The 1,153,433-nt window shown below is 37.8% G+C and overlaps 2 protein-coding genes across 7 annotated transcripts; one reads left to right on the top strand and one right to left on the bottom strand.

Annotated features, from left to right (window-relative positions):
- Window positions 1-114,983: 114,983 nt before the first annotated feature.
- Window positions 114,984-208,170, bottom strand: ELAVL4 (ELAV like RNA binding protein 4; the record flags this gene model as incomplete). Its single annotated transcript, XM_083359624.1, has 7 exons — window positions 207,986-208,170; window positions 175,312-175,552; window positions 137,015-137,118; window positions 122,999-123,152; window positions 122,240-122,465; window positions 119,040-119,078; window positions 114,984-115,311 (listed from the first exon to the last, which is right to left on the bottom strand). Exons 1-7 carry the CDS (start codon window positions 208,100-208,102, stop codon window positions 114,984-114,986), a joined length of 1,209 nt encoding a protein of 402 aa, XP_083215750.1. The 5' UTR covers window positions 208,103-208,170.
- A 30,648-nt stretch (window positions 208,171-238,818) lies between these two features.
- On the top strand, window positions 238,819-1,134,047 carry BEND5 (BEN domain containing 5; the record flags this gene model as incomplete). Of its 6 annotated transcripts, XM_083359611.1 has the most annotated exons (13): window positions 238,819-238,862; window positions 243,934-244,052; window positions 276,763-276,887; window positions 385,756-385,850; window positions 508,308-508,524; window positions 648,160-648,199; window positions 917,870-917,959; window positions 953,498-953,612; window positions 992,439-992,550; window positions 1,049,574-1,049,726; window positions 1,058,284-1,058,446; window positions 1,122,541-1,122,637; window positions 1,133,699-1,134,047. In XM_083359611.1, the coding sequence occupies 13 exons, from the start codon at window positions 238,819-238,821 to the stop codon at window positions 1,133,814-1,133,816; spliced, it is 1,488 nt and encodes a 495-aa protein (XP_083215737.1). In that variant the 3' UTR covers window positions 1,133,817-1,134,047. The 6 variants fall into 6 exon arrangements, with proteins under 6 accessions (XP_083215737.1, XP_083215736.1, XP_083215738.1 ...); XM_083359610.1 differs by lacking the exons at window positions 917,870-917,959; window positions 953,498-953,612; window positions 992,439-992,550; ... (2 more) ...; window positions 1,122,541-1,122,637; window positions 1,133,699-1,134,047 and adding exons at window positions 738,115-738,248; window positions 744,935-745,310; window positions 751,910-752,058; window positions 752,873-753,086; window positions 757,204-757,402; XM_083359614.1 differs by lacking the exons at window positions 238,819-238,862; window positions 243,934-244,052; window positions 276,763-276,887; ... (8 more) ...; window positions 1,122,541-1,122,637; window positions 1,133,699-1,134,047 and adding exons at window positions 738,174-738,248; window positions 739,725-739,852; window positions 741,489-741,603; ... (3 more) ...; window positions 752,873-753,086; window positions 757,204-757,402.
- Window positions 1,134,048-1,153,433: the final 19,386 nt, after the last annotated feature.

Here is a 1,153,433-nt window from a genome sequence, read left to right as displayed (position 1 = left end):
TCCAGAGCTCAGTCAGGAGCAGCTAAAAAGACGCTAGATTAGCTGTCTTATATGGAAAGATTATAATATCTGGGACTTCTAATTTAGAAAATAGAGTGGATATCATATTGATATCTAAAATTATCCATACATAGAAAAGATGACTGGAGAGAAGTTTGTGTTATTTGTCTTGCTCATAATAATATAATGTGGGTTCATCTTCTCGAACTAAATGCAGGGAGATCCAGGATCAAAAAATGGAAGAATTTTTTAGACCAAATAGAAAGACTGAATTTGCTATCATCAAATATAGTGCTAAAAATTAACTTAGATCTCTCAAACAGAACAAATAACAGCAGTAACAACAACAATCAACAACAATAATAATAATGAAGAATAGGGCTAATAGTGATAAAAATGGTGTTATTAAAATTCACTTTGCTGTGAAAATTGCTATTATTCACAATAGCATGCCATGCTATTACATGGCTTTCTTTTAAATTTCCCAGTTGGATCTAACCAGTCCTTGTTGGACTATAGAATCTTCTAGCATTGTTTAGCAACCTTCATTTATTCTTCTGTTTCCTTATTTGGTTCTGGATCCATCCCAGTGTATTACCCCTGTCTTCATTTTCCAAAAGACTGCAGAACTTTGTTGCTGGTAGGTTATGAAAAACTTGTAATATTTCCTTCTACCTATCAGTAGCGTATTCTCGTCAAGTAGTAGATACTATATTAGTTAAGATTGTGGAGGTCTTTCCACTCACAGGTAAGCCGGAGATAGCTAGAGTCATTTATGAGCTTCTGATTTCGTAGACTAACTAGACTAATCAGTGAAGGAGAGTTGACTTCTGTTGGTAGACCTGGAGATGAATTGTAGATTTGCAAGCATTAGCACCTCCCAATTGTTTGAGAAAAGATATAATTAGAATGAAAATGTTCCCCCTTTCCTCGCATCCCTAGCTAGATAGCTGAAGCAAGAAAGATGGAGTGAAAATATTGAAGAGAACAAATGGTTTAGAAACTGCACAACCTCTTGCCCAACCCAGCAGTTGTTTGGCACAGAGTTCCTGTATGTAGCCCTAAAGATTCTATTTAAAATAAGGGAAAATCAAGAAGGCTGAGATATTTCTCTCTATGGTATGGACGGGAGGGGGAGGGGGGGAGAGGAGTCCAACCTTGGCCACTTTAAGACTTGGAGATTTCAACTCCCAAAAAGGGAGATATTCAATTCTGGAAATCCACAAGTCTTAAAGTGGCCAAAATTGGACACCGTTGTTATAGACCAGGGGTAGGCAACCTTGGCTCTTTTATGACTCGTGGACTTCAACTCCCAGAATTCCTGAGCCAGCATCTGGCTCAGGAATTCTGGGAGTTGAAGTCCACGAGTCATAAAAGAGCCAAGGTTGCCTACCCCTGGTATAGACTATATCTCGTTTATGTCACTTCTCCTCTTGTCACCTATTATCTGCCAATCTACCTTATACATATTACACCTAATGATCCATATGCTGGCCATTCAAAGTAGCTGGGGAAACACCTTCTTTGGGGGGTGTGTGTGGGCTACAGGCCTGAGGATCTGAATGAAGACAATGGCTTGTTTTCAAGCCTCAGCAGTGCCAGATGGTGGCTTCTGTAGCACTGCCAGGATGGACTGAGCTGAAACAATCAAGAGAATGAAAGCTGTTTGCAGCTTCTGGCACCTCCCTTTCACGGTTTTGAATTTGTCTAAAATAAACTGACAATGAGTCAAATAGGCCCAATATTATGGAACACATTAATAATGTGTTGTGTTAAATATTTTTTTTAAGTGAATTGTTAGCCCTATTAATAACCGCTTAATGACAGGGGGAAAAATCAAACCCTTTCACTTCATTGTGGCCATATGGTTATGTGGAAATGTTAACATTTGCTACAAAATTATCATCAAACTTTTGCTTGCCCAAAGGATAAATTTAGAAAGCACATCACAGTTAGACTTACCATGAAGTTTAAAGATGAAAAGCCTGCAAGAGGAGGAAAAAAAAACCAGGGCTACATCTAATGAATCAGGCCAAAGGTATCCTGCAGCTTTTCATGTCTCCCAGAATGTCTTACTAATAATTCTGAATCTGGAATTCTGTCTACAGTACCGCTGCAGAATAACTTAATATCTTCGGCATGTTTAAACCCTATTTAAAGCCATCTCAAATATTGATGATAATCAGATTTTGAGAATAGTAAATCCCACGTTCTCTCTGTGCAGAAACCTTTTCTTTTGAGTGTTGTGACTCTGCAGTGCCATTTTATGGGATTACTTGAATGCTGTCCAGCAGGCATTCTAATTCTGACTTTAATCAACATACAAGAGGTGCAAGCTCTGGACTTCTCATTGCTGTTCAATTGTGCTTGATGAGTGGGAGAGATAACTTCTTCAGCAGGGAGGCTTCTGTAGCCACATGGGGCTGATGTTATAGGCCTCCTGCATAATGTACAGCCCTGATTTTATATTGTTCCAAACCACATAGACAGCTCACGTGACTTTACAGCAGGTCCTTCCAAGTCAGATAGGGATGGAGGGTAGAAGTAGCTGTCTTGCACTTCACATTTTGGAGTTTGCTAGGGAGATACAGAATGAGGAAATAGGACTCTTAACTTTTAGTAGTAACACAGCAGAATGCTGAGGTTTCCTGCCCTGTGCCTAATTTATACATGGACGGTTCTCTCCAGAGTTGACTGTTTTCTCAATTAAGAGGCTTCCACTGCATTTATATTTCTCTGTCTTTTATGATACCACCTTTTTTAAACAAAGGGAAAAAAATGAAACAAAGACACAAAGTGCCCTTTCTGCATAGGAAACTATTCTAGAGCCCCAGCAAAATATCAGAATAGACATTTTCTCAATGAGTCAAGAGCAAATCTGAGAATATATTGCAATAGTTCAGAAACTGTTAAGAGGCTCTTCTCTTAGCTGCCTCTGGTTTGAGCTGAGTATAATAAAAATATTAAAACTCAGGAGTTGCTTGAGGAAGATCTTGAAAAGCTGTTGCCTTGCATAATTACCTGCCAGGGGGAACTGTAGGATATGTCCAAAAAGTCAAGATGCTGATTGTAATGGTGTAATCAAAGCTCCAGCCATTTGGAGCACCACACGATGCATCTTAAAAACAAAACAAAACACCTAAGTGGACCTTTGATCACCTCTCTGCAACCACCAGCTTAAAATTTTTTGCAGACATCCCTGCTATCTGCTGTACTATCACATACCATCATTCTCATGTGGCTGTAGCGATATTATTCTTGATCAAAGGCATCAAACCAGAAGAAACATCAGGATATTTGATGATGCAAAAATCACCCTTGAATGGATCTGGGGATTGCAAGTATCAGAAGAAGATGTTCCAGTTATGAAAGAGGGATTCTCCCTCTCTCTCTATTTTCTCTAGATCTGAATAGGAGACCTAATTAAATTAGGGAATCAAAGGAGAAGGAGAAAGTCCTATTTTGCTCCAGTGATGCTGGATTATATCTTTAGCTTGGTGTGTATTACAAGAAACCTTAGGCTGCAAAGAAAAAAAAACCCACCACAACAACATGGTTATAGAACTCAGCAATACTCCACCATTAACAAGAGGAAATAGAAACTGATATGGCACACTGCCAATGCAGGTAGTCTTCAACTTACAACAGTTCATTTAGTGACCATTCAAAGTTACAACAGCATTGAGAAAAGTGACTTATAACCATTTTGCACACTTATTTAATTATATTTCTATACCGCCCTATTCCCGAAGGACTTATGACTGTTGTAGCATTCCCATGGTCATGTGATCAAAATTTAGACATTTGGCAACTAGTTCACATTTATGATGGTTGCAGTCTCCTGGGGTCATGTGATCATCTTTTGCGATCTGCTGACAAGCAAAGTCAAATGCGGAAGCCAGATTCACTTAGCAACCATGTTACTAACCTCACAACTGTGTCGATAAACTTAACAACTGTGGCAAGAAGGGTCATAAATTGGGTCAAATCTCAATTAACAAATGTCTCACTTAGCAATAAAAAATTTGGGCTCAATTGTGCTTGTGAGTCGAGGACTACCTGTATATAGATTATCATAGATTTTCCTGACTGAAAGCTTTCACCTGTTGGAATGACTGTGGGTAAAACCCAACACACACTCAACCAATCCCTATATTCAGATCTGGGCAAGCACCCACACTGGTCCAGCAAACTAAAAGGAAAGCTTGGTGTTTATTGATTAAGCAGTAGCAAACATCAAAAACATTTCAGTGGCAAAAATGAAACAAAAGACAGGAGAGAGAGAGAGAGAGAGAGAGAGAGAGAGAGAGAGAGAGAGAGAGAGAGAGAGAGAGAGAGAGAGAGAGAGAGAGAGAGAGAACTTATATTATTTTTATCTCTAAAGGATAAAAGGGTCAGATCATAGAGCTATGGGGAAAAAGGACTCAGGGTAATTTGCATGGATGGCACCGAAGGGCATGGCTGGTAGTTATTTCAGTACCTTTTTGTGTATATAACAGCAATGGAGTAGAGATGGAAAGTAGGACACCAGGCAATCTTCCCTCTGTTCTGCACCACTTAAGGAAACAATTGGTGAGCAATTTGTTCACATCAGGAAACAAATCCCTGATTATGCTAAACCTCTCCAGATGAGCAGTGCGTTTTGTTGCCGGGATGTATTATGTCAGATGCCATATACATTACTGATGGGAAAAGAAGGGACTTTTCTACTGTAGGGCAAGTTGCTGAGACGGCATTTCATCTTTCATGTACTATATAGGAGATTGAAGGTGATTCTAAGGATGCAGATGGGAGACAGCTGCCTAACCAACTTCTCCAAATGGAGAAGCTTGTTTGTCTGGAGTAAACTAATTAAAAAGCTGTTTCCTACGAAACAGTGCACTAAAGAAGCAGTGTCTTTATACCTTTGGGACCCCTTTTCTCACTCAGATCTGCCCTTCTAGGCAATATCCTCCTAGGTAATGTGCTTCCTAGGTGGCAAAACCTGGCTATCCTTGTTTGGGGTCATCAAGTAAGCAGAGCTGAGCCTGGCTAGCATAGGATGAGATATCCTCAGCAGATACCTTCCCAGCTGGAGACCAACCTGGGAAATAATAAACGCATCCCCCAAAGAGGCAATGACAATCCATTTCTGAGAAATCTACATACACCTTTCTAAGAAGTCAGTAGGACTTGAGTCTGAGCTGAAAGAGTCTTTATATTTTAATTCACTTTGTTTTGTAATGAGAAAATCAAAGTTTATTAATAAATTCTTATGAAAATGCTATTTTTTTTAAAAAAAAAGAATATCAGCAAAGAACACAGAAACTTTGATCCTTAGATAGAAGAAAATCCATATGCACATGAATGCTTATAGGTGTTTCCACATCTGTCATTTATAGTCCTCACAGTCCTCACTTAATGACTGTTTGAAGTTACAACAGACTTCAAAAAAGCTACTTATGATCCATCCTCAAATTATGACTGCTGTCTTCCTCATGGTCAGTGATCACACTTCTGGTGCTTGGCAACTAGCTGGCATTTATGACCAATTGCAGTGTCCTTTGGTCATGTGACTACAATTCGTGATTTATTTTTTTTGCTGTTTGTCTAGCAGAAAATGTTCATTGGGTATTCTGGATTTGCTTAAAAACCATGTGGTTTGCTTAATGAACATATGATTTGCTTAACCTCAGTGGCTTGTTTAACAACTATTGTAAAAATGGCCTTTAAATTGAGTCAAGTCATGTGGTTATCCACTTAACAATCACATCAACTAATGACTAAAATTCCAGACTCAATTGTGGTCATTAATTGATTACATCCAACATATAATCAAGCTGGTCTATAAAGTGAAGATTCATGATGCTTTCTACATCGTTATCCTGCTTAGCATTTGTCTTGTATGACATGACTAGACAAGTGGAGATGGCCAGTTTAGGGTAAAGGATGAAAAGGAATTAGGTGACCTGAACCTTATAATTTACCCCTTAAAAAACTAAGACAATTTTTCTACTAGTGAAATTAAGAATTGTGTGTATTTCTATCTCTGTGTGTGACAGAGATAGAAATAGTTCCATGTCTCTCCCTTCCTTTTCTCTTTTCATAATGCCAAACTTGCTGGCTGTCATCATTTCTTGCATCACTTGTCTATCTTTGACCATTATATTTCACATCATCATGTTATCCTACTTACTTGAAGGGATTTGCTTTGGTGCAAATTTAATTTATAGAAGTCATTGACATGTTGGAGGCAAAAGTGGCAATGAGCTGGCAGTTTCTCAGCAACCCGATAAGAAAAGCACCATTACCAGACCAATCTCAGAACCAGGAAGCTTGCTGGCAGAAATTCGAGAGCAAAATATAATCATTTTATTACAGATACTAGAAAAGCTGCTAGGATAAATCAAAGAAGGAAAAACCAAACTGTAAGATTCAGGCCATACTTCAAACTTAAAATCTTACATCTTCCCCCCCCCTCTCCCTGTACATTGTGATGGCTTAAGGGCCATTTGTTTATGGGCAGGTGAAGGGGTGCCTGCCTGTGAAACTGTATATTATAATGGACCAGCCTGATTTCAAGCACTGAGTTCTAAACTTGCTGGATCTAAACTTCATATGACTGAACCAATATCGTGCAATAGGACATGTGCTAGTAGGAAATAGATCAGTGAAAGATTCCTTTGTGCCTTGCTCCAGAGCTCTGTGAAGTACAGCTTCTTTCTGATTGGTTAAGCAGGAGGTAAGCTCCATGGTTAGCTCCATAACGAGTTATTTCTCTTAAGTGAATCTTCCGCAGTTTGGGTGATTTTAGCCATATCAGCAAACATTTACTTTATTCTACAAGGGGTCCAAGTAAGTTAAGAACCAATGGTTACTAATTATCTAAACATATTGAAAGTGCCCAATTTCAAGGCTATTCAGTACCAGAGCAGCTATCCAATCATCAGAAGGCTATAGGAAGAAAATTTTTTGGGATATCACTTCTTAAGGTTAGATTCCTTCCTTCCTTCCTTCCTTCCTTCCTTCCTTCCTTCCTTCCTTCCTTCCTTCCTTCCTTCCTTCCTTCCTTCCTTCCTTCCATTTCACAGTGACTGGCAGTCCCTTGTAAAAAGGAAAATATGCTTTATGTCACCAAGACAAAAGAATGAGTGGGAATTAGTTTGGACCAAGAAAATATTTGTTGTGCCAGAAAGGCAGTGTGAACTGGCAAGTAAAAGCAAAGATAGACCAATTAGCAGTGAGGCTGGAAACATGCTAATCAACTTCAGCAAAAGCAGACTAAAAACACGGGCTGGCAGTCAAACATCACAATCCCAAATCCTTAATCTCTACCCACACTGACACCAAACAGCACCAGTTTGATTGGAGCAACACAAAAATCATCAACCACCTGCCACACTCGTGAGTTCATCGAAGCCTGGCGCTCCACAAGCAATTCCATCAACAGACACATTGACCTACAACCAGCCTACAAATCCCTCAGGATCCAAATCAACCACACAGCCAACCAGAGGCAGCACTTACCCTCAACCAACCCATGGAAGCCCCCTCCACCAGAGGTTCACCTCCCAATGACTTGATGTAACTGCCCCATCACAAGGCTCCCACTGATGACTCACACCTGACCCATCGCAAGATCCATTACAACACCCTCACTTGACACACTCACACCTGACCCATCACAAGACCTACCGACCACACGAAGCCTTTTTAAACAGAAGAGCATTGACACTCACATCACCCAAGATGTTACCTAGCCTGGTAATAAAACCTTGGAAACCAACCCACAAATTGGAGAATGAACCTTCACCCTCACAAGCTGACTACATTCAGGATGATAATTATCAGATTCATGACCTCTTTGTGGATCTGGTTATAAAAATAAATCTGCACTAGATGAAATGGCACCTAGAAGGCGATTAAAACATTGCTGATTTGTGATTTGAAGCCATGTAAATTCCGCAGAATAATTGCTTCCCACTTAAGACCGTGAAAAAGCTAGAAATTAGCAAGGCAAACAACTAATGGTATGTAGAGGGGAATAAAGCAAAAGTCACAGATTTAAGCATTTCACAATATAGGTTAGCTCTAACAATGGAATTAGAAAATCTGACAGATACTTTGAGTTATGTCTGCCTGGAATAGGATACTGACATTAAATAATACATTGTTCTCATGAAAAATGACAGATTTGGTTAAAATGTAACAAACAAATATGCAAAAATGTTCTATACTTTTAAAAAAAAGTGATTTCCAAAGCTGATCAAAAGTATAGAACATTACTATATGCATGCTAGATGGGAGCTTTTTAAAGCTTCTGTAGAAAGGAACTAACAAATGGAATAACACCTTTTATAATGTGAATTATAAAAAAGGCACTACTTGGTGGACACAAACTAATCTCTAAAAAGAAGTAATAAAGAATAGTTAATTCAACCATTATCCATCTGAACCCTCACAGTTTTGCTTGGCTATAATTGATCTTTTCTAGATAGACCCACCTAAGTAAAAACAGAGTCTAGAGCATGGGTGTCCAACCGTTTGGCTTTCCTGGGCCACACTGAATGAAGATGAATTGTCTTGGACTGCATATAAATATATATAATATGATTAATATATATAAATAAAAAACATCCTATTTTTAAAAAAATACAATCTTGTGGGGCCAGATTTCCAGCTGTCCAGGGCTGCATGCTGCCCGTGAACTGTGGGTTGAACATGCTTGGTTTAGAGGGTTCTGTCTCACATTAGGTATGAAAATTACACAGTGAGAACTAAGGAAATTGACCAACTGAGATACCACCCACTTTTTCTACAATGCAGAAATGTTTCTTCAAGTATAATTGTTTGTCTTATCATAGTGACATCCGACACAATCACACAGCATAAAGGGCACTCTCAAACCTTTCCTCCTCCTATTATTTTCCCTTAATGTTTTACAATCTATCCCAATTTATACATATATTATTTTTTTATTTTTTATTTTAATTCCATTTATATCCCGCCCTTCTCCGAAGACTCAGGGCGGCTTACAAGCTTAGCAGTAGCCTTCATTATATGTATATGCCTGCTTATTAGGGCTTTCACACACACCCCAAGCGGCATTATTACAAAGTCAGCTTAATTGCCCCCAACAATCTGGGTCCTCATTTTACCTACCTCGGAAGGATGGAAGGCTGAGTCAACCTTGAGCCTGGTGGGATGCGAACCTGCACTAATTGCAGGCAGCTGGTGTTACTTAAGGAGGCATTAGCCCACTGCTCCACCAAGGCTCTTAGATGGGAAGAGAAACCAAAGATGAAGAACACATGCAAGAATGGAGGATGAGCTATGAAACTCAAGTAGTAGAATCAATGCACCACTTGGAAGTAGCTATTGCATTGGTTTCCTTGTTCAAGATTTTATGCTTTTCTCTAGGACAGGGGTATCCAACCTTGACAACTTTAAGACTTGTGGACTTCAGCTCCCAGAATTCCCCATAAATCCATGCTGACTGGGGAATTCTGGGAGCTGAAGTTTACACATCTTGGGGTTTTCAAGGTTGGATACCCATAGTCTAGGACAGACATGTCAAACTCGCAATGTCACGTGATGTCACGTGATGTATCAGAGCTTATTCCCCATTGCCGGCAATGTGGTGGGCGTGGTTTCATTGTGACATGTCCAGCCCGTGGGCCAGCAGTTTGACACCCCTGGTCTAAGAGGTTCAACAGCCACTACTGCTATGCATTTCCCCTCCTTTATTAACAGTTGTGGCAAAACAATTACATCTTACAGTCTGTTTATGATATGGACCTTGCTCCTATTATGAAGATATCAGATTCTGTGTTCATTGTCATGTATCTGCTGAAGTACATATTGTGTTTTCAATCAATATCACCATAGCAAATATGAAAGAGGTTTCAGTGTAGTTCCTGCTCTAGTTAAGAAATAAATCTTATAAATATTATAATGTGTGTTCCATTGTAGTTTATCACCATACGCCTCAAGATATTTTTCAAAATGTATTCTAGGTACCTATACTTCATGTAAACATGAAGGAATCACCATGCCAAATATTTGCCTTGGTTTAATCTTTTCTCTGCATGCAAATTTAATTATTAAATGAAAAGTGAAAACATGAATTTTTAAAATCCAGGTAGCTCTTGTCGTCAAAACATTGATTTCTGTTATAATATTATAATGGTATAAATGTACTTTAAGATAAAATATGGCAAAATCCAGAGATTGGTATCTTTCAATAATATCATGCCCTTGAATGAGTGAGAATTTCAAAGAAACTGCAAGGAAATTGCAAACACTGATCTGGTGTAAAAGCACATGAAGTTCAAAAAATAATAATATAAATCTTTTGAAATTCACTGGAGTATAGAGTCTAATATTTATTGCAATGATATTTGAAGTGGGTTTCTTTTTTATATAAAAAAATGTCTGCCTCTAGGGATAAAGCAAATAGCTCCATTTACTCTAACTGTTTGATTAAATTCCCGAAGTAGCAAAGTCACTGGGCAACACTAATAAAGTTTGCAGCTATGTAAGCTAAAATAATGATTAGCACAATGAAGTCTAATGCTTCAAGGCATAAGTTGATCAACTGTGGAAATCAAGAGGAAAATTTTCTTTCCCATTCAGCAATGAATAATTTGCTTAGCATGTTCTTGGGCTTTTTATTTCACTGCCTTTCAAACAACAGGTATTATTTACCGTTGCGTTAATGTGGCTGCTTTTCACTGATAAGAGTGGCTAAAGCAACAATATGTTGCGTTGGAAATCATCCTCGGCTTATGCTAATTCTATTGCTAGCATGGGAGAAGCAAAAGCTGGGGAGCAGAAGTAGCTATTGTTGATGAAAATAAATACACTGAAAAGCAGGAGCAGGATTTTCAGGTTAATATTCTTTTCATTACACTCCAACAGTGACATCTAAAGCTTCAGGATTCAGTGATAACAACTCTTCCCTAATTGGTTCATTCTTATATATATTCATGCCCATGCACACACACATATACACACGCATGCACACACAGTATATTTTAACCTTCTGTTTAAAAGGTGAGAATAGAATTCAATTTCCATTTGGACTGTAAAAATCAAGAAACTCCAATATAAGACTCCAATTATACCATACTAGTTGTATTATTATGACTTGTAAAGTCATAATATCATATGTGATAGAGTAGTATTTCAATTTATAGTAGTGTATAAATTAAAATTAAAAATTAAATTAAATTAAATTAAAATTAAATTAATTAATAATTAAATTAAATTAAAATTAAATTAAAATTAAAATCCTGAGTGCCGCGTAACAGAGTGAGCGCCTGTTACTCGTCCCAGCTTCTGCCAACCTAGCAGTTCGAAAGCACGTAAAAAGGCAAGTAGAAAAATAGGGACCACTACGGTGGGAAGGTAACAGTGTTCCGTGCGCCTTTGGCGTCTAGTCATGCCGGCCACATGACCACGGAGACGTCCTCGGACAAACGCTGGCTCTTCGGCTTTGAAACAGAGATGAGCACCGGCCCCTAGAGTCGGAAACGACTAGCACACATGTGCGGGGGAACCTTTACCTTTACTTTTTATAAATTAAAATACTGCTCTATCACATCGGATATTATGACTTTACAAGTCCATGTCTGTGTGTCTATAGTTTGCTTCATAATTCAAGTCAACACTGAACTATAGAGGTATGTTTCCAGGCAGAACTTTAATAGGTATATTAAAAATGGCAGCAATTGTGGGAAAGAAACTATAAACTGACAATGGTGACAGCGTATAAAGAAAATATGTACAAGATGTTCTACAGATGGCATATGTCTCCAGAAAAACTAGCTAAAGTGTTTAAGGACAGATCTATGAATATTGGAAGAAGGAGGATTTGCCTACTATAGAAGAATGGACTTTAAAAGTTTCGAACCTGGCAGAAATGGCAAAAATCTCAGCATATTTGAAAGATCATTCGCAACAAAGACATTTTTTGGAATGGAGAAGATGGATTGATTATATCCAGAATAAATATGGGACTAAAAAGTTTCATTTAGCATTTGAATAAGTATTAGATTTATAAGATTTGTTATTATTTAGTTATTTTTAAGGAGAGTTAAAGTGCGATAGGACTTAAAGTGTTATTATAGCTAGTTGGTATATTATAGTTTAAGATTGTTAGGGTCAATACCCTGTATTTGCTCTGGGAAGTCGGGGGGGGAGGGAAACTGGGTGGTGGTGGGGGTGGGATGGGTTTTTATGTTTAAAATGTATTTGTAAAACTCTTTAATAAAAAAAGGACAGGTCTATGAAATGTTGGAAATGCCATCAAATATCATATGTTTTTATCATATGTGGTGGACGTGTGCAGAAGCTAAAACCTATTGGAACATAATCAAATCATGGATAGAAAAGATGATACAACAACGTATAGAATTAAGACCAGAAATATTCCTGTTGGGTATTTTACCAGAGAAATATAGCAAAGAGAACACATATTTGATTATTCATATAACCACTGCAGCTAGGATTGGGTTTGCACAAAACTGGAAGGCACTGAAAGCTCCTCCAGAAGAAGAAGTGATCAGGAAAATAATGGAATGTGCAGAAATGAATAGATTAACAATGATAATTAAAGATAAGACAGAGTCAGAGTATTATGAAATTTGGGGAAAATTTTATGAGTGGGTGAAAAAGAGAATATGCTTAAAAGACAGCTTACACTAATTTAGATGGAAGAAAAATGAGGAGATAAGGATATTATTATACCTAATATAGACATTGAAAATCCAGGGAGAAGAGCTGCTCGGACATCACCCCTGAATTGTATCAGAAGAGGAATGGGAGGGAAGAAAGGAGAAGAGAGAGGGAAGAGCGTAGAGGAGGGGGAAGGAAGTAGGAAGGGGAGAAACGGGAGGGGAGTGGTGAGGGAAAGAGGAGAGGAGAGGAAGAAGAGGGAAGTAGGAAAGAAAGGAGAAAGGGAGAAAGAAAGTAGAGAAGAGGGAAGAGAGAGAAGGAGGGTGGATACAGTGAAAGGGGAAATGGACGAGCAGCACCCAAACTTACGTGTATGTATTTATGTATGGCGATATATAATACCTACAACATTACTGATTTAACAAATGTTAAATACTTGAAAAAATGTTTATATTTCATTGGTTAGTTTGTGGTATATTAAAGGAACTGTGAAAAAAGGTATATCTTTCCAAGGAGGGATGAGATATCTGATGTACATACTGTCTGTCTGGTTCATCTGTGGGAGGCATAGTGCTCTTCCCAAATTCTACTCTTTACCCTTTTAAAAAAATTCTAATTATGCATTTTCGAGTCTCATGGAATTGTTCTTGAACAGTTGAGTACTGCCTCCATTGGCAGTAAGGGTGGAGTATGATTGCTTGCCTACCTTTTGCCTTCAGATGTTCAACATGTTTTTAAAAATCCATACTACTGTTTGCATGAATTTGCATTGGGGACAATCAGCTTAATTAGAAGGAACCAGAGGTTTATTATCAAGAGCTGTTCTAGTCTATATCATGTTATCAGCCTAACGTGCTGAAAATTATGGCATTCTTTCTCTTTTCTTTCATCAAGTGCTGCATGCATTTTTTTATACAGTTTTTATTGATTTTTTGATATTTACATACACATGTATTTATGAAGCAATATGGTGGTTGGGTAGTTCAAAATAACAAATAACAAGTTGTAAATAATTCAAGTTGCATCTCTCTGATTTCCTTAGTTATCACATAATCAAAATAGTCAAGTTAATACACTTCTAGTTGTAACCTAATAAATTAACAAAATTTTTAATATATTTTCACTAATACATATCAATATCCTGTTTTAAAATTTTATCTAATTGTAATAGAATATTCTAGAATAGCCTATAGTATACAAAAGAAAGCTTAATTTTTGGGTAACCCACAATTCCCTATTTCAATGAAGAATAATTCTCTTGTCTACAAAACCTACATTGTTCATTACAAAACATTCTTATATTTTACCATTATAGTGTAGTTTTCATCTTAACAAATCACAAAGATATTTTTTGTCTTAACCGTTCAACAATTATTAAAATACTATCTTTTATATATAAAATTCTAGATTCTATAATATAGTTCAAAAGTAGCAACTAATATATTCTATAAGTCATCTTAACCGTACATCAATTGTTAAAATACTATCTTTTGATTTATCATTCTAAATTCTATAATATAGTTCAGAATTATATTCTAAAAGCTTACTTTTGTTTTCCTTACAGATCTAAAACCTAAATGTAAAATCGATTATATTTTTTAGAGATTCCCCTTAATCCATTGAAAAATATTTTTCTACTCTATCTTTAGGAATCCCAAAAAAGAAACAAATTCAGTTTTTTAAATCTAACTCTTGCCTTCCTTTTGTGATAATCAGGCTTCCCTTTTGGCATCTTTAAATTCTCAAATGTATCTCCCTTTCTTCCTATAGCCCTTATTTGAATCCAGGGAGTGTATCCAAATGTCAATTTTGCAAGGAAAATGTCCCCTTTGTAACCCTTGTAGTTTTGCTTTGATAATTCAGTTTTTGATGATTGATATAATATAATTGTCGTTATATCAGTCAAGTCTTTTTCTTCTTCCAATTCTATCTGGGTTAGGTAGAAAGTAGTAGCTGATGTTATAGCTGTCATTTGATTAGTTGAACTCTCAATATAGTGTATTTGAAGGCCTTTAGTGTCTTCAGTATTGCTTTCTTCAGGTGCTGTTGCTTTTTGAGCTGTAAGTTTTGTAGTTGCCATTAAAGTTTGGACTTTAAGGTTTTCTGTAGGTTGCATTTGTTGTTCTTTGAAGTCTCGTATTTTACTGTTAGTTTCCACTTCTTCTATTTGGTTTTGGAGTATCTTTTCCTCATTTAAAGTCAAAATTTGATTTGGTGGCTTTGAGTTGTCAGATTTTTCTTGCAATTTGGCTTTAATTTGCTCTGTCATTGCCAAAATCGTGTCCAGTATCAGTTTATAGTCAAGTGGTGGGATATATTCATCCATTTTGTTATTGTTTGCAGCTAAATCTTCCATGGAGGCTATTTTAATAAGAATCAAGAATTATCCACCTCCGAAAGAGTTGTTTTCAGTGCCAGGTGTTCCCACACTTATCTTTAAAAATAATGTCAAGGACAGCTCTGTTATTCAGTCAACTCTCACAACAACAAAAAAGAAATTTACTTGCCGTACCATGTTTTGCCACAATATGTCATCAATAACATATAAAATGCAATGTAAAAACTCCCCCCCCAAAAAAAATTTATATAGAACTTTTGTAGCATTAGTGCAATTTTTTTCCTTAATTCACAGCTTAGAAAGAAAATAGGATAGTGGATCCCCAGCAAAAAATAGGAGCATTTTAGTAGATACAGATGAAATTGTTTAATTTTTTTGCTGAATTAATTAAGTTTCTTTTAAAGCTTTAAGGCTTTAAGATTTGTTCCCAGAGTAGATATTAGCCGTTTTCTCAAAAAATGGGGAAAGAGATTTTCAGGAAAGTCCCACAGGAAGATGGGTAAGGGAATAGGAAAGGTACAGGCTCACCCAGGTCCTCCAGATTGCTTCTTGGTGCTAGGTAGTGCTTTTAGCTTTTGGCAGGGAGCGGCTTAGTGAACGGCCATCTTTATGGCTGGTCTCTTCTTCTTCGGGCCAGAGAAAATTGTCCTGGATTCAAGCAGAGGACTGCCACCCTTTCGCAATCACAGGGAAGGCCTCCTCATGGTAATCGCCCCTCCAGGGCGATTTTTGACCCTTTTCAGGGTCCTCCAAAAAATAAAGAAATGGATGGCAGGAAGCAGACTGTTCCTGCATGTCCAGAAGCGCTGCGCACGCAAACCAAAAACCACTGCATGCATTTTTAATAAGATCTTTGGATGGCCATATTGAGTAAGCCTGGAAGGGACTGGGTGCTCAGATACAATTATACCTGAAAGAAAAAACATTGGCCTTTAGGGATGTTAGGGACATGGCTCTCTGAAGTGGATGTTTTACAAACTTGGCAACTATTAAGAAGTGTGGAGTTCAACTCCCAGAATTCCCCAGTCACATGCGTGAAATTAAGTGACAACTTCATTGCATAACATCTTTGGTGTCAGCACTGGGATCTTCTTGAAAAGGGGTATAAATGTGATGGCAGAAGGAAGAAAATGAATCCAAACCTCTAAGTATAATTGAACTGCTTCTGAGAGTATAAGAAGCAACTTTATAGGCAGAACTTTGCACTTGGTGGTGGAATCTCCCTGGGATAATAAAAAGTGCTTACTGCTAAACTAACATCTTACAGAAATTGCAAATAGCTTTTTTCAAGAGTAACCCGATGGGAAAAAGCACACTAATTCTTGAAAATCCTCATTGTGTTTATATATTCCCTTCAGAACTTTTTGTGCAGTTTGGAAGGAAAATAGAAGGAAGCAATATAGGATGTGGCATGAAGAGATAAGTTAAAAAAAGACAATGGACTGTTGCAGCAGTGATTCAAGAGTTACATGAGAAAGTAGAAATGTTCAGCCACAAAATTTTAAGGCACTCTGTCTGCCAAAATACAGATATGGCTTTGATCTTCGGGAGGAAAAGTATGATATAAATCTAACCCAAAAGTTATGTTTGGTTTTCAAAGATAGGTGCAAGAAGAACAGTGAACATCAGTGGTGACTGCAACCATTCTGGCAAGGAGTGTGGTGGCTCACGTGGTTGGAAGCCCATGTTCAAGATCTGAGTGCTGCTGTGTAGCGGGGTGAGCTCCTGCTCCTACCAACCTAGCAGTTTGACAGTGTGCAAATGCGAGTAGATAAATTGGCATCACTTTGGTGGGCTCATTAATGGGGACATGAAAGAAGCCCCCAACTGGGCATCCCCCAGGCAACCATGATGTTACCGATTAATCCTTTCAACCCAGAAGCACCTTGAATATGACAACAACCATTGTGCCTTCACCCAATGATTTGCCATCCTAGAAACTGTGGATAACCAGTGTGAAAGTAATAATATATACAACGATAATGTATTGCAGGGGTGTCAAACTCGCAACGTCACGTGACGTGTTGCAACGTATCGTGACTTTTTTGCCATTGCAGGAAGTGGGATGAGTGCAGTTTTGCTATGATGCATCTGGCCTGCAGGCTGGCAGTTTGACACCCCTGATATATTGTAATACATGCCATTAATGGCATGATGGGTCAGTTACAGGGACATATATAACAAATACAAAACTTAGAGCAAGGATCAAAACAAAGAGAGGAAAGATGAGGAAGGTGCTATTGTCTGTACAACAAATGGAATAGATAATGATGATAATCATCATCATCATCATCATCATCATCATCATCATCATGAAATTTAACTTCTGGAAAAGAGACTAGAGTGTAAAATGAAGCAGAAAGTGGGAAGAACTGGGAAACTGGAGCAGAAATTAGAAGATTACATTAGAAGGTATAGAAGGCATGAACAAATCCTCTTTTGTTTACTCTATGAAAGTTTTCAAGCCCTCCTATTAGTAAAGAGAGAATATCATACTGTTTTATCAAACTGAACATCCATCCTTCATATTAGTCAAGGGATACTAGATAAAATATTTTGCAATTTGAAAGTAGATTTGTCAGACACAGCCCCTCTCCTCATTGCTGCCCCCCCTCCACTCTTAAATAGGAACATGAAAGGCCATAAACAGACTTCTTGTAACCTCTGAAACACCAAAATGTTCTCAGTTTCTAAGGATGAAAACCGTCATGAATAAAAGATCATTTCCATATTAGACTGTAATAATTAAAAAGTAAGACAGTATTTTCAGCCTACTAAAACAGATTTTTTTTTTAAAAACGGATTGGCATAAAATGCATAGTGATAGGAACAAACACTAAATCCTTCATTTCTGATTCTTATGTATATGGCATTGCTAATGGAGTAAATGGATTCTTAAACCCAGTTGCCAATTTTTCATTTCCCCCTGCCCAGTGGAAAGTTGATGCATGTCCTTTGTTTAAGTGCACATTAACAATGATGTTTCAAGGACTATTACAATAACAATCTACTAAATGGAGATGTGGCAATTTAGGTGATCAGGTTTCAAAATGACTTAAGTGGATAGGATGAGGTTTCTTCGTCCACTAGAAGTTAACCAGTATAGGAAACCAACTCAAAACATCATAAGAAACGCACATGATAGATATGAAACTCTACATATTGATATCTAGTTTGTTTTTCTAAGAGGAAGCAGGAGTAAGGGAAAGGGGCATAAAACAGACTATGAGTTCTAGTCCTGTCTTAGGCACAAAGTCAGCTGGGTGACTCTGAGCTAGTCACTTTCTCTCAGCCCTAGGATGGAGGCAATAGCAAACTACTTCTGAAAAGCTTTGCTAAGAAAACTGTGGGAACTTGTCCAGGCAGTCTCTGAGAATCAGACATGACTGAATGGAAGAAAAAAAAACCAGTTTGCATCCTAGTAAATAGTAATATGTAAGGAGCTGAATTATTAGATTCAGCTAATAATTTTAAACACTGAATCATATTTTGGACATACCCTTCTCTGTGGGTGAGGCCTCATCCACACATCCTCTTTGTCCAATTCTGAGATGACCTGCTACCCATTTGTTGAGGCCGTGTTTTACAACAAGCCAATATCTTGATGCTAGCCTGTCATCGAGGCAGGCTGAAGTCAGATTAAAGTGATCCAGCAGAAATCCATCCTCTTATGCAAATATTATGTTTTGCATGGAGGTGAAGCCTAAGGTAGGAAGGTGATCTAGAGGGTTTCAGTTGGATGTATAGAAAAGAACCTCTTTGTCAGCCAGAGCCTTGATGGACAGCAGAAAACATAAGGGAAAAAGGATCCCTTGCTTACCCCACTCCTCTCCTCCCTCTGGAACTGGTTTTTAACTCTATGCTTCCCCAAAAGCACCCCTCTGAGAATTGCAGACCTTTCCTGGCCTCATTTTGAAGGTGTGACAACAAGAACACTGAGTGGGCCGTGGTGTTGTGCTTTCCTCCCACGTGAAGGGACTGTGAATGTATCAAGAGAAAAGGAAAGGCTGAAAAAGGCCTCATAAAGAAGATGAAAATAGGGCGAAAATGTTTGCCTTTTCAGAATGTTATCAGGAAAGGAGATAAATTTGCCTCCCTCAGGAGGAAGGCAACATACTGCCCTATAAATATTTTGAATTTCTACCCATGGGATCTTCAGATGGAGTGTCAAAGCAATGTTTCTCAACCTCGGCAACATTAAGAGGTGTGGACTTCAACTCCCAGAATTCCATAGCCAGCCATTCTGGTAGTTGAAGTCCCCACCTCTTAATGTTGCCAAGGTTGAGAAACACTGGTGGCAAGGGATTGTGTGGGTTTCAATTCAAAGCACACGGGGGAATACAAGATTACTAATTCTGGGCTGACTCATCTTGCTAACTACTTGATCCTATGGTTGGGATCTCATATTGTTTTTCAAACTTGGCTACTTTAAGATTGGCTGGTGAATTCTAGGAGGTAAAGTCTGCACCTCTTAAAGTTGCCAAGATTGAAAAACCTGACATAGAAAGAAAGGTACTTTTACAATCTGTACCCAAACAACTACCAAAAGGCATAGAACAAGTTGTTAATGTTTTTGCAGAACAATGCACAATCAAACAGAACCTTAGTGTTTTTTCTTTGGGGGGGGGGTGAATCAAGATCTCTTAATACTTAATAAGATCCCTTTTGCACTGAGAATACACCCCTTTAAAATTCAGCTCCATTTCATAAAAGATTGTTTGCATAAAAGAAGCAACAAGTCACAGGTTATCATTTTTTGTTCAGAGAGCAGCCTTGGCTTGCCTCTTTTAGTTATATGGGCAGGAATTCTGCTGTTTTGAAAGTCAGGCAAGTTCCTTCTCAAGTTACACTTGTGAACTGCAATGCTGGTTCTGGCAAAGTAACACAAAATTGTTTATTTTAAAAAAATTGTATCAACTAGGAATTTGCTGTCAAGGCACAATTAATCCTGTAGGGGTGAAATATAATTCTGAGACAAACTGCACAAATTGCTTCTTGTATGTACATTAGACTATGTTGTGACTGGGATATATGAAAAATCTTTTGGGGGTGGGAACTAGAGCTCCTTTCAATTACACTTACCTGGGTTGTTACTATATTGTATAGTAAACACATCTTTTCTGTCTGTATAACACAAGGGGCATCCATGAGGGTGTGTGGATGTGTGAAAAAGTCAAGATGGCAGATGTGCCCATACAATCAAAGCCCCATCTCTTGGGAGGGAGGGTGTCACACGTCTCTAGGGTAACCAGCATCTGAAGCCTTTATTCAGAGCCAGCCCCATCAGATGGAGACAAGCAATTGCCTCAGGCAACACTGTTGTGAAAGAATGGCAAAATATTTATTATTTAATTGTTTGCAACTGTCAGATAAGGAGAAGTGTACTTATAGATGTTCTTTTGTTTTCCTTTAGTTGATGTGCAGAGATAACTTGACTGACTTTATGTACTTTGCACCTTGACAGACAGGCTGAGAGATATTTGCTGCTTTGCCTCAGGCAAGGAAATGTCTTGGGCGAGGCATAGACATTTTCAATCTACAGTTCGTTGTATCTTGACTACCTATTTTTGGATTTCCAGACAGATGTTTCTGTGGTATTTTAATACCATCAAGAACACAACCTAATCATGTCTATATGTTTTGCAGTTGAAAGATTCCATTGCTGGTCTCTTGGCTTTTTCATTAAGTTTTGCTGCCAGATAGCAAACCCAGAATTGTCTCATAATTTTCAATGATGTTGTGAGCTCTTAAATATTTACGTGCTTAGGGCTGCGAGATACAATTTGGCACTTTGGGCCTTCTCCTTTCCTAGCAAAAATGGAATCACTGATTGAAGCTATTGTAAGATCTGTCTAGTTTTCATTTTGGATTTTAAATATACTAATTCAGAAGACTTTAAGGATTAAAGCCAAGGATGTTTCTTTTGGGACTGCTTGACAAAAAGTCATGGAACTTTGGTTTTACATATGATAACAGCAGCAAGACTTTTTTTATGCATAACAGTGAAAAGATTTGACAATACACACAATAGTGGAGGCTGAAGATGATGGTCAAGAGGGGTGGGACTTATCAATGTCAGTTTCTCCCTTTCTGCTATATTTTAGAAAAATTGCTGTAGATATCCCTAATAAACGAGGATTAAGTTAGGTGTCAAGTTTCTGACGTATGGGCTTTTCAAGTGACTCTGAGGCATTGTTTACCTTAAAAGTCCTTTATTAGCCTAATACACCGGCAAATGCTTGCTCGAAGGAAGCTGGAATCTGAAATCTCCGCCCCTTGCACAATATATTAAAACACAATTCTCCACCTTTCTAATTTTGTCATTAATCATGTTCTCCAATTAATTTAAAGAATCAGCTTCCCTTCTGTTAGAAAACCCGCCAAGGTCTTATCTTCTTTAGGTTCAGATGGCCTTGAAGGTACAATCCTCCCCCCCCTCCCAACTGAAGCAATTAAAATAACAGGCTGTCTCTTATATTGTCAGTGCAAAAACATGTCAATGTTTGCAGCATTGACATTAGGGGTGGATGGATGAATACATCTGCATTTTTACCTCCTTTAATATCATCAGATCCATTCATGTCCTCATGGAATCTTTCAAATCCAGTTTGAAAACCAAATTTGGCGGTATAGTGTGATTTGTAGGAAACAAGTGAATAAATAATTCTGGTACTGATCACACAATAGGATAGGCTTTCTCTGTATGTACATGTGTGAGAGAGGAAGATGCAGTTCTGTAGCAATAGCAATAGCACTTAGACTTATATATTGCTTCACAGTGCTTTACAGCCCTCTCTAAGCGGTTTATAAAGTCAGCATATTGCGCCCAACAATCTGGGTCCTCATTTTACTAATCTCAGAAGGATGGAAGGCTGAGTCAACCTGAATCAATGGTCAAGATTGAACTCCTATCAGTGGTCAGAATTAGCCTGCAATACTGCATTCTAATCACTGTGCCACAACAGCTCTCTATAAACACTTCTTTGTTTATATCATCAATCCCATACTTGGAAACCAATTTGGAAAGCCAGCAATTTCTATCAAGTTATTTATTTATTTATTTATTTATTTAATTTGTATCCCATCTTTTTATTTTTACAATAATTCAAGACGGCAAACATATCTTTCCTCCTCTTAATTTTCCCCACAACAGCAACCCTGTGAGGTGGGTTGGGCTGAGAGAGAGTGACTGGACCAAAGCCACCCAGTTGGCTTTCATGGGTAAGGCAGGACGTGAACTCACAGCCTCTTGCTTTCTAGCCTGGTATCTTAACCACTAGTACTGTAAGTAGAATGCAAGAATACAACTGTGGGAAATTACACAATAGGAAGATACATTTGCATAGCACTGTTTCTGCTCTTAGGATGAGATAGGGGTATTTGCAGGAGAAGGTAAAAAAGTCAAAATAGTTGCAGCACAAATGCAATCAGAGTCTTGCCCATTTTTACATGCATTGCATGCATAATTCTTATAAAATGATGGGCTTAACCAGGATGGACATGGCCTCCATCTCGACTATTTTGACTCTCCCCTGCAGATGCCCCTGGGATCAGCTGTCAGAAAAGCGGCTGGTCAAATAACATTTTCTTCCAAAGCCATCTGTTACAGATGAAGAAGTGGAAAAATGAGTGGCATTAGGAATGGTGAATAGAATCAGAGGAGTATGGTTAGAGAACAGAAAGAAGTCAGATATGAATGAATGAATAAATAAAATAAGAGAATAGGTTAAAAAAACCCTGGGAAGTCAGTCATATTACAGTATGTCAGAAATTTACACAGAACTAGTATTAATTACTTTGGATTCTTTCACTAAGCAGGTTTTACACTGGATGATCTAATCCTCTAATTCTATTTCTTCTTACGGTCCTCATAATTTTACCTTCCTCTTTATTTAAAAAATGACTTTCAAATTCATTGCCTCAGGCTTACAGTAAATAAGTCATGTCACGCCATGATCATTACGATGGAGAGGGAAGCTGAAAAAAGTGAGGCAGCTCTCAGGTTAAGATTACCGCTATTATCATGAATTGGGGTAGAAACTGAATACCTTGCACAACAACACAGTGGATCGATAGTTTGAGAAAACCAAATCCAACTGATGTTGTAAAGGAGATTCTTTCCCTTTGCTCTAATGCAGGGATAGGCAACCTTGGCTCTTTTATGACTCGTGGACTTCAACTCCCAGAATTCTGGGAGTTAAAGTCCACAAGTCATAAAAGAGCCAAGGTTCCTTACCCCTGCTAATAAAACCATAGCTGACTAAGGGATAATTATTCTTCATTATTAGTTGTTTACTTTATGTTATGCAATAATTATATTTATTGTTTGTGGGTGGGGGCTGAATATAGGCTAAGCTAACACATCATGCTTTTTTTAAACTAAGTTTTAAAGCTAACACATATCTTCAGGAACTGCAACTGACAGCTATATGCAGCCTAATGTTACAAGGTGTCTACCCCAATCTAGGGGAATTTTAGGCAAGTTTGGACTTGGTTGATAAAATCAATGATGTTCAGTGATATGAAAGGCATGGTCAGAACTTACTGATGCAATACGTTTATAGTATAGTATCATATGTCAACATAGGTAAGTCATCATCAGTTTGAAAGTAGATTTGCCAGACACTAAGTCATTGTCAACTAGCAACCCATTCAACACACAAGGAAATAGTTATTGGGAATATTCCTTCCATCATTCATGGTAGGTAAGGTGAAAGAAACCTTTCCTGTTCCATTTGATAAAGACAACCTATTTTTATACAAAGAAAAAGCTGTGAGCAGTGAAGCCTTACTGACCACTTACTATAATCTAAAAAGGCAGATTCCAAAATAGGATAAAAAAACCCTGGTTGATTAAATGTAAAATATCAAAGGAAACACATAATGGAAACAAACTAGTTTGTCTCTTAGGTAAATTCATTCTAATTTTGATTGTTTGATAAAGGAAATATTCTTTTTCAGAAAATTGTCTGGGTCTTAGACAATGCTGATTGCAAACACTATTGCAAACAAAGTCCTTTTCATTTGAACACCACCAGCCCCACATCTTTTGCACATGGAAGGTGCACATAGCATGTAGCAAATGTTGTCCATCTTCTTGCATGTCTTTTCTTGCTCACGGACAAAAAATCTCGTGGTTCCTTCCTGAAAAAGTTTAAATTATCTTTTGAAACAAATATGTCTGGGTTTCTTCATATTCCCTAGCATGCATTTATACCACAGGAAACTTGTTGAGGTTTAGTATTTGCTCCAGAAAACCTCTGGTAGTAATTTGTATCAAGCGAGGCAATGAAATTCACAAGAAGCAAGATTGAACTCAGTCAAAAAGTCATTTATGACTCCATTCAATGCCTTGGCTTTCTAAGGGCGACAGCAAATGTCAGCATGGTTACAGTCTGGAAATGCATTGCTTGACATCAGGAAAGAATTTTGACCTGCCAGTAATGGAAGCTCTTTTTCTCCTCTTTAATAGCCTTGCACAAAGCAGACTGAGAAGTTTACTGGGCTTCACCTTGGCATTTGAAGAAATAAAAGAAATGGTCTTTGCCCAAACTGTGTTAAATTAAGGGCTCCTGACAGCCCTGCCAGTAAAAGCAGAAGGTTGAGGAAGCAGCAGCAACTGCATTCTTCGATGAATAAGCCATCTTGTGGAGTGAAAAGGGTTAATGAAACATCGGTGCCCTTTGTGAGAAAAAAAGAGGCTTGAAAGCTGGCAAAGCCACTTGTCAGGAAAACTGAAGAAATGAGAAAAGCTCTCATAAAGTGTGACTTTTTGTCACCATTAACCTCCTACCACATGCTAAAGCAGATGGGATTTCTTTGGACATGTGCCAGATACTGAGTTCTTAAGAGTCTAGAAATAAAAAGCTCAGCACTGAATACAGCCAGTGATAACACAGAGCCTTTTCTCACACATCTCCATGGTTGTAAAATAAAGGCAATTTCTCCCAGAGTTACCACAAGTAGGGGCTTCGTGTCAGATTTGTTCTCACAGCCTTTACTTATTCCGAATCCCTGCTTCCAGCTCTAGCTGCCTCTCCATTCTGTCCCATAGTGCAAAAATATGTGTGTTTTATATTTATGTTTATTTTTTTATTCTTCCAAAGTAAGGGCATTCACAATGAATTGGAAAATGACATTTGAAGGACTCAAGAGGAGCCAAGCTTTAAAACTGAAAGTAAGTTATTGGAAGGGTCTTTGAAATGTCCAGAAGGTTGTGCACATGCGGTGTATGCACTAGCTAGAACATGCTGGCTATGTTCTATGCTGGTTCAGAAATTCTGGGAGTTGAAGTCCACGAATCATAAAAGAGCCAAGGTTGCCTACCCCTGCACTAGAAGAAAGATCTTCAGCAAAGTCACAAGAGCTTTGTAAAACAATGAGATAAGTAGAATGAACGTACAGTATATATTTTCCAGGGTGGTATACGGACTCCTGCCTTGGGTAAGGAGTTAGATTAGAAGGTATTCAAGGTCCCTTTCAAACCTATGATTCTGTGTGTGGTTGCTATAGATCTCATTTACTTATGATTAAAGGTAAAGGTAAAGATTCCCCCGTACATGCGTGCTAGTCGTTGCCGACTCTAGGGGCCGGTGCTCATCTCTGTTTCAAAGCCAAAGAGCCAGCGCTTGTCCGAGGACATCTCCGTGGTCATGTGGCCGGCATGACTAGATGCCAAAGGCGCACGGAACGCTGTTACCTTCCCACCGTAGTGGCCCCTATTTTTCTACTTGCATTTTTACATGCTTTTGAACTGCTAGGTTGGCAGAAGCTGGGATGAGTAATAGGCGCCCACTCTGTTACACAGCACTCGGGATTCGACCCGCCAAACTGCCGACCTTCTGATCGACAAGCTCAGCGTCCTAACTCACTGAGCCACCGCATCCCTTCATGATTATACATTACCAATAAGCAAACTAAGAACTAATGCAAAAGAAGGTTTGGTTCTAAGAATGTAGCAACTTGAGATACTACAGGAAGGGACTGATGACTGGAAAACTGCCCATAAATAATGGCAGAAAATTATATTATATATTTATATTTATTAAATTTTTATACCGCCCTTCTCCCGAAGGACTCAGGGCGGTGTATATTAGAATATTTACAAGTTTTTTTTCTAAAATTCTAGTGCAATTTTCAGAACAGAAATTTTCTATTTCTATTCCATAGCTATGCGGGTATTAAAATGGATTATGAACCATATCATCCAGGAACAGCTGTAGCTGTGATGACATATGTAAGTAGCTCTTTAAGGAATGGAATAGCTACAACTGGCTGAAAATTTATTATATATTGTGGGATTCATAGAGGCATTTACATGATTATTGCACTATGCTCTACATGGGACTGCTCTTGAAAACCATTCAGAAGGTTTAACTGGATCCAAGCGCTGTAGCAAAAGCCTGGGGATGTGCCTTGGTGGAATGGGATAACTCGCTGTGGCCAGCTAATTATGGCCAGCTCACAATTGTCAACTCACCATGGCCATTTTGCAGCAGCTAACATGCTGCAGTCAACTTGCCGTGCGACAATTCAACAATTCAATGTTAATTATTTAAAATAATTTAAAAAATATTTTAGTTTTTTGTCATTCACTTTTCATTTTTCCCTCCTTTTGCATCCTTTCTTTAATGATTCTATTCCACTATTTCTTAGATATTATTATAACTCTTGTCCCTGATGAGTCATCTCATGGTGAGTTGTGTGGTGACTTGTCCCATGGCAAGTTGGCCATGGCAAGTTGACTGCAGTGAGTTGTCCTAGACCTGTAACTTGGCATGCTCACATGACACCACTGTGTTATGAGCTGCCGTGCTTGCAACTGTTCTTTTAGGTTGATCCAGGGTGCTGGTCATAACTTACAAAGGCCTAAATAACATAGAGTTTCTTCAATTAAACAATGCATCAATTGCAACTCAGGAAGTGTGCCTTTTCTGTCATACTATCTATCTTCTGGAATGAAATTTCCCTGGAAGGCCATGTTGCTCTTAATCATCTTGGTATTCCATCTCAAATTAAGATGTATCGAGCCCTTGGTTGGTTATGTTTCTGTATGGATTGACTGGAATCCATACTGCTTTATGCAATATTGTGCTTTTATTTTTTACTATATTCTGAGCAGCCTAGAGTTAGTTTGGAGTCAGCTGATAAATTATAATGATAAAAGTTGGATGTTTCTCCTAGAGAGAAGTTGGCTATGTCATTTCACTATGTCAAAACATGATATACAAATGATTTAATGGATTCATTTGCTTGCCTAACCAAATGTTGCAACTCCATGATATTTACCACTATAAATTATAAAATGACACCACACTTGAATGATGCTTGCAGGAAATTTCTTCATTGTGATCAAAGGTGCTACAACACTAATTTTCTATGTTATCGTGCCTGATTACATAAATACATCAAGAAATATCATCAAGAAACAGACTAATATTAACAGACTAATCTTAACTGGCATCATACTCCATATTAAGTCCCAATGCTAAGTTAAAAATATGCTTTTGTCAGGTTTGTTGTCTTCTATCCTATGCACCATTTAATAACCACAATAGATTGTAGGACCATATCTCAAAGCGCACATGCTATAGCCTTTATAATCTATCTATTTTGGAAGCCAAAATTAAAAAGAACTGAAGTATTACTTTATTTCAGCCTCATTAGAGTACATTTGACAGATGACTAAGCACTTGTTATATGCAAGTAATAATTTATTCAGAGTTGTTTGTGTAGAGTATAGAATGGTTGGTGTAAACTGATACTTTAAGGAGCCCAAGGAAGTGAATGTGTGGCAGTATTTTAAATATCTTTGTATTTATATCCACAGTTCTTGGTCCCTCTAGTTAATTAAAGTATATACCACTGCCACTAATAACTAAAAGATAATTTGTTTGGTAAATTGCTTTGATGCTGATCTCTCATTAGGAAGTGGTTTAATTCCCAAGTATTTTGTAAATTCAGCCCAACACAGTAATCTATGTGAGTGTTTAACATTTCCCTGTAGATATTCAAGGCTTTATTCCAATAAAATCTTTTAGATGGATGGTTATACTAAATCTCTATCAATATTAATTTCTATTATTTAGGGATATCTTTAATTTCTTCCTAGCCCCTTGAGGAAACAATAGATATTTGCTGGGTATATGGATGTTTTTGAGGATAAGGTCACATTCAGTGTTGGCTTAGCAAGTATAAGCATAGTTTCTGGTGAAATAATTCCACAAAATTGCTTGGGCTCTTCTCTTGAAATTGCTTGACATCTAGTGATATTTCAGTGTTTTCATACAATATTTCATAGAAGATCACCAATGACAGTTCAGTCATTTAATTATACATTTTGATTTGATAGAGATGTGGGCTGTAGGCGATATGTATTAATAAAACTGCAATTTCTGCATGGAGCTCCTTTCTTCACCCTGTTATTGAGGAATTCTGACTATTTTTGGAACAACCATTGTCAGCTTCTTTTTTCTCAAGAAAAACAAATTTTCAATTGTTGGAAAATAGTTGGTACAATTAAGATGTAAGATTTAGAACCAAGATCAGACAGTCCATACACTCCTCCTATTTGTGGCTCCAACACTTCTAGTTATGTGGTAAAAAGGCAGTAGCAAAATAGTTGAAATTGGAAGCTATGGTTTTGAATTCTGTTGGGAGAGTAAGTTGTTAGCAGTTTGTCTCCCAGAGTCCTCCTGTTTCTGTTCCCACCTGAAAAATGACATCAAACCAACCTCTCACACTACCACAAAGAGCTGAAATCATGGCATCAGCAATCATACCCTTGCAATCTTTATGAAGGTTGGAAAACTTAATTGTGGTCCCCAACTTTTCAAGCATTACCTACCCCTGCTTTATGTAGAGAACTTTGAATAAAACCAAGGTATTCACTTACCTAACTCCTGGAGGAAAGCTATTCCATATGTTGAGGCTATCTTTTTGGCCCTACTTCTTAGGGCAGGAGTCTTCAAACTTGGCCCTTTTATGACTTGTGGACTTCAACTCCCAGAATTCCTCAGCCAAGCCTGCCAAGTTTGAAGACCCCTGTCTTAGGGAGTGAAAACTATACTGAATAACTTGGTTCTGTGTGGAGAAGGTGATCCGGCAAGTACTCTGAAGCCAAGCCATGAGACCTGGAAGGTCTAAAACAGGGATGTCAAACTGCTGGCCCACTGGCCGGACACTTCATGACAAAACTGCAGCCATCCCATTGCCAGCAATCAGGAAGATGTTCTGATACATCGCGCGACTTCACATCAGGTCTGGTCTAAAACAATACTTTGAAACCTAGAGGTATTGCTCCGGCATTGGACCATAATTGGCTGTAATATTTTTCACTTGTCAGAATGGAACAGCTTGGCGCAGGCAACTCACCATGGCCAATTCACCACAGGACAACCTGCTAAGGGACAATTCAACAATTCAATTTAATGATTTAAAATAGTTAAAAATATATTTTAATTTTTGTCATTCACATTTCATTTGGTCCCTTCTTTGGCATCCTTTCTCTAATGATTCTATTCCACTATTTCTTTGATATTAGAGTAACTCTTGTCCTGCAGCAAGTTGTCCCATGAGTTGGCCATGGCAAATTGTTCCATGGTGAGTTGGCCGTGGCAAGTTGATTGTGGTGAGTTGTTGTAGACCCCCTGCATTCTGCACCATTTCCAGCCTCTGAGCAGATACATTGCTGTGGTCTATACAGGTGGTGATGAGGGCTTGATCTTGCAGGAATATGACTCCTTCCACTCACCACCGTTCATTCAAAACTGAAGAAGCTTCTTGGATGAAAAGCAAATCATCTTCAAGCAAAATACAAAATCCAATTGCCTTTTGAAACAAGTACCTTTGGGATAATCATGATCTGGATGACTGAGAATCTCCACAGATGATGAGGCTTGAATTACTGTTGTTAGTAGAAGCTCCAAGTAGGATTGCACCTGTTGGAGCTGGGCAAAGGCTTTTCTTCTTCTAGCATCCATCTACCCATCGAGCAGTAGCTGTTAATCCAGGAGGTCTCCCATGCTGAGGACCTGCTCCTTCAGGGGAGGATCAGTCTATCTAAAGCAGGGGTAGGTAACCTCGGCTCTTTTATGACTCATGGACTTCAACTCCCAGAATTCCTGAGTCAGCTACCTACCCCTGCCTACCCCTGATCTAAAGGAATCAACAATTCAAATGGAGTACCTGTTCATGTTTGCACAAACAGCACTTCTGTTTTGTTTGGGTTCAATCTTGGCTCGTTTGATCCATATTTCATTGGAGAACATTTAAGTTGCATAATACAGTATTCATTAGAGGAAGAAAGTTTGCTTTGTGATCCATGTTAAATCTCAAACCATGACTTCATTCCTTCCCTGCTGGTTGTCAGGGAAAATAAGCAAAGGAATGTTGTTATTTGTTTGAATAAAAAAGTGAGTGTGTGTGTGTGTGTGTGTGGGGAAATCAAGGGTATCTTCCATTGTTGTTTTAAAAAATCATCAAAAATTACAAAAAGCCCTTACACATATCGCCTTCTCAACAAACTTTCTTTAAAAGGTTAGTTGGGGATTGGAACAATCCTTTTAGAGGATGCCCCTCTTAAGACCATTTGGGGTAATTTCATCAAAGGAAAAATCTTGTCAATTCCTCTGGTCTCAAATATTTGGACAGGTATTCAACAGAATTGCTACTATATTGCTAGGAGAATCCATAAGCCACGTTTGGAAACCTTTCAGATGCATGAGTTACCTGGGTTAGATCATCCTAGTCAAGTAGTGTTAAACTCTGGAGTTTGTTGCTGATATGCTAGTCCATTAGTGGGAACCTGTCCACTCATAGGCTATTTTCAAATTTTATAGTTTGGGAACTAGAAATGGCTGTGTGGGTGTATCCTAAATGTGGTAAGAAAAAAGTGAAATAAATAAAGAGAAAACACAAAATGGTTAGAAATGAATATTGTGTTGCCTGGGCTCAAGAAATACCTACAAGTTGCATACTAAAAAACCTCATCTACACCACAAGTCTTATTGCAGAATTATTGGAACTTTAGAACTTGCAGAATTAATTGAACTACAATGTGCTTATTTATATAGCTAGTTAGATCCTAAGCATATCCTCTTGCCACTGTGATGGCTCACACTGCTCATGCTATTTTTCTACTAGGTAGCAGCAAAATGTCACCATTTTCTGGATCTCTTTGCTGCCATCTTGTCAAGATGTTTGCATGTCACATAGGGTAACCTTATTTATTTGTTGACTTCATTTGACTTCTTGCTGCCTGACTCTAGAGCAATTCTTTTCTCCCTTGATATTCATTTTTCTTTCCCAACTATTTTATTGTGGACGTCAGGCTGATTACAGTATTTCTGTGATAGCAAACTCTGCATGCTCCAATATATCTGACGCCTATTTAAAAATGTTAATAAAAGGCAAGGGGAAAGAATCACCAGGTGTGAAACCCATGGTTTAAAAAGTCCTCTTTCCATCACACACCTACACAACTAAACAAATATAAATAATCTAACTTTTTAATTTTTTTAACCTGCCCTATTGAACAACTGTGCAGCTGTGCAGTGACTAGGTTTTGTAAAATTGCAATCTGATATGGCAGTGTGGCTCCTGGCATCTGCCACATTTGTTATGCCACAGATGACTTGCAGCATGAGCAAACACTATTAGTACGTATGATAAAACATAGCTATCATTTCCAATTTCACCCACATCTCCTGAAATTAGATACTATGCACTGGTGTGAGTAAGGCTAAATTGTGTTATAAAGATAGCAATTACCATACTGCATTAGTTAAGGTGTGTCAACTGAACAGCAATTGCAGTTGGAAAAGGACCAGTATAGAGCAATGTTAAGGTAGATCTTGCCCTTAAAAAAAATCTAGATTTGGAAACTCATTTAGATATGTAACTCACTGGGAGACCTTAGAGTAGTAATTAACCATTAGATCGACTTAGCACCCAGAGTTAAAGAACTACACGTACAGTAGCCCCTGGAGCTATTTTGCCGACAAGATGAAATATAAATTATGAATAGAAAAAAGAATATATCAATTCTACTGACAATATGTGGGCTATATTATCTTTATTCTGCAATGGCATACTTTTAGAAATGTGTTCAGAAGAACCTTCAAACTATATGCACTAGATACTTTTGAACTCTGTTGAGCCATAATAAATATATGCAGTTCCTGAAACTGTTTCTTAAAATATATTTCTTCATGACTTAGCTTAATGCTGATTGTTTTTATTCTTTTAATGTAAGCTGCCTTAAGTTATCATCATCATCATTCTTTTCTTCTCCCTCTTTCACTGTTCCTTCTTTTAGTTATTTAAATTCCTTTATGTAAATATAACACTTTTGAAGCGCAGGCCAAAGGGAAAAAAAAAGAAGCATTGGTAGTCCTAAATTATTCTTAATAGGGTTCTGTAGCACTTCGGATTCAATAGAAACATGTCCTTCTGAGGTACATTGGGTTAATCTGTCCACAGTTCCTTAATCCAAACATATCCTTTCCTGGGATTATGATGCAACTGAAAAAAGGGGGGGGGAGGGGAGAGGGAGATCCAGCTGTTTTAAGGAGTTGCAGACAGATGCCATTTGTGTGCCCCATCTTTGAACCTGCAAAGCCCTAATTTTCCATGCAAGTTTTTCATCTATAGTGAAATTCTTTGATTTTCTGGGGAATCCTGATCTAGAACATTGTTTATGCAACCTCAATTTCCCCTCACTACTATCCGTATAAAGAATAATTTGTAAAAAGTCAGACAAATGGAAATAAATGCATGGGTCATGGGGGCGGGTTGTAAGAGAGGGATACATTAGCAAGTTTTTTATTTTACTTTTGTGGAGGAGAAATGAAGAGACTTTTTTTAAAAAAAACCTGCTCAAGGTTTGACACATGGGGGGGGGACCTTCAGATAGACCCAAAGAACTCTAGCTGAAAAATGAACACAGATTGGTTGACATTCTTTGCAAACCCTATTCTCTTAAAAATATAGACATGCTTGGGATTCTAATGTTAGGAGTCTTAGCATAGATCTGAAATATAACAACTTTTAAAAATTCAAATTAATTTCAATAGATATTATACAAAGGTTGGATACATAATTATTTTCCTTTTCATGGCAGCTTCCAGTACTGTACAAGAGTCAGAGGTGTGAGCAAATATCACTTCCCTATTTCATGAGCAGATAATTTCCCTCTCCTTTAAAGGGACAGCCTCTTTCTAGTTACAAAAATACGATTAGACACAATTCACTAGTCATATATTCTAAGAAAATTTGCATATAGACTTACTACATATTTATATGAATCAAAAGCATTCTATATTGGAGAGATAATTCTTATTAAGGAAGTATTTTTAATGTAGTAAAATGGGCTTCTATTTAAAAGCCCCCTTATTATTTTATTGTACTCCCAAAGTGAGCAGAATGAGATTCTTCATACAGAGTCATTGGGCCCTTCTTAGCTGAAGTGCTGCAAGCACCCTAACTTTAAAATACAGTAATCTTCTCAGCCTTATCCAACAATTTGTTTTGTGATGAATTTTCAAACCGAGCCTTGGTGTTTTAATGACCAGAAATCATGAATATTAAACCCAAGAAAAGTTGACAGTATTTAAATGAGCATCATTAACAGACACATAAATTAACAGGATTTTTAGTTCTTGTGGAACTGCCGTTTCAATGTTAATTAAACAACTGGAGTGCTCTTGTGCATTCCCAGCAAACTGTCCCTAATGTGCACTGCTGAATATCATTATGGGTGGTTGACTTGCTGTTTAATTATTTTCAAGCTGATATTTTTTCTCCTGCTGCTGCACTAGTTTTATGCTTGTCTTGCATTCAGAAGATGATGGGGGTTTATTCCCCAAGGAGCCTGTCAGTTTGATCTGCATGCGGGGCTTATACCAAAATACTCATTTTTATAACTACTATAACATGCAGATATAATGTGGCTCCCAAGCTCTTTTGAAAAAAAGGGAGGAGGTTTGATTAGTGAATGTATTAGTTTTGTACATAACAGCTCAGACTTTCTGAGTTTTAGCACACTCTCTCCACCGTTATTCATTCTGTTCTCAACATGCAGGTGATAAAGAATCAGGATTTAAGATGGGGAAGGAAGAGATCTGAATTAAGCCTTTCTCTAACTTTGATCTCCTATGATTCTTTCCATATGTCTGCTAAAGTGGGGGACTAAATCATAATTGATCATTGGAACCTCTTGTTAGGATATCAGATAATTATTATTATTTTTTTTTAATTGAAAAGTTTTAAAATACAGTTTTCCTTTAAAAAACCCCCTTCCCCCTCCCTCTCCCCCCCTACCTCCCCCCCTCCCCCCCTACCTCCCCCCCTCCCCCCCTCCCCCCCCGACTTCCCAGAGCTAAATACAAGGTATATATATATAAAGAAGCAATCATAAACAACCATATACTAACAACTATAAATTCTAAAATCCATAACTCTCTAGCTTATATAGGATAAAACAAACCTTAGCAATATTAAATATATATAAAAAACTAAAATAGAAAAGGAAAAAAAAAGACGAAAGAAGACTTATTCGAATGCTACATAAAACTTCTTAACCCTATACTTGTTCTGGATAAACTCAATCCATTTTCTCCATTCCACAATATAACGTTCTTGCGAATGATCTTTCAAATAGGCCGAAATCTTCGCCATCTCTACCAGGTCAGAAACCTTTAAAGTCCACTCTTCTATGGTCGGCAGTTCCTCTTTCTTCCAATATTGACCTATCAAAAGTCTTGCTGCTGTAACTAAATTCAACATCAACTTGGAGTCCACAACTGTTGCGTCAACCATTATTCCCAACAAAAAAAATTGCGGACAAAACTTTATCCTCCGTTTAAAAATCTTCTGCATATTCCACCAGATTTTTATCCAAAAAGCCTTAACCTTCTTACATGTCCACCATATGTGAAAATATGTTGCATCTTCATCACCACACCTCCAACATTTAGGCTGATAATTCGGATACATACTTGCAAGCTTTTTGGGATCTAAATGCCATCTATAAAACATTTTGTAAAAGTTCTCTCTTAGATTTTGAGCTTGAGTAAATTTTACATTCCTCACCCAAATCTTTTCCCACGTGTCCATTGTAATAACTTCCTGAATGTTTTGGGCCCATTTTATCATACAATCCTTAACAAGCTCTGTTTCTGAATCAATCTCTATCAGTGCAAGATATATCCGTTTGATATGTGCTGGTCCCTGATTTCTAATTTGCTTTATCAAATTTTCATCAGTCATTGCAAATCCATTTTTCTGATCTTCTTTCCACCTGGCCCGTAACTGAATGTATTGAAACCAAGTTTGAACAATCTTCTCTTCTCGCAAGAGGCTATATGATTTCAAACACCAAACATTCCTTTCCAAGCTTAAAATTTCCTTGTACGTAGTCACATCATGTTTGAAACCAGCATGTATATTTTCTATTGCGTGTTTTGGAATTACCCACAATGGTATCTTGCTGCTTAGCTTATGTCTATACTTCTTCCAAACTCTCAGCAATGCCTGCCTTAAAATATGCATCCTAAACACAGTATCTACCTTCTTATCATACAACAAATATGCATGCCAGCCAAACAACAAATCATGGCCCTCAAGATTTAATAACCTCAGTTGCATCAAATTAATCCAATCGCTTATTCCTACTAATGCAGCAGCTTCATAATATAGTTTAAAATTAGGCAATTTAAGGCCACCTCTCTCACGAGTATCCTGCATAATCTTAAGTTTAACTCGTGGCTTTTTCCCTGCCCACACAAATTTATTGATACCACGCTGCCATTCCTCCAAGTTAGAATCTTTCTTAAGAATCGGTATCATTTGAAATAAAAATAAAAATTTGGGCAGGACATTCATTTTCACTGCTGCAATCCGTCCCAACAAAGACAATTGCAATTTTTCCCAACTCTCCAATTCTTTTTGAATTTTCCCCCATAGTTTTTCATAATTATTTTTATATAGCTTTGTATTAGAGGGCGACAAAATCACCCCCAAATATTTAACCCTTTTAACAATCTCAAATCCAGTTAATCCTTCTAAGAGGGCCTTCTGTGAAACTGTCATATTTCTAGCCAAAATTTTAGTTTTCTGTGTATTTACTTTAAATCCAGAAACCTTCCCATATTGTGTTATTATCTCCATCAGGTCCACAACAGAGTTCTCTGGCTGGGTCACTGTAACAACCAGATCATCTGCAAATGCTCTCAATCTATAGTCCTGATCACCAACTTGTATCCCCTTAATTTTTTCCGAATTCCGAATCTTAACCAATAATATCTCTAATGTTAACACAAATAACAAGGGCGATAGCGGACACCCTTGCCTTGTGCCCTTCTCAATATTACATGCTGCTGTCAGGCTATTGTTAACTATAATTCGGGCAGTTTGTTTTCGATATAATGCCCTAATCGGTTGTAAAAAATTTCCCCCAAAATCCATTTTGTCTAAAACTTTCAACAAAAATTGCCAATTCAATTGATCAAAGGCCTTTTCAGCATCTAAAAAGATTAGCGCTGCAGAGATCTGGTTGTGCCTTTCCAAAAACTCTAACACATCAACTATATGTCTCACATTGTTTTTCATTTGCCTACCACTAATAAACCCCGTTTGATCCCCATGGATCACCTGTTGCAGAACCCTCATCAATCTATTAGCCAAAACCTTAGCAAATATCTTATAGTCTGTATTTAAAAGCGATATCGGTCTGTAGTTTTTAACTTGAGTAGCATCCTGGTCTTCCTTCGGAATCAAAGAAATAAAAGCTGTTCTCCAAGACGGTGGCACCTTTCCCCCCCTCTGGATTGTCTGGAACAGTTCCTTTAACGGTTTTATCATCTCTAATTGTAAATTTTTATAATAGGCCGCAGTCAAGCCATCCGTGCCTGGTGCTTTATCCATCTTCAGTTCTTTAATTGCTGTAAAAATTTCTTCTTCTGTAATCAGTTGATTAATCCCCTCTTTTTGTACTTGTGTAAGAACCGGGATGCTAGCATTCTCCAAGTATATATCAATATCTTTTGCATTAATTTCCTCTTTAGTATATAATTTCGAATAAAAATCCACAAAAGCATCCTTAATAAGATTCTGTTGAAACACAACCCTTCCTTTATACTCAATCTTATCTATATTAGAGGCCCTTTGTTTTTTCCTCAGTCTATAAGCTAACCATCTGCCTGGTTTATTAGCGTTGCAAAAAGTATTATGCCTAGCAAACCACAGATTGGTCGCCACTTGATCAGCCATTAATTTATCAAATTGTCCTCTTAGCAGTCTAATAGCCTCCTTAGTCTTCACATCCTCTGGGTTCAAAATCAAAGCCTTTTCTTTTTCCTTTATTTCATTCTCCAGTTCATTCCTTCTAGTTTCCACTGCACGTCTATGTCTATTATTCATATATATCAACACCCCTCTCATATAGGCCTTGCTAGCATCCCAAACCATATCCATAGAGGTACCCTTATTCATATTAATCTCAAAGAAATCCTTCATCCGCTGTTTGCATTCTTCCACATTTCTCTGATTTCTAAACAAATTCTCATTTACGCGCCATGAGCGCCTATCTCTTTTCTCCTTATCAATCTCCAACCAAACTGGACTGTGGTCAGAGATAGTTCTTGCACAAATCTTCACCTTTTTAGTTCTCAAAAAGAAATCATTAGTCAACAAAATAAAATCAATCCTCGAAAAAGATTGGTGTCTGTCAGAATAAAAAGTATAATCCTTCTCCCGCAAGTGTCTCTCACGCCAAATATCTCGCAATTCCAAGTCATCCTTCATTTCAAAAAAAGATTTAGGCAGTCTAGCATGACTTGGGATGCGCTTAAAAGCTCCAGCCTTGTCCATCTGTACATCCAAAACACCATTCCAATCCCCCATAAAAATAAAAGATTTATAATCCAACTGGGTAAGCTTTGTGTGAAGTAAGCTAAAAAAGTCAGCTTGTTGTTGGTTAGGTGCATATAATCCAACTAAAAGCGTCTTTTTACCTTCTAACAACAGCTCAATCATAACATATCTTCCATGCTTATCTGCTTCAATTAAGTCTGCTGTTAAGGCACTTTTAACATAAACAACCACTCCATTTTTCTTATTCTCTGCAGAAGCAACAAATTGCGTACCCAGTCTCGAGTTCAGTAAATGCTTTTGATCCAAAACTCTAATATGCGTTTCTTGCAGACATATAACATCTATCTTAAATTGTTTTAAATATTGAAAAACTTTCTTCCTCTTCTGCGGTGAATTTAGTCCATTAACATTCCAGGTTAGAAATTTAGTTGCCATGCATATCCTCCAAAAGCTCTTGGACCACAGCTTTGATAGGACTAGCTTCTTTAGGCCGTGCTCCTCCCACAGCTTGGCTATAAGTACATTGTGAAGAATCTGAAGACTTTTGCTGATCTTGTTCTTTTATTTTCTTTGCTCGTTTTAAAGCAGCACGCGTTACTCTTTGCTCTCTAGGATCATCCAAAGAAATTGTAGCTTGATCCCCTCCAGCACCATCTTCCTCTGTTTCATCCTCTTGATGTTCTCCTTCTCCAGATCGCTTTACAGCTTCCAGAAGTGTTAATGGGGTTGCTTTTAAGACATTATTGTAGAAATCACGCGCTTGCTTCACAGTAATCAGCCGATACCTTTTACCTACATGCATCACCATCAGCCCCTCTGGAATCTCCCATCTGAACCTTATATCTCTTTGCTTAAGCTCATGCACGAGAAATGTATAGTCCTTCCTTGCCCTTAATATCCTTGGAGGAATTTCTTTTAAAACCAAGACTTCTTGTTCAGCAATCACAACTTTAGCATCATAGGCAGCTTGTATAACTTGATCTCTAATTTCTCTTTTTGCAAAATAAACCACCACATCTCTAGGCAACTTTCTCTGTCTGGCAATCCATGAATTCACCCGAAACACTTTATCCATAGCTGCTCTTATTTCAGATGCTGGCTGGTTCAATACCACTTCGAGAGCCTCAGAGATCAGTTGCTTTAAATCTTCTTTAATATTCTCTTTTAAACCTCTAATTCTGACAGCAAACTGCATCTGGTAAAATTGGGCAAGGCTTAACTCCCTTTCCATTTTATCCCTTGCATTTTCATTCTCCCGTGCTTTTACTTCTAATATAGCATTCCTTTGAGCCAAATCATCCATTTTTTCATCTAATTCTTCCACACATTCCGCCACTTTATGCACTGAAGACAAAATGTCTACCTTCATCACGCTGAACTTCTGTTCCATCCTCTCTTCCATTCTCTCCTCCAGTTTCTCCAATTTCTCCTCCATCTGTGCAAATTTATCACCCATTGATTGATTGATTGAGTCCAAAAGCTTATCCAGAGCATCTCGTAAATCCTTCGGTGTCAGCACTTCAGGAGGGTGCAATGCCTGTAGTGATGCTTGTTGCACCAGCGAGGATCCACCACTCCTAAGAGTTTTAGGGGGAGGTTTAGCCGCCATCTTTTACTCCTCAATTATGACGCACTTTCACTTAAAATTTAAAAAGTCCAACAAACTCGAGAGTATAGTAAAATAATCCTCTTCACCTTTTCCTCTTGTACCGCTCTGCCTGCTCCTTTAAACCATAGTCCTTTCTTCAGGCAGGGATGGTTCGCAGACGCCTGGCTCTGCTCCAAGAAGTTCGGAGCAGAGACGCCGGCCAGCTGGGAGCAACCCAGGCTTCGGGGGAGTTCAATCCTTCAGCCGCCCAAGCTCCAAGCTCAGGCGGCCCCGGAGAACTCTACCCCTACCTGGAGCCTCACCCCCTCCTCTTCTCCCGAGGAGGGGGCTTCAATTTCGCCCGAACAGCTGATCGGCGCTGTTTCGGGCGAAAAAACAAACAGCTGAGCCGCGGGCAGCCCGGGAAGGCTGTCTTCGGCGCCGCGCCGCCACCGGAAGCCCCGATAATTATTTTATAAAGACGTCAAATGAGGTCACTCTTTCACACATGGGTGTCAACTTGTTTTTGTAAATGACATGTGTAGAAGTAAGATTGATACTTAATAATCATTTTGCTCTCCAGCTTGTGCTTTCCCCACCTTAAATTTATCAATAGACAGATGATAGTTACCCCAGAATTTATAATCTTTACTTGTCTTCATCTCTTGTTGTTTTGAGTCCTTTTAGTTAATAATGATGATGATGATGATGATAATCATCATCATCATCATCATCATCTCCCAGTGAGGCACTACCTTGACGTGGTTGTGGGACTTGTGTGCTCTGAGGAAGACGAGAACTATGCCAGAGTTTCAACCATACTGGACAGGTCTCAACAGAGGAGTCAGACAAAGAGAGTCTCTCCCATAAAAAATATGGCAAGATGTAAATTTCAGAAAGCCATAACAGCTTGGATGTTGCCCACAAATAATAAAGCAGCAAATAACAGCTATAGCCAGGAAGGTCAGCAGATATAAAACTCGAATTGCAAATTATAGGCAGAACCTCCAATTTCAAGCCAATCAGAAATGTTTCCACCAATTCATCAATGGAGAAACTGCAATGAAATACAACAAGGACGGAACTTGGTTAAAAGAGGTGGATGCAAATAAAACAGAAGTTCAAATGAAAGAACTAATGATAATAGCAGAAATGGTAGAGAAAAGAGCAAGGAAAATCAAGAATTGGTCAGCACCAGGTGAAGATGAAATGCATGGTTTTTGGTTGAAACATCTAACTGTTCTCATTGCCAAGTAGTTCAACAACATACTACAAGGAGGAGAAATTGAAAAGTGTCTAACAACTGGGAAAACCTACCTGATAATGAAAGATCCAGCAAAAGGGGCAGCACCAGGCAACTACAGGCCAATTACCTGCTTACCAATAACTTTCAAATTGCTAACTGCTGTGGTAGCTGATGCAGTCCAACAGCATCTAGTTGAAAACAATCTCTTTCCACCTGAGCAGAAAGGAAATCACCCCAATAGCAGAGGAACAAAAGATCAACTCCTAATAGACAAAATGATCTTAGAAAACTGCAAGAGAAGGAAGAGCAACCTGAACGTGGCATTGATTGACTACAAAAAGGCATTTGACTCTCTGCCACATGATTGAATAATCAAGTACCTAGAAATAACAGGAGTCAGTAGAAACAGCAGAAAGTTTGTGCAAAGATCGATGGCACAATGCAAGACACAGTTGCAGGTCAATGGTGAAACACTGGGAGAGGTTAATATCAAGAGAGGAATATTTCAAGGAGATTCACTATCACCACTACTCTTTGTTATTGCACTGTTTCCTCTGTCAATAATACTGAATACCGATAACCATGGCTATCAAACATCAAAAACATCTGCCAGGCTATCCCATCTCCTTTACATGGATAATCTGAAGCTGTATGGAAAAACATTATCTGAAATAGAATCGCTGCTCAACACTGTCTGTATATATAGCCAAGATATTGCAATGGAGTTTGACTTGGACAAATGTGCCACACATACTATCAAATAAGGAAAAAATAGTGAAAACTGAAGGAATCAAGATGCCCCACAAAAATAACATTAAGAGTCTGGATGAGGAAGATTACTACAAATACTTGGGTATCCTTCAAGCTGACAACATCAAGCACACTGAAGTCAAGAAAAAGATTAGAGGTGAATACATCAAGAGAGTGAAGAAGATCTTAAAGTCCAAACTCAATGGAGGAAATATTATAAAGGCAATAAACACCTGGGTAATTCCAGTCATTATATACACAGCTGGAATAGTGGACTGGACTCAAGCAGAACTAAAAGCAATGGATAGGAAGATGAGAAAAATAATGACAATGAATCATGCCCTTCATCCACGCAGTGACACTCTATCTACCAAGGCAAATAGGTGGGCGTGGAATGTTGCAAGTACATCAGATGGTTGAAGAAGAAAAAATGGCTTTGGAAGAATATCTGAAAGACAATGATGAGGATGCACTGAAGTTAGCATATCAGAAAGGCTTACTGACTACTGGAGAGACCAAACTGGCCTACAAGAAAGACCAAATGAAGAGCAGAATGGAGGCATGGGAAGACAAAGCACTACATGGCCAGTACATTAAAAAATAGCTGGGAAAGCAGATAATAACAAGACATGGCAATGGCTGAGAGCAGGAAAGTTGAAGAAAGAGACCGAGGGACTAATTCTGGCTGCACAAGACCAAGCCTTAAGGACAAATGCATACAAAGTGAAAATTGAGAAGACAGCAACAGACAGTAAGTGTCTGCAAAGAAGCTGAAGAAACAGTGGACCACTTGGTAAGCTCCTGCAAGAAGATTGCACAGAGTGACTACAAGCAGTGGCATGACAAAGTAGCAACAATGGTGCATTGGAAGATCTGCAAGAAGCATCATTAGCCTGCAATCAAGAACTGCTGGGTGGAGCAGTGGGCTAATGCCTCCTTAAGTAACACCAGCTGCCTGCAATTAGTGCAGGTTCGCATCCCACCAGGCTCAAGGTTGACTCAGCCTTCCATCCTTCCGAGGTAGGTAAAATGAGGACCCAGATTGTTGGGGGCAATAAGCTGACTTTGTAATAATGCCGCTTGGTGTGTGTGTGAAAGCCCTAATAAGCAGGCATATACATAGAATGAAGGCTACTGCTACAGTGGCGTAGCGTGGGTTGTCAGCACCCGGGGCAAGGCAACCGGAAGCGGAAATAGAGGGGCGGGCGGGCGGTGACGTCACGGCACTGCTGAAAAGACGTGCCCCGCAGCGGCGTAGACTTTCCAAGAAGAGGGCGGCTGGGCGGGGCTCCGACCTGCAAGAGCCGCTGCATTCAAGCTCGCACGTGAGCCCCGCTAAATAAAGCCACGCATGCGCAGGAAGCTAGGCCGGCTGGCCAGTGGGTCCGTCTTCGCTCGGCCAAACCTGCCAGGGCGCCTGCGGGGCGCTTGCGGTTGGCCTGAGCCTGGGTGGAGAGTTGGCCGCTTCTATTTATTTTATTCAGTTTATGTGGCCGCCCATCTCACCTGCCGGACTCATTTCGCTTTGCAAGAAAGAGCAGCTCGAGAGCGGAGCCAAGCCAACTCTGTGCAGCCCTTGGGGCTTCCTGAGCAGCTCAGTGCGAGCGCACCCCCCCAGATGTTGCACCCAGTGCGGCCGGCCCCCCCTGCACCCCCCACGCTACGCCACTGTACTGCTAAGCTTGTAAGCCGCCCTGAGTCTTCAGAGAAGGGCGGGATATAAATGGAATTAAATAAAATAAAAAATAGTTCTTTTTTCTTTTTTTTTTCCAGTGTCCAGTCTCTTCTTAAAAACTTCCAGTGTTGGAGCATTCACAGCTTCTGGAGGCAGGTTGTTCCACTGATTAATTGTTCTGACTGTCAGGAAATTTCTCCTTAATTCTAGGTTGCTTCTCTCCTTGATTAGTTTCCATCCATTGCTACTTGCCCTGCCTTCAGGTGCTTTCGAGAATAGCTTGACTTCCTCTATTTTGTGGCAACCTCTGAGATATTGGAACACTACTATCATGTCACCCCTAGTCCTCCTCTTCATTAAACTAGACATACCCAATTCCAGCAACCGTTCCTTATATTTTAGCCTCCAGTTCCCTAATCATCTTTGTTGCTTTTCTCTGTACTCTTTCTAGAGTCTCAACATCTTTTTTACATCATGGTGACCAAAACTTTGCCCCTCCCTCATTCATGAGCCCTTGTGGCTCAGTGGTTAGAATGCAGTATTGCAGGCAAGCTCTAACTTGGAGTTTGATCCTGATGGGGCTCAAGGTTGATTAAATTTTCCATCCTTTCAAGGTCAGTAAAATGAGGACCCAAACTACTGGGGGCAATATGCTGACATTGAAAACTGCTCAGAGAGTGGTGTAAATACTATGAGGCAGTATATAGATCTAAGTGCTATTGCTACAAGGAATTCTGGAACTAGCAATTTGAACCTCAGTCTAATAATCTGATTTTTCTAGAGAGAAATGCTCACTCTATTCTAGAGAAGTGGCTTGAGCCATCAATTTCCCCTTCTGAATTGTTGTGATCTAACATGACTTGAGGTGTAATTCCAGGAAATTTCAAAAGATCTGGCTCATAAGCATATTGATAACAGGAAATATATTTCTATAAATATTATGAATAATGATCTAGAATTTAGTTTATGTTCTTTTTATCATGACAATGAGGTTGCAATCTGGATTAGACCTTAGCCATCCATGGTTAGATGGACTATTTCTACTTCAACATGTTTACAAAGTAAAATATAGCTCCTCATATATACATTGTCACTACAGCTGTAATTTTTGACTTTTGCTTTCAGGAAGCACTAGTATCAACTACAGGAAAGAAAAAAAAATTGTTTCCTTCTATGTTGAATAGCTCATAGAAAGATGCTGTCTGTGGCCCATTGGGATCTAGGGTTATCTTTTAGTAAGAAACATTTTAAATGGGTGTAAGAAAATTATGATTAATCATTTACTGAAATGGGAGAAACATCTTATATTTATATACCAAGTCAATTAAATTAAAATTGTGTTTCTGAACATTCTTCCTACCTACCTATTATTAGGTGTGTATATTAATAGACATAGTTAATAGGATGTTCCCCTAAAGATATCTGTGCTCAGTATTAGTATTCCATACTAGAACTTTAAGGGACGCGGAGTGGGTTAGGACGCTGAGCTTGTTGATCAGAAGGTTGGCAGTTTGGCGGGTCGAATCCTGAGTGCCATGTAACAGAGTAAGCGCCTGTTACTCGTCCCAGCTTCTGCCAACCTAGCAGTTCGAAAACACGTAAAAATGCAAGTAGAAAAATAGGGACCACTACGGTGGGAAGGTAACAGCGTTCTGTGCGCCTTTGGCATCTAGTCATGCCGGCCACATGACCACGGAGACGTCCTCGGACAAGCGCTGGCTCTTTGGCTTTGAAACGGAGATGAGCACCGGCCCCTAGAGTCGGAAACGACTAGCATGCATGTGTGGGGGAACCTTTACCTTTTTACTAGAACTTGCCAATAGAAACAAAAATAAAATAACTAAACAAAATTAATTAAGCAATACTTTCAAATATGTAGCAATAAGTTAAATCAATACATTAAATTTAATACAGAGTAGGCTGTCTGTACTATCAACTTAAATATATATATAGTATTTAATGAGGGTTGTTTGAATATGGATGCATATCATCCATAGCTGTTGGACATATTTATATTAAGTCTAATAGCAGATGATTTAATTTAATTTGGTTTCTGGGATAATATTTGGTTAGTTAGTTCATGTTTTTGTCTTTATTGGATTGGGTGCAAAAGGTTGGTATAATCCTATAAAACTCATGCTTGCTATTTTTCTGCCTGGGATTTTCAGTCGAGGCAGTTAACAGGAAAAATGCTATTACAGTACTAATAAAATTCAGCTCTGACAAAAGGAGATTTAAATCAGGATTCTAAATTCCCAAATAAGTATGTTAAATGTTTAGAAAAAATTAATTCAACTTAAGATCTGCTATAATTAATACAATGGGCATAACTGAAATATGTGAGTCTCTTGTAAGTTAACTGTATTTTACATGCATTTGTAATTGCTGTATTTATAAACCAAATATGTCTATCCACTCTTTAAGAAAATGCACCCTCCCAAGCCACATGCATTAAGATGATGGAAATAAAACAAGTGATTAAGAGCAACGTCTGAGATTTGAGTAAATCATAAGTGGAGCTCCATTCATAAGAAGTTGCTAAAGGAGAAAGGATTGAGGGATTGAAAACTGTCTATAACAGTGTTCCTCAACCTTGGCAACTTGAAGATATGTGGCTGGGGGATTCTGGGATTTGAATGCACATATCTTCAAGTTTCCAAGGTTGAGAAACATTGTTCTAGAAAACGAGAGTGGCAAATAGTATCTGTATTAATCCCAAGAACACTTTATGGATCTCTCTATGAACTCAGTAGAAGTCTACCTAAAGGAGATTTTATTTTTATACAAATATCACTGGCTATAAACCTCTAATTACTTTCAGCCTAATTATTTTTCTGTTCACATGATATGTACATGGTCATCTTACATCCTAATTACTCAAAGTATCAAGTCAAATTTTAAGGAATCATAAGTTACATACACTAGCCTCACAAAACATTTTAGGCTAAAAATATGATTACCAATATGTGAGTGACTAATTTGTGATTCTGTATCTCCTATTAATGCAACCATTGTAGTTATTGGCCATACCTGAACTACACTGGTGTTTGCTGTAAGAGCAATTTGGGTCATTTGCAGACATTCAGACAACCAAGATTTTTAATATATATTTTCTTTGTTCTTTCCCCCCCGCAGTGTTTGTTTTTCCCTGTGGCAGTGAAATTCCAGTTAAAATAATATTGCATCATTTGCCTAAGGTTATACTAGATAATTACAGAGTCATTAAAATAGATTCTCAAGTTGAGAGAAATGGAGACAATTTATACTAGAACAGATGGTAGGCCTTCATTTGCCCGTTGACAGGTAGCATGTTGTCAGCACTTTAGGTTGTTATCATACAGAGAACAGCAGTTTGGTAACTCAGTTGGGACCCTCAAGAAAACACTATGCAGACACTGTTGGATATTTGCAGGCAAAGAAAGTTATAGAAGAATATGTATGTACATAGAGCATTTTAGATATTATATTTTCAACATGATTGATTATATCTTAATCTCATTTAATTCAATGAAACTAAATTACTTGTAGCAACCTTGACCCATTGGTGTACTAGACAATTTTAAATTTTCACTTATCTTGTTAGCAATTGATGTCCCAATGACCTAGCTTCTCTTTCATTTGCCAATCCATTTACAGCATATTTCTTATAGAACACCACTTAGAAGAGAAGAAGCCATAATGGTCATAACAAATATTTTCAACAAAAGGATTTACATCAGGAATGAAGATCTTCCTCACAGAAAGTAAGCCATACAGCACATCCCAACATTACAGTCTTTTCTCTTTCCATAAGCATACGCAATTTAGTAATTAATTCACAACACACGTACATATATCTCTGGCGGAAATCACAGTGAGGTCAAAATGGTGATTTGTGTCACTATGTCAATGGACAAATGATGCAATTATGTGTGCCACCCATTCTTTCCCCTCTGCCCAGAGGTTCATATATATATGGGCTCAAGGAAGTCATCGTCATCAGGACATCTCTCATGGAGGAGCTAATGTAGCTAATGTAGGAGCTAATGTTGATAAGAATGCTAGTCATCTCAATAACATATAAAATGCACTGTAAAAACTTTCTTTTTTCCCCTTCAAATTAATATAGAGCTTTTGTAACATTAGTCCATTTTTTTTCCTTAATTCACATCTTAGAGAGAAAATAGGATAGTGGATCCCCAGCAAAAAAATAGGAGCTTTTTAGTAAATACAGATGAAATTGCTTAGATTCTTTGCTGAATTAATTAAATTTCTTTTAAAGCTTTAAAACTTTAAGATTTGTTCCCAGAGTAGATATTCGCCATTTTTTCAAAAGATGGGAAAAGAAATTTTCAGGAAAGTCCCACAGGAGGATGGTTAAGGGAATAGGAAAGGTAAAGGCTCACCCAGGTCCTCCAGATTGTTTTAGTGCTGGGTAGTGCTTTTAGCTTTTGGCAGGGAGCAGCTTAGTGATCGGCCATCTTTATGGCCGGTCTCTTCTTCTTTGGGCCAAAGGAGATTGTCCCAGATTCAAGTGGAGGGCTGCCACCCTTCCGCGATCGCAGGGAAGGCCTCCTCTCGGTAATCGCCCCTCCAGGGCAAGTTTTGACCCTTTTCAGGGTCCTCCAAAAAAGAAAGAAACGGATGACATCTTGTGGCGAAACTTAGTATAGCAACTAAATTTCTTTTTTCTGTTGTGAGAGTCAGGGCTTTTTTTCTCATAGAACGCTCAGAACGGAGTTCCGGCACCTTTTTTGGATGGAACCTTGTAGGGTAGGCAAGGCGGGTTATATGACATGTGTGAGTTCCGGCACCTTTTTCTTTTACAAAAAAAGCACTGGTGAGAGTTGACTGAATAACAGAGCTGTCCTTGACATTATTCTTAAAGATAAGTGTGGGAACACTTGGCACTGAAGACAACTCTTTTGGAGGTGGATAATTCTTGATTCTTATTAAAATAGCCTCCATGGAAGATTTAGCTGCAAACAATAACAAAATGGATGAATATATCCCACCACTTGACTATAAACTGATTCCTGACATGATTTTGGCAATGACAGAGCAAATTGCAAGAAAATTCTGACAACTCAAAGCCACCAAATCAAATTCAGACTTTAAATGAGGAAAAGATAACTGAAAACCAAATAGAAGAAGTGGAAACTAACACTAAAATACGAGACTTCAAGGAACAACAAAAGCAACCCATAGAAAACCTTAAAATCCAAACTTTAATGGCAACTACAAAATGTACAGCTCAAAAAGCAACAGCACCTGAAGAAAGCACTACTAAGTGAAGACACTAAAGGCCTTAAAATACACTATATTGAGAATTCAACTAATCAAATGACAACCATAACACCAGCTACTACTTTCTACCTAACCCATATAGAATTGGAAGAAGAAAAAGATTTGACTGATCTAATGACAACTATATTACATCAATCATCAAAAACTGAACTATCAAAGCAAAACTACAATGGCTACAAAGGGGACATTTTCCTTGCAAATTTGACATTTGGATACACCTGGATTCAAATAAGGGCTATAGGAAGAAAGGAAGATACATTTGAGAATTTAAAGATGCCAAAAGGGAAGCCTGATTGTCACAAAAGGAAGGCAAGAGTTAGATTTAAAAACTGAACTTGTTTCTCTTTTGGGATTCCTAAAGATAGAGTAGAAAAATATCTTTCTATAGATTAAGGGGAATCTCTAAAAAATATAACTGATTCTACATTTAGCTTTTAGATCTGTAAGGGAAAACAAAAGTAAGCTCTTAGAATATAATTCTGAACTATACTATAGAATTTAGAATGATATATCAAAAGATAGTATTTTAACAATTGATGTACGGTTAAGATGACTTATAGAATATATTAGTTGTTACTTTTGAACTATATTATAGAATCTAGAATTTTATATATAAAATATAGTATTTCAATAATTGTTGAATGGTTAAGATAAAAAAATATACTTTTAATAATTGGTGATTTGTTAAGATGAAAACTAGACTTCAATGGTAAAACATAAGAATGTTTTGTAATGAACAATGTAGGTTTTGTAGACAAGAGAATTATTCTTTATTGAAATAGGGAATTGTGGGCTACCCAAAATTAAGCTTTCTTTTGTATACTATAGGCTATTCTAGAATATTTTATTGCAATTAGATAAAATTTAAAAACAGGATATTGATATGTATTAGTGAAAATATATTGAAAATTTTGTTAATTGACTAGGTACAACTAGAAGTGTATTAACTTGACTATTTTGACTACTTGATAACTAAGGGAATTAGAGCAGGAATCCCTGTTAATGTAACCTGAACTATTTACAACTTGTTATTTGTTATTTTGACTACCCAACCACCATATTGCTTCACAAATACATGTATATGTAAATATTAAAAAATCAATAAAACCTGTATAAAAAAAGAATGCTAATCATCTCCATTCATGCTCATTATATATTTCATAGATACATCAAATATAAAAATGTGACTTGACTTCAAAAGGAAGCCATATTCACTAACACTGTTGATGGGACTTTCCATCCTCTGAGGGGAGGTTGTAATGGAGGCAAAAATCTAAATCTTAAAAAGTTCCTAAGTACATTTACATTCCATGGCATGAAACCAACTGAAGAAACTGTCCCCCCCAAAGCCCTAAGGAGGAGCCTTGTTGTGTAGTAATCCACTCTGCTGTTCTTTACAGTGGAGGAAACAGGTTGTGAGCAAAACCCATTCTCTTCTGTTTGCTGAATTGTCTTCTCAGGTGGGAGTGTAGAATTTTTTGTTTAATTTAGCCATTTGGATGGTGTGAAGAATTTTGCAAATATTTTCTTTTGAAAGTCTGCAAGTGGGTTTTGGAAGTCTTTAGAACTGTATGTCTTGTTTTACAAACATATCACAAGTAAGGTGGTAAACTCAGGTGATGGGTTTCTAAAATGTAAAGAAATTCTATGATAGTAAAATAAAAAAGCACATCAGAAAAAGTCAAATCTTGATATGTCTAGTTTACAGTGTGCAGGAAGATCTTTTGTTCTTAAAATACCCAAACCGTGGAAAACATTAATAAATGTTATTCCACAGGTGCACTGAAGGGGCCAATTCATTTTATCACTACTGAATTTACATTGTTCTCATGCAGTAGATTAAAGCATAAATGCAGTGGAAGGATATAAATGAAATATTCAAAGACCCCAAATGCATTAAAATATGTATATTAAAATAAAATTGACTTCAAAAGTCAAAGAGTTTTTGTTGTTGTTTATCTCACTGATCAAGGCAGTTTATACTGACTGAAAAAGACAGATAGCCAGGGTTAAATATTCAGAGTGGAGATTAAGCCGCCTGAATCTCCATTACAGTTAATGAGTGTTGTACTGCTAAATCCCAAACATAGCATGCTGAATAGTCAGTCACCCTGACTATTTTGGTTTTAGCAGGATCTAAGAAATAAATAGCAGTGGTGCTGGAGAAGCAATTCATTGGGTGCATTAAATGAAAGAGTAATTTTGTTTGTTTTGTTTTGCATGTGGAAATTAAGAATATGCAGAAGGGGAGCAAAGATTAAGGCAGGAAATGCTTAATTATTTTCCCAAGTCATCCGAATGTCTGCCTTTCTGAGGCTTTTGAGCCATAAAGTTCCATACCACTCACTACAATTCTTCAGTCCTTCAATAAGCTTAGATGCAACTATATCTAAACCATTGTGGTCTATAGAGATAAACCCTTCTATAACTTTGTGTTGCCTGCCTGGCAACCATTAGGAAGGGGAAAAAATATCACTAGGTGGATTTAAAACTTTCCAAGCTGCAATTACTGAGTTAGGATACTGAGGAAATATGATGGGAGTTTTGGAAAAGTGTAGAATCCTGCTTCATTAATCTTGGACACAAGGGAGGACAAGTAATTAAAAACAACAACAACAATAGGGAATTAGGCAAGTTTTTGAAAAGGCTTCTTTTCTAATTCAAAAGCTTGTCTAAAGATTCGCTACAATGGAAAGCTTATTCGTAAGCTTCCATAACATTTCATTGTAATCGTCAGATTTAAATAAATGGACTGAGTTTTGTTTCTCATGTTTTCCAGAACCAGGCAATAATGATCCTCCAGCTCAGAAATGCAGTCCTTCTGTTTTAGTGTAATCTCATTATGAAATAATTAAAGGAACATGAAGATATGACGGTGGTGGGATGGGGTGAGTGGGGAGGGTGGGGGTGAAATGATGCCTTTTACTGCGCTGGCATCTGTTGGTGAGGGAATATGCAAGCTTCTAAGTGCTATTCTTCATGCAAGGTTCATTGAGGTGAAAAGCTTGAACTCTCTCGTTAACAGATGTTAGCCCTATAAAATCAGTTTCCTTACCTTTCTGGTATCTTTCCCTCTCTGAGGTCAACAGAGCAGCGGCTTTCTGTCTGAAGTTGTTAAAGAAACACTCATATCGACTAAAACAAACCATTAGATTTTCCAGACTGCATCTTTTAGCAGCTTGCAACAAACAATCTGAAAGTCAAGCTGGCTTCTGTAGAAAGTGACTTTGTACATGCACTCAGAAGTAATTAATAGTGGAAACAATAACACATTTCGTAAAATGGAATGATTTTTACTGGAACGCAGACAGAAAACAGCTGCATTTCCAATGCAGTCCCAAGATAAATTAAGGATTACAGATACTACTTTTAAAAATTTGTAACTGCTAATTCCATATTTGATGTACTTATGCAGCTGACTTTCAGTCTCCGACCTTTTAATAACACAGCAGCCTTACAAACTAAGAAGTAGGATGAAGATTTCAATTCTATTTGATTTTTAAAAGAGTTTCTAGAAATGATAGCTATTTTATACTAAGTGCCTGAATTGTTGAGACTTCCCTGAAGGGGGAAATTCTGCTATTTTTAAAATGAACATAACATTATGCTCACTTTCTCATTCTGTGTAGATAAATCTTTTGTTGAGAAAAAGGCGTAGTATCACTTGGGGAAGTGACCTTAACACCCGTAATCCTAAATAACACTATGTCATGAACTGGCATCATAAGTGAATACTTGTTAATAGCATTGAGCCAATGCAATTCCTATGAATGATTTCATAGCAATTTCAAATGGATGTTGATGTTTTCCTCTAACCGTAAATTGTTTGTTTTGTTTGGGGGGGGCAAAGAATGGTCAGAAGTAGCCTTAAAAAGTGATAACTGAAAACTAAGGCTTTTAGCAAGCCAAAGATAAATTGATGTATAATCATTACATTTGGTTTTGATAACTAAATATTTGATTGGTTAACACCTCAGCAACAAAAACTGAGTCACGGCAGTTGAGTCATGGGGAAAACAGGATAACAAACAACTGCTTGAAATCAATAGAATGGAAAGCCAATCATTCTGGTTTTATTGTACTTTCTAGTTTCTTAGGCATTGTAGTCCATGGTTCTTAACATATCATCTAAACTGAAAAATATAATTTATCTTGATTCAGTATTTTTGAGGTCTTGATAACTGATTCTTCCTGGAAAAAAGAAATAGCCTCTATCGTTCCCTTGACTGTTGTCCAATAAGAACATTATTTCAGAGTGGGAAAGGTAAGTTCAGGAATGGTAGCCTGAGATATATTAGTTAAGGTGTTAGACTAGAAGTAGGGAAACTTCAGAGTAGCCACAAAAATGGCTGAATGACTTCAGGCTACTACTTTTCTCAGTCCAATCTACCATATATAGGCTTGCAGTGAGGAAATATAGCAAAAGAGAACACTATGTGACACCTTAATGAAAGGCAGGGCATAAATCAAATAAATATGCTTTCATCCTCCTGCTACATTCCCACGATAACATGAGTACCAAGAAAAATGTCTGTAGAGCAATTTTTAATAAATGGGTGTATTGATGGCATGTAAGTAAGAAGGTACAAAGAATGGAATGAACAGTAGAGCACTTTTTGTACTTTCCATAACAGCCTTTACTGAAATGAAGACAAGTTACAAATATTCAAATGATCCAGAGTTTAACAAAAATATATACTTTAAAATCTAATTGAGTTTTCCTAACTCCTGAGCGCTGCAGACAATTACCATGTTCATGGTGACTGATTTCTAAGTACCTGCCTGTTGGGGCCACCCTGCAAATCTTTGCTTTTGAAAAACAGCTATTTTCCCAAAGCCGAATTTTCAAACAATTTTGCCTCAATTGCACTGTAGTGTGCAGGTAAAATTTACACCATCCACTGTGCTTATTTCCAATTCAAGTTCCTTCTTTCTGCCTTTGTTACACATTAACTGGAATCCCATATTGTCATATATCATTCTGGTAACATGTTTATCATAAGGATAGACCAGAAACCAACCCCTCCCTCTTAATTTTATTTAAAATGTTTTAGTTGTTTTTCTTCCTTGTAAACTGCTTAAGGAAACTGTTGAAGAGCTGGGGAACATTTGAAATTAAATAAAGAGCCTTGGTGGAGCAGTGGGCTAATGCCTCCTTAAGTAACACCAGCTGCCTGCAATTAGTGCAGGTTCGCATCCCACCAGGCTCAAGGTTGACTCAGCCTTCCATCCTTCCGAGGTAGGTAAAATGAGGACCCAGATTGTTGGGGGTAATTAAGCTGACTTTGTAATAATGCCGCTTGTGGGGTGTGTGAAAGCCCTAACAAGCAGGCATATACATAGAATGAAGGCTACTGCTAAGTTTGTAAGCCGCCCTGAGTCTTCGGAGAAGGGCGGGATATAAATGGAATTAAAATAAATAAAATAAATAAAATAAAAACTTCAAAATATGACTTCAAATTGCCAATATGCATAATCAAAGATTAAGATCTTCCTTCTTTTGACCAAAAGACACACATTGTCAGCTTCCAAATTACTATAAGACTCCTGGTCCATTTTAAGAAACAATTAAAAGTAGTAGGGCTTGACTTTAATAGTCCAAAAGATGTGGGATGTGAATGCGACATGAAACTATCCCTCATAATCAAATGCCTCAAATCTGGGACTGTAGAGAGAGCCTTTACAACTCAATAATCCTACTTGGGAAATGTTGCCCAGGGTAATTTACCTGGCGCTAAATGATGTTCTTTTATCACTTAGCAAAGATCTTAAAAAAAAACCTACACCCCCGTCCCCGCCCCCACAGCCTTTCCAGAAGACATATTCATAACAGGGCAGTTATTGAAGCTGATAAGCAGAGGCAATATTCCATATGCACCAGATGTGATCCTCAGCAAAGTGCAGCAGTTTCTCAACAGGTGAATGAGCTCGTAAGGAAGACCTCGTAAGGAAGAGGATCCCTAATAGCAGAAAGGTGCTCAAATTCCTAAGGATGAAAAAGAAGCTATTTTCAGTCACTCTATGAGAGGAGCACATGGAATTAGCAGATAATGCCCAGCAAGTATCACAAGCTTCTACTTATCTTTTTAGTCCCAAAGCTTTAGCCCTTGATAATAATGGGATGCAGCAAAGAAGGTATGAATGAGGGAACTCCAAGCCCAGGTAATTCAGCTCACGTCTGAAGGTAGGTTTTGCTTGTTGATTAGTAAATCCTTCTCAAGGAAATATATGGCACCAACTGCTTTTCATGCTAGATTAGTGCTCCCGTGGTCAATTTACTTTTACTAATGTCAGAGCCCTATGGTGCAGGCTCATCTGTTGCATAGCAACTGCCTCAGCAGCAGCAGCGGAAGTAGCCATGCATAAAAGATTACACATGATGGCAGGGCACAAGTGTGAAGATTTTCAAAATTAGATACAATCTCAGCATGAATATGAACTGCCAAATTGACACAGAAGGGTTTTTTTTTCAAGTCATCAAGTTCTCCATATTTATCAGGTAAAAGTCATTTAACTGCAGTGCACGTAAAAGAGAAAATTCAGAGGTCAGCCATTTAGGCAGAGAAAAAAAGGCCCAATAATGGAATACAAACAAATGTAAACAAAAAGGCCTTACTACACTTTTGACAGCAAGGCTTATTTCAGGTGCCTTGTGTTACAAATGTCCTTGACAGAATAGATATTTGAATATATTTTCCATCTTTTCTTCTCTCTCTGCCTTTCTTCCTGATGGTTGATCTCTTTGGGTTTTTTCAACAGCTGCCAGAAAGATAACTCAGCTGATTTAAGTTAAAAAGGACACTTGACTCACACTGACATTTCTCCACCTGTGTATTAACATTACTGCATCAGAGGTGGAATGGATTTGGTAGTCCATCACCTTGCTTGATGCTAGAAATACCAGCTAAAAAGTTATCAACAGAAGGCTGTCCAGACTGTGCTTGAAGATTGCCAGTGAGGAGAATCAATTACTTCTCTAGATAATGGGTTCCATTTTCAACTGCTATGCCAATAAATTCCTCCTGAAAGCCTTTCTAATTCAAACACATTGGTCCGTGGACTTCTGCTTTCTAAAGCTTTAAAGAACAAGAGTACTTCTGTAGTGTCGCAAGCCTGACTCAACTATAGGTAATCCCTGAGTTACGAGTATTCACTTAACACTCCTTCGAAGTTATGTGATGAGCGCCCCCTAGTGTTTACGAGCAAGTCTCAAAGTTACAAATATTGCAGCACCACGGCAGTCATTCGCCCTTATGAGCGACTTGAGTGGCACTAAAACATTCATCCTATTTCACTCCCCCACTCCCCACTCCACAACTGCTTCCCCCTCCCTTCTTGCCGTGCCGGACTCACTTTCCTTACAAAAATCCTCTCTGCTGTGGTTTCTTTTCCTTTGAAGGAGAGGAGAGTCAGCTTGGAAGTGTGTTTTGCACTGAGAATGGAAGTTTCTGAAGTCCGTGATCTCGTACGAGTGTTTGAACTTGCGCCAAATCACGGACCTCAGAGACTTTCATTCTCTGTGCGAAAGGTGCGTGTCTCTTGCTCCTGCCCCCAACTCCTTTCTGCCTGACAGCAAGCCTGAAGCCTTCAACTGAGGGAAAAGGCCAGGCCCCTCGCATCTTTGTCCAGCCCACCAGAGCTCACTGAGCTGGGGGAGAAAGTGACCCCATTGTCCCTGGAGCCTTCCTCCAAGCATGCCTTTGGAGGCTTGGATCAGACCCTTGGAAGCTCTGTTCCAGGTGGCAGCAGCCATTTGCGCCAGGAACAGAGGTTGGGGAGGGGGGGAGAGATTTCTGTATGCCTCCGGAGGCTGGATCCAGCCCTTGGAGATTGCTCCAAGCTGCTACTACTTGGAATGGAACTTCCAAGGGCCTGATCCATGCCTCGGAGAGGTTTTCCTAGCTGTTTGTGCCAGGAATGGAGGTTGGGGGGGGTTGCATGCCTCTGGAGACTGGATCCATCCCTCGGAGGATTGCTTCAAGCTGCTGCTGCTTGGAATGGAGCTTCCAAGGGCCTGATCCAAGCATCAGAGGGGTTTTCCTAGCCAGGAATGGAGGTTGGGGGGGGACTTCTGCATGCCTCTGGGGGCTTGGATCAGGCGCTTGGAAGCTCCTGGAAAAGGCCTCCAGAGCCCGGATTGGGCCGTGGGGGGGGGCACAAAAGCCTCCCTTGGCCTCAGATCCACAGGAGACTGGAAAAGTCCTCCAGAGCCCAGATCAGGCCACTGGGATGTGTGCCGAAGTGTTCTCCAGCCTCAAATCCGGGCAGTAGCAGGATCCGTGGCAAAGAGGAGATGGATCATTTCCAGGTGAGTCTGGCACAGCAGGAAGGGAGGGGGAAGCATGTGGTATCTTAGTGGATAGGGGTGGTTTTGGGGGCCTGTTCCAGAACTGGGCCCTCCATGGCCTTCCCCACCCTGAGATACTCCATATTTACTTTATGAGCTGCATGCATTTTAACGAGCATGAGAGTGATCTCGTTAAAGGAACAAGATTCATTCTATGAGTTTTCGAGTTATGAGTGGAATGGGCAGGCTCCGAGGACTACCTGTACATTTTTGAGTCAGCTTGCAAGTCTACTCACTGCTATCATCCTTGCAAATCTTAGAATTCCTAATGAGCTAGTGTATCTTCCAGTTGACCAATAGGAGAGTACATAATTGGGAAGCTGTGTGAATGACCCAGCCTATCCTTTCTTGGCATTTATTTCATAGTGACTAAGTACCTTTAATATTTCCCAGTGTGTTATTCTTAAATTGCAACATCTACAAATGGAGATAATACTGTATTCCAGCATACAGTAAAACTATTACTTTTTGTGATTTATTAGTTGAGGGTTATGCCTCTATTGGTTGATCTTTTTTCTTTTTTGGTAGATTTCATATATTGTTGATACATATGTGGTAGTACATTGCTAAGGCATTCCTCATCAATAATAACCATACATATTATTGTGGATTATAATAACACCTAAATGCAAACATGTTTACTTCACTTAAGGTTTTTTAAATTGCAGATTTCTATTCAATTCTTGTATCTGGAAGGCTTAGGTTTCATAAAATACTTCCTCCATTTTGCCAGCCAATTCTCAGATCAGGGTAATGGCACAGCACTTTAGTGAAGCTTTATGTTATAAGGAAAAACTACTAACATTTCAGTCCCTTCAGGGAACTTATTTAAATAAGTAGCATAATAGATTGAATGCTTTAGAGCAAAAGAATTCCCAACCATATTTCTGAATGCCTGCAGGTTCACTTCCAAAACATCAGAAATAATATTGAATAGTGCTTATTTAATTTTGTGAGTGCATGAGGCGCTTGGAGTCCAACTTGATTCCTCATGACTACATGGAGACATTCACGGAGTTTTCTAGGCACCAGTTTAGAAGTTTGTCATTGCATTTTTTTTAAAGAGGGAATGATTGGCCCAAGGTAACCCAGTTTTGTATGCCTAAAACAGGATTACAACTCTGGTTTCCCTGCTCCTAGCCCAGTAACCGATAGTATTTTACAGGTTTTTTGGTAATTTACTGGAAGCTATTTTTCAATAATCTAGTGGACAGTGATAATGATGTGGAACCTTCCATGTGGGTGAAATTACAGAGAGCTTCTTCCACTGACTTATGGAACCCAGCATCTTTTATGAGATATCTTTTAAGGAATATGAGGGGAGGGAATAGGATCTTTATGATAAACCACAAAGTTTGGAACTCTAGAACCATGGTTATTTTCTACTCAGTGGATTTGGATGATTGTGAACTTCTCAAAATTATAATAGCAGCTGAATATGAATAGCATTTTTCTTTCTTTGAACTCTTCCGCCTTTCCCAGTTTATTCATAATTAGGCATATTTTACTTGGTTTTGTGTTTTTTTAGTTCCTGAATAAAGCACAAACAAAAAGCATGCTGTCTGCTTTGATTGGAAGGACAAAAGACTCAGCATAACTCTGCAGGGAATTCATATGTTTCTCACACTTGCAGAAGCAGCAGACTGCTGAAAAGAGGGATCTGGGAGGTAAAATCAGACTAATGAAGCAGTTCAGGTGGTGTAACTTGTGCTACTTCATTGCCACAATGACTTGAAAGCCAGGTCACATATGGCACTGAGAATTTGGATAGCTAGAATATGTTGTAGGGAAGTCTGCAAGAAAGCTGTTCCATCAAGTCTGAGCCTTTGTTTAACTAGTAGTAATTAACTTGCTTTCTCTTGAGTTAAAAATGCAGAAGCTATTCCTATCACTGGACAAATGTGTATCTGGACAAGAGATTACATGGTGACAGTTGCTGTCTTTTGATGCTGGAAAGTATTTTTATTAGGAAATTAGAGGCTCTTTTACTCTGGGGTGGAAGAGACATGGAGGCATCAGCTTATTGAAATTGGCCTTTTGCTCTAAAAAGAGCAAGGACTTTTTGATTAATCTTTGAATTATCCAAGTTTCCCAAGGATAAGCAGCGAAGTCATTTTATATCTCAAAGGAGGATCTGACTTGATTAATCTAAAACAGCAGCTTCCCCTTGGGAAGGTGTCACTAATCTATACAATTGGTGGAGTAATTGAAATTCTCATGGGCTGTATGTACCGGAGATCATTCTCTTCCAGGAGGGCTCATTAGTGGGACAAAGTTATACTTTCAATGTTGGTCAGCTCAAGTTCCCAGCATAAATAACAAAAGTATTTTTCCCCTCTGGTTTTCAGCATGGAAAGCAGAGTGGTTATGGCTGGAACTGGAATACAACAGTAACATTACAACAACAAAAGTTGCCCAACTTGATTTGAAAAAGTACTCCAAAGACTAAGGGATGGCTGGGTGGGATAAAGAGCATAAAATGTACTGGTAATGTATATAACTTTATTTTTCATGTGGAAAAAACACCAAAATTGTGCTTTCTGATTAACATCATGATGTCATACAATAACATATAATGATATCATACATATCATAGAATGAAAGATACCATGTTTCCCTGAAAATATGACCTATCCCAAAAATAAGCCCTACCTTGAGTTTTATGCGGGTGCCTAACATAAGCTCTACCCCCAAAATAAGGCCTGGTTAAGAGCCTGTTTATAAAATAGTAAAATATTTCTAAGTAAAAGATAATATCTGGAAAATTATACGTTTCATAAATATGGCCTACATTCAAAGTGAAGTTACAGAAGCATTTTGAAATCACTTGTGGCTTCAACATTGTTACTGTATTTCTTAGACATCTTTATACATGAAATTAATAACATCAAAACTTGATACCCATAAAATATAAAATATGCTCTAGTCATGCATTATGAAAAAGTAAAATATAATTGTGCATAAATCATTGCATATATGCATATGCAGCAGAATGAAGATAACTTCTACAGTTTAAAGAGAAATAGGATGCATTGCATCATAATGAGGAATTCTTTGTAGAAATCAGTAAACTGGGATATAGGACACAACAATCGAACACATCAAGCACACTACAAGAATTTTTGTATAGAATATATACCAATGTGAAATTGATATTCCAGTTGTGCATTGTGAAAGCTTCACTACATCATCAATTTGTAACTTGCATTTCAATAGGCTGTCACTCTTCTAAAAGTCTTCACATTTCAACAAAGCTGCAGTTTAATGGGGGTCTCAGCTCATAGCTAGTAGGATTTCCTTATTATCAGAGACTTTTGCTTTAAAGTGGAATTAATTTTAATTACATCTGGTGTCTTTTTCATTTGTTCATTATATTTCTTACAATCAATAACAGGGGCATTTTTATTTTTATTTCAAATTAAATATATGAATGAAATCATATAGATAGTCCTTGACTTACAACAGTTTGTTCAGTGATGGCTCAAAGTTACAACAGCATTGAAAAAAGTGACGTATGACTATTTTTCACACTTATGACTGTTGCAGCATCCCCATGGTCACATGATAAAAATTCAACCACTTGGCAACTGGTTCATATTTATGATGGTTGCATATCCTGGAGTCGTGTAATCACCTTTTGTGCCCTTCTGACAAGCAAAGTCAATGAGGAAGCCAGATTCACTTAACAACTGTGTTACTAACTTAACAACTATTAGCTCTTCACTTCCTCTAAATCAGGGGTGGGCAACTGTGGCCCCTTTAGACTTTAACTCCAGGAATTCCTGAGCCAGCCATGCTCTAGAGCCCACCCCTGCTTTAAATGGTCCAGAATCTTCCTCACCTACTAGCACCATTGACTTCCATCCAGCTGCTCCAGCAATTGATTTGTTTCCATTTGTGATTCCACTTTCTCCTTTCTTTTCCCTTCTTTCTCTCTGCCATTATAGTTCAGTGCCTCTTGCTCACTGGACATAGCAGACTTCCAGTCCTTCCTCTCATTACTTGGGGATTAATAATAATAATAATAAGTTGGAAGGGACCTTGGAGGTCATCTAGTCCAACCCCCTGCTAAGGCAGGAAACCCTATACCATTTCAGACAAATGGCTGGCCAGTCTCTTCTTAAAAACTTCCAGTGTTGGAGCATTCACCACTTCTGGAGGCAGGTTGTTCCACTGGTTAGTTGTTCTAACTGTCAGGAAGTTTCTCCTTAGTTCTAGGCTGCTTCTCTCCTTGACTAGTTTCCATCCGTTGCTTCTTGTCCTGCTTTCAGGTGCTTTGGAGAATAGCTTGACTCCCTCTTCTTTGTGGCAGCCCCTGAGATATTGGAACACTGCTATCATGTCACCCCTCACCCTTCTCTTCATTAAACTACACATACCCAATTCCAGCAACCGTTCTCTATATGTTTTAGCCTCCAGTCCCCCAATCATCTTTGTTGCTCTTCTCTGTACTCTTTCTAGAGTCTCGACATCTTTTTTACATCGTGGTGACCAAAACTGGATGCAGTATTCCAGGTGTGGCCCTACCAAGGCATTGTAAAGTGGTATTAGTAGTTCATGTGATCTTGATTCTACTCCTCTGTTAATGTAGCCTAGCACTGTGTTGGCTTTTTTGGCAGCTGCAGCACACTGCTGGCTCATATTTAAGTGATTGTCCACTAGGACTCAGTTAATACAAAGGGCTCTCAGATCTTTCAAAGAAACTTTGTTTTTTAGGAAACATTGGTTTGTGCTTAAATTGTAAGCCGCCCTGAGTCTTCGGAGAAGGGCGGGATATAAATGGGATTAAAATAAAAATAAAAAATAAAAAATAAAAAATATATATAAAAATATTCAATTTACTATTTTTATAGCGTTTTTAAGTGAATAAAAAACCTTATCAGGGTGTAATATTATCCTAATAATTCAGACAGTCAAATGGACTAGTTATTGATCTATACATTTCTCATGTTGGTGAGAATACAAGGCTCAAATGCTCTTTTGAACTATTTAGATGACTTCTTAAATAGTGAAAAACAAACCGCAAGCAAGCAAGCAATCATGGCTCTTCACAAGAGAAGAAATTTTATTCCATTTATAGGCAGACTAAGAGAAGAAAACCATTCTTTGACAGATAAATGCAAACAAATTAAAATCTGATTAGGTAACCTGGGAGTAGTGATGTTTGATTTTCCCTATTTTAAAATATTTGTGCTGCTTCTTTTGCTTCCATGCTGTGGAATTTATCTATTCTAAGAACATTTTCCACTTTCCCAGTACTTCACTGAATTTCTTGATCTACCTAGTTGAATGGTTAAAATGGTAACATATTTCTTTTTGAACTAATATGCAAATGGTAGATGAACCAAGAGTGTAGCAACATACTTTTGCATAGAGTAGAAAGAAAAATAGCCTTCATTTCTTTTTCTTTTTGTCAGGTAATAGCATTTTGCTGCTTGAAGGAACAATCAGGCTTCCCTATTTATCACATTTTCTATTTTTCTATATTATACTTTTTGACATAAAATAGTTGATAGTATTTTGTTATCTTCTTTTTCTGCATGAAATGTTGTTCTCTTGCAGTGAATGTTCCAATTGTGTCATTAGCATTAATTAGCATTTCTAATTAACAATATTTTAACATTAATATGTTAAAATAATAATAACTAATATTAGTGAGAGCCAGCATGGTATAGGAGTTAAGAGATTAGAACTAGAAAAACTCAAATTCAAGTCCACTCATAATCATCAACATTCATTATGTGACTTTGGTTAGCCCCTCTCTCTCAGATCTTCCTATCTGAAAGAATTGTTGTGGGAAAAATTAGAGGGAGATACATCCCATCTAGATATTCTACAGGAAAGGGCAGATATAAGTTTAACAAATGCATAAACAATAATTTGTTTTGGTCACCACAATGTAAAAAAGATGTCGAGACTCTAGAAAGAGTACAGAGAAGAGCAACAAAGATGATTGGGGGACTGGAAGCTAAAATATATAGGGAACGGTTGCTGGAATTGAGTATGTGTAGTTTAATGAAGAGAAGGGTGAGGGGTGACATGATAGCAGTGATCCAATATCTCAGGGGCTGCCACAAAGGAGTCAAGCTATTCTCCAAAGCACCTGAAAGCAGGACAAGAAGCAACGGATGGAAACTAGTCAAGGAGAGAAGCAACCTAGAACTAAGGAGAAACTTCCTGACAGTTAGAACAACTAACCAGTGGAACAACCTGCCTCCAGAAGTGGTGAATGCTCCAACACTGGAAGTTTTTAAGAAGAGACTGGCCAGCCATTTGTCTGAAATGGTATAGGGTTTCCTGCCTGAGCAGGGGGTTGGACTAGATGACCTCCAAGGTCCCTTCCAACTTCTTCTTCTTCTTCTTCTTCTTCTTCTTCTTCTTCTTCTTCTTCTTCTTCTTCTTCTTCTTCTTCTTCTTCTTCTTCTTCTTCTTCTTATTATTATTATTATTATTATTATTATTATTATTATTATTATTATTATTATTATTATTATTATTATTATTATTATTATTATACAGATAGCCTATTTCCTCATTACAACAACAGCATTTTAGCATTAGGCCTAAAGGTATTTATATACGTAGCAGGGCTGTATTGATATTATCCTTCTCATCTACTTATCTTTCTCATCTTCTTCATCTTCTCATCCTTCCTACTATGTTTCCCCCATTAGTATCTATGATTTATCCCAACAGAACTGCTTCAAAAGTTCTGGGATGCATCTAGTGGGGTGCGGGCGAGCATTATCGTGAACTCACACCGAAGCTTGTTATGGATGGCTTATCTGAGTTTTTGTAATATTTTACAGTATTGAATTGATGGTTGAACCATGCTCCATGAACTTCAATAGCAGTACTCCTTTGGCATCTTCACAATTGGCGGGATTTTCTATGGCACCACTTCCAGTGCAGTATTGGTTCATGATAATGCTTACCCACACAACGCTAGACGTACCAAATACCTTTTGAAGCAGTTCTGTTGGGATGTTTTTGATTACCCCCACTGTAGTCCAGGTTTGGCGCCGAGCGACTACTACTAAGGAATTTCAAACCTTGCAAGACATTATAACAAGTGCCTCAATTTGAATGGTGATTATGTCAAAAAGTAATGTAATGTTGTAGTTTGGAATGTTGTTTTCAGTATTCCAGTTGAAGTAGCTCTCTTGCTCTCAGTGGTTGGTAGGCGAGGTCGATGTTAATGTGTCTGTTCACTGATTGGTTGGTGGAGAACCAGGCCTCGAGGGATTCTCTTTCTCTCTTTGACTTTGCTTGGGTTATAATTGTGGTCCCGGTTAGATCAAGCTTGTGTCCTTCTGAGTCCGCGTGGATGGACATGAGGGACAATGGGTTGTGTCTTTTGATAGCCAGGGAGTGCTCGTGCAATCTAGTAGATAGCTTTTTTCCTGTTTGGCCCACATAGTTCTTTTTGCAGTTGTTGCACTGGACTTAGTGTATGACGCCTGATCTTTGATTTGTTTCTGTTGGCTCTTTAGGTTTTGATAGGGTTTTGAGTTAAAGTCCATATAAAGACAGAGATCTACCCCATCCCCCCAAATTGTGGCATTTAAGCTTTCCTGGCTAACATTTCTAATTCTGAATCTGTCTACTAGAGGCACCAGGATGTTCTGTAATAAAACAGTAACAGCCCTCTGTGTTCTGGCCACAGCAGTGTCATTTCATTATGTCATCAGCAAATCTAATAGAGTTATGTGTAAACCTAACCAGGGGATGGAAAGATGCAATTGAGGCTGAAATTTCAGATCCTGATGGTACACATATTTCAAGGAAAAATAATCTTAGCTTTCAATAATAAGTTCCTATCTGATTAGTTCCAAAGAAAATCCTATTAAAGAGGCATATGTACAAAGCTCATGATTTCCCCCCACTCTAATCAAATTCATGGGCATTTCAGGTTCTACGACTTAATGGGATTGCATAGTTAGATGGCGCATTAGAGAGAGTAAAAGATATGTCATAAATATATTATGGAAGCTTTTACTGGAAACCTCTTCCATTTTTTTTTAAAAAGGGGGCATAGTTTTAATCTCCTTGAAATGCAGCCATAATAGAATCAAACATTTTACCAGAAGTACATATGATAGAGATATTATATTAAGTGGTCATTCATGCATTTACTGCCCCAAATAGGAAATTACTATAAGAAGGAAAATCAGGTATGTATCAGTCTTTGCATAAGCTAGTAGCTGTGCTACCTATTTCCAGGAAAACTCAGCTGCACAATTTTGGAAAAATTGCTTCCTTTCGGGTCCACATTATTTGTGATTCATTAGACTATTTTGAGACTAAGTTAGTCTTTTTTTAACTGCTGATGTATATTATGAATTTATATTGATCACGCATAATACATTGTTTTGCCTAAAGGATTCTATGAAATGTGTTTTGCCAATATTAGTCAGGTCTTTGATAGAAATCCCTGATTCTTGCTGTGACATTCATGTATTCTTTAATTGCTACTACATTATCCCCCAAAGAAGGTCACAATAACTCCGGGGAAAGGCATCAGCAACTCACAACTTGGACAGGGGCATAGCTGTTCATTTGGAAGGGTAATATAGCAAGAGCAGTCTCGGTTGTCCTGCCTGTCCATCTTCAAAAATCAGACATTAGTTCCTATTATTGGTAGAACAGTGGAAAGAGTGGACAAATTTCTTACTCAAAAAATTGATAAAATTTGGTCAATAGTCCTGGTTTAAAAGATCTTTGTCAAAAATTCATCTGCTCAAAAAACAAAGGGAGAGCTTTTTGTTAGGACTGATTGGATTATATCCTTTTATTCTTCATAGACAGATACAATCTTGCCAGTCCCAATTAATATAGTAATCTTTTTCTTAACCAGATAGCTTATTAGACAATTGCTCATTGTAGAACTATTTTTGTAATGCTTTTTATTTTAATCTTTAATAAGACACAATGAAAGAAAGAGAAAGAAAGAAAGAAAGAAAGAAAGAAAGAAAGAAAGAAAGAAAGAAAGAAAGAAAGAAAAAGAATTTGTACAGTTGATCAGAAATATTTTTAAGGCATTTAATAAATGTAACCCTTATATATATGCTCTGCTTGTGGGTTCCGTATAAATTTACAGCACTTTATTCTTTCAATATTTAGCATCTGGAATTCTAAACTTATTTGGTGGGATTGTTATTTTAACCAACAGAGCACACTCTTCACAATATTTAGCTATGTAATACAATATTTCACCAGTAAAACCTGGCATGCATGAAGAACATGTGAAGTGAAATGGGACATCCAAAGATTAAGAACCTTATTTATTTGTTTGAAAACTGAGCAGTGAAATAAATAACAGAGGAGAACATTAACAGCCTCACCCAACATCACAGTCATATATTCTGTGGTTCTCTTTCTTTCTAGCCTGAAGATCCCAGATATACATATGGAATTAGAGTCATGTTTTTAAAAACTTCATTCATTTTAGTTAGAGAGCTGCTTTGCATATTTCACCATGGATTCATGGATAGTTGGCCCCGGTGTTACACATTTATAAAATAATTGCTAGAATGCTTTCTAAACCCATTAATGATCTGCTGCATGCCCTACTATTATTAATGCAGTATGTTTCATATTTTTCTCAGATGTTTAAAATTGGCCTCATATGTCTAATATTCCCAATTTTTAAGAAAAACAAGGTCATCAGCACACTGAGTGAAATTCAATTCATATCCGTTTTAGTTTCCTAAGATGGAACATTTTAATATGTGGACTGCAACAGTTGTTGCCATTTTGTTTTTCCTAGGCGACAAAGGACCAAGAACATTTTTCACCTTCCATTCTAGTTGGTCCCTATCCAGCCAAGAGGTATTGATGCTGGTTACAATGCTCACATGAAATTTTAATATATCCCATTTGTTTCCAGTAATGTAATAAATATGTTAATAATCTAGTATGAGACTGCAACATTGTGAAACACAACTACCACTGGCAGCCAGGGGAAAATATTTGCTCAGATGTATAAGCAGGAAAGATGCACGTGAAATATTAAGCAAAAAATCAAAACAGAAAATAGATTACAGATTTCCCTGGTTGTGTTCCCTGCTGTGGATTGGCTGACTTCCTCGGATAAAGCATATTCCCTACCATTGATGGAACAATAATTTACTGACTCTCCTTCAGAGTGCAAAATTTTGTCCTTTTTGCCATCCAGTATGTATTTTGAAGGGACGCGGTGGCTCAGTGGGTTAGGACGCTGAGCTTGTCGATCAGAAGGTCGGCAGTTTGGCGGGTCGAATCCCGAGTGCCGCGTAACAGAGTGAGCGCCTGTTACTCTTCCCAGCTTCTGCCAACCTAGCAGTTCGAAATCACGTAAAAATGCAAGTAGAAAAATAGGGACCACTACGGTGGGAAGGTAACAGCGTTCCGTGCGCCTTTGGCGTCTAGTCATGCCGGCCACATGACCACAGAGACGTCCTTGGACAAATGCTGGCTCTTAGGCTTTGAAACGGAGATGAGCACCGGCCCCTAGAGTCGGAAACGACTAGCACGCATGTGCGGGGGAACCTTTACCTTTACCTTTATGTATTTTGAATGAGCCACTTCTTAATTATATGCTGCTGTTTAATTATTCATGTGATTTGTATAACTGAAGCTCCATTTATTCGAGCTATTTTCTGTTTTGTTTGCTTTCACTTTTTTCATTTGAGATTAGAGTTGTACTGAATTGGGGTCATGGATGATAGGAGATGATTTCTAAGCTGTGGGAGCGCTGTTCATCTTAAATATAGCATTTTCTGTGGGACTCACAGGTTAGTATTGGGAAATATCTCCAACTGCATAAGCCGTTCTGAAACTGTCTCCCGTGTTGCAGGTGGATTTCCCATATAGATGTGCTGAAGAACACTGAATTAAAATTCAAAACACATTAAATCTGTTTTTCAGAATTTGGAAATTGCAGAAGCAAGAAGAGAAGGAATGGGTAAAACAATAAATGTAAAGTAAAAGATAAGGAGTCCCTGAGGATTTTACACTAGTCATTGCCAACTATAGGGGGTGGTACTCATCTTCATTTCAAGGTCATTGAGTCAGTGCTGTCTGAAAACATTTCCTGGGTCATGTGTCCAGCATGATGTCACGGAGCACTGTTATCTTCCCACCAAAGTGGTACCTATTTATCTACTCGCTTTCAAGCTGCTAGATTGGCAGGAGCTGGGAAAAGCACAGGAGTTCACCTTGTCATATGGCACTCAGCTCTTGAACCTGGGCTGCCAGCTTTCCAGCCAATAAGCCCAGTGTCTTAATTGCTGAGAAACTGCACCACCCTAATGTAATGTAAAATAAAGTAACGGTGATATTTTAATCTGTGCATACAGAATTCCCATGACATTTCGTAGTTCAAAGTTGTAAACCTTTGAAATTTTCTCATAATTATCAGTTCTAAATCCAGATGGAGGTATCAAAGAACCCTTAAACATATTTAAACAATTTATTGCATTTTTTTCTTCTTCCTTTCTCCCTTTGCCAAATTGTTTTGCAATTTCTCTTTGGCAAGGAGAACATGTTGGGTAGGATCTGAAGACATACATATTCTCTCTCTCTCTCTCTCTCTCTCTCTCTCTCTCTCTCTCTCTCTCACACACACACACACACACACACTTTACTGTGCTTGTGTTTATTAGTTTTTCTCCTTCCTCCTATTTATCTTTTCTGGGTACTTTGGAAGTCTCATCATAAAGTCTGATATGTTAAAACTGGATTGCCAACAATGAGTTAAAGGGAGACTGGTATAGCTATTTCGAGCTATTTAGCTCTCATCAGCCAGCCACACCCTTCTGAGATTCGAACCTGGGATGCTTGCACATTAGGCAGCTGTGTTGACCTCTGGGCCACAGGCTCTTTTGCAGTTTGTCAGCTGTGTCAGGGAGGGAAGAGGCCAGGGGAGGAGATTTATCTTAAGTGTTTTTTTGATGCACCCGGTCGGCCCAAATATGGGAAGAAGATTTCTTCTTCCTATATTTGGGCCAACCGGGTGCATCGAAAAAAACACTTAAGACAAAGTCTGATATAAAGAAACTCCAGATGGAGAAACAGAGGAATAAAATTGTAGTCTGCAACATTGACCTTTCTGCTGCCATAGTATTTTCCAATGTTGTTCCATTAACAATTATTTTTACAGCTTTTAATTTTATTCTATATCTATATCTCCTATATCTATATATCATATCTCTATCATATCTATCTCTATCTCTATCTCTCTATCTCTCTATCATATCTCTATCTTTATCTCTATCTCTGTCTCTTTCTCTATCTCATATCTACATCTATATCTATCTTCATCAATGACAGACCTTGGCATTTTATAGCCTGCAGGCCACTTCTGACCCAATAGCTGTCCCTGTCCGGCCTGTGGTGGGGGTGTCAGCGGGGTGGGGGTGAGGGTGGGTAGCATTGGCAGATGTGGGACAATGGCCTTCTACAGCAGTGCCATTTTCTCATGTGGTCCTTTGAGAAAATTAATTGCGCATCCATCTATGATAACAATCCTATACAAGAAATCCATATATTCCTTGCCAGTTAATTTCTATTTTGAGCTCCCTATCTGTTTTGGGTTTATTATGTCTTTAAGAACTAAATACTTATTGAATTCTCAGTACTTTCCCCAGTGATTAATACTGTTATCCAATACACTTGTAGGTCCAGATTTCATTAGAAATAAAGTATTGGATGTTTTTCTCAATCCACTAAGTTTGTTTACTCCTAGAATCTTAAGTGAGTAGTATTTGAATTGATACCCTAAATATATTCTTAGATTTGGCTTTGCACTTGATTGTTGAACTAACTATGGCAGCCAGTAATCCTTTGCCCAACTTTGGCTAAGGTATCTGCTTTAACTAAGAAGCAGGCGAGACAGCGAGTTAAACGGTTTAACTTTTATTCCGAACCAGGCAAACAACAGAAGAACATGGCTCTTATTTATACTGGCAGCTGTCAGTAGGTTAGCCAATCAGGGCTGAGCCAGTTCCCACGCCGTTCGTCTCCTCCAATCGGAGCCGGCAGATTTTGACAGCTCGGAGCTGTCAGTGGAGGCACGTGCAGAACTGTCAGTCGGTTGCGCCTGCGTAGTTTTGTCCGGCAGCTTTTGACAGCTGCCGCGGCTTTTACCTCAGCCCTGTTAATCTCTATTACAATAATACCTAACAATGTAAATAATGAATACATAACAATGTGCATTATAAGTGAATACATAACACCCCTTACCCCTCCCTCTGATTGTGTTGATTTTTCCCCAACTGTTTCTTTTTTGGGTTTCCCCATTCGAAGTCTTGTAAGTAGGCGGGGGTCTTTTTATCCTTTCGGAGCGCCGGGGGGTCGTCTCAGCTGGTTGTTCCTTTTCCCCAGGCAACTCGAAGACTGGTTCAGGGGTCAAGGGGCATGGTTCCGTCGTTTCAGCGTCGTTTGGAGTGGGGTCTTGAAGTGGTACATTCTGATCGGGGGGTTTGCGGCATGAAAGTGTTTGCGGTGGGGCTTCTGCCTGCATTTCGTCGTTCCCCCTTTCCCCCATATTTTGCGGGCTGCGCCTTCGGAGTTGGTCGATGTGCCTGCGGATGTGGGAATTGTGTCCTATGTCTATGATGTATGATAGGGGGCCCGTTTGTTCAATGACAACCCCCTGTGTCCATTTGTTGCCCCCCCGTAGTTCCTTGCCCAGACAGCTTGCCCTGTGCTGAGAGTTCTATGCTGGAGGGGCAGTTCTGGGTCTGGAGGGGATCTGTCAGGATGTAGATGGTCTAGTCTGGTAGTTAATCTTTTGCCCCAGCAAAGCTCTGCTGGAGACTTTCCAGTAGTTGTGCATGGGGTGGTGTGTTGTGATAAAAGGAATTGAGCCAGTCTACAGTGCCAGTTGCCGGAGATGATTTTCCGCAGTGCCTCTTTGCCAAGCCATTCGTGGATGGGTGAAATGGAGCCGTGGTGGTGTGCCTAATAGAGTTCGCCGTTGTGAAACTCTGGAATTCGTAGGAAGTAAATTGGGGGCCGTTATCGGAAACTATAACATCTGGAAGCCCATGTGTTGCGAACAACCCCCTTAAAACTTGTACTGTGGCTGTTGAAGTTGTGCTAGTCACTGGTGCCACCTCTAGCCATCTCAAATAGCTATCCACGACTATTAGGAATGATTGTCCCTGGAATGGACCTGCATAGTCTATGTGGATACGAGACCAGGGTGTCTTCGTAGTTTCCCATCTGTGTATGGGAGCCTGTGGCTGGGCGGCTCTAACAAGTTGGCAGGAATAGCAGCCAGCTACATGTGTTTCAATTTGCTTGTCTAATCCTGGCCACCAGACATAGCTTCTGGCCAGAGCCTTCATTTTGACGGTCCCAGGGTGACCTTCGTGGAGGCTCTCTAACACCTTGAGTCTGTGTTTGTCGGGTATGATTACCCTGCTGCCCCATAATAGACACCCCTGATGGGTGGATAATTCCTTTTGCTTTAAAATATAAGGTTGGAATTCTGGGTCTGGGGGTGTGCATTGCCAGCCAGACGTGACATAGCCTAAGACTCTGCCTAAAATTTTGTCTGCAGCAGTGGCTGCAGAGATGTCTTTAACAGATAATGGGCATTCTGGCAGGTCTGAGATAGCCAGTATCCTTCCAGCTGGTGCTGGGTCTGGGTCGACTATCGGTTGGGGCAGTCTGCTAAGGCCATCAGCATGGCCCATGGATTTCCCTGGCTTGTATTCTAAGTTGTATGAATAGGCTGACAGAAAGGTAGACCATCTCAGGATGCGGGGAGATAACATTTGTGGGGTTAGTTTGTTTACTGTAAAAAGTCCTAATAGGGGCTTATGGTCCGTAAAAATGGTAAAGGGTCGGCCGTATAGGTAGTCATGAAACTTTTTTACGCTAGCCACTATAGCTAAAGCCTCTTTGTCAATCTGAGCGTAATTACGCTCAGGTTTTGACAGCGTTCTGGAATAGAACGCTACAGGGGTCTGCGTTCCTTCCTTAGTTAAGTGGCTTAGGACCGCTCCGATGCCGTAGGGGGAGGCATCACAAGCCAGACATAAGGGCAGCTGTTCGTTAAACAGGGCTACTGTTGCATTGCTGGTGAGTAAGTTTTTTAATAGATTAAAACTTTTATCATGCTCAGATGACCAGTTCCAGGGTTTGCCTTTATCTAATAGCCTGTGTAAGGGTTCAGCAATGGAGGCTTTATGAGGCAGGAAGGTATGATAAAAATTAACTAACCCTAGGAAGGCTTGAAGTTCTTGTTTATTTTTAGGGGTTGGTGCTGTTTTAATGGCTTTAATTTTTGTTTCAGTGGGGTGAATTCCCTTAGCATCAATTTTAAATCCTAAAAACTCTGTTGAAGGCACCCCGATGGAGCATTTGTCTCGTTTTAATTTGAGACCAGCCTCCCTGAATCTAAGGAGCACCTTTGTTAATTTGTCAGCTAGGTCTTTTTCTGATTCCCCTGCAATTAGGATGTCGTCAAAATATGGACAGACCCCGGGGATCCCTTTAAGTGCTTTTTCCATGATTTCTTGAAAGATCCCCGGGGCTGCAGAGATGCCGAATTGAAGGCGGTTAATTTTAAATGCTCCTTTGTGGGTGACGATTGTCTGAGCTAAGGCGGTGTCAGGGGTGACAGGCAGCTGTAAATACGCCTGCGCCAAGTCTAACTTGGCAAAAATGGCGCCTGACTTAATGGCCGCGAGGATGTCTTTGACAGCCGGGACCGGGTAGGCATGGGCATTTAATGCGCGGTTGAGGGTCGCTTTATAATCGGCACATAATCTTATTTGGCCATTTGGCTTAATTGGGGTCACTATGGGTGTCTCCCACTCTGCCCCTTCTACTGGTTCTAGGACTCCTAAGTTAGTTAATCGGTCTAGCTCAGTTTCTATTTTTTCTCTCAAGGCGAAGGGAACTCTTCTTGCCTTGATTCTGACAGGCATTACATTAGGGTTTAGTTTAAGCGATAGGGGCGGTCCAGTGTACTTCCCTAGCAAGCTGTCAAAGACGTCCGCGAATTGAAGGCAGACAGATTCTAAGTTTGACAGCTGAATGGCGTTGACGCCTGTCAACGCTATCCCTAGTGCCTCGAACCAGTCTAGTCCTAGCAGGCTGATTCTGTTTTCCTGGGTCACTAGTATAGGGAGGGATCCTTTAAATTGTTTGAACTCCACAGGGACGGAAGCCTTTCCCCGGAGTTTAATGGGCGTTTTCTGAAAGTCAGCTAGGCGGAGTTTGGTGGGTCGAAGGGCGGGCCGTTTTCTACTTTGGTTACAAATGTCCCTGTAGGTTTGCCACGAAATGAGTGAGACGGAGGACCCAGAGTCCACTTCCATCTCACAGGGGATTCCATGAATCAGAACGTCCACCTTGACTTTGGGCTTAAGAGTGCTGTGGACTGTGTATTCCCCTGCCCTTCCCCTCACATTAAGCACTAGGGGTTTGGAACTGTGCCTGGCTCTGGGTGTGTGTTGGCTCATACCTGCAGGTGTCACCTCCAGTTCATGCAGATTTTCTCGGCTCCGGCTGCGGCACACGGCTTTGAGGTGACCTGTCTTTCCGCACCCATGGCATTTGGCACTGCGGAACTGGCACGTTGCTCTCAGGTGGCTTCCGCCGCAGCTGGCACACTTAGCCCTGTTTGGCTGGAAGTTAGCGCCCCTCTGATTGTTGGCAGGCCCCCCTCTGTAGTTGCGTTGCAGCCTGAGCTTTTCGAACCGCCGCTGTACCGCATCGATGTCCATGGAGACGTCATCATCTTCGGGACCGCTGAACCCGCCGTCCTCCTGGTGCACGGACCCACTGGGCCCGCTGTCAGGTGAACGTCGGTTGTCACCGTGGCTGTCCTCGTATGCAATGACTTCCCTCGCCACATCGGTCATTGTCATTTCTGGCTTGGCGATCAGCTTCTTCCTCAGCCGCTCGTCTTTGAGCCCTATGACGATCTGGTCCCGGATTCGGTCTTCTAAGTCCGGGAACCGACACCGTCGTGCGGCGTGTCTGACCCGGGTTATGAAGTCATTTGCTGGCTCGTCAGGAAGCTGTAGTTTTCGGGCGAAATTTACTCTCCAGAAGAGTTCTGACTTGATGGGCATGAAGTATTTGCTCAGCCCCTCGGTAAGATCGGCGTAGGAGATAGTGGCGATCGGTTCAGGAGTGAAGATTCCCACAGCGGCATCATAGACAGCGGGCCCGCTGAGCCAGAGGAGGGCGGCTGCCTTGGCCCGGTCGTCCGTAATCTTCTTTACCACCAGGTATCCTTCTACCTGGCCCAGATGAGATTCCCAGCCTTCTGGGTGGCGGGTATTGAACTCTCGAATGTGGCCATGGTTCGTCATGCTGTCTGTAAACCGTGGGTGCAGCTGCTTGCGTTGAATGGAAGTTCGGCTTCCAAGTGACTTCAGCGAGTGACTAGCTCGGGCTAAGGGAAAAAATCTCTTCTCCCCTTAGGTAGTGACTTCAGCTTAGGCAAGCAGGCATCCCATCCTCGTCGCCAGTGCTTTAACTAAGAAGCAGGCGAGACAGCGAGTTAAACTTTTATTCCGAACCAGGCAAACAACAGAAGAACATGGCTCTTATTTATACTGGCAGCTGTCAGTAGGTTAGCCAATCAGGGCTGAGCCGGTTCCCGCGCCGTTCGTCTCCTCCAATCGGAGCCGGCAGATTTTGACAGCTCGGAGCTGTCAGTGGAGGCGCGTGCAGAACTGTCAGTCGGTTGCGCCTGCGTAGTTTTGTCCGGCAGCTTTTGACAGCTGTCAAAAGCTGCCGCGGCTTTTACCTCAGCCCTGTTAATCTCTATTACAATAATACCTAACAATGTAAATAATGAATACATAACAATGTGCATTATAAGTGAATACATAACAGTATCACATGCCATCATCCCTGAGACCTGATTTGGCTATGATTATGCAAGACTTAGTTCTATCTGTGCTGGAGCATCTTTGAAGACTCTTCAATCTGATGGCAAGGAATTAGTCAGCACTGTTATGTAAGGCCATATTATACCAAGTGTGCATTACTTGTATTAATTACCAGTTTGTTTTTTGGTGCCATAAATATTACTGATACAAGTTAACATCTGCCCAGGATACCAAAGGACTATAAATTAGTAATTTCTCTTCCTGTTTTATCCCCGGAGAGGAAAGATCCCTCTTTTGTGACAATTAAATAATTTGCATTGATTTTAAAATTGTTCCTGTCTGTCAAATCCACCTACACTGTATTTCACTGATGCTATAATTGTATTGTAACATTGTTCTACAATTGAGATAATGAATGATGCATAGCTACTTAAAAAGTAGTCAGATTTTTTCCCCATTTTTAAATAAAGTCACAATCCCTGTGTATGGGTAGAAGATGGTTCTCCTACATCATTGGAGGGATAGTATGGGGGGGGGGAAATGGGTGATTGGTGGTATGAAAGCTAGATTCGTAAGCCTCAGGTAAGCAGGGAGATATAGTATGTGAGATGGAGAAACAGAAAATATATGTGAGGTGATTGTGTGATTGAGGGAATGACTGACATAGATTAGAGGTAGTGTTGTTGATTGTGCCCAACAGGTTAGACCAGGGGTAGACAACCTCAGCTCTTTTATGACTCATGGACTTCAACTCCCAGAATTCCTGAGTCAGCACACTACCTCTAATCTATGTTGCCCCCTGGGTTAGACCAACAGAGATGCTTGCACATTGTGGGGTTATGGTAGGGAGGGCAGGCAAGGACAGAAAGGGCTGGGAGATTTATTTAGCCCTTCTAGGAGAGGTATGAGGTCTGATGTGTGACCATTAGGGTTAAAGGATGGAGAGCGGGGGGGGGGTCATAGGTGGATCCCAATGAGCAAAGTTTTATGTACTTTGGCCTCTAGTTGCCTGGTAAGTATGAGGGTGAACTGCAATACGATCAAGTGCACAAATGATATTGTGATGGATGAACAGGCTGAGCTGTGTGCATTTTTTTAAAAAAAAAATAATATCACCACTTTACTATTTTTATAAATAACTCAAGGTGGTGACCATACCTAATACTCCTTCCTCCTCCCATTTTCCCACAACCACCCTGTGAACTGGATTGGGCTAAGAGAGAGTTTTTGTCAAGCCCAGAAATCAGGAAACCCAGGCAGTTTAAATAAATATAAGGATTTATTGCAAGCTTAAAGTCTCTACAAGAATCTGAACTACTGTACTAACAGTCAAAGCAAATTGGCAGTAGATAAGAGCCAATGGAATTCAAAGTGGGTTGGACTTAGATCTCTTGTGAATGTGAAGGCACTTGTGTTTGATCCCTCCCTTAGGTTCAGCCTGGTCATCTACAGTTTTACTGAAACTCTAGTGGGCAAAGATGGGGATATAGTTGTCTGAAATCCACCCACTTGGATTCATTCAATTGCTTGAATCAGGGTGTCCTGATACTTAAATGTCATGTGGCTGTACAACTACAACATAATCTGCATTGGGCTGCCTTTTGAAATGACTTGGAAGCTACAACTTGTGAAATGCAGTGATTAGAGTACTGGTGATTCTGTCTCATCAGTGTACAATAACACAAATTTTAAAGTAGCTACACCAGTTATCAATAGGCTTCCAGTCTCAATTCAGATGCTGCTTGTTAACCAAACAGCACCAAGTTATATCAGGCAATGAATTGCCAGAATAGAATATGTCCATCCAGTCTGGTCATCGTGAAATGGCCTGCTAAGTATCTCTTCTTTTCTGGAGGACATGGGATGAGGCAACGTGGCAATGTTTCTCAGTAGCAGCTCTTATATTTATAGAACTTTATTTGCTTGGAGATACACACAGCTTGTACTCTCTTGGCCAGGTTAAACAGTCTTGTGGAGTTCTTGGTGCTCTCTGGGCTTGATGGTTTGCTTGCAGGCATTTTATTACCTGACTAAGTAATATCTTCAGTGCTAGAAGGGAGCAGGATTTGCTCTCAGTGGGGTTTAAAAACAATGTTATTTGATCATAACTTTGACTTATGCTGATGGGGATAGGGCACCATGAAGATCCAAATTTTTTATTGTATTAATTGAAGTGTGTTTTAATTGCATTATTTTGTTTGCCATGCAGAGTATTTCAGGAGTGGGGTGGCTTATAAATGATTCGGATTCATTATTAAACCTGTTTCTAACCATAAAGGGATGTGATCTGTCTCAGTAACTGCATTTAGCTGGTTAGATTTTGCATTTCCTTGGGTATGCTTTCTCATTTTATTCATCTACTCATGTCAGTTCATGTCAGCCTCTGTTTAATTTGTTCAGCTATCAGTAGGAAAATCTGAGAATTTCATCAAGTGAACAAACTATATTTTATGGCATCAGTAATTTCAAATATTTTGTGAAATACTGTGATAGTGATCAGATTAATGTCTATTGTAGCAAAGAATAAGAAAGTACCCATACCAGTGTAACTGAGTTTGATTATTAAAGCATTAACAAAGAATATTTAAACCTAGTTGTATATTCTATCAGGTTACACCACAACTGCATTATGCTTTATATTTGTAAGTCAAACTCACAGCATGAGTTTGGCTACTGCTAAGAGAGGGATATGTCATTATCCAGTGTTAGATTAGAAAAGCTGATTTAGGGATTCATACAAAAGAAGCATGTACCTTCTCTAAAGGTTAATTTTGAGTTATACAAAATGCATTAAAGATGTATGTGCTCTCCCAGTATTAAGACTCTTCAGAATTTCACAATGAATGGGCTATATGTCATCAATTATTTACAGAGGCCTCTATAGCATAGCAGCTCCAAAGTAATATCAAGATCTATGTATCCTGAAGGTTGCTGGAATGGGAAAAACATTGCTTGTGATATTTGGTGAAATAAGGACAGAAGAAAGGTTATCTCAAGGAGGTGGAAAATTTCAGGATATCTTGAAAAGTGTCTGAAACAAGATAGAAAATTATTAATCCGTCCTCAGTGTTTAATGATGGATTGGCAATTTAGCAACATACTGAATAATACTTAGGTTTCTGTTTTGAGAAAAAACTTAAGGTGATAATGGGAATCAATAGCACAAAAATTAGAATTTTGAATTGTTATGAATGTTATAAGTTCCATGGTTTTCTTAATTAAACCTTCCTTTTCTCTTTCTTTCTTTCTTTCTTTCTTTCTTTCTTTCTTTCTTTCTTTCTTTCTTTCTTTCTTTCTTTCTTTCTTTCTTTCTTTCTTTCTTTCTTTCTTTCTTTCTTTCTTTCTTTCTTTCTTTCTTTCTTCTTTCTTTCTTTCTTTCTTTCTTCTTTCTTTCTCTTTCTTTCTTTTCTTTCTCTCTCCCTCCCTCCCTCCCTCCCTTCCCGCTCACCCGCCATCAGCAATTGAGAGTACTATATTTTGTAATAGCTATTCATATTTGATTTTCATATTATGTTCTTCAAGGTTTGCAATGGTATTTTAGTTTTAATTTGACAGAAATTAATAAGAAGATGAGGAAAGAAATAATATATCAGGGCTACATGGCATTAGCTGTCACATTTCCTAATTTGTTAGACAATAGGAATAATCTAGCACTTCCAATTCAGGCTCTGCAAAATAACACATGTATATTAATGATCTTGAATATTTCTATGCAACCAAGCATGCCACCTTTATATAGAACAGCATCAGATCAATAATTAGTGGGCATGTATTTTAATAACATGAAATGTCATTACTACTGTTGTGGGCTTATTGTTGCTTCGCACTTTGCAATTTAATGTTTTGTAAATTTAGAAAAGTTATTAAATCTGAAGAGTAAAATATGAATAAGTAAAATCACGTTATATTAATACATAGTATGCAAACACTTAGTAAAAGCAATGCTTATAATCATAGGAAGGCTTATACAAAGCTTCAGAATTTATTCTATTTAATACCATTTTATTCAGCATATTAGCATTGGCTTGGCAATTCCCTCTTTTAATGTTTACATTAAAAATAAATATGATATGTGAATAATAATTTATCTGTAAAGATGCTACTGAACTCTTCTACTGTCTAATAAACAGTTACTAATTAGAGTAAACTTGGGATGGTCAAAAAAGTCAAGACAGTAATTCTAAAGTCCTGCTCCTTTTAATGTGCATTGTTTAAAGAAAGGGTGGAGCTTTAATAATGAAGTCATGGTTTCTTCATTCAATCAAACTATACATGTAGTACTCAAATTACGACCATTTCTCTAACTATCATTCAAAGTTACAATAGCACAGAAAAAAGTGACTTATGACTCTTTCTTGCTCTTATGACCATCACAGCATCCTTGCAGTCATGCAATCAAAATTAGTGTTCTTGGCAACTGGCCTATAACGGTTGCAGTGTCCAGTAACATGTGTTTGCCATTTGCAACCTTCCCAGAGGGCTCCTGGCAATGGGGCAAGCCAGATTCCCCTCTATTGACAAGATTTGCTTAATGAGTTTAGCATAAAATTGTTAGTGATTCACTTAACAATCACATCACTTACAATGGAAGTTCCTGTCCCAATTATTATCATAAATTTAGGATTACACCTACTAGTTGCTCTGTGTCATAAAATAAGTAAGGAATTATATGAGAGTGGAGAAGGAAGAAGCTGAAACATATATACTGTATTGTGAAAGTTGGTTCATACGTTGTAATATTGAACAATGAGGAGAGAGCTCGAAAAAGATCCATCTTACACTAGCTTATTTTTAACAAGTTGACTAAAAAAGGGCACTCTTTAAAAATCTCAATGTAATAAAAGTCACTAGAGAAAATACTGCTAGCAATTTTATATCCCCTCTGCTGAAAGTGAACCTGTTTGAATTCATAGTGCATTTTTTTCTCAGCAGGCATGATAGGTTCTTGATCAACCATATTTGAGACAACACCTTATGGACAACTGTATGTGTTTACAACAGCAAGGATCACTAACATAATTGCTTTTGAGCAGTAAGTATTGGGTGTACATTTTGTGTTTTATATGTATATACGGGCATACACATGTACAAGCAGCACGATGGCCTAGAGGGAAAGACTCTTGCTTCCTACTTGGAAGTTGAGAGTTCAGTCCTAGGCAGCAACAGATGTTTTTCTATCATAGCGCAAATAGAAAACATCTGCTACACTGGGTAGGTGTCAGGAAGGGCATCTGGCCAGTAAACACTCAGCTCCACTCAGTCACCCTCTCCCCATGCAAAGCAAGGGATTAAGCGGGTCGTAAGAATAAAATGGATATACGCACATATAGAATATCTGCAATAGGTCTTCCCAGGTTGGGTAGTTGTCTAAATGTTCCATCACAGTCCTAGCTTCCCTGTACGTATTTTTATAAAAGATAAATAAAATTAAGACTATGGTAGAGTCCTCTGGAGTCTCTAAAATGATTATGCGTTCTGTTTGATTTTCTACAGACAGCAAGCCAGTTTGTTAGTAGAGCCTGATGTTGGTAAATTTGAGACTGAAAATTATGGATGTGATGCCTCGAGTTTTGTATTTTTATTTGGTACTCATTGTGCTTGTGTTTGTGTAATTTTATTATCCAAAATTGTTTAAGATAAATAATTACAAAGAACAATACTATAACAAGGATCCAAAATTCATCATGCAAATTCTTTTTTAAATCACTTCCAATTTGCCACTGAGATGTGAAAGATCAAAAGAGTGTCTTCAAGACCACCTATTGTATGTGCAATGTCACATACGATTCTGAAATTTCTCTTCATATTTCTATAAAGACAAAATATTTGTGGGTAAACATATTACTGATAAAATGAGTCCTTAGTTCAGAAGCTCAAGTAAAGATAATAGTAAAGACTCTCTTGAATTAAATTGGGTGGGATTTTTCATGAATACATGGACACACACATGTAGTTTTCTTGGCAGCAATATGGCAGTGGTTTGTTCTGGCTGCCTTCTGGGTTATTGTTTCAACATCTATATCTACCTTATAGTCTTAAGATGTCCTGGTAGTTTTCCATCCAAGTTCTAGGTACCCTTATCCTTGATTTACAACCGGTCACTTAGTGACTTTTGAAGTTATGATAATCTCCTGGGGATTATTTAGGACCTGGATTTGAAGGTCCGATGGTTTCCCCCTCCCCCACAGTCATATGACCAAACTTTGGGTGCTCAACAACCAGACAACATTTATGGTTGTTTGCAGAGTCCCATGGTCACATGACAATGTTTTACAACAGTTTTGTTGAAAATTAGCATTTACTTTCAGTTTCCAGCAAAATCCCATGTTATGCAAACCACTGATTTGCTTAACAACCATGGTGTTTGCTTAACAACCATGAGGGTTGCTTTACAAGAGCCGCATTCATTTCATGACTGCTGCAAAAAAGGTCATAAAATCAGCCATTTTACAACTATTACAACTTATGACAATGAAGTGCAGGCTCCATTACAGCCGTAAGACAGGTAAAGGTAAAGGTAAAGGTTCCCCCGCACATGTGTGCTAGGGGCCGGTGCTCATCTCTGTTTCAAAGCCGAAGAGCCAGCGCTTGTCCAAGGACGTCTCCGTGGTCATGTGGCCGGCATGACTAGACGCCAAAGGCGCACGGAACGCTGTTACCTTCCCACCGTAGTGGTCCCTATTTTTCTACTTGCATTTTTTACGTGCTTTCGAACTGCTAGGTTGGCAAAAGCTGGGACAAGTAACAGGCGCTCACTCTGTTACGCAGCACTCGGGATTCGACCCGCCAAACTGCCAACCATCATGCCGTAAGACAAGGACTACCTATATTTAGACTCTGAGTAGCTTTCTATGATCAGCTTAAGTTCACTCTTTTGCTTCTTTTTATGCAAATCCATGTAAATACGAGGCAGAACTTTAAGAGTATTTTATGTTCTCAATATAGCTAAACAATATTCTGCTGCTGCTACTGCTATTATATACTATAACTACTAACATTCTTCTGCTGCTACTGGCTATTTCTTTCTGTTTCACAATAACTCCCCAACCCCCATTTTAAACATTGCTATTCAGCCACTATGTTTTGTGGGAGCATGACAATGAATCAGTGCATTGTTGTCTTTCTAACAGAGTCTCAGCAGGAGTCAAAATATTCCCACAAGAAAAAGAATAGGCCTGTCAGTTCAGAAAGAGATGCACTGGGAAGGAGATGCACCTTTGAAATCTACCAAGTGAAATGCTAATAAGACCCTACTTACTTAAATATGGGTTATTCTTTAGAAACTGAGGTGTCCACAAGGTTCAGAACAATTTAGGGTGTTGGCCACAATGCCTCTTTTAAATGAGTTGCTGGATGTAAAAAAGAGTTGGGGCTGCAATCACAAAAATGTGGCCAACACCTTTTTTACTCCCCCTTCCTGCATATTACCCAGCTTAGAATATGAAATAGGAGTCAATTTTTACCAACCAGTCTAGGTCTGGAGTTAGCTGGTGGACCTCAACCCTAAGTACTGTTGTTTAAAAGAAAATCCCATTAGGTTGAGTAGTACTTATTAGTAATTTCATTTCAACTCACTTTCTGTGTCCTAGGAAGAATTATATTTCCATGTAAAGAGCCATAACAAAGTGTGGAACAATGTACTGCTTTTCTCCCTTGAGAATATAGCAGATTAACACAGAATTATCTGGATCCTTTTCAATCAGGATTCAGTGGATTGAGTGGATTTGGGTTTGGGGCCCTTTTGGTGCTAATTGGGGTGGCAATACCCCAAGCAGACCTGGTGTGCAATCCGGTGGTTCCTCCTGAACTCACAAGTCCTGCTTGAAGAACAGGTGGTAATCATGGCTAGGAGGCCTTTGTGCATCTTTGTGTTATATGCTGGTTGTGCCCATACTTGGACCAGAAGGTTTTATTCATGATCAACTCCAGATTGGACTATTATAATGCACTTTACATGGGGCTGTCCTTGAAGAGTATCCAGAACCTTCAACTGGTGCCAAATGCAACAGTGCAGGCAACTATGTGTGCCCCTAGATCAGCACATAATACCTCTGCTCTGTGTTATATTGGTTGCTGTTTTTGACTGATAAAGCCCTTCATGGTATGGAACTGGATCACCTGAGGGATGACTTAATAATAATAATGATGCTGATGCTGATGCTGTTGGAACGGTCCTTGAAGGTCATCTAGTCCAACCCCCTGCTCAGGTAGGAAACCCTATACCATTTCAGACAAATGGTATATCATCTCATCCCAATAGATCTGGCAGAGGCCATTCTACAGGTTCCATCTGCAAGGCCCCTACATTTGAAGGATCCCAGGAAGTCGGCCTTCTCTGCCATGGCACCTACCTTGTGGTATGTTCTCTCCAAACTTACTGACTCTTCAAGAAGGCCTTCAAAGACTGGTTGTATCATCAAGCTTTTAAGGATGTTTTTAATTTTTAAAATATGTTTTCCTGCCTTTTATGATTTTAAAAAACATACCTAACACTTTCCCCACAATAACAACCCTACAATATGAGTTGGGCCAGCTTTCATGCCTAAGGCAGGATTAGAACTCGCAGTCTTCTGATTTCTATCCTGATGCCTTAACCTCTAGCCTGAACAGGATCTTTTGGGAATCCCAGAGAACTGGCAACATTTAGGGCAGCTCCCCCCTATTGTATCTCTCTCTCTTGTTGTTTGTCTATTTTTTTTTACTGAATTTTAATTTATAATAATTGTGTTCGTATTTTTATAATCGGTGTTTTATAATATTTGCTTTTTATATTGTGGTTTTAGATTGTTGTATGCTGCCTAGAGGCATTTCAAGGAGGATGAATGACTACATAAATTTGACCAATAAATAAGTAGTAAAGCACGATCTGAATCTCACATACAAGTTAACCATTAACAATAGGAGACAATTGGAGTAGTCTGAGATATAAAATCTATATTCTATTATCAATTTGTATGATTGTGAATTTTGTTTTTAATTTGAAAATGACCTATACTTTGATTTTCCTTTTTTTCCTTCTTGTGCTTTTTAAAAGAAAAAAGTATTTTTACCATGAGAAAGTGAAGAAAATGGCTAGCAACAAGAAAAACCTATAGATCTAGTAAGGGGATTCCCAGTATCTTTTTAACTGGAAACAAATAGAATTTATTGCCAAAAGAATGGCAGTAGAGATCTGGACTGACAGAAAATATAGCCAAGGGACATGGATTTGTAATTTGAATACTAATTTTAGCTTCAATATTCCATAGTGTCAGAATAAGCCTCTTCAGACTCTTCTACCTTAGCTCAGATTTCATTCAAGTAATAAAATTACAATGCACAATATATTTTAATGTCTGGTACAATGCACAGATTGCCTCTCAAATAGAGAGGATACGTGGATATTATTGTCTCTTCAGTCTCCATCATGAATAGCCTACTCAGCTGAGCTTGCCAACTTTTATATGAATAACGATCAAACAAATCCTTCATGGCATTGGTGCAGAGTCTACATCTCTGTTAGATACTGGGTTCATGGCTTCAATGACGAGACAAGGCGAGTGAGTTCAGCAAAGATCATTGTTTATTGCTTGCTGGAACTGAACTGAGAAACAGGGCTGTGAATGCAGCAGTTTATACCCTGGCCTCTAGGCGGCGGCCAATAGGTTTAAAGCAACCTATTGCCGCCCTAGAAGCAGCCAATGGTGGCGCTGGAGACGGGTTGTCTGAGGAGCTGGGAGCCATTAGCCAGCTTCCCTTCTTGAGCAACCTTCCAGCAATTAATCCACGTGATATTCCCTTAGCAAGACAAAGCCCAATACATTACATCCCTCCCCCCTAGAATGTACATACATTATAATAACAAAAGGAAAATGATCACAGCAATACAAATTTTACAGAGGGACAACAGTAGCATGCAATGTACACATTTTCCATACTGGCTAGTACAGAGAATTTCCTGGCTAGCAGCACGTTAATGATACAAACATTATAGCTCAGTTATTTCAGAACAAAATCTTGTAGATATGCAGGAGGCTTGCGAACCCTCGTGGAACGCCCGGGAGAGCCAGGTTCTCCCTGGCCTACCAGCTTGCCCGCCGGGCTGGATAGACCAGGGTCCATAAGTTCCCATGAATCTGGCTGACTCGGAATTCTCTGGCTGGCCTTTTCAGGTTGGCCCACCCCAGAGTCCAATGGCTCTGCAGAGTTAGCGCAGTGGCTGTAGTGCTTTGGTTGGCTTTCTCCATCAGGGGCCCCATGTTGCACTCCTGGGCTTTGCTCCCCTATGGCCACCTCCCCATTACTCTCTGCTTGGGACCTCAGAGCCTATGGATTGATCAGCCTGGCTGCCAGTTTGCAGTCCGTGACTGGGACCTGGGACGAAGTCCTTTCTTTGTGGATGTTCTGGAAAACGCTTCCTAAGCTGATCGATATGGTGATGGACGACTTGCCCTCCCTCTAGGCCCACTTCATATGAAAGAGGGCCTGACGTTTTAGTAATTTTCCCTGGCACCCACAAGTTCCCATGCCCATAGTTCCTGGCCCACACCCTGTCGCCCACTTGCAGCCCCCCCGGGGGTTTTGGGCAAGAGGCCTCAGCTGCCACCCGATCAGGGTGCAACCTGTCCACTTTCGTGATTAGTCACCTCCCCCAGCGCAGCTCTGCTGGGCTTTTACCTGTTGCCATGCATGGCGTGGAATGTTGACAGAGCAAAAAGTCAGCCAGTCTGTGGTGCCAGTCCCCAGTCACTATACGCTTTAATGATTCTTTTATGGTGCGCACCATTCGTTTGGCTAGACCATTAGTAGATGGGTGAAATGGAGCTGATGTCGCATGCCTAATGAGGTTTGCTCTCAGGAAGGCCTGAAATTCTGCCGCAGTAAATTGGGCCTTGTTATAGGACACTACAACGTCCGGTAGCCCATGTGTTGCAAAGAGTTTCCTAAGCACCTGGATGGTACTAGCAGTAGTTATATTTGCGAATGGTATAACTTCTAGCCATTTAGAGTGGCTGTCAACCACTGTAAGAAAGAGCTGTCCCTGAAAGGGCCCAGCGAAGTCTATATGAATTCTCGACCAGGGTGTGTATGTCTCCTCCCACCTGTGAAAAGGAGTGTGCAGCGTTTCAGGCGTAGATTGCTGGCATGTATAACACCCATGCACTTGAGCCTCGATGGCTTTATCTAATCCTGGCCACCATAAATAGCTTCTTGCCAAAGCTTTCATGCGAACAATACCCAGATGACCTTCATGAAGCGATTGCAATACCCTGTCCCTTAATGAGGTGGGAACAATGACCCTGTTCCCCCAAAGAATACAACCCTTATGAGCTGAGAGCTCATGTCTCCTTGTGAGATAGCTCTGAAACTCAGGACCTGGGCTTTTATAGCACTCTGCTTAGAGTCTTATCTGCTGCCATTTCTGCAGCTATGTCCCCCGCATAGAGGGGAAACTCCAGCAAGTCCTGAATGGACAAAATGCGGGCCGCTGGGGCCAGATCTGGTTTGATTTGAGGCAGTGGAAGCCTGCTCAGGCCATCTGCATGGCCCATATCCTTGCTGGGTTTGTGAATTAGTTTAAAGCTGTAAGCCGATAAAAAATGGACCATCTTAGCATCCTGGGGGATAAGATGTGGGGTGTCTGTCTGTCTGTAGTGAATAACCCCAATAGCGGTTTATGGTTTTTTTTTTACTCCAGCTACTATAACCAGTGCCTCCTTGTCAATCTGAGCATAATTACGTTCAGCAGAGCACAGTGTCCTCGAATAAAAAGCAATTGGAACTTGAGTTCCATCGCTCTCTAAGTGACTTAGGACTGCCCCCACCCCATATGGAGATGCGTCACACGCTAGGCATACTGACATTGATACCTTGAAATGAGTGATTGTGGAACTGACAGACAGAAGAGCCTTCAATTCCTGAAAACTTTTTTCGTGGACACTAGTCTACTTCCATGCAGCATTTTTGTCCAAAAGCTGGTGTAACGGCTTTGCCACTCTGGCCTTGTTAGGAAGGAATGCATTGTAAAAATGTAGGAGGCCTAGGAATGCCTGCAGCTCTCCCTTCATTTTGGGGCTGGGTGCCATTTGAATGGCTTTTTCTTTAGACTTGGCAGGATGGATGCTGTCAGCATCTATACGGAAACCCAAGAACTCAGTTGAAGGGACTCCAATACTGCACTTATTCTTTTTAAGCTTGAGGCCTGCTTCACGCAGCCTTTGAAGGATGGCTCTGAGCCTCCTTGCAAGCACCTCAGTGGATTCACCAGCGATGAGCACATCATCAAAATAGGGGCAAACCCCCGGGATGCCCTTGAGTGTCTGTTCCATAATGCCCTGAAAAATGCTGGGGGCTACACTGACCCCAAATTGCAGGCGCTTTACTTTAAATGCCCCCCTGTAGGTTACAATTGTCTGTGCCGCAGCTGTGGCCTCATCAACAGGGAGCTGTTGGTAGGCCTGAGCCAAATCTAATTTTGCAAAAATGGTACCACCTTACAAAGATGCCAGGGTGTGGCTTACTACTGGCACCAGGTATGCATGCTGTTTGAGTGCACGGTTAATTGTGCATTTGTAATCGGCACAGATTCTGACCTCCTCGTTGGCTTTTAGTGGTGTTACGATTGGGGTCTCCCATTCACCCCCATCTACAGGCTGCAGTACGCCCTGTTCAACAAGTTTATCTAACTCAATGTCTATCTTGTGTTTAAGAGCAAATGGCACCCTTTGAGGTTTAATCCTGACTGGCACTACAGTAGGATCTAGTTTAAATGTTATTGGTGGGCCCATGTATGTCCCCAGAGCTGAAACACTTCTGCGAATTCCTTGCATACTGTCGCTAGACTTGCAACTTGCATCTGGTTGATTCCGGTTACTTGGATGCCTAGTGCATCAAACCAATCGAGACCGATCAGGCTCGTTCGCTGACCCCTACTACAACATCCAGGTGCCTAGAAAACCCCTTAAATTTAATGGCTAGTGTGGCCTCACCCTTGACTGTGACTCTGGCATTCTGGAAATCAGTTAGTATAATGTCAGATGGCCTCAGCTTGGCCCATCTCTTACTGTGAGTACAGATGAAATTAAATGTCTCAAGTGAAATAATAGATACAGCAGAGCCCATGTCCAGCTCCATCTTGCTGGGGACCCCTTGCAACTCTACCTGAAGTCTAAACTTCGGCTTAATGGGGCAGCGAGCTCCTGTATGGCAAATGCTTCTGCGGCTGCAGCAAAACCCCACGCTATACTGTCCTGGGGCCCCGATACCTCTCCTGGTCGGGATGTCTGACTGGCGATTCAATGGCCGGTCCCTCTGGCGACCTCTGCAGATGGACGCAATGTGGCCAGTCTTTCCACAGGCCCGGCACGTAGTTGTCCGGTACCTACAGTCCAAGCGGTGGCAGCTGCCACACCCTGGGCACCTAAAGAAGGGATCTGCCTTGTAAGTCGCCTCTTGTTGCTTGTCGCTGTGACGCTGTTGGTCGTTGTGTCTTTGTAGTTTGACTTCTGTGTCATCATCGGGGTCTTCTGTGTGTTCGGCATCCTCGTAGTGAACGGCTTCCGCAAGTTGAGTTGTTTTGGCAGGCCGCATGGCTCGTACGGCCCCACTGGCAGCTTCATCCGCTATGATTTCTTTCAGTGCGTCTGGGAATGACAGAGTCTCTTTAGTGAAGAGTTTTTGCTGTAACTCTCGATTCCAGAGACTGCAAACAAGCCGGTCTCATAGCCTCTCCTCGATGTCGGAGAACTGGCACAGGTATGTGGCCTGCCTCAAGGCTGCGATGAATACGGACGCTGTTTCACCTGGCTGCTGAATTCTTTGCTCGAATGCATGGCACCAGGCGATTACCGACAGCTTGGGTTGAAAGTGGTCTCCGAGCTTCTTCTTCAAGTCTGTGAACATTACGGACTCCAACAGCATTGGTGCAAACAGGTTCTCCACAATGTTGAACGTGGCTGGGCCTCACACACACAGAAGCGTGGTGGCCTTCAGGCCATCCTCGGCAACTTGATTCGCACGAAGATAGTTCTCAACCCTGGATAGATACAAGGACCATCTTTCTGGGTGAGTTATGTCAAATTCTTCCAGCTTTCCGACCTTGGCCATTTCTGCTGGTCTTCACGGCTGGGGCTCGATGTCTTCACGTCGTGCTCCTCCATTGCCCAGGGACTGGTCCTCTGGGCGCGTGGTCGCTAGAGTGGCTGTGCTAGGCCGACCATAGGGGGGGAAAATTGCTTTTCCCACCAGGCACTGCTCGGCCTCTCCCCTAGTGACTCTTCAGCTCAGTTGGAGGAGCAGGATCTCACCTTAGTCACCAGCTTTAGATACTGGGTTCGTGGCTGCAATGGCGAGACGAGGTGAGTGAGTTCAGCAAAGATCATTGTTTATTGCTTGCTGGAACTGAACTGAGAAACAGGGCTGCGAATGCAGCAATTTATACCCTGGCCTCTAGGCGGCGACCAATAGGTTTAAAGCAACCTATTGCCGCCCTAGAAGCAGCCAATGGCGGCGCTGGAGATGGGTTGTCTGAGGAGCTGGGAGCCGTTAGCCAGCTTCCCTGCCTGAGCAACCTTCCAGCAATTAACCCACATGATATTCCCTTAGCAAGACAAAGCCCAATACATTACAATCTCCTTCACTGCTTCTTTGGGTCTTGAGAATGGGGATGTCCTTCTCTGCTTTGACTAATAAGTTTCATCAAGGAAGTCATCTGATGTTGTTAACTAGAAAACGAGTTTTTAAAATGTGAAATCTTTCTCCAGCATAATCAGACATGATGTGATTTACTTTGGTTTAATGTATTGTGTGGATCCAGATACTGTGGTTTATAAGCCAAGGTTTATAGCTTAGCAACACCACTGTTTATGAGTTGAACTGTGGTTCACTTGCACAATGTGCAAATGTAGCCAATTACCTGACTTAGTTATTTCAGTTTTCAGATTTCATCAGAAATAAATTATAGTTTCAACAGGGAATTTTTAAAGAACATTAACAATTGAACAATTATAGTATTGAGTAATTTGTTTTAAAAATATTGATTTCTGAAAATTTATACACAGAAGAGCAAACAGGAAAAATAACTTAACTCTATCATTATTTAATTAAAAATTACTCACAGTTGCTATATTATATGAATATTTCATACCCCAGGCAGAAAAGATAATTAATCAAAATTAAGATTTTGGAAAAACGGAATTTTGAGGATAATACAGAAGTTCTTTTGTTTTAAAATAGCAGTCCCCAACCTTTGTGGCTTTGCGGCCTGGTGGGGGGGTGGTAGAGAGGGGAACCAGGACGTGTGAGCGATGGGTTGGTATATACATGAGTCACAGCATGACTTGTGTGAGTGGTAGGTTGGCGAGCATGCGCATGCAACTCAACTTGCACAAGTTGAGCTATGCGTGCTGGCCCATTGCTCATCTGGCCTGGTGGGCCATGGCCCGGGGGTTGGGAATCCCTATTTTAAAACATAAAGGGAAAATTGAAATAGATATTGAAAGGGAGACAGAATACTAATGTATGAGCTAATGAGATATAATCTTTCTTGAAATGGATAGACTTCTGGATGCCATCATTTCACATTCTGATACTGGTTGTCTTGATCCATATCTTGAAAATAAATTGAGTCAAAATGGAATTATTCTTTGAATTGTGCAGTTTTTCAACTGCACAATTTAATGTTGCACATGTAGATGTACTTGACAATGAAATCTAACGTGTGTGTAGATACTGAGTTTTTCTAATATTAAAAGCTCTGTGACAAAAAAAAATAACAGACAAGAAGAAGAGACAGGCCATGTTTTAAATTTATAATTTAAATTTTATTAACCATGCATAGCATCTGTGACCAAAAATGCAGTCATTTGCCCTGCAGTCAATATTGTTAATTGGAGTTTTATTACGAGCAGGATTATTAATTTCCAATACTAAAGTGCGATTCTTAGGTTTCTTACAGATCAATGTCAAACAGCACAAAGATTGTGTGTGTGTATTTTAAAAATAACATCCATTGTAAAGAGAAGTCTCAGGTCAAAATGGTTTAGAACTGTCTAGGTGGCTCCTAACAATACCTTAATACCAGGCAATCTGTTCCAATAACAATTGGCTCAGTGCTATATTTATGGCCTCAAGCATTCAAAGTCCTTTTCTTTCTTGAAAGTGAAGTGTATTGCATATAGAGAAATAACATGGGGGAAAATATCCCATGATTATGGGATGAATTCACTTGTAATCTTTGCAGAACTGAGAAAAATATCAGTACAAATTACAAGCTATCAAACTTACTGAGATGAAAACTCATTTTATCTTTCATTAGATCCAGTTTACCATTGTTAGAAGAATACATCTCAGAAATTGTAACATTAAGTCATGACAGAAAGACTCACATCTTATATTTATCTTCCAATTTCAGATTATGAGTTTGGAAAGGTGACACATGATGATGCTTTTTAAAACAGAATAGTTTCATGGGCAAGGAACACATCTAGACTGCAGCTACTGATGATGTACAATTCAATTTTTATTTTGTTTTGCATTCATAGTATAATAAATAAGACTATCGCTGCCATGAAAAGCTGTGCCAGCTACTGTAGAAATTCAATTTATAGTTGCATATTTTTAAATAGGGAGCTTTTGAATTCATTTGATTACATTCTGCTTTCTTGTGGACTTAATGAGAATTTTAATTCTCAAGGGATTTTCAGTAGGCCCAATGGTAAAATAAGACTATTAAGTTTCAGTAAGTGCAAGAAACCAACTCTTTTGGTCTTAAATAAAACCCTTAAGTGTAGCTGCATATATTTAATATTGTTGTAATATATATTGGCAGAACAATAAATTGCCTTAGGATTTACAATCTATTCAATCCTGCTTTCCATTATAAAACAACTTTACTTTCTAAAGAGGCAACATGGTTCCATACCCTATCCATTATTAACTAAACTAATTCATTCTAAACTAATTTAGAATACTACAATAACCAAATAATAATTTAAGAGAATAATTAAAACAAATAAATAATAAGCTATGGTTGTCAAACTGTGTATACTAGGCTGCAATCCTCTACCAATTTAGTGAAGTTTGAGATAATTTAACTGGGATTAGAAAAAATAGTTTAAATATTTCATTCACCCCCCTCTCTTGGGAACAGAATCTTTTTCCATTTTTTTAAAAAGGTGGTCACGGTAATTTATTTATCAATAAGGTCTTGAATCTGGAATTCAGTAAATATTCTGGCTCATTCCAACGCCCCTCATTCAAAGGAACTGCAGAGTCTTAATATGTGTCAATGGAAATAATGATTTACAGCATTTATTTATTTATTCATTTATATTTATATCCTGCCTTTCTACTGAAGCATATTAATACAGAATTTAAATTAATAATAACATGCAGAATAAAGGTTAAAAAATATACAAATGAAAATTGGTGCTGAAAAGTGTTAACAATTGAAAGCCCTACTTTCTGCATGTAGACTGAGCAGTAAGCCTCAGAGGAAAGAAGAGCCTCTTTCACATCGATCATAATGAAATTGCTTCTCTGAAGATGGGTGGTAAGTCAAGTTCAGTGTTATTAGCATTGTGATGTCACTTTGAAGTTCTGAACAGTTTTCCCCCGTGATTTCATTTAAATGCTGAACAGCGGGGAGTCTGGAGGATGGAAGGGGGACAAGAACGAGCCCTCATGGATTAAATCCTACTGAAGGACACCAAGGACTATAACATCAAAAGCTGATGAGAAATTCCAGAGAAATTAGCAATTCAGCACTGAACCCTCCAGCTTCTAGTAGAGGTCGTCCATCAAGAAACCCTGATTAAAATAGATCCAGAAATCATTATCTTCCAGGAGGGTTTAGAATTGCAAGACCATCAGTTCTTCAGTCACCTTTCCTAGCAATGGCATGTCTGAGAGCAGGCCTATAATTGCATAGACCTCTAGTTCAAGGAAGGGCTTCAGTGCAGGTCTTATCATTGCCTCTTTTAGACATTAGAGAGAAACAAATCTCCATCCCTGCCCTCACCCCAATCCCCAGGTCATTTTACTTCTTAACAATGGGGCCAGAATAAATCAAATCTGAATAAGTAGGTGGTACGACTTATCTTTCTAAAGGTAAAGGTAAAGGTTCCCCCGCACATGCGTGCTAGTCGTTTCCAACTCTAGGGGCCGATGCTCATCTCCATTTCAAAGCCGAAGAGCCAGCGCTTGTCCGAGGACGTCTCCGTGGTCATGTGGCCGGCATGACTAGACGCCAAAGGCGCACGGAACGCTGTTACCTTCCCACCGTGGTGGTCCCTATTTTTCTACTTGCATTTTTACGTGCTTTCGAACTGCTAGGTTGGCAGAAGCTGGGACGAGTAACAGGCGCTCACTCTGTTACGCGGCACTCGGGATTCGACCCGCCAAACTGATGACCTTCTGATTGACAAGCTCAGTGTCCTAACCCACTGAGCCACCGCGTCCCTACTGAGCCACCGCGTCCCTTTCTACATATCCCTTATTTTTCCCTGGCTTAATGCTTCCCGAGAGTTCTGCCTATTATTTCCAGAAGTCCCAGCTATCCTGGAAGGGATGAGTTACAGGGGGAGCAAGAGATTTCTAGGCCTGCCAAATCATCAAGCAACTCAGGGTGGTGTATGGAGGTGTTTAAAAACACCATCATAATAAAAAAGGACCAAAATAAAACATTGCATCAAGGAGGACAAAGACTTAAATCAGGTAGGTGGCCCAAAGTCTACCGAAAGACCTAGATTTTAAGGTTTTCCTAAAGGGGGCAGAACTATGCACTTTTAGAATGATGTTCTAAAGCAGTTTCCCCTCCCAAACTTGGCAATTTTAAGATGCGTGGACTTCAATTCTCAGAACTCATCAGCCAGTACTCTGGGAGCAGTAGATCACACATTTTAAAGTTGCCAGGTTTAAAACACACTGTTCTGATAGGCAGACATGGCTTTTGACAGACACTAAGCGCAGTATTTTTCCCTATTTCATGATTTTGACAGCTTTAGAGCAGGGCTTTTCAACCAGTGGTACGGGTAACACCTGTGGTACATTGGCACCTGGCAGGTGGTATGCGACCATCCTAGAAAAGTGGTAGCGGGGAGGGGAATGAGCTGAACCAGTGGCAGCACCGCACAAGCCTCAGTGAGAGATGGCTGGAGCTGCAGGGTTGTCAGGGCTGAGCGGAAGTGCCAGGATCAGCGCCAGGCTCGGCGCTGATCCCGGCATGTCCGGTGAGCCCAGAAGAAGTGCCGATCAGCTGGAATGTTGCAGCATCCCCAGGGTCTTGTGATTTACATTCAAATGCCTGGCAACTGATTCATATTTATGACGGTCACAGTGTCCCAGGGTCATGTGAAGTGACCAAAACCTGCTGCAACCACCCAGCAGAGGGGGTGGGAATAAAAACCAAACACCCCCACCCCACCCCTACTGCCAATTCTTAACAGAAATGCTCACAATGAAAACCTCAGACAAGAGGAAGAGCACCACCAGATGGGCAGGCAGGTGTCTTGCTCGGCTGTGGCTTGGGTGGCACTTTTTTCAGTGCCATTTTAACTTCAAACTGTCACTAAACAAACTGTACTTCATCACATTTTTTTGTCATCAGGTTTTTGACACCTTGCTAGGCGACTGGTGGTACTCGGATGTTGCCATATCCTAAAAGTGGTACAATGGGTGAAAGGTTGAAAAGCCCTGCTTTAGAGTGCTGTTTCTGACTTAGTTCTTCATTTTTGTTTAGAAACAGATCAGAAACAGATGTCATATTTTAAGCACTGGATTGGCTTACTAACTATTTCTGCTTGTACACTTTGTGTTTGTATGTGTGTGTTTGGGCCCATCATACTTTCTTAGTCTCAGACTGGGAAGTTGAAAACTATCAACCAGCATCAGACCAGCATGGTGGATCATGGTCGATGACAATAAATGAAGAAGCCTATATCTTTCACACAAAAGAATTATGGGGCTAATAGCTTGCTGTAGGTACAAAAATATGACAAATATGACAAATTAGATCTGAATTTGTTAGTTCAGTGAATTCCTAATCCTGGTTTTGGGAACTCGAATGGTGGTTTTATATGCTGCAAATCGTCATTGTAGTTTGGGATGCTAGTCTAACTTTTGGCTCCAAATCTACAATTCTACAAAAATATTGTTTTATTTAGTGCCTAATTCTTCCTTTCAAAGAACCTCTAATGCTTAAGATGCAACAATTTTAGCATAATCAATATTAATAGGCCTCAACTATGTTCAGAAATATAATAAGAGTGTATCATTTCTTTTTGTAAGTTATAATGCTGACTTGTGGAATTTCAATTTCTCCAAATCCTGCTCTGCTCATACTTAGTTAAAAGTGACACCAAAACCAGCACCATAAATTCTGGGACAGTTGCCAAAAGATGATTGGGTTCAATCACACCACACTCACACTTTTGATACCCTTGATGCCATACATGATTCAAAATGGCAATTTGCTAAATTTGGAGATGGGGAAGAACCACAACCAAGGGAATGATTGGAAAATTAACCTGCAGGAGAAATGTGGGCACGGCAAACACCTGAGAAGGGAATCTGCCTGGTTTTGGAGGCTATAAAGGCAGCAGGAGACAAATCTATTTTCAGACTTGCACAATTATTTATTTATTTATTTATTTATTTATTTATTTATTTATTTATTTATTTATTTAATTTATATACCGCCCTTCTCCCAGGGGGACTCAGGGCGGTGAACAGGGCAATACATAAAAACTAGATACAAAAATTAAAATTGTTAAAACATGATTAAACAGTGCCCATAAAATTAATACAAATTTAAAATTAAAATCATTTATAAAAATCCCACCCCGTCCCATCAGGCCAGGCCAGCTTGTTTAAAGAGATGGGTTTTAAGATCGCGCCGGAAGGAGCGGAGATCGGGCGCCATCCGGAGCTCAACCGGAAGATGGTTCCATAAATCCGGTGCACCCACAGAGAACGCTCTCCCCCTGGGGGCCACCAGTCGGCATTCTTTGACCGGTGGCACCCTGAGGAGGCCCTCTCTGTGGGAGCGTACTGGGCGGAGGGAAGTTGACGCAATTATGTTAATGTAACCTTACAATAATGGAGAATTAGCTCATCTGAATGTGCTTCCTGTCTGGACTACCTTGCAATTCTACATGCATTTTAAGAGCGAAGAGTTCCCTAAAATCATATGTATTCAATAAATGAGACATCTGAAGGACGTACTTGCTCCCACTCCAAAGTACTTGGCACTTTCAGAAAATGCTGGCTCAGTCTTTGCCTTTGAATAATGAAACAAAAAATTGATGGTCAGCAAAGTGAAGTCATTAAGAATAAATCAGCTCTGTTTCCATCCAGAAAGAGCTTAATGTTACACTTTGCTGTACACCATTGTAGCCGTGCTTGGCTCTCATATTGATTTTTCTTCCTCTCCACAGCAGTGAACATACAGAATCAGCAGGTTCCCTCTTGCACTCAGTCACATTAAAACAAAATAATGAAAAGGAAAAAAAAGACAGTAACTTCAGAAGCCTGGTATGTGGAAGCACAATTGTGACACCTGGTCCTGACCAATGCATAAATATGCATAAGCAAGAGATGAACCTGCTGATTTTGCATGTTCATGGTGGGGGACGTACAATCAGTGGGGAGCAATGACCTGCATTATTTTTGCAATGCAGAGTTGAATAGAATCCCAGTAGAGATTAAAAAAACCCTGATATATGCGAAATACAGGGAAGCCTGAATCCATTTCTGAAATTCAAAACCACCACTTCACATTCTAAAATTAGCTGAAGTAGGAGAAAAGCATCTGCTTGCATGCAAAATGCTGTTTTAGCGTTTTAGACTTGATACATTTTGTGACTTTTCTGAGAAAACATCTATGTAAATTCTCTGTTGGTTAATTTTTATTCAGTCTGATTTTATTGGCTATGAGTGAAGGCTGATAGTAATTTCATTTACATTTAAGATTTCTGATAGACAGAATCCATTACATTTTCAAGGGTATGAAAGGAGCTTTTACTTTGCACCTTTCAACTAGCAATGTTGTAACAGTGAGCAGCAATTCCTCAATCACTCTTTTAATTAGACACTCCAAAAAGTGAGAAATGGAGTAACTGATGTCTAATCCCACTGTTAATAACAGAGCAATTTGCTATATGTTTAGCTTTGAAATCCTACTCAGTTCAAGATCTATAACAAGTACTGTTCATGGCCATTGGTTTATTCAAATTTAAATAATTATACTCGATTTCAAAAGATTCACAATGCTACAAGTATAATTTAACACATATAATATACATGGATTTTGGTTATTTTGTGTATATATATATATATATATATATATATATATATATATATATATATGTATATGTATGTGTGTATATATATATATATATATATATATATATATGTGTGTGTGTGTGTGTGTGTGTGTATATGTATATGTGTATATATATATATATATATATATATATATATATATATATATATATATATATATATATATATATATATATATATATATATATATATATATATATAAATCTAAAATACAATACATGAGTTCAAATTGTTATTCAAGGAATCATAAAAAACAGAAAGAGCCATGTTGGCTACAACAATGATATGTATATAATCTATAGAAATAATGGATATAATACTGTATATCTAAGATTTTACAAAGTAGTTGCAAGCTTTGATTTTCCTAGCACTCTTTATTAGCCAAGAAGGCTAGAAGAAATGGATCAGCATGCAAACATGTTTTCTTGGTTACAAAGCATTGTTAGTTTTTGGTATGAGTCTTTCAAATCTTGCTGGGAACATAACTGCATTTCATTTTTCTGGAAATTTAAATTCCAAATATTAATCAAAACTTACATAAAATTTCAGTTCTTTGACAAATGTAAAACAGAAATCAAAAGAGATTTTATATTAACGTAGCTGAAGTTAATTTAAGTCTTTAAATAATTCTCAGTATCTATTGGTCTTTTGACTCCTCTAATTTTAAAAAATAAAATTTGAAATATTTTAAAATAAAAACTGAAGGCATATAACAAACAAAATTTATTTTCTCTGTTGTCAAACTAAATGACTAAAATTTGACGTTTCCCATTACTACATAGTAATTCAAGTCCAGAGAACTATCCGAATCCTGCAAGCTATATGAAATGTCTTCAATTCCAGATAGATGGTGAACATCCTTGTCAAATTATTTGTATAATCTATAGCCATCTTAGAACATGTCAGTCTTCTTTAAATATGATTAAACTACTACTACGTTCATGTTGGAAGCACCTACCAAGGCACTCCTGGGTTGAAAAGATTAGCTGGTGACATCACTGTTGCCCAGGGGATGCCTGAGGTGGCTCCTTTCATGTCCCTGTTATTTTCCCATCAAAGTGGTACCTATTTATCTCGTCGCATTTGTATGCTTTTGAAGTGCTAGGTGGACAGGAGCTATGGAGCTCGCTTTTGGGTTTTGAACTGCTACCAGCCTCTCAATGGTCTTTTGACTCAGCGTCCCAACCATAAGAACTACTGCAAACCCTTAAATATGGCTATGAAACATTTGGACGGTTATTTTCCTCAGTTGCACCAGTTCACAACCATGGTTGCCTTAAATCTTCAAAACCGACAGGTGAAACAAGCCTATTTTCTTTTAAGCAGTTTGCTTATTCAAATAATCTTGTAGGTCACACTTGAGTCTCAATCACTTGTTTTCCTAGCTATAAATAGTAATTTCCTTTTCTTTTCATTTTTCATCCTCCCACATTTCATTTTTTTTAAATAGAAGTTTTACGTGTAGCATATCATTACATTCAGTTTTAATTTTAATGTTGTAACCTATAACAACACTGGAATATGGGAGTCAAGATAGCAATTGTGACTGCACATTGCCCTGCCCCAAAGGAGTGGGCTCCAACTGCATGTTCACAGCCACTATATTTCTTTTAATCCCAGCACCCCTGCATACAGGATAGACTCAAAAGCGGTTGAGTTTTGAGTGATCCTAAACCTGTTTTAAAGATCAGACAAGGCTTAAAAAATATTGCACATATACTTAGTGATGCTTATTTTAAGCATGTCATATGAACATGGCTTTTATGCTGAAGCTTCAGAGTTAATTAAGGGATGAAGAAGTTGTAACTTGTCTTATTTATGGCTGAATAGGAAATAGGAAATAGGCCTGGATGGAGGAGATATTCTTCACTATATTGTGATGACAGTTTGGTGGATTTGAGTTTGGGCAAATCCACCTCAGTTGAATGCCTAATTTTGAGAAAAAATAATTTATTTCAAGTGTTCTTCCTGTTTTTACAAGGACCTTAGAACAGAGTTCCCTAACCTTTCCGGGTTGGCGGCCCAGAGCAGTAGGAGGGGGAAAAGAGGGGATGATTTTTGTGGGCTGGGCAGATGCATATGTGCATGCATATGCACACCTGTGCACCTGTGAGTGAAGCCACAAGCGCTTGTAAAGAGGCTCACATGAGTGTGGCTGTGAGTGCCCGCAACGAGGCTCACGTGGGGCCCTCAAATGCCAATGACAGTCGCTGAGTGGGGCCAGAAACTCCCATGCTTGTGCAAGTGAGCAAGTGGGGCTGCGCATGCATGCATGAACTGGGCAGCCACTCACGTGGCCCAGTTGCAATTAGGCCATGGTCCAATAGTGAGCCATGGCCCACAGGCTAGGGACCCCTGCCTTAGAACATAAATAAACTCTGTATAATGAGTATATTTTAGTTTAATGCCAGAATCTATGCTTTTTATTTTGAAGGCAGATAGGTTTCCCAGTCCAGTGCACACTGTATGCTGGAATGTAACACTCACAATTTTTTGCACTCCAATACATCTAAAGTATCTCAACCTGAGAGTCTTATCTCAAATGTTTAAATATACAGACATGTTATATACTAGTATCCCCTTTAACAATTTAAACAATCAAAATATGCAAGTTGTCTGGTAACCTGTGGAACATGCTTTTGCATGCTAGTTAGTTTTATAATACTTCACTTCCAAAGACAAATTTCCACACACAGTTTGCTATCTCAAAATCTTTCCAATAGCATTCTTATTGACTCCTAAAGTTACATGCCTTGCAGGTGGAAGTGTAGTCGGTATTATTTTTATGCAATTCAGGATTACAGGGGAGTTAAAAAAGGGAGTTGCAGAGAATACTATCCTCTTGTGTTGACTCTCCAGACTGAATATATTTTTTTTATAAATGATCTACTTTTAGTGTACTTTTAAATCCTTTATTGTACATTGAATTTGCAAATCTATAGCTTTTAGAGACTTTTACAAGAAAAAAAAGGGTAGCAGAGGCAGATACATTAGGAATCTAACATCCTAACAGGAGGAAGAATATGATTCAAAATTCCATCTTGGCAATGGTCCTCCCATTCCAGAATACACTGATGCCAGAGGTGTACTTGGCCTCTTCACTGCAGGCATTCAACAATGCCTCTTTTATATTGTTGCACACCATGCAGAATCTCTAGAACATTGAAATAAACAAACCAATGAGCTCTTCCACCAGCCTTAATTTTAATGTACAAAAGAAATTCTCTCAATCTATTTTAGTTGTTACAATGCTTCTTTTAACAGAGAGTTTGAAAGAACCATGGTCAATAGATATTATCAAATACTTAATCATTAATACGCCAGAATTATCAGCACAACACGTTGCCTGTCAAACAACCTTGTGCGATGCACCAGTATTTTTTTTAAAAAACTAAGATTCACTACTGCCCCAAAAGACGTACCTCTTCTTTGGTGTGAATTTATATATTTAATTGCATTTATTCTGACATCTTCCTTCCATCATATACTGCTCTTACTAGATAAAGTATCCAATCCTCAATGCCATACCCAGGTAAGACATGCTATAGATATAAGAAATTTACTTTTAACATGTTTTCCTCATTTCTCAGTAACTTATTGATGAGCAAAACACTAGTCAGCACATCCCCTGCCTGGCATAAAGCTTCCCAAATATTGTTTCATATCAACTTCTATATTTTGATATAATTTCAATTCTAAATATTCAAAATACTCCACTTTGCCAGGGACTTGTACCATCTAATATCTTCATATACTTTCTCATAGATTGCTTCTGCAGCTGTAGATCTCACTTGTTGTCTGCAGAAAAGTCTCTCTCTCTCTCTGTGTGTGTGTGTGTGTGTGTGTGTGTGTGTGTGTGTGTGTGTGAGAGAGAGAGAGAGAGAGAGAGAGAGAGAGAGATTTGTTCTTTGTTTCTATATGCACAGGTTGTTTTTTCCCCCCATTTTAATTCCATTTATATCCCGCCCTTCTCCGAAGACTCAGGGCGGCTTACAAGCTTAGCAGTAGCCTTCATTCTATGTATATGTCTGCTTATTAGGGCTTTCACACACACCCCAAGCGGCATTATTTTAGTAGTGATGTATAATAGATAGTGCCAATGGATCTTATTTGATTCTTTTAAAACCATCCCTAATGACTTAATTTATTTTACTCATGCTGATTTGTTCTTTTTTACCTGATGCTTACTTTCATATGATTTTTGTGCTGTTTTACATTATTTTAACTATGAAGGTCATAAAAGGTAAGCTAAAAAGGCATATAAAAAGGCAAACAAATAAAATACCATGGTCATTATGTTTGAAAGCATGGTAATTATGGAAGAGACTTTGTATAAATTCCTTGAAATGTTTACAAATGTCTAATGTTCCCATTTCAGTTTAAGGCAGAATGAAAACAGAATTTTTTTCCAAGGAAATACAAACCCCCCCCCCAGAATAGTTTCAGTGAACAGAATGATTGTCTTATAATACTTAGGCAATGAAATGCATTCAATATTATTTAAGGTGGTTTATGCTTACACAGAAGGGACGCGGTGGCTCAGTGGGTTAGGATGCTGAGCTTGTCGATCAGGTCGGCAGTTTGGCGGGTCGAATCCCGAGTGCCGCGTAACAGAGTGAGCGCCTGTTACTCGTCCCAGCTTCTGCCAACCTAGCAGTTTGAAAGCACGTCAAAATGCAAGTAGAAAAATAGGGACCACTACGGTGGGAAGGTAACAGTGTTCCGTGCGCCTTTGGTGTCTAGTCATGCCGGCCACATGACCACAGAGACGTCCTTGAACAAGTGCTGGCTCTTCGGCTTTGAAACGGAGATGAGCACCAGCCCCTAGAGTTGGAAACGACTAGCACGCATGTGCGGGGGAACTTTTACCTTTACCTTTACCTATGCTTACACAGTGCTATACTGAGACACAAAGTGATCATAGTGGAAAATGCTTTTGTAAACCTATGGATTTCTTTGCAACAGTGGTACAACAGCTGTCATAGAGGAATTTTCACTGAAGATTGCATGTCTCAGGAGAACAGCTGGTTTTAAGACTTGGTTCTATATCTGGAATTGCTTTAAACTTTCATGTTAAGAAAATACCGCATGACTCACAAGATGAAGACTGAATCTTCCAAAGATGTACTCAGCTGAAAAATTACCTTCTTTATAAGCAGAGCTATCCTAGAATAGCCATGCAAAATTTTTAGATGACTCACATAGGTCACAACAAAGACCTACCTATAATTTAAGAGGCTCTGTTTCCCCCAACTGTTCAACGAACAGTACCAATACTAGGTTTAAATTAGCTTTTGGTCAATCTAGCTGCTACCCTACATCCATGATATTTGATATCTCGTCTTTTTTGTGATGTTTTGATAGCTGGTCTTTTTGGGGCTTCGACTCTGTGCTGCTTTGTCTTATTCGATATTTGTATTTTGGGACTGAGCTGGGTCACTGGCTGTTCCAGCATTTTCAATTTCTCTAGCAAGTTAGCTGGCCATGGTACTGAAGAAAATAGCAGCCGGGTGGTGGGAGCAGGCAGTAGAGATAGGAAGTAAAAGAGGCAAAGAGGATGACATGACCATTAGTATGTTACAATCTAAGCCCTGCCCATTTAATATGTACAACATGATAAATGCTGAAAAAAATATGATGTAGATTACAAAGTATCAGTGAAAAGGAAGGTTCCACTGTGTTTAGCAAAAGCATCTCCCATCCCAAAAAATGAACACAATACTTGAAATCAGAAGATTGGATGTGTGTTTTTTTTAAAGCAAAGTGGCATGGTTGCAAAGTTTAATACCTTCTCAAAATAGAGAAATGGAATTGGATTATAAAAGGGGATCTTTTCCCTTTCCTTTTTAGATTGAATCCAAATACTTGTAGTTCTTCACATTAGAGGAGATGGGCATGTGCTTTCTGTCAATTTTTTTTCCAGCCATGTTTTTCCTCCCATATCTTCTCCCTTATTCTGTGAAAAATGTACGTCAAATAATTCATAGGAACAAAACTAGAATCCTTGCCTAAATTCTCCCCATATACTTCAAATTATTTGGGAACAGGCAATCCTTTTTTAAGAGAGACATTTAAAAAAAACAATACTTATGATGAAATGAGAAATTTCAGTAAATTCTCTTTTAAGAAATAATTTTAAAAAACCTTACCCATTTGTACAACCACAACTTTTCATTGGAGTGAAAGAGCTACATTTTATCTGCTTGCCGTTTTTTCATATCTGAAAAAACTCAGGAACACAGCTACGGTTCTATATAAATAAATTCAGTCCCAGAGCTTGTAGAGCTACGGCCTTAAAGTCTGTTGATAATGGATGCTTCCTTATACTATCCGCATTCCTGTTCTTCCATTCAGGTAAATTCTCCCAAGTTCTCCAGTCCTTAACTGAACCTTAGCTGCAGATATGCTATTAGTTGAATGTCAAGGTTCTACAGTAATAAAGATGTTTCATGGTTTTGTACTCTGAAAGCTGAGGGAGTGCTTCTCCCAAAATGTATCTGCTCTAATGTCAACATTCCATAGCTGAGGGAGATATTTTATCTACGGGGATACTGGAGAAAGCTTTCCCTCTTGTGGGAATTCTAAACTTGATATGTCAAACTCTACTGCCAATTTTTTTTGGTACTTGTTTTTCATTTCATTTCATGGTAGTTTTTCATTCGTTTGGACTTGGCAGTCACAGTCACTCTGTTAGCATTGCTTGTTTATTACTCAGAGATTTATTATTTATTTTATTTAGTTTTATTGCTCTGTCTTATCCTTTATGGGGTGTAACTGGTTACAAAAGCATCTGAATAATGATTTGGCTATAAATATTGTCAATAAATAAATACAAATCTTGTGAGAAATTTTATGTACGCATGTACAAACTTATTGGTATCTCAGACATACATTATTTGGTATGCTGGCCCAGAGGGCTGAAACAAGCTCCAAGTCCCTGTCAAGTGTACATTCACTCAGTGATCGATACATGTAACGTACAAAACTGTGCAGCCTTATTTTCTAAAATAGTGATTTTAGCACAGAACAAACAGGCAGCTGCTTCCCTAAATCAAATCAAAGGCCTGCTCAGCATTTGAATAACCTTTTTATAAAACTTAAATAATATGGCAGCTTTTCCCATAGAATGATAGAGTGAAAGGGACCATTAGGTCAGCTTAGTGCAGACATACAAATTAAAGCATCCCTGAGAGGTGACAGTCTTCTAGCCTGTTTGAACATATCCAATCAAGGGGGAATCCATCTCTTCTCTGGGAATTATCTATATTCTATTTATCAATTGCTGACATGTGAAATTATAAATAATGACCACCACTTGGATTTCAGTAATCCAAGAAAGTGAGAAATTTCATTATTTCGATGCTAAAACTGCAAATGCTAGATTACCTTAATTCTTTTTAACATGGCTGAGCGATTCATAGTTATTCGTCATGTTTGAAAGTACCATTTGAGTGTTGGTAAAAATTGGATTTAAGATGCTGATACAAGCTTATTGCACACTGAAAATTAGTATCAAATAGAAGTGCTATAGTTGATCCAGTACTGTACAGAAAAAAGCATAGTTAGATGACCTACAGATGAACACATTTGTTATTGTTTTTATGATATTTTGCAATGTGTTTGCTGATTTCCACAGCCTTGTTTAAATTCAAACAAAGACCTTTTTATATCAACGCTGTAGGATTTCATTTTTTAGTTGTACACTTAATTCTCCATAGCAGATGGTGATGAGTGGGTGAAACAATATATTTTTGACAGAATTCTTATTCTGCAAAATTAAAAAGTCTCATAGTGAGATTTAAAACTCAAATACACACAAACATAAAGAAGGAGAGATTTTAAATGCAAAAGTTGTTTTTTTTAGTATTTATTTTAATGAGTAAATAAATTTAATCCTGCATTCAGGACTCAAAGTACTGTTATAAATCTGAAATTCACTTGTAAAATAAGTGCCATATTTTCAGCTAGAGCATTAGGCTTTTTCAGATGTTGCTATGAAGGTTGCTAAAAAATTTAATTACTTTTTAATAATGCATAATAAAATAGAAGTCTAAAACTTTACACGTTTCCCACAAATATTCATTTCCTAGAGATCATTCAAAACCCAAACAAAAACACAAATTGTTTGCTTTCTGTATAAAATATGAATGTTCTTTCAAACTTTTTGAAGCCATTCTGCCATACCATCATGCCAGAAGTAACGGTCCACACTCAATATATTAAAGAAAGCGTAACATTGCAACTTTCATCTCAAAATTTTTTTACAAACACATATTAGGGTGCAGAAACTACTACAGATAAACCTTGACTCACAACCATTTGTTTAGTCACCTTTCAAAGTTACAACAGCACTGAAAAAAGTGACTTATGACTGGTTTTGCACTTCAGACCGTTGCAGCATTGCCATGGTCATGTGATCGAAATTTCGGTACAGGGCAACTAGCATGTATTTATGACTGTTGCACTGCAAAGCAAAGTCAGTGGGGGAGGTCCAGATTCACATAACAACTGCAGTGATTTGCTTAACTGTGGCAAAAAATTCTGTAAAATGGGTGCAACTCAATAACTATCTTGCTTAGCAACAGAAATTTTGGGCTATTGTGGTCGTAAGTCAATGACTACCTATTCTGCATTATTCTACCTAATGATGCTTTGTAAATTATTGTGTCATTTTTAAATAAGCTACCCTTTAATAGATTTACATATATTTTACACAATTCAGCATAGCGACTCACATCACAACCATTAGTAATAGTTCAATATATTCAAGTAATTGAAAAATGATTAGAATAGAATAATTACATGAAAAAGGTATGGAAGAAAAACCAAATGAAGATAGGAAATTCCAGTGAAGTGGATAAAATGTCCTCATTTGAAAAAAATCTAATATAGCTGAGGATGTCCCCTCTTTTTTAAAAATATCAGTAACTTGTGGCATTCAACTAAGACAGGGGTGTGCGCTCACTCCATTGCTGGCAATGGCAACTGTCCCGATACGTTGCGCAACGTCACGAGTTCGACATGTCTGAACTAAGACATTTAAACATAAATAATTGAATTACTGACATAATTATGTATCATAATCAGCCTTCTTACCAGAAAAAAGATGTCAGCTGAATATAGTTATCAGGATCAGTAACATCTAGCAAAAATGAAGAACAGATAGACGTAGCAGTTAAATTGTCAGTAATGTGAACCGATAATAACTGTAGCTGCTTAGCTGAAACTAGAAAGTCATGAAATGAGAAGCTGGTTAGACAACAGTGCCAGAGATAAGAACAGTACAGATACCTTTTGTTCAGCAATCTTCTAAGGCTACCGTAATTTAAAAGTTAATAGGAACTTTAAAAAAAATTCATTTAAACCTGGAGAGTTGTGATGTCTTCTCGGAAGCAGTCTTCTTGGAAATATATGCATTTAATGCAAAGTTTAAGACTGATTGGTGGGCACTGTACTACATCTTTTTAAAATATTCTACTAATAATTTATCATAGCTATAGGCTAAAGTTGTTTAAATAAATGCTACTTACACAGAATCAGTACTTTTGCAAAATGAAATCTTGCTTTATTAGCTTAAATAAATTGATCAAGTAGCAATGACAACATATACTTTGGAATGTTAACATTTCGGCAAACTGTAAGATGTAAAGTAGGGGTTGATTATCCCTTGTTTCCTCTCCAAACAGTACTTAATTTAAACTGGTACTATTTAAAATGCCTTCCTCTACTAACAGAAATGAACTTTTGGATCCAATCTTGAGATTTTCACAAAAAAAACTAAGCAGGTATGACTTTTTTGATTGGTAATAGCAGGAAGACGCAAAGTATTTTCATAATGGCAGAACCTAAAATTAGAAACTCAAAATCTTTATGAAACAAATGGAGAATTTGATAATCTATTTCAAATTACTAATGATTTTCACAAATTTCATGTTATTTACATCTCAAGTAAAATATATCAATATTGTCCTGAATGATTGTGAACATAATTATTGATAATTAAACATACTTTAAAGATCTATATTTATTGTGCACAGATCCCCAATATTAAGTTTTGTTATTCTAATCCATAGTAGGGCAATTTAAAGAAAACAAAATAGTGTGGTTTTTTAAAAAAATTTCCCCTGTAGTCTTCATGAGGCAAGATGATAAAGAAAGCAAAGAGCAGTGGGGGAAGGAAAAAATGCTTGATTTGAAAATATGAGCTGAAATGAGAAATATAGTATAGTGTGTAACTGACCTGCTCATCTTTCTCCTAGCTGATTGTGAGGTCTTAGAGTGCTGTGCATGTATTTTAAAAAAATGACTACAAGGATGAAAATCTGCAGAGGATAGGAAAAAAATCAACTTTCAGTGACATCTATAGAATAAGGAAATCAAGTTAGTTGGGAAATATTATTTAGAATAGAACACTCACCATTGTTAGGACAGTTAGTCCAATTCTATTTTTATTTTATTTCTTCTGTGTAAAAGAACATTAGCTCTATTTATGGATAGAAAATGCAGTCTTCCACTTCCAATGGTCTCATGACTACTGGCACTCTAAAAAAGGACGTGTTTCTATTTTATAAAAAGCCTCTCACATCAACATTTCACTAACTACATACCATGTATTTTATTTTATTTTTTCTCTACAATGCAACAAATAATGTTAAGGCTGCAAACAGTGGAAAGAAAACTTTTATTTCCCAATGTGAAACTAATTATTCTCACAAATATGGCAGTTATCTTGCGAAAAGATGTATATAGGTAATCTTTGACTTACAACAATTGAGCACAAAAATTTGTTGCTAAATGAAACATTTGTTAAGTGAGTTTTGCCCCATTTTATGACCTTTCTTGCCACACTTGATAAATTATTTATTATTATTATTTATTATTTATTAAATTTATATACCGCCCTTCTCCCGGAGGACTCAGGGCGGTGAACAGGGCATATAAATAGAAATACAAAAGTTAAAAAAGGATTAAATAATTGCCCAATTAAAACAATCACAATATAAAACCCATTAAAACCCTAACGTTCCCCCATCAGGCCAGGCCAGCTTGTTCAAATAAATGGGTCTTTAGCCCGCGCCGGAAGGAGCGAAGATCTGGTGCCGTCCGGAGCTCAACCGGCAGTTGGTTCCATAAAGCCGGGGTGCCCACAGAGAAGGCCCTCCCCCTGGGGGCCGCCAGCCGGCATTCTCTGACCGGAGGCACCCTGAGGAGGCCCTCTCTGTGGGAACGCACAGGGCGGAGGGAAGTCGACGCCGGCAGCAGGTGGTCCCCGAGGTATTCCGGACCCATGCCATGTAAGGACTTAAAAACCATCACCATAAATGAATCACTGCAGGTGTTAATAACACAATTGCTAAGTGAATCTGGCTTCCCCATTGACTTTGCATGTGGAGACACTGCAACCGTCATAAATTTGAATCATTTGCCAAGCATTTGAATTTTGATCACATGACCATGGGCATGCTGTAATGGTCTTAAGTATGAAAAATGGTCATTACCCACTTTTTTCAGTACTGTTGTAACTTTGAATGGTCACTAAATGAACTGTTCTAAGTCAAGGAATACCTCTATAATTTTTTTTATCAAAAGTTCTGAATATTACCACACTATCATCTAACATACTGTTCCATTTTTTGGCCACTAAAGTAGTTTTATGAGGTACATAGGAAAGCACTTGAGAAAAACATGGACAGATATTTTATTTTTTAAGAGCAAATAAATTTCAAGATAAAAGAACTGCTTTTTTGGAGACAGATATGGTAAGATGCAAAGGAAATTAAAAATAACATTAAATTATCCTGTGTTCATGGACTTTGTAAATCACACGTATAGATTTTAACACTTCTACCAATTCTAAAAAAATATATATTGTAGGGCTAAATTTTAGGAGAGGAAAGCAAACCAATCCTACTATACTTCAGTTAGCACATCTCTTGGTTTCCCCCCCGATTTTCATAAATATTGTTTACAGCAGGGGTGTCCAACCTCGGCAAGTTTAAGAGTTGTGGACGTCAACTCCCAGAATTCCCCAATGAGCCATGCTGACTGGAAAATTCTGGGAGTTGATGTCCACAACTCTTAAAAACTGCCAAGATTGGACACCCTTGGTTTAAGATGATTGCCTGGGTTTCTAATGGTGCAAGCTGGGATTTGTTAAATCTACTTTTTTTGTTAGCTAGGTAGTTGACTCTAGAAATGGCATCTAGTCTAATATACAGGCTTCTCAAGAGGAGTGCTTCCATGTTAGGGTACTCAATTCTTTTTAGCAGCCACCTATGCCTATGCCTATCTGTTCTTCTAGATCTCTTGTATTTCAGGAAACACATCCCTCTTTGTTCCTATTGATTCCTTGTATTTTTGTTATTTCCTATTGATTCCTTGTATTTTTGTTATTTCCCCTTCCCATGTTATATAGTTCACACAGCGGAATATAAACACAGCCACAATCAGGGAAGAGATAGTGTTGCCCTATGTGAGCACAAGTACAGTACACTTCAGCTTTAGAATATTACAGGTAGGCCTCAACTTTTTTTTTTAAAATTCCATTTATATCCCGCCCTTCTCCGAAGACTCAGGGCGGCTTACAAGCTTAGCAGTAGCCTTCATTCTATGTATATGCCTGCTTATTAGGGCTTTCGCCCCCCCCCCAAGCGGCATTATTACAAAGTCAGCTTATTGCCCCCAACAATCTGGGTCCTCATTTTACCTACCTCGGAAGGATGGAAGGCTGAATCAACCTTGAAACTTAGGAACATTAGCACTTAGCAATAACTTATATTATACTTCATTTGACTTTATGACCCTCTCTAAGCAGTTTACAGACTGCACATTGCCCCCAACAATCTGGGTTCTCATTTTACCAATGTTGGAAGAAGATTGAGTCAACCTTGAGCCGCTGAGAATCAATCTGCTAGCAGTCAGCAGAAATACCCTGCAGTATTGCATTCTAACCACTGCGCCACCACGGCTCATTAGTATAATGTACATTCAGTTACAATAGCAGTAAAAAAAATGACTTATCACTGGTCCTTGCACTTATGACTGTCACAGCATCCCTGCAGTTACGTGATCAAAATTTGGGAGCCTGGTAACCAGCACGTTTTATGATAGTTGGTGTCTGGAGGGTGAGGTTTCACGCCATCACCACTTGCAATCTTCTAAGGGAGCTTCTGACAAACAAAGGCAATGGAGGGAATCCAGATTTGCTTAATGATCGCAACAAAAAGGTTGCAATATTGTGTGTGATTCACTTAATGACTACATTCTTTTTGCAACAGACGATCCAGTCCCAATCACTGTTGTAAGTTGAGGACTACCTGTATGTGCATGTAGAGTCCCTAGCATTATGTGAATGCAATGATGAATATGTGAAGAACTACAGTTGTGGACCAGGTATCTGCTATTGATTTCTGCAGGACCCGAGGCATAAGGAGAAACTAACAGATTTTATACTTCTTGTCTGAAGGATTTCTACCCTGCAGAAGTAAACAGCTGATGTTGCAGAGTTGCTTAATAGATGTGATTGTTTTCTTATGGGGATCACATCTTTTCAAAATATACAATCAACAATTCAAAATCTGTTCACATGTTGCTTATTCTATTTATTAAGAATTATTTTGAGGAACGTTGGCTCCTCCCTTTATTATAACTTTAAGTTATCATTCTCTACTCAAGGATTTCCACATGTATTCATCTGCTACTGCCTTTGAATTATTTGCCATTTTTCTAAAACACACCTTTTTAAATGAAAAATAATGAATATAAATGCATTATTTAAAAACATTCTGGTAACCAACCAATTCTTTAAATAAGCTTTAAACGTTGTTAAGCCATCTGATCAAAAACCTCTTTGTAGTCCTCCACATATGCTCACTAGTCTTTCCTTTATCATTAGCTACAATTAGTCTGTTATTAAAAGAGTTTTTGGTGGTAGCTGTCAAAGTCACTGTTAAATTATTCAATGGTTGGTTATAGTTTCTTTCTACACATTCTGCTGGAGTGGCTTGTAAACTGCTAGTCCGGCCTTCAAGATGATTCAAGAAGTTTCTATTATTAATCAGGGCATGCTGTCAGATCCATCTATTATAATACGTACAGTACATTTTAAAAATCAATAGAGCAGCAAAATGGGTGAGAGAAGTAGACAGATTTATGGTGAAAGATGGTGGCAGAGAGAATGTTGCTTTCTTTCTTGTTACCAGAACTGGGAAAAAAGAAGTCTTGATTGTCTGAGGATTAAATTTATCCTAAAAGTTACCCATCTTCCTTTAGAGATGCTTTATATTTTAGAATCTTAAATGCAGATTTGAAGGCCATATAAGTATTGTGATTTTAAAATGATTTATCATATTGAATCTAGCATTCATATGATTGTTCAATAGCTATTAAACCAATGCCATAATTTCTTTGTAAGACGGACACCGCTTTCCCCCCACACTATATCTAGAAAGGGACAAGTCAGGGAGATCAGCCACTTGAGAAATAAAACTCATTAACTGACCCTAGAAGCATATAATATTCTCCAAATCTAAGTATGTGTCGTAGTTGTTACTCACTTTTATATATTTATATATTTTCCCCTTTCCTTTTTTTCCTATCTTGTTTACAACAGGATTTGACAAAAATGAAGACTGTTTCCAATCTAAACGTATCTTTGTTTCCATTCAATAAATCATGCAATTGCAACATCTATGCAGTAATTTCTTCCTGTTCCACAAACAGGTGTACTTCCCCACAATAGCTGAAGTGTAGCTAGGAAATAGATTTAGTCCACTGCATGTCAGAGGACGACTGGTTTCAATCACTGCAACCAAACAAAAGCTAATCGCAAAATGTAAGTCTGTGATGAGATGTTGTATAATGATGGGGAAGGGTCTCAGGATATTCAGGTCCATTCTCAAGGTACATCAAATGTTTTTTTAAAAAAAAATAATGAATTTTGTCTAAGGCTTCCCTTCCAGGAACATCTTTCCATCCTAATCTGAAATATTTAAAAGGCATGAAATGAAGTTTCTGAACACAAGTTCTCTTTTCCTTGTCAATCAACAGAGAAGATTCACATGCTGGAAAATTTAGAGCAGGGGTGTCAAACTGCCAGCCAGTGGGCCAGATGGGGCACATGGAAGCCATGCCCACCCCATTGCTGGCAATGGCAAAACCGTCCCGATACATTGCACGACGTCACATGACATCGCGAGTTTGACATGTCTGATTTAAAGGATAGTAGAATGGAAAATCCAGTTGACAGAAGAGAATATGGAAGAGAAGAACAAGGGAAATGATATAAGCACTATATATAGCTCTATTCCACCCATTCTTCTCTGTTAAAATGCAAACAATTGCAAATAAGGTATGATGTAACATTCTGGGACCCCTCTTGTGATAATCACAATTAAATGCCTAGAACAGGGGTCTTCAAACTTGGCCCTTTTATGACTTGTGGACCAACTCCCAGAATTCCTCAGCCAGGCATGCTGGCTGAGGAATTCTGGGAGTTGAAGTCCACAAGTCATAAAAGAGCCAAGTTTGAAGACCCCTGGCCTAGAAACTACTGGATTAGGAACTTATATGATGGTCTGTTGCTATTAAGATGCCTGGTATACATTTAAAAAGTTGGCAAGTATATAGTCATTCTACACACTTTCATTTATAGTGTGGATAATTTAAATACAAACAATTCAAACATAACAAGATTATGAAAAAAAACCATTAATAATACTTCCCTCAAGAAATAAACTAATGGGAAAATTAAACAAGAAGTCTTACATTATAATTAGACAATAAAACTGCCTGATTCTAGGAGATTTATTTTTCTTTCAGATCACTAAAACATATTGTAGAGAAAAGTTCTGGGCATGCATCACCACTTAGACTTAGAAACTGAATCAAACATTTCCCGGCAAATTCTGTTCATTCATAGGAGATGGTGTAGACAAGTTTTTCCTCATACACCGAATGATGGTGTCTTCATTTTTGCTTGCTTGTTTAAAACTAGAATCATTTCAACATGTAAATGAACAAGGAAACTTAGGGAGCACCCATGGCTTTGCAGCTGGCTTATAAAATATTTGCCCCTTCTCTGTGGAACAAAATAAGTATCACTTAGTTGACAAGCAGGTAATGAGTATAAGCATGGGAAAAAATACACACAAAAAAAGCACGGGTTAGAAAGAACTGTAACATTTTATTACCATTAAGACTAAACTGGTATTGAAAAGTTTTTATATAACAAGACAAGAAAAGCAATAGCAAATTTAACTATCAACTAGATTATGCATAGCGAGTAACTGTTTCTAGTACTCAGGGAAGAGCATGACTTCTTTTGTTTTAAATATATTAACCATACAAAGCACAAACATACGAAAAGGATCAGTGCACTGGACATGGGAGAGTGCTCCCTCAGTCATTTTGTTCCCTTAGCTCTGTTTTCCCCAATCTGAATTACATTAAAATAAAGACTCAGGTTTTTGTTTCTATTGTGCAGTAAGAAAAAAATATATTCACAACAAACATGACAATATATCAAACAATATTTCTACACAAATTACCTTGATACCTCTTTGCACTTAAGTATCATAAGAAAACATTTTAAGACATATACAAACAAAACCAGCAAAGTGTTACAACTTAGAATAAGTTAACAAAAGAAAAAAAAATAATTTTATATATATATATATATATATTTATATTATATATACACATACACACACAACAAAATGACACAATAATATGCTTCTTCCCATAGTTTAAGTAAACAAATAAGTAGACTAGCCAAACTAGCAATATTTGATTTTGGCATATGCGTCACATCAGCAATTAAATAAATAAGTGTTTTAAGCAACATAAAGAGTGTCTCGAATGTGCCAACGTAGCCCAATTTATAACAGCATGGGCTAAAAAGTAAATCTGAAAATTCTTAACAAATGAAAAGCAAATGTACTTTTTCCTTCTAAACACATTACATTTAACTATGACACTAAGATATGTAAATAATTTGTAGCACCTACTGCTTGAACAAAGGAAGTTTTTGATTAAAATTAATTTTTTTCCAAAACTTTGTTCTGCTGATATCCCATACTGATGACTTAAAGAAAAACCATCCTGCAACTCATCTCCTTGCTTTTGGGTTTTGACTGTGGGTAACTGTGTGCCTGGGAAGAATACTCTCCTGTTCTGCGTTTAATATTTTATTACAAGCTATGAAAAGATACGAAGATCATCTGTTTGTAGCCCATCCTTCAAAAAACAATCTACTTAATCCAGTTTAAAACACACATCTTGATCTCTAAAAAGTTACCAGTGCAGTATGAACATGACAAAATTGTCAATTTCCCCTAAATTAGCCAGTCAAAATATTTTTTTTCTCAAATCCAGGTTCTCTTGTAAAAATTCTTTATATTTTATAAAAATAGATTTTTCTTGAAACCCATTTTCAGCAAAGAGACCACCTCTTTGGCAACATTGTTAATGTTATTTAAACTGTTATGTCATCAGGTATCCCCCCCCTTTTACCCTATCCCTAACAGAAGACTGTTTAGTTCGCATGATACAAAAGAAAAAAGGAAAAATAAAAAGAGTGCAAAATTATATTTCGTTTTGCAATTTTTATTATTCCTCTTTAATTTATCCTGGGGGTTTACCAATCTGATTGAATCAAACATTTTGGAAAAAAGAGCAAAATCTGCTAATTCCAGTGGTTTGTAAAAATGATTTTAGGTTTTTCATTAATTTTCAAATGAGTAAATGGTCATCTTAAAAAGATCCACCTTCAAGGAAGGTAGTAAAACTAGCTGGCCGGGTAAAAATCCCTGCACTTTGTTATTTATGTATATTATATTTAACAACAACAGCTATGAAAGAACATTCAATGCATCAAAGATTTTTGTTTTTTTTCTAAGCATTATAAAATCCTTTTCCTGTTCACAAGATATCCAATGTTTAATACTTAGGCAACACTGGCTTATAAAAGTCCATGGTTGAGTATAAGCCTTGAAGAGTTTTTTTGTATATATATTTATATATTTATATATATTTATAATAATAATTATTAAGGATATGAAATTCAGGATTTATGAGTTTTGTTGGTTTTAAAGGAAACTTGCAATACTCTGTCTCCTAAGCGATATCCATTAAGGCTGGCAATGGCCATAGCAGCTTCATCATAGTTGGTCATGGTGACAAAACCGAACCCTTTGCATTTGTTGGTATTGAAGTCGCGGATCACCTTGACATTGTTGACTGCTCCAAAGGGCCCAAACAGCTGCCACAGCACACTTTCATCTGAGTCAGGTGATAAATTGTAGACAAAAATACACCATCCAGTCCCAGTATGGCCAGGAATATTCATTCCCACAAGGCTTGTCATCCCATCAATTGTGATTGGAGAAAACCTACCAGATTAACGTTGAAGAACGAAAGAAAAAAGACAGAAAGGAAAACTAACCTAAAGATCAATTTTCAAACATGAAGTTTCATTCCAGAACTTTTCCCAAGCCTGTGAATAATACATATCATGTATAAATACACCCCATGGAGAAAACAGTGACACTAACAATCTCTACTGAAAAGGATGTAGTCAGTTAGGCATAAACCCCCCCCCCCAAATTTACTACATGTTTTTCTATTTGTGAAAATGGCACAATAAAAATGTATATGCATATATGGGGGCATGTAAATTTACCCAATAAATGTACTGGAAACGATGAAGATCCTGGAAAACTACAGCATTTTTCAGTTGGTCTCCCACCAAATCTGCCACGAATGTATGGTACTTAACAGAGAAATTCTCTGTTAGAATAATGTGTCTGTGTGTGCGCTCTCATACGCTAAAATTGATACTTACTACTTTTCTATCATATACCAGATTTATTACAGGTAGTCCTTGACTTACTATAGTTCATTTAGTGACTGTTCAAAGTTACAATGGCACTGAAAAAAGTGCCATGATCATTTATCCCCATGGTTATGTGATCAAAATTCAGATACTTGGCAACTGACTCATATTTATTACGGTTGCAACCTTATAAGCAAAGTCAATGGGGAAGCCAGATTCACTTAACAATGTTACTAACTTAACAACTACAGTGATGCACTTGTGGCAAGAAAAGTTGTAAAATGGGGCAAAATTCACTTAACTGTCTCACTTAGCAACAGAAATTTTGGCTCAATCATAAGTCAAGGACTACCTGTATTTACCATACTATCAATATAATAAAATCTAGCATTTCAAGTACCTAAAACAGTTCTTAGATTGAGATGATCAAGAGCCTTTCATGTTTATTTGTATCGTATATAATCTTTAGACAACTTTTTTTCTGTCCAGGAGCTCTGTTGTCTATTTCAAAACTTATCACATAATAATAAGCCTAAACTACCTAATCATGCAATAAAGTATATTTACAGCTACTCAGAAATCAAGGGAGTGAAAAGTGGTAATTGTAAGGCTTGACAGTGTGTTCAGGATGTTTAAAAACAATTGTTGCCAACATAAATTCAAGCACCACGTGTTAAGCTTTCAATTGGCCATCACCTAGTTTAATCATCTGAATTTAGCTTTAAACATACACTGACAATTCTGAAGTTTACAGAGTTATATGTGGGAAATTTGCTGCATAATAATGGTGTAATTTTTCTTCAAAATATTCCCACTGTATTCAGAATCAATGTTCATTTTGTGTTTTTATACCTTTCCTCCAGGAGCTCATATTTCCAATTTTAAGCTCAGAACTACTGGCAGGCTACAAAACAGCAATTAGTCTGAAGATACTACCTTCAAAGCTAGATGGAATTTATATGTAGATTTCCTGAGGACTAGAACAGCTTTTGATTCCATAACTCATTGGTCTTATGTAGTATGGACCACTACAAGAGGAAGAGTCATTAATAGCAGCTACAATATTGTACAATAAACTGGCAATATCTTTCTTATTTGTGACTGAACAACAATAATTCATAATTCAAATTAAGTATAAATTGTGCTTTATAACCTTTTCATTTCAAATAAATGAGAACAGTTGCTGTGATGCTAAATATAAAGAACTAGAAATCCCATTGCAATTTTTTTTAAAAAAGAAGCACTTCAATAATGGCACGAATAACATTTAAGTAGAAAAATAATTCCATGAATCTGGCCCTCAGAGGATTTCTTTTGATATACATAAGCACTGTCACAGAGTGCTTATGTATATCACTATTTTATCCAAAGGTTTTCCTTTAATAGACTTTACTATTTTAATGGAAAACTGGGTTATAAACAGAAGCAAAGGTTAGCTAAAATAGCTAAAAACATGCAGATTGGTAGGGCACGGATTGAAAGGAAATATACTATAAAAAGGTGATAAAGGGATAAGGAGAAAATAGTATGTATTTAAGGAAAGGAGCTGTAGATGGCAGCACTACGCCATCCAATCCAAAAAGCAGGGTAGGAGCTGATTGGTACATGGTTAGGAGACCATAAGGAAATACCAGATATATAGGTTATAGTAAAAAGACAAAACAAAACAGCCAGAAAGAGTAATGGCAAACAACTGTTATCCTTTTGCCAAGAAAAAAAGAGATGAGCTTGGTTCAGGAAATCTTAAAACTATCCTAAATTTTTTAATAATTAAAAAAAAAACCTTTTTCTTTTTCTGGATCATTGTTCCTTCACATAACCTGTCTAATCTAATTATACTTCTAAAATGAAACTCAAATATTAAACCCCAAGATTTGGAAGGATGATTATATTCCCTGGCTGCTCCTTCAGCTTTATCCCTATACAGAAGAAAAGTTGCAGCAATATTTCAAGATGTTACAAAGTGAGAAAGACTACTGAATCTGAAGTCCTCCACACATCAAAGCTCCTTTGAACCAAATCACCTCTCTGAAAGTTTACACAGCTCTATTTTTTTAACTATTACTATTTCTGTCAAATGCTATTTATAAAGACAAGTTGTCATTCGTTTTTTGGCACTTAGGAACCAACTGCTCTTATTAATCCAGGAAATATACATAGATATATCATACTATTTCCTTTTGGGATAACCAACATTATGCAAGGTACAGAACTCAATTCAAACTAGACAGGTTATATATTATACAATTTGAACTATGAAATCTTGTACAACCACTAATGAGAAAGATATTAATTTTCTGAACCATACAGATTAAACTGTATTCATCTGGGGGCATGCCTATGGTAGCTAAAACTTGTACTTACCAGTGTTTTGCTGTTCCCCAAACAACCTGGAATAATCTATGTTTGAGGATGTACATACAATGTAAATATGCAAGACATCATAAATATTGTTTGTCTGCAATATTACCTATTTCTGGAATACCTACTCTTTTTCAAGAGACACAGAGCAAATGAATTGGCATCTTTGCACATAACTTTTGTACATAGATTATCGTGCTACAATAAGGATGTAAGGCCCTTTGTCCTAGATATATAACATTTCTGAGCTGTATGTGAAGTAATCCTTCTGTGATTTGTGTTCCTTTAACTTCTGTATATGTGTATGTGTGTATTACTAACAAAGAGCTATAATAATATGACCTTAAAAATTGAATTAAAATAAAATCAAAATCAGAACAGGCAAACCGTTAACCAAAAGCAGAAAAATCACAAGCTCCAAATTACTGGAAAAACTGTTAAACCTGTAACAAAGAAAACCTGGATCTGATTAAGGTGCATACAGTTACAGTTTAAGAAAAATAAAAAGAAAAGTTATTGGCTGCATGAAATATTTAGCCAGTATTAACCATGTTTGCAATTAAAAATTTATGCAGGTATTCCAAATGTCTATTAATAAATTTGGATTCAATGAAACATGACCCTCCCACCAAAATATTAAACAGAATAGTTTTGGAATCAGAATATTTGTATCTGTTGCACCTAAACCATCTAGAAAACCTGTAACAACAGAAAGCATGAAATAAAAGATTGGCACATACTTTTGTATGTGCTTGTGCACATTTGTTAAAGAAAACGAACTGAAGTCCAAATGAAAAGACAGAAAACGTTTGGCATGCTGGTGGAAAAAAAGGAATTAAAAACAAAATAAAGTTAGTGATTAAAAAAAATTACAGCACCAATCTGTGCCAACATGGACATCTGGCAATCTGGAATTCTAATTACCTCTTTACGCCATAGGCCATATTAAGCAAATTGTCCAGCCTGAAAAGAGAAGGAGGGTCCCTAGGTTAATGTCTCACAGATGGCAAGATTGCTCAATGGAACTTTTATTAATAATGCTCCCTTTTCAAAGAAGGAATTTCAACATTATCTAGTGGGTCTAATCAATCAGCAGCTATAAACTACAATCAATTAATGCCATTTTTAGATGTGCTAGTAATGAAGAAAAGTAACATTCCACAATCTGAAAATCTGATCTTGCACAGAAGAATTTTGTTGTGGTTTTGTTTTCACACACTTTTAATATGAAATTTAAGAACTATCATTTGTTCAACTATTTATATTATTGCTATTCAACAGCTGAATACAATTATGTCGGAAGAATAAGAAACATGCTGTTTTATCTGTTTAAGATTCTAGGTTATACCTTCACACTACAGACAGACCCCCACTTACAACCATTTGTTTAATGATGGTTCAAAATTACACTGGCCTTGGAAAAAGCGACTTATGACCTGACCTCGGAGTGACCACCGTCGCACCATCTTGTGGTCACGTGATTGCAATCTTCCCAGCTGATTTCTGATAATCGAAGTAAAATGGTTGTAAAATGAGGTTCGGTCATGTGAATGCTTGTTTAATGACTGCATAGCTTAGCGATCAAAATTCTGGTTCCAATTGTGAGTGTAAATTGAAGACCACCTATCGGGGATGGGTTGGGAACAAGCTTCTTTTAAATATCTGTAGAGCAGACTAGCTCAATGTTAAAGAAAAACGAAAATGTTTATCTTGATCAATAAGTAATACTAACAGAGATTTTCCCTATTTACATATTAATTATGTCAAGTTTATTTATTTATAGACCAAATTTGTATAGTCACTATCTCCCAAGAAACAACTCTGGGTGGTGTACAACAATAAAACATGTCAAAAACCCACCAATCATTATTACAAAATTAAAAAAGCAAGGAAGTAAATTAACAAAGCAGCCACCTCAAGATCTCACCAGCTCTCTGAGACTCCAAGGCCTGATGACAAAGCCATCAAGGATTTCTGGAAATAAGTAGGGGTGGAACTCACATCACTTTGAAGGGGAGTCCCACACCCTGGCAGAGAAGTAATGCTTCTTCAGGCTAACCAAATGTAATTCCCTAACAGGTAGCACTTACAACGTGCTTCTTTTGCCAGGTATGACTGGATTACAAGTGATTGTAATTGGGGAGATGTGGTCCCCCAGATAAACTGGTCCCATGCTACGAAAGGCTTTAAAGTTAAAACTGAACACTGAATCCGGAAGTAGACTGGCAACCAATACAGCTTGCGGAAGAGAGGGTAGTATGTGTTTTCTAGAAGCACACATAACTGCCTGTGTGATTGTATTTTGCCTCAGCTAAAACTTCTAGGTACCCTTCAAGAGCAGTAACATGTAGAGTACATTACAGTAATCCAATCGAGAGAGCCTATGGGTTGAATGACTGTGACCAGAATCCTTCAATCTAGGAACAGGAGCAATTGGTCACAATGTGAAGCTATGCAAAGACCTCATTCAAGCAGGAGTTACCCCCAGGTTGGGCACTGGGTTTCTCTGAGGCAGTGTACTCCCATCCAGCACTAAAGATGGCGTAGTTCTGGAACTGGCAAGCCCCAAATTCAAATAATCCATTCTTGCCAGGATTCAGCTGAAGCCTATTGTTCCCCATCCAGAAGCTCAGAGCCTCTAGGTCCTAGATAAGACATCCATGCCATTGCTTAATTTTCCAGTGGCATAGACACCGCATATTGACCATACCTCACCCTACGGTGATGGATGAGCTCACCCAGCAGTCTTATAGAGATTTTGAATAGAAGCCGAGAATACTGAACCCGGCAGCACCCAACAAATTAGGGGCCTAGGGAAGGATCTCTCCTCCCCAATGCACTGAAAATTTTCTCAGTGAGTAGCCTTTTAAGAAGTAAAGGAAATCAATTATATGGGCCTAAGCTTACAAAGCTATGTCAAGAAATTCCATAATTTCGCTGTATGTTGCATAATGCAAAAGTTTTAAACTATAGCTATTCAGCACTGCTACCAATATGTGTCATACTCTTACTTTTTGAAAAAAAAATATAACAAATATATTTAAGGTGCAGTTCGGTGGATTTTGAGAGATGCTCCCCTCCTCAGGATAAAACTCACTTTTAATTTTGGAACCTGTTCTAATTGTAAGAAACAACTGTGTTGCAACACAGAAGCGGATACAAAGAAATGACAGTGGGTTTCATGACTCAACACTATAGGTAGTCCTTGCCTTATGTCCAAATCAGCACAGGAAAATTAGCTAAGCAGTGCGATTGTTACGTGAGACATCATACAACCTCACCTGGATCATGATTTATTAAGTGAGACAACATGTGACAGAGACTTGCAACTTTCCTTACCAGCTTCCCCACTGCTTATCAGAAGTAGGTTGAGAAGGTGGCAAATGTGATCATGTGACTCAGGATGCTGAAAACCAGCTGCCAAATTCCAAGACTCCAATCATGGGACTATGGGAATGTTGCGACAGTCGTAAGTGCAAGATCTGGTTGTAAATCACTTTTTCCAGTGCTGTTGTAACTTTGAACAGTCACTAAGCGAATGGTCATAAATCGAGGACTACCTGTATGTGGAATCCTTAATCCCATGATCTATCCTCAGATTAGCAGCATAATTAAGCTAGAAGTATCAAAATCAATTCCAGCTCACTTGAATTATATTCAACTTATCTTGGCACCAGTGGAATCTGTACTGATGCTCATTGTTACACTTATCTGAAAAAGCTAGTCCAATTGTTGAAAAGGCTGCCAAGGAATAAAAGAATATTTAGCAACTGACTGTTTCTGTCCAACTTTAATAATACTAATAAAGATTTTCCTGCTTTTTTTAAAGACAAAACTATTTACTTAATTAGGAAAGTATGCATTTTTATACGAACATTATCTGTTTAAGGGGAATAATTTGGTGCTTGCTTCCGAATCTCTGATAATCACATCCTTGTGGAAAAGATTTTTTTTTCTTCTGTAAAGGATCTTGTAGTTTCTTTGCAACATTTGGCTGAATGTTACATTCTGGCTACAGCTGAAAAATCATCCATTTCCGTAGGAGTCTTTTTTTTTTACCAAATAAATTGTTCAACCTTAACAATAATAAATCAAATAGGAGAGTAATGCAAAGAGAAAATTACCTGAATCTCTGAGCCTGATGGTGGAGTGGTCCTGGGTAGCGTCTGTTGGGGGACTGGTACAGCTGGGAAAGGAGAGCTTGGCTTGTTTTTTGACTGGGGTTATTAGCAAACTTCACAGTAATTGGTTCTGTAGCACCACTTGGCTTCTGGCCATTAAGTCCCTTTATGGCTTCTTCTGCCTCTATTCTCTTATCAAAACGGATAAATCCCACACCACGAGAAACACCTGGAATAAGAAAATGAGATTTAAATAAATAAAAGAAAAGAAAACCAGAAGTCCTCCAAAGTCCCTTCTAACTATTAAAAGTTCCAAGTGTTCACCTACTAGAAATAACATAACCGACTAAGTAAGTTGCAAAGACACAGTATAACAACTATGCATTCTGTAATGTATGCAAAGTTTAAAAACAGAGGTATTATGCGTCTGCTTTCACTATGTAAGGACAGAATATCAGATATTCCCTTATCTTTTTAAAGTGTAATTTATTTATTCATTCCAGCCTTTCCCTGAAAGGCAAACTTTATTCCAGTGGGTGACCAAAATTCGATGATACATTTGTAATATCCTTCAATCACAGTCTAAATTCCAAACGGTATATTGGGACTAAAGAGGACGTGCAGCCTTCTTTTATCCATAAAATTGAAAAATGTGCGACTTTTATATCGTTTGAGCAATAAGAACATAGAACAAAATTAAATTATACATATGAAAGGACCAAATTGAAATTTAGACATTTTAAAACAAAAAACTTTTTTAACCTGTTACTTGATCAACCAGAATTCTTGAGGTGATGATGCGCCCATATTGCGAGAAAAGCTGCTCTAGCTCTTTCTGGGTCATCGTTTTTGGAAGGCCGCTGACATACAAATTTGCATCTCTGATTGATGCTGAACTTGGACGGGCATAGGAAACCTAGGAGTTAAAATAATATACAGTTAAATGAAATATTATATTTTTGGAGAAAATTTAAATGACAAATAGTTAAGATCTATTTTCAAACTGTATTTTCACAATTTCTTTAAATTAATTTCACATCATTCTGCAGGTTCTTCTACAATAAGATGAGAAGAAAAAAATTCTAAGGACAAAAAGAAATTTGGAAATAATTTAGATGCATACACACAAAGGTCTCTAAGGGTTATGAGCCAAAATAAAGTAACTGAAGCTGAATAGATTAAGATATACTTTTCTATATTGATGGAAATTTATACTTTTGTAATTTACTTACTACATATTAGGGATGCTTAAAAGATTTACCATATACAGCATAATCTGGATATACCTTGTATAGGTATATACTAAATTCAGAATTAGTGCTTTTCAGAGTTGATTCTTTGCAGATAAATATTTTCCCATATATTTCCCATAGATATTTGTATTAAAATGACATGCTCTTATCTGGCAACTTTATATACAGTAATAACTAATACAATACAGAAAAGAAACTATACCCTTCTACTGCACTATTTATAATTATGTGTAATCAATCTCTTACACAAAACTGAACAGGTTTAAAATCGAGGGCATTGATATGTAAGTGTAAGTGGGTATGCCTGTGTATGGACTGTGCAAATCATTCAAATAGGTTCTTCAAAGAGTGAGCTAAATACCATTCTGAATCTATTACACAGAACACTGAGGTGTTAAAGACTTTCTTGAGTTCTGAGAATACAGGTGGTCCCTGCTTAACGACCACTCATTCAGTGACCATTCAAACTTGTGATGGTGTTGAACAAGTGATACTAATGACAGGTCTTTCGAGTTCAGTGTCCCCTGTAGTCATGTAATTGCAATCTAGGCACACAGCACCCACAGTGTCTCATGGTCACCATCTACAACAGGGGTGTCAAACTGCCGGCCTGTAGATCAGATGCATCATGCCAAAACTGTGCCCACCCCATTGACGGCAATGGGAAAAAAGTCGCGATACGTCGCAACACATCACATGACGTCGTGAGTTTGACACCCGTGATCTACAACTTCTTTGCTGGTTCCTGAAAAGCAAAGTCAGTGAAGAAGCTGGCAGGAGACTACAAAACGGTGACAAGATGTTCTTGCTTAATAACGGGAACTGGTAATGCCAGAATTGCTGTTGCTAAGTGACATGGTCATGTAATTTCATGCTTTACGTTCTCATCGCTTAGAGATGGCAATTACAGTCCAAATTGCTATCATTAACCCTAACCTGTATATAGTGGAACTGCAACTGAAAGTAAGTTCCTGCCTCTCTGAATAGCCTGTACAATCCTAATGTATCTATGTTTAGGTATGTATTTGTCCGTATATTTTTTACTGACATACAGAAATAGAAATAAATTTTAGGGAAATAGTTATTTATTTTCATAATTGAAAATGTTAAAATATATGATTATATATAATGGAAAAGGCCTAGTATGCAATTTCTGAATACTGTATTTACAGATGAAACTCGAAAAATTAGAATATTGTGCAAAAGTTCATTTATTTCAGTAATGCAACTTAAAAGGGGAAACTAATATATGAGATAGACTCATTACATGCAAAGCAAGATAGTTCAAGCTGTGATTTGTCATAATTGTGATGATTATGGCGTACAGCTCATGAAAACCCCAAATCCACAATCTCAGAAAATTAGAATATTACATGCAGTCAATAAAACAAGGAGTGTACATAAAACAATATCGGACCTCTGAAAACTATAAGCATGCAGTACTTGGTTTGGGCCCCTTTTGCAGCAATTACTGCCTCAATGCGGCGTGGCATGGAAGCTATCAGCCTGTGGCACTGCTGAGGTGTTATGGAAGACCAGGATGCTTCAATAGCGGCCTTCAGCTCTTCTGCACTGTTCGGTCTCATGTTTCTCATCTTTCACTTGGCAATGCCCCATAGATTCTCTATCGGGTTCAGGTCAGGCGAGTTTGCTGGCCAATCAAGCACAGTAATCCCACGGTCATTGAACCAGGTTTTAGTGCTTTTGGCAGTGTGGTCAGGTGCCAAATCCTGCTGGAAAATGAAGTCAGCATCCCCATAAAGCTCGTCTGCGGAAGGAAGCATGAAGTGCTCCAAAATCTCCTGGTAGACAGCTGCGTTGACCCTGGACTTAATGAAGCACAGTGGACCAACACCAGCAGATGACATGGCTCCCCAAAGCAACACAGACTGTGGAAACTTCACACTGGACTTCAAGCATCTTGCAGTGTGTGCCTCTCCATTCTTCCTCCAGACTCTGGGTCCTTGGTTTCTAAATGAGATGCAAAAGTTGCTCTCATCAGAAAAGAGGACTTTGGACCACTTTTCTTCAGCCCAGGTAAGACGCTTCTGAAGTTGTTTGTTGTTCAGGAGCAGCTTGACAAGTGGAATATGACATTTGAAGCCCATGTCCAGGATCCGTCTGTGTGTGGTGGCTCTTGATGCACTGACTCCAGCCTCAGTCCACTCCTGTGAAAGTCCCTAACACTTTTGAATGGCCTTTTCCTGACAATCCTCTCCAGGCTGCGGTCATCCCTGCTGCTTGTGCAAATTTTTCTTCCACACTTTTCCCTTCCACATAACTTTCTATTAATGTGCTTTGATACAGCACTTTGGGAACATCCAATTTCTTTTGCAATTACCTTTTGAGGCTTTCCCTCCTTATGGAGGGTGTCAGTGATGGTTTTCTGCACAACTGTCAGGTCAGCAGTCTTCCCCATGACTGCGATTCCTACTGAACCAGATTCAGAGACCATTTAAAGGCTCAGGAACCCTTTGCAGGTGTTATGGCTTAATTAGCTGATTAGAGTGGGACACTTTGAGCCTAGAATATTGCACCTTTTCACAATATTCTAATTTAGTGAGATTGTGGATTTGGGGTTTTCATGAGCTTTAAGCCATAATCATCACAATTACGACAAATCACGGCTTGAACTATCTTGCTTTGCATGTAATGAGTCTATCTCATATATTAGTTTCCCCTTTTAAGTTGCATTACTGAAATAAATGAACTTTTGCATGATATTCTAATTTTTCGAGTTTCACCTGTATATTTAATTTTCAACCAATTTAAAATTTTATTCTAAAATGCTATACCTTATACTTGTACCAATCATTAGGCATAGTATAAAATTCCCCATACTCATAGTAATCATTAGGCATACTATAATTCTGAGATATACAATCCAAATAGCTGTCTGTTCATCTAATAATAAGCATCTCAATACAAGATTTTATATATCATGTATGTATGTATGTATGTATGTATGTATGTATGTAACTTATACAGAAGTATGGGAGAAGTTTTAGTCATAAATATAACAAGCAACACCCATCTCTCCAAAATAGAATTGTTAGATTTACCGTATTTTTCAGACCATAAGATGCACTTTTCCCCTCCCAAAAGTGGGTGGAAAAACGAGGTGCGTCTTATGGTCCGAAGGTAAGCGAAAACACTTGTCTCCCGTTCAGTCAACGCAGTCCATCGGAGAGATGTGATTGAATGAAGAAATGGAATTCTCCGTCCCGCCCCTGTGATTGGTCGGCAGGGGAGGAAATACGGACGTGCCTGCCATGCCTTCTGACTGCCTCCCCCTCCCTGCGTGCGCACATTTTCTTTCTCTTACCTCGCTGCTAAAGAAATAGTTTTTGCTAAACTAAACCTAGGTGACTTGCCCCAGCAAAGCTGTGAGGAGTTGTCCCTGCAGGTTTCTCTGCAAAGTTTATTGGAAGTGATTTCCCATTTGCAAGATAATACTGCTAATTGTTTGAAATTGCTTCGGCATCTTAGAAAACCTATTCAGGGAAAAGAAACTACCTACCAGTACCTACCTACCTTTCTTTATTTCTTTTCTTTCTTCCTCCCTCCTTTCTTTCTTCCTTCCTTCTCTTTCTTCCTCTCTCTTCCTTGCTCCCTCTATCCTCCCTCCTTTCTTCCTTCCTTCCTTCCTTCTTTCTCTCTCTCTTTTTCTTCCTTCCTCCTTCCCTCCCTCCTTCCTTCCTTCCTTCTCTCTCCCCTCCTTCCTTCCTAGTATACCGGTACTATTTGGTTCAGAATATTTTTTTTCTTGTTTTCCTGCTCTAAAAACTGGGTGCGTCTTATAGTCAGGTGCGTCTTATAGTCCAAAAAATACGGTATATATTTTCTTCACTTCTAAAAATAGTTACTGATTCAACCCAGAAAATGATAGAAAATGACTCATTTACCACCACAGACATTATTAAAAAGATAAGCAATTTTTGGATTTATATGGCAAATAATTTGATACCATGTTTTCATATCTTTTAAACAGCAGTATAAAAAATAAAATAAAATTCCAGTCTGAATTATGAACATATTACAATAACAAGGATTTATTAAAGTCTATGACAAGTGATTTTCACTTTCGAAGATGTTCACACTCAAGTGACCCTGGAGCACACAGAGTAAGGATACAAACTATTCAGAGGTATAGAACAGTAAAGCTCATGATAACATTATTTCAGCCCTGACTCTGACAGTCAGAAAATTCTTACTTGTTGATCCTTATTAATGTGGATTACTATATATTTGCAATTTACTTATCTTATTCCAACAAGATTTGAAAAGAAATGATTTCAGATAGACCTGTTTCTGTTTCTCTGCAAATGACTATGTGATAAGATGCTTAACAGACCTTGGGAACTGAGGAAGCAGCAAGGCAATTAAGAGATTCTTCACTGGGGCGGGGAGTGTGAGAGAACTTAAGAGTAGTTCTACCTTAATTACAGTGGATATAAATAGTGCAGGACAATGATTTTGGTAGGTTTTCAGGGTCTACAAGCAATAAAGATTTTTCCAGAAATCTAAAGTATTTTGTTTCCTTGTTGCCTGTGTTGCAGAACTTGATACCTTTAGACAAAAATAAGCAATTTATTTTGCATTCTAATTAATCTATGTTGCCAAACAGAACCACACTTAAGTGCTGTAACTTAAAATTGAATTCAGCCCTTCTGGCATGATCTCAAATGTCCTCTGAATTAATTGATAGCACAATTAGATAGCCTTAGTGTAAGATAGTGTTATCAATCTATTTAGACCTCTGCTGTGAAGAAACCGACAGCCATTTGAGTTTTTTCACAGCAAATGAAGAGAGCATTAAGTAAAAGGCAAGCATCCCACCCAGGTCCAGGGAGTATACAGTCTATTTCAAGGCCTAGAAAACTTAAAAAGGTGTAAAGATAATCTGTTACAATAATCTGTATTTATTATATAATTAATCATTATTATAGTGATTATAATCTAATTATAAAAATAATCTGTGAACTAAAATTCGAAAATTATTTTTAGGAGAAAAAGACAAGGTTAGGAATTGAGCAAAATTTGAATTAAATACAAAATGGTTCAAGTTCATGAGACAATACTATTTATACAGTATTATTCAACAGTACTGTTCCAGCTTACGTACAAATTTGCCTTAAGGATAAACTGGAACGGAACTCGTTAATAAACTGGGGACTACCTGTATGATTTTTTTTTAACATGGGTATATATGTGACTGCTGGTTTGTCTATCTATCGAGATTTAATTTTTAGTTTAGTTTAGTTGTTTTAAAAAGATGTTCCCTGATGGGATTAGATTTTTAAACAAATATTAATTGTAATATTTTGAAACCTTCATAAAATTATAGGCAAAATAAAATTGGTCAGTACACAAATGAGGCAGATTGCCAAAGATTCAAAGGAATGTTTGGCATGTACAGAGAATTTCAAAGTGATATTCCAAGCAGCAGCATCAGGTACCAAAAATGTAACAAGTATGGAATAATCTTTTAATTACAGGTAAATGCTTAACTGTAGAATAAGAAAATATTGAAGAACTTTGCACTGGTGCATGGAAGGCTAATAAAGCTGTCAATATCCATTTAACAGTTAAGAGAAAACCACAGTCCTTAAAAGAAATGAGGAAAATAGACAATTGATATTTCACTTGAGAAGATATATGTTTCAAAATCCTCTTAATACATGATTAATGTATCCCAGGAAAAACTTCAGTAGTGTAAAAACGCTATCTTTACCAATGGATTTATGATACTAAGTGTGGAAAAGTCAGGATAATAAAACTGAGAAGTAACGGTATCACTAAATATTGGTGACTCTAGTAAAATAGGAGGATGAAAAACCTGGTTGGTGAAAGTCACAGGTTATGTTGCTTATGCTGATTATTATGCTCTAATAATCTTCACTACAACTTGAAGCAGTATCAGTATTGGACAAAAAAGGTAGAATAGTGTGATCTCCCAAAAACAAAAGAACTGGTTGCTTTAAGGAGGGGGGGTGTTTGGCCATAACTTCTCCTATTCAAGTTGTGCTAATTGGACTCAGATACAAGTAGGCATACTATAGAGCAGAGTTCCCCAACCTTTTGGGCACCAGGGACCGGTTCCATGGAGGGTTTTTTCTGCAGACCAGAGGGGGTGTGGTTTCATGTACTGTCTGCATCCCATGATGAGGCTTTGCTTGTTTGCAGAGACCGGTTTCTGGCATGCTGTGGCCTGGTGCTGGTCCACGGACCGGGGGTTGGGGACCTCTGCTATAGAGGCTACTTATTTATTTGTTTAAACAATTATATGTCCACACTTTCATATCAAAAGTGACATTGGGTGACATAAGAAAAAAACCCAACAACTTAACAAACCAGCCATGAGGCCACAATCAGAAATCACAGCTCATAAAGAGGCTGCAACAATATTTAATGGAAGAGACCTGGCAGATTTGGAAGGGTAAGTAGTGACATGGGAAAGGAGTGGTTCCACAGTTAGGTTGGTTCTATGCCATTTAAGAATTTACAGAAGGCATTATGACCAAGTATATAAAGCTAAGAGCTATCTTTTTTCTAAAAAATGTTAATATTTAATAAAGTATGATAGTTGTTAGTGATTCTTAAGGCTAGGGCTCTTGAAAAAGTAAAACGCTCTGCCTATTATATACTGTATTTATCGGCGTATAACACGCACTTTTTCTTCCTGAAAATAGGGGGCAAATGATGTGTGCGTGTTATACGACGATATAATGTTAATGACCCATAGTTAATGACCCATTATCCGAAGCAGCAGTTTTTTCCTGAAATTTCCTTTTTAAAATGAGGTGCGTGTTATACGCCGATAAATACGGTAATTCGTTTCCCTTTTTAATTAGCTAGCACAGAACATGAATTTCCTTGGTACCTAGTATTAGCATGTATCCACTATAACAGAGTTTGGTAGAAAATGACAAGGAAGGCTTCCTCCTTTTACAAGAGGAAAATATATAGAAACTCACAACTTCTACCTTATTAAAGGCTCATGTTTTAAATCATTAACTATCTTGCAAGTAGACCCATTCTGATTTTACAACTGAAATTCAAGATTATTCTTACATGAGAACAATATATTTATAATTAATTTTGGAAAATATTTGGAAAATGTACTATTTTAAAAGCAAAGTGAAATTTTATTATTGTTATAATATGTAATAATATGAACCCTAATATAGAACATAATCACAGGGGGAAAACAATGTACACACCTTTTAAATGACATAATGAAAGTTTAATAGCAAAATAACTTAAAATCAAAATATTTCCATCAAACAGAGAAATAGTCTTGACTGCATCAAAAGCATGATATTATAGAGTAGAATGGAAGTTTTACATAGAAATTACTGAAATTACCTTAATAATTGAGAGTAGAACTATTTTTTTAGGGCGGGTCTCTCACAAGATCATGAATTCATACTATAACAGGCTGATCCTAGGACTATAACCTAAATTTCTGATATAGAAACTTATATCTAAAGAGACACATTCAGTTGCCTAGCTTCTACTAAGGTATTTTTCAAAATCTTTTATTCTGTGAAAGAGTGTCCCTATCCATATTATAATTGACTAAAATAGAGATCTATTTTAATTTGTATGATCTTCTATTCATAATGATGTTAAGGTATATCAACTTTCTGTACCAAGTGACTGAAATTTCAATTAGGACCCCTCTTGTTTATTAACAATTTTAATAGGTCATGAAAAAAGGACTAGAAGCATAGAAGCAGTTGTAATTCACATTTAATATGTCTGCAATTTTAAAACATAATTGACAAAGGCTATTATTTACAGTTTGGAGAGTTCTGAAATAATAACTGAAAGATATAACCGGAGAAATTAAAAAGATGGCATACCAAGCTGAGTATCAGTAACATGAAATATAAGACTATACTATATGAATGACAATATCACGGTAGACATATTTTATTATTCATTTCTTTACACTGTATCTTACAGGAATTTAAATTGAACAATTGTGGATGGTTTCTGTATTATGGTTTTCAAACTTATAGTTAAAATGCCATTCATAACATATGTTACATTCTGAAGAGACTTTCCAAACGACACCAACATTTCAGATGTTTATTGAAATGTTGGCATTTTGTTAATGATAATGTTCTGTTTCATACTTGCAAATCTTTAAAATATCAGTTAGAAGCAATACATTAGATAATCTTTAAACTATTGGTTAGATATTAAGCTACATGGTAAGCTCAATAATTCTCTACTGTTGCTTTCCCAATGGCCTAGTCCTGTGGAAAGCTGTTGTGTCATATCTATAATGAAGGGAGAGGATTGGTAAGGGCATCTTAATTTTCTTTCATCGTAAATACAGAATGAATGCTTAAACTTTTGGACTTCCTCAGAATTTTCTGTATTATCATGTTGAATGGAGATTTCTGCATGATTTCTGAGTTGGAAAAGGCTGATATACAATTTTGGAAAATTAGATTTGTGAGGAAAACTTGCTGTGAATATTAATGATTTATTTATATTCTGTGCAATTGTTGTCCATGGGGTAAGGTGGGGCAAACCATGAAGTGTCATGATGATGTAAAAGGAAACTTTTTACTCCTGCACAGCACAGTTTTTGTCCCCTTCAAAAAATTCAGTTCAATTTCTGGCTACCAACCTTGTTTGATGTTACCTTTTATAAACTAAGTTATATATGACCAATAGCAGAAATCTTTTAAAAGGTTTAAAAAGAAATTATGCAATTTAGATAAGTGGAAGCAACAAGTATAGTAGGGTATAAAGGAAAACAAATAGATAACTTTTATTATCACTTCTTTCATTCATACATTTTTTTATTCATGTAAATATTCCTGAATAGCATTTTGGTCAAGAGTGGCTCCCTCCTCATACAAATGAAGACTAAAATAATTTTAAAAGTTGAAATAATAAAAGCTTAGTGAATACATTTAAAATCCTTTAAAGGCAAGATTTAATAACCTGTTGAAAACTGAAGTGTCTGTTTCTCTTTTTAAGGAACACTTCATACTCGGAATTCTTCAAGTTTCATTGTTCACTGCTGTTATAACTTTGAACAGTCGCTGAATGAGTGATAGTGAAGACTATTTGTATCCAAATTCTTACACTGTGACTTTTACCCTTTTCCTAATAAATATTACAAGTCAGAGCTGTGAAAGTGCTTTGAATTTACTATTTCTTGTCTAGATTAGTTGGAGAAAGTCTAAAAGTTGCCGTTCATTGTTGTGCTCTGCATAACAGCCCACTCAGAAATAGTAAGTGATCTAAAACCATATAGATGAACTAACTTGCACATTTTCCTCCCATCCCAGCCTAAAATCTTCATTCCTATGTTATAATGATTCCTTGAAAAGTCTATATATAGCGCATTACAGAAATTTAAATGGGAGAAAGATTATTAAGAAAAGAAATACTGACTAGAGTTTTTCTCTCCAGGAAAGAGTGCAAACTATTCATCAGTTGAAGCTGAGCAAAGATGCTCCTAGCAACAGCAACCCTTGACACTCCAAGAGGATGTTGGATTCTGCATTCTCACGCCTGTTCTGATCGATGAATCTGATACACAGAAAGAGCATAAACCCATCTGGAACAGACTGTATCCAATCTCAGATTATTTTATCTACTCATCAATCACATTTTTCCAGGAATTTGTTAACCTGCATATTGTCCATTACTTATCTCCAGAGAATTCAGGATTTTCTTAGTACCAGATCTGACAAGGAGAAATAGAGCATGATATTTTAGGCACAACTTTAAGACTTAATCCTAACTCTGTTTTCCTTATCTGATATACAGAATAGTGTCCACTGCTAAAACTGGACCTAATTATACTTCTGAATGGATATTTTTAAAAAACAAAAAGGCAAAAAAACCCCCATAACATTAAAATGATATTATTATAATAGTGTGTTTCAGAGGCATTTTTATGCAGATGTAATATAATCAATGAATGTTAAGTAGTTCAGTAGGATGAAAATTAAAGGAAATATGAAGGAGCAACAAAAAATGAAAGCAAAAAAAAAATCATGCAACTTAATAAGTGAGGTAAAGGTAAAGGTTACCCCGCACATGTCTGCTAGTCGTTTCCAACTCTAGGGGCCGTTGCTCATCTCTGTTTCAAAGCCGAAGAGCCAGCACTTGTCCAAGGACGTCTCCGTGGTCATGTGGCTGGCATGACTAGACGCCAAAGGCGCACGGAACGCTGTTACCTTCCCACCGTAGTGGTCCCTATTTTTCTACTTGCATTTTTACGTGCTTTCGAACTGCTAGGTTGGCAGAAGCTGGGACGAGTAACAGGCGCTCACTCTGTTACGTGGCACTCGGGATTCGACCCACTAAACTGCTGATCTTCTGATCGACAAGCTCAGCGTCCTAACCCACTGAGCCACCGCGTCCCTTTAATAAGTGAAGTATGAGGCAATTCCTGAAAGGATTTGCTAGAGAAAACACTTTTACTTCCATAGGTTATGCAACATGCTGGAATTAAAATGCCCACATTTTAAATGACTAAAAACTGTTATTAATTTTGCCAATTTTATTTCTTGTACATCACCTTCTTAGCTATCATTAATTCGTAAATATTGAAAAAAATAAAGAGCAACTCAAGCACATTTTATTTGCACTTGCGTGACAATGTGATAGGACTAAGTATAATAAGTCAAATGAAAAGTATAATAAGAACTTATATCCTGGCTATTTCCTTTTCCTTTTGCAGTTTTCTGAAAAGCTAGTGTGGAAGTCTTTGGGACTCTGAAACAATATGATGCAAAAGACTGGAGGAAAAAATAACAAATTTATTACAGTCCCTTCAAAGAATGGAGTTAGTTTTTCTGCTCACCAAAATAGTGATCTGGATCTTAGCCAAAATGATTAATTATTGAAGAACTAAATATCACCTGAGATTTATAGTTATATTGAGCATGAACTCTCCACAGTGATTAATAATATTAAGCTTTACTCATCTAGACATAATTTTAGATGAAATTGGTATGAACAAATTAGTCAGTATCCTTTTAAAACAAATATTTAAATTAAATTCACCATATTGTAATAGATTGTAAATAAGCAGGTTCTAAGTCTTTATTCCTTGCAGTTTTTAAATTGTTAATCTACATAGAACTTTACCAGTTAAAGGAATCATGTTTCACTCATAAATATAAAACACTATTAGCAGTATTAACTTTTATAAATATATAATAAAATCATGAAGGATAACTACTGAGTGCAAAACTTATTTATAAAATAATCAAACCCACAGCAATCTATTGTTGGACGAACAACTAGTGTTTTAAGAAGTTATAGCCTAGCTTCCTTCTATCTAAAACTATATTTTTCTGTGAAGAGATCCTGTTCTTTTAAATACCCAAAGTATATTTGATGCATTGTTACAGGAGTATCTTAAGGCATGAGTAAGTGTAAAGCAGAGTATCAGTAATAACAAGTATAATACAAAATTAGTAAGTTTAAGTCACACCTGGAATTATTTTTAAATGGTTATATTTCAAGGTGATGGTAGCCCACTTAAGACTGAATATTAAGGCAGACAGCCTGTTATTACACCAATGGATATTAAGATACCTAAATTAATGTGAAAACTACAGATTAATTTAAGACTGGAAATCAGAATACAAATTAAGAATGCTTTATTGCAATTTAATTTCAAACCTGACCACAAACAAATAATCAGAATTTATATTTGTTTCTGATTAAAAACAAGATTAAAAAAAGTCTTATAAATTTAAAAAAAAGAAGACTTGTAAACAAGAACATAATCCTAATAGATTTACACAGATCAGGTTTCAGAAAAATATATAAGAGCCTAGTGCTGGCATTTATGACCAAACTGGATGAAATGTTAAAATACTGAATTTTTAATACACTACACATCAGAGAAAATCAAACCAGCCCAATATATGAACGCTACTTTCAAATTTATTTCATTAAACAGACTTAAACTATTAATTTTCCTAAATCTACATATATGTTTTTTATTCCTAGTTGTTTTCCTGCTTTTTTCAGATCAACAGAATTTTGATCCATTTGTTGTGACAGGAATTGATCCGACTGGCTTGTCGCCTGCTATTTGTGGGCTGAGAGAGAATGACTGGCCCAAGGTCATTCAGATGGCTTTCATGCTAATGCGGAATTAGAACTCAAAGTCTCTAGCCTAGTACCTTGACCACTAGACTAAAGTTTCTAGTTTATAATTCATTTAAAATACTTATAGCCACAAAACATAAGTATACAAATACTTGAACTAAATACAGCTTTAGACTTTAGAGTTGCTTCCAGTTTATGTATTGCATTTCAAATATATAGTTAACAAATTCATATCCAAACTACAGCATGTCAGAATAATATAATTTTGATCTCAGTGATTATTAACAGGCCTAAAATTTATTCTATCAGAATGTATAAATTTCAACAAGAGTATTAGTATGCAATCCATTTCTTTGTGAATATATTCTAAAATTCTTGAATTCTGTCATTATCAACTTAATGAAAATGAAAAAGAAAATATTTTAAATTCAGGGAAATAATAACCAAGCATTAAAGAAAAACAATCCTGTCCACAATGAATGCAGCCCTAAAACCAATACTTTAATCTTCAAATTACATATTAAGATGCACACATATTGGTTTTACTTTCCATCTTTCTTTTGGTGGCTTATATTTTGCTGGTAGGCTTTCAAGCTAGGTGAATTCTGCAATTTCTATCTTTTATTTGGAAGCAGATCAGGAAGGTTCCAGCTCCGTGTTGATGTAAAATATATTGAAAATGCAAGGGATTGCATAGGAAGCAACAAATGTTTGCACACTATTATACTATTACACTATATGTCTGCACACATAACACTGATTACATTGTACTGAGCAGCACAGATATACAAGTTTCTAATGAATCAACTTGCATCAAGGGTAAGTCTCTTAAATCAGAAGAACATTACACCATGATACAGAGAAGCTAATGACATGCAGATAATGCTAAGATTTTTTTTAAAATTTGCTTTCTGGAAAAGAAATCCCATTCTAAAGAGTATTTGAGCATGAAGAGTGTACTATATGAAATTTAATCAATTATTAAAATTAATAGTTGACTGCCAATTATTCTCAGGTAGAGATAGATAAATAGATTGATAGATTGACAGACAGACAGAGAACAGAGTGCCTATTATTAATCAGGAAACAAAACTCCATATAATGACCATCTTATCAACATTTTTTATGTTTTATCTCCTGAGGTTAATTTACAGATTTTTCTCTGAGGCTTTGACAACCTACCCTGGATCCTTTGATACTTATTTAAAAAGACTTGGTTTTTCCTTTCCTTTTTTAAAGGAGAAAACAGCTGCCTTTTTAAAAGAATGAAAAAAATCTGCTGTGCACTTTTTCTTTGTTTTAAACTAAGAGATGTTTTTATCCTTTGAATGGTGAAGAATGCAATTTTGATGAGATAGCCAGGAGCAGTCTTAACTACACTCTTCCATAATTTAGCAAAACACTCTTTGTATTCTCTTACCTTTATCGTTTTGGTCTGGAGTCTGAGTCCATTTAAAGTGTTAATGGCTTTCTCTGCATCCTTTGGATCAATATAGTTAACAAATCCATACCCTAAACTCTGCCCTGTTGAAAAATAAGAAACAAAAAAAAGGGACTCAGTATTCTTTGTAGCACACATGTACGATTTCCAAATGGGAGATTAAAATTCTTTTCTCTGGTACCATTCTTAACCTAAAAATTTCATCCCAATCCAGAAAGCATACTGTACAATCTGAACTCCTAAAAATAACATTTTAAAAAAAAAAAATAATGGGACCTTTTGTTTTTGATAATGCTGATTCTTCTACATTCCACAGAGGAGTTAAAACTGAAAACTGCATGAATTAAAAAAATACTTAAGAGATCACTCTTACTAAAGCTTTTCTGTGTGTGAATCACATTAAAAGAACAGATTACAAGAAACAGGTAGCAACAGGATTACATGCATAAATTCATTAGCTGTGTGATACTTTAATTAGCAGACAGAATTAAACAAATAGTTGTACAGCAATGCAAGTTCAACTGAAATTGGAAAAAAATATTATGCTTAAGCCAGACAATCTTTAAAAGCCAAAATCTTACCAATGAAAACACATAAGAGATCTGTGTTTCCTTAACCTTCACTGGCTTTTTAAAATTTAGAACATTCATATTTCTCAACAAGGAAGCAATTTACGTAAACAAAGCAGAACATAATTTTCAAAAGTCAGAAGATGAAAAACTAAAATGTAAAAGCCAACAAATTAATTGCTGCTTTGATAAGGACAACACAAATATTTAGATCATAAACATTGGAATATTATGTGCTAAAGTAACTTATTATTTTGTACTCTCTGCACTGTGTTCAGGGGGTGAAACAACCCCCCCCAAACAATAAAATTATTTTTGTATTTAGATGATAAAAGCCATTTTGAGTAGTCAATACAATTTCAACAGCTTTTGTTTCATTGGTAGAGTCTGTGTTTATATTTTACTGGTCATATTTATCCAGAACCAACAGCACAGTTTGGTAATATGATCTAATTACGAGATTCACAGAAATATGGATTCACCTTGGCCCTGGAGAGAGACAGAGAGAGAGAGAGAGAGAGGGAGAGGGAGAGGGAGAGAGAGAGAGAATATATAGATCAGTGGGTTAGGACGCTGAGCTTGTCGATCAGAAGATCGGCAGTTTGGTGGGTCGAATCCCGAGTGCCGTGTAACAGAGTGAGTGCCTGTTACTCGTCCCAGCTTCTGCCAACCTAGCAGTTCGAAAGCACATAAAAATGCAAGTAGAAAAATAGGGACCGCTACGGTGGGAAGGTAACAGCATTCCGTGCGCCTTTGGCGTCTAGTCATGTTGGCCACATGACCACGAAGACGTCCTCGGACAAACGCTAGCTCTTCGGCTTTGAAATGGAGATGAACACCAGCCCCTAGAGTTGGAAACGACTAGCACGCATGTGCAGGGGAATCTTTACCTTCTATCTATCTATCTATCTATCTATCTATCTATCTATCTATCTATCTATCTATCTATCATCTATCTATCTATCATCTATCTAGAAATATAGATAAAAATTGACTAAGAAAAAATGATCTCACCATAATTTCCCCTTTGCTTGTTCTCTCACATGTGCTTACTAACGTATTTGTTTGAGTGCATATCAGCACATGCATAATTACACATTAATTTTTCCTTCTGTTATCTCAATCTGCTCAGTTTTGAAAAATGACAATAGCTGTATATTCACATGTATTCCATCCTTCCTGAGAGAAACCCAATAATTTCATATTTATATGTTACCATTTGGTTTTGTTCAGCAGTTTTTAATTATATTAATTATAAAAGATGGATGCATTACTAAATCTGGCCAAAAATCTTTTAATGTGAAAAGTCAGTGCATTGTGACAGATTATTTTATATTGTCTCCTTTGTGCAATGTCATCATCAATATTTTTTACTTTATTCTTCTATGAGTCTATAGCAGGCATGTCAAACTGCTGGACCATGGGTTGGATGCGTCACGCTGAAACTGCGCCTACCCCATTGCCAGCAATGGGGAAAAAGTCGTGATACATCGCGCGACATCGCGAATTTGACATGCCTGGTCTATAGGATGAAAATGACATTCAGGATGAGATGCCAATATTATCCTCTGTGTTTTCTGTCTGATTTTACAAAATGTCTCATTGTCATTGGGATTAAATGTGGACAAGGCAATAGAAATTGTATCCAGGCAAGATGAAACTGTATGTTTTCACGTTCAAACAGTATAATTCATCATACAAGAGCCAAAATAATAGAGTGGCTGAAAACAAGTCTACGAAAAAAGAAAAGTGGCTGGAAAGTTATTGTGATGACATTCTGTACATGTAGAAAATGCTGGATTTCAATATAAAGCATGGATTCTAAGTTGTTTCCTCTAACTGGGCTGTAGAAAATCAATCAAAAGATGAAAAGGTCACTTTGAATCCTAGGAGTAAAGCCCTATTTGTGATAAACATACCTCTGTGGATTAATTTGGCTGTTTAGCTGTGTCTGATCAGCCTCGTTAATATTTCTAATCATGTGCTATCCAATTATAAATGAATCTCAGCTAATGGGTTTATAAAGCTAAAGTCAAGTATTTTTAGAATTATAAAATTCTACTTCATCCATAATTAATATTCTAGGATCTTAATATTAAAGCTAATAAAGATATGCTCCAGCCTTTGTTTCCAGTTCAACTTGATAATCACCTCATTATGTTTGAATAACAAAATCCTATATTGTTAGTTTTAGAAGTAAATTTCCTGTATCATATTATATCTGCCTTTCACTCCCTTCGTTCCAGGGAAATGCATGCAGAGTAAGTACATAGAAAAAACTGGCCCATTGCTTTTGACAAATTATTGTAATTCCTAGCAAATTAATTTTTGGGTAGATCTGAGACAAATTTATGTTTTTCTCAAACCACAGCTGCTTTATGTTTCAAAGACTAAATTTCTATGTCACCTGCCTGAAACAGGGCCACTACCGTAGTATTTTCACAGTGCAGGGTCTGCTTTTCAAATCAACAAATGCTATTTCACACAATCAAATACAACAAATGTGTCCAACTAGATTATTTTCATATCTGTATTAATTTTGTACAGCCATTTTTGGTTTTTTTTGCCATGGGCATTTGCCATCAATATTAACGGTGTAGGATGCTGCTTATAGAATGTGGCCAAACCACCATAAGCATATTTCCTCCATTTTCTCTGTAAATAGTACAGCACCCATCTGCTGCCAGACACTCCTTATGTGGTCAAGAAGGGAAACAGAACTTGCACATCTAATGACATATAATGGCTGCTTGACACTTTTAGTGCCTGGCCAGCATTCAGTACCGTATAGTGCTACTGGGCAAATCATTTTGTAAAATTTCAATTTTAGGTGAATTGCATAGGCCTATCACAGAGCTCTCCAGTGAGCTCTTTTCCCTGTAGCTAGGTTGCATTCACCCTCACCTCTACTACCACTTCAGTACAGTATTGACCTGAATAGTCTCTAGATCAGGGGTGTCAAACTGCCAGCCCATGGGCCAGATGCGTCATGCCAAAACCACCCCATTGCTGGCAATGGAAAAAAAGTCGCAATATGTCGCGACATGTCACATGACATTGCGAGTTTGACACCCCTGCTCTAGATACTCAAAGTCTTCTTGCTATTGAGGTGCAAATTGAATTGCCTCAGTTAGTCATTCCATATCTGTACATAGTGCTTAGTACTTTCCTGATGGTAGCTGAGAAAAGGATCTTATTGGCATAAAGCAAAACCCAGGGGCACTGTCATGCAAGTCTTGTGTGATGTATCCATGACAACAATGAACAGCTATGGCAAACCTTGTGTATACCAATCTTCACAGGAAAACTGTCAGAAAGACCAGCAGCACGTGGTATTCGATTGCTGGTATTAACAAAGTATTTGAACCTATTTTATGAGTGGCTTGGGAATACCATGTCACATAGTACATATATCAGCTGATGTGGAACACACACAAAAGGCCATGGAATTTCTCAGGGGTAACAGTGTGAAAGCCTCTTACAACACTGAGTGATGAAATAAGAAACAGCAACAAAGGATACCAGTGTTTTAAGTGTTGTGGTGATCCATTCTGACCCCTTTATTTCATGGCCAGGTCTTTTGAACCAGCAGGCCTAGCTTCACAGAGACTTTCTATCTCCAAGATGTATATTCCATCCTTTCACTCCAATCCCTCTGGTTCTGTGCCAGACTTTTTTTTTTTACTTTTTTGACATTTTACTCTCTATCTTGTATTTTAAATCAATTTAAAAATGATTTTCTCCCAGTGAAACTAATTAGAATTTATTGTACAATAACATACACACAAACACACTGAATCTTTGACTGCTTGTACTTATGTGTACCAATAAAGACTATTACAATCAGAATAGAATAGAATAATAACTTTGTCACTTTGAATGTACACTAATCAGCATACATTAAAATGAAATTTCATTGTATATAGCTCTCAAAGGGTCACCACCTCCAATCTAGACTACATAAATATGACATACCGTATATACTTGAGTATAAGCCGACTCGAGTATAAGCCGAGACCCCCAATTTCACCCCCAAAAACTGGAAAAAGTTATTGACTCGAGTATAAGCCGATCCGCCGTTCTGCAAGCCTCTGCCGCCAGCAGAGGCTCGATCCGCCATTTTGCAAGCCTGAATACACAGGAATACCCTGTGTGGCCGTGGCTCGTCGGCAGGTCTCCGTTCCTCCTGCCGACCTTTGGGGAGGTTTGGGCGCCTCCCCAAACCTCCCCAAACCTCGGCAGGTCTCCGTTCCTCCTGCCGACCTTTGGGGAGGTTTGGGCGCCTCCCCAAACCTCCCCAAACCTCGGCAGGTCTCCGTTCCTCCGCGCAGACCTGCCGACCTTTGGGGAGGTTTGGGCGCCTCCCCAAACCTCGGCAGGTCTCCGTTCCTCCTGCCGACCTTTGGGGAGGTTTGGGCGCCTCCCCAAACCTCGGCAGGTCTCCGTTCCTCCTGCCGACCTTTGGGGAGGTTTGGGCGCCTCCCCAAACCTCCCCAAACCTCTGCAGGTCTCCGTTCCTCCGCGCAGACCTGCCGACCTTTGGGGAGGTTTGGGCGCCTCCCCAAACCTCCCCAAACCTCGGCAGGTCTCCGTTCCTCCTGCCGACCTTTGGGGAGGTTTGGGCGCCTCCCCAAACCTCCCCAAACCTCGGCAGGTCTCCGTTCCTCCTGCCGACCTTTGGGGAGGTTTGGGCGCCTCCCCAAACCTCCCCAAACCTCGGCAGGTCTCCGTTCCTCCTGCCGACCTTTGGGGAGGTTTGGGCGCCTCCCCAAACCTCGGCAGGTCTCCGTTCCTCCTGCCGACCTTTGGGGAGGTTTGGGCGCCTCCCCAAACCTCCCCAAACCTCGGCAGGTCTCCGTTCCTCCTGCCGACCTTTGGGGAGGTTTGGGCGCCTCCCCAAACCTCCCCAAACCTCGGCGGGTCTCCGTTCCTCCTGCCGACCTTTGGGGAGGTTTGGGCGCCTCCCCAAACCTCCCCAAACCTCGGCGGGTCTCCGTTCCTCCTGCCGACCTTTGGGGAGGTTTGGGTGCCTCCCCAAACCTCCCCAAACCTCGGCGGGTCTCCGTTCCTCCTGCCGACCTTTGGGGAGGTTTGGGCGCCTCCCCAAACCTCGGCAGGTCTCAGTTCCTCCTGCCGACATTTGGGGAGGTTTGGGCGCCTCCCCAAACCTCCCCAAACCTCTGCAGGTCTCCGTTCCTCCGCGCAGACCTGCCGACCTTTGGGGAGGTTTGGGTGCCTCCCCAAACCTCCCCAAACCTCGGCAGGTCTCCGTTCCTCCTGCCGACCTTTGGGGAGGTTTGGGCGCCTCCCCAAACCTCGGCAGGTCTCCGTTCCTCCTGCCGACCTTTGGGGAGGTTTGGGCGCCTCCCCAAACCTCCCCAAACCTCGGCAGGTCTCCGTTCCTCCTGCCGACCTTTGGGGAGGTTTGGGCGCCTCCCCAAACCTCGGCAGGTCTCCGTTCCTCCTGCCGACCTTTGGGGAGGTTTGGGCGCCTCCCCAAACCTCCCCAAACCTCGGCAGGTCTCCGTTCCTCCTGCCGACCTTTGGGGAGGTTTGGGCGCCTCCCCAAACCTCGGCAGGTCTCCGTTCCTCCGCGCAGACCTGCCGACCTTTGGGGAGGTTTGGGCGCCTCCCCAAACCTCCCCAAACCTCGGCAGGTCTCCGTTCCTGTTTGGGGAGGTTTGGGCGCCTCCCCAAACCTCCCCAAACCTCGGCAGGTCTCCGTTCCTCCGCGCAGACCTGCCGAGGTTTGGGGAGGTTTGGGGAGGCGCCCAAACCTCCCCAAAGGTCGGCAGGAAGAACGGAGACCTGCCGAGGTTTGGGGAGGTTTGGGGAGGCGCCCAAACCTCCCCAAAGGTCGGCAGGTCTGCGCGGAGGAACGGAGACCTGCCGAGGTTTGGGGAGGTTTGGGGAGGCGCCCAAACCTCCCCAAACAGGAACGGAGACCTGCCGAGGTTTGGGGAGGTTTGGGGAGGCGCCCAAACCTCCCCAAACGTCGGCAGGTCTGCGCGGAGGAACGGAGACCTGCCGAGGTTTGGGGAGGCGCCCAAACCTCCCCAAACAGGAACGGAGACCTGCCGAGGTTTGGGGAGGTTTGGGGAGGCGCCCAAACCTCCCCAAAGGTCGGCAGGTCTGCGCGGAGGAACGGAGACCTGCCGAGGTTTGGGGAGGTTTGGGGAGGCGCCCAAAGCTCCCCAAACAGGAACGGAGACCTGCCGAGGTTTGGGGACGTTTGGGGAGGCGCCCAAACCTCCCCAAAGGTCGGCAGGTCTGCGCGGAGGAACGGAGACCTGCCGAGGTTTGGGGACATTTGGGGAGGCGCCCAAACCTCCCCAAACAGGAACGGAGACCTGCCGAGGTTTGGGGAGATTTGGGGAGGCGCCCAAACCTCCCCAAACAGGAACGGAGACCTGCCGAGGTTTGGGGAGGCGCCCAAACCTCCCCAAACAGGAACGGAGACCTGCCGAGGTTTGGGGACGTTTGGGGAGGTGCCCAAACCTCCCCAAAGGTCGGCAGGTCTGCGCGGAGGAACGGAGACCTGCCGAGGTTTGGGGATGTTTGGGGAGGCGCCCAAACCTCCCCAAACAGGAACGGAGACCTGCCGAGGTTTGGGGACGTTTGGGGAGGCGCCCAAACCTCCCCAAACAGGAACGGAGACCTGCCGAGGTTTGGGGACGTTTGGGGAGGCGCCCAAACCTCCCCAAAGGTCGGCAGGTCTGCGCGGAGGAACGGAGACCTGCCGAGGTTTGGGGACGTTTGGGGAGGCGCCCAAACCTCCCCAAACAGGAACGGAGACCTGCCGAGGTTTGGGGACGTTTGGGGAGGCGCCCAAACCTCCCCAAAGGTCGGCAGGTCTGCGCGGAGGAACGGAGACCTGCCGAGGTTTGGGGAGGTTTGGGGAGGCGCCCAAACCTCCCCAAACAGGAACGGAGACCTGCCGAGGTTTGGGGAGGTTTGGGGAGGCGCCCAAACCTCCCCAAAGGTCGGCAGGTCTGCGCGGAGGAACGGAGACCTGCCGAGGTTTGGGGAGGTTTGGGGAGGCGCCCAAACCTCCCCAAACAGGAACGGAGACCTGCCGAGGTTTGGGGAGGTTTGGGGAGGCGCCCAAACCTCCCCAAAGGTCGGCAGGTCTGCGCGGAGGAACGGAGACCTGCCGAGGTTTGGGGACGTTTGGGGAGGCGCCCAAACCTCCCCAAACAGGAACGGAGACCTGCCGAGGTTTGGGGACGTTTGGGGAGGCGCCCAAACCTCCCCAAAGGTCGGCAGGTCTGCGCGGAGGAACGGAGACCTGCCGAGGTTTGGGGAGGTTTGGGGAGGCGCCCAAACCTCCCCAAAGGTCGGCAGGTCTGCGCGGAGGAACGGAGACCTGCCGAGGTTTGGGGACGTTTGGGGAGGCGCCCAAACCTCCCCAAACAGGAACGGAGACCTGCCGAGGTTTGGGGACGTTTGGGGAGGCGCCCAAACCTCCCCAAAGGTCGGCAGGTCTGCGCGGAGGAACGGAGACCTGCCGAGGTTTGGGGAGGTTTGGGGAGGCGCCCAAACCTCCCCAAACAGGAACGGAGACCTGCCGAGGTTTGGGGAGGTTTGGGGAGGCGCCCAAACCTCCCCAAAGGTCGGCAGGTCTGCGCGGAGGAACGGAGACCTGCCAAGGTTTGGGGAGGTTTGGGGAGGCGCCCAAAGCTCCCCAAACAGGAACAGAGACCTGCCGAGGTTTGGGGACGTTTGGGGAGGCGCCCAAACCTCCCCAAACGTCGGCAGGTCTGCGCGGAGGAACGGAGACCTGCCGAGGTTTGGGGAGGTTTGGGGAGGCGCCCAAACCTCCCCAAACAGGAACGGAGACCTGCCGAGGTTTGGGGAGGTTTGGGGAGGCGCCCAAACCTCCCCAAAGGTCGGCAGGAAGAACGGAGACCTGCCGAGGTTTGGGGAGGTTTGGGGAGGCGCCCAAACCTCCCCAAACAGGAACGGAGACCTGGGGAGGTTTGGGGAGGCGCCCAAACCTTCCCAAACGTCGGCAGGTCTGCGCGGAGGAACGGAGACCTGCCGAGGTTTGGGGAGGCGCCCAAACCTCCCCAAAGGTCGGCAGGAGGAACGGAGACCTGCCGAGGTTTGGGGAGGTTTGGGGAGGCGCCCAAACCTCCCCAAAGGTCGGCAGGAGGAACGGAGACCTGCCGAGGTTTGGGGAGGTTTGGGGAGGCGCCCAAACCTCCCCAAATGTCGGCAGGAGGAACGGAGACCTGCCGAGGTTTGGGGAGGTTTGGGGAGGCGCCCAAACCTCCCCAAACGTCGGCAGGTCTGCGCGGAGGAACGGAGACCTGCCGAGGTTTGGGGAGGCGCCCAAACCTCCCCAAACGTCGGCAAGTCTCCGTTCCTCCGCGCCCTGCCTGCCTGCTTCTTTCCGCTGCGGAAAGAAGCAGGCAGGCAAGGCGCGGAGTTTGGGGAGGTGCGCGCGCACCTCCCCAAACCTCCCCAAACTTCGGCAGGTCTCGGACGGCGGTGGCTTGGGAGAGGTGCGGGCGATCCCGGAAGCACCAAAGCCTCGGCCGCGCACAAGTCCTCGGTAAGTTTTTTTTGTTGACTGGAGTATAAGCCGAAGTGGAATTTTTCAGCCCAAAAAGTGGGCTGAAAAATTCGGCTTATACTCAAGTATATACGGTAAATACATAATTATACATATATCCACATATATTATATGACAAAGAGAAACAACAGTCTAGTACAGATTATGTATATGTGTGCACGGCGAAAAAAACAAATCTTGCGAGTTTACCAGACGGATGGCATAGGGAACAAAACTATTTGCGAACTGGGTAGTCCTGCTAGAAATACTTCGAAACCTCCCCTCTCAGAGGGAAGCAACAGAAACAGACCGTAAATGCTTTGAGCTCTAAGCACATAGCACTTATAAGCAGCATCTTGAATACAAAGAAGCGAGCTTCCTATGATCTTCTTAGCTGTCCTTACCAGACAGTGATACAATTAAAAGCCATTGTTGTATGTGACAAGTTAGGTTCAATTAACAAATAAAATTTTAGCCATAAATGGATGTATAGCAGGGGTGTCAAACTTGCAACGTCACGTGATGTATTGCAACGTATCGAGACTTTTTCTCCATTGCCGGCAATGAGGTGGGTACGGTTTTGGCATGATGCATCCGGCCTGTGGGCCGGCAGTTTGACACCCCTGATCTATAAAATTTCTAAATTAAGTGAAATCATTTTGTATTTGTTTTGTTTTTACCTAACAAGAGAGTCTGTAAACAAGTCAGATCCACTATGTCAGAAATACGTTTTCAAAGTTACAACAGAATTTTTAAAAAAGTTACTTATGTCCTGTCCTCAAAATTATGACTGCCATACCATCCCCATGCTGATGTGATTATATTTTGGGAACTTGGCAACTAGTTTGCATTTACAACCATTTGCAATGTTCCATGGTCATGTCATTGCGTTTTGTGACTTGCTGTTTTCTGGGGGGGAAAGCCCACTGGATAAACTGGACTTGGATTTACAACCACATTAACTGCTTAACAACTGCAATAAGTCACTAAACAACTGTCAGAAAAATGGTTTCAAAATCAAGTCCGGTTATGTGATGACTTGACTTATAATTGCAAAAACCTCTGGGCTCAATTATCAGTCACAGACTACTTGTATTGAGAGAATGAACTGGTCCCAAACCAGAAAAATACTTATCATCTAACAAAGTAATGAGACATATTACTTAAATTTTAAAATGGGCCTTTACATTTTTTTCCTTACACTTCACTTTAAAAAAACCCTCCAGAAACCTCCAGAAAGCAGATATAGTCTCCCTTGGGTATGACACTTGCCATCCTGTCCCAAAAAAGCTTCAGAAATTTTAATGTTATTTCTGAAAGTGTCTGCGACTACAGTCTGATTTTGGAACATCTATTTCAGTTACATTTGCTGAAATTATTAGTATATTTGCCTAAATTATTTGGCAACTGATAATCATATCAATGTTTCTTATTAACTTGTTTTATTCCCCACCTAAAAATTGAAAGGAAAGGACCAGACTGAGATAGGCTTAATTCTTGATCATTTGTCAAGTCAAACAACTGTTCCCAAAGAGCTTCTTCACATACTCATATATATATTTATATCTCTGCATTTCTATAGCTCTGAGAGCAATGTGGACACTATTATAGACTAACTGTGGTATATATCATATTCCAATGTAGTGATATATCAGTAATCTCATGCTTCACATAAAACTGTTTCTTTCTCTCTTATATCTCTGAACTAGAAAGCAAAAATATCTTGATTTAGACTTCCGGTCCTGTGCAGCAGCACAGCAGTCGAGGGGTTCGGGACTCTGTGCCCTTCAGCTGAGTTTCTTCCAGTTTGGGGACCCTAAATGGGCCAGAAGCCGCCCCGAAGAGGTGGCGAAGAAGTAAGTAAGTCCTGGGGACCTTGGAGAGACGGCAGTCGACCCAATCGGTCCAGGAGAAGGCTTCCAGAAACCTACAGGAAAAAGGGTAGCCTAATTTCAGAGGCTAGCCCAAGCTACAAGCAAACAAAGTCAAAAGCACTATTTTAAGCTGATTGTAAACAGCGCATTTGAATCTGGGTAAGAACATCGATTTTCTCTATCCTACTTATCAACTTTCCTGAAGGAAAAAAAATCACAAGACGCAAAAAACTTCTGCAAGAAGGGGGATTTTTGCCCCACCCTTTCACTAACGGAAGCGGTGAATTAAACCTTTTATGGAGGACCAAAATATATTGAAATGAATGAAACGACTATAAAACCTAAATTTGGATAAGTTTGAAGTTACTGAATGGTTAAGATTCTCATTTTAAAGGCAATTTGTTCATTTTGAAAATTTGAAAAATAAATCAGTGCTGACATCTAGTGGTGGATGAAGACTACAACAGCTATGGCTTTCATGAAGGACTTTGCAAAATCTGAAAAAAACTAATTTCTACTTGTGACCTTCAAAGCTCTAATGATAGAGAACAGCTGTGCAAAAAAAAACCCAACAATCTGGGCTGCAGACAAAGTGAGACTTACAAACTTCAGGGAACAACAAAAAAAAACTTTTTTGAACTTTCTTAATTACAAGTATCTATTTAACTCTGTGAGAGACGCAGTGGCAGTTTGGCAGTTTCGCAGGTCAAATCCCGAGTGCCGCGTAACAGAGTGAGCGCCTGTTACTCGTCCCAGCTTCTGCCAACCTAGCAGTTCGAAAGCACGTAAAAATGCAAGTAGAAAAATAGGGACCACTACGGTGGGAAGGTAACAACATTCCATGAGCCTCTGGCGTTTAATCATGCTGGCCACATGACCAGGGAGATGTCCTCGGACAAGCGCTGGCTCTTCGGCTTTGAAACGGAGATGAGCACTGGCCCCTAGAGTTGGAAATGACTAGCACACATGTGCGGGGGAACCTTTACCTTTTATTTAACTCTGACCCCATAGCTATTTGCAGAGAAAAGAAAATTTGGATTCTTGGTCATCATGGAAAATCAGAGATTTATAGAAAGAACCTATCAAGAAAAAATAAATACCTTTCAAGAGGAGACATATATCTTGCAACTAATTCAAATAACAATTATTTCAAACCACAGAGAAATCTAAAATAACTTTGAAAATATAAACCAATTCATCTCCAATTTAACTTTACAACAAAAAAAGTCCAGGAAACAACAACAGAGAAGGAACAGATAAAATAGACAACTGAATACAAATTTGAGGATAAGAGACTTAAAGATGGAACCTAACAAAACAAAGAAGTATGATTTAAGCGAAGTGGAATTTTTTTTTACAAGAAATACTGGATTTGGAAAAGACAACTTATACTTTAACACCACAAAACAAATTTGAGGATAAGAAAAATATTGGACAAAGTGGACTGCAGAGATGCCAGGAAAAACACTAGAACTGGAGAGACAAAAAATGATAAGAAAAGCAGAGAGAAAAAGAAAAAGATTTTCAACATAAATGAATGGGCAAATGCCTCTCACAAAGATATTGTACTTGACTTACACCTACAAGAATATGGAAAGACTCTTTGACTCAGCAGAACATATTGATTAAAAAAGATATTGGGCAAAAGAAAAGGGCTAAAGTGAAAATTAAGAAAATAGAAGATGGGGACTATCAGAGACAATATTTAAAAAAGAAACACCTGTTCAAATATGGTTAAATAGAAAAAATTTGGATGTGAATTTGACTTTAAGAGGGAAGAGCCCCTCAAGTAACATAGTACTTTCTTTTTCTTTTTTTAATTTTATTTCTTGATATGAGTAATATAAAAGAGTTGGAATGGCTTATATAAAGGAAGTGTTTTAGGTATCTAAAGGTGATTGACTTTAAGAAAATCACAATGGATTAAAAATGTTTTGAATAAGAGTTAAGACTAGAGGACTAGATTTATTAAATGGAATATTTAAAGTTTATATATATTTTTAATTATGGTAAAAAAGAACAATTTTTTGGAAATAAATACGTATTAGCTTATAGGAAATAGGGATTTTAAGCAGTATACTATCTTTTTATTTTTTTATTCTTATTCTTCTTTTTTTAGTCTTATTTATTCCTTAAGAAAGGTAAAAGTATTGGGTTAGCTTACACAGCAAAAAATAGACTTACCGGTAAATATTTAAATGTAATTAACTTTGAGAAAATCTTAACCATTAAGAATGTTTTGAACATTGTGGGAAAAACAAATGTAAACAAGAACTGTAAACAGGATCTATGATGAGACAACCAGAATGACTAGATAGAAAAGAAATATTATATTGATGTGATTATCATCTGTAGAAATATTAGAAAACTTTTATACTCAATCATCATTCATTAAAACAACAAGAATTGTATTAACTTAAGGTTGGTAAGAGAACATTATGGAAAAAAGAAATCAAGTAAAGTTACAATGCGGATTATAGATTATAGAAATCAACTGTTAGTGAATGTTTCTCAAATGTAAACCCAGACAACACACTCTTTACCGAATATTAAGGTGATTATGTTAAAATATTAATAAAGCATATTTTTTAAAAATCTCAATTTAATTACAGCTTTAATTAATCTGCAGTTGACAGATTAAGATATAATAAAACTACCGTATATGGAAGTTACAAGAATGGAGAAGAAAGAGATGTATTTAATTCTATCCTTTTTGGTTAATCTGTAGTTCAGAAACTTTCCACCTTCTTTATTTCACTTGGCAACAGAATGGCTCTTAGACTATAACTCTTTTCCTTGTTTTCTTTTTCTCTCAGACTCACTCTGAAAATACAGTTTGGGGAACATGATTATGAAGGCTTGTATGATACCTATCTGGCGTCCTAGTCAAAAAGATTTTTGTTGGAGAAAAAGCAAATCTTGAAAGTGCAAAAATCATATTTTTAAGCTGAGGACTACTTGTAAAGGGATTCTCCACCAGCCTTTGCTTCTTATAATCTCTCACATAACTGGCTACCTTTGTTTTTATCAGATGTACAGGTAACACTGGACAACAAAGATTTTGCTTCCAGAACACTTTTGGAGGTATCTTGTAGATTTTTGGCTGCTAATCACAAAAATAACCTGTATTTACCTATTACATACTGTTTTATAGAAATCTTTGATTTTACACAATGGCAATGTACACCTTTTAATATATATTGATTATGCTGCACACATGAAAGAAACATACAAAAACACAGGACTGTTATCCAAGTACAACTAGAATATTTGTGGAGAATAAGAGCAATGGCTCTGCTGCTTGGAATGTAGCTTGGATATATCTATTGTTACATATGTGGATGGGATAGCCACGCAAAAGAGCCGCATTACATTAAAAAGAAATGGCCACTCCCCAAAAATGTGATTCCAGAACAAAAAAACCATGGCACATAAACCATTTGTTGAACTGATATATTTTTGCTTCCACTTCACATAAAACTCAGACTTATGAAAAATTTTGTGAAAGTGATGAACAAGGAAGGTGAAGGTTTTTGTTGAGAAAGATGTTTCCCAGAATAACTGATGCCAAGATTAAGGAAGGCACTTTTATTGGTCCACAGATCAGATATGTCATCGATGACAAACAGGTCAAATATCTGGAGTCAGAGAAAATTGCCTGGAAAGCATTCAAGGATATTGTTGAACATTTTCTTGACAACTACTGAGCACCAAACTGCATTCAGTTGGTTGACAAAGTTCTTACAACATACAAGACCATGAAATACAACATGTCACTGAAGATTCATTTTCTGCATACACACTTGAATTTCTATCCCAAAAATCTAGGTGCAGCAAGTGACGAACATGGTGAAAGGTTTCACCACTATGAAAATACTTTTGGCCGTGCTGAACTCATGCAACATGTCGGAAACATGATGATATTAAATATTGTTCTGTCCCAGCCTACGTACCACCTTGTTACTTCACACGGCAACCCCTAATTTAGCAGTAGACTGGATAAATAAACCCTTTTTATTGAAGTTACAGACCTTGTCCGCAAACAGAACAGAGCATGAGCCAAAACAGGAAATAACTCACTGGTAAAATAAACAAACCATCATCACTTGACACAGAAGTTCTTTGCAAACGGTTGCCTCCAGCAACCAGCCCTGCCCACACATTCCCTTTTTGTTACGCAGCCCCCAAGGTGTGGCTTTTCACTGCTTTCTCCTTCTCCCCTGGAGTCGACCCATTGCCTCTCTCTGATTTACTTGTGTGACTTGTCTGTGTTTACATGCGTCTCTGAGGTCTTTCAGCTGTGCTGCCTCTGAGTCTGACTCATCTTCCCAGCACAGCTGGCTTTCAGCTTGACCACGAGTGGAGGGGCCAGGTTCTTCCTCACTTTTTAAGTCTTGTAACTCATCAGAGCCTTCCTCCTTCCTCACCAGGCCCCTCCTCCTCTGATTCCCCGGACTCAGCTCCCGGGATCACAGGCTGGCAAGGAATCACAACAAATGTATTATAGTTATTAAAAGTTAATATCATATGTTTCAAGATTCCTACATGATACAGTCATTCTGAAATTATATTTGTGCTCAATTTGAAGGGGTCAAAGTTTTTCAGGAAGCAAAACCTTTGAAAAAAAATTGTTCTCCAGTATAAAGAGATATACTCTTGGGCAACAAACAATGGAAAGGTCAGGTTGAAAAGATCCAGACACTGGTATATGCATTTTAAAAAATTAAATAAGCTTTGGGGGAGTGTATTCTCCATGTTGACATTGAATGGAGTGAAGGTGAGGAAAAGGAATAATTAACCCTTTCTTAAGAAACAAAAATATTAAGTACAGGTAGTCCTCTGCTTACAACCACAATTAAGTCCAAAATTTATGTTGTTAAATGAGACATTTGTTAAGTGAGTTTTGCCCCATTTTACGATGTTTCTTGCCACAGTTGTTAAATGAATCACTGTAGTTGTTAAGTTAGTAACATGGTTGTTAAGTGAATATGACTTTCCAATTGACTTTGCTTGTCAGAAATTCACAAAAGGTGATCACATGATCCCAGGAAGTTGCAACTGTCATAAATATGAGTTAGTTGCCAAGCATCTGAATTTTGATCACATGACTATAGGAATACTGCAATGGTCATAAGTGTGAAAAACAGTCATAAGTCGCTTTTTTCAATGCAGTTATAATTTTGAACGGTCACCGCACGAACTGTTATAAGTCGAAGACTATCTGTATACATATGGCTCTGAATTTGGTTCCAAAACCACAAGGCTCTAAGGCAGGGGTGTCAAACTCAATTTCATTGAGGGCCGCATCAGCATTGCGGTTGCCCTTAGGGGGCCGGGTGGGTATGGCCAGGGTGGGCGTGGCCTACTGGGTGGGCGTGGCCAGCTCTACATCGTTGGCATCAAGGGTGCCTATGGGGGCCTGGGCAGGAGTGGGACAGATCTGAGGGTCTCTGGCAGGAGGAGGGTCTCTGGGCCAGGGCCAAGGCAGTGGGGGCCGTTCCCTCACTGTTTCCAGGATGGCTTCGCGGGCTGCATGAAACCACTTCACAGGCCGCATCTGGCCCCCGGGCCTTGTGTTTGACACGTCTGCTCTAAGGAAAAAATATCAATGTGTTCCAATATTTGAGGGGCTGCCACAAAGAAGAGAGGGTCAATCTATTTTCCAAAGCACCAGAAGGCAAGATGAGAAACAAGAGATAGAAACTAATCAAAGAGAGAAACAACCTAGAACTAAGCAGAAATTTCCTAACAGTGAGAACAATCAACCAGTGGAACGGTTTGTCTTCAGAAGTTTGGGTGGTTCATCAATGGAGGCTTTTAAGAAGAGATTGAACAACCATTTATCTGAAATGGTGTAGGTCTCCTGCTTGAGCAATGGGTTGGACTAGAAGACCTCCAAGGTCCTTTCCAACTCTATTACTCGGTATTCAATTTTTATATGAAGGGTATTTCAATCAATCAAAAGAAATATTTTGTCTTTAAGATATAAAGTTAACTTTTCTTTACTTTTCTTTTTGTCTTGATATGTTATTGTACTCACTAAATTCATCCATTAAATCAGGATTATTTGTGTACAAGCAGTCCTCGCTTATTGACTTGCCTTGTTCAGTGTAAGTTGTAAGTTACAACAGTGCTTTAAAAAATCATTTATGACCTATGCCTACATTTATGATCTTCACAGTGTCCCTCAGTTATATGATCATAACAGACAGTATGTGCTGTCCTGTACCAGACCTGTTTTTCATTTTTTCCTCCCCACTTGAAAAACAGAGTGATTGGAGAGGAAAGGATTACAAGAAAATAAGCAGGCACGCAACAGGAAGTACACATTGGAAAGAATGTGGTGGTGCCAGCAGTCCTAAGCATGCTATGCAAACAGCCTAGCGTATTCCTCACTGTATCAAATTTAACAAACTTTGCCAACTAATTCAATGAAGGTGAAAATTCAATATATAATAAACAACAACAAATGTCACCTTTGTAGTAAAAAGGATAAAACAATTGACCATTTGAAGCAGTCAGTTCAGCAAAATTTCACAAACTGACTACAAGCAGTATCATGACCATTTCCCCAGAATTATTCATTGGAAACTTCGCCAGAGGCGTGGATTTAAATATATTAAAAACTGTTGGGACCATCAAGTTGAGGTTTTGGAATATAAACGGGTTGAGATCTTATGGGACTTTAAGATCCAAACAGACAAGCATCTTATTCATAATAGGCCTGAAATAACAGTTAGCGGGAAAAAAGAAAGACTGGTTCATTGATATTGTTATTCCGGGTGATACTAGGATTGAGAAAAACAATCGAAAAAAATTATAGAACATTAGAACTTACAGATTGAAGTTGAACACTTATGGAAATAGAAATACATTGTTACACCAATCATGCCTGGACTCCTAAGAGATATACCTAAAGGACTGTCCTTGATATCTGGAAGTATTGAATTTATCAGATCTGAACAACCTAACTTTACAAAGAAACACCCTACTTGGGACTCCCTATGTTCTTAGAGACTACTTTAATAATTGTTAGGTCCTTATTTAGGACTTAAATTATTATTTTGCCACCAGTCTTAAACTATGAATCCAGCTTTAGACTAATGAAAATACGTGTTTATCTACATTAGGAGAGGCATCTTCCAGGGTGACCCTTATTATTCGTCATTGCTATGATCTCACTTTCAGTGATTTTAAAGATAACAAATCTTAGCTATCAAACAGCAAAAGATGCTAATAAAAAGTCACAAATTAAAATATTACAATCCACATAAAACTAGCTGAAAAAGTTGATAACAAAATCTTGCAATGGCTAAAAGCAGGAAAAGTGAAGAAAAAGACAGAGTGGCTAATTCTGGTTGCACAAGACCAGGAACAAATGCATACAAAGCCCAAATTGAGCAGACAGCAACAGAAATCAAATGCCACATTTGGCATTTGAAAGAAAGAAATTTGGCAAGAAATTGAAGAAATAGTGAGCCATCTAATTAACTGCTGTAAGAAGAGCACACAGACTGGCTACAAATAATGGCATGACAAAATTGCAACAATGGTGAATTGGAACATCTGTAAGAAATATCATTTGCCTGTAAGCAAGAACTACGGGGGACCATAAAATAAATAGAAAATGAAAAGGCGAGTGTTCTGGGACTTTAGAATTCAAACATATAAGCACTTGCCACATAATACCTCAAACTTAACAACTGTCCATAAGAAAAAAAATTCTGGATAGTGAATGTGGCAGTACCTGGAGACAGTAAAATAGAAGAGAAAGAACTGGAGAAAATCACAAAACACAAAGACCTGCAAACAGAAGTAGAACAACTGTGGCAAAATAAAGCAAAGATAGTACCAACAGTAAAAGGTGCCTTGGGTAAATCCCAAAACATCTGAAGCACCACTTGAACACCATCAGCACTGATAAAATCACCATCAGTCAATTGCAAAAGGCAGCTTTACTTCGAACAGTTTACATTCTGTGATGATACATTTCATTCCATCAAGCAACAGCATCTGTCTATCCCATATTCTTGGGAAGTACCCAATAGGTGAATAAAAATACTGAATCCCATATTAGTGTGCAAACTCAGAACCTTTCACAATTCTTTGTCATATACATACAAACATTACATTTTACCCATAAAACTACAGCAAAATTGTAAGAGTACAGATATTTTAGGACTGTTCTCCTTGGGAATAAATAACTATAGCTTCAATCTAAAGTACTGTGATTTAGGAGTAGTTTCCAATGAAATTAGGCAGTATTACTATTGAGTAAGAGCAATGAAAATTAATTTACGCTCATTAATTAACTTTTTAAAAAAACCACTTTAAAATTTTTCACAGGGTAATTATGAAACAGCAATGCCAAAGAGAAAAAGATAAAAATGGAGAGAGAGGTGTGTGGGAGGTGCTGTGTGGGGAGAGAGAATGGGGTGTGCAAGAGATGCCATATGGGGAAAGTGGAAGGAGTAAATAAACTAATGAACTGTATGAACGCCTACCAGCACAGATGAACTAGCTACTAACAGCCGACTCCCACCCAGACTGGCTAACACAGGAAAGGGCAGTGCTAACCATGAGACCCGCACAAGGCAACAGCACCATTAAACTACCTGCCTCCCACCACATGGAAAGTCATCATAGCTGACAAACTATAGAACCATATTGGCCAATATATGAGCACAGTTCAGAAGGGCATTGAAAACAACACTAGAGGCTCAAAACACCAGTTGCTCACAGAAAAATAAGATGATCCAAGATTTAGAAAGACTAAACTGAGCACAGCTTGGATTGATTACAGGGAAGTCAGGTGTACTGTAATATCTGTACAATATATGGTCTAGAGAGTATCCCAAGTCCAGATGGGGGATTCCACAGAAGGTTGTGGAGAATAAGAGGGCTAAATTTCTGTGGGATTTCCAGATCCAGAAGAACAGGCAAGTACTGGCCAAGCAATCAGGTATTGTGATAGTAGATAAAGAGCAGAAGACATCAGTAGTGATAGATGTAGTGATGCCAAGTAACAGCAATATCATGAAGAAATATGAGGAGCTGGAGAAGTACCAGGGCCTGATGGTGGAACTAGAAAGGATGTGGAAAGTAAAGGCCAAAGTGGTCCCAGGGATGACAGGAGCACTTGGGACTATGACTCCTAAGATGGGAGAGTGGCTCTAACAGACCCCAGGAATAAAATCAGAGCTCTGTCCAGAACAGTACAGTGTTAGGAATGGCTAAGATACTGTGCAGAACACTCAAACTCCTAGGTGTCTATTAAGGATCTGACACAGAGAAAAACACCCGTAGGGGTAAGAAGAGAAAATAGACACACACACAACAATTGTGAGTTTCTGGATTTAAAAATGTATATTTCTGTTTATGCAGCAAATAAGATTTTCTTTTTCTCCTTATAAAAATACAGTTAAGAAGCACTAAAGTGTAAACAAAACGGACGCGGTGGCTCAGTGGGTTAAGATGCTGAGCTTGTCGATCAGAAGGACGGCAGTTTGGCAGGTCGAATCCCGAGTGCCGCGTAGCAGAGTGAGCGCCTGTTACTCGTCCCAGCTTCTGCCAACCTAGCAGTTCGAAAGCATGTAAAAATGCAAGTAGGAAAATAGGGACCACTACAGTGGGAAGGTAACAGTGTTCCATGCGCCTTTGGCGTCTAGTCATGCCGGCCACATGACCACGGAGACGTCCTTGGACAAGTGCTGGCTCTTCGGCTTTGAAACAGAGATAAGCACCGGCCCCTAGAGTTGGAAACAACTAGTACGCATGTGCGGGGGAACCTTTACCTTACCTTTACCTTTAAAGTGTAAACAAGTTCGTAAAATACGTAATAAAAAGGGATTTTTTTAAAAAAAATTCCTCTACATCAGGGGTGTCAAACCCGCAACGTCACGTGATGCAATTTTTTTGCCACTGCCAGCAATGGTCTGGGTGTGGTTTCGCTATGATGCATCCAGCTTGCGGACCGGCAGTTTGACCTCCCTGCTCTACATGAAATATGTGTCAACTAATTAAAAAAAGGAGGAAGAATTATTCTCTGCTAAAGAATGAGAGAATTACACACCACAGAATTAGAAACCTAAGTACTCTGATTGGGTTCCGATCTGGAATACTTTTCCCAGTGAGTTTTGCTTTTGCTGACATTCTAAATTCTCTCAGTTCATCTCAGCTGCCTTTGTTTATCCATACACGAACCAACAAAATTAAGGATGTTACAAATACAGGCAACTTCAAGACAGTGAGTTCAGTTTTCCCTCCATCACATCCTATTTACTATTAAGAAAATAATGGAAAGAATATTGAGAACATTTAGGTTGCAGACTTCATAGGTTCCTGGTAGTCATTCATCTCAATGCACTCCAGGAGTGGGCAGATTTAAATCTCTAGGGGAGTGGGAGTGAGGGGATTTTGTTTACCTATTAACATTTCCAAACCCTTAAAGGAGCAAGTTTTGTCAATGGAAAATTAAGGGATGACACAGTTTGATTCTTAAAGTCTCATAGAATTACTATCCATTCAATTCTTATAATAAATCATTATCCATGCCCTATTGAATCCATTCCCCCATAAGAAAAGGCAGACCCCAGGTAAAATCGTACGCTTAGAATTATTTTGGAATGTCATTTATATACATGTACTAAAAACAGATTTCACACAAGGAAAATTATAGGAGAAAAAATGAATAAAAATGATCATTTTTCACAGAATGTTATATTTGTAATATACCGAGTTTACTTTTAACATTTTTCAATTTTAGCTATAGATGCTACAATTTGCTTAACAGACAGAGTTATATTCTTATGCTTGGTATTTTAACATATACAAATTCAAAATAAAAGAAAATATTAGCAATGTAGTGAGAGCAGTTACAAAATGTGGATATCTTCCACTATAGTAAACATTTTCAGAAAATACTAATTTTGCATTAAAAAAACTACTGTGTTAATAAGGAAAAGGAGAAAGTCCACAGCTCATTAATTTCATGATCTGAAGTAATAAAACTCAACAGTTTAAGTGTCTTTTTAATCCTTTATTTCTTTTCATGGACAGAAAACTGAAGATTTGCCTTTTGGTGAAAAAGTTCTTTTATCTTTTTTATGCGTGTGTAATATTTCTTGATCTGGTGAATTTCCAATTGTGAGCCAACTAACTATTTTACAAACAATTTTAAAATAAAAACAATAGCAAATTTGTAATGATCCTTAAAAAAACGGCTTGTGGAATTTCTTTTTTTTGAAATGTTCCTCTTCCCCCCCCCCCCTCTTCCATTCTAATCAAATTGGTATCTGCAAAAGCTTTCAGTTATTTCTGGCTATTTTTTGTATTGCATGCAGTGCTTGAAAATGTTCACTAGATTTCTAAATTAAAAATATTCAAAAATGTCCAGCAGGGAATTATACATATACAATATTAAAACTGTTATATCTGTAACTTTAAATTGGGTGAAATGATGCTTCATAAGGCAACAATTTTTGGACCAAAGTGCAGGAAATGGGCTAATTTAAGAATGTGTCGAAAATCTGGGACACATGACTCTCATGGAATTGAAATTTGGCAAAGTTGTGGCTGCTTCAGTGCTGCCGAATCACTGGCCAGAGGTTCAGCAGACTGGTCTTACCCTAGTCCTCCAGAGGCTGGGTAGACTGGTCCCTCCTTTACTCAAGTCCCCAGGAAGTTACAAGACGTTCCTGTTCCCTGCTTTTTTGCTTTTGTTCCTACTCTCTGTCTTTTTGTTTCCCTTACTTCCTGTTTAGGTAAGGGAATATCTCTGAAACAATGACCCAATGGTTATGGGTCATTTAGTTTAGTGGCCCCCAACCTTTTGGGCACCAGGGACTGATTCCGTGGAGGTTTTCCTGTGGACCAGAGGGAGCACAGTTTTGTATGCTGCCTGCATCCCATGGATGGGCTTCACTTGTTTGCATGGACAGCTTGCTGGCATGCTGCGGATCGGTACTGGTTCATGAACCGGAGGTTGGAAACCCAAATCTAGTTATAATTAAAATGGAAATAGATTTTGCAATTTCAACATTACAGATTTATTTCAGAAACATTTTCCTACTAGCTTTACTCCTTATATCCAGTAAGTTATATCCAGTATTTAGAAATTATAGTGAATAAAGACAAACTGTAAAAATCCTTCAACAGTCAATTCACACAATTGAATAAAAGTCATTACAAATCCTTTCCTAATAGTTAAATGCAATGGAGAAATTTTTCACCAACTAATTTCAGCATTTCAACACACATATCCTTATCATGCTATTTCTTTTTGAATAACCAAAAGTGTACTCAACTGCTATTTTCATATAACAAGGTTGGGAGAGGTTCACATTCCCATCTTTTAGCAAACATTCTACCAAGGTAACACATTTATCTACCTACTATTTTTGTATAACCTGTAATTGTTCATTCTTTTTTTTGTAAAACAAATCAATCTTGGTTTTGATGTATTAATTTTCAGGTGCATATCTCTCATGGTATTATATAATCTAGTATTTGCTGAAAATAATTTGGATTCTCATCTCACAATACCAGCATTGATTGTATACAGCACTACATACACATTCATGATTCCGGTTAACAAACCTCCCTCTCCAGAAGAATTTTTCATGTATTTTCCCATATATACATTAAACATTAATCACATACATGCAAAGCAAACCATTTATTCTCATGTAAGCTGTATTTTATATAACAATTACCAATTCAGCAACCAGCTCCTAAACATTACACTTATATAGATCCCTTTCATAATTCAAGCCAGGTCATTTGACAATGTTTTCTCTAAATCAACAAATGTACAACAAACTTTCTTTCTCACATCCATACATTTTTCAGTGATCTTTTAAAGAACAAAAATCTGATTGACTACCTAGCACAAATTCTCAACTGAGATTTTAGTCACTGTTACCTCCTTTCAATCTGAATTCTACCAAAACTCTTTTCAGGCACACATAACAGCCTAATCCCACTGTAATTTTGATACTTATACTTGTTATTTTTCTCCCTGTATCAGGGAATATACAATATTCTTCCAACTGTGAGGCACAGGTACAGATCCAAGTCAGGCAGCTACTCCATAAGCAGACATTTAAAAATTCTTCTGTGACACCATCTATATAAGTAGCCTTACCATTTCAACATGTTCATATCTGTCACTTCCTTTCCATTTTTTCCTTGTTCATTAATATATCATAATTCCCATACAAATCTTTAAAATATCTCTTCTAGCATTTTTACACATTATTTTCTTCCTATTAATGTCATCAGTTTTATTTCATTTACTTTGCTTAGAGAATTTCTTTAGACCTTTTCACCTATTTGCAAAATAATGTTTTTTTTCCACCCAAATGCATTGTGTTTTGTTTCTTTTAATCTAATGGCTCCTTTTCCTCTTCATTCTTTGCAAGTATTCCTTTCTATAGGCACATTATACAGAATGTTTCCCTTGTACTTATTTTTTTGCAGCAAATATATTTTCTACCATGCATTTATATTTCCATTATAGCTATATTCCCTAAAAGTTGTTGGGATAAATGAGAGAAAGAAAATTATTGGAACCTAAGCTGAAAATAAATATTTAATTATTCTAGTTGGAAATTATTGATTCTGCTACTCATCTGCAAGATACATGGCAGCAGATGGAATGATTGGGGTTCATACATATAAAACATAAAGACATTTTCTTATTGGAACGCTTGCTCAAAACGTTTTTTTTAAAAAATATAGGGATAGAATGCCAGATAAGTTTTCAACTGTCAGATCTTCAGTATTAGTCATGAATGCTACTTGGGTTGCATCCCTTCTTTCTTATTTTATAATGATGACTGCTGGTAACAAAAACGCTCAACCCTGCAAGACGTAAGGGCTGTTTTAGATAACTTGTTAATATACATATTCAACTAGTGCCACATTCCTGGCCTCTCTTCTGACAGTCAATGACATCTTTGATTAGTTTTACATTGCACGTATCTTAGTGTAAGTGTAGTTCTAAACAGCAACTGCCACCAGCCATAGGGGATGAAGATCAATAAAGTAGCATATGCAGGGATCTTTCCTCCCCACTGCTAGGGCTTTTATAAAAATCCCCCTACCTTGTGGTTGCAATTTGACTCAGATGGGAAGGTTCCATGGCACCAATGAGAACTTCCTTCCCAACGTAAATTGGAGCTGTGGGGGCAGAAGGAGGAAGGGTTAAACCCCTATGCGTTGTAGTCCAGATCCACATCCACACACTCCAACAGTAAATTCTGTTTAGAAACTACCTTTACATTAAAATCTTAAAATACATTTAGTATAATATCCAGATTTGCAGTAACAGGGAAGAACTCTGTAGATACTTAAGCTGGCCAGAATATTTGTGAACGTCACAGTTCACAATTCTCCATAATCAAGACTTAACTAATTCAATATTACTTCACTGAACATTTACATTTCCTCCCAAAGAAGCAGAAGTGTATCTGTAACACCTCCTGCCATTTTTAAAAATATGCATCAAGTATGCAATGAGGTTTGTATTTAATTACTTCCAAGAGAAAAGTGAATGCCTGTAATTTTAGAATATATTTATTGTACAAGTCTTGTTTACAAAAGTTTATTGGACAGTATAAATGGCATATGATGTGAGACTGATCTGTACGTAATTTAAATTTCCATGTTCTACCTATCCCTGAGAAGATATTGTTAAGAATAACCATCTATTCAACAAAAAGCAGCTTTTAATCCTTCTCATTTACATCAAATCACAATACTTTCTAAGTTCAATGACTATATATGAGCTACCAGGGAAACAAGGTCAGTTAGTGATATTTGAGTGATCACTTTTTCCACTTACTCTTTAAAAATTCTCCATAGAATATATTGTTATACTGCAGAGAAAAACAGCATCCGACTCTCAAAAAGACAAAACTATTAGCAATATTCTGAGTGGTATGGATACTTCAATTTACCGTAAGTAAAGTGCCAAAAGGAAATAAGCCAAAAAATGGAAGTGTAAGCAAATGAAAGTAATAGTCCAAGCTGACTAAAAAAAATAAAGGAGAGGAAAATATACCATACATTAAAAATGGTGAAGAAGTGATTATTGCAACTTGCAATTAGTTTGAAAGGAAAAAGATGTACAACAGATCTACTTATCTGTTCCAAATCTATCTAATATGTCACTAGCCTAGTATTATATGTTGGCAGTTCAAAAAAATATTAAGCATTTAAGCGGAACATGCACAAAAAGAAATACTGCTGCTTCCCTCAAATTGCTGCTAAATGAAATGAAATCTTATCTGCTTATTAAGACTTTGATTTATCTATCTCTTTGTGGCAGAGAACTAAAAATTACCCCCTAAAACTGAAGAAGCTTGAAAAGGAACAGGTTAACGAAGTCTGTTACACAATATTGTGCTTCTTTCAGCATAAAGATACAGAATAATCTCTGAAGCATCATCAGAAATATTGTATGAACTTAATGAGAAATTTTTGATGAAATTAATTAGCATTGCAATGATTATTTTTACGTATATTTATGAAATCTATATAGCTGCCCATCTCACTAGGTGATGCACAACAAATATGGTCCCATTTACTCAAAACTCAGGATAAATGTAAAGTTAAGCTAGAAGTAATATTAAAAGAACATTTCAGACAAAATTCCAAACGAGCTACATTTGAAATAATAAGAATTCAAATTCTGCATGTCTTTCCTTTTGCCTATCTTTTCCAGAGGAAGGTACACTGGTGTTTTATTCCTCCATTGGGATAACTGGTTCAGTGGTACAGTATATGATGCATTCTCCCACAGTGCACCATTTCATGCTTTATATTGTTTTTCCCAACCTAGTTTTGTGGTAGCTTTTTCAGTGACAGAAATTTCCTTGCATTTTCAAATTAGGTTTCCCTAAATATAGCAACACTGAATACTGTTAATATCCAATGGTGGGAATGGATTTACAGTTAAATCCTGTTTTGCATAATTTTCTTTAACAGGGGTGAGTGGAATCTACAAGAAAGAAATCCGTAGTTGCCTTTTCCTGTAAGGTTATATTTTATCCTGGGCCTAAACAAAAGAGAAGTAGGAAATAATTACAAAATCTTACGAACTTTCATTCCGGTAGCATTCTATATGTATGTGCGGAACTCTAAAAGCAGGCACAGCTATGATGATTTGAAAAGTAAAGTTACTGAAACAGTAACATTATTAAGCCTACAGTTTACTGCCTGCATACAGCAATACGCATTTTTGCTTACTGAAAAATTGTGCATTCAGTAGATTCATCAATTTGAAGAGAAACTAGAGAATTAATCAAATTTATATCCTACCCTTTTTAGATACAACTCTTGGTGCTGTAATAGTGTTTCCTTCTCATACCGTGTTTCTTTAAAAATAAGACCCGGTCTTATTTTTATTTTATTTTTTTGCCTCCGAAAGAGGCACCAGGTCTAAGTTTTGCGCACGGGTGTGTGTGTGTTTTTTCCACTCACCTTGCCCCGCCCAGCCGGTCCTTGTGTGGCCAAAGGAGCAGCTTCATTCTGCATGTGAGAATAGAGATTGGGCCTGCTTTTCGCTGTCAGAGGCCTTTCTGGAAGGCCTGTGCAGCCGAGAACTGAGCTACAGATTGAATCCATAGCTCTGGTTCTTGACTGCACAGGCCTTCTGGAAAGCCCTCTGACTGCAAAATGGAGGGCAGAACTCCATTCTCAGCTGCAGAATGAAGCTGCTCCTTCAGCCGCAGAAGAAGTGGGCCGGCGAGGCAAGTGTCGATCCATGGGAGGTCTGGCTGCAATGGTAAGCTCCATTCCCCCCCCCCCGGCTTGAGTTTTAGGCATGCGCCTTGACCCAAAACTAGGGCTTATTTTGGGGGCAGAGCTTATTTTAGGCTCATCCCCAAAGATCAAGCTAGGGCTTATTTTTGAGGTAGGTCTTACTTTCGGGGAAATACGGTATTTACCTCACAACAACAGTCCAATATTGTGGGTTGAGCTGGTTTTCATGAAGAACTAGAACTCAATTTCCTGTTTTTTAGCCCAGTTTAATCATTAAATAAAACTGGTTTTCAAATAATTATCTTTGAAAAATATCTTGTGAATGAAGGCAAATATACATGTCCCAGGATAATGCTGCAGGATTCAGTGCACAATCCTGGAGATTGAGAAATTTCCTGAGGATGGGCTCTAGCACGAGTTCAAAACCTTGGAAGAACAAACCTCTGGTCCCAGGACCCTGAAAATATCTACCTGCAATATTTATTTGAAAAGGCAACTTTTCTATCTGGAAAAAGGTAACTTTCTGGCTCTACTGCAACTGCAGTGTTACAGTGGGACATGCTCATACTGCAACACCAATGGGGGAGGAATCTTTCTAATTGCATCTACTTTTCGCTTATAACTGGAACACAATGTATTATGAGAGGCAATAGATAATATTGTAAACAATATTAGAGGGTAAGTGCTGCATTTGAAAATGTTTAGCCATTAAGTAGCAATTGTGCTTGGGGATAAAAGTACTGATTTCTCAGAAATGGAAGGAAGTTTGATGTGTATTGAACCATATCTTTAAAATTGCTAGATCAGTAGTGCTAACTTGTCAGAGATGGCTTACAACATTAAATACTTAGATAACAACCCTCACCCCTCCAGTGTTTTAAGTTACTCTTGACTCCTGGTGACTACATTAACAAGTCCAAGCAATTTTCCTGGCAGCAATTTTAGGTCTGCCATTGCCTTCTTCCTAGGGATAAGAGAGTGCAACTGGCCTCACTGGCTTATTTAAAATAAAACTAGAATTTATGTTTGGTTTCTCACCTGGATCCTTAAATGCCAAATAAAACCATAGGCATATCCAATCCAAGCTTTTCTTTACTTATTTGTTTTAAAAAGCTCACATAGCCATCCTTCTTGTATATAATAACCCTGAGGAGCTCACCAGAGGACAATAAAGCATAAAAGAACCATAAAACCATCAGCGTCCCATTGTGTTTCACCAAATGACGATTTATTGGGAAGCTCACAAACCTAGTCTAGAAAATGGTAGTCCTTTTTCTAATGTTACTTCCCAGAAACAGTAAGGCATGCTACTTTATGATTCAGAATATAGAGTAAACAGCATTAGCAGCCATTGAGTGTCTATGCTCCTGTCCTGCCTCCTGTTAAAAAAAAATCTGAAGTTCTAACATCATGAGATAAGGAGTTGATATGTCTCCATCATGTTTCCTGTTATCTATCATTCTTCCAAGCTAAAGAGCTCGGTCTTTCTTTGCTGAGGCACTGCTCTAGTCTTTTCATTGCCTTTTCTGTACCAATATCCTGAAGGTCAGTGAGCAGAACTGTACATAACAATGCAAGGAGAAATTACTGGAATTGCTAAGGAAACAGGTGCAATATAATATAATGCCCTTAAAGCTGTGTCAAAAATTTGCAAATTGTCTAAGTTGATTTTTCTGGTGTGTCTCCTCCGAACAAAAGAGAAACAATTCTGTCTCTCTGCCCCTCCCCATGAACTGCGGCATTTGGCAGCAGCACTGAAGCTGGGCCTGAAATAGAGGCCTAGACTTTGACTTCAGCCCTAGTGCCACTGCTGCCACTGAAAAAGGCTGACTGGTGCCATTCCCCAGAGCTCCCCAGGATCTGCTGCATATTCTATGGTGCAGATCTGCGGCCTACCTGAGAGAGGCCCCTACGGCCTACCTGGATCACATGAGGCCTTAATTCTTTAATTGCTTTCAAAGAATGCTCTTCTGTGGCTCTGCAGCCTCTGAAAACGCTGCACACTTTTCAGTTGCTCCAGAGATTGTGTGAGAGCACACCCATTCTAGTGGCTTACCCAAAATCTCATGGTATGTCATTCTTGACATGTGTCAGGTTCACCATCACTGCCTCAAGCAAATCTATGGTGAAATTGTAAGTCTGGCCTCATCCAGATTTGTTTTAAGACATTTTTAATATATTGCAGTAACCCCATAACAAAATATTCCTTTTTATAGGAATTTCACATTGGCTCAACATTTCAATCAAACTATCTCTATAATGCCAAGATTCCATTTTCAAATATTACAGTCAATTCAGATCCCATCCAATTAAAGTTCAGATTTTTTGTGCCAGCATGCAACATATTATGAGATTTTTGTATTTGGCATTTTGAAACCCATTCAGCCAATTTATCATTAGCCTTTTGGAGAATTTCACAATCCTGTTATCACTGGCAAACTGCATACTATACTACACTGCTCAGTCCTAACTACAAATCATATTCAATTTTAAAAGCACCAGTCCCAACACTACTCCCTGAAGTAACCCAATATGTACTTATTCCCAGTGTGAGAACTGATTGTTTGTTGCTTCTGTTACAGCTGCAATTTCCATAAAAAGATTTGTTCTATTATCCAATGCAGGTGAGTTTGTTTAGGAGCCTTTGGCAACAGGCTTTTTTGGAGTCCAAATATACAGTATCTGTTAACATCCTTGTCAATAAGAGAAGAGTAAACTTTGCAGAAGTACTTTTGTTCCTTTTCAGCAAAGCTCATTCTGTCATATATTTTCTCTTTAGTAATACTTTCTACTACTTTGCCAAGAAGAGATGCTAAGATAAAGAAACTACCTTAGCATTTCGATTCCTTTTAAAATTGGAATAAAATTATCTATTTCCAAAGGAGCAGAAATCAGGTGTGGATATTTTGTGAAAACTTTTATTTTTTGCAGTTAATATTCAATTATTTCCATTTTTATTTATATTTCTAATCAGCTACTCTGACAAACATTGCCACTGAAGCAGCTGACCCAAATTATTATAATCACTAGCATAGCAAAGGCCCTAAGTGCAAATCACAGGCTATGTAAGGCAAGAAAAAATATAAATTTAGGGCACTGAGAACAAAGGTAGTGGTAATGCTAAAACTAAGTGGAAAGCTGTAAATAACCATTTATTATGTTTTTATTTTATGTAAAACAAGTTTTATGTAAGGTAATTTTAATGGGTACCTAAAATATGGGATAAACCTTTATGATCAAATATAAAGCAATCAGACCTGTACATAAGATTCCAATGACTGCAACTTTTATTAGTGCAAGGACTAATGATATGTGGATACTGAGATCCCAAGCAGAAAAGGTGCTGTTGAAAGACATGTTTGATGCATGTGTCAGCACTTTTTTTAGAAAGCTGTACTTGTTTGACAGCTGTGTGGTCCTAGGAAAGCAAATGTTTAATTACATCTTGTTTTTGTTCTATTAATTCAAATATATATCGGCCCAGGAAAATGCATGGCTTTTTTTGGATAGTGACACCAAGAGCAAAGTCTCCCCATAAGCTCTACAAAGCACGTTTTTTTGCTTGGGATCTCAGTGGTGGCACCTCTCTTGTGAGGTGATCTTATTTTCAATATCTTAGTAACATTAAATATGGAATTTGTTCTTTTACACCTATTACAGCATATATGAATAAGTATTTCACTGATCTAACCACTATGATCCTAAGATCTTTACTTAACTGCCAAAGCTATCTTGAGTTCTACTTATTGAGTTCTACTTATTCTACTTATTGGAGTTAACATTTTCATTGTATTTTTTGGCAGATTTACCCAGTTTGAAGGCATTTCTTTAGCATTTGTTGTAGTGTATTTTTAAATATTCCTGATTAATGTGTAATAATTAGAAACTAGGCTACCTAAATAATCATTTATTAATATATTAAACAGAACAATCTCAAAAATTTCCCTTACTTGCCCAGAACAGTCTTTCATTGCCTGATTCTCTCTAGATAACTTTGCAATCCTTAGAATTCCTATGGGCAGCTGAGAGAAAAGACTAGAATTGGAATGGGAAAAATAACTTTTAAAATAATGTACTTTAAAGTCATTGGTTGCAGGCTGTAGTTTAGAATTATGACGCCTTCTTTAGACATTGTCACTTTTCTATTTCATATCATTCCTTAGCTACAATTTTATTTTTTGTTGTTATTTTGAAGGAAAGCAGATTTAATCCACAACTATATAACTGGACAAAGAACTCTACACTGTAGCTATGGAATGATGCAGATGGGAGCAGTTTCACTGTTAATTTGAAATGTGAGTATTAATTAAGAAGTGTAAATGAAGAATTTAATAAAAACATTTACAACTAGAACTGCTAGTTTTATTAAGCATGTCTGCAAAATATCTTTCTACTGTCTTAACTTTTTTTCTTTATCCTATATTCTGGAATTAAGACATTTTAATATTACTGGTCCCCTACCATAACTACAATTTGTCTGATGTACAGCATCAAATTTTTCCATCTGCTTTTCAAAGTTTAAGTGGAAATCTATAATTTGTAAAATTGAAATTTACAAGTTCAATTCTGAAATCTAAGTTAAAACTATCTCATAACCTGCTATTTCCAGTCAAAGTGGCTTGATATCAAATTTTCATTTTTACATGAACAATATAACTGTATTTTGTTAAATTTATATTATTTTAAAGCAAAAGCACCATTATGAGTCAACTTCTTAAAAGACTGTTTACTGACAACATTCCAGTTTTGGTATTTCAGCTGTATATATAATTAGCTCTGCAAATATTTGAAATACAATACCATTCTGAACAAAAACTATTCAAATAGATTTTATAAATTTAATTTGTAAATTAGGAATTATTAAAACTAAAGTACTTTCTTTGCAGACTAGGAATACTGATATCATGTTAGTGCTTGATCTGAGCAACAAATACAAACAATTATATCAGTAAATGTTTCATATATATCCTCATGGTGAACATACATAGCCATTCTGATATAACAAAGTAATTCCAAGTTCTTTATTTTGATGCAAGGAAAAAAAACAATGGAATGTCCCGAAGAAAATTGACTTGTTCAGCACCTATAAAATTGAACATATACTGTATATTAAAGCCCTACATGTTTAAAGCCCTACATGGCAGGGGTCCGGAGTACCTCAGGGAACACCTGCTGCCGGCGTCAACTTCCCTCCGCCCTGTGCGTTCCCACAGAGAGGGCCTCCTTAGGGTGCCACCGGTCAGAGAATGTAGATTGGTGGCCCCCAGGGGGAGGTCTTTCTCTGTGGGCGCCCCGGAGCTATGGAACCAGTTACCGGTTGAGCTCCGGACGGCGCCCGATCTTCGCTCCTTTTGCCGCGATCTGAAAACATACCTGTTCGAACAAGCCGGCCTGGCCTGAGGGGGGATTGGTGGGGTTTTTACTATCATTTTATTGGGGTTTTATTAATGTATTTATTGTTGGGCATATATTTAATTACTTTTTAATTTTTGTAGCTTTGTGTTTTATTCTTGCCCTGTACACCGCCCTGAGTCCTTCGGGAGAAGGGCGGTATAGAAATATTAATAAATTAAAATTAAATTAATTAAGCCATATTATATTGATTAAGGATCTTTCCCCACTTATTCTTAATCACAACATGAACATGCACTGGGAATCTATCTGTTTATGATATTGCCTTCATTTCATCTCCAACCTATACCTAAGGTAGTTTAAAGCTGTTTGGAACTAAGGTAATGCTTTTCCTTTTAAGCAAGCAACAAGCTGCAACACTGCTATGAATACAACCTGACATATTTCACTACTATTTGGTAGTATTACTGTCAGAAGGTGCCTAACAAGTGAATTTCCTTATACTTTCATAGCAGACCAGAAAGCAAGATGTATCTGAGGACAAGTAGAAGGTGATCCCCAACATAACTATAGATATTCAGTTGCTGGTATGTACTAAGAAAGGATTGGGGTTACAAATATCGCAGTCCTATTATTCAGGTCTGGTGTGAATTTTCCATTTTCTCTCTCCAATTTCATAGGCATTTATGGAATTTAAAAAATTGTGAGAGTCTTATAAAAAGAGCAATTCTTTCATTGAGATGTGTTGTCACTATTGAACTAAGTAGCTAAATGTGCTTTTTAAAAATTCTGTTAGTAGAATGTAAGGAAGTATAATTTGCATAGCGGGTTCATCTCTTAAAAACTGGATTGTTACTTTTCCATGGAAATGACAACAAATGATCTTATATCATTGTTCTTCAGACATCTCATGTTCTAATTTTAAAGAATTAGTAGCCAAGTTGTATTGTACTTTATAGTAAGAAGCAAAAAGGAGAAAATGTAAAATAGAACAGCACATGCCTACCCTTATCTGACAATGTACAATGTCAGACAGAATGCTGACAATGCTGACAGAAAGAACATCTGTCCTTCTCCCCGCCCAGAAATCTCTAATATTTGGCTGAATCAAAGGTTCACAACAAGCTGAAATCTCTCCCCATGAAATTATTGCAAAATTTCCCAGAGCCTCACTTTTTCAAATTTAATAGAATAAGTAATCAACTGCATTCTGATTTATCCTATACATCAGTTCCAATCTTATGTTGGTTTTTCAGAAACGTTTGGTTACCTAGATGCATTGGCCCAATGAATTCCAATACCTTTGGACAGCTCACTGTTAATGGTCTTTTTTGTTTTTACTCCATTGTATTGTTATCCCATTTACCTCCCAGAATTCCTTCTGGTAGATGAGCAGCTATCTAAGTTTGTTGAATAAATACATATTCAATTTACATAAATAGATTCTACTTGGCATGTTCTATATTTATTTTATATTAGTTGTGATTCACACAAATATTGCATGGGAAAGATCTGATGTACAATCACTGGCATCTCTAGATGTAGCTTAAGAAAGCTATAATACATGATGCTTTAAATTTGCTGCAATGGGTTTGATGGACCTGTAGTCTGATAATAAAAGCCAGTTTCTTCCTGTAAAGTACCAATTACAATCTTGACATTTCAAATATCCTTTTAAAGCATAGGAACAAATTGAGCCATAGAACTATGCACAGCAGGGTGTGCAAGTTTCATTACACTAAAAGCCACTCCAAAAGTGGATAAATTAGATCCCAAGAGTAGACAGATCTAGGCCACAAAGGTAGACATGGCCACAAGCAACTTCTTCGAAAAATTATACCAAACTGGAAAATAGAAACATTCAAGTCTATAAACTATCAGAAGTACGATCAATAAATGAGTAGGATCAACTATATAATTCATTATATAAAATTGATCTTTAAAATGTAATTTCCAATCCACTTCCAGATAAAAGATATCAAAATATTGTTATTTGTCTCTTCCTACTTTTTCTTTTTACACAAAATGCTTGTTTCAGATACAGAACATACATGCTCTCTGTCATACATGAATACTATTTGTATCCTCACTTTCTCAAAAAGTTCAATAAATAAATAAATAATAAATAAATAAAATGGGAAGTGAAAAGGGGTACTGAAATCAGGTAAAGTAATGAAAATAGAAATCTAACAGTGGGATGAAAAATCAGTAATCAAGGAAATGCCCGCTCTTCTTCCACCTACCATAAAAACACCTTATTTGCCCTATGCCTAGCACACTTGAAAAAAGAATGTTTATTCTTTCCCATTTTATGAAGGTAGAAAAAAAAGTTTTAAAAACATAACCAGGAAATAATTTAGGAACCTCCTAGATTTTTATTCTCTATGCAAAATCCTGGGATTTTGTTCCTTCTTCTGATTGATCAGGCAGGTAAGAAACCCAGTTGCTGCACACCAAATTTACAATCCACAATCCTTCTTTTTTTTCTTTCTCTCTCTGTCTCTCTCTGAAGAAAACCCCAAATTCCAAACCATGAGATGTGGAAAAGAAAAACCATCAACAACAAACACCTCTAAGGAGATGCTCTAGAAAAAAGTTCTGTGGGTAGGCAGATGCTTTCTGTAGGCTGCTCTACTTTGCAGGCAGACAAAATGTCACTAGAGATTTTGTGAGGATGAAAAAAGGAGGCCAGGACTGATGAAGAGAGGCAGAGAAACACCATAGTAAGAAAACGGTAGAAATGTTGGGTTAATAAATGAGGAAATCAGAGAGAGGAAGAAAGGGTACTGAAGGAGACAAAATAGGCAGGAGAGATAGAAAAAAATGAAACAGAAAATATAACACACCCCCATAAAGAGAATGAAAAGATTATTAGAGAGCTGAAAAGTCAAGAAAAAGGTGCTGAGGGATAGTAGCAGTGGCAGGAAATGTAATTTCCAGAAATTGTTATCCACATCTTGACTGTCTGTCTGTCTAGTTTAGAATCTGCCTGATTCCAGAATAACTTTAGGAGGATTACACTTAAACTAGAAAACTAATAAAAAATATCTAAAAGTCCAGACAAACTATACAATGCAGAGTTCCATAATACTATATCCCAAGGCCTGGGAAATTAAAGATTTCTGGAATATGGTCAGATGGAAGCTAAATGGATTTGTCTAGATTAATAAAGTGTGTCAGAAAAGACCCTCCCTAGTTTCTTGAGCTTTAAAAGAGACCCCATGGGGGGATGGGGGATAATTGTATTTTCAGACATGCAAGATTGATGTCAGCCTTGCAGGGCAAACCAGATAGGAATCACAACCAGATGAATTAATTGTACTTTATTGTAAAGTTATACTGACAAAATTTCACATCTCTGAAAGTGACCCCATTTTCTTGGAAAAATTAAAGGGCAACCTAAAAAAGGGACATCTCTGACAAAGATTCGTAGAGATAAAATTTTGTTTGTGTTTATAACTCTGTTTTCCAAAAGAAAATTCAAGAACAAAATGAACAAATATATAAATCTAAAGGTCACCTTTCCGAAATAAAGAACTGTCCTTTATAATAAGAAGTATATGAGCACTGTAGGTGTAAGTCATGTAATAAATAATACATTATTAAGGAAACTTTAGTGGATTTTATAACTTGCAATCCATCCTCAAATCATCCTCAATTTTATTTGGTTCAGTCTCCTTTCTCTTCAACTGTCCCTTATATTTGTATTAACTTTCTTTACCATGTTTTTTTCTACCAAATTTAAACTGATTTATAAAAATACTGATGTTTTGTCAGATTCACCTCAGTGACCATTATTAGCATTAGTATTTCTTCATCAATCATCAGGTTCAAGTCCCTTTGCACCCACAAGAAATTAAAGTCCTACCCATCTTGAATTCCGTTGTTTCTGATCTGCCACTGATTTGCTTTGACCACTAATAGTTCAGATTTTGTAGAGAACATTAGCATACAACAAGCCCGTATTCATCTGAACTGTCTGGACTCCTGATTACCTGTGCTTGACAAGTAACCTTTGTTCAATTTCAGTTCCAACACAATGCCTTCAAATATTATTTCGAACTCCAAGTGCCTTTGTGTTCCTACGCACCAAGCCAGATCTAAGCACATTTTCTCTACATCTTCTTTTCACAAAACCCCTTTCTGAATTATCCAAGTTTACCAGCATTTTTACCGATACCTGACATTCTCCTCACTCTCCCACCAAATCATTAATTCTATCATTGCTCATCTCACCAAATCATTAATTCTATCATAGTTTATCTAAAAGAGCTCTTATACTTTCTAGGTATAAAAATGTCACAGTTCATGTGACAAGTTCATTGCACATGTTACTATTGTCAATTATGATTACCGAGAAATAAACAAACAGTAATCAAAAAGGTTTGGTGACTATTTTATGAATTCTGGAGAATTTGGGGATTTCTCCTATAAGTAATCTGGCAACATAAACATATTAAAACTTAAACATATTAAAACAGAATAACCTTTGATATTGTGAAGCCTAAGAAAAGCAAAATGACATCACATCTTTATTCAATAATCCTTAATTATGACAATCCATAAAGGATCCACAACATTTCTTATTACACAAGTATCCGAAGTAAAAGGATTACGAGTAGAATGAAGTCAAAGAGGGGAGAAAAATAAAATAAAATGGTACTAAAGTTTAAAAAAATAAGATGAAATAATGACTCCACTGGAAAACATTGGATAAGCCACTTCCTGTTTGCAAATTTATAGTTGTTTCTTCAAATCAAAGCCATATGGTTTTGGTTTTATGGGGTATAAATTCTCCTCCTAGCCTACACAATATAGTGCTTACAGTTAGCATCTAAAGAAAATAGAACCTTTTCCATTATATATCTATTACTGTACAACCTGTCTGCTTACCTGGATAATATAGTTTCATTCAATTCTAGAGTTTCACATAAAGCCAAAAGTTCCTCCAGAGCACACTTTCACTTTTTATATTTATTCCAAATGATATTCAGCACATCACTGAAGTTTGTACAAATGAGAGGGTAATAAGGAATGCTAGGCACAAAATCTCTATGTTGTAAAATATGATTTTGTAACATTTTCATGTACTGTTAACCATCTTACAAGAGTATATTGTAACAGAGGCAAGCAAGCAAAATAAATAAATACATGTACCTGTAATTTTATCTCTTACAAGCTTGCAGGATTCTATTTCACCAATGCTCCCAAAAAGGCTCCTGAACTCTTCTTGGGTCATGTTCTGGGGTAAGTAGTTGACTATGAGGTTGGTTTTGCTGTCATCTGTAGCTGCCCCTGTCTGCATAGGGGAAGGGCAATTTCGGCTGTTGCTGGCAGGACCATTGGTTGTATTGGATGTAGGGCCATTTGACACCTGAGGCTCCATGGTGCTAATTATCTATGCAGAAAGAAAAGGTGGAAAATATCCCTTCAATCCTCAGAGATACAGTTGCTATTTAAAAACATACAAGTGAACAAGTAGGTAGCATTCGTGGCCAATTTAAGAGAGTTAACAAAACAAAACAAAAAACAGCTTGGTTCTTCTGCTATTGTTATAAAGTAGGTCATGTTAGTCTTTGGCAGAAAGCACATAGTAAGACGCATAAACAAATACAACCTCTCCTTTTTTTTCCTGTTAGTTTTTTTTAATGCAAAGCTAATTTTTCTTTTCATGATACATTTGTAATGTACAAATTTTACTATGATCCAAGGTATAACAGTGATTAAAATTAAATTTTTATTTAAGTGGAAGAGTCCCAGGAAGAGATAAAAGCTGAAAAAGTGAAAGTACATTAGCTGTTTAATTACTGTGACACCTAGTATTTATTGTGACAGGTTTATTTGGGCCATTCAAACTAAGAAAGCTGTTACTGTGATAAGCTTGAAGAAAGACTTTTCGTCTTATCAAGGACACTTATTTACATCAACAAAGCAAGTATATTCTTCAACAATTTTGGCCACCAAAGATTTCTTTTTATTCTTTATTAAATAGAACTGAAACTCCAAATCATAGAATCAAAGTTTTAGAGTGAAAGGCAACATTTCACCCATCAAATCCAACCCCCATTTGGTGCATAAAAGCAAATCAAAGTATTTCAGCAATAGCTGTTTTGCTCTGCTTAAACACAAGTGAGGGATGCCTTAGCATCTCTTTGGGTAATTAATTCCAGTTCTGAATTGCTGTTACTGTTAGAAGCATTTCCTTTCCAACATTCAATGGTAAGCTAACATCCTGTAACTTAATCTATCGTTTTGTGTTCTACACTCTGAAGTGATACATATTTTCGATACAACAGCTTTTCAGAATTTGAAGAATGCTGTCATCTCTCCAGTCAATCTTCTCAAGGCTAAAGGTTCCCATGTCCTTCAATCTCTCTTCACAGATCTTTGTAGTTCCTTGATCATCTTTGTTCATTTCTGTAATTATCTAATTTTGTCTTCTACGATGTTAGTTATCCCACCCACTTTGTGTCACCAACAAATATGATATATGTCAGGGCTGCCCTAGGGTTTGTTACAATGTGATGCTTTGCACAGTTTTGTTCCAGGTCTTGCCTAATGTCAGGGCTGCCTCCGTTCAATCCCTAGGAAAGAAAAACCCTTGGCTCCGTGGATTTAGAGAAAAGGTACTTTTACTAAGAAAGAACTGAATACAGCAGAGGTCAGGCAAGAACTGGAGCAAAACTGCCCAAAGCATCAAATTGAAACAAACCCTAGGCCCACCCATCCCCCTTGTAGCTAAGCAACCAAAGTTCAATCATTGGCCAGAAGATATTTTAGGAAAGTCTCTGAGGTAGGCATATTGTCTCTGTCTTCTGAAGCCAGATGAAATGACCTTGAATAGATAAGCGAAGTCCGAGCTGGCTATTGCAAAGCTTCATGAAAAATTTCCACTGTCTCCACCTGCATACCTCCCTCACAAAGGCTCCCCACTTCCCCCCATTGCTAACAGCTGACAGCAAGCAAAGGCAGATGGAGGCTGACAGATAAGCATTCCTTCCACCTCTTATTTAAGTTATTTATAAAAAAATGTTGAAAACTGTAGGATCCAAGGCTGAACCTTATGGCAATCTACTAAATATTTCCTCCAGCCTAATAAGAAAACTGTTGATCACTTTTCATGTAAGATTTTCAGTTCAACTATATATCCATTTAAATGTTAGCCTCTGTAGCACGAACTTAACTAATTTGCAAATAAAAAAGTTACGGGACTAATAAATGATTTGCTAAAGTCAAGACGCAGTGCCTCTATAGTACTCCCACAATTCATCAGAGAAATTATCAGATTAAAAAAAGTTATAAAATTAATGTGACAAAATTTAAGCTAGCACTTATATATAAGCCAATATTGCATAATTAAACTTAAATTAATGCAATTAAACTTCACCTGTTGAGTAAAAAAGTGATTTTTACAAGATTCAGAAACAATGTAACAAGACTTATAAACTATTTTTAATAATATATATCTTTTAAAATCACAGCGTTCTTTATACAACTCAAAAGGGTAAAGTTTCTTAAACACTGTAATTTATACCTATGACATACAACACAACATGTAAAGTTAAAGTTTGCTTAGGACTGTTACAGATTTCTACAGCTGCCTTTGTTCAAAGACAATCAAAACTTTTATTGCCTGTTTCTCCCTTGCCTGCTGTGGAAAAAAAGATAAAATCCTTATAGCAGTACATATATAACAAGATATGCTTTTTCATTTATTTATTTAAAATATTTGTATAGCCAAATATATTTGTGTGCTACTTACTTCATAGGTTCTAGGAGGCTTACATCTACAAATGTGACAAGATATGGTGATAATTAATTAAGCTACCATGATGGCTAATCCAGCCAATCCATAGGAGGTACTCTCAGCCTTATGTGAAACTTTACTCTTCAAATGCTCTGTAGAAAAGCAGTCTTCACTGTTTTTGTGAATGACATCAGTGAAGAAACCTCAGATATTTTGTTCTAGAGAAATATATATATAGCAGGACAGGGAGAGTGGGCACACTACTTATCCAAATGAAGCTGAACTATTACCAACAGTGTTTTGTTCTGTGCCTAAACTAAAACCCAGATTGAAAAAAATCCAGAATGGCAAAGCAATAGCCAGAACCATTGGCATGTATGTCAGAAGCTTGTCATGCATTTAAAATTCAAAACTTACATTAGACATATCCATACACACAATCCTTAAAGCATTTCTACATTACCATAATTCTTTGAAGAACCTCACATTTTTCAAAAGACTAACACAATTACTTCTCCAAAACCTGGATTATATGAATCTCAATTGAATTACTGTAATGACTGCAACAATACCATGAAGGACATCTGGACCATACATGGGGTAAATAGAAGTAGTCCTCAAGAAATGGCAGGCCATTTAACAACAGTTCAAAGTTAAGACTGACATCCCCCAAACTACATATGACTATTTCAAAGTTATGACAACTGAACTGGCCCTGTGGCTTATGACAGACCACAAGGATGCTGCAACCTTCCCCTGCTTGTCTTCCCCTATCCCAGGGATAGGCAACCTTGGCTCTTTTATGACTCGTGGACTTCAACTCCCAGAATTCCTGAGCCAGCATGGCTGGCTCGGGAATTCTGAGAGTTGAAGTCCACGAGTCATAACAGCCAAGGTTGCCTACCCCTGCACTATCCTGCCTCAAGGAGACCTGCAGCACTCGGGCCTTTCCCATGCCTCTGGGAAGCAGCAGCCATTTTCAGGCAGAAATGTGATTGCTTTCACAGCTTTGTCTGCCAATTAGCTGATCACCAATCATCTGACCATCTGTCCTGTCTCTGGCTAGGCTTCAAGAAGCTGGCTCTTGCATAAAAAGGTGTCAGCTTCAGGACAAGCTTCCCCAAACTTTTCCTTCTTAGCCCTCTCCCCCCCCCCCCCCCCCCCCCGAGAAAGCCACCTTTCTTCAGTATACAACAAAGCTGGGAGGGATGTACTTGTTGATCTCTTCCAACCCTCCAATTAGGTTCTAAAACTAAATTCTGCTTTCCAATTTCTATCACTTTCAAAAACCTTACCTTGACTCCAGGGGGAAGGGTAGAGGAATGGAAGAAAAAAAATGAAAATCTTTTTGCAGCTTTTTCCCTTGAACTGGAAAAAAACCTTTTGTCTCCAAAAGTGAGTTGACTACTGTTCTGTAGAAACTTGCGCAAGAAAATATAGGGTGCTGGGTCTTTACAAGCTTTAGTTGGCTGTCTGACTGCCTATAGAGTCCAACTACAACTTAAAGGCTAAACTGCCCTCTCCACGCAGTGAGATAGACAGCTAAAGTTTGCAAAAACCCAATAGTTAAAAGCATCAAACTAGAAACTGGAAGACTGTGAGTTCTAATTCGGCTTTATTCATGAAACTAGCTGAGTGACCTTAGGCCAATCATTCCCTCTTGGTACTAGGAAGAAGACATTGGCAAACTTCAGAAATATTGCCAAGAAAACTGCAGTCCTGGCAACTGCCAGAGTCAACACTGAATCAAAGGCATGCATGCATACACACAAAAAGCTTTTTAGAAAAATGAAAAAATACGTAACAGAAACTAATTAATATTTAATATACAATTTATTGCAAATATCACATTCATATTTGGGAAAATTCTACTTCCTCTGATGAAATAAAACTACTCAAGCTGTTTGGACAGTTGTGTAAAATGGCTATGGATTCATCACTATCTTCTTTAACCTACAAATAAAAAATCTATTTCTGTCCTTTGACCATCATTCCTAACAAAACTCTTAAGTGCTCTTTATTATTTTCTGCTTTACTTGCCTCGAAGAGAGATCTTTGGGTGAACTCCAGGAACTCTGAGGGCAGAAGAGCTTTGGCAGCACATCAACATACTGGAGCAACTACATACTAGTACAGCAACTAAAAGATTGGACAGTTGAGGATCACAATGGAAGAAACTCCATATAGTTCACATAGTTGTTTCAAATTTCTGAGCAACAACCACTGAGTGAGGCTCACATTGCAGGACACTCCATGTGGATTTACTTACTTAGCAAGCTTGGAGTTGTAGTGGAATTCATTCAACATTTTCTCACGTTCTCCACTCTCCTTTAGCTCCACCACTATGACCATTTACTCTGATACACTGGCTGTAAGGCCATATTCAATCATACATGAAGCATGTATGTTATGTTTTGGCTAGCAGATTATATGGCTTAGACAGAAAAAAGGAGGGTTGTTTTTATCTATTTATTATGCCAACATCTACTGCCCAAATATACTGCTGTACTGCTTGTTTTTTGTAAAGGTTTTTGTGAAGAAGCTGGATGAAGAAAAGCAGGTAGAATGCTTTACATTTGAAAATCCAAGAGTATTTTGCTTGATCTGCTCATTTTAGGATGTGCATGTTCATTTTTTACTGCATTATTAACACATCAATTTGTTTCTCTTACAAAGCCACACTTAAGACTTTTGGTTTGTCTTATTTGTTGCAATTTTTTCAGTGTTAGAAAAAGGACTGTTTCATTGAGCAATATATGCACTTGACTCAAAAATTATTTTTTGATATCTATGCTACTGAGCACTGACACTGTAAAATAATTGTTCCAGAATGGCAGCACATCTTGTTTGGTTTGGTGGCCAGTGAAGAAAAGAGGGTAAATTTGCAAGTGCACTTTTAAATTACAGGTAATCCCGCAGGTACCAACATTTAGCAAATTTTCACAAAAATGAATTTATTCAGAAAGGGTACTTACATTAGAAATTCAAAACTGTGACCAAAAAAGAGGCCTCTGTAGCCATGTGACTTAGATTCAGTCACTGTTGCAACGGCGGCTATTTTTAACGCTGTGACTTGTTTGGGTTACAAACGCAATTTCCTGAAGCTGGCAGGGTTTGTTTGTTTGTTTTTGTCCCTGGTCCCATGGCCAAACAAGATCCGGTGATTTCTGCACCAAGTTCTGGATTTTTTGGGTGGTACATGGAGGATCTGTTTTATTTATTTATTTATTTATTTTTGGGACTTATATGCCGCCCTATCTCCCGAAGGACTCAGGGCGGCTAACAACAATAAAAAACAACAATACAAAAATTAAAAAAGAATTAAATAACAGCCCCAAAATAAATTAACTACACAGTTAAAAATTAAAACATATTTAAAAACCCATCATCAATCCAGGTGAGCCTGATGGAAGAAAAAAGTTTTGAGGTCGCGGCGAAAGGACCGGAGGTCCGGGGCCATCCGAAGCTCAAGGGGGAGTTGGTTCCAAAGGGCTGGTGCTCCCACAGAGAAGGCCCTCCCCCTGGGGGTCGCCAGCCGACATTGTCTGGCCGACGGCACCCTGAGGAGGCCCTCTCTGTGCAAGCGCACTGGGCGATGGGAAGTCGTCCCCGGTAGCAGACGGTCTTGCAAATATCCCGGGCCTAAGCGATGTAGGGCTTTAAAGGTAAGTACCAGCACCTTAAATCTTGCCCGGAAGACAACTGGTAGCCAATGCAGCTCACGCAGGAGGGGTGTAATAGGGGAGCATTGGGATGCTCCCATCACTACCCGCGTGGCCGCATTCTGCACCAGCTGAAGCCTCCGGGTGGTCTTCAAGGGCAGCCCCATGTAGAGAGCATTGCAGTAATCTATCCGAGAGGTAACGAGTACATGAGTGACCGTACATAGGGCATCTCGGTCCAGATAGGGGCGCAACTGGCGCACCAGGCGAACCTGGGCAAATGCCCCCCTGGCCACGACTCCAATATGATCTTCAAAACTGAGTCGTGAGTCCAGGAGGACGCCTAAATTGCGCGCCCTATCAACGGGAGGCAACACCTCTCCTCCCATAACCAAAGATGGAACCTCTTGGACAAGTCAAGATGCCGGTACGTAGAGCCACTCAGTCTTGGCCGGGTTCAGCTGGAGCCTGTTCTTCCCCATCCAAATCCGTACTGCTTCCAGGCAACGAACATCACATCGAGGGCATCACTGGCTTGGTTCGGGGTGGAGATAAAGAGGTGGGTATCATCGGCATATTGATGATACCTCACCCCCAAACCACGGATGATCTCACCCAGCGGCTTCATATACATGTTGAACAGGAGGGGCAAGAGCACCGACCCCTGAGGCACCCCACAATTAAGGGGCCTAGGGGTTGACCTCTGCCCTCCTGTCAACACCGTCTGCGAGCGGCCCGAGTGGTAGGAGGAGAACCACCGTAAAACGGTGCCTCCCACTCCCAACCCTGCAAGACGTCGCAGCAAGATACCATGGTCGATGGTATCAAAAGCCGCTGAGAGATCTAAAAGGACCGGGACAGAGGAATAACCCCTGTCTCGGGCCCGCCAGAGATCATCTACCAGTGCGACCAATGCCGTCTCCGTGCGGTACCCGGGCCTGAAACCCGATTGGTATGGATCCAGATACTCAGTTTCCTCCAGGACCAAAGGGAGCTGCCGTGCCACCACGCTCTCAACCACCTTCGCAAGAAAGCGAAGGTTGGAGACAAGACGAAAGTTGTTTAGAATAGCTGGATCCAAGGCAGGTTTCTTGAGGAGGGGTCTTACCACCGCCTCCTTCAAGGCGGCAGGGAAGCACCCCTCACTCAAGGAAGCATTTATAACTGCCAGGAGCCAGCCTCGTGTAACCTCCCGGGCCGCATAAACCAGCCAGGAGGGACACGGGTCCAACAAACACGTGGCGGCACTTAATTTCCCCATGATCCTGTCCACTTCATCCGGAGTCACAGGATCAAACTCTTCCCAGATATTATCGGCCAAACCCATCGTTTCCCCTTCGTCAGACACTGCCCAGTCGGAGTCCAAGCCAGCCCGAATCTGAGCGATTTTATCCACCAGATACTCACTAAACTCCTCGGCCCGTCCCTGCAAGGGGTCCTCTCCCATCTCCTGATTTAAAAGGGAACAGGTCACCCTAAACAGGGCGGCCGGGCGGTTATCTGCGAATGCAATGAGGGTGGCAAAGTGAGCACGCTTCGCCACCTCCATTGCCACAAGATAAGATCTAGAAAAGAATCTTCACTGTGTTCGGTCAGATTCAGACCAACTGGACCTCCAAATGCTCTCTAGGCCCCTTCTCCGGCGCTTCATCTCCTGCAGGTCCACGGAGAACCAAGGAGCGAGCCGGGATCTGCGCCGGGTCAGAGGCCGCAAAGGCACAACACGGTCGAGAGCCTCCAAAGCCGCCCGTTGCCAGGCATCAACTAAGGTCTTGACCGGGCTGTGGGAAAGGGAGGAAGGAATAAGTCCAAGCACCGTCTGGAACCTATCTGGGTCCATCAGGCGCCTGGGGCGGAACCACCTGGTCGGTTCCACCTCCCAGCAGTGGGGAGTGGCATGACGGAGGCTCAGCCGCAGGAGATAATGGTCTGTCCATGAAAGGGGTTGAGATGTTGGAGTAACCCCACCCAGACCATTAAACCACTGCCCAGAGATGAAAATGAGGTTGGGCGTGTTTCCCCCCTCGTGAGTCGGACCCTGAATAATCTGGGTCAGGTCCATGGCTATCATGGAAGCCATGAACTCTCGGGCCACCCCCGACACACCACCCAGGGAAGGCAGATTAAAATCTCCCAGAACTATAAGCCTGGGAAACTCAACCGCCAACCCTGAGAGAGCGTTGAGTAGCCCGGGCAGGGCTGTTGCCACGCAGCTGGGAGAAAGGTACGTGAGCAACAGACCCAACTGACCCCCAGGACCCCACCTCAGGAGAAGGGACTCACATCCGCCAATCTGCGAGGCAGTGGTCTCCCGCGGACAAAGGGCCTCCTTAATAACAACTGCCACCCCCCTGCCCCTACCCTGAGCCCGAGGCTGGTGAAGCACACGGAAACCTGGTGGGCATAACTCAATCAAAGGGACCCCTCCCTCCGGGCCCAACCAGGTTTCAGTAATGCATGCCAGGTCTGTTGCTGCCCAGGCTTGAGGATTGGAGTGCTACAATTGCTTCTGTATTTTAAAATATTATTTTTTGTTACTCTATAGTACTGTACTGTTTTGTTTGTAAGCACTTTGGGAACTGCTGTGTTTTTTAAGTACTGTACTTTGCAAACTATTGTGTTTGTAAGTACAGTACTTTGCAAAGATAACATTTGTTAACATTTGCCTTGACACTGCTTGAGAAATGCTAGCAGGCATCTACACAAAGCATTCTATAACATTGTGTTTCCTTGCTTTTATTTTGGAGATTAGCATATATTACTGTAGTTTGTAGATTTTAAATTTAAATTACCTCCAGTTGTGGGTGCCCCATCACTGGAAGCTTTTAAGAAGAGACTGGATAGGCATTTATCAGAAATACTCTCTTGTGAGAGCAGTGGGTTAGATTAGATGACCTCAAGGTCCCTTCCATATCTATTACTGTGGCAAGTTGAGAGTTCTGTAAATCCCTTCCCCGTCTCCCTCTAGGTGCCTGGCTGGAGAGTCTTAAGCTAATTATTGGCAAGTGGTGTTTTTTTAAAGCAACTACAGTTGAAGACACTTGAGCTGACTAGCAACAAATGGTTTTTTTAAAAAAAGCAACTGCAACGGATGTGAGCCTGCTTGGAGGCAATTTAATTCTTCAGCCAAGGCTGCACCGGAAACAGCTGATGGGTGGCTGGCGGGAAAGCCTTTCAGTTCAGTTAATGATGGCAGCAATCAATTAACAAATTGGAGGAAATAGTAAGACAGATTTTTGTTCATTTAATGATCCATTTGATTCAATTAATGAATTTGATTTTAAAAATTTGTAAAATTGAGTCTGATTCATTTGACAATTTTTTTTGACTTACGATCCTAATGGGCAGGCTCCATTAGGTTCTTACCTCGAGGTCTATCTGTATTAGGGTAAATGGAGACAAGGTTAGGGTTGGCATAGTCATGAGGCTTAGAAGAAGTTAATTAAAAACATTTTGAAAGTGCACTTTTGGCATTAATTAATTATAAACTATTTAGCATCAGGTCCTTCTGCCTTGGAACAGGTAACTGACCAAAAATGTTTTGTATGAGAGATAAAATAAAAATTATAGTCTCTTTTCACATTCCCTTTAAACACAAAACTTATACCACTTCCATTTCCAAGAGCACAGCCAGTTTAAGAAGGATTAAAGTTACCAATGTCCATCTAGATCTTTGTAGCAGAGGATTATTCTGAATCCCACTTTTTCCTTTTCACAGAATATTTGACACTGTTTTGGGTTTTGTATCAGCCACACCCAGACAAAGCAAAGCACTTTACATTTTGTTCTGTCCAAACCACAGGCAACTTGAATCAGATGGACAAAACTTAAGGAATATAGTATTGTGGAACCCACTCATGACACTCCTCTGGGCCTTTTTAAAAAGCTAGGAGGAGTATGGGTCTAAGGAGTGGGTGATTGAACTCACAGTCATAAAGACAGCGCACACACAAAAGGCATGCAATTTGGATGCACAGTATACTGTATGTATTTAATAAAGGTAAAGGTACTTAATGTATTTATAGTAAATATAATATGCATTATATAATATATAAAATTATACATAGAATTACAAATTTTAAAATATTAAGTGTAGTTATAATACAGATTCTTCTTAATCTGTTTAAAAATGGGGAAAATGAATTAAATGAAATATATAAACACTTGCAACATCACAACTGAATTTAGATTTGACTGGCATCATCTAAATTAATATATTGATGATTTTGAGGAATTGTATTATTCGTACCAATCATTTGTTGCTGTTGTTAGCTGCGAAGTCGTGTCCGACCCATCGCGACCCTATGGACAACATTCCTCCAGGCCTTCCTGTCCTCTACCATCTTCTGGAGTCTATTTAAGCTCACGCCTACTGCTTCAGTGACTCCATCCAGCCACCTCATTCTCTGTCGTCCCCTTCTATTGCCCTCAATCTTTCCTAGCATTAGGCTCTTCTCCAGTGAGTCCTTCCTTCTCATTAGGTGGCCAAAGTATTTGAGCTTCAACTTCAGGATCTGGCCTTCTAAAGAGCAGTCAGGGTTGATCTCCTCCAGGACTGACCGGTTTGATCGCCTTGCAGTCCAAGGGACTCGCAGGAGTCTTCTCCAGCACCATAGCTCAAAGGCCTCAATTCTTTGGCGCTCGGCCTTTCTTATGGTCCAACTTTCACTGCCATACATTGCAACTGGGAAGACCATAGCCTTGACTATACGCACTTTTGCTGACAGGGTGATGTCTCTGCTTTTTAGTGTGCTGTCTAGATTTGTCATGGCTTTCCTCCCGAGGAGCAAGCATCTTTTAATTTCTTGGCTACAGTCCCCATCTGCAGTGATCTTGGAGCCCAGGAAAATAAAATCTGTCACTGCCTCCATTTCTTCCCCATCTATTTGCCAGGAATTGAGTGGGCCGGATGCCATGATCTTGGTTTTCGTAATGTTAAGTTTCAAGCCAAGTTTTGCACTCTCCTTCTTCACTCGCACCAAGAGGCTCTTTAGTTCTTCTTCACTTTCTGCCATTAGAGTGGTATCATCTGCTACCAATCATTACCCACGTTAAATGCAGAGAAAATATGTTAAAAGAAAGTCTCATTTTCCTTTCTATTATATTACTAAAAATCTCAAGTTGTTAACTTATCTGTCTCTCTTGTTTCAAGATGATACAACAGTGGTGGGGCTTATCTCCAAGGTGAATGAGTCTGCCTACCGGGATGAGATGGAGCGGTTGCTCTTGTGGTGCAGAGACAATGATTTGGATCTCAGCACTACTAAGACCAATGAGCTTATAGTAGATCATAGTAGGAATAAATCAGACATTCAGCCCCTGATCATCAGTGGAGACCATGTGGAGCGGGTGGCCAGCTTTAGGTTTCTGGATGTTACCATAAAGAAGGACCTGACCTGGAGTGCTCATGTTAAAGCAGACATGTCAAACACAAGGCCCGGGGGCCGGATCCGGCCCGTGAAGTGGTTTCATGCGGCCCGCGAAGCCATCCTGGAAATAGTGAGGGAGCGGCCCCTACTGCCTTGGCCCTGGCCCAGAGACCCTCTTTCTGCCAGAGACCCTCAGATCTGTCCCACTCCTGCCCAGGCCCCCGTAGGCACCCTTGATGCCAACAATGTAGAGCTGGCCACGCCCACCCAGTAGGCCATACGCACTCTAGCCACACCCACCCAGTAGGCCACACCCACCCAGGCCATACCCACTCGGCCCCCTGAGGGCAACCGCAATACTGATGCGGCCCTCAATGAAATTGAGTTTGACACCCCTGTGTTAAAGCATTGGTTAAGAAGACCCAGCAAAGATTATATTTCTTGAGACTTCTCAGGAAACAACAACTGAATGAAAAACTGCTGGTGACCTTCTACTGTTACTCCATAGAGAGCATTCTAACCTACTGCATTTGTGGGTGGTTTGCCAACTGCACCGTAGCAGATAGGAAAGCGCTCCAGAGGGTCATTACCATCACCAAGAGGATTATTGGCTGCCCTCTCCCCCCTGGATGAACTGTACAGTTCTTGTTGTCTTAGGAAAGCTCAAAACATTCTCAAAGATTCATCTCATCCCAGACATTCTTTTGTTGAACTACTATCATCTGGCAGATGGTACAGGATAATAAAAACAAAGGCAAATAGGCTGAAAAATATTTTTTATCCCAGAACTGTAACCATATTAAATATTACTGTATATAGTGCAACATTGAAGTGCAATATTAGAGGCAGTGCAATGGTGAATAGAATGTGAAGGATGTGTGTATATAATGTTTTTACTTGTGGTTTTTATTTGTGTGTAGTGTGTACTACACTTAATTTTGTTGTGATACACAATGACAATAAAGATATCCTATCCTATCCTATCCTATTGTTCACATACCGCCTGTGATGACATGGCAGCCCCTCAGGGTTCTGAGGACCACAGTTTGAGAACCAGTTTTAGCACACTCAACAACCTAAGCCAGTAGTGGCGAACCTTTTAGAAACTGAGTGCCCAAACTGCAACCCAAAACCCACTTATTTATCACAAAGTGCCAAGGCTGCATCAGCATTCTGGTGCCCTCGGGGGGGCAGGAAGGCGCCTCTGAGCACCGCCTCTGGCACGCAAAAACCGAGGGTGCAAAAATGGGCCACCATGCTGCAAGGTGCAATGGCCACGGCCGCGCTGCGGGGTGCAGATACAAGGCGCTGCACCACGTAAGAAAGGGGCAGGGCTAGTGAGTATCATGCAGGCACTAGCCGTGCCCCATTTGCAGTGCGTGCGTGCTCGTGGCCCAGTGTGTGCATGCAAGTGTGTAAAATGCTTCTCCCTCCCTTTTCTTCTAGTCCACCAATCAACAATGCTTGGTGAGCTCTGCTCTGCTACCTCTACTCGAGCTGGCTAGTCGGCACTTCGCCTCCTTTGTGCTGGGTGGGGCTCCTGCTCCGGGCGGCAGTGGCGGTGGCACGCGTGCCAACACAGAAGGCTCTAAGTGCCACCTCTGGCACGCATGCCATAGGTTCACCACCACTCACCTAAGCTCAGGAACACAACCAGCTTTTAGACAGGATTGGGACGATTTTAGATAGGAGTGCAGCCATTTTAATCTCCAAGTATAGGATATTTCATGAAGCAGGGGCTTTTGCAGAAAAGACCCATCTTTTCAGTCCCACTAGCTGACTCTCTTTGGCTAAAGGGATCTGCAGCATGCCCAATCTGCTGGATTGAGATGGCTGGATAAAGACTCTTGGAAAAAGGTGGTCCATCACATAACCTGATCCCAAGCCATGTAGGGTTTAAAAGGTGACAACCAGCACCTTGAAATATACCAATAACCAATGCAGCTCCCGTAGTACTAGTGTTACATGTGCTGCATTTTCTGGCACCATTTATCAGCCACACAGTTTCCAAATGCCTTTCAAGGGCATATAGCCCATGTAAAGGGTGTTGCAGTAGTCTAAAATTTTACAAATTTACTTCAACTATCCTCCAACAGAAGGTTGTAAATGAGGGCATTATTTGTTAAGTTAGTTTTCATAACAAATGGAAGGCAAAGTGGAACACAGCAAGGTGTAATTAATTAATGGGCAGAAGTATTATGTGCTGTTTTTTACCTCCATCTTTATCTTCATATCTTAACTAGTGTGAAGAATAAAATCTCTTACAAGATAAATTCAAAAACTAATGATCTAGTCAGGTTTAAATAGAGCTCTTTAATTCCCACATTTTTTGAGCACACATATATAAAATTGTCTAGCTATATCTGCTATTGAAAACACTGGAGAAAATGTTTACTTTTTATGGAACTGTAATATTTTCTTTGTATGCTATTAGTTATTGATCTGCATTTTAATAATGTATCAAAAGCTAAACCAATATTGTGCTAGAGAATAAATGAACAAATAGCATTTTAAAAGCCTATTTCTGAACTGGGCCAGTATCCACAAAATTTTGTGGAAGCTATCAAGAATCTAAACACACATTTTAAAAATAGAATTGTCAGATTACAATGTCAACTACAGTTTTTATTACACCATCTAAATGGCACAATTACATTTCCTATTATTTATTTATCATGAACACAAAATGAAAGGGAAAATGAAGTTTAAGAACAGTTTTGCCCACAGCTAAATCCAATATCTCCCAAATATTACATTTTATATAATAAACTGCTTTGTTAAAGTGCACCTTTTTCATTCCCCACCTCAAATTCAAGACAAGAATTTTTTATTTGTGAAAGCACTTTTTGGGTAAAAACAATCCAATATTAATATAAATTATTTCAAGTTTTGATTTTTGAGTAACAAAATGTTAGTTTTAGTTGTAGCCTAGGGTTCAGTACATAATGTCAGGATTTTAAAAGCTGGCACCACACAGATTTATATTACTGTGTACCATTAAGTCACCTGTATTCACTGTACACATACAATTGTGTATCGTCCGACCCATCTACTGTGATAATTAAGTTCGCAGATGATACCACCATAGTGGGTCTTATTACAGGTAGAGATGAAACAGCGTACAGGGGGGAGGTACAAAAACTATCCTCATGGTATCTAGCAAAGAACTTGCACCTGAACATCGGCAAGACAAAGGAAATGCTAGACTTCTGGAAGAAAAGAGAGGAACCTGCCCCACTTTACACTGGGGGGGGGCTGTATGGAGAGAGTCTACCTCTGTGAAGATCTTACCTGGAAAGTCAATACAACCCAGGTGGCCAGAAAGGCCCAACAGAGACTCCACTTCCTCAGGGTCTTGTAGAAGAACAGGGTAGAACAACGGCTAATGACCTTCTTTTACTGGTCTACTATAGATAGTGTCCTCTCGCATTGTGTTGTGGTTTGGCATGCTGGCCAGCCACGGATAGGAAAGTATTACAGAGGGTGGTAAGCATAGCACAAAACATCGTGGGCTGTCCCGATACCACTGGATGACATCGCCAGGGCTCGCTGCCTTGGAAGAGTAAGGAAAATTCTCAGGGACAACTCACAGCCTGGTTGGTACCTCTTTACTCTCCTACCATCGGGTAGGAGATCCAGGAGTAAAGCCAGCCGTACCAACAGGCTGAAGAACAGCTTCTATCCATGGGCTGTCAGGCTCTTGAACGGGAAATAACTTTATGTATGACTGACTTGCAAGGCCGGTGTGTTGTGCAATTAACTCACATGGTGTAACAAGATGGTGGGTTTGTTGTCACTGTGAGTTGTGGGGGGGGGAAACGAAGGGAGGCTCAGACAATCTCAATGTATACATGGTTGTACTTTGATAATAAAGGTTCAATTCAATTCAATTCAAATTAAAGTGTAAAGCAGGAATAGTGAAAGTGTATTTCTGCCTATAACAACTTATATATTATCTAATTCTAAAAAGCACTCCTTAACGTCATTTGGTGAGTAGGCAGCAAATCAATCAATGAATCAACAATAAAATTAAAACAGAACATCAGAGATTATTCTGGTGACAGCATCTTATTCAAGTTAAAGCTTTTACACACTTCTTTAAAGAAAAGGCTCACATTCAAATGTATTACAATATTTTTTTAGTGTGCTATGAAAAAGACATGTAACAATGGCAAAATTTCCTTTCTCCAGGAAGGCATTTTATTCCTATACATAGCAATTATTTTAATTCACAAGGAGAATGATGGAACCAGGAGCATACCAACATGCAAATCATGTTGGTCAGAATAAATACAATATATCATCAACTAATATAGGTTCAACATACAATCCAAATTCAAATTTTCCACTGAGCAGTAACAGCCATTACCTGCATTAAACTCAACATCTGGCATGGGATAATGTACCCTGGAAGAAAAGTAACAAAATGCAACATAACTGTATTGTAAATGCAAACTAGAGTTGACAGGAAGATCACTCATACACCCTACTATTTTACCATTTCAAAAGAAACAATGGGAACGAGAACATCTGTTCAGAAGAAGATAACATCTGAACAAAGGTTAAGATGCTTTGGATATACATAGTACTAAATTCAATCTCTAACATATTTACATAGCACTGAGAAACTCTGCTTATAATCTATACAGATTATAATGAATATGACTGATTAAATGGTCTGATTTGATATAAAGCAGTTTCATTTATAAGCAGGTATGATTACAAAATGGCATACCTGACAAAACGTGTTTTTGTGTGGTATGCACAAGCAGATATATGGATCTGCACATTTTTTGCGAGACACTTTGGAACAAATGGGAGCAAGTACAATGCTCACTTTGCAGCCACATCTTTTTAAAGCTCACATCCTTGCCTTGAAAACTACTACTGGGTGTCTCCATTTGCATATCCTTGCCCAGACACTTTGCTTAGTATCAAAGCAAAACGAATGTGGACGCACTTAATACTTAGACTCACAGTAAGAGTATAATCAAGGCTATGGTCTTCCCAGTTGCAATGTATGGCAGTGAAAGCTGGACCATAAAAAAGGCTGAGCGCCAACGAATTGAGGCCTTTGAACTATGGTGCTGGAGAAGACTCCTGCGAGTCCCTTGGACTGCAAGGCAATCAAACCGGTCAGTCCTAAAGGAGATCAACCCTGACTGCTCTTTAGAAGGCCAGATCCTGAAGCTAAAACTCAAATACTTTGGCCACCTAATGAGAAGGAAGGACTCACTGGAGAAGAGCCTAATGCTGGGAAAGATTGAGGAAGGGGATGACAGAGAATGAGGTGGCTGGATGGAGTCACTGAAGCAGTAGGCGTGAGCTTAAATGGACTCCAGAAGATGGTAGAGGACAGGAAGGCCTGGAGGAACATTGTCCATAGGGTCGCGATGGGTCGGACATGACTTCGCAGCTAACAACAACAAGAGTATCTGAACATGGAAAAGAAGTCATGTTTGAATATGTCATGTTTGTGAACTTCCCAAAGTTTTGATTATTTGGCAATAAGTAAATGCAGTTTCTTGACTTAAAAACTGTGGTGACCTAAATTATGACAGCTGGTTTTATCAAGTTCAGATGGATTACAGCTTTTCTAAAATTAACATTCTTCATTCAATCCTGATTTGAGAAGATAAAATTAGCATTACATCTTTTTGCTAACTATGAGCAAACAAGATCTGTGTATTCCCATGCTTTGAAATAATGTTTTAGTTAAGATTTAAAAAATAAAAGCTACTTATCTTTTCATGTGTCAGTTGCAACATATATATGTTTATCGAGAAGATTTCAAGAGACTACACAAAATACAGACAAAGCTACTATTTTTACACAACAGCAAGCTAACACAGTTATCTCCTTGCAATAGGTAAAAGCCATGCAAAAGAAACCCTTCTCTTCCAACCTTATTTCATATGTAGTGTAAAACAGATTGGAGGTCTTCAAGCCTGATGAGTTAATAAATCTATATAACAACCTCCAAAACCTTTTCCCTCAATACACATTATTATTGTGATGTTCTTTGTAACTGCATAGGACTTTCCTATATCTACAGATTTTTTGAAGTACAAAGAGGCAAAGAGTTCATATAACTCTTAAAAAATTCCTATTGACTGTTCAAAATAATGTTAAATTAAGAAAAATGGGAGGAAAAGGCCTCAAAGTAAGGGAAAAACACTGAACTGGCTCTGTCTCTTTCCCCCTCTTTCATCCCTTTCCTCCATTTATATATTTTTTTAAACTTCAATGAGGTCCAGATCAGGGAAAGGCTATTTTCTGAAGGCTAAACTCATGAGAATATGCTTAACAGGTAGGCTAACATAAAATATTATAAAATACTGCAATACTTAATTTGTGTAGGTATGGTCAAATTAATATAACACCAATGTTGCTTTATATAATAATAGTATCATCATCCCTAAAGCAATCACAGAATATATATGGTGAATAATATACAATTTGCCTGCAAGCAAGAACTGGTGGGACCATAAAATAGACAAAAGGAATAGAAAATGAAGAAGCCAATGTGCTCTGGGACTTTAGAATCCAAATAGACAAATATCTGCCACATAATATCCCAGAATTAACAACTATCAATAAAAAAGACAAAAAAATCTGGATAATGGAGACGATAGTACTAGAGAAAGCAGAAGGGAAGAGAAAGAATTGAAGAAAAACACAAAATATAAAGATCTACAAATAGAATGACTATGGCAAAAGAAATCAAAGGTAGTAATAGGTACCTTGGGTGCAATTTCAAAACATCTGGAGCACCACTTGAATACCACTGGCATTAACAAATAACCATCAGTCAATTGCAAAAGTCAGCTTTATTTGGAACAGGTTACATTCTGTGATATTTTTAACACTATCAACGGCCACATCAGGATTCAACAGATTGTGCCAAATCCAGTTTACACATCTGTCTGATTGTGTGACCAATCACAATAATAATAACTTTAAGGATTTCTAGAATTGTTTTGGCAACTATGATCTCCCTTTGAAAGAAACATAACTCTTATTTACTGAATAAAACAATGGGCATGCAGCTAAATAAATAACTGGATTTAGATTAATGATATTAATTAGAATATTATGAATTAGATGAGAAGCGTATTATAGTAAACAAACACAAAAGCAACTAAGTGTGGCACTGAGTGTTCCCAAAAGCCCCAAATCGATATATCTATAATATAAAAAAACAGAAATGAAGATGAAACATTAAACTCTGTTTATTTCCTATTTTGTTTTGAAAAGGGTTACACAAATTTGGGTAATAGGATTATTGAAATCTAAGGCCCTCCTGCCCAACCATACCCACCCCCTTCAGTGCTAAGCTTGGGCTCTTTCAATTTCTTCTTCACAAATCATTGCTCTTTCAATCTCCGAACCCTAGTTCAGGGACTACCTATCAACTAGACCAGGGGTGTCAAACTGCCGGCCCATGGGCCAGATGCGTCATGTGTAAGCTGCGCCCACCCCATTGCCAGCAATGGCAAAACTGTCCCAATATGTTGTGCAACGTCACGTGATGTCGCAAGTTTGACATGTCTGAACTAGACCCTCATATTTCAGGAAAGTGATAACATTTTATTGCTTCATTAAAAACTAGTTTATTTTTTGTAACCAGGAAATAAAAGATATATCCTACTTTGAAAAAGAATATGATCCACAGAGAGAGAATTCTGAACTACGGAGACATCACAAGGAGAAAAAAGGTACAGTGTACAAGCTATGGTTTTCTAAATGTATCTAAATACTGGGAATGAATACTGAACATCAGAAAATAAGAAGGAAAAAAAATATGCCTTTCAATAAAATTGTTAAGAATTTACTGGGTTCCAAGAGAAACAAACTATTCAATATCTGATGAAGAAATACCTAATACTCCTAATTCTAGGAGTAATACTCCTAGAAATACTAATAATTTGGACATTAAATAGCAAAGACCAAGAATACTTGGAGAAGATCCTATGTTTGGAAAAATATAAATTAATTAAAAGAAGGGTTGTAATTTCAAAACACTATATCTCATGACACAAAAACAACCATATAAGAACTCAAAGAAATAATGATGGACATACTATCCTGGCAAACTGATGCTCATTGTGTCACTCATAACACAACACCCAACACCTAATGAACATCATAACAAATCCCACCTGGTCGCATATTGACATGGGAATAGGGTTCCATTCTTGAGTTAACTGAAGTGTAAACTCATTTGTGGATAAGCTGATGCTCAACTTTTTAACCAAAATACTATGAAAAAGGTGCCATCAGTCGCTAAGCTAACCCTCATCGTTTTCATTGTTTTATTTTTCACAGTGGACTTTTCAATGGATGCCTTTTCCATGGTATTTTGGTTACAATTTGAGGGTCAGTTTATCTGGAATTGCTTATCCCTGAGTATATATGGGATAAATGGGTACTTTTAAAAAGTGTTACCATCCATATTGGTGTACACACACACACACACACACACACACACACACACCAAACTCAAATGGGGGGCTGTATTTAGCAGTTACAATTCTTGGCTTAATTGCAATTATTGTTTTGTACCAGCCTGCTACCGGCCCTGCAGAAAAAGCAGGGACAACCCCTTTACAAATGGCAAGAGGCTGGAATAAAGCCTGCCAAATTTATTAACATAAAACAGACACCAACCATGAAACAGGAACTATTCAAGCGGTTGCCTTCAGCAAACCAGCCCTCCCACACATTCCCCTTTTATACAGTTCAGGGCGTGGCTTCTCTCTGCCTCCTTCCGAGGTGCCCCATTGCCTTCCTGTTTACTCCTGATTGACTGCCTCCTGCGTCGGGCGTCCTTGAACAGGGCCAGTTGTGGGTCATCTTCATCCACGCTGTCAGGCTCACACAGATGGGTCTCCGTCGTGACCAGGTAGGAGAGGCCTGGCTGAGGGCTCTGCGGAGCCTCAAGGCCATCATCAGCAAGCTCTTCAACACCCCCCTCCTCCTCCTCTGAGTCGTCCGACCCAACTGCCAAACCCACAGGCTGACCCTGAATCACAACAATTATATACAGTATATATCTGTGGAAATTCTCAAGTCATCCAGGTCATAGTTGTCTCAAAGGGGTTTTTTCAAAAGGCAACTGGACGGTTTTTCCTTGAGGAAGAATAGCAATAGCACTAAGTCTTATACACTACTTCAATCCCATCTTTATTATTTTCACAAATAATTCAAGGTGGCAAACATATCCAACCCACCTTCCTTCTCCTATTTTCCCCAAACAACCACCTTATGAGGTGGGTTGGGCTGACAGAGAATGACTGGCCCCAAGCCAATCCATTTGGCTTTCATGACTAAGGCAGGATTTGGCAGAACTTCAGCTCAGTCTACCGCTTTCTAGCACAGTTCCTTAACCACTGACTAGACCAAACTGGTGCATAAATAAAGAAATTAATAAACAAAAAAGCAACAAAGTAAGGACTTGAGAAAATAGGTTAACTCAATAAATTCAATTTGCATAGCAAAGCTAACAATGAATGGAAGCAGATATAAAGATTCCATAAAAGCAATCCTTGTGCATCCATTATACTTTTTCTCTCAATTTTTCTTCTACGGTTCCAGTTTTCCTACAACTTTTGGTTTGGATCTGACAACCTGGCCCAGTCAAAAAACTTGATCTTAATATCCTTGCTTCTTTGAAACCCTGCACCAATGAGTGCTTTGGGATAAAACCAAAACACAATAAAACAAAATCCTTCTAATTTGTTCACTGCTGAATTCAACCCCAATTTCCACTAAAATTTGCCACCTAAAACTTGCCAGCAGGTAGTTTATTTTGCTATAAAAGCACACTGCTATTATGTAGGCTAGCAATCAGAAAGTCCTATTAGCATGGATAGATGTGAACTTCTCAGGAAGAGATAAAATTAGTGCATCAGCGTAAAACCCTTTTTGATTCTATAGGTAAAGCAACAGTGATCTATGGAATAGGTATGGCTTAAAGATAATTAGTTTAGCAAACTTCTAAATTCAAGGTCAAACAACAAAAAGGATTTAGAGCAGACATGTCAAACTCATGTCGTCATGTGACATCATGCAATGAATCGGGACTTTTTCCCCATTGCTGGCAATGGGGTGGGCACAGTTTCAGCATGATGCATCCGGCCCATGGGCCGGCAGTTTGACATGCCTAATTTAGAGGAACAATGAAGCTTTATAATTGTTACTTTGTCCCTTTCTAGAGATAAAATGCAACAATAGGTTGTATTTTCCTAAATAAGCAGGTTGTTAATCTACATGAATTTATTTATAGTTTGCATATGAATAAAATATTTCACTGCTGTAAAATACACATTTGTAACAATACACAAAAAATCAAATAAACATTATAAGTGATTACTGATATTGATGCAAATATTTATATTAGAAATAAAATCTTCCAATATATTTTCATTTTTAAGAACTCCTAAATATGTACATGAAATTACATATCAATGTTAACAATACTAATTTTAATACTGAAATATTAAAAGTTCACATAATCAAAGCAAATACTTAATTCTGAAGGAATTGAACTGCTATAAGTTTAAAAGATTAATTTCAGATAAATTGCATGCACATTTTATAGAATTGAAGTACATTGCAAAGACAACTATATATAGTTTCTTCCATATTTGAAATTCTGTCCTATCAGGATTTCAGTTAATAAAATAGGGAATAACTTCTGTTTAGATAATTGCTGAATGTCAGTGTTATAAAAGATTATGATGCTGCACACCATAAAATAAATAAAAATATAAAACATGAAAACTATATTTTGGCTAGAGACAATCAGAAACAAAATAATTCATTTATTGTCCATTTCTCTGGTTTATACATTTTATTTCAGTAAGAGAGATAAGGACTGTAGCAAGAAAAATGCAGGGAGATTCAGTGCCACTATATGCCACTTTCATCAGCTAAGAAGTAGCTCAAGCCTACTCTATGCATGCAGAATGTGACTTTAAGAGTCCTTTTTATTAGTTCAGAATATGGGTTGGCAAGAGGTCACCTCCCACCCATTGTGGATGCTTCCTGCATGTACATGTGGAGTGAATTTGCCTAGAACTGGCCTTACACGTTGTATATTATTACAGGCAGTGGTGGGATTCAGCCAGTTTGCACCAGTTTGGCAGAAATGATAGCTAATTTTTTGCTGCCCAGGCCCAGAATGGACTTCCGGAAGTGGCATATCCACAGAGAGAACTGGTTATTCACATATTTGAATCCCACCACTGATTACAGGTAATTATCAACTTACAAGTTTGTTTAGTTCTAAGTTACAATGGCACAGAAAAAAATGATTTATGACCATTTTTCACATTTACTACCATTGCACCATCCCCATGGTCACATGATCAAAACTCAGACACTTGGCAACTGACTCATATTTATGACAGTTGCAGTGTCCTGGGGTCATGTGATTTCTGACAAGCAAAGTCAATGGGGAATCTGGATTTACTTAACAACTGTAATGATTCACTTAACAACAGTTGTAGGAAAGGTCGTAAAATGAGGCAAAATTCACTTAAATGTCTGCTTAGCAACAGAAATTTTGGGCTCAACTGTGGTCGTAAGACAAGGACTACCTGTATTTTCAGGAAATTCTGTTTTATTTTTCTGTGAAAGAATGCATATTCCTTCACTTGATTTTTGTTGCATACATATGACAATATTAGAAATCAAACTGAAACTGTAAAACTATGGTTAAAACCCCCACCATTTTTCATTAATCTATTGATTACACTGCTAATTCACAATTCATCCATCCACATCTAACTAAATTTGAATAAGAACAAACATAGTGAAAACTTAAGTTCTGTTTTCCATTTCATGAAATATTAAACCCACAAATCGTATCTAGGATTAGAACAGAGAGATATTAAAATATGTTCATTTTTCAGATTGATATATACCATGGTTTTCTGACTGTTCAAACTGGATGTCCAGTCATTAATTACACTTTTTTCAGTATAAGGAGATAATACTGAAATAATACTGGCTTTTTTAAAAAAACTATTTTAAAATCATATGATATCGGTCAGAACTGTATTATTTTCCTTGATGGTCAAAGCTGTTTCAATTAGTACATGTATATCAGTACATCAATTGTGTTGATCTGTCCAATAGTGAATTACATAGAATAGCTGCTCTGAGAGCAAAGAAAAAAAAGGCGTTTTCATTTAATAATAAGTCTCATATGCAACATATTTCTAAACAAGTACTGCTTAGCATATGCCTGACATGTATTAGTAAAAAGCCTCTATATTTGTGCAAGCAATCATCAGAAATAATACTCAGTACACATTTATGCAGAAGTGTAAGCCAATCAGGAGACCAGTGTAACACAAAAAATATGTGTAACCTTAAAGTTGGCTTTATTTTAGGACAGAGCATTTGAAAACAAATGTTCACACAACACATGGAAGCAAGTACAAATAACACATATAAGCAGAATGATCTCAAAAAATTGTAGATAAATTAGATGTGAATTTTTAACAATTGCTTTTAATTCTTTTGGTGTTATATGATGCTTGTGGGTAGAGTATATATTCCAATCTGTACACGTCCCCCCATAATTCATAAATCCAATTTTCAATGCAATGGGAATGGAAAGTGTAGTTATCTGAAGTATCCTTAAATAGTAGATAGTTAATTTAAAAGCAATATTGATAGTCATGTTATTCTTTGTACGTGCATTTGATTCTTTCACATCACAATTACTGGTGAAAATAATTCAGTAATTTCATTTTATATGGTTTCACCTTCTTTCTCGCCATTTTACTTTTTATTTTTCACCTTAGCTCATTTGGTATTTGATCATTTTAAAATAACCTGAATATTGAAACAGATTTTGGTAAAGATTACTGAAGGTGCCAGTGGGAATTTTTCTCTAAAGGAATTAAAATTAATATTACAGATCTATAGGTGAACATATTTGTTTTCACATTGTTTTGACTAAAATATTCTTCAAATATCAAAGTCAATGAGACTTAATGCTATGCTTGTGTTATATATCATTCTTAATTATCACGATACTAGCATTTATAAAAGAACATTTGTGCTTTCCACGAACACTAGAAGTGCTATAATTTGATTTGGGGAAAAAACCTTTCTGGAACTATTTATTTTATAATGTATATGACCTGAAATTGTTGAAAAAATGATACTTTAAAAGCTCATCTTTCATATAATCAAATACATTTGTGTTTTAGCCACATGCAATTAGACCTAGAATAAATTTGGGGGGGGGGGGTAGGGTAAGGTTTGGAGAAATTGTAATTTTTATTCCTAGTCTTTAAAAATAGACAAAAATAAAATGTTGTACAGAAGATTAAGAAAAATCTTACCCCTTATTTATCACTTTGGAGAGTCTGTTATAGCTGAGTTTAGTAAGTACTAAGCCTGATAGTGAAGGGTATTTCAGTGAAACTGGTTTGATAATTTTCAGACACAACTTTTAAGATAAACATGCTCTGAAACTTTTCAGAATTTTTTTTTATAAAGGGCAGACAAATGTCAAAATCTCTAAGCAGAGTGAAGTATTCTGATTGCTAAAGTACAAATGAAGTAACTATTTCATTCAAAGATTTTCTAATTTCCCAATACTGGAATATTTTGGACAATATCTGATCAAAAAGGAGTAATAAAAGAGAGCAGTGTCTAAATGCTATGTTAATCACAAACAATTATACCTAAGGCACTGTAATTTAAGCTCTCTGTCAACAGGAAATGTTCGACTGGTATCACAGTCCTGCATTAAAACTCATACTTAAGCGCACACAAAAAAAGGCTTTGCATGGATTTTCCTTGAAGCCTTACAAATGATTATACAATTTCCATATTTATTTGCATTACCGTCAAAGAAGAACTTCCTTTTTATTATCAAAACTGAAATATCACCTGAAACACTATACTGCAGTAATACCAAATTTAATGCTCCTAATTACATAGATATGTACATGCCCATTGAATTCTTTTAGTTATATAAGATGATTTTAAATTAAAATACCTCTTAAGAAGCCTGGCCATAGACATCTCATTTGTACATCATAATAGGGGACTAGCCATTGCATTCACCTTACCAACAAAGGAGCACTTCAGGATTATACATATTTCCTGATCACAAATCCAGGCAAAGCCAGATTTGCACAGTGTTTCTAAAACAAACACAAATAAAAAACACAGAACCTTTAGTTGACCTTATTTCACTAACATTCTCACTGCCTTTTTATCCAAATTAATTTGGACTTTCTCCTTTTCAAAATTTGCCAGCTCTGAGATTACTACCTTATATTAAAAAGTTCTATTAATGGACAGGTATTATCTCAGTTTCCTCTTTATTTCTTACAAGATCCTATAGGCATAAACTGTGCATTAGGTAAAGCAATCTACCCTAGTTATTAAATAAAATGAATTGCCTTACTTTTAATGAATATATGGTTGCAGAACCATTAGTTCCAATTAATATGAAATATATCCTTTCGATATATAACATGGCTTTTTCATTAAAAAAAGCCAATGCATTTACATTATATTGCCAAAATGTTTTACAAATCATTGTTTTTTGTTTCCTCAAGGTATCATTTAAAGGGAAGGGGTAAATAATACTCTTTTAATATAAAAAAAGCAAAAGCTTCACACACATTTCTAACGCAAGTCAAAATTCATTGTTCTCTTTTTCATGGACTAATCAATTTTAGTTCTTCATTTTTATCTTTTATTTTTCCCTAATAGCTAAGTTAATCAATTTATGCCATAATATATAAATGTCCCTGATTTCTTTGCAGCTAGTGACCTATAAAAATCTTTAGCTCCCAAAAGTGTTTTGCAGATTAAATAAGATAAATATAAACATGCGATAGATACATTTGAGTATCACTGGCATGACCAGTGCATAGTAAATGAACGCATTTTTTTAAAAAAACTTTTTTCTTATGATAATGTAGGACTGGTACCTTCTAAAAAGTGGTAAAATATATTCAACAATATATATTTTTTTAGATTACAGAATTGTATTTTATGCAGCTTTGTTTTAAAAGACAATCCAGTGTACTGAGATTTATTCAACTAAATGACAGAAATACAAATGTGCACAGGTTCACATACATACACACAGAGGTATGCACACCCCACTCAGTCTTCTAATATCTCTGAGAGGAGAGTCGGAGGAGAAGCAGAAGATGGATAATTTCCTTTCCAAAACATACTGGCCAATTTTACGGAAATTGATCCCATTAACGATTCAGCCCAGCATATTATTTCTAACAGCATTTTCTCCCCCTAAACCCCAATGACATTGAAAAAAATACTGCATTGCAGTATTTGCCAGTGTATTAGAGGGTATTCTGTCAGATGCCCCAAAGTCAAAGGCGTATAATAACATAGTAAATGCTATACAATAAGGAAAACGAGAGACTCCATGCTAAACATGTATATTTAATAATTCCAAGTATATTCAGTGTAGCTCAACCATTATGTTGTTCAAGATCTGCATGAAATGCCAGAATTAGCCACTAGTTACTTTATGAGTTGTCCTGATAACCTAGAACCATAACCTCTCCACAAGCCAAGCAAAAAGAAGACACAGTGCAACATACGGAGCAACTCCTCACAACAATAATACCACACTAAGTATTTCTAAGTTTGAAAAGCATAATTCATGGAGACCACAGTATGGAAAAAGAAATGAAAATTACTCAGGATCTATATAAGGCATCCAAAGAGTAAAAACTATCTAGCAAAGTTCAAGTTTGATTTTCAGTGCTATTGCATATGAGGAACTGAATATAACCATGCCATTCCTTTGAAGCTATTTATTTTTTAGTATCTTTTTAAAAATAATTTACCAATAGAGGTTTATTTGATTCTTCTTTAATTTAATAGAGCTCAATAACAGTAATACACATACAAAAAATGGGGGGGGGTCGCAGGGGGAAGGAGAAATAAACCAAAGAAAGGATGTTTGCCCAGTAATAAGAGCATCTCTCTACGTATATGTTCCAACTTCATTAGTTAAATATAGAATAGTAGGAAGAATTTCCTGTTTATACATCCACACTATCCATTACTATTACAATTTCAGCCTTTTCAGTTTTTCAATAAATGTCATAGTGCTATAATAATCGTAAATAATACATTAATTTTACACAAATTTTCTTACATTAAGAGACTTCATAGGGTTTTATGTATTGAAGAATCTCTTTCTGCATACTATCCAGAACCTATCTGTATTATATTAATTTCTGGACAGTTGAATATATGACATCTTGGGATTAGGAGAGTAAAAGAGGAAAAACAAACTCTGGAAACTTTTGCCATTAGATATAAAAGGGAAAAAAAAGAGAGAGAGAGAGAGAGAAAGAAGCAATACGGACAATAATAAAACAATAGAACTGCTTGCTGCAACTATTCAGAGATGAATGTGGTGAGGAAGGTGCTAGATAATTTAAATGCAGTATGAAAAATTAAAATATTTATAGGCATTTCTATAAAAAAGTATCAGATTACATACACAGAATCTCCGTAACTTGCCTTTTTTACAGAGAAAGCCAAATCTCTTCTTCAATGAAAACTGAAGAAGCATTATTCTTCAGAACAGTTTTAAAATAATGTGAATTTTGCATATTTTACAAATTTTAGCATTTCTACTTAAGTCCATCTTGCATGTTTAGGATATACCAAGTGAAAGGTGAAATTTGCCAAGTCTAACCAGTGCGACATAATTTAGTGATATAAAAATTAAATAAAATAGAAACAATTTAATAATAAACTATCCTGTACATAAATACAGTACATAAATAAGGAGAACTATACTTTTCTTTATGCGATAATTCAGCTACAAACCCATGGCATTTCATACCACATATAAATAACTGTACTTTCATATATTTTCTATACTCATGAATAAGTTTCTGTACTGTTCTGAACTGACATTTAATGAATAATTTGAGAATGAATTTGCAGTTTCATTCAGCATCTCTGTTTACGATGTACCATTTCCTATCATCAATGTATATATTCATGCATACAGAACTTATATCAATAATAAACAGCCCCCACCCTCAGAAAAAGAATGTTGAAAAAGAACGGATAGTATGTTAAGATACGTGTTTGTGTGGCTCCATATGTATGAGTTGATTATACTTATATATCTGTATATACCAATTTTAAAAGAGAAAAATTGAATGCTTATTCATATAGAAAAATTAAAGTTGTGGCTGCCACAAAGAACAGCAAAGATAATTGAGGTAGACCCAGAATTTGTTTTTTTCAGTGTTTGCAGTATTCCCACATGACTGCCACCTGCTCCCCCACTCAGCTTCCCCTATCCTCGTTTCCCGGGCAACCTTTCACTGGCTTTTCCTCCAGCTATCGCTTTCAGTTCGGCTGCTCAGTCTAATCTTATTTGTTTTACACCCATCAAAACAAGCAGCTAGACAAAGAAAATCCTACAAGAATAGGCAAAAGACCATAGCTTTGTTTCTGAGTTTATAATAAATATTCGGGGGGGGGGGGCAGGGGTGCCTGTAAGATATTTAATTTGAACAAAAGTAGGAGGGATGAGGTGAATGTTAATGCTTCTTTCTTCTACTCTTTCCTCCATCCTCATGATCTGCTTCATTCTGCCAAGACTTAAAAGTCTACATTTGATCTAGACATTTTGCACAATCTGTAAGAACAGCAGTAACAGCAAGAAAGGGTGTGGGAGCAGGGGGGGGAAATCAGACAGTTTTGTATTTTTTTTAGCAAAAGAATATGCTAAAAATAGAAATACTACTATCATATTAATGGATTTAACTTCCTTCCACAGAAAAGAAAGCACTCTTGTTTCACAACAGCCATAGGATTCCAAGGAAACAGTCCAAGTAGTCATTAGATTCCTGTTCAACTTGTGTAGCACAAATGAAGATTAAAGGGCATCATATGCTGAGCATATAGTACAAAGACACTGTGGCTGTCAGCAGCGATCAACCCGATGCCTGCTTACGAAATGAAGCACTCAATGCCATGACACTCATCTGTATTTATACAATAGTTGCACATACACATTACATGCCCAGGTGCCCTCATTAAAAACCAAAATAGCCTATAATTTTATTTATAGTTCACAATCTGCTATCCTAAGCAAGCACAATTCACAAGCAGCACAAAGCCTCAAAGCAATGTGTTCCTAGCATTCACTTACCATTTTCAAGCCATTCCACTCCATCTGTGATCACAAAGATGGACCCTTACAGCCCCTCACCGTGTCAAAAGCAAAAAGAATGTTATGTAAAAGCTGACATTCCTTCTTACAGAACTCCTGCCCAACGATACAACACATCGGCATATACTAGGCGCTGGTACACATACAAGCCGCCTCCTCTTTTTATGAGGTCACGACAGGAAACTCTTTGAAATACAATATGCAGCATTTATTGAAGCTCCTATAAATCATTATCTTTTTTTAAAAAAAATACCGTGTCTACTGCGCAATACACCAAACCAAAACAGTATCTGTTTCAAGGCACTACCTCTCTATATAATTTCTTTTTGAAGGATTCCATTTTGCATATGTATTACCCGCATGTGAATGTGGGAAATTTTACCACCCAGCCCCCTCCTTCAGCATTTCTGTTGCCCAATGCAATCTTAGGTATATTTAAAGCAAAAACTATAACCAGCATTATCAGGTAAAAACACACCATTACTAGCTTTTATTAAAAGCTCAGCAAGTATTTACATATGTGAAAAAGAAAAAAAAAGCAGTGAAATGACAGGAGAAAGACATTTAACAAGCAAACCAAGGAGAGCAAACTAAACTAATGTGATAACACAGACTGATGAAAACGCAGACTTGTGGAAAGGGATATATTCTATACACAAATTATGAAAGACAAATTTTAAAAACTACTAATACCTACCATAACCATTCTTAATGGCAAATAATGGGTCTTGCAAGGCTTCAATTCCTCTAAAGATCTGATATGGTTTCAGGGAATTAAATGCTTTATTGTATCTTTTTTTAAAAAAAATCCACAAAATATACAGGACAGATGTATGATGCAGCAAAAGGAAGAAAACCAAAACCCAAGCACTGTGCCTTAAGCCCCCTGAATTTAGAATGTAGATAGCAACTGAATAGAGCCTTGATGAAATTGGCTAGCAGCTTCTTCTTTTTACATCCATTTATGGGACCATCTGTCAGCTGAAAGCGAGATGCGATTGGCTAGGGAAACTAAAGGAGGCGTTGCAACATCAGGTGCTATTGAAATTAGCTATTGCCAGATTGACAATGTTAATGATTTGGTGACCTCTACAACAACAGAGACCAGATTTCTGAACTGCAGCTTGTGTCTAGTAATTAAGGGACAGTTGAAGAACATTACAAATGCATGGATTTTGCCCACACCTCCCCACACATGCACAGAGGGGAAATTCAGGCCACACCTAGAGTATGAACATCCTGACCTGCAGATGTTATACCTCAATCATGTTTCAAATTCAATATACCTCTTAAACCCAGACTGTTTTAGCCACATTAAAATTCCAGACAAATGCATACTTAATTTTGTTTCCAGACTCAAATGTGAAAAAACTTACTGTCCATTGTAATTATATTACTCATTAGTTTACTAAATTCCTGACTTACATTAACTATATCAGATATAGAAATAACAGTTTAAATATTTAATAAATGACAATTATAATAAATGTTGCTATGTATTTCATAAAGGCAGCGTGCTTATATAGAAAATGAAAATGTTATTTTAATGAGGTATAACTGTTCTGATGTAAGACTAAAAGTAAAAATGATCTTGACACATAAACTTTAGTTATTTTAAAGTCCAGCTACACTTAGAATTGCAAGATATATATAATCAAATTTGATGTATTAAAAATTGCTTTCATCAGATTAATCTATATGGTCCCCCTATGAATATATCTCTTACGTTATTAATTAGAATGCACTCAAATTAACTGGGTTCAACAATTCTTTACAAAATGTATGCTCTGTAAATTCGTTTTAAAAATATAAATTGAACACTACCTGAAGTAACATTTAATGCAAAAAGCAATTTTTCCATAGATTAAAGCAAAAGATTAGCATGGACTACATTATAAGTTTATATTCCATTGAAATCCCAGTATTTTTATAGTAATAATAAAAAAATAAAAATGCAGACAGGAGTTTTCAAAGAATTGTGGTACCCCTCCTGAAAAATGAAGAAATTAATGTAATATTTATGAATAGCTTAAATAACTGCTAGCTTGCATTACCTTCTTTTACAGATTTAATTTTGATTGTTTCTTTTAAATAAAAGATAATTAACTGAACATTTTCAAAACTGAAAATTCAATATATACAAATGAATACAATATATACAAATTCAAGGTCATAATGAGATGCATCCCAATTGTAAGACTATATGTTCACAGAGGAAGTTTCATTTGTAATGCTAATCTTAAATTAAAGCTTCACTGAGAGGTTAACAAAATTAAAAGGGGAATTAAGAATTTTCAACCTTTCCTCCACATCAGCAGACTTCTTTAGGCACTGAATAATGATTTAGGACATGAAGAAGATCCAGCTTTTTGTCTGAAAAAGTCAGCAATAGTAGAAAGTATAAAAAAAAATAACTGCCCAATATAAAAAAACACCCCATATATTCCATGTATTGTACATTATCATCCAAAAACTAGACAAAGAAAATGGTATGATAAAAATAAACCTAAAGAAAACAAGAAAAAATGTACAAGTGTCTATAGAGGCCTCTCATTAAAGACACAGGCATTATTCTATTGTTGGGGGAGGAATCCATCCTATTAGCAGATTTCCAATAGGTCTATTCATCTTTCAGGATGAGGGGCTGCCTACTGCATGATGAACAGGACATAATTTGTAAAGATACAAATTTTCTCTAAAATCTTTTAAGCATCAATAAAAAAGCTATTATTTCATGCAAGCACCCTCCCCGCAAACTGGATTCAAAATGCTGCTAATCCATTTTCAAAATAAAATGAAACAGCACTGCTCCCCCCCCTTTCTTTCTTACCATAAATGAGCAGTTTCTGGACTCATTAATGACAGTTTCCCTTAAAAGAAGTGATCTCATAGCACTGTGTCCCTCACCACCATGCATACATCCTAAAGATTGCGGGTATCTTAACATCAGGAACCGCCAGCAAGCTTTCTCATACACAGCCCAGATGGACTATACTTGAAGCCAATTCAGCGTTAATAACTACCTACTCTGTGCCTTACGTGGTATAATGTCCTAGGCAACAGCAGCTGATTAAAACCACAAATAAAAGACAATCCTGCTATCCAAAATGATTGAAGGGACTATCCTTAAAAATAAAGCGAAGGATGATATCTATTTTTTTTGTTCTTTTCTTTTAAATTTCAGTTTGAGGATGGAATCCTTTCTAAGCAAATGGAGAAGGAAAAAGAAAAAGAAAATACTGCCCAGAAGATGTGACAAAATATTACCTCATTATTTAACAAAGCAGCACTAAGCGTCCTGGTGATTTCAAACATCTTGCCACAGATTTGGTTTTAGAGGAACAGAAAAAGAATCCTTTGCAAGTCCAGTGCTCTATCTGCACAGAGGATGTCAAATTTCCTGCACAAAACAATGTTTTCTCCCTGGAGTTACCACATTAAAATATCTAGTCAGTGAGCTGCATTTTCCCTCTTAGCATACGGAATAGACTCTATCCTGTAACATGTACTGCTCTCTTTGCTAGAATAGCCTGCTGCCCCAAACATGGTTGTTACTTAAACTATTCTTTAAAGTATCAGTTCACTCTCTAACCACCAGGTGGGCAGTGTGGAATGATTCAAAATGAACATCTTGAGATTGCTGTTGAATAGGATAAAGCTGTGATTCTTCAGACACACAAAAAAGTAAGTGTTGTTAGAAATGAAGAAGTGGCATGCAATCTTTTACTTCTTACTTTGTTAAAATATAATCATGTCTTTCTTAAAAAGTACATATTTTTTTTAAAAAATTAGAATACAATCATATCTATGCTTACCTTGAAGTAAGCCCTACTGAATTCAACAAGGTTTACTACTGAGTAGGCATGCATAACGCTATTCCACAGGGTACCTGATTATTTTTTAGTGCCACTTCAAAATTCTTACTTGGCGTTTATGGTCATGGACTAAACTGACAGCTGAAGGCAAAATGGTTAATTTAACCATTTAATCATTATTAGAGTAATCATCATTAATTTAAGATTCAGATAAAATTCAGTTGTCATTTTTTCTATATATTTTGTGATTCCCAAACAAGAAATCTTTCCAGATTGTAGCAGCTGGCAGAAAAGAATACCTCTGTGTGGAATAGCAAGGCCGTGTTAAGAGTATAAACATAATCCAAAAAACTAGAGAAATTGTATATTAGCATCACTACTAATAAATGCTGTATTTACATCACTGTCAAATTGATATTAAGCATGACATTTCACAAAATATAAGGTCCCTGCCTCAAGGGAGCTTGAAATGTTTGACAGGGTGGCAGCAATAAAGGAAAGGGGGTGTGTGTTAAAAGAATGTATGCTTAGTAGGAAATAGGAAAGGCTTCAAAATTGAAGGTGCAAAATTTAAGATACTTGAAAAGGCCATTTTAAGTGTTCTAAATTGGGGGGGGCACTTTGTTTATCCCCAACTCAGAACAAAACAGTGGCAGTTTGTTCTTTTCTGTGTGTGTCTTTCTGCATACAATCAACCTGTGCTCTTTCAAATTCCTCCAAGCCAGGAATGTCAAACTCGCAACATCACATGACATCGCGCGACATATTGCAACTTTTCCCCCATTGCCGGCAATGGAGTGGGCGCAGTTTCAGTGTGACGTATCCTGCCTGCGGGCCGGCAGTTTGACATGCCTGGTCCAAGCCATGGAGATTTGAAGAATCAGTAATGAATAAATTTGAAGGCACAGGTGCCTTTCCAGCTGTGTGGACCTAGTTGAGAGGAAGAGCCAGTTAAACAGGTTTAGAGTTTGGGAAGCCTTATGATGGTTTACTGATACCTATACATTCTTTGCTTCCAGTAAGTAACACTATTCTACTTTTTTTTTTGCTTAGGTTGGTTGCAAAAGCATGCACTATTCAATGCATGCACTTTACAGATATGTTGTTGAGTTTTCAGGTTGCAAAGGTAGAAATTATGCTGGCTTGTTACTGAGCTTTGTGGGCATGGTAATATGTATTTGGAACTATTACATTTCCTAATTTCAATTTTAAATTTAATAAATTTAATTTACTAACAGTGAGAACAATTAACCAGTGGAACGGTTTGCCTTCAGAATTTGTGGGTGCTCCATCACTGGAGGCTTTGAGACTGGAACAGCCACTTTAGAATAGTAGATGGTCTCTTGCTTGAGCAGGTGGTTGGACTGGAAGACCTCCATAGTCCCTTCCAATTCTGTTATTCTATTATGCCATTAATAGGCTACGCTGAAATGAATCCACCAATGAACAAGCAAGTCACACTTCCTTGCAGTAATCAGATTGCAAAAAGCATGTTCTTGACAATCCATTATTTAATGGAAACTTTAGTTTGTTTGTTTTTTTAATTAAGAATATTTTGCTTCCTCTGTATATTGTAGGAGGTTCTCAGCATACCGACTCTTTTGGTCGTAATATTAAAAATAAAGAACCTTGGGCCCTGTTCTCATCTAGTACAATATTTCTAGTACAATATTTCACCTTATGTCAAAGAAAAAAATTTAAAAGATGTCAGAGTCCTGATATGGATCCTGTACAATTGAAAAGTTATATATTTACCAATGCACTATCTATTAAGACTTTTTATTCCACTGAATAATTTCCAAATCCAGGGGTGTGGCTAACTTCTCAGTGGGTGCGCCTGCCCTGTGGAACCAGCTGCCTGCGGAGCTTAGGACTGCCCCCACCCTCCGTTCTTTCTGCTGGGACCTGAAGACCTGGCTCTTCGAGCTCTCTGGCCCAGGCTGAGAATATTTTTAATTTTAATTTTAACTGGGTTTTAATTTTCTCAGGGTTCTATTTAATCTCTTTTAATTTGTTTTAACGTTTGTATTGACTGTTTTTTAAATGCCCTGTAAACCGCCCTGAGTCCTTCGGGAAAGGGCGGTATATAAATCTAAATAAAATAAAAAAATAAAATAAATAACTTCGTTGAGGACAGTATTACAGCTTGTTTTCTTTCAGCTTCATTTTCCATATTTTTTTAGTGTGAGGGATAAAGATAAATATATTCTAGTTTGAAAAAAAAGGGGGGGGAACTACATATATGAAAAATTGTGTTTTCTCAGGTTATATTTGAGTGATATGGTCTACAGGCTTTTAGTATTGGCAAAAAAGTGGTGATGGTATGTATGGTCTGAAAGTTTTCCAAGCATCATCTGTGGGATCAATAGAATTGAGAATCTAACTGGAATCTGAGATACTGATTTATTTGGTTAAGTGCCATCAAGTTGCAGTTCACTCTTATATGTTAAGTTTATTTTTCCTTAGGCAGCTTGTATCACATTAAAAAAATCAACCAAATAACATATCATATTTTAATCAGGAGCAGGCATATGGTTTGCTAATTCTCAGTTATGATAAGACACACTGATATAGTTGCAGCTCTCCTTTTTTGCAATGGTAATAGTTTCTATTCCAATTCAGTAGATATCTACTGCAATATACCACTGAAGTAGAGTATGCAAAATCATTATGTAAATGTTGCACATTAATCAAATGCAAATTAATTAGAGAGATTTTAAAAATAGTTTGAAACTATATTACCTGCATCTAAGTATGATTATTGAAAACAAGGGCATTCTTACAAAAGGAACCTTAGAAGTTCAAGTAATTAAATCCCTTTAAGTTTGTTTTTATTTTTCAGTTTTTAATCATAAGCAATCAATGTCACTTAAATACCTGATCATATACTGGGTTGTTTAAGCATGATTGATGTTACAACTGATTGGGTTTGCACCACAAGCTAAGCCATAAATCATAGTTTACAAATCACAATGATTGGGTTCACAGAACAAGTTAAAGGTAAACAAAGCAAGTCACACAATTACTGTTTGCCACATGTGAATACATTTCAATGGTCTTAAAAATTCTAAGACAGTAAGACCTCTTTCATGTTTATGTATCAAAGTCTCTTACATTTCATGCTGTCAAAGGCAGATTTTCTTCCACAAGGCTAAATCAACTTAGAACTACCCATTAATTCAAATTAATCTGCTAAATTATAGCAGTGCTTCTCTTTCTCTTATTAGACGTATTGGGCTCAATTTCTGCTTGGTTTCTTCTCTTCTTATCTTTCCTCTGCTCTGCTACTTTTCCTTCTGACATATTGTAATTCCTTATTGAGAATTGGTTCAATGTCACTCCGTCAAACTCAACTGTTTGAGCCCTTCAATTGCTATTAGTTTAATAATTATTTGCAAAATATCTCTCACATGTATCTAACATTTATGTATCAATGGACATTTTCAGTCATCCAGGTTATGGTTGTCCCACAGGTGCTTTTTCAGGAGGCAACTGGACTTTCTTGTTTTTCTTTGAAGAGGTTTCACTTCTCATCCAGGAAGCTTCTGAAGAAGCTTCTTGGATCAGAGTGAAACCTCTTCAAAGAAAAACAAGAAAGTCCAACTGTCTGCTGAAAAAGCACCTTTAGGGCTAACATTTATGTATTCTGTATTTAATCAGTATAGTATCTGGATTCAGAAAATTTCTGATATGATTTCAAGTAGGACAATTACCATTCAGTACACACAGCTTTTAACAGGCCACTCCTCCAATTTAATTTTAAGATCACACTCTTATGATACCATCTCAAGGCAATAAGATTTATAAATGAGAGATTTATCAGTTTCTCCCATTAATTCAAGTGAAGGCTTAAGACCTTATTATTTGAATGGCAAAGAACAAAAAAAATCTACTGTTGAAAACAAGAGCAGTAGATGGTTAAATAAAAATTGAAGGCTGCAGAAATGGACCCAAAGAGATGCCTATTTCTGTTTTTTTATTCAGTGACTCCGGGTGATTCACCTGGAAGTCCTCATTACCTGTGTTAATTTCATTCCCCTGAATCGTTTTGATGAGATATGCAAATTTAACCATGATATTTCTTATCACTGGTTCCACAGGTAATCCTCGAGTTACAACAATTGAGCCCAAAATTTATGTTGCTAACTGAAACTTTTGTTAAGTGAGTTTGCCCCATTTTATGACTTTTCTTGCCACAGTTGTTAAATGAATCACTGCATTTGTTAATTTAGTAACATGGTTATAAAATGAATCTGCCTTCCCCATTGACTTTGCTTATCAGAAGATCGCAAAAGGGAATCACATGACCCAGGACACTGCAACTGTCATAAATATGAATCAATTGCCAAACATCTGAATTTTGATTACATGACCAGAAACTTGCTGACTAGTTTCTATTGCTATGAACTTTTATTTAGTTCTTATCTGTGTCTTCTCTTCTCTTACCTGTATACTGTTTAATGTTAATCAGGAATATTTGATGATTTTTTTTGGCAAAAAAACTTCCACATTCCCAAATAATGATAGTTTGATAATAAAAAAGATAGGTCTCCTAGTTTCACTTGAGTCAGAATCTCATTTGAGTTGACAATGATCTGCATTTATTGAAATAAAAGTATGATCCTAATTGTCTATTTGTTTTTATAAACGATATACTTTACTATGACCAGTCCCATTTAAAATAAACCTGGATCAGGCTTTTCATTCACAGGAATAAATAAATATTCTTTTCTTCAACTGTGTATTTATCTTCAATATCAAACTTTGAATGTATACATTAAAAACACAACACTGTTGCTGGAATGCAATTATGAAAAAGCTCTCCCATTTTTCTGCTTGTTAACAGAAGTGCTCTGTAATATATCTAACTCAGAGTGGAGGTAGGTAGACTTGAAATCACATATTTAAGAAAACGAATTGAAAGGCCCTCATAGCCAAACAATAACAACCCACTGATGTGCCACCATATGGCATACTACACAGTAGAACATGACTGAAACAGATTTCTGTCAAAAGAACAGCATTCTCATTTTTAACATACAGTGAAAACTGATTTTATTGGTTCTTGATGGAACTGGTGTGGAATTGACCAAATTTCCCTTTATATCATTCACAACAATTTAATGCATGCCATTTAATGCATATATCATGCAAATTAATGTATTTTCCCTTTTTGTGTGAGGTTATACATGTGGCATAAATTTTGTAATGCCATACTCTTGACAATCTCAGTAGCAAACACTCTTCTACTTGATCCATTAAAGTGAGATTCCCCTCTATTATAAGCTGTCTTTTGGTCTCAGACTAAAAATAATCTTTTCAAGAGTTGGTAATCAGTTGGCAAGGAATAGTCCCAAGCAGAGTGCAAATGCCACATCAGCATCTCATTTGAGTTCCTCAGCCTCTGATCCTGAAGTTAATCATAATTAACAATCACAGACAGCCTTATCCTCCATGAATTTAAGCAATCCAAATAGATGGTTATTACTGTTATCTTCTTAAAGAGAATTCAAATCTTTTTCTGTCTGTCCTGAAGATCTTATTTGTACCCATGATCAAATATGTGGTACCAAAATAGTCACCAAAATGTTATCTTGAGGTAAAATCAAATACTGTAATACGCTCAGATGAGTGTTACAATTCTAAAGGTTTGTTTAGCATGTAATACTTGATATATTGCTGTTTAAAACATGTACCGTAATTGTCATGGAAATAACCATGCAATGAACTGATATGCTATCATCCAAACTACAGAGAAATTATCAAGGAAGAAATTTTTATGAAGTTTTAAAAATTCCCACAAAAAATAAAAGCAGCAAGTGAACACACTTTTGCCAGCATGGCCGGCTTGCAGAAATAATCAGAGACCTGAGCCAAAAGAAATGATGGATACAATTCAATAACTGAGACTAAAAATGGCATAAGAACAGCAAACATAAACTTCTCTACCCACAGGCATGAGTCTTTTTTCCCCTGATGCATATTATTGTCAACAAACAACTTTTGCTTTGTTGTTTCAGGAAACAAGTACAATTTTTGATGTTGGAAAGCACTTGCAAAAAAAAGAGAGCCTATACTGATAATTTGTACATGTAACTTTTCCATTTGTCAAACTGCTTGCAAAGCAGCTCTTAACAAACTCCGCTAATTTTATGGCAATCTGCCTGAAAAAGAAAGCATCACCCATACAAGAATAGTGCTTGAACTTCCATAAAAGTCTGGGTTTCCCCATCACAGAAGCAAAAACAAAAACACTTTTGCAAGAACTATTTTATATTTACAGGCATTTTATTCTGACAATTACAGCAGGTTTTAAGGAGTTTTCAGTTATTTTCCTTTAAGAGCCTTGGTGGAGCAGTGGGCTAATGCCTCCTTAAGTAACACCAGCTGCCTGCAATTAGTGCAGGTTCGCATCCCACCAGGCTCAAGGTCGACTCAGCCTTCCATCCTTCCAAGGTAGGTAAAATGAGGACCCAGATTGTTGGGGGCAATAAGCTGACTTTGTAATAATGCCGCTTGGGGGGGGTGTGAAAGCCCTAATAAGCAGGCATATACATAGAATGAAGGCTACTGCTAAGCTTGTAAGCCGCCCTGAATCTTCGGAGAAGGGGGGATATAAATGGAATTAAAATAAAATAAATAAAATTTTGTGTGCCATCTAGAGTCTTTCTACAACAGATCAGGAATATGTAACCCTCCAGCTAAAAAGTACTATCAAATACAATGTACCGGTACTAGAATTTAAGCAGTTTTATTTCCCTATACGGAACTTAAAACCAGCAAAACTTTACTATTTGACAAGAGACAAAATATTGAAAAGTTCCTATTTATCTCTTTTTGCTGAAAAACTCATACATATAAACTGAGGATATGGCTAGAATGATTTTTTTTAATGAAATGCCTGCGAAGGATGAATTCTTGAAAAAATACTATCATATCAGATGGGAAATTGTTCCATATTTTTTTGGACAAACATTTTTCAGGATCCTTTACATAGTTAAAATAGCAAAATATGATTTAATTGTTTAACATTTAAAGAGTACCACACAATTACTTAAAAATAATCTATCAAAATCAACACTATATATAAAACTTAATAAAGGAATTATTTTGAGAAAACAATTACTGCAAAATCAAAACAATTAAGAGACTTTTTAAAATTGGGGGGAAAACATCAGAAGGGGAATTTTATAACTCCTCTTCTTATTTCTATTCCGCCCCATTCACATATCAGTGAATGGTCTAGCATTTAAGACAATTAGCATCTTTACCTATAGAAAATCAGAAACCAACTGCAAAATTCAGCACTATTATATGCTAACTTCCTTTGAACAAGCACATTGCTGAAGTAGATTTATGTTTTTTCTGACAATGTTCCTCATTTTTACAAGGTTTCTTCAAAACAAGCACTCTCTCTTAATAGTATCAAGGCATGCTTTGTTACCTTTGTCTAGAGACATCCTGTTCTACTCAGATAAAACTTAATTGTTCCTCTGACATTGAACAGTAAGAGACTTTTAAACTCATCTAATAAAGTAGAAGTGCTTTATTATTAGCATTGTTTCAGAAAGTGTAACACCAGAAGACCTATTATCCCACTGCACTAGGTTAAAAAGCCATTTTTATTTTTGAAGTGTCTTCAAATTGGTAACAGTGCCAGTCGGAGTTCTACATAATAAAGAGATATTTTAAAACAGAATTGAATAAACTTTAAATAATGTTTAATATTGTGATTGAATCAAAATTCAATTTTATAGCTCCTAAATACATTTCCAAAGCAAAATGCCAGCTAAAAAAGCAACAAAAAACTGGAGAAAGCTGTTGTTCAAAATACTACCATGTTTATTGCCAACATATTCTCTCCATCCAAGCTAATCATTTAGGTCAGTATTCTCATTGAGCGCATTCAATCCTTTTAAATAAATAATTGTATACATCTATAATCCCTGAAAATCCCCTAATACTTCACCTATTGGGTGTGGATGATACAATTCTGGCTACAGGTATACCAACAACTGAGTTAGCTTTTACATAATAATTGGAAATAAATAAATGGATACATATTAAAATGGTACAGATGACATACTGTAGTTCATATATTTTTATATTAAAGATTAAAGGAAGTCCAATGCGGACAGGCACACATATTCTTAAATATTTTAAGACCACAGAACATCAAATAACCTATACTTAGATAAATGAAAAATATACATTGAAATAAAGCATGTTTTAATAATATTCCCAATTTATCTATTTAATATAGTGATAAGTATTTATTGGATCTTTGCGGTTTACATGGGTCAGCATAAGTTATCAAAATCTGGAGTGAGATTTGTTACAAGAAGTCTTAGAATAAAATTCAACCTATTTCAACTGATTGTAATGAACTGTAAAAATATACTTTTCACAAGGATATACCAAAGGAAAATTATGACTGTCAAAACCTCTGCAGCTAACATCTTAAGACGAGATGGGCCAAACATTCTCTACACAGGCCATCTCATGTATGGGGATTGTCTGTCTCAAGCAGTCTGTGACTGGACCAAACCATCTGGGTTTTTGGCCAGGCACAGATGAAGACCCTGGGGCAGTGGTATCCCAAAATGGCAGACATTGGATACAGGCCAGGGAAGCAGCACTAGTATGCAACAGTGAAAAAGAGTTGGGGGTGAGGCAGTGAAGGAAGGGCAGCAAAACAAATATGCCAAGCTTAAATTCAACTGCAGCAGTGGAGGGTATGAAGAACAAACTACTGGGAAGAACAATGAGAAGACACGGTGAGCCAATCAAGTGTGCTGTGCTTCAACTAGTTTGATGGGTAGGGGGAAAAGAAGGAACTGAAAAGAATGGGTCTAGGGCAGGGGTAGGCAACCTCGGCTCTTTTATGGCTCATGGACTTCAACTCCCAGAATTCCTGAGTCAGCTGCTGACTCAGGAATTCTGGGAGTTGAAGTCCATGAGTCATAAAAGAGCCGAGGTTGCCTACCTCTGGTCTAGGGGAAAGGGCTGGTTGCATATGCCATGTTTGAATTCAAGTCTGTCAGCAGTAGCTCAGGTAAAACAAGGGGATGGAAACTGCAGGTAAGATTGGCTAGCAGACCGGAACAGGTAGTCGATTTCTGACCACAATTGAGCCCAAAATTTCTGTTGTTAAGCAAGACATTTGTTAAGTGAGTTTTGCCCCATTTTACAACCTTCCTTGCCACAGTTGTTAAGTGAATCACTGCAGTTGATAAGTTAGTAACATGGTTGTTAAGTGAATCTGCTTCCCCATTGATTTTGTTGTTAAAAGGTTGCAAAAGGTGATCGTATAAGCAACGGTTATAAGTATGAACCAGCTGCCAAGCATATGAATTTTGATCATATGAGAATGGGATGGCTACAAAGGTTGTAAGTGTGAAAAATGGTCCTAACTCACTTTTTCCAGTGCTGTTGTAACTTTGAACAGTCACTAAATGAACTGTTAAGTTGATGACTACCTGTAGTCAAAATCTTCATAGTTTCTGGATTGCCCAGGACCGTAAACTATTGAGTCACAATGCATTTGTTTTGTAAATATAACAAAACGTACTTTCAAATTCACACACAGCCATCTGTTCCACAGAATTAATCTCAGCATGACACACTAACAATGAATTACAGGTAGTCCATGGCCTATGACCCCAATCGAGACCCAAAACTCTGTTACTGAGTGAGATGTTTGTTAAGTGAATTTTGCCCCAAGAATCTGAATTTTAATCACATGACCACGGGGGTGCAGCAATGGTCATAACATAAGCCACTTTTTTCAGTGCCATTATAACAGTCTTTTGGACTCAAACTAAACAAACTGCTGTAAGAGAAACTGCTGTAAGTCACATAAATGCTATTTCTCCACTCAAAAATTAAACAATTTGCATCACAGATGTAGTATAGAAAACAGATTATTTAATCTTCTTCATGTTTTGTTTTTTGGTCCTTTTTCCTTGATATAACAATAGCAAGGAATGGATGGACTGACATTCAATCCACCTGCTGCTTTCCTCCCAGGTTCCTTTTTTTTAGCACCACTTGGAAGCAGAGGAGGATGCAGAATTGATATTAAATATAACAAAACTGTAGAATTTCTATTTTTTCTTCCAAGATTCTACATTTCTTGATCCTGTTTAAATTAGAACAGAAAGCATTACAGAAGACTAATGAATAAAACGTCAAAATTGATAAAACAAAGTATTAGGACATTCATGCGTATTTGTTTCAGATTTTCTAATGCTAGTTGGCTTCACACATGAATATGGTTTGTCTTTGTCTTAGGAGACTTTAAGCAGAAGTTTGCGAGCAACTTGGTTTGACATTCCTACTGAGGTAGGAGTTTTCTCAGGAATGGAGAAGTGTTACCTTCCATTCCTCTTTTGCTAATATCTGAATCAGGGACAAGTGTTTTTAGATTTTGTTTTGATCAGCTGAGGGGGATGGTCTGCATATCAGTTATTAAGATTCCTCAGAATCTTAACCAGCCTCCCTCTGATAAGATTTGGCCCCATGGTAATAATTCCCTTTGCAGTGGTAGAGAACTCATTAAGTTCCCTAAGGCTCACAGAATTCAACATATTCTTTTCAGCTGAGGGATTTTTCAAAAAAAGAGCTGATCTTATTGAGACCCTAGTTCTGTGGTGGCGAACTTATGGCACATGTGCCAGAGACAGCACTCAGAGCCCTCTCGGTGGGCACGCGTGCCGTCTCCCAAACCCCAACTCCCCCGCGGCTCTCACCAGAAGCTCCCCTGGAGGAGTCGTTCCCCGAGCACGGCCTGCGCAGAGCAGTGCAGCCAAGGACATGACAGCCGGGCAGTGGGGACAAGACACCACCCTCGCACCCCGTCACACACATTTGATGCTGTGGGGCGCAGGTGGAGGGCGTGGCCGCCATGACGCTGTTGTGGCAGGCCGTGGAGGCGGTGAGTGGCCCTGCTGGCGGGGCGGGCTGGATACAGGTGCAGAGCCGGCTTTGGGGAACTTGGTCTCTGAAAGGTTCGCCATCAGTGCCCTAGTTGAACAACTAATGAGACAGAGTAAGTTATGAGGAATCCTTGATGCTCTGTGAGCTTGGTTGTTTTCTTGCAGCTGTTTCATTACCCAAACTAGGGTAACATCATCAGTGCTAGTTAGTTGGCTGGATGAAAGATGTTACCTAGTTTGATAATGAAATGTCTACAAAAAACCAACCAAGCTCAGGGCACCAAAGACCCCTCATTTCAACCATGAGCTACAAATATTCTCCTTTAGAGTTTATTAATGTGACACTCCAAGTGCTCTGATTCTCTGAGGTTTACAGCAATAAAATAGACCAAGAGACAATGACAATACAAACAATGTAACACTCATTATGAGTAAATAGATTACACTTTTAGTATTAGATAGCCATGTGTGAGTTGAGCAATCATATGCATTTGTTCAAGCAATAATGTTCACACTGTTCTACGCATTTTTGCTATAGACTGTAGTGTAAGCTTACAATAGTCTAGGTTGGAACATTATACAAATCTTGGCAAATAAGTAAATTATACCACTGTTCAGCAAGATGTCCATCTTAAAATATAGTCTTTTCATCTACACCAGGGGTGTCAAACTCAATTTCATTGAGGGCCGCATCAGCATTGCGGTTGCCCTCAAGGGGCCGGGTGGGTATGGCCAGGATGGGCGTGGCCTACTGGGTGGGTGTGGCTAGAGTGCATATGACCTACTGGGTGGGCGTGGCCAGCTCTACATCATTCTCATCAAGGGTGCCTATGGGGGCCTGGGAAGGAGTGGGACAGATCTGAGGGTTTCTGGCAGAAGGAGGGTCTCTGGGCCAGGGCCAAGGCAGTGGGGGCCATTCCCTCTGTTTCCAGGATGGCTTTGCGGGCCACATGAAAGCACTTTGCGGGCCGGATCCGGCCCCCGGGCCTTTTGTTTGACATGTCTGATCTACACCATTATGCTTTATTTGATAGCAGAGGATAAGATCAGATCTTTACATAATGGAATAGTGGCCAATCTTTAACAAATCCCTAAGGAAAATCTCTAGATCTAGACTTTTGGCAACTGCTGCCCAACCCTGCTCACTGTTTTTTAAAAAGTATCTCTACTACCGTAGAAGTCAATTATATTGATGCATTTCAAGCCTGGCATGGGGACCGAATCAATCTTAAGTTACCCAGAAGGCTAACCTCCTGCAGGAAAAATACTGCTGATTCTTTTAACAGCTGCTAATACTGTTGACTATCTTAAATCATCTCTGCAAAACAAAAATTAGAGACACTGTTTTTGATCATTTCTACTTTCAGATAAAGATAAAGCTGGGTGATGGTGCCTTTGCACCCTTACAACTGTTTCATCTTCAATATTTTTTAACCTCTATAGAAATCCCACTCACCAGGAATTTTAAGGAAACAGACATCAGAATCATTCTTGGTCACGATGGAATCTATTGCTGCCTATATAAACTCACTTTTACATTATTATAATGCATTTTTGTGATCCAAAATACTGATGTGTAAATATGGTAGCCAGATTGCTAAGTACTTCCTTGTGCATTTTTTTTGAAAAACTACAGAACTTATCAATCAGATGCCAGATCAGGTGCTACCAGCCTCCAGATACCTTATAATTCACCCAGAGATCATATCATTAATATTACAAATTGTGGATGGTCATTCTCCTTAATAAACCTTCTCAGTGATGTATATGTTCTTTAGAATACTACTCTTCCCTGATACACAAGGAATACTAGCTAGAAGAACTACCTTTTAACAGTAAAATCAAATAAACTATGATTTAACATACTAAACTGACAGCCATGAACAATTAGCTTTTAAAGTAAAATCTGTAATTGAAGATATTAATCTAAAACTTTCATTAAGTTATTGCTCCAGGATACATAAATACTGAAAATGATATACTTGAAGGTTTCAATGTGCTGATAAACTGCTTCACAAGAGTGCATAAAATCACACTTTGATTCAAATGTAATAGCAAGCTACTTTTCCCTACCCTATAAACAAAGCATATTTCTTGGTACATCCAAATCTGTGGTTAATACTACAATGATTTTAGGGTTTACAAATAATTCTCAACATACAGCTGTCGTTTAATGATCATTCAAAGTCACAATGACTTGGAATGGGTATTTTATGGTCTGTGAAGCCCTTCCAGCTGTTGCAAAATGTCACACTGCCACCCCTGGTCACATGCTCATGAATTGGGTGCTTAGCAATCTGTTCACACTGACTACTAATTGACAAGTTCCCTGTGATCATGTGATTGCCATTTGCAATATTCTCTGCTGGCATCCCCAGAAAGTCAATGGGGAAGCCAGCAAATAAAGTTGCAATTTGCTGCCACCTGTTAAACCATTTCCCCTCCCCTTCATGGATGAGGTGTTTATATGTGTAACCTTTGTCAGGCTGCAGAAATGAAGCTTGGGTCTTTAGGATCCAAGCTTTGTTTTTCCATTCCAGCACAGGAGTTTTCTTCACATATGGAGAGGAAGAGAACTCCTACGGTGGGCTAGAGAAACAAAGCTGGGATCCCAAAGAGCTGAGCTTTATTTCTTCATCCCAGCATGGGAGTCCCTCTCTGTGCATGGAGAGAAACTGCCTACCCTCCTTTAGTAGGTAGCTCTTTTGCTCTCTCCCCTTAATGATTCACATTTTGGGCAATGCAATGTCAGGCAAAGGATACTAACAAATGACAGCAGTAGCTAATTTACTGGTTAAGTGGTATCATTTCTCCATTCCAACCATGTTTTTGACATATCACCAGGTTCTGATGCCCACTTCTCTGAATGGCCAAGGGGGAAAATAGCACTCCTTAATAGACACAAAGTCCTTTTAGTACCTCTATTTATCAAACTAAATCTCTGTGGAGATTTTTAAACATGTCCCTTTTTATTTTTTTATTTTTCCCCACCCATTCTAACACAAAAAAATGAGCCTAGTTCTAATGAACCATCCTTATTCAGTATCCTGAGTTCTAATATATTCTGGAATGTTTTTAATTATGTTTTTAAGTGTTTTTTCAATACCCTGAAGTAGGGAAATATCGAGATATAAATACAGAAACCCATAAGCCATTTCATTAAAAATTGTAACTTGCTTTTGAACTTCTCCACTGTTCAAAAGAGAAAGTTACTGCTTTTAGAACATGACTGGAGCAAAATATTGACAATATTCAATGATTCATACATTGAATAAATCACAAATGGCAGGTTTCATATATCATAAACCAGAGGTCCCCAAACCCGAGGCCACAGACTGATACCTGTCCATGGCCAGTGGGGAACCAATCCACACAAGCGGTGGGCGAGCACACGAAGCTTCATCTGTGCATGCATAGGATTAGGTTGCGCGCATGAAACCATCCCCACCCCCATTGCCAGTCCATGGTGCCAGAAAGGTTGGGGACTGCTGTCATAAACTATTCCTTATAGAAACAGAGTCTGGGCACAAAAAAAACATGTTAGACAAAATTTAAAGGAACTGTATTATGTCTCAGTTCAGCTTTAGAATTGCACTTCCTATCAATGCCTATAGGCCTAATGGCAGTATGGAAATCAAGAAGTGACTTCTGAATGAGGATTTCAGGAGTGTATTCCTTTGGAGAACCATGTGTATTGGACTCAAGGAAGAAGACAAGTTGAAATGTTCAAAATAAAACACACATTTTAAAACCCAGTCATTTTTATCTTAACCTATTCCAGGATCCACTCTACTCACTTTATTAAGCAAAAACTGAGTTGTAGAGGAATCTGCTCAAAAAGGCTCGGAAAACTGCAAAATAAGCAACCTCATCTCAAATTAAATAAAAATTTATGAATGGTTTAAGCCTCATATGTATGAAATATTGAAACGCTTACTCTTTCTAAGGCAGAGATAGTTATTAATGAACGTATTGATTTATTTCTACTTAATGAAGAACAAGTGTTTCAAGGACTATGGCCAATATTTTTAAAATCACATCCATATTGGGGAAGTCATCCAATATAGGCATCTGTTTTCTAACAGTTATTTTGCTAAAGTACTGTTATGTATGGTAATCTACCCAACTCATAATTCTGCTGCTTAAAGCAAGATAAATATATGTCACTATGCACAAATGCAAGAATGAAATTATTTGTATCATAACCAGATATATAAGCCGATCCAGTGGCACTATAACATTTTAATAGAAGTGGTAATGAGAAAACATGTAACTTACTTTTCTCCATTGTGTGCCAAAGCTGCCAGGGAAACAGATAAGCTATCATTCAAAAAGAACTATTTCCCATTTTAAGATGATGTTCTGCATGGTAAATTATCTTAATCCTAATTCTTTATACTAAAGATGCCCATATAAACTGTATACAAACTGCTTTGTCATCAAAGAATCCTGAAATTTGGGAAAAATGAACTGTTAACTTTATAGTCATACTTAAATGTATAAATTATAATTATTAAATTTATTTGCTAGCCATCTTACGTTTTGGGGGGACCCTGAGTAGCTTACAGTGTAATAAAGTCGATAAATGAACCTGGGTTTCCTACTGACTTCACCACAGCTTTATGAAGTAAACTGGATTGACAAATAGCAACCAACAAAAAATCATTAAGAAAACATCTATCTGCATGATTCACTAAATTAGCTACCTATATTTTAGCACATTGTGTTATGCAAACCAGTTGCTGTCAAATTTATGGTCCAGTCTGAGTCCAGAAAACTGAATTGTGTAATCATGGTTAACTTCACCATAATACACAGAAACAGGCAAACGCAACTTACTTCATGGCCGAATGGCAATTTTGAATATCTGCCTTCCTATCACTGTCCCAATACCCTGAGGCGTTAAAAACATAAAAAGAAAGTTTACTACTTTTTAAAAAATAAGACCAAGTTTAAGAGAAGATGGAGACTTCAAAAGTTAAATTAATGCTTCAAAAACAACTAAATCTTAGCTTCAACTGTTGGATAAAAATGGCAATTCTCAATGTAATTGTATTGTCATTTTTTTATTGTGGGCACACATTAAAGATGAAATTCTGTTGCATACTCTCCAAGTGTACACATATGTAACACATATAAACATGCTATATACATACATATGTATATACCTACACCATTACACATAAATACATAATAAATGTACATATTAATCACTGTCCATCTTGAATACATAGCAGAAAGAGGAAGGCTTGAGATTTGACAAGGTTGATACAGTATGGAACAAAACTGACTGAATCTGGATGTTCTGCTTCGAGAGAAAAATGGGAATAGGAGAAAAAAGGTTCATAAAGATAATATGAAACCATTTTTTAATCTTTTCACAGAAGTCTTTATACTTGAATGCAGAATAAATCCCATAAAGGTTCCAAAGAATGCCTCTACTTTCTCCAAGAGCAGGGACCCATTAGCAGGCTCTAGTCCTAAACGAAGATTAAGTTACACTTGACAGTTTCTTGACAATTACTGTAAGCATTCACACGGTATGAACAGCGGGAACTCAGCGATGTATTTATGTTAGTTAGTAGTTTCATGCAGAAGGAAATCTTAAAAGACATAGTAGACTCTAAACGGCTTAAGCTTCTAAGTGGCCCCGCTCTTTCTAAAACACCTCTTTTGAACGTTTATCAAAGGATGGTCAGAAAGGACATTCTTGAAACATATACGGGAACGAGTAAATTACAGCCTTGTATTTCCCAAATATGCGCGCGTGAATAAACGATAGTTCTTCCCCGCGTTTCCTTAACCCACTTCATTTTTTTTCTGATTATTCTCTCTTCCGTTAGTGATTTTGAGAAGTAGAAAAATTAACCTGGGGGGGAGGGGGGAGAAACATTGGCGAAATGCTGGGCACGACCGTCTAATACAGAGTTCTTAAAATTTGGCGGAAAAAAAAAGTAGGCTTAAGGCGGCAAGAGAACTACGCACGAGCAGAACTGATTCTCAAAGAGGGAAATGATTTCACACAGGACTTTGGTGGCGCGTCCAAAGGAGGGGGAAAAAAAATCGAAATAATCCCGCTGTATTACAAAAGAGCTCCCGTAATCCGCAAATACCTGAGCGGCAGAGATTCTAGCTGCATTCTGATCCCGACCAAATCGGCCTTGCTGCACTAGACGCGGAGGAATGGCCGATCCTTTGCCCTTTAAGCGCATGTTTGCTTCGGACAATAGGGAGATTTGTATGCAAAGGTAAAGCAAACGGCAACTTCTCCCCCACCCCAGCCCCCCAGCCCTGCTCCGGGTAGAGAGGTTGATCTGAGAAAAGGAGCTCAGGTCAGCGGAATGCAATCCGCCGTAATAATGAATGTCTGGGCGCGACAGAACGCGCGCACGAGGGCTACCGAACTTTCGGTGATTGACATGTGATCCGGATCTCAAATCCAGGGTTTCTGCAACGCTCCAAGCGCGGGGGGGGGGCTTCGGCCAATCGGAGCGCGTCGTTGGTCGGGTCTGCGAGGGAAAGCTGGAAAGCTCGCCCGCGTCCAAGGAGGGACACGAGGCAGAAGGTGGAAAAGTGCTATTGTTCCGCCCCTCGTGACTATTAAAGAGGGAGCTTCGGGAAAAATGGCAGTTTTCATCCGAAGAGCTTTCTAAGGGAGGAGAAACGGCCTATTTTGCTCTTAGTCGGGACTGGGAAGTCCTGCTGCGATGCTATTGATTAACCTTGTTCCCAATGTAGGTAGTTGCAACCATCGCAGGAAAACTGTATTTGGCGGAGGGCCTAGGATGAAACAGGCGCAATAAATAAAAGCCCGAAGTCTTAAGATGGTGGTGGGAGTCTTTCTGCAGGACCATGTGCATCAGTGTGCAGAGGAAAGAAGGCTGCTATGGCCATCTTGAATCGACTTATTTTGAGAGCCAGCTCTCTTTGAAGGAGTTATACTTACTGATGAACACGTGTATACAGGATTGCAAAGGTGGCTTCTCTTCCAGGTCAAGCCTTAGTGATTTTAGTAGGACCAGCTTGTGAACAATTGTAATGTGCTGAAGCTTTTTTTTCTTTTTTTTCTTTCTTATTGCAGACTCGTTCTTATTTACCTTCTAAAGGGGGAGAGAATCCAGTGTTGGAGGATTTTCCTCTGGGAACTTCTAATGGGTCACGGCTTGCGAAGGAAAGCTATTCTCAAAATGTAACAATCCGTAAATACAAGCTGTTGAAGTCCTTAAAAAGGTTTTTTTTCCTCCTAGCTCAGTAGGTTTTGTTGGTAGTGGTTTTGTTCAAGCCTTTTGAGCTAGATGAAGAAAAAAAAATAATGCAAGCAAAACAACAGCTGCCATCCTCTGGGGATTTGTTACTTATGCGATGAATTTGAGAAGAAAAATGGGGGTAAATAACGGGCTAGAAAAGCAAATTCCAGAGTAGAACAAGGAATTGATAAGAAAGACCCTCACCTATATGCTTTCTGTTGACTGGAAGGCAAAGAGTCCACTTGTTGGCCAATAGATAAGAAATTTTTGGTAATAAATAACCCTGGCGTGAAATTGTTGTAATACTGATATCCTCAAAAACCTGGGTATAGAAAAGCAAATAGGGGTTTGCAATCCTTACAGGTTGGGAGGAGCACCCATACAGGGCAGTCCACAAGTCGGGCTTGGGCAGCAGAGTATGGATACAAGCAGCACAAGAGTTGAAATCCTTAAGGCATCTTCATTTCTAGTTAGTTTACCTATTGCAGTCAAACAGTTAAAGGCCACAGTGCAAAAAGCCTTTAGAAGAACACATTTTGAGAGCTTTTAAAGCAGGAGCTTGAATGAACTACATGACACTAAAGCCTGATGGCTCACATACTTGAGTGGAGTACATGCCACTGAACAATGTTAGACTCACTTTTCAGATAAATTTGCAAAGGTTGATTTGCTTACAGATAAATTTTTAAGGGCTGAGTGTAGCATCAAGCACATTTCAGTTTGTTTTTTTCTACATGGTTGCAGTATAAAAGCAAGTTTCCAAAAATATATAGAAATATAAACTCATTTTCTTTAATGGCTTAGTAAACAAAAGGAACCCTTTGGTTGCTTTGTTCTTTTTCTTTTACCTTGGTGTTTTGTATTAACACTCAGAACTAAATAGTGCAATTGTTTTTTAAAAAATGGAAGCATTAATTTACAACTTCCTACAACTACTAGGGAATATACAGTAGCAAGGGATCTGATATATCAAGAAAATACACTTAATGGCATGTTAATGTTTTAAAACCACTAGCATTTACAAATACTAGATGCTAGTATGATTTTTGCTAACTATAGTAAATAGTAGTAAAAATTGACTATAATTGTTTCATACCAGAAATATCTTTAATTTAAACATTAAAAATGGAATTATCAGTGAAACAACCTTATTTTTAAATTTTGGAAAAGAGATTTGGATATTTCATTTGAGTCATCTTTTCGGCGATGGTGATAAATACTAATAAATTTAATAAATACAAATGAGCTGATTACTTGTAATCCTGTAAATGATTATTGTGAACGATATACCATACTGCAATACAATTTACTTTGCAAGTAATGTATATATAATTAATTTTTCACCCCCTTCCCCTTAGCCCTATATACATATTAAATATATATCCCCATTTTTCATACTTCTACATTTTTATCATCATACATTAATACTATTGGTGTTATCCTGTAGTGATGGAGCACTATATAAGCATACTGGCTTCCATACATTCTGGTGCCACTGATACAGTACTCCTTTTGTCCTGCACTGTCTTTTACCCACACCTAGCATTTTTATTTATGTTGTTGTGCTTTAAGCTAGTCTTGATTCCTGGCAATTATATTTCATGCCATTTTCTAGGCAACATTTTCAGAATTGGTTGGCAACTTTCTTATTTCTAGCACTGAGAGAAAGCTAGGAGAGAAAGAGAGCTTGATTCTGATTTTTAGTTGGGAAACTTAAGACCACATGATAAACCAGGAAGATTTCCCAGAAGAAAATAGTAAGAAATGTGTTCTAGCAAAATACAACAATGAATCCATAGTCTGGAGTTAAACTTCTTTGAAGAATGTATATTTTTCACCCCTATGAATGTAAATTTCAGTCCCTATATACATAATGAAAATCAATATGTTTTGTATATTAACACATAGTATGGACAATTTATCATCCTGACAAAATTTAAGTGTAGTGATAGTTTTAAAAAGTGTACAATATGAAAATAATTTCAACCATATGCCATACAGAAAGTACTAAAAAGCAAACATTTCTAATTCATAATGTAGGTTATACAAGTTCATTGATGTGTATATTGTTATTAACTGGAAATAGAAAAACAAATGAATGTACAGTCATGGTTACCTAAAATAAATTCAAATTCAAATATCTGTTTAAAAATATCAAGCCATTATGAAGAAAAGATAGCATCTTAAGATACACGAATTTCCTTGATGACTGAAAAAAAATCTAGTTCTTAAAAAAAAACATACTAACAAAAGAAAATCAGAATCACAAGGAATTTCAAAGAAAATAATTTTATCACAATGTGGCATCAAACCTAATAGCACCTAATTAATGATCTATTACCAAAATATATTACCCAGATTGGTTTTGATCTGAGGAAAAGCTACAGGTAGTTTTAACAATACAAGTAAAATATATAGGTTTTAAAAGTGTAGAACTTTATGTTTGAAATACGTGAAATATCGATAGTTCAAAATATTCCAAATTTTCCCTCAATTGCAAAATAATAACAGTAATGGAATTATTCTGTAATACACTACATTTCCTTGACAAAATGTACAGATTTCATATTTACTTATAATGAAACTTTATTATTTGCAACAATGAGCATACAGACTTGGGGCTAAAATCCATTGAAATTTTCCAACAAAATGTGCTCATGTTTAAAATATATATCCAATTATGCCATCGTAATTTTTATTTTACATTTGAAATCACTGTCTTCACAAATGTTTACTTTAGAGTAGTTCTTTTGAAGTAAATGGGAATATTTCAAAGGAAAGATTTGAAAATCACAATCTAGTTTATAAAAATGTAAAGCCTATTATTTTTGTACTAGACCCACCTAAAATTATTTCAAGTATTCCAGAAACAATTAATTGGAGGATTGCTTGATAATTGCCTTGATTAATATATTATGGCAAATTTATTATTTCAGATTAATTAAAATTGAACATCAATTTTTACATCAAGCTTCAAAATTCAAATAAAACTAAAAATAATATAGCATTTTATGATTATCCCTGAATAGGTCATATTAATAGTTTTGAAGGAATATTTAATATAAACTAAACAGTTTTAATATGATTTAATATGATTCTCATATTTTTAAAAAAGCAAAGCGGAAACTTCCTTAAAATTAGTATTAGAATAACAACTTACATTACTTGTTTTCAGAGAAAGCTGTTGTCTATACAATACTTGAATTAATGCTGTGGTTGAGTTTCAATGTATGAATTGCACATTTGTTTTGTTATGTACCATTGCCTCTACCTGAACATGTAATTGGTATTACTCCTCCCACAGACCGCCCTGTTTCTTTGTCTAGTTTCAGTGATCCAACAATAACAACCTTACAGTCTTTGAAACAGATGGGTATGAATAGAATGGATCAACTATATCTCCAACTGACAGTAATATTCCACTTGCATAATAATCCTAAAATAATATAGAAAATTTACTGTCATTGCTTTCTAACAATATGAACTATAGATTCAGATCTTTAGGTAAAATTTCACAGTTTTTTAGTACAGTGGATAACTTACAGATGTAAGAAATATTGTATTGTTTAGATGTACTCCAGTTTTTGTTCTTGTATATAGACAATGAGATTTAAAATCTATTAACACTTTCATAATAGTTGGCTATAACTTTTAAAATATTTTATGCATATTTTAAATATATGTTTGAGGAGGTTTTAAAAAGTATTGAAGTTCCACTACTACTCTTCTTTAAAAATAGGTTATATATTTCTTTAAATATTGAGAATTTTATGAATATTGATATATGTATATTCATGTAATTACAGAATATTTCATCAATTAATATGGATGGCACTATGTGTAATTATTGAAGACTTGAAACAGAAATGATAAGTCTGTGTATCCCATCAAACAAAATTCTGATTTGTATTAACATAGTTGTTATTCTGATTTATTGAAATGTTTAACTCTATCCAAAATGGACTTGGTGACTTTCAAACTGCAAAATTAAATACAAATATTGACTATTTGTTAAATCAAAGATGCAAAGCAATACCAAAATTGGGTGGAAGGTGAATTATAAACTACCACTTGTACAGTAAATAAGACAATCAATAAAAAAAATCACAATTAAAAGCCTAGTATACAAACAGGGAGCACTTAACAAATTCTTATTCGGCCTTACAGCGTAAGACCATATAATGCAAGTAAATATTGCATTACTTCAGAATACGTTTGCTCCACATGGATTTACATAATGACATAATTCATTATAATACGTAATTTTACAAGGTATACAGATACATTGTTACCACTTATTTAGTTAATCCAAATTGCTTCCAGGTCCAATTCAAGGTACTGGTTATCACCTTTAAAGTCCTACATGACCTGGGGCCTGGTTATTTTTTCTAGTTATATCTACCTGATCCACCAGAACATGGAAGCAGAGCATATTAGAAGTCACCTCTCTTAAGGAGGTCCATCTGGTGGGAGCAAGAACAATGGCCTTCTCCATGGTGGCTCCCTGGGGAATACCGTCCCTGTGGAAATAAGATTGACCCCCACCTTGATACTCTTTTGAAAGGCCCTGAACACATGGTTTTGCCAGCAGGCCTGGAGACCTCAGGGTAATAGGGAGCTCATCAAGTGGTTGGCTTGATTGTTGTCATAGGGTGTGTGTGGGGGAGATTAATAGGTTCTGTATTGGGATTTTATTTCTGTAAACTGCCAGTATTCATGATGAGTTGGGCGGCCCTATACATTTTCTTAATAACTAAAAAATATTTCCTTTTTATCTTTGTTATATTCCCCTCCCCATCTTAATAGGAATACTCTAGGAAGAAAGTGAGAAAGAAAAGGGGTTCCGCAGAGCTTTGTTTTCATAAATTTGAAAAAATAGCTTTGATAATAATCCTCCCTCTCTCCCCTTATTCTCTTGAACACTACAAAATGTGTTACTTACCCCTGTGCTCAGACCTTTTTATTTTATACTAAATATTCTGGAATTGAAAAGCACAACACTCTTACCATTTTCATATTAGAGTCATGCCTCATCATTTATCTGTTTTTTCTTGTTTTCCTTTCAGAGTTACAAGAACATTTCCATGGGTATGTTAAAAAAAATGAGCAATTTATTCTTTGAAAAAAACATTTTTATTCTTTCCAACCCAGTGGATTGTTAATAAGAAATTGAGACTCTGTCCTTCAGATAATTGCTGTCAAACTGATAGGTATGGAGGGAGATGCTGGCAAGAATGCCGGATGTAATCAGGGTAAAAAACATTCCAGAAAAAAAATTCTCAATGCATCTTAGCATAAAATGTTGCTGATTGTTATAGTCTAAGTCCTCCTTCCTTTTCCTTCCAGACTACACAACCCAAAGAGGGGTATTTAAAGCACAGCGGGAGAGAGGAAACACTGATGAAACACATTGCTTCTTTAATGGAAGAATATATCATACCAGGGGTGGGCAACTATGACCCCTTTATGGCTGGCTCTGGAATTTTGGAAGTTGATGTCCACAAGTCGTAAAGGGGCCGTAGTTGCCCACCCCTATATTAGGCTCTTCTTATGGCCAGTACTGGGTAAAAAGTCTGGGGAGAATTCCAGAAACTAGGTGTCCAGGGAATCTTGGGATATTTCGACATTTTTATTTTTAAGGAAATAAAATTTTGAATGTTCACAATTATTACTGTACTTGGAGGAGTGAATAGGGCTGAGGAAACCAATAAGTCTGAAGTGGGTAGATAGGTATGTAAAAGATACAAGTGTACCATTTTATGACACCTGATTGCCCTGCCAGCAGCCATCCCCTAAGACAGGGGTGTCAAACTGCCAGCCTGCGAGCCGGACACGTCACGACAAAACTGCGCCACCCCATTGCCGGGAATGGGGAAAAAGCTCCGGTACGACGCGCGACATCACGTGACATCGCAAGTTTGACACCCCTGCCCTAAGAGATTGCCAGAGACAAAAAGAACAGGTAATTGTCAACCACATCTGCTACTTCTCTCTCTTCATTGCAAATCCAGTCTGAACTCTGGTCATTGTAAATTCAAAGTGGTCAATGTTTTAGTCTTACTCAGCTATTCTATGTTGTGTCCAAACCTTGACAAAACCTATAATCAAGGAAGCTAGATTTTTTCTCATTTCTCATAGCCTCATTAGATAAGTTTACTGTCATTTCAGATACTTAAAACCACACATACTTTAATCTCTTTATTCAAGGGCCTATTCCTTTATGTTAATCCTCTTCCCTGTCTCAAAATTCAAAGTGACAGTAAATCATCTTACCCACTCTAGAATGGTCCTGTATATGTACAGGATCCAATCTGGGTCGGTCACTGGAACCAGAGGTTTAGTCTTCCGAACTTTCAGACTCATGCCCATCCTCAGGGAACTTCTCTCTTACCAGACTCATAAACCAGAATGTCTTCTGGTGAGAAAAATTCCCTGCTCGAGATCAAAAGTTTGGAAGACTGAACCTCTGGTCCCGGTGACCAATCCAGATTGGATCCTGTAACATTATCCTGGGACATGTATATTTGCCTTTATTTGTGCATATGTACAGTACATAATCATTCCACTCACTTTATATTCTTTGTGTGCTGGGTAGCATGACCACATTAGCATCTTTATATTGCAGCATCTACTTATATCCAATTGTCTACCTCTTGGCCACAAGATGATACTGCTCTTCCCTCACTTTCTCTTTTGTGATCAGCCACTACTTGCAAAAAAGCAGGTCTGCAAAGAGTCCAAGGTCACATTCTCATATAAAAGAAAAGAGGAGCCTGTGGTCCTACTATACTGCTTCATCAGTCTTCCTGAGAGCAGAGTCTCTGCTCCTAGACTTCATGTCCCAGGGCCAGGAGCAAATCATATCCTCATGTCTTAGGGCTGGGGGCAACATCAGCTGAGTCACTAATCACACAAGGTCACGAGAGAACTTTGGCAGAACAAAAAGCAGCCTTTGCAGTTTTGTTATTATACTTTCTGGTTGGCTTTCTCTACCTCGAACCATTGTAGCAAAGGTGGCTGAGCTCAGGAGTATTGAAACAATGATATCTAACTCAAGCTGTCATGACTGTCACAATTTCTTTCCTTGATCACCATTTCCCCCTTGTAGTACTGCAGTACCACTTGATAGCAGAGTTCTCAATAATGATGAATCAGGTGGGCAGAGCTCAGGATGTGGAGGGCTTAAAGGGTTACATTATTGAAGTATTTGCACACAATGCACCTATGAGTTACTTCCTGACTCTTCTGCTGTCAGATGTACTCTGCTGCCAGCAGTGCATGACAAACTGCAGCAGCAGGAATTATAGTAGAGGGCAGGGTCCTTATTCGTACTGCTCATCAATTGGATAATCCTGTATTTAAGTCCTTGTGGCCTTCTTCAGTTTACCCTTTTCTTGAAGGAATATCCCTTTTATCTATGATGTTTGCTTAGTTCAGGTCACATCAACAGTATCATATTGCCCAATGCTTTAGGCAAGTGCTCTTCCTTGATTTACAACAGTTCATTTAGTGACCGTTTGAAGTTACAATAGCGTTTGAAAAAGTGACATGACCGTTTTTCGCACTTACGACCATTGCAGCATCACCATGGTCATGTGATCAAAATTTATATACTTGGCAATTGACTCATGTTCTAAGATGGCGGCGTCTGGAATGGCTGCGGCTGCATTGGCTCTTGAAGGTGAATAGTTTTGGGAGGGATAGTAAGGGCTATAGGCCACATGATCAGGAAGATTTTAATGTGTTTGAGCAACATGGTGGAACTAAGGTAACATACAACATACGACTGACAATCTTTGCTGGCATGGCGAGTTTCTAGTTGTTTTGGAACTGTTGGTGAGACTGTTAAAAGTCGTTGGCACTGTTTGAATTTGTTCTACCAGCAGCAAGATCTGACTGCTGGCCCAGTGATGGATTGTATTGCAAATCAGGGCTGTTTCCAGAGGAGACAGAGGAGGAGAGGACCTGGAGCTTATGGAGCGAAGGAACTGCATGAGGCTGTCGGCAGGCCCAGAGGAAGAGAGAGAGGCTTTTGGAGGAGTTGGTGGCGGCGGCAGCGTGCTCCAGGGGCAAAAAGAAGCAAGGCCTCTTTAAGGAAAGGGTGGAAGAGTCAGGATCAGATAAAGGAAAGAAGGCGAGGTTGTCAGAATACAAGCTAATTTGAGGGCTAATCCACATGGAGCCCCATTTCCATCTGTCCTGTTTGCCATCGTTCACTCCCTAGAGACTAAAATGGACAATGTGAAATTTGAGCAGGCCCCGAACAAGGAGTATATATCGGAGGTGGTGACCCTTTGAGAGCTGTATGCAACGAAATTTCATTTTGATGTATGCCGATTGGTGTACATTCAAAGTGACAATAAAGTTATCATGTTGCTCATTTATGACGGTTGCAATGTCCTGGGTCACGTGATTATCTTTTGCGACTTTCTTACAAGCAAAGTCAATGGGGAAGCCAGATTACTAACTTAATAACTGCAGTGATTTACTTAACTGTGGCAAGAAAGGTTATAAAATGGGGCAATATTCATTTTTTTATCTTGCTTAGCAATAAAAATTTTGGGCTCAATTGTGGTCATAAGCTGAAGATTACCTGTACATCAGCTTGGAACTCAAACCCCTGAAATCTGCCACCACAGAGTGTCAAGTCATAAGTCCTGCATTACATAATATTAGTCAGGATAGGCACCAGCTTTCCATGGGTTTTTAGCAACCTGCACATAGCTGTCAACAAGTCACATGGTATTCTGTCCTTGTTTTTTGACTTAGCCTACTTTGAAGAGCTGGCATTGGGGTTACCAAGCCATTACATGTATTATCCTGAAGACAGCAGTTGAAAGGCCTGTGTGTCAGTTGTATCCAGCCACAAATCATTGTAGCTACAGAATACAAAGAAATCTTACAGCAAGTCTTGTTTTTGATCCTTGGTGAGGATCATGTTTGGTGGAAGGGCAACACAGTCCAGTGTCACTGTTGTCATGGGGACCACTTATTGCTAGGTGGGACCCCCAGGAACTGGCCTTCTGATTTCATGGATGAGCAGGCAGTCTGCTGTTACTCACTTCAAGATGAGTCTTTCTTTCTTGTCTTGCTGCTTTCCTTTTGCCAAAAAAAAAAATTGGATGTCTGTATTTGGAGTGGAGGTTATTTAGTTCACTATTCCACACTCATTGCATAAACAGAACAATAAACACACAGGAAGAATGCTGTGAAATATAGTGGATGATGGTAAAGAGCTAGAATATTTGACTTGCCAGTTGGATCAACTGCTTGCCAGTTGGACCAACATAGAGGCCACATCATTATAAATGTTCGTATTAAGAAATTAGAATACTCAGGCATGTACCTTGGAATGAATTTGGTATATATACTGCCCTATTGAAAAGCAAAGCAGACAAGGAGAGTCAAGGCCTGTAGTATGATGCCATCCCACTCACCTCTTTTCTCTGCCTATCTGCATGAGATTTTTGATTCTGAAGGCAAGACATAAGGGTGCATCCTCTCCACCACATCGTGCCCTCTCATGTGAACCAGTGATCATTATTTAGCAATTGTTGCAGTGATAAGTCATGCTGAGTTGCAACACACACACACACACACACACACACAAACAAACAAAGCCCAAAGAATGAAAAACAGCATACAATCAATTCTTGCTTCCAGCAATTTTTTCTGATAGAGCTCTTCCCCTAAGAATGCAGTTTGGGGATTTCAGAGTAAAGGTATGCTGAACATAGAAACTGACATGGACTTACTTGCAACTCGCACTGTTCAAGATGGTTTCTGATTCTTCACATGAGGGTAAAAGCAATTCCACAAGGTTACTTAAAAGACGATTAAATGAATGTATACTCATGGGGATCCTACCACTGCCACCTACCATCATTGCTAAAGTACTAACATCTTGTCCTTTGTGCCCTATCACCTGAGTGCATAAGTCACTATCATTAAAAGTGATGACATTTGGACAGGCAATGGAAAAGAAAATGGCGTCCCTTATTCCCAGTTGAGGATGTCTGGAGAACTCACTCTAGTGCTCTAGTGAGCTACAAGAAGCAAACTTACTGCTTCACATATGATTCCAGTCCAGCAGTTAGTTGTCCTGAAAGGGGTGGTGATGGTGGAATGATTCGCAATGGCATTTATGATTGCAATGTCACATTAAAATGCCTTTTTTATTGTCCACTGCAGGAAGTTCTATACAGTATATTTTCTAGTGGAGATCAAATTACTTTCCTGCCGTTATGGATGACTACAGTTTATTGGCTCCTTATGTGTATATTTGTTATGTAACAAGTGCAACCCAATACCAAGCAAAGAAATACCTTGAATAGAAGATGGCTGCAAGTAGAAGATAAGTTCCACAGGAATTGAGAAAAAAAGTACTGATCAATTCAGCATGCAAGCCTAGCACAAAGTTTGCTTACTTACAATCTTCCCTCCCCAAAACATAGCAGCACTGCACATATTTGAAAAAGAAATGGAGGAAGCACTCAAGGCCAAATGCCTTTCCTTGCAAGGTTGGTTCAGCTAGATTAGTGTTTCTCAACCTTAGCAATTTTAATATGTGTGGACTTCAACTCCCAGAATTTCTTCTGTGCTGGCTAGGAAATTCTGGGAGTTGCAAGTCCAGACATTTTAAAATTGCTGAGGTTGAGAAACATTAGCTTAGATCACGGTGTCAAACTCACCACATCACATGACGTGTCACGACATATCACAACTTTTTTTACATTGCCAGACCTAGGGTGGGCATGGCCTCTGTATGATGCAACTAGCCCATGGGCTGGCAATTTGACACCCCTGGTTTAGATTAAATTCTTCTTCCCCAGGCTCCTTTCCTCCTTCCCGCCACCTGCAGCACAAAAACTATTAAGTGAATTTGAAAAAACCATTCAGGAATCAAATATGTTTAAACTGTCCAAAAATCAACCCAGAAAACAGCCAGCCACATTACAATTACTAGAAGCTGGCCATGTTATAGATCTTAAACCACACACACACAGCCACGCAGAAAATAAGCCATTGGGAAAGCAGCCAATATCTTTCACTTCTCCTCTACTCCCCATCCCAACAGAAGAGGAGGAAATAAGCCATTCTGAAAAAATAGTAGAGAAATAAAAATGGAACAATTTTGTAAGGTGTGAAACATCCCTTCATTTAGTCATCTAAATAAAAAAAATGAGATGTTGCTTTTGCCTTTGTTACCACTCTCATCCTCTTTATTTCATGAAGGCGTAGCCAAGACTGCAAAATCTTTCTGCCTACATTTTCAATTGTATAAACCTATGCATTCTTTAGGTTCAGGTAGCTCTTGGTCATAGCATTAACTTTTGCTGAATAATGTCTCCAGTCACCCTGCGTTTTTTACTTAGGCATAATTATCACTTAATTGATTGAGGCCCTCTTCTGGGTGCAGCCTCGTTGAAGTTAATTGATTTTCCTTTTTATTCAAATGCCAGTTATCCATCTACAGGTTTGCATAGTTCAATCCTTTCATATCAAGATTTTATTTTTTTCCCTCCCAATTCTTAACACTTTTAATCCCGATACAAAGCATTCGCACGCTGTAGAAGGCATAAGGAACTTCCCAGGCTGTGACGTACGTTGCCATGGTGACGCTCCAGCAGCGTCTAGTGCTGGGAGGGGGGAGAGAAAATAGGGATGAAAACAAACATGGCGGAGAGCAGGACAGGAGAAACGGGTTAGTAATTGCTATAGTTCGCGGGAGGAGGGGGCGAGATTTGGGAGAATTGCCTGGGGTCTTTGCGGGGAAAGGGAATAAACATTTAATGGGGGAAGGGAAAGGAATGGTTTTCAGGATAGGTAGCTGGAAGTCAGTTCAGCTCTGATATTTTGGTAAGGAATGACCTCATATTCTGTGCACAGAGTGCTGCTGTAAGACAAACAAGCGTTACTGTATTTTTTCGGACATAAATACAGCAGTTCCTTTGCTAGACATGCAGGTCAGAAAGGGATCTACTTACAGGATGAAGGCAGTACAGGCCTCTGGCTCGAGGGGAGAAAAGATCCTTATATTTCCAGGTATATTAGTGGGTATTGATAAGCTAAAGTCTCCCACAAAGAAAATGTCGTTTGGAAGCAAGGGAGCTTTTTGAGGACCGTGGAAAAACTACAGATAAAAGCAAGGAGTGGTACCTGAAGAGTAAAGGGGAGTGAAACAGGGCATGGGGTTTAAAATGAAAATATCCCCTGAATATATTCATAAGAGTGGCTTAGATGTCTGAATGAAAAACATAACATAAACTAAGCATCATTGAAAAGGGGGAAAAAACGACAGTAGTCATGCCAGACCCCGAGGGACTGAAAAAGGCCAATGAAATTTGGGATTAATATGAGGAGTTTATTACCCTGAGGTTGAAATCATAGATAGACAATATGAAATCCTCAGTGCTTTCAGGCAAAGGTCTTAATTACTGTTAATCAAGACCCTGCAGCAATTCTACCTTTTCTTTCTAGAAGAAAAAAAATGGGAAGAAGTTTTTATGATTAAGTACAAATTGAGGTGAATGTTGAAAAATACTCTACATTTTTACTTTGTGTTAATTATAAATCTGATGTAAGAAATATAAATATGAATATTAATCTTATTGTTTTAATATAATTTCTTGTATTCAGTGAACATAGAAATAACATACCAGTGCTGAATTGTTAGGTGCAACATTTTATTTCCAAAGTCCAGCCTGCTCTAAAATGGTATTTTTCAGGCAAGGGCTGATATTTCTATACATCAGCCTCTTAATATACAGTAACTGTAGTTTCAGGGGCTCTAAACCTCATTTCAGCATCATTTTACTATTTGGCCATTATCTGATTACTACTATTGTCATTCCCCTTCCAGGAATTATCATTCTATTCTGACATATGTTGTTCCACCTCCATATTTGTCATTAAAGACCATACTATTTTTTCTGCTTTCCAGTTTTTCATCAAGCAGTATTTTAGGATGCTTACCTGTATTTAACTTCATTTTGGCTCGTCTTAAAACACTGAAAAGAAGCAGGGAACATCATGAGCTAATCAGTGCTCACTTCCAGGTGACCAAGAGGAGAGTTAAAAATCCCTCACTCTCCATGCACATAAAAGGGAAAGAAAATACTTTGTCACATTTTAGTTCATGCTGCATATTTTGTCTGGTCTTATGTAAACATCCAAACAATTGCTCTGAGAAAAGTTTCTAACTGCACAGTTGCTTTCCTCTCATGCTTTATTCTCTTCAGAACTGTGAGAGTGAAAGGAAAACATGTCAGTATTTTCCCAACTAGGCATTTTTTGCAATACTTCATTCTGGCTTGGAGAAAGGAAGAAATTTCTTTCTATTGTCTTGAAGGCAACCTTGGCTCTTTTATGACTCGTGGACTTCATTTCCCAGAATTCCTGAGCCAGAATTCCATGAGTCATAAAAGAGCCAAGGTTGCCTACCCCTGGAGATTCTAGACCACAGGTCTGCAACCCGCGGCTCCAGAGCCGCATGCGGCTCTTTCAGCCGTCTCCTGCGGCTCCCAGTCCTCTGCCATGTGCAGTCCATAAAAAAAAAAGTGGGACTAAAAAAGTTCAACCAATCAATTCAAATATGCAGGGTAGGTGCATATCTTGCCTTGGCTCCATTCTTCAGTCAAACCCTGTTCTGCGCATGCATGCATGTACGCACATGCGCACACAATTTTTGCGGCTCCCAGTTTTTCCTTTTGTGAGGGAACCGGTTCCGAGTGGCTCTTTCACTGTTTCAGGTTGCTGACCCCTGCTCTAGACAATTAGGAACCAGCTAAGGAGATGCAGAAACCAGAAGGTGGAATTTAAAACCATTGACTAAGACATTCCTTTAGATTTTCTGGCAGAAATAGGTTTAAGAGATGATGTTTTATAGTGATTCTAGTAATACCACCAGTTTCAGAAATGATGATGTAGTACTTCCTTAATGCCCATATCTAAGATATCCAAGCCATTCTTTTTTCCCCCCAGAGGTTTTGGTAAGTGGCTAGAAACAGAACCTTGACTTTATGGTCTTTTTTCTCTTATTCTTCTTTCCTAATTTGAAGTATATTCTTGATCCATATGAGCCCTGGAGATGCACTGGGGAGAGGTGGAGGAGAGAAGAGTTGCTGGATTTGGAGCTTTACTGCTTGCAAATTATCCACAATAATTTTAAAATTAAAAAAAAGTTAAAATCAGGAGGGCAGAGAATCTTAATGAGCTTTAGGCAGGTAAGATTCTAAGAGTGCCCATTGGTTCTACATTGCTAATTAAGAATTAGACTAGCATTACTAAATGTAATATGGCCCTTACAAGACAACTTTGTAAGTTCATGTAATGGAGTGGGGTTTTTTGTGCTTAAATCCATACAAAGAGCACATTGTAAGATCCCAATTTAAGTGTTACTTTGATAATTGTAGGATTTACTAGGTTGTGTAGAATCTGGATTTCTGATGAAAGTCATCATGACACTATTTGTTTTCAGTATATTTAGCTCAATCTTTAACAAAAATGGTTCCAAAAATTAGTGAAATAATAGTTTCTGGGTTCTGAAAAATATATAGAATGGTAATATGAGAGAAAAAAAACTCAGTTCCCTGTTCTGTAAAATTACAGTTTACATAATAACCAGCTGGGAGAAACAGTTCAGATTGAAAAAGGGCCAAAAGCAGCTGGTCTCTTAGCAGAAGCAATGATATAGCACTGCTTTTATTCCTCTCAATTTGCTCTGCATCGTGAGCAAATTATTATAATTTACTATTTTTACTAAGATAATTTGCTTCAAGTTATATATAAATCTTTTATTACACAGAAGTCAGTTTTAACTAATAAAGCATTTTTATCATTTATGAGCAATATTAATTTTAAACAACTTGAAGTGTTTTCAGTATAAAAATATACATTGTTATGGTAGCCCTTGTTATATACTTATTAAACGTTGGAAGTTATAGAAAGTGAAATTTATTTCTAAAACATAAACATTATCAATTCTAAATGTGAATTGATCAACTGTTTTTAATAAGCATACATTTTTAAAGGATTTTTTTTAAAGAACTATACGGGTAGTCCTTGAGTTACAATAGTAATAGAGACCAGAATTTCCATTGCTAGGTGAAGTTGTAAAGCAGAATATCAAGTGACCCCCGTTGCTTAGTGATGGCAATCCTGGCACTTCCTGTGCCATTGTCATCTGAATGACACCAGTTGTTTGGTAAGAACCCATTTTGATCCAAGCTATTCCCAGCTTGGTGATTCCAGCCCTGTTTCTTAGTAAGGTAAGAGATTGCTTCGTTTTCAGTTCCCCCCACCTGCCTATCTTCCCTCCATCTCTGCCATTTTGGTCATCCGCCTGCACTCTGCTCACCCTGCCAGCCGACTAATCTTCCACCCTGTTCTCGCTGCTTGCTCTCCTGGCCTTGCCACCCTGTGCTCTGTTCACCCTGCCGGCCTTGCTGCCTTGCGCTTGCTGGCCCTACCACCACCAGTGAACCTTCACCATTTTCCACTGCTGATAGGGCTCCCCTGGCCTTGGCCTATGTGAGGCAGCTGTTGGTTTCCTTTGTCTTCTTCCCAAGGCCATTCACACCGTTCTCCAAATACCATGCACGGTTCTCCAAATTTGTTCCCACTATTATTGGAAGGTGTTGGAAAGCCTTCCAAAAGTTTCTGAGGCCTTCTGAAGCATTGTGAGAACTGCACATACAATTTGGAGAATTGCTAAATTTAATTTAATTTAAAAGCTAAATTTAATTTAATAGGATGTCAGTGAGTAACTGCAATTTGTTTAAGTATACAGCACTGTAAAGTAAGGTATGTTATATATGTTTAATAACATTTTAATTCTCTGATACAACTATATAGGATTTTATTATGGATCATGAATACTTAGGCCCATTCTCTAGAGCAGTAATTACAATTACTATAAATTTATTACATAATGTATTATATATTAATATATATTATATCTATTATTATATAGCGTATTAGGCACCAGCTTAGAATCTGGGAGACTGTGAGTTCTAACCTTGCCTTGACCATGAAAGCCAGCCAGGTACCTTGAGCCAGTTACTCTTTCTCAGTCCAACTTACTTCAGAGGGTTGTAGGAAAAATAGGAGGAAGGAGGTGGATGTATCTGCCACCTTGAGTTACTTGTAAAAATAATAAAGGCAGGGTACAAATAAATAAAATTAATGCTTTGAAATACTGTATCTTATTAGGAGTAATTTTCAAATAAGCTTCTTGAAAAGAAGGCCTTGCCTGGAAGACCCAAAGGATAATGTAGTTGTAGGGGGCTGGTTGGTATCATGAGAGCTTTCCCTCTTCCTCCATCAGTCAATTTTAATAGGATTAAATTGCTTTCTTGGAAATGTTCTTGTCTTTTTGAAATTTTAAAATTTTAAAAATTTTAACTCTAAATTAATTTTAATTTTATAAGTTGTTTTATATGCCAATATTGTGTTGTCCACCGGCCAGAATCTCTCTTTGATGGAGATGGGCAATCTAGAAATATGAAATATAAATAAGTAAAGTGGGGAACTATGGCCCCTTTTATGACCTGTGGACCAACTCCCAGAATTCCTGAGCCAGTCATGCTGGTTCAGGAATTCTGGGAGTTGAAGTCAACAAATCTTAATGGAGCCATACTTGCCCACTGCTGAAGTAAGTAAATAAGCATTAGGTTTTGCCACCTTTGCAAATCCTTAATAATAAAGAGATCCACTTTATTTTGTGTTGAGTTCCTAATTATATCTAATTGGCTTCCTTATTATTATTCCAACAGGTAGCGACATAGAAATAGATGAAATCATTACAGGAAACGTAAGCAAATACACTGCTTTTCCACCAGGTTACTATGGACAGGCAAAAAAAGGACATCTTGTATTTGATGCCTGCTTTGAAAGTGGTAAGTAGATTGCCAGTTATCAAATTAACTGGAGATAGCTATTAGGTTTTAAATTTACCCAGAAAATATTTACAGTATTTATTTATCAAACGTCCACGTACCTCACAGAGGAACTTATTAATCACTTAAAGCAGGGATGTCAAACTGCCAGCCTGCGGGCTGGACGCTTCATGAGGAAACCACATCCAGCCCATTGCCGTCAATGGGAAAAAAGCTCTGATATGTTGCGCGACGTTATGTGATGTCGCGAGTTTGACATGTCTGACTTAAAGCAATGCATATTGAGAATAAGCCTATATTTTGAAAAGATAAATGTTTGACTTTATGGGACTTTGACCAACAAATAATTATTCTTTATGTTCCTGCAAAACTAGGAATTAATTATGAATAAATATATAAGACATGTTTTATTTCCATTCAGCAGAAATACATGAGGAAGTTCTTCCAGTAAAAACTTTGTCTGTCTTGATTCTCAGGATTAGAAGGTCCTAAGCACGAGTCTCCATTGGATTCATATTATATGTAGACATTCTTTATCTTTTTCATCTGATATTGGAATCTCTCATTAGGCATAGCTGTTTTGGAAAACAACATTAAATTATACTGTTTGGAAATATGCTCCTTCCTACCAATAAGAAACCTTGAGAAGACTTTATTTTGATACTTTCACCCGTAGTTGATTAATATAATAGTACCAAATATTAAAAACATGCCAGAAGAGGTTTTAAGTCATTTTTTCACTCTTAAAATGTCCATATCTGAACGTCAGTTTTACTATGTCAGTGATTATATTTCTCCAGTTTGTGTACTTTAAAACAATATATATCAATCAGCTCTTAATATTTGTAGGTATAATAAGTTATTAAGAATAGTTGAGCATTTCAACTTGTCTATAATAACAAGTTTTATTCCTAAAACACACCTTTTAATTTAAAAGTAGTACAAATCATAAAATGATTGTAGGTTTTTTTTAAAAAAAATCTAGTATAATAATATTGATTAATCATTGGAGGAGCCAAATGCAGTGAGAAGTAGGACAAAGGAGCAAAAACATTGTCCATTGATCCCTGTCCTTGTTTCAAATACAGTTTCCTACAGATATTTTTCTTTTTCAGAAATGTCACCAGGGCTCTGTTCTATGTATTCAGAGTTCAAAACACATGGGGTGGATTTAAGGAAAAATACACTTTACTGGCCCAAACTGTAGTTCCAAGTTAAAAAATACCGTAGCCTAAGTTTAAGTCATGCTTGTTGCTGCTTTTGTGTTGGAAGCACCAAGGCACTTCCGGGTTGAAAGGATTAGATGGTGACATAACTGTCACTTAGGGAATACCAGTTTGGGGGCTCCTTTCATGTCCCCCTTAATTGCCCATTGAAGTAGTACCTATTTATCTACTTGGGATTATTTGCTTTTGAACTGCTAAGTGGGTAAAAGCTGGAGTGAACGACAGGAGCTCACCCTGATACACAGCAGCACTTGGGTCTCCAGTGCAGGCTTGCTGATTCTCAACCCAGCATTTTAACCACACGAGCCATCACGCTCCTAAGTCATGCTTAAGACTTGTAAAGATGTTCATTTCCCTGAATCCATAAAATTGTTGTCTAAACTATATGAGAATATCTGAGGTAGGTCAAATAGTATACTTTTTGCTAAAAGAGAGAGATTGGGTTTGTCCAATTAAACTATAGAGTTTCTTGTGTGCACCCTAGAAAGCACTGTAATTAATGGGAGAGATGAAGCACCGTAATGAGGGCATTGATCTAGGCTATATTAGGATTTACAGGTTCAAAATATGCAAATTTATTTCATATGCATGTATAAGGCAAGAATAATTACGTTCTTTTATTTATTTACAGTAAATATAATACCTCATTGTAAAATACTAGGTAGCATATGACATCTAAAACAAAATATATAATAAATCAGAAAATATAAAATAAATCAGTAGAGGAAAGAAAAACCAAGGTTAGTATTTTCAGTATTTTTACATGTGAATTTGCTAAAGAAGTTTACTTTGTGGAAAATGTTAATTATTTAGAATAATTTATTTTCTCCTTTAAAAATATTTTCAGTCACTTTGGCCCATTAGATAACATTTAACATTTTCTGAATAGTATCTTTATTAAGGATATATATATATTTCTTATAAGAAATGTCCCACTGTTTATCGGTGTGGATGAAATCTATCTATCTTTAATGAAAATGCTACATAATGCTCCTCTGTTGCAAAAGAGAGAGATTTTTTTTAAATAGAACTCTTTAGAAATGTTGCAAGTGAAAATGGACGGAAATATTTTAATGCAGATGTCGCGCAACGTATCGGGACTGTTTTGCCATTGCTGGCAATGGGGTGGGCGCGGCTTCCACCTGATGCGTCTGGCCTGTGGGCCGGCAGTTTGACACCCCTTCTTTAATAAATGCTAAAAATGTACCGTATTTTAAAATGAAGCCTGATGAACTGTATAAGTGCCTTATTTATTTATTTAGCATAAGGCAATAGTGGCTTAATATGGATAATAAAAGTCTAAGAGGGAGAGAAACATGCACATTTCTTAGATATATGGAATATGTTTTGAATACAGGACATTCCATTTACAAAAAAGTGTCTAATCAGAACTTAAAAAAACACAAAACATTTTTATTATCAAACAATGTCTCTGAGTCCTATTTGGAAGTTGGAGGCCTATTTGAAATGCCGATAATGTTAGAGGGGGTCCTTATTTTCAGTATGCCAGCTTTTCATATATTTATTTAAATCAGCAACAAAATTAAAGTGTAGTCTGGAGGGCACCAAGGGAGATATCTGTGGGCATACCTCCTACAGCTCCTTGCATCTGCTGTAGTATTTAAACCTTATGGAGTTTATTTACAATCAACTGCATAATTCGTGTTTGTGGCTTCTGTGGACTTTCATATAAATAAGCAATGAGGCAATATGTGTTTGGGTGTGTGCAGACTAACAATAAATAGTAATACATCTGATTAGTTTGAACAGTGTTGTGGATAAACATCTTAATTTTTGAATGGTACAGTCACTTATTTTATTATTAATACTTCAAATATTTTTGGAGTCCAGCCCTCTGAAGGAAGAAGAGATTTTTAACTAATTCTAAATACACATGTCATATTTTCTCTTATTTTGATGAAACACATAGAACACAAATTTTAAGATGTGTGAATGTGTGAAGCAAGGAATGGCATGCCATAGGGCCTTCACGCTATCCCACTGATTGAAATAGTCAAGTAGTCCGCAGCTGTAGTAGAACTAAACTAATGTCATAAATGTAGCAGAGCTTAAAACAGGAGTAGAGATAAGTGGGATGGGGTGGGGGAAAAGTTCTATGCATGTGTCAATTGCCACAGAATAAAAAATCCTAAATGTCTACAAGAGGCAGGAAAAAAACTGAGCAGCATCAGGATACCCTGAAAGAAAGTACCGTATATGGAGCATCATTACTGCAAAAGAACAAATTACAGTAGTTGCTACTGAATTCCAGGAGAAAGATAGCCAGGCCAGATGTCTGTACTCAAAGTCTATTGCAACAAGCTTGGCACTGCTGTTAAGGAATTGCTCTTTATATGAAGATAAAACTCTTTATCTCTTTTTCAACTGAGTTAATTTCCTTGGGTGGTAGACAACATCCAAGCTGAGTTTTCAGTTTTTCCCTTGTGTAATAACTTTTTATTAAGTTTCATTATACAGACAGCAGAGATTTTTATTCTCCCTTTCTATAAAAACTTGGACTGGCAAATTACTTTGTAAGAAAAGGGCTTCCTGCTCTGGCATAAATAATTACTGACTTTCTCTTCTGCAGTATCACTGATAAAGTATGCTTATATAAATGTATCTATACAAGGGTCTAGATTTTGTGAGATTTTGTTAAAATTTTATCAGAAGCAGTATTTTAAAGAAATTAATAACGGAAATACCATATCCTGAAATTTGAGCCACTTATTTAGATCATAAAGAGAGACTGAATAATCTGTCTCCCTATAATCTTTCAATAATTATATTTGCCATGGTTTCTGAGTTCTACTCTATCACAGACACACTAATAGGAATTATAGAGTCCATAATCTGTAACTAGGGAGATTAGAGGCATGTATAGCAATGGGATATGACATGCTGGGATCCTGATCTTTGCTATAGAAACCACTGCAATAGAGATTAGATACATAGACTAGAATTAATCTTCAGAGATTAATGGGCAGTTTGTCTATCAACACTGGATGTGTGTTAAATATGAGTGAGATTTTATATATGCATTTTTGACATTTTATGGTGAGGAAGAATTAGTCCACTGCATTCAGAGACTGATAAATTGAGGTCTATTTCTCAATATTTGAATATTTACAGTAGGGATTAGGTCTTTCAAATAAATAAAAATATTGCCAATTAACAAGTGGAAGGCATTTTAACCTCCCATATGAAAATTGTGTTTCTATATTCAAAAATTAAAGCCATATCTCAGGTTTATTAAATTATACACTATATATGATCAGAACTCTATAACCCCAGTTTTTAGAAATTTAAATCTCCCCCGCAAGAACATTATTGCTTCCGTTTTCAGTGATCATGGCAAAATGTGTATATGTAGCTTTATCATTTAAAAATTGTCTTTCACCCTTCTCACAGTTTTAATTACTTTTGATTTTCATGTAGATTTATATATGTATTTTAATTGTGTATATTTTAATGTTTGTTGATTTGGTTTTGGTTACTAAAATAAATAACATGAACTGTCGATCAAGCAACTTCTCCATCCTTCCACCCATTCATTTAAACTTATTCTTTTATTTTATTACTTTTTTCCCTGCAGGCTGTATTGCCTACTTGCTGGGGAAAAGAAAGTGCCAGGATAAAAAAAGACAAGGATAGTAGGACATATACGACACACAAATTTAATCATATGACAAATTCATTGCAGATTTTGTTCTCAATTCCTAGAATCCAGTATCAGTTCTTATATAGCAATATTATTTGGACTTATATACCACTTCACAGTGCTTTTCAGCACTTTCTAAGTAGTTTACAGAGTCAGCATATAGCCCCCAACAATCTGGGTCCTCATTTTACTGACTTCAGAAGGATGGAAGGCTGAGTCAACCTTGAGCGGGCGAGGATTGAACTCCTGGCAGTGAGCGGAATTAGCGTGCAGTACTGCATTCTAACCACTGTGCCACCATGGTGGTTAGAAAGCAGCCATGCCCGGGGGGCGGAGCCAACTGTCAGAGCGGGCGGCTGTGTGAACGGAGCTCTCTCCTCGCACAACCTCTCACCCAGTGTTCGCGGGGGCTTTTCGGAGCTTCAGGAGGTCCTGCAGGGACATCCGAAGTTGCAGGCAGCCCGGAGAACCTTCATGAGCGGCAGTTCGTGTTGAAGATCCGGAGAAAGTCTGATGCGAGCGAACCGGGGAGAAGGAGGCCAGTAATGGCCGACATGAAGATCTGACAGAGGGACGGAGCTAGCACGTAAGCAGCGGGACAACGGTAGAGCGGAGCTGACGGAGAGTGTATCCGAATATTAAATAGGAAGCGCTTGTGAAAGAGGTACTGGTTCGAAGTGGGAGCCTCACGGAGAGGGAATAAGCGGCGATAGAAGTCTTGAGGGAGGCGTTTGGCAAAAACAGCAAGGGAAGGAAAGCCGAAGACTATATGACTGTATTCTAGCTGGAGAAAAGCTACAACAAGTCAAAGTCTGAGCTTTGGAGCCTTAGAGACTGAACTCTGGATTGTCGGGCGTGGAAAGCGATCAGCTTGGTCTAGTCTGGTCTATCCTGGTAAATTTTGAATTTGTGAACTTTTGAAACTTTTGAAATTCTACTCTACTTGTCACGGGCGGCCATTTGATATAGCAATTTAGTAACTGGAGGTTTGTTTAGTGGGACACCTACTGGTCTTTGACAGCAGAGGAAGACGGAAAAGGTGCCAATTTCTGCGCCGGAAACGGGGGGGGGGGGAAAAAAGAAGAAGAACGTGACTTTGATTATATTCATACTATAGAATTTTATTATATAAATTGCTTAGTTGGTAATAAGTATCTGGTGGTAACTGTTTTATATATCTTTTGTCATAGAGTTAAAAGGTTTATATAAGACTCAGGGTATTATACATTGATAAAACGCTGTTAAAATTGGGGAAACATGACAAGTATCTCGGGAGCAACTAAGCCTAGCGCTGGCAAAAAGGCAGCAGCACAGGGACAGGGGATGTCCTCAAGTCCCTCCAATCAGAAATCTATAGAGGATATGCTGCAAAGGGAAAGATCTAACTCGAATTCCTTTAAAGATTTACATGCCCTTTTGCAAAACCTACACGAGGCAATGGCCAAAAACCACGAGGAGATGAAGAGAGAAATAGGCCAAATAAGAAACGACACTAGTGAATTAAAGGGGAAAATCCAAGCGATAGATGATAAATTTGAAGGGATTCAACAGCAATTAGTCAAAAATGAACAAAGACTTCAAGATATGGAAGCTAGAATGGAAAAAGAGGAAAAGAGAGTAGATGATTTAAATGAAACACTCCTTCAGGCTAATAAGGAATTAGAAACAACAGTCATTTTTCTGGAAGCAGAAAAGGCTGCTCATTATCTACGCTTCCAGAACGTTCAAGAAAAAAGAGGGGAAGATCTGTTGGTCATGATGGCAGAACTGATGGCAAAGGCACTCGGTGTAGGGAAGGAGGAAATGCTGGCGGAAATTGATGAAACATACAGGGTCCAAACTAATTATGCGAGAAGGCACAACCTCCCAAAAGAAGTACATGTAAGGTTAGTTAAAAAATCAATTCGGGATGAGCTTCTGCATAGATCTAGAGAGGAACCATTAGAATTTCGGGGCCAACCAATCACCATCCTTAAACAGATACCTAAAAGGATGAGGGATCTGAGACGCGGCTATCAATTCTTAACATCCAAACTAATAAGAGAAAATGTAAACTTTAGATGGCTAACTCCAGAGGGTATTCTTGTTACGTGGCAGGATAGAAGGCATAGACTGGACACGATAGAGAAGGCAGAAGATTTTTACAAACGCCACTTCCATAGCCAAGAGGAAGTAGATCTAGAAGATCAAGATGGAAGGGAGGTAAGAGAAAGAGATACAATACGTGTGGCAATGGATGGGAAGATCTTAGCTACAGAGGATAGAAGGAACAAATCCGGTGAGTTAACAGAGAAACATGGAACTAGAGACAAGGAAGAGAGAGAGCCCCGAATCACGAGATCCACAAAAACCAGAAATAAGTAAGATGAAGGGAGGTGAGTGTAGTATTATGTCTGTGAATATTAATGGATTGAATTCGCCAGTGAAAAGGCGGAAATTTTTTAATAGGCTTATTCACCAACAATTGGATATCGTGGCAATACAAGAAGTCCATATAAAGGAACAACAAAAATATTTGTTAGTACAACCAAAAATAGGGAACCTATTCGTTTCCTTAGACCGACACAAGAAAAAGAGAGGAGTGGCACTATATGTAAACCCAAAATTGACTGCAAAACTAATTTATAACGATAAAGAGGGTAGAATACTGATAGTCGAGGTTATAATAAATCACAGGAAGGTCATGATGGTAGAGATATATGCCCCAAACCATAACCAAGAACAATTTTTCAAAACACTTCACAATAAGATATGTAGTATTGATTATGAGGAGATTTGTTTAATAGGAGATTTTAATGCTATCCTAGATATAAATTTGGATTATATGGGAAAGACGCTTAGGAAAAAGAAGAGAAGAACTCTACCGAGATCTTTTCTTAACTTGGCTGAGGAACTAAATATCCAAGATGTCTGGAGGGAAAAAAATCGTAAGGCTAGACAATATACATATTACTCCAACCGACATAACTCATGGTCTAGAATAGACATGGTGTGGATGACGAAAGAAATTAGTTCAGAAATAGATGAGGTACATATAGCGACAGGTACTTGGGCAGATCACAATCCTATTAAACTTATCTGGAAAGGTTCCAAAAAAATATCCAGATGGACGCTTCAAAGAGCAATTTTAAAAGAAGACGAATTCAAATCTAAGATGGAGAGAGAACTAAGTTTTTTCTTTAAGGAAAATAAAGCTATAGACACCTCAGTACAAAACAATTGGGATACAGCTAAGGCTGTGATGAGAGGGGTAGCGAGGGCATATATGGTATATAAAAATAAGGGGAAAAGACAACAACGGGAAAGATTAGAAGAGGAATATAAGAGCTTAGAAGTTACACTCCAACAAGATCCACAAAAAGAGAATATTAAGCAATCTATGGATCTGATTAAACACAAACTTAACATTCTAGACAAAGAGAAATTGGCACAACAATTGAGAAACACGAAACAAAATTTTTTTTGAAAATGCAAATAAACCGGGCCGGTGGCTCGCATACAAATTGGGAAAACAAAAGGGGAAAAACTGGATTCACGAACTACGAGATGAGGAAGGGAGAATATTCCACCAGGAGGAAAAAAAAAAATTATAGCCCAGGAATTTTATGAACGTTTATATAAAGAAGATAGCCAGGCAAGTGTGGAGAAAATGGAGGAATATTTTCAAAGAGCCAAACTACCTAAGGTCACAGAAGATACCAGAAATATGTTAAACGAGGAAATTCGACTATCTGAGGTGATAAAAGCTATTAATGCACAAAAGAATAATAAAGCATCGGGACCCGACGGTCTTCCATCAGAGATTTATAAAGAATTACAAAATATCCTAGCTCAACCCCTAGTGGAGGTATTTAACGCAGTATTAGAAGGCGCAAGGACGCCTAAATCTTGGCTAGAGGCAAACATAACCCTTATTCCGAAAGATAACACAGACCATACATTAATCCAAAATTACAGACCCATATCACTTCTTAACTCGGACTACAAGATATTTACATCAATTATAGCGGAACGATTGAAACGATTTCTGAATGATTTCATACACGCAGATCAAAATGGTTTTCTCGCTAAGAGACACACTAAGCACAACATTAGAATAATATTAGATACATTGGAGTACTATGAATTACATAGCGAACAACAGATGGCATTACTTTTCTTAGACGCCCAAAAGGCATTTGACAATGTTAAATGGTCTTTTTTGTGCCAACAGCTTAGCTTTATGAATATGGGTGAAAAATTTATAAATATAATTAGGGCAATTTATGACAATCAGGAAGCAAAAATAATTATTAATGGGGAAGCATCTAGCAAGTTTCAAATTCAAAAGGGAACACGGCAAGGCTGCCCCTTATCACCGTTGCTGTTTATATTGACTCTTGAAGTATTAACGAGAACTATAAGAAACGACCCAAAGATAAAAGGATTAACCATTAAAAAGGAAACCTTTAAATTGCAAGCTTTCGCGGACGATCTAGTTTTTATTATGGAGGATCCATGTCAGACGGGACCAAAGCTATTGGAAGAATTATCTAAATATGGTGAGGTTGCCGGACTGCGAATAAATAGAAATAAGACCAAGATGATTGTTAAAAATATGACCAATAAACAAAAAGGTAATCTGGCCGAAATCACGGATATAGAAATAGTCAAGAAAATAAAATATTTAGGGATTAACATTACGGCTAGATGCACTTCACTCAAAAAGGATAATTATGATAGTGTAGTGAATCAAATAAAAGGTGACCTGGAAAGATGGGGAAACCTAAAACTCTCATTATTGGGAAGAATCGCTGTCATTAAGATGAATATTCTGCCTAAAATCCTGTTTCTGTTTCAGAATATCCCAATTCAACTCGACTCTAAATTTTTTCGAAATTTGGATAAATTATCACTAAATTTTATTTGGCAGGGGAAAAAACCAAGAATTAAATTGAAATATTTACAAGACACGAAGGAAAATGGGGGTTTTGGATTGCCAGACTGGGAATTATATTACCACGCCGCGGCCCTGAGCTGGATTAGAGAATGGGTAATCTTGAGAAATAGAAGACTATTAACTTTAGAGGGTCACGATTTGCAATATGGCTGGCATGCTTTCCTATGGACGGAGAAACAAGGTCTTTTCTCGCATTTTCAAAGACACCGGATCAGGCAAGCGCTACTCAATACTTGGAAAAAAATTAGATCTCACAATTACACCAAAATACCGGTCTGGCTATCCACCCTTGAAGCGATAGTTTACCCAAATCTGTTTGATTTGGGTAACATAATCTCATACAAGGATATTCTGAATGAGGAGGGGGAATTGAAACTTAGGAATGAACTAGAATTACAAGGTATAAAACTCGATTGGTGGGCCTACTTACAAATCCAATCGAGATTTAGGAAGGATAAAAATGAATGGGGGATATACACCTCTGAAACAGCATTGGACAAAATATTATTGGGACCGGACTCTAAACAAATAAGGAATTTTTATAAATTACTTTTGGGATATAAGCTGTTTGAAGAGCAAGTGAAAGACCCCATGTTGATCTGGGCTAACAATTTAGGACATAACATCGACCTAGATACTTGGCAAACAATTTGGGATAGGAATAAAAGGATAACACTGGCCTCATCGTATAAAGAAAATTTATTTAAAATGTTTTACCGATGGCATCTTCCCCCAGCCCGCTTAGCAAAAATGTACACAACAGTATCTCCCAAATGTTGGAAGTGTTCTGAAGAGATAGGCACATACTTCCACACGTGGTGGTCTTGCAGTAAAACACAAAAATTTTGGAGAATGATTTGGATTTGGCTGAAAGAAATATTGAAACAAGATCTGGAGTTTAGTCCAGAACTTTTCTTGTTGGGAATCACGAAAGAGAAATATCCTAAAGATGTGCTATACTTAACGATCCATATTATCACAGCAGCTAGAATATCATTTGCGCAAAAATGGAAAAAGAATGAGATCCCAGGACAAAAAGAGGTTATTAGGAAAATTTGGGATTGCGCTGAAATGGACAGATTAACTTTGGAATTAAAGAATAAAGATCAATCAGACTATTATAGAATTTGGAACAAATTGTATCTTTGGATGGATAAAAAGAAAGGTCTCTATTAGGTTTTACAGACTAGCTCACTGTTTTAAATATTGTGGTATTTCACCGATTTGTAATCTAAGTGTATTTAAGTGTATTTTTGATGTACATATATACATGTATATATATATATATTTAAACATTGTAGACAAAAAGGTTTGTCAGCTCGCTGGTACTGTGTCCAATGTTTTTAAATAATAAATTTAATAATTAAATTAAAAAAAAAAAAAAAAAAGAAAGCAGCCATGCCCATCTATATGTTGGATAGACAGAGAAAACTTAATTATTCAGACTTTAGTTCTATGGTCACCAAGATATTCCGGTAGCAATTTATTAGATATTTCTTATTCCAAGAGCAGAGAGGTAGAAGGAGGGTGAGGAAGGAAGGGAGAAGATAAGCTTAAGAGAGGAATACCCAATTCATATGGGCCTTATAATCTTTAAAAAAGAGACAAGACCTGAAGCTTCCGGTTTTGCCCAGTAGCGCAGCAGCTAAGGGATTGCAGTGCTCGGCATCCTACGGCCGATTTTTTCCTGTTAAAGGTAAAGGTAAAGGTTCCCCCGCACATGCGTGCTAGTCGTTTCCGACTCTAGGGGCCGGTGCTCATCTCCGTTTCAAAGCCGAAGAGCCAGCGCTTGTCCGAGGATGTCTCCGTGGTCATGTGGCTGGCCTGACTAGACGCCAAAGGCGCACGGAACGCTGTTACCTTCCCACCGGAGTGGTCCCTATTTTTCTACTTGCATTTTTTACGTGCTTTCAAACTGCTAGGTTGGCAGAAGCTGGGACAAGTAACAGGCACTCACTCTGTTATGCGGCACTCGGATTCGACCCGCCAAACTGCCAACCATCTGATCGACAAGCTCAGCGTCCTAACCCACTGAGCCACCGCGTCCCTTTTTTCCTGTTAGGGGACCCTAAATGGGCCTAAATTTTCCCTGGAGAGGTGACGAGGGGAGCCCTGCCGACTGCAGAGAGATAGTGGTTGATCTGGTTGTTTGGGGAAAACCTTCCAGAAACCAGCAGAAGAAAGGCTAGGTTCACTCCAGAGTCTAGTCCAAGCTACAAGCAGCCGAAGCCAAAATGCACTAATTTAAGTTTGATCATACACAACATGTTTGGAACTGGGTAAGAATATCGATTCTCTTCTACCTGATAATTGATTTCCTGGAAAGAACACCCAAGAAGCAAAAATCTTCCAAAAGTGAGAAGGAGGGGGACTCTTGCCCTGCCCTCCCGCAGAAGGAAATGGCAAATTAAACTTTTATGGTACAAAAATATATTGAAATGAAATGAATATAAGACTTAAATCTGGATAAGTTTGAAATTGGTGAAATTTGTTAAGATTTTCTTTTCAAAAGATTAACGATGAAAATAAGAAAGTAACTGTTTGTTTTGAAAACTGAAAAACGAATTGGTGCTGACATCTAGTGGTGGATGAAAATATACAACTGTAGTTGCTCTAATACAGGAATTGGCAGAAAGCCCAAAAAAAGATAACTTGTTTTTGTGACCTTCTTAACTAAACAGAAAACAGCTGCAACAAAGAAAAGAAAACATTTTGGGCTACCTACAAGGTGAGAACTATAAACCTGAGGGGGAAAAATTGACCTTCCTGACTGAGTTTTAGCTATCATGGAACATCAGAGATCTGCAGAAAGAACATATCAAGAGAAAACAAATACTTTCCAGGAGGAAATGTATGCTGTGTTACAACTAATTCAAACTCAAACGACAATGATATCAAACCACAAAAAAATTAAAAACAACTTTGGAAATATTTTGAACACATCTTCAAAAAACTCTCAGAAAATAAAAATAGAGAGTGATCAGATAAAGCAGACAACTGAAAATAAACCAGAGGAAAGCGATTTAAAGATGGAACCCAACAATGGAAGAAATTATGACTTAACCCAGGCAGAGAAAAACTTGCAGAAAATATCGGACATGGAAAAGATAACCTGCACTTCAAGATTACAAAATAAATCTGAGGACAAGAAAAAAGATTTGACAAAATGGATTATAGAGCTGTCAGGAGAACTATGAGAACTTGAGAGACAAAAAATGATAAGAGAAATTAAGAGAGAAAGAAAGAAAAAGATTTTCAATCAATTATGAAGGGGTGAAACCCTCCCACAAAAACATCTTACTGGATTTGTCTCTTGTACTTACAACAACAACTACAAGACTATGGGAAGACTTTTTGGTCCAGCGGAGCATAAAGATTAGGAAAGATGTTTGGCAAAAAAAAGGCTAATGCTAGAATTAAGAAATTAGATGATGGGATTTATCAGATGAAATATCTAAAAATTAAACACTTGTTTGAATATGGTTAAAAAAGTAGAAAAATTCTGGATATAAATGTATTTTAGTTTAAGAGGGATGGGCCCCTCAAGTAACAGTATTTTTTATGATATGAGAAATATAAAAATGTTGTGATGGTTTATATGAGGGAAATGTTTTAGATACTTAAATGTAATTTATCTTGAGAAAATCTCAATAAAAATGTTCTGAATAGATTCAAAAGATTAGATGATTGGATTTATTAGATGAAATATTTAAAGATTAAACATTTGTTTGAATATGGTTAAAAATAGAAAAATTCTGGATATAAATGTATCTTAGCTTAAGTAGTATACTATTTCCTTCTTTTTTTCCTTCTCTTTTTTGTTGCTTTTTAAAGATGTGAGAAATATAACATTGTTGGGATGGCTTGTATGAGGAAAAAGACTTAAATGCTTAAGTGTAATTGAGAAAATCTTAACTGGTAAGAATGTTTTGAACATTCTGGGGAAAACAAATCTAAATAAAAACTTTGAAAACAGGAGCCATGACGAGGTAATTAAGATGATCAATTAGAAAAGAAGCTTTATATTGATGTGGTTGTTAAATACTAGAAAAAAGTTTATATTCAATTGTTATCAATCAAAATACTAAGAAATGTACTAATTCAAGATTGGTAAAGGAGAATATTATTGGAAGAAGAGAAAATCAAAGAAAGCTACTATGTGGGTTATGGAATTATAGAAATTAATTATTCATTGTTTTTAAATATAAATCCAGACAACATACTGTTTATTATTATTATTATTATTATTATTATTATTATTAATTTTATTTGTATACCGCCCTTCTCCCGAAGGACTCAGGGCGGTGAATAGGGCAGTAAAAATCAATAAAGTATATTTAAAAAAAGAGAGACAAGACCCTAACATCTTCAGTGGTATGAAGGAAAGCAAAAAGAGGATAGTTCTGCAGATAATCCTTAGCAGTGCTAGGATAGCAACATTCAAAGCATGCAGAACTACATATATTTGGTTTCTAATCTAATATGGCTCCAGTGCTCACATAAATTATTATGTTCCCATTGATTTTAATAAGATAATATATCACATAGATTGTTTTTCTACTTTCAGGCCAGTGACATTAAGTCCTTATCAAAGAAAATTAAGCTTATTCAATGACATACAGTATATCGTGTAATTATTAGTTTCTCTCCTTTGCCTCTTCTCAGCACTACAATTGAAATTCTCTTGTGGTTTATTCCTCCAGCCTATCTTCTCTGGTCTTCCTAATATTCTGAAGCTCTTCAGTAGAGAGTAAGATTCATCCAAAGTTTCTTTTAACAGATAAAAAGTGACAGAAATCTTTGTAAATTGATTGCTTTCTCTCTAGAATCCAATTTATCTCTTAGGTTTCCAAGGTGAAGACTTTCTGTCTGTTACTTGTGACCTCTGTGTAAACTAGTGACTGAGGAAGGCTGTTCTCTTAACCAATAAATGAGGAATGCCATACCGCTGAAGATGTTAGGCTGGTCAACATGTGAACGTATCTCAGTCTTTGGACATACCATTATACCACCTTTCAGTTCTTTCACCATCCTTAGTATCTGAAGATTCTAGTACCCATTTCCTCCTCTGAAGCTCTATTGGTTGAATCAAAGTAATAAAAAGAAATTATAGTATTTTTTATCATATTTATATAGCTGCTCATTTCACAAATCATGACTATTATATTCTGCTCTGGACAGCCTACAATAAAAAAACAACAATAATAAAGCATTCTATTATTTAAAAAAAACAACGTTACTATTAACAGACTAGCAGAGAAGATTTGATATTACAAACATTGCAGCCACGTCACTAGTTCCTAATCTACATGTCCTGTCCTTTAGTTTGAATCCATCAAGTATGGAGGCTAATAGCATAATGTTTTAGTGAGTGGTAATTGATAGTTTGTTTCTTAAGTCTTCCCGAATAAAATAACAAATCACATGCACATATTTTTCTCATTTATTACTTTTATTATTTTTAAAAATATCAATGACATTTAGAAACTCTGTAAAGCTTTCATATTTCAAAAAAGATGAAGTCACTCTTAGTGGAGCTCAACCTTTGGTTGTTATGTCCATCCAGTTTTCTTGGCAGCATTAGGGAAGTACTTTTGGCAAGAAAAGCAAAGGGTTTTTGTTGAATTACAGCAAAGGAAAGATTTATTTAGTCCAACATTCAGTTTCCTGCAGTCCCCATCTTGATGTATCCAAGAAGCCAATAAACGGGATGAAGGCAATAGCTTAGCAATGTTTTAAAATAACTGTTAAATGATATACAGCCTCCTGATCTAATTCAATACTCAATCAAAATCATAGAATTATGCAAATAAATATAACTGTTTATCAGAATTCTCAAGTTCTGTTGGATTATATGCACTTTACATCTATATTAAAAATATTTGGTAACAGATTCTACCAGACCCTAGAGTTGTCCAAATGAATCCCACCTCTTATTTATTTCTCTTTTGCACTCTGTACTATAGCTAATCACCCAGTGTTCAGCAGCCTAGTGTTCAGGGAATATTTTGGTAGATTCTTGGCTGAAAGGAAATAAAGTGAAACAGTCAATTTCTAACCATACTTCCAGAGGCATGGATTTAATCCAATATATGATAAAAACATGGCTCATAGTCTAACATTGTTAAATATTTTCAAGTCTCATTGTTTTCAGTACAAGGGCATGTTTGAATATTTCTAACTGAAATTAATATAATACTTTGTCATTAGGATAATAATTGTATCCACACAGCCATCTGCTAGAACTATCTTGTGTGGTTCAGGGATTTGTACCATTTATCCTTATAAATGGTTATTGGAGTCAACAGCCACTTGTTATGACTCATTGAAAGGCACTTTAGATTAACACCCCGAAACTTTCCTAATCTAGATGCTACAGTTAATTATTATGACCACAGTTTCAATCAGTCAAGCAAGAGTTAAAATTGAAGGGCTGAGGGTAAAAATCTACTTATGGCAAACTTAATAAACAGAAGTATGCCCAAAATCTAAGAAAGCTGTGGCAAAACATTTAGTATTGACAACCACAGTCCAGAAGATTTAGCAGCAAGAAATAGATCCTGGCATAGGTCAGTATTTTTAGAAAATCAAAGTTTCAGTTAAGGCAAAATGCCAAATTTTCACAGAAGGTGTTCCAAAATCAGTCAGAAGCTTTTACAATAGAGTTTCTTAGCCTTACTTTGATACAGCTGACATTGATTAGTGCTGAATGGAAAAATGAGCTATTAGGGAGAAAATGCCCCCTTTAAAGTAGAATGTTATTCCTGACTGTCTCTGATCAGATCTTAGTATAGTGGCAATCCAGATAAGAACATAAAAACAGCCCTCCTGGAGTAAGATGACCTGAATAATTGTTTTCTACTAGGTTTTACAAAAGGAAGTTTGTTAATGCATAAAAAAAACCCACTGAGCAATGGGACAAAAGAGAAATGAAGAGAAATCAAATCTTATGACAATATTTGAATGAAATACACATTATGACTGCTAAAATAAAATAAAGGAATATAAAGCTGGTTTATTTGATCAAGGTTAAAACAAGACAAATATGTTCTTTAAAGAAACCTTTAGCCTTGGAATTCTGTTTTTCTGGTCTCATCTATTGGAACCATGACATATTGTTCTTCTACTATAACCCTGTATGGACTTTCTGCTAACAGCAGCACTGAGAAGAATATTTTTTACAGATTTGTTTTTAAATAAGTGCTGGGATAGGGGTGAAGAGATAAATGTTTGTAGCCTTGGAGGAGGCTTAAGTCACTAAATTTGTTTATACTTCTTGTGATGAAGGTTGGAAATTCCTTTTTATATTTATTTTCTCTTGCTTGTATTATTTTGTTTTCCTTCTTTTTTTGTATCTTTACTCCTTTCTAGTCTCTTTTCTTTCTTTCAGTTTAGCTTCCATTAACTTCTGTTGCTATACAGGTAGTCCTCGACTTCTAACCATTCATTTAGTGACCGCTTAAAGTTACACAGCACTGAAAAAAGTGACTTATGACAAGTGTTCACACTTACGACCTTTGCACCATCCCTGTGGTCATGTGATAAATATTCAGATGCTTGACAACTGGCATATATTTATGATGGCTGCAGTATCTGAGGGTCATGCGATCACCTTTTGCGATTTTCTGACAAGCAAAGTCAATGCGAAAGCCATATTCATCTAACAACTGTATTACTAACTTAACAACTGCAATGATTCACTTAATAAATGAGCCGGGAAAGGTCATAAAATGGGGCAAAACACATTTAACAACTGTCTTGCTTAGCAACAGAAATTTTGGGCTCAATTGCGGTCGTAAGTCAAGGACTCTGTAATCAAAATTCTTTAAAAAGATTCAAAAATATATAAAACAGCCTTATGGGATCAGGCCAAGACCCCACATAATCCAATATTTGTTTCTCATACTGGCTACTCAGATAACTTTTAGGTACTCACAAGGAGAAAATAGATGATTGATGGAGCCTTATGATAAAGGCTTCACCCATTTTTTATATGTCCCAAATCTAGGCAAAATAAAGTGAAAGATCACATTTTTAACCAAGATAATAAAGTAATTGTCAAGCTATGATTTTAACCTAACAGTTGTATATATGGCTGGGACAGAAATATTAATTCCTTGGAATTGTGCGCTAGAGTATTGTTGAGAGAATCATGGACCACAAGAAGAATAAATCATTCCATGATTTTATATGTATCCCTTGAAAGGAACAGGCAATGCCTGTTTGTCATCTTGCCAATTTTGAGACCTCAGTTGGGCAGTTGATGCTGATCAAAATATCTGAGTTTGTTACAGTTTCTTCCAACTGTATTATTTTTAATTACCATTTCTTCTATCTAGCCTTCAAATCCTAATGTTTTGCTCTATTTAAATGTTAATTAAAACTCAGTGTGCCAGTGCAGAATGGAGAATAAGACTGATCTTGGATTAGTCTTGGATTAGAAGTCCTAAGCATACTTGAACAGGAGTAAAAACCACCCAATTCATTGATGCTATGTAATAAATATAAATAGGTTTCCTTGTGTAGCCCATCTTTAATGCCTCTTTTAACTGGTTTCCTTGTCAAAATAGAAAGGAAAATTGTAACTACTCAGTATTGCAAGGATCTCTTCCCAATTTCCAACCCAGGTTATACAGAATAAAGTGGGCTAAATGGAATCATTTCCAGCAAAGTGCTAACTTCTGCATGCTTGTTTAGGTCTAGGAAATTAATATGTATTGAAATTAATGGGTATTACTACAAACTAAGTATACATAAATTTATGCTTCCTGAGCCCAGATTTTCAACCTTTTTTTTAAATCTCCATGTAAAGTTTTGTATATGGAAAAGATTAATTTATATACATTTAGATGGAAGATACTGTATGTTTACAACTCAAATGCCTTATTCTACAGACAATTAAGTTTAGTTATTAGGGGCATATTGATAAATAGGACACAAGTACACATTTGTAGTGAAAAAGTGTCTGGGATTGATTTCATTGGAGTTGGTAACTGGATTTTTATGTTGTTACAATCTTTTTTACAATCTTTTTTCAATTTATTTTTCTTTTTGATTGTCATTGTAACCTTTGTCATTTACCTTTTCAATAAATATAGTATAATGACATTTCTAAATTAAATAAATATGAAGTATAACAATTGCCATTTATGTTTATAATTTTCTGTTATCATTTACCATGTAAACATTAAGTTTAATGTAAATAGTAATTTATTGTCTATGTTTATATAGATTGGCCCTGAGCAATGATGAGTTCTGAAATACCATGAAACATGTCTAAAGTAATTTTCCATGTAAGCCTGTTAATTAGAAAGAATAGTTGTATTTTAACATCCTGTGCGCCAAGAAGAACTAAGTTAAATATTCAAATGTAAAATATTCTGATTTTGGATATCCTCTTCCTGCATTGATTTGTGCTTTATGAAATACACATATATCCTACATTCTCAAAGGTGATTACAGAATAGTAAGGTGGAAAGATAATGTGTATTGTGTTGCAAAAATTCCCCTATGTAAAAGAAAATTTCCTCAGAGCAAAGAAATACAAAACTATGTTATATACCCTTTAACAAACATATCAAACTCAAGGCCCATGGGCCCGATCTGGCCCACAATGGGCCCAGATCAGGCCCGCAGGGCCACCCCAGAGATGGTGATAGACTTCCCACCATCACCCTGGCACTGGCCTACCCCAGCTCAGCCGGGTGCCCCCCCAGGTGCATGCACAGGAGGTGGGGTGTGTGCGAGGGCCGTTGGTGCCTGGCAGCAGCCACAGCCCACCAGCCCCTCGGCCACAGTACAGCACACCCTGGGATCCTGCAGCCCACATAGAGTAGGTGGGTCTGAGTGCCACAGCCACTGGGCCAGCCCTCCAAGCAGCAGGTGGAGGCAAAGGTGCAGGGGGAAGGCACACAATCTGGCCTGCCAGACATGCTGGGAGGCTGACATGCCTCGGCAAGCACGGGCAAGCAAAGACAGATGGTGGGGCCATGGCAAGAAAGCCCAGCCAGTCACTGTCACTGCCATACCATGGCCCCTGCCTGCTCAGCCTTCACCATCCAATTTTGGCCTCCAGCTCCACTACACGTGGGATGAGTCTCCCACTTGCTGTCACACCCACGATGGCCCTGGAAAATGGGAAGGGTAGGGAGCCCCCAGTCCCCAAGAGACAGCTGGGACTTCTCTCCCTGCTCTGCCCAATCCCAGCCCCGTAGCTGTCCCATGCATGGCCAGCCCCCCCCCCCCGGAAGCAGTGCCAGACTGGGTCACAGGCTCTTAGAGCCCCAGGAGCTTGAGGGCCAGGCCAGGTTCCCACCTCCCCACTGCCCAGGTCCCCAGGCAGCCCATGCCACTGTCCATGTGGCCCGAGAAGGATGATGAGGCTCCTCTGGTGGACCAGGTCCCGGCTTCTAATTCGGTCCAATTTGCCACCCATCCAGTCCCTCACAGGCATCCCCCATGCAAGTGACATTGGGCCAGCCATGCCCACCTAGTCAGCCATGCCCCCAGGTATGCCCACCTGCCACCCCAAGGGCAACCACAATGCTGATTCGGCCCTCAATAAAATCGAGTTTGACACCCCTGCCCTATAACTTATGTTGTAGTTCAGTGTCTCAGGTTTATGACTATTGATGGTTGGTGTGATTGCTTATTGAATAAAACTATATTTTATGTTTTTCATTGGCTGTGTAGAAGAACAAGTGTAAAAACTGAAGCTATTGGATCTGGAATGGTGCAGTTATATAAACAATGGATTTAAGATTATAACAGTTTATATAGGTGTTTGATCGCTCCCCACCATCACCTCCACCCTCATTTATCTATGCCTTGTGCATGCCTTTGCCCTGTATTATTCCACAAATGAGATCTTACATGATGTAATGGTATGTAGGAATGACCTTGAGGGACAAAGGAAAGAGATGCTACCTGGGGAACAATCAGACAAGAGAGGGAGGAGGTGGCTTAACAATCAGGAAAAAAAACTTAGGAAGGACATCTCCCCCCCACAATTGATCAGGCTGTTAAAAGAGATGGCAGAAGATTTGAGACTTGAATGGTTAAGCTAATTTAGCCTTAAAATAAAGTAGAATAAGCTCATATAGTCATGTTTCCTGTCTGGTTTATCTGGGAGGGCTGATATATGTTCATGGGGACAGTGGGAAGGAAGGGATGTAGGTAATAGGAATAGGTAATAGGAATATCCTCTATTTTTTTCAGTATTCAATCTACAATAAATTGTGTTGTCAAAGGGAATTAGTTTCTCAATTCATAGCCTTAGATATAATAGATATATGTGTATATGTGTATATAGGGATGCGGTGGCTCAGTGGGTTAGGACGCAGTTTGGCAGGTCAAATCCCGAGTGCCGCGTGACAGAGTGAGCACCTGTTACTCATCCCAGCTTCTGCCAACCTAGCAGTTCGAAAGCACGTAAAAATGCAAGTAGAAAAATAGGGACCACTACGGTGGGAAGGTAACAGCATTCCGTGCGCCTTTGGCATCTAGTCATGCTGGCCACATGACCACAGAAATGTCCTCGGACAAGTGCTGGCTCTTCGGCTTTGAAATGGAGATGAGCACCGGCCCCTAGAGTCGGAAACGACTAGCACGCATGTGCGGGGGAACCTTTACCTTTACCTTTATATGTGTATATATATAAGATCTTTAAGTGACACATGTGCTAGTACTTCATATGTTGACAAAAAGATACAATACTGAATCCAGTGTAAATAATAATTGAGAGTGACAATTAAATAATCAACAGCTTAATTAAATACAATAAATATGCTCCAAAAGCAAATATGCCTAGAAAATGCAGGTAGTCCTCACTTACTGACTGCAGTTGGGACCAGCAGCTCCATTACAAAGTGAAGTGATGTAGTTGTAAACTGAAACATGACTTATGACATTAGTGCTGGCTGTGCTCAGTAAATGAATCATCATGACCATTATGATGTCATATGGCTGCTGCTTGTGACTTTCTGCTAGCTTCCCCATTGACTTTGCTGGTCATAAGCCAGCTGTGAAGGTTGCAAATGATATGTGACGCTGGGATACTGGACTGTTTAAGTGCTTAAATTGCAATCATGTGACCACAAGGATGCTGCAATGGCCTCATGTTTGATAACTGATTAAATCTCCTTTTTCAGCACTGTTTGTTGAACAAATAGTTAATAAGCAAGAACTGCTTATATTGTCTTTTCTTTTATAAGCACTATTAAGGGATTTATTTGTGATTCATTGTCAGAGCAATTAATTAAAATTAGATTAAATTTTATCTTTACTTTTATAAAGTAATGATATTACTTTCACAGTAATGTGCCTTGTTGTATTGTCTTTTCTTTATTTTATTTTTATTTTATTAATCAAATTTATATAACCACCCATCTCACAGTTTCATGCTAAAATTGCTTTGTACCTAAACTGCAAATGGCTTTATAGGGCCACAAAATGTGGAAATAAATCTAGTCTATCAAAAACAGTGGGTAAAAGGCAAGTAAAATGAGTTTTCGAATTTGAATTTGACTATCGTACTTTAATCTTAATATATTTCTAGGTATTTTGTAGAAATCTATATGAAATATCAGCAGTTTTAATTTATGCTTTGGCTACCTACAGGTAGTCCTCAATTTACAACCATTCATTTAGTGACTATTTGAAGTTACAGTAGCACTGATAAAAAGTGACTTATAATCGATTTTCACATTTATGACCATTGTAGCATCCCCATGGACACGTGATCAAAACTCAGATGCTTGACAACTGACATGTACTTATGAGGGTGACAGTGTCCCGGAGTCATGTGATCATCTTTTGTGACCTTCTGACAAGCATAGTCAATGGGGAAGCTAGATTGACTTAACTGTGTTATTAACAACTACAATGATTTACTTAACAACTATGGCAAGAAAGGTAAAATGAGGCAAAATTCACTTAACAACTATCTTGCTTAGTAATGGAATTTACAACCAGCTGTGGTCGTAAGTCAAGGACTACCTACATATTGTTGTTCAGTTTATTTTCATTTATTGCAATTAATATTGATATTGGCAGTGGTCATTCATTTTACTAACCACAAAATAAGTCTAAAGTTAAACTACAATTTTATCCTATAAATAGCAGAATAGAAAGGGACCTTGGAGGTCTCCTCCAACCCCCTGCTCAAGCAGGAGATTCTGTAACATTTTCAAACAAATGGTTGTCCAATCTTTTCTTAAAAACCTCTAGTGATGGAGCACCCACAATTTCTGGATGCAAGCTATTCCACTGATTAATTGTTCTAACTGTAAGGAAATTTCTTTTTAGTTCTGGGTCGTTTCTCTCCTTGATTAGTTTTGTACATTGCTTCTTGTTCTGCCTTCACGTGCTTTGGAAAATAGGTTGACCCCCCTCTTCTTTGTGGCAGCCCCTTAGATATTAGAACACTGTTATCATGTCACCGTAATCCTTCTTTTCATTAAACTAGACATACCCAATTCCTTCAACTGTTCTACCCTCCAGTCTTCTAACCATCTTTGTTGCTCTTCTTCGCACTGTTTCTAGAGTCTCAACATCTTTTTCATATCATGGCAACCAACTGCATGCAATATTCCAAGTGTGGTCTTACCAAGGCATTATAAAGTGGTATCAACACTTCATGTGATTTTGATTCTATCTCTCTGTTAATGCAGCCTACAACTGTGTTGACTTTTTTGGCAGCTGCAGGACACTGGTTGCTCATATTTAAGTCATTTTCCACTAGCACACCAAGATCCTTCTGACAATGTATAAACATAAATTATAGGAAACTCAATTTCACTCCTCCCCCAACCTTATGTAATGAATATATTTTCTAGGACTTGATTTTTTTTCTTTTGTGTTAATAGGGACTTGATAGTAAAGCAATAATGTATTTTTCTTAAGAACTATTTTGACATTCTTAGTATTTTTATAAATATCAAAGAAAGGACAAAACTGTAATTTTACCACATTAATATTAATAATCATTTATCTGCCAGAAAAACATTTAAATATCACTTGACATTTGCAGAGAAAGATTAATGTTTAATTTGCTACAAAACCTGAAATACATTGAAATAAAAAAAATGCTTATACATTCGGTAAAGTGAAATAACAGGCAAAGGCTATTCGTTTGAAAACAGTGTAATCATAAGAAAATACCAAAATACATTAGTATGTTTTAAATGTCACTTTAAAAAATACCAGGAATTTATGCAAAATGAAGGGTGTGAAGAATATCACATAAACCAGATAGCATTTTCAGTTGGAATGAGTAAATGAGAGCTTACAAGGTGGTGGGTTTAAAGTAACATGTGGAAACTGTGATATTCTCTCATAAGAATTACTAATAGTAATTTTTGAATGCTATCTGGACATACAGTAAATTGCATGATTGTACGTGTTTTCAACCTGGTAAACTGCAAAACCTTCCAATTTATGTATTCAAGTAGAGCATTAGAGTGCAAGAGAGAAGTTTCTAGTTAACCATAGAATAAAGTTAAGCTTTTACTATTGCATATTATCTCTTGGTGATCTTATGTAATCCTATGTTCTACCACACAGACACAGACCCACTATTGGCCTACAGTTTTACCTCCATACTCAAAAAAGTTATCCAAGTCAGCTTTGCTGTTCTAGCTGTATTTCTTATATTCATGTTTAGATATTTGATCACTGTCTCAGACTCATTATATATAGAATTAAGTATTTTATTTTCCTCAGAAGCCTTCCTCTTAGATTCTTCCATTCCATTAATGTTGCTATGTGCTAGCCGCTGGGCAGGCAAATTCTTAGCAGTTTCCAGATAATAACAACACAAGGTGGTAAGATTATCTCTAAGCATATTGCATATTATTGAAAATACATGATGACAGAAAAGCAGCTTTATATCATGTGAGAATCTGAGAATAGCAATAGTAATAGCACTTAGACTTATGTACAGCTTCACCATGCTTTACAGCTCTCTCTAAGTGGTTTACAGAGTTAGCATGTTGCCCCCATTAATCTGGGTTTCATTTTACTGACCTTGGAAGGATGTAAGGCTGAGTCAATCTTGAGCTGCTCAGAATCGAACTGTTGAACTACAGGCAGCAGTCGGTCAGCAGAATTAGCCTGCAATATTGCATTTTAACCACTGCGCCACAACAGCTCTTCATAAATCATTGATAATTTATGGCAGATGAGTGTAGTATAAGTATTCCTTGACTTATGACTGTGGAAAAAATGCTTTACAATCTGTACTTGCACTTTTAATTGTTGCACCCTACTCGTGGTCACATGATCGCAATTTGTGCACTTGGCAACTGGCTCGCATTTACAACTGGTTGCAGCCTCTTGCAATCACATCATTGTGATTTGCTATCGTTTTTTTACTGGTTTCTGGCAAAAAAAATGTTTATTGGAGAAGCTGGATTCGCTTATAACCACATGATTCGCTTAACTACCATGATGATTCATTTAGGGCCCACGTAAAGATGGTGGTAAAATTGAGTATGGTCACATGGTGACTCAACTTACAACTGCATTGACTGATTGCTGAAATTCCGGTCCCAACTGGCTTTCTTGAGTTATGTTGAGTTCAAACAGGAATGTCCAGTATTTATGTCTTCTAGCCACTAAGAGAGAGGAAAACACAAAGTTCAAGGTTAGTCAAAGCAATTGCATAATGTATATATGATATTTATTTATTTAATTATTAAATTGCTGAATTCTAACAGGTTGTAAATGGCTTACAAAACAACAGTGTTTAAAATAAAAGAACTCCAATTTGTAGGCACCTCAGAAACCATGACAGCATCATTCTGTGAGGTAGATTAAATCTCCATATCTCCAAATGTCTTCTTAAGTAGCCATGTATTTTTCAGCACAATAATATGGAGGAGAATTGGATATGGAGCAGCACTCTTCCCATATCTATTGTCTAAAATATGCATTTGATTCTCTTCATTTTATATCTTTTTTATTATCGAATACAAATAAAAATTGATTGCATTCAAGAGAGAGAGGCTCTCCAAGAAGATTCCTTTGAACACACTATAGAACTCTAAAATAACTTTCTGTTGTACTACCTTCAGTGTAAAATCCAATATTCATTATTCCTTGCGGTATAAAGTTCAATAAATTTTCAATATGTTTGAAAGCAAAGATTAAGGTTTTTTTATTTTAAAGGTTTTATATGGTTATTAATAATTTTATTGTCTCTATGTAGATATTACTATTCCTTAGATAAAAAGTGAAAACTGGCAATATATTGACAAAAATACTTTTGAAAAATTATTTGACAGTGTTCTGATTACTGCTACTTATTTTGAAGAATAGATTAATTGGGACCTTTTAGTTAAGGTTTAAGTCTTTATATATTTTTGTTCATTGTGCTGCTTGCTATTCTATGTTTAGTCAACCCAGAATTATATTCTAGAAGCAAGGCACATAATACTTGGGTGTTTTAAGTAGAAAAGAGGGCATCTGACCTTTTGTTACTAATCTGTGACAGGTGCAACCTATTTTCTCCCAAACAGTGTTAATTTACACGTGCAAATCATCCTTTGAAATGTCTATTCTGTGTAACCACCACAGGGGAATTGATCATCGTCATGAATAGTGTAATGGGTAGCTGAGAGAGAAAATTACTGATATTTCAGCACATTCGTAACTGCAAGTTGGTCTTTTAAGTGTATTTTTGTTTTCACAGCTTATTGAGAGAGAGAGAGAGAGAGAGAAAAGTTAGTTATTCATTGCTGGCCAAAAAACACAAGTGTCGGTAAAAGTTTGTATATAAGGGACAAGCACATTGTTACAAATTAGTTTCCTTTACCATTTCTGGCAAACTCATTACAAAGTAATCGTGGCTTGTGTTGAAGTGCACTTCCTCTGGGACCAATAACTGTAAATAAGCAGGGCTGCAAGCTGGCTGATAAGTAGTTGTTCTGAAGATAACAGTCCTTTTTAGCAGCGTATTTGACCTTTTCCTTTATGTTGCCTGAGGCTTGTCTAAGACCCTCAAGGACTATTTTTCCATTTTAAAGTTCTCTGTAGAAAAGCACAATATGTGTTTTAAGAAGATCTTAAGGTTGCTTAATGCATCTATTATTATTATTTTTTTGCATTTTTATGGTAATCGTTTGGCACATATAGAAACTCCAATTAGCCTTTAATTGAAACAGGATTTCAGTGTTTATGACATACAATCTTTCTTATTTGCCTTATTTTAACATTTTATGATGTGTTGAACATGTATTGAGAGATAACTGAAGCAGTATTTTTATTCCTTTTCTTAATATACATAATACTAAATGACACCCACTTTAACATTATTTTATAATTGTACATGAAATAAAACAGTAGCCTTATATAGACAGCTAATGCAAATGTGAGCAGCAACTGATGAGTGAATAATGCTAAGGCAGCCTGTATGATTTTTTAATAACATTAATATGCCTTATGAATATAGATAATATTTTAAAATAATATTTAACTGTTGAATACTATCTTAGAAACCTTTGAAATAATAACTTTTATTATATTAAAACATTAAGACAGTTTATTCTCTAAAGAGAATAATATTTAATATTGAGAAGGGCACAAGGCAAGGGTGTCCGTTATCGCCCTTGTTATTTGTGTTAACATTGGAGATATTATTGGTTAAAATATGGAATTCGGAAAAAATTAAGGGTATACAAATTAGAGATCAGGATTATAGATTGAGAGCGTTCGCAGACGATCTGGTTGTTACAGTGACCCAGCCGGAGAACTCTGTTGTGGACCTGATGGAGATAATAATACAATATGGGAAGGTTTCTGGATTTAAAGTTAATACACAAAAAACTAAAATTCTGGCCAAAAATATGACAGCTTCACAAAAGGCTCTCTTAGAAGGACTAACTGGATTTGAGATTGTTAAAAGGGTTAAATATTTGGGGGTGCTTTTGTCGCCCTCTAATACAAAGTTATATAAAAATAACTATGAAAAATTATGGGGGAAAATTCAAAAAGAAATGGAGAGCTGGGAAAAATTGCAATTGTCTTTGTTGGGGCGAATCGCAGCAGTGAAAATGAATGTCCTGCCTAAATTCTTATTTTTATTTCAAATGATACCGGTTCTTAAGAAAGATTCTAATTTGGAGGAATGGCAGCGAGGTATCAATAAATTTGTTTGGGCAGGGAAAAGGCCGTGAGTTAAACTTAAGATTATACAGGATACTCGTGAAAGAGGTGGTCTTAAAATGCCTAATTTTAAATTATATTATGAAGCTGCTGCGTTAGCAGGAATAAGTGATTGGATCAATTTGACACAAGAGAGATTATTAAATCTTGAGGGCCACGACTTGTTGTTTGGCTGGCATGCATATTTGTTGTATGATAAGAAGGTAGATAATGTCTTTAGAGTGCATATTTTAAGACAGGCATTGTTGAGAGTTTGGAAGAAGTACAGACATAAGCTAGATTGTAAGATACCATTGTGGGCAATCCCAAAACACACAATAGAAAATATAAATGTTGGTTTTAAACATGATGTGACTACGTACAAGGAGATTTTAAGCTTGGAAAGAAATGTCTGCTGTTTGAAACCATATAGCCTCTTGCGAGATGAGAAGATTGTTCAAACTTGGTTTCAATATACTCAGCTACGGGCCAGGTGGAAAGAAGATCAGAAAATGGTTTTACAATGATTGATGAAAATCTGATAAAGCAAATCAGAAATCAGGGTCCAGCACATATTAAACGGATATATCTTGCTTTGATAGAAATTGACTCAGAAACAGAACTTGTTAAGGATTGTATGATCAAATGGGCCCAAAACATCCAAGAAGTTATTACAATGGACACATGGGAAAGGATTTGGGTGAGGAACGTAAAATTCACACAAGCTCAAAATCTAAGAGAGAATTTTTATAAAATGTTTTACAGATGGCATTTAGATCCTAAAAAGCTGGCAAGTATGTGTCCGAACTATCAGCCTAAATGCTGGAGGTGTGGTGAAGAAGATGCAACATATTTTCATATATGGTGGACTTGTAAAAAGGTTAAGGCTTTTTGGATAAAAATTTGGTGGAATATGCAGAAGATTTTTAAGCAAAGGATAAAGTTTTGTCCGCAACTTTTTTTGTTGGGAATAATTACAGATGCTACGGTTGTGGACACTAAGCTGATGTTGAATTTAATTACGGCAGCAAGACTCTTAGTAGGTCAATACTGGAAGAAGGAGGAACTGCCGACTATAGAAGAATGGACTTTAAAGGTTTCTGACCTGGCAGAGATGGCAAAGATCTCGGCTTATTTGAAAGATCACTCGCAAGAACGTTATGTTATGGAGTGGAGAAAATGGATTGAGTATATCCAGAACAAATATGGGACTAAGAAGTTTCATGTAGCATTTGAATAAGTCTTCCTTTCTTTTCTCCTTTTTTTTCTTTTCTCTTTTTTTATATATCTTATATTAATAGTGTTTGTAGTTATCCTATATGAGCTAGAGAGAGATAGATCTTAGAGTTTATGGTTGTTAGCATATGGATGTTTATGATTGGGTTTTTTTTGGTTTTTTATACCTTGTACTTAGCTCTGGGAAGTCGGGGGGGGAGGGGAGGGGGGGAGGGGTAGGGAGGGAGGGATAGGGGAGGGGTAGGGGGATTGTTAAAGATAAAATGTATGATAAAACTTTTCAATAAAAAAAAGAATAAACTTTTTTTTAAAAAAAGAATAGTTTTTAGGTGTGTTCACATATGTTTCTCAAGACTGTATGGATGATTTTAATAGTTTTATTATGGTATCATTATAACTAAAATGTGAAAAAAGATACAGGCAATCCCAGTGTAAGCTGAAGAGTGTTTCATTTAAAAACTGTCTTAAAACTTTGTTCCTCAAGTAGTACTTTGTGATTATGCAGGTTATGTCTTAATTTTGACCAGGGTTGTACAATCCATTTGAATTTAAAACATATCTGGTAGTGACTATTTTAAAAGCATTTCAACTTTGAAACTGACCTTGTTTGAGCTTAAAATACTTGTTTGAAAATCAAGGGACTTCTGTATTGATCATAATAACACATTCCAAATTCAAAATAGAGCATTTAATACTTAAAATATTTCAGATTGAAAATACTCTGTAGATCCCGTTTTTAAATGTTGTATTATTGCTACCAAAAAGGAAAAAACATTATTATATAATTTAGAACTTGAAATAATCTAACACATACTGGACACATATGTCATTTCTCAAGTATTCTGCTACTACTGAGGATATATTCCAGAGTTTTGCATTTGTGTAGAATCTGTTTTTAGTTTACTGTATTTGTATACTAATAATGTAAGCAGAGGATTCAAGGTGTTTCCAAATTGGAAAAATGTAGCACTATACATGAATGTTATTGTGCTACTTTTCTTTCAAGTAAAAAGAAAAAAAGATTGAAAAAGCAATGGCAAAAGATTTTGGGGGGTGGGGGGAACAGTAGAAATTGTATACAGGTAGTACTCAATTTACAACCACCATTGAGTCAAAATTTCTGTTCCTAAACAAGACAGTTGTCAAATGAGTTTTGCCCCATTTTATGACTTCCTTTGCCATAATAGTTAAGCAAATCGCTGTAGACATTAAGTGAATCGTGTGGTTGTTAAGCAAATCTGGCTTCCCCCTTTGACTTTGCTTGCTGAAAGCCAAATGGGAAGGTTACAAGTAGTGATCACACAATCCCAGAACAGTGCAGCTGTATTTGCTCAGTGCCCAGTGGTGGGATTCAAATATGTGAACAACTGGCGCTCTGTGTGGATGCCATTTCTGGAAGTCCAGTCTGGGCCTGGGCAAAAATTAGCTACCGGTTCTGCTGAAGTGGTGTGAACTGGCTGAATCCCACCACTGTAAGTGCCCCAATTTGATCACTCGAGCATGGGGATGCTATAACAGTTGTAAGTGTGAAAATCGGTCATAAGTCAATTTTTTCAGTGCTTTTTAAACTTTGAACGGGTCATTAAATGAATTATTGTAAGTCAAGGACTATATAGAGAAATATTAGTTGACTTTGTCTCCTATCCATAACATTCTACATAAGAGCTTGGATAACTGATTAACAGAAGTTCAGTCTAGAAGTAACAAAGGAACCAAATGGGAAAAAGTTCCAGGGAAACTAATAAAATGAGAAGTTTTGGAGAAAAGGAACTGTGCAATCATTAAACTTGTCTGACTGAGCACTAGGAAGCTCCACAAGTAAAGTATCCTATGGTTTATGTAACAGGGCAGTTTGCTGTTTTTTGCTTACTTTCCCATCCTGTTTTTTTTTTCATTTGAAGTCAGTTTTCTCCCCCCATTATATTGAAATATTGGACCAATTCTTAATCAGGCTATAAAGCATTTCCCATTTTAGTTTATTTCCAGGCACTCTAAAAACTTAATGTAGCATCTTTATTTTTTGCTATTATTATACATAGAACAATGTGAAATCACAGCTGCCAGTTCTTTAACTATTGTTGGCTTTCATACACATTGACTTCTTCTCAAGGACTTAGGATGTCACACTGTACTGCCATAATATATGTGTGGATACAAGCAGTATGGCCTTTTGCAATTGCCTGATGGAAATTTTGTCAATGTGCAGGTTTTCTAAGTGCCATGAAAGATTTTTTGGTAGATACCTAGTGCATCTAGTTATGCCATAAACTTTCGATTTTCAGATCTTGATACTTTTGTCATCTTATCCAGTCCTCTACTATACTCTGGTATTGCCACGTCAATTATCCACACTTCCTTCTTTTCATCCACAGTTAAATCTGGTGTGTTATCAGCTAAGGATATTGAAATACATTGCTCCAAGTAGTCCTGTCTTATCTTTTATTTATTTTATCAATGATATATGCCCTCCTCTTAAGTGGTCTCTGCTCATGTGAATAGAGCTTCATGTGCGAGTGCAAGCACTGTCCACTCGCACGCGAAGCTCCATTTGCATGAGTGGAGGACACACACATGCGAATGGGGCTTCATGAGGGCCTGCCACTCACACATTCCTCCCCGCCAGGCTGGATCACCAAGCTGGAAAGGTTGGGGACCGCCGTACTAGATGGCCATACAAGCACATTTCATTTTCTAAAATACAGTAAATGTCATTTTATGAAAGAATGTTCAAAAAATGAACCAGTAACCAGTAACTTTTGACTGTCACTTTTCTGCTAAAGTAACCATAGAAAATTCCTTTTACTTTCAAATACAAAATTGCTGGACAGGCATAGTGTTGAAGGGAGTTACTGCCCTAAAATGACAAATACACATTTACTGTACTTTAGAAAATGAAATGTACTTGTATGGCCATCTAGTACGGTGGTCCCCAACCTTTCCAGCTTGGTGATCCAGCCTGGCGGGGGGGGGAATGTGTGAGTGTCAGGCCCACACAAAGCTCTATTCACATGCGTCTGTCCTCCACTTGTGCAAATGAAGCTTCTCACACAAGTGGAGGTTGCTTGCACTCGCGTGAAGCTCTATTCGCGTGAGCAGAGACCACTTAAGTGGAGGGTGCTTCTGCTCATGCGCAAAGCTCCATTCACAGAAGTGGAGGGTGCTCGCGCATGAAGATCCATTTGCACAAATTGAGCTTCCCACATGAGTGCAAGCACCCTCCACATGCATGAGTGGAGCTTCAAACATGTGCCCATGCTTGCCCGCCACTCGCACAAGTGGAGCTTCATGCACGTGCGCACTTGCACATTTCTCCCATGGCCTGGTTTCGAAAAGGCCGCACCCACTAGTGGGCAATGGCCCAGGGATTGGGGACCCCGAGCTAGTAGATTTGGGATAGCTTTGTCCATACAATTTTATTTAGGCGTTTTGGTGAGATGACCATGACATTACAATAGAGGGATTTTGTGTAAACCTTAACCTCCCAATTTGTTTTGCAAATGTTTCTAGGGAACCTTGGACGTGTTGACCATATTACTGAATTTGAATATGATCTTTTCATCAGACCAGACACATGTAATTCACGTTTTCGAGTCTGGTTCAATTTCTCAGTTGAAAATGTAAAAGAATCTCAGGTAAGCGCCATTTATGTTGAAGATTTAGATGTATTATTGTTGAAGAAATAACAAACGATGTGTAAACTAAGAAAGTACTTTGTTGGTTGTTTAGTATAAATGTATTGTAGCGTATTTGTTTAATCAGATTGTACATATTAAGTTGAGATAATTTTTTGATTCATATGATTGCCTGGATTACTTTGGCAGCCTAAAAAAATACTTGAAAGCCTAAAATATCACTATTATTAGCTTATTGTTCATAGTTTCTTATAAAGCAGTTCGTAATCGTGATACTTCTGTTTGCTTATCATATATTACCCAGGAGGAAAAAAATTTCTGTTGAATGTTTTCTTTATTAAACTTCAGAAGGATTTGGTATATGTACTTTGCATGTTCTTTTAATTAGTTTTTGTCTTTTAGTTGTTCATTTATATTGAAATATAATTTCCATGTTGGTTATCCCATAATTAACAAATATTCTTTTTTACACCAAGCATGTGGAATATACTAAATTTGAATTTAATTAATTTAATTTAATTTATTAATATTTCTATACCGCCCTTCTCCCGAAGGACTCAGGGCGGTGTACAGGGCAAGAATAAAACACAAAGCTACAAAAATTAAAAAGTAATTAAATACATGCCCATAAAAACAATAAATACATTAATAAAACCCCAATAAAATGATAATAAAAAACCCCACCAATCCCCCCTCAGGCCAGGCCAGCTTGTTCGAACAGGTATGTTTTCAGATCGCGGCGAAAGGAGCGAAGATCGGGCGCCATCCAGAGCTCAACCGGTAACTGGTTCCATAGCTCCGGGGCGCCCACAGTAGTCTTTCTTATCCTGCTTTAGGATAAGGATTCTTAGGATTTTAAAATTTAGCAGCTCTATTTCATTGAAGCGTCCAAACAAACATTTTGCTACAGATGGAGTAGAGTTTTCCATATACAGGTAGTCCTCCGACTTACAACCATTCACGTAGTGACTGTTCGAAATCCCAACAGTACTGAAAAAGGTGACATGACCATTTTTTCACACTGATGACCATTGCAGCATCCCCATGGGCACATGATTGCAATTTGGATGTCTGGCAAATGGTTGCAGTGTCCCCAGGTCATGTGATCACCTTTTGCGACCTTCTGATAAGCAAAGTCAATGAGGGAATCTAGATTCACTTAACAGCCCTGTTACTAACTTAACAGCTGCAGTGATTCACTCAACAAGGGTGGCAAGAAAGGTTGTAAAATGGGGCAAAAACTCACTTAATAAATGTCTCATTTAGCAACAGAAATTTTGGGCTCAATTGTGCTTGTAAGCAGAGCAACACCTATATCTCCCTACAAATTCTAAACAGTATATTTCCAGATTTTTTTCTCTTTTTGCACTATTTGATGCTAAGTATTTATCTAGGTTTTTTTTTTAAAAAATAAGATATCAAGAAAGATTAATTGTAGCTCAAGGTTGAAATGGAGGGTCCTTGGTGCTCTCTGAGAAGCCCTCAAATATTCTAACACTGCTGTCATGTCATCCCTAGTCCTTTTCACTACACTAGACATATCCAATTCCTGCAACCATTCCTCATATGGTTTAATCTCCAGGCCCCTAATCATCTTTGTTGCATCTGAATATATTTTCCAAGGCATTCATAGCTACTCTTATCAAGTGTTAGTTTATGGCATATTTGTTGACTGCTTGTTCCTTTGCTGTTGATGGTTGATCCTGAAAGGCTATCTACCACTTTGATATCTTCATTGTCAATTTAAGTGGGTTTTCTGCCTATTGTTGTTAGTTTGGTCTTCTTTATATTTCATTTTATCCCCATCTAACTAATTAATTTAAAAGGCTGTATCAATCTGCTTACGGTCAATTGGCTGTTAAGTACTTGATATACCACATTTAAAAGATAACATTAACTTTATTTTAACCTTCAGCAAACAGAATGATATCAATGCAAGAAAAGTCTGTACAACACTATAAATGTGTGATTGTGATACATGTTCATGCATGTGTGTTGATGGTTAATGGTAGAAACCACACTCCAAAGAAGTGCAGAGCAAAACAATAAATATAGGACCAAATAAATGAATATTAATTTAATATTTACTGATTAAAGTGATTTGCTTTAGAATAAATATGCCACTTTCTATTTCTATCTTGCAGTACATGTAAACCATTTCACAGATTATATTTTATGATTATTCTACCAATGTTAGAAGGAAAAAATGAATATATTATCAAAACTATTGAGGGTGTATGATTGGCTTTGTTTTCCTGTTTTGGGCCTTAGTCAACACTGATGAGAATATACAGCTAAGAAATGAAAAAGAGGTTGTCTCCTTGACATTGAGATATGAAGAGATATAGTATATGTTCAGAATTCACAGGATATTTGTTTTGGTGGTTGTATACATATAAAATAATGGATTCTCTGTTAGTACTGAACTTTGTAATGTATCTTCATGTAATCTTTTTATCATCTTTCAAATTTCCTGTAAAAGAAATTGTACCTGAATGTAATAAGGCTTTAACAGTACCTTGGGAATCCATAGATACTGTATTGTAGATGTATTAAAGAAATATTTTAAATCATTGCATTAATATGTATATGTTTTACATTAATTACATTGTAAGAACAGTAGAGGTTTCTTTATTCTGAACAAGTCATAAAATAGTTAAAAATTATTTATTTAAGATTATTAAATATGTATTTTGTTCAAAATCCTCTTTAACTACATTCAAGTTACAATATAATTTATGCCATACCTGTTTAAAAGCTATATATGTGTGTGTGTGTAGATAGATATAGATATAATTGCACCTCAAATATAAAAAATGAATAGTTGACCTAAATTCTGTGTGATTTCAACAAAAGAGAATATTTGTGATTCGGGGTTGAAATGAGGGGTCCTTGGTGCTCTTGGAGCGTCATGCTTTTCTTGCAAATCTTTCATTACCCAAACTAGCTAACATCATTGGTGCTAGTCATCATCATCAACATCATCATCACTAGCACCAAGAGGATCAAGGATGCTTCACTGTGTGCTTTAAATAACTTGATCGAAGTTACTCTATATAATATTTATAGTTATGTTAGATACATTGTAACCAATATGGTATGAAGAATGCAAATACCATATTTTTTATCTGTGATGGACATGTTCATGTAGTCTACCAGGAGCTGAGTTCGACTCAAAACTTTGTCAGGCATAAAAAGTAAACAATGTACAGAAGAGAAGAATATCCAGAGAGTAAGAAGTATAAAGACCTATGCATTGTTTCTACTTTATCACTTCTATGGAAATTGTTGCATGGTTTGACAAAGACTTGGAAGAGTTGGTGCAGAATTGGAAAAGAGCCCCCAATGTAAACTTCTGTGCATTCATACCTTTCAATGTTACTTTTACTCAATGTGCAAAAGGCTTTTTTCGTCATTCACTGCAATATACCACTCCTTAATCAAACTGATATGTCCCTTTATGTAAAGGGAGAAGGTGTCCTCTATAAGGATGTACATGTAGAAACAATATAATATATGTTATATTATGTTTGTGTTATGCATCAACAAAAGTTTATGCTTTAGTTTTGTGTGTCTGTATTAATAAATATTGCCTTTAAATTTAGACATTTTAAAATTATGTGAAAGAGGACTTTTGATGCATGGAATATCTGGCAGTCTGCCGATAGTTTACTGAGAAAGAGACATCATGTTTTAATTTATAAACGTTAAATATTGTGTCAATTTCAGTTTTTGTTTAAACATAAGGATTTTAGTTATCTGACTATTAACAAAGTATTTATTTGATGATATGATTTTATTTCATATCATATCATCACTTATTATTATGAAATAATGTCAGTCATATTATTTCATATAACAAAACTGCATACACGTGTGGATGCCTGTGTGTATTTTATATATGTGTACGCACACACAATACAGTTTCTTCCTTTTGAATAATTATATTCTGTTTTAAAGCACACTAGATTTATTTGCTTTTTTTGCAAAAAAGGGAAAGAATATGATCTAATCTGTTACTGTTATTTTAGTCTACAGAATAGAATTAATATTAATTGATATAGGTAATATTGTGTTAAATTTATATGCTTAATTGTTAATATTTGTAAGAACATGTCAGCTGCCAATTTGTAAGAAAGATAAGTATATTTTGTATTTCAGATTAAGTCTGATCTTTGATGAATAGAATATAAATACTCAAGTGTATCTAATTTCTAATGATGACATGTGTCTGTCAAAAGTGAATTTTTATGAAAAAAGAATGCTATTTGTGATTATCATAATTATGAGTGATGTGATGCAGTTAATTTAGTTTCTATTTAGCAACTTGTAACTTATTTCATAAGCCACAATCAACACTTCGTAGGACATATGCAGCAAATAGAAAAGACTGCTGCACTGTGCTTTTCTTATTTCTGTTTCTGTATGTTTATAATATTATTTCCAATTAATGTTGCCTGTCTACCATCTTGCAAGTGGAATGGATTTCTATTGCTGTGTTCTTTTTTTTGGCAAAGTAGAGGCTGGCACTCAGGTTTCTTACTAGCAACTGCATTGAATGTTTTGCTGCTTTTTGAATAGCCAGGAGTGCTAGAAGAATATGTATTTTTAATTTTTCACCCACTATATCTTTGTGTTGCTGATCAAAACGTATTCAGTAAGAGAATAATACTATGATAAGGGCAAAGCAAAATGGAAAAGGAAAGAAAATTTGTAGAATATATTATAAAATGTTGATCATACATTATATTCAAGACAGATTTTCTAGTTGCTTTAAATGTCTTTTCAGATGTCTATGGAGATTCTCAATCATCCAGGTCATAGTTGTTCAAGAAAGTCCAATTGTCTTGTGAAAAATACTTTTGTGTCTTTTCAGATACTGTAATTTTATTTTTTTATTTTAAATTACTCATAGTAATGGCTGAGCCTAATCTGATATCTATAGTAACTACCTAGGACTAGTTGTATACCACCTGAACTGCTAGCAGCATTCTTTGAATTTTGCTGCAATTGCCAGGATATCAACTTGTATAAATATTTTGTTTTGATACATTTTTAGCAATATCATTATCTTTCATCAATACTGTTAATACTTCAAGTATTTTTTTAAATGCAGTTAATGGGAAAATGTCTATGGAGATTCTCAGAGATTCTCAAAGAAAAACATTAAAGTCCAGTTACCTCTTGAAAAGCACCTTTGGACATTAATGGGAAAATGTTTTAGGTCTATGTCTATTGTTAAACAAATTGATTTCCAAATCTATAATGGGACCTTTCTCATCCCACTGAAAATCTCTCTAATGACTCCCTTGAATGTCAAATCATATGCAGTATGAATGAATAGGACCCCTTAAAACAGAGTTCCCCAACCTCTCGGGGTTGGCCAGAGTGCGGGGAAGGGGAAAAAGAAGGTATGGTCTTGTGGAGGGAGGAATGCATGTGCGCATGAATGCCCATTGCTCATGTGAATGGGGTGGCGAACACCCATGTGAGTGGGGCTGTGAATGCCCACAATGCTCATGATGCTCATGATGATGCTTGCATGAGTGGGGCTGTGTACCAGCCAGCCTCTCATGCAGCCCTGTGGCTAATAGGCTGCGGCCCACAGGTTGGGGACCCATGCCTTAAAAAATAAGAGCTATGGATAACAGTAATGAAGGAATGTAGAAACCTAGAGCTGACCAATTGGGCTTATTCCAATATCAGAAACATTGCTGTTTCCCCAAGTACCTTCTTTATAATAAACACTTAAACCTTTTGCCTTTATAGTAAATTGTTATTAAAAATAAATATTTTAGTGTTTTAAATGATATTCTAAGCTCAGGAAATTCTTGTATTTGTAATAATTAATCGTAGCAATACCTAACGTCATGCCTCTTTTAGGTACTACATTGAATTGAACATAATGAACAGTGATTTATCACCTTCATTTTACACTCATGAAAATTGAAATATTTTCAACAATTTAATTTTGTGGATCAAATACCACTTCATTTCAACAATGAGTATGAAGAAATTGGTTGTAAACACAAAACTTTATAAATATCTGAATTTATAATTTAATAATTTATGAGATATCTATTACTACAGAAAACATTCTTTTGGATAACTTTGTAATTATTAGCGTTTTGCTAATTCATAAAATTTCTGTGCATTTTTGTGTGTTATATTTTTCAGTAAAATTATTTTTCCTTGAGCTACCTATGAGGAATTATTACACATATCTAAGTTTAAGGGAAGAATAGAAAACTGAGCCTTATTATCTCTATAGATTATTAGCTGTGGCAGATTTCCTGTCACCCTAAAACCATTCTGTGAACTATGTTATGATCTTTCTTCATGGTTCATAGCCCTGAATTCATCAGGGACAAATGCTTTGTGGGTGAGTGTAAAAAATTAGATCCCATACTGGAATAGGCTTCTTGACTGTTCTACTGTAACTAAATTTCTGCTGCAGAGGAATATAGCAATAACGTAATTCTACAGAGAACTTCCTCATTGATGAGTTTTTCCCTGTTTTGGGGCTAAAAGCAGTTACTTGGAATTGTCCCATGAGCAACTAGTACAGAGGCTGAGAAGTGAATACAGGAAAAAGGAAAGATAGTAAATATAGATCAAAACATCCTCATTTACTGTCAGAAATAAGATACGAACAGTATTAAGGCACATCGATGAAACAAACCAGCAGTTATCTGTGGTGAAATCTGTAAAGTGTCTTCGATTGCTCAAGGGATCTTTAGATATAACATTATTTTTTCTGCTTTATGGATGACTTGACTATCTTTGTTATGAATTTTTCATGATTTTCCTGACCCAGCATCTCTTGCCTGTGGAGAGAGTGATACAGTATTGATTTGGGTGTTAGGTTTCTATCTTTTTCTTTTCTTTTGCTACAACAAGATTTTTTAGCCTAGAAACTTCAATCTCTGATTACTCATTAGAGAACTGAGGGATTCTTCTTATATATAAGTTGGGGGGAAAAGGTATGCTTGTGTTATAGTCATTCTTTTTGCAAGAAATGATCTCCATACCAGTGTTGTGAAAAGCTTCTTTAATGGAACTGTGCAGGTAGATATTGAAGAGACAAGGCCTCTTATCTGACAATTTAGAATGTTGGAAAAATGTCTGTATTTAAGTATGAATGTTTACATAACCACAAACTAAAAAAATAAAAGAAGGACTCAACTGCATATTTTTATTTTGTGACTTCTGTTGCCTTATTTTTGTGCCTTTGGGCATATTAGGAAATTGAAAAGAGGCCATGGTACTGCCACTTCTCAGCTAAATTGCTTTATAAAAGGGGAAAAAAAATCCATATCTTACATCTCATGCAAACTTACTGCTGGCATTGCCATGGAAACAAGATTTTTTTAAAAAAGCAGAGAACTGAAATTTAGAAGCATTTTCATTTCGTTGTGATTCATACTTCATAAAAATGCAAATCTCACACTAATACATGTTTTACCTTAATATTTTATACTTTTTTATATTTAACTGATCTAATTAATGGTTTGCTTAATTAAAATTTGAACAACTTTGAATGCTTTTACTTTTCTTTAAATGTACTCTGGTCCTATCAAGCTTAGGATTTTATCTTGGATTCATCATGCAGAATATGTCATGGAGAAAATCAGTCTTTTTAGTATATAATCATATTTTAAAAGCAAGATCATCCATTATAATATTTATGTTACTATATTAGACTAAGTAACCTCTCTTCCTCCCTTCTTCATTTGGAAAAAAAGACATGTACATATTTACTTGTTTGAGGCAATACAAAATGTAATTGTTACAAATCCATCAGTTTTTGAACTTTCTGATACATTTTCTACAGCATGGTTTCTTTAAATCTCTTTATTTTTTGTGGAGGGCAGGAATGCAGTGATTTGTGAACTGGGCCGATTAGTAATTCTCAGATTTGAAGATGCACTTAGTCCATATCTTCAGGCTTCAATTACTTAAAAACGGGCAATTTCTAAGTATGAACTAAGAGAAGAAAGTGGCATACTAAATGCCTCAACTATTGAAATTTTACTAATTGTGAAATCCAAGATGTTACTTTGGAAAAAAAAAACCTATTGCAAACTTACCTGTTGATAGCAAACATGCTGTGGTCATATCATCTCTCTCTTTCTCTCTTTAGGCCAGACTGTAATTTTTTTTTCTTTACTACATCATTAACAAAATTGTGCTTAATCTGGTTTACTCAAACCTGGCCCATGTATTTCTCCTTGTACTCTATAAGTTGCTGCTTGTTTTATTTTAATATAAGCAGCTCAGACTTTGAAAGGAATGCTAGCTATATAAGAATGGTGGGTAAGGTCCTCAACCATTCCTGTGGTGGTGCAAACTCCAATTCAGTGCTGCATCCATCTTTAAGGCAGTCCCTCTTTTTCCAGCTAGGTGGCCCTGCCCTTGACGGTGTACTGAATAATTCTGGTGGGGAAGGATTGATTAGTGTGTTTTTAATTGAAAGGGAGCCCTGCCCAGTCTGGTGAGAGTGGCTGGGTGTGCGTGGGTGCTGGTTTGCCTGACTTTTTATGTGAAGGGAGGAGGTGATTGTAGATACCCTTGGGAACTGGGAAGGTTGGATTAGAGGAAACTAAAGTTTCAGGGGAATTGGGGTGGGTTGGAACATAACACTGGTGATGGGCATGAATAGGTATGTTTTACAGTATTGTATTTATATCATTAGGGACGCGGTGGCTCAGTGGGTTAGGACGCTGAGCTTGTTGATCAGAAGGTCGGCAGTTTGGCAGGTCGAATCCCGAGTGCTGCGTAACAGCCTGTTACTCGTCCCAGCTTCTGCCAACCTAGCAGTTCGAAAGCACGTAAAAATGCAAGTAGAAAAATAGGGACCACTACAGTGGGAAGGTAACAGCGTTCCATGCACCTTTGGCGTCTACATGACCACAGAGACGTCCTTGGACAAGCGCTGGCTCTTCGGCTTTGAAACGGAGATGAGCACTGGCCCCTAGAGTCGGAAACGACTAGCATGCATGTGCGGGGGAACCTTTACCTGATTATTTATATCATTAGATTTTATACAGTTATATCTTTTAATATTTTAAGCCACCTAGAGTTACTGTGTGGTAAGATGGGTGGCTAATAAATTTTACAAATAAATAAATAAACAAATAAATGTCGGGAAGCTGGGAGTTTACTGTTCCCCAAGAAGTGTAGGATCACTTCAGGGTAAGTGTGGTGGTGTGACAAACATCATCTGAAAGTCTCTCAAGGCTTTCAGGGGTGCTGCTTCACAAGTTGCTCAATGTGAGACCCTGTTTATTAAGTTGGACTCTAAATTAATCAGTTGAGATTGTTGCTGCTAGATCAGCCTCCCTGCCTGAGCTCCTCAACTCTGTTTCTGGATTGGCGGGTGGAGTTCCCATGGAGTTCCCATTCCTCATATTCCAGGCTCCAGAGTATGATTTAGGAAAATGGAGATCAGCCTTTGGCCATATAGTGTAACCCCTCCCTGCTTCAGAGGGGGCACATTTCTTGCTGTTTTTAAGTAAGAAATATTCCCTTCTAGATTTTTTCTGTCCAGAATTTGTCCAGAATTTTCTAGAGAAATTCAGTAGATATAGACTCAATCTGAGAATATAAATGCCTTTCCCACCACACGACTATGCGGTAATACCTGCTTTAAGTTTTTGGACAGAGCTGGAACAAGCCGGTTCATTATGTTTGGAGGAAGAGATTGATCTCAGTGGTTGTTTCCTGGGCATTCTTTCTGGTGTCAACATTACTACTTTCTCTCTAACATTTCAACTCAACCCGGACAAGACTGAATGGCTGTACATACCGGCATGCCAGGATACTCAGAGCATCCCATCCCTTAACATCGGGGGTGAGTTATTACCCCCGGTTGATAGGGCCCGCAACCTGGGTGTCCTCCTAGACTCACAGTTATCCTTGGAAGAGCACATAGGAGCTGTGACCAGGGGGGCCTTCACTCGGGTTCGACTGGTGCGCCAACTGCGACCTTATCTGGACCTGGATGCCTTACGTACAGTCACCCATGCACTTGTGACCTCTCGCCTTGACTACTGTAACGCTCTCTACATGGGGCTGCCCTTGAGAGCCACTCGGAAGCTTCAACTGGTGCAGAGTGCAGCTGCACGAACACTTTTGGGGGCCTCCCGTTACTCCCATATCACACCTCTCCTCCGTGAGCTGCACTGGCTTCCGGTTGCCTTCCGAGTGAAATTCAAGGTGCTAATGATGACATACAAAGCCCTACATGGCATGGGTCCGGATTACCTACGGGAGCACCTTCTGCCAACGTCAACACCCCTCCGTCCTGTGCGCTCCCACAGAGAGGGCCTCCTCAGGGTGCCACCGGTCAAAGAATGATAGCTGGGGGCCCCCAGGGGGAGGGCATTCTCAGTGGGTGCGCCAACCCTCTGGAACTGCTTGCCTACCGAAATCCGGATGGCCCCCGAACTTCGCACCTTCCGGCGCGAGTTAAAAACTTACTTGTTCCAGCAGTCCGGCCTGGCCTGATAGCTCTTGGGGTTTCATTTGTTTTTACTACTGTTTAATTGTATACCTACCTTGCTCTGTACACCGCCCCGAGTCCCTCGGGAGAAGGGCGGTATATAAAAACAAACAAACAAATAAATAAATAAATAAATAAATAAATAAATAAATAAATAAATAAATAAATCTATTCCATAGTCTGAGACAAGCAGAGTGCATTTCATACTGTATCTTTTTCCTGGGTGGGTGGGTGACTTTTGACCATGCTAGTTACTTGTTCAAACAAATTCTTCAGCATTTTATAATCCTTCATATTTGCAGTTTGAATGAGAGGCATCCCAACCTTGCTCATCCATAATCTTTATACTTCTCAATCAGTGCCTATTCCCATGATCTCATTACACATCCATCTTTCTGATTGGGGGAAATCAAAAGTGGTCTTATTACAAGGTACACCCTCTTAAGCTGAGCACAGATCTATTGATCGGGTAGTCTAATATTTTCTCTTCCTCCCAATGCATTTTACAAAGGTAATTGCCAAAGGATTTTCAAAAAGTGTATAAACCACCCCCCTATGCCTGCACCTACCTTTCGCCTGACTGCTGCTTTGCAACATAAGTTCAGTTTTACGCAGGGTTCTGATGCAAGAATCTGCTTTAACTGAATACAAGTAGTCCTTGACTTACAGCAGTTCATTTAGTGACTGTTCAAAGTTACAACATCACTGAAAAATGTGACTGATAACTGTTTTTCACACTTACAGCCATTGCAGCATCTCCATGGTCCTGTGATCAAAATTCAGACTGTTGGCAACTGGCTCACATTTATGATGGTTGTAGTGTCCCAGGATCATGTGATCACCTTTCGTGACCTGCTGACAAGCAAAATCAGTGGGGAAGCTAGATTCGTTTAACAACGATGTTACTAACTTATCAATTGCAATGATTCACTTAACAAGTGTGGCAAGAAAGGTCATAAAATGGGGCAAAACTCACTTAACAAATGTCTCACTTAGCAACATAAATTTTGGGCTCAATTGTGGTTGAGTTGAGGACTACCTGTAAAAATCTCTCCTACACTCTTTTGAACCACCCTGAAATTGAGCTGCTTCCAACTGGAACATAGCTTTAGCCAATTCTTCTGAAAACATGATAAACATATTTATCCTGATAGATAGTAGCATAAACTTATAAATGCATAATCAGAAGTAAGCTGTGCTGTGTTTATTCAGAAGAATTGTGTAAGATTGATTAACTTCTACCTTGTTCTTTATTACAGAATTTAACACTAAATTACACTATGTGTGTTTGTGTGTGTATAAAATCATAGCATAATACTTAAAAATATATTTAATAATGGATGTTGCCATTTCATTGCTATGCAACTCACTGAGGTATGCATTATAACCCCAAGATCTCTTTGCTTATGTACTTAATCAGTTTAGACCTCATCAGCGTGGATGGAAAGCTAGAAAATTTTCTTGTCCCATGTGCATCACTTTTTATTTAAAGAAGGAACAAAGCTGAAGTGTTTGTTAGAAATTATGCAAATGAGCCACCATAATTAGCTCAATTTATTTGTGTGTTATGCAAATTAACCTTATTTAGGGGCTGGGTTATAGCAAGTCTACTTTAGCTGATTAAATGGTGATCCTTGCTTACATAAAGAAGGCAACCATTTTGAAGTTTGAACTAATTTAAATAAAATTACACTGTTTTACAGTGTTTTTCTTCCTGGTTTCTTTTCCCCTGAACATGTAAATTATGGCTTCTTTGGCAAAGCCTTCACTGTTTCTGCATTTATAAAAAGATGGGCGGGAGGAAGAATAGTTAATTACTGGGTTATGTCCTCATATTGAAAGGTTAAAAATTGTTCCTTACTTTCATTGGAACTGTAGATTATAGAGGAACAGGATGGAAAGCAGTAATTTTAGTTAGGGGGTTGTAGTTCACAGGACAGATTTTCCAACATAGAGCCAAAACAAATTAGGATCATATTACAGCTGTATAAATAAAAGCTTGGGTCGTATTAATTATTCTCAATATTTACAACTTATATACCAGAAAAGAGAAGATGAAGAACTTCTAATACATTATATTTTTATATCATCTTATAACTGGTTTGTATTATCTAGCACTCATATTTGTGCTTAACATACTTCAACTTTTAGTTCCTCTTCCAAAAGTAGGTGGAGGGATCTTTTTTTTTACAGCAGCACTATACTTCCATCACATTTTTCAAGAGTTTTCCATCAGACAGCTGGAGTTGTGCTTCTTTGTTGTGTTTCACAGTTAGTAGGTTTTTAAAAATGCAAGATTCTCACTTCTTCTCCATCTGCTATTTGTTTGTAACAACAAAACAGAACTAAGTAAACAACCAAGAAAAAATCCCAGTGCATTTGGTCCTGTCTGCAGAAACACCTAATTGGATCAGGAGATAGTTTCCCAAACAGCTACAAGCTGTCAGGACTGGGGATAAAGAATTACTTTTAGCCCTAAGCAGCCCTAGCAATATTTGAGCCTGAGCTAACTTCCCATAGTCAGCCTGTCATCTGAACAGAAATGAGAGGTTGACTTAAGGCTGGCATTGTAAGCTAGGTGCAGACCCCAAACCCTAAAGCCAGGGCTTTTTTTCTCATAGAACGCTCAGAACGGAGTTCCGGCACCTTTTTTGGATGGAACCTTGTAGGGTAGGCAAGGCGGGTTGTATGACATGTGTGAGTTCCGGCACCTTTTTCTTTTACATAAAAAGCACTGCCTAAAGCAGACCTGAAAATAGATCACTGTAAAAACAACTGATTGTCTTTCTTTTACTTTTCTTTCTCTGTGGTTACACAAAAAGGCATGAGGGCAGTAATGGTGGATAAAGAATAGAAGGGGCGGGGTAAAGTAGCATGTTACCCATGGTGGCTCAACCTTGACTGAATCATCAGAGATCCATCTTCAGTTATTTTTAAAGAAAAACTTTTTACCATTCAGAGACCAGTACATATCCACTTACTATCTGATTGGCAGATTTATGATCATGTGTTGCCAGCACAGTCTTGTTTACTCCAGACTGTGTCAAATCTGTTATAAATACAGAGTTAATCCTTTTGTATTAAAGGATTGTCTCCTCCTCCACTAGCATTACTAATGGAAGGAATTAATATGTGTATTATAATGAATAACGATAAAACGTATTAGTTTTGTTAAAAGAAATTAATAGCTGTTGTGAGGCCTCTATTTGGACAAGATTTACCCTTTGCCTTTTCAATGCAGCACTAAGAAAAAAATGTGTGCATATAAGAAAGTATGTGTATTTCCAAGCATGTCTGCAGGCAATACAAACTTAAAGGCTTCATTCTAAATTTAATTTCATCAAGAAGGGCAATTTTCATCAAGACTAGCTGGACACGGAAGGTTAAATATAATTGTGCATAGCAATTAACTTTGGCCCCCTCCCAATGTTTTCTATGTGTTTATCATGATGGAAAGAAAAAAGAAGATAGAAGGAAACTGTCATGTGCTTCAGTGGTGTTATTATTCAGTGAATTAAATTAATATATTACCTGGAAGACCCCAGGTGATGAACAACCTATTATAAAAATAAAAAAACTTTGATAAAATGAAAACATAAAGTAGATAAAAGGACTATTATATATTTTGATTATTCATTTAATTTTTATGCCACCCACCACCCCTATAAGTCGACTCTGGATGGCATCAAAATATAATTGATATTTTTCCCCCCACAATTATGTGGTAAAAACCCATTACCAATCAAAGCATCCCCTCTTTCTGTGCTATGTGAGCCAAGTGGGTTTTAACAACTTTCCCAATGGTAGCTTGCTGAATTTCTTGCTTTTACTTTCCAGAGGACTGGGGAAGGTCCCAACTGAAATGCATTTTCCATTCCCATTCCTTTAAGAGCTGAGATGACCCTAGTCTGACTGTTACCTAAGCTGCAACTCCTCCTCCTCTTATCTTGCAAGGTTATTCTCACTTCCCATTAAGGATCTTCTCGCTGACTCAGAAGTACACTTCATGCATTTGTACTTTGAGCTAATATGATCTTGGAAATGATAAAAAATGGCTTGTGTTACACTAGGTTCAGTCATAGGCTGTTTCAGTTAGAGGGCTATGGACGAATTTTGGAATTCAGTACAAATAGGTTCCAACTTGGGTAAAGACACTTGGGGTGGAAAAAAATTTCAGTTGTTGTAATTTCTCTGACAAAGGTGAAAGTCTAAATGGCTTTTAATATAAGGGTAAAAGCCACATAGGGAGAGAGGTGGTTATTAACAGTGGAGGAGGAGACAAAGGTTTGTTCAGCAGATTACCAACTTGCTAGTAATTAATATATTATCAAGTATATTGGCTGTTTTTCCTTTCCAGAAACGGAGCTCTTTCTTTGAGCCTCCAGAAACTGAGCAATTCAAGACTAAGAGATCAAATTTGATAGTTGTGGCTATCTTAGTACCCTTCTCTTTGGAATTATGCGAGTCAAATAAGTGGCAGGTGGTTGGATATAAAAATAGGGCATTAAAGTGAGAGTGTTTTGTTATTGGCATCTATCCTGGCATTGAAATTATCTTCTCAAAACAAAAACAAAACAAAGCCCCAAACTCGCGTGTGACCTTTCATATAATAGGCTCTCAGGAGCTAAATCAAGTCCATGATTGTCAGGGTAGACTATTAACTCCTGGGCTGCTCCAGCTTCCTTGCCAAAGGAAGGCAGGTTGAAATCCTTGAAATCTACCACTACCCCAGCAGCAGGTGAGTAACCCAGCAGGGATGCTTATGGGCTACAGGAGGACTAGCACACTAACCTTACTAGCCTTTCAGTTACAGATGTGCAAATAAACTTTCACATTTAGTTATCTGCAGAATAGCATCTCTCTGACAGTAGAGTCTTCCAGGTGACAACAGCTAACCCTCCTCCCCATCCTAACTTGTGCCAAACCTGAAATTCAGATAGCCATATTTCCAAGAGGAAGACAACCAACTTTCAATGGTTCAAGTCAAATTATTAATCCATGATTAAATTGTGGATGAAGATAATTTTATTGTAGTCATACCTGGCATTTAGAAGTAACACCAAAGCTCTTAGACTCCAAGTATTTGGAATCCTGGCTTTTGGGGGGTGGGGGAAAGCTGGAAGGCAGATTACTTGAAGATATCAAACACTTTTTCCCTAAATTTGATTTGTTTTTAGTCTCCTATTACAACCATAATTCCATTCTCATATACCCCCTGCCTTCTTCCACCATGTTTTATACACCAACTGAAAAGTTCTCTATTGCCTAGTGCAAAATCACAATCAAACCCCAAGTCAACCAGGGCTAACTTAGCTCCTCAGCTATCTCAATTCACTCTAGAACCATCACACTATACATCTAACCTCCATCCTAATGGCCGTTCTGCCCTACTCTTACTTCCACCAAGTAGACCAGATCAGAAAATCAACCCTATAGGAAGATTAAAATTATTTTTAATGAGACTTTGTATAGTCTGATTGTGTTTTATATAATTCTTAAATTCCAGTAAAGTGGGGAGGCATTCTGCCTTAATTACTTCGGGATGTTATTGTGGACTTAAGTGTTTCAGGCTATTTTGCCTAGATAACAGTTCCTGCATATTTCCATCTTGCTTTCTCTCTACACTATTTGAATTCCTAGACAGCTACTCATTGCTGCCATGGTATAGCTTGCCTGCTCCCATCCAAAGTCCCAAACAATACAACTTTTAAGTTCTTGTGCCAGGAGTAACTACTGACATTTTCATGTTGATGAAATCCAGCTCCCACACACTTTCAGCTTACATCAGAATGACAAGCTACAGGGAGCCACATTCTTCCCTTTGGAGTAATCTCAGTGTAACACTAAGTCCCTGTGACAAAGTCAAAATGGAAACGTCACATTTTCAAGACAGTCCTTTACTAGCTGCCACTAGCCTGACCTCCTTCAACTGACTTAACGGTTTCTTTGGACATCCTGTCTGCTTGCGCTGGCAAGGAAGTTCAAGCTTAAACAAAAGTGTGAAAACACAAAATGGTGACTGCAAGTCTGAAGCTGCCCAGATCTCCAGTTGTCAGAGGTAACCAGGCCTTCAGTGCTTGGAAGACAAACTCCTAGTCAAATGGTGTTGGGAATTTAGCACCATATTCTTCCTCCTATTGCTAGGTCACTAGTGGCCTCAGAGTATCTTCTACTGGACTTCCCAGATTGTGGTCTGTTGCTATTGCCACCCTTTGTCAGCCAAGTGGATCAACATTACATCTCTGCAGACACTCCAATCCCACAGCTGGGCTCTCAACCTCCTTCAAAATCTTAGCCACATTCAAATTACTATAATAACTTTTCTGTACTTTTCTGTTCCAGTTACTCTGGATTTTCAAAACATTACATCCCAAGCCTAAAATAAGATTTGAAAGTTGCTTTAATGTGTCCAGTTAAATTTGTTGTGAGATTATGCCAAAGGCCAAAATGTAAGAGTGCTTCCTAAAGTATCTGTAACTTGATTCAATGCTAGGAACTCCAAAAGACCAGAATGCTTGTAAGAAAAAAATGTAATTCTGATACTTAAGCCCCTTTTCACATAATAAAATATTCAATACAAACTGATGTTTAAAATCATTAGGTTCAGCCACTCAGGTTTTTTTTAACTTGCTAGAGAGATGTTTGACATTAGAAATTGAGTGTTCATTGGATAAATTACCAATATTTCTGTAAGATGTTGACTTTCTCATATCTGTTTTCTAAAATACTCTATTTCTCTCAGAAATAAGGAAGCAGAATAATTCCCATTATACTAATACATAAGCAGGAGCCCACTCTTTCATTGAACATATCATTTCTGTAAAAAACTGTTTATGTCTGAAAGCTAAGATTCTGTTCAAGCAGTTTATGTAACTAGCTTAGTTGGCCTAATCAATTTTATCAGTATTATATGTAGGTGAACATTGCTTTTGTTTATTTTTCCTGTTTCCCATTTTCTAAAATTAATTTTTACATGTTATCATTTATATTTAAAAATAATTTCTTATACTGAAACCTTCAGTATAAGTTGCAGTTAGTTCCTCAGTTAGTTGGTTGTTTCCTTTTGGATGAAGAAGATCACCATGTAACCTGAGAATATCTAATCATGAAGTAAGTACCATTTCAAACCAAAACTGTGTCTGATTCAGAAAACAGAACATTGAACGGTACTGCTTCTCTATGAACACGCAGAGCTATATGTAGAAAACCAGTGGTTTAGCCTCTACTGCCTTAAAAAAATCTTGAAAATAAATATTTCAGATGACTTATCTTTAATTTGAGAAGAAGTTGAGAAATTAATAAAAACTTGAGAAGTGATCAGAAAAACTGCCTATAAAAGCCTTTTATTGACACTTATGATATCAATGAGTTGTATCAAGCATCACTGTAAATCTCACCAGACTGTATGGTGGTACAGTGATTCTTCAGCTCTTATTATTTTGATGAATCTGGAATATGGTTTCTTTTATTCTTCTTTGTGTCTTTGATTTCATTTTCACATTCAGAATTTTCTGCTTTGCTATTGAGATCTCTTTAGTTTACTTACGGATTACAGTCTGTTGTGTCCTCTGCTTTTGCTAACTCTTCAGAAAGACAAGCAATGTTTGTGTTCTGTCCCATTTCTTCAGTCTTGAATTCTAGTCTTCATGCAGGAAACTGCTTTTCCTTGTATTAGTTCCCTAGAAATCCATTGGGAGGAAAAATCTTCCAGAAGGCATTAGAAATTTCCTGCTGGACAGTTATATATTCCACATGGTTCAACTTGAGCTGTGGCAATTTACTGCAACTCTTTTTTAGGGAGAATCCTTAGCAGAAGTTTAATAATATCTCCTCTTAGAGTAGATCAGAAGAGGAGGACTTCCCAATATTGTTTATTAAATTATGTATTTTGTGTTTAAGATAAAGAATAAAACTTTTTGTATTTTATTTAATATTAAAATTTATAGTTACTTAACAAAACTATTAGAAAGTAAATCCAGCTTAAGCAAAATAAATATTCATATTAGCAAACACTTTGTGGAATTCATTTCCACAAGGTGGTAGTGTTGACCATAGGCTTAGATGGCTTTAAAATGGCTTTGGACAAATCTTTTGTCCTGTTTCCATTATTATAGGAATGATAATTAAATGGAACCAGTTTTAGATAAAAACAGACTGGGACCCTAATCTAATTCTATATCTTTATAGTCTACTCTGAACTTTTCAGAAATATCTGAATGGCCGTGATGGGAAATAGGAAGCATGTCCTGGTGGAACTTGGGTATGATTCAGAAAGATGTTCAATATGCTCTGTTCCATCTCAACAGTTCAATTACTGATGGTCTTCTCAAGTTTAATTTCAGATATTGGTACAATTTTTATTTAAATAAACAAAATCTATAATTATGCAATAGCAAGCTCAATTAAGTTATTTAAACTTATGGTTGCATGTATACTCTATAATATATATAATAGCAAACAAAAAATGCATAACACTAAAATCTTGACATATAGAGAACTGAGATGATAGGGCTCATTTTTCTTACAAGTGAATCATATGTCTTGCTATTTTCCATACTTTTCTTTCTGCAAATGCAGATACATTTGTCTACAGTATTATTTCTTGCTTACTCAAGTAGTCGCATTAATATCCTATCACATCATTCGAACAATTATATTAGGGCAATATTCTGTAGTTTGTGGAGAAAATTGTTGGGTCCAGAGAGGTATTGATTTTCCTTCCCCCCCTTTTTTAAAATTCTAACTATTTTTTCATATTCTACAAAATTGTCTTTTTGTTTTGAAATGGATTTCTCTTAAAATACCCTCATATTTTTAAAATTTTAAACCTGGCATAGTTTAGTAAATGATTCATGAAAGCTACTATTATTATTATTTTCATTCTGGTGTTTGCTGAACGATAAACTTTCATATGACAACTGCTAAAATGAGCCTGATTCTTTTTATTTTTGTTTAAAAAAATAAGAAAATAGAATCTTCTATCACATTTTTTATTTTTTTTAGCAAATAATTCCTCTCTCAAATGCTATCTACGAAATTATTTATGGTGGTGTTGATTTTATTGGAACTCTTCAGAATAGACTATAAAAGATCTTTGTTAAGCAGCTAATTTAAAATAGGTGGTCGCTTCAAAGAATAGTAGACTATTGGTGGCATTTCCTCTTCCATGTGAGGGTAGTTTTTATCATTTCCTCATCTTTGGAAGGGTCGCACGTCAATATTTCTGGTTTATACTTTTTATCAGTTGTCCTCATTCACCAGGGCTTACAATCTCTTTCAGATAGTCTCAATTTAGGATGTTAATTCCTGGTAATAGTTCAGTTTCTTTTCCCCTTTCTTTGACATTTCATCCTTATCAGCTTCTCCTACATTAACGGTGACTGCCTTATGGCTTAAATAGGGAATCATTCTGAGGACTCTGTATCATCCAATTCGTGGCTCATTTGCCATTTCTTTCAATTACTCCACTAACAACAATCACAAATCCAGAGACTCAGATCACAACAACTCAGAATGTGGGTCCAACGATGATCAGAGGTCCAACCTCATCCTTGTTGCATTTCTTTATATTTTATGTTAATTGCGTTTCTCTTTATTAGAACTATCTTCTTTTTTAGATACAGAATTTTTTGGGATAGTGTGGCCTTGGACAGAAAATTTATCTTTTTAAATGATTGGCTGCAACAGTCAGCAATTAATGATTTGTTTCATAAAACACGTTAAACCATGATTCATTGAAGAGGCCATACACTAAGCTTACAAGCATATTAATTCATGGCAAGTGGTTTTGTTCATGCAAAGAGGTATAGTCAAACTGTTGGATAAATCATCCATGTTTACCAAATTGCTTCTTTCATGGTACAGAATAGATGAAGGTTTACCCAGTGTCTATTTCTATTTTGCTACTACAGTAGTATCTCGGTACTCATCTGGGGTTCGTTTTGGGAGGTGCGATGAGTGCTAAAAACAATGAATACTGAGAAACCATGTGACTTACCTCATATTTACCACGATTATTTCAGCCGGAAGGAGTAGTGAGGCAGCTGACACCAGAAAGTTCAACCTGGTGCATTGAGTACCAGGAGAAAGATGAGGACTAGGTCAAAATGTTTGGTTCAAAACTCATAGAGTACTGAATTTGACGAATTTTGCAACAGTCGAGTACTGAGTTACCACTGTATTATATAAAAGGGTTCCAGCTGAAATAACCAAAGGCCCTTCTATTTGGGATTGGGAGTCCTTTTATTTGTTACCTGTTGTTCATGCCTCTGTTTGCTTTTGCTTGCCTTTTCTCCCAATGTTTTTTTTGTATCAGTTAACTATTTTTGATGTTTGCTGATATTGCAAAGTAGATGAAAATTCAGCTTTATTTTTGCTTGCACAGTGATAGATGTTCTGATCTGGATATGGGGATTGACTGAGAGTGTGTTGGATGCAGGCCAAATTTATACACAAACATTTACAAAAACAAACTATGTTATCATCCTAGTAAGTATCCATAATCAATGTTATTTTCAGAAGTAAGGCAACTGTAAGGCAGAATTGTAAAATGATTCTTAGTCTGATCTTTGAAAGGTATGATTTGAGAATTAATTAATATGCAGTTTCAAGGCTTGATTAATCAATATAAAGGATTGTATTATTTTTAAGAACCTTTATAATGCCACTTTCATCATACTCTGAAACAGGATAGAAACAAGGGGATGAAATTTAGAAATACAGATTTGTTAGAGATACAAAATGCTGAATTCACTAGAAATGTTTCATGATTGAATTCAAGCTGCATGTAGTTTTTGGCTTGCATTTAATAAAGTACAAAGTTTAAGATGTTGGCATGTTAGGAAAAAAATACAAAATGTGTATCTCTGTCACCTAATGTATTCATTTAAAATTTTAAAAGGATTTTTCACTGGTAGACAAATATAGTTCAGTCTGCCATAGGTCTGCAGAGCAGCTCAGTAATGCAGGCTATTGCAAGAAGTGTATATCAGCAGTAGTAATGCTTGAGGCTGGGCTGCAAAAATTCAGGTGACCACAAGATGGTAGAAAAGAGAGATAAAAATGCTAACATTTTGCTGCCATCTAGTGGTCCCAAAAAGATGGTTTTCCAAAAGGCAACTGGTCTGGTTGCTTTTTGGAAAAGCATCTTTGGGACAGTCTTGACCTGGATGATTGAGAATCTCCATAGACATTTGCCATCTAGTGACAGATAAAGATTTTGCAGACATCATGAATAAAGATTTAAGGTTTTGAAAGAAGTTAATATGTGTGTCTGTGTGTGTTTTCTTTCCTATAGTTAATTGATGAATTTTGTTTTGTTTTGTTTTAAAATGATGTTTGTACCATTGTTTCTCTAGCCATTTATGATAAAAACAAATTCACACAGCTGATGAATTTTTGTTTTCCCTGGGCAGTTCCCGGGCAGTTTTGGTTTGCAGTCCATCTTCATCAGGCACTATATTCTTTATTCCAGCAATGGCTTATTTCAGGGTCCAGAGTCATATTTGTCACCCAATTGTAGTAAATCTGGTTTGATGATTCAGCAAATACTTGAAGCTTCCTGAATTTAATTTAAATATCAGAATGTAATACTTCTGCCTTATCATTAAAAGTGCATTTGGCTAATATTATTGCCTTTCATATTCCTGCTCCCCTCCCATGCCTGCCCACTTGATAACCAATCTTTTTATGTCTTCTTTATGGAATTCATTTCCTCATTTCCAAGATAGATCCCTCAGTTAAGCTTGTTGAATTTTTAATTCAGTTATTTTTCAGACTATTGAGTTTATGATTTCTTTGTTTTACTTGTTTGTTAAAGTATAATCTTTGCTTAGTGACTGAATTATTCAGCAATCTTTGATGCTGCCATAATGCTAAAAAAGTTGCAACTAATGCCTACATTTACAAACTTTGCAGCATCCCTCAGTCAATTGAATGCCATTATTTCAGCATGTGTTATTCCTATGTCTGATCGGTTGTTTTTCTTCCCCCTCCCTTGCAGACTGGGGAGGAAGGAATTGCAAAAGAGTAAGCTGACACACAGTGTGGAATACACATCTAAAGGAATGTGGTGGCTCTAGCATCCCCAGTCATGTTTCACATTCTGGTGTATTCCCCATTGTAAGCCTGTTTATTCTCATACAATCCCTTCCCCTCCAGTCTCTACACTATGTAAAGTTGTGTGTGTGTGTGTGTGTGTGTGTGAAACACAGGAAAGATTGCCTACAAAATTCACTTGTTCTTTTTCTTCACTTTGCCTCTGCAAAAATACCCCAAGCAGTTTCCAATCTTAGAAGCAATAAGGCCACATTGTCTTGATATAGGCTTCAGTTTCTCAGGTGACTATCAGTTTACTACCAGGTTGAAGAATTTACAATGAAACAAGGGAATGCAAATGAAGCTGAGGCTTGCCTTTGCTTTGAGAACAGGAGCATGTCAAAGAATCATCCAGAATCAATCCAAGGTTTTAGAGCCAGGTCATGGTTGTCAGTCAGAGGCCCAAAAAGCACAATCCACAAATGAATGTCATAGACAGGCCACAAGCCAGACATTCTTTCCAATAAAGGCAGGGCAGATTCTTATGTAGGCTGCAACTAGCTGTCATTAATCAGACTGCTTGCTTTTTTTGCTTGGCAAGTAGGCTATAGACTTTAGCTATTTGCTCCCCTTTCTACTTGTCTGGTGCAGACACTGGGGCACTCCTTACCTGACAGGTTTGGCTGCTCAGGTGGTGCCTGTGATTGGTCAGTCTCATGTTTGGTTTTTGTCCTTCCTGAGGCTGACATTCCACAGGCTCATCTGGAATAGCCTCTTCAGCCTCATAATGCAAATCCAGAACTTTGGCCATGACACATGTTGCCTCTATCCAGTAGGTTTGTTCAAACTTTCATCTAGTCAAAACATTTCTTTTGATTTGTATAAAACAAAATATTACTTTTCATAACTGCCAGTGCCCATCCAAATAATACTTTTTGTGAATACTTTGAATTAGGAGCACATCACTTTATAGGATTAGTTTTGGCCATAACTTGACTCTATGAATGAAATCAGAAGGGTTTTATTTTTGTTTCTCCACCATTGCTCCTGTATATTTTTCAATAAAGCAGCAAAAGCAATAAGCACAGATCAGAAGTGGAAAGATTCCCTCTAAATGCCACCTGGAAATCAATCAATGAGCCTACAAAAAAGGAGAAAGGAATACTTGAGAATCTGACATGAAGTTTCCACATAACAGGCAGCAGACTAATGATTCTATATTTTCCTGGATAATTGAGTTGACCTTTTTTGTTAACTGGCACTAGGGTGGTACTTTTCCAATTTGAGAAAATTATACCAGAACTATAAATTAGCGAATAGAGAGACTAATGGTGGAGCCCACCAATGCTGATTTAATTAAACAAGCTCAGTGGGGTTGTAATCAATCCCAGATGCCTCCCCCATCTTGAGCGGATAGATTAGTGAAAGAACATCTTTTGCTTTAATGGGGTTTCATTTTGGCAAATTTACAAATGCATCATCAGAAGGGAAATTAGAATAAAGTACATTATGACTGAAACAATAAAATCATCCTGTTTTGAGCTTGTGACAGAACAATTCCACTCATGTGTTTCAACAGAGCAAAACTAGAAATTCCTTTGGCATTTTGGATTCTGGTTGAACAAACATAACATTTAAAGTTCTTTGCTGCAAGAACAATGGAAAATTGAAATAAGTCCCTGTTTCCTTGCTTTTTGCCATAGGGGCACAATAGTATATGGGGTAGTGACATATCCCTACTCTAAACTAAGAAATATTTCTCAAGTGTTTTCTCCCCACAAAGAAAAGTATAGGCAGTCCTTGACTTGCTTTCCGCTGTACTCAGTACAGTTTTGTAATGCAAAAAGTGTGCTTTTAGTTCTATCATTTCCTATGAGAATGTTAAAAACAGTTTACAGGTAAAGGTAAAGGTTCCCCCGCACATGTGTGCTAGTCGTTTCCGACTCTAGGGGCCGGTGCTCATCTCCGTTTCAAAGCCGAAGAGCCAGCACTTGTCCGAGGACGTCTCCGTGGTCATGTGGCTGGCATGACTAGACACCAAAGGCGCACAGAACGCTGTTACCTTCCCACCAGAGTGGTCCCTATTTTTCTACTTGCATTTTTACGTGCTTTCGAACTGCTAGGTTGGCAGAAGCTGGGACGAGTAACAGGCGCTCAATCTGTTATGCAGCACTCGGGATTCGACCCGCCAAACTGCCGACCCTCTGATCGACAGGCTCAGCGTCCTAACCCACTGAGCCACCGTGTCCCTTTTACAGTTTACAGGTAGTCCTTGTACTACAATTGAACCCAAGATTTCTATTGTTAAGCGAGACATTTGTTAAATGAGTTTTACACCACTTTATGACCTTTCTTGCCACAGTTATTAAGTGAATTACTCCTGTGGCTAAGTTAGCAATATAGTTGTTAAGTGATTCCCCACTGACGTTGCTTGTCAGAAAGTCGCAAAAGCTGATTGCATGACTCCAGAATATTGCAACCGTCATAAATAAAAACCAATTGCCAAGCATCTGAATTTTGATCATGGGGATGCCACAATGGTCATAAGTGTACAAAAACTGTCATAAGTCACTTTTTTCAGTGCCATTGTAACTTTGGTCACTAAATGAACTATTGTAATTTGAGGACTTGTATTAGTTTTCAGTGTATGATCATTGGATCCATTCTGGCATTTGATTTAAGAAATCAAAATACAAGAATTTTATCCAGGCCTTCTTTAATTGAATTATAAGTTTAAGAGTAGCAATCTAAATATAACTAATTATATAGGCTTTCAAACATATCCCAGAAACAAATGAATCACAATCATTCAAATACGTTATTTTAATGCTCAGTGGAAGATGAATGAGAATGCAAGTCCTGGTATTGGACAGTTTTATTGGTTTTCAATCTGTTCTCAAATAATGGATTATGAAATTATACAAAACTGAATATCTTAAGCCATATATTTATGGCTGCTGGTAAGTTGATTCCATTTGATCTGAAGCACTGTTTTCCTTATTTTGTGGTCAGTATAATAGTCTTTAGCTGTCATTGTAGTCTGTTCAGATAGTTTGTTTTTCATTGCTTCATTACACTTATCAATTTTAATTTATGCTAGAAACATACTATAATTATTTATATTATATTCTTTAGTGGGATCTTCATCAGTAAGTCATGAAACTTTAAAGTTTTCACATTCCTGGGCTAATTAATACTGTTAGCATTACTATTATAGGAAATAGTTTACTTAAATTGTTTAAAAAATCATACCAAGAAAATACTGAAAAAAATTAAATATTGTCTTTCTCTCAACAAAATTTACAGATATATGACTTTTTGAAGTCTCATCTGCAAAACAAAATGAAATATACCTGAATCTAATAATCAATAATTGTCAGAGATTAATATCTATTATTAATATTCAAATATGGTATAAAATAATAAATATAGAGAACAGTGCTTTAATTACAATGTACTACTGATTTTGCTGCTTGTCTGATTATTTTTAATTCGTAATACCCAAATTGTGATTTTCTGCCTTCTTTCCTTCTATGTCTAGTCATCTCTTCCTCTATTCTCATCTTTAATTTAGTTTTGTTCCTAACTTATTTTTTTTCTTCTCTTCCAAATGCAACTATCTCTTACCTGATCTTCCACATTTTTTCTTCCATTTTGCCGTTTCTTTTTTTATTGAAAAGTTTTACAATACATTTTAAGCATAAACTTCTTCCCTCCCCCTTCCCCCCAACTTCCCCTCCCTCCCCCTCCCCCCAAACTTTCCCTCTCTCCCCCTCCCCCCCACTTCCCAGAGCTGAATACAGGGTATTGCCTCTAACAAACTTGAGCTAAAATATGCTAACCATCTATAAATACACTTTAAATCCTATCACACTTTAACTCCACTTAAACATAACTAAATAATAATACATCTTATAATTCTAATACTCATTCATATGCTAAATGAAATTTTTTAGTCCCATATTTATTCTGAATATAATCGATCCATCTTCTCCATTCCGAAATGTATCTCTGTTGCGATTGTTCTTTCAAATATGCTGAAATTTTTGCCATTTCTGCCAAGTTTGAAACTTTTAAAGTCCACTCTTCTATATTAGGCAGTTCCTCCTTCTTCCAGTATTGCGAAACCAAAAGTCTTGCTGCCGTTATTAAATTCAACATCAGTTTAGTTTCTATAACAGTACAATCTGTAATAATACCCAACAGAAATAACCGTGGAGAAAACCTTATCTTTTTCTTAAATACCTTCTGCATATTCCACCAAATTTTAACCCAAAAAGGTTTAACTTTTTTACAAGTCCACCATATATGGTAGTACGTTGCATCCTCACAACCACACCTCCAACATTTAGGCTGATAATTTGGATACACACATGCTAATTTTTTAGGATCTAAATGCCATCTATAAAACATTTTATAAAAATTCTCTCTTAAATTTTGTGCCTGAGTAAATTTTACATTTCGGACCCAAATTTTTTCCCCAAGTATCCATCGTTATTGGCTCCTGAATATTCTGGGCCCATTTTATCATGCAATCTTTAACAAAAGTTTCCAAAGGCAGTGCAGCTTTACAAAGTGGCTAATAGCTTTAACCACGTGTAGGGAACATTACTGGAGAAGCTGGATCTGGAAAGGAAGCAGCAAAGGTAGCAAGGCCCTGGGCACAAAAGGCAAAATGCTTGATGCAGGGAATTGGGAGAGAAATCAGCTGGGTGAATGAATGCTTTCTGGCTGCTCTCTTTGCTTGCTGGGGTGAGCTGGAGAGCAGAGAAGGCAGCTGCACGAATGAAAGCTTGCTGAAGCTTGTTGCGGCTTTCGTGACAGACAGTTGCAGAGCTGTGTGGATCAGAAGATGCCTGCTGCTCTACTTGTCACCTTGCAGGGCAGGGTGCAGAGTGGCCAAAAGGACAGAGATGGGGGGGGTTTTTAAGGAGAATTGGAGTCAGATGTTTACCTTATGGAGGCTCAGAGCTGGGAGGTACCAAACTCAGAATGGCTTGGATTTGTGGTGGGTACTTGTTTTATGACCCACAATTGTTGGTTAACAACTGCAACGGGGAGCTCGGATTGGTGTTGTAAGTTGGTGTGATCATGTGTTGTCTTGCTTTATGACCACATTGACTTACGATGGAAATTCCAGTTCCAGTTGTGGTCATAAGTCAAGGATTACCTATATAGTAGATATACATGTTGATTTTCAGTTTATATTTCAATATGCAGGATTTTCTTCCCACCATAGTACGGGAATTATTATTGTTAAATGATCTTGTATTGTTTAAATTTCATCTTATCCCTTAAATCAGTATACGTACAACAGTAGTCTGATATAAAAAGAACAATTTCCATTTCTCAAATTGAGTGCTTTAAATAAGAAATCAAATTAATTGGAGATAGTGTAGATGCCACACTTGTATTAGTATGCATACATGCAGTGATCAGGAGGTACCTTAAGAATTGCAGAAGAGCCCTGAGCAAAGCAAGGCTACAAATTATTTACATTTGGTTTGTTATACATCAGAAAGAAAGATAAAGGGAAAATGGCAAAGTAAAATACTGTATGTCCCTTATCCTAGAATGCCTTTGATAAACTATTAGAATGATCTGTCTGCTACTTTTCATACTGGTAAGATTCTTTCCTTTTAGATAATAGTAAGATGTACAATTAATAACATTGTTGATTGTACCCTCATCCTTTTGAACCATTCTGTTCCCAATTGGAAAGAAAGAAGGACAGCTGTCTAATTTTGGTTATCTGTTTCCATTCCAGTATGACAGCACTGATTTACATGCCTCTTAATACTCATGCTAACTGAATATATGATTGATTTCTAAGGCATAAAAATTAATCCGCCACAAGTCAAATAATGATCTTTTCCATTTGGCCTATTCTGCATTATGAAGATATTACTAATTCAATTGAAAGTGTTATTCTGAACATTCTAATATATTGTATTAGTTACAATGTTAATTACTAAATAGATGATGAAATAAGCAATTACAGTGATAGGCCACATAGATAAATAATAATACTTATTACTCATTGAAGCTGCTAAATTTGATAAGTTAAAACTGGAAAGCCCACAAAAATGTGTGTCATATTTCCTGGAGCATTAGATTGTGCATCTTTGTATTACGTTGTAATATACTCTGATTTATTGTTTTATCTAAACCTAGCAGTATGGTGACGTTATGGTCACAGGATCTCCTCTAACCATAATCTATGACTATGTTTTGTCCTTGGTTAAACAGCATCAGGCACTGCTTAGCGTATCTCTGAACCCTGACTAATGGTTAGCTTATGTTTAAGTTGCCATTAATTCTCAAGAGTGTTTCCAAAGTGGGGGTTGTTTGCAAACAAATAAGTAACATAGGCAGCCCTAGTTTGCCCGGTCATCTGGAATCTATTTATTTGGTGAGTGCCTTAACTATGATTAATGTTAAGCCATGTCTTGTTTGTCACGCAAATGTGGTTAGAGACTATTGATTGTTTCTGAGAAAAAGGACTAATTTTAAAAAATGTAGGTATTTTGGGAACCTGTTTCAGCAATTTTAAATATATCCCCAGGTATACACTGCTCAGATAAAGTCTACCTAAATGTAAAATATTTTTCTTAAAAAGAAAAGATTATGTATTCTGTGTAGCCATTAAAAAGACGCAATAAAAATGAGGTTAATAAGGCCAGTGAACTAATTTTACGTACATGTCTTAATTTCTTGTTTTATATGTTATGTTAAAACATCATCTTTTTTCCCTGCATGAATAATAAATTCAACACTTTTTTGTTTCAAAATACTTTAAAGTAGTATTATCTACAGTAATTACCATTGTACCAGAATAGTTTCTGTGCTGGCTCAAGCAGTGACAATGAGTTGTCTTTAATATGTCTTCCTTAATATGATCATTGCTCAGTAATGTGAATGTAAACACATATTTATTATTTACTGTATTTTCTGGCGTATAAGACTACTTTTTAACCCATGAAAATCTTCTCAAAAGTCAGGGGTCGTCTTATATGCCGGGTGCTGAAAATTTAGGGACAGGGCTGGCTGGAAAACCTGGAGCGGATCTCCCATTTAGCCTGCGCAGGGAAAGCGGGACCAATTGGAGAAGAAGCTGCAGTCTGTGATTTTTTACAGGGTTTATAGGGTTTCCTGCCTTAGCAGGGGGTTGGACTAGATGACCTCCAAGGTCCCCTCCAAATTATTATTATTATTATTATTATTATTATTATTATTATTATTATTATTATTATTTCCACTTGCACTGTTTTATGTTTACATGTTTGATGACAAACAGCCTTATGTTTATAAGTGACAGTTTTCCTACTAAGCACCTGCATGTCATAAGCGTTTGAATTAAAATTACCATATTAAAATCAAATCTGAAATTTTTTAATTTTTATTTAGTGTGCGTTGGAAGAGGGGTAGTCTTATACGGCGAGTATAGCCCAAACCCTATAATTTAACAGGAAATGTAGGGGGTCGTCTTATACGCCCAGTCGTCTTATACGCCGGAAAATACGGTATGTATGTTAATCAAAAACAGCTTCATTACTTAGCAGTTTTCAATTTAGTTTAATATAGGGATTTGTTCTTATTTATTACCAAATACATTTTTTTACATGGTTCAGAAAAGTTAAAAAAAAGACTTTACCCTCTGTACTAATATGAACTAAAAGGTTATGGCCCTGATAATTATAGCTGGGAAGCAATAGATACCTCCTTTTCTAAATTTGCTCTTTGAATTATGGAGAATCCTGAATCTGTTGCACTGAAAGATTGCGGTAATTGTGTTTTAGATGATTTCTCATAGGAATATATACTTTCAAGCATGACTGCAAATCTTTTTCTTGGCAGAAGTCTTGGAATTTAAAGATTAAGGTTTAATCTTGAAATTCTGTTTGCCACTAGTTTTGCTCATGCCTCTCAATATACCTGATAGAGATAGCATGCTAATAGCTAGGTTTTGTAGCTTCCGGATATTTTTTAAAAAACGTGGAGACATTTCAGAATTTATTTACTTTCCAGCCACTAATTTTTGTAAAAATAAAATGGAGATATCTGGAACGCTGTTACAGATCATTCTAGAATTGAAGAAAAATCTGCTTTGCAAAAAAACAGACAAATTACAGAAATACATTTCCTGTATAATAGAATCTTCTAAAGAGTCAGGCAGATAGCTGAATTATGGGACCTGTACTATATTGGTGATCTCTTTTCAGCAAGTAAGTAGCCTGGCATATTAAGCATAGGAACTGTTCATCTGTAGGTTTCTTATGCAGTACTTTCAAAATTATAAATAGCTAATATACATGAACGAGAATTTCATTTATTGTGTTGGGTAACTCATTGTGTTAAAGTCTAATTTGGATTGTTTGGTTTTAGCTGCTATGGCTTTAAACCATGGCATATGCTTACTGTATTCGTGAGTGTACAGAGTCATACAGTTTCTTTCTTCTGTCCTACCCGTTTTTGAGGTCAGAGGCTGAAAATAAGCCAGGAGCAAGCTGCATGTCTTTAAGCAATGTCCTCAACTTGGTAAATCTGAGAGATCAGAACTCTATATTGCTCACTTCTGCAGATGTTTTATCATTTTGTTCCAACACGATTAGCATTCCCATAGTTAAGGAGGTAGAGATATTTCAAATCAGAGTTCAGAAAAAGCATCCAGTGTTATCATATTCATCCTTTCTGCTGTCACTGTTGCCTGTTTGTAGAAACTCCAGCTCAAGCTGTTTCCACATTAAAAAGGTTGGCTGGGGTCATTCTTCTCCAGTATACTCCATGAGGAGAAAAATGCCTATCCTTTCTTCTCCTTTTTATGGATTATCAACATGTCCAAGCTAATTGACTGTTACAATGTTAAGATTTTTTGAAGAGTGTTCTAGTATGATTTCTCTTAATTTTACATTGCAGTAATAAGGAATAAGGAATGTTTTAACTATTTTATGTCGGCTTGAGTTGCTTTATAATGTCTGGTGGAGTAGGGGCAGAACATTCACTTTGCACTGCATATGTGCAAAGAAATTCTTGGAACTCCTCAGTCAACCACTTGGGTGTAAGACCTATGGACTCCAACTCCCAATTCTCTGCTGGCTCGGGAACTCTGGGAGTTGAAGTCTACAAGTCTTAAAATTGTTAAGGTTGGACAGCCCTGATTTAAATAAAATAAACCTATTCTCAGAAATACGTATTTCTGTGTATTCAGAATTCATTTTTATCTGCAAATGTTTTTTCATGTATGCCTACATTCTAATAAATATATTGGAGATCTAAAGAGTGTATTTATTTTAAGTCTTAGAAGTATAATTAGATTTATTTGTTCATTTAGCAGACATATTTTCAGGAGATCTTGTTCACAGTTATCTCATAACATCATTAGGAACTAAAGAATAACTCAGAGTAGCTTCTTGCCCTACTTTAGGTGCTAATAATGTGTTATCTAATTTTTGCAATAAAAATACAGAGATACAATGGTTTGAACTTTTATTTTAAAACATACTTTATTTCTCCAATGATTGTATATTAATTTAGCAGAATGTTGCTACTTTGCATTAATTATTTTTTTCAAAAAAATTACATTCAGTAAACAACAAACCAAGCTTATGGTTCATTTGAGATATTTATTTTATCTCTGAGATAATTCTAGGCAGATTTACTTTAGAATAAATTCCTTGAAATAAGAGCAGTATCTTCAGAAGAAAACATGGCTGTATCTGTCTATAAAAATATTCAGACTAGATTTTTAAGAAATGAAGTTCTAAGCAAACTTCCATATCTACCACATTCTTGCCTAATATTACTATTGAGCATTAGAGATATATTTCTTTGTACAAATTTACAATTGTTTCTTCCATTGATGGCCAATATGAAATCTATGAGAAACAAATTGTTCTTTTTTCTCTCGGGAAATGGCACAATCCCTATATTTTAAGATTAGCTTTATTAGCATATAACTAGGGAATGCAAAAAGTTGAAGCAATTTTTAATTGAACTCCCAGAAAATTGTTTTTGACATGTGATTGTCCAGTAATTAGCCAAACGTTACTGCTCCAGTTGTATCAAGGATGTTCTGTCTTGTGGACACTTCATGTTGCCTCAGGCTTCTAATTTGTTGCATCTTTCCCATCATAAACCCACACTTGGTTTCTGGAGAAGCACTCAATTATTTTTGCTTCTGTCAGTTGTACCAAGTGGAGACCTCTGAAATTAGGTGAACGTCTGCAGATAATTGTGAAGACATTCTGTTTATAATCCCTTTGAAATATTGGAGGACTGCATTAGTGGGACACTGGAATGTCATTTCTGGATTATATTCTTTTCTTTTCCTTCTATATATTTTATATATACTAAATGATGGAAATGATTATTATTAAACTTTTTAAAAGGCCTTGCTGAAACTGTTCCTGATTATTTGAATTTTCTAAGCTCTACATCCATGAGCCATTTTTAAAAATTATTAATTTGGTTTGCCACTTTTTATTTCAGTATTACTCTTCTAAGGCTGATAGCAAATTAACATGGCATGGTACAGAAGAAGAGATATGATGAATTAGGCCTATCAAGTCCATTTTTTTATTTCTACAGTGAACATATAAATAAGCATCCTCTTTATTACTTAAGAATTGATAGTGGATTACTGGTACAGAAGCCATGTTAATGCATTTGTAGTAAGAGTTATTCTGTATGTTTGCAGAGATAGTTTAGTTACATATCTGTACTTTCCTGTTTCTGTCCTAAGTTTTCCATTTAAATAAATATTATTAAGCATATTATTTGGGCCATTTTCCAGTTCTTTAGTTTGGAGACTATTTTTAGGGCCACATTTTATATTTTTATCAGAAGACGGTTTCATTTTTCAATTCTTTTAAATTTGGGCAAGGCAATATGTATGTTTTCTGTTTATCAATAAAGTCTAACATCCCCCCACCACAATATTTGCTTCATATTTTCAAAGTTCTTTCCTGAAAATAATAAAGATGCAGGTAATGTCCTTATAACTACTGGAATGAAAATTTACACATCCGTTTAGCATTTCCTCAGCCTTTTTCAATACCTCTTTAATCCATTTATTATCCATTGATCCAAATGCCCTTTTAGCCAGTTCCATGATTTTAATATATGAAAAGATGTTTTAATTGCTGGTCTTAATTGTACTAGTAATAGATTCCTGAAACAATGTGCCTGTTATTGTCTTCTTGCATTTGTTATGTGCTAATTTGTGGAATTGGTTTTTGTCCTTTCAGCAACATTTCCAGTTTCTACAGCCCTTATTGTAATAGCTACCTTGACAGGAAGATTATACTGTTGGCTTCTTGGACTTGGTGATATGTTTTCTGATATGCTGTATACATTCTAGCTGAATTTCTATTCCTGTGATTTTAGATAACCCTCAAGCATTCAAAATACATTATTCTCTTGATGTTTGTTTCAATGTACTTTTATGATACAGTAGAAATAACTCCTCCTGATCCTGTAGGTAGGAGATTCCACTTTTAAGAAGGCGCTGTTTTAAATACAAAAAGTAATAAATATGTACAGGATTGCAAGAATAGCACCTGCTTGCAGAATATCACAAGGCTGCCATGAGAAAGCTAAGCCTCATATTGCATTGGCTGGGCACCTCTCTCAGAAGCTGTAAAAAAATATAAAGGTGGGTTGGTTGTTACCGGGCCCTGAAGCTGGCTGAGGTGCAGGCTAAATTCTGCAAATCCTTGTATGGCTGAGTGGCTAACTGGGAAGCAGCCAAAGGCCTGCAAGCTGCAACAGCCTCGTGTGCACTGGTAGTCTCTGCAGCTGGCTGGAGGTTTTCTTGGGTGGCGGAGAGCTAGTTGGGAGTAGGCTGAGGATTCACTGGAAGTTTCTTGTGAGACTCTTTTCTTAGTGTAAATGACATACTGCTAAGGAGTTTATAAAAAAACAACAACACATCATACATTGACAACTGATCTGAGTCATATTTCAGGCTTTAATTATATTCTTTCAGTGTCCAGGCAAAATACAATATGAAAAAAATGCATGAAAATACAAGTGCAAAGTGGAACAAAATAAAACCAACAGAATGATTCAAAATATAGCCATTAACACATACTTTGTGCATGGATATCCGTGCAACAGATATATCTATACAAAAGGATAAAGGTTAAATTGCATAGCAAACAATCGTAATATATTGTTTGTTGGCACAAAACTAGATAAAAGCAGATATGTCAGCCCAAAAACAACATAAAACAATGCAGCCAAAGATCAGTTCTTATTTGCATATACTATATAGACAGAATCTTGCCAGACTAAACCTATTCTCTGAGGGATTCTAGGGAGTGATTATCCTAAATCTTTTCCCCTTCCCATGATGCTGACCCCATCTGTCTCTTGTCTTAGCCCCCCCCCCCCCTTGGAATGTGCTCCCTCCTTTCTGGAACTTGCTGCATTACCATAATCCATCCCATTACTTCCTTCTTCATAGACACACTGCATAATATTTATACATTCCATGCAAGTAATAATATTTTTTAAGGATTGCAACTCACTGTGTGTTAATATATTGTAGTTGCATAAATTAACACAGGTATGTTTGGATTTACTGTATCATGACACAGGTATGTTTGGATTTATTGTATCAGACCATGAGCTTCTCATTGCAAAGTTTAGGCTTAAACTGAAGAAAGTAGGGAAAAGCACTAGGCCACTCAGGTATGAATTAAATCATATCCCTGTTGAATATACAGTAGAGGTGATAAATAGATTTAAGGAATTAGATCTGATAGACAGAGTGCCTGAAGAACTATGAGCAGAGGTTCGCAACATTGTACAACAGGTAGCAACCAAAACCATCCCAAAGAAAAAGAAATGCAAGAAAGCAAAATGGCTGTCTGAGGAAGCTTTGCAAATGGCTGAGGAAAGGAGGGAAGCGAAAAGCAAAGGAGAAAAAGAAAGATACACCCAATTGAATGCAGAATTCCAGAGAATAGCTAGAAGAGATAAGAATGCCTTCATAAATGAACAGTGCAAAGAAATAGAAGAAAACAATAGAATAGGGAGGACCAGAGATCTTTTCAAGAAAATTGGAGAGATGAAGGGAACGTTTAATGCAAAAATTGGCATGATAAAGGACCAAAATGGCAGGGACCTAACAGAGGCAGAAGAGATTAAGAAGAGGTGGCAAAATTACACAGAAGAACTATACAGGAATGAGCTTAACGTCCCTGATAATCACAATGAGTTGGTCACTGACCTCGAGCCAGACATCCTAGAATGTGAAGTGAAGTGGGCCTTAGAAAAGCTGAGCAACAACAAAGCTAGTGGAGGTGACAGTATTCCAGCTGAGCTATTCAAAATCTTTAAAGACGATGCAGTAAAAGTGCTACACTCAATTTGCCAGCAAATTTGGAAAACTCAACAGTGGCCACAGGATTGGAAAAGATCAGTTTACATTCCAATTCCAAAGAAAGGCAGTGCCAAAGAATGTTCAAACTATCGCACCATTGCACTTATTTCTCATGCTAGTAAAGTTATGCTTAAAATCCTACAAGCTAGACTCCAGCAGTATGTGGATCGAGAACTACCAGAAGTACAGGCAGGATTTCGAAGAGGCAGAGGAACTAGAGATCAAATTGCCAACGTACGCTGGATCATGGAGAAAGCTAGAGAGTTCCGCAAAAACATTTACTTCTGCTTCATTGACTATGCTAAAGCCTTTGATTGTGTGGATCATAACAAACTGTGGCAAGTTCTTAAAGAGATGGGAGTACCAGACCATCTTATTTGTCTCTTGAGAAACCTATATGTGGGCCAAGAAGCAACAGTGAGAACTGGACACGGAAGCACTGATTGGTTCAAAATTGGGAAAGAAGTCCGGCAAGGCTGTATACTGTCGCCCTGCCTATTTTCCTGGGCTCTAAGATCACTGCAGATGGGCATTGTAGCCAAGAAATTAAAAGATGCTTGCTCCTCAGGAGAAAAGCCATGGCAAATCTAGACAGCACACTAAAAAGCAGAGACATCACCCTGTCAACAAAAGTGCGTATAGTCAAGGCTATGGTCTTCCCAGTTGCAATGTATGGCAGTGAAAGTTGGACCATAAGAAAGGCTGAGCGCCAAAGAATTGAGGTCTTTGAACTATGGTGCTGGAGAAGACTCCTGCGAGACCCTTGGACTGCCAGGCTATCAAACCGGTTAGTCCTAGAGGAGATCAACCCTGACTGCTCTTTAGAAGGCCAGATCCTGAAGCTAAAACTCAAATACTTTGGCCACCTAATGAGAAGGAAGGACTCACTGGAGAAGAGCCTAATGCTTGGAAAGATTGAGGGCAATAGAAGAAGGGGACGACAGAGAATGAGGTGACTGGATGGAGTCACTGAAGCAGTAGGCGTGAGCTTAAATGGACTCCAGAAGATGGTAGAGGACAGGAAGGCCTGGAGGAACGTTGTCCATAGGGTCACGATGGGTCGGACACGACTTCAAAATATTTGGATTAAACTTGACTTTGATAATATTTGTAATATACTGGACAAATCTGTCCAAACCATATTATGCTGTTCTTATTGTTAGGGAATCTATGTACCTCAGGTATGATTGAGACTGGTAACTTTATCTACTTTTTTCTATTTTATCAAAAATTATTATATGAAAGTCTCAACTTATCAGAACTGTAATCGAGGAGATCAGTGTCCATGGGACTATGTGCTGATGAGTGTGCAACGTGAAAGATCATGACTTGGAATATAAGAAGAATTAATTAATTGAGAATTAATTAATAAATTAAACAAAAGAAAGAAAACTAAATATATTACACGTAGTGGTTGAAACTAAGAGAAAGTGAAAAGGTTTAAATAGATATGAATGAAAGTGGTTTGGAGTAGAATTTATGAATACAGTCAGGTAACTGAAGGTATAAATCAATTTTTTATGAAATGTCTATAATTTATATAGAAATTGCAGATTGGTATCATTTAGGTACTTGTAAATGCACATGGAAGCAAGACTGTTGACTGTTAATAGTTGCATTTAGTTGCAAATTGATGATTCAGAAAAAGATTTGTTTGTTTCAATATATGGCTTAAGAATTAGTCAAATGATTTGTGCATATATATATATATGGTAAAGGAATAAATATAAATTCAATTAATTTAATAGCTTTTGGTATAAGATTGTGTGAAACAATGAAAAATAAAAGGATATGATGTTCTGAATGTAGGACAGGTCATAAGTGGATCTTGGAGAAAACTTGACATGCAAGAAATGAAAGGAAGTGAAAGAAACAAGATTGAAAACAGAACAACTGTTTTGTATTTTGACTTTCTTTGAATAAACTAAATTTTATACATAGGAAGTTTGTGAAGAGAGCTAAACAACATGTCTTGAATAGAGTGAATGGAAATAAAAATAGAAGTGATAAAATAATTTGGGTTAAAGTTAAAGCGTGAAGGATGGCTGGAATGAATATTTTAAAAATCTGTATGGAAATGACACTTTAAAGAGTAAAATTGAAACAAATGCTATAAATATTAGTGTACTCCACAAATATTGAAAAGAAAGTACTATGGAAGGGTAAAAAACTAAAATCATGAGACTATATGATGTAATTGGAGAAATGTTTAATTATGACTGTATTTTGCTTAAAAAGAACTGTGATTTGTTTAATGTGGGTCTGAAGACTAATCTGCACCTGACACTTGGAAGAATGGCATTAAGTATAGGTAATATGTGAATGCAAAATTTACAGGTAGATTAGTTTGTTAAATAAGAAGAGATTACATTCTAAATCTGGCAACTATGGAGTTGACCAGGGACTGAGTACAGTTGAATTTTGTTGTTTAACCGTTTATTGAGAAATGTATAAATATGAGAAAGTTTATTTTATTGATTCAGAGAAAACAGATAATACAGTAGGCTTTAAAGTTTTGTTTAGGTATGAAGTTAAATGTTAGTTGCTAAATTTTATATTAACAATTAAGTTAATTAAGGGGCTATATAAATTGATAAACAAGCCAAACAACCAGCCAGCAAACAGTACATTGTGGAAGAGAATTTTTTGATATTGAACAGTGAGTAAAAAAAGAACATATTATACCTCTTTGGTTGTTTAATGTATTTATGGAGAAATGTATAAGAAATCCTATAAAATTTTACAGGTGCATTAGTGGAGGAAATGAATGCATGTATACTTTTGGTGCAGATTACACTAACAACTTGAGTATTTTGTAGATGATAAATGTTGAAAAGAAATCAAAATTATTCCGTGTGCATATTTTTTCTTCTTTTACAATTCATGGCCCCCAGGGGGAGGGCATTCTCAGTGGGTGCGCCAGCCCTCTGGAACTGCTTGCCAACTGAAATCCGGATGGCCCCCGACCTCCGCACCTTCCGACGCGACTTAAAAACTTACCTGTTCCAGCAGTCTGGCCTGGCCTGATAGCTCTAATTGGGGTCCCAGTTTGTTTTGACTATTGTTTTTCAGTATTGTTCAATCTGTATACCTACCTTACTCTGTACACCGCCCCGAGTCCCTCAGGAGAAGGGCGGTTTATAAAAACAAATAAATAAATAAATAAATAAATAAATAAATATACAGTCATTTTCCAGATCATATACAGCATTCATGGTAAAGTAGATAATTTTTAAAAATGAGAAATGACGCAATTTTTCCTATTTTTCTAAAAAATCCTGCATTGTTCAAAAATATTTATTTTCAATGTGTATCCTACAAATAATTGGCAAACCTCTTGTGGCTTTATTATTATTGTTTATACAGTTGGAACCAAAATGATTACATGAAGAATGATCATTATACTGTAGGCCAGACATGTCAAACTCACGATGTCACATGACATTGTGCAACATATCAGGACGGATTTGCCATTGCCGGCAATGGGTTGGGTGTGGCTTTTGGATGACGCGTCTGGCCCGCGGGCTAGCAGCTTGACACCCCTCTTATAGGCTAATTACATAGCTAATGTCTTTGTTTTACATATCAATAGATACTTTCTGAGACAATCTATATCTATGGTTGCATTATCACTTAAACACAATACACTAAAATTAGTCACCATTTACGAATATTTTTTTTATTGAAAAGTTTTAACATACAGTTTATCTTTAACAGTCCCCCCTCCCCCTCCCTCCCCTCCTCCCTCTCCCCCCTCCCCCCTCCCCCCGACTTCCCAGAACTAAATACAAGGTATATATAAAAAAAAACAATCATAAACAACCATATACTAACAACCATAAACTCTAAAATCCATCACTCTCTAGCTTATATAGGATAGGACAAACCTTAGTAATATTAAATATATATAGAGAAACTAAAATAGAAAAAGAAAAAAAGAAAGAAGACTTATTCAAATGCTACATGAAACTTCTTAACCCTATACTTGTTCTGGATAAACTCAATCCATTTTCTCCATTCCATAATATAACGTTCTTGCGAGTGATCTTTCAAATACTGTAAGCCGAAATCTTCGCCATCTCTGCCAGGTCGGAGACCTTTAAAGTCCACTCTTCTATGGTCGGCAGTTCCTCTTTCTTCCAATACTGACCTATCAAAAGTCTTGCTGCCGTAATTAAATTTAACATCAACTTAGTGTCCACAACCGTAGCATCCGTGGTTATTCCCAACAAGAAGAGTTGCGGACAAAACTTTATCCTTTGCTTAAAAATCTTCTGCATATTCCACCAAATTTTTATCCAAAAAACCTTGATCTTTTTACAAGTCCACCATACATGAAAATATGTTGCATCTTCATCACCACATCTCCAGCATTTTGGCTTGTAATTCGGATACATACTTGCAATCTTTTTAGGATCTAAATGCCATCTATAAAACATTTTATAAAAGTTCTCTCTTAAGTTTTGAGCTTGTGTAAATTTTACGTTCCTCACCCAAATCTTTTCCCACGTGTCCATTGTGATAACTTCCTGGATGTTTTGGGCCCATTTTATCATACAATCCTTAACAAGTTCTGTTTCTGAATCAATCTCTATCAACGCAAGATATATCCGTTTAATATGTGCTGGTCCCTGATTTCTAATTTGCTTTATCAGATTTTCATCAGTCATTGTAAAACCATTTTTCTGATCTTCTTTCCACCTGGCCCGTAGCTGAGTATATTGAAACCAATTTTGAACAATCTTCTCATCTCGCAAGAGACTATATGGCTTCAAACACCAAGCATTCCTTTCCAAGCTTAGGATCTCCTTGTACGTAGTCACATCATGTTTGAAACCAGCATGTATATTTTCTATTGCGTGTTTTGGAATTGCCCACAATGGTATCTTACAACCTAACTTATGTCTGTACATGTGAAGTATTAGTACCACTTTACAAAACCCTAGTAAGACCACACCCAGAATACTGCAATCAATTTTGGTCACTATACTACAAAAAAGATGTTGAGACTTTGGGAATATTGTGAATACAGAAAGTCCTCCTTATGATAACAATTGGGATTGGGATTGTCATTGCTAAGTGCCACAGTAATAATAATAATAATAATAATAATAATAATAATAATAATAATAATAATAATAATAATAATAATAATAATAATAATAATAATAATAATAATAATAATTTTATTTGTATACCGCCCTTCTCCCGAAGGACTCAGGGCAGTGAACAGGGCAATAAGTAGTAAAATAAAGAAATACAAAAGTTAAGAATGGATTAAACAAAAAGCCCAGTATTTCAGAACACTAAGTTAAAATACATTTAAAACATTAAAACAATAATAATGATGTCATGAGATCACATTGCTTATGACAGCAGGCAATTCAGGTACTCCCAGTTGTCACCGTAACTCCAAAACGTGGGTCTTTAAGTGGGAAGTGGAGGGAATCCCATGTAAGAAGCATGGAAGTGCTGCAGGGAGGATGCCTTTGGAGGTCCAACGTTGGCTTCACAGAAGTTGGGGGTGTTGCAGGGCAGTGTGAACTCAGGGAATTTAGGAAAAGAGGATGCAGGGTTTGTGTGTGCATTCAGGTCCTGGGAGGCCTGGGGGAAAAGATGTGGGGTATAAGTGCAGGGAGGCTGGGAAAGAAGAGTGCTGCTGGATGCGAGTGACTGAGGTGAGAAGAAGGGCATTGTACAATACAGTTCAAATAGCAGTGTTATGATGTTGATACTTATACAATAGTTACAACAGTGTTTCTTAATCTTGGCGACTTTAGATATGTGGACCTCCACTCCCAGAATTCCCCATCCAGCATTCAGGCTGGGGAATTCTAAAGAGTTAAGGTCTACAGAACTTAATATTGCCAACACTGGGTTACAAAGTTTATTTATTTATTTATTTATTTATTTGTTTCTTTGTTTTTATATACCACCCTTCTCCCGAGGGACTCGGGGCAGTGTACAGAGCAAGGTAAATATACAGTTAAACAATAGTAAAAAACAAATGAAACCCCAAGAGCTATCAGGCCAGGCCGGACTGCTGGAACAGGTAGGTTTTTAAGTCGCGCCGGAAGGTGCGAAGGTCGGGGGCCATCCGGATTTCGGTAGGCAAGCAGTTCCAGAGGGTTGGCGCACCCACTGAGAATGCTCTCCCCCTGGGGGCCACCAGCCGGCATTCTCTGACCGGTGGCACCCTGAGGAGGCCCTCTCTGTGGGAGCGCACAGGACGGAGGGGTGTTGACGCTGGCAGTAGGTGCTCCCGTAGGAGCATAATGACATCTTGTATTTTGAGGAAATGAGTACATTTTGAATTATAACATCAAAAATACAGTTTTTGTCAGTAAGTTTGGCATTATCAATAATAACAAAACATTTTTCAAAAAGAACATTTGCCATAAGCATCCCTTAATATTACATCTTTCTTTCTAAATGTCTTATCTATTATATTGTAATCAATTTCATTCTACTTTTATTATTTGTTTTATTGCATTCTTTTTATTAAAACTACAAAGTCCTTGGAGCCAAAATGTTTACTTAATTATGCCTAATAATTCAGTAGACTTTTCAATGCAGTAATAATAAGAACATATAGCCAATTTTACAAGTCACACAATTCCATAAATAATATATTTTCCCCAAGTCCATTAATACAGTTTAAATTAGCTGATACTCCACCACAGATCATATTTTTCTTATCTGAAATTATATCTTCACTCTTTACCTGTAAAGGTGATAGTGTTCAAAGATTATGAAATATATAAACTTTTTTTCTCCTCAGAATGTAATATGGTGTGGGTATAATGTCATTACAGATTAAAGTATCTTTGGTAGGTGTTAGTTTAGCATATTAGAAAACTGTCAAAACACATTTTTGCTTTAGTCTTATATGTAGTAAAGTATTTTTTGTTTGCAGCAACTTAAAATAAGGAAAGATTAACTGTTATTTATTACAATAAAGTTACTTTTTGCCTGATCAGTTGTAAACTTAATTCTGTAATAGGTAAAAGTGCTTTATTTTCTTGAAATATTAAATTATCCATTTAGTGTTTCACTACATTAGAAAATAGTTGGGTGGTCTTTTCTAATCATACTTGATTTTCTACTTTAACTTGAATTTCTTTCTTTTGTTCAGCCAAATAAAAGTGATTCCAAGGATAATAGGAATTTGTCTGATAATATTTGGCACACAAGTACTTACTGATTTTTCTTTAATGGCCATTTTCTTTTAAAAAACATATGTATTTGATGTTTTAGAATATCTCAGCATTTAGAATTTAATTATTTTCAGGTCATTATTATTCCACTTTATATGTGTTGCCCAGAACTAAAATAAAATTACTCAAGGGTATGCTCAGCTTTTTTTGATGCAGTATTGAAATATTTAAAGGAAAATCAGGAGGAAATAGATTAAGAAGAATAATTTGCTCCTTATCTTTACTTAAAAGTTGCTAAACTGTGGATTTATGGCAGAAAAGAAGGCATTTTTAGAAAAAAAGCCCTCATATAGGAAGTAGAACAAGCTGCAAAATATATTTCATAATTTTAAAATTAAATTGCTTTATATACATGCTTCAGGGTTATTCCTAAGACTGAGTCCATTTCAATCAGCTGTAGCTTGGCTTAATGGACTTACTCTATTAAAATGTTAATGTGTATAGTCAAATAGTATCTCATAAAAGGAAAGGAAAGAGTATCTGTGGAGTTGACACTGTTTTCCCACATGGAGCATAAAACATTCTTAACTTAATGTACCATCTCAGTACATAGATAGTGGGAGAATGATAAACTATAACTCATCTAATTCCCCTTTCTATGAAGAGTTCTAAGATATATATATGGCAGAAACAGCCTGAAAAATTCCACTATATCAGCAATTCCACTACAGCAGGAGCTCATGATGTAAACTCTTTAGCAGTTCATTTTCCTGTCTCAGACCTGGGGTTTGCCCATTTGGACCCACAGTAGAACTCAGGTATATCTTATTAGATTCTGTTGCTTCTAAAACAATTGGCTCCATTCATCAGCTTGAGTCAAAGCTCAATCTCATTTCCTGAAGAATTTTTAAGTAGCTTGATTCATTCAGAGGTATCTAGATCTCTATTTTATTTTATTTTATTTTATTTTATTTATTTTATTTTATTTTATTTTATTTTATTTTATTTTATTTTATTTTATTTTATTATTTTATTTTATTTTATTATTTTATTTTATTTTATTTTATTTTATTATTTTATTTTATTTTATTTTATTTTATTATTTTATTTATTTTATTTTATTTTATTTTACTATTTTATTTTTTATTTTATTTTATTTTATTATTTTATTATTTTATTTTATTTTATTATTTTATTTTATTTTATTTTATTATTTTATTATATTATTTTATTTTATTTTATTTTACCTTATCTGGTCTGAATCTATACTCTGTTTCATTTAACTAGTTCTCTTGAATGGCTTATTGCTTTGCTTGATCCATTTTATCTAATCAGAAATCTGAAAAAGATGTGAAAACAACCGGGCTTTATAAGGAACAGACAGAATTTGATTTTATATTGTTAAAAACAGACGAAAAGCTGATTAAAAAACTCTATAGATTTCTGCTTAACTTAAAGATGGAGGAGGAACAAGTTAAAGAAGCAATGATAATAATGGGCAAAAAATGTTGTACATACTATAGAGCTTGAAGAATGGGAAAGATTATGGGATAGAAATATTAGATTAACCAAAGCTGTACCATATAAAGAAAATTTGTATAAAATGTTTTATAAATGGCACATGACACCAGTGAAACTAGCGAATGTTTAAAAATACTTCAAATGTGTTTTGGAAATATAATCAAAGACCAGGTACTTATTACCATATCTGGTGGTCATGTCCTAAAGCTAAAAGGTTTTGGCTTAAGATATACTTATGGTTGGAGAAGATGATTAAAAAACAAATAGAATTTAAACCAGAATTGTTTCTGTTAGGAATGATAGGTCCCAACTATGATTAGGAGAGCGGATACTTAATGTTATATGTATTGACAGCAGCGAGAATCATGTATGCCCAATATTGGAAAAATGAAAAGTTACTGACTAAAGAAGTATTAATTAAGGAAATATTGGACTGTGCAGAAATGGATAGATTAACTTTAGAGATTAAAGAGAAAGAGCATTCTATAGAACTTGGAATAAATTCTATCAATGGCTAGATAAGCGAGTTTGAGAGAAAGAAATGTGATATGCAATTTTGAATTTATTTGAGTAAGAAAAATACTACACATTGAAAACTTAGTATTGTTTATGATAATTTATTATACCTACCATTGTTATCAATTATTAGCTTTATTACTTTTATTTATATATATTTACCCAGACAATATGCTGTTTGCCAAATATTGAATGTTACTGGGGGAAACCCCAACCCTCACCCCTAACCTTTCTTGTACCCTAACCCTAATTCCCATCCCCTTCCCCCCCTCCTTAACCCTATAAAAACTAATAAAAAAATCAAAAAAATAAATAAATCTGAATACTACTCATTTGACTCTGCCTTACAGAAACCTAGCCTTTACTTTGATTAGCTTTTTATAAATTGAATTGTGAATTTAGAAATATATTACATTGCGTTTTTAGAACAAATCCTTAACAGATGTCCCCATTCAAACTCTTTTGGCTGGGACCTGTATGTAAATCTGAACACTCATAACTTATGATCTGAGAGTGGATACAGTTGATAGGTACTGTAGACTGGATACAGTAACATAGGCAATATTGAGAACATACCAGATGAATTCCCTAAAAGTCCATAATGTTTCCACATTTAACTCTTATTATTTGGGAAATATTATTGATTTATTAGATTTATATCTCACCTTTCATTCACTAGCAAAGTGTGAGAAAAATGAACACTGCCTCCAATTTTGTTGCCCCAAAAGCCCTGAGAGTTAAATTGGGCTGATTAGCTGGTCACATTGTGACTAAATTATATTTTTAAAAGAAAGATTGGAGTCATCAAGGGACATAAGTCATAATAATAATTTATTAAATTTGTATTCACAATGAATGACTCACAACAATCAAAGAAATTATGCTCAAATCAATTCAATATAAAATATAAAAATTAAAGATGGCACATAGAGTGAAGTGAGGGGAGCTCATTCTCCCTTCACTTAAGGCAGGGGTAGGCAACCTCGGCTCTTTTATGACTCATGGACTTCAACTCCCAGAATTCTGGAAGTTGAAGTCCATGAGTCATAAAAGAGCCGAGGTTGCCTACCCCTGACTTAAGGTTTCATAGCTCTTCTAAACAGCAGCAAAGTGGGAGTTATCTGGATCTTGGTGAGTGGGGGAACCTTATTCCAGACGGCAGGCACTACTACAGAGAAGGCATACTTCCAGGGTCCCAATCAATAACATTGCTTACTTGAAGGAATCCAGATTGTGCCAACCTGGAGGATTTAATCAGATGGGCAGATACTATTGGAGACAGGTGGTTCCTCAGGTAATCAGGCCCTAGGCCATGTACAGTACAGTTTTATAGGCAACAACCAGCACCTTGAATCCCACCCAGAAGCAAACTTGCAACCATTGCAGTTTGCGAAGCAGAGGTGTTACACGGACATACTGAGGCATGCTCATTACTGCTCACCCCACCACATTATGGACAAGTTGAAGCATCTGGCTGGTCTCCAAGGACAACCCCATGTAGAATATATTGCAGTAGTCAAGCTGCAAGATAACTAGGGCATGGGTGACTGTCTGAAGGATGCCCAATCTAGGAAAGGACACAACTGGCATATTGGATAAGAGTACTCTTCAGCAAGAACTACAGGTTTAGGAAGAGCCACAGATTGCTTATCAACCCTGAAGAAGAAAATGCTATCCCATCCAAAGACAGAGATGGAACAGCTGCAGATCTGAATGGGACGTTCATAGCTATTTGATCTTGGTAGGATTGAGTTGCAGAATGTTCCACCACATCAAAACTTGCACAGCCTCTAAGCGCTGGGGCAGAACCTTAGGATATCTTCTAACCCTAGAATAGAACTAAGATACAGATTTCTCTCTCCTTTCTGTCTTTTTTTAGGATAGGCAGCAAATGCCAACTTTCAGATTCCTTTATGTTCCATTCAAGGGATAATGACTTGGTCCATGTTTTCACTGTTATGCTATTTCAGCTTTTTTGCTAATCAAATAAAGGCCATAAAATGCAGAGAGATAAACTGATCAGAAACAGAGGCAAGGGCCATTCCTGCCAGAAACACAATAAACAGCTCCAGGATTTGTATCCAGCATAAACATTTTGTTATTGGATGCAATAATTTCAAAGGGTTCACAGTCAGCTGACTGTCATGCAGGTGAATAATTTAGACCCATTGTTACCTCTTAGGTTGCTGACAAAATCCAGTTACTTGTCTAAGGTATGAGATTGATAAGGAATTGGACACATACTGACTGTATTTGTGGACAAGATATTCTGTTTAATGGTTGCATGTTTCTATGAGCATTACATGCATAATAACAGCAGGTAACCATATCAAAAGGTCGTTTCACAAAAAATTTTTGCAGTTGATAAATTCCCGTCATAAATTCTTACTGCAGAATTTGATATTTTTCCTTGATTAGTAGAGGTATGTTTCCTACTGCAGTGAGATTCTCTGAAAAACGTTTAACTGAATCTGTTCTTCTAATCTGTACATTTTAATCAGAATCAATTATGTACTGTTTCCTGGCTTGATAAATGGAGTACAACTGATAAAGTCTGGCTAAAATTTACACCCGGTGCTCTTTCATTAACTGTCTGAGCAATCTCAGTTGTATCTCTAAAGTTCCAATTTTATTCACTGTTGGTCCTAGTGGAAATGCAAAAAAACAACTTGAATTCTTTATTAAGTTAAATGTATATTCCCTTTGCTTAATTTTTGGGGTAAGTGGCTCTATTGTGGAGGCTTGTATCCATTCAGAACTATATTTGATACTTTGAGAAACCCTCCACGAGCTCCTGTTCATGCTTTTTAAATCTTAATTAGTCCTTTGAAACTCTCAAGTATTCACAAAGTATTTAACATGTTTCTGTTAAAGAAAGTTTGTCTGTTGCTCCTGGAACAAATATAACATACGTGGCCATCCAGAGTTGCCCTGTGATAAGATGAACAGCCAATTAATCCACTAGCAAAGGAGTGACAGACTTCTCATTTCCCTCTGACTTTTCTGCTTCTTCCATTTTGTGTGTATACATCTCGAGTGACCCCTAGAAGATATAGGTCTTTGAAGAGGCATTATTGTTGTCTGCTGCCAGCTTGTGAGAAGTTTGCCATGTCCTCATTCCTTCTTTAAGCTAAGCTGCTTCTTATCTGACTGGTGCTCAGTCTGTGGCTCCTCCTCCTGTCTCTCAAGGACACTCTCACAGACCAATAGAATTGCAAAACTATGTATCAGGCATTGCAATGTTGTTGTTTTTTCTATAGAAGCTTCTGGGCCCCACATAACTTCCACAGGTATTCTTAGAATCAAAGTGGGGAATAGCAAAAAGTAGGCGATAATGCTTCGTTCACTTACCCTGGAAAAAAAATAGTGTAGGGAACTAAAATATGCATTCTGGGTAACATATTTAGTTTTATTTTTTGATATGGGATGTTTTGCAACTAATACCTATTATGAACAAGAAAGTCTATTTCCAATGAAGCCATTTTCTGCTTTTCAGTGCTGTTGAAATGTTGTCAAAATTCAAACTAAGCCTGCCAGGCTAAAAAAATTATCTGTTTCAGGATATATCATTGAAAGTAACATCACATGGCACAGCAATGATGACTTTCCACATCAAACTCTTGCAACAAGTTGCTGGGACGGAAAGGAAGATACATGAAAAAGAGTAGCACAGAGAAAAAAGTGGGGTGAAGAGAGATGATGGTGGTAATAGAGAAGATCCAGTTTCTAGAATTTTGTTTGAAACGCCTTTACTTTCTATGGCAATATATCTTACCAGTGCAATAAATACAAAATTGGTCTTTGTTCCCTAAGTACCAAGACAGCCAAAGGGATTGATAGTGGGGGCTTTCTTTATTTTTGAACAGTAGCTATACTTTCACAAGCTGTATGCTACCATATTATTTTTTCTTCTATATATCATCTCATCTCACATGGGATGAATTATTTTTTATTTGAAGTGGAATACACACACACACACACACACACACACACACACACATATATATATATATATATATTCTCCCCTCCCACTTATTATTCCTTACTGTTAAAATACTCTGGAGGTATATGTGTAGAGAAACTAAGTTCTTTTAGCTTCTTTCCTTAAACCCTTTCTCTGTGTTTTTTTTCGAGATCCTGTGTCTTAGTCAATTACCTGTTCTACTTTCTTCCTTTTCCAATATTTTGACTTTTCAGTCCATTGCCTTGGAATATTGCTTCTGTCCCTAATGACAAAATGGCCTCAGGGAATATATCACGATTCGGGCTACTGTTGGTCCCTGGAAAATGAAAGTCTGTAGAACTCAAAAGTTTACACACACTTTTGTGACACCTTGTTTGGTGTATTAGGAGGCCAGGTTTTTGCTTTCAAATTTATTTTCTTATATGTACTGTGAAGACATAGGTGCCTTGTGTAATAATATCTGGATAGCATATAGTATTCTTGCGATACTGTAAATACTTTTGCTTTTTGCGTTACACATTTTATGGTAATAGCAACAATTATTTTTGGCAAAAATATTTTTTCTGTTTGCCTTGAATTTTTGGTATTTGAATGCTAAATAGCTCCTTAAATTTTAGATGATTTAGTGGCAAATTTCTGGTGGACTTCAGGAGAACTGATATCATGTTCCCAGTGAAAAAAAATAAAAAAAATGGAAGCATCAGTATGCAAAATAGTCAAAAGTATATTGTGTTATATATTGTGTTATATTGTATATTGTATACTGTTCTAAATCAGGTGCCATATTCTTGTAGGAGTTTGTAACATCAAATCTAACAATGAATATGCTTTATGAGATGTTATATCACAAGGTAGATTAACTACATTTATGTTTCTATTTAAGCTTCTGAATAATAATAAAAATATCTCTCATTGAAATGTGAAAAGCCTAAATAAATAGCTTTTCATGTTTTACTCCTCTTTCTTCAAACCTGCCATATAATATTCTTGGATTCAGACATTGAAAAACAAAGTATTCACAATAAAGCACAAATCAAAGAAAAACCATTTGTTAAAATAAATCAACTTGTAAGATCCATTAGCATCCTTGACTAGTCAATTGTGCGGCTCATTTGTGGAGTTTTGGAATAAATGCTATTTTTGTAAGGGAGATATTTTTGGCTGTCAATTTTGTAAAAATAAATAATTAAAACTTTGTGTTCGGTAACAGAATATATACCAAAGCAACATCAGCTCTGTAGATTTCCATTGGTTTGTCTTGTTTCTGTAAATTCATTTCATCAGGATAAGTACTTAAGCCCTGTTGTAATTTTATTAACAAGTTTAGTAAAAACAGTTAATGGGGTAGTAGTTTGCAAAACATTCAAGTGGTTAGGCACAGTTTCCTAATCTAAGAAACACTTTGTACTTTATAGAATTTGAATACCTCAATCTCCTAAAACATTCTAAAGTTGATAAAAGTTCTCTTTCAAATTTCATTGAGTGCTTCTAGTTTGGGCATATTTTTATTGAATTCAGATTCAAAATATTGAACTGCTACTAATATTGTTATTTATCTGTTGATAGATTTTATTTTGTCTTATTTATTAAGTGAAGGCACTTAGATCTGTTGATCAGCAGCATACATCTAGGCTGTTATCAAGAATATTATGTTACTAACTAGAAAAATGTTTAGAGCATTTAAGAATTTCTCTGATTAGTCCTCAATAGCTAATTGCATTGTAAATTAATAATGAAGGGCTGAAAAATTAGAAAACTGTTTTATTTAATCTGTAAAATATAAAGTATTGTTGTTTCAAATCATGGAAGCTTTAGTTCAAAATATCAAAAGACCATTAATAATTAGTATAGGAGGAATAACAAAATATTAAGTAGTGATGTTAAGTATTTTCTTTTGAAGTTTATATGTAGAATTTGTAAGAGAAGTCTTAACATTATTTTTTATTTTTAAAGAAGAATAAAAGGAAGCATGGTTTTTCATTCCATCTTTAGTGGAAATCATATTTTAAATTATAATTCTTTTTAAAAGACAACTATCATACAGATTCCAAATTTACCAAACTGGGAGAAAAAATAGATTAAGAACTGAGATTTTATACAATATTATAATAGAATATTATACATTATGTTTGGAATGAAGCTACTTCCACCTTCATCATATTTCCAAAACTGATAGAATTGAAAGATTGTGAGTTTGGTAAGGGGGAGAAAAAGAATGGTTAGTTACTTCTCTGATGAACTACACTTCCCTCATTTTCAACTTTCATTTTTAAAAACAGCAAGTTCTTACTCCATTAATAAGTGAAGATATAGGGCAAAATTGTAGCTACCATTTTGTAAGAAAAGATTGGTTTTTTTAGTGATTTCGGTCATAGCAAATGTATGGTTAATATATGTATTATCTACAAAAGGAAGGGGTTTTTTGTGTTTTCCTTTTGCCTTGGTTGTTCTTCCATAAAAATCATTTTGTTGTGAAGATGCTTAGAAAGAAAGCCTAGAAGATAATCTGCAAAATGATGCCACATCACAATTTTTGGAAATAAAATTAATTATTCATTTATTAGATTTATATCCTGTTTTTTTTCTACCAGCAGACAACAATAGTACTTGAATACTTTTATTTACAAGTATATTTCAACTTTCTACTGGGTAAATATTAATGACAACTAATAAAATTTAAAACAAATTCAATCAGTTAAACATATACATTCACTGAACAGAAAAATTGAAATTAAAATTTCTGAAGTGAAAAGGACATATTTTCATAGATTTTTTAAATCTAGGGAGAACAGGGCTAATATAGGAAAAGAGCAACTCCTGTGTAACAGAAAGTGAGCTTGTGAGAATGGGAATGTCTTCATAGGATCCCCTCTCACAGGTTTTTTTTTTACAGTTGGGGAGATTCATAAGGTGGTGTTGCAGACTTTCTTCTCAATGAAAGTAGTCTTCCTTCACCTGAACTTGACACCTTGTGATTGCATTTACACAATAATACAGTTTTCTTGGCAAGAACACAATGGTTTGCCATTAACTTTTTTTAAAAAAAATTCCAATCTAATCTATAGCCCTGGAATTTCCTGCTGTACTCTCTTGAAATGGCAACTGGGTTCAATCCTGTTTACTTTTCTGAGACCAGACAAGGTTGGTTAGGTGCTGTCATGTGGTCTGATTACAGATGAGTATCAATACCAGCACATTAAATTGTATCTTATAAGCTATTGGCAGATTTTTCAGTGTAAATATTACATGAAGGCATCGTCTTCTCCATAGCAATGTAATTATCCTAAAGCCGAGGCAATATACAGACACCTATAACAGTATTAAGGATTTAGGCCAACAGAGAGGGTTGGATTAGAAGACCTCCAAGGTCCCTTCTAACTCTGTTAATCTGTAAAGTATTCTGTAAAGTATACAAAAGTATACAACAGTTTTCTTGAAAGTGATATAAGAGGGGATCTCCAGATAAGTGCTTATAGAAATCAAGTACAGGCAGTCTTGGACTTACAACCATTCATTTAGTGACCATTTGAAGTTATAATGGCACTGAAATGTGACTTATGACTATTTTTCCCACTTATGAGTGTTGCAGCAGACGCTTGACAACTGACTCATATTTATGGCAGTTCCAGTGTCCCGGGGTCATGTGATCACTTTTTGTAGCCTTATGACAAGCAAAGCACTGGGGAAGCCAGAATTACTTAAACTACTGTGTTACTAACTTAACAGCTTTAGTGATTCCCTTAACAAAAGTGGCAAGAAAGGTCATAAAATGGGGCAAAACTCACCAACTATCTCACTTACTGTAGCAACAGAAATTTTGGGCTCAATTGTGGTTGTAGGTTGAGAACTACCTGTAATGCATCTGCTTAAGAAATACAAAGATGTTAGTTTGTGGTTAATAGGATTTGTTTCATTACCCGTTTGCTTTTGCTCTGGTAGTCTTATCATATTTGCTACTACCCTCTTCCATGTTTAAACTCGAAGCAAGCTACATTCATGCCCCAGTACTAATGGTTTTTGGTGTCCAAAATATTGGAACATTATGTGTTCGTCTCACACATGCAGCCATTCCCATTATAACCTTCCCAAGTTGTGTTTCACTTCCTTTTCTGATACTATATTTAAGAGACAAACTTTTTCTTGTTTCTGTAGATTGGCATACAATTGACACTTTTTAATGAAATGTTAGAAAGTACTATAATAAATGGACCATAACAGTTTAATGAATAAAAACTAATTATAACTTTCATTCCTTAAGGGAAAAGGGTAATTTAGAATATCTTGAGGCACATCAGACTTGGAATATCTTTCCTTTATGTGAAATAACTACTTGAAGAACATCATTTGTGAGCAGTCTGTACCTAGATTAGACAACATTTATCAGACTCTTAGATTTAGAACATCTAGAAATACTGTTTCTTGTGACTGGAAGATGTATTCCACCAAATTCAGAACTCTTTCAGACAGCCACTTTAAAGAGATTTCTGTCCTTGAAATGTTAGAGACATATGCTAGCATACTTTGCACTGTCCTCATTCTTAAACCTTATTTAATCTTAGTAATAAGTGCTAGGCTTAAAGTTTTAATGTGGGGCAAGTAAAAGAAAGTATTTCTTGCATTCTCATGGACTTGTTTCCCCTCATGCCTGGCAGGAAAAGCAACACCAATCACTGTTCTTAATGTGGGATTGACTGGGGCTGGGAAGGATGTGATTTTTGATAGACAGTTTAGCCATCTGTTGAGAGCTAATCTGTAGGATGGGTACCGTATATGCTACTTAGTAGAGCTGCAGAAGTTGAATTGTCTGTGGGTAAAAAGATGTTTCTCATTTCTGTTTCCCCTTCTAGTCCTGGTAGCTGCTACCCCATGGCACTATATACATACTAGGTCTGTAATTGCACAGATCTGATCCATAGGATTAGGGAGTTGGACAGATAAAAAAAGCTGAAGTGCCTCATGAGTGCTTCTTACAGCTTTACTCCAAGCCCTTCCATATTTTGACGTAAATGTACTGCTGAAAGACTGCATGCAAGGAGGAAATGTATGGGATAAAGAAAGGAAAAAGGAATTAAAATTAATATTTTGTTAATCATGACCATAGGACAGGGGTAGGCAACCTCAGCTCTTTTATGACTCATGGACTTCAACTCCCAGAATTCCTGAGCCAGCTGTGCTGGCTCAGGAATTCTGGGAGTTGAAGTCCATGAGTCATAAAAGAGCCGAGGTTGCCTACCCCTGCCATAGGACTTCAGTTGACATATTTCCCACCCTTGTTATGGACTGAAGGAAGGGATTGAAGGGAGAGAAGGCAGCTGGCTTGATCATGGTAACTAAGCTAATATTTCATAAATTGTGCAAGTTACAGAACTTCCTACAGTAGGAATAGCGTTGGAGAAGAAAAGTACCAATTGTGCGGATTTAGTTGTACTGATTACTTGTACCCCTGTGAGGAAAGTTTGCTCAGCGTTGTCCACAAAAAGAGATGGATGTAGAGAAAGACTGATTGAAAGAGTTAGCAAAAATCAAGAATTTTTCTCCTCAGATACAAGCTTATTTGCACAGGGACCTTCAGTAGGAGGAGCATTGGAGAGTAGCGGATTCCTAAAGCAACTTGAAAGGAAATTATATTTCACATCCATGTTATGATTCAGCTGTAACCTGGCAATTAAAGCAAGATATTGCATGGTTTCAGTGTGCTTAAAAGAAAGCACCTTCTTGCTAACAAATATATTTGGCAGCATCTTTCATTCAGCATGCTCTTCTTTCCTCTCTGCAACCTGCCAGCTGAGCTACTTTGGAACACATGTCTAGAAGCACACACCCACACATGCGCAAATGCTTCCAACTATAGAGTAGTAGAAAGAGAAACAATGGAGAGATGAGAAGGATGGAAGGGCAAGAGGATCTTTTCTGACAGAGCTGATGTGGTATGATGAGTGAAGTACCAAGTTACTGGAATAGGGCTATGTTGTACCTATGTTCTTGGCATTGATACCTGAGAATATTCCAAGGTAGATCTTACACAACATCATACATAAATGAACTGATTCATAAGCACTTGAAAAATACAGGTAGTTCTCATTAGGAAATGCCTGGAATAAAAATTCACCATTTTCAGTTATGATGGTAATAAAAAAGTAACTTTGCAACCAATGCCCTCATTTACAACCTTCGTAGCATCTCTCTCTCCCAGTCATTACAATAAGTATGTGCTGTTCTGTGCCTGACCCAATTTTTTCCTCTCTTGCAGAGCAGAGATATTGCATAAACAAATCAACTAAACATCTCTTCCTGAGCTGCTTTTCTCCCCATCGTTAAAAGAACTGACCATAATTTAATAAGCTAATCTTTGTGACCTTAATTAATTGAATGGAACCTTCCACTGATTCCTGATGCTGCCAGATACTGACAGGACCCTATTCAATTGCACAGTAAAGGCTTTTGTTTGCCTCCTAAGCAACCTGTGGCCTAGTGTGAGCCTGTTAGACAAATAGTGGGCTCTAGCACAGTGGTCCTCAATCTTTGTGGACGTGCAAGTGCACACAGCTCAATTTGCGCAAGTTGAGCTGTTCACACCTGCCCTCCGCTCATGCATCCAGTTTCCAAATAGGCCATGGCCTGGTAGCGGGCTGAGGCCCCGTGGGGGGGGGTTGGGAATCCCTGCTGTAGCACATTTCTTTTGATGTGTATTCCCCATTTTGTGTCTACTTTCTCTCTTGCAATTTCTTCTTCTTCAATGAATGTAAATACAAATATCAATTATCTTCTTGCTGTTTATCCCAAATTGGGAGCATTCCAAAGTATGAGGGAGTGACTGCGAGGATATCTTGGGAAAGGTACGGCTGCTTTAATGAGTTGCAGGTGGGTGGTGTACTGGACCATGATATTCTGAATCATGTTTTTGGAATTAAATATGATATGCTGTCTAGCTTTAATCATGAGCAAGGCTTATCAGGAAAAAATGTATTTCATTGTTTGGGTGATTTCCTAAATAGATAGTGGACTGCCTTAAATTTGGCTTGATTAGAATGAAGTGTGAAAAGAATATGGCAATGTAGTTGATCAAAAACTCAGTATATGATATGGCTGCTAAAGAAGCAAATGCACATTAAAGTTAAAAAAAATGACAGTTTCAAATTACAGGAAGTAACAGTTCAAGTATATTCTTTGTTGATTAAACCCTGCCTTCTATAATCCATAATAATTTCTCTCAGACTACAAGACACAAAATAATAATACTGGATAAATATTTTTAAAAGAAGATTCTAATGGTGAAGAAACTACAATGCACTAATAGATTATGTGGGCACGCCAGACCTGTGGAACCACTTGCCGGTTGAGCTCCGGATGGCCCCCGACCTTCGCTCCTTCCGGCGGGATCTTAAAACCTATTTATTTGAGCAATCCGGCCTTGTCTGATGGGTTTGGGGTTGGGTTTTTAACATGGTTTTAACTATTGTATATATCGGGCATAAATTATTTAATTGTTTTTAACTTTTGTATTTTGTTTTTTAATATTTATTGCCCTGTACACCGCCCTGAGTCCTTCGGGAGAAGGGCGGTATAAAAATTTAATAAATATAAATAAATATATATAATATTATGAGAAAAAAATATCTTTGATCTATGGACTGGTAATCATTGGTCTGAATGTTCTTTCAATATTTGTTTCATTAGCAACAGTACAAGCAACTATTAGTCAAATACTATTTAGCCCAACAAGCAGCCATGATTTTCACTCTTCTTTTGGATTCTGAACATTGTATTTTCTTACCAAAAACGTTCATTTAACATTTATATTTCTTTAAATTAGACTGTATAGAATTCTGCCAATCCCAAAACAAATGAATAAATAAGTCAAAATAAACAAAAACCCAGAAAGAAAAAAAAAGACTTCCTTTTCCTGTGGTGTACCACAGTCTGATTTCTTAATTCTGGATATCAGTAATAGAGGGCTTGTTTCAAAAACCATGATGACATTTGCCAAATGCCAGGTAGTCACTGCTTTTTAAAATTAATTCATCACAATAAAAGCTAAAGAAAAACATTCCTGTTTTCGTTTAAATTACATTGGATGGTGATACTGATGCTATGTTGTTTTTGAGAAACAATCCTTTTTCCCCTGGGGAGCGACACTTGTCTCTATATGATCAGTTTCTCCCACATAGTTGGCCACATCATTGTAATGTTGAGGATACAGTGCTAACCTTTGTAGTGACATGCATCTTCAAAATTTGCTCTGTTGCACTTCCAACTTTGCTAGCAATTTTCTAGCCTTCCACTTTTTGTTTTCATTTGAGAAAGGATAAAGTTATAATAAGGATGATTTCCTACTTGCTGCAGTTCCATCCAGACTGGGGAAGGCTGTATCTTATATTTATATTGCCAAATTGTGATTGGTTGATTGACCGAATTATTTTGGAGGAATTAAATTTCACTTTAGCTCAGTGTACAATACATCAATACTAATCAGAATGAATTCTGTAGAAAACATGATGCAATTCTTAAAGTCCAATAGTAGTTGGTAACCCAGAATTTTGATTGGAAAGATTGTTACATAACTCTCTCCTTTCTACCTTCTCTTGGAGTTTTCCAAATATATTAGCCTCACCTTTCCCCATCACCAGGTACCAAAGAAGTCTGATTTTTTCTACCTGCTGCAATAACTTCAGATGAAATTTCACTTTACATTGGAGAAGCATAAAAATCTCTCTGATTCCGCCTTGTTCAACTTGAGTCTGATTTTATGCTTAATATATAACAAAATTTATAAAGAACACTATTGTTGTATATTTTATTGCTTAATAATACATTATTATTTTTTTATTTTCTTTGTATAAATTAACAATTATGTCCATTTTGATTTAGTACTTACCCTATAGATATTGCCATTTGGTTCTATTCAATTTGCACTTTATTTTGTACTTTCATAAAATGTACCAGTAGGCCTTTAATTATCCTCCAAATGATTCTATTAAGCATTTTCCTTGCATATTAAATTCAGGAGGTATTGTTTTGAATTTCTATTGCCTCCTGTGAATAACACAGATACTCTGAAATTATTTACTAAATGAAAGCAACTTGAGCATAAGGAATAATTTAGAATAATGACAATTTGGTTGAGAGTGTCTCCATTTCATATCAATTTATTCTGCATTCCACATCTGATGGAAAGTGTCTATTAAAAATAAGCAGTGACAGTTTCTTAGTCAGTGGAATAAATAATGAAGATTTTTAAAGGGAAGAAAAAGTGTCACAATGCTGAAACCTTATGTATCGCCTATAATTCTTGTACTGGTTATATTTTTCCATGATAGGTAATATTAATATTTGATCTGTCAAATTGGAGTGACAACATTTCTCAGTGTAGACAGCTCATTTACGAGCTGTAACATCCTATTGTATGTTTATTTTCCTTCTTCAAAGTATCATTATGAATAAAAATAATTATTGGCTACAAAGTTGTTATATCAAATTGAAAACAAAAAGCACCAAGATAGAAAACTAAGAACCATGCTCTTATCAACAGAAATCTACCCCAAAGCAAATTCATCCAAGTGATATTATTTCAATGGTGCATGGTACATAATTTAAAATATAATTATTCACATTAATGAGTAATTTTGAAATTATTGTGCTGCTCCATTTGAATGATCTTGGTCACTTGGTGTAAATTTTGGTATCTCTTTACTGAATTCATCTGGGTTCATAAGTATTCTATGGCAATTGGGATAAAAAGATTATTTCCTTCACAGGATTAGAAAATGGTCCATTAGTGGGCCATTGTTAGGAAGAATATGTGAATTGTTATTAAAATTTTGAATATTAAAGGATTGTTTTCATTCCAATTGTCCTATAACACAATAGGTGCCTTCTTGAATTGTTTAATGCTCTACTGGATTATAATACTAAGAGCCAGTTTGGTCTAGTGGTTAAACTACCAGGCTAGAAAGCAAGAGACCATGAAAGTCAGTTGGGTGACCTTGGGCTGGTCATTCTCTCTCAACTCAACCCACTTCACTGGATTGTTATTGTGAGGAAAATAGGAGTGAGGAAAGTGTGTTGGATATTTGCTACTTTGAGTTATTTGTAAAAGTAACAAAAAAGGTGGGAAATAAAATTAAAATAATGTAGCATTCTCAGTGTTAAGAATTCTGTTTGTATATATAATATATTCACAATTCCTAGATCAAAGGTCACAACTCTTTTCATGCTGGCGGCCTGGAGGGAAAGGGAGCAGCTGGCCCATCTGCATAAGCGTGCAGGTGCTAGTCACCGCTGCTAGCCCTGTATGCATGCACAAATGGGCCACACAATCTGCCATGGGACTAATGGCCCCATTTGCTCAGGCATGCAGGCACTAGCTGCCGCCGCTAGCCCCCACACACATACAAGAATGGGCCACACAACCTGCATAGGGCTGTTTATGCATGCACGTAGACACTAGCCGCTGCCACTAGCCGCCACATGCATGCGTCGCTGCTAGTCCCGTGGGCATGTGCAAACAGATCCACAGGCGCTAGCATGAGTGGGGGTGAGTGCTCGCACTGGCCAGCTTGTCTCGCAGCCCGGTGGCCAGTAGGCCACAGCCCGGTAGTGGGCCATGGCCCATAGGTTAGGGACCCCTGCTTTAGATTGAATTCTCATACTAAAAGTATGTTTATGTGCCAGCAGAGAAGCAATAGTATATTTCAGGTCTATTTTCGAAAAAGTGAGGGTGTCAACTTTCAAATGATCATGGCTGCAGCCATCTTCACTTTGTTTTTGGTTGCCACAGCAGGGGGAGGGGGGTTGTATTCTTTTAGTTTAGACATAACAATAGCTTTTCTTTGGGAACCAAGGTCAAGCTACCTAAGTTTTGGTGGGCTGGAGTTTTCATTAGAAAGCCCGCCAAAGTAGTTAATTGGGGATTGTGATTTATGACAAATTGCAGGGGTGGAAAATTCAACTTGTTACTTTGTAACCTTGGGGGAGGGAACTTTCAGTCTTGGTTTCACCTCTGTTCGTGTCAATTCTATGTAGCCATTAAATGTGTTCTTTGAGGAAAGCAATTGCCTCAGAGTTCTTATTTCTAATGGTCTCATCTATCAGAACCATGACAGAGGGTTTAATATGAGGATCTGCACTTACTGTATAAGGGTGATCCATTTTATATTTTCTTTTTTCTATATTCCAAACTGTAAAGGTATAGGGCTCAAATTATTTTTACACTCGAAACAAGGTAGAGTGACGTATGGGTGTGCTTGAACCCAAAGCAGAAAATGTGCACGGATGTGCTTCCTCCGAGGCAATTGCTTCAGCATGTCCTTAAAGAAGCAATTACTTTTCCTGGGTTTGTATAGCAGCAGGACCTTCTAAATTCAAATGTATATTTTCCTGGGACTGTGCAAGGTCATGGAATTCATTGCTTTTTAAGGGGTGAAATGATCTTACTCATATCCCTCTTTTTGCATTTTAGATTGAAAGAATTGCACATCACTAATTCAATAAATTGTAACAGTGATACTTAACAGGAGGTGCAAACCCAGTCAAAAACCGCAGTTTGTTTGTATAAAATACATAAAAATATTTTATAAGCTATTTTCTACGTAAGCTTTCAACATTGGTTGCCCTAGAAAATCAATGCAAAAGTATAATTATACAAATTATACACATTATGTAAATTTTGGTGTGTTTGGTATATTTGTTTAAATTTCCCTTACCTTGGTTTGTCTACAGAGGACATCACTCTTATTTCTATTATTCAGGGAGAAATGTTTTTGAAGTATTCAGGTCCATTGTTTTGAAATGCATGTGTGGAAAAAGCCAAAATGTCACAACTATAGAAAATATTTTCTGAAGCTTTTAGTTTGGCTCTTTTTCAGTTATAATGCAGAATATAAAGGTGCAGATTAGCTTTAATTATTAGCTTTATTGTTGTTTATGGTAACCGGGCATAGACTTTGTCTGCAGTCTCTGAATTATTGGCTATTCTAGGAAAATAATTTTTTTCTCCAGTATCCTTAGTGACTTTAGCACAATTTAAAGCCTCATTATATGAATAACAGAATTCATGAAAAAACTAAGTGTCATCAAATATAATATGGACTTTCTTTTTAAAAGCAGTGTCTTCTAAATATAGATTATAGTAATTTACTTTCAAACAACTCATTTTCAGCATGTGACATGTTCATTAACCTCAGGTAGAAAAATTATTGTAGTGCATTAATTTTTCACCATTGAAGGCATTACTCATATTTGCAAGTATCATTAGTGTCTGCCACTGAGGTGGAAAAGTCTTACAATCTTGATCCAAATGGAGGAAGCATTTGAATGTTAATGAAAATCTGTTAAATTTTGTGGGTTATCAGCTCCTGCACACTTTTATGCTTTGAATCTTAATTAGGGACCTCTACAGCACATCATTAAAGAATTTTTGTAAAGAACAAGGATAGATGCGTAATCCTTTAGTGAAATGAGGTAAGTTAAAAGATTTGGGGAAAAAAACATTTCTGTATGATCATATTCAAAGTGAGAGCATGAATTCTTCTTCATGGAATTAAAGTGTTTTGATTTTTTTTTTAAGATTAAATTGGGATTTCTCAGATTGAATCGAAAAAAAATAACTCGGGAGAACTAGAAAAGATTGAGAGAATAATGCAAAGCAGATTTTTGCACGTTCACTCCAGGATGTAATTTGAAAAAAAGATTCAAATGGTTCCCACAAATCATCACTCGGTGGTACCATCAGAATACAGATAGGTGGATGAAAAAGCAGAGATGCTGCTTTCTGTTCTCTATGTTATCTGACTGCATAACAAAATGAAATAATATTTTAAGATATTATGTAAAGTAGTTCAGAAATAGGAATTATTTAACCTGGAAAGTGGAACATATTTCTAAGATATATTCCAAAGCATTGTTAAAGAGGAACTTATTAGTTTAATTTATTGTTTTGAGAAAAGCAAGAAAATAATATCTGTTTTAAATAATAAATAATGATGACACAGTTTTATCTTTTGTTTATTTTTTTTACTTTGTTTCAAATGTAATCTTACAGCTGCCTACTTAGAAGTAAGTCACATACTGAGATCAATTGCAGGTGTGTGCAGGTGTGTGCAGCAAGGATAGGAAGGGAACCTGGCATTGACTAAACTGTATTGTTAAGGTGAGATAGCTATACACATTATTTATGGATATTCTCAATCATCTATCATGATTGTCCCAAAGATGATTTTTTTTCCAAAAGGCTACTGAACTTTCTTTTTTTTTCTTTGAAAATGTTTTGCTTCTCATCGAAGAAGTGAAAAAAAACGTTTAAAAAAACACCAAGAAAGTCCAATTGCCTTTTGGAAAAAGGACCTTTGGTGCAGCTGTACACGTTATTCAGAATTATAAAAAAATAATTTTAAGTTTGGTTTTGTTGCATTAATTGCTTTCTTAATGTATTGCCATGAGATTTGCTTTTTTACTGCCACTGTTGATTTTCACTCTTTTCACTGATGTGGTGGTTTGTACCTTTGTGTTAAATAACATGACTTTCCTGTGAAGAACCCAGGTTCAGGCCTGATTGAATCCTTGCAGAACACTATCATTCAGGGTTGGCAAATCTGGGTTTCAGTGTTGTAGTATAATGCAATTTATATTTTATATTTCCTTTTCAGTGTGTATGCTTTCATCCTACATATGAAGTTAAGATTTTTTGGCACATAATATTTCCTATTTGATCCACAGTCCCTTCTGTTACAGGACGCGGTGGCTCAGTGGGTTAGGACGCTGAACATGTCAATCGGAAGGTCGGCAGTTTGGCGGGTCGAATCCCGAGTGCCGCGTAACAGAGTGAGCGCCTGTTACTCGTCCCAGCTTCTGCCAACCTAGCAGTTCGAAAGCACATAAAAATGCAAGTAGAAAAATAGGGACCACTACGGTGGAAAGGTAACAGCGTTCCATGCACCTTTGGCGTCTAGTCATGCCGGCCACATGACCACGGAGTCATCCTCGGACAAGCGCTGGCTCCTCGGCTTTGAAATGGAAATGAGCACTGGCCCCTAGAGTTGGAAACGACTAGCATGCATGTGCGGTGGAACCTTTGCCTTTACCTTTTTACCCTTCTTTTAAAAATAACAGCTATTTTCTAGGGACCTAAAGATTATACCCTAATACACTATCTTATAGTTAACATTATTTTAATCGGTGATGTCAGTTTTTATTCCATGACAAACAATCTAGCAACAGAATAGTCACTGTGATGACCAGAACTTAGGGGACAGTGAATGTGTCCAGATGGCCCCTCTCTCTCTGGTCACTTGCAGGCCTCTGAATGCTGGGTCATGAAAGGACAGCAAAGGAAACACCCAATGTTCTAACTCACCTGGGGACAGCTAGAGTCTTGGGAAAACAGCCAGAACGAACCGATGGTGTCTTGGGGAAACACCCAAAATGGAACTACTTCTGTTTTCTAGTTTCTTATCTATAATGTGCCAGCCCTAAGGGGTGAAGTCTTAATCTTCTGTGTGTCAGCTTTGCTGGGTGAATTGCTTATATAAACAAAATAGGTATAAAAATAAGACATCTTTGCTATGTGATGCTTTCTGCATTTTTTTTAGAGAAGCCCGTCTCTATTCAGCTGAATAAACACATACTTTTGAAGACAAATTCTGGTTTCCTGTATTTTGTTATTAAGCAAAACCCCAGAACCTGAACATCAACTGGCCGTAATCACTTAAAAATACAAATTCAGCAGCCTCTTGGAGAGAAGGATGGATGATCTTGATACCTTCTTATAGTAGTAGTAGTAGAGATTATCCCTTTGTTGAGTAACAAATAATCCCTGAGGGAGGAAACATTATATTCTTCAACCACATCTTCTGAACAAGGATAGGTTTGGTCTTATGGTTACAGGAGACTACGACTTCTAGTCCCACTTTATGCATGAAAGCCACTGGGTGGCTTTGGGGCAGACATTCTCTCTCAGTCCAACTCACTTCACAGAGTTGCAATGGGGAAAAGGAGTATTAGGTATTCGGAGTGTTGTTGCCTTAAATTATCTAAAAATAATAAAGATGGGATTAAAAAACATTTAAAAAGCATTATTCAAATGCATCGAATAATTTATTATTAAAATTATTATTTTCCATTTATCAATTATTTCAGTTTTATAACGAATAATAAATGCTTTCAAAAGGAATGTAGTATATATTAGAAGATTCAGCACTAACATGTTTATTTCCTGTCGTGTATGAATTACTAATGATAGCTTCTATCAATTTTGATATTGGCTTCACATTTTCTGTATCCAACATGACTTTCTTTGTGTTTACATATGACACAGAAATAATAAAGAACAAGAGTGAAAACAGTTAGAACAGTTTTATGGTACTTGTACCTTATTGTAATTATGGAAAATTCAACCTCTGAATAATGCAGTAAAGATTTTATTTTTAAAAAAGTAACAGGAAACCTGAATGCTTCTTAAATATTATTAACATCTGAAAAATCAGATTGTTATATCTTTTCCTTTTCTTTATATCTGTTTTCCATGACAATATTCTAATAAATATATGGAAATTTGTAAAACGCTAATGCTATTTTTTTTAGGTTTAAATATGTAAATCTTATTCCAGAGGGTGCTATAGAGGAAGAGAAATTAGGAAATATCGCTTCTTTCCCTTTTGCTTCTACATCCTAGTGATATCCTGAGATATATCTTTAAAAATAAATATAAAGACACAAATAGTTGTGGGGGCAGCTACTGCCAGCAAAAACAAATTAAGGTTCTCTGCAGTCTGTGAAGTATTAGCATATCATCCAATATAACATTGAGTAAAATGAGAATAAATCAACTGAGTCCCTTTGTCAGAGAGCATCAGTCAGGAGATTAAACCTTGAATGAGATGCTAAGCATTTATGTAGAACTGCAAAAATCACTATAATTCATTCTAACCCATCATTTTTCTCTCTCATACACTTACAGTATGCATCCTATCTCAGAAAAGGCAGCCTAGGCTCCAAGAAGCAGTTTCCTTCAAAAATTCAATTCTGCTCCTTTTTTATTTTATTTCCCACATTTTATTTCTATAATTAGTTCGGGATTCTTCCTAGTTGTTCTCTTACCATTGGCTTTTTTCCACATAAATCTATTGCCACATGGGTAGTGTTGCATTGCAGGTATATGTAATTTAGAGCATCAGTAATTTTAGGGAGTCTAATATTGGCCTAAAATTCCGAAATTGACTTTTTAATAATCATGTTTATCTACTATTTGTCTTTCTCAAATAACATCTTCAGTTATTCATTATTTCAGTTGATTGTTCACCTGTAAGCTATAAAACTTACTTTCAGGAAGTTCTAATTAAATGCATACTCTTTAACTTTCTTGTTTAAAAAAATTAAAAGGATATTCAAATGCGACTTTACAAATACACAGATGAGAATTTGTGATGTGATAAGCAGACATCAATAAACTGATGAGGCTTTTTTATTCACCAAAACCCAAATTATAATTAGAACATTCAGATGTTAAGTAGAGACCTGGGACAGAAAATCAAATAAAAAGTACTTTATATTAATGAAAGTTAACACGTATATTTAATTGCACAGTGTTAAATTATGCTGCATTGCCTCATTGTACTTTTTGCTTTAGTAGAGCTATAGCTGGAAATATTGACTGGCTTTTTAATAACACACAGAGATTTGTAAATGAAAATGAAGCTGTTAAAAATGGGATGTATAGGAGTTAAAGCATCGGAATGCTACAGATTTATTTTAATAATAGACAAATGCTTTGGAAATGAACAGTTTAATAATGTCACTAATGTATTTATTAAACTTTACAGTTACTGTGTGGTTAAAAATTAGTGTGATATGGCTTTAACATATGCTAAATATCACTGGGGCAGTGAAAGGTATTGTCACTTGAAGATAAGATTGCTGGCAGAGATTCATCATAAAGGTAGTCATGACTGAAAATATCTAATCTTGTAAGGGCAAATTCATTACAATTGTGATTTCTTCACAGAGCTTTTTAAATAGTATGTTTGCTACAATTGCATTGACTCAAGGCTTAGAATTTGCTATAGAATGCTTTAGTAGAATAAAACATTTAAGGACTTGCTTCTTTATCACCATAAAAATGTTTTCTTCGCCCTGTTATATATTGTCTCTATAATCTCCTTCATATGTTCCCTGTGTTAAGCATCACTGTCTGCACATTGTAACAAATAGTGTTCCATTACTCCTGACCAGAGGATCAAACCACATATTTTTCCTTTCTAAGAGTTATGGGAAACTAGATGGTTTCTTTAACAAAACAGTCTGGTAGTGCAAATATACAGTATCACCCTCACTTTATGCTAGGTTACGTTTCCTCCCCAGATCTCATATAAAATAAATTCACATGAAATGAGACATTGAACCAGCAGAAAAAAATTAGGTTGTGGGCTGTAGTGTCAAATTTTGTAACTCATGCATTGACAAACGAGCAATTACATTTTTAAAGCCTTATTCTTACCACCAAATTACTAAAATATTGTTTTCTTCTTTGCCATATTTTGTACAGGTTGATTCTTAATGTGCATTGCCATCACGGCAGACGAAGAAATAGAGTGCATCACAGCACTACACGTTTTGTAAGCGTTCTTCATTATGTTCCATACTCAGGTTAAAAGCTGACCCGAAAATCCTTTTACCACAGCAGTCTGCAACCTTTCTGGCTTGGTGGCCCGGTGGGGGAAAGAGGGAATAGTTCGTTGTGAGTAGCAGGTGGGTGCATGCAAGCATGCACAGCTCCATTTGTGTGAGTGGCAGATGCATGTGCCCACCGCTCACATGAAGGCAACTGCACACGAGCGCAAGAGGCCGCCGCTTGCATGAGTGGAGCTTTGCATGTGATCATCTGCTCACCCGCCGCTCACACAGCTCAGTTCCAAACAGGCTGCCACCAGGAGGTTGGGGACCTGTGTTTTACTAGCTTCAGCATGACATAATATGTCCAACATTTTTCTAGAGTTACAGAAGTCCCTTTCCTTTTATTTTGGGTAAGGAATTTGGATAAGATGTTGATGACCATGTTGACCTTCATAATAAAAATAATAAGACACACAACTCCTTCTAGATTTCCTTCAGGATAAATAGTTTTTCAGCTTTAGATACTTTATCCTGAAAGTAATGATGTTAGGTTCTGGAGAGCCAAATTAAATAATACTGTCTCTTCGTAATTTGGTGATCATATGGAGCAATAGGGCAGTGGCGCAGTGTACAAGATTTTCCCTGTGTCCCTTCTTTGTCTGTCAGTCTACTTTTGGCCTAAGGTCACTTCCTTTCATCTTTCTTTCCAGCTATATGCACAAGTGGAGTATATGCTGCTTTGATTCTGTTTCAGTAGGTTATATTTAGCTAGGTGCTAGGCTTTATCTATATAATGAATTTCCTGTTTTTTAAAAAATATCTTTCTGCTACAGTTATATAGCACGTTTAACTAATCATTTTTGCTCTGAGGAAAGTCTTAAGCACTACATACACTACATAGGTTAATTGGTATAACTAATCTACTTCAGTAAGATTTAGTGAATTGAGGATGCCTGATTATCATCGTCAGTCCCTTTTTTGGGGGAAAGAATTCTTTTTTTATTTTAGTATAAAATTACATACACACACACCCCAGCAGATATACCAGAATAAAAAGATAACCAATGGAAAACTAAAAACAATCAATAAACAGCAAAATAAAACTTAACCAAAGAAATAAAAAGAAGAGAAAAAAATAACAGAAAAAACTTATAGAACAAACCCTAGCAAAACTAAACAAATTACAACACTAAATATCTAAAATTTACGTTAAACACATAATGTGAATGTCAAGACATCACTGGCTTACAAAAGCATCTTTCAATATACTGTTATCAAATACAAAAAGATAAAATATTGTCTAAAATACCATTGTAGTATTGTGAAATACTGTAAAATTACAATTATTGTAATTATGCTGATAATCTCCACGTGCTAGTAGAAAATAGGTAACAATCTGATATTGTTCATATCCGTTAATCTTCAACCCCTGTCAGCCCAGGCAGAATGATAAATCACATGACATTGTGAATTAGTATGAGCTATTTAGAGTTTGCCAAGTTGTTTATTTTTCTTTCAACATTTAATTTCTGAGTGGCATTAACAATTGTTTACATGTTATATTTTTGTTTAATTTCAGAACTGACAAATAAATCATACAGAATGCAGAGTGAGTGGATACCGAATCAAACCATTACCTTGTACATATACTGCTAATTCATAAACTATAAAAACAAAAATGATTAAATGTATGCAGCGTAAGGGTAGATGTAAAGGTTTCCCGTGTCCAGTTATTTCCAACTCTAGGAGACGGTGCTCAACTCCATTTCTTAGCTGAGGGAGCCAGTGTTGTCTGAAGACATTTCTGTGGTCATGTTCCAGCATGACTGTGCATTGAGTGCAATGGATGGCAATGGAATGTTACTGTTTCACTGAAGTGGTATCTATTTACTTGCATTTGCATGCTTTTGAACTGCTAGGTGGGCAGAAGCTGGGGCGAGTAATGGGAGCTCACCCCATTGCGCTGTGCTTGGGTCTTGAACCCGGGCTGTCAGCTTTCCAGCTGACAAGGTCAGCATCTTATCTGCTGAACCATCACACAACACATGAAACCAAAATCAAACATTGTCTTACATATAGTGCATAATTATTGTTTGTAGTCCAGTCATTATGCTCTTTGAAGGAAATGGCTTTCAAAAGTATGAAGATAAAATTGTACTTATGATTATTTTTATAAGTATTATGCTTGATAATGGGAAGATTTCTAAGGGCATCTGATAAAAAAAAGCAAGGCATACATTTTATTTATAAAAGAAATCTGTCCCTATCTATCCACCCATCTACAGTAGCACTTACAAACCCTGCAATTTAGAGTGACAGAATGGATGGTTAAACTGTCAAAAGATAAAGGAAGTATTCAAGAAAGCAAACTTGGATAAAAGACCATATTAAGTTTAAAGTGGCAGCCAAATATCCAGGCTGGAAAATCAGAGCTGCTATTAAGGAAGGAGGATTGTGTGAACATTTGTTCTTCAATCAATATTCACCCTTTTTGTTGTTATAATAAGAATTGGCTCATATTCTATGTTTCTGCAGTATGGTTACTGTGAGATTTCCTTTGGGCCTTGAACTATGAGAGAATCAAAACTGCTAACACTCTAGAAAGAGGCAGAAAATAAGGGCTTTTATGAAACAAAATGGGATTCTTCCTAGCTTATGGCATCTACTGAAGTAGAGAGATCTCTAGTAACTCCTCTGCCCTATTTGATCTGATCCATGTCCCATTTAGTTCCTTTGCGTGTTCAAGAAGGAATATAATGGACTGAGAGGTGCTCATTGTGGAGAGCTTGCTGTAGCTCTGAAGGAAGCTATGATATGCATCTTTCTTTAAAAAAATCACACTGGATCCAGCCAATTTTGAGTATTATCACCCACATTTCAATTTTTTTTACATATGGAATGAAAATGATATTTAGTTGTCAATTTATTTGCTTAGCTTTTTTCTTGACTTAGATGAGGCACTGCCCCTTTTATGGTCTTACTGGATTTCTTTATGCATTTGATACATCTGATGGAATGGGGAAACCCGATCTCCAGCTCTTGCAGGCAATCAAGAAGCATGCTAGAGTTAATAGTAGTAGTAGTAGTAGTAGTAGTAGTAGTAGTAGTAGTAGTAGTAATAGTAACAACAGCAGCAGCAGCAACAACAACGACAACAACAAGTTGGAAGGGACCTTGGTGGTCATCTAGTCCAACCCCCTGCTCAGGCAAGAAACCCTATACCATTTCAGACAAATGGCTGTCCAGTCTCTTCTTAGAAACTTCCTGTGTTGGAGCATTTACAGCTTCTGGAGGCAGGTTGTTCCACTGATTAATTGTTCTGTGAGAAAATTTCTCCTTAGTCCTAGGTTGCTTCTCTCTTTGGTTAGTTTCCATCCATTGCTTCTTCTCCTGCTTTCAGGTGCTTTGGAGAATCGCTTGGCTCCCTCTTCTTTGTGGCAGCCCCTGAGATATTGGAACACTGCTATGCTGTCACCCCTAGTCCTCCTCTTCATTAAACTAGACATACCCAATTCCAGCAACCATTCCTTATATGTTTTAGTGTCAGGCCAAAGCCCAGAAATGACACAGCACTATCCAGTTGGGTCAGATTTTCTATTTACTTATACCCAATGATCAGATTCAAGGTTCTGGTAATGGTTTTTAAGTCCCTACATGGCGTGGGTCTGGAGTACCTCAGGGACTACCTGCTGCCGGCGTCAACTTCCCTCCACCCTGTGCGTTCCCACAGAGAGGGCCTCCTCAGGGTGCCTCCAGTCAGAGAATGTCAACTGGTGGCCCCCTGGGGGAGGGCCTTCTCTGTGGGCGCTCCGGCTTTATGGAACCAGCTGCCGGTCGAGCTCCAGATGGCACCGGACCTTTGCTCCTTCCGACGCGGTCTGAAGACCCATTTATTTGAACAAGCTGGCCTGGCCTGATGGGGGATGTTAGGTTTTTTAATGGGGGTTTTTATATTGTTATTGTCTTTATCTGGGCTATTATTTAATCCTTTTTAATTTTTGTATTCTCTATTTCTATGTGCCCTGTTCACCGCCCTGAGTCCTTCGGGAGAAGGGCAGTATATAAATATAATAAAATAAATAAATAAAATAAATAATCTTGCCAAACTAAAGTTATAACTTTCTAACCTATTAGATCAGGGGTGTCAAACTGCCAGCCCACGGGCCGGATGTGTCATTGGGAAGCCATGCCCACCCCATTGCCAGCATGGCGAAAAAGCTCCAAAACATTACGCAATGTCACGTGATGTCGCGAGTTTGACACGTTTGTATTAGATATACCTTAAGAGATCCTAGGCTGTGGCTACCCTAAAGCTCTTTCCCCTCCATCCTACAGTTTAGTACTGCACGCCCAAACTCTCCCCCACTACTCCTGCAGGTGCACATTTTTTCTTTTATTTATTTATGTATTATATTTCTAAACTGCCCATTTCCCTTGGAGGGGTTTTGTTTTAAGAAAATACTTTGGTACAGCATCTGTGTAAAATAATATATTCTCTTATTCAATCTCCTGGTAGAAAAGCATTAACTTTTTCTATCTTTTTTCTAAAGATTAATATTCAAGCCATGCAACCAAAGAAATTTGTATTTTAGAGGAAAACTGTCAAAATTTGAAATAATAAGGAAACAAATTTGCCAATGTATAAGAATGCTTTCTATTGGCTTTTTATGTAGAACATAACAGTAATAGATATAAAATAGAAACATTTCCAAAGGAATAATTAAGTTGTATTTTTTTAATTCTGCAAAGTGCACTATTCCTTATAATGTACTTATTATAGCATTTTTATGTACCAAGATTTCCTGGAAAAAAAGTGCATTGAAAGTACCTTAGAGTTAGCAAAGGAGTTCCAGTCTGATAACCACTTGAGTTTATAATGTGATTATTAAGATAACAAGCAGCAGTTAGAGAATCTTCTCTCTCTTATTAGTTGTGCAGATTATATTTCACTGTTCCTAGTGTTAAAACCAAAATAGAATCTTTCAAAGTAGAGGAAAAAAATGCACCTGCCATATATATGATTTCATATACTACTGTTTAGAAACTAAAGGGAATGCCATATGATCATGGCTTTCATTTATTTCCTTACCCCAGTGACTTTGTCAGTTTCTACTATATTTTTTCTTGCCAAAGTTTAAGGACTTCAGTACACTATCTTCTGCTTCATTTTGAATGAATGTTTTCATTGTAATATAAGCATCTCCATAGAAGTATTTCCATGTAGGTTTATTAAAGCTGGTGAAAACCAATGCTGGTAGTCAGAAATTCTCAACACATGGCTGATCCATTTCTATTATCTTTTTTTTTTAAAGTCCAAGATGATCTCTACACTTTCTGTGGACTTCAATTTAGATTGTTATTAGAATTTTAATAACAAGGATGCAGTATTGACAGCATTAGTCAAAAGCATTTAGTTTTTCAAAGTCTTCAGCTCTTTTTAGGAGCTGAATTTAGCCCTTCAGTGTGTTGACTTCTTGGACTTTACAAATGCAACCTTCCCAAGAATTAGTTAGCTTCTTACAATTAGCTGGGTCTAGATCAAGAGAGCATTATGCCAAGGTCCATGTACTGAATTAGTTTAAAATTTAGTACTTTGTTATGGTTAAAGATCAAATGTTTATAAAAATACAGTACATAATTAAAAGTACTAAAACTGTGCCAATAAAATAAAGCTTTAGCATTAAATAATCAACTCTGTAAATTCTATGGGACTGTAACAAGATTTAGAAACAATTAGATTAAGTGACTGATCTTACATTTGGAGTGAACATGTTTGAGTGCCCTGAGAAATTAACTATTAATAGAGTTATGTAACTACTAAGGGTGACTTTACAGCAAATACAATGTAAAAGAAATGGGCTACAATGTTGGTAAGACTCATTTAACAGAGACATGATCAACCTTTATGTGGAATGTTCTTTTATTTCCCTTCTACTATAGCTATTGGTAATACATTAAAATATATTTCAGTTAGTATAAGTATTTTTCTACTCTGAAGCTAATAGAATAATAGACAACCGAAGCCCCACTGGATCATCATTTCAGAGACATTTTCTCACTTAAACAGAAACTGAATGACCACAGGTGAACAAAAAACATTGGGAATGGGAGTGACTTCTGACTTCCTGCTGGCTTCCTTACTGAGTTTCCTTATGGGAAACTGGCAGGGACATCGGAAATCTTCCTTCCTTCTTTCCTTTTCCTCTTATTTCCTTCCAATAATTCAACAATCCCATGTTAAATGCCATCATTGTGGAGTATACCCATTTTAAATTTTATGCTGTCTTGAGGATCCATGAAGTAAATCTGAATACATTTCCTTACTGGGTCTAGTTAAGGAGTATATTGGGGCTTCCAGTGAGATGAGACAAGCTAATAAAGGATAAAAAAGGACAAGTATAAAAAGTGGAAAGAGGGGCACATAACTAAGGCAGAATATCAGCAAATAGCCTGAGTCTGCAAAGATGAAGTGAGGAAAACTAAGGCTCAAAATGAACTAAGGCTTGCAACAAAAGTCAAAAATAACAAAAAAAGCTTCTTTTTACATGTAAAAAACAAGAATAAAGTTAAGGAAATGATTGGTCCACTAGTAGGAGAAAGTGGCAAGAAGGTGACAATCAACAGGGAGTAAGCAGAACTACTCAACTCGTTTTTTGCATCTGTATTTACACAAAGGGAAAAAACAGTCCAACCTATCAAAAACTGTACCGTAAAAACAGATAAGAAACCCAAGTTAAGATAGGCAAAAAATGGTAAGTGAGCACCTGTCCACCCAAATGAGTTCAAATCACCAGGACCAGATGGACTACACCCCAAGGTTCTGAAGGAACTAGCAGATGTGATCTCAGAACCACTGATCTATATCTTTCAAGGATCCTGGAGCACTGGAGAACTACAAGAGGACTGGAAAAGGGCTGATGTAGTTCCCATCTTGTTTTACTTCAAGTGAGTGATAAATTAATACGCTTACTGGGGATCAAAGAGGAAGTTTCTTCTACTTACTTTCTTTACTTCCTCCTCGAGACTCTAGAAAGGGTACAGAGAAGAGCAACAAAGATGATTAGGGGGCTGGAGGCCAAAACATATAGGGAACGGTTGCTGGAATTGGGTATGTGTAGTTTAACGAAGAGAAGAGTGAGGGGTGACATGATAGCAGTGTTCCAATATCTCAGGGGCTACCATGAAGAGGGAGTCAAGCTATTCTCCAAAGCACCTGAAAGCAGGACAAGAAGCAATGAATGGAAACTAGTCAAGGAGAGAAGCAACCTAGAACTAAGGAGAAACTTCCTGACAGTTAGAACAATTAACCAGTGGAACAACCTGCCTGCAGAGGTGGTGAATGCTCCAACACTGGAGGTTTTAAAAGAAGAGACTGGACAGCCATTTGCCTGAAATGGTATAAGGTTTCCTGCCTGAGCAGGGGGTTGGACTAGATGACCTCCAAGGTCCCTTCCAACTACTTCTTCTTCTTCTTCTTCTTCTTCTTCTTCTTCTTCTTCTTCTTCTTCTTCTTCTTCTTCTTCTTCTTCTTCTTCTTCTTCTTCTTCTTCTTCTTATTATTATTATTATTATTATTATTATTATTATTATTATTATTATTATTTTGTCTCTTTTAATATACATTCTTGTATTAGGTTTCTATGTTAATCTTACCTATTTGATATAATTCTTAATAAAATTATTGGGGAAAAAGGAGTATATGTTCTGGATCAGTCAAACAGAACTGGCAGGTAGTTATTGATAAGGACTCATTTCTTTCCTAGGCATTTCTGATTGCCCCAACTGCTCCAAAACTTTCTTTGCTCTCCATGGCAAAATAGCTCATACTGAGCATGTTGTGTCCTGCTGTCTTGCCTGAAAACTACATTGGGCATGATGATGTTCTGTTGGTAGCCCCCAAGAATTGTCCACTGCGAATCCCTTACTATTGCTTAAATGCTGCTTCTCTATTGGATGCTGTTTCCCAAATTATTGGAGCTTCCTCCTTTATAGTCTCTTCTCATTGATCTATTCGTGATCATATGACCATGGGTGTTGTGATCTGAGTAAATATGTGCCAATTGCCAATTGCCGAAATTGTGATCACATGACTATGGGTATGTTCCAGTGGCTGCAACTTTGAGGACCATTCGCAAGTCTCTGTTGTCAGTAAACTTGACTTGCAATTACAGAATGAATCGAGATATTCTAGCACTGAAATGTTGAAATATATTTTTGACAGATAGACTCAGAAATTAATATTAATAGCGCCAAAAGATATCTACCTCTGTGAAGACATCCGCAGAAGATATCTGCCTGAATCTAAAAGATGTTATGAAAGAGGAACAACTTTTACCTGACAAGGTCAAGTCTGAGTTGGAAGGGCATTTACAAATGACGGCTACAAGAATGATAAAGGAAAAGATTTTACACTAAACATACAAAATAAATTAGCTGATGTTTTAATAATTAAAAGAAATAAACAAACAATACACCAAGAGAGCGATCTTGATAGTTTTATTATATTGGGTTTGCAAAAGAGGCTTATTAAAAGTTTGAGGAATCTCATGAGAGGAAACAAATAAAAAAATAAAAAAATATCAAGTTCTATAACATTATTTAAATGTACTAAAGACTAAAATTGTTGTAAAAAGAAAAAAAATATAAAGATAAATCAAGAATAAAATAGATATGTTGCTATTTTTAGTCAACCTTAATGGATGGTAATGATGATGCTTTATGGATTTGCTTATAGATAAGAGATGGGATATGGGAAGAAAAGATTATTTGTTGTATTCCAGGAGGAGGTCATACATCACTAAAATTATACTTATGTTGAAATTGAGAAGTTACTTCTTTAAATATTACTTTTTTCTTTACTATATTCTTACTTTTTCTCTTTTTTCCTTTTTCCTTTTCTGCACCTGCTTTTTTAAAATCTTTTTTTACATTTGTATTTGTTTTTACTGTTGGAATTATAATGCTTAATAAAATTGCTATTAAGTATTCAAATGGTCTTGGAATAAATGATTGGTAAGTGAAGGCTACCTATACTTGTTCTGGGAGATTCCGTTTTAAACTTTTCTTATTGAAAAGTTTTAACATACATTTTATCTTTAACAGTCCCCCCTCCCCCTCCCCTCTCCCTCCCTCCCTACCCCTCTCCCCCTCCCCCCCCCCGACTTCCCAGAGCTAAGTACAAGGTATAGAAAAAAAAACAATCATAAACAACCATATACTAACAACCATAAACTCTAAAATCTATCACTCTCTGGCTTATATAGGATAATACAAACACAAATAATATTAAATATATATAGAGAAAAAAAAAAGAAAAAAAAGAAAAAGAAAAGGAAGACTTATTCAAATGCTACATGAAACTTTTTAGTCCTATATTTGTTCTGGATATACTCAATCCATTTTCTCCATTCCATAATATAACATTCTTGCGAGTGATCTTTCAAATAAGCCGAAATCTTTGCCATCTCTGCCAGGTCAGAAACCTTTAAAGTCCATTCTTCTATGGTCGGCAGTTCCTCTTTCTTCCAATACTGACCTATTAAGAGTCTTGCTGCCGTAATTAAATTCAACATCAACTTAGTGTCCACAACCGTAGCATCTGTAATTATTCCCAACAAAAAAAGTTGCGGACAAAACTTTATCCTTTGCTTGAAAATCTTCTGCATATTCCACCAAATTTTTATCCAGAAGGCCTTAACCTTTTTACAAGTCCACCATACATGAAAATATGTTGCATCTTCATCACCACACCTCCAACATTTTGGCTGATAATTCGGATACATACTTGCAAGATTTTTAGGATCTAGATGCCATCTATAAAACATTTTATAAAAGTTCTCTCTTAAATTTTGAGCTTGTGTAAATTTTACGTTCCTCACCCAAATCTTTTCCCACGTATCCATTGTAATAACTTCTTGAATGTTTTGGGCCCATTTTATCATACAGTCCTTAACAAGTTCTGTTTCTGAGTCAATCTCTATCAATGCAAGATATATCCGTTTAATATGTGCTGGTCCCTGATTTCTAATTTGCTTTATCAGATTTTCATCAGTCATTGTAAAACCAATTTTCTGATCTTCTTTCCACCTGGCCCGTAGCTGAATATATTGAAACCAAGTTTGAACAATCTCCTCATCTCGCAAGAGGCTATATGGTTTCAGACTCCAGACATTTCTTTCCAAGCTTAAAATCTCTTTATACGTAGTCACATCATGTTTAAAACCAACATCTATATTTTCGATTGCGTGTTTTGGAATTGCCCACAATGGTATCTTACAGTCTAACTTATGTCTATACTTCTTCCAAACTCTCAGCAATGCCTGTCTTAAAATATGCACTCTAAACACATTATCTACCTTCTTATCATACAACAAATATGCATGCCAGCCAAACAGCAAATCATGGCCCTCAAGATTTAATAATCTCTCTTGTGTCAAATTAATCCAATCACTTATACCTGCTAACGCAGCAGCTTCATAATATAATTTAAGATTAGGCATTTTAAGACCACCTCTTTCACGAGTATCCTGCATAATCTTAAGTTTAACTCGTGGCCTTTTCCCTGCCCAAACAAATTTATTGATACCTCTCTGCCATTCCTCCAGATTAGAATCTTTCTTAAGAACCGGTATCATTTGAAATAAAAATAAAAATTTAGGCAGGACATTCATTTTTACTGCTGCGATTCGCCCCAACAAAGACAATTGCAGTTTTTCCCAACTCTCCATTTCTTTTTGGATTTTTCCCCATAATTTTTCATAGTTATTTTTATATAGTTTTGTATTAGAGGGCGACAAAAGCACCCCCCAAATATTTGACCCTTTTGACAATCTCAAATCCAGTTAACCCTTCTAAAAGGGCCTTTTGCAATGCTGTCATGTTTTTAACCAAAATTTTAGTTTTTTGTACATTAACTTTAAATCCAGAAACCTTCCCATATTGCATTATTATCTCCATCAGGTCCACAACAGAGCTCTCCGGCTGGGTCACTGTAACAACCAGATCGTCCGCGAACGCTCTCAATCTATAATCCTGATCTCTAATCTGTATACCCTTAATTCTTTCCGAGTTTCGTATTTTTACCAATAATATCTCCAATGTTAACACAATAATAGACAATAACGGGCACCCTTGCCTTGTACCCTTCTCAATATTACATGCTTCTGACAAACTATTATTAACTATTATTCGAGCTGTTTGTTTTTGATATAATGCCCTAATTGGTTGCAGAAATTTATCCCCAAAATTCATTTTATCTAAAACTTTCATCAAAAATTGCCAATTCAATTGATCAAAAGCTTTTTCAGCATCTAAAAAAATTAGCGCCGCAGGGATCTGGTTGTTCCTTTCCAGAAATTCCAACACATCAACTATATGCCTCACGTTATTTTTCATTTGCCTACCACTAATAAACCCAGTTTGATCCCCATGAATCACCTGTTGCAGAACCCTCATCAATCTATTAGCCAACACCTTAGCAAATATCTTGTAATCTGTATTTAATAGTGATATCGGTCTGTAGTTTTTTACTTGAGTAACATCTTGGTCTTCCTTCGGAATCAAAGAAATAAAGGCAGTTCTCCAAGACGGAGGCACCTTTCCTCCTCTCTGGATTGTCTGGAACAATTCCTTTAACGGTTTAACCATCTCTAATTGTAAATTTTTGTAGTAGGCCGCAGTCAGACCATCTGTACCTGGCGCTTTATCCACCTTCAACTCCTTAATTGCTGTAAGTATTTCTTCTTCTGTAATCAATTGATTAATCTCTTCTTTTTGTACTTGCGTAAGAACCGGAATGCTAGCATTCTCCAAATATTCATCAATGTCTTTTTCGTTAATCTTCTCCTTAGCATATAATTTAGAATAAAAATCCACAAAGGCTTCCTTAATAAAATCCTGTTGAAACACTACCTTTCCCTTATGTTCAATTTTGTCTATATTAGAAGCCCTCTGCTTTTTCCTTAGTCTATAAGCTAGCCATCTACCTGGCTTATTAGCATTGCAAAAAGTGTTATGCCTGGCAAACCGCAAATTGGTAGCCACCTGGTCAGCCATTAGTTTATCAAATTGTCCTCTTAATAGCTTAATAACCTCCTTAGTCTTCACATCCAATGGATTCAGCATCAAGGCATTCTCTTTTTCCTTAATTTCATTCTCCAATTCTTTCCTTCTAGCTTCCAAAGTACGTCTGTGTTTATTATTCATATATATCAACACCCCTCTCATATAGGCCTTGCTAGCATCCCAAACCATGTCCATAGAAGTATCCTTATTCATATTAATTTCAAAAAAATCCTTCATTCGCTGTTTACACTCTTCCACATTTTTCTGATTTCTAAACAAGTTCTCATTTACGCGCCACGAGCGCCTATCTCTGTTGTCCTTATTGATCTCTAACCATACTGGGCTATGGTCAGAAATAGCTCTTGCACAAATCTTTACCTTCTTAATCCTAGAAAAAAAAATCGTTAGTCAACAAAATAAAGTCAATCCTGGAAAAAGATTGATGTCTATCAGAAAAAAAGTATAATCCTTTTCATGCGGGTGTGTGTCACGCCAAATGTCTCGCAATTCCAAATCATCCTTCATTTCAAAAAAAGATTTAGGCAGTCTGGCATGACACGGAACACGCTTAAAAAAACCAGCCTTATCCATCTGTACATCCAAAACACCATTCCAATCCCCCATAAAAATAAACGATTTGTAATCCAACTGAGTAAGCTTTGTATGAAGTAAGCTAAAAAAGTCAGCTTGTTGTTGTTGTTGATTAGGAGCATACAGTCCAACTAAAAGCGTTTTTTTGCCTTCTAGCAACAAATCTATCATTACGTATCTTCCATGCTTATCTGCTTCAATTAAGTCCGCTGTTAAAGCACTTTTAACATAAACAACCACTCCGTTTTTCTTATTCATTGCAGAGGCGACAAATTGCATACCCAACCTTGAATTCAATAAAAACTTTTGGTCCATAGCCCTAATATGCGTTTCTTGCAAGCATATAACATCAATCTTAAATTGTTTTAAATATTGAAAAACTTTCTTTCTCTCTTTCTCTTAAACTTTTCTTTAAGAGACCTTACTTGCATATCAATATTTGCTAGTTGTTTCCTGCTTAATAAAGGAAAAAAAATACAAATTGATTGCTGCCTGAAATAGGGACTCTATTTTAATGTATTTTTCCATTTATAAATTTTATAAATCCATTATGAATAAAGGAATGATAAAGCAAGTATTTTCTTGTTTCTTCATTTTATGCTTTAATTCCTTATAAAACCTCTCCTTTTTTAGGAGTAGACATGGAGTATTTGGCACTGTCTAATGACAGTGCCCCCTTTTCCCCTTCTGGACTCTTTGCTCATATTCTTGAGTAGTTTAGAAAGGGCAGGAATTTTAGCATCTTTGCACAGGTTCCAGTGACTTTATATGAGAGAAATTAACTGAAGAAAGATTTCTAGGAAGACAATTCATCACTGACTGAAAGCAAGGGTCCTCAACCTATGGTCTGCGGCCTACTGCTGGGTACGCACTCACCCCCACTTGCACTAGACCCCGCAGACCCGTTTGGGCATGTGCACGGTGCTAGCAGAGGCGGCAGTTAGTGCCTGCGTGCATGTGCAAATGGGGCCGCTAGCACCGGGTGGGTTGTGTGGTCCATTTGCCCATGCGCACGGCGCTAGCGGGCTGCAGCTAGTTCCTCTGCACATGCGCAAATGGGGTCGCTAGTGCCATGAAGGTTGTGTGGCCCGTTTTTGCATGTACACGGTGCTAGCAGAGATGGCTAGCACCTGTGTGCATGTGCAAATGGGGCCGCTAGCACCATGCGGGTGCGTGTGGCCTATTCATGAATGCAGGTGAGGTTAGCGGCAGCGGCAGCTAGTGAATGCATGCATGTGCAAACAGGGCTGGTAGCGTGTGGCCCTGTTTGTGCGGCCCGTGCGCACAGGTGCAAATTTTACAGCTGCTCCCTTTCCCTCCGGGCTGCCAACATGAAAAGGTTGGTGACCTCTGCATTAGTTTGCAAAATGTACTATCTTTGTAGAACTCTCTTCTTTCTCTTTGCAACAGAGAAACAACTGTGTTACTCATGCAATTTTGCTAATAACTTTTAAAACATTTTTTGTGTAAAAATGTTGGAATGAATTCTGACAGGCACCTGTGTGAGGCCCCAAGCAGGACATGATGATTTGTGCCAGAAGGTGGCTCAGGTTGATTTAATGAGTAGTTGGTGGGAGCGCAGAATCTTTAGGAAACAACAAAGTGTTGTACTTTAAATCTGCCAGTTATCGCTTCAGAGAACTTTCATTTCAGTGAAGATTTCAGGGTGGATGTTCATTTCTTGCCTTCATCTTTCTCTCATGCAAGTTCAGAAAAAAAATGCACAACTTACTTTGCAGTATCTTGGTCTCTCACTGTCACAGAATATGCTTGCTAAGCCAGTCTTTTTTCCTTACTCCTCATCACCATCACCTCCTGGTTTCTAGCATGTTGCTTTGCCCTTTTATTTCACTGCTTGTCAACATGTTCAAATATTAGAACCAGCAAGATGGCAAAAGGAGAGTTATATACTTGTATTAATGCTGCATGCATATTCAGAAGGGGCAGACTGGAAGTTTATTCAGTGTCACTGTTGCATCACCTCATCGTAATTGTTTGCTGCCTGTCTTTTATGGCAACTCCAGATTTTCTAGGTCTGAGTGCCACCCTTTGTATGATTCCAGCAGTGGATCTTCAGGGGATATGCCCCAAATTTGTATATCGATACATATACAAAAGAGGTGGGCCCCCATCATAACATTGCATGCACCATCTGGCTGTTGATTCCCCCCCACACACATTGCAGATGTTGCTGGATTCCAGAATGAGTTATTATAGACATATCATACTGTCTTGTTCCCATTTTATAGATGCTTGTTATAACACACTGAGATCATCTCCTTAGCATTCCCAAATCCTCCATAGTGATGTGTGTTCAAAATTTGACAGAAACTTGCCCTAGTCTGCCCTTGAGGAATTCTCACCAGGCAATTCAGTCAGTGGCTGTATTTACTTAATAGGAAGATGCTATAGTTGAATTGGAATGGCTATTTTCGGTTTGTTGTTGAAAGTTGTTGAAAACAAAAGAAAGAGAAGATACAAAGGGCTGTAGACTTTGTTACTGAAGAGTAGGACTGCCTTAAGATTAGCTATTGTTTGCAGGGGGGGCGGGGTTCTTTCCTGTTGAACTTAACTCTTTTTGTAACGCCTAAACAAGATTTCCCTCTACCTACCTACTTCTACTCTTTCTTTCTTTCTTTCTTTCTTTCTTTCTTTCTTTCTTTCTTTCTTTCTTTCTTTCTTTCTTTCTTTCTTTCTTTCTTTCTTTCTTCCTTCCTTCCTTCCTTCCTTCCTTCCTTCCTTCCTTCCTTCCTTCCTTCCTTCCTTCCTTCCTTTCTTTCTTTCTTTCTTTCTTTCTTTCTTTCTTTCTTCCCTCCCTCCCTCCCTCCCTCCCTCCCTTGTGTTTTCTTGCCAGCCCAGAAACTGGATTATCATTTTCAATGGGATCATTTAAAATAATAGATTAAGCAAATTAATTACTTTATTTGATCCTTTGAAAGACTGCTCAAAGAAAGAATGTCAAGGGCAGATGGACAGCCCTGGTGCTCTGCTATCTGTGTGAGTCTGAAAATTAAAATCTATGTGTACCATTATGAAGGCTTTTGAAAAAGCAGTGGAGAGATCTGATAAATAGCCACTACTAGATCATACTGTGTAACTGTGGACTGCCTTCAAAGCCTTGCATTTACTGTTGCAGAGACAACAAAAACTCCAGGACATCCTTTGGATCTATTTCTTCCCTCCTTAGCTTCAGCTTCCCAAGACATTGATTTGAGACTGTTTACTAGTGATTCAATGGTGAACTAGACTTCTTGATCCAATATGCAGTGGGGCAAATCATGAGATTGGGTTATTTTAGGTCAAGAGTTATAATTGGGTTGTATTGTGTGCTACTGAGATTAGGCAAGCTTTGCAACTGTGGCTCCAGTTCCTTCAGAACTGCAAATAGAGTACTACTCTGTAATTCTGATGTTAGGGCAGTTTCTATAACTTCTTGTATATGTCTATTGTAGATATAATACCTTACATTGGACCATTAACTGTGCTTATCTTCTAATCTTCTATGAAGTATCTCCCCCTCCCCCTCCCCCAATTGTTATTCTTGTAACTGTTCAAAGTACCCCAAATATGTGAGCAATCTAGTTAATTATTGGCAGTTGTCGATTCATAATCGAATCAGGAATGGAATTTCTGTCACTAAGTAATCCAGATGTAAAGCATGGCATACAAATACACCATGTGGCAATGGAAATTCCAGCAATTCTTTCTAATCACTTCTGAGGAATTATGCTTAATTAGATCTAACCTTGAATTTTCCTTCCTTCCTTCCTTCCTTCCTTCCTTCCTTCCTTCCTTCCTTCCTTCCTTCCATCCATCCATCCATCCATCCTTCCTTCCTCATTTTGTTGTTGTTAGTTGCGAAGTCGTGTCTGACCCATCGCGACCCCATGGACAACGTTCCTCCAGGCCTTCCCGTCTTCTACCTTCTTCTGGAGTCCATTTAGGTTCACATCTACTGCTTTAGTGACTCCATCCAGCCACCTCATTCTCTGTCGTCCTCTTCTTCTCTTGCCCTCAACCTTTCCCAGCATTAGGCTCTTCTCCAGTGAGTCCTTCCTTCTCATGAGGTGGCCAAAGTATTTGAGTTTCAACTTCAGGATCTGGCCTTCTAAAGAGCAGTCAGGGTTGATCTCCTCTAGGATTGGCCGGTTTGATTGCCTTGCAGTCCAAGGGACTCGCAGGAGTCTTGTCCAGCACCATAGTTCAAAGGCCTCAATTCTTTGGTGCTCAGCCTTTCTTATGGTCCAACTTTCACAGCCATATATTGCAACTGGGAAGACCATAGCCTTGACTACACACACTTTTGTTGATAGGGTGATGTCTCTGCTTTTTAGTGTGCTGTCTAGATTTGCCATGGCTCTCCTCCCCAGGAGCAAGTGTCTTTTAATTTCCTGGCTGCAGTCCCTGTCTGTGGTGATCTTGGAGCCCAGGAAAATAAAATCTGTCACTACCTCCATTTCTTCCCCATCTATTTGCCAGGAATTGAGAGGGCCGGATGCCATGATCTGGGTTTTCTTAATGTTTAGTTTCAACCCAACTTTTGTACTCTCCTTCTTCACCCGCAACAAGAGGCTCTTTAGTTCCTCTTCACTTTCTACCAGTAGAGTGGTATCATCTGCATATCTTAGGTTGTTGATATTTCTTCCAGCAATCTTAATTCCAACTTTTGATTTATCAAGCCCTGCCTTTCTCATGATGTGCTCTGCATATAAGTTAAACAGGCAAGGCGACAGTATACAGCCTTGCCGGACTCCTTTCCCTATTTTGAACCAATCAGTGGTTCTGTGTCCAGTTCTCACTGTTGCTTCTTGACCCGCATATAGGTTTCTCCTTCCTCTTTAGAATGGAGTTCATGAAGACCAAATGGGAATATAAAAATGCAACCCACCTCACTGACCACAGTGCTCTGGCTGCTGCAGGGTTCAGATCAGTTTTCAGATCATTCTCTGGTCTGACTCTCATCAGTTGATCCTGTGGGTCTGAGCTGTGACTGTCCTGAACTTCTATGATAGCTGGAAAATTCCCATACAGTATTACGAGCATTCTATTGGATATACAACTTCAAGTATTAGAAATGTGCTATGATTAAAATGGAAATGTGAATTTTAATTATGATCATTATTTAAATTTTCAAGTGTATTGCTTTTCTATGTTTATTCTTTCCTCTCTCTGGCTTCCCTTTGATTTTCCATAATTTTTTTGCAAGCAGACCTGAATGGATAAGATCACTTTCATCCTCTCTTTCCAAGCATTTTTAAAACAGCACATTGTTGTCATAGTGATACTGTAATCTCATGGGAATGAGAACAAGTCTTTATTAAAGGATGAAGTAGAAATGGTCTCAATTGTATGTAAATGAAAACCCAAACAGAATTACTGATAATATAACTTATGAATGATTAATGATAAGTGAATATTTGATTAAATGTTGTTTTAATTTTTTTCTCTTAGTAAAAGAAATGTTCTCCATTGCATAAAACCTTATCTTTATATGATAACAAATTCAGTAGTTTTCAGTTCAGAATTATACATAATTTGTTAGAAAACTCAGGGGCTGCTTTTGTAAAATCTTTACAAATCTTTACAATCAAATCTGGAAAATGGATGATTAGCCTTTCTGGAAAAAACAGATTCAGACTGGTCTCTGAGAACTTGCCCTAACGAATTCACAAATAAGTGAGTGCTACAGTTTTGCGTTACTCATTTTCCAAGATTCTGTATATTAACTCCTTTCCTTTGTGACGGCAAACCTAAATAAGGAGAGTCATAGCCTTTGTTTTGGGTTATATTTTACTTCTATGGGCTTAACAAATAGGAAGAATTTTAAATGAGCAAGAATACAAGTTGGTTTCTATTTGATAACTGCAATCCCAATGGTTGGGATCTAGAAAGCCCTTGCGGACATCCAAGTTTTTGAGCATGCTGAATTTTTTTGCCTCAGAAAACATTCACAAAGGTTTTGGCTGTGGTTTGTTCTCCAAGGTTGTTTTGTTATAATTCCTGAATGTATCATTACTAGACTAGGTTTGTGAGTTGGGTGAAAAGGACAACTTGCCACTTTTTTAGCATACCACTTATTACCTTCTGATAGAGCCAATACTTCTCAAATAAAAGCTTCGGTAAAGTGAGCTATCTTGCTTTTGTTACTTGCAACAGTATGTAGATCAGCCCAGTAAGAATGAGATTCCAGAAATATTATTTTGTTCTGAAATTTTGTCTTAATCACTTTGAATAAATCAATTATACATGAAATAATTGACCTCCCATAGTCTTCCAGCTAGGATATTGTGTTCACAGCTGCATTCACTCTGAAAGTTACAGTATTAACAATGTCCTTTTATAAGCTTTATATCTTCTTTCATTCTGAAGAGAACAGCCTTCAAATTTTTCTCAGCAGTTGCCTTGAGAAGACTGTGGTGGAACTTTCTTGGATACCATCCAAGCAGATGACAAATAAGCTATCTTTCCAATAATCAAAACACACTGTCACCACCTATTTTTAGCTTGGTAATGGCAATTAACATAGCAAATAAACAACTATCAAAATATAAATTGTACAAGAATGTCAGAGACTGGAAACCGCTGTCTTACTATGAAACCACCTTGCTGAAATCAAACATGCTGATGACTTTTATCATTTTGTGACTTTTATTATTGTGGTTGTTTACAAACTAGTATTGCAATCTTCTCAATTAGGAATATCTGAACTGCTTTTTCTTCAATTGTTATTTTTATTTTTATTTTTTTAAATGTGTTGCTTATAACCTTTTGCATCAAAATGCTCAGTAGGTAATCTATAAAAAAGCAGATTTAAGGATCAAATATGTTCCAACAATAGCAACTTTACAATACCTAAAAGATTTTAATATTTAGCACTATGCTATATATTACATATCAATAAAATATAATACAGATGCTGGTATATAACATGATACTATGGCTTAATGTAATACATATTTATTATGTGGCTGGCAGAACAACACAAAAAATAAAATTGTGTGGAAATTCACTTATTATTATTAGGATCAACCATCAACAGTAAAGGAATAAGCAGTCAAGTAATACAGCACAGGCTAGCACTTAGTAAAATAGCCATGAAGGCCTTGGAAAAAATATTCCAACACTGTGACATTTCTGTGTCTACAGTGATCAGAATTGTGTAAGCCATGGTATTCCCCAATCAATGGACGCTTTAAAGATGCAGGATAGCAAGAGTATTGACATCTCTGAACTTTGGTATTGGAAAAGACTGAAAATGTCATGAACAATCAAGAAAACAAACCAATGCTTTGTTTAAAAAAATCTATTCAGAGTTCTTGTTTGAGACACAAATGACTAGGCTCCATTTATCCTACTTTAGACACATTATACAAAGCACTCTGGAAAAGGCTCTAGGCTCTAATGCTGGGAAAGGTGAAAGAAAGAGAAGATGATAATGACCAAACAGCAAACATGTATGGACTCAGTTACAGTGGCAATTGGGAAATTTGAAAGACCAGGTTAGGGATAAACTTTCATGGAGATAATGTGGTGGATGTCAATGCTGTAAACATTGACATGTTTTTGCACTGACAATATAAGAGGCAGCCTTTTGCTTTAACTGTTTGGCTTTGAATCACTAAAGCGCAGGAGGGATTCAATCCAGACGTTTTAAGAAGATAAGAAATAACACACTTCAAGGGAAGTGAAACTCCGTGTGTTGGACTAATTGGTGAATGTGATTCATGACGTGTATTTAAGGGAGGCAGATTCTGTATGATATGATGTGTCAAGGGGAGGAGAATTCAGATTCTGGCATCCATCCATGAGTGCCGATGCTCCGTTCTGCTCATTATAGACTTTTTTAGAATAAATAAATAATCATTGATGTGTCTTTTTAATCGGAACCATGACAGTGGCTAGGAGTCAAAAATTACTTGGTGGCACATAATCAATCAATTTCATAATTGCTCTGTTATATATTTGCATATTGTTGCTTGTAAGATGCCTACAGTCAAATGGCTGAAGATCAAAAAAAAACCTCCATTCAATGAATAAATCATTTATAAGGGAATGTGAGTAAACCATTCACTTATTTTTCGTTTAAAGCATAGGGGCCTCCAAATACTGTCCAACTAACAATTAAGAGCAAAAGTAGATATAATCTAATTTATTTGAACCAAAGCAGAAACTGACTGCTTTTTCACACTATATACACACTAAGTTTCTTTTTAAAAATATTTATTAATGGAGGTCAACATGGGTAATCACATGAGAACTGAAATCAGATACTGTATGCTATTGTGCATTATCAGCTAAAGTTATCCTTGCAGGCAAAAAGGAAAAAGAAGTATAGTTAATAGCTTTGTCGATTACCTTATTGAACTAATCTGAATAAGTGGGATTATGATGAAAAGCATACTTTTTAAAAGGCTGCATCAATTCATTATTATTACATTAAGAAATAAAAATAAAATTAAGATTAGCAGTTTAATCTAATAATCAATGGAAAACTGTGTTAATATGCACATTTATATAAATTAAATTGAATGATTAATTGGTGAAAAGAACCCAATTAATCAGCTAAGCATTCTTCAAGCAACTAGCAAATAAGTAATTTCAGAAATACATAGAATTATGGCATGGCATAGAGTACCGAAGACATTGTAACAAGTCCAGCAGTAGAGCAGATACAGAAACAAAACAAACAAGAACGTGATCAGACACTTGAAGCAGGTCCCACTTTGTCATCTGAAAGTCAGTTCACTCAGCTTTAGCAGCATTCAATTTTCAATAACATTTTGTTCTGGGTCTCTGTCAAGTTATTCTAGGCTGTGAAATTGTCAGGCATGATGGATGACTATCATCCTTCTGCTATCTTTTTCCTTGTTCCTTAGAGATTTGCAGCTGCTGTCTGCAAGATTCTTTTCTTTGTTCCTTTTTTACACAACATGCTGAAATGAACAACAGCAATTATGAAAGCGCCTACACTGCAATTATTTTAGTACATAACTTTTGATAGACATCTGTAAAAGGCAGAATATTCAACTTTGATTAGCAATGATAGCTCTCCCTGCTTTTATGCTAATGTTCACAGATATTTATTTGTATATAATTTTCACTTAAACCATTGCTTTTGTTTTTGTCTTTGCTACTCTACTATGTGCGCATGCCCAATTATAACCTGGGTATCTATGTTTGTATCTAAATCTCTCTATCTCTTTTAGCCATCTGTCTGCATTAACCTATACAGTATATTATCTGTGTAGAAATAGAAAAAATAATAATGGGCCACTCTGTTGACAACAAAAAAGTAAGCATATATTTTGCATGCCTAAGCAAATCATAAATATTGTCCTGTTATAACTAAAAGCTACAGCTTATATTTAGGATGATTAATTATTGTTAGCTCTATGAAGCAGTGGGTTCTCAACCTTTTCTTCACCATGCACCCCCTTTAAAAACCATTTGTGGCCATGAACCATGGCCAATGACCCCCAAGACTTAACTAAAGATTTAAATAACACTTCTTCAAGCCTTCATGGACCCCCTGTGATATCGTGCCCTCTCCAGGGGTCTGCAGACCACAGGTTGAGAACCACTGCTATAAAGTATTATAATGCATGTTAGACAGCATAATCTATTGTACATGAAATGGACTACAAATGTTAAGGCAAACCCTAAATATCTATAGAGTGCTAGATTGCCTACCTTTGTCCAATGCTACTTGAACTCAGGAACTCAGCAGAATAGGCTGTAGGCTCACTTTTTCAGAGGTTTTACCAGTGTATAAGGGGCAAAATGGAAAAGGCCAGCGTATAGCAGAATTCAATATGTGGCTAAAGGAGTCGTGTAAAAGAGAAGGCTTTGGTTATATTAGTCACGATGTCTGTACCTGGTCCAATGAAAAAATGTACAAAAGAGATGGTCTGCATCCATCCAAGAAAGGGACTGAGGTACTTGGCAATAAATTTACAGCTTTTCTGGAGGAATATTTAAACTAAACAACGGGGACAGTGAGTTAATTGATACAGAACATCACTGTCCCCGGCAATCTAAGAAAATAGGGGAACTCAGGCACCATACAAGTTATGTAGCACTAAACACAGGGTCAGTCATAAAGGACTCAAATGTCTATACACCAATGCACAGAGTATGAACAATAAGCAGGGTGAACTAGAAATTCAGGTAAATGAGGGCGGATATGATATTGTTGCCATTATGGAAACATGGTGGGATGAAACCCACAAATGGAACACACAGCTAGAGGGATTTAAATTATTTAAAAGAAACAGACCAAACAAAAGAGGAGGTGGGGTTGCTCTTTATATAAGAAATAACTTTATCTCTACAGAAATAGAGCACAACAATGATGAAAACTGTAAAATTGAATTCATTTGGGTCAATATAAAAGGGGGGAAAATGACATTGCCATAGTTGTATACTGTAGGCCGCCCAACCAAACAAAGGAAATAGATGAACTTTTTGCCAGTCAGCTAACTAAGGTGTGTTGGAAGCACATCACAATAGTAATGGGAGACTTTAATTACCCTGATATCAACTGGGAGACAAACTCTGCACCAAGTGGAAGATCAAACAGATTCCTGACAAACCTAGCAGACAACTTTCTCTCCCAAAAAGTAGAGAAGGGAACTAGGGGATTAGCCATATTGGATTTAATTCTCACTAACAGAGATGAAATGATAGAAGGTGTTGAAGCCACAGGAACCTTGGGGGGAAGTGATCATGCAATATTGGAATTCAACATTCTGGAAGCACAAGCAATAGAACACAGTTAAACTAGAGTCTAGGACTTAAAAAGAGCTAATTTCAATAAACTTAGAGAGACCTTGGGAAGAATTCCATGGATGAGAATCCTAAAGGGGAAAACAACTCAAGAAGCTTGGGGAATTTTGAAAAGTGAGATAATAAAGGCCCAGTCTAGCACAATACCAACAAAGAAGAAAAATTACAGCTCTCAAAAGAAACCAGCATGGCTGCATAAAGAACCCTCTGACAAATTGAAAGATAAAAAGGACAAGTATAAGAAGTGGAAAGAGGGGCACATAACTAAGGCAGAATATCAGCAAATAGCCCATACCTGCAAAGATGAAGTGAGGGAAGCTAAGGCTCAAAATGAACTAAGGCTTGTGGCCAAAGTCAACAATAACAAAAAAAAGCTTCTTTCAACATGTAGAAAACAAGAAAAAATGAAATGATTGGTCCATTAGTGGGGGAAAGTGGCAAGGAGGTGACAAGCAACAGGGAGAAAGCAGAACTATTTAACTCGTTTTTTTGCATCTGTCTTTACACAAATGGAAAAAAACAGTCCAACCTACCAAAAACAGTGCCATAAAAAACAGAATAGAAATGCGAGTTAAGATAGGCAAGAAAATGGTAAGTGAGCACCTGTCCAGCCTAGACAAGTTCAAATCACCAGGACCAGATGGATTACACCCGAGGGTTCTCAAGGAACTGTCGGACGTGATCTCAGAACCACTGAACTATATTTTTCAAAGATCCTGCAGCAATGGGGAACTACCAGAGGACTGGAAGAGAGCTGATGTAGTTCCCATCTTCAAAAAAGGAAAAAAAATAGATCCAGGAAACTACAGACCTATCATCCTGACCTCAATACCTGGGAAGATTTTGGAAAAGATAATAAAACAACAAATCAGCAAACACCTTGGTGCAAACAAAGTCATCACTAAAAGCCAACATGGGTTTTTCAAAAACAGATATGCCAGACAAATCTTATTGCATTCTTTGACCAAGTGACAAAATTAGTGGACCAGTGGAATGCTGTAGATATAATTTACTTGGACTTCAGTAAGGCATTTGATAAAGTAGATCACAACCTAGTACTTGATAAGATAGAAAAATGTGGGTTAGACAGCATCACCACCAGATGGATTCGTAGCTGGCTGACAGGCCGTACTCAGCGTGTGGTCCTCAATGGAACTGCATCTACATGGAAGGAAGTGTGTTGTGGGGTGCCCCAGGGCTCTGTTCTGGGCCCAGTGCTCTTCAACATCTTCGTCAAAGATTTGGATGAGGGGATAGATGGGGAACTCATCAAATTTGCAGACGACACCAAGCTGGCAAGAATAGCCAATACTCCAGAAGATAGGCTACAGATACAGGAGGATCTGGATAGACTTGAACACTGGGCGCTATCTAACAAAATGAAATTCAATGGTGAAAAAAGTAAGGTTCTACGTTTAGGCAGGAAAAATCAAATGCACAGGTATAGTATAGGTGGTACCTTGCTCAATAGTAGTAACTGTGAGAGGGATCTCGGAGTCCTAGTAGACAATCACTTCAATATGAGCCAGCAGTGTGCTGCAGCTGCCAAAAAAACCAACACAGTGCTAGGCTGCATTAACAGGGATAGAATCAAGATCATGTGAAGTACTAATACCACTTTACAGTGCCTTGGTAAGGCCACACCTGGAATACTGCATCCAGTTTTGGTCACCACGATGTAAAAAAGATGTTGAGACTTTAGAAAGAGTACAGAGAAGAGCAACAAAGATGATTGGGGGACTGGAGGCTAAAACATATAAGGAACAGTTGCTGGAATTGGGTATGTGTAGTTTAACGAAAAGAAGGGTGAGGGGTGACATGATAGCAGTGTTCCAATATCTCAGGGGCTGCCACAAAGAAGAGGGAGCCAAGCGATTCTCCAAAGCACCTGAAAGCAGGAGAAGAAGCAATGGATGGAAACTAACCAAAGAGAGAAGCAACCTAGGACTAAGGAGAAATTTTCTCACAGAACAATTAATCAGTGGAACAACCTGCCTCCAGAAGTGGTGAATGCTCCAACACTGGAAGTTTTTAAGAAGAGACTGGATAGCCATTTGTCTGAAATGATATAGGGTTTCCTGCCTGAGCAGGGGCTGGACTAGATGACCTCCAAGGTCCCTTCCAACTTCTTCTTCTTCTTCTTCTTCTTCTTCTTCTTCTTCTTCTTCTTCTTCTTCTTCTTCTTCTTCTTCTTCTTCTTCTTCTTCTTCTTCTTCTTGTTATTATTATTATTATTAAAGACTAATGAAAATTACTGAACTTTAAGAAAAGACTGTCCAAAAATATCAATCGGTAAACAGACACTTCATGAACTGGCTTTTTCTATTTTCATGCAGAGAAATTGTTTTGCCTCAAACAGTAATATTTTAACAGGACATATTCCCATATATAAAACTATGAAGAAGAATAACTAATTACAAAGGGCCACAGAACAGGATGGGCAATATCTGCCCTTAGAGCTACATGAAGACCCATTTGTATAGTACCCCAAAATGCTAAATTTAGTAGAAAACATTTCATTTTTAATAATAATTAATAATAATAATAATAATAATAATAATAATAATAATAATAATAATAATAATAATAATAATAATACTTGCTGATATCAACAATCCATCTTGTTTTAGGTCTCTTTTGTGGAAGCTTTTCATCAAGTGGGATCCAGTCTATGATCAGTGTGTGCTACCTGATCTAACATATGCTGGTGAAACATAGACACTAACCTCACAATCTTTGCAAAAGCTATGAGTGGCACAAAGAGCCATGGAAATTTACATGCTCGACATTACAAGACAAGATAGAAAGACCTGGACATGGAATAGAGAACAAACAAAAGTATTCAATATCAAGAGAGTAAAAGAATTGAAATGGAAATGGTCTGGTCACAGAAGAAGAACTGACATCAGGTGGACCAAGGCAGTCATAGAAAAATATTCCAAATATTTTCATGTAACAGGGCAGCCATATTCTGTATTATCTACAACTAGAGAACTGGTAAAAGCTGTCTACATACAGAATACCTTTGTGTACTCTGGATCATGGCATGATAGCAATAGCACTTAGACTTATATACCACTTCACAGTGCTTTACAGCCCTCTTTAAGCATTTACAAAGTCAGCATATTTTCCCCAACAATCTGGGTCTTCATTTTACCGACCTCGGAAGGATGGAAGCTGAGTCAATCTTGAGCTGGTGAGAATTGAACTGCCGGCAGTCAGCAGAAGTAGCCTGCAGTACTACATTCTAACCACTACACCACCACAGCTCAAATGATCAAAAGCACTTTCTGACAATTGAACTCTGACCAGTCAACCAAATTATAGCCTCCAACCCATGTATTTAGTTTCAGTGAGACCAATCCCCCCCTCCAAATTATATGAATATAGCTTCTATGTTGCATCTAGACTCCGTGTTATTCTGTATGATTTGATATGATGATCAATAAATATCAGTTTGGAAAGTATGCCAGTGTGGGTGTGTGTTTGTGTATGTCTAACAAAATGATTCGTTCAGAGCAGCTTCCAACATTCCCAAGTCAAATTCAACACAATTTGTTAAATGCAAAGGTATGTAAATAGACTGAAAGTATCTGAAAAAGTAATACTGATTATAAGGATAAATTCAAGAATATTGAAGAGCTTATATATGACAATAATTTAGCAAAAGGGAATATTAACCAGCAAAGCAGAGGCTGAATCAGTAGTAACTTTGGAATTGTCTTTGGAACTCACACAAGAGACATGATTTTGGCTTTACATGAACTTCCTACTGTTTCATTACTCTTGCAGCAATCTGCTTGACCTTGGAAAGAACTAATTTTCTTGCTGGTTCTGAACTATCTGTGTCCTAGTCCACGTGTATTTGCCATTTTAATGCTGTACACCATCTGCAGATCCTTTACATGACATGGATTATTGAATGAATGAATGAATAATTAGGATATATGCTTCAAAATTTAAAAAGCAAAGAAGACCCATTTCCACAAAAAGTAGCCCCTGAATATTTCATCTTCATCAAAAAGATAGAATTAAGCTCTCATTAAGGAAGGCTAGGAGAAAATATAGTGAGGGATACATGAAGTTATTACTAGCTAAAATTCTTTTTGGTTACTTTCAGAAATGGAACATGTATGTGCATGTGATTTCTGAAAGCATTTTAATCTGATTGATTTAATAGATGGTTTATTCCTTCTATAATTTTGTATTCTTAATAGGCATGTTTTGTAAGACAGGTGATAAGATACTTATCTATATTCAGCATCTCAGCTTGTTTGTAACATGATCTTCATTGAATACTGAAATAGTAGAGTGAAATTCTGTATGCATATTCAATGCACAAAGCTATATTTGAACTCCCTACAGCTCAGCCCCCACATCTGTTTTCAAGGGGAGAAAGAAAATGCAAAATGCAGCATAAGGTAAGCTCTTCCCAGGGGAGCAAGATTTTGAAATGATAGTTGATGCAGATGTTCAAGGATATATCCCAGTATAAAATTGACACTCATATATATATATATATATAATTTACACACACACACACACATATATATATATGTAAATTTTTTGGATTGCTAACAAGGAGTTAAAGGGAGACTAATATGGCCATTTCAGACTCATTTGTTCTCATCAGTTAGCCATACCCTTCTGAGATTCAAACCTGGGCTGATTGCACATTAGGCAATTGTTCTAACCCTTAGGCCACAGGCTCTCTCTCTCTCTCTCTCTCTCTTTGTTAGCTGAGAAGCACAAATATGAGCTGCCACTGCTGTGGCTACTGCCGGTAGATGGCCTTGGGCTAGGCTGAAACAGGAAATAGGATTTGTCCCGTGTCTGGGACCAAGCAAGTGTATTTTGAATGCTTAACAAACATTTAAAACATATGTGTGTTTCTCTGTGTGTGTGTGTACGCACACACACACACACACACATGCACGCATATATACATACACACACATCAACATCTCTCTTAAAACTGAGAATAAATAAATAAATAAACATGTAAGTTCAAGGCATAATTCTGTACTTAAATTTGGAGAAAAACCCCACAGTGTGATTTCTACAATACTCTTGAAACCTGAATTGAGCAAAATTGAGGAAAATATTTTACATTTAACATTAACAAAGAAGATATTTTTAATGGAGCTTAGGAATTTTCAAGGTTTTTTTTTTTTTTAGTTTTCATTCAATTCAAGCACCACCAACTCCAAATCGAGTCTGGGTGTTGTACAAGAACTGCTGCAACATATTCTTTTTACACTTTTTATTATACGAAAATGCTTTCTTTGTGAAATACTGGTCAGTTTTGCTGCAGCTCAATATATGAAAGTATAATTATTTTGACAATAGCTAGGGTGTTATCTAGATGAGCCAGTCCACCGCATGCAAAGTGCTTTAACATTTTGTTTTGGCTCTTCCTGACTTTTTCTCTGAGGAGTGTCATATAGGCAGATGCCCTGTATCTGCATGTCTGCTTTATTCAGCTAGAGCAGGGGTGTCAAACTCAATTTCATTGAGGGCCGCATCAGCATTGTGGTTACCCTCAGGGGGCCGGGTGGTTATGGCCAGGGTGGGCATGGTCTACTGGGTGGGCGTGGCTAGAGTACGTATGGCCTACTGGGTGGGCATGGCCAGCTCTACATCGTTCGCATCAAGGGTGCCTATGGGGGCCTGGGCAGGAGTGGGACAGATTTGAGGGTCTCTGGCAGAAGGAGGGTCTCTAGGCCAGGGCCAAGGCAGTGGGGGCCGTTCCCTCACTGTTTCCAGGATGGGTTCGCGGGCCGCATGAAACCACTTCGCGGGCTGGATCCGGCCCCCGGGCCTTGTGTTTGACATGTCTGAGCTAGAGGCTCAGTGACTCCTGTGCATCTCTACATCTTGCATGTATATGTGGTTACAATTGGATTATCCTGCTAGACCATCACACACGATCATTAAAACTAGGTTTCAATGGCTTAGTTAGGTGATACCCCATGTCACCTAAATTAGATTTGTCAGTCTAAATGGACCTAATTCAGGGTAAGAACAATGCTTATCCCACCCCCAGCTCTCAGAAATATTGTTATGCTAAGTGCAAGGGTGTTATATGATAAATTCACCATGATTAGAAAAAAATGACAAATACATAAAAGGAACTAGTTTTGTAATTGTCAAGCTTGATAATCAGTGATGGCAGTAAACACTGTGATTGGCATAAAAGAGTAAGGTTAGCACCTGCAAAAATTCAGAAACAGATTCTACTCTCATGAAAGTAGCCTGTCATTGTCGTGACCTCTTCTATCACATATGCTAATGTGGCCCAGGAGAATGCTTCGAAACTGCCACTGTCACAGTACAATGAGTATATATAAATAATTAATATTTGATTCTTTTTGTGCATCTTTGTGTGTTTCATGAACAAATAATCTGAATTATTGATATTTCTTACTTGTTTGTTATTTTCAGAGCATGAATCTCTTACAGATATCTTTCAGGGATTGCTGAGATGTCATCTTTTTGACAAAGATATTTTGTATGAGATATTCATCATTTTGTGACATTTGTATTTTGTTTACACCACCTCAGCAATTCACTTCTGGGACTGCAAGTTGCTTTTGAGGTTTAAACACACAACAGGATGCCAAATAGGCATCAGATTCTTCTGTATTCAAAAGCTTTTGGGCTATAAAGTGATCAGAACCTGCCAGAATCAAACTTGAGATCTGCCATTATAAATAAGGCACTGACAATTCTTATTGTGAAAGGTCATCCCAAGGGGTGAAAAAGCAAAGACAACTGAATTGGTTTTGTTCTTCGTTACAGTAGAAATACCTATGCAATGTAGTGTTCTTTAGGAGCGTGTGTATATTAGTGTTTGATCAGTCAGTTCAGTATTGAAATTGATGCATTTGGATTTCTTTCTAAAAAAACTAAAATATGTACTCAGACTCTTAAAAATAATAGTTCAATTAGTTATTCTACTAACTGCTATATACCAAGTATGGCATGGTTAACGTAAGATGCCTTTGCAATTACACTGAATTAAAATCAGTGGTGGGATTCAAATACCTGAACAACCGGTTCTCTGCATGGACGCCACTTCTGGAAGTCTGTTCTGAGCCAGAGAGGCCTGCCAGGCCTAGAACTGCCCACTGGAAGTATGTGGATGCCGCTTACGGAAATCCGTTCTAAGCTGGAGAGGCCTCTCAGGGCCAGAACCACTCACTCGAAGTGCATGGATGCCACTTCTGGAAGTCCTCCCTGGCTCAGAACGGACTTGTAGAAGTGGCGTCCACACACTTCTAGTGGTCCATTCTGGGACTTCCAAAAAAGGGCTTAGGGCATCATCTGGTTTGCTGAAGTCAACTCCAAAGACAACCTTATGTAAAGCCCTATTTGTGTAATTCAGTTACTGAATTTGACTGAAGCCTTAGTTGCTGCTTAAAATGAATAGGCAACCACAGCCTTAGATCTTATTGGTCTGTGTAGACTTTCTGTTGGCATGGATTCCAAAGGCCCCTTGGTTTACAGAGGAGACCAAAAGGTTAAGTAGCATGAGAGATGCCTGGAAGCAGGAAAACAAAGAGTAAGTTCGAACTGAACACAGATAACAATCTACCTGAACAGTAATAAGGGTGGTTTCTATTTTTCTGCCCTTATTGTATCTGCAGATAGCCACTCATTAATCTTTTTCATGGTGATTTGATCCTTTCTGGGGTGACTTGATCCCTTGCAGAATTGTTGGGAGAATTACTCCAAACATCTGATAGATAGTTACTTATATCTTCTCAGAGTTAAAATCCAACTGTGTTGGTAGTGGAGGTGATTCGGGTGGAGTTGGGTATTCCTGAGAAAATGGACGTGGACAATGGACAGTGGCAACTTTGTATAAGATCTGTTTCTCTCCTAGTTGGTTATGGCCTTTTGGAAAGTGACACATGGGTGGGTTCAAGCTGTGGTGTTGTGGAAAAAACCCAATGGAAAAGACAAGAGACAGCAACGAAAACCAATAATTCTTACTTTAAGATTCAGAGTTTATTTTTCTAATAATTTGGAACATAGCAAGCATAATAACACGTCATCACGTACATTAATAACCCATTGCAATGAGGGCCAAATGGTTATAGCAAATTCCAATAGGACAGCTATAGGCCAATGGCAAATCAATCAGGTCCAGTCCCAACCTTTTATATCCTTTCTTGTTCTAAGACTCTAGTCAGATGGTCCACTGACTTTTGCTGACCTACTTTCCACATATACTTTCTGCTGAACATAACTTTCCAAATATACCCGTGTACATTGGAACCTGCATCCATTAGCTACTTTCAGTTCCCTATTTCTCCCACAGTTATAATACTCAGGTTCCAAATATACATAGACCTATCTACTTTGCAATTTCATATTGCACAAAGCTCAGCAGATTACAAATAGTATGTTCGTATTGTGAAATAATATAAAGTTCAAGTCAGAGCTTTGTTTTAAATCACTACTGTGGGGCCTATCACAGGTTTGTTCCAGACTCGTTATATGAGGAGGGGACTATATTTTCATCTCCCACAGTGGTAAATGCAGGAATGAGTGGATCCACCTGTTTTTAAATAGATGGTGGTTCACTCCTCAAGAATTTTTGTCCAGCCTCCAGTCTTCCCTTTTGGGGTGAGGCTGTTGAGAAGGTGATAAGCCTGCCATTTCAAATAGTTCTGGAGGAAGCATATTTCAGATTGGGATATATCACTGAGATGATATTTATTATACTTGTAGATTACCTTTTCTGGTCATGTGTATCTATTCTGATCATGTTGCCACTGTTCATGTTGCCACTGATCATGGTATCATTCTAAGCTGGTTAAGGGAGATGGGAGTGAGAAGCATTCTTTAATGGTTCTCCTATTTCATCCGAGGCTAGATGTGTCAGGGAGAGAGATCCAGCCCTAGGCACTGGCTCTGTGGGCTACTATAGGACTCAGCTCTCTTCTGGCAATGTTATCAGTCAGCATGCAAGTATGTATTATCACTGCTCTAGGCCAGTGATGGCGAACCTTTTAGAGACCGAGTGCCCAAACTGCAACCCAAAACCCACTTATTTATCGCCGGGTGCCAGCTGGGACGTGGCCCACTGGGTGGGCATGACTGTGGTGGTCATGGCAGACTGGATGGGTGTGGCCAAAGTGGGTGTGGTCACCTCAGTGTTGCTTGTGGGGAAGGATGCCTGTGGGGGCCAGGCAGGGTTGGGGGAGATCCACGGGTTCTCTGGCAGGTGGGGTGGATGGCCACAGGCTCGTCCTGTGGGGTGAGGCAGGGTGGGTATGCCAATTGCTGTGGGGCAAGGCAAGGTGAGGTACTGCCTGACACCATCAGCCCTCACACACAGAGGCCAGCGAGCGCATGGGGGTCGACGGTGTCCGTCAAAGCCACAGCCTGACAGCTCCTCAACCAGCGCACTCTGGACAGCTAGCCGACAGCTGAGGAGGCAATGCAGTGGGTTATGCCCAGGAAAAGGAGAGCATGCAAGACCAGGAGGGACGGGGCAGGGGAGGAGGGAAACCAGCTGTGCCGGGATGCAACCAGCCATGTGGGATCTCGGGCAGCTGGTTGAAGAGGGACGGTTGCCATCTCCGGGACATGACACACGTGCCCACAAATAGGGGTCTGAGTGCCACCTCTGGCACGTGTGCCATAGGTTCGCTACCACTGCTCTAGGCCATCCAAATGAAGATTTGAAGTGCTCTCCACTGCCTAATGGCTGTGGCATCTGGGCATGAAAGTTTTGTCTGAATCTTGAGAAGATTAAGTGGCTGTGGGTTTTAGGACCCCTTCCTCACAGATCTAGTGATTTTCCATCATTAACTCTAAATGGGTGCACCCTGGTGGCGCAGTGGTTAGAATGCAGTACTGCAGGCTACTTCTGCTGACTCCTGTCTGCCAGCAGTTTGGCAGTTTGAGTCTCACCAGATCAAGGTTGACTCAGCCTTCCATCCTTCTGAGGTCAGTAAAATGAGGACCCAGATTGTTGGCAATATGCTGACTCTGTAAACCGCTTAGAGAGGCTGTGAAGCGGTATATAAGTCTATGTGTTATTACTAATTCTGTTTCCTACTGCTATGTGTGCTGCACCGGCTTTCACTTAGATTCTAAGTATGTTTCTAAAATATTATTAACGAACATGGTTTTTATACTTTCAGAGTAACAGCAGTTTTAGTTTGGCTTATATTTATTATTGTTGAAAAAAAGGAGAAAAACATTTTTATCCTAACAGTCTCCATAATTGAAAAGTACATTGTATGTTGCATTAATAAAGATGAAAAACTGACAGATTCTCAGAGTAGCTCTAGGCACAAATAATTAACATCTGTGAAGTATGTTTCTTATTTTTGAGGCTTTGAGACTAGATTCCTAATCTTCATTAAAAGAAAAAAAAACTAAATAGAGTCTTTTTCCAATTATAAACCCATCAGGACAGTGATCATCAATTGACTCAGAATGGTAGGAGGACAAAACCCTAGAATTTCAACCCAGGAGTATACAGAAAGGGCTTCAGTTTATGTGTATTGCAATGGACAAACATGTTTATACTTTATTTCATTCTTGTCCCCAAAATAGAGCATAATCTTGCTGAATCGTATCCTTGAGCCTTCTACCAATGAAGTCAATTTTGGAATAATGATATTAAGTTTCTGAAGAGCTAAGAAATACAGCCATCCCTACGTAATGCCTTTGGTGGCTTATTCTAAAAGGGAATAGCATGATGAAGATATATGTAATCCAGATGTAAAGCTAGATCTCCCTTTCCTGTGAAAGGAGATTGGAGCTGCTATGCATATTGTTACTTAGTAAATGCTGCATTTTCTCTGATCCTCTAAGCAGGTTGAATTTGTGAAATGAAAATTAATTTAAGAGCAGGGAAGCATTTTTAGAAAACCCTCTAGCTTGGAGAGGTGAAGATCAAAATCATTCTTTTCCTCTTAACTGCTCTTTGAAAAGTTGGAATGTGGTCAAATTATTAATAATGCAAGATTACTTTTGTGAGTAGATAATATTCATTTTAACTTTTAGCCTTTTCATTAGTACTTTCTATGTAAAGAATTCAACCAAAAATGAATAGAGAAATTGTAATTATGCAATAGAAATAAATTAGTAAAATTTTGACCAAGGCTTAATGAGACACAGCAGGGAATTTGAACATTAATGTTTTTGTCAACAGCTAGAAAGGCAGGAGAGGTAGTGTGAAAAGAAATAATCCTTTAAATGTCAGGATGGAACTAGAGCTGTAGATAAAATGTAAACCATATTTTATTTTAAGCACAGCTCGTTGGAACTTTTCAAATTAAATTGTCCCTTACAGGGACAATTTCTGAATGGGGGAAAGAATGTCGTTTGAAATTGAAGATTCAGTTTGAAATATAGATTGAAGCTTACCTCTTCTTCTCCAGGACCCAGAATCATGTACAGATGACATATAAACACTTAACAAATTAATCCAAATCAATCTTGTGTTTGTATTCTTTAAATTAATACTTATGCATGAAAAATAGCAATGCACATGTACAACTCTGAATTTGCCAGCTTTATGTACTTTTCCAGTCTACATATAAAGACTAACTTTGCTGCCCAAAGGAAAGAATATTTTTAATAAACAGTGCTTTACTTTCTGGACTGGTAGATAATGGCATGAATTGACAAGTGGTTCTCTATTGTACATGGATTTTGGATTCCTTGCCTACTACCACTGCCTCCATCTTTACAGCACATGTTGTATGGAGTGTGCAACCTCCATAACTGATTTAGCTAAGCTGGAGAGTATAGTTAGGAAGAAGGTGTTCCCACTATTGGCCATATTGAGGTGGTAAATAATAGGCAGGTGGGTACCAGTGGACAGGTGGGTACCATTGCTCTAGAATAGTGTTTCTCAATTTCAAAAACTTTAAGATATATGAACTTCAACTTCAACACAGCCAAGAGCCAGCACTGAGGTTGAGAAACATTGCTCTAGAGCAGGAGTGTCAAACTGCCGGCCCGCGGGACGGATGTGTCATGAGGAAACTGCGCCCACCCCATTGCCAGAATGGGGAAAAAAGCTCCAATACATCGTGCAACATCACATGACGCCCCGAGTTTGACATGTCTGCTCTAGAGGTAGGGTAAGGAAAATAGCTCTCCATCTTCCTGCAATGACAAAGTGAGGAAGTGCAGTTAGTCCTTGACTTATGACAAAACTGAACTTAAAATTTCTGTTGTTAAGTGAGGAGGAGGCCTGGAGGATGCCACTTGATGCCACTTCTGGAAGTCCATTCTAGGCATCGGAAGCCGAGGCCTGCATCACATAATAGAACTGGTTGTTCAGGTAAATGGAATTGTTAGAAAAAATTAGAAATAATGTGTTAAATGTACCATACTTTTGGCTTTTGACTTTATAGCAAGGTGTTTATCTAACCAAGCAGCAGAATAACCAAGGAAAAGATCGCAATGAAACTCTCTTCCATACAATAAAAGTTCTTGTCTATAGCTACATGAAAAATAGGATCCTACTGAGTACCCAGTTTTCAAGGAAGCATTAAATACTTGAATTAGTGGCAATTTTTTATTAAAGTTTATAGTGTTGCTTCTCCCTGCATAATAATATTTATCATTAAGCATGAAAGCAGTCCCAGCTGCTTCCTCTTGAGGATGTAAGATAGCAGCAGATTTGTGCAAGTAAACTTCTAAAGCAGCCAGCTGTTGCTATCCACCTGCAGCTGTAATATTGATTGAGCAGAATATGGATGCCTAAACAGAGAGACTATCTCTAATTATATGGAAACAGAAGTTTAATGCATGGCTATACTTAAAGTATAACTACTGTATGCTTGTAACATATCACAATATCTGTTGCCACTCTAGAATATATATTATACATTCTGGGAGGTTTTTTTTTCACTAAGCCTTTTTGTATTAAGGATTGTGCAGTTATCGTCAAAATATACAAAAAATATTTCCCCTCTAAAAATATTCAAAGGGACACAACCATGAGATCCAACTTTGCCATTGCTTTTGGAGGGGCTTGTGAGTCATAAGGCCTAGGGGTTGCCACAACGTTTCCTTCTTATGCTTTTGAACTCTGCTTAATCATTGTTTGAAAACTTTGAATGTTGCAGTGTAGCACTCTAAGTTGACAATGGTGTCATATAAAGGAAATCCATATCAATAGCATCAGTGTAGCCCTGAGTTTTCCTGTCAAATCCTGGGTTTGTTTTTTTCCCCCCTGCAGATGAAGCTTTGTGATGATATGTCATGGCTGAACGATTTGTTTCTTGGCCATAATGATGAGCCCATATTTCACTGACTATCACAATGGTTTGAAGAAATTCCTTAGCTGAGGGGTGGTAAACTGCCGGCCCGTGGGCCGGTTGCGGAGGTCGCGCAGGTCGCGCCCATCCCATCTCTGGCAATGTGAAAAAAGTCATGATACATAATGACACTTCACATGACGCAGCAAGTTTGACACCCGTCAGTGGTTCTGAGATCACGTCTGCTAGTTCCTTCAGAACCTTGGGGTGTAGTCCATCTTGTCCTGATGATTTGAACTCATTTAAGGTAGACAGGTGCTCACTTATTGTTTTCTTGCCTATTTTAACTTGTGTTTCTAATCTGTTTTTTATGGTACAGTTTTTGATAAGTTAGACTGTTTATTCCCTTTGTGTAAAGACGGATGCAAAAAATGAGTTAAGCAGTTATGCTTTCTCCCTGTTGCTTGTCACTTTCTTGCTACTTTCTTCCACTAATGGATCAATAACTTTTTTTTACTTTTTTCTTGTTTTTCAAATATATTTATCTTCTTCCCCAATCAACCCTTTTAATTAGCAAGACCAGAAATCACCTGTTCATTTTTTACCATTTTCAACAAAAAGTCCATAAAAGGTTTCCAAGCTTCCAAAAGTACTTACTGTTTTGTCTCTAATCAAACAAATACATTTTACTATTTCTGCAAATTCTGTCATCTTCAAAGTCCACTTCTCCATTGTGGTTACTTTCCAGATTTTCCATCTTTCTACATATCATAGCCTCATTGCTATATATAAAATCAGTCTTCTGTGGGATCTTTCTAATTGGGTGTCCATAAGTCATGATGCAAAAAGCTTTGGTTTCATATAGATATTAATATTTAAAATTTGTTGTTATTTATACTTTTTTTTTGCTTTTTCACATGTTCATCATGTATGATAATGGTTCTTAGACTGATGCCATTAGAAGTACATTTGGGCCATAAAAAGCACCTATATAATAGACATATTACTTTTCATTTGACTATTCAAGCAAATCTGGTAGATTTGAGAATTGATCTATAGAAATTAAAAGAGTAATGGTTTAAAAATATCCATTGTTCTTCATCTTAGTCTTTGACATCTTTGATAGTATTTTTTCCTCTCATAATGTAATTCCTCATTGACAGAAGTAAATCTATAGGATTGTTCTCTCAAAGCAGATTTAAAAGGAAGTTTAGATAATGCAGAAATCTGTGTATTTTACTTTTCTGTTGCTTTATTAAATGAGTTCTGTAGCTATTCAGTGCTTTAGTAACTTGTACATAACAAGGCACAGATGCTCCTGTAACATATCAGCTTCCATACAATTCCCTCCACAACTGATAAAATATTTTCCTTTGTTAATAGTAAATGAGCCATTAATATTTGTAAATAGATAGGAGACAACTACATGCTGAAAGTATTTAAACTAAAAAATGATAATGTATTCCATGGGAAAACATTAAATTTTAAATATAGTCAGTATTTTTAAACTAAAAAAAATTCAACACAACGACTTTATAAGCTTTAAATAGAAAGTTCAGAAATGTGAAATGTTTTTGTATAGTCAGCAGAGTATAAGCAGTGACAACTAGCATTTCTGGCAATCTAGCTTAATAGATGTACACATAGTGGTAATAGTCTCTTAGGATTACAGACAGGAGTTTTAAAGTTCTATATCTGAAAATCCTAAATACTGAACTACTGTATTATATTATTATATTATATTATATTATATTATATTATATTATATTATATTATATTATATTATATTATATTATATTATATTATATTATATTATATTATATTATATTATATTATAATATAATATTATATTATATTATATTATATTATATTATATTATATTATATTATATTATATTATATTATATTATATTATATTATATTATATTATTATTATATTTGTTATGTATTAACTGCTGGAATAAGTGGGGTTGCACAGGCAGTACAACCAGTGTGAACTGGGTTACTTCTAGAATGCAATAAAATGCTGGAGATTATCCACTTTGATGAGCCTTTAATGATGTACTTGGGTTGGAGAACACCAGTTTTGAATGAAAGTTGGCGAACACTGGCTTGGGGTCTATCAGCAATGGGCTGGTGATAGAAGAAGAATGATGGGCAGTACTTTTCAACATCTTCATCAGTTATTTGGATGAGGGGATAAATGGGGAACTCCTCAAATCTGCAGATGATGCCAAGCTGGGAGGAATAGCCAACACTCCAGAAGATAGGTTTAAGATACAGAAGGATTGTGACAGACTTGAACATTGGACGCTAACTAACAAAATGAAATTTAATGATGAAAAAAGTAAGGTTCTACATTTAGGCAAGAAAAGCCAAATGCACAGGTATAGCATAGGTGATACCTTGCTCAATAGTAGCAACTGTGAGAGGGATCTCACTTAAATATGAGCCAGCAGTGTGCTGCAGCTGCCAAAAAAAAGCCAACACAGTTCTAGGCTGCATTAACAGAGGGACAGAATTAAAATCATGTGAAGTGTTAATACCACTTTATAATACCTTCATAAGACCACACTGGGAATACTGCATCCAGTTTTGTCCACTGCAATGTAAAAATATGTTGAGACTCTAGAAAGTGCAGAGAACAGCAACAAAGGTGATCAGGGGACTGGAAGCTAAAACATAGAAAGAACAGTTGCTGGAATTCGGTATGTCTAGTTTAATGAAGAGAAGGACGAGGGGTGACATGATAACAGTGTTCCAATATCTCAGGGGCTGCCACAAAGAAGAGGGGGTCAAGCTATTCTCCAAAGTACCTGAAGGCAGGACAAGAAGCAATAGATTGAAACTAATCAAATAGAGAAGCAACCTAGAACTACTAAGGAGAAATTTCCTGACAGAACAATTAATCAGTGGAACAGAAGTTGTGAATAAAAAGAGATTGAACAACCATTTTTCTGAAATGTTATAGGGTTTCCTGCCTGAGCAGGCGGTTGGACTAGAAGACCTCCAAGGTCCCTTCCCATTCTGTTATTCTGTCTATTCTTGCACTTGGGAAGCAGCCATGGTGGCAAGGAAGTTCTGTCCTAGAACAAGACTTCAACAAAGGCAGTAGCGATCTTTAAAAGAAAATTAACAGCATATAGATATGTATATGCACACAGAGTATATACCAGCATGTTTCTTTACCTGTTCAGCAAATGTTTGTTTACTGTATCACAACATTGTATGGCACTATTTCACTTCCAGAGATGAAGTGAGCAGGCTGCTTAGGTTTCTGGTTAAGGTATGTACTGAAGTTATTAAATTTTATACACTTCACTGGATGGGCTACATAACAGATTTCAACTTCCACTGAGAATATTCCATAGTTTAATATTTTAGAGCCTCAGGTTTCTATGCTCCATTAATCCTGTGGCATAGTTTGATAAAGTTAATCACTTTTATAAAAGAATTTCAGGTGGTGCATAGCTTATCGAAGGGACTGCAGCATTTTGCTAACTGCACTATGAAAGTGCTGAAAATGTCGCATTATACAGTTTTAAATACATAATACTCTGCTTTACCTAGTTGATTACATTTACCCAAATTATTAGTAGAAGAGAAGGAACGCTTGATTGAGATGGGACTATTTTCAGTCTCTGCCAGCTGTCTTTTATTAGTCACTTTACATTTAGCAGAATTAGAAACTTTCTCATTGTTGTTGTTGTTGTTAGCTGCAAAGTCGTGTCCGACCCATCGCGACCCCATGGACAACGTTCCTCCAGGTCTTCCTGTCCTCTACCATCTTCTGGAGTCCATTTAAGCTCACGCCTACTGCTTCAGTGACTCCATCCAGCCACCTCATTCTCTATTGCCTTCAATCTTTCCCAGCATTAGGCTCTTCTCCAGTGAGTCCTTCCTTCTCATTAGGTGGCCAAAGTATTTGAGTTTTAGCTTCAGGATCTGGACTTCTAAAGAGCAGTCAGGGTTGATCTCCACTAGGACTGACCGGTTTGATCGCCTTGCAGTCCAAGGGACTCGCAGGAGTCTTCTCCAGCACCAGAGTTCAAGGGCCTCAATTCTTTGGCACTCAGCCTTTTTTATGGTCCAAGTTTCACTGCCATACATTGCAAAACTTTCTCATATTTGTTTCTAAAAGATGCATAATTGTATCCAAGCACTAAAGTCACTGGTTGAAAATCCTGTCCTCCTATCCAATTTACTGAGGAATAACATAAAGTTTAACTAACCCCTTTGCTGTTACTAAAGGTCCATTTACAAACATAAGCCAAATTAAAACAGTAGTCTTCCTCCCAGGGACTCTTCTTCTCCTCAGTTTGGAATCAATTTGATTATAAACATCATAATTGCCATATTGCTGTTTTGGAGGATGTGAAATACATAATAATTATATGATATGAAAAATATTATTTAAAATATTTATATTATATAAAAATAATACTCTGCTATTCTGAAATCTAGTTTGATCAGAAAAAGGGTAAAATTCTCTCTCACACAAAATCCATAATTAGAAATAACATACCTTTCTCCTCCAGATAGTTTGTTAGATACTAATTAATCATTTCAGTGTTTGGAAATCACTGAAAAATCACTAGAATCAACGTTGTCTCCCTACTATGCAAAATAAGCCAAGACATCAGCCATTTTTTACCTATCCCATTCAACTGCCTGCATTGTCTCACCCAGTTACTAAGATTTGTTTATCGTTAATTTAATGTGCGTTGTTATATCTCTGATTTAGCAGTTGTCATTAGGCAACATGAATTTGTTCATTTCTTATTAAACTAAACTATTTCTCCAAATGATTACTTACTCAAATGTGTTAGCAGTTCTTAGTTTATATCATGTATTCAGTAATTGCATAATTATGCATGTTTTGAATCAGAACATTATGCTGTTTTTGTCGTAGTCTGTGGGGCCTTATTAGACAGAAAGCACTGGGCCTATCCACTCGGTGTTTTCATTATGTGGTAGATTCAAAACATGCTCCCATGACTTTTCTTTAATATATCTTGTTTCTGGTGAATAATGCACTAGAGGTTTAGTAGTAATATATGTTCTATTTTTGTAGTTTTGCTCACCATCCTCTTTGCCTTCATTTTCTTCTCCTTTCTGTGTCCCACTGGAATGGTTACTAGTGGAATGCAAACAGCAACTGTCAAATGCAGACCACAGCAGAATTTTCTAACAATCCTAGGCAGTTTGAAAGATTCCTACGTGGAACCATTGTCATCTTAAGTAATTGCTCACTTAACTACAAAATGTTTTTCAATCCTTGGGCAGACAGTTTAGATACAATAGAAAAAGTACTCTAAGAAGAATGCTGGAAATGTTAAATGTACAGGCCTGGAGAGATTTTGTAAACGGTTTCTTTATTGTCTGTGTTTTAAGCTATGCACCATTCAATTATAAAGATTTAACATTAGAAACCTGTGTGGATGTATATAGATACATTTACAATACAGCTGAGATTCTCTTCTTATATTGTGTCTTTCAGAGGGTAATTTTCAATATTGTCAACTTCAGTAAAACAAAGAGCCTCTATCGAGATGGAATGGCTCCAATGGTAAAGTCCACAAGCAGGGCTAAATGGTAAGTTAACACTTAATGAATATTGTCTTTACGGAGCAACCTTTGGCTATGATATTTTGGAATCATTCCTTTTTCTTTGTGGGGTTTGTTAAGATCTGGTCATCTTTATTCTCTTTATATGTACTTCACTGTTTTCCTTCTAAAGCAGCATTTGTCCTGATAGTATGGTTCACTAACCTTGTGAATGAGTCAGTGTTAATATTTGGCTCTAGCAAGGATGAGTGAGCTCCCTGTCACATTTTCCTAGCATTTCACTGGATAGCCAGCTCAATTGAATGCTAAAGGATGGATCACTGTAATGTTAACCATTTTTTTTACTATGCTTATATAGGGCAATTCAAATGATAAATAGAACTTTGTGGTAGACGTTAAGTTCTTTTACACATGGCAAAATAAAGCAAGAGAAATAGATCGTAACATATTCTTAAATCAGTCTGTTTGTATTGAGAATGAGAACCCAAAGCTATATTACCTGGTCTATTTGGATACAGTTAGCAATTTTGTTTTGTTTTATTCCCCTATGAAACAATGTTTGTGATTTGTTGTATCAATCAGTATGTTGTTACAGCTGCAGGTATGTGAAATGTTATTCCCTTCTGTTTACTCAGAACTTGTATGAGACAGTTTCAAGCCCAATTACGCATAGATAATATTAAGCAAATGTGTGTCACGTTGTGACCTCTCTGTTCCTATAGCACGTCTTAATATTTCCCAATTAACTTTAGAATTCACTGAATATTCCTTATTAATGCTTTTTATGTGGTTCCATATGGAAATATAAATCTATATAAACCATGTGGAAAAGACCCTGAAACTAGGAAATGAAAACTCAGCCTTTTCCAGTATATTTAAAAGTGACATTCTTACATCTTTTGTTCAGTAACATGTATTTGCAAGTTGTTCATATGTATACCAGAATATATTTTTGAAAACAACAAACAAATGAGGCAGAAATTCCATGCCAACGATAGGCACTTTTCATTTTATTTTCCTCCTATTTATCCAGTAAGTATAAGTAAAAGCAGTAGAAACACCCTATTATTCAGACTAATTATTACATCAAATAACAGAGGATTTAAAATATTGAAAGTGAAAATAAAACAAATAAGTAAAGTAGAATAAAAATATAAAACTAAATACATAAAAATAGTTTTTGGCCATTGTGCTTGGTGGAATGTAATATATATTATTGACGCATCATACAGGTTTTTATCTTTGCACCAGAAAAGTTATGCTCCATTAAATGTTAAGAAAACATTTACTTTCCATAGTAACTTTATCACTCTTTATGTTTGTTTGTATACTTTACTATATCTCACTTTTTCATTTAAAAACTTAGGATAACGTATAGGTGTTTATCCTGCCTAGCAGTGTCCTGTTTCGATATCATAGATAATTTTATTTATTGAGCTTCTGCAGTTGTATCCAAACATACATTTTTCTTTCAGGAAATTGATACACATCCCTGAAGAAGAAATCATTCTGTAATAGAAACCAAGCAGTCATAGTTAATGAGCAGCTTTTTTTTTCATTTATTGCTTAGAAAAATTTCAGATGAACAATGTTTTTGTCATTAAGAGTATTGTATCTACACACTGATTTTCTCGTTTCCAAACCATTATTGGTCCTTATCTTGTGACTAGTCTGCATTATTTACATATTATTTAAATACACTTTTATTTATAAAATTAATTTAGGCAAAATACTCTGCTTTTTAAAAAATAAAAGATAGCTATAGTGACACATACTCAACTATAAATGGATACTTAAATGCATTGGGATCAAAGTGTCCTGCTTTTTACTAATCTGCATAGAGGCATCAGTCCCTTAGTTGGATCCAACTAGGTGTCTGGCAGAGATGGCTTTAACTTCTCTACCACTTACTTAGGTTCAGATCAGTGATCACCATAAGAGCAACCAGAGCATAACAGAGGAACCAAGAGTTCCTTTACTTGCCAGTCATTAATTCTATTCAAAATTCAATTACATTTGTTGGCATGTATTGATTAACTTTGGAAATATTTCAAACATAGTGTATCACAGAGTGTTAAAGCAGGGCAATATTGAGTTTGTCTCTCACCCCATCTTCTTTTTCAGTGCTAGGCTGATGTTCATGCAACCAGATTCCAATCAATACAGTAAAATGTACAACAATATAATAATACAGTAAATTGAGTCTGATATCAGCGACTCCAGATTAAATTTCAAAAGGCTGTCCTGAGCTGCTCTACAACTTTCTGGAAGGCCATAAGACTGGGGGCCACTCTAGTTTTGGAGAGTAAGGTATTCCATAATAGGGAAGCTTAGACAGAATGACACCATTGGGCCTCCTTGTGTTGCAACTCCTTAGAGATAAGGACCTTAAGCAGTCAAGGACCTTTATCTGGAAAAGTCAGCCTTTTAAGTACTGCGTCCTTAAGCCATTGGGTATCTGAGCAATCAGTATCCTGAATTGCACTTGGAAATGTTATGGTAACCAAGCCATTCCTGGTGTAACAGGATTAACATGGCACTATTGATACTGATCAATAAGAATGTATTCTCATCACCGAACCCAGTCTTCCCCATCACCAGATTTCCACTTCTCTCTTAATGAAAATGCAGGTAGTCCTCGACTTATGGCCACCACTGAGCCCAGAATTTATGTTGCTAAGTGAGAAATTTGTTAAGTGAATTTTATCCCATTTTACGACTTTTCTTGCTACATTTGTTAAGTGAATCACTGTAGATATTAAATTAGTAACACAGTTATTAAGTGAATCTGGCTTCCCCATTGATTTTGCCTGTCGGACCATCGCAAAAGATAATCACATGATCCCAGGACACTGCAACTGTCATAAATATAGGAACCAGTTGTCAAGCACCTGAATGTAAATCAGATGACCACAGGGATGTTGCAACAGTCATAAGTATAAAAAATGGTCATAGGTCACTTTTTTCAGTGCCGTTGTAACTTTGAATGGTCACTACATGAACTGGTGTAAGTCAAGGAGTACCGGTAGCTTGCTTATCTTAGGAAGAAGCGTTTTCTAGTAGTGAATTTATGATAAGCTATTCTTGAACTTTGGAAAAGGTTGGGGCTACATTTGTAATTGCAACAAGATTTCTGAATTTTGGAAACCATCTTAAGTATTATTCTTTTTTTGTATAGCACAAACCACAGTAGACTACTGATATGCTCGTGCACATCTGCATTGCCATCCCCATGATTCTACAAGGTTTTGCAAATTTTAAAAAGTGAAGTAAAAATGACTTGTTCAGTGGGAAATGTTTTCTAAAGTCAGCAAATATCAACCCTAGGCACTATAACTTTATATTCAGTAAGAGTTTTTCTCAGTAGAGACATTAGCCTTCAAGTTGTGCTTGTTTTTCAAAAGCAACAACTGGCTACTTATCATTTAAATTATCCCAACAGAGATCATATGAAGAACTCTAACTAGCACCTATAGAATAGTTGCTTTTCCTTATGGAATAATCATTGTAATAGACAAATATCTTAATAGCAGTAGTACTTTATATTTTGAGATACAAAAAAGGAGCAGAGAACTATAGATAACTCCCTGTAATAATGACTTGCTTCAGAAATGGGTTTCCTTTCTGTGCACAATTATGTGATTCACTATGGTTATCAGGACAAACATCAGTGACCGCAATATTCTGAGCTCACAAGATCCAAGCCAGGTTTTAGTTTGTTCCAGGGCAGTTCTGTTTGGATCCCAAAATAGATCCAGAAACTAAAACAATAGAATCAGGTAACAGAAGCTCTGTGGTTCAGTAAACATAATTTGGTTTATATATTAGTCAATTGTCCTATTATCATTGCTGAAATGTTGTGATATCTGGGTGTATGTTGGGCCACCAATGACCCCTATCAGTAGTGAGATTGCTGCCTAAAACTGTTCAGCCTTTCAGTATAGACTGAGGTTAGAGTTATGCTTTCTGTTGCTTAGAAGCAGATTATTAAAATTCTACTGAATTTATGACTGGTCATTGCTTAATCATCTGCAAAGATAATCAAACCTGCCAGTGGAAGTGACATTATGTGAACATTGTGCTTTACCCAATTTTACACTGGTCCCTTTCCCAAAGGAGAATCTAGCCATTGTTCCCTCAATATAAAAGGCTATTATTGTAATCTCTCTTTTTTCAAATCCAAATGAGATCTTTAAATGGCAAGTAGCTAGTTGGATTTTACCCTAGAAAGAGGAAGATCTTAGAAGTGTCATTATTCCATTAATGCATGTAGGGAATGAGGGACATATTTCTTATCCAGGGGCCCCAACTCTAATTCCTAAATACCGGTACTTTAATCTTTTAAGAGTTGAGGCTCTGGGTAAGAAATTTATACTACCTCATATACACGTGCCTGTGTGCATATGTGCATGTATCTGTAATTATATTTTTATTTTATATTAGGGTAACCATGGTAAAATTGTCACTAGCATTTCGTGCTTTTATTTCACTTGGTAGAATGCCTGTTAAAGTACGATTTGTCTTTCTAGTCAAGTTCTACTGTGACATCTATTGCCTACATAGCAATATTCTTGCTGTAGTATTTTTTTTCCTATAGTATCTTGGATGGTGGAGAGTTTCCTGTGGAGTAACTTAGATGCTAATTTCTATAGATGTTTCTAAACTTGTTTTTTCTTCACATTGGGTGGGTTATTGTTTGCATTTTATTTGATAGATTTATAGAAAACCAATATGGATATAAAGACCTGTATTTCTTCATGCTTTATTGATCAGGAGAGGGCAAAGCTTCTTTCTTTTTTTTGATACATTTGCAAATTGTTAGCATGTATGTCTTCTGTCTTTGCACTCTGAAGAAAATATTATTTGAGATCAGTAGAGATTAACTGTCATTATATATGGAAAATCAGATGAAAGCCAGAAATATGCATGACACCCTCTCCCCCAGAAAACCACTTATTGACTGAGAGTTGGAGGAAATAAATCTTCTCCTATATATGCCTGGGGCTTTGTAACCCTCAACATCACTACAGAAGTATAGGGATGAGAAAGGCAAAATTCAAGAACCAATTAACCATGTGGCATAAGCCTGGTAAAAGGGACGCGGTGGCTCAGTGGGTTAGGACACTGAGCCTATCGATCAGAAGGTTGGCAGTTTGGTGGGTCGAATCCTGAATGCCGCGTAACAGAGTGAGCGCCTGTTACTCGTCCCAGCTTCTGCCAACCTAGCAGTTTGAAAACACGTAAAAATGCAAGTAGAAAAATAGGGACCACTACGGTGGGAAGGTAACAGCGTTCTGTGCGCCTTTGGCGTCTAGTCATGCCAGCCACATGACCACGGAGACATCCTCGGACAAGCGCTGGCTCTTCAGCTTTGAAACGGAGATGAGCACCGGCCCCTAGAGTCGGAAATGACTAGCACACATGTGCTTTACCTTTACCTATAAGCCTGGTTAGGTGGGAACTGCCTATCTCCCATAGTATCTGGCAGGGTTGGCATGCTTGAGGTTCCCTCAATTAATCAAATCATCCCTTGGGATCTGGAAGTGCTCCTTCTCTTCAACATCAATTAACTGCTGGAATGAGGTTCTCCCTGAAATCTGAATGGGTCAATGGGTTGTTTTAGAAGAGATGTGAAGATCTGGCTGTCTTCACCCAGGCCTTTGATGAAGAAGAGTGAGACTCCTTGCTTCATTTCCAACCAGAGATGTATAAAGTGAGCCCTAGAACAGGTAAGGAATCTGGTGTTCACTGAAGTGAAGATGAATGTCGTCTTCCAGGTTTTGGGACAGAGTGGTGGTTGAGCTCCATATCATTTTTATTTTTATTTTAAATGTAAGCTATCAGAGTCATTTGGAGTTGGGTAACTTCTAAACAGTGATTAAATAAATAAATACAAATATTTTGTATGCTTATTAATGTGTCAGTATTTCACCTGCTGGATAAGATGGAAAAAGAATGAGGGATTGGTAATTGTGTCTTTTGTCCTGCTGAAGTATTAAAATATCAAGGACAGATAGGCCTTGGTGGAGCAGTGGGCTAATGCCTCCTTAAGTAACACCAGCTGCCTGCAATTAGTGCAGGTTCACATCCCACCAGGCTCAAGGTTGACTCAGCCTTCCATCCTTCCGAGGTAGGTAAAATGAGGACCCAGATTGTTGGGGGCAATAAGCTGACTTTGTAATAATAATAATAATAATAATAATAATAATAATAATAATAATAATAATAATAACAACAACAACAACAACAACAACAACAACAACAATAATAATAATAATAATAATAATAATAATAATAATAATAATAATAATAATAATAATTTAATTTGTATACCGCCCTTCTCCCGAAGGACTCAGGGCAGTGAACAGGGCAATACATAATAAAAAACAGGATACAAAAATTAAAAAGTGATTAAACAACTATGCCTGTAGTAATTAATACATATTAAAAGTTAAAACTAATTATAAAAACCCAACCCCATACCGTCAGACCAGGCCAGCTTGTTCAAAAAAGAAGGTTTTGAGATCGCGCCGGAAGGAGCGAAGGTCGGGGGCCACCCGGAGCTCGACCGGCAAGCGGTTCCATAGGTCTGGCGTGCCCACAGAGAACGCTCTCCCCCTGGGGGCCACCAATCGGCATTCTTTGATTGGAGGCACCCTGAGGAGGCCCTCTCTGTGGGAGCGCACTGGACGGAGGGAAGTTGACGCCGGCCGCAGGTGTTGCCGTAGGTAATCCGGACCCATACCATGTAGGGCTTTGTAAGTCATCACTAACATCACTAACATCACTTCAGCCGCTTGAGATGGGGCCGAAAGCACTAATAAGCAGGCATATACATAGAATGAAGTCTATTGCTAAGCACATTGATTTGTGCTTTAAATTGTAAGCCGCCCTGAGTCTTCGGAGAAGGGCGGGATATAAATGGGATTTTAAAAAAATGAGTAAAAGGGAGCATTATAAAGTGAGTTAGAATGAGATTTAAAAGCTGTTTATACATTTGTAGTTGGTATTAAATTAAATTAAATTCTGAACTGAATTATTAAATTACAAATATAGTATAGTCCTTCATATTGTAAAATTTAAGTAGGTGAATAATTAACATTTAATAATATTGGAAAATTTTCTCTAGTAAATAAGAAAAATACCATAGAAGTATTTTTGCCAGACATTGGGATGACTCTGATATTTGTTGGCAAAAGTTACATCCTCTAACAGTTATTTAAAAGATAATAAGATCTTTTTGGAACCTTTAATATATTTATTCCAAACTGTCTTCCAGTTATACCACAGGGATAAGTGGAGGTGTTGATGGCAGTATCTTCTACATGATGGCAGTGGATGACATAGTCAAGGTTCTTGGCAATTTCTCCGAGACAAATGGGCAGATGGTAAAGAAGAAAGCAAAGAGAGTAGGCACTGTATGAAGCATGAAAACGAGGGAAAACTGAATTCTCAAAAAGAGCCAAATGTATAATTGCAATATATATGCTTTGAACATTAGTATTTGTTGAAGAGTTCAAATTGCTTTAAGGAACTTAAGGCAAGAAAGGGATCGTGTTAGGATCCTGAATATAGGACTGCAATCAGAGTATTGTTATATATATTCCTTTGCCAATTGGGCCCGCAATACTGGCTAATGTCATGGATCCATATTGTTTTAGGAAAAACAAATACACAGTATGTGACCTGCACATGGATTAGAGAACAAACGAAAGTATGCAATATCATCAAGAGAGTAAAAGAATTGAAATGGAAATGGACTGATCACATAGCAAGAAGAACTGGAGGCAGGTGGACCAAGGCAGTCATAGAATGGATCCCACTTGATAAAAAGTGTCCACAAAAGAGACCTAAAACAAGATGGAGTGATGACATCAGCAAGTATTGTGTGCCCAATTGGCAAAAGAAAGCTTAGGACTGTATTGGTTAGAAACATGCAGAAGAGGCCTTCATCCTGCAGTGGGATAGACAATGGCTAAAATGACGATATTAATTATATTTATTTATTTATTTTATTTATTTATTTAGATTTATATACTGCCCTTTCCCGAAGGACTCAGGGCGGTTTACAGGGCATTTAAAAAACAGTCAATACAAACGTTAAAACAAATTAAAAGAGATTAAATAGAACCCTGAGAAAATTAAAACCCAGTTAAAATTAAAATTAAAAATATTCTCAGCCTGGGCCAGAGAGCTCGAAGAGCCAGGTCTTCAGGTCCCAGCGGAATGAACGGAGGTTGGGGGCAGTCCTAAGCTCTGCAGGCAGCTGGTTCCACAGGGCAGGCGCACCCACTGAAAAGGCCCTACCCCTGGGTGTTACCCGCCGGCAGTCTTTAACCGGCGGCACCCTGAGGAGACCCTCCCTGTGGGAGCGCACTGGCCGAAGGGAACTTGAATATAGTAAATATTCATATAGAATATGAGTATAGTAAAATGACAGCTTGGGTACAATTGGGCACAGGAATGCACACTTCAAAGCAGTTAACAAATGATAAATTTTGGCAAGTATTTATATAATTATGTTTCAGTATAATACTATCAGTAGAGCTGGAGGAAAAAAAATCCACAAAATTCCCTATGTGGAAACGCTTTGCCCTTCTAAGGATGGCAATATTGAAATATAAACTCATGTTCTGTTATATAGTAATTTCTATCAAGACATATGGAAACAGCTTATTAATGCCTCTTCTAACTCAATTTCTAAGATAGACTGAAAAATTTTATGTTCAATTTTCACTAGCAGATAAGGACCCAAGGTAACGCTTGCTATTTCAAATTTTGTTTTCACAGCTTGTAAAACCTGTTTATTGCTAATAGCAAAATAATGCAAGAATACTTGTATATTTTTATCTTGCAAGCCTTAATTTATTCTGTATGTTCTACTTTTTTATTTCTACTAGGTTTTATTTTAGTAAGTTTTATTTAATCCGGATTACTAACCTGTAGTAAAGAAGTGAATTACATTTTGCTTAAATTAGTGGATATGATTTGGAAATGATTTTGTGTCTGTGTGTAAGCACCTAACGAGGGTTTCTAGTAAGAATCATCTAAGAGTTTCATGGGAGTCACGCTACCTTGTTCTGATGTCATGATCATTCATTCAAGGGTTAGTCAGGGAGTACACTAAATATTTTTGATAATCACTAATATCCAGGGTTTTTTAAATAGAATGTTAATGTTTTATACACTTTTTTTTTAAAAAAATGGATGTCCATTGACACCATCGTGGAATGTAACGGGCTGTATTGCAAACTCCTGGTATTTGCTGCTAGCAAAGGAAAAAACAGAGTTACTTGGTTTAAAAACAAAGGGAAAGGGTTTTTCTCCCTCAAAATGAAACAAGTTTGGGCCAAATATTGAAAGCTAACTAGACTTTGCATGAGAGACCATTTGTTTGGAATATAAGATATATTTAATATTGTAAATAATACAGTGTATTGTATTATGCAATAAAGTAATAACAACTATAGTATGGATTAGAAATAGTCTTTATGTCGGAACTGAAAATACTTGGGAATTTATTAGCAAGATTTATTTAGAGAAAAGAAATCATGTGGATTTTTGTTCTTGGTATAATTTTTTAATCCTGCGCATTGTATCTGAGGGAAATATTCAGAAAGAGCCCCTGCAGAGAAAAACATTTGGCCAGCCCAGTTCAGGTGTGGAAAGTAGAGCACCCAGTGAGTTTTCTCTGCAGACTGTGTTGCTGAGGAATAAAATTATTGCATTGTGGAATATTTCCAATTAAAGCTTTTAAAATGTGATTTTAAAACTTTACAGCAATAGTCGAATTTGAAGTATTGTTCATGCAATCCCCAAGACTATTGTTTCTCGAAAATGCCTGCATAATTTTATTTTCTTAACAACAATACAATCCATATAATTATTCAATATGTGAGTAAGGCTGGTTTTGAAATCTTGCAACATGGGACCTATTTTATGCAAATGCTACATATTAGTCATCTTAATATTTATAAGGAATTAAGTTTGTTTCAAAAATGGGAACTTTTGTATATAAACATATGCCGTTTCTGTTGATCAACTGAAGAATTATATGCATACCTGAAAGCAAATGCAGTACATGGGGAAATAATGACTTACTTCAAAGAATAAAACAAAATGTGTAACTCTAGAAAGAAAACTGGAGAAAATATTAAGCTAATGTGAGTGAGAAAAAGCATATTTGTTGAGTTAAACAATGCATAATTCCCTGGATATAAAGAATTAAGAATTACTGCTAAGCTTGTAAGCCGCCCTGAGTCTTCGGAGAAGGGCGGGATATAAATGGAATTAAAATAAATAAAAAAAATAGGACCATAGTTGCTATGTAAATAGTGGCTATGTAGATAAAGGTAGTCCTCATTTAATGATCTGTCACTTAGCACCATTCGAAGTCACAACAGACCCCCCCCCCCAAAAAAAGCTATTTATGACCCGGTTTTAAGTTACAGTCATTGCAGTGGCCTGCAGTCATTTGTCCTTATGATCGACCATCAGGATGTTGCAGCACCTCTCTTCTCTCCTCCCCTTTGCCCTGCCAGGTCCCCCTAGGAATTGGGCCTGCTTCTTATCCTCCTTACCCACCCTCCATCACACACTTACCTTTTCAAGGTTTCTGGATCTCAGGTTGGGGAAGGAGGGCAGGTCATTTGTCTCTGGTCTGCTTGCTGCCTTCTAGAAGCAGCTTCCATTTTGAACACTCCTAGAATTCCTTGCATTGCACTGAAATGGAAGCTGCTTCCAGGAGGCTTAACAAGGGTTACATGCTGCTGGAAAAGCTCTGGAGCTCCAGAGACCCTCAAAAAATAAGTGTGCAATGGGTGATGGGGGAGGAGGGCTGGTAGGGGAGAAAAGGCCTGTGGGGACCCAGTGTGAGTGAGAAAGCCCTGTAGGGACCAGGTGTGAGGGGAAAGAATAGCAGGGAGGCAAGAGCGTGGAGACCCTGAGGGATGGGAAATGGAGCACGGTGTGTGACTCAGTAAGGTGGGGAAGGCCATAGGATGCCCAGGGCACACAGGTCTCAGTATTAAGATGGAGTATAAATTGGTGAATAGGGAATATGTGTGAATTAAATAAGTCGACACAAGGCCTGATATGTAGATAATTGGCATGTTTGTTACTCTGAGCAGATAGAATGAAGCCAATCTTGCAAATGCCCCTACATTCTGGATTTTTCTCCCTAAATATTTAAATCAATATCATTGTTGGAATTCAGTTCAGTTTACAAGAAAATTACACCATGGCTGACATCAGTATCATTCCCAACCTGCGGTGCTTTTGAGAAAAAAAAAGACATTGTGGAATTCCTGACTAAAAATGACAATTTTTAATGAATTTTAATGAATTGAGAACTATAAAAAACAAGAAGGCAGGGAGGCAGTATGGTTTGATGCTTAGGTGTTCTTTCATTACATAACCATTTCTATAAACATCTCTGACCCTAGTTTGTTCATAGACTCCAATTTTATAAACAAATGTAAGTTTGTGTAATATAGACTTAGACCCAATTGGTGTAATGGTTAAGGCAGTCATTTTCTCCAGCTGTAAAAAGGAGGCAGTGGCAAATGACTTCTGAAAAACCTTGCCAACAAAACTGCAGAAACCTGTCTGGGCAGTCTTCAAAAATTGGACATAACTGAATGGAAGAAAAAAAGATGCTTAATATTATGCAATAAATATATTTACTTGGGGAAAGAAAGAAAAAGAAAGAAATTGTATATTGTTATTGAATTAAAACCAGTATACCTTAAGTCGTGATTTAACTGTTTAAATTTTAAAGAACCTGATAGTGTTATAAAAATTTCAGATGACTGATTCCATCACTTTGAATTCTTTTTTAAAAATAATCAGTATCAGAGCGGTTCTGTTAATGTGTATTCATAGGATGGATATGTTTACAGCCTCAGGAAATAGTTTTAAGTAAACTATTGATCAATGTTGTTGTTAGCTGCGAAGTCGAGTCCGACCCATTGCGATCCCATGGACAACATTCCTCCAGGCCTTCCCGTCTTCTACTTTCTTCTGGAGTCCATTTAGGTTCACATCTACTGCTTTAGTGACTCCATCCAGCCACCTCATTCTCTGTCATCCCCTTCTTCTGTTGCCCTCAATCTTTCCCAGCATTAGGCTCTTCTCCAGTGAGTCTTTCCTTCTCATTAGGTGGCCAAAGTATTTGAATTTTAGCTTTAGGATCTGGCCTTCTAAAGAGCAGTCAGGGTTGATCTCCTGTAGGACTGACCGGTTTGATCGCCTTGCAGTCCAAGGGTCTCGCAGGAGTCTTCTCCAGCACCATAGTTCAAAGGCCTCAATTCTTTGGCGCTCAGCCTTTTTTATGGTCCAGCTTTCACTGCCATACATTGCAACTGGGAAGACCATAGCCTTGACTATGCGCACTTTTGTTGACAGGGTGATGTCTCTGCTTTTTAGTGTGCTGTCTAGATTTGCCATTGCTTTCCTCCCAAGGAGCAAGCGTCTTTTAATTTCTTGGCTGCAGTCCCCATCTGCAGTGAACTTGGAGCCCAGGAAAATAAAATCTGTCACTACCTCCATTTCTTCCCCATCTATTTGCCAGGAATTGAGAGGGCCGGATGCCATGATCTTGGTTTTTTTAATGTTAAGTTTCAGCCCAAGTTTTGCACTCTCCTTCTTCACCTGCAACAAGAGGCTCTTTAGTTCCTCTTCACTTTCTGCCATTAGAGTGGTATCATCTGCATCTGCATAGGTTGTTGATGTTTCTTCCGGCAATCTTAATTCCAACTTTTGATTCATCTAGCCCTGCCTTTCTCATGATGTGCTCTGCATATAAGTTAAATAGGGAGGGCGACAGTATACAGCCTTGCCAGACTTCTTTCCCAATTTTGAACCAATCAGTGATTCTGTGTCCAGTTCTCACTGTTGCTTCTTGGCCTACATATAGGTTTCTCAAGAGACACGCCCATCTCTTTAAGAACTTGCCACAGTTTGTTATGATCCACACAATCAAAGGCTTTAGCATAGTCAATGAAGCAGAAGTAGATGTTTTTATGGAACTCTCTAGCTTTCTCCATGATCCAGCGTATGTTGGCAATTTGATCTCTAGTTCCTCTGCCTCTTCGAAATCCTTCCTGTACTTCTGGTAGTTCTTGATCCACATACTGCTGGAGTCTAGCTTGTAGGATTTTAAGCATAACTTTACTAGCATGAGAAATGAGTGGAATGGTGCGATAGTTTGAACATTCTTTCACACTGCCTTTCTTTGGAATTGGAATGTAAACTGATCTTTTCCATTCCTGTGGCCACTGTTGAGTTTTCCAAATTTGCTGGCAAATTGAGTGTAACACTTTTACTGCATCGTCTTTTAAGATTTTGAATAACTCAGCTGGAATATTGTCACCTCCACTAGCTTTGTTGTTGCTCAGCTTTTCTAAGGCCCACTTTACTTCACATTCTAGGATGTCTGACTCGAGGTCAGTGACCACCTCATTGTGATTATCAGGGACGTTAAGGTCATTCTTGTATAGTTCTTCTGTGTAATTTTGCCACCTCTTCTTAATCTCTTCTGCTTCTGTTAGGTCCCTGCCATTTTGGTCCTTTATCATGCTCATTTTTGCATTAAATGTTCCCTTCATCTCTTCAATTTTCTTGAAAAGATCTCTGGTCCTCCCTATTCTATTGTTTTCTTCTATTTCTTTGCACTGTTCATTTAAGAAGGCATTCTTATCTCTTCTAGCTATTCTCTGGAATTCTGCATTCAACTGGGCGTATCTTTCTTTTTCTCCCTTGCCTTTCGCTTCCCTCCTTCCCTCAGCTATCTGCAAAACTTCCTCAGGCAACCATTTTGCTTTCTTGCATTTCTTTTTCTTTGGGATGGTTTTGGTTGCTACCTGTTGTACAATGTTGTGAACCTCTGTCCATGTTCTTCAGGCACTATGTCTATCAGATCTAATTCCTTAAATCTATTTGTCACCTCTACTGTATATTCAACAGGGATATGATTTAATTCGTACCTGACTGGCCTAGTGCTTTTCCCTACTTTCTTCATTTTAAGCCTAAACTTTGCAATGAGAAGCTCATGGTCTGAGCCACAGTCAGCTCCTGGTCTTGTTTTTACTGACGGTAAAGAGCTTCTCCATCTTTGGCTGCAGAGCATATAGTCAATCTGATTTCCGTGTTGACCGTCTGGTGATGTCCATATGCAGAGCCCTCTCTTGGGGTGTTGGAAAAGAGTGTTTGCTGTGACCATTGTATTCTCTTGACAAAATTCTATCAGCCTGTGCCCTGCTTCATTTTGTACTCCAAGGCCAAACTTGCCTGTTATTTCAGTTATCTTTTGGCTTCCTACTTTAACATTCCAATCCCCCATGATGATAAGGACATCATTTTTTGGTGTTAGTTCTATAAGGTGCTGTAGGGCTTCATATAACCGGTCAATTTCATCCTCTTCAGCATTGGTGGTTGGGGCATAGACTTGGACTACTGTGATATTGTCCTTGATCAATACATAGTTAATATTTCAAACAGTGACATGATGTCACTACCTTTGTGGTGTGAATGACACATTACATTTTTTCCTGTGATCTTAATCTCTTACTTATTTTATAAAGTATGAATTGAAATTGCTATTTACACTGTTTCTTATATCATTCCTTTGTCTGTGACAATATTTTACCCAGTTCCTGAATATAGGAAGGCTTAGAACGTTTGTTTCTGCTGTATATTTATTTTTCTTAGAATCACACACAAACACACACACACACACACACACACACACACAGAGAGAGAGAGAGAGAGAGAGAGAGAGAGAGAGAGAGAGAGAGAGAGAGAGAGAGAGAGAGAGAGAATTTATTTTATTGGAGGGTGGGAGATTGTATCAATGGACCTTCGTGTGGGATGCTTCAGGCTTCCTGTCCTGTTCTACATGAAACCACTGGTTTATCTGTCTGCCAGTTCAGGGTTTGGTATCATCAGTATGCTGATTATATCCAGCTCAACCTGGCACAGGTGAAGCTGTTCATGTATTAAGAATCCACCAGGGTTTAATTTACTTTAACCAGAGGAAAACTCAACTCTTCTTTCTTTCTTTGCTATTTCAGCAAACCCCCTAATTATGATTCCTTGTATGTGAATAGCTGTGCTCAAGGTAGTTTCATTAAATATGAAAGAAATATAGCCCTTTTGTTCACATGGGAAATAGAGTTTAAAGAGGTTTTTTTTAAAAATTAACACTATAATTTCCTGGGATCTTCTACATTTAATTATTACTATAGCAGGTATAATAAATGGGTGGAAAACATGGAGAAACATGTTTCATATTTGTCCTCTTTGTAAACAGATTCTGTGTTTATGGAACTGGTTGTACTAGAATCTCAGGCAGTTAGTCTAAATAAATGTCTATGTCTTTGCTATATAGAATCCCAATTTTGTCTTTAAAATAGCATAGATTTCATGGGACAATGAATTAAAAAAGAATCCTGTGTTTATTATTTTTATAAATAAAGGTGGCAAACATATCTAATACTTCCTCCTCCTCCTATTTTCTCCATAACAACTCTGTGTGGTGAGTTGGATTGAGAGAGAATAATTAGCCCAAAATCATCAAGCTGGCTTTCATGTCTAAAACAGAACTAAAATTCACAATCTCCTAGGAATCTCCAATAGTTAATTCTTCTTTCTGGCTTCTGCATAGAGAATTTGCCCACAATGTCTTTCTTCTTTCTGTTTTCCCTCTTCATGAGTATATAAGCAGCATATTGAAGGCAAGGGGAAAGAAGGGAATCGCACCATCAACTTATTGCATATCTTTATTTTTTTGTAAAAATGAAAAAAGATTTGGAGGAGCCACTTGAAACTGACTTTAAAAGTAGATAGAATACTGGCTTAAAGAAGCAGGGCAATTTAGCTATGCTGTAATCACACCAACTTAGAAAGTATACTATACTTCAGGTAGTCCTTGACTCACAACCCAATTGAGCCCAAAATTTCTATTGCTAAGCAATACAGTTGTTAAGTGAATTTTGCCCTATTTTACAACCTTTCTTGCCACAGTTGTTAAGTGAATTCCTATAGTTGTTAAATTAGGAACATGGTTGTTAAGTAAATCTGGCTTCCCCGTTGACTTGGCTTTTCAGAAGGTCACAAAAAGTGATCATGTGACCCTGGGACACTGTGACCAACATAAATGTGAGTCAATTGCCAAGCATCTGAATTTTGATCATGTGACCATAGGGATGCTGTAATAAGTTTAGTATGCTTAATTAAGTCAGTGTTTTTGTCCTGCTTAAACCACCAGGGATTGGGTCTTCCCTTCCCAGCATACCAAAAGCTAATATACCATTTGGCCTGTCTTAATGTAATGTTGGAGACCTAGACAGAACATGAAAAATAGATCACACCAATGCAGAAGAGGTGCTATAAAATGATGAAGTGGTATCTGATTGCAGTCTGAAACATCCAAGGATTCCTGCGGGTTGGAGACATGGACTGGTGAACTTCCTTCAGAGTATCAGGTTGTTTGATTCATCAAAAAGAAAAAAAGAAAACATTTCCTTTTAACTGTAAAACTGAAGATAATTTTAGTGTTAGGTTTTTACCTTTCCTTTTAGAAAACGTTTTATATATAATTTCTACTCATTTTAATTTTTTCCCTTAGATTGTATGCTTACAAAATAAATGCAAAAACTTTTACTTTTTTTGTTGAAAGTATAAACTGTTATAACAATTTATTTAAGATAATCAGGAAAAATTACATTTTTAGCTGTTTGACTGTATGGTTAAATTTGGTCATCTTTAATCTTTCCTTCATGAAAAATCATTTCTGTTTGTAATAGGGTTAAAATGGATATGTGGAGGAGACATGTGAACAAGCCTTCCTTTACTGTTATAACTTCAAATACAGAATGTATATGTAATTATGAAAAATCAGATAGCATTGTCACATTTGATTGGTTTTCGGTGAAGATTTATTTTTATCCCAGTAAGGGGATGAATTCTATTAAAACAAGGAGAGGAAGGAGAGTTACAATGAATAACTGTTACAGCCCCATTTGGACTAGAACAATGAGTGTCTAATTCAAACTACCAAGGAAACATTTTCAAAAGCACTTTAGTGACTTTGAAGTATAAGTTCCATTAGAGTTTCGGCTATCACATGCTGAAAGTACTTTTGTTTTCTCTGCATTTACTCTAGGGTCAGGAAAGGAAAAATAAGCGGTGCCTTTAATGTTGCAAAATGAAAATACTTTTTAATGTCTTCATGGATGGGAGCGGACTGTTAAAATGCTAACATTCTTTTTTGGTCTTAATCATACAAGGCTGCATAAATTTTACTGTGGTTATAAAATTCAGACCATTAAAGGCCTTTCCTAGAAATTGAAAGGCTGAGCACCAAAGAATTGAGGCCTTTGAACTATGGTGCTGGAGAAGACTCCTGCGAGTCCCTTGGACTGCAAGGCGATCAAACCGGTCAGTCCTAGAGGAGATCAACCCTGACTGCTCTTTAGAAGGCCAGATCCTGAAGTTGAAACTCAAATACTTTGGCCACCTAATGAGAAGGAAGGACTCACTGGAGAAGAGCCTAATTCTGGGAAAGGTTGAGGGCAAGAGAAGAAAGGGACGACAGAGAATGAGGTGGCTGGATGGAGTCATTGAAGCAGAAGGGAAAAAAGTATTTATTTCAGAAGGAATAGTTCTATTGGAATGTTCCAGTAATTTGAGTGATTTTTGAATAAAATTAACATTTTGAATAGTTTGCTGGAAAGAAGAATGAAATCTCAAAAGTAGATGGTGTAACAGTGTTACCAAATAACTAGGCAACTTACAGAAAATGATCTGCAGCATGGAATAAACAAATATGGTTTTCTGTTTGGGAAACAGGAAGTTCAGTACAGGTAGTCCTAGAGTTATGACCACAATTGAGCCCAACATTTATGTTGCTAAGTGAAATATTTGTTAAGCGAATTTGTCTCATTTTATGACTTTTCTTGCCATAGTTGTTAAGTGAATCATTGCATTTGTTAAGTTTTGTGACCTTCTAACGAGCAAAGTCAATGGGGAAGCCAGATTCAATTTACGGTTGTAAAGTAACTCCGGTTTCCCCATTGACTTTGCTCATCAGAAGGTCACAAAAGATGATCACATGACCCCAGGACACTGCCACACTCATAAATAGGAACCACCTGCCAAGCATCTGAAATTCGATCATTTGACCATGGATATGCTTCAATGGTCGTAAGTGTGAAAACCAGTCATAAGTCACTTTTTCCCGTGCTGTTGTAACTTCGAACAGTCACTAAATGAACTGTTGTAAGTCGAGGACTGACTGTAATATAACAAGTAAACTTATCTACCAAACAGAGAGTAATATTTTTCTATATCCAAAGTAGCTCTGACTCTTACTTTTTATTCCTTTCAACTAAGTCCAGCTTATAGTGTGTAGATTGGCTGAAGTATATAATCAGAGTGTCCATGGACTGGAGGAGTTTTTTGGTTGGTCGTTGGGGCAATCATGGGATCAGTATGTTCTAAACATCTTGGAACAAGGTGTCTCATTTTATTCTAAGTTTGGCTTCAAACACGTATCCCTTTTCTCTTCTAGTAAGTGCATACTGTAGAACATGTGGAATATATTCCAGAAAAAGAAAAAAAATGGCAATCACACCCGCTTTAAGTGGGTTAGGACGCTGAGCTTGTCGATCATAAGGTCGGCAGTTTGGCGGGTCGAATCCTGAGTGCCGCGTAACAGAGCGAGTGCCTGTTACTCGTCCCAGCTTCTGCCAACCTAGCAGTTCGAAAGCACGTAAAAATGCAAGTAGAAAAATAGGGACCACTACGGTGGGAAGGTAACAGCGTTCTGTGCGCCTTTGGTGTCTAGTCATGCCGGCCACATGACCACGGAGATGTCCTCGGACAAGCGCTGGCTCTTCGGCTTTGAAACGGAGATGAGCATCGGCCCCTAGAGTCGGAAACGACTAGCACGCACGTGCGGGGGAACCTTTACCTTTACCTTTATGCACCTATACACACACACATACTTATACACACACACAGAGATATACATAAACATACATAATGAAAAACAAACAATTGAAAATATTTATTTGCCCTGGTTCTTAAAAAAGTAACCTTTCTGTGAAATAAAGATTACCAATCTATTTCAGAGTGCAGAGTGCTTGGTAATATGATTCTAATAAAGCCAACTTTATTACCAATAATGATTCATAGTTCCTTCAATATCAAATCTACCTAACTGTATGGTTGTTTTTGATGGTGGCCTGTGATGAAACTTTGGATCTTAATACTTAATTCTCTTTCTGATAAAAAATACTTGTATTTTTAAATTGTTAGTTAATTAAGTTCATTTCCTATTTTACTGAGTTAATAAGGCATCCTTTTTTTTCCTGGCTAATTTTTCTCCCAGCAGTTTTGGTGATGTGAAACTGCAGAAAAAATATATCGTCCTTGAGAAATTTGCTTTGAGTAAGGATAATTAAGAGAGGGGGAGATAAGGGTGGGGGGGATAATAGCAAGTACAATATTTGTTGAAATGTCAACCTAATAGTTACTGGCACTTCAATCTATATTTACTTAAAAGTTCCATTTAATTTATTGTCTGATAGGTAGTTTTAGAATTTAAATCAAATAGATCAAAGACATCTATAATTTAGGGAGAGAGGACATACCTCTCATCTTTGTTGCCTTATGCATGTAGCAAAACATTTTTGTATTTAATTTGCACATAGTACATTCTTTCCGTTAAATTTTACGACAGTGATTGTTTCTTGTGGTTCTCTTGTCTTAGGACTGATGGATCTGTAAAGGAAGCAGTATCCAAGCAATCTATCTACAGTACAAATCTATAAGTAAAAGCCTGTGTTTTGAAAGATTGAAGATGTTATACATAGTCTTTAGTTTCATTTCTTTATTTCAGTTTTATATATAGTAGAAGTGGTTTTGAGATTAACAGTATGAAAATAGTTTCTTGGTATTGCAATTTTCATTAGTCTGTTAGTTTTTGTTGTGGGAAGCTTTTTATTTAAGCTGAGGCCATGATAGAAGGCATTGTCCTTTTTTCTTTCTTAATCATGAATGTTGAAGTGATGCTGGGAACTATAATCAGAACAGTCTGATATTGTTAATTACAGGGAAGGAAGAATTGAAAATCTTGCAGTCCTCCAACCACAACCCAAGGTCACACACATTGGAAACCATGGATTCAGAAACATTCTATTAAATGCCAAATCTATCTCTAAAAAAAATCTTGTTCTTCTATGGTATGGCATTTATCATTGAGATTTGACTAGATGAGGATGAAAGGGTGCTTTTGTCTGAAATTTGCCCAACTGGTTTCTTATGTTTGTGAAACTTGGCTCCAGGGGAGGTCAGGAGAGATAGTGTTAATGCTCTGTGAAAAACCTAAAGTCACTGGATGCATTATTCTTCAGGTGGGATGTGAGGTCCTCCATGTGAAATTGAGTACCAGGAGGAGGTTTGCTGATGTGTCTTCCCCGCCGACACCATTTTCATCTCTCAGTGATACTGTAATGTGCTTCATATAGAGCTGTCTTTGAATATAGCAATAGCAATAGCACTTAGACTTATACTGCTTCATAGTGCTTTACAGCCCTCTCCAAGCGGTTTACAGAGTCAGCATATTCTGGGTCCTCATTTTGACTGACCTCGGAAGGATGGAAGGCTGAGTCAATCTTGAACCTGTGAAGATTGAACTCCTGGCAGTGAGCTGAATTAGCCCGCAATGCTGAGTTCTAACCACTGTGCCACCATGGAGGCTACTGCTGCAGAGAATGTAGGTACAGCTTACAGTTTACTGGTAGCCAGTTCAGGAGAGTAACACCTATTTTGTGAAGGCTGCATTAGCTTTTGGTAAAATTCCAGACCCAGTTCAAAGTGTTGGCTATTATAAAACCTTATGTAATTGTTCGCTTTGGTGAGGTGAACAGAAGCAATCAGATATATGATGAGGTTTATAGTTGATAACCAGCATCTTGAATAGTGCCAGGAAGCTCTCTGGAAATATTGCATATGTTCACGTTGTCCAGATTGCCCATGCTGCTGCATTCTGAGTCACTTGCAGCTTTCCCAATGCTTTTCAAGGACAGCACCAAATAGAGCACATTACAATAGAGAAACAAGAGGTGTGGGCAGGGTCTCCTGGTCCAGAAACGGTTGCAATTGGCAACAGAAGGTGGATTTGTGTTCCTAGCATGTTGGAATGTGAACATGTAGCAACAAAGGGGAAGATTTTGCCAACTCAAAACTTTCATAGAGGGAGACCTAGATTAGGGGTAGGCAACCTTGGCTCTTGTATGACTCATGGACTTCAATTCCAAGAATTCCTGAGCCAGCCAGCTGGCTCAGGAATTCTGGGAGTTGAAGTCCATGAGTCATACAAGAGCCAAGGTTGCCTACCCCTGACCTAGATCAAAAGGCTGAATGGTCCCAAGCTGGAAAAGGGAAAGAGGTTCTCTTAGCGTAGTTGCTTAGAAAGTTATAGTTTTAGTTTGGCTATATTCTAGCAGGAATTGTGAGTCTAGAAGCCCCCCTCCCCAAATTATAAATCAATTGGTTCAACCCGGGGCTTGTCTTCTGAGGAAGAATACAAGAAAAAAAAAGAAGAATGTGATAGAAAGCAAGTTGCAATTTTTAACTAGTCTTTGCAGAAATGCAGTAGGGAATAACAAATTCTTGACAAAAGCTCTTGAAGGACACTTATTGAAACAGAGTTATAAAATTAGATTTTGTTTTAAGTATGAACACTGAAGTGAGCCTCTTTGCTGAAATTGTGATAATAGTTCCTTTTCTATTACTGATCTGAAATGCCCCTGATTTTTTAACTAATTCAAAAATATGTGACTACTTAGTCATCTAAACATGAACCATTTCTTTTTCTTCAGAAAACAAATCAGACTTTTGTAGTAGTCAGTGCTTCAAAGGAAAACAAATCTACATGAATTGAAACTGGTTTATATCTATGTTTACTTCCACATCATTCTGTAATGGCAAACCATTCAAGGGTAAAATGATTTCCAGAGGTTATGTGCAGTTCTTTTATCCTCCAGTTTGTTTTGCAGTAAAAACTGCCCATATGCTGTGCAGTTTTAGTAGCTTCTTTCATGACATCCAGAAATTATTGGTCTGTTAAGAACACATTTGAGAACTGAATAGTTACTGTTTTGTGGTCTCTTTGCCAACAGATGCAAGTTGAGTTTGTTTTCATAAGTGTTGCTCTGTGTATTCCAGTGGATGTGATAAACAGTATGGTTAAGAAGTCTACATTTTGGTTATATTTATCATGCCTGGGCTGAAATGATATTCTAATTCCTTTGTTGAAAATTTTTTTGTTAGCATGGCTGAATATGAATGACTAGCATCTTTGCTTTCAATTTATGGTGAAAATGACTTGTCTGAGAACACAAATACATTCATGTTTTCCATAAATATGTATGTATATATGTATGTATATTACACTAAAGCAAGGTGAGGATTTTATTTTGCTCTGTCAGCAAAATTGCATCTGGGAAAGTGCATCAGGGAGCATATTTCAAAAGTGGGTAAGATCACACCTCTGAAATATATAATCTCTGATATACTTACCCATGGCCATGCTATATTTGCTAATCAGATACACAACAATTTGTTTCTATTTTGAGTGGACATGTCTATAATTCATATTCATCTCCATCTGAATTCTTAGATATTCAGAGTACAATACTTTAATTGTACATGGATGGTTGGTTGGTTCATTTTGAATATATATTGAAATTTCTGTATGTTACATTGATATACTGCTGAATTATATTTCATTCAATACTGCATTAAGATTAAATGTAACAGTAGGATCTGCTACCAATGCCTTCTAGTATTTGAAAGGGCCAAATTATTGCAACGTAAATACAGTAATTTGTTTATATTGTACATTTTTCCTTATTTGCTTTTTCCCCAAGGTAATTGCAGGCACAAGGATTGGCATCACATTAATGGTAATACTAAATACTTTGCCTTGGGATATTTTCCTACTTAAAACAATTTGTTACAGGTGATATTTACCCCTGAAGCTATTATTTGTAGTGAATCACTAGAATAAGATGGGTGCTATAGATAATGAATGAATGAATGAATGAATGAATGAATGAAATTTCAAGGAGTTATACTTAAGCAGGATAGGAGGAGATGGCTAATCCACTCCTCTGGAGCCTTTTTCCAAAGGAACTCATTTTGATGAGGTTAGTACTGAAATAATAATTTCCTTGATTTCAGGACATAGCAGCAATGGTGATTTTATCTTATTCTAAATCAAGAAAAATGTTTTGCTTAAATTTCTTAATTAAAATTAGATTTTGATTCATGAAAAGGGAACCTAATTCATCAATGGCATGATTGTTTACTGCTACTTCAAAATAAGTCTTTCTGAAGTCAGTTGGGCTTACTCCCAGGTAGGTATAGTCTACATATAAAATAATCTTAAGTTATTTCCCGATATATTTAACTTTTTAATTATTGCCATAGTGCACACATGAAAGACCCATATATTCAGAACAATTTTTTAAAACATTTCTGTGAATGAATCCCTATTAGATATTCATTTTTATAACAATGTATTGTATGGTGATGCACTTTGGTGAAATTAAGTAGAAGAATTGCTCTTTGCAGTGTTAATATTCCACTGGGTTTTCCATTTCAGAAAAACTCATTATTATACATGTACAAAGCTGAAAAGAAACAAGAGAGAGGCATATTGTGTGAATAACAGTCAAGGAAAAGAGACAGCTGGCATGATAATTTTCTAATAAAGCATAGAAAAGGCTGCTGTGTCTTGGAAGAAAGAAAGAGCTTTAATTTGAGTATTCCCTTTGTTTGGATTTGCTTTGTACTGAAAAGTTCAGAATCATATTCACACCTTTTGTAAATGCTAACATAAAACAAATATAGCTTGTCAAAACTTTCAAGCACTCTTATGTACAGGGTGAAAAAAAAACACTAAAATAGTGATATGAATGTGCAAGAAATAGAGTTTTTCTTGTGCTGCCTTTCTAATGAGATCGTCTCCAGTTCATGACTCAGCTACACAAAAGCTCTGCAGATAGTCAAATAGGATAGAAACCAGCATTTGGTGGGGCTGAAATGAAATTGTTTTGTTTAGAACATATGTATAATGCTTTATGCATAAACATCTCTGTGCGGCAAGGCTTTGAGCATGCAGTCTACCTTTTGTGAAAATAGAGACCCCAGAGAAGTCATGAGTACACAGTTTGAAAAGGTTGTGTTCCAGTGTGGATAAACAAATTAAGATAGACAATATCATGCCAAACTATGTTATTTAGTTTCAACAGACGTTCTGTGGAATATCTTACATATTTCACTTTTTAAATTTTGTTTTCATTTGTTGGTCTTTCTTTTGAATGGCTATACTTCAACTTCTTTGTGGCTTTTGTTAGCCACCAAAAATTGTTCGTTCTTTTGGATCTATCCACTTCATCAAGGAAAAGTTTTATGTGCTGAAAATATTATGCAGTCCACTACAAAACCATAGATATAAGCAAAAAGATTGGGCCAGAAAAACATGATTCAAGAGATTCTTGGGGTACGAACATATGGGCATTTGGAAGTATAGTAGACTGCAAGATAAAGAATAGCCAACCTGAGATTTAATATCCTATAGTTGTCTGCAGACATGATCAAAGAGTTGAATTGATTAATACAATGCAAAACAGTTTTAATTAGTATTAATAACTCAAGCAAAGCCAAATATTGTCTTTGTCAAGTATTTAATAGCTAATACAACTTGGACATGCTTTTTATTTTTCTGCCCAGAACAGTTTCTCAGATTATAATAGTAACATGGATAAATTATGACTTGAGATTGATACAAAACAAGTTACCTTCACTTGCTGGCTTCTCAGGTTTTTAAAGAATAACTTTTAACTTAGAAATGTGAGCCCTTTCTTAGCACTCTTATTTTAAATCAATCATAAAGGCATTCTTTATGAACACAATGGGAAGCAAAAGTATATTTTTTCCTAAATAAGCACAAAGTCAAATATTTACATTGATGGTTTGAATCCTGTATGATTTTTTTTTAAAAATAGTGGCATTCCCTTTTGCTCCTTATATTGTATAATTAAAAATTAATGGAATTTCTAATAAAAAATGTAATAATAATCTTTTAGTAGTTACTGTTTCCTTAATCCAATATAAGGCATCGCTCTACAGCTATTTACATATTGTACTTCTAACGTGTTTGCTTTATTGATTCAGAAAAATGTCAGAGTGGGTTTTCCCCCCTCTTTTAATGAAACAACATCTTGGAAAGTTGAAATTTATTATACATATAATCTAATATACTGTACATGCTAGCAGTTTTGATTAATTCTTAAAATGTGTGATATGAAGTATGTCCTCTAAATACAATCAGCACTGTAGAAAGCACAGTATATGTTAGTATTTCCTTGGTGTTTTCAAACAAATAGATGCAATAACGAAAGATGGAGTTCTCAAGAATTCATAATAGTAGTTAATAGATTAAGTGCAAAAATCATATGCAGCCTGAGGTCACAATTGTCAACCCCAAACTCTAGAATATTTAATTTAATCATGGCTGTTTCCAGAGGAGGAGAGGATCTGGGGCTTATGGAGAAAAGGAACTGGATAAGGCTGTCGGTAGGCCCAGAGGAAGGAAGAGAGGCTTTTGGAGGAGCTGGAGGCGGGGGCATAAGCAGCATGCTCCAGGGGCGAAAAGAAACAAGTCCCCTTTAAGGAAAGGGTGGAAGAGACAGGATCAGAAAAAGGAAAGGAGGCAAGGTTCTTGTGCAGGAATACAACCTAATTTGAGGGCTAATCCACATGGAGCTCCATTTCCATCTGTCCTGTTTGCCATCGTTTGCTCCCTAGAGACTAAAATGGACGATCTGAAACTTGAGCTGGCCACTAACAAGGAGTGTATATCGGAGGTGGTGATCCTTTAAGACCTGTATGCAACGAAATTTCATTTTGAACTATGCCGATTGGTGTACATTCATAGTGAAAATAAAGTTGTTGTTGTTTTTATTATTATTATTAAAAAGCAGTATAAATAATTTAATTGCAGCTGCTCATGGACTAGAATTTTAGGTACTGTGTGTAATCTCACTCTGACATACATCTTATTCAAGTGTGTTTCAGTTTTATATATTTTGTATATATATTCTCCTATTCTTTTAAAATAGAATTAAAATAATTGATCAGAAACAGTTTATTTTTCAACTTAATGGTAAAAATACTATGCAGTTGGGAGCAAAGAGTAACAATTCATGAACCTCACAATATTCTCTTCATAACAGAGAATGAAATGTAAATCTCAAGTCATAGTTTTAGTAGACTACAAAGTACAGTTTATAATCTGATTTTATAAAGCAATGCTATGATCAGGCTCTTTTAAAATGGTAAAAAAACCCTGAAATCTAAAGATTTCATTAAAGCACACATTTTCCTGTAATAAGGAACAAGATACTCAACTGAAGAGACAAATTAGCTCATTAGTTCTGGTTTGATTTCCTACTGTAGATTTTGAGGAAAACAAAGAATTGTAGTACTGACATTATTACTAAATTCTATCCTAGTGATGAATCTAATGAACCATCCAATATAGAAAGTAAAAGACACAGTTGGTATCTTATTGTGTTCTGTGACATCTAAAGTTTGAGTCATTTTTGTTCTTGTAGCTGCTTTTTTGAATTTCTTGAACTGAGAGAGTTGTGGCTACATGTGAGAGAGTTATTTATTTGAAATATGGGGGTTTCTAGCCTGAGGGCTTCTGAATTCAGAAATATATTTGACATACTACAAGTGTTCATCTGTCTTAAGGGTTCTACAGCAATAAATGTGCATTGGCCTGGGCTGAGAGAGGCAAGTGATACTTGATCATGAAATTGGGTTTGACATTTCACAGAAACTGCTTCTGTTTGCAATAATAGCACAAAGGTTTTTTTTAACTCCTGCCTTAGTGGAATTGTTACCATGTTGTATAGATATTAGAGATTTTTGCATCCAATTTTAAACTTTAACTTTGAATTCATCCATGTCTAAGGTGAAATCTAGTGAAAGTGATACTTTGCTGGATAGAAATCATTAGGTAAAGGTAAAGGTTCCCCCGCACATGTGTGCTAGTCGTTTCCGACTCTAGGGGCCGGTGCTCATCTCCGTTTCAAAGCTGAAGAGCCAGCGCTTGTCTGAGGATGTCTCCGTGGTCATGTGGCCGGCATGACTAGATGCCAAAGGCGCACAGAACACTGTTACCTTCCCACTGTAATGGTCCCTATTTTTCTACTTGCATTTTTACGTGCTTTCGAACTGCTAGGTTGGTAGAAGCTGGGACGAGTAACAGGCGCTCATTCTGTTACGTGGCACTCGGGATTTGACCTGCCAAACTGCCGACCTGGTTACAATTGCATATGTACCAGCAGATGTAATTTTAAATAATGGTTCTGATAATTTTGGATATTAAGTTGGATGTCTTCTGGCTATTTAATCTATTTAATCAGATTGAGACACCTTTCCCAAATCACTGTGGTAAATCAGATTGACCTAATTCAATGCAGCAAATTTAAATTTCAAATTTGGTTTATTTTTCTGAATAAAACAAATCAATTAACTCCGAACATTTATTCAGATTATATTGGAAATAATCCATTCATCCCTTTTCTAAAATGGCATCTAACTTGCCATTGGGATCATTCTGTGTTAAAAAATAATAATAATATAGCACAGCATCAGCCAGTGCTTTTGTGAAGGGTTTAAGCAGTATGAGTGCATACATTTCCATTAATGAGTTTATGGGTATATCCATTTGACAGCACATCCTGAACTGGATACATTTCTGTATGTTCCAAAATGTTGTATATGAAAGGTGGTTTCGTGTCATTGTTTGAAAGGCTGAGATCCAAGAGGATAGAGGTAGCTGTACTGGGTCCAGAGATCCCAAATTCTGAAATTTTGCTGCCTTGTTCCCTGTTCCCTGAGTGTACTTTTCATATCTTTTTCCTACCTTACAAAGTAACAAATCCATACTTTGATGTACTGGTAGTCCTCACTTCACAACGAGCCCAAAATTTATATTGCTAAGTGAGACATTTGTTAAATGAATTTTATCCCATTTTATGATGTTTCTTGTCACAGTTGTTAAGTGAATCACTGCGGTTGTAATGTTAGTAACATGGTTCTTAAGTGAATCTGATTTCCCCATTGACTTTGCTTGTCAGAATGTTGCAAAAGGTGTTCACGTGACCCTGGGACACTGCAACCATCATAAATATGAACCAGTTGCCAAGTGTTCGAATTTTGATCATGTGACCATGGAGAGGCTGCATGGGTGTAAGTGTGAAAAATAATCATAATTCACTTGTATTCACTTTTTTCAGTGCTGTTTTAACTTTGAATGGTCACTAAATGAATGGTTATAAGTCGAGGACTTACCTATACTATTTAAATCTCTGTTAGCAATATTCTGTGCCATGTTATAAAAAGGATTTCAGGTGGCTGTTCTTCTTAGTGTAATCTGCCCAATTCCTGAATAATGTCTTGGAGATGAACGATTTAGATCCGCTTCCATATTTATCTGACTGAATTCCTGAAGTGTTATAATTTTTTATTTTGACAGGAACAGAAAAAGTATGAAAAAGAGGCTTAGACTCCACCCTAATTCAGTGGGGAATAAGAGGGAAGGAAGGGTCAGGATTTCAAGATTCTGTATTATATAATATATCAATGAAGCACAGCCCTGACCATCATAGTATTTTATAGTGGATCCTGATGCTCTTCCTCATCTCTCCCATAATTTGTTCCCAATTTGTTTCTTTTTGGGGAAAATATAAATGATGAAAAATGTAAAACTGGACAATTTCTTTTGATATGTCGTACTCAAAGCCCTCTATTTGGAAGGACCACACACATCAGAAACAAAAACTGAAGCTGAAGTTTAAGTAGAAGGGAAAAATGGCAAAACAAGATTCATTTTTGCCATATTAAGTTATGGTCTTATGCAAATTTTATTGATAACTTTAATATGATATATACTGGTCCAGCACCAGTTTTTCTTGATTTTTAAGATTTTTTTTAGAAAAGAAAATGCTGACAGTTTTTTTTAAATTGAATATCATTAATCTGTGTACCTTTCAGTAGTACCCTTTTTTTCTTTGTAGAGGTTTAATTTAATGAAAGAAAAAAATTAATATGTATTCAGCATATGCAGTGTCTGTATGTCAGCAAAGTCCGTGGGGAGATGAATGCCCCAAAGAGCTCCCAATAGTTTATGTTCTGTGAATCTTTTTCTGTCTCTAGTGGTAACATGGTTCTTTTAACTGTATTATTTTTTTAACCATCTAATATATTTCAGGCATATTGTGCTCATCAAGTTCTCCCCATCTGTACTTTTGTTTTTCTGTTTTGCCTTCAACATATCATTATCTCCTCAATATCTCCCACAGGAACATGGACTGGGAACTGGGTATCCAATATGTAGTCTCAATTCTTATATTTCTGTTGCTTACTTCTCCTGAGAGCTTTCTATTACCAGATGTGTAAGTTAATTCTAAGGCAAGAGTCAGTTACTAATGGAAATTAAAATAAAATGGACAGTCAAAGTAGACAAACCTAAACTTCAAAAGGCATCTGATGAAAAGGCTTACCTGAAGAAAGCTAAAATCTTGCTTCTTTTCAATCACACTTAAATCTGGTATGTTATGAGCCAAGATTTTATCAGTTTGTATTCAGAAAACCCACAATATTTTAACGTGCACATTTTTTATTACTTTTGCAATTCTATGTTCCCGCCATTTTTTTTATTACTGGCACGTGATAATTTTTATAACAGCTGTTTTAAAAATTCAGCTAGAAGTACGCTAAGATAACGATAGCTTGTTGTCTTTGACCTCATTAGACCTGTGAGAATTTTCTACTCCTGTCTATTGCAACTTTGAGTCACTTGAGTGGCAAGTAGGACACTGCTATTGCCACAATTATTCATTGGCTTATCCTCTTAGCATTTGGAGGTGGCAGTTTCTTTCAGAAACAAGAAAATGTTATTTCCAGATTTTTTTTTAAATGAGAGATTTTTCAGTGTCTTCTGTTTCACGATCTAAGCAGTAACTGCAATTAAAATTACAATCCTGCCTGCACTAAGAATGGATTTTCCTGTATAAGGCTCCAATTAAGGGGAGGGAGCATTTTTTATAATTAGATTTGGTTTTGTGATAACATCACACAATAACAAAACATTTATCCTATTCAATCCTATTATATTCCAAACAATTATCCACAGGCCAAAGAGAACAAGATCAAACCATCCTAAGTTATGTTTAACTCAGTCTCACAACTACTGTAAGTTTTGTTGATGGCATTGGAAAAGGATCTGAAGGATTCCACCATAAACTGGAAGCTGAAAATGACAATGTATACAACTAAGCAAACTTTTTCCAAAGTGTATTCAGTATGGAGGCATAGCTAAAAAGCAAACATAGACAGAATCTAAGACAGGAATGCAATTAAAAGTGATTGGAATTAATGAAGTGCTTCTAGTCTTGGTTAGCACTGGAACAGGAGATCATCAGGAAATTTCAAGCCTACTGTATAAGCTAGAAGGAAATTGAAAAAGCATTCAGGAATAAGGCAATTGAAAACTATTTCCCTATTGTTTTTTTTTTAAATAACATGGGCATCTCCATATAATTCACAGATGTCACCCTTGATTTTCTTTTTATTCAGTCCTTATCCTTGGGGAATTTGTAGTTCTACAATTCTGTAGATCTCACCATGATGACTAAGAATTTTGGAAGCTATTTTTGACAGGCCATCAGTTCTTCAGCACAGCTTTAAAACAATTGCCACCATTTTAATTACGCTGACATCAATTGGGAGACAAACTCTGCACCAAATGGAAACTCAAACAGACTCTTGACAAACCTAGCAGACAACTTTGTCTTCCAAAAAATAGAAAAAAGAACTATGGGATCAGCCATATTGGACTTAATTCTCACTAACAGAGAATGAAATGATAGAAGGTGTTGAATCTTTGGGAGAAGTGATCGTGCAATATTGGAACTCAACATTATGCAAGCACAAGCAATAGAACATAGTCAAAGTAGATTCTTGGACTTTAAGAAAACTAAAGTTTTCAATAAACTTAGAGAGAGCTTGGGAAGGATTCCATGGATGAGAATGCTCAAAGGGAAAACAACTCAAGAAGCTTGGGAAATTTTGAAAACTGAGATTATAAAAGCCTAGTCTACCACAATAACAATAAAGAAGAAAAATAACAGCTTTCAAAAGAAACCAGCATGGCTGCATAAAGAACTATGTGATAAATTGAAAGACAAAACAATGGATCCGGGAAACTACAGACCTATCAGTCTGACCTCAGTACCTTGGAAGATTTTGGAAAAGATAATCAAGCAATGAATCAGTGAACACCTTGATGCAAACAAAGTCATTACCAAAAGCCAACATGGGTTTGTCAAAAACAGATCATGCCAGACAAATCTTATTACATTCTTTGACCAAGTGACAAAATTGGTGGACCAGGGGAATGCTGTAGATATAATTTACTTGGACTTCAGTAAGGCATTTGATAAAGTAGATCACAACCTAGTACTTGATAAGATAGAAAAATTTGGGTTAGACAACATCACCATCAGATGGATTTGTAGCTGGCTGACAGGCCGTACTCAGCGTGTGGTCCTCAATGGAACTGCATCTACATGGAGGGAAGTGTGTAGTGGCGTGCCCCAGGGCTCTGTTCTGGGCCCAATGCTCTTCAACATCTTCATCAACGATTTAGATGGTATAGATGGGGAACTCATCAAATTTGCAGACGACACCAAGCTGGCAGGAATAGCCAACACTGCAGAAGACAGGCTTAAGATACAGGAGGATCTGGACAGATTTGAACATTGGGCACTATCTAAGAAAATAAAATTCAATGGTGAAAAAAGTAAGGTTCTACATTTAGGCAAAAAACCCCAAATGTACAGATATAGTATAGGTGGTACCTGTAATAATTATTAGAGGGATCTTGGATTCCTAATAGACAATCACTTAAATATGAGCTAGCAGTGTGCTGCAGCTGCCAAAACAGCCAACACAGTTGTAGTCTGCATTAAATGAGGAACAGAATCAAGATCACGTGAAATGTTAATACCACTTTACAATGCCTTGGTAAGTCCACACTCGGAATACTGCACCCACTTTTGGTCAACACGATGTGAAAAAGAAGAGTACAGAGAAGAGCAACAAAGATGATTAGGTGACTGGAAGCTAAAACATATAAGGAACCGTTACTGGAATTGGGTATGTCTACTTTAAGGACAAGGGGTGACATGATAGCAGTGTTCCAATATCTCAGCAGTTGCCACAAAGAAGAGGGAGTCAAGCTATTCTCCAAAGCACCTGAAGGCAGGACAGAAGCAATGGATGGAAACTAATCAAGGAGAGAAGCAACCTAGAATTAAGAAGAAATTTCCTGTGAATGCTCCATTCGTGTGAATGCTCTAACACAAGGCACGTCAAACTGAAACTGTGCCACTCCATTGCCAGCAATGGGGGAAAAGTCACGATACGTTGTGCGACATCACATGACGTTATGAGTTTGACATGCCTGCTCTAACACTAGAAGTTACCACCACCACAGATATCTATAGGGAACACCAGGAGCCAATAATGTCACATACTTCATGATGTCATCACATAAATATAGTACTTGAGTCATGACATAGGTACATAATTTGTGTCGTTTGCATACTGTCATGACACATAACACTATTCTGATACGATTTTGAGTTGTACCAGTTGCCTATGATTGCCATTACATTTATTCCTTAGGATTTTGCTCACTGAAACTAAATATTAAATGCTTACGTATTTCTCCCATGATTCTAGAGAGAAAAGCCAGAGAGCAATAATTCTGATATGCTCACATTAGTATCAAATTGGGCCCAAAGGAAAAGCAAGAAAAAAGGGCAGGAAAGGAAGCCCAGGTATGGATGGGAGGAACCAAATAACTGAAACGAAAAGTTTTCTAATATGATTTCTCTCAGATATGTATAAAACTACATACCAATATAGGTATATTGTTTTATATTCATACATACCTGGAGAAGCTTCCAAAATTGGCTTCCAAAATTAAAAATTTTTGGATTTAATAAATTATTACATTTCAGAGCTGGGAACCTAGACAGCAGAGTATTTAGCAGCCTTTTTACTATTATAATTTATCTCAAGATTCAAGTTATCTTTCAATAGGAAGGAGATAAATTCAGATTCAGAATAACAAATGTGGCAATTCCATCAATTATTTTTGATTCAAACTTTTTAATGTAATGATGTGTGTATTCTGATTGGTAGTATTCTGCTGGCAACTATCTGCAAATCATTACTTTTAACATACCATATAGCATTTCTGAGTGGTAAAATGCATGTAAAAAGTCTGTATCTGGTTAATGCCCTGTGATATCCGAAGTTTTATTTTTTATGTATCTGGATGTGATTCATTCCCTTTATATTCTTATATAAATTTATTAATAAAGTTGAATTAGTACTGTTAGGCAGTTCTATGATCTTCGGTTTTTTTATAATTCTTACCTTCTGTTATTTTTATGCTATACTGCCAAGATTACCTAAGCATTCTTGAGGAGAAATTTCCACTTTAACAGCACAGTGAATTAATTCTGAGTTCAGAAGTTAAATGTCCGCTGGATTTCAGTCTTATTTAAACACTGTAATGCAATTTTCAGTATTTAAATCTATCAATATCCACATTTAAAAGTGGTATTTTGATTTAAATATATGTTAAAGCGTCTATTTTGTATTTTTTAAAAAGAAATATGGGGGCTAATGAAGAAATGGCATGCAATTAGGAATGAAAAGATGCGGAAATGACATGGGCAAAAACATATTTTCCAATTCCTGTAATTATAATGCTTTTATTCTTCATCTGTTTTCCCTCAAAATAAAGAACTGGGACCCTACAGGAGAAAAAACAACCAAATGGAATGATTGTGATGGAGCTGAAAGCTGAGTGGAAAAGAGAGTAATTCCCTTCTCTTCAGGGTTTTTCCTATTCTATAAATGGATGCTTTGCTTGAAAGGAGTCATGGGATTTCATTAAAAACAAGTATATTGTAACAACCTAGTCCTAGGGAAAAATATAGTGTTCAATAAAATATCTTTCTAGAAATATAGTATAGTCTAATGCTACAACAAATCTATATTTATCTGGGAGTTGCCAAAAAAGCAAACAATCTCAATGCTTTGGTGGTTTCTTAATTTGATGACTAGTGTATCCAATGATACTAGTACTCTAGGTTCTTCTATCATTGATTCCAAAATCAAGAAAGTTAGAGATAAAATAACTGTACTGGCATTGTAGCATTTGGGGACATTGACAAAACTGGGCAACAAAACTCTTGATAAATGGAATTCCACATCAAGTAGTTAGGTGATTTAGTGGTTTCAGTCTTAACAAATTTGAAGAATGCCAAGATGAGAAGAAGTTTCTTAACAAACTCTCAAAAAATGAAAGTGAATTCAATGAAGTACTTCAAATTTTACTGACAAGATTATATAGATGCTCAAATTTCTCTGTGATTTAGAAGAAGGAAATACTTCAGCTCACATTTTATCATCAGCTGGCATAGTTTATTGCAAATATGTAGCACTCCATCCTTTTGCCCCAGAGAAGAGGAAAAACAAAGGCAATGAGAGGTCTTTCAAATGTAAGAGAAGTGAGTTTCTTCTTTTGCCTTCTGTGTTTCTCTTCTAGTTAAAATAGGTACGGTATATCTCGTTTGTCTACTAGTGCAGACAACAACCGTGGAAAAGGAGTAGTTATCCCCTTTTACTCTTGTGAAATTTTGTGAATATGGGAAGGAGGGGATAGCTTTTAAGTGGCGCTTTGGAACTGGACTCACAAAAGTGTGTAGAATCATGGTAAATTAAATTTGACTACCAAGGTTTGGGGGGGTTCATATTGTTTCACTGAGCTTTCAGGCCTTACAGACCTCAAAGAATAGTACAGGCTTAGGAAAAAGAATCTAGCCCACCCATACTTTCCTGGAACAAATCATTCACTTGCCCATGGTTTGCCTGGTCTCTAATGCTTTTCTTGCCAAATTGGATAGGTCAACCTGATCCCACCTTTTGAGACAATTCTATGGTCACCTGGTACATTCCTCAGAATATCATATTTTCAGAACTGACATACAGTATTTTTGCTGCTAAATAGCCTTCTGCTCTGCCATTCTAAGTATAACAGATATCAATATTATATTTCTGCTTACATATCACCTTGATTCACCTTCTGAAGCATCTAAATGATCAGAAGTGCTTTAATCTGGGTGGCATAGTGTAGAAGCATTAACAGCGTCTTCTTGCTGTTAGAGAGAAGAACCTGGCACAGAGAGAACAGATGTCTTTCAGAGTCTCCGTTTTAAACTTTACCATCTCCTTGAAACATACACCATCTGTTTCATTGTTGGTACATACTGGTTGGTTAAGTTAAAGGAGATGCTGAAACAAAAAATAAAGCTACAGTGCTGCTGTATTAAGTACAGGCTCACCAAAAATAAAGTATTGAGAAGCTATACAAATATTCATAGTAAGCAAAAAAAAAAACTTCCATATCTAAGTCAAACAGAAATGCAAGAAGGTCAAAAGTGCCGTTTACTTTCAACATTTCCACTCACATTGCATTGCTTTTTGATGCCTGCTCCTTTTTTTTCCTCCAAGAAAGAAAAAAAAATGTACCTTGGTGAAAGGAATTAGATGATAGATAAAACTCCAGCAAAGGTGGGAATAACCTCCTTTTCATTAGAAAATTATATTCCAAGAAAAACATTTTGCTAGGATAATTAGGCATGTGGTTCAGATTTGCAATCTTATTATTAATTTATTATTTGATAGATCTACTGTATATTCCAGCTTTATCCACTAATTCAAGGCAGCATACTTGGCATTCCTTCTTGCCATAATTTTCCTACAACTAGTGGAGGTAGGTTAGGCAAAGGCAGTGTAATAGGCTCAAAGGCCACCAGCGAGGATTGAATCTGGATTCCTTAATTTTCCTTCAGCACTTTTTAATGAATGTAGAAACTTTGAGTTTAGAGCAGACGGCTCATTTATACATTCCAAATATCTTTTAAGTTGTGAATTATTGACAACATGAATAATTTAATATTTTGAAAGTAGCTAAAATTTATGACGTAAAGTCATTTCCAGTGGGCAATGGTGAATTTATTCATGGGAATTAAAGATCATTGGCAGAAAGAAGAAAAAATAAAAGTGATTTCTTTGATAATGGGTAAAATAATGGTTTGTTATTTCTGGTGATGCCTAATGGTTTTCTTTCTGATTGAGATTGGATTATGATAATTGGATTACTTTGTAAGATTGTTTTCAAAAATGCTTAATTGTTAATTGGGAATGGACTGATTATTTGAAGAGGGATTGGAAGAATTTATTTAAATAGAAATGCAGATATATATATTTCAGTTGTCACTTCTGTTATCCCTTATGTTAAGAACCATTGAAGATTTAAAGATGGGTATATAGAAAAGGGGTCAGTTATCAAATGAAGAAACATTTAATTATATCTTAAGAATCAGTGATAAGATAGAGATGAAAGAGGAAGTATATACATATTCATATATATACATTTTGGATGTTTTCTCCTTGCACTTAATTTATATATATATAATATATAATGTAAGTAACATAACAAAATAACATAACGTAATATAACGTAACGTAACATAACGTAGCGTAATGTAACATAATGTAACATAACGTAACATAACGTAACAACGTAACGTAACATAACATAACATAACATAACATAACATAACATAACATAACATAACATAACATAACATAATGTGACATAACATAACGTGACATAACATAACGTAACAGATCAGCTGTGCGGCGGAGGCGCCGGCAACGAAGTCAGCAGCAGCAGCGGCGACAGCCCTCCAGCCCCCAGTCTGACCATCTGTCTCCGCAGATCAGCTGTGCGGCGGAGGCGCCGACAACGAGGTCGGCAGCGGCGACGGCTCTCCGGCCCCCAGTCTGGCCATCTGTCCCAGGGGCCTGAATGCGACGGTGGCAGTGGCGACGGGGCATCGCTGGCCCACCCCTGGGCCACTACAACCATTGCAGCCATCTGGGAGGGGCCAGCAGCTCTGCTCTGCCCCGGCCCCCTGATCGACTCCCGGGCAGCGGCGGCGTCTCCGAGTGCCACGGACCAGCTGGGTGACGGAGGCAGCGGCATCGTCAGCAACGGCGGCAGTGAGAGCTCCGCGGGGCCCTAGTCTGTCGTCTCCCCACGGGCCTGAACACCGGCGGAGGCGGTGTGGCGCCTGTTGTGACTCAGGGCCAGCCTGTGGGTCCGACAGCCGGCTCCGATGTATCGGAGGACTCAGATGTGGGGGAGGAGGGAAACGAACCGGCTGATGATGATTTGGAGGCTTTGCAGAGTCCTCAGCCGGGGACCTCTTCTCAGCTGCGTGAGCCCGAGAGTGCGGAGGAAGATGACCCACAGCTGGCCCTGTTCAAGGACGCCCGATGCAGGAGGCAGTCGAGCAGGAACAAACAAAGAAAGGCTGTGAGACTCCTCGGGAGGAGGCACAGGGAGACCACGCCCTGAGCTCTCTATAAAAGGAGTGTTTGGGGAGGGGCTGGTTGCTGAAAGCAACTTTTCCGCTTGAGAAGACAAGCTCTAGTGTTTTTGTTAACTGCGTAATTAAATCTTGGCAGTAGCCTTTTAGCCTTGGACGCTCTCCAGACTCTTCTTTTTGAATAGGGGTTGCGAGAAGAGGGCTGGTTCAGAACAGCGCCTCTGACCCGCCCCTGAGCCGCTGCAGCTGCTGCAGCTATCCGGAACGGGGCCGGCGCCTCCACCCTTGGCTCCCTGTTATGCCCCCCTGGGCAACGGCGGCATCTGCGAAGATGAGGAAAGACGCCGCGGATCAAATGGATCAGCTAGGCGGCGGAAGAGGCAGCCGCTGCAACCACCCTGAGCAGGACCGGAGTCGCTGCTCTGCCTCGACCTCCTGGCCTGCTCCTGAATAGCGGCGGCGTCTCCATGGGATCAAGGAGACGCCGCAGACCGGCTATGCGGGCCCAATCGACCACCACCGAGGGGCTTTTGACAGCGGCGCTAAGCTTCTCCAGGCCCGGTCGACCACCTTACCATAAACCCTCGACGGCAGCACTACTAGATGCGGCGTGGCATCTCCGGCCCGCACCCTGGGTGCCGACGGTGTCCCCGTGCCGAGCTACAACCTAAAGACGCCACGATGCAGCTGACCAGTAGAGATAGCGGCGACTTGACCACCGAGGCCATCATCATCTGGCCTCCACCAGCTCCCAAGCCCCTGCCCTCCCTCGCCCCACAGGACATGATGGGCCTGGGTGCAAGCCACGGTGGCAGAGTGGCTTGACCTTACACCTGCAGCCCCATAGAGGTGAGAGCTTTATGGGGTATGCTTCACCCAGAGTGGGTCCTGGACCACCCCCAGAAGCAGAGTCACAACCCATCGTGAGAGGATGGGGAGTGGCCTGCTTCTGGGGTTCACCCAGCCAAGTGGCAGTGGATGGGTGACGGTCCAGATACCCATCTACCCAACTCGACCCTCCTTCCAACTCTCCACCCAGGGGACTGCCTTCCCAATGCTTCCCAATGCTTCCTATGCTTCTCCAATATTCAAGCATAGACCTACTCACCCTCAGGAGTTCCCCCCTCTCCTGGGTGCGTCCCGCCTACAATACATCGAATCTCGATGATGGGCCCAACCTTTGGGCCTCTGAGAGATGGCCAGGCAGGGTCAGGGGCCTCCATCACAAGTCCAACAAGAGGCCCCTGGTTAAGTTCCTAGTCAAGTTCTTTGTCGGGTTAGGGAGGGGGGCGGGAAAGGACTATGGTTGTTCGGGGAAGGCAGGCCTTGCAGCTACCTTAGCGCAGGCCAGGCCTACAACCATTCGCGATGGTGGAGAACGAGGACCAGTCGCCGACAAAGCCCAGTGGCGAGCTGACGAACAGCCAATTCCCAGGATGGTGGGGAACGGCAGAAGGTGCACAAGCAGAGGGCCGTATCGTCACCGGGAGAGTCATCTCCGCTCTGTACAAGCAGTGAGACGCTCTGACCCTCTGTACTTCCCCCGAGGACCTGGGAGCGAAGGTGTGCAGCCTCCTGTACTCAGGCTGGTCTACCTAAATGCCAGGTCCGTAGCTAACAAGGCTCACCTCGTTCGTGACCTAGTGGAGAGCGAGCACGCGGACCTGGCTTGCATCACGGAAACCTGGCTGGGCCCAGAGGGTGGTGTTCCTCTGGTTGACCTCTGCCCACCAGGTTTCCAGGTGCTGCACCAGCCTCGGGCACATGGGAGGGGCGGGGGAGTGGCAGTTATCATCAGGGAATCCCTTAGCCTGCGAGAGACCACCGTCCCTCAGATAGTCGGGTGTGAGTCTCTCCTTCTGAGATACGGCCCGGGAGCGCAGTTGGGCCTGCTGCTGGCGTACCTACCACCTAATCATGCAGCGGCAGCCCTGCCCAAGCTACTCGATGTCTTCTCAGGGTTGGTGGTTGAATTCCCAAAACTCATGGTCTTGGGCGACTTTAACCTACCGTCCCTGGGAGGATCGTCCGAGCTAGCTCGGGAGTTCATGGCTTCCATGGCGGCCATGGACCTGTCGCAAATAATTTCTGGACCGACTCATGAGGGAGGCCACACCCCAGACTTGGTGTTCTTGTCTGGATGGTGGCGTGATGATATCGGTGGGGGCGCCACGATCGTTACGCCCCTGTCATGGACCGATCATCACCTCCTACGGCTAGACTTCCCCTTTGCCACCCCCCGCCGTGGGTGCACGGTGCCAACCAGATGGTACCGCCCTAGGCGCCTAATGGACCCTGATAGGTTCCAGGCAGCGCTTGGGGACGCACATGCACTCCCTGCTCACAGCTCGGCGGATGCCTTAGTGGAAGCCTGGGAAAAGGCAGCCACGGAGGCTCTGGACCGAGTTGTACCCCTGCGGCCTCTGACCCAGCGCAGATCCCAGCGAGCCCCATGGTTCACCGCGGAGCTCCGGGAGATGAAGCGTCGGAGATGGGGCCTAGAGAGCCATTGGAGATCCAGTCGATCCGAATCCGACCGATTGCAATTAAGAATCCTCACCAGGTCTTATCTTGCAGCGATAAGGGTGGCAAAATCCAACTACTTTTCCACCCTCATCGCGTCCGCAGATAATCGCCCGGCTGCCTTGTTCAGGGTGACTCGCTCCCTACTGAACCAAGAGGTGAGGGAGGAACCCTTGCATGGTCGAGCCGAGGAATTCGGTCAATATCTGTTGGATAAAATCGCTCGGATTCGAACCGGCCTGGACTCCAACTGGGCAGAGTTGGAAGAACAGGACATGGACAGTCTTGTCGACGTCATCTGGGAGGAATTTGATCCTGTGACTCCTAAGGAAGTGGACAGGATTATGAGGAGGTTGAGCTCCTCCACATGCTTACTGGACCCGTGCCCTTCCTGGCTGGCTTATGCGGCTCGAGAGGGGACACGAGGCTGGTTCCTGGTGGTCATCTCTGCTTCTCTGAGTGAGGGTCACTTCCCCACCGCCTTGAAAGAGGCAGTGGTGAGACCTCTCCTCAAGAAGCCCACCTTGGACCCATCCTCATTGAATAACTTTCGTCCAGTCTCCAATCTCCGCTTCCTTGCGAAGGTTGTTGAGAGCGTGGTGGCGCAGCAACTTCCTCAGGTCCTGGATGAAGTGGTTTATCTAGACCCGTGCCAATCGGGCTTCAGGCCGGGCTACAGCACGGAGACGGCATTGGTCGCTCTGATGAATGATCTCTGGAGAGCCCGGGACAGGGGCCATTCCTCTGTCCTAGTCTTATTAGACCTTTCGGCGGCTTTCGATACCATTGACCATGGTATCTTGCTGCGGCGTCTCAGGGGACTGGGAGTGGGAGGCACGATTCTGCGTTGGTTCTCCTCCTTTCTCCAGGGTCGCTCGCAGTCGGTGCTGGCAGGGTGACAGAGGTTGACCCCGAGGCCTCTCGTTTGCGGAGTCCCTCAGGGGTCGGTCCTCTCGCCTCTCCTGTTCAACATCTACATGAAACCGCTGGGTGAGATCATTCGTAGCTTTGGAGTAGGGCACCATCAGTATGCTGATGACACCCAGCTTTTCATCTCAACTCCAAACAGCATCAGTGATGCCCTCGACGTGATGTCCCGCTGCCTGAAAGCGGTCCAGGAATGGATGGGGAGGAACAGGCTTCAACTGAACCCGGACAAGACTGAATGGCTGTACGTACCGGCAAGCCAGGATACTCAGAGCATCCCACCCCTTAACATCGGGGGTGAGTTACTAACCCCTGTTGATAGGGCCCGCAACCTGGGTGTCCTCCTAGACTCGCAGCTATTTCTGGAAGATCACATAGGAGCTGTGACCAAGGGGGCCTTCTCCCGGGTTTGACTAGTGCACCAACTACGACCCTATCTGGACCTGGATGCCTTACGTACAGTCACCCATGCCCTTGTGACCTCTCGCCTAGACTACTGTAACGCTCTCTACATGGGGCTGCCCTTGAGATCCACTCGGAAGCTTCAACTGGTGCAAAGTGCAGCGGCACGGACACTTTTGGGGGCCTCCCGATACTCCCATATCACACCTCTCCTCCGTGAGCTGCACTGGCTTCCGGTTGCCTTCCGAGTGAAATTCAAGGTGCTAACAATGACATACAAAGCCCTACATGGCATGGGTCCGGACTACCTACGGGAGCACCTTCTGCCAATGTCAGCAACCCACCGTCCTGTGCGCTCCCACAGGGAGGGCCTCCTCAGGGTGCCACCGCTCAAGGAATGTCGGCTGGTGGCCCCCAGGGGGAGGGCATTCTCAGTGGGTGCGCCAGCCCTCTGGAACTGCTTGCCAACTGAAATCCGGATGGCCCCCAACCTCCGCACCTTCCGGCGCGACTTAAAAACTTACCTGTTCCAGCAGTCCGGCCTGGCCTGATAGCTCTAATTGGGGTCCCAGTTTGTTTTGACTATTGTTTTTCAGTATTGTTTCAATCTGTATACCTACCTTACTCTGTACACCGCCCCGAGTCCCTCGGGAGAAGGGCGGTTTATAAAAACAAATAAATAAATAAATAAATAAATAAACATAACATAACATAACATAACATAACATAACATAAAATAACATAACATAACATAACATAACATAACATAACAACATAACATAACATAACATAACATAACATAACATAACATAACATAACATAACATAACATAACATAACGTGTATATATATTTTAAAATGTATTTCTGTATTAAGTTTTTGTATTACTTATTTGATATACTGTAATTCTTAATAAAATTATTGAAGAAAAGAATAATAAAATAAAATTTGGAACATTGTAAGATTTTTCCACTGTTGCCAGAGGTGGTTGTTCTTGAATGAGTTTAATTAGATTTTGAAGTTAGGCAGCAAAAATCCATTAGATTTGGTGGTCATAAGAAATTTCTTATAATCTTGAAGTGAGGGCTGCCAATCTAAAAAGATTCCTGGTTTATGACACAAAGTTGCTTCAGGAGTATTTGGAAGTAACTTTTTTGCCTTTTCCCTTTCATGCTTTCAGTGAATAATGATGGAGATGAGCAAATGTTTGATGATAGCAGCTGCTTTTAATGTAATGATGGGGTCTTCTTCTTCTTCTGCTTCTGCTTCTGCTTCTGCTGCTTTTGAGGGAGATACAAAGTTCTGGTTCTTGCTCTTCTGGTGACCTCAATGAGTATTATTTGATGCTGTTGTAGTGTGTCTTTGATGTTGTCTGTCTCGTGTTCCTTGACCTTCTCCTCTTTTTGTATATGCCTTGTACAGTATGGAATTCCAAAACATCCTCTCCAGGTGAGCAAACCACTTTATTTGCTCTTTTTGTATGTAATTTAAGATTGGTTCTATGTCAGTTCTTTCTCTTATGATCTCATTTCTGATTTATTTCTTCTGGTCACTCTACCACTTTCCTCAAACATCTTATTTCCATGGTGACTAACTTTCATTTATATTTTATTGTAAGTGTCCATGTTTGGCACTGGTAACATAGGGTGGGGATGAATATGCTTTGAATAAGATGATTGTTTGTGCTGATTGGTACTGCCTTATGTTGTTGTAGTGGAGCTAGTTATCCCAAAACCTGGTTTGCATTACTGCATCATATGCTAATTTTCCTGTCCATTTTACCATCTTTGGTGAATGTTGTTCCTAGATATTTGAACTTTAATACTTGTTTTATGCTTCTTCCCTCTATTACTATGTTTTTCCTTCCGGTTGCCATTCCTTCTGTTTTCTCTTTCTGATTCTCATATTTTGAAGATCACATAGGAGCCGTGACCAGGGGGGGCTTTTGCACAGGTTCGCCTGGTGCGCCAGTTGCGTCCCTATCTGGACCGAGACGCCCTACGCACAGTTACTCATGCGCTTGTGACCTCCCGTTTGGACTACTGTAACGCTCTCTACATGGGGCTGCCCTTGAAGACCACTCGGAGGCTTCAACTGGTGCAGAATGCGGCCGCGCGAGTTGTAATGGGGGTCTCCCGATACTCCCATGTAACACCTCTACTCCGCGAGCTGCATTGGCTTCCGGTTGCCCTCCGGGTAAAATTCAAGGTGCTGGTTATTACCTATAAAGCCCTACATGGCCTGGGTCCGGGGTATTTGAGGGAACACCTGCTGCCGGCATCAACGCCCTTCGCCCAGTGCGCTCCCACAGGGAGGGTCTGCTCAGGGTCCCGCCGGTAAGAGATTGCCGGCGGGTGACACCCAGGGATAGGGCCTTCTCAGTGGGGGCGCCTGCCCTCTGGAACCAGCTGCCGGTGGAGCTGAGGACTGCTCCCGACCTCCGATCATTCCGCCGGGGCCTGAAGACCTGGCTCTTTGAGCTCTCGGGCCCAGGCTGAGGAGACATTCATTTTAATTGGGGTTTTTAATAGTACAGGGTTGATTTAATATTTTTTAAATTGGGTTTTAACTTTTGTATGGTTGATTTTTAACTCCCTGTAAACCGCCCTGAGTCCTCAGGGAAAGGGCGGTATATAAATGCAATAAAATAAATAAATAAAATAAATATTGCTTGTTTTGCATTCTTGGTTCATGGCCATAACATCCCATTGCAGTTTTTTAGTTCTACTTGTTATCAATCCTGATCATCTTCAAAAAGTAGTTTGTTGATATTATTTCCATTCTTAGTAGGGTGGGTAAAACAAATGAACCATGGCAGGTTACACATCTGCACCAACTCATATTTTCATCTTTTTTTTAAAAAAAAACAATTTAATTTTTTAAAAACCATTGTTTTTAAAATATATTAATTTCTTTTGGGGGGATACAGTTTTTGTGTGTTTCTAACTTAATATATATGGCATATTTTCATATGTGTTAGATATGTAGGATGAAGATATCTTTCTTGTTAACAGAATAGAGTTCCCATTACCGCTTTCTGAGTATTTTCTCCCCCAGATTTCCCATCTAGTTCATGGTCTTCCCACCCAAATACTAATTATGGCCACTCCTGCTTAAGCTTTTTGAAATTAGCCATAGTTAGCTACTTACTAACAATGTATTATTTAATTGTTTTTAACTTTTGTATTTTGTTTTTTAATATTTATTGCCCTGTACACCGCCCTGAGTCCTTCGGGAGAAGGGCGGTATAAAAATTTAATAAATATAAATATATACAGACATTCTATTCATATTAGTATTTCCTAGGAAATTTGGTTCCAATCCTAAAAATTGGACATAAATTGAAATGGCACTTACATAAACATACAACAACCTCTTGCTTTCAACATTACAGGAATGGTGCCAAGACTCCAGCAGTTTGTAGAAAGAATGGGAAGAAGAAATCAATTTAAAGTACAACAAGCATAGAAGTAATTTACATATTCTTACTAGCAGTGGGCTATTAATTGATCTGTTCAGCATGATTCTAGACTTCAGTAAAGATTCTTATCGAGCCACAACTTGTCTACAGGTCAACTGCCAAATCAAGCTAAAAAGATGAGCTAATTTTCAGGGGATTTGTAAATTATTGTATTATTGACTCCTGAATACAAGAACTTGATATAAGAAAACTTACTACTTCATAAATATGTAATTGCTTGGCTGAAAGCAGGAAGTCAGAATTTGCTCACAGTCACAATATATGTATATGGAAACATTTTTTACATTAAAGTATGATCATGTCTTATATTTACGTCAAATGAAAACCCACTGTGACTTAAAGATCTAAATAGTAAACAATGTCGAAGCTTTCTTCTTAAGCAGATTTAATTAGTTACTTAGTTTACTATATCACCAAATTTTGACCAAGAAGAAGAATCAAATTAATATGAAAATTTTTCATCCTTCCCCTATGTGTTTTACACCTCAACAAACTACTTAAAAACTTAAACTGCAAACTATCTTGCTTTATATTTTATTTAGGAACTTTGCAAAATATACCTATAGATATCTGTAGCACTGTTCAACTAATAGAAGAAGCAATAAACATTGTTCTAAAATATAAAAAATAAGACCTTTCTACTTGAAAAATATGAGCTTCTTTACATATTTTTCTGTGTAAATACTTTTTATGTAATGGCAAGTTTGTTCATACATCTATACATTTGATTTTTCACATCACTTAAATGAGCAATTTCTTGGGAGTGTGGAAGGAAATACAGTTATACAGTATTTTGACAATAAGCCCCAAAAGCTTAGAATTTGATTTATCCTTCACTTTTACAAGTCTTTTTTCAAATGGATTTTCTCAGTTTGGTCTACAATAGCAAATGCAAGTGACTAGACTGGCAAGAAAATGGCAACATATGTTATTTTTTTTTATCTTTACCTTGAATTACTTTTCTGTTAATCATTCTTCTAATCTTCTGTCAGATTGCTTGAGGCGAAGGTCTTTACCTTCAAAAATTCCATCTTTCAGATTTTTATATCAGTTGACAAGAGAAAGATAAAGTGGAGTTTAGGGAAATTTTGTCAATAGCCTGGAGATAAAGAAGCCAAGTATAAAAGGCTCACTATGAAGTTCTGAATGATATGCCAAGGAATCCTTGTATATTTACTCAGAAACAAATCTCACCGAATTCAGTAGGATTTTCTTTCTAGTTAAGTGCATCTGTAAAGGACTCAATAGGTGGATAAAAATGCCAAATCTTGTCTGAACATCTGGCTGACTTGCAACCAACCATAATATTTACAATAAACAAACAAATATCTGCCACACATCATCCTATACTTAACAATTGTTGATAAGAAAGACAAAAAAGTCTGGATAGTGGACATTGCAGTACCTGGAGACAGCAGAATAGAAAACAACTGGAAAAAATAACAAAACAAAATGACCTGCAAATAGAAGTAGAACAACCGTGGCAAAAGTAACACCAGTAGTTTGAGGTGTTTGTTTTCAAAACATCTGGAGCATCACTTGAACACTATTAGCATTGACAAAAGCACTATTTGCAAAAGTCAGCTTTACTAAGAACAGCTTACATCCTGTGATTTAATATTACATTTAATTTTATATATATTTAATATTATTAAATACATGTAATATTACAATTAATATATATTTAATATTATTAAGCAACAGTATCTTCCTATTCTGGGTCCTTAGGAAGGACTCTTTAGGAAGACAAAATGCCAAATCCAGCCTAAATGTCTGGCTTACTGTACAATCAACAATAATTATAAGATTAATATTAGGAAACAGCTCAGCATGAAGTTAAAAGCTGAGGGAAGAAGGAGGGTCATTTGTAGTCTTCAACTATCACATTTCCAGTCACCTCTATATTCTTCATAACAGGTAAACCATTCAAAGCCTAGATTTGGAACCATCCACCCATAGAACTCTAATCTTATCAAGGTTCAACTTCAGCCTTTTCTTCATCTAGTCTACCATTGCATCCAACCATTCTTGTCTTCGATGTCACAGCGAAATAAACTGGCATGCCGTTAGCTATCTCATTGTAAACTCTTTAACGAAAGCTACTTCATATGGAAGTTAGAGCATTGGGAACTAAGTGAAGGCTTGTTTCACAAGGGGTCAAGGCACAGTCTTCTTGTGTTATTCAGTAAATTTAATCCTTGCAGCAGAAGTGCTGCAAGATATTATTTTATATTATAGTTCATGAAGCTGATTGAGGAGACTGTTGAGAGATTAAAGGAAAACATCATAACTGTATTTTTCACCTAGCATAATGCCAATTATCTTCCAAAATAAGTTTTCAGTGTAGATTGGAGTAGAATCAGATAATCAGAGCTTTCTGAAAACATGTACGGTTGCAATGTGTCTTCAACCTTTCAAGCAATTGCCCCCAAATGTGGCATTTATCACAATTCAGTTTGAGGGAAGATATTTCTTGTTCTGGAATGGCCTCCTGAACCTCTTTGAAGGGAACAGGGATCACTCTATCATGCAGTGACATATTAACTAATATCTGGACCCATCCAGCTAATCTTCCAGCTGCAGAGGGAAAGAGAAAATATTGAATAAACTTGATATTTAACTAAACAATCCCAATGTATGCATTTATAGGTAATGAGTAAAAAACGAAAGGAACTTTTAATAGTTTCTCTCCATCCTTCTTCAGTGTGGTGTCCAATTAACTGGAGACAGTATTCAATATATGTTCTGACCAATACTAAATAAAGTGTAATTGTTACTTCCTGTGATTTAGAGACATTATTTCTGTTAATGTAGCCTAAAATTACTTTTTCTTGCAGTGATATATTACTGCAGTTCATAGATAGAGAATGCTTATTATTTTGGCTTGGAATATATCACACCTCAAAAAAATGTAAGAACTACAGACACTAATATAGGTTATAAGAAACAGACAGTAACAAAGGCAAAAGGTGATGTTCTGCAACTGGAACATGGCACCTTCTTGTTGTTGCATTTCATATTACATGCAGAAGTAGGCTTTTTTTCTAAAAGTGAGGGAAAGACAAAGAAATTGGACTAAGGTATTTAGCTGTCTGCAGACACACCTTCAGGCTTCTGGACCTAATATAGTTAGTTACTAATTTAACTCATGTTGTCATGACTTGCATTTTAAGAAGCTGCCTAAATTGATCTTGGCCCCTAGGCAACATAAACTCTGAAAGAGCTAATAAATTGGCAATTTAACCAATAGATGTTTCTTTCAGTCTAAACAAGTTTATCAAGAATTATTAGAAGAGCTAGATCCACTGGGCAGAAATTAGAATCAAGATCACCAACCAACAATGATTTTCTACCTTAAGAAATCAGCCTTCAGTTAGGGATACACTTGGAAATCTAAGCACTCAAGTTTAGATGGTACTATTTCTAGAGAAGTAGGGACGTGGTGGCTCAGTGGGTTAGGACGCTGAGCTTGTCGATCAAAAGGTCGGCAGTTTGGCGGGTCAAATCCCAAGTGCCTAACAGAGTGAGCGCCTGTTACTTGTCCCAGCTTCTGCCAACCTAGCAGTTCGAAAGCACGTGAAAATGCAAGTAGAAAAATAGGGACCACTACGGTGGGAAGGTAACAGCATTCCGTGCGCCTTTGGCATCTAGTCATGCCGGCCACATGACCACTGAGACATCCTCGGACAAGCGCTGGCTCTTCGGCTTTGAAACAGAGATGAGCACCAGCCCCTAGAGTTGGAAACGACTAGCACGCAAGTGCAGGGGAACCTTTACCTTTATTTCTAGAGAGGAAAATTGAGATATAGACTTTACTGACCCATGGGGCTACCCTTGAAGACCACTTGGAGGTTCCAACTGGTACAGAATGCAGCCGCGAGAGTTGTGTTGGGAGTTTCCCGACACTCCCATGTCACACCTTTGCTCCGTGAGCTGCATTGGCTTCCAGTTGTCTTCTGGGTGAGGTTCAAGGTGTTAGTAATGACCTACAAAGCCCTACATGGCATGGGTCCGGAATACCTTGGGGAACACCTGCGGCCGGCATCAACTTCCCTCTGCCCAGTACGCTCCCACAGAGAGGGCCTCCTCAGGGTGCCACCGGTCAAAGAATGCCGACTGGTGGCCCCCAGGGGGAGGGCATTCTCTGTGGGTGCACCGGATCTATGGAACCATCTTCCGGTCGAACTCTGGATGGCGCCCGATCTCCGCTCCTTCCGGCGCGATCTTAAAACCCATCTCTTTGAACAAGCTGGCCTGGCCTGATGGGACGGGGTTGGATTTTATAAATGGATCTTAACTTTTAATCTGTATTAATTTATTATGGGCACTGTTGTTTAATTACTTTTTAATAATTTTTAATTTTTGTATCTTGTTTTTATGTATTGCCCTGTTCACCGCCCTGAGTCCTTCGGGAGAAGGGCAGTATACAAATTAAATTAATAATAATAATAATAATAATAATAATAATAATAATAATAATAATAATAATAATAACAATAATGTGTAGATTTACTCTCAGTTTAATAGCAAGGAGCACAAAACTAGCTTCTTTTGAGCAAAAATATTATAAAACACCTGAAGAGCTTCTCTGTGTTATTAACATTGTATGCGGAACTTTGGCCCTTTTTTCCTTGAGGCATGGTATATAGTCTCCAGATGTTCAGATCGTTTTACCTGCTGAATGATATATATTTCTGGATGGTCAAGTTATTCATCTTGGATCTTTTAGCAAGTATCAGTATAGAAAGGGTCCACAAGGCTCCCTTAAGGCAGATCGGAGTCTGTCAAAAACTCACAGAGTCATCAACCTAAAATATTAGGTAACTTTTTTCCAGCTTTCTGCAGAAAGTAAGAATTCTGACTGTGCAAGCATTTAAGAAGTTACCATTATAAAAGTTGAAAAGCAAAGGCACCAGTAAACAGATGTGCTTGCCCTGTGGCTTATAAATAAGCAGGAACAGGTTTATCTATAAGCAAGACAGTTTATCTACTTAAGGGAACAACCTTAAGCTGCCCTCATAAGATTTTTGTAGTGATACATTTCAGGTACATTTAAAAATCAGTAGTAGCTATCTGTAGAAAATACCAGTGTAGTGTTTAACTATGTGTTGCACAATCCAAGTGTGGTTCAGTATTAGAAGAATGTTGTGCTATAAATCTTGCTTGTTGCTTGCCCAAATGTTCACTTGAGTCTATTAGACCTGTATAGCAGATACCTTAACTCTGGAGGCTTATGGATTGATATGATTCATAGGATCATCCTTTTAATTTCTTAGTCATGTCTCAATCATTAAGTATATGGGCTGATTTGTTAATGCAAATAAAAATTGGAACCGTTAACTGAGCTTTGTAAAACATTTGAAAGCGAGGGCCATGGCATATGAAGTGAGATGGATCTGCACTGTGGTAGCTTTCTGTAATATTCCAAAAAAGGGTTGAATCCTTTGAACTAATGGTTAGCATTGAACCTATATTTGCAATAAAGTATTTTAATAATAAAACATTGAAATTAATTTTTAAAAAGGATGGCATAGCTCCCATTCAACTATACTGTCCTGCAAATAGATACAGGTGCTTTAATAAGTCGCAGAGAAATGCTGCGTTTGTCCTCTTGTGTTTTGAATTGTTTGAAATTGTTTTCAGACTGAATGGTTTGAAACAACAACAACAACAATGCAGTCCTGGATTGCATCAACAGAGGAATATTATCAAGATCACAAGAAGCGATAGTACTGCTTTATACTGCACTAGTGAGACCACATTTGGAATATTGTGTCTAGTTGTGGTCACCATAATACAAAAAAAGATATTGAGTCTCAGAAAAGTGTACAGAGAAGAGCAACAAAAATGACAAAGAGTCTGGAGGCTAAATCGTATGATGAACAGTTGAGGTAGCTAGGCATGACTAGCCCATTGAAGAGAAGGATCAGCGGGGACATGATAACGTCTTTCAGAACTTGAGGGGCTGTCACAGAGAAGAGGGGATTAACTTCTTCTTCAAAGCACCAAAGGGCAGGACAAGAAGTAATGACAAGAAGAAATTTTCAGATAATGAAAACAATTAACCAATGAAATAACTTATTTCCTGAATTGTGGATGCTCCACCATCCCTGGACAAACATTTCACTGGGATGGCTTAAGGTTCTTGCCTTGAGCAGGGAGCTGGACAAGAAGATCTCTGAGGTCCCTTTCTCACTCTGTCCTAGCACGTAGGAGGGGCCTCTGCTGTCATAGAACTTCTTCCTATAATTTTTATTTGGTAGAGGAATATTTTTGGAATACCTCTCCTCTTAATCATCAACTCTGGTGTTCAAACTTTAGGATTATACTGTACATAATGTTCACAAAATAAAGTATTTTAAACTACTATATAGCCCTCCTACTAATTATTTTTACCCAGTCCAGCAAAATTCAGACTATAAATTAACCATAAATGTACTTGTTTAGCATTTACCTAACATGCCAAATTTAAATCGAAGTAGCAAGACTTGTATGAGCAATATTTGCGCTTAATAAATTGGCCTGAGATTTTGAAAGAATATAAATGTAATTTAGTTGCAATTTCTGCTTCTGTTGTTTCTGATTCTTTCTTGCCATTTAAGTTATTGATTTTTTTTAATGATGATTAGGATTGTATTTCATTACAGTAAGAAAAATGTTCTTAGTGATTTCTCTTTTCCAGTTCTGGAATCTCTTCAAGCAGAAGTCTAACAAAAAGAGGATTATTTTTTTTGCTGCTTGTATTTTATGATAGTAAGGAATAAACTCGAAACTTGTTTAGTAACATATTGATTGTCATATTGTTACTTGTGATTATGAACAAACCAACTGAATGCTGATGTTTGTGGTAATAAGAGGAATGTTAAATATGAAAAAGAGAGAGAATTAAGTGTGCCATGCTGGAAGAAGAAAATTACTGTTTGCCTATAAAAGGAAGTTTCATTTTTGATCTGAAGCAGAATTTATAACTCATTTCTGAAATACATAATCTGCAATTTTACTTTACTATCTGGTACTACTATTTTCTTTTCTCTAGTACTGATGAGCCTCTTCAAACCCAGGTATATTTGGGGCTAAATACTGCATTTTCCAGAAGTTATGGATACTGAATCTGACTTGGATACAGTTGGAATTGGAATTGAAGCTAACTGCATCCCAGTTTACTTGGGGTTTATGTGTAGTACATAAAATGACATCAGTAGTTCTAGATTTTGCCTGTTATCAAGAAGATAAGCAGTCTTAAATATTCAAATCTTCATAGGATGTATAGTTGATTAGCAATGTGTAGATTCCAGTAAACTGAATTTAATCAGAATTTAACTTTTGGCAAGCTTCCTCATGGAGTCATATGGATGAAAAGATCAGAGATAATTCCTGAACAATCTGTGCTGGTGTATGAATGGACACCTCTGCATGAGAAATTAATTTTTTTTTATCAGAACTGGCCAAGATACTTTATTGCCAGTGGACTAACTTCAACACTGGAGATAAAGTGATATTCTTCATGACAGCCAAAGATAGCAAACTAGGAAGCGTAGACCTTGTGATATACAGAATTATCTTTTCTAACATATTGCCACTCTATCCCATTTTCCATCATTTGCTTCCTGAGGCAATTTCTCTACTCTGCTTAATGCTAGGATTGGCCCTGCAACTGTTTCATTTATGGTAAGAATAAGGAGCTTCATGAATTAAAGCCGCCTCCTCCTCCTCCTCCTCCTCCTCCTCCTCCTCCTCCTCCTCCTCCTCCTCCTCCTCCTCCTCTTTTCTTTCTGTGGATGTACAGAGGGAAAGCTACAAATAATTAGACCATGAAATGAAGTTAAAACCCAGATTTATCACTCCAGTTTAAAGTTTATATGGATTGGACTGAAAGATAGGAAAGGATACGTTGGTATTTCAGCTTTGAATAAAACACTGCTATGACAAATTAGTGCCTCATCACACTAGATGTAGCTAAATTCATTTGCTTAATTAAACAATCTAGGCTTTTCCTAGTGTGGGTCATTTTTTAAAAATGTTAAAAATAAAATTAAACACATAATTAAGCTGACAGGAGATAAAGACCCTTGTTCAGTAAGTTGAAGGCAGTTAATTTATAAGGAGCTTTGTCCCTGAAGGCTGCATAGTGTATTAAAGTTACTGAGGCAAAGATGTGATAAAATATTTTATGTGGTCCTTTAAAGGCTAAATTGCTGTGGCACTTTTAAAGTCCACAAAATGCAGACAATTAAAATGTCTTTTTATCATGATGTATTTTTTAAAAATCATATATAAGTAAAACAAATTTGCATACATATAATATAGCTGCCTTTTCAGATATTTCTGTCTGGACATAATAGCCTAATCTGGTTTAGTAATTTTGATAAAATAGTAATCTGTGAGAAAGGGATTCCTTACTTTTGTAGTTTCAGAAGTGAAGCTCATAATTATCTAGATAGAAAATTTCTCATGGTTTCAAGTAATTGTATCTAAAAAATTTATGTGCCATCCAACTTAAATATATAACACTGGACGGCTCATAACAAACTTCTACTGATACTACTAATACTACTAATAACAAGCTTCCTCATTTTCATTACTTTGTGTATTTTGTGAGTTCTACCAGTTCTTACTTGCAGACAAATGATGTTTCTTGCAGATCTTCCAGTGCACCATTGTTGTTACTTTTTCATGCCATTGTTTATAGGCAGTCTATATGATTATCTTGCAGCAGCTAGCCAGATGGTCCACTGTTTCTTCAGCTTCTTTACAAAGATAACATTTACTGTTTGCTGTTGTCTTCTAAATTCTGGCTTTATATGCATTTGTTATTACGGATTGCAGCCAGAAATAACCCCTCTGTCTTTTCCTACAATTTTCCTGCTCTTAGCCATTTCCAGATCTTGTGGTTACCTGGTTTTCTGCATTTTTTTTAAAAATGTACTAGCCATACAGTTGTGTGCCTTGTCATGTCTCTTTTCCACTCTTAATTTGGTTTTCATGTAGGCCAGTTTGGTCAATAGTAGTTCCTGGAGCCCACAGAATAGAAAAGAAAGAACTAAAGAAAATAAAAAAATACAAAGACCTGCAAATAGCAGTAGATTGTGGCAAAAAGAAAGCAAAGATAGGACCAATAGTGAAAGCTGTCTTTGTGCAATCCCAAAACATCTGGAGCATGTCTTAAACACTCTCAACATTGGGAAAAAAATCACCATCAGTCATTTGCCAAAGTCATGGAATAATATATTTAACACCATCTGTCTATCCCAGGTCCTTGGAAAAGATTTAGTAGGTGGATAAAAATGCCAAATCCAGTCCAAACATCTGGTGACTATGCAAGGAACTGTAATAATCCTATGAAACTGAACCATAATACACCAACTGAGGCATCCTAACAAACTATGAATACAAATGCACCTATTATAAAGAGTACAATATTTATAGAAATATGGAGAAACTTTTACATAAGCAAAAAAAGACTAAATCATTCTTTAAGTCATGGTAAGCAAACAGGGAGAAAGCAGAACTATTTAACTCTTTTTTTGCATCTGTCTTTACACAAAGGGAAAAAACAGTCCAAACTATCAAAAACAGTGCCATAAAAAACAGAATAGAAACACAAGTTAAGATATGCAAGAAAATGGTAAGTGAGCACCTGTCCAGCCTAGACGAGTTCAAATCACCAGGACCAGATGGTCCCCAAGGTTCTCAAGGAACTGGCAGCTGTGATCTCAGAACCATTGAACTATATTTTCAAAGACCCTGGAGCAATGGGGAACTACCAGAAGACTGGAAAAGAGCTGATGTAGTTCCCATCTTCAAAAAAGGGAAAGAAATAGATCCAGGAAACTACAGACCTATCAGTCTGACCTCAATACCTGGGAGGATTGTGGAAAAGATAATCAAACAACGAATCAGCGAGCACCTAGATGCAAACAAAGTCATTACTAAAAGCCAACATGGGTTTGTCAAAAACAGATCATGCCAGACAAATCTTATTGCATTCTTTGACCAAGTGACAAAATTGGTGGACCAGTGGAATGCTGTAGATATAATTTACTTGGACTTCAGTAAGGCATTTGATAAAGTAGATCACAACCTAGTACTTGATAAGATAGAAAAATTTGGGTTAGACAACATCACCACCAGATGGATTCGTATCTGGCTGACAGGCCGTACTCAGCGTGTGGTCCTCAATGGAACTGCATCTACGTGGAGGGAAGTGTGTAGCGGGGTGTCCCAGGGCTCTGTTCTGGGCCCAGTGCTCTTCAACATCTTCAGCAACGATTTGGACAAGGGGATAGATGGGGAACTCATCAAATTTGCAGACGACACCAAGCTGGCAGGAGTAGCCAATACTCCAGAAGATAGGCTTAAGATACAGGAGGATCTGGACAGACTTGAACAGTGGGCGCTATCTAACAAAATGAAATTCAATGGTGAAAAATCCAAGGTTCTACATTTAGGCAAGAAAAACCAACTGTACAGGTATAGTATAGGTGGTACCTTGCTCAATAGTAGCAACTGTGAGAGAGATCTTGGAGTCCTAGTGGACAATCACTTAAATATGAGCCAGCAGTGTGCTGCAGCTACCAAAAAAGCCAACACCATGCTAGGCTGCATTAACAGAGGGATAGAATCAAGATCAAGTGAAGTATTAATACCACTTTACAATGCTTTGGTAAGGCCACACTTGGAATACTGCATCCAGTTTTGGTCACCATGATGTAAAAAAGATGCTGAGACTCTAGAAAAAGTACAGAGAAGAGCAACAAAAATGATTAGAGGTTTGGAGGCTAAAACATACAGTATGAGGAACGGTTGCTGGAACTGAGTATGTCTAGTTTAATGAAGAGAAGGGCTAGGGGTGACATGATAGCAGTGTTCCAATATCTCAGAGGCTGCCACAGAGAAGAGGGAGTCAAGCTATTCTCCAAAGCACCTGAAGGCAGGACCAGAAGCAACGGATGGAAACTAGTCAAGAAGAACTAAGGAGAAACTTCCTGACAGTTAGAACAATTAGCCAGTGGAACAACCTGCCTCCAGAAGTGGTGAATGCTCCAACACTGGAAGTTTTTAAGAAGAGACTGGACAGCTATTTGTCTGAAATGGTATAGGGTTTCCTGCCTGAGCAGGGGGTTGGACGAGATGACCACCAAGGTCCCTTCCAACTTTATTATTATTGTTGTTGCTCTTGCTGTTGTTTTTTTGTTGTAGTAGTAGTAGTAGTAGTTGTTATTGTTGTTGTTATTGTTGTTGTTGTTGTTGTTGTTATTATTATTATTATTATTATTATTATTATTATTATTCTGCTGAAGAGACTTGAGAAGTCCCCTCTCTGATTCACTGTGGCATAAGAAGGAGGGGATGTAAACCACAATTAGGGCAGCAAGATTTTTTTTTTACTATATCCTCTTTCAATTTAGTTCTAGTCTAGTGGGATAGCTAGCTAGATTGGGCTCCAAAAACATCCAGGTCGCTTTTGGGGGGAAGAGCCAAGTCTTCACAGACTACCAGGAGAGCAACAGAATTGTGGCCTCTCAAATCTCAGAATGGAGGCTGTTGTGTATGGTAGGCACTATGATGGAGAAGACATGTATTCTGATTTCCAAAAATAGCACTACTGGATAGAGGGAACCTGGAGTGTAACTGCCCAGTAATCTCATTATCTGATGGAATAACCAGAAACAATCAGAAAGAGGCTGCTTTGCAAGTAACCTTTGCCATGCTGGACTTTAAAGAGAGCCAGTTTCTAGAAATTGGGAGGCCATGAGTTCAAGTCCCATCTTTGCCATGGTGGAGAGAGAACCAAGCCCTGAGGCACCCCACATAAAATTGGCCTAAGACAGACATGTCAAACACAAGGCCCGGGGGCCAGATCCGGCCCGCGAAATGGTTTCATGCGGCCCGCGAAGCCATCCTGGAAACAGTGAGGGAACGGCCCCCACTGCCTTGGCCCTGGCCCAGAGACCCTCCTTCTGCCAAAGACCCCCAGATCTGTCCCACTCCTGCCCAGGCCCCCATAGGCACCCTTGATGCGAACGATGTAGAGCTGCCATGCCCACCCAGTAGGCCATACGTACTCTAGCCACACCCACCCAGTAGGCCACGCCCACCCTGGCCATACCCACCCAGCCCCCTGAGGGCAACTGCAATGCTGATGCGGCCCTCAATGAACTTGAGTTTGACACCCCTGGCCTAAGACTAGACCACCAATCAACATTGACTGGAACCAGCCTCAGAAGAAAAGAGAACAAGAAACAATGCCTCCTACTCCTAACCACCTAAGGCAGTTCACAAGTGATGTTGAGTATGCTGAGAGACATAGGAGGCCCAAGTATGATCATTGCTGTCTCATTGCCAAAATCTTTTCTGAACCCCAATGAGAAAGGCTCCATAATTTTATGGGCTTGCCTAAATAAAGTGAGGGCAGGGACAATACAAATATCTGGGTGGGTATAAGTTCAGAGGGCAGATGTTTGTTTTTCTGGAAAAAATAGGTATGGACAGAACTGAATTGTATTTCTTGCTCCAAATAAATGTGACTTATACCATGGAGATTATTTTCCTTCTAGAACAAATCAGAATCTCCACAATCTGCTTCTTCCATTTTCATTGTTGCTTTACTACACGCCATTACAAAAGAGTATAACATAGAAAGGGACTAAGGCAGTTTCTCCCAACCAGCTTTTGGAGAAGCTATTCATATTGCTGCATCAACATTACTATTATCATAATTTCTATATTTCATATTTTTATTAATTCACTGAAATTGAACCATTGATTTGTCTGTAGGATATTCTTTTTTTTTTTTTTTATTGAAAAGTTTTACAATACAATTTTCCATTAAAAACCCCCATCCCCCTCCACCCTCCCCTCCCTACCTCCCCCCTACCTCTTCCCTCCCCCCTTCCCTCCCCCCTTCCCCCCTCCCTCTTCCCTCCCCTCCCTCCCCCCCACCCCCCTCCCCCCCCGGACTTCCCAGAGCTAAATACAAGGTATATATATATAAAAGCAATCATAAGCAACCATATACTAACAACCATAAATTCTAAAAACCATGACTCTCTAACTTATATAAGAACAAACAAAACTTAACATTATTAAATATATATAAAAAAAAAATAGGAAAAGAAAAGAAAAAACACGAAAGAAGACTTATTCGAATGCTAGATAAAACTTCTTAACCCTATACTTATTCTGGATAAACTCAATCCTGTAGGATATTCTTGATCTCATCACCTTTAATGAACAGAGCACAGCATGGAAAATACCGTATTTTCCGGCGTATAAGATGACTTTTTAACCCATGAAAATCTTCTCAAAAGTTGGGGGGTCGTCTTATACACCGGGTCGTCTTATACGCCGGGAAAAAAAACAAATCAGTCGAGCGTCCCCGTTCTTGCAAAGCCGGGCCGCCCCGTGCAACCGAGCTATCTCCGGCACGGCTCCAGGACACGGCTGGGCGGGAGCGTCGGGCGGTTCTCCCCACGCGAAGGTGGTGCTGCCCGTCGGCTCTTGGCCCGAGGGGAGGGCCTCATGCCCGCCGGACTCACCTGTCACCAGCACCGCTCTCCCCCCTGCGGGGATGCGCTTCCGCCGGGCGGTGCTGGCTGAGACGAGCCAGCAGGCAGCCGCCATGAGCGCGGCGCTGAGGGGCAGCGGCAGGACAGCCCAGCGCCTGCAGGACGGCCAGCAGTCCCACGCGCAGGAGCAGCCGCCAGCTCAGCAACTGGTCCGAGCGCAGGAGCCGCACTGCCAGGCTGCCCAGGAAAAGCAGCCACACTGAGAGGTTGCACGCCCAGTCCAGCTCCATGAGGGGCAGGGCGGGAAGCCGGCCGGGAAGAGGGACCGGGAGCCCGGGCCGAGCGCACCTCGGCCGACGGTGAGAGGGAAGCGGCACATGAAAAAGAGGCTGCGGGGGGAGCTGCCCCGCCCTGCGCCGAATGGGAGAAGTTCAAGGCCTGGGGAGGGGGGGAAGCAGGAGGGGCGCCGGCCATGGCGCCCGGGAAATGCAGACACCATTTATCAATAAGCATTCAATACTTAAAGTGTGACTACCAGATTTTGAGAACATTATTATTTGGCAATTAGGTTTGGAGAAAATTCTACTGTTTATAGACTTTGGACATAATTTTGTATTATTCTCTGAACTGATTATATGTATGATACACTAGTTAAAGTGTTGATTGATGTTCAGTGATATCCAGTTCATGCCCACTCTGAGATTCTAGTCCTTTTCTCTTTTTCAGACTTAATATTTTTATGGCTTGGGGAAATCCATATTTGCCATCAGGAGTTCACTGACTGAAGGGTAAATCTTATGAATTCATAATATCTATAGATGATACAGAGATAGAAATAGATGTTCTTTTTCTTTATGAAATCATTGTACATACCATATTCCTAGTTTAAATTGAGAGTTCTCAACTATATTGATTCTTGTTTGTATTTCAGATAATCCTACTTTTTTGAAAGTTGGTACCATTTTTTATTCTCTTTACTTACAAAGACTAACAAACTATCTATAATGAAGCAAAGGATAAATCAGACTTTACAAGGTGTGTTATTCCAGATCTAATTACAAACCAAACTACAAGACAAGGCAACAAAGAATTTCATTGTGCACTATTGTCTATTCTATATAAACAAAAAGCATTAAAGTAGTTCAGAATTAATCAAGTTTGCATCAGGCCACACAAATGTTTTAAACCCCCCCCCCCTATAAAGATAAGTACATTTTTAACAATAAATTAGAAATTTTCTTATGGTACAAAATTAGATTTATCTTTTCTTGACCTTCACAGAGGTATAGATAAAATAAAATAACATAGTAAAAATAAGCCGTAAAGATTAACATTTACCGGTATATAATTTTTCCTGCTCTGAATTGCTCTGAATTGCTTTGCTCAGTTTAGCAACATAAATATAAAATGTAAAAAAATTTCCCTAAAGATGAATTAATTGAAAATAATTTTGAAAGCTGAAAAAATCCATGTAAAACAGGGAATAGTTTTGTTAATCTTGCAACGAACTTGGTTTACAAATGTCTGATCATCATTTTAGCCAAAACATAATAAATCCAGTATTTCAAAAGATATGCCCTTGGCCTTCCTACAAAACAAAAAATAATGCTGATTGAAATTCTTCTACTATTTAGGAAGTAACATTAATGGCAGATGCTGGCTCTATGGGACCATATCTGAATACCACCAAAGAACAGATCTTTTGGCAAACAGAGCCCATCTTGCAAACTTGTTCTATAACTGTAATCCTGCAGAATGTAGAACTGGGTTGAACCATCATGAACAGAACAGAACAGAACAGAATGGGATATTGGAGGTCTTCTAGTCCAGCCTCCTGCTCAAAGAGGAGAGCCTATACCATTTCAGACAAGTGCCTGTAGTCTCTTCTTAAAAATCTCCAGTGATGGAGTGTCCATGATTTCTGAAGGCAAGCTGTTCCACTGGCTAATTGTCCTCACTATTATGAAGTTTCTCCTTAATTCCAGGTTGCTTCTCTCTTTGATCAGTTTACAACCATTGTTTCTTGTTCTGCCTTCTGGTTTTGGAGGGAAACAGTGCTGAGAACCAATATGCTTAATATCGTTATACTAGAAATTTAGTATAGATATTTGTCATGGGAATTTTTATCCAATTTGGGGTATATTTCTGAGTAAATTAAAAAATGATTCATGTCCTAAATGAATTTGAATTCATATGAGGAAACAAACTGCATTTTTGGTCAGGCTTTATATTAATCAGGGTTTTTTTTTTGAATGATCAACTATTGTATTCATATTTGATACCCATAATAAATTAGAACGATTGTCAGGTTATGTTTGAAACAAAGTATAAAGCATGTAATTACTGATAAAAGTAAATTTTACAAGATAGCTATCTATTTTTCATTGATGAGAACTAACCATATTATTGTTCGCCTTAAACTGGGAAGTTCCGTTTTCTTAACAATAAAAGACTCATGCTATGAGCATGTGCTTAGGTATCAGCTTACACATCTGTCATTTACACTGTTTGGAAGGATTAAAAATCCTTTTCATGTGATCTGAAATTGTGCATTAAGAACAAGGGATATAATGCCTGCAGTCCTGTTCACCTATGTAACTCAGTACTGTGGGTCCAGAAACAATGAGGAACTAGATTTGAGTCAATTCCTTCTTTGTGCATTCATAGTGTTTTGGCTATTGTGAGTGTTTAAATATAGATACTCAAAAAGTCTGCTCCATTAAAATATTCACAAACAAAATTCTGGTGAGCATTTTATGAGTATTTATTTGCACCCCTCCCTCTCCTTTTCTAATTTATTTCTTTTGGGGCAACTGTAGCATTTTGGAAATATTTGAGCAATGTGTGCTAAAAGTATTTTTTTTTTTAAAAAATAAACATTATTTCAGTGGTTTAGTGAAGAACAATCTTGCCCTTAAAAAGAAAGAGAAGACTTTTACTTCTGTATCAAAAAGAATTCTTAAAACAATATATTGTACTTTTTGCTGCTTATGATCCCTGACTTTCTACAATAAAGTTGATAATTTTAGCCAGTGGTAGTTGTATGCGTAGAGTAGTATATAAATACTATAAATAAATAAAATAATTGGTATAGTAATTGCAAAAGAGGAAAAGTATTTTGTAATACCTTAAAAACTAACTTAAGAGACTTTGTTGCTTTTGCCATAAAAGACCAATTTAGCTATGTTTCCAGGAATGTTAGAAGTATTTCTGATAACTGGATATACATATGTGTGTTGCTGAAGTCAAAATTAATGTTGAATTTTTTACAGTAAAAAACTTTGCAGCCATGTAAACACCAACTTTTATTATGAACATATATTATTAGTAGGGTATGATACTTACAGTTAATATCTCTTGTTTAACATTATGAATCAACTCATCAACAGTTCTTGAATTACAATAATATTGATAATTTTGTTATCCTTTTAGTCAAAATTCCATTAAAAATCCATGAATTATCAGAGTACCATTGTTTCCAAAATAATGTCAACTGGACAATCAAAGTGGTAGCTAAATTGCAACTATTCAGGGATCTCATGACTAGGATATTAGAGGAGACAATGTATTTTTCATCCTGATTTACAATCTTTCTTTCTTTCTTTCTTTCTTTCTTTCTTTCTTTCTTTCTTTCTTTCTTTCTTTCTTTCTTTCTTTCTTTCTTTCTTTCCCTCCCTCTCTCTCTCTCACAAACATAGTTACAAATGTATAATTCCCAATTCTTTAAGTGGATTGGAAACCAAGAATTCTATAGTACTGGGAATTATTTATCAAGATCTGTTAACAAGAGCTGAGAGTTTATAGAGAAATCATCTGAGAAGGAATCTATTGGTTTCCTGCAGAGAGGCCAATTATAAAACATCACAGTAGCAATGGAATAATGGAGAAAGAGAGCACTGAGTCCAGAATCCATTATTACAGTTAAGTGTTCTTCCTATTAACCAATAGAATGCATGTGTGAAGGTTAATGGCTGCCAGTAGGGTGTCAAGCAGAGAGGAGAAAATCAGCAAATGGCAAAAAGTGATAGGACAAGACATAACAGGACAGGAGTGTGAGTGTGCTGTGAGACACAGTGATTGCTTGGTAACAGGCAATCATGGGGAATCTTTCATAATTTTTGCCATATTTCACATTATATTTGTATCAGATTTTACATTCTCTCTTTCTTCTCTCTCTCTTCTCTCTTTTCTCTCTCTCTCCATCCCTCATTTTTAAATTTATAATTCTTTCTAATTATTTCCTATCAAAGGGTGATAGGAATGATGCAAAGTAGCCTTGTTCAACTTGATGATATGTCAGTGTAGTGGGATACAACTCCTATAGTGATGAGCTTGTATGGGCGATGTCTATATTTGAAATCATGATGGTCAAACACCTGCAAATAACAGATTGGAGGAAGTTGTAATAAAGGTAATTAGGCGGTGTGAAAAGAAAGGTATATATTAAAGTTTGAAGGATATGAACTCATCCATCCTATGTATGGCTGTAGCAGTACATGGATGGAAAAGAGAAACCTCTTCAGAACTGAGTTAATGTTTGAACAGAACAAACATATTGACTTTTTCCTCTGGGATTTTTTTTTAGGATTTTTTTAAAAGAATCTTATTGAAACTTTGTATCCAGCGCATATAGAAATAGCAGCTGATAGTAAGTAAAGTGATATTTAGGGAATATCTGCCTGCCATGAACAAGTTTATGTCTCCTGGAACTGACAGGCCAATTACATCTGAGCGTTTTGAAGGGGCTTTCAAATGTCATTTTGGAACTCCTTTCTATGATCTTTGAGAAATCATGAAGGATATGCATCATGTCAGACAATTGCAGAAGGACAAATGGTCTTCCTATCCTAAAAAGGTGGGGAGGAAGAACCCCAGCAAGTATGGATTATTCAAATTGTTGTTGATACCAAGCAAAAATTTAGAACAGATTATTCTGTTATTAAGCAGTCAGCATTGTAAACATTTAGAAAAGAATTAAAATGTAAATAAGAGCCAGTCTGAGTTTATTAAGAACAAATCATGGCCAACTAACCTGTACTCCCTTTTAGATAGAGTGCAGAGAATATATTTGGTGTGTCAGAGTTCATTCATGTGATGGTAGAATGGCCTCCTGAATGGCCTCCTGAAAACCAATCAGATATATAAAATACCTTGATTTATCCTTTTAGAAACAATGAGCTATAAATTGATTATGGCAAGAACCATGGCAAAAGCAAAACAGTTATCCCCATCTTCAAATCAGATACCAGTTGCTTCAAGGTGAAAACAAGATCCAATGTAATATTTATTTCTTTGCTCTTTTCTTTCTTCTTTTCTTCTGTCTTCTCTCTTCCTCCTCCAATACTGCAATTATTTTCTGCTTATTTAGCCAGTTCTCCTGCAATGGTAGATGCTGGGCCCTTGAAACTAATGACAAAAGGGAAAATGCAAATATTTTAGTTATTGGACATTTTTCCTTTTTTAAGAAGCAAGTATGATAGGCTTAGTGCAGCAAAATGTATATTAAAATTGTGAAATTGTTACCTATAAAACATTGTATATTTCTAACGGTATTCATAAGTCAAACATGAACAAATCAAAGATGTATTTCGATAGGTTATAATGGAGGCTGAAGTCATGAAGATGTTGAATAACTGCTGAAACTCCCCACAAAGAATGAGTGAAAACACTGTAAAACAGTTCCTCCATTCTCTAGCCTGCAATTAGTTCAGAAAGATATGATTAATAGTTCTAAAGGTCACTGATGGAGGTCTTTTAAAGTTAGGCATTGATAACATCCTAGACTAGAGCTACCCAATTACATCCACCAATATCGTCCAGGAAACAGGAATAGTAAATCTTATAGTAGAGAGTGCCCTGCCCACTTCATTGGAGTCTAAGGACAAAAGGAATCCTAAAGAGATATCTTGAAAAGATGCAATTCCAATCATCACCTCAGATCTATCCAGGAGGAATCCAGATTTTAATGAATTTGAGTTACTTTGTAGTCTCAAGTCTGAAATCATACATGTGCTTTATCAGGCTCATTTTTCTACACCAGTGATTTAGGTATCATGTCTGCTGCTGAAGCTTTTTGGTAATCTAAAGAACTATTTGGGTTCAGCAAATAGGGAGTTCCAGTCAGGAATAATCACATTGATAATTCAGGTTATCTCTTGCAGACAATTAGCAGAACTGGCTGCCAGTTCAATTAGAGGTTCATCAAGTGCCTCCCAGAATTCCCATGTATCCATTTAGGATGGGTTTTTTCTAATAGGCCCTTTTGCCCCATGAAGATTTCATTCAAGCTGTCATTCTTACGTGACTGAGAAATGGCTAAGTTTAATGTCCTACTACACATCCAAATAATCAGTCAGCTGCTCTGAGGAAAAAGCCTTGAATGTGTCAGGCTAGAGATTACTTAGGATAAATTAAAAGTCACCGTTGAGGCTAAGAATTATCTGAGTTTCCCTGGACTGAACTAATCCAACACAAAAAGGCAAGGAGACTCCAACATCAACTGTAAGATTAGATCCAGGAACTGAGGTAGGGATACTGTTGGGCAGCAAGCCATTTGGCATCAGGATCACCAACATGTCCTTATGGCCCATAGGCATTTGACTGTTTGCTTTACCTTGACCTCCTACTCCTTGGTTTACAAGCAAAACTTTAAAATGAGTGTTTTAAAAAGCCCTAAGTTCTGCAACAATAACTGCTTCATAATATAATTAATGTTAGTTAATTGTTTGGATTGTTATTTATTTATTTATTTATTTATTTATTTATTTATTTATTTATTTATTTATTTATTTATTTACATTTATATACCGCCCTTTCCCTGAGGACTCAGGGCGGTTTACAGGGAATTAAAAAACCAATATACAAAAGTTAAAAACCAAATTAAAAAAATATTAAATTGACCCTGTACACTTAAAAACCCCAATTAAAAATGTCTCCTCAGCCTGGGCCCGAGAGCTCAAAGAGTCAGGTCTTCAGGCCCCAGCGGAATGATCGGAGGTCGGGGGCAGTTCTCAGCTCCACCGGCAGCTGGTTCCAGAGGGCAGGCGCTCCCACTGAGAAGGCCCTATCCCTGGGTGTCACCCGCCGGCAATCTCTCACCGGCGGAACCCTGAGCAGACCTTCCCTGTGGGAGCGCACTGGGCGAAGGGCGTTTGATGCCGGCAGCAGGTGTTCCCTCAAATAACCCGGACCCAGGCCATGTAGGGCTTTATAGGTAATAACCAGCACCTTGAATTTCACCCGGAGGGCAACCGGAAGCCAATGCAGCTCGCGGAGTAGAGGTGTTACATGGGAGTATCGGGAAACCCCCATTACAACTCGCGCGGCTGCATTCTGCACCAGTTGAAGCCTCCGAGTGGTCTTCAAGGACAGCCCCATGTAGAGAGTGTTACAGTAGTCCAAACGGGAGGTCACAAGCGCATGAGTAACTGTGCGTAGGGCGTCTCGGTCCAGATAGGGACGCAACTGGCGCACCAGGCGAACCTGTGCAAAAGCCCCCCTGGTCACGGCTCCTATATGGTCTTCAAAATTGAGCCGTGAATCCAGGAGGACGCCCAGGTTGCGAGCCCTATCAACGGGGGGTAACACCTCACCCCCCATCATTAAGGATGGAATAACTTGGTTAACCCGAGATGCCGATATGCACAGCCACTCAGTCTTGGCGGGATTGAGACGAAGCCTGTTTCTCCCCATCCAGACCTGAACCGCCTCCAGGCACCGGGACATCACGGAGAGGGCATCACTGGGTTGGTTCGGGGTGGAAAGAAAAAGTTGGGTATCATCAGCATACTGGTGATACCCCTCCCCAAAACCACGAATGATCTCGCCCAGCGGCTTCATATAGATGTTGAACAGGAGGGGCGAGAGAACCGACCCCTGAGGAACTCCACAAATGAGAGACCTCGGGGCGGATCTCTGCCCTCCTGTCAACACCGACTGCGAGCAGCCCTGGAGGTAGGAGGAGAACCACTGTAGAACGGTGCCTCCCACTCCCAACCCCCTGAGACGCCGCAGCAGGATACCATGGTCGATGGTATCGAACGCCGCTGAGAGATCTAATAGGACCAGGACAGAGGAACAACCCCTGTCCCTAGCCCTCCAGAGATCATTCACCAGCGCAACCAATGCCGTCTCCGTGCTGTGTCCGGGCCTGAAGCCCGATTGGTACGGGTCCAGATAATCAGTTTCCTCCAGGAACAGAGGGAGCTGGTGCGCCACCACACTCTCAACAACCTTCGCCAGAAAGCGAAGGTTGGAGACTAGACGATAGTTGTTTAAAACAGCCGGGTCCAAAGCAGGCTTCTTGAGAAGGGGTCTCACCACCGCCTCCTTCAAGGCGGCAGGAAAGACACCCTCCTTCAAGGAAGCAGTTATTACTGCATGGAACCAGCCTCGTGTTCCCTCCCGAGCCGCATAAGCAAGCCAGGAGGGGCATGGATCCAACAAACAGGTGGTGGTGCTCAGTCTCCCCATGATCCTGTCCACATCATCAGGGGAAACAGGGTCGAACTCAGTCCAGATAACGTGCTCAAGACCACCTGATTCCTCCACATCAGACTCTGCCCAGTCAGAGTCCAAGCCGGTCTGGATCCGAGCGATTTTGTCCGCCAGATGATGACTAAACTCCTTGGCTCGTCCCTGCAAGGGATCCTCTCTCACCTCCTGGTTAAGGAGGGAGCGAGTTACCCTAAACAGGGCGGCCGGGCGATTATCTGCGGACGCGATAAGGGCGGCAAAGTAGTTAGACTTCGCCGTCCTTATCGCCGCAAGATAAGACCTTATAAAGGTTCTTAACTGCAATCGGTCGGATTCGGATCGGCTGGATCTCCAACCGCTCTCTAGACCTCGTCTCCGACGCTTCATCTCCCGGAGCTCCACAGAGAACCATGGGGCCCAGCGGGATCTGCGACGGGTCAGAGGTCGCATGGGTACAACGCAGTCGAGTGCCCTGGCGGCAGCCGTTTCCCAGGCCTCCACCAGGGCATCGACTGGGCTGTGAGTAAGGGTGATAGGTATAGGCCCAAGCGCCCTCTGGAACCGATCCGGGTCCATTAGGCACCTGGGGCGGAACCACCTGGTCGGTTCCACCGCCCAGCGGCGGGGGGTGGCATGACAGAAAACCAGCCTCAGGAGGTGATGATCTGACCATGACAGAGGGGTGATGGACGGAGAACCCCCTCCCAGATCATCCAACCACTGTCCAGACAGGAACACCAAGTCGAGAGTATAATCCCCCTCATGAGTCGGGCCCTCAATAACCTGGGTCAGGCCCATGGCTGTCATGGAAGCCATGAACTCCCGAGCTAGCTCCGACGACCCTCCCAGTGATGGCAGGTTGAAGTCACCCAGGACTATAAGCCTGGGGAACTCTACCGCCAACCCTGAGAGGGTGTCGAGCAGCTCAGGCAGGGCTGTTGCCACACAGCTGGGCGCCAGGTATGTAAGCAACAAGCCCAACTGAACCCGAGGACCACATCTCAAGAGGAGGGATTCACTCCCGGCCATCTGGACAATGGTGGCCTCCTGGGGACACAAAGTCTCCCGAATAACCACTGCAACCCCACCACCCCTGCCCTGAGCCCGTGGCTGGTGCAGCACCCGGAAACCTGGCGGGCATAACTCGGTGAGAGGCACCCCTCCCTCCGAGCCCAGCCAAGTTTCCGTGATGCACGCTAGATCCGCACATTCCTCCTCGATCAGATCACGGATGAGGGGAGCTTTGTTAACTACGGATCTAGCGTTAAAATAGACCAACCTGAGCTCAGGGGCCTGATCACCCTCATCCCCGGGCACACAGTCATGTTCTGAATCTCTAAAGCACTGGGTCGCAGTGCTGATTTCTGAGGAAATCTACCTTTGTATAATAACAGTCAGTGGGGAAGCTGAAGTGCCTCCTACTTTAGAGACATTTGGAGAATTATATTTCTTCATGTTTTCTCAAATTATTAAATTACTACCCGTTGTAAATTTAGGCAGAAATAGAATAAATGTTCATTTATTGGTTCTATCTAATCTTTGCAAATAAATTCTTGGAGGCTTTTAAGAAGAAACTAGACAGCCATTTCATACAGGGTCTCCCAGTTGAGCAGGGGGTTGGACTAAAAGACCTCCAAGATCCCTTCCAACTCTGTTATTCTGTTAGGTTAGCATAACTATCTATGTTTAAAGATTATGCTATTGTTCTGTTAACAAACAGAAGCAAGTCGCATTAATTCTCAAAACAGATTGATGACGTCAAATAAGCGTGCATAATTTCTAAGCTTTCATTATATAAAATTGATTTGTTCATATCAATGCTATTTTAACACAAAAATAATAAAATTAAGCTACAGACTATGCCCCCTTCATGGATTACTGCCTTGTCGTGGCGAAGGGGCTTGCGTAATTCAATGAAGCTATGAGCTATGCCGTGCAGGGCCACCCAAGACGGACAGGTCATAGCCGAGAGTTCTGACAAAACGTGATCCACTGGAGAAGGAAATGGCAACCCACTCCAGTATCTTTGCCATGAAAACCCTATGGACAGTACCAAAAGGCAAAACGATATGACGCTGGAAGATGAGCCCCTCAGGTCGGAAGGCGTCCAATATGCTACTGTGGAAGAGCAGAGGGCTAGTACTAGTAGCGCCAGAAGGAATGAAGCGACTGGGCCAAAGCCGAAAGGACGCTCAGCTGTGGATGTGTCTGGTGGTGAAAGGAAAGTCCGATGCTGTAAAGATTTTTTCTCCATAGGAACCTGGAATGTAAGATCCATGAATCAAGGAAAGCTGGACGTGGTCAAACAAGAGATGACAAGACTGAACATCGACATCTTAGGTATCAGCGAACTAAAATGGACAGGAATGGGTGAATTTAATTCAGATGACCATCAGGTATACTACTGCGGACAAGAATCCCTCAGAAGAAATGGAGTAGCCTTCATAGTCAATAAAAGAGTAGGAAAAGCAATACTGGGATACAATCCTCAAAATGACAGAATGATCTCAGTTCGAATCCAAGGCAAACCATTCAATATCACAGTAGTCCAAGTCTATGCCCCAACCACCAGTGCTGAAGAGGATGAAATTGACCGGTTCTACGAAGCCCTACAGCACCTTATAGAACTAACACCAAAAAATGATGTCCTTATCATCATGGGGGATTGGAATGCTAAAGTAGGAAGCCAAAAGATAACTGGAATAACAGGCAAGTTTGGCCTTGGAGTACAAAATGAAGCAGGGCACAGGCTGATAGAATTTTGTCAAGAGAATACGATGGTCATAGCAAACACTCTTTTCCAACAACCCAAGAGACGGCTCTACACATGGACATCACCAGACGGTCAACACAGAAATCAGATTGACTATATGCTCTGCAGCCAAAGATGGAGAAGCTCTATACAGTCAGTAAAAACAAGACCAGGAGCTGACTGTGGCTCAGACCATGAGCTTCTCCTTGCAAAGTTTAGGCTTAAACTGAAGAAAGTAGGGAAAAGCACTAGGCCACTCAGGTATGAATTAAATCATATCCCTGTTGAATATACAGTAGAGGTGACAAATAGATTTAAGGAATTAGATCTGATAGACAGAGTGCCTGAAGAACTATGGACAGAGGTTCGTGACATTGTATAACAGGTAGCAACCAAAACCATCCCAAAGAAAAAGAAATGCAAGAAAGCAAAATGGCTGTCTGAGGAAGCTTTGCAAATAGCTGAGGAAAGGAGGGAAGCGAAAGGCAAGGGAGAAAAACATAGATATGCCCAATTGAATGCAGAATTCCAGAGAATAGCTAGAAGAGATAAGAATGCCTTCTTAAATTAACAATGCAAAGAAATAGAAGAAAACAATAGAATAGGGAGGACCAGAGATCTTTTCAAGAAAATTGGAGAGATGAAGGGAACCTTTAATGCAAAAATGGGCATGATAAAGGACCAAAATGGCAGGGACCTAACAGAGGCAGAAGAGATTAAGAAGAAGTGGCAAAATTACACAGAAGAACTATACAAAAATGAGCTTAACGTCCCTGATAATCACAATGAGGTGGTCACTGACCTCGAGCCAGACATCCTAGAATGTGAAGTGAAGTGGGCCTTAGAAAAGCTGAGCAACAACAAAGCTAGTGGAGGTGACAGTATTCCAGCTGAGCTATTCAAAATCTTAAAAGACGATGCAGTAAAAGTTCTACACCCAATTTGCCAGCAAATTTGGAAAACTCAACAGTGGCCACAGGATTGGAAAAGATCAGTTTACATTCCAATTCCAAAGAAAGGCAGTGCCAAAGAATGTACAAACTATCGCACCATTGCACTCATTTCTCATGCTAGTAAAGTCATGCTTAAAATCCTACAAGCTAGACTTCAGCAGTATGTGGATCGAGAACTACCAGAAGTACAGGCAGGATTTTGAAGAGGCAGAGGAACTAGAGATCAAATGGCCAACATACGCTGGATCATGGAGAAAGCTAGGGAGTTCCAGAAAAACATCTACTTCTGCTTCATTGACTATGCTAAAGCCTTTGATTGTGTGGATCATAACAAACTGTGGCAAGTTCTTAAAGAGATGGGAGTACCAGACCAACTTATTTGTCTCTTGAGAAACCTATATGCGGATCAAGAAGCAACAGTGAGAACTGGACACGGAACCACTGATTGGTTCAAAATTGGGAAAGGAGTCCGGCAAGGCTGTATACTGTCACCCTGCCTATTTAACTTATATGCAGAGTACATCATGAGAAAGGCAGGGCTAGATGAAACAAAAGTTGGAATTAAGATTGCCGGAAGAAATATCAACAACCTAAGATACGCAGATGATACCACTCTAATGGCAGAAAGTGAAGAAGAACTAAAGAGCCTCTTGTTGCGGGTGAAGAAGGAGAGTGCAAAACTTGGGTTGAAACTTAACATTAAGAAAACCAAGATCATGGCATCTGGCCCTCTCAATTCCTGGCAAATAGATGGGGAAGAAATGGAAGTAGTGACAGATTTTATTTTCCTGGGCTCCAAGATCACTGCAGATGGGGACTGTAGCCAAGAAATTAAAAGACGCTTGCTCCTGGGGAGGAAAGCCATGGCAAATCTAGACAGCACACTAAAAAGCAGAGACATCACCCTGTCAACAAAAGTGCGTATAGTCAAGGCTATGGTCTTCCCAGTTGCAATGTATGGCAGTGAAAGTTGGACCATAAGAAAGGCTGAGCGCCAAAGAATTGAGGCCTTTGAACTCTGGTGCTGGAGAAGACTCCTGCGAGTCCCTTGGACTGCAAGGCGATCAAACCGGTCAGTCCTAGAGGAGATCAACCCTGACTGCTCTTTAGAAGGCCAGATCCTGAAGCTAAAACTCAAATACTTTGGCCACCTAATGAGAAGGAAGGATTCACTGGAGAAGAGCCTAATGCTGGGAAAGATTGAGGGCAATAGAAGAAGGGGACGACAGAGAATGAGGTGGCTGGATGGAGTCACTGAAGCAGTAGGCGTGAGCATAAATGGACTCCAGAAGATGGTAGAGGACAGGAAGGCCTGGAGGAATGTTGTCTATAGGGTCGCGATGGGTCGGACACGACTTCGCAGCTAACAACAACAACAACAGACTATGCACACTTATTACAGAGTCAGCAATACTTTAATTGACTAAAATATATATAGGCTGTTTGTAATAATACTTTCTTTTTGGGGGGGAGGAGGGGTAAAACTCTTTTTCCAAGCTGGCTTGATTGCTTTGGAAGCTGGCCCTGGCTGTCTCCATTGGCTGAAGCTGTTTCCACAGTCAACAGTGTGAGCCTGGAAGAAGTTGTGGCTCCAATAACAATTTAGAAAACGTTGGTCTGCAGATGCTCCTGTGCATTCTCAAGCGTCCCATTCAAAATATTTTATGGAATGAGATAAATTGTACCAGTTTTGTATCAAAGTAATGCCAAGCTGAATTCTTTGTATGAAATCCAGCAAGTCTTTATATAAAATCCAGAAGTGCAGTTGACCTCTATTTTCCTTGTGTTCAGGAAGGCCCTCATAAACTTTCTGTTTCAGCAGGACTTAGTCGTTAATTAGTGGTATTAATCTATTTTTATTTTTGGTTTCATTGGTTTTTATCTTTTTTTTTTTTGCTGTTAATGAGTGTGGTGACTGGCTTATTGTTTATTTAAATAGGGGAAATATTCTGTCTTGGTTTACTTGTATACACTGCCTAAAGGCATCTAGATTTGAATGTTCTCTAACTTTCCTTAAATAAACAACAAACCTCTATAGTGTTACTGTTAGTTGAAGTTGATTAAGTAGAATCAGATACATCAACACTTGGACTAAATAGCAAGCTTTCACAAAAGGTTAAGAGAACCAATGGTTTGCTATGCACCACTTTTGCCAAAAATTGGAAGAAAATGGTGGTTTTCAGCAAAACCATTGAAAACCGTGATCATGCTAACATAATTTCAGGGTTTTTTTCAATGGCTAAATTCCTGAAATTTTCTTTTCTTGGCATATTGTCTTTGCCAGTGGTTCTAATGCCAATAAAATAAGGAAGGAATAAGGGTCAGTCTCAGTTTCATTATGATACTTTTTGTGATAAAAAATAATTTGCATTACCTTGATTTCTATAAATACTCTGTGAAAAGAGGGAGCCACAATTTATTTTCTTTAGAGTTGTAAACATGAAAAATCATTTCAAATTGTTAAAATGATCTTTTTCTCTATTGGAAAAAAATCATTCTTATTTTAATTTATATTATCAATAACTATTCTAGAAAGCATTGATCTGAATGGATAATTTTAGTTGAGTTTAAATCAGGAAATTTATATTTTGTTTTTAATAGTTTTATTCATTCATTTCATTTCATTCATATATAGCCAGACATCTCACATTTGTGACTCTGAGTGTGGTTCACATAATTAAAATAAGCATGCACACACATCAACATACATACACAAATCCCACCAATAAATAGAGATATCAACCAAAACAATAAGCCAATAAACAAGCTAATTAAAAGCAAATTAAAATGTAAAACACAATAAGCAGGCATGCATAAATTAATATAATGATCTAGCGGACTCCAAATCATAACTGGGTCTCCTGGCAAATGACAAAACCAAACCTTGGAGCTTTTTGGAAGGCAAGCACGGTCAGAGCTAATCTAACTTCTAAAGGGATGATCTTCTAAAGGTGGGCATTCCATAATCATAAAGCTGACATCCAATAAATAAAAAGATCCTAAAAGATCTAAGAGCTAGATTTGGATTAAAATTTGAGTATTTCTTGTCTGTACATTACATTCAGTCAGAGTAGACAAGAATTCAAATTGATGGACAACTATTAAAGTCTTTATATACAATATATGACATTATGAGATTTACTTAAAATTGTATAAAACAGATGAAAATGTGAAAGCACACCATGTATTATACTTTCTTAGGTTTGAATTGATACGTATTTGTTTTGCATTTTTCAATATTATTGATAGTCATCTAATATGATTTAAAGTTCATTTTTAAAAAATCAATGTGTGCATAGTTTATAACCGCAGGAATACTGCTGTTACTTCTATGGTTAGATGAAAATGATTACATGTGTTCGGTCTGTCTAGAATATAATTCATTCAGTGCATTCCACCTTTTTTTAATTGCAAGGTTCCATCTTATAAAATAAGGAGTAATTTTCTATTATTAGTAAACATTTGGATTACTGCAATATCACAGTATAATCTTGTGATAGTATCTGATTTAATTATCAGCATACAATAAATATGTAAAGCAGAGTATAACCTTTACTAGAGCAGATGTCTGCTATGTTTATTAGTAATTTAATTGAATGACATGTATTTACCCATTGTACTGTACGTGGTCTAATAATATAGAAGGTCACACCAGAAATTCCCTTATCCTGAGGAACGTATGGCTTAAAGAGAAGTTCTTTCTCTTAGTATGACAAAACCTTGCATTGAGTAGCTTCTATTGTCTGATTTCCTGTCCTTGATCCATTGTATGAATACTCATAAATGACCAGATTTAATTGACTGGATTGAGGGGGCCTTTTCTTAACGTGTGAGCAAAAGCTTCTAGTAATGGAACTATTGTCCACAATGATGGAGTTTACTGATTGGAAACATTTGCTTATACATTTGTCATTGTTGTTCCCTAACAAAACTTTAAAATGCTTCTAGGTTGTAATGTCAGTTTCATAAGGTTGACTCACAAGGTTGACTCAGCCTTCCATCCTTCTGAGGTAGGTAAAATGAGGACCCAGATTGTTGGGGGCAATAAGCTGACTTTGTATTAATGCCGCTGGGGGGGGGGGGCGAAAGCCCTAATAAGCAGGCATATACATAGAATGAAGGCTATTGCTAAGCACATTTGATTTGTGCTTAGATTGTAAGCCGCCCTGAGTCTTCGGAGAAGGGCGGGATATAAATGGGATTAAAATAAAAAAAAATAATATCCACATACATAAGCAACTACTATCAGTAATATATTTCTGTTATTGGCAGTTTTATTTTGAAGTGACATACACAATTTTTATTGAGCTATAGATGCTAGGTATTAAAAAAATGAGAAGAAGCAAAACAAAGCACTATTGGAAGAAGCATAAAGACTATGAAATTTTCCCTTTCCTACAGTGTTTTAAAAAATCAGCTTCTTTTTCCACCTTTGGAACTGCATGTTTTATCCTGATGTTTTAGTGCAATATTATAACATACGATGGCAAAATGAATAGCATGCATTGCTAGGCTAAACAGTAGTTAATGTCTAGATTACAGTATTATGATAAATGGAGGGCAGAACAGAAAGTCCATCTGTTTTTGCTGCAAACAATTTCTGAAAACTATGTACTAGAAAAAGGGAAGCTAATTCATTTCAGATATGCAGGTGTATGCACATGGCATATGCTAACTTTATTCAGAATGCTAACCTTATCCAGCTGCATTTCGTTTAAAAAGCACAAATGAAATGTGTGGTGTTTTGTAACAAGGACAGCAGAATGAGGTCTGACACTAAACTTTAGCTGACCCTGCTGGTGCTGGCAAAGCCATGGAGAAACTCTGACTGGATGAATGAGCTCAGTTGGTGATAGACCAAACTGTATTGTTGACCTCTGATTATGAAAAGCAAACAACTGAAATTTTGAAAATTTGGGGAATTTTTCCCCCCAGATTCTTAATTATTTCTAATATAATTTTATATTGCTCAAATTCTTCCTTCTTTGGGAGATACTTTGAATAGCCAAGTTTTCTTGTTAGTCCTTCAAGACAGATAAGGAAGACTTAAAAAATTAGGCAGCTTTTTAATATATATTTGAACAGTGAGAAATAAATAACACTTGAGTCTCTCATGTAATCAGTTATATATTATTTGAACAAAAAGTTGTCAGTGAAAAAGACAAAGGTAAGTTGTTTCTAGCATCCTTTATATTAGATATGATTTATATCGCTTTCAGTTAGTTATATTCATGTTACTTACTTTGGCATTTTTATGGACTTGGTTGTAATATACACTAACTGGTTTTGTGCTTGACCTCCGCATTTAATACGATATTATTGTTGGGATTTTTATGAAAATGTTGAATAGGTATTTGACAATGAACGTAGCTGATACCTGAATGGAATAGGAAGAAATTCTAATATTCTGATTGAATGTTAGGAGGAAAAAAAACTCCTTCCTAATAATAAAAGCAGTTGGACAATGAAATCAGTTCTCAGGGAGTGGTTTTTCTCCTTGATTGGGTGATCAGGCAAAGGCCATAACAGGCTTAGGATGCTTTAATTTGAGCTTTTGAACAAATGAGAGGATTGGCTTAAATGGTCAATTCAATATTGGAATCCAACTCTCAAAAAGAAGCAGTCTGATGATGTGGTAGCATCAAAGTGAGTACACAAATCAACAAAACTAATTTATAATTTATATGGAGTTAACTTCTGCCATATGTCCAATTTGATTGCATATATCCATTGAATGAACACAGAGGCATGTGTAAATTAGTGGTTTGTTATCCCATGTATATATCAACTTGGATAGATTGTCTGGAAGGAGCACTGCTTTCTAGTTCCTTTGTCTGATGCAATGTGTCTGCAGAGTCCAAAGAATCATTGCAGATCTATGTAAAATTGCCATTAAAAGAAAGATTTCAATTAAGACTCATCAGAGTTCATGTATACCTGTTATTACCAGCAGCCCTCATGACTTTTAGGGCTTGGGTCTTTGTAGTGGCTAAAAGTAATTGACAACAGTTCTGTAAATTGGAATATTGCCCTTGAGGACCACCCGGAAGCTCCAACTGGTACAGAATGCAGCCGCGAGAGTTGTGTTGGGAGTCTCCCGATACTCCCACGTTACACCTCTGCTCCGTGAGCTGCATTGGTTACCAGTTGCCTTCCGGGTGAGATTCAAGGTACTAGTAATGGTATTCAAAGCCCTACATGGCAGGGGTCCGGAGTACCTGAGGGAACACCTGCTGCCGGCATCGACTTCCCTCCGCCCTGTGCGTTCCCACAGAGAGGGCCTCCTCAGGGTGCCACCGGTCAGAGAATGTCGACTGGTGGCCCCCAGGGGGAGATCCTTCTCTGTGGGCGCCCCGGAGCTATGGAACCAGCTACCGGTTGAGCTCCGGACGGCGCCCGACCTTCGCTCCTTTCGCCGCGAGCTAAAAACATACTTTTTTGAACAAGCTGGCCTGGCCTGATGAGGGGATTGGGAGGGGTTTTTGCTATTGTTATTTTATTAGGTTTTAAGATGTATTTTAGTATGTGGGCATTTATTTAATCTTGTTTTAACTTTTGTAATTTGTATTTTTATTCTTGCCCTGTTCACCGCCCTGAGTCCTTCGGGAGAAGGGCGGTATAGAAATAGTATTAAATAAATAAATAAATAAATAAACAAACAAATAAATAAATAAATAAATAAATAAATAAATAAATATTCTCATGAGCAGTGACATAACTCTGATTGGCCTTGCCCATTGAGGTTAGTCATTGAGGCTGTCTTAGATAGAATGAGTTAAGGAAAAAAGATAGATACTTTGTGACCCACAATAACTTTGCCTGAACACATATCTGCTTAAAGCGCTCTTTTAAAGTGAAGTTGTGAGTCTTCTAATATGTGGGCAACACAACCCTCGTGCTTCTCTGAGACTTGAAAAGTAGACTGGCCAGTCAAAGAAGGTCATCCTGTTTGGATGCGTCTTTTGAAATCACCTTCCCAGCTGAATCAGTTTGATGCATCTCTGTGAGACAAGGTATATCCTTGAAGCAGATCATTGTTTACTTCTAGTAACTGAACTCATACATATCTGTCTTCCACAGTAGTGATCATTGCATCAAAATATCTGTATTGCAGTAAAAAGTCTAATCCAAATAACAGATTTTATCTATCTTTAACTGGCTGTTATATGCATAAAATAAGATCTGAATATATAAAGCTTCCCACCATTGGTTTTACTTGGTTTCCACTATTGAATGCAAAGTATCTTCAAGATTTTCAAAAAATTAAACTGTCTCCTATTTTTATTGACCCAAGTATTAGTATATATCTTACAAAATGGAGAATATGTGATTTTATAACTAAAACCTAATTGGTATGAGTGTAGATAATTCCATTATTCTCACATTCCATATAACCGTGTTTGCATTTGTATTGCACTTAGGTATAAATGTATATCAAATAAAAATACTACTAGTGGTATTGTATATAGCCTCCTTAGGTTTTCCTTTTAATTGATTTTATCTTTCTGAAATCTGTTGGGCAGAGTATTCTTTTGTTACTCTTCAGTTCTAATAATAGTTTGCTTTAATATTGATTTGATATGAATACTTGTATTAACTTTAAATACATATACTTCTAAACTTAACTACACATGGAAGTTAAAAATCATATTTACATTATTTGATTAGCTCTGTGCAAGATACAAATATAAATTAAAAAATGTTTCAAGTCCTTTTGGATACATACAGTCCTACTTATTTCTGAAGTGTGTGCATCCGTGTGTTTCTCTGTGTGTGTGTGTGTGTGTGGGGGGAGAGAGAGAGAGAGAGAGAGAGAGAGAGAGAGAGAGAGAGAGATTAGCAAAAGACAAACAATTATACATAATCTATTAAAAATACTGCAAAACTATACCAGCTGCATGTACTTAATATGATGCATACAAAACAATAATCTTCTCTCAGTAAATGAGTCTTTAATATCTCTAAGCACTAGAATATTTAATTTCCGTGTTGGTATTTTGATGGGGAAAAGTAAATTATCTTTTGGAATTAATCATTTTATGTTTAATGAAAAAATATAAATACAGAAACACTGCTGTACCTATATTATGACTAGAGGGGATAATGATTTATATTGAAAATAGTATTCAGCTGAAATTTCTTTTTCTATTTGAGATAATTTGATTTGGGTGATTTCCATATAAATATATGCAAAAAACCAGCTATCAAATAGATCTTTCCACAATATTGTAGCATACAGAACATTACCCTTGTTATTAAGATTAAAAGTATCACATTAATTTAGCAAAGGCAATGCATCAGATAACAACCATTTAAAGTTTTAAAAATCATAATCTTAGCAAAGCATTAATTTGACATGAAAGGCATTTTTCTTTGTGTCTTGTTCTTTTTATTTATTTATTTGTTTACTTGATATGTATCCTGCCTTTATTTTGTGCCATTCAAAGTAGTGGACATCATGGTCCCTCCTCTGTTTTCCCCAGAACAACTCTGACAGTCACCCAACCATTAGATGCACCTAAAGGAGGGTCAGTGAATATGGTCTCTCAAAGTCTAGTCCACCATCTTAATCAGTACATCAAACTTTGGAAAATTGCATTTATTAGATTTCTATTTCAGCTGAAACAACAAGTTATCCAGTTTTGAAATGGTAGTGGATAAACAAAAGAACAACAACAAAAAATCTAGACCAAGGATCTAGAAGGTAAGATAAAAATTTTACTCTGCGATTCTTGGTGGAATTGCATAAGGAAGATCACATGAATTGAATTATTCTATGCATGTGTGATTGGACATGACTTTCCACTCCAGTCAGAAGGCTTCTTCCAAGGTAGAAACTTGGAAGAATATTCACTGAACACATTACAACTGAACACCCAATGGATTGTTGTGTGACACTTTTAATTCTGTCCAAATATTGAATAATTTATTTGGGAAGAAAACTAGTTATTCTTAAAACTCTTCCTAATTATTCTAAAGTTAGTTCAATATAAAATGAAGCTATATTATTTGATTCTGCTGGGTTTGTGATTTCTTAAAAATACATGCTATGCTATGCCAAACTAATGTAGTGTAGTGTAGTATTGTATAATATAATAATATGTAACAACATAATTTATAATTGAATTGAATTATTTATCCTGGTCAGGACAAATACGTAATATAGTACAGACTACATTCTAATTATTTTTAAAGAATAAACATAGGGATAAAAATGAGGGAATGTATCACCAAAAGAGGAAATATGTTTTATATAAAATTTGCATTTATTAAACCTTAACAAGATCTGTCGTATTGTTAAATATTTATCATAAATTAAATATAATAAATAAAATATATACAAAGATTGATTAAATACCTGCTAATTCTGATGTATTTGTGTCAACAAAGTCTCTTTCCTTTATATTTATCTTTAAACTAGATTGGACTGGACAGTCTTTCGAATAGAAAATGTCTGCAAATAGGAGATTGTTTCTTGTGAACTGGAACATATGGTCACTCTAACTGAAGAAGAGACTTAAATATTAAACAGGTCCCAGGGGTGGCTGAGCCATTTAAGGCTCTCTTCATAAATAAATAATGTCTGAATATCAATAGCTTTTATTATTTAGACATTATATACCTATTGCTCTGCCATTATTTTGTCCCTGGATAGATAATTCATGTCCACCCTGCTCCAGTCATGTGAATCACAAATAACTTGTCAGTATATCTTTCTTATATAAAAGATTTAATCAAAATAATGTGGATATTAATGGCTATGTAGTGAGAGAAAGTTCAAAATACTCTGATGATTAAAAATATATAACTATAGGAAGAAACACATACCACAGTGCAACTGGATTACAGCTTGTGATCAGAGGCATGAAAAAAAATCTGTAGAACTTTTACAGAAATACGAGGCTTATCATATTAAATATTTCTAATAATTATCTGCACTATGCATCTACTATTGTATAAGTCACTCCTGAAGCAAATACAGTTCTTTATTCTCTGTTACGAGCTTATAAAAACAGGCTTGCCTGTGCATAACTGAAGTTATAAAAACAGTCAGCCAGTGATTATACATCCATCTGCCCTTACTAGAATTAACTATAGTTCAACTTGAATCATAGACCAATTAGCTTTAGTTCATACTTCCAGGCTAACAATCTCCTACTGTAGTTTCCATTCAAAGGATAATTATTGTGCATTAATCCAGTGCACATAACAGTCATCATAATTTTCTGTTTAATAGCTATTTGAGTTGCTACAGTTGGTTGGACTATGGCTCGTTGTAGTTCCCTATAATTGCTAAGCATCTTGCTGTGGGGCCAGCATGGTACAAAATATATTTTAGCACCTCTGGCTGATATCCCAGCTGCAATTATTTCTGGACCAGGCTAATCCAGCTCTCTATATCCATTCTCTGCTCAGCTAAGAAGAGATTGTAGTTATATTAGGGTTTAGGTTTTCCCACCTCAACCTACTTTCTCATTAATATTATCTGTGCATGAAGTCTCTTATGTAGCTCTAGTATCATTTGCTGTCATGAAAATCTCTTTTAGCTCTGATATACCAGTGATGGAGTGTCCTCTTTGAGAACTGACAGATTCCAGAATGGTTCTGGGGAAAAATGAACATTTTCTCCCTCAGTTTATTTAAGGTTCTTTTGCTATTATTTTGGTTGCATCTAGTACAATGAAGGGCAGTACATAATTATTCTGGAAATTAATTAAAATTGCACATCCTTTTTCAATTTGCATGGTTGACTGAAATGTACTGTCAAAGTAAGTCACTAATTAATTTTGGCTTTCAAGAATCATTTAAAAGTATTGCATTATTTGCCAAACATAGTCCTTGCTATCAATAATATGCATGTTTTATTGCTTGAAGCTAAAATGTGGATATTTGGTGCATCACCTGATTATAAAGGCCAGGTTATATATCTGTACACTTTATTTGCTCCAATCATGGCTCTGTTTGGTTTTGATTGCAGATTGGAACAGCACATTTGCAGTTCATAAAAGACTCAAGCCATTTTCTATTTATGAATTTAAACATGGTGTTTTCCCTATTTCCCTATTCAAAGTTAATTAATTCAGAAGAGAATGAGTGTATGTTTCAGTTTCAAAAGAGGAGAAACAATTTTCTTTATACACATACAAAGGCATTTCCCCTCTATATAGTCTTTTAACATACTGATTGGTCATCAAATATGAAAGATGATCCAATCTGATTGTTACGTTTCCAACAGCTTTATACTTTCCAACCACTATATAGTAATTGTACAGAAAAATTATAATTAATGCAATATTCTTACATTAAGCTGTCTATATTTAATGTTTTTTCTAGGTAGAATTGATTCTGGGGTTTTTTTCTTGATAAATACAAAATAATTTCAATACATGTTTTACTGAAATTAAATATAAAAAGTAGCCCTCAATTTAAAAATGTAGTTCTTGTTATCCAATATGCAGTGAGTGGGGGGGAGGGGGAGGGAAACCTAAAAATAATTCAGTGAGAATTGAGCCTTTTCAATGGAGTGAGAATGCAGAATTACTGTTGAGGGAAGGAGATTAAAAACATTGGTTGGAAAGGGAATAGACCTGAGTACTATAGAACAGGGGTCCCCATCCCCGGTCTGTGGATTGGCGGCAGTCAATCCATGACAGAAAGTGGGCTGTGCATACAAGTGAAGCCCCATCCATGGGATGCAATCAGCATGTGAAACCACACCCCCTCTCTCCATGGATCCGGTCCCTGGTGCCCACAAGGTTGCGGGCCTCTGGTGTAGAAGATGGCACAGATAATGTTGGAATACTGAGCAGGAACACACCACATAGCAAAATTTCATTGCCGGTCTCACTTGTTTTATTTCATGCTTCACTTTGGAGAATATATGCATATTTCAGAAACATCTACTTTTATAGACATTTGGGAATGAAAACTACTATGAGGAAATAGTCTCCTAATCTGATTTCAGATAGTATCCCTAGAGTGTGTATATGGAAGATGGGGAAATTGTATCTGGAAGATTAATTAATCCTGTTGTTCTCCCTATTGACTAAGCCCTGCCCTTTTTAAGCTGCCATTGCAACTTTCTTGAATCTTGCAAACAGAATGAATAATTCTGGCCATCTGTATTTATTTATGCATGAGCTGTAATTGGTTCTCCCTATGTTCTTTTACTGCTTACACATACAGCTTTTTAATGTAGAGATGAGTTGTCAACCCAGTATTCAAATGAATAAAATTCTGAAAGCAGTTTAAAAGATACTGTAAATTTTGCTTAAGGAAACAGCAAGCAACATAAGCAGAAGTTAATTTCATTAATGTAGCTGTTATCCCAGATGTCTATTTCCATAGCATCTATAAGTGCATCTTCTCCCCCCCACCCCACCCCCAAATCTGCATTCAAGCAAAATATCTCTTCTTGGGGTTGTTTAGATGTAAGAACAAATAGAATATATAAAATAATAGGGAAGTACTATTCTTTCTGGATTGATTGGGTCAATTGAAAGATAATTAAAAGCTGCTTGTTCCCTCATTTCCAGAAGTGACACATTATATACTGGAGAATTTATTTTAAAAATGTTAAAGTTAATTAATAACATCTGATGGTTGGAAAATTAGTGAGATATAATATTTTTATTTTTATAGGAATTTTATTAAAATTCTAATTAAAAGATAAAAACTAAAAGAATCAAAAAAAGAAAAACTAAAATTGCATAAAAGAAAAATAGAAAATAAAATATAGTACAGAAAAAGAAAAGACTTTCCCCTTCATTAAAACAAGTGCACACAATTGTAACATATCACCTTCTCTTAATATAAAACAAATATTATTTCCATATCTCATCTCTTATCTATAAACAGATCCTTAAAGCCTTGACATTTTAGTCCTGATGAGCAAAAATTAGTTCAGGATTACCAGAGATAACAACCTATATATTTTAATCTTCATCAAATAAACCAAAAACCTGTTTTTTACTTTTACCAATCTTGATCTTTAGCCTCTTCAAATAATGTCATAGAATTTGATTTCCTTTCATTTTTTTGTTACTTCTCACAAAATTTAACCAGCTTCTTTTCCAAATCTAATATACACAAATTATTTTGATTTGTTATTTGTATGTTCCTTTTAATTAGTAAGACATCAGGCAGATTCTTTTGTATGTCCAGTGTAGCATCATTTTCCATATCATTCTTGTAGCCTTTCACTTTAAAATCCACTTTAATATCAGTCTCAGTCTTGTTAGGTATAACTTGTTCCTCCTTCTTAACATCTTTTAAACATAGTCTATCGATAGAGACAGAGATTCTTAGTCCATTGTTCAAAAATGTAATATTGGAATTCAACATTATGGAAGCACAAGCAATAGAACACAGTCAAACTAGAGTCTTGGACTTTAAGTGAGCTAATTTCAATAAACTTAGAGAGGGCTTGGGAAGGATTCAATGTATGAGAATCCTCAAGGGGAAAACAACTCAAGAAGCTTGGGAAATTTTGAAAAGTGAGATAATAAAAGCCCAGTCTAGCACAATACCTACGAAGAGGAAAAATAACAGCTCTCAAAAGAAACCAGCATGGCTGCATAAAGAACTCTCTGACAAATTGAAAGATAAAAAGGACAAGTACAGAAAGTGGAAAGAGGGGCACATAACTAAGTCAGAATATCAGCAAATAGCCCGAGCCTGCAAAGATGAAGTGAGGAAAGCTAAGCTTCAAAATGAACTAAGGCTTGCAACCAAAGTCAACAATAACAAAAAAAGCTTCTTTCAACATGTGAAAAACAAGAAAAAAGTGAAGGAAATGATTGGTCCATTAGTGGGGGAAAGTGGCAAGAAGGTGACAAGCAACAGGGAGAAAGCAGACCTATTTAACTCATTTTTTTGCATTTGTCTTTACACAAATGTGAAAAACAGACCAACCTATCAAAAATAGTGCCATAAAAAACAGAATAGAAACACAAGTTAAGATAGGCAAGAAAAAGATAAGTGAGCACCTGTCCAGTCTAGACGAGTTCAAATCACCAGGACCAGATGGATTACACCCCAAAGTTCTCAAGGAACTGGCAGATGTGATCTCAGAACCACTGAACTATATTTTGCAAAGATCCTGGAGCACTGGGGAACTACCAGAGGACTGGAAGAGAGCTGATATAGTTCCCATCTTCAAAAAAGGAAAAAAAATGGATCCAGGAAATTACAGACCTATCAATACCTGGGAAGATTCTGGAAAAGATAATCAAACAATGAATCAGCGAGCACCTAGAGGCAAGCAAAGTCATTACTAAAAGCCAACATGAGCTTGTCAAAAACAGATCATGCCAGACAAATCTTATTGCATTCTTTGACCAAGTGACAAAATTAGTGGATCAGAGGAATGCTGTGGATATAATTTACTTGGACTTCAGCAAGGCATTTGATAAAGTAGATCACAACCTTCTACTTGATAAGATAGAAAAATGTGGGTTAGACAGAATCAACACCAGATGGATTCATAACTGGCTGACCGGCCGTGCTCAGCATGTGGTCCTCAATGGAACCGCATCTACATGGAGGGAAGTATGTAGTGGGGTGCCCCAGGACTCTGTTCTGGACCCAGTGCTCTTCAACATCTTCATCAACAATTTGGATGAAGGGATAAATAGGGAACTCATCAAATTTGCAGACGAAACCAAGCTGGCAGGAATAGCCAACACTCCAGAAGATAGGCTTAAGATACAGGAGGATCTGGACAGACTTGAACACTGGGCGCTATCTAACAAAATAAATTCAATGGTGAAAAAACTAAGGTTCTACATTTAGGCAAGAAAAACCAAATGTACAAGTATAGTATAGGGGGTACCTTGCTCAATAGTAGTAACTGTGAAAGAGATCTCGGAGTCCTAGTGAACAATCACTTAAATATGAGCCAGCAGTGTGCTGCAGCTGCCAAAAAAGCCAACACAGTGCTAGGCTGCATTAACAGAGGGATAGAATCAGGATCACGTGAAGTATTAATACCACTTTACAATGCCTTGGTAACACCACACTTGGAATACTGCATCCAGTTTTGGTCACCACAATGTAAAAAAGATGTTGAGACTCTAGAAAGAGTACAGAGAAGAACAACAAAGATGATTAGGGGATTGGAGACTAAAACATACAAGGAACAGCTGCTGGAATTGGGTATGTCTAGTTTAATGATGAGAGGGACAAGGGGGGACAGGATAGCAGTGTTCCAATATCTCAGGGGCTGCCACAAAGAGGAGGGACTCAAGCTATTCTCCAAAGCACCCAAAGGCAGGACAAGAAGCAATGAATGGAAACTAATCAAGGGGAGAAGCAACCTTGAACTAAGGAGAAACTTCCTGACAGAACAACCTGCCTCCAGAAGTGGTGAATGCTCCAACACTGGAAGTTTTTAAGAAGAGACTGGACAGCCATTTCTCCCAAATGGTATAGGGCATGGGTCGGCAACCCGCGGCTCCGGAGCCGCATGCGGCTCTTTGAGCCGTCTCCTGCGGCTCCTAGCCGCCCGGTACGCGCACACCTCTCCGAACGGGTGGAGGTGCGCGCGCACCTCCCCAAACCTTTGGAGAGGTGCACGCGCACTTCCGTGAATGGGCAGCGGCGCCGCTCTTTGAGAAAGCTGCCGTACCACGTTTGCAGGCTGCTGGAAGCGGCAGCTCTGTAGACGGACCGCGGCAGGTTTCCCAAGAAGCGGCGCTGCTGCCCATTCCGAGAGGTGCGTGCGCACCTCTCCGAACGACCGTAGGTGCGCGCGCACCTCCCCAAACCTTTGGAGAGGTGCGCGGGCACCTCCGTGCGAACGGGCAGCGGCACTGCTTCTTGGGAAAGCTGCCGCGGCCCGTCTGCAGAGCTGCTGCTTTCGGCAGACTGCAAACGTGCCGCGGCAGCTTTCTCAAAGAGCAGCGCCGCTGCCCGTTCGCACGGAGGTGCCCGCGCACCTCTCCAAAGGTTTGGGGAGGTGCGCGTGCACCTACGGTCGATCGGAGAGGTGCACACGCACCTGTCAGAATGGGCAGCGGTGCCGCTTCTTGGGAAAGCTGCCGCGGCCTGTCTGCAAAGCTGCCGAAAGCAGCAGCTTTGCAGACGGGCTGTCGCCGTCGCGCAACCGGGAACCAGTTCCATCACACATAAAAAAAATGGCAACCGCGCGCGTCTGCGCATGCGCAAGAAAAAAACGTTTTGCACATGCACAAAACTTTTTTTGCACATGCGCGTGCATGGACGCACACACGCGGCTCCCACTTTTTTATGTGTGATGGAACCGGTTCCCAGTGGCTCTTTTCCTTTTTCAGGTTGCCGACCCCTGGTATAGGGTTTCCTGCCTGAGCAGGGGGTTGGATTGGATGACCTCTAAGGTCCCTTCCAACATTATTATTATTATTATTATTATTATTATTATTATTATTATTATTATTATTATTATTATTATTATCATCATCATCATCATCATCATCATCATCATCATCATCTTTCAACATGTATAAGATTAAAATAAATTTGGATTTAAAACTTCTTTTGCTAAGGATTGAAGGAAACTCACCACTGCTGTAAAATGTATCAGTCCAAAGGTTGCTAAAGCAATTAACAAGCAATTTCTAAAAATGGTTAGAAAAAGAAGTATTGAAGTATTCATAGGGGCTGACCGTGCTTGGATTAAGATATTGATTCCCTCTTCTCCAAAGCTCTAAATCCGCCAGAGACCGCAGGTGGAGTCTTCTCAAGAGGAGCAATGGTTTGGAGCACTTTTAGGCAATCTCAAGTCATCTCCTTGTCCAGAGAGGAGTTACAAAGATCCAGTTTACTTGTTGATCTTCATTCCATCATGGTCATATATATTGATACATTTTCATTACACTGCAAATACTTATTTCTTTTGAATCAGAATTTTTGGGAAGCCCCAAAATATAATACTTATTCTTTCAGGTTTTAAATATTGGTAATATAAAATAACACACAAAGCTTTATAGTCCTTGACTTACAACCATTCGTTTAGTGACCATTTGAAGTTACAATGGTATTCAAAAAAGTGACATGGTCATTTTTCACATGACCATTTCAGTATCCCCACAGTCATATGATCAAAGTTCAGATGTTTGACAACTGGCATGTATTTATGATGGTTGGAATGTCCCAGGGTCATGTGAACACCTTTTCAACCTTCTGACAAGCGAAGTCAATGGGGAAGCCAGATTCACTGAACAATTGTGTTACTAACTTAACAACCATAGTGATTTATTTAACATATGTGTAAAAATGGTCGTAAAATGGAGCAAAATTCACTTAACAACTATCTTGCTTAGCAATAGAAATTTTGGGTTCAATTGCCATTGTAAGACAAGGACTACCTATACTCTTAGAAAGACCTTGTTCTTAGATATATCACATGTTCTGAATATAGATGCAAACTCAGTAGTGGAACAGTGGTTTTCTCTACTCCATTAAAATAATCTTTCATTTTGGCATTATTTTAAAAGACCGATTTGCATATTAATAGATAGTGAAATACCCAAATATATATTTTTGGTTTGTGGTTTGGCCCTTTATTACAAAAATAAAGACACACCCATACATTTCAACAGTACTAATCTTGCATGAACTCCAAATATAGTTTTTCAAATTCAAGTCAGTGCCAGATGCTTTTTCATGTTAAATCTTATTATTAAGATTTATAATGGAATCAACTGCTTATCAATTAATGCATCTTCACTATTTCTGCTGAAACCAGTTTGCATGGTGTCAACAAAATACTTCACGTTTTAAAACTCAACCTCTTAAATAAAGGAAACTATATTTTATATTAACCTGCAAATGTGAGTATGTATTGTTTTTGCCACCCCAGTTCCACAAGATTAATAGCCACTTTCCAGATATAATGTCAACATCTTTCTGCTTAAAGCAATGTTTCTCAGCTTCAGCAACTTCAAGGTGTATGGAGATGTATGCAACATGAGCCAGCAGCATGCGGCAGTAGCCAAAAATGCTAATAAAATCCTTGGTTATATAAACAGAAGCATAGAATAAAAAAATATCACATGAAATATTAGTACTGCTTTATAAAGCCTTAATAAGATGACACCTGGAATATTGCATCCAATTTTGGTTACCACATTACAAAAAAAATATTGAGACTTTGGAAAAAGTGCAAAGAAGAGCAACTAAGATGATTAGGGGCCTGGAGACAAAAACATATGAAGAACAGTTACAACTTGCAAGAATTGGGTATGGCCAATCTAGAGAAAAGAAGGACTAGGGGTGACATGATAGTGATGTTCCAGTATTTGAGGGGCTGCCACAAAAAAAGAGGGGTCAACTTATTTTCCAAAGCACCAGTAGGCAGGACAAGAAATAATGGATGGAAAGTAATCAAGCTGCAATTAAGGAGAAACTTCCAAACAGTGAGGACAATTAACGAGTGAAACAGAAGTTGTAGGTGCTTCATCACTGGAGGTTTTTAAAGAAAAAACTGGATAGCCACCTGTCTGAAATGGTATAGGGACTAGATGACCTCCAAGGTCCCTTCCAGCTCTATTCTGATTGATTGACTTTAATCCCAAAATTCCCCAGCCAGTATGCTGGGATTTCTGGGAATTGAAGTCCACACATCCTAAATTGCCAATGTTGAGAAACCCTGATCTAAAGGATGATCTTTCTTTTCTCTGGAGAGAAAGGGTTTTTTTTGTCTTTTTTAAAATCCAAAAATTAAAACAGTAAAAGTCAGCTAAATTCTCTTCTGCTTAAAGGTAGCATCACTGTAAGAAATTAGGAAACCTAGGGAAGCAAAGAAGAACACTTTATTTCAGGAAATCTGTCTCTAAGATATAGGTCAACAGATATATTAAGAAATCCATGTTAAGGTTTTTTTGCTTCATTTGTATTTGTTTGTCTGCTCTTTCTGATCTTCAGTTTTCCAGTGCAAGCTCAGTGAGTGCATGTCTTATAAAATAAATGATACTTTACAGCCTATTATTCAGTATCAACTTTCTACTTTCCCCGTTGATGATTCCACAGACCTGTTTACTTTTTACAGGTGACTACAAAAAGAATAAAAAATATGCCTATTCTCTTTTTTTAAAATAATATAATTAAAATGTATCACTTGTGAGAATTGTTCTCTCTCAAAGGAACCTGGGATTGATTTCTCTAGTTGCATACTTTATATTACATGCCTGAGGGGGTAGTGCTATAGAATGAATGTCATCTTCATTTTTTATTTTGTTGCCAATAAGGTCCATAGGCTGTGGGAGTCCTCCCTCCCTCCCTCTTTCCCTCTCCCCCCCTCTCTCTCTCACACACAGTATTGGGATTAAGTAAGAGGGCTCCAGGTAGGGACATCCCTCTGGAAGATAGATGAAGCCAGCAGCAGCTACCAAGAATCTCCATCATGGCTGAAAGGCAGGGCCAAAGGGTGTATACTCAGCGGCATTGTGGGAGAAGAGGCTTGAGATTTCAAACATTTACCATCCAAGCTTAGCCCATCATGATACTGTGGTTTAAGCTTTTATATGACAATTTATGATTTTGTTTTCCCTGTAGGAAACTACCCATTAGAAAAAAAAACCTACACAAAAGGTCTCCATTTTAATTGGTAAATAATAAACTAGGCAAACCTTTGAAGCAGTGTTTTCCTTGGGCAAAGGAAATGCAAAGTAAAGCAAAGCATTCCTTCCGAGAGAGTTTGTGAAGCAAAGCAGTTTTTTCATTCCATAGAAAGAAAAAGCTGAGTTACTTGGCTCTGTATCTCTCAGGCTTCTTCCAAATTAAACTGGCCAAGGAGGCCTGGGGCTGAGGCAAAATGTCTTGGCAAGGCAAACAGCATCACCTGCCCCCTCAGAAAGGTGAATGGTATTGTTTTCTGGAACAAAATGCCTCTTTGAGAAAAATAGCAGCTGCTTTGCACACTTCCTTGAAAACTTTACACAGGAGGACCATGGAGAAACTATGCTGAACCTTTGAATGGCTGCACAGTAGACCCAGATTTGCAGCAACCTAATAAAAAAAGGTTTATATTGATTTTGAGCTGTATTTTGAATTATAACAAATCCTTGCATTATACCTTGGGCTACATCTCATATTATATAAAACTGTGTTCATGCGAATTATCTTTACAAAAATATGAAAATCAAATGTTCAAATATAGGATATAGAAAGAGACAGATCAGCAAGGAAGAGTACATATGAATAGCCTGGCTGTGTAGAAGTGCCTTCAAAAAAGCTAAAGCTGAGGATAGTGAAGCAGACAAAAAACAAAAACAGCAACATTTTTTATTGATTGATGATGATGAGTCATCAAGTATCTATTGGCTCTTAGTAACTGCATGGATAGATTTTTCTCCAGGAAATGAATTCATTAGATATGCTCAGACTAAAAGAAAGATAAAAAAAATCCATGTCCTAGTGATTGTCAGAGAAAATGGCAAAAGGAAAACAAACATGAGAAAAACTACTGCATTTTATATTTTTACTCAGTCTTCTCTATGGAAAGAGTATAGATTCCACTTGACAATTATAAAGAGCTGATTGAAACCACAGGATTCCAGATCACAATTCATAGGAACATAGCCAGTTCATGATCAGAGTGGGGAGTCAGACTAAAGGTAATAATAACCCTTAACAAATTGTGATATAAATTTAATACATATAAAAGTTATCTAATTCAGAAGTGCACTTGTGTGACCGTTGCTGGGAGTTTTTTTAAAAGCTGTTGTGGCAAAAACCTTCATCTAAATAATAATACTTAAAAGACTGGTTTTAAGGGAAACTGTCACTATTGTATAGATGGAATCCCACATGTTTTTGGACAAATTTCCAAGTAAACATGGATAATGTTTAAATGTTTGCCTGAATAGAACTCGCTGTGACATAAAGAAAGGTTGTTGTGCAATATAGCCTACTTAAGATTTTTTGGGGGGGATGCCTTCAAGAAATTGTTAATTCTAGGTGACTGCCTGGACTAGTCCCCCAGTTTTCTTTGTAAGATTTCAGAAGTGGATTGGCATTGCTTGCTTCCTAGGGCTGAAAGAGAGTGAATGGCCCAAGGTCTTTTGGGACCTGAGGTGAGATTAGAACTCACAGTCTTCCAAAATCTAGTCTAGTACTCTAACCACTACAGTAATTGCCTCTGCATAGACTACTCATGAGTAAACTGAATTAAATTCACTAGGGCTTAGTCCTAGGTGTGTGTAGGTGATAACCTAAATTCAACATTACTGTAAAGCCAGTATCTATGCAGGGTTCTTAATAATATCAGCTGGGTAAAAGCAGAAAAGGAATATTAAATAATGCGGACTTGTTTTTTTTTTAACCTTCTCACCTTAGAAGATAGCCAAACTGCATTTTATTTGATAAGAAAGTAAAGAACTTAAATATTCATATCCTCCATACAAACTGTATTATATACATTGTTTCACAGCTTATACTTGGAGTCATCTCATTTTAAAGGCATTCTTAATTTGGAACATAACGCTTGTAAAGCCTACTTCTATATATACTCACTCAGGAAATCCATTATTCTCATAATATTTTTCTTTTCCCTTCTGTATTGGCTTGGGTTGATCTCAGCAATGTCAGTAATTATTATTCTGATGACTTGCCCCTGAAAGGCACTTGCTTGTACCTGTGGGGACAGCAAATCCATTTGCCTGGCGCCAGGGAGTCGGAGGCACAGGCTGGCGCCAGAAAACGAAGGGAAAGATGATTAATATGTCTTATAGATTCACTGCCTCTTCACTTGTCCTAGACCTGCCAGTAATTCCACTCCCCTGTGGTTCCACCTTGATCATAGATAATGGAGGCAGATTGAAAGTTTGAAGACAGAAGCCGTTCTCTTTTCCTGAACTGACATTACTCACCCAGGCTAAATGAGCTGATGAGCTGTACAGCCACCAGATCTGCCTATGGGAAGAGATCTTAGCACACTTCACTGTAATGCCACAATAAAGCAGAAACAGCACGCTAATTAAACATTTAAAAAACCCAACATGATTGTAGCTTGCTAATAGCAAGTGGATGATATTGCACCAGAGGGCAAAGTAAATGTGTAGGATTTTATTTATTTATTTGTCCTTTACAATTTACACAGTATTGTTTCCTTTTCCTTTCACCCACTAATGATATTTCTCTGTCTTATTTTGGCAATGGAGCTATTACACCTTTAAAAGGCAAATGGTGAACAAAAATAAAGCATTTGCCATGTAAAGAAAAGGCTGTTTACTATTTTTACAGTTTTATCCTTATGAAGATTTTTTTTTCCTAGCAGAAGCAAATGAACATTGTTAAGTGAACTTTTATAGTATTTCTAAGCATGCATACGAAGGACTAAGAAGTGTTATGTAATTGCTGTAAACATACACTATCCTCAGATTAGTAGGATTCTGCATAAATGTCATTGGAAAAACATGAGCATGAACACTAAAAAAAAATGTCCTAAGAACCTCAGGACTTTGACAGAGTGGGAACCAGAAACCAGAACTTAGATGTGCTGAATTAATCTATGGGCAGAACCAATTGATAATATAGAATAGAATATCACCTGAAATTTTTCCCATTTGTTTTTCTGCTTTTCCAATGCTTCTTCGCCCACTCTACAAGGATCTGAATGGCATCATGGTTCCTTTCTAAAAGGGACAATTGTCCTGAACTATTTGAAGTGCCTTTTTTTTCAAAAAAAAAAAAAAGCAGAATTCTGAGAAACATACAACATCCTTTTTCTAAGAAAAGGGAACATATGGTCTATCTTCCCTGAACATTAGGAAAAGATTAAAACTAAAAATATAATTTGTCTCATGCCGTAACCTTTCATAATATCAGATTTTGTGTTTAAATCCATTGCCACAATGTCCATATGCATGTTTGTTATATTTGGTTATAAAGTTATAGAATGTTGACATTTATGGGAAGTGAATGTACTAATAGTTTTTAATAGTAAGGAACATGTGGTAAATGAAACATATATATTTATCTTGCTTTATCTTCCTCTGAGAGTACATCAACATTTTTGGCATGTAAGAGTAGACAGCTTTGTGTTGGCGTAAAGTAAATTAAACTAAATAATTAAAATCAATAGCAAAATGTCACAAAGCATAGCATAAAACTGTTGGGAAGCATATTGCTGAAAAATCAAAATAAATTAATCAACTTTTGATTGCTATTATTACATATGTAAAACTATATTTATTTCACAAGGGAAATGGTAAAACCAGTAGCATTCCTGATTAACACCAAGATAACTGTGTGAGGCCTGAGGATAATCTAGAAGAACAAGTTACCCGTTTTGGAAAAAAAAGAATGAAAAAAAATCAATTTGGTCTTTACAAGGTCTTTATAGAGGCCTGCACACACTCACTTAAAGTCAGTGTAATTATTGTACCAAAATTAGGATAAAAGAATAAAAATAGACTCTGATTTGATCTATTTTGTTTACAGATGCATTGTACATTGATGATGATGGTTTTCATAATTGTACAGACAGTGGTGGGATTCAGCTGGTTCACACCACTTCGCCAGAACTGGTAGCAAATGTTTTGTTCCCAGGCTCAGAATGGACTTCCAGAAGCAGCATCGACACAGAGAGCCGGTTGTTCACATATTTGAATCCCACCACTGTGTACAGGATTGGCAAAAGAGAGTGGGCAAATAGAAGGCGTGGTTGCAGATAGAATTATGCAAAAAAAAAAAAATCCCAACACCGCAACAAATATCAAATGTTTTATCATGATAAAATTGTTACAAGACTAAAGTATAGAGATATGCTTATTGCATCTAGCATTTGGAAAAGCAATTTGCTAATATTCTTATTCACTAGGTTAAGTCATCAGCATCCCAAAAGAGAAATGACATATGGGTAATATCTGGGATTTGAATTTTATGATAAACATTTATTTTGACCACTGTGGCCCAGCCCAGATGAGCTCCCATCCATGCCTCAGCTCCTGCCCACCTAGCAGTATGAAAGCATGCAACTGTGAACATATAAATACGTACCACAGCAGCATTCTGTACACCTCAACATATAGTCATGCTACATGTCCACAGAAATGTCTTCGGACAACTTTGGCTCTTTCAGCTAAGAAATGAAGATGAGCACTACCATCTAGAATTCTACATGACTGACAAGGGAAACCTTTACTTTTACCTTTATACTTTTTGAGAACATGGTGGAGGGGGAAAGAACTATCATCCAGTTTGAACACCATCATAGAATCAGTTATTAACGCCTGTTACAAGGCAAGGAAAAAACCACAAATCTGATGCCAATAAATATATTAACTGATTTGAAAAACTGTCAAGAACAGAATTTTACCATTATATTTCTGTAAATCGCTTCTAAAATGTCATTTCAAAAATAAATGAAGTAATTTTACTTATCAACAAGAGAACTGTTTCTTTTTAGTTTAATGTTTATGGTATTCTATATAAATATGCATCTTCAGAATTGAGAATGACATATTAGAACAAAGGGATTCAGATTAGATAAAATATGTTTGTTAAAACTACAATATTTGCTTAAAGAATTCAGTGAAGGTTGAGTTTCATAAGCATCCCAGCTTATAATAATTTAACATTTTTATTTTTCACATCTTACAGATTCAATTGACTTGAACTTTTGGGGCAGAGGAATCATTTTTGGAGTGAAAATGAATGCCAGATTTACATAAACATAGATGAGATTTCATTAACAAGCTTACATATCTACTTTCTTTTCTCTCTCCACTGAATATTGGTGTTATTGCAAAAAGCTACTCTTGAAAAATATTGGAAAACTGTTTGTAGCTGCAAAATGTGTTGGCTGCAAACTGGTATAATATAGTAGCATACAACAATACTTTACTGAAACTTCTACACCAGTTGCCAATTATTTACCAGTCACAGTGAGAGGTGTTGTTGTTAACCTTTAAAAACTTTATTCCAGTTTTAATATATATTTCTTCTTTTTTTAACTCTTAAGCAGATGGTTCAGTAGATAGCTGCAATATAAATTGAATTAATAAACAGATGTCCAGAATAATGTTTGTATATTATTAGGGAACTATTTCTATCTAGAGAGGGGAGTTAGACCTTGACAACATAGTTTGACAAATTTGGAATTTTGAAATAAATTCATTTATATTTGTCACAAGGTGGGCCATGCCCTTAGAACACTTCCAGTAGTCCAAAGCATGGTCTGGTCTACTTTTACTGGGTGAGTTTTAGTTGTTAAGGCTGAAGATAAAAACTGTAGTTTTGTATGCTTGATCTTTGCCCTTCATGGCTTATCAAGCAATAGAAGGGGATATATGGCTAAGTGCATGTGAATTCCTCTTTCAGTATCAGCTTCTTTAAGATTGTTGGATTGCTTCTGAAGAAACCAAAGCTGTATCCAAAAGATGGAAAACAATTACAGTACAGGCTTATTTTCAGCATTTCATATTGGAAAGATGCTTCAGGAAGTAGATTTTCTACTGATTTTTAGATCTAATTTTCTTGATCTTCTTCAGTCGGCTTTCTTATTGGGATTAGATTGGATATGAACAGGAAATAGTTGAGTCACATTGTGGTATCAGTTGTCTTAGGAGAGCAAAACAGGATGTGATGGAGTATAGAGTGGATTATCAGGAGGGAAGGAGTGAGTGCATTCCAGAAGAGTTAGAGGCAACTCATTTCAGACAGTTTGTGTGAGCAAAATAGGGGAAGACAGCCCCTCCCTAATAGTTCCCAAAGTATATACTTCAGGTGGGTAGTAGTCTGCTTCAGTTAGCAAGATATTATCTATAATTGGGGAACAATAAAGAAATCTGCTTGGAAGAATCACTACATGTCTATCTTGATTTCTGGAGCCTGACATGGGATTTGAAACATTACTGCTTCATTTGGACTTCATGGCATCTTTTAGTATCATTAACCATAGGATACAAACACACTTTCCCATGTTCCAGTCCTACTTAGATGGCCCATTCCGTAATATGATTCTGGTGGCTTCTATTCTGCCCTCTAATAGACGTTTAACAGCAATGCAACAGAACAACAGAGTTAGAAGGAACCTTGGAGGTCTTCTAGGCCAACCTCCTGCTCCCTATATGATTCCAGAGAAGTGGCTGTTCAGTCTCTTCTTAATAGCCTCTAGTAATGGAGCATCTACAATTTCTGAAAGCAAGCCGTTCTACTGGTTAATTGTTCTCACTGTTAGGAAATTTCTCCTTAGTTCCAGGTTGCTTCCCTCCTTAATTAGTTTCCATCCATTGTCTTGCGTTCTGGTGTTTTCAAAAACCTTTGTGACAGCCCCTCAAATATTTGAGCTGTGCTATCATGTCACTCCTAGACCTTCTTTTCATTACACTAGTCAAAAGAAATTTTTGCAACAGTTCTTCCTATGTTTTAACCTCCAGGCCCCCAATCATTTTTGTTGCCCTTTTCTGCACTCGTTCCAGAATCTCTACACCTTTTTTATAATATGGTGACCAAAACTGGATGCAGTATTCTAAGTGTGGTCTTACTAAGGCTTTATAAAGTGGCACTAATACTTCACATGATCTTGATTCTGTCCCTTGCATTAGGCTGGCATTGGCTTTTTTGGCTGCTGCCTCACACTGCTGTCTCATATTTAAAAGTGATTGTCCACTAGGACACCAAGATTCCATTCACAGTTACTGCTATTGAGCCAGGTGTCATTTAATAGGTACCTGTACATTTGATTCTTCTTGCTTAAATGCAAAAACCTTACTTTTCTCTACATGGAATTTCATTTTGTTAGATGGGGCCCAGTGTTCATGTTTGTCAAGATCCACTGGGATCTTGAGCCTATCTTCTGGAGCGCTGACTATTCCTGCCAGGTTAGTGTTGTCTACAGATTTGATGAATTCCCCTTCCGTTCCCTCATCTAAATCATTTATGAAGATATTGGTACTGAGCCTAAGACAGAGCCCCGGGATAACCTGCAGCTTCCTTCCTTACATACAGATGCAGTTCCATTGAGGGCTACATGTTGAGTGTTATTGTCAGCCAGTTACAAATCCATGTGGTAGTGATGCTATCTATCCCACATTTTTTTTAGTTTGCCAAGAAGTAGGTTGTGGTCTACTCTAAAAGCTATATTAACTCCATAAGGGTCTGTATTATCTCTTGTCCTTCTTAATCTTGTTACTTTAATATTCTTAATGATGCAGGATATATTTTTACAAACAAATAAATCTGCACAAACCTGTAGGGAGAAATGAAATCCTATTTGGTGAATAGGAGATGGAAGAAACGTTATTTTATATGGCAATGAAACCCCAAAAGAGAACAGAAGGAAGAGTTAGTAGGAGAATAATATTTTGCTAGAGTAAGAAGATTACAGATCATAAGCAGTTTATTTGATTTTGTAACTGGAAATAAGTTAGCTTTGTCCAACTATAAGTCTTGGCACATTTTAGAAAAAGCAAACATTCTGTTCAATATCTGAACCACCTAGCAGCTTTAGAGATTCCTGTGAGTAAATAGAAATCCCACCTAAAGCCTTAAATCCCATTGTTTTATTGTTAATATGGGAAAAATTAATCATCAGAAGTTTGATTTTAGCAACCATACTAGATGGTGTGAATGGAAGCACAAGTTATCCTACAATGTAACTGAATTGAAAAGGGAAAAAATGAAGTGTATTATTTATGTCAGGGGGACATGGGATAAAGTGAATTTTAAATCTTTCATCTCAGCTGCTGCTGCTGAGACAGATAAATAAAATTTTGTGCCCCACAAAATCTGACAGGTGAGTAGACTTGCTTATACAGAACCTTGGAGAATTTTTTGAGGTCTGTATCATGTGACTGCAGATGGCAGAAAGGAAAGGAAGAGGGATTGATTGGTTTGGGACTCTTTAAACCAAGCTTTATCTTAAAATCAAGGGATGGAAAATGTTTTAACTTTGGAAGAATTATACATACAATAGAAAGATCTATAATGATTGAGACTCATATAGACAGAATGAGGTCATTTTCCCCCATAGTAAGAACAGTAGTAGAGTAGTAGGCCCAGTATGGAATAATTTAAATATTCTCTAAATAATTGGCACATATCCTGGTTCTTTTAAATGAAATAGTTAAAGCAGATTTCATTTGGGAATGGGGGCACATTACTGTATGGATGTGTTTCCTCATGAGTGCACTAACAAAATGCAACATGCAAGGCATCCTTGTAATCCGTTCATTTTTTCCCCTTCACAACAATAGAAGATAGAAAAACTTTGGCTTCTCTGAAAGCTTGACTTTTATATCTAGTGGATATGTAAGCATCATGTAAATGAATCAATTTTATTTAAAATAATTAAATCTGCAGTTTACCCCTTCCTTCTTCTTGTATATACTACCACAAGTTGTTTGGAATATAGTAAAAGCATTAAATCACTTTATGGCTGTAATTATTCTAATGTTTAGCAATTAAGATTTTTCCCGCCTGCAAAATAATATTTCTTTTGAAGTTATTATATATGTCTGTTTCAAAATTTAATCATGTGTACAGCCCTAATTAAATTCTTCTTAGAGTTAATGAATGGCTTCACATAAACTTAACTGGCAATCTCTCCTGGCTAGCAAAAATTTCAGCTTTGTTGGTCTTTAAATCCTCTTCTCTCTCCCTCTGCACTGGCCACTGCTTAAAGCATAGTCCTCTTCCAGTTTGCCAGTATGTAATCTTGGACCTCAAGTATAAATTTAATTGAATAGCCAAAAAATAAAAATCAGAACCAGCAACCAGTAACCATATAGATAACCATACAGATATGGTATCAAACAATGTAATCCTGAACTATATTGCCGAAATTGAATAAATAATATCCAAATTATTTCAGAAGTCACTGATTGTCTAGTTATCACCTCAGAACTGTGAACTGAAAGTGTTATTGTTATTTACTCTGAATTTATGAATGATATACAGTTTATGTTTCAAGGAAAGGGAATATGATTCTATTCAGGGCACAGAAGGAAAACGAGCAGTATTTTAGATGGCAAGAAAGAATCAAGAAAGCATAGACGGAATAATTACTAGCAGGAAAGCCAGCTTGGAAGGCACCTGGCTAAAAACTAGGAGGCTGTAGTCCTCCCTTAGGCACAAAGCCAACTTCGAGACCTTGGGCCAGTCACTCTCTCTCAACCCAGCAAGGAGGCAATGTCAAACCATTTCCAAAAATGCTGCCAAGGAAATTGCAGGAATTAGTCTGGGTAGTCACCAGGCGTTTACACTGAGTTGAACATATAGACACATTACTTAGCAGAGTGCGGCCTCTGCTTATCTAGAGTTCCTTGGGACTAAGGCTGTCAAATCTTATAAAGAAATAGAAAATAAATTCTTTAGATGCAGACTAAGTACTATGAGAAGCTATTGTTATTAAGTGAACATTTCAGAGCAGTCTATAAAAAACAAAAAGCAAGTTAAACATACTTTGATTGATGAAACATTATTCTGATAACTCTGAGTGCCAGACCATGACTGACTGAGCCTTATTGATTACAATTTATTGGAATACAAACCTTCCCAATAGAAAACAATGTGGCATACAATCTATATGTTCCCGTATGGTATCTGATAAATTGCAGTTTGGGAATAAAGGATGTTTTATGGGAACCCGTATTTGTAGGAACAAAGGGCAGAAACTTATGAAGTCAAGCAAAAGGAAGGGAACAGCCATAATATTTGGCTGTCTGTATTGAGCTGTGTGTTTGTGTGTAAAAGTAGCAGCACAAATGAAACTTTACCCTTTTTATATGTGTGTGTCAATGCTCTATGCATGTACAAAGGGGAAGGGCTTCAAACATGCTGATGGAACCATCATCTTGATCTTTTTGATTCAGGTGAATGATGCTTTTTGATTCACTCAGGTAGAGGCTGTTGGAGTACTGGCAAATTGCTGACTTTTTTGAAATTTGCAGGGTCTTTCTTCAAGAATAGCCACCAATGTTTTGCTACCTGTAGTAGAACTTAGTACAGGTAGTCCTCAACTTATAACAGTACATTTAGTGATATTCAAAGTTGTAATGACACTGAAAAAAGTGACTTATGACCATATTTCACACTTATGATGGTTGTGGCATCCCCATGGTCATGTGATCAAAATTCAGACACTTCGCAACTGACTCATATTTATGTAATTATCTTTTGCAACCTTCTGACAAGCAAAGTCAATTGGAAAACCAGAAATTTGGGGCTCAATTGTGGTTGTCAGTCAAGGAGTACCTGTACTGGATTTAAGAGGAATGAAGTGCCAGGATCCTAACCTTCTCACTACCTTGATATATACATGCACCTGAAGCCAAATGATGTTCATCAATTCAGGTAATATGTTTGAAGCTATACAAGAGGAGTCACCATTTCACTTATTCAAATGCATCCTCCTGATTTGAAACATCTAGAAAGAGAAAGATAGGTATTTGTGTATATAAATGGAAGTGAGAAGGATTTTAAGCTAGGCAGTGGAGAAATGATAGCTGCATATCCATTTTATTTTCCCCTCTGCTTTATTTTCTGGTTGTAATTGTAGCTCTGTTGTGTGAAAAATGCCGTCCGAGTAATGATATATGTGTATACACATATATGCAATGTTTGGGCTTTATGTTAGCCTTCAGAATAATAATAAATAATAGGTGTCTCATTGTGAACACAGTAAAGAGAAAGCAGAATGTAATTTAATAAAAAGAAGTAGTTTCTGAAATTCCATCTTGGTAGTTAACTGAAAATATTTCAAGAAAACTCTGTCACAATATACTGTATGTCTGGAGGGAAAGTTTGATATACATATTTGTTGCTCTCAACAGCAACAAATATGGGATTTTATATGTTTTAGGAAGCTTTCACACACTGAAATATTTCATCCCACAGTTGATGGTGTATAAATTATACTTCAAGTACTTTGTCAAACATTTTTGGTTAATGTATTGACAAATGTCCTCTTGCTCTTAATGAAATAGTACTATAACAATTTTTAAAATATTACTTCTACATTTTTTATCCCATATGTTACTTTTCCTTCATTGCATCTGCCTTTTTATTTAGTGAAACAAAAACATTTATGAATCTTTCTCAAAAACCCATAGAGCAACATTGAAATGCTGTAGTAATCATAAGAATTACTGTATCAGTACAGTTTAGAAATAAGACCAGAAGAATGCACATGGTGCTTAAAATACATGACTTCTTTCTGTTCCTTTAGGATTGGTAGTAGTAGGCAAATGGTACAATTTATGCAGGCTTTGTGTTAGCAGCCTTATGTACAAGCCTTTGGACTTTGTCCTGACAAAGGTAGTTGTTGAATTCTTCAGTTTTCAGTTGTAGGAAAATCTCCCTCGTTTGGGTTGGATTGTCTGTCTGTCTAGTCATTGAGAAAGCTTGGATGGATGATAGTTGTTGCCTGTAAGAAAACAAATATCTACTACCACCACCGTCATGCTGAAATATTACTGTAGACATGTTAAGAACCTAAACTCCATTCACTTTCTTGAGGCTTGAATGCAAATAATTTCAATGGAACCACAGTTTGGATATTTTTGCCTATATAAATGAAATAGAATAAACACATTTCCTGAAGTATTAAAGAGGTGTTTCCCCCCACCCCCACCCCCACCCCCCAGATCATAGCAACACAATAGTTCTACTCCACAGATAGAACTATGCAAACAGTGACAATTTTGTGCAAGGTCACATATTTTTTCTAGCATTCTCTGGCTCAGAATGAATGTAGTCCAACTTTTCTGTTGCTAAGTGAGGCATTTTTTAAGCGTGTTTTGCCCCATTTTACGACCTTTCTTGCCACAGTTGTTAATTAAATCACAGCAGTTGTTAAGTTAGTAACACCGTTGTTAAGTGAGTCTGGCTTCCCCATTGACTTTTCTTGTCAGAAGATGACAAATGTGTTTATATGACCTCAGGACACTGCAACCGTCATAAATATGAGTCAGTTGCCAGGCGTCTGAATTTTGATCATGTGAATAAAGGGATGTCAGAACGGTAGTATGAAAAATGGTTATTAAGTCACTTTTTTCAGTGTCATTGTAACTTAAAATAGTCACTAAATGAACTGCTGTAAGTTGAGTACATACAAACCACCACCACTAACACAATTCAAAAATTGGGGAAAAAATGTTCAGAACTGTTCACCACTTGGAATGCTAGAATCAAGGTACTGTGTTTTTAATTAATATTCAATATATTGAATGCCAAATTGAGTTTTAGGATGTGAAAGCCCTGGCTTTCAATAAAAGTACAGTTTCTTGCAAGTTGAGTTTGTTGGTTCTTGATCTCAGGGGCACATCCGTCCAGTTTTCTTGGCTAGGTACAGAAGTGGTTTATTTTTAAATTTCTTTAACTAGCATATAGCTGTGGTGTTCCTGGATATTTTGTCATCCACAGTGCTCGATCCTGATTAGCATGGACATACCGACAAGTTCAATCAGATGCTGTACCAATTATGACTGCTGCCACTTTCTGTGGGCAGTAGGGATGAAGGAGCAGCATTACCAGAACATGTGGGTCTCCTGTCTCTCTTCCTTGGGCTCCAGGGAAAGCATATTGCTGAATAAATTAATTTCCTATGCCTTATTGATCTTTTCAAGATGGTCTACAAAACAATAAAGAGAAAAAGAAACCTCATACTCAGACCCATTCAAGAGGTTGATTAGTTTTGTTGTAATTTTTATTAGTACATATTTTTTCCTAGACAAAAAAAGCAAAGCTTAAAAGTTTGATTCTTTTTTATTGTTCTTTTCATTCCTTAACAGAGTTAAATGGGGAGGCAGAAAGGCAAAGTCAGTGTTGGGTTGAGGCTTGGCATAGCATTATTGACATTTAGAATGGGATTTGATACTACATAGGTATGAACATTACTGTATTGTTGAAAATGGTCATTTACTGGTAACGTTATCCAAGAACATTTGCTAGGCATCGAAAGAAAAATCTTAAAGCATATATTTTGTGCTGTTTACATTGTCAGTTGTCACCAACCACAGAAGATAATTAGTGGTTAATCTTCTTGAAACAGTAAGAATTAACCCAATTCTATTAAGGCACATTTCTCAGTCTCATAAACTGACTGGGGAATCATGGGAGTTGAAGTCCATGCATCTTAAACTTACTGAGGTTGAGAAGGAAGTAAGGCTTTCATACAACCTTTCTGAACTGTTTATGGGAAATGTACTCCTGCTTGCCCTAGTTGAACTGTATCTGATTGTTTTTGTAGTCATTGTGTGTACCTTTTCAGTCCTGTAACCTTTAATAGTAGAAGAGGCTTCCCTAGCTGATGGCATAACTAGCCATCAAAACAGGCAGTGCTGCACACCATCACATTTTTCTTTCCCCTTATCATCCATTGTTCGCTTAATTATAAAAAAGAGAGGAAAAACAGCTTTACTATTCATAACCATTCTCACAGAAAAAATACAGATGTATTGAGTAAACACGGCAACTTTTCATCATTTGCTATTTGAGGCCTGAATAAATAGGCCACTGTTTAAAAATTAACAAATACCATTTTCTCATGTAAATGCTCTTTATAATTAAGGTCATCCTTTGTGCAAGCTAGTGACAAAGAACTGTTAATTGCAGCGGGGATAAGAAGTAACCATAATTGTAAGCGGGGGGAAAAAAATAGAAAAACATTAACTACAATACTGAGCAAAAATGCCTGTGGGAACATCCAAATTAAAAAGTGTGAGTAAGTGTAGGAATGGCAGGTAATTGCATCCATGTATCGTTCTGCAATGTTCAGTATTCAATATGAAAGAGAATTTGATAGAGCTAGATATTGTTTACCTGCTACCAGAAAAACTGAATTAGTAAAGCAAGATGCAAATATTCATACAAAAGTGACTTACTTTTCTTGACATTGTTAAAATCATATTTATTTTTACTGTTTTTTTTTCTTTATATTATTCTCATTCTTTTCCATGGGAGCTGAATGGCTTCTTTGTTGTGGTACTAAACAAAGAATAGGGCAATTTGCAGTGGTTTTTAATCATTGAGATGGGACCGTCATCTCTTAAACTGCCCTATTCCAGATTTATAATTCTCTGCAAACATTCACTTCCAAAATGCCCTTGAGGAGCTCTACCATGCTAGAGAAGTCAGGCCTTCATTGTGTTGATTATTAAACAAACTTTTGTTGGTTTCTTGCTGGAGTTGGGAAGAAAGGAAAACGATGATATATAAGTCCTGAAATAAGTACCACTGTAATCACATTAGTATCTAACAACTTTTTAGATAGATATAGATAAGACTGTGAGGAGGTATAGAACGGAAGTAGAGATTAAAAAATAATGTTTTACTTACAATAGATTTTAGTTTTGAGTAATGGATGAGTTAGGGTTAGGTGAACAAATTGCAACTGGCTTGAAAGGGCTGAAGTTGATGCAGTGGGAAATAATTATTCTTGGCTCAGATTCAATTGTTATGTAAACATGGGAGAGATATGCTAATTTCATAGACTGGGGAAAAAACAGCCAAAAATCCATTGCCTCAAAAAGGCATCGATTTAAATCATGACACAATTATTAATTCCTACGATTTGCAGTAGGCAGATTTTCTGTCTACATATAAGGGTCTTTTTTCTGCAGTAAAATAGCTATATATGTTGACTGCTTGAAGTTTCTGTTTTAGGCTAGCTACAGAATATACAGAGAGCTGAGATGTTTTGTTGTGTCTTGGACAGATGTCTGGCACAGGTTAGATATTTTTCAGCCTTCTGTTTCCCATTCTTACGTAATCTTTGTTTCTTTAGGGTTTTTTTTAACTATTCTTCCTCTCCTTTCTTATTTTTACATTATAAATATTTTATTCTATTGTTTATGTATGTATGTTGTATGCCACTCATTCCTGAAAGCTGTGAACAGCTAACAATTAAAGTTAGTATTAAAAAATAATAACCTTCCCAAGATGTAAACAAAATTGATCACCATCAAATATTGAAAGTCATATGCCCATCAGATACTCACCTTGAGTCACAGCATGTTCTCTTCTGTACTAGATTGAGCAATCAGGTCCTCACTGGTCTCCTGAAACCCCAGGATGATGATTGAAAATGCCTGTTTCCAAGCTCTCATTAGATGACAACCTTGTGTAGACAGGACCTGGAGGGAATTGATCCTGTCTGATCAGATAAGACAGGTGGACCATGTCACTTGAAAAATATGGCATTCTTCATCCCCTCATACCACTTTAACTGTCCTGTAAATTTTATCTTGAAAGCAAGCACATTAAGAATACTTCAGTAAACCAGATTGTTTCAATATAAATAACCCAAACCGTAATGCATTTCTTTCCCTTAGAGTGCTCTAGCATTCTTGCAAATTATGTCTCTCTTTATTTTTAATCATCCCCCTCCTGCTTTTCATCTGATAGCTAATGGGAAAAAAAAAATTCTGCTTTTCTTGAACTCTGCTCTACAATTGGCGGAGCTATTTCTGGGCCAACCTGCAGCAGAAGATGATGTTTCTGCAGTTTCTGGTATAGCCTTCAGGCAAGTCATGCAACATTTCTACAATCCAAAAAATCCTGGCCTTAGGAGACTTCAAGTAGCTTTCAGGCACAATCAGTGCAGCGTTGCTTTTAAGAGCATGCAAAAGAAGCTCCATCTATAAAGATAAAAATAACCCAGTTCCTTAACTTCTGAGAACCTTGGGGTTACACCCAAAGGTTTATCCTAGCTTAACCGACCAGATCTTGTTAGTAAGGCTAACAAATGAGCAAAGAATAAACATATGGCATTCATACTGTGGTGGGCTGAAGTGCCTGGCCAAAGAAAAACGATAGGGTCTGTGTCAAAGTCTTAGCAGCTTTTTTTGTGTTTTTTTAGGGAAGGCAGATGATTCAACAGAAGACCACAAACATGTAGGCAAAAAAGGCAAAAAAATACTGTATAGTAGCACACGTAGAGTATGTTCTGAATATAGATTATAAAAAGAGTCAGGAAAAGCAGACAAAGGGAGCAGAGTTGTTGTATTGCAGATGCTGCAGAAGAACATGCTGCAGGAGAGGACCTCACCTGAGAAACATGAAGTGAAGTGGAGCCTGCAAGACCAGAGATTGTTACCCTGAGACAAGAGGGAGACCAAGGAGAAAATCATGGAGTCAACTGTTACACAAAACCAGAAGTATGGACTGTGTCCTGTTTAATCAGTTTCAAATACTAGAAAGTTGAACTTTGTAGATTAAAGACTTTGTTTGGCAGCAAGACAGCCAGGAGAACTCACAGACTGAGATATGAACGGGAAGAAAGAAGAGAAAGTGAATGAAATAGAGTTGGCAGGTTGATCTATCTATCTATCTATCTATCTATCTATCTATCTATCTATCTATCTATCTATCTATCTAATCTATCTACAGGGAGACAATTGAGAGCATCTTGTCATACAGCATCACAGTCTGGTTTGGAAGCATCACTGCTTCAGACAGGAAGGCGGTGCAGAGAGTGGTGAGGATGGCTGAAAAGATCATCAGTTCCCTCCCTCCCATCCAGGACATAGCATATAAGCGTTGCTTGAGCAGGGTCCACAAGATTGTCTGGGACACTACTCATCCTCTTCACAACTTGTTTTCCTTGTTACCTTCTGGGAGGAGGCTTCTTGGTATTCGCAGCAGAACATCCAGATTCAACCATAATTTCATTCCATACAGCATTAACCTTGTGAACTCTCAGGCTTCCTCCTTCCATTATATATTCAAGTTGGATAGTATTTAATATTTTATTATTATGTATATGTAGGGGTGTGGGTCTATACATATGTTGTTTATAGTATGTTTTGGGGGTGTATCATGTGTGTCTCACTTTGAGAGTGGGCAACTAAATTTCAATTTTGATGTGCGTCATTGTGCCCACAGTAAAAAATGACAATAAAGATTTATCTTATCTTATCTTATCTTATCATCTTATCTTATCTTATCTTATCTTATCTTATCTTATCTTATCTTATCATCTTATCTTATCTTATCTTATCTTATCTTATCTTATCTTATCTTATCTTATCTTATCTTATATCTGACTATCGCAGGGGTGTGAAACTCGCAACATCACGTGATGTGTTGCGATGTATGGCAACTTTTTTTCCATTGCCGGCAATGGGTTGGGCGCACTTTTGCCATGATGCATCCGGCCTGCGGGCCAGCAGTTTGACACCCCTGATCTACTGTATCTACCTACCTATCTATATTATTATGTATATGTTAAATTTTGTTAATTTTTTTTGCACTTGTACTATTAGCTCATGCTATTGTATTCAGATAGATACCTTGGTGCATAACTCCCTCATTTGTTTAAATGCTCTTTCTGTGTATATCTGTATCAGCTCCCATTCTGACACAGTTTCTGACACATACATTTCAAATTATGTGCAGGAAAAACCTGGGTAATGGAACTAATGTGCCTAACACCAGAATATGCCTCAATCAGAATATAGATATATTCATAAGAATCTGAGAAAATAAAGATAGCCATTGCAATGACAGGAATAAAGGGCAAAAAAGACAAGGTAGCAGAGAGTTTCTAAGATCATGCATAATTCAGAAAACAGGAGTTTCAGAGAGAAAAAATTCGGAGAAAGAAAATAAATCGCTTTGTGACAGTAAGGAAATCCTGTCACAAAGCCATTTATCTCTGAAAAGAAAATGATGAGAATTCAAAGTTGTTAATAGAGGAAAAACATCGCAAAGGCTTTCTAAATGATAAAATTCTGCAGCGCATACCTCTGAATATACTGGTCTATTTCTACCGTACAAAATGCAATACTGTTCTAATAACAAGGAATGAATATAAATATATATGAAAATAGTGGCAAAATGGGGAAGGGAAAAGGGAAGAGAAAGAAGTGTAGGATAAAGGAAAAAAGACTGAAAAGCATTGACTTCTGATTCTTTAAAGGTAAAGGTTCCCCCGCACATGCGTGCTAGTCGTTTCCAACTCTAGGGGCCGGTGCTCATCTCCGTTTCAAAGCCGAAGAGCCAGTGCTTGTCCGAGGACGTCTCCGTGGTCATGTGGCCGGCATGACTAGACGCCACAGGCGCACAGAACGCTGTTACCTTCCCACCATAGGGGTCCCTATTTTTCTACTTGCATTTTTATGTGCTTTCGAACTGCTAGGTTGGCAGAAGCTGGGACGAGAAACAGGTGCTCACTCTGCTACACGGCACTCGGGATTCGACCCGCCAAACTGCCGACCTTCTGATTGACAAGCTCAGCGTCCTAAGTAACAGCCTCACCTTTTTACTTTTACAAACTTAATATGTACTAGCAAACAGTAACTAGTTTCTGATCCTCATATTAACTTTTTTACATGACAAAAATCCCCACAGTGCTAATATATTGATGCAGATGTGTGCGAAATCAGCATCTACAATTCAGGCATAATGAAATTATTGCCATAGGTTTTTTTTTTACAATCTTAGGAGATTTCTCAGTCATTTGCTAGAGATATACCTGAGAGGAACTTAAATGATGTTCTCATGGGTTTGAAATGTTATTTTTGTAGAAAATAAAGGAATGGGAATAGATGAACAGATGGAGAAGGGAGATGAGGAAAGAGAGAAAAAGTCTAATTGCTTAACTGATGTTAAGGTCGACCCTATTGTGTATTGGCAGTATAACACAGAGATAGGAGAGCAAGTCTAGAGTCCCCCCCATGTGCCATGAGAAATACTGAAAATATAGTTATCTCCAGAAGTTTCACTTGGCTATAATAACCAGGGCTTTTTTTCTCATAGAACGCTCAGAACGGAGTTCCGGCACCTTTTTTGAATGGAACCTTGTAGCGTAGGGAAGGCGGGTTGTATGACATGTGTGAGTTCCGGCACCTTTTTCTTTTACAAAAAAAGCACTGATAATAACATAGTACTGTTTCTTTGTTTGCATGGATTTGTGCAAGTGCATGTATTAAGTACTCAAGAATGGCTTAAAAGAGTGAAGGATGAAAAGAGAGGGAATAAAAGTCAGATGATATGTGCTGAACAAATGTATTTCAAACACTTTTTCAAACAACAAGCAATCTTAGGCAATTATTAATTAGGAACTTTAAGGACAAAACTGTAACGGGTGTCTTGCTGCATCACACTGAAGACTAGTCTAGTCCAATGTTTGGGTAATCTACTAGATGCCTAGGAATATCTGTAAACAATAATGAAGCTAACAGCGTTCTCTCATTCATGCTTCCCAGTGGCTGGAATTCAAATCATGCAGACCCAGATGACTGCTTTTGGTTAAAAGGGAAAAAATCTGGACAAAAAAGATGTATGTCCCAAAGGTGTTTTTTCCAAAAGGCAACTGGACCTTGTTTTACCTTGAAACATTTCTGTGGGCGCTCCGGCTTTGTGGAATCAGCTGCCGGTTGAGCTCCGGATGGCACCGGATCTCCGCTCCTTCTGGCGCGGGTTAAAGACTCATTTATTTGAACAAGCTGGCCTGGCCTGATGGGGAATTACTTAGGGTTTTAATATTTATATATATTTTTTATTGTTTTTACTGTGGGCAATAATTTAATTCTTTTTTAACTTTTGTATTTTTGTAGTTTTATGATATGCCCTGTTCACCGCCCTGAGTCCTTCGGGAAAAGGGCGGTATAAAAATTTAATTAATTAATTAATTAAATAAATAAATTTCACTTCTCATCCAGGAAGCTTCTTCAGTTCTGAAGTAAAGAACTGAAGAAGCTTCTTGTATGAGAAGTGAAACTTCTTCAAGGTAAAACAAAGTCCAGTTGCCTTTTGGAAAAAACACCGTTGGGACAACCAGGACCTGGATGACTAAGAATCCTCATAGACAAAAAAACATATGATGTACATGCAGTGATGACAAGTGTCTGATGATTGAATAGTAGCATAAATATTTAAAATTACATCCTGGAACACTCAACATGCTTGAAGGATTAGATGGTTTCCTCCTATTCTTGTAAATGATTTCAGATTCATTTACTATTCGTTTTGTATCTGATGTTTCTTAGAGAACCCATCCATTGGGGGATGATGATGATAGTTATGCTTATGATAGTCATAAAGTATATGACTTTCCTGATTAAAATTACTCTGAAATAATTATGTTACAATGGAAAGAATTATCTATAAAAGGGAATTAAAAGAAATATTGTTTGCAGATTCTCATTTGGACTTGTTAGGCTAGAAATATTCTATGTTCCTTTTAGCAATATTTTTGTACTACTTCCCAAGGCAGTTTTTAAGCACAATTATAAATGAATAAAAATAATTTTGAGGTGTACTTTGTTTCCTCTCAATCAATGGAACTTAAGCTTAAGTTGTGGAATCTGTCATAGAGACATCTGTGGGGGTAAAGTGCAGCAATGAGATCTCACCCATCATTCTTAGAAATGTGTGTTCTTTTAGGCTTAATGGATAAAGAACTTGAACAAAAAATAGAAACTTTGATGTTATCTATGTTGATGGCAGCAAGATTACTTTATGCACAAAAATGGAAGGATACTTTGATTCCCACAATGGACGAATGCTTCCAAAAGTTGATGGAGTTAGCAGACATGACTAAATTGACTGTTTTGATCAAATAAAAGAACACAATTAATTCAGTTTCTCCTTGGAAACCGCTTTTGGACTTTGTGCTTGAGGTGGAAAAAATGAAACTTTGATTTTGGGTTTGTTGATTAGCTAGGTTTGTTGTTTATAGAAATGGCTAGTATATACTATTATTTAAAAATAAAAAGTTGAGGTTTTATGTTGCTGCTTTAGTCTACTGTACCAAAAGGAGTTGGAAGTCAATGCTTTTTATTTTCTCCCCCCCAACTCTACCTTATACTTTTCTCTCTTCTCTTTTCCCTCCCTTATTTTTCCTTTTTTTTGTACATTATATTTTGATAAACTAATAAAATAGTAAAACATGTAGAGTAAAAAGAACTTAAAGAATCTGAAATAAACAGTGAAAAGCTAATCAAAAAGATTTTTTATTATGGAAAGATATAAACAACTAAGGTCCCAGATCCAATTGAAGTGCTGAAAATTTCACAATAAGGTTTTGGAATTAATTATAAATTACAAGCTGCTACTTGTGGGAAATAGATCTTGTTCTGGTTTTTATAAGACAGAGATAAGGAATTTAATTATTTCAAAAACTGGACACTAAACGGGACTAAAGATTTTAGGTACAACAGTACATTCCAACAATAAAAATATTGAAAGAGACTTTTGAATAATAAATAAGAAAATAGTAGCCATATTATCAACAATGTTTGTAATTATGTCAGCTTCTATGGATAGACTATGTCCATAAGATTGTTGAAGAAATGTCATATAGGACAATATAGGACAAATATAGGACAAATTTTACCTAACAATATAGAGATGGTATCAAAAGTGGATTTACAATTTGACTGTTCAAGAGAATAATTTAAAAAAGGATGTTTTACTGCATTTACAAAACAAATTGACTGAGGTTTTAAAATTTAAAATGAAAATGACAAACCAAGAGAGTGACCTGGATATTTTTTTTCCTATTGGATTTGCAAAAGAGACTTGTTATGAAGAATTCTGTGTGATGGGACCAATAATAAATAAAGTGAAATCAAATCAAATGAACTAAAGATTAAGACTGTTAAAAGAAAAAGAAGGGGCTATAGAGTTGTTTATTTGATCAAGGTTCAAACAGGATATATCAGACATGTCAAACACAAGGCCCGGGGGCCAGATGCGGCCCGTGAAGTGGTTTCATGCGGCCCGCAAAGCCATCCTGGAAACAGTGAGGGAACGGCCCCCACTGCCTTGGCCCTGGCCCAGAGACCCTCCTTCTGCCAGAGACCCTCAGATCTGTCCCACTCCTGCCGAGGCCCCCATAGGCACCCTTGAGGTGAACGATGTAGAGCTGGCCCAACCAGTAGGCCATACGCACTCTAGCCACGCCCACCCAGTAGGCCATGCCCACCCTGGCCACACCCACCCGGCCCCCTGAGGGCAACCGCAATGCTGATGCGGCCCTCAATGAAATTGAGTTTGACACCCCTGGGATATATTGTTACTGCTAGCTAACTTTCATGAACTTTCTGTTGACTCCAGGAGTGAAAAAATGATTTTTATGGATTTCTTTATCAATAAGAGATAGGATAGGGATACGAGACAAATGTAAATTTAGAGAGTCTGAAGAGTTGCTTGTTTATGCTTGTTGGAAAATTGTTCCACACCGTTGGTCCAGCGACTTAACTCATTGGAACGGGTAAGTCTAGGTGGATGTAGTCCTTCACTGCAGATATGATGAAGAGATCCCCAAACAGAACATAAGTTAGGGTGAACAATGACTAAATTTCAGAACGGTAGCTTCATAGTTTACAAAGGCCCTGGTGATTGGTTTTTTCAGCTATGCAGCTTGGAAACAGTACAATTAAAAAAGAGAAAGGGATAGTACCTCAACCCATTCTGTCTTATTTAGATCATAAGGCTTGGGAAGCAATGGAGGATGGATCTATCTATCTCTATCTTTTGTCCTGTGTTGGATTGCCAAAATTTAAAATGATTGAACCAGTGTAGCTTTATTAATTCCAGCTGGATTGCATGTTAATTTTTCTTTTTGGAAAACATGCAAAGTGACATTCAATTCAATCAGAATAGAGCTGGAAGCGACCTTGGAGGTCTTCTAGTCCAACCCCCTGCTCAAGCAGCAGACCCTGGCCTACACCGTTTCAGACATTCCTTGTTATTGAACTCCATCCAGGAGGTACAATTGCTTGGATAAAAAAAAAACTCTGCTGCTTTGCTTGTTCTTCTTTATTAAAAGGAAGAAAAATGAGAGCAAACTTTCTAATTATTTTTGCAAGCCAAGTAGCCAAAATAAGGGTACCTAATATATTAAATGCTAAGCACTACTCCCCCTCTCTCTAGCAATACTCTGAAATCAATGAAATGTCAAATGCTTATAGAATCTGGAATTCCTCTGATTAAATAAGTAGTCCTGCAACAGTATCCGTTACCTTGGAGCTAACCATATGCTTCCAGGAAATTTTCTGCCATAATAAATATTCTCCAGTGTAATTTCCTAACTTGAGCTGTCATAGACTGTATAACTGCTATAATAAAAAGGTTGGGCATTTCTGCAAGTCTGCGACAAGATCGTTGTGTGTATGTGTGCGTGCGTGCGTGCGTGTGCATGTGTGTGTTTTATATAAAGTCTCTGCTCAGAAATGCACAATTAAGTTTTGCATTCTCAACCTGTCCCTGCTGGCCTAGGACGCATTAGTATTCTACTGGCAGCTGCCTATAGGTAGTAATGTTATTTTGTCCATAACCAGAGGGAACAATAAGACTAAGCCATTCTCTGACTATAAACCAGCCAAAGTAATTGGGTTTAATTTTAATTTTTGTAATAGCTTTAAATTAATAGAAGCAGCTGCTGCCACAGTGTGTGGGTGTCCTTTTTCAGCAGGCATAGAACTTAAAGAGGAAAAGAGTAAACAATGGAATGTCTAGGACACAGAGGTTAATACAAGAACTGAACAATGTCTTTGTTTAGTCAAAAACTTCACTGGCCATAACTAGTGTGCCATGTCTCTTTTTGTTTCTCTGTCTTTCTATCTGCTTTCCTTTTTAAAATTCACAGATAGTCTCAATCTGATTAGGCTTTTATTGTTGGTATTGTAGTACCCTCTCTCCTACATTTGACTTGGAAATGGATTATCCCTGAAAAACAACGGTAAGAATATATTAACCCTCTAGAGTTCCATTATAGTTATACTGAGACTGAAGACCACTTAAAATAAGCCTGTTCTGTGAATAGAGATTTATATCTCTTAGGGGAGAATAGGTCTTTCTCTTACAGAAATCACTGGCTAGTAAACTAATAGTATAAAAAACAACAAAGAGCCTTGTGCCACCTTTAAAACCAACAGATGTACAATTGCATAAGCTTTTGTAGTTTTTAGTATATCTCATCAGACATATGACATATAATTCATTGAACTGTCATTGAGCCGGCCTCAGCTCTTGGTGTCTGAATGGAAAAATGCTTTTCATCCCAATCTAATTTTAGTACAGGCATTGTTGGTAGGGATGGAAAGGGAGGATGGTGAAAGGAAGATGAGAGATTGCTTTAGAAATGAGGTAATACAAAATTGCAGTTAAACTTCTAAGGATTGTTGAGGTGCACTCTGATTTGAAGTCCACTTAGAAGTATTTGATAGTATATTAAGGTAAGAACAATACAGCACTAGATGTGGCTTCAGGTCCATGAAAGAAGCAAATTGATTTTCTGCTTTTTCCATTGATTGGTTGATAGTCCCTCTGGACATTTTCTATTGCACCAGATACTGGTTTCCCTCTTCTGGGATGTTGGCAAGCTTCCCTCACACATTTGACACTCTGTTTGATAGTATTCTTAAATTTGGTTAGAAAGACAAGATATTTCACAGACCTATTAACACTGAATAGCTAACGCTAATTGCTAGTTGGATTAGTTATAATCTGGTATCACAGGCAGGAATTACAATCATGTTCTGCCTTTAGACTCCCCAGAGGTATTTAATTAGTCACCGTCACCGTCAGCATCATCAATTCTTCCAATGAATCTTATCTGTGGTGGCATCTTTGGCATCATCCCATTTGATGTCTACTGTATGTAATTCATGTTTTAATGTCTGATGCCAAGTTTTGCGTGGTCTACCCTGCCTCAACTCTCCCTCTGGCAGCTTCCATCATACAGCACTTTTCAGGTATCATATTCTGGCAACTGAAGAATATGGCCAGCAAGGCACATTCAATGGCCTCCAACTTCCTGTATCCACTCCACGGCAAAATGTCCTTATTGGTGACACGGTTGCACTAAGTGGCAATTCTTCATAGGCAATGTTGATAGAATACATTCATCTTTTGTGCCGTGCATGGTGTTATTGCCCATGTTTCACTGCCACAGATTGCTGTTGGTGCAATGATTAGTCACCATAAGGCAGAAAATATTCATCTGGATAAGACTTTTTTTCTTATTCAGATCTACTGGTTATTGCCAATAGCAATAGCACTTAGACTTACATATATACCACTTCATAGTGCTTTATAGCCCTCTGTAAGCAGTTTACGGAATCAGCATATTTCCTCCAACAGTCTGGGTCCTTATTTTGCCACCCTTGGAAGGATGGAAGGATGAGTCAACCTTGAGCAGGTGAGAATTGAACTGCCGAACTGCTGACAGTCGACAGTCAGAAGAAGTAGCCTGCAGTACTGAATTCTAACCACTGCACCACCATGGCTTATTTTCCCTGTCTTTTTTTTTTTTTTTTTTTGCTTTTAGAGGATGGTTATGGTGAAAACTCAATATATTTCCAGTATCAAGTGAAACTCTTGTGCTTTTTGTTTATGAATTCTCCAGGAGCATTTGGCTGGTTACTGTGAGAACAGAATGGTAGACTGGATAGGCCTTAAATATCAGACCTGTCTTCTCTTTTTCCCTCATTCTCTTTCTCTTGGACGCATACACATATTACTACCACCTAAATCAAAAATTAATTTCCTCAATCCTTTTGTCTCTATGATCCAAAATAATAATGAGAAAAGCAGAGATTGTATAAATTCAGAATGAGAAAATTAGGGATTGTATAAGTTCAGAGTGCTTAGACTGCACTCCAGCAATGTAATAAATGATGAACCCTCTCATCTTTTTTGGTTGATGAGCCAGAGCAATAACAAGGGGGAATGGATTTTATTTCATCTCCATTGAGCAGCATTGCACAGTCTCTTTTATTGTATTTTGTCAGGAAGATTTTAATTTTGCTTTGGATGGTTCTTAACTATGTCTAATTATAAAATATGTCATTTTCTGCAATGGAAAATTTCTTGTTTCCATTTCACATTAACAATGAAAGGCCAAAACTGATCTTCTGCAGGTTTTTTTTTTTGGGGGGGGACCATTACGGCAGAAGACATTAGTATTGCTGTGTTCTGCAAATCATATTATATTTTCTTCACCAACATTGCCTGATTGTAGTGAACTCCTGATAAAACTATTACAGAGGACCTGTTTATTATATTGCTTAATTGAATAAGCTAGTGCCTACAGGATAATAGTATTCTTTTGCCAGAAGGCTGGAGAATTTGTTGTATTTGATTACCAAGAGTCTTGTGGAGTCTGTCCAGGCAAATAAAAGCTGAAAGCTTATACTTCCAATCAATTTTGACTCATGTACCCGAGATTGCCATATATAATTATCCTGAATTCTGGTACAAATTTAAATATGCTGTCCAATACAAGGTATTCTCATGCAAATTTGATTTCTGAAAAATGTACCTTTGCTCATCTTCCTGCTGTGACTTTTTTTAATCATCCAATAATTGATTTTTGTAAGTTTTAACGTATTGTTCCAAGAAATAGTGTGCTTGTCTTTTTTTATAACTATTTAATACACATCTAAATGATTTATTTAGCAAGGTATAAAGCAATATAAATTTGCAAGAATGTTTTTATTTTGCCTTAAATAAGTTGATTTTCCGATATTCCCGTAAGTTTTCATCATGACTATATGATATAGTTTAGAACATATTTGGTCTTGTTCTGTAGTCAATTTTACAGTATGACAACTCCTTTTTCCATAGCTATTCTCTTACAAGACATAAATTTCAATGAGACAAGGCTGGTAAATCAAATCATGAATCTGTGGGGAATGTTCTCTTTGTATCAGAGCTGAATATATTAGATGACTTTATATCATAAAATCTTTTTGTGATTGGGGAAATAGAAAGGAACTTTTCAAAGCCATAACCACATATTTAAAAATAGACTTAATAAGTTCTTCCAAAATGCATAGCCTTTGTCTGATAGTCTCTTTTTAATTATTTATTTTCTTAATAACATATATATATATATATATATATATATATATATATATATATATATATATATATATATATATATATATATATATATATTTGTGTAAATTACTAACAAAGAATTAAAGGGAAACTGAAATGCATTTCTGACTCATTAGTCGTCATCAGCCAGCCATACCCTTCTGAGATTCGAACCATGGGCTGATTGCATATGAGGCAGTGTTATTTGCCTCTAAGCCACAAGGTCTCTCTCGCTCTGTTAGCTTTTTTTTCTGCAAGGGAAGATATGTTTCAAATGTTAACTCTTTAGATTACCTTGCTAGGCCCCAAACATGGGGCAAATCTTTATTTCCTGTTTTCAGCCTATCTTGAAGGCTATCGAACAGGCAGTAGTCACACCGGACAATTCCTATATTTGTGTAAATTACTAACAAAGAATTAAAGGGAAACTGAAATGCATTTCTGACTCATTAGTCGTCATCAGCCAGCCATACCCTTCTGAGATTCGAACCATGGGCTGATTGCATATGAGGCAGTGTTATTTGCCTCTAAGCCACAAGGTCTCTCTCGCTCTGTTAGCTTTTTTTCTGCAAGGGAAGATATGTTTCAAATGTTAACTCTTTAGATTACCTTGCTAGGCCCCAAACATGGGGCAAATCTTTATTTCCTGTTTTCAGCCTATCTTGAAGGCTATCGAACAGGCAGTAGTCACACCGGACAATTCCTATATTTGTGTAAATTACTAACAAAGAATTAAAGGGAAACTGAAATGCATTTCTGACTCATTAGTCGTCATCAGCCAGCCATACCCTTCTGAGATTCGAACCATGGGCTGATTGCATATGAGGCAGTGTTATTTGCCTCTAAGCCACAAGGTCTCTCTCGCTCTGTTAGCTTTTTTTCTGCAAGGGAAGATATGTTTCAAATGTTAACTCTTTAGATTACCTTGCTAGGCCCCAAACATGGGGCAAATCTTTATTTCCTGTTTTCAGCCTATCTTGAAGGCTATCGAACAGGCAGTAGTCACACCGGACAATTCCTATATTTGTGTAAATTACTAACAAAGAATTAAAGGGAAACTGAAATGCATTTCTGACTCATTAGTCGTCATCAGCCAGCCATACCCTTCTGAGATTCGAACCATGGGCTGATTGCATATGAGGCAGTGTTATTTGCCTCTAAGCCACAAGGTCTCTCTCGCTCTGTTAGCTTTTTTTCTGCAAGGGAAGATATGTTTCAAATGTTAACTCTTTAGATTACCTTGCTAGGCCCCAAACATGGGGCAAATCTTTATTTCCTGTTTTCAGCCTATCTTGAAGGCTATCGAACAGGCAGTAGTCACACCGGACAATTCCTATATTTGTGTAAATTACTAACAAAGAATTAAAGGGAAACTGAAATGCATTTCTGACTCATTAGTCGTCATCAGCCAGCCATACCCTTCTGAGATTCGAACCATGGGCTGATTGCATATGAGGCAGTGTTATTTGCCTCTAAGCCACAAGGTCTCTCTCGCTCTGTTAGCTTTTTTTCTGCAAGGGAAGATATGTTTCAAATGTTAACTCTTTAGATTACCTTGCTAGGCCCCAAACATGGGGCAAATCTTTATTTCCTGTTTTCAGCCTATCTTGAAGGCTATCGAACAGGCAGTAGTCACACCGGACAATTCCTATATTTGTGTAAATTACTAACAAAGAATTAAAGGGAAACTGAAATGCATTTCTGACTCATTAGTCGTCATCAGCCAGCCATACCCTTCTGAGATTCGAACCATGGGCTGATTGCATATGAGGCAGTGTTATTTGCCTCTAAGCCACAAGGTCTCTCTCGCTCTGTTAGCTTTTTTTCTGCAAGGGAAGATATGTTTCAAATGTTAACTCTTTAGATTACCTTGCTAGGCCCCAAACATGGGGCAAATCTTTATTTCCTGTTTTCAGCCTATCTTGAAGGCTATCGAACAGGCAGTAGTCACACCGGACAATTCCTATATTTGTGTAAATTACTAACAAAGAATTAAAGGGAAACTGAAATGCATTTCTGACTCATTAGTCGTCATCAGCCAGCCATACCCTTCTGAGATTCGAACCATGGGCTGATTGCATATGAGGCAGTGTTATTTGCCTCTAAGCCACAAGGTCTCTCTCGCTCTGTTAGCTTTTTTTCTGCAAGGGAAGATATGTTTCAAATGTTAACTCTTTAGATTACCTTGCTAGGCCCCAAACATGGGGCAAATCTTTATTTCCTGTTTTCAGCCTATCTTGAAGGCTATCGAACAGGCAGTAGTCACACCGGACAATTCCTATATTTGTGTAAATTACTAACAAAGGTAAATTACTAGCAAGGTAATCTAAAGAGTTAACATTTGAAACATATCTTCCCTTGCAGAAAAAAAGCTAACAGAGCGAGAGAGACCTTGTGGCTTAGAGGCAAATAACACTGCCTCATATGCAATCAGCCCATGGTTCGAATCTCAGAAGGGTATGGCTGGCTGATGACGACTAATGAGTCAGAAATGCATTTCAGTTTCCCTTTAATTCTTTGTTAGTAATTTACACAAATATAGGAATTGTCCGGTGTGACTACTGCCTGTTCGATAGCCTTCAAGATAGGCTGAAAACAGGAAATAAAGATTTGCCCCATGTTTGGGGCCTAGCAAGGTAATCTAAAGAGTTAACATTTGAAACATATCTTCCCTTGCAGAAAAAAAGCTAACAGAGCGAGAGAGACCTTGTGGCTTAGAGGCAAATAACACTGCCTCATATGCAATCAGCCCATGGTTCGAATCTCAGAAGGGTATGGCTGGCTGATGACGACTAATGAGTCAGAAATGCATTTCAGTTTCCCTTTAATTCTTTGTTAGTAATTTACACAAATATAGGAATTGTCCGGTGTGACTACTGCCTGTTCGATAGCCTTCAAGATAGGCTGAAAACAGGAAATAAAGATTTGCCCCATGTTTGGGGCCTAGCAAGGTAATCTAAAGAGTTAACATTTGAAACATATCTTCCCTTGCAGAAAAAAAGCTAACAGAGCGAGAGAGACCTTGTGGCTTAGAGGCAAATAACACTGCCTCATATGCAATCAGCCCATGGTTCGAATCTCAGAAGGGTATGGCTGGCTGATGACGACTAATGAGTCAGAAATGCATTTCAGTTTCCCTTTAATTCTTTGTTAGTAATTTACACAAATATAGGAATTGTCCGGTGTGACTACTGCCTGTTCGATAGCCTTCAAGATAGGCTGAAAACAGGAAATAAAGATTTGCCCCATGTTTGGGGCCTAGCAAGGTAATCTAAAGAGTTAACATTTGAAACATATCTTCCCTTGCAGAAAAAAAGCTAACAGAGCGAGAGAGACCTTGTGGCTTAGAGGCAAATAACACTGCCTCATATGCAATCAGCCCATGGTTCGAATCTCAGAAGGGTATGGCTGGCTGATGACGACTAATGAGTCAGAAATGCATTTCAGTTTCCCTTTAATTCTTTGTTAGTAATTTACACAAATATAGGAATTGTCCGGTGTGACTACTGCCTGTTCGATAGCCTTCAAGATAGGCTGAAAACAGGAAATAAAGATTTGCCCCATGTTTGGGGCCTAGCAAGGTAATCTAAAGAGTTAACATTTGAAACATATCTTCCCTTGCAGAAAAAAAGCTAACAGAGCGAGAGAGACCTTGTGGCTTAGAGGCAAATAACACTGCCTCATATGCAATCAGCCCATGGTTCGAATCTCAGAAGGGTATGGGTGGCTGATGACGACTAATGAGTCAGAAATGCATTTCAGTTTCCCTTTAATTCTTTGTTAGTAATTTACACAAATATAGGAATTGTCCGGTGTGACTACTGCCTGTTCGATAGCCTTCAAGATAGGCTGAAAACAGGAAATAAAGATTTGCCCCATGTTTGGGGCCTAGCAAGGTAATCTAAAGAGTTAACATTTGAAACATATCTTCCCTTGCAGAAAAAAAGCTAACAGAGCGAGAGAGACCTTGTGGCTTAGAGGCAAATAACACTGCCTCATATGCAATCAGCCCATGGTTCGAATCTCAGAAGGGTATGGCTGGCTGATGACGACTAATGAGTCAGAAATGCATTTCAGTTTCCCTTTAATTCTTTGTTAGTAATTTACACAAATATAGGAATTGTCCGGTGTGACTACTGCCTGTTCGATAGCCTTCAAGATAGGCTGAAAACAGGAAATAAAGATTTGCCCCATGTTTGGGGCCTAGCAAGGTAATCTAAAGAGTTAACATTTGAAACATATCTTCCCTTGCAGAAAAAAAGCTAACAGAGCGAGAGAGACCTTGTGGCTTAGAGGCAAATAACACTGCCTCATATGCAATCAGCCCATGGTTCGAATCTCAGAAGGGTATGGCTGGCTGATGACGACTAATGAGTCAGAAATGCATTTCAGTTTCCCTTTAATTCTTTGTTAGTAATTTACACAAATATAGGAATTGTCCGGTGTGACTACTGCCTGTTCGATAGCCTTCAAGATAGGCTGAAAACAGGAAATAAAGATTTGCCCCATGTTTGGGGCCTAGCAAGGTAATCTAAAGAGTTAACATTTGAAACATATATATATATATATATATATATATATATATATATATATATATATATATATATATATATATATATATATATATATATATATATATGTTTTCTGAGGTTTTCGCGGGTGCCTGTATGTGGATCCTTGGTTTTTCGGGTTTTTCCCCGCATAGAACTAAAGGTGTAGGCGCAACGTTTCGACGGAATCCCATCCGTCATCATCAGGCTTTAGCTTCCTTCTTCTGGGAGAAGCATGTGGCTGTTTGTTCCTCTTTTTTAAACTGCCAGTTTAAAAAAGAGGAACAAACAGCCACATGCTTCTCCCAGAAGAAGGAAGCTAAAGCCTGATGATGACGGATGGGATTCCGTCGAAACGTTGCGCCTACACCTTTAGTTCTACGCGGGGAAAAACCCGAAAAACCAAGGATCCATATATATATATATATATATATATATATATATATATATATATATATATATATATATATATATATATATATATATATATATTTCTCCTTGATAGTTACTTTGTTTTATTTTATTTTTCAGGCAGAGACTTCCACCCCGAAATGTATATTATTACCGCTGTCCTGATCACAGAAAGAATTATGTTATGTCATTTGCTTTTTGTTTTGACCGAGAAAATGACATATATCAATTTGCTTACTGCTACCCTTATACTTACACTCGTCTTCAGCATTATCTGGATAATTTAGAGAAGAGGAACATGGACTATTATTGCAGAGAGCTTCTAGGACATAGTGTGGTAAGTAGTAGTAGCATTTACCCCTCATAACATTTTCTTATAAATATCTGCATCTCAGTGGTGAAACATGAAGCTTAATCATGTCAGCTAATGGAACAATGGACATATTTATTTGCTACTGTCAGAGAAATGAGTATAACATAAAAACCCAACTATGACATAGATATGTTAAATTTGCAATTGTCTATGTGAAATGATATAGAGAAGATTAGTGAGGGTTTGTTTCCATAATTATGATTTTGAAATATGATATAAGCTTTGCTGATAGCATCTTCATTTTCTTTATGTTCACCAATATTTTGTTCAAAAAGCTATATTTTCTCAAAATTGGACTGATTTTCATGGCTTTATGTAAAAGATACCTACATGAAGCGCCTTTCATCGATATAGGATTTATTTATTTATTGGATTTAGAAAACCACTCAAGTCCATAAGACTCTGATTGTTCTGAAGACAGATATGAATGAGGAACACTTAAACTTGCCTTTCTAAGTCTAATAAAAAAATGGAGCTTTCACTAGCATTAGTTGCCAGTAAGCTGTCTTTGGTCAAAGTCATGCTAGAGCAATTCTGTGGAATTGTAAAACCTGAAATTTCAGCATTTCCAATGTAGGTGCAGAAATCTCTGGAGACATGTTACCATTTGATGTCAAGTTGAAAGAAGAGAATGCAGTCATTTTTTTAAAAATTGCCATTCTTTATTCTTTATTATTTATACTTTTAAGATGCCCAGAAAAATGTATTCTGTTGTAGCAGGACAATTAAAGGAAAATACAGAAAATAAGCACACATATACACACGTACTAAATACCAACCAGGAAAAACAGCTAATAGACAAAATAGGGCTGAAGACTATTTATGAACTCAGAAATTGCAGTTCATCCTCCTAGATTTTACAGAGTACTGTAGGAGTTCAGCTTATGAAGGTCTTGTTCCTCAATAGCTCTTACTTCCATTCCACAAAAAAGGAACCAAATTTGGCTTAAAATGTCTCTGCTTTGGGTTTGAGGAAGATCATTAATTAAAGGTGGAAATCTCCCTTTTCCACCACTGGTTTTGAATTGAAAAAAGAAGTGCAGTTAATATTCTGCTGTTGGTCAGATATATTTTTGACTGGGGCTACATCCAGGTTCTCAGGACTCAACAGTGATTTGGGAGCATGGTTGGGAATCAACACGTATGAAGACTTTAATGTAACGTAGACAGTAAGGAAGATAATTTTCAGTGAGATATGTAGAAAGCACTGCATTTTTAAAATAGAGAATGAGGTTACATTTGGAAGTGGCCCCCTAATTTGCTGGAGTATAAGAAGGAGAAGGAGACGCAGTCAATCAGACTTGCAAGTTTCTGCTATTGTAGCCAATCTTCATACAAGTAGCGTTAGCCTTCCTGTGGAGTTGCTTTCCTGGTCTGGTCTACCTAGTGGGACTGACATCAATCTTGCCAGACTGATTTTGGAATCTTGGCTCTTACAACTACAGATATCCTCAGGTTACAACAGCAATTGGGACCATAATTTTTGTGGCTAAGTAATTTGATTGTAAAGCTCACATGACCATATTGCATACTGACAACAATTCTGGTAGCTCCAGTTGTAGTTGTAACAATAGGACTGTGCAGGTCTTTAAGTGCCTTGGTGGAGCAGTGGGCTAATGCCTCCTTAAGTAACACCAGCTGCCTGCAATTAGTGCAGGTTCGCATCCCACCAGGCTCAAGGTTGACTCAGCCTTCCATCCTTCCGAGGTAGGTAAAATGAGGACCCAGATTGTTGGGGGCAATAAGCTGACTTTGTAATAATGCCGCTTGGGGGGCCGAAAGCCCTAATAAGCAGGCATATACATAGAATGAAGGCTATTGCTAAGCACATTGATTTGTGCTTAGATTGTAAGCCGCCCTGAGTCTTCGGAGAAGGGTGGGATATAAATGGGAATTAAAAAAAAGTGGGAAGAGGTGGGAGTTCCAGACAAGTAGGCCATTGGATATGCAGGTACTGTTGGTAGGGACATGGGCAGATACTCCTGAGCATGGGAGAATGTGTAGGTGCTGTGTGAAAGAGATGCTACTGGCAGGCACCATGGAGATGGGTTAGGCAAAAAAAGCAGTGGATACAAGAACAACAGCTGACTTCTTGCTGACTTCCTCATTGACTTTGCTTATGGGAAACCAGCAGGAAATTCCAGAAACTGCAATATCTTCTGTTTCATGCATATTCTATAATAGGGGAATAATAACAGAATTATGATTTTGTGTGAAACTGTGAAACATTTCTGTCCGATTCTGACATAATCTATTTTTTAATCTTGGTTTTTCTCAATATAAGATTTTCCTATAATATCTTATTAATAATATTAGAAATATTTTAATACTTTATTGCTGATGTCTGGTATAAAGGGACTGGCTGTCTGGTTCATCTGAAATAATAGTAGAGGAAACTTGTTAGTATATAAAGTGGCTTCCAAAGGCAAAACATTCTGTTAGGTTTACTGCATTATAAATATAAAGAAGTCATGCTACGGTTGTTGCTAATGCATTCATCATTCTGCATGTATAATTTCAGGCTTATCGCACTTGGTTTTCTACTCTCTTTTTTTCTCTGTCTGAGAAGTTCTATAATTAAATCAATAAGTATTTCCTAAAATTGTATGAAAATTAGACTTGCAATGATATTCAAACGGCAGATGCTGAGAGAATTGACAAAGATTTTGTAAACATGAAGAGAAATAGATCTCATGTTTTATAATACATCCACTTAGGACTTTTAAGCTTCAGAAATGTGCCAAACAATCTATGAAAAGAAGTGTCCTCTAAGCTTGATAGACTAGTAATCATCCACTGGATATTATTTTCATTCATATGCTCATTTGACACGCATTATCTTTGGAAATACTGTATGTATTTCCTCAGAGTTCTTATACCTCTCACTCTGTGCTTAAGTCTTCCAAACTCGATTCTTACAGACTTATGCTACCAGTTTACAATCATCCATAGTTATCAAACCCTTGCTTTCATTTCCTATATACTGCTACTATTATATTTGTAAATGAATGAGGAATGTTTAACAAAGGAATGCACTGAATAAGATGATTGGCTTTAGTGAAATTGCATGTATATTTTGAAGCCATTTAATTGTCTGGAACCATTCTACTTATGACCACAATTGAGCCCAAAATTTATGTTGCTAAATGAACATTTGTTAAATGAGTTTTGCCCCATTTTATGACCTTTCTTGCCCCAGTTGTTAAGTGAGTCATCACAATTGTTAAGTTAGTGACATGGTTGTTAAGTGAATCTGGCTTCCCCATTGACTTTGCTTGTCAGAAGGTTGCAAAAGCTGATCACATGAACCCAGGACACTGCAACCATCAAAAATATGAACCAGTTGCCAAGCATCCAAATTTTGATCATGTGACCGTGGGGATGCTGAAAAAGTCATAAATGGGAAAAATAGTCATAAGTCATTTTTTTTCGGCGCCATTGTAACTTTGAATGGTGTAAGTTGAGGACTACCTGTACTTACTAGTTTATTAAAACTGTCATTCATATAAATGATAAATTGTGCTACAGATAAAGAAGAGAAAGAACTTTAAATGTAGATACATGAATTTTGTTCCGTCACTGGTTTGCGTGGATTGGATAAAACATTTTGCTGGCTGGTTCTGATATACCTGTTTACATCAAGAATCCCACATCAGTCAACTTCTGGGGTACCATGGTAGATTGAGCACAGCTCTGCTTTTTGTAGAGCTGACGAATGTGGCCAAAACAGGAACCATGAAGGAATCGGTTGTTGAAATTCTTCTCCAGACAAAGGAGGAGGTAAGGATCACCCATGTTTGACTCCATACAGGTTCTTCCTGCAAAGAGATTGGGGGGGAAAAAAGCGTTCTCCAGTGGGGTTTGAGAGTGCAATCTTACCTAAGCCATGCTCACCACCTTTTAAAGAGACTCTTCCTCACTTAATCAATTTAGGAAGCTGCTTGTTATTAAGTTCTTAGGAGTTAAGAACTTCCCCAAAGTTCTTATTGTATTACACCGGAAGATTTTCCCTTCTGTCCTGGACAAAAGAAGCTTTGAGTAAGTTTAAGGATTCATTACAGAAGCTTTAATTTTTGAAAAACTATAAAAGTGGGTCTAGAATGTTGTTTTTGGAAAGTTAAGGAACTAGATGGACGTGAAAGAATATTTCCTGTGGGGTCTTTAAAGATTTATAAAATAGTATATGATGTTTTTGAAATTAAATGGTAAGAAATACTCCTGTGGGAAAGTTTTGCTGACTGGAGAATAAACAGATAAGAGGGGACTTGAAGACTGGCTACAGGGAACCAGAAAGAACAAGGATTACTCTTAAAAGAGAACCACTACATCATTTGAGTATAGAACTGTTTGGGAAAATTTTACTCAAGATTTACTTAAAAGTTTGTGTGGCAGTATAGCATAAGAACAATAGATTTTACTGGCTAAAACAGACTGGGACTGATCTGAATGTGGATTTGGAGTTTTAAAAAATGCTGGATTACAAAAGTGATTTGGAAAAAGTTGTTGTGGAATCTGAAAATGGATTTAAAAATGATTTAAGAGTGATATGGAAAATGATACCAGAATGGATTTACAAATGAAACCCGTTGATGTTTTAATAATTAAAAGAGGATGTACAGGTAATAAATTGAAAGAATGACTTGGGAAACCTTCTTTGGATTTACAAAAACAGTATGTGGAACCAAGGAAACTCTTTCTGAGAAGAGACAAAAAGCAGCTGACCAAGCTGTTCTCACCAAGACAAAGATAAACTGACAAGAAATGAACTTGTGGGACACTATTTGATGGGACTAAAAATCAGGCTTTCCAAAAATGAGAAGAAGATATATAAAGTGTATATTTTGTAATCTGACTATTGATAAGGGATGAGATATGGGAGGAAGAGTTTTTTAAAATCAAAGTACTAAAGAAGATGTTCAGTTAGACAAATTGTTTATACATGTCTGTGTAAGCATCCTTTCTATATCTTTTTCTCTTTCCTTTTTGTCCTTTTTTCACTTTTCTTTTCTTTTTCTTTACTTTGTATGTTTTTCTTAGTTTGTATTTCTTTTATCATTGTATTTCTAAACTTTAATACATTTATTTTTTAAAAAAAAACCTGGATGAGTTATCGAGAACACACTGTGCATGTTTCAAAATAGATTTTCCCATTTCCTCAGTATAGTATGAAGAAATAAATGTAGTTTCCTAATATTTTTTTTTGTAATAGAACAATAAGATTCTGGAAATAACAGGCTTTGTTGGATAAGCAAGGCCCCATCTTAAGCAATTTTTGAAAATAAAGTAGTGCCTTCAGGAAGAGAAGTATCTAAGCTCAGTTCTAAGTCAAGTTATAGAAATAGGTAAGCAAGATTTGTTATTCTTATAAATAAAAATATTTTTATTCTACTTTGCTTTATTCTCGGAAACAAAACAATGTTTTCTGTAGGTAGAAATCTTCCTTTGACAACTCTTGTAAATGAAAGAGCAATAACTAACTACCTGATTTGCCTCTCAGATTGTTATGATTTATTTTATGGTAGGAAAACCGGGTGAACAAAGTAATTAGCACTGGGCTGTATGTTATTTTGTTTACTGTCAATCTATATAAACTTCTGTTGTATTAAAGCAATTATAGTGCTATTTCAACATTACAATAAGATTGTTACTGTTTCCGTCATTTACTGTTTGTTTGACTATGTTTATGTAAAAATGATACATGATTAATAACAGAAGCCTTGGTGGAGCAGTGGGCTAATGCCTCCTTAAGTAACACCAGCTGCCTGCAATTAGTGCAGGTTCGCATCCCACCAGGCTCAAGGTTGACTCAGCCTTCCATCCTTCCGAGGTAGGTAAAATGAGGACCCAGATTGTTGGGGGCAATTAAGCTGACTTTGTAATAATGCCGCTTGGGTGTGTGTGAAAGCCCTAATAAGCAGGCATATACATAGAATGAAGGCTACTGCTAAGCTTGTAAGTCGCCCTGATTCTTCGGAGAAGGGCGGGATATAAATGGAATTTAAAAAAAAAAAGAAGGAATGAACAAGTCAAACTAATAAAGTCTCCTAGAATGAATTGAAATTATATTACATATATCAACTTCTTTCTCCAGTGGAACATTACTAAGTATTTGTGGACTACTACTATAAATGAAAAAATAGTTCTCTGATCATAATTTTCCATTTAGAAATCGAAATTATTGGATTGATTCACATTATTTTATCAAATTTTCCCCCCTTTCCCCACCAAATTAGTTCATATTCAGTGGAATTATGAAGCACTAGTTTTAGCTACTTTTATAAATTGGTAGACTTTAAACAATATAAAAATCTAACAAATATAGTTCAGCCGTCACTTGTCAAATGTCCTTTATTTGAAAGCTACTACTGTATTTCTCAAAAAAATAATACCTAACTGGAAAATAAGCCCTAGCATGATTTTTCAGGATGCTTGTAATATAAGTCCTATCTCAAAAATAAGCCCCACTTAAGATCATCAGCCAGATGAATGCATTTAGTACATCTGTTACAACACACGATCAATGTATTGAATTATAAAATAATATTAATATATAATTAAATATAAATAAATAATATTATTGACATTATTTATTTGAATAAATGTAGATTTTTGTACATAAAAAATGAGACATCACCTGAAAATTAGCCCTAATGTGTCTTTTGGAGCAAAAATTAAATAGGACCCGGTCTTATTTTGGGGAAAATACGGTAGGAGAATCTTCATTGGTTATCAGCTGCATTTATGTAGGAATAGTTTGATTGGATTTACATAAGTGGAGAAAGTGATGTTTGTGTTTTATCAGGATTAATCAATTAATTATCAAGAACCATGCTTAACCTCTGCTTGAAAATTACCCTGGTAATATGAGTTAGATTTAAATTTTGGTTTGGAGCCTGTTTTGTCTACTTTTGGATCCACAGCTTCTAATAATCACCACACTGTTATCTCAGGATGTACTTCTTTTCCTTTCTATGATCTTACACAAATGAAGGTCAGAGAGAACACAGCACCAGTGTCAGGCTTTGTATCAGAAATAGTATTAACTCTCAGTCATCCAAACATTTTACCTTGTATTCAGAAATTGCTTACAGTACAAGCTCATAAATATAGCATGAATAAATAAAGCATTTTATATATGAGTTTGTTCCACATTATAGACCTTTTCATTTCTCTTTTCTCTATCAATAACAATTTGATTGCTTCATTTCTAGTCTTGAGACTGAGAACCACCTTCTCAGTGTTTATATAACTGTTCTATATAGTCTGAAAATCACAGCTTGTCACTTCACCAGCTTCAGCCATTATGACTAGGAAATTCCTCTCCCACTCGTATCCTTTCTTCCATCAATACGGACACAAGAAAATTACATTTGTCAAAGATTCTTGATCTGGTATGCCACTACTACATCTTCATTTAAGGATTCCTGAAAGAAAAAAGAAGTGAGAAAGAGATACCGATATCACCATTATAGCACTGCCTCATTACTAGGTACATTTAAGAAAATGAAAGAAATTGGAAATCTACAATTTCCAAATTTCACAGAGAAGGCATCAGTATCAAGAGATGATGTAAAGATGATTCAGCAGCTTACTTATTCTTAACTATTTGTTTTGCTCTCAAATGAATTTAGTTACTATTATGCTCAAGGAAATATCGAAGTAACACAAGAGCAATTTACAAATTGCTCATCCAGGTCTATTTTTTTTAAAAAAAAATATTGGGTGGTTCCTACATTTCCTGAAGCTTACTTAGTAGCCCAGAATTACAGAAAATATGGGAAAGTTTTAACTGTTCTCCAGAATGCTTTAAGAGCCAATTTTCTGTAGACTATATTGTGGTTCGATAAACTGCTCAAAGTATTTAGTGACTTCTTTGGTCAATCAGTGTTCTCTTGAAGTGATACTTAGAATTATTTCTTCTTATATTTCTTTTTATATTAAGTCCAAAATAATTAATATTAATTAATAGGAGTTGCATTTAAAAACATCTTTCAATTACAATAACAGTCACATGGAAGAACATCTAAGTGAGATTTATTCCATTTTGCAATGTCAGTATTTCACAATGTTTACGTGACTAAATAAGTATAAAATATCTACCCATAACTGGTTTTATAACTGATTTTTAGACCTGTGATTTATTAAAAAAATGTGAAAAGCACTTCAGAAACAAGATAGTATTTTATTGTATTCACTGAAATTGAATTGTATAATAAATGGTGTAGCAGATGGCAACCTTTGGGGGCGTGGCAAAGGTCTGGTAGAATTGATTATATCTTACCTCTTGCAACCTTTCTAATCTGGTAATTTCATTTAAAGTTGGCCTGTTGCCAGGCAGCAGTCATTCATTGCTATTTATCTGGATGTTGGCCCTCTGATAGCTTCCTTGGCTATTTCTATTTGGTTTAGGAATAATGATGTAGGTTTAGTTGTTCCTAGGATTAGGTGATTCAAATCCTCGTTCCTAGGATTAGGTATTTCTTTCCTTGCCATTACTTTATGCCAAAAAATAGCAATAGTACTTAGACTTATATCCCACTCCATAATGTTTTACAGCACTCTCAGGTGGTTTACAAAGTCAGCATATTCTCCCCCCACCTCCCCAGCAATCTGGGTCCTTATTTTACCAACCTTGGAAGGATGGAAGAGTGAGTCAACCTTGAGCCAATCAGATCAAATTCTTGGTAGGGGGCAGAGTCATCCTGCAATACTGCATTCTAACCACTGTGTCATCATGCTCCAATGTTTTCCTAATATTAGACTCTTATAAATATGCATACTTTTTATATGCTTTCTATATACTGTTTTACATTTTTATTCTTTCTTTTACAACTGTCTAATCCCTGACCATAATAAAGCAAGTTTTATACACACGCATACAAACTTATTCACTGTGATTTAGAAATGTAGTTGTCTAGTATTTTATTCATGAAGTAATTTTATAATTTAGTCAATTAGTTTTAAGTATTTAAATGTTTTAGTATTCTATCACTTGTACTATAGTGCTTTGTAGTTTGAACCATTTTATTTATTTCTATTAATTGTCTAAGAGATGAATATTAAAGGCATCTGCATCCTATCTTAGATTTGAAGAATGCCTTTTGTGCTTTAAAATTATGTGGCAGTATTTTGGCCACCATGCACTGTTCTAAACTAAATTAAAGATATGGTTGCTATTTTGTTCAAAAGAACTTTCAGATTTATTCCACGAATGAAATAAGTTATTGACCATATTATTTTGAGCTATTAAATCAGGAGGACATTTTAAAAATAGGTATTCATGTCCATGTCACTTTTGTGTATGTTTTTTTTTTCATAAATTCATTCATTTCACATTTGCACTGATCTTTTTAAAAAAAGTTTTGAAAAATATTTGTATCTGGTTAACCACACAAATTGTTTTTCTATCAATATATGTACTTATAAATTTATTTTATATTAAAATAAGCATTTAAAACATATTTTGATCACTTTCTTTTTACTGTGCCTCACTTTTTAGAAGGCTAAGAGATAATTAACCAGTATGGATTCTTTCAGGAAGTATACATTAAAGCAATCAATATCAAATTTTACAATGTTTTTTATGCATCTCACCTCATAAGGTTGTTTATTTAATATGCTACCCATCTCCCTATTCAAAATGACCCTGAGCAGCTTACAATCTCATAAAAGTATAAATATAAAAATATTTAAAAAATTAAAACCAACAACAATTAAATAAAGATTGAAAACCAAGAACATAGACATTTCAAGGCTAGGTTTTTATCTCTCACTCAACCAAACACCAATCAGGACGCCAAGCCAACTGGTAGAACCGGGTTTTAAGGCCCTTCCAGAAGGCCAGAAGAGTGGAGGTAGATCTCATCTTCAGTGGCAAGCTGTTCCAGAGGCTGAGGCCATGGCAGAAAAGCCTCTTCTTCCAGACCCTGTTAGTCGAAATTCCTTGTTGAATGGGATTTGTAGAAGGCCTCTTATAGGGGAAATTCTTCAATAAATCAAGAGAGTGAATTCATTCAGTTTTTAAATTACTGGGATACAATACCTTTTTCTCCTTCCAGTTAACAATTGAAAATTTCAGAAGTCTAATTCAAGTGGTATCACAAACTATCCTTTTTATTGAATACCTACCTACACAGAAAGAGACACAGATGATCTTATCTGAAAGATGGGCCAATTCTTTTTCTTCAAGGAGCTTACTTTTATAGTGGGAAATGTGTGTGTTCTTTTTAGTAGATGGGTTCTAATTTTCTTTTTATTTTGGTGTGACATATATTAAAATCAGGACTGTTTTCCTTATGGAAATCTTGGTGAATTGGCTTCCATACTCTAGCACTTGAAGACACTAAATGCTTTGGAGTTCTTCCATTCCTTTCTCTATCATTAATAAAGATGTTTCTGTAGCTTTTATTTCTTGAGTTTCCCATTTATCAAAAAGCATCTTCTACTAACTTTCACAATGAGCAGATTCTAGCTTCATTGACTGGAATTTTTTTCTCACATTTCTTTGGATGCTTTGTCTAGAACTGTCAGTCTATACTACGTACATAGGAGCTCAGAAAGTTAATCTGAAATAAAACTGCATAGGAGCATATGTCCCCTTCATGGATTATTGCCTTGTCGTGGCAAAGGGGCTTGCATAATTCAATGAAGCTATGAGCTATGCCGTGCAGGGCCACCCAAGACGGAAAGGTCATAGCAGAGAGTTCTGACACAAAACGTAATCCACTGGAGAAGGAAATGGCAACCCATTCCAGTATCTTTGCCATGAAAACCCTATGGACAGTACCAAAAGGCAAAACGATATGACACTGGAAGATGAGCCCCTCAGGTCAGAAGGCGTCCAATATGCTACTGGGGAAGAGCAGAGGGCTAGTACTAGTAGTGCCAGAAAGAATGAAGCGACTGGGCCAAAGCCGGAAGGATGCTCAGCTGTGGATGTGTCTGGTGGTGAAAGGAAAGTCCGATGCTGTAAATATTTTTTCTCCATAGGAACCTGGAATGTAAGATCCATGAATCAAGGCAAGCTGGACATGGTCAAACAAGAGATGACAAGACTGAACATCAACATCTTAAGTATCAGTGAATTAAAATGGATAATCCCTGATAATCACAATGAGTTGGTCACTGACCTCGAGCCAGACATCCTAGAATGTGAAGTGGGCCTTAGAAAAACTGAGCAACAACAAAGCTAGTGGAGGTGACAGTATTCCAGCTGAGCTATTCAAAATCTTAAAAGACGATGCAGTAAAAGTGCTACACTCAATTTGCCAGCAAATTTGGAAAACTCAACAGTGGCTACAGGATTGGAAAAGATCAGTTTACATTCCAATTCCAAAGAAAGGCAGTGCCAAAGAATGTTCAAACTATCGCACCATTGCGCTCATTTCACATGCTAGTAAAGTTATGCTTTAAAGCTTACAAGCTAGACTCCAGCAGTATGTGGATCGAGAACTACCAGAAGTACAGGTAGGATTTCGAAGAGGCAGAGGAACTAGAGATCAAATTGCCAACATACTGTAGCTGGATCATGGAGAAAGCTAGAGAGTTCCAGAAAAACATCTACTTCTGCTTCATTGACTATGCTAAAGCCTTTGATTGTGTGGATCATAACAAACTGTGGCAAGTCCTTAAAGAGATGGGTGTACCAGACCATCTTATTTGTCTCTTGAGAAACCTATATGTAGGCCAAGAAGCAACAGTGAGAACTGGACACGGGACCACTGATTGGTTCAAAATTGGGAAAGGAGTCCGGCAAGGCTGTATACTGTCGCCCTGCCTATTTAACTTATATGCAGAGCACATCATGAGAAAGGCAGGGCTTGATGAATCAAAAGTTGGAATTAAGATTGCCGAAAGAAAGTGAAGAAGAACTAAAGAGCCTCTTGTTGCAGGTGAAGAAGGAGAGTGCAAAAGTTGGGTTGAAACTTAACATTAAGAAAACCAAGATCATGGCATCCGGCCCTCTCAATTCCTGGCAAATAGATGGGGTAGAAATGGAGGTAGTGACAGATTTTAGACAGCACACTAAAAAGCAGAGATATCACCCTGTCAACAAAAGTGTGTATAGTCAAGGCTATGGTCTTCCCAGTTGCAATTTATGGCAGTGAAATTTGGACCATAAAAAAGGCTGAGCGCCAAAGAATTGAGGGCTTTGAACTCTGGTGCTGGAGAAGACTCCGAGTCCCTTGGACTGTAAGGTGCTCAAACCGGTCAGTCCTAGAGGAGATCAACCCTGACTGCTCTTTAGAAGGCCAGATCCTGAAGCTAAAACTCAAATACTTTGGCCACCTAATGAGAAGGAAGGACTCACTGGAGAAGAGCCTAATGCTGGGAAAGATTGAGGGCAAGAGAAGAAAGGGACGACAGAGAATGAGGTGGCTGGACAGAGTCACTGAAGCAGTAGGCGTGAGCTTAAATGGACTCCAGAAGATGGTAGAGGACAGGAAGGCCTGGAGGAACGTTGTCCATAGGGTCGCGATGGGTCGGACACGACTTACAGCTAACAACAACAACAGGAGCATATTTGCTTTCTCTGTGTAAGTGGAAGTTTATGGGAGCGGATTGCATGAGCTTGGATGGTTCATCTTTTGATAGTCAGCAATTGTCTTCTCAGCCACCTCACAATTGACAGATTTTTGAGCATTCTGGTAGCGTTACAGCTCACAATACATTCCTCCAGATTTGAATTATCAGTGACTGGCTGCTGCTTTATATAATTCATTCAAACAGCCTCAACTAGGTTAGTGCCAGCATCTCCCTGTTGTATATGAGAAGAATACTGATTCTCTTCTGTGAAAGTCTGTATATTTCTACTTAGTGTGCACAATGAGAATATTCTGTATTTGGGGGGGGAGGTTAGATTTATATCCTATTTTTCCTTCACATGCTCAGGGAAGCATACATAATACTCCCTTGTCTAATTGTGTTGCAGGTACTGATAGGTATAAAAGGGGTGGTGGAAAGTACTGCAGAGATGATCTTAGAAGAGTTAAGGGAAGAATGTTGGCAAAACCGCCCTGAGTCCTTCGGGAAAGGGCGGTATATAAATATAATAAAATAAATAAATAAATAAATAAAATAATATCCAGTGTTTCTTGTGGAATGTATTTCCTGATCTGGGCTATATGAAAAGGAGAGAGGGAGAGAAAAGAAAAGAAAATATTTTATGGAGCACTTAATTCTCTTAACACAATGGATAAGTGTGGTTTCAACTGTAGTCTCATTTAATTTACAAAAATAACCTTGAATATCTTGAATCCTATGCCACGGATACATTCATTTGTCCTTCAGGATTGTTTCAGTGTTACAGTATTCCATGTGTAAAATGATTGTGTATGAATACATTCAAATACTACTTCAGTGCTTTAATAATACTTGAGTGACTTTGGGCAGAAAGGTAAGATACAAAATGAATGAATGGATAAATGAATTATGTATATGACTTGATGGAACTATACAGTGCCTGAGTCCATCTGCTTAACATTTTTGCTTTGGGTTGCACTTTTAATTTTTGCTTTCAGATAACAATTGTTATCTGAATAATATTGCTAGATTTAATGTGGAGGTTCATGGTAAAGACAGAATGAATCTCTTGAAGGTGAACATTAGTGGAGTAGCATTGGCTATATTCAGTTAGGTAGTGTCGATCTGATTGTGTGATAAGCACTTGGACTAATGGAATTTTAAAAGCAACAATCATCACTCTAGAATGAAAAAAAAACGAATCTTCGTGCTGTTCTTTTTTAAAAAAAACATTTCTGTTATTAATGAGAGACATGGCTAAACTATCATGCAGTACTCTGAAAATGGAATTTTTGAGTTCTGAAAGGGAATCTTCGTCTATAAGTGCTTAACTTGTCAAGAGTGCTTTGCATATAAAAAGGACTTGGGGATAGAACCCAGTTATATAAAGCAAAGTTTCTTTTCATAGAATCCTTTTGTAGTACCAACATTAAAAGGCTTCTTAAGTGGGAAATATGATTATGAATACCCTTTTAAAAGAAAGTCCTTTGTTACATTTGACTTTCATTATTTATTTATTTTGCCCCTTGAAAAGTTTAGAGTTAACAACTGAGATTCTAGCTTGGTATCGGATGTTCCCAAGGGGAATTCACCAATCCATACAAATGGTTTCAATTGGGTTACATGGCTTTCCTTTATGTCATGCATTTGTTCACTGAAATACTACATATAACACCACAAACTATATATATGTGTGTTATATACATATACATATACATATACATATACATATACATATACATATACATATACATATACATATACATATTTGAGTACTGTTATTGTCCTGTATTTGAGGTTTAGTCTGAAATAATGACAAAATAATGTGGAGGAATGCTAGCTTTTAGACTTCAATTTAAAAGATTATCCTTCTTGAAAAAGAACAAGGTTATTCTGTGATAGATCAAAAGTCAAATTTAGCCCAAACATTTGAATGAAGATTTGTATAATTAAATGTGATTTCTTCTAAGCATCATGTAGCTTATGCATTTAAATTCTGCTTTCATAATTCTTCAGTAAAATGGGAGAGTCATTTTTCTATTACACCATCATTTATATTAAATATAGAATCTCAGTAGCATTTCGGTAATAATAAAATTTCTGAGGAACTTTTAAATTGTTAGTTTCAGATGCTCTTAGAATCATTTAACTCTCATGCTATTAAACTATTTTGTTGACATATTTATTATCCCCACATGCCTTCTGGGCATAATAAATGGACTCAGAGACATTCTGAGGTAAGGAATGTGATGGCATCTGGTACTCATTGCTCATAGCTTCTCTTGTGAATATAAGACTAATACTTATTTCCTTCTCTTTCCTGTCAATTCCCAGTCCTTGTTCCACCTTCAGTATCTGTGCCAGCAGCTTGTTAGGCATAGAGGACACCTTGCTATGGACAGTCCAATGACGCTGGCAGAAGGGGATCATAGTGGATATGCACATAAAGGATACTGCTATGTAGTGAGAACCCTCAATCTATTGAGCCATTCTTTCAATTTACAAAGAAATTCACAGGAACTCTTTAAAGTATAATCTTCAGATGCTGAGCTTCAGTCTCAGTCCCTGAAGCCTGGAAAAGCTTTGGAAACATAGCATTTCAGGGAAAGAGCACTAGACTCTAATACTACTTTGTGTTTTGCTGATTGCAGCTTTTTCCAAAATGCTACTGTTTATGTGCAGTGTGTTAAGACACACGGAGATCCATGGCAAACTATAACTCCACTGTAAGCATGCATGTCCTTAATAGTATATACTGACTTGTACCTGCTTACGTACAACTTCTTGAAGTGTGGTTCAAGCAATAGAGAAGTCACCTAGCAAAACTCAGGCACTTGCAAAAATGCATGTATGTACTAGAGACGTTATGGAATCAATCCAGAAATGTTATGGAATCAACACATCATTTACCTGACTTGAAAATTGCTTGGCTGTATTCTAAATCACTGGATTCATGTGACAATAATTAAGAATTCTTGAAATTTCATTTCATTCTTTCTCTTTCTTTCTTTCTTTCTTTCTTTCTTTCTTTCTTTCTTTCTTTCTTTCTTTCTTTCTTTCTTTCTTTCTTTCTTTCTTTCTTTCTTTCTCTAACTGATTTGGAGACTCCCTATTTCTGTGGCTTCAAGATGGCCAAAAATTCTTAGTTGGGCATCCTGTATATCAAATGCTCTACAGAAGAGTCAAATTTTAGATAGCTTCCTAAAGGCTAGGCAGCTGGACCATTTTGTACCTTAGGGCAGGGCTTTTCTACCAGTGGTACAGGTACCACCTGTGGTACATTGGCACCTGGCAGGTGATACGTGACCATCCTAGAAAAGTGGTAGCAGGGGAGGGGAATGAGCTGAACCAGTGGCAGCACCGCACAAGCCTGAGCGAGAGATGGCTGGAGCTGCAGGGCTGTCAGGGCTCAGCGGAAGCACCAGGATCAACGCTTCTTTGGAGCTGTCAGGGCTCAGCAGAAGCACCAGGATCAGCGCCATGCTCCAGCTGGAGCTTGGTGCTGTTCTTGGCGCTTCTGCTGAGCCCAGAAGAAGCGCCAATCAGCTGGAATGTTTCAGCATCTCCAGGGGCTTGTGATTTACATTCAGATGCTTGGCAACTGATTCTTATTTATGACAGTCACAGTGTCCCAGGGTCATGTGAAGTGGCCAAAACCTGCTGCAACCACCCAGCAGATGGGGGAGGGAATAAAAACCAAACACCCCCACCCCACCCCGGCCCCGCTGCCAATCCTCAACAGAAATGCTCACAACAATGAAAACCTCGGACAGGAGAAAGAGCGCCACCAGGTGGGCAGGCAGGTGTCTTGCTCGGCTGTGGCTTGGGAGGCACTTTTTTCAGTGCCATTGTAACTTCAAACAGTCACTAAGTGAACTGTTGTAAGTGGAGGACTACCTGTACTTCATCACTTTTTTCCTTTTGGGGGGGGAGTCATCAGGTTTTTGACACCTTGCTAGGTGACTGGTGGTACTCGGATGTTGCCATATCCTAAAAGTGGTACAGTGGGTGAAAAGGTTGAAAAGCCCTGCCTTAGGGGGTAAGGTATTTCCAAGTATGGGAACTGCAAGCAATAAACCATATTCTTGGTCCCCTATTTCCTGATAATTTGTGGGTATCCTCAGCAAACAAACCCTACCCTATACATGGGGTGACTTTTCCGAGAGGAATTCTTGCAGGTACCTAAGGCTGAAACCATGTAGGGCACTTTGAATTGGAACTGAAAACAGCTACAGTGTTGATGCTTTGTAATGATATCTGCTATCAACAGCCAATCTGGGTCTAAAATTGGGCAGCTCAAAGATTCTAATCAGTAACACGCATGAACTTTGGTTTATATTTTATTGAAATAATTTGGAAGACTGCTTCTAAAATTATTGGCCCTGCTATTGCTTACAGTAAGATAAAAATTGTATGTTTGTACATACAGATGTGCATAGATCTGGCACTGCTATCAACACAGGCAACACAACTATGTAAATTATGAATAAAATTTTTCTCCTCACCTGACAATCTCTTAGTCCATCAAGCAAATGAAATGAAGAATTGCTGCACCTGAGCAAAATTTCCCTTGAGAGAATAAATTATGTACAAACCTCCAAGGACACCCCCAAACAAAAGTGGATTGATGCTCATCTAATTTCTCATACTCTTTGTTTTGACCTTCATGTATGCATTCCTTAATAGAAAGTTATATTTCTTTTTTAAAATCAACTCTTGCTCCTCACTGCTTTTCAGTACCTTGAATAAATAACTTCATTTTTCCCCAAACAAATACTAGCCAACACTGAATGAATTGAAAATTATGGATGCCTTTTTAAAAGCCAAATTGTTTATGTATATCAGGAATTTGGAAGGGTTTTTAAAAAGATTTAAGTGCTTTATCTGTTGGATTATATCCTGCCTTTCCTTCAGAAGCTAAACAAAGACAGAATATCTCCTTCTATTTTCTCACAACAATCCTGTGAAGCAGATAATGCTGAGAGAATGTCCAGTCCCACAGTCACTCAGGGACTAAAAATGAAACTAGAATCTGGGCCTCCCTGATACAAATCCCATACCTTAACTCAGGGCTTTTCAACCAGTGCTACGGGTACCACCTGTGGTACATTGGCACCTGGCAGGTGGTGCGCGACCATCCTAGAAAAGTGGTAGCGGTGGAGGGGAATGAACTGAACTGCACACACACACAAAATACGGTACACACAAATTGCTGTGAAGGTCTATGAGTATTAGGAATTCAGCTAGTATCCATGATAGGAATTGAACAGTGTGGGAAAATATTTCATTTCAACTTAACGAATTTTTCCCCCTAATGCTTTAGAACTGTTAAACAATAATATTTAGCTGCAAAATCATATACTTGAAAATGATAAATAAAATCTGTCTTCAGATATCCTTGTCAAGGTAACACATGTAAGAGAAGAGCAAAACATGATGAGGTAGATTCTCAATCCTGTGGACCACATTCACGTTTTTTGCTTAGCAGAAAGTGGGTTGGTTTTGCCTTTTCCCAGAATTCTTTGGACTTTCCAGTTTTGCCAGAAGCCCTAGGATTCCTAGGTGGTCTGCAATCCAAAGGTCTGATCCAAAGCCAGCAGCAGTTAGTTTCTAAAAGCAGCCACAGTTCACTAGGTACTGCCCCATGCTTCTAACAGGCAAAATATTGTTTAGTTTTTAAAACCAAATATCTGACAATTATGTGTAATGTCTTCTGCCCCAAATGCTCCTGCGTTCTATATTACAAAACTATTTTCAAGCCTTTCTCTAATTAAACAGACCAGGAAAAAAACAGTTACATGATGGCAAATAAGCCACTGCTGCTGCTAGAGATGGAAATTGTAAAACATTTCGAAGTTGCATATATTTCTCCATAAATCTGCCAAATCACGTTTTTGCATTAATTCCAACAGTACTGTATGGATTTTAATCTAAAATACTACTGTTTAAGCATTCTGATACTGGAGGCGGAGGGAGGGAGAGAGATGGTGCTAAGAACTGAAATTGCAAGTTTGCAGAAATATGAATCAAACTGGTTTGCTTAAAGTGCTGACCTATTGAAATTCTCAAGCATCAGTGCCAATGTCATCCCCAATATTCACTTTTAACTCAGCTATACCAAACTCATAGGTAATGGTCTAGGACTGGTAGAATTTTAAAAATTCTTTACTACTTAGGAATGGGTCTTAATCTACTCCCTGTGAAAGCCAAAATGCTGAAAACATCAGTCACATTGCTTTTATTCATGCTCCCACATGGTTATTCAGTTTAACATCTGGTATGGGATTGACGATATCTTCTCATGAATATATCTTGAGTTTAGTTTAGTTTAGTTTTATTAAATTTTTATACCGCCCTTCTCCCTAGGGACTCAGGGCGGTGAACAGGGCAAATGATAAAAGTACAAAACTACAAAAGTTAAAATAGAATTAAATTAATGCCCAAGATAAAACAGTAAAATATACAAATATTTAAAAACCCAAATTAACTCCCCCTCAGGCCAGGCCAGCTTGTTCAAACAGGTGGGTCTTTAACCCGCGCCGGAAGGAGCGGAGATCCGGTGCCATCCGGAGCTCCACCGGCAGTTGATTCCATAAGGCCGGGGCGCCCACAGAGAAGGCCCTCCCCCTGGGGGCCACCAGCCGGCATTCTCTGACTGGAGGCACCCTGAGGAGGCCCTCTCTGTGGGAACGCACAGGGCGGAGGGGGGTTGACGCCGGCAGCAGGTGGTCCCCGAGGTCTGGTCAAGAAAAACAGAGAAGATGATCATGCATATATTGCTCATGTTGTGATGGTTGGCGGGAAGTAGGGTGCTAATTAAAATACATGGGAAGAATGTGCTTGAGTGCCCAAGCTTGTGCATAGGGGGTGAGGAGTGGGAGGAAAAGCTGTTTCAAGCTTTTCTAGACCTGTAACGCAATGGACTAGTGATCATGCTCCAGGAATCTTGTTTTTTTTCCCCCACCTGCTTGCCAAAACATATTTTCTTGAAAATTCTCTGTCAAAGCCAAGATCTGGCTTCTTACCAGGTTCATGGAGGTGGAGTAGCAGTTCCAATATATTAGCTGATGTGCAGGCAGAGCCCAATTAGCAGCTACATGCTGATCATTGCTAAGAAGGAGATTGGTGGGATTTGAATCTACGGTGACAGAATAACAGAGTTGTAAGGAATCTTGAAGGTTTTCTATTTATTTATTTATTTATTTTATTTTATTTGTATACCGCCCTTCTCCCGAAGGACTCATGGTGGTGAACAGGGCAATAAATACTAAAATACAGAAATACAAAAATTAAGAAGAGATTAAACCATAATGCCCAATAAAACAGATAAATTTACATAAAAACAGTGATAAAATCCCAAAACCCATCAGACCAGGCCGGCTTGTTCAAACAAATAGGTCTTTAGATCATGTTGGAAGGAGCGAAGGTCGGGGGCCATCCGGAGCTCAACCGGTAAACGGTTCCACAGATCCGGTGCACCCACAGAGAACATCCTCCCCCTGGGGGTCACCAGTCGGCACTCTCTGACCAGTGGCACCCTGAGGAGGCCCTCTCTGTGGGAGCACACTGGGCGGAGGGAAGTTGATGCCGGCAGCAGGTGCTCCCTAAGGTACTCCGGACCCATGTCATGTAGGGCTTTAAAAGTCATTACCAGCACCTTGAATCTCACCCGGAACGCAACTGGAAGCCAATGCAGCTCACGGAGCAGAGGTGTAACATGGGAGTATCGGGAGACCCCCAACACGACTCTCGCGGCTGCATTCTGCACCAGTTGGAGCCTCCGAGTGGTCCTCAAGGGCAGCCCCATGTAGAGAGCATTGCAGTAGTCTAACCGAGAGGTCACGAGCGCATGAGTGACTGTACGCAAGGCATCCCGGTCTAGATAGGGCCGCAACTGGTGCACCAGGCGAACCTGGGCGAGGGCCCCCCTAGTCACAGTTACTATATGATCTTCTAAAGAAAGCTGTGAGTCTAGGAGGACTCCAAGTTGCGGGCCCTATCTACGGGGGGTAATAACTCACCCCCCATAGTAAGAGATGGGATAATCTGAGTTTCCCGAGATGCCGGCACGTACAGCCACTCTGTCTTGTCAGGGTTGAGCCGAAGCCTGTTCCTCCCCATCCAGACCCAAACCGCCTCCAGGCAACGGGACATCACGTCGAGGGCATCACTACTTGAACCCTCTGCTCAAGAGGGAGACCCTGTATCATTTCAGACAAATGATGGTCCAATCTCTTCTTAAAAATCACCTCCAGTAATAGAGCACCCACAATTTTGTGGCTTTCTTGTCTTTTTTAATCATGTTTAAGTTTAACTCTTAGCTTTCTGTTCTCAAGCCTAACCCAAATAAGTTTCTTGGGTCTTCAATTCAAGTAGCTTGCAATCATTGAACCCAGTCTGTAATCAGAAACCATAAGAATATATATTTTTCCCTCCTTTTCCCTTCTTTATCCAGATGGAGTTCTCTTAATTTGGATGGCTACTGAACCAGTTTGATCATTATTATTATTTTGAAGCTGCCTATATAGAGTTCTGCAACCATCTTAAAGTATTGCCTGTGTAAGATCCTAACCATTCTTAATTCTCCATGATGAAGTTATAGAATACAAGTACAAAATTAATGCATTTTGAATGCACTGTAGAATTTTCTTCTAAAGTCTGACAGTGGTCATCTTATGTCATGATGGTGTTTCTCTTAAGAACTCAGAAGGCTTCCCTAAGCATTTATGGTATCTATTTTTTTCCTAATCAGCACTGTACATTGTAAACCCTTGCAAAATCCTAATAGTACAAATATAGGTAGTCTTTGACTTACAACCATTCATTTAGTGACCATTCAAAATTATAATGAAACTGAAAAAGTAACTTATGACTGTTTTTTACACTTATGACCATTGCAGCGTTCCCATATTTACATGATCAAAATTCGGGTGCTTGGCAACTGATTCATATTTATGACTGTTGCAGTGTCCTGGAGTCATGTGATCAACTTTTGCAACCTTCTGACAATCAAAATCAATGGGGAAGTCAGATTCACTTTACAACCACATTATTAACTTAACAACTGCAATGATTCAGTGTGGCATGAAAGGTCATAAAAGGGGACAAGATTCACTTAACATCTGTCTCACTTAGCAACAAAAATTTTGAGTTCAATTGTGGTCATAAGCTGAGGACTATCTGTATCATCAATCCATAGGTTCATAGGTAGAGAGCCTTCTTGATTCAGTTTTGACACTGGAGGACCAATGACACCATTCTGACATGTTTAATAGGAGTACCTTTTATCATTTTGGCTGCTGCAGAAACAGCCTGATTTCCAGATTACTATCTATCTGTGTGTCTGTCTGTCTGTCTATCTGTATCCTATGTATGCCTGTAGTTCCTGACTCAGCAAGTGATCAACTAACAGAATACCCTTTTTATGTACATATGCTTACAGATTTAATTAGCTGGACTAATGAGGATATTTGAGAAAGATTAAATTTAGCTATAGAAAAGTTTATTCGAGGTAAGATGGGCAGCCTATAAATTTTATAAATATATATCCATACATTGAATGCAACATTAATCAGCTTTGTGAATCTCAGTGCAGAAACCTATTTTATACAAAATCCATAAAGTGAAATATTTGAGATTTAGAAAAGTTTATATACTGCATAGAAAAATAAATAAAAGGTTTTCCCCCCTTCTTACAATACTAGAATTCTGTGTCATCTAATACTGAAATTTGGAGACTTCCAATGAAGCTAATTCATGACAAACTCAATACAGTAAAGGAAATATTACTTCTACGCAGCATAAAATTAATCTGATTTAATTTAATCTGAATTTGTGCAAATACAGGATGAAAGGAGGTAGCTGTAAACATTAGAAGGAAATAAATGATCTACTGATTTGAAAGCAATATGTCACTATTCTATTGGTAGATACATGAAGAGACACATAATAGTTTCCAATTAACAAATCAATCACAACTTGCAACAATACTTAGAATGGAGTAGAATGGATTGCTAGAGTGAAGAGGAGAGCTTTTAATTCAGTGTATTTCAGAGTTAAATATATTGCACAACTTTCCAAGAAAAAATGGGATACAGCACTTAAAACTCCAACCATTGTTACCACTAAATAAGTTAAAAAGTACTTGACTATTTTAGTTTTTGCTAATGTAATCCTAAGCATCATGCATTTATTTCTTAACTTTTAATGAAAAGCATTTCTGTGTTATTAAGTATGTATTTTAATGATAATCTCTATAAGAAGGCATTATATATTAGCAGACAAATATGTATACCCTTCAATGTATATCCTATTATATTAATAACATACTTTTTATGCTATTAATATAAGTATCACACTCCTATTCTCCATCACTTTCTTTGTATTGCCTTGAGTATTATGTTCTAAATGGGTTACTGTGGTTACTAAGTGGGTTACTGTGGACAATATTACCATAAAGGAACATCAAACTATCACTTTAGGCAGCATATTCTAACAAACAACAGATTTTCATCTTTTCAATCTCATCTCTGTTTTTCTGTATCACAGCCTTTTAACCAAGCATTACAGAGCAACATACGTATCACATCGTGAAATTACTATAAAATACTTTACTAGAATTGAGCAGGCTTTGCTGATTTTTAAAGGCATTTCCTGAAAAATTTCTCTAAGGCAAATTGGCAAATTACAAAAATATGTCACTAATTTATCAATAGGTCTCTGAAGAGACGCCTAGTTCCTTCCAACTAACAAATAATTCTGAACTTGAAACAAGACTTAGAATGGAGTGGAATCATTTTTTATTCAGAAAAACCTGAATTCTACCTTCTTATAGGAAAATGCCTAATGGATTTGATAGGAATAAACAAAATGTTCATATTTTTTATAGGAACAGACAAAATTTCAGGAAAGTTACACTTGCAACAATGGACAAATTTTGCAAAACAAAAATTGGTGCACTTTTTTGAATTGCATTTGTTAACTATATGAGTCATTTAAGTGCTGATAATATTTTTCATTCAGTTCTATAGAATGAAATTTATAGAAAAACTAAAATATGAGTGGACTTTCTAGCTTGTGACCAGATTACCAGAGTGCAGAAAAATAACTGTTTATGCATTCCTTCTATTCTATTCCATATCATTCAATAGATGCATTTAAAACATCTCAGACTTCTGTATCAGAAGTCTTTCTAATACGGAAAAAAATGGATTTTTCTACAGTTCTGAGGTTTCTTGTAATATTCTCTTCATAGTACTATAAAGAAATGGTTTTCCCAGTGCCGCACTGATTTTACTATGTTTGCTGTCATGCTTATTTATTTTATTACACTGATTGTTGTTGTTGTTAGTTGCGAAGTCATGTCCGACCCATCGCGATCCTATGGACAACGTTCCTCCATGCCTTCCTGTCCTCTACCATCTTCTGGAGTCCATTCAAGCTCACGCCTACTTCTTCAGTGACTCCATCCAGCCACCTCATTCTCTGTCGTCCCCTTCTTCTATTGCCCTCAATCTTTCCCAGCATTAGGCTCTTCTCCAGTGAGTCCTTCCTTCTCATGAGGTGGCCAAAGTATTTGAGTTTTAGCTTCAAGATCTGGCCTTCTAAAGAGCAGTCAGGGTTGATCTCCTCTAGGACTGACCGGTTTGATCGCCTTGCAGTCCAAGGGACTTGCAGGAGTCTTCTCCAGCACCATAGTTCAAAGGCTTCAATTCTTTGGCGCTCAGCCTTTCTTATGGTCCAACTTTCACTGCCATACATTGCAACTGGGAAGACCATAGCCTTGACTATACACACTTTTGTTGACAGGGTGATGTCTCTGCTTTTTAGTGTGCTGTCTAGATTTGCCATGGCTTTCCTCCCAAGGAGCAAGCGTCTTTTAATTTCTTGGCTACAGTCCCCATCTGCAGTGATCTTGGAGCCCAGGAAAATAAAATCTGTCACTACCTCCATTTCTACTCCATCTATTTGCCAGGAATTAAGAGAGCCGGATGCCATGATCTTGGTTTTCTTAATGTTTAGTTTCAACCCAGGTTTTGCACTCTCCTTCTTCACTCGCAACAAGAGGCTCTTTAGTTCCTCTTCACTTTCTGCCATTAGAGTGGTATCATCTGCATATCTTAGGTTGTTAATATTTCTCCCGGCAATCTTAATTCCAACTTTTGATTCATCTAGCCCTGCCTTTCTCATGATGTGCTCTGCATATAAGTTAAAAAGGCAGGGCGACAGTATACAGCCTTGCCAAACTCCTTTCCCAATTTTGAACCAATTGGTGGTTCCGTGTCCAGTTCTCACTGTTGCTTCTTGACCCGCATATAGGTTTCTCAAGAGACAAATAAGATGGTCTGGTACTCCCATTTCTTTAAGAACTTGCCACAGTTTGTTGTGATCCACACAATCAAATGCTTTAGCATAGTCAATGAAACAGAAGTAGATGTTTTTCTGGAACTCTCTAGCTTTCTCCATGATCCAGCATATGTTGGCAATTTGATCTCTAGTTCCTCTGCCTCTTCGAAATCCTGCCTGTACTTCTGGTAGTTCTCGATCCACATACTGCTGGAGTCTAGCTTGTAGGATTTTAAGCATAACTTTACTAGCATGAGAAATGAGTGCAATGGTGCGATAGTTTGTACATTCTTTGGCACTGCCTTTCTTTGGAATTGGAATGTAAACTGATCTTTTCCAATCCTGTGGCCACTGTTGAGTTTTCCAAATTTGCTGGCAAATTGAGTGTAGCACTTTTACTGCATCGTCTTTTAAGATTTTGAATAGCTCAGCTGGAATACTGTCACCTCCACTAGCTTTGTTGTTGCTCAGCTTTTCTAAGACCCACTTCACTTCACATTCTAGGATGTCTGGCTCGAGGTCAGTGACGACCTCATTGTGATTATCAGGGACGTTAAGCTCATTCTTGTATAGTTTTTCTGTGTAATTTTGCCACCTCGTCTTAATCTCTTCTGCCTCTGTTAGGTCCCTGCCATTTTGGTCCTTTATCATGCCCATTTTTGCATGAAACGTTCCCTTCATCTCTCCAATTTTCTTGAAAAGAGCTCTGGTCCTCCCTATTCTATTGTTTTCTTCTATTTCTTTGCACTGTTCATTTAAGAAGGCATTCTTATCTCTTCTAGCTATTCTCTGGAATTCTGCATTCAATTGGGCATATCTATGTTTTTCTCCCTTGCCTTTCGCTTCCCTCCTTTCCTCAGCTATTTGCAAAGCTTCCTCAGAAAGCCATTTTGCTTTCTTGCATTTCTTTTTCTTTGGGATGGTTTTAGTTGCTACCTCTTGTACAATGTTGCAAACCTCTGTCCATAGTTCTTCAGGAACCCTGTCTATCAGATCTAATTCCTTAAATCTATTTGTCACCTCTACTGTATATTCAACAGGGATATGATTTAATTTATACCTGAGTGGCCTAGTGCTTTCCCCTACTTTCTTTAATTTAAGCCTAAACTTTGCAACAAGAAGCTCATGGTCTGAGCCACAGTCAGCTCCTGGTCTTGTTTTTACTGACTGTATAGAGCTTCTCCATCTTTGGCTGCAGAGCATATAGTCAATCTGATTTCTGTGTTGACCATCTGGTGATGTCCATGTGAAAAAGCCGTCTCTTTGGTTGTTGGAAAAGAGTGTTTGCTATGACCATCGTATTCTCTTGACAAAATTCTATCAGCCTGTGCCCTGTTTCATTTTGTACTCCAAGGCCAAACTTGCCTGTTATTCCGGTTATCTTTTGGCTTCCTACTTTAGCATTCCAATCCCCCATGATGATAAGGACATCATTTTTGGTGTTAGTTGTATAAGGTGCTGTAGGGCTTCAACGAACCGGTTAATTCCATCCTCTTCAGCACTGGTGGTTGGGGCATAGACTTGGACTACTGTGATATTGAATGGTTTGCCTTGGATTTGAACTGAGATCATTCTGTCATTTTGAGGATTGTATCCCAGTATTGCTTTTCCTACTTTTTTATTGACTATGAAGGCTACTCCATTTCTTCTGAGGGATTCTTGCCCGCAGTAGTATACCTGATGGTCATCTGAATTAAATTCACCCATTCCTGTCCATTTTAGTTCGCTGATACCTAAGATGTCGATGTTTAGTCTTGTCATCTCTTGTTTGACCACGTCCAGCTTTCCTTGATTCAGGGATCTTACATTCCAGGTTCCTATGGAGAAAAAATCTTTACAGCATCGGACTTTCCTTTCACCACCAGACACATCCACAGCTGAGCGTCCTTTCGGCTTTGGCCCAGTCGCTTCATTCTTTCTGGCACTACTAGTACTAGCCCTCTGCTCTTTCCCAGTAGCATATTGTACGCCTTCCGACCTGAGGGGCTCATCTTGCAGTGTCATATCGTTTTGCCTTTTGGTACTGTCCATAGGGTTTTCATGGCAAAGATACTGGAGTGGGTTGCCATTTCCTTCTCCAGTGGTTCACGTTTTGTCAGAACTCTCTGCTATGACCTTTCCGTCTTGGGTGGCCCTGCATGGCATAGCTCATAGCTTCATTGAATTACGCAAGCCCCTTCGCCATGACAAGGCAGTAATCCATGAAGGGGATTACACTGATATACAATTCTAATAATTGACTGACATTAATATTTTTGTTTCTTTAGCAATGGGAAACAAATGATTGAGTATATTAGCAATAAGAAATCCTAGAAGCATTGTTTATGGAGTGAGGGTCAAAATCATCAAGTTGCTGGTCACGTTGCACATTCAGAACCAGGAGAAGCTTTAATGACATTGTCTTGAATTTTATGACCACAATCTCTAGATCCTCCTGGATCCCAGCATCAAAAGCTTTCTGAATATTAATCTTCTGTATATGGAGGTCTGTTGTAGCTATTAATTGGTATTTTTCTCTGCATGTTCAGAATAATATAATAATATAAGGTTTAAACTGTCAAGAGAACAGTCTGGGGTGAGTCCTCCTGGTGTGCTTTGGACACAAAGTTCTTGTTTTTTAAGAAATGTAATCAGGTTTTCTCTGGCTTCTGGGTGGGCGGAAGGTATGAAAAAGCAAATCAGTTTATAATTTAAGCATGGCACTCTCTTCAGTAAAGTAATTTGTCAAAAATGCTGCTCAAATAAAAAACTCCAGTGGCCTACTAATATCTTCTCTTATGTTTGTCTATTTTTATCTTAAGTTTTCAAATAATAATTTTTGACTGGACATCAATTATCCAGTTACTTCCCCAGTCTTAATCCACATATTTTGCTTCAGGGATTTTGATATGCATACCCAATCAATGGTTAAAAATAATAATAATTAACCAGTCTGCTACTGATATGCCAGTAATATTAAGCATTCATTATCATAGGATAAGGGTCCCCCACTGCTGCATAGCTGCTTGAGAAAAAGCTGTGACATTTATCAAACATAAAGGAGCAAACAAAAAAAAAAGAAAATATATTATTTTAAAGTTGGATACATCGATTTGATGGACTGGTTCTCCATGAATAACTTTTATGATGCTGATAGTGTTAAATTAAGGACCAATGGATATGTACACTGAAGTTCCTGGACATGGATTGTTGGACTTTTTCAACTACTGACAGAGGCAAGAATTCTGCATGCCAGCATAAAACTTTGCAGGGACAGACTAAAAAGATTAATTCTGCAGATATGATTGGCTGTGCATGAGCAAGGATATTATATGTGCATATATTTCAAGTGGCTATCATAAACCCAATTATTGTGCAAATCATCTCTTGCACAGATTCAACTATTTTATGGCCCTGCCATATGTATAATGGTTGCCCCTCACTCATTGTGAATATTGGCTTTTAGGGAAATATGATTTGTAAAGATTAAGAACTTGTATACATTAGAAGTCATTATATAGTTTTCATTATCTTCAGTCAGAGCAGGATCAGAGTAAGAAACATAGGTACTTTTACATTTCTTTCAGGAGCAGCAAATAATAGTCATAAATAATCGTATCTGGTTGGTTGACACTGAATATTTTAAATGCAGTAACAATGAAATTATGTACTTTAACATATTCAAAAAGAATAATGGTATCAGCTATGATTTGCTGGAATATCCAAGTAAAGTATTCTCATATTATGATTCGAATTAGGTCAACAAACACTTGAGTGATTGGAAAAGAATATAGAAGATAGTTTTCCTCTATTCCATTACACATACTGACTAGTAAAGCAGAATCCAAACATTTTTGGGAATCCCCTGTCACAGTAAATGGAGTTCCACAGCTTCTACTACTGATTGCCAACACCAGTGCAATCCAGTCAAAGCTCACATATCACTGCCAGACAAACTTATTTGTAAATTTTGATACAGCATGTTGTCAAAACCTGATCTTGGTCAGTTCAGAGTTTGATCAAATAAGGATCCATTATTTGACAATGTAAAGGAGCAATTCATTATTCTATGAGGAATGACAAGATAATTGTCCTGGTAACAGAAATTTATATACCGCTGTGGTGGCGGAGTGGTTAGAATGCAGTACTGCATGGCTTCTGGTTTTGACGTCACGATGAAGCAGACGGTGAAAGTTGGGGCTTTTGCATTTGATTTTGCCCCGCTGGGGGACCCTGGAAGGGGTTGAAAGTTGCCCCATAGAGGCAAGAAGCAAGGAGGGGACCCTCATTGATCACAGGGGGGCAGCCCTCTCGTTTCATTCAAGGAAGCCCTCCAAACCAGTGGGGGAATGACTGACTGCATTCGCATAGCCAGTCCTAAGCTTCTGACAACAGAAAACAGTAATCACCAACAAGCAATGTTACAGCAACGTGGATGAAACTGGGTGAGATCTGATCCTCTCTTTATGATTTTAAGACCTCTTCCTGAAAAACTGCCCAAAGCACTCCCCCCAATGAGAGAGGGAACTGCCCCATTCCCTCAGGTAAAGAAAAGCAGCAATTTAATTACTTGGGGAAAATGGAGAAAATTACAAGACTAAGTTGGAAATAATATATATACATGGCCTGTAAATTTGGGGACTAAAGTGCTTTTAAGACCTTTTTGTTTAAAAGAAAGAGACTTGAAAAGTCTGCAATATAAGTTTTGGATTTAAGGAGGCTAAAACATATAAGGAATGGTTGCTGGAATTGGGAATGTCTAGTTTAATGAAGAGAAGGATGAGGGGTGACATGGTAGCAGTGTTCCAGACTTCCCGTTTGCCAAGCCAGCCGACATGGATGTCTGGAGGACGGCTCTCGTCTTCCATGTCCAGTTTCGCATTGCTGGGGGGGTCCTAAAAGGACCAAAGAGTCACCCTGGAGGGGCGACCAGTAAGAAGGGGCTTTTGCAGAAACATGTGGGAGCTGCAATCCCCCCGTTAGTGCCTGCATTCCCTTCATACTGGCGGACGAAAGATGGGCCATAGTAATATGGCCAGTTACTAGGCTGCAGACAGCCGAAGTCAAACTTACCATCAGGCAACATTAAAGCAGCATGGAAGAGACATGGGTAAAATTTCTCTCTTATACCTTAATCTTCTTTTCACCTAAATAAGCTCCTAAGTACCTTCCCCCCTGTGGAGAGGGAGGGGGGAATTCAACCCTCCCTTCAAATAAGCGGCGAGCAAGGTCGGGTGTTTTTTTTTTAACGTTAAAAAAGAAACAGACTAAAAGAAAAGAACTTTCAAAGCACTTGGGGGACACTCAGTGGCTAAACCTGAAATTGCAATCTGATTTTCTTTTTTTAAAAAAATTAAGAAAACATTTAAGAAAAATAAGATAAGATTAACCTTGAACACCAGATGTAAAACTCCACCATGGAAGAGTTTCAAAAACAAATCTATGCTATGTGGGAAATACCCTACCAAACGTATCAGTTCCTTTCTACAGCTGGCGATGAAATAAGAACTTTTGGAAAAGAATTAGAAAACATCTCAAAGAAACAAACTCAAATTGTGACTACAACTAATATTTTATCGGCCCAGAACTTAACAGAAGAATTAAATACATTGGCAGAAGAATTAACTATTCAATAAGCACAGACTTTAGAAAACCAAAATGAGAAGGTGGAAAAAAATTATTTAGCCCAGGACAATTATATCAAGAGGTGAAAATAATGAGAAGATTTGGCACTGTTAACAGACCCCTCAATCCTTCAAAAACGGAGACTGAAGGACTACTTCAATATGCTACAACAACACAAGAATGCTTTGATGACCCTGAGGCAAAAAAAGTGAAAAATGGCATGGCAAAGGAAGAAAGCAAGAATAAGATTGAAGAAATATGGACATACTTAAGAGGCCTGAAATAGATAATACCAAAATAGACAGGATTGTACTTGGATTATGAGAGATTGTTTTGATGAGTAGATAAAAATACTGACTAATTAAAGAAAAACAAAATACAGAAGTATGAATACTAACATTGAAATATTGAGCTCTTTAAATGAAATGGATTAAGATCTATATATATTAAGAATGATACAATGTAACTAATATACTTGGATGTAGTAACATGAAAGGATGTATTAAATGTTGAAACGGGAGAAATTTTGGTTAATTTCCAATATGTGGAAACTATAAATGAGAAATAAGAATATTATATTGTCCTATGTCTTTTTCTCCTCCCTGCAATTGGTATTCTAATGACCACCATTCTTATATTGTACTACTAACTTGTTGATATGAAAATGAGATAAATAAGAAGTGTATTTACATTACTAGGTATCGGAGAAAATTGTGTAAAGGGAAAGGAGGTTATTTAGAAATATGAAAATGAGAAACCTTAAATGTTTAATTTTAATAATGTAAAATTAAAGCTGGAAAAATATATAAGGTGTTTTGATGTTTTAAAGATGGAATGTTAAAATATAAAATATACTAAAGTATTGACAAATATAAGGAAACTATTAAATGACTGATGGATAGCAATGAGAAGTATGTTAATTTAGATAAGAGATAATATCCATTAAAGGAAACGAGAGAGGAAATATTAGTTTTAACAACTTGGAGATTTGTAATAATATGTATTTGTCTGAAATGGAACTATTGTAACCCAGACACCACGTTGCTTTTTAAAGATACCATTGTAATATTGGAAAATTAATAAAATTTTATTTAAAAAAATGATAGCAGTGTTCCAATATCTCAGGGGCTGCCACAAAGAAGAGGGAGTCAAGCTATTCTCCAAAGCACCTTAAGACAGGACAAGAAGCAACGGATGGAAACTAACCAAAGAGAGAAGCAACGTAGAACTAAGGAGAAATTTCCTGACAGTTAGAACAACCTGCCTCCAGATGCTGTGAATGCTCCAACACTGAAAGTTTTTAAGAAGAGACTGGACAGCCATTTGTCTGAAATGGTATAGGGTTTCCTACCTCAGCAGGGGGTTGGACTAGATGACCTCCAAGGTCACTTCCAACTTTATTATTATTATTATTAATCATCGCACAGTCAGCCAAATGTTCAGACTGGATTTGGCATTTTTGCCTACCTATCAAGTCCTTATCAAGTCCTTACATCTGGGATAGGCAGATGTGGATATATGATAGTATTATATTGTTGCAGGATGGAAGCAGTTCCTAGTAAGGCCGCCTTTTGCAATTGACTAATGGCGAATTTGTCAATGCCAGTGGTGTTCAAGTGGTGCTCCAGTTGTTTTGGGATTGCACCCAAGGCATCTATTACTTTTGGTACTACCCTTGCTTGCCTTTGCCACAGTCTTTCTATTTCTATTTGTAGGTCTTTGTATTTTGTAATTTTCTCCAGTTCTTTCTAATCTATTCTGTTGTCTCCAGGCACTGCCACATCCACTATCCAGACTTTTTTGTCTTTCTTATCGACAATTGTTAAGTCCGGGGTGTTATGTTGCAGGTGCTTGTCTGTTTGAATTCTGAAGTCCCAGAGCAGTTTAACTTTATCATTTTCTATGATTTTCTCTATTTTATGATCCCACCAGTTCTTGCTTACAGGCAAATGATATTTCTTGCAGATCTTCCAATGCACCATTGTTGCTACTTTGTCATGCCGCTGTTTGTAGTCCGTCTGTGTGATCGTCTTGCAGCAGCTTACCACTTACCAGCAGTAGTATACCTGATGGTCATCTGAATTAAATTCACCCATTCCTGTCCATTTTAGTTTGCTGATTCCTAAGATGTCGATGTTCAGTCTTGTCATCTCTTGTTTGACCACGTCCAGCTTGCCTTGATTCAGGGATCTTATATTTCAGGTTCCTGTGGAAAAAATCTTTACAGGATCAGACTTTCGTTTCACCACCAGATACATCCATAGCTGAGCGTCCTTTTGGCTTTGGCCCAGTCGCTTCGTTCTTTCTGGTGCTACTAGTACTAGCCCTCTGCTCTTCCCCAGTAGCATATTGGACCCCTTCCAACCTGAGGGGCTCATCTTCCAGCGTCTTATCATTTTGCCTTTTGGTACTGTCCATGAGATTTTCATGGCAAAGATACTGGAACGGAATGCTGTTACCTTCCCACCGTAGTGGTCCCTATTTTTGTACTTGAATTTTTATGTGCTTTTGAACTGCTAGGTTGGCAGAAGCTGGGATGAGTAACAGGCGCTCACTCTGTTACACGGCACTCAGGATTCGACCCGCCAAACTGCTGATCTTCTGATCGACAAGCTCAGTGTCCTAACTCACTGAGCCACTGGTCAATGTATCTTATCAACATCCTATGGAAGGACATTCATTTAATTTGAATTTGAATAATACAATTTTTTGATACAAGCAATATAGGAGATTCTATGTGGAAGTTAAATAGGGAGGATGAAAAAGTAGCTCACAGATAATGCTTAAGGTAGCAAATTTAAATATATGCCTCCTTCAAAAAAGCTGCTTCATTGAATATACAAATCCCCAAATGCTATTAACATTACAGTGTGACTAGGCAGCCTGGAGAAGTCAAGAGTCCCTAGAGATTTACATCACAACAACAACAACAACAACAATCCAACAACAAAAAACTGCTAATAGTTAGCTTTATAATATCTGATTAACCTACAGGGATTGTAATTTGTAGTTATGTGTTTAGTTGGGAACCATAATAGCTCTGTTTCAGACCTATTAATAGATATAGGTGATTCATTTTTATATACACTGATTTCTCCATTTTTCAAAGATTCTGATTGGAAGAAAACACCCCAGTTTGCCTGCATGATAAGATTTTTAATTGCTGTTCTTTAAAGCATCTAGCTCACAATATTGTTTACAATATTTCTTTGTCCTTGGTGTGTGCTTTATTTTAATTTCAATAAATCACTTGGCCAGAGAAGTGAGAATATTTTTTTTTCAAAATGATGCTTGCTGGTACTTGCAGATACAGTTCTTATAACTTTTAAGGGTTTTTTTGCAGTATAAATAATTTGTCACTTCAGTAGCATTAATAGATTATAATTTAAAAAGTATCATCATATTGGGTATAGTGACTGTAAAAATCGCCAAGTATATTTCTAGAATGGTGTAGTGTCTAGAAACTGGGAGACCATGAGTTCTAGTTCTGCCTTAAGCACAAAACCAACTAGGTGACCTTGGACCAGCCATTCTATCTCAGCCCTGGGTAGGAGACAATGTAAGCCACTTCTGAAATCTTGACAAGAAAACTGCAGTCGTCAGGAGTCAAGACTCGTATTGGTGTGGTCTAACTATTGAAAATTATAAAGTACATTATAAAGATATTTTAATTGTAATTGTAATTTTAATTAATTTTATTGCAATTGGGCTTTTCTATTTAATTCTTAACTTTTGTATATTGTATTTTTATTGCATTTTATTGCTCTGTACACCGCCCTTCGTCCTTCGGGAGAAGGGCGGTATAGAAATCAAATTAATAATAATAATAATAATAATAATAATAATAATAATAATAATAATAATAATAATAATAATAATAATAATAATAATAATAATAATAATCTTAGGTCTAAGGGAAATCTAGCATCAATAATCTAGTACTGAGGATTTTGACATGGTTGTGATGCCATCTTGACTTTTTAATCCCCTTCCTATAGACACACTTGAATATGTAAGTGATTACACATATTTTAAATGGCTATTAAAACTGAGTTGGAGCTAGTTATACATGCCTTCAGAGTTTTGGAGACTGGCACCAAAAGTGCTGTATTACTGTTACTTCCCATTATACCTTTGAGATATGACAAGACTCTCCCCATCCAATTGGTTTATGAGATAAGGAGCATTTGTGAGAGACTGTGAGATAATGACTTTGTGTGAGAAGATGCAGCATAGACCAGATTTTTCTGCCTTAATTGGCTCATCATAAATCTACTTAGCACTTATTCTTACCGTTGTCAAGATCCTGATTATGATTAAAGATGCCTGCCTGAAATTTGTGTGGTTCTTCCTTCTATGGTTTGCTTACCCATGTATAATCTATTAAGAGCTGTACTAATCTGTTAATGTACTAACCAAGGTACTAACCTATTAAAGATATACCAATCAGTTAATATTCACCTAACCTAACCTTTACAGACTAATGTCAGCCATTTGAAGTGAGTACAGTACTTCACAAGGAGTGCTATCAGGACGAGTGTTATATTATCAGACTTATTTAATTGTCAGTATAATGCAGCTTCTAAACCATGTTTAAGAATAGAACACTTAGCTATAAACCAATTATGAGATCATTAGAAGATGGGTCACTGAAATTAGGCTACCCTAGTCTAAGTAGGATAATTGCTGATGCATTAAGTTGCAGCTCAGCAAGAACCTTTCTAGCCATTAAAATTATTTTTGCTTCCATTTAAATAGACTGGAATAAAACCCCACCCTCAAAGTATGTAGTTACCTCTTTCCCATATAGACCACCTTCTTCATTCTCTGGTCCTATCCACATTTTGTCTTTTCTGAATTCAACTTGAGTTTGTTAAGCCCTCAGTCAATCACTCTATTTAGGCAACCATCAAATGCTTTCATAGCCTTTTATTATTTAAATAAAAAGGAGAGATAAAAAATGAATGCTTTCAGCATCTCCTAAAAATTCAAAGAATCACTCATATCAAATCATTAAATTAACTATTAGATCAGATCAAAGCCAGTATGCACATTTCATATATCTCTCTCTCTTTCTCTCCTTTGCTCCCTCCTTTCTTTCTCTCCTTTGCTCCCTCCATCTCTTTTTCTGTTGGAATAGATGTCCCGGTGCCTGGAGGCGGTTCAGGTCTGGATGGGGAGAAACAGGCTTCGTCTCAGTCCCGCCAAGACTGAGTGGCTGTGCATATCGGCGTCTCGGGTTAACCAAGTTATTCCACCTTTAACGATGGGGGGTGAGGTGTTACCCCCCGTTGATAGGGCTCGCAACTTGGGCGTCCTCCTGGATTCACGGCTCAATTTTGAAGATCACATAGGAGCCGTGACCAGGGGGGCTTTTGCACAGGTTCGCCTGGTGCGCCAGTTGCGTCCCTATCTGGACCGAGACGCCCTACGCACAGTCACTCATGCGCTTGTGACCTCCCGTTTGGACTACTGTAACGCTCTCTACATGGGGCTGCCCTTGAAGACCACTCGGAGGCTTCAACTGGTGCAGAATGCGGCCGCGCGAGTTGTAATGGGGGTCTCCCGATACTCCCATGTAACACCTCTACTCCGCGAGCTGCATTGGCTTCCGGTTGCCCTCCGGGTGAAATTCAAGGTGCTGGTTATCACCTATAAAGCCCTACATGGCCTGGGTCCGGGTTATTTGAGGGAACACCTGCTGCCGGCATCAAACGCCCTTCGCCCAGTGCGCTCTCACAGGGAGGGTCTGCTCAGGGTTCCGCCGGTGAGAGATTGCCGGCGGGTGACACCCAGGGATAGGGCCTTCTCAGTGGGAGCGCCTGCCCTCTGGAACCAGCTGCCGGTAGAGTTGAGGACTGCTCCCGACCTCCGATCATTCCGCCGGGGCCTGAAGACCTGGCTCTTTGAGCTCTCGGGCCCAGGCTGAGGAGAAAATTTTAACTGGGGTTTTAATGTACAGGGTGATTTAATGCTTTTTAATTGGTTTTAACTTTTGTATGTTTTGATTTTTAATTCCCTGTAAACCGCCCTGAGTCCTCAGGGAAAGGGCGGTATACAAATGCAAATATTAAATTAAATTAAATTAAATTTATTTAAATATATTCATTTATTATTTGGAACTCACATTTCTGGGAGAAACATCAACAACTTCAGATGCTGATTTCCATTTTGCTGATTGGAAGCAAGGAAGACTTAAAGAACCTCTTATTGCAGATAAAAATAAAAGAGTGTAAAAACTTCTCTACTGCTCAGTATTTAAAACAGATAATGCCAACCCAGGATGATCACATTTTAATATTGGTTTAACTTTTAACCCTTATAAACTTCCCAGAGTTGTTGGCTAAACAAATAAACGAATACTGAAGACACAAACCAAGAGCTTACAGTAACTCAGAAGAAGCTGTTACTGACATACAAGCTTGACAAAATGATGTTTATCAAGTCAATGAAGAGCTGGAAGTGAATAAATAGCAGCAAAGCCATGTTGAACTATTGAGCCATCACATTAGCTGCTGGTTATGCTACAAGTTTGATATTTGTTCTCTTTGTATCTTAAAATGGCCCTTCTGAAAACATCTCTTAATATTAAATTTTCATAATCTATCACCATTGACCAGCAACAGTATCTTCCATTGTGCCACTGATCTTTGTGCAAACCCTCTGATATTTCTACCGACTCCTGTCATTTCTAGGCACTGAATTATTCCAATCATTGGCAGGGAGTCAAATGCCTTCTTCTATTCAATCCATGCTACATTCAAGTTGATCTTCCTTCTCCTGCAGTTTTCCAGATTATCTTGTCAGTAAGGACTTGAGAGGTCCGTGAGCTTGGTAGTTTTCTTGCAGATGTTTCATTATCCTTCATCAGTGCTAACAGTAATTAGGAGTTGATCTTTTGCTCCTCTGCTGTTTGGGCAGTTTCCTTTCTGCTCAGGTGGAAAGAGCTTTTTTTTCAATTAGATGCTGTTGGATTGCATCAGCTACCACACCAGTTAAGTAATTTGAAAGTTGTTGGTAAACAGGTAATTGCACAGAAGTTGTGAGCTGATTTGTTTACCATTTGTGAAATCAGAAGTTTGCTTAAATACCTTATTTTCTTTCAGTATAAACAGAGTGAAATATTTGGAAGGTACCTTTTCCTGCTGAATCTACACTCTGAATCTACACTCTGATGATCAAATTACACTTTCCTTGGAGGGGGAGGGAGAGGAATCTAGAGCTATCATTATTCTAACACATTGCATGCATATTATCTTTCATAACCTGGCAAAGTTGTGTGAATTCAATAGCTCTAATGACATGCAACCATCTGTGATTTTGTACCTGCAGAGGACTGTGTCAGCTGTTGATGTTCAGCAGCCTTCACTTTGCATCAATCTTTTGCCAGGGAATCTCTCACTAACCTTGAAGCAATTTTGACTCATTAAAAAAAAGACAAATAGTAAAAGTCTTTTGCTAATCCTGGAACTAAAAGAAGCAATTTGGGCAATTGTCCGGAATCCTTGTTGTGCTTTCACTGGTGAACTGTTGTTACAATTTATGATGTTCAAGTGGAATGATTTAAGCTTATTATTTCATATCCTATTGTCATAGATTTGAAACAGAAGTGAACCCAAATTTCTTTTGTGCCGAATTTAGGTGGTATCAAAAAGTTTGATAGGGTGCACTCTTAGTTTATTCATGGTAATAAATTCTCTGTCAGGATGAAGATTATGCTCAAGGTAATTTATCAAGCCCTTTTCCTTCATTTTCATTATAATGTTATTAACAATGAAAATTTTGGAAAAACAAATCAATAAGAAAACTATAATAAATGAAATAGTCATTTTCAAAATGAAAGACAGTTCATTAATCTTTTAGAGAAACTATGTTCATCCTTATAGTTACATAAGCAAAATGTTTTTTTTTCATTCTCTTTGATCCCATTCCTTATTTACTCATCAAAAGGTCAACTTGACCACCCTATTATCCAGCAGATGGGCTCATTTTCTTCTGGAATGCAAATTTTATGTTATGTTTAAAAGAGGAAGAATGAAGGCCTAGTCTGCACATCAGCTTGATCTTACTGGAGCTGTCTTTCTCCAGCTTTATAAATATATCATAAGAAAAATGGGGTAAATAACATTTTGGCAGTTTTTGATTTGTCACAGAGTATTTCATACCTGCTTTTATTAATTTTTGCTTGAGGAAACAAGGTGATCAATCATTATTGGTTGATGGGTAAATGCTGTTATATTTTGAGATAATAGGGAACAGGTTCAAGCAGTTCCTATAGTATAAAATTTTAGATAGTTGTGGACTGGTATCATATCTCACAGAAAGCAACTCTGGGCTATGTGCCACAATCATGGATTGAAACAGAAGATCCTGCCTTGCTCACATCCTACATCTCAGTCTATAATACAGATGCTTTGCAGACAAATGTTTATCAACCAATGTCAAAAACAGGAATTATTCCATAAACAGTCTAAGAAAACCTATCTTACATTTCTGGTGGCAATTTTTGTTCCTTTTTGAAAGTTTGAAAGCCTCTTAGAAACACTTTGTGTTATACAGTACTTTTGGAACACAATTTATATTTGTCTCACTTGTGGTACTTTTTTCTTCCCAAATATTTGTCCATGGGTGGTTTCTAAGTTCCTGTCAGAGGTGTTATTCAAATCAACCACTAAAAAAGGGCTGCAGAAAAATGCTTTCACTCTACTGTCAACATGCACATCCAATGAGAACGAAAATAAATAGTTTTCTGAAACCTTTCAATTTTTTAATAAGTCAAAATACACTTTTCTGACAGCATAATTGCTTTTCATAGTGGGTCCTAAATCTGCAGCACTATAAAAGAATAATGCTACAGTAGATCATTTGTGAAAACTTAATGAAAACTGAGTTAGTGAACCTCGGAGTCGCTAGACCTTGAAATTCACTTTCAAAAACTAATTTGCAGTAAATGTATGAGAAACATATTTAGACATGATAAACTTTCAGTCTTATATTCACCAGGTGCAGAAGTTTATCTTGATTAACTTTTTTTCTTTTAATTAATCATTTTCAAGGGGTGGGGGAAGGGAAAAGAAAAGGTGTAAAAAAGCTTGATTGTTGTTACTTCCTGCTGTGGTGATAACATTAATCTGATCAGAATGAAATTATTTAGTTTCCCTGCCTTTTGAATGTAATATCATATATCAAAATGTAATGTTTCTCCTGTAATAACCAAGGACATCTTATCTTGTGAAAATCCATTATGCTATTTTTTATATAATTGACCAACAGGAAGATAAAAAATAAAGCTAAAGACCAGCTGCGAAACTATGAGTACTTCCATATACTATTGAAGAATTATATATGTGCATCTAATCCTATTTTGCTCATCCAATTTTTGCCGTATTATTTTAAAGGCCATATGAGTCAATTGTCTTATTATACAGTAATATTCTTACATTACTTACTTTTGCTGATAAAAATGCAAAGCCAAAACATGTGTTACAATTCTCTGGTATGAGGAGTTTAAATAAATTGCACATTACTTCAGGTTATGCATTTTAAAGGTGAGGAGATAATTAATAGATAGTCCTTGACACATGACTGTAATGGAACCTGGCATTGTTATTGTACATCATGAAGTTTGTAAATCGAGGCACCCATGTGACTGACCTGATTTTTTGTGACAGTCATTGAAGTGAACACAACAGTTGTAAAGCAAATGCCATGGTCATAAAGTGAACCCACGTGCTGCAATGGGCTTTTTTTGCCAGAAACAGAAGTAAATGCAGGCAAAAAACATCGTAAATCAGGATGCTGAAAATAGCCATAAATACAGGCTATTTCTGAGGGCCTAAAATGCGATCATATGAGTGCAGAGGGGGACAGCTATTGAAAATTCAAATCTAGGTTGTAAGTAACTTTTTGGTCGAGGGTCTGTCATAACTTTGAATAGTTGCTAAGCGATCACTTGTAAGTCAAGGAATACCTGTAGAGGATTCTATTATTAATTCTATAGCTTGAGAACACTGCCCTTACTAGGTAACATGCTTAAATTACTACAAGAAAAATCTATGCATTCTTGATAAGTAAGAAATAAAAACTGGAATGGGAACTAATTAATAATGGGATTTTTATGCAATTACTTGAGACTGTTTTGTGTTCTTCCAAAACCTAATACCTTTCCTCTAATCCACGGGTGTCAAAACTTGCCCTGTCACATGACGTGTCATGATGTATCGCGACTTTTTTCACATTGCCGGAGCTGGGGTAGGTGCGGCCTCCACGTGATGCAACCGGCTGGCGGGCCAGCAGTTTGACACCCCTGCTCTAATCCTATGTTCTATTAGGGCTTCTAGCTTGCAGTTGCAAAAAGATTAGTAGATGGCAGCAAAGAGTTAAGGGCTTTTTGCTTCCGTCTCATGATTGTCTGAAGTCCTGCAGCTCAGACTAATAGCTCTGTCTTCATATATACTGTATTCTCAGCAAAATCTTAAGTTTTACTGCTAGTTCCTCTGTGAACCATAACTTAACATCAAGATAGATATAGATGTAGGGCTCAAAGGGTAGAAAGTGTTTGTGGTCACGGAAGGTATTTGTGAGGATATTGCTTTCCATTATAAAGGATTTTGTCTTTTTTAAACTACAGTTAAATTAAACTGAGAATAAATCTTTTTGTCAAAGACATTCTAAGGCATATTGTGCCACTGAAAACTAGAATGATTACTAGGAAACTGCAACGTGAATAACTGTTCATTTGTCTTTCTCTTCCATAACAATCTTCCAGATTTTATCTATTGAAAATAGACTCTTGGGAATGTTAGCTTCTTGGTTTCACTCAGTGACCTCTTTGTAAGAGGGAAATAAATACTTACATTTGTTGGTTTAGATTTTTTTAAAGCTAATTTTATTGGAATATTATAGAAGCATAAAATTTCATTCCAGTAACTTAGTGGTCATCTAGTTCAACCCGCCTCCCTCCGCTCAATGTAGGATGTAGGATACATTAAAACATCTCCGACAGATGAAAATCCAGACTAAATTAGAAGGAGAAATCACCACTTTTGAATGGCACCCTGTTCGGCTGGCTGATCGTTCGGATGGTCACAAAGTTCTTCCTGATATTCTGCCTCATTGTTTTAACCTACGGGTTTTGGTCTTGGGGCACAAGAAAATAAGTCCACTCTCTCTTCTTGGATATTGCTATCTTACCTCTGCTTTGTTCTTTTCTATAAAGAAAGGGGTGAGATGCCATCAGCATGCTGCTGGTAGCCAGCTCATATCATTAGGCACAAGGAATCAAAATGACTCGGAGCTGATCAGAGAAGTTTCTGTACTGCTCCTATTGAAAAGTATCTCCAGAAATTTTAGGAGATGTCACATCTCTGTTGCTTCCTACCCTGCAAGGATTCCAAACTACCTATTCTCTTAATTCCACCACAATACTCTGTCCCAGGTGAAATAAATGATACTGTTTACTTCCTATATCAGATCCTGGAGACTATGAGGGTTGGGATGAGGAACAATAGCTTTCAGCTCACCTCACCTAATAAAATATCCAGGAAATGCTGATCTCTTTTATGTACAACTATTGTTATCAGATCAACATGCAGTAGTTTCTCTGTGGCCAAATTTTGTTATACTGTATGCAAAATTAGGCAGACTCTAATTGCCCACTGACAATCCACCACTAATCATAATATTCTGTCTTATTTATTTTTATTTTTTAAATTATTGCTGTTTTTAATGTTTTTCTTTGTAATGCTGGTCTGTGGCTGTAATAAAAAAAATGATTGATTGAGTGGCTTTGGACTGCAAAAGCAGGGATTAACCTATGCTACAGTGGCCCCTAATAAATAGAAATGTCCAAGACACTCATATATACAATATATTCTCACCAGCTTCTCAGACTCCTTTCTGCTAAATACAGTACTTGTAGCCAGATGGAAGTTGTTGCAATCTGATCAAGAAGGTTTGTTCCATGATGATCACACTATTTAAAGGTAGTAGGTATCACTGTTACATAATGACCTAGCTGGTCAATCTCACAAAATCTTTCTAATAACTAATCATAGTGAACTGCAGTAAATGCATGAACCTGTGAAATTTGAAACATCTCATAAAAGTCAAGGGATGTATTCAGCATTATTCATGATTAAGACCTTAATGCATAACTCACTTTGAAAACCTTATTTCACTTCCCTACAGGCTGATGCACAGCAATGCAAGCTAAAAAAAATACACACTGGAGCAAGGTCAGTGATAGTATTTTATGCTAAAGATAGGACTTAAATCCTTCTACTGTTATGAAACAACAGCAATTTTCAATATTATTGTGCCTATAATTATCTCTTTTGCTGTAGCCCATCAGACCTGTGTCTTGATACATTCACAATAGCCATAGTAAAGGGGTAAGCAAAGGCTGTGGATCCAGCTGGGTCCCTTAAGCTCTTCAAACAATTCTTAGGATAATGGTAGAGCAGCTATTTAGTACCGTTTAGTTTGATCTGCAACCCCCGAGAAAATGTACACTGTAAATACATAGTCTTGTCTATCTGTGAATCCTATAAAGCATATCATGTATAAAAATATGTAAAGGTACTTACATAACACGTTCCAACCAAGTAATTATACCAGGTAAAGGAAAAACCATGAGGCAGTCAATGAAAGTTTCAATTATTTGTAATACAGATTTTTAAGAAATATTGTTTAATGTCCATTTGAGACTGCAGTTATTTTTTAAAATCTATAGAAGTGTAAGCAAATGGGAGATAAAGTAGGAGAGATAGAGAAAAGGGCAGATGATACAGTCTAGTTATTAAACAAGTGCCTCTGTAGAAAAGATTATGACTGGGAAGAAAATGAAAACTCTAAAAATATCTAAGGTGGTCTTAAACTTGTGCATATATGAAAGATCCTTCCTGAGAAGCAAAACACTACTTTAGAAGTGAATTGCACTATCATGGGATCTATATTATATAAATACAGGCATTTGGAGTAAAATCTCAATTAAATAGGCTGTGGGAGGAGGTTGTACATGCCTGCTATTCCTGAATGTCTGTTAAATTAAGAAGTATGTTATTTGCCTCAATTTCTGCCATTTGCTTCGTGACATCATTATGTAAATGACATAAATTGATATAGATGATGCAAATTATCACAATTAAACAGGAATTCAAGTGCCCTGTCTGGACTATGTTGGGTGTAATCGACTTGTCAGCTATTTAGGGGGATATTTAGACAGAAATTTTGTCCTGGCTACAGATTGCTACATCAAGATTTTTGTTGAGTATATGAGAGCCAGAGGCTATACTTCAAAAGAGGGAAATGAATGGGATGAATGAGTCAATTCATTTAATTAAATTAATAACTATTGGTGAAAATTAACTAACTGTATTGTAAGGTACCCCATTTAGAAGATTCATGGATTCCCATTTACATATAAACAGAAAAATCATTCTCTGTCAAACGAACTGTGTCTCTTACACACACAAACACACATATTGACAGAGTTCCTTCCCTTTTCAGCAGCTGCAGGAAAAACCAGATAAGATAAGTGTACTTGCACTAGGAAAGGAATAAACACAGTGGGACAGAGGCAAGGGGATGGGGATGATGGACAGAGAAAGAAAGGAAATAGATTTTAGAAAGCTCAGCAGGAAGACTATCAAACTACAATATGCATGTTTGCCCTGTAGTAAGTGATATTGATTTTAGTGTTTCAAATTATCAAGATTTTGCTGGATAGCTCTTGCGGGTGTCACTAGCAGTATTTAATATAGCATTTTCCAATCCTGTCTGAAAAAAGCAATAATATTTCTGAACATTTGACAGAAGGAGAAATATATGAAATTCATTATGAGTTGAAGTTCTAAATACAAACTTATTTACCATAGATTTGTTCTGTAAGGCATACACTTCTTCCAAAGAGTCTAATATTACTACTGCTTACGTGAAAGTTGTAATAAAATAGTTTCCTTCACACTAGCAAAGTGTATTGTAATTTGATGGTAATGTTGTAGCTCGTACGTCAACTTCTGTTGCCTCTTTGAGGTTTATCATAGCACTTTCTCAGAACTTTGTTATGACTGGGCACTCTCAATATAGTTGACATCCATTTTTTTCTCCAACTTCTAGTTGATGAATTGTTAATTTGGGATCTCTTTTAAATATTTTTCCTTATTTATAAGTTGTATAAATCTATAGTGGCACTGCATAAAATCAACAGAGTTTTCATCAACAAAACGTAACAGAAAAGAAGACAAAACTTTTTAAGAACCATAAATATATTTCTGGATATGGTTGGAACTTATACCACTATTGGAGATTATTTCCAGAAATACGTTTCATGCATCCCAGGCTGCTTTCTCAAGAACAACACAATGAAAGGAAATTATATTATACAGTGTATTTGGAAAGTATTCAGACTCCCTTCACTTTTGTCAATTTTATTATGCTGCAGCCTGATCCTACAGTTGTTGAAATTTATTTTTTTATCATTAATCTACACTACAAGCCGGCTCGTCGGGGGAATGCAGGCACCGGCGGCTGTTCCCGGGGGCCGGTTCGTCTGGCCCTGACCGGGTCCTTTGTGTTCCCCAGCGGAGTGTTTCCACCAATCGCCGCTGTGGCCCCGAACTCCAGTCTCCTGAGGGCCCGGACCAGGGCCTTCGAGAGGGGGAGGCCTTTCCTTCCGCCGCACCGAGGGCAACGCCTCCTCCCCCACTTCTACCAACTCGAGGAGCCCAGCCGTAGCTCCAGCCTCCTCCTGTGTTTCAGCCAGTGGTGCAGCATTTTCCGTGCCTTCTGCCATTGCAACCACCCCAAGAATGCTCTCCACCAAGAGTAAAGGAACGCTGACTTACTTTCAGCCCCCCGTCCGTCGAATCACCAGAAAGAATGAGTCCAGAACGAGAGCTGGTTCTCCTGAGCCACGTTTATTACCTTCATAAACAGTCACTTGAAGACAGACGAAGTCAGCGTTGATTCCACAGCACAATCAACGCTGCTACGTAGCCGGCAGAGCCGACACCCACCACCATGCCCTTAATTGCTTAACCACCCCCTCACCCTACTTAACCACCGCCCCCCTTGGCCCCTGCCCTTTGGCACCCGCCCCCAGGTACGTATCCTCCCCGTCCCCATCCCACCACCATTGCAACCGGTAAGCCACCCCCCAGCCCACACCACCCCCCTTTTCTCCTGAGCTCCGCACATCCTCGCCACCCCCCTCAGGTCCCCAGACCGCCGTGAATTGCGCCGCTCGGACCATCCGCCGCTGGTGCTTGCCATGCAGTCCCTTGGCAGGCAAAGAGGCCGGCAGAGCTTTGGAGCGTGTCGTCTGTGGGAACGGGTTTCCAGGGGGACGCAATGCCGGTGCGCATCCTGGGCCACTCCCCGTTCCACCGGTAGGCCCTGCCGCCTCCTGGACCGCCCTGGCACCCTTCCTAGGTCTGCTGCACGGGCGCTGGACAACCACATGCTGCGCCACCATACGGCCGCTCCCCGGCCTTTCGGAAGGCCCCGGGGGCTGCTGGACCGTGTCGGCGGCCGTGCTCTTCCCCGGCTCGTTGGGGGAATGTGGGCACCGGCGGCTGTTCCCGGGGGCCGGTAAGTCGCTCCGCGGGCTCTCCGAGTGTCGGGCGGGTGGCTGCTGGGCCATCTCGGAGGGACGCGGGGGCCGGCGGCCGGTCTTGGAGCCCGGTGAGCCACTCCGCAGGCTCACCGGGTGTCGGGCGTGTCGAGCCCAACAAAAACCAAGATCATGGCATCTGGCCCTCTCAATTCCTGGCAAATAGATGGGGAAGAAATGGACGTAGTGACAGATTTTATTTTCCTGGGCTCCAAGATCACTGCAGATGGGGACTGTAGCCAAGAAATTAAAAGATGCTTGCTCCTCGGGAGGAAAGCCATGACAAATCTAGACAGCACACTAAAAAGCAGAGACATCACCATGTCAACAAAAGTGCGTATAGTCAAGGCTATGGTCTTCCCAGTTGCAATGTATGGCAGTGAAAGCTGGACCATAAGAAAGGCTGAGCACCAAAGAATTGAGGCCTTTGAACTATGGTGCTGGAGAAGACTCCTGCAAGTTCCTTGGACTGCAAGGCGATCAAACCGGTCAGTCCTAGAGGAGATCAACCCTGACTGCTCTTTAGAAGGCCAGATCCTGAAGCTAAAACTCAAATACTTTGGCCACCTAATGAGAAGGAAGGACTCACTGGAGAAGAGCCTAATGTTGGGAAAGATTGAGGGCAATAGAAGAAGGGGACAACAGAGAATGAGGTGGCTGGATGGAGTCATTGAAGCAGTAGGTGTGAGCTTAGATGGACTCCAGAAGATGGTAGAGGACAGGAAGGCCTGGAGGAACATTGTCCATAGGGTCGCGATGGGTCGGACACGACTTCGCAACTAACAACAACAACAACAACAACACAAGCTAATGTGATATTTCTGTTTTTTCTTTTTAATACATTTACAGATATTTCTAAAATTCTGTTTTCGTTTGGCATTATGAGGTACTGAGTATAGATTAATGAGAAAAAAGTGAATTTCGACAACTGTAGAATCAGGCTTCAGCATAACAAAATTGACAAAAGTGAAGGGGTCTGAATAGTTTCTGAATGCACTATATAGAGAGTATGGACCCATACAATTAATAATGTTCGGTGCCAATTGAAGAGTTGGGCAAGATCCAATAATACTGCTCCTGACAAATATTATACTCATAAAAAGATTGCCCTGGAGACTTAATCTTATGAATTGATCATGAGAAAGTTGGGCCTTGGCCCTTGGCATTTGGGCTATATGATTGTATCTCTTTTAATGGACTTTCCAGATTGAATGGGCCTTCAGCTACTGCTGGCTGATCAGTACAATCTTATATCTCAGATCACGGCGAAATTCTGCTTTGCTGCCTTTCAGGTCAGCAAGAGAGATACTTGGCCACTAGATTATAAATTCCTATCTTTTCCTTTTAGTCACCTTTTAAACAAAATCATTTGCCCCTTTTATGTTTCTTTCTATATTTTTGTCTCTTGTTTTGGTAAATCAAATAAATAAATGAAATAAATGCTTGGGTGCTTGCAAAGATTCACTTAGCGCTATGCTCTCAGTTCCACATATCTAGATATTATTGGAAAAAATTGCATAATGCTTAAAAGTATTTTTCACACAAGACTGTCAGAAGAGGTGCCAGAGATGGAGCACATTATATCTGTTCTTGCATTTGCCTTCTATGTTTACCTTCAAAACAGATTATTTCACCCTACTGTATAGTAGGATGACAGGTAATCCTTAGTTAACAATTGTTCTTTCAGCGACTATTCAAAGTTATGGTGCATTGAATGAATGGTACTTAGAATGAATGGTACTTAGAATGAATGGTACTTAGGCAAAGTTCCCATAGTTATGGCCATTGCTTTGCCCCCATGATTATGTGATCAAAATTTGGGTGTTTGGCAGCCTGCCCATGTTTATGACCATAGGGACTCTTTAACTCCCCCAACTATCTGAAATAGAAACCTGGGACCTTCATTAGTCTCACCTAACCCCTACAGGGATTGCTGCCTTAAACCCCATGCTGCAGCTAGTCATCACAGCACAAAGTCCGAGCTCGCTTGCCACCCGATCCTCTACAGGCTTTCTCATGCCCAGTTGACCTTCACCTTCATCTTCCTGCTAATGAATTGATGCCCCACTTCTGGCCCTGTGCAGCAGTCCACCCCAGGCCTTCTTTCTGAGAACACTTGCATCATTCTCCAAATGTCATGCTTTGGAAAGCTTCTGAGGCCTTTTGAAATCTAGCAAGAAGCCACACCCACTGTTCTCCACATTGTGCAATCAAAGATTCAACACTACTCACTATGGAGGAAAGATTGGTGAACTTGATAGATCTTCTGGAAATGAATACACTGATTTTGTTAATTAGAGAAAAGACGTTTTCTGCATTTTTTGTGATGGGAAACCTATTATTGCTTTTTATATAAAAATGAAAAACATAAATTTGTGACATGATTTTGCTCATTAGAGAAGATAGATTATAGAAACAAGAGTAATGTCATTTTAGAGACAGAGGTCAAAATATATTTGTATTTATAACTGCTGTAAAGAATATGGGATGTCACTTCTTTTTTTTCTTTCTTTTGTATTTTTCTTCAACTTTTTTCTTTATATTTTTTGCTTTTTCTTTGATTTCTTTCTTTTTTCTTCCATACTTTCTGTTATCTTTTATCTTCTTGATTAAAAGTTGTTTAAAAATTGTAATAACAATTTTATGTATATAACAATAACAATATGGTATGTGTGTGTGTGTGTGTGTGTGTGTAAACAAATTGCATGCACCATGGCTGTAATGCTTCAGAAGATTTCAGAAGCTTTCCAAAACTGACTTGATTTTCATAGATTTGTTTTGGTTTTTAGATCATTAGTCCAAAGGCCCGCTATAAGAATAATTAGTTCTAATTATTATTAGATCAATTATGCCTAGTATTATATAATTCCAGGAAGCAGTGCTTCTACAGTATTCTAAACTATGATCTTTTAGATCACAAGCCAGTTCAAAAATTCTTATATGTGAGAAAATTATTATTATTATTATTTATTTAATTTATATACCGCCCTTCTCTCAAGAGACTCAGGGCGGTTAACAGGGCAATACGTAAAAGACAGATACAAAAGTTAAAATTATTAAAACATGATTAAACAATGCCCATAGTACAAATTTAAAATTAAAGTCATAATAACAAACCCACCCCATCCCCTCAGGCCAGGCCCGCTTCCTTAAAGAGATGGGTTTTAAGGTCGCGCCGGAAGGAGCGGAGGTCGGGCGCCATCCGGAGCTCTACCGGAAGATGGTTCCATAAGTCCGGTGCACCCACAGAGAACGCTCTCCCCCTGGGGGCCACCAGTCGGCATTCTTTGACCGGCGGCACCCTGAGGAGGCCCTCTCTGTGGGAGCGTACTGGGCGGAGGGAAGTTGACGCCGGCTGCAGGTGCTCCCCAAGGTATTCTGGACCCATGCCATGGAGGGCTTTGTAGGTCATTACTAACACCTTGAACCTCACCTGGAAGACAACTGGCAACCAATGCAGCTCGCGGAGCAAAGGTGTAACACGGGAGTATCGGGAGACCCCCGACACAACTCTCGCGGCTGCATTCTGTGCCAGCTGGAGCCTCCGAGTGGTCTTCAAGGGTAGCCCCATGTAGAGAGCGTTGCAGTAATCAAGACGAGAGGTCACGAGCGCATGAGTGACCGTGCGCAAGGCATCCCGGTCTAGATGAAATGTGAGCTTTGCAAGATATGCAGCCAAGAAATGAAAAATTAATGTATATCACTGTAGCTTTTTAGGCTGTAATGATACACATATCAAATTACTTTAGTATTATCGTTCAAGGACAACCACAAGATGGAAGTAAAATGATAAAAAGTTCTAGAGTTCGCTGTTATAAATATTCCTATGTACAGCACCACAAACGGGACATAAACAGAGTCTTATTTTTAGGGAAAAGTAATTGTTGCTGATATTTGTCATCAAAACTTGACTTTTTCCTCTTAAGTGAGATAAAATAAGATAATCTTTATTGTCATTTTTTACTGTGGGCACAATGGTGCACATGTAAAATGAAATTTAGTTGCCCGCTCTCAAAGTGAGACACATACATGACACTCCCCCAAAACATACTACATACCACATATGTATAGACACACACTCTACATATGCATAACAATAAAATATTAAATAGTGTCTAATTTGAATGTATAATGGAAGGAGGAAGCATGAGAGTTCGCAAGGTTAATGCTGTATGGAATGAAACTATGGTTGAATCTGGAAGTGAATGAAACTTTCAGTGAGGTTCAATTTGCCTCTTTCCTTTTCAGTAATTTGTTTATAAAAGAGGCGGGGGAATTTGGGGAGAAAGTGGGAAGGGAGAGGAAGCTAAGCGATCTCTGGTTCCCATGCTCAGATGTCTCAATGATTGTGATTGACAGCGTAGAGATTTCTTTTATTTGATAGGACTGAAGCAGATTCCTTTGCAAGTAGGAAATGCAAAGGAAATGCACAAAAGGATGGGGTTAAATTTTGGTCCTTGTAGCTTTAAGGAAGACAAATACAGGTAGTCCTCATTTAACAATTGGAACAGGAACTGGCAACTCCATCACTAAACAATGCGGTCATTATCTGAAACATCACATGGTTGCATCCCAACTTACAATGTCAGTTTGGGTGCAATTATTAAGCAAATTGTGAAGCACAACATCACATAACCACAACTTGGGTCTTACCTCTGGCTTCCTCATTGATTTTGCTTGTCAGAAACTGGCTGTGAAGGTTGTAAATGGTGATCATATGGGATGCTTGTGACTGCCATCAATATACACCAGTTGCAAAGTGCCTGAATCACATTCATGTGATCCATCGGGAAGCTGCAATCAGCCATTACTTCAAGAACAAGTTGTAAATCTACTTTTTCAGTGCTATTATAATTTCAAATGATCACTGAATGAGATAGTTGTTAACCAAGGATTATCTGTAACATTTTTGATGGGAATAAACAAATCATGAATTACTAGAGTGACCTTGGGCTATTGATGTAGACATTCCAAAGAAAATATCTGGAGTTTTTCATTCTTTGTTTTTCCTTTAGTACGTCAGAATATTGAATTATTCACACAGAAATAGAAATTACTATACAAATTACTGGTGATGTTAGAAAACATTTACATTACATAAATTTACACTTATGGCTAAGAAGGTTTACTAAACAAGGAGCTATTTTCAAGTTGAAATAGGCTCAAGCTTCTTTCCCTTCTGGTGAATGTAACATGGTTTTGCAAGGAGCCATTTTATGCAACAGTTATGGGATACACTTTGCTGGAAGATTGGAAAATCATATGCAATAATATATATATTATTAATGTTTTCTCTGTATAAATTGGATAAATAGCTCAGCCTTGGGATTCTGAGGATAAAAAATGGTAGTGGGTGTGTTGCTCAAAAAAAAAATATCTTTCTCCTGTTCTCTCTTTGAAATTGCACTTGGGGAAGCCTTAAATGAAACTTTACAGCATTTATGTGGTGTAAAGAAATAGTTTTCATTTAGATTTCCCGCATCAGGTGGCTTTCAAATGTACCATTTGAAAGCATTTCTAAGAACCTTAAGGAAAAGAGTGTCTTGAAATACAAAGGTATTATTTCACTTGACTAAGTGCCATCATTACTAGTTTGCATTCTGTAATGGAACCTGGCAACATGCTGCAAAGAATTTAAGCTGTTCTCCAAACATCTGCCTGTGCTCCTGACATCTCCTAGTTGATAGCACCTAGTCTAAAACAGAAAACAGCTCATACTAATTCTTCCTGGAGAAATTAAAAATGACAGCTGCAGGATTTTACTGTAAGATGTAATTGCAAAATACTTTTCCAGCCTCCAGTGATTCCCCGTTTTCCTGCATGGAAAATGTTTGCTTCTTCTCTTATTGGTTTTGAACTGAGAAAATGCTGTGGCTCCTAGAATTTGTCCTGTTTCTGTTGGTTTACTGGTAGGGAATCTTGTTCTTCCCACCTTGTGCTTGGAATAAGGTTTTGTCTTTGTTGGTATTATGTTCAGACCCTGAAGAAGTTGTTGCTTAGCAGGACTACATCAGAAGATTAGATATATAGCCTAGTGTTTTGTGGTGCAAAAAATGGATCCATCTTCTGTGATGGAGGGATGGAGGGAGATTATAATGCCTTTGAATCAGTTTTTGACTCCTGGCAAGTGCCTAGATTAGTCTCTACAATTTTCTTGGCAAGGATTTGCTTGCTATTGACTCCTTCCTAGGGCTGAGAGAAAATTACTGACCCCAGTTTTGTACCCAATATGGGACTAGAACTTACATTCTCTTGATTTCTATTCCGGTGACTTAACCACTTGTTAAGAAGATATACGGTAGATGACAGATAGATCATTTATATGCAGATAAGTGGAGAATTTAGTTGCCAAAATAAATCCACAATTGGAGTTTGGCTTATTTGTAGATGGGATTTTTTAAATATATACTGCTCAAAAAAATAAAGGGAACACAAGATAAGACAGCCTACTATTAAATACAGTACATTGTGTTGTTTAAGTGTTCCCTTTATTTTTTGAGCAGTGTGTGTATGTATATATATATATATATATATATATATATATATATATATATATATATATATATATATATATATATATATATATATATATATATATATATATATATATATATATATATATATATATGGATCCTTGGTTTTTCGGGTTTTTCCCCCCGTAGAACTAAAGGTGTGGGCGCAACGTTTCGACGGAGTCCCATCCGTCATCATCAGGCTTTAGCTTCCTTCTTCTGGGAGAAGCATGTGGCTGTTAGTTCCTCTTTTTTAAACTGCCAGAGAGGGTGTGTTCTGTGGAGGTGTGCTCTGATTGGGTAGGGGACCAAGTGTGTTCTGATTGGGTGGGAGTGTGTTTTGAATGGTGGGTGGGTTCTGATTGGGTGGGGGGGGTGTTCTGAGTGGATGGGCTGGTCTCAGCTGCCAGCTCCAGAACTGAGCTGGTGAGTTGTGCTGCTTTTGTTCGGCTTCGTGTTTGTGGTGGTGCCATGTTTTTATAGTGGGTGTCAGTTTGCTTATTGTGTGGTTTGGAGGGGTTTAAAGTGGCTGATGTTGCAGCTGTAGTTAGGTTTCTGTTTTGTGGTTGTGTGTCTTTATCGTTGTGGGTTCGGATTTGCTTTTTGAATGGTTGTGTGGTGGTGATGTCATGTGATGTTATCATGAGTTTGGGTCTGGTATCATACTCTTCTGAGATTTGAACCTGGGCCGACTGCATCTTAAGCAGTTGTTTTAACCCCTAGGCCACAGGCTCTCTCTCTCTCTTTGTTAGCTGAGAAGAAAGGGAGATACGTGTTAAATGTTTGCCAAGTATTTAGAATACACTTGCTTAAGTCCCAAACACAGGACAAATCTTATTTCCTGTTTCAGCCTAACCCAAGGCCATCTACAGGCAGTACCCACAGCACTGGCAGCTCATATTTGTGTAAATTTTTTGGCTTGCTAACAAAGAATAAAGGGAGACAGATATGATCATTTCAAACTTATTTGTTCTCATCAGTCATCCATACCCTTCTGAGATTTGCACCTGGGCCGACTGCGTTAGGCTGAAACAGGAAATAAGATTTGCCCCGTATTTGGGGCCTAGCAAGGTATTCAAAATACTTAACAAACACTTAACACATATCTCCCTTGCCTTGCAGCTAACAAAGCGAGAGAGAGCCTGTGGCCTAGGGGTTAGAACAACTGCTTAAGATGCAGTCAGCCCAGGTTCGAATCTCAGAAGGGTATGACTGACTGATGAGAAAAAATGAGTTTGAAATGGCCATATCAGCCTCCCTTTAATTCTTTGTTAGCAATCCAAAAAAATTACACAAAAATGAGTTGTCACTGTTGTGACTACAGCCTGTGGATGGCCTTGGGTTAGGCTGAAACAGCAAATAAGATTTGACCCGTATTTGGGGCCTAGCAAGGTATTCAAAATACTTAACAAACACTTAACACACACACACACACACACACACACACACATTTATTTCTCACCTTCATTATTTTTATAAATAACTCAATGGTCAGCGATTGACTGACCCAAAGTCACCAGCCAGTTTTTATATGTAAGGTGGAACTACTGTAGTACTATCCCAGTTTCTAGTGTGGTGCATATATTGTATATACCAGGGGTCTTCAAACTTTGCCCTTTTATGACTTGTGGACTTCAACTCCCAGAATTCCTCAGCCAGGCATGCTGGAAGACCACTCGGAGGCTCCAACTGGTACAGAATGCGGCCGCGAGAGTTGTCTTGGGAGTTTCCCGGTACTCCCATGTTACACCTTTGCTCTGCGAGCTGCATTGGTTACCAGTTGTCTTCCGGGTGCGGTTCAAGGTCTTGGTGATGGTTTTTAAGTCCTTACATGGCATGGGTCCGGAATACCTTGGGGACCACCTGCTGCCGGCGTCGACTCCCCTCCGCCCTGTGCGTTCCCACAGAGAGGGCCTCCTCAGGGTGCCACCGGTCAGAGAATGTCGACTGGCGGCCCCCAGGGGGAGGGCCTTCTCTGTGGGCGCCCCGGCTTTATGGAACCAACTGCCAATTGAGCTCCGGATGGCACCGGATCTTCGCTCCTTCCGGCGCGGGTTAAAGACCCATTTATTCGAACAAGCTGGCCTGGCCTGATGGGGGAACCTTAGGGTTTTAATGGGTTTTATATTTTGACTGTTTTATTGGGCAATTATTTAATCTTTTTTTAACTTTTGTATTTCTATTTATATGCCCTGTTCACTGACCTGAGTCCTTCAGGAGAAGGGCGGTATAAAAATTCAATAAATAAATAAATAAATAAATACCCACAGATAAGCCCATCTGAATAAGCCAAACCTCACATTTTTATCCAAAATACCATGAAAAATACATCACCTATGTATAAGACAATTATGAAAATTAAAATACAGTATATGAACATTTCAAAGGTTCTCATCCATGGGTGGCACATTTTTAATGGTATTTTGGTTAAATATTTGAGGGTTGGTTTATCCATTATAGTGCCTGTTGTAAGTGGCTTTTTAGATGTTGATTGGGCTGTGTTGATGGCTGGCTTTTAAGTCATTTGCTTGTGCTGCCCAGCCTTCACCTTCTAAGTACTTGATAGGCTGGTGGTAAATCAGCACCCCTGTTGATTGATAAGGGACCTGTTTCCCAGGATTCAATCACTTCCCTGATTGTTTTTGTGCCTGCTCATCCAACAATCTTGGTAGCTGCAATATTGAATGTGTGTCCTTGTTTATTGCAGTGTGAGGCTGTCAATGAGTTCATGTCTCCTCATCTGACTGCTCGCTTGTGTTCTTGCAGTCTGGTGGTTACCTTCCACCCTGTCTGTCCTACATAGTCTCAGGAGCAATTCATGCAGAGGATTCAGTAGATTACACTGGAAGTATTTCCAAGCAATCTTTGCAATGCATAATTTGTCCTCATCTGGTTGCCTCTGGGCGGTATGTGATGCCCACTTGCATCCAGTCCCTTTACAAAGCCTCCAGTGATGGAGTACCCCCAGCTTCTGAAGGCAAGCCGTTTCAGTGCTTTATTGTTCTCACTGTCAGGAAATTTCTCCTTAGTTCTAGGTTGCTTCTCTCCTTGGTGCTTTGTCTTGTTTCTTGTCTTGCCTTCTAGTGCTTTGAAAAATAGGTTGACCTCCTCTTCTTTGTGACAGCCCCTTAAATACTGGAGCACAGCTATCATGTTGTCATACTCCTTCTTTTCACCAGATTACACATACCGAGTTCCTTCAACCATTCTTCATATGTTTTAGCCTCCAGCGCACTAATCATCTTTGTTGCTCTTCTCTGCACTCTTTCCAGAGTCTCAACATCTTTTTTATATTGTGATGACCAAAACTGGATTCAGTATTCCAAGTGTGGTCTTACCAAGGCCTTATAAAGTAGTACTAACACTTCATGTGATCTTGATTCTATTCCTCTGTTAATGCAGCCTAGAATTGCATTGACTTTTTTGGCAGCTGCAGCACACTGCTGGCTCATATTTAAGTAATTGTCCACTAGGACTCCAAGATCCCTCTCACAGTTACTGCTATGAAGCCAAGTTTCACCAAATCCGTACCTGTACATTTGGGTTTTTTTTACCTTAGTTTTCTCTACAATGAGTTTCATTTTGTTAGAAATTTTCAAGTCTTTTATTCCAATTATTTTGTCAATGATGTGAAGCTATAGTGCTTTTCAAGACATTTCTGTTTTGTGGGAGGTTGTTTTTACAATTCAGCAACATGCTTTTCAAGTTCATCTTTTCAAGGTAAAACTTGCTATTTCAAATAAAACATTCCCAAATTTTACAATGTTATTGATTCTGTCACCTATACTGGTGAAATTAAGTATGAAATTAAGTATGAACAATTTAAAGTCCTGTGCATCTTTTCTGCAGTCCAGAGTTGCCATTATTTTTGCTGATCCAGATAGTCCTTGACATACAATCATAATGGAGCCTGCCCTTTATGTTGGGCCAGTTGTAAAACAGGCTGATTGTGTGACTGACCCAATTTAACAACTTTTGTTGGCATCAGACATTAAGCAAATGTGTTGGTTGTTAAGTGAACATGATGGTTGTTAAGTGAGCTAATGATTCACTATGGGCACATTTTTGCCCGAAAATATAAAGTAAGTGCTGCTGGCAAAATATGGTCATATGACTGCAGGACATTGCAAATATCCATAAATGCAATCATGCTGCCAAATGCCCAAAGCTTGGTCAGGTGACCATAGAGGGGGCCCAACCAGTGGTGGGATTCAAATATGTGAACAACTGGTTCTCTGTGTGGATGCCACTTCTGGAAGTCAGCTCTGATCCTGGTCAACAAAAAATTAGCTACTGGTTCTGCCGAAGTGGTGCAAACTGGCTGAATCTCACCACTGGGCCCAACCATCCAAACTTGGAATCCAGGTCGTAAGTCCCCTTTTTCATATGCCATTGTAATTTTGAACAAGTGTAAATTGAGGACTACCTATAGTCCTAACCTTATACTACAACTCCAGCACTTCGAATCCACGTCGTTAAGTCCCCCTTTTCATATGCCATTGTAATTTTGAACAGGTGTAAATGGAGGACTACCTATAATCCTAACCTTATACTGAGCTTTGGTGGAGCAGTGGGCTAATGCCTCCTTAAGTAATACCAGCTGCCTGCAATTAGTGCAGGTTCGCATCCCACCAGGCTCAAAGTTGACTCAGCCTTCCATCCTTCCGAGGTAGGTAAAATGAGGACCCAGATTGTTGGGGGCAATTAAGCTGACTTTGTAATAATGCCGTTTGGGGGTGTGTGAAAGCCCTAATAAGCAGGCATATACATAGAATGAAGGCTACTGCTAAGCTTGTAAGCTGCCCTGAGTCTTCGGAGAAGGGCGGGATATAAATGGAATTAAAATTAAAAAAATGGAAAAAAAATATACTACAACTCCACCACTTCTGGAGGATGCTAAATTGAGAAATTGTAAACTAAGGCTAAGTATCCTTTCCAGGTAAGGCTATAGTATTTATCTCACAGTCCTCAATTTAAGCCCATCTGTTCCTGCATGTATACAAAGAAAAAAAAATCCAGGGTACCAACATTATTTCATGATGGAGTTAAGAAGGAGATATAGCTTAAGGAACCAGAAATACATTGTGAGAACTGTTGAAAAATGTTTCAGTTTGCTTTTACTTCATACAACCTCAGTGATTTACCATAGCTTATTACCATATATTTATTAAGTAATATTTGCATATCATTAAACTTCCTTTGAAATGAACTGGTAATTTTGATAAAGAGAAACACACTTTTTTTTCCTTTTAAAAATCCAATTGAATTCTTCAGCAGAATTAAAGTCAGACCGTATGCCTTCTCTTTGGTTATCCCTTGGCACCGTAGTTCTGGCATTGCACTACTTGGTGTTAAAGCCAGCAAAAGATGTTTAATAGCTTTCAAACTCCAAAATGAGCTTTGCAGCCATGTGTGTCCCTCTTCAGTTGTCAGAGGAGATGAGCTTGAATTACAGTTCAGCCTTTGCTGCCAAATGCTCTCCATTATTTTAGACCAGGTTGCCAAATACGATTTATTGCCCTTTTAATTCAATATCAGTTGATGGAGCAGCAATGGCTGATCTAGACTGTATATACCAAAGTGGAACAGGGCTCTTGAAAATTAGGAAGATAATTAAGTCTGCAAATAACTCATTGGTAATTGACACAGTCAGAGCAAAGTTAAATAGAAAAATACAAGCTATACAGCTAGCAGAAACTGTTTTGTCTCATTGTAGTCTGTTTAGGAAGCACAGATTTTATTTTTTGTTTTTATTCTTCAAGATTTTCCTGACAAGCATTAAGCATTTTTGGACTACAATGGCTGAATATGTTATGTCTAGTTACACTATGCAATATTATAAATCAATAGATAGTTGAGGTGAAGTGAAATTGTCCAACTATGAAGTTCTAACTGTATTAAGTTCTATATTCTGGTGAATAAAAGTAGTCATAATGAAAAAGTAAACATTTTCAATTCAATTTGTCATTTTTGGTGCAGACATTTAACATTTCATGATGAAACAAAGTTTCCAGCTTATATAGAGAAATATGTGTTTCCACATGGATGAGCTTGACATACAAAATGGGACAAAAACATATGCAGCTATCATATTATTATCACATTATTACACAGTACTATCACATTGCTGTATGATAGACGAACAGTAATTTCATATGAGATTATTTGTATTGTATTTTAACCCATTCCACTCCTACTCCCCTGGATGACTCTCCCAATGGTTTACTGGGTAAAAACAATACAAAAAAAAATCAAATAGATTTGTAAATAATTTCATTTAACAGTTGTGTCATTGGTTTATAGGTTGGCACTTTAAAAGAATGCAAGCATTTAGAGAGATCTTAAATCTCAATGTTATTTGAAGTGAGAGATGAGGCAAGGTTTCCTTCCTAAACAATAAGCACATTCCATGTGGCCACGGAAGCTTCAGAATGACAGGAAGATATAAAATATAATGGGAAGTAGTTACACTAATAGCAGCACCCTCCTGTTAAAAAAATAAGAACAAGAGAAATTTGAAAGAAATATGGTAAAAACCAAGAGAGTGTTACACAGTGGAAGAAAACTTAAAAAATTGCAAGACAGATTTCAAAACAGCATTAAAAATAGCATGTTGTTAATGTTGCCAAAATGAGGAATCTTATATGCCAAAAGAAGTATAAGATTCAGAAACGAGTGTTGTTCCTTGTTAAGGACCGCATTTCCAGTTATGCTGAAAAACTGATAAGAAAGTCAGCCCTACAAAATTATTCCTGCAGAAAATGTTGATTTTATTGCATGTCAGTATGCAAGATCAGAGCCCTTGCATTATGAATATAAATATGTTCTGGAATTATAGACCGGTTTTAATTAACTTTTGACTTTCATTATGGATACAGTATTTGAGCTTGGCATTAAAGTGTGGTGCCAAGAGTAATTTTGAAGTGGAAACTTTTATGGTCCTATAAAATAATCTTAATAAAGTTTGTCTCTATTAGTATTTACTTTCCTCAAAACAGGTTAGTGCTGTTTTCAAAGAATGGAATCCCATTCCAGGCTGTAATGTTAATATGTTTTCTCAGAAACTGAGAATGTGGATGTGTCTATGTGTATGAAGCCAGGGAGGGCTACCTACAACTAGCCCCTATCCTGTCAAACTTCTTGTGTGATAACCTCCTTGTGAAGAGAGGTTTCCAATTTTCTGCAGTATCAAAGGTCCTCATTATGAAAGGTTTGGGATCCCATGGAAGAATTAATGCCTTCACAGGTTAGATTATGTCACAAATCTGTGTGTTTCTTCTTGGGAGGTAAATGGAGATAGGATTATAATCTCAATTGCTGAATAACACCTCACATTTCTGATTGAAACCACAAAAGGAAACATTTTTTTGCATAATTGCTTGCAGTTGTAAAAATACATATAAACGTGTTGACCTTTTATAAGAAAAAAATACAATATTTCAGTATTGACTTTGTTACTATATTTTTTACAATTCAGCAAAAATATATATAAAAAGATAGGCATTCATTTGTGCATTTAAATAACATCAGTTAATAATTATTTTTAACAATAAAACAATCTTGGGTTATCTTAACATTAACAAGGAATTTAATCTATTTATATAGGGGAAACCCTTTATTTGTTCCATGTTTTCTACATAATAGTTTTTCTATATTGAAATCTTAGGGAAATAATATTGTCTTCCATTTATAAGGAATCCTGTTACAGACCATTTGAGTTCTTTGCTTAGTAATCTAATAAAGTTACAAATTAGGAAACTAGTATTCATATGTCAATTTCTACTAGAATTTAGAGCTTCAAAGGGTCTTTTGTGAGGCTAACATAATGACAGATTTGATCTCTTTGTCTTTCCTAAAATTTAGTAATGGAAGCACTGTAAGGCAGTCTCATTTTTAAAGAACAGTACACCATAATAAAACCATATTTCAATGCATACTTTAGTATTCAATTTTGTAAGAATATTATTTTGTCCATATTCATCATCTATAAAGCATATGTTAGCATCAAATCAGATCTAGCACATTTAGAAGGAGCTGTCCAGTTGGAAACCTAGCAGCTGTCCATTTAAAATTTAAAAGGACTGCAAGGAAGAATCTGCAAAATATGATTCATTGCAATTGAGTTGCAAAGACATTGGATTAATAAAGGTCACATTGAGCTGTAGGACCCTTCCTTTAATTTTCTCCCTTCCATAGTTGTTGGGGAATTCTTTAACTTGATTCGGAGTAAAATTTTCAAAGAGTTTTTAGGATGATGGTTTTTAATTTATAACAGAGGCTTGCATTCCAAGTATCCATGTCTCAAGTCAGACAGTAACAAATTTCAGCAACCTTGGTGCTGTAAAAATTGCTGTGAGAAGACTTAAGCTCTGGAGAATGTAACAGTTGAGCATTTTCTGGAGATTAGCCTTGTCGTGCAGTATGTGTCAACGCTGCTAACATCGGATGTTCTTGCTTTGACAACAGATGAAAATGCAGCCATTTTTATCTATTATTTTTAGAGTTAGTTGATGCTAGGAGAGGGAATGTGGATGAGAGTCCAGCTAGTCATAACACTAATAACTCAGCCGTGGAAACCCAAGGTCATTGGGCTTGGGTTGATAGAGTTTTGGCGGGCTGGGTAGCTGGGGAGAAAGCCCACACTTCAAGATAATAGGGGAATGTGATTTATGACTGTTTATTGGAGGAGGGAATTGTGCTTTGTTACTTTGTATCCAGGGGAGGGAAATTTAGTTTCTGGTTTCGACTATGTAGTGCTGATACATTGTTTCTCCAATAAAAGATTCTTTAAGGTAAACAATGCCTCGAAGTTCTTTTGAAGAGTTTCATCTGTCAGAACCATGACAGTATATTTGGATCTCAAGAGCAATGTTAGCCTAGCAATGAAACTTGGTCCTTTGATCAATATCTTCCTCAGAACTAACAGATTAGGCTTAACTTTGGGTTTTAATGATGCTAATTTTCCTCCTAAGGTAATGTATGTCATTATCTTTGCCCAAAGAAAGTTTGGCAGATACATTTGTGATAAAGGTGGCAAAGAACACACATTGGTCTCTTGAAATTCAGGCACTCGGAAAACATTAAAAATAGTTCTCCACATTCCTGATAACTGTAACAATTGAAAATCTGACACACAAAGGATGTATTAAAGTATTTTGTTCTTTTTAAAAAAAACTATGTAAGAAGTTTTATTATGTGTAATGTTAAAAATTACACATCTATTTATAATTAAAAACTAAATCTCAAGTATTGAGGATTACCATTGTATATAGGCTGTGAACGTGTGTAAAAGAGAAAGAAGAAACTTCATTTTAACTGTTATGAACATTTATACATATCAGCTTTGAAGTTACCTTAGACCTCATAATGTATGAATACCAAAGCAAACAGCCAATTAATGTTGTTGTTAGCTGCGAAGTCATGTCCGACCTATCACGACCCCCTGGACAATGTTCTTCCAGGCCTTCTTGTCCTCTACCATCTTCTGGAGTCCATTTAAGCTCATGCCTACAGCTTCAGTGACTCCATCCAGCTACTTGATTCTCTGTTGTCCCCTTCTTCTCTTGCCCTCAATCTTTCCCAGCATTAGGCTCTTCTCCAGTGAGTCCTTCCTTCTCATTAGGTGGCCAAAATTTGAGTTTCAACTTCATGATCTGGCCTTCTAAAGAGCAGTCAGGGTTGATCTCCTCTAGGACTGACCAGTTTGATCGCCTGGCAGTCCAAGGGACTCGCAGGAGTCTTCTCCAGCACCATAGTTCAAAGGCCTCAATTCTTTGGTGCTCACCCTTTCTTATGGTCCAACTTTCACTGCCATACATTGCAACTGGGAAGACCATTGCAATTTACCTTATCTTTAGCCAATTAATACTACTTCTTAAAAACTGCTTTGATCTGTGTGCCAGCAATATAAAGGCATTCCAATTTAGAACAAAATCTGGCTATCCACAATTATAGAATGAGATGGATAGTTCACTTGAAGTCTATTCTTCCCTGTTTTCATAGATTGTATACTGTATCTGGAAAAGTTACAGAACAGGACAATCCAACAACCTGGATGCTACACTAGCTCTCCCATGGGGAAATACAGGTTTGTACAGGTGTCTAAGGAGAAATATGATAGAAGTATATGAGATCTTATATTTGGAAAATGGAGACACATTTTTTTTTAAAATTACTCTTTCACAATGTTAAATCTTGCAGTCATCAGTTGAAATGAAATGCAGAGACATTAAACACCTATAAAAGAAACTACTACTATACACAGCACATAGTTCAACTATGGAATTCACTGCTACCATGGTGTGATGGCTGTTAATTAGGTGACTGTGATTGCCACCAATGTAGAAGGCTTAAAAAGAGGACTAGTGAGATTTGGGGCGGATGATACTATTGCTAATTGCTTGTCTTCTATAAAAGAGGCATACTTTTAATAGTCTCTGCTGGGGAACAGCATTGGAACAGATCTCTTAGCCTTCTCTGCATTTTTCTGAACTTCTGATAAGTGTCTGTTGATGACTGTGTGACACAGTAGATAGGGCAAGATAAAATTAGTGCCAATGTAGATTATAATGAAAAAGTGGTGTAGGAGATAGCAACAAGAACTAGATAATAAACTCAATTATACCAAATCTTAAAATACTGATCTGTGTTAAAAAGTCAGATATATCTTAATTTAGGAACTTCCTCCAAGTATTTAAATATTTTAATATTGTCCTTATCTTGGAAATTAATCACTAAAATGTAGAATGATGACAGGCAGTTATCTAGCAAATTAATTAAATGTAGATGTTACTTGCCTTGATGTTATTGCCTTGATATTACTTCTTATTTCAAATACAAATCTGACACTGAAGAAAATGTTAACATTGGCAATAATCAGAGTTGTAAACAAATGGATCCTACTAAGAATGCTGTTGTTTATTTTTTGGCTGGGATTGTTGCAGAAAACTGTTCCACAAGCCAGCCATTCACATTTTGAATTAGAGTGTTGGGCCAACTATGTTGATAGTTTGTGACTTGGCACAGTATACTAATCAGACAATTGTGTAATCATGTAAATCAAAGCTAAATTAACCATGAGATTAACCACGAGAAAGTCAGGCATGAACAATCCATCTATGTGCTTTTAGTAAAAAAAATAACAATTTGACTAAGAGGATGCCATTATTTTCTTTCAATAGCAGTAATCCTGACAGCTTTTGAAAATAAGGAGTTCAGCCAGTCAATACAGGTCAGATAAAAAAAACCCATACTTATTTCATAACCTCTTTAAATTAGGGACTACATTTGATTATTATTAAATGGTTTATCAAATCTTCCTAAAAGAAGGTAACAAATCCTTACTTTAATGCCTTATTTTTAAAACTCAAAGCTTTAACTAGATCGTATATGGGTTTTTTTTATTTGTGTATGTCATCTCAAAAATGTGTTCTCAATTGTCAGTGTACTTCAAACAGCGAGGTGTAGCTTCTAGAGAATTCTAGTTTCTTGCCTGAATTAGATTTATTATTCATCTTACAGGAAAAAGGTAGTAATTTATGTCATTGTGGTCTTAAATGGAGACATGCACATAATAGGGATTACTGTTTTTTCATGTTGTCATAAATGTCATAATAGTAAAGTTGGAAGGGACCTTGGAGGTCATCTAGTCCAACCCCCTGCTCAGGCAGGAAACCCTATACCATTTCAGACAAATGGCTGTCCAGTCTCTTCTTAAAAACTTCCAGTGTTGGAGCATTCACAGCTTCTGGAGGCAGGTTGTTCCACTGGTTAATTGTTCTGTCAGGAAGTTTCTCCTTAGTTCTGGGTTGCTTCTCTCCTTGATTAGTTTCCATCTGTTGCTTCTTGTCCTGCCTTCTGCTGGCACTTTGGAGAATAGCTTGGCTCCCTCTTCTTTGTGGCAGACCCTGAGATATTGGAACACGGGTATCATGTCACCCCTGGTCCTTCTCTTCATTAAACTAGACATACCCAATTCCAGCAACCATTCCTTATATGTTTTAGCCTCCAGTCCCCTAATCATGTTGTTGTTATTCTGTTTTGTTATTTTTGGTTTTGAAGAGGAGGGGCTAAAATTAGTTTGCAATGCACTTATTGGGAAGCTGACTGGGTAATTTTGTAGATAGCCACTCTCTTAGCTCAGCTCACTTGAGGAGGAGGAGGAGGATGAAGGAGCATTGTGTATGTTCACTGCCTTGAGTTACTTATAAAGTAATAAAGGAGTAATTAAAAAATCTAAATAAAATCAAACTAAAATGCACTGGACAGACAAATATACAATGTGCATAAAATTTCACTATTAGTTACAAGTTAGGCACCTTGACAGTTTACTGTAGTTTTATTTATTTATTTTATTTATTTATTAATTGAATTTCTACACCGCCTTTCTCCTGAAGGACTCAGGGCGGTGTACAGGGCAATAAAAGCATTATTTACAAAAGTTAAAATAAAATAAAATTAATTAAGCCCTAACAATAAATAATTAAAAATACCCCAAACCCTTAAACCAGGCCGGCCTGTTCAAATAAATAGGTTTTCAGATCACGGCAGAAAGAGCGAAGGTTGGGAGCCATCCGGAGCTCAACCGGTAATTGATGCCAAAGGGCTGGCGCGCCCACAGAGAATACTCTCCCCCTGGGGGCCGTAAGCCGACACTCTGTGACCGACGGCACCCTGAGGAGGCCCTCTCTGTGGGAGCGCACAGGATGAAGGGAAGATGATGCCGGCAGCAGGTGCTCCTGTAAGTAATCCGGACCCATGCCATTTAGGGCTTTATAGGTAATCACCAGCACCTTGAATCTCACCCGGAGGACAACTGGAAGACAATGCAGCTCACAGAGAAGAGGTGTTACATGGGAGTATCGGGAGACCCCCATCACAACTTGCGCGGCCGCATTCTGCACCAGCTGAAGCCTCCAAGTGGTCCTCAAGGGCAGCCCCATGTACAGACCATTGCAGTAGTCTATACGAGAGGTCACGAGTGCATGAGTGACTGTACGCAGGGCATCCCGGTCCAGATAGGGTCGCAATTGGCACACCAGGCGAACCTGGGCAAAAGCCCCCCTGGTCACAGCTCCTACATGGTCTTCCAAACTGAGCTGTGAATCCAGGAGGACACCCAAGTTGCGAGATTGCGTTGCTTAGTGTAGTAGACTAAAGGGTAATAGAGTAACTGAGTTGACCTTATCTCTTGATATTTTGCGTTGACTTATCTTTTGATACTTCTTAGAGGTGTCCATAAAGCTTTTTCTTGGCAGAAACACCAGTGGTTTGCTAAGCCTTCTTCCACAATTATTTTTGACTTACTGATTTAGTGTACAGCCCAGGTCTTACCCACAACCACTAGTAAGCAGTTTAGCGACCTTCAAACAAACTGCAGCTGTCTTTATTAGTAATCACATCATTCAAAGCTATCCAATCATCTTGTTTATACAGTATCTTCAACCAAGGTATTTTTTTTTCCATGAAAGACTAGAAAATCCCACACAGATATTTAACAAATTGTTTACATCCTTCACGTTTAGACATTTACTGGAATAGATTATTGCATTAATAAAATGGAACTAAAGAGCTAATTAATCATTTACTTATAAAAATAATATTGTTTCTCACTAGATACATATAGCAAGAAAACTAACCCTCCATCAGAATTCTCTGCTTTTGCCTTTTTCTTTCTGTTAGATGCAACCCTATTCTCAAACCAAAGTTTTTAGAAAAGAAATTGGAATTGGAATAGCTTCAACACTCATTCTTAAGTGTCTGGCAGTGAGTTGGAGAGTCCAGGGAGAATTAGTTGGCAGAGGCAGCATCTCCATAGAGATATGGAGTTTGTTTGCCAATTCAGTTAGCTCCATCTCTCACTTCCAATGATTTTATTGCAGATCAGCTTACTTTTTCCACAGCAACTTAGCAACAGAATTTCACCTTTTCCTATTTTTATTTAACATGTGTGTGTGTTTATGTATTTTTTAAAAGTTCAAGCAAACTTTGGTTTTCTTTTGCTTTATTGTTCCATAATGGTCTCACGGACTGCCATGGGGGAAGGAGGAGGGAAGAGGAAGGAATAGATCAAGATTGCACAATGTAACTTGCTTTTGAAAGGAGTGGAGCTTCAATCTCATGATCACACCCATCATCTTGGTTTTTTATTCCATCCTACCGATAGACACCCCTAAATGTGTCAGCATCTTTTGTTCCCAATCACAAATGTCTTCAGATTTGTGGATAAAAAAGCATAGTCTGTTATCTAAGAACCAAACAGATTTCACATCAATAACCTGGGAACATCCATTGCAATTTTGGCATCCAGGTCTCAAATGTGAACTCCTTGATCATAGCAGAATCCAAGGAATAATTTGAATCATGTGTTAAAGAGTTTATAAATGCTATAATGTCTGATGGAATTTCACTCTTTTTTCAGCTAACTTCCATAATTATTGCAATAGTATATTGTACCTTAAGGTAAGAGTACTTAATGATTGGTTCACACATTGTACAGACATGAAGGTCAGGCCATGTGATTAAAACACAAGATTCACTATATCCATTTTAATCTAATATTTACAGTAAAGGCATTTTTTGTATTAATTTGTTTTCTTCTTATTAGGATCTTTGATGTATCTATAAAACATAGCTGATTGCCAGAATTACATGTCATACAATACTGGATGTGGACATACTGTTACTGGACTTTGATTCCAGATCAGTGATAGCCTTTGCTGGGCTTTATGCCAGCAGCTATTTTCCAACTTTAGTTCTTTGTCTGAAAAATAGAGGATGAAAAGATAAAGAATATATTTTATTCATACATTAGAAGTGCTATATAAATAATCCATGATATCTGTATATGAGAAAGTCCATAGTCAAGCCCCTTAGAGAATTGCTAGAACTCTTCATATTTATCAGCAAAATAATAACACTATAAACTACATAAAAGATTTCTGAAATAAACACTCACACAGTATGGTCAAAATGTGCTCCTTCAATGGAATAAAGGTTATTTAATGTATTCCTTTTAACAATTTCTTTTCTCCCAAGCAAAAAAGTTCTAAAGTGATGTTAGTGACCTTATTAGCAAACCTACAGAATATCGCATTTTCTTATTTAGATTATGACCAGCTTTTTTCAGAAACATGAATGTATAGCATTTCATAAAAAGAAAAGAAAAAATTAATGTTCCTGTGCTAAAGAAAATATGAAGAGAGAAAATATAGGTCATTTTGTATCAAGCAAACACATGTCTTTTTATACTCTTGGTCATCACCATCAAGTATCAACATATAACAACAACAATAACAATAATAATAATACAGTTGGAAGGGACCTTAGAGGTCATCTAGTCCAACCCCCTGCTGAGGCAGGAAACCCTATACCATTTCAGACAAATGGCTTTCCAATCTCTTCTTAAAAACTTCCAGTGTTGGAGCATTCACCGCTTCTGGAGGCAGGTTGTTCTACTGGTTAATTGTTCTAACTGTCGGGAAGTTTCTCCTTAGTTCTAGATTGCTTCTCTCCTTGATTATTTCCATCTGTTCCTTCTTGTCCTGCCTTCAGGCGCTTTGGAGAATAGCTTGACTCCCTCTTCTTTGTGGCAGACCCTGAGATATTGGAACACTACTAACATGTCCCTCCTTGTCCTTCTCTTCATTAAATTAGACATACCCAATTCCAGCAAACGTTCCTTATATGTTTTAGCCTCCAGTCCTCTAATCATTTTGTTGCTCTTCTCTGTACTCTTTCTAGAGTCTCAACCTCTTTTTTACATTGTGGTGACCAAAACTGGATTCAGTATTCCAAGTATGGCCTTACCAAGGCATTGTAAAGTGGTTTTAATACTTCACATGATCTTGATTCTATCCCTCTGTTAATACAGCCCAACACTGTGTTGGCTTTTTTTGGCAGCTGCAGCATACTGCTAGCTCATATCTAAGTGATTGTCCACTAGGACTCCAAGATCTCTCTCACAGTTGCTACTATTGAGCAAGGTACCACCTATACTATACGTGTACAGTTGGTTTTACTTGCCTAAATGTAGAACCTTAGTTTTTTCACCATTGAATTTCATTTTGTTAGATAGTGCCCGGTGTTCAAGTCTGTCCAGATCCTCCTGTATCTTAAGCCTATCTTCTGGAGTATTGGCTACTCCTGCCAGCTTGGTGTCATCTGCAAATTTGATGAGTTCCCCATCTATCCCCTTGTCCAAATTGTTGCTGAAGATGTTGAAGAGCACTGGGCCCAGAACAGAGCCCTGGGGCACCCCACTACACACTTCCCTCCATGTAGATGCAGTTCCATTGAAGACCACATGTTGAGTATAACCAGTCAGCCAGCTACAAATCCATCTGGTGGTGATGCTGTCTAACCCACATTTTTCTATTTTATCAAGTAGTAGGTTGTGATCTACTTTATCAAATTCCTTACTGAAGTCCAAGTAAATTATATCCACAGCATACCTCTGCTCCACTAATTTTGTCACTTGGTCAAAGAATGCAATAAGATTTGTCTGGCATGATCTGTATTTGACAAAACCATGTTGGCTTTTAGTAATGACTTTGTTTGCCTCTAGGTGTTTGCTGATTCGTTGTTTGATTATCTTTTCCAGAATCTTCCCAGGTATTGAGGTCAGGCCGATAGTTTCCTGGATCTATTTTTTCCCCTTTTTTGAAGATGGGAACTACATCAGCTCTTTTCCAGTCCTCTAGAAGTTCCCCAGTGCTCCAGGATCTTTGAAAAATATAGTTCAGTGGTTCTGAGATCACATCTGCCAGTTCCTTGAGAACCTTGAGGTGTAATCCATCTGGTCCTGGTGATTTGAACTCGTCTAGGGTGGACAGGTGCTCACTTACCATTTTCTTGCCTATCTTAACATGTTTCTAATCTATTTTTATGGTACTGTTTTTGATAGTTTGGACTGTTTTTTCCCTTTGTGTAAAGACAGATGCACAAAATGAGTTAAATAGTTCTGCTTTCTCTCTGTTGCTTGTCACCTTCTTGCCACTTTCCCCCACTAATGGACCAATCATTTCCTTCACTTTTTTCTTGTTTTTTACATGTTGAAAGAAGCTTTTTTTTGTTATTTTTTACTTTGTTCGCAAGCCTTAGTTCATTTTGAGCCATAGCTTTCCTCACTTCATCTTTTCAGGCTTGGACTATTTGCTGATATTCTGCTTTAGTTATGTGCCCCTCTTTCCACTTTTTATACTTGTCCTTTTTATCTTTCAATTTATCAGAGAGTACTTTATGCAGCCTTGCTAGTTTCTTTTGAGAGCTATTATTTTTCTTCTTTGTTGGTATTGTGCTAGACTAGGCTTTTATTATCTCACTTTTCAGAATTTCCCAAGCTTCTTGAATTGTTTTCCCCTTGAGGATTCTCATCCATGGAATCCTTCCCAAGCTCTCTCTAAGTTTATAAAAAAATTAGCTCTCTTAAAATCCAAGACACTAGTTTGACTGTGTTCTATTGCTTGTGCTTCCAGAATGTTGAGTTCCAATATTGCATGATCACTTCCCCCCAAGGTTCCTGTGGCTTCAACACCTTCTACATTTCATCTCTGTTAGTGAGGATTAGAACAAATATGGCTAATCCCCTAGTTCCCTTCCTTACTTTTTGGTAGACAAAGTTGTCTGCTAGGTTTGTCAGGAATCTGTTTGATCTTCCACTTGGTGCAGAGTTTGTCTCCCAGTTGATGTCAGGGTAAATAAAGTCCCCCATTACTATTGTGATGTGTTTCCTACATACCTTAGTTAGCTGACTAGCAAAAAGTTCATCTATATGAGAGTGTTTAATATACACTTCAAAGTTCAACAATAAAACTCTTCTTTCCTTTAAACTTAAGAGTTGGGAAAGATAATGTACACTTTCTTTTCAAATCAATTAATGTGTATTGCAGTTCTTGATTTATGTATGACACGTGTGGATATGGATAGATATATATTTCCATCCTGCCTGCCTTCCTCCCTCTCTCCCTCCGTCCGTCCCTCTCTCCCTTCCTTCATTTAGTAGTGATTGCATAGTATTAAATTTTTGCTAATTCTTAAATTCAGTGTGAATTGTTTAGGTTTGAGGGAGACATAGTAGGCAAGAGCAAGAACCAGTGGTAGCCATAACAACCACTTTTTCTCCAGGGATAAAAATGTCCATAAGTGCCCAAAGCTGCAAATAGTGTTTTGGAAAAAATGCAGTATCTCTGGTTTGCTTAATATTACCTACATTTAAATCACCTTCATAGCTTCTAGCCAATGAGTCAGCATTTGCATAGCCTCTTAAAGCTATGAAAAAGAAAAGAAGTGGATGTCATCAAGATAACGGTGAGTCACAACATAAAATGCTGGGTGGCTTCTTATAAGGCTTCATACAGCTGATGAAAGTAAATAACTCACTAAATGGAATAAAATAGGAGATAAAATAAAGCCTTTGTAATTTCATAGCTCCATTGCTATATTGCAAAATCGTATTCGATCAGTGAGAGTCAGTTTGGTGTAGTGGTGTAGAAACTGGGTGACTGTAAAATCTAGTCCCACCTTAGGCACAAAACCATCTTGGTAACTTTGGGCCCATCATTTTGTTTCAGTTTTAGGAAGGAGGAAATGACAAACCCCTTCTGAACAATCTTGCCAAGAAAAGCATAGTGACTTGTCCAGGAGAATTGGACTTGACTGAACAGAAGAATAAAAAAAAGGTCTACTGGCACTTTTTCCTGGAAATGCTTAGATAGAGAACTTTTAAACTACCCAAATGCTATCTAAACCCCATAGAATGGTCAGAAAGAATAGTTGGTTTAAACAAGTGAAACGGAATATCAGAAAAATATATTTTTTTTAAAAAAATGGAGTTGCTTCATTAATTATGATAATTAAAAATACCAAGTTCTCTTGGTCGGTTTAGGAAAACCGTGAATGATTTAAATTTCCTGGGCCTTATGAAATAATCCCTTTTATGAATCTGATATGTGTTTGCAGTTGTAATCCTTACTATTAATTTTTAGCAATATCGTTTTGTCAATTTATCATGTTATATCGTTTACAAAAAATGTAGGAAAAAAAGAATCCACCCTCAAGTGCAAAGCAGTATTGGCTCTTTCTGTTTAATCCAGATTAAATAACACATGAGCCATTTTAGCCAATTGTTAATATGACTTACTTTTCTCCAAGCCTAGACTGCAAGCTACACTGGGGTGTTTTTTGACAGCAAGTTCAAAAATAATGCCCCTGTTTATTAGCACAGTATGTATCATGACATTTAATTAGCTAATGATTTCTGCTCAATGAATGTTCCAAGCAGAAGATAGAGGTGCAGCAGTAAACTATAGTAATCATGCTTCCATTGGCATTGTACAATGACAGTCTCAAGTGATAAACATTTTGATCACAATATGTAAATCATTTTCTCCCCACAGAATTTGGTCTCACACCAATCACTTGTCTCTTTTAATATGATTTGTCCTGACTATTGAAAAGAAGAGCTCCTCCCTCCCTCCATATCTCTGCTAATGTAATTAGCATCTAGTCAATAATGTTCAGCATTTCATTTCACCACTTTAATTAACAAATTCAATTTGTTCAAACTGCTGTGAAAACAAATTAAAGCTCCACTGAATAAAAACCTCCAGCACTTCTGAAGTTGTAAAACTCTTCACTGGGACTAACTTATTTCTTGTTTTTTTCTGACATTTGTTAGATTTTTAATAAAAATACAGAACTGCACATTTATATTTTATTTTTAAATTTTGTGACTAAAACAGACTACTTTTAATGTTACGGGACTCTCAGTATCTAGATGGAGAATCTTTAGGAACCACAAACAGTGTTGGAGGGTTTTATTTAGTTAATGGAAAGCAAATAATAAAGAAACAGAAACAATCATTCCATATATTTAACTTTTTAAACATCTACATAGTATTTAGAAGGCAAGTGCATTTAATTTATAACAATTTACCTGCAATAAAAATATGTAATGTGTGCCTTCTACAGGATATTTCTTCCTTGAGAAGATGTTATTCTACCCCTTGCATTGAAACTGACCAGTCACTAACCACAGACATCATAATGCCCTTTGTGTCATAATGTAACATACTAAAAATAATTATTGGAGACAATAAATAATCAAAAGTAATCCATAAATTAAAGAGGCTATGAAATAAGCATGATTTTTTTTGGTCTAACCTGTACTGGTTATCCTATTGTTTGTTCAGCTAGGACGATCCTTCATTAGCTTTCGGTGGTGTGATATACACTTTAAATGTACATTAAATAGCTAGATTTCTCTTAGGATTGCAATAATTTTATCTAATTGTAGTTCTGTAGATCCAGATTTTATGCCTCTCTCTTTTTTTCAAAATAGTAATGATAAATTTGATGTCCAACTTCAGGTCGGTTTTGAAAATCCTTGTCACACATAATTGCTTGTAACTTCAGGAGTTATCTGCTGAGATTCAAATACTAATGAAAATTGAATGTATTTGTTAGAATGAGAGCACCCTCTGATCTGATTAGCTGACAAATTCTGTAAAAGGAAAATAATCCTAATTCTAACAGTAGCACTTTGGTACCTGTGTTTGGGTTTGTTTGTTACAGAAAAACAAAAAAGAAATGTGGGATCCTTTAAATAGAATACATTTGTACTATAGTGGCATGTCTTTTCCTCTACTCTGCCCTTGTAGAAAATTAAACATTGATCAAAAACTTAAAATGAGATGTTGAATCAGCTTCACAGTTCAGTCTTGTTTTTTAGTGGGAATGTACAAAAGCTGCTTCAGACAGGACAAGAATTTTTAGGATAGTATGTTCCATAGGAGTTCCAGTAGATGATTTAACCTCTTGGAACTTCTGTTGGTTTCATGGATTCTTCATGCTGCACAATAAGCTTTTATTAAGCATAGTTTAAGGCATTAATTAGGATTGGCATTACTTATTGTTTGCACTCACCATACTAAATGTAATCAGGTGTTTATATTCTGCTATAAAAGATCAGTGAATCTCATCTCAGAAGGAATCCAAGGTGAATTCCCCTCTGCCCCAAAATAACTAAAAAAAAATAAAAGGGCTAACCTTTTCCACGTTCTTATGCCCAAATTGACCTTCAGACTATCACGGAATATGAATAAATCTAGCTATGAACCCTTATTAAAACCTTTGACTACAGAATTTTGATGTAGAGAAGGCCTAGATACAAATCTGATTTCCAGTGTTGATGTGCCAAAACAGAAATTGGATCCCACTTAATAATCTTGAGGGAGGGGAGCAAAAATATTTCCTTTTTATAAATGTCTGCAAATAATTAATAATAGATTGGTATCTGCAAACTGACCACAGAAATTTAATAGGTTGTCTCTTAATAAAAGGAGTCCTTCTGGGCATTGTCTATATTGCAGCCTTCATAATTTGCTAAAAGTATCATACAGAAACAGTAGATGAATCTTCAAAATGCACAAAGTTTGCAGACTTTCTCTAACCAACATTATAGTAAATCATTTCATTTCCCAATATTGTCCTCATTCAGTCTTTCCACATGAAAAACTAAAGACTGGCTTTTCGGTCTATAAGAGGCCTACAGCAATGGAACGAGAGAACAACTTTCTCCTACTTGTAGCTAAATTTACTATACTATTATATTTCAAAAAAAAAAACTGCTATTCAGTTTTAGAAAAATAGAATTTGTACTCTTATCCAGCTTAAAAAAGCTCTAAGAACTCCCAGAATTACAGCCAGTCAGTGATCATGTAAAAGACTAGCTTAAAGAAAATTTCACGCATTGCTCATCTTCATTTCACCTTGTAATTTAATCAGGTACCATCATCTTTTCCTTCTTTGGAATGTTATTCCTTTTTCCTTTTGATACAATTCTTGCTGTTTTACATGGAAATTCTAGTACAGGAAAGAAAAACTGATTAAAGAAATACCTGCAAGAAAACGCTCCAAGCCATCTTTTTCCCATTTTAGTCTGTGAAATTGCTAGTGTTTAATTGATCTTCTATAAGCTTATCTTTCCAGTGAGATGTGCCATTATTGTACATTAATCAGCGCCTCCAGACATTATCACTGTGGTAACCAAGAGCTAATCAAGCAGGAAAGGAGCTGGCAGACGCCAAGGTGTCACGGAGGCCTTGCTGTGTGCAAAGTCTGTCAGAGTCTCGTGTTTTCTCAGGGTAGCTGATTTTGTATAACCTTGTAATGACAATGGAACAGAGACAAGTGTTCTGAATGACAGATTTATGGGCCACATAGGGCGCTTGCAAGCTGAAATGTCTTAATGAAAGTAAATAATAAACATGGAATAATAGTACATAAAATGCAAACAATATTGTTTGTTTTTTACTAAAAAGAATTTTCAAGCAAGAAATATGCCAAAGAATGTAGATATTAACTCCTTAAACGATATTAATGAAACAATACTTGCCCTCAGGATGTAGCTGTGAAATAATTTGATCCAGAGCAAGTACTTTGATTTTTTTATATACTTGGTGACCAGGACCTTTTTGTAATAAAGGTCCAAAAACATGCACAGATATCAAGAGTGTATCTTGCCTGATCTACTTGCATAGCCTGATCTACTTGCATAGCCCGACTGGCCCAGCCCTCAGAGCCAATCCATCCCTCCCCCCTCACGGGGCCAGTGGTGGCCAGTCGTCCCGCCTCGGCCGGCGCCTAGCAGCTGACTTAGAACTGGCGGGGACCAGGGGAATCCGACTGTTTAATTAAAACAAAGCATATTGTGCCATATGCGACAGCGCGTCCGCCAGGAAGTTTTTCCCCCCCGGAACATATTTTAACACAAAACGGAAACGCCGGAAGTAGAGCGCCCACCGGACATGCTTGGGTGACAACCATCGGGGTGCCTGTAGGGCCACCAGATTTTTATGGTCTGTCCACACCTCAAATGGGTAGACAGCCCCCTCCAGGTGATGTCGCCATGTTTCCAGGGCCCAGTGAACCGTGAAAGCCTCTTTCTCCCGTATCGCCCAGGTGCGTTCCGTGGGAGTCAACTTCTTGGACGCATAGGCGCATGGTTGGAGCACCCCTTCCTTGTTCCTTATATACCACTTTGTAAGCAGGTCCATGTTTTGACATTTTGTGAACGTGCAGAGGACAGGAAAGAAGAAGCTATTCTAACACAAGTTCACAGAATATGGAGATCATAATATGGAAACAGCCAGTTTGGGATTTTGGTTAAAGGCACCTGGCTAGAAACTGTGAGACTATGAGTTCTAATTCTGCCTTGGACGCAAAGCCACTGGATGACTTTGGGCCAGCTACTCTCTCTTAGTGCTACAAAGAAGGCAATGGCAAACAGCTTAGAATATGTTGCCAAGAACACTGCAGGGACTTGTCCAGGCAGCTGCCAAGAATCAAGACCTACTTTAAAGCGGAAAAAAGAAAGCTTAAAGTTATATTTGGAAAGGAATTATGAGAAAATAGAGAATTTGCTGCAGTGTTCAAGTGTTGGATTATAATGTAGACTCCAGGGGTAAGCTGTCAAACCATTTTCAATTGTTTATAATAAGCATGGACTGGCAGAAATTTGTAATTGCAGCTGACAAATACCGAATGCATGAAACAAAGATAGCACTAATGGAAATCAAAGAATGTCAAAAACATAAAATCCATCCCCAGTCCTTTCAATATTGAGTTTTTCAGAAGATGCTCCTTGTGCATTGACCACTTAACTATATATACAATTTATATCAGGCATGTCAAACTCGTGATGTCACGTGACATCGTGTGATGTATCGCGACTTTTCCCATTGCCGGCATTGGGGAGGGCGCAATTTCATTGTGATGCATCCGGCCAGCGGGCTGGCAGTTTGACATGCCTGATTTATATTATGTTAGAAATTTTTGTATCCTGTTTGTAGAAGTGAATGGAATGCCTGTCCCATATTCCAGCCCAAAATCAAAAAATTGGTTTGATTTATTATTTTGTTGAGTACAGTAAAGGGCTGTCAAAATTTAAGAAGTTAAACTAGAAGATTTAAATAAAAAAAATAAATTGTGTGCTAAAATAGGTATTTGAACTGGATAAAAACCAACATTGTTAAGAAGTACATTTTATTGGAAGAATTTTTGAAAACGGTAAAAATACATAAACAAACTCTCAAACGGTTGAAAGGATTGAAATAAAAATACTACTATTAGGAAAATATTTTCCCACTTGTAATATAAACATCTTGGCAACACCTCACTATTTACTTTCATAAACCACATGAGTTTTACTTCTGTATTTATCTCTCAGCAGGAGTTCATTATCCTGTGACAAAGTTCTATTCTACTGATAAATCTTTTAATTAGAACCCATTCTTTTCTATTCTTACAAATCCCAACAGTTTTACAAATACTTGTATATTTTCAAAGATTAGATGATGACTGAGATTACTAAGTTCTCTCTCTCTCTCTCTCTGTGTGTGTGTGTTCATCTAATTAATTATTTCTTTTGCATCTTTGCAATTTTATTTCATTCTTTGGCCTTTAATGTATATTTACATATTTTCTATTTATTTTGGCATTTATTTGTTCTACCAGCTTGTTGGAAAGACATTAATGTTTCAGAATCAGTGAAAGGTTGGTTGTTTTATATTAAAATTATGAAATTGACACAAACAGTCCTTCACATTCTTGCTCTGCATTACAAATGGGCATGTATAGATACTTACATCTGCATATACTCAGCTGCACACATATTCACAGCTCCCGCATCTATTTCACTTTATCTTGAGATATATTTTCAGTGAGAAGGGTAAGCAAGTTTGCTTTGCTGCTGATTTTACAATATTTTACTTGTTGCATAATTGCAACTTTTATAATCTATCAACATCAAAAATGTGAACTAGAACTGAGAAGCATGGGTATTCAACAATACTGATAGGGCTACAGATCAATGTTAAAAAAATCTTCTACAGTAGATAGTAAACTTGTACAACTTGCAGAGTACCTTACACAAATGATAGTGATCTGTTTTTTTTTTTTTTTTTATTGAAAAGTTTTATAAAATACAATTTTCCTTTAAAAAAACCCCCCTTCCCCCTCCCTCCTCCCCTCCCTACCTCCCCCCTATCTCCCCCCCTCCCCCTCCCCCTCCTCCCTCCCCTACCTCCCCCCCTCCACTTCCCCTCCTCCCCCCTCCCCCCCCCCCGACTTCCCAGAGCAAAATACAAGGTATATATCTAAAAGGCAATCATAAACAATCATATACTAACAATTATAAACTCTAAAATCCATCACTCTCTAGCTTGTATATAGTAAACCAATCCTTAATAATACTAAATATATATAAAAAACTAAAATAAAAGAAAACTAGCATCATTCCCATCTATGTTCTTCCACAATTCACTATTACCTTAACATATTCTCATAGATAGTTCTTACACAAATTAACCCACATTAACCCACAAAACTTTCTTCCTCTTCCTCTGTAGTAAGTTGTCCATTAATTCCAAATTAAAAAAAAAAAAAATCTATTACCATACATAGCATCCCAAAACTTTTTTTTTTTTTTTTTTTTTAAAACACAACTACCACTTAACTATAAATATTTTGTGGAAGTTCCATAGATTTCTACTGGTCTTATTTTTTTTCCTTTTTTGAGCGTTTTAAGGCAGCACGCGTCACTCTCTGTTCTCTAAGATCATCCAAAAGAGTTGCAGCTTGAACTCCTCCTGTACCCTTCTCGTCTATCTGTGCATCTTCATCCTCTTGATGTTCTCCTTCTCCAGATCCCTCTGCAGCTTCCAGAAGTGTTGATGGGGTTACTTTCAAGACATTATTATAAAAATCATGCGCTTGCTTCACATTACTCAAACAGTACCTTTTGCCATCATACATGAAGCTCAACCCAGCTGGGATCTCCCATCTGAACCTTATATCTCTTTGCTTGAGCTCTTGCACAAGAAATATAAAATCCTTCCTTCTCTTTAAAATCTTTGGAGGAATTTCTTTTAGAACCAAAACTTGTTGACCAGCAATCACAACTTTAGTATCGTAGGCAGCTTGTATAACTTCATCTCTAATTTCCCTTTTTACAAAATAAACCACCACATCTCTAGGCAACTTTCTCTGTTTAGCAATCCACGAATTCACACGAAACACTTTGTCCATACCTTGTTTTAATTCAGATGCTGGATGGTTCAATACTCCCTCAAAAGCCTCAGAAACCAGCTGCTTTAAATCTTCCTTAATATTCTCTTTTAGGCCTCTAATTCTCACAGCAAACTGCATCTGGTAAAATTGGGCCAAGCTCTGTTCACTGTCGATTTTGTCTTTTAGATCTTCAATTTCCAATACTTTTGCTTCTAATAAAGCATTCTTTTGAATCAAATCTTGCACTTGATCATCCAGCACCTCCACACATTTAGCAACTTTTTGCACTGAGGACAAAATGTCTACCTTCATTTCTCTAAGTTTCTGTTCCATCCTTTTTTCCATTCTCTGCTCCAATTTCTCCAATTTCTCCTCCATCTGTAGAAATTTAACACCCATTGACTCCAAAATTAACTGGGTATGTTTTTCAAGATCCTTCGATGTCAATACATCAGGAGAATGCAACGCCTGCAGCAATGATTGTTGTTGCACCGGAGAATTTCCAGCACTCCGAAAAGTTCTAGGGGGAGGTTTAGCCGCCATCTTTTACTTACAATTGTGACGCACTTTCACTTTAAGTTTTAAGCAAAGTCCATCAAGCTTGAGAGTAAAATAAAATCTTCTTCATCTCTTCATCTTTCCCTCTTGTACTGCTCTGCCTGCTCTTTCCCTTTCATAGTCTCTCCTTCAAGCAGGGATGGTCGCAGACGCCTGGCTCTGCTCCATGAAGTCCGGAGCAGAGACGCTAGCCAGCTGGGAGCAGCCCAGGCTACGGGGGAGTTCAATCCTTCAGCCGCCCAAGCTCCAAGCTCAGGCGGCCCCGGAGAACTCAACCCCCACCTGGGGGCTCACCCCCTCCTCTTCTCCCGAGGAGGGGGCTTCAGATTCGCCCGAACAGCTGATCGGCGCTGTTTCGGGCGAAAAAACACCAGCTGAGCCGCGGGCAGCCCGGGAAGGCTCCCTCCGTCGCCGCGGAGCCACCGGAAGTCGATAGTGATCTGTTTTTTATTTAATCAATTCAATGTATGTGATCTAGGATCAGAAACAAAACAGATAGCAAAGATAAAATGACATCGAAATAACTGAAACTGGTGGGAAAATAATGGCACATAGACCGATACTCAGGGCTTTTTTTCTCATAGAACGCTCAGAACGGAGTTCCGGCACCTTTTTGGGATGGAACCTTGTAGGGTAGGCAAGGCGGGTTGTATGACGCTGTGAGTTCCGGCACCTTTTTATTTTACAAAAATAGCACTGCCGATACTTAAATATGCTCTCACCTCAATCTTCAATTTGTTATCGCAAGGAAGTGGTCAAAACATTGCTGCTATGAACTTATTTCGCACTATTTCCAAGTACAGTATTTGGAAGAACTTGTAATTGGGGTAAAAACCTATATTACAAAGCAACTGAACTAAACATCCAGCAGGAAATTGTGTTTAGATGAATGTTCTCCCACAATCTTGCTTTTATTTATATTTTAAAGTTGTATATCAGCTCTGATATTGTTGTAGTTGTTGGTTGTATATACAATGAGTGAGTTAATAAATAGATAGATAGATAGATAGATAGATAGATAGATAGATAGATAGATAGATAGATAGATAGATAGATAGATAGTTTCACAATTACAGGAATGCATTTTCCGGCTTTTGAATGGTAGAATTTTTAAGTTGATGAAAAGATTGCTTGAATTTATTAGATGTATGTCTTTCATGATCCCAAATTCTGAAACACTGAACCAGGTACAGTGGTACCTCAGTACTGATTGGTTCTGGAAGGCACGATGAGTACCAAAAAGTATGAGTAAAAATATTTCCCAGAAAGAATAATGTAGTGAGTCACAAGGCAGCCAACACCGACAGGTTCTAGCTTGTACACTGAGTACCAAACAAACAATGAATACCGGTACAAAATTTCCATGTCTAAATGCATCGCCTACCAAATTGGATGAGTTTAAAAGCAATTAAATACCAAGATATCACTGCATTTAAAGCTTCTTGCAGCAGTTTCTTACCACTCTAGCATCCCGTTCAGTTTCTTTTTTTTTTTTTTTGGCAAAAGCCATTACTTGAATCTTCTTAGAAATACAGTAGTAGCTGGTTGTGTCTACAGTATTGCAGTAATCAGTTTGAGTCATTTTCTGGCAAATGTCAAAGTACTGGTTTGCTTTCATCCATTCTTAACGATTCCTCAAGCCTCAAAACTTCCGGTGACCATGATACAGATTTATTTTATACCATTCTGTGACCTTGCTTTCAGCTTTGTATTTGGTGCCTGAGGTTAGCTTGATTCCTTTCTCCCATCTTTGCTGGATGCCTTGGTTCCACTCTTCTCACTTGGTGCTAACAGCACCTGTATAAGATATTTGCGACATGCCAGTCTTATGGTCTTTTGAGCTAGCCTGATTTAGGTTCAAAATTCTGTATGATTTTTGTTTTCCCTCGAGGCCGGCAGCTTGTAGGCTTAATAGTTAAGGTGTACACACCTTGTCATAAATATCCACATGTTCTTTTGATAAAAATTCATAACTTCAACGTGTTCTGGGCATACTTTGGAGCCAGCTGCAATATATCATTCTTTTCCTTTTGGCCTTTATTTTATTTTTGAGGCTTTTATGAGATATTTTTCGTAGACTTAATCGTAACTCCCGTAGGTCTACATTTTGTCCACTTAATGTTTACATTTTCTTCCATATCTCTTTTATTGTATCTTTTCTGCAGCGTTCACCTTTTGTATAGCCGTATTTCATCTTTCTTTTAACATACCGGTAGTAACATAGGTAGAAAGTAAAACTCTCTGGTGTCTTCTTTAGGTCAAAATATCTTTTTCATTTGGAAAGAGAAATCAATTTCTAACCAACACAATTTGCATACACACTTTAAACTCAAAAATATACTAATGCAGAGGCTCGTCTACCCCAAGGATAAAACACCCAGAGACAAATTGAGCAATGTGATATATGCAGGACAATGCAGTGAGCCATGGAGAGATCTGTACATCAGAGGAACAAAACAACCACTTCACAAACACATGGCACAACATAGGAGAACACACCCATCAGGACAAGATTTAGAAATCTATCTGCAGTTGAAAGACAAAAACCACTCTTTTGAAGACAGCAAAGTCTTGGTTTGAAAGAGGGGTCAAAGAGGCCATCTGCATAAAGACTGAACAGCCTTCTCTCAACAGAAGGGAAGGGATAGGACACCACCTATCTCCTGTTTGCAACACAGTCATTTCAGCAGTTCCAAGAAGGTTTCACACCCATTTGTACTATTCAGATGACCCTGAGGGCACAGATAAATCTCCAAGTGACCTTAACAACTTTCAGGAAGAATGCTAACAACCATATGACTGCAAGGAATATAAATCCTTCCATTTTCCACCATTCAGTCAGAACTGAAGCTTCTTGGATAAGAAGCAAAATGTCTTCAAGGAAAAACAAAGTCCAGTTGCCTTTTGAAAAAGCACCTTTTGGATATGCTGTAGACATATCTCACTTTGATCTGGAGTTGTACTTCCTCTGTAGTCAACTTAGTGAGAGGTCTGCCTTTTTGGTTGGCTTTTGAAATGGCTCTGAAACTAATATTTTTATAAATTACTTTTAATTGTTGTTTGCTATTGTCCTGACCATCTTGGGTTTAATTTTGATTTCATATGACCATCAGATAAAGCTCACTAGTTTCTTTTTTCATAGTTCTGTTCACCATCAAAGAAGATATTTTGATTTCATAGATTTTTTTAACCACTGATGTATGATATTATTAAGCATCTCTATTGTACATTTTAGATTTTACGCATTGTAGTTTGGAAATTTTGTGATGACAGAGTGAAAGAGAAATAAAGAAAAATTATCCTTTCCTAAACATTAATTGTAGGGACGCGGTGGCTCAGTGGGTTAGGACGCTGAGCTTGTCGATCAGATGGTCGGCAGTTTGGCGGGTCGAATCCCGAGTGCCGTGTAACAGAGTGAGCGCCTGTTACTCGTCCCAGCTTCTGCCAACCTAGCAGTTCGAAAGCACATAAAAATGCAAGTAGAAAAATAGGGATCACTACGGTGGGAAGGTAACAGCGTTCTGTGCGCCTTTGGCGTCTAGTCATGCCGACCACATGACCATGGAGACGTCCTCGGACAAACGCTGGCTCTTCGGCTTTGAAATGGAGATGAGCACTGGCCCCTAGAGTCAGAAACGACTAGCACGCATGTGCGGGGGAATCTTTACCTTTAAACATTAATTGTACTCAGTAGAATTCACCAATTGTACTCACCAATACTTTATAGTGGTGCAATTAAATAATTATTGAGCTTAGTGGGCCTCTTGGAAAGTAAGGTTTATTACTTCACTATTTTGACTAATGATAAGCTAGTTCTTTTGAGCTGCATGTCCTTTCTACTGACCAATATGGTAGAATTAAGTTAGCTGCTTATATATCACTAAGGAAAAACAAAAGAGACTGCAAAATTCTGTTTTGTGCATATTAAATTATATTAAATGGAAATTCTGGCCTCAGGTTTTCCCAAAATCATCACTGACTGAACACAAATATATGATGAACTTATTTCTGTTCCATACATCCTTGCATTCCAAGCCTTTGGGCTTAGCTATAGTGACACACAAATACAAACACACATACATATGCACACATGGTGTACCAAAAGATAGGCCCTATAGGCCAGTCACAGCGTGTTTTATTAAAAAAATTTAGAGAAAAAGTTGCTGTGCTTAGGAAGGTTCAAAGGTCATATATCAAACAAATAAGAAATGTTTAGAAGAAATGGGCAACTGTCTATATGTAATAGTTTCTAATTACAAAATGCAGGTATGAGTATTGTTCAAACTTTATTATATTGAATTATGCAACATGACCTCCATTTTTAGCATGACTCCTTGGCTTTCATTAGGTACTTGATTCATTTTACTATTACTATTATTTGGACAGGCCCCTAAAGATCTTATTTTTTATTTATATACTGTAGTTCCCATTTACTTTGATACTTCACTATACTGAAGTGAAATAATTTAGCAGATAATCAAAACAAACCCAAATATACACAAAAATAAGCTTTAAATACAGTACTAGGAAGTATATGCAAGTTTTGGGGCAATGTTGGCATTTAGTAGGTTTTGACTTTCAATATAAATGTATTGAATCCTCAAAAAGCTCCTTTCTCCTGCTGCATTATTGCCATAGTAAGTTTTTCTTTCACCACCTAACTCCATTTAATAATGGTTCATTTATTAAACATTATGACATCATGCTGCGCCATTACAGATTAGATTTTATTAGCTGACATAGGAATTTACAGTACCATTACACGATAGTATAACTTTGCAAAAATTGCTTGTTTTGTTTCGTATACCCACATCATACTTTATGATCTTGTAAAACAGCTATAGTCCATGAACATCACTGGAAGAAGAGTATCTTGCTGGACATATAATGAACTCATATAATGAAACACATTTTTTTTCTCAGAAGAGTGCAGGTTCTGAGCCTAACAGTAAAGTTTACAGAGGAGAAGCAGCCATTTTGGTACACCATGTCTTTTGTTCCATGTGACCAGTGCATACAAGATCTTATACACAGTTTTAAAATGAAAAAGTATGGCCCCCTAGGCATTGCTTAAATATTCTCAGAAATCTAAGCACTTTTTAGCTTTTTTAAAATTTCATGGGACTCCTTTTGTGTGGATGCTTTCTGGATATTAGTGATATTTCTTTCCTACTTTTTAAAGAAAAGGAGGACATTTGAAAGGACTTGATATTCAAATCCCCAGACTTTTCCCACTGTTCTCAAGTTCTTCATTACTGGTCATCATATCTTGGCTTTGTCCTTTTCCTCCCCCTTACAGTTCTGCTGCGTGAGTGATTCTCTCTGTCATCTTGCTATAAATTGATTAATACTACCCACTGATGCAGTGCACCACATGGCTAATATATCAGTTAAATGGAAACAGCAAACACCACCTGCTCCTTCAGGCAAATGGCACTTTGGAATGGAATGTGTAATCAATAGAATTAAAGCGTAAGCAAAGCGCTGCAAACAAATCCAGCGGCAAGGTCTTCCAAGCTGGGATTTAATGAGATTTCTCTTTTGTTTTTAAGTAAATTGTTTGACTGGATTCCAACTAAACTATGTATGTAAGATTACAGCATTTCACTATGAATAAGGATGGTGTCAATATTTGCAAGAGTGGATAAATGCCACGTATAGAGAAAGAATAAAATAGTGGAATGTTTTCATTAGTTTAAACTATGTTAGAAATGTGAGCAATTGAAAATTGGCCTGCTTTAACACATTTTTCTATTTATTTTTCAAACCAGGATATAGTTACATATTTGTAAGTTGCACTGACATTGGCATGTCTTCCTGAGTGCCAAACTGAAGCAAGACTAAGCCAAATTACTATGGAGATGAGATGCTGCTGTACATGTTCAGCCTAGCAGAAGTGGGAGAAACATGCAAATTTTTGCCCTCTTGACTATACATAAAATGTATTATTTTATTATTATACATAAGTAAAAACTGCAGAATAGCACAACTAGATCACCCTTGCATCCATGAGAATTGCCAGTGCCTACCAATCATTGGAAAGGATATTTCATCACCTCTGAAAAGAGTCAGAGAACTCGTGTCAAAAGGAACATATCTCAAGCATGTCTTTTCGCATCACAGCACAGCACACATAACAATAACCTAGTACCGATATTGAATGACTTCTTATAACACAGACAGCAATACTACTATTAGTGCATGTTTTCAGTAATCCTTGCAGATTTCTTCATACACTTTCCACAAGGACTATTTCTGAGTCCTACCAAGAAAGGAAGAAAGGGCATCCCAGATAACTAGAACAGCCACATAGTTTTCTTTGGACAGTGCCTTCTACCACATAGACACTCCGAGAGACAATCCATTCATATTAATGAGAATCCATGTCTCATGGGTTTCTTCTCCTCACCATACTCTGCTCCTGCTCTTATAGTACTCTTTCTGGTGCCGAGCTAGCTCACCCCGTATGGCTCACCATGGATAGCGTGCGAGTATGAACTGAATGGGATAGTAGTCTTAAGGCAGCCAAATAACTACTCTATATTAGCAGTGCAGTTTCCTGGTTAATATAACTATATGATAAATAAATAATAATAGTGATCAGTATGTAAGCTATCATTGCCAGGGTATCTAGGTATAGATATGTCTGTAAATTGGTGCACATCTGAAACTGTACAAAGGCTCCCCTGCCAATGCTTTCCACCTGTTGTTTAATAAGAACCATAAGCCCAAGCAATCTCCCAGATGTTGAGCACATTGTTTTGGGAGCAGGGCAAGATCATCTGTTCCCAAAGATTGTTTCAATGTCAGAATGACATGAAAGAGGAATAGAAAGTTTCATTGCCTAGGAAACACACCACAGTGATGTATTATGAAGGGAAAAATACACCACAAGTTCCTTCTGAATGTTCATAGTAGAAGCTTCTCTATATGATTATACTACAAACTCTTTTATTTATAGTTTGCATCCAACATTTGTGAATATTAAAAAGGTTAAAAACTAAGACCAAATTACATATTTTGTTTCCATAAGTTTGTGTGTTGAGAGGTGTTCAACAACATCAGGAGAACCAGAGATTGGCCATTCATTTCCTTCTATACCACCAAATATGGAATACATAATCAAGTCCATTGGGATGTTTCTAGTCCTTTATATTCCCTTCTGCTATTAAACTGCTAATTATACTAAAGAACACTGCAATTTTGGACCTTTCTCCCCTTCCTTCTTAATTCTCCCACTGTGAAAGATTTGAAGATGTTCACCCTGCTTATCCACTCCCATAAGAGGTTCCATCCCTAGAAATAGCCTTTAAGATTTTTAAAGAACAGAAATGTGAATAATAAATATGCATTTAATCATTTCTTGCTGTGCTGTTTCCCCAATCAAAATCTTTCTTCCGAAAGTACTATTAGCTCTTCTGGGATGATGGAAGGGAAGTTGGGCACAATGAAAGTATCTTGCTTGTTTCCATGGTGAACTAAGAGTAGTTTCCATTGCTATTTTGGATGAAAGGGAGCATTAGGAGATCTAATCATGGGTCACACATATCTCATGTAAGTTGGCTATTAACTCAGTAGTTACTTTAGAGATTTCCATACCCTTTATGGCTTGCCTCACATTTCCCACATAAAGGCTACTGTTTGCTTTGTTGAATATATTTCTCCATACAACTCTAGTGCAGCACAGATTGTTTATGGAAAACTAGTATCTGGAAGACACAGATAGATAAATTAAGCATGAAGCATGATGGGTATAAATGTGAGTATATGCTTACACCACAAAGCAGTTGGATTTGGTTACTTGCACCATTGCAGTGTTGTTTTTATAGAGCATCAAGGTTTTGCTTAACTTTGACATCATTCCAGTAAAGTAGATTCTTGAATCAAAATAAGGACCAGAAGCAAATTCTGGCAAAGATAAAGAGCTTTGCAGATTTGATGGCTGTTCTGCTGTCTCTGTGGTTGTTATTTAAGTAATTGGGGAAGAAAATGTCCAAGAAGAAACAGTGGAAAACAAAAGAAGAACAAAAATGAATAATAAGGAGTTAGTTAAGGCCACAATTCCTCCCTTAGAAATATAAGGCTATTACAACAAAAATTGTGAGATAACCCCCCCCCCAAAAGACACAAACATTAACTATGTCCATCCATTTGTAGAAGTTTTGTTGGAACAAATAATGAAAGCTATTATGCTGGCCAGTAAGTATAGATATGCATGATTTTCATGTCTTTGCTTTTTGACATTTAAATAGCTCCCGGTTATAGATGATTTATACAAAAAAATGGAAATGTATATTAGAAACCTATCCTGATGTTTCATCTTTTAATAGAATAAGCACTTTGGTTCTATTTGATTGTCTATCAGATTTAGAATCTGGATACTTCTGATTGCAAAGTGTTAATACCTTGTTGTTTACATTCTATCAAAACCCAGGAAGATGCTTAGATAGAAAATCCAGACTAGCATCCATATCACACTGTTTCAGAGTACTACTATTTTACTAAACTCTCCTATCATCCCTCATAATTTTGGTTTTAGTGTCAAGTAATTTTAACATCCAATATATCTGTCGGACTAAATATGAGACAAGAAAAATTTGATAAAAAGCTGAATTTTGGTAATTGCATAATGTTTTAGGTCTTGCTTTTAAACAAACAAATAAGGATTTTCAGTTTTGCTTGGAAATGTCTTGTATTTGCAGATGCCTCAGCTTGTTTGGTACAGAGTTCATCCTTTTATATATTTAGGATCAATAGAGAGGGAAGCAAAATATAGTGTATATGTTTCATTAATACTTTAGTATCTTAATAGACTTTAAGGTGTATTGGCTTTCCCCGTGGTCTGCTAGATAATTTTAGATTCTACCTTGACCACTTCTCTAAAGATACCATTTTAGAAAATCATGCTTTTCAAATTTCCTAATTTAACAAGGTGACTCCTGCTCAGTAATAATGACTTATTTTTATTGGCAAGAGATTATTATTAATTATCTACTGAAAAGAAATAGTGATCTAATGGTCAGTCTTACTCTGTCATTTATCATAATTTGGATCATCTACACAGAAAATCTGAACATTTTAACAAGTTCAGGGAAACATTTCTTCCAACAGAAAAGAATGTATGTAGCTCAGAGTTGAACTTCGGATTCCTGGATGTTCTTTGAGCTTGGTCATTTGCTTGTAGACATTTCATTTCCCAACTAGATAACATCATGAGTCCAAGTGAATGTTGATCATGAAACAATGCCACCAAGTTTAAATTAATGAAGAGGAGGAAGAAATTCTGGAAACTTGGTGGCATATGCATGTTATTCCAGACTGTTATTCTGAAATTCCCTTTTGATAGTAGACTAGGGATACAATACCTGGACAGCAAGAATCTGGATAATCCTTGGATAGCATAAAGTAATATTTAAAATTATTAAAGCATGCATCGAATCTCAGAAGGGTATGGCTGACTGATGAGAACAAATAAGTTTGAAATGATCATATCGGTCTCCCTTTATTCTTTGTTAGCAAGCCAAACAATTTACACAAATATGAGCTGCCATATAGATTTTTTTTTCTGTCTAGCTTTATTCTAGCCTGTTACATCATTTAAGTATTTATTGCTTGAAACAATATCCTCTTGCCAGCCATCGTCTAGTGACGTAGCAACGCCACACACTTTTTGGGGAAACACTCAAAAATATTCCCAGGAAGAAAGCCTATGAGATGGAATGAGATATAAAATATGTGGGTGTATAATTCTACTTGATTCTAAGCAATGTTTCTCTGTGCATTAAAGTAATCTGGAGAAATGGGTCTTAATGTTGATGTCAATTTGTATTATAGGACAAAGAGTTTTCATTATTTATTTAGCGTATGGTGCTAGTACATGAGAGCCAGGAATCTTCAATGTTATTACAGAAGAGTAATATGGCTGCCTAAGATTGCTAGTTCATTCAGTTCACCTGTGCTATCCAGGGTGCACCACAGGGGGGCAAACTAGCTCATCATACAGAACAGTTAACAGTGTTCTTTGGGAGTGCCACATCACCTGGGCCTTTTTCTCCACTGGTTTTTGCTTCACATTTGGGCCAGTCCAGCTCCAGTTGATTTCTTGCTCTGGCTGTTAGTCCCACCAGAGTGGTACCTATTTGTCTTTTTGCATTTGCATGCTTTCAAACTGCTAGGTTGGCAGAACCTGAGGTGAAGGATAGGAGCTCATTCCTTTACACGGTGCTAGGGCTCAAACTGCTGGAATGCAGAGAGCTGACTTTCTCCAGCCAACAAATCCAGTATCTTTAAGCAGATGAGCCATCGGCCCTTTTTGAGTTTTCATTGCTAACCTTTATTATATGGTGGTGCCTCCAAACAAAAAGTATCAGATTCTGTTCAACCAGAATTTTTGACTTGGAACTAATAACTATACTGTAATGTGAATTGTTCCTATTCGTGGTTCTAGCAAACCAGTTGTGTTTTCCTAGTTAGATAAACACCTCATGGCTCAAGAAGAGAGAATGGGGAACATTAGAGAACATTCTCTTAATATGTCTTCTGCAGAGATGAATCTGGAAAAAAGAAGGCCATGGACTATCACAGTGTGATTTGGAATTTCCAAATCAACTGAAATATTACCAAGAACAACAGACTTTTTGAATCTGAGAAAAAGTTGACTCTGAACAGCTCTAATTGGAATGATATGGACAGAACTCTGATAACTTTCCACAGGGCTTTTTTCTCATAGAACGCTCAGAATGGCGTTCCGGCACCTTTGTTTTTGCCAAAAAAAAAAAAAAAACTTTTGCACAAGCTGTGCTGCTATTGGCTTAAGCTTATTGCAGGCTTTGCTCTTTAATGACTCATGGACTTCAACTCCCAGAATTCCTGAGTCAGCTATGCTATTGGCTTTTGGAAGCCAATAGGAATTGCTGCTGAGCTTGCCAAAAGACCCAGCAGGCAAATATTGCACAGGCAAGTTGCAGCGAAGGCAGGAACTACACCATCTCAACTAGGTAAGTGAGATATTATTTGCAAATAGGATATCCAAGTATGACTCAATGAAATTTTCCCTGCATGGAGGGAGTAGTGGTTTGTTTCACTTTGTTTTACTTTTCAAATTGCTGTAGGGAAGAAATGATGATTAGAAAAAGGCAGGAAGTTATTTTTATTAGGAAGAATTCATTTATCCCATGCTAGTTCTTTGGGAGCTTAGTACCACCAGCACAGAACATTTGCTTTTCTGAAACTTCATTCAAATTCAATTCCTGATAGGGGCATTTGGAAAAAAAGTTATTTATTAAATTTATATGCTGACTATCTCACCAGGGTGACTCTGAAGTCAAGGAGAGGGCTTGCAACTTCTGTTTGTAGTTATCCACGTTTCTGCACACTGAGATAATCAGCCATTGTACAAATACAAAGCCTATCATGCTTTTATATTTATATGGAACAGATACATTACCTGAAATTTTTGGAATGTGTAAAAAAATTGAACCAACCCAGAAACTCATTTCCCATTGTTTGTGTATATAGAAAGTAAACCCTGAAACAGATTTGGAAAGAGCAAGGACTTTGATTAAATGGAAATGTTGCTAAGCATACTGTAGAACTGTTGAGTTAATTTGCAGCTGTTTCTTCTGTTTTCTTTTTATGTGCTTATGATTTTACATCACATTTTAAAATCAGCCAAATTGAATAGGAATAAGATTGTGACTGAAAGAATACTAATTCTGAAATATAGTAAATATCTTTAACAAGTAACGTTAAATTTAGCTTTAGTGTAATTTGCTTGTTTACTTTAGCTAAAACTGGAAATTATATTTCTAAAGTTTGGATCATTGGAAAGAAAAAAGATTTAATATTTACGATTCAAAAATATAACTATGTGAGAAACATGTTTTAAAGACCTTTGTAGCTTGTTCTCATATATACCCTGCCACAAAGGAATAACTAAAATTATGAAATTTAGAATCTACCAAGCTTCCCTCTCATGGACAGAAGACAATCCATGGGAAATGTGAATCCGTAATCCAAAGCTTTAGCAGCAATAATAAATCTAATTATGCTATGCATATTTAAGTTAGCCAAGCCCTGGAGCAGTGGTAGCAATCTTCTGTCACAATGGCAAGTCCTTTAAGATTATATATTGTTAATCATATGTGAAGAAATGAGGAAAACTGTGGTTAAAGAAATTGTTTGATCCAATAATAAAATTTCATTGATAATTGATGAATCAATCACAATAAGCAAAAAACTACCCTCATAGTATTTGTTCGATGCTGTATCGAAGGTATGGGAATGAATTCACCAGTAAATTTGTTTTTGGACTTGGTAGAACTTGAAAAAGTAACAGCAGAAGGAATATTTGATTCCTTACTCCAATGTCTTTACTCTTATGGGATGACAGAAGATTATTTGAAAAAATATTTGATTTATATGGCATGCGATGGTGCCGCTGTGATGATGGGATGTAAAAGTGGAGTGAAAAAATTACTGTCAGAACGTTTTCCTTCTAGTATAGTTTGGCATTGTGCTAATCACAGACTAGAATTATCAGTAGGTGATGCTGCCAAGGAAACTTCAGGAATAAATAGATTCCAATCATTTATTGATAAACTGTATGTCATATACCATGCTTCACCAAAGAAAAGCAGAGAGTTGCATTCATGTGTAGAATTACTGGAAGTGAGCTGCTGAAAATTGGAAGAATTTTAAGTACCCGATGGGTGTCATCTAGTTTGCATACAGTTTTGGCTGTATGGAATAATTTTGAATCCCTTGTGTATCATTTTGAATAAGCAATGCATGATCCTACAAGAGATAAAAATGATAAATGCACTTATGATGGCTTGAAAAGAAAAATAACATCTACAGAATTTTTATTGGACCTAGGATTGATGTGTGACACTCTCCAAGAATTGTCAGATTTAAATTTGGATCTACAGGACCGCAACATTGACTTGTATAAGGCAAAAAATACTGGTACAAGTTTTTGAAGAAAGAAGACAGAACTTTGGGCCCTATTATAAATGTGCTTTTGCTGCTGTAAGTGATCTTTGCTTTTGTGGAGTTTTACTTCACAAAAGAGATTCAAAAAAGAATCCTCCCATTGACCCAAGTATATTTTATACAAAATTGAAAGAGTCAATTGAAAAAAGATTACTTGATAGCAAAGACGATGAGCTGGTGTATTGGTCTTGCATACTTGATCAAAAACATTGGCCTGAAGATGTTAATACTCAACTGACATTTGGAGAAGTGGAAATTAGAAACTTATCAATTAGACTGCAACTAAATGAAAGAGAAATGATTCGTGGATTCCGTGAATACATTCTCGAAAAGACATATCCAGAAAAACTGTTGCATTTGATACGGACTCTGAATACCATTCCTATTTCTTCAAGTGAATGTGAATGTGGGTTTTCACAGATGAATCTAATTGCCACCCCAACAAGAGCTTCGTTAAAGACTAAGACAATTTCAGCACTTTTGTTCATCAAACTTGTTGGACCACCTCTGAGACTTTTCAATCCTTCAAAGTACGTTGATCTGTGGTTATTCAGAGGACGACATTCGGCCATAGATACTAAGAGCAAGAAAAGGAGTCAAGAAGATTTGCCGGACGAGAATTGGACAAAATTTTGGACTTTTCTATGAACATTTGCCTTAAATACAATAAATTAAATGTATGTTAAGAACTGAATATATAATTGTTTAATTATATAAATAAATATATAAATAAAATTATATAAATAAAAGATTAACAAGTTGAGAGTTCCGGCACCTTTTTTTTTTTTTTAGAAAAAAAGCCCTGACTTTCCATCAAAGCTAGGTTTTTGTTTTTTTAAAAAATGACATAAGAATTTTTAAGTATAGTGAAAGTACACAAAACAAACAAGAAAAGAAAAAAGAGAACAGAAGAAGAAAGGGAATGTGGAAAAAGAAAACTTAGCTTTCCAACATTCTTTCTTTAGTGTACTTATCGTCTTAACTTTCCCCCATCCTTTTCTTCTCTTTTTAACCCCAAATCATCAATTCAATATTTTCTTCTTTCAATAAAACAACCACATGAGGTTCCCAGACTTTCAAAAAAAAAATATCTTTTTCCTCTAAGCAAATTCGTCCGCTTTGCCATTTCTGCAAGTTCAGTTAATTTTATAACCCATTCTTCCATTGTACATATTGTTTTTCCGGGTTTTTTCCCCATACAATAATCTGCTGCAGTTACCGTATACAACACTGATTTTCCATATTGCTTCTCTAATTCCTTGTCCAAAAAACCTATTAGGAATAATTCTAGCTTCATCATAAGGTGGAATATCTTTTGCATCCTTCCATGGAAAGAGGCATCTTTTTTCAAGGAAGGAAAAGTGATTAAAAAAAAATATACATTTTAAACCCACACAAACACAGAGGAATCTTTCATTGAGATACTTACTCAGCTGTTGTGAAGTTAATACATGGCACAATGAAACTGCTCCAGCTGCCATTTCCTTTTATGTTTCCCTCCTCCCCTTAATTACAGCATTATTTCCTTCTTGGCTGAATAGGGAGGCCACTTGGAACCTGTGCATTCACCCTTGGCAGGTGTCATAGTGGCCTCTAGTGGCCAGAAAAACACCTGCAAATTGGCATTCTACCCAAATCTGCTAGGAAAAATCTTGATGCATCCAGTTGCAAGATGTCTTGTGGGATGTGAATGAACCTTTATCAATGAATGAATGAATGTGTTGGCACTGAGAGAATATAAAACTCTTTAGCAGTATGTCAAAGAGAAAACTTGAGCATACAAATTTGCTTTTCAAAAGATGCTCAAGGTTTGAAGGCAGAATCCACTGTTGGCATCATGTTAGACAAGAAAGAAGTCTTGCGCTGAATCTAATTGAATAAATTTCCTCGGGCCTCAGCTGAAAAAAATAAGGCATGCATTTCGTTGATGACTGAAGTACACTGAAGCACAAGAGGATTAAAAGGCAGCAGAGCAGTGCCCTTGTATTGCCACTTAAGACATATGCTTAAATAACAAAGAATGTAATGTTTATTCTGCTTCTATGAAAGTCATAAATTTATGTCTTAACCCTAACTCTGAATCTATTTTGCTGTAAGCAAACCTCAATAAATATAAATAAATAAATTTAAAATAAATGTATTTATACAAATAAATATAAAAATATATTTAGAAAAAGCAGGCTTAAGATTTCAGGATTGACATGCTTCCAGACTTTTCCTACCTTACTACACCAGTGTTTACATATCATACCTTCAACTCAACCCCGACAAGACTGAGTGGCTTTGCATACCTTCATCCCGGGTTTATTCGGACATTCCACCTCTTGCTATGGGGGGTGAACTATTACCCCCCGTAGATAGGGCTCGCAACTTGGGAGTCCTCCTAGATTCACGGCTCACCTTGGAAGACCATATAGCAGCTGTGACTAGGGGGGCTTTCGCCCAGGTCCGCCTGGTGCGCCAGTTGCGGCCCTATCTAAGCCGGGATGATTTATGCACGGTCACTCATGCGCTCGTGGCCTCTCGTCTGGACTACTGCAACGCTCTCTACATGGGGCTGCCCTGGAGGACCACCCGGAAGCTCCAACTGGTACAGAATGCAGCCGCGAGAGTTGTGTTGGGAGTCTCCCGATACTCCCACGTTACACCTTTGCTCCGTGAGCTGCATTGGTTACCAGTTGCCTTCCGGGTGAGATTCAAGGTACTAGTAATGGTGTTCAAAGCCTTACATGGCAGGGGGCCGGAGTACCTCAGGGAACATCTGCTGCCGGCATCAATCTCCCTGCGCCCTGTGCGTTCCCACAGAGAGGGCCTCCTCAGGGTGCCACCGATCAGAGAATGTCGATTGGTGGCCCCCAGGGGGTGATCCTTCTCTGTGGGCGCCCCGGCTTTATGGAATCAGCTGCCGGTTGAGCTCCGGATGGCGCCCGATCTTCACTCCTTTTGTCGCGATCTCAAGATGTTTTTGTTTGTGCAAGCTGGACTAGCCTGATGGGGGATTGGTGGGGTTTTTTATTCCTGTATTCTTAATACTATCTTTGGGGTTTTATAATTGTAATATATCAATTGTTTTAAAATCGGGCAATTATTTAATTTTCTTTTAATTTTTGTAACTTTGTATTTTATTCTTGCCCTGTGAACCGCCCTGAGTCCTCAGGGAGAAGGGCGGTATAGAAATATTATTAAATTAAATTAAATTAAATACCTGCTCATATACCAAACTCGCAGGAAGCAAGAATTATATCAAACAATCTTTACTTTTTAGGAAGATATTATTTATACATCCCTCATTCTTTCTTTTAAGTAAAAGGCTCCACCAGCATTTATTTCTGCATACGGTTAAAAGCATCAGGAGTTTAAAAACAAAACAAAAAACAGCAGTGGCCTTGAAAAAATTTCTTAGGGGTCAAAAGAGATAGGAGGGAGAGCTGGAGAAAAGCAACAAAAGATTAGCAATACTAATGTGATTGACTGAAAGCCAGGAGAGAAAATAAAATGTGGTTGGCACAATTCTTTCCAACTTCTGGCTGAAAACAGCCCACTCAGCATCCAGTTTTTCAGCATTCTCACTTCTGAAGTTTCATATTTTGGATATGTTTCTGCACTGTTACATTTTTTGTGTGTACACTTTTCAGATGCTGCACGTAATACAGGTCCTACTCTCTGTGATCCTGACTCAGAACCTAGTTAAGACAACATTCGATTCATCATCATCATCATCATCATCAATCTTTTTCATAATATACAAATAAGAATAATTAAAGCTAACAATGCTATGAAAAAGTAGAATTCAGTTAATGGATTGAGACAGGTGGTCCTCACCTTAAGACTGTTTGTTTAATGATGGTTGCAACTTATGACAGCCTTGGAAAAAATGCTTTATGACCTGTACTCGCATTTATAAGTGTCATACCAGCCCCATGGTCACAGGAATGTCATTCAGGTGTTTGGCAACCAGCTCAAATTTAGGATCTGTTGCAGCATCCTAGGGCAGAAGAAGGCAACCTTGGCTCTTTTATGACTTGTGCACTTCAACTCCCAGAATTCCTGAGCCAGCATTGCTGGCTCAGGAATTCTGGGAGTTGAAGTCGACAAGTCAAGGTTGCCTACCCCTATCCTAGGGTCACATGATTGTGATTTGGCACCTTTTTTGCCTGTTTCAAAACAGAAAAAAAACCATTGTGGAAGCTGGGTTGGTTAATGGCCATGTAATTCACTTCACTATCATATAATGTGCTTAACAACTGTGGTGATTCACTTCATGACTGCTGTAAAAGTGGTCATAAAATAGGATCCAGTCATAAAGTGACTTGTCTTATGAATGAACTTTCAATCCCAATTCTAGTCATAGGTCAAGGACTACCTACAGTAAGCACTCTAAATTGTATAGATAAGTATGTATTTTCTGTAAATTACTAAAAGCAAATCCTCAACACTGAACCAATAACAAATTCGTGGTTTATTTTTACTTGTTACTGATTACTCAGATAAGATCTCTACAAACTTAGTCCCCAACATATGTGCCACTCCTTGAAGTATGTTCAGAATGAAACATTTATCACATATTTCATGATGTAAACCAGAGCAAATACTAGTGAAAACAGAGGAATATAAAAGATAGATAATAGTAACAATTTATGTCATTGAATGAACAGAAATCCCAGTTTTCCTAAGATAAACATAGTTTTGAGGGTATGTGTCCCAAGGATTGGGAACACTGCACATAACTAGGAAAATGGTGCGTGAGTATTAGCAATAGCAATAACACTTAGACTTATATACCGCATCACTGTGCTTTACAGTCCTCTCTAAGTGGTCAGCATATTTCCCCCAACAATCTGGGTCTTCATTTTACTGGCCTCAGAAGGATGGAAGACTGAGTCAACCTTGAGATGGTCAGAATCGAACTCTTGAAGTGAATAAATAGTGAGTTATATTATCCTGCAATGCTGCATTCTAACCACTGCGCCACCACGGCTCTAGCACGGAAAATAACTTAAGAACTGGCTACTCATTATGCCAGTGGGAATACTTGAATACTTAAGGCAGAGTGGGCAGTGAAGCAGAGGCAGCCATATTTATTTTTACTTAGTTGACTTACATTCTGCTTTTCACACAGGAGCTCAAAATGATGCACATATTGTCCTTTCCTCCTACTTGCAACAAGGTTGAGAGAGAATGTCTGTCCCAAAGTCATCCAAAGAGATTCTGTGGTTGTCAGTAGATTAGAACCTGGATTTCCCAAGGCCAATTCAGCATCTTCAAAAATACACTATACTGTTTTCAGAATAGCCATAGAAATGCCACCATGTAGGCAGTTTCTATTGATAGTGTCTGGCTTTTTCTTCATTCATCAGGTTTGGGGCGACCTCTGGATGGAAGAGAGGATCTAGAGGATTTTATTGCTTATTGGTCATCCACAGTAGAAAAAAGGAGCCATTTGAATTACTGAAAGCTGCTTCATTACAGAGAAATTTTTCCGTATCTTAACTTAAAAAAAAAAAAAGCCGAGAAAATTATGTAGGGTTATGCATTAATACAATAATGGGACTATTTACAATATTACAAAAAATATTTTTATATTTTTTTTTCTATACTGTGATTTTATTTTTTGTAAGCCATCTAGAGTTTGCTGTGAGCGAGTAGGCAGTTATATAAATTTTCTAAATAAATAAAATATTGGTCTAGATCTAAGGAGTTCCAGATACTAATTTACTCTCAGGCATAAAAAAACCCAAAATCACGAGGTGATTTGGGGTCAGCTATTTTTTCTCGACTAAATCTACTTCAAAAAGTTTTGTAGGGAAAAATGGGAAAAGGGAATGCTCTGTGCATTGCCTTGAGTTCTTAGAGGAAAGGCAAAGTATAAATTTAACAACTAGTATATAATACATTATCATTAATAAATATGTAGGCTTTACTTTCAGTAATTTAATAACTATTGTACCAGGGATAGGGGAAATTGTAACTTTTAATGTCACCAGTCACAATATTGCTATACACAATGTGTCTAAAATGGTTTTCATTATTTTCATATCAATGATGGTTTAGTCTTTCACCTCCTGGTTTGCACTTGTACACTATCAGCAATACGGTACATGAAAAAAGGTGATAATTTTTAAATTCAAACTTTATATATTGCTAGGTCAGAACTAAAATACCAGCCTCTGGTTTCCCTCATATGCAAGTTGCTATGCATGTTAGTTGATGCTCTATTCCAGAGGTGTCAAACTGCCCACCTGCAGGTGGGATGCGCCCACCCCACCTCTGGCAATGGAGAAAAAGTTGCAATACATCGCAACATGTCATGTGATGCTACGAGTTTGACACCCCTGCTCTATTCAGTCTTTTTGGCTTCATTATATTTATGATCATTATAGTCAGAATCCTAATATCTTTTCCAGTAGTGTCTGTTACTAAAAAGGTCACAGGGCTTCCATGCCGCAATGATATTGTTTGAGTTATCAGAGAAGGCTGATTGGATTTTCAAATTAAATTCAACATTGTCATTTTCAAAGAAAAAAAGTGCATTACTTTGTAAAGCAAAGTAAAGAGAGCTGTAGAGAAAGGTGATATTAATAGACCGCATGGGTGCAATATCAATAGAATATAATCCCACTTTTATGTTAACTATTTTACAGCCATGGTCTTCTTTCAGTGTAAATCTCGGTATGTATGTTGTGAGTATATGTGCCTGTGGATATATGTCTGGGTGAGTACACACATAAAAAAACAAATCCATAATTACACATCAACATGGAGTGTTCCCTCAGAGTTAAAATTTAAAATTAGTTATTGGAAGAAAAGATAAGCATCATCAATCAACGAAAATGGTAACCCAGCTGTTTAGTTGTGAAAGGTTGAAATAAACTTGCTTGCTTGATTATGAATGTTAAGCCGTTTTTCTTCATGGTAACCAGTGTTCCTCCAATGTCATTTATCATTAAAGGAAAAAATCTTCATTCCAGGGTTTGATTCAGGATGCTATTTCTCATTTGCATCTGTCTTTATACAAGTTAAAGATCTTGCCTTCAGAATTATTAGGTTTTCCTGTCCCTGCCCTTGTCTTCATCTAGCTATAAAACCAGTCACTGGGAGGGAGTAGTGATTTAGAGGGACAGCACATAGAGATTAAATGAAGATATTGACTGCTGGCTTCCAGTGTAAATAGTTGCCAGTCTGACACTCTCTTTGACAGAATGATGAAAAGGAGCCTTGTGGCCTACTTAGCTGCTCTTCTAATTGGCCTTTATGAATATTTAATGAAATCAAGATAAAATCCAATCAAAACTTTTACCTGCTACATCTTTGTGTAAAAACAGCCTATTATTAGATGTTTTTTTTCTCCCCCACATCTTTCCTCTACCACACAATAAAACTGTTTCAACATAACTTTGCGTTTAATGGCCTTCAGAGGCTTCTGAAGAAGAGTGAAGTTGGTTAATCCATCACGCTTTAGTAGGGAAAAAGCAGTAGACAGACCCACCAAGCCACCCACTTACAAACACACACACACACACACACACACACACACACTAACAGCCGTGAAGTATAACTAAAAGCACAATGGAGTGCTTGTAAGAGCTTGAAGTTGCTTGATAAATAGGAGAGATGTGCCTTCCTTTCCAAAACATAGAGTTATTAAATAATAAATCATATTGTATCATACTGTGTAGCATGTAATCTTCATCATGACACTTTGAATGCCATAGCACTTTATGAAGAAAACTTATGGAAGAATTCATTTTAATAGATAAATTAAACAATGCCATCAGACTTCCAACATGATAGGATTTTGTTATAGGTTATGTTCCTTTAAAATTGTAGTTGGGAAATATTTTCTCCTTGAGTAGAAACCTATGCAAGTTTCCTCTTGAAATATACGTAATGGATAGATTAGTCTGAAAATGTTGAATTCATCACGAAAGTTTTCCCCTTTCAGCATTGTCCCCGTTATCTTTTTTCTCAAGAGAAGCTGTTTATGTGCATAGTGTTTCTTTTATGTTTGCTTTTTAGAGAGATAAAGGGCTTTGGCCTTTCAAGATAAATTGTAGCATAGTATTATTACATAGTACATAAGTTAAACCTTCACAGAAATAGTGAAACCAGAGGTACCAAAGATTTGATTTCTTGTCTTGTCTTGTCTTTTCAAATTATCTCTATGATTGCCAGTAGGTACTCTGCAAGCGTTTGTTTAAAACTTAATACTATGTGTTCTGGAAAAGAAAGATTTGAGCAAAGAAAGGGAAAGCAGTTTGGCTCAATATAATTTTATTATTAATAAACAAGTTCAGGTTTATTACAGTCAAAGACCAGAGACCCGAACAAATAAAAACACTAAATGAATATCCAGTTAAAAGTTCTAGAGTAAAATAAGAAATAACAGATAAAATCTATATTAAAATTGCAATTAGTCTTCCAGTCTGCCAGTTGCCCTAACTCTAACCCCAACTACTGTATACTATAATATCAATCCTTAAACTGTGGGGTTCGTAGTCATTGAATACTAAAATACAAAAAGAAAAAGCAGAAGTTAGTATTGCAAAAGATTTTGCTACATTAGTTGTGTAAAATTACTATGGTGGATTAATCACATGTTTCCAACGAATCCCCAGGGCTGCTGCCTAGAATCTAGCCACCTGTGCTGTAATTACAGTCTGTTTGTCCTTAAGCAGCTGCTGGAGATAAACAGTGTCAGAATGGCCAGGATACCTATCAATTATTGGGAGGATTTTTAAAAAAGATCTCTATAGAAAGAGCATCAAAGGAGTATGTGTCCAACGGTCTCCACTTCTCCTGAGCCACAGGAGCAAAGTCTTTCAATTAATGGTATCTTTTTATACTTGCTGTACAGGATGGCCAATGGAAATGCATGACACCATGTGAGCAAAAATGCTTTCTGGTGGTTTGCCTACTCCAAGTGACTAAGATAACTGGCAGGAATAACAACAAATCTAATAGAGTCTTGATCCAGAAACAGCGGAGCTTGCCCTAAGTTTGCTTGTGTCTCAATGTCCTCAGTGTGTCAATGTCCTTTGACACAAGGTTTGTTTTGCTTGGTTGTTAATGGAGCAATGGCCTTCTGGAAAGAAATTTAGCTTTAGCCAGAGATTTAAACACCGCTATACAGATTCTTGCTTTGACTTTTATCAAACTTGTCTTCAGGCACAGAAGTGCATTTGAGACACAATGCGCCATCTAATGAATTGCTCTAATGAATTTGGATTGATCTCTTTCCAATGGTGTGAAACACGACGCTGAGGGTCCAAGCAAGATCCCATCAAGAAGCTGTGCTAGCATCTTGGCCAGAAAGAGCATAATTGTGGCAGGAACATAGTATCCTCCCTTGGTGCAGAAAAATTTGATGATTAAATCTTTTGAAATGTTCTCTCAGAATTACCCAGCTGGTTTCAATATCTTTGAAGAAGTAACATATACTTCTGCAAACTGCAGAAGTATAACGGCAAAAATGGAGAAGGAAAACTTGAGACTCTTGACTGAATTTGAAAACCATACAACAGAAAATCTGAAGTATACTTTTCTGGATCTTATTTATAAACCGCTGGTCAAATATCAGAAACTAAACAAGTTAACCAATTAAAAACTGTATGATTAAATGGATACAGAATTTACACAAAGTAACTGATTGTGTATGAGATGCAACGTCTGGTACACATTGTGTACAGTCTCTTTTTCTATTGCTATATATTCTCCAATTTTAGATTCTCGTTCTTATATTGTCAACAAAGTTTCTATTCTCCATATATCTGCAAACTATCATCCTATCTCATTGACTAATGTTGATAACAAAACTTTTAACAGCCTTGCTAGCAAATAGATTACAGCAAGCAAGCAAGCAAACAGAGGGCAATATTCGGTTAGCTGTAGATTTAATAGACTGAATAAAAATGACGAGCAATAAAATTTCTTTGCCTTTAACTGTTATGAAACATTAGACTGAATGAAAGTATTCAAACACTATGAATCCAGTTATGCTGCTCCTTAGCACTTGTTTCTTGCCACCAAAATAATACTTATACAGCACTAAAGTACCAATGTCTGCCTAACAGATTATACAATAACTAAGTATGTAAAGCTATTACTTATTACCTTCATTCCTTCCGGCGCGATCTCAAAACCTTCTTTTTTGAACAAGCTGGCCTGGTCTGACGGGATGGGGTTGGGTTTTTTATAATTAGTTTTAATTTTTAATATGTATTAATTACGGGCATAGTTGTTTAATCACTTTTTAATTTTTGTATCCTGTTTTTTATTATGTATTGCCCTGTTCACCGCCCTGAGTCCTTCGGGAGAAGGGCGGTATACAAATTAAATTATTAAATTAAATTAAATTAAATTAAATTACTAAATTCCTCTTAGTGTTAATCAAGGGCTTTAGATGAGCTTAGTCGGCAATTTCTCATGACTAACATATCATTGGTCTTCAGATCCACTTTTCTTTTGGGAAGTCTGTAGTGGTGGATATTATTGTTTGAAGTCCCATTTTCCTCTATCTTCAGTGATCTTCCCTTCGACTAAAAGCCTGTCAATCTTTAGTAATCTTAGGGCCACTGTAGGACTGATGATCCTTCACAGCCCAAACTGTCAACGTTCATCTTTATTTTTATTTATTTATTTGTTTGTTTATTTGTTTAATGCATTACTGAAAGAGGAACTCTGGCCGACAATACAATAAAATGTTAAAATGTATATAAACAGAATACAATATGAAAATTCCAAATTTTAGAATTTAAATTTCAAAATTAAAAAATTTCTGATGAGGCAAAACGAAACCCTGCTAAAAATCAATTGAAAAGGTGAAAGGAGGGCTCTGTGCCTTAGCACCATGTTTTAACTCCTTTTCAGAAGGCCAGGAGAGTGGGAGTCTGCTTCACCACTGGGGAGGGACACTATCCCACAGGGCATGGGCAATGGCAGAGAAGGATGTAGGAAAAGACCAGGCAGAGGTGATGGGTGAAATTAAGCATGCCATCTCATGTGCGGTTAACAAGCCACTTGTGTCTTAACAAGCAAGGAAGTGATCTCGTTTGAGATACAAGATTCACTCTACGAGTTTTTGAGTTACGAGTGGAATGGGCAGGCTCCATTACACTCATAACTCGAGGACTACCTGTTATAGCAATCTCTGAATGGTTTACAAATGTCAGCATATTTTTCACAACAATCTGGGTCTGCATTTTACTGATCTTGAAAGGATGGAAGACTGAGTCAACCTTGAGCTGGTCAGGATCAAACTCCTGGCCCTGGGCAGAATTAGCCTGCATTCTAACTACTGCACCAGCTCTTGGTATATAGGCTTCCCTGCCTCACTGGATGGGACAGGCTGTTATAATGCAATGATGGTGATCCCATAAGTAGCCAGGCCCAATGCCATATAGGGCTTTATAGGTCCCAACCAACACCTTGAATTGTACCTAGAAGCAAACTGGCACCCAATTCAGTTTGTGGAGCAGAGGTGTTATATATGTCCTTCTTTGGGCACTCAATATAGCTTGTGCAGTCGTCTTCTGCACTATCTGAAGCTCCCGAATACTTTTCAGGTGTAATCCATATAGAACGCATTACAATAGTCCAAATGGAAGAGGACCAGGGCGTGAGTGAGCCGGAGGAAATCCTCACTATCAGGGAATGGTGTAACTGGCACATAATACAGAGTTGAGCAAAGGCCCTCCTAGCCTATTTGAACCAGAGCCATGAGTCCAAGAGGACCTCTAGGTTACCAACATTGGGTCTGTCTGGGATGGTGCAATCCCATCCAAGACTAAAGATGATAAACTCCTGGATGCAGGTCTTAGTTTGCCAGCCATCATCATCATCATGTAGTTCTCCCATTCCAATTACAGGAACTGTATCTTCTACTAATATCTTCTAATAGATTCTGCACAGTTGGCCTGCACGACTTCCAAGGTCACTTCCAACATATTTCTCTAAGAATAAAATTATTAAGTTTTATTAATTTCAGAGGAAATGTTACTGTACTTCGTTGTTGCTGTTAGCTACAAAGTCGTGTCTGACCCATCGCGACCCCATGGACAATGTTCCTCCAGGTCTTCCTGTCCTCCACCATCTTCTGGAGTCCATGACCTGAAGACCTGGTTGTTCCAACAAGCGGGCCTGGACTCACTATGGTTTTTAATTAGGCTTTTTACTGGGTTAAATTGCCTTGTATTTATTGCATCTATTGTTTAATTCTTTTTTAAAATTTTTACTTTATGTTTTTTAATTTTTATGGTTGTGAGCCACCCTGAGTCCTCAGGGAGAAGGCCAGCATATAAACTTAATCAAATCAAATCAAATCAAATCATATCATATAACTTAAATAGGCAGGGCGACAGTATACAGCCTTGCCGGACTCCTTTCCCAATTTTGAACCAATCAGTGGTTCCATGTCCAGTTCTCACTGTTACTTCTTGACCTGCATATAGGTTTCTCAAGAGAGAAATAAGATGGTCTGGTACTCCCATCTCTTTAAGAACTTGCCACAGTTTGTTGTGATCCACACAAAGGCTTTAGCATAGTCAATGAAGCAGAAGTAGATGTTTTTCTGGAACTCTCTAGCTTTCTCCATGATCCAGCATATGTTGGCAATTTGATCTCTAGTTCCTCTGCCTCTTCGAAATCCTGCCTGTACTTCTGGTAGTTCTCGATCCACATACTGCTGGAGTCTAGCTTGTAGGATTTTAAGCATAACTTTACTAGCATGCGAAATGAATGCAATGGTGCGATAGTTTGAACATTCTTTGGCACTGCCTTTCTTTGGAATTGGAATGTAAACTGATCTTTTCCAATCCTGTGGCCACTGTTGAGTTTTCCAAATTTGCTGGCAAATTGAGTGTAGCACTTTTACTGCATCGTCTTTTAAGATTTTGAATAGCTCAGCTGGAATACTGTCACCTCCACTAGCTTTGTTGTTGCTCAGCTTTTCTAAGGCCCACTTCACTTCACATTCTAGGATGTCTGGCTCGAGGTCAGTGACCACCTCATTGTGATTATCAGGGACGTTAAGCTCATTCTTGTATAGTTCTTCTGTGTAATTTTGCCGCCTCTTCTTAATCTCTTCTGCCTCTGTTAGGTCCCTGCCATTTTGGTCCTTTATCATGCCCATTTTTGCATGAAACGTTCCTTTCATCTCTCCAATCTCTCTGGTCCTCCCTATTCTATTGTTTTCTTCTATTTCTTTGCACTGTTCATTTAAGAAGGCATTCTTATCTCTTCTAGCTATTCTTTGGAATTCTGCATTTAATTGGGCATATCTTTCTTTTTCTCCCTTGCCTTTCACTTCCCTCCTTTCCTCAGCTATTTGCAAAGCTTCCTCAGACAGCCATTTTGTTTTCTTGCATTTCTTTTTCTTTGGGATGGTTTTGGTTGCTACCTGGTGTACAATGTTGTGAACCTCTGTCCATAGTTCTTCAGGCACTCTGTCTATCAGATCTAATTCCTTAAATCTATTTGTCACCTCTACTGTATATTCAACAGGTATATGATTTAATTCATACTTGACTGACCTAGCGCTTTTCCCTACTTTCTTCAGTTTAAGCCTAAACTTTGCAACGAGAAGCTCATGGTCTGAGCCACAGTCAGCTCCTGGTCTTGTTTTTACTGACTGTATAGAGTTTCTCCATCTTTGGCTGCAGAGCACATAGTCAATCTGATTTCTGTGTTGACCGTCTGGTGATGTCCATGTGTAGAGCCGTCTCTTGGGTTTTTGGAAAAGTGTGTTTGCTATGACCATCATATTCTCTTGACAAAATTCTATCAGCCTGTGCCCTGCTTCATTTTGTACTCCAAGGCCAAACTTGTCTGTTATTTCGGTTATCTTTTGGCTTCCTACTTTAGCATTCCAATCCCCCATGATGATAAGGACATCATTTTTTGGTGTTAGTTCTATAAGGTGCTGTAGGGCTTCATAGAACTGGTCAATTTCATCCTCTTCAGCACCGGTGGTTGGGGCATAGACTTGGACTACTGTGATATTGAATGGTTTGCCTTGGATTCGAACTGAGATCATTCTGTCATTATGGGGATTGTATCCCAGTATTGCTTTTCCTACTCTTTTATTGACTATGAAGGCTACTCCATTTCTTCTGAGGGATTCTTGCCCGCAGTAGTATACCTGGTGGTCATCTGAATTGAATTCACCCATTCCTGTCCATTTTAGTTCGCTGATACCTAAGATGTCGATGTTCAGTCTTGTCATCTCTTTTTTGACCACGTCCAGCTTTCCTTGATTCATGGATCTTACATTCCAGGTTCCTATGGAGAAACAATCTTTACAGCATTGGACTTTCGTTTCACCACCAGATACACAGCTGAGCGTCCTTTCGGCTTTGGCCCAGTCGCTTCATTCTTTCTGGCGCTACTAGTACTAGCCCTCTGCTCTTCCCCAGTAGCATATTGGACACCTTCCAACCTGAGGGGCTCATCTTCCAGTGTAATATATTTTTTTCCTTTTGGTCCATGGGGTTTTCATGGCAAAGATACTGGAGCGGGTTGCCATTTCCTTCTCCAGTGGATCACGTTTTGTCAGAACTCTCTGCTATGACCTGTCCGTCTTGGGTGGCCCTGCACGGCATAGCTCATAGCTTCCCTGAATTACACAAGCCCCTTTGCCACAACAAGGTAGTAATCCATGAAGGGGGTTACTTTACTTAGGCGTATTCAAAGGTCATGCAGGTGTCCTCTGTACGTTTATTACCTTCCCATGTCTTTGTTTTTGCTTTTTTGTTGTTTTACCTAATTAAAAAAGTTAATTGTTTTGTGTACAGAGGAGCGACAAAGATGATTAGGGGACTGGCGGCTAAAATATATAAAGAATGGTTGCTGGAACTAGGTATGTCTAATTTAATGAAGAGAAGGACTAGGGGTGACATAGCAGTGTTCCAATATCTCAGGTGCTGCCACAAAGAAGGCAGGACAAGAAGCAACAGATGGAAACTAATCAGGGAGAGAAGCAACCTAGAACTATGGAGAAATTTCCTGACAGTTTGAAAATTAATCAGCAGAACAACCTGTCTCCAGAAGTTGTGAATTCTCCAACACTGGAAGATTTTAAGAAAAGATTGGACAACCATTTGTCTGAAAGGGTATAGGACTTCCTGCATGAGCATGGGGTTGGACTAGAAGACCTCCAAGGTCCCTTCCAGCTCTGGATTCTATTCTATTCTATTCTATTCTATTCTATTCTATTCTATTCTATTCTATTCTATTCTATTCTATTCTATTCTATTCTATTCTATTCTAAAAAAAACCTAATGACATAGGTATATGTCATGTGTATATATAAACTGTATATAGGGATAGATTTCAAAAGCATTTCAGTAAAATATTGTGATGCTCAGAAGCCCAGGGACTGTTTTTGCTGACGAGCATCAAACTAACTCTTCTACTAGCACTGATGCCCCATAAGCCCAGAGTTCATTTCCTACTATCAATATGTTTTATGATTCTCAGGTGGAACGCATACCATTCTTCTTTTTCCCAGAGCACATAAATAGGCCAAGACCAATACTAACACAGCTTTTTGCTGTCCTTGCTCTGTACTAGATTTATTGGTGTCATTTTTTTCAGTGTAATGGAAGGTGGCACAAAGCTGCCCTCTCTATCTAATGCTATATACATCTTTTTCTTATGTTTGCTTTCCTATTTTTAATCTCTTATTAGCTTGCTTGGATGGAGGAATGCTAAGGAAAATAGAAAGTCCTATAGATAACAAAGACTGGAAAACTCAATAAATATGTTACATTTATTGTTCATACCATTTGCATTCTGTTCTCTGACCTTTTCCTTAACTAAATCCCTGGGTTTTTTTCCAAATGTACATGCGAATGTAGGAATATAATATACTCTAACTGTGTTGCAAAAAGGTCACATTGAAACTGCAGTGTGAAGGATAGGGCTAGGTTTTTTTTTAGGGAAACTGTACTTTTTTGGTATTATGCTAATATCTGAAATAATTGATATAGTCAAGGCTTTTTTTCTCATAGAACACTCAGAACGGAGTTCTGGCACCTTTTTTGGATGGAACCTTGTAGGGCTGGCAAGGCAGTTTGTATGATGTGTGTGAGTTAGAGCACCTTTTTTTTTACAAAAAAGCACTGGATATAATATATAGACTCCTATAGAAATCAAATTTTATTTTTTTTCTTAAAATAGTGGAGCCTGATAACTACAAGGTATGCTCAGATAAGTACCAGAAACAGACTATAAGTTTAATTCTTTTTTCTTCCTTTTAATTGTGTCCAATATTTGGGGACTGCCTTGATAGATTTCTATAATTTTCTTGGCAAGGCTTTTCAAAGGCAGTTTGCCATTGCCTCCTTCCTAGGGCTGAGAGGTGGTGACTGGCCCATGGTGATTGACCAAAGCTGACTTTGTGCCCAAGGTGGGACTAGAACTCACGGTTCCTAGTTTCAAGTCTGATGCCTTAACCACTACATCAAACTGGTTTTCAAGTTTCATATGTTGTATGATTTATGTACTTTACCTTCTGTAAAAATGGGACTACATAATGTATTCTTAGATTTTGCTGTATATAGTTTATATAAGGAATTGTCTATGAAACAAAGGTACACGAAGCACAGTGGACATAAATAGGCTAAAATGTACAAATAGAAAATATTTTTCTAAAGTTAAGGTTCTAATAATAGGTTGGCTTCCGTTTTTTATTAATATATTCCTTAAATAACCAGACTGCATTTAATGTTTTGGAGAGGATTTCCAGATTATTGAGGCTTTTGTACCAGATTTCTTCACGTTTACAAGCACTTTCCTAGTTACAAGGTACACCGATACTCAATACTTAATTTTGCTCAACTTGGAGGGACAGAATGACAACTGTTAACAAAACTCAAACAATATGTCCATTTAAAATGAGACTTTGGTTTGTTTGTTTCTTTGTTTTCTATCATTGTAAATTATCAGGAGACTAAAATATTTTTCACAGTCCAATACATCTTTCTCTCTCCCTTTTCTGGTAATCTTTTTTTATACCTAGCATTTATCTCAGAAAGATTCATCATCATAATAGCAGAATCTTCTGTTGCTACTGTTGCCTGGTAAAATGAGGGCAAATCACTGAATCTTCAGCTAGCCAAAATGAGAAGAGGATTTACAATCACTCAAATTCCTTGTTCTGCTTCTCAAGGTAACCTCTAAAGCCCATTTTTGGTAGCCTTTGGACTCCCCCCCCCCCGCAGAATATTACATTGAAATTCAGCTGCAAGAAATGGAGGAGTGAAAAAAAACAAGGTATGACTTGGTGAAATTTCTACCAAAAAGAACTAAGTGGCAAGGAATTGTAGGCTAATGTAGGCAGTTGAAAAAAAATCTTTGGGAGACGGAAACCATTCATTCCCTTTGTTTTGATAGGAGCATTCTGCCGTAGCTTTCTGGAAACTCATGTACTGCATTACCTTTTCTCTGGCATCCATTTTCTTGACTATTTTGGCCGAGTCCAAGGTTTTCTTTTCACTCGTTTGTTAACTGTTACTCTGCATGGAAGCTCAGAAACAATTGGTACCTAGAACACAGATGGCTTTTACCCTGTGCCATCCAAAGTGGGGCAAGGAAAGCAGTGGAATGGACCATCCCATGTATCATTACTTACAAAGCTTGGTAACATGCTGGTGCTGGTGATGACCTATAAAGCCCTACATGGCTTGGGTCCGGGATATCTGAGGGAACACCTGCTGCCGGCATCAAGTTCCCTTCATCCAGTGCGCTCCCACAGGGAGGGTCTTCTCAGGGTGCCACCGGTAAGAGATTGCCGGCGGACGACACCCAGGGATAGGGCCTTCTCAGTGGGTGTGCCTGCCCTCTGGAACCAGCTGCCCGTGGAGCTGAGGACTGCCCCCGACCTCCGTTCATTCCGCCGGGACCTGAAGACCTGGCTCTTCGAGCTCTCTGGCCCAGGCTGAGGATTAATTTATTTTAATTGGGCTTTTACTTATACAGGGATAAATTTATTTTTTTAAAAACTTGGTTTTTTAACTTTTGTATTCTGGTTTTTAATTACCCTGTAAACCGCCCTGAGTCCTCCGGGAAAGGGCGGTATATAAATGTAATAAAATAAATAAATAAATAAATAAATAAATAAATAAACAAACAAACAAACAAACAAACAAACATACTGGTAAAGGCAGGAGGTTATGAAAAACTAGTTCCCAGGTCTTTTGACTGAATGAAGCATATTTATCTGGAGTTTTCTCCATTGTAACTAAAATGAATGGGGGAATTAGCTACCCTTGGCTGGTCTAGTTTTGGGTTTAATTTAGGTGTCTCTCAAAGTTTGGGGAGTTATAGATCTAGAATGTACAACTTTAGATAATTTTACTTGATGAAATGCTCATTAGTGTTATTGAAAGGGCAATAATTTAATGATAAACAAATTACAATCATTATAAATAGTAATTGAAACAGAGTAATTGACTAAAGTACAACAGTAGACAAACTTTGCTTGGACACAATTTTTCCCTTTTAAAGTCTTTCTTTTCTTTTCTTTTATATGCCCAATTCTCTCTGTATGTTTATGTTTATGAGTATATGCGTGCCTGCATAAGTGTGGCTTTCATCTAATGATATTATTTGCCACATATTATTCAGAGAAAAATGAATGACATTCTCTTTATATCAGAAGATGTCTGATCTTTTCAGAAACAGATACTACCTTCTCCAGCCAAATAAGTACTGTGAAAGGAGCAGAAGAAAACAGTCAAATCATATTCTTTCGTATGGAGTTTCAAACTTATGACAAATCCATCACTACTTCAGGGTAACTATGATAAGGTCAGAATTTTGTTTCTGTTAGGGGTGGAGATTCTCTTTAGGCAGCATTTGCTTAGTTCTCCATCTCATCTCAAAAATATAGTACAAATGGCATTAAAAAATTGGTTTTAGATCTATTAAGACAGGGGTGTCAAACTCAATTTCATTGAGGGCCATATCAGCATTGTGGTTGCCCTTGGGGTGGCAGGTGGGTGTACCTGGGGGGCATGGCTGACTAGGTGGGCGTGGCTGTCCCAATGTCATTTGCGTGGGGGAGTGCCTGTGGGGGGCTGGGCAGATGGCATATTGGACCAAATTAAGAGCTGGGACCTGGTCCACCGGAGGAGCCTCGTCATCCTTCTTGGGCCACACGGGGGCTTCGGATAGTGGCATGGGCTGCCTAGGGCCCTGGGCAGTGGGGAGGTGGGAACCTGGCCTGGCTCTCAAGCTCCTGGGGCTCTAAGAGCCTGTGACCCAGTCTGGTGCCGCTTCCCGGGAAGGCTGGCCATGCATGGGGCAGAGCAGGGAGGGAAGTCCCGGCTGCATCTTGGGGGCTGGGAGCTCCCTACCCTTCCCATTTTCCAGGGCATATCGTGGGTGTGACAGCAAGTGGGGGGCTCATCCCACATGTGCAGTGGAGCTGTAGGCCAAAGTTGGATGGTGAAGGCCGAGCAGGCAGGGGCCATGGTATGGCAGTGACAGTGACCGGCTGGGCTGCCTTGGCATGGGCCCACCATCTGTCTTTGCTTGCCTGTGCCTGCCAAGGCTGGGTGAAGTGCCACTTGTTGGGTGCCCAGCATGTCTGGAAGGCCGGATTGTGTGCCTTCCCCCTGCACCTTTGCCTCCACCTGCTGCTTGGACGGCTGGCCCTGTGGCTTTGGCACTTAGACCCACCTACTCTATGTGGGCTGCAGGATCTCAGGGTGTGCTACCTGATGTACTATGGCCAAGGGGCTGGTGAGCTGGTGGCTGCTGCCGGGCACCATGGGCCCTCACGCACCTCCCACCTCCTGTGCATGCACCTGGGGGGGCACCCGGCTGAGCTGGGGTAGGCCAGTGCCAGGGTGATGGTGGGCGGTCTATCGCCATCTCTGGGGTGGCCCTGCAGGATGGATCTGGGCCCATCGTGGGCCAGATTGGGCCCACGGGCCTTGAGTTTGACATGTCTGTATTAAGAGCTAGGAGTATAAATGAGACAATTTAAAACCTTGTTCTTATCCGTTATCCAAAAGCCATGCAAGAAAGGTGAAAGAAATGTGTGATTATAATCTCCCAAAGTTTTTTTTAAAAAAAGAAGTGTAGTTAATAAGATAGGGCCAGAATTGTATCTGACCCACGACACTGGAGGAGATACTATTACATTGCCATGATAATTCACTCCCCTAATTTTATCTGAACTTTTTAATATAAATTGAGTAATTCATAGTTTGTTTTTTCAAAAGAATACATCAACTAAAGTACAATGGTCTTTCACACTACTCAGAATTTTGTAATGTATTAAAATAGTGCATATTTCTTAAGGAAAAACACACTAAAAGCATACATTCTAGCAAATACATATAAAACTCTATTAATTACAAACATGTTTACTTATATTTCAGTAAAGCATCTGACAAAGTAGACCACAACTTGCTGCTTAGTAAGCTAGAAAAAGGTGGAGAGACAACATTATCACCAGATGGATCTGTTGCTGACTGACAAACCGTACTCAGCAAGTAGTCCTCAATAGTACTCCATCCACATGGAGAGAAGTAAGCAGTGGGGTACCTCAAGGCTCCCTTTTAGGCCCAGTACTCTTTAATATCTTCATCAATGACTTAGATGAGGGAATAGAAGGGGAACTCATCAAATTTGCAGATGACACCAAACTGGCAGAAGTAGCCAACACCCCAGAAGACAAACTCAAGATCCAAAAAGATCTTGACAAACTTGAACAATGGGCCCTAACCAACAAAATGAGTTTCATTTTGAAATGAACAACTAAAATGATCAAAGGCCTAGAGACGAAAACATATGAAGAACGTCTATAAGACTTGGGTTTCGCTAGTCTAAAGAAAAGAAGAAACAGGGGTAAAATGATAGCAATATTCCAGTGTTTGAGGGGTTGCCACAAAAGGAGAAGGCATCAAACTATTCTCCAAGGCACCAGAGGGCAGGACAAGAAACAATGGTTGGAAACTGAACAAAAAGAGAAGCAACCTGGAATTAAGGAGAAACTTTCTAACAGTGAGGACAATTAACCAGAGGAACAGCTTGACTTCAGACATCGTGGGTGCTCCATCACTGGAGGTTTTTAAGAAGAGACTAGACATTCACCTGTCTGAGATGATATAGGTTCTCCTGCTTGAGCAGGGGATTGGACTAGAAGACCTCTAAGGTCCCTTCCAACTCCTATTCTATTCTATTCTATTCTATTCTATTCTATTCTATTCTATTCTATTCTATTCTATTCTATTCTATTCTATTCTATTCTACTGTACTCTACTCTACTCTACTCTACTCTACTCTACTCTACTCTACTCTACTCTATTCTATTCTATTCTACTCTACTCTACTCTACTCTACTCTACCCTATCCTACCCTACCCTACCCTACCCTACTCTGTTCTATTTCTTCTTCCAAAAAAGAATTCTAGTACTATATAAATGTAACAGAATGAGATTAAAAGAGATCTAGCATTAGAGAAGACCTACTGAGGATTTTCTTGAGGATTATCCTTTCAATGACTACATCTATCAAAATCTATTAGTTACAATGAAAATGTAACCAATGGGTTGTCAGCATGTTTGCACATGCGAGCTCTTTTTATCTGTATCAGGGAATAGAGCAAGTTCCCAATTACAGAGGAATTCATAGAAATTCTGTGCATGATATTCATCACAATATGAAGATATGACTGAAGGATACAGTCCACCCTGCTATTAGTGTCTTCTCTCTTTTCTATTAATGGTGCCTTAACCTTAGAAACCCAAACGTAAGAAAAACAGTGTGAGAAATTTGCTTCTCTGTCTAATAGCTACAAGGAGAACTGGATGCCTTTTTCTACAACCATTAGCAAAATCTCACTCTGACCACTGTATTCATTCCACAAATGACAACCCGGTGATCAGCTTCAGTTGAGTCTGTGAACCATTTCTAGAATCAAAAGAAAGAGCCGTAATGGAAATCTGCATATTAAGTCCAATACATCTCCTATAATTATTGTTTTACAAGACAAACAAAAGCATTTAATTCAACCTGCTGTCATTGCTTTATTTACATTTGAGCTTTAATGGCTTTTTCAGAACCAAAAAGTTTGTGCCTGAGAGGACATGTAAATTCCACAAGAAGAAATTGTGTGACATGATAGCAAATTGATCTCGATATACCTCCAAATAAAATATGTTTTCATTCTTAGAAATATTAATTGAGATGATTAACTATATCCTGTACTTTAATTGAGCTAACTTCTAGAACAATCTTTTTTCCCAATAAGGTTAATAATAATAGCATTCATTACAGTGTGAGCTTTAGATATAGAAAGATAAAACAAAACAATGTGACGTTTTCATTTCAATGTGCCAAAATAAATAGCTCAACCAGAATGTCTTGAGTATTCATTAAAACAGAAAGATAAGATTTATATTAAATTAAATCAAATCAATAAAATAACCATTCATTTCTGAATATTAAAATACAGTCCACGACTGAAAAAAAGAATATAAATGGAAACATGCAGAAAACCACATTATATTAAGAAAAACTGTCTGGAAAAATACCTCTGTTAGGAAAAGTGCTTTGGCCCTATATTCAAAATTATTTACCTCATTTGACTGGGCTAGTCTAGAGAAAAGAAGGACTTTGGGGGGACATGATAGCAGTATTCCAGTATTTGAGAGGACACCATAAAGAGGAGGGGATCAACTTATTTTCCAAAGCACCAGAGGGCAGGACATGGTAGGTCTCCTGCTTGAGCAGGGGGTTGGACTAGAAGACCTCACAGGTCCCTTCCACTTCTATTCTGATTGATTGAGCTTATCTCTGTGACTGGCTAGACACCTCTTGTGGGGTCCTCTGTACTCATTGAGCTTGATTGTTTTTTTGCAGATATTTCAACACCCAACTCAATAACATCATCAGTGCTAGAAGGGAGTGGGATCTGCTCACATAAAGTGGTTCGGCCTATCAGTATTGATGGGTGTCTTCTTGGTAGTTCCTTGATTAGGCTATTGCCTACTGCTTGTTTGTCTAAGCTGGTAATTCCTTGATTAGGGTATTGTTTACTGCTTATTTGTTGGTCTGATATTAATCTCTCCTTACCAGGGTGTTGATTGCTGGCAAGGAGATTTTTTCAGTCTTCTCGTTCCCATTTTTGATTGTCTCTTTTGAATGGTATATAAATATTGTTTATCTCTATATTCCCTCCATGCTTCCCTGTTATTCAGATCATATAAATGCATCAGATTATAAATCAGGTCCTTAGCTAGCCTAGCCCAGTGCTGTCCAATCAGACTGGCATAGTTTCTTCAATACTTTTTCCCCCCTCTCTACCTTGATCTCAAACTTTGTATTTCATGGGTGGAACCTGCAGTCCCAGATCCCCAAACAATCTCTGCGCCTCCTTTGACTAAAAATTAGCGGGTTTCTGTAATTTTGATGCAAGAACCACATTAAAACTATTGACTATGTTCTATGATAATCTTAACAAACAAACAAATGTACAAAACCCCTCTAGAAACTCCCTGCCAAATTTCTGCTGGTTGTGGCCTCCTTCCAAATATTAAATGTGACCCTCAGCCACCAAATCTAGGCATTTACCCTAGTTTAACAGTCTGTGCTGAGAATTGTCTGAAGCATAGTACATGTAAAATGTGTATTCTTTCACGAAGCTAGGGCTGTGCTTTGTTTATTTTGGTTTAACTGTATTTAAAATTTTATTTAACTTGTCAGAGCTAATTATAGTTGCCCCAGAGTATAAATGAATCTCCATTATCATGGGCCATGCTCCCTATCAGAGAAATATCTATAGAACATTTTCTGATATTTAAGAGAGAAAGGCTGCCTTCTTTTTATGTGATCATTTCCTATAAAGTCTGATTAACCTAGGGGTATTGCGGCTCTGAGTCTAGATGTATTCTTTCTACAAGCCCAAATAAGCATAACCTTAGTGCCAGGAATGAGATAGCAAGCTCTGTGTTATGACTGACACTACTTTAAATCATTTCACTAAAATGCTAAGGGATGAATGGACTTTCTCTGAGCTTTATTCTCTTCTCTAAATCAGGGGTCCCCAACCTGTTGTCCGTGGACCAGTACCAGGCCATGGCATGCCAGCAACCGGTCCACACAAACAAGCAAAGCCCCATCTGCGGGATGCAGGCAGCATATAAAACCACGCCCCCTCCAGTCCATGCATGGAAAAAACTCTCTCCATGGAACTGGTCTCTGGTGCCCAAAAGTTTGGGGGCCTCTCCTCTAAAGTATTTGAATTTGACCCTTTCTTTTCATTTACTATATTTACATTTACTTATTTGAAGGTACAGTAAAAGCATGCAGTTGGGTATATACAGGGCTTTTTTTCTCATAGAACGCTCAGAATGGCGTTCCGGCACTTTTTTTTTTGAAAAAAAAAAAAAGCTCTCTCTATTGGTTTTCGAAAGCCTATTGCAGGGATAGGCAATCTTGGCTCTTTTTTATGACTCATGGACTTCAACTCCCAGAAATCCTGAGCCAGCCACACTGAGGGGAAAGAGAGAGGTTTCCAAGCTGAGCCATGCTGGCTCAGGAATTCTGGGAGTTGAAGTCCTTGAGTCATAAAAGAGCCAAGGTTGCCTACCCTGCATGAGAGGAGGACATTAAAATTATTTACAAGGTTACTTCTTTAGGAACTAAACTTTTAGAATCTAAAACAGCTAATTCAAAAAAGCCAACAGGAAAGAACCTCACATTTTTCATCTGCTTCTGTCTTTTGGAAGGTAAAATTAGACAACAAAATAATCCTATGTTAACATCTCTGCAATGAAATCAATAAAAGTAACAGGAAAGAAATGAGAAACATTTTTCTCAATGTAATATGTCTAATTTAGCTGATGCTAGAAAAAAAATAGTATCTTTTGTAAATACTCTTGAAAACTTTTGAATCTATAACCATCTATTACAACTAAACCACTTTAAATTAAACAATTCTTAAAAATGAAATATTCTTAATTTGGACTTTACTTTTACTGTTTGGACTGTTGTGTGCTTTGAAAAATAGATTGTTTAGAATCTAGTTATGTTGCACTTCAGTCTTTAAATAATTAACCTAGTATATACCGCCCTGTAAGCCGCCCTGAGTCTTCGGAGAAGGGCGGGATATAAATGGAATTAAAATAAAATAAATAAATAAATAAATATATCATGTTTTCCATGGTGAGCTTAACATCAATAACAATATTTATTAAAAAGGCTAAAGAAATTTGTTTAGTCACAATCTTTCACTTTTCACATTCTGGACAAGCAGTGGTCATGTATCTAGCAAAAGATGTTACATATGTGCATAAGCGTAGTCAGTAGCATATGCCTTTTTAAAAATATCAAGCATGCAAAGAAACAAAAATAAGTCCAAAATATCTGTATTACATCCAGAAATGCCAACTTTGCAACCAATATTTCTCATCCATAACTGTGGCACCCTAAGGATACCTGCATACATGCAGGGGTATTTTGGGTTTCATTGGTTAGATTCATTTATTGTTATAGAAACGGCTAGTTTATAATATTATAGAAAAGCAAAAAGTTGAGGCTCAATGTTAATGCTTCCTTCTACTCCTGTAACAGAGGAAGTCAGAAGTCAGTGCCTTTTCTTTTTCCCTTCTCCCCCTCACTTCCCCCTTTTTCTCTCACCCTTCTCTTGCAAAAGCCCCCCCACTCACTCACATTGCTCACAAAAGCCTGCAGTCGCTCTCACTCACTCCTCCGTCTCTTTCAAAGGCACCTCGTTCAGTCTCTCCCCCACTCACTCTGTCTCTTTCAAAGGCCTCTTGCTCGCTCGCTCACTTACTGCCCCGTTGCTTCCAAACGCTATTTGCTTGTTCACTCACTCATTTACTGCCCTGTTGCTTCTAAACGCCACTTGCTTGCTCACTCACTTACTGCATTTGGAAGCGATGGGGCAGTAAGTGAACAAGTGCCGGTGCTAGAGGCCATCAGCTGTTTGGCGCCAGAGACCACTGCCACGAGGAACACAGCTCTGGGTCGGGGTTCAGAGCAGCTCCGGGTGTGGGCTCAGCATGGGCCGTGGCGTGGCAACTGTGGGGAGGGGAATCTCCACGGCGGCTGTGGGGAGAAGAATCCCCACAGCATGTGGCTCTGAGCTGCAGGGGCGGGGGTGCAAAGGATGGGCGGCAACACCATAGCAAGACACTGGTATTGCTCCCAGTGACAGAACCTCTTGAGTTCCTGCACCTTTTTTAAAAAAAGCACTAGGTACATATGAGGTGTTTATATTCATTTTTCAACATCTGCATAATGTAAGGGATAGATACTAAAATAGGAAATAGCTTCCAGCCCTAAAGAGTCACTATATCAACATTGATCAGTGCCTCTCGGTTATGAGAATGGCTGAAATAACCATTAACTCAAAAAGGCATGAATAAAAAACCCCTAGAGCTTAATTATGGAAGATAGACCTAAGCTTCGATTTCTGTTTATCGCTATAGGCATACATTCTCTTTATTGTATCCATACATTTACTTGCAAGACAACAAAGTACTAGATACGTGAAGTACAGTACTACAAATGTGTGATATTCCACCACACATTTGACTGCCCAACAATCAGCTATGTCTGTGGGAAGAGGTGGGGATCAAAAGAGAGAAGAATGCAAATGTGGTATTGCAATTCAATCACCACACCTTTTTTTCTGCCAATGTCATGTACATGTACAAAGGGGAGGGGTTTCGATTGTGATGCTACATTTGCCACCTTGCCTACTTTGGCTTCCCCCATGGACACCACTGGCGAAAATTAATGTCCATGCTGAAAATGTGTCATAGATACCAGTTAGTTCAATTATACTCAATCACATTGTCCATACTGGAATAAAGTAATAAAAATGCAATGTCATTTATTACAGACCTTGTAGCTGTATCCTAAATATCTGCCATGTCAACCTGTCTTGGCAAATAATCATAATAGTAAAGACTCACATATTTTAATGAATTAAAACATACAGTATAGTAAGTAATGTTGTTTTCTTGAAAGTACCATATTGGGTGTGCTGCAGTCTAGATTACAGTGTCATGCTTCATTGTGGATTGCTAGTTGTGTAGAATTACAAGCTAAACTAGACAGGAATGACCAGATGAGCTCATTCTATTTTACTGTAAGGATACATTAACAGAATCTTGCAAGTCTCTCCACCCATCCCCTTTACATCCCAGAAAACTAGGGAAAGTGTCTGCTGAGCATCTTGTCCCAGCTATATTCTTGCTGCAGACTAAGCTGCCTTTTATCTTTATCTTACCATTCCCTTGGCTATGTTGCCTTGCCCAGTCTTCCAAGGTCATTCCCACTTACCATTAAAACAGCTTACTCAATACTTACTCAATGGCATTCTGTGTAAAAACATCTTGACACTCTATAGAAAATACCTCCCTGTGATATACTGCTCACATTAAATTTTCTGCGTATTTCAGAATGCTTTCCAGGCTTTTATTGTTTTCATTGGTGGCGGTGTTACTATAGTATTGCTATGACATTATCAATAAAAGGACAGGCTTTTAAGTAATCTCTAAAACACAGACTAGTGATTTTGATGGTTTTTGTTCCCTTCAGTCTATGTCATGAATGCATTGACCCATGTTGTCAGTACCCAGAATTTATAGCTTAAAGTAATATGCCAGAACTCCATTTCATAAGAAAATCAATCTTGCTCTTTAGTATCCAGAACAGCAATTTAAGCTTGATATGAATACAAAGAAATGTCACATTTTTACTATACTCTATAAATTGGAGCATTTACACTGTATGCTGTGTTCTTGTGTGTTGCTTCTTTCTCATAATAAAATGCCAGATATAGATATCTGGTACAATGAAATTCATAAAACAGAATGAGGATAAATTTTCCTTGCTCACTCACATATGGAAACTTTCTTCACCCTTCCTACAGCTGTGAAATTGGTTTGAAAAAAATGATGAACTGATATTATTTTACGAGTTACTCTTTACACATTGGAGCTATTTTACTAACTACAAAACATGCTGTCCTCAAGGGAGCAGTCAGCTACTTCCTGTGTAAAATGATGGATTCTGTTGCTACTTGTATTTAGTTAAAGTTGGTATTCATCCTGTATGTATGGAAACAATGTCTTATGAGCTTAAAAAACACCAGCAAAGAGATATGCTTCATTCTGGAAGTTTCTTATTCTCTTGTACTAATCACAGAAATTTCACAATGAAATCTAGTGTGACTTGCCTGCATAAACTATTAGTTTTTAAATGTGAGCATAAACATCAATCCTTTTGGTTTCCATTGAGTTCTGTCAAATAAAGGAATGATTAAAAGTTAGAAGAATCCTTTAGAAGATGATAATAAAAGATATAAAGTGACCTGATTTCCTATAAAATCTAAAAACTTACAGAAATAGTAAGCTGTATGTTACCCTTGGGAGCCTTTGTGGCTGGATTTTTCTCTCATTTTCTATTGAAACTCCATGAGCAGAAAACTACATTGGGTTCTTTACCTGAGTAAAATATATGTATACATAAATCTAGGATTCTTAACATATATTCATACAAAATTGTTTTTAGGACAATAGAGTGCAATTTAAAAAATAGTAAATCTGATGGTTACAATTGGAAAAATAAAAATACAACAGGACAGTAAATAAACTAGAATTTAGTATACTTTCAAACAATAATTTGTAAACTATTTTTTCGATTACATGTGCTGTTCTATGGGATCAGAGGCAGCCTGCAAACTACTGGTGAGAGGAACAATGAAAAAATATTTCAGATTGTTTTTTGCACCAAAGTGTACTGCAGCTTGAGTTTAAGCCAGAATTTCTATATAGCTCAATTGAAAGTACAGGATGAAAAATGGCTTCAAGTGATAGAAAAAATCAGCAATGAATATGCATTAGTGCCTAACTATTGCATGCTAGTGTTTCCCATTATTCAGGTACAGTTACATCAGAATCCAATTTTAACCTAAAAGCCATTCAAGCAACCTCACATGCAAAGGCAGATGGTTAAATTACTATATAGGGGGCAGGTTGTTTTGAAATGGGGAGGGGGAGCAAGAAGAATGCTTTGCGAAATTATAATAATCACAGCATTAATAATTTACATCTAATAGGTGTAAAATACATGGAAAGCTCAGTTCCGGGGAACAAGAGTTTTATGCTACAACAGCCGACATAATATCCTGTTTTAGACAGAGCCAATTATTGCTGGTTAAATAAAACGTGTCTTTTAAAAAATAATAATATGAATAAAAGGCCCAGGGTAGACAGAGGTGTTAGGGTGATGTTTTGGAAACCATAAAATGTTGGACAACTCATTTGCTACTGAAAGAATCCACTTGGCAATACCAGAGTGTTTTGTTTTTTTATAAATATTTTATTAATTTTCTAGTTTTACAATCAAGTACTTAATAGACAACATGTTGTCTGGGTCCATTAGTAATTCAGTGGTATATATTAACTTCTTCAGTCTAGATCCATGATTGCACCATCACATGTTTCCTCTCTTCTTCTGGTAGTACCTATTTTCCCACACTAGGCAAATACAATTCTTGTTGTTATTAGTAAATATACAACTGAATATCAACATCTTTGTTACATTTTTCTCATATCAATAATATCAGTTTTAGATTACTTTTCTAACCAAAATATCTTAATTGCATTTCCACTTAATATCCATAGGTTCAGTCAGTATCCTGTTTTTCCTTTTTTTCATTTTCATTTTAATTTCCCATCAGTGTTCAAAATGTCTCTATTGTTTATAATTTCAAATTAAGTTATATTTGGGTAACCAAAAGCTTCACTTATTCAAGCTTCTTAGCGTTTTCCTGTTTCAAAATCTAATATTCTAGTTACAAATCTTATCTTTCTAGTTATGATCATAGTTCTGTTTCTAGCAATTATGTACTGTCCACCCTATTCAAACATCTAATTAATAATATATATCCCATCTAATGGTTCAAAACCTCTACTTTCTTCAGTCTTACTCTAGCTTTCTTCCTTTGCCAAGTAACTTTCCAGGTCAATGCATTAGAATCATCAAGTAAGTTTTTTCTTCTGTTTTTGTGTATATTGTTTGGAATAAGAAAGACCATTTGGTTAAAGTATTTTTCGAAGAACGAACCCATTGATGTTCATTAAGCAGCCTCCCTCCTTCTCCAATGCTCCACAGTTCTCCTAACAGCTCTATCTTTCATTCAATCAGTTCTTCTTCCTTTTCCTCAAATATGTCCTGAATTCTTAATTGGTAAGATGTCTTTTCCATTTCTGATACAAGAGTGTTAATAGGAGCACAATGACTTTTGTCTGCCACAGTGCCAATCTTAAAGGTGGTACTGGATTCCTGGCACAAAAATGAAAGATTGCCCCTCATCTATATTGAGTGGGTGTTCTGGGTGGTTTTTAAAATATCTCTTTGAGTATTCTGTCTCCCTACCATAAAAATATGGACATGTCAACTAGTGCACCCCAAAGTCCCTTGGTTGGATTATATTTCTGACATTTTTGATGCTTTATCAGTTTTGAAAAATTTATTCTGTTTAAAAAATGCAGAGTGATCAGGGCAAGACAAACTCTAGCCATCCCTCTATAACATGAGTAAAGTAAACCACTGTGAATTAGATTTTAAAATGTTAGAACTAGAAACTGGCCCCCAAGTGGTTGAGAATACAAAATAGATGTGCAATATTTGAAATCTAGTGAGATAAAAATGAATCCATCAAACGTTTAAATGTTAAGATCAGGAACACTCCTGACAGCCATTGTAATTAATCAAGAAAACAATGGAACTCCTATTAGTAGTTTAAACCATAACATAAGTATAACACAGTATAAAAAGAAAGGGGTTCCCTAAATATCTCCCATTCCAGAAAAGTGGAAAATCATCCTTCCTTATCTATGTCTTTGTTAAGGCCATTCTCACTTTATATTGTTGACTATGTTAGCTATAAACTGTATTCCCTTCCTACTCAAATATTAAAAGAGTCCCACAGCCAACGAAAGGTTTTCCATCCCAATATAATCCATAAATAAGTTGGGGACCTAAAGGAAATTTATGGCAAGTGATAATGAAGATAAAGGTGCTATACATAATGTTATGTAATGTATAACATTATATAAACTATTGGTTATTATTATCATTGTTTATTTTGTATTCTCCAGGATAGCTTTGGAGAAGTTACTTTTATTAAAATATATGGTGATAGCTCAAAGATGAGGGAGACAAAAATGAGATTAAAAATAATAAGTAAAAGAAACGAAAAGCCTAAATTGGTGAATTCATAAATTTATTTATTTTTATTTATTTATTAAACTTATATGCTAAAGGTGCCTCTAGGCAGCTTACAATCAATCAGTAAAAATGCCAATCTAATACACTAAAATGATAAACAATAACTTTAAATTTGGAAATTACTGAAGAGGAAAAGAGCAAGATGCAAGTGAGGAGGAGCGTTCACCAACTTATTTTTTATTTTTTTATACCACCTTTATTATTTTTATACATAACTGAAGGCAGCAAACATAACTAATACTCTTTCCTCCTCCTATTTTCCCCACAATAACAACCCTGTGAGGTGGGCTGGGCTGAGACTGACTGATAGGTACAAAGTCACCCAGCCAGCTTTCACGCCCCAGGCGAGACTAGAACTCAAGTCTTCTGGTTTCTAGCCTGGTGCCTTAGCCACTAGACCACGGGTAGGCAACCTCAGCTCTTTTATGACTCATGGACTTCAACTCCCAGAATTCCTGAGCCAGCCAAGCTGGCTCAGGAATTCTGGGAGTTGAAGTCCATGAGTCATAAAAGAGCCGAGGTTGCCTACCCCTGCACTAGACTAAACTAGCTTTCAGCTATAATCTCCTTTCACTATTATAATTTCAATACGGGCTTTTAAAGCAAAGAAATGCTAATAATAAGCTAATTTTTGCACAGGCTGTTGTTCAATTATTGGTGAACCACAGTTTGGAGACCAAAAATCACAGGTATAAAGTTCTACTTGTTGAATAGGCTTATATGTTGTTGTTGTTGTTTTTGCTGCTATACCTTCCTGGGCTTGCAAACTTTCCCAAGCCTATTATGGTTACAAAGAATAAAAAAAGCAGACTCGCTCTCTTTTCATTCTTTCCACAAATATTTAAGTATAGTTGTGCAAGAAGATGTACTCTTTTTGTTGTTGTTGTTGTTCTGTTCTTTATGCAGTTATTTCGATCATATTTTCTTACATATAGAAACTTAGCTGCTTCCCAGCGAGCGAATCAATGTTATGACAAAATGGTACAAGGGAAGATTGCTCAATAGATTAATCTCTCAAAATTAAAAAGCCAGAATGCTGTGTAGAGCTGTTCCTTTGAGGCATCCTGATTAACTGGATATCTTGTTGCCTTTTACAGGAAATTACTGAAAGGAGGGGTGGAGTTGCCCCCCCTTCTGTCAAGACACTCTGCTTCCTCCTTTTTAAAAACGCTGTCTGTTGGAGCCCAACCTTATATGCATCCCGTTGCCTGTTTCTATTCCAATTTGAATAACTTAAATAGATCAGACATATGTTTTTTTACATATCCATGTGATTTTAGAAAATTAAACGGCAGTATCAAGATAGGCCAAATTCAAATCTGCCATGTACCAAATGTGATTGAAGAGCATCAGAAACCCATCTGTGATGCAGCTGTAACACTATAGAATATGTCCAGACCCTTTCCTTGTAAATTGACATAAGGCAGACACTTTGGACAAATGTCTTGATTGCCTTTGTTTCGGAAATGATTCCACTTAATGGAAGAAGTAGGGAACAAAGAAAGCTAATGGTAAACAGGATGAAACCAAGCTTACTGCTCTGGGTGTTGTTTTTTTCTGACAACAATAAAATAAGAACAATACTGTATTCAAGATGCACCAGCTGAGAGAATATATGGATTTGGTTGAATGCCAGAGATGATACTACTACTAAAAATATACCAGGAAAATCAAGTTATATCAGAGATGATAATTCTGCCAGTAATGTTATGCAATGAGAATGTTGGTAGAGTATAGAAGTAAATCTGTTTTATTTTAGTTCTACATGTACTTGGAATTTTTTTTCATTTAATATTTTCACCCTCCCAAAGCCCCTCCCCCAACTTTCTCTCTCTCTCTCTGTGCGTTTATGTGTGCATTCATACTAAGCAGTTTTTACATCCACAGATATTATCATGTAGACTTTGTATGCTTCTTTTTCTTCAAAATACATAATGGATGCCTACTTTTCTGAAAGCCTGTTGGGTGACCATGAGCCAGTCCCATTTTCTCAGCCCAGGAAGAAGGCAATGGCGAATCACTTCTGAAAACTTACCAAGAAAACTTCAGAGAGTTATCCAGGAAGTTGCTGGGAGGTAGCATTGATAACGTGTATTTTTCTATGCAGCCTGCCTAGTTATTGAGGAGAACAGAGATAATGTTGAAGAAGGAATGCAAAAACAGTGAAATAAAATCAGCTCAGTCCTGAGGAAGAGGAGGGGGGTGATAAAAAAAACCTTAAGATCAGCCACTTCTCGTTAGTATGAAAGGCTTTTACCTTAAATTTACCAACACTGTGAAGTTGTGTTCCAGTAGTCTTTGCAGCATCTGTTTCCTGAATTGACCTACCTAAAGTGCTGGCCCCTTTTTTCTGCAAAGCTATATATATATATATATATATATATATATATATATATATATATATATATATATATATATATATATATATTTCATATGTATGGTACCTGACCCCCTAGATTGAGCACATATTAGTCACACCCCTTTAACGTACTTTGATGAGATGTAGATGAAAATAATACATTTGTCTTACCACAGCAAATCACAAAGTTTGCTGAGCATCATGTGGAGAGTGAAGTTCTCCCTATATAATGGTTCTAATATGTTCAGGGCATCATTCTGGGGCTAGGATTGACAAATGTAGGTTCACAGTGCTAAAAAGCAACTCTTAAAGTAACAATTACAGACTCAGTACACCTTTAATTTTTTTTTCTATGCATGATAAGACACGGGGAAAAATTGCATTCTCCTTGCTGGAAAAAAGTGCCCTCTGTTGGTTTTAGATAAATTGATCTGAACTATTGGTTTCAAAATGGTGAAAATAATCCCTATTTCTATTATCGATACACCCATAAACAAACAATAGGTGAGTCAATATCCTATTACTGCTATGAACAAGTGCAATTTGTTTCTAATTAGAAATTCATTGAATAGTATATCCCATCTTCCCAAGAAAGGGCAGGCTCTTAATGGTTAATAATTGCCTTCCCTAATCTATATATTTTCTGTCAGAATGCTTTTTCTGTTATTTATCGTTACATAATATAACACATAGGCTGACAACTAAGAGGCAGTTTTCCCACACTGAAGTAAGTAATCTATATCTTATATAGATTCGTTTTATAATGTTAACAGCATCACATGTGGTCTTTATTGTTTTTATTCTGTTTATTATTTCTTTGAAATAAGTAGCTGTTTAACACAGATGTTATTAGCTCCCACTGTTTATTCCTCACATTCACGCCTAATTCTGTTTGTGTCACTAGAGTTATCTGTATTGGTATTATAGTAATTGATGTCAAAAACACGGCAATAACACTGTGACTTAGTAATTTTATCTAATGAAACTCCAGGCTGTGGAAAAATATGTAAGTTACTGGCACCAAAATAAAGCTTTTAATGTTTTAAAAGTTAACTCTATAAGAAATAGAACTTCATCTTGCAAAGGCCTGCCAGATGGTTAAAAGCTACTTTCAAATGGAATTGCCTTAGTTATAATTGTTTCACAAAATAAAACATTTTTTTTAAAAGAGGATTGTAACTCAGCCCAGTGATATCACTTGAGTAAAAAATGGTTTCACTTGGATAAACATAAAGGAAAAATATAAAGTTAGAAAGACATGGGTCCAACTAGTTGAAAGTAACATGCATAGTCCTTGTGAAGGTATTAGATATTGACAGTAATGTTTCATTGTTGTCAATTAGAACTTATGCATCTACTTTCTCCATATTAGGACAGTTGCTTAATGAAGAAATGAACTAATCTATATTATAAATACTGTCAGGTGCAAGAAATCAGGAGCAGGATAGAGTTCAAAAGCACTACTGTATAAACAAGAATCTATCTACTATCTACTAAGTCTCTGGACTTGATAGGGGGTGGACCTAGGTCTCTTACGAGGGTCCCTACTGATTATGTGTTTCACTCCACCCTTGGACTCAGCTGGTCATCTCCTTCAGATACACCAGCATGGAACAGACTTTCCAAAAAAGAAATTTTCACTGATGTGATGTGATTAAACATCTACTTTAAAAAGGCCAATTATAAATAATCTGTTTAATTAACTGACAACTCTTCTGGAAATTCTGATTCAAGAATAAGTGACTCATCAAGTTATTGCCATGGAGGAAAAAAAAGATTTCCAAGTATTTTTGGGGCACTATAACATATTGCTAGTTATTATGATAGTATTTTTTGTTGTCAGTTGCGAAGTCGTGTCCGACCCATCATGACCCTATGGACAATGTTCCTCCAGGCCTTCCTGTCCTTTACCATCTTCTAGAGTCCATTTAAGCTCACGCCTTACTGCTTCAGTGACTCCATCCAGCCACCTCATTCTCTGTCGTCCCCTTCTTCTCTTGCCCTCAATCTTTCCCAGCATTAGGCTCTTCTCCAGTGAGTCCTTCCTTCTCATTAGATGGCCAAAGTATTTGAGTTTTAGCTTCAGGATCTGGCTTTCTAAAGAGCAGTCAGGGCTGATCTCCTCTAGGACTGACCGGTTTGATCGCCTTGCAGTCCAAGGGACTCACAGGAGTCTTCTCCAGCACCAGAGTTCAAAGGCCTAAATTCTTTGGCGCTCAGCCTTTTTTATGGTCCAGCTTTCACTGCCATACATTGCAACTGGGAAGACCATAGCCTTGACTATACGCACTTTTGTTGACAGGGTGATGTCTCTGCTTTTTAGTGTGTTGTCTAGATTTGCCATGGCTTTCCTCCTGAGGAGCAAGCGTCTTTTAATTTCTTGGCTACAGTCCCCATCTGCAGTGATCTTGGAGCCCAGGAAAATAAAATCTGTCACTACCTCCATTTCTTCCCCATCTATTTGCCAGGAATTGAGAGGGCCGGATGCCATGATCTTGGTTTTCTTAATGTTTAGTTTCAACCCAACTTTTGCACTCTCCTCCTTCACTCACAACAAGAGGCTCTTTAGTTCCTCTTCACTTTCTGCCATTAGAGTGGTATTATTTGCATATCTTAGGTTGTTGATATTTCTTCCAGCAATCTTAATTCCAACTTTTGATTCATCTAGCCCTGCCTTTCTCATGATGTGCTCTGCATATAAGTTAAATAGGCAGGGCAACAGTATACAGCCTTGCCGGACTCCTTTCCCAATTTTGAACCAATCAGTGGTTCCGTGTCCAGTTCTCACTGTTGCTTCTTGGCCCACATATAGGTTTCTCAAGAGACAAATAAGATGGTCTGGTACGCCCATCTCTTTAAGGACTTGCCACAGTTTGTTATGATCCACACAATCAAAGGCTTTAGCATAGTCAATGAAGCAGATGTTTTTCTGGAACTCTCTAGCTTTCTCCATGATCCAGCATATGTTGGCAATTTGATCTCTAGTTCCTCTGCCTCTTCGAAATCCTGCCTGTACTTCTGGTAGTTCTCGATCCACATACTGCTGGAGTCTAGCTTGTAGGATTTTAAGCATAACTTTACTAGCATGCGAAATGAGTGCAATGGTGCGATAGTTTGAACGTTCTTTGGCACTGCCTTTCTTTGGAATTGGAATGTAAACTGATCTTTTCCAATCCTGTGGCCACTGTTGAGTTTTCCAAATTTGCTGGCAAATTGAGTATAGCACTTTTACTGCATTGTCTTTTAAGATTTTGAATAGCTCAGCTGGAATACTGTCACCTCCACTAGCTTTGTTGTTGCTCAGTTTTTCTAAGGCCCACTTCACTTCACATTCTAGGATGTCTGGCTCAAGGTCAGTGACCACCTCATTGTGATTATCAGGGACGTTAAGCTCGTTCTTGTATAGTTCTTCTGTGTAATTTTGCCACCTCTTCTTAATCTCTTCTGCCTGTTAGGTCCCTGCCATTTTGGTCCTTTATTATGCCCATTTTTGCATGAAACTTTCCCTTCATCTCTCAAATTTTCTTGAAAAGACCTCTGGTCCTCCCTATTCTATTGTTTTCTTCTATTTCTTTGCACTGTTCATTTAAGAAGGCATTCTTATCTCTTCTAGCTATTCTCTGGAATTCTGCATTCAATTGAGCGTATCTTTCTTTTTCTCGTTTGCCTTTCGCTTCCCTCCTTTCCTCAGCTATTTGCAAAGCTTCCTCAGACAGCCATTTTGCTTTCTTGCATTTCTTTTTCTTTGGGATGGTTTTGGTTGCTACCTGTTGTACAATGTTGCAAACCTCTGTCCATAGTTCTTCAGGCACTCTGTCTATCAGATCTAATTCCTTAAATCTATTTGTTACCTCTACTGTATATTCAACAGGGATATGATTTAATTCATACCTGACTGGCCTAGTGCTTTTGCCTACTTTCTTAAGTTTAAGCCTAAACTTTGCAACGAGAAGCTCATGGTCTGAGCCACAGTCAGCTCCTGGTCTTGTTTTTACTGACTGTATAGAGTTTCTCCATCTTTGGCTGCAGAGCATATAGTCAATCTGATTTCTGTGTTGACCGTCTGGTGATGTCCATGTGTAGAGCCGTCTCTTGGGTTGTTGGAAAAGTGTGTTTGCTATGACCATCGTATTCTCTTGACAAAATTCTATCAGCCTGTGCCGTGCTTCATTTTGTACTCCAAGGCCAAACTTGCCTGTTATTTCAGTTATCTTTTGGCTTCCTGACTTTAGCATTCCAATCCCCCATGATGATAAGGACATCATTTTTTGGTGTTAGTTCTATAAGGTGCTGTAGGGCTTCATAGAACCAGTCAATTTCATCCTCTTCAGCACCGGTGGTTGGGGCATAGACTTGGACTACTGTGATATTGAATGGTTTGCCTTGGATTTGAACTGAGATCATTCTGTCATTATGGGGATTGTATCCCAGTATTGCTTTTCCTACTCTTTTATTGACTATGAAGGCTACTCCATTTCTTTTGAGGGATTCTTGCCCACAGTAGTATACCTGATGGTCATCTGAATTAAATTCACCCATTCTTGTCCATTTTAGTTCACTGATTCCTAAGATGTCGATGTTCAGTCTTGTCATCTCTTGTTTGACCACGTCTAGCTTTCCTTGATTCATGGATCTTACATTCCAGGTTCCTATGGAGAAACAATCTTCACAGCATCGGACTTTCCTTTCACCACCAGACACATCCACAGCTGAGCGTCCTTTCGGCTTTGGCCCAGTCGCTTCATTCTTTCTGGCGCTACTAGTACTAGCCCTCTGCTCTTTCCCAGTAGCATATTGGACACCTTCCGACCTGAGGGGCTCATCTTGCAGTGTCATGTCATTTTGCCTTTTGGTACTGTCCATAGGGTTTTCATGGCAAAGATACTGGATGGAGTGGGTTGCCATTTCCTTCTCCAGTGGATCATGTTTTGTCAGAACTCTCTGCTATGACCTGTCCGTCTTGGGTGGCCCTGCATGGCATAGCTCATAGCTTCATTGAATTACGCAAGCCCCTTCGCCATGACAAGGCAGTAATCTATGAATGGGACAATAGTATTTAGTAAAAGATAATTATATAAAATGGTGCATTAAGCCCCTATAAAGCAAAACACATCAGTTTGCATGCTTCCCCCTCTGAACTCATCAAAAAGAGCCAAAAATGTTCAGCTTAATCTATCAAGCCAGGTTACAGTGATTCAGAGTCTGGGAAAAATATTAGTTGCAGTCCCCAATCACTAGAACAGGCATGTCAAACACAAGGCCTGCAGGCCAGATGCGGCCCGACATGTGGTTCCAATCCAGCCCAGGGACTTGCTCTGAAAAGAGCAAAGAACTGGCCCGCTGCACCTCGGCCCGGGCACTGATCTACTACCTGACTGCAGCCATCAAAGCCAAAACGTGCTCAGCGTTAAATCCAGGGCTTTTTTTTTCATAGAAAGCTCAGATTGGCGTTCCAGCACCTTTTTTTTTTTGAAAAAAAAAAAAGCTTTTGCACAAGCTGTGCTGCTATTGGCTTAAGGCTAAGCCTATTGCAGGCTTTGCTCTTTTAGGACTCATGGACTTCAACTCCCAGAATTCCTGAGTCAGCTATGCTATTGGCTTTTGGAAGCCAATAGGAATTGCTCCTGAACTTGCCAAAAGACCCGACAGGCAAAAGTTTGCACTCCTCCCTGTTCTGCAACTACTACACCATTTCAACCAGGTAAGTAAGATATTATTTGTAAATAGGATATCCAAGTATGACTCAAGGAAATTTTCCCTGCATGGAGTGAGTAGTGGTTTGTTTCACTTTGTTTTACTTTTCAAATTGCTGTAGGGAAGAAATGATGATTAGAAAAAGGCAGGAAGTTGTTTTTATTAGGAAGAATTCATTTATCCTATGCTAGATCTTTGGGAGCTTAATACCACCAGCACAGAACATTTGCTTTTCTGAAATTTCATTCAAATTCAATTCCTGATAGGGGGATTTGAAAAAAAATGCTATTTATTAAATTTATATGCTGACTATCTTACCAGGATGACTCTGAAGTCAAGGAGAGGGCTTGCAACTTCTGTTTGTACTTATCCACTTTTCTGCACACTGAGATAATCGGCCATTGTACAAGTACAGAGCCTATCATGCTTTTATATTTATATGGAACAGATACATTATCTGAAATTTTTGGAATTTTTCCCCATTGTTTGTGTATATAGAAAGTAAACCCTGAAACAGATTTGGAAAGAGCAAGGACTTTGATTAAATGGAAATGTTGCTAAGCATAGAACTGTTGAGTTAATTTGCAGCTGTTTCTTCTGTTTTCTTTTTATGTGCTTATCTAAAGCATTAGTTTGGATCATTGGAAACAAAAAAGATTTAATATTTATGATACAAAAATATAAATATGTGCGAAACATGTTTTTAAAGACCTTTGCAGCTTGTTCTCATATATACCCTGTCACAAAGGAATAACTAAAATTATGAAATTTAGAATCTACCAAGCTTCCCTCCCATGGACAGAAGACAATCCATGGGAAACGTGAATCCGTAATCAATAGCTTTGTTGTTAGCTGCGAAGTCGTGTCCGACCCATCGCGACCCTATGGACAACATTCCTCCAGGCCTTCCTGTCCTCTACCATCTTCTGGAGTCCATTTAAGCTCACGCCTACTGCTTCAGTGACTCCATCCAGCCACCTCATTCTCTGTCGTCCCCTTCTTCTATTGCCCTCGATCTTCCCCAGCATTAGGCTCTTCTCCAGGGAGTCCTTCCTTCTCATTAGGTGGCCAAAGTACTTGAGTTTTAGCTTCAGTATCTGGCCTTCTAAAGAGCAGTCAGGATTGATCTCCTCTAGGACTGACCGGTTTGATCGCCTTGCAGTCCAAGGGACTCGCAGGAGTCTTCTCCAGCACCACAGTTCAAAGGCCTCAATTCTTTGGCGCTCAGCCTTTCTTATGGTCCAACTTTCACTACCATACATTGCAACTGGAAAGACCATAGCCTTGACTATACGCACTTTTGTTGACAGGGTGATGTCTCTGCTTTTTAGTGTGCTGTCTAGATTTGCCATGGCTTTCCTCCCCAGGAGCAAGCGTCTTTTAATTTCTTGGCTACAGTCCCCATCTGCAGTGATCTTGGAGCCCAGGAAAATAAAATCTGTCACTACCTCCATTTCTTCCCCATCTATTTGCCAGGAATTGAGAGGGCCAGATGCCATGATCTTGGTTTTCTTAATGTTAAGTTTCAGCAGCAATAATAAATCTAATTATGCTATGCATATTTAAGTTAGCCAAACCCTGGAGCAGTGGTAGCAATCTTCTGTCACAATGGCAAGCCCTTTAAGATTATATAATTGTTAATCATATAAGTGAAGAAATGAGGAAAACTGTGGTTAAAGAAATTGATCCAATAATAATCATTGATAATTGATGAATCAACCACAATAAGCAAAAAAACTACCCTCATAGTATTTGTTCGATGCTGTATCAAAGGTATGGGAATGAATCACCAGTAAATTTTTTTTTGGACTTGGTAGAACTTGAAAAAGTAACAGCAGAAGGGATATTTGATTCCTTATTCCAATGTCTTTACTCTTATGGGATGACAGAAGATTATTTGAAAAAATATTTGATTTCTCTGGCATGCAATGGTGCCGCTGAGATGATGGGATGTAAAAGTGGAGTGAAAAAATTGCTGTCAGAACGTTTTCCATCTATTATGGTTTGGCATTGTACTAATCACAGACTAGAATTATCAGTAAGTGATGCTGCCAAGGAAACTTCAGGAATAGATTCCAATTATTTATTGACAAACTGTATGTCATATACCATATTCCATCATATACCAAGGAAGGAATAGAGGAAGGAAGGAATGGAGGGTGGGAGGGAGGAAGGAAGGAAAGAACAGAGGATGGAAGGGAGGGAGGTGGGAGGGACCATGTCCCAGCACTCGCCCCAGTCCCACCCTCCTCTGCCAGAGACCCTCAGATCTGCCCCAGTCCTACCCAGGAACCCCTGAAGCAAGTGATGTTGAGCTGGCCACGCCCACCCAGTAGGCCACACCCATCCTAGCCACACCCACCCAGTAGACCACGCCCATCCTAGCCACACACACCCGCCCCCCCCCGAGGGCAACCATAATGCTGATGTGGCCCTCAATGAAATTGAGTTTGACACCCCTGGTCTAAATGGTTTTCACAGCAAGCTCTCATGATAGCAGCAAATGGGAAATGAAAATGAGTACAACAAACAGGATATATAATGAGAGAACACAGACTTCTGACATCAAGCAATAGCTCCATCAAGAACATTAACCAATAGAAAAATATAATGAGTGAAATGAGAGGAGTTTGTTGCTCTGAGTTTTTTGAATCAGAGAAATCGCAGGAATCTTGCAAAGCATACAACAAATTGTGGAAGATTTCTGATAATTAAAAAAATACTATGCTTCCAAGGTTGAAAGAAGTAGATGGGAAAGACAATGGATCAGATGAATAGATATAATCAAAGACATTATCAGAATATTCTTGGAGGTGATAAAAGTTTGTTACACAAACAGAACAGAACAGCAAATATTTGTTTGTACATTCAGGAGGAGTTGAGCTTGATGTACCTATATGGGTAGTCTCTATTTATGAATCTTGAACTCTATTCCTTTCTAATAATAAATAGTTAAGGTGTACATCTATGCTGTTTAAATAAAAAGAAACATGAAGAAAGTGAAAAGTTTTAATTCAGGCAACTCAACATTATTATTTATTTTTAGACGATGAAATTTTATAGCTGCAACTAATAATAAAGAGAAAGGAAATTGAACTGAAGCTGCATTACATGAATAAAGAATTGTGTTGTTGTTTTTAATTGAAAGACAAGATTAGTTGGTGCCCAAGTGTGATATTTTATATGAGAGCGTGACTGGCTGAAAATCACCCAGTTGCTTCATGCCTTGGACTGCACTAGAACTTTCGGTCTCCCAGTTTCTAGTAATCTGGTGCCTTAACCACTATATCAAATTGACTCTTGTATGTTGTTGTTGTTAGCTGTGAAGTCGTGTCCGACCCATCGTGACCCTATGGATAACGTTCCTCCAGGCCTTTCTGTCCTCTACCATCTTCTGGAGTCCATTTAAGCTCACGCCTACTGCTTCAGTGACTCCATCCAGCCACCTCATTTTCTGTCGTCCCCTTCTTCTATTGCCCTCAATCTTTCCCAGCATTAGGCTCTTCTCTAGTGAGTCCTTCTTTCTCATTAGGTGGCCAAAGTATTTGAGTTTTAGCTTCAGGATCTGGCCTTCTAAAGAGCAGTCAGGGTTGATCTCCTCTAGGACTGACCGGTTTGATCGCCTTGCAGTCCAAGGGACTTGCAGGAGTCTTCTCCAGCACCAGAGTTCAAAGGCCTCAATTCTTTGGCGCTCAGCCTTTTTTATGGTCCAGCTTTCACTGCCATACATTGCAACTGGGAAGACCATAGCCTTGGGCTAGCCTGTAATTAAACAGAATTCTCCAGCTGAAATGGAAGGAGGCTAAGTTTGTGATTGGAGGAAAGTGCTTTAAAGGGTGATACCTGTGATATCTTCAGAAGAAACAATTGCTGTCCCATTCTGATTATTGGCCAACTAAGCAGTGAGACCTCTCTACACCTGCTTCTAAACAAATGCAAAGAAACCAGGTAAAGTGAATTAGCTCTATTTGACAGAATTTAAAGATGGTGTAGACAAATTCATTTACGAGAGAGATAGAGAATGTTAATAAAAATCTACAGTTTAGACTCTTGCATAGTTTTCCAAAGAGTTAGTGTTCAACTATATTGAAATGTCTTTGAATAAAGCTTCTGTGACCGCATCTTATGATAAGAAAAGAATTAACCTGTTTATGATGGGTTTCACTTGGGTTTTGAGTTTTAGATAATGAAACAAAGAACAAAACAGTAGTGAGGACCATCTTGCAGATAATCTATCTTAAATGAAACTGTTAATTTACACAAAATAATACTGTCTTTGTACTTTTTTGTATTCACCCTGAATTAATTATAGCTAGAATTAAATTGAAAAAAGTCAGCAAAAATCTCTAAGGGCATCAATACTGAAGGAAGAGAAGCTAAGTGATGAAAGGAGGGGAAAAAAGGGAATATATTATCAGGAGAAAAGGTTAAAAGAATGCTCAAAGTTTAAAGGCTTAAGTCAGAAAAATGTAATAAAGAATTTCAGCAATAAAGTATTTTAAGGTCAACCAAGTTCAGCTACATTCAGGGAGTAATCCATATACTTAAATTTGAATCTGAGGTGAAGAACAACAGTATAGTTACTAGAATGAAACACAATGGAATAATAACAGTATTTTTGGGATTGTGGTATGTGCATTCTATTCAAATATTCTGAGTAACGAGAACTCCAGAATTAAGATACAGAGAGATGGTTCCCTTGCAGGAATTGAAGTAGACAGGATAAGACAAGATTCATTTCAGCTTTTGTTGTGAACATAAATTATGTATGGGGTAAAGATAAGAAGGAAGCAAAGAAACCTGTAACTAGGAAGAACAGATTCTTTCTTAAGAGCAACTTAGAGAACTATCTACAATAGCAATACTTCCAGATACCATATCTTTTCAGCATAGGAGCAAATGTATTGCTAGCTTTATTGAGATTCAGCAGGAAATATTAAGTCCTGTTTTCGTGTGTGTGTGTGTGTGTGTGTGTGTGTGTGTGTGTGTGTGTGTGTGTAGAGGGAGGGAGAGAGGGAGAGGGAGAGGGAGGGAGGGAGAGAGAGAGAGAGAGAGAGAGAGAGAGAGAGAGAGAGAGAGAGAGAGAGAGAGAGAGACTTCAAATCAGTCTTGATTCCTGATGATAGGCTGGACAGGTGTAGTTCTCTTAGGAAGATTTCGGATGTTTACCATTGCCTGCTTCCTAGCACTGAGAGTGAATGGCCCAAGATCACCCAACTGGCTTTGGGCCTAAGGCAGGACTAGAAATCATGACTTCCTGGTTTCTAGCCTAATACTCTGACCACTACACTAAGCTGGCTCCTACTATTTTAATAAATTGGATAGCACGATTCCTTGATACCTAAGGTGCTAACTCAGAACACTTCAGATTTTAAATGCAAACAAAAGAGATGGATGGAGGGCAGGGACTTATTGGATATTCAGTTTTGCACTTTTCTATGGATCCTCTGGAGAATGCATTTGTTCTGAGCATTCTGAAAGAGGCAGCCTGACCTCAGCAATGAATCAGATTTTGTTATTATAAGGAAGAGGAGATTTATTTACAGGAAATACATTATGTACATAAGCAAAGCCTAGCGCCTTACCATATCCTACCAGTAGGATAGTCCAAGAGCATGTATTCCATGTGTTAACTTTATCAAAAAGGCAGAAAAAAGTTACCTCAGATTAATAATCTGTTAGCCAAAGAGCTGGAACATTTCTAAAGAGGATAGACAAACAAAGGTCTTAGAGTAACTCCATAATTCTCCATCTACAGCCCACTGCTTCCTTTTTTCAATGGGTCACAAAGTTCTGAAAACTCAAGTGGCTGCTGGATCCACATCTCTAACAGAATCAATCGCCTCAGTTGTCATTATGATTATTTTCAGGTCAGCTTAAGCAAAGAAGACTGTGGTAACTTGAAAGTGTTTTTTAAAAGTTAGGGAATGAAAGCAGTGGCAATGGGGAAAGAACCTCAGATTTATTGTGAAAGCTATTAGATGTTATATTGGTTTATTCTTGGAGAAAATCTGTGTCAATCAATCAAACTTGGTTTATAATGTGCGTAGTGCTGATAGGTCAACAAGTTAAATTTATAGGGACAAGATAATCACAGAATTTTCATGACAGAAAAAGCCTATCTATTAATTATGATTTTTTTGTTATTTTTGTTGTAAGGAGGAACTGAGTCCTAGTGCTGTGCAGGATTTGTGATTCAAAGGCAAAAAAAAAAAGATTTGTGATTCACATAGTGCAAATGTTGCACTTATCTGAAACTGCTGAAAGCAGCTGCATCTTTTCTCAGGATTGTGTGACTGCCCTCCACAGCTTCCATACGATCCTGGAAAAGGATATATTTGATTTTAGGAATTGCAGGCAGGTGCTGTAGAGCACGTTTTTGTCTTTGAATCTGAAGTGATGCATAGTCCCTCTACTTTGTCAGAGATGTTCACGTAGCATCTGGGAAAAAGTGTTCATTCACTAGGTAACATTTGATTACACAAAAACTGAAACTTTCAGTTCACATAGATGAGATTGAATGAACCGAACTTGGCAAAAGGAGAACTTTTTAGTTTAGTCCTCATGCAGGAATGCTTCCCATTCTCAAGGACTTCCAATTGTTACTAAAAGAATAGAGACAGCATAATAATGAGAATTAGATTAGAAGAGGATCAATAGGCCTGACAATAAATGAAAGTAACACAGACATTATTGAATAGATGAGGAAAGATAAATTAAGGTGGATGGTGTATTCTGTAATGCTAGTGCTACATAAATGTAGGACCAAAAGAATTGAGAAAGAACAGTAACTATTAGGAGGCCCAACAGAGAAAAATAAATGGCAAATAAACATTAATATGATACTGTGAAAAGGGAAGAAACAAGCACATAAAGTTTTGATTTATTTATTTATTTATTTCTGGGTCTACATACCATATTTTGAAACAAAAATTTCTGCAAGGCCTCTAACAATAAATACAAAAACATTTTATTTTCATATATTTCTGGCCTGTGGGCTATACAAAGAGCTGGATCTAAGGAACTCAATTTTTTTAAAAAAATAATAATCAGCTTTTATTCTTTATGCAGTTGAGGTATCCTTGGAGAGTAGTCCTATGGCATGTTGGATAAAAAAAGCTGTAAAAATTGTGAGAAATATGGACTTTTAAGAAAAAAATTAACTCTGCTTTGTTTAAAACAATTATTAGTGTGGCAGAACTACAAATTTATTAGGACTCAGTACTTGTAGCAAATCTATTGGATTGTTGTGGCAATGGAATCCCACAATAATTAGTGATAACATGCTGTAGAAGTCAGACTACATTAACTGATTTGAGTTTGTAGCATAAAAATTGATATTTTGCATCAGATTACCTTGACAGGAGTGTTGCCATCATAAATAGGCATATCTGTAGTAAACAGATACAAGAAAATTCAGTAATGTATAGTCTGTACTTTAGCATAATGAACAAAATAAAATAAAATAAATGTGGTAAAAATGGCTGTAACATCATAAATCACCTGCCAGGAATTCTTTCTAATGGACATCACCATTTTTTGGAGAAACTGCAATAAAATTTGCAAATGAAGTAATTTTGGAAAGCAGCAAGTGCTTCTTTCCTTTCATTTTTAATTAACTTCATTTTCATTTGTTCAGCAGAGAAGTTGGTGCACAGACATATCTACACAAAATACGGATAATTAAAAAGATTCAAAAAAAGAATGCTATTTAAGGCTCTTTAAACACAGAAAGCCGCGCATCAATTCCTTTCACTAAGTCATTCCATATTACTCTTTGTTGATTATTAAATGCTTCCTTTGTTTGAAGCAGAAAAATCTAAACAGAGATCTATGTGTGTACCTTCATCATCAATTTAATTACTAACACTCTAAGAACACAAATTAGGGAGCATTCAAAAGTCAATGCTAGACACATATGGCTTTCATAATGGTGAGCCATGTAACTTGTAATTAATTCTGTTGCAAATGTCAGAAGAGTAGCGTTGTACGTTTAAACTGACCTGCTAAAATTAGTTATTTTTCAGCAACTCTTTTTATCATTTGTTTTTCAGCAACAGCGGCAACTTGACCTCTTGACTATAACCAACCCTGGTGAGTACGGAACAAGGCTCAGTTTTTTTCTTTCTTATGTTTTCTTAAAGAGATGGTTGTCTGAAAGTGTCTCTTTATCCCTTCTCTGACATGCAAAATGAAAAACACTGTTCCCCAGAAAATCTTTAACATAATAACAACTGACAGCTATATTGTGCTTGGTAAAGCCCCGGGCACTTATCCTTTCACAGAGCTGCCTCTTCAGACCTTTACTCTGTGAATTTGAGTGTTGATATTTCTATAAACCTCCCGGGGTTATCTTAGTGGTATGTCTGCAGGGTAGATATACTATAATTCACAAGGTATGGTCAATTATCACAGAAACATTCTGTTTAACTTTCTGTAGCAGTAACATTAGATATTTACTAAAAATCAGAGGGAGCCTATATTACTGTTCCACGTTGTGGCAAGAGAGAATTGATAGTATGATTTAGAAGATGCTTTAACTTTACCTCTATTTTTTAAAAGAGGCTTCCAAAATCCTATAATGTGACATGTGGCTTTTGATACATTCTGCTTATTTAATATACTGGAATTTAATCATGTTACTAACTGTTCTGACGTAACTTTTTCTTGGTTTTCTGGCAAGTGCTTAGAGAAGCAGTACAATTCTTGTGGAGTCAAGGCAGGATGAGTGTGATGGATTGTATCTACAAAGGGGGTGGTGGCGTGTTGGACTATAGAGAAGTGGAGGAAGCACATTCCAAGGAGGTGGAATAGACAAGAGACAACACAGCCTGGCGCTGAAATGGAGAATGAGAAATAGATTTAGAACATTCTTAGAGCTTCCCAGTGTATAACTGTTAGGGTTATAGTGGTATAGGTTTAGTCTGGCAAGATTCTGTTTATATGGTGTGGGCAAATGAAGAACTGAATTTTGACTGGATTACGTTATGTCATTTTTGGGCTGGGACTGACATTGACTCTTGTCACCAAGCAATTACTGTAAATGCAGTGGTTTAAGTTATTTGTCCTTGTAGCAAAGAAACTGGATTTAAATATTGATAGTGAGGTCAACATCGACAGCCCTCAATTGGATACTAAGACTAAGATCCAGAGATCTCTTTTGGGTGAGAGCAAACAAATGTACCAGATCATAACTATTTCTGAATTACTTTTCAGTTTCAAGATGAATCATATATCTGATGGGTTCTTGAATTCTCTAGATAGAGAGTGTTCTTTAAAGGTATAATAATTGCACGCATTGTGTGTCAGTGTTGGAATTGAAATCTTACGTCAAATACCTAATGCAGATATTTCAAGAAAGAAAAGTTACAGCTGGTCACATGTGAATGTGAATGGTGTAATCATGAACCACTAGTCATACAGCATCAGAATTCTGGGAGCTGTCATCCTTTGGAGCACAATAGATTTTCTATCACTAATCCATATGAACTAGTATAAAATGTTTGATAAAGTATGAACTATTTATGTATGCATATTTCTCAGACTATTCAATATGTAAGTTTTGTTCCTTTGTCTATGTTATTTCTGCAGCTCAAATTCTATTGTCTGTTCTATGATTTTAGAAGAGATGAACAAAATAATGCTTAAATGTTTATGAGAATTCAAACTATTGATGCTGTAGTCCACACAAAGAAACAGAATAAGAGGAATTACTTTCTCTCTTCTGTACAGATATTCATTCTACAGTCAGAATCTGAGAAAATAGGAAGATAGTTTATTATAAATCATCATTCTTAAGATTTAAAAATGAATTGTTTAAATCCACTGTTGAGGACATGGTTCAGTGCCAACCGTGGAAACAAGAGTTCTGTTTATGTACTCTTGTATGTCCCGGAATTACAGGAAAGAGCAGGATGCAAGCCTCCAATTCTTAGGAAAGATACATAAAGTCAGGATGTTCACTACTCTATCACATGGGAGAAGCTTGACTTTATTTCATTTATTTTAACTGATTTTTATATATGTGATCACAAAGAGAGAGCCAATAGTATAAAAGGACAACAGAACAGCTGTTTTGTGTGCTGGGAGTTTATTGTGTGCTGGGTGGCAGCTCAGAACAAAATGATGATGTTCTAAAAACTGTTTTCAGATAGAGAACATTTTCCTCCATTGAATAAAAACTGGTTATATAAAGAATAAGCAGCATTATTTAAAGTGTTCTGGCACTGTTGGGCTATTTTGGGTGGCTTGCAATCGGGCTTTGTATCTATATGTGCAGGGATTTTTTTACCCCAGGCAAGTATAGGAAACGAAGGATATTCCTCCTGCTATTAACTTGGATTGGATGAGATGCCGCTGGATGGTGTTGGTAGGAGAAGGCAGCAATTAACTAAACACACGACTCAAGGACCCAACAATCCTTTTGGATTCTGTGCTTCTCTAGGGAAGAGAAAGCAAAGACTCTTTCCCCACTACTGAGCTATAGTGCTCTCAACTCATGCTTAAGTCTGCAGAAAACAATAGCAAGATGTTGCTAACCCCTATCCTGCCTCTATTCATTCTTTCCAGTCAGTCAATCACTTCCAGGATAATGCGTGATAAAAAAAATAACAAATTTTATATATCTTGAAACTCCTCTTGGGAGTGGGAAAATACTATCTTAATGGTGATAACAGCTAGGAATGATTTAAAACTGTGATGAGATTAGGAATGTTGTGGAGACATGGCAGAAAAAAGATGTTGCCAGGTCATGTCTAGGCCACAGTGAAGTGCAGGTGGAAAAAGGCCAAGAGGGTGCTGCAACCAACTAACCAACTGTGACTGATGTATTACTGTTGTAGAAGCTCTGCTGATTGACTCCTGGCTGCCTACTTCAGGGAATTCTCCTAACCCCCCCCCCCTCCATTTGAATAGTCTTTTAATGTATTTTAGTTTCATTTTGTCTCCTGTGGTTTGACTCCACATTGAACTCTAAACTGCCTGTGCTACATCCATCTATCAGGCAAGACCACACCCTGTACTTTTCTGGAACATGCACATGTCCTTACTCTCTGCCTTTATTTCTACTTTTAAAAAGTAATGTTTATGAATAAACCACTTCTAAATTGAGGCAGTGTGTTTGCTCAGTCCCCAAACACAATGCTGTTTGTAGGAAGCTCTGGTGTGTCCTTTTATTGTGAAGAGGAGATGAAAGGATCTTTGGGAATCCTACCAGTTTGTGTATCTGCTTGATCATCTTATCTCTGCCTCAATTTCTGTGGCCCCTTCACATTCAGGTTCTCTACTTCCATCAAATATCATAATGAGTTCTTTGGTGACAACTGCAGAATCACTTACTCTTATTGAGGCTCTGGCACGGTTTCATCTGCTGCTGAAATACCTCAGTTGATTTCTGGGATTCTTGTTACTATTTAATTATCAAAGTATTGTGTAATTTAGCTGCATATGTGGTGGGATTAAGGACTACCCTTTGCAGCTCAGCTTATAACCAATAAATATATCTTGGTCACTTCTACAATTTAGTTTGCTAATTTATTTATTGGAACATAAGCTTACTTCAGCTCTAAGCACTGTAAAGTGCTTAACATTGGCTTTAGTTCCATTTCATAATGGAAATCATATTGCTTGTCTACCTATAATGGGCAATCTGTTTTTACAAACTACTTTTCTCTACACTGTCTAAGGCCTTTGAAAAAATGAGAGGGCAGCAATTTTGTAGGAGATAAAAGAAAATATTCCATGGCTTAAGGGCCATTTTATATTCATGTCTGAGGTCACCAACACAAAAGAAAGTCTAATTCTTTTCTGGGAAGAATTGCATCAGATATTCTTTTGTCTTGAAAATATAAACTTTAGCATGAGAGATAATTACACCCACTTCTCACTTACAATTGAAATGGTTTTAGAATGCAGCAGAAGGAACTGGTTTTGGACTCACTAAAGAAGCAATTCTATTTTATCCAGAAGCTATTGTTTTTGACTAGAGTCTTCACGATGGACAAAATACCGTGTTTACTGCACAGAATAACTGTCCCTTGTCTCTTATGGTTTGTTTGCTTCCCAACATCACTGAATTTACATAGGTTCTTAGTTAGAAGCACCAGAAATTATTTATTTTCTTGGGCTTCTTCAACAGGATCTTTGCCGAAATCTTAATTGTGAGGGCTGATTGCAGGATTGGAGCTTTATTCAGTTTATGATTATTTTTCTAGATAATCTTATTCAACTCTATGAAAGAGTCCACGGATAGTATATCTGTAACATTTTGAACATCTACTGTATTGCTTTTTAAAAAAATGAACATAAAGTTATGAGATTATAGGGTCTTCACTTAATGACTAGCCCCTTAATGACTGTTCAAAGTAACAAGGAATTTCAAAAAAGCTACTTATGACCTGTCCTCAAAGTCATGATTGTTTTTCACACACACACACACACACACACACTTGTGATTGCATTTTTGGAATCTTGGCAACCATCTTACATTTATCACCAGTTACAGTATCCCACAATCACATGATTGCAATTTGCAGAAAACTGTAAAATGTTCTTTGGATATACTGGATTCACTTAATGATGACATGATTTGCTTAATGACCATGGTAATTCACCTTACAACTGTGTGAAAACAGTTGTAAAATCAAGTCAGGTCATGTGATGACCCACTTAATGACTGCAATGACTTATAACCAAAATTCCAGACTCAGTTGTGGTTGTAAGTCAACTTGTTTTATTAATTCGTAGCTCACTCTTGTCTGATTTTAAGTTCTGATTCTGACGTGTTAAATTGTGTAAAATTACAGAAGTAGTTCTTCTGCATTGCTCAGTTAATTTTCATTGGTTAGAAAATAATAAATTAACCCTCTTTGAGTAAAATGAGATGGTACCATTCTACTGTATTGACTGAAGGTTGCCTTGCCACTATAATACCATTGCTTTGGAAACTGCCATATAAAATTAGATAACAAGAACAGCTTTAAATGTGGTTTGAAGAAAAAAAAGTAACTTTCATTCTCTGAAAAGCTATTCCCATTACTGTCTTGATTGTTCTGTCTGCTTCTTACTAATTGAAGCATGAAAATAATGTGAACTCAAAGTCATGGAGCTATAATATACCTATTAGTAAAAATGATACAGGGTAATAAAATGTGACAGAAAGTTGTTCTCTACTGAAACTCATGCTCTAACTCTTCTTCATAATCCATGCTAATTAATACTACATTGATTCTGATCAAAATATATGTCAAGGGATCCTGAGTGGGTTTTCATACTATCTTAAGTAATTACTGTTCATGTTTGTTGCTGAAAGCTGTTGTATTTAAAAATGGACCCCTAAATATCTTCTTAATAAAGTCTGGCTCCAAAGAAGGGGGGGGGAAGGAGAATGCTCTGAGTAAGACAGCAAATAAATTAGTAGGGTGTTGTGTTAATCTGTTTGCAGGGTGCAAAAATCACTTCTGGAGATAATATTCTTTACTCAACTGTCAGGATAAGAAATTAGTTAACCAGTGGATTGTTAACATTGATCTTGTATATATTTACTCAGAAGCAAGTCCCACCAAGTAAAAGAAGACTTATGTTTCAATCTTAAATAAATGCCCATAGGATGACTGCTTTAGTATTAATGAATCAGTGTTCACTGGCTGGGTTTATGGAATACACTTAATGCAGTCAGCCATCAACCCATCATAATTCCTTACTGTTGCTTCTAGGAATCACACTATCCTGGTCAAATAGCATTATTTCAAGGAATACTGCTACCCCGTGAAGGCTTGCACCAAGATCCCTGACTTACATCAAAGACTTACATCAAATTTATGTTATTTAAATCATAGCATTACCTGGTGCTTCATTCCCACTTTCTGTATTGCTAAATACACAGGAATAAGGTCTATTTAATTTTATTTTTAACTCTGTTGCAAGTGCCAGTTTTAAAAGAATTGCTCAGTGAGTTTTGCCATGCTGAGAAGTTAACCAAAGGCTTGTTTGTGATCACTAGCCCCATTAGCTGCTACCCTGCTTTCATGAAAAAAAATTAACAAAGTCCAATCCCCCACCCTCATTTTTAAAAATAGCTATGACCTGACTACTCTGTTCAGGTCAATTATTACTACCTTTTTGTAATTGTTTCATATGATAAGTCCAAATGTCTCTTGACAAATAATACTCTGTTCATAATATTTGGTGAATGATTCTATTCTAAATGTTTATTCTGTTGTAACATTTCTTCTCATTGGTGCTAGAAAGTCTAGATCAGGGGTCGGCAACCTCGGCTCTTTTATGACTCGTGGACTTCAACTCCCAGAATTCTGGGAGTTGAAGTCCACGAGTCATAAAAGAGCCACGGTTGCCTACCCCTGGTCTAGATTGAAGATATATGATTGGTTGATTTTGTGCCCTCAAGTCAGTTTTGAGTCTTAGATAGATAGATATTCTCCATGGTTTATCTGTACCTAATTTAGGGTTTCAGCTCTTCCAGTGATGCATTTATTACCACTTTAACAGTTCATTTATCATCTTCTCTTTTTTTCCACCCTTCCCAGCATTAGAAACTTTTTTAATAGGTCTTTAACTTTGCATAAAGTGTTGAAAATAGCATAATTGAATTTGGTCTGCACTTTGAATGAGAACTGAAGCTTTATTCATTTGATGATTTGTTTCTTTTCTTGGATGTCCTTGGTATTCTTAGGGATCTTTTTGAACACCAAAGTTTAAAAGCATCAGTGTTCTTCCTATCATATTTTTTCTAAGTCCAACTTTTGTTTTCATAAAGTGTCACAGGAAATACAGTCGCTTGCACTATTCTGATCTTTGAAGGTACTTATAGAGATAAAATGGCATCTGAATATCCAAGAATTTTCCAAGGGCTTTATTGATGTTTTTTTCTCCAGTTTTAAAACCATGTTAATCTCCTTTCTATCCAGCATCCATTTATATATATATATTCAGCATTTAGATTAAATAAATAAGAGGAGAGTGTACAGCTTTGTCCCAGTCAGTTGCCATTCTGTTTCACTGTCCATATGGTGGTTTCCTAAGTATATGTAGGTTTTTCATGTGGACAGTAATACATACTGGGATTTCCATTTTTTAATGAGTTCTAAAAAATATGCCTTCTAGCAGTGTCCATAGGTGATAATCAAAATAGGCCAGATGGTGGATCATGATCCCAACCAGAAATATTTACAAAAACCCTAAAGCCTATTACTACCTTTTTGTAATTGTTTCATATGAAACAATTACAAAAAGGCTTAGATACTGATAATTGTTTAGATAATTGTTTAGATACTGTTTTCCTTAAAATTAAGCAAACTTACAAGATACGGAATGCTTTTTTGAGTGTGTGTGGCGGGTGTTCCCTCTCCTTTCTGCTTTTCTGCTTGCACCTACTTCTTCAGGCGGGTTATTCATCTGACCTAAATGATTGGAGTGGTTATTAAGGTCTTATGGGAATAGTTTATAGCAGATAAGCATGCTGATAAAAATAAAAATAAAAATAAAGGCAATTTAAAAAAAGATTTCTGGAAATGGATGCCTTTTTTAAAAGAAGGAAATGTTCTTTAAGGGAAGTACAGTTAGCTAGATTGTCAGAATAGCTGATTTGCTGTGTTCTATAAAGGGGTGAAAAGCTGTGTATCATGTAGACTCTGGCATGATATATATTGCTTTAGCAATAGCACTAGCACTTAGACACTACTTCATAGTGCTTTACTGCCTACTCAAAGTGGTTTACAATATCAGCATATTGCCCCCAACAATCTGGGTCCTCTTTTTATCGACCTCAGAAGGATGAAATGCTGAATCAACTGTGAGTGTTGTCAGGATCAAACTGTCTGTTTAATTAGAGAAAAGACAATATATTGCGTTTATTGCTGATTAGAAACCTCTTATAGACTTTTTCTTGAAAACAGAAAAAAATCAACTTATCTATAGTTCTGACAATTAGGTAGAATATGATAAAGAAATGGAAAAATCATAACATAATTTTAGAGAAAGATGTAAATTTAAAATTGTAATTATAACTGCTGTAAAAAGATTGGAAGACTATCTGATTTTCTGCTATTTTCTATTTTTGTTCTACTTTTTTCTTTTTGTACATTAGTTTTCTCTTTTTTTCTTTTTTCTTTTTTCTTTTCTTTTCCTTTTAGTTCCAGATCTATTGTATGATCCAGTTCTAGCATGTTGGCTAGTATTTATAGGTCTTAGTTTAGATAGATATTGGGGTAGGGGGATTGTAAAGTTACTTATAATATGGTAATACTTGATTTTGATGAGTTTTGTTTTTCATTTTTCTTATACAGAAAATCTGAAGCATACATGCATATGTGCATATTCACCTGATAGAAAGTGGGTTATGGTAAAAATAAATAACACTCATAGAAAAGATATTTGAAAAGATAAATCTAATATTTAAGATGACAGCAACTTAAAGCTTTTGGCAATACCATATTATTATTCTGGGTCACTGTTATATTTCTATGCACCTTGCATCCCTTTAATTGGATCTTTGCCTATGAAGGTCCAGCATAGTTGCATTGAAAGCTGACATTTCCAACAAACTGACCTTTTCAGGCCCAGTGATACCTCTATAATGATTATCCTCTTGCCATTGTTTGGACACAATACCACATACTTCACAGCACATAAAGAATATGGTCTTTGAAAACTATTCAAAATTTCCAATCTCAAGTTCACAAAATGAGAAAATTGGGTACAAACATTCATCAGAAGTGTTATTGTACAAGTATCGATTTGAATGCCCTTTCATTTCTCTGAGAAAGTGTTGTAGTGTAGAGTCCTAAATTAACTTTTGTTCTGTTATTTTTTTTCTTCCAGTGACTATAAAAAGGTCAAATTCATTCATAAGCCTGAATAGATTTGCTAGATATAAGCAATAAGATAACAATCAACCTTCAAATAACCTTTAAAGAGACAGTATCATCCTCTATGAACAATAATTGGTCAACTCATTAAGCAAGAGATAATTTCTTTCAAACTAATGTATGGAAACACAATAAAAGGACATAATCTAAAACAAAGAAATGCAGTTTAATATAAGACATGCTTAAATTCTGCATATATTAGGAACAACTAAGATGTCATATTATGTCTCCTCTCCTTTAGATAATGCAAAATAAATCCTTTATACTGTAAAGTCATAGACATTTTACATTTAAATGCAGGCTATCTGTCCTAAATACAATCTCTTGGTGCGTATGTTGCTCAGCAGCATTAAATGAAGCCTGTGCAAAAGAGCTAAAAAATATTACAAATATAATACTCTATAATTTGGTTCAGAAAGTGGAAAAAAAATCTGGACACAACTTTATTATACCTAACACAAGGTTTTGGTGAAACTTAAAAGCTGACGTCTGAATACCTTGTATCAAGAACTTCCTTGTTTGCTGCATACCCTCTCTGGCTTCCAGCTGATTGGGTTGCTGTTAGGGATGACACATTTGTAAGATATTTTGAAATAGGTTGATTACATGATCCTCTGCCAATGATGGATGAGGAAAGACCTGATCTATGCTGAGCAAAATCAGGGTACCACTGATTTCAGGGGCCTCTTTTTCACCACATACAACACTGTGGATCCTATCTACTGCCTCAGACAGGAACTACCGTATATACTTGAGTATAAGCCGACTCGAGTATAAGCCGAGACCCCAAATTTCACCCCCAAAAACTGGAAAAAGTTGTTGACTCGAGTATAAGCCGATCCGCCGTTCTGCAAGCCTCTGCCGCCAGCAGAGGCTCGATCCGCCATTTTGCAAGCCTGAATACACAGTCGCCGGGTCTCCGTTCCTCTGTGCCCTGCCTGCCTGCTTCTTTCCACAGCGGAAAGAAGCAGGCAGGCAGGGGGCGGAGGAACGGAGACCCGGCGACGTTTGGGGAGGTTTGGGCGCCTCTCCAAATATCCCCAAACGTCGCCGGGTCTCCGTTCCTCTGTGCCCTGCCTGCCTGCTTCTTGCCACAGCGGAAAGAAGCAGGCAGGCAGGGGGCGGAGGAACGGAGACCCGGCTTCGTTTGGGGAGGTTTGGGGAGGTGCGCGCGCACCTCCCCAAACCTCCCCAAACTTCGTCAGGTCTCCGGACGGCGGTGGCTTGGGAGAGGTGAGCGCGATCCCGGAAGCTCCAAAGCCTCGGCCGCGCACAAGTCCTTGGTAAGTTTTTTTGTTGACTGGAGTATAAGCCGAAGTGGAATTTTTCAGCCCAAAAAGTGGGCTGAAAAATTCGGCTTATACTCAAGTATATACGGTATATCTTTCCAAGGTATTGTCTTAACCCTAATCTCATGTGCTGATAAATAAACAGTGTTTTCATACCCTAGCTTTGTTTTTGTTTCTGTTTTTAACTGCCTAAATATTTTATCTGAAATAGAGCTTATTGCAAGAGAGCTTGCTGTGGAAGTAGATGGCCAAAATATCAGTTCAAAATCAGTATAAAAATAACAGACTATATTCATTGTCATTCCACGCCTGCACTTTTTTTTTTACAAACAATTTACTGGCATCAAAATATTACCTTTACATGAAAGATAAAATTAATTTTCCAATCTAGAAGATGAGAGACTCCAGGCACTCTGTCTGAGACGTTTCAGGAAGTGCAGGATAAGAGCTTCAGGCTATTTGTCCAGATAGTGTTGCTGTATTACTTGATCCTTCGAAAATAGCTTTGATAATTAAATTATCAAGGGAGAGACAAAAATAACAGCAAACAGAAAGCTGTTTCATACTGATGTCCTTGAAATCAAGAAATTGTGCTAGAAGTTGTATTTTCTGAAGTAAAATGCTTACTGTAAAGCTAAATTACTGAATTCATCATTTCCCAAAATACTGTTTCTAAGCTCAAATATTGGATACAAATAATGAGGCAAGCCCAAGGATTGCCAAATATTTTCATCCAATAGATAATTGGATAATAGATAGTATAACAAATGTGTTGTTATAAATGTTTGCCTGGATCTTTCCAGAGTCTAATAACATAATCAAATGGCTCTGAATGTTCTGCTGTTCCTAAAACAACAGCATTCATTTCATATGGTTCCCTTATGTTCTCTATAAAAAAAACTATGGTTCTCAAAGGGGCACCATTACTTCTTTCAAAGAACACCTCTCTCTTTCTGTTTCATAGAAACCTGAGTCAGTGATAACATTAGCCATGATAGTTGCTAAAGAGTGAAGTTGCAGCATTGAAAAGAAAAACAAAGGTTTACAGTAATAAATATGAATCATCTCACCATAGTGCTTGGGTTAAAATCAAATGATGCATTTCTGCTTGATATTTCTTATTCATCTTTGCTGACTTGTCCCTTTGGAATCCTAAAATTGGTTCCACTGATTCTTCTTCCAAAGTGAATATGGACTGGTTTTAACTACAAAATATACTAGAGAGAAAAGCTTGGATGAAAGGCTTATGCCATTCAGATAAATAAGCATGGATAAATTAACCAGTTGCTTTGTTTTCTCTTTGAGATCTCTGTTTTAACATCCAGAACAGTCTGAATTTCACTTATCCCTCTACAAGAGAAGAAACTGTTATTTAATTCTGTATTGTTCTAGACATAAACTGTTTGAGTGCCTGTAGGTTTACTTGATGAGAAAAGGGACATCCTGAGGAAATGCACAGCAAATTCAAGACAAAAGTCTTATTAGTCCTGGCAGCTACTTTTGTAGCACAACTGATTTGAAAGCCCCTGGAAGGGCAGCATTTACTTCAAGCAGCTACCTTGACAAAGAGAGCTCATTTCTTAAGAATTAATGTTTGGGGGGGTTTCTTTTGTTGGTGAAAGCAATTTGCTTTCAAATTCAAAACAATTAAATTAAGCTACTCAGTACCACTACATTAACTGAAGTATAAAACTTCAACGACTGTATTCAATCCCATTGATGTTATTGGCCAATCAAACAGAAATAAATGTGACCAGTTCCTTGAATGAGGAGCCTAGTACACTTTATATACTTATTCACATTTGCATGTTGTTTATGTACATAAAAGGATATCTAAAATTAACAGGAAAGTCAAAATGGCGAAAGCTGTCTAAGATTCCTTTGAGTTAGACAGAATCAGAATAGTTAAATTTTAGATAAAATTGTTACCAATTCAAGAAAGGTACCATCAAGGCCAAAAGGTTGCCAGTGTACTAAATGGCACAATATCATGAAATGTGTTAGAAAAAGGGAACATTTAGAACATGGAAAATGCTGCCTAAATGACTAGAAGAAGGAACACAAATGTGAGCGTGAGAAAAGATATCGCTAATCCTCTCCAAGAAAAACTAACAAGGTCAATCTATGGCTTTCTGGTTTTCCTTAAAGTAAGCTGACTACAGGAGGTAGATAATAAGATAAAATTTTATAAAACAATACATGGTGTACTCACAATGAATAGGGTAAAATTTTGTTGTCTATACAGTCAGAAGTTATGTGGTAAAGTTAAATGACAATAGCAGTCAGAAGGAAACATTTTCTCATCTTAAACATATGTGAACGAGGGAATTATCTCTATAACATGATAATGTTTTTGCTATTGCTGCTGTCACTATTTTCCTCTTTCTCCTTCTCAATTTGTTTTCAACCTTGAGCCCAGACAGCACTTTGGGAAATGAATAATAATAAAAGATGAGCAGTTAAAATCTGATTTAGTTGAAATAAATTTTAATGCATTTCGACTGCCAAGGCATTGTTAAAGAGGAAAGACTTGGCAGAAAAGAAGTAATAAAAGAAAAAGGCCTTTGTGCTTCCCAAATGCAGAAAGTAAATTAGGATATCCTTGGTGTTAGGAATGGCAAAATCTGAAAGATAATAGGAGTGCCATTGAAATCAAAATCCAACTCTGTGTGTGTGTGTGTGTGTGTGTGTGTGTAAAGTTGATGCATGCGTAAAGGGGGAAGAGCTCAGATCCCAATGTCTTCAAAGAGAGTAAAGGAGGAGGAGAATGACCAGAGAAAAAGGGTATTTTATGCTGAGCTATGAAAGATAAAAGGGACGCGGTGGCTCAGTGGGTTAGGGCGCTGAGCTTGTCGATCAGAAGGTCAGCAGTTTGGTGGGTCGAATCCTGAGTGCCGCGTAACAGAGTGAGCGCCTATTACTCGTCCCAGCTTCTGCCAACCTAGCAGTTCAAAAGCACATAAAAATGCAAGTAGAAAAATAGGGACCACTACAGTGGGAAGGTAACAACAGTTCCGCGCGCCTTTGGCGTCTAGTCATGCCGGCCACATGACCACGGAGACGTCCTCGGACAAGTGCTGGCTCTTCGGCTTTGAAATGGAGATGAGCACCGCCCCTAGAGTTGGAAACGACTAGCACGTGTGTGCGGGGGACTCTTTACCTTTACCTTAAATAGCTGCTAAGTGGAGCTAATAGTGGATTTACTAATGGTGCAGTGAATGCTACAATTTGTAAGGACTTGGACTTCCTGACTTCTTAGGTCTTTTCTAACTCCATGATGATGAGAAATGGGGAGCTCTGAAAGTTGCTGACCGGCCATACGTACCAACTTTATAGATTTTACAAAATTGAGTAGACTAGTTTATACCTGAGAAAGCAGAAGTAAAATTCCAAGCCATTTTGATAGGCTGGAGGAGTGGGCATTCAAGTAACAGACTGAAATTTAAGACAAAAAATAAGTATAGGTTGGGGGCGGGGGGGGGTAATGAATTTGATAATAGTACATTTAAAAAAAGATTGGAATTGTAGTTTGAGTGCAACACTGAATAGGGATTAGCAGTGTGATATGATTGCAAAGGTGACACATTTTTGTATTCCAAAGTGTGGAGAACACCAGATAATGAATTTAAGTTTCAGAAAGAAACAAATATTAGAAAAACTTTACAAATAATAAAAGCATTTCAAGAATGGAATCAATTACCCAGAAAGCTTCATTGGATGTGCTCAGCCAGAGACTAGGGCTAGGCACTAATCCGTATGAATTGGTTTAATTTGAATTCTTGCACTGAACAGTGGATTAGATTTGATGGCCCTTTCCAATTCTATGGTTTTAGCAGAAAAGCAGAAAGAAGAGAGCTGTTCTCAAAAGAAAGCATACCATCTGTTGGCAGCAAGAATGATGGCAATCAAGTTATGGCCTTTAAAGTAGTCATGTTGTCTATATATTAACTCCAGTACAAAGGAAATATGCCTCAAAATACCACGTTGTTGGGGAATAAAAGATGCGTGCTCCAGCTTGAGGTATACCCTGCTTGAGGGCTTTTAAAATCATAAGCTGAACATAACATTCATTTTCAGTTTTTATACTCGTAAGTCTAGAAACCTCTGTACTTGAAGCAGCCATTGATTTCAATACCATTATACGATTCTGTTGCTGGAGAACCTTCTTCCATTCCTCAGCTTATCCCACTTTTTTTAGCAAATAATGTAGCAATATTGTGTACTCATCCTTGGGGAGAGGAGAGTGTAACCACAACAGGCCTCCCGCTTCCTTTCCCTTTATCTTTTTTTCCTTTTTTCTTTTTGCTGGAAGAACGAAAGAACCAATTGTGTCAGTTGTGTTTTTTACTTGTTTTCTTTTCGTCATCATGTACTGTCCTGCTTGAAATTGGAAAGTGAAAAAGTAAGTAAAAGCCTATATTGTCAAAGGAAGAAAATAAGTGAACTTGAAAATATTCACAGAGGGCCACAATGCAGTCTAGAAAAAAAGACCATTTTTTCGTGTGCTATCATTACAGTTTAAAAATTTCATTTTTTTTTCCTATTTGGAAAAGCAGTTTTTTTTACTGATCATTTCCATAAGTTGACAAAATTGCTGAAAATAAATGGCAATCAGTACAAACAACAATTTTTTTTAACTTTTCAGCACTTTTTTATTTGTAAAAAGTAAGACAGGTAAAAATGGAACTGCTTGACACTAGCCTTTTGGGAGAAGAGGCCTGTGAAAAGAACTCAAAATGTTATTTCTTTTTGAGATGGTACTTCTTCAGAATTTGCTATGCACATTTATTTTTAGTAATACTACTGGTCCCCAATGCTGCATAAAGTTAATAATCTCACAGCCAATTCCACTTTACTAAAAGATTGGAAAGAAACATTGCCTTTGATACAATCAAAGTTATTTTAAAATGATATAGGAAATTTGTCTCATCTAAAGACTTAAATACTTACATTTTGTAGCTGTACCTGGAAAAACATCATGAGTAAATATGAACAGAGCTCCTTCTCTCTTTTTCTAGCTTTTTTATTATTATTAAGAAAACAATTGGGAAGGAGGCATGTTACCAAGCAGAGTAGAGCAGACCAAAGCAAAGCACCAGCCTTGACCATAAACTATATTTCAGCAATGCCTCTTGAATTTATTACATGCCTAGAAGCTCTGTTGAAAATACAAGCTATGCTTGAGGCTGGCATTTTGCTTTCTTAGCAATATACTTTCTTTCCAGGCATTCTTACAAAAATGAAACATTGGATAACTGAAGCCTAGTATTTTGCTTGCCTTCTGGAATATGGGTGTTTTGTGATGGGTCAAATCTACTACTGCAATTAATTGGGAGAATATCCACAACATGTTTTCAAAAAAATTGGATGTGCTCAAATGTCCAGAAAGGTTTTAGACATCTGCCTTTCTGACTGGCTGGCTCACAAAGAATCTCTGTTTGTTGTTGTTGTTGTTAGTTGCGAAGTCGTGTCCGACCCATCGCGACCCTATGGACAATGTTCCTCCAGGCTTTCCTGTCCTCTACCATCTTCTGGAGTCCATTTAAGCTCACGCCTACTGCTTCAGTAACTCCATCCAGCCACCTCATTCTCTGTCGTCCCGTTCTTCTATTGACCTAAATCTTTCCCAGCATTAGGCTCTTCTCCAGTGAGTCCTTCTTCCTCATTAGGTGGCCAAAGTATTTGAGTTTTAGCTTCAGGATCTGGCCTTCTAAAGAGCAGTCAGGGTTGATCTCCTCTAGGACTGACCGGTTTGATCGCCTTGCAGTCCAAGGGACTCTCAGGAGTCTTCTCCAGCACCATAGTTCAAAGGCCTCAATTCTTTGGTGCTCAGCCTTTCTTATGGTCCAGCTTTCACTGCCATACATTGCAACTGGGAAGACCATAGCCTTGACTATACACACTTTTGTTTACTGCACAACAAATCAGAATATATCATCAGTTAAATAGCTAGCAGTAACTTATCACTTACCTTTGTAGAGGTGTTTAAAGGGAGGGTTGTTAAAAAGTAGTAACATTTACAGTATTTGTGTTAATTATCACCAATAACTTTCTTGTTTGCTGGAGGGCTTGCAGGCGTAAACACTTGAAGTTTCTTTAGGCTGTCCATTTCAGCCTGCATTGCCTCATACCATTTATCTTGCTCTGATTCAGGAAGATGTTTGATTTGTGTGAACTTATCAGGAGGAAGAGTAACATTACAAATCAAAGGTAAAGGTGCTTTCGTTACTTGCCACGAATACCGTTTTGGAGGGATTCCCTTTGTGGTCCTCTTGGAACGTCTCGGAACAACTGTCCATTCTTCTTCTGTTTCGTCCTCGTCTTCATCATCGTCACCAGTGGCAGCATCGGCAGCTTGCGAAGACGGAACAGTAGGTTGAGAAGAACTCGTGGAAGGAACATTCGCCTGTGCATCTTGATCATCAGGCTGCGTGGCATTAGCAGCAGCATCTCTAGGAAAATAAACTCCAGGATCGTTAGAATGAATCCTGGACCAGTTAGCATCTTCCTCAAAAGTAGCGGATTGGGAAATCACAATCACATGAGAAGAGTCAATGTATTTGCTCCATTTTGAATTATCATCAATGCCCATAAATCTCATTCTTTTTGCTGCAGGACCCCCTTTCCTTCTTTCAGCTAAAGGAATATTCACCATAGCGTATGAACCAAAAATATGGAGATGCGAGAGGTCAGGCTTGTGTCCATATAACATGAAATAAGGGGTCTGATTTATTACACTACTCCAAGTACGGTTGATGATATGATTGGCATATTTAATAGCCTGACCCCAGTATGGGAGACTGAGGTTAGCATCTTCAAGTAGGCAACGCATCATTGTTTGCAGAACCCCGTTTCTATGTTCTGCCACTCCATTTTCAGCCGGAGTGTAAAGGAGCTGAGGTTTGGTGTAGTATGCCATTCCTACGCATCCAGTCCTGAAAATGCTGAGACATGAATTCAGCACCACGATCACTCTGAATTCTGGTGATGCTAACTTCGTGTTGGGTATAGACAAGAGCGGCAAAGTCTTTAAAGATCTGAAAGGTCTCAGATTTTTCTCTCATAGAAAATACATATCCATATCTAGAGTAATTATCAACAATTGTCAAGAAATATCTTTTACCACCAATTGTTGGTGTAAAAGGACCCACTATGTCAGTGTGTACCAAATCAAAAATGCGTGTTGACAGGTGTGTAGCGCGCTTTGGAATTGCTGCTGCTTTGGATTTGGATTTTTTGCAGACAGCACAATCCAAGAACACCTTACACCCCTTTAGATCCAAACCTCTTGCGAACTCTGGCATCTTCTTCAGAACATGGAAACTGGCATGACCCAATCTTCTATGCCACTTATGAATACACCTGTAATGCAAAGGTTTACTAGTTAGTGAATTCTCAACATTAGCATGTTTATTAGGAACTTCAGGCTTGCCGTGAGCAACCTGTGTCTTATTTGTCTTCTTATTGGCTTTAGGAGCCTTTGGAATAGCAACAGGATCTCTCTCTGGGACATCTCTCACTGGGCCTGTGCTTTCCCTTTTTGGAGCTTGTATACTTGCCTGCTCTTGCTGCTTAGACTTTGGCTTTATGTAATAAACACCACCAATCAACATGGTTTCAGCAACAATATCTCCGGCTTTAACTACATAACTTGCTTTTTCAAGATGATGTACCTGGAATTTTGAGACCCTAGACAAGTGACTCTGACTAAGCAAATTACTATTAGCTGATGGTACATAATAAACATCAGGAATGTATACATTGAGCTCTTCGATGTAAACAGTTCCTTTTCCCATGACCTGAACAGGATGATTTGAAAAAGAGTAAAGCTCACGGAGTTCAGGTTCAGGCTCGTGCATCTCTGTATAAAGCTCTTTTCTATAGGTAACATGTAATGCTGCTCCACTGTCCAAAGTCCAAAGAAGACATCTGTCATACTCTGGTTGTGGTTGTGGATCATTGGTTAAAGCCAATGTGGCAAGTGGAGCTTGCGGATCACACCTGGGACCACAACCACGGCCTTGTTGTCTGCCTCTACCTCCGCCTCCTCTGAAATCTGTTCCTCTGGGCCGGTACGTGGCGGGTGCTGAAAATCGTTGGGGACAATCCAGGGTGGCATGTCCCACACGATTGCAGATGTAACATCTTGGCATCCTTGGAACATAGGCTCTTCCATGGAAGGGACGCCTTGCTGGAGCTCTTGATGCAGGTGGTCCTCTCAAATGTGGCGCGGCTTGCATGAGTGCCTCTTCTTCGGTTAAAATTCTGCATTCACTGTGCATTGAGCAATGGGCACTTGATTAATCTTGGTAATAGCATCTTTCCATTCATAGTTCAATAATAATGCTGATCATTTGAAAATCATCAATAGGGTAGCCTTTTTCACCCAGTTCTTTTGTTATTCCTTTCATTTTAGTCAAGTGTTCTCCAATATGTTCACCAGGTTTTAATCTAGAGCCATGGAACTCGGACAAAAGCAAACATGTAGACTCAATCGACGTAGGTCGATAACATGCTTCTAATTGAGTCCAAATTTGTTGAGCAGTTGCATCTTGTGAAAACGTAAGCTGCAATTCAGTGTCCATTGACATCAATAATGTTGTGCATGCTTTATTATTTAAGTCCCATATGTCAGGAGTCCATGGCTGGTCAGGAGGATTAAATACCATGCGATGGGTACCTTCTCTGTGAAGCAAAAGTCCAACTTCACTGACCCATGCCCTATAATTTTGTCCTGACCGCTTCAATTTTGAATCACCAGCCAGTGGTACAATAGGAGATGCCTGTTGAGGAACATACATTTGAGGTGCTGGCTGTGCAGGTTGTGCAATTCGGACCTGGCCTGCAGGAGGCGCTTGTGCCTGTACTTGCGGCAGTTGAATTGGAGCTGCCGTGGGTACTGGTGCTGGGTGTGGCTGTACTGGAGCCGCAATTCCACCCTGGCCAGCAGGAGGCGCTGGCACTTGAGCTGCTACATTAAATTGGCCTGCAGTTAGCACTGGCCTTTGTATTTGAGAAACCAGTGGAGGCTGCACTTGGGCTGAAGGCTGCTGTGCCCTATCTGGAACAGGAACCTGGATAGTAGCAGTATTAATAGGGGTTCTAGCTGGAGCACCTGATGAACATGAAGGTGTTACAGCTTGGAGCAATGCTTGATGAAGAGACATCTGTGAAAATGCGTACTGCATTCTTTGCAATACATTTCTATCTTGTAAAACAGATTCACCAGCAGATGGTGCTATAACATTAGATTCAGGCATCATTGTAGCCCGGTGTGTCATTTGAGACGGCACATAATCATGGGACTGTGACATAGGAGGTCCCTGTTCCCATTCATCTGACACAACACTCAATTCTGGGAGTGGCTTTGGCTTTGAAGAAGAAGGCAATATGGCTGACTCTGGAATGTGAATACCAGCAGAATCTCTCCCCTGCTGCTTAATCAATGATGCATATGCCTTTGCCTGCTGCAGCTCTTTGTCAAAAGCTTCAATTTGTTGAAAATAACTTTGCAAAGCCTTCTCATGCGCAGTTTGTTCAGGGCTAGGAGGGTAGTGAATCACATCCTTTTCTAATGACCCTTTTGGTCTAGCACCGAGCCTCTCAAAAATAGCCTGGGCCCCATGAGTATAAATTATTTCTGGAGGGCTTGTAATATCAGAAAACGGTGAGATTTACCTTGACTCAGAGGCTACATTTGCTTTAATTGGAAAGCAAAAAGAGAACCTAACTGACTACATCCTCTCATCAGACAGAATACAAAGAGAGGAAAAAAAGTAAAGTGAGAAAACTTTTGTAGACATGCGCAGTTCTAGGCATGCAGAGCTGACAAACACTTAAAAAAAATGCAGTGACACACTCCGCCCTTGAGTGTCCTGCCGGCGCTAGTGCTACCCTGCCGCCGAAGTCCTACTGGCACTAGCACCACCCCGAGTGTCCTGCTGGTATTGGCGCTGCCCCATTTGCAGCACTCACGTGGCCCCATTTGCGCATGTGCATGCGTGCCCCATTTGCGCATGCACGTGCAGTTGTGTGTGGCCCATTTGTGTGTGCGTGTGCTTGCGTAATGGTACCTGCCTCCCTTTCCAGGCCACCAAACCAGAAAAGGTTGGTGACCTCTAATCTATAGTATACAGTGGTCAAATGGCAACATTTATGTCTCTGCTTGTGTAAGGGTCAAGAAACGTCGTATCTAGAAAGCACATCAGCTAACCTTGGCAGATTGAAGCTGACCCAGGCAAAATCAGTAATTCTGCCTGCAATCTTTGGAATCAGACTTTTTTGTTGTTGTCTGGAAACCAAAAGGGGAGCTCTGCATCTGTGTCATGCAGCTGCCAAATCCAGAACAAAAGGAAGAGTGAGAACCAATGCGAAAGTCAGAAAATAAATTTCTGCCAAAAGAAAGAAGCATGAGGTGGTGTACCAGCACCTTGAAAATGGTGAGATTGCTTAGGAATGGCAAAACAGTGAAGCAGAAGCCTCTGCTCGCGTATGCATTTTATATATTGCCAAACACATTGAATTCAGGCTGAAGATATAAGAAATACAGAAGGGGTTCAGCTCCTGCCAGCTCTGGAATCAAATCGGATCTTTAGTGGAGCCAAAGGCAGCCCAAATTTAATAACAGCGTGGCATGACTTATCATTTTGGACTTCTCTCTTCCATTTAAACAGGTGGCAAAGAAAATAATTAGAATCCACTGCTGCTGTCTAAATTGGAAGCCAAGCAATTATTGAGCTATTATGACCTGCATATAGACAAACAGAGGATCCTTACAAGCTGAACAGGCTGAGGAATGGGATAGAAAAAAAAGATATTATTTTTCAGAGAATGAAATCTATTTCACCCTAGTGAAATCAACTGCATTTCAAACAGAGAAACCTAAATGAGATGTCTACAGAGAGCTTCTGTAGACTTCAGACATTGCCTAATGTTCAGTGAATGTTAGACAGTGATGCTTTTAAGGTAAAGGACTAATGATACCAATGTAACATATCAATCAACCAAGAACAGGGATGCACATTTATTTTGATGGCAAAGATAATCCTATTTTTGAGCTCAAGCTGCTGTTGGCCTAAAATTGTCACATTGTAGAGATTCCAAGAAGCAAGGAAAGGGCCTGGACAACAATATTTGACTTGATTTAAATTTAATACAAGTTACATCACATTGCTTAAATATAGTCTATTTATTAATGTACTAATTATTAATTATATGAGATTTAATATAAGTCAAAAACTGCTCTGGGTGGTTCACAATATCAAAACAGATAGCAAAAGTACAGTGTGATATACATGAACAAAATGGCATCCAACCACTCAATATATAACATGTACAAAGATTCATCCAATAAGGTTGCCCCATCCACCATAACCGAAGGCTGTGGGGACATCTTCAATGCCTTTCAGAACTCCATCAGGATGACAGCCACAAATTAATGCAGTTATTTCCTAAGTAATTCTGTTTTTTTAAAGGTTCAGTCACATGAATTAGTAAAATTTAGAAAGTTTCTGTGGGATGCATCTTAGATTTATGCCTGCTTATTTTAATTAATAAAATATGGATCGATTATAGTTTACAAACTTCAAACAATATCCATTTCAGCAATTTTTATTTACCCAGTGCTATGGATATACTGTACTTCTATCTGCAAGGAGCTGTTCTATCATCTTCTACTCTGATTAAATAATAAGCTACCTTAAATGACCCTGTGGATCTAATGGAAAATTATTTACCAGAGTAAATGATTATTTTTTGGCTTAGATTTTAGCTTCAGGTCATTAATTTTAGATGTTATTAACTAAATAGTGGAAATAAATCTTGACTTCAAACATTATTGCTCTGAAAATGGAATGGATCCTAGGAAGGTAAATTCTATTTTATGCAAATTTTCATGTGGATTCTTTTCAGTTCATTAATTAGTTTCAACTCTGAATATATATTTAAGGTTGAAAAATGTCAAGCTGAAGTACTAATTATGGAACTGTAAGACAGACAGACAGATAGACCTACACTACTCAAAAGGTCATAGACAAATTTTACTTTCTGTAGTTGTGTATTAAAATGGTTAAGACAGCTTTATTCTAATGCAACAACAGCTTTTTTTCCCTAGATGGATTGATTGGGATGTTTCTTTTCCCCTCTTATTCTTGGGCATACGTGCTTCAGCTTCAAATGGCTACATTTGCTCTTTTGAGAAATACACATGATCATCTGTGAATAATTATACTCTTGAAGCTAATATATGCTCACTGAATGATGGAACATCTCCTTTTTTCAAGTTCACCTCTTATTGGCTTGATGTATATAATTTGCACTGAAGTACTTAACTCAGGTTGCTTAATAGCTTCCACAAGTCGGGATAGATCAAATTTGCAGACAACACCAAGCAGGCAGGAATAGCCAACATTCCAGAAGAAAGTTACAGAAGGATCTTGACAGACTTGAACATTGGGCGCTATCTAACAAAATGAAATTCAGTGATGAAAAAAGTAAGGTTCTACATTTAGGCAAGAAAAACCAAATGCACAGGTATAGTATAGGTGGTACCTGGCTCACTAGTAATAATTATTAGAGGGATCTCGGAGTCCTAGTGGACAATCACTTAAATATGAGCTAGCAGTGTGCTGCAGCTGCCAAAACAGCCAACACAGTTGTAGGCTGCATTAAATGAGGAATAGAATCAAGATCACATAGTGTTAATACAAAGATATGTTGAGACTATAGAAAGAGTGCAGAGAAGAGCAACAAAGATTATTAGGGGATTAGAGGCTAAAACCTATAAGGAACAGTTGCTGGAATTGGGTATGTCTAGTTTAATGAAAAGGACTAGGGGTGACATGATAGCAGTGTTCCAATATCTCAGGGGTTGCTAGAAAGAAGATGGAGTCAATTCTCCAAAGCGCCTGAAGGCAGGACAAGAAGCAGTGGATGAAAACTAATTAAGGAGAAAAGCATCCTAGAACTAAGGAGAAATTTCCTGACAGTTAGAACAATTAGTCAGTGGGAAAACTTGCCTCCGGAAGTTGTGGATACTTCAACACTGCAGGTGTGATTGGACAACCATTCATCTGAAATAGTATAGTGTTTCCTACCTGAATAGGGGATTGGACTAGAAGACCTCCACAGTCCCTTCCAACTCTTATACTGCTAACATTAATAAGTATTGTAGCTTGATGTATCCCACTGTTCTGATTAGAACTGCCGTTGTTGATTTTTGAAGTCTCTCACAATCCCGGAGCATCTAAACATAAAAATCATCTAGAGAAAAATCTGTACTTTGTTTATAGTTTATATTTAAGATTAATGTCATTGTATACTTCAAATAAGGGACGTGGTGGCTCAGTGTGTTAGGATGCTGAGCTTGTCGATCAGAAGGCCGGCAGTTTGGCGGGTCAAATCCCGAGTGCCGCATAACAGACTGAGTGCCTGTTACTTGTCCCAGCTTCTGCCAACCTAGCAGTTCGAAAGCACGTAAAAATGCAACTAGAAAAATAGGGACCACTACGGTGGGAAGGTAACAGCGTTCCGTGCGCCTTTGGCGTCTAGTCATGCCGGCCACATGACCACGGAGACGTCCTCGGACAAGCGCTGGCTTTTCGGCTTTGAAACTGAGATGAGCACCGGCCCCTAGAGTTGGAAATGACTAGCACGCATGTGCGGGGGAACCTTTACCTTTACCTTTATACTTCAAATATATGCCTTCATATTACAATCTTGGTTGTATGTGTTGTCATAGACAACTTGACCTCTTAAAGTACCTTTTCTGCAGCATTTCACTGTGAATTGTAGAACCAGTTGTACATTGTTGTAATGAAGTAAGAAGGAAATATTACCTTATATTAATTGCAACAGTATTGCTGTTATGATTTGGATTATTTGGCATGTTTTTAGTTTATCTTTATGATGTTGTTTGTGTTAATGGTCTTGCTAAGCAACTTTCATTTGCTTGATTAAAGTGACATAAATCCAAATGAACAAAGACTATAGTCTGAGTAGGCAGATAGCACACCACTTAAATAGCAGTAGCACTGAGTCTTATATACCGCTTCACAGTGCTTTACAGCCGTCTCTAACACAGAGTCACTGTGTTTCCCCCAATAATCTGAGTCCTATTTTACTGACCTCGGAGGATGGAAGGCTGAGTCAACCTTGAGCCAGTCAGAATTGAACTCCTGGCAGCGAGCAGTGAGTTAGTCTGCAATATTGCATTCTAACCACTGCACCACCACAGTTCTTAAACCAGCATTGCACCATTAAAGTATAATGTGCAATTATACTGGTATGGGTATTCCATGAAATTTCTCCTGAAGGGGATTAAAGGTGTCAACACAGATTTGCCATAGAGACAACTGCATTCTGAATAATCAGCTTGAATGTATTCTCATGAAATTTCTCCTTTTTTCCTATTTTTTTTAATGATAGTACTTGAGGTGTTCCAACTGTTATAAGAAGATATAACTGGAAACATTAGTGTAGCTTAGTGGCCAGTTTTCATTGACTTAAATAAATCTTTGGAACAACTTTGAATACTTACCACTCTTTGCTTCGTAAGGAATGAAGCAATGTGGGCACTTACTGTACAATATTCAGTTTCCTTTTGGGGTACTGGATTAGATCAGCATTACAAAAATAAAATGCATTTGCATAAAACATAAGTGAGCATAAAGTTGTACCAGAAATCAGGGAAAAAGAGTCATCTAATTCTTTAACTTATTCAAACCTTTTTTCTTTTTTATACATTATAATTTCCCTAAATTCAAACACATCTAATTATCTAAAACATTTCCTAAGCCAGGCATGTCAAACTCGCGACATCACGTGATGTCGTGCAATGTATCGGGGTGGTTTTGCCATTGCCATCAATGGGGTGGGCATGGCTTTCAGATGACGTGTCCAGCCCGTGGGCTGGCAGTTTGACACCCCTGATCTAAGCCATTTCAACAGTATTATATAAACATAAGTGAGCATAAAGTTGTACCAGAAATCAGGGAAAAAGAGTTGTACTTCAAGATGAATTGCTTTGTGAATATTAACTTCATCCATATAGCCACAGGTGACTTTAATGATACATACAGCAGAATGGGAAAGTAGCAACTATATATATTTGAGATTGTTTTACATTAAGGAATAATCTGCTTCAATAAATTGAAAACTAAAGATAATGGAATTACAAGCACATTCTAGGCAAATACTGCAATAAATGGCAAAATTAGAGGTAATTGTTTTGTGATGAAAAACACATATAATACTTGCTCAAATTCCTATTAGCTTTCAGGTGGCATTTGCTCACTTAGTATTTTCCATTTAAATAAACCACCTTAAGGACAGCAACTGACTATACAGCTTTATGGAAAATACTTTTCCATGAGTTTCTGTACTTTTCTTTTTAATATATTAACACCAAGAATTTTAAGCATTTCAGCTTCTTGATCTCAATTTTATTTTATTTTTTCCCCCATATATTTTATTGATTTTTTTAAAACATAAATCACTTAATAGCTGGTAAACAGTGTGCTTGCTGGGTTTACATTTGTAAAGAAAAATCATTAACAATTGGTTTCTTTAATCCATAATCCACATAGTACCTTTAGTTGATTTCCCCTTTTCCCCAAAATGTCTTCTCTGCAAACCTTGAAATAATACAGTTCTTATTATTTTGATAAATAACGGTTACATATATGATTTTCCCCAATATTCCTAGAAATAATGATCACATCAATATAATATTTCTTTTCTATCTAATCATTCTGGTTGCCTCATCTTATATCCTGTTACAGTCCTTATTTAGATTTGTTTCTCCCATAAAATTCAAAGTATTCTTGCTGGTTAAGATTTTCTCAACAGTTAATTACATTTGAAGATTTAAATCCATTTTTCCCATATAAACCATCTCAACACTTTTACAATTCTTAAAGAATAGGTAAAAACAGTAAACAAAAGGAAAAGAGAGCAAGAGTAAAGAAACATAAAAAGTAAAATACTAAGTAAAATATATATTCCTCCTAAGTTAATATATATTCATTCCCAAAATTTCTTATTTTTTTAACCATAATTAAAAATATATTTAATCTTTAAATATTCCATTTAATGTGTCTAGTCATCTAATTCTTTAACTTATTCAAACCTTTTTTTCTTTTTTATACATTATAATTTCCCTAAATTCAAACACATCTAATTATCTAAAACATTTCCTAAGCCAGGCATGTCAAACTCGCGACATCACGTGATGTCGTGCAATGTATCGGGGTGGTTTTGCCATTGCCATCAATGGGGTGGGCATGGCTTTGAGATGACGTGTCCAGCCCGTGGGCTGGCAGTTTGACACCCCTGATCTAAGCCATTTCAACAGTATTATATAACTTATATTAAGAAATAAAATAAAAAGGGGGGGAAAGCATACAGCATTATTTAAGAAATTCATCCCTCTTAGAATGACATATGTATTCAGAATTTTTCTGTTTCTTTAACCATATTCAAACAAATGTTTCTTTTTTAAATATTCTCTCTGGTAGATCCCATCATCTATTTTTTTAATTTTCACTTTGATCTTTTTCCTTTGACCAGTATTTTTCTTGATCAATGTGTTTTGCTGAATCAAAAAGTTTTTCCATATATTCATGACTGTTGCTGTAGGTCACAGGTCTGCAACCCGCGGCTCCGGAGCCGCATGCGGCTCTTTCAGCCATTTCCTGCGGCTCCCAGTCCTCTGCCATGTGCAGTCCAAAAAAAAAAAGGAGGGGGGACTAAAAAAGTTCAACCAATCAATTCAAATATGCAGGGTAGATGCATATCTTGCCTTGGCTCCACTCTTTAGTCAAACCCTGTTCTGCGCATGCGCGCATGTACATGCATGTGCACACATTTTTTGCGGCTCCCAGTTTTTCCTTTTGTGAGGGAACCGGTTCCGAGTGGCTCTTTCACTGTTGTTGCTGTTATTATTATTATTATTATTATTATTATTATTATTATTATTATTATTATTATTATTATTATTATTATTAATTTTATTTGTATACCACTCTTCTCCTTCTCCCGAAGGACTCAGGGCGGTGAACAGGGCAATACATATTAAAAAACAAGATACAAAAATTAAAAACGATTAAACAAATGCCCATGAATAAGTTAAAACACATTAAAAAATAGATTAAAACAGATTAATAAAACCCAACCCCATCCCATCAGGCCAGGCCAGCTTGTTCGAAAAGGTAGGTTTTGAGATCGCGCCGGAAGGAGCGGAGGTCAGGCGCCATCCTGTTTCAGGTTGCTGACCCCTGCTGTAGGTATAAGAAGTAAATCGAATAAAGTGCCTTTATATAAGGCTTTTGCCTTTCCATGTTTCTTGAAAATCTTTTTCTTTTTCTCCTTCTTTGCTTCTCTTATCTCTTATTATGTTTTCAACATCTCTACATTCCATTTATCCAATATGTTTTTTGTCCTCAGATTTATTTTGTATTCTTAAGGGATGAGTTGTTTTTTCTATTTCTTGTAAATGTTTTCCCACTAGGATTAAATCATGTTTTCTTGCTTTGTTAAGTTCCGTCTTTGAGTCTCTATTTTTAATTTTATGTCCACTTATTTGTTTTGTCTTCTCCTTCTCCATTGTTGTTTCCTGGAAGATTTTTTTTTGTAAAGTTAACTGAGAAATAGATTGATTTATATTTTCAAAGTTTTTGTATTTCTTTGTGATTTGAACTAAGTGTTATTTGAATTAATTGCAGTATACCATATATCTCCTCCTGAGAGGTATTTATGTTTTCTTGGTGTTTTCTATCTACATGTCTCTGATCCATGATGGCCAAAAGTTGAAGATTTCCTTCTTATCTGCAAATAGTTTTAGAGTCCCGGTTAAATAGATATTTGTAATCCAAAAAGTTCAAAAAAGTTTTTTTTCCCAAAGTTTATAATTCTCTCTTTGTCTGCAGCCCAGATTGTTGTCTTTTTTTGTCACAGCTGTTCTTTGTTATTAAAGCTTTGAAGGTCACAAACACAGATTAGCTTTTCCCAGGTTTTAGCAAGTTCTTTAAGGAAATCATAACTATCATAATATTCATCCACCACTAGGTGTCAGCCTCTATGTAGTTTTCAATATGAGCAATGGTCTTTAAAATGAGAGTCTTAGCCATTCAACAGTTTTAAACTTGTCCAAGTTAAATTTTGGCTTTCAAGTTTATAAATTTATTTTACTACCATATATTTTTATCCTCCATGTAAATTTTAATTTGCTGCTTCTGTTAGTATAAGGGTGGAGTGGAAATCCCCCTCCTTCACTTTCAGAGGTATTTTCCTTCTTGGGGATCTTTTCTAGGAAATTAAGTGTAGAATGGAAAAGGGAAAATCAGATTCCTCATCCAGTTTCAAGCACACTGTTTACTGTTGTGCTGGTTAGTTCTTTTAGACTTTGGTTGCAAGTAGCTTGGGCTGATCAGTGAAATACAGCCTTTCTCCTGTTGGGTTAGAAGGCTTTCCCCAAGACGAACAGAGTGGCCACCATCATTCCAGAGTTGCCGGGGCACCCTTCTTTCTTCGCTGCCTCTCTGGGGCAGCTTGGACCCATTAGGATCTCCAGGCAAGATGAAAATTAGCTGTGAGGGTGGGTGGTCCACAAGCCCATGACCAATCTCTACCGTGCAGGACTGGAAGTCCCAATCTTATATAAACTTATATTATTTCCAAATATGTAAACAATTTTGAAAGTTGTGATATCATTCACAACTCAAAGATTTATACAAAGAAATAAAGCAAGTATGACTTCTCCCTTTACCATTTCTTCATTAGGTTAAACATAATCCAGTTCCTTTTACTGTCCCTCATAGAATTGAGCTTTTAAGCCTCTCCCCATTCTTTCCAGCTCCTTTGTGTACAGTATAGTGCAGGGGTCCTCAACCTTGGCAACTTTTAAGACTTGTGGACTTCAACTCCCAGAATTCCTCAGCCAGCTGTGGCTGAGGAATTCTGGGAGTTGAAGTCCACAAGTCTTAAAGTTGCCAAAGTTGAGGACCCCTGGTATAGTGGATATTGACCAACATAGAATTTCCTCTAATATTTCTTACTATACTTCTTTGATGCAGTCCATGTCTGCATTTCACATAGTCCTCATTTAACAACCACAATTAGGACCAGTAACTCAGTCATTAAGCAAAGTAGTCACTAAGTGAAAAATCAGATTTTATTTTCCTTTCTTTACAGACCTGCACAAGTGGTAAATGCGAGGACTCTTCACAAAATTATGTTTTTGCCACCATCATTATTGTGAATGGTAGCTCAACAAATTCTTTGCTAAATGAAGACTACCTATACTTCTTTTGACACTTGTAGCACACCAGACACTCATGTTTAATTTACAGGATGCCAGATCCTTTTCACAAATTTTCAGTCATGATGTTTCTTCTTTGGAAAATCATCTCTTCAGAGATTAACATAGCCACTACCCAGGTCTTGTTTAGTGAGCTTTCAGAATTTGAGATACCTCTCCCCCACCCCATTGACAAAGAATCATTAAGTTCCTTTGTGTATTGGGTATAATTGTTCAGGCAACTGTGAATGTACCTAGTTAGTGGGATCATCCATCCTACATTGTTCCATTTTAGTTGGTTGGCTATAGTTTAAATCTCATGAGTCCAGTCCCTATTGTGGAGATAAAATGAGCTCTTGGAAAAGAGATGGGATATAAAATTAATTAATGTATTCTAAGTATCAGTGAATTTGAACCCACACCATTATATTTGTGCACATGGATCTTATTAAAAAAACCACATTAATATTCTTTCTCCAGTCTGCATCTGATTGTAAAGCAATTGATTCCAGGTCATCCTGGTTCCTCCATTTGATTTGAAATTCAGTGTTGGATGGAATGGATGGAACCGTGGAGAAATGGCAAGCATTTCTACCACAGTGAACACATTATGGCAGTGTTATGAAAAACATATTACATATACTGCTGTAAATAAACTTTTGAGAAAATAATAACCATAGCAAGTATCATCTGAATGATATACGCTCTGCTCTTATGTTTTCCTTTTACTGAAATAGCACAATTTTAAAATTTATTTTTATGTTTTTTTATAAGGCTGTGTTACTTTATTACTGTTAGTAACCTAATGCAGACAGTATAGTCTGAGTCACTATCTTTGCATTTCTCTTAAATGTCATGGCTGTCAGCTGAAAATATTACAACAGTAATTTCTAGATTTATTTTATGATCCATTGTTACTCCCTTTTATGTAGCAAATGATGGGGTATCATTCAATTGGGATAGCTTAGAAAATGATAATAGCTACGTAAAACTCAGTCAGAATTAAACACTGTACATCAAAGGGGGTTTGTACAGATTTTTCCAACTAGATTTAATGTAAGACTTTGACCCTTACGATTTTACAAAACTGGGTCAAATTTTCTCTACATGTTCTCTGGTCTTCTGACATTTTGCCCAATGCCTGTAATAGCAAGCAAGGTTTTATCAGCTCCTGCCAAAGAGATAACTACAGCTTTTGAATTCCAATAAAGAATGTAATTGAATGATCTGTGTCTCTGAAAAATAACGTTTCAGGCCAGCTGCTCTACATTGTATTGAACCTAGAACTTTCCCTGCAAAACAGTTTTGGCTTCAAGTCTTTTGTTAAGCTGCCATAATCAGTATGTATTTTCTGAGCACATTATTTTTCTTCAGTTGTGACATACTTGCAGGGTGACAGATCTAAAATGTATACCTATGTACATCAAATTTACCTCATGCCCTAGCAATTATTCCCATTTTATCCTGTATTTGTTATAAGTCTATGAAGCCCTTTGTTATCATGATAGTATCATGATACTGTAATATGATAGCTGAATAATTTACCACGGAAGGGGATGTATGTGTACTTGATGCAAAACAAACAGAAAAAAGTGGGCACGATAGAAGAGTCGGTAATATTGATGCCAGAAGGATAAACCCAGCCCAGCCCTGCAGGGTGGCTTTCAGCAGTGGTGCTACATGGCCATGGGCCTGAAGTAGCCATCCTTTGCTTTCCATGATCTTATGTCAGCCACCGCTGCCACTGACAAATGCCACCCATGCCCTTCTCCAAGATGCATGACCCATGGGGAATCGTGCAATTGCCCTATCACCTGGGCCTCCCCAATATATGCAACTTCTCGGGACATCTATTTGCTCTCTGTTTGGTTCCTCCTTAAATCAACTGACTATGGACTGCCTATATCTGGACTGCTTTTATGCCTTGTTTTAGGTACTCCTCTACGGACTTGCTCGCCCTCAGGGGTGCTCCCCCTTCCTGGAGGTGGCCCGCCTTTCCAGCCGAGTATAATCTCGAGGAAGGTCCCATTTATTGGGATCCTGAGAGATGGCCGGGCACGGTTATGGGCCTCCGACGTAAACCTAATAGGAGGTCCTTGATTTGTTTTTTGTCAAAATTTTTTTGGGGGTTAGGGAGGAGGGAGGGTTCTTTTCTTGGTTGTTTGGACGAGGGGGGCAGTCCAACTACCTTTGTTCAGGCTAGTGCTGAGGCTGATCGCGGAGGGGAGGAGCGGGGGTCGGCTGCTTCTGGGGCTCCAGGGCCAGTCGTGGGATTATCTATTCCCACGACGATAGGGAATGGCAGCAGGTGTAGGAACAGAGGGCCGTATCGGTCTCAGGGAAGGCCTCTCCGCTGCTTACAAGCGGTGAGGCACTCCGACCCTCTGGTTCCGCCCCGAGGTCCCGGGAGTGAGGATGTGCAGCCTCCTGAGCTCCGGCTGGTGTATTTGAATGCCAGGTCGATCGTTAACAAGGCCCCTCTCGTCCGAGACTTGGTCGAGGGGGAGCAGGCTGACCTGGCTTGCATCACGGAAACCTGGTTGGGCCCAGAGGGCGGTGTTCCTCTGGTTGATCTTTGCCCACCAGGTTTCCGGGTGCTGCACCGGCCTCGGGCTCAGGGTAGGGGTGGGGGAGTGGCTGTTGTTATGAGGGAGACCTTGTGTCCGCGGGAGGCCACCGTTCCCCAGATAGTCGGGTGTGAGTCTCTCTTTTTGAGATGCGGCCCTGGTGCGCAGTTGGGCTTGCTGCTGGTGTACCTTTCGCCTAGTCACGCAGCAGCAGCCATGCCTGAGCTGCTCGATGCCCTCTCTGGGCTGGTGGTTGAGTTCCCGAAACTTATAGTTTTGGGGGACTTCAACCTACCATCTCTGGGAGGATCATCTGAGTTGGCTCGGGAGTTCATGGCTTCCATGACGGCCATGGACCTGACGCAAGTAATTTCGGGACCGACTCATGAGGGAGGCCACACCCTTGACCTTGTTTTCTTGTCTGGACGGTGGTTAGATGATCTTGGTGGGGGCTCTCCAATTATCATGCCCCTGTCATGGACCGATCATCATCTCCTGCGGCTGGTCTTCCGTTTTGCCACCCCCCGCCGTGGGTGTTTGGAACCACTCAAATGGTACCGCCCCAGACGCTTAATGGATCCCCAGAGGTTCCAGGCGGCGCTGGGGTCCCCACCTGCCTCCCTTGCTCACAGCTCGGCCGAGGCCTTAGTGGAAGCCTGGGAAAGGACGGCCACTGAGGCCCTTGACCGAGTTGTACCCCTGCGGCCCCTGACCCGGTGCAGATCCCGTCGAGCTCCATGGTTCTCTGCGGAGCTCCGGGAGATGAAGCGTCGGAGACGGGGCCTAGAGAGCGGTTGGAGGTCCAGCCGATCCGAACCCGACCGATTGCGACTAAGAGCCTATATTAGGTCTTATCTCACTGCAATTAGGGAGGCGAGGTCCAACCACTTCGCCACCCTTATTGCGTCCGCAGATAATCGCCCGGCTGCCCTGTTTAGGGTGACTCGCTCCCTCCTAAATCAGGAGGTGAGGGAGGATCCCTTGCAGGGATGTGCCGAGGAGTTTAACCAACATCTGTCGGACAAAATCGCTCGGATTCGGACCGGTCTGGACTCTGACTGGGCAGAGTCTGACGATCAGGACACGGGTGGTCTTGTCGATATCACCTGGGAGGAGTTTGATTCTGTGACTCCGGAGGAAGTGGACAGGATCATGGGGAGGCTGAGCACCACCACATGTTTACTGGACCCGTGCCCTTCCTGGCTGGTTTATGCAGCCCGGGAGAGGACACGCAGCTGGTTCCAGGCAGTTATATCGGCTTCTTTGAGTGAGGGTATCTTCCCCGCCGTCTTGAAGGAGGCGGTGGTGAGGCCTCTCCTCAAGAAGCCTGCCCTGGACCCGGCTGTATTGAACAACTTTCGTCCTGTCTCCAACCTTTGCTTTCTTGCGAAGGTTGTTGAGAGTGTGGTGGCGCATCAGCTCCCTCTGGTCCTGGATGAAGCGGATTATCTAGACCCGTACCAATCGGGTTTCAGGCCCGGGCACAGCACGGAGACGCCATTGGTCGCGCTGGTGAATGATCTCTGGAGGGCTCGGGACAGGGGGCATTCCTCTGTCCTAGTCCTATTAGACCTCTCGGCGGCTTTCGATACCATCGACCATGGTATCTTGCTGCGGCGTCTCAGGGGATTGGGAGTGGGAGGCACAGTTTTACAGTGGTTCTCCTCCTATCTCTTGGGACGTTCGCAGTCGGTGTTGGCAGGGGGGCAGAGGTCGACCGCGAGGTCTCTCATTTGTGGAGTTCCTCAGGGGTCGGTCCTCTCGCCTCTCCTGTTCAACATCTACATGAAGCCGCTGGGTGAGATCATTCGTGGCTTTGGAGTTGGGTATCATCAGTATGCTGATGATACCCAACTTTTCTTTTCGACCCCAAACCACCCCAGTGATGCCCTCAACGTGATGTCCCGTTGCCTGGAGGCGGTTCGGGTCTGGATGGGGAGGAACAGACTCCAACTCAACCCCGACAAGACTGAGTGGCTTTGCATACCTTCATCCCGGGTTTATTCGGACATTCCACCTCTGGCTATGGGGGGTGAACTATTACCCCCCGTAGATAGGGCTCGCAACTTGGGGGTCCTCCTAGATTCACGGCTCACCTTGGAAGACCATATAGGAGCTGTGACTAGGGGGGCCTTCGCACAGGTTCGCCTGGTGCGTCAGTTGCGGCCCTATCTTAGCCGGGATGATCTATGCACGGTCACTCATGCGCTCGTGTCCTCTCGTCTGGACTACTGCAACGCTCTCTACATGGGGCTGCCCTTGAGGACCACCCGGAAGCTCCAACTGGTACAGAATGCAGCCGCGAGAGTGGTGTTGGGAGTCTCCCGATACTCCCACGTTACACCTCTGCTCCGTGAGCTGCATTGGTTGCCAGTTGTCTTCCGGGTGAGATTCAAGGTACTGGTAACGGTGTTCAAAGCACTCCATGGCATGGGGCCGGAGTACCTCAGGGAACATCTGCTGCCGGCATCAAGCTCCCTGCGCCCTGTGCGTTCCCACAGAGAGGGCCTCCTCAGGGTGCCACCGATCAGAGAATGTCGATTGGTGGCCCCCAGGGGGAGATCCTTCTCTGTGGGCGCTCCGGAGCTGTGGAATCAGCTACCGGTAGAGCTCCGGATGGCGCCCGATCTTCGCTCCTTTCGTCGCGATCTTAAGACATTTCTGTTTGTACAAGCTGGCCTAGCCTGATGGGGATTGCTGGGGTTGTTTTATCTTTAGTCTTTTAATTTTTCTTGGGGTTTTTAGCACTGTATTTCCATTGTTTTTAACTAGGGCAATTGTTTAATCTTTTTTAATGTTTGTATTTGCTATTTTATTCTGCCCTGTGAACCGCCCTGAGTCCTCAGGGAGAAGGGCGGTATATAAATGTTATTAAATTAAATTAAATTAAATTAAACTTGCTACTTGCCTTCAGGCCTTCTTCTCCTGCTATTGAGAGTCTTGAGTGCCACTGTGCAGGGGGAAGAGATAGGTGGATGGGTGGTAGTTGCAGCATCCCATCGGCAGGCCAAGCGTCTGAATTTTTATTACATGATCGGGTGCTGCGATGGCTGTAACTTCAGGCATGGGTCATAACTGTCTTCATTCAGTGCAGTTTCAAAGTGTTACTGAACAAACAATTTTAAATCAAGGACTACCTGCATTGGTTTTGGCACTTTGTCTTCATTTTCGTTCCCAAGGAAAGAATTATTGAATAGTTGCTGAGACATCTGGCTGCCCCCAGATAAAAGAAAAGTTGATAAACAGCCTTATGGCTCACGCTGACCCAACTTTTTAGAACTTTAAAGAGATTATAGAACTATATGGCGTTTGAGCTGTTGGAAGATAGTCATGTTCTATGGTCTGTGTTGAATATGCCCAAGTTGTTTCCTAGAACTTTTGTATTAGTAGAAATGGAAATAGATTTGAGGAAAAGGTAAGTGTTGATGCAATGTTTCTAATATCATAAGATATGGCTACAACTTTTAGTTCTAAGCCTTCAGCTTCATATGGTAGAAAAGTTCATTATTATGTACAGTTAAGATTGAAAAGCACCTTCATATTTCCCAGGACAGCATGTAAAGCAGTTAGGGGTATTGACTGTCAGGTATATTTTTCATCACGTAATACGATAATTCTATACTCACTTATCTGGGAATAAGCTCTATAGAACTCAATGAGGCTTACCTCTCACTCACATATGATTGCACTACTAGAATTTATCTGCCTTGGAGACAAAAAGTATTCAAATTTGGATATTTCTATAATTGAAAAGCAAGCTAAGAGCTGTATAATGACATAATTATTTGTGTTCCCACTATATTTACAAGACAGGTGCTTTTCCCTCTACTGCAAAGGCTAGCCCTGTGCCTTGGTTAGATCTTGACCTTTTCAGGAAAGAAATGTCTTTGAGATTTGCAAATTCTTGTCAGAAGTTAATGAACAAATTGCTGTACTAATTAAATGCTGGCATCTTCCAGGGCTTTGCCTGGTAGCCACTGCAACAAAAGTCACTGTCTAACTAATGAGGTTTTGAGACACAACATGTGGACATTAGTGAAAGGCCAGAATTTGTGGGTGCCACTTGGGGACCCTCCTGCTCTTGCAAACATTTTTAGACCTACAAGAATGGATGACCCATCTATCACCCTTCCCTGATTATTAGACTTAAATACTTAGTTCATATGCATAATTGCCAGACCTTAGGCTCCTCCAAAGGCTCATGTGTCAATATGATAGATCCTCCTCCCTGTTTATCAAGAAGAATGAACGTTAGATGGCCCATTCTGACATTTAGCATTTCAACTTATCAAGGTTTTAAAGTGATTTGCAGATATCAAGTCACAAAGAGGATGATTTAAAGGAAAGGGACGTTCGTGGAACCATAAATTTACCCAGTGAAGTACTTTATGCTGATGCTATTCTGCAGCTGCTGAGCATAAAAATTTACTGTCATAGACTTACATTTTCTGCCCTTCCCCTGCTTACCTTTTAATATTATTTTTTCATTAAGGTACTATTAAATGAGAAAGCCTCCTCATTACAAGAGATGTCTCAAATTAGCATAGGTAACTTTCAGATTCAACTTTTAGTTTTAACACAATTTACCAGATTTTAAATAAGAGTTTGTATGAATGAAGGGAAATATACATGTCCGAGGATAATGCTGCAGGATCACTGGGTGGGTCACTGGAACCGAAGGTTCAGTCTTCTGAGCTTTCAGACTGGTGCTGGAGACCATCTCAGGGGACTTCTTTCCAGTAGAGAGAAGTTCCCTGAGGATGGTCTCCAGCATCAGTCCAAAAGCTCACAAGATTAATCCTCTCGTCCAGGTGACCAAGCCAGAATGGATCTTGCAAGAGTTTTTGTTGCTGCATTATATCAAGAAAAAGACAGATCCACTTTTGAGTAGGTAGGAGAATAAGAGAAAGCAAAACCTGTTATTTCCAATGTTACACTTTCAATATAATGCAAACACGTGGAATATGATATACTTGTACATAGCTTTTCACTTACTGTATAGGGGACGCGGTGGCTCAGTGTGTTAGGACGCTGAGCTTGTCGATCAGAAGGTCGGCAGATTGGCAGGTCGAATCCCGAGTGCCACGTAACAGAGTGAGCGCCTGTTACTTGTCCCAGCTTCTACCAACCTAGCAGTTCGGAAGCACGTAAAAATGCAAGTAGAAAAATAGGGACCACTCCGGTGGGAAGGTAACAGCGCCTTTGGCATCTAGTCATGCTGGCCACATGACCACGGAGATGTCCTCGGACAAGCGCTGGCTCTTCGGCTTTGAAACGGAGATGAGCACCGGCCCCTAGAGTCGGAAACGACTAGCGTGCATGTGCGGGGGAACCTTTACCTTTTATAGTCTTTGCATCAATTCGCACAATATCCTAAAACAGGTGTTACCATGATATGGTGGAATCCACATTCTTTCATTTTATTTATATATATATATATATATATATATATATATATATATATATATATATATAGAGAGAGAGAGAGAGAGAGAGAGAGAGAGAGAGAGAGAGAGAGAGAGAGAGAGAGAGAGAGAGAGAGAGAGAGAAAATATGTGGGAATGACCATGATAGACAGGAGGAAAAGCTGCAGACTGGACAGTCAGCATGTAAATGATATCTCAGGCCAAAGAAGGAGGAGGGGTGTGGGAAATGTTTCAGAAGGCATCCTCCCTAATTTTCTAGAGAGTAAAATCAAAGGAAGAGATAAATACTTCCAGTCTGTTCAAATTCTGTTAATGTAATCTTACAATAAAGATATATAGTATTCATGGCAGAAAATTCTTTGCCATAAAACAATGAAATATCTGGAGTTTTTTGCAACCCAAATATAATAGTCCCAATACAGTGAAAGAAGTTATAAAGCCACCTGTCCTCTGATGATACATGTTAATCTTACAGCTGTCAAGCAAATTATTTCACCAACTCTTATAAATCCACTGCATTAGAAAGCTTCACTTTTTCAATGAATGAAAGTTGCTCTGAAAATACTGTTTTATAAAGGGCACCAACCCTGCTATCCCAATTCAGGCTCAAGTTGGAAGGAATCAGCAAAGCAGGGGAAAGCATCTTCTTTAGCTAGTACTGGATTTTTGTTAAACCCATGCACTAGGGCATAACTTGAAAATTATATATATGAGATTTAATCAAGCACTGTCTTAAACTTCCAATGCTTTTGATGCCGTGTTGTCCTTTACCAGTACAGATAGTCCTTGTTTAAACAACTGCCTCATTTAGTGACCATTCATAGTTACAGCAGTAATGAAAAAATAACTTTAGAATTAATCCTTGCATTTATGACCCCACAGGTCTGTAAAGCAAAGGAAGGTAATCATAGTTTCACTTAGTGACTGCTTTGCTTAACAACTGACTTGTGAATCTCAACTGTGGTCGCTAAACAAGCACTATTTGTATGATTTGTTTGTTTGTTCAGTTTCTATGGCACTGGCTTTACTTCTCTGTATATAGCTTATTTGTAATTATTTTTTGGGAGGGGAGCAGAGGATTTCCTTTAAGGCAGTAAAAGAACGATGATAGAAAGAAAAGGAAAAAAAGCAATTAAAGAGTTTTAAAAGAGCAAAAAACAGAGACACCCCCCCCAAAAGAGGAATAACAAAAAGCTGGTATAAAATAAAACGGGATATTAGATAAACAACCTAAGCATAAAATCATCCAGTCCTATATTTAAACATTGATTACCTATTATTAAAGCTTGACTGTACAGAATAATATTTTTTCAATATTTCTGTTACATTGATAAAGAGTCAATTTGAAAGCATTAATGAATGTATGCTGTATTTCTGATCAAAGTCAATAAATCCTGGGCTGCAATGTAAAAAGGGTTGCAGGTTAGCCTTTTTGCTCTATCTCCTGTTCAGGAGGTTCATAATTCTTCGTATTGTGATAAATTCATACTTTAGGCTTTTGAATAAAAATTACATTTACATATTTAAACCATATTGTTGTTCATAATGCCATATTAAAAATTTTAGATAGCAAACCAGAGAAAGGTCAATAGTGGGATAAATCCATAGGATGTGGGGAAGTGTACTCTCACTTATTTTATTCTTATAGTATAGTTTGATAGACATTTTTTAAAACATTCTTCGGGTGTCCAACTGTTGTGGGGTCCCCATGGTTGTTGTTGTTGTTGTTAGTTGCGAAGTCGTGTCCGACCCATCGCGACCCTATGGACAATGTTCCTCCAGGCTTTCCTGTCCTCTACCATCTTCTGGAGTCCATTTAAACTCACGCCTACTGCTTCAGTGACTCCATCCAGCCACCTCATTCTCTGTCGTCCCCTTCTTCTCTTGCCCTCAATCTTTCCCAGCATTAGGCTCTTCTCCAGTGAGTCCTTCCTCCTCATTAGGTGGCCAAAGTATTTGAGTTTTAGCTTCAGGATCTGGCCTTCTAAAGAGCAGTCAGGGTTGATCTCCTCTAGGACTGACCGGTTTGATCGCCTTGCAGTCCAAGGGACTCGCAGGAGTCTTCTCCAGCACCAGAGTTCAAAGGCCTCAATTCTTTTGCGCTCAGCCTTTCTTATGGTCCAACTTTCACTGCCATACATTGCAACTGGGAAGACCATAGCCTTGACTATACGCACTTTTGTTGACAGGGTGATGTCTCTGCTTTTTAGTGTGCTGTCTAGATTTGCCATGGCTTTCCTCCCGAGGAGCAAGCGTCTTTTAATTTCTTGACTACAGTCCCCATCTGCAGTGATCTTGGAGCCCAGGAAAATAAAATCTGTCACTACCTCCATTTCTTCCCCATCTATTTGCCAGGAATTGAGAGGGCCAGATGCCATGATCTTGGTTTTCTTAATGTTTAGTTTCAACCCAACTTTTGCACTCTCCATCTTCACTCGCAACAAGAGACTCTTCAGTTCCTCTTCACTTTCTGCCATTAGAGTGGTATCATCTGCATATCTTAGGTTGTTGATATTTCTTCCGGCAATCTTAATTCCAAGTTTTGATTCATCTAGCCCTGCCTTTCTCATGATGTGTTCTGCATATAAGTTAAATAGGCAAGGCGACAGTATACAGCCTTGCCGGACTCCTTTCCCAATTTTGAACCAATCAGTGGTTCCGTGTCCAGTTCTCACTGTTGCTTCTTGGCCCGCATATAGGTTTCTCAAGAGACAAATAAGATGTTCTGGTACTCCCATCTCTTTAAGAACTTGCCACAGTTTGTTATGATCCACACAATCAAAGGCTTTAGCATAGTCAATGAAGCAGAAGTAGATGTTTTTCTGGAACTCTCTAGCTTTCTCCATGATCCAGCGTATGTTGGCTATTTGATCTCTAGTTCCTCTGCCTCTTCGAAATCCTGCCTGTACTTCTGGTAGTTCTCGATCGACATACTGCTGGAGTCTAGCTTGTAGGATTTTAAGCATAACTTTACTAGCATGAGAAATGAGTGCAATGGTGCGATAGTTTGAACATTCTTTGGCACTGCCTTTCTTTGGAATTGGAATATAAACTGATCTTTTCCAATCCTGTGGCCACTGTTGAGTTTTCCAAATTTGCTGGCAAATTGAGTGTAGCACTTTTACTGCATTGTCTTTTAAGATTTTGAATAGCTCAGCTGGAATACTGTCACCTCCACTAGCTTTGTTGTTGCTCAGCTTTTCTAAGGCCCACTTCACTTCACATTCTAGGATGTCTGGCTCGAGGTCAGTGACCACCTCATTGTGATTATCAGGGACGTTAAGCTCATTCTTGTATAGTTCTTCTGTGTAATTTTGCCATCTCTTCTTAATCTCTTCTGCCTCTGTTAGGTCCCTGCCATTTTGATCCTTTATCATGCCCATTTTTGCATTGAACGTTCCCTTCATCTCTCCAATTTTCTTGAAAAGATCTCTGGTCCTCCCTATTCTATTGTTTTCTTCTATTTCTTTGCACTGTTCATTTAAGAAGGCATTCTTATCTCTTCTAGCTATTCTCTGGAATTCTGCATTCAATTGGGCGTATCTTTCTTTTTCTCCCTTGCCTTTTGCTTCCCTCCTTTCCTCAGCTATTTGCAAAGCTTCCTCAGACAGCCATTTTGCTTTCTTGCATTTCTTTTTCTTCGGGATGGTTTTGGTTGCTACCTCTTGTACAATGTTGCGAACCTCTGTCCATAGTTCTTCAGGCACTCTGTCTATCAGATCTAATTCCTTAAATCTATTTGTCACCTCTACTGTATATTCAATGGGGATATGATTTAATTCATACCTGACTGGCCTGGTGGTTTTCCCTACTTTCTTCAGTTTAAGCCTAAACTTTGCAACAAGAAGCTCATGGTCTGAGCCACAGTCAGCTCCTGGTCTTGTTTTTACTGACTGTATAGAGCTTCTCCATCTTTGGCTGCAGAGCATATAGTCAATCTGATTTCTGTGTTGACCGTCGGGTGATGTCCATGTGTAGAGCCGTCTCTTGGGTTGTTGGAAAAGAGTGTTTGCTATGACCATCGTATTCTCTTGACAAAATTCTATCAGCCTGTGCCCTGCTTCATTTTGTACTCCAAGGCCAAACTTGCCTGTTATTCCGGTTATCTTTTGGCTTCCTACTTTAGCATTCCAATCCCCCATGATGATAAGGACATCATTTTTTGGTGTTAGTTCTATAAGGTGTTGTAGGGCTTCATAGAACCGGTCAATTTCATCCTCTTCAGCACCGGTGGTTGGGGCATAGACTTGGACTACTGTGATATTGAATGGTTTGCCTTGGATTCGAACTGAGATCATTCTGTCATTTTGAGGATTGTATCCCAGTATTGCTTTTCCTACTCTTTTATTGACTATGAAGGCTACTCCATTTCTTCTGAGGGATTCTTGCCCGCAGTAGTATACCTGATGGTCATCTGAATTAAATTCACCCATTCCTGTCCATTTTAGTTCGCTGATACCTAAGATGTCGATGTTCAGTCTTGTCATCTCTTGTTTGACCACGTCCAGCTTGCCTTGATTCATGGATCTTACATTCCAGGTTCCTATGGAGAAAAAATCTTTACAGCATCGGACTTTCCTTTCACCACCAGACATATCCACAGCTGAGCGTCCTTTCGGCTTTGGCCCAGTCGCTTCATTCTTTCTGGCGCTACTAGTACTAGCCCTCTGCTCTTCCCCAGTAGCATATTGGACGCCTTCCGACCTGAGGGGCTCATCTTCCAGCGTCATATCGTTTTGCCTTTTGGTACTGTCCATAGGGTTTTCATGGCAAAGATACTGGAGTGGGTTGCCATTTCCTTCTCCAGTGGATCACGTTTTGTCAGAACTCTCTGCTATGACCTGTCCGTCTTGGGTGGCCCTGCACGGCATAGCTCATAGCTTCATTGAATTACGCAAGCCCCTTCGCCACGACAAGGCAGTAATCCATGGTTACATGATCAAAATTTGGGCACTTGGCATCTAGCATGTATTTATGTCACTTGCACTGTCCCAGGGTCATGTGGTCACCATTTATAAACTTGCCTGCCAACTTCCAACAAGCAAAGTCAATGGGCAACGCCAAATTTGCTTAACAGCTGCACAATTCACTTAACAGTTGCAGTGATTCACTTAACAACCATGAAATTATCATAAAATGGGGCAAAACTCACTTAACAACTGCTTTGCTTAACAACAGAAATTTGGGGCTCGATTGTGATTGTAAGTCAAGGGCTGTATTCCTAAATCGTCAAAAGTTTTATTTAAATTACCCACAATGTTTTTTATCTGCATGCATAGATGAGGAACTCATCAAATTTGCAGATGACACCAAGCTGGCAGGAATAGCCAATACTCCAGAAGATAGGCTTAAAATACAGGAGGATCTGGACAGACTCGAACACTGGGCGCTATCTAACAAAATGAAATTCAGTGGTGAAAAAAGTAAGGTTCTACATTTAGGCAGGAAAAATCAGATGCACAGGTATAGTATAGCTGGTACCTTGCTCAATAGTAGTAACTGTGAGAGGGATCTTGGAGTCCTAGTGGACAATCACTTCAATATGAGCCAGCAGTTTGCTGCAGCTGCCAAAAAAGCCAACACAGTGCTAGGCTGCATTAACAGAGGGATAGAATCAAGATCAAGTGAAGTACTAATACCACTTTACAATGCTTTGGTAAGGCCACACCTGGAATACTGCATCCAGTTTTGGTCACCACGATGTAAAAAAGATGTCGAGACTCTAGAAAGGGTACAGAGAAGAGCAACAAAGATGATTGGGGGACTGGAGGCTAAAACATATAGGGAACGGTTGCTGGAATTGGGTATGTGTAGTTTAATGAAGAGACGGGTGAGGGGGGACATGATAGCAGTGTTCCAATATCTCAGGGGCTGCCACAAAGAAGAGGGAGTCAAGCTGTTCTCCAGGGCACCTGAGGGCAGGACAAGAAGCAATGGATGGAAATTAGTCAAGGAGAGAAGCAACCTAGAACTAAGGAGAAACTTCCTGACAGTTATAACAATTAGCCAGTGGAACAACCTGCCTCCAGAAGTGGTGAATGCTCCAACCCTGGAAGTTTTTAAGAAGAGACTGGACAGCCATTTGCCTCTAATGGTATAGGGTTTCCTGCCTGAGCAGGGGGTTGGACTAGATGACCTCCAAGGTCCCTTCCAACATTATTATTATTATTATTATTATTATTATTATTATTATTATTATTATTATTATTATTAATTCACTGCAAGAACTGGAAGAAGCTCATGACAGAGAACTATAAAAGTGTTGAGAAGCACAATTCGTTATTTTTTTTTCTTTTGGGTCCAGACTGAATTTAACTGAAGCTGTCAGCTAATCTGTCAGCTCAAGAAACTATCTTCCTCAATCAAAGGGGAAAGCTTTTGTTTTCTTGGTCTTCTTGATTTTGAACTCATAATAAATCAACTGAGAGATACTGTACTTCTTGCCAGTATTTCAAGTAGAAAAAAGCAATGAAGCAACAATACAGTTAAAAGCTTCTCCCTAGAGTTATCTGAAGCTGGACTTCAGAGCCATTGCAGTGGAAAGCATTTGGTGCCTTGGAAAAATGTAAGGTAAATAAATAATTAAGACAGCAAAAAAGAGAGACTTTAAGGTGCAAGGGGTATCCAAGAGCATAAATAACAATAAAAACTAAATACATATGAAGCAGAGAAAAAGGTGGCTTTAAGATGACAAAGGAGTGAAAAAGATCTCAAGAAGAATATGGATATTGCAGAGAAACTCAATGAATTATTTGCATCACCTCTTAATATGGAGGATGTAGAACAAATATCGGGGCCTATAATGATGAGGGAGTTGGAATACTGAAAGCAAATTGAGATAGTAAGAGAAGATATTGTAGAGCAATATCTTAAAAGACTATGCCGTAGCAAATTACCAGGTTCTGATAGCACCTACTTGAGAGTTCCTAAAAAACCCAAATGTGAAATTTGGGTACAGTGAGTTATTTGATGCAGAACATTCCTATTCCCGGCAATCTAAAAATTATAGGGTTATCAGTGCATGTAACATAGAGGTGTGTGTGGACAAGAATATCAACCTAGCTGTCAAGCAAAATCAAGCTTTTAATAGTGAGTGCCACACCAAGTGCACTATCAAACAGTAAGGAAATAGGGGAACTCAGGCACCACACAGGTTACGTAGAAAGTAAACACAGGGTCAGTCATAAAGGACTCAAATGTCTATACACCAATGCACAGATTATGACCAATAAACAGAGTGAACTAGAAATTCAGGTAAATGAGGGCAGATACAATATTGTTGCCATTACAGAAACCTGGTGGGATGAAACCCACAAATGGAGCACATAGGTAGAGGGATTTAAATTATTTAAATGAAATAGACCAAACAAAAGAGGAGGTGGGATTGCTCTTTCTATAAGAAATAACTATATATCTACAGAAATAAAGCACAACAATGATGAAAACTCTCTTGAATGCATATGGATCAATATAAAAATGGGGGGATGACATTGCCATAGGTGCATACTATAGGCCACCCAACCAAACAGAGGAAATAGATGAACTTTTTGCTAGTCAGTTAAGTAAGGTATGTAGGAAGCACAATACAATAGTAATGGGGGACTTTATTTACCTTGACATCAACTGGGAGACAAACTCTGTACCAAGTGGAAGATCAAACAGATTACTGACAAACCGAGCAGACAACTGTGTCTCCCAAAAAGTAGAGAAGGGAACTAGGGGATCAGCCATATTGGACCTAATTCTCACTAACAGAGATGCAATGATAGAAGGTGTTGAAACCACAGGAACCTTGGGGATGAGAATGATCATACAATATTGGAATTCAACATTATGCAAGCACAAGCAATAGAGCACAGTCAAAGTAGAGTCTTGGACTTTAAGAGAGCTAATTTCAATAAACTTAGAGAATGCTTGGGAAGGATTCCATAGATGAGAATCCTCAAGGGGAAAACAACTGAGGAAGCTTGGGAAAGTGAGATTATAAAAGCCCAAACTAGCATAATGCCAATGAAGAAGAAAAATAACAGCTGTCAAAAGAAACCAGCATGGGGCTTCCGGTTTGAGCGCATGGCGCTTGCAGACTTGCAGGAAGAGCCCTCTCCCTGCCATCCAATCTTTCTTCCTTGGAGGACCCTGAAAAGGGTCGAAAGTCACCCTGGAGGGGCGACCACCATGAGGAGGCCCTCCCTGTGATTGCAGAAGGGTGGCAGCCCTCCGCTTGATCCGGAGCAGCTCCTTTGGCTTGAAGAAGAAGAGATCGGCCATTAAGATGGCCGATCATTAAGCTGTTCCCTGCCGAAAGCCCAAAGCACCATCAAGCACAACAAAGCAATCTGGAGGACCTGGGTGAGACCTTACCTTTCTTATTCCCCTAACTACTTTCCTGTGGGACTTTTCCGAAAATTTCCTCCCCCTCTTTTGAAAGACCGGCGACTGCATACTTGGGGAATAAACTTTAAAGCCTTAAAAGAAATCAAATGGCTAAGCTAAAAAATTAAGCAACCATATTTGTACCTATTAAAAAGCTTTTATTTTTGTGGGGATCTAGCACCCTATTTTCTGCTTAAGCTGTGAAATAAGGGGAAAAGAAAAAATGGACTAATTGAATAAAAGCCTCCTATTAGTCTGGAAAAAAGATTTTACATCTTATTCTATATGCCAGGGGTGTCAAACTCAATTTCATTGAGGGCCGCATCAGCATTGCGGTTGCCCTCAGGGGGCCGGGTGGGTATGGCCAGGGTGGGCGTGGCCTACTGGGTGGGCATGGCTAGAGTGCGTATGGCCTACTGGGTGGGCCAACTCTACATCATTCGCATCAAGGGTGCCTATGGGGGCCTGGGCAGGAGTGGGACAGATCTGAGGGTCTCTGGCAGAAGGAGGGTCTCTGGGCCAGGGCCAAGGCAGCGGGGGCCATTCCCTCACTGTTTCCAGGGTGGCTTCGTGGGCCGCATGAAAACACTTCGCGGGCCGGATCCAGCCCCCGGGCCTTGTGTTTGACATGTCTGCTATATGCTATTGATGACATCTTGTGGCGAAACCTGGTATAGCAAGTAAACCTTTTTTTATTGTGAGAGCTGACTGAATAACAGAGCTGTCCTTGCCATTATCTTCAAAGATAAGAATTGGGAACACCTGGCACTGAAAACAATCTTTAGGAATACTGAAGGTAGATAATCATTGACTCTTATTAAAATAGCCTCCATGAAAGATCTATCTGTAAACATCAATGAAATGGAGGAATATATTCCACCACTTAACTACAAACTGATACTTGAAACAATCTTGGCAATGACTGAGCAAATGAAAGCCAAACTGCAAGATAAATCTGACAGCTTAAAGCTACTAAATCAAACTTTGACCTTAAATGATGAATTTACAATCCAAAAACAAACAGAAGAAGTGTAACATTAAAATAGAAGACTCTAAATAGAACAAACACAATTTATTGAGAACCTTGAAGCCCAAACCTCTACTTCAACCATAAAACCTACAACTCAAAAAACAATAGTAGCCGAAGAAAGCAACACCAAGAGGGAAGATATTAAAGGCCTTCAAATACAGTACATTGAGGACCCAGCCAATCAAATGATAACCATAACACTAGTTACTACTTCTTACCTAAACCAGATGGAATCGGAAGAAGAAAAAGACCAGACTGAACTAATGACAATTATATCACACCAAACATTGAAAACTGAGCTATTAAAGCAACACTTCAATGATTATAAAGGGGACACCTTCTTTGCAAAACTGATATTTGGATGGTCTCCCTGGATTCAAACAATGTGTGTAGGAAGAAAGGGAGACATCTGAGAATCTAAAGGCACCAGTATGGAAGCCTGATTGGCACAAAAAAAGGCGAGAGTTAGATTTAAAAAATTAGATTTGTCTCTTTGTTGGGATTTGTAATGATAGAGCTTAAACAATTTCTTTTAACGGCTAAGGGGAATCTTTAAAAAATATAAACTGATTTTATATTTAGTTTTTAGATTTTTAAGGGAAAACAAAATTAAGCTATTAGAACATAACTCTGAACTATATTATAGAATCTGGAATGATATAATAAAAGACATTATTTTAATAATTGATGAACTATTAAGAAGATATATAGAATATATTTGTTGTAATGATACAGATATAAATTGATTTTATATTTAACTTTTAGGTGTCTAAGGGAAAGGAAAGTTGGCTATTAGAATTGATTTATATTATAGAATTTGGAAGGATATAACAAAAGATATTTTTCTAATAATTGGTGAACTATTAAGATGATAAATAGAATTTACTTGCAAAAAATAAGAATGTATTGAAATGAACAATGTAAGTATTGTAGACAGGATAATTACTTTTTAATGACATAGGGAAATGTGGGTTGCCCGAAAATTACGGTAAGTTTTCTTTTATATATTATAGGCTATTCTAGAATATTCTATTGCAATTAGGTAAAACTTAAAAACAGGACATGGATATGTATAAGTGAAAATATATTGAAAATTTTTCTAATTATGTCACAATTAGAAATGTACTAATTTGATTAATTTGATTATGTTATAACTAAGGGAATCGGAGAGGGAAGCTTTTTTGACATAACTTGAACTATTTACAAATAATTTGTTATTTGCTATTGTTTACTTTTGATTACCCAACCACTGTATTGCTTCATAAATACCTGAATGTAAAATTAAAAAATTAATAAAACTTGTACAAAAATTAAAAAAAAGAAACCAGCATGGCTGCATAAAGAACTCTCTGATAAACTGAAAGATGAAAAGGACAAATATAAAAAGTGGAAAGAGGGGCACATAACTAAGGCAGAATATCAGCAAATAGCCTGAGCCTGCAAAGATGAAGTGAGGAAAGCTATGGCTCAAAATGAACTAAGGCTTGTGACAAAAGTCAAAAATAACAAAAAAAGCTTGTTTCAACATGTAAAAAAACAAGAAAAAAATTAAGGAAATGTTGGTCCGTTAGTGGGAGAAAATGGCAAGAAGGTGACAAGCAACAGGCAGAAAGCAGAACTACTTAACTCATTTTTGCACCTGTCTTTACACAAAGGGATAAAATAGTCCAACATATCAAAAACAGTACCATAAAAAAACAATTAGAAATATGTTAAGCCAGGCAAGAAAATGGTAAGTGAGCACCTATCCACCCTAGATGAGTTCAAATCACCAGGACCAGATGGATTACACCCCAAGGTTCTCAAGGAACTGGCAGACGTGATCTCAGAACCACTGAACTATATCTTTCAAAGATCCAGGAGCACTGGGGAACTACCAGAGGACTGGAAAAGAGCTGAAGTAGTTCCCATCTTCAAAAAAGGATAAAAATAGATCCGGGAAACTACAGACTATCAGCCTGACCTCAATACCTGGGAAGATTCTGGAAAATATAATAAAGCAATGAATCAGTGAACACCCAGAGGCAAACAAAGTCATTACCAAAAGCCGACATGGGTTTGTCAAAAACAGATCATGCCAGACAAATCTTATTGCATTCTTTGACCAGGTGACAAAATTAGTGGACCAGAGGAATGCTGTGGAGATACAGGTGAAACTCGAAAAATTAGAATATCATGCAAAAGTTCATTTATTTCAGTAATGCAACTTAAAAGGGGAAACTAATATATGAGATAAACTCATTACATGCAAAGCAAGATAGTTCAAGCCGTGATTTGTCATAATTGTGATGATTATGACGTACAGCTCATGAAAACCCCAAATCCACAATCTCAGAAAATTAGAATATTACATGCAATCAATAAAACAAGGAGTGTACATAGAACAATATCGGACCTCTGAAAAGTATAAGCATGCATATGTACTCAGTACTTGGTTTGGGCCCCTTTTGCAGCAATTACTGCCTCAATGTGGCATGGCATAGAAGCTATCAGCCTGTGGCACTGCTGAGGTGTTATGGAAGACCAGGATGCTTCAATAGCGGCCTTCAGCTCTTCTGCATTGATCGGTCTCATGTCTCTCATCTTTCTCTTGGCAATGCCGCATAGATTCTCTATGGGGTTCAGGTCAGGCGAGTTTGCTGGCCAATCAAGGACAGTAATCCCACGGTCATTGAACCAGGTTTTGGTGCTTTTGGCAGTGTGGGCAGGTGCCAAGTCCTGCTGGAAAATGAAGTCAGCAACCCCATGAAGCTCGTCTGTGGAAGGAAGCATGAAGTGCTCCAAAATCTCCTGGTAGACAGCTGCGTTGACCCTGGACTTAATGAAGCACAGTGGACCAACACCAGCAGATGACATGGCTGCCCAAATCAACACAGACTGTGGAAACTTCACACTGGACTTCAAGCATCTTGCAGTGTGTGCCACTCCATTTTTCCTCCAGACTCTGGGTCCTTGGTTTCCAAATGAGATGCAAAAGTTGCTCTCATCAGAAAAGAGGACTTTGGACCACTGAGCAACAGACCAGGTCTGTTTTTCTTTAGCCCAGGTAAGACGCTTCTGACGTTGTTTGTTGTTCAGGAGCGGCTTGACAAGAGGAATATGACATTTGAAGCCCATGTCCAGGATCCGTCTGTGTGTGGTGGCTCTTAATACACTGACTCCAGCCTTAGTCCACTCCTTGTGAAAGTCCCCAACACTTTTGAATGGCCTTTTTCTGACAATCCTCTCCAGGCTGCGGTCATCCATGCTGCTTGTGCACCTTTTTCTTCCACACTTTTCCCTTCCACATAACTTTCTATTAATGTGCTTTGATACAGCACTTTGGGAACATCCAACTTCTTTTGCAATTACCTTTTGAGGCTTTCCCTCCTTATGGAGGGTATCAATGATGGTTTTCTGCACAACTGTCAGGTCAGCAGTCTTCCCCATGATTGTAATTCCTACTGAACCAGACTGAGAGACCATTTAAAGGCTCAGGAACCCTTTGCAGGTGTTATGGCTTAATTAGCTGATTAGAGTGGGACACTTTGAGCCTGGAATATTGCACCTTTTCACAATATTCTAATTTTCTGAGATTGTGGATTTGGGGTTTTCATGAGCTGTAAGCCATAATCATCACTATGACAAATCACAGCTTGAACTATCTTGCTTTGCATGTAATGAGTCTATCTCATATATTAGTTTCCCCTTTTAAGTTGCATTACTGAAATAAATCAACTTTTACACGATATTCTAATTTTTTGAGTTTCACCTGTAATTTACTTGGACTTCAGTAAGGCATTTGATAAAGTAGACCACAACCTACTACTTGATAAGATAGAAAAATGTGGGTTATACAGCATACTACTAGATGGATTCGTAGTTAGCTGACCAGCAATTCTCAGCATGTGGTTTTTAGTGGAACTTCATCTATATGGAGGGAAGTGTGTAGTGGGGTGCCGCAGTGCTCTGTTCTGGGCCCAGTGCTCTTCAACATCTTCATCAATGATTTGGATGCAGAGATAGATGGGGAACTCATCAAATTTGCAGATGACACGAAGCTGGCAGGAGTAGCCAACACTCCAGAAGATAGGTTTAAGATAAAGGAGGATCTTGACAGACTTGAACATTGGGTGCTATCTAAAAAAATGAAATTCAATGGTGAAAAAAGTAAGGCTCTACATTTAGGCAACAAAAAACAAATACACAGGTATAGTATAGGTGATACCTGGCTCACTAGTAATAATTATTAGAGGGATCTCGGAGTCCTAGTGGACAATCACTTAAATATGAGCCAGCAGTGTGCTGCAGCTGCCAAAAAAGCCAACACAGTGCTAGGCTGCATTAACAGAGGGATAGAATCAAGATCATGTGAAGTGTTAATACCACTTTACAATGCCTTGGTAAGGCCACACTTGGAATACTGCATCCAGTTTTGGTCACCATGATGTAAAAAAGATGTTGAGACGGAGGCTAAAACATATAAGGAACGGTTGCTGGAATTGGGTATGTCTACTTCAGGGGTAGGCAACCTTGGCTCTTTTATGACTCGTGGACTTCAACTCCCAGAATTCCTGAGCCAGCATAGCTGGCTCAGGAATTCTGGGAGTTGAAGTCCACGAGTCATAAAAGTTGCCTACCCCTGGTCTAGTTTAATGAAGAGAAGGACGAGGGGTGACATAATAGCAGTGTTCTAATATCTCAGGGGTTGCCACAAAGAAGAGGGAGTCAAGCTATTCTCCAAAGCACCTGAAGGCAGGACAAGAAACAACGGATGGAAACTAACCAAAGACAGAAGCAACTTAGAACTAAGGAGAAACTTCCTGACAGTTAGAACAATTAATCAGTGGAACAACATGCCTCCAGAAGCTGTGAAAGCCCCAACACTGGAAGCTTTTAAGAAGAGACTGAACCCATGCCCTATACCATTTGTCTGAAATGGTATAGGGCATGGGTCTTCAAACATGGCCCTTTTATGACTTGTGGACTTCAATTCCCAGAATTCCTCAGCCAGGCACGCTGGCTGAGAAATTCTGGGAATTGAAGTCCACAAGTCATAAAAGGGCCAAGTTTGAAGACCCCTGGTACAGGGTTTCCTGCCTAAGCAGGGGTTGGACTATATGACCTCCAAGGTCCTTTCCAACTTTGTTGTTGTTGTTGTTATTGATTTCCTAGACTAAACGTGTAGTTTATCATTCAGTTCTGACTCAGTATATTAGAGGCCTGAAAAATAGCCCATGTGACACCATTATTTAAACAAGGAATCAATGGAAATTGGGAAAATTATAGGCTCATTAGAGGTCAGATTAACACCTGCTCCAGGTGTTGGTAGAAACAGTAATCAAAGAAATATTAACCAGGCTTACAGAGAAACAAGCTTTGTGAAAAAGAAAACCAGGATAGATGGCAGAAAACTAAATCTTGCATCTCAAAGCTTTGAAGGTTTTTAAGGGAATTGGAAAGCACATGAATGGAGATGGTTAGTGTCATATGTGTGGATTTTCTAGAGGTCATTGACAAATTGTTTCAGCAATGGCTTTTGCACAATCTTAATGGCTGTAGAGTTGCAAATTTATTTAAAAACATCGAATCAAAGAGTAGCAATACATGAGTAAGTAGAGAATTTCAGAGGCATCTGTTGTCCATTTTGGGAAACAACATGATGAATTAAGATCTGTATTAAGACCTGATCCTGTAAAACTGCTTTTATGATAGATTACATAGTGCAGAATTCCTAGATTTTTAAATACCAAAAACTATGTTATTCTCTTGGTACTGCTTACTTTCTTCTTGCTTTCTTCATGCTTTTATGCTTGCTTTCAATAAATTATCACAGTATGTCTGATTTTAGAGCTAATGGGTATCAACATTTTGGTCTATGAGGTTTAGGTAGCTTTACAAGTACAGAGCATGTATTTTTCTGCAGTCAAACATTATCAATGAAATCATACTTCCCAGTTTTCCTAAAAACTAGAGATTTTTGTTTATGAATTGTTGAGCAATTGAAAATTATTGCCATGAAATAGAAGCCGCCTGTACATGTCAAATGGCATTATCTACTGGAGCAAAACACTAAAAGATAGCTGTGAACTTTCTCCATACCAGGGTGTTAAACCTCATCAAATGGACTGTTTTTTGGCCTCTTAGAGTCTTGCCGCTACCCATTACAGCAGAAATAATTTCCATCTGCTTTTTCAGAGTACTGGAGAGCTTGTTAATATTACCTGCTGATCGTATGTCACTCTCCTTTTGTTACCTTTTAGTCTGTATTAAAAGCAATAAATAAAAAATTCATTTGATGTATCTGGGGGGAATAAATAAAATGGTGTGATTTTTTTTGAGCGAGCAAGATGCATTTTAACTCATATGAAAAAGCTATACAAGCAGGAGGCTGAATTCAGACTGAATGCTTCTTTTCAATTCCAATTCTACAATCCTATTAATCATTCTTCTCTTTTAAAGATATTAGCTATCAACCAATTCTGAATAAATAAATCAAAATGGATACTATTCATATACTTACTCAAAACAAAAACACATTCCCTAATGTCATGTTCAGAGAATCATAATTTTATACTTCATTACATGGTACATAAGAAATAAGAATTTTCTTCTTCAGAGTTTACTAAAGTTCTCCAAACAGATGGGCATAGGTTATAGCAATTTCAGAATAAATAATCTAATATTCTGGTAATAAGCACTGTTGATACAGCTGTCTGATTAAATAGTCTCTGTTTGTGCAAAAAAAACCCACAAAAAACCCACACCCCATAATTTCAGGCCATTGTGCTGAAACAAGCTGCTAGTGCCTGCTACTTGATGTCCCATTAGTTGACAATAAGAGACAGAGCCAGTCCTTTGGTTAAGCAGAGTGGAGCTTCTGGTAGAAAATCCTGCAACAAGCAACAATATGTTGGGGGAGAGTGTCATGTTCAATAGCTTGCTTGAACTCCATCCCCCATTAGCTTGTTCCAATTTTCAGCAGATGTGTCGCCATACTAATGTAACTGCCAATCAGCCTGAATTGTGTAGAAAAATGGAATGAAAAAGAGTGTTACTTTGTCACCTCAGGCAGCAAATTTCTTGAGCCAGCCATGGTAGGAACACTTGAACTGTCAGAATTTACCAGGAATAAAAAAGCTTGGTGTTGGGATTAAACTCAAGTATAGTGTTTGGTTTTCCTTAAGAAGTTAGATTCTGAAGCCAAGTTAGATGTTTGCTTATAATTCTTAACTTGTGTGGAAGTAGCCACAAAATACAATGTTGGTTCCTAAAGTTAGTCCTTCTGACAAATGAACCAAGCAGGAGTAATCAGAGTATGCACACTTACGAATAATAAACTAACATGTCCAGATAGGTTTGATCAATTCAAACTAAGTGAGATGTAGTAAATTGTAAGGTTGAGGTCAATGAAGTTATAAAAGGGCAGATGAGAATATATAGTGAATTTGGTTGAAATGAAAAGTCAGATTAATGAAATTCAGCACAATTCTACAGAAGCCATAGGCTTAGTTTCAGTAATTTCAGTGAACAGCAATCAAAGCTCTAGAATCTAGATTATTTCCAAAGAACTATTTTAGCTGAGTCATAAAAAGATGTTGAAGTGACTGAAGTGAGACATCAAAGTAACTGAAATGAGGCAGACATCCCTTTTAAAACTTAGCCAAAAGTATATTAATAAAGAGAAAAAAGCAAATGGCCTTGTCATAAAAAATGGGCTTCAGATCTAACACTATTTCCAGGATGGGGACTTTTCCTTCAGTATAGGTGACTATACCTCATCACCCATGGCTGGTCTCAAAAATCTAAGTTATGTCCAATTTGGGAGTGCTTGGAGAGGAAATCATCAGAAAATTCTAGAACTATAGGTTTATCTGATAATTTAAAGCAGCATCCTGGAAGAAAGTAACAGCAAACTATTTTCATGCGTGTCCTTGAAATCACCAGAAGTTGAGTTTGATTAAAAAGGAAAATATGCATGTAGTATAATTAGCAGCCTGGGAGCAGATAGTTACTCTTTTGGATAAAATGTGAACCAAATAGAACAGATCCAAAAAAGAAGCTCCCAGTCTTTTGTCTTTGTATACTTGTCATATATGATATATAAAATATTGTGTTGAAAGGTTGTTCTTACAATATCAGTTACCTTTATCTTGACCCTCAAACATTATCTTCATTTTAATAATAATTTTAAACAACTAAAAAGGAAAAAAGTTACATCATAAACTGTTTCAAAGTTCTGCCTGACTTACTTTTCAATTATACTGGATGAAGCAGAACAAAAATATTACAGCCAGTTATTGATTGTGTTGCTATCCATTAAGGTTCAAGAGAAGAAATCTATCATATTGTATAGCAACTCAATTATTTAAAATAACAAAGAGCTCCTATTGTTTTCCTCCTTTTGCCTTTCTTTTTCCATTATCCTGACAAATACATTTTGCTTCAGTGCTACAATCAAATTCAAGAATCATAATGAAGAAATTTTGTTTCTGGGTTGACATTTCTTCTTCACTTAGCTAATAAAATCTTTCTGTGTTTGAATTCAATTTAAGCAGCTGAGGCAGAACAAAAACAATGAAATATATTAATTACATTAATGATGTTGAAGTTGCTGCTCTTCAAGAAACTACATGTATGAACTGTAGAACAGATCATTGCAGCAAAAGTGTTTAAAGGCTACCACATTATAGTTCTTTTTAATAGCTGAAATATGCAATAGAAACACTTGGTTTTAGAAAGGCATATATACCTGTAGTCTGCCTTTGTTTAAGTTCTCAGAACAGAGAGATACTTATATCATTCCCTACGTACAAGTTTTTACATGACTTCTACTCCTCCTCTCAGAGGGGAAGAAATTTCTTGCATATATTCTGTGTGGCAGTTTTCAGTAATAATGCCCACCAGGAGACACTGTAAGATCAGCTTTATTCTTTATTGAGACTCTTCAGAAGCAGGTAGCGATATGTTATTTTATGGGCTGAATGAAGAATTGAAATCACAGACCCTCACATTTTATGTAGATGGCTATATACAATGCATTAACTTTAGGAGCTGTCTAGGACCTAAATATTCTGTACATTCCACTCCAGTATTTATTAGTTTCATTTAACTTACTTTTATATTTACTGAATGCAGGGCAGTTTAAGAACAGTAGCAAACAACAACAACAATAATAATAAATGCAATTGTTAAAAATATTCAGATATCATCTTGCCGTAATATATGATTTCTGAATGTCTGCATTCTCCATCTCTTCAATAGTACAGGAAATCTTGTTGGATATTAATACAGTTTCTCCATTCAACTCCCACTTGCCTAAAATGTGTAGATGTCTTTGAAAATGAGCATCTAAATTATTTCTGAATGCCTAAACTTTTAAAATTGGCTTACAGGGACTGCTCTCATTTTTATGCTATATATCATATTTTCAAGTAATTTGAATTGGAGACATATTTTAGATTTTAACTTATGAGCCATGGTGGAGCAGTGGGCTAATGCCTCCTTAAGTAACACCAGCTGCCTGCAATTAGTGCAGGTTCGCATCCCACCAGGCTCAAGGTTGACTCAGCCTTCCATCCTTCCGAGGTAGGTAAAATGAGGACCCAGATTGTTGGGGGCAATTAAGCTGACTTTGTAATAATGCCGCTTGGGGTGTGTGTGAAAGCCCTAATAAGCAGGCATATACATAGAATGAAGGCTACTGCTAAGCTTGTAAGCCGCCCTGAGTCTTCGGAGAAGGGCGGGATATTTATTTATTTTATTTATTTATTTTATTGCATTTATATACCGCCCTTTCCCTGAGGACTCAGGGCGGTTTACAGGGAGTTAAAAATCAACCATACAAAAGTTAAAAAACCAATTTAAAAAAGATTAAACCAACCCTGTACAATTAAAAACCCCCAATTAAAATAAATTTCTCCTCAGCCTGGGCCCGAGAGCTCAAAGAGCCAGGTCTTCAGGCCCCGGCGGAATGATCGGAGGTCAGGGGCAGTCCTCAGCTCCCCTGGCAGCTGGTTCCAGAGGGCAGGCGCCCCCACTGAGAAGGCCCTATCCCTGGGTGTCACCCGCCGGCAATCTCTTACCGGTGGGATCCTGAGCAGACCCTCCCTGTGGGAGCGCACTGGGCGAAGGGCATTTGATGCCGGCAGCAGGTGTTCCCTCAAATACCCCGGACCCAGGCCATGTAGGGCTTTATAGGTGATAACCAGCACCTTGAATGGAATATAAATGGAATTAAAAAAAACAACCTAAAACTATACAATCTAACAACCCAGGATCATTGTTTCAGAGATGTTCCATTACTAGATTCTTCAATGCCTTCAACAATGCAGAGCTTCTAATGTACTTGGAAAAATTCATGGATATATTTAGAGTTGTATCTACCTTGAAAGTAGCTCATGATGAATTCTACAGCATAGTCAAACATCAAGGATTGACCATAGGAAATGTTTTATGATGCACCATTTCACCCAGTTAAAGGTTATGCAAACAAGAGTTTTAGTACTATACCAGACAACTCATAACTCAATGGGTCATTCCTCTTTCCATATAAGTTTGCACTGTTTCTCCTCCCTTTATGACTCCCAAGAAAACCCAAGTAAAGCCGCCTGCCCCTCCTCAACTGATCCATGGAACTACCTGCCTGCCACTTTGCTGGAGGGAGCTGGAATCAAGAGAGCCACAGATCACAAGGAATACTGCACTACTGTTTCCCAGTCCATCTGGTCCACAAGAGCCCCCTCCCTTCAGAGAGGAAGAGAGCTAACCTGTCAACTACCGGTGCCCCCAGCCAGAAGGCTTCACGGTTGCTCCCTTATCCTTCCTCTTTTCACATATAATACAGAGTTACACTGTTTCTCATCTCACAACCCTCTGGAGAGCCCCAGTAAACCCTCCTCCTCTAACTCCTCCTCCTTGGCTGATTTTGTTGGTGGGAAGGGGGAACAAAGGGAGATTTTGACTGTGTGGAAAAGTGCACCTCCATCCCCCATGCTGACATGTCCTTAGGGCCCCTTCCTCCAGGGAGGAAGAGTACTCATGCATTGATTGCCGGTGCCCACTAGCCAGCCTCACATCACCAGGAACTATCCAAGTTACTCTCTCATCCTTCCCTCACTGGCCACAACCATTAGGAGATTTGAAATTTTAGTCTTGGTTCCAAAGCAGCCAATGGCTGCTGGTCTGTCAGACCTTGCTACCAGCTGATTGGGCACAGAAACCAAAGGGAAGTAGCAAATAGAGCAGGAATATACCCGTCCCATTTTCCTTGTATCAACTTACAGGTTTCTGGGAAGTGCAATCAGAAGGCATGGCAGTACTGAAGTGGCCAAAACTTCCCCAAATTTCATTCCCATGGGAATCATATGAGTCCTGGCATTCTGTAAGTTAACCCATTTGAGTTACCTTGGTTCACTAATTGTTGCCAAAGTGAAAGTATCATTCATGGAACGGGCAACCTAGGCATAAAAATTATACATAAAAATTATCTTGGACAATTATTTTAACACAGCATATTTCAGTTATGTAATTAAGCTATTTAAGTTCATAGATGTAGAGACTTCAGGTGCTCCATTATTTTAGATTATTTTTTTTGTGTATGAAAGAAAAATTCAACTACGGTATATGGGTTTGTGGAATTCTTAATTTTCTAGTGTTTCCATTTCACTGTCATGCTACATAGATTTTCTCCTCTTTGAACTACCTTTTATATTACTCCAGGTCTGTAACCTTTTCTAAGAGGCAGAAATGGCTGAAGAGAGAATCCTGAAAATTACTTCTTAGCATTGTTTCAGCATGAATTAAGCCGTTTTGCACACTGAATCTTAATGCCTGGAAATTAATGAAATTTAGCTGAAATAGAAGGCAGATTCCTCAGAGAGTAAGTCTCAATGAACAGAGTGCAAGAAAACATGGTTTGTTATAACTCTGTCAGAAATATTTGTTTACCCAATTATTTATTGGCTTTAATCTGCTTACTCTATTTTTTTCATTTTTATTGTCATGATTTCATTGTATGCTACAGGTAGTCCATAAGAAAAGGGGGGAAGGAGAATCAGTTTAGGCCAGCCTTCTTCAGTGTAAAAATATCCCAGATATCTTGGGCTGAAACTCTCAGAAATCCATCTAACCTCAGGCCATGTTGGATGGAGACTTCATCATATTTGGAGGACATCGGTTTCAGGAGGACTATAAAGAAGTTAAGCTATGGTAAAGAAAAGGATAGGAAGCCCTAAAGAAAATATGATATGAGATACGAGAAAGCAATGAATAGAAGGAAAAGTCACTAACTTTATCTACATATAATTGCAATAATGTAACTATTCAGCAGAGAAAAGTTCATTTTATACAGCTAGACAAAATTATTTTAGCTTCAGGAGAATACTTGGTTTTGTTTTTAATTTCCTGGAACATATACAGTAGGTTAATGGAAATATTCCCTCTGAGGTGGAGGTTTGAAAGCCAAACATAAATAGCTACCATGCCTTTTTTCCTGACCATTTCAAAACAAAAAGAATGCTAGACATCCCTTCCAATTCATCCTCTCAAGCTTTAAATCAGTTTACCTACTATTGATTACAATTTATGGGAACATAGATATCTATACTGATTCCAACGGTTAATATATAGTTGCAGAGCCTCTGGCATTTAGTTCCATTCTGTTTCCCATATGTAATATCACTTTTCTCTAGGTAATAAGATTTCTGTAGTATTTGAGAAAGTGCAGCCTGCAGTTGAGTTTATTTTAGCTCATTTCCTTGCCTGTACTTGAAAATAAGTTATTTTCCCTCTAGTGAGAAGTGCAGTGAGATTTCTCTGCAGGAGAAAAATTCAACATACAGGTTAGAGAAAAGGGAAAAATGTTTCTGCTAGATTTATCTCTGATTACAGTATGTACAGTATAGGTAGGGGAGAGGACTTCTGAAATTTGCTGGCAGTGTATATTGAAGATGAGATATGTTATGATAATACCATATTGGTTTTGCCAATATTCGACTAATTAATTGGAGTTGTCACACTTATACCACTACAATTTATTCCCTGATTTTTTAGTTTTGGCTAAGAGTGATATTGTATTGTTAAAAATATCACAATACATCTTTTTCTGATTCAGATCAAATCCTTGGGATATAAAGAACAGACTTGCCAATTTATGTTGCTCTCTTGATTTTGTGCTCTTTGCATAGAGAAGGAAATGGAGTTGGATTAGTTGGGGATTTTCATACTAGAAACAAGGAACTGTTTTTCTTATCCATGAATGAAAGATCTAAACTGATGTATCAAACTTTCCACCGTGAATTAGGTTTGCAAATGTTATCCTAAAACCTGCAAGATATAATGTAATTTTCTTACTATTTTTTTGGTATTTTGTATCATTCTGCTTTCGTCTTTTTCGTGTTTGTATATGTTTTAAGGTTGTTAAAATAAGTCTTTGGAAGGAAAGTTGTTAATAACATGGAGAATGCATAATAATTCACAGAGATTTTGCCCCATTTAGGATTTCAGCCTATTCACAGATAAGTATATCTGTGTGATATACAGTATTTATTTTTATGTCCAGCTTATTTGAGTAAGTGCTAAACAATAAGCTAACATCCAACTAAATAAGCTGGGATTTGAGAATTTTGCCACAGTTGATGAAACATTTGCATCAACAGACTATTTTATTTATGTACTTCATACAGATACATTACTGGCCTTAAAAACAAAGTTGGTGCTGGGAGGGGGGATTGGAATGAGAGTTCAGTTAGTAATAATAATAATAACTCTGCCTTGGTAATCCAAGGACAAACTGGGTCCAGAGTTGATAGCGTTTTGGTGGGCTGGAGAGCTGGGGAGAAAGCCTGCACTTCAAGCTAATTGGGGAATGTGCTTTATGACTGTTTATTGGGGTGGGAATTACACTTTGTTACTTTGTATCCAGGGGAGGGGAATTTAGTTTTGGGGTTCAACTATGTAGTGCCGATACTTTGTTTCCCGAATAAAAGATTGTTTAAGGAAAACAGTGCCACGAAGTTCTTTTGAACGGTTTCATCTCTCGGAACCATGACACCCCCACCCATGGTCATGTGACTGCATTTTGGCCACTTGGCAACCAGCTCATCTTTACAACTGGTTGCAGAGTCCCACAGTCATGTGACCATAATTTTCAACTGTTTTGCTGGTTTCCAGCAAAAACCCATTTGGAACAATGGGTTCACTTTTACAACAGCAGCATCCACATAATGTTCATGGATTCATTTAATGACTATGGGGATTTTCTTAATGATTGCTGCAAAAACATTTGCCATAAAATTTGCTCCAGTTATGTGGGTGCCTCAACTTATAACTATAATGACTATAACCAGAAATACAATACTAATTGTGGTCATAAATTGAGAACTACCTGCAATTAAACAAACTAGTGCAATTGCAGCAAAGCATTTTATAGTTCTATGTAGATAGAAAAAGTGTGGGGAATAATATTCATACAAGGAAAAGTTCGGTGAGGAAATTGATTTTTAGTAGGCCTCTAAAGGACATATTAGTAGGAACTGCCTAAATATCAGAGGGAATTTCAAGGAATAGTTGGCAAAAAAGAGATATTCCACTGGTGAGAATAAATGTGGTTAGTATTGAAAATATAATAATGTGCCTAGCAGAGCATGCAGTGGTGGGTCCAGTAAAAAGGCCTGCTTCCGGCTAGCCCGCAAAATGGAAGGGCATCTAGAGCAAAGTAGGAACAAATGTGAAGTTCTAGTCTCTCATATCTAGTCTCTCTCGTCTCATCGGTGTCCTTCCCATTCTATGTTCCAAAATTAGATTGTAAGATCTTTCAGATTCCTTGATTACAATCTCTGGATGTGGCTATTTTCTGTATCTGTTTTCTCTATCTTTTTGGCTATTATATTTGTGGCTTTATGTGTCACACAGTATAGCTTTATATGACAGACTTACACTTAGGAACTTTCTACAACAGAAATGATAGATGCCCTTTTTTCTTTACATGTAGGAAATATTTGAAAAACATATGTTACCCAATTGACTTGTGTGAATTTACCACTGTAAGATAGATGAAAATAACTTTGAATGTTACCAAAAATATGCAATCAGTTTTTGTGGGAATATAGAGCCCCACCTTTTGGTACAATGAACAAAATGGGTCATAGTTCTGACAATAAAAGTGTGACTTTTTTGTAATAACCAAGCAGAGACATTCCTAATTAGCATGTATTTAAACGTACTTTAAAAAAACCTCTCTAGAGATATTTTTATCCAATGCAAAGAGATGAACAGATTTCCCCTAAGCTCAGACTAAAATAGTATGCCTTTTAAAAAGCTGTTGGATTCCCACTCACATAAAACTTGCAGCCAGAATGGGCAATGAGTAGGGATAATGGGAATCAGGATTCACAATGTCTGCAGAGCTATGGGAATCCCATATTTGCTCTGAACTGTATTGTAGTCCAGTTGTTGTTTTAATTACAATTAAATTGTTGACAGATAATTTAAATTAGCCCATATAGATTTTATAGCATCTAAATCTACTGTATTTTGCATAAAACTCTTAAAATATGAAATGTCAGGCAACATATGGGTTGTAATTTATAGGACACAATGGTGCATGCACATATGGTGATAAAACTGAAGTAATTTCAAATTTCAGATATATCAAATATATCCTCATCCACCCTTGTCATCACAGTGTTCTTGTTGACTTTGCCATGCCATATATTGCTTTTATATGCTTCCTATGATCTTTGTTAAAACTTTATATAATGATTTACTTCATGTTAAATCTTTATTTTATTCCACATGTTCTTCCGTGGGAGACATAATTCTCAATTTTTATTTTTTAGAAACTTAAATATCAACAATATGTATTAACATGTTTAGGAAATTTAAATCATATTAAATCACTCTTCCCTCTATAACGGTAATGAAAAATCCAAAGATAAAGATTTGTATGTCTCTAGGTGCTACTAAAGTTCTTTGAAATTAACCTAGCTCCTAATAAAGATTCTTTATAATTTTATAGCCATGTGTTCTAATCACAAAGGTTACATGAAAAGTTTATTTACAGTAGAATATTTTTTTGGTTGGAGTATGTTGACACCAAGAGAAAGGTATGCGTATTCTCGCTTGACAGCTGTCCAGAGAATAGAAAGTTACACACATCCACAATAAATTCAGGGCTACCATTAATTTCTTTTTATTCTGGTATTCCTTTCAGGCAGTGTATTGCTTCAGCCAAGTTTGCAATACCTCAGGAATGTCATTCGGCTCTTCTCTATAGTTGCTCTTTGCCCCAACACTGAAACCTTTGTAAATTATACTGTTTTATACTTTTCCATACTTCAGCAAGTTTGAACTGATCCTATTGACATTAAAGTAGTTATTTAGCAACCATTCGCATGTCCTTTATGCAACATTTATCCTTCATGATTTAATACTGCAACAGAGACCAGAAACCTATCAACAGAAGCACAAATTGAAGTTTATAAAACAAACTGCCAATTAATTTTAAATAAATAAATATATAATAATTATTTACAGTATATTGAAGACTAGACCAACTAGTCTAATAGGTAGGGAATACAACCCTTTGATATGGGTATTTATTTATTTATTTTATTAGTCAAATGTATATAGCCACCCACCTCATCGAAAGTGAATCTGGGTAGTGCACAGCAGATAAAAAATATAAAATATAAAAATCCATATTAATAAATATCATAAAAGTGAAAGATACAAACCATAGGGAAGAAAAGATAAAAATGGCCACCTCAAAAATTGAGCTATTTGAATGAGTCTCTGGTTGCTTGGGAAGCCCAAGTCTGACAACATAGCCAGGTCTTGATGGATTTTTGGAATATTAAAAGGTGAGCAACACAGCAGAGAAATCATGTTTCCTGGGACCCACCAAATGAAGGTCCCTAGACAAGGTACCCACAACATGCCTATTTTGCCGGATCTAATGGGTGAGCTGATGCAACTGGTCCCTCCGATATCCTGGTCCGATGCCATGAAGGGTTTAAAGGTTACTTTGAATCAGACCTGGACACAAACTGGCAATCAATGCAGCTCACAGAGCAGAGGTATAACATGCATTGTTTTAGGAGCACTCATAACTGCCCATGCTGCTGCATTCTGTACCAACTGAATTTTCCAGGTACTCTTCAAGGCAGTTCCATCTAGGATGCATTGCAGCAGTCCAATCTGGAAGTGACCAGGGTATGACTGACTGTAAGTAGAGCCTGCTGATCCAGGAATAGGCTCAACTGGAGCATAAGATGAATGACGCATCATCACATGAAATCACATTTTACAACTGGAGTTCCCTGTCCAATCACTGTTGTTAATCTAGGACTATTTCTACTTAAAATCTTTCTTTCTAGAACAGAGGACAATGGTTTATTGTCTGCAGACTTCATGAAACCCCACCTTTGGTTTTAGAGGAAGCCCTAAAATCCTTTTTCATGCACTGTTAAAATTACTATTGCCATTACTGCTATAATTTTATTGATAAATGTTTATTTACCAGTTTCAGAGTTGATTCTTCAACTTATCTATGATTTGGAGATTCTTGACAAAGAGAATTTTAACCATAAAACAATCATAGCAAGCTAAGGGCTTCTTGAGGTTCAGACTATGAATGATTGCTGCCAAAGATTAAAGTGAAACTATACACCATCAAAAAGGCTGTGCCTCCAAGGAAGTTCGATGTCACCAAAATCCCTACTACATATACAATTGAGGTGAAAAATAAGTTTGAACTAGTGGACAGTGCTGAGAAGACACCTGATAAACTGTGGCAGGGAATTCAATCAAGAATTGCTGGAATTGCAGTTGAACACATACCATACAAAAAGCCAGAGAAAAAGTGCAAGTGGCTCTCAGATGAAACTGTCAAAATAGCTGAGTGAAGAAAACCAACCAAGGTAGCAGGGCAAATGGGAAGAAGCAAGAAGATTGAATGCAGCTTTCCAGAGGGCAGCAAGGAAGGCCAGTGAAGTCACACTATGAATGCATTTATGCAAGTCAAACAGATCCAAACACCATTTATTGCTCATAAAGGCATCATTAAAAACAAACAAGCAAAAGAACTGTCCGACCAACAAGGCATCAAGAACAGATGGCGAGAATATACAGAAGAGCTGTACCCAGGTAGCCAAGGGCAAAGGCTCAGGATGACGAAGGAAAGCAAAGTAGAAATAGTACTGGCCATCCTTGAGGAAGAGATCATATGGGTGATGAGCCAATTCAACAATACTCCAGGTGTTGACGCCAACTCTGAAGAATTGAGGCCTGTATCACCCACAGTGCCAGAAAATTTGGGAAACCAACATGTGGCCACAAAATTGGAAATGCTTAGTGTTCATTCTATTGCCAAAAATGGGTGACTCTAAAGATTGCTCCAATTATCGTACAGTTGCTCTCATTCCGCACATTAACAAGATTTTGCTTAAAATTATACATCTAGCACCAGCCATTGAAAGGGAATTACAGATATCCAAGCTGATTTCTGGAGGAGTCACGGCACTGTAACCATATTGCAAATCTGCACCGGATCATGGAAAAATCTCATGAATATCAAAAGATCATTTACATGTGCCTTTGATTTTGTTATCATGAGATGCTATGGAAAGCTCTACAAGACCTGAGGCCTGTACCAGCACATGTGGTCAATTTGATGGAATCATGTGCATATATCAGGAAGCCACTGTGTGAACACCATATGAAGACACCAATTGATTTAAGACAGAGAAAGGAGTGTGCCAAGGTTGCATTCTCCCCCCCCCCTTCTTATTCAATCTGAATGCTGAAATGATCACGAGGAAGCTAGATCTTGAAAAATCAAAAATGGGGTTAAAGATTGGAGGAAGAAACACGAACGATCTTCGATATGCTGATGATACAACTCCTCTCAGAAATCAAAGAAGGCCTAGAACATCTGATCAAGAAAATCAAAGAAGAAAGTGTGAATTTTGGTCTCTTTCTGAACATCAAAAAGATCAAGCTCATGACCACTTCAAGGAATAGAAACATCAAAGTAGAAATTGACAGTGAAGTGATAGGAAAGTGTGGAAAAATACACCTTCCTAGGATCGCAGATAGCTCAAAGTGGTGAATGCAACATAAAATAAAATATTGGATTGCAACGGGTTACACAGCAATTATGAGCTGAATATGAAAAAACAAGGACATCAGCCACATAACTAAATGTAGGTTAGTTCACCCTATTGTGTTCCCTGTAGCTACCTATGGTTGTGAAACCTGGACATTAAAAAAAGCAAGACAGAAAGAAAATCAACTTGTTTGAGCTGTGATGCTGGAAAAGGTTTCTGTGTATTCCTGGGACAGCAAAGGTGACTAACAAGCAACTACTGGAGTGCTTAACTCCTGACATGTCACTGTTGTTGTTGTTAGCTGTGAAGTCGTGTCTGACCCATCGCAACCCCATGGACAACGTTCCTCCAGGCCTTCCTGTCCTCTACCACCTTCTGGAGTCCATTTAAGTTCTCACCTACTGCTCCAGTGACTCCAGCCAGCCACCTCATTCTCTGTCGTCCCATCCTTCTCTTGCCCTCAATCTTTCCCAGCATTAGGCTCTTCTCCAGTGAGTCCTTCCTTCTCATTAGGTGGCCAAAGTATTTGAGTTTCAACTTCAGGGTCTGGCCTTCTAAAGAGCAGTCAGGGTTGATCTCCTCTAGGACTGACCGGTTTGATCGCCTTGCTGTCCAAGGGACTCGCAGGAGTCTTCTCCAGCACCATGTCACTAGAAGGCAAAAATCATAAAACTGTATCTCACTTATTTTGACCATGTCATGCAGGGGAATTCATTGGAGAAAGCAATTACGTTTGCAAGAGTTAACAGTAAAAAGAAACCAGGCCACCAAAGAACAAGTGGCTGGACACCATCAAAGCTGAGCATGGAATAATTCAAAGAAGTAGTGCAAGATTGGAAGATGCAGAGGGATCTGGCCCATAGAATCACCAAGAATCAGACATGACTGAATGGATATCATCATCATCATCATCAATATCATCAATCATCATCATCATCATCCTCACCGTCATCCTCACCATCATGCTGAAGGCTGCATGCCGTTCTATATGGGAATAATAATTAAACCTAGTAACCTTAACTTGATTCTTTAAAAAATCTCAACATTCTTTTCTGTTATTTTTCCTAAAAATAAATCCATTAATTATTAAAATCTATATGATTTTTCTAAACCTTCACATTAAAGGCATACAGCATTTTGTTTTAATATCATAAATTTCTGTAGTTAGATTAAGCACTGTTGTCTGTGTAGATTTTAGCACCTACATACATGTGATAAGTATTTAGCACCTACGTATACTGTATGTGATATGTACCATCCTTTACCTTGATGACACTTCCCTTTATTCTTGCAATATTATAGTTTCTGAGTTTTGATTCCATGCCATGTTTTAGGAATTGATAGTGATTTTTTTCTTTTGCCTAATAGAAACCAATTGGCATGTCTAAGACTGCCTCTGTATTTCTAAGACCGTAAGCGATGAAGACATAGCTTCAATACCCATAGTTCTAGCCATAGTTCTTTCTTCCGGCTCTTGTCTGTTTTTTAAGACTATCTATCTGAGTGGAGTATGCTTGGAAGTTTGCACACTATTCTTGAAAATGTGCACATTTTTTTGTAATCTTCTCTTGATATCACTCTAGCTTTTTATCATTTCCATTGTCTCTGCTTATTGTTTACAATATTTCTCTTGTACCTTTTGTTGCATTAATTGGATATTCCTTGCTTTGGAGGCCTTTTAGTTAAATTATTTTATATTTTAAAAATTATGCTGGAACTCAAATCATAGACTTTTATCAAGACACCTAATTTCAGGAGTTATTGTGACTCCAAAGTTTGAATTATATCAGCAGTGAATTAAAAACCTTTATTGTTACTGAATACAGGTAGTCCCTAACTTACAATAATTCATTTAGTGACTATTCGAAGTTACAACAGCACTGAAAAAAGTGACTTATGACCGGTTTTCACACACATACATATAACTGTTGCAGCAGCAGCATGGTCACACGATCAAAATTTGGATGCTTGGCAACTGGCAGGTATTTATGACAGTTGCACTGTCCCGGACCATCATATGTAACCATCCTAGCTGGTTTCTGGCAAGCAAAGTCAATGTGGGAAGCCAGGTTCACTCAATGACCACATCATGCACATAACAAATACAGTGATTTGCTTGATAACTATGGCAAAAAAAGGTTGTACAATTGGGCAAAACTACAAATGTCTTGTTTAACAATGGAAATTTTGAGCTCAATTGTGGGTGTAAGTCGAAGACTCCTTGTACATATTGTCTTCCATAATTGACATTATTTGTAATATGTGGATTTAGTGAATTCTGAATAAGATTAAGAACTTTACAAGCCTAATTTTGGTATTTCATCTAGGAATAACTAGATCATGCTGAGTTAATTTTAAAAGGATTTTCTATTTTCCTCATCTGAACTCTGCCCAAGCATTTTAGTTCTTCCTTCCCAAGCAACTAATATGCCCCACAATCTATATGCTCAGAAGTAAAAATTGCCAGAGTTTTCAGTCTAATGGAAGAGGCCAGCAAAACTTCTGATATTGCACATAGCACATTCATGTGGGAAATTCTAATTTAATTTTGGAAAAGGCATGTGGATTAGAAATATTTTCCACTGTATATTTTTTGCTGAGCACATCATAAATTACTGCCAACTTGTACTCAAATTGTATTAAGCATTAGAAATCTAATTACACATACAACCAGATAGAAGTTAATTATGCCATGTTAAATGGACTGTTTATTTTGTGAGCATGAGAGACACCAGATATTACAGACTGTGACACACTAGGTGTTTCTTTTCATATAATCTTAGGCCAATAGAAAATTTTATGATAAGTTCACAAAAAGTGATTTTCAACATTTTCTAACTCCTTTTTGTGATAAATATAAAATTCTTTACACTCCCCCGTCTCTTTTTCTCTCTTTTCACACACACATGCACTTTGCTATGTGTTTAACTTTTCCCAATTTCTGCTTCTAGGTGCATTTTTTAATCTTTTGTCACTATTTTTTTTTAAAGAAGAGAGGGGGGAATGGATTGCAAAAATGTAGCAAATACAATTTATCAGCAATCTCCCCAATCTCAGCTACAGTGAGTCATATTACAGTAAATATTTTGAATAAAATAGTGCAATATATCCTAGTGTGAACATGCCTGATTTTTCCATCTTTGTAGTGCACTCCTAAATATGGAGTATATTTGAACTTACTGCTATGATTTATTTGGTCCTAATAAATTTCTACAGAACCAGTCATGTTTTGTGGAAGATGCATGCTGCTATTAGATGCAGTTCTTTTTCTATTTCTCATGCCTGATAGTTAACATAGTGGCTTGAACTGAATGAGGTAATGGATCAGGCACATAACCTGGCATTTTTCTTGATTCTAAACTGTTGATAGAGACACAGTTGCTTCAATACCAAGGAGGGCCTATGCCATGGTTTAGCTGAAACACCCATTACAATACTGTCTGAATAAGATAATCTTACCTCAGTGATCTTTGTTCTAATAATATCTTCATTAAACTATTGTAAAATGATCTATGTGGGACTACCCTTGAAGACAATCTGGAAGCTGTGGCATGATGTAGGGACAGCTAAATAACGTAACAGGAGTTTTGAAAATATTGCATTGGTTCCTTGCAAACTCTCAGCCAATGTAATGTAAAGGTTCCCCTGCACATGCATGCTAGTTGTTTCCGACTCTAGGGGCCGGTGCTCATCTCCATTTCAAAGCCGAAGAGCCAGCGATTGTCTGAGGATGTCTCCATGGTCATGTGGCCAGCATGACTAGACGCCAAAGGCGCATGGAATGCTGTTACCTTCCCACCGTAGTGGTCCCTATTTTTCTACTTGCATTTTTACGTGCTTTCGAACTGCTAGGTTGGCAGAAGCTGGGACAAGTAACAGGCGCTCACTGTTATGCAGCACTCGGGATTCGACCCGCCAAACTGCCGACCTTCTGATCGACAAGCTCAGCGTCCTAACCCACTGAGCCACCGCGTCCCTTTCGGCCAATGTACATAGTGACATTAGTAGCTGTCAATGGTTTGGGAGGTAGATATATCTCGAGAACTATTCAATTCATGCATTATCCAGGGCAATTCTCTTCATGGTCCTACCAATTAAGAGTGCAATGGTCAGGAGTATATCCATCTCTGGGATAGTATCTCAGCTATTTTTCAATGGACACCAACTGTGTTATTTTGGGGGAAAAACTGAAGACATCCTGCTTTCCCAAGTATTTCTAAGTTAACATGTCAGGCTCAGATTGTTTGCTTTGTAGGCATTTTACTCTTCTGTAAAAATAAATTTTGCTTTCAGTTCTTGTATTTATTTTTTAAAGCTTGTTAGTTTTATTGTGATGGTTTAAAGACTTCTTTTCTCTTCTTCCCCCTCCCTTCTTCTCTGGTAAATTGTTCTAGGAGCCTTTAACTGAAGAGCTATAGAGGCATAAAATAAATTAGCAGAAAAATAAAATAATAAAAGGTTGTATAATGAATGCAAGTCAATAGTGAACATTTAAACTAGGGGTCCCAATTTCTATTTCTATTTGTAGCAGTTCCACACCATTATCCAAACACCCACCCTCTTCATTTAACTCTGTCTTCCTTACTTTTCCCATTGTGAAAAGGAGATATCATTAGAAAATATATGGAGCGTTTCATAGACACCTTGCATTTCATTGTGTTAATTGTCAGTTGCTTTACTTCCATGAGGAAAGCTGTTCTTTAAATAAACATTTTATTTCTCTTCTTACAGTCCATTATAGTAAGTTTGTGTTTTGCTAGTCAGATTGCTTTTGATAGCTCTTTGAATAACATTTAAGGCAGGGGTCTTCAAACTTGGCCCTTTTATGACTTGTGGACTTGAACTCCCAGAATTCCTCAGCCAGCAAAGCTGATTTAAGGGATCACTCAGGCTCTGCTTCCTCCATGGGAAACTGAAAAGTGTCAAGGTGGTGGGTTTGTCATGAGACTAAGGCCTGTCTCTTTTTTATCTGGGCCACAATCTACCCAGAAACCAGGAAGGGCTTTTGACACCTCTACCTATCTTCAGATACCCTGAACCCTTGTATAGTCCTATAAACCCTACAGTCCTTTAAAATAACCCTGAAAAATCTATTGATTTATAACCCTTTTTTAAGCATTGCCCTATGTGAATGGGTTCTTCAGTTTCACCTTAGCAGACATAAATAAATGTCATATTTTTAAATGCCTTATTTGGGGTATGGCAATATGGTGATATTGGTATTTGAGAATACGTCATTCTAATTTTATTAAGAGGTATTATTGCTGAATTCTAAAGAGATTTTCACAATATTACTGTAACCTATTCATGTTCCAGACTGCCTCCCTTTAAGCTCTCTACTGGAGTTCTCATATTAATCAAAACTATTTTGAAGTGTTATTTGGCCTGCTGTGATAATGACATTTATTTCATGTTGAAAACACTAGAATGTAGCTATGTAGATGCTTATATAAAATGTTAGAAATGAAATGGATTATCAGCTTTAAATGGCTCTGAACTCTTCTTGAATAAAAAAGATCAGTGAGATCAGATCACCATCTAGACTCCACAATATTGAAAAGACCAGAGTTTTAAAAGATCACAATATCTACAGCCACAGATATATTTGCCAGCAGAAAAATAAATATTGGTCTTATGTTTGTTGTATTATGGCTTGTTGTAGTAACAAGCTCAGACCAGCCATTGATTTCTAAAAATAATGAGCCAATTTTACTTCTGATTTGTTCTCTTAACTGTTAAAGAACTGCAAGCATAAAGACATTTCTATAACTGCATTTAAACATGATACAAACCTGCTCTGCCAACTTTCCTAAGCTGTTTTGTTCTCATGATGATTTCCTTTGATCCACAACCCATGGTTGAGGCCGTCCTAGGTTGTCCTTAAGTTGTTCCAGTGTTAGTGCTTTCTTCCTGAAGCAACCTGTAGCAGTTTCAAGATTTACAAAACCTGCTTTGACAACTTCTCTGTCAATGATGATTGGGGCAGACAGTGGAATGGTGCCCACCCAGTGCTTCTACCCATAACAAGTTCAGGATAGTGTCCCATCCACTCTATACTCTCCTTTTGCCAAATGTCTTCCCTCTCCAGGTGGAAAGAGTTGCTACAGCATGTGACACTGCTGTACTCCACAATTCCCTAGACCCTGCTGAAATCTGTTTGACAATTATGGGAATTGCATAATAAAATGGAAGAACCAATTTACCCCAAAACTCAAGTTTTGGGAATAGTAAGCTTTCCTAATTTACCACTATAGCTCCACAAGCCATTAATCAGCTTATTTATTGGGTTGTGTTGATGGTAGGCTTAGCGCTCTTTCCAAACTGTAGAGATCTGTCCCAGATCTGTTTGAGAGAACCAGCTCTCCGGCTTCCTGAGCCTACTGAGCCAGCATTGGGCTCATTGTGGATGGTAGGGGTAACAGTTTGAGAGAGTTGGATGCCTAGGGAGTCAATTGGAATTTGCAGACCAAAATTGCTTTATGACAGCCAAACTCTAACCCTAACTATAATTTAGGAGTGCAGAAAGTCTCTTGCATCTTTCACATCATCACTTATGACTAATGGAAAAGCTTTAAATTCCTATAGGATATAAATGTCCCTGATGCCCTGGTACTTTAGCAGTGGAGGAATTCAAATATGTGAACAACCAGTTCTTTGTGTGGATGCCACTTCCAGAAGTCCATTCTGGGCCTGGGCAACAAAAAAATAGCTACTGGTTCTGCCAAAGTGGTGCGAAGCAGCTGAATCCCACCACTGTACTTTAGATGTTGAAATCATTTAAGTACCCTGTAAAACCATGCGATACATTTGGACTTGTAATCACAAAAGTTATGAGATGCAAACTGATTAAGAAAATCTCTAATTCCCAACTGACTAATCAGGCATTTAATCTGTTCTGAAAGTTTGGAAAATAAATTCAAGGATGGGAATGGGGGAATCACAGTGCCAATTCCTATTTTTGTTAGCCCTTCTAGAAAGAAGATCTATGTGATAGGAAGTTAAATATGCTTTGTAAGAAAGTGGTTTTGGATTGTTTTTTTGTTTTTTCCAGTTCTTTCCCTACTAGTACATAATCACAGCATGAAAAAGCTCTGACAATATTTTTGTGCTTTCTCAGCAGGATGCAGTGTTTAGCTTAGTCTCTAACTCCAAGAATGAGAATGAGCCCAAGCTTAAGTCATCAATAGGTGCGTTTCCCCATCTTATTTCAACATAATCAAAGGAGAATTCAAATTATATAATATTTGTTAGGCTCTGTTACCATTGAAACACAGGTAACATAGGAATAATAAGAATTACCGATACAGATTTCATGCTGTATCAGAGTTGCTGTGGCAAATTGGCCATAGTTGTGGTGAGGAATTGGCTGTGGTGAATTGTCATGGACCCTCAGGTAGTTAGCAAGATTAAAAATAAAGGTACAGAGTTTACAATTTATTGTCAATAAAAAATAGCCCAATCACATCAGTTAAAATTTACTGACAATCTGATTTTAAGTGCTTGAATAAGAATGCCTTTACTTGCTTGCTTAAGGCAATAGGGAAGAGAGCTAGCCTCATCTCCCTTAGCCAGTCAGGAGGCAACTTCTCCATTAATGGAATGAAATGAAAAAAGTGTTTTCAATTCGGAACACACATTTTATGGTCTAGAAATGTGCAAGGTAGCAGTCTAGGCAAAACCAGCCCCTCTGTCTCCAAACACTTCTTACTTGGAAAACAGATATCTTAGATTTACGACACGTTTCAGGTCTGGACTGAACAAAATGCACAATCTTCTGTGCGGTCATGGATCATCCCAAGCTGTTTCACACATGGAATGATTCATGTATGGAATTACTTATATATCCATTTTTTTCCCTGCCAAGTGTGCCATTCTGGCTTTAGTGCTACATCACTGTCCTCCTTGGGCAGTGAAGTCAGCATTGCTGCCATTGCTGGAGGTCCATGGGTCTTTGGGTCAGGCTGACTTCTTATTCAAAAAAATGCTCTAGTATATTTCATGGAGAATCTTATTAGAAAAACGGTGAGCTCCAATCCCTAGCAAAGTATATTAATATGCTCCATTAGTTCCCCTATCAATTGCTTCCAAGATGAAAGGAAAACTATAGCTCAGTGAGAGGTCCTTTGCTTTACATGCAGATGCTCTTATGTTTAAGACTTTGTTTTTCCAAGGAAAGTTGGCAAAGATTCTCACTGTTAATACAGCGAGTACAAAGCTAGATGTGTCCAACCCATCGCGTCCAACCCATTGTGTCCAACCCATCGCGACCCTATGGACAATGTTGCTCCAGGCCTTCCTGTCCTCAATCTTCTGGAGTCCATTTAAGCTCACGCCTACTGCTTCAGTGACTCCATCCAGCCATCTCATTCTCTGTCATCCCCTTCTTCTCTTGCCCTCAGTCTTTCCCAGCATTAGGCTCTTCTCCAGTGAGTCCTTCCTTCTCATTAGGTGGCCAAAGTATTTGAGTTTCAACTTCAGTATCTGGCCTTTTAAAGAGCAGTCAGGGTTGATCTCCTGTAGGACTGACCAGTTTGATCGCCTTGCAGTCCAAGGGACTCACAGGAGTCTTCTCCAGCACCATAGCTCAAAGGCCTCAATTCTTTGGCGCTCGGCCTTTCTTATGGTCCAACTTTCACTGCCATACATTGCAACTGGGAAGACCATAGCCTTGACTATAGGCACTTTTGTTGACAGGGTGAAGTCTCTGCTTTTTAGTGTGCTGTCTAGATTTGTCATGGATTTCCTCCCGAGGAGCAAGCGTCTTTTAATTTCTTGGCTACAGTCTCCATCTGCAGTGATCTTGGAGCCCAGGAAAATAAAATCTGTCACTACCTCCACTATTTCCCCATCTATTTGCCAGGAATTGAAAGGGCCGGATGCCATGATATTAGTTTTCTTAATGTTTAGTTTCAACCCAACTTTTGAACTCTCCTTCTTCACCTGCAACAAGAGGCTCTTTAGTTCTTCTTCACTTTCTGCCATTAGAGTGGAATCATCTGCATATCTTAGATTGTTGTCTGGCTCGAGGTCAGTGACTACCTCATTGTGATTATCAGGGATGTTAAGCTCATTCTTGTATACTTCTTCTGTGTAATTTTGCCACCTCTTCTTAATCTCTTCTGCCTCTGTTAGGTCCCTGCCGTTTTGGTCCTTTATCATGCCCATTTTTGCATTAAACGTTCCCTTCATCTCTCCAACTTTCTTGAAAGGTTCTCTGGTCCTCCGTATTCTATTGTTTTCTTCTATTTCTTTGCACTGTTCATTTAAGAAGGCATTCTTATCTCTTCTAGCTATTCTCTGGAATTCTGCATTCAACTGGGCGTATCTTCCTTTTTCTCCCTTGCCTTTCGCTTCCCTCCTTCCCTCAGCTATTTGCAAAGCTTCCTCAGACAGCCATTTTGCTTTCTTGCATTTCTTTTTCTTTGGGATAGTTTTGGTTGCTACCTGTTGTACAATGTCGCGAACCTCTGTCCATAGTTCTTCAGGCACTCTGTCTATCAAATCTAATTCCTTAAATCTATTTGTCACCTCTACTGTATATTCAACTGGGATATGATTTAATTCATACCTGACTGGCCTAGTGCTTTTCCCTACTTTCTTAAGTTTAAGCCTAAACTTTGCAATGAGAAGCTCATGGTCTGAGCCACAGTCAGCTCCTGGTCTTGTTTTTACTGACTGTATAGAGCTTCTCCATCTTTGGCTGCAGAGCACATAGTCAATCTGATTTCTGTGTTGACCGTCTGGTGATGTCCATGTGTAGAGCCGTGTCTTGGGTTGTTGGAAAAGTGTGTTTGCTATGACCATCGTATTCTCTTGACAAAATTCTATCAACCTGTGCCATGCTTCATTTTGTACTCCAAGGCCAAACTTGCCTGTTATTCCACTTATCTTTTGGCTTCCTACTTTAGCATTCCAATCCCCCATGATGATAAGGACATCAGTTTTTGGTGTTAGTTCTATAAGGTGCTGTAGGGCTTCATAGAACCTGTCAATTTCATCTTCAGCACTGGTGGTTGGGGCATAGACCTGGACTACTGTAATACTGAATGGTTTGCCTTGGATTCGAACTGAGATCATTCTGTCATTTTGGGGATTGTATCCCAGTATTGCTTTTCCTACTCATTTATTGACTGTGAAGGCTACTCCATTTCTTCTGAGGGATTCTTGCCCGCAGTAGTATAACTGATGGTCATCTGAATTAAATTCACCCATTCCTGTCCATTTTAGTTCATTGATACCTAAGATGTCGTTCAGTCTTGTCATCTCTTGTTTGACCACGTCCAGCTTTCCTTGATTCATGGATCTTACATTCCAGGTTCCTATGGAGAAAAAATCTTTACAGCATCGGACTTTCCTTTCATTACCAGACACATCCACAGCTGAGCGTCCTTTCGGCTTTGGCCCAGTCACTTCATTCTTTCTGGCGCTACTAGTACTAGCCCTCTGCTCTTCCCCAGTAGCATATTGGATGCATCCCGACCTGAGGGGCTCATCTTCCAGCGTCATATCGTTTTGCCTTTTGGTACTGTCCTTAGGGTTTTCATGGCAAAGATACTGGAGTGGGTTGCCATTTCCTTCTCCAGTGGATCACGTTTTGTCAGAACTCTCTGCTATGACCTGTCCATCTTGGGTGGCCCTGCATGGCATAGCTCATAGCTTCATTGAATTACGCAAGCCCCTTCACCATGGCAAGACAGTAATCCATGAGGGGTACACACACACACGGCTTTTTTTCTCATAAAACGCTCAGAACAGAGTTCCGGCACCTATTTTGGATGGAACCTTGTAGGGTAGGCAAGGTGGGTTGTATGACGTGTGAGTTCCGGCACCGCATTGTATGTGTATGTATGTATGTGTATGTGTATATATGTATATATATATGCAATAAGTATTAATTTCATGTTACTCTATTTCATAAACTACAATTGGCTGGGCTTATGTAACATATTAAATAAAAATCAAACCACATTACTGTAATGTGAACCTAATTGAAGGAGTACGGATTACTGATGAGCCTATATACTCAAAACTATACATTGTATCTGATTTTCCCGTGTAGAATGCTTAACTGGATCTTGGAGGTAGGATAGTAAGTTCATCAGGTCAACAAGAAAATTCAATCAAACAGTCTAGTCAATTTAATGTGGGAAATTACATTTAGTTCCAGACTTATTCTTCTTTGGGATTAAGGTAATTGCCCATATCATATGAACTACTTAGGTGAGGGTTACTTGTCCTTTTCAATATCTATGATGAGCATGAAATCCTGGAGGACCTACAAAAACAGCCAATAATCAGGACTTTTACCATTAGTAGAGGCATCCTCAAGGTAAGTCAATAGCAAAAAAATGGTATGACCAGGCTGATTAAAACCCTCCTATCTTTTTTATGCAAGCATTTTAAAAAGAAGCAGGGATTAGTTACCTGGTCCCATACTTTTAATGCTAATTATTTCCTTCCTGCATATGCTTAACAGTTGGATTGGGGTTCCTGGATTCATACAGCCTTTGACTAATGATTAACTCATAGATTTGGGGGTTAGAATTAACCTTCTCCTGATGAAAACTGAGTTTATGGGTTCACAGAATACATTGGGTCTTTGAAAGTGGTGAATTTGGCTCTAGGACAGGGGTGTCAAACTCAATTTCATTGAGGGCCGCATCAGCATTGCAGTTGCCCTCAGGGGGCCGGGTGGGTATGGCCAGGGCGGGCGTGGCCAGCTCTACATCATTCGCATCAAGGGTGCCTATGAGGGCCTGGGCAGGAGTGGGACAGATTTGAGGGTTTCTGGCAGAAGGAGGGTGTCTGGGCCAGGGCCAGGGCAGTGGGGGCCGTTCCCTCACTGTTTCTAGGATAGCTTCGCGGGCTGCATGAAACAACTTCGCGGGCCGGATCTGGCCCCCGGGCCTTGTGTTTGACATGTCTGCTCTAGGATATTGATTAAAAAGACTTTTGGCATGGTGTGGATGTTATGTTCTTGTTTTGTCTAGTAAGGCTGTCCTGAAAGCAGTTTTTAGTTGTCCTTATGTGGTAAATAAACTACAACCTAGTCAGCATACTAAACATACATTAGTATGCTTTGCAAACTCAGCTTGGTGTCATGTGAACCAATATACCGGTAATTGTATTGAATAAGGGATGGTTCAGTTAAGCATGAGTAAGTATGCAGTGCAAATGAAGCACTATTGTTTTTTTTTCCAGTGAAATTGTCATGAATTGCCAATATTCTTGATTGAGCAAAATGTGACTTCTCTGAGAAATGATTTGTGGGCCTAAAAAGATAAAGTATATGCTATAGATTGGGATCACCCAGAGAGAGAGAGAGAAAGATGGATAAGTGTCTTTGCCAGAGTATCAACAATCAAGCCCATTGTCTCATTTTTCCCCCCCTGAACTCAAGCTTTCCTATACGGCAAAGCATGTGGGAGGATAGCAGAAGGCTGCTGTGGTGACAGAAAAAACAGCTGTTGCCTCTCCTCCTTGGGCCCAATTGTCTGAGTGGAAGGAGATGGCTGCTGTTTGCAAAAGCAGCATCTACTTTTGTTTACCGGCTTGATTTCACTAGGCAACCAAAATCTGCAAGAACCCAGTTTTCTTTTCATTGGATGGGCCTCTTGGACTCAATGTTCTCTGCTGTGGTAGAGGATAAGAGAAGCCTGTTCTTAGGATTTTCCCCGATGGGCCCAGACTTCCTTGCTGCCCTTTCCAGAGGCAATTCAATCTGGTGGCTTGTTTTCTATCTGCCCCAGAGCTCCCAAGAAGCCATCTCCACTCTTGCCATTCAACCTGCAAGGGCTTAATGCAGCGCACTGCCCCAAAGAGGCCGTATACTTCACAGAAAGAGTTGTCTGCTTCCCCTTCGCCGGACACGGCCGGGAAAGCTCTGCAAGACCCCCTTCCCCAAGTCACTATCCAGTCCTCTCTCTCTTAGCAGGATGGCGTGGCAGAAAGGACTGGATCTAGCCAGCTTTATCCACGCTAGGTGGATAAAGAGAGGGAGAAAGGTCCGTTTAAGTAACTGGAAGCACGGAAGAGCAGCCGCTGCACCGGCCGGCCAACCGCCTGCCTCTCGCCCTCTTTTGCTGAGATCGGGCCTAGTGCGGAGGCGGCGGCAACAATTAGCTCCAAAGCTCTTACGTTCCCGAAAGTTGCTCATCGCCGTAAATTCTGCCCCCCCCCCTCCTGAGAGAGAAATGGGGGGGGGGGCGCTGCCGCCGCCGCCGCTTATGGCAGCACTAATCTCCCGCCCGCGTCGGGCGATTCTGGGAGCTGCACGGCAGACTGGAGGCTCGCTTCGCTCGGCGCTCGACTGCTTGCGGGAATCCCGAATCCCGGCTGCCTTTGGGAAGCGAAGGCTTTGCAGCCTAGACAAGCTCAGCCGAGCGCCGAGCCAGGCTTCCAGGAACAATAACAAGAAGAGCCGGGGTTGCGGGAGCAGAGACGGGCGGGCCCCCCCCATACACACACACACACCCCTCACCTAGCCGCCTCGCCCGTCAGCCACCTTCCCTGCTCCCCCCCCCTTCCCCGGGTCGCGCGGCCCCGCTCCATGATGTACGCCTTCGTGCGGTTCCTGGAGGACAACGTGTGTTATGCGCTGCCCGTGTCGTGCGTGCAGGACTTCAGCCCCAAATCCCGGCTCGACTTCGACAACCAGAAGGTTTACACCGTCTACCGCAGCCCGGCCCGCGACCCCGAGGACGGCGACGACGAGAGGCCCGGCGAGTGGGGAGAGCGGCCGCCACTGCACAAGGCCCAGATCCTGGCGCTGGCAGGTGAGGCACCCAGGGATTTGGCAGCGGGCGGAAGGAGGGAGGGAAGGAAGGAGGGAGGCGACCTGGAGGCCAGACCAGTTAAAACCTCCCAGCTCTTTGGAGGACCCGGGCGGGGTGAAGGGGGGGGGAAGAGAAGAGAGACTTCCCCCCCCCACTCTGCGAAAGGAAGGAAGGGGCCTTGCGGCTGGAGCCCCGCTCCTTAAGCCACGGCGGGGCCTGCTCCGAGTGGCGGCTGCTGGCTCCACTTCTCTTGAGGGAGGGGTTTCGGGTATCCCCAGGAGAGACCAGCAGGCGGGGTAGGGATGGTGTTGCAAAGGCCTAGAATCAGGGGTCGGCAACCTCGGCTCTTTTATGACTCGTGGACTTCAACTCCCAGAATTCCTGAGCCAGCTATGCTGGCTCAGGAATTCTGGGAGTTGAAGTCCACGAGTCATAAAAGAGCCGAGGTTGCCGACCCCTGGCCTAGATGAAGGTGGGTCGGGGTTATCTCAGTGCCCCGCAATCCCCCTTCCCTGAGGACTAGGCTTGTCGTAAGAGAATACAGGGAATCCTGCTCGACGTTTCCATCGTTTTCAGCGCTGCGAAGGTTGGACTAGGGAAGGGGAGATGGGTGGTGCAAGTAGAAAAAGCTATAAAAAAAAAGTAGGACGTGACCACTAGGCTGTCTCCGGGAGGGACGCTTAATGCTGGCGTGGGCTTCCAAGACTAAACGTGTGTGTGTGGGGGGGGGATTTATAAAAAAGGAATTTATCTGGGTAAGAAATAGAGAACATTTCACTTTGTGGAATTCCTAGGAAGAACTTGGGTTAACTTGGGTGCGTGGTGCCGGGTGAGCATTTATAGGAAGAATAAGATGGTCTTTTGGCAGAGTAAGTTGGGGTGGGGCTAAGATGGTCTTTTGGCAGAGTAAGTTGGGGTGGGACGTGGCTGCCACAAAAAAGTGGGACACTGAGCACGAGAAAAGCCCTGCTTGGAGCAGTCCAAAGATGTAGTTTTTTATTCCCACTGTGAGGAACGAAATGTTTCCAGGAAACCATTAAGCAGGTCATGAAGTAACAGTCTCTGCAGTATGACCTTGTATAAGTGTTATTTAAAGACTACTCCATTTTAACATTGTGGTTTTACATTGCTATCATAACTTAGGATGTATCTACGAATATAATTCTTTTGGAAAATAATCTAAATCTAAATTATTGTTTACCACCACTGTTCATCATTTTGGAAATTAATTTTAAATTAAATATATAAAATAGCCCCCCCTTCCCCTTTGTTTGCTTGTCCCAAATGGACTTTTAGATTACACTCAGTGATTTAATTTTAACTATTAAAAGAAAAGCAAAATTACTTCTCTATATTCTTAAACATATTGATGGTGAGCTCTATAGTTAACACATAGTAACCATTTTTTAACATGAATGCTGCACTCTGTAAAATACTGGAAATCTAAATACAGAAAAGGATTCTTTACAATTAATAAAATAGTGAAAAAAATGCTAGTAAGTAAAATTCAATGGCAAATATCCTTGATTTGAAATAAAGATCATTACTGCAGTATTAATTTTGATGACTTTAACAAAGTTACAGTAAACATATATATTGGCTATCATTGCAAAACACAATTTACCAAATGAAATAAAACAGTTTTTTTTCCTCATGAAATTCTAGAATATATTATAAATTAATAATGTAGCCCTATTCTTGTTTATTCATAAGGAATGTCCATCCCCACAAATAGACATATATGGTTGAAAAGCAAGTCTGAAACTACATACAATATAAGCTTCTCAGAAATAGAATATGCATTTATACATATAATCACAACCCCTCCTTCCAGATACATATATTAAATACGTCATTGCCCAGTAGAGTAGTGACTGTGTTTTGCATGCAGATTCAATCATTAGGAACTTTAGGAAGGGCTGGAAAAATTCCTGCTTGGAAGCTTAAAGAGATGCCTCCAGTTCATGCCAACAATGCTGAATTAGGTAGATCCATATCTATGTTCCCCTGTTTCTACAGAGGATGTGGGTTTGAATTCAAACCTTGTATCAATACTAAACCCTAGTTCATATTCCAGTGTATTACTCCATCCCCACAAATTATGAACTCTGTTTCTAAGCATATTGCAAAGCAACCTTTATTGGTGGGATTATGGTGCCACCCCACTTCTGCAGAGTGGGTAGATCTGTCAAGATATACTAGCTTCTAATTAGTCTTGAGCCTAATGTTTCCCAGAAATACAGGTAGTCCTCAACTTACATCCATTTGTTTAGTGACTGTTTGAAGATACAACATTGGAAAAAAGTGACTTAGGATCGTTTTTCACACTTTTCACACCATGGTCATGTGATCAACATTTAGATACTTGGCAACTGGTTCATATTTATCACAGTTGCAGTGTCCTGGTCACATTTTGTGACCTTCTGACAAAATCAATGGGGAAACGAGATTCACTTAACAATCCTGTTACTAATTTAACTGCCTTGATTCACTTAACAACTGTGGCAAGAAAGGTCATAAAATGGGGCAAAAGTCACTTAACAAATGTCTGGCTTAATAACATAAATTTGGGGCTCAATTGTGGCTGCCAGTTGAGGATTACCTGTAATTGGTTCAAGTACTCATTACCAAGACATTTCATGCATATATACAGGGAGTGCAGAATTATTAGGCAAATGAGTATTTTGACCACATCATCCTCTTTATGCATGTTGTCTTACTCCAAGCTGTATAGGCTCGAAAGCCTACTACCAATTAAGCATATTAGGTGATGTGCATCTCTGTAATGAGAAGGGGTGTGGTCTAATGACATCAACACCCTGTATCAGGTGTGCATAATTATTAGGCAACTTCCTTTCCTTTGGCAAAATGGGTCAAAAGAAGGACTTGACAGGCTCAGAAAAGTCAAAAATAGTGAGTTATCTTGCAGAGGGATGCAGCACTCTTAAAATTGCAAAGCTTCTGAAGCGTGATCATCGAACAATCAAGCGTTTCATTCAAAATAGTCAACAGGGTCGCAAGAAGCGTGTGGAGAAACCAAGGCGCAAAATAACTGCCCATGAACTGAGAAAAGTCAAGCGTGCAGCTGCCAAGATGCCACTTGCCACCAGTTTGGCCATATTTCAGAGCTGCAACATCACTGGAGTGCCCAAAAGCACAAGGTGTGCAATACTCAGAGACATGGCCAAGGTAAGAAAGGCTGAAAGACGACCACCACTGAACAAGACACACAAGCTGAAACGTCAAGACTGGGCCAAGAAATATCTCAAGACTGATTTTTCTAAGGTTTTATGGACTGATGAAATGAGAGTGAGTCTTGATGGGCCAGATGGATGGGCCCGTGGCTGGATTGGTAAAGGGCAGAGAGCTCCAGTCCAACTCAGAAGCCAGCAAGGTGGAGGTGGAGTACTGGTTTGGGCTGGTATCATCAAAGATGAGCTTGTGGGGCCTTTTCGGGTTGAGGATGGAGTCAAGCTCAACTCCCAGTCCTACTGCCAGTTTCTGGAAGACACCTTCTTCAAGCAGTGGTACAGGAAGAAGTCTGCATCCTTCAAGAAAAACATGATTTTCATGCAGGACAATGCTCCATCACACGCGTCCAAGTACTCCACAGCGTGGCTGGCAAGAAAGGGTATAAAAGAAGGAAATCTAATGACATGGCCTCCTTGTTCACCTGATCTGAACCCCATTGAGAACCTGTGGTCCATCATCAAATGTGAGATTTACAAGGAGGGGAAACAGTACACCTCTCTGAACAGTGTCTGGGAGGCTGTGGTTGCTGCTGCACGCAATGTTGATGGTGAACAGATCAAAACACTGACAGAATCCATGGATGGCAGGCTTTTGAGTGTCCTTGCAAAGAAAGGTGGCTATATTGGTCACTGATTTGTTTTTGTTATGTTTTTGAATGTCAGAAATGTATATTTGTGAATGTTGAGATGTTATATTGGTTTCACTGGTAAAAATAAATAATTGAAATGGGTATATATTTGTTTTTTGTTAAGTTGCCTAATAATTATGCACAGTAATAGTCACCTGCACACACAGATATCCCCCTAAAATAGCTATAACTAAAAACAAACTAAAAACTACTTCCAAAAATATTCAGCTTTGATATTAATGAGTTTTTTGGGTTCATTGAGAACATGGTTGTTGTTCAATAATAAAATTAATCCTCAAAAATACAACTTGCCTAATAATTCTGCACTCCCTGTAGGTTATATTAGAGATTGTCCAGGATAAACCTGTTCCTACATTATTTATTACCAATGCTACCCTTGATGCTCTCTTGCTTGTGAAGTTAGAAGGGTATTGAGTGGAGAATGTATGTGGCATTACTCTAACACCTTCTGGAGGGCTCTTTTGTCAGGTGAATTCTTGCAATTTTCTGATATTGGATAAAAAAGGGTTGCTTTATTTGCCTTTGCAAATAGCTAAACGTTTGAGTCTGAAAACCATTAAAACAGTGAAGCTTAAATTATGTGCAACTAAGACCTTGTTTGTATGGACACTTAGTCAACAAGGAATAATGATTTAAAAATGACTTGAGGGAATACATATCATAATTTTGTGATAGGTAAATGAGGATAATATTTAATCTTTTATTTAGCATACTTCTAAAAATATGGGAATGAGGGAAAAGTTGGTGATACATTGTTCCATTTGTAGAATTACTTAGCTTCAACTTGCTGCCAGTTTGTTGCTAAGAAATGTGTTAAATAGCTTCAAGCATCCAGTTATAAACTGCACGTATGCAGGATGTTTTATTGTACTAAAGCCTTTTAACTTGTGAGCTGTCCAAAGCTTTAGTATGATTTTAGTATAACTCAAATATTTTGAAAGATTTTCTAAAAGTTAGTTTCATGACTTTAAAATATAACTAGAAATGTAATAAAATAAAAAGTGTAACTTATTTTTAATATATTTTATGTTTTGCACTTAACCAGGTGTTCTAGTTCTTGGATTAATAAAATGGATTGATATTAATCAAGAATATATGCAATATAAATTCTTGAAAGTTATACTGAGTGAATTCAAAGTTAGCCATATTCACTAAAGCTAAAATGCAGGGATCTGTGATAATTATTGTGATTAAACATCCAGCAATTTGTGTACAGCTGTTGATTAGGGCCATAAAAACCATGCCAGGATAACTTAATAAAAGACCTCTCTGAACCTGTTGCTTAGAGCATCAAAACACTATATTTCTTAAGACCCATATTGTTAATTCAAGTCCATTTCCCACTCTTCTGTGTTTATACTAAAACTTTTAAAAGGGATTTTGAAGTGGCTTCACCAAAGATGCAGCTGTTGCTGTGTTCCAAATATTTTTTCTCAGAAAGATAAGCTCTCTAAATGACTTTCACATTGCAGTGATTATTTCATACAGTATGTTTATGAGCAGAGTTTTACAAATTTGAGTAACTAGTCACACAGAAATTGTGATTGCTATTGACAGATCATAACACTTATTATGCTACTAAAATGTTAAAATGCTAACATTCTTAATTGTGAAGAATGAAACGTGTAATGGTTAAATTGTTGGATTAAGACTGGAGAGCTTAACTTTATGTCTTCTCTCAGTTTTGGAAACTGATGGGTTTGGGTCATCTCTCAGACCACTCTGCTGAAGAGATTGTTATTGTGAGGATTAAGTAAGGTTGTTCCTATGTAAACTTATTTGGAAAATAGGCAAGATGTAAATCTAATAAATAAGTAGAAAACTTTAAAAAATTGAGCCTTTTTCAACAATGAAATAAATAGTGGGTTTCAAATGCTTTATAGAGCTCAGTAGTAGGTTGTAATTTTTTTCGTTATTTCATCCTTCATTTCCCCTTGAAACATGTTCCCATATATGCTTTAGTACAATTTGTTTAAAGTACAGTTTGAAGGAGATCAGTCAGTTAATAATAAATATAATTGAAACACACTTTATTTAAAAGTATGTTTTTTCATCATTGTAAAGCTGTCAGAATATATTAATAAAAGTCTAATTTGCATAGCTTTAGAAATACTAATTTAAAATATTAAGTTAATTTACCATTCAGTCTTTTGTTGTATTTCTCAAACCCAGTTTTCTGACTTTATGTTTTCACAGAATCAAGTAGGTTGCTAGCTCATGAATATGTTTCCGAGGGAAACAGAAACTTTTGGTGGAATATTTTTCCCCCTCCTACCTACCATTACTGTTTTATATGTTCTGCAAATATGCTTTAATAGGTTGAGAAACCCTCTGAAGTAGATTTGGAGGCATGAACAAAGCTGTGTGAGGAGAAAAAATAGTCGGAAATAGACTTAATGTGCATAACTCCATCTTTTTTGTGATGCCACCTCCATATGTGTATATATCCAAAAAAGAAATCCAAACTTGTATAAATTGGATTCAATCTATTTGATTATGGACAATGAATCAATTCGAAATAGACGAAATAGTGACATTCAGAACAGAAACAAACCACAAAAAAGAACCCCATAATTACATTCAGAAATATTATAAATTAAAAATTAAATTAAATTAAAATTAAATTAAATTAAAAATTCCAGGATAAGTTCTTCCTTTTGAAGTAAGGATAAGAATCTCTAGATGCTGGTGAAGTACTGTATAACTCCTAACAGCTCAGGCTAGGATGTTCAATAATCAGCAGTACTGGGAATTACAATCCATTTGTAGAAAGTAAAAAGTTCTTCATTCTTTCTTCAAGGAATTAGTTCCAGTCTAAAAAAAAATTCCTTGTTTTCTAATTTAAAAACAGTAGCATTGAGGCAGAAAGTAAAAAGACTTCTAATATAGCATTTGAAGTGGTATTAAGCAGGATCTTCTTACGAGGTCAAAGTAAATCAACAAAATATGTAATTAATATTCTTAGAAGTTTAGTTGGAATAGTCATTTTAATTACATCTGATTGCCATTACATCTATATCAAATGTCAACTGAAACATTTCCACTTGAAGTGATACAGGTATCATCTCTCTTTTCATGAACAACATCTGAAATAAATACCTTTTTCAAAAAAAAAATAAATTGTGCAACAAATGTATCTTTGGAGAGGGGCTGTTAAAACTTGCAATATAGAACATAGTATGTGTACTAATATTTACCAATCATGCTCAACTTTATGAGTGTTAGTGGAACATACGCCCTATTTCACACAAACTGTATAGAGTAATACGTAAATCAATTTAAAGAAGATCACAGGCTCTATTAGAAAAGTTATGTTAAATAATTGAATCCTTTCCCTCCTTTTGGTCAAAGATAGAAATGTACCTCTCACATAACATTACATTTTCAGGGCAGAATAAAAAATATTAAAATGAACAGGAACCATCTAAAATGCACTACTGAGTTTCATTACTGTAATACAGTGTAGATGAAGCAAATTGTATAGAAAAAAAACTCTAAACCATGAGCTTTAGAGCATGCCAATACTTCTATTTTTATATCTGCTATTATTACAAACCTCATCCTATTAAATTTTATCTAGAAATCAGGTTTGGTAAAAACAATAAATATAGACTCCCTTAATGAAGAGCAAAAAATGCAATAAACTGTCTTAGCTATCTTGCAGAAAGTTCTTGAAACAACACAACTAATCAGTACAGGTATAATGATAAATGTTCACGATAGACTTTCCAAAGTTGTGATAATTTCTGAATCTAGGACAGACATGTCAAACACAAGGCCAGGGGGCCGGATCCGGCCCGCGAAGTGGTTTCACGTGGCCCGCGAAGCAATCCAGGAAACAGTGAGGGAACGGCCCCCACTGCCTTGGCCCTGGCCCAGAGACCCTCCTTCTGCCAGAGACCCTCAGATCTGTCCCACTCCTGCCCAGGCCCCCATAGGCACCCTTGATGCGAACGATGTAGAGCTGGCCACGCCCACCCAGTAGGCCATGCCCACCCTAGCCATACCCACCCGGCCCCCTGAGGGCAACCGCAATGCTGATGCGGCCCTCAATGAAATTGAGCTTGACACCCCTGATCTAGAAGAATTTCATGTATAATTGTGTGAGTAGTGGAAAAAAAGAAGCTAAATGCAGAATACATTTAAGGAAATCAGAATACATTTGATGAATGTAAATTGTCAATAAACCAGTTCAAAGAGAGATTCACATATCAGGTTCTTTGAGCCACCTCCATTGAACTTCTTCCCAATGTACGATGAAAATGGCCGTGATTTGTCAGTCTCATTCTGCACCTTCACATTTCTTGCACAACCCTTTTTTAAACTTCTGACTGCTTTTTGAGAAGTAGTTTATATTTCTTTACAAGAAAAAAGAAATGCCATGTTAAATATTTTCCTTTATTTTGTGATTATTGAAAATTACATGTGGCAAAGAATGGCAACACTGAGATAATTTCCATATTTTATTTGGGTCAAATTTTGAAACCAGTTGTAATGATAAAATATAAATTGATCTGGAAGCTGTGGTAAAGCACAGTAACGTACAAGGATTCAGTCACTCCATTCCTCCTTATTTTGTTGAATGAAAATTTCCAGTCATATCTGGGCTATTTCATAGTTCCTCTTGAGGCTTTGTATATTATTAGTAGTAAATTTGGGTGTGGCACCCATGGAACATGTATTTGTTCTAGTGGTATTAAATATTTTTTCTGAAGTATTCTAAAGCAAAGCAATTAATTCTCAATCTATCATTATAAATTGCACTAGGTTTATAAGGCGTATCCTTGGAGTAGCAGAACATGTCACTCAGCAACATGTCACTCAGAATTGTCCACAATTAAAAAAATCCTAAAGATCAGCTGATTCCATGAGAAATACAATTTTTACCCTCTAGAATAAGGATAAACTGAGATCTTTTGAACTGCAAGAACAAAATGTACTTTAGTACAGGGGTCCCCAACCCCCGGTCCGTGGACCGGTCCCGGTTCGTGGCATGCCAGCAACTGGTTCGCACAAACAAGCAAAGCCCCATCCGCTGGATGCAGGCAGCACACAAAACCACGCACTTTCTGGTCCGTGGAAAAACCTCTCTCCACTTAACTGGTCCCTGGTGCCCAAAAGGTTGGGGACCTCTGCTTTAGTAAGTCAAAAGGATACATTTAGTCTCCCAATATATTACATGAAGGGGAAAAAAATCTTGTGTTGAAATAGGAGATCAAGTAATATTTATATTACTATCCCAATGAATTTATGTTTAGTCAGAAAGTTATTTACTTTTAATGCCTGGAACACTATACTGCCTGATTGCTCCTATTGTACCACTCAGTTCATCTGTGATTAGTTTTAGTAATTTTACTTTTATAAAAGCCTTCCTAAACCTTACTATTTTGACTCGTCTATTTGGCAGACAGAGTAACTGCATTTAATTTTAGTAGCTCTGTGTTGCAGAGTTAACAGTGATTGCTATTTAATTCTCGTGGACTTCTGAAAGTTCTTTTAATTAATTGGTTACTTGGGACAACTTCTTAAAAATTCAATGAGATCCTCATAACTAACAAAAATATAAATGCTTAATTTAGGTGTATTACCCCCAAAACAACGTATTGCGTGACACTGAACAAATTCTGATCACTGAAATACTTATGTATAATGGAAGGAGTTTAATTTTAAATTAGGCTTCTAAAAAGCCTAGACAATACCTAGCCTGAATCTAAGCTGGATGCTAGTTTTCCCCTGTTAACATAATTTCTGGCAGAAAAAAAACCTGCATCCTTTCTCTCTACATTTTCTGCAGTCTTGCTGATACTGCTGCTGCATTAAGCGGCAGAGAATATGTAAGGGTGGAGGCATCTCTCTCTTCCCTGCTTATAAGGGTTGGAATTTCTGAAAAATGTGTTTTCCCCCACATTTGCAGAAAAAAATAAAATCCCAGACTTCAAATATTGTTGACTTTGAGGAACCTGCTACAATGTTTGACAGAGCAGGCAATGATGAGAAAAACATGGGGAGCCTTCAAAATGTGTACATTATTTTTAGAATGAGGAAAGATCTTCTCCATTTTTAGATCTTAAAAAACTGAATTAGGTTGCACTGAGGGAAAATGCATAACTGATCCAATATCATCTGCAAAATATCATGTTTAGATTTCAGCTTTGTTCTTAATCTTTGGAAGCCCTAATTTTTTTACAAGGTACAGTATTCTTCAAATTTCTGTGTAAGGGCTACAGTGCATCTATTTTTTTTAAAAAAGGTTTCCATATACAGTTCACTGCATATGGTAGATAGTCAAGCATGGGAACTTTTTAAATGGTCTGGCTTCAGTCATACAGTATTTGAATATCAGTTTGAAAAATGTGAAAAAATATTTTTATGTAAATTTGCAGAAGATAAAACAGACCTTGAAAACAGTGTGATGCAGAAGAAAATTAAAATCCCCAAGCTCTCTCTCAATCACCTAGAAGAAACGGGGGAAATTACAGATTATGGGGATGAAGATATGGAACTTAGACACTGTAAGGTATTGAAGCCCTGTTTGTTGGTTTGTTCTTTATTTTTTTCTAATTTTGGATGTGCTTTATTCAACAGCAAATCCATTTCAGAATGTCAGGGATTCTTTCATTCATTAGCATATAGAAATGCAGATTGCAATTTTTATGCACCTTTAATGAAAATTAAGTCCCATTAAATACAGTGGGACGGCTTGCAAAAATTCATTGAAATATTGGATTAGAATTGGAATGTTGTGAATATTGTACAACCAAGAGTCCCGAATGTTTCAGTGTCTCCTTTATATTCTTATGACATCTTTTTCATTTTGTTTGAGAAGTAAAAATAATGGGTTAGCAAAATTGAGTTATTTGGAGTTCTTTTTAAAACTGGTGTGATTATTTTTTAAAAAATGATGACTTGTTTTTATAGTAGCTTGTGCAACAAGATTTCTTGTAGTGATGTTATTTCATTTTCTGGAATAAATATTTTTATAGTGGACAACCTGAAATATAACTAGGTCAGCATTTTTTTATACTCACAATTTATGTACAGCAATTTTAAGAACCATACATAAGTCTTTATTTGAACTTCTTTGAATTCAGAAGTATAACAAATTGAATAAAGCAGTAGCTCTGTTATATCAGAGAGTGATCCAGTTCTCCATGAACATAGAGTGTGTCAAATATTCAGGCACTCCTGTGGGACACAATGTTTGTATTGGAATTTTAATGTCAGGCTAGGTTCTCTTATGACTGGTTAGGATAACAAGCTACCTCACACGGTTAAAGACATTATAAATGGTGTGTATGTGTTCTTGTGTGTATGAAAAACATATAGGCGATTAAATAATAGTTTGTACAGAGTGATATTAATCTTACCATCTGGGAACTTTCTTTAAAGTAGATTTAGTAGCAAAATTCACTGAGCTTGAAGAAAGCATCCCTGCAAAATATCTTCCAGTTTTCTTATCAAAATGCATTTAACGTTTTGTATCTATTGCAGACGTTTTCAGATACTGCAGTGCTGTGACTCACTAAAATGATAAATAAATGCATATGACCCCTATATGAATAAAAATAAAGATTTCATTGTTACGTTTAGGGCAGGAAATACATATATTCACATGTACTTAATTTCAACAATGAAATGTTAATGTGTATATCATAGTAGTTCTCATACTTTTCAATCCTTCAGCTGCCTGGTGCAGTCAAAGCCCAGAATGAGTTTGAGGGTGCTCCTGTTTGAGCCTCCTCAAAGCTGTTTGTGATCCCTCTGGAGAATCCCAATCCATAGTTTGAGAAACCCTACTCTATAGATAATGTTTTGTGCCCATCTTGTTTAAAAATATATAAGTATAACATTCACACATTTTGTCTTAATGTGAAGATGAGAATGCTCAATGATACCGCAAGGAAACACATATGAAATAATCTTTTAAGCACCATACAAAAAAGAAGTATGACAGTCAGTATAAAATGTGTATAACATATGATTTCCCCCCCAGGTTTTGCTTATGTGATAAAATTGTGGAGAGCAGAGTTTTGGCTCATCAGTTGCATATTACACATCAAAGCTTTCCTAATTTAGCCTGCTATTGGGCACTGTGCAATATTCAGCCATGTTTCTATTGAGGTAAGTGAGGTAACTGAGGAGAGAAGCATTAGCTGTCTAAGCATACTAGTACTTGGTGCTCCTGGATTATGTATCCTCCTTCCTAATTCCATTGAAGTTGGATGAGAAAAAAAAACCTGCACATCTATAGTACTTACGTGGAGAATAATGGCTGCTTGTACCTTCATTGAATTATAACTTAATGCCAACATTAAAGAGAAACAGCATATGTAACATTAGGAATACAAAAATAGCATTAATTGGTGATATTTGGGTAATATTTATTTTTTTAAATGTTTATTTCTATTTTTTTTAGGAAAAAACCCTGCATATTGTAAAAAAGCTACTTGGTTACTATCACTGTGTCCAATAATTTTAATTTCTGGTTAAACATTACATTGACATATTAGACTTTTAAAATAGATGTATAATATATATTCTAAGTTATTTCATGTAAGTTATTTAGTAGTTTTATTAAATTTTTAATCTTGTTTTCAGCAATCAATAGATTTATTAACCCAACTTTGAAACATTCTGCATTTTCATCAGATTTTTTTCACATTTTCAAAATCAAATCAGATCTTTATAATGGTCATAGACCAGCATTGTGGAGGGGAGGGGAGTGTCTGGTTCTGTCAGTTAAAAACGTAGAAGATCATCAGAGCCTAACAAAATTATAAAAAGCTAAGAGATGTAAAAAATAACCAAGTATATATGAAGAACAAGAGTCTAAAGGAGGGGTAAGAGAATTAGATGAATATAAGGGAAAATAAAAGGTTAATATGTAGAAAACTAAATCAATACAGAGAACTCAAAGTGCTCATTAAATCTAGTATATGTCATAGGTCATCATCCAATGAATCTTGAACACTTGTTGCGTAGAACCTGCCAACATTGTATGTTGTGACAGTTGGTATCTGAAAGCAGCAGGGAGGTGTAAATTGTCTTGTGAGCCAAGGGTGTTTGCTTTGTTTTCTTTATTTAACTTTTATTCCATACATCTCCTCAACAAGGTGACAACTTACAAGTTATAAAACAAGTAAAAATAGTTAAAAGGTTAAAATGACACATTAAAATATTGTTCAAAACTGTACGAACACTGAACGAGGAGAGCTAAAAAACAGGACAGGGATGAGGTCTTCTGACTCTGTCAGCCACCTCCAGTGGTGAGCCTCCCCCCCCCCTCGGGGCCCCAGGCCAACCAGCAGTAGCTCATGTTTTCTGTAGCTACACTATACTGACATTTGCAGTTCAATCTAGTGAAAGCTTCAGTGGTAATTCATTTACTCTTTACTGAATATGGATGCTTCACATTTAACTTTTCTTTAAAATGCTAATAATACCCAAAAGAAGGATTTTCATTTTGCTAATCAGAATATCTAACAGCAGCCATGCAATTTTATTTTTTTCATGGTATGGAGGTAAAGACCTGTGTTGTTGACATTTCAAACACAAAGTAATGAGAATGTTGCTAGATGAGAACAACCTTTGTGAATATATTTTTGGATATATTCCTGATCCGCTACATAAGGGATAGATTTTCTTTTCTTTTTTTTTACTACTTATATACATTTTGATATGATGGGGTAAAAACGAAATTATAATCCAAATTTTGCTACCGGATTTGTCTAAAAAGTGGAATTTCTCTTTTATTAAGTGGATTGTCAAGAGCAGGGATTTCTCATTGCTGAGATTATCAGGCACTGAAGTAAAAAGTCAGCATAGGCAGAACTGAACCAGAAACCTCAGCTGTCCTGCAGTTCATTCATTGGGTAAGCCTAAGAAGTTGGTGCATGTTAATACAACCTATATTTTCAAAACAAATATCCTTTCTTCAGTTATGACTATTTTTATTATCCAAATTATTAACTTTGTTGTATCTTATTTATAACTGATTCATCACCTGTACAATTATAATAAATTTTTCATATTTATTATTGTGTTACTGTTCTTATTTTATGCACATATTGTCATTTCATCACCATCTCTTTGTCTAGATTCAAGCTATATACAAAACTTTCCAGTTTTGGGTGGGAGGGAGGGAGGGAGAAGACTGTTTCCATTTCCAAGTGAGCAGATTTCCACTGAAGCTGAAAAACTTAGATTTCTTTTGCACCTCAGTATTCCCATATAAAAGCACCTTGTAGCTGTCCAAGACAATTTTAGATAGTTTGAAGCGATGGAAAATGGTCCTCGAGTAGTGCCCAATCTAAAGGCAGATAAATATTTTAAATACAGCCTTCTATCAGTGTAATTCTTCTGTCAGTGTAATTTTGCACAAAAAGAATGAAACTCAATTGACAGTCTTTAGCAGAATATCATCTATGGAACAATATCCATTAAAGACACAGCATGAACATGACAAAATTCAGATTATTTATACAGGTAGACCTTGATTTACAGCCACAATTGAGTCCAACATTTCTGTTTTTAAGCAAGACAGTTTTGCCCCATTTTATGACTTCTTGCCACAGTTGTTAAGTTAGTAACACATTTAAGTGAGTCTGGCTTTCAAATTCATTTTGTTTGTCAAAAGGTCACAAAAAGTGATCACATGACCCCAGGATATTGCAACCATCATAAATATGAGCCAGTGGCCAAGAGCCTAATTTTTGATCATGTGTCCATGGAGATGCCACAACAGTCATCACTGGGAAAGTCACTTTCTTCAGTGCCATTGTAACTTAAAGGTCACTAAACAAATAGTTACAAGTTGAGGACTACTACTAGCGTGCTAGCTAAGTACATCTTTCTCCTACTTTTTTATACTGATAGCGTAATATTGAATGATGTTAAAACTCAAACTTATATTTTACTGAAAGCTTAGCTTGATCTTCATGCTTTTAAAATTACGGAACATCCTATAATTTAATGATAAAAGCTGGGCTGTTAAAACTGATTACACCAATTTCTGGAAGATTATCAACAACACAATATTTAAGATTAACAGGAAAAATAGAAGAATTGTCTTTTAGTGATTTATCAAAGTACTGAAAAGGTTATACCAAGGAGAAATTATTCCCATAGAAAAGGATTGCTTTTAAAGAAGTCTGCATTGTGATCTGTTAAGAGTGTTGGCAGAAAATGTCATTATGCAATGGGAAACAACTTACTGCTTTTGTTTCAGTTAGATTGTGATTATTTTCAGAGTTAGACTTTTTAATTGCTCAAAGAATGAGTGTCTCCTTTGATAATGTTTTTAAGCAGATAATGCATTTTTGAGCAGATACTTTGACATCAGTAGAATGTAATCTTTTAAAATTCTCTGAAACAATCAGTTTTGTTTTAAACCATGGACAAAAATGTTAATTGTGTTTTCTACATTTCACAGTGAATATGTTGACAAATTCTTTCCCTTTGTGTATATTAGGTCTTTCACTTACTATTTAGTATCATTTTATCATGGATATCTTTTCTTTTTAGAACAAAATATACTGTAAAACTAGACTGACTATTCCAGACAAAGTTTTGCATTGAATATTGCAAATTCCTGCAACTTGCCCATCTTCAACATATTCAGCGTGAATATTGCAGGTATATTAACATGCTTGGAACTGAGGCTTTTATTAGTATAGTATTGCATGAATTCCCCAATGCATCTCATAATTACATTTTTTACTAAGTTTCTCCTAAGCTATTCAGCCTTCCCTGTCAGATGTTCTCTCCACCTACTGTTCTAAAACAAGCCCAGCTTGATAAGGTTAATACATTCAGTTCTCCAGACTGATGATATCTCTAGATATATGTTTAATATAAAGACATGCAATACAATAAGATATTATTGAATAATGAAATGCCACTATATTAAGATAAGCTTTGTTCATTTATAAACATCTCAGTTTCCTTAAAATTAAAATGAACTTACACTGTAATTATATAATGTGAGTTGTCTTTGCTATTTTTTACATATTCTAGCTTCATATATGCTGTTTCCTCTATAATTATGGCCCTGAGGCAAATAATCCTGTTTTCAAATAAAATATGTAGTCATTATTTTAAAACTAAGTATTGTAAGTACGCACACATTGAATTTCTTATCAATTTTGTATAGTGCTTAGTTGGGGCAATCTATACTTACATGGAGTCTCATATTTTACTAGTATTGATAGGCAAAGGGGAATAGCTAAATTTGATTTGGAAATATCTTTTAGAGGTTTGGCTGATTATTGCACAGTAAACCATGTTTCTTCCACTAATAATTTCCTTATATTGTGGAATTCTTAATTATTTTGAGCCTTGATGCCCACTTAATTAGACAAATCAGTATAGAAATTACCTTTAAATAACAAGGTACAAACATTGCTTTTAAATACATTCTATCAGTGTGTTCTCCAGGATATTATTAACACATTTTGGGATTATTTGTCATCTAAATCTAAAGTTTCCAGATGATGGGATTGTACAACACAGTATTTAATCATTCAAACAATGTTTAGATTAATGTTGAATGCACTTTATACAAATGGTCCAAACTAAAAAAAAGAGTGTTCAGAATTCATGCAAACAGATGCTACCTTTTTCTTTTAAATGTTTAAAGCTGCCTGTGTGCATGCTAGGTGCTACACAACCATCTATGTCCTTAAAGTTTAATTGACTTCCTTGCTGTCAATTCAGCACCATGTCTGACTGGGTTGGGAATCCACGTTAACTACACTGACTCTTAGAGAGACTGAGATAATAGTTCACTGTGATGAACTATAGTGTGTATAAGCAGACACAACCTGTGGTTATAGTAATGAATACTTCTGAGTCTCTCTTGAAGTGTAGCATGATGTCTGAATTGCTCCTGTCTTCTCAAATTCCACCCCCAAAAAGTTGATTTGGGATAATACAAATTTTAAAAAATAAAACTTGGGAGTGGTAAATGTATCAGTGCTGATTTCCTTTCAGATGCATTTAACTGTGCATCATACATTTTTTAAAATACTTAGATGGTTATTTATAATGTAACTTTTTGTGGTTATTAAATTGTGTTGGTCCCAATATTCATTAAATGTTCTTCCCTTGAGGATTGTAGTGTACTTGTAATTTCATTAACTGTAGAACTCTAAAGATTGCTATATGACACAGTATATTAATAATGTGTTTTGTTGTAACATACAGAGACAAGATGGAAAGAAACAGAATGAAGGTACGCACAAAAGCATTGAAGCAGTTGTTGCGCGCCTTGAAAAGCAAAATGGAATGAGCCTTAGTAGTAGTTCCAGTCCTGAGGTAACATTTATGGAAACTTCAGACAGAATGAACAATATGGACGATACTGTAGTTCCTCGAGTTCTTTATGAAGAGTTGCTGAGAAGCTATCAGCAACAGCAGGAAGAAATGAGACACATTCAACAGGAACTTGAGAGAACAAGAAGGCAGCTTGTTCAGCAAGCAAAGAAGTTAAAGGAGTATGGGACATTAGTGTCAGAAATGAAGGAGCTAAGGGATTTGAACAGACGGCTACAGGATGTCCTCCTCCTCAGATTAGGCAGTGGTAAGTACTTGGTTATGTGGGACATATTCAAGAATTGTTTTAGCTCAGGTTGATTTAAATATTCACACAAAAAAAATCAAGCTATGGGTAGAATCCATGAGGTATTTTTACGATTGCAGCAAGTTTCTACTTACAGAGTTTGGGTAGGAAAAATGCCACTTTTTCATTATATTCCCTTAAAAGTTGCTCTAAGGATTGTAAAGAGGCATGCATTTTAATAGGTTAATTTTGAAAAGCATAGTTTGGTTGTTTTTACAGATTCAATCATTCTTTACAATATAGTTTTGATTGTGAATCTCTATATTTTATAATCAATAGAATAATTATTTATTTTCAATATAGCCACCCAGAGTTGTTACCCTGTGGTAAGGTGGCCAATAAATTTGATAAATAATAAATAAATTTAGAGTTAAAGGTACAGCATAATATGTTACTAATATAATTGGACTAACAAGGAAGATAGTCATTTGTATATATTTTTCCAAAATGTGGATTTAGTGCTTCATTGCATTATCATGTGTGAATAATGTTTTGAGCTTTCTGTGTTGTAGTTATGTTGATAATCCTAACAAGTGCCTTTGAATAGAAATTGAAAATAGGAAAGCAAAGTTCCATTACAATATCCTGGTGGCAAATTTAATTGGTTGTTTCTACAGTGTGGGTAGTCACTGTTCATGAAGACTGTTTCCTCTTACTTATCCTTACCTTATTCCCTTCTTTACTTTTCTGAGTTAGAAAAGCTCAATTCTTAAAGGTAGGGAGGGAAAAAAGGCTGAGGAAGCAGATTTTTATTTATTCCTTCTTTACTTTAGACTGTAAAGTGCTAGGGAAGTGGAAATGGAAGAAAAAATATATATTTCTTTTTGTGCCTCTTTACTACTGACATATTTGTCTTCCTGAGTGATAAAACTTTCCCAGGCAAGAAGTGAAATAAAAAAAGAAAGAGGAGGGATTCTTGATCCAGCCAGACGGGAGAACACAGCACACAAAGAAGTACTCACTTTTTGTGGAATGCAGGAACCAAAGAAAGTTATTTAAGTGGAGACATGTCATTGGTCCTTTGAGCCCAAAGCTGTCAACATTGAATAGTAATGGCTCTCCATGATTTCACACCATGATTTTTCCTAAGAGATGCTCTGAATTTTGGTGTATCTCTGCCCTCGCCACATATCCTAAGTTTTTTTCTTACCTATGACCCTCCAGTGAGCCAGGTGGCCACGCAGCATGTCTTCCTCGCCTGCCTCCTTCCCCCCCCACCTCTGTGCTATGCTAAGGAGCCGGCGGGCTGCAGCTGCTACTGGATACAGTTGGCCCCTGTGTGCTCATCGTCTCTTGTGCTGGCCACACCCATCTCCCCCAGGCTTATTTTTGGGGTAGGGCTTATATTAGGCCCACCCCCAAAATCAGGCTAGGGCTTATTTTCGGAGTGGGTCTTATTTTGAGGGGAAACACGGAATTGGGCCAGTTGAGCAAATAAGAACTTATTAGAGTGAGAAACTATTATTTCTAAACTAATCTGTTAGGAAATTTTTTCCTGAGCCAATACATTATATCCTGGGATGTGGCCATTCATTTTATATTGCCTTTTTAATGGAACTCTGAACCTTGTACTTCCATATGAAATTTGTGAAGATTGCATATGTGCATTCATTTGCCATATTCTTCTATCAATTATTCATAATTCAGATCTTACCCATGTGATTTTCGGGGGTTAGTTTTCTTTGAATACTGAGAGAAATCTTTTTTTAGCATCTGATTCCCCCCCCCAGAGAAATATAAAAATCTCATGTTTGAGTCTACTGTCCAAACATGATGGCATAATTTCTAGTTGGATCTTCTATTTATTCTTTCATTTTTGTCCCTTTGGGGCATAAAAATTCTCTAGTATTGTGTGGAAGAATATGGCATAGTTGTGCCATTGCTGGAAAGGCAGGGATAGAGGAAGAAAGTTATGCTAAATTAATACTGGCGTTAAGAATTTTCAAGTTGTTTCCACATTTCAGGTTAACTGGACTAAGCGTGGGAACTAAAATATTAGGACAGCGTTCTAATCACTTTCTTGTTACAGATATTGATTCATTTAAGAAATTTATGGCTACCAACTGTTCAAGTTGCACTAGCTACAGCAGCGTAAAATACAATAGGTACAAAAAGTGTATTAGAATGAGGTAGAAAGACTGCATCATACTCTTATAATGTTCTCTAGCTAATTCCACTATGTCAGATAGTATTACAGGAATATAATAGAGTAGCCAGTGGATTATTACAAGAACAAGTCTCTTCTGTTCTGTTCCAATATGAAAGAGACTACTGCAAAATAGGAATATCATCTTGATACTGCTCCCTCTTGTGGTTTCATATAATACTTTTTAAATTATGGATATTTCCCATATATACAAATATATGCATGCGTGTATACTATGCGTATGCATGCACCAAAATCCACACCACCGCTACCCAGTCTTAAGGCAAGATGGCAGAGCCAATTCTTAAGGCCCTTCTTAAATGCCAGAAGAGTAGTAATCGTAGTAATAAGTTCCAGAGAAATGATGTTCCAAAGAAGCTTCTCGGATGAGAAGCAAAATGTCTTCAACTGACAAAGTCCAGTTGCCTCTTGAAAAAGCACTTTGAGACTTCCAAAGGGTGAGCATCACAGCAGAAACAGCTCTCTCTGGATCCCGTGGGTTGACATTCCTTAGTAAACAGGATGCATATCATGCCAGTTATGTGAGATAAGTAGATACACAGTCCCTCAAATATAGTTGAAATAATTCAAAATGATATAACTACTTTTACATAAATCAACATTCATGCTAAAACAGTAACATAGCTAAATATTAACCTTAATTGTTTTGGGCATGGAGGAGAATGTTTCAGTATCAAAGATGGCATGTTTTTAGCATATTGTAGGATAATACGAATCCGGTGGGGCAAGATACATCTGCACTTTACATATGACTTTTAGTACACAATCCATACACAGTTGGAGTTTATTTTCCCTTAACTAAACTATCACTTACCTTTTCCATTTATTTGGAATATAAATAGTTTTATCTGGCACAGTCCTTGTCTTTTAAGTTATGTATTGTGGTTTAATAGTTTTCTAATTTGAACATACACTCTGTATCCTACTTTTTTTTGGGGGGGGGAATTCTGTTAGGCCCATTAGAAATTTCCACCTTTTGGTTTGGCTTTTTTAATCTTTTAAAAATGATAGCATGGATTAATCATACATGGGATTCAAAATCATATAATCTATAGATAAAATAATACAGAGAACTTTAATTGAGGAATCCCATGAATAAATTTCTCAGAATTGATTAACCAAAGAGAAATGGTATTCTTGTGCAAATTACAGTACTTTTCTTCTGGTTTTTTTGGAGCCATGATGCAAATTCTAGTGAATTAAAGGGTCAAAAATTTGAGTTGCTTGTTTTATAAGAGATGCTAATTCCAGTGTATGCAGGCTACGTTTTCTTTACAGAATTTATTACCTAATACGTTCTGAGTTTTCAGGATGAGTTGAAGGAGACTGCGTGGGATAAATCTGTATATACTAAGTATGTTCATATGCCTTTCCTCTGAATTGTGCCTAAGGCTAAATATCCCTAAATTACATTGAAATCAATAGAATGTAGTGCCTACTGCAATTCACCATCTTGATCCACTAAAGTTTAGCTTATTGTTACTTATTCATCATTTAAATATAGCATTTAAAAGTTACCTTACTGCATATCTTAAAATTCCCAGTCTGACTGTTTTGAAATGGCAAAGGCTTTTCTTAAGGAAGGCAAGAGAATTACTGTTATGAATCCTGATAAGAGTCTCTATCACCTAAAGTACTATGGCAGTATGACTTTCAATACCAGCTCTAGGATCATAGGCAGACAAAATGCCTTCCATGTCGGCTTCCTTTTCTTTAAGGAAGTTTACTCATGGTTCAAAGCTACACAGAATTACCGCAAGATCTCTTCAGTGCAGGGTATAATCCATGGTTGGTTAGGGAATAACGGAAAGTCAACACATCTTCAAGTTGCCAAGGTTGAGACAGAAAATAACATCAAGCCAGTCTGCTTCAGAATCAAATGCTAGAAAAGGTGAATGTGTGTGTGTGTGTGTGTGTGTGTGTGTGTGTGTGTGTGTGTGTATGTTGGGGGAAGGGGTGTCTTTCTATAGGTATTTTATCACTGTTGGGCAAAGGATGCTGGACTAAATAGGCTTTTTCATTTAATTAAATCAACAAGTTTCTTTTGACATGAAAGAAATCTGGAGATGCTTCAACTATAAGGGAAATTTTATATTTCTTGTCTAATTCATACGCCAGGAGCCTCACTTCGGAGAATAATAAAACTTTTCACTGAAACAAGGGTTTTCCTTCATCTGCATTTGCTGTGCTAAGAAAACACATTTTGTGTTGACTTTCAGAAAACTTCCGTAACTGCACATTTTCTGTTTTGCTTATCAAAGTGCAAAAACTACAAAGTGAGAAACTTTTAAAAAGTAAGCATGATGCATGGCAAATTAGGCAAGCAACCCTAATTAGCAAAAAGACGTAAAAGGAATTGCATGTCTAATTTGAACATGCTGTGCTGTAAATGCAACTCTTAGTAGTTTCTGAAATTACTGTGAAGTTGAGCTGCCTAAAAAAAGGCTTTGATTATTGAAATGTGAAATATTTTGAGCTTTGGAATAAAATGTATTACAAGATATTTGGCCACATGCTCCTATCTGTTAGGAACTCATGTTTTTGCAGTGGTTCTCTAGCGTTTATTAACTACGTTGTTTTAAAAGATTTGTAATTCCATATGTTTGTCAACATATCAACAAGCAGTAGAAAATTTCATTAAAGATACAATTATATTTAATCTTTTCATTTTCCACTTACATCAACTTTATTTGACTTTTTGGCTTATATTTTTCATGGTGGCAAGATATATATGTAGTTAAAGGAGATATTCATGCTTTAATACATCCTATCTGTCTTTAGGATGGACAATCTTTTTTCAGGTTATGAAATTGGCTGCTATCTCAACCTAGTAAAAACCAGTGTGAAAACCCTGTGAACTAGTGTGAATAGGAAGCAAGTTACTTTTGAATTGGCCCATGCTAGTCAAATCATCAGTTTAGAGAAAAGGTTTGAATCCATGCAGAAAAGCCCATAAAAATATCTCATTCAGGGGCGTCAAACTGCCGGCCTGTGAGCCGGATGCATCATAGCAAAACTGCATCCACCCCATTGCCGGCAATGGCAAAAAAGTCGCGATACGTCGCAACAAGTCACGTGACATTGCAAGTTTGACACCCCTGATCTAAATAAATTGAAGATATCTGCAACTGAGTCAACAATTCAAAAAGTTGATTCGGTTTGGAAGATTCAACACATTCAAATGTGTTGAATCTTCAATTTGAATGTTTGTACACCTCTACTTATTAACCAAGTCCAAACCTTTTTCTATCACATGAAAATAATTGAGCTTGTCTTTGGATGTTGACAGTTTTTTCCAACTTTTGAGTCTGTCCTTTTAATTTTAAAACATTTTGCTAAAAAGTTGGTTACAGATGTAACATCTCTGTAATAATATGTAATGTGTCATAATATAACTATCATTTCTTTCACTGATGATGAAAAAATACATCTAAAACAGTTACAACTGTGAAGCTCAGTTTGGGTTTAAGAACAAGTGCTGAATTGCTTTGAATCTCACATTCCATTTGTTCATATTTATGTTCATTTTTTGAAAATTTTATTAAAATATGATCCTTTGAGGGGAAAAAAGGCTTGAGGTGGGGAAAAAAATAAAACTTTGATTTTGAGTTTTGCTGATTAGATAGGTTTGTTGTTATAGAAATGGGTAGTATATTATTATGTAAAAGTAAAATGTTGAGGTTTTATGTGAATACCTTATTTTACTGCACTAAAAGGAGCCAGAAGTCAATGTTCTTTTTTTCATTTCCCCCTCCATCCTACATTTGTTTCTCTTCCCCTATCCCTCCTTATTTTACCATTATTTTCCCTTTTCTTTGTACTTCTTTATTTTATACTTTGATAAATTAATAAACCTAATTTATCAACAATTTGAAAATGGAGAAAAAAAGGGGCAATATATTTTACTGCCATACTAACTTTGGATTTTTGGTTAGATCAGCATTAATCAGTTTGAAGATCTGCACGTGAAATAGGCTATATAATTAGTACATCCTATATTAAATTAAGTAGGGACGCGGTGGCTCAGTGGGTTAGGATGCTGAGCTTGTCAATCAGAAGGTCGGCAGTTTGGTGGGTCGAATCCCGAGTGCTGCGTAGCAGAGTGAGCACCTGTTACTCGTCCCAGCTTCTGCCAACCTAGCAGTTTGAAAGCACGTAAAAATGCAAGTAGAAAAATAGGGAAGGTAACAGCGTTCCGTGAGCCTTTGGCGTCTAGTCATGCCGGCCACATGACCACGGAGACGTCCTCAGACAAGCGCTGGCTCTTCGGCTTTGAAACGGAGATGAGCACCGGCCCCTAGAGTCAGAAACGACTAGCACGCACGTGCGGGGGAACCTTTACCTATATTAAATTAAAGCCTGGTGATTTGTTCCTCTTTTTTAAATGATACAGGTCCTGCCCTAGAACTTGAAAAGGTTACACCTGAATCCATTGAACCTGAGCCTGATGTGCAGACAGCTTTCAGTGAGGAAGCAAACACTTCAACGTACTACCCAGCTGCTATTCCTGTAATGGACAAATATATTCTTGAGAATGGAAAGGTATTAATATTATATTCACTGCAAATATTTATATTCTTCCTTTAAAAATAACTAAGCAAGAAATACTAGCAAAATAAATACATGTAAGTATATAAAACATAGCTCTTAAGTAGAGAGAAAGAGAGAAATTCTTCTAAGCAGTAATAAAAAAATATAAACAAAAATCCATCTGAGCAGTCTTTTGAGGCAATTGTGGTTAGTCTTTCCTCTCTCTCTTCAGGAATCTTGCACTTGGGCACTTGATGGTAACAGCCTTGGTGGAGATGGATAAGGAAAAGGCAGAAATATTCAACTGAGAATGCTTCATTGGTGGTGGTTGCCTGCCTGCCTTTCTATATTCATTAATAAAATTAAAGTGAATCTCATAACGGGCATATAAACTCCAAAGCATTTTTATCAGTTCATGACAGAAATGTCAAGTGAATACTTTAGGGACTTTTCCTGAGGTTTTTGCATTTGTTTACCAAAAAACACAAGGTTATGCTTTTGATCATATGCTATGGTTGTGAAAAAAACTTCCACGTTCTTCTCTAACAGAACATAAAGGGAAGAAACATTCTTTTCAATACAAGAGAACCTTTATGGAGATAAAAACCATTTACAACTTGCCCTCTTTATGGGTTTTCATTTCATATCATTTCATGATTTTGGCACATAGTTTAGACAATCAAATTGCTTTTAATATTTCATACTTTTTCAGTCACTGGATACTATAGATAAGTGTGTTTAGTGTTAAACATTGTTCCTGCTATTTACGAAGGATGAAACAAACTATTCAGGTAACCACCATCTGTTATTTCACTTTTTACTCCAGGTTCATCTTGGAAGTGGCATCTGGGTAGATGAGGAAAAATGGCATCAGCTGCAAGTAACGCAAGGAGATTCAAAGTATACAAAAAACTTAGCAGTTATGATTTGGGGAACCGATGTTCTTAAAAATAGAAGTGTTACGGGTGTGGCCACTAAGAAAAAGAAAGATGCTGTTCCTAAGCCACCTCTGTCACCTCACAAGTTAAGCATTGTCAGAGGTAGGTTATTTTGATTATGTGAGTGTTCTTCAAACTACATTAAGCAATGACTAAAGGAATGTTGTTTTCTAATACAGCTGCTGAAGTGATTAACAGCTTACACAATCCTACGTATATATCTTAGGAACAGAGCTACAAGTAATATTTGAGTTATGACTTCAGTTGGGACCATTTCCATTGCTAAGGGTTACAGTTGTATAGCACAGTATCATGTGAACCCAGGGCTTAGCAATGGCAAATCCTAGCTGTCCCAGTTGTCTTTGTTAACTAAATCCTACCTGCCGTTAGGCAAGACTCATCAATCATTTATTTGTTACAGAAATGCCAACATTGGCCTGTTGTCTGTATCCTAACATTCTCCCATCAAAACCATGTATGTGTTCCTTATGACCTCCATCTCTAGTTCTATTGATACTTTGTTCAGCTGCTAGATATCTTTGACCTTAGGGCAGGGGTGTCAAACTGCCGGCCTGCGGTCCAGATGCATCGTAGCGAGACTGCAGTCACCCCATTGCCAGCAATGGAAAAAAAGTCACGACATGTCGCGACACATCACATGACATTGTGAGTTTGACACCCCTGCCTTAGGGTATTGCTAAGGAAGTCAGCCATCAATAGGCACATAGAGATAAACCACATTTACATACTACTAATAAGAGAGAATAAAAAAAACTGAAAAGGAAACAAAAAGACCAAAACATATCCTCCCCAGCAGTCTACACTCAGATAAGCAGACATTAATGCCAGACAAACAATCAAGCATAAAACAGTACCATAATCAAACAGCTACTATGGAAGAAACTCATGGTAACCCATAACCTCCCCATACACACACACTGGCAGTGTAAGCTACTGTGTATAAACAGGGAGCAAACCCCTTACTCATCAGCGTTGATGTTATCTAGTCAGATAATGAAACATCAATCAGCAAACAGGCAAAGTCAGAGAGCACCAAGGACTCCACATTCTTCTTTCCACACATGATAAAGGAAATAGAAGACAACAAAAGGATGTGTGGAAAGGCTGTTAGGACATGAGAATGGGGAGAATTAAAAGTGACAGGAATGAATAATTTAATAGGGATTTGGGGGAAATAAAATTGCACACGAAAACAAACCAGGAATGGAGCTGTGCTTTCCCTTCTCCCTAAATTTAATAAGAGCAAACAGCCTATCAGAAAAGACACATTGAACCAACATGTAAGGACAATATAATGTCTCCCAAAACAAATCTGATAGGCAGACTGTAATAAGGTGATGAAACTCAGTGGCCAGCTATTCAGCTTATCACCACTCCCTTTTCCCCAGCCCCTGTATTCTTTATATATAAAGTTGTTGTGGTATATTGTCTGTAAACGTCCTAGAAGCAGCAGAAAAAGTCATGGAATCTTCAAAGTGCTTTGAAAGACTGGAACCATACAGTCAGTCGTTGGTTCATTGAATCCTCCAGAATTTCACATAGCCCAGGGGTAGGCAACCTCGGCTCTTTTATGACTCATGGACTTCAACTTCCAGAATTCCTGAGCCAGCTTGGCTGGCTCAGGAATTCTGGGAGTTGAAGTCCATGAGTCATAAAAGAGCCGAGGTTGCCTACCCCTGACATAGCCCTACTAAAAGAGCAAGCAGGTATGCAAGAAAGCATAGAACAGGCATGTTGCGTGACGTATCACAACTTTTTTCCCACTGCCGGCAATGGGGTGGGCACGGTTTTGGTATGATGCATCTGGCCCGCGTGCCAGCAGTTTGACATGCCTGTCCTAGAACTTTTCTAACCTTACTCTCCTCAGGATAGTAACATTCTTGTTCGACCATGCTGTCCCTGGAAAAGTTTGCCAGCAGATGCAGACAGCAGTATCTGCAGTTTTTAGCAAGAGGGTTCTTAAAGAAGCCAAGTTTTATGGAATGGCATTGTGATGCAAGGTCAGGGTTTGCACTGCAAGTTCTCGCCTTTTTTGATATCTGCTGCTGCCTGTAGATACCTCTGGGCTCAGAACAGACAAGTAGTGGTCAGGTTTTACTCTTATCAGCACCATGCAGCCCCTTTTGTACCTGTTCACCAAGCCTTTTCCAAGTTGCCTGTTTTTTGGCAAATACGGAAGGCTAGCCTTAGTGGTGAATTTTGATCACCACTCACAAGGCTAATATATATTGCACATAGTACAAAGATTCCAGGATAAACCCACACAATTGGCTCATATTATGTTATGAAGGAGATTTCAGATAAAAAAACTGTATCAAAAGCAAAACATGTACACATATACTGTAGAGAATAAGCAGAGGGAGAATTGCTACCCTGTCTTTCTGTTGTGTTTAAAATTAGAATAAAAGCAGTTCCTGAAGCTGCAACATATGCTGCAATTCTGATGCAATTTGAATTTTTGATTACATGTGAAATGCTTACTTACAAAGCTTTGGACAAAATCCCATACATGTGATATGTTGGAATGTAGTAGGTGTATGGTGGAAATAAAATACTTTAATTATATTTAATTGAAATTTAATTATTTCAATTATAATGATTTCAGTCGCTCCCTGATTTGGTACTGAAGAGGAATGGGTGCTTCTTTGCGTTAATCAACTTCCTTTTTCCGTGTTTAAATTTAAATCACACTTTTAGTCATCTCTTTCCTTATCTTTAAAATCTCATTTTAAAAAATACTAATACATTTCAAATTGCTCATAAAATCTGTAGTTGAGATAGTTTTTATTCTTTTAATTCTAGAATAGTTCCATAAAATACATCTTAAAAAGATGGTGTTAGATTTTAATGGGTCTAATATGTCTTTTTGTTTAGTAGTCCCTATTGTGTAGTTTATTCTGAGAAAGTTATTAAACAGTGTTGTATGCAACCATTGCAGATCTTGTGACTGAAAAATAGCCTTTTATAAAACTTCTGAAAGGTGTGAGAGAAGATGCAAAGGATGTAGAATAGTTAATTGTTACAACTTTAATGTGCATTAATAGTGCAATAAAAATCATTAATTAAGTGGCTCTCTATTTCGTTTACCATATGAAGCAATAAATAGTTGCTGAATGAAAATACTAAGAACAGCAGAAATTATTTAATTGCTTTGGAAACAGTACTGGTAGTAATTGCACTTTTCACTATAGTTAATTATAATTACTGGTAGTAATTGCACTTTTCACTAAAGGCAGACTACTGTAGCTTGTATGTTGAGTGCTGAGGAGTTTACAATGATGACACATCGTTTTGTAAACAATGTCTCAGAAATCAGACTGTTTACTGTTAATTTGCTTGATGTCAGTTAATCAAACTGTTTTAGTTTCTGAAGTTACCTAATCTTCCCCTTTATAACAGTCACAAAAATAAACAACCATTTTATTTGGAGGAAAGAACAAACTTTACCGTACTTCCTAACACATACTTTTTCACATGGATGCTGTTGCCTAACACTGTCTTGTCTCAGGGCACTTCCGTATTATGAGCGGATTTTTAGACTTGATATCTGTTAAACAGACTGCTATACTGTAAATCGTATTTTTGTTTTGGAATTCCACTTTATCTGCCTCAGTATTGTTATTTATATTTTAAAAGTATATTTTATAAAGTGGCGAGACAATCTACAAATAGTATGTTTCATGGATGGCAACGTTTGAGGTAGGAGGTCCATTGATTTTTCTTTCTCATTTATTCATGTTATCATGACTCTGATTGAGTGGAAATGTCTGCTGAGAATAAGCATAAGTAAAGATGTGTTGTTGTTTTTTAAAAAAGGCCAGAGAATGCCTTTTAAGGGCTTTTCAGTGCTCTTACAAAAATATATTTACTCAAAATTAAATTACAGGCTTGTTTTTTCCCCTGGACTGAGAGACATGGCCATTTCAGAGTAAATGGCTTATGAGTAAAACGTCTATCAAAGACATCTTAAATACATTAGTGTAAATGTAGTTTACCAGTCCTAGGTGAACATAAAAAGCATTTGCTGTCAGGAGAGGAGTTTTCAGATTGGTGCTGTATGCAGGTTCTTGTTCACACTGAGTTGCTGCATTCATCCTGTGCGTGACATACGCCTTGCTGAAGAGTTTTTGCTGTATTTTAAATGTGTTGAAGTTTCATTCTAAATGTCATGTTTTCTTTTCTTTTCTTTCTTTTTTAGAATGTTTGTATGACAGAATAGCACAAGAAACCCTGGATGAAACAGAAATTGCACAGAGACTCTCCAAAGTCAACAAGTATATTTGTGAAAAAATCATGGATATCAATAAATCATGTAAAAATGAGGAAAGGAGAGAAGCAAAATATAATCTGCAATAAATTTTGAATTTTTAATAAAGTGTTAGTGTTTTACTCTGGTAGTGGTTGTCTTGATTTTGTGTGTTCATGCTGATGGGTGAAATTGACTTTTAGTGTGAATTGTATTATAAAATACTGGAATATTTTTAAACAATACTACAAAACTACTTGTCTGCTTAAACTTGAAATGCTCATTTAATTGTAACTTAGCATTACATTTTCTAGTTATAGCAAAAAAACTGACTTTTCGTCCATAGCAACTCATTTTGTTAAGTCTCAGCTCTCTTGCTGTTCTTATAAAAGTATGAGGGGTTCTTTTGTAGAATACAGTAAAGCTCAATGGAATATAGTCCATGTGGTCATTTTGAAAACAGCATTTTTAGGAGGAAACTCTATTGAACATGGGACTTCTTACCTTTTTAATATTTAAAGAACCTCATATTTCTTACAATTTTCTTGGAAACTTTTCTCTGGTTAATTTAATGTGGCTTCTGTTAAAATCAATGTGAATGTTCAGATCACCTGTGATTCAGATTATGCCCAGTCACTATTGTGAGTTCAGACAGTTTTAGTTACAAAATACTGTGTTTCAGTTGTGGTTTTGCATAGCGTGCATTTTAAGTTAACCCTGGAGACCATATACTCTCTCAATACTTACGTTTCTTTGGAGAAGGTATAATGTACCATAACAGGAAAATGGAATAACTTAGTTTTCTATGAAATAGTCATGCAGTTTTAAAGTGTATACAAAGCTTGTTTGTTGAAATAGATTTGTTGCCATTTTCCTTCAGAATTTGGTATGAACATACAATTCTGTGAGGTTAAACCATAATTCTATATCTCATCTTTAAACGAAAACCAGGAGTAAGGGGAAAATAATGCATGAACTATTTTTTTTTGCATTGTTTCTTTTAATCACAGTTCTATATGGTTCTAAATATTATTGAAATAGCACCAACTTTGGACTTAGAGCAAAACATTTGGATATTGTCTTTTTAGGTGCTAAATATTAAGCTTACTAGTTCTTTAATAGTTTTTTTCTTTAATTATGATTTTTCTATTTATGTACTTATATTTATATCAGTTCTTAGGTATAATTATATTTATATCCCACCTTTATTTTTTCAAATAACTCAAAGCTGGTGAACATAACTAACATACCTTCCTCTTTATTTTCCCATAACGACCCTGTGAGGTGGGTTGGACTGAGAGAGAGTTAAAATTAGCCCAAGATCACCCAGCTGGCTTTTTGGGTGAGGCAGGACTTGAACTCACAGTCTCCCGCTTTCTAGCCTGGTGCCTCTCTGTTGAATAACAATTTGACAATCCTGGCAAATGAAAAAAGTTGAAAGATTAAAAAAACCCACGTTACCTTTATGCCTATTTTTTGTGAACTGAACAGTTCATATGCACTGGTTAACTTGATTAAATTATCTTAAGAATAGATATGAAAATAAAAATTAAATAGATAGTAGTTGATGGTGATTTTTTAAACAAAGTACCACTTAAGGGTGTCATGCTTCCAATAGGGCTTTTGAAATACCTGCAGAATTAGGGAGGAAGGCCTAAACCAGGCATGTCCATCCATGCAGCCCTGGATAGCTAGTAATATGGCTCTGCAAGATTGTAAACTTCTAACATGCATTTTCATACATTAGCTATATTATATATTTTATTGGTGGCCCAAGACAATTCCTCTTCACTCAGCGTGGCCCAGGCAAGCCAAACGTTTGGATACAGTTGCTCTAAACAAATCTCATGATCCTACAGTAGAAGAACAGAAAGGCTGACCGCTAAGGTATAAAATGGTCTCCTTGATTTTGGTTGTGTGTTATGCAAACAGCCATTAGGGATCATCTGTTAAACCATGATTAAACAAGTGTTGAATTAGTACAAGCTATGAACTGTCATTTATTTATGCATAACCCAATTGTATTAGACTGTAATTCTATTTTAAAATTAAGTTTTTGAAAAGTTAGGCTTGGGTATTTAAAGTAATCCATTTTAAATGTCTATGGACGTTCTCAGTCATCCACATCATGGTTGTCCCAAAGGTGCTTTTCCAAATCAAGAAAGTCCAGTTGCCTTTTGGAAAAGTATCCGTGGGGTAACCCATTTTACTTTTGTTACAGGGAAGAAGCTTTCTGTAAATGCCTTTTCACATCCATCAAAATAAAATAATAAATATTATGAATTCTTTTATTAACAGATCAAGGATAGGATTTGATAAAATTATATCAGCACTAGTCTAAGATGTGAAGAAAAAGGACTTTCTCGTATATTCTGGGTGATTACTTCTTTTCTTTGGAGGAAAGACATTTTGCTGGAGAAATATTCTAATTCTTTATAGTTAACCTTTGCTATAATTTGTAATATTCATTGCCTAATGCATATTATATTGCTATGGAGATTGGGGGAAAGGGATATAAGTAGCACAAGAAAGGTTTTCATTATTTTATCAGATGAATGAGCATCTCTGGAGAAAATCTCTGGACAGTTTTTGTTAAATTATGTAAAAAGGAACAGAATATAGCTCAGTCGTGTTTATGAATTATTTTGCATAGAAAAAATAGTTTTAGGTTTTCAATAAATAAAGGAAATCCCACTTTTAGGATAGTAGCATGCAGTTGAATAGCTAGCATTTGGATTGTCCTCCAGTTCAAGTGAAACAGTCTCTGGATGTCAGAATTTAATTTTAGAATGAATCCCAATTTAAATTTAGCAAAAACAATGCTACTCTGGATCTGGGTGACAAGCTTAGTCTTTAAAAAATGTCCATCCTAATTCAGTTTTGAGGTGGGAATTAAGACATTTGCAGTCATTACCCCTATTGTTTTACTATGCTATGTGCCTGCATTTAATTGGGACTTTTTTTTCAACAAACTCATGTTTACCTAAATCAGCTTCACAAAATATGTAATCTAGGTTTCAGATGTTGCGAATTTGACACCCCTGTTCTGTATGATAAAATGTTCTGGAAGGTACATACTACTACTTCGTCCCTTTTGATAGAAGCCAAGGTAATATACTTTGATGTTGCTGATTTACGTAAAATAGGCAGATGAACAAAACATAACAAAACGATGATAAACATCATATAAGTGGTAAAAATGTCATGGTGCAAGCAAACTGCATACTAAGCCAGGGGCTGAATAAAATAAAACATTGTAATATTGTGGGCTTTGCTCATATCTACCAGTTTAACTAATCCCTTGTTTAGTTTTATCTATACTAATTTACATATAGTAATCTCTGCCAACCTATCCCTTGTTTAGTTTTATCTATAATATTTACATATGGTAATCTCTGTCTGCCAACCTATCCCTTGTTTAGTTTTATCTATACTAATTTACATATAGTAATCTCTATCTGCCAACCTAGCAGTTCGAAAGCACGTAAAAATGCAAGTAGAAAAATAGGGACCACTGCGGTGGGAAGGTAACAGCATTCCGTGCGCCTTTGGTGTCTAGTCATGCCGGCCACATGACCACGGAGACGTCCTCGGGCAAGCGCTGGCTCTTCGGCTTTGAAACGGAGATGAGCACCGGCCCCTAGAGTCGGAAACGACTAGCACGCATGTATATTGCTGTCTTTTCTTCCATCTGTTCTTCGATGGAACTATGGAATTTTTCTTACAATAAAAAAAGGTAAAGGTAAAGGTTCCCCCACCTTTACCTTTACCTTTTTTTATTGTAAGAAAAATTCCATAGTTCCATCGAAGAACAGATGGAAGAAAAGACAGCAATATATTTAAGAAGTAGCTCCATTTATCTCCTCTCCAAACTGCTTTAATCAGAAAAAGTTGAAAACTAGTGCATGACATCCTAGTGTCATAGTTACAGTTTTGCCTAAAAGCCTGAGCCCACAATTGTGTGAATGGTTGGTATGGGTGTGAGGATACTTACCAGTGCGTCAGGAAATGAAGAGTGGAACTGTTGTTACTGCTCTGAATGAAAAAAAAGGGAAAAGAAATGTCATGAAAAAAATGGCTCCTTTTAGCATGCCTCTGATTTTCATGGGCTTAAGTGATAAAATCTTAACATAAATCAACCCAATTTTATTGATACCATTTTTTCATCATAATGGTACAGAGGAATTTGGAGCAATAATTCACAGAATATAGAGGCAATAAAAATGTTATGAAGAGCAATTATTGCATACTTCATGCTCAGTAGCTAATTTTTAAATTTTACCCTCTCCAATATTTCAAAAGGCTTTTTGCCTCCAGGCTTTCTAACAGGAAGAAAAATTACCTGGATTTTAAAACTAGAATAATTACTCAAAATAAATTACATAGCTCTTACCGACTTCACTCTTTTCATATATAGATGCAAGGTTCTTTTTTTATTTGCTTTTGAATTGGTTTTCCTTTCTGCTTCATCAAATCTATTTTTCTTGCTACTACAGTGAGTATATAATAAAGAAAGGCTGCTGTAGTGACATTCTTCCAATGAGTGTGTCACTATGCAATTGAAAACAAGACAAATATCTTTCCATCTTTGAGGTGAATTTACAGATTTTGTACAAGGAAGCTATTTTCATGTATGCGGATTACCTGGAGCTAAAGCTGCTTTGTAATAAACTTCAAAGGGAACGTTGTGCACCATCATTTATATCAAGGAATGGCAAGACTCATCTGAAGGCCACACTTTGTTTTAAACATATACATTGTCTTTGAGAGGTCTGGTAATGTGTTTTGCTTCTTGTGATGTTGTAGGGCATCTTAAAATGCAAAATAGATAACGTTAAATCCTGGAAATCCATAACACATCTATTTTGTTGCTTCTGGAGATCAAATTTCAGCAGTGTGAAAAGTGATTGATATCACTGCAGAGATAGGCAGGGTAGGTAGACCACAAAAATGTGGATGGTTTCCAGGGATTGTAGAATTTGTGAAACATATTGATAGAGCAGTCAACTGAAATTAATACATAATTCTGCCAAACTTCTATCTCTCCAGGACCTTGAGATGAGAAACTTCATATTTACCAGTTATTTCTAGTCCATCATTAGGTCTAGATTGTTCAAGTTAAAGGTAGTCCTCACTTAATGATGGTAATTGCGACGAGAAAATGCAATGTCATGTGACTGCACTACTTAGTGATGGCAGTTCCTGTAATCTCCAGTTATCATTGTTAAATAAATCACCGTGGGTCATTTAGCAAGGATCTCATGTGACTGGCTTCCAACTTCCTGCTGGCTTCCTCATTGATTTTGCTTGTGAACAGCAAGCAGGGAAAATCATAGATTGCAATCATCTGACGATGGGAACCTATGACCATGGGGTCAAATCTTTACAATCTTAATTATCTATTCAAACTTTAGAGAGAAAAAAATCAGAAGTTATTGTGGAACTTATTTTGGGGTTGTAATGAAGGAAGAAACATGTGATTCATAGAACTCTTGTAGTAGTTACATTACTTAATCTAGTCCAAACTTCTTCATATTAATTGGGAGTTGGCTATTTGCCGCAAGAAGCAAATAATAAAGCATGGTTTAAGAACACAGGGCACAATCACCCTGCTGTGGTTCCATAAGTCTGAATTCTCACAATACTTGGATAGAAGGGGTTATCGGGGGGAATCTATTTGTAACATCTGGAGTTCTATGATGGAAGAAAAGGTTAATACATAATTAAAAATAAGTCTCTTTCCTCAATGTATTTTCTGTATGCTTACTTAATAGTCTCTGTGATCTAAACTCCTTTGGTCGCTGTTATAATTTTTGAATTTCATCAGTGGATATTTGGCCCCACTGTGACTATTTTGATGCGATAGGCTTTCTACTTCTGAAAAAAAATATATTAAAATGCTAAGGAGAATTTCAGTTAGAAAATTATTTGCTAAAATAGTAAGGGGGAAATCTGATACATTATTTAGAAAGATGAGAGAAGCTCAAGGTATAAAACATAGACTCATAATCCTTTCTTATACTGTCTGCCCTTAGAGAGTTCTGAATGATGTCAAAGAGGATTCCTTCATCCCTCTAAAGATTGACTGTTAATTAATGTAGTAATTTATAAACATTGTGAAACCACCGTCTCAGCTTGTTCCTATCTGTAAGGACATCAAGAAAATTAATTATGAGTGCTGCTTTTTGAAATGTAATTAATGTCCCTTTGCTAGATGCCTGATTATGAGTTTTCCTTTAATTTGTAACTTGTTGCCTTCTTTTGAAGCTGATACTGCAGGTTCATTGTGATCTTTGTGTTTCATGTAAATGGAGATGTGCCTGCAAATGGCCACCACTGATAATTTTGTCTAACTTAAGAAATGTTTTAGTGAGAAGCACACCCTACACTGGGTATGTTTCTAGGCCTGGCTTCTGTTTTCCCCTTTCTGACTCCCAATACAATAGCACTGTTGGGAATCTGGGGAAAACTTCATCATTTTGTGTTTTTATTTGCTTTTGTCTTTTGTCTCCTTCCTCTGATTGTGTAAAAAAATGAATGTTCACATTCACTTGTTTCGCCATTAGGTCTTTGGCCAGGTTATTCTAAGCATCTTTCTGAAAGTTCAAATCGGGGCAACCAGCTACTGCCAAACTGATAGCCATTCATTGTGTCTCCTTTGTCTCTTTGAGCTCTGCCTACTTCCAAAATGTGTGAAACAGGCTGGGCAGAAGCCATCCTTCTGTGTTTGGGTCCTTCTTTGGAAAACCTCACAATTGATCCATTTGTAGAAATGCCCTTCCTTTCGTCTATTATTTGTTTCCTAACCACGGCTACTCTTTTGACTTCAGACTGCAACTGGGACTGGATAATTCATTGTTAGGTGGTGCAGTTGTTAAGCAAGGCACCCAATTTTATGACTTTTTTTTTTGCTGGGGTTGTCATGACGCGATCACAATTTGCAATCTTTTCTGCCAGCTTTCCATTGACTTTGCTTTGTCAGAAGCCAGCCACAAGTTTGCAAATCATAATTGTTTGACCATGGGATGTTGCAACATATGACCCAGTTGCCAAATGTCTGATTGTATGTGGACCAGTTTAAAGTCACTTTTTTCAGTGCTGTTGTAACTTTGAATGGTCACTAAATGAATGGTCATAAGTTGACTACATGCATTGTAGATGATTTTAGTACCTCATTTTTAGGTATTTTATTATATTTAATAAGAGTATAATATATAGGTAGTCTTGGACTTATCACTGGAATTAAGTCTGGAGTTATGGCTGTAAGTCATTACAGTTGGTACGCAGGTCTCCACATGACTGAATCTAAATTTGTGACTTTTTTGCAGCAGTTATTAAAATAAAAACCTGGAACCTTGCTGGAAGTAAATCCTGGAAACCAGCAAAAAGCATCAAAAATGGTGGACAAGTGATTGAGGGATACTGCAAATAGCTATAAAAGTGAGCCACTTGCCAAACATCCAAAATGCAATCACTTGACCACTGAGGTGGGACATCGTAACTTCAAAACTGGGTCATAAGTAGCTTTTGGGGGGGTCCATTGTAACTTCAAATGGTCACTAAAAGTCAGATCATAAGTCAAGGACTACCTGTTCAAACAATAACAATTGAATACGAAGCTACTGACACCTTTCCAGACTATTCAGTAAGACACAATATACTTACTAGATAGCTAAATACTAAAAATAAAATGGAAAAGAGAAAAAAAGCCTAAAAGAAAAGAAATTAATAGTTTATTACAGATGCTTTTATGCCTTTTGAGTTTTCAATACACTGAGCAGCTCACTGCAGCAGCTTAATGCAAAATAAAATCATATAAATCATATCTAAAAATACTAACATAATTAAATAGACATAATATTTATCACATAACCAGGGTGACGTACATTATCAGAACCTCCCTTATTGTTGTGGATAATTTTGAAACAGCTTTGAGAAGACCAGTTCACCAAAAATTACAGAATTATGGCCTCTTACGGGAAATATTACTTTTAATAGATTACATAAAGGCTATGGATAGTTTAAAACAATATGTTTTGGATGTAGAAAGGCAGTTAGATTTGTAGGCTCCTCCAAGAGGAGTAACCAATTTTATTTTAGACCAGTAACTTATCTAAATCAAATAACTATTCCCAAATTTAGAAGAGCACTGACTTTAAGTTTGTTTTATTATGCTCCCATCAATGTAATAAATGGAAATATAGGAAAATTCTGTTTTATTGTTTGTAAAAGCTGTTGTGATCAATTACACCGATCATTTATACATGGCTGTTTACTTAGTATTATTTTATTATTACCATTTTTTAATATTAAAAATAAATCCCTCCACATCCTCATGCAAGGTATGCATCTTCCTCAATTCAGATCCCCTACCAATACCTGGGAGTTTAATGATTCTGTGCAGGATCTTAGCACAATTGTATTTCTCACCACCGATGTCTTCTGCTCTTTGGATACTCCCACAATATCTGGTTGATTGGCCAGCACCTACCTGGATCTGGAAGTCAGTCCCACAGGGTCTTAGCCTTTTTTAATTATTATTATTAGTTTTCCAATATTACAATAGTATCTTTAAAAAGCAACGTGGTGTCTGGGTTACAATAATTCCATTTCAGACACATACATACTATCAGTGCTTTTTTTGTAAAAGAAAAAGGTGCCGGAACTCACACATGTCATACAACCCGCCTTGCCTACCCTACAAGGTTCCATCCAAAAAAGGTGCCGGAACTCTGTTCTGAGCGTTCAATGAGAAAAAAAGCCCTGCATACTATTACAAATCTCCAAATTGTTGTAACCAATACTTCCTTTCTCTTGTTTCCTTTAATACAAATGATCTCTTATCTAAATTAACATACTTCTCTGCTATCCGTCAGTCATTTGATAGTTTTCTTATATTTGTCAATACCTTGGTATATCTTATATTTTAACATTCCATCTTTAAAACATCAAACACCTTATATATTTTTCCAGCTTTAATTTTACATTGATATTAAAATTAAATGTTTAAAATTTCTCATCTTCATATTGCTAAATAACCTCCTTTCCCTTTACACAATTTTCTCCAACACCTAGTAACGTAAATATACTTCTTATTTATCTCATTTCCATATCAATGTTAGTAGTACAATATTAAAATGGTAGCCATTAGGATACCAATTGCAAGGTGGAGAAAGAGGAGGAGGACAATATAATCTTATTTTTCATTTATAGTTTCCACATATTAAAAATTAACCAAAATTTCTTCCGTTTCAACATTTAATACATCCTTTCATGTCACTACATCCAAGTATATTAGTTACATTCTATCATTCTTAACATTTATACATCTTAATCCATGTCATTTAAAGAGCTCAATATTTCAGTGTTAGTATTCATACATCTGTGTTTTATTTTTTTATTAATTAATCAGCATTTTTATCTACTCATCAAAACAATCTCTCGTAATCCAAGTACAATCTTGTCTGTTTTGATACTATCTATTTTAGGCCTCTTAAGAATGTCTATATTTCTTCAATCTTATTCTTACTTTCTTCCTTTGCCATGTCATTTTTCGCTTCTATGCCTCAGGGTCATCAAAGCATTCTTGTGTTATTATATCATATTGAAGTAGCCCTCCAGTCTCCATTTTTGAAGAATGAGGAGTCTATTAACAGCACCAAATCTTCTCATTATTTTCACCTCTTGATATAATTGTCCTGGACTGAATATTTTTTCCCATCTGTTTCCCATTATGATCTTCAAAAGTCTGTATTTGTTGAATATTTAATTCTTCTGCCAATGTATTTGATTGTTCAATTTCTTCTGTTAAGTTCTGTCCCGATAAAATATTAGTTGTAGTCACAGTTTGAGTTTGTTTCTTTGAGATGCTTTCTAATTCTTTTCCCATTTAGCTGACTATATATCTGAGTAGCAAATGCTTCAGGAAAAACTCATAAAGGGGGTAAATCATCAGATTATCTTCCAGAGGAATCTAGTTATCTAATTGGAAATGGAATGACTTCAGTTGATTCAGTCAGAATAACTGAGGGACCATGAAGCTCTTGGTATAGCTATCCCACAAGATAAAAGTCATAGTATAAAGGGCCATATAGGGCATTAAATAGAAACATTTTGTCAACATGACAATCCAAATTAACTCATCCCCAAAATATCACTGTTTAGTCTCTGTCTAGATGTATTCAGGGCAGGGAAGCCAACCTTGATTTTATTATTCAACTGTGCTTACTGATTGGGAGATTTTTCTAACATTCAGTTGAAATCTTCTTATATGTAATTTTAAAGCATTATTCTATGTCCTTACTCTGGAATTGTACAGAACAGATCTTGACCTCCTTCTTCCTAGCATCCTTTCAAGTATCTAAACATCCCTATGGTATCCTTGTCAAAAATTCTCTATTCTTTCAGTTTTGACTCATTAGTTTCCCGTCTGTTTATCATTCTCATAGACCATCTTTGAATTATTCCTCTTTCTCTGAAACCTTTTTCAAGTATGATGCAATATTCAAAATGGACTTTGAGCAAAGGAGAATGAAGTAGAACAATGACTTCCTGTTATTTGGAAGCTATACTGTTGATCCAGCTTCAAAGAACATTTGTCTTTTTACAGCCACAGTGCATTAGTGACTCATACTCACTTGGTATTGTTCCACAATGATCTCACTGCTTTATCCAAGGAATTAATAGTAAATATTGTCAAGTAGTATTATTTAAGTACAGTTTCTAAGCCAACTAAATGACAGAAAAGATTCCCTGTGTACTGTTGGAGAAAGACAAAGAACATGTCTCAATGAACACATGAATATTTCCTATGTTAAGGACTACATTGAGATGATAAGATAATTTATCATTGCTTGAAGTTTGTTAAAATTTGCTTTTTAAAATCTGAAATATGTTTTCACTTCATTCAGTTTTAGATGTCTGTAAATTGACAACTCCAGCATGAGACTCACTTTCCTCAATATTTCTTCCGTTTCCACTTTTTAAAGCTTCTCTCTTTATTAGCATTAAGTTGTTATCTTCTTATATTCTCTGAAAGAAAAAGTTCATAATAAGACAAGTCAGGAATTTCCAAGAAAAAAAAACTTTGGCATAATTTGTCTCCCAATAGATGGGATGATAGTAATCAGTGCTATTTTATACTTTTTTCATAGATTCATATATTGCTTTTGACCATCATCATCCACATATTGCCAGATGGGCAGAAAAAAATAGAAATGAACACAATTGCTATTTGTTCTCCACTTTTAATCAAGAGATTCTCCACATAATTATTAAATACATTCATTATATTATTTTCATTATATATTTGGTCTGTTAATTTTTTATTTTGACAAATGTTTTAAAGTGCAGCCATGATTTTTGAAATGATTAAAAGCTCTTAACGTGAGGAGCGACACCAAGATTCTTTTGTTTCTTTTTCTGTTAAACAAATTGTTTCCTTCAACTGCTGTATTTAAAGGGGCCCTGGTGGCACAGTGGTTAGAATGCAGTATTGCAGGCCAACTCTGCCCACAGTCTGGAGTTAGATCCTGATCTGCTCAGCTTTCCAACTGAGGTCAATAAAATGAGGATCCAGATTGTAGAGAGCCATATACTGACATTTGTAAATCACTCAGAGAGTGCTGTATAGATTTAGGTGATATTGCTATATTTCAGTCATGGTACTCATCTGGTCCCTATAATACCTACATATTTGACTTTTTATACCAAGGCTTCAGCTCATGTTGTTTATTTCGGATACTGGATCTTAATGCACTAATAATGAAGGCCATAAACTTCCTGAGTTTCATTGTATGATTTAATAAGCCTTATTAACAGCACCATTTTTACATGTTTCTGAAGTATGTAACTCATTATTTGAGATAATTTATTCAGAGTTTTTTACTCCAACCCACATATGATTTAATTTAAAACCTCTTTGATCAAGCTCACCATACTTTTGCCAAACACATTTATTAATCCTAAACTGATAATAAAACACTTACTAAACATTAATCGGAATGTTGTCAAATGAGAGCTCAAAGAAACCAAGAAAATACAGTAAAAGTTTATTAAGATAAAAAGGACTGAGAAAGCAATATTCAAAGATAGTTTAAGGTTCAAGAGATATCTATGTCATCATAATGAACAGCTGATACAAAGTCATTGGTTTCTTTCAGTGTATTTCAGTGTATTCTTTCAGTGGTATTTAGTGAAAATTTTGCATCAAGTGCAAGCACAACATTTAGAAAGAGCATAATTCTATTGTAATGTGGAAGTTGAAGAAATTGAAGTACTTGGAATTACTGGAAGATATGCATTGAGTAAGGACATTATAGAGAAGGTGTGTTAATTTGTAAGAGAATTCTTTGTTCAATACTATATCTGTTCAAGTAACATAACACAGACTCTAGAGCTGCATAAAATCAGCTGGATACCATAAGAATAGAATTGGTTGTATAATAGGAAAAAGAAGTTGTACAAAGCCAGCCAGAATACTTTCAGGTACAGATTGTGGAATGGACCATGAATTATTGCTGTGAAACATTTGAGTTAAAGAGAACAGATGTGCCAGCAGGATTTAATCTGGAAGATATATAGTCAGAGTACCAATTAGTATAAGGAATAGACCTTTACCTTGTGTGAAAGATAATCTATTAGGAGGGATAAAGGGGGAAAAATGGTGGGAGAAAAAATTTCACAAAATTTCAAGGAGGAATATAGATTTCTGTGCGAATGGCGTTATGTAACAGAATATGTGTGCAAAGAGAAAAAATGAATATATAGTGCATTCATAGAGGTTTTCTGGAGACTGGTGAAATCTATTGATTTGTTGATTAGTTGCATTTATTTATCAGATTATATTCTACTTTCCTCCCAAAGTTCAAACAGTTATCTCCAAAAATACCAATCTTGAAGGGTGATTGAGACCGACTGCCTCAAAATCGCCAAGTCAATTTCCACAACTAAGAATAAATCTGAGCCTATGTCTCCTCAGTCTTGAGTATAAGCAAGAATGCAATACTCACTTTCAGAAATGAACTATGGAATTACATTTAGATAGAAAATATTTAATTCAGTTAACTTAAAGAAGAAAAGGCCACACACTCTGTTAGATCATGTGCAGCCTAGCATAATAGCTATTTGACTGTCAGAAGGAAGACAGAAGGATTACAGGAACAAGAAGCAGGAAAGAGAAAGAATGATAGCCCTGAGAATGTCAATTGAAGAGGAAAATCCCTAAACTAATTCTGGCTATATCTACTGCCCCTGATGAACAAGAGGATGAGAAAGTACACTAAGGGAATATCTGGACTAACCGCAGAAGTGGTTCTTCCCACCACTTCCTCGCATTATGCACCATCTCAGGATTCCTATCACTTCATGTGGATGCTGGATCCAATATCTGAATAACGATTTCTTCTGCAGGCAGTATTTCAGTTTAACAAGTCCTTTGCCGTTGGGTTTTGTTTGATCAGTTTCAAAATCCAATAGATGTTTTATATGACCAAGTCAACACTTGACAATCCTTGAGCTGCAATTACATATTCTGTTTCAACTGAGAGGGCAATAGAGTCAATAGATGTTTCTTATAGCCCGGGTGATAACTCCTCCATAATAGATCAGATTGCCACTGGCAGACGTTCCATTTACCTTTGGGCTCAATTTTCATCCAGGTAGCTATAAGATTACTGTTTGCAGGTAACTTTAAACTCACGTCTACAGTTCTTTTTAGATCCTTTCGGACTGCAGCTCAACCTTTTGTGTGTGCTTTTTCTGTACAATATACTTTTTGCTGCTACAGTTGCTGGATGCATTCCAGCTGAGGTATCCAAGAACATTCCTGTTGTTGTTCTGTTCAGACTGCTGCATTGTTGAGTCTTGGCTTCATTGCTTTAAGGAAATCTGCTTCTAGAAGCTTGTTTATTTCATTACCTTAACTCACCAGAGCCATTAATTTCTGTTTTGGTTAAATAAGTTTCCATCTTCTCTTTCAGCCTGTGCCCTGAGATAATAGGAGGTCTCTCCCAGATTTTCTGTTTCTCCTTTATTTCCTCATTTAGGTATTTATAATTTCCTCACTATCTTCTTCATCTTCATGTCACAAAATGAAATTATCAGCATATCTTTCACCCTCTCATCTGAAGTATAAGCAAGGCTTACCTTTCCCTCCTGCAAATCTCTCTTAGAAATCTGTTTGGTTTAGCATTGTACTCCAGGCTCTTGCAGCTTGCTTCAGGCCGTAAATGTTCTTTTGCAGTTTGCACACACATCCTATTTTTCCAGGTTCTATCAATGATCACAATGCTTTCTTGTTATTGCAACTGTACAGTCACAGTCAATCCTTGTTGAGAGGACTACTCTGATCAGGCCTTCCATTAACACCTGGGTTTTGTTTTTCCTCGAAGTACATGGAAGTATGCAATTGATTCGTTTCTGTGGCAGAACCAAGAATTCTATACCTTTTGCAGCTCAGGTTATAGGCATTAAATAGCCCAGAGCATTGAAGAACTCAGAGAAGAAGTGCAAGATTGGAAGACATGGAGAGACCTGCCCCATAGAATTGTCAAGAGTCCAATGGAACTGAATGGATAACACCATCATCATCATCATCATGATCATCATCATGATCATGGTCATCATCATCCGAATAGCTCTTGATCACTTTTACAATCTTGTTTTTCCCCTTTTTTTCATTGAGAATATATAAGCAAACATCTTGAATCCCAATACCCCTATATCCTTAATATTTGGGTTATTTCCATTCTACAACAGAAATGTTATTTCTTCTCTTCCCTTTTGAGAACAACCTGTTTTGCAGGCAAGTTGCCCTTATATTGTTTCTCTTCAGTATTCGGTAGTCTAGCATTGTGTCCTTTTCAATAAAAAGTTCTTTTTCTCCCCTTTCTGCTATAACATTGGTTCTATAACATATGGGATTGCTTTCTCATGCTTCATACCTTCCTTTAAGTACAATATGTTGCATACATTGTCATTATTCCTTGTTTTGGGCTTTTTCCCAAATGTGTTGCTCACTCTGGTTGCATATTCTTTGAGATTTCAAAATACATTACTTTTCTCTTTTAAAAATGTATGTGAAACCATATTTTGTTTTTTTTTGTTTTTTTACAAATTTTATTGATTTTCTAATATTACATTCACATATTTGAAAAGCAACATGGTGGCTGGGTAGTAGTAATTCAATTACATACAGATATCATTAGTACAGATTTCAAATTGCTACCATAAACATTTCCTCTCTTTTTCCCTTCATATATACTGTACTATCTATTTGTAGATTTGAAGACAAGTTTCATCCTATCAATCACATAGAAAATAACTTTCTTACATATATCCATGGTTTTTAGTTTACACATATTCTAATTGTTTTAACATACAATCTTTTAGACAATCAATGGCCTAATAGATTTTTCAGTTTTAATTTCCACTAACATTTAGATTGAACATTTGATATTTATCATTCCCAAGATTTTAGTATACTCCCAATTCATCTATCACCATTCCTCACAAAATCTAATATTCAAAATACACATCCCGTTTACTAAACTTTTCACCCTCTATGTCAACAAATTAAGGATACAATATGATATCCTTCCTTTTTGCTAATTTTCAGTTGTTGTTTTTTAAGTAGTAATCAAAATTTCTTTTTATTTCAATATTTAATACTTCCTCTCTTCCTCTTTGTATCTGCTATCTCTTGCTTAAACTGATAATTTTCGTTTTTAACATTCCACATAGACCTATTTATTACTTTCAACAATAGGTTTTTAACTTGTCTACATTATTCACCTTTACATGACCTTTATGCACAAATCAATATTCAAATTAGCTATTAATATTTATACTGCTAAATTTTAATGACCAAAATTTATTCTTTATCTCAGTTCATAACAATGTCTTGTGTTCAACATACACATCTTATCTATTTAAGTACATTCTGTTTCAGATTTCAGTAAGATGGTCAAAACTCCATTCTTCTTGAGTCTTATTCTGACTTTTTTCCTTTGCCAAATCATCTTCCATGTCCTTGTTTTTGGGTCACTGAACCAATCTCCTTGTAATATCGTGTATATTAATTGATATTGGCACAACCATCCAATCGCCATTTTTTTGAGAAGACATGTAGGTCTAGTGGGTCATCTCTTTATTCTTCCATATCGGCGTAGTTGTTCTGAATTATTTGTCTTCTTATCCAACTGTTATTTTTCTAGATCCTCCAGTTCCTTCTGAGTTGTATAAGAAACCTTTTCCTTTTTGCAAGTTGTCAGTGTCTTTTCTGGATATTCAAATATCAATATTTGTTTAATAGTAGATTCTTCTGTCATCGTACTTGAATGTTTCATTTTTTCTATTGTATTTTGTATAGATGATTCTTTAGTTGTGGTCAAAGTTTGGGCTTTCATATCTGGGCTGTCTTCTTTTTCCTTCACGTAGCCTCTTAGTATTTCATTGGTTGTGGTAAGAATTTGGATTAGTGTTTTCAACATAGTGAGAGTTTGTTGATCTTCCTCCATAAATAAATTTTGTTCCTGGTCTTCTTCCATATTGGTATTTTAAGCTAAAGGCTTTACACTTAGAAAATCCAAAAGAGAGAAAAAAATTTTCTAGGTAGAGAACACAAAGCCTTTCACAGCTGTTGTTTCAAAATTCTCAAGGTTATGTATCTTATTTATTTCCCTGGGCAGTCAGCCAGGACTCTTTTAAAGTTTCCCTTTGAGTCCCAAAGTTGTCTTAATCTTTTCATTTTTTTCTTTTTTTTCCCATAAGGAGTAATCCAGATTTCCAACAGAAGTAGACAATGAAAAATAGGAAATAAAAAATCTTTCAATCCACATGCTTTGAGAAATAAAGTTCCAATTGGGATTCAGTTACTTTTTCAATGTTTAAAATGCCCCTGGGTATTTAGTCCCTGCTCTTTCTGGAGGAAGGGCTAAAGTCCCCCTTCCCTCACCGCAGGGGGAAAAATGCTTAGCAGCTTAAGGAGGTACAGAAAGTAATTAAGGTGTAAAAGAGGTAGAACTCACCCAGTCTCTTCCGCGCTGCTTTAAGAGTTGCCTGGTGGAAAATGTGACTTCGGCTGTTCACAGCCTAGGGATGAGCCATAATGGCCGGTCCTTTCGTCCCCAGTTTGGAGGGATCGCCAGGTCTAACAGGAGAGTTGCAGCTCTCCTGCAATCCAGCGAGCACCCCTCCTTGCTGTTCGCCTCTCCGGGGTGACTTTCAGCCCCTTTCAGGGCTCCCCAGCCATGCGAAACTGGATGGGGGAGAGACAAACCGGCTGTGTGACAAACCGGAAGCCATGAAACCATATTTTGAAAAAGCTTGTAAAATGTCAGAAAAAGAGAAAAATATCTGCAGGGGTTTCTCTGAATCAAATCTATAGTTTCTTTGACTATTTTTCATTTGCTCTAATATAATAGATACACTTTAATTCAGAATTGTGATGCTTAGTATTTTTAATTTTGTATATTTTCTTTGCTGAATTTTTATTCACCTGATTGCATTTCTACTTTATTTTCTTTTTATTGTGAACTGCCCAGGGTCATTTTGGACTTGGGAGGGGCTGAAATCAAATCAAATATATCATCATCATCACCATCACCCCATTGTTAAGTTGTCCCTCATCAGCTTTGAAATATATTCATTTTTTATGTGAACAAATTTGCAAGACCACAGACTCATAAGTCTTTATAAGAATACTCAGTTGTCACATTTGTTTGTCCTGTTGTGCATTATGCATCACAGAATTTATCCCTGTTAAGAGTTCCCTCCATGATCCCTGTAAACAAAGCAACAATTCCTTTTAAAACAGATCTTTCATCCTTTCCTTGGAGCTATTTTTGTATTTATAATATTATTCTGTAAGCGTAATATACTTGTAGAATGTTTTTTCCCCAAACAGGTTTTTCAGTTTAAATAAAAATTTCCTTTGCCCTCTGCCTAAATGCAGTCACAATGCAATCACAATGGCTGAGATAGGTATAGTTTTACAACTCATGGCTATGTCTGAAAAATGCCCTAGATTGTCCAAAAAAAAAAAAAAGACAAGAGATCCCATTTCTGTCTGTCTGAGTCAATTTTGAACTCATTCGGCAAATCATATCTCTTGCAATACATAACTTGATTGGCAGGAACGGATACTTTGTAAACCTCTGGCTTGTGATTTTTCTTTTGTTTTGAATCAGCATACCTCTTGTTGACTTGTTTTTGTGTAATTAGGTGCCTCTCATCTAAAAGTTCTGTATTTCTATCTCTAAGCATTTGGTTTTGATATAAAATTGCTCCAACAAGAGAAACAATTACAAGAAAGAAGAAAAGGAAGGAAGGAAGGAAGGAAGGAAGGAAGGAAGGAAGGAAGGAAGGAAGGAAGGAAGGAGGGAGGGAGGGAGGGAGGGAGGGAGGGAGGGAAGGAAGAAAGAAAGAAAGAAAGAAAGAAAGAAAGAAAGAAAGAAAGAAAGAAAGAAAGAAAGAAAGAAAGAAAGAAAGAAAGAATTATGATCCTGATATGGAGATCTTTCTCTTTCCCCAGTTTGCTTTCTAAGACTGAAATTTTGTCAATATTTTTGAACAAAACTCAGTCTAGATTTTTTTTTAACCTGGGAGGAAAAGAAAAACAAATTCCAGTCTAAATCTCAGTTTATGGAGCAAAAACAAGTTGTAGTTACCAGGGACAATTTTACATCTTGCTGGTCCAAGTCTCTTACTGTTTGTATTGAATCTGTATACTGTACAGTATGTTCTGATTAAGACTTTTTAATCTACAATTATAAAATGAGGGGAAATTGCAAGGTGCTGTTCTTTCACTGAAATAGTTCTCTCCGTATTTGTAAGGCACTTTCTTTGGTATGAATAAACAAAATATCACTGAGTGCCAGCTATATATTTTCCCCTTGCTTTCTTGATTGTAGCATATGACCCCTTCTGGTTTGTTCTTCTCTAGATTTAGCTGTTTGGTTTTTTTTGGACTTGGCTCAGCAGATTCAGGGGCATTCTCACTCAAAAGATCATCTTCCGCAGTTTTCATCACAAAGCAGTTTGATTTTTTTTCCCCCGGTCTCCTACTTGGGTCGCACATATTGGCTCCTTTTTAACCAATCTGCCTCTTCTGCACACCTCAGAGCACCAAAACAAAATGACATCAGATCAAATCTCAACAACTCCTGTGTATTTGTTTTTATTTAAAGCAATTGTTTCCTTTTGAGCTGGACTGATGTGAGAGTAGCTTTATGCAACAGAATATTATGTATCCTACATTACAGGCCATTCATTCCTTTAGTTAGATTACAGCTAGATGAGGTATTCGGGCTTTCCTAATTATTTTTTTCTCTCTTTTAAAAAAAAGTGACATTCTTTAACTGCTGTGTTATGTTTATTTCACTCGGCATGCATATTCTGCCGCATGAAGCTAGTCCTACGCTATCCATATCAAGCAAGCGAAGTAAGGAAACGTCTCTTAATCAAGAATGTCAGCAAACAGCTAAAAAGCTAAAGCAGTAATATTTGTAAACTGCTTAATGGCGTTTCACATTTTTAAAAATAATCTAGTTGGCACTTGTACGACATTCTTACATTCAATTCTGTGACCGATAGCAAATAAATAATGCTTGATTGCAATGTGCTTTAAGAGGAAGCCAAATAAATTGTATGATTTTGAGTTTACTCACTAACACATTTAGAAAGACCCTTAGGCCATTGTTTCTTTATCTGGATTCATTATCAAAAGCAGCAGCTAAGCAGAAATCATCATTGCTTGAACAGCTTTCAAGGTAGTTAACCTAGCAACTTTGGGGCAGATGGTGTTAGCAAAATTGGGCTGTCCTTACTATGCATTAGATTAGGGGATTTTTCTCCCCATTTTCAGTAGCAAAACTGATAATTCCGGGGGGGGGGGAGATATCATTTTAATTCATCAATAAGTATGAAAGTGAGAATGGCAATCAGAAAGATTAGAGGGAGAAATTTTATCTTGTTTTTTTTAAATCTAATAAATATTTATTAGACAAATTATCTACAATTATAGTACGGTATCTGAGATATTTATACTAATTTCTTGTTAAAATGTGCATGAGCAGATCCCTAAGCGATCTTGATATTTTTTCAGCAACTGTTAAAGGCAGAGATATCATGATGTTTAACTCTGCACACCATCTAATCTATAGTATATCAACAAAGAGAATAACTTTATTAGGAATAATAATAGAATAGAATAGAATAGAATAGAATAGAATAGAATAGAATAGAATAGAATAGAATAGAATAGAATAGAATAGAATAGAATCAAGATATAATTGAGCCCTAAGCCATCTAGTGATTAAACAGTATCATGGCACTATTTATATAATATGTCTGAAAGTGGCAGTGAGTATTATTGAGGTGCTCTGTTGCTCTGTCTCCTATTAAAAATATGCAGTATAATGCTTTTGAAGGGAGGCCATTTTGTTCAGTTAGCTTTTTTTAATTGCTAAAATGGATACACACATGCATTCCTCCCTTGTATTAAAATAATACATTTTCTTAATAGGTAATTTGGATAATAACACAGAAATTTGTAATAATATACTTTGCAAATAGATTAATTGTTGCATTGGTTTTGCCTTTTGGAAATTATTTAGAATACATGGCCACAAAATGTTAGCATGCTGACTGATTTCTGGAATAATTGTTTGTAGAAGTAACAGGTAAAAGCTTTTTACTTATCAGCTGTGTTAGAAATATTCTTAGAAGCTGGAGGAAGAATACCTGAAAACTCTATGTGCTTAAAATAAAAAAGGCAGATTGAATCGCAAATGTGTCGAGTTTAAATAATTAGCCAGCATAATCATTTGTTAAAGGTTGCAACAGATTTGCAATCAGATGGAGTTCTTAAATTAAGGCTGGCTGTCTTTCAATAGACAGGCTCAAGTTCAGACAAATGTTTATGACCATCATGCAGTAATTATTTAGGATCTTTGATGCTGAAGGCCAAACTTGGATTATAATGGTCCATTTTAGCAATAGAAATCTATCAGACTATTAAATCAAGATGGATGTTAATTTGTCTTTATTCTACTAGAATTAAGATCCTTGAGTAAAGGAGATCATTACAATTAGATTTTGAGAAATACTATTCTGATCATGATTGGAAAATCTGGGTGGTTTATAAATGAAGCAAGAATATATTTTGATATTTAGAAGGTTCTGCATGGTTTAAATATTATTTGAAAGAAATTCTTTGGACTCACACAACTGGAAATAAACTACCTCTCCCTTATTTGTTAAAGTCCTGTTATTTTTCTAAAGTTTTAGAACTGGGTCAGTTTTGCTGAGAGGATTCCTTAAAACAACATCATTTTTTTTCAGGCCAGAGCAGAGTCTGAAAAAGTCATGCTACCTGAATGAAGAACAGACTCCTGCTATTCTCCTGCTAAATTCAAAGCACTTCTTCCCTCAGTTTCAAAGTGCGCCCAGCTGTAGTATTTATGGTTCTTTCTAACTAGATATTTTTGTGCCACTCATGTCAACTCAATATTGATCATAATTTTTCCAGGCAGTGACCCAGAAAGATGCTCAAGCAAATCAAAACGAAGGCACATCTATTGAGAGGCTCTGGAATTTGAAAAGTTTGAAACGTTCATAATATTTCCTTACTTAATTTTCCACAATACAGCAGTATCATACAAAATAAGGCATATTTTGCTGGTTGTCAGTTCAACAATGAAACAGCATACAAAGGTGTTCCCTGAATTCTTTAGACCATTTGTCCTGTGTCCAAGTAATATATATTTATAATATTGGATGTTCCTTTATATTAAACCAACTTAAATAAATTTGGCTTGGTATAGATTTGAGAGATAGTATTGGTTTGATTCAAAGGAAAGTTCTGGAGCCTCTGAGGATAGTTGAATAATGTTTGCTACCATGAGTTAACCTTTACAACAGCTTCTTCTGTATTTGGTAAGAACAGTCGACACATAGGGTAGCTCATTCCTTAACTGCCTCTTTTAATGCAATGTGAATAAGAATAATTACTAGACCAGGGAAACAAACGTTAATGGTAGAGCGTCATGCAGAGGTGTTCTAGGCCAGAAAAGACAAAATGACAGCCACCACCCTGCAATCAAAGCTCATTTAAAAAGTGGGTGCAATGTTATACATGATACACATTAAAAAAAAGAAAGTGCATGGTGGTGGCTACTATCTTGATTTTTTAAAAAAACAAAAACTTCATTATATACATCCCTGGCTTTATATATTCAATTATCATGCTTCTGTGTCTTCATTTCCTGTAGATATCCTTTGCCTGCAATAAGTGCAGGCCATCTTTATCATAGTATCCCCTAACTTTCAAGCTTCCCATGGCGCTGATTTCAATATTCTGCAAATGATTTAATTATGCTAGTGTAATGTAACTTTGCTTTGGTTTGAAGACTATCAGTTGTTGAAACAAGGACTGTAAAGCCCAGATTATCCATCAGAATAGAGCTAGAAGGGACCTTGGAGGTCTTCTAGTCCAGCCTCCTGCTCAAGCAGGAGTTCCTATATCATTTCAGACAAGTGGCTGTCCAGTCTCTTTTTAAAAAAATAATAATACAAATTTTATTATTTAAAATATTTAAAAACTTTAGACATGGTATTATCGGTCTAAGATACCTTCTTGTCTTGCATCACTTTTTGTATGACTTTTCTTAAAAATCTCAAGTGATGAAGCACCCACAACATCTTAAGGCAAGCTGGTTAATTGTCCTCACTATTAGGAAGTTTCTCCTTAATTCCAGGTTGCTTCTCTCCTTGATTAGTTTCCATCCACTGTTTCTTGTCTTGCCTTCTGGTGCTTTGGAAAATAAATTGGGCAGTCTCTCAAATACTGGAATACTACTATCAATGTCCCCGCCTCCAGTTCTTCTTTTCTATAGACTGGCCATTCCCAAATCCTGCAACTATTGTTCATATATTTTAATCTCCAGGCCTTAATCATCTTAGTTGCTCTTCTCTGCACTTTTTCCAAAGTCTCAACACAATAATGAAGAAAATAAAACAGAATGATCCATTCAACACAACTACGGACATTTTTATTTGCCACAGTGAGCATCTCAGTAACATACACATATATATGTACCTATCTCTTAATTTAATCCTATCTTTCAAGAATTTAGCCCAAGTGTTCTCAAGAACACTTTAGCCCAAGTGTTCTCCTATTAGGAGAGCTCTTATTTCTGAATAGCTTTGGAGCACCCTAAGAAAACCCCTGCTTTGAGTTCTTAGGTGAGAAATTATGCTAGTTGACTGCCCAAATGCCTACATTCTGCTATCTGCTGTCCATAGGTCTGAGGAGTGGGTGAGGTGCCAGATACTTTTAATTTTTTAAATCAAGATTACTTTTAAAAATTAAAAGCCTTCTCAAGGCTAACATAGTTAGCAACTAGAGTAGTGCTAATATGGGGACCTAGAATCAGGTCCATTGATAACACATGATGAAAGGCATGGAATAGGGCAACAATAATAATTCATATAATAATAGTTCATATAATAATAATATAAAAACAATAATAGTAAGGCCACATCTGGAATACTGCATCCAGTTTTGGTCACCACATTCCAAAAGGATGTGCAGAACTTGGGTTTGGCTAGTCTAAAGAAAAGAAGGACTTGTTGTTAGCTGCAAAGTCGTGTCCGACCCATCGTGACCCTATGGACAACGTTTCTCCAGGCCTTCCTGTCCTCTACCATCTTCTGGAGTCCATTTAAGCTCATGCCTACTGCTTCAGTGACTCCATCAAGCCACCTCACTCTCTATCGTCCCTTTCTTCTCTTGCCCTCAATCTTTCCCAGCATTAGGCTCTTCTCCAGTGAGTCCTTCCTTCTCATTAGGTGGCCAAAGTATTTGAGTTTTAGCTTCAGGATCTGGCCTTCTAAAGAGCAGTCAGGGTTGATCTCCTCTAGGACTGACCGGTTTGATCGGCTAAGCCAGACATGTCAAACACAAGGCCCGGGGGCCAGATCCAGCCCGCGAAGTGGTTTCATGCGGCCCGTGAAGCCATCCTGGAAACAGTGAGGGAACGGCCCCCACTGCCTTGGCCCTGGCTCAGAGACCCTCCTTCTGCCAGAGACCCTCAGATCTGTTCCACTCCTGCCCAGGCCCACATAGGCACCCTTGATGTGAACGATGTAGAGCTGGCCATGCCCACCCAGTAGGCCACGCCCACCCAGGCCACACACCCCTGGCCCCCTGAGGGCAACTGCAATGCTGATGTGGCCCTCAATGAAATTCAGTTTGACACCCCTGGGCTAAGCCAAAAGTCGAAAGAAGGACTAGGGGTGACATAATAGTAGGATGTCAACATTTGAGGGGCTGCCATAAAGAAGAGGGGGTCAACTTATTTTCCAAAGCACCAAAAGGCAAGGCAAGAAACAATGGATGAAAACTAATCAAGGAGAGAAGCAACCAGGAATTAAGGAGAAACTTCTTAACAGTGAGGACAATTAACCAGTGGAACAGCTTGCTTTCAGACATTGTGGGTGCTTCATCACTGGAGGTTTTTAAGAAGAGACTGGACAGCCACTTGTCTGAAATGGTATAGGGTCTCCCGCTTAAGCAAGGGTTGCACTAGAAGACCTCCAAGGGCCCTTCCAGCTCTATTCTGATTGATTATTGGCACAGAAAGCACAACTGTTTGTGTGGAATTCTTGAGGTATACTAAACTTGAATGAGTGGAGATCTGGAAGAATACTAGGGTACCAGTGGTCTATTTATTTACTTTCAATTATACTCCTAAGTGATACTGAGAAGTATTACTTTAATATCTCTCTGCATTAATAAACTCTGCCACTATTGCAAACAAGACTGAGGAAATTTGCTGTCTGCCATGTGATTGTAATCTCTTGCTGTCTTGCCTTTGAAAGAAATCTTCCTTGTTTGTTCAGATGGGATATATTTGCCGATAAGCAGTTTGTAGAAGGGCAATGCTGTAACGTTTGCCATTTTAAACAGGTCTTCAAGATACAAGATGTTGAGTGGGATCCTGCTGTCTTCCAGATATGCTCTTTGTTCTGAGCTGCTGATACATTCCCACTTTGGGGGCTGTTATCTGCTTCGTGTATGTCATCTTTGTATATGACAACTAAGAAAGGCTTTCTTTTTTAATGAAAAATCTCCCCCTTATTATTATTATTTTCATTTTGAAGACTACAACGGATATTACTTTTGTCTAAGAACATGCAATTTCTTTTCAACATTCTGGTAAGCTGACTCTGCGCATAACAGATGGAACTGTCCAGCAAACTTCAGCTTGGAAGCTTGAAAATCTAAACAAAGCCTGGCTAAACATTTGAATAGAGCAGGGGTGTCAAACTCAATTTCATTGAGGGCCGCATCAGCATTGCAGTTGCCCTCAGGGGCCAGGGTGGGCGTGGCCTACTGGGTGGGCGTAGCTAGAGTGCATATGGCCTACTGGGTGGGCATGGCCAGCTGTACATCGTTCGCATCAAGGGTGCCTATTGGGGCCTGGGCAGGAGTGGGACAGATCTGAGGGTCTCTGGCAGAAGGAGGGTCTCTGGGCCAGGGCCAAGGCAGTGGGGGCCATTTCCTCACTGTTTCCAGGATGGCTTCGCGGGTCGCATGAAACCACTTTGCGGGCTGGATCCGGCCCCTGGGCCTTGTGTTTGACATGTCTGGAATAGAGGATCACAAAAAGTAACTACAACTAGGAAGTTAAAGAAAATTAGTTAAAATTAGCTCCCACACTGTTGCCAAGAAAGCTACACAAACAAGTCCAAGAAATCACCAGGAGTTGCATTTAACTTAAGCGACACTATGCTTTTAATCTGATTGTAAATTTAATTAACTAAGTTTTATAACTGCTCACCTCAGTCAATGTCTCTGGGTGGCTTACGATTCCATTACAATATTACATTTTGTTATTGATCAGTCCCCTGAATTCTGTACTGGCTATTACAGAATCACCTATAATCTGCATGTCTGAGTTCACTGACTTTAGTCAAACTGCCCTATTTTCATACAACCAGCCTGGGTTATATTAATAACTGTATACATAGGGTATAGAGTTTCCTAAGTGGGATACGGTGGCTCAGTGGGTTAGGACGCTGAGCTTGTCAATCAGAAGGTCGGCAGTTTGGTGGGTTGAATCCTGAGTGCCGCGTAACAGAGTGAGTGCCTGTTACTTGTCCCAGCTTCTGCCAACCTAGCAGTTTGAAAGCACGTAAAAATGCAAGTAGAAAAATAGGGACCACTACGGTGGGGAGGTAACAGCGCTCTGTGTGTCTTTGGCGTCTAGTCATGCCGGCCACATGACCACAGAGACGTCCTCGGACAAGCGCTGGCTCTTTGGCTTTGAAATGGAGATGAGCACCGGCCCCTAGAGTTGGAAACGACTAGCACGCATGTGCGGGGGAACCTTTACCTTTAGGGTTTCCTGCTTGAGCAGGAAGATCCAAGGTCCCTTACAACTCTGCTATTCTGTTCAAATCAATCAATGCAGTGGCATGAATAGGGTGGGGTTGTGAAGCATTATGCATTTGACTATGTGGGCCATTTGTCTGCTTGGTACAGAAAACATATAGCAGACTTTGGAACTGTCCCAGATAAAATGGCTGCACAGAAAGGATAGTAATGTCACAGGAAGGGAAAGATTTTTTTAAGCCTTTAAAAATGGTGGGATTTAAGAATGAGAATGGGAACAGAATGCTTTTGGGTAGAAACTTGTAACCTTCAAAACTTTACACCCAAGTCCCAAAATTAGATTTCTGAAATTTCAGGGTAAAATTCATGTTGACAGTGCAATTGGCATCATTTGATAGGAAGCTGGTGCAATTTGTCATTCGGTGCCCTCTCATTTTCTTTGGGGGGGGATCTCTAAAAATCACATCCCTTAACCATAGTACTCAAAGGAGTTAGGGGTGAAGACCAGACTGACCTCATCAGCATCACACTGCAAGCTCACTCTTTTTCTACCAGTATTATGTTACATCATAAAATCCATCCCTTCTGTTGCAACATCACAACACATGTAGAAAAGTGGTGGAGCTCATGTCACCACACCACAACACTGTTGACATTACCTTGACCCTCCTTACCTTCCCTGCAGACATTACTCCCTCTGAAAATCAGGCATATTGTCACCAGATTTCAAAGTTATGATGTTGGAGTCTGGGGCCTCAAATGAAGTGCTGGATTTATTACCTCATTAAAGTCTTTGTCAGCCAGAGCTCTTTTGGGGTGACCAAACTAGGATTTCTTTGGGCTTTATTCACTTTCTCAGCTTTCCGCTTATATGGGCAGCAGTAAATTTGCTCGATGTATTATTTAGAACTGTAGGCCTCTCCTATCAAGTGGGAATTCAATTTGATTCACAATTCTCTGAATACGGCCTCAAGGCTGACTAATATAGATTCAGTTCTGCACGACTTCAGCAATGAATGAATGGGTGCCAGGCTAAGACCTTCAGGCACTTAGGCTTAACATTCTTAAGAGTAGAGAATAGTTAAATTACAAAAGTTATTTTATTTGTGCGCTTCTTTTTTCTATCTTCTTTTTTCTATCCCTATTACATTTCACTTTGGTAGCCTGAATTTGTTGTCCCTTCTAACTACTCTTCACGTAAAGGGTTCTTCCTAAAAGTTGCTTTAAGGTGCATCCCTTCAGTCCTTGAATAAGTTGTAAAGCCCTATCCTATCTCAGGGACAAGCCTGGGATTTAATGTGGGGCGAGCAATTCCCTTGGCAAGCAATTCCCCTGGCTTCATTTCATTGTACAATGAATTTACAACTCTCCCCCCCCCCAGATTTCTCTTGAGTCCCACCAAGAAAAGAGGTTCACCATGTTTGGGGGAGGGGCAGGACACTTCTTGTCTTTCAAACTGCCTTTCCAAGGGAAAGGGGAGATATTGGAGCAGTAATAGACAATTGTTAATGCTCTTGAGGCTGTGCAAACATTTTCTGGGAATACATGCAAAGACCAGATGGCTTATGGTGCTCCTACTTCTCTGCAGTTTAATACTGCAAAACGTTGCAATTTGGTTAAAAGTAAGTTTCAAATAAAATGTAGTTTAACAAAACAAGAGAAAGAGAATTCTTACTAATGGGATAAATTATTACCGTATTCTTCTTGTAATGCAGAGAGGGCGGGGGATGACACAGAGGAAGAATCCCACCAGGGGAGTCTTAATACTTTTAAGCCATCCTATTAGTCATATTTTGTCCGCAAGTAATTAAAGAATCTGGATACAAAAATATCCTGTATACTTGGAGTCTTGCCAAGTTGCCTTGTCCCATTTCTTATCATGCTTGTCCATTTGGGATTCTTTCATAAGCTTTGTTATATTCATCACGCAGATTAACAGTGCTTAACTGTGAATACCAAACTTTGATGCAATGGAGTGGGAATTGCTTGAGTAAACAAAATAAAAAATAAATGGAACCACAGCTTCGAATCAAAGTGCACTCCAAACTTGTTTTAATTTGCAAAGGTTAAAAGCAAATGCTGCTCTTGCCTGGGGACAGAACTTCAGGAAAGCACACAAGGCTGATTTACAACAAAGGCAAGGAGGATAGGCAAAGGGAGGGAAATTTGATTTCCTACTGCTGTATTCAGACTTATTTAAATTGATTTCAGTTTCATGATGTTTAACAAGATGGTTGGGCTAGGTAGGTGGCAATTATCAGAGCAAAAGGCTTTGATGATAACAACATCTCACTTTTACTAGGCAGATTTCTAGCGCATTGGTATTAATGTAGGACTATCATATCTAAAAAATCCCAGAAAACCATTAACTGGTAGCAAAAACAGACACTAAATCCTATCTCTCTGTTCCCATCTAGTGCTTGCCCATATATTTGCAGCCCAGCTATAATAGCTTTCCTATTTGACAACGATGCAGTCACAATGATAAGAACAGGCAGGTCTTTAATGAGACTTCCTGGAAATGATAATAAACTTTACTGCTATGAAGCTTAGATGTTTATCCTTTGAATCTTTTGTTTGCAAATCAGTTTATTGAGAGTACAGTATGCAGCTGAGTAAAAATCAAATGTAGAAGCCATTCCATGCATAGCAGTAAATTTTGCTCAGCATCGTAAATGGTATGAACTTAACAACTAATAAAAAATGGCCCATGTTTTCCTCTTTTTTAAAAAAAAAGATGAAAAAAGTGTCTTAAAGCTCCTACAAGACCTAAAGCTTATTTTGGTCCTAGACCCCTTGAAATATGAAAAGGTTCAATACCCACCTACCCCTCACAAAATGGGACACTGAAATTGCAAAAGGAATGCTCAGGAACTACATGTAATCCAGATGGGCTTTAGATATTTTGCACGCAAGCTTTTCAGAAATTTGAAGGTCATCACTAGTATCTTAAAATTAAGCACATGGACATGTTGAGAGCATCTGGAGTGAGTTACTAAAAGGACAATTTATATGAGGCAATAAGCCAAATGAATTCCTTCAATATTTGAAGACAACTTTCTTCCTCACTCCCAAATTTTAATAAAAGATTTTAATTACAGTAAAACTAAATACAAACTACACTCAGAAAAAAGGAGAAATAGAAAGAAGAAAAGTGCAAAGAAAGAAAAAAGTAAAAAAGTAAAAGAATAAAGATTTTAAAAAAGAGTATGTACAGAAGTGACTTCTGATCTTTAACATGTGCATTTCTGTGAGCTTTGTTTATAAAAGGAAAGCTACGTCTTTTTACATGGAATGAAATGAAACATTGCTTCAAAAAGAAGTGATCGTGGAGAATTGTCAAAAATTAGCAGATTTTTTTTTTAAAAAAATAAAGGCACTCATTTATAAATAGTTTGGGATACAAGAAAAGCTTTTATTAGATGCTGTTTTATACAATATTATGCTGAACTGCATGACATAAAAAGGGGGAAAAAGACCAAACAGAATTGATGAATAAATATCTTCTGCAGTTAAGATGGTCAGAATCCTGTTTGCTAGCTACTTACTTCCCTGACTTTCCAACTTATTGATGCCAGTTCCTTAGTCCATTTTAACTTCCTCTTCCTTGCTCATGAGAAACTTTTTTAGCATGTACGAATCTCATTAGTTTAATATTTAATTTCTGTTTTCTAAGTAAAAACTTTGATTTTGTATTATACTTAACTCTGTTATTTCTTCCATGTATCTCCGACATATCAGAATCTATCAAGAATGTTTAATTTTTATTTTTGTTTACCAGTATACCAACAGTTTTGTATCATTTATATTTTCTCTATTTACTCACTCAATTCATGAATAAAATCTTGACTGATACAGACCAAAGACAGAACCTTGTGATATCCATATAATATCCTCCTACAGTATGAGGTAAATTCTGAGGTAAATTTTCAAACCAACTTCTATCCATTTTATTTTTCAGATTTTCCTAAGCCTTCTACTGTTTCCTCTCTATGGCTTCATTGGAATTATTTGTGTCTGCATTTTTAGTATTCCATTCTTAGGAATGCTTACACAACTTGTTTTACTTTTTCCATTTGTCTTTACTGCCATGGAATCATACTCACCATTCTTTTCAATTTATTTCCTGCAGAATTCCTGCTAATTCTGCTTTATTGACTAAGTCTTCCGTTTTAATTAGTGTCAAGCCAAGGACAGTTGATTTTGCTTCTAGAAAACAGAAAGTTGTCAGCAGTTGGAAGGATTACGCTTGGCAAAATTTGTCTCCCAACAGATGGGATCATTTAAGTCCCCAGTCACTACCACTTCATGTCTTTTTGAAAGAACTGCAGATTGATTCTGGAAAGCATCATTACCTTATCCTTGTTTGGGGATGATACCATTAATTTTATGCTTTCATTTACTCCTTCACACAATTTAGTCCAGATGCTCTGTACACTATTGCCAGTTTAATTTGCTTGGACACATACTCTTAACATGCAATGCAACTCCTCCTGTTCCTTGGTTCCTGTACTTTTTGAAGAAACTGCACTCTTCAATTCCAGTCATCTTTCGGTTCTACCTATTAAATCATATTTGCCATCCTTCATTAAGAGTTTAAGTTCATCTTGTTGATTTTCCTTGAACATGAACTTAGGCTAAGAACCTGATGACCCAATGTTCACATTTATTCTCACTAGGTAATTTAATAATGCCCATTATAAAAACATGTCCACATCCTTCTATACTGCATAAATCTTTATCTGGAGTACTATAGGATTCACTTTAAAGTCCATCTAATTCTTCAGTCAAATACATACTAGACCTTGTGAAGTTCAGCCTATCCAGATAACTGAGACAATGGTCCTAAAAACAACTCTCTTCTATTTTTTATCAATACCATTTCTGAAATCTGTCATTCATCTAAAATATTCCTATTTTAAGTTCTCTTAGTTGTTTGTTTATTTTGACCTTAGCACCATCCAATTCCAAGCCAAATTTGAGTGGTTCACAGTACAAAAGCAACACAAATGCAATCAAATAAGCAGAAATATAATAATAAATGAAACAGCAAATCCAGGGAACTATATCAGAATGCATGTATTCTGATGTAATAAACGTATCTAACATGGGGGTTCCATCCATCCTACTCCAAGACCTAGGAGAAGAGTCAGGTCTCTAAAGTCCTCTAGAATTCCAACAGGGTGGGAGCCATCCAAATCCCAAGAGGCCCTTATTCCATTCTTGAACTTCTTGTCTAGCTCTTCAGATTTCATGGTGACACAGTTTGGCTGCTGTGAACAATATTATTTCATTCCACCTTGATTAGCAGGAGGGATAACTGTTAAAGGACTTGAAAAAAAAATCACATTTCCAATTATGGAGGGAGAACATGGTTCAACATAAGAAAAGAAGTGCAAATAGATCTATTCAATTTATGTCTGTTTCGTCATAAAAATAAATGACCAATTACCATGACTTTTCTATTTGTTTTATATACTAAGTATTCTACCACCTTCAGTTTGCTACTTTTCTGCTCAACTCTACTACTGACCCCTTGTTAGTTTTCAACACTTGGTTGCTTGTTTAGAAAGCTGACTCCCTTATATTCCTCCTACAGTTATCTGTAACAGCTTCTACTTGCTCAAAAGGAAAAATTACTCATCCACTATAAGCAACTCTGGGGTCACCACCTTTGCAATATGTAGCTGTTATTAAGCTGCTTCTAGCTAAATGAAAATCTTCACTTTTTTTCCTCAAGACTAGTTGTAAATTATTTAAATAATTTGGAATTTATTACTTTGCCATTCAGAATGACTGAAAGTCCATAGAATTATCCTAAATGAGTGTGATAGACAGGAATTGGAGATAAAGAATGAGGTCATTTAAATGTGAAAATTTAGAACAGGCTTGAAATCAAGTGAGAAAAAACTTTATTTGATTCAAGAGTACAAATGGTGGGTACAATCCTGACAAATTTAAAGATGTTGCCATAAATTTAATAAATAGTTTTAATGATGAATTCTTTTCCAATGGCAACCAGATAGGATATTACGCACTGGGAAGAAAGGAAGCTGGGAAAAGATCTCCAGTTAGACATATCACAACACTGCTTCAGATTTTCTACAGCAAATGTGTTGATTATATGGAGCACATTTTCAGTTATAGATTATAGAAGCTGAAACCTAGAGTTTGCCCTATTTTTTATTATTTCTTCACTGATATTATAATTAGAGGCTGCATCACCATCTGTTGTGGATCCTTTACCTCAAATTTCTAGACAGAGAAATGAACTTGATGGTCTATCTGGCTTCATCCAACTGTATTTCTCTATTTATTGAAATGCAAATAACGTGGAAGTGGAAAGGTAGAAATTTCTGTTCAAACCTTTTTGCTTCCAGGACTGACTCTTTCTGTTCTGTGCAGCCTTATTATTGTATCATTTGATGAAATGTTAATTTTCATACTCCCTGTCAAAGATTAATTTAATTCACCTATTGGAGTATGCCATAATGAGGTTTGTTCAATTTTTGCTTAGTATACAATACAAACCCAACCACATGTGCTCTTGGTTTAGCACAATGAATAACCTAGATCATTACTGATTTTCAGCCCTTATTATGTGTAAATAACAGTACAAAGCAAGGTCTCATCTTGAAACATATTTTTGATTTATTTACTATGGAGGTTTTCTCATGTATTTGCATTCATAAAGTTTGCATGAGAAGAAAGATGAAACAATTCTGGGATGGAAATAGTAGTTTTAATTCTTTTTCTATAATAATATTTATTGCAAGAGGCAGTGAGTTAACAATCATGCTTGTAGCCATCTTTTTTCATATTAGGTTAAGCATAATCATTTCCTTAAGCATTAATTCTTATTTTATATTGTCTAAACCTCTTAACTATGTTAAAGCTCTGTTAATCACTTTAATTTTTCAGCACCTTTCTTAGGGCATATCCACACTGCTCCTGTCCTGTGCTCATGGCAGTGTGACTTTAAGCTGGCTTTAAAAAAATCCTGTCCAGACTGAGACATTTTTTGGCAACAGCTTTCAAAATCTTCCTTTTGCACTATTTCTCTTCTGCTGTCTCTTGCTGTGTCTTTGTTCCAAGAAAGCAATTGCCAATCACTTTCCTTTCTGTGGGTGGTATTCCAGACATAAATATTTTAATATATTGTATGCTAGTGTGCATTTTTATGCTTTTATCTTGTATATACAATTAATTTGATGTACAGAGTTATCCTGAGATCTTGTTCCAATAGCCACACTTTAATGAGATAAAGCAAGTAGATTGTAAAATAAGATGTAGCTGACGACCAGAATTTTCATTTCATTATTATATGCATTTGGCTCAAGACACAGTGGTTAGATTCTTACATTACACTAAGGATTAACTTATGGTTTATACGCCCAAATGTTTGATTTACTCATCATGCTAAACCAAAGTCAAACAAACAAAATTATAGTAAAAATAGTAGTAGTAGTAGTAGTAGTAGTAGTAGTAAATAATAATAATAATAATAATAATAATAATAATAATAATAATAATAATAATAATAATAATAATAATAATAATAATAATAATGTTGGAAGGGACCTTGGAGGTCATCTAGTCCAACCCCCTGCTCAGGCAGGGAACCCTATACCATTTCAGACAAATGGCTATCCAATCTCTTTTTAAAAACTTCCAGTGTTGGAGCATTCACAGCTTCTGGAGGCAGGTTGTTCCACTGGTTAATTGTTCTAACTGTCAGGAAATTTCTCCTTAGTTCTAGGTTGCTTCTTTCTTTGGTTAGTTTCCATCTGTTGCTTCTTGTCTTGCCTTCAGTTGCTTTGGAGAATAGCTTGACTCCCTTTTCTTTGTGGCAACCCCTGAGATATTGGAACACTGCTATCATGTCACCCCTCGTCCTTCTCTTCATTAAACTAGACATACCCAATTCCAGCAACCGTTCCTTATATGTTTTAGCCTCCAGTCCCCTAATCATCTTTGTTGCTCTTCTGTGTACTCTTTCTAGAGTCTCAACATTTTTTTTACATCGTGGTGACCAAAACTGGATGCAGTATTCCAAGTGTGGCCCTATCAAGGCGTAAGATGGTATTAACACTTCACATGATCTTGATTCTATCCCTCTGTTAATGCAACCTAGCACTGTGTTGGCTTTTTTGGCAGCTGGAGGAATGCCAGGGACTGCTTAATTAATTGATTTTCTTTATAAATTTAGGAATTCCGTAAAATATCAGTCTTGCAGAGTAATTCTTTGTATATAGCTATCTTCTTTCATTTTATGGTGTTTCCCTGTTATAAATTGCTGCTGGTATGTTTAGGCATCTCATACCTCATACCCATAGCTGCAAAAATCTGAGCCACCATTAGATTTCATTTTAGACTCATTTTAACTTTTTTTTCCATTTATGTTCATCCAGATTTTTATTTTTCTTATGCTTTGCATTAGAAAGTTTTGTACTATTTTATTATGATTTCTGACACAGTGAGTGTCAATGAATGGCTAGTATAGGACCCCATAAATTAAATGTAAAGAAGAACATTTTAAAGACAGAGTGACCAAACTGTGACCCAAAACCCACTTATGTATCGTCAGGTGCCAGGTGGGCATGGCCCATTGGGTGGGTGTGGCCAATAGGGTGAGTGTGGCCCTTTGGGTGGGTTTGGCTGCAGTAGTAACGGCAGACCGGGTGGGACTAAAAAGTTCAATCAATTAATACCAACTTTGCGAGATCTTTTTTTCCCACGAGAAGTTGAAATAGATTTTTTTGCATATGGCGGCGAAGGACTAAAGCGAAAAGGATTTATAAAAGCCAGCTGAAGCCCTAGGACTAGGGTGACGATGCACATGCCCACAGAGAAGGCTCTGCATGCCACCTGTGGCACACATCCCATAGGATTGCCAGCATTGACTTAGGGTTAGGTCACTGTGAACCCATAGAGCAAAACTGATATCGCCAACAAACTCTGAGTGCTTGGGTATGGTTAGGAGGGCAGTTACTTTTCAAGGCTGCGCTATCTATGTTTCCTGGTAAAATACATGGGAAAATCCCATTGGAGGAAAATTCCACTTAGGGTTAGGGTTAGGTCACTGTGAACTCATAGAACAAAATGTACATCGCCAACAAACGCGGAGTGCTTGTGTATGGTTAGGAGGGCACTGACTTTTCTAGTCTGCCCTATCTATGTTTCCTGGTAAAATACATGGGAAATGTTGTAATTCAGCGTCAGCCTGTGATACTGGCAGCTGAGTCTGATGATTCTGAGGAGGAGGAGGAGGAGGGGTTTGGAGAGGCTTTGGTGTCAGAGGGAGGCTTTGATGCACTGTAGGACTCTCAGCCTGGCCTCTCCCGTCATGTTCCTCATCAGACTCAACTGTGTGAGCATGAGTTATTGGACGTAGATGATTCACAGCTGGATCTATTCAGGGATGCTAGGTGCAGAGGCAATCCAGCAGAGTAGAACAGAGAAAGGCAATGAGGCAAGTCAATGAGAGGAGGAGAAGGCAATGAGAAGCCACTCCTTGGGACTGCTGATAAAAGGGGAAGGTGTGGGAGGTGCTGGTTGCTGAATGCAACTGTTTGAAGATCTTCTGCTAGAGTCCTGGTCTGTTATTTCTGTTTAACTCTTGTTTGAACTTTTGGTTTAACTCTTGTTTGAACTTTTGATTTCTTAGTAAATAAATTTGGTTGGGTTTTTCCAGCCTGTTGACTATAAAAAGGAGTTGTCCCTGATATTTAAACATGGCCGGTCGTAGGCTGGGACAGAACAGGAAAATCCCATTGGAGGAAAATTCCACTTAGGTTAAGGCTTAGGTCACCGTGAACTCATAGAGCAAAACAGACATCACCAAGAAACCCATAGAGCTTGGGTACGGTTAGGAGGACACTTACTTTTCTAGGCTGCCCTATCGATGTTTCCTGGTAAAATACGTGAGAAAATCCCATAGGAAGAAAATTCCAGTTAGAGTTAGGGTTAGGTCACCATGAACTCATAGAGCAAAATGGACATCACCAGGAAACTTGGAGTGTTTGGGTATGGTTAGGAGGGCACTTACTTTTCTAGGCTGCCCTATCTATGTTTCCTGGTGAAATACATGGGAAAATCCCATTGGAGGAAAATTCCAGTTAGGGTTAGGTCACTGTGAACTCATAGAGCAAAGTGCACATTGCCAACAAACTCATAGTGCTTGGGTATGGTTAGGAGGGCAGTTACTTTTCTAGGCTGCCCTATCTATGTTTCCTGGCAAAATACATGGGAAAATCCCATTGGAGGAAAATTCCACTTAGGGTTAGGGTTAGGTCACTGTGAACTCATAGAGCAAAATGGACATCACCAACAAACTCTGAGTGCTTGGGTATGGTTAGTTATTTTTCTAGGCTGCCCTATCTATGTTTCCTGGTAAAATACATGGGAAAATCCCATAGGAGGAAAATTACACTTAGGGTTAGGGCTAGGTCACCATGAACTCATAGAGCAAAATGTACATTGCCAACAAACTCTGAGTGCTTGGGTATGGTTAGGAGGGCACTTACTTTTCTAGGCTGTCCTATCTATGTTTCCTGGCAAAATACATGGGAAAATCCCATAGGAGGAAAATTCCACTTAGGGTTAGGGTTAGGTCACTGTGAACTCATAGAACAAAATGTCCATCACCAACAAACTCGGAGTGTTTGGGTATGGTTAGGAGGGCATTTACTTTTCTAGTTTGCCCTATTTCTCATGGTAAAATAAATTTGCAGATGACACCAAGCTGGCAGGAATAGCCAACACTCCAGAAGACAGGCTTAAGATACAGGAGGATCTGGGCAGACGTGAACACTGGGCACTATCTAACAAAATGAAATTCATTGGTGAAAAAAGTAAGGTTCTACATTTAGGCGAGAAAAACCAAATGTACAGGTATAAGTATAGGGGGTACCTTGCTCAATAGTAGTAACTGTGAGAGGGATCTTGGAATCCTAGTGGACAATCAGTTAAATATGAGCCAGCAGTGTGCTGCAGCTGCCAAAAATCCAACACAGTGCTAGGCTGCATTAACAGAGGAATAGAATCAAGATCATGTAAAGTATTAATACCACTTTACAATGCCTTGGTAAGGCCACACGTGGAGTACTGCATCCAGTTTTGGTCACCACGATGTAAAAAAGATGTTGAGACTCTAGAAAGGGTACAGAGAAGAGCAACAAAGATGATTAGGGGACTGGAGACTAAAACATATAAGGAACGGCTGCTCGAATTGGGTATGTCTAGTTTAATGAAGACAAGGATGAGGGGGGACATGATAGCAGTGTTCCAATATCTCAGGGGTTGCCACAAAGAAGAGGGAGTCAAGCTATTCTCCAAAGCACCTGAAGGCAGGACAAGAAACAATCGATGGAAATTAACCAAAGACAAAAGCAGCCTAGAACTAAGGAGGAACTTCCTGACTTAGAACAATTGATCAGTGGAACAACCTGCCTCCAGAAGCTGTGAATGCTCCAACACTGGAAGTTTTAAGAAGAGACTGAAATGGTATAGGGTTTCCTGCCTGAGTAGGGGGTTGGGTTAGATGACCTCCAAGGTCCCTTCCAACTTTTATTATTATTATTATTATTATTATTATTATTATTATTATTATTATTATTATTATTATTATTATTATTATTATTATTATTATTATTATTTACATGGTAAAATCCCATAGGAGGAAAATTCCACTTAGGTTAGGATTACCTCACCATGAACTCAGAGCAAAACGGACATCGCCAACAAACTCTGAGTGCTTGGGTATAGTTAGGAGGGAACTTACTTTTCTAGGTTGCCCTATCTATGTTTCCTGGTAAAATACATGGGAATATGGCATTGGAGGAAAATTCCACTTAGGTTAGGATTACCTCACCATGAACTCATAGAGCAAGATGGACATCATCATTTTTTTTTGCACATGGTGGTGGACTCCTAAAGCAAAAAGGTTTTATATAACCCAGCTGAAGGCCTAGGATTGGGGCGACGGCGCGTGTGCCAACAGAGAGAGATGGCGTGCATGCCATAGGTTCACCCCCACAGACCTATGGTATGATGCCTTATCATATCATATTATATGCATGTCACCTTTCACTGAATAAAGTCTTCTGTATAATGGAGGAAGTGACATCTAAATAATTTTTCCTGACATTGCTGTGGATTGAATCAAGGGAGTATTGCTAGTTTATATAAAATCCCTTTAATTGGGGTGACTGACAAACACAAATCCCTAAATGACAGTAGATGGCTTTAAGATGTAATATAAAAGGCATCAACCTGCATTGTATACAATAATTTCTTTCTAAATTGGAAGTACTTTCCTTGCAAATAGTCAGAAAAGTTTTCTTTTGCCTGGTTGCATTTCAAAAACAGGTGGACGGCAAGCTGTTCAAAATTGCTTTATCCACATGCCGCTGTTCAATGGCTGTGACAAATCAAAGTTTAGAATTCTCTGATATAGTTGTAATGCTGGCCTGCTTAGCGGCTATATTAACAAGGAAAAGTTGATTGGAATTGGAGCAGGAGGGCTGTATTAATCAACACCATCTTATTTTGCCTTAGAGAAGAGGAGTGTAAATGTAATGATATACCCTTTTGAGTGACTGTGGGGTTTTTCCCCCCAGTAAGTGAAAGAACCTCAGCTTTTTACATGATACAGATTGAAGAAAACCACAGCATCCACAAGAATCCTAAATGCACTATTTTATTTGAAGTCTAGTAAGAGCTTACCAATGCCCAGTAAAGAACCAGACTACATGCTACTATACCTCTTTGTCCTTTCCTGTTGAGATGATGTAGGAAAAGGAGTCATGTTCAAATCCAACTTCTGCTTAGTGCCTTAAAATGCATGGGCAACTGTCTCTCAGGAACAGACCTAAGTGGCAACTTTATATTTTCTTGGTAACCAGGCAAGGGCAAATAATTAAAATAACACCCTGTTCTTTTAGCATTATATACTGAATCCCAAGCCTCCCTTGATCTGTTTCCCATCTGAAAACCCATGTCTTCATTATATTAGCTTTACTAATGTGTCTTGTCTGAAACAATTTTGATTTAAAAACCTGGATGTGCACTAATTGACAGCAGACGTTTACTTTCTGCTATCATCTAGTGTCCATCTTACAGTCTAGTTACCAAAAACATGTCTAATTTGTAAAGAAGCCTTATATCTCAAAAGAGGCATACTTCTTCTGCCTTTCTTTTGCTTCTGGATCTTTGCTGGATTCTCCAGCCATTTTCTAATTGTTCAGAAGTATCTTGAAAATATCTTTCTGTTGTTTGCCCTTTTTCATCTTCCCATTCCTATGTGGCCTCAGCTGATGCTTTACTTTTTCTCTAAACAACCATCAGCCATAAATGCCTGGATTGAAAGTAGCTCAAAAGCTCAAATGCTTACTTGGCATGTTCATTGTGGACTGATCAAAATGTGGTAATGAACCATCCCAAGTGTATTGGTCATCAGCAACTTCCAAATCCTATTAATATCTTAAACTAAACATGTTGACTTAATTTCAATAGTTTAACAGTCACCTAAGTCTGCATAGGCTTAAACTATATACCTGTTATTTTATATTCTTCTAGATTTAAAAATTGAAGGGTTTTTTATAGCATTTCCATAAACTTTGCTCTTAAATTCAGTGGCTAAAAATATCTATTCTTAGATATGTTTGGACTGAAGGAAAGAAGATTATTGAGAAGGAAGTCAGTTAGATTGACAACATCATTGAAGATAATCAACTTAAATTGGAACCTTTACTTAGTTTTCTAATTCTTAATGTGTGGAGGATTGAATATGAAGGCAGCATACCTTTGAACTTACTTGCAGAAGAACTGTGTATTACAGAAACCATGACTCAGTTTTGCCCATGGCAGAACTTGGAATGTCAAAGGAATGAGTGATTAATAAGAAAGATCTAAATCCAGGTATTAGACAGAAAAGGAAATGTCAAAGAAATGGAAGAAAACACAATAAAATACATGGAATAAATGAAGTACAAAAAAAAGACCTGAAATGTTACATTTTGAAAGTTTCAAGAGAGTTATGTTATTGGAAGATCCAATCTGGGTTTGTCACTGGAGGTTTAGACTTCTGAGCTTGCAGACTTGTGCTGGCACCCATATTTGCCTTCATTTGTGAGTTATGTTATTGTCCTGTTGTACATCTAGTTTAATGCAAAAATGGGCATGATAAAGGACCAAAATGGCAGGGACCTAACAGAGGCAGAAGAGATTAAGAAGAGGTGGCAAAATTACACAGAAGAACTATACAAGAATGAGCTTAATGTCCCTGATAATCACAATGAGGTGGTCACTGATCTCGAGCCAGACATCCTAGAATGTGAAGTGAAGTGGGCCTTAGAAAAGCTGAGCAAAAACAAAGCTAGTGGAGGTGACAATATTCCAGCTGAACTATTCAAAATCTTAAAAGACAATGCAGTAAAAGTACTACACTCAATTTGCCAGCAAATTTGGAAAACTCAACAGTGACCACAGGATTGGAAAAGATCAGTTTACATTCCAATTCCAAAGAAAGGCAGTGCCAAAGAATGTTCAAACTATCGCACCATTGTACTCGTTTCTCATGCTAGTAAAGTTATGCTTAAAATCCTACAAGCTAGACTTCAGCAGTATGTGGATCGAGAACTACCAGAAGTACAGGCAGGATTTCGAAGAGGCAGAGGAACTAGAGATCAAATTGCCAACATATGCTGGATCATGGAGAAAGCTAGAGAGTTCCAGAAAAATATCTACTTCTGCTTCATTGACTATGCTAAAGCCTTTGATTGTGTGGATCATAACAAACTGTGGCAAGTTCTTAAAGAGATGGGCATACCAGACCATCTTATTTGTCTCTTGAGAAACCTATATGTGGGCCAAGAAGCAACAGTGAGAATTGGACACGGAACCACTGATTGGTTCCAAATTGGGAAAGGAGTCCGGCAAGGCTGTATATTGTCACCCTGCCTATTTAACTTATATGCAGAGCACATCATGAGAAAGGCAGGGCTAGATGAATCAAAAGTTGGAATTAAGATTGCCGGAAGAAATATCAGCAACCTAAGATATGCAGATGATACCACTCTAATGGCAGAAAGTGAAGAAGAACTAAAGAGCCTCTTGTTGCAGGTGAAGAAGGAGAGTGCAAAACTTGGGTTGAAACTTAACATTAAAAAAAAACCAAGATTATGGCATCCGGCCCTCTCAATTCCTGGCAAATAGATGGGGAAGAAATGGAGGTAGTGACAGATTTTATTTTCCTGGGCTCTAAGATCACTGCAGATGGGGATTGTAGTCAAGAAATTAAAAGACACTTGCTCCTGGGGAGGAAAGCCATGGCAAATCTAGACAGCACACTAAAAAGCAGAGACATCACCCTGTCAACAAAAGTGCGTATAGTCAAGGCTATGGTCTTCCCAGTTGCAATGTATGGCAGTGAAAGCTGGACCATATGAAAGGCTGAGCGCCAAAGAATTGAGGCCTTTAAACTATGGTGCTGGAGAAGACTCCTGCGAGTCCCTTGGACTGCAAGGCGATCAAACCGGTCAGTCCGATCAACCCTGACTGCTCTTTAGAAGGCCAGATCCTGAAGCTAAAACTCAAATACTTTAGCCTCCTAATGAGAAGGAAGGACTCACTGGAGAAGAGCCTAATGCTGGGAAAGATTGAGGGCAAGAGAAGAAGGGGACGACAGAGAATGAGGTGGCTGGATGGAGTCACTGAAGCAGTAGGCATGAGCTTAAATGGACTCCAGAAGATGGTAGAGGACAGGAAGGCCTGGAGGAATGTTGTCCATAGGGTCGCGATGGGTCGGACATGACTTTGCAGCTAACAACAAATTTATTCTGTAAGGTGTTTAATGTCAGTTAGACCTGAAATGATGTAGAAGGTATAGTAAAGAAAATTTAGACAAAATCCTGGTGGAGAGGAAGCTGTCTTCTAAATGATAGCAGGGTACCAGGGAAAGGGGCATGAGATATGTAGAAGTAATTAAACAGATTGGGGTTTTATTATTTTTGGACTCCTTCAAGAATGAGAACAATACATAATAAATATCAACCACTATAGGTTTATGCTGAAGGTTTAAGGGAAACTTGTAACATAGCTTTAATACCAAAATGGGATTAAAAAACACATTGGAATAAAATAATTCAATTATCTTATGTCCTTGGACAGCAAAGGTGACTAACAAGCAAGTACTGGAGCACATTTATTTTATTTATTTTATTTTATTAGATTTATATACCGCCCTTTCCCGAAGGACTCAGGGCGGTTTACAGGGCATTTTAAAATCACACCAATACAAAATACAAAGTTAAAAGACAAATAAAAGATTAAATTATCCCTGAAAATAAAACCCCAGTTAAAATTCTCAGCCTGGGCCAGAGAGCTCAAAGAGCCAAGTCTTCAGGTCTCGGCGGAATGAATGTAGGTCAGGGGCAGTCCTGAGCTCCACGGGCAGCTGGTTCCAGAGGGCAGGTGCACCCACAGAAAAGGCCCTCCCCCTGGGTGTTATCCGCCGGCAATCTTTTAACGGCGGCACCCTGAGAAGACCCTCCCTCTGTGAGCGCACTGGACGAAGGGAACTTGATGCTGGCAGCAGGTGTTCCCTCAAATATCCTGGACCCAAGCCATTTAGGGCTTTATAGGTCATCACCAGCACCTTGAATCTCACCCGGAGGGCAACCGGAAGTCTACATAACAGTAGACATGTCACTAGAAGGCAAAAATCACGAAACTGCGTTTCACTTATTTAGGCCACGCCATGCAGGGGAATTCACTGGAGAAAGCATTCATGTTTGGAAGAGTTAGTGGTAAAAAGAAACCAGGCCACCAAAGACACCAACCAGAGCACAGAACAACTCAAAGAAGTTGTCCAAGATTGGAAGATGTGGAGAGATCTGGCCCATGGAATCGTCAAGAGTTGAACACAAGTGAATGGATAGCATCTTCATCAACTATCTTAGAACTAGTAGTGATAAACTCTGTTTCATTTTACCATTCAAGATACTGAAACAAATGGAATGAATCCACATCTGGATTTCTAATCCAGTCTCATGGACAGAACTCTCACAGAGAAGAAACAGCAAGATGAGTACCTATTACGTAAAAGGTAAATATTGAAGATGCAAGTGAAAATATCGCCAGTAAATAAGAAAGATGAGAGAAATTTAAGGAAATGGGGGTAGCTGTATAAGAGGCTTTCTGAAAAACTCTTATCAGGGTCAAATATTTGTAAGAAACACAAAGAGACGTGAACCACAAAAAAATGGTACAAATTAATAAGCAAAGCTTATAAGAGAAGTATCAAGATGTTATAACTCATAGAAGGAATGATGATGATGATGATGATGATGATGATGATGATGATGATGATGATAATAATAATAATAATAATAATAATAATAATAATAATAATAATAATAATAATAATAATAATAATAATAATAATGGTGGAAGGGACCTTGGAGGTCATCTAGTCCAACCCCCTGCTCAGGCAGGAAACCCTATACCATTTCAGACAAATGGCTGTCCAGTCTCCTCTTAAAAACTTCCACTGTTGGAGCATTCACTGCTTCCGGAGGCAGGTTGTTCCACTGGTTAATTGTTCTAACTGTCAGGAAGTTTCTCCTTAGTTCTGGGTTGCTTCTCATCTTGAATCTGCTGGGTAAAGTGGAAGAAAAGATATAAAGAAACAATAGAACAAGCAGAACTGCTGAATTTGCACATTGCAATTACTTTAATAAATGGTGAATATCTTGTCACACTTTTTCTTTATTGTTACAAACATAATTTCTTATTAATAATGTTTTTAATCACTTGCTTAAAAACTTTACCTTTTATTTTCAAGGCCTTTTGAGGGGTAGTTTGAAAGACAGTCTCAAATTATTTCCCAGTTTATTTATTTTCTTGCTGATTTCCTTGCCGATTTATTTTAGCAGTTTTTCTTGCTCATTTGAGCTACGTACATAAATGTAATTCAGACTGAGACAAAGGACACAACACGTAGCTGGTTACAGCTGGAAAGGTGTTTTGGAAACCTTTCTTGAAGCTGCTGTTTCCCTTTCAGAGTTACGTAAAAATATGCCACGGGAAAAATATTCAGAGTGACATGGGTGTTGACATAAAGTACAATCAGTTTGAATTTTCATTTAAAGTTCCCTTGCCTAGAGATACAGTTACTTGAAATGGCATGAAATTGCTAAATTGCTTTATATTTAAGAAGCCCCACTTCTCTTGGTATGACATCCTGGAAAAGGTTGTCATACAACAATATGTATTCTCCTTTTCCAAATATATAAGAAACCGGAGAAAAAGCAACAGGGCCAGATCAACCTTGCCTTCTGATCTGCAATTTAAAAAGCTTAAAAAGGTGGTTGGAGTGGGGGGGGGTAGATTCCCCCCCTCCCCCATGCTGTTTATTTTGCTGCATATTTGCAAGCTGGCAGTTGTGCATAAACTATTTCTAATGAGAGGATTTTGTACCAATTACCAAAAAAACCCACAAATCAAACCCGCCAACTTCGCCCGCCCAAAAAACCCCCAATAATGTAGAAGTGGAAGGAAAATAAATATATTAATGTAGAAAAAAGAAATAGGGAACATTTTACAAGCTTGGTGTCAACTCTACAATGAACCTGGCTGCAGCCATCTTTGTATTCTAGGTTGCCAGAAGACGGGGAGGGGGAACAAGGTGTTTTTGCTAGTCTAAACCAAGGTCATTCCCACACCGTAATGGAGAAGGAGGGATGTCCTGCCAGAAAGCCCGCCAAGTAGTTCTATTGGAGAATGTGATTTATGCCTAAATAGGAGTGGGTGGGAATTATTACATTGATTTACTCTGAACTTTTGGGGGGAATTTAGATTTGGTTTCACTTTTGACCATGCTGACATCATGTATCCATTAAACATTTTCTTTGAGGAATTCTCGTGCCTCGGAGTTCTGACTTATTTGTTTCCATTGGTCGGAACCTTGACACTTGGAACCTAGATATTTTCTACCCTGCAGAAATATGTGAAAAGCAACATTTGTAGATGAAAACAATAAGCCTGGGTCAGAAATTGCATTTCTCCTCAACATTGCATTGCTGAAGCAGAATAACAGAGCTGGAATGGACCTTGGAGGTCTTCTAATCGAAGCCCCTGCTCAGGCCGGAATCCCTATACCATTTCAGACCAAAGCAGCATTTCAGAGGCAACTGTGTTCCCTTGTGTATGGGCAGCAGGGATGTGATTCTTGCTGAGGCCCTATTCCATTGTTCTGATAACTTTCTCTGAGCAGGTCCATCAACTGCAAGTGATTTTTAGCATATATGAATCATCTAGCTCCAGTCATTCCTAGAGGAGGCCATCCAAGTCATGCAAAGCGAAACAACATGGCAGATTCCCCTCATTCTTTAGGAACCGGACTGGTGTGGCTTTCTGAAGTGGCTTCGAGAAACAGCATTTAGGTGTGCTTGATCTGGCTGAATAGCAGTGCAGAAGAACAAAATTAGCCCGCTATGATGCAGGATGGTCTTCAGGGTGATTCAGACTTTCCAAAACTTGAGAAACATCATCTGCTATCTGCCAAGAAAGATTAGTATTCCAACCCTGCTGTTTTTTAATTAAAAAAGCCATTTAAATACGAGAGTTAGGGAAGCTGCCAAGAACCATTAAAAATACCTGTCCTGTAATTATCCCCCAAACTCTTTTTCCATTAAATTCTTTCCTTCTGTGTTTTCCACCTATAGTCTTGACAGATTTTCCCTCCTCCCCCTCCCAACACCATTTCATCAACCTGCAGTGGTGACATTAGGGTATGCGGCTGGTTGCTTATGTCCTGACAACCCTGCAAAAAGCAGACGTTTGGAAAATGCCTAGAAAGAATATGCTTTCCAGCTATTACTGGGTACCTTCTAGTAGTTTATACAACTTCACTTCCCCATTTAGAATTCTAGAGAATGTTTTGTAAAGGATGGGTGTGTATACTGTACTTTGTGAGGGAGCTAGGAAAGGCTTGATGTTCTGTAAAATAAGTTTGTTTTAGAGTCTTCTATGCAACAATATGAATTTCAGTTCAGCTCTTCTGGGCTGACTGGAAATTTGTACCTTCCCTTTTTGACAGAAAACTTTCCTTTCCCCTTTCTTTTCCTTTCTCTTTCCCTTTGCTGTGTTTCTGTGGTACTCAAGCATTCCTTAAAACTCATCACATGCTGTGACTGCTCTCTGTTGCTAAAAGCAAAATTACAGGAATATCGGGCTCAGTGACTGGATTCACACCTGTGATTGTTTGTGACTAAACCTATGACCTTTATTCATCCAACTATCTTTCAATAAATATAGTGAAATAAACCCAAGGTTAATAAACAGTGGATTGGCATGATTTGCAAATTCTTGGAAGGTTCCTGGACTGCCTCTATTATAAGATAAAGCTGATTGAAAGCAAATACTCCACATTTTGCCTAAATAAACATCAGCTATTAATTTCTACTATTTCTCATAATTTCTATTATGAGAAGATAAGGCTCACCAGGTGATCAACCCATCTGTTTTCCAGGCTTTTGCAGTATCAATCCAAATATTTTAGAATCCTTCTACCTTTACATTCATAGCATTAATATCCTGAGATTGTCTGCACTTTTGTACATCTATCCCCATCTCCTTCACTTGTTGAACATGTCAACTACCATATTTTTCCGTCTATAAGATGCATCCTTGTATAAGATGCTCTGTCATGAGAGTTTCTTTGTGCCGATCAGCTGTTTGGTGGAGTGCCTAACAGTGAGCTGGCAAACCTGGAAGTTCGGCCATCCAATGATCTTGCCCCCTCCTCCTCCCACTAGTGGCAAGCCCACAGTGGCTTGACACCTGTACCAGGTGGCATGGCAATCCACACAGGCATGCCCTGGACTGTGGAGGTTATCGATATTTTTCCGTGTATAAGACACTGCACTTGTATAAGATCCACCTGATTTTTGAACAGGGTGTTTGCAGGAAAAATAGCATCTTAAACACGGAAAAATACAGTAATTAGTATTTACTTGTGGCCTCCAACTAGCCATTGGATGAATGGCCTTTGAACCTACCTTCAGGTTTTCTATGGAGATTCTCTGAGGACACAAGTGGCCTCAACAATTCTCTAAAAGAATGCAAATGACCAGCTGTCTGCGAGGAGTATAAATCCTTCCATTCCTCACCATCCAGTCAGAGCTGACGAAACTTCTTGGATGAGAAGTGAAACGTCTTCAAAGAAAAACAAGGAAGTCGTTTCCTCTTGAAAAAACACCTTTGAGATTACCTGCAGGTTCTGCCCCAACTCCAGAACAAGAAAGCCTGAGCTGACTGTGAACTAACAAACACACTTAATTTCTCCTGCAGCAAAAAGAAAATAGTTAGCTTCCTCACATTTTATATATTTGTCTGGATTTGGATAGCAAAAGGGAAAAAAATCTTTTAAATTCAGTCCCAGGAGGGTTAGTGACAGGTGTAAATATGTAAACCAAAGCACCTGCATACGGTAGCTTGCATAATGAGGCCCATATGTGCCTTCAAACATAGCTTGGTGCTGAATTCTCTATTGCAGGGGTCCCCAACCTTGGCAACTTTAAGACTTGTGGACTTCAACTCCCAGAATTCCCCAGCCAGCATGGTTGGTTGGGGAATTCTGGGAGTTGAAGTCTACAGGACTTAAAGTTGCCAAGGTTGGGGACCCCTGCTCTATTGAAGGTCAAAACCTACCAAAGTCTACCTCTCCAGTTTCAACTATGATTCATCAGACAGCCCATAACACTCCCCAAGAATACATATATGCAGACTAAATATGATAGTTTTGTGCATCCATGCCCACAGAGAAGGGAGTTAACAGAGATCTATTGTATTCTTACCTTCTGTTTATCTATTTTTTAAGTTAATTCCATAACATATAGGCTCTCTCAAAATGTGAGCTCTATTTGCCATGATTAAATTATGAACCTATTCCCACCCTTCTTTATACCAACGCTGCCAATAATCCTTTCCTTCTCAAAGTTACTTTTGGTGTAGATTTCAAGCACGAGTAAGTTTGCCATGATGGGAAACTATATATATTAATTGATCTAAAATAAAGTTGGTGTTATTTACTGAGGAACAGATTGTCATCTTAATTGGAAAATCAGTGGTATACAAACTGATCAAATTAAGGTTTTCAAATATTAATAAATCCACTTTCAGTTTTCCAGCACTTGGAAACAACAGATTCTAGAAATTACAGTACATATCTAAAACCTCTGATGCGATAATTGGATTTGCTAGTTGCAATGATAATAAATGTGTCTCTTCAGCAGTTTAGAAGCAAATAACTAATCTTTCTTTTGTACCATGCATAACCAAAAGGCTATGTAGATATAATGGCCTTTGAAGCAATCCAATCCAAATGTATAAACATTATGCTTCATATCCCACCATCCATATCAAATACCTATTTGGATGAAACTAGACCAGGACTTTTTCACCCATTGTACCACTTTTAGGATATGGCAACATCTGAGTACCACCAGTCGCCTAGCAAGGTGTCAAAAACTTGATGACCAAAAAAAGAAGAAGGAAAAAAGTGATGAAGTACAGGTAGTCCTCGACTTACAACAGTTCACTTAGTGACTGTTCGAAGTTACAATGGCACTGAAAAAAGTGGCCCCCAAGCCATAGCCGAGCAAGATACCTGCCTGCCCCCCTGGTGGTGCTCTTCCTCCTGTCCGAGATTTTCATTGTTGTGAGCATTTCTGTTGAGGATTGGCAGCGGGGGTGGGGGGTGTTTGGTTTTTATTCCCCCCACTCTGCTGGGTGATTGCAGCAGGTTTTGGTCACTTCACATGACCCTGGGACACTGTGACCATCATAAATATGAATCAGTTGCCAAGCATCTGAATGTAAATCACAAGACCCTGGAGATGCTGCAACAGTGGTACGGGTACCACCTGTGGTACATTGACACCTGGCAGGTGGTACACGACCATCCTAGAAAAGTAGTGGGGGAGGGGAATGAGCTGAACCGGTGGCACCACCGCAAAAGCCTGAGCTAGAGATGGCTGGAGCTGCAGGGCTGTCAGGGAGATGCTGCAACATTGCAGCTCATTGGTGCTTCTTCTGGGCTCAGCGGAAGCACCAGGATCAGCGCCGGGCTCCAGCTGGAGCCTGGCGCTGATCCTGGTGCTTCCGCTGAGCCCTGACAGCCCTACAGCTCCAGCCATCTCTCGCTCAGGCTTTTGTGGTGCTGCCACCAGGCCTACATGAAAATTAGTTGCTGGAAATCCTGGTTGAAACAAATTTTATGGTATACTTCTTGACCCAACCTACTTATAAAGAAAATATCCTCTTGGACAAAAGTACAGGCTTAAATTTATCCTAGTACAGACTCTCAGCTCAAACTAATTAATTCTGAGACCGGAAGAAACCATGCTGTTGATTATTATTAGCAAAGTATTCATCATTCCTATTTTTCTAACCCTTTTTGTTTTGCCTAGAAGTGTGTTTATACTAGTGAGGTTTAATATTCATCCTTTGAGGAACATCCCATATTTAGTACACCTCCATCCATGCTTGAAGCCCCTGAGACAGTCATGAGCATCTTTTTGTGTAATCTCTTGTACCATTCTTGGCACACTGTGTTAAGATTACTCCTCTTCCTAAATCCATGGATTAGCCTGAAATAGAGATACTGCACTTTCTACTTGTAGATTTGATAGGTTTTATTCACTTGCAACTGCTGCTGAGCAGATGCTGTGTTTGAATCATACTTCGACTTGGATGATTTGGTGATGCATGTTGTGCCAAGAAGTTTAAGGTTCTCAATGTCTTCTGCCACCACAGTCTCTTTTAATGAGTCAATTGTTATTGATTGATCTGCGTTGTCTGTTGACCTTTGATGATAAATTAAAAACACGAAAAACCCTTCTTTGCATAAGCTGGTGTATGTCACTTATGTTTAACAGAACAGAATTTTTATTGGGGTCAATGGCCAGTCCATAAAGCACTTGGATACATAGAATTGTGGTTTCTAAGTTAAATATGGTATCAGACATGTTTTAAATACAATCTTTTTTTATATTGATGCATATTCTCATTGATTAATCTGCTATTCTTTTACAAGGAACTGCTGTTTACAATTTCCAATAAAATGCATAAAGTATCCTAGCAGCTGTTATCATTTATAGGGCCAACTCTATGTACTTTGTAGAAATCTAAAGCTTAGTAATGCCTAACAGAAAAATAGCTGGCAGGAAAGAAAAGTTGAGGTTTAGAATTGTTTTCTTTTTCTGATAAATCACCTTCCAGATTTGTTGAGTTTTATTGCCACCGTGTATGAAAATAAATAAATAAACCAAACTGATTATTGCACTTCCAGCAGGTTTTGAAAAATATGAATGATCTATTTTAGCAACTGGCAGTGGTGTAATATATTGGGGAAAAATACTGTGTCCCAGTTTTGTCTGAGGGTAATATTGGCAATGAATTTACTATTTAGCTTCCATTGGTGTTTCCATTGTTGCATATGGATATTCCTGTTCAGATTAAGATTCCATTTAATAGACACATTTAATAGATCCTGTTTAATCGTGTAATCATTGAATTGTTCAGTTTCTGAATCGTATTTCAGGAACAACCTATAAACTAAGTGCTCTGAAAGATGGCCAAATTTTTGCTAGCAATATTAAAAAAACAAAAATCAGGATCCAGATTCCTTAGGGATCAAGATGATGACAAAAAACCACCCACAAATCAAACCATCATATATTCTTATTTGGGAAGCAAGCATTGGGTTGGCATTTATATGTAACTGGGGCAGCTTTTGTTATTATAAAAACACGCCATTAAAATATATAATTACATCAGAAATGATTGATGGTTTGTTGCCTGTATCTTAGCAGATAAGTTGGGGTAGAATTTAGTCCAGATTCCCAGGAAGGAGAAAGTGCATTCCAGAGGAGCCAAAGTTAAGACACTTCCTCCCTAGGAGTTGTCAGATACAGATAGTCCTCGACTTACAGCAGCTAGTTTAGTGACCTTTCCAAATTACAACGACACTGAAAAAAGTGGCTAATGACCATTGTAGCATCCCCATAGTCATGTGATCAAAATTCAGATGCTTGACATCTGACTCATATTTATGATGGTTCATGCGACCCTCTGGCAAGCAAAGTCAGTGGGGAAGCCAGAGTCACTTAACACTTAAATCTGTTAACAACTACAATGATTCGCTTAGCAACAGTGGCAAAAAGTCATAAAATGGTGCAAAACTCACTTAACAAACATGTCGCTTAGCAACATAAATTTTGGGCTCAATTGTGGTCATAAGTTTAGAACTGTATATGTTTAATGGTGCAAGTAGTCTGCTTTAGTTTGGCAAGATTTCTGTCTGTAAGTGAGTAGCAATAAAGGAAACTGCTTAGAAGAACCTCAGTGTGTCTTGGTGATACCAAGAATGACGAAAAAGCAGCTGTGGTCCATATTAATTCCATGGAACATAGTCACTTGTCCCTTAAATGCGTATCTTTAAAAAAAATCACTTATTTTTTGAATAATATAAATATTACAGCTTTAAGCACAAAATAGAATGAAATAGACTCAAAATAAAGTATTCTAGTCAAACATGTCCTGGTGATTTAACCTGGCAATAGTATGGAAGTAGCCTAATGTTGCTTTCTCAAGAAATATTTTTTCAACTTCTGATTGGACTTTGCTGCCCCGGTACTCTTGGGAGTTTTCTCATGTGTTTGCTAAACAAGTGTCCTGTCTTGATCCACTTCAAGCCCATAATTCCTTTTTCCCAATTATGCAAGACTGAAACTCACTTTCCTGCAGATAGTCGTGCTTTCAACATGAATATTCTCAACAGAAAAGACTTCATGCTTAAACCTGTACTTGTGTTGGGTTTCACAGGAGCTAGAACCTTGCATCTGCCAATAATATCAAAGTGAAAGTTTTCATTTAACATACTGTAGCTACTCATTTCTGAATAGTTTACTACTACATTCATGTCAGAAGCACCTACCAAGGCACTTCCAGGTTGAAAGGATTAGTCGGAGACATCACCATTGTCCAGCAGATGCCTGAGGGGCTCCTTTCATGTCCCTAGTATTTTCCCACCGAAGTGGTACCTATTTATCTACTTGCATTTCCAGCTACTTGCTTTCCAGCTGCTAGGTTGACAGGAGCTGGGACAAATCAACAGGGGCACATTCTGTCACACAGCTCACGCTCTTGGGGTTTGAACTGCCAAGCTGTCAACCTCACAATGGTCTTCAAACTCAGCATCCTAGCCATACGAGCCACTGTGCCCCTTCTTAATAGTTTAGATTTATTTTGAAGCTTTACATTTCTTGGAAAGCACATAAACAGGAGGAATGAAATTCTCCAAATAATCTTTATTGTGTAATAGTTTTAAAAGCTTAAAACAAAAATTATACAATATTTTTAGCAAGAGAATTCTGAAATAGTCAGGATCAGAAGTGTGGTTTGCTAATGATTCCTTTCTAACTGTCAAAATAGTTTTAGAAAGCGAAATTAATGCACAGCACTGCATTTATTAAAATGAGAAATAATCATAATTTTTTATTCTTTATACATTTCAGCTAATTTTCACATAAATGAAGCACTGTCAGTTGAAATTCTATATATAGTTGACACTGATGTTTAATGTCAGAACAATGCCCTGAGCTACATGCAAATTAAACAGATTTTAATTATTCTGGAGATCCATTCTTTTGTTTTACTGTGTATATTAGTGGAATATTAACAGGAATTCTAAGTGCAAAATTGCAACAACAAATTACTTACTACATCAGCATGGAAGATTGGTTTTGTACTATGCCATTGATTCAAAATAGATCTTTATTATTTAGACAATTATAAATTTTTATGAGTTTAAAGCTAAAACATGTCCTAAAATAGTCTTTTCTTCTCTTAGTGAACATATTAGTGAATTAAACATTAATGGAAGATATCATAATAAATGTTATCAGTTCCATCCCAAGTCAATACATCAGGCTTATAAAGGAGAGCAGTTGCAATTGTTGTTTGCATGCTTACTATTTTTATAGTTTACATTAATAGAGAGGAAAATATTTTTTTTAAATTATGCTGACATTCCAGTGGTTGGGTTCTGCGTTTTCAAAAATAAGCCATCATTTGTTGTCTCTTCATCCAAGTAAATTGTGAAATAATTCTCATGCAACTGGAGTTCATTTCCACCCTTGATAAAATTGAACTTTGAATGTTTGCTCCTACTTACATTCCAGGCTACCCTCATCATCATCATACTAATCCAAATGTGGCTTGCTGGTATGTGGCTTAGCATGCTCTGTGATCTTAAGCACTGTCGTTTAGCACAATTTATGGCTTAATGTGCTATCTAAATTTAATCAAATATATCTTCAGCAACTCAGAGTTAAATATGGATTAGAGTGACCTGCGATCCTGTTTCTACAATCTGAATATCAGCCATCTTTTATATTTTGGAAGTTTCCACTTTGGATATCGCAAGGAGAAGCCGACCTCTTGCATGCTATTATACATGTGATCTTTCATTAGATTTTGTACTTTTCCTGTTGAATTCTGTTATCTATTCTACCTTTTCATTAATTCCATTTTCTCATGTAAGCATCCTCTTCATGTCTACTGAAAAGTAAGTTAGCTTAACTTCAGTGGAACTTATTTATAGGTTAGTATACCTAGGACTACATAGTTAATCTTGCTACTATTATTGTGACCTTCAACCTCACTGAAAGCTGTACTTTTCTTCTTCTCTTGTACCACTATATGTAACATAAATTATTTGTTAATGTAATTGTTTTAAATAAATACCACTCTGGTTCAATGTCTTTTTACATCCATTATTTAGCCAATCTACTTTTTCAGGATAGGGAAGAGTACTAACTCCTCTTCTCCATTGTTGAGGCAATCAGACTAGAGCTTTCTTACATCCCATATGTCTCAATGGAGTGTGTGTGTTTATGCAGATCTCAAAATAAGAAAGTATTGGTTCCTTCAACCCCACCCACTGAAAAGGGAACATTATATTCCCTTTCTTACCCTGACATTGACCCAGTGGTGGGATTCAAATATGTGAACAACCGGTTGTCTGTGTGGATGCCATTTCTGGAAATTTGTTCTGGGCCTGGGCAACAAAAAATTAGCTACCGGTTCTGCTGAACTGGTGCAAACAGGCTGAATCCCACCACTGCATTGAGCCAATCTACAACTCTACCTGATTGACTGGCCCTAACATTTTTGTGGTAAACTCCTACTTAGATTTGAATCATTCTTCCAAGTCTTGTATCTGTGGTCTTGAGTTGTGGTGGATATGTTAGTATTTTTAGTCACTTCAGGTATCAAACTGGTATATTTTTCTCTTTATCTTTGCAATTTGTTCTTTTTTAAGTAAATATTTTATTAATTTTCTAATTTTACAATCATGAGTACAACGTGTTGTCTGCGTCCATTGGTAATTCAGTGATACATATTAACTTTCTCAGTCTAGTTCCAATACTACACCATTCAGTGCTTCCTTGATCCTCTATTCTTCTGGTGGTATGCATTTTTTCCACACTGGGCAAATACAATTCTTGTTACTGTTAATATATTTATAATTAAATATAGACATCTTCATCACATTTTTCTGGTATACATAATATTGATAGTGTCAGTTTATAATATCTTTTCAATCCAGAACATATTTCAATTGTATTTGTGCTTAAAATCCATTTGTTAATCAATATTCTGTTTTTCCCTCTTTTTTAAAATTTTAATTTCCCATCAATGTTCAAAATATCTCCATCACTCATAGTGTTCTCATAATAAATTATATTTGGGTAACCAAAAGCTTCCCTTATTCAAACCCTTTTAAAATTTTCATATTTCCCATCTAATAACAAAGTATAATATTCTAGTTACAAATCCTATTCTTCTAATTATAATAATACTTTTCTTTCTAACAGTTATTTATTATCTTAACCCTATTCAAACATTTGTTTAATAGTATAATATCCCATCTAATAGGTCAAAACCTCTATTTTTTTCAGTCTTACTCTAGCTTTCTTCCTTTGCCAAATAACTTTCCAAGTCAGTGCATTTGAATCATCAACTAATTCTTACTCTGTTTTTGTATATATTGTTTGGAATGAGGAAGTGAATTTGATGAAAGTATTTTTGGAAGAATGCTCAACCCATTTATATTCATTAAACAGCCTTCGCCCTTCTCCTTCAGTTTTTCTTTTCATTTCTTGTTTGTCAGTATTCAGCATTTCTCCTAACAGTTTTATTATCTGTTCGATCAGCTGTTCTTCCTTATCCTTAAATGTGTTCTGAGATCTTGAAAAGTAAGATATCTTTTCCATTTCCAGTGTTATCACTGCGTCTACTAATTTTTCATTTCATCTGTATCTGTCTGTTAATTCTTTCCTTTAGGTCCTCCATCTTTGGATCCATTTCTTCTAATTTTCCTTCTGTTTTCTGGGTTACTATTTCCTTCTTTGTAGTCATTCTCTGGATTTGTAAGTTTAGGTTAGAAAATTGTTTTTTATCTCATTTGTGTAATTTTTAATCTCATCATGAAATAAAACAATTGTCTCTTGGATTGATTTCAACATAGAAAGAATTTCTTTCTGAGATTCATTAACATTTTCTTGCTGGTATATCATGCTGGGGGCTTCGGAGACAAGTGTTAAAGATGGGCTTTTTACCATTTGTGACTAGGTATGGAACACCTATTTCATTTTTTAATGTAGTCTTTATAGTCCAATAGGGTCCCCAACAAAGATAAACAGCCCAAGAGTTTTTTCCCCTTTTCCCAGCTGCAGTCTGTAAAAGTGAAAGTTTCCAGGAACAACAAATAGTCTTATTTAAGTCCAGGGTTCAAGCCAAGTTGCCTTTAAGCATAATAAATTGTTGTGCTGTGATTCTTCCAGCTTTCCAAATCCAAGCCTACGTTACAGACTTTCAAATATCTTTTCTAAAAAAAGTCTAAAAGGTACTTTTAGTCCCCAGATTTCAAAGCTATATATCTGTACTAATTCCAAACTGATCTTGCAGTTTTCTCTATTTTTCCCTAAAGCAATTAATTTGCTGCTTTTCTTTTCCTGAGGGAGCAGGTCAAAAACTTCCCTTCCCTCTCTCATCAGGGAGGATTCTTTGCTTTGGGCATTCTTTTTTCCAGGAAAATAGTATTAAGGTAATAAAAAGAGGATAAAGTCTCACCCAGTTCCATCCATGTTGCTCAAAAATTGCTAGTTAGTGCTTATCTTCGGTTGTCAGCAACTTCTGACTGGCCACACAAATGTAGCCAGTCTTTCCCCTGCCAGTTTGGAGGGCTTCCTCAGATCCAGAAAGAAGGGCCACTGCCCCTCCACAATCAAAAAGGGTCCCCTTTTTCTTTGTCGCCTCTCCAGGGCAACTTTTGACTCTTTTTAGGGTCCCCAGCGGAGTGAAATTGAACGTGGATGATGGAGCCCCCTCTTCCTGCATCCGTAATGCTGCAACACCAAACCCGAAGTTTGCAATTTGTTCTTCTGATGGTGCAATAAAATCCCAGGAAATTTGTAATCAGATTACCTATATAGGTGCTGCAGATAATTTATAAATTATCCATGACAGTTCTGAACATTTTGGCTGAGATATCAGGAAAAAAAAATAAGGTAAAGCTTACTTGATTTATTTATCTGTCTATCACATTTGTGTATCACAATAATTAAGGAACAGTTTTCAGCAGGGGGCAAAAATGGTCACATTTCAGTTGAGCAATTAATTGAATTGAAACAGACTGAAACATGCCCAACAGATGATTACATTTAGGCTTTCTTGCAAAGATTGAAGTAAATTCTGTTAGCAAGAGTTGTTATGCTGGCATCTTGCTGTTACTAACGTATGCACCTCAATCCTGGCAAAACTTCTCAGAGCTTTTAAAATAAAGGTAGGTTATGTCAGTACAAAGAATTTTGCTAGTCACTCAGCAAGGTGGAACTGTGAAGCATTTGGATCTTTCCAGAACTTCTTTTCCAACTAAAACATATCACATTCATTTCTCATGCACTTTATAAATAATTAAGACTGTGAGATTGCCATAACTCTTCTATAATGCAGTATTAACTAATTTTGCTTTCTAATGAAAAAAAAAAGCTTTACAAGACCCATGGCTGTATATAGCTTGTTTGCCACTTACATTTGTACTATATATACACTTATATATTTAGTTATGCAACATTTGACTCTAAATGGTTTGATGGCATATAGATTATATATTATCAGCATAATTTTTGATTAAGGTTTTCTTTATGAGGTACCGTATATACTTGAGTATAAGCCGAATTTTTCAGCCCACTTTTTGGGCTGAAAAATTCCACCGGCTTATACTCCAGTCAACAAAAAAAACTTACCGAGGACTTGTGCGCGGCCGAGGCTTTGGTGCTTCCGGGATTGCGCGCACCTCTCCCAAGCCACCGCCGTCCGGAGACCTGCCGAAGTTTGGGGAGGTTTGGGGAGGTGCGCGCGCACCTCCCCAAACCTCCCCAAACGTCGGCAGGTCTCCGGATCTCTGTGCCTTGCCTGCCTGCTTCTTTCCGCTGTGGAAAGAAGCAGGCAGGCAGGTCACAGAGATTCGGAGACCTGCTGACGTTTGGGGAGGTTTGGGCACCTCCCCAAACCTCCCCAAACATCGGCAGGTCTCCGGATCTCCGTGCCTTGCCTGCCTGCTTCTTTCCGCTGCGGAAAGAAGCAGGCAGGCAGGGCACGGAGATCCGGAGACCTGCTGACGTTTGGGGAGGTTTGGGGAGGTGCGCGCGCACCTCCCCAAATCTCCCCAAACTTCGGCAGGTCTCCGGACGGCGGCGGCTTGGGAGAGGTGCGCGAGATCCTGGAAGCACCGAAGCCTCGGCCGCGCGCAAGTCCTCGGTAAGCTCCGGGCGGTCACTTGCTTCGCGTCTCCTGAGGGAAGGGGGGGCGACTGGAGCGGGCGTGTTTCCTCGCCTGCTGGGCGCCGCGATTTGCCCGGGGAACGCGCGGGCCCTGAATGGCAGCGTGGAGCGAGGAAGCGGACAGCCAGGGCTTCCCCGAGAGCCACGGCCACACAGGGTATTCCTGTGTATTCAGGCTTGCAAAATGGCGGATCGAGCCTCTGCTGGCGGCGGAGGCTTGCAGAACGGCGGATCGGCTTATACTCGAGTCACGAACTTTTTCCAGTTTTTGGGGGTGAAAATGGGGGTCTCGGCTTATACTCGAGTCGGCTTATACTCAAGTATATACGGTATATCCCGATAGTAATGCACAGTGGTTATTATTTGGCCTCTTGTGATGCTTCATGCTAAGAAGGCTTTAAAATTGGGTTAATATTTTTATTATTCTCCATTTAAGAATCCTTTGGAAATCATTAAAATATTTTTAACATTTAGAAGACACTGAACCTGTAGATTAAGATCCCTTTGATTTGATTCTTTTCAGTTAGGTTAAATTTCAAAGAAGTACTGAATATGAAAGGAGGATGAATCAGTAATATTGGATCTATTAGGTTAGAAATGAAAGAATAAAAGGTTAATTTCCTGGGTTTTAACATGACAAAATATTTTTACAGATAACATAAAGTTTGGATACTACTGGAAATGCTTGCTAGGTTTTCCAACATTCTTTTTAATCTTTTGTAACATATTTGTTACAAAATTATTTCCATTTGGCCAAATTACTCCTGATTTTGTAGGTGTGAAATACAGACAGACAGATCATATTTCTGTTGCAAATTGTCTAGTAACCGTTCATATGTCCTTATATCTCATTCTGAACTGATCTTGTAAATTTTGTATTTAAATTCGCATGTTCTGCAAAATTTGCATTTTCTAAATAGTTTTATTCTGAAGCACAAATCTTTATATACCCTTTTATATATATTTTTGAGGTAAAAACTACACTACAAACCCAGTGAAGTGTGAAAACTGAATCTAATTGCATTTCAAATTGGCACATCAATCCGTCAGGTTTGTATTGGATTCGCTAAGCACGGATTCCTCCAGCAATCATCGTGTGAAAACTCTTGTAGAACTGCATTAATGAGCTTTTCATGCCCTGAGACAGGCCACTGTAAATTAAGAATTATCTGTTTCTATAATGAGAAAAACATCTTCTTTCTTTGAGATATACATATTCATTTCTGGTCAGAGAATTTTAGGAGGCCTTATCCATGTATATTTGATCATGTACATGTTTGAATGTATAAAAATAATTATAATTACAGGTATTGAGAATTGTGTCTGTGCTTTAATTTTGTTTCAGAGATAACTTCAATATAATGAACAATTTGGAAAGCCCTTCAGTATAATAATTAAGTCAGCATCCAATTAGTGAAAAAAATACGATCAATAGGCAAACAATGAAACCTAACTAGTAAGAAAACAATTAACACAGTGGCAATAAAGCAGTGACCAATGACGAGTGTCAAATCTATTTTCTTAGGTAGGATTGCATGCTAATGCCAACAGGATGTTGGCTATTGTATAGGATACATGGACTCTTTATCTTTCTCCTTTGTCTTTGGGAAGAGTTTTGATGCTGAGATGCATCAAAGGTACATCAAATGAAGCGTTGCTCAACTGGCACACAGTATCACATTATTGTTGTACTTTTTGTGGAATACATTTCTTTGGGTGGATTCAGTTGTAGGATTCAGCTGATTCACATTGGTAGCTAATTTTTTGTTGCCTTTGGCAAAGCGGCTGATGCCCTGGCCCCTTTTCACAAGGCCCAGAACGGACCACAGGAAGTGTGTGGATGCCACTTGTGGAAGTTTATGTTTTATGTTTATGTTTTATGTTTTATTTGATTTGTATACCGCCCTTCTCCCTAGGGACTCAGGGCGGTTCACAGGGCATATATAAATAACGATACAAAAGTTAAAAGGAAATTAAACTAGTGCCCAGTTAAAAAACAATAATACAATACTAAAAACACCAATTTAAAAACCCATAATCCCCCATCAGGCCAGACCAGCTAATTCAAATAAAGTGGGTCTTCAGGCCGCGACGGAAGGTTCGGAGGTCTGATGTCATCCGGAGCTCCACCGGCAGTTGGTTCCATAATGCCGGAGCGCCCACAGAGAAGGCCCTCCCCCTGGGGGCCACCAGTCGGCATTCCCTGACCGGAGGCACCCTGAGGAGGCCCTCTCTGTGGGCACGTACTGGGCGGAGGGAAGTTGACGCCGGCAGCAGGTGGTCCCTGAAGTCTGTTTTGAGCAGGAGAGGCCTCCCTAGCCCAGAACAACCCACCAAAACTGCGTGGACACCACTTCTGGAAGTCTGTTCTGAGCATGGGAGGCCTCCCCCATACGTCTGGTGGGCTATTCTGGGCCTGGGAGGCCTCGCCAGCTCAGAACAGACTTCTGGAAGTGGTGTCCACACAGAGAACTGGTTGTTCAGATATTTGAATCCCACCACTGGGTGTATTCCTTCGTATTATGAGAGTTGTTGGAAATATTTGTTGAATTTCATATTTCCCTGTACCAAATGTAATTATGTATGTCCTACTCAGCTCTTTTCCATTTCACTTTGGATCATTAAAAATGTTCAACCTTTCCGAGATATGATAACTAGGATATTGTACAGATATTCAGAAAAAATGAGGCATGCTGCATTAATCTGAAAGGAAGTTGGCTCTGAATTTAAGACAATCAGAAGGAGCAGTCATCCTCTGAAATATCCAGTTCCCATCTTCTCCTTTTTATCAACTGAAGGTTGCCCATTCCAGATAAAATAAATCCTGATTTTTCCTCCACACCTATAAAAATGTAAAATTAAGTACATGCACGGAGCCCCTTATTTATAAAACGTATATTTTTCAGTTTCCATATGCATATTTTGCAGCTTGAATATGCCAAACTCTCAGGCCCACACACACACATACTCCCCTCAAGCAGAAACAACCAATCTGAAGAAAGTGAAACTGAATAGAAATGAGGACTTCATAAGCAAAAAGCCAATTTTAATTCTAATCTTTGAAGGCATCCTTGGTTTTCAGCAGCCATGACTGTAGTTATTTGCACTTCCTGCAAATGATTTTCAATATCTTCTTATTAGCTAAACTAACCCTTCAATTTGCAGGTCATTATTAGGGAGGAAATGCCCTTTTTTGTAACTGTCTATAGAGATTCTCAGTTTTCCAGGTCATGGTTGTCCCAAAGGTGCTTTTTCAAAAGGCAACTGGACTTTGTTTTTCCTTGAAAACATTTTGCTTCTCATCCGAAAAGCTTCTTCAGCTCTGAGCTGAAGAAGCTTCAGTTAAGATGAAGAACTGAAAAAGTTTCATGGATGAGAAGCGAAACATCTTCAAGGAAAAACAAAGCCCAGTTGCCTTTTGAAAAAGTACCCTTGGGACTTCTTTTGTAATGTTTGCCTGAGAGTACAACAACCTTCAGACAGCATAGATAGAGATTAGTATGTTCAAGCAGTACACAAACTGTGTTGTAAAGTATAAACATGTGTAACAAGATACCCACATAATAAATGTTGAAAGAGGATTTTTCATATTTGTGCACAAGTCCTTGAATTTGATTAGAATGTGTGGCCTTCAAAGGACCTAGATCACCATTAGTGTTATGAAGAACCAGTCTTATGTCCAGTCCCTTGTGACCTGCTATGACTTGCCATTATCTTTTTGTATGAAAACTGGTTACAGGAGAAACAGTGAGTAGGGAACCAAAGCAAAAGACCCTTTGATATGAGGAAAATCAGCACTGAAGTCCTGAGAACATTATGTTAATGGAATTGCTCAATTTCTGGAAGCAGTGCTGATTAAATATTCATTGACTTTGATTATACTGAAATTAGGATGAAAGCGTGAACTCAAATTGAGTGGAATAATGGCAGTGTAAATAATGCATAGTTTCTAAATTGAAAACACCAGCTTGTACAGTTCTTCCGGACCTCCCTCTCCTGTTTGTCACTGTGGCATTTGTTTAGAACTACTACACTTGTGCACATATCTGGCTATTATTTATGCCAGCTGTGGAAAAAGTGAAATTGAAGACTTTTCTACACTGCTTTGCTTTAGCAGTAAGAAATGGAAGAGTATATAAAAGCAGAACATCAAATCTATCCCATGATTAAAGATATTTTAGCCAATTCTTTATTTTCTTAAATGAGCAATTGCTTAAAAAATCCACGACATTATTTCAATCAATATATTTTTCTGGATGCTCTGCTTAAGACAATACAGGTAGTTCATTTAGTGAGTGTTCGAAGTTACGACACTGAAAAAAGCGACTTATGACCATTTTTCACACTTACTGTATGTACTGTTGCAGCATCCCCATGGTCACGTGATTTAAATTCAGATGCTTGACAACTGACTCACATTTATGACAGTTGCAGTGTCCCTGGGCCACGTGATCCCCTTTTGTGACCTTCTGATAAGCAGTCAGTGGGGAAGCCAGACTCAATGAACAACCGTGTCATTAATTTAAGAACTGCAGTGATTCACTTATCAATTGTGGCAAGAAAGGTCATAAAATGGGGCAAAACTCACTTAACAAAACTCACGTAACAACATGTCAGGCTCAATTGTGGTCGTAAGTTGAGGACTACCTGTATCCAAGTCAAGAAGCAAGTTTTTATTCTCTTTAGTAAGTTATCTTTTAAAAACTGAACATACCAGGGAATATAAATAAACTGGAAATGCGGGTTTGGGTTTTCAAAAGTATTTTTAATTATATGATGGTTTGATTACAGGTAAGTCCTTGACTTATGACCACAACTGAGCCCAAAATTTCTGTTGCTGAGCAAGGCAGTTGTTGAGTGAATTTTGCATCATTTTAATGACCTTTTTTGCCCTACTTGTCATGGCAATCACTGCAGTTGTTACGTGAATCATACAGTGGTTAGGCAAATCTGGCTTTTCCCATTGACTTTGCTTGTTGGAAGCCAAAGTTACAAATGGTGATCACATGACCCTAGGACAGTGCAACTGACATAAGTACATGCCAGTTGCCAAGCAACCAAATTGTGATCCCGTGACAGTGAGTATGCTGCAACAGTCATAAGTGCAAAAACCAGTCATGTCAATTTTTCACTGCTATTGTAATTTTGAACGGCCACAAAACAAATGGCTGTAAACGGAGAATTACCTACAATCATACTGACAACATAAATGCTTTTGGCCTTAATCAGAAGCATGGAAGGCTTTAAGAATTACCTGTAACTTTTTCAGGCTAGGATAGTTCTCTGACAGGTGACAAAAATCTAATTCCATACGATGTACTTGAATAGATAGGAACAAGTAGAAAAAAAGTATGAACTTCATTTGTGTAAAAGAATCTACACAGTTCCTTGAAAATGAACTTTATTCCCTAAACAAATCTCTTAGACCACCCACATTAATACACCTAGCTGTAAGAGAATTCTACTCTATTGTTGGTACGGGTGTGTCAAATTTGTGTTCTAAAGAATGGTAAAATGGTAAAAAAAATGATGAGATGATAATGCACTTTTTTTTATTGAAAAGTTTTTCAATACATTTTATCTTTAACAACCCCTCCCCACCCACCCCCTTCCCAGCCCTCCCCAACCCTCCCCCCTCCCCTTCCCCCCTTCCCATCCCCGACTTCCCAGAGCTAAATACAAGGTATAAAAGTAAAAACAATCATAAACAACCATATGCTAACAACAATGAATTATTAAGTCTGTCGCACTTTAGCTCTTATAGAGTGACTACAAGCAATACAGATATCACATTAATACTTATTCAAATGCTAAATGAAACTTTTTAGTCCCATATTTATTCTGGATATAATCAATCCATTTTTTCCACTCCGTAATATAACGTTGTTGCGAATGGTCTTTCAAATATGCCGAGATCTTTGCCATTTCCGCCAGGTTAGAAACTTTTAAAGTCCATTCTTCTATAGTCGGCAGTTCCTCCTTCTTCCAATATTGACCTACTAAAAGTCTTGCTGCCGTAATTAAGTTCAACATCAACTTAGTGTCCACAACAGTAGTATCAGTAATTATGCCCAGTAAAAACAATTGCAGACAAAACTTTATCCTTTTCTTAAATATCTTCTGCATGTTCCACCAGATTTTAATCCAAAACGTTTTAACCTTTTTACAGGTCCACCATATGTGAAACTACGTTGCGTCTTCGCCACCACACCTCCAACATTTAGGCGGATAGTTCAGATACATACTTGCAAGCTTTTTGGGATCTAAATGCCACCTATAAAACATTTTATAAAAGTTCTCTCTTAAATTTTGAGCTTGTGTAAATTCTACGTTTCTCACCCAGATCTTTTCCCAAGTATCCATTGTAATAACTTCTTGAATATTCTGGGCCCATTTTATCATGCAATCTTTAACAAGTTCTGTTTCTGAGTCAATTTCTATCAATGCAAGATATATCCGTTTGATATGTGCTGGACCCTGATTTCTAATTTGCTTTACCAAATTTTCATCAGTCATTGAAAAACCAATTTTCTGATCTTCTTTCCACCTGGCCTATAGTTGCCCATATTGAAACCAGGTTTGAACAATCTTCTCTTCTCTTAAAAAGTTATATGGCTTCAAACACCATACATTCCTTTCCAAACTTAAGATTTCTTTATATGTAGTCACATCATGTTTGAACCCAACATTTATGTTTTCTATTGCGTGTTTCGGTATTGCCCATAAAGGCATCTTGTAATTTAACTTATGTCTATACTTTTTCCAAACTCGCAACAAAGCATGTCTTAAAATATGCACCTTAAACACATTATCTACCTTCTTATCATACAGTAAATATGCATGCCAGCCAAATAACAAGTCATGGCCTTCAAGATTTAATAATCTCTCTTGTGTTAAATTAATCCAATCACTTATCGCTGACAACGCAGCAGCTTCATAGTATAGTTTAAAGTTGGGCATTTTAAGACCACCTCTTTCACGTGTATCCTGCATAATCTTAAATTTAACTTGTGGCCTTTTCCCTGCCCATACAAATTTATTGATACCCTTTTGCCATTCCTCCAAGTTTGAGTCCTTTTTAAGAATGGGTATCATTTGAAATAAGAACAGAAATTTCGGCAAAACATTCATTTTCACTGCTGCAATTCTTCCCAGTAATAACAATTGTAACTTTTTCCAGCTGTCCAATTCTTTTTGAACTTTACCCCATAGCTTTTCATAATTATTTTTATATAACTTTGCATTTGAGGGTGACAAATAAACCCAATTATAAGAAATAAGAAATAAATAAGAAATAAAATAAGAAATAAAAGCAGTTTTCCAAGACGGAGGCACCCCTCCTCCCCTTTGAATTATCTGAAACAATTCCCTTAAAGGCTTTATCATCTCCGACTGTAAATTTTTATAATACACTGTAGTCAATCCATCCGTGCCTGGTGCTTTGCCCACTTTCAATTGTTTAATTGCCAAAAGAATTTCTTCCTCAGTTATCAATTGATTCATCTCTTCCTTTTGCTCTTGCGTAAGAACCGGAATTTTAGCATTCCTCAAATATGCATCAATATCTACTTCATTAATCTTATCTCTGGCATATAATTTAGAATAAAAATCAACAAAAGCTTCCTTAATAAGGTTCTGTTGATACACAACCTTACCCTTATGTTCTATTTTGTCTATATTAGAAGCCCTTTGCTTCTTCCTTAACATATAAGCTAACCATCTACCTGGTTTATTGACATTACAAAAAGTATTATGTCTAGCAAACCGTAAGTTAGTTGCCACCTGATCAGCCATCAACTTATCAAACTGTCCCCTTAATAGGTTAATAACCTCTTTAATCTTCGCATCCGATGGATTCAAAATTAGGGCCTTTGATAATGCACTTTTTGAAGGGTATTGGTTAGATCAGGGGTGTCAAACTGCTGGCTTGTGGGCTGGAGGCATCACAAGGAAACCATGCCCACCCCATTGCTGGCAATGGGGAAAAAGTTCTGATACGTCGCGCGATGTCACGTGACGTTGTGAGTTTGACATGTCTGGGTTAGATCAATATTTACTTATATGGCTATTGCACTACTCTTTTTCCCCCCTCAGTGGGAATCTGTAGAAATATATTTGAAGCACAAGAATGAAAAAACAAAAAAACAAAAAACCAACAGTTATTGGCATTAAGAGTGCTATGTAAAATGTGGACATAAGCATTCTGTTTTTCTGAGTGACATTACTGGTTGGCTACAAACAGGCAGATAAGAGACTGTTGCTGTGAGATTAGAATCTATGAAGCTGACTCTTCCCTCTCAACCAAACCAAAATTCACCTGCTGATTTAGAGATGAAAAGCATATTAAAGAGCAAATAGTTTAAGGCTCAGGATTCTATTCAAACCCCAGGAAGCCTGTTCTTCTGACAAGGTGATGAAAGGGTTTCTTATTCATTCTCCTCTGTTGGGTTATACACACCAGGGCCTCTGTGCTGTTTCTAGTTTACTCTACCATGAATCTCATGCTGGAAGATGGAAAAGAGTATTCTCTAGTGCTGACCTTTCCATGGGAAAACATGTGGCCTGGGGCTGATCTTTTCCTGCTATTTTCGCAGGCCTGCAGCTACAGAGACATACCTTTGAAATAGTATACAGGTGGTCCTTGTTTAGTGATCACAATTGAGACCCGAAGCAATCAGTAACAAAGCTGTAACAATGCTTATGATCTTACTTCAGCTTTCCTTTGCTTTACAAACCTGAGAGGGTTGCAAATGTAAGGACCGATCATCATGTTACTTCTTCATTCTCCTCATAAATGAATTTTCATCACCATTAAATTAGGACACCCTGTACATCATACATTTGCTGTCTGTTAGCAGCATTTCTGCAGTCTAGAACAACCATCTTTTCTCAAGTGCAGCCTAGACCTTCTTAAGAATTGCTGATTATTGACTGTAATTAAATCATTCATTGAATCATTTAATATTTACAGCTTCTAAAGTTCATAATTTGGAATCTTCATGGACAATATAATTAAGTGATGTTATATTTTAGGCACATGCAATCAGCTTTAATTCAATTCATACTGGTGGTTTAGGATTCAGTTTACGTTTGCAATATGGGGGAAAATTAATTTGAATTGAACTATTTTACTATTCAATTTGGGGAAAAAATGTATTCTTATATTTTACTCAGAAATCATCAAAACACTGTAACTGCTTTCTTTTTTTGGCAAAATTAAATGAAAGCAAGGATAATAGAAAATTGATAAACAATATCAGGTTTCACTTAGTTCACAATCTTCAGCAATTGCCCTGAAATAAATTTTGAAATATCCCTTATTCACTCTCCTTCTGGAGAAGAAATAGCAAACTGAAAACAACTCCACTAAAAAGTAGAGCTGACAATTGTAGAAGAATGAATAGCAAGTGAGTAGACCTTCTCTTCACAATTACTCTCCAGACAGGAAAGGGAGTTGAGGTAGCCCACAAGTACTCCATACAATTGTTTCTCATAAGTGGACTACAAGACAGCTGGCTGTGGTGGGTTTAGAGTTCTGGAAGACAAGGGAATAGTCATCTTTTTGTTCAAACCATGGTTGGCACTATTAAAAGGACACTGGGTTGATATACTTTTTGTCTAACCACTTTTGGAAATCACTTGTTAACTGCTTTTCAGCTCTTAGGTACTTTTAGACCAATAAGGTTTATATCATCAGGTGAGTTTCCTTCAATTCTTAAAATATTAAACTTTTTTCATGTTCTTGGATAGGGTCCATTGTTCAAGTCTGTCAAGATCTTTCTGGATCCTGAGCTTGTCTTCTGGGGTGAGCACTATTCCTGCCAGCTTAGTATCATCTGCAAATTTGACGAGTTCCCCTTCTATTCCCTCATCTAAGTCATTTATGAAGACTTTGAAGTGTACTGGGCCTAAGACAGAACCTTGTTGTATTCCACTGCTTACATCCATGTAGATATAGTACCATTACGGACTCCTTGTTGAGTACGGTTTGTCAGCCAGTTACTAAACCAGTTTCCCAACTAAAGGGGGAAACATTTAAATCTGACTTACAGAATGAAGCGAAGTATTTTAATATTGGACATATTGAAGTATATTTCTTGAACAATGGACTCAGTAGTTAATTTAAAAGTATCTGCCTCTATAGATAGATTATATATAAAAGATGTTATGAAAGAGGAACAAGTTATATCAGACAAGATTGAGTGATTTGAAAGTGGATTTAAAAATGACAGGCTACAAGATGGTTGTGGAAAAAGAACACTGCAGTGGACATACAGAAAAAGGAATCTCATGCCTTAATAATTTAAAAGGATATGCAAATAACAATTCAAAAGAGCGACTGGGATAATTTTTTTTATATTGGATTTACAAAACAATCTTGTTAAAGTTTTGAAGAATTTTATGAGAATGGACAAAGACAAAATGAAGGGAATTCAAGTTCTAGGATGTTATTTGGATTGAAAATTAAGAATGTTAAGAGTAAAAGGAATATAAAGTTTGTTTATTTGATCGATTCAAATAAATATGTTGTAACTCTTAATGAATTTTTCTAATCAGAATTGAATGATAAGATTTTAAGAATTGGTTTACTGATAATAGATATGAGATGGGAAGAAGATCATTTTTTGTATTTTAAGAGAAGACAATAAGTTATTAAAATTGTTTATACTTATCATGAAGGGGAAGTAATTTTTTGTATATTTATTTTGTTTTTCTTTACTATATCTTTTATTTTTGTTCTTTTCTATTCTATTTTTATTTCTAAACTTTTTTTATTTGATTTTCCTTAGTTTATATTCATCTTTAATATTTTTAATTTTAACTTTTAATAAAATGATTATATAGAAATATTCTTTCTTTCATCTTTTAGGTTTTTGTAAGGTGGAGGTAGCAGAACTGAGGATATCAAGTATATCAACCTCTGTAGAATCAGAAAAATATAGTACTCTTGTTCTGTTTAACCTATTGTAGAAAGTATCCTATTCCAACTTTTTAAAAAATGTTCAAAAATGTTTTTCTGAAATGACAAGTTTAACAGGAACCTAGTGAATGACCACTGATGCCCTTTTGGGTGGGCTGTTTTGCTGCCTTAATGATTGGATTTATTGTGATGCCACAACAGTTGGTGCAGATAGTTACAATTTTCACCCTTTCTGGAAAGGAGGCCTAATCTTACTCTTTGAAAAGTGAAGTCCATTTCTATTTGTGTTTCTGGAATGCCAACACTGAAGAATGAATAGTTGATTGTCTTTGTGGGTGGTATGTTTTGCTGCCAGAAAAATTGGCTTAGGGAACTGGCAAGCATAGTCCTTAATGGGATTAATGACCCTCATCAGTGGCAAGTTTTGAGATGCCAAATTTGTGGCTTGCTGGCAATAATCTACATTACTCAGCAGAAGCAAAAGAAGCATGCTGGCAAAACAGAAAATGGGCCAATCTGTGATCTTTCATTGCTGAGAGAGTTATACCTGGTTTACTCATGCAGAATTTAAAGGTAAATTTTGATTTGAGCACACATACTCTCTGGACCACCTTTGAATCTGAATTCAAAATGCTGAGAGATGTTGAACTCCAAGCTCGGTTGCGGGACCAGCACAGAATCTTAATGTTTAGCATATGTAATAATGCCGCTTGTGGGGTGTGTGAAAGCCCTAATAAGCAGGCATATACATAGAATGAAGGCTACTGCTAAGCTTGTAAGCTGCCCTGAGTCTTCGGAGAAGGGCGGGATATAGATGGAATTAAAATAAATAAATAAATAAATAAATAAATGAGAGAACAAAGTGAAGGCTTGCAGCTAGCCACACGAAAGAGTCCAAGCCAGGCCATCCTGAATCTCCCAAATAGGTTCTGACAGGCACAGAGTTTGATGAGTTATTAAACTCATTGGCTGGCTATTTAAGAGCCCATCTCACCATACAACTTCTCCCCCCCCACACTCAGGATTTCCATATATGGAAGTGAAGCTGCAACACTGCGTAGAGTAGAAAAGCTACTGTGAATATATGAAGTGCTTCAAAAGGCTGCAAAGTACTTTGAAGCCACTTGATTTGATTCACCACTTTGAAGCTGGTCTCTGCTTCGATTCATGAATCGTCTTTGATGGGGTGATTTGTCTTGAAGCTTCATCAGTTTGAAGCAACCATTTAAAACGTTGCACCGTTTTATTACACTTTCAGTTGTTCTTAATAATTTTTGCTTTGTTAGTTGCTTAAAGTGTACTGTTGAAAAATTGCCTATAGATTTCAAATTGGTCTTATTATTTGCAAGGAACACTTTGTGAAATAAGAACATAACCCTTTACCAGTCTCAAACCTGCCTACAGCCCTACATATATAAGTACAATAGATGAGACAGCGGGCATTAGAATCATGCAAGATTGGCATGTATTCAAATTTACCAGATAAATAGCATGGCCCATTGTAACAATATTGAGCATAGAACGTATAGTGCAGTGGGAACAGATGTAGGTTTAATACTTATGATCATTGTTAGTACCAAGATCTACTCATGTCGTGCTAACATTTACTTGTTTTCTGTTGCTGTATTTATTCAGCAATAAAAGGAGTAATGGTCCATAGAAGCTTCTGTAGTCTCACCGGCCAATTTTTTTCTCACCCCAAAATCATTATTTTTGTGGTGGGGGGGGAAATTAGATCCATAACTCGACTTGGATTCATTGGGATGGAGATCAGTCACTTCACTGCATCCATCCTAATGTCTTTGCTCTTTCCATTTCAGTTTTGATTTCATGAGTAAGTCTCAGACCCAACCAATTCTTCTCAGTCTTTTCTTTGCAGTTACTTAAGCTTCATTTGCATGGTTGTACCTGAGACCAGCTCACTTCTCCTCCTCTTGGTCAGAAAACTTAATTTTTCCCAGGTAATCCACTCACTGTGCAATTCCCTCACTGATGAAATTGCCAGCCTCTCTTTAGCCATGTTGGTCAAGTTGCCAACCAATCTTCTGGCCTCAGATCTTCTACCCATCTAGCTGCCTTTTGTCTTTTCCCTTTCCTAGCTGGGCAAAGTGTTACAGGGATAAAAGTCTCATATTTTATCTTTATCTCTGGCTCATAAGTAATTCATATATCTGCCTGAACATAAAACCTTTGTCTCATATTCTTTTTAATCCCTTAAACTGCCTCTTTGTAGGTAGGCTTTCTCCCTCTTTTTCTATCTTTACTTCCAGGCTAATATTCTACTACTCCTTTTCTTTCTGTCCTACTATATGTGTGTGTGTGTGTAGGTATGTGCACCTACAACTTTTTATATCTTTCCTATTTTTTAAAGTTTTTTATTTTCTTACCTTCCTTCTATGGCAGGGGTGTCAAACTGCCGGCCCGCGGGCCGGATGTGTCATGGCGAAACCACACCCAACCCATTGCCGGCAATGAAAAAAAAGTCGTGATACATCACGACACATCACGTGGCATTGTGAGTTTGACACCCCTGTTCTATGGTATGAACTATAGTTTTTGAAACAGGTATGTAGCCATTTAATTTCCATGCCACTCTGACTAAACTTAACTAGCTTGCAAATGAGAATGCTGTAGTTTGTCAAATGCTTTCATAAAATTAAGATATATTAAAACTAGAACATCCCTACAAACAATTATTAAGATGTTACTGTCAAGGATGTTTGCCAGGACCAAACGTTAAGTTCCAATTAAATGGATTTCTTGCTCATGCCTAGGCACAGGAATCTAGTCAACTAACAGTTAGCACTGTTTTTGTGCTAGATAAGGGTTAGTGAAATTCAAGAGGGGTTGGACTTAGTTTGCTTGTGGCAATGTAGAGACTCTTGGCCAGGGGTAGGCAACCTTGGCTCTTTTATGACTCGTGGACTTCAACTCCCAAAATTCCTGAGCCAGCATGGCTCAGCATGGAAACCTCTCCCTTTCCCCTCAGCATGGCTGGCTCAGGAATTCTGGTCCACGAGTCATAAAAGAGCCAAGGTTGCGTACTCCTGCTCTAGGCTGATTCACACCTTCTGTTTGGTTGGTGATAGCAATAATAATATTGGCTTAATTGGATCCTTCACTTATTTAAAATGTTTTCTGCAATGTTGTTGTTGTTAGCTGCGAAGTCGTGTCCGACCCATCGCGACCCTATGGACAATGTTCCTCCAGGCCTTCCTGTCCTCTACCATCTTCTGGAGTCCATTTAAGCTCACGCCTACTGCTTCAGTGACTCCATCCAGCCACCTCATTCTCTGTCGTCCCCTTCTTCTATTGCCCTCGATCTTTCCCAGCATTAGGCTTTTCTCCAGTGAGTCTTTCCTTCTCATTAGGTGGCCAAAGTATTTGAGTTTTAGCTTCAGGATCTGGCCTTCTAAAGAGCAGTCGGGATTGATCTCCTCTAGGACTGACCGGTTTGATCGCTTTGCAGTCCAAGGGACTCGCAGGAGTCTTCTCCAGCACCATAGTTCAAAGGCCTCAATTCTTTTGCGCTCAGCCTTTCTTATGGTCCAACTTTCACTGCCATACATTGCAACTGGGAAGACCATAGCCTTGACTATACGCACTTTTGTTGACAGGGTGATGTCTCTGCTTTTTAGTGTGCTGTCTAGATTTGCCATGGCTTTCCTCCTGAGGAGCAAGCGTCTTTTAATTTCTTGGCTACAGTCCCCATCTGCAGTGATCTTGGAGCCCAGGAAAATAAAATCTGTCACTACCTCCATTTCTTCCCCATCTATTTGCCAGGAATTGAGAGGGCCGGATGCCATGATCTTGGTTTTCTTAATGTTAAGTTTCAACCCAAGTTTTGCACTCTCCTTCTTCACCCGCAACAAGAGGCTCTTTAGTTCTTCTTCACTTTCTGCCATTAGAGTGGTATCATCTGCGTATCTTAGGTTGTTGATATTTCTTCCGGCAATCTTAATTCCAACTTTTGATTCATCTAGCCCTGCCTTTCTCATGATGTGCTCTGCATATAAGTTAAATAGGCAGGGCGACAGTATACAGCCTTGCCGGACACCTTTCCCAATTTTGAACCAATCAGTGGTTCCATGTCCAGTTCTCACTGTTGCTTCTTGACCCACATATAGGTTTCTCAAGAGACAAATAAGATGGTCTGGTACTCCCATCTCTTTAAGAACTTGCCACAGTTTGTTATGATCCACACAATCAAAGGCTTTAGCATAGTCAATGAAGCAGAAGTAGATGTTTTTCTGGAATTCCCTAGCTTTCTCCATGATCCAGCGTATGTTGGCAATTTGATCTCTAGTTCCTCTGCCTCTTCGAAATCCTGCCTGTACGTCTGGTAGTTCTCGATCCACATACTGCTGAAGTCTAGCTTGTAGGATTTTAAGCATGACTTTACTAGCATGAGAAATGAGTGCAATGGTGCGATAGTTTGAACATTCTTTGGCACTGCCTTTCTTTGGAATTGGAATGTAAACTGATCTTTTCCAATCCTGTGGCCACTGTTGAGTTTTCCAAATTTGCTGGCAAATTGAGTGTAGCACTTTTACTGCATTGTCTTTTAAGATTTTGAATAGCTCAGCTGGAATACTGTCACCTCCACTAGCTTTGTTGTTGCTCAGTTTTTCTAAGGCCCACTTCACTTCACATTCTAGGATGTCTGGCTCGAGGTCAGTGACCACCTCATTGTGATTATCTGGGACGTTAAGCTCATTCTTGTATAGTTCTTCTGTGTAATTTTGCCACCTCTTCTTAATCTCTTCTGCCTCTGTTAGGTCCCTGCCATTTTGGTCCCTTATCATGCCCATTTTTGCATTAAACGTTCCCTTCATCTCTCCAATTTTCTTGAAAAGATCTCTGGTCCTCCCTATTCTATTGTTTTCTTCTATTTCTTTGCACTGTTCATTTAAGAAGGCATTCTTATCTCTTCTAGCTATTCTCTGGAATTCTGCATTCAATTGGGCATATCTATGTTTTTCTCCCTTGCCTTTCGCTTTCCTCCTTTCCTCAGCTATTTGCAAAGCTTCCTCAGACAGCCATTTTGCTTTCTTGCATTTCTTTTTCTTTGGGATGGTTTTGGTTGCTACCTGTTGTACAATGTCGCGAACCTCTGTCCATAGTTCTTCAGGCACTCTGTCTATCAGATCTAATTCCTTAAATCTATTTGTCACCTCTACTGTATATTCAACAGGGATATGATTCAATTCATACCTGAGTGGCCTAGTGCTTTTCCCTACTTTCTTCAGTTTAAGCCTAAACTTTGCAAGGAGAAGCTCATGGTCTGAGCCACAGTCAGCTCCTGGTCTTGTTTTTACTGACTGTATAGAGCTTCTCCATCTTTGGCTGCAGAGCATATAGTCAATCTGATTTCTGTGTTGACCATCTGGTGATGTCCATGTGTAGAGCCGTCTCTTGGGTTGTTGGAAAAGAGTGTTTGCTATAACCATCGTATTCTCTTGACAGAATTCTATCAGCCTGTGCCCTGCTTCATTTTGCACTCCAAGGCCAAACTTGCCTGTTATTCCAGTTATCTTTTGGCTTCCTACTTTAGCATTCCAATCCCCCATGATGATAAGGACATCATTTTTGGGTGTTAGTTCTATAAGGTGCTGTAGGGCTTCATAGAACCGGTCAATTTCTTCCTCTTCAGCACTGGTGGTTGGGGCATAGACTTGGACTACTGTGATATTGAATGGTTTGCCTTGGATTCGAACTGAGATCATTCTGTCATTTTGAGGATTGTATCCCAGTATTGCTTTTCCTACTCTTTTATTGACTATGAAGGCTACTCCATTTCTTCTGAGGGATTCTTGCCCGCAGTAGTATACCTGATGGTCATCTGAATTAAATTCACCCATTCCTGTCCATTTTAGTTCGCTGATACCTAAGATGTCGATGTTCAGTCTTGTCATCTCTTTTTTGACCACGTCCAGCTTTCCTTGATTCATGGATCTTACATTCCAGGTTCCTATGGAGAAAAAATCTTTACAGCATCGGACTTTCCTTTCACCACCAGACACATCCACAGCTGAGCGTCCTTTCGGCTTTGGCCCAGTCGCTTCATTCTTTCTGGCGCTACTAGTACTAGCCCTCTGCTCTTCCCCAGTAGCATATTGGACGCCTTCCGACCTGAGGGGCTCATCTTCCAGCGTCATATCGTTTTGCCTTTTGGTACTGTCCATAGGGTTTTCATGGCAAAGATACTGGGGTGGTTTGCCATTTCCTTCTCCAGTGGATCACGTTTTGTCAGAACTCTCTGCTATGACCTGTCCGTCTTGGGTGGCCCTGCACGGCATAGCTCATAGCTTCATTGAATTACGCAAGCCCCTTCGCCACGACAAGGCAGTAATCCATGAAGGGGTTTCTGCAATAAGAAATGTCTATTCTTGGTTTTCAAGGAAACCTGAGGTATCTTCAAATGCTCTACATCTGTATTGGAATAATCTATCTATTCTTCTGTGTTCGATAAAGAAGGGTTGTCTACTTGCTTGGTGTGTCTTTCCACCCACATCACTGTTTGCTTATGGTGATGCTAAAAATCTGTGCCTTTCATCTGATCTTTCCTGTCTACAGCATAGCAGGACTTTCATGCTCACAAATACTTAATAACCTAGACTTGTCTCTGTGTAAATAATTAATCAGAAAGAGAACATAATATAAATCCCAGCTTTCATTTTGCTATTAAAATTGCAAAAGCATTAATGCAACCAATAAGTATTGTTTAGTAATTAGATAAGTCCCATGCATTGTAGCAGCACTTTGGGGGGAAAAAGTCACAGGATCAGCATCTGGCAGGAACTAATATGACTTTAGTTTTAGAAGAGAAGCGTTATTATTTTTGTTAAGATTTCATTTTTGTTCTAGGTACAAACTGTGAGTCCTCCATAGGGATCCTTAGTAAAACTCAGCCCTGGTTGCACCAAACTAACAGTTTGCTGATGTAGTAATATGCTGATTAGTTTCTAGTTGCTATCCTGTTGTCCAACACAATCTATTTGGATTTGTAAGAAGATTTTAAAGACAGTTAAGACTTGCTCAATTCTTGCCTTTTTTCCCCAGTTAACTATCACAAGGGACGCGGTGGCTCAGTGGGTTAGGACGCTGAGCTTGTCGATCAGAAGGTCGGCAGTTTAGCGAGTCGAATCCCGAGTGCCGTGTAACAGAGTGAGCACCTGTTACTTGTCCCAGCTTCTGCCAACCTAGCAGTTCGAAAGCACGTAAAAATGCAAGTAGAAAAATAGGGACCACTACGGTGGGAAGGTAACAGCGTTCCATGCGCCTTTGGCATCTAGTCATGCCAGCCACATGAACATGGAGACATCCTTGGACAAGCGCTGGCTCTTCGGCTTTGAAACGGAGATGAGCACCGGCCCCTAGAGTCGGAAATGACTAGCACGCATGTGCGGGGGAAACTTTACCTTTACCTTTAACTATCACAAGAAATCCAATGCAGAATAGAACATTAGCTTCATAAGTAGAAGATCCCATATTCAATCTCTAGCTTAAAGGATCACGTAGTATTTCACAGGAAAAGGATCTGTAACCACCACCTGTCACAATAGGAGACAGTATGTGGCGATCTGATTGTAAGACAACTTCCTAGGTTAATTCCTATGTCCTGCCATGGACTACTGGGTGGTTTTGGTTTATTTCATCAAATCATTTTGTGATAGTATAGCATTGCATGATGGTTGTTGTTACCTTGGTCCATAACCGAATGTAACACAGTCCTTTATTTGAAAAGTCAGCCTCTTTCTTTCTATCTCGCCAACCAGTGGCTGCTGAAGGAAGAAAATTTAGCTCTTGCAGAGAGCTGGATGGATGACTTCTAATGCGCTTCCACCCTTCTTCTATTATTTCACCCATTTCTACATCCTCATTTCTCCTCTGTCTGCAGAATGGTTGGAGGACACTATGTTTCCTTTCATTACATCCATTTTACTTATCTGCCTCCTCTTCGCCCGCTCACCCAACCATTGCAAATTGTAAAGAACGTATAGATATCCTTAAGCCAACCGAAAATCTGAGCTTATTTCACACCACATTTTCTCTACCTAATCATGTCACAATGATGCCATAACACCACTTGCTTTCCTTTTCTCTTTGCCCTTATTTTATCTGTAAGACATTGTTAGCCCTACCGGTACGGAAATATTATTGACCCTATCCAAGGCAGCCGGACTGGGGTTGGTTGTGAGGAGCAAATTTCATGCCAGTGCTGTAGGAATCCTGCTGGTTTAAGAGCTCATGAGGAATACATCAACTGTGCAGAGAACAAAGGCCAGGAATGTGTTTTTAGATATATGGACGAACAAAAAACCAAAACAGAACAATTCCCTTCTTTGGGATTAGATGGAAACAGGCTTCTAGATAGATAAAAAAGCATAAAAGGCATAAGCCTTTTTGTTCTTTACCAGCATAAATACTTTACCAGCATAATACTTCAAACTAAAATTGCAAACTATTTTTATGAAACATTCTTAAGTGTATGTTGGTATATATTAGAAAAATTCAAAACTTGGTCTACCTTTCTCTATTTCTGTCTTACTTTTTTTCCTGGTAAATCTTCTTGCTGCAAATACTTAGAGAACGGGCCCCCTTCCCCTTTTTGATGGAAGATGTTATAATAGGTTGTGTTATCAACAAGAAAAATGTGCTACTTTTCTCCATTCTTCTTTGTTCCAAATTTGCTTTCTATCTAAGGGAAGGGAAGAGCTGTAGATTTTCAAATTGCTTCAAGGAAATTCTGTTTTAATACGACTACTGTAAAAAGCCGAACTGTTGACGAACATCCTGCAATGTTCTTTGTGAATTATATTTCCTAAAATTCTGCTAGTCTCAGATAAATGTTGTGTTTCTTTCCTTATCTTTAAATATATGGAATCGTGCAAAGTTTAAATTCTAAGGAACTGTTTAACTGTTTGGGGTAGAGATTTGTTACCAAAGCAACAATGGAGCTTGAGCCCTGATCAAAAAGTGGCTTATAAAAATGCCTCAGACAGCCATGCCCTTCGCACAAAGATAAAAAAAGAAAGAGGAAAAGAAGTACATTCACTTGTTCCTCCTCCCTTTTCCCCCACAACAACAACCCTGTGAATTAAGTTGGGCTAAGAGAGAGTGACTGGCCCAAGGTCACCCACCTGGCTTTCATGGCTAAGGCAGGACTTGAACTCACGGTATCCCGCTTTCTAGCTTGGTGCCTTACCCACTAGACCAGGCATGTCAAACTCATGACAACATGCGACGTATCACAACTTTTTCCCCATTCCCAGCAATGGGGTGGGCGCGGTTTCAGTATGATGCATTCGGTCCGCGGGCTGGCAGTTTGACATGCCTGCACTAGACCAAACTGATTCAGTTTGGAAGTTTAATTTCTCTCTACCTGACCTTTCCCTCCTTATCGCAGTGATTTCCTCTCAAGTTAACTGAGGAATCAAATTGTTAAAATTGGCAGAAATTAGTCTGCCGCTACTAATGTAAGTGCATGGTTTCTCCAATAGTCTTATACACAGCGGATGATTAAACTATCTGATAACTAAATGCAGAGCATTTGGGGATTAAGAAGCTAAAGAAAGTTGTACTCGTAGGGATTTGAGCTTCTGCACAGCCTACCAGTTTTAGTTAATGCTGTCACAGAGGAGACTTTTAGGTCATAAGACCACACTGCAGGTTGCAGTTAAGACCCTGCACAGCAGTAAAGTCACATTAGCCCTCAGAGGTGAATGTTACAGGTTGAAAATGTCTATTTTCAAAAGACATATTATCAGAGAGGGGAAACTTTAAAAGGCAAAACTGCTGGGTGGCTTCCTGTCTGCATTTCTCTTTACTTTGGGAAGTGTAAAGTGTGCAAAAGAAGGAAAAAGAGAGTTTGATGTTGAATTGGAAATCTTTTCCTTCCTTATCAAGAAATAGCAGCTGGGTCTATCTCTTCAATAGCTCCTTTTTTTAATTGAAAGATCAAAAATGCTTTCATGCCAGTTGCACAATCATAACATTAAAAACAACAACCAAACAGCCTGTAATCTGATAAACTTGGGGAGGGGGAAGAAACTAATTGAATGTTATAGAAATGTTGGAATCAACTTGAAAAACTATATGCAGTGGCTAAAACTGAAACCCCAAAGTTTAATGTTTTACAATATTGTGAGAAAATGCAACAGTGCAACAATAAATCAGAGAACTGTTTCAGACAGCACTGATTTTATATGGCTATAAATTTGAAAAGAGACTATATTAGCCACTACAACTTTATATGTGCCCTCTCATTTTTTTTAAAGACATGCCATATTTTTTTTATTGAAGGCCAATAATTCCAAAATGGATGGATGCAAATCTGATTCCATGCTTTCATTCCATTATTTCTTCCAAAAAGATGTTATGGCAGTTCTCGAAAAATATGATTTATTTTTTTTGCACAGAAAGATAGGAAAGAAATGAAAGAGTTTGTCTAATAAAATTGCTAGGAGGTCCTATAAATTAAGATTTCCAAACAATGAAATAAAGAATTACTAGAAGTATCACAACGCACCCAGAACATAATTGCACAAAGCAGTGGCATTGAAATTATTTCCTTAATTTTCCTGCTATAAATAATGAACAATCCTTGCTATAACATGATTTAAATAAATAAATAAATAGTAGTTAGACCTTTTAAGGGATTTAAAAAAAATATTCTGGAAATGAAATGTGGTCACTAAAGCCTAAATCCAATTAGCTTTTAATGGATACAGAAATGTGTTATTATTGGATATGGTTATTGTGAAAACTGCTAATCCAAAATAAAAAAACTAAAAAAACCCCTGTGTAATGGCTTTATTGAGTCCTGATAACCAAACATATTATCAAGCAGTCAGCTGATCACATGGTAAGGCATATTAAGATACAGCTGATTATTAAAAGGGAAGATATGGCTGTGCATTAGGCAAGGAAATGTATGAAAATGAGAAAAAAACAGAATCTTTTTGTTGGTTTTGACAGTTTCTCACATAATATTATGAAAAACAGAAGGGTACTCAAATCAACAGGTTCTTTTTTTATTAGTCAAGCTGATCAGAATGCTATGTTGAAGCATATGTGTGTGTATGTGTATGTATATATACATATATACATATATACATATATACATATATACATATATACATATATACATATATACATATATACATATATACATATATACATATATACATATATACATATATATATATATGTTTAAGTATTTGTCAAGGCTTTTTGAATGGACCTTGCTAATTAACTCTTTCATTCCTGTTTTGGCCCGACTCAGGGCTTATCCACAGGAACTATTTTTGAACTATTCAAAAAGCAAATCCGAACCCACAACGATAAAGACACACAACCACAAAACAGAAACCTAACTACAGCTGCAACATCAGCCACTTTAAACCCCTCCAAACCACACAATAAGCAAACAGACACCCACTATAAAAACATGGCACCACCACAAACACGAAGCCGAACAAAAGCAGCACAACTCACCAGCTCAGGTCTGGAGCTGGCAGCTGAGACCAGCCCATCCACTCAGAACACACCCCCACCCAATCAGAACACACCCACCATTCAAAACACACTCCCACCCAATCAGAACACACTTGGTCCCCTACCCAATCAGAGCACACCTCCACAGAACACACCCCCTCTGGCAGTTTAAAAAAGAGGAACAAACAGCCACATGCTTCTCCCAGAAGAAGGAAGCAGAAGCCTGATGATGACGGATGGGATTCCGTCGAACCGTTGCGCCTACACCTTTAATTCTACGCGGGGAAAAACCCGAAAAACCAAGGATCCATATATATATATATATATATATATATATATATATATATATATATATATATATATATATATATATATATATATATATATATATATATATATATATATATATATATATATATATTGGTTATCAAAAACACATCTTTTGTGCTCCAGTCATGTATTTGATTGCGATAATGGATAAAATGAATAAAATGCCTAAATATCTAAAAAATTACCCGTTCCTATTTCTTAAGTATTTTGGTTTCCAATCCCATCCATATAAAATTGATTCTCAAGGGCAGTGTGTTCCTCTTTGTATATCAGTGCCTACTCTTCTTTATTAGTCCTTCTATACCAGTGGTCTTCAAACTTGGCCCTTTTGTGACTTGTGGACTTCAACTCCCAGAATTCCTCAGCCAGGCACGCTGGTTGAGGAATTTTGGGAGTTGAAGTCCACAAGTTACAAAAGGGCCAAGTTTGAAGACCCTTGTTCTATACTGATCCCATTTTCTTATCCCTATTATCAGCTCTCTAGAGCTTAGTATATATGAATTTTCTGTCTTTGTAAGCTACCCCACACCCCTCCCAACCACCTCAAGTCAAATGATGTGAACCAAATCTGGATGAAAGGATGCAGCATTTGATCAACTAAAATCGTAAGAGGTCTGCAGCAAGCATCCATAAATAAGAAGATGCTGGGTATTGCTTACAGCTGAACAGCTGCAGCATCTGGTAAGGCAACTCCATCCTTTTCAGCAATTTTCTTCTGAATTTAGTTTACATGGTTGCTATAATTATTTATTTATATGACTGCCCATCTCATCATAGCAACTCTGGACACTAAATAAAAACATAATATAATAACATAATATCAGACATAAACAATAGCTGAAGTAAAAAAACCAATCTTTAGGAAATTAAGGCCTGGAGGTCCTGGAGACTGGGGAGATTTTGCGATGGCTCACTTATTATGGTTAATATCATCCTCTCCTGACCTGTGAGCCATTTTTATAGTTAGTTTCAGTATGATTGTTTTATATATTTAATTTTAATTAAATATATCACTAAAGTGTTTTTTAATTAAAGTGTTCTACACTGCCAGAATCACTTTTTTTCAGTAATAATTTTATTAAATCTTAAAGGAGAAAGGTAACAACTAGCAAGAATGAATAATCAAGAAAGAGCCTTGAAAAGCAAAAAGAGTAAAGAGTAAAGAGAGAAATAGTTCATTAGAAGTGCAGCAAAATAAAATAATAATAATAATAATAATAATAATAATAATAATAATAATAATAATAATAATAATAATAATAAATGTGAATCAAGATTTGAATGAAAATGTGTGATTTTATCAGCATAACGTTTAGCAAACCTGTCCTAGCAACCCACAAAGTGATCTTCTTATCTGTCTTTCTGCAAAAGAATCCAACATTTCTTAAATAGATCTACTGGACAACATTGCATGATGTGATAAGAGCATAAGTATTGATAATACACATTCCTATGTTCCATTATGTTCATTCCTCACTTTCTTTACTATTACCAAATTAGCAACAAAGATGATTAGGGGCTGGAGGTTGTAGGAACTGGGTATGTCTAATCTAATGAAGAGACGGACTAGGAGTGACAATGGCAGTCTTCCAATACGTGAGAGACTTTACAGACAAGAGAGGTCAACCTATTCTCCAAAGGACGTGAGGGCAGGATGAGAAGTAGCAGATGGAAACTTATCAAGGGGATATCCAACCTAGAACTAAGGAGAAAGTTTCTGACAGTGGGAACAATTAACCAGTAGAATGGCTTGCCTCCAGAAGCTGTGAGTGCTCCTTCACTGGAGGTTTTAAAAAAGAGATTGGACAGCCAGAGATTGGACAGTCCAGAATGATATAAAATCTCCTGCTTGGATAAGGGTTTGGACTAGAATATCTCCAAGGTTCCTTCAACTCTGTTTTCTGTATTCTATATTTTGTACCACTTTGTCTTCCAAAGTTCCACAATAATTGGAGCAACTTGGAATTTGCAAACAAAGAAAGGTAATTACAAAGTAATTTCATCCAATGCCCTAGCTGTTTCCAAATTCTAGAGATCAACTAGAGATGTGAATGAACTGCCTATGAGATTTATGGGAAGGTCAACACTTACTGTAGATCAATGTCATCCATTAGCATCTAGGATGGACAATCTTAATGGGCCTTCCACCATTGCATATTGTAGTAATAGTGGCCATCTATGGAACAAAAGAATAACATAATTAGAATGAAGCTTGGAGGTCATCTAGTACAACCCCCTGCTCAGGCAGGAAACTCTATACCATTTCAGACAAATGGTTGTCCAGTCTCTTCTTAAAAACCTCCAGTGTTGGAGCATTCACAGCTTCTGGAGGCAGGTTGTTCCACTGGTAAATTATTTTAATGTCAGGAAATTTCTCCTTAGTTCTAGGTCAGTTATCGCATTGATTAGTTTCGTACCATTGCTTCTTGTTTTGCCTTCAGGTGCTTTGAGGAATAGGTTGACCCCCCCCCTCTTTTTTGTGGCAGCCCCTTAGATACTGAAACATTGCTATCATGTCACCCCTAGTCCTTATTTTCATTAAACTAGACATACCCAATTCCTGCCACCGTTCTTCTAATCTGCCAATGATAGAGAGCTGTCAAAATTCCCTTCATCTTTTTGGATCAATTCTGAAATGAAAACCAGATCACAAGTGTTTCCCCCCCCCCCATATATGGGTAGCCTGAAACCAATTGAAAAATCCCATGTGTTATGTATTGGGCTTAAGGGAACACCGTGAGCGCTGGCATAACAGATACCACCAGGTGGCGCTGAACCGAAACTGTGTTCACCCTGATTGGTTGGATGTGTACCTGGCCAGGTTTATAAAGGGCACAGGTAGCCCCTATTCCCCAGTACAGTTCCTTCACCTAATAAAGAGCTGCTATGCTGTACTCATCGTCTCAGCGTCCTTTCTGCTCTCCAGAACCCACTACGGAACACCATGGTTGTAATGCGGCTCATAAATTCCTAAGATATTTCAGATCCAACACCCAGAGCATAGAGATTGAAATTCTTCAAGTCAAATTAATTAATTAATTAAATATCCTGTAAACCGCCCTGAGTCCTTTGGGAAAGGGCGGTATATAAATCCAATAAAATAAAATAAAAAATAAATTCTTAAGCTAATCAACTCACAATCCTGCACTGAGATCCAAGAGCTAAAGCAAAGTTGCTCTTGGTGTCAGCAGTCTCCCAAGCTTATCTTTGGAACCCATCCTCAGCATGGATTTGTAAATCCAACCACCTATAGGGTATATGATAAAAGCTAAGATTTTAGAAAGTTTATACACATATATACTTACCCAAGACGTTGTGACTGCTGAAACACTAAAAATAACTGGTGAGCAAATCTTGTACAAGGACAGAGTCACTGGAGCTGTATCTTTTAGCTCTAATTGAGGCAAAGGTAGTCCTTGACTTATGGCCACCACAACTGAGCCCAAAATTTCTGTTGCTAAGTGTAACATTTGTTAAGTGAGTTTTGCCCCATTTTACAACCTTTCTTACCACAGTTGTTAAGTGAATGGCTTCACTTCTTAAGTCAGTACCATGGTTGTTAATTGAACCTGGCTTCTTCATTCACTTGGCTTGTGAGAAGGTCGCAAAGGGTGATCGCATGTCTCCAAGACACAAATTAAAGGGCCAGGCATCTGAATTTGATCATATGACCATGGGGAGGCTTCAAGGGTCATATAAAAGATTATCATAACTCATTTTTTTCACTGTTGTTTTAACCTTGAATGGTCACTAAATGAACCGTAGTAAGTCAAGGACAGGGACGCGGTGGCTCAGTGGGTTAGGACGCTGAGCTTTTCGACCAGATGGTCGGCAGTTTGGCGGGTCAAATCCCGAGTGCCGCGTAACAGAGTGAGCGCCTGTTACTTGTCCCAGCTTCTGCCAACCTAGCAGTTCAAAAGCACGTAAAAATGCAAGTAGAAAAATAGGGACCACTACGGTGGGAAGGTAACAGCGTTCCGTGCGCCTTTGGCGTCTAGTCATGCCGGCCACATGACCACGGAGATGTCCTCAGACAAGCGCTGGCTCTTGGGCTTTGAAATGGAGATGAGCACCGGCCCCTAGAGTCGGAAACGACTAGCACACATGTGCGGGGGAACCTTTACCTTTACCTTAAGTCAAGGACTACCTGCAGATACAAATTTGGTTAACATCAGAATGGATGTCACAGACTTCACAGACTAAACATTTGTTTCTTCAACCTTGGCCTATTGGTTTTTTGTTTTTGTTTTTTGTTTTTGTAGAAAATCATCCTTACTTTTTCACTGAGCACTCTGATGAGACTAATTTTATTAATGCCTTCAAGGGATGTGATTATTGCACAGTGGAGCTTTACAGAAATGCCTGCAAATAAGCCTGCCTCTCTTCCTCTTTCACTTTGCTCTGTGTGTCAGCTTTTAATTATCTTAGCTACTAGTCTGCAATGCTTGAGCCACTAAATAGGCACTTTTGAGCACCAACAAGATTGATTTCTGCCAAATATCTAATGCTTTTACTTCAGAAAGCAAGCAAGCAAGCAAACAAACAAAAAAGGCTCATTTTCTTAAATATGCTGTGCTTCTACTTATCTCATGGTCCACTTTTCTCAGCTGTTGTCATTTCTGGTATTTGCAGGAGACAATCCCCTCTACTGTATAATTTCCTCTGTGTTTGGGTGCTTACCTATATGGTCATTTGGTATTTGTGCCAGTTTAATTTTGGAAAAAGGCAAAATGGCACCAGCATTTCCTTGTCTCCCAGCATGTTTTTACTGAAATGACAGAAATGACTAATAATTACGTCAACACAATTCTGACAGCAGTTCACTAAAGCCTTGATGTGGAGGGATAGTTAGATCTGTCCTATTTTCTCTTGGGAAATGGAATTATTTTAATTTTAATTTTTATTGTTGATTTTTTTAATGTCCTTTTAATAGCACAACTATGAAAAAAGAACAAACAAGAAATAAAAGGAGATTTATGTACTATGTAAAATTGAACAAGGTTTTGCAGATCTTAATGCTTTGGAAAATCTGTGCTTAATATTCATTTTATTTTTAGCATTTCTTCCTTATAAACCAAATGGAACTGAAGAATAAACAAAACTGTTCTATGAGAATGCTTGTTCCTCATCAATATCTGTCATCCACAGTAGAAATCAACTGTACAGAAAGGCTAAAACTACGATAGTAACACTTTCTTGACAATCTGATTGTATTGTACCCCTCCCCTTGTTTATACTCCAGTGAATTGGGGAGGCATCAGTATGAGCATCTTCTGAATATTGTTTTGGGCTTAAAATATGTTTCTCTCTTACACACAAATACACACAGACACAATCTCCCTGGTGACAAATCTTGCATATTTCCACAAAAGTCATCATCTTACTTTTTACAATATTCAAAATAATTTTGTTGTTAGAGTATGGTTTTTAGAAAAGAAGAAAACGTTTATGCCCACTGATTTTTAAGTTTTTTTCAAAAGGAAGGAAGGGAAAGAAAGAAAGAAAGAAAGAAAGAAAGAAAGAAAGAAAAAAGAAAGAAAGAAAGAAAGAAAGAAAGAAAGAAAGAAAGAAAGAAAGAAAGAAAGAAAGAAAGAAAGAAAGAAAGGAAGAAAGAAATTTAGTCTCTTTTATGGTGGCTGGGAGGACAGGAAAATTATCAGTGCATGACTGACCAAATCAAACCTATGCTGGCAGTACTTAAAAGAAAATTTGTTAATTAAGAAAAGAGGTGACAGACATGTGAATAAGGCATTGGGCTTACAGTAGGATTATTATGAGGATAACAATGAAGGTGAGGTCGTAAATCACCTATTTATTCTAAATCTTGGTGTTAATAACAATAGGAAAAAACAACTCAAATTGTGCATCTCATTAAAATATTGTATGTGCTTGTATCATTAAATTGTCAATAAGGTAATTTTTATTCATTTATTAGAATTAAAGACCAACCAACCAACCAATGAACAAAATATTATCTAGATAATTCAGTATTATATGTTATATTCCCAGCACATGTTCGTAAAGTACATGGATAGGCTCTATATACCATAAAGCAGAACTGTTTTAAGTACATTTGTAGACTTGCAAAACTGCAAAGTTTTGTAAGCAAATATCCATAAAATGTGAACTTCAAAAACTTTGCAGATATATACGTACGATATGAAGTCCTCTTTCCTAAACAAACTTCAATATTGAATTTTAAAATAGCATAGTGGGCTGAAAAACTAAGAACACCATTTTAGGAGTCATGATTCACCCAAAAATTATTTTAGAATTTAGGAGGTTATCTTTTTTTAAAAAAATCTTTCCCTTTCACCCTCAGAAAAGTTTTTAAGCTGCATCTTTTGTAGCCAGCAACTTCCTCAGCAGCTGCATTCTGGAAGGGAAACATAGTAGTGAAAGTTCTGCCACTGTGGGAAAATAGAGAACTATGTGTTTCTTTAGTTAGAGTTAAGTGCCATTATAGCGCAAATAAGAAATTAATTAGTGTAGTATTTCTCAACTTCATATACTGCATGGACTTCAGCTCCCAGAATTGCCCAGCTGGCATGTGGGTTGCATAATTCTGGGAATTGAAGTCCATTCATCTCAAAGTCCATTCATCTCAGAAACACTGGCTTAGGACATATTTTCCTAATACTGTATGTATGTTTACTGTGAGTTCATCTGTATATGGCTATGGAGTTGTTTGACATCTGTATTTGTAATTTATCTCATTGTTTCTGTGAAATAAATATAGCTTCTGTTTGGCCGTGGAAGGGGGTCTTTCACTTTGGGAGCATTACAGATAGGCCCTTTGTGTAACTGACTAGGCTCTGCAGACCCTTACAAATAAACTATTTTGGAGACTATAGAATTCATGGACTGAGTAGACATATGGACTAGGATCAACTCTGCTGTATAAGCCAATGAAAAGGGAGAGAGAGCTGTGGCCCTAAGGAGTTTTCTCTCTTACAGTCTCCAGCATCTGGCTCAATGACGATGTTATGCTCTAAAGTATTTTATTTTATTAGAAAAGTGAGAAATAGATAAGATAAATACATAAACTGATGGAACGCCATTTGAAATTGAAGAGAAAGAGAAACTTCTAATTGTAATTAAGATTATCTCTTTTTTTGAAAACCAAAATTGTTCCTAAATAGTCATTGTTGCTATTGGGCTTTTTGTTTTTTTAACATGGCATTATTTCAACTGAATGATATTTGGTCCGCATTAATTAAAATTGACATTCTATTGCTTAAATTACTTAGAGTATTAGAAATAAAGAAAAGAGAGAGAAATTAATTATTATTTAGGATAGCAGTATGATAAGCATACCTTTATTTGTCTTTGTCAACGCTGCTAACATGGAATGTTATTGCTTGACAAGAGATGAAGAAGTAGCTATTTCATATGTTAAACTTGTGTATTGCTTTAAGACTTGTGTATTGCTTTCTTTTAAAAGTTGGGAGGAGGGAAGAGTAGGAATGCACTTTCAAGGCCATTTGTCTCTCTAAAGAAGATAAGGTTTTTGGCGGTTCTTCTAACAGAAGGGAAACTGATTCTTTAAATTAATTGGAGAATATGATTAATGACAAAATTAGAAAGGTGGAGAATTGTGTTTTAATATATTATGCAATGGGCGGAGATTTCAGATTCCAGCTTCCTTCGAGCAAGCATTTCCCGTTGTATTAGGCTAATAAAGGACTTTTAAGGTAAACAAGGCCTCAGAGTCACTTGAAAAGCCCATACGTCGGAAACTTGACAGTCTTTTTCATATGAAATTGAACATAATATTAGAAAAAAAGAATCTATTACTGAATTACATCAAAGTATTTGCTGTATTATAAAGGTTTCAATCTTGAGCTAGTTATTAGGTATTGAGGTTTCCATTGTAGAATTGTTTAATCATACAATATTTTTAAAGTTTTGCATCCAATTTATTATACATTTTTTGTTTGTTCTGTCTCTGTATCATATTTAAGTAAAAGTTTATATATGTGACCTAACAGATGGCATTGTTTTTTCCGAATATCTCTCCTCCTTCTTGAAATCTGATTTTATTCTTTCATTTACATCATCATTGTTGCCACCAGGAATCTATGAGAATATCAGTTTGAGGACTATATTAAATTATGATGCATTTTTTTATCTAGCCTTTGTGTGGAAACTTCATCATTCAGTACTTTTATAGTCAACTGCATTTAGGACTGATGGAAATCAACTGTTTTGCATCTGAGGTCTAATGAGCTAACACCCTGAAATGGTTTTGATAGTAAAGCAAGTTTTTCACAAAGCAGATCTTGCCATTATAGATAATTCTGTGCTTATTCAAGAATGGTAAGTTGCAAAGAAGCACTTCATATTGCCCTCAATTAATCTTATACGGGGTTGACAAGAATAGCAACCCTGGCAGATTGGTGGCTCAGAGGCCATCTTGAAAATAACATTTTTAAAGAAGTGATTCACACTGATTGCACCAAATTCTTAAAGTAAGAACATTGGAGTGGAAATATTAAACTTTCACCTTTATGGAAATGGAGCTATCTAATGTAAAGTCGAGAGTATAACAAATGAATATTACTTGCTATGCTAATGTAATGGCACTGAAGTACAAATACAAAAAGCTAATGCTCTGATAGATCTAATGGGACTCATTAAGTGCTTCTATTTGAATATCTACATATCTGTGGCCCCTTCATGGATTACTGCCTTGTCGTGGCGAAGGGGCTTGCGTAATTCAATGAAGCTATGAGCTATGCCGTGCAGGGCCACCCAAGACGGACAGGTTATAGCTGAGAGTTCTGACAAAACGTGATCCACTGGAGAAGGAAATGGCAACCCACTCCAGTATCTTTGCCATGAAAACCCTATGGACAGTACCAAAAGGCAAAACGATATGATGCTGGAAGATGAGCCCCTCAGGTCGAAAGGTGTCCAATATGCTACTGGGGAAGAGCAGAGGGCTAGTACTAGTAGCGCCAGAAAGAATGAAGCGACTGGGTCAAAGCCGAAAGGATGCTCAGCTGTGGATGTGTCTGGTGGTGAAAGGAAAGTCCGATGCTGTAAAGATTTTTTCTCCATAGGAACCTGGAATGTAAGATCCATGAATCAAGGAAAGCTGGACGTGGTCAAACAAGAGATGTCAAGACTGAACATCGACATCTTAGGTATCAGCGAACTAAAATGGACAGGAATGGGTGAATTTAATTCAGATGACCATCAGGTATACTACTGCGGGCAAGAATCCCTCAGAAGAAATGGAGTAGCCTTCATAGTCAATAAAAGAGTAGGAAAATCAATACTGGGATACAATCCTCAAAATGACAGAATGATCTCAGTCCGAATCCAAGGGAAACCATTCAATATCACAGTAGTCCAAGTCTATGCCCCAACCACCAGTGCTGAAGAGGATGAAATTGACCGGTTCTATGAAGCCCTACAGCACCTTATAGAAGTAACACCAAAAAATGATGTCCTTATCATCATGGGGGATTGGAATACTAAAGTAGGAAGCCAAAAGATAACTGGAATAACAGGCAAGTTTGGCCTTGGAGTACAAAATGAAGCAGGGCACAGGCTGATAGAATTTTGTCAAGAGAATACGATGGTCATAGCAAACACTCTTTTCCAACAACCCAAGAGACGGCTCTACACATGGACATCACCAGACGTTCAACACAGAAATCAGATTGACTATATGCTCTGCAGCCAAAGATGGAGAAGCTGTATACAGTCAGTAAAAACAAGACCAGGAGCTTCTCCTTGCAAAGTTTAGGCTTAAACTGAAGAAAGTAGGGAAAAGCACTAGGCCACTCAGGTATGAATTAAATCATATCCCTGTTGAATATACAGTAGAGGTGACAAATAGATTTAAGGAATTTGATCTGATAGACAGAGTGCCTGAAGAACTATGGAGAGAGGTTCGCGACATTGTACAACAGGTAGCAACTAAAACCATCCCAAAGAAAAAGAAATGCAAGAAAGCAAAATGGCTGTCTGAGGGAGCTTTGCAAATAGCTGAGGAAAGGAGGGAAGCAAAAGGCAAGGGAGAAAAAGAAAGATACGCCCAATTGAATGCAGAATTCCAGAGAATAGCTAGAAGAGATAAGATTGCCTTCTTAAATGAACAGTGCAAAGAAATAGAAGAAAACAATAGAATAGGGAGGACCAGAGATCTTTTCAAGAAAATTGGAGAGATGAAGGGAACATTCCATGCAAAAATGACCTAACAGAGGCAGATGAGATTAAGAAGAGGTGGCAAAATTACACAGAAGAACTATACAAGAATGAGCTTAACGTCCCAGATAATCACAATGAGGTGGTCACTGACCTCGAGCCAGACATCCTAGAATGTGAAGTGAAGTGGGCCTTATAAAAGCTGAGCAACAACAAAACTAGTGGAGGTGACAGTATTCCAGCTGAGCTATTCAAAATCTTAAAAGACAGTGCAGTAAAAGTGCTACACTCAATTTGCCAGCAAATTTGGAAAACTCAACAGTGGCCACAGGATTGGAAAAGATCAGTTTACATTCCAATTCCAAAGAAAGGCAGTGCCAAAGAATGTACAAACTATCGCACCATTGCACTCATTTCTCATGCTAGTAAAGTCATGCTTAAAATCCTACAAGCTAGACTTCAGCAGTATGTGGATCGAGAACTACCAGAAGTACAGGCAGGATTTCGAAGAGGCAGAGGAACTAGAGATCAAATTGCCAACATACGCTGGATCATGGAGAAAGCTAGAGAGTTCCAGAAAAACATCTACTTCTGCTTCATTGACTATGCTAAAGCCTTTGATTGTGTGGATCATAACAAACTGAGGCAAGTTCTTAAAGAGATGGGAGTACCAGACCATCTTATTTGTCTCTTGAGAAACCTATATGCGGGTCAAGAAGCAACAGTGAGAACTGGACACGGAACCACTGATTGGTTCAAAATTGGGAAAGGAGTCCGGCAAGGCTGTATACTGTCACCCTGCCTATTTAACTTATATGCAGAGCACATCATGAGAAAGGCAGGGCTAGATGAATCAAAAGTTGGAATTAAGATTGCTGGAAGAAATATCAACAACCTAAGATACGCAGATGATACCACTGTAATGGCAGAAAGTGAAGAAGAACTAAAGAGCCTCTTGTTGCGGGTGAAGAAGGAGAGTGCAAAACTTGGGTTGAAACTTAACATTAAGAAAACCAAGATCATGGCATCTGGCCCTCTCAATTCCTGGCAAATAGATGGGGAAGAAATGGAGGTAGTGACAGATTTTATTTTCCTGGGCTCCAAGATCACTGCAGATGGGGACTGTAGCCAAGAAATTAAAAGACGCTTGCTCCTGGGAAGGAAAGCCATGGCAAATCTAGACAGCACACTAAAAAGCAGAGACATCACCCTGTCAACAAAAGTGCGCATAGTCAAGGCTATGGTCTTCCCAGTTGCAATGTATGGCAGTGAAAGTTGGGCCATAAGAAAGGCTGAGCGCCAAAGAATTGAGGCCTTTGAACTGTGGTGCTGGAGAAGAGTCCTGCGAGTCCCTTGGACTGCAAGGCGATCAAACTGGTCAGTCCTAGAGGAGATCAATCCTGGCTGCTCTTTAGAAGGCCAGATCCTGAAGCTAAAACTCAAATACTTTGGCCACCTAATGAGAAGGAAGGACTCACTGGAGAAGAGCCTAATGCTGGGAAAGATCGAGGGCAATAGAAGAAGGGGACGACAGAGAATGAGGTGGCTGGATGGAGTCACTGAAGCAGTAGGCGTGAGCTTAAATGGACTCCAGAAGATGGTGGAAGACAGGAAGGCCTGGAGGAACGTTGTCCATAGGGTCGCGATGAGTCGGACACGACTTCGCAGCTAACAACAACAACAACAACAACATATCTGTGGCTAACTCATAATCATTGCACTTTGCATTAGCAAGAATATATGCAAAATATAGGAATACATTGTACTAGGAAAGCCATGACAAAGGTATTTCTTGAAATGAGAGTAAATCTGGGTAAGCAGCTTGACACTATATGTAATCAAATACATCATTCTTCATACTTTTTAAAAAAGCTAACAAAATGTAGAATGGAGATATTGCAGTTGTGTTAAGGAGAGCACATGTTGCTTAGTTTCTTCAATATGAATGTTTTTCTATAAAACTTAGGTGAATAGTTGGTTATCTTCCCAAAATGAAAAGAGCTGGGGAGAAGGAGGAGATAAAAGAGAAAAAAGAGGGAATAGATAAATAGGCTCTTCACTTCGCTCAAACTCACAATCCGCCAGGGAAAACCAAAATGGTAATCATGTCTCATTTACCTTTAAAGTATTAGTTGTATTATTTATTTAGCATATGCATAGCATTCATGGACTAGCAATATATATTAACATTTCATCTAGATCAGGGGTCTTCAAACTTGGCCCTTTTATGACTTGTGGACTGGCTGAGGAATTCTGGGAGTTGAAGTCTACAAGTCATAAAAGGGCCAAGTTTGAAGACCCCTGATCTAGATTAATAAAACACAATAAAATATAAATGTTAAAAAGATCTATGTTCAAATACCAATGTCTAGGCCATCTAACCACTGAAGTGCAGCTTTGTTTATGTGAAAAAATAATAATCAGATTTTGGAATGGTACATGCCCTCAGCTTACAGTAGGTCATGATGTGATCTACAGTTTGCCATGGAACTCCATAGTCACAGTGAGGGCAGAATACTATTGTTGCACTCAATGTATTTTACAAAACATATTGTGTACAAAATATTGTATACAATTTATATATTATATATTTTATAAAATATATTGTATACAATGCAATAAAATGTATACATATTTTATACTTTGTATACAAATGAAAGTTTATTTGCAAACGGGTTAAAAATACTGATAACTGATGTTTACTTGGCACACAAGCAGATTTAATTTGATAATGTTTCAGCTGAAATCAATATGGAATGTTTCAGCATGTGTGAAGTCCATCTAATTTTCTACTGTAACTTGTGTATTCTTATTAGATATCATTATGTTTAATACTACCCTTATATAAACAATATAAGATTGGTAACGACAGTCAAGATGATCATAGGAAGCTCGCTTCCTGGTATTCAGGATGTTTCTTGTAAGCACTATGTGCTTAGAGCTCAAAGCATTGTTAGAGACCCCACACACCCACTTTATGGTCTGTTTCTGTTGCTCCCTCTGGGAGGAGGTTTTGAAGTATTTCTAGCAGGACTACCCGATTCTGTAATAACTTTGTTCTCTATGCATCCATCTGATAAACTCGCAAGATTCATTTTCCTCACCATGCACATCTATACATAATCCAAACTAGACTGTGTTGTGTCATATAATATATGGGTAATTCTGTAGTATGTATGTATGTATGTATGTATGCATGAATGTCATATTTATGTAGTGTATATTGGAGATGGTGACCCTTTGAAAGCTGTATGCAACAAAATTTCACTTTAATATATGCTAATTAGTGTATGTTCAAAGTGACAATAAAGTTATTATTCTATTCTATTCTAACCATAAGCAACAATTGTTTTTTGTTTTGTGAACTGATTTGTTTCTTATTTATTTATTAAAACTGGTAAAAATAAATGTGCTAGCTAACATAGGGTGCATTTGTAGAGAGCGCAGCTCCAAGGAAAGACAGATTTGGATTGCTACAAAGAAGATTTTTTTCTCATCTTGCTGGAACTGTTTGTCCCATTATAAAACTAGATATTGGCAATGGAAACAGGCAAATAGGGGGGACACAGAACAAGTTTTCAGGAGCCACAGGGAAAAGTTTATTCAGGTAAAATACAGTGAGATATTTCTCATTAAAGTCACATCATCTTCCCAGTGAAAAAGGAAGGCCAAGGTTGTTATCTCTATCTGAACTTGGATGATCTCTTTCTCAGCTGCCTAAAATGCTATAATTGAAAAGCAGAAAAGGAATAAAAATCTCACTGAACTAAAAGAGCTAGTTAAAGGACTCCTCTATGCTGCTTTTAATGCTTATAGTAACAGCCAGTATTTTCCCCCCTCCTTAATCTGATATAAATTTCAGTGCTAGAAGCATTAAAAAAAAACTCTGAATGAAATTGAAGTAAATAATGGAATTTTAAGAATTAAAATTTAATTGAATTGAAAAGGGGGATGTGGTGGTAGCACAAAATAGATGAATGTATTGTGTGTGTAATCCTTTGTACTAGTACTATATTTCTGCATGCTGTGATAATATGCATGGCAGCAGTTCATTGTAGCAAAGTAACACATTCCACTGTGGTGTTTTATCTTGCTTTGTGTTGCTATGATTCTGTGCTCTTCTGATAATCTTCCGGTCTTACAAATCAAATTGACCAGATGTAAGTTTTGTTTCTGTTTTCATAACATCTGACACTAAGTCCAGGGTCATTGGCAAGGGCTTCAAGTTAACAAGCTTCTCTGTAAATACATGATCCCCAGCTGTCTGCTTCTGGTAGACATTCCTGGTAATTTTGTAGCAAATTAATCATGCATTTTGACAGTTGCTAAACTTATCCCTTTAATTAAACATGGATGCTCAATTTTTAGGCTGACAATTTCTGGACACCTGTTAATTTTTGGAGTCTGAGAATTTGCCTGCTCATTCTGCCTTGATTTTTTTACACTTTTCCTTCCCCACCCATGTTCACATTATGTTCCAAGCCAAAGTTGCAGATACTGAAGAGGACAGCCCATGCTGACAGCTAAGGTCAACTCACTGCAAAATTTGAGCATTTGTTGGCTTGAACTGACTAAGTGCTGAGCTAAATGCAAATTGACAGAAGTATCCAAGGGACCACCTTTCCTTTCAATACAAGAATTACTACTGTGCATAGCAATGTTTCCCCACTTCTCTGTCCTCTATTTTAGGATGGATACACACACACACACACACATGCAAAGAAAGAAATTACATATAAAGAATTTTGAATTTATTTTAGCTTTAATAAAAGCAAGAAGTAAAACACATAGCTTAGAAAACTGCATTCTTTTGTTTGTGATTAATGTTTCCCAGCAGATTGTTTATCCCTGACAACATAAAGAACGGTAACATTATTTTATGCAATAAAAGCTGAAATGATTTTATCATGGGTTCATATTTAATTTTAAGACCAGCAATAAAATATTGAAATGAGCTATGAGAAGGGAGACTTTGAACAATTATTAGTCATTATTTCTCCTAAAGTTAAGAGAATACTTTCTAAGAAATATAGTCTTGACAGAACCTAAGATGAGAGTGATATAATCATATTAATCTGTAGAGAGTAGTGATAATAATAATGTGTTTGTGTGTATGTATAATTTTAGATCAATAAAATCATCAGTAAAAAGAGCAAGGGATAAGAGCTTGCTGCCATTGTCAACCTACCATCGCCTGGTTCGCTCCCACAGAGTTGGCCTCCTCAGGGTGCCGTCGGCCAGGCAATGCCAGCTGGCAACCCCCAGGGGGAGAGCCTTCTCTGTGGGTGCACTGACCCTCTGGAATGAATTGCCCCCGGAGCTGTGGATGACCCCTGACCCTCGGTCCTTCCGCCATGACCTGAAGATGTGGTTGTTCCAACAAACGGGCCTGGACTGACTACTGTTTTAATTAGCTTTTTACTGGTTTTTAAATTGTCATTTAATTATTGTATTTATTGTTTAATTCTTTTTCAAATTTTCTATTTTATGTTTTTAATTTTTATTGTAGTGCGCCGCCCTGAGTCCTTAGGGAGAAGGGCGGCATATAAATTTAAATAAATAAATAAATAAATAAATAAATAAATGGCCCTAATAGATGGAAAATATGCTTATGAAAAGCACCTTTCTATAACATAGTTATCTAAACCCTTAATACATATATCATAACTTTTGATAGATTGATTGATTGACTATGTGCTGTCAAATTAGTGTTGACTCTTAGTGACCACATAGGTTGACCTTTTTCAGGATGATCTATGATTATTTCGCTTTGTATCTGAGTATAACCACTTTTTCCCTACCTTTTCCAACATTATATTGTCAAAAAAACTAGGTTAGAATCCACTTGAACATGTGGCTTCTCCCTTTCCTTGTAGACTTTAACCTGTGTTTAACAATCCTAAACATTATTTTGCTAACATGTGATATTAAAGACACTGTATGACAGTTTGCACTATCAGTAAAGTCTCCTTCTTTGGTGTTGGTAAATAGACTGGCTTCTCCCATCTGTTGGTCTATCTTCCTCATAACAACAATCCTGTGAGATGAGTTGGACTGAGAGAGAGTGACTGGCCTAAGGTCACCCAGTTGGCTTTCATGGCTAAAGTGGGACTTGAACTCAAGGTCTCTTGCTTTCTAGCCTGGTGCTTTAACCAATTGATCAAATTGGCTCTAGAACAGACATGTCAAACACAAGGCCCGGGGGCTGGATCCGGCCCGTGAAGTGGTTTCATGTGGCCCGCGAAGCCATCCTGGAAACAGTAAGTGAACGGCCCCCACTGCCTTGACCCTGGCCCAGAGACCCTCCTTCTGCCAGAGACCCTGAGATCTGTCCCACTCCTGCCCAGGCCCCCACAGGCACCCTTGATGCGAACAATGTAGAGCTGGCCATGCCCACCCAGTAGGCCATACGCACTTTAGCCACGCCCACCCAGTAGGCCACGCTCATCCAGGCCACACCCACCCAGCCCCCTGAGGGCAACCGCAATGCTGATGTGGCCCTCAATGAAATTGAGTTTGACACCCCTGCTCTAGCAAAAGATTTGCTGGCATTGTTTGGTTAGAACCTTTACTGATTCTTCTTTTATTGGTCATCATATTTTGGTAAAGATGCCATCAGGTCCTATAGCATTGGTAATGATCAGGATACTGATTTAATCTCATTTCATTTTTAATATGGTGATTTCTGTAAATAGGGAATGTTTTCTAAGATAACTTGGTTGTTGAGTTCCGTACAATATAGAATTTTAGTCTATTCCTTCCATATGTGTTTGGTCTATATTGGTAAAAGTAACTTAAAGTTGAATTGTAATTGTTAAAAGCAACTTGTAGTTTAAGGCTGCATTTGAAGACAAAATTGAGATAATACCAACTTTGATAGCTATCGTACTAAGTTGAACTGAGTTTTAGAATTATATTGTACTGCTGCATGATGGTTACCACCTTCCAGATTGATTTTGAACTCAACATCAAACTTAGCATTAATCTCTAAAGTCTGTTGTTATTTCCTCCAGAATATGAGTATATTCCTTCTCAATCCTAAGATCATCATTTGTTGGCTTTTGCTAAGCTTCTTAGCATAAAATTAGTATAAATGGTATGATTATTCAGAAACTATTTTAAAAACTTCATACACCTCTGGAGGTGTCTGTTTTTTGGTTATAATTCCAACGGATCATTTTATTGTTTTTAATTTGAGATTTATGGGTTTGCTTGGTGTTAGAAATGAATGCATGAAATATCATTTTGTTGGAGCATAGAAAATTAGAGTCATGAATGCACAAAATATGTTTTGTTTGTTTTATACCTAGTTGCTACTCTATAAAGAAAAAAAGTGTAGGGGATTGAAGATTAAAACACCATTTTTAACACAAAAATAGGATCACAGATTGGACAAATCTTTGTTTTGCTGATATTGGTTTACATGAAACTGAGCACTAAAGAGAATATTTGTCTAGCAGTTAAATTAGATTTCAATCTGAATATAACATGCTCATCTATTAGACAAGAAAGCTATTTGATCTTATTATTGTGTTTCCTCCTTTTACCTATTTGTATTCTATAGGGAGTTGTGCCCTTCAGAATTACAGGATATATACACCAATGTGCAATTTAATTAGCCCCAAAAGAGAGGCTTTCAAACACCACTTTGTAGATGATTGTACGTTTCCTAGGTAGGAAATGTATTATTAACCCCTCAGAATATGTATTACCCTCTTTATACTGTGAAATGCCAGGCCAAATTAATTTACACTTGACATATTTCAGAAGATGGAAAGCTTGCGTTGTAAGATTGCCTCTTAAAACATTTTGAAATTTGGGTTGGATGCTATGGTATCCAAGAAAAGGCATAAGAAGGAAGACAAATGTTTTCAAATTGCCATGCCTGTGGCTTCTTCCATATTTCCTTCCAGAGTGTGTTCTGATGTGACTTTTTGAAGAGAGAACTTAAAAAATCAGAGATCATTTTGTGTTCTCCTTGTGTTTGAGCCTGTTTTTCCACATATTTCTAACTATTGAATCTGGAACAGTAAATCACATAGTTTAACTTTATTTTTTTGGCCTATATCAGGGGTCCCCAACCCCCGGTCCTTGGACCAGTACCAGGCCACAGCATTCCATTAACAGGTCCACACAAACAAGCAAAGCCCCAACCACGGGATGCAGACAGCACAGAAAACCATACCCCTTCTGGTCCACGGAAAAATCTCTCTCCACATAAATGGTTCCTGGTGCCCAAAAGGTTGGGGACGTCTGCTCTATATGTTATCATTTTAATTCTTCAAGTCACAATATAGTTGTGCTGCAGCCATACAATTTCTGCTGCTTCTGGAAGGAACAACAGTATTAGGATGTCTATAGTTCTGAAACAATATGGCTCTCCTTTATATGCTATGTTACCATGCTGCTCTTAGAGAATAACTTCTTAGAAAATAACTTTTTGGCTAAGCCCTATAGGTCCATAGGTACTCTACTTCCCAAGGCATCAAATATGATTTTTTGATCCTCTTAATAATGGTAACTGAATAATAATTTTTAATGTTAGAAATACATGAGGAGTCATTTTATTTTATCAAGCTTATATTGTTGCAAGTCCCAAAGGACTCTAAAATGTGACTTACAGCACATTTTATAGTAAGATTAAAATAAAACAAAATAATATAAACGGATTTTTTTTTATTTTGAGAATTGTAAACAAATAACCCTGGTACTCAAAAAAAATATCCACAAGAGTTCTATTACTCATTCTCTGGTTTATCTGCTAATCGTTTTTTTTTATCTGAACTCTGAACTTGTTTTCTGGTCCCTTGAGGCATAATGCATTGTCTCCTATTTTTGTTGTTAGCTGCGAAGTCGTGTCCGACTCATCGCGACCCTATGGACAACGTTCCTCCAGGCCTTCCTGTCTTCCACCATCTTCTGGAGTCCATTTAAGCTCACGCCTACTGCTTCAGTGACTCCATCCAGCCACCTCATTCTCTGTCGTCCCCTTCTTCTATTGCCCTCGATCTTTCCCAGCATTAGGCTCTTCTCCAGTGAGTCCTTCCTTCTCATTAGGTGGCCAAAGTATTTGAGTTTTAGCTTCAGGATCTGGCCTTCTAAAGAGCAGTCAGGATTGATCTCCTCTAGGACTGACCGGTTTGATCGCCTTGCAGTCCAAGGGACTCGCAGGACTCTTCTCCAGCACCACAGTTGAAAGGCCTCAATTCTTTGGCGCTCAGCCTTTCTTATGGTCCAACTTTCACTGCCATACATTGCAACTGGGAAGACCATAGCCTTGACTATACACACTTTTGTTGACAGGGTGATGTCTCTGCTTTTTAGTGTGCTGTCTAGATTTGCCATGGCTTTCCTTCCCAGGAGCAAGCGTCTTTTAATTTCTTGGCTACAGTCCCCATCTGCAGTGATCTTGGAGCCCAGGAAAACAAAATCTGTCACTACCTCCATTTCTTCCCCATCTATTTGCCAGGAATTGAGAGGGCCAGATGCCATGATCTTGGTTTTCTTAATGTTAAGTTTCAACCCAAGTTTTGCACTCTCCTTCTTCACCCGCAACAAGAGGCTCTTTAGTTCTTCTTCACTTTCTGCCATTACAGTGGTATCATCTGCATATCTTAGGTTGTTGATATTTCTTCCAGCAATCTTAATTCCAACTTTTGATTCATCTAGCCCTGCCTTTCTCATGATGTGCTCTGCATATAAGTTAAATAGGCAGGGCGACAGTATACAGCCTTGCCGGACTCCTTTCCCAATTTTGAACCAATCAGTGGTTCCGTGTCCAGTTCTCACTGTTGCTTCTTGACCCGCATATAGGTTTCTCAAGAGACAAATAAGATGGTCTGGTACTCCCATCTCTTTAAGAACTTGCCACAGTTTGTTATGATCCACACAATCAAAGGCTTTAGCATAGTCAATGAAGCAGAAGTAGATGTTTTTCTGGCACTCCCTAGCTTTCTCCATGATCCAGCGTATGTTGGCAATTTGATCTCTAGTTCCTCTGCCTCTTCGAAATCCTGCCTGTACTTCTGGTAGTTCTCGATCCACATACTGCTGAAGTCTAGCTTGTAGGATTTTAAGCATGACTTTACTAGCATGATAAATGAGTGCAATGGTGCGATAGTTTGAACATTCTTTGGCACTGCCTTTCTTTGGAATTGGAATGTAAACTGATCTTTTCCAATCCTGTGGCCACTGTTGAGTTTTCCAAATTTGCTGGCAAATTGAGTGTAGCACTTTTACTGCACTGTCTTTTAAGATTTTGAATAGCTCAGCTGGAATACTGTCACCTCCACTAGCTTTGTTGTTCTTCAGCTTTTCTAAGGCCCACTTCACTTCACATTCCAGGATGTCTGGCTCGAGGTCAGTGACCACCTCATTGTGATTATCTGGGACGTTAAGCTCATTCTTGTATAGTTCTTCTGTGTAATTTTGCCACCTCTTCTTAATCTCTTCTGCCTCTGTTAGGTCCCTGCCATTTTGGTCCTTTATCGTGCCCATTTTTGCATGGAATGTTCCCTTCATCTCTCCAATTTTCTTGAAAAGATCTCTGGTCCTCCCTATTTTATTGTTTTCTTCTATTTCTTTGCACTGTTCATTTAAGAAGGCAATCTTATCTCTTCTAGCTATTCTCTGGAATTCTGCATTCAATTGGGCATATCTATGTTTTTCTCCCTTGCCTTTCGCTTTCCTCCTTTCCTCAGCTATTTGCAAAGCTTCCTCAGATAGCCATTTTGCTTTCTTGCATTTCTTTTTCTTTGGGATGGTTTTGGTTGTTACCTGTTGTACAATGTTGCGAACCTCTGTCCATAGTTCTTCAGGCATTCTGTCTATCAGATCTAATTCCTTAAATCTATTTGTCACCTCTACTGTATATTCAACAGGGATATGATTTAATTCATACCTGAGTGGCCTAGTGCTTTTCCCTACTTTCTTCAGTTTAAGCCTAAACTTTGCAAGGAGAAGCTCATGGTCTGAGCCACAGTCAGCTCCTGGTCTTGTTTTTACCGACTGTATAGAGCTTCTCCATCTTTGGCTGCAGAGCATATACTCAATCTGATTTCTGTGTTGACCGTCTGGTGATGTCCATGTGTAGAGCCGTCTCTTGGGTTGTTGGAAAAGAGTGTTTGCTACGACCATCATATTCTCTTGACAAAATTCTATCAGCCTGTGCCCTGCTTCATTTTGTACTCCAAGGCCAAACATGCCTGTTATTCCAGTTATCTTTTGGCTTCCTACTTTAGCATTCCAATCCCCCATGATGATAAGGACATCATTTTTTGGTGTTAGTTCTATAAGGTGCTGTAGGGCTTCATAGAACCGGTCAATTTCATCCTCTTCAGCACTGGTTGTTGGGGCATAGACTTGGACTACTGTGATATTGAATGGTTTCCCTTGGATTCGAACTGAGATCATTCTGTCATTTTGAGGGTTGTATCCCAGTATTGATTTTCCTACTCTTTTATTGACTATGAAGGCTACTCCATTTCTTCTGAGGGATTCTTGCCCGCAGTAGTATACCTGATGGTCATCTGAATTGAATTCACCCATTCCTGTCCATTTTAGTTCACTGATTCCTAAGATGTCGATGTTCAGTCTTGTCATCTCTTGTTTGACCACGTCCAGCTTTCCTTGATTCATGGATCTTACATTCCAGGTTCCTATGGAGAAAAAATCTTTACAGCATCGGACTTTCCTTTCACCACCAGACACATCCACAGCTGAGCATCCTTTCGGCTTTGGCCCAGTCGCTTCATTCTTTCTGGCGCTACTAGTACTAGCCCTCTGCTCTTCCCCAGTAGCATATTGGATGCCTTCTGACCTGAGGGGCTCATCTTCCAGCATCATATCGTTTTGCCTTTTGGTACTGTCCATAGGGTTTTCATGGCAAAGATACTGGAGTGGGTTGCCATTTCCTTCTCCAGTGGATCACGTTTTGTCAGAACTCTCAGCTATGACCTGTCCGTCTTGGGTGGCCCTGCACGGCATAGCTCATAGCTTCATTGAATTACGCAAGCCCCTTCGCCACGACAAGGCAGTAATCCATGAAGGGGTTGTCTCCTATAGAATATAGAAATTATTACTTTTATTCATTTATTTATTTATTTTAATTCCATTTATTTCCCGCCCTTCTCCGAAGACTCAGGGCGGCTTACAAGCTTAGCAATAGCCTTCATTCTATGTATATGCCTGCTTATTAGGGCTTTCACACACACCCCAAGCGGCATTATTACAAAGTTAGCTTAATTGCCCCCAACAATCTGGGTCCTCATTTTACCTACCTGGGAAGGATGGAAGGCTGAGTCAACCTTGAGCCTGGTGGGATGCGAACCTGCACAAATTGCAGGCAGCTGGTGTTACTTAAGGAGGCATTAGCCCACTGCTCCACCAAGGCTCTTAACAGAAAGTAGGCTAAAATGTGTATTAATACACATGTAATCACATGAAAATATTCTCCCTTTTTATTGCTCTCCTCTAAGGCAGAGACAACTAAGCATGAGACTGCTCTTATTTAGATTTAGAAAATGAAACCATCATAATATTACTGACAATATGCAAAAATCCAAAGGAGAGAAAAAGAAAGAAAATGCCCTCATTGTCTGTGCTGTTGGTCAGTAGCGACATTACATGTTTTGTCTCTGTACATTTTCAGAAATGTTGTGAAATCTTTCAAAGTGAATGGCAACAGGTGAATTCTTTGTTTCCTGAAATGTGTACATGCCAAAATCTTGACAAGGTGAAGCTCTTTGTAGCAAAACTGATGACACATTTTTCTTTTTAAAAAAATATTGGGTTTTTTATTGATTCTCTATTTAAATATTGTTAGCTACACCTTGGATTTTTTTTCTCAGTCTCTGTCTTTTTCTTTGACAGCTCTAGTCATTTAATTTATACATGTTATGCATGTATGTCTATAATGCAATGTATATGTAATTGTATAGTATTTATAAATGTATAGTATATATTGTATGATATATATTATCAGTGCTTTTTTTGTAAAAGAAAAAGGTGCCTGAACTCACACATGTCATACAACCTGCCTTGCCTACCCTACAAGGTTCCATCCAAAAAAGGTGCCGGAACTCCGTTCTGAGCGTTCTATGAGAAAAAAAGCCCTGTATATTATATAGATAAATATATATAATGTACGGGTAATGTATACATGCCTTATGCATGTCTTGGCTTCTTGCAAGGAATATTATATTTTGGAAGTATGCAGCATTCTTTGCTTGTATTCATCAAGGAATAACACAGTATAAAGAGCAAAAAAATAAATAAATCACATTTTTGGTGGTGTTTGGAAGTTTGAGCCCCAACTAGGACCCAAGGAATTATCTAAGTAATGTCATAAAATATAATTTGTGTGCAGCAAAAGGTAGTTGTTTCTTATCAAATCTGCAGTTGATGTAGCCAAAAAATATTTACTCCCTGTGAAATTTTTGTCTGTTATTCTGCTAATAGAACAATAACTATAGATTTTAGAATATATTTTATATTTTTTTCTAGATTCTACCTATTTTGAATATTATCTTTTACAATTTAATTCTTTTTTCCTTGATCCTGTTGTTCGCTAGTATGGGCATTTCCACAAAAATTACTCACTTCTTTTTGATTATTTTTTTATATATGATGTGCTGTGTTTCAGATGACAGTTGGTGCAACCCCCCCATAAAATATTAACATTATCATTTTCAAAAACTTTCTCAATTTTTCAATCATACCATATTCAGCAAACCTGGAAGCTGTATTTTTATACAGATTCTAAGGGATTGTAGTGATTATACTATCATTATATTGCTTATAGACAGTGTGAGCACTTGTTGCATCCATTAATTAGTGATCCACAATTTTCATATTTCTTCTGAACAAGTCTGTGTTTGCTGCTATTTGATATATGTTGAATCGTTGACATCATTACATTTGTAATGATTGTTCTTGAGTTACTTCAGTTTCATATTTTCCAGGGTTTGCAAGATGTTCACTTGGTCCCTTTAGCCAAACCAGTTTATCATACTGAGGACTAGATAGTGCCTACCACTTGTCTCTCTCATCATCTATATCTTGAGTTTTATCTGAATTGCACAAATCTAATATATTAGGAAGCAAGTAGGAAGTTAACATTTAACATCTGTACATGAGCACATGGCAAATAAGCCAAAATGTGCAATCAGAGAAGCAAGCTCGCTGCATGGCATAATCACTGGTTTAATTGTATGGCTTTATTTGGTACTTGGTAGAGGTTCATTGGCAACAACAAACCAATCAAGCAAGGATGGGCAAAAATCAATCTGCTGACTCTGCTGTGCTGTACAGAAAAGGCATCCTCTAATTACTGCTGACTATTTGGTTCTCCTAAGGAAAGGCAGTCAGCTTGGTCAACCCTAGGAGCATTTGGCTTGAAGTAGCTTGTATTTAGGAACTTAATTTCTTATGTAAAGTGCTAGTTTTATGCAAGAGGATTGTATTTTTGGATTCAAGTCTCGGTAGCTTAATAAAACCTAGGAAGCACATATATTGGGATTGTTACTAAAGAATGGCAGAGATGATAGAACATAGAATCATAGGGTTGGAAGGGACCCCAGAGGTCTTCTAGTCCAACCTCTGTTCAAGGCACAAGACCTTATACCATCCTGGTTAAATGGTTGCCCAGTCTAGTTTTGAAAACTTCCAATGATGGTGCACCCACAGCTCCAGGAGGCAAGCTATTCCATTGATGAATTGTTCTCACTGTCAAAAAAAAATGTCTTGTTACCTCTAAGTTGAATGTCTCTTTAACAAACTTCCACACATTATTTCTTGACCTGCTCTCTAGTGCTTTGGAGAATAAATGAATCCCATCTTGTCTGTGACAACCCTTGAAGTATTGGAAGAGAGCTATCATGTACTCTCTAATCTTTCTCTTTAATAAGCTAGGCATATCTAGATCCCTGAACCATCTGCCATATTGGCTGTGGCCAGAACCAAGAGGAGCAAAGAGAAAAGGTGCCCAAGTTTTGTACAGCATATTACCCAGAAGGCTTAGAAAATTGTATCAGAAATCTGAAGCTCAGTTACAAATATTGTAACAATTCCTTAGTATTGTTTCCCAAGACAATTCATGAATAAAATTCTATTTTGCTATTTGTACTTCCTTTAATTATGCAATATACTGTATTGGGTGATTTAATCCAACATTTAAATATGTTGGGTGATCTTCCAAATCTAATAAAATAAATAAAAACAATTGGTGAATTGATGTGGAAACAGGACGAATCTTTGTGGGAAGATGTACAAGTGATAGAAAGTGAAATATATACACTTAAATCACATACCCATCTTTCTTTATTTAGAAGGAGCTAGGTTTGAAAAACACAAATATACACAAAATTAGTACCAGTCAGTATTCATCAAAGGCAAGTACACTAACTCTCCATATTATAATAAATATTATAGGTCAATTTGAGAAAGTTTTCTAACTGAAATCTCCAATTCCAGTCAATTTCATGTCGCTGTTGCCCATGATGTGAGTGTGGAATTAATTCATTTCATCTTTTACTATGTTGAGTTTTCTTATGTTCATGATTCTCACATTCCATGTTCCCCACTGTAATTGTGTCTTTGCAAGTTTCCATTTCTTTTCCTACATGGCAATATTTGCAACTAGATAGAAGGCCTTAGCAACTGAACAGGGGGTTAACAAGCCACATCATAAACTCCATTAGTACTCCAAAGAGCTTCAACAATGCCCCAATAATCAGTTGAACTTTTCCTGAGCTGAGAGACCCATCGTACAACAATATGTCATCATTCTCTTTATGCTGTCTATCTGTGTGGTTTTCTAGATAAAAAAAATACAGAAATGGTTTACTATTGACCTTCTCTTGCAGAGTAGGAAAAGACACCTTTGCGCTTGTCACAAAAATGACCCACCTCCATCATCTTCCTATCACTGCTATCTGATACAGGTGCCCACTTACTTTAACTGGACAGCTGGGATGAGACTTGGTGATCTTACTTGGAGTATATACTGCTGTCATCTTTATTCATCACTACCAAGAACATTGTACTATGGTAAAGCTAAATAGTAGGGCTTGTGGAGATATCTATCCTGTCTGTCTGTCTGTCTGTCTCTCTTTCATATGTATGTATGTAATCCACCATCTTTTCGTGTTGATTTTAGGGGTTGCCAATACTGCATTTCCTTCCTCAAACATAGAGCTTTCGCTATGTCACTGGAGGAAAAAAATATGAAAAATCCTAAGATCCTCCTGAGACTATAGCACTGCACTTCCAAAGCATGTCGGAATATGCATTTGTAAATGAACTTTCATATGAATTCAAAACCCATTGTGAATTGCTTGCAATTGAGTAAATAGAGTATATGATATGGTTTATGAATAAACAATAAATGCAGTGTAAATCAGCACTGAAAATATTGTTTGGCACGCTATATGCTGGAATACACTTTTCAATCCCACTGGAAAAACATTGTTTTCTTGCCTTAGCACCAAAGAAACCTTTTAGTTCACCTAGGTCTGCCTTCTAGGAATCAAAAGTGCATTCTGCTATACTTAATGCATCTGAGAAACATCCAGAGAGAAGAGATATTGAGATTATTGCAAAAAACATATACCATCCCTCATACTGCAAATCTCCCTGTATTTCTAACATATTTTCTATTTAGCAAATGAGAAGTTTGGAACAGATGTGGTTTTAATGTTGTTTCCCATTTGGTTATTGAATAAAATGGAAGAAATAATGTAGTATTATCACAGAATAAATTAACCAAACTGCAAATACTCAATAATCTAGCAAATTCATTGTAGCATGAGTTTTCAGGGCTACCATTTTACTTTCATACTCTTAGTTAGAGAAGCCAACTGATTAATGGAATAACTAAAGTATTTGTTTCTAACATGCCACATGATCCTTATCTATGTTCATTTTATCGCACTCTTCTAGGCAAAGGAAATTTTTTTATAATTATAGATTTGCATATTGCTTTTCTGGGTCTAATGCATGGTATAGTGCAAACTATTCATGTTGCTATATGTTTGTTTAGCTTGATATATTTTATTTAAGCCATTTATTATCAGAATGCAAAACCCAGATTCAAAACAGAATTTGAAATACTCTTGTTCTTCTTGTATCAAGCACTTGGCCTCTTGTAATGGGAATTTTAATGTGGGTACTTTAAAAAATGGACTACTTTGTTACAGCCTTGTTTACCAGTTTGGATAGCAATTGGCATCACTGAATTTATTGTATATTCAATTAGCATCCAGTTTTGGCAGCAGCTCACTACTTATTTTGTACACATTAAGCCCTTGAACTAAATCACATGAAAATGGGAAATGGATTCTTAGCAGTTATCATACTTGTTGAAGCACATAACTTAATTAGATATTTTCATTTATGGGGAGCTTACAAAGATCTGGATTGTTCATACAAGTGACCAATAGTGGTCTAGGGGGAATTTGACTTATGATCTCATTAAGCTTCTATCAGTGGTATATAATCCAGTAGAGTTAAAGTGCCTAGATTTAAGCTGATTTAGCTGTGCTTAAATCTCTCTTAATACCATTTTTAAGTTAATGGAACTAATGTGCCAGTGTTGTCAGCCATGCTGTAAAATGCACAAGACGTTTCGCTGCTTGAGACAGCAGAGATGCTAATGATAACCTTCTCAAATAAAATTGCAGAAGACCCAGGACAAGCCAAAGCATTTTGTTTGGGCCTTGTGTCACTTTGAATCAGTTCTGAATGGTACTTTTGCACAACATTGGCTGGCTTTGAGAACTATTTTGTTTTAAATGTAAGCAAATTTTGGCGTGTTTTTTCTTTGCAATACTGAGCTTTGCAGAATTCTGGGAAAATCTGGTTTTCTTAGCAGGAATACTTGCTTCACCCACCTTCTGGACTCAAGGAAATTATTATGCCTCCACCCCCCCCCCCCAATTTCAACATTTTTCTTATTCTGAATGTAATCTTCCAACCCGCTTATTCAAGCCACCACAGCAACATGCAACCATGGTTACAGCTATGGAGAAAAGCTCCTGTCTGCAAATATGCAGTCTGTCAAAAGACATCATGTTACATCAGATAAGATAGATAAGATACGATAAGATAAGATAAGATGATAAGATAAGATAAGATAAGATAAGATAAGATAAGATAAGATAAGATAAGATAAGATAAGATAAGATAAGATAAATCTTTATTGTCATTTTTTTACTGTGGGCACAACGGCACACATCAAAAATGAAATTTAGTTGCCTGCTCTCAAAGTGAAACACATACATGACACACACAAAAAACATACTATAAACAACATATGTATAGACCCACACCCCTACATATGCATAACAATAAAATATTAAATACTGTCCATCTTGAAAATATAATGGAAGGAGGAAGCTGGAGAGTTCACAAGGTTAATGCTGTGTGGAATGAAACTATGGTTGAAACTATGGATGTTCTGCTATGGATACCATGAAGCCTCCACCCAGAAGGTAACAAGGAAAACAGGTTGTGAAGAGGATGAGTAGTGTCCCAGATAATCTTACTTTATTATAGCAAAAAGGCCAGAAAACAGCAATGTAAAACCTAAAAAGTAAGCCACGTAAATCTACATATGCATCAATTGACAAATAGGTATAGATATAAGACATGTAACAAGAAATAAGAATGAAATACAGAATCTAATAGTACAAGGATAAAAGTGCAGTAATAATAGAATAAAATAAGATTGTAAGTGTCACAAGCAAAACGAATAACATATATAGAGGCACAAGACCGGCAACCTGGGAGGATATTCTTGGGTACTTATCAGATTAGAGGAATGCCAAATAAAAGTTGTGTCCTCTTCTCAAAATATCCCTATGAAAGGAGTGAGAATCACCTCTAAAGGGAACAACATGGAACATATGGCACAAAGACTCTTCTGAGTCATCTCCACTTCAAGGGTGGGTCAGGACAGGAGCGCTCTCTCTCTCTCTCTCTCTCTCTCTCTCTCTCTCTCTCTCTCTCTCTCTTCTCTCTCTCTCTCTCTCTCTCTCTCTCTCTCTCTCTCACACACACACAGAAAGAGGACAGCACTTTAAAAAATGAGAGTTTATTCTAGCCACTAAGCTATTTATTCTAATACAATAAGGTGTGAGCTAAGGATTAAGGGAGTTGATTACAGTCTTTATAGCTGAAACTGCTTTAGGATTTCAAAGAGATTAAACTGCAGACTGCAAGGATCAAGCCAAGCTTTCTTTGGAACAAACCTATGTGAACTCAGTAGGATTTACTTCTAAGTAAATCCTTATATTTTAAAAATATAAGTATATCCTTATATTTTTTTAAAAATGAAGACCCATGTGAGCTTTTCATTCTATTAGTACTTAAACACAAATTTCATTTACAAAAACAAAATTCACTGAAACCGAATTTACTTTAAGCAATTCTACGCAAGTGATCTTGATGAAGATTTCAAAAAGGTATCCCTCCCTCCCTCCCTCCTTCCCTTCAGTTCTCTCCTTTCTTTTTTTAACACACACAGTGAAATAAAGCACTTGCCTCAGTAACCTAAAAGCTATACGAAACAAGTCAGGTATGGAGAATGATATTTTATTTTCAGTGGTTGGCTACAGTAAATGATTGATAAAAAATAGGGAATGAAAGAAAGAGAGGCACATGTCAGATGCTGGAGAAAAATCCACTTGACTATAAAGTTTGGGGCATTTGTTCCGAGAGTATTGTAACTATTGTGTTGGACCAGAATCAGAGGCGACACAGGTTCAGGAGCTAAGTTGTTTTATTGAGGAACATGGCCGAACTGGGAAACAAAGGATTTGAGCCCTCACTTATACCTGGTCAGGTAACTGCCTGGCCAATGGGTATAATCCAAGCATCCTGCTGGCTGGTCAGCCAATCCCTTTAAATCCTGCTCTCCTGCTGAACGCTGTCCCCTTGTTCTGGCTTCCCGCCGAACGCTGTTCCTGCTTGGAGCTGTCCAGCTCCCCACCTCCAAATTCACTGACCCTCACGTGTATGCAAAACCCGCATACGCTACAGTAACTAAAGTGAAAACGTGCCCCTTGGGCGATAGCAAGGTCATTGTAATCTATTATAAGCATGGTAAAATAAGAAAGAAGGAAGGAAGGGTGGGTGGGTGTTGGTTGTGCAATATAAGCTCAGCAAGGCTACACTTGAACTTAAAAACTCATTTTGATTTGTTGAAATGTTTGTACTTTTTCACTTGGATAGATGCCGAAAACAAAACATTAAATCTTGCTAAGCAGATGAAATTAAGAAACATATTTGCAATAGTGGTGAATATCTGTTGCTTGGGTACAGGATGAAGGTGAAGTTTCGTTCTCTGAGCTTCTGGGTTGATTTCTGAATGTTTCATTAGCAGGCTAGGTAACATCTTCAGTGGAGTTTAGGGGATGGCAGTGTCAGTGTTCTTTTGTTTATAAGGGTTTCAGGTGTGGGTGTGTTGAGTGAGGGTCTTGTGGTAGGTCTTGTGATGGGTCAGGTGTGAGTCATCAGCGAGTTTCCATTGAAGATGTTACCCAGCCTGGTAACGAAACGTGAAACCAACCCATAAGAAACATGTCCCTGTGACATTCTTACTCTTAAGATTAACCCATTCTTTTTAGATATACAAAATATTCCACATTGTTTTAACAAAGAATATCACAGGATCAATTCTGAGTTTCTTCATTTCAAAAGGTATTGTAGGAAGTGAAAAGAATGAGACCTTTCAAAGTTCATGGACAGCCATCCCATAGTAATTTAGCTAGTTAAACAAATATATTGGCTTAATATAAAGTAGATTGCTATGTTCTTTAACCCTGTGAAACATTGCAATGTACTTAAAACTACCTTTCACTACAGGAAGCAATTAATCCATTTAATATTACTTGTATATTCTGAAGAAGACACAGTGCTTCCATATATTGAGCCACTATGTATATTTTATTTTTCATTTTTTACTTATACGGCTTTCCCAACTCAAAACCCTTTTGTCTGACAAGATTAATACATGCATTGAGATATGTCCATGAAAACCTCAATATATTTAAATCAACATGAAAGCTGTTTGAAGAAACCTGGTTGATATGTTCTTGTGTCGGGAGCAGATAATTCATTAGGAGACCTCATATGTGCTAAGAAGTTTGGGAATATATAATTTAACAGAACAATTTTCCCCAGTCTATTGTTCTTTAGATGTGATAGATTTCAGCTCCCAAATTCCCGGCCAAAATGACTATTTTCAAGAAAGAAAAACTATATTCTTGAAAATTATTCCTAGGACGTCCTTATTTTGTAATTTTGAGTTTAAATGTACCCAACATCCTTTATAAGGATATTTTAAAATGATTTTTAAATTGATTTTTACTTTTTCGATCTTTGTTTTCCATTGACTTAAATGAAGGGAAAATAATCTATAAGAAGGGCTGTTTTCTCCAAATGATACACTATGTCTTGCAAATGTAGAAAAATATACCTAGACTTCATAACCCTTATTTGCCCTTCAAAAGACTGCTTTTAATCTTCACATCATTAATAACAGTCCACTTCTCCCATAGGGAGAAATATATCAGTACTATGCTTTTGAAAAGTTTTTTTTGTTAAAAAAAAAATTGAACTAGCAGAATGTGGTTTATCACTGCTATAATCTACATTTCATTTCTTCCTAGCTGCACAGCGTTATACATCTCATTCTCCTTCTTTTAAAATCATCTGTTAGACTGTGCATTGAAGCACACACACACACACACACACACACACACCTTTAGAACTAGGTTTTGACTTTCCATGAAATTATTTTTGAAGTAAGTGGGACATGGAGCAAGGGAAAGAGGGCAATTTATGGCCTGCTAACTATAGGTAGCCTTTCACATGAAATAACAATTCACCAAGTTCCTTTCCATTTTTCCCATCATCCAACTGATCACCCAACAGGTAAGAAATAGATCTGGTAGTCTGCCACCCTTAGTTAACAGGCTAGGTAGATCAATTGGCACAAAAGCCTCATGATTTCTAATTTCCTCCTAGGAAATTTAGCTCAGGAACTCTGGTTTCTTGTTGCTAATGGTAGCAAGAGAAAAATGAATGATTTTGCATCACTGATAAAGAGGCTGCTCCCTCTCAGGGAATTTTTTTTAAAAAAAATCTGATTTATTATTGCTTTTCATCAGCGGCAGAACATCTAGAAAGGAGAAAGGTGAAAATGCACATTTCTCTGTTTGAATGGATGCATTCACTCGGTTCCTGATCTTCCAGTTGAGACGGCCTTTGGGCAGAGAAGGTCGCTTGCCTCTGGCCTCAAGCATACTCTGTCACTAACATGTATTTTTTAGATGTTTCTTAAGAAGTGTTTAAGTATTGTGGCCTGAGCTCTGTCTTCACAATTGTCACTCCAAACGCCATCGCTATATTTCACAGTGTAGGGAAAAAAAGAAAGGAAAAAATAGAAAAGAAAAAAGGGAAAGGGAGTTATGCCAGCAAACATGTACTTTTATTATTTATTTGGCATATGGTGATGTTATAGTAGCCAAGAGACTACAGTGCTATTATAAAGTAGTTGTTTGGCTGCCGACAATTGCTAGATGGTTCTGTTCATGCTTGCACGCTATCCAGAGTGCACCATGGGGGGCGGGGAACTAGCTCCACATGCATAAGATTTGACAACTTTCTGTAGCATCATCCAGGGCTTTTTCCACCAACAATGTGACCTCGCATTTGGGCATCGCTTTCAGACAAGTCTGGTCAAATTCATACTGCCACTCAAAGTTCCATTTTTTCCCATCAGAGTGGTACCTCTTTATCTACTCACCTGTAATAGGTTTTTTAACTGCTAGGTTGGCAGAAGATGAGGCAAATGATGGGGGCTCACTCTGTTACACGTTGCTAGGACTCAAACCATCAGAGTACAGATCTTCTCCAGCATCATTAAGCCACTGAGCCACCATGCCTCTTTTAGCAAACATGTACTCATTTAAAAGTTTAAAAAAGGCACTGTTATACAAATTTGAATTCCTTCTGTAGGAAGAAAGTTAATAAATTCAAAAATGGAACAAAACTGGTTTTCTCCCCTTGATATAGAGACCAGTCCTTTGCTCATGTATTTTGAAATCACAAGTGATTTTTTTTAAAAAAAATAAGATTGAGGCCCATACAGCATGTGACATAATACATGTGTGAGTTTTCTGCAAATAGCACCAAGGAAGAGGCTGAATTGGGACTGTGGACCAGAAGAGAGTATAGAAACCATTTTCAGGTTCCCAGTCAGAAATGGCCTCTCCTGTGCTCTACATGCGAAGAAAGCGCCCATGGTTTAATTGCAGTGGTTGTGATATAAGCCTGATTCAAATCTCAACATGAAAAGCTCAAAGAGTTAAAACCTTCTCTTCAACACTTTAGTCCCAGACAGGCCCTTCCACTTGCATTGCCTGTTTTTTTTTTTTTTTGAAAATCAACCACACAGAGGCATTAAACATGAATAATTTCCTTATTCCCTGACTATGGCAAACATTCACCTTCTTGTGTATGAGATGTTGAGTATAGTCTTTTAATAAGCACTTAGTTGTCTAGTTTTTAAACAGGTCTGGAATTATGCTGAGGAAGCTGAACTCTTTCTCTTTAGGCAAGCAGTGCCAAATATATATTAAGGGGAGGCAGAAGATAAAGTAAACAATGAATAACACATTTAATTATTGCAAACATGTTTTTAGATTTTTTAAAAAGTGATTTAATTTGAAATTCATGTGAAATTGCTTTTTTTTGCTGAATTGCAGTGACAAGAAAAATTAATGGAGTTCTTCAAATAAAAAATTCACCAGTTTTAAACAAAACTGTTGGGGGATACACCAGAAGTAATTGTGTCCCTTATTTTTCCCCTGAAGATTTCTTTTTATTGCCTACTGCAATTAGAACATGTCCCAACCCAGAGTTAGGTACTTTGAAATTACCGTAATCTCAATTTGATCACCTGTGAAAATACAACAGGATGATGAAATCAGAAAAGGGGTATGAGAAACTAATGCAAGAAGAAAGAATACAGGGAGGCATTTGTGTGAAAACACTTTAAATGCCTACATCACTTGCTATTATTTTAAAATTGCGTGAACTGACCAAATCCATGATTGGCAGTCTTAGGTAGCCACAGAAGTGTGCGGAACTATTGAAGACAGATCATTTTTTAACTTCTGTTCAATTTTCTTTTCTTGCATGCATGTATTCACAGCCAACGTAGATGTTTACATTTTTTCCCAAACTATAAATTGACAATGTCAACCTCCTATAAAGAAAACTTACATAAAATGTTTTATAGATGGCACTTGCCACCAGCAAGATTAGCAAAAATGTTTAAAAATATGTCAGATAGATGTTGGAAATGTAAACACAAGTCAGGCATGTATTATCATGTTTGGTGGACATGTGATAAAGTAAAGAATTATTGGAAAAAGATACATACTTGGCTAGAAAAGATGTTAGGACAACATGTTGATTTTAAACCTGAACTTTTTTTATTAGGTATAATGCCAGAAAAGACTAACAAACAAAGCTTATACTTGACTTTGCATGTCACAACAGCGGCAAGAATTATATTTGGAATACCATCAGATGAAGAAGTAATCAAAAAAATACTAAAATGCACAAAGATGGACAGATTGACTATGAGACTGAAAGAAAAGGAAGAAATGGACTATTATCAAACCTGGGACTATCTATATAAAGATGTTTACATTCTTTCCCAATCCCAATATGCATAGTTTGAAGTTTTCTTCCTTAATATAAAACATCTAGTCTCAGTAAGTTACAGATAAAATGTTCATTGTGTACTATGTTATCTTACAGCCACATCATCAAAATGTCAGTAAAGGGAGAATTGTCCCAGAAAACACAATATGTAATAATAGATTTAAATTACATAATTTAAATATTTAATTAAATTAAATATTAGTTGGGCTGCAAGAAAGATTTCTTAATAGCTCAAGCTGTTCGATAATGGAAAAGACTGCCTCAAGAGCTGGTAGATAGGATAGTTGAATCTGGTATTTTGTCTATTTTTTCCTTCTTCCCTATTTAGGACCCCAGGTTTAGTTTGATATAAACACAGGAAAATCCCATCTGCACTGACTTCCAGAGTTACAATTTTTCAGTAGGTGACTGTGTACATTTTACAAATTATTGACTCATTCTTTGCTCCCAGTATTGAAAATGTGACATGTAGTACAGTATTGTCAGAAACCGACCTGTGTATGTTATAAGTAGACTGTTGATAAATTCACTTTATATTTAATGCCAATTTAATTTGCATTCCTAGTAACTAGACATGAATGGAAATACCTTTAGCATTTCATATTAGCTTTCCAAATTTTTCAGTGCATAAAATTACTTGAAAAGATTCACTAACAGTAGTCCTCGACTTACAACAGTTCATTTAGTGACTGTTCAAAGTTTCAGCGGCACTGAACAAAGTGACTTATGACCGTTTTTTACACTTACAACTGTTGCAGCATACCCATGGTCAGGTGATCAAAATTCAGATGCTTGGCAGGTGGTTCATATTTATGACAGTTGCAGTGTCCCGGGGACAGGTGATCAACTTTTGCAAACTCCTTAGAATAAAGTCAATGAGGAAGGCAGATTCTTTTAGCAACTGTGTTACGAACTTAACAATTACACTAAATTAACAACTGCAGTGGTTCACTTTGTGGCAAGAAAGGTTGTAAAATGGGGCAAAACTCACTTAACCAGTCTCTTGCATAGCAACATAATTTTTTGGTCGTAAGTCGAGGATTGCCTGTATATCATTATTAAAATAATTACAAAAATGCATTGCCTTATGGGAAGTACTTGCAAATATTACTGTAGAAGATATACACCTGCAAATTCACATATTAAAACTTGCGACATAATGAGGAAGCAGGCTGAATTGATGTTAGGATTGGAGAAGTGAAATGTGTGAGAAAGGGACCAATCTCTCTGAAGTACATCTGAAAGTTCTTGAATGTGATAACATTTTTTAGCTTGTTTTGTTTGTTTGTATTCCATTTACTCTACTTTGCATATATTTGGCTAAAATATGATAACCTGAAGGTATGACAAGCATTAACAAAACCTACCCACAAGTAAAGTAGATAGAGTAACTCAGCTTCAGAAGAATCCTTTGTAAAGAATGAATAAAATGCTTCCTTTATGTTATGAAAAGATGAAACAAAGCTAATAGTTGGATTCCCTTTGTCTTTGAAAGGGTTTTCTTTTATTATACTAAGGTTATACAGATCTCTGAAAGGATTACTTCCTCAAAGGCTTCAGCAAAGCATCCTTTTAAAACAACTTTGAAGCAAAGCAATCTTGAATAATTAAGATTGCATTAATAAATTAAATAATTATTAAATTTTTCTGCCTCCTTAAGGCAAATTGCTTCATTACGATCTACACAAGTTTATTATTTAGTATATACTTAATTTTAAAACAATGATCATAGTGTAATCATCTCTGTTACCATATTGTTATCAAAATATAACCATCTAGATCAGGCATGTCAAACTGCCGGCGTCACACCAAAACCGTGCCCACCCCATTGCTGGCAATGGGGAAAAAGTCGCAATACATCAGGCGACGTCACGTAATGTCGCGAGTTTGACATGCCTGATAGAAGTAGCTAATATTTCTGGATGAAGCGTGTTAAAATGCTAGAAGGGCATGTAAAATCTACTTGAATGCCATGAAAAACAATAATCAATTAAGATCCCATTCACTGATTTTTAAAAACTTTATATTTTATATAAACTTTATATATTTATAACTATCATTCAGCCTAGTAACCTAGACCAGTGGTTCTGAAGCCGTGGTCTGCGGATCCCTTGGGGGTCCCCAAAGTCTTGAAGAAATATTATGATTTAAATATTGAGTTAAGCCTTGGGAGTCTGTGGCCATGGTCTGTGGCCACAAAAGGTATTTGAAGGGGATCTGTGATGAAGAAAAGGTTGAGAACCACTGACTTAGATGATTAATCCTATATATTTTACCTTATTGATCAATCATCTTAGTAAAGAATAAATAGAATATAAAGTAGAATATAAAAGAAAAGCCCAGTTTGAAATTCAATGGTTTGAAAAGACAAGAGGTGGAAGTTTGCATTTTGAACTTTTGACATATGTATAAAGGTAAAGGTTTCCCTGCACATGTGTGCTAGTTGTTTCTGACTCTAGGGGCCAGTGCTCATCTCCGTTTCAAAGCCAAAGCTTGTCCGAGGACGTCTCCATGGTCATGTGGCCGGCATGACTAGATGCCAAAGGCGCACGGAAGGCTGTTACCTTCCCATTGTAGTGGTCCCTATTTTTCTACTTGCATTTTTATGTGCTTTCGAACTGCTAGGTTGGCAGAAGCTGGGATGAGTAACAGGCGCTCACTCTGTTACGTGGCACTCGGGATTTGACCCGCCAAACTGCCGACCTTCTGATCGACAAGCTCAGCGTCCTAACCCACTGAGCCACCGCGTCCCTGACATATGTACATAGGGCAGATTTTCTCTGTGCTCCTAAATGGAGAACTAATTCACTGCAATAAAACTACTTACCTATTATTTTTTTGGGGGGTGGGGTCTGCTTTGAAGTGAGGAACTGAGACAGAGGATTAGGAAGCCTGGGCAGGCATAAAGGCTATTAATACTATTACAGCTCTGGCACTTTCATCAGGGATGGCCCAGTCTTTAGGCAGAATGAGGCAGCTACTACCAACAATTTTTTATACCAGTACAATATAGCATTATGTTTGATACAGCATGACCTTTTTACTGTCACTGAGAAGGGTGCGTGCAACTTTACTCTGCAGATGTTAAAATAATTCAGTTGGCCTTGGTGTTCTGTACCATGAGTTTGAGACAAAGGATGACATTGTGGCTCTGCTTTGAAGTGGCAAAATGTCTTGAATCAGCCATTGCCTTTACTGATGCAAAGCTAATTAGTAACGTATCTTCCATTAACACTAACATGCTAGCAAATTCTCAGTTCTAGCAATATTATTATAAAAAGACCAGCAGCAACTCTACGGATCTCCAATAACTATGCCAATAACTATATTTGTGTCCAGATTTTTAAGCTGTATGTAACACTAAGCAGGTAGCAATATCGGCTAGATATTGCTACCTGCTTTCTTTAGAGAATTATAATTCTTTCAGCTCTTGAAAAACAGTATGATTAGAAAGGAGAACGGAGGGGACTTAGCTGCAACATACCAAACCATTTCCTAACTGACTCTTCCATTAGCACAGATTAGGGATTATGTTTCTTAGCAGTGTTAATTCTGATCCAGTTTAGCTTTGAATCTGGACTTTATTCTGTTGGCCTCTCTCCCCTCATCAGATTTGATCCAGCTCAGTTTTGCTTTCTGCAGACAAATGGGGAGAGTTCTGAATCTCCACTTGCCAACACTCCATCAGGTTGGAAAGAATAAAAAGAAAATAATAGCATCCAGTTTCACTGTACGCAATACAGTACGCAATACACATGCAGCGGCTCTGAGCTCCTGGTACTGGTGTGTGGTGATTGGACTAATATGTGTATGGATGAATGTTTATAGTGTAGTGCAAGGGGCTAAAATAGCCTACTCACGTATAGAGTTGTTAAACATCGGGCTTGCAAGGCAATCTGAAATTACTAGTGATTTTCAGCAGTCACAAAACATACCGAACTGCATAGCGAGGCCTCCAGGATCTCCATGGATTGTCTTCGGGCTGGGGAGGAGACGACGTAAGCGAAAGAGAAAGGAGCGAAAGCAAAAACGTGGCTGCAGGGCTGGAACTCTGACACGTCTTCGAAGGCAGCCTTTTAGACCAACATTGCCGAGCCTTTTTCTGAGCAATGCCAGATCCCTCGTCCATAAAATTGACGAATTACAGCTGCAGTTAGCAGAAAGCAGGCTTCTTCAGGAATGTTGTGTGATAGTTGTCACGGAGACCTGGCTACATTCAGAGATACCGAATGAAGCTGTGGAGTTGATAAACCGAGTTTTTCACCGCTCTGACAGAGATAAACGCTCCGGAAAGGGTAAAGGAGGAGGACTGTGTGTGTATATACACTGTGAATGGTGTGTTAACAGCAGATTGGTATATACGTATTGCTCCCCAGATGTGGAATTGATGACTGTTATATGTAGGCCTTTCTATCTGCCTAGAGAAATTACTGTGGTAATTATTATAGCTGTTTATATTCCACCTGATGCCAATGTCAACATGGCACTTTCTAAGCTGTATGACGTCATCACCAGGCAGCAGCAAACTCACCCAGAGGGCGCTCTTGTCGTGGCTGGGGACTTCAATCAAGCTTGTCTGAAGACAGTTCTCCCTAAGTTTGTACAGTATGTGCAAGTTTCCACCAGAGGGAAGAACACTTTGGACCACGTGTATTCCAATCTTAAGCAGGCATACAGAGCTTTTCCTCTTCCCCACCTGGGTACATCTGACCATCTTTCACTCCTGTTGTGCCCAAAGTATGTTCCTCTCAGGAAAAGGACTCAGGCAGTCACAAAAAGGGTCAGAACCTGGCCAGTGGGTGCTCTCAGTCAGTTGCAGGACTGCTTTGAAACCACTGACTGGAGTGTATTTGAAGAACAAGATCTAAATTCATATACAGATGGCGTACTCTCTTATATTAGAACATGCACGGACAGTGTAACAACGGATAAGTGCATTAGAGTTTATGGGAACTGTAAACCCTGGATGACTGCAGAGATACGAACACTCCTGAGAGCCCGGGATTCTGCCTTTAAGGCGGGGGACAGGGACAGATACAGAGAGGCCAGGGCAAATCTCAGAAGAGGCATTAGGATGGCAAAACAACAATACAAACAAAAGGTGGAGAACCATTTAGCGAACAACGATCCGAGGCAAGTATGGCAGGGACTGCAGCACTTAACCAACTATAAGGGCAGCATGAGGAGCATGGCAAACACCGATGCCTTGTTGGCTGAGGAGCTGAATATCTTCTTCGCCCGCTACGAGGTTAAAAGACCAGACCCCGTAGCCTCTGCTGGCCGGCCTTCTGACTCTCAGCCACTCACCCTGTGTGAACACCAAGTGAGAGCTGTATTAAAGGCTGTGAATCCCAGCAAAGCCGCAGGCCCAGATGGGGTGCTGGGGATAGTGGTCAGGAATTGTGCCGATCAATTAGCAGGGGTCCTGACAAGGATTTTTAACATCTCCTTGCAAACGGCATGTGTACCATCATGCTTTAAGGCAGCTACCATTGTCCCAGTCCCCAAGAAAACTGCAGTTGAGTGCCTGAATGACTACAGACCTATTGCATTAATGTCTGTAGTCATGAAATGCTTCGAAAGATTGGTTCTCCAACATCTCAGGACATGCCTCCCACTGGACTTTGATAAACATCAATTTGCCTACAGGGGAAATAGGTCGACAGACGATGCCATAGCTACTGCTTTACACTCTGTAGCAAGTCATCTCGAGAAACCTGGAAGCTACGTCAGGATGCTTTTTGTTGACTACAGCTCGGCTTTTAACACCATTTTGCCGAGCATTCTCATCGAGAAGCTGACTGACCTGAAATTCTCCCCCGCTATCTGCGATTGGATTCAAGACTTTCTTAGGGATCGGGTACAAACAGTGAGGGTCGGGTCTGCTTTGTCCACCCCCCTGAAGCTTTGCACCGGCACGCCACAGGGCTGTGTGCTTAGCCCCTACCTGTACTCTTTATACACTTATGATTGTGTATCATCTGACCCATCCACTGCGATAATCAAGTTCGCAGATGATACAACTGTGGTGGGTCTTATTACAGGTGGGGATGAGACAGCATATAGGGCGGAGGTACAAAAACTATCCATATGGTGTAGTAACAACAACTTGCACCTAAACATCAGCAAGACGAAAGAGATGGTGTTAGACTTCCGGAGAAAAAAAGAGGAACCTGCCCCACTTTACATCGGGGAGGACTGTGTAGAGAGAGTTCCCTCCTTTAAATTTCTGGGAGTCTACCTCTGTGAAGATCTGACCTGGAAAGTTAACACAACCCAGGTGGCTAGAAAGGCCCAAAAGAGGCTTCACTTTCTTAGGATCTTGCGGAAGAACAGGGTAGAACAACAGCTAATGACCCTCTTTTACCGGTCTACCATAGAGAGCGTCCGCTCATATGGTATTGTGGTTTGGTATGCCGGTCTGACAGCCGCGGATAGGAAAGTATTACAGGGGGTAGTGAGCACAGCACAAGACATTGTGGGCTGTTCCCTGACACCACTGGATGACATCGCCAGGGCTCGTTGCCTTGGAAGAGTGAGGAAGATTCTCAGGGATGACTCACACCCTGGACGGTATCTCTTTACTCTCCTACCATCCGGTAGGAGATATAGGAATATAGCCAGCCGTACCAACAGGATGAAGAACAGCTTTTATCCGTGGGCTGTTAGGCTTTTAAATGGGATATAATCTTATGCAGAGTTGACTTGGGAGGCCGGTGTGTGGTGTAGTTGGTTCACATAGTGTGGTGGGATGGAGGGTTTGTTGTCACTGTGTGTTGGGGGGAGAGAGCACAGGGGGAGGCTCAGCTAATCTCAATGTACACATGTTGTACTTTGACAATAAAGGTTTATTATATTTAATAGTGAGAGTTGAAGCCATAGTGCCTGAATGAAGGAATCAATGAATAAAGGAATTTAATTCTCTTCCAAGTAATTTTTCCAATGAATCCAAATTTACTAAACTTTAAAATCATTCCAGATGTTTCTGTGATACTGGAAACTCATCAAGTAAAAGTCTGATCAGTCGAGCAACATAATGCACTATGACTCATTTGGCCAAGTCTGATGCAATGTGAATTATAGAAAGAGGGCTTGTGGCCCAAATGGTAAACTATGGCTTTCTATTCTCTTACATTGTCTAGAAAACCCAACTGCCTCATTTTTAACCCTCTTTCTACTTTTATTGTCTCCCTGACAGTGTCCTATCAACAAATTCTCTTAGATCAAATAGCTGATTTAGGAATTTCTTCTTATGGATCGTATTTTTGCTGTCAGCTCTGTTGACCCCTTTGCAAATAGTTGGAAGGGACCTAGTCGAACCCCTTGCACAAGCAACATTCTGGACAAATGACTGTCCAATCTTTTCTTTAAACACTTCCAGTGATGGAGCACCCACAACTTCTGAAGGCAAACTGTTCCACTGATTAATTGTTATGTCAGGAAATTTCTCCTTATTTCTAGGCTGGTTCTCTCCTTGATTAGTTTCCATCCATTGCTTGTTCAGGTGCAAAGGTAGCCCTGCATATATCTTCCAGTTCTTAAGAAAGAGACATGATGCAGAAAATCACTTGGCTTTAGACAATTGCTTTGTGTATATTCTGGCACGATCCATTCCTGAATCAGTCACTTGCCCGGGCTCGTGATATTTGTCCTATGAGATTATAGCTGATTCTCAGTTTTCTAGTATTGTCAGAATTTTTTTTATCTGGAACAGGATATTTCAGCTCCAAAGCCATAAATGTCTTGAACCTCCATGAAAACAAGCTCTTTTGACTATATGAAAGACAAAAACATCATTAAGGTTAGGTACGATGTTCTAAAACAATTGGAATGATGAATCTGTTTACTTTTATGTTTCCTTCTCACACATTGTTATAAAGAAAAACAATAAATCTGATGACACTTCTATATTTATCCAACTGCCTGCCTTTAAGTCAGTCTGGAGTGTTTGATGCCTGAGCAGCAGTCTTCTCCAGATAAGCAAGTTAATAGCGGGCCCACCATTTACAAAAACAAAACAAAACAAAAGCTTAAAAGTCAAACCTGTTTCTATTCTTAGTGATTTATGCAGATCTTTTGGCAGGTGGATTTAAAAGTGATAAGGAAAACAATGCCTGTTTCTCAGAGCATTTCTTTCCCAATTAAATCACATCAGATGTAGGATGGAATTATACATTCCATAGGAACAAATGTTGCAAGTCTTTGACAACTACTTTTTCTAAGAAAAGTGGTTTTGACAAGAGACAAGTTTATCGGAAAAGCCTCTGCAAATTCCCTCAACATAACAAGCTTACTTTGAAAAGTAACCATGGGTTTGGGACTTCACAAATCATCAGTAATTTGTGGAAAGAGTCTTCCTAACAGAAATTATGTATGTTTGTGTGTATACACACACACACACACATATACAGGTAGTTCTCAACTTACAACCATTTGTTTAGCAACCATTCAAACTTACAACAGAATTGAAAAAAATGACATTACTGATGCTCACGCTTAATGATTGTCACATTATTCCCTACATCAAAATTAGGATGCTTGGCAACCAGCATTTAACTATGATTGTTACCACATTCCAGAGTCATGTGATCACCATTTGTGACCTTCCCAGCTAGCGCCTGACAAGCACATTCAATGGGGGGAAGCTGGATTCACTTAACAACCACATGATTCACTTAACAACTATGGCAAGAGGTTGTAAAATTGGGCGCAACACACTGGAACACATTGCTTAGTAATGGAAATTCTAGTCCTGATTATGGATATAAATTGAAGATTAAAGTGTTGATGAAAATGCACACTTTAATTGCAGGACCTGTTTTATAAGACCTTTGATTTTTCAAATCAATCTCAAGCTAATAAAGAAAAGCATCTATGAGTCTTTCCCCATTTGCACCTAACCATAGAACACATCTACTCTGGCAACATAATTATTCGGCCATGACTAAGATAGTTAGCATGTAATGATTTTATCCTTTTACCCTTATTCCAGAATCACCCAAGGGCAGCCTTAAGGTATGTAAAATATGTTAGGGAAGAAAGGTGGCTGGTAATAGAGGTAAGATAGGGATTGGCAATGGGTATCGTAAAATTCATGCTTGTATCATTGTCTGCAAATTCAAGTATAAGTGGAGAACACTTTAAGGCATTAATGGAGAAAGCCCAGCATTTGCTATAGTCAATTAGATGGAGTTCAAATATGAGGGCAATTTGGAAATAAACCTCCATTTGGTTACCAATGACAGACACTCACAGATACAGAACTTTTATTATACATATTTGAAAACTACAACATTACATTGCTTTTCGACATAATCACCATTCAAATTGAGGCACTTATCATAACGTCTTACAAGGTTTGAAATTCCTTAGGGAGAGTGACTTCCTGTGTGGTGTTGGTTCATGATAATGCTTGCCCACACACTGCTAGATGTACCCAAGAACTTTTGAAGCAGTTCCGTTGGGATGTTTTTTATCACCACCCCGCCATAGCCCAGATTTGCCACCGAGCAACTACTACTAAGGAATTTCAAACCTTGTAAGACGTTATGACAAGAGCCTCAATTTGAATGGCAATTATATCAAAAAGTAATGTAATGTTGTAGTTCTCTAGTGTGTATAACGAAAGTTCTCTATCTGCCAGTATCTGTTGTTGATAACCAAATGGAGGTTTATTTCTGAATTGCCCTGGTATTCTCTGATTGTAATAAGCACAAGATTGCTTACTTGTAATAAGTAAGACAGCACGATTGATATTCCTTAAGTATGTTGCAAGAATGACTGACTGAATGAATGAATGAAAGGCTAAAAAAAAACCAACAAATTTTTGATGAGCTCTAAAATGATCTCTCCTTAATGAATGGGTAGCAAAAAGGCAAATGAAATCTGGGATAAATCAGTATCTCATTCTGTAAATTGGACTTTGAGCCTTTGCTGAAAATGTGGCACTAATCACTGCTATTGGACACTTTCCTGTGACCTTCCACCCAGTGATTCCCAATGAAGGAGAAAATGGTAGGTTTTTCAGCTGAACGTTACCCATTTCCTATAACTGTATATGTGCAGCTGAACAATCCACGTAACTGGAGATGTTGATAATTGGCAGAACACAATATGAATTATATCAGGAAGATGTTATAGGTCAGACTCTCAGAGCATTCTAGAAATTAATTGTTCAGGTTGGGGAAGGTTGATATATAGAGTATATGACACAGTTTGTAGAGCTATAACTATAGTGTACGAACAAAAGAAAACCAACAAACAGAAAACCTTGGGGAGGCAATGGAATCATACCTTATCTGAAGTAATCAATACATAGAGTACAGTATTCTCTCACTTTGATATACACAAGACAAGACACAGAGTTATGGATTTTGACATGGAAGCTTTAAGAGTTATTTTTTTCGTTTTAACTCTAACTGTGCCCACTATTTCCTATGAAGAAAAAAAAGGTCATCCTACACAGAGACTTGAGTGAATATGAGCAAAAATTCTATTATCTTTCTTTCAGTCTTTTCACAGTTTGAGGGTTTTTTGACTTGAATTTATTGCCTTTATAGCTAGTATCACTCATGAAATTAAAACCCAGATTAAATTATTTAAACTTTATTTTAAAGAAGTGTCGAGCATTCCTTTCTTAGCTTACCTCTTCATTCATGGAGAGCAAACTTTAAAGTGGTACTCCTGATTGTGCTTCTTGTCTGGACTGCCTCCTAGGGTGATCAGAAAAAATCTCAGAGCAACTGTGGCTTAATTATGCTAGGTATAAAATGAGTGGGAGAATTGCTTTGACACTTTACCTTATTAACAATAACTATATTTCTAGAAATCAAAATAGTTCTTGTTTTTACCCAGGGTTTCATTGTGCTACAGAATTAGAATCATATGGTGAACCCTTGTCAAAGAAAAAAATAATATTGATGATACAGAGCCTTGGTGGAGCAGTGGGCTAATGCCTCCTTAAGTAACACCAGCTGCCTGCAATCAGTGCAGGTTCGAGTCCCACCAGGCTCAAGGTTGACTCAGCCTTCCATCCTTCTGAGGTAGGTAAAATGAGGACCCAGATTGTTGGGGGCAATAAGCTGACTTTGTAATAATGCCGCTTGGGGTGTGTGTGTGAAAGCCCTAATAAGCAGGCATATACATAGAATGAAGGCTACTGCTAAGCTTGTAAGCCACCCTGAGTCTTCGGAGAAGGGCGGGATATAAATGGAATTAAAATAAATAAATAAAAATACTGGAAAAATATGCCCTTAGAGTTGCAATCAGTTAAAAGAAACTGAATGAAAACCTCAATAACTGAATAACCTTGAAAACTATAAACAGATAATTAAACTAAGTTGAAAATCAAAGTAAAATTAATGGCATAGCAGAATGTGTTCAATTGACTTGATCTTTGCTGATTTACATGAGTAGAAACTCTGGACTGAAATTTTATGAAACCTGCCTTCTGAATGAGCTGATGGTAGAATATTTGATCAGGATCTAGTGAATGCCCACTGGTATTTAGGATGTATAAGTAAGCTTTTAGAATGATATTTTGGAAATCTTTGTGTGTGTGTGTGTGTGTGTGTATGTGTGTGTGTGTGTGTGTGTGTGTGTGTGTGTGTGTGTATCAATATAGTTTCTAAACTTTTTAAAGTATAAAACCTTTTTAAAATACCATTTTAGCCTTATCTAATCTTATAGATAACAGATACTTGGGTGATATCCTTAGGGATATAACTGAGGTGCTCTTCCGTAAGGTAATTTTAAATTTATTCAGTGGTTTTGCAGCAACATTCCAATTAATTCCAAGAGAAACCTATCAGATGAATATCTAGCAGCATTTTAGTTTTATTTTGTGGCAGCCTGGCACCTTAGTCCCACAGGTAAAATATATCTTGGGGACTGAAAGGTGGAAGATCTGAAAATATAACCCACCTTGACTGAACATTTTCAAGGGATTTATACTAGAACAAAGTCCTAATTGCATCCCGTATAATTACTGAATGACTGATTGCACAGCAAAAAGTTCATATAGTAGCTCAAATAAAATTTTCTTTCTGTTTTCTATGGAATCCAACTATTATCACAACTGTTCTCACGAAAGTATCATTAGCATAAGCTGTTTTTCTTCTGGACGATTGAGATTTTAAGACATTTAACTTGTTCTATACCCTGTATTGTCCTGTATGCCATCTCTTGAACTTGGTGTTATGGGGAAGAAATGTGACTTTTGTCTTGTGGTACTTAATAATTATCTATGCCTCTTACAGTGTTGAACAAGGCTTAAAGAATCTCCCTGAGGTCTGGCTTAATGACAAGATGACAGCATAAAGCAAGATAGGAAGATGTTTATTTGCCAGCTTGGATGGATCCCCTGAAGGCAATTTATTAGGGAATTTATCTAAATATTAACCAAGAAAGGAGCCAAAATGCAGCTCTGCTTGACTCCCTTGGCTATTGAAATCAGATCAGAGATTTGCCCAGGCTGACTATATTATTTTTTGAGGCATATATTGTCATGCAGTTCTATAACAGCAGGTCGTTGATTGTAGAACTCTTGAATCAAGCCTGTTCATTGAAGCAATGAACATATGGGAATTTTTGTTGCACATTTTTTTAGCTAAATGCTGCAGAATCAGGGTTGACTGTTTATTCTTAATTACATTCTTTTTTTCCTTCAAATTGGGTGTAGGAGCTTCCAGTTCATGTATCTAGATATATCTATTTAAATTATATTCTATAGTAGTATATATCTGTAGTTGGCAGTATTGTTTTGGTGACCTTTTTGAAAAATTGGAGATAACTATAGCTGGGATGTCAGCTGGATTGTCTCTATAAGAAAATAATGATGCCAGCCCATCAATCTGTTTGCCTTAATTAGCTTTGCCAGAATACAATTGTGGCCAGATACTTTGCCCCATTTTAACTGGTTTTTTTTTAAAAAAAGTGTTTGGTCTCTAGAAGCCAGTGTTGAAGACAGCTGAGTGGTAAAGTGAGAGTTGTCTCATAATAGAACATGAAAGTATGTCTCCCATGCTGGCACAGGTATGCATCAAGCCACCCAGGATGGATCAGATTCAGAATGACCAATGATAATCTAACAAGAGGGTGAAGTAACTTTGGATTTGACAGTTTTTATCATCTCTTAGATTTGAAAAGAGTTCAGCTGTTACTTATTCACTTTACAGCACATTAACTGAATTGAGCAGTTCTTTTTTTGGCAGCCGCACAACAGTAATCAAGTCACCTCCGAAAGGTTTGAGCTTGGCATCTATTTTAAGTACAGTCTCCTGAAGTTTCTGTATAGTTAAATCCAAAACATTTTTGACCTTTAGACAACTAGCAGATCAAGCATAAGAAACTACTTTCTGAAGAACTGCACCAATTAACATCATTTTTACTTAGTCACGCCATCTTATTCTCATAAGGTTGGCATCAAACAGAGGGTCGGAGTCACCTTCAGTAGACTCAGGGTTGATGGACATCTTCAAGCCTGGCTATGATTTCAAAGTGGGAGATCATGGTAGACAAAGCGGTAAATCATAGTCCAGTATTATTCTGGGCTGACTACGTATCAGCCTAGCTAGCACAACTGAGAATAAAAACATTATGCCTCTTATCTGGCCAGAATATCTTATGGCTCCTGGAAAATATACTAAAATAATTGCATCATGGATGTTTTTTTCTTTAATTTTTCATCACTTTTTTACTGTTTTTGTACAGAGATCTCAAAAGGTGGAGATGGTATAAAATCTGTTTTTAGACAGTAGTTATGTAGTTTTGCATATAGTTTTGAAAATCAGAAAGATTTTCTAATCCTTGCATTCTGCGTCTTAATAAGAAATGATTAACAAAATTCAGGCTTGCTTTCCTCTTTGATTTTTGCTGCTTACCACAGTGTCAGTTACTTTAATTATTTCTATTTAATTACATCTTAGCATTTGAACTGTCCTCATTAACCTTCATCAGAGTGAGTCATCCGGGCTAACGCAGTTTACGGAAACAACATCTTGTGCAATCTTTCTCCCCAACACCCTCTTCATTGGCTTTGTCTTTCCCTGAATTCCTTCAAATTGAATGTTAGAGCAGTTGGCCATTTAACTATTCAGATCATAAAGCAATATGGGTAACATGAGGCTGCAATAGCTCAGTGGTCCCCACATTGTCTTATTCATGGTTCATTAGCATTTTTAAGAAGAGACTACAAAAATGTACAGGAAAAAAATACTTCATCCTAGATTAGCAGCAAGGACAAATGTTTACTCTAAGCATGTCATCAATATGTGACTGTTCTTTTGTTGGCTGATAGTCTCCAAAAGAAAGCTGAGATTTTTCAGTGACACATTCAATCATTGGCTTTCTGAATTTTTGAAAATAGGTTCTGAATAGACATGTATTCTGGTGTCAAATGACTAAAAAGGAATATAGATCTCCTAGTTCCTCCACATCTATGTATGCCCTCACATCAAAATCAGTGAGAAATTTTGGTGTGAGGGGACACATAGAAGCTTAATGTTTTGGCCTTATGTGAGAATAACCTAACAGTGAAAGAAGAGGTTAAAGGATCCACAAGTCTGTAGCCTGGACCTAGCATATCTTCAGAACCAAAATGTTTCCATTAGCTTAGGATTGCCTAATTGATTGATTGAGTGACTGGATTTGAAAACTGCCCAACTTCAGAATATTAATCTGGATGACTTACAGTTCAAAACAGAAAAAATCAAAAAGCACCCAGACAAAAATATCCAGTACAACTGAGTTATAACAGGAGCTCCACAACTATCTTACCTTGAAGGCCTGGGAGAACAGCCATGTTTTTAAAGACCTTCAGAACATCACCAGAGTGAGAGATTTATGAACTGTGGGAACCCAATGAGTTAGGGAAGAGGCAGCCTATATTCCTTACCAAGGCTCAAGGAATTCTTCTGTCCTTTTCGTTTTTGTAATAACCTCTGGACATTTCCCTCAAGGCTGTATGTAGAATACTTTGAAATAATTTCCTCATGAGGTGACTAGACCATGAGTGTCTGAAGAGCCTCCCAATCTAGGAACAGGTATAGTTGATGCACAAGGTAGAGTTGCTCAAAGGTTGTCTTGCCACAGCAACCACCTGCTCTTTGTGCAGAAGCTATGAGTTCAAAGAAGTATTAGGATATTTTGCTTAAGGCTCTATCAAAACCTGTCTTTTATCACATTGGAAAAAAATCTTTTGTATTTTATTATAAAAGGGAAAAGAGATGCTGCAATGTACTCTTGATAAATGTTTGATTTTTTTCTTCAATACTTGCAAGCACAGTGTAAACAATTTATAGCACATATGATTCTTGCATCTTATATACGTCTTACAAACAGCAGCTGGGGCAGTGGTGGGATTCAGCCAGTTCGCACCAGTTTGGCAGAACTGGTAGCTAATTTTTTGTTGCCCAGGCCCAGAATGGACTTCTGGAAGCAGCATCCACACAGAGAACTAGTTCTTCACATATTTGAATCCCACCACTGAGCTGAGGGAATCCTTGGCCATTTATTTCAGGTTTGCCCAAAGCAGAAGGGAAGAGATGGGAACACTTTAGACAAAATCGGAAAAACATTTTTATATATATTTTTGCAATGCATTAATAATAGATAGACTGATGTTCAAAGATCAAGTTTCATGGTCCCCTCTGTTGGCATCTGCCTGGATCTATGTCCTGTTGTTGTTGTTGTTAGTTGCGAAGTTGTAACTGACCCATCGCGACCCCATGGACAACGTTCCTCCAGGCCTTCCTGTCCTCTACCATCTTCTGGAGTCCATTTAAGCTCACGCCTACTGCTTCAGTGACTCCAACTAGCCACCTCATTCTCTATCATATCTATGTCCTACTATACTTCAATTGTTAAAGCATGGAAAGGTAGCATACTTCAAAATGCTTGTCTCCAACAACAGTTGCATTTGCAAGAAATGTGCCTGTAGTCTACAGGGTGAGTGGTCATAGCTTATATTTTCATTGTAAAATCAAGGTAGGTTACCATTCCAAAGTGAGAGATACAAAGGGATATTGTTGGGAATTATGCCCAGAAAAAAAGACTAGAGAGATCTATTGGATTTGGGAAGTTATCACTAAATTTATAAGTTATCTCCCAGTAAATACATATTTCATGAATAATCATATCACCTTATTATGGGTGCTGTTCATAGCACACTCAAATGTCCAAAAGTGCACACTGCCTGAAAACATTTGTCCAATTCTGCAATTTATTTTTGTAATAATATCCATATGAAGTGTTTACACTGGGTGATGTGGTAACGTATTTTGGTAAGCCTGTTTTCACATGTCACCTTTTGATAGTGAAGCTTTTAAGTTGACTGGAGACAGACAGCTTTGCCCTTTCCCCCCACTTTTGAGAAAATGAAACAGATGGAATCTCCAATTCTCTGCAAGCTGCTATATAAAACCATTGCAACCAATATAAATGCTCTGGTTAAATGACAAAATAATGGTTGTCTGTCATCTGAGTTATGGGAGTCATTTTTTTCTCTCGATTACATTACAGTGTTTGCTATGCAGTTTTATGGGTTTCATTTTGGATTCTGTACCAGTGCTTCTCTAAGCAAGGTGTTTCAAAAATTTCAGGTAGCTCAATCCCCCTTTAATCATAAATTTAAAGGCTGGATGGGTCCCCTTTCCCCTTCCTATAAAAAGTAATCAGAAAAATAGTTATTTCTGAAGTTGAAAGTAAAGGTTTAAGGGAGGAATGATGGGGCCATTCAGAGTAAAAATGGACCGTGTGCTTTGTGTTGATTGATTGATTGATTGATTATAGACTTTTAGTGACCAAAGAGATAGATTTTTCCATGACTGTTTTAATGTTACTGACATTGAAAAACAAGCCACTTATCCAAGACACTTCTTTTCTTATTGCCATTGCTCAACATATTTTTGTTTGTTGTTACTACAATTTAACTAATTTAGCAGCACATTTTCCCCAGCAACCATCATCTAATAATGCCACATTTATCAGAGAGGAAATGAAAGAACCATTATTATAGAAGTAGCAAATTAGATTTGCTTGAAATTGATGGTATTTTATGGCTACATCTGATGCTCTCTAATAGAAAACAGACAGGCAGAAGAGATTACTTCACCCAAAATATCTACTTAAAGTCTCTTGGGAGGAAAAGGTAACTTTGACATTTGAACTTTATACAAGAATGCCACGGAGAGAAAAATTCTTCAATGTGCATTACTTGGAAGAGATTATTCCCTTTTTTCATTTATCGTATCAGTTGCACATTTTGCTGACATATCTTAGATGTGGACAGTTGTTGAATTTGCATTCATTAGATGTATTACTTTATTGATGTAGTTCTTACTAGGTTGAATTTGGGTGAAAGGCCACATTTGGGATATTTTTACTGCATATTAATTGATTTATGAAAGAAATATACTGAAACTGTACCCCCAGTAAAACATAGACATGTTAAAGCTGAAAAAAATACAGAGGTAATTGGCACAGTAAAAAGGTAAAAAAAAAACTATGGCGCACAGTTTTAGCTGAGGACAACCCCCCCCCAAAGTTTAGTGTTTTCAGATTTCTTAAATCATAAGGAGAACACAGTGTATATTCAAATATCCAGGTCAGATTGTACAATAATACACTACAACTTACTCCAAGCTACCAAACAAAAAAAAGAGAAAAATTCTCCAGTTGCTAGATTTGCAAACTGAAAAGTGGAGGATGACAACCAAGAAAAATAACTGAAATATTACAATCAGAGAAAGAAAACATGAGCTTACATATATTTATAGAAATCTGTGTAGTTCTAATATGTACCTGTGGAAACGTATATCTGCCAATAGGTATTGAAGCAGCCAAAATGAACTGAAAAAAAAAAAAGAAAACTGAGTGAAATTGATACAGTCACACATTTTTACATTGAAAAGTTTTAGCATAAGGTTCTTTAGTTTCAATGCTCACTAATGTTATTTGGATTAGATATGAAACTATTGGGTCAGTTCATTTGTCAGTTTAGGTTGGTGATATTCTTACCTGACATCTAGAGACAGTATGGAATTGCATGGGACAAAAAACATCTGAAATTACATTCTAGCATTTTTATTTATTTTTATTTTTTATATTACATATATAATATATATATAACAACTCAAGTTGATAAACCTAGTCAAAGTACATATCCACCACACCTTCTTCCCTTATTTTCCCCATTTACAATGACCCTGTGAGGTGGGTTGGACTGAGGGAAAATGATTGGCCCAAAGTCACCCAGCTGGCTTTCATGGCTAAGGTAGGACTTAAGCTCATGGTCTCCAGCTTTCTAGCTTTTGGAATCTGAACCTGGTGAGGAGATTTTATGGACTTGCTCTGTGTTTCTGGGCAGAAGAGCTTATGGACTTATTTGGTTTTGCACTAGTTCCTGTGTGTGGGTGAATCCTGAGGAATACTATTTGGAGTTGACGAAGCCCCAATGAAGACTTAAACCCTTGGGTTGTGTGCACAGGACAGGATACTTTGAAAACATTTGAAAACATTTCACTTCTCATCCAAGAAGCTTCTTCAGTGCTAATTAACTGGTGGGGAATGGAATTTTTTTTTCAAATTAAAAAAAACCAAGAAAGTCCAGTTGCCTTTTGGAAAAAGCATCTTTGGGACACCTATAATCTGCATTATTGAGATCTCCATTGACATGGTTGTTGATATGTTTCAAATATAACCCAGTGCCATGCTGACTTAAAACCATACATAACAACTATGGTCCATTTTCTGCATATAGGCTCTGTTTATCCTGTGTTATTGGGTCCTTGAGATTTAATTGGGCTCCACCCTTTTAAAGTTTAGAAGGGTATGACTTTGGGGCCTTGAGAAGCTGTGATATGCTGCTGTAATGGATGTTGCTTTACCTGATTGTTTTTATGAACTACCTAGTTTCTGTGAAGGTGGGAGACTATACACACACACACACACACACACACACACACACACACAGAGTGTGTTGGTGTTAAAACCTCTTGGTTAAATAGGGAAGATGATATTCAATAAGTAGAATGTGGCATTTTTGCCTAGGCCAGGGATCTGCAACCTTGACAACTTTAAGACTTGTGGACTTGCTGTCTGAGGAATTCTGGAAGCTGAAGTCCACAAGTCCTGAAGTTGTCAAGGTTGCAGAACCCTGGCCTAGGATATAGAAGAGTACAGTTCCTGGGCATAGTAGATAACAGAGGTGAGTTAACCTACTCAGTAGGCTGACCATTTCTACGCTCTGCTCTCCTTCCAGAGCTAAATATCTCCACAACACTGTCTGTGCCTACACAGCTTCTCTGATCCAAACTGCACCAAAAGGAGAAGGACAAGGCTCTTCTGAGGGCGCAGGAAAGAAAACAAAGCCCAAGGAAGCAACCTTTTTTAAAAAAAAACCTCTGTGTGTTTATGTGTACAACAAAGGAACAATTGTGTTACTCCTTGTATGGAAGTTTTGCAGACCAAGGCTTGTCTTTCACCTCCTTTGATCTCTTTGTGAGTTGAACCATAGTCAGCCCCTCAAGGTAGGTGAGGTCAGGGAACAGACACCACAGGAACTATTGTAACTTTTCTTCATTATTATATGATGTTACGGTAGAACAGAATCTTAAAAGCCTGTCAGAGTTTTCTTTTCCCTCTCTTTTATACCTAAGAGAATCAAGGCAGACCACAGTTCAGTTTCTTCCTTGAGCAGGGGTAAGCTGATGTTCTTGTAATGCCTATCTCATATATTTTCTTCAGAGGTATTTCACTCCTCTACAATTAAACCCAACTGAGTTGGATATTTATCAGGAATAACACAGGATCAACAGCTTCTTTCTTCTTGGTGGATCTTGTTGAATCTGTACACTCAATATGGATGGTGCTATCTATGCCACCGAAGATATACATCTGACCATGTTCCTGCTTTGCCAGTTGATTTTACCTATTTCCAATCTTTCCATGCTTCTACATATATGCATGTGGAGGTATATACTAGGAACTGAAGTATTCCAATGTTCTAACAGAATAGGATAGCCTTCAGAATAGGATTTGGATTTCTTCAGAAGCCTGGTACTTTTTGCAATTAGTCTGGATTTAAGAGTTCCTTATCCTGCACCTTGCAGGCACCCACCACTGTTAAGCTTCCTTTGTGAAGCTGCAGCTTTGAAATAGCATGGGTTAGCCAGATCCACCCCCCTAGAACTTGAAATAATCCAGTTTTTTTGGCTCCTCTCAAGATCTTATGCTGGAAAATATATATATATATATATATATATATTAATAGAAATACTTTTTTCCTTCACTAAATTAAATCTCTAAAGCCCAATAGCATTTCCAGTGCTTATATGAAAATGCCAATGGGGATTGGAGATTAAAAGCTGTAGTTTTATACAAGTCTATGAAGATCTCAATAGGAAAAAAACACTCTTCAGATATAAATTGCTCCAATATAAAAATGCATTTTAAAAACTTAGATCCTTTAAAAATATGTTTTACATATGTTTACTATAAGGATCATATACATTAGGTCTCTGTTCAATAACATTTCATTAATTATATTTTATTATTATGTTTTATTTGTTTGTCTAGAATAGATGTTCAGTTTTTGATTTCATTTTCATATAAACCTGAACCATTGAGCTATTTACATTCAGCTGAAGTGCTGAATTTTCAATTCAAGAATAGGAAAATGGAATATTTTCTGTGTGCTTGTTATGAGCTTCATTTTATGACACATTGGCACCAAACCATCAAAGGTCATTTTTTTCCTTCATGACCTTGAGAGATGACCCAGGGCTGTTTAAATGGAAAACAACAGAACCTGTCTCCTTATCAAAACTGTTAGAAATGTTTGCGCTTTCATCTATCCAGACCAAAAAATCCTGATGGCTGTTTTCAGAGAAAAATGTAAGTAAGAAAAATACACTTTAGGATCAAGGAATATTAATATATTCTTAGTTTATTCATTCTGATCAGATGAATAAAAGCTTCAAGCATTCTTCTAAGTAGAAATCATGGACGATAGCTTCATGTCCTCTTGACTGATAATTACAGTATCAATATTCATATCTTCCTTGGTGAAAGCATTTGGCATTGTATTATCTCAAGGTTTTGGTTATGATCTTTAAGTCCTTGCATGGCATGGGTCCGGGATACCTCGAGGACCACCTGCTGCCGGCGTTGACTCCCCTCCGCCCTGTGCGTGCCCGCAGAGAGGGCCTCCTCAGGGTGCCTCCAGTCAGGGAATGTCGACTGGTGGCCCCCAGGGGGAGGGCCTTCTCTGTGGGTGCCCCGGCACTATGGAACCAACTGCCGGTTGAGCTCCGGATGGCATCGGACCTCCGATCCTTCCGTCGCGGGTTGAAGACCCACTTGTTCGAGTTAGCTGGTCTGGCCTGAAGGGGAATATGGGTTTTTTAATTGGTTTTATTATCTTACTTTTGATGTATTTTAATTGGGCATGGTTTAATTTTCTTTTAATTTTTGTATACCTATTTATATATGCCCTGTGAACCGCCCTGAGTCCCTAGGGAGAAGGGCGGTATAGAAATCCAATAAAATATATAAATATAAATATAAGTGTGACTATGCTCTGGCAGATTTTCACAGCTAAAAGCATAGGTGAGCTGGGTCACCACAAGTTTTTCCTCATTCAAAGTAGCGTATGCTATACCTAGATACATGTATATCCCCATCATACTGTTCCCTTTCAACATCAGTAATCCAAGGATATAAAAGTCATAAGATAAAAGAAAGGGAGATTGAACTAAATACAGTTTACACAATGCTATTCCATTATGTAACTGCATACCCATCTTTTTTTTAAATCTACACTTCCTCCATGACCATTTGATAGTTACTTTTTAAACATTTCACCTCTCTCTTTTTAAGGATCACATCAATTATATCCACCCATAACTTCCACAGACTTCCCTTTCCTTTCAACACAGAGGTTTGAACATGAAAAAATAAAATAAAATACAAAATGCAAAAATCAGAGTTTCGTGCTTTGGCTTCTTGAACTTTTGGGATCATTCTCATTAGAATAGGTGGCCAGGGAAGTACCAACGTGGACTTTGGGAAAAGAATGCTCCCCTCCCACTTTGTGCCAATGTTCACTCTAATCCATCCATCTCTGAGCCTTGGGACAAGAACTCAACAGTAAAGGTAATTTGTATACTCTTTGTTTTGAATCTCTGTACAAAAACCCCTATATAGAAATTTTGAACAGTTTGCTCTTCAAAAGGGAGGAAAAGTAGCAGATGAATACTGACCGCAAAGGACAGAAAAATGAAAATACCCCAAACATTAGGAATAACACTGCAAAGATAATTGACTCAGAGAGACTGGGGTTGAGTTCACTTCCTGGATTAGAGAACAAGTGAGAAAGAATAGAATAGAATAGAATAGAATAGAATAGAATAGAATAGAATAGAATAGAATAGAATAGAATAGAATAGAATAGAATAGAATAGAATAGAATAGAATAGAATAGAATAGAATAGAATAGAATAGAATAGAATATTTATTTTATTTATTTTATTATATTTGTATACCGCCCTTCTCCCGAAGGACTCAGGGCGGTGAACAGGGCACATATAAAATGCAAAATACAAAAGTTAAAAGAGAATTAAATAGGAGCCCGAGCTAAAACAATAATAATAGTATAAAAAACCCGCAATAAAAACCCCAACACATCCCCCATCAGGCCAGGCTGGCTTGTTCAAATAAATAGGTCTTAAGATCGCGTCGGAAGGAGTGAAGGTCAGGCGCCATCCGGAGCTCAACCGGCAACTGATTCCATAGGTCCGGGGCGCCCACAGAGAAGGCCCTCCCCCTGGGGGTCACCAGCTGACATTCTCTGACCGGTGGCACCCTGAGGAGGCCCTCTCTGTGGGAACGCACAGGGCGGAGGGAAGTTGACGCCGGCAGCAGGTGATCCCCGAGGTACTCCGGACCCATGCCATGTAGGGCCTTGAAAACCATAACCAAAAGAATAGAATAGAATAGAATAGAATAGAATAGAATAGAATAGAATAGAATAGAATAGAATAGAATAGAATAGAATAGAATAGAAACCTTGGAGGTCTTCTAGTCCAGCCCCCCACTCAAACAGGAGAACATACCATCTCAGACAAGTGACTGTCCAGTCTCTTCTTAAAAACCTCCGGTGATGGAGCGCCCACAATTTCTGAAGGCAAGCTGTTCCATTGGTTAACTGTCCTCACTGTTAGGAACTTTCTCCTTTATTCCAGGTTGCTTATCTCTCTGATCAGTTTCCAACCATTGTTTCTTGTCCTGCCCTCTAGTGTCTGGAGAATAATTTGACCCCCTCTTCTTTGTGGCAGCCTCTCAAATTCTGGAATACTGCTATCATGTCTCTCCTGTTTCTTCTTTTCTTTAGAATAGCCAAACCCAAGTCCTGCCGCCGTTCTTCATATGTTTTAATTTCCAGGCCTTTGGTCATCCTAGCTTCTATTCTCTGAATTTTTCCCCAAGTCTCAACATCTTTTTTGTAGTATGTGTCCAGAACTGGTTGCAGTATTCCAGGTGTGGTCTCACTAGGATTTTATAAAGCGGTACTAATACTTCTCATGATCTTGATTCTATGCCTTTGTTTATACAACCCAGGATTGTATTGGCTTTTTTGGCTGCTGCTGCACATTGCTGGCTCATAGTCAAGTGATTGTCAACTAGGACTCCAGGTCCCTCTTACAGTTACTCTTTTTGAGCCAGGTCTCACCTAATCTTATACCTTTGATTTTTCCTGCCACAATGTAAAACTTTGCTTTTCTCCACATTAAAACTCATTTTGTTGAATTGGGCCCATTGTTCAAGTTTGTCAAGATCTTTAAGAATCCTGAGCTTGTCTTCTGGAGTGTTGGCTATTCCTGCCAGTTTAGTGTCATCTGCAAATATGATGAGTTCTATTCCCTTATCTAAGTCATTGATGAAGACATTGAAGAATACTAGGCCTAAGACGAAGCCTTGTAGTACCCTACTGTTTACTTCTCTCCATGTGGATGTAATACCATTGAGGACTACTCATTGAGTATGGTTTGTCAGCCAACTACAAATCCATCTGGTGGTGATGTTGTCTATTCCACCTTTTTCTAGCTTACCAAGCAGTAGATTGTGGTCTACTTTGTTGAATGCCTTACTGAAATCTAAGTATACTATGTCCACAGCGTTTTTCTGGTCTACTAATTTGGTCACTTTATCAAAGAATGAAATAAGATTTGTTTGGCATGATATGTTTTTAACAAACCCATGCTGGCTACCAGTTATAACTTTGTTTATTTATTTATTTATTTTATTTTAATCCCATTTATATCCCGCCCTTCTCCGAAGACTCAGGGCGGCTTACAATTTAAGCACAAACCAATGTGCTTAGCAATAGCCTTCACTATATGTATATGCCTGCTTATTAGGGCTTTTGCCCCCCCCCAAGCGGCATTATTACAAAGTCAGCTTATTGCCCCCAACAATCTGGGTCCTCAGATTGCTTCTAGTTGTTTGCAGATCTGTTTTTTGATTATCTTTTTCAGGATCTTCCCAGGTATTGATGTTAGACTGATTGGTCTGTAGTTTTCTGGGTCTGTTTTTTTTTCTTCCTTTCTTGAAGATGGAAACCACATCAGCCCTTTTCTAATCCTCAGGTAGTTCCCCCGGTGCTCCAGGATTTTTGAAAGATATGGTGCAATGGTTCTTTTTTTTATTGAAAAGTTTTTCAATATATTTTATCTTTAACTTTAGCTCTTATAGAGTGACTACAAGCAATACAAATATCACATCAATACTTATTCAAATGCTAAATGAAACTTTTTAGTCCCATATTTATTCTGGATATAATCAATCCATTTTTTCCACTCCGTAATATAACGTTGTTGTGAATGGTCTTTCAAATACGCTGAGATCTTTGCCATTTCCGCCAGGTTAGAGACTTTTAAAGTCCATTCTTCTATAGTTGGCAGTTCCTCCTTCTTGCAATATTGACCTACTAAAAGTCTTGCTGCCGTAATTAAGTTCAACATCAACTTAGTGTCCACAACAGTAGTATCAGCAATTATGCCCAGTAAAAACAATTGCGGACAAAACTTTATCCTTTTCTTAAATATCTTCTGCATGTTCCACCAGATTTTAATCCAAAATGCTTTAACCTTTTTACAGGTCCACCATATGTGAAAGTACGTTGCGTCTTCGCCACCACACCTCCAACATTTAGGCTGATAGTTCGGATACATACTTGCAAGCTTTTTGGGATCTAAATGCCACCTATAAAACATTTTATAAAAGTTCTCTCTTAAATTTTGAGCTTGCGTAAATTTTACGTTTCTCACCCAGATCTTTTCCCAAGTATCCATTGTAATAACTTCTTGAATGGTGCAATGGTTCTGAGATAACATCTTACAGCTCCTTCAGAACTCTGGGATGTAATCTGTTGGGTCCTGGTGATTTATATTCATCAAGGTTGGATAGGTGTTCTCTTACCATTTTCCTGCTTATTTTAATTTTTGTTTCTAGTTTGTTTTTTTCAGTATTTTTTTTAGGTATGTTGTGCTATAATTTCTATAATGTGCTACCTTCAGACTGATCTTGGCAGGACAGGATATTTCTGGAGCTACAGATATGTGCATGTCCTCTGTATGTCCCTGATTTCTAGACTAGGATAATAGTCTTGCCTTTCTCCTTCTAAATTGTACCATTGTTAATTTTCTTATTGTTCTTGCTATGTCTACTTTATACCAATATCCAAAGATCTGTGCATGCTCCAGTGCAAATAATTGTAAATTGCTTTGCGATTATCACCTGAAGAAATGAATTCTTAAAATATACCAAAAATTACACTGGAGAAATGCTAAAAGCTATAATGAATCTGAGGTGGGCTGTTATGTCTGTGAAAAAAATAAAGCTTATGTGCAGGGCCATCATTAATATTCTTCTGCTGTATTGTATAGCATGCAGATTTCTTTGGCTCACAAGAATGGCTTTACAAAGAGAGATCAAAATTAAGAAAAAAGGGAAATGCTTCTCTCTACACAGCTGTAGGCTAATTTTATTAGAAGGTTCATAAATGGGGATACACACATTTTTTTAAAAAGATTATGTAAATCAAAGACAAAGCTGTAATAAATCAATGTCCCTGTTACTATTAAGTTATGTCAAGGTTCGGATGCAAGAACTGATCTACAGCTTATGATTGGGAAGTGCATTTTCATTCATAAAACAGGATCCCTTTCAAATCTGGCTTCTCTGCCCAAATATTCTATTAACATCCCACATTTTCTCTGAGTCTCCTAGTCATTCAAAAGAGATTTGGGGATTCCATGAAGATAGAGCAAGAAGGATATATCTCATCAAACACCTTGTTGTAAAATGCAGCTCAGTTCAGTCGGTACACAGCCAGTCTCCATGCATAGTAACATACTGGGAAGAGAAACTGAGTAGGTATTGAGAAAATGGGAAGTTTGAACTGGTTGAAATATAATTTTCTGTCTCTTGCAAATAGCATGGTGGTAGAACACACCAGCGTTTTAGTCCACTTATCAAATCACTTCAACCTGTTCATCAAAACTGATGGACACAACAAGTAAGATGGCATAAAGCCAACTGTGACAAGATGAGTGGCCTCCACAAGAAAATATCATTAATTATTTTGTAAAATGCAGGTGAACCTTCACTTTCTCTCAGAGGCTCAAGATTGATGGGCTGCTAAAACAGAGCAAGGCTATGGCATACACTTACTTGAAAGAAAACTGGGAAGCCTGTATTTGTGGAGTCCGTCTGGCAAGAACAAAGAGTATTTACCCAGAGAGAATATGGATGTGTAACACATGTATCCATTCTAGGTGGTTAGAGAACTGATAACAGAAATAAAAAGTTATACAACCTGCATGCCTCAGCTAGAAGTTAGAAATAGGGATGGCCTGGAACAAATTGTAATGCATATTAGATAACTCCTGGAGCATTCATTAGCCAAGGCTTAGGAATAGGGATGGCTAAAGACCAATAGAACAAATTGTTAGATCATTACTAAAATATTTATTAGATTATATTTCTTAAATATTCCGCCTTGTCCTGCCTTTTGCTTTAGTGAAATTGTATAAAGGTTTCTTAACCCTTTTTTCTAGCTCCTGGCTTCAATAAAAGGAAACAAAACCTACACCTCATGTCTGGTGTTCTTCATCGGCTTTGGCACCAGGCTCAGTCCCAAATTGGGGACAAGAAGATAGTACACCTGATTTCTACTCTGATTTTACTGTAACAACAGCCTAGGGTGGTAGGTTAAACCAGGAGTTTGTTACTGTAGGAATCATTTATATCTTTTTCTCTAAGTGTTCAGCACCACTAATCATTATAATTTAGCAGTGTTCACAGACATAAAACAGCCAAACTAGATACACAAACAGCAGCAATTACAGGCAGTGAATCTAGTGCTTGGTATCAAAATTCTTATCTCTGTTTGTGGCTGAAGAAAAAAAAATTCTCTGTGTACCAAGAGCTGGCAAACATATAACAGTGTGTTGTGAACCCGGCCCTGGAGGGTGCTTTATCTTCGCATGCTGACTTGGAGGATGACTCGGAGGATGATATAGAAGAGGAGGAAGCTGACACGAGCAACGTGCCGGAGGGACCGAATCCCCTGGTGAGTCAGCAAGAACTGACTGTGGCTGACATGCCTATGGACCCCAGCCAAACAGAGGAGGAAACAGAACAGCAAGCAGAGACTGGCAGCAGTGAGGGGGAGCCCCTATTGGATGCAAGAGAAAGACGTAGGATACATCGTCAGCAGCAACTATTGTAATGTCCCAAGAGGCGTGGCTGGGAGACGTACACCCTACAGAGTATAAAAGGGGTGTGGCCATGCAGGAAAGGCGTGGTGAACAATTTTTTGGCGTTTTGAGTACTGTGTAATTACAAATTGTTCTTGAAATTTGTAACGTGTCTGCCTGTCTACATCTGGACTTTGAAGCTGCTGGCCGTCTGTCAAAGACCTTGGAACATCGCCCGGTAATTACAAAAGTGCTATATGATTCAAACTTTGGGAAAGAGTTTAACTGTTAAAAGATCAGCTTCTGTTTATTCAGCCTGTGTTTGCTTCTGCTGGACTTTTGAGCCTCTTTAAGGCTACTCATTGGGAGGGGACAGAACACAGTGCTAATTTATGCTTTCAGAGAGGTAAGTATACAACCTCTCATTGACAGTGTCTTTCTACCAATATATCCCATCCCTTAAATCAGCGGTGTCAAACTGCCGGCCTGTGGGCTGGACGCATCACCAGGAAACTATGCCCACCCCATTGCCGGCAATGGGAAAAAAGCTCTGATACGTCACGTGACATCACGTGATATCGCGAGTTTGACATGTCTGCCTTAAATAAATGATGGTTGAGAATCAAGCCCTTGGGCTTCAGCATGCATTTATTTTATAAATTTAGTGCTTGCTGGGTTAGATTATTTTTTCCCCATAGACAATTAAACTTGCCTTTGATTTTAATTAAAAGCTCTCCCCAGGCTGGCATTTTTTTGTAAAAAAAAAAAACCCCTCACAATTTGCTTTGTAGAAATATGCTTTCTTTTCTTTCAAGGTGTATCGTTTAATGTTTTTCATTTTCTGCCACCTTGTAGTTATATGTTTGTGCATAATAATGGACTCATCAGAATCTATATTTCATATTGAGTTTCTAATTAAGGCTTCTTGATATTTTGTGTTAAGAGTTGATGAGATGACTAAACTCTAAAGCAGGGGAAAAAATTCTTAGTAAAAGAAATTCAAATTTTATAGAATAATGTCCAATTAGTTAACCAAATCTTTGCCAATCTGTCCCCTTTCAGGTATGTTGGTCTGCATTTTCCAGCATCTGTTAACACAGATAATTCTCCTCATATCAATAAATTTGTGACTTCTACTTTGCGAAACCTACCAATAGAAATAAACAAAGTGGTGTGATGTGTAATGTTCCAACATTATACTGGTTAAATTGTATTGGCTTGTATTTTATCTTCAGGTTTATACTGTATCTGCTGGCGATGGTTTCATTTTAAATTGGGCTTCTGTTTAATCTGTTTATGTTTTGCTGATTATGTTTTTTAGAGTTGATAAGTGTGATTTTGTTTTGCTAAAACCCATAGGGTTGCAATAAAGTTTTAAATCATCACCATCATCACCATCATCTTTATCATCATCATGCTATAAGAACACAAGATGTTGGGAAGAAAAGCTTAGCTGGATTAAACCAAATATCCATCAGATCCAGATTTTGGTTCCCATTATAACACAATGGCTTAATGCCAGTTGCTTTCTCCCACTATTAGTGCTTAGAAATTGGTATTCAGTAATATACTGCCTTTGCATATGAATATTATGCAGATTAGCTAGCTGGGCACATTTTGAAAATGATCTGAATGGACAGCCTTGGACTTCCCCTGAGCAATGCTGCTTTCATTAAAATAGACTGACTTGGCTTCCGGTGGCGTCGCGGCGCCGAAGACAGCCTTCCCGGGCTGCCCGCGGCTCAGCTGTTTGTTTTTTCGCCCGTAACAGCGCCGAACAGCTGTTCGGGCGAAATTGAAGCCCCCTCCTCGGGAGAAGAGGAGGGGGTGAGGCCCCAGGTAGGGGTTGAGTTCTCCGAGGCCGCCTGAGCTCGGAGCTTGGGCGGCTGAAGGATTGAACTCCCCCGAAGCCTGGGTTGCTCCCAGCTGGCCGGCGTGTCTGCTCTGAACTTTTTGGAGCAGAGCCAGGCGTCTGCGAACCATCCCTGCCTGAAGAAAGGACTATGATTTAAAGGAGCAGGCAGAGCGATACAAGAGATAAAGGTGAAGAGGCTTATTTTATTATACTCTCTAACTACTTGAACTTTTTAAACTCTAAGTGAAAGTGCGTCATATTTGAGGATTAAAAGATGGCGGCGAAACCTCCCCCTAAAACTCTTCGGAGTGGTGGATCCTCGCCAGTGCAACAATCATCTTTACAGGCGTTGCACCCTTCTGAAGCGCTGACAGCAAAGGAGTTTCGAGATGCTGTGGATAAACTTTTGGACTCAATTAATCAATCAATGGCTGACAAATTTGCGCAGATGGAGGAGAAATTGGAGAAACTGGAGGAGAGAATGGAAGAGAGGATGGAACAGAAGCTCAGCGTGATGAAGGTAGACATTTTGTCTTCAGTGCATAAAGTGGCGGAATGTGTGGAAGAATTAGATGAAAAGATGGATGATTTGGCTCAAAGGAATGCTATATTAGAAGTTAAAGTAAGAGAGAATGAAAATGTAAGAGACAAACTGGAGAAGGACTTAAGCTTAGCCCAATTTTACCAGATGCAGTTTGCTGTCAGAATCAGAGGCTTAAAAGAGGATACTAAAGAAGATTTGAAGCAGCTGATCTCTGAGGCTTTTGAAGAAGTATTAAACCTGCCAGCATCTGAAATAAGAGCAGCTATGGATAAAGTGTTTCGGGTGAATTCATGGATTGCCAGACAGAGGAAGTTGCCTAGAGATGTGGTGGTTTATTTTGCAAAAAGAGAGATCAGAGATCAAATTATACAAGCTGCCTATGATGTTAAAGTGGTGATTGCTGAACAAGAAGTTTTGGTTTTAAAAGAAATTCCTCCAAGGATTTTAAGGGGAAGGAAGGATTATACATTCCTCGTGCATGAGCTCAAGCAAAGAGATATAAGGTTCAGATGGGAGATTCCTCAGGGGCTGATGGTGATGCATGAAGGTAAAAGGTACCGGTTGATTACTGTGAAGCAAGCGCGTGATTTCTACAATAATGTCCTAAAAGCAACCCCATTAACGCTCCTGGAAGCTGGAAAAGGATCTGGAGAAGAAGAACAACAAGAGGAGGAAACAGAGGAAAGTGGCGTGGGAGGAGATCAAGTTACAACTTCTTTGGATGATCCTAGAGAGCAAAGAGTGACGCGTGCTGCTTTAAAACGAGCAAAGAAAATAATAGAACAAGATCAGCAAAAGTCTTCAGTTTCTTCGCAACGTACATACAGTCAAGCTGTGGGAGGGGCACGGCCTAAAGAAGTTAGTCCTATCAAGGCTGTGGTCCAAGGGCTTCTGGATGATATGCATGGCAACTAAATTTTTAACTTGGAATGTTAATGGACTAAATTCACCGCAGAAGAGGAAGAAAGTTTTTCAATATTTAAAGCAATTTAAGATAGATGTTATATGCTTGCAAGAAACGCATATTAGAGTTTTGGATCAAAAGTATTTACTGAACTCGAGACTGGGTACGCATTTTGTTGCCTCTGCAGAGAATAAGAAAAATGGAGTAGTTGTTTATGTTAAAAGTGCCTTAACAGCAGACTTAATTGAAGCAGATAAGCATGGAAGATATGTTATGATTGAGCTGCTCTTAGAAGGTAAAAAGATGCTTCTAGTTGGACTATATGCACCTAACCAACAACAAGCTGATTTTTTTAGCTTACTTCATACAAAGCTTACCCAGTTGGATTATAAATCTTTTATTATTATGGGAGATTGGAATGGTGTTCTGGATGTACACTTGGATAAAGCTGGAGCTTTTAAGCGTATTCCAAGCCACGCCAGACTGCCTAAAACTTTTTTTGAATTGAAGGATGATCTCGAATTGCGAGATATCTGGCGGGAGAGGCACCTGCAGGAGAAGGATTATACTTTTTACTCTGACAGACACCAATCTTTCTCAAGGATTGATTTTATTTTGTTGACTAATGATTTCTTTTTGAGAACTAAAAAAGTGAAGATATGTGTAAGAACTATTTCAGACCACAGTCCAGTTTGGTTGGAGATTGATAAGGAGAAAAGAGACAGGCGCTCGTGGCGCGTAAATGAGAACTTGTTTAGAGACCAGAGAAATGTGGAAGAATGTAAACAGCGGATGAAGGATTTTTTTGAGATTAATATGAATAAGGGTACCTCTATGGATATGGTTTGGGATGCTAGTAAGGCCTATATGAGAGGTGTGTTGATATATATGAATAATAGACGTAGACGTGTAGTGGAAACCAGAAGGAAAGAACTGGAGAATGAAATAAAGGAAAAAGAAAGGGCTTTGATTTTGAATCCAGGGGACGTGAAGATTAAAGAGGCTATTAGGCTGTTAAGAGGACAATTTGATAAATTAATGGCAGACCAAGTGGCAACCAATCTGCGGTTTGCTAGGCATAATACTTTTTGCAACGCTAATAAACCAGGCAGATGGTTAGCCTATAGACTGAGGAAGAAACAAAGGGCCTCTAATATAGACAAGATTGAATATAAAGGAAGGGTCGTGTTTCAACAGAATCTTATTAAGGATGCTTTTGTGGATTTTTATTCGAAATTATATACCAAAGAGGAAATTGAGGTAAAAGACATTGATAAATATTTGGAGAATGCTAATATTCCGGTCCTTACGCAAGCACAAAGAGAGGGGATTAACCAACTGATCACAGAAGAAGAAATCCTTACAGCAATTAAGGATTTGAAGGTTGATAAGGCGCCCGGTACAGATGGCTTGTCTGCGGCTTTTTATAAAAATTTACAATTTGAGATGATAAAACCGTTAAAGGAACTGTTCCAGACAATCCAGAGGGGGGGAAAGGTGCCACCGTCTTGGAGAACAGCTTTTATCTCATTGATTCCGAAGGAAGATCAGGATGCTACTCAAGTTAAAAATTACAGACCGATTTCGCTTTTAAATACAGATTATAAGATATTTGCTAAGGTTTTGGCTAATAGACTGATGAGGGTTCTGCAACAGGTGATTCATGGGGATCAAACGGGGTTTATTAGTGGTAGGCAAATGAAAAATAATGTTAGACATATAGTTGATGTGTTAGAGTATTTGGAAAGGCACAACCAGATCTCTGCAGCGCTAATCTTTTTAGATGCTGAAAAGGCTTTTGATCAATTGAATTGGCAATTTCTGTTGAGAATGTTAGATAAAATGGATTTTGGGGAAAATTTCTTACAGCCGATTAGGGCATTATATCAAAAGCAAACTGCCCGAATCATAGTTAACAATAGTCTGACGGCAGTATGTAATATTGAGAAGGGTACAAGGCAAGGATGTCCGTTATCGCCCTTGTTATTTGTATTAACTTTAGAGATATTATTGAACAAGATTCGGAATTCGGAAAAAATTAAGGGGATACAAGTTGGAGATCAGGACTATAGATTGAGAGCATTTGCAGATGATCTGGTTGTTACAGTGACCCAGCCAGAGAACTCTGTTGTGGACCTGATAGAGATAATAACACAATATGGGAAGGTTTCTGGATTTAAAGTAAACATACAGAAAACTAAAATTTTGGCTAGAAACATGACAGTTTCACAGAAGGCCTTCTTGGAAGGATTAACTGGATTTGAGATTGTTAAAAGGGTTAAATATTTGGGGGTAATTTTGTCGCCCTCGAATACAAAGCTATATAAAAATAATTATGAAAAATTGTGGGGGAAAATTCAAAAAGAATTGGAGAGTTGGCAAAAATTACAATTGACTTTGTTGGGACGGATTGCAGCAGTGAAAATGAATGTCCTGCCCAAATTTTTATTTTTATTCCAAATGATACCGATTCTTAAGAAAGACTCTAATTTGGAGGAATGGCAGCGTGGTATCAATAAATTTGTGTGGGCAGGGAAAAAGCCACGAGTTAAACTTAAGATTATGCAGGATATTCGTGAGAGAGGTGGCCTTAAATTGCCTAATTTTAAATTATATTATGAAGCTGCTGCATTAGTAGGAATAAGTGATTGGATCAATTTGACGCAATCGAGGTTATTAAATCTTGAGGGCCATGATTTGTTGTTTGGCTGGCATGCATATTTGTTGTATGATAAGAAGGTAGGTACTGTGTTTAGGACGCATATTTTAAGACAGGCATTGCTGAGAGTTTGGAAGAAGTATAGACATAAGCTAAGTTGTAAGATACCATTGTGGGCAATTCCAAAACACGCAATAGAAAATATACATGCTGGTTTCAAACACGATGAGACTACCTACAAGGAAATTTTAAGTTTGGAAAGGAATGTTTGGTGCTTGAAATCATATAGCTTCTTGCGAGAAGAGAAGGTTGTTCAAACATGGTTTCAATATACTCAGTTACGGGCCAGGTGGAAAGAAGACCAGAAAATTGGATTTGCAACGATTGATGAAAATCTGATAAAGCAAATTAGAAATCAGGGACCTGCACATATTAAACGGATATATCTTGCATTGATAGAGATTGATTCAGAAACAGAGCTTGTTAAGGACTGTATGATAAAATGGGCCCAAAATATCCAGGAAGTTATTACAATGGACATGTGGGAGAAGATCTGGGTGAGGAATGTGAAATTTACTCAAGCTCAAAATTTAAGAGAGAATTTTTATAAGATGTTTTATAGATGGCATTTAGATCCTAAAAAGCTTGCAAGTATGTATCCGAATTATCAGCCTAAGTGTTGGAGGTGCGGGGTTGAAGATGCAACATATTTTCACATATGGTGGACATGTAAAAAGGTTAAGGCCTTTTGGATTAAAATTTGGTGGAATATACAGAAGATCTTTAAAAGGAGGATAAAGTTTTGTCCGCAATTTTTTTTGTTGGGAATAATTGTTGATGCTACAGTGGTGGACTCCAAGTTGATGCTGAATTTAGTCACGGCAGCAAGACTTTTGATAGGACAATATTGGAAGAAAGAGGAGCTGCCGACTATAGAAGAATGGACTTTAAAGGTTTCCGACCTGGCAGAGATGGCGAAGATATCGGCTTATTTGAAAGATCACTCGCAAGATTGATGGGCTGCTAAAACAGAGCAAGGCTATGGCATACACTTACTTGAAAGAAAACTGGGAAGCCTGTATTTGTGGAGTCCGTCTGGCAAGAACAAAGAGTATTTACCCAGAGAGAATATGGATGTGTAACACATGTATCCATTCTAGGTGGTTAGAGAACTGATAACAGAAATAAAAAGTTATACAACCTGCATGCCTCAGCTAGAAGTTAGAAATAGGGATGGCCTGGAACAAATTGTAATGCATATTAGATAACTCCTGGAGCATTCATTAGCCAAGGCTTAGGAATAGGGATGGCTAAAGACCAATAGAACAAATTGTTAGATCATTACTAAAATATTTATTAGATTATATTTCTTAAATATTCCGCCTTGTCCTGCCTTTTGCTTTAGTGAAATTGTATAAAGGTTTCTTAACCCTTTTTTCTAGCTCCTGGCTTCAATAAAAGGAAACAAAACCTACACCTCATGTCTGGTGTTCTTCATCGGCTTTGGCACCAGGCTCAGTCCCAAATTGGGGACAAGAAGATAGTACACCTGATTTCTACTCTGATTTTACTGTAACAACAGCCTAGGGTGGTAGGTTAAACCAGGAGTTTGTTACTGTAGGAATCATTTATATCTTTTTCTCTAAGTGTTCAGCACCACTAATCATTATAATTTAGCAGTGTTCACAGACATAAAACAGCCAAACTAGATACACAAACAGCAGCAATTACAGGCAGTGAATCTAGTGCTTGGTATCAAAATTCTTATCTCTGTTTGTGGCTGAAGAAAAAAAAATTCTCTGTGTACCAAGAGCTGGCAAACATATAACAGTGTGTTGTGAACCCGGCCCTGGAGGGTGCTTTATCTTCGCATGCTGACTTGGAGGATGACTCGGAGGATGATATAGAAGAGGAGGAAGCTGACACGAGCAACGTGCCGGAGGGACCGAATCCCCTGGTGAGTCAGCAAGAACTGACTGTGGCTGACATGCCTATGGACCCCAGCCAAACAGAGGAGGAAACAGAACAGCAAGCAGAGACTGGCAGCAGTGAGGGGGAGCCCCTATTGGATGCAAGAGAAAGACGTAGGATACATCGTCAGCAGCAACTATTGTAATGTCCCAAGAGGCGTGGCTGGGAGACGTACACCCTACAGAGTATAAAAGGGGTGTGGCCATGCAGGAAAGGCGTGGTGAACAATTTTTTGGCGTTTTGAGTACTGTGTAATTACAAATTGTTCTTGAAATTTGTAACGTGTCTGCCTGTCTACATCTGGACTTTGAAGCTGCTGGCCGTCTGTCAAAGACCTTGGAACATCGCCCGGTAATTACAAAAGTGCTATATGATTCAAACTTTGGGAAAGAGTTTAACTGTTAAAAGATCAGCTTCTGTTTATTCAGCCTGTGTTTGCTTCTGCTGGACTTTTGAGCCTCTTTAAGGCTACTCATTGGGAGGGGACAGAACACAGTGCTAATTTATGCTTTCAGAGAGGTAAGTATACAACCTCTCATTGACAGTGTCTTTCTACCAATATATCCCATCCCTTAAATCAGCGGTGTCAAACTGCCGGCCTGTGGGCTGGACGCATCACCAGGAAACTATGCCCACCCCATTGCCGGCAATGGGAAAAAAGCTCTGATACGTCACGTGACATCACGTGATATCGCGAGTTTGACATGTCTGCCTTAAATAAATGATGGTTGAGAATCAAGCCCTTGGGCTTCAGCATGCATTTATTTTATAAATTTAGTGCTTGCTGGGTTAGATTATTTTTTCCCCATAGACAATTAAACTTGCCTTTGACTTTAATTAAAAGCTCTCCCCAGGCTGGCATTTTTTTGTAAAAAAAAAAAACCCCTCACAATTTGCTTTGTAGAAATATGCTTTCTTTTCTTTCAAGGTGTATCGTTTAATGTTTTTCATTTTCTGCCACCTTGTAGTTATATGTTTGTGCATAATAATGGACTCATCAGAATCTATATTTCATATTGAGTTTCTAATTAAGGCTTCTTGATATTTTGTGTTAAGAGTTGATGAGATGACTAAACTCTAAAGCAGGGGAAAAAATTCTTAGTAAAAGAAATTCAAATTTTATAGAATAATGTCCAATTAGTTAACCAAATCTTTGCCAATCTGTCCCCTTTCAGGTATGTTGGTCTGCATTTTCCAGCATCTGTTAACACAGATAATTCTCCTCATATCAATAAATTTGTGACTTCTACTTTGCGAAACCTACCAATAGAAATAAACAAAGTGGTGTGATGTGTAATGTTCCAACATTATACTGGTTAAATTGTATTGGCTTGTATTTTATCTTCAGGTTTATACTGTATCTGCTGGCGATGGTTTCATTTTAAATTGGGCTTCTGTTTAATCTGTTTATGTTTTGCTGATTATGTTTTTTAGAGTTGATAAGTGTGATTTTGTTTTGCTAAAACCCATAGGGTTGCAATAAAGTTTTAAATCATCACCATCATCACCATCATCTTTATCATCATCATGCTATAAGAACACAAGATGTTGGGAAGAAAAGCTTAGCTGGATTAAACCAAATATCCATCAGATCCAGATTTTGGTTCCCATTATAACACAATGGCTTAATGCCAGTTGCTTTCTCCCACTATTAGTGCTTAGAAATTGGTATTCAGTAATATACTGCCTTTGCATATGAATATTATGCAGATTAGCTAGCTGGGCACATTTTGAAAATGATCTGAATGGACAGCCTTGGACTTCCCCTGAGCAATGCTGCTTTCATTAAAATAGACTGACTTTTTGCAGGTTGCTAAAAAAAGATGCTGTTTTTTTAAGAGCTTTAGCTTTAACCAGTAGATTCCTTATAACCTTGATGCTTTTTTCCCCCCTGGCTCTTGCGGAAACCTAAAAGAAATCAGGTGACTTTAATGAATAGCAGAGAAGTGCAGGGCTGCAAAAGGCCCAAATAACGTCTTCCAAATCATGCAGCCTCTAATGGAGATATATACTGTAAAACAGTGAATTCTCTTCTACATGTGAATAAGCCCTGTGAGTGTAGTCCATAAAGCAGCATTTTCCTCTTGCTGTTAAGAGCAATGCAGCCATTTTTTTAAAAAAAGGTTTTTCCAGCTTTGACTGGTGCTTACAGTAGGTGGAAGAGGCTACTCTGTGTGCCCAGGGCCTCTGCCATTTATTGGCCACAGCAGGCTGAGATGCAAAATGTCTCATCAACACAAATTGTGGCAGCTCTTCAATCCCACTGCTCTTTGCTGGGACAAATTGCTGTTTGCTTCACATCTGAATGTATAGCCATCCTCTAATAACAAACTAAATTCTTTCTGTCATGAGCACACAATTTACATTAGCAACTGAAGACTGAAGAAACACATACCAAAAACAGTGAAGCCACTTACAAATATCAAGAAATTGGCATAACTTCATAGCTAAAATATTGATGATTCCAGATCTCCTTTGCGATTGAGTATCTAACAGCAAGAGTAGTTGCAATAAAAATGATACTATTGTACTAATACAACTTGTGTGTGTGTGTGTGATATTGAATTGTATGTCCTGAACCTCCTTTTGAGGCATCTTTCCTCCCTCATGTTTATATCACATATTATTTATAGGATATATACATTTGTGGGATATTGAGAATTGTTTCTAGCGTTCTGGCATTATCTGACAAATTTAACAAGATGATATATGCCTTTCAGGAGACATATTTGATGTCCCATTTATTCTTAGCATTGGCACTCTGAGGGGCACAGAGCTTTATCTGTACTTGTCTTATAAATAGAAATGGAGGGAAGGAGGCAAAAAGAGCAGCTGAAGGAAGGACCTGTCTACTAAACTTCATGCTACAGTGAGAATGCATGCAGGTGACATTAAATACCACTTTCTGCTCATTTAATTGTGCATTACTGTAATCTTGCCTTTCGGAATCAAATAACATGCCACTCATCTTCCTGTTTCCTATTCCATTTCGTGGAGCCTATATTAAAAAAAATGCAGATACCTATGGTTAATCTAAATGCAAAAGCCAGCTTGTGATGGGAAGGCATATACATAGAAGCCTTTCTGTGCTAGTTAATTCTCTCTCTCCTTGTAGGGCTATTGGGCTTGACAGTGTCAGAAAGCAGAGAGGCAGAAATGTTTGCTTCTAAGTCTTCCTGCTGATTAAAAACAAACAAATCTAGAGTGGGAGAGGAGAAAATCCTCTCGCTCAAAATTGCTTTGCCATTTTTGACTTTCTATATTTGATAACAACTCTCCTTCCCCCTCCCTTCCCCTCTCTCCTGTCTCTCTCTCTCTCCCCCCCCCCACACACAAACAAACAGACAAAAAAGCACAAAATATTGTTGGCCTTTTGCTTGACAAGAGCATTCCTTCTCCAGGTTATTAAGTTGAAAATGCAGTCAAGTATTAATGCTGAAATTGTTTGCACGATTTCCCTCCTCTGCACCAAGGACGTTCAGCTGGGGAGGGAGCAGAGGAGTTATAGACCATGTTAAAGGGAGGATGGGAGTAATGCAATGCCTAGAAATACAGATGCTCTTTCCTGGTTCCTGGATCAAAAACAGGTCAGTCGATTTTGACTGGAAAACTCAGGCTGCTGGTCCCAAGCTACTTAACGTACCATCATAGTTTATCACACTACATACTCTTGGGAAATGTTAGATAATGCAAATCCACAAAAGGAAGGAAACACAGTGAAACAAAGAAATCATATGCCTGCTCTGTGATCGGCATTGTCACAATGATATGTGAGATACATTCAAAATGTTGATGTAATTCCTATGCGTATAATGCACATCTAAGATACCCCCTAATCGATAAATTGCAGATGGCTACATATTTTTATAAACTCATTATGTTTTCCTATAATCCTCTCTTCTGGCCAACCATAAGAATAATTGAATAATTATGTACTGTATGTAGTTAGGAATGAGGCAACAGTTTTGCTAATTTCTTATTACCCTATTTTGAAAATGTTGCTTTACATTAAAGTGATTTTTGCAAATGAAAGCTAAAAGCTAAGCAAAAGCTCCAGTCTGTTTTTTCCTAAAGATGATTATTGCATTCTCTATGTTTTACTATTTGTTACCTGCCTGCATAAACATTTGCCTGTATTAGAGCCACAAATATTTTATTTTTATTAGCCCAAACTTTTATCATCTCATGAAGACGCAAGGGTGCAATAAAATTAGCATGCAAATGCAATGCCCAATTTTCATTCCTCCCCTCCCCTCCCCGAGGTCAGCACAACTGAAAGGAACGAAAATCAATTGTCTGTTAGGTCAGCTTCATACACACCAAGAGCTCAAATTAGTTCATTGTAATGACTCTTCTAATTTTCAGGCTGCCAACTTAATATGAAATGGTAGAAAGTAGCCTAACTTTCCATCAGTTCAGCAACAAACAGAAGCCACCACAGAGATTCAAAATGAATGCCTGTTCTAAGACAGCAAATGATGTGGCACAGAATAAATGCAGAATTAGTATAATGTGGTTGGGCATATAGTAATATTGTTGTTGTGGCTCAGTGGGTTAGGACGCTGAGCTTGTCGATCGGAAGGTCGGCAGTTTGGCGGGTCGAATCCCGAGTGCCGCGTAACAGAGTGAGCGCCTGTTACTCGTCCCAGCTTCTGCCAACCTAGCAGTTCGAAAGCACGTAAAAATGCAAGTAGAAAAATAGGGACCACTATGGTGGGAAGGTAACAGCGTTCCGTGCGCCTTTGGCGTCTAGTCATGCCGGCCACATGACCACGGAGATGTCCTCGGACAAGCGCTGGCTCTTCGGCTTTGAAACGGAGATGAGCACCGGCCCCTAGAGTCGAAAACAACTAGCACGCATGTGCGGGGGAAACTTTACCTTTACTTTTTAGGAAACTCCATTATTATCTTTCGGTTACCATTCTGTATGATATTTGCAATAGTGGTGAATATCTGTAGCTCAGATGTAGGATGATTTAGATTTAGATTTTATTAGATTTATATACCGCCCTTTCCCGAAGGACTCAGGGCGGTTTACAGGGCATTTTAAAATCACATCAATATAAAATAAAAGTTAAAAGAGAATTGAAAGATTAAATTATCCCTGAAAATAAAACCCCAGTTAAAATTCTCAGCCTGAGTCAGAGAGCTCAAAGAGCCAAGACTTTAGGTCCCGGCGGAATGAGCGTAGATCAGAGGCAGTCCTGAGCTCCATGGGCAGCTGGTTCCAGAGGGCAGGTGCACCCACAGAAAAGGCCCTCTCCCTGGGTGTTATCCGCAATCTTTTACCGGCGGCACCCTGAGGGTAATGAGGGTGAAGGTTCATTCTCTGACCTTGTGGGTTGGTTTCCGAACATTTCCACCCCCCCCAAAAAAAACCCACCAGCCACACTACCACCTGCCACATTCATGAAACCTGACACTCCACAAGCAATTACATCAACAGACACATTGATCTGCAACCAGCCTACGAAACCCTCAGAATCCACATCAATCGTCCAGCTAACCAGAGACAGCACCATACTTCAACCAACCCATGCAAGCCCCACTCCCCTCCCCAGAAGTTCACCTCCCAATGATCCTGGCCTGAGGTAATCTCCCCATCACAAGACCCATCACCAGCCTCTGACTGAGGACTCATCACAGGACCCTCACTTGACACACCCATACCTGAAGCCCTTATAAATAGAAGACCACTGGTGCAGACATCCCCTAAAAGCCACTGAAGATGTTACCTTGCCTGGTAATGAAACATTCAGAAATCACCATTCAAGCTTGGGAAACGAACCTTTGTCCTCACTGTCTTTTACCGGTCTACTATAGAGAGCATCCTCTCGTATGGTATTGTGGTCTGGTATGCTGGTCTGACAGCCGTGGACAGGAAAGTATTACAGAGGGTGGTGAGTACAGCACAAGACATTTTGGGCTGTTCCCTGACACCACTGGATGACATCACCAGGGCTCATTGCCTTGGAAGAGTGAGGAAAATTCTCAGGGACGACTCACACCCTGGATGGTATCTCTTTACTCTCCTACCATCGGGTAGGAGATATAGGAGTATAGCCAGCCGCACCAACAGGCTGAAAAACACCTTTTATCCATGGGCTATTAGGCTTTTGAACGAGAAATAACTTGTGTGAATTTTATGCAGAATTGACTTGGGAGGCCGGTGTGTGGTGTAGTTGGTTCACATGGTGTAGTAAGATGGAGGTTTTGTTGTCACTGTGTGTTGGGGGTGGGAGCACAAAGGGAGGCTCAGCTAATCTCAATGTATACATAGTTGTACTTTGACAATAAAGATTTATTATTATTATTTATTATTATTATTATGATGTCCTAGCTCCCCAAAATACATTAAGTGATTCTTCCTGTTCTTCCTGTTTCCAACTTTTAAAGAAAGATCATAACTCAATTTTTTTTTCTGGCAGCTGGACAACCTGATCTTCTCAGGGGACTGTTAGACAGAGTAGTTTGTGTTATGTATTGGGCTTAAGGGAACACTGTGAGTGCTGGCATAACAGATACCACCAGGTGGCGCTGAACTGAAACTGTTGTGGCTGCGATCAGTTTTCGGCGGGAAACAGAGGTTCACCCTGATTGGTTGGATGTGTACCTGGCCAGGTATATAAAGGGCGCAGGTAACCCCTATTCCCCAGTACAGTCCCTTCACCTAATAAAGAGCTGCTATGCTGTACTGATTGTCTCGGCGTCCTTTCTGCTCTCCAGAACCCACTACGCAACAGTTTGAGTACCAATTGGTTATTGATGTGCTGTGTTTCTTATTAGCGAAGTGGATGGTGATGGTGCATAATTTTCCCTTTCCTCCTTCCTTCTCCCCCGAATCCTTCCATGGTTTAAAAATAATCCTGTACAGTCCACTTATCACATTTCTTATCTTTCTTTCTAGCTATTGTCCCCCAAATAGGAAGGATTTGTTATCTAACTCTCAAGTAAATAAAAAAACGAGTTCTTTCCCAATGTGACTGCAACAGTAAACACAAGACTAAATATTGTATCTTTTATTTTTCCCCTGAATGGCATTTCTTGATAACAGTATTTTTGTTGTTCTTTACCTTGTTGTTCCAGGAAGATCTGGATTTGTTGATCCTGGCATGCGGGCCAATTAGTTATTAAATTAAATCAGTTAAAACTTACTGAATAGCTTTATGCTACAGGAAAAAAGGGCACTTGAAATTAAAGTTTTTCAAAGCAGGTGCAGGGATTTAAGGCCTTGAGTTTTAAAGGGTTACAATCAGGACAATCCAAAAAATCACAACCTCATGGATAAACACAGTTTCGTTGACTAACTGAGTTAGAACACCCCCAAAAGCTGGAAACTGCTAGTCAGAAGGTGAACACAAAAGGTGGGCACTGTTGTTGTTAGAGAAATATGATCCATTAGGGTTTCTTATCTATTAGCACAGCTGACTCCTGGCTCCTTCTGTTCTTCAGGGAAGGTTACTGCCTTTCCTCTGCTTGTGTCTGGCTGATCTTCCGAGGAAAGGAATTTCTGTTTTTCTAGCCACCAACTAATGAAGGTCAATCTGGGGCCATAAGTAATGTTCTTTTATTACAATTATGCACCCTCCGTTCAATCAGACCTTCTCTTCATTTAAAGGTAGCATACAAGATTAAAACAACCAGTGAAGATATGTTTGTTTCTTTTATACAAGAAGGATTGATTGTGATGAAAACTTTTAAAAATTAAAATTTATTTAAATACTTAAAGTTTGAAAACTGGGGAAAGAATTCAAAAATTATTACAATGAGCTAATCAGAATTTGTACCAGAGACAAATTCCTTGTGTGTCTAATTAAAGGTAGAGGTAAAGGTTTCCCCGCACATGCGTGCTAGTTGTTTCCGACTCTAGGGGCCGGTGCTCATCTCTGTTTCAAAGCCGAAGAGCCAGCTTTTGTCCGAGGACGTCTCCGTGGTCATGTGGCTGGCATGACTAGACGCCAAAGGTGCACGGAACGCTGTTACCTTCCCACCGTAGTCGTCCTTATTTTTCTACTTGCATTTTTATGTGCTTTCGAACTGCTAGGTTGGCAGAAGCTGGGACAAGTAACAGGCACTCACTCTGTTCGAATCCCGAGTGTGTCTAATTACACTTGGCTAAATAAAGTATTCTATTAATTCTGTTAATTAAATCCACATCACTTCTTAAAGCAGCTAAACCTCTTGGTAATTGTTGGTATATGTTTGGTATATGGCATATGTTTGTGTACGTGTACTAGTGTATGCAGCTGATGAGTGTTTTTTCAAAAATACCCTGTTGTGTGTTCACCAGTATTAGAGATTTGTTGGAACTAAGGACTGAATTTTTATTTCCATGGATCCAATGACATATTCGTTTTTTTTAAAGTTTAAAAAAAGACCAAATGTCGCAGAACTTGATTTTTTTTCTTTCTCCCTTCTCACAATTTCCCCCCCCAAACTTTAATAAGCCTCTTTTGTAAATCCAATGTAGGAAAAATTATCAAATCACTAGTTGGTTGGGTAATTCGGGGGTTGAAGCCCACCAGTCTTAAAGTTGCCAAGTTTGGACACCCCTGGCCTAAACCAGTAATGGATAATGTCTTGTTATGGGCTATTTATTTCCCATAAAGCTTCTTATCTGGCTTGCCAAAGACATTTCCCCCTTGAAATTCTATATCTTGGTTCTATGGATCAACAGTTTTCTAAAGTCCTTGAATTTCTCTAGGAAGAAAAGCTTAGTCTTAGTCAAGAAAAACTGTCTTAGTCGAGAGGTTTTGCCTCAAAAGAGCAGTTGTTGAAGTCTTGCTTATCCTTCAACTTTCTCATTGGAAAAAACAAGAAACAAGGCAACAAAACAAAGGCACTCAGGAACTGCCCCACCTCTCAACTTCCACAGATCCTTTATTTAAGGTCAAATAAATATAGGAAAAGGAATGTCAATTTCATGGTGTTTTTTTTTAAAAAAATAAAAACTCTTTCTTTCTTCAACAGCAAATCTTCGTCCCGGAGTAGAACAGAAAGTGGTGTTCATTACAGCCCGGGTCCATCCAGGGGAAACACCATCATCTCTTGTATGCCAAGGTGAATAGTTTCATATATAAGAATTTGAATGAAATTCAAGAACAGAAGCTTCTTATCTCTGTGTGGAACCTGTCTCTAGTCATTGCACTTATTAGCCTCCGCTACTTAAAACTGCATGCTTGATAGTTTTCATTTAAATTATAAATGGGGTTGATTTGGAACTACACCATCTTTCTGCCACTTTGTGGCCATCAGGATTAGCCCTAGAAAAAATTCCAGTCTGAAATTTTGGAATTTCTGCTTCTAGTTAACGTGCATGACTGTAATCTAGATAAATCTATGGTTGAGATCAATATAAGAGACTTTCTAGTTAGGGAGTCCAAATGTTGCTATAAAACAAACCTTATTCAGTAGACTAGTATTAGCATGTGGAAGGAAACTGGATTTAAACTGAGTTTAATAACATATCATCGAATAAGTATTTTTGATAAAATACTCCTTCAGTAATGAGTTTGCTGACAAAACAAACCCTGCAACTGATAAGACTGCTACAATTGGAATGCATTCCTATATAAGATTATATGAAATGGCTCATACCTTACACTGCCATTATAAGAACTGTTAGTTGGGATACTTGAATAAATGTTCCATTTAGAAGTTGGTTTGTCTCTTAAGTATCATAGAAGGGAAATATAGATAATTATGTTTACCCTGATGTGGGAATTATTGTGGAATGGCAGGACAAAGTTATGCTGAATGGGGAGGAAATAATAAAGTATTAAATAAAATGGCTGAGAGTAGTCATGGTTGTTTTGCATTGTTTTAAACTAAAGCATTAAATTCTTACACGACAGAGATGAGCTTGGAGAAGTGTATTAGAAACTTGCTTGTCAGCAGCAATACTGCATGCTTGACTTGTTCATGAATGGAAGGACTGGAAAATGGTGGATTTCCATCTACAATGAACCATTGGACTTACTGTCTCTTGAGGATTTGCTATTTGTGTGTCATTAGTATTCTAAAGACTGATGAAGAATCAGAGTAAATCCACACCTTTCTCATGAAAGTTAACAGAAGCACAAAACGAATAGATATATTTTCATAGAATTCTGGTAGCATATATCCAAACTGAAATCCAATTACATATAACTTTCTACTTAATTTTGCAGCAAAGGTGTAAGTTTAGGGTATATAATGATATGTACAGTATTTTGATGAATCTATTGAGTCCTAGAAAATAGTTTAGAAAAGCACATAGATTTAAGTGCTGTTGGAAGCTCTGTTCTTAAAACTTTGTTTCTGAGCCTAGATCACTTATTTTAGCTGAACCATACACAGTATGGCACCATGAAAAAAGTGTTAACACACCTGTCTAGTAGTAACCTCTGTTACGAATTACTGTGTATTGAACAGCTTTTTGTTCTCACAATGATAAATCTAATCTGTATAGGATGCCCTAAATAGGACTGAGTTCAATAATGTCTGTCAGAGGTATTAAGAGATATCTCATACTGAGGACAATATATAACCATCATGATTAACAGGTGCTTCCTAGCTAATAGAGAAAGAACCTGTGGCTCAGGAAGTTAAAGCAACTGCCTAATATATAATCAGCCCAGGTTCGAATCTCAGATAAAAAAGGGTATGACTGACTGATGAGAACATAAGAAGTTTGAAATGATCATTTCAGCCTCCCTAAAAATTTTAAAAGTGTCTGTGTTAGAAGCTGTAACTCCAGTTGAATATACATGTTCATACTAAACCATAATAAGGTTTGAGTGGTTCTAGCTTAGTATTTTCTTTCTGCCTAGCCATTAATGTAAAACTAAACCCAGAATATTTTAATTATCCAATAATCTGTAATTAAAACACAGTCTATAACATACCCTTAATCTCTTAATCATTCATAGTTTCATTGGATGATTCCAGATTCTATTATGAGAGAGGGATAAATATTTTATGAGTGCATTGAGACCTCTGAGTAAGCATGCATGGGAGTGCGTAGTTAATTGTGAGTCTTAAGAGACTCCATTTTTGTGAATCAAATGTTCACACTGCAGGTTTTGGGGGGAGAAAAACAATGTGTTGTATGACTGCACCTAAAACATGCCTAGAAAATAAAGTCCTTTGTTGTGGTGGTAGTTTTGTTTTGTTTTGTTTTGATAGGACCACTTCTGTTTGACCTATAGCAATGACTGTTACAATCATTTGCGTGATGGTCAAATATTTGTAGTTTTTTAATAAAATAAAACAGTTCTGGTAAGCAGCTCAGATGTGCCTGTATTCTGATAGTTGACACCTGGTTAGAAGTACTATTTGTTGTAGTCTGCTGTTATTGCTTACTGTATCAGTGACATTAATTGAAGTAGTTCCTGCAATAAAGTTGGAAAGTAATGTCTTCTTCCTTTTAAATTCTTTAAATCTTGGACTTATTTTTTACTTATGTTACATGAGAGAAAAAAATAACCAAGCAAGAATAAGTGAAGGATCTGATTGTATAGCAAAGCTCGGCTATCCTTCGCTATTTTTAAAAATTATTATTAAATTTGCCACCCATCTCACAGTTCAGGGAGACTCTGAGCATAGTCTTAAGTGATTCTATCTGCTTGCATTTTAGTAAAATGAACATGATATTTCAACTTTTTAATTGAAACTTCCTTGGGAATTTCACTGAACTGTTGAATCAACTACCCAGTGGCATCATTTTAGCTATTTCTTCTGAAAGAAATATCACCTTTACACTTTAATTTTCTGCTGTAGTTTATTTTGTGAAGCTATTATATTCACCTTTTTATAACTTTAGGACCCCTTTTTGACATCCAGATGGATTTGTTGATGGTAGTGAGGAAATAAAATATAGTATACCTGGATGATTATAGCTCACTTTCAGCTAATCATAATCTAACTTAAAGCAAGCATCAGTTCAGATGAGCAAGAGAAAAGCAAAACAGACAGCTTGGACTCTCATATCATAAAGAAATAGAATCCCAAAGGGGTTCTGGGGTAGCTTTTCATTACACTTTTGGACAACATTAAGTTAAATCAAGTGGCGTGAAATGAAAATTTATTTTTTGCTAAACAGCATGTGTGGTTTATGTATTTTTAGCACATATCCTCATTCCATCTAGTTGAGAAAAATACCTGAAACTAAGTTTCAATCCACCTGGAGAATGGACAATATCTTCTAACAGATCATTCTTTCTTAACCCAATATTCTCCACATGCCATTTTCTATACTGCCTGAGAATTATGGGAGTTGATGTCCAAGTTATCTGAAGAACATCAGGTTAAAGAAGTGACATTTGATGAATCTTACATTTTGTAACTTCAGCTTCTATCTCATATGAGTTTTCACTGAAGTGCAAGGGAATAAAATGCTTTGTGTCTATTTATACTTCCTACCGTAGTATAGCTTCTTATAAAAAGATGGTTTTCCAGATCACCTTTTAGACATTTTTTAGAAACAGATAAGAAAATCATATTCCCAGAAATATAAATAAAAACTTATTATCGTTCTCTGTTCTAATCCCAAAGTCTCTCAGGACAGCTTCAGAAACTGATCCCAGGAGACAAACCTACATTGCAAATCCCACAGAGCAATCTCATTCTCAGGAGCAAACTGGCATAAAAGCACCACCATTCCCAATTTCCCTTCTCATCCCCCCCCATAAAAAATCAGATCCTCGCTCTAGTGGGATATATTCTAGCTTGCATGTTGCAAGTCCCATACTAGGCAAAAAGGAAAGAACACCGGGGCCAGTTAGCTGTCTCAATTTTATTTTAACCCCCAATTGACTAATTCATACTTTTCTGTTGATTGATGGCCTTGAATCATATCACAATTTTAGGAGGTCATTTGTCTCTCTCTCAACTTATCTCTATTCTTTCCCCTGTTTTTTTCCCTCTATTCTGTTCTCTACCTGTCTTGCTTGTTCAGGCAGAAGTCTTCATGAACCAGAATTTTTTCTTCTTCTCCCCATTTAAATTAGTCTTTAGGAATCACTTTGGGTTTGGGTTTGGCATAATACTGCACATTTGCTAAGTTACATGCCACTGATTGTCCCAACAAAACTCCCTCTTCATCTTAGCTGTTCATCAATAAAATACCTCTTTTGATGGAGCTGCCTAAATGCACACATTGCACTAAATCATGTTGAAGTCTGTTTAGTTTAGCACTGAGTGTTGTATGTAGCCATCCAGTTCTGGTTTATTGCATAAATCTTAGTTAACAAACAATATAGAGTGCAATATGTCAGGTCAGTTTATACCAATCACAGTGGCTCTGCATTCTAAGGTATTGGTACTACAATATACAATGTGCAAATCCTAAAGCCCCTGGCTTGGTGGGACTGCAGTATAGTGTCTACTCTAAATGAAGACATCACAGCCTTTGAATTAATACCCAATTAAAGAGAAATTCAAGGAAAACTTTCCTGTCATTTGTTGCACCTAACCACAATCCCTCCCAAACCCTGCAGCAATGTGATCAGTCTGATCAAGAACTGCCATTCAATTTCCCACCTTCACGACTTTTAAGAAATGCCTCTTATCTGTGTTCAGCAGCAGGAATAGCATTGGGATTGAATAGTAAGTTCTAACACAGCCCAATAGTGACCTATCTATAAGCAAACCCTAGCAAATAGGTCACACAAAAGATGGCAAGAGGTGATAGGGTTTTGACGGGAGAGATTGGATTTAGATTTAATTTTTGAGAACTATTTCCATTTCTCTGGGGGATTACAAAGTCTCCTGTGGGGAAAAAGAAGTGAATTAATCATTCTTCTACCTGTGGGCTCTGCTGTAATCTTCAAATGATAGTATCTCCAGATTGGGATATGAAAGTAAATTGGGCTCGGTTCCCTCTGTGTAGCTCTTTGACCCCAAACACCCACAAAGATGCAGAAAGTGTGTTTTTGCTTTTATCCAGTGATACCACCACCAAGAGACCTTGCTTAAAGCAGCGTTAAAGATATTCAGAACCAAATCAATTTTATAAGCTTCTGCTTTTAGGTTGGCTTTTCTTTTTCTTTTTTCTCCCCACAGCAATATATATATTTTCTACAAATGACAGCCAGCTTTTTAGTATAACTTTCCCAGATAGTTGCACTATTTTTTAAAAAGAGATGTCTGGGATCTACCAAGCCATAACGTCCTGGAATCTCTCTGGGAGTAAGCATGTTAGATTACTGCAAGCCAGATTGGATAGTTCAAGTCTTGATGGACTGTTTGGAGAAAGTTGGTACTGAAATGATACGCAACTGGCCCTTTCTAATTCTGTGTTCAAACTTCCAGGAGCAGAAGTCTGGGCTTCATAATATAAGATTTCTCAGGCATTTCCTTGAAGCTCTAAGGGGATCAAAAGGCCCGTACTTGCATTGTACACAGGCCCTAATGCCCTATGATTGTATCTATGCCAGGGGTAGGCAACCTAGGCTCTTTTATGACTCGTGGACTTCAACTGCTGGCTCAGGAATTCTGGGAGTTGAAGTCTACAAGTCATTAAAGAGCCAAGGTTGCCTATCCTTGATCTATACTATACCTTAGTTCCAGGACCTTGTCTTGCTGAATAGAAACATCTGGAATGAATATTTGCTTAGATTTATTTGGGCAGAAACTTCTTTTGGACCTTGCCATTCAATAAACTTTTTTTTTTGACAACAGTGGTTTTTGGCCAAGGGAGTAAGGATCTCCTCACATTCACATCCCTGATAAATCAAGGACCACAGTCACAAGGTTATTGATATGGGAGTGTGGTGGAGAATTTAAAATATGTTAGGAAGCAGAACAACTCAGTTTAAAACCCTTATGCAATCAGGCCAATGTCTAAAACAGATTATCATAAAAGAGATTTATCTTTTTAAAATTAGAGAGTGATTTTATTATGTTAAAAAGGCATTGTGAATACATTTGTATGTCTAATATAACGAGAACAGATAGTAATATTCAAAACTGTTACTAGGTTGTGACTTACTTACCTCTCTACATTCCTTGGGCCAACCCTTGACTCAATCCTCCATATTCCTTGGGCCAATATTTGTTCTATTATTCAGTCATCATCCTAATTCCCTCCGCTGGCTTTCTGTGTTGCCTCTTAAAGTGATCACTATCTCCTATTCTGTAGAACGACTAGCTCTACTGAAAAATATTTGCAGTGATTATGGGTAATTCTTGCTAACAAATCCATGCTCAGGACAGCTTTTCTTTCAGCTGTCATGATTATAGGAATCATTTTTGGGAAGGAGCAGCTATATCCCCAGAACCTGCATGTTCCAGTCTTCACATTTATTCATACTGAATATCTATCTGAACAGTAAGTTATGCAGCCCTTTGTTGTTGTTTTTCTTCCTGAGGCCTCAGTGAGAGATTAGAAAAACTGCCTTCTTCTAGTCTAAACTACTTTTCTGGCCTCCAGAAAGAAAATAATTTTAACCTTCATGCTCAATTTAGTGCTCATTTGGTACCCTCTGCAGGACTTCTTAAGAGCATTTCAACTGATGCATAACTTTCAATGTTGTCATATAATAGTCTTCATTAATGTAATCACTCCTTGATTTGATAATTCCCCATATAGTATGGTAAAATGGAACAAGCTGGCTTGATGATATTGGTATTTTAGACAGTTGTTCTCCTCTGACAATATTTATTCTCCCCTTCAGTTGTTTTCTAGAGCCTCCTTGCAGCTCATGACAATCACAGTACTTTTCTTACTTTATCTATACTATACCTTAGTTCCAGGACCTTGTCTTGCTGAATAGAAACATCTGGAATGAATATTTGCTTAGATTTATTTGTTTCTTGCCTGTCTTGGCAGCGTTTGGCTGAATTGATTTTTTTGTTGTTGTTAGCTGCAAAGTCGTGTCCGACCCATCGTGACCCTATGGACAACCTTCCTCCAGGCCTTCCTGTCCTCTACCATCTTCTGGAGTCCATTTAAGCTCACGCCTACTGCTTCAGTGACTCCATCCAGCCACCTCATTCTCTGTCGTCCCCTTCTTCTATTGCCCTCAATCTTTCCCAGCATTAGGCTCTTCTCCAGTGAGTCCTTCCTTCTCATTAGGTGGCCCAAGTATTTGAGTTTTAGCTTCAGGATCTGGCCTTCTAAAGAGCAGTCAAGGTTGATCTCCTCTAAGACTGGCCGGTGTGATCGCCTTGCAGTCCAAGGCACTCGCAGGAGTCTTCTCCAGCACCACAGTTCAAAGGCCTCAATTCTTTGGCGCTTAGCCTTTTTTTTTTTTTATTGAAAAGTTTTAAAATACAATTTTCCTTTGAAAAACCCCCCTTCCCCCTCCCTCCTCCCCTCCCTACCTCCCCCCTATCTCCCCCCCTCCCCCTCTCCCTCCTCCCTCCCCTGCCTCCCCCCCCTCTACTTCCCCTCCTCCCCCCCTCCCCCCCCGACTTCCCAGAGCAAAATACAAGGTATATATCTAAAAAGCAATCATAAACAATCATATACTAACAATTATAAACTCTAAAATCCATCACTCTCTAGCTTATATAGTGTAAACCAATCCTTAACAATACTAAATATGTATAAAAAACTAAAATAAAAGAAAACTAGCATCATTCCCATCTATGTTCTTCCACAATTCACTATTACCTAGACATATTCTCACTTACACATCACAAGCAAGGCGCTTAGCCTTTTTTATGGTCCAACTTTCACTGCCATACATTGCAATTTTTTTACTTTGCTTCATTCCTTTCTTTCTAAATTGCTCTACACGTGCACCCTGCTCTCCCTAGATCTCTGTTCAGTGCAGTGAGAATCTGGCATTCATGTGTGACTATAACCCAACCACTGGAAATGGTTGTCTCTTTGGGAGGCCAAATAATAATAATAATAATAATAATAATAATAATAATAATAATAATAATAATAATAATAATAATAATAATAATAATAAGAAGTAGTAGTAGTAGTAGTAGTAGTAGTAGTAGTTGGAAGGGACATTGGAGGTCATCTAGTCCAACCCCCTGCTCAGGCAGGAAACCCTATACCATTTCAGGCAAATGGCTGTCCAGTCTCTTCTTAAAAACCTCCAGTGTTGGAGCATTCACCACTTCTGGAGGCAGGTTGTTCCACTGGTTAATTGTTCTAACTGTCAGGAAGTTTCTCCTTAGTTCTAGGTTGCTTCTCTCCTTGACTAGTTTCCATCCATTGCTTCTTGTCCTGCTTTTAGGTGCTTTGGAGAATACCTTGACTCCCTCTTCTTTGTGGCAGCCCCTGAGATATTGGAACACTGCTATCATATCACCCCTCACTCTTCTCTTCGTTAAAGTACACATACAATTCTAACAATTAACAATTCTATTTGTGTCAGAGTTTTATCAAGACAGTGTACAGAGTATCCCCTTCTTCAGTTTGTCCCAGAACCACCAACCAATGAGGCTATAAAAGAATGAGCTTCTTTTTTTTTATTGAAAAGTTTTAAAATACAGTTTTCCTTTAAAAAACCCCCCTTCCCCCTCCCTCCTCCCCCCCCACCCCCCCTCCCCCCCTCCCTCCTTCCCCCCTACCTCCCCCCCTCCCCCCCTCCCCCCCCCGACTTCCCAGAGCTAAATACAAGGTATATATAAAAAAAGCAATCATAAACAACCATATACTAACAACTATAAATTCTAAAATCCATCACTCTCTAACTTATATAGGATAAAACAGACCTTAGCAATATTAAATATATATAAAAAACTAAAAGAAAAAAAGAAAAAAGAGAACGAAAGAAGACTTATTCGAATGCTACATAAAACTTCTTAACCCTATACTTGTTCTGGATAAACTCAATCCATTTTCTCCATTCCATAATATAACGTTCTTGCGAATGATCTTTCAAATAGGCCGAAATCTTCGCCATCTCTGCCAGGTCGGAAACCTTTAAAGTCCACTCTTCTATGGTCGGCACTTCCTCTTTCTTCCAATATTGGCCTATCAAAAGTCTTGCCGCCGTAATTAAGTTCAACATCAGCTTGGTGTCCACAACTGTAGCGTCTGCAATTATTCCCAACAAAAAAAGTTGCGGACAAAACTTTATCCTCTGTTTAAAAATCTTCTGCATATTCCACCAGACTTTTATCCAAAAAGCCTTAACCTTCTTACATGTCCACCATATGTGAAAATATGTTGCATCTTCATCACCACACCTCCAACATTTAGGCTGATAATTCGGATACATACTTGCAAGCTTTTTAGGATCTAGATGCCATCTATAAAACATTTTGTAAAAGTTCTCTCTTAGATTTTGAGCTTGAGTAAATTTTACGTTCCTCACCCAAATCTTTTCCCACGTGTCCATTGTAATAACTTCCTGAATATTTTTTTTATTTTTATTTTTTAAAAGAATGAGCTTCTATGTGAGCTTGTATAGTTAAGAATGGCCTCCCTGGAACTTATCCAACATAATAATCATAATAATAAAGTTGGAAGGGATCTTGGAGGTCATCTAGTCCAACCCCCTGCTCAGGCAGGAAACCTATACCATTTCACACAAATGGCAGTCCAGTCTCTTCTTAAAAACTTCCAGTGTTGATTAGTTTCCATCTGTTGCTTCTTGTCCTTTGTGGCAGCCCCTGAGATATTGGAACACTACTATCATGTCACCCCTTGTGTTTCTCTTCATTAAACTAGACATACCCAATTCCAGCAGCCGTTCCTTATATGTTTTAGCCTCCAGTCCCCTAATCATCTTTGTTGCTCTTCTCTGTACTCTTTCTAGTCTCAACATCTTTTTTACACCGTGGTGACCAAAACTGGATGCAGTATTACAAGCGTGGCCTTACCAAGGCATTGTAAAGTGGTATTAGTACTTCACTTGATCTTGATTCTATCCCTCTGTTAATGCAGCCTAACACTGTGTTGGCTTTTTGGGCAGCTGCAGCACTCTGCTGGCTCATATTGAAGTGATTGTCTACTAGGACTCTCACAGTTACTACTATTGAGCAAGGTACCACCTATACTATACCTGTGCATCTGATTTTTCCTGCCTAAATGTAGAACCTTACTTTTTTCACCATTGAATTTCATTTTCTTAGATAGCCCCCAGTGTTCAAGTCTGTCCAGATCCTCCTGTATTTTGAGCCTATCTTCTGGAGTATTGGCTATTCCTGCCAGCTTGGTGTTGTCTGCAAATTTGATGAGTTCCCCATCTATTCCCTCATCCAAATCATTAATGAAGATATTGAAGAGCACTGGGCCCAGAACAGAGCCCTGGGGCACCCCACTACACACTTCCTTCCATGTAGATGCAGTTCCATTGAGGACCACATGCTGAGTATGGCCTGTCAGCCAGCTACAAATCCATCTGGTGGTGATGCTATCTAACCCATATTTTTCTATCTTATCAAGTAGTAGGTTGTGATCTACTTTATCAAATGCCTTACTGAAGTCCAAGTAAATTATATCTACAGCATTTCACTGGTCCACTAATTTTGTCACTTGGTCAAAGAATGTAATAAGATTTGTCTGGCATGATCTGTTTTTGACAAACCCATGTTGGCTTTTAGTGATGACTTTGTTTGCATCAAGGTGTTCGCTGATTTGTTGTTTGATTATATGTGTATAACATCTCTATTTACAGACCGGTAAAGAAGCCTCAATAACAGGAACAAGAGTGCCTTGGAGATAGATATTTTTTGTTGGATGATTCTGCTGACCCAGCGGTTCAAAAGCAGGCAACTATGAGTAGATAAATGGGTACCGCTTTAGTGGGCAACTTCATGGGGACATGAAAGGAGCCACCAGCTGGGCATTCCAGGTGCAACAGTGATGCCACTGGCAATTCTTTTCACCATGGAAGCACTTTGGTGGCTTAGCAAATACTTTAATTTATTAGCATATCAAGAACAAATCTGGCACAGTTCTGGAAATCAGAAACTTTGCTGACAATAACAGGCTAAGAAGTCATAACTGGAGACTATATGGTAACGGCAAAGTTGACAATGCATCTCTATAACAGAGGTTTAATAAAATTCAAACAAGCTCCCTTATTTATATGCAACACATTACACAGCAAGGCAATTTTAGACATTTGGAATATGATTTCTAGGACTTAAACAGACACCAACGATAATAATAAATGTTCAGTGTAAAGCATACATATTTAAACTGTAGTTAGCAGTTGGGGAAACAAATGGAAGGGACAGAGAGCATGTGTTACTAGAACATTATTATATATATATTTTAAAAATCTATATTTAGTAGCTATTCTTTTATTGCATCTTATTCTTTTTCTTGCATTGTTTTTGTAATGTATTGGGCTTGTCTTGTTAAGGGAACACCATGTGGGTTAACTGCTGAAAGATTGCTTCAGCAGGGAAGCTGGCTAACAGCTCACAGCTCCCCAGACAACCCGTCTCCAGCGCTGCTATTGGTTACCTCTAGGGCAGCAATAGGTTGCTTTAAACCTATTGGCCACTGCCTAGAGACCAGGGTATAAATTGCTGCATTCGCAGCCTTGTTTCCCAGTTCAGATCCTGCAAGCAATAAACAATGTACTTTGCTGAACTCACTTGCCTCGGCTTTGTCATTAAGCACCAAACCCAGTACATAACACTGGCAACGAGGATGGGATCCTGCTCCTTCAACTAAGCTAGGGAAGAGGCAGCGCACGCCTGGAGGGAAAAGCAATTCCCCCCCATGGTTGGTTAGCACAGTCATGCTAGCGACCACACACTCAGAGGACAAGTCCCTGGGCAACGGAGGAGCAGGATTCTAAGACGCCGAGCACCAGCCGTGAAGACCAGCAGAAATAGCCAAGGTCGGAAAGCTGAGAGAATTCAACATTAAGCAGCCAGAAGAGTGGCCCTCGTACCTGTCCAGGGTCGAGAACTACCTTCGAGCGAACCAGGTCATCAAGGATGAACTGAAGGCCACCACGCTCCTCTGTGTGTGCGGCCCAGCAATGTTTGACTTAATAATAATAATAAATAATAATAAACCTTTATTGTCAAAGTACAACATGTGTACATTGAGATTAGCTGAGCCTCCCCCTGTGCTCTCTCCCCCCAACACACAGTGACAACAAACCCTCCATCCCACCACACTATGTGAACCAACTACACCACACACCGGCCTCCCAAGTCAACTCTGCATAAGATTACATCCCATTCAAAAGCCTAACAGCCCACGGATAAAAGCTGTTCTTCAGCCTGTTGGTACGGCTGGCTATATTCCTATATCTCCTACCGGATGGTAGGAGAGTAAAAAGATACCGTCCAGGGTGTGAGTCATCCCTGAGAATCTTCCTCACTCTTCCAAGGCAACGAGCCCTGGCGATGTCATCCAGTGGTGTCAGGGAACAGCCCACAATGTCTTGTGCTGTGCTCACTACCCTCTGTAATACTTTCCTATCCGCGGCTGTCAGACCGGCATACCAAACCACAATACCATACGAGAGGACGCTCTCTATGGTAGACCGGTAAAAGAGGGTCATTAGCTGTTGTTCTACCCTGTTCTTCCGCAAGATCCTAAGAAAGTGAAGCCTCTGTTGGGCCTTTCTAGCCACCTGGGTTGTGTTAACTTTCCAGGTCAGATCTTCACAGAGGTAGACTCCCAGAAATTTAAAGGAGGGAACTCTCTCTACACAGTCCTCCCCGATGTAAAGTGGGGCAGGTTCCTCTTTTTTTCTCCGGAAGTCTAACACCATCTCTTTCGTCTTGCTGATGTTTAGGTGCAAGTTGTTGTAACTACACCATATGGATAGTTTTTGTACCTCCACCCTATATGCTGTCTCATCCCCACCTGTAATAAGACCCACCACAGTTGTATCATCTGCGAACTTGATTATCGCAGTGGATGGGTCAGATGATACACAATCATAAGTGTATAAAGAGTACAGGTAGGGGCTAAGCACACAGTCCTGTGGCGTGCCGGTGCAAAGCTTCAGGGGGGGTGGACAAAGCAGACCCGACCCTCACTGTTTGTACCCGATCCCTAAGAAAGTCTTGAATCCAATCGCAGATAGCGGGGGAGAATTTCAAGTCAGTCAGCTTCTCGATGAGAATGCTCGGCAAAATGGTGTTAAAAGCCGAGCTGTAGTCAACAAAAAGCATCCTGACGTAACTTCCAGGTTTCTCGAGATGACTTGCTACAGAGTGTAAAGCAGTAGCTATGGCATCGTCTGTCGACCTATTTCCCCTGTAGGCAAATTGATGTTTATCAAAGTCCAGTGGGAGGCATGTCCTAAGATGTTGGAGAACCAATCTTTCGAAGCATTTCATGACTACAGACGTTAATGCAATAGGTCTGTAGTCATTCAGGCACTCAACTGCAGTTTTCTTGGGGACTGGGACAATGGTAGCTGCCTTCAAGCATGATGGTACACATGCCGTTTGCAAGGAGATGTTAAAAATCCTTGTCAGGACCCCTGCTAATTGATCGGCACAATTCCTAACCACTATCCCCAGCACCCCATCTGGGCCTGCGGCTTTGCTGGGATTCACAGCCTTTAATACAGCTCTCACTTGGTGTTCACACAGGGTGAGTGGCTGAGAGTCAGAAGGCTGGCCAGCAGAGGCTACGGGGTCTGGTCTTTTAACCTCGTAGCGGGCGAAGAAGATATTCAGCTCCTCAGCCAACAAGGCATCGGTGTTTGCCATGCTCCTCGCGCTGCCCTTATAGTTGGTTAAGTGCTGCAGTCCCCGCCATACTTGCCTCGGATCGTTGTTCGCTAAATGGTTCTCCACCTTTTGTTTGTATTGTTGTTTTGCCATCCTAATGCCTCTTCTGAGATTTGCCCTGGCCTCTCTGTATCTGTCCCTGTCCCCCACCTTAAAGGCAGAATCCCGGGCTCTCAGGAGTGTTCGTATCTCTGCAGTCATCCAGGGTTTACAGTTCCCATAAACTCTAATGCACTTATCCGTTGTTACACTGTCCGTGCATGTTCTAATATAAGAGAGTACGCCATCTGTATATGAATTTAGATCTTGTTCTTCAAATACACTCCAGTCAGTGGTTTCAAAGCAGTCCTGCAACTGACTGAGAGCACCCACTGGCCAGGTTCTGACCCTTTTTGTGACTGCCTGAGTCCTTTTCCTGAGAGGAATATACTTTGGGCACAACAGGAGTGAAAGATGGTCAGATGTACCCAGGTGGGGAAGAGGAAAAACTCTGTATGCCTGCTTAAGATTGGAATACACGTGGTCCAAAGTGTTCTTCCCTCTGGTGGAAACTTGCACATACTGTACAAACTTAGGGAGAACTGTCTTCAGACAAGCTTGATTGAAGTCCCCAGCCACGACAAGAGCGCCCTCTGGGTGAGTTTGCTGCTGCCTGGTGATGACGTCATACAGCTTAGAAAGTGCCATGTTGACATTGGCATCAGGTGGAATATAAACAGCTATAATAATTACCACAGTAATTTCTCTAGGCAGATAGAAAGGCCTACATATAACAGTCATCAATTCCACATCTGGGGAGCAATACGTATATACCAGTCTGCTGTTAACACACCATTCACAGTGTATATATGAATCATATCTGGGGACCAGTAGTTCCCAAGCCGCAAGTAAAAAGCCGAGCCAGCCGACATGTGACAGTTGACAGCTGTCAAATGGCCGCCCGAAGCAACGACGCATGCGCACCGCCCAGCCGGCCGCCATTCCCGTTGACAGCTGTCAAAAGGGCTGCCGGGGGCCAACGCGCACGCGCCAGATTTGACAGTTCCCGGAACTGTCAAATCGGGAAGTCTTCAACCCGGTCCTCCGAGCTGAGCTAAGCGCTCAGCTGAGAGGAATTCCCTGACAGCCGCAGAGCTGTCAAAGTACTGTTAGTTGATTGGCCGTTCTCCGAACGGCGGGGAAATACCGCTACCTGATTGGTTACGCTGTTTGACAGTTCCCTATATAAACCCGGATTGTTTTGACAGTCAGCTGCCGGGAGCTGAACCAAATAAACGTGTTAACCTTGCCTACGGTCTCTCGCCTGTCTTTGTAAAGACAATTTAATATACACACACAGTCTTCCTCCTTTACCCTTCACGGAGCGTTTATCTCTGTCAGAGCGGTGAAAAACTTAGCAGAGAACCTGTTCGCGCCAATGCCATTGGAGTCAGTATCCTTCGCGGACTTGAAGAAGCAGCTCAGAGACCATTTCCAGCACTATGCTTTCGAGCAAAGAATACAGCAACCAGGTGAAACCATTTCTGAGTACATCGCATCCTTGAGGCAGACCGCATGCCTGTGCCAGTTCTCTGACCTCAAGGAGAGACTATGAGACCGGCTTGTCTGCGGTCTCCGCAAACGAGAGCTACAGCAGAAGCTTTTTGCCAAAGAGATTCTGTCATTTGCAGATGCACAGAAGGAAGTCATGGCGGACGAAGCCACCGGCGGGGCTGTACGAGCATGGCGACTAATCATGAAACTGAATAGGTTGCACCCAGACCGGATGGCAGCAGAGGCCTCTTGCCCAAAACCCCTAAGGGGGCTGCAAGTGGGTGACGGGGTGTGGGCCAGGAACTACAGGCATGGGAACTTATGGGTGCCAGGGAAAATCACTAAAACATCAGGCCCTCTCTCATATGAGGTGGGCCCAGAGGGGGGGTGAGTTGTCCGTCGCCATATCAATCAGCTTAGGAAGCATTTTCCAGAACAGCCACAAAGCGAGGACTTCATCACAGGTACTTTTCACGGACCACAAACCAGCAGCCAGGCCGATCAAGTCATAGGCTCTGAGTGCTCAAGCAGCCAGAGCAACGGGGAGCTAGCCATAGGGGAGGAAAGCCCGGAAGTGCAACAGGGGTCCCCTGACAGAGAAAGCCAACCTGAACACTACAGCCGCTGTGCTAACTCTGTGGAGCAAACTGACTCTCGGGTGGGCCAACCTGGAAGGGCCAGCCAGAGAATGCCGAGCCAACCTGAATCACTTGAACTTAGAGACACTGGTCTACCCAGCCCGGCGGGCAAGCTGGTAGGCCAGGAAGTGCCTGGATCCCCCAGGCATTCCACAAGGGCTCGCAAACCTCCTGCTTATCTACAAGATTTTGTTCTGAAATAACGAAGCTATAATGTTGTATATATCTTATTATGCTGCTAGCTAGGAGTCATTTGTATTAGCTAGGATGGAAACGTGTAAACTCACACTATTGTTGTACCTTTTGTAAACTTGTATTGCTGTAATTACTTTCCTTTTGTTGTTATAATGTTTGTACATTCTAGGGGGGAGGGGTGTAATGTATTGGGCTTGTTTTATTAAGGGAACACCACATGGGTTAACTGCTGGAAGGTTGCTTGAGCAGGGAAGCTGGCTAACAGCTCCCAGCTCCCCAGACAACCCATCTCCAGTGCTGCTATTGGTTGCCTCTAGGGCAGCAATAGGTTGCTTTAAACCTATTGGCTGCCGCCTAGAGGCCAGGGTATAAATTGCTGCATTTGCAGCCCTGTTTCCCAGTTCAGATCCTGCAAGCAATAAACGATGTATTTTGCTGAACTCACTCACCTCGGCTTCGTCATTAAGTAATGAACCCAGTACATAACAGTTTTGTATTGAATTAACAATAAAAATATGGAGAGAGAGAGAGAGGAGAGAGAGAGAGAGAGAGAGAGAGACAGAGACAGAGACAGAGACAGAGACAGAGACAGAGAGAGAGAGAGAGAAGCAACCAAATCCTTATTTTTATTAAACTCTGAACTGCAGCATGTAAATAAAAGAACAAACTCATCCTTGCTGATAAGGGCATAGCTGATTGTCAGCCATGCTTTTATTCTAATATGCAACTTAGACAGTGAGAAGCAAACCTTTTCTATGAAGAAGTCCAGTTGATATGGCAACCAGCAAAGTCTCTCAGCTAGAGCAACCTCCATATGTGACCTTCATCTGAATTTCAGGTGAAGAGATCTCTAAAGCAGGCAGGGTTCTGTGAACATAGAAACCTTCTGAGCTTTTTGTCAAATAAAGCACTTCTCTTTCTCCTTAGCCTGGAGTATTTCTTCACTCATCTTGAATAACCACAGGTCTTCTTGGTCTGGTTGGTTGACAGATGTTTAATATCAGACCTCAGTGTACAATATGTATATTTTCTGCTCACTTTGCAATCTATCTCTTCACGGAAGAAAAACACAATAATGTTACCCTGAAAGCCCATATTAAGATGTTTAATCCCCCCACTAAGAATTGGTATTAATCACAGAAGTTATACTTCTCCTGTGTGAAAATTCTCCCATTTCTTTAACCATCTTTCAATTAATGTTCCCAAAATGGTTTACAAGCGAAATAAAATATAGTGCAGTGTTAAGAAATGTTAATACGAATAAAAATGGTAACAAATTATGTATTTAAAGATCTAGCAAAATGAAAACTTGGTCTTATTAAATCTGACCGGTTCTAGGAACCTGCTGGCTCCCCAAGATTATCCAACCCCTCCCCCCAAAATCCTCCAGAATAAAATTTCCCAAGATCTCCATGCACAAAAAAAATCTTACAATCTTATTCCAGCTATTTATTGATTTATTTCTTTATTTGTTGCCAAGGCACCAGGACCAGGAAAAGTAGCATTAGAAAGCTTGCAGTCAAGCCTGGCTTACTTAGTATGCATGTATCCGATATTCAGCAATGTATGGCTGGTTAGAATCCATATAGATAATTATAGAAGTTTACCACTATTACAGTCAAGCAGCTGGCTCTACAGTTAGAGGGCTATGTCAAGAACACTCTAATGTAGGCATGCTCATGTGAACACTATAGGTGCTCAGTGGCAGTGGCGTAGCGTGGGGGGTGCACCGGGCGCAACATCTGGGGGGGCGTGCTCCGATCCGAGCTGCCGGGTCACCACCCACTGTGGAGGCGGGTGGTGCAAATTACTTGCCTTGCCCCGGGTGCTGACAACCCACGCTATGCCACTGCTCAGTGGTTTTTAAAATATGTTTGCAAAGGTCAGGAGTATTCATTTCAGAGATGTAACAGGCTTCTGGCAAATTAGGGGATTTCTTTTTTTCATGTTCATTCTTTCCTTCCCCTAAAGATGAGAATATAGCAGAATATCAATAGTTTATAAAACATTTCTAAATCCAAGAATCTTGAATTCAAAACACTCTTTGTGAGTGTGAAACACCCTGCTCTGTGTGTAAAATAGATTGTTTTGAATATTATGGAAGCGTTTGGATCTCAGTTTCAAAGTCAAAAGCATTTTGCAAGTTTTACATTTAATACACTTTCAAAATACGCAAGACAGTTTAATCCGTGATACTCTCAGAACTTGTGTTGCTTTTATGCAGATGTGTCGTTACCACACTAGGTAACATCTTCAGTGCTAGAAGAGAGTGGATTTATATATAGTAGCTTGCCCTGTCAGTGTTGTTGCTGTTTTCCCTTGATAGTTTCTTGATTAGGTGTTTTTTACTGCATAATTGTTTGCCTGAGTTGGTAGTTTTTGATTAGGGTATTGTATACTGCTTGAATGTTTGTCTGGTGTTAATCCTAGTGTTAATCCTTCTTATCTGGGTGTTGATTGCTAATGATGAAGTGTTCTGTATTTTTGTTTTTTGTTTTTTGTTTTTAATATCTCTTTTGAATGATGTATAAATGTTGTTTATCTCCACATACCTGTTGATGGCTGATTTGTCTGAGTGCCAAGATTCCAGGAATTCCCCAGTGTTTTTGCATTTAGTTTGGTCAAAGATACTCACAGTTTCCCAATTAGTCTTTCTTCACCAACCACCCTTAGTTTGAACCTGTAGAGGATAGCCAGTTAGGGGTCATGATAGAAGGAGGGATCTCCACCTTCTAGTCATGGCCCTTGAGCCCCACTGCCTTCTTGTTTAGATTCATGCATAATTTCTGATTATTATTTCTGTAGTTTCCTGCTGGCACCATTCCTCTTTTGAAACCTTGACCATGATCCTCTTGTTTCACACCAACCTATTCACTTGTGAACTAGCCATAATGATGATAAAAATGATAAGGAAAGTAATAATGAGGTAATGGTAATGGTGATAATAATAATTGTAAGCAAGGAGGATTAAAAGAAGTGGTGTCGTTTCCTACCTCTTGTAGTTTTGAGAAGAGCAACTTTATCTCCTGAAGAAATGAAAATGAACATATTTTTATTATTTTAAAATGAGTTTTACTAAAAGTAAGGAAAAAGAAAAACTTTCTTATAGCCTGAAATAATCAAATGTACAGGCAATTAGAATTGGGTGAAATAATCCCAATAAGATCACAAATAGCATTTCAAAGATCAATCTCTCATAAACCTATATTGACTTAAATTGTAGGAGATGATGACCAGGTTGAGCCCAAAGATAGGGTCAAATACATCATTGGTTTGGAGTCACACCACTCCCACAAGAGACCTAAGTCCAGCCCTCCTTGAATTCCTTGTGACCTCCCGTTTAGACTACTGCAACGCTCTCTACATGGGGCTGCCCTTGAGGACCACTCAGAGGCTTCAGCTGGTGCAGAATGCGGCCGCACGAGTTGTGATGGGGGTTCCCCTATACTCCCATGTAACACCTCTACTCTGCCAGCTGCACTGGCTTCCGGTTGCCCTCCGGGTGAGATTCAAGGTGCTGGTGATGACCTACAAAGCCCTAAATGGCTTGGGTCTGGAATATCTGAAGGAATACCTGCTGCCGGCATCAAGTTCCCTTCGTCCTGTGTGCTCCCACAGGGAGGGCCTTCTCAGGGTGCCGCCGGTAAAAGATTGCCGGCGGATAACACCCAGGGGGAGGGCCTTCTCTGTGGGTGCGCCTGCCCTCTGGAACCAGCTGCCCGTGGAGCTTAGGACTGCCCCCGACCTTCGTTCATTTTGCCAGGACCTGAAGACCTGGCTCTTCGAGCTTTCCGGCCCAGGCTGAGGGTTTTAATTGGGGGTTTTATATTTCTTCAGGGATTAATTTAATCTTTTTAAATTGTTTTTAATTTTTGTATTGTTGTTTTAAGTACCCTGTAAACCGCCCTGAGTCCTACGGGAAAGGGCAGTATATAAATTCAATAAAATTCAAATTCAAATTCAAATTATCTTTAAACTAAACTTCTCTTCCTGGTTACTTGCATTCTGTGTGTCTCTGTGTGTGTGTGTGTGTGTGTGCGTGTAGAGAGAGAGATGTAGATGTAGATAGATAGATAGATAGATAGATAGATAGATAGATAGATAGATAGATAGATAGATAGGACAAAAATTGAGATGAACTGGTTATGACATTCAAATATGTTACTAGAGTACAACATGTCAGAATGTAGTTTGCATAAAGACAATACACTTCTGATACAATAATCTGAGGCCAATGAATTCAAACAATTAGCGAACACTTTTGAAATTTAAGATGCCATGAAGATTAGCATAGGATTTCCTCAGCTCATTTCTCTAGTTGGCTTCTACTGTCCAATACTTGGCTAACATCGATTGCCATCTGCAAACCAAATTTTAGCAACACTTCCTCTTAGCATCTTTTGACTTCCTGAGAATTATGGTATCATATCTCTTAACTTTTAGACTGTAACCCTTAGCTTACAGTGGGAAGCAGACAGCTTATTCTGCTTATAATTCTCCTCTTTGCCCAAACTAGCTTTTCTACTCTTGGAAGATTTTCTTGGTTCCAAATTAAACTCTCATCATCTCTAGCCTCAGAGGAGTTCATCTCTACTCCCTCCACAGTTTGTCTCAGCCAATCATTTTCCTGGAAACTAACTCACAAAGTCTGTGTGATCATTTCTTGTCTCAGTACAACTTTCAACCTTTCTTTCTTTTAGGTGTTTTCTCTTCTTCATCCCCTGCCAGGGAACCTCCTTCCTTTCACATCTCTTTGCTATCTTGTGCCCATTTGTCCAAGACAAGGGTTTTTTGAAAAAAAGAAAGAAAGAAAGAAAGAAAGAAAGAAAGAAAGAAAGAAAGAGAGAGAAAGAAAAGAAAGAAAGAAAGAGAAAGAAAGAAAGAGAGAGAGAGAGAGAAAAGAAAGAAAGATAAAGAAAGAAAGAAAGAAAGAAAGAAAGAAAGAAAGAAAGAAAGAAAGAACAAAAGAAAGAAAGAAAGAAAAAGAGAGAGGGAAGGGGCTGGAAAATTTCCTTCTGCTTTTGGTTGCGCAAAACTCTTTTTACCCTCCTTTCTGAAAGGCAATTCAAACATCCAAAACTTTTGTTTTGTCTAGATCAGACATGTCAAACTCGCAATGTCACGTGATGTTGCGCAACGTATTGGGACAGTTTTGCCATTGCTGGCAGTGGGGTGGGCGCGGCTTCTGCATGACACATCCGGACCGCGGGCCGGCAGTTTGACACCCCTGGTCTAAATGGATCATCCCTTGTGTATTTGCTTGCATTTGAAGTGAGTGGAAAACAGGATACCAAATGGAAATAAATAAATAATCCAAGGAACATAGAAAAAAGTAAACTAGGGAATCAAAATGACACAGAGTGATTTGCAAGTTCATTTTTTCTTGTGAAGAAATTAAAGAAACAAAAGTGAAAGTAAGAAATACATAAAAGAAAATGAAATAAAGATATTACACTGAACACCAACATCTATTTAACAAACTTCCCAAATAAGAATCCTTATCTTTAGTTATTTTAAATGACATATGACTTAATGATAAAGCATCAGAAAGTAAGATGAAAATGTATCCAAAAAAATGTATGCCATGATATATGGGAAGCATTCATAACACACTTAAAGACTTTTGTTTTTGATATTGGTCTTTGCACTGTATGAAAATTATTGATTCTTATTGGGAGGTGAGAGGCAATATTTATATGTAGGAACAATATTTACATTCTTCCTACAGCTCTGTCAGTGCCATGATGGTCCTTTCACTCAAAATTCATGGACTACCTCCCATCAAGCAGCCATTATTTTTCTCAAGGTTGTGACCCTTCCATATTATATAGCACATAAAAGTAGACTGTAATCGACATTCTTATTTATTTGTACCAAGTGAATATTTTGGTTGTCTTTAACACTAGCTAATTCTATTAAAATAAGCATCATAATCCAGCAAAAATTTACTGATGTATGAAGCACACAAAATCACTAGAGGGACTAACCTTGAATAATAATGAACAAACTTGCCATTCTGTGCACAGCATCCTTAGAGTAATTCAGATAAATCCTGCCTAATTCATTAAAACCTATATGCTATAGTCCATGCCATCCTCTAAGGATTCGTTTTTTATTTGCTCCAGCATCAAAAAATATTAAATAGCTGCAAAAGAAAAAAAAGAAAGAAAGAAAGAAAAAAGGCAGCAACAGATTTTACTTGAATGGTGGAAATTATCTAAGTACATTACTTTGCATTAGGAAAATTAAAGAAAACAAAACAGCCCAAACCAGGAGAATGCCTTCAACATACTATTCAGAAACCCAGTCAACTCCCTCTTATTTAAAAGTTACAAGCGGCCTATCCCTTTACAGCCATTTATATAATCCATAATATCAAACTGTGAAGAAAAGCATGAGCATCAGGTCCTCAGTAACTGGTTTTTTTTGCTAATTATCATTATTTCTCAGATTAGGAGTTTCCATTATAAATACTGAGTTCTTCCCTTCTACAAGCCCACAAACATTGATCAGAATAAGACCTGAGGTTAGAAATTGATTATGAAGGATACAATTTTAAATGACCATGTTTTTAAAGTTCCTTAGAAGATAACAGTATCTTTAACATAGCTAATTTTCATAAAATTAGCATTTTAAATTTGCTTACATGGATGCCAGAATAAATAGGAAGCAAACCCATAGCATGAGTTTTTAACATATTATAAATGATAAAATAAATCCATTATGATACTGTAGTGCAGGGGTCCCAAAAAACTGGGCCACGGAGTGGTACTGGTCCGTGGCCTGTTAGGAACTGGGTTGGACAGCTGGAGGTGAGAGGTGGGTGAGTGAAACTGTGCGTGAGTAGGATCTAGGTTGCATGCTCATCCTTTCCCAGCTCCATGGAAAATTGTCTTCCATGAAACTGGTCCCTGGTGCCAAAGAGGTTGGGGACTGCTGCTGTAGTCCTCTGTTTGTCATAACTTTTGTGCACTTCCAAGTTCATTCTCTTTCCTCAATGAAAGCTTCACAGGACATTTTGGTGTAAATAATTTAAATAAAGAATATGAGATTAGATACATGTTTTAAAAAATGCTGTTGTGATCCAACTCTTTAATATTGACTAATGCAATATTACATAAGTGATCCTAATCCTCCCTTGCTCATTATCCAGAAGGATGTGATGGGCCCTAGAAGTATTAATCTCCATAGGTGTGTGTCCTTCTTATGACTGACATTTTATACTTCATACATGGACATCTGTTCCTAACGACATAACATTGAATGTTTTGGGGAAAGATAAGGCAGGGGTGAGGAAGCATCTTAACATTGTTTTGAGCAATAACATAAAAATGCTGACTTACTCATGGAAAGTTTTAGTTTGCATCATAGTTTACAATAGGTCTTTAGTCACTATGTATTTATATTTTGGAAAATATTAGGTTCAAGAAAGTCATCAGTAAAATATAGATCATGAAGCACATGATCTGTCTTTGCTTCTTGATATGCCCTTGACTGGCTATCATCCACGCTGTCATTTGTAATTATCTTGTCTGTCTCCTTTACTTTTGCAGAAAGATAACTCTTTTCTTATTCTTACCTGTCAGCTTAAAAGAAGTTTTCTCCCTTAGGTTGGTCTCTGGTAGATTTTCCACCTGCTCCTGATGATGAAAAAGTTACCTGCTGTAAGAAATGTCAAGTTAGAAAAGTCAGGAGTCCTCACCAAAGAGGACCAAATGAAAGTGGACTGAATACAAAAATGAATGTCTGAAATTACATCAAAGTGGTCTGAGAGGATGAATGAGGATCAGATGGAAAAACCAAGATTTGAAGGAAGGGTAAACGTATTGATAGGAGAGGGGAGAACAAGGAAGCTATAGCTGGGCAGAGCTGATATACTGAAAAAATAAATAAATGAGAACTTTAAAGAATGGAATATAGAATGTGGAATTAAGGGGTATTCAATGATGGTAAAACATAAACAGATATAGTGAATGTTACTTGGGGCACCTAGTTTTAAATACGATTCCTTTTCTCTTTCACATCTCATACCTTTAATTTCCTTTATTATCTTGCTTCTTTTCTGTTCTCTGCATAGTGTTGTTTAATTTGAAAGGAAGTGTGTAATGGGTTTGTATGTGTATATATTGTAGCCAGTTAATTGCATAAATTTTAAATGATTCATTAGTCAAGTTCGTTTAGTGAGATCAAAAAGGGGGGATTTGCTGAGGGTCCCATCTTTGGGGGGAATGTCATAAACAGGGACCCTGGGAGAAAGCTTTTTAGTTATGGACTCCTTTTACAGAACCGTTTGCTTATATACATATACTGCATATGGTCCTCTGCTACTTATTTGGCTTCTGAAAAGCTGTAAAAACTTGGAGATGGGAAAGTAAGGTTTTGTTTACCCTGATGGAGGGCACTGTCATCGTTTTGCGGTTAAGTGTTTTCTGTGACAAGTATTTGTAACCCTATGCTGTGGAATTTTGTAAGCTGCTTAGAGCCTGTGGGAATTTATTATCACATAAGCCTTAGTAAATAAAGAAATTGAAATAATCCCAAATTTCCATTAAACCAAAATAATTAGTTCTCGTATATTCTACTTCTTTGTCCATGTACCATTGTTAAAAGGGAGATTCAGTCCTCCTTAATAGAGAAGGAAGAAATGTTCACTAAACAGAATGTCAATTACGTACTTGAAACACTAGTACTAAAGGTAATAACTTTTTTAAAAAAATAAATGTGCATTTATTCCTAGTTGATTCCATTTGATTTTATTAACTGATTTCTATGATTTCAAGGTATTTGGATACATATGTGCTTGTACACTTATAGCACAAGGTATTTGTGTCAGGCAAGCTACGTAGCTCTTGTTTCCCTGCTTTCACACACAAACAAGTCCCATGGCATCAGGAAACTAGAATGGACTTAAGAAACTCTTCTAGGTCTCCTGGAGTATCTGAAGTGCTTGAATTCACATTTCCCCCCCTTTGTCTAGAAGACCATTGTTTCTCCCTATGTATTTTTATCCATGCTTAAAAGCTTTTTTCTTCATAACTAGCATAATCTATCCTTGACTGGATATCTTACACATCAATCCCCATGCTGGTGGGGAATTCTAAAGGACACCAAATTGGTTGAACATATCTAGAAGGGGGAAGGTTAAGGAATGCCCCATTCATTTCACCCATGGAATTCAACCTGCTGTATATAGTAAAGGTAAAGGTTCCCCTGCACATGCGTGCTAGTCGTTTCCGACTCTAGGGGCCAGTGCTCATCTCCGTTTCAAAGCCGAAGAGCCAGCGCTTGTCCGAGGACGTCTCCGTGGTCATGTGGCCGGCATGACTAGACGCCAAAGGCGCATGGAACGCTGTTACCTTCCCACCAGAGTGGTCCCTATTTTTCTACTTGCATTTTTACGTGCTTTCGAACTGCTAGGTTGGCAGAAGCTGGGACGAGTAACAGGCGCTCACTCTGTTACGCGGCACTCAGGATTCGACCCGCCAAACTGCCGACCTTCTGATCGACAAGCTCAGCATCCTAACCCACTGAGCCAGTTAAAAAAGACTTGAAGAAATAGCTCCTTCTCTAGAAAAGTGGAGGTCTGAAATACATGTTCCTGCATACTAGTTACAACCTGCTAGTTGAAAGGGTTGTGGTACAATACATCCCTCACGGTGTTAAAGTATAGTGCTTTCTTTGATAAGTAAAGAAACTTTCTGAAAGATTATTTGATTGCCATGCATAATATACTTAAAGTTGGAGTGAACTCAGCAAGACATATTTCTGAATAGACATTATAGAATTATATGTTAAACACTGACATTGAATTTCAGCTTCTGTTCTACCTCCTTCTATAAATTCTCCTCCTGATTTTTTATTTATACCTCTATTGTTTCAACTATAATTTCAAATGCAATTTTGATGGCAGCTTTCTCCCCCCCTCTCAACCCAGAAATAAGCAGTGTCAGCATCCATATTGACTGTTCATTATGGATTCTTTTAGGTAATCATCCTTTCAAGAGAAAATTCCCATGATAACATAACGCTTGAACTTGTCAATAACCATTATACAAGGCAACACGGCTCATTTATCAACATTCGTTTTGAATGAGTAGCAGCAGTACTTCAGCAAAGAGCTTTATTGAGTAATTTGAGTGGACAGCCCTTTGCTTATTTGCATTTGAAAAAAAATATGTTTGGGTGAAATGTGTTTAATCCTGGCATTATGCATATATGTTTGTCTTCAGTAAAAAAGTGTGCTTTGCAAATAATTAAGGTGAAAGTAAACCATTTCATAGCTGTAAATTCATACAACTCTCAGGAATAAATCTGCACATGTTGAATATTTAATTAGTAGCAGGCCTGACAGTTTTTATGGTGCTTTATAGGAAATAAGCTTGTGGACTCTGCTCTGGGAAATGTACATGGGGGGAAGACAAAAGACTGAAGAGATGATGGTTAAAGCATAAATAGGAAAACAAAAGCAATTCCACACAACTCCCAGTTTAAATGCAATGGGGAAACCTTTATGGAAGGTCATGTCGAAGGCTTGGAGGGGCACTAGAAAGAGAGGCTGTTTAGTTATTATAAAGAGACATTCATGCTGGGAAAAGAATAGAAAAATCAGAGAAGTTTGACATGAGCAGATTGAGAGAGACTTGTGCAGAGATCAAGGAAGAACAAATAAAGGATGGCTATGGAGGAAAGCCACTTAGCCAACCACTCCATTGTTTTGGTGGTATAAATAAACAGCAAGGACAAACTTGCAATGCATGTGAGGAAAGAAAATGGCAACAATTTATACCGAACTATTGCCTGAATAAACAATAGCAACTATGGCAATATATGTGATACAATTAAATCTGAATAAAGAGAGCAGAGTGCAAAGAGTGTTCATTTTGCCATCATCTAACTATATTAATTTCTTCTTTGCCATATCAGATTCTTGGTCTTCTCACTGTAAATGTCTCTGATTTTTTTTCCTTCTCTGTTAGTGCTAATGAGTTACATTGATGTATATTTTTAAGACTGTCGTTCAGTCTTTGCCAGTGTCAGTATTATTGCGAGGTGTGTTGGCTGACCCAGTAACCCTACTGTTTAGGTAGAAATGCTGTGATGTGAAAAAAATACACAACCAATTTATTATTTATTTATTTATTTAATTAAATTTTTATACCGCCCTTCTCCCAAATACATGCTTTAAGTTATTTGTAACTTATTTCACTGTGAGTAAGAAACGTGAGACTTGATGCAGAGCTGATTAAGTGTGTTATGAATATATGTCTCTTAGGATATATTTGCACAATACAGAACAGAATTCTCCAGGTCAGCACATTGGTAATGGTTTTCAAAGCCCTACATGGCATGGGTCCGGAGTACCTCGGGGATCACCTGCTGCCGGCGTCAACTTCCCTCCGCCCTGTGCGTTCCCACAGAGAGGGCCTCCTCAGGGTGCCACCGGTCAGAGAATGTCGGCTGGTGGCCCCCAGGGGGAGGGCCTTCTCTGTGGGCACCCCGGCTTTATGGAATCAGCTGCCGGTTGAGCTCCGGATGGCACCTGACCTTCGCTCCTTCCGACGCGGTCTGAAGACCTATCTATTTGAACAAGCCGGCCTGGCCTGATGGGGGATGTGTTGGGGTTTTTATTGTGGATTTTTATTACCATCTATTGTTTTAGCTCGGGCTCCTATTTAATTCTTTTTTAATTTTTGTATTCTGTATTTTTATATGTGCCCTGTTCACTGCCCTGAGTCCTTCGGGAGAAGGGCGGTATACAAATATAATAAATACTAAAATACTAAATACATGTTGGCTGAAGGATTCTGGGAATCAAAGTCCACACATCTTAAAGTTGCCAAGCTGCACTCACTCCAGCTCTGGCAAGGGAAAAAAATTGCAATACGTCATGACACGTCTTGTGACGCAGCGAGTTTGACACCCCTGATATAGAGGAATCTAGCTAAGAAATGTGCTTAACATATGCTCCTCCAAGCATACTTTATGATGTATGGGTACCAATATAATGGCTAAATATAATACTAGTTTTAAAATCTTCGTTACCTCTAGTAGTTAACTAAATAGTTTATTAAACATAAACTTGTTAAAATGGTCAGCTATTTGTCCTCCATCATTAATTGATTGTTATTGTTTTCTACTACAAAAATAAGAACCATCTTCATTGTTTGCCGTCCAGAGAAGGAATTATTTACAGGCACAAAATAATGTTATATTTATAACTTATTTTTCTATAATAGATCCTGCCTGAACTTAGGCCCATACATATTAAACCTTCATAGAGATAACCTTCCTTCCTTCCTTCCTTCCTTCCTTCCTTCCTTCCTTCCTTCCTTCCTTCCTTCCTTCCTTCCTTCCTTCCTTCCTTCCCCCAAATAGATTATTCACATTGAGTCAACTGGGTCATTCTCTTTGATCCAGAGCAGAGGAATAATAGGAACCTAGTTATTTTCTTTGATAGCATACTAATTGGCAGGCCAATTAATCTGCTCATCTGTGAAAGGAAAATATATTGCAACAAGTAGTTCTATTTCCAGAAGTCACTCTCAGAAGTAACATTATACTGCTCTTGTTTTCTTCCAACCCGCAACATGGTCCAATACCTCTATAGTGGCATAGGTCAATTTGTGGGCAAATTAAGCAATTATTAGCCACTAATAACATCAACTGGCATCATTAGTCTTCCTATTTACCAGCAACTGTTATTTTAATTCAAGGACCAACTAAAAATTAAGGCACCCATTTTATCATGCTATCTGCCTTCAAGCAAATTATATTAATTGGACTTGGCTTCCACCAAATATTTAACCTAGGACTAATGAAATATAAGATATGCTTGTTGCTGATTGTGGAAGATGTAAATTTTAGTTTGCATTGATTTATGAACATAAACAACAAATTTATCTAGCTTTTACAAATGCCAAAATATCAATATTGTATGTCTTACTGGCTGGTAGGTCGGTATCTTTGCTTGACAGAAAAACATTAAAATACTTTTACTGATTGGCTAATTTTATGTGAAGTATGCACATACAATATAGATTTATAGGTAGTCTTCTATCTTGGTTTAGAATTGATAATGGACTATTGATGTTTGTTGTAAGCATTTTAAGATGACATCTTCAGGAAAAGCTGTTGCATGGCCTATTTTTCTTTTTTTAAAAAATCATTATCATCAACATTTCTGTTTCTCCTCCTAATTCTTACAATTGATTTCCTTTTTATTTTGGACTATTTTATCCTATCCAAGCTTTTGGCCCTTGTTTGAATAGTTTCTATGCATTAAATGCTGTATTAACTTAACCTCACTGATTTCAGTGGATATGTTAGTATATCAAGATGGTTCTACCTGAGGTCAATATTTGCTAAAAAAATTTTTTGAAGTAATATGTTTAAAATACACCTTAAAATTAGGCTGGATTAATATAATTTTGGATGATACACAATAGATTCTCAAGCTAATCCTTTTTCTTAATTACTCAGCATAGCAAGAAAAATGAGGGTTCTCCCCCTTCTCAAATTATAATTGTGGAAACAAATAAGGGAAAAATCAGATAGAATATGAACTCTAAACATGTGCAGGTTATTCAAAATCCACCATTTCCAATTTACTGCCTGTTTTGGTTCATCAGTTTTTCAGTGGAGCAGTGCTTTTTTTTGTAAAAGAAAAAGGTGCCGGAACTCACACATGTCATACAAGCCACCTTGCCTACCCTACAAGGTTCTATCCAAAAAAGGTGCCAGAACTCCGTTCTGAGCGTTCTATGAGGAAAAAAGCCCTGCAGTGGAGCATTTTTTTTTCTTATTCTCTGTTTGAATGTTAGGGTTCTAGTGAAAAACAAAACAACAGACCTAGTGAATTTGAAGTCTACCTATGCTAAATATGAGGCTGTTGTAAAAGAAAGATTTTTTGAGAATTCTGTTTTTTTTTGTTTTGAGAAGCAGTCGTAAACATTGTTATTAGCAAAACAGAAAAGTTAGAAAAAAATCTGTAAAATCCAGTAAAAATAATTTGAGAGCATATGAAAACCAGTTTGGCATAATGATTAAGACATCAGACTAGAAACTAGGACACCGTGAGTTCTAGTTTTGCTTTCTAGTTCTGCCCATCAACAGCTTGGTGATCTTGGGCCAGTTATTTTCTCTTAGTCCTAGAAGGAGGAAATGACAACTCTCTTCTGAAAAATCTTGCCAAGAAAACTACAGGGACTTGTCCAGCAGACTTTGACAATCAGACACAGAAGAAAAAAAATGTGGCTATAATTCTTAACACAGATTGGAAGTAAATATACATAAGAATTTTCTTTCCATGTGTGTTGCCAAAAAAACCAAAACCAAAACAAAACAAAACCCCACCTTGTTGTGACTCACAAGGGTTAAGTAATGGGTCAAATTTAGTTATGGTTTGTTGAATAAGCATAGTAAGATATAAGTTATTATTTACAAGCCTTAATGCGTGATGCCACACGATGCTGAGCTAAAATCAAAGAAACCACATCATGGCTTATGAATGAGGCAGCAAGCCCACAAAGGTTGTTATGGAGTTTTGTCTATTCTGCCACAGTGGTAGCTCATTTTGTGCTCATTATGCCCACATTTGTCAGCTTTGCAAGAATGAGGCTTTCAATCTTTTTCGCCACCATGTGCTATAGTTCTGCCAAAGGGTCTTTGAATATGCTATCATACAATCCAGATTAATTTAGCTCCACCTGTTGTCTATTATAAAAAAAGAAGGTTGGAAGGCTTTCCAGGAAATCCATTTAATATATATCCATTTTTAAATCCTTAATCTTTTTCACTCTGATTTTAAATTATTAATGTAATGGATCTTCCTTTATTTTTTCCGGAAGTGAATATTCTGCATAGTAACATCATTAAGGAAATTAGATTAATCATATTCACACTTATATTCAATATATTTCCAAAATCTAGCAATGCATTTATTGATTTGATAGACAAGTTCAACTTCTGCGTAAATGTTACCTTCTACTGGTCTTCAAAATAGTCAAAATAGTCCAGGGAGCATCTATAAAATTACATCATTGTATTGACTCATGAACTTCTGATATAAATTTGACAGAAAGAAAGCTGCAGACACAGTGCATACTTTATTTGTGAGCTACATGGCAGAGAGAAGAATTAGTCTCCCTGATCCAAGTCAGGATTATAACCATCATGCTACCTTTGCTTTTGAATGGAAAATGTTTCTGGTTTTCCTATGTTCAGTTTAGATTCTATTTGTCTCTAAACTCTCATTGTGGACTGAATGAAAACTTTAAGTCTCCACAATTTCATTCAGGATCAGTGAAAGCTAATTGTGTGAATATATGTACTTAGCAGATGAGGAGGGCAATTGCCCATTTTCATTTACAGAATAATTCTGATAAAAATATCTTTCCTGGACTTATTATTTACTGGCACTAATAGTGATAAAACCCATTAAGTCTCACACATCTAAAGTTTGCCTGGTAAGCATGAAAGAGATGTACTATACCTTTAAAAAAATCTATAGCAAAATATATTGCAAGATATGAAAACCTACTAAAGAAAAAAGAAGACAATGATTATACAGTAAATAAAAATCTAGATATAGCGAGTAACATAAACAAAAAGTGACAAATAATTAAAGCTAGCAGCATAAACAGAAAACAAATGATACATTAACTATGGGTAGTGAAAAAAAATTCAATTCTTACATTTATTATTATATGTAGACTATACGAAACTTATTAGTTCATCTTCTCACTTTCCAAAAATATGTAACAGACTCATTTGTTGGATCCATTCCTTAAAATCATGATGGTATTCTTTCCTCTTTGCCATACCCCAGGCTCAATATAACCAAACTTTTTCATGAGATAACAAATTATGTGTTTGAAATATAGTTCAACATCACATTAATATATTTAATTATATATTTTTTCCAAAAAGTGTATTGAAATTTGTGATAAGGCTATAGCAAGTCAAAAGCAGATTATGTGACTTAAAGAACTTTTGAATTTTTTACAATGTCAACATGAAAAAAAACAAACAAGTACCCTTCCCTTTTTCAAAATTCTTTGAAGCACCCAATAAGCACAAACTATTTTTGATGAACTATGTTCATTTTTAAATTATAAGAAATGTATTTTGTTTCTTAGCTGCCAGACTCACTGATTCTCAAAAATTGAATATTCCATTCTTCATTCCAAAATTCAGCTATTTACTTTTTAATCATTGCTATAAAGCTGTACTAGCTGCTTGTGGACTTCTAGATGCAATTTGAAGTGCTGGTTGGTGTCTTTCAAGCCTATCACTATGGTTTCAGCTCATCTGTCCAGATCTGGCAGGGTGTGCATGTTATGGGTCCTCTCTGTAAAGCAATGTCATATGATGATGTTGAAGGAAAAATCTTCATCAGGGTCCAGTCCAAGCTGGGAATTAACAACATGGTGACTGCTTTAGAAAGAAGGTTGTAGTTTATTGAAGAGGAGAGCTAGACAGTAAGATGGCTCTGGAAAAAAGAGAAAGCATATGTAGTAGGGAGTGGGTTTTTATACCTTCTTGGGCTTTTGTTTGGAGTTGTTCCTGTGTCATGAACTTTGACCTGAGTCTGAGTGTGCCTTTCTGGTATTCTGATGGTGGTGGGTTAATCCTAGTATGTCCTGTCTTAGAGTTTAGGTGGGGTATGTAGATTTTAAGGGTCTTTTGTCTTCCTGATCTCTTCAGCTTCTAGCTGGAGGGCTCCAACCTTCCTGAATGGATTATTACATCTCCATTTCTAAAAGCTGGCTTCTGCTGAGTTGTCTGCTAGGGTGTGTGTGTGTGTGTATGTGGAGAGGTTTCTGCCTTTTTAAGGATATTCTCCATTATTCTTTTGAGGAAATATATTCTTCCATTTTAATATTTCCCAAAATATTTCTTTTGTCTGGATTGTTCCCACAATGGGATGTTATCAGTGAACCTGCTTAATGGAATAACTTCCCTCCTAAGATTTGGGTGACTCTAACCCTATTGCTCTTTCAGAAGAGTCTAGGGTCTTATATGTGTGTGTGTGTGTGTGTGTGTGTGTAAATTACTAACAAAGAATTTAGAGAGGCTGATATGCATTTCGGACTCATTAGTCTTCATCAGTCAGTCATACTGATGAAGACTAATGAGTCCGAAATGCATATCAGCCTCCCTAAATTCTTTGTTAGTAATTTACACAAATATATGAACTGTCCGGTGTGACTACAGCCTGTTCGATGGCCTTTGAGATAAGGCTGAAAACAGGAAATAAAGATTTGCCCCATGTTTGGGGCCTAGCAAGGTAATCTAAGAGTTAACATATCACACACACACACACACACACACACACACACACACACACACAAACACACACACACACACACATATATATATATATATATATATATATATATATATATATATATATATATATATATATATATATATATATATCAAATGTTAACCATTTAGATTACCTTGCTAGGCCCCAAACATGGGGCAAATCTTTATTTCCTGTTTTCAGCCTATCTTGAAGGCCATCGAACAGGCTGTAGTCACACCGGACAGTTCATATATTTGTGTAAATTACTAACAAAGAATTAAGGGAGGCTGAAATGCATTTCTGACTCTTTAGTCTTCATCAGTCAGCCATACCCTTCTGAGCCCAGGTTCGAATCTCAGAAGGGTATGGCTGACTGATGAAGACTAAAGAGTCAGAAATGCATTTCAGTCTCCCTTAATTCTTTGTTAGTAATTTACACACACACACACACACACACACACACACACACACACACACACACACACACACACATATATATATATATATATATATATATATATATATATATATATATATATATATATATATATATATATATATACATACATACATACATACATACATACATATATAGGATAAACAAACAAACAAATCTTATAGCATTAAATTGTTGGGTCCTACTCAATTGAATCCACACTTCTTATGGATCTTAAAATTACAGGTACTTTGGATGCTACTAGAGTTGCCAGCCATAATGTTTAATCAGTATATGTTTTATTTATATATATTGCCAAGGGAATAATGTGGGTTAATCACATACATCTTCTCCAAATCTTTAAAACAAGTATTTTTTAAAAAAAAGAAAACACTGATTAAAAGTGCTGATCCCTTATTTAGCTTAGGTTTTCCAGCAAAATGACCTTCCTGCTATATTCAAATATGATTCTATTACATAAATTTCTCATGTGATTCAGGATCAAAACATAACTGCTTGTTTACTAATAATCAAATATGCTCGGCAGCTTTCAAAGCAGAAAATGTAGATTTAGCGGACCTTAAACTTGCCAAGATTTCAAAGGTGCTATACACCTCATCTAAAAATTGGCCCCAGGAAGAGAATATTCATAGAAGGTCTCATTCCAAAATAATGTATTTTAGATGTCAAAATAAAAGCCAAGTGTTATGGTTGAAAATGTAGTAAATTTCAATATTAGGTAGGCAGTTAGGCCAACAATATTTAAGGAGGTTTACTTTGCCATAAAAAAAATTCTTATTAATTTGTAAATTTGAATAAAATAAATACAGGAATCCCTGTTAAATATATATTAATCTTGTACTATGCATATTGATAAGATTAATCTTGCCCCAAATTTTAATGGAAATTATATTTACTAAATTTGTTTATATGTTTAGATTCAGATTTTGTGATATATTTCTTGAATATTTTTTATAAAATATATTTTATAAAGCCTGTACAAATTTGTTACAGTGATCTACTGATACAGCAGATCCTAAAGGAAGCACATTAGACTTTTTCCAGATAATAGCAAAACCATATTGCTCCAATACAAATTGGTAATAACACTGCATAATCATCAAGGAGTCATAAAATTAGCAGCAGATAAGAAAAAAATATATTTAGCATTAAGTGCTACCACACCCGTAATATATTGAGACTATCTAATAGAAAGCACTACTGTTTCAATAATCAAACTGAAGATTAAAGGAGACTGGGCCAACTTTGCTGGGTGCTGTGATATGATATAACTTGATAGGTTGAGAGATAAATCCACCCATAATAATACATCTTGTTACCTGTTTGACATGGAGAAGAACTTAATTGGTGAGGAACTTAACTTCACCAATTACTACTTACAGGTACTTTGCATCAGTGGTAGGAAATGAACGGTTAAAGTGTATGGAAAATATGTTTTTTATTATAAACATTGTGCAGGCATAACCTTTTTGATCAATTTGTGGTACTGAATCAATTTGACAGATTAGTTCATTGAACTGAATGTTTCCAGGTGGATTCAGACATCATGTGTGTGCACCTGTGCTTTAATGGCCTGGATCAATCTAAATCCAATCAGGTTCAATTCAGAGATTTAGCCTAAATTGATTCAGACATCTGAATTAAAAGAGTCTGATTTTCCAATTGATTTTCTGAATCCATCCAGGTGTTTGAAATGAATTGTACCCAATTTGCACATCTTTAATAAAAAAATAACTGGGAATTGCCCTTTTGGTTTTGTGATATCTAGTAAACTATTACAATGGATTCAATATAATTTGAAAAACATGCATTATGTTTGTGTTTATAAATAAAAAATAATATACTTTTCCCCCTAGGTATCATTGATTTTCTTGTGAGTCTACATCCAATTGCCAAAGTACTGCGTGATCATTTGGTCTTCAAGATCGCTCCTATGCTTAATCCAGATGGAGTTTATCTTGGCAATTACAGGTATGAGTATGCAGTATAGAAATACTGATATACTTGAGTTAATTAACTTCTACAGCAGTTATTTGCAGCGCCAGAAAATAGGAAAGAGATTTTAAAAGACTGGTGTAAGAAAGATAAGAAAATTCCAGATCAGGTCTATAAAGCTAACCAATTAAGTTATGCTTACATATTTTGAATATAAGATGTTTTTAGCTTGCGTCTTCATCATTCCATTCAAAGTATTTTAAAACTTAGTAAATGGATAAACTCACCAAAATCTAAAGTTATCCATGTCATAACATCTTCTACTTGAATGTGAAGATAAGACTGGCCTCCACCTTGATATTCTTTCAAAAAGTCCTGCAGGTGTGCTTTTGCTAGCAGACCTGAAAACCCTGGGCTGATATAGAATACATTGAAGGGTTTTTATGATTGTTACTGCCACATGTGTGTATGTTTGTATATGTGTGTGTTTATGAAGATGCATTTTGTTTTGTATTTGGAGTTTTATTTCTCTCAGCTATTTGGGCTCACCATGAGTGGGTTGGGTGACTATATAAGTTTTCTTACTAAACAAACAAACAAAGCTCGTTACTCAATATACAGTTCTGGTTATTGTAAGACTACAAGAGATAGCTTCAGATATCAGGAAAAAAAGGCCCTAGTATATCTCAGGAAGCATAAGTATTTTTTCTATCATTCTGATGTGTACCAAGCTCATTTATTGTAGCAAATGAGCTATCCCACTCACTTTGATGTTATTTGCAAATTGGATAAGTATTCCTTTATTTTTCTTCATCCTAGCCATGAATGAATAAATAAGCCAGCCCATCAAAGAATTTTCATACTTTTCTCCAGTTTAGTGGCACATCATTGAAGAAACTTGATGGGGAATACTGTACTTTGGAAGGTCTGTTTTGAAGCCATCCAGATCACACTTACACATCAAATCTAACACCTAGGCTAGAAATTTCTGCACAAATTACCTTTAAATGTGAAAGAAGCATTATTTCTTTCAGTCACAGACTCTCATTTTGAAATAGCATGAGGCTACATAAGGCCCATATGAGGTTTTGAAGAAGAGGTGAGACTGACTTTCAGTTAATTGTTCAGTATCTTATTTCTGATCTTTATATATTCAAATGTCTCTGAGATGGATCTATTATTTGAATGGAATGGATTGGAATCAATTGGAATGGAATGGAGTGGACTGAGGTGGGCTAGGGTAAAATAGAATAGAATAGAATAGAATAGAATAGAATAGAATAGAATAGAATAGAATAGAATAGAATAGAATAGAATAGAATAGAATAGAATGGAATGGAATGGAATGGAACGGAACGGAACAGAATAGAATAGAATAGAATAGAATAGAATAGAATAGAATAGAATAGAATAGAATAGAATAGAATAGAATAGAATAGAATAGAATAGATGAAAAATACAGTAATGTATCAATATTTGTAGAGGTAGAAAATGATTTTTTTTCCCCTACATGCCATTCCCATGTTCTTTAAACCTCTAGCCATCTCTCCCTCTCTTGGTTTGTATTCAGGATTATATTAATTTTTAGGGAACTGCAAGTGAGAAGCCCAACATGTATCAAACATATCTGGCCCATTGTCATCAATGAGTCTGGGAAGGCTAGGTATTGCAGAAAGAATCATGTACTTATTGAACCAATAGCATTCCATAATTTTAGCTTCTTTATCAGATGCTGGAAATTCTGCCATTCTGAACTAAAAGTATCGCTAATGGGAAAGTACTACGGTAGTTTGATTTCTACCTTATTGTGTACAAAAATGCCTAATGTAATTAATAACCTATAATGAATATAGCACATTACACTGCCTATTATTCCAAGAGGGTTATTATAGTTTTCATAATGTGAGTATGCCATGGCTATTAAATGATTCACAGTAAGGTTTCACTGTTGAATGTTATGATGATGATAATGATGATTTTAAAATAAGTTTTCAGCAAGGTGACAGCATCTGCTGAGTTTGTCTTGGCTTAGAAGCCCCACAACCCGACTCCAGTTCATATGACCTGAAAATTCCAGGGTTATAGACCAGGTTGGGAAACTGAAAATACCCCAGAAGTTGAAAATGATAAAACAGCTCCCAACACCTTGCTAGGAAGCATCAGTTGTAACTTGGAGCAGACTTGACTTTTACTCTGCTTGAAAGTCAAAGTTTGTAATCCGAATTCTAAAACTCAGATAGAATGGTGTTTCAGTGTGATTTCAATTCATCATTCCCCTTTTTTCTAGATTTGTCATTTTTTGTGGGTGAGAAATATCCTCACTAAATTACACGGCAATGTCATAACTAAGCCAGTTATATCATTTCCAGCAGTTATAGAGTTGATAGGAACATAATTTACTATGTCATTCATGGCAAATTTGAATTCTATTCTTACATTTAATGGGCATCACTGTGCTATGAAATTATTACTTTGGGGAGATCCTTGGGAGTGCTAATTCTTGCATAAAAGCAGAATTCTGTCAATTCTATGTCCATTTCTCTGTTTTTGAGTGTATTGCATAGGGAGAGTTTTACAATACATAAGAAAAAATGAACTGGTTTGGTGCAAATGCAGAATAAACATTTGAACATAATAACAATAATGTATGGAGGTAATGGAGGTAGTGACAGATTTTATTTTCCTGGGCTCCAAGATCACTGCAGGTGGGGACTGTAGCCAAGAAATTAAAAGATGTTTGCTCCTAGGAAGGAAAGCAATGGCAAATCTAGAGAGCACACTAAAAAGCAGAGACATCACCCTGTCAACAAAAGTGCGTATAGTCAAGGCTATGGTCTTCCCAGTTGCAATGTATGGCAGTGAAAGCTGGACCATAAGAAAGGCTGAGTGCCAAAGAATTGAAGCCTTTGAACTATGGTGCTGGAGAAGACTCCTGCGAGTCCCTTGGACTGCAAGGCAATCAAACTGGTTAGTCCTAGAGGAGATCAACCCTGACTGCTCTTTAGAAGGCCAGATCCTGAACTTGAAACTTAAATACTTTGGCCACCTAATGAGAAGGACTCACTGGAGAAGACCCTAATGCTGGGAAAGATTGAGGGCAAGAGAAGAAGGGGACGACAGAGAATGAGGTGGCTGGATGGAGGCACTGAAGCAGTAGGTGTGAGTTTAAATGGACTCCAGAAGATGGTAGAGGACAGGAAGGCCTGGAGGAACGTTGTCCATGGGGTCGTGATGGGTCGGACACAACTTTGCAACTAACAACAACAATAATGAGCATGAATACTTGGAGTATTGCTGAAAATTGCTTCGTGAGAAATACTCAAAGAAATGGAGCAAAAGGCATATTATTTTATAAAGATTTCCCATTGATAGAAGTCTTGTGAGATAATCTGTTAAGATTAAAATGTTAGGATGGTTGTTTATGGCAATGAAATACAATTTTTGTTTTTTTTTAAAAGGAAAATTCACTGTTGATGAATAGTTCTGAGATTTTTTGTGGCATATGTTGAAACTTGATAATGATAAATGACATGCCTACGCTGATGATAAAAAGTTGACTCTGTTGGACATCGAAAGAATGAAAGCTGCCTATTTAAGAAACAACAAATTACAATATCATACATGATAGTAATTTGTAATGCTTTGTGACAAAGACAAAGACAAAAAAGGAATTTAATTTGAGACCATTGGAAACTGTGTGCATAGCTCAGGGCGGAACCTCTGAAAGGAAAGTGCAATCTATGATTTGCAATGGACCACATATGATTATGAAAATAGGCTTAAACTGATCAGACTGATAAAACCTCTATCAGTGAAATACCAAAATAACATTTTTCCCTAATCCTTCGTGACTGCTACACTTCAAGGAAGAAAGTTGTTTTCTTCAGACTTTCAATATTTCCTGGCAGTTTAGCATTAATACCTTCTGGATATTTTGGGATACCTACAGCAGCAATAGATAAGGCAAAGAAACACAACAAGATACTCTTGATTTAAAAGCTGCACATCTTGAGGCCAGGGCTGAACTCTCCTTTATCCTAAGCTTGCTCTAAACTTGTCACCATGTAGCTGAAAGAGCGACATCTGTTCCTGCAGGCAAGATGCCTGTAATGGTGCCATCTTCAGCTTAGATTAGTTCCAATTTGTCATTTTCACCTTGCAGAGATGAGAGACCCCCAGATGGCATGGAAGGTAATATGCTTCTTAATAGTGGCAGATCTCTGCTGAAGCGCCCTTGAAATTCTGTGACAAGGCAGTAGCCAAAAAAAACCCCCACCCCCAAAACAACCACCCTCTTCTCTATTCCTTCTGAAAGCTGTTCCACACTCTTTCATTATTGTTTTAACTTATTTGCTGTGACAGTGAAACACACTGGGGAAGCTATATATAAACAAACTGGGGAAGATATATATATATATGTATGAGTCAAATGTTAACTATTTAGATTACCTTGCTAGGCCCCAAACATGGGGCAAATCTTTATTTCCTGTTTTCAGCCTTATCTGTCTGGTGTGACTACAGCCTGTTCGATGGCCTTTGAGATAAGGCTGAAAACAGGAAATAAAGATTTGCCCCATGTTTGGCGCCTAGCAAGGTAATCTAAATAGTTAACATTTGACTCATATCTCCCCTTGCAGAAAGCTAACAGAGAGCAAGAGAGAATCTGTGGCTCAAGAGGTAAAAGTACTGCCTAATATGCAATCAGCCCAGGTTCGAATCTCAGAAGGGTATGACTGACTGATGAAGACTAAAGAGTCAGAAATGCATCTTAGTCTCCCTTAATTCTTTGTTAGTAATTTACACAAATATATGAACTGTCCGGTGTGACTACAGCCTGTTCAATGGCCTTTGAGATAAGGCTGAAAACAGGAAATAAAGATTTGCCCCATGTTTGGGGCCTAGCAAGGTAATCTAAATAGTCAACATTTGACTCATATCTCCCCTTGCAGAAAGCTAACAGAGAGCCAGAGAGAATCTGTGGCTCAAGAGGTAAAAATACTGCCTAATATGCAGTCAGCCCAGGTTCGAATCTCAGAAGGGTATGACTGACTGATGAAGACTAAAGAGTCAGAAATGCATCTTAGTCTCCCTTAATTCTTTGTTAGTAATTTACACATGTATATGTATATGTATATATATACACACACACACACACACACACATTATATATATATGTGTGTGTGTGTGTGTTAATTATGGCACATAGGCTTGTCACATCTCAAGCCCGGAACTTCTTAAGAATGTTTGCTGGTAGGCAAAGTTCTCTTTCTGTATATCTCAATATGCTAACATGGCATTCAGAACTAAGTGAGGGTGAGGGGAAAAGTGCTCAGCAGTTGATTTCTAACAATGGAGATAGAGGGGCCTAACTTTTCAAAGGATCTTTTTCATCCACTTAATTATAGACAGCAGTTGCCCAATAACCATATTAGAACAGAATAAATAAGAAGGAAGTCTCTGAGGTAGGAGGCAATTAGATGCAGAAAAATAGTAGAGAGGATGAAGGCAAGGAAATGGAGCAAAAGGCATTTGATTTTTATGGATTTCCCAGGAATCACAGAGTTGGAAGAGGTCATTTAGACCAGTAAGTTACACTAGCTGTTCAGCACAGGAATTCAAATCAAAGCATCTCTGACAAGTTTTTTTCTTGAAGGTAAAAAAGGGAAGCCTGCCACCTCTCCAAGTAACGTGTGCCTCTGTCAAAGTGTTCTGCTAAACTATTTTTCTAACATCAACCAGAATTTGATTTCCTATTATTTAAAGTCTGTTATTCTATATCCAGCATTCAGAGAGAGTTACTGCATTGATCATAGCTTTCTACTCTTGGGCAAATCTTTAGGGCTTTGAAGATATTGATATTCTTTCTCAGGAGTTACTAGACAAACATTTTGTCCTGGAACTGGTGTGAGGTGAACACCCTGTTTTGCTGAAATAATGTCAAGGGGAGAGACTTATAAATGAGTCATATGTTTATACATCCTCACTATACATGGGGACCAGGAACTTCCTTTTCAGGGAAACTGACAGGTCTGGGCAGGGGGGAATACAAACTACCTGGGGGGGTTGGGGAAGTGGGCCTATTCCTTTGCATACTTCATTTGACTTATAGAGGGGGGACGTTTGTTTATTTATTTCCCGCTGTTATTATTTTTGCAAATAACTCAAGGTGGCGAACATATCAAACACACCTTTCTCCTCTTATTTTCTCCACAACAACAACCCTGTGAGGTGAGTTCGGCTGAGAGAGAAAGTGACTGGCCCAAGGACACCAGTTAGCTTTCATGGTTAAGGCGGGACTTGAACTCATGATGTCTTGCTTTCTAGACTGGGGCCTTAACCTCAATTACTTAGGAACTCTCTCCATTAGAAAAATGAAAACACATTTTAACTTCTCTGTTCCTAACTAAATCTAGCTGATTTCATTCATATGCTACTGTACGTGCAGATGTGGTTGAAAACAAGCGAAAAGAAGGATTTTTTTAACCCAGTTATCTGATCTATCAAGGCCATTTTGCATCTTAGCTTTCTCTTTTGCAGCGTTAGCCATCCAGCCTAATTTTGAGTACAACAGTCCAGTCATCCAATTTGAAATCCAGATCACTTTTGTTTTAAGCTTAGTCTATTTTATTATTATTATTTCCTAGGTAGAAACAAAAAAAAACACCCACTATTTTTCCAGAGCAGTAAGCATGGAAACAGTATCAGCCTAGTCTGGGGAATAAGCTACAAATAAATAGGTAAAACCTTGGTGCACAGTTCAGTATGGTATATTGCTCAGAGATTTTGTTCCTCGAAAGGCAGCTTCAGAAAGGGAGAATAACAATATCCTCTGTGACCAACCTGAAACCTTCAGCAAAGAGGGAAAAGAAAAAGAAAACAGAAACGGTCCAGTCTTTTCCTAGCTAGAAGTGAATTTGCTATTTGGCGGGTCGAATCCCGAGTGCCGCGTAACAGAGTGAGCGCCTGTTACTCGTCCCAGCTTCTGCCAACCTAGCAGTTCGAAAGCACGTAAAAATGCAAGTGGAAAAATAGGGACCGCTACGGTGGGAAGGTAACAGCGTTCCGTGCGCCTTTGGCGTTTAGTCATGCCGGCCACATGACCACGGAGATGTCCTCGGACAAACGCTGGCTCTTCGGCTTTGAAACGGAGATGAGCCAGAAACGACTAGCAAGCATGTGCAGGGGAAACTTTACCTTTTTAGTATGCCTATTAGACAGAGATAACTGAAATAATAAATAATAATTCAGAAGCCTCTTATTTTTTATGTGGAAATAATATGATCCTTGGGTGAGGAATCTGCAAGAGACACCTTTTGTGGAGCCATCTTTCCTATTTTTCTGAGTCACTGTTTCCCTTTCATCTGTTCTTCACATGCTCTTGGGAGAATGTGCTTTCTCCTTCTTTACATTCTGGTAGAGACGGTGAATACTGATGAGCAAATGTCCTGCTAGGAGGTTGCTCCAGGCAGTCATTTGCTAGACTTATTCTTAGGAAGCACTCAATGTGCCCAATTAGTTGGGGAGAAACGATGGAGAACCAATGTTAATACATTCAACTTCATACTGTAGAAAAGAAATGCCTCTGTGTTTAACTCTGTTCTATGGAACTGTATTCAATTTTAATGTTTGCTTTTATCGAAATCTAGGGGCTGTGATTTTGAAGAGATGATTTGGTTTTATTTCTAGGTTCAAATGGAATTGCATGGAAAATTTGACAGGCGCTATTAGCAAATCTGTAGGGACGCGGTGGCTCAGTGGGTTAGGACGCTGAGCTTGTCGATCAGAAGCTTGGCAGTTTGGTGGGTCGAATCCCAAGTGCCGCGTAACAGAGTGAGCGCCTGTTACTCGTCCCAGCTTCTGCCAACCTAGCAGTTCGAAAGCACGTAAAAATGCAAGTAGAAAAATAGGGACCACTACGGTGGGAAGGTAACAGCATTCTGTGCACCTTTGGCATCTAGTCATGCCAGCCACATGACCACGGAGACATCCTCGGACAAGCGCTGGCTCTTCAGCTTTGAAATGGAGATGAGCACCGGCCCCTAGAGTTGGAAACGACTAGCATGCATGTGCGGGGGAACCTTTACATTTTTATTAGCAAATCTAAGAAGGTTTTAGCTAGAAGTTTGAAAGCGCACTATAGGCATAGATATTCCATCTTATCTTTCCTGCTACTAGACCCTTGACTTTATAATTCACATTTCAGTTGCTGCACTGACCTTAAAACTAGTCAACGGCAACTATAAACCAAGTCCCTATTTTTCTCCTTCTCTTTTTCTGTACATCAAAACTCCATCACTTCTCTTTTAGTCAATATTTTAATGTAATAGCTGGCACTCGGATGTATCTTAAGATGAAAACATGAGGAGCAAGACATTCACTATCTGGGCAACAAACAATCATTAATTTTCTAATCATGGGTCTATGCTCAAAAAGCCAGAGAGAATGTGTGTTGAAGGGTTGCCAATATTCAGAGAGCTCTACAGACTTACAAACATAAGCAGCCCAGTTCTTACAGCATCTTAGTATCTGCAAACAATTGAAACAAACCAGTCCATACTGAATTTTCAAATGGAATCAGAAGAGTTGGAGAGAAGGAAAAAACATGGTATCTGTAGCTATCCGTCATCAGCACACAAATTTTATCTTTGTCTTTCCATTTTTCCTTACCTTAAAGAAGCAAAAACCATATCCTGAACACTGATTTAAGAAAGATTTAGACATTTATAGTGCAATCCTGTGTAAATGTACTCAGAAATCAGTTGCATTTCTATTGCTAAGTACTTCAGTCATAATGCATGATGTCACGTGACCCCGTTGCTTAGTGACAGTAATCCCTGCAGTTCTTGTTTGCTATGATTAAGCAAGGATTATGGGTTGTTAAATGAGGACCTCCTTGCAACTTCCTGCTACTTCCCAGCCAACCAAAGTCTGGGAGGAAGCTGACAGGAAGTTGTAATTCCCAGATGGCTCATAAACAGACTGTCAGGCAGGTAAATGTGGCTGCTGTCAGGTGAAGGAGAATGTGCTAGTGGTGGCTGGCAAGGTGCAGGGTGAGTGCAGTGGAGCTGAAGGACCATGCAATAGAGTGCACAGATAGCCAGCGTGGGATGATTTAGATGAGGAAATAGAAGATGAACTCATCAAATTTGCAGACACTAAACTGGAAGTATTAGCCAACACTCCAGAAGAAAGGCTCAAGATCCAGAGGGATCTCAACAGATTTGAACACTGGTCCATATCTAACAAAATGAAATTCAATGTTGAGGGAAAAAAGGTTGTACACTTAGGCAAGAAAAAATCAAATGTACAGGTATAGATTAGGTAAAACCAGGCTGAATAGCAGTAACTGCGAGAGGGATCTCAGAGTCCTAGTGGACAGTCATTTAAATATGAGCCAGCAGTGTGCTGCAGCAGTCAAAAAAGGCAACACAATCCTAATTGCATTAACAGAGGACAGAACATGTGTAGTACCATTTTATAAAGCCTTAACAGGACCACACTTAGAATACCGCATCTAGTTTTGGTCACCTTATTATAAAAAAGATGTTGAGACTCTGGAAAGAGTTCAGAAAAGAGCAATAGAGGGGCTGTAGGCTAAAACATATGAATAATGGTTGAGGGATTTGGATATGTCTAGTCTAGTGAAAAGAAGAACTAGGGATAACATGATAGCAGTGTTCCAATATTTGAGGGCCTGCCACTAAGAAGAGGGGTGGCTGTGGCACCTCTTTGCACATGAATGGAGACCCCAAGGAGGGTGATGAAGCCAAAGGTCAGCTAGGGGGACAGGGGGGAAGTTAGTTCAATTTTTTATTATGCGACTGTGGGAGTGCTGAAATGGTCATAGGTTCAAGGACCAGTTGCAAATCTATTTTCTCAGCATCATCATAACTTCAAACAGTCACTGAATGGATGGATGTTATGTAAGGATTACAGACATATGCAGATCCCATCTGTATGCACTACGTATGTGATAGCAAATAATATCAGACTTAGTATTCTATTTTATTGTACTGAATTTAGTTTCTTTCTTGCCTTTAGAATCTCAGGGTTTGCTCCCCTGGGGATCTCATTTTATTCTCACAAGTTTCACCTACAAGTTTGATTAGGCTGTAAGGGAGCAACTGGGCCAAAATCATCTAATGAGCTTTCATTGCTGAGGATAGACACTCAGCTCTGTCGCAAGCCCTTTTCTCTATTTAATCCACATTTTACCTTCATTTAATTTCATATACTAGCAATCATTTATATAAAGTCAGGAAAAGAGAATATCCAAGTGACAGAGCAAAGCTCTTAATGGGCCTTTTTTTCCTATTAGGCATCTGTCAGAATGTATACAATCATTATTATTTATGTAGCACCTTAGAGTGTATAAAACTAAATAATCACAAGACTATGAATAAATGCATTTGTATTTTCTGAGCATAAAAATCTATAATTACCAAGTACAGGCACAGTATAACTGCTATTTAATGCCCATTTCTTTTTGTTACCATAGAAATGAGTCTGGAATAGTTACCTATTAATTTCTCATTCTGATACCTTGCTCATGTATTGCCGAATTACCATAGTAATTGCCTATTAGTCATCAGAAAATAATCATTTATCCTAAAGGTATCTGGATACACTGAAATTTCACTTCAGATTTTTTTTTCAGAATTGACCAGTGCACACATGAGCTCATCTGCTTTTCCAGAAGCTGAATGAAAATCAGTTATCTGAAAAAAAAGGCAAGATGGGGAAAGGGAGTCATGCTATGGGTGCAGCATTATATTTTGGCATGGGAAACACCAGATAAACACTCAGTTGAGCTGTGAGCTATACATAGAATGAAGGCTATTGCTAAGCACATTGATTTGTGCTTCTTAGATTGTAAGCTGCCCTGAGTCTTCGGAGAAGGGCGGGATATAAATGGGTTTTAAAAAAAAAAGTCCTATTAAGCTGCCTGTCTCTCAGCCATAATATTGGCATGCTTTTCTTTAACATAATCCAGTCCTTTCTATGGCAATAGACAAGATGCAATAGATGGAAGCTAATCAAGGAGAGAAGCAACCTCGAACTAAGGAGAAATTTCCTAACAATTAGAACAATTAATCAGTGAACTACTTAGATAACACAACAGTTTTTTAAGAAGATATTGGACAATGATTTGTCTGAAATGGTGTAGGGTTTCCTGCCTGAGTAGGGGGTTGGACTAGAAGACCTCCAAAGTCCCTTCCAAGTCTGTTATTCTGTTACAGAAACTACCGAGGCAATGCAACATTTTTGGAAGCTATGGCAGAGTATGTGCCTTTTTCATGAGATGATATAGTTAGCAAGGGACTTAGGAAGTTTATTTATAACTGTAAGAAATTATCTGACACCTTGGAAATAGGAAGACTAAAGCATCCATGTTTACTCAACCTTGGTGCATGTCTTCATGTGGAAAAACATACCTAGAATATTTTCTTTTAATTGATCCCCTCCCAAAAGTTTGACTAAACTGAGAAATATTAACCAGGGTCTTTTATTCAGCTCTACTCCCAGGTTAACTAGATTTTGGTTGGAAATTATTATAAATCAAAATAAATCTATGTGTGCAGGAATGATTGTTACTTATATGTCTGCTTTCGCCAGGGATTTTTCTATGTTTAAGATAGTTTTAAGCCATTGCTTAAAAAAATCATTGTAAAATGTTTGTCATTCTTTATTGTAAAACAAATATAGCTTGCAAAAGGATTCCAAGTGCCTAACGTGGAAAATGCTTTTTTATATTGATGTGGTAACTGCTCATTTAAACCACATTACAGCTCCTGAGTATTTTTCAGTTGCTATTGATGTGACAAATTCTGTTACACAGAGCACTCTACCAATCAATAGTGTTTGTGCGTGTACAGGTTTGTGTGTGCACACTTTAGCCACAAAACCTTGCATTTTGCAATGTCAATTGAATCTGAACCTCTTTAGCAGTACTAAATAAAGCTTATTCTTTTTGCTTTGCTTTTAGTGCAAAAATAACTAATTTAATCTAGTTTGTAATAAAGACAGAGCAATTTTCAGACCGTGGTAAGCTGTGTAGGAATCATGTGGTAGCTAGTTTTAGTCTGATTGCTTCATCCTTCGCCATGTAATAACATTGATCTGAAAACACAAAGTAGCCTGTTATTTGTCTCCAGAGCAGACTGTGAAAGGAATCATAATGTGAAATAATTGAATTCATACTTCTTGGCTAATATCTGCCATTATTTCCCTAGGAATGAAACATGGTACATTAAAAAGATATATCTATCCATTTTCCATTTAAGTAGTTTTGTTCCCGATCTTGGTTATGATCTTCAAGTCCCTACATGGCATGGGTCCGGGGTACCTCGGGGACCACCTGCTGCCGGCTTCAACTCCCCTCCGCCCTGTGCGTTCCCACAGAGAGGGCCTCCTCAGGGTGCCTCCGGTCAGGGAATGCCGACTGGCGGCCCCCAGGGGGAGAGCCTTCTCTGTGGGTGCCCCGGCTTTGTGGAACCAACTGCCGGTGGAGCTCCGGACGGCATCGGACCTCCGAACTTTCCGTCGTGGTCTGAAGACCCATTTGTTTGAATTGGCCGGTCTGGCCTGATGGGGGAGTTGGGTTTTAAATTGTCATTTTAGATTGCATTATTGTTTTTTAATTGGGCACTGATTTAATCTTTGTTTTAACTTTTGTATTGTACTGTATTTTTATTTATATGCCCTGTGAACCGCCCTGAGTCCCCAGGGAGAAGGGCGGTATATAAATTAAATAAAACGTAAACGTAAATGTAAACGTAAACGTACTGCTTGGGAAGACCTTTGGTCAAATTCTGATCAAGAAATGATTTAATGAATAATAGCCTTTGCAGTTTCAAAGCTCAGGGGGAGGGCAAGGGAGATACATTTTCTTGTTGCTAAACACTAGTTCAAACCTGGCACCAATTATACCTTCCTCTAACAAACACATTCAGTCTTCCAAGGAGGTACAAAATGTCTTCCAACTTGAATGTTGTACTTCAGTTAGGCTGGCATTTTGAAGGCTACACCCATAAAGTAGGCAGGACTGGTACCAGTTTGAGGAACAGCGGTTAGGAGTTTCAAAAGCATGAAATGTGAAATGAACACTTGCAAGGCTTAAAAACTCATTTCACCCTTTAAACTCCCTTAAAGTCCCCTGCATGCAAAAGTATGAAGTTGTTGTCCTTTCCACAACCATTCTGGGTGAGTTCTGGGGCTACAAACAGGAAGCTTGTATACCACTAGTTCTGATTTCTATTGCCACTGTAGTCAAATTGGTGAAAACCTGCACATGCCATACTCATAACATAATGATAGCTTTCTATGAAGCATTTATTCTATTTGAATACTGCATAGGTTTTTAAAATTCCCTTCTTGGCTTTCATTGATCTTTCCAACAGTTGCTTTCAACTTTTGAAATACCTTTCAGAATGCTCTTGCATTCTAATTCTGATTAAGGTATTGGTGTGATTTAATAATCTCTTTCCATAAAGCAGTCTCCTTAAATAGGGAGTTTGCCATTTTGCTAGATTTGCTGCCAAATGCAATGTCAACAATATTTTCCTTGACGCATTAAAAGCTAAAATTTCAAACAGCCTTCTTTGCATTTTGCAGATCATGTATCCAAATGTTCAATGCTTTTGATATTCCACTTGACACTTATTCTCGCATTTTCAGTTCCACTGCAGTTCAGTTCCCTCAAAACAGTTGTAGTCTTACTCCAACAGAGATGAGATATTCCACTTACACATAAAATCATGAACACTCTCTAACTCAGACATGTCAAACACAAGGCCCGGGGGCCGGATCCGGCCCACGAAGTGGTTTTATTTGTCCCGCGAAGCCATCCTGGAAACAGTGAGGGAACGGCCCCCATTGCCTTGGCCCTGGCCCAGAGACCCTCCTTCTGCCAGAGACCCTCAGATCTGTCCCACTCCTGCCCAGGCCCCCATAGGCACCATTGATACATACGATGTAGAGCTGGCCACGCCCACCCAGGGGGCCACGCCCACCCTGGCCATACCCACCCGGCCCCCTGAGGGCAACCACAGTGCTGATGCGGCCCTCAATGAAATTGAGTTTGACACCCCTGCTCTAACTGATTGGAAGTGGAAAAAGGAACTTAATTTACTAAAGCCTTCTGTATGCCATACAGGAAATAACAATAGTTCATTCACATTCAGGAGCAGCGGGGATGAGTGTACTACCCTTGTTCCCCTTGTACTGTTTTGCATTGGTAGAGGTTAGCCACTAGTTATGGAGGCTGCTCATAAGACTGAATAATTATGACCCTCATTTCTATGCACATTGATTTTTACCCGTACCTAGACCACCATCTGAACAGTCTGTCCTACCCTAAGCTGTGAAACACCCAACCTTAAGAGACAGTTAACAATTCAAATAGAAGAGAATATATGTGGCTCAGAGCTGAATTGTGGCGTTATTGGTGGTCTCTGAGTTAGTTGTTTGCTTGTAGACGTTTCATTACCCAACTAGATAACATCAGTGCTATTGAGTGTGCTGTTTGCTTCTGCCAGTGTTGATGGGAGCTTGGTTTTCCCTTTGTAGTTCCTTGACTAGGGTATTGTTTTCTGCTTGATTGTCTGGTATTGATTCTCTGCTTATCTGGAGAGGATGTATTCTGGCCTTTTTATTTATGTCTTAGTTTTTTAATTATTTCTTTTGGGGGAAAAACCCCTCCCTTTTTATGATCTTCTAGTCCCTATTTGGGATAGAGTTGGGTCAACTGGATGGACCTGAGCATTTACTGGCCAGATGCCCTTCCTGATGCCTACAGAAGTTCACAGCAGATGTATTTTCTTTGCACTCTAGGAGAGAAACATCTGCTGTTATCTGGTATTGAACTGCCAATCATCTGAGTGGGAGGCAAATGTCTTCACCACTAGGCCACCACGTCACTCCTAATTATTTCTTTGGAATGGTGTCTAAATATAAGCTAGCATGGATATGATGATTAAAGCATAACATATTTTATGTATAAGAGGAAAAGCCATAGTTAGTTTCAGATAATCCTTACTTTACTTTTCTCTCTGCTGCTATTTTTTTCTCATTTTTCCCCTTATCAAACAGTTCAGGAAGTATATAATTAAGGGGCGGGGGGAAAGAAACCACTTAATAGTAAATGGTCAGTGAGCAGAAAACAAATAATCAACACAATAAATAAATAAAATAACTAAATTGCTAGCAACTCTGCCAGAAGTTCAATGATCTTCATGTCAATTTCTTTAATCTTGCAGGTGAATTCTTGGGAAAAAAGGCAAAAAATACTTTGACTTTTATTTATTTCTTAAACCTTAGATATAACCTCTTGTTGGATGATCACTTTTAGCGGGTATTTTTTTACTTATTATTGTTTCAAGACCTTTCTTACTTTTGTAAACCTAATTATGGCAAGCCATAATTTAGTTTATGATCACCTTTAAAAGCAAGTAAAAAAAGTGTTGAGCTTCAGAATGATTTAACTCCAACTGTGCCATAAAAAGGGGCAAACTTAATCTAATTTGAAAGTGGCCACAAATCCATTGAGATGAATGTCATATTGGAGTGCTCTTCTAACATACTATTCTTAAGAAAACAAATAATGGAGAAAGCATTTTGTATTTTTTGCATCCTCATAATAAACCAGAAGGGAACTGTGTTCAAAAAATTGTAAACAAATTAACTCACATCTATTCAGTTCTAATCCAGCTCCCAAATGGAAGAAAAATGTGGGATATTTTTGCTTTAAATAATATGCTAAATGATCCTATGGGAAATCAATAATCTGGTTTTCAGTGAGAATTCAGGCCCAGTCCTGGGACAGGAACAGCTTTGGTCAATGTCCCAGCATTTGGTGAGTCCTCAGGGTGGATATTATTCCAGAGCATAGGAAAGAGTTGTTCAATTTCCCCTGCCCCCTTTGGGAGTCTTAACTCACATCCATTCATTACCATTGTTTCACTGGCACACATCCATTAGGATTGTTTCTGTAATTTGTTTCTTACTACTGCGGGAAATTGGTTGTTCTTAATACTTTGAGATATATATTATATTGGTTTGTTAATATAGAAAATCATTCAGAGTGGGACAGTCTGGATGTACCAATAGATAGATATATAGATGATAGATAGATAGATAGATAGATAGATAGATAGATAGATAGATAGATAGATAGATAGATAGATGAGAGAGAGGTAGATAGATAGATGGAAACAGAGATAGAGATAGATAGATAACAGAGATACAGAGATAGAGACATAGATAGAAGAGAGAGAGAGAGAGAGGTAGAGAGAGAGATAGAAACAGAGATAGAGATAGATAGATAGATAGATAGATAGATAGATAGAGATAGATAGATAGATAGATAGATAGATAGATAGATAGATAGATAGATAGATAGATAGATAGAGACAGACAGACAGACAGACAGACAGACAGACAGACAGACAGGCAGACAGATGTCCTGTTTACTAAAAGGCTTCTCTTTTACTCCTGAGTGCCTACAAATCAATCTGCACAGATTATACAATAATAGCAAAAGGTATAAAAAGATTTGGGTAGTTACTTTACACAAAACATGAATCTTTGAACATGTCCAAATTCTCAAAGAAAAATCAACTAAACTAAATGAAATAAACTCAAGAAAAAATATGGTTTATGAATGGGTCTCCTTGAGCCGTCTCCAACATCATCTTCCACTTGTCTTCTCAGATGAGATGAAACTGAAATTCACTTGACCTGGATCTTGTTTCTATAACCAAGAACTCAATTATTGTTGATTTGTACCCCACCTTTCTGTCTATCAGCCAGCCTGCCAGCATCAACATTTTCAAGATGCATGGTTGGTATGAACATTTCATTGGAAGAGGTATTATTTCAGTTTCTTGGAGCTTGCAGTTCTTTCTTTTCTATTTAGTAAAAAGATAGGTCAGTGCAATCATAAATAAACAGATTTGACTAGAGTGGTTTGGTGGTTATGAATTCCATGTCATGACAATTGTATTGCACATCTAAAATGAGCTTAAATCAAGAACAAATTAAATGCATGCCAAACACTGAAAAACCTGTTTGCTTGTGTTTATTGCCTAAGCCTTTTAAAAAGAAAACAAAATTTACAGATGCTTACTTGAAATAATGAAATAACAGAACCTTTTATAAATCATTTTTAAAATAAAACCTATTAAATGTTCCCTTGTGATTTCTAGAATAGCTTATAAAGTAGAAAGTGAAAAATAATTTAAGTCAAAGAGGAGACAAAATAAATAGAAGGATTTACATGGTTTGAAGAACAAATACAATCATAACTGCTTCACATAATTTAACAAATGTGCTTCTGAACATCTTTATTGCAATTTTTGGGGGGGATTAGAGATATCATTAAAGTCTTTTGTCAGAAGTCTTTTCATAACAAAATCTTCACCAGCCCCTATTCTTTCTTCTCTAACTTTCATACTATCCAATTAATTTTCAAATGACTTTGTAGTGCAGCCAGGACACAGCAACATTGTTTGGAATCACTGGGAAGCCACTGATAGTATTAGAGAAGTCACACTGGGAAACAGGGCTCATTTAACTACATCAGAATAAAAGAGAGTTTCAAGAGCCCTTAAGCTCTTGGGTTCATTGATTAGAACAAGGAACTAGAGGTGCAGTTAATTTATGCTTTTCAGTTTCATTCCCTCTATCTGCCTCTGAAGAACATCCCAAAAACAGATTAATCTGCTTAATCAGCTCTGTGCATATTGGCATGTCTTCCTGTTTCTTTGCCATAAACAAAAATAATGGTTCCCGCTTCACCAAGTTCTTCCCTGCCATTATGTGACTGTTTCTATAAACTCCGGAAAAGTTATTCAGAAAAAACGAAACATTTCCAAGAACCAGGTAAAATTGGTAGTCTAAAATGTGGAACAAAATACACACCTGTGTTTCTGTGTGTGCCTTCCTCATCCCTCCTGAAAGTAAAGATAATTTTCTACAGCTTTTGAAAAACAAAAGTGAGATTGATTTCCCTATTTTTGTCAAGAGGATGTTTACCTTACTTAACTGTACCAAGAGGCTGAGGATTTCTCCATCTCCATATTTCTTTAACCTCATAGAAACAAAATGATGCATCTGTTCATAGCATTCCAAGCCACAGTTGCAATTCTTGGGAAACGTCATGAGAATTATGCTATGTACTGTATAATGTTAGACAGTCATCTTGAGAACTAAGAAAGGAGGAAATGAGACAACCTTTTCCCCACCATAACAAAAAGATCCAAACACTCTGAAAGCCACTTTGATTAGTTAGTTACACCAGACTCTTTATGCATGGCCCATTTTTACGTTACATCTGTATCTAAACCTTTATTTTATATCCTCCTCATCATTACAGTCAAAAGCAAATAACCCTTTTATCATTTCTTCTCATCCTTTTGAATCAATGTTCTTTCCCAGTCCTTAAAAACCAGGCTTACATAAAATTTCTGCCTGGCGTACATATCATTGGTTCTTACCTCCGCCTTCACCCTTTACAATTACTTTGAAAATAATATGAAATGCTTCTTATGTCCCAAGATAAAAATAGCAGTACATCAGTGAAGAGACAGAATATCATGTTATCTAGATGGTAAACTAAATATTGAAAGTTGGGTTAAAAAGTTAATACAGTATCACTCAAGTCAAGCTTGTCATCTGGTGATTAAATGGGTATGTCACCTATCACATAATATTATATAAAGGGAAAAGCTCATAGTAACCTGTCTGAGAAGTTTTTGTTTTTTTTGATAACTAGCAGCACCATTCAGAAAGTCTCCTTCACAGTCCAGGCCTTTGCTTACATAAACAGCATTTTAATCCAATTTGCTATGGAAATGTCTATGATTTGAGTTATTGTGAACAGACAGTAAAGGAAGTACCACAACAAAGCAAATATGTTGCCAGACTTGGATAAAAGTGTGAGACACTCACAGATTAGCTAGGAATTTATGAATAATTCTAGTCAAACTCAATTTCACTGAGGGCCGCATCAGCATTGTGGTTGCCCTCAGGGGGCCGGGCGGGTATGGCCAGGGTGGGCGTGGCCTACTGGGTGGCCATGGCTAGAGTGCGTATGGCCTACTGGGTGGGCGTGGCCAGCTCTACATCGTTGGCATCAAGGGTGCCTATGGGGGCCTGGGCAGGAGTGGGACAGATCTGAGGGTCTCTGGCAGAAGGAGGGTCTCTGGGCCAGGGCCAAGGCAGTGGGGGGCCGTTCCCTCACTGTTTCCAGGATGGCTTCGCGGGCCACATGAAACCACTTCACGGGCCGGATCCAGCCCCCGGGCCTTGTGTTTGACATGTCTGACATAGGAGTTGCCATAATGGAGAATCTGTGAAAGGTCTCTATAGTTCAGAATTTAGTTCCGCCCATTGAGGAGCAATGATCAACTACTTTAATAATGATAATAATGGTGACTATTATACCATTGGTTATCCATCTCCCTTAATTATATCCTCATTTTGCTTCACACTTTCATGATACAGATAAATAACCTATTTTACTTAAGGTGCTTTGAATCACACTTTCAAACAGGGTTTCCTTTTTTTTGTCTGTTGTATAATAAACTAAACTTTCCCCTTATTTCGTATTGATCACTGATTTGAAAACAAAGAAGATTATTTATCTTGGCCCTCCCTTTCTGTTTCATGTGAGCTGTCCACTCTTTTTCCTTCTCTCATGTTTCAGTGCTAATTAAATACTTATCCCATAATAATCATTGTGGGATATTCGTATTCCAAAACAGCCTGGAGTAATGCTTGGGGAAATAGCTTTGCAACAATGTAATCAACTGGCATATTACCAAGCTACCTTCTGTTATAAAATTGCCAAATTATCTTCCACTCTGGAGATGAAAATGTTGACAGAGAAAGAATATGGATTGTGTCACACCATAACAGCATGTCTTCTGAAATGGAGGCATATTTGGATGCATTTTAGGTTCCTTGTGGTTTATTTTGGTTTCAGCCTGCATCCATTCTTTGAAGCAAACAAACTCCAATTCTAATTTTATCTCTCCTTTTTATCTGTTAATTCCAAAATGGAAGGACTAAAATCTGTCCCCGCAGCTGCAGTTTTGAAAGATTCCCACTGGGAGAGTCCTGGCAGCCTAATCAGAGAAGCTGTTAATGAGGTTCACCCTTAAGCAAACTGTGATTACACATGCAGCTTTCCCAGTTACTGTCTTCCTGTTCAATAATGTTTCATCACCTGGCGTTCAGTTGGACCATTCAGCCCTTTGGAAAATGATTGCTTACCAGCCTTTTTTGTAAGCCACTGTTACACAGTATTTTGAAAATTGGGATCTTAACTTGGGAGAGCGGAGTATTTTTTTTTTCTAATTAAGCTTGAATTTTCCTGCCTGTAATCTCAAGTATTTTCTCCAAAAGTGACAGTGTGAATAACAGATGTCTTTCAGTTTATTATAATCTGATAAAGTTAATAGGGCAGCTTTGATTTGTTTGAAATGGTTATCAGGCCGTGGACTTGAAAATGTTCTTTGCATTGAGATAAAGATGTGAGAGAATTTTCTTTGATGTAGCATTTTATGTTGCCTTAAAGCTCCAGAGAAGCGTCTTCTGGAGAGTGACTGGAAGTTATTAGAACTACAGGTAGTCCTCGTCTTACAATAGTTCATTTAGCGACTGTGCAAAGTTACAACAGCACTGAAACGAGTGACTTATGACTGTTTTTCACACTTACGATCTTTGCAACATCCCTATGGTGATGTGATCAAAATTCAGATGCTTGGCAACCGACTCATATTTATGACAGTTGCAGTGTCCTGGAGACAGGTGATCCCATTTTTCCACCTTCTGACAGGCAAAGTCAGTGGGGAAGCCAGATTCACTTAACATCCAGGTTATTAACTTGACAACCTCAGTGGTTTACTTAAGAACTGTGGCAAGAAATGTCATAAAATGGGGTGAAACTCACTTAACAAATGATTCACTTAGCAGTAGAAATTTTGGGCTCAATTGTGATTGTAACTCGTGGACTACCTAGAATGGAGAATGATTTAGAAGGAAAATGGTGTGAAATAATACAATCACTTCTTTTTTTTTAATCCCATTTATATCCCGCCCTTCTCCGAAGACTCAGGGTGGCTTACAATCTAAAGCACAAATCAATGTGCTTAGCAATAGCCTTCATTCTATGTATATGCCTGCTTATTAGGGCTTTCACACACACACCCCAAGCGGCATTATTACAAAGTCAGCTTGTTGCCCCCAACAATCTGGGTCCTCATTTTACCTACCTCGGAAGGATGGAAGGCTGAGTCAACCTTGAGCCTGGTGGGACTCGAACCTGCACTAATTGCAGGCAGCTGGTGTTACTTAAGGAGGCATTAGCCCACTGCTCCACCAAGGCTCTTTTTTGCTGTTAGTCATGGAGAAGTATATTACCTCATGAAGAAACTTCTGGAAATTGGAGGTCACTCCATTTTCCACAGTTTTTACAATCCTATACTGTAAATATTAGCATTTCAGTGTTAACATTAACCTGATTTTTACAACTGAGCAAATACAGAACCTGAGATTGATTAATCCTGGTTCCACACAAGTACACTTTTTCACCCATGCATAATTATTCCTCTTTCCAGAATATGATTGCTGGGTTGGATCTATTGCTTTTCCCCTTAAAGGCATTTTAGTTATCAAGTAGTTTTTCAGTGATTTAAAGTATGTTATATCCTAGTATAATATAATACAATACATTTAAATAATTGATTTAATAATTAGAAACTGATACCGAATTCTATAGAAGTAGTATATTTTATCTCTTTGAAAAGACATTTTAGAATTATTTCCCATATTTCTGAAGTCAGATCCCTTCTCCAATATGTCCCACATTTTTAAACATAAATTGCCTCCTATGTGATATCATTCTATGTTTGACTGGAAATATGAAAAACAGGGATAGCATTTTTATCAAAAGTTTCTCCTTGTAAATTAAATGAAGCAAGAAAAATTGTGATATTGTAAAGTCATGAGCCTTACTATAGAAAAGTCAGGATTTCCTTTTCCCTGCACAATTCATCAACCTCTATTTTATACTCATTATAAATATTACCGGTATGTTTAGTGTCATAAAGTCAGGATTAGTATTTGCTTGTTTAAATAAACTGTGAGATGAAGAGGATTTTTTGTTACTTACATGAATGTTTCAGTCTTTCGACACCACAAATTCTGTTCTTCCTTCCTTCCTTCCGTTGTTTTTAAAGGATCCTGTCGGGTTTCTCTTCTTATACTGTACTCTTCAGTTTGTTAAAGAATTGATTATATTCAGCCTTTGGAAATCTGGAATTGAAATCTGAAATTGATATTAATTACCCAGAAATATGTTTCCACTTTTCCACCAGATATATGGGGAAAGGTTGATACAATTCCATAGTTTATAAGAAACCTGTTATGGTACAGCTCTGTAAATCATTATGAAATTAAGAAATGAGAAGTTTATGCTATTTTGGATCCCCCATCCCAGATGAGATAAAAAATAGATAATAAGTTTTACTGATCAGACATCACTTGTCGAAATAGTGAGTATTTTCAAATCATTAATTCACTCCCACCAGGCAATCTCAAAAGGGCTCTCAGAGGGGTGCTGCTTACATGATTCACCTGTGTAAAGAGCTCAGTTCAATATGTAATTTTCCTACATATTTTCCTTAACTAAGTACTTCGCATTTCCTCAAAGATCATGTTTGTCTGCTACCTCTGACAACAGATTTTTTAAAACCAAAATATTTTCTTTATCTAATGCTCTTTTGATGATGTTGCATGTTTTCATGTTCTGGCTTTAGAAACAAAAATGAATGCTGGAGCACTTAGTAGGCTAGGTTGAGATGTGGAGTGATAGGGACACTGTGTTATGTGTGTAGGACCCTGCTGCTTCATGAGTTGTATTGGTTGCCAGTTGAACCTAATTCAAGGTGCTGATTATCAGCTTTAAAGCCTTCATGGTTTAAGGCAGAGGTCTTCAAACTTGTCCCTTTTATGACTTGCGGATTTCAACTCCCAGAATTCCTCAGCCAGGCACGTTGGCTGAGGAATTCTGGGAGTTGAAGTCCACGAGTCAAAAAAGGGACAAGTTTGAAGACCCCTGGCTTGAGGCCTAGCTATCTGAGGCACTGCATATCTCCATTTGTCTTTCCCCACTAGTGCAGCCAATCAGGCTACGTGCATTCCAGATACAGATAGTCCTTGATTTACAACCACAACTGAGTCCCAAATTTCTGTTGCTAAGTGAACCAGTTGTTAGGTGAGGTTTGCCCTATTTTACAACCATTCCTGCCATAGCTGTTAAGTGAAGCACTGCGATTGTTAAGTTAGTAATACGTGTGTTAAATGAAACTAGCTTCTCTATTGACCTTGCTTGTCAGAAGCAAGGTGGCAAAAGGTGGTCACTTGACCCCGGAACACTGCAACTGTCATAAATATGAACCAGTTGCCAAGCATTTCAATTTTGATCATGTGACCATGAGGATACTGCAATGATTGTGTGAAAAACAGTCATAAATAACATTTTAAGTGCGTTGTAACTTAGAACAGTCACTAAACAAATGGTTGTAAGTTGAAGGCTATCTGTACTGTTAATTAAGCAATATCATCTTGCAGGATTTGGCAAATGTACCTTTTCTATACCTGCCCTCTGGAATGATGTCTCTCCCCCCCCCCGCCGCCGCCAGAGATGTGTGTGGTTCCCACCCTTACATTGCTTCAGAGATTGCTGAAAACAATAAACTCTTTTCAACTTTTGCTGAATATAATCAACTCTTCAACTCTTTTCCCAGGCCATGGGGACAGGGTGATAAGAGAAGGGAATCCCTTCTCTTATAAGTGGATTATAATTTGTGTTTTTCTCTTCTGGTCTGTTTTGTTTTTCTTATACATATTGCTTTGTATCGATAATCTGCCTAGAGATATGTAACCTTAAAATATCAATCAATCAATCAATCAATCAATAGTGCATGAGACTTTCTGAAGAGTTAGAGTCAATCATGCACTGAGAACATGCTGTGGCCAGAGGTTAGCAGCCAGAAATAAGAGCAGAATATGGGGAGATCAACCCTGACTGCTCTTTAGAAGGCCAGATCCTGAAGTTGAAACTCAAATTCTTTGGCCACCTAATGAGAAGGAAGGACTCACTGGAGAAGAGCCTAATGCTGGGAAAGATTGAGGGCAAGAGAAGAAGGGGATGACAGAGAATGAGGTGGCTGGATGGAGTCACTGAAGCAGTAGGCGTGAGCTTAAATGGACTCCAGAAGATGGCAGAGGACAGGAAGGCCTGGAGGAACGTTGTCCATGGGGTCACGATGGGTCGGACATGACTTTGCAACTAACAACAACATAGGGAAAATGTGTGTGCAGACAGGGTCTGTGGAGAGCGAGGAATGGGGTTACTAGGAAGGAGAGCGCTGGATGTGTATTTGTATGCTGAGTTTACCAAGAACCTCAGGACAGATGTAAAGGGTCAGAGAGCATGGTAAAATCTTGGGATGCTGAGGAGAGGGCCAAGCTAAGAACAAAACAAGCTGAGATCAGAAGCATCACAAGAATCAGAATCATGGAGCACTAAGTACAAAGCATTGTATAAAATTGTTTCCAGCAGCTAAGAGGTGGCAGTAGCATTGTTTAAAAACCCACTGGCTAGGGTGCAGGACTGTAGCTGCTTTTGTGCACTTAGCACTGTTGATGAGGTGGCCATCCTGCCAGGCCTAGACCAGATAGTTGCTTATTCAGGGATCATTTGCTTTTGTGAAGTGCAAGGACTTTGTGTCAGATCTGGGTGTCCACTGCACTACTGAATATCTACACTGGTTGTGTCTGAAATTCTGGTGCCAGCTTCTCTGACAACTAGTGATGGAACTGGGCAGCCAGACAAGGGGCATGGACTTTGGTGAAGTTTCTCAAGATTGTTCCTCTCAGATGTATCTTTTACATTCATGTATTATTGACTGAAGGGATGCGGTGGCTCAGTGGGTTAGGACGCTGAGCTTGTCGACCAGAAGATCGGCAGTTTGGCGGGTCGAATCCCGAGTGCCGCATAACAGAGTGAGTGCCTGTTACTCGTCCCAGCTTCTGCCAACCTAGCAGTTCGAAAGCACGTAAAAATGCAAGTAGAAAAATAGGGACCACTATGGTGGGAAGGTAAAAGCGCTCCATGCGCCTTTGGCATCTAGTCATGCCGGCCACATGACCACAGAGACGTCCTTGGACAAGCGCTGGCTCTTCGGCTTTGAAACAGAGATGAGCACCAGCCCCTAGAGTTGGAAATGACTAGCACACATGTGCGGGGGAACCTTTACCTTTTTACTTTTATTATTGATTGAAGAGGCGATAGGACAGGAAAGTCAGGAGCTGGCAAGAAAAAGACCAATCAAGGATCAGGATAGAATGATGAAAGATGGCATAGAAATGGTAGATGGGTGGTAGTTGGAGCTTGTAATGTGTTGATATGAGCCAGAATGGAAATGATCCTAATGTACCATGATGCAATTTTTTGTATCTGACTTCTCAGGGGCAGGCCATTGGTTGCTAGCTAGAGCCAGTTCCAACTTTTAGGGGTGGTCCTGCTTGTAATTACTAGGTCTTCTATAGCTGCTTGTGGAAAATTCACTGCATCAGTGGCCTGCAATTCAGACATGAGCATGTCCATTGCAAGGAGTAATGTGTAGGGAGGAAGGCTTTGAAAGAGAAAGAAAGAAGATCTGTTACCAAGGCAACACACATTATTTAAGCACATGGGAAAATAGAGAATTATGAAAACTAAGGAAGGCATCCTCCTATCTACATTAAGATAAAAGAGGGAAAAAGGAAGCAGGTTCAGATTTGCAAGATTCTCTCCTATAGCATTGTAATAGAAGTAGTTTTAAGTCTATGAAGCATTTGTTTCTCAGTCTGGTCTATTTCATTTGGCTGTTACTGGGACAGTAGGTGAGAAATTGGTCAGAAAGAAAAATTGGAATGGAAGCTATTGTCATCATAACATAGGATCTGTTGGGTAAAGATTGTGTAATGTTGTTCTAAGCTAACTTGATAAAGGATTGAACTTTAGTTTTGTTGTTGTTGTTGTTGATAATGGTGTAACATCAAACATTCCGATATTCTGTTGTCTATAGATATTCATTCTATTTATCTGACCAAGTGGTGTGAGGTAGAGAGGTAGAGATCTACTTCCAGAACCCAGCATTAAACTGGAACCCAGATCCAAAATGATATAGGTAGGCAGGCCATACAACCAGAAAATGATTGGTGATCTTGACAGTAGGAATGACTTCAGCAGGAATGCAAACCTCGAGGAAATGATCCATCACTCACCCTTGAGAGTGCAGAACATCCATCATAAAATGCAGAGAGAGAGAGAGTTCTTCAAGGACCCAAGTGTACTGGCAACATTAAAAGAATTGATAGATTTGCCTGAGACATCCTGGACTTGGCAAGCCTTGATATGTGTCCACAAAAGTTCCAAGTGAGCAGAGGAAGCATTTTTGTAGACCAAGCTAATGTGTCACAGGATTGTTGTAGATAGGGCAGCCATGATGACATAGTAGCCAATTCTCAGCTTAAGGGGAAAGGGACCAAACTGTTTTGAGATATCCTGCAGGTGACAGGATTGAGTTTGCATGTTCAGGCCTTCTCCTGGTACCTGATGCAGACAGTTAAGGAGTAAGCCCTAACATGCCTGGTGGGGCATGCAGAAACAGCTCTTTTTGTGCATCTGGTACCAATGATGAGGTACCAGCCTGCCTGATACAGCTGACATTAATTGTTTACATTGCTGAGGTGCAAAGACTTTGTGATGTAACTGGTTGTGGAAGCCTATGTGCTGGCCGAGAAAGCACGGCATCTGAGAAGCAGAGAGCTTTCTCATTTCTGGTGTACTCTGACCAACCAGTAAGTCATATACTTCCATTATGACAGGAAGCTCCAAATAATTCTTCTTGGTATTCTGTAGCAGTACTTGCCAACACTGAAAGCTCCTATGCAGATCACATACATGTGGCATCAAAATAACATGAAGTTATATTTCAGTTTGGTTTTAGGAATAAAAAAGTTTCACCACTTTGCAAAATATCTTCAAGGGACTGTATCACTCAGATCTTCATTAAAGCAAAACACTGCTTTATGTGCAGAATTTTGGTAACAAGGACTGTTTGAAGTCTTGACTCAAAGGCAATGTAATGAAACCACCCAATCAGATTTTCATGGAATCAAAGAGTTGATGTGGCATGTGAATTTTAAGATTCATCAAGACATCCCATCACCCATTGGGTTAACATTTCAGTTGTGTTGTCATTTCAGAAGTGTTTACTTATCTAAACAGATTAATAGAATTATTATCATTATCATTATTATTATGGTTTATCACATAGGCAGCCAGATATTCAGACTGAATTTGGCATTTTTATCCACTTATTGAGTCCTTCCCAAAGACCTAGGATGGGCAGATGTTGATGTTTGAAGGTGTTAAAAATATGATTGCCAGATGTAAGCTATTCCAAGTAAAACTGCCTTTCACAAGTGACTGGTGGTGATTTAATCAATGTTGATGGTGTTCAAGTGGTGCTCCAGTTGTTTCAGGATTGCACCCAAGGGGCCTATTACTATTGATACTACCCTTGCTTTCTTTTGCCAGAATTGTTCTATTTATATTTGCAAGTATTTGTATTTTGTTATCTTCTCCAATACTTTCTCTTCTATTCTGCTATCTCCAGATACTGCCAGGTCCACCATCCAGCCTTTTTTTTTTGTCTTTCTTATCAATAGTTGTTAGGCCTGGGGTGTTATGTGGCAGGTGCCTGTCTGTTTGAATTCTAAAATCCCAGAGCACTTTAGTTGTGTTTTTTTTCATTTTCTACTACTTTCTCTATTTTATGGTCCTACCAGTTCTTGATTGCAGGCAAATGGTATTTCTTGCAAGTCTTCCAATCCACCATTGTTGCAACTTTGTCACAGCATTGCTTGTAGTTAGCCTAGTGATCTTCTTCTAGTAGCTAACTTAGGTGGTTCACTGTTATTTCAGCTTCTTTGCGGAGGCAACACTCACTGTCTGTTGCTGTCTTTCAGTTCTGGTTTCAAATCCATTTGTTCTTAAGGCTTCGACTTTGGCAGCCAGAATTAGCTCCTCTTTCTTTTCAACTTTCCTGCTGTTAGACATTGCCAGGTCTTCATATTATCTGCTTTGCCTGCTATTTTTTTAATGTACTGGCCATGGTCTTCTCATGTCTTCTTTCTGGTCTTCATTTGGTCTTTTTTTGTAGCCAGTCTTGTAGGGTAGTCCAGTATTCAGTATTCAGTCAGCCTTCCTGGTATACTAGCTTCAATGCATCTTCTTCAGTGTCCACCAGATAATCTTCTGATGCCTGTTTTTATTCCACAACTGTCTGATGCACTTGCAACATTCTTTGCCCACCCATTTTTATTGGCAAGTAGAATCTGTCAACATCCATGTGAGGAAGAAGGGCAAGATTCATTGTCATTGTTTTTCTGGCCTTCCTACTCAGAGCTTTTGGTTCTGCTTGAGTCTAGTTGGACTTTAAAATTTTCTACACTCTCTTGAGGTATTCAGTTCTAACCTTTTCTTGACTTTAGTATGCTTGTTGTTGTTTACATTTATATGCCACTCGTCTCGCAATTCGAGGCAACCATGGATGAGCAAAAAAAGCAGTGAGAGTGGGAGCAATTTATGACTTCCTGCTTTGCTTCACTGTTGACTCTGCTTGTGGAGAGAAAGTTGATGGGGGAAGCTGGCAGGGAAGGTTGCAGGTTGCTCAAGTAAGCATCTCATGTCCCTTCGTGTTTGTGCCATATGACCACTCGTGTATCCCTGTGCAACCTCCACTTACAACATTCTCGTGAACCTTCCCTGCCTTGTGCTGTTTTCTTTCACATGTTCTCTAACCTTCATCACACTTCTGATTCAGTCTCCCTCCACCTGGCAGTAGCCACATAACTGCCTGCTGGCCATGGATTTGCAACTTCCTGCTGGCTTTCTCATTGACTTTACTTGTGGGAAGCTGACAGGGACCATCAGCAATGATGATCTAAACTTGATCATCATCTTCCTGCCCATTTCCCCATTGACTTATAGGAAGTTGTCAGGCAGTGTTGGAAAAAACAATCAGGTAACTATGACTGACTGTAGCAGTATGACAGTATGGTTTCCACAACTTTTTCAAATTTCAATCCCACAAGATAATGAGCTCCAGATTTTGGGTTCATTCTGTAAGTTAGCCTATCGAGGTACCTTAGCTTAGTTCAAACATTGTTGCTGTATGATGCACTGTTTCACCCAATTAAAGCTTATTAATGGACAAACACATGTGCAAGTTTTAGTAGTATATAGATGGAGATTGCAGATGTGCTTACAGTCTTTTATTGAATTGGATTTTTGCTTCCAGTTGCCATTTCCAATTGGACAGAACTCTTCAAATTAAATTTCAGATTTGAATGGAATTGACACTTTGACTGGAGCTGCAAATTAGAATTGGATATTTTCTGGTTCACATCTCTGTTGTGCTTATATTAGTTCAGCTTTTCTCTTTTTTTTTCTTCAGAAAAACAATCCTGGGATCTGGATTCACAGCAAAGATATTTGGATTTTAGAAAATGTTGTGGATGCTAATGTCAACCATGTATGTAAGAGAACATCCCAGAAATGGATGCCGCTGTGATCTGTAAATTCTGTGTTAAAACATTTACATTACTCATGCACATATATGAGCTCTATGGTGAAAAAGGCATCATTACATATTCAGCTATGGAGATACAGTAAAAGGCATTTATTAATGCAGATAAGTTTTACTTGTAACATTAAATTAATAGTTATTTGAATGCAGAAGTGTCTCCATATGAATTTTTTAAATCCTCCTTCTCCTTTGGCATAGATGCAGTCTGAAGTGGACTATAAAAATAGCATCTGGGTCTGGGTCCTTGAATGAACTTCTATTACTGATGGGCTGAAGTTACAATTCATCTTTGCTGATTCACTAATTATGTCATTCCCCCCCCCTCTTTGATTCTATCCCTACTAACTAATGTGAAGAGATGATATTGGGCCTCTGTCAGACTCCCAACACAGAGTCTTGTTGTGATTTTTTAACCTTTTGAAATAGAGTACACTGGTATGTCAGTACTGATCTTTAATTGATCCTGGGAGGCATGATGAGTACCAAAACTGATGAATGCCAACCAACCACTTGACTTACCCTGTGACCCTTTGTTTCAGCTGGGAAGGTCTTCCTGCTTGTCCCTTTTTCTATATCAGCGACCTTCCCATCTTGGCTGACTTCCTATCAACCCTCTGTGGCCATCCCACTCTTCCTTTTATAGCAACCTTCCTGGCATGGCTGATTTACTATCTATTCTCCATGGCTGTCCCCCTTTTCCTATCATGGTGTGCCGACTACCAAACCAACAACAAGTATTGGTGGAGTAGTGGGCTAATGCCTCCTTAAGTAACACCAGCTGCCTGCAATTAGTGCAGGTTCGCATCCCACCAGGCTCAAGGTTGACTCAGCCTTCCATCCTTCCGAGGTAGGTAAAATGAGGACCCAGATTGTTGGGGGCAATAAGCTGACTTTGTAATAATGCCACTTGGGGCCCCCCGAAAGCCCTAATAAGCAGGCATATACATAGAATGAAGGCTATTGCTAAGCACATTGATTTGTGCTTAGATTGTAAGCCACCCTGAGTCTTCGGAGAAGGGCGGGATATAAATGGGATTAAAAAAAAAGTATGAAGACAACATTTTCGCATCAAAATGAGTTGATACTGAATTTGACCAGTTTTGAAGCAGTTGAGTAGCACTGTATTGGCTTTTCCTAAAGGCCTTTCTGGCAATATTTGGTAGAACTACATCCTTCATGAGCCTCTAGACATTGGTTTCTGGGATGTTGTGCATTCAGTTAAATTCTTTAATCTTCTAGTCCACAAGCTGTACATTCATAAAACATCGCCATGCCTTTTAAATGCTTCTAATCTGTGTGTCTGAATCCAGGGGAAAGTGGAAAGGTGATGGGAGCAGGCCCTGTTCTATATATAGCACCTGCTTGTCTTTTCACATCTTTGCATCTGTCAAATCTGGATTGATGTGGAGAAGTGTTTGTGTGTGAGTGTGTGTGTGTATTGGGGCAATATATGGTACGAAAGTTTTAAGGAATGAGAAGGTGTTGGTGGGTGGGTGGCAGGAAACTTTCTTGTGTTTTGGAGCATTTTGAAAATTAGAATCTAGGTTTGGTTATTAAGTGTGGCTCAGAATTCACTGTCATTTATTTAAATTATTTTTTATTTTAATCCCATTTATATCCCGCCCTTCTCTGAAGACTCAGGGCGGCTTACAATTTAAAGCACAAATCAATGTGCTTAGCAATAGCCTTCATTCTATGTATATGCCTGCTTATTAGGGCTTTCGCCCCCCCCCCAGCGGCATTATTACAAAGTCAGCTTAATTGCCCCCAACAATCTGGGTCCTCATTTTACCTACCTCGGAAGGATGGAAGGCTGAGTCAACCTTGAGCCTGGTGGGACTCGAACCTGCACTAATTGCAGGCAGCTGGTGTTACTTAAGGAGGCATTAGCCCACTGCTCCTTTATCCTTGTACAGTCCATTACAATGATACACCATCAGATAACCTGTTGCTATCATGTCATGAACTATGGCTGCCTTGTGAAGTCTATCAAAATAGGGGGGGGGGGAATCAACGTTGTAGCTGTTCCACAGTTATTCAAAACTCCAAAAGAGGGCACCCTTCATATTATCCTTAACAAGTGTGAGATGTCTCTGTCCATGGCTATTTTATAATTACTGTTTGGATTGAGCTGGGAAATTCCTTTTTTTTTTAATTTTAATTCCATTTATATCACGCCCTTCTCCGAAGACTCAGGGCGGCTTACAAGCTTAGCAGTAGCCTTCATTCTATGTATATGCCTGCTTATTAGGGCTTTCGCCCCCCCCCCCAGCGGCATTTTCTTTTCTTCTATTGTTTATAGTATATAATCAAGGTTGCCCCAGATATAAAAAGAAAAAACCCAAAGTGGTTCCAGTGGTGGTAAGAGCACTTAGGGTGGGAGTCCTAAGCTGGGGAGTGGCTCTAGTTGATCCCAGTTTCTTTGTCCAGAAGAGAGCAGTGCTAGGAAAGCTAAGATACTGCACAGAACCCACAACCCCCCAAAAGACTGCAGCTGTTCAGATAAATGTTCTTTAAGCATCCTATATCAGCCAATTCAGCATCAGTCATGGAATAGTTTCTTCAGGGATTCAAAAATTAAAATAGAAATGCTGCCTAGAATATAGGACACCCTAAACTTGACATTTAACAAAAGCCCTCCTCCTGACAGACATTTCTAGCCAACTAGAGTAAATCAAAGCATCTTATTGGGATCAACTGGACAATTCATAGGGAAGTTAAACAAATAAATGAAACTGAGTGGCTGGAAGGCTTTTGTCACTTAATCCTCACTACTGATAATATTTGGTTCCAAATTACATTGTTGAATACATTTTTTTTATTTTATTTTATTTTAATTCCATTTATATCCCACCCTTCTCCGAAGACTCAGGGCGGCTTACAAGCTTAGCAGTAGCCTTCATTCTATGTATATGCCTGCTTATTAGGGCTTTCACACACACACCCCAAGCGGCATTATTACAAAGTCAGCTTATTGCCCCCAACAATCTGGGTCCTCATTTTACCTACCTCGGAAGGATGGAAGGCTGAGTCAACCTTGAGCCTGGTGGGACTCGAACCTGCACTAATTGCAGGCAGCTGGTGTTACTTAAGGAGGCATTAGCCCACTGCTCCACCAAGACATTTGACAAAATTTTCTTAGGCCCTAAATTGGGTTGGGTGCAGATGGAGTATCTCTACCATGACTGTTGGATTCAATATTATTTTTCATATCTTGTTTATACTTTTCCCCTTTTTGTCTCATTAAAAATTACACACACTAGTGGCTTTGAGGAGTCTCTAAGGTTTGTGCTCAAGGTTTCTGAGTGGCAACAGTGTTTGCATCTCTGCCCTTTGTAGAGGCTTAATTGATCCATCTATTAATTTGATCTAGACATTTTCTGTCATTCAAAATTTTCATTTGTGCTCTAAGCAGACATTTTTCCTTCAGTAAAGGTGTCACAAAATGTGTTAGCCTACATGGGCCAGATCAGGAAATTTCATTTACTTGTTAATAATTCAACCTACCCACTGAAAATTGGAATATATCCTCAGCAAGCCTCTTCTGTATTATGATGGTTCCAATCTAAGGAGGCTCAGAAGTCTGATAGATCATCATAGCATTCTACTTAATTACACAAGCTTCCATTATAACTGCTTACAATTTGTGGAGTTTGTAAGATGATGCAGTTGATAAAAAAATGTAATGAAGGAAACTGTTACAAACACACACTAATGCACATCAAAAACCTCCTGCCCACTTCAAGAAAAGGGATTCATAAATTGAAAGGATGGAGGTACCTGAAGTAGGAAGGGATGACAAGAGTTTTAATAATAATAATAATAATAATAATTTAATTTTTAAACTGCCCTTCTCCCGAAAGACTCAGGGCGGTGTACAGGGCAATACAATAAAATACAATATATAAAAATTAAAAGAAATATTAAATACAATAGCCCAATTCAATAATCTTCCCCCTTCCCCCAGCAAGTTATTAATTTCTACCCATTCTACAATGATTCTGGAATCCAGTGTGCATTTTGGAAGACATGTTTATTCTGAGGTCCTGAACAAGAAATTACTCTGGAACAAAAAACAGGACAGTTATTGTAAGATAAGCGGTAGTCAGGAAAAGGAAGAGGAGGAGGAAAAGTTGGGGGACAGATTTTCCACACTGATTCAAAGTGTATTAGAGACAGGGGGACAACAATTTAGGGGGAAGGCAATGAGGAAAAACATAGGAAGGAACAAGAAGTGTAGTTGGAAAGATAGGAATGGAACTGAGACAACAGCATGATTAATTAGTGCAGTCAAAGTTTAGCAGTAGAAGCCAAGGGGGTCTCATAGACCATGCAAAAATTCTTGAAGACTACATTGTCCTGTTTTTAGGGAATTGTGCTCATATGATGCTGAGATCCCAAGTTAAAGAGTTTGGACATGAATAGATAATCAGTGAAGTTTGCTAAATATATTATGGCCATACGGGTTTTTATGTCTAATTTTTTTATAGAGTTTTGCACATTTCAATGCTTGCATATAATAATGCCTGGGTTTGTTTGTTCGTTTGTTTAATTTAGTATAGGTGTTCACATTAGGTATAGGCTAACATTATGGAAATGAAATTGGCCACCTTCTTTAGTCCAATCCAGATGTTATGTTATTGTCTTGAGTCCTGTGGCTCTGGAATCATATGCAGGAGCACCCACAGATGGAAGTCAATAAAATCAAGATGATGGCTTTCATATGCAACAGGCATAAAAAAGGGGAGAGGCTACCATTTTGTCTTTTTGACTTCTCCCTACAAATATTCCTTCATTTAGCAGTGTTTTCAGTTTCATTGCATCTCTGTAAACATGCCTGCAGTGCACCACTGTATGTGCACTGAAGCTTGTATTCAAATCCCTATGTATAAATGCTGAATTTCAGTGTTCCTGTTTCTACTCCATCCTTTTAAGTTATATGTGGGACCCATTCTGGGGTGCTACTCAGCTTTCCATTGATCCATTTATTTTTTCTCTTGCCACATTTACCATTGTACCTAATAATGATGCTGAAAATTGAGATTGATTTTCCTGAGTTAGATATTGATACAAAGAATAGAGAAATTTTAATTGGTGGTACTTATTCTGTGATTATGCTAAATGCCTCTCTCTTTTTTTGGGATACCAGAGGGTTGATTCCATCCAAAAGAAACAAATGGCTTTGTTTCCTGTTAGTTTCTATGAAAACCAAGGTACTTCTTGCTGATCACAGACTAATGTTGTACATGCTGCAAAATGACACAATTCCACCTTTGCGTAAACATGAGTTCTCCCATAAGTTAGGAGATGGAATAAGCGAGCACATGAAAGGAAGACAGACACTGCTACAGCTTTGTTTATATTTAGCAGGAGAAAATGAAAGGATGTTTTGTTAACCATCATATACTGTTTAAAGCTCATTCTACAAACATCTACTCCACCATGTGGCCTTCAGCAGCTAACGCTGTTCTGTCCACTATGCCTTTGTCTTATGAAATTGTCTTTTGTGAACTCTTTTGGAGATATAATTTTATGTAAGGAAAACGGTTGGCTGAAAAAGAACCAAATGCCGTGTCTCATGACCAAATTGTCCCCAGGGATTTGCATTGCATAAAAGGCAAAAATGAGAAATCTAACCAAGCTACTTGTTCCTGCAACTCCACTTAACTGCTGTGGAAAAAATCATTGTTTGCTCTGCAGGAACTGAAGCAGAATCTTATTTTTGGAACGTGGAGCAAAGCTAACTAGCTTGTTCATCACTTGCTTCCGAAAATCTCTTGGCAGTTCAGGAAAGAGGTAACAAGATATACTCAGAGTGGAGACTCCTTGGACTTTGGATGGTTTTAAAATACCTTACAATGGGCCCCCACTCCTGCTGATTGCAATTAAAACTTTTATATAAAATGCACAAGGCATGCTGTAGCAGCATTACTGGCTGCCTCTTTACAAACAGCTATCAAATCACAACACTGCACACAATACCACTGGGATCCATTCCATATAGAGGTTCATTTTAAATCCCAGTGGACTGTGGCTAAAATAGTAAATAACGAGGCAGCACAATAACAACAAATTAGGTGTGAACAAGTTACAACATGAACATCTGTCAAGTAAAGTTGGGCAAGACCTTCTTGACCCACTACAAGGCCAGTTTCTCCACCTTGGAAATTCATTTTGGCAACTCATCCCAACTCATCTGAATTCTAGTATGTTATGTCAGAAGTTTGGAGCCTTGATTTCCCATGATCTAGCCTGAAAAAAAATGACTGTTTTGGTTTTGTTACATTTCCAAAACAAAGCCTGAAAAAAAAATGACTGTTTTGGTTTTGTTACTTTTCCAAAACAGGATCTGCAGGAAATTTGGAATATTTTAAGTAGAGATATCATGCCAAATTGAATAAAAGTCAGTGCAGGACATTTAAGCTACATCCTTTTACATTTTTTTTTAAAAAAAAATCCATATAACTCTTTTGTTTCAACAGAACAGAATGAAATCTACAGGGGAAGTGCATTTTTTTAAACTGACAAAAAAAATTACTGTGTAGAGTGGAATTAATTACTTGAGGTAGACTCTGGGGAGATTAATTCACTATACGAATCTCCTAATTTCTTTACATAATTATTTATGTAAAAGAAAGCATTGTTCTTAAGACAGCCAGATGGTAAGACTTCCACAAAACGTCTTACAACTTCTAATTGAATGCAGTGGAAAACGATGAGACAAAGAAAAGGCTCAAATTTTAAAATCACCCTTTCTGATGGGCAGTGCCTTCTTTTCTCTATAACACAACTAAGTTTCTGAACTGCATATCAGACCAGAGCTTATAAAGGAGAGGACTTTGAACTAAGAGTAGGACAAGTGAATTATGAAATATTCTATTTCTCCAGTGGCCTTCGTGATGGCACTGCCTTATTCACAGATTATTCAGAAATGTATAGGGCTTGCAAATGTGACCTCTAGACGTAGTGATTGGGGGACATAATTATATGATACAAATTAATGGAACTGAGTTTCAGCCCTGGTTTCACTTGTCTGGAAGGTTTTACTACTTTGATATGGACCAATAGGCAGGCGTCTTGTGACCTTCCTATCCTCGAATAACATACCATTTACTAATGACTGGTAGAAATTCAAAGACATCATGCGAAATGCATATTATTTCAGAGAGTGAATGTCGAGATAAACTCTGCTCTGAAGTGGCCAATGTCCCTGCAATTAATAGCTTCCGAAAAGGCTATTAAAAATAATAGACTGATGTTTTAATGAAGAAAATGCTGTACATAGTCTTTTAGGTATTATTTTATTTTACTTCATTTTTATTTTACTGTTTTCCAACCAGTGTCTTTTGCTATTATAAGTTATACATTTATCACCCTTCCGGCAGAACTCATGCCTTGAAATAAAGCAATGTACAATTTTGTCCCCTTCATAGAATACGGGGGTGTCTTCCCTCCTCTCTATCCTTATTTAGTTTCAAATCCCAAGCCTTCACACTGCTGCCATTGTGATTTGTACTTGTGGGGGTTTTGTGGGATATTATCTACGCATTCACCAAGTACTGATCCAATGAACTGGCATTTTCTAACAAAGCAGATGAAGAGTCTGTACATTTCTTTTTGTAATAAATCATGGCCGTGAAAAAGGATTTCTTTAAGTCCTTTAGTCCATTCTTGTCCATCTCACTCAACTTCAGGGACTAGGTCTGTAAGAAACTCCTAAGGCATATAGTAGGCAGCTGAAATAAAAAGGCAGGGGAATCAAAAGAAGAAAAGTCAGAGGTTCCAGTGATTTTCTGTTGATTGAATACTCTTGAAAGCAAGGCAGGATAGTAAGAAAAATAAGCAAACGAAAAATAAATCACATCTTCAGGCATGTTATTAGATCAACAATAGCAAGCAGCTGAGGGCCCTTTCAAGAGAAAATGATACCTAGAGAGCGGAGTATAAGAATTGCTTCTTACAGGGCATTTTATACATAAGTGCAGAGTGTACATGCACCTTGTCACTGTACAAGATTGTTTCAGATGTAACTTTTGCAGTCATAGGTTCAGCTCTTCTTCAGTGTTCATTTATAACAATCTTAAAGGAATCTTACATCTGAAACAACAACTTTCATACTTTCACACTTGTACAATCGATTTGTGCCTATGCAGGGTAGAAATAGACTTAAGGAGATTGAGGGCTGCATGGATATAAATCTATAGTTTTACATGGGCTGATCATATCTTCTCTTAGTCTTGAGTATTAATAGATTCCTTCCTAAAATTCCAGTCACCAATCTGTTTTAGATGAGTAGAAGCCAGTCTTTCTAGTAATGCCATATTTGGGCTGCAAAAATTCATATGACCACTAAATAGCAGTAAAGAGACAAAGATTCTATACCTATTACCATCCAGTGGTCAACTGCATTTTTGCAGTTGTAGCATTTATTCTCTGCACTTTGGAGTGGCCTTGTGTCTACTATAGTTTCTGATCTGGGAATACAATAAACATTAGTGCAATGCTGGAGGGACAAAGCTTCTATGTTGATATAGCTGCGGTTGACTTCCAACTTCTACCCAGAATTATGGATTATTACTCCAGTGTTATAGGTTGGCCATTGATATTTAAACAATAAAATTTTCTACATGTATTAAAGTAAATATATATCAACTCACTGTGGCTTCCTCTCTGGTAAGTAGCTTTAATACTGCAGCTTAAAGTTAAGCGATTTAATGAGGTAGAAGTTGTTTTATAAACTATCTTCCATTCAGAAGGTCTATCTTAATTGTTCTGTGGATTACAAACTGTTTAATTTTTCTTTTAATATTGCTCTATTTTCACCATTTTCTGCTTCTAGCTGGACAATATGTTGGTTTATTCTCTCTTATTCCTGCTTCAGCTTGTGGGATTTGCTCCACTTTTTTTCACTTATATTTTATATAATATGATAGGATGACAATCAGAGAGGTCTACACATCATGCTAAGTCAAGATTAAACAATGTTAATGGATTTTTGTAATGTGTAATTTGTAAACCATAATTTATAGCTTAATGATTCCAGTCATTAGGGCTGAATTGACCAAGAGTGGTTAGCATAGGGTGTGACAGTCAGCTTTGCACTACATTATGTACAATATATTGGGAACTGATTGCCTGATCTTTGTTTTCATAGGTGTTCCTTGATGGGCTTTGATTTAAATCGGCACTGGGTAGATCCCTCTCCTTGGGCTCATCCTACACTATACGGTGTAAAGCAGCTAATTATTCAGATGCACAACAATCCGGTGAGTGAACAGTGGAAATATAAAATAACTTCCCTTTTATCTACCAATTGACAAATGTTGATTTAAGGTTACTCTCAGAGTTTGTGACAAGTATTCTGGAATTTTTTTAGTGAACATGTTTCTACAGAAGCTTGCTTTTGCAAAAGCTGCTTTTTTTTATTAAAAAGTTTTAAAATACAATTTTCCTTTAAAAGATCCCCCCTTCCCCCTCCCTCCTCCCCCCTACTTCCCCCCCTCCCCCCTTCCTCCCCCCCCCGACTTCCCAGAGCTAAATACAAGGTATATATCTAAAAAACAATCATAAACAATCATATACTAACAACTATAAACTCTAAAATCCATCACTCTCTAGCTTATATAAAATAAACCAATCTTTAATAATATTAAATATGTATAAAAAACTAAGATAAAAGAAAACTAGCGTCATTCATGTTAATTTCAAAAAAAAAAACCCTTCCTCCACTGTCTACGTTCTTCCACAATTCTCTATTTTCTAAACAAATTCTCATTTACACACCACAAGCACCTATCCCTGTTACCTAATCAATCTCTAACCAAAATAGTCTATAATAGATAGTTCTTACACAAATTAACCCACATTAGCCCATAAAACTTTCTTCCATTTCCTCCGTAGTAAATTTAGTCCATTAGTTCCACTACTTGACTGCAAGTACGTTGTGGAAGTTCCATAGATTTCTGCTGGTCTTATTTCTTAATCTTTTTTGAACTTTTTAAGGCAGCACGCGTCACCCTCTGTTCTCTAGGATCATCCAAAAGAGTTGTGGCTTGATCTCCTCCTGCACCATTCTCATCTGTTTGTCCATCTTCATCCTCTTGATGTTCTCCTTCTCCAGATCCCTCTGCAACTTCCAAAAGTATTGATGGGTATGCTTTTAAAACATTGTTGTAAAAATCACGCGCTTGCTTCACAGTAACCAAACAATACCTTTTGCCTTCATACATCAAGCTCAAGCCAACTGGAATCTCCCATCTGAACCTTATATCTCGTTGCTTGAGCTCTTGCACAAGAAATGTAAAGTCCTTTCTTCTCTTTAAAATCTTTGGAGGAATTTCTTTTAAAACCAGAACTTCTTGATCAGCAATCACAACTTTAGTATCATAGGCAGCTTGTATAACTTCATCTCTAATTTCCCTTTTTAGAAAATAAACCACCACATCTCTAGGCAGCTTTCTCTGTTTAGCAATCCACGAGTTCACACGAAACACTTTGTCCATGCCTTGTTTTATTTCAGATGCTGGCTGGTTCAATACCACATCAAAAGCCTCTGAGACCAGCTGCTTTAGATCTTCCTTAATATTCTCTTTTAAACCTCTAATTCTAACAGCAAACTGCATCTGGTAAAATTGAGCCAGACTCAGTTCGCTATCCATTTTGTCTTTTAAATCTTCAATTTCCAATACTTTTGCTTCTAATATAGCATTCTTTTGAGTCAAATCTTCCACTTTTTCATCCAGATCATCCACACATACAGCTACTTTATGCACTGAAGACAAAATGTCTGCCTTCATCTCTCTAAACTTCTGTTCCATCCTCTCTTCCATTCTCTCCTCCAATTTCTGCAGTTTCTCCTCCATCTGTAAAAATTTAACACCCATTGATTCCAAAATTAACTGGGTATGTTTTTCAAGATCCTTCAATGTCAATACATCAGAAGAATGCAGCGCCTGCAATAATGAATGTTGTTGCACCGGAGAGTTTCCAGCACTCCGAAAAGTTCTAGGAGGAGGTTTAGCCGCCATCTTTTACTTACAATTGTGACGCACTTTCACTTTAAGTTTTAAAAAAAGTCCATCAAGCTCGAGAGTAGAATAAAATAATCCTCTTCATCTTTCCCTCTTGTACCACTCTGCCTGCTCTTTTCCTTTCATAGTCCTTCCTTCAGGCAGGGATGGTCGCAGACGCCTGGCTCTGCTCCATAAAATCCGGAGCAGAGACGCAGGCCAGCTGGGAGCAGCCCAGGCTACGGGGGAGTTCAATCCTTCAGCCGCCCAAGCTCAAAGCTCAGGCGGCCCCGGAGAACTCGACCCCTACCTGGGGGCTCACCCCCTCCTCTTCTCCCGAGGAGGGGGCTTCAAATTCGCCCAAACAGCTGATCGGCGCTGTTTCGGGCGAAAATCACTCAGCTGAGCCGCGGTCAGCCCGGGAAGGCTGTCTCCGGCGCCGCGGAGCCACCGGAAGTCTCACAAAAGCTGCTTTTTTGTCTTTCCTGAATCTTTCCATTATCATTTTCATCCTCCTTTTTCCCACAAGGAAACCCAGGCTCCTTTGAGTCAAGTTTGCCTTTTGTGATTTCATGGACTCATCCATTTATTTTCTTGGCAATAATATGCACATGATTTGCCACTATCTTTTTCCATATTTTTAAAAAAATTTTCAGCGTACATCTATGGGATTTGCTTATGGTCTCCCATTTGGATACTAAGCAGTTCAGACCCTGCATAGCTGCTCAAGATTATCCAAGATAGGCTACATGTTTCCCCTGTTCCAGGCCAAAACAACCTAAAAACTAGGGAGTGTAACAGTTGACAATCAAGCTCAGTTAAAAGGCAGACCAAAGGCAGCTTGGTGTTGGGGTACTTGTTATCTTACAGATACCCAAGAGGACAAGCAAGTCTTCCACTGATGTTTAAAACAAGGCAGCTAGGGAGAGCAGTTGTCCTCTTGGGATGCACAAGCTTTTCAGGCAGAGCGCTACATTTCCTTGGCTAAAAACCTGTTGAGGCTTTGAGGCTGACTCCACAAAAAGGACATGTCAGGATAAAGAAATTAGTTGAACCACAATTTAAAAAAAGAATTTTGTCTTAATTTATTTAAATTAATTAAATTTATAGATGATAACTCCCCATGCATTTCAAGCTTTATCACACGAAATGTACATTAAGCAGCAAATTGTTGAGGACTGCCTAGGATGCCAAAGCTACAGTTGAACTTCTGAACCAGTTCCATGTTCCATACATCACATGACACCTTTGTGATAAATTCACAAATATGCAAGATTCCGCAAGAATATTTGTTATACATCATATCCCAATGTTGGTTATACTAATACCCTCACAATTTTAGGACACCATCTTTAATAGCAATAGCAATAGCACTTAGACTTATATACTGCTTCATGGTGCTTTACAGCCCTCTTTAAGTGGTTTACAGAGTCAGCAGAGTCAGGATCCTGACAATCTGGGTCCTCATTTTACCAACCTCAGAAGGATGGAAGGCTGAGTCAACCTTGAGCCAAACTCCTGGTGTGAACAGTGAGCTAGCCTATAGTGCTGCATTCTAACCACTGCACCACAACAGTTCTTCATAATTATCAATTCATATTTCAGCAAGTGTTGGAGACTAACTTGGTCAGCCTGAGAACAGATACATAAAGACATCAGTTAATGCATGATCTGAATTCAGCATAATTGATGTAATAATAATCTAATTGTAGTGGGCACAGGGTCACTGCGAGAGTAATAGCCTTAGTGATACAATATCAAAGAATGTTGTTTAGTGTATGTTAAGGGAGCATTGCTATATGAAATTTAAAGCTGAAGAGAAATGGCATTTGCAAATGCTATGTAAACAGCTACAGATATTACTCATTCACACATACAACATACAGTTGCTGCTAATCTAGGAAGATGGATTAAGGAAAGAGGAAGAGTAGAAGACAGACATTTATTGAATAAGTGGCATCAAAGTCCAAAAGGTTTATTGAGTATATGACCTAAGAAAAACCTCTTAGTGCAAAAAGAAGTGGACCTGAAAATATAAAATAAATAACAGCATTTTACTGCTAAGGAAGTGTTTGGATTTTATAGAAGGCTCTTGTTGAGTAAAACTCTTGATACTTCATCTCTCAGCGACAGCTTTTCCTTTCAGAGAATGATAGCATATTGAAGCACATGTTGCTATTCCATTTTTTCATGTGTATGTGTCTGTGCTAGATATTACTGCATCTGATTATACATACACACATTGTAAGTAAACAAACACATATGGTTAGTTTTGTGGCTGTTCCAGAAATAGAGATTGCTGTTTATTGTTAAGCCAGCAGAGCTGCAGTGCAACTTTCTCTCAACCTGCTGGAATCATATTTATTCCTGGCCAGGTAACAAACTGAAGTATCATGCAAATGGCTCTGTTTTTGCTGGGAATAAGAGAGTCAGGAAGAAAGAGACAAGCACGGATTAAACAATAAGAGCTGGAGCAAATATGTGGCTAGCACGAAGGGCATAGGCATCTGGGGAAATTTTTTTAAAAAGTCAAGTGGCAGCCACAACCATATATTAAAAGAATCAGAACTTCAGTCTATGGTTGTGAGCACCAACTTGATTTTATTGACCCTCTCCACAGAAGTCCCTGATTAAGAAGAACAATAAATGAAATGAAGCAGAGTATGGACAACAGAATTGCATTGTTTTTGTCAGGCCAAGGAGCACAGATTGTATGGTGTTCCAAGGATCACACTTCACTAAATAGTGGGGCACTGTTTATGTATAAGTGTAATTAATAGAATCAAGATCAAATGAAGTGTTAATACCACTTTATAATGCCTTGGTAAGGCCACACTTGGAATACTGAATCCAGTTAGGTACTGGCTTGATTCATTGCAGTTTCTCCATTGATGGATTGGTAGAAACATTTCTTATTGGATTGAAATTGGAGGTTCTGCCTATAATTTGCAACTTGAGCTCCATATCTACTGATTTTCCTGGCTATAGCTGTTATTTGCTGCTTTATTATTTCCAGTGCTTCCTTGATCTTCCTTGTTTCTAAGTGGTATTTCTTGACTGGGTATTCTTTGATCTTCTTGTTCTTCAGCTTCTTTTCTTTCATCTGTTCTAGCTTGCTTGCATGTGATCTTAACTTGCTGATCTTATTTTCTAGTCTAACTTTCCATTTTTGTGGTTGCACTGTTTGTTTGCTTTTCTTCTTTGTTGATTTTGCATTCCAGGTATTCAGTTATAACTGCAGCTGTCTTGTACATTGGTGCTTATACTTGATATTGCAGCATTTGCATCTTTTAATGCTTGTGCTAGCTGTTTCTTTGGAACAAGCTTCAATACAGGCAGCCTTATTTTGTTGTTTTTGTGCTGTACTAGATGCTCAGTTATTCTTTGTTTCAATTCTTTTATTTCTTTAGTTAGAGGGTTTTGTTTTTCCTGAGGAAAAAGTGCCTGGTTTCCAAATGAGAACAGTTGTGTCTCTCTGCTGGATTCCTTCACTGCCAACTCCCCCTGGTTTGCCTCTACATTCTGAATTACTTCTGGCAAGGTTTTGAGTTCTTTGCCCTGGGTAAAACTTTGCAATTCGCCCAGTTCTGTTTTTGTGAATACTTTATTTCATATCTGCTGGTCTCTGTTCTGTTATTTCTGATTCTGGATGTTGTTCTTTACAGAACTGTTGCATTTGTTTTAGATATCCTCTTCTTGTTGGACTTGATCATTATTTCTTTGTTTTCAATCACTGTGTATTTGTGATGGGTAAACACCTTTTCTTCCAGTAATTCTGCAGCTGCTGGCCCTGGTTGCTCAGCCAACAGTCCTGAGTCCTGTAACCCATTTTTCACCAGATACCCAGGAACTCCAACATTTAGCTGGACCTTGTTAACCCGGGTGACATCCAAGCCAGTATGGCTTTCTGAAATTTACATCTCACCATATTTTTTATGGGAGAGACATTCTTTCTCTGACTCCTCTGATGAGATCTGTCCAGTATGGTTGATCCTGTGGCATAGCTCTCATCTTCCTCAGAATACACAAGCCCCACAACCACGTCAAGGTAGTGCCTCACTGGGGGATATTATTATTATTATTATTATTATTATTATTATTATTATTATTATTATTATTATTATTTGTTGTTGTTGTTGTTAGTTGCGAAGTCGTGTCCGACCCATCGCGACCCTATGGACAATGTTCCTCCAGGCTTTCCTGTCCTCTACCATCTTCTGGAGTCCATTTAAACTCACGCCTACTGCTTCAGTGACTCCATCCAGCCACCTCATTCTCTGTCGTCCCCTTCTTCTATTGCCCTCAATCTTTCCCAGCATTAGGCTCTTCTCCAGTGAGTCCTTCCTCCTCATTAGGTGGCCAAAGTATTTGAGTTTTAGCTTCAGGATCTGGCCTTCTAAAGAGCAGTCAGGGTTGATCTCCTCTAGGACTGACCGGTTTGATCGCCTTGCAGTCCAAGGGACTCGCAGGAGTCTTCTCCAGCACCAGAGTTCAAAGGCCTCAATTCTTTTGCGCTCAGCCTTTCTTATGGTCCAACTTTCACTGCCATACATTGCAACTGGGAAGACCATAGCCTTGACTATACGCACTTTTGTTGACAGGGTGATGTCTCTGCTTTTTAGTGTGCTGTCTAGATTTGCCATGGCTTTCCTCCCGAGGAGCAAGCGTCTTTTAATTTCTTGACTACAGTCCCCATCTGCAGTGATCTTGGAGCCCAGGAAAATAAAATCTGTCACTACCTCCATTTCTTCCCCATCTATTTGCCAGGAATTGAGAGGGCCGGATGCCATGATCTTGGTTTTCTTAATGTTTAGTTTCAACCCAACTTTTGCACTCTCCATCTTCACTCGCAACAAGAGACTCTTCAGTTCCTCTTCACTTTCTGCCATTAGAGTGGTATCATCTGCATATCTTAGGTTGTTGATATTTCTTCCGGCAATCTTAATTCCAACTTTTGATTCATCTAGCCCTGCCTTTCTCATGATGTGTTCTGCATATAAGTTAAATAGGCAAGGCGACAGTATACAGCCTTGCCGGACTCCTTTCCCAATTTGGAACCAATCAGTGGTTCCGTGTCCAGTTCTCACTGTTGCTTCTTGGCCCGCATATAGGTTTCTCAAGAGACAAATAAGATGTTCTGGTACTCCCATCTCTTTAAGAACTTGCCACAGTTTGTTATGATCCACACAATCAAAGGCTTTAGCATAGTCAATGAAGCAGAAGTAGATGTTTTTCTGGAACTCTCTAGCTTTCTCCATGATCCAGCGTATGTTGGCTATTTGATCTCTAGTTCCTCTGCCTCTTCGAAATCCTGCCTGTACTTCTGGTAGTTCTCGATCGACATACTGCTGGAGTCTAGCTTGTAGGATTTTAAGCATAACTTTACTAGCATGAGAAATGAGTGCAATGGTGCGATAGTTTGAACATTCTTTGGCACTGCCTTTCTTTGGAATTGGAATATAAACTGATCTTTTCCAATCCTGTGGCCACTGTTGAGTTTTCCAAATTTGCTGGCAAATTGAGTGTAGCACTTTTACTGCATTGTCTTTTAAGATTTTGAATAGCTCAGCTGGAATACTGTCACCTCCACTAGCTTTGTTGTTGCTCAGCTTTTCTAAGGCCCACTTCACTTCACATTCTAGGATGTCTGGCTCGAGGTCAGTGACCACCTCATTGTGATTATCAGGGACGTTAAGCTCATTCTTGTATAGTTCTTCTGTGTAATTTTGCCATCTCTTCTTAATCTCTTCTGCCTCTGTTAGGTCCCTGCCATTTTGATCCTTTATCATGCCCATTTTTGCATTGAACGTTCCCTTCATCTCTCCAATTTTCTTGAAAAGATCTCTGGTCCTCCCTATTCTATTGTTTTCTTCTATTTCTTTGCACTGTTCATTTAAGAAGGCATTCTTATCTCTTCTAGCTATTCTCTGGAATTCTGCATTCAATTGGGCGTATCTTTCTTTTTCTCCCTTGCCTTTTGCTTCCCTCCTTTCCTCAGCTATTTGCAAAGCTTCCTCAGACAGCCATTTTGCTTTCTTGCATTTCTTTTTCTTCGGGATGGTTTTGGTTGCTACCTCTTGTACAATGTTGCGAACCTCTGTCCATAGTTCTTCAGGCACTCTGTCTATCAGATCTAATTCCTTAAATCTATTTGTCACCTCTACTGTATATTCAATGGGGATATGATTTAATTCATACCTGACTGGCCTGGTGCTTTTCCCTACTTTCTTCAGTTTAAGCCTAAACTTTGCAATGAGAAGCTCATGGTCTGAGCCACAGTCAGCTCCTGGTCTTGTTTTTACTGACTGTATAGAGCTTCTCCATCTTTGGCTGCAGAGCATATAGTCAATCTGATTTCTGTGTTGACCGTCGGGTGATGTCCATGTGTAGAGCCATCTCTTGGGTTGTTGGAAAAGAGTGTTTGCTATGACCATCGTATTCTCTTGACAAAATTCTATCAGCCTGTGCCCTGCTTCATTTTGTACTCCAAGGCCAAACTTGCCTGTTATTCCGGTTATCTTTTGGCTTCCTACTTTAGCATTCCAATCCCCCATGATGATAAGGACATCATTTTTTGGTGTTAGTTCTATAAGGTGCTGTAGGGCTTCATAGAACCGGTCAATTTCATCCTCTTCAGCACCGGTGGTTGGGGCATAGACTTGGACTACTGTGATATTGAATGGTTTGCCTTGGATTCGAACTGAGATCATTCTGTCATTTTGAGGATTGTATCCCAGTATTTCTTTTCCTACTCTTTTATTGACTATGAAGGCTACTCCATTTCTTCTGAGGGATTCTTGCCCGCAGTAGTATACCTGATGGTCATCTGAATTAAATTCACCCATTCCTGTCCATTTTAGTTCGCTGATACCTAAGATGTCGATGTTCAGTCTTGTCATCTCTTGTTTGACCACGTCCAGCTTGCCTTGATTCATGGATCTTACATTCCAGGTTCCTATGGAGAAAAAATCTTTACAGCATCGGACTTTCCTTTCACCACCAGACATATCCACAGCTGAGCGTCCTTTCGGCTTTGGCCCAGTCGCTTCATTCTTTCTGGCGCTACTAGTACTAGCCCTCTGCTCTTCCCCAGTAGCATATTGGACGCCTTCCGACCTGAGGGGCTCATCTTCCAGCGTCATATCATTTTGCCTTTTGGTACTGTCCATAGGGTTTTCATGGCAAAGATACTGGAGTGGGTTGCCATTTCCTTCTCCAGTGGATCACGTTTTGTCAGAACTCTCTGCTATGACCTGTCCGTCTTGGGTGGCCCTGCACGGCATAGCTCATAGCTTCATTGAATTACGCAAGCCCCTTCGCCACGACAAGGCAGTAATCCATGAAGGGGATTATTATTATTATTATTATTTAAAATAAACTAAATATAGTAAATGTGATTTAAATTTACCACCACCCCCAGTTTATTCAATAAGTTTCCCCTTCTTCAGTATTAAATCTGGTGATTTTGTTTGAGAACATTAGAAGAGATCATTACTTCTATGCTTTGCAGGGGGTTTGTCTGTCTCTGTCTGCGTGTGGAAGAGATAAAGATTTGGGCTATGTATCCTTTTGTTCAAGATCTTATGATTTTGGGGTTAGATCTCCATCAAGACTGTGATCAGGGGTAGAATATTTCATTACTATTATTGAAGTATTAAGTAAGATCAGTGTTGTTGAAAACAGGCCTAAGAAGAAATATTTCACACTTCAATCTTATGTATATATTGTCTTTAAGGAAGAACCACTGAATTCAGTAGAACTTGTTCCCAGATAGCCAGGAGCTGGATTGCTATTTCAGTGTCCCATTAGTTATACCAAGGATTGAAAACATTATTCATTGAATGTATTCTAATTAACACAACTTGCGTGAATACATGTTCAGGCTTGACTGCAGTGGGATAAATATCCTGTGTAAATATTGCTGGATCATTTTCCAAACAGTAAGTGATTTGCTTGTGTTATGGAGTGTAATCTTTTATTTTCTGAATAAAATTAATGGTGAAACCCTAGGGAACAAGTAAATCTCAACAAAATTATGCAGATACTGTAGATTTATTTTAGCTAAGCTAGCTGAAGTGCAGTTTTTTTCTACTTAACATATTTTCCATTAAACATTATATGGCCCACATTATATGGGCCTAGGTTTTCCCACACAGGGATTTTCCTAATATGAAAGGTCTGCCTTCACCAGGAGAGAAGTTGATCCTATTTGGTTCTTTCCCCTGTGTTTTCCATTCCTAGTTTTCCCCTGGCGTCTTCTTTCATTCTGAGAAATGCTTTCTGGCACAGCGCCCCCCCTGCAATTTCCTGGCACTCTCTGCTTGTGTCTTCCTGTTTTCATGCCAAGATTCAGTGTCGTGATAACAAATCATCAGGAAAGAATTTTAATCCACTAGACTCTTGCCAAACCATTTTTTTAAAAAACTTCCATTTCATTATTTTTGAGTTCCTGTGACTTTGCAAAACTTCTAATTTGGAGCAAGTGTTCAAGTTCTTTGTTTCAGGTTAGTTACTTAGTTCTATCTGCACGAGATGGCTGTGCAGTATTTTTTATTGGGCATTATAAGAGACATAAAGTAAAACACAAATAGAAAGCAGGCAAAGTGTATGTAGTATTTGTAAAGTGGAAGATGCCAGAGAAAGATGAACACACAGGCTGCTAGCACATCATATTCTGTAGGCCTCCTTATGTATGTCTTCTGACAAATTCATAATTTTTGTTTATTTACTATGGAAACATACCTTCCAGGGTTTGAGTAAATTCAGTGCTGGTATGATATCTTATAGTTGATTCACAGACTTCCTATGTGCAAAGTAGAATGCCTCCTGTTCTGTTTGTATGCTGTTTAACTCCACCCATTATTTGCTAACATCTGGGCTTGTATCCAATATGTCTGTTTTACTTTTTCCATCATCTCTGTCATGGGATAAGGTATCTGAGCATGCTTAAAAGATTCATTCATAGTCATCTGAATATCATGAATATAAATTCACAGTAGTTATTGCCCATTAGAAGACATTTGTAACCTTTAAGTGGACATGATATACCCTAGTGCTTATTCTTTTTTTGAACATTGATGGTATGCAGCTTCATACAACCTGAATGGAATCCATACAATTACATGAAATATTGGACATGTTAATTGCCATTCTATGTTGAATTGCATGGAAACTGTGCTACAAACTACAATGTCAGATGGTAACCTGTAGCACAGCTGAGTCACAAATTGATTCTTAAATGTCTGGTTAAAAGTTCTTTTGCTAAGGATTGAAGGAAACTCCTCAATCCAAAGGTTTCTAAGAGCTGAACAGCAGTTAACTAGCAATTTTTGAAGTGATTAGAAAAGGGAGTTTGCAAACTTAGTGTCCTTTTGAAGGTACTGAACATGTTTTGAACAAGATGGGTTATTACCAGAGTTCTAACCCATGAGACATATGATCTCCTCATAAGGAGCACTTGTGGATGATCTTAAGTGACTAGAGACAGTCTACTCACAAGTTTTTTATTCTACTATGGTCATCAAGTCCACTATCTGCAGAGGTGTCCTCGGTTGATGATTTCTACTCTAGAAGTCCTTCATAATGATTGTTTCTGACAAGAGCACATTTGTTATGACAACTGGACTGAGACCCATAGGAAATACGGCTGATGGAACAGCATTGGAACAGGTAGAGTTAAGTGTCTGACATAAGTAAAGGAAAAATGTTTGGAAAGTTTAGGTCATTTTATCTTAACCTTCTTGTGTCACATGGGAAAAACCATGGAGCCACAATTTCCTTGTGACAAAATTGTGAAAGCAGAGATCTGAGGAGTCTTTAAATCCAGATAGTATAATCACATAAACACTGAATTTACTCTGAACACTGTTGTTACCATAGAGAAAATACTCATGACAGAATTTTTTGTATATTTTTATATACATATTTACTTGAAGAGTGGCTCTGCCATTTATATGATTTAAGGAGAAAGAGTTTATTTCAGGAGTAGTATTAGATTCTATGAGAAAACTAGTCCAATAACTTCCATTTGGGTGACCTGTAGTTTGCAACCTTAGCTCACCTCAAATGATCATGTTTCCCAAATTATCTCACACTTTTGCTCTACTTCTATGATATCTGTTTATCAATATACAGTTCAAATGGAAGAATAACACACCGGTCTCATGATTGCAGAGATCCTACTGGGGTCTAACATAAATTTCCTTTTTGTCAGGGCAGCAAATTGTGTTGATTTTTAGGCTCTGCTTTCACTCTTGAAGTGATGCTATTAACATAGCCATCCACGTGAAACTGCAGAGTGGATGAATAAAATATAATAATAGACTTGGGGGAAAACATTGGTCTAAATTGCACACTTCAGCTCTCTGTTCTCTGAGTCTACAAGTGGTATCGTTTCATCTGTTTTTTTTAAATGATTTTAAATGTTTAACAGCAATTGTTTTCTGACCAATCAAACTTCTTCCCCCTTTCCATTCCAAATTATTTGGTTGTTTTACAGCTGCAAAGATCATATAGCCATTTTGAATACTGATGATTGAATCAGTCAGTTTTGCTGGATTACCCAAATATTGAACATATTGTGAATCTTTTTTCCTGAAAGCACAATTTCTGCATAGTACGAAATTTCACACGAAAGTAAGCTGGATATGCCAGATAAAATCTTGGAAATGAAAAATCTAGCAAGACTTAAAAGCATAGTTTCTAATGACTGGTCTTTTTCAAACCAGTACCCTACAGAAAGATTTGGGCAAATTGGCTAAACTGGCTGGGAATTCTATTAGTTTTAGTTGCAAGTTATCTGGAAGATATTAGATTAGAAATTGTTGCCTTGCAGCTTTTAATTGCAGTATATAAATGAAGTACAGACTTAGAAAAGACAACAATCAACCTAATGTTTCTCCTTTTACCGATCAATAACTCAATAAGCCTTCATCAAAAGTATGGGGCAATTAAAAAAAAAGCAAAATGGTAGAAAAATAATGTTTTGCAAAGAGTAGCAGGTTTTGACAACTGTGTCATCTGCCTTATCCCACAAGTCCCTCATTCACCATTTGGACTATAAAAAAACAGTAGGTAGCTTGTTAATGGGAGGCCTCATCAATCAGAATCTAAGTACATGGGATATTGACTGCATCACTTGAAAGTATATCTTTGTTTTGTTTCCACTTCTTTTCTGGTGATTTACAGTATATGTAATATGTATTCAGTCTGATTTATAGTAACCTCAGCATGGGAGAAAGGCTCTTCAATTCTTCTACTGCAATAACAAAATAGACCCAGAACTGCTTGGGAGCACATCCTATTTAAAGGAAACTTGAATAACAACAGAAGGGAGATGGCATTGGCACAGAAGACTGCGGATAGCCTAGAACAGACATGTCAAACACAAGGCCCGGGGGCCGGATCCGGCCCGCGAAGTGGTTTCATGTGGCCCGCGAAGCCATCCTGGAAACAGTGAGGGAACGGCCCCCACTGCCTTGGCCCTGGCCCAGAGACCCTCCTTCTGCCAGAGACCCTCAGATCTGTCCCACTCCTGCCCAGGCCCCCATAGGCACCCTTGATGCGAACGATGTAGAGCTGGCCATGCTCACCCAGTAGGCCTTACGCACTCTAGCCACGCCCACCCAGTAGGCCACGCCCACCCTGGCCATACCCACCCGGCCCCCTGAGGGCAACCACAATGCTGATGCGGCCCTCAATGAAATTGAGTTTGACACCCCTGGCCTAGAAAAATGTATACAGACAGTAGAAGGAGGAAATCCATTGCCAGGCAGGGGAAGAAGCTTTTCCTTTCAGTTCAAAATTTTACATGGTTTATAGTCCAACAGTCCAAATGTAATCGTATTCCTGTTTACTCAGAAGTCCAATTGAATTCAGCATGGGTTACTTCCAAGTATTAGATTGCGATCTTATGAATCCAGCTAACAAACCGCTAAAGTGGAAAATGGAGTAGGGTACACTGTTCTGAAAGTAGTTATTATTGTGTTTATATGTGAATGATCCAACAGCTCTGAGCCCCATTTAAAGACTCACTGGAAGATTTCACCAGTTTCCTTAATACGGTATCTGTTCATTAGCATATCTTACATTTGCCCATTTTTAATGCTATCTCCAATTCAGATTAAAATGGAATCCCCTTTGAATCCTTTTACTTTTCAATCCTTTTTGTGTGTGTTTTTTAAATCTTATCTTGGGTGATAGCAGTGGTGGAATTCAGCCAGTTCGCACCAGTTCAGCAGAACCAGTAGTTAATTTTTTGTTGCCCAGGCCCAGAATGGACTTCCGGAAGTGGCATCCACACAGAGAACTGGTTGTTCACATATTTGAATCCCACTACTGGGCAATAGGTCATCAGATGTGTGAAACATACAATATCAAATTGAGCTATTAGGCAAGAGAAACATTGAACTGGTTGTAGATGAGCAGGAGATCATGCGTGATTAAGGGAGTATTTTTTCTTTGCATGTGGTTGACATTTTCCATCCTGAGAAGACAGAAAAATAAACATTTTTCCCCATTTCAGCCCTTCTACCCTAGAAGCACAGATTGACAGGGGTCACTTGTCATGGCTTTCCTCAGAATATAATACATATACATATACATATACATATGCACATACACATACACATACACATATACATATACATATACATATACTCCTATGACCCACACAGGAATCTTCTACAACAGCATTCCAGAGAGATCACCATCCAAGCCTCTGTTTGAAGGACTCTGGGTCTACTACTTCTTGAGGCAGTGTCATGTATTCTTGAATAGCTTTTCTTGCTAAGATATTTTTTCTCAATGTCCAATCAACATTTTTTCATTGTATTTAAAGCCTTTGTTCTTCTCCTCTCTTCTGAAATGATTTTAAGCCCAATAACCAGATACTTGAAAAAGACTATCATGCCACAGGCTATTTTCTCCAAATGATACATACCCAGTGCCTTAAAATGTTGTTTTCCTTTCCTTTATTTTTGTGGTTGTCCTCTGAGGCCATTTAAGTTTTTCAATATCCTTCCTAAAATTCACTGTTCAGAACTGGTTGCAAAATTCAAATAAACTATGACTTTCCTTGACACTTGTAAGCCGCCCTGAGTCTTTGGAGAAGGGCGGGATATAAATGGAATAAAAAAAAATCATCTCAAAAGTTGGGGGGTCATCTTATACGCCCAGTCGTCTCATACACCGGAAAATACGGTACTTCTTTCATTATAGTTTGTTATCCCATGCAGAAGTATTATCTGGCAGGACTCGGGAAGAGAGCATTTTCTGCCCTGGAACTTGCCCTTTGAAACTCAGATTGCTTTTATGCTGGCTTTGTTGAGCTTGGCACAAGGCCACTGATCATGTATATTTTGGTTTTGTAAATGGTTCCTGGTGTTTTAGATGTTTCTATATTGTTTTAACTTTTTTATTGGATTGTTTTTTTTAAATGTTGTAAATTACCCTCACTTAGGTGAGGTAAGCAACCATACAAATAGAATAAATAAATAAATGAATAAGCTCAGATCCTTTTTATAAAAATAGATGCTTTTATAAATGCTGCCCAGTATGGTCTACCCCATCCATCTTTGATTTCTCTTGCTCAGAGATAGGGCATCACATTTCTCCTCACTGAAGTTTATCTTGCTTGTGTCTCCTCATTGTTCCGTGTTGACAAGATCCTCCTGAATTTTGATATTTTCACTTAAGGGGCTTTCTGTTTTTCCTATATGTCATCCTCAAACCTGGTAATCCTATTTCTAACAACTTATTTGTAAATATGTTGAATAGGTTAGAGCCTAAAGCAGAATCCTGTGGTATGTTCCAGTTTAATGCAGAAGCATTGACATATATTTGCTAAATACGATAGTTCAACCAGTCTGTATCTGGCCCACCATTTGCTCCAATAGAATCTCATAGAAACTCTGAAATACTTTGCAGACATAAGACGTACAGTGACTATTCCTATGTTGATCCAAAGCAATTGTATTAAAAGCAGATCAAGTTGGGAAAAACATTATTTATTCTTTATATACCAATACTGGCTCTTGCCAAGCAATGCATTATTACCTAAAAGCTCACAAATCAATTGCATAATAATCTGTCCCAATGCTTTGCTGGTATTAACATCAAACTGATTGGCCTTTTGGTCAGGGACTTATTTTTATTTTTTATTTTTATTTTGGAAAACGGAGCAATATTTGTCCTTCTCCAATCCTTTAGCACTACACCTATCCTCCATGATTTCTCAAAGGTCATGGAAAAGAGCTCTGATGTGACTTTCTCAAACTCTTTCATTGCACTGCCTATCTTGAGGGCAGTCAGCCTTACTGAGGAAGGAAGTGAATGCCTTGGATCTAGAAGGCTGTAAATCCTATTTGAAAACATTCAATCTGATTACTCTGAAGGTGTCCCTGCTGCCTATAGCTGAAGAGAGAACAAATCTAGACAAAACCCTCTCTTGCCCATGGCTGCAAATTCTCCTTAACTACTGTAATAACATCTGAAAAATAAAATAGTTTAGCAAAAGAATTTATTATAATAATACACAAGATGATGGTTGTTGTTGTTGATGATGGTGATGATGAGGAGGAGGAGGAAGAGGAGGAGGAGGAGGATTTTAAAATAACTCTTGACCCTTTTCCTCACATTGTAGTACCTCACCTGCTTTTGCTTATTATAGGGATGGGAGTAACCTGCTTTTGTGTGTAGCTGAATACATTTGCTAGCTTAATTGTTGCTATCGTTGTTGTTTTATTCATGTATCACAGTGTCTCTGATTAAGCATTCGATCACTGTTGTGTGGTCGAATAAATCTGCAGTACTCACAAAAACTAGAGTCTGAGAAAACTGTGTATGTGGACATGCACCACTTAGGTCTTTTTTGTGTAATCAATATTCACTTTAAATATTAATTGATTTCAAGACCTAAAGAGCATTCATAAGGAAAATTGATTGCACCTTACTGCATTCTACTATTTGTCCATTCCATTCAGTTAGTTCAGTTACGTGGTTAATCTGAAACTTAGAAAAAAGAAGAAAAAACTTTTCAGTGATACTTCAAAGAGTGAAATGACATTCGGAATGGATAAGATCAGTGCTTTTTTTGTAAAAGAAAAAGGTGCCGGAACTCACACATGTCATACAACCTGCCTTGCCTACCCTACAAGGTTCCATCCAAAAAAGGTGCCGGAACTCCGTTCTGAGCGTTCTATGACAAAAAAAGCCCTGGATAAGGTATAATACTAGGAAATAAATAGCCCATTGCTTAACTCTAGCAAAAGACAGATGAAGAACTATAAATGTATGCTGCAAGTGCATCATTAGGGACACTATTTTTTTTCTGAAGAAAAGTAAAAAACGTTTTTCTTTTATATCTGCTTTCTCAAATTGGTTGAAAAGAAATGCCATTTAGATGAGGTCAGTTCTGAAAACATTAATTTGTGTAAAAAGAAGTGGGAAATATTCCATAACAGCACTCATAATGTCTTGCTATTTTTTAAAACATCCATACAGAAAGAATATAAGATAAATCAAATAAGGATTAAAAAAAAACAAGTTAATATGTTGAAATTTGGATTTTAGATTTTTTTAAAAAAAACTGTAAGCAGTAATCCGAGTTATAACCATTTATTTTTGATACTTCCATAACTGTATTGTATGATATTTTCTGTATGGTAAAAGTGTGTGTAAAAGACATATTTTCCTCTTTTACATGTGATTATTCTTTTACTTTGACCTCAGTGCTGCCAGGAAAAAAAATACATAAATCTTTTAAATAACCAAATATTTTTATAAGAGAAAGCCTTAATTAATTATGTACATTTTGCATAGATATCATGAAGATAACACAAAAAGAATTTTTCTTCTTTTCTGACTGATATATTATCAGTCTTTCATGTCTAGAAAAAAGCTAGTTTAAAGGATTGTAGAAAAACATATATACCCACTGCTTGGGTTATTCTATTTCATTTTCATCTAAAGCTTAATAATTTACTAAAGAGTATTCATATCTGTAAGTACCATTAACAATAGGAAAAGATAGATTGGACAATATCTTTCTAAACATTTTAAAAGAAACTAACTTACCTCCAGAGAAAGAGATAATGTCAAATAGTATTTGGGGTCTCCAGAACAATTGCCCAAATTCTTGTATCTCAGTTTTTAAAGGAAGCTTAGAATTATGTGCAAAAGATAGATAAGTGTGTTGAGAATAAAACAGTATTTATAATCTGGAGCAACACACTAAGCAGAATAAGATACAATCCTTTCAGCACTGAGGTTATTTTAATCAACCTCAAAAGCCAGCCCCCTTGTAAATCTGGTTACCTTTCAAATGGATTCAGCAGCAGTAGTAGCAACAGCAGTGGCAAAAACATTTTGGAAAATTAAATTGAGAACTTGGTCGTGTGTCAGAAGAGAAAAAGTAATTCTCTATTTTGTGTTTAAAAATCAATTAAGACTCCACAAATAGCACTGAGGGTGTCTTTATTTATATACACATTTGAGCTAGGAAATAATCACATGGCAGTTGGGTTTCCTAATGAAGCTCTTGGAATGAGCTCTGTTTCACTAACCTGCCCCTCCCTCGCAGAGAACTTCCAACAACTGTAGCACTAAATGTTTTGTGATTAAATGTGAGCCTACAATGTGCTGCAGCTGCCAAAAAGGCCAACAAAGTCCTAGGCCGCATGAACAGAGAAATAGAATCAAGATCATGTGAAGTGTTAATGCCATTCTATAATGCCTTGATAAGGTTATACTTGGAATACTGCATCCAGTTTTGATCACCACAATGTAAAAAAGATGTTGAGACTCTAGAAAGAGTACAGAGAAGAGCAACAAAGATGATTAGAGGACTGGAGGCTAAAATATATAAAGAATGGTTGCTGGAATTGGGTATGTCTAGTGTAATGAAAAGAAGGATAGGGGTGACATAATAGCAATGTTCCAGTATCTAAGGCAGGTGTCTTCAAACTTGGCCCTTTTATGACTTGTGGACTTCAACTCCCAGGATTCCTCAGCCAGGCACGCTGGCTGAGGAATTCTGGGAGTTGAAGTCCACAAGTCATAAAAGGGCCAAGTTTGAAGACACCTGATCTAAGGGGTTGCCACAAAGAAGAGGGAGTCAAGTTATTCTCCAAAACACCTGAAGGCAGGACAAGAAGCAACAGATGGAAACTAATCAAGGAGAGAAGCAACCTAGAACTAAGGAGATACTTCCTGATCAGTGCTTTTTTGGGGGGAAAAAAACAGTGCTGGAACTTACACACGTCATACAACCTGCCTTGCCTACCCTACAAGGTTCCATCCAAAAAAGGTGCCGGAACTCCGTTCTGGGCGTTCTATGACAAAAAAAGAGCCCTGTTCCTGACAGAACAATTAACCAGTGGAACAACCTGCCTCCAGAAGCGGTGAATGCTCCAGCACCGGAAGTTTTTAAGAAGAGACTGGACAGCCATTTGTCTGAAATACTGTAGTATAGGGTTTCCTGCCTGAGCAGCGGGTTGGACTAGATGAACTTCAAGGTCCCTTCCAACATTATTGTTATTGTTGTTGTTATTGTTGTTGTTGTTGTTGTTATCATCATCATCATCATCAGCAGCAGCAGCAGCAGGCAGGATAAGAAGCAAGAAACTAATCAAGGAGAGAAGCAACCTAGAACTAAGGGGAAATTTTTTGACCGAACAATTAATCAGTGGAACAACTTGCCTCCAGAAGTTGTGAAAGCTCCAACACTGGAAATTTTAAAGAAGAGATTGGACAATCATTTGTCTGAAATAGTATAGGGCAGGGGTGTTAAACTGCCAGCACATGGGCCGGTTGCATCATACAGAGGCCACACCCACTCCAACTCCAGCAATGCAAAAAAAAAGTCGTGACACATCACATGATGTGGTGAGTTTGACACCTGTGGTATAGGTTTTCTTGCCTGAGCAGGGGGTTGGGCTAGAAAACCACCAAGATCCCTTCCAAATCTGTTATTTGTTATCATTGTTATCTGCATCCAGTGTTATTACTTGGATCAACCCTTTATAGGCTGGTGTTTTCCAAAACACATTGAAGCATGCAATAAGAAAATCCATCACCTAATTTCTCAGATCTTTCAGTAATAGATAATGCAAGAAAGAAAACAACTGTATTAAGATAGCAGTCCTAACAGATATAACAGATATAGAGAAAGCAGTCCTAGTATCTACTGTAGACTCCCAACTGCTCTCTGTCAGCATGATCAATGGAAATAGATTATGGTTCTTGCTTCTAAAGGTCACTAGCTTGGTTATTCTTTTCTTATGGCAAGGGGTGAAGCAAAATGTTTCTGGTTCCCACAAGGATATTTGAAAATTATAAACCAAAGAAAAGGCACAATAGATATTAGGTGCTTTAAATCTCAGGATCTCTTTCTTATTGGCTACTTTGTCTTTGTTGTAGATGCTTCATTGGCTTCTGGTTTGCTTCTAAGGTCAGATCGAAGAGCTAATACTTACCTTTACTTCCCTTGGGAATAAAGCTTGAAACAGAGCCTCTTTCAAAATCATCATATCTTTGGAATAAGCTCTGCTTTATGAATCCATGGAGCAGAATTTATTTGTTGTGATATAGAGTTTTGATGCTGTCCAACCAGCAACAGTACTTTGCTGCCATGACTGCAATAAAATAAACCATGGCAACAGTTTTCTTTCTATCCTGTTCCATCTGTTAATTACCATCAACTTCTTTTTCTATTACCTATCTTTTTGGTTCCATGGACCAGTGGAAATGGGTTCAGCAGTTTTGGCAGCAGCGGCAGGGGGGATTGGTTTCGCACATGAACCTAAATCCTGCATATGCGCAAATGAAGCTTGGCACTCTTGCCTGCCTGGTTCCTTACAGGCTGAGGCCCAGTAGCAGTCCACAACCCAGGAGTTGGGGACCGCTTAACTATAGTATTCTGTGGTGTTTTATGGTGTTTTACTTGAAGAACTGTTGTTGGACACTTTGGAGCTCTCACTAATGGTTCAAATGTATATGGTAAAAAGTAAATGAACTTTCTTTACTATCAAGATCTTCTTCTATAAATATTACTATTATTATTAGGGCCCCCATTTCAGATATATAGTGTCCATAACTATAGCCTAAGCAAGTGGCATTAAATTACAATGAAGTGTATCATCAGGCACACCCTAACTAGTGTGCTGGCCAAAGAGGAGCAATAATGCCCAGGGTCACAGAATCTACTTAATGTCTCAGCAGGAACCATGGATCCAGGAGGATTTTCAAATCACTAAAATCAACACTTTTGTTGGGTTTATGACTTGCCCAGATGAATTACTACTGGATTGTAAAAAAAAAAGTTCATGGCAATTCTAATACAAGCACATGCAGGCATGCATAAGCACACAGAAACAAACTTACATCTGCATCTACATCTTTTATGGAGCTAAATCCTCTTCCATAAAGGATGGACTTACAATATGATAGATAACACTGAATCTTTAATATGTAACATTGTGTAGTGGAAGTTATAAATGCTGATATGCTACCATTTTTTCAGGGAATATTTTAATGGTTTGTATGCTAATTGGAAATGTTTGTTCATGTTATGCTTTAGATGTGGAGGACCATTTTCTCACTTTTGTCTTAGACCTTCTGAATTTAAGTAACCAAGCTAGGAACCTCATAAAAACAGCTTTACAAGCTTTCCTCTGCTTCTTCTTTGTAGCTGAGCCTGGATTACTGCTAAACCCAACTGCTCTTGCTATAAGCCTACATCTGCAATTGTTTTCCTTTAACTCTTCCATTCCTGCCTTCATCTCTGTTTTGTACCTTACTATTTTATTCCATCCTAATGTAATAGTAAGCAGATTTGATTTCATTGTATTTATTGCTTCAGGACATCTCCTACACAGTATTCCATTTAAAAGGCCAGGTTGCATAGCATAGCATGGCTATGGCATATACTGTCTAGTTCACATATCAATCAAGTTTGAACATTCCAATAAGTTTCTAAAATTCCTCCCTTATATTTTTGTTAAAGGGATTGGGTAAGTGCCCCTAAGAGCCTGAATATATAAATTCTCAATGAATTGTTTATATGTATGTGCCCTTTCTTTCTAATCCAAAATAATTAGGTGAATGTTTAGCTTTAATGGGATACGACATCTCCCACTAATGTCCTCTGGACTTGTTCCCAGCAAATAATTCTGGAAATTGTCCCAAAAATCTGGTTAGGAAAGACTGTGCTAGAAAGTTAATGAACTTTTCAGGGAAAGTGAAAATTTCCTATGAGTAGGAATTGCTGTGAAGGAAGAGGAACAAATGTACTTTCTTGCCCTCCTCCTATTTCTTTTTTCTACTGACCATGAACCCAAATTCACAGTGGATTTTTTTACTCATAAAGCAAACTATAAAATATACTTTGAGAGAAGAAAAGTTTAGTAACTAGTTATGCACGCTATCAATCCATAGATCTCAAAGTATGCTTTGTTAATAATATACTACATAGAATTGTAATTGTAGTTGATGGCCCAGTCATTCAACAAATAATTTTGTCTCTACTGCTAAGTAATTCAAAGAATCTACTTATATTTCTATTATAAATGGAATAGCCCTTTACAAATCATTCAGAAACCACTGCTACTAACTACAAATTTATAAAAATTACAAAAATAATTTTGTAATCCTGAGAAAGTGTGGGAATGGCAAAAAGTAGCACCAATTTTCCAGATATGCATGGTTACAAGATAGCCTTCCTCAAGTATCAGATATCCCAAATTAGGGAAAAACACAGGTGCCCATTCTATTCCTCTTGTCCTTAATTCTTTTATAAAGGCAAAGAATATCCCATCATGTTGAAAGCTATAGATGCATTTATCTAAACTGGTACAGTTTCTTTGCAATTGCTATCAGTAGTTATGCATTGTTTCAGTCCAAGACGAAAGCCAGGTGTTTTTTTTTAATGAATATTTTCACATCATCACGAGGACATAATTTATGTTGCCTTGGATGTTCTCAGAAAGTGAATAAGCATCAGAGCTCTTTACTGTTTGAACGGTAGGTGACAAGGGAATGCCAGAGATAAAGGCTAGGCTGGGAAGCCAAAAGTACATTCTGGAAGGAGGCAATGACCAGCCTTTTGCATAGTGTTATTTTAAAAAATTGCATAGACATATCCATGTAACAAGTAGAATATTTGTTCAACTCAAAGGATACTTTTTTTAGTATTTATGGTTTTGACACATTCTTGGGTAACTCGTCACATGTTATTGCCTATCTGTTTTAGTCCTAAGTGCTTTCATTATGTAGTAGCATCAAGAATGTTCAACAATAGGCACTACAGCAATGGCCATGAGAAACTTGAGCCAAAGGCTAAGATGCAATTTTATGTTAAAGCTTTGGGAGAGAATTGGGTTTACTCTTTGTTCTGTATGATAAATGGCAGATTCTGTGTAATGCCAATGATGGATGTTGCATTAAAGGTCGTGAGGAATTCCCCTCACAGAGCCTGACCTTTAGTTATCTCATTACTGAGCAATAGATTTGGAATAATTTCACCAAGTTGGGATGACCTCTTTTTTCTTGTATTCTTAAATCGTTATTTTCTTTACTTTAACCCCTTTTAAAAAGAGAGGAAAAAGGTTAGTAAAAGAGGAAGATTAAAAAAATATCTAGGACAGTTTCCTTAAAAGTCAACAAAGTAACTCTATTTTTATAGACTATAAGCTCATCATGTTCCCCTGATTAATTTATCCCTCGAGGTACTTATGAGATGCTAAGTATTCTTATCATCGTTTTCCAAAGAGAACTTCTTAGCTTTGGAAATTCTAAGAAAAGGGTAAATTTTTTCAGTTTCAGTTTCAGTTTTATTTAATTTATATACCGCCCTTCTCCTTGGTGGGGACTCAGGGTGGTTCACAGGGCATATATAAAAAAGACAATACAAAAATTAAAAAAAAGATTAAACCCATGCCCAGTTAAAAACAGTGAACAAATCTAAAACAACTATTAAAATCCATCCCCGTCAGGCCAGACCAGCTATTTCAAATAGGTGGGTCTTCAGGTCACGACGGAAAGTTCGGAGGTCTGGTGCCATCCGGAGCTCCACCAGCAGTTGGTTCCATAATGCCGGAGCGCCCACAGAGAAGGCCCTCCCCCTGGGGGCCACCAGTAAATTTTTTGGCAATGCATTAAGGGGAAAGACAGCAACGTCATGCTTCTTTTCTGTGTAACTCTAACCATTAAAAGATAAGATACATCTCCTCAAAACGTGGAAGCTTGATTGGAGGGTTCCTACAAAGGGAAAAGGAAGAAAGGGAAACAGGCAAATAATGTATCTTAGTCTAGTTTGAAGTAGTGGTTAAGGCACCAGGCTAGAAACTGGGAGTTCAAGAGTTCTAGTCCTGCCTTATACATGAAGCTAACTGGGTGACCTTTGGCCAGTCATTTTTTCTCAGCCCTAGGAAGCAAGCAATGATAAATCACTTTGGAAATATTGCCAAGGAAACTTCAGGGACTAGTCCGGGCAGCTGCCAGGAATAATTAAAAAAAGACACTTATAAGAGCCACTCTCTGCTGAACTATGAATAACCCAAAGTAGAAATGAACATTTTTCATCTCAGTATTATAGTATTTACTATATTGTATTACTTGGGTGGATTATGGATGCTTTTTTAACCACCCAGCCTATAGCAGCCTGAGATACCTAGGGACAAGGATACTAAGTATGGACCAAGTATGAATGAGTTTGGGTTCTTACATCACTTTCCTAGTTGGGATGAAGCAAAATTCTCAGCCTCATTTGAACTTCTGAAGAATAGAGAAGGACACTGAGGGCTGTTTTTCTGTCTTTAAAGGGCAACATTCAACTCCCCCTTATTTTGTTTCTAAGGTTTTATCTGTCAAATTAGATTTTCATTTGCAAACCATTAAAGCCACATTATTGATATGACACATTTGGTCTCATTTCCTCTAATTGATGTCAACCTCTTAAAGCACACCCCAGAAATCTGTTTGTAAAAAGGCCAAACTGCAAATAAGCAAAAAAAAGTGGGGAATCAAATCATTGGATACATGCCTTCCAGATATATCACTTCCTGGGAAAAAATTAACTTTGACCAGCTAATAAGTATGAACATTTGTTACTCAAAATGTTGTCCCTTCTGATCTGACAGAAATGTTTTAGGTAATTCATTAAACATGACAAAAAGGCTCATATTGCTCTAGTTCAGTTTTGACCTTTCTTACTATTAGAAAATTAATTTAAAGAGTGAAACAAATGTATTAGTGTTGTCATAAAAAGAAGATGAATACCTTGCCTTCAAGCTGTTTCTTCATATTAATCAATCACACCATATAACATGATTGCTTTTTGACACATAACATCTTGCAAAGATATTTTCTACTGTCACACCAACTTTTTATTAAATACTGTTCATACATTTTTAGTTCTAAAAGTTATTGATAGAATGAATGAATTACTAAAGCCACAGAAGCTACAAATAGGTTTTTCACAGCCACTGTTTTGACAAAGTTTTATCAACTCTGATTATTTAGGGGAAAAACTAGCAAATCTTTAGTGAAAAAAACCTGATAAATACACTTTGCTAGCAACTTATTTACTCCTCCCCCCATTTTATGTACAAAATGAATAAATTTTGTTAGTTTTTTAAAATTAAAGATAGGAAGAAGCACAATATTTTGCCACTATCTTAACAGCTTTGTTTACTTAAAAATTAATGCTCAAATCAAGATTTTCCAAGGGAACAGGTTTAGAAAGAATGGCACATTGTTATCTCCTATTCCCTCATTTATAGAAAGTCCCTAAAACCCTCTTCAGATGATCATATATACCATGTATCCCCAAAAGTAAGACCTACATAGAAAATAAGCTCTAGCTTGATTTTGGGGGGTGGGGGTAGGTGAGCCTAATATAAGCTCTACCCCCAACATCAGCCCTAGTTTTGGGGTGAGGTACACACCTAAAAATCAAGCTAGGGTGGGGGTGGAGCTTAGAATTGCAGCCAGCCCTCGAATGGATCGACACTTGCCTTGCTGGCCCCTTCTTCCACAGCCAAAGGAGCAGCTTCATTTTGCAGTTTTCCAGAAGGTCTCTGACTGCAAAATGCAGGCCAGAGCTCCATTCTCAGCTGCAGAATGAAGCTGCTCCTTCGGCTGCAGAAGAAGTGGGCCGACTGGGTGGGGCTGTCAGTGCTGCCATTGCAAGGTGAGTGGAAAAGACACACACACACCCTGAAAAAGTAGGACCTGGTGCCTCTTTTGGAGGCAAATAATAATAATAAGAAGTCTGGGTCTTATTTTTGGGGAAACATGGTAGCTGTTTAAGTCACTGCATTTACACATATATTGTAGGACAACAGCAGGCAGAATGGGGGGCAAAGTTAAATATTTCATCAGCTTAGAGTCCTTATGTTGCCACAAATGATCCAATCCATTTCCCTTTGAATTTATTTCACCCTTATCTAGTGCTAATGTACTGCTGACCATTAGATGACTAGATTTGTGTGAATAGGCTTGGAAAAAAATCTGTGCTACAACTTAATGTATGGTCTGGATGCTTTGCATCTGACATTAACATTCTTATATCCTTGATGTAATATTGTTTTAAACAGTCACATTATCTAACACTCTAAATTATGGATGCCAGGAGAGTATGCCAGAATTATGTATTCGAAAAAGGATCACCCAATACTTAGTACAGTAGGATGGTGGAGGTGGATGATCACTTTAGAGAAAATGGCAAAGAGATCAGTTCAAACTTTCTGGTAAACCATCATTTTGACCAAGAAAACAGTATAGATAGAAAATATAAATTGTGTGACAACATAGTACCAGATAATGGGTCCCTCTGCTGAGATTATACTCAACATGCTACCAAGGAATTGCTGAGTGTCTTTGGAATACTAATAGTGTTTATGACAATGACTTGATTAAAGCCTTCAGGATGTCTAGTTGCTGATGTTCCCATACAAGAAAAGAAAGTTGCAAATCAGAATTATAGTGGGAATATGCACTGTAAATAAACATGAGCATAGTGAAAGATGAAATGACTACAGATGGACAACTTAAATGACAGGAAATTGAGATGGACTGATATTGGACATGATCAGTCAGATCACATTATTATTCAGGTTGTAAAAAACCATGAAGGAACACCATTGTTTAGACATTGTTTATATCTTATACAGATAGCACAGATCAATAACAAGAATGAGTAACTCAGAGCCATGGGCTACATGCTGTCTCCTGACCTTTTATTGGAAACACTTATAACCATACGGTCATAATTCAATAGCAAAATGGCAGATTTGTGGTGTCACTTTTTTTTCCATCCTAAAACCCCCAAAGTCCTCCAAAAGTACAGGTAGTCCTCATTTAGCAACCACAATTGCTAAATGATTAGTGTCATGATTATTAAATGGGATCAGCAACTTGGTTGTTAAATGGAGTAGTCAGTAAGTGATATATTATAATTTTACAATCTTCCTTCAGCTTTCCTTTGCTTTTCAGACCTGCAAAGATTATACATGTAAGGACTGGTTGCAAAGTTCCTTTTTCATCATTGTTGTAACTGTGAATAGTTGCTAAACAAGGCAGTCACTAAACAAAAACTACCTGTACCTTTAAAGTTTTAGTCCCACACCACTAGTGTCATCATTAATCACCAACCACATCCTTTTTAGTTTAAGTAGGAACCACATTCTGTACTGTTAAACAGCATAAAAAGTTAATGTGTCAACTGCAGCCATTCCTTGACAGGAATAGCCTAGCCTCCCTCACCCATGCACTGATAGCTTCATGATCTGATTATTGTAATGCTCTCACTGGGAGTTGTCCTTATGTGTGATCCAAAAGCTGTTGAGGAAGAAAATCTAAACAGTGTCTTCTTTTTGTAGTTCATCCAGCCACTGCCACATAACTACATTGTTAAGAAACCAACCTAGCTATCATTTCACCAGCTTTAATGTGTTGATATTAATCACTAAAGTCTTGAAATTACTTGGAACTAGGATTCCCAAGAGAATGTCTAATCCCTCACATATCTCCTAAATGCTCTAGTTTTCCTCAAAGATCCTTCCAATTTCCCGACATTCTCTATGTGTTATTTTGAAATCTATGAGAAAGAAGGATTTTGAGTTATGGCACCCATTTTCTGGAAAAGAAAAATGGGGCACCCGGAGATAAAGTATGCAATATTTTTCAGCATATGCTAATAATGCTCTTATGATAATGAAATCAATAGTGATTGATTCCATGTAGTTATGGTCATCTGATGTGGTGCATTATACTGGGGCATTTCATGTGTTTTTGCTATTTTATTCTGTACTTTTTTTAAAAAAATGTTTTGCATTCTGTCAATGTAGACACTATATGTCAGAAAAAAATATTTAAATAAAATATATAGGATATAAGATAAGCCTACCATATCTATAAGCCTACTATATATAAGATAAGCCTACTATATCTATAAAATAGATAGGATATGAGATAAGCCTACCATATCTATAAGCTTACTACATATAAGATAAGCCTACTACTATATCTATAAAATAGATGGGATATAAGATAAGCCTACTATAAAGATAAGCCTGGAGATATCTTTGCTGCTACTACCAAACCAACCTTCTAATCTGACTTTCAAATAGGCAAATAGGAACAAGTGAAAGGCAATTGCAGGAGGGCCACCACTGCAGCTCTGGAGTTTGCCAAAATAAATAATTTTCCGTATAAGAACATTAAAAAGAGATATTGGTGAGTCTTTCTCCCCGCAGACTTCTCACTTTAACTGCCTGGACAAACCTGTAAAATAGAGTTAAGAAACCTTAAATCTTTCTTGCTTGAAAGGAAAGGATTATAACTGTTAGAGATAACTGAAAAAGGAAGGGAAAAGTTGTGTTTTCCCATCAAAAATCGTTTCAGGGATTCTCTCCTGGTGAACAAATAATGCCCCTGGATCCTGTTATTTTCTTAACAAGGGAGCTGTTACCAGATGAATTGTTATCATTCTTTCTGGCAGCCCCTTGGCTGACAGCTCTGTCTGTATGCAAATAAGCTTCTTTTTTTCTAGGAGCTTTTCATTTTGGCAGCCTCATCAAAAAATCATATTCTGTTTTAAATTATCTCCGTGTCTCCAAAATATCTCCCCTGCTACCTTTAAAAATAATTCATTTTCAGTTTTCATTTTGAACATCTTCTGTATTTTGAAGTCTTCAAATGAGAATCCTGTTTGTAATTGAATTTTGCCTAGGGCTACCATATCTGGAGTGCAAAAATCCAAATTATTTCCAAATGGCAGCGAAGAGCTAAAATTTGGGACTCGGGCAGATTTTTGCAGCTCAGGTATGGCAATTCTAAGTTAGTGCCCATTATGTGATGCTTATTTATTTTCTTGTTTATATATTTGATTTCCCATGTAGAAATGTGTACGATTGTGATTAGAATGACAGAAGATAAAAACTTTTTGCAGGACGTCTTTGTACTTTGTACTTTATACATTTTGCATCCATCAGCATTTTGAGAATTTCAGCAAGCAACCTCTAGATATCAAAAGATCAAGTTTAATAATCTTTATCACCCACAAAGGAGATAGAGGTCTTTTGAATGATCATTTTGCTGTAACATACAATTTGCCCTGCCTCTGAAAATCAGGATTCTCCTCACAAGTTGCCTACTCCTGACATAAATTAAATGTTCAAAAATGTCAACATTTTTCTCCTTTCCTTGATGCTGTCCCTCAAGGATGATATGTCCAAGGAATTCATACTGTCAACCTCTCATTTCCTTCTCCTTTAGAGGTCATCAGATCCTTTGACCTGCTCCCAAAGAACTTGTGTAGCTAAATAAATTATTGTGATTGGGAAGAAAGAAAGCTATATACATTTGATACATAAATACATACATAAATAAGATAATCCATTAGCAAGATCTTCTCTTGCTGTGGAGGAGCATGTTATGATCTCTAGGGCTCATCTTTGTCCACATGAAGGTACCTGTAAATTTCTGTCAGACATTATTGGTTGTTCAGTTTAGTGGATTGCAAATATCTTGAATATTCTCAGCATTGTCAGAAAAAATGCTTGATTTTGCTCAGAGCTGGATGCCAGTTGGAAGTGACTCGGAAATGGCTGAGCTCAGATATATGGGAAGACTTTCAGTGGGTTGATCCTGAAGATTCTTGTGATTGTGCTTTTTGGACCCATGCACCTCCTTGTTGGTCAAGGGCTCTTAGGAGGTAGCACATCGTTGGGTCATAGTGGTAGTTAGTGCTTTTTTGTAGGAAGGAGTGGTTGTTGGGGAATGTTCTGGGAAAGGTTATTGAAGAATGATTGGCTGTCAAATGCAGAGGGCCCTGGATAAAGTGCTCTCATTTGTAGAGGGCCTTGGACCATTTTCAGTCTCAGTTGAAGTATGGAATTAGCATTGGTTCTGTTTGTGGATGACCTCTGGAGGACTCAGGTTGGAGATAGTGTGATTGTCTTGGCCCTCCTTGGTGGCTTTCAATACCACCAACTATGATTTTATTTCGGACCAGATTAAGGATTTAGGAGTGGGAGACATGGTTTTGTGTGGTCTTTTTTCTCAACAGCTGTGAGTATTGCAGGAGAAGAGTCTAGTCCTAGGCCCCTACAATATGAGTATCTCAGTGTTTGGTCTCTCACTGTTCCTCTTTAACATCTACATGAAAGTGTTGGTGAAGTTATTCAAAAGCATGGGATGTGGTATCATCAATCCGTCATTGCTCCTGGCCAGGCAGAAATTGCCATGTTACTGACCCAGAGCCTGGAGGCTGTGAAGGTTGGGATGTGGAGGAACTAGCTCTAAATTAATGTTACCAAGGTGGAGTGGCTTTGGGTTTTTAGCCTTCCTGGGTCTGAATATTATCTTTGACTCTCGATGAGGTAACTCTTCCCTGACTGGTACACAATTTAAAGGTCTGCATGGTTTCTGTTCAAGGAGCAGGTGGCAGCTAAAGGTAGGCAGGTCTTTGCCACATATATCTTGTATGTCAATTGTTCTTTTTCCTGAATAGTGAAGCCTAATGGTCACTCATTCCTTGGTCACTTCCTGGTTGGACTACTGCAATGTGCTCTACAGGGCTCTGGATTTAAAGACTTTCCAGAAGTTACAACTGGTTTAAAATGATGGTGCCCCTTGGTTTGCCCATGTTATACTGCTGCTGCATTGATTCCCAGTTTCTTTCTGAGTGCAATCCTAGATACTGGTTATTAATTTTAAAGCTATACATGGCATGGAACCAGGTTATTTCTCCATGAGGATATCTGCCCGTTCTATCAGGGTATATAAGGTAGGCATACTCCAGGTGTTATGTATGCAGGAATCTGCATAGCAACAGCCATCAGGGGGCGTTGGCCTGGACAGTTCGGCGGGAAACCTAGGGCCAACCCCATTGGCTGTTAGCTTACCTGGCCAGGTATATAAGGAGGCCAGGTAGCCCTCATTCCTCAGTGCACTTCCCCTTCCAATAAAGAGCTGAACTCACACACCGGCTGGCGTCTCTCTTGCGTCGGACCCACTACACAATACCAGGCCCTATTCCATCTAGTATCATCTAGTGGGACCTAGGAAATGTGTCTTTTTCACTGCAGCCCTGCCTTGTGGAACAACTTTCCCTTGGGATCTGGCAGCCCCCTCATTCTTTTAGCTTTCCAGAAAGCTGTAAGAGCCTGGCTTTTCCCTCATTTGTTGGGATTGGATAAGGTTGGAGCCTGAGAACTGTATAGCAGATGCATTAGATACAATGCAGTGGGCCACTGGTTTTCTTGGCTTTGCTGTTTTCATTGTTTTTGCTCTTTGGGGTTTTATTATTGTTGTGAGCTATCCAGCTGGGCAGCCATATAAATCTTTTAAACAAATAAATAAATTGGAAATAGACAAAACAGTTGTGAATGTCAGAATAATAAAAACATAAAAATACTACAAAACTAATCAATTTCTATTTAACTGATGTTTGTAAGATGAACATAATGGCATGAGGTCGTTGTCTGGAAACTCTCAACTCTTTGATAAATGTGAAGTAGTGATCAATAAATCATTGCATTGCGGTAGTGGCCAGTCTCTTAGTTTGGTATCCTGGATGTTATTTCCTAAATTATTCAAAGGTTGAGACCATTTTATACCTGTATCACAATTGTGCTATTGTTTTTCTCCTTGGTGAAGAAGATGTGTTCTTTATGTTTGTGGAAGGATTTTTCAAAGCTTTTCATGTGTTTGCAGATGTCTCTTTCTTTTTGCCTAGTGCATTTCAGGAGATAAACAAATAGTATAAAATTCAATATTTGGCAGGAATTGCAGGAGCATACCTGAATAAAAAGAAGACATGAGACTTTGCTCTTAGAATGACAAAGCAGATCACCTTCCCTCTACACATACCCAAGAGGGAGGGGAAGGAAAGACGGCGTTGGGGGAGAGCAGAGCAGAGCAGAGCATAGGAGGGGAGAGGAGAGGAGGATTTACTTGATGATTACTAAAATCAGTAGTGAGTTATTAACAACCATGCATATCCATTTGAAGCTAAGCTGCTCTCAACTGAGTGGTCTTATGGTTTTCTTAGTACTTTGGCTAGTAACAGATTAATCTTGGTGTCCTTAACTACATTTAAACATAATAATATGATGGCGACTGAAGCAGAATTCTTGTGACATGACGAAGAAGAAAATGCAAGTTCTTGCTCTGTGGTCAGTAATTGTTTATCCTCTTGGCACTAATATTCTTGTAGGGAAGGAGAAATAGAATCTCCAGCAAACTCCAATCTGCTCATCTGTTCATCTCTACAGTAGTGTCATGGTAGCCATAAGATTAGGTCAAGAAAAATGCAAATAATACATGGATTCAACAATAAAATGTTATCAATGCATAATTATTTATCATATGGCCCTGGTGAACAGGTCCATTGGCTCAGCAGCCACAGGGCTAAGCAGGCTGCTCTATCACATTACACTGTATATTGACAACACTTTCATTTTTCTCAAATGAACAAAAATATTGGTGGGGAGAGTCCCCATGTTAAGTCAAGTACAGGAATATGCCCTTGAATGTAACAGAATCATTTAAGGAAAATGGAAACAGAAAGAGGGATGGGATGAGAATAGAAGGTGTTTGGCTTTTTTCCTTCCTGTATTGTATTTCCAGCTCAGGTCTTTTACCCCCATCCCCTTTATTTTCCTGGTGATCACAGCTGGAAATTTTGCCCGATTAGTAAAGAGTTCTCCCCCTCCCCATTAAGCCCGTGAATCTCCTTCAAGAGACTGATAGACTGGGCCCTAATGGCAGCCGCTTTAGTTCTTTTCAAGCTTCATCCATCAGGCTGACAGTGGCTGCCGATGGGCCAGTCATATTGTCTATATTTCATACACAAACATCAGGCTTGCTGACAGCATTTTGCACACTCGGAAATTGCTTTTGCTGTGAGTTGAATTTCAACGAGAGCATTTCCTCCTCCCTGCTCCTCCCCCCACCACCCAAAAAAAAAACAAAAAACCCTGGCTCTGTCTTTCTGCGTTTATGAGCCTCAGGAGAAGAAGAGCTGCTGTGAATAGATAATGGTGAAAGCACTCTTGTATGGTGCAGAAGGTTTTGGGTTTAAAGTATTTAATGTTTATAGCATATTGGGAGTTTGTTAAATTGCACATTGATTCATTCCTTAAAAGAATGGTCATTTCGTTCTTCGGTTTGTCCTCTGCACAGATGTGTTGCAACTCCTGCTGTGTTCTGTGTATGCATGTGTGGAATTAGCAAGATGGTAAAGGAACTATGGAAGGGGGGAAAAAGGGGGGGGGAGTTTTGCCCTGTGGCCAATGCAGCTAATGTTGGCAGCCATTTGGAAATACTAGGAGAAAGAGGAGATAAAATATAGACTTTAACTGGGAAGAGATGGCTCTTTGGCTTAGAGGGTGAACAGATACATTAGTCCAGATATGACACATATTTAATAATTTGTGATTACTGGATGCAACAGAAAGGAGAAGACTGCCCTATAACAAGACGAGTGATTTGAGACGTTGTTCATTACATTACCCTAATGGCAGGGTAATGGCTTCAAAACAGAACTCTGGAAAGAAAGATGGTGTTGCCAAAAATTAACTAAAGCCTACAAACAATTCTTACAAGGAACTGCATTTAAGAGATTCTACTTTAAGATAGATACATTGCTGCTGTGATTAAACATGAACATGATCTAGTGCCCAGGGCAAGCCAACATTATATCATGACCAATTACATACATAATTAAGTGCATAGGAAAGGACAAAGAAGAAGGAAGAGATCATTCCTTGCCAGGAGATTCTTCTAGATCAGACATGTCAAACTCGCAACGTCACGTGATGTTGTGCAACATATCGGAGCTTTTTCCCCATTGCCGGCAATGGGTTGGGCGCGGTTTCCTCGTGATGTGTCCGGCCTGTGGGCCGGCGGTTTGACACCCCTGTCCTAGATGGTGCTTTGTTTTGTCTTCCTTTCTTAAAGAAAAATAATAAAAATTCACCATTCACATGATCCCAACATCTTATGAGATAACATACATTTCTATTTCCTAAGTTGGCCTTTAACATTAATGAAGGGGCAAGCTGTGTGTAATGGCCCAATTCTTAAGGATTGCAGTATAAGCACTAAAGCAGCCAATTGTTCATTGCTTAATTTATTTCATTTTTACCACCAGGGATAGGAGCAATTTCTTAAACTTCTAAAGGTTAATGCTTCTTGGCAGTATTAACTGATGGTCTTTCCTCATTGGTCTGAATCTCAGACTGCAAACAGCAAAGACGTTTGTGGTATCTCATCATAGTCCAAGATTATTTCTTTCCTTAATCCAGCTTTTCCTGATCTTCCAGTTCAATCTATTTCATAGGGTTGTGAAGAAAATAAGAAGGAAGTGTCAATCTTCTGGCTGGCAAATTCAACATTAAAGAAATTCTACAGCCTTGAGGTGCCATAAGAGAGAAATTTTTATTGAATACACATCCTGGCACCGAAGAAGTAAAATCAACTCTAGCTTTCATGCGCAAAATTCTGGTTAGTTAAAAATAGCTTTTCATAACCCCCACCCACCATGTGTTCGCGTTGCCCAATCATATTATTTCTGTTTGTTATGGGAACAATCAAGTTCTCTGCCAGACACCCGCTTTGGATGACCTTGGGTCTCCCAGTCCATGGACGGCTTCTTGAAACCCCCGTTTCTTTCCCAGACTCACCTTCCCCCCTGTTTCTATGGGAAGTTTAGCAGCTACAGAGGTTAGCAAGCATCTTAGCAATTCAATCTTGACAGGGAGTGCTATTAATACCCTATTTGAATTCTTAAAGGAAAGACAAACTATTTATCTAACTTAAATTGCCAATCGTAGTTCTGTTTAAATTCCTGATTTGCCTCAACCTCAATTTGCTGGTTAAAATTTCTTTGGGATGTAGTCTGGCAAAAGTAATACATTTAAGAATATAAAAGGACTAATATGTAATTGTATGGTAGAAACCCCCTACAGCAAGGTTTCCTATCACACCATTTTTAGCAAAACTTTAATTTTAGTAATAACATTTTTTTCTTTTAGATACCTGAAGTTAAATAAATAGTAATAATATGAACTGTTTAATTTGGTTGAATATTTAAATTGTTTTGATTAGCTGAATATTTATTTTTTCTTAGGGTGGACCCCTTGAAATAATTGACAGTTAAATTAGGGGTTACTGACTTCTCTCATTAGTTTCAATAGATCTACTTTAGGCATAACTAAATCTGGATCCAATCTGCTAGTTTTTTTAGTTTGGAGTGATTAATGAATCACAGTTTTCATATTTTAGATTTTTTCCCCCTTCTCTAAAGATTTCATTATTGATTAACTCATTTAGCAATCGTTTTAGTAGCTGTAACTTCATGAACTAGCAGACTTTCTTTTTCATCTAAATGTTCAAGCTGTAACTGAACATTGGTTTGTTTCATGATGATTTGCTTGCAGTTTAGCCTCTTAAATTAATAGGGTATGGAAAAATGGCATTTGAAAAACAGTATTGCTGAAAAACAGCAGTACTCGAGCATGATGCATGAATATCTCCAAGAAGAATTTTTCCCCTTAATATAAATGTCTACTTATCTGCTACTGATGTTGGCAAATTACAAAATAAAGGATACCTTAGAAGCAAAGAATGGACGTGGACCATTTACAATTAGGCTGTTGGCCATTTCAAGCAATTAGATTAAGCTCCTATTTTGTCTTTTCAAACTGTCTTAATTAAATGTTTGAGAAAGTGCTTGAAAAATGAAGGAGTCAAGTCAAATTGCTATGTTGCACTATTCCTTTGTAAATCTGTTGAATTTAGATTTTTTCCATTTTAAAAATAAAACCTTGATGATAAGAATTATGCAGATAAGAATTATGCAGATAGTTCTAATTTAAAAAGTTGCATTACTGTTGTTCTTATTGTACTTATTCTCCATAGTGAACAAAAGCTGGTTTTTAAACAAGGAATATGGAATATATACAAAATGTTTACATTTCTTAAGCTTCTGCTGTGTATACCAAAGCAGCAATACTTCCCTTTTTCATCTAAATGTTCAAGCTGTAACTGAACATTGAGCTCTGCTGAAAGCTCACAGAACCATTTGGGCCAATAAAATGTATTGCTTGATTAATTGTATGGCCTTTTAAGATAACATTGCACATGGTCAGCTTGTATAAGTGCCAATCATGCTTCCATCTTCATTCAATCAAACAGGCTTAAGTGAACATGCATAACAGTCTCAAATACCCAATTGGTAAATCAATTGATCTGTTCCACTGCCCTGTTCCAGGAGATCTTATCCAGAATACCACTAAAAGATGAAAGGTTGGTATTTCCCAACTGTATGTCCCCTCCTGGCCTTTTTATTGAGAGAAAATCTGGAGTGAACTAAAATGCTGCAGCATATTTTCTCTATTTTTTAAGAACTCGACCAACAATACTTATTTGGGAACATTTCCTGATCACTATTGTGTGAAAAATGCACATATTTACAATGATAAAGGAAGGCTTTTTAAAATTATTATTATTATTATTATTATTATTATTATTATTATTATTATTATTATTATTATTATTATTATTATCATCATATGTGCATTTGGATTTCTGTTTCACTCTCCTGCCTCTTCTTGCTAATCACACAGTCCCATGAATTTATATCAAAATATATAAGTAATGTTGCCTTTTGCCTTTTCCCGCTTATCAGATTAACAATAATAATGGTGAAAAGAAGCAAACTATTATGTAAAATTCTACTACACCACAGGTTTTGGAAATAAGGCAATGAAGCTCAATAAAGTCTTGCATTTTTAATCATCTAGATAAAAACAGAAACGTGTTTTCCAAAATTCAGAGTGGAGAGAGAGAATGTAACAGAAGGGCAGAGGAAACTAGAGAATCAACACATTTCACAAAGTTAGTAAACAATACAGCAGTTGTGGAGTCAGGACAGAGATCGTTTCTGAACTCCATTTATGTTTTGTATTCATGGAAGCAAGGCCTAAATCTGGGTGCACATGAATCTTTTTACACTTTAGGCAAATAAAATGCAGAGCTTCATAATGAATCAGTAACATTGACAAGGACTTGGGTAGCTAGCCACAAATAAAAGCAGAAAGCTACAATAGCTCTTTTTAAAATGTGCACAGAAGATAACATTTATCATGTGCTCACCTTGACAACTAATTCCATGTAACTGGCAAAATTGGTATTTTGTGAGTGTATGCTCATAGCTAGGTGAGATCAGATGCAGAATTGACAGACATTAAAATGAACGTAAAGGAAAAAGGCAGAAGTTTGGTGAAAAATCAATTCACAAACTGAATTGGAAGATAGAACAAAATAAAAGGCCAGCAAGATTTGGTATTAGAGCATAAGCAAGGTGATAGGTTCAGGACAGGAACAAACATGATTTTGAGTCCTTTTATTCTTGGTACATAGGCAGATTAAGTCTACAGGAGACATTAAACTATACTTGAACTTAAAAATGAAACAATGACATGATTATTAGAATATTTGGACTACATTCTTGAGTTTTTTTGGGTTGCTAAAATGAAGCTGGGTACCATTATTCCCATTCTAAAATCATAAGACTAATGAGCAGGAAATTGGTTTTAGAGTTTTGAGAGCTCTCAGAATGGATTTTTTTATAGACCTATCCTAAATGTAGCTGCTACTACATTCCCCAAACGATGGGACAAGAGAAGGGGAAATCAATTTTCTAATTAAAAATAAGCAGGCTACTTCTCACCACCAGCAAAATCTGGATCTTCCTTTTTTTATGTGTGTCTTTAAATCTTCTCCTTGTGGACATCTCCACAAGGTACACAAATCCCATGATACATAAGCCTGCTTGATCCCAATCTGTATCACTGATCCTGAGTCACTTAGAAGCTATTTTAACACCTTGAAAGTACCTTCTTTTGAGCTTGCTTTCTTTTTCCCCCCACTCTCTCGAATTCCTCCCTTCATCTATCATCTGCGAAGTTCTTAACTCATTTCAGTTTCCTAATCTGTCTGTGAGACACCCTCTATCTAAATGTGAGTCATTTGAGGTAAGCCAAATCAGGAAACAAACTTCATAATAAATATTGAAAATCTAAGAGATTGTAATAAAATATTAAAAGCCTGTTTCTCAACCGTGGCAACTTTTAAGATGGCTAGACTTCATCTCCCAGAATTCCCCATCCAACCTTGCTTAAAGTGGCCAAGGTTGGGCAGCTCTGCTCTATCCTTTATCAAAGAAAGTTGTAATTGTTTTTTATGCATGAGCCTGTTTCAGAAACCGATTGGCTGTGTTCACAAAACATACTTAACCAAACCAGGTGAAAGCTTAGCAGATACATTCAGCCCATATGCAATTTGGTTAGTGTAATTAGTCTTTGTTTTGCCTTATTTGTAACTGATTTAATGGGTTGTGCAAGCTCAGACAATTTTTTTACTTTATGAGTTCATATATGTTACAAAGGGATGCGGTGGCTCAGTGGGTTAGGATGCTGAGCTTGTCAATCAGAAGGTTGGCAGTTTGGGGGGTCGAATCCCAAGTGCCGCATAGCAGAGTGAGTGCCTGTTACTTGTCCCAGCTTCTGCCAACCTAGCAGTTCGAAAGCACGTAAAAATGCAAGTAGAAAAATAGGGACCACTACGGTGGGAAGGTAACAGCGTTCCATGTGCCTTTGGTGTCTAGTCATGCCGGCCACATGACCATGGAGAAGTCCTCAGACAAGCGCTGGCTCTTTGGCTTTGAAACAGAGATGGGCACCGACCCCTAGAGTTGGAAACGACTAGCACGCATGTGCGGGGGAACCTTTACCTTTACCTTTACCTATATGTTACAAAATGTTAATTATGTAATCAAGTTAAACATGTAAAGGAGGACTTCAGCAATCTGAAATTGCTGCCAAAGATTCAGGGAAATAGAAGTGAAGTAGGATGGAAGGTTAAGTAATTTTGGGTAAGAGCATCAATACAAGAAAGCAATTGATGTAAAGGTAAAGAAATAATCAGATCAACCCGGAATCTGATAAATACTTTCATTCAAAATTTTAGTTGGATTTCTGGAATGAAGTGTTTATTATACAAAATATTTTTTAAAAAAATCCAGATATTGCTATTTTGACCAATCTCTTTCATACCATTGCTGACATCATTTTACAGGGTTTTTTTCTGAAATAAACCTATTAGCTTTTCCTGTGAAAGAAATACATAATAACGTTATTAAGATTAATCTCAAGGACAAGTGTTGTCCGTCACATTTGATAGATTGGAATGGTACTTTGGAGATGTTATATTTTCAAGTAGTATTTTCTTTTTTTTCCCTTTTTCCCACATTAATGTCTTGCTTCTGAGTTTACATCTTGTTTTAAAATAACTGAACAGAATTCAAAAGATTTAAGATTATTAATTGCACAAGAAAATAATTAATCCAGCAGGAAGACTTTTTTAAAAAAATGCTTTCATCAATCTAGTTTGGGGAAATATCCTCTTCGCATGCTGTTAGATATGTAATTTGTGTGTGTGCATTTCAACTGAGTTGTTTTTATAATATGGAATTATAACTGCTTTATTTTATTATGCTTCCCATCAAAATTCTGCCCCATTTGTTCTCTCTGGGTGCTTCTAAGCAGATGGTTTCTACCAACATTGTCAGTTAAGACATTGTACAGATGTTCTGTCTTCTTTTCTTTTTCCTTAGCTGATTGTTAAAAAGGAGTGATTAGAAAATATGAGAAAACTACCAATGCAATGGGATGATGTTTGGACTGCCCTCCCTTTAAAATCCTGTTGATTGAATATGATAATTGAAGAATGCAAATTATGTTTGGAAATATCCTACATGCCTTTAAAGATTAAAGCAAGCAAAATTGAGGAAGAGGGAGTAGAAGAAAACAAACTTTGCCTAATGGCATAATCCTAGTTGTCAAGAAACATAGAAGAGACCATCCTAGTAGTGTATACAAGAATTCAGTCTAAGGCATCTTTTGCAGTTTAAGCTATGATGAAGAACTCATTATTTTCAAAAGCAATTGGTTCCATTGTTGAGCTGCTCTTGCAATGACACAATTTTAGCTGCCAATAAACACACATCTGCTTCTTTAATTCTAGAGTGATTATATAGACATCGGCAATTCATTCTGACTTTGTATTCTTTCTGTGATGGATTGCAGAGATTAGTAATTTATTGGCCATCACATAAGGAAGATTAAATTAGTTTTAGCAACATTTCATTTTCTTATCTCACATTTTAATGTCTTTGACTTACTTATTCCTTTTCTCTGTTCTGCATAATATTTGCTTACACCAGAAGAAATAGTATGATAGATTTGTACAAATGTTTTCCCTCAATTTGACATTATATATGCACACACATGTACACACAAATATACAGTATATATGTGTGTGTATTTGTGGGTATATGTATGTATGTATGTGTGTATATATACATACATACATACATACATACATATATACATACATACATACACTAATCCATCTAATCAATTTAACCTGCAAAAATAGTATTTCCTTGGCATGCAATGCTATCCGTGGAGTGGCAGTTTGCAAAAGCTGGTTCCAGCCAAGATGGTGATGGATCTATTGGGGGGGTGGTGAGTGGGTTGGGTTTGAGGAATGTCAGAGTGCTCCAACTTGTGTTCTTATTGGGAATACTTGCAAAGAACCCTAAACCATTGGCTGGTTGATTGATAGTTCCTGTGTCAAAGCATATTTGAATTTGCATGCATATATGTGAATATAGGAATGAAGTTATCCTTTTCAGAGATGTGGCATACCTATGGAATTATGAAGTTCAGCAAAATGGGGAAACTACAGGGAAAACCTGCTGCCTTTACAGCCCCAACAATTTAGAGAGGGTCTCTTCTGATTTAGTTGCCACATCCACATTCCTGCTGTGAGCTAAGTTGCTTCTTATCCAACTGTTACCCTGATCGCAGTTCTATCCCCTTTCTCCCACGGTCATTCCCACCTACCATTATATCATCTGACAATGCAGAACACCTTCTTCATCCTGTTTCTGATTATAGAGACATTTTTATGGAACTGTCATTGTAGGAAGAAAAACTCTATATTTCTCCTGTGGTTTGTTTTTTTTTAAGAAAAAAAGAGAGAGAAATGTTGTAAATGACTGGATTTATGACAGAGTGGCAATAATGCAAGAGGGTAGGGAGGCAAAGGAAGGGAGCCTATGGGGAATTAAAGAGCAAAGAGATAGTCAAGCAGTTATTGATGAAGCAAAAAGACATGTATACCCTTAAGATGATGAATTCTAATATATTTTCAGGGTTTTTAAAATTCCAAGTATGCGTTGGATGAACTTTTCACATGTGTTTACAATTTTTATTTTCTCTCTCAAAACAATCTGATTGATCTTTTTAAAATTCCTTTTTTAACCTTTCTCCATAAACCCCTTCCTCCATTCCAGTCTGCTAGCACAATAAATACTTTCTATCCTCCTAAATTACCCTAGATCTTTCTTTCTTTCCCTTTCTTTCTTTCTTTCTTTCTTTCTTTCTTTCTTTCTTTCTTTCTTTCTTTCTTTCTTTCTTTTATAAATGATTTTCACTTCCTTTCTCCTTTCTCCTGTTTTTTCTCTCCTCATCAAATACTTTCCCCTGTTCTACCGTTTTATAAAAACAAATACAGAGCACATTCCCACAATATGTTGAGTTATGTTTGGGCTTATTGCTGATTATGAGACTTATCCATGTATTATAGATGCCGCAGTTCTATTTTGGTGCAGTTTGCAGTCCTTTCCCTTTCTGTCTGATCTGTATGCTGGTTACTTTTATGGTAGTTAGCAAGCACTTTTTATCTTTATTGATATATAAAAAAGATGTTCATAACAGTCCCATCTGGGGATGGTGACTGATGAGAAATTGGGGGAAGATTAATCAATCCCCGGCTACTTTGTGTTCCAAAACAGACTCTTATGTGCTTGTGAGACTAAAAAACAAAAGTGCAACAACAACAAAAATGTTGTGACTGCTCCTTAGTGTCATATTTTTGGAGAGCGAACTAAGAAATGGGAAAAGCAGAAATGCTTGAGCAAATGAATAAAAGGCAGACCAATTGATGTCCAATGATTCAGTTCTTCAATTAGGTGCTCTCCATCCCACTTCAGGGTAGACAAGACTTTTCTAAACCCAGTTTGTTGCCTGGGAAATAATAGTCTTTTGAAAGTTGAACGATTGGAGAAAGAACACAGAACATAAACGAAAATGGAGCTTGGGAGTTTATCCCAAACAAACCCATGCTGTTTTTAACTCTAGCTTCCTAGAGCAGGGGTTTCAAACTGCCGGCCAGTGGGCCAGATGCCTCATGGTGAAACCACACCCACCCCATTGCCGGCAATGGAAAAAAAGTCACAATACGTCGCAACATGTCAGCTGAGGCTAAGAATCCTTCAATTTTTTTTCCCCTACTAAAGAAAGGAAATGATGCAAAGAAAGCATGGGAGTTGTCAGAGTGATAATTGAACTAGCGTGGCTACTTTTATCTGGGGCTTAAGGGGTGGCAAAGCTGTAATTCTACTCAGCATTTGCAAACTTGCTCTGGAATTGCTACTTGCTGTCACTAATGCTAGTGGTGGAGTGAAATAAATTCAATTGGAATCTCCTTTCTGCTTTAAAAATCTGATCCAGAGTGGACTGGTTCCATCCTGCTTCTCTGACAGCCACAAAATCTACTTTGCATCCAGTCATGACCTAGCTCTTCCTCCTGCAGTTTCCTGGAAAAAAGAGTGGGAAGAAGGGTTATGTATGTTGGATAAAGATGACGCCTTCTCTTTTTCTCTTCAAGTATTTTTCCCCCTTTTATTGTAAAGATGAAATGCAGAGAGGCAGTGGTTAAGGTACCACACTAGAAACTGAGAGGCTGTGAGTTCTAACTTCATCTTAGGCACAAAGCTAGTTAATGACCTTGTGCCAGTTATGCTTTCTGCCCTAGGAAGCCAGCAATGACAAGCCACTTGTGAAAATGTTGCCAAAAAACCTGCAGGGACCTGTCCAAGCAATCTCAAGGAGTCAGTGCTGCTTCTAAGGCACACCTACACCTAAACACGAAAGGCATTAATCTGTGCTGTTCTAGTTTTTACATTTGATAGGAATGCTCAGAAAGGCAAAACTAGGAGATTTTTGTATTATTACTTTTTCCCTTTAGTGATTCCATGGGCACACCCATGCAGTTTCCTTGGCAATATTTCAATAAGTGGTTTGCCATTGCTTTCTTCCTAGGGTGGAGCCCCAGAATCACCCGGGTGGCTTTCATGCTAAAATATTAGAACCCAGTTTTCCTTGCTCCTAATCCTGTGCTTTATCCACTGCTCCAGTCTGCCTCTCTGAGAAGTTAGCTGGGAGAAAAAGTTAAAACCTGGCTGCTAAGTCAGGTTGCCTCTTTATTTACCTGAAGAATCTTCTTACATGAGCACTATGTAAACCTTAGTTTGTCACACAGTCAGCCAGATATTCAGCCTGGATTTAGCATTTTTGTCCACCTACAGTATCAAGTCCTTCCCAAGGACCTGGGATAGGCAGGATGTAAGCTGTTCCAAGTAAACCTGCCTTTTGCAATTGACTGATGGTAAACTTGTCAATACCAATGGTGATCAAGTGATGCTCCAGTTGTCTTGGTACTATTACTATTGGTACTACCTTTGCTTTCTTTTGCCACAGTCATTCTACTTCTATTTGCAGGCCTTTGTTTTTTTGTTATCTTCTCCAGTTCTTTCTCTTCCATATTGCTGTCTTCAGGTACTAGCACTTGTCTTTCTTCTTACTCTTCTTATTCTTTTAATTGTATGTTATCATTCATGTTCAGGATGCCATGCAAGAGTAAATGTACATGAAGACCTATGCATTTCATGGCTATCAAATATCCAAAAGTCAGGATGGTCTAGGAATTCAATTTTGGCCAACTGCCATATGAAATTACTTTCCCTGTACCCCCAGCAAGAGAGCAAGATTCAAATGTCAGTCCACATCATATTTTCCATTCTTCTGAATATCACAGCATGATTCTCCATAGTTTCAATGCATTATTTAATCATATATTGTGGGAATGGATGTACATATTAACACATGTGAAAGACAACTATGCATTTTACATACTAAAATTTAGATCAATATCAGATTAATGAGAAAAAATCTAAAAGATCATCAGTAAACACATGTGGAAATGACATGGGTGGACCTATTTGATCTATTTCCACATATGCCTTCTGGCTAATGAAACAAATTAGGATCTGAGACACTCAAGTTAACCTTGAACCTTTAAGTTTTCTCTTATGTTTACTAGTCTGAACCTTATGTTCTTTATGGAAGATTTTAGCACAGAAAATTTCTGTGATTCTTCCACTTGAATTGAAAAGCTAACATTCTGTGTTCTGAATTGAAGTTGGTAGGTAGTCTAAATTACCTCAGTTTAAATGTAAATTTTGACTTCTCACATTTGACTAGAATGTCTGTTTACTAAAAAAAGGGAAGAGACTCAAAACTAAAACAAAGAAAGATTCAAATATATATTTTTGCTGATGTTGATATATTTTCTGTATTACAATTGTTCTTGCCTTGGGTTATTTTTTCACTTTAAAAGCATTTTTGCTAAGAAAAGAGGAGCCTATTGAGAAAAAAAAAATCATCTCTTCCCATATAAACTAAACAGACAGAACATGTTATCTACTTCATATATTTCATCTTGGCTCAGCTCACAATTTGCTGTCCTGGAAATTTATAGCATCAGAGAGACACATAAAGAACATCTTAAAGGAACTTCTTAGCATTACTTGATCTAAATTATACATTAATTGCACAATAATATTAAATCAACACCACTACTGTAGAACTTCTTCAAAATCAGCGAAATATATATATTTTTCTTCCTGGGATAAACAAACAAATTGGTCCATGTTAAGTTAGCTTGGCGGTTAAGATGTGAAATCCCAACCCTTTTCAATCAAATTATGGTAATATACAATTTGTTTATTTTGCATGACATCCCAATCTAGTTGCCTAAGCGTCTCTTTGCTTGTTGATAAAACCGGGCCTGCATTATAAAAAAGTTATAAGCTATAAAACAAGATTTATTCTACTTTGTTTTTTACTTATAATACATCTTATTATATTATGAAACTTTGTATCACTTTCTACACTAATGAATTCTATGAAGTCAGAATGCAAAATATCATCAAACATTTACCAGGTTTATATGTCACATTCATCTATGGTTTGAATAAAATACAATTGATTGAATTTCAACAACAAGGAAAACTCATGATTTACAAACTAGGGTGCTTAGGCTCATCCACATAGAGTCAAAACCAAATTACATTATGACTGAACCATTGTGATATACTAGGCTTTTCAAGAAAGTGTAAATTTAGCAAGTCCCTGTTATATGCATATATACAATGTGTATATTTATAGTACGCATCCAATTTGTATTACAAGAATTCTAAAATGGGGATAGGCTTTTGGCAATGTGAACAAATATGGCTTTCTCATTTTATGTCCATGAATTCAATTCTTTGGAAATGTTCTTCAGTAACAGACAGTTTTTAAAATTCAGTTGATTTTTACAGTTTGACAACAGTCTTCTCAAATATAAGATATATAAAACGCTACCTGTCTACTTATGCATATAAAGTTACCTGTCTACTTATGCATACAAAACAAATCTTATTTTGTTTTATTGCTTGTAATAAGTAACTTTTTTAATTCAAGAAAATCCCCCTTGCAGAAGTGAAAGTAAATGTATGTTGGTTGTGCAGTCAGCCAGATGTTTTGACTGAATTCAGCATTTTTGTCTACCTATCAAGTCCTTCCCAAGGACCTGGTATTGGCAGATGTTGTTTAATAATATTGAAAGTATCGTCTCAGGGTGTAAGCTGCTCCAAGTAATTGTGTTTTGCAATTGCCTGATGGTAATTTTGTCAATGCAGATGGTGTTCAGTGGTGCTTCAGATGTTTTGGAAATGCATCCAAGACACCTTTACTGTTAGAACTATCTTTTTTGGGGGGCAGGGGTTAGCACAATCATTTTATTCCTATTGGCAGGTTGCAGTATTTTGTGATTTACTCCAGTTCTTTCTTTCTCTATTCTGTTGTCTCCAGGTATTGCAAATCCATTATCTAGACTTTTCTTTCTTTCTTTTCACTAATTGTTACATCTCAAATGTTATGTGGCAGGTGTTTGCCTGTTTGAACTTTTAAGTTTGACAGCATTTTAAGCTTTTCTGTTGTCTATTAATTCTTCTGTTTTGTGGTCCCGTCAATTCTTGTTTGTAACCAAATGGTATTTCTTGTAGATCTTCCAATGCACCATTTTTGCTATTTTGTCATGCTGTTGTTTATAGTCAATCTGTGCGATCTTGTTGCAGCAGTTAACTACTGTAGGTGATCCACTATTTCTTTACTTTTTTTTTTTTTGCAGAGGAAGCATTTGCAGTCAGAAGTAGACTTTGAGCCTTATTATTGTTATTGCTCAGGATAAATCCACAGAATACGACCAAAGATGTTTATGTTGATAATGAAGAACAATAACTTTGGAAGGTAGTATTCATACAAATAGACAGAAATCAGACTTTAACTGGATGAAGAATTGAAATTTCTGGAGAACAGAAAATTATAATACAGCTATCCAAATCTCTTTCTGCAAGAGGAGTAATGATAAAGGGGTCAGATTCAAAACACTGCCGAAACCTCTTATTTCTGATAAATGCAAAGATCAAATAAATATTTTTCTGAACCTTTAGTGAACCCTAGGTAGAAGGGAATTACTTGCAACTTTATGGTGACATGATCCAGTGAACATTGAGCAAGAAAGATAGATAAAAATAATGCTTTGAAAAGCATTTAGTGGTTCCTTAATCAATTAAGGACCTCTTTGCTGATATTTATATCTGAATCTCAATCTTGAGTATTTATCAGATTAGGCTAAATATTTTGGTACTTAATACAAAATCATGTTAAGGGGAGACTATGTCCTAGTATTTCAAAGAATAAAGATTGTCACAGAACCATCACATTTAAATGTTTTTTTTAAAGAGATCATCAAGTCCAACCTTTACTCACTGCAGAATCCACTACAACATCTCTGAAAGATGACCGTCTAGCCCTCTGTTGGAAGGCGTTCAGGAAAGGGGAACTTACTTTTTCATGTGACAGCCTGTTCCCTCGATTGTTGTACAGCCAGAAATTCCCCCTTATATCTAGCCTGAATCAACTTTTGTTTAGTTTTAACACACTCTCCTAGCCCTAGAGCAGGGGTAGGCAACCTCGGCTCTTTTATGACTCATGGACTTCAACTCCCAGAATTCCTGAGTCAGCTCAGGAATTCTGGGAGTTGAAGTCCATGAGTCATAAAAGAGCCGAGGTTGCCTACCCCTGCCCTATAGCAATATTCCATTTCCTCTTCTATGTGACAACCCTTCAGATATTTGGAGACTGTTATTACAGTATATATCCTTTAACCATATGTTCCATAGGATTATAAACTAGACAATCAGATACTGTGTTTATTACAGAGATTTCCTATTGCAAAGAGAAACCCCACAGTAGCTGTTCTTTACAAGAATGAGGCCTTGTACCAATTCCTGTTTTAAGCTCTGTTTCTGCCTAAGTCAGGCCGCTTCATTCTGCCATGTAGAAGGGCCACCCCTGCTTGAGTACTCATGTTATTTGCAGAAGGTCAGCCTTTTAAAAAAGATATGAAGGACCTTCCCTCTTCCACCATAGCTTTCATATCTTGTAAGTGATAAAAGACTAATCCAAAATGCTGTGTCTCAAAATGTGGCTTGAAATGTTCCTGATGAATGTTTCAAACCACAGATCACAGGAAATAGAAGGGCAAAGGGAATTTGGCCTTCATAATTTCAAAGAATAAACTGTGAGGAATTAAACCAATCATGCCAAAATATCTTCTTAGGTACTCAGAAGATATTTTGGTTAGAAAGGCAAGCAGTATGCCAAAGTTTTTTAAGAGAAAGAAAGCCATTTAATGCATATCCTTGTCTTGAAATAGGAGTTCAGTTGCTTACCTATGCCGATGGCAGCAAGATTATTTTATGCACAAAAATGGAAGGATACTTTAATCCCCACAATGTATGAATGGTTGCAAAAGCTGCAACCATTGTAAAAGTTAACCGAGATGGCTAAATTGACTGCTTTATTAAAAGAAAAAAACACAAGTACTTTTGTTTCTTGGAAACCGCTTCTGGACTTTGTGCTTGAGGTGGAAAAAATGAAACTGATTTTGGGTTTTACTGATTAGATAGACCTGTTGTTATAGAAATGGTCAGTTTATACTATTATGTAAAAGTAAAACGTTGAGATTCGATGTTACTTCTTATTCTACTGTGGAAGTCAATGCCTTTTGTTTCTTTCCCCCCTTCATCTCTACACTTTTCCCTTTTCTCTTCCCTACTTTTCCTAATATTTACTTTTGTATTTTTGTGTTTTATATTATAAACTAATAAAAAGGGGAAAAAATTCAAAGAGAGAGGGGGAAGGGAGGGCGGGAAAGAGAGGGGGGGGCTGGTTGATGCATCCACACCAATTTTTTTTCATTCAGCCTGAGCTTTATTGCTCACACACATACACACAAACACACACACACACATACACACACATCTGTGTATATGTATGTATGTGTGTGTGACTCTGGTCGAGGTAGAAAGGATCATGAGGAGGCTAAGCTCCACTACATCCTTATTGGACCCGTGCCCCTCCTGGCTGGTTTATTCAGCTCGGGATGGGACACGAGGCTGGATCCATGCAGTGGTAACTGCTTCATTGAAAGAGGGCAGTTTCCCCGCAGCCTTGAAAGAAGCGGTGGTGAGACCCCTCCTCAAAAAGCCTTCCCTGGACCCAGCTGTTTTAAACAACTTTCGCCCGGTCTCCAACCTTCGCTTTCTTGCGAAGGTTGTTGAGAGCGTAGTGGCGCATCAGCTTCCTCTGTTCCTAGAAGATACTGATTATCTAGACCCGTACCAATCGGGTTTCAGGCCCGGACACAGCACGGAGATGGATTGGTCGCTCTGATGAATGATCTCTGGCGGGCTCGGGACAGGGGTCATTCCTCTGTCCTGGTCCTATTAGACCTCTCTGCGGCTTTTGATACCATCGACCATGGTATCTTACTTCGGCGTCTCAGGAGATTGGGAGTGGGAGGCACTGTTCTTCAGTGGTTCTCCTCCTACCTTCTGGAACGTTCACAGTGGGTATTGGCGGGTGACCAGAGATCGACCCCGAGGCCTCTCATTTATGGAGTTCCTCAGGGGTCAGTCCTCTCACCTCTCCTGTTTAACATCTATATGAAGCCGCTAGGTGAGATCATCCGTGGTTTTGGAGTGGGTTATCATCAGTATGCTGATGACACCCAGCTTTTCATCTCGACCCCAAACCACATCAGTGATGCCCTTGACGTGATGTCCCATTGCCTGGAAGCGGTCCGGGAATGGATGGGGAGGAACAGGCTTCAACTCAACCCAGACAAGACTGAATGGCTGTACATACCGGCATGTCAGGATATTCAGAGTATTCCATCCCTTAATATTGGGGGCGAGTTACTGCCCCCCGTAGATAGGGCTCGCAACCTGGGTGTCCTCCTAGATTCACAGCTCTCCTTAGAAGATCACATAGGAGCTGTGACTAGGGGGGCTTTCACTCAGGTTTGTCTGGTGCGCCAGCTACGACCCTATCTGGACCTGGATGCCTTATGTACAGTCACCCATGCACTTGTGACCTCTCATCTTGACTACTGCAACGCTCTTTACATGGGGCTGCCCTTGAGAATCACTCGGAAGCTTCAGCTGGTACAGAGTGCAGCTGCACGGACGCTTTTGGGGGCTCCCCAATGCTCCCATATTACACCTCTGCTTCGTGAGCTGCACTGGCTTCCAGTTGCCTTCCGGGTGAAATTCAAGGTGCTAGTGATGACATACAAAGCCCTACATGTCATGGGTCCGGATTACCTACGGGAGCACCTACTGCCAGCGTCAACACCCCTCCGTCCTGTGCGCTCCCACAGAGAGGGCCTCCTCAGGGTGCCACCGGTCAGAGAATGCCGGCTGGTGACCCCCAGGGGGAGAGCATTCTCGGTGGGTGCGCCAATCCTCTGGAACCGCTTACCAGCCGAAATCCGGATGGCCCCCGACCTTCGCACCTTTCGGCGAGATTTAAAAACCTATCTATTCCAGCAAGCCGGCCTGGCCTGATAGATTTGGGGTTTTATTTGTAGATCTGGGGTTTTATTTGTTTTATTGTTGGTTTATTGTATACTTACTTTGCTCTGTACACCGCCCTGAGTCCTTCGGGAGAAGGGCGGTATATAAAACAAACAAACAAATAAATAAATAAATAAATAAATAAATATACACACACACACATATATATACATACACATACACACAGACACAGAGACACATGCACACACACACACACACACACACACATATATATATATATATATACACACACACACACACACACAGACACACACAGATATATATATACACACACACACACATATACACAGACACACAGAGACACACACATACGCACACACACATATATACATACATACAGACACATACATATATATATATACACATACATACATACACACATATACATATATACATATATACACACACACACACACACACACACATATATATACACACACACACATATGCATACATACACACACATACATATATACATTTTATATGTGTGTGTGTGTATATACTGCTCAAAAAATAAAGGGAACAGAAAATAAGACATCCTACTATTAAATACAGTACATTGTGTTGTTATATATATGTATGTATGTATGTGTGTGTGTGTGTATATATACATATACATATACATATACATATACATATACATATACATATACATACATACATACATACATACATATATATATATATGAAAGAGTTAATTAGCAAGGTCCACATATACATATACATATACATACACACACACACACACACACACACACACACACACACACACTTGGATGTAATTTCTAGTTTCCACCAAGACATTAATTTGACCTTATCACTATAACCCAGAATCAAGGTGTAGATTTATTCTGTTTCTGATCTCTAGCCAACAAAGCATCTTGGTATATGGCATTTATATGACAATTTCCTAGCACTGTATGTTTTTCATTTAACATGTCAGACTTGCTGATTGTGATATGCAGCCTTATGTCAGCCTGAAGAGGATAACAATATTCCTTGTCTGCTTCTTATTTGCATGTAGATGGAAGTTGCTTAGTATAACTCGTAGGCAACGGATTACGTTTTTATAGTCAGCATTCAAGAATCATCTTCTCTGATAGGGCTTCAAGGACCATGAAGATTGAGCACTTGCAGCCTACAGTGGCACATAGAAAAAAAAATATACTTTAAAAAGAAATGTACAGTGTAAATCATGTTTAGTACTAAAAGTCTGTAAATGGAGAAAATAAGGTCAAATGAACTATGGAGCTAACCCCATCAATGAAATAATCTAAAATATGAAGTGGGACTAACAGTGTCTCCCTTTTCTTGTGGAATTTTTCAGCAAAAGATCTTCAGTTCTTTGCTAAGTTGCTATTATAGTAGAGATTTAATGAAATCCATACTGAGATGAAATCTGATTGGCAGAATTCTGTTCTTTCTTACAATGCTTTTCTGTCCCTGGCTTATATTTGGTGCTAAATCCACATTTATCCCCTTTTGTTCTATAGCTTTATTGATTTCTTTAAAAAAATCTCTACGCCTAAGAATTATAATAAAGCTGGGATATCAACTGTATCTATAAGAACAGTAACCAACAATACTATTTTTTTTTGGCTTTATAATGAATGATCTTCTAGAGCAGGGGTAGGCAACCTCGGCTCTTTTATGACTCATGGACTTCAACTCCATGAAGTCCATGAGTCATAAAAGAGCCGAGGTTGCCTACCCCTGTTCTAGAGGCATTGAGTTATGAGTTGTAAATATAAAAAGGAACATACAATTTGGGTGAGAAAATGGGTGAACATCAGAAGTCTTGTCTGTGACATCATATATTGTCACTTTGTTTCAGTATTCATTCAGCTATAGCAGACATGTCAAACACAAGGCCCAGGGCCCGGATCCGGCCCGCGAAGTGGTTTCATGTGGCCCGCGAAGCCATCCTGGAAACAGTGAGGGAATGGCCCCCACTGCCTTGGCCCTGGCCCAGAGACCCTCCTTCTGCCAGAGACCCTCAGATCTGTCCCACTACTGCCCAGGCCCCCATAGGCACCCTTGATGCGAACAATGTAGAACTGGCCATACCCACACCCAGTAGGCCATACACACTCTAGCCATGCCCACCCAGTAGGCCACACCCACCCGGCCCCTTGAGGGCAACCGCAATGCTGATGCGGCCCTCAATGAAATTGAGTTTGACACCCCTGAGCTATAGAATTAAGCCAAGGGAACCCTGCTGTGAAATTTTGGGATTGCTTATTTATATGTGAAAAAGTCTAATTGGGCATTCAGTCTGCTTTCATGAGTGGTAAAATAAAAGATGTGGGTATTCATACAAGATCCTAATGTCATGGTCCTAGGAGATAAGTAAAGCCTTGAAAATTTCTCAACATGAACCCCACATTTGCTCCAATTCATAATAAGTCCTCAGCATTTCTTTTGAGCTGCACCAGTTTAAGAATGTAGCTCTCCTTGATCCGATAGCTCAGGCTTCTTCAGCTTCCCCATCTTCCAGGAGTCTGACACTTTAAAAAAAAAGTTTTTAGAAACTGTAATAGAGAAAAAAGTAAAACATCATCTAATTTGAAAAGTTTCACAAGCCATCAGCTTCTAGAAGAACAGATCTCTTGTTGAGGGTTAACCTATCATAAAGATCCTGCACTTTTTTTTTAGAATGGGACACATTTGGAATGTTGGAGACATGCCACTTTGGAAGAAGTGGCCAGTCACAAACACTCATTTACACTCAAACTGGAGACACTGCTTCCTGCTACCACTTCTAGCTCTACAAAATGCTGCTTGCCATCCTTAGTTTACCTTTGCCTTTTCTCGTAGGCAGGTGGATACACTTCCAACACAGCACTGGATGATGACTACTCACCCTTTTTACCTTAAAGAATGCCTTTGGAGGTCTGTTTCTAAAGGCATTCTCAAAAGTAAAAAAATATGCTTGAGGCTGGTGCTTTGCAACTTGTTAACTTCTCATTTTTCTGAAACAAAAGCATGACAGCAAAAACAATGAAATGATATCAGGCATGATGGAAAATATTAGTTAACCCTTGCATTCTTAATGTATATTCCAAGTTTTGAGGACTCAGAATGTATCCTTCAGTGAGCTGTCCATGGTCTTAGCTGTATTTTTGTTAAAGCAAAACAGGATATTGTCATTCCTCTGGTCTCTATGAGTGTTCAGCCATAGATAGATCCATTGTGATCCTCAGGCAGACCAGGACACCCTTTTTTCTAATTTTCAGTTTGGTCTGAGATGGCTTTTGTTTATGCTCACCTGCAATTTTCTGTTCATCAGGTACTCTGAAAAAAAATGTTTTTCCCAATTATCCCAAAGACACTGGTCTCATTTTTTAAAATCCCATTTATATCCCGCCCTTCTCCGAAGACTCAGGGCGGCTTACAATCTAAGAAGCACAAATCAATGTGCTTAGCAATAGCCTTCATTCTATGTATATGCCTGCTTATTAGGGCTTTCATACACCCCCCCAAGCGGCATTATTACAAAGTCAGCTTATTGCCCCCAACAATCTGGGTCCTCATTTTACCTACCTCGGAAGGATGGAAGGCTGAGTCAACCTTGAGCCTGGTGGGACTCGAACCTGCACTAATTGCAGGCAGCTGGTGTTACTTAAGGAGGCATTAGCCCACTGCTCCACCAAGGCTCTTTATGGAGTTGGGAATAGATTCTCATTTCTGATTTCACTTTAAAGAAGTAAAATAAAATAGATAAGTAGAAGGAAAGAATTTTTCCTGAAAGAATTTAGGCCAAATACCTGAATAAAATATAGGAAAATTCAAATTGGGAAAATAGTGCAACTTAGGTTTATTTTATCTTTCCACATGAAGTTACCCCTAGCATGGTGTTGATAAACCTAAATGAAATAGTTAAATCACCATTGGGATTTGCTTTGTTCTAGGTTGTTGCTTACCAGGACCTTAATTAGTCTAGTGAGATGTAGTTATTGTTTATCAGGGTTGGTGCTAGTCTTATTTTTATCTTGTTTTTCCTCCAGTGTGAAAATATTTGAATCAGGGATTAGTATTCACATTTAGCTTCATCAACTGACAAGACTAGCAGATAGCCCATGGGACTTTGTAGCTACTAAATTGAGTATACTGTAGTACAATTACTATAGTCTTTATTTCCTTCTGCATCATGGTTTCCCTGTATTTTAGACAAATTTCTATTATGGCAAGTTGTCTAATTAAAAAAGGATTGTAATATAAAGCAAAACTACTAACTTTGAATAGTACAGTATCCACCTTAATTCAACCTACCAAGCTTTAAAATAGCCTCCAAAGCCATACCTGAGATACAGTGAATACCAGCAGTTTGAAATGAAAAGCTGAAATGTAATAACAAAATAAGTCACCTGCCATTGGCTATTAGAAGGCTAGTGGAATGCCTTTGTAGTTCTGAACAAAGAGACTCTTTCTGCTAGTAATATTTGGGGTATATTAACTATGACTCCATTGCTGGATGAATAGGAAGCATATTTCCGTTTATTATCAAATGTGTCTAGAAAACAAAGAACAGACATAAAAGTGTAAATACCATTATCCTGATAGGAAATATTGCCTGGCAACTATACCTCTCAGAAGTAATTACTAAAGGAATGTATGAATGTGTTGTTGACAGATTGGATTATTGAGAAATGAAAGAAATAAAAAGAATTAGTTGATAGTTGGTCTGTTTCCACTGTCTTAATTGACTTCTACAATTCCAGAAGCTTCCAGTAAAAATATCCTGTTTACTAACAGGAATGTTTAATTGAGGGGTCTTAGCAGTTCTAAGACTCTTTCTTAGCAGTTATCGAAAAACACTTTTGGGAATATTTCCAGGTTTCAGGATGTAAATAAATTCAACTGTTTCATCTAATTATTTGACTCTTAAAAAAACAACTAAAATGGATATGGAATAGAAAATTAGCTATTATTATCTACTGAGCTGAAATAAACTTTAACTTTCATCGACGTCCTTGATATTTTCGTGTGGAATACAAGGAAGATCAAAGTGTGTGAGCAATTGTTGACTTTTTGTAGTTTATTAGGATTGCAATTAAATAAACTTCTTTTCCTGAGATGAAAAGGAATGTTATCCAGTTACTGACAAAATAAATCATGGTTTTTAGTAAATATTTCTTCATGTAATGTTCTTCATATAATATTTTTATATAATGGCCAGTTCCAGTTAAAGGAAATATTTTTTCTTTCCATTTTTCATGGTTTCTAGAATTTTCAATTCTTTAAGTACGGTGGGGGAAAAAATTAAGGCATCCCCTGACAGAAATCACAAAATAGAAGAGATGGCAATAGATGGCATAAATAATTGAAGGTAATGAAAATACACAGAACAATTATTTGCTTAAAATCAAATGTTCTAAGGTACATAAAAGAAAATACCAAGACTTTTTTTTAAAGGCATCAAGGAATGATACTGTGATTTTTATTGCAAGAGTAATTTTAATCTGAGAAGTGACTCAAATATATATATACTTCATGTTTGGTATGGATTAGTTTTAAGGTGCTTTTTCATTTTACTGTTGCATCCAGTAATATTGGCATACTAATGCTGTGTCTGTTAATCTTAGGAATTCCTAAGGTCTTCAGAATCTTTTAAGGTAGCTTACTACACCCCTGTGCATCCATCAAATTCCCCCTCTGTGCTGGTATTCAGAAATATTTTGCTCTAATGTTTTGCTCTAAAGAAATGTTACTATGAATTGAGGAATTTCTGCAAGACTTTGTAATGCAAGAAAACAGCTACTGTGCACAAACAAAACACCACAAATAATTAAGAAAAAAATATTTGAAGAGGACACAGTGGCAACTCTACAATGAACCTGGTTGCAGCCATCTTGCCTTGTTCTAGGTTTCCATATAAAAGGGAGGGGGGGACAGAGTATCCCTGTTAGTCTAAACAAGGCCTGTCTCTCACTTGGGAGAAGAGGATTAGGCGTTTTGTTAGAAAGCCTGCCAAACTGCTCTATTAGGTAACGTAGTTAATGCATAGCACTAGGGTGGGAATTTTTAATAGTGTAACTCTTCAGAAGGAATTTCAGACTTGGTTTCACTTTTGACTGTGCTGATATTTTGTACAGAACAAACATGTTCTTTCAGGAAGATTCAAGTCTGGGAGTTCTGATTTATTCTGTTCTATCTATCGGAACCATGACACACAGTTATAATGTCTCTGATTATAATGTTTCTGATTTTGCAGATCTCACAGCTCCCCTGAGAATCAGGCCACTGTGTGATTTTTTCCAGTGTAAATGGGTAGCCAAAGTCCCATTCGAGAGTGGAAACATCTCAAAGAAAAACCTACTCAAAGAGTCCTTTCTTACGCGTGTTGCATGTGTGATATACATAAAAAAGGGCAGGGTTTCTATTGTGCAGTTGTGACTGCCTTTTTTTGACCCTCCCCATGGACACCCCTGGGAATTACTCCACACTTTGAATTTCAGAAATGAGATTGCCACTCCTATAGCTAGTTTCCTTGTTGAAACGTATCTTTAATTTATCTTATGTATTTTCTGTACAGAAAGTTACCCTGGAATTCTATATTGACATCCATGCTCACTCCACTATGACGAATGGCTTTATGTATGGAAATGTTTTTGAAGATGAAGAAAGATTTCACAGACAGATTATTTTCCCGAAGCTGCTCTGTCAGAATGCTGAAGACTTCTCCTTTGTAAGCAACATTTCTTTTATTGCATGCCTGTTTATCTAAAAATCTCTTTAATAATAGTAAATAGGGTCTAGTCACAAAACTATAGAAATCTAACATGAGCTGGAAATTAGCCAAATATTTAAATAGTTAGATCCAGCATTTTTGCCAGAGCAGACAAAAACTTACATGATAATTTACAATGACAATTACCACATAATAACCAATAATATAATTGTTAATAATAATAATCTATGACATAAATGCTTGTACAGTACAACTACTTTAAAGGCAGTGTGACTTCAAAAGGGTTTTCAAGAAAACGATGGAAAATATCTATTGTACTTTCAAGGTTATACTGAACGTGTTGCAAGGTCACTGCTGAAGTTATTAATAAAGGTTCAATGGTAGGTTTCCCCACTTATTACATTCCAAATGCCTTTGGACTACAACTTGTGGAATGACCCGTAACAAACTCATGGGAGAAAAGAAATCCTTTTTCCAATTTCTGAAGCTTACTAACCATAGCTTTTTGCAACTTAAAGTGTGGTCTATTCTTCTAAATTTTATTCTGATCCATCTTGTACACGCAGGTAGAATAAGGCAGCTTGATGTCTGCTGGGCAGTCTGTCTTGCCCATCATTTTCTCCATGGAAAACAACTTTAAGGTGGAAAAGCCCCAAGGGATTGTGAACAACTAGTCCAGTCCAGCAAGTAGACAGGCAGTCCAGTGACTGCTTTGTTTAGTAACCATTTGCAGTTGTGACAGTGGTGAAAAAATAATTTGGTGACCAATGCTCACATTTGTGAACTTTGCTGGTCTGTAAAGCAAAAGAAGTAAGATTGCAAACACAGTTGCAGTTTCATGCAGTGACCCCTTGACTTAATGACTGAGGTCCCAATTGTGGTTGCTAATCAAGGACTACCTCTAATGTTGTGTATGCACTGCTCTGTTTGTGTGATACATACTGATGTTAGTACTTCTTCCTTGTAGCATTGGTTAAAGAGGGAATATATGTGAACCAAGTGAAATGTTTCTGCATGCATAACTCAGGCAGCAAAATATTTTCGAGCAGCCTTGATGATGAAGATGATGAAAATGATTTATTCAATTTAATTTTTAGTTAGTCTGACTAACTAAATGGTGTTATCTACATCTTTCCTGGACCATTTCGCTTGGTGTGTTACATCTACTGGGGTTAAAATAGAAAACATTGAAACCTACATCTCACAAAAATGCCTCAGAGAGTTTTGTTCTTACAACTATGCTGCATTTGCTCCTGAGGTCGCTCCTTTGTCTAGAGGCATAGCACGAAAGGGATGAACTCTAAGCTATTCCCCATGATTTTCTGGCCCAGTTTGGCAGAAGTATAGTCAGTTATGTCTCCATAACACAGTGGCCCCTTTTTCTTATTGGTTAGTACCCTAAATAACATTTCACATAACCCTAAATAACATTTCACATTACTGCTAAGCTTGTAAGCTGCCCTGAGTCTTCGGAGAAGGGCGAGATATAAATGGAATTTTTTAAAAAATAATGAAATTAGGCATAGATCTCCCCAGATCGCTACCTTGCAATTCGTTGATTTTACTGGACTGCAATCCTGTATGATTTTCAATACTTTTTTTGTAGGCTGTCAGCAAAAAGAAAAATCCTGGACATTTTCTCCAAAAGAAATATTTTCTAAGGAATTAAGATTCAGCTTTAAGCTAAATGAACTGCCATATTCAAAGGTGTTAAATATTATCTTTGAATAGCAGATGTCTGGGACAAACAACTGGGGAATGCTAATACCTTTCTCTGCCCCTTTGTAGAGACATAAGATGGCAAGTCTGGAAATAGCACAATGGATTAAATGGATCTTTAGCTTGATATAACAAGGCAGCTCTTCCACAAGCACAAAAATGTGTCTTTTCATGCAAGGAATTTTCATTTTCTATATTGTATTGCATTTCTTCCTAATTATATTAAACAATAGTAATTTTTTCCCCTACCATGAATTTGATGTCCCTCAATACTTTACTTTTATGATGCTGGTAGTTTAGCCAGTAAGCATTATCATTTGATGTTTCAACTGGTGATTTGTATTTAATTATATATTATTCCAATTACAGCCCATGTTGTAATCACCATTGGTAAAGATTTAAGGGCCTGAGGAAGAAAGAAAGGAAGCTTAAAAGTCATTTCTGCCTTTTTCTTCACTGAAAAAAAAAGAATTAAAAAAACCAGCTGAGTCTGCATGTTAGAAAAAAGCAATCAACAAAAACCATTTGTCTACTGGCAGTAATACTAGTTGGAATATTCTTTCTTATCAAAGAGTACTAGAGAAAATTGTTTGCTTCTCAGGGTGTCATTTAATACAAATCTGCAAACAAATTTTGCATTATAGAATTGAGGAAAATGGCATGAGTTTCTTTGTCATGCTTAGATGTATATTTCCAGGAAAGTTAGAGGATCAAGGGATCAATTAAATACTTTGTTTCCAGGATTGCTAATTGTGGCCCTAAAGAGAAGAGTAGGCATACTTATAATAAAGTCCCTATAAGGTTTGATTGCAATATTATCTGGTTCAGATAGTGTTGTCTATAGTATATGCTCATTCATTTGTCAAAATAGGGATGATATACCCAATCATTTAATTAGATGCACATTTGTGTTTCCCCCCCCCCCCCACACAAAAAAAACACCAAAAAACCCAAGCTGCAGCCACGACTGACCTGGAAGCAACATTAAGACAATATTTATTTATCTATTTAATTTAATTTAATTTTTATACCGCCCTTCTCCCGAAGGACTCAGGGCAGTGTACAGGGCAATACAATAAAATACAATATATAAAAATTTAAAAATATTAAATACAACGGCCCAATTCAATAAATTAATACAATAGCGTTAAAATACCCCTAAACCCATCAGACCAGGCCGGCTTGTTCAAATAAATATGTTTTTAGGTGACGAAGGAGCAAAGGTCGGGAGCCGTCCGGAGCTCCACCAGTAAACGGTTCCAAAGGTCTGGCGCGCCCACAGAGAACGCCCTCCCCCTGGGGGCCACCAGTCGACACTCTTTGACCGACGGCACCCTAAGGAGGCCCTCTCTGTGGGAGCGCACTGGATGAAGGGAAGTTGACGCCGGCAGCAGGTGCTCCCGTAAGTAACCCGGACCCAATAGTATCCATTGATAGCATCTCTGAAATTATTGTTCTCTCTTAAAATATCTGCTAGGTCTGATTGAGTTAAGGGACAGAAAGCAGTGAGAAACTTTTGAAATGAATTCCCCCTCTACACTTCAGTTCATAACACTATTTAGCATGCATAATGCCTTCCACTTCGATGTAACAATATTCATACCATTAATAATTAGTGAGCAATTTTTTTGAGGCAAAAGGCTGGCACTAAGTCTCCTGCTACTGATATATTGGTGGCAGAATGTCACTTTTCTGGATTTTGCTTGTTGGGGGTGAGTGTAGTTTTTTGTGCAGCACCTCTGCCTGCATGAAGATCAACTAAAAAACAAATTTTGGTGAATTTGTTTAAGAAATACCCACCTGGTGATACTTCGTTTGACTATTTAATTGGACTCAGAATTAGCATAAATCTATACAAGTGTGAGGGGTTTATTTTCACTGATGGAGTGTTACTCTGAAAATAGGATTGCACAACTTTCTCTCCTTGAGTTCCTTAAATTAATACCTTGATGCTGCCTTATAATGTTCCTTATGAAGCCAGGCATATTTTTTTCAATCACGAAACTCACACGAATTGCAGTTGAAAAATAAACATTCTATCTGGGAACGTCTTCTAAATAACTGCAGACTTTCTGGTTTTATTTCTACGCCTCCAAATAACTAATTCTACACATTGAGTATTCAGAAATGTTACTATATAACATTTATTTGTGCTGCTAATGGGGAAAATGAAACAGTATTTATTAAGCCAGGATCAAACCACTATTTGTGAACATTTCAGGTTTCTTCCCTGTAAATTTGGCAAAATATCCCAATTCTTATATTCTTCCCACAGCACAGCTCTGATATTTGAAATAAGTAGAGTATTGTACTCAGGGCTTTTTTTCTCATTGAACGCTCAGAACGGAGTTCCAGCACCTTTTTTGGATGGAACCTTGTAGGGTAGGCAAGGCGGGTTGTATAACATGTGTGAGTTCCGGCACCTTTTTCTTTTACAAAAAAAGCACTGATTGTACTTATTAGATGAAATTGCCTTCACAGTATAAATACATTTAGTATTAAATAGTAATGAATCCTATAATTCAGGTTAGAACTTAAATCTCCACAAATGGCATTAGTAAATTATGAAATGTTACTCAGCAAATTTCTGTTTTCTCATCTTCTGAAGGAATGTCATGATTACATGATTAAAATTGAAATGTACAGTATTGATTTAAGGCTAATTCTCTCACATTAACATTACAATTAGAAAAACCAGCTGGACACTCTCATGCTGTGATTTAAAGGTTCATGCGATTTCACTTCCATAATTGTCTATTAACAAGAATCAAATCGATAATTAAGGCATACAAGAGACTAATTCATATTCTGGGCATTAGTTCCAGTTTCTGGCAAAATAAAGATCATTGGGATGTAGTAGGTTAAGATTCAGGCAGAGTATCTGATAATATACCTGAATTCAAACCTGTTAAATAAGAGATCCCTGAAGAGGGATCTTGAGGAACTGCAACTTCTAAAGATCCCAAAGAACTGAACACTTTGATCTATCATCCAGCAAACACGAAGTAAAGAGGAAACCAAAGAAGGAAAACATGCTTGGTTCCAGGCCAGAAAACTGACTCATACGGCTTATATTCTTCCTTTACTAATGTGTTATTCAACAGGTTGCCATTGAAAATGGCCAAGACACTGAAATGAGTACATTCTGCTGTTAAATGCCATATTATGTGGGATCAGTCATCCATTAGTTCCTTGTCCGTTTCACAGATCGTTTCAAAGTGTTGGTGCTTGGCTTTAAAAACCTGTAGAATGGCCCAGGAACAACTGTACAGTCTGCCACTGACTATGTCCATCAATTTATTTATTTTTCTTCTGATAACCCTTCAGCCTGAGTTGAAGTTGGTGGCAACTGAGGAATAGAGGTTTTCGGCTGTGATGTCCCAACTTAGGGGTTGTTTCTCCTAGGACACGACACTGGGACATTAGACCATTTAAAGATATTTTATGAAATAGTTAGGTACAGTAGGCAGAAATATTTAGTTCTGGATCTTGAATTTTCTGATTATCAACCTGTTGGTAATCTTTCTATTCTGGCAGAGGCCATAGAAAGAAGAGGAGATTAGGAGGAAAAAGTCTGTTGCAAAATGCAGCTTGATTACAAACTTGTCTATTATGTCCAACAGCATAAATAAAAGTGTAGATTTCAAACTTGAAAAGACCCCTTTTTTATTCTCTGTAGGACCAGGCTGAGTGCAAGGGAGAGGTCAAATGCCTCATGAGTCCCTGCACACCAACAAGAGAACTAAGTCCAGCCCACTTTGAATGCTTTCTTAATTCCCACTCATTTCCCTTGATCATTAGTAGCTCAGATTCCTGTAGAGAGCTTAAGCTTGCAATAAATCTTTATGTTCATGTGAATTGCTTGAATTTCCCTGGTGCATGACATTCCCTTTATCAATCTTTATTCCTATGGAAATATTTTACCTATTTTAACCAGTGACCCAACTTCAGGTTGCTACAGTGTTGATTTTGCTCCTATACACACAAATTGAATGTGTGACACAATTTATGAATGCCCCTTTAGTCCTCCCCCCAAAAAAAGATAGCATAATTTTATTTTTTTTTATTTTTTATTTTTTATTTTAATTCCATTTATATCCCGCCCTTCTACGAAGACTCAGGGCGGCTTACAAGCTTAGCAGTATGATCAGTTTAAGAAAAGTACAAAAGGACAATTTCTTCTTAAGGTTCCAATCAAAAAAAAAGATTCTAAAATTTTGACAAAGTCCAACATACAACATTTCAACTTCCCCAAACTCCTCTAAAAGTCATTGCCACATGCAACTGTAATGACAGAAAAGGGAAGTTATTAACTATCACTGTATCTCCTAGGATTTTTTTGGATAAAGTGGTAACAAATTGCATTAAAAATTAACAGAATGTATAGGGAATAGTTATATAATTATTTATAAATCATTAAATCTAAATTAAATCTATAAATTCATTTTTTTAAAAAAAAATCACATTTAGTTTATCTCTAAATTTCATTCATTGTACCAGTGAGATGTTCAACTTTTAATTCAAAGGTCAAAAGCCATTCCTAAACTCTATCCTAAAGATATCACAATGAGCGATTCAAATATTGCTACTGCATATTTTTTTTACTTTTGATTTTTAATAAAAGCATTAAATAATGTAAAAATCTCTGCAAAATACAATCAATACATGTAAAAAAGGGAAATCAAAAGAAAAAGAGAAATATTACCAACAATGCCTCTCTTACCATGTTTTCCTTTCCTCTATCTCTTCTATTTATTCTTTCCTACTGGCTTTCTTTTACCATTTCTTCAGCTCTTCACTTCTTCTCAGGTTTTGCTAGATTTCTCTCCTTCCCTAATGAAATAGCAGATTTTTCTTGCACAGCCACAAGGGGTGAGCTATGACAGTGCTTAGAACTCCTTAGCTCAGGTTGGCGGGAATATGACTAGAGCAAAAACAGAATTTCATCTACTTTGAATTAACCTGTAAGACGCTATGAGTTTTCAGATGAGAAACGGTGAAACTAATTGAAGGCTAAAAATACAGATATTTCTAGCTAGGCAGGTATTTCTGAATTACAGTGTCCCTGTATACCTTCACTTATCAAGGTCTGCCATGTATTGATATGTATCAGTTCGTTTGAAGGCCTAATTCCAAGAGACAGGAGTTTTGTGCTAAAAAAAACAAACAAACCTGTATTCTAGTTTTCTCAGGCTCTGATTCCTGACAACTGTGCTACTGCATGGAATGAAGCAGCGTATGGCCTAGTCTGAAAAGATATTTGACCTCAAGGGAATTTGATGGGAAGAGAAGTCTTTTATTGCATTGTCAGTAGTTCACATGTATTCTAGAAAAAGAGTTTTCTCAGCCTTGGTGGTGTTATTTCTTCACAGTATGATCCAAGCCATTCCTGCTTTGGAGGAACACACTATAGCGGTTCAGGGTAGAAGCAGAAAAAATAGATTAAATGCCACAGTTATGACATACTTATCAAAACACACGGAGCCTTTTTTAATAACTATATGCAATTTAGAAATTTAGAAATTGCATATTGTTTAAAACAACTCTCAAACTCTAGTAAAATATAATAATCTTTTTTAGACTATGGAGCAGAGCAAGGGAACAGGAAACACTTGAGAGATAAAAAGCAATGTCCCAAAGGCGCTTTTTCACAAAGAAACTTCTTGGATGAGAAGCGATATGTCTTCAAAGAGAAAAAAGAAAGTCCAGTTGCCTCATGAAAAAGCGCCTTTGGGACAACCAAGACCGGGGTGACTGAGAATCTCCATAGACATAAAAAACAATGTGTTAAAGAATCACGCCTTCAACCCTTATAAAAGATCACTGAGCAGTGATATGACTTCAGAATTTTTTCTTTACATAGATACAATATTTCTTTAATACTAAATATTTACATGATCCTTGGAGTCTTAGAGCACTCAGGTATCAGAATCACTGAACTGCAAACAATAGAGCAGCAATTTAACATGAGGAACAAAACAAGGAACAGGTTCCTAAAGCATTTATCTCATTTCTGCAGTGAAGGTCAGCTTGAAATAACACCTAAGACTTTTAATGAATGCATGGCAACATTGAGATAAAAATGTGTAGCATTTCATCTTCTGCCTTGATATCTTTCCAGTCTTATAGATTTGCTTCTGTATGCCCAGACCTAATTAAAAAATAAAATATGACAATTCTTTTAATATGTATACAAAAACCTATAAACAATATAGAAAGTGGCAACAATTTTAATAATTATAATTTCAGCAAATTGTCTCCTTAGAAGCTAATCTTAAAACTTAATTTTGGGAGGTGATGCATACCTGTAATTGCATGTCCCAAGAAGTTCATAGTGGATTGGGTCACAATGCTAGAGGAGAATATGGTTTAACCTCCTGGTTTCTATGTTCCCAGTGAATATCTTCTACAAGTTATTATTTATTTTACACACAGCTCTATTAACATTCTTGCAAGGAAACCGGTTTAAGTTTATTTGTTCTTTTGTTTTTTTAAGATGCATCAAATAACTCTAAGAAAAGCACTGTGGGGCTATTCAGATGTGCTCACGATTGCATCAGAAAATTGATGACTTATTTGGAGTTTATGAAATGGAATTGGGAAGAGTAAAACAAAAGAATTCATTTAAAAGTCCATAACCATAGAAGACTTAATGTAGTTCATGCTGGATCTCTATCAGATATATTACATAAGAGCTATTCGTGAAATTCTTACGCAAGTCAAAATTTTTCAGAAATGTGATTTGGCAACTAGAGTTCACCTAACTTCCTGATAGGTGCAAAACTTTCTCAGTGCAAAAATCCTGTTTCATCTACTTTCATCTTTTTCTTACCAGTCAAGCACTTCCTTCAATCGAGATGCAGTTAAGGCAGGGACAGGCCGTCGCTTCCTTGGAGGCTTATTGGATGACACTTCTTATTGCTATACACTGGAAGTCTCATTTTACAGCTACATAGTTGGAGGAACCAGTTCTACAGTCCCATATTCAGAAGAAGCTTGTATCCTTTAAAGAAATTTATCTTTGCCCTGACAAGATCTGGAAACTGAAGGTAAACCAGATCCTTAATAATTAGTGTTTGTGACGACTCTATCTTAGGGAGTGGATTAATGGAGTGACGTGTCTTAGAAAAATTATTAAATAAGGTTTCCCATGCAAAATTTTCTCCTACAGGGAACTTCACCTTTAAAAGGTCCTCCTGGGAGGGTTTGTCAAGGTTCACCTACCAAACCAGAAATATTTTTTCCTTTGTGCTGCCTGTCTCTTTCTGCCCTCTGTCGGCCCTTTGTGCCTCTTTGTGCAATGTGGATCCCCAAATTTACTGAGAAGGTTTTCAGGAGGAGTACAAAATACATGTGAATTAAAGAGAGGGAGACAGAAAAGGGACAGGAAATCTTCCTATTAGGAACTGCCTTGATTTATCCTTATATATAAGATTATTTAAGCTGTTCTCATATCCTTCGGGACAATATATTGTGGAAACAAATATATCCCCCATCTGCTCATTCTTCATGCAAGCAGAATGATCTAAATGTATACCACATTGTGTGAGAAGTGGTACATTTGTTATCTCTTAAATCTCTTCTGAGCTTTGGTCAAAGTTGCTAAGAAACAATTTTCGTCTGTGGGAGAAAATGCTAATGAGTATTCCAGAAAGGCTATCTTTCTTTTGATTGTGTTCTCTTTTTCTCTCTTTCTTGAAAAAACACCCACATTATTATTTTCTCCCCCTTTGAGGGGTGAGAGCGGATTGGCCTATTTATGTGCTTGCAGGCTCAACTGATACAGATGTAACTACATCCCTTTTGCTTCATACAATATTGCTATCAGACAGCCAGAGCAGAGAATAAAATGTAGATAGGAATTATTGTATTTTGTGGTGATGTTCAGAATGGCTGAGGCTGCAATTTGATTTCCATAAACGTAACTGATCTGCAATTCCAAAACTATCACAAGCTGATTTGACCAGGTGGATATGGAAAATATAAGCTTAATAATCCTCATATTAATGCCGAGAAAGGTGTCCTGTCTCTCTGTAATGTCCATTTCTAAGAAGAAAATTCTCATTTTCCCTAAACTGTAGTATGATAAATCATGTTTGCAGAACACTTCACGAAATCAGCTATCTTGGATAACTCTGATAAACTGGTAGCATATAGACAGAAATGACAAGGCTGGACATTTTTTCGGGGTGGGTGGGTCCTCCTAGCTGTCATTAAAAGGCAGGGAGGCTGTCACAGCCTGTCTGTTGTGTTTTTTTAAAATCCTTCAGATTAAATCCCAAAGGGGGAAAAAATCCAGGTGGTGACACTTTTATCGAATTGGGAGTGGAGTGAACTTACCAAATTCAGCACCAGTGTCTTCCATCTCTTTATTGTTCCCTTGTTTCCTTACAAGCAGCCTTTGGCTTATGACCATAACTGACCCCAAAATGACTGCTATTAAGTGAGACATTTGTTAAGTGAGTTTTGCCCCATTTTACTCTTGCCGCAGTTGTTAAACGAATCGCTACAGTTGTTAAATTAGTATCGTGGTTGTTAAGAGAATCTGGCTTCCCCATTGCCTTTTCTTGTCAGAAGGTCGCAGAAGGTGATCACATGACCTTGGGGCACAGCAACGGTCATAAATAAGAGTCATTTGCCAAGCGTCTGACTTTTGATCACATGACTATGGGGAAGCTGCAATGGTCATAAGTGTGAAAAACAGTCATAAGTTACTTTTTTTTCAGTGCCACTGTAATTTCAAACAGTCACTAAATGAACTGCTTTAAGCTGTGGACTACCTGTAGCTGTGATAGAACGGGGAGTCTCACTAATCAATATCCCATTCTGAAAAAATTGTCCTTTCAGATTGAGGCCTTATGGACAACCACAGAGACTGCATATTCAGCATAGTTGGCCTCCAGAGTTACCATAGTGTCTTGCTCTGAATAAAATATTGGCCCCATCTCTTGCTTTGAAAAACTTCTGTGACTCTTATCCTTTGTTTAATTTCTTGCTTTAAAGAGATCTTTTCACATGGCAAAGAATTGGATCCAGTTGTTCCCAAACCTGAAACCATAGCTGGAACCATGCCATGCCTCTCCATCTGTCACTTGAATCAAGGATTTCACAAGAAACGTGGCCTTATCTTGACCCCCCAGCCTTATCTTGACCCCCTGTTTACTACCCCTCCCCCAGTAAACAGGTTTGCGGACAGTACTGTAACTTCATATATCTTTTAAAGCATAACAGGAGAGCATATACACTGTATATTTTGGTCTTATAGAAATGGGAAAGGGATTTGAATCTGGTTCAAGTATTGTACTGAATGAACATGGATGATAGATAAATCTCTGTCTGTCTGTCTCTGTCTCTGTCTCTGTCTCTGTCTCTGTCTCTCTCTCTCTCTCTCTCTCTCTGTGTGTGTGTGTGTGTGTGTGTGTATTCCTTTGTGAAATTTACTAATTTACTCAAGAGACCCCTTAAAGTCTCTAATTGTGCTTTCTTATTCACAGGAAATAACAGGTAAGTGATATATCCTACCATGCATTGCAAATGGATATATAACGTAAAGGGACATTGCTTGACATTTTAAAATTGCTTCGCTAAGAAGTTGAAAAATATAAGAAATCTTAATAAAGTAAATTAGAAGAAAACTAAGCAGACAGAACTGATAGGTGAACTCTTGGGTGTTGAAAGAATAATATAAATGCTGTTAAACTTACTGTTAAAGTAATTATTTAGTAAATGTTAAATTCCTATTAGTAACACCCTCCATCCTTTAGTGTAAATGAAAGGGCAATGATCATCTAAAAGGCAATGAATTGCATGCAGGACTTTAAAGACAGTAACCATCTACAGAAATTGTCTGTATTAATAACAGCAGCAGAATAACCATATCAAATTGAAGATTTAGCTTGGCAGCTGGCTGAAAGAGGGCCCATTCTATTGAAACATTTGTAGATACAAAAGGAAGGAAACTAATGTTTTGGTTGATATGTGGGGTACAAAATGTTAATGAAGAAATTATGCATGTCATTCCTTGCTGTTCGTTTGGGGTTTGGAGTATGCATTCTGTGTTCTGCTATGCTTCATCATTTTGAATGTTAAAGAAGATGAAGTTATAAATGAGAATGCACATTTACAAATTACCAGGTAATAATAGATAGAAAGAAACAGACATTCCCCAAGAATTTGATTGGCATCAATGCTCATAAGATTTGAATCACTTGACAGTGAGATGAGTGACATATAAGCTGAATCAATAATCAATAAATAAGATGTATGAATCAACGGGCTATTACAGAAAGTCTTTGGGGTCTAATGAATAGCAATAGCACTTTGACTTTTATACCTCCCCATAGTGCTTTACAGCATTCTCTGAGCTGTTTACAATGTCAGTATATTGCCCCCAGCAATCTGGGTCCTCATTTTATCAACCTTGGAAGGATGGAGGGCTGAGAAAACCTTGAGCCCTGTCAGGATCGAACTCCAGACTGTGGGCAGAGTTTGCCTGTGTTCTAACCACTGCACCACCAGGAATTTATAATAAAGAGTATCGGGAAGCTTCATCTGATGCAAAATGCTGTGGCACAAACAGATATGTGTGTTTCCGGGATGCACATATTATACCTTTGTTCTGCAAGCCGCATTGACCACCAGTTTGTTACCAGGTCCAATTCAAGGTGCTGGTTCTGACTTTAAAGCTCTTCATTCTAACCAATGTTATGGACATAGGTGGGATTGCTTATGAAGCAAATATCATTTCAGGTATGCAGGATCCAAAGATTTGTATTTAGTATATGTGTCACAAGGGAATGTAAGCTATATTTATTTAGCAATAATGTTTTTTGTTTTTGTTTTTACCTTTCTGCTCTCCCAAGACTTAAATTAAGGACAGCATCTTGCTAGGTTTAATATTTTTTCTTCCTCTCGCCCTATATTTTTAAGACAGTGGTCTGAGAAGTTAAAAACCAAATTGAATATACCTTTAGCATAGCAAATAAGATTTCTTGTGAATTCAGTACTTCTGGCAGATCTTTTGACTAACAGCAGTAAGAAGAGACTGAGATTACTTTCTCCATACTTTCTCCATAATTAGAAATACACACCAAAGAACAGGGATATTTCTGTAGCAACATTTTCTCTCTATGGCAGGGGTGGGCAACTATGGTGACTTTATGACCTGTGGACTTCAATTCTCAGAAATCCTGAGCCAGCATAACTGGCCCAGGAATTCTGGAAGTCCACAGATTGTAAAATTGTCTTAGTTGCCTGCCCTTGCTCTCTGGCCTACCTTTTACAGTGAGATTCATCCTTCTTTTTTCACTTTGTCCCTTCCATTGAGACAGAACACCATGGTTTGGTTCCATTTTCAAAGCTTCCTTGAAAGACAGCATTTCTTCAGCCCAGGGCCAGAGCAATTGTGAATCTTGAAAACCATCAATATTTTTCTTGACATGATAAATGGTCTGCCAATAAGCCAAGGCAGCTGCCAGCTCTGTCTGAGAAATACACTTTCAGCCCCAGTTTGTCTGTGACTAGCTTATTTATTTGCCTGCTAACTTTAAACATTTAAGCTGGACAAACATAGAGTCTTCTGAATTATTTCCAAAGTGCATATGACGTAGATTTGGTGGCAAGCATTTACTGCATCCTAATGCTCATACTGAGTTTTGTGAAACAGGCAAAAAAAAAAAACACCCCACCTTGGGCTGGGTTTTTTTTGAAGAGGAATTCCAATGGAAATGGCAAATCCAAATATATTTTACCCGCATAAAATATCTCGATCTAGTAACGTTTGTGGAGTATATTGCAGGAATATCATAAATGCTTCTCCCTCTAGGTAAAATGCAAGAAATTGGTAAGAGAGTTTAGTAAACAGCGCTGTGGTGGTGCAGTGGTTAGAATGCAGTACTACAGGTTAACTCACTGCTCACTCCAGGAGTTCAATTCTGAGTGGCTCAAGGTCGACTCAGTCTTGCGTCCTTCCGAGGTTGGTAAAATGAGGATCCAGATTGTTGGGGGAATACGCTAACACTGTAAACTGCTTAGGGAGTGCTGTAAAGCACTATGAAGCGGTATATACATTTAAGTGCTATTGCTATTAGTGAGACCCAATTTAGTAAGGGAGTCCTTTTAGTGAGAACCAAGAGACTTGCACTCCAATTCAACCCCCTTTCCACCATGCCTATCTATATTGATCAGCCAATTGCTTTACAAGCGCTGCTTTTCATTTCAGCAATTCCAGATGAATTGCCAACTCTCTGGCGAACTGGCAGGGAGGCTAATGGATTGGCAGATCATAAATTATGTAGGTATGACCTAGAAGATGGATTTGAATCCAATGGGGCTGAAATCAGCTCAAATTTTTCATTTGAAATGAAACACGGTGTATGATTATGTGAGACTGACAGATCAGTCCATTACTCTCTCTTTCTCTGTCTTTTACATTTTTCCGATTTATTTTGTCCCCTTTCCATTAATACGCTCAGTAAATATGCAAAAATGTACTCCACTTCTCTTGTTTACAAAATGTACCAAAAATATTTTGGTGCAGTTTTCCCAATATAACCCACTTGTGTATGCTATAAGCATCTTTCCATTTAAACTTCCCAAATATACCTATTCTTCTATGCACATTTTGATTAGAGAACTGCAGCCCAAGTAAATGCGTTTCAGTCTGCAAAATGTAAATTAAGTAGGTTAACCTTAAAATCCTCAGCATTTCCTCATGCTTGAATACATGACTCTTGTATATGTGGTTGTGGTTGTGTGCGCGTGCAGCCTCTCCACATAAACACCATGCCTCTTATATGTGTGTGTCTAAATATGTAGCTAGATTCAGCCTGCTAGCTTGATATGAATGTAGCTATCATTCCAAATATGGATTATATTTTTATAGTGAATAGAGGAACAGAAATTCTTCTACTGGCTCTCTACATCTTTCTGTATTCCTATAGTTAATGGCCATCACCTTAACCCTGGAGATAACTGAAGAGTTTTCTTTTTCCTCCCTCATCTTCATTTCTGGGTTATTCCTAAAGAGCCTAGCCAGCATTTTTCTGTAGTTAAAGTGCCCTCCTGTGGCATGAAGGAAATGGTTTTCCTTTTTTTAAAACTATTCCTAGCAGCAGTAATTCTATGTTTCTTTGTTATTGTGAAATAGAAGTCAAGGCACTGTTTTATGTTTACCCTTACAGCTTTGGTTCGGTAGTGATGATTATCGTGAAAATGCAGGTATGAGGTGGGGAATCTGTTCATTTCATAGCTTTAATAGGCTGGAGGTTGCTCCCCTCCCCTCTATTTCCTTCAGTACTGAAGGCAGCAATTAATCTTTCTGCTATAAACAGATGAAAGACATTCCTTTTTGCTCCATAGTCTCTCTGGGCTACCTCCTCATCAAGAATTAAAACTGCTGTAGGATCAGCCTTTATGAATAAGCCACTGCATCCTTATCATTCACTTTTTTGGACCCTCCATTCCCTCATTTTTCCTTGAGCTCTGGCTAAACTCTACTGACCCTCACATGATGATTTATACCTGGGACAGCGGCTTTTTACCGGAAGTGCAGGTCTCAGAGTCTCCCATGTTTCATATCACTTCAGGCTTTTACTTTTAGTTTTAGATGGATTGCACCTCAAAAGAACTGGGAAGAATAGATTCTGAAAATGACTGGCTCATCTTATCAAAAGGGCTTTAAGCTAAAATTGAGGGTGAAGGGGGGGGGCAATCTTCACGACCTCTAGAACCTAATTCCAAGCACAAATCACTAGATAACCAATCACATAAGAGGTAGGGAGTGAAGAGAAAGAAGAAACAAAAACAGAAAAACATAATGAAGTAAAGAGTGATGGGAAGGGTGAAAATCCCTGTTACAAAGTAGGAGATATAAAAAAACATACCCAAGATCCCTAAACAACTCAAATGCCTATACACTAATGCTAACAGTTTAGGGAACAAACAGGGTGAACTTGAAATATTAGTACACGAAGGCAGATAGGATATAGTTGCCATTACTGAAACTTGGTGGGTTGAAACTCATGACTGGAATGTACTGATGGAAGGATACAAACTATTCATAAGAAACAGACCTAACAAAAGAGGAGGTGGAGTTGCATTATATATAAAAGATCACTTCATCTCTACAGAGACATACACAAAACCAAGGATGAAAATCTCCTGGAATCCATATGGGTTAATATAAAAGGGAAAAAAAGAATTACATTGCTGTAGGCGTTTACCACAGGCCACCCAACCAAACAGAAGAAATAGATGAACTCTTTGCTAATCAATTAACAAACGTATGTAGAAAACATACCACAGTAGTAATGGGAGACTTTAACTACCCTGATACCAACTGGGAGACAAACTGAACTGCAGCAAGTGAGAGATTGAACCGATTGCTAACTAATCTAGCTGACAACTTTGTTATCCAAAATGTAGAAGAGGGAACTAGGGGAAAAATGATACTGGACCTAATTCTTACTAATAGAGAAGAAATGATAGAGGGAGTTGAAGTTGCTGGAACCTTGGGAGAGAGGGACCACGTCATATTGGAATTCAATATAATGCAAACACAAGCACTGGAATATAATCCAACCAGTGCCTTAAACTTTAAAAGAGCTGATTTTAGTAAAGCCAGAGAGAACCTAGGCAAAAATTTCATGACTGAAAATCCTAAAGGGAAAAACAACTCAAGAAGCGTGGTAAACACTGAAAAATATGATTATAAAAGCTCAGTCCAACACATACCACTGAAAAAGAAAAACAAGAAATTCAAGAAGAAAACAGCATGGTTGCACAAAGATCTCTCTGTTAAACTGAAAGACAAAAAATGATAAGTACAAAAAATAGAAAGAGGGACACTTAACTAAGGCAGAATATCAGCAGACAACCCAAATCTGCAAAGATAAAGTCAGGAAAGCGAAGGCTCAGAATGAACAAAAGACTTGCAACAGAAGTCAAAGATAATTAAAAAAAGGTTTCAACATATAAATGACAAGAAAAAAGTCAAGGAAACAGCCAGTCCACTAAAGAGAGACAATGGCAAGGAAGTAACAGGCAGTAGAGAGAAAGCAGAGCTGCTTAATTCATTCTTTGCATCAGTCTTCACACAAAAAGAAACTATAGCCCAACCTACCAAAAACATAACTGTAAAAGACAGACTAGAAATAAAAAGAAACGACTGGAGAGTCACCTCTCTGAAATGGTATAGGGTCTTCTGCTTGAGCAGGGGTTGGACTAGAAGACCTCCAAGGTCCTTTCCAGCTCTATTCTGATTGATTGATTCCTTTAATACAAGAGAGAGCAATGATAAAGATGTGAAAATAGACGCAAGGAAAAAAAGAGGCCATCAATCTAATCTCAATGAGCATAATTAGAAATGCAGGATGAAGCATCATGAGGATGCATCATTATTCTTTTTGGTAATCCTCTTGAGCCCTCCACACATGGTAGGAAGCTCATTATTTGACATTGCCTTGCCTATTATGAGTAAAATTGCTGCAATAAGGTACAGTATATGTGGATGAGGATAAAATCATTCTTACCAAATGCAGCAAGCAAAGGCACACATGTACTATTAGCAAAAGCAAAGCCATCCCTCCAGCGACCTTGCACTGGGATTCTTCTATTTCTGTCTAAGTTACTCACTTTAACATCAGTGAAGAGGATAAAGTGGTGCACGGTTGCCCTTTTCCTGTGGCACTTATTGCAGTGTGCTTTGACGAACAGTTCAAGGTTCAAGGTTTTGGTAACGATCTTTAAGTCCCTACATGGCATGGGTCCGGGATACCTCAGGGACCACCTGCTGCCGGCGTCAACTCCCCTCCGCCCTGTGCGTTCCCACAGAGAGGGCCTCCTCAGGGTGCCGCCAGTCAGGGAATGCCGACTGGTGACCCCCAGGGGGAGAGCCTTCTCTGTGGGCGCTCCGGCATTATGGAACCAACTGCCGGTGGAGCTCCGGATGGCACCAGACCTCCGAACTTTCCGTCGTGACCTGAAGACCCACCTATTCGAAATAGCTGGTCTGGCCTGACGGGGATGGGTTTTAATAGTTGTTTTAGACTTGTTCACTGTTTTTAACTGGGCATGGGTTTAATCTTTTTTTAATTTTTGTATTGTCTTTTTTATATATGCCCTGTGAACCGCCCTGAGTCCCCACCAAGGAGAAGGGCGGTATATAAATTAAATAAAACTAAACTAAACTAAACTAAGTTCCCCTTACATGCACAAAGCATTTCACAAAAGATATTTAATGGGCTTACCAATGATTGTTGAGGTTAGACGAGTCAGTGAAAAATAAACAGAAATTGGTTATATTTATCTCAAGAATGATCAACATGCCAACAGAATTATACAGGTTCTTGGCAATGTGATTTCAAGGTTAACAGCTATGAATAGAGATTTGCAAAGGCTTCCACATAAATATTTATTAAAAAGGAAGGGTACACTTATCATTCATATTCAGTATTCAATGGACATTTCACTATGTTATTGAAAGCTATAACCATGTTATAGCAAGAAGTGAGGTGCTTAGTTCAAAAGTACGGAACAGTCTTCTGAGAAGTAATATATGGAACAGTCTTGGGATTCCATTGCTAAATTAGCAAATATTTGAAACAGTTGTGTGTATGTTATAGGACACAAGGCTTAGTTTCCAGCTGGATTTATTCATATTGAAACCAGGCAGTTTCAAAAGCTAGGTTTGCAATCAATATTTTGCAATATAGTTTACAATACTGCTCAGATTCCCCTTCCATTCCCATCTTGTTAGCTATCTTGATTGTCTTACTGGACAAATAGCAACATATATTGCATGTATGTATGTATGCAGGGTGGTGTGATAGCTCAGCAGTTAAGATGCTGGACTTATCAGCTGGAAAGCCGGCAACCCAGTTTTGAGATCTGAGCACTACATGATGGGGTGAACTCCCACCCTTGCGCCAAATCCTGCCAACCTAACAATTCAAAAGCATGAGAATGTGAGTAGATAAATAGGAACACTTTGGTGGGAAAGTAACAGTGCTTTGTGATGTCATGCTGGCCACATGATCACAGAAATGTCTTCAGACAGCGCTGCTCAATGGCCTTGAAACAGAGATGAACACTGCCCTCTATAATCGGCAACAACTGGCAGAGTAAAATCTGCAGGGATTCCTTTACCTTTATTTATGTACATATACATAAATAGTAATATTTATTTGTAACTGCAGAATAGAATAACTATCTCTATATGTGGGAATTTAAAAAGAAGCATATGAACAAATTAATCAGTTCCTAATCTCAGTGGGTTAGGACACTGAGCTTGTCGATCAGAAGGTCGGCAGTTTGGTGGGTCGAATCCTGAGTGCCGCGTAACAGAATGAGCACCTGTTACTCGTCCCAGCTTCTGCCAACCTAGCAGTTCGAAAGCACATAAAAATGCAAGTAGAAAAATAGGGACCACTACGGTGGGAAGATAACAGTGTTCCGTGTGCCTTTGGCATCTAGTCATGCCGGCCACATGACCACGGAGACGTCCTCAGACAAACGCTGGCTGTTCGGCTTTGAAACAGAGATGAGCACTGGCCCCTAGAGTTGGAAACAACTAGCACACATGTGCGGGGGAACCTTTACCTTTACCTTTAATCTCAATCACCTTTTGACATGTCAAAAGCCTAATATTTTTCCCCATTTTCCTTTGTCAGTGAAGACATACAGACTAATATAGACTTCCTTCACCCTCCATTTTGGATATTTCTTAAAATCTATTAAAGGTACTTAAAACCATTTGAACAAAAAGTTTCACCCACCAGCCAAGTTCTTATTACAATATATTTTCCTCTTTGGAGAATAAATATAAAGTTGGGATGCCTCTCTTATTTGCATAAATGGATATTTAGATTAAGAAAGCAGATTTCTGTTTGTTGCTACTCTAGAATTAGATCAAATTTATTTACAAATAAATCAGAGAAGGATGCTCAGCATCTGATGACAAGATTACAATAAACTTTTGGCTTGGATGTCTTTGGACCAAGGCCAGCTTGAGAGGAGTGTACTATGTAGGAAGAAATACTCATCTCTGAGTAATGAATCATAGATAATAGAAGAAGCATGACAAGGTGGCAGTGAAGGAAAGCAGGGGGGGGCTGAAAACATCATGGTGTTGGTGGCTACAGATTCGCTTAGACTGCTAATCTGGCTTACCTATTCATTTCCAGTGCACTCTTAGTTGTGGAAATGCCTCACCTTTTCTATTTTCATATTTCCAGAATTCTCAAGTATGTTCAGTTACTCCCTTCTGTAATTATTTATTGTCAAAGCAAGAATCAACGTGGAGTTTTTAAACATATTCAGTAACAATATTGGCATCCCCTTTAGGATAGTTTCCAGGTGCCACATTTGTTTGATACTAAATCTGTTGTAAATCACCCCACAAATATTCACTGATTTCTCTATAGCTGTTGTTCTTTTAAAGTGGTGGAAGATTTTGTTTACTGCTTTAGATATTCAAAGGTTGGTGGGAGTTTTTCTATGATCATACAAGACACTGATACCTCTGATGTTTTTCATGTAGTAGAAGGAAATGCAACAAAGAGCTACAAAGAATAAGCCATACATTTCCCCAAAGATTGCAACAAAAAATACACTTCAGTTAGATAACCAACAGAAGAAAATACATGTAGCTCAGGGACAAATCAGCTATCAACAGGCACATAGAGTTAAACAACATTTACACACCAATAAAAAAGACACTAAAAAACTAAAAAGGAAGAAGATCAGAACATCCAGATAAGCAGGGATTAACACCAGATTTAAAACCAGACTAACACTCAAGCAATAAACCATACCTGAATCAAGGAATTACCAACTCAGGCAAACAAGCAGTAAACAGCAGGCTAATCAAGGGATTAGGAGAAAACACTATTATTAAATATGTTATCTAGCTGGGTAAGGAAACGTCTGCAGGCAAACAACCAAGCTGAAAGACAACCAAGGGTTCCATAATTAGATAATTTAGAATCTAAATGTAAAGATTTCACAGGAAGAGACAAGCCACATCAGGTGATGATGTGTGCTGTACCAGTTCACTTTCTTGAAAATGTGATCAATTGTGCAATTTTCTGCTATTTTTGTCCCCATGGCTTGCCCTGAATGACCCCTATCAGATGTGAAATATTTGTGTTCCAACTGGAAAACATTTGGAAGAACCATCAACCCTTGTTCTAGCCTAACATAGAACATTGGAAAATAAATAATCTGCACCCTGGCCTTGAGCTATAAAAATGGAATTAAGAAAATGCAGATTGCTGTGGATTATAAATTGCCAGGAAAAAGAGAAGAGACCCAGTTTTCTTTGCAGCACTGATCTGCCAACAAAGGGTTTTGGTACAATTAAGTAGACTAATTCTCTTGAGATTGGTTTTTTTTTGCCCTTTGTAGCTGATTTTATGCCAATAGGACCATATGAATAGTCAAAGGACATCATCAATGAATAATTTCTTTTCATTTCTAGATAGATGTACTCAGTTCAATAACAAAAAGTGTGGCAGGGTTGCTATTCTAATGGACAGTTCATTTAATCCTCTTCCATTGTAATCATTGTAACTTGTTTATGTGTTAATTGTACTTTTCAGTGTTTTCAGAAACATGAGGCTCTTTTTAAATATTACAGCATTATATATGCTGAGTGCTTCTTTACTGTGCCTTCAGCAAGCTGCATCACATATACAGTATTATCTGCAGAAAGGCTAACGAAGGAGGATGTCGGGTATATTTATATCTTTATTAGATTCTTACTGTGCCTTTCATGTATGCAGAGTTCAATTAGCATTATATAGTGCCCCCTCCTCCTCAGTCTGTGTGTCAAAGTGGACAAGATGGGAGATGCAGAATCTACAGTCCTGTCTGTTTTGACATCCCTCTGCAGTCTTCACTATTGGTGAGGTTGGCTGGGTTAAGAGAAAGTGATTGGCCCAAAGTCACCCAGTAAGCATTCATGGCTAAAGATAGAAAAGAAGATGAGTCTTCCAGGGTATATAGCCCCTGCCATATATACTGTATAAGGGAAAAGGAGGCACTTCAGAGTCCCTTCTATGTATAATTATGCAATTCAGACATGCATCATCAGTCATTTACACAACTTGAAAAGAGTTTCTTGGGTGAAAGACAGGGAAGTATACATACCAGATCCCCCTTTTATGGTTTCAGGTCTCCCCAGGCAAATGGATGCAGCAACAGTCAGAATTCTATAGCAGAAATTTTGGACAGATATAAGACCAAGTGAACTCTACAGACATATTTTGGCAAATTAATGGGAGACTTTTCTTTTTAAAGGCTGCCTCTGCTGATGGGATTTTTAGTAAAAGTAACTTATGAGAACAGAACATTCAATTCCTGAACATTTAAAAGGACAAATGAAACCCTGCTATCTAGGACAACAACGAAATAGAGAAAACTCACATGAGCTGTGGCAACACATTAGTTTTGTAGGTTCTAATAGCCTGTCAGCCTTATGAGGTAGATCAGGCAGGAAGCAGAGCAGATGAGCTAATTCTACTTTATTTTACATTGACAGAACCTTGCAAATCTGAAAGTATATTTCTCCCTCTGTCCCCTTTACAGCCCAAGAAACTAGGGAGTCATTTAGCTCAGCAGTCCCCAACCTTTGTGGCTTGGTGGCCCAGTGGGGGGGGGGAGAGGGGAAGCAGGCAGGCACGTATGCACAGCTTAACTTGCTTGAGAAGCAGGCTGGTGCACACTTTCACACATGCACATCTCAACTTGGGCTGTGGGCCCAGAGATTGGGGACCCCTGCTTTAGCTGTTTCTCTTCTCTTGGTCTCCAAAGGTTTTTCCTGCATATCTTTACATAGCCCTTCTTTAATATAAAAGTGTCCCACAAAAAGAGCTGAATAAATAGCAACCTAACACACGAACAGGAAGTCACAGAACAAGGGGCCAAGAAGCTATTTTGGGAGTCTTGAAAACACCATTGCTGAGTCATACTGTATAAAAACTGAACAGAAGTTAATATTTGCATTCATTTGGAAGAGATTAATTTCTCTTATGAAAAGTTTTCTGTCAGAGAGGGTGCAGTTGCTTTTTCCAAATGGTGTCTTTAATATGAATGCAAATATCACTGTTTTAGAGGCTATTTCCCAGTTGTGGTGCCAAATGTTAGTGTATAATAGTCATATTATAATAGACACATATAGTCATATGATTTCCATCTTATTTGAAAGAACTACTAAATAGTTCTGGCAAACATTTGCTCTTTCACTCTTTTCAAAGTTATGTAAAAAACTGAATAGGTAAACAAACTGTATTGTTTTCAAGCTGAACTACTTTGTGTTTCTCCAGGAATCCTGAAAATAAATAATTATGTACAGTTATTAGTAAGGCCATTTCAATCCTGTCTAATAATTTCAGCCCAGTTCTATTTGAATGGTTGTTTGTGGGGTTAAATACAAAGGAGATCTCTATATCACTTCAAAAATACAAAACGTTCTCTGAAAAGAGAGGTTTCCCCATTTAATCCAAAATGTGGTGGTCCAATTTCCTCCTCCCCTTCCAAAGCACCTGTCAATGGATTCACTCATCAGGATGACAGCTGAAGAGGAAAATGTAGTTCCTCCTCATTGTGTTCTCTGACCTCAAGTGACATCTCATCTCCCACCACTCTATGGAGTATTAAAGGACAGAGAAAAGCCACCACATAGATGTGACCTATGTGACAAAGGTAACACAATGATTTAAATGAGATTGCTTTTGGTTTTGATTTAATATAGCATCCATTTAACTGCCATGTTTTATATCCTGTACTTGGTTTAATTACCCTAAATACCTTGAGCACTTGTGTAAACAGAAAAGCAGGGTACAGTTTTAATAATAAATTATAATAAAATAAAATCTGCTTAAACTAATCAGAAATTTTAAAAAACCTGAATTTTAGAGTAATACAGCTGCCAGTGGGGAGAGAAATGAAACTACTTCCCATTTGATGTGCAAAGGCTGAACAGACTGGTAGTTGATTATTTTTTCATTTAGTTTGAAGGGAAATATCCGCCAGGATATTGAAAAGCAGCAGGGTAACTTGGAGAAGAGAGATTAAAGCATAATGTATTAAAACAACATTTTCCTCCAACATCTTGCTACCATATCCTAGTGTCTGTTACTGAAGACAATTGGCTTTATATTGCTTAATGGCAGGACTAGTCCAGGATTTGGGGCAGCGTTGCTTCAATACACTGCCAGTGTTCTCTTATAGCAAAAAAATATTGATGTGTGGATGCATGGATGGAAGGATGGATAGACAGACAGAACTGCAAATGACAAGATCTGATACTGAATAGCTTGAACCAGTAATATATCCTTTGTTTTTAAAAAAGCTTTAGTGTACAAACAAATACCAAGAAAGAAAAGGGAACACCTGCTGCCGGCATCAACTTCCCATCGTCCTGTGCGCTCCCACAGGGAGGGCCTTCTTAGGGTACCGCCGGTTAAGGAATGCCGGTGGGTTATCCCCAGGGGAAGGGCGTTCTCTGTGGGCGTGCTGGCCCTTTGGAACCAGCTTCCCACAGAGCTTAGGACCGCCCCCGACCTTCGCTCATTTCGTAGGGACTTGAAAACTTGGTTTTTTGAGTTGTCTGGCCCAGACTGAGGGGTTTTAATTTTTAATTAATGGGGTTTTAGTTAAGTTCAGGGATTAATTTAATCTTAGTTTTAATCGTTTTTAATTGTATATGATGTATTTTAACTTTTAATTTTCCCTGTAAACCGCCCTGAGTCCTACGGGAATAGGGCGGTATATAAATTTAAATATAAATAAATAAATAAAAATAGGAGAAAAAGAAAAGAAGACAAAGTAAGCAAAAACATAAAAGCTTCCAATAAAGCCTATTATATTAGAGATCTGAAACCATTCACTCGTACATTTAAACACATCATTAAACTTTGACCACACAGAAAATAGCATTAACAAAATGTACTATTGCATCAATAGAGAGACTGTTAAGAACCAAAGTAAACGTATATTGGTAATTGTAGACTGTAAAGCTGGAGTCACATTACTTTTCCACTACTGAACAGTAATCTTTTTTGCTGCACTCCATGATTAGTGAATTCATAATTCTTCAAATGGCACTAAGTTCCAATTTTGGAGTACATTCACATATTTAAATCATATTGAACATGATTTTAATATATATATTAATATATTATAAACCTATTACAAACCTATTACAAAACAGGGAAGTAGTCCGTATTCCTTCAGTCTCCTCTTACTGATTTTATATTTTAAATATTAATTTATATTTTTCAAAATACAAAATATAGACAAAACATCAGCATTTACAAAAAGAAACACTTAAATGAAAGAATCTATAAACTTAAAAAGAAAAATAATGGAAAACAGAAGAAAAAAATAAAATAAAATGATAGAAAAATCATTTAAAAACCCTACATATATATTAAATTTGTCAATAGCCATTAGTTTACTTATAAATACTATATAACATTACAGCATAATTAACATAAAACTTTATTGTAAAACCACATGAAATATCTGCCAAATTCGTATATAGCATCATCATTTGTTTAGTAAAAAAAATTCTTTCCAAGACAGATACTGTATGTCACACATTTGCAAAATCTATTCTTTAACATCTGAACTAATATCACTTTTCCAATTTCTCCATATAATTCTTTTAGCCAATGGCCATGCTGAATACAACCCTATTTTGTGATAAGCAGTCAGATTCCAAAACTAGGGTATATAACTTAACATCATGTACTGTTTTTACATTTTGACATAGGAGCTCAAGTAAATAAGTATCAGTTTTGAAATAATACTTATTTTCAGAATTTAATTTTACCATCTACATGTCAATTTTTAACTATGATTTTAACCATAAATGTAGAATGTAGAATCCACAAATGTAGAATGTTTTCTTGGACTATTATTCCCCATTATTTAAAATAATTCAAACAACAACAAAAGTATTCAAATAACACTTGAAACTTAGCATTCCTATGAGTAGAGAAAAGAATCATCATGTTGGTACAAGGCAGACTTCTTCTCTCTTGACTTCCTCTTCCTCTTCTCTCATCACACTGCATGCATTGAAAAGGGGGCAGTTTCTGTTGCAATGGTGTGACATTGTTTTCATTTTGATAAAACTGCTGCCTTCTTCTTTAGGTACCTTATGGGCAATACATTAGCATTTAGGTTTATAATCAGTTTAATCAAATAACCTAATCCATGACAAAATAGTTTTGCAATATCAATAATTTTTACTATATAAAAACCACACACACACACACACACACACACACATACACACACACACACACACACACACACACACACACACACACACACACATATATATATATATATATATATATATATATATATATATATATATATATATATATACCGTATATATATATATATATATATATATATATATATATATATATATATATATATATATATATATATATATATATATATATATATATATATATATATATATATATATATATATACACATATATATAAATACATAATACCATATATATATGGTAAGTTTTTTTTCCGGTCAGACTAGTCTGGTTGATGCACCTTTGGTTTTGAACTGCTATACTGCAGTTCTATTGTTATGATCACTTTTGCCTTGCAGCTCCAACCTATATATTCCCTTGGCTTGGCTGACAAAAAGGGGAGGAGAGCTGGTGGCCTTGAGGTTAATACAGCTCGAATCCTGCAAAGGGTGTGGCTAGCTGATGAGATCTAAGAAGCTCAAAATAGCTATTCTAGTCCCACACAGAGAACCAGTTGTTCACATATTTGAATCCCACCACTGTATATGGCACAATAGAGTTGCAATGGGATACATGTTATAGTTCAATATCTAAGGAATCCAACCATAAAACTGTTTCTGGTATGGCTGTGATGAGATTATGCTTGAAAGCTGCCTTGAAATTTCCTTAGCAGGCATACTTGAACTATATGTGTCATAGTTTTTCTGGTGCATCACAGTCACATTGTGGGCTTTGGTCATTCCCCACTTAATACACATATCAAGCTATTCTCCAAAGCACCTGAAAGCAGGACAAGAAGCAACGGATGGAAACTAGTCAAGGAGAGAAGCAACCTAGAACTAAAGAGAAACTTCATGACAGTTAGAAAAATTAACCAGTGGAACATCCTGCCTCCAGAAGTGGTGAATGCTCCAACACTGGAAGTTTTTAAGAGGAGACTGGACAGCCATTTGCCTGAAATGGTATAGGGTTTCCTGCCTGAGCTGGGGGTTGGACTATATGACCTCCAAGGTCCCTTCCAACTTTCTTCTTCTTCTTCTTCTTCTTCTTCTTCTTCTTCTTCTTCTTCTTCTTCTTCTTCTTCTTCTTCTTATTATTATTATTATTATTATTATTATTATTATTATTATTATTATTATTATTATTTATTATTATTTATTATTATTATTATTATTATTTCAAGACTCTTGGTGACCCCACAGATAGACCTTCTCCAGCATCCCCATCTGGGTGTTTCTGGTGTTCCAATGGTGATCCATCACCAGTGTAATTGACTCCATCCACCTTACTGCTTATCATGCTATTCTGGTCTTTTGTGCCTCAAGTGAGAACTCTTAATTGATGTGTTTCTTTCATCTGTTTGCTTGTTTTCTTGGCTATCCATGGTAAGCTCAAGAGTCTTCTCCAACATCAAAATTCAAAAATGTCTATACTATTTATATCCTGCTTCCTTAAGTGTTCCTTAATCCTTTGGTATTTCCCATCTTATATTTTGCATAATTTTGAAGCTGTTAAACATGTTTAGATATTCTTCTTTAATTAAAAACTTTAATTCTCTGTAGGGTACAATTTTTGAAATTGTTTATCTCGTTTATTTTCAAAACAAATTGATTTTCCCACAGGAAAGTTTTTTCATACAGTAATTAATTCCAAAATCATATCTCAAATTTATCTGGACACTTAATCCATTTGTAAGTTTCAAAAATCAAAGTTTGCATTATTTTTTTGCTCTTTATATCATTTTTAATGCAAAAAATGCATGTAGTCTTAAGCAAGTAGTTAAAATTTTCTTTCATTAAGAATTGAAGGCAGACTCACCCAGTGTTTTCAGACTGGTCAATCCAGCTCTATAATTTTTAATAGCTGTATTGTAGTTAATAAGCAATGTCTATATGCCATTATAAAGGAAATGTGCAAACAAGATGCCAACTCTAATTTGGACAAGATGCTAGTCCTCAACTCTCATTGCTCAAAGCCCATGAAAGATTGCTGTCTTGCAGTCTCATCTCAAGGAGCCACTGTCTGGAGCACTTGTGGACAATCTGTAATTCTTTCTTTGTCCATAGAGCAGGGGTCTTCACACTTGGCCCTTTTATGACTTGTGGACTTCAACTCCCAGAATTCCTCAGCCAGACACTCTGGCTGAGGAATTCTGGGAGTTGAAGTCCACAAGTCATAAAAGGGCCAAGTTTGAAGACCCCTGCCATAAAGGCCCAAAGAGCCAGTCTATTCACCAACTCTTTGTTCTTGGCCACAGTTGTTTGCTTTGCTTTTCATGGAGCCATCTTCAGTCCACTATCTCTTCATCTGTAGACAGATTTTCAGTGTCTGTTTTCTATTTCTATTTGATCTTGTTTGAATTAATAATTATCTGGCCATTGTCATCCTTTAGCATACCATTGAAACTTTCAGTTTGGAAATTTTTAGACAGAAAATACCATTTGTAATACTGCTTCGTGTCTCTTTTAACAGCTCTCTGAAATTCTTTGTTCAGTTTCATGCTGAAAAATTGTGTTTCTTGGCTTTGGCATCCCTTCTTCTCTTGGTGGTCACCTTCAATTGTCCTGGCACTGAATTAATTTTCTTCTGTTTCTTTGTCATGGGCACTCCTTTTTCACATTCTTTTTTAACAACTTACTTGATTTTATTCACAGTACTTCTGACTCTGTTATTGAGTTTAGGACTTCAAAGTGATTCCTGATGGTCTCTTGAAAATGGTGGATGTATGGTCAAGATTATATTATGAAAATTGGTTGATTTTCTTCTTCTTTTGCTTAACTTGAAACTTGCAGTAAGCAGTTCAATTGATTTGTTACAGAGTCAGCTCCTGGCTATGTCTTTGCTGTTATAATTAGGTTCTTCCACCTCTTTCTACCAATAATGATCAATTTGATTTCTGTTCATTCCACCTGATGTCCATATACTGTTTGCACATTCTTTTGAATGTTGGAAACCAGTGTTAGCAATGAAGTAATCTGAAAATTGAAAAGCTTTTCTTCTGGTTCACTTCTGTTTCCTATGCTATAGAGTCTAACTCACTTTTCTCCTTACTATTTCTAACTCTGCCTTTTTTGTCTTCAACCACAAGCAGCACTTCTTGCTTGCATGTTCTGTTAATTTCTGATAGAGCTTGACCATAGAACTAATTAATCTTATTTTCTCCTTCTCCCCCATCCCGTAAATGTGGATAACTATAGCATTAAATAGTTGTCTGTGAAGTCTAATTTATATTATTTGTACCCAAATACTATCTTTCCTACATTCTTCTTCACTATGAAAGCAACCCCATTTCTTCATTTTTCATGTTTAAACAGTATGATCTTCTGAGTGAAAGTGTCAAATTTCAGGCCATTTCAATTTGTTGATGCTTAAGATATTAGTGAGGAGTAGATTCATTTCATCTTTCACTGTCTTAAGCTTTCCCTTGTTCATGCTTCCTACATTTCGCTGTAATTCTGTCTTTGCAGCTTCAGATTTGCTTTTACATAATGGCAATATCAGCAAATAGATGTCCTGAAGGCTTTAATTTAGTCCATCATAACCCCCTCATCAGTAGAGTGCTGAGTGCCGTCCAAAGTGAATAGCCCATCATTTGGCATCATCAGTCACTTTATTTTGTCAAGCCATAAGAAGTTTTTGGTAAAATGCAAGAGTGATTTATAATTGTCTGTTCCTCTGTTGTATGATTTTACAGGTAGTCCTCCAGTTATGATGTGATTGGGACCAGAATTTCTGTTACTAAGCAATGGGGTCATAAAACATGATGTCACCTGGCTGCATAGCTAAGTGACTGCAAACCTGGCAGTCCTGGTTGCCATTCTAAGGACTGTGTAAGTCATGAAGCTGGAAAAGGCCAGGATCCCAAGCCAGCAGGTGAGGGCTGAACATAAGAGATACAGGCAGGCACTACAGAGCATGGATAAGTGTGCAGGTGTCACAGGGGTGGGGTGCTGCAAACAGGTGCTGCAGAGGGCAAGTGGGCAAAAAGTGATGGGAGCAAGAGTGACTGCCAATTTCTTGCTTCACCATTAACTTTGCTTGTGACTACAAATACAATATCACAATCACAAGCTGGGTACTGAACACCAGGATCACAATCATGTGCCTGTGAGGATATTGTGAAGTCTGTAACCTTGGACCAGTTGTACTGTAAGTCCCCCTCATTCAATGCCACCATAATTTTGAATAGTCATTGCTTTGTAACTTGAGGACTATCTGCATGCCTTTGCCATTGCCATAAAAGTAATCCTCCTCCTCCAGGAACTTCTTATACTGCTGCTCATGATCTAAGTGCCTGGTTGATTTAACTTGGTAGCTGAGGTGATATTCATGTTTTGAATTATCTGTAGGAGTACAGTATATACACTTGGCATACAATCCTAGTATGTATCCCAATATTCTTCTCTAATCTCTTCCAGAAATATTCACCCACTCACCCTGCCATGATAATGAAACACACGTATACAAAGACATCACAATTTACTAATAATCACAATTATAAGAATACATTTAAAATCTTTTTTTTCTTTTGGAGTTCCCTAGCTTCTAAGAATTCTATCTACCTCCTTCCAGCTATATGATTATTTAGAACTGAAAGGCTATGGAAAATGATTTGGGTTTGTGAAAAAATGTTAGCTTTGAATCCCAGAAAAATTAAGGCTATGGTATATATTAAGGGACGCAGTGGCTTAGTGGGTTAGGACACTGAGCTTGTTGATCAGAAGGTCAGCAGTTTGGTGGGTTGAATCCCGAATGCCGCGTAACAGAGTGAGCGCCTGTTACTCGTCCCAGCTTCTGCCAACCTAGCAGTTCGAAAGCACGTAAAAATGCAAGTAGAAAAATAGGGACCACTACGGTGGGAAGGTAACAGCATTCCGTATGCCTTTGGCATCTAGTCATGCCGGCCACATGACCATGGAGACGTCCTCGGAGAAGCGCTGGCTCTTCAGCTTTGAAACAGAAATGAGCACGAGCCCCTAGAGTTGGAAACGACTAGCACACATGTGCGGGGGAACCTTTACCGGTTAGGACGCTGAGCTTGTCGATCAGAAGATCGGCAGTTTGGCGGGTCAAATCCCGAGTGCCGCGTAACAGAGTGAGCGCCTGTTACTCGTCCCAGCTTCTGCCAACCTAGCAGTTCGAAAGCACGTAAAAATGCAAGTAGAAAAATAGGGACCGCTACGGTGGGAAGGTAACAGCTTTCCGTGCGCCTTTGGCGTCTAGTCATGCCGGCCACATGACCACGGAGATGTCCTCGGACAAGCGCTGGCTCTTCGGCTTTGAAACGGAGATGAGCGCCGGCCCCTAGAGTTGGAAACGACTAGCACACATGTGCGGGGGAACCTTTACCTTTTTATATAACTGAGGACTGCAGTAAATATATGTGAGCATTGAAGAAGCAAATCCTGTGAATTGTTCAAGATGTAGGTCTTAAACTTGTATATGATTCTGGCACTTACAAAGACATGTATCCCCATTTTGTACCTGTTTGTAGATATATGGACTCTCAAACTGCTTCAGCTGCCACCCTCACAGTAATAAACAAAATGGGGTGGACGCAAAGACACCAGCAACATGTGAGGGAAAGGGGTTAGTTTTAAATATTAAGTCCAGTGTAAATATGTTCTAAAGTTGCTTAGGTATTTTGCTGTGTTTTCAACATATAATTATACTACTAACCTAACTTTTCATTGCAACTTAGAACCTTTATGTCTCTTGGTATTAGTCAAAGTGATATGATATCATATCTTTAAATTCTTTGATTTATTTTTTTTTACTCTGTTTGAATATTGTGATGTTAGGCCTGGGATATTGCATCTTAAAATCTGAGAAAGACATCTACACATTGTTCGTTGGTAACATTCTGCTGCTATGTTTTAGTTGGAAATGAATTGTGCTACAGAGATTGAGATAGTGAATATAGAGGATGGATTTTTCTTTTTTCCTAACAATTAAGGGCTGGGTATAAAGCAATAGGGTCTATGTAAATAGCAGGAAGGTAATATGTGTGCTATTAGATCATTAAAGAAGAGAGAGAAAGCTGACTTTGCTCTTTGATAGAAATCTTGTGATACCCTATAAATCTGATGATGAAGACCTGGCAGAAATTATATAAGTCTAGTCACTACTTGAGTAAAGTGCACTATCAATAAATATTAGAATTTTTGAAATTTCTTACCCCTTGAAGATTGGGTATATATTCTTGGCAGTATTTTTATTTTTGGCAGTATTTTTATTTTATTTTTTATTATTTTAGGTACACAGGTAATTACCAGTCTTTGCGTAGTTCTTCCAGAAAAATGTTTGGTGACACTTCATCATATCTTCCTGAAACATAAAGAGCAGCTCTTGTTTCAAAGCACCCAAGGCTTGTTAAACTATCTGGAACTAATGTTACTGTTGCTGAGTGATTTGTTTCTGAATTTCCCTCTGACAGCTTCCTAACATGGATCATATAATGGCTGATCTTGATGACCTTTAATGCAAAGGGTTTGGGTCTAAAGAGTAGCAAAGGCTCAGAGCAAAATATACTTTCAGACACAAGCTATAAACAGTTAATGTTCTTTCTCTGAGGCCATGAAATCAATCTTCCAGGTCAATTTGTGGCCTGCCTCAGCATTATATTTTGCATTTCTGACAGAGCTAGTTGCACCTTCACTTAAATCAGTGAACCTTTTCTTATTTGATTTTAGCTCATACCTCTTTCTAAGTCTCATTGTCAACATGGACACTTCTGCAGATTTTCAGGATACATGATGCGCTTAAACTTCTTGGACCTTGAAAAAAAAGGAAAGGAAGATAATGCAAAAAAGACTGTCTATTCCACAATAGACTTTGATTATTCAGAAATTTCAGCCAAAATGTCTTGTGGTTTCTCCTGCTAACCTTCGCTTCAGTCACTGTAGCAATCCAGCCAATATTGTTTCCCAAAAAATTATTTGCTAAATTATTTGGGCATGAGTAGTGTATACTGTTATTTCTTGGAGCTCCAGGCTTAAGAGAAAAAGACAATATCTACTGACTCTTCAGGTAGTTAGATAAATATGAGAAACAGAAAGCTTGCCCGCTCTACAGCTGTTTTCTGACAATACATATGTCCTGTGTACATTCACCTACACTCCTTGAGAAATTTCAGTGATTCTTTTGAATATCACAGCTATTTTTCATTACGATGACTGAGACAATGTGAAACTATTTTTGTTTTATATATGATTTTACAGTGAGTGTGGGGAAGCATACTAAGAAAGGTTTCTGATATTCTTCACAGCAGTTACGTACAATTATATTTTAAGTTCTTTCTTTAAACGTACATCATAATACTCTTCTTTTATCATCTATCCTGTCTAATTATCAAAGCCATAAATCACAAATTTAGTTTTTTTTCATTTTTACACAAAATGTCTGTAAGAGATTTCCTGTCACCAATAAATGTAAGTATTGTCTGTTCTCTGATCAAAGAAGTTAATTTATTCAACTCAACAAGATCTGACAATTTCCCCAACCATTCCTCCTCAGTGCATTGTGTCAGTTTTTTCCATCTCTGTCCATATAATGCTCTTTGCCTCAATAATCATACACTGAAATAATCTTCCATGACTATTTTTTTAAAAAATTCCATTTATATCCCGCCCTTCTCCGAAGACTCAGGGCGGCTTACAAGCTTAGCAGTAGCCTTCATTCTATGTATATGCCTGCTTATTAGGGCTTTCACACACACCCCAAGCGGCATTATTACAAAGTCAGCTTAATTGCCCCCAACAATCTGGGTCCTCATTTTACCTACCTCGGAAGGATGGAAGGCTGAGTCAACCTTGAGCCTGGTGGGATGCGAACCTGCACTAATTGCAGGCAGCTGGTGTTACTTAAGGAGGCATTAGCCCACTGCTCCACCAAGGCTCTGTTTTTCTGTTTAATCTATTAGTTCTATCTTAAATGTTCTGGCTTTAATGGAATATTAATTTCAAAATTGTCTATATCCCAGTATGTAATTGAATCCAAATATTTTAATTTTTTTTACATTTCCCCCAAGCATGATAAAATGTTTCTTTGTGTTTCTAAAATATATTTGAAGTGTTTTTATACAGTATATTCTAGATAATTTCTTGGCATCATACATCAACAATATATAATTGTATAAAAACTATCTTTAAAATCATAATATATGTAAATATACCCTTTTTAACCACATTTCCCCATTGGTCCATTTGTATATTATAACAAAAATTCTTAGCCCCCTATATCATATATTCTTAAACCCATTCTTCCTCTGTTTCAAATTTCAAGAAAAGTTTATACACTTTAGCAATGCTCATTATCAGTGCATAATTGTACATCGAATTCTGTCTTACTTTGCTTGGTACCTTTTTGCTCATTTTGAAAATATACGTGGACTTTTAACTTCATCATCCTTTGTCTGATTTTTTTAATTAATTAATTTCCTATCTTTCAATGCTGTTCATTGTGAGTAGCTATTTAACCTTTATAATTGGGTGATGAAAAATATTTCCTAAGCACCAGATTTGTTGTAATTATGGATACCAATCTTCATCTTATTTGGAATCTAAGGTTAAAAGTTCATTTTGTGCTTGCAGACAAGTACACAGAATAGTGAACTAAGCTTCCAAACAGTTTTTTTCTAGATTCTCACATATAGAAAAAATGATGACTTGCACAAGTATTGAACAATGGTACAGAATGAGGAATAATGTATAATCAACAGGGTTGTACTTTCTGAATACATATTTAAAGCAAGTTACAGATACCTTTTACAGCAATTATGTGAAAGAACAATAGGAAAAATCCTACTCTGATGAAAATAATTGTTCCAAACGTGCAATGCTATAATTCAGTATGTTGAAAATATGCACAAACTAAATGAGAAAATTTTACACACTCCAGTTTTAATTACCTTTCAATTTCACTGTATAATTTGCATAAAGCTGAAGAAATGAAGCTAGTTTTTTTTCCTACAGCAGTTAGAAATCCATCTAGCCTACACAGATATTTTTCATTAAGTTTTCGCATGGCAATTCACCATCTGCTCTCCATTGGTTCTCCTTTACGTTAAGATGTTTTGCTAGCCAGTGACTAATTGTTTCTTGAATAGGATCATTGGAAAAATTAGAGTTTCACACTAAATTAAAATGGCCTCCTGAAAGTTCTGTATTTGTATCTCAACCAGTTTAATGCATTGAGAAAATTTGTCAGCTTCAGTAGATTTGTTTTTAAAAGGGTCAAGCACTGGGATTTAATCTGATACAGTACATTTGCTTCTAGCTCTTTTTATTACTTTTCTTTTCACAGTAGCAGATATTTTCAATGGCCTGGGACTTTTCATTTAGTAATTCAGTAATACTGGTGTGGACAAATGCACCTGGCCTTTGGAGAAGTTACAGAACTAGTGAAGTTTTAATGAAGATATTCCTGAATTGAAAAATGAACTTGAGAGATACAGTCTTGCATTCGATTCTATTGAACAGTTTTCGGTTTTATATTTCCTTTGTTCCAACTGCAACAATACATTTTTTATAATTTTAGCTTATTCAAGACTTCAGTATATAGCTGTATCCTATACTCTTCATCTGTTTAATACTGCTGTAATTGTGGGATGGACATATTTTTGTCAAGGAAAATTACTTGATCGTGTCCTACAATGACAAACAGATGTATTCCCAGTGAAGAAAATGGTTAGAAAATAGATTTGTACTATTTTGCACTTTGAATTGGTGAGAATGGGGTAGAATTTCTGGAATGTGAACACCTTCCTATGTCAGCTGAAGGAAGGATAGAAATGAATAAGGAAAAAGAAAAAAAACCTATGGATTCCACTTCCTTCTGTCCCAACATCAAGTGCCCTCCTCTCTAGAACCCTCCCTCATGAATGAATTTAGCTCTAACATTTCAGTGTTCTATGACATAAAGTATTGATCTTAGAACAATTTACTACTCAGTTAAATTAAGAAAAGTTAACAGTTCACTAACACCCTCCACATTTAAATTGTGAGAAAGTTATTTTAATGTGTTGTGGCACAAACTTTTTTCTTTAAGGGCCTCCTACGTGTCATTTGAAATATACCAGTTGTTATATATGGGCAAAAGGTGAAAAATTGGGCAAAACAGAAAATTAACATGAGTATAGTGAAAACAGCATCAAACTGTATGTTGGTTTTTCTCTCTCCCTTCCCCATCTTTCCCCAAACTTTCCAGTCTTGAAATTTCTAATTCTGATTATACCTTATCCTACTACAGTACATCTAAGAAAGCTGAACAGGGGCTCATAGTAAACCTTGGGCCCTACATGTGACTGCAGAATGTTAATGTTTGGTAATAGAGATACAACTTCTTTTTCACATGACTCCAATGACTTCATATGTGAATGAAGTTGAGCTATGACATACTTCTCAGAAGTAAAATATTGCTTGAATGATCTACCTTCAACTTTGTCCTCTTCTCATCTTTCCCAATTAGAAAAGGACTGCAAAGTTAGTGCTATGATTTGCTGACCAGATCTTGAAAAAAAAATCTTTTGCCTTGTCATACTTAGACCATATTGCTAATCTGAAATGATGAAATGTACATCAGAAACATAAGTTAACCATGAAGCATATACACAGGCATTGTTAAGCTATATATGACAATATATACATAATAGTTGTATACTTGAGGCATAATCATCAATCCATCAGACAATTTATCCTACGCAAATTGATCTATTTCCTGCCTTAATATTTCCTGCCTATTCATACCTCTTTTAGTATTAGGGAACCATTCACCATAGACCAAACAGTCAGCAAAGCTGGAGGTACAATATATTATAATATTGCCATAAATGGGACTTAAATCTATGCCATTTTTGTTTGCTTCTAGTCCAGTGTCTGAAGTATAAAGCAAATATTTTTTTTATTTTAATTTTTGTAGGCTAGGTGTGTTTTCCATATCTTTACAGGAATAAGATATACTTATTTCCCAAAAAGGAGAATTGATAAAAGGTACTTCTGAAGCTCTGGATTTTTTTTTCTTTCGTTCATTTTTTAAAATTTGATAATACATTTCCAAGTTGTGCTATGATCATACAGGGCTTATTTAATTATATCTTCTGGATGTTGTAATGTATATATTTTCAGTGAGGTCCTAGGCAAGTCATATTCTGTTTTCTTTTTTTCTTTTGTTCTCTTTTAAATATCTATTGCTTTTGCATTTATCAACATTAATTATCATCAGCCAGACGGCACAGCTGGGTAAATAAGGTTCAAAAATTTCTTTTCTGAATTATCTTCTCTCTCTCTTTCTCCCTCCCCCCCCTCTCTCTCTCTCTCTCTCTTCCATCCATCCATCCATTTTTGTTTTTGTTTTCTTCCTTGGAACATTCATTTTGTCTCTCAATTTCATGTTGTCAGCAGAGCTAACCAGTTTGCAGTTAGATTCTCAGTGCCATTTATATAAATTAAGCCTAGCAGGGACTCTAGGATCACACAACTACGAATGCTGCTTTGCGTTTGTTGACTTTAATTTTCATATTGCCATATGTTGACCCTCTTCTGGAATAGCTATAAACTGCTAGTTGCTTTTTAGCTACATTATCTGTGCCTAGACAGCATTTTTAGAGTGCCTAAAATTTCTATCCTAAATTCATTTGCCTAAACTAAAACAATAGAGAAGTCACATTTGCTGTCTTAGTTTAGCAATATTGGTCATTTCATTTGCTTTCTGATCCTTAGCCCAATAAAAATCTATTCTTATTTTGCCACCCTAATTCATTGCTACCTTGGGAATCTAACTAAGCTGCCCTATAAAACCCGAAATAGCATTTTGAAATGGGATGTATAAAGTTGTTAAGACTTAAGAGTTGGAACTGATACTTACTCACTCTGGTCATGTGAATCCTGACTACAAAAGAAGATTATTTTCCAGTCATTATCATTATTTTTGCCACCATCGAAGACATATCATGAGTAATAGTGAGAGAAAAACAAATTGGTCCAAGGTATTGGCCCACTTTGACCCCCTTACAATAATTAACAGATCTAACCAGAGTGATGTATGGTTCTTCTGGTAGATAAACTTGGAATTTTAGTTACAATATACTTGTTGATGCTGGGCTTCACTTACATATAGATTCTGTTGTTTCCTTTTAATAAACCAGTGATTTACCTTTGCACTTCCCTATGCTGTAAGACCTTCCAGAGAAGATGCTGCAAAAAAAAATATTCTCAGATGGTAAAAGAGCACTGAAGACTAGCAGATATTTGTGTAATGATCATCTTATTATTAATTTACAAATAGAAAAGCAATGGTGGCAAAGAAGCATTTCTATTTGGGGTGCGCAATCTCTTAGGCAGTCATTTATACTTTTAAAAAAATGTTTATTTCTTTTTTTTTCTCCTCCTTCCTCTCTTTCAACCTCAATTCTCTACAGCCACTTCAGTTTGGTATAAAAATAGGCTTAAAAGGTAGCTAAATGATTGTCCCTAGTTCAAGAAGGCCTGTCAGATCAAATTCCTGAATGCATCAAATTCCTTTCTTAACAACCACAGTCCATGTCTTGAAAATGAGCAACTTATTCACAAGACATAAACTCTCACCCACTGAGATTTTTTTTTTTTGTAAAGATTCTGCCAATGTGATTCAGGAAAAGTATGAGGAGTCATACTTTTAGGCATCAAGAGAGAGCTTAAATAATACTGGGAATTACTGGTTCCTGAATTCCTAAGACACTTGTAGTGTTCAAAATAGCTATGGTATTAAGTTTAGAATAAGGCAAGATAAGAGAGGCAATAATTTTGTCTGGTTCAATGAAAATAAATTTCAGGGAAATTTTAATGGATGTGATAGACTTAATTGTGCTGAAGTCAAGCCACAGCACACTGGTAAATTATGCTTAGTTGATTGCTTAGAAGATGGGAATATTTAAGAATTGGGGCAATTTTAAATCCAAATTTGTGGAGTGGAAAATGTATAGATCTCCTTGTGGGTTACCTGGCTAAGTGCTTATTTGCATATCAGATGGGCATTTATATGTCTGAGTAACTCTCTTTAATTAGTATAGAAGTGGGTTTTATACATAACCCGTACTACACCAATTTCTACAGTAATTAAGATGTAGGATATTATGCAGATTAGAAATAGTCATGAAAAGTTATCAAATATCAGAAGCAAGTCAAGATACAGAGGAATTTAATTATCTTTATTTTTTCACATTTGGATTTAGAGGAAAGAATATTTCTAGATTTAAATTCATACAATGAAAATTTTACTTACATACGTTTTGGCTATAGCCTGGTTGCTAGCTTCTTATGCCAGATTGTCAGTACATATCCCCATAAAGGGAAAGAGGTTTTGTGTAAGTATCTTTCTCTCTGTTGGAGTTATAAATACTTTAATATTTTAGGATAAAGGATAGAATTTGGGCGAAGTGTATTTAAAGAAAATGGACTTGCATTTTCCAAAGAGCTTCTGATAAATAGCAGAAATACTCTGGGAACCTTCAAGTAATCCAAGTAAAAATCTTTTCATCAAGAAGATTCTATTTCTGCAAGATTCAACTTCTGCAAGAAGTTGAGTGCCAAGTTTGACTCTTATTTCTTGCCTTATATTAAAGTCTCTTCGTCTTATGATCTTATCTGGCTGTACATGTTAGGAAGTTATATGTAATATCAATCTCAGTTTTGTACTTTAGGTTGTATTCAAACTGATATATATTTTCTCTTTAGAATGTCTTATAATCTGTAATAATACAAAATATAAAACAACTTTAAAGAGTTATTCTGAACATTTTGCGAAGAGCTGTCACCTTCTGGTGTCTCTGGAGAATTGCATTTATTTTGCATTTTCTTATTTTATAACTGATTTTATCTCTTCTCAGCTATTCCTAATCTGCAAAAATATGTTTCAACTTAAATACTATAGAAATGGGTGTAATGTGGATTATACACCTATGGTTAAGTCTTTTTAATGTGACCATATTAAAAGGCAATGCAAAGAAGTTCAGAAGCTAGAAGAGTTCAGACCAGGGGGCAAGAGAAATGTGTCAGTGGGATCACCTCAGGGTAGTCTTGAGGAGGAAGGAAGCATGACCAATTTAGGGACTACTAAACATTCAGCATCAACCATATCATATGGAGAGCCATAAAGACCCCCACCACCGGACAAACTTTATGCTTCAAAGGCTTCTAACATGGAGAAGAAATAGAACAATGTCAAGAAGGACTGTTTTAAAGTGCAGCCATATTAAGTCTAAAATCCACAGATCAAGGGAACTTCCCTATAAAGAATTATTAAATTTAGAGTGGATACTATTCCATTCGTGAAAAGAGAAGTTATAATCGTGGATGGGCATTCAGAAATGGCTATAGAAACATTGGAGTCTCACTCTCCACCAAACACTTATCAATGTCCAGCTATTGTCCAAGTTATCACAACTGCAAATGAGCTACGTGCATCAGTCCCATTCCATGACCAGTCAAACAATTTGTTATAATTAATAGGGAGAAGAAAATCCTTCAAGAGTAAACATCTTAGACTTTGTATAGCAGCTACAGAATATTCAGAGATAGTTAGTCCTTTTCCTATCCAACTCTGAGAGTTATCCAAACTGAACATAAGGACTGGTATAATTTGCATGCCAGGGAATGCATCAGATTGGTGCACACCAACCCTGGTTGTCTATGCCATGTGAAAGAGAAAGTGAGACTGAGAAGTACAGAGATTCTAGGAACCAGGGTTAAATGTGAACTATAGCATGGGAACATACCCAGACCAAAGGAGAGCACTGGCTTGTTTTGCCAGATATATACTATACTGTTCACAGGGTAACCTGAACTTATTAATCTAGCCATTATGACATTATGGAGAAACAGAATTACTAGAGATTTGTATCCATGTTCAGTCAAAGTTCACTAGCCTGTTGGATCTAAACTGGATCAAGAAACTCAGTGTAGTGTTATGGTCTGAAAAATGTCACATTACATATGAGCAGCTGGAAACAGCCATCAGTAGTAGCTCTGTTTGACAGTATTCCTAGTTAAGAACATCAAAGAAGGAGTCTCATTAATCAGCATTAGATAAAGATTGCTCTACCAATATCCATGCCCTTGAGAAGCTTTATAATTACCTTCAGGGCCATTGATTTGATTTCAGTGATCTAGTAGAGACTATACACCACTGAAGTGACCACTGGAAGCTCAGCACAAGTGGAAGTAGTTTCAGTGCTAAACTGAAAACCTTCAAAATGAATACAGTGTTAGTTGCATAATTCAGAGAATATTTTGAGAAGGACAACAGATGACTGGGAACTATGAAGGGAAACAAGTTTGGTACGTGAGGGATATTGTCAACCTCCTCTATATGTATGCAATCTAGTTTTCATACTCTGCCAGCTCCTTAACACAAACTCAGCCTTTGCAAAAGCCCCCTCATGCTATGTATACAGAACCTCACAGATCATGAGAAATTCTTCCATCCTTCCCCAGGTCCAGATCATCAGCACAACGGAGTCAGACTTTTCTTTAACTCATTTAGATTAGTGGATTTCTCTTGGAAAATACAGGTTGCCTTTCAGAGCACAAGAAAAGGTGAAGGCGTTTCTGTTAACATGAATAAAAGAATAAAAGAAAAACTGAAGAGGAGAAATGCCCACGGAGGGGCAGAAGTCACTGCAGTTTTGCTTTTACTTTCTGGAAACAAAAATAGCAAGATCAGGTCTCAGCTGTGGGCCACTGTGGGTTTGACAAGGTTATCAAGGCATTATAGCATATAAACAGCAGAGCTATTAACTCTGAGGTGTGAAAAGTTTCTAACCTTCACAGTGAAAAGCTTAAATTATTTTTGAAGTGTTAATGAAAGTCAGCTCTCCAAAGATGGATGTAGAGCAAGGAAATGCATCAGGCAAATGGCGAGTAACATATTAATAGTTATTGCTTCAGAAGGCCCTGGGGGAAGGGGTTGAGCTGGCTGAAAGCCATCCATCCTCTGATGAACCTCTAACAGGTGCAAAAGGAAATCTACTGTGCGTTCATCATAGTATGAGGAATCTTTTCTCTGCAAGTCTACAGCATGAAATCATACAATATATAATATGTGTGTGTGTGTATGTCTGCATATGTATATGTGTGTGTGTGTGTGTATGTGTATGTGTGTATATATAATTTCCCATGGTCCATTGTGGCTTTTTCTTAATACTAACGTAGTGCATTGCCAGAAGGTTATAAGCTGTAGCTGATACGGGAGGAAGAAGAATAGTTTTGTGTAGTCTTATGTAACTAAAGCTACCCCTTATGTAATGGAAATAAATATTTCTATTTTACAATATACAAATAAAAACAGAGCTTAAAAATAATCTAATTCCTGAACTGCTTATTAATTATTAGAAATATATTGTACCTTTCAGGAGTCAATGTCATGCACATCCTACTTCTTCCTCTATCTATCTTTAAGTTGAGTTAAAGAGGTTGATTCAAAATCATTCAGTGAGTTTACATAGCTGAGGGTTAAGCTGCCTAATGCGTGAAATAAATATAAAGTATGTGATACTAATATCTGTTGAGGTGTTTGTTATTTTATTGTGATTATGTTGCAAAACAGAATACCCATTAGAATGGCTGGGTGTATATACTGTATATGTGTGTTCTTTTCTTGCAATCTAGTGGAGTCCTTGGTGCTCTCTAAACTTGGTTCTTTTCTTGTAGATTTACCAAACTAGGTAACGTTTATCAGAGCTGATGATATCATAATTTATTAAGATATACCATACTATAACTTATTAATATACAGTATCTATTTTAGTTGTGATGACAAATTGGCACCCTAGAAAAATGTCATAGTAATATCTGACTGAAAACTATAACTTGGAGAATATGCAGCAATGAGGTTTATCTAGATTTAAGCACGAATAATTTCCATATATATTAATTACACATCAAGGTAAATACAAATATCTAGAGTATGGTCTCTAAAGTACACATATACAGTATATACTAATAAATACTGCAAATCAGTTGGTGTACCAAGAAGAGGGGAGTCAGAAATTAAAAACTTATCTATATTTTAGCGGTATTTTTATTATCTCTTTAAATATTTAAAAAGAATAATAATATATGAAGTTTTTATTTCATACAAACAATTCAATTTAATTTGCTTGGTATCATTTAGCTTTTATTAATGTTACATTGTGCATTAATTGTAGAACTTCAGTAATTGTTCATTTATTGGTATCTTGTTTTTAAATGCACCTTTGTTTTAACTAATAATAATAAATAAAATAAATGTATGCAGATAAGTAAAAATATAATTGTTTATTGATATACAAATATAGTAGTCAGATGTGTGATCATCAGATACTTTTTTAAAAGGAAGAATAATGAACTATTACAATATGTAAAGATGCAACCTATGCCAACATGAGAACTTAATGTAAGGGAATCCAAAATAAGTAGCATTATCTCAGCTAAACGGGTTTCTTCACTGTTACACTTCTTCTGGGGCATACTGTCTATCTTTAATGAGTAGTTTTGCATGCATGACCTTACAAATGAGAAGCTTTAGCCTACTAAGTTAGTGATATACAATTAATTTTGCACTGAGAAGGTATTCATTATTTCTTATGGTTATTTGCTTGCACCTTTAATTATTGCTTTACCTATTGGGAGCCATAAATGGATGTACGGTAATTATTTTTCATTAAAATGCTGACTGATAATAGCCAGTGTCTATAATATGTGTTATGTACTTGGTTTTTTTCTAGATTGGTTTATTAAATTGTAATGTAAGTGTAATAGATAGTATAACATAACTCTATAGTATAGTTATTAAGATACAATTGAGATTAACCCAAACTTTATGTAAAGTTTCCTTGTCTTGAAAAGCATGTTGAGCATGGTGGATGACTACTGTCTTTTCTGCCAGGTCCATACTGAATCTGAAACTTAAAGAAGTTCTAATTTTAATACGTTGCCCTAGAAAAAAAGCTCTCCATTACTTTCAGTGAATCATTTATTAACTATAGTAGTGTAAATGGCTAGTGTAAAGGCCTAATCCAGATTGGGACCACAATAGTGAGCAGAAGCTCAAAAGCTATTTTACCTATTTCATAAGCTAAGTTCCTTTTCAGCTTTTTAAAAAGACACAATAATTAGCACTTTCTGTAAAATAATGTGTATTTTGGCCCGTACATAGAATATAGTTTGATGGAAAATCTTTAAAAACATAAATCAAAGTAAATAAATTATAAAAAATACTCTGAATGATTGAGATGGCCTTTGGAAAGTAACGTTTTGTATTTAAAGAATAGCCTGGACACCTGGTATAAACTGATGTAAATTTGAGCTAATCGTTTGATTTAAGCAGATACAGTATGCTGAATTCCATATTGTGGAATTAAACTCTTTCAGATGCATAATAAATGGAATAAGTAACAGACCTTCTGATTCATACTGCTGATTATAATCTGACCTTTACATCTGCAATTTTTACTATCAAAACTGGTAGCACTGCCATATAAAGCACACCTTTGAAAATGGATGCCTATTATTTAGGCATTTTGTCAAAATCTGCTCTCTGATATGAAAATCGTTTTATATAGGATGAAGAAAGCAGCTAATGCTCTTAAGGGTGATGGAGTGGGCCAAAGCAGACAGAGCTTAATAAAAAGAAGGCAGGGATACTGGAACTTCAAGAGACTGAGTCTATAGATCTTCATTACAGCTTTCTGCTTTAAAAGTAATAATAGTTTCATGAATGCAAAGGAAAGTACTCTATGGTGCATGTTGAATTTTTCACCATTGTTTTGTGAGCATTGATAATAGATAATAGATTTTATATTAGTATTATTACTATGATTAGTCATAGATATAACAATAATTACTTAATCAGTGGTTAATAAAAATAGTATCACCAAAGTGGCATATCCTGGGAAGCACGCAAGTGTGTCCTACAACAAAGCTGGTACTTTAGCATGCCAAACTACTACTCTACAATTGCATTGTGGTCTCCTGGTTATTATAACAACATCATACGCTAACAACAACAACAATAATAATATTAATAAAAACAATAATAAGAATAACAACCATAATACCAATAATAATAGCAATAATAAGAGAAATAATAATACCAGGTGATGCACGAATTGAAGAGAAACAGCTAAAGAAAATAATGAAATATCATGATCTGCAAATTGAAGTTGATGATTGTGGAGGAAGAAATCAATGGTTGTTCCAGTGGTAATAGGAGCCCTTGGAGCAATATCCAGAAGGTTGCCTAAATACATGGAAATTTTGAATTCATTAGACCTAAATATTCTGACTTTGGAAAAAAAACCACCTTACTCAGAACTGCCTACTAAGATGTTACCTTAATAATTCTTAGGTCCTTGATTAGGAATTGAGCTGTTAAGTTTTTACTGGTTCCAGACTGTGAATCAAATTGAAGATTAAATCAATAACAACAATATAAAAATAATAATGACAATGAATCATGCCCTTCATCCTCGCAGCGACATTGACAGACTCTATCTACCAAGGCAAATAGGTGGGAGTGGAATGTTGCAAGTACATCAAATGGTTGAAGAAGAAAAAATGGCTTTGGAAGAATATCTGAAAGACAATGAAGAAGATGCACTGAAGTTAGTATGCCAGTAAGGCTTACTGACTAATGGAGAGACTAAACTGGCCTACAAGAAAGACCAAATAGAAAAAAGAATGGAGGCATGGGAAGACAAAGCAGTAAATGGCTAGTACATTAAAAAAAAGTGGGGAAAGCAGATAACAAGAAGACCTGGCAATGGCTAAGAGCAGGGAAGATGAAGAAAGAGACCGAGGGACCAATTCTGGCTAGACAAGAGCAATCCCTAAGGACAAATGCATACAAAGCCAGAATTGAGAAGATAGCAACAGACAGTAAGTGCCGTCTATGCAAAGAAGCTGAAGAAACAGTGGATCACCTGGTAAGCTGCTGCAAGAAGACAGACTACAAACAATGGTAGACTAACTACAAACAATGACATGACAAAGTAGCAACAAAGATGAATTGGAAGATGTGCAAGAAATATAATTTGCCTGCAAGCAAGAATTGGTGGGACCATGGAATAGAGAAAGTCATAGAAAATGAAGAAGTTAAATTGCTCTGGGACTTTAGAATTCAAACAGACAGGCACCTCTCAGATAACACCCTTGACTTGAAACTGATTTTTGGGCTTTTGAAATAGAGTTTCAGTAACTTTCATAGATTTTTCCTGCTTGAAATAGCATCTGCCCAGAAACACAGCACTGTAATCAAAATGATAAAGAGAGAAAATGTTGATTAAAATCCAGTACTTAATCAGAATTTGAAAAAGGAAGCAATGTCTTAAGTGGAGACTGAAGAGACTGGTAGCCAGGCAGAACATTTTATTTAGAAGATGGATGGTGAAGATTTGGAGATCTGACATTGGTCAGAGTACTGTAATAAGGAAGGTTAGTAGAAAAAAAAATCACTGTACAGACAAGAAAGAACAAACTTATAATGGATAAAGTTGTTGCCTTTAAGATGGTTTATCAGTACAAAAATGCAAACAAAGTACAATATGGAATGCAAAGCTAACTAAACCTAAGGAGAAGATTAATTAATATATTACTGGAAGAGAGTTGTAAGTGAGAAAATAATTAAGAAGTGTGGTTGAAATATGATGCAACAGAAAAGTGGTGAATGCTTTCAAGAAACACAGCATTTCACAAAGTGGATGAAGACAACGCCCCACTGGGGATATTTTGCTGGTGGGGATGATGGTGGTGGGGAATGAAGGGCCTAGTACTAAATTGAAACTAACACTAACAACGTATTTACATTGGAAAAAGAAATTCATTAGGAAGCAGTTGGTCAGTTGCTTGAGAAGTAAGTAGATGAATTTTTAAGGTCTATCTTCAGTTTAGAAGATATTTGGCAGAAATAAACTGATATTTTCAAAATGGTTGTTGTATGAATTGTATAAAATGGATAAGACAAAGGAGAAGCTGTAGTATTTTTGCCATTGGGAAAACAAATAAATCTCTGAATTCTAATAGTGTCTATCTGAAAGTTCTTAAAGCATCCAAATGTGGAATAGCTGATCTTCTAATGAAAATACGTATAATATTGAAAATCACTTTCTGCACCAGAAAACTGGAATGTTTGGCTGGAGCGGATGAATTATACACCAGTTAGCTAAGTATCTGATTAAGGATAAATGGATAACATGACTTTTGTAAATTAGGTTTTATTTTTTAACAAGCAAGTAGGTCATCCTGATAAACTTTTACTTGTTTTGTCTTTGAGAATTTCTTTTTACAAACTCCTCTCACTGAAGATTCCTGCCTGAATGAATGTAGCAATCATGGGAGAACAAGAGAATTCCTCTATGGGTTAACATTACTTTAAAAAACTAGACACGGCAGATGGTAGGAATAATTGACAGAGGGAAAAGAAACTGTAAGGCTCCAGGTGATCTGTATTAGGAGGAACAATTATTGTTAAGGATTCACACATAATCTGATATAAGGGTTGTGAAGTGAAGCAGTTAAAACCACTAAATTGTTCAGAGTACTTAAGACAAAAGGCAGAAGAGTGAAGTTCATCTGCTCCAACCTGGAGAAAAGAACATTAAAATGGCAATGGCAGTTGTATGGAAAAATAACAGGATGCCTATTGTGATACTCTCCCCGCCCCTTCACTTACATTCCATCAAATTACTGTCAAGGAAAGTATATGTAGTGAATAGCTCAATGAAAAAGTTATCACATTACTGTATGCTATTAAAAAAAAAAGGCAAAGTCTACGTTGGGGATCTGAGATCATAACGCCTTTATAAAGTTCTATAAAGGAGTCACATATCAATAATTGGAAATAATGACTCTCTGAAATTAGGACTGAGTACATTGTTGAACTAAGGGATTTATTACAGACCTGGAGCTCCAGGTTAGGAGATTGGTGGTGGTGTTTTTTTGGCAGGAATGGGACATTGCTGAATTTTACTTTGGGTTAACGTTTTTTCAGAAAAGAAATGAAAGATGATCTTGTTTGAAACAACTAAATATATTTTAGTATCTATAACAACTGTAAGCACGTATATTCAAGCAGATAATCTCTCTAAGAATGCTTCTATTCTCTTAGAAATTGGGAAAAGTCCAGTTCTGGAGATCTCACTTAAAAAAAAATGATAAGATTAAGTGCATCCAGAGATGGGCAACAAAAATAGTTCACGGTCAAAGAGACAAAATATATAAGGACAGATTGGAGGAACTGATTATATATAGCCTGGAAGACATAAGGGAAAGGGGGGGGGTCATGATTGAAACCTTTAAATATATTAAAGGAGTGAATAAGGTTCTAGAAGGCAGTATTTTCAATATTAAGCAAAAATCAGGAACATGGGGGCATAACCTCAAACTAACAGGGAGAAGTTCAAAAGTAATACTAGAAAGTATTACTTAACAAAGAGAGTAGTGGAAGCTTAGAATCCATTTTCAGCGGAGTTAGTGGGTCAATGATCAGTAGCTGAATTTAAGCATGCTTGGGATAAACACATCTCCATCATCTGACAAAAATTAAAAACCTATTTTTTAAAAAAAAAACCCTCAAAGGACAGAATGAAGACCACTAGGCCTTTTTTGCTGTTTTCTATGTTTCTATGTTTCAAAATGTCCAATATTATATCTTTTTTTTACACCCACTGTGAATACTCTTGGACACCTGCCCTAAAGGAATAGTGTACAAGACATATCAAGATGTCAGTAGCAAACAAATCATGTTCCTTCTGTTATTTCTCTCAAAAATGGCATTATTAAGCTCTCAAGAAAGATTTTAGCCTTGTCCTGCAATTTTGTATCACTGTTGTGCCCTATTTCGTGTTCTCCTACTTTGCCTGTTGAATAAGTCAGAAAAGGAAAATAAACATTGGGTGTCAGTGCACTTTCAAGATGGATAATTTGTTTTTCACAATCATTTCCAACCATGTTTGAAATTATTTGACAAAAATGATACTGCATACATTAAGGAGTGAAATTTCTCTTCTTCTCCTTTCCGTCCCTTTTTGTAGAGATTAGACAAATGAATCACGCAAAAAAGCATTTCCTGTGATGCTGCTAATTGATGGTACACTATAAAATTGTAAAATTGTAAAATGTGCAAACCGTTTCACCCTCCCTGTGCTTAGCAGCAATGGGCCACAATTAGCAAAGCTTTGAAATCCAGAATTTAAAATACCATTCTTTTGACTGCTGTTCATGACATTAATTAGCTGTGTTAATTAGTTGTTTTGGTACTTGAACAGAATAATCCAACTTTGTGTTTTGGAAAGCCAAAATTATTAGGCATTTGACAAGAGCATGGAGTTAGTTTTCTTCGCTATTTTCAAAGGCATCCCTCTTCCTATGTCTCTGGGCACTGCTGTGGTTTGTTGATGACAGTATTCTTTCTAAACTCACCTCTGTGAATCATCTGCATAGGAATGGCCTGTGCCTGTGTTTCAGTCTGCTCTCCAGCAGAGATCTGAGAAACACGGTTGTCTCCAGATTGCTATAAACGGAAGGCAGCCATGCCAATATCATTTGCATTGTTTGTGTTGGGCTTAGAGCATGAAAGATGTACCTGAACCAGAAAGCTTCTGTTACAGCTGCACAGCAGGCCCATCAAAACTGAGATGAACTCTTCTGAAGTCACAAAAGTTTCCATCTCATCAGAACATGGTAAATTCTTAGTTTTACCAATGAGTACATGGCTTTATAGTAGAGATAATCAATCTGATATCCTCCCGTTGCTGCAGATGATAATGTTTACAGTCTGTGCCATTGACTGTCTGGGTCTGGGTTGAGAAAAGCCAAAGTGCAAAATATAAGGAGGAGGTCTTTATAAGTCCTGATTATAGGAGGTGTTGGGCCCTACCAGATAAATAATAGACCTCTGTGATTGTAAACAATTATTAGACAACTGTCAGGCCCACGCCCAAAGTTGTCACAGTGAAATCCAATCAAGTCCAATTCTTTATTTGCTTATATCTAGTAGGCAGAATGTTGCCAGACTAAAGCTGTAGATATACCCTGGAGATTCTAGGACAGGGGTCTTCAAACTTGGCCCTTTTATGACTTGTGGACTTCAACTCCCAGAATTCCTCAGCCAAGCACGCTGGCTGAGGAATTCTGGGAGTTGAAGTTGACAAGTCATAAAAGGGCCAAGTTTGAAGACCCCTGTTCTAGGATATGGTGACCCTGAACCTTTTCTTCCCTCTCACATCCAGTTCAAGACTTGGAAGTCTCTTGTCTTGGGCTTCTCTCTTAAATATGCTGCCTCCTCTCTGAGAAACTGTGATGCTTTTGCCTAGATCTCCTCCCCCCTACATACACATATACCACTCCTCCAGATGCACATTCCATCACAACAATGGGAAAAAATGAATGTTTTCATCTCATGCTGTACAGTGGTTCCCATTATCAACATTTGTTGTGATAGGTGGCTGCTCTGTAGCTCATAATTCTTCATTATTATTATTTTTCCATGAAATGAAGCTGTTGCTATGAAACAAAGCTGTAAGGCCCCATCCCTAATAGCATCTTAACACAATAGTAGCTGAGCTTCTGTAATGGGGTTTCTCAATCTTGAAAACTTGCTGACTTGGGAATTCTGTGAGTTGAAGTCCACACATCTTAAAGTTGCCTAATTTGAGAAAATTTCTTTAATAAGCATAAAGAAAGGTTGACTTAAGTCCAGGATGAGGAGATGGATGAGTAAAAGTTTCACTTATTAGAAACTGACTTCACAAACGCTCTGCAGAACCATAGCATTGTAAACAGAACACACAGCTTTAAATAAATTGCTGTAGAACTCAACTCTCAACTCAACTCTCAAAACCGCACATTTGCATAGTATTGAAATTGATCCAAATTTAGAATAGAATAGAGCTAGAAGGAGTTCTTCTTGTTCAGCCCCCTGCTGAAACAGGGGAACCTATGTCATTTCAGATAAGTGACTGTCAAGTCTGTGGGTGTCAAACTCGATGATCCAAATTTAGAATAGAATAGAGCTAGAAGGAGTTCTTCTAGTTCAGCCCCCTGCTGAAACAGGGGAACTCATCACAACTTTTTTGCCTTTGTGGAGCCAGGATGGGGGTGGCCTGTGTGTGACACATCCGGTCTGTGGGCCGCCAGTTTGACACCCCTGGTCTAGTCTCTTCTTAAAAACCTCCATTGATGGAACACCCACGATTTCTGAAGGCAAGCTGTTCCACTGGTTAATTGTCCTCACTTTAGGAAGTTTGTCCTTAACTGATGCAAAGATGTTACATGAAAATCTCCCATATTGTCCAAGTACCCATGATGTCCCTTGAAAGTATTGCAAATATTTCTGAAGATAAGCTTCTGATTAATCTGTTGAGCTTCTGATTTCATGACACTTTTGAACTCATTTTATATAGTCAGAGATTGAATCAAAGGACGGGACAAAGTGAACATGTGCCAACTATTTATGACAGTATTGAAAACTTGTCTCACCTTTGTTTTATGTAAAAAAAGGTATTTTCTTCTCAGTTTGCATCTCTCGGCTGACTTGTCATCGATATTGCTTTCTGCTAGGGTGATTACTAGTGATTATGGAAACCTGAGAATATTGAATAGAAATGGTGGCATGTGTATTAAAAAGCATGAGAAATAAAAATAGAATCAAAGTCAGATACAAGTTAAGCTCATTCTACCATGGGTACTGCCCATTGAGGCTGAAAGTTCTGTAGTTTTCCAGATCATATGAAATTTGTTGCGTGCCTGAGTATGTTATTTGCACATGACTGCACAATTGCTTCCATATGCATTTAAGCTTCACAAGTCTTTTTTGTTGACTTCATTTCATTGGCATTTATTTCTTATCAACGCTGCTAGAGGTTCAGCAAGAGGTTGATGAACTTTATGCTATTGGTTCAACAAGCCTCTCAGAGTCATTTGATAATGAGATGGGTGGCATGCAAATTTACTAAATAAATAACACAGACACACACTCCAATTTTTGACACCTACCATCAATTATAAAGTAAGAGAATGAACTTGGAAACTTTTCTAGTTAATGCTCAATTAAATTTGTCTCCTACATGTTTGAATATGCTTGGAGTTTCTAGAATGTGTGTGTTCCTAAATTTAGATACACTACAAAAGGCTTTTACCCAGAGAGTTGTTTTATCATTCACATGGCAGACAGAGCAAAAATTCTGAATTTAATACTGATAAAATACGAATGAAACACTGACCTTTCCTTTAAAGTTTCCAGATTCAGGAAATATTCCCCCCAGAATCAGCAAATATTTATGTTTTTTTCACTGTGTGCACTATGTGGACAATTAAAACATTTTTTAGTCACATTCTCCTGGATACTTTGGGAATCTTATTGGGTGTTCTCTTTTATAAGTGGTCTACAAATACTATAAGATATAGCTAAATTAAAGCTTTTTATATATGTGCAATAATGGTAAAGGAAGAAAAATTATTCATTCATTATAAAAATCATTCATTTTTTTATTCTTCCTTTCTTTTATAAGTTTTATGAGCAACAGGGAAGATATTTACAGAAGTACATTTACATTGGCTAAGGTACATTGATCCAGGAATAAATAAGTTAACAATGAAATTTATATCTGAATAACCATGTATAGGATTACACAATTTCTTTCCCTGACTTACAGTGGTCTCTTTGATCTTTTTATTTATAGAAAAATACTTTTCTGTCAGAGTTTGGAACTTTTTGCCTGTAAACCTTACTGCCAACTATCTGTCAGTGAACATAATTTAGCAAAACTGGCATGCTGTCTGCCATTGGAGCGAACTCATAGTTTCTCTGCCATTTTTCTAAAGCTTCCCATCCTCCAAGCACATTTTCTTTCATTGTGTGGGAGGACTGATTGCCAGCTAACTAAGTAAATAGATAGTGAAAATATCACTTAAATTACTTGATGTTACAGGTGACCTGAAGGATCTGTGAAAATAGCATCAATTAAGCAATGCCTAAATGTGTAGGCGTATGTGGTTTCAGAGATGTTTTTGAATGCTTTGGGACATAGAAGCACCTCTCATTCAATGTTACATGAGAGGCACTTCATTTAAAGGGTCAAAGTGAATCTGCAGTGTAATCATTTGGCAAGTGAGAACACTGATCTGAAAAAGCTAAGGAGTCTGCTACAGCAACAAGCCATATTGACAATGAAATCTGGGTTGTTGCTGTAGTTGAACTAGGCTGCTAATGGACATGATTTAGCTAAGAAATGAAGCTGTTTTGGACAACTTTCAGCATTTCTTTTTAGCCAGTGAATCATGTACTTGACTTGTTCTGATAAAGCACCACATTTTTACGTATTGTTCATGTAGAGTAGTGTAATTTCAGGAATATTTTTACTGCAAGAATATTAATAAACTGATGTTATTATTAATACTAGCCTTTCTTTAACAGTAGATCATTTGAGGTTTGGAAGTGGGATAGTTGCAGTTTCTTTCTTGCAAGTCAAGCTGTGTGTGGCAACCATAGACTTTCAAAAAGGCCCTAGAAAGTAAGCAACAGCAAACCGCTTCTGCAATCCTGCCAAAAAAACCTTCAGGGGCTTGATCACAGAGGTCAGGACTGATGTGAAGGCACCAAGGGAAAAAAAAGGTAAAAGTGATTGCCTCACCACTGGGTGTCACAACAAGCCAGGCTTATGTTATGATTGATCAATTAATTGATTCATTCATTCAGTTCAATTAATTTATATACACCAACATTTAGATTGTTTATGAACAATCTAAGAAGCATGCCCACAGAGGCTGAATTAAAAATTAAAAATCTACCTAGAAGAAAAATACTGGATAGAAAAATCACTTCAAAATGAAAAGATGCTTAGGAAAATGACTCAGGCAATCAGAATTACCTGTTGGCTAGCGTGGAGCTATGCTAGCTTATGGATAGATCTGTGCACCTCCAAGAGTTCCCTCAACCCAATCTATCTACTTCAGGGGTCTTCAAGCTTGGCCCTTTTATGACTTGTGGACTTCAACTCCCAGAATTCCTCAGCCAGGCATGCTGGCTGAGGAATTCTGGGAGTTGAAGTCCACAAGTCATTAATGGGCCAAGTTTAAAGACCCCTGATCAACTGTCTAAAATAGAGGTTTATTAACTAATTGGTTGACTTGTGCAGCTGAAGATCCTGTGGGCTGGTTGAAAGTTCTGTTGGCCCAGAAACTGTATCTCGCCAAACTTTTAGTGACAGGCTTATTAAAAGTTTTTTAAAATGGAAATGTACAAAGCTATATTAAACCATTCCTGTCTACCAACTCATTGATAACTCCCAAATACGGTAACTTAAAAAGTGAAAAAGGATTTATAGAAATGATATTTTTGCATATTCAGCAATATTTGTCCTTCTGAACATTTAATAATCGCCTCCCCATTGTACTAAAATACACATGCACTGCTTTTCTATTCTCTGTATGGAAATAAATCTTGGTTAATTAATTTTGACATAAAATTAGCTATTTCACATTATAGTTCTTTAAGAACTCTTGAAAGAATAACATTCCAGACTGCAAAAATTGCCATTATTTAATGTCAATAAGGCCTAGTATTTCATCTTCTGCTGCTATTGTTTTCCTCAGCCTAATTCAGGCATGGCTGTCCATTATATGTTCTCCATAATGAAATGGGGGAACCAGACACACACCCCACACCTCTGCTCAACACTTCTTTAATTCATTTTTCTTCCAGCTGCTCCTATAGCAGATGTCATGTATTTTATTCAAACAATGGATTTCTCCTGGTCTTAATATTTTTACTATTATTCTCAATTAATTAGTGCATGATTATTATTCCTAATTGTTCTGTTCCATTTTTTTGCCAAAATTTGTGGCCTTTTATTTTGGAAAACCTTTCATTTTCTTTAATATTTGTCTACTGCATGTGTAGGACTATTTTTGCTTTAAATCTTCCATTCTTAACTTTACTAATGTCTTCTTAGGATTGGTAGTATCTCTCTACCAGTATACATTTTTTATGTGCAGTTTCTCTTACAAAATATATATCCATAAAAGGAATTAATCATTAAGTGAAGTGACCCAGTGTCTCATTGGCTTCAGGTTGAAATTATTCTAATTTTTGCATATTTGAGTGCAATCCACTCCTTATTTTCCAATGTCATCACCAAAATATTAAGTTGCCATAATAAACTACTTGCTTTTTTTTTAAAGTGCTACTCTGGCAGTAAGTTGATTATCACAACTTTTGAGATTCAGCTGTCTTTCAGGTTCACTTTTCTCATTTTTTTAAAGATAAGAAAATCAAATTTTGGATTCAGTAATAATCCTGCTCCAATTTTACATAGGTAGAAACTTGCTCCAAGCACCAGTGAACAGTTGACTGCTCCCCATAAACATAACACAATTTAGTGCAATTTTCCACAGTTGACATATGTTGATCAATATAAGACTTAGAATTTAAAAAGCATGCAATTTCAATTAAACTGAATTACTGAAGAGTATAGTCATGACTATACCCAGAAAAAGGTGTTGTAGCAAATGAAACAGCTAACCCCCTCTCTTCTCATGCTGTGCTGCAGCTGGTCTGTGAATTAAAAAAAATAGGCTTTAGCTTTCAAATTTCATCAACACTTAATTCTTAAGCAAACCATGTCATTAAGGTAAATTGTTTCTCTTCCATCCTACCATTCCCTCAGGGAGATAGTAGTATTTTTTTTAAAAAAAAGCCATAAAGAAGGGATGTTTACTTACAAAAGTAACCAAATATACCATCCATTAGATGATGCATTACTAAAACCAATTTTGCATCTCATAACTAATGCCTAATGCCTGTGAGTTCACACATACATTGACATCCTTAGGGAACAGCTGTGTTTATCACTTGATATAGAAATCTACTATGTATTGCAGACTGTCGATTTATGGGCATAAATTCACACATTCGGTTGATAGTTCTTTCTATGTCTCAGGAAAAAACCTTTATTACCATGTTTTTCCCCCCACTTCATGTCAGCTTTTTGACTCCTAGAAACTGCCTGGGCAAGTTTCCTGCAGTTTTCTAAGCAAGGTTTTTTGAAAGTGACTTGTCATTGCCTTCTTCCTAGGGCCAAGAAAGAGTAACTGACCAAAGTAAACCAGCTGGCTTTGTGCCTAAGGTAGGACTAGAACTCACAATCTCCCAGTTTCTAGCCTTAACCGCTACACCAAACTCTCAGTTAGCTCAGTGGAAGTGTAGCAGTGGTATGCATACTTACTTGTGTGATGTGAGATAAACCATCTATGATCAGTTATTCTAAAATGATGGCAAGCTCTCCCAAGCTTACATAGGATTAATGAAGAAATAACAATACCAATAGCACTTAGAGTTAAATACCGCCTCATAGTGCTTTACGGCTCTTTGTAAGTGATTTACAGAGTTAGCATATTGCCCCCCAATAATGTAGGTTCTCATTTTACCAATCTTGGAAGGTTGAGTCAACTCTGAGTTGGTCAGGATCGAACCACTGGCTATGGGCTGAGTTAGCCTGCAATACTGCATTCTAACCACTGTGCCACCACGGCTTCAATACATTAGGATAATAAACAAGAATGGGGGAAAGAAAAAAGAAGCTGCCATATCTCCTTACATACTTAATATATTACAGTTTTTCCTGTTGTTGCTGTTTATCAGGTGAAGAAATATTAATGACAAGAGCTAAGGGTGATTGTGGGAAAGATAAAACTGGCATTTTTTCTGCAGTTCAGTTTTTAGCAAGACAGGTTCAAGTTCTAGATCTAAACATGGAATAATTCACCTTAATGTCTTAATATCATAGATATGTAGGTATATAGATATATAGATATGAGAGAGAGAGCGCTATCTGGCTTTCACCATCTACTTTTATATATCAAATTCATATAACACCATAATAAAACTCCCATATAAGAAGAGGGTACAGTAATTCCAAAAATGCTAATGTCTATATTAATAAGAGCATGCAACAGTTAAATAATTTAATACAATTGAAAATGGAATGATGAACAATAAATATAAAGAATAAGCATAGGTAACATAATCCAAATACAGGCTGTCAATGCCATCCCAAAAACGTCTATCTTCATCAACATCTGGAAAGCTATCAAGCAGAGGCTAAATTAGCTTCTTGTGGGAAGTTATTGCACAGAATAGGTGCTATTGCAAAAAAGAAACACCTTTGGGCCCCAATTTATCTTACTTCATGAAACCAACAGGAAAAGCACCAGCTGCTTCTCAAAAATGAATGTATAGAACAAATTTTGAGTTAGGAAAGCTACATCCTATGTTCCTGCTTTCAGTTACACAAATTAAATAGATTTCAGTCTCTTAATCAAAACCCACTATTTCAAACACTATATTGAACTAGTTCTAAGTCCATTTAGATTCTGGTTATAGCTGTACTCATGTACTGAACACAAATAAAATAAAGTAATTACATTCTTAAATATGGGCAATGCTCAAATAAAGTATGCTAATAATTTTATTTCATGCAAAATAAAAAATAATAAACACAATAAAGAAACAGTACAAAATTCCACTCCATTTTAACTTAATCTAGCATGGTTTCCAACCCAACCTGTGAATAATAAGTTAGTGTCAGCAGAATTTAATATGATCAACCATTTTTTTTCCTTGTTTAGATTAGTGTTGATACCTCATTAATATGCTTGTATCCATTGGCAAGCTCATAAGAAGTCCTATACACAAATAAACATCAAGCTGAATTGGGTGAGCATTTACTTAGCTTATTTCTGGTTGGTTCTGCTCTTTTTTTCTTTTTTCTTTTTTTTTTTACTGTAGTGGCAGATATTGTAAATTCAAGGAACCATGCCTATGCAATTATCTTCTATCACAGGAGTTGCAATCTGCATCATTAGCTAGGCATTAATGTTGGCAGAAGAACAAGACAAAAGAGGCAATGTTTAATATAAATGCCAGCAAATGTCAGCATGCTTTAGGATGCATTTTAACTCTCTTTGTTTCTTTATTATCTCTGTATTCAGATGTATTGAATACAGTTAATAAAGCGGAAACATAGATAGGGAATTGGGTTATTATATAGAACATGTTGTCTTGTTTTCATGACATATTTAACTGTGTAGCAGTTAAATTCATGACAGGAAAAACTAGATCCAGCCACCTAAACCTAACTGGATTAGTTTTCGTACTAAGCCTCTCCAAAGCTAGTAATTTAAACAAATTCCCCTCTTAACAGCCATGTTGCCAAAATAACTGGTAAAGAAGTTTATATAAATTTTACACAGAAAATCCTAGAAAGGCCCCACAAAAATAGGGTACTCTAGGGATTCCATCTTTATGATATTTTTGGCTTTCACTGCCTCAGTGAATGCACTGGGACGTGGAAGGAAATCTAGCTAGTAGAAAGATAAGAGTCAAACCTGTCCATGGTGCTGACTCTAGTTTTGCCACCATAAGTGTTTTTTTTCCCCCAGTCAGCAACAACCAAATTAAAGTAAAATGCTGGGTGGGAAGGCAAAAATTGGCATTTCAGTCTGTTCTCACAATACAATAAACCAAGAAAACTATACCAAGAAATGATTAACATGTCATACATCAGTACCTCAGGCTCTAAAAACTCTCACCTCAAATGTCTGAGGTTGAACTGCAACAAAATAAGTCCTGTCATAATAAATATAAACCTCCTTGTAACATAAGAAATTATATAGTACACTATTGCCATTTACAAAAGACTTTAAATGTACTGAAAGAACGAGGAAGTCAAGGATATTGACTTCTGGAGTAGCAATGGCTGAATGAAGATGGCTTTATATTTTGCGGAGCCAACTATGGCAGAACAAGCTACTGGAACATCATTTTTGCCCAAACATCAAAGCAATTTGGAGCCTTCAAACAGATACTGGATTACCTGTTTCATTTCTTTATTTCTTTTTTTTTTAATTTTTTTTATTGGTTTTCTAATATTACAATTACATATATGAAAAGCAACGTGGCAATTGGATTACAATAATTCAATTACATACAAATATCATTAGTACAGATCTCAAACTAATACAGTAAATATTTCCTCTCTTTTCCCCTTAATATGTACTGTCTCTTATTTAAACACAATTTTATTCTAACAATCAAATAAAAGCAACTTTCTTAAATTTATCAATAGTTTTTAATTTATATCTATCTTAATTGTTTGAACACTCAATCTGTTGAACAATCAATAACCTAGTGACTTTTTCCCAATTTTAATTATACATTAATATTTAAATTTAACCTTAAATATTTATCATATCCAAATTTTAAATGACCCCAATTCCCTTTTTCACAATTCCTCATAAAATCTGGTGTTAATACAATATAATATTCTTATTTTCTAATAATTCCACATATCTTAAATTTAATAACCAAAGTTTCTTTCCCCCCCAATATTTAATACTTCCTCTCTCTTCCTCTTTTATTCTTACCACTACATAAAGACATATTTATTACATTCATCAATAATATATATATATATATATATATATATATATATATATATATATATATATATATATATGTGTGTGTGTGTGTGTGTGTGTGTGTGTGTGTGTGTGTGTAAATTTTAAATTGCTAACAAAGAATTAAGGGAGACTGATATGCATTTCAAACTTAGTTTTCATCAGTCAGCCATACCCTTCTGAGATTCGAACCTGGGCTGATTGCACATTAGGCAGTTGTTTTCACCTCTAAGCCACAGGATCTCTCTCGCTTTGTTAGCTGAGAAGCAAGGGGAGATATATGTCAAATGCTTGTTAACTATTTTTAGATTACCTTGCTAGGCCCCAAACATGGGACAAATCTTTATTTCCTGTGTCAGCCTAACCTGAAGGCCATGGACAGGCAGTAGTCACACCGGTGACAGCTCATATTTGTGTAAATTTTAAATTGCTAACAAAGAATTAAGGGAGACTGATGGTCAGCCATACCCTTCTGAGATTCGAACCTGGGCTGATTGCACATTAGGCAGTTGTTTTCACCTCTAAGCCACAGGATCTCTCTCGCTTTGTTAGCTGAGAAGCAAGGGGAGATATATGTCAAATGCTTGTTAACTATTTTTAGATTACCTTGCTAGGCCCCAAACATGGGACAAGTCTTTATTTCCTGTGTCAGCCTAACCTTAAGGCCATCGACAGGCAGTAGTCACACCGGTGACAGCTCATATTTGTGTAAATTTTAAATTGCTAACAAAGAATTAAGGGAGACTGATGGTCAGCCATACCCTTCTGAGATTCGAACCTGGGCTGATTGCACATTAGGCAGTTGTTTTCACCTCTAAGCCACAGGATCTCTCTCGCTTTGTTAGCTGAGAAGCAAGGGGAAATATATGTCAAATGCTTGTTAACTATTTTTAGATTACCTTGCTAGGCCCCAAACATGGGACAAGTCTTTATTTCCTGTGTCAGCCTAACCTTAAGGCCATCGACAGGCAGTAGTCACACCGGTGACAGCTCATATTTGTGTAAATTTTAAATTGCTAACAAAGAATTAAGGGAGACTGATGGTCAGCCATACCCTTCTGAGATTCGAACCTGGGCTGATTGCACATTAGGCAGTTGTTTTCACCTCTAAGCCACAGGATCTCTCTCGCTTTGTTAGCTGAGAAGCAAGGGGAGATATATGTCAAATGCTTGTTAACTATTTTTAGATTACCTTGCTAGGCCCCAAACATGGGACAAATCTTTATTTCCTGTGTCAGCCTAACCTTAAGACCATCGACAGGCAGTAGTCACACCGGTGACAGCTCATATTTGTGTAAATTTTAAATTGCTAACAAAGAATTAAGGGAGACTGATATGCATTTCAAACTTATTAGTTTTCATCAGTCAGCCATACCCTTCTGAGATTCGAACCTGGGCTGATTGCACATTAGGCAGTTGTTTTCACCTCTAAGCCACAGGATCTCTCTCGCTTTGTTAGCTAATCTAAAGAACATTACATGACCTTTATGAGCAAATTAGCATTCAAATTTAACTATTATTATTTATACTTCTAAGTTTTAAATGAGGATTTTCTTTATCTCAATTCATAACAATATCTTATATTTCAAAATACACATCTTATCTATTTAAGTATATTCTATTTTAATTCTCATAGATAGGTCAAAACCCCATTCTTCTTCAGACTTATTCTAGCTTTCTTTCTTTGCCAAATTGTCTTCCATGTCCGTGCTTTTGAGTCATCAAACAAATCTCCTTGTATTGTTATATCTATTATTTGATGTTAAAAAAACATCCGTTCATCATTTTTTTTAGGGGGCTTGAAGATCTGGCAGGTCATCTCATTGTTTTTCCATCTTGACATAAATTCAAAAAGAAAGGGTTTTTCCCCCCACTGGGTAAGAAATACAGTTGAGCTTCTCCCAGCTAATATTTCAAGGTTACATGTGTCTTATCTATTTTCTGAGCTGTCAGCCAAATCTCTTTTAAACATTAACAAATTGAAGTATCAAGTTTGGCTACAAGATGTTACTCCTGCAAATTGAAGATTTCCTTTGAATACCAAAGTTATTTTAATCTTTTCAGTTTTGCTTCAATTTTATAAGGAAAAATCCAGATTTTCAGTAAAAATAGAAAGTAGAGAGTAAAAAAATAAAGAATCTTTTAGTCCACAAATTTTAGGAAATAAAATTCTGATTGGGAACCAGTTAATTTTTTCTACATTTTAAACTCCCCTGGGTAGTCAGTCGCCACTGTTTTTGGAGGGAGGGCTAAACTCTCCCTTCCCTCTCCACACGGGGGAAAATACTTAGCAGCTTATGCAGGTACAAAAAATAGTTAAGATTTAAGAGAGGTAAATCTCATCCAGTCTCTTCCACACTGCTTTAAAGTTGCCTGGTGGTAATGTGACTTCGGCTGTCTGCAGCCTAGTGATGGGCCATATTGCTATGGCCAGTCATTCATCTGCAGGCTTGGAAAGTTTTGCCGACTCTAGCGGGAGAGCGGTAGTCCCTCCTTGCTGGTTGCCCCTTCAGGGTGACTTTCAACCCTTTTCAGGATCCCGCAGTGATGCAAAACTGGACAAGGAAGACAGAGCTTGTTTTCTGAGCGTCCATGGTGGCTGCGTCAGCAAACCGGAAGCCAACCCATTTCATTTCTTAATCACTTCTGGAAGTGGGTTGTTAACTTCTTTTTGGAAATTAAGAGCCTTCAAGTTTCATCACATTGGGTGATTCTCCATCAATCCTCAGTGAAAGAAGTTTCATACAAAGTTATGAATTTTTTAAAAAAATGTTTTACTATCTAATAAACAGGACAAGGTGACTAGAATGTTAATTTTGGAAAGTTTTAAATGGACTAAGGGGTAAGAGGGATTGGAAATAAAACTTTGAAACTAATAATAAGACTCGTTCTTATGCATTGTTTAAAATCTTATTTAAAACATATGAATATTTTGAATCTAAGTGTAACAATCCTCCCGTGGAAAATGCTGTAGATTAGAGAAAAACATAATAAGAGGAGATATTAGGCTGGACATTTGAGGCAACCAGGAAGAGTTAAAGATTATAATTAAACAAGAAGAGATTAACTAATACAGACTGGAGAAAAATATTTTAACTTTGAAAAATTCAAGGATTTTTGCTACAACGCACTTGGAAATTTCTATTAAAATTATCTGCTACCATAAAACTGGATATAAAAGAGGAAATAGATTTTGTCTTGGACTTATAAAAGAGATATGTTACACTCATAAAAGATTCCTAAGAAAAGATAAAGAGAAAATGAAAAGAAATCAGCTTTTGAAGGGAATAAACATCAAGATTTTAAAAAACACAGAGAAGGAATATGAAGTTGGTATACTGAACCAAAGTTAAAAATATGTATGATATTCTTACTAGTAGTTCTTAATAGTTTGTTCTTGACCAGGATTGAATTGCATAGTATTAAATATTTATTTGTTAAAATATGGGAAGAAGAGTAGGGGGTTTTGTTTGTTTTTTGGCGGGGCAGTGTGGTTAAAATATTTATGGGATCATTTCTAGTATAAGTTAAACTTATGAAGGAGTTCCTGCAAAGAGACAAAGAGACAACGATAAGATATTAACTTTTGGGACACAAGGGAATTAAAGATTCAGTTTTTCAATATGGTAGTTTCTGCTAGATTTTAATGGATTTTTCTTGACTAAACTCAAATGTTAGGGCTTTAAAGATTTGTTTATAAATATGAAATTAACTATGGGAAATAGAAACTTTTTCTGTCATATTTTTAAAGATAATGATAAGCTACTATATTGAAAGTAAGGAAAATGATTATGAAACTGACTTATTTGATTAAGGTTAAAATATACATGTTGATATTTCTAGTAACTTTTAGTAGATTTTTGCTGATTAAGATTGAATGAGAAGTCTTTATCATTTGTTTATAGATAAGAAATGAGATATAAGAAGAGGAGATATTTGGTTGAAATATTAGAGAAGGTGATAAGCTACTGGAAGAAGGGGAAGATATGTATGCATGCATGTATGTATGTATGCATGTGTTTTTGCTTATTGTTTTTCCTCTCATAGCCCCATTTTTCTCTGTACTTTTCTTGTTTTACTTTTAATATTTCTGTTAGCTTGTATTCATTTTTTATCTTTGCATTTTTAAACTTTAATAACATTAATATTTTTTAAAAAGAACCAAGGAGTCACAGATATGAAGGAAGTATGCCTTTGTTAGAAAATCAGAACTGATAAGAAATAGTGGCTTAGTTTGTTAAATGTTCAAGTCAAAAAAACTAGATCTACGAATTTGTTTTTTCCCCAAATTTGTATCATGAAGTCATTTTCCTGATTTTTCTGTATGTTTATTTTGAATATTTCTATACTACTTTAACATTTACACATTGTAATGTTTCCTGTGATTAGCTTTGTAAGACACAATTTTTTGTGCACATTTCTCCAACTTGATACGTTTTCTCCTCCCAGTATCATGTGTTTGGGATATTGTGTTCACTGATTTTTCACATTTGTCTAATCTTTGTGTGTGTGTGTGTGTGTGTGTGTGTAGTAATAGCTTACATATGTATTTTAAAAAACAGAAAAATATAACTATCAAATAATCATTGCATCTCCCTTCATAAATTGGTTCGGGAGAAATGTGTCTGTCTAGTTTTTAGGAAACATGGCAACATGGTCAGTGGAGAAGATGCTGAATAAAGTTAAGAATGGAGAACCCCTCTAATATATTTATTAATGATGCACCAATGCTCCAGAATAAGGATTCTACTTGCTTTCTATTCAGATTTATTTTTGAAAGAGCAGAAATGGAGATGACATATATAATCATTGGTGTTTAATATTGTACTTCTGTTTAAAAATGGATATATCTGCTTGAAAGCACAGAAAACAGCCACCAGAACAACTAAATAATAATATAACCCATCATCTACCTGAGCATAGCGTATGAGCATCACCTTCTCAGTTAGGGAAAAATTTTGATGAGACAAAGGAAGGCAATTCATAGCGAACTCAACTGCAAATGTGAGTCAAAAGAGGTGGGAAAAAAGGGAGAGAAAGATTGATTCTTATCTTGACTGAGAAGTGCATTTGAAATTGATAGATGGGCTGTAAATATACAAAATCGAGGACAAGAGCTGAAAAGGAGACAGCCCAGTGATTGAAGAGTGATTGTGATTGAAGCAGCCTGTTTCCTAGCCAAGGTGACTGGTTGTGCTGGGGCTGAAGCAAAAGTGGAAAAGGAGAGTAAATACAAGGGGGCTTCATTTTATATCAATACCTGCCTAGCCTTCATAAGCAATATGCAGGACCTAGCAGGATTCTCCTCGCAGATCAAATTCATGGTGTGCTTTCTAAATGAGAGAGCAGAAAGCAAGAGAAGGACACAAGTAGAGTCGTCATTCTTTGTTGAAATTATCAAAGTGTCCCAAGTTGCTGAACAAGCCAGCTGTGTGATTGGCAGCTAATACCTGTCGATGAAATGCAACCCATGATGGTAATAACTAAATAGCAACCAACCTCTATTATTTTTCATTTTACCTCAGCAGATATTTAACAAGAGGATAAGTCTATGGAAATGGCATAGATCTAAGATTTTGTAGCATCTGAGGAAGAAAAATCTTTCCTCCCTACAAAAACATACACACCTCTTCAGTTCTCTGAAAATACTATTCTCTCCATGTAGTTGATAATATTTTTAACTTTGTATTACTCTTTCTTAAAAAATTTAAGACCACAGAACTCCAATTACAATATGTATAGTTGGTATCTTGATGAATGACAAGCATTCAATGTGAGTCAACAATGTGATGCCACTGCAAAAAAGAAAATACAATCTAATGCTACATCAGCAGATGTTTAATATCAAGATTAAGAGAAATAATTCTTCCTCTCTATTTTTATTGGTCATATTGCACTTAGAATATTGTGTCCAGTTCTGGGCACTGCATTTTAGAAAAGATATTGAGAAAACAGAGTATGTCCAGAAGAGTAAAACCAAAATACCGTACTGTATCTTATGAGGAAGTGTTTAACCTGGAGAAGAAAAGCTGTCTTCAGGCATCTGAAGGATTGTTATAAACAAGATGAAAGAATTGTTTAGAGTTGTTCCAGAAATCTAGACAAAAAACAAGAATGAACAAACTGTCTTAAGAGGTGATAGACTCTACTTAACTGGAGGTTTTCTTTAAATAGTAAGAAAAAGAACCCTTGCCTTCCATGATTCAAGAATCAGTACCACTGAACATATTTATTATAAAGAGCCCATGAAATATGTTTGCATTTCCTGTGGCCAGTGACGACTCCTATTTTCCAGCTGCAAATCATCTTAGTGACTTGGAATGCTCATTAGATAAGTTGGTAGCTTTGCCCTCGTTTTGCCAGGCTTTCTGCCCATCCACTCACAGTCTCAAATGTATTTAAGTGTGTCTGACTATAAAATGGAAAATTGGATCACTTGTCTTATTTGCAATGACCATAATTTCAATTAGTTAGAGCACTGCAAACTCACTGTCTCCATTCTGGATTTTGTTCTCCTTTCCTGTTCTGGCCCAAAATGGTACTTTAGTTCAGCTTGCATATACTTTTTTCTCTCTCCTTGATTGCTTTCTGCACTTTCTCTATTTGCCCATATTGGATTGCTTTGCTGCAAAGAGTATTTATTGCTAGCTGGCACACATAAATGCTCAGACATACATTCAATTACCTTTGAGCAATTTCCATTTACTTTCTATCTTTTGCTTTTCTCCTGTTCAATTTAACCTCAACTGCTCACTGAAATGCCTTTGACTTACATTACTGTTTTAGAACTCTTATAATTAAGGACTTGTACTAAATTCTGGTCAAAGGGATTCAAATGCTATCTTGTTTAAACATCCTCTCCTGGGATTATAAATTTACTCAAAAGCGGAGACAAAAGGATGGTGCAGTTTTTGTAGACATCCTTTGCCTTTTGATTTCATATTCAAATAAAGGTGACATTTCTTGACCATTCCCATTGCAAAGTGTTCACAAACATTGGGCCATGTGCATAACAATTCCACTGAAGACTACATCTCTTTGAGGAAGAATACGTTCTTTGGCCAAAAATAGATTTTGCAACCCATTAAACAGTTCCTCATTCTATGCAGATTACAGAAATAATAAAGCAGAAGGGTAACATGAATGTTGCAAAAAGACAAGGATGGGGATTTTGTTTTTGTTTAACAACTAATTCCAAACTTCTTTTTTAAAATAAAAGTAGTTACCCCCTGTCCTCTTGCCCTTTATTTATAACAACTGAAAGGGCACAGCTTAATAATAATAATACTAATAATACTAATAATAATAATAATAATAATAATAATAATAATAAGAAGAAGAAGAAGAAGAAGAAGTGCTTTTTTTGTAAAAGAAAAAGGTGCTGGAACTCACACATGTCATACAACCCGCCTTGCCTACCCTACAAGGTTCCATCCAAAAAAGGTGCCAGAACTCCGTTCTGAGCATTCTATGAGAAAAAAGCAATAATAATAATAATAATAATAATAATAATAATAATAATAATAATAATAAGAAGAAGAAGAAGAAGAAGAAGAAGAAGAAGATGAAGAAGGAGAAGAAGAAGAAGAAGAGGAAGGAGAAGAAGAAGAAGAAGAAGAAGAAGAAGAAGAAGAAGAAGAAGAAGAAGAAGAAGAAGAAGAAGAAGAAGAAGAAGAAGAAGAAGAAGTAGTTGGAAGGGACCTTGGAGGTCATCTAGTCCAACCCCCTGCTCAGGCAGGAAACCCTATACCATTTCAGGCAAATGGCTGTCCAGTCTCTTCTTAAAAACCTCCAGTGTTGGAGCATTCACCACCTCTGGAGGCAGGTTGCTTCAGTCTCTTGAGTTACTTTATGCTCTCTGACAAAAACTGAAATCTTTTAAAAAATAGTGCTTGTTTTAATTGAAAATGTTCAATCAATATACACTCCTCTATAGCTGAAATAGCCCATTATGTAGTAAATAATCTGAAGGGAAGCTTCCTGGAAAAGGAAAGGAAAGGAAAGGAAAGGAAAGGAAAGGAAAGGAAAGGAAAGGAAAGGAAAGGAAAGGAAAGGAAAGGAAAGGAAAGGAAAGGAAAGGAAAGGAAAGGAGAAAATCTGTTGTCATGTACTAGTCTTAGACTTTAAATCAGCAGCCACCAAACTTTTGGGCACCAGGGGACCAGTTCTGTGGAGAAAGGTTTTTCCGTGGATTGGAAGGGTCATGGTTTTGCATGCTGCCTGCATCCCGCAGATGGGGCTTCACTTATTTGCGCAGCCTGGTTGCTGGCATGCCATGGACTAGTGCCAGTCCATGGACCGGGAGTTGGGGACCCCTGCTTTAAACCTCTGTGGGATGCACTGAACTTGCAACATGATAGAATGTAACTATTACTAAGGGACTGACAGCCAGATACCAGATATCAAATGCTCTGCAAAGCTGAAACAATATTCACATAACTCCCGGTGGGGAAAAGTATTTGGCTTTTGGAATAGTAGTAGCACTTAGACTTATATACTGCTTCGCAGTACTTTACAGCCTTCTCTAAATGGTTTACAGAGTCAGTATATTGCCCCCAACAATCTGGGTCCTCATTTTATTGATCTCAGAAGGTTGGAAATCTGAGTCAACCTTGAGCCGGTGAGAATCAAACTGCCAAAATGCAGGCAGCTGGCAGTCAGCAGAAGTAGCTTGCAGTACTGCATTCTAACTACTGTACCACCACAGGGTTTATTTAAGAAAAGTTTCCAGAGCTCCAGAGAGAGAAGAGAAAGACTTTTCTTTTACATGTCAACAAACACACAGAGAGACATGGGAGAAGAATCTTTATTATGATAAACTCCTTAATTCCTGAAGGGACTTTCCAACAGATTTGTTGAATGGAACAGCTGTGCTCTGTTTGCTCTCTTTTCCCTGTTCTTCCTCTCTCTTCATAATTTAGCTGCTTGCATGAAACAAAGAACTCAAGGCTCTGTCTAATAGTAAGCTCAGCCCACTAGTCATAGTTCTTAATCCTCTCAGGAGACAGACTTGGAGGAATTCCAGCCAATAGCATTTCAAAATGGCGGAAGTGCTGTCCTTTAGAAAAGACATAAAATTAAGGGTCAATCCATTTGAGAGAAATCCCCATAGGACCTATAAAATATTGAACATAGCTGCTAACTGGATTTGCCCTTGTCAAACCTTTATTACTGTAGACACCTCACTTGCTGTGACATAGAAATGACATGACGGATCTTAAGAAAATGAGAATGTGGATTGAAAAGAGTATAATTATTTCCAGTAACTGTGATTACTTTGTAAAACAGAGATGGGAGGTGAGTAGGATGGAAAGTCAACCCATAGCCTTGAAAGCAGAATGACCTAGATTCTAATAGGCAAAATGAATGGAACAATGGATCATAATGCCACTGGCCTCTGTCACAGTGACATTATTAAATGATCAGTGAGCTATTAAAGCTACAATGCTTAGTGTGTCCACTAAAGATTTGCTATGCCAACAGCTTCCAAATTGAGGGGTTTTTCTTTACTGCCAGAAGAAGGCTCTCTTTGTGGTTCTTGAAGCTGCAGTTATGAGGAATAGTCAGAAATAGATTAATATCATATTCAACCAACAACTATGTAACAAAATGTGGATTCCCCAAAGTGTTTCACTAGGGTGTATTACAGAAATAGAAAGAATAAATCATAAGAAATTAAAACTATTAGGACAATTTGGATTTTAAAGAAAGATCAAGATTATATGTACCCTTGCTTGAGATGGATAAAAATGGGCATTTGATAGCTTTACAGGGATGGGTTTGGGTTCTATCCCACTCTGTAACTGAGAAAGAAGTTCACTGTTGTAAAAGAATTTGTGGTTATTGCTTTTCTAACTATTTATTTTTATTTAGGAAAGATAGTAGTATAACATTAAGCTAATAGTTACCACGAGAGTTATAATGATACTAAGAATTAAAGTGCTCTGTGAACAAGTGTAAGGAAGAAAACAATTTTAGGGAACACTAGCAAATAAGCCATGGGGAAGCTACCATTTTTATTTGTATTGTCATTTGAGCCTGTGTAACCTTAATTGTGAACCTGTTTTAGTTCACAATTAAGCCTAGTAACAGTTGAAAACCATAGATTCTGTATCAAAAACCAGACTAAAGATTTAAATGGAAGGAAATAGAAGAGGATGACCAACAGCAAGGTGGAATGACCAGTTACAGTGGCAATAGCTACCATGTTGGAAGACTTGAAGGACCAGGTTAGGCACAGATTGTCATGGAGAAAGTCTGTCTCTGAGGGTGCTAAGAGTTGAAAATGGATTGATATCAAATAATCAAGTATTTAATGTTCTTCAGTAAACATGCAAAATTTGGGAGCTGTGTAAATTACTATACAATAGTAATATTACTACATAATAATATGTAAAAATACTATTTACCATCTCCATATGAAAAGAAATAAACTGACATACAATTTTTTTTGAAGCTGGATTAATCTTGGAAAGCGTCAAACATACACAGAGGGAAAAAAAACAGCAATGGGTGGAGCAAACTGCATGATGCCAAAAGGGCAAAACTGTGGTGACTTCATTACACAAACACCATACCTATGTAACTGGGTCTCAACATTTGGCAGAAATTCATAAGTACTTCTGCTGATTATGTATTTCTGATCAAACACACGGTGCCGTTTGCACTACTTTCCCTCAGGTGGGTATCCTGAGAAAAAAGGAAGTGACATAAGCAAGAATAGCCAGCTGATGACTGAGGGATGACAGCCCTGTAACTCAGCCAGTGCTGGAGGGTCACATGTCACTCATCCAGAGAAAGGGCTCAGATAAGGAAAGAAAAAATGAATGTGGAACTACAAGTAATTATTAGTAAATCAGCAAAAGCTGTTTCTAGTTTTTGGTAACAAGCACATCATTATGGCAATGTAAATGTTGCTAGTCCCCAAAGAGGTTTCCTCCAAAGTTATTGGACTTCAGCTCCCATCATTTCTAGGGTCTGAGGCATGTGGCTGGGCCTTATAGGAGATTGAGCCCAGCTGTTAGGGGGGGAAAATGCAATAACCTTTTATCAGGAGTTCACAGTTTTGTTATTTGGAGTCTGTGCAGGTGAAAAATCCAGCCAATAAGATGATCTATAGACATGGGATGATTTCCTTGCATGCAGGAAAAAAGCATAAGGAGAAGTTGGATGAGAAATGAGATAAGAAACCTGAAACTGAATCAAGGAAAATCCAAATGCCATGCAGAAATTTTCTTTAGTTGTAGGGTTATTTTTTTTCTTACTAAATCCTTCACTCAAGCCACTTATTTATCCACTTATGTCTTTTCTCCCATATGAGGAAAAACAAACAGGATGAATCAGTTTTCATGAGAAAATGATCTGCATTTGAACACTGGACGCAAATTGCAATTTAATAAAAATGTTATTATAGAAACAAAAACAATATTATAGGATCACTTGAGTATATATTGCATAGAAAGACAGGATATAAATGCTAGAAATAAATAAATAAAATTCCAGAACAGCTGCAATTACATTGTTATAAAAAGACTTGTTTATTCCATTTAGGTCTAAGTGACTGACAATGCCCAATAAAATTATGCTTAAAATGAGAAATAAATGTTTGTGCTGTATCTGGAAATACAAGATAGCTTTCCACTTCCATATGCAGAAATAGTGGCTGTGGAAACTGAATGCCAACATCAGAGACAAGTTTCAGAAAATAATGTAGTTGTAGAAATCCAACAAAAATAACTGTTACACCTAATTAAAAAACCCTAGTACAGACATGTCAAACACAAGGCCCGGGGGCCGGATCCGGCCCGCGAAGTGGTTTCATGCGGCCCGCAAAGCCATCCTGGAAACAGTGAGGGAACGGCCCCCACTGCCTTGGCCCTGGCCCAGAGACCCTCCTCCTGCCAGAGACCCTCAGATCTGTCCCACTCCTGCCCAGGCCCCCATAGGCACCCTTGATGCCAACGATGTAGAGCTGGCCACGCCCACCCAGTAGGCCATACGCACTCTAGCCACGCCCACCCAGTAGACCACGCCCGCCCGGCCCCTTGAGGGCAACCGCAATGCTGATGCGGCCCTCCATGAAATTGTGTTTGACACCCCTGCCCTAGTATATTGGATTATCCAATTAAGGCAGATATAGATTATTATTTTTTAATGCAGATCTTTCAAAATGACATGATAAGCAGAGAGGAGCATTAATTATTACTATTTTGGGGGAGAGAAATTTTTGCTGAACATGGTCTTTCTGGGAAACTCCATAATGTAAACATTTCATCTTAAATTTGTTTTGTTATCCCTGTAGTAATAAATGAACAATAATGAAAAATTTATTTAGAACTTGGTATCATTATACATGATGTCTGGGAACTCTGAAATGTTATATTTCTAATTATGGAAAGTGTGTCAGATAATTACTGGTATTAATTTTGTATGACAAACAGATTTTAGAACTGATAAAAAATGTATTTTTATTCAGAAAGAGGTGTACGCAAAATTGTAAATAATTCTTATATTTTCTAGACTGCGGAACAATCAATACTGTATTCTGCTTCATTAAAAAAAAACAACACCCTTTCATTTGCCTAATGGTTTCACCTTCTTTCTAATTACCAGCGGTTCTGATATTTGTTCGTTCCTTCATTTAGTTGTGTGTGCTAAATTACAGAATACAGGATGTAGTCTTAGAATATTTGACAATGAATTTATGGCAAATTTAATGGATTTGGGACCATAGAAAAACTGCTTCCTAAAAAGCTAATCCTTTGAATGTTTGTGCCTTTAAATGCTGGTATAAGTGATGCATCATTAGGTAGCAAAACTGTATTTTCTGCCACACAAAAACAGGGCAATCTTAAACTACTTCTTGAAAGTTAACAGCAGCATATGTAAGACCAATAAATCCCTGTAAGTCAGGATTCCCCGACTCCCAGGCTGTGGCCCAGTACCATTTGGAACCAGGCTGCACTCGCCTGTTGCTTGCCCGGAGCCATCCCCTCTCCCCCCACAGCCGCCATCCTCACTGCCAGTCCATAAAACCAGAAAGATTGGGGACTGTTGCTGTAGGACATTGAAGCAGAAAGAGCCCACATCATAAAAATTAGTACAAATTAAATGGGAGTCTTCGGTTCAGATTAACAACAGTCTATCTCTATGAATAAACATAATTGCCATAGTTCTTATATAGCATCTGATAATTAGTACATTCATCTCTGAAGATTTCACCTTTGCTGCATTATTAATCTACAAACACTTTATGTTCCATATCACAGTGACTGATTTCAATAGTGACTTTGGATTTTGAAAATAATTTAAAAAGAATTATTCTTAACTGAACTCTGACAGATATGAAATTAGGACGGAATGTGGCCCGAACGTTTTTGGATTATTACAGGCTAAATGCCATTACAGAGAGACCTTTAGTACCGGTTTCAAGTACATGGTAAGTTTTAAAAAGTTATTTGCTTTTAATTTGCAACAATTTTTATTATTAAACTTGATTACAAATTTACAATAGTGTGCCTTGCCAGGGTAGCTAAGATCTACAGAGTTCTCCAGGTTCTACAGACTCTTATTCCACTAGTTTTCTTGCGTCTGAAATAAAAGAAAAGGGAATAAGCACATGTCTTTTTTTTCAGATGAATTTTGTAAAAGTCATTCCAAAAGTGGGGTGAGAGCTTATTCAGAGAGAAAATGTTTCCTTAGTTTATTAAATTTTAGAAATATTTTGACCTTGTTGGTTGTTTTTTTTCTACAGTAGAATCAACATTTTTTCTTGTCCTAAATAAGTCTCCAGAAAGAACAGTTAAGTTTCTCAGATACTCACATGCCTGATTCCCTGACTCTATCATTTGTTTTCTATGAATTTCCATGTTAATTGTTATTTTGGAAAATACAGTTGAGGATTATGGTTGTGACCCGAGAACCAGGTTTGTTGAATAAAAATAAAATCTTTAAGAAATCTGATATCAAGCAATTTTATGGATCTGCCTTTTCATATTAAACATGTAGTACTAGCTGAAGCTTCAGGGTTGCATATGTCATCAGATTATTTACAGGGAGATGTCATAAAGTTGAAGGAGAAACCTTTATATTTGCTCAATCAATAGGCACAATAAGCCTGTCTCATAATCAATTAGTTTGCCTTCAGAAATTTTAAGTGCTTCATCACTGGAGTTTTTTTAGAAAAGACTGGACAACCAATCTATTCTGATTGAATTAGTTTGTACATTTTTTTCTGGTTTCTCTCTTTCTCTGTCTCTGTGTGTGTGCACACCTCTGAGTTAGTGTTGACTCCTGCTGATTGCCTGGCAAGTCTCAGGAGTGATTGTCCATTTTTGTCAGCCATTATCTCCTTCTCAGGGCTGAGAAGGTCCAAGGTCTCCCATTTGATTCTGTGCCAAAATCAGAATTAGAACTCCCGTTCTCCCTGTTCCTAGCCTGGCACCTTAATCAGTACCCCAAACTGGGTCTCTGGTTTCAAGCTACCATTTATCTTTTATAGGAATTGTATTCAGACTGTGCATATTTTGTACTTCTCAGCAGGTGTAAGATACAGACATCCAAAATCTTTTCAAATTACCATCACCATCACTACCACTTTTCTCAGGTTGAGGATTAAATTCCACACCCCAAGTTATTTGGAAAATATCATCCGTGTATCCTACCTTTTTCCTTAATTCAACAATGTCTGGCCCCAAATATTTTTGAAGGAAAAAATCATAGCAGGTCTAGCTCTAAAAGGAGAATACTTGTGAAGTTGGCAAAGTTATGACAGTAACACATGTACTGCTCAACTACTCATTCTATACAATTATAAAACCCCTCCTTAAAAATAAGATCTAAAAATCAGGCAAGTATCACATTATTTATTTACTTTTTGACAGCATCATCGAAACTACCATGAAGGTGACATGATTTTGCTGAGTTATCTTGTTAAAAATACGCTAAAGTGACTTTTAATTAATTTGATGCTTTATTAGGACTTACGAGGTTTTTTTTCCTTTTTGTGAGATGAGTGCAGGAAGGAGACAGATGACCTATAACTGGGAACAGTAAATCCACCTTCCCAATTATGTCTTCCCCAGACAAAATCATTGCTAAAACTCCCTGCAATCACTACTGCATTTGAGTGATGTTGTTGTGTCATGATTCGATTAGCTGTACTCCTTTGTACTCCCTTTCACTTTCACCACTGTATCTGCTCACTTTTTTCCCTTTTACCAGTTTTTAGCCACTTTGAGCGATACTTGAGTATGAGAATGAGAACATATGGATGTCTGTATGTGCATATTGGAAAAGTGCTCTTAAGCTGCCATGCTGGGAATCAAAAAGAAGTGTTTGTGTGGACTTGAATGGCATTTGTATCATCAGTTATGCTTCAAAATATATTCAGAAACAGCACTTCAACCCTAACATAAGCACAGTACTCATTGAAGTAACTTGTCTTTTTTTCCAATATTCATGCAAGCCTGATGAAAGGTGCAGCTATGTTAGGAGTAATATTAAAGTTATTATATTTTAATGGTTTGATTAAAGCAGCAGTGTCTTTGTTTTGGACTTGTAAGAAGCCTGAAAAAAGTCATGTGTGTTTCACATGACGTTCAAAACATTTTTTTAAATCATTTTTGAAGTGGGACTACCCTATTGTCAACAGTGCTATCAATCATCTCCCCAAAAGAGGTATGGCTGGCTCCCATGCTCTTGTATTGTGAATAAAAATTGAGGGCAAGCTTTTTCTCATAGGCATTTACATGGTAAAATTGCTCCAGATCATGCTGCCTCTTTAAAAAATAATCCCCCCTGCCCCATTACTGAATATTTAAAATTCTTTCTTTTATTTTTTTTATATCAGACTGTTTTATTGTTCTTTCTTATTTGCATGAAGCTTTGGCCTCTTTGGAGATGAACAACACTACAAAAATCAGTAACAATACTAGTAATCATTGTTATCTCTGTGTTTCCATGTACTCTGCATGAGCATTCCTCTTCCTGAGATATCCCGTGGGAAAACTCATTTAGGGGTGTAAAAGGAGAAGAAAGCCACTATTAGGTACTGAGACTCTTCTTAGGCAGTAAATCCAAGTATTCTAGGACTGAAAATCGGGGAAGCAATTGGAACAGAGGGAGCCATTCCAGAATAACTCCCTTTACTTCTTTACCTGAAGACTTCAGAATAGTTTAAGGCAGGGGGGAGATGCTGGAATCCCAGACAACTCAAGTCTGATTTTGTGCAGTAGCAAATTGCATGAGAAATGGAATAGCTATTACAGTTTAAAGGCAAATTATATGTTTTGCCTCAGAAATTAATTTTTGTTTTCCCCCTTGTCAATTGATAATTATAATCTGCCAGTTTTACTCCTACATGTGTCTGCACATTTTAAATGCAGATCTCAGTTCTTGTAGCTGCTGCTGAAGATAGAGGGGAAAAAATCCTTTCAGCATTAAACTGTGACACATTTGTGTGGGCTAAATGAAAAAGATCCATTTACGGAATTCAGAAAGATTTGCATTGCTTGGACAGCCTCCAGCAGGGCTCACCAAAATACCAGATTACAATAATTACCCTGTCAAATGCTTAGCAATCAAAATGTTGGCTGGAACAATGTAGCCCCACATTTTGAGTATAGGCATGGCATGGCAAATGCTTAAATGCAGAATGTGCTTTTTGCAGGGCCAGGAGGGAAAGAAAAAAATGGAGGATTAACTGCTCTCTTCTAGAAGAAGTATCAGGAGCCATTTTCATTCCATGCATAGTTGTCCACATTAGGACCATCCTATTATCCTTTATTTTATATGAAACAAATACAGTTGGTCCTCAACTTACAACAGTTCATTTGGTGACCATTTGAACTTATAGCAGCACTGAAAAAAGTGCTTATGACCATTTTTCACACTTATGACCCTTGCAGCATTCCCACAGTCACGTGATTTACATTCAGATGCTTAACAATTGAGTCACATTTATGACAGTTGCAGGGTCCTGTGGTCACACGATCCCCTTTTGCGACCTTCTGACATGCAAAATCAAAGGGGGAAGCCAGATTCACTTAACAACCATGTTTCTAATTTCACAACTGCAGTGATTCACTTAACAAATGTGGCAAGAAAAGTCATAAAATGGGGCACTTAACACACTTAACAAATTTCTCACTTAGCAACATAAATTTTGGGCTCCATTGTAGTTGTCAGTTGAGGACTACCTGTATTAATATAGATTTAGGTATTGATGAAGACTTTGTGATGTTTCTTTGCATTTCAAGTACTTTATCCCATTTTGTTTTTAGTGCTATGTTGCTTTAAAATAAGGGACGCGGTGGCTCAGTGGGTTAGGGCGCTGAGCTCGTCGATCGGAAGGTCGGCAGTTTGGTGGGTCGAATCCTGAGTGCCGTGTAACAGAGTGAGCTCCTGTTACTCGTCCCAGATTTTGCCAACCTAGCGGTTCGAAAGCATGTAAAAATGCAAGTAGAAAAATAGGGACCACTACGGTGGGAAGGTAACAGCGTTCCGAGCGCTTTTGGTGTCTAGTCATGCCGGCCACATGACCACGGAGACGTCCTCGGACAAGCGCTGGCTCTTTGGCTTTGAAACGGAGATGAGCACCGGCCCCTAGAGTTGGAAACGACTAGCACGTTTACCCTTTACCCTTTACTGCTTTAAAATAATCTTTCTTACAGACGAACACGTTCCAGGAATGTGTTGTAATACAAACTAAGGCTACCCAATCTAGACTGCAAAAATCTTCACAATCACTAGAAGGCAGTAAAGAATTAGTTTTCTATCTAATAGTCATCTGCATTTTTGCAACCCAGATATAATAGTCCTAATGTAGCTTAAGGTGGTCCAAGAAGAGCTCAATCAAAGATGTTGAACTCCAGTATTTGGCTGGATTTCAACCATTTATAATCTAAGATGGAATGGAAAGGCAAGGTCAAGTCTGGTTTCTGCAGGAAATTTTATGACACTGAATTTCTATCAGTCTAATGGGAAACAGGAATCTCTTGCAGTATTGGATATATAAATTTATCAAAAGAAAGTTGCAATTGTGCATATGTATATCAATACATATGCATACATATATCAATACTCATTTCTCATGCTAGTAAAGTCATGCTTAAAATCCTACAAGCTAGACTTCAGCAGTATGTAGATCGAGAACTACCAGAAGTACAGGCAGGATTTCGAAGAGGCAGAGGAACTAGAGATCAAATTGCCAACATACGCTGGATCATGGAGAAAGCTAGGGAGTTCCAGAAAAACATCTACTTCTGCTTCATTGACTATGCTAAAGCCTTTGATTGTGTGGATCATAACAAACTGTGGCAAGTTCTTAAAGAGATGGGAGTACCAGACCATCTTATTTGTCTCTTGAGAAACCTATATGCGGGTCAAGAAGCAACAGTGAGAACTGGACACGGAACCACTGATTGGTTCAAAATTGGGAAAGGAGTCCGGCAAGGCTGTCGCCCTGCCTATTTAACTTATATGCAGAGCACATCATGAGAAAGGCAGGGCTAGATGAATCAAAAATTGGAATTAAGATTGCCAGAAGAAATATCAACAATCTAAGATACGCAGATGATACCACTCTAATGGCAGAAAGTGAAGAAGAACTAAAGAGCCTCTTGTTGAGGGTGAAGAAGGAGAGTGCAAAACTTGGGTTGAAACTTAACATTAAGAAAACCAAGATCATGGCATCTGGCCCTCTCAATTCCTGGCAAATAGATGGGGAAGAAATGGAGGTAGTGACAGATTTTATTTTCCTGGGCTCCAAGATCACTGGAGATGGGGACTGTTGCCAAGAAATTAAAAGACGCTTGCTCCTTGGGAGGAAAGCCATGGCAAATCTAGACAGCACACTAAAAAGCAGAGACATCACCCTGTCAACAAAAGTGTGTATAGTCAAGGCTATGGTCTTCCCAGTTGCAATGTATGGCAGTGAAAGTTGGACCATAAGAAAGGCTGAACGCCAAAGAATTGAGGCCTTTGAACTATGGTGCTGGAGAAGACTCCTGCGAGTCCCTTGGACTGCAAGGCGATCAAACCGGTCAGTCCTAGAGGAGATCAATCCTGACTGCTCTTTAGAAGGCCAGATCCTGAAGCTGAAACTCAAATACTTTGGCCACCTAATGAGAAGGAAGGACTCACTGGAGAAGAGCCTAATGCTGGGAAAGATCGAGGGCAATAGAAGAAGGGGACGACAGAGAATGAGGTGGCTGGATGGAGTCACTGAAGCAGTAGGCGTGAGCTTAAATGGACTCCAGAAGATGGTAGAGGACAGGAAGGCCTGGAGGAATGTTGTCCATAGGGTCGCGATGGGTCGGACACGACTTCGCAGCTAACAACAACAACATATCAATACATTTTGCTCATAGCTAACATTACTATTGTTCTATAATGCAAGGCTCCCCTATGAAATCTCTGAAGTCTCCAGAATTTCTGACTCACAGATTCTGTAAATTTTAAATATTTTCTTTAGTGCTTTACATTAAAAAAATTGCAACAAGAAGTGTTTGCAATAAATACTTTTTGGAAAGAGATTCAGTTCTTAAGTGAGATGGGTGTGAGAGAAAAATCTTAGTTCAGTTCTAATCCACTTGCTTAATTCTATTAAGTAAATGATAATGTTTGCTTCCATCTTGTTGGTAATAAATAAATTCTCAAGAATATAGTGATATAATCCAATGTTATAAATCTGACTTGATGGATTTGTCACAACTTTTGTCATTTGGTGTCAGGTGTTTGTTTGCAATTTTGGTTCCCACCTTGGAACCAAATTTAATATGTGGGCATTTAAAATGTGGACTCTATTAGCATTTCAGTTGTTTGTTTCCCAGATCATGCAAAAGGACCATTGAACTCTGTTGTCCATCCATCCTGCTCCTCCATTTAACCAGAGAACCTCTATTGTCAACGGTGCCTGCTCACAGAGTATTTTTAGTAGCAAACAGCCACATGTGATTGCCCATCACAACTATGCCATCCCTAAAACTCCGCAAGATTGGCCAAGAAAACTACTCACCCCACCAGCACAAAATATATAGTATTGAGGAAGGAAGACGTAATTCTATAGATTACATGTAATTCCCTGATTCTTTTCTCCAGCTTATCTTTTTTATACAGGGAACTATATGGAGGACTGATTGTTACAGTATTTTATTGTGCTGGCATCCTACATCCCCATTTAATTTCAGGAAATGTTAGCATTCATTTCATTTCCGTTGTTACATTTGCATTTGTATCATGCCTTTTCTCCAGAAATTCAAGATAACTTACAACAGAATCCCAATTTTTCTCAGAACAAACTAATTGGATAAGTTACTGTTAGGCAAAGCTTCCATGATTAAAGATGGAGCAGAATGTGGGTCTCCTCGGTCCTAGTTGAGCATCTTAACCATTAAGAATCATGGTTCTGATTTTCTCCTGTCTGCGGATCCCACCAGTTTAATTACCCTGGCTAACAGTTTCTGAACAGATAAAATTCACTTCTCTGGGTCATGCCTGGCCTGCCTTTCTTTCAACTGCCTGTCAATAACTGTTTTGCTACCTGATTTGTGTTCCTGTGTGTGTTTACTACTTTAAACTGCCAGACATCCTCAGAAACAAGAACCTTCCTACAGAGCTGTGCTTAATTAATTTTGGGACTCTCAGGGAAAGGCATTTGACATAATTAGGAATTACGGATGCTGGCTGTCCATCCTGTTTTAAACTGATTGCTTGTTAATGGCCAGAAATGATTGGCTTGAGTTTCCTTGATGATAGATTGGGGGTCTGAGTTAATATGTTTTGTTTAGGCTAGACTGAGGTTTTTTACACAGATTTTCAACATTTCAATAGGGGAGGGAAATGGTCCCTAAATTCCCATTTCCATAGGATCTTCTGCAAAACACCACCAAAAGGCTGCTCTGATGACAGATCTGTCCTTATTTGAAGCCTTGGCCACCAAATAGTTCCTTATTTAAGGGAGGAATTCCAAAAAATTATACTACCCTCAACTTTAAATTAGTGTAAAGCTCCACCTCCAGCAAAAAAAACAACAACCCTAATCTGTTTCTCACTCTCTTTCACACACGCTCAGAGATAAAAAGCAAAAATGATTGACTACCTACACCTTCCATTCATGGGCACACATGTTCATATAAAAATTGAAACAAGATTTTTAACTCTACTTTTTACTCTCAAATTTTGAACTCTCTCTTTTCCTAGTTTTACCAGCTGTACCATATCAGCTGGGGGAGGGGGAGGAAAGACTTCAGCTGGTGCAGAATGCAGCCATGCGGGTTGTGATGGGAGCATCCCGATACTCCCATATTACACCGCTCCTGCATGAGCATTGGTTACCGGTTGCTCTCTGGGTGAGATTTAAGGTGCTGGTTCTTACCTATAAAGCCCTTCATGGCTTAGGCCTGGGATACCTGCAGGACCATCTGCTGCCAGGAACGACTTCCCATCGCCCTGTGTGCTTACACAGAGAGGGCCTCCTCAGGGTGCTGTAGGCCAGACAATGTCGGCTGGCGACCCCCAGGGGGAGGGCCTTCTCTGTGGGGGCACCTGCCCTGTGGAATCAGCTCCCCTTGGAGCTCCGGATGGCCCCTGACCTCCGGTCCTTCCGTCGTGACCTTAAGACACTTCTTTTCCAACAGGCCGACCTGGACTGATGATAAGGGGTTTTAATATGGTTTTAACGTTTTATTGGTTTTAGTTGGGGCTAGGTATAGTTTAATTTCTTCTTAATATTTGTATCTTATTTGTATTTTATTGTTGTTAGCTGCCCTGAGTCCTTCGGGAGATAGGGCGGCATATAAGTCCCATTAAATAAATAGATAGATAAATAGATAGATAGATAGATAGATAGATAGATAGATAGATAGATAGATAGATAGATAGATGTCTATTTTTGCCTGTAGGGAGGACAGAAAATTATAAAAGTAGCATGTTTATGAGGAGAATCTACATGAAATCATAAAGCAGTCTTAGAAGTGCTGTATCTTTTGCGAATTGGATGATGAATTAATAAATTGCCCTTGCTTCCCACTTATATAATGCATTCCTAAGAATAGCTAAGTGGATCCCTATTATAGGCTTTGTTCAGTGCTAGTAAAGATTTTTTTCTTTTTCCGACACATTTTGAAAAATTCTTTATTGTGCTGCTGGAATCTCCATTTTACTTCAAGCATATTACAGTATAGTGAGCTTACATGCTGCCTTATTATTGCTGTTGCTGGACTACTACATTAGTTTCAAAGTCAAAATATTTCCAAAATTTCTACATTGTATAGTAAGTTTCTCACTGATTTGTGCACTATCCAGACACCTGAGCTTATTGAGTAGTTTAGAAGTATGGTAGACAAATAAGCAGGAACTTATTAAATTGTTAGGATGGGTTTCTGTTTCAAATAAAAACATTCTATTGATGAAATGATTTCTGAACAACAACACCTGAGACACTAGATATGTGCTGATATTTCACTAACCAGTTTGCTAGCTTCTGCAGAGTATATCTGAAACCAAACTTGGCAACAGATGTTACATCATTATATCCTGCCTGTGTTCAACAGAGCAGAATTACCCATAATCAGTCATTACTAAATGCCACGTAAGTGATAACTTTCCTCCCTTTTTAAATTGTTTGGATGTTTATAAATTTCTATTGCCTCTCTAATAATTCTGGGAAAACAGCTGTTACCTCATGACAGGATGGTGATATTCTCGAAGTTTTATGACTTGTTGTCCCTTGTCAATAGACTTCAACCAAACTGATTGCCCTATGTTTTTAAGCCTAATGTTCCCTTAAAATTATCTCTGCATGTTATGGAGCATCCAGTTTCTCTAATGTAACCATCCCTACACTTACAATTTTATTTTATACATTCCCTTAATTTTTAGCTTCAGGAGTTTATACTTATTAGAAGGCAGCAGTTGTTATGTCTTGTGTGCCATCCTATATTTTGCTCCTATATATATTTTTTCCAGCATTTTTTTATATTTTCATACTTAAAGAAATGCATACTGTTCATAACATTAGAAGTAATATACTTTATGTTGTGTTTATACCTAAGCACAGGGTTTTTTTTGTCATAGAACGGTCAGAACGGAGTTCCGGCACCTTTTTTGGATAGAACCTTGTAGGGTAGGCAAGGCGGGTTGTATGACATGTGTGAGTTCCGGCACCTTTTTCTTTTACAAAAAAAGCACTGCCTAAGCATATGTTCCAGCTGCCAGGTATTTTTTTTAATCCCAACTCAAAATGGACTTGGTAAGGAAAAATATATATAGCAACAAACTGTAATGTTTCTGGAGATGTTCTCTGTGTATGTGCATTTATGTCTGTAATGTTGTTACGTTGTTTATTATATATTCATTACTTAGAAAGGCATTATAAGATGCTGATTTCGGTGGGGTGACAAATAAGGCAAAGCAATAATTTAAGCCTAGCCGTTTGTTCCTCAAATGAGAACTCTGGGTTGATTTGTTCAGTAATCCATCAATTTGTTTTCTTGGCTCTCCATTGTACTATCAGAAGTCTTCTCTAATACCAGAGTTCAAAGGCACCAATACTGTTTCTATTCTGTTTCTTGAAAGTTCAACTTTTGCTTCCATAGAGTGTCACAGAGACTACCATGACTTGCACAATTCTGATCTCTGTGGGTATAGACACATCAGGAGCATTTGAATATCTTTTCCAAGGATATGTGTGCTGCGTCACCCAGTGCTAGTCTGCAGCACATTTGTTGTCCACTTGTTCTTTTGCTGGCTGATGCTAAAAGACAGAAGATAATCTACCACTTCAATATCGTTATTGTCAATTCTAAGGCTGATTGTTCTACCTGTTATTGTTCTACCTGTTATTGTTCTACCTGTTTTTACATTTAATTTTATTCCCATTTTTCCCTGTGGTATATGCCACGCTAATGATAGAATGATTGTAAAGTGTTCAGATTGTGAAGTCATTCCATAAGACTCCTTTTCTCTGTTTCTGCTAACAGTAAACTATTGGCTTCATAGATTATTCAAGAACAGAGTGTCCATTACTCAACAATCTGAATGTCCATTATATCTATACATATTTAGAATTACATCATTTGTGTTTATTTGGATCATTTTCATGGATCTATGGATTACTTCAGATATAATGGATGTTGGAGAAATGTCCAGAATAATTTTTTGGGCTATTGTATTTAAAGTCCACCAAACTGGGGCCTGTTATGCTGAATATTTAATGTATTAACAAGAGATTTACATCTATTTCTGAGCATATAAGATTCTTTCAGCCCAAATAGAAACCCAATCTGTAGCGGACTGGCATTGTCCTGCATAATTTTCAGGTGTTTGGTGTATGTTCATTGATTTTGACATTAAAAGACTATTTTGAGTGTTTTGAAACAAATACAATATTGGTTGGCAGTTTAACTTCGCCCACAGATTACCATCGAATGTAAAATGTAATGTAGTCTTGACATCATTCAAATTACTCATCTACCTTGTGCATTTTCCCTATTGACAGGAAAGAAAAAGCAATTCCCTTTAGATGTTCCTACCATCGGATCCATGGGAACAATCAAGCTGCCAACAAACCAGAGAAGAGAACCCATACAACTCTTAAGCACACTCACTCATCATAAATCAATAAAGAGAAATATCTTTCAGAAGAAATGGAAGAAGCAAGTTATATCAGCACTTTTTATGTTTAAAATGGATGATTATGATCAATCCTCCTTCCAGCCAATTATTTTTATGAAAGGGAGGCAAAATGTTTTTCTTACAAATGTTACTCTTGAGGCATTATTCACTGATTTATCACAAGTCTTATTTCACAAAAACAAGCTATTAAATACAGGGTTTTCATTCTTAGTCAGCCATGTGGAATGCTTAACATAAAAATGCAAATAGAAAAATTTTGTCCTATCATATTTTGAAGCATGAAGCCCTATAATGGACTGAATCTCAAAGAAACTATGGCTCATTTTCCAACGATGCTGCATGATTTCTGCATTTATTACTTTTTAAGGCAAAGTACCATTTGCAAAGATTGTAGGTTAAAATATGTAATGTACATGAATGGAGTATTGTGCAATTTAATATGTACATATTGTAATACCCCTTGAAATGGTTTTCGCGGATTTTTAATAGTTTTTGTTTAATTGAAATTGCATGCGTATGGCACGACTTTATTCATACTTCTAACCACCTAAAACAATTATCTCCATCCTCAAGGCATATTGTGACTGCAACTTCAAGAAATTTGGCTTTGTTGGCTAGGAAATTCTGATAGGTTAATACAAATGCATCTGAAGGGCATCAGATTGAAGAAGATGGTTGTAAAGGGAACTGAATTTGTTGACCAAGGTAAAACCAGCTAAACATATGCAATAGCATAATAAATAATGCCTGCATTATTATCCCTTTATAACTTATATAAATAAATCATAGTAAAGCATAAAATATAATAACATTGTAAAAGAGTATCAGAATAAATAAAATTTGAGCCATTTAAATAAAAGAGAAGTACAATCCTGTACGTTTGACCTTTACATTTATTTACTATTTACTTCAGCTTATTTCAGCTCTGTGCCTGAAATTGTCAGAAGACAATCTGTTAGTTATTTCATAGGGGTAAAAGAGCCAGGGAGTCAAAATCTTATCTCCTTCACTGCTTTTTCATCTGAGCAGTTGACTCATGGTCACATTTTTTATTACGATTATGCACACAGATCTGGCAATCAGAACAAGAGGAACTGGTGTGTAATATTCAGGTGTATGTCCTTATCTATTTACAAATACGTACAATAAGTTGGATAGGAGCATATAAGAAGAGTGGTAGCCTGCAAAAGGAAGAAAACAAGAAATATGAAGACTTTGTTGAAAGCCAATATAAATTCTATGCTATTAGAATTTCAAAGTTGAGAGTTAAATTGTATGCAATTTCAAGGAAGGATGAGTCCTAAAATGTATAAAATAAGCATGATATTTTTTCTGGTCCTATAGGCTGATTAATCACTAACATAGATGTTTTGATAATAAAAAGAATTTAAGGTAGATGGAGAGCAAATAATTGATTAATTGCTCCCAGTTAAGTTTAGTGTTGGCTTCAGATGCATATTTTTAACTGATTTACAGGATGAACAATAGTAATTCAAAATTTATATTGAAACCAAATGTTTACAAAAGTTGTAGATTTGAATAGATTTGTGTTATAAAGTAAGCTTTTTGAGCATTAAATAAATTGAATGAAAGGTTGCTTGTATTTACTTCCTAATTTTGTTTACTGTCTATATTTCTTTATTCGTTCAGATTTCTTAAAATACACAATAATTTACTAGCATTTTCACAAATTTTCTTATCCTTGTCTTCAACTACAGTTTCAATGGAATTGCTGACAAATCTCCTTCCATTGCCCTTCCTTTCAGTACATATATAATTGCTTAAAGCAATTTTAGTTTAGCATGCTTAAACCAGATTATATTAGTTCCTCTTTTTCAAGCTGTTGGTTGCCATCAACTCCCTCCTTGATGCAGTCTGGATGACATGTTCAAACATCTTATCTAAATCCAGATACATATTTAAAATATGCTAGGCATAATTTGCTTAATAGGAAGAGAATGTTTGGTAGAAATGAATTTAGAATTTTATTTAATGCTGAAAAGAATTTTATATTTAAATGACAGTACTTATTTAAAAAAAACAAAGCCATTGATTATTTCCAGTAAGATTTAATTTCAGCCAGCTCTCAATATTTCCAATAACAAGAATTAGCTTTTAATGTCACTAAGGCATCTCACATGATATAGATATGTGTCTTTATGATCTCTCTTATTAGTAGATTAACTTAGAAAATATACTGTGAGAAGGATCTTGGGAATCCTAGTGGACAATCACTTAAATATGGACTACAGCTGCCAAAAAAGCCAACTCAGTCCTAGGCTGCATTAACAGAGGGATAGAATCAGGGCCATGTGAAGTACTAGTACTGCTTTATAATGCCTTGGTAAAATCACACTTTGAGTATTGTATCCACTTTTGGTCGCCAAGATATAAAAAAAATGTTGAGACTCTAGAAAGGGGGCAGAGAAGAGCAACAAAGATGAATAGGGCTGGAGGCTAAAACATACAAAAAACAATTGTAGGAATTGGGTATGTCTAGTTTAATGAAAAGGAAGACTAGGGACAACATGATAGCAGTGTTCCACTATCTAAGGATCTGCCACAAAGAAGAGGAGGGTCAACCTATTCTCCAAAGCACCTGAAGGTAGGACAAGAAACAATGGATGGAAACTGATCAAAGAGAGAAACAACCTAAAACTAAGGAGAATTTCCTAACAGAACAATTGATGCTCAACATTGAAAGTTTTTAAGAAGTGATTGATTGGACAAACATTTGTCAGCCGGCTCAGGAATTCTAGGAGTTGAAGTCCATGAGTCATAAAAGAGCCGAGGTTGCCTACCTCTGGCCTAGAAGACCTCCAAGGTCCCTTTCCTACTTTGTTATTTTATTATTCTATTACTGGGGGGAAAACAATAAACTGATTTTCATCCACTGCAAAATAAACAGCAGTGTAGAGGGTTTTTCATGCAATTAACTCCCATTTACCCTGAATAGGAATTTGTTTCTTATAGAAGAAGCTGTGCATAAAAATTTCTTAAGCTCCACAAATAGAATGGAAATGAAAAAAAAGCCCTGTTTTCCAGATCTTTTGGTTTTCTGCTGGAACTTAGAGCTTTACTGTGCTGATGAAGCAGTTCACAACAACAAATTTGAGCAGTTAGACTACTCATACAGCATTATTAAAAAGTTATTTTTTGAAAAAATGTATTGTGGAATAGACTTCAACTCTATTTACATATCTATGCAAATCTAATCAATATGTTTGTGTGTGTGTGTGTGTGTGTGTGTGTGTGCAACAGAGATTTTATCAAATTTTAGGAAAAACCTGATGCATATGAATAGACAAATTTCATACATGGTCCTCTCTATCCTATCCTAAAATTCTAATTATAATACTAAAATTGAATAGCAATCAACTCCACCCATTTTTCAAAACAAGAAGGAAATTAATTTATTTTGCTTACATTCTTTTGTCCTGACAAGAAAATTCAACTGCAAATATCAACACAAATAGTTTTAGTTGAAATACATTCTTTCTGTCAGCAGAATTAGGTACGGTAGGAGGGAGGCTATATTTGCAATTATTATTATTGCTGCTCTGGTTTTAACTTTTTTGTAAGCCATCAAAAACCACTTTATCCCTAAGTTACAAACCTAGAAACAGAAAATAGGCTGCCTCCTTCATGAGGGGACAGCAATGCAATTTTGGGTTTTATCTATTTATGACAATATTGTATATGGAATTCCTGGGTGAAGATTCTACAGAGGAGAAAAAGAATATTTCTATAGCAATTTTATGACATTTGCTGGTATGAATAAAATGAACAGAGTTTAAAATCACCAGGCTTGCTATCTCAAGGAGACAGGTGAATTATTCCAGCTATTACTGTCTCATGCTATAGCAAACACAGAAGTATATATATATATATAAGAAGCGGAAGAGGATGAGGAAAAAGTTGCTACCTTACCGGAAGATAGCAAAAAAGATTGGTGTTGCTGGTCTTTTCAAGACCGTTATCGCTATAGTATTTCTTCTACTACCCTGTTCCTGGATCAATCCAGACACTAGAGAGCCATGGTTTTCCCTTAAGCTTCAGACAAGAATGAATAAGAGAATAAGGCTTCAGGAACCTATGCCTCTTTAATGAAAATCATTCATTATTAAACTGTATTGGGTGCTCGGCTCTAATGGATTCTGACCTGTGTACAAAATTAGAAAAAAATAACTGATAAAAACAGCTAAAAACCATGAAGTCATAACCTGTTTTGTTTCAAACTAGTTGAAGCAGATGGCCAACTATGCTTATGTAGAATAATGAGTGCAACCATTCCCATGGTAAAAGTATACTAGTAATTGCTGTTATTTTATTGTGCATCATTTAGGGACAAACCCTAATACAGTGATGGCGAACCTTTTAGAGACCGAGTGCCCAAACTGTAACCCAAACCCACGTATTTATTGCTGGGTGCCTGGTGGGTGTGGCCTACTGGGTAGACGTGGCTGTGGTGGTCATGGCAGATTGGGTGGGTGTGGCCAAGGTGGGTGTGGTCACCTCAATGTTGCTTGTGGGGAGGGATGCCTGTGGGGGGTGGGCAGGGTTGGAGGAGATACAGGGGGTCTCTGGTAGGTGGGGTGGTAGGCAGGAGGCTCATCCTGCAAGTGAGGCAAGACAGGGTGGGGGTGCCGTTGCCATAGGGCAAGGCAAGGGCTGGGGAGACTGCTGCCTGACACCATTGGCCCCTGCACACAGAGGCCAGCGAGATCATGGGGGCCGACAATGTGTCAGCACCCACAGTCTGCCGGCCCCTCGACTGGCACACTCTGGGGCTCCACAGCCCGCCTCCAGCAGTTCAAAAAAGCCGCCTCTGAGATGGATGGCCAGCTGACAGCTGAGGAGGTGATGCAGTGGGTTGTGCCTGGGAAAAGGAGAACATGCAAGGCCAGGATGGAGGGGATGGAGGGGAGGGAAACCCACCGTGCCGGGATGCATCCGGCCATGTGGGACCTTGGTGAGTTAGCGGGCAGCTGGTTGAAGAGGGACAGTTACCATCTCCGGGCATGGTGCGCGTGCCCACAGAGAGGGCTCTGATTGCCACCTCTGGCATGTGTGCCATAGGTTCTCCACCAATGCCCTAATACATGAGAGTTCTATGTCTCTTTTTTGCCTGCATACTCATCCCATCTTGTTGTGAGCAGATGGCAGAAATTCTTGAACTGTTTTTTTTAAAATGTAAATAAAGGCTAGACTAATCCCATCTTTGATACTTCTTCCCCCAATAGGAAAAACTTTTTTTAATTTAGATAAGCTTTTAGCATCAGAGTTGACATTGCTGTTCCCTGTTGTTCTCTATTCTGATGGATGCTGGATCTGTCATACTGATTTGTTTTTATTTGTTACATTTTAATCTTTTAATCACAATTCTGAATTTTCATCTGAAATGGTTTGTAGTAGAAAATAACAGTTGAATGAAGAACTCTGATATATTAACGTGTCCAGAAGCAGTTTCAAGACAAAATAAATACATGGCAAACTAAGCCGCTCCCAAACCACGTATAAATCTCTTAAAAACTGTTGCCAGATGAAGAGTCATGAAAGCTAGCTGGAAGAATGTCATAAGAGGAACAGAATGATATTGGGCAATTGCCCATAATGCAGTGGTAACTGAATAAGCAGTATCTAGAATCAATATTTTGATTTTGATTGCTTAATCATGGTAAAATGTGGAAGATAAAGATTGTAATAGTTGTTCATTCTGGTTCAATTGGATGAATGTAATAATACAGTAAATTATAATAATTTTTCTTAGGTTTAGATTATTTCTAAATTGACTGCATATTCAATTCAGGTGAATTTGTGCATATTTTTAGGATTGCTCCTACTCACTGCTCCACATATTGTAGCAATAAGTACAATAGATAATACAGTGGCACCTGCTTAATGGAGACTACTTTTCCTGTATATTCTAGACCTTAAATGTGTATTTCCAAAGCTAAGAAATAATAGATCCATTGCAATCACTTCATGAACACTAAAACTTCCAGAGACTCTCTCATTGGAAATTTTGAATCTGATTCAAATCACAAATCACACCAGGAAATCAATTAAGATTTTCAGTCTTAGCTAACATCTCAACAATGCAGCCAACTGAATAGAGACCCATATTATTAATACTTAGTTTAATAAAGTTTGTTAACATTATTATTTATGCTATAGTTTGTATGTGCATCCCAAATTAAATACTAACATTTGTTGACTTTCATCTTTCTGATTAATAAAAGCAATATCTTTGCTACTTGTTTGCATACTTAAAAGCTGTAGGTAGTAAGAAATACAGGACATGAGCCTTGGAAAAACCATTCTAAGGCTGATTAATTGTAGACAAGCCTCTTTCTCCTGCTTTTTCATCTTTATTTCTTATTTAGGAATGCTTTATAGAATGATTTTTAATAAGGTCTTAGCTTTTTGCTGCACTCATCACTTTTTAAGTCTCAAACTTTGAATGTTAACCATGCAGGGACACCTAAGGAAACACAAAAGCGAGAATAAAATTGTGATCAGCTCATTGAATGTTACTGCTATGATTTTATGCCTAGATCAGTGTTTCTCAACCTTGGCAACTTTAAGATGTGTGCCTTTCAATTCCCAGAATTCCCCAGTCAGTCAGGGACCACAGGAAATGATAATGCAGATCTAATTAATGATACTGCAAAAGCATAATGTATTTATTTTTGAAAAAATCTGAAAAACATTGCAATGTGGAAGTCAATGCACCACCAATAGAAATGAAATAAAAGTTTAAATTAAACAGCATTTTAATCTAATATAAACCGTCTTCTGTGTTTGATTATTTCTGTGTGCTGGTCATCTTAGTGGAACAAAGGATAGTATAGTTGAAGGAAGAGAATAAGAATAATAAACCAGGACCCCTCTTAGTAAAGCCACTATTTGTGCCATTGTGCTGGATATAGGTAGAGACGGTGGCCTGAATTCATTTGTGGGGCATTCTAAGCTTGTCAAAATATTCATCCGTGTTGCAACTTCAGATCAATTCCAATGTCAATTTCAGTGGTCTAGAAGGGACAATCCCCCTTTGAATTCATTCTGGGCCACTCTGAAACAGCAAAGCTTGCCACCATGACTTCACTGAAACTAAGAAGAAATGTTAACTATATATTGTGGAAGTTTGGCCTCCCTTGTGGTAATATTGTAATCTACATTTTATACAGTTGAAGGCATTGGGAAAACTGAATTATCCAGTTCTGGAAAAGCAGAGCTGAAACAGTTTCCTATAAAATGGAGAAAATCTTTAATAAGGGACCATGGGATAAGACTTCAGGATGACATAGAGTCTAGACAGCTTGTAGTAAGAGCCTAATTCTCGATTTAAACCATGGCTATCCTGAGACTCCTTCAACTCCCCATATATGCAGAAAGGTCTAGAGGAGACATGTCAAACTCGTGACATCACGCAACATATCAGAGCTTTTTCCTATTGCCAGTAATGGGGTGGGCGCGGGTTCCTGATGATGTGTCCGGCCCACGGGCCAGCAGTTTGACACCCCTAGTCTAGAGTATTATCCAAAACTCAGAGGCCCTAGTAACTGAATTCTAATCCCATGCTATGGATTATCCAATTTTCTGGCGTCCACTCAGTACAGTGAGCTAAACTAGCTAACATAAATGAACCTGGCCTGTATGAGCCATAACCATCATAAATAGTAGCATGTTGCAATTCCATCAGAACCATACTTTGTTACTGCCTTCCTAGTCCTGGATTAGTATGGTTGATATCTTCATTAAGGTGACGGAGATGGGGGAAGCAATATGAATTTAGTTTGGCAAAAATAAAGCTCCTCGTGATTACTATGTAGTGGTTTGCCATAGGCTACAAAGGTGTGAGAAGGTGATTTATAAACTTTAAACTGTTGCAGTTCTAAGGGAAGTAAATTTCAAGCAAAATGCCCAGTATTATTTCTGTCAGAGAGACTCCCATTTTGTGACTATTCTAATTATCTCCTAGAATACTTTTCGGATGAGGCATTGATCACCCTCTCATTCTAGTTAGTTGGAGCCAGATTCTGTGTTCCCAATACTGATGGCAGGAGGAAAACCAGCAGTCCATTTCCCAATATCTAACAGACAGAGATGAAACAGCTGAAAGAAAACATGCATATATTTGCACTTTTAAGAGTCAATGGCTTTTGTGGCTGAGAATGATAGGTTGCAAAGAAATATCTTGGGTGGAGTGTGCATTTTGACCCAGCAGGTGGAGATAGAAACAGATTATTGGTGTAATTAATCACTGTTTGCCTTGAAAGGCCTATGCTTGTTTCTAAAATGCACTTGAGTATTCAATAGCACACTTTGCCTTTTTGTCAATAAAGAAAGCAGTTCATTGCATTCACTTGTTTGTGCATAAACTTTCTCTTTATTGAAGCAACGGAAAATGGAAGTCTTTAATATACGGTTGATATTATGTGAAACTGAGTTTCCATGCAGCAACTGGATCTGAACACAATGGAATAAGTGGACCTGGCCAAAAATAGACATACAAGCAAGGTAGTGCCTTGCTGAATTGGATCCCTGGCCCACCTAATTGAGGAATCTGGTCACACTGTCATCAAGTCACTGATCCCCATGACTGAATGCAGCTGACTTATTACCCTTGTATTACAACACTGAGTAATAACCTATTCATGGAGGTTTACTCTTGAATATGTTGGTATTTCTTCTGCTGCTGCTTCTTGTTACATTATAGTGTTAAAATTCAATTGGAATGTATCTCCATGTAATTTAAGTCTGTTATTACATAATAACACTCTATAAAATAAGGAATAGATCTTACCTTTCTTGTACTGTCCTAAGCAATATGTTCAAGAATACTTTAGTGTGGAATATCGGGTCTCAACTCAAGCTGATGATTTTCCAACCACTTCAAGGCAGCTCCATGAAGGAGTTAAACATTGGATTACCAATCAGAATGTCTCCAATTTAAATCTCATCTTAGTCATAAATATATAAGTTAGCCTTAAGGGAGAGATTATATCTCTTCCCTTCCATCTGTAATTTATAGTAACACTGATCAAGTTGACATATGTAAGGTTGGAATGAGTATCTAAATGATAGGGGCAAAAGAATCAAAATATAGCCAATTCCTTAATTGGATAGGATTAACAATAAGTTGAATTTTTAGAGCACTCCCTCATCTGTATCTCATGTTATCTTTGAGACCCTCTTTATACCCTTGGGAGAGAGAAAAAAATACACCGAGGAGGGTGAAAGATAGAACAGTTGCAAAGAGATTTTGATTACAAATTAAATGATATTCTGAAGTAGGGCTACTAGACTGTGACAGTAAAAATCCAGAGAAGCACCAGATAGTAACAAATATTTTATTCTGTTTCTTTGTTGCCTTTCATTGATCTAGGTCAGGGGTAGTCTGACACAGGAATTCTGGGAGTTGAAGTCCATGAGTCATAAAAGAACCGAGGTTGCCTACCCCTGATCTAGGTGCCTAATCTGATGGTACAACCCTTGAGGGAGAAAAAAGAATGAGGCTTCAGACCCATTGCTCTTACCTTCATCTTGGTCTGCTCTTCTCTTCTCCATGTTTAGTATTCCCTTCCCTCAATTTTTCCAAAATTGGCAATTAGAAATACACATTGTTTTGAGTGTTCATCTTGACCAGACATGACAAACTCACAACATCACATGCAGTTGTGCAACGTATCGGAGCTTTTTCACCATTACCGGCAATGGGGTGGGTGTGTTTCCCAATGACGTGTCTGGCCCACGGGCTGGCGGTTTAACACCCCTGATCTTGACCATTCTGAGATTTGTGGCCAAGCAAGGCAAAGTTTGACTGTACCTAAATTTATATGAAGTGCTCTGGAGTGTTTCAGAATGTCCCATCATTTTATAACTCTGTTTCATTGCCTCCCGAAAACCTGTGTGATTGCTCACTCTTATTAGTGTATATCTCTCATAACTGAAGTTGGAAGAAAACTTCCATATTGTGAGCATCTTACTGGTATCTAGATGCAAACATAAAGTAGCTGTACAAATAAGCTGGACTGTTTTTTTCCTACATCAATCTCATTCTAAATGCCTTCAGAAGAATTTGGACCTTCAAAAGGCAAGTGGTTGTTCCCCTAATTTTTTTTTAAAATGGAGTCACATAAAATGCAATCATGCAGGATATGAAAGAAAATTTTAAAACATTTCTGGCAATCTTAAAAATTAATGCAAAAATGATGGGCAACTTTGGAGGAGATGACCTACACGAGGCCCTGTGATGAGGTAATTTTCCAAGCATTCACCAGTGTAGCCTAAAATAGGAGATCAAATGGAAGGAATTACTTTATTATAGATAATGCTGCCATTTCCAGATAGTTGTGCTTCAGTTAAACCTATTGAACCAAGATCCTCTGTGCATTTCTGTCTAGAAAATTACTCTGTTGAAAGATATGCTACAGGAAAAAGCAAAATGACTAGACTGCAGACATTTTAGGCCCATTAACAAAGATGCAGACAGCTGCAAATCAGGTTTCAAATCATGCTTCTTTGAGTTTGTTTTTAAAGCAGTGGCTTGTCAGCTTTGGAAATATTTCTCCCTGGGGTGCAGAAAGAAATGAAATAGTGATCCCAGAATACTGAAGTATGATGGGTGGCTTTGCAAGTAAACACCCTTTTGTTAGTAATTTTCACCTATTTGATATCACCTTCTTTATATGGATAGTCCTTAACTTATGATCAGTTGCTTAGTTAAAATGGACCTCCTCAGGGCTCCTTATGACATGGTTCCAAAATTTTGACATCACCTCCCCTCCAATCACGTGACAGTATTTTGGGTACTCAGCCACTGGCCCACATTTATGGCTGCTTGCAGTATGATGTTTTTGCTGAAAACTGGCATTTACTTCTGGGTTTTGTCAAAAATGGCCCATGGCAAACGATGAATTCACTTCTGTATTCACTTAACAACCATCCCCCAAAAGATCATAAAATTGTGTCAGTCACGTGGGTGACCCACTTTACAACTCTCATAACTTACATCTGTAATGGGCAGACTATTACAGTCATAAGTTGAGGACCACCTATAATGTCAACATCTCCAATGATGATTTCCTATCTCTACTACTAAATCTTTTTCTAATTTTGTTCTATGCAGAGGTAATTATTGATACCTAGGTTATTCAGATATGGTTGTATAGCAATATTTGCAAGGCCTACCCCTAAATTTGAAGGTGCAGAAAATAGTTGGGTAGGAAAGATGTCTGGTCACAACATTGCTTAGTTACTGAGTAGGGCAATTGTGTGCATCACCATGTTAAGCAAGGATTTTTTTAAAAAAATATTTGATCTGCAAGTAATTATGGTCTGGTTCATACATATGACTAAGCCAAAAAGGAAGTTTATAAATCAGTGGTTGGGTTTACATAGAATATTCATCTGAGACCAAACAAAATTTATTGTGACTTAGCACACGATGAGAAACCACCCTGCTCTTAGCCACGAGGTCACATAACTATAGCAAAAAGAAGCAAATTATATTATGATTTATGTAATATGTGAATTCAGCCAAATGTAAAGCACAAAAGAGCCATCTACTTTCTATTATTATTCTGCTAACTGCTATCGAATGTCTTTCATACTCAAGAGTTTTCTGGGGTCCTGCTCAGTAGGCTGAAACATAAAATTGTGATGCCAAAGAACATTTTCCAACAACTATAGAAGTAAGGAATTATTTGGTTGAAATTATGCAGATGTTTGCTGTTCAGAGCAACAAACTCCACAAAGATTCATCCAAACAAAAGATGAACTTGAAATATCACTACTGTATCTATTCAGAACAAGCAACTGAATACTAAAGGGGCACGTAAAGGCAAGTTTATATAATTTTAACTCTGGCGGCACAATTGTACTTCAATTGTACTTTAGTAAAACTTGTTTATTAGCCAAATGTATCTGATCTCAGAGGCCTGCATGACAAGTTCATTACATATCAATTTAATTAGCCAATTTACATTTAATTTACATTTCAATTAATGTCTTTAGCAACAAACGTTGCATTAATAGGGTAATTGCCTGTGAGGCAATATGTAATATGTAAAAGAATAAATAGCCACATTCTGAGGAAGCATTCCTATTTTCTACATTTTATTACCATAAATAACCTAAATAATTATTGCTCTTAAGCGGCTATGTCCCAGTTCCCTTCTGGGCCTAATTATAAAGACTTAGTACCTCATTAAGCAAAATGGTTTTGAAGTCACAAAAAAGCATTACTGTAATCGTGACTCATTAGTTTCAACAAAAGGAGGGTGAGAAACTGCAAAGCAGCAGTTTGAGATATATTAATTTTTGTGGAAGATAAGCAGAATCCTATTTATGAGGTGGTACTTAAGAGTTGTTTAGGTGTTTTCATCATAATCCTTTTTAAAAAAACACAGACTTTGTGCAAGTGAGATTGTTAAAATCTTTTTAAAAAACTGAACAAAATGAATTTTTATTTCTTTATCAGATTTAAATACCCACACATCTCACAAGAGCGTGAAGTCCATTGGCATCCTGGCATGGCACAGTCTGTCATGTCTCAATAACTTTTTTTCTGATGAAAAGAGCAGCTAATTTGTTTAAGTGTTGAATTAGAGAAGACTGAAATGCATCAGAGGTTAAATTCATAGTACTTGAGAATCATGCAATGCAGAAAGTACTAGTCAGCCATAGACTTAAGAGGTGTAAGGTCAAAAACCAGGACTCTAAGGCAAAGTTGATTCTACAACTGACTTTTTTTCAGATGGCACCAGTGTTAGTTCTTCATGAGACAGAAATGAAAGAGCAATAAGCAAGAGTGCCCTCTAGTACAGGGTTTTTCAACCAGTGGTACGGGTACCACCCGTGGTACATTGGCACCTGACAGGTGGTACACGGCCATCCTAGAAACGTGGTAGCGGGGGAGGGGAATGAGCTGAACTGGTGGTAGCACCGCACAAGCCTGAGTGAGACATGGCTGGAGCTGCAGGGCTGAGCGGAAGTGCCAGGATCAGCACCAGGCTCCAGCTGGAGCTTGGCACTGATTCTGGCGCTTCTGAGCCCAGAGAAAGCACAAATCAGCTGGAATGTTGCAGCATCCCCAGGGTCTTGTGATTTACATTCTGACTGATTCATATTTATGATGGTCACAGTGTCCCAGGGTCATGTGAAGTGACCAAAACCTGCAGCAACCACCTAGCAGAGGGGGGAATAAAAACCAAACAACCGCCCCTCACCCCATCCCCCGCTGCCAATCCTCAACAGAAATGTTCACAACAATGAAAACCTCAGACAGGAGAAAGAGCGCCGCCAGGCAGGCAGGCGTCTTGCTCGGCTGTGGCTTGGGGGACACTTTTTTCAGTGCCACTGTAACTTCGAACAGTCACTAAGCGAACTGTTGTAAGTCAAGGACTACCTGTACTTCATCACTTTTTTCCTTTTTTTTTTGTTGGTCAAGTTTTTGACACCTTGTTAGGTGACTGGTGGCACTCAGATGTTGCCATATCCTAAAAGTGGTACAATGGGTGAAAAGGTTGAAAAGCCCTGTTCTAGTATGATTGGGGCAGGAATGGGGATTTACCGACAGAGAGGCTTTCAGACTCAACTGTCATACAGAAAGTTGGAAAATGAAGATAAGAGAAAGAAAAGGGAAGGTCAAAAGACATGCAGTCAAGGAAGAAGTGACAGGGAATGCTAGCAATGCTGGAGACTGCTGTGTTTGTGAAGTGCAAATGGCCAAATAAGTTGGCAAGTTTGATACTAGGAGTAGAGCAACTGAGAGTAAACAGAGGTGGTTAACAGTGATATAGGTTATTCCAGGCAGCGAAAGTGAGAGTGGACACTGTGAAAAGACTTGGGGTTGGGTTGGGAGCATCCACTGGTGTTCCTGTCATTTGTGTGTCTCCTTTTGCTAAAAACAAGGAAGCATGAACAATTGGCTGTTCCTAGAGCAACTCTGGAAAGATGTGAGAGCACGTCTAGAAAACTCAGTGGCAGCAAATCTGAAAATGATAGCAAAGATTAGATACTGAGATGATGTTGAAAGGTTATGGAGAGTGAGGAAAGTCGGAAAGGGATGAAATGAGCAGTGATGGCAGGAACAAGTCAATGCAGTTTTGGGGGCAATGATTTTTTTTGTGTGTGAAGTGACTGGCTTACCTTTTTATATTAGAATTCTTTAAATTCCATCCCAAACAACTCCTTATAAACAATAGCAGATGTTATATGGCAGTCTTTTGCCTCCAACACTTCCTGCTGTTTCGATCTTCTAGGTATTCACTTTCAAGTGTCCTTCCCAAAGTTTCTGCCACCTTTCTTCAGTATATGAGCAGATGTTAGTCTCTGTTACTTGCCTGCAGCTTTGCTACAACCTTGTGAGGCTTACTTATTCTCTGAGCCACCGCCCCCTTTTTCTAGATCAGTATTTTTCAAACTTAACCATCAGTGAATTTCAATTTCCAGAACTGAATTCCTGGCTGGAAAATTTTGGGAGTTGAAGTCCATATATCTTAAAGTTACCATGTTTAAAATACACTGTTGTATGTCAAGGCTTCTCTCAAAATGCTTCTCTGTTCCTTTCAGCTAATCATCAGTACTCACTATCAATCACTTTTCTTTTCTTTAACTAAAAAACTTGGCCAGAACTTTTGACCACTTCAGATCTTCTACTGTAATATCTATAGGAGATCTACAGATCTTTCACTGTAATTTCCAATCAAGTTTACTGATTCCATGACCAATCCAAAATTTATTTACCTGTCTGACCATTAATCATAAACACAAAGTTGAGTTCTCTCCTTGATCCTTTTTTCATTAGGGCAGTTTACTGCCATCTTTCCATAGGAACCATGTCTGTGTGCCTTCAAGTTAGTGTTGGCCTCAGCAATTGCCTGGACAAGTCCCTGCAGTTTTCTTGGCAAGGTTTTTCAGATATGGTTTGCCATTGCCTCTTTCTTAGGGCTAAGAGAAAGTGATTAGCTCAGAGTCAACCAGCTGGCTTTGTATCTAAAGCAGGAGTTGAATTCAGTCTCCTGTTTCTAGCCTGATGTCTTAAACCAGGGGTTTTCAAACTTGGCCCTTTTATGACTTGTGGACTTCAACTCCCAGAATTCCTCAGCCAGTGTGCCTGGCTGATGAACTGTGGGAGTTGAAGTCCACAAGTCATAAAAGGGCCAAGTTTGAAGACCCCTGGCTTAAACTCTACGCCAGACTGGCTTCATATAACTATTACTGTTTACACGATACACTAAGCAAAATGGTTGCAAACTTATACATTTTATCCCCATTGCAGATAGCTCTTTAACCAGGTTTTGAGGACTACTGTGAAACTGATCTCTAAAGCCTTTAATATTCAATCAGGTCAGCCTATATACTAAAGGCAGGTATAGCAAAGGCCTGGGCATTATAACCTTCCTCAGAAATCATCATAAATTCAAAAGATTAACTATTCATAAATAAGGAAATCAAATATTGTTTCTTCATAAATATGTACCAAAACCATTTCACAGGTATCATTTTCAATTTCTTAATTTTTCTCCTACTTTTGTTCTTGATTCTTTTTTCCCCTGGTGGTTGTTAGTGGTAATACTGACTCTGTGGTGTCAAGAGACTCGAAACAAAACATGGAAAACAGTTGACTGTTGAATAATTATATACAAGATTTAAAAAGAAAAAAGTCTATAACCTGGAGGTTATTTGTTTCACTGTCATTATATCTAGTATACCCTAGCCAGCCTGATAGCTTCTTTTTTCTGCTTTCAAATACAAAATAGCACATACATAAGAAATGAAAAACCTCTAATTTATTCTACAAAACCGTTCATCAAGTAATATAGGGAATTGAGGAAAAGATTAAGAGCTTACATTTTTCATTTGACTTACTTCACATAAAATTTTATTGAGCATAAAATGATGGGAAGCAAAGAAGCAAGGATATTTCTGTTTTATTTCTGTCTGAGGCCTATAAATCTTCTTGAAGTATCATTAATTATAACAGCATCTTTCATGATGCTATTACAAAATGTCCGCCTGCCTATACATTACAGCCCCACTGTTTCCATATGTTTATAACATGAGTAAAAGAAACATATTAGGCTAAACTTTGCTTAGGCAGAAAATCTGCAGGAAAGAAAAATCATTTTATAAAGACCTCTTATAATAGTACCTCTTAAATGGACCCAATACAGCACAGAACAGAAAATAGACTATTCCCAAGGACTGGAGTTACCAGAGATTTAGAACAAAGTTAACTGTATCTTAAAGGTTTCCTTAAATGCCCCCTTTACTTGAGTAGTCACTGTATATACAATTTTATGACAGAATGGAAAGAAGCTTTGTGGCAAAGTAGCTGAGTGATCATAAATTATCTGAGAGACCATCTGTCTACTGTCAAGCAACTTGCAAAAGAGAATTGTATGTTTCTATGATGAAAGTGCATTGATGCATACTTCAATAATCTGCCTAAAGTCTTAAGAACTTAAGCAGTATCCTGTTGGAAGGCACTTCTGGCCCATCTAGTCCAGCAGTCTATTCTCACAATGACCAACCACTAATTTCCCAGAAGGTCTTCAGAGGCAATTGCACTCCCATCAACTCTAATATCCATTGATACTTATGATTTCCATGAATTTGTTTAACTTTTAGGAAACCAGCTGAACTAGAAGTCAGCACCACATCTTGTGGTCCTGAATTCCAAAGCTGAATTATGTGTTGCGTAAAGAAAATACTTCCTTTTGTCTGTCCTGATTATACCAGGATTGAATTTCATTGGTGACCTCTGGTTCTAGTATTTTGAGAAGGGGAAAAATAGTTTCTCCTTGTCTATCAAAATGAGGCATGATTCTGTACATCTCAATCAAGACACCTTCCATTTGTCCATTTTCTAGACTAAAAAGTCCCAAATGTTATAACTTAATCTCATAGGAAAGCTGTAACATATTTATTTTATGAAGATATTGAAAAGATAAACCAAAATTCCTTTAATGTAAGAGGCATGTGTACTTTTTTCAAGTTAAGGTGGAATAAGACTTCTGTAGGCATATCGGGCACCATACTCTGAAAAGGAAGCAGGGAGCAAAACAAATCGGTTACTTGGATCAGAACAGAAACAAAAATGCAAGATTTCCTTAAGTTTAGATTTAAAGATGAGACATTGGCCTAAATCAATTAATCATATTCATTCAAAATCATTATCTCACAGATATTTTCCTTTATTTTCTATGAAATATTATAAATAAAATATTTGGACAGAGTGAATGATCACTTGCTACTTTGGATCCTCAGTGTGCACACTTTTAATTTAGTCTTTGGAGAACATGACTCCTGTCATCAATTATTGATCACTTAATCATCGATTTCTATAGGTAACTTTTATAGCTACCAGCATTATCTTAAAATGACTTTTTTTCTTTAACAGTTTGACAAACTACACATTACTCGGTGATAAAAGTTAGTAAACTGTCCTGCAAAGTGGGAGGAGAACTACAGTGGCAGAGCTTTCTGAGGAATCACTATTTCAACATATAAATCTCCGTTATGAGTAACCATAATAATATGACAGATGTCATATCATAATCAATCATTTGCTTTTATTTCCTGCTCCACATGTATTTTCAAAAAACTTTAAAAAGCCTTTAGGCATTCTTTTCTTCACCTTCTTCCTCAATACATTGTACTATGAACCTGACATAAACACAAGGCAATCATGTAAATGAGTAACAATGGCTTGTAAGCGGTACCTTTCATTAATGTATTTCAGAACATTTGATTATTTAAATTACATATATTCATTCCTTTGTTCTATGTTTATAGTATTGATAGTTTACCATATCAATCAACTGTTGTATCAGAAGTCAGGGTAGCTTGGCCTTGCTTAAAATGAAAAGACTACCATGTAGATCATTTATCAAGACTATTTCTTACCTAAGGCATGAACAGATTTTATCTTACATGTTAAAGTAAAAATATTTGTAATTCTTTCCAAAATCCACAGGTAGTCTTTAATCTGAACTTTAATCTATCATTCTACCAGCCCCATTTCATTACACTTTGATAATTTGATTCAGTTTGTTCCTTCTAGATGCAATTGTAATCTTTTTTTAAATTACATTCTGCTTGTCTGTTGGATTGTTACATTTTGAAATTTTTGGCTTCTTCTCTTGACTAAACACATTTTACAAACTGTAATTTGGTTAGTGTGAAATGTACTATTAATCTGGTAATCAATTAATCAGGGATAAACAGATGAAATGCCATCCCACATAAGACAAATTGTCCATCAATGGAAGGCATTAGGAGCTGGAATGAAGCAAAGCAAAATACAAATAACAATAGATGCAGGTTAATAAATTGAAATAATGTTACTTCTTGCCATGGTGTCTAATTAAAATGGATATTCACATTTTTTAAAATATGTCATACTATTGGATGTAGTGAGCTATCAGTAGAGTACTTAAACAGGTATTACTTAATATGATACAATTAACATTGAAGTCCTGACTTAATAATTGTGCTTGGAAAATAGATATGAGAATAGTGCTTTATCATAGTCTACTGGTATATATGATTCAGTGCAATATAGGTAGTTCTCGACTTACAACCTTTCTTTTAGTGACCATTCAAAGTTATAACAGCACTGAAAAAAGTGACATGACCACTTTTTCACACTTACAACTGTTTGGTCATGTGATCAAAATTTAGAAGCTTGCAAATGGGTCATATTTATGATGATTGCAATGGTCCTGGCATCATGTGATCTCTTTTTGCGACCTTCGAACAAGCAAAGTCAATGAGGAAGACAGATTCCCTTTACAACCGTGTTACTATCTTAACCACTGTAGGGATTCACTTAACAAGAAAGGTTGTAAAATAAGGCAAAACTCATTTAACAACTGTCTCACTTAGCAACAGAAATTTTGGGCGCAATTATGGTCCTAAGTCAAGGACTATCTACAGCAAGATGTGGCTGTAAAAAGACACATGATTTCAGGCTACATACACAAAAGTACAGTACACATTCAGATCACATGACCTAATCACCCCACTTTAATATGCATTGTTCAGAGCATAGTTTGAATACTATGTATATACCAGACAGGATTCAGAGAATCCTGAATAAGAAAAAGACATCAGAAACTACCAGGAACTTGACACTATGTGGCAAACATACTATGAAGATTTAGTGTTGAGAAGATTTGAGGGTGGGTGCATTAGAACTATTCCCATTCCTGAAAAGTTGTCATTAGATAAAGCCCAGACCTCTTTTCTGACATTTCAGAATTCAGAAGATGGCACATTGGATTGAAGATACAGGAAGAGAAATGGGAAAATGGATATTATAAAACATATCTTACGACATTTCATTGGATAGATCCAGATTCTCTTTGAATACATTCACTGAAGGAAAGTCCATCCTTCCGTTGTAACTTTTTCTTAAAATTCAATTGGAATGTATCTCCATGTAATTTAAGTCTGTTATTACATAATAACACTCTATAAAATAAGGAATAGGTCTTACCTTTCTTGTACAGGATCTCCATTCAGGCATTTGAAGAATACAATACTATCATATTCCCATGAGGTATCCTATCTGAACAGCTCCA

This window comes from Vipera ursinii (assembly GCF_947247035.1).
Source record: "Vipera ursinii genome assembly, chromosome: 3".
In the NCBI taxonomy this organism is placed as follows: Eukaryota; Metazoa; Chordata; class Lepidosauria; order Squamata; family Viperidae; genus Vipera; species Vipera ursinii.
Note: the sequence above shows the minus strand (reverse complement) of the source record. Positions and strands in the feature narration are given on the sequence as shown.